At 40.0% G+C, this 1,127,724-nt stretch overlaps 20 protein-coding genes and 15 long non-coding RNA genes across 91 annotated transcripts; 18 read left to right on the forward strand and 17 right to left on the reverse strand.

Annotated features, from left to right (window-relative positions):
• Positions 1–5,973: 5,973 nt before the first annotated feature.
• On the reverse strand, positions 5,974–10,980 carry LOC135302714 (uncharacterized). The gene is made up of 2 exons (XR_010364273.1): positions 10,929–10,980; positions 5,974–10,063 (listed from the first exon to the last, which is right to left on the reverse strand). It is a non-coding gene; the product is annotated as an uncharacterized LOC135302714 (long non-coding RNA).
• A 20,559-nt stretch (positions 10,981–31,539) lies between these two features.
• Positions 31,540–58,827, reverse strand: GOLGA5 (golgin A5). Of its 5 annotated transcripts, none has more exons than XM_064423534.1 (13): positions 58,054–58,827; positions 47,499–48,114; positions 44,984–45,205; positions 43,793–44,012; positions 43,134–43,257; positions 42,131–42,334; positions 40,857–41,027; positions 40,185–40,313; positions 38,229–38,327; positions 36,387–36,612; positions 35,196–35,352; positions 34,234–34,297; positions 31,540–32,914 (listed from the first exon to the last, which is right to left on the reverse strand). In XM_064423534.1, the coding sequence occupies exons 2-13, from the start codon at positions 48,061–48,063 to the stop codon at positions 32,834–32,836; spliced, it is 2,262 nt and encodes a 753-aa protein (XP_064279604.1). In that variant the 5' UTR covers positions 48,064–48,114; positions 58,054–58,827; the 3' UTR covers positions 31,540–32,833. The 5 variants fall into 5 exon arrangements, with proteins under 5 accessions (XP_064279604.1, XP_064279607.1, XP_064279606.1 ...); XM_064423537.1 differs by lacking the exon at positions 58,054–58,827 and adding an exon at positions 48,688–48,826 and having other exon boundaries at positions 35,196–35,301; XM_064423536.1 differs by lacking the exon at positions 58,054–58,827 and adding an exon at positions 48,688–48,826 and having other exon boundaries at positions 35,196–35,304.
• Positions 49,180–51,982, forward strand: LOC135302716 (uncharacterized). The gene is made up of 2 exons (XR_010364274.1): positions 49,180–50,366; positions 51,358–51,982. It is a non-coding gene; the product is annotated as an uncharacterized LOC135302716 (long non-coding RNA).
• A 339-nt stretch (positions 58,828–59,166) lies between the features above and the next one.
• On the forward strand, positions 59,167–85,360 carry LGMN (legumain). The gene is made up of 14 exons (XM_064423545.1): positions 59,167–59,303; positions 65,125–65,302; positions 73,000–73,097; positions 73,921–74,002; positions 74,520–74,605; positions 77,192–77,267; positions 77,718–77,780; positions 78,655–78,721; positions 80,339–80,457; positions 81,126–81,215; positions 81,886–82,083; positions 82,699–82,869; positions 83,743–83,810; positions 84,599–85,360. The coding sequence occupies exons 2-14, from the start codon at positions 65,165–65,167 to the stop codon at positions 84,636–84,638; spliced, it is 1,296 nt and encodes a 431-aa protein (XP_064279615.1). The 5' UTR covers positions 59,167–59,303; positions 65,125–65,164; the 3' UTR covers positions 84,639–85,360.
• Positions 80,813–87,904, reverse strand: LOC135302721 (uncharacterized). 3 transcript variants are annotated; one of them, XR_010364275.1, is made up of 4 exons: positions 87,061–87,904; positions 84,562–86,087; positions 82,865–82,934; positions 80,813–82,460 (listed from the first exon to the last, which is right to left on the reverse strand). It is a non-coding gene; the product is annotated as an uncharacterized LOC135302721 (long non-coding RNA). The 3 variants fall into 3 exon arrangements; XR_010364277.1 differs by lacking the exon at positions 82,865–82,934 and having other exon boundaries at positions 87,061–87,899; XR_010364276.1 differs by lacking the exons at positions 80,813–82,460; positions 82,865–82,934 and adding an exon at positions 83,077–83,188 and having other exon boundaries at positions 87,061–87,899.
• Positions 87,358–92,341, forward strand: LOC135302722 (uncharacterized). Its single transcript, XR_010364279.1, has 2 exons — positions 87,358–87,706; positions 92,159–92,341. It is a non-coding gene; the product is annotated as an uncharacterized LOC135302722 (long non-coding RNA).
• RIN3 (Ras and Rab interactor 3) lies at positions 91,443–157,698 on the reverse strand. Of its 2 annotated transcripts, XM_064423538.1 has the most exons (10): positions 157,179–157,698; positions 137,881–138,067; positions 134,854–134,968; positions 117,235–117,307; positions 113,752–113,843; positions 109,215–110,690; positions 106,445–106,753; positions 97,789–97,920; positions 94,560–94,723; positions 91,443–92,741 (listed from the first exon to the last, which is right to left on the reverse strand). In XM_064423538.1, the coding sequence occupies exons 1-10, from the start codon at positions 157,223–157,225 to the stop codon at positions 92,433–92,435; spliced, it is 2,904 nt and encodes a 967-aa protein (XP_064279608.1). In that variant the 5' UTR covers positions 157,226–157,698; the 3' UTR covers positions 91,443–92,432. The 2 variants fall into 2 exon arrangements, with proteins under 2 accessions (XP_064279608.1, XP_064279609.1); XM_064423539.1 differs by lacking the exons at positions 113,752–113,843; positions 117,235–117,307; positions 134,854–134,968; positions 137,881–138,067; positions 157,179–157,698 and adding an exon at positions 112,015–112,190.
• LOC135302723 (uncharacterized) lies at positions 94,929–95,361 on the forward strand. The gene is made up of 2 exons (XR_010364280.1): positions 94,929–95,085; positions 95,220–95,361. It is a non-coding gene; the product is annotated as an uncharacterized LOC135302723 (long non-coding RNA).
• A 3,429-nt stretch (positions 157,699–161,127) lies between the features above and the next one.
• SLC24A4 (solute carrier family 24 member 4) lies at positions 161,128–248,983 on the reverse strand. Of its 5 annotated transcripts, none has more exons than XM_064423540.1 (17): positions 248,332–248,976; positions 245,902–246,012; positions 197,284–197,360; positions 196,004–196,078; positions 194,115–194,199; positions 193,308–193,411; positions 192,512–192,586; positions 191,497–191,522; positions 190,757–190,810; positions 189,575–189,717; positions 184,772–184,941; positions 182,692–182,836; positions 173,153–173,319; positions 171,586–171,700; positions 169,664–169,776; positions 168,984–169,049; positions 161,128–167,449 (listed from the first exon to the last, which is right to left on the reverse strand). In XM_064423540.1, the coding sequence occupies exons 1-17, from the start codon at positions 248,486–248,488 to the stop codon at positions 167,297–167,299; spliced, it is 1,836 nt and encodes a 611-aa protein (XP_064279610.1). In that variant the 5' UTR covers positions 248,489–248,976; the 3' UTR covers positions 161,128–167,296. The 5 variants fall into 5 exon arrangements, with proteins under 5 accessions (XP_064279610.1, XP_064279611.1, XP_064279614.1 ...); XM_064423541.1 differs by having other exon boundaries at positions 189,632–189,717; positions 248,332–248,968; XM_064423542.1 differs by lacking the exon at positions 161,128–167,449 and adding an exon at positions 167,471–168,443 and having other exon boundaries at positions 248,332–248,983.
• Positions 248,984–313,746: 64,763 nt separating this feature from the next.
• On the reverse strand, positions 313,747–328,042 carry CPSF2 (cleavage and polyadenylation specific factor 2). Of its 2 annotated transcripts, none has more exons than XM_064423547.1 (15): positions 327,910–328,042; positions 325,905–326,090; positions 324,299–324,458; positions 324,109–324,214; positions 322,510–322,639; positions 322,070–322,185; positions 321,315–321,502; positions 320,615–320,905; positions 319,471–319,571; positions 318,935–319,135; positions 318,201–318,353; positions 317,428–317,653; positions 315,447–315,746; positions 314,371–314,505; positions 313,747–314,223 (listed from the first exon to the last, which is right to left on the reverse strand). In XM_064423547.1, exons 2-15 carry the CDS (start codon positions 326,051–326,053, stop codon positions 314,131–314,133), a joined length of 2,349 nt encoding a protein of 782 aa, XP_064279617.1. In that variant the 5' UTR covers positions 326,054–326,090; positions 327,910–328,042; the 3' UTR covers positions 313,747–314,130. The 2 variants fall into 2 exon arrangements, with proteins under 2 accessions (XP_064279617.1, XP_064279616.1); XM_064423546.1 differs by lacking the exon at positions 327,910–328,042 and adding an exon at positions 326,610–326,735.
• LOC135302010 (serine/arginine repetitive matrix protein 2-like) lies at positions 327,934–330,521 on the reverse strand. The gene is made up of 3 exons (XM_064422592.1): positions 330,440–330,521; positions 329,616–330,331; positions 327,934–328,998 (listed from the first exon to the last, which is right to left on the reverse strand). Exons 1-2 carry the CDS (start codon positions 330,519–330,521, stop codon positions 329,676–329,678), a joined length of 738 nt encoding a protein of 245 aa, XP_064278662.1. The 3' UTR covers positions 327,934–328,998; positions 329,616–329,675.
• On the forward strand, positions 327,936–329,525 carry NDUFB1 (NADH:ubiquinone oxidoreductase subunit B1). Its single transcript, XM_064423548.1, has 2 exons — positions 327,936–328,075; positions 329,209–329,525. Exons 1-2 carry the CDS (start codon positions 327,936–327,938, stop codon positions 329,243–329,245), a joined length of 177 nt encoding a protein of 58 aa, XP_064279618.1. The 3' UTR covers positions 329,246–329,525.
• ATXN3 (ataxin 3) lies at positions 330,471–345,900 on the forward strand. 2 transcript variants are annotated; one of them, XM_064423549.1, is made up of 11 exons: positions 330,471–330,543; positions 333,298–333,462; positions 333,980–334,024; positions 335,301–335,386; positions 335,791–335,857; positions 338,213–338,300; positions 338,553–338,685; positions 339,727–339,902; positions 340,303–340,426; positions 341,192–341,280; positions 341,834–345,900. In XM_064423549.1, exons 1-11 carry the CDS (start codon positions 330,520–330,522, stop codon positions 341,926–341,928), a joined length of 1,092 nt encoding a protein of 363 aa, XP_064279619.1. In that variant the 5' UTR covers positions 330,471–330,519; the 3' UTR covers positions 341,929–345,900. The 2 variants fall into 2 exon arrangements, with proteins under 2 accessions (XP_064279619.1, XP_064279620.1); XM_064423550.1 differs by lacking the exon at positions 330,471–330,543 and adding an exon at positions 330,859–330,967.
• Positions 345,901–348,866: 2,966 nt separating this feature from the next.
• On the forward strand, positions 348,867–376,795 carry TRIP11 (thyroid hormone receptor interactor 11). Of its 2 annotated transcripts, XM_064423551.1 has the most exons (20): positions 348,871–349,371; positions 351,818–351,894; positions 352,852–352,962; positions 354,031–354,306; positions 355,102–355,170; positions 355,862–356,027; positions 357,854–358,216; positions 358,893–358,933; positions 359,809–360,012; positions 361,024–364,050; positions 364,260–364,400; positions 364,601–364,794; positions 365,756–365,919; positions 366,240–366,343; positions 366,581–366,680; positions 370,402–370,483; positions 371,262–371,376; positions 372,017–372,139; positions 373,418–373,565; positions 374,701–376,795. In XM_064423551.1, exons 1-20 carry the CDS (start codon positions 349,233–349,235, stop codon positions 374,907–374,909), a joined length of 5,853 nt encoding a protein of 1,950 aa, XP_064279621.1. In that variant the 5' UTR covers positions 348,871–349,232; the 3' UTR covers positions 374,910–376,795. The 2 variants fall into 2 exon arrangements, 1 of the variants encoding a protein (XP_064279621.1); XR_010364282.1 differs by lacking the exons at positions 373,418–373,565; positions 374,701–376,795 and adding an exon at positions 371,666–371,758 and having other exon boundaries at positions 348,867–349,371.
• A 40-nt stretch (positions 376,796–376,835) lies between these two features.
• On the forward strand, positions 376,836–433,831 carry FBLN5 (fibulin 5). Of its 5 annotated transcripts, XM_064423563.1 has the most exons (16): positions 376,836–376,975; positions 377,892–377,976; positions 378,558–378,625; positions 383,652–383,807; positions 388,592–388,783; positions 390,879–390,933; positions 393,354–393,405; positions 394,546–394,592; positions 394,764–394,788; positions 417,501–417,623; positions 420,414–420,530; positions 421,435–421,554; positions 424,268–424,390; positions 424,938–425,064; positions 427,423–427,618; positions 429,470–433,831. In XM_064423563.1, the coding sequence occupies exons 5-16, from the start codon at positions 388,692–388,694 to the stop codon at positions 429,629–429,631; spliced, it is 1,239 nt and encodes a 412-aa protein (XP_064279633.1). In that variant the 5' UTR covers positions 376,836–376,975; positions 377,892–377,976; positions 378,558–378,625; positions 383,652–383,807; positions 388,592–388,691; the 3' UTR covers positions 429,632–433,831. The 5 variants fall into 5 exon arrangements, with proteins under 5 accessions (XP_064279633.1, XP_064279628.1, XP_064279629.1 ...); XM_064423558.1 differs by having other exon boundaries at positions 394,546–394,788; XM_064423559.1 differs by lacking the exon at positions 383,652–383,807 and having other exon boundaries at positions 394,546–394,788.
• An 11,056-nt stretch (positions 433,832–444,887) lies between these two features.
• TC2N (tandem C2 domains, nuclear) lies at positions 444,888–478,791 on the forward strand. Of its 5 annotated transcripts, none has more exons than XM_064423555.1 (12): positions 444,888–444,908; positions 460,390–460,516; positions 461,162–461,395; positions 464,720–464,884; positions 466,603–466,694; positions 467,294–467,369; positions 468,520–468,620; positions 469,319–469,435; positions 470,287–470,478; positions 472,290–472,404; positions 472,878–473,077; positions 475,356–478,791. In XM_064423555.1, exons 2-12 carry the CDS (start codon positions 460,450–460,452, stop codon positions 475,464–475,466), a joined length of 1,470 nt encoding a protein of 489 aa, XP_064279625.1. In that variant the 5' UTR covers positions 444,888–444,908; positions 460,390–460,449; the 3' UTR covers positions 475,467–478,791. The 5 variants fall into 5 exon arrangements, with proteins under 5 accessions (XP_064279625.1, XP_064279623.1, XP_064279622.1 ...); XM_064423553.1 differs by lacking the exon at positions 444,888–444,908 and adding an exon at positions 446,437–447,201; XM_064423552.1 differs by lacking the exon at positions 444,888–444,908 and adding an exon at positions 447,141–447,260.
• A 14,863-nt stretch (positions 478,792–493,654) lies between these two features.
• On the forward strand, positions 493,655–499,807 carry LOC135302734 (uncharacterized). The gene is made up of 3 exons (XR_010364286.1): positions 493,655–493,843; positions 495,320–495,436; positions 499,611–499,807. It is a non-coding gene; the product is annotated as an uncharacterized LOC135302734 (long non-coding RNA).
• Positions 499,808–507,160: 7,353 nt separating this feature from the next.
• On the reverse strand, positions 507,161–518,344 carry LOC135302733 (uncharacterized). 3 transcript variants are annotated; one of them, XR_010364285.1, is made up of 4 exons: positions 518,226–518,344; positions 514,227–514,396; positions 513,549–513,690; positions 507,161–512,334 (listed from the first exon to the last, which is right to left on the reverse strand). It is a non-coding gene; the product is annotated as an uncharacterized LOC135302733 (long non-coding RNA). The 3 variants fall into 3 exon arrangements; XR_010364284.1 differs by having other exon boundaries at positions 507,161–513,446; XR_010364283.1 differs by having other exon boundaries at positions 507,161–513,690.
• Positions 518,345–518,444: 100 nt separating this feature from the next.
• PPP4R3A (protein phosphatase 4 regulatory subunit 3A) lies at positions 518,445–560,025 on the forward strand. 2 transcript variants are annotated; one of them, XM_064423564.1, is made up of 15 exons: positions 518,445–519,568; positions 526,722–526,777; positions 536,892–536,990; positions 539,022–539,639; positions 547,893–547,970; positions 548,068–548,184; positions 548,673–548,789; positions 549,060–549,191; positions 549,278–549,380; positions 550,299–550,457; positions 551,631–551,800; positions 553,346–553,488; positions 556,040–556,230; positions 556,700–556,926; positions 559,141–560,025. In XM_064423564.1, the coding sequence occupies exons 1-15, from the start codon at positions 519,427–519,429 to the stop codon at positions 559,252–559,254; spliced, it is 2,466 nt and encodes an 821-aa protein (XP_064279634.1). In that variant the 5' UTR covers positions 518,445–519,426; the 3' UTR covers positions 559,255–560,025. The 2 variants fall into 2 exon arrangements, with proteins under 2 accessions (XP_064279634.1, XP_064279635.1); XM_064423565.1 differs by lacking the exon at positions 518,445–519,568 and adding an exon at positions 520,047–520,102.
• Positions 553,775–566,838, reverse strand: LOC135302735 (uncharacterized). 2 transcript variants are annotated; one of them, XR_010364287.1, is made up of 3 exons: positions 566,647–566,838; positions 554,584–554,780; positions 553,775–553,971 (listed from the first exon to the last, which is right to left on the reverse strand). It is a non-coding gene; the product is annotated as an uncharacterized LOC135302735 (long non-coding RNA). The 2 variants fall into 2 exon arrangements; XR_010364288.1 differs by lacking the exon at positions 566,647–566,838 and adding an exon at positions 563,275–563,341.
• A 3,214-nt stretch (positions 566,839–570,052) lies between these two features.
• Positions 570,053–664,821, forward strand: CCDC88C (coiled-coil domain containing 88C). 5 transcript variants are annotated; one of them, XM_064423566.1, is made up of 31 exons: positions 570,053–570,413; positions 570,515–570,615; positions 577,863–577,971; positions 607,825–607,894; positions 616,955–617,013; positions 618,602–618,685; positions 619,960–620,100; positions 620,788–620,972; positions 621,492–621,573; positions 622,011–622,169; positions 628,296–628,442; positions 630,779–630,938; positions 633,510–633,691; positions 636,678–636,815; positions 638,212–639,282; positions 640,936–641,063; positions 641,930–642,071; positions 642,655–642,843; positions 643,216–643,377; positions 644,501–644,778; positions 649,451–649,594; positions 650,905–651,091; positions 651,330–651,475; positions 652,660–652,749; positions 653,525–653,769; positions 657,630–657,812; positions 658,175–658,243; positions 659,017–659,085; positions 659,867–660,168; positions 661,136–661,351; positions 662,543–664,821. In XM_064423566.1, the coding sequence occupies exons 1-31, from the start codon at positions 570,354–570,356 to the stop codon at positions 663,554–663,556; spliced, it is 6,312 nt and encodes a 2,103-aa protein (XP_064279636.1). In that variant the 5' UTR covers positions 570,053–570,353; the 3' UTR covers positions 663,557–664,821. The 5 variants fall into 5 exon arrangements, with proteins under 5 accessions (XP_064279636.1, XP_064279638.1, XP_064279639.1 ...); XM_064423568.1 differs by having other exon boundaries at positions 630,779–630,923; XM_064423569.1 differs by lacking the exon at positions 661,136–661,351.
• A 1,062-nt stretch (positions 664,822–665,883) lies between these two features.
• GPR68 (G protein-coupled receptor 68) lies at positions 665,884–699,506 on the forward strand. 9 transcript variants are annotated; one of them, XM_064423590.1, is made up of 5 exons: positions 665,884–666,040; positions 674,589–674,760; positions 675,559–675,662; positions 687,940–687,987; positions 689,832–699,506. In XM_064423590.1, the coding sequence occupies exon 5, from the start codon at positions 689,966–689,968 to the stop codon at positions 691,040–691,042; it is 1,077 nt and encodes a 358-aa protein (XP_064279660.1). In that variant the 5' UTR covers positions 665,884–666,040; positions 674,589–674,760; positions 675,559–675,662; positions 687,940–687,987; positions 689,832–689,965; the 3' UTR covers positions 691,043–699,506. The 9 variants fall into 9 exon arrangements, with proteins under 9 accessions (XP_064279660.1, XP_064279661.1, XP_064279663.1 ...); XM_064423591.1 differs by having other exon boundaries at positions 665,884–665,996; XM_064423593.1 differs by lacking the exon at positions 665,884–666,040 and adding an exon at positions 671,819–674,229.
• Positions 694,630–742,878, reverse strand: DGLUCY (D-glutamate cyclase). 9 transcript variants are annotated; one of them, XM_064423589.1, is made up of 17 exons: positions 742,767–742,870; positions 739,911–740,074; positions 739,035–739,179; positions 737,880–738,028; positions 723,414–723,487; positions 720,012–720,101; positions 717,080–717,233; positions 716,186–716,384; positions 714,432–714,582; positions 712,902–713,024; positions 710,483–710,674; positions 708,210–708,470; positions 707,651–707,750; positions 705,888–706,036; positions 700,944–701,063; positions 699,982–700,124; positions 694,630–695,494 (listed from the first exon to the last, which is right to left on the reverse strand). In XM_064423589.1, exons 6-17 carry the CDS (start codon positions 720,019–720,021, stop codon positions 695,351–695,353), a joined length of 1,746 nt encoding a protein of 581 aa, XP_064279659.1. In that variant the 5' UTR covers positions 720,022–720,101; positions 723,414–723,487; positions 737,880–738,028; positions 739,035–739,179; positions 739,911–740,074; positions 742,767–742,870; the 3' UTR covers positions 694,630–695,350. The 9 variants fall into 9 exon arrangements, with proteins under 9 accessions (XP_064279659.1, XP_064279655.1, XP_064279657.1 ...); XM_064423585.1 differs by having other exon boundaries at positions 720,012–720,123; XM_064423587.1 differs by having other exon boundaries at positions 737,825–738,028.
• A 143-nt stretch (positions 742,879–743,021) lies between these two features.
• On the forward strand, positions 743,022–810,513 carry RPS6KA5 (ribosomal protein S6 kinase A5). 7 transcript variants are annotated; one of them, XM_064423572.1, is made up of 17 exons: positions 743,022–743,528; positions 754,252–754,323; positions 764,067–764,285; positions 767,831–767,946; positions 768,756–768,863; positions 779,555–779,638; positions 783,506–783,609; positions 790,878–791,028; positions 792,222–792,383; positions 793,578–793,703; positions 794,448–794,581; positions 797,643–797,736; positions 799,939–800,109; positions 803,514–803,705; positions 804,299–804,458; positions 805,455–805,618; positions 806,574–810,513. In XM_064423572.1, exons 1-17 carry the CDS (start codon positions 743,465–743,467, stop codon positions 806,811–806,813), a joined length of 2,361 nt encoding a protein of 786 aa, XP_064279642.1. In that variant the 5' UTR covers positions 743,022–743,464; the 3' UTR covers positions 806,814–810,513. The 7 variants fall into 7 exon arrangements, with proteins under 7 accessions (XP_064279642.1, XP_064279647.1, XP_064279649.1 ...); XM_064423577.1 differs by lacking the exon at positions 743,022–743,528 and adding an exon at positions 743,570–743,632; XM_064423579.1 differs by lacking the exon at positions 743,022–743,528 and adding an exon at positions 743,639–743,678.
• Positions 810,514–820,729: 10,216 nt separating this feature from the next.
• TTC7B (tetratricopeptide repeat domain 7B) lies at positions 820,730–939,887 on the forward strand. The gene is made up of 20 exons (XM_064423600.1): positions 820,730–820,989; positions 837,465–837,619; positions 838,420–838,588; positions 851,248–851,378; positions 852,168–852,289; positions 862,725–862,803; positions 864,573–864,745; positions 868,008–868,071; positions 872,778–872,915; positions 874,142–874,225; positions 875,403–875,507; positions 876,794–876,911; positions 877,102–877,159; positions 880,701–880,773; positions 882,037–882,197; positions 896,066–896,182; positions 900,334–900,431; positions 910,505–910,645; positions 912,582–912,784; positions 938,890–939,887. The coding sequence occupies exons 1-20, from the start codon at positions 820,869–820,871 to the stop codon at positions 939,109–939,111; spliced, it is 2,532 nt and encodes an 843-aa protein (XP_064279670.1). The 5' UTR covers positions 820,730–820,868; the 3' UTR covers positions 939,112–939,887.
• Positions 833,618–837,991, reverse strand: LOC135302741 (uncharacterized). Its single transcript, XR_010364289.1, has 3 exons — positions 837,818–837,991; positions 836,845–836,936; positions 833,618–834,587 (listed from the first exon to the last, which is right to left on the reverse strand). It is a non-coding gene; the product is annotated as an uncharacterized LOC135302741 (long non-coding RNA).
• Positions 939,498–962,699, reverse strand: LOC135302742 (uncharacterized). The gene is made up of 2 exons (XR_010364290.1): positions 962,276–962,699; positions 939,498–942,300 (listed from the first exon to the last, which is right to left on the reverse strand). It is a non-coding gene; the product is annotated as an uncharacterized LOC135302742 (long non-coding RNA).
• A 29,252-nt stretch (positions 962,700–991,951) lies between these two features.
• LOC135302744 (uncharacterized) lies at positions 991,952–999,488 on the forward strand. Its single transcript, XR_010364293.1, has 2 exons — positions 991,952–993,582; positions 993,705–999,488. It is a non-coding gene; the product is annotated as an uncharacterized LOC135302744 (long non-coding RNA).
• On the reverse strand, positions 996,961–1,020,368 carry LOC135302743 (uncharacterized). Of its 2 annotated transcripts, XR_010364292.1 has the most exons (4): positions 1,015,103–1,019,225; positions 1,009,554–1,011,720; positions 1,006,458–1,006,559; positions 996,961–999,837 (listed from the first exon to the last, which is right to left on the reverse strand). It is a non-coding gene; the product is annotated as an uncharacterized LOC135302743 (long non-coding RNA). The 2 variants fall into 2 exon arrangements; XR_010364291.1 differs by lacking the exons at positions 1,009,554–1,011,720; positions 1,015,103–1,019,225 and adding an exon at positions 1,020,056–1,020,368.
• On the reverse strand, positions 1,019,234–1,020,045 carry LOC135302745 (uncharacterized). The gene is made up of 3 exons (XR_010364294.1): positions 1,019,805–1,020,045; positions 1,019,587–1,019,637; positions 1,019,234–1,019,271 (listed from the first exon to the last, which is right to left on the reverse strand). It is a non-coding gene; the product is annotated as an uncharacterized LOC135302745 (long non-coding RNA).
• Positions 1,020,369–1,035,949: 15,581 nt separating the features above from the next.
• On the reverse strand, positions 1,035,950–1,043,874 carry LOC135302749 (uncharacterized). Its single transcript, XR_010364295.1, has 3 exons — positions 1,043,615–1,043,874; positions 1,038,705–1,039,541; positions 1,035,950–1,037,963 (listed from the first exon to the last, which is right to left on the reverse strand). It is a non-coding gene; the product is annotated as an uncharacterized LOC135302749 (long non-coding RNA).
• Positions 1,043,875–1,047,697: 3,823 nt separating this feature from the next.
• Positions 1,047,698–1,059,258, reverse strand: CALM1 (calmodulin 1). Its single transcript, XM_064423607.1, has 6 exons — positions 1,059,051–1,059,258; positions 1,056,107–1,056,137; positions 1,054,989–1,055,132; positions 1,052,903–1,053,009; positions 1,051,303–1,051,438; positions 1,047,698–1,051,077 (listed from the first exon to the last, which is right to left on the reverse strand). The coding sequence occupies exons 1-6, from the start codon at positions 1,059,051–1,059,053 to the stop codon at positions 1,051,049–1,051,051; spliced, it is 450 nt and encodes a 149-aa protein (XP_064279677.1). The 5' UTR covers positions 1,059,054–1,059,258; the 3' UTR covers positions 1,047,698–1,051,048.
• An 8,396-nt stretch (positions 1,059,259–1,067,654) lies between these two features.
• On the forward strand, positions 1,067,655–1,081,219 carry LOC135302750 (uncharacterized). Its single transcript, XR_010364296.1, has 4 exons — positions 1,067,655–1,068,567; positions 1,070,787–1,070,839; positions 1,071,262–1,071,293; positions 1,074,838–1,081,219. It is a non-coding gene; the product is annotated as an uncharacterized LOC135302750 (long non-coding RNA).
• A 7,191-nt stretch (positions 1,081,220–1,088,410) lies between these two features.
• On the forward strand, positions 1,088,411–1,114,819 carry NRDE2 (NRDE-2, necessary for RNA interference, domain containing). 2 transcript variants are annotated; one of them, XM_064423601.1, is made up of 14 exons: positions 1,088,411–1,088,565; positions 1,092,258–1,092,366; positions 1,094,430–1,094,648; positions 1,096,673–1,096,822; positions 1,097,334–1,097,796; positions 1,097,996–1,098,398; positions 1,101,960–1,102,093; positions 1,104,085–1,104,205; positions 1,106,198–1,106,373; positions 1,107,053–1,107,439; positions 1,107,801–1,108,729; positions 1,110,906–1,111,044; positions 1,113,401–1,113,472; positions 1,114,117–1,114,819. In XM_064423601.1, exons 1-14 carry the CDS (start codon positions 1,088,487–1,088,489, stop codon positions 1,114,240–1,114,242), a joined length of 3,507 nt encoding a protein of 1,168 aa, XP_064279671.1. In that variant the 5' UTR covers positions 1,088,411–1,088,486; the 3' UTR covers positions 1,114,243–1,114,819. The 2 variants fall into 2 exon arrangements, with proteins under 2 accessions (XP_064279671.1, XP_064279673.1); XM_064423603.1 differs by lacking the exon at positions 1,088,411–1,088,565 and adding an exon at positions 1,091,109–1,091,248.
• A 2,785-nt stretch (positions 1,114,820–1,117,604) lies between these two features.
• On the reverse strand, positions 1,117,605–1,127,259 carry PSMC1 (proteasome 26S subunit, ATPase 1). 3 transcript variants are annotated; one of them, XM_064423604.1, is made up of 11 exons: positions 1,127,168–1,127,259; positions 1,126,010–1,126,063; positions 1,125,086–1,125,182; positions 1,124,654–1,124,778; positions 1,124,010–1,124,195; positions 1,123,688–1,123,816; positions 1,122,712–1,122,808; positions 1,122,338–1,122,527; positions 1,120,077–1,120,228; positions 1,118,673–1,118,827; positions 1,117,605–1,117,908 (listed from the first exon to the last, which is right to left on the reverse strand). In XM_064423604.1, the coding sequence occupies exons 1-11, from the start codon at positions 1,127,171–1,127,173 to the stop codon at positions 1,117,774–1,117,776; spliced, it is 1,326 nt and encodes a 441-aa protein (XP_064279674.1). In that variant the 5' UTR covers positions 1,127,174–1,127,259; the 3' UTR covers positions 1,117,605–1,117,773. The 3 variants fall into 3 exon arrangements, with proteins under 3 accessions (XP_064279674.1, XP_064279675.1, XP_064279676.1); XM_064423605.1 differs by lacking the exon at positions 1,127,168–1,127,259 and adding an exon at positions 1,126,478–1,126,573; XM_064423606.1 differs by lacking the exon at positions 1,127,168–1,127,259 and adding an exon at positions 1,126,152–1,126,399.
• Between the last annotated feature and the right edge of the window lie 465 nt (positions 1,127,260–1,127,724).

Here is a 1,127,724-nt window from a genome sequence, read left to right on the forward strand (position 1 = left end):
TGTGGGGTTGTTGTGACCCACGTGCAGGAGTAACTCTCCTGTTTCCTGTACTGGCTTTGCATCACCTCTGTCCTTAGCAGCTTAAGTGCAGCCTTAACTTGTCCAAGGGCAGGGGGAGCCATGTATTGGTGCTCTTCTCAGCTCCTGCTAGAGATGACCTCTTAAGCTAAGTACTTCTGGCCCTGCCTGCAGGGATGTGTGGTTTCCTTGGCTTCCAGACACCACCTGCTCCTTTTTAACTTGATTTACTTGATGCCAAGCCAAGCAGGTGTTCCCCATGCTTTTAGAGGTCCAGTAATGTGGTTTTTACTTGCTTTGAATTTGAAATGTGAAATGTGGAGAAATGGGTGCAAGCCTAACAATTAAATAATTGTTATAATTTAATAACAATTAAATTGTTATTAAATAATTTTATGTATTAACAATAATTAATTATTATTACTATTAAATTAATATTAATTAAATATTAATAATTTCTGTTGAAACTCTCTGCAGGATTATGTTGAAACTCTCTGCAGGATCAGTGCCTCAGAGAGCAATGCAGCTCCCTCCTTGGAAGTTGACTAGCAGGATATTTTTTGTGGGTTTTGATGATTATACAAATTGTTACCATCTACTTTGACTGTTTTTTTTAATAAATGAAAGCAGAAATTAAATGGAATTTCTTTTCAATTTTTTTTAATATAAGTATTAATTTTTCAGACCCTTTGAACTGAAACAATTCTAGCTCACTGAAATATTTTGCAGAAACACTTTTCCATATTTTGATCAGCCCTATTTATTACTGTTCTGAAGCCCATCTCTACCACCATCAACTGGTATGTTTATAGCCATCTGGATCACAAGTTATTCATGTTTTTAAAATTATTATTGCGTCTATTGGTGCTTTATTAACCCTTTATAAACAACAGGTACAGATTGTACAATAGCTACAAAGAGAATTGGGAGTTCAGTCCTGACCTTTTGTTCACATTCCTGGATATCACAATCACTCCAGTTTTACTATTTTATTATATTTATTTTATTTTATTTTATTTTATTTTATTTTATTTTATTTTATTTTATTTTATTTTATTTTATTTTATTCATTTGTTTCCAAACATCAGCCATCTGGGGTTTATTCCTTGACTTAGGCTAAGGAACAAATTTTTCATATTCTGAGAGCAGCTTCATTAACTGGAAGAGGTGGATAAGCAGAAGGGCCTATTGAAAATCCACACTGTGGATCCAAGCACAGCTCTCCCTCCTGTGCTGCACTGAAGATGCTCTCAGGAAAAGCAGTGGCCCCGATTGCCCCTGCAGAGAGCCTCAAGAACAGCACAATTACAGGAGCTGCTTGTGTTCTGTGGTTAAAGAAAGCTCCCCAGAGACAATGTATTGCTGTTTGATTGGAAGGTACTCGATTGTCTAACAAAGCTAGTTATCCTTGATTTAGCCAGAGATGAGAAAATGAAATTTTTATGTATCACTCCTATGAAAAAAACCAAACCAAAACAACAAAATAATTAAAGAAGTGAGACCCTCAGGGGTAAAACAAAACCAAGGAAATTATGGCAGTGAGTAAAAGTGAGCTGGAGACTTGGCTCATCTATTCCAGCTGCTGCTGTGTTTACTCAGCACAGAGGCAGACATCCACCCTGTGCCCCACACCAAGGGAAGGTACTTCCCCATTTTTGAGGGATATTGATATTCTCATTTTCATCTTTCATATTGGAAGTATCCCTTTAACACCAGAAATGACCTTGGGATATTTTGACTAGTATTGCAGAGATCAACAGGTGAGTAATGAGAAGCTTACTGTCATATTTAATCTCCTTTTTTTTGTTAAACCATAACCCTCTCATACACTCTTGATTTCAGCAGGATTCACATGGACTTTGGAATGATGCAGGGACAGGCTCTTTGCTTCTTTCCTGCATGCAGGAGCCATGAGCTTTGGTTTGAAATCCTTAGATACATAGTTGGTGCTTCTGTCTGAAGACACAGAGCTCCTCCATATTACTGGGGTGACTTTGACCCTGGTGTTTCTGTTCCTACCAACATCCTGGGTGACACTGCTGGTTTTCTTGTATGGATTAAATTGAAACTTTTCTTTGGATCATTAGAGCTGAATGATGAATTTTTACTCATGGGAAAGTTCATTTTGCAGTCACTGAATGCTTGCAGCCAATGGTCCCTGTCCCTGCTACAGTGATAAATGGAAGCTTTAAAGAACTTCCCAGGACAGACATTCATCCAGCAGCAAAGCCTCCATTTTACTGGCAGGGACTAAGTTTTATGAATTATTTTTTTACTCCCCCCCCCCCCCCCAATATCAATCACACTGCCATTGTCTTAATTTTATTCCTCTGATATGCAATAATATTTTACTTTTGAACAAGAAATGAGTGGGCACAGAGTTTTATAGGAGAGTTCTATTGAAGTGCAGTAGGAAGGACAGGCTGGAGGTTATGCTCAGCACAGCGGGATGTTGTGTGATACCCAGGGTTTGTGCTGGTCAAGGACTGTATCATACACACATGCTGACATGCTGGACGAGACCATTCAAACCTCTCTGTTTCTTTCACAATGCCTATTATCTATATTTTCTTCTCTCCAGAATATCCTGCCTGATATTTTGCCTTCCCCCTTCCTATCCATCCTATTTTCTTTAAAACAGCCCTGGTTTTGATTTTCATTCCAAAGAGCTCAATTTCATCCTGCATTTTCCCTGAACACTATGTCCACACATCATCCTAACCAACACCAGACAATTTTGATCTGCTTTAAAGTGCAGCTCAGGATGTTGTGCTTTGCAGGTTTGCCTGCCATAGGTGTTGTTTCTAACCCACAGAATGGTGGGTACCAAGACTCAGTATAGCTCATCCAAGCCTTCACTGGAGGTTTGTGGGGTAAAGGGGAACCTGGGTCAGGGCTTTTGAGCTGCACATTTACCACCCTCTCCAGGAAATTCCACTGTCAGTCTGCCATCCCTTCTGCTGAATATCCACATGCTTTTCTGGTGTGCTTTGGCTAAAAAGGAGATATTTCAAAAGCAGTCTCAGCACAGATCTTAATTTTCTGCTTTGAATTTCATTCCCTCTTGTCTTCCTGCTAGGCTGCACTAAGACCAGATTTCCTTCTACAAGGACAGAATACAGCTTCCTAGTGCCAGCCCTTATCCTTCATGAGGATTTCACATTGGAAATGTTGCTCATAAGATCCCAGACATTCTCCATCTCCAGCATTGTGCATGAGGCAGAACTTATTTTAGTTATGAATTTTATCTTATTTTAGAATGAGATCTGCATTTTCCTCTGGTTACATTGCTTGAGCTGCAGATGGTAAAGATACCTAGAACTCAGTCTGTTAACCTGATTCTGTGGTCTTTGAAACAGCTGCCAGAAACACCTGAGCAGTAGTGTTCCCCAAGAAAAATATTCTCCCTTCCTAGTGACAGTAGAGAGAAAGACCTGCTTGACTCATCTCCCTGCTTTCAGAAAATTGCCTTTTATTTTCCAGCAAATCATACAGCTCATTTTTCCTATCCAGTAGTCACACAGACAGTGCCACTCCCACAATTACTGCCAGCAGCCCGCTCAGGTGGCAGCAGCACCTGGCAGCAAATAGGTGTGAAGGAGTCGGGCAACTCACTGCATAGTTTGGCTCAAACCAGCTCTAACAAAGGTAGCACTGAGTTAGGTAATGGGCATGAGGAACTGGGGAAGATGTTTCAGCCCACGATAAAAGCCTGGGGACCTGGTTTCTATGATCAGCTTTGCTATTCCCTTCCCACCTGACCACTGCAACACATTTAATCATCCAGTGCTTCAGTTTGCTCTTCGGACAAAATCCTCTTTGTAGAGGGACCTAGGAAAGAAAGCCCCAAGAAATCATTAATCATTCATTTTCTATTTTTTTTTTCCATTTTAAATGGGATTCAAGATTCTTACCAAGTCTTTTTGGTCAAGAGATGAAGTGAACACAAAGAGTTTTAGTTGCAATTTTGATACACCAAATATTTCAGCAGGATGTCACTTCAGTCCTGCAGGCTTGGCTCAACAGCTTTTTGAACTAAGAGAAGCTTTTCCTGTTTGCATTCAGCATGATCCAGCTCCCATGGAGGAGAAAGAAGAACACCTAAACTTTTAACTAGCTGGACATTATCTCTTGCTGCTTCTTGTGCAGCCTGAGTAATCTAACTACAGGCTCTGCATTCCAGCAAGCGCCTCAATCACATTTCCACAGGACTCATGAAGCAGAAACCTGCACGTCCCTGGCAGGACTCCACAGCTGCAGTGAGTAAGCACAGCACCCCTGAGGTGGAGGGAACTTTGCCAGTGGGCTGCAGGTGAGGATTCACCCCTCTGGATTCTGAGACTTGAGGACAGAGTTGTCTGGGAGGGGAGTGCAGAGCACTTTGATACGTATCATCTCTGACACCGCAGCCAGCCATCTGTTCCGAGTTTATTAAAAGTGATGTACTCTGCTGGGAGGATCAGGAAGCATCTGCTGGTGCATTTACATTCAAATCCTCACAGCAATCCCATCCATCCTCCTTTTTTAATTAATCAAACCCACTTTTTGGTGAAGGCACACAGATAAACGCTTCCTCTGTAAATGGGAGCACATATTATGCTAATACCATTTAATAGCTAATACACAGAAAAACAATTAAGTGCAAGTAGCAGCATCTCTCTCAGGATTTAAGAAAGCTGTTCTGACAGAGATCTTTCCTGTTTAAAGGATCACCATCTAAACCTGGCTTATGCAGCAGTGCAGTTTTTCTGCTGCAGAATTGCTAATCAGCTGCTTGGGACAAGAGTGATGAACTGAAGCACACATTCTTTGTGACCCCATATGCAAGGGCTGGAGTGTGCTGAAGACCCCCCAGCAGTAATGACCCAGGGAGTTTGGAGGCAGATGCTGCAGGGCAGGTGTAAATCCTGTCTGGGTGAAGGGACAGCAATGGGATGCTCTACCCACCTGGTAGCACTGCATTGGATTGGCACAGCTTCTTTGAAAAGGTGAAGAGCTGCAGTTGTTTCTCATCACGACCAGATTCTCAGAAGGGTGAGGAGGAAAAAGGAGGTGACAAGGCTGCTGGTCTCTCTGTTAACTCTGCTTGGCATTGGGAGCCCGTGGTGGCATTCCTGCTGGTGCTGCTGCCTGCACTGGTTACCCCTGTGGTATCATTAAATGAACAGTGCTGCCTGGGGCTGGCTCCCTGGGTTCCCCCATGGGTTCAAAGCTGGCTGCAGTGGCAGGCTTGGCCTCCCAGGGTGCCACTGGCCAGGGTACAGTGGGATTTACTCAAAAGGTTGGAATCCCAGCAACAGATCATGTTTAGCTCTTGGTACAAAACCTCTCATGGTACAAAACCTCTTCTAGAAGTGGCAGCACCTCAGCATCCTTCTGTTGAGGGGGGCAGCTGCTGTGTGTGGGGAAAGGTGTCTGAATAAAAGCTGTTGGCAGAGGTTTCCATGAGACAAGACCATGGTAGTCTCCAAAGCAGGGTGGTTGGTGAGTCTCTAGGGACTGTCAGCATCCTGTTCCAAACAGACAGAAGGAAGAAATTGAACATTTGTCCTTTGTAAATTCTGGTCTATGCCCAGGGTTCATACCTGACTTACACATGGAGTGGTGGGAATGTTCTTCCAAAGTAAGTCTGAGACTCTGGGGGCACATAATGCCTCTGTAACCAGGCCCTCCAAGTGAGTGAGGGGTTTTTGTTGTGCAGGGGGAGGGATTGACCTTCCCCATTACCCTACAAAAGGGATCAATATTGTCAATGGCAGCAACAAGGGCACTGAAAAAGTGGGGACACTCAATGTTGAGAAGCCTTGGGGCTGTGGGTTGGAATTAGTGCTCATGATATAATCTCCTCTATCACTTTTATGGAGCGTAAGGGGCAGAGGGGATTTCTGTGTGCTTGGAAACTGTGTCGGTGTCTCTCTGTGCAGCTATTATTAATAGACAGCTGATACACAAATTAAATAGAAATCTTATACTTCTCGGCATGACATTTCTTGTCTTCATACTTTGGATATATCCTCAAGGCCTTTTTTAAACACAACTAGTTATTTTCTGAATCCTTTCTTACAGTTACAAACAGTAACATTGGCCGAAACATCTAGAAAATGGAAAGTGCAGTTGATCCTACCCTTCCCCAAATACATCACTTCTGGTAGACAGGGCTTTTGTCATGAAACACTCGGCCCTGTGGCAAAGCCCTTCTCCCAGGTCAGAGGCAGCATGTTTAAAACCCTGACCCTTGCTTTCCATTGGCAAACAAGGGAGTTGCAGATGCTGAGAGACCTTAGGAAGCCATAACTTACTTTTTACCTTCTGTTATTGACTTTAAATGGCCTTTTACTTATACTCTTTAATTGCAAACATCGTTGATGAATTTGCAAAGCTGAGCTCAGAGACTGGGCAAACTGCATTATGGGTTATTAGCCTCATAGTAACTGTGGAGCAAATAAATATGTGCATGAAGGGATATTTAGCAATTGTAGGGCTGGAAATGGAATTAGTGACAAGACAGAGTGATTTAAAGAGCAATGGGTCTCATTAGGCTCAGATCAGACAGCAAGAGATGTGCTGATAAGGACAACTGTCATGTGCTTGCCTCAGTGCCTCTCCAGAAGGGACTTGCTCCCAGCAGCACATTTTGAGTGAACAAATTGTTCTGTGAGCAGCAGAGGTAATGAAACCTGGGTTTTTCTAGTCCTCTCAGACAGCCCCAGCACATGGTCTGGGCTCCAGTGTCTCTGTCACTTGCTCTGTGAGTGGTGCTGGTGCTGCTGCCAGCACTCAGGCCAGTGCAGCATTGGAGTGAGCGCTCCGCAGGCACCCGCTGCTGGCTGGTGTCCCTGAAGGAGCCACAGCACACTGGGTGACATCTGGCTGCTGAGCATCTTCCCAAAGGAGTTCTCAAAAGTTGTTTTTGTGGGAATCGTGTTTTTAGTCCTGAATTGAACCTTCTGATGGAGTAAAACTTGCTGGTTTTCACCTTATCCTTGCTATTAGGTAAAGCAAGGCACGCAGCTTTCCTCTGTTTGACCCCATTGCAAAGTGAATCCTAGGAAGTGCTTTCAACTGGAACTGTCAGAGCCAGTCAAACACTCCCCAAGCTGCACAACCTACTTTATCTCCAGTGAAACTCATCTGCCACCCTCTTCTCCATTCCCCAGGTCAGTGAGGTCCCTCTGAAGTCCCCTGCCACTGGCATGACATTTGACCAGCTACTCAAAACAGCGCAGTTACCACCTGCAAACCTGGCTCTTTCACCTTCTGTCAAACCTACATGCACCTCCTTTGGAGTGTTGTTTCAGCCTTTCCTCCTTGTGTCTTTAATAAAGTTTTGCAGCTGCTTGCAGTGCAGCTCTGAAGATGTGGGCAAAACCAAAACCAGTGAAGGAAGCAGAGCAGCTCCGGATGAGCCCTGCACTGCAGGGACTTTTCCCCCTTCTCCATGAAGTGGTGAGCAATGACTGAGAGTTAATGATCCCTTCTAAAACTCTCTATCTGACTAACAGGTGACTTCTAGCCTGTCTCTGTTTCCACAGCCCCCTGAGGTAATGAGGGAAGAAGAAAAATCCATATTTTTTAGGAAAAGCCTGCTGGTATTTGAGGGGGTAGTTGAAGTGTCTGCCTGTGGACGATGCTGATGCCTGTTTGGTATTTCCTGGGCAGCTGCTTTTGATTTTTCCCCCTCATGACACAAACTGTTGTGCAAAAAGGAGAAATATCTTCAGCATGCAGTGGTTATTGAATGTATCTTTGATTAAAAAGAAGAAAAATTCCATTTCTCACAAACAAACCACACCTCCTGGAGCTGAAACTTTCCTTCAGAGGCTGCAAAAAGATTAAGTGCTGCAGAATGAAAAAATATGGGGTTTTATGTAACAGGAACATTCTTGTATCGGGGAACTCAAAGCTGAGAGCTGGTGCCTGCTTCACCTTTTATTTAATGACCTGAATAATTAGCAGAATAATCTTTTTAGAAATGCTCCAGTAGCAGTGCCCTGGTTGTTGGATAAACAATCTCCTAGAGGGGGAAAATGCTGCCAGTAATAAACAACTGGTTGAGGGAGCAGCAAGGTTACAGGCAGTCATTAAGCTGGGAGAACATTCATCAGCACATTCATGGAATCCAACAAGTCAGAGCTGTTTCATGGGGCAGGCTAAATGAGGAAAATTATTTATTAGGAGAGTGAACAGAGATCATTACATTTTGAAGCCTGGTGTTAGCATCCACTGTGGTTTCAGTCTTGCAAACAATAAAATAATTATTTTCTCTTGACAGTCATTTACTATTAAATCCTGGATATCTTGTTCTCCTTCCAGATGTTAGACTCCATTTTGGAATTTATCGAGGGCAATGACAGAGCATTCAAACCATGGGCACACCTGCTGTCCCCTCTTCCTCACACCCATCACCTTTTTCCTCTCTCATTTCAGTGCCAATTATTACCCTTCCAAAAGAATTTGCTTCAGGACTTCAGTCTAAACCAAAAAGACGCCCTGGGGTACTGAGCAGGACTAAGGTTAATATGTCTCTGAAAATTATTTCTAATATAATAATTCTTCAAACTCTGTCTGAAAGAAAATAGTGAAAGAAGTACCATGTTATTGCCACTGGAGACCAAGAGCATATTGGATTTTTTTACTGCCTATGCACCTCTGTGTGAACAAATTTTGAGAAAATACCACCTGGTACAGCTGTGAGGATCAGAGGAAGGTGGAAGATTCACTCTAAATTCACAGAGATCTCTTGTATTGACACTGTCATGGTTTCAGGTGCATATCACCCAGCTTCTCCCTGATTTTGACAAGACTGACTCCCAGAAGCATCAGGCTGAAGGGATTCCTTACAGAGCATTCAACTGCCCAGGCCTTCAGGGTGGATTAGGTAATGTGGGATCTTCCAGCATTGACAGCCTGATGGACACGTGATGTCTTACACTTAAAGGAACTTATCTAAATGTTTGTCTATCCTTGTATTTTGAAAATTGAACTCTACAGTTTTCTCCTAATGTCTGCTCTTTTCCTCAGATGAGGTTGTCCAGGATGGGATATGGAGGTGCCCCACTCTGTGGCTCTTCTGTGCAGCACTGCTATCACATTTCCCCAGCCTGCTCCCCAGTCTTCTCCATTCCAAGTCAACCAAACCTCTCTTCACACTCAGTTATTTTCCAAACTTCTCATTCATGGTGCTGTGTCCTGGCTCCTTTCCATCTCCTCTCTCTTCCACAAAGTGGGGTTCCCAAGGCTGAAGGCAGCAGTTCCAGCTGAAGCCTTGCAAGAGCAGCACCACCCTGCTGTGTCTTACAGGGAAGCAGCTGAAAGACATTAGCAAGGAAGCTCCTGGGTCACACAGACAGGACCTATGTTCCTGCCACCACCTCTGGTAACTCCCTGCCAAAACCTGTCCTTTTCCATCTTGAGCCCTGTAAGTCTTCTTAACTTACATCTGTTGGAAAGCTGTTTCAGATTTTCACCCTCTGGTACCCTTCTAATTTCCAAATCATGGGCTTTCACAGGTAGTTTAAACCAATTTCTTGATTTGATTGTTTGAATTTGGTTTGCTGGTTTTTGGATGTTTTTTGTAATTGCTCTACAACAGCTCTTCATCCCCAGGTTTTTGCTGCTATTTCCCTTGAATTTTCTTTGTGGACCTCATTGTAGCTGTACATTGATTTCCCTTTATGCTTGCAGCACTTTGCTTTTCTACTTGCCCAGTTTCATTCTGAGAATTTCAGAGCACTTTTCCTAATGATCACAATCATTTTGAATCATGACTTTACCTTCAAGCCCTAACAGCTTGGCTTTATTCACACATCTTTTAGCTGCATTCCCTTCCCCATCATCCATTCTTCCACACAGTGGTCAGACATGGGCTGAACACAGAGTCCTTCAGTCTTGCAATGCTTTGAGCCACCTTTTACTCTTACAATTTATCATGTAGGTGGATTCAGCTCTCCCAGTCAGTCTATATTGTGTTTCTCTGGTGCACACCTGAATATATTGACCAGGAAAGTGTCCAAACTTCTAGAATTAAGTCTGTTTCCCTTAACCACTGCACCAGAGAGGAAAAAAATGAAAAAAAAAATTGGCACGGTTTATTCTTGACAAATCCCTGCAGTGTGTTTCATATCAACTGACTAATCTGTACCTGATTATAAACTGAGGGTTTCATAATATGCTCTGGCAATCTTTCCAAAAATTAAAATGAGATATGTTTAAATTTCTTGATTTTCCCTGCAATGCAGGGACTAAGTGTTCCCCTGTCATTCCTCTCTTATTCCCCAGTTACTCAAAAGCAATTGTTAATAGCTTGGAAATGGCTTTGGATGGTCCTTAAGCTCTCACAGATGGATTTTGTCTGGTTATGCAAGCTGGAACACATCTCACTAATCTAAATGTTCTTTAAGCTCTTCTTTCCTTATTCTATTCCATGGCTTCAATTCTCTTGTTGAATGTTTCGGTTGTCTTCTACATCTGGTTATTGTGAAGGTTTTTAAGAAGTTTGAAGCAGAAAATGATGATGGATGTTTCAGTTTCTGCTGGGTGTCACCTCTCCAGAACACAACTTCATAAACTGTGGTGCCTTTAACTCTTTCCCTATGACTTCCTCAGACTTCCTCTCAGGACTTGAGGAAAGTGTGACATTAAAGCCATGCAATAGATACCCCATGATTGTATTAACACAAAGGATTCAGGAAAACTCTGAAGAGTCGAAGGATCTACCCCTACTCAGGCACCTCCTGTCCCTGTCTATAGGCTCAGAGCTAATGCAGACAGGTATTGATACAGGGAGCCCCTGACTGGGAATGACATGCTCTGACTCCATGATTCAGAAGGCTGAACAATCACTTTATTAAGCTGTACTAAACTATACTAATACTATATCATACTACTAAAGAAAAACTCATGACCCTTACCTGACAGTCACGACACAGCTTTGACCTACTTGGTCAATCAGTCAAAACAGCCATCACTGGTGTCCAATTAACAAATCACTCTTCAGTAAACAATCTCCATAACACATTCCACATGTGCCAAACAACAGGCACAGCAAATAGAGATAAGAATTGTTTTCTCTGATCTTTCTCACTGCCTTCCCCAGGAAAAATTCTGGGAGAGAGAATTATGTGTCTCTCTGTTCAAAGAGTATGTGAATACCACAGACATGTTTTAGGTGGGGTACATAATTTGGTGTTCTGTGTTACACACTGGCCCCAGAATGAAACCCAGAAGATAGAGGTGGGCTTCTGATGTAAAGTATGGGATGGGGTTTAGGTGTCTAAGAGGGGCATGTGAAGTTTTATAGAGAGACTCATCCCTCAGTCAGCTTGGGTACCTGACCCAAGATGAGGAGAACCCTTTATATGTCCTGAGCCTCAGACCCTGCAACATTTCCTCAAGGAAAGTGCCTAGTTGTGGACGAGAATGAGCAAGATTCACAATTTCATGTTATAAACAGGAGCCAGAGAGGTAGTGGTAGTGCAGTGCCTCTTTCTTACCATGACAATATTTAGAACATATCCTCACCTTCCCCTCCCAAAAATAGAAAGCAGTATTTCAAGGTTTAATGCTTCTCTCAGTCTGATAGACTTCAAAGCCATAACTCCCATCCCCATGAGAGTCTTCTGGCCATCGGCACCCCAGCCTCACTTTTGCCTGAGTTGTCCCCAGTGCAATTGGAGCCTGAAAAATAAGTGCAAAGGAATATGTACTTAGTCTGCTTTTTAGGGCACTGGGATGGGAGAAATGAGCTTGACCTTTCTCATTCTGTGAACACAACCGTGGGTGCTTAAAACTGTGACACAGAGGCTGGTCACAATCTTCTAAACCAGGTTCCTGAGAGTGCTGGGTTTGCATTTCACCACTTCAGAAAAAGGTGCCAGTCCCAGTGGTCTAAATCAGGAGGAGGAACTCAAGTACTTTGGAGTCAAACAGAAGCCACCTCCAGGACTCAAAAAATAAGCTTTTGCCTATGCATGGTAGAGCACCAGATGGTTTGATGATGACTTACATTTCTTGGCAGGCATACTACCACAGATGTTATTTGACACAGGTTGAGCTGATTTCACACCTTTATTTGTTTTGCTCTACTGCATGGTAGAATTAAAGGGGGAAAAAAGAAAATATATGAATGTGTTTATATATGGGTGAAATGTGGAAGATCAAACCATGAGACAATTTGAGTCCAAAAATATCTTGAGGCACTGACAACTGATGGTGTGTAAGTGGTGGGCAGGGTGGAGAGGAAGGAGAGGTGGCTTGAGCTGCCTTTGTGCCAAGTGTGGGATTTATAGTAATGGTTTGTCATAAATGGGGTCTCCAGAGCACCAGAGCAACCTGGAACCTGGCAGGTGGAGTGGATATGAGTAGAAATGGGGCTGCTGCAGAAACTCAAAGCTCCTGCAGAGAGAGGAAGACTCCATGTATGACATTTGTATCAAAAAGGGAGCAGGAGCTGGATTTAAGATGGAAATACAAGGAGATGGGATAGAGGGGTCTGCTGCTCTTTAACACACAGCAGCAGGTATGAATATAGGTGAACAGATGTCCAGGGAATATCACTGTGGGAAGAAGCACTAGTTAGACAAGTCATTCCTCCAGGTCCTAAAATGCCTCAAGGTCACTGGGTGACTTACAAAAAGGGAGCTTTTTTTATCTGATCATATGACCAGGAACCCAAGACCTGAGCCTGAGTTTGTGCTGCAGACTGCTGGTTCACACCCCCCTCTGGGAGCTCTGTTTCTCATCACGAGGAGGCTCTCACCTTCCTGTTTGGCTTCTAATACTTCTTCAGGCTTCAGCTGCCTTACTGTGGAAGCAAGGCATGTGTGTGGAGGTAGCAAGAACAATTTAAGCATGTGAGTACAAAAAAAAGCCACTTTCCCCTGGGACCCACAGCCTGGCTCCTGAGCACATCCCCATCAGCAGGGTCCCCGTGAGAGCTGCTGTGATTTCTGGCAGAGGCACACCAGCAGGCACTCCTGGGTGAGGAGCAGGTGTGGAGAGGCAGCCATCAGCTCTGGGCACACACTGTCTCCAAGCTTTTCTCACCAGGATTTTGAATCCATTTGGTAGAGAATTCAAAAAATTCACATTTGGCTGGTGTTTCTAACTTTCCTTAGCATTCGTAGCTAAAGATCTGAGAAAAATCTATCTGATTTAAAACACTCCAACTAAAACTAGTAATGCTTCTCATTAGAAAACCTGCATGAATGCTCTTATCAAGAGCCTGGGCCTCTGGTCACAAACTGGGATGCACTTCTTGGGGAAAAAGCAGAGAACTGGGCACATGTGTCAGCAACCTCTCTGAAGCAGACAGGAGAGAACTGCACCAAAAGCTTTTGTTATCCAAATAAATGCTGAAACTGCTGCTAAACTTGCATCCCAGCCACTCCCTTTGTAGCAAAGTTCAAGAGCACAATAAGAGCTTTGAGGCTCCATGGCTCAGGTGCAGAGCTATTGTAGACTCATTTATATATTACACCAGTAATAAATACAGCCTAGTAGCTTCACTCTTGCTTTGCTTCTAATAAAGTACTCAGGGCAGGATCTTCTCAGTGTACATCCACCTCATTATTTTTTATTGCATATACAGTAAATATCAACCAACATAAAGGACTGTCTAATTAAATTGTTTGCTTTATGAGTACATGTGAAATTAATTGGAGAGAGCAAAGAACTTTATTGGTTTGCAAAAGCAAAGTAACTTGATTGAATCCACCTATTGCAGTTTGTACAGACTCTATTATGACATGTTTGCCCAACAAGCCTTTAAAATTCAGTAGTCATCATACACATAAAAGTCAAGCAAACACACAAAATAATGTGGAGAAACTAAGGCAGAAATCACCTTGTGGAGTAAGTAGTTTGATGCACTTATCCCAACCCGTGTCTGATCAAACATCATGTAGCACAAACCAAGTTTTACAACAGGGGTTTTGCATAATGTTGCCATGCAGCTCCTTCCCACATGGCAAGAGAGCAGAGAGGAAACATCTGCTGATGTTTCAGACAAGCTGGTGCCTGGCAGTACTTGTGTCTCCTGGCTATCCTGCAGGTATAGGTGGCAGGGCTGGAGGTGGTCCAGCACTAGAATCATACTCTGGGAGACAAACTGTGTTTCTCCACATGCCTTTCAGAGGAAGAGCTAGAATAGGACCACCTACAATTAAAGTTGTTTGACCCTGAGAAGTTTGAATGGCCAGAGCTGCTCTGGGCTCCTGTGAAATACTGCATTGACCTCCACACTCTTATGCAAGATGTGCTGCATGTGAGGATGTAGCCAGGGCTGCTGCTGGGGCCTCACACCCCCCCCGGTGCAGTGTGACTGCTCTGAGGAGGACACTCACACTTTGTTCTTGAGCACAGCTTCTGTATCTATATCTGGCTGCAGCCTTCCCTGAGCCATGCTGGGTGTTGCAGGTGATACACCAGCAACACTAAGGAATAATGTGTTTAAAAAAGAACATCCTAATTAACTTTTTAATGCTCATTTTCCCTAGCACCAGCCTCATTAGATCTGTGTGTGTGAAATATTTGTTTAGCCAGTTGTTATTATATTGCTAATTATGAAGACTGCCTTGTTGCCTGGATGCTTCACAAGCTGCAATATCACAACTGAAAATACAAAACTATGAAATAAATCATTTCTTAATCTTCAAGATTATGTTGCCATGCTGATCCCTGCACTGCAGGTAACTGTATTTTTTGAGCAACTCAAAATGAGCTCTTGCTACACATGATGTGCAATGAGAGATTCAGGTCATATTTTAAATTTATAATTCTGAATTTGTCCCTTCTAATTTCTGAAAGCCTCTATGTCTCTGGGGCATTTTCTTAAATGGAAAAACTTTTTGCACATCAGTGATGTAATACAACAGTACTTAGGCCCTTGCACTTCTACACAACAGGGCAATCTGCACAAGGTCCCTGAAATGAAGAGTTTGTACCCCAGTCCTTGTCTCGTGGCTGAGGGAACAGGTTTCCATCCATACTGGGCCTCTGGTGATCCTGCTTCTACATCCACATCCACCAATCTGTAACCACTCTGTTAGCAAAATATGAGTGGCATTTAAAAAAGTGGGCTAAACAAGGGGAGCCTCAAACTTCTGGGCTGCACCTACACCTTCCTCTCTTAGAGATGCCTTTGGAGGACAAAATCCCATATCATCCTGCTTCTGCTGCCCCAGGGACAGGACATTAAATTGACAATTTTTGAGATTGCACTGCAAGGTCCTTTACACACATTTGCTTCTGTTACTAGCTTCAATATTTCTGGATAAAGTTTTTTCAGCAGAGTGTTTTCCCTAAATGATGTTGTCCAGCTTCCACAGGCGGAATGACTGGAACACCACAAGGGAAAGAAGATGTTGTCAGTGCACTATTTAATAGCTTTTAGACATACACAGTACTTGGTCCTTCGGAGGCTGATCCAGGCCTGATCTCAATGAAGGGAAGACTGGACTGTCAGTTCAGCTCATAAAGTCCATGTTATCCCTGCCATTCCACTCACAGATGTGTGAAACTTTGTTGAAGCCATTAGCCCCATCTGTAATAGACTTGTTTACCACCCTTAAAGCAGTTATTCCATAATTAAGTAAGTGGACAGTGATGACCTTCATCTACCCCCTGGGTATTTTCCACAAATACCCACTTCAGTGTTCAAGTAAGATAAGATCACTGACAGGGATGCTGTTTAGGAAGAGCTGGGTAGAGGGATAATACAGCCACTAATGGCTAGCAATCTTCAAATCAGAGCATGTTGCTCTAGAAAACAGCTTTTTTTGACCAGTGCTGAGGGCAAATTTCCTAGTGTGACTTAGAATGGAGTCAGAGATGGAGGAGCTTTATGGCACAAATAAAAACAAGTCACACTCCGGATAGGGAAGGGCAGTGGTCAGTCTTTGGGATGGGGGAAGGTAAATTTTTAAGAAGTGTGATCTCTTTGACTCCATGGTGCTTTGCAAGAGCAGACAACACCTTGATAACCCACTCTGAGAGTATGAGCCAGATGTGCACAAACACACACAGGGCTTCTCTGGGCAGTCCAGCACATCCACACTTTGACCAGGCTTGAGAGGTGAAGTGTCCCAGCTCTGTAAGAGCCTGACTTGGCTCCTGCACCTGACAGTGTGGTGGGGGAGAAGGTGCCCAGAGGGTCCATCTGCACCCCTGGATGTCCTTCCAGCTGTGTTTTTAATGTGACATGGGCTGGGAGCCTGTTTGAGGAGGACTGAGCTCACTTAGGAAGGGTCAGTGAGGCTCACATGCTAAGAAGAGCAGGACAAGTAATTTGATAAATTTAAAATACAACTGCATGGAAGAATAGAAAAGAAGCCATAATGGTTTTTTTCTCAGCAGCTGACAATGGAATTCTCAAAGTGTTAAACAAAGGACACCTCAGGAAAGACAGTAATAGTTTGCAAATATAAACTGACTCTTGGACAGAGGGTTTAGGCTTCTTCAGGTAAACAACAGCAAATAATAACTTCTCCTAAGCACCTCTCCTGACTCAGCTACCAATTTGCTTTATGAGAATGGATGAGTAACTTAATTTCCATTTATTTTACATATATCTAAGACCCTACTGAGCCTATGAATAAATGGATATCTTTATATACAGGTATATATCCCCTATGTGTCCATTTAATACAGTTTAATATTTGAATTTTTAATGTAATAGGATTCAGTCCTTCATAATGAATAAAACACAGGGCTATATCAGTGCTCAGTGTCCTTGCAGAACAGAGGTGTCCTAATGCTTCATTCATGTTTGCAGAATAAACTGAAGGCCAAGGCTTAAAGAAACCAAATACTGAAGGCTTTGTTGAAGGTTTTAAATGAAGGGGCTTTGTGGTGGCCCAGCACCCCTTTGCTTGGAGGAGGAGAGGGGGCTCTGCCTCTGAGCCTCTATGAGAGCTGAGAGCCCTGGAGCAGCACTGTCAGCAGCTGAGGGTTTGGAGAAAGGCAGTGGATGATCCACTGCACCCAGAGTTCCCTCCTGCACCGTAAAAAGTTTTCTTGCCACAGGCACACCAGTGGCTAACCCCACCTGTGGCTTGGAAACAAGGCAAAACCCCTCCTTGGTGAGGCTTGGCTGCACACTGAATTAGCTGTGGCCCTGGAGTGATGTTTAGAAGGAAACAGCAAATGGGAGTGTGCTTAATTAAAGCTGACAGTCATAATGGCACTGCCTGTAATAGTATCAGGAGATTATCAGTTGAGGGCCAGTGCTGCAGGCTGGGTGACGACCCTGCCAAGGTGTGACCCTTATACCAGCCCTGCCTGGCCAGATCTCAGTATCTGCTTGTTAGTGCTGAACATTCCCTGTTGATAGGGAAAACAGCTTTTTCCCTCCTCATCTCCATCTCCAGCTGCTCGCTGTGCCATGCAAACACTGATTATTGAGGTTAGGGTTTATCCAGGTTAGGGTTTATCTGATTGATCTAATACAATATCAAGTAAGTGAACAAAGGTTGTAGGAAAGGGCTTAGGAGGAAGAAGACGCAAAGTTCCGTATTTTGCTTTCTCTCTTCTGACTAAAGGGTTGAGTATTTTTATATTTACTTACTTAAGCTATATCCAGGTTAAAAAAATGGGGCAGTTTGGGACACCAGGAAGAAACTCAAATACTCCAGCTGGTGTGGGATAGTGAGGGATCTCAGTGAGAGGATACAGGGCATTAATTATCAATTTTATCTCTGCCAGTTTCTGCTGGTTCAGATGCACTTCCCACATTTAATGCCTTCTGCAGACTGGAAGACCATGCTGGAGGAATGTAATTCAGCTTCCATCTGCAGTCTCCCTACCCCAACCACAAAGCTTCTGCACTATGGACTGGTTTCTAAATCGGTCTGCACATTCATTTGTAGCAGATCATCCTTCCCTTTGCACACTCTGCACTGATAAATGGATGCTCCCAATGCCTGCCCAGAGATTCTTTCCCTGATGCAAGTGGATCCTCTCCCCAAACTCACTGTGTATGAGACCATAACACACTGGAGGCAAAGCATCTTTAGGAAATGAAAGAAATTTCAGTGCTCAAGAAAGTCTGTCTTTGAGACATTGCTTCAAGGCCTCAGCTGCTGCACGCTGTAGTTTCCTCCTGAAGCTGGCACTTACTCATGGGTCTAGATCCATATTTTGCTTCCAAGCAACCAGTGACATGTGTCAAACACCAATCTTCTGGCTTGGTAGAAAATTCAAATGCAACTACAGCTTTTACAGAAGGTGAGAGCAGCTCTCCTTCAATCTACTCCTTTTTCTCAAAAAGCTCCAGGATCTTAATTACAGCAACACTCCCCAGGGGAATGAGGGCACTCTGATTGAGTAGGGTAATGAGGTGCATGAATTAACAGTGAAATTGACTCGTGCCTCCAGTCAATACTTCGATATCTCATCTATCAAAGTAAGTACATTTTAACATTAATCCCAGGAGAATTTGGTCTATGTGTGTGTGCTGCAGTCAGAGGATCCAAACAGATGGGTTCAAACCCAGTCCAAGGAGCGTGGGAATTCAAGTGAGAAAGGAAATCAAGAGATTGTCAAAAAAAGAGGTTCATAGCTTTCAAGATGGGCTTTGCACTTCTTTGGAAATGTGGCATGCTTCCTGTAAATGCAGAACTTTTGGGGGCTTTTGTGACATTCAGGACTCCCAAATCAAATTACTAACATGGTAGAAAAAAAGCATTAGAATAAGTTTCTTCCTGACATAGAAGATAAATTATGTATTTGGACATGAACCCATACATAGAAGAAAGGCAGAAAAAAATCCATACTGGTGGAGATATTAGTGGCATGTATGTATATATTGACAATAATAATATAAAATAATCTAGAGAATTTTAGCAGGTCTATGGCATTCAAGAGATCCTTAAAGCTCACATCCCTCTTCTACATTCTCATCCAGATATAAGAATACATCTGCCTCTGACTTTGCTAAAGGGTTCAGAAGGACAGGCTGTTCATTCCACACACTGCTGGGTAGTTTCAACAGTGCAGTAGCTGCTGACAGCACCTGAAATGCTGTAACTGAGACCATTTCTCAGCTCTCATCTCTGGGGACACGCTCTAACCCATTCCACCTCCCCCTCCTGAAGCATTAAGGAGGCAACCCCAGAGCTCAGGGCAGAAAGGAGCTTTGGTTCTCGCAGAAGAAAAGCAAGGTCAAGCAGGAGACCTTTAGAGGATCAGACAGGAAAGGGAGACCCTGGGCAGAGAAACTGTAATAAAGGGATTGGGAACTGTCAGTGAGAATTCTCTGTTCTTTGGTTTGGGCTCACTGGTGCTGTGGGGAGAAGGGCACTGGTTGTACTGGCAAAGCAGTGGGATATGCCAGAGAAATGCCAAATTCCATTCTCAGCTCCTCCCCCAAAAGAAACAACACAGAATTTAAAAAGCCATTTTTCTGAACTTCCTGAATAATTGTATTATTTAAATGCAAGAGCACCACATCATCAATATGTCGGTACCACACTTCTTTTCAACAAATAAGGAACCTGGTGCAGAGAGGTTGATATAGCTTAAACCACACTTTTTAAAAATCAGCTTAAGTTCTGGATGACTCCATTTGAGGACTCTGTGGCCAGGACCTGTGATGCCTGATGCTAAGTGGAGACAGCCACCAGTCCAGAGAAGATGAACAGGAGCCTCCATGGTGCAGTAATACTGAGAGTTTTTCACTTTAGTTGGACTCCACAAATTAGAAAATTATCTATTTTCCCTAAACACATGGGCAATGAGCCTCCCACTATTTATCCTAGACACATTCCTGGAGACTTGGAATTATTTTAGAGTGCTTTTCCCATGAGAATTTCAGCAGCTCAGAAGTGAAAAGTTGTTTAAAATAGCTTAAAATACTCTGGGAAGGGTTAAGTCACAGTCGCAACTGCTCATTCACACTCAGACCTCCGACCCTCTAGGGGTAATTGTGGCACATCAGCCAGAGTGTGATTCCCAGGGCCTGAATGAGCTCCTGTGCAATGCAGACATGCCAAGGTCCACGTTTTTATCCACCCCTGCAGCTGTGTTAATTTGGTGAGGTGACTTTGCTGGGTGAGGGTGGGACCTGAAGCATGGCAGACCTGGAGTATTGGTTAATGTGGGAAATTTGGGTGTTTCAGACAAGCTGCCAATCCCTCGGGTCTCTTCAAAGCCGTGCTGGGGTCACTGCCCTCTGCTCTGGATGTGGCTGAGCAACTCTCAGGAAGTTACTAATGAGCTCATGCTTAAGGCGCTGAGTTTTATTCTTTGCTTTAGCATTCCAGGTCTGACTTCTTAAGGTCAGAAGTGGGTCACTAGCTATGCAGTGCAGTGCATTATTTTGTGGTCCCCTGAAAGCCTGGTGGTTGTACCCTTCACCCACACCCTTCTGCCTCCTCCAGTCTGGAACAGTAGAACAGTTCCCTGAGGACTAATCCTAATGGGATATGTGCTGTGGGGGATGGGACAGCATGTGAATCCTGACACCAGGACATGGCAAACTGGGGCAGGAGCAGAGCACTTACCACTCGTGCCAGTGGAGATGTGCTGCACCTTTCCCAGGGAAGCCCCAGGGCTGCCAGTCCCAGCAGCCGTGCCCAAGGTGGACAGCTTGCTCCTGCTGCATGATGAGGGATGCAGCCCTGTGGGAGCTGCCAAGCGGCTCCAGGGCTGGATCTGCCTTGCAGGCAGCGTGGCAGGCAGGGGCCTGGCAGGGAGCTGTGAGAGGCAGGCAGCCTGGGGCTCCAGCTCTGCACGTCCACGTGCCCTGGATGTGGCACCTGTGGCAGGGCCAGCTGTCCTTCTGCTCTGACGTGCAGAGGGACAATGGCGCAAGCACAGGAGGGCAGAGTGAGGGCACAAACTGCTGCCCTGAGGCTGGGAGTTGTTTCTTTGGTCTTTCTGTCTGCTGGCTTTGGGGCGGAGGGAAAAGAGGACTGTCAGCCTGAATGGATGCCTTGGCCCTGGAGCCCCTAATTTTCCCACAGCTGGTGCAGTGGCAAAGTGGCAAACTGCTGGTCCCAGGCCCAGCTGTGAGCTGCCAAGTGCACAGGGTGACTTAAGCTGCCACACCCACAGCTCACCAGCGACTGCTCCACCTTTTTGACAAAGCAGATGACCACAAAGCAGGAATCACTCTAGTCTGGACTCAAAGACTTGGACTTCTCCCAGCTTTAGGCCAGACATGAAAGAGAGGAGTAGGTCACAGAGGGAAGCTGCCCGCACAACTGATTCCAAAATGTTCCCAGGTTGGCAAGCATCCATGTTACATAGATTTTCAATCCAGACACAGGCAGCTTTGTAAAAGACAGTGTCCCTTGAGATTTCCATGCACCCACATCAGTCCTACACTGCTCCCTCTCACAGACATGCCCCTCCTTTACCTGTTGCTGAAATTGGTGACCTTCATAAGATCAGCTACCAGAGAGGGGGAGTGGCTGAATTTCATTGATGTGGATGAAAAGAGGAGTGTCTAGCTGCTTACAGCACCACTGGTTTGGAGTTACTAAGGAGTGTGATAGTTGGGGCTGAAGGATTCAAGGTTCAGGATTAGGTGGGACAATTACATGTGTCTTGGAGCAGTAACTTTAAAAAAATTATGTGTGTTTTCCAAACTGGTTTGGGCAAGCCATACCTATTGAGGATAAACCACCTGCCAGCATTGTGTGGAGCTCTTTTGACTTAATTTGAAACCAGAATAGAAAGTAGCAATCAGCAATAACATGTGCTTGACAGACCTCCAGAAGGACAGTAGAAGCCATCTACTATGGAAATAGTGCTCCAGAGCACCAGCTGCCACTGCCCCATCCCTCAAAGAGGGCACAAAATAAAGCCTGATCTCTTTGCAAGTGTATAATAATTTCTTGCTAATCAAGAGGTCAGGCAAAAATATCTTTTACTGGGAAATTCTGCATGAAGGTGGCTATTAAAACATAAAGTTATATCCACTCTCTGCCTCATTTGTATTGTTAAATCTCAGGTTCTGCAATACAGGTGACAGTTAATTTTCAAGGGAAGGGAAATGATTAAAATCATGACAGGTAGGAGATGTTCACTGTTTGCTTTCAGTATCATGAAGGAATAAATTTGGAATAAAGTCTGGTGAACAGATTTAAGAGACAATCATATCCCTAAATCCTACAGTATGCTGACACAAAGGTGAGAGACAGGTTTAACCAAGGATGGACTCACCCTCCCAGGTCCAGAACATGTGGCTGGACCTTGGCCTCTAGATTTTCCTTCCTCTTCAAAGCCTGCTGCTCAGGCCCACTTGCTCCAACACTGCTCAAGCAGAGCAGCAGGTCACACCAGGATTGCAGCCAGGCACACCACACTTTCTGGTGTAATGTAAATCAGACACACCCCACTGAACCACAGAACCACAAAATCATAGCATAGCTTGGGTTGGAAGGGACCTTTAAGGGTCATCTAGTTCAACCTCTTTTCAACAAGCACAAACGTCTTCAACCACATCAGGTTGCTCAGAGTTCCATCTAACCTGACCTTGAATATTCCAGGTTTGCAGCATCTCCCAGCTCTCTGGACAACTTGTGCAGTGTTTCTCTGTCCTCATTGTAAAAAAATTCTTCACTACATCTAAATCTCAAACCTAACTTATTTTTATTTAAACACATCCCCCTTTGTCCTGTTGCAACAGGGCCCACAAAAAGTCTGTCCCCATCTTTCTTATAACCCCATTCAATTACTGAAAGGCTGCAGCAAGGTCTCCCTGGAGCCTTCTGCTCTCCAGGCTGAACAGCTGTAACTCTCTCAATCTTTCTGCACAGGAGAGGTGTTCCACCCCCTGATCACCTCTGTGCCCTGCCCAGGGCTCTCTCCAGCAGGTCCGTGCCTCTCCTGTGCTGGGGGCTCAGTGCTCCAGGTGGGGTCACACCAGAGCAAAGCAGAGGGGCAGAATCCTCTCTCCCAGCCTGCTGGCCATGCTGCTGTGGGTGCTGGTTTTCTGGCCTGATTCTTCTAAACTTCTTTCTTCCACTCCTCCACACTGAAAAATACAGGATCTGAAGAACCTTCAACACACTCTACGATTCTCTTCTATGCACTAAGCAATTCCTTAACTTATTTAACCCACTATTGCTGTTATTGTTTCAGAGATGATTCAATTTCTGGGTTTGTCTGTCTCAACCCTTTGTCAACAATGACCAGAGGCTGGATGAACAGAGGAATTAATTTCTGACAGTCAGTCCCACTTGCTCCTGCAATGTGATATTTTACTGTATTGGAGTTTTCAGCCCTTCAGGGGAATCGTTTCAATACGAAAACATTGACATTTCAGAAAATAATTATTCTTTCTTTGCATTTGGCATATAAACTTAATTTCCTTTAAAGAGGACAGCAGACATCCATGCAAGATATCTGAACTATACACAGTAAGAATGAAATCTGGACAGCTATGTTATCCTGACTTATTTTAATGCAACACTGGTAAGTAAGGGTGTGCTGGTTTCATTAGATTTATAAAATGACTGTAACATAGAACCATTTTTGGGATGGTGAAGGAGATTAACACTCCTTTTGCTGAGGTTGCTCTTGTTCATATCGGCATATATCTGTATAAGATGTTCATATGTGAAAGAGAAGATCAAAAGGAGGCTTTTTAAAAGCTTTGATTTACGAGATTATTGTATTTTATTATTTTATTTTATTGCAATTTATTATTTTAAAAGCTGCAGCCCTCATGAAAAGCAGAGATGACCAGCCAGCTCTCCAGTCCATGCTGGGCCAGGTCACTTAGCTCACCCTGGGCAAGCAGCCAGTTCTGTCCAATACCATAATTTTCCTTCTCTCCTTCAGAAATTAAAATATAGAATGAATTTACCTCACCATGAAATTTAAAACCTTTGAGCAGCCGGAGTGGTCATTTCTAAAATATCTCAAGTACTACTAAACAGTAATTCCAGTTGTTACTTAAACCCGTGTGGAAAATTAAAAAATGTGCTGAGCAAATCCTAAAGCTTTTAAACTTGGAAGAAAACAGTTTTTCCAGTCTCCCAGCTGGTAGATCATTGCTGGATTGCAGTGCTTGCTGCAGTGGTGCAGATGGCTCCTGGCCACAAGGCACCTGGGATCTGTGCCTGGGCTTCAGCCTTTGGAAAACACACACTGAAACCATAAAATTCCAAGGAGAAAACCACTATAAAAACCACACGAGGCTGGATTATGTGAGTGGCCAGTCCCAGTGCTGCAGTGCACTTGTCCTGCTCTGGCTGAAGGGGACATGGGAGGGACTTGTTGGACAGTCACTGGAGACATGGAATACAGGACAAATGGGTACCTCTGGATGGGGAACTGGATAGCTTTTGCTGGAGCTGCAGGTGTGACACTCTCCTCCTGCTTTGCTTCTAGCCTCCAGTAACGTACAGCATTTTCCTCTCAGATAACTCAGTGCCCTCCTAAAGTTCTAATGGCAAGATAATTCTGAGTATCTTACTAGTCACTGTTTTCAAAGAAGCAGCCCGTGGTGAGGCACCAAATTATCCAAACCTGTGGAGGAAAGATTTATCAAACAGTAGCAGTTGATATATGCAAGCACCTAAATTTCCTGCCTGTGTCTTGACAAAGTTGCAGATTGAGTCATGCTTCCTGACACATTAATAAACAGGTTCTGTGCATGGGAAAAAGGGAATGGGTGGTGTTTGTTCCTGCAAAGGAAAACCAGAGAAGGACCTTGGAGTCCACAGAATTTTCCAAGTCTGTTCCTCTTTGCTTGTTTAAGAGCTTTATTTATTTTTTTTATATATAAAAGCAAGTTTACAGAGATAGGAAGACAATAAAAGGCAGTGTCATTTCCTAGCTTGTTAGTGCTAGATAAAGGTGACAGCCTGAACAAAATCATCCTTGTCCTTGTAATTTTCCTTGTTTGATTGCTTACAAATAAACCAGTTTAATAAAGGCTCTGAGATACAAATGCCACATGGCCATATTGACAGGAGTGAGGGAAAAGAAAACACAATAATCATGTTAGTTCTATCCCTCAGATTAATTACCTAGATAAAATACACATTTACCTCATTCTAGACAGAAAAATGTAATTTACCAGCCAGTGATTTAGGCAGGCACCCTGCTGTTAAAAGCCAGAGCTGGCTGATCCTGACTAGGAGGAAAGGATGAGCTCCAAACCTTGTGAAGGACAGGCCTCTCCTCCCCTCTGCAGCAGCAGCCACTGCAGCAGGGCTTGTGCCTGCTCCTCCTTCAGCTCCAGACAGGAGTGGCTTCAGGACACAGTGCAGCCATTTTAATCCCTCTTCAGTGTGTTTCCTTAGGACTCAGCACACCTGCACCTAAGAAAGTCCACCACTGGGGAGGTTTTATCCCCCTGGTTTCTGTAACCCAGGACGCTAAGGGTGCAGTGGAGGTTGCAGCTGGGGGATGCAGCCTGGCCCCTGCACCAGCATCCTGCCCCTGCTGCCCCTCGGGACACCTCAGCCAAAACTCAGACTGGGGTCTTGTCTTGCCAGAATCTGCCTCAGGTTAAAACAAAGATCTGCCTATTCTCTGATAAATTGTAGTTTTCAGGCCTTAAGAAATCATTGAACTAATATTATACGACCTCAGTAGGGAAAAACTGACAGAGCCAACACCTAACCTCAGCTCAGCTGAAATTGCATGACAACAGATTTCTTTCCTAATACCACTGAACCAGTCACTGAAGTCAAGGCAACACTTGCCAGAACTTTTCATGGTCAAGCACTGGAAAATAATTTTTCATTAACATAAGCCCTTATTGCAGGGAATACCCCAATTTGGACTTAAGCCAGTAAGGCCAAAATCTTGAAAGAATTCCTATGTAGGAACTCAGAAGGTGCCTTGAAATATCTGAAGCACTAAGAGCAGCCTTCCTGAGGGAGGACATGCAGAGCAAGCTGTTGCTTAGAAGCACTTTGGGCTTCAACAGCTCCCATACTTGAGGTCCCTGGGTCTCAAGGTTAGAGCAGGTCCTGGGTGTTGATTTGGCTGCTGTGATGGCTCAGGGGTTTCCCTTTCCAGAGCTGAGGTGGATGGAAACTCAGCTCCCACAGGCCAACAAGGATGCTGCAAACAGTGTCCTCCTTGCTTTTCTTCACAGAGTCCAGGGGGGAGAATGTACCATAGTGCTGCTGACCTGAACCCATCATCGAGGCAAGGTGGAGCATTCTGTCTTCCTGCCACGAGGGAGGAGGGTGGAGTATTGTGGGGCCTTGCAGCTAAAGGCAAGTGAGTAAAATGAGAGGAAAACGGTAAGAATTAAAAAGAGGTATTTTATCTAAATTCCAGAGGTCAGAGAAAGCACCAGTTTCTTGAAACTAGCTGAGTTATCCAAGAGGAAATTGAGGCAAAGAAACTTAGAGCTGCTGGAACACAGTGCTGTTGAGAGCTGGTCCTGACCCTCCTAGAAACTTCCTTTGTGTCACAGCCTCCACTCCACCATTCAGCTCTGGGTGTAAGCTTTATCCTAGGAAAGTAATTCATAGACCTGTATTTCAACATCACGTGCTAAGCTTTTTTGGAAACAATCTGAGTGGTATTTGGTTCAACATCTTCTCCCCCCAAAATGCACGGTGTTCCACGTAAAAATAATAGCAAATAGTAATAGTATCAGCTGTAGGAATTGATGAGGAGAATGTTTCTGAGTGGGTGCCCCATCTCATCCCACTGCCTCCACCCTGCTGGGGGTGGCAGAGGCAGGGCAGGGCTGCACAGCCTGGAGGTGGCTGGGATGGGCCTCATGGCTGGCTGGGTACACGGCCCCAGGCAGGAGGACACAGCCCCACAGAGCAGCAGCTGTACTGTTCTCTTTTATTAAAGTCTTTGGTTGCATAATTGATATCTGTGTGAACCCTTGGGAAGCAGCAGGTGCAGGGAGTTCAAACCCATGCTTTCAATAACCTCGGATTAATGATAAATAGTCATGTATAGCTGATAGGGGTGATCACACCGCTGTGCTTTATGCTCTGGAAAGGTCTGTTCTGGCTGCAAAGCCAGCCCCCAGTCCTTACACAACCTTTTCTCCCTCCCTGATCCCCACAGGCAGACACAGGATTTTTGGTCTGTAAACAGCCCCCAGCTGTGGCTGGCTTGGGGGCAGAGGCAGCATCACTCCCACCTTCCCCACAGGCATCCCTGCTTCTGTGTTGGCTTGGACGCAGAATTTTGGACAACTTCCCCTATTGCTCTCCTGCAAAAATGCCATGTGCAGTGAGGCACCCCAGCCAAAGTGAGGTGTTATGGCCACACACACCACGGGTGATCCAGGTGTGTCCTGGTCCTGGATATCCTATTGCCTGGCACGAGGCAGATGTTCCCTTCCTTGTGACTGCAGATGGGGTCACTTGCAGGGTACTGGCAGCAGCCTGGGAAAACCAGGCTCCATGGGGCCAGGGCCACAGAGCTGCAGCCTCCCACCACCCCTGAAGAAGGGGGCACACACAACTCTGCAAAGGCAAGCCATGTGCTGCTTTTGGGAAGCAAGGGCTACCAAAGTCTGTACATCAACAGTTTGTGGCCAGCTGAGTGTTCCATAGAGGTCAATGTCATGGTTCACTAGGATAATAGGGCCCAGAAGAATCAAGGTTAAAAAAAAAAAAAACCCAGACTCTAGCCTTCAGGTGCATAAATACTTTTTTAGGAGATTCCACTTGGGAAAGTCTCAATCTGCATATCCACTTGGCAATTCAAACTAAGCTAGCTTTATTGTAGAGGGAAGCCTTGAACATCAGCATGAACAGCTGGGGAAATACCAATTCCTGCCCTTTGTTTCATTGCTGCAGCTGGGCAGCCTCCCCAGTTGTTGCAGCAGGAGGGAAACTGGAAGGCTGCTGTGGAGATGGGGCATTCATGGGCAGGGATCTTCTCAAGCAACTAACCACCTGTTTGGGCAGAAAAATGGCATTCCCATCTCTCATTCAGAGCAGAATGTGTTTTCTAATTACAAATTAAACACTAATTGTGAATCATGGTTTTTTGTCACTAAAGATATCAACACAAATGCTTTCAACAAGCTTCTTGATTTTTTAAATAGAGCAATTTAGGACAATTATTGCTTGAATTTGCATATGCAGACTACATCCATTCCAGGCTGCTGCAAGACACTAGTGTTAAGGTGATATTTTTTATAAGCTATTGAGAAAACACATCAAGTGTATTAGCACTAAACTGTAGAAAGTGCTGTCTTTGATAATGTTCTTTTTACTATGAATGCCAAAAGAGACTGCTTTTCTGTGGGAAAAAATCAACATTCACTCTATCCCATTCCACTAAGCTCAGATCTTCCTTGTATCCTATCAGTTATTTTGCTGCAGGTGATTAATTTCAGCTTTGCTAACTTCAGCAAATAAGAACATCCATTTCTTATCACAGACCTTTACCAAACACATATGCTTGATTTTGCAGAACATTTGGAGCCCATCCCTTTGCTGCTACAGAACTCAGACTTTTTCTTATTTGTGTCCTCTTCCAGTTTCTCCTCAAAGAATGTGGACTCAAAATATTTTTTTGTAATTTGCCTGATTTGAACAGAACATGCAAACATGAAAACCTGCACATGCGACATCTCCCTGAATGAGAGCTAAAATTCTCCATAGGAAAAGTCAATTCTAGACAAAACACTCATCCATGCTCTTGATTCTTGACTAGAAAAGCCTAAGCAATGACACAAAAAGACTATTGCTTCTCTTTTATTATCTTTTACTCTCTCACAAGTCTCTTTTATGCTATTTGACCTGTCAGACTTTTAACTCATCACTAGCAAATGTCTCCAACCATAAATCAGCAATTTTTCTTTTTCCCCTCCAGCTTGAAGAAGTGTCTCTGTGTCCCCAGCCCAGTCCTTTTGCCCATCTTGATTCACTCATGCCTCGGATCCTGTCTGTGGTTCATGGTCCCTGCAGTTCCTTGAGCTGCCTGGAGTATCAGATGCTTTCTCCAAACAGGTTGCAGTAACTCCTTGATGGACAGCATTTAATTCAAGCAGTGTTGCCAGGAGGCAACATTAGGTAGGGAGAACTCAAAAGATCATTCTACTATTTGTGGAATGCAGTGGTGGGATCCAGTTTTGCCACCAGCCCAATACTGAGTAGCCTAAAATAGAGATTAAATTAGTGAGTGCATTTCTGAAAGGAAACTGTGTATCTAAGAGGATTGTTTATGTGAGGGCATGCACATGGATTCCTGTTAGAAAAATGCAGATAAATTTGGGTTGGTGTTTATCTGTCACAATTTCTGGTTTGCTGACATCTGTCTGCCTGTTTCCAAGTCAATGCTTTCAAACTCAAGCTGTAGGGCAGGAAGATAACATACAAATGAAAGCACATGAAATTCCCATTAGCTCTTTGTATTATTCTTACAGTTTCATAGCTAAATATTTAGCAGCAACACATTAATGTCAAATCCTGTAATCAGGCTGCAGTCAGCCAGCAGAGAAATCCATTCTCTCAGGTAAAGCAATATGTCTCTCATCCATATTGACAAGACATTAGCAGATTAATTACTGTCCAATTCTGATTTCCTCCTTGTTAATGCTATCTGCAATCAAGCAATAAAGTCACTTCCTTTGCACAGGGTCTTAGTATACATGTGGCTGACCTGGCACAGCAAATAAAGCACAGATCAGGTGTCAGCAAACCAAGGTGGCAAAGAAGAGTTTGATGTTACATGAGGGCTTGTGAGGATGCACACAAAGCCCTCTTTTGCAGAAACCCAAATCTGTCTCCAAGTACATCTGCCTAATTGAATATGTACTAAGATGAGCAGAGTCTGAAACAATCCAGCCTTTTCTAGGCTGCAGAGTATCAGGGAAAGAGTAGTTTTGCTCTCCCTTCCCATCCCCGCCTCCCTTTGCAGCCTCCCCCACCTGAGCAGCTCCTGCTCCCCTCGGTCTGTCTGCCAGCCTGGAGGGGACAGTTCCTCTCAGCTCCTTCTAAAAGGCAGCATGATGGACTCTGTCCTTCTGACCACAGCCTGGAAACTGGGCACAAATGGGGAGAGGGCAAACAAATACAAACAACTAATGCAGGGCTCCCTATAAACCCCATGCCTCATTTTTCATCATTTTCACTCTATCCAACTCTATGCTTGGTACCTGGAGAGGTTTCTGTCCTGAAAGGAGGGAAAGAAGGAAATAAAACCTGACTTTTCAAACATAATAAAGCCCATTGTGCTCCCAGGCAGTGAGATACAGCAGCTGGGAGACAGCATTCCTGTTTTCTGTGAGTCATGACAACCATTTATGTCTGGTGCTAGGCTACAGAGCGTGGAAAGATAGGGTCAGCTTTTTGCAAAATATTTTCAAAACCCTGAAAGTGATATTCTGGTCTCTGAAGTGGGAGTAGCTTAACTGCCCAGCAGTTTGATAGTCCCTCAAGAAGAGACTTGGCACTTGGAGTATCTTCCCACCTCTTAGGAGAGTGGCTACCAGAGGCTTGTTCATGGCAAAGCCGTTTTTTCAGCGAGGCAGCCTCCAGGAGAGCACACCACCATGAGGAGCTGCTTGTCAGAACGCTGTCCCTCATGGCACCTTTGACTTGTAGCTGTGGCTCGCTTCATAATCTACACAGATGACATTGGGGACCAACACCACTGACTGGAGGCAGGAGGTACATCTTAGCTTTCAACTCAAAATGGGATATTTATCTTCAGAGAGACTCCAACACATGGCCTTGCATGTTCTTGCACTGCATCTGGGCAGGCACTGAACGGTGGGACAGATATTCCAGAGTGTTTGAACAAAAGCTTTGTGGAGTAGTTATTTCTTAGCTCTAAAACTGTTTAGCACTGTCCACAGCACAGGGCTGATGCTTTTCAAGTGCCTTGTATCAAAGATTTTATCCTCATCACAGGGTCAGCACTACAAAAGCCTAAACTGATACTGGAATACAAGAGCTCAATATGCAAGTTTGCAGAAATCTTCTAGGTCTTACCCCTGTGAAACTTCTGCCATAAAGTCTGGAATACTGAAGAAAAGAATACTGATCTATGAAGAAGGGTTTCGTAACAGCTTCACTAAGTTTCACCAAAAAGAAAGAGTCTGTGCATTCCAAAGTTGTCTAAACAAAAAAAACCAAAACCAAACACCACCAAAAAACCAACCAACCAACCAACCAACCAACCAACCAACCAACAAACAAAAACCCTCCAAAACCCAAAAACCAAGCAGAAAAACAACCTCCAAACAAAAAACCACCAACCCCCCCAAAACCAAACCAAAGAACCCCACAAACAAAGAAACCAACGAAGAACATACATACACACACAAAGGGAAACCAAAAGAGAAAAGGAAGTAAGACTAGGTATAAAGCTCTAAGGCATTTATACCACTAATCCCCCAAAGTATCACAATATACTGAAATAGCCAAAGATTCAGTGTTTAAGAAGGGTTTAAATGAAAAAACTGGATGTGTGCAGAAAATGAGTGTGCGAAAGTCCTTTACTTGATCTCCTTCCATACCAACCAGCTCCCCCTGGGGTTCAAAAGTGGCTTTAGTACCAGAACTGAAAGAAAAGGCAACAGGAATTAGGCAAAATGCAACAAATGCAAAAGAGGGCAGACACAACTTAGAATAAATGCTCTCTTTTATTATTCAGTTTACCCAAACATTTCAGTTTTCTCTGCAAGACCTGAATCAGAGCAGCAATACAGTCATTTGCCCACTGTAACATTTCCATAGGAGCCAGTGTGACAGACTTCTTGCACAGGACCCAAGCCACATAAAAACTGAACCACATCCTGCAGAGCAAGAGTGACAAATTGCTTGCAGTCATCTTTTCATTACCCAGCTGTGAGCACCACACAAAAAACCAAGAAATTTCTTAAGGAAAGAAAGTGACCTTGTGTGATTGTCTATCGATAATTCATGATTACAGAATGCCACAATCCAACAACTGAACTTCTACAGTAGGTTTGGTATTTTGGGTTTTACTATAAATATTTGATGAGATTTGTTTATTAGTATATTCGGTGAGTGTTTAGACATGAGCAAATTTTAATGTTTTGATAGATTTCATATAGAAATTGTTTTCATTCAGTACCCAAAGCTTTAGAAAATAAATGTTTCAGTAAGATCTGAATAAGACATGTACTAATGAGAGAGGTATAAGAAAATGCAGTTAAAATATACAAATTTCAAGTGCAAAAAAGAAACACCATTACTTCTCAACAGTTTAAACCTTCCTTCTCAAAAACCATCTCTCTTTCTCTAATAAAGCTAAAATACCAGCCTTTAAATAGGCAGCCCCACTATTCAGTTGGTAGGAAAGATACATCTATTGCACTAGGAGTACAAAGCTAAGAAGAATGCATAATATTTTATTCTTAAACTTATTTACAAAAATATATTGCACCAATCCATTTTCCTTTTTCCAGTTAATGTTAAGGAAAAGCCTATTATGTACAAAGTTAAAAACAGAAGTGCAAAAGCAGACTGAAAGAAACCAGAAATAAGTTTATTTAAAATGCTAAACACAGTTTATTACCTGACCATAGCCCACATCCAGTATGACCTAAAACAATTTGTACCAGATATATCTGCAATTTCAGAATTCCTTGCATTTCTCTGCAGAACAGGCTTTATCTTTCATTCTAGCCATCAGAGGGTCTACATAAAATGTAAAAGCTAATCAGAGCTTAGCTTAACAGCTTCATTTCTCCAGGGAAGTGATGCTTTTTTAGGTAAATTGAAAAAGCTACATAGTATTACACAAGTATTTGAAAGGTAGTGATAAATCAGGCATGATGGTTTTCATCCTTCCAAAACACCACCAGGAAAAGTTTGCTGATGTTTCAGGACTGATAATCCAAAGGCATTGCCAGTCCACACTACATTAGCACAGCACATGGTCCTGTCTCAGTCTACCTGCCACTGGGACTGTCATGATGCATTTCTGGCGTGTAGGTAAGGAGAACAATCATAACCCAGAGATGAAGCAAGGCCTGGGAAAAGAAAAGAAATAAATTCAGTACTGACAATCACCATCCACAGCAGTAGTAAATAGGAGAGCTCTCAGTGAGAGCTGATAGAAACTGTTTTGTAGAAATATTTTTATTAAAATATTTTTTCTATTAATCAGATACTTCTAAAAAAATAATTAGCATTTGAACATTGAAATGCTAAACCAGATCCTGAAGAACCTATTTACAGAAAACTGAAGACTTTACACAAGCAGCAAAAATAAAGCTGCCAAAACCAGGAGGAAAACAGCCTGTTTTCCTACAGATTTGTCTCTTTTCCTCCATGCCACAGAGACTTCAGCTGCTCCCTCTGATACCCAGTCCCAGGCAGCACACTGTGTGATGTGCCTCGAGTGACTGGTAAGCCACTACTCCTGTGCCAGCTGGCTGACACCAGTCTGTAAGCAGCCAAGCTCTGAGTTCCTTCTCCTTAACACAGGCACTGATTTGAGGCATTTTTATGAACTCTGTAGGAATGTTAATTCTCATTCAAATTTGGCTGAAATTATCCACTTAGAATAGAAGCTGCCTGGAGTGCAAAAAGGAATACATAGCCCACATTTATTTAAAAATATTTTTAAAAATTCAAGTTATAGTAGTCATGGTAAAGGTTTGAGCTGAAAAGGGGTAACTGCCACTGACTGCCCAGCTCTGTACAGCCACCATCAAGCTTCCCTTCAGACTGTAGCTTAGGCAGCAGAAGTCCTCAGTGTTTTTAACAAAGCCTGGCTTTCCACAGGTCCCTGCAGCTGACGGGCACCTGCCCTCCAGTGGACAAGAGAGGCATTTCACTTCTAGCAATTGCCAGCCTGACAGTTTTGCCTGATGTGGGTGAGCAATTTTTTAAGTCTACCAAGAAAAACTTCTCTTGCTACTTTTTCAGCTCCTAGAGAAGAGTGATCATTAGCCACCAAAAAAACACCAAAGTGAAGAGTCAAATATTAAAAAAACTCAAAAAATTGTCATTTTCCTAAATGCAATGCATGCAGGCGTGGCAGGTTAACCTTTGCAACTGGTCACTATTATTCCATATTTTACTACTAGAATCTACTTTCACAGGCCTTTAAATGGTGGTTACATAAGTGTATTTAAGACTAATATATTAAGAATTCCTAGGAAAAACTGAAAACTGCCAAGCAACGTGACTCCAAAATGCTGTTGTAAAAGCATTATTTGGTCCACTTTCCAAAACCCCACATTGAGTTGTTAATTACAGCCTTTTGAGCATCAATCTTTCCATTTAAGATGTACTGGCATATGAACTGGCTATGGAAATCTTGCACTGAAGGAAGCTGACTCACCATGTAGATGATTACAAAGACTCTTGCTATGGGGTATCGCCTCAGAAAGATTCCCAGCCGAATGCTACACAGGCAGCAAGAGAAAACAAAACACACAATTTAACACTGAGCAATAAATTCCTCTTACTCTCATTTCAGTCACCACAAATTCAAACATTATGGCTTTGTTTCTGTCTTGAATTTTCTCAAATACACACAAGGCTTTGTTGTTGTCTTGAATTTTACTTCATATACTCAAAACATTAAGTGGGGTGAGAAAATTCAGACCATAAAACTCTCCTAATTTTTTCCCAATCACAGAAATCCTGTCACAATGAAATTCAAGCACCATGGAAGCACAAAGGACTTTCTATCAAGGTATCTTGCTTTCAAAGGACTAAGAAGTATTACCAAATTTTGTTTTCTGTTGATATTTGTTTCAAGTTTTGCAGCAGACCTTTGATGTGAATACTGTCAATTCACCTAACTCCTCAGAATGGGATCAAGGCAAATTTATTGCTGTATCCAGAATGATTTCCATTTACTAATTCCCCAAACAGATTATCTTCCAAGGTAATCTGCTGCATTGGCTTAGAAGGCAGAATCTTGTCTTCATCAGGACTGAAAGAGTACAGGTGATACTCCCCCACTAATATACTTTTACAGTTTATGACAGACACGGTCAAAATCTCTCAAAGTAAAAAATGGAGAAGATGGATGTAATGAATTTGATTAGATATTTTTTCATAACTCAGGGAACCTCTTGCACCAAAATCTGTAAGAGCTTTGTTTAAATAACTGACAATCTGCAAAAGCTTAAGAATATTTATGTCATAGGAAAGCACAAGTGAAGTGGGTCAGTACTCATTTTATACCATACTGCAGAGCTGCATTGTTTTGATGTCCCCTCACAGAAGGGAGCCATACACACCACAGCGTGTTGCCTGAGCACGGCAGAAGGCTGTCAGGGGTTACAGCCTCACCTGAAGTGGTCGATGGTGCTGGCGGCCCTGCGCACCCTCCCGTACACGCCGGCCGCGCCGCCCTCCGCGCCGCCGAACAGCACGGGGACGCTGCGCAGACGAGCCCCTGCTGGGGAAACGGCAAAAATGACACCAGCTGCTGCTTCAACACAACAAACTGACAGTACATATCAAACATATATACAGATAATATACAAACAGTGATCAATATGATTGTAGTGTCATCCATTCTTGATACACTTACAATCAAGTCAAACTTTGTTTCAACTTAGTATATTTTTACAATTTATTAGTTTACTAAATGGATATCTTGATATTCAATTCCATCATGTCACAATAACTATTATTTGGTGTATAAAATGATGGGCTTGATACTGGCACAGTTTCTCAAATTTTTTTACTCTCATACAGTGAAACTTTCATTATCATTTCTGACACTAACTTGTACATTCAACAATTTTTTACTTTATTTACATTTTTACTATGTATTGACTTCATTAAAAAAATTGATAATGTTACTTCTGTGTAACTAAACTTCAGCTTTGATAGACAAAGAAAAAGCCTGGACTGTTATTTCACATCTCTTGGTGACTGCCCCTTGCTTTTGAAGTTACTTAACATATATACAAAATGACAGACTTTGATTCTGAAAAGTAACATCTCAACACATTGGATCAGCTGCTGGGGTTGTCCCAGAAATACAGGACTGACAAGCCAACTATATCAGAACCATGATATTTTAAGCTGCTTTTCAAGAAAAACAGAAAGCAAGGAAGGAAGAACTTAATTTCAACCAGATCAATTCTCAAAAGGAAGTACTCCATTCTTACTCTCCTCCTAAATCCTTTCTGCAAGAGAACACTTAAATCCTGTTTCTAACATTCAGTTTAAACCCCAAAATACTAGTTTATTTACACCTGTGACAGAATTATCCCAACAGTGGCATAGTGTTGAGAATTAAAGACTAAATTTGCTTTATTAAATTTACTGAAGTCATTTGCTCACAAAAAGGAGCTTCTGGTTAACTATTTTTATGATACTGGCTGCTGTAGAGAACGTCTTTAGAATAAGTGGCCTATTTTCATTTATTTTTCCTTACAAACTCAGACTTTCACGGAAACACATTAGGAAACAAGATAGCCTGGACTGCAGAAAAGACAAGAGTTGTAAGTATTGTATTTCCTTATTTACCTTCAGCACCATCAATGCCTGCCATGTTAATGGAAGGTCCATTTGCACCTGTGCCTTGGATGGCCTTCAGCTGTTGCTCCAGCCGTTCCAGTTGGTACACAAGTGAATTCTTCTCTGTGCTCAGGCTCTCTAACATGGTTTGCTTCTGAATTAGTGTTTCTGTCAGCTGATGAAGCCGATTTTCCAATTCTGTCTGACTACTACTGCTTAGAGTCTTGTTTGTGAGCTAAAAAAGCAAAGAAAAAAAAATCATTCTAAATTCAAACTCCAACCTACTGACATATTACAAAACTCTATAAGAACCTAAGTTTTTAAGAACCAAGTTACTCCACAGCAGAAGTTTTACAGGACAATGCCATCAAAACTATCACTGATGAATGCAATAAAGAGGAAACCTAATTTCAACAGTTGCTAACTGTTTACATTACACAAGAAACTCTGCAAAAACATATCTTTCTGTTTTCCACCTAGAATCATATGAAAGTTTCCATATAAACCTAAATTTGATCACAACATTGATGCTATGCCTCAGAGACAGGTTTAAACAGCAATCAATAGCAAGCTAATCCAGCCTGGCTACCATACCTTCAACTTAGTATGTAAAAATGTTTTCACACAATGAAGGAAAAACTCAATACAAATGGGGAGAACCTGATGCCATTTTACAGGAAAACGTGAATGAAATGGTGACAATGCAGGATATGCTGCAGAAGAACTGAGGATCACCAAGGCAGAAAACATGACTGCACTAGCAAATAGAAACTGCAAGGCCAGCAAATGGATCATGTGTTGGACATGGATGATGTCATCCAATTTGCAGAAAATATTTCAAGCAAATGGGAATCACCAGATCTGCCATATGTGCAATAGCTCATCTATTCACTCCAGTCCTGGACCTCAGCCACCTTGTGGCATCATATTCCACACAGATATAGCTTCATTAATGAAGAAAAGAATCATCAGGGATTACAGACACCCAAAATACAAACTTGGTGCCTGCAACCAGGCAGAGGCAGGTGCAGGTGGTCCAGAAGCTCAGCACTACCAGAAAATTAATCTGCCAACATGCCCAAGAAATCTGTATCACATCACCACCATTTCCAAATCCTGATATTGTAACTGCTCAGCTGACCACACTTGACTCCAGGCTGCCAACTTCCCCATTAACAGCCTACCTTCACTATGCTAAGGTAACTGAACAGAATGAGGCCTATGCCTCTATGCTGCCCAAGGAGACTGTGGGGGCTCACAAGTATGTGGAGGTTCCAAAAGGAATTAGACTGATACAAGGGGAACAGGTCCATCCACACAGCAGCAGAACTTAGTAAAGACTTAAACACTGACAATCCTAAGTGAACTGCTGATGTTGAGCAGGTACACAGGAGAGAAGGAGTGGCCAGGCTCACATGGTGGCCCCTACTGCCACGGCCAAGACAGAACAGTGGGCCAGATGGATCACGGGGTCTGCAGGATGTAACTTAGGTTCTTCAAACAGTTACAAGGATCTTAGCAGAATTCATAATGACCTAATCAAACTCCAATGAGTATTTTTAGTCTGCAAAGAGAAGAACATTGACCCAACACGCCCCACCTGGTCTAGTGGGGACAGTGGTTGATTTCCCCCCAGCCTTTATATAAAAGCACATACAACTATAAAACAGGCTATTTACATGGTTCCCCTCTCGTACTCCCTACTCTCAAAACTCTACTCTCTATTGAAAACAAGTACACTGTACCTCACTAGTAGAATGATTACAGATTCTTCAGGATAGTTTAGTCAAATGAGTAGTTCCTATCACTGTTTTCATAGCTGAAGGGGATAAAATTGTTTTCTATACACACCTGATTTCTGAGCTTCTGAATTTCTTCCTCTCTGTCTTTTATTCTGCTTTGCAAAGTATTCTTTGTTCGATACAGTTCTTCTTCAGTATAATGAAGTTCCTATAAAATTTATCACAATTACACATAAAAGATTTTACACATATATGTATTTTGAAAGACAAACTCTAGTTATCTTGAGTTTCACAACAGAACCAATATGCTGCAATCAAATACAAACTGAAATATTATCATAGTTACATGGATGGGGGGTATGGGGATAGAGAGAGCGGAGTATCAAGACACAATCTACAAGGCTAATGAAATTCTTTTGTGGAGACTGCCCTAATATAAATATTAATCCAGACTTGTTTACTAGGATTCACACAATTTCATTGGGACCAAAATTTTATCATCCTTACACTTTCACCATTTGTTGCAGTGCTATTTAAAATCATGTCAACAATGTAACAGTCACAAAATACTTAGGGGGTATCTGCAGTTCCTAAAATAAATTCATTAACTCAAAATACCATTCTTCAAACATGTTTGAAAACCCTTTGCATAGCTATCTATAATTCTCTATGACATACATCTTCTCTAAAGTTTAGGATAAATTAACAAAGCAGATAGGAAAGGAGAAGGAATATTAGAAAAAAAATTACTGAAGAGTAAATCTAACTGTTTTGTTACTCCCATGATTTAGTGACTATTTTAGCTCCCACTTAAAGACCTGTCAAGCTTATATTTTAAATTAAAACAATCTTCAAATCATTATGACTTCAGCTGTCAGTTACTATAGAAAACAGATAATCCCTTTGAACCACCAGACGTACAAAAAAACAACATCTCTACTTATTTTCCATCTTCAGTTTCAGAAACCTTATGACAATAGTTAAAACAACTCCCAGACAGAACTGACCATAATTATATTAAGTATCAACACAAGCAATTATGTTAAAAGCACATGTAAATGGGTGTCATCAAAAGGAAGACTCCAGTTTCTGCAATAACTGATTTTTTTTTAATTCACCTCACTCTTTCTATTGACTTAAAGCATATTCCTCAGAAGGGCAGGAGTAACAAAATACAATCTACCATCTGCCTTGACATAATAAACATCAGCTACCCATCAAGAGCAGACCTCGACTTCTGCCTTTTAATTAGTTCAAGCCGCGAGCATCCCATTAAAATGTAATATCTGAAAGGATAGATAATCCTGTAAGATAAATTGTTCCTAGCAGATACAGAGGACTCATGCTTTCTTCATTATCAATTCTCTTTACATGAGCTTTTTCTTACAAAGAAAATTTTTAATATGCAAAATATTTGTCCAATTCCTACTGCATAATAAGTTTGTTCACATGAAATACCAGTCTGCCTTTTCCCCCCGCTCTCTTTATAGTACAAAACTGCTTAAATCAAGGCAGAATTTGCTCAAAAAGATCTGACAGAATTAATTAACATAATTTTATCAGCAATTTCTCTACTAGAGCAGTTTAGAAGTAATGACAATTAGATTCAGAACTGAGTAACAAATGGATTAAATAAATTACCACTAAAATTGGTACTACAATGACATTGTTTTACAAGCTACAACTTATGTATTAATTGAGCACAGGATGATTCACAATAGCCACTTTTAGTATTAGGGTTTTTTGATATAAAAAATGTTACATTTGTTACTATATCACTGCTGTTTGATTGTTTCCCTGCTGAATAAAATTCAAGACCCTGATCAATTCTGTGCCCTCCCTTAGGATTCTGTTTATTCACCAGGATCTCTGTTCATCAGCAGTATCCAGAAGGCCCTAACCATGGCTTAATCTTGGCTACACTTTCCTTGACCTAGTGGAGTACTAGACAAAAAATTAATCAAACACTGCCCAAGTATCCAAATATTCTCTTCTTAAGCCAAATGCTCTGCTGATGACACCACACGGGGCCTAAAAAGAGATCCAGCTTTCAAGAATTCCTTACCTGTTTTTGCCGTTCTAGTTCAGCTTCTGCCTCTTGCTTGGCCATTTGATGTGCTGATATCTGCTCTTGCATGTCTTGAAGCTGCTCTCTCACTGACTCAGCTTCACTTACCTGCTGTGCCTCCATATCCTGAAATGAACACAAATACAACCATTTCACTAACATTCAAATGTTACTGCCAATCTGTCATAAGTAACAACAAAAAAGTAGTATATGCAATATTTTTTCAAAGGAAAAGGAAGGTGTGGGTGTATAGAATAAATTACATTTGGTCATTTTATACAGAATATTTTTAGTAACACAGCAATAAAATAAAAGCATTTTGTTCTTCATTTCTGCTGTCTTCCTTTCTACTGTCTACAGGCTAAATCTGTGCAAAATGGGCTTGCATGCAGCTGCTGTGTTGAGCCCATTGTGCCAGCAGATGGGCATGGATGACTTGGATTACAGTGCTTCAAGGATTAGTAGCTCTTGCAGAAAAGAATATAGGTGATGGCTAGAGAAATCACTATGATTGTAAGGAAAGAAATGCTTCCCTCAAAAGGAGCACACAGGAGGGAGGGAAGAGAGAAGTAAGGAAATAAATACGAGAAACAACAGACCCACAGTGTACAAGAGAACAGCCATTTGTCACAGTTAACTGCAAATACACATGTACATAGGTACAGCTACCTGCAGCTCTGTTCTCATCTGCTGAATTTGTCCCATTAGTTTTTGTATTTCTTCCCTCTGAGTGTCTCGCTCATGTCTCAGTTCCTCCAGTTCCACCGTGCTCGCTGTATTGCTATCCAGGCCTTCAATACCAGAGCCTTCTTTTAAGCTGTTTATCAACTTCTCTTTAGACTGAAAAAATAAGACAATACGTTATTTATTGCAGTAGTGAACAAGCGCTCAACTAGAATATGCTATGACTGGTTTATCTGTTCTTTTATCCAGTAAAGACCCTACATATTTTAAAACGAAAATATTTCCATATTGATAGTTCTTCTGATTTTCTGTATGCCATAAGACTAATATAACTGAAAGTCTGTGTTATCTGTGGAAGATAACTTAATTTACAAGTGCCTGGAATGTTAAACTTGTCATGGATAACAATTTTGGCCCTCTTGGTACTGAAGCAGACAAGATGCACACCAACAGACACTACAGACCCCTTTTTCTCCTGCCAACAAAATCAAGAACCAAATACAGCAGTAACTCTTCAAGGAAAGAGGATAAATAATTTTATTCAGAGTCAGCCTAGTGTTATATTGACACTGACTTGTGATTTTAGGCTTTTCATATTTACCAAGATGATTTAGAACCTGTCCTTGAACATTTGACTAAATTAACTATTCTAAGAAGAGATCTTTATCTTCAACATCTTGCTAAACAAGACTCAAACCAACTACATCTGGACATGGTATCTTTGACAATTTACATAGTACAGAACGTGGCACAAAATACCTGATTTTGCCACTGTTTGTATCACATTAATCAAAAGCAACCTTTCAGGACATGGAAAAATATTCTCTGGGTATGTGTTATGTATCCATTCTATGCTATGCTTCAGCCCCAGGCAGAACAGAGTAATATTCTTGAATCAAAAATACTGGATATGGCACAAATTGGTGGTTACTTCTACTGCAGTTTCATCTAACTCTATCTGGACTCTTGGATGGGGAACACACTGACAGATGATGCACAATAAACACAACGGTTCCCTTGGATTTATTTTCAGGTTCAGGACCTGAACTACCATTTCAATTCCCTAACCTCATCCATAAACTTAAGTTTACAAAAAGCAGACTGGTAGCTGTTCTATATATGTATCATCATAAATAAGCCCCAGGACACATTACAGGTCACATGAAAAAATATACCACAGGTTAGATTATTTGAAGCATAACACCTTAAAGCAGTTAAAGCACACAAATCACACTGTATTTCTTCACAACGGTGCTTACTTGGAGAATGCGAGTAGCTTTCTGTTTATAGTCTGTCAGTTCCTGTTTTGCAGATTCCAGGTGGCTTTTAGTTACTCTGACTTGCTGCTGAAGCTCGTCAGCTCGCCTCTTTTCATCTAAATACTTTCTCTCTGCTGCAGTTATCCCTTCTGCCAGGTTCTGCCGTTCTGCTTCCACTTTACTTAGACGAGCTGCAAACTCATTCTATTAGTAATAAAGAAACAATACTTTGTGTTTAAACACAGCCTCAACTTTAACCTAGGAAGGAAAAAAGAAAGTTTAAAAGCAACTACACAGAGCACACCACCTCACATCTACCACCTCCAACTTAAAGACTCATTACTGCTATGTAGAAAGAAACTGTGCTTGCTTAACTACGTGGTAAATAATCCAAACAAGAATATGCTTTTCTTTCCCTCGCCACAAATAGTGAGGGAATAACAATATTCCTATTATTCAAATTTATTTAGCAAACAAAAAGCAAGCTTGCCCCTCAAAAAATATTATCAATTTTAGTATGACATATTTTGAATTACTGTAAAAAAAAACCAAAACACACACTCTCAAAGATTTTCAGATATGCTATTATATGTAGCAAGGGCCAAATTAAGCACAGAAAACATTCTCTAACAATAATGTACTTGCATCTTTACCACAGAAGTGATCCTTCATCTTAAGATCTCACAGTAAAATTGTATAACAACATACCATGGAAAACAAAACTGATTTACCTTTCAAACATGTATTAACATTAAAGTTAGCAGAAAAAACCCCAGTAAAAATTGTCAACATTAATCCTCAAAAAATTTTACTCATGAAGCTTTCAAAATAACACGTAAGAAATAAATTAGCATCTCAAGGTATTTAGTGCAGCAGACAGCAGCACACCCTTCCAAGCAATTAGTACCCTGAACAGGAACTGAAGTCAAAGGGAGGAGAGAGCACATGGAACCTCATGGATCTGATCTCAAAATCAGAGTCTTCCTGACTCTTCATGTCTAACCTGCATTTGTTTGTAACTTTCTTGCTCTCGCTTGAGTGCAGAGTCTGCATCACGCAGCCTCTCCTGAAGAGTCTGAAGGGCTTGATTTTGTAAACTGCTTCCTTCACTGTGGTCTTGTATTATCCTGAAATAGAGACACACATTTATTGGAAAAGAAGCAAGCTATTGTGATTTTTCATGTATAACTATAACCTCCTAGCTTCCAGACCAGCTTTGAAAATTTGCCCAGTAGATTACTGCGTACAGACTACAGGTGTGAGGCCTGGAGTTAATGACCCACACTTCTCCTCCCTGGCCTATATTCTGGAGTATCCATATCCCAGCAGTGAGATAAGTTCAGAAAAATCTGTATATTTGTGGAAAAGCAAGTCTATTTTTCAAGAAAAAAAATTCTTGGGATCTTCAGCTTCACACCTCTGACACAAACATAAACAAAATGGATTTCAATAATCAGATGCCAACAAATGCTCTATTTAATTGTCTTGCTCCCACTGCCAAGTATGATAGAGGAGTTTCAGTGCAAACTTTAATCCTTGTATTTCAAATCTTTCCTCATTAGTGTATTATTTTTTATTCTTGAAGACATTAAATTATCTACCTTGATTTTTTTCAAACTTATTACTATTTGCAGAATTCCAAAGTAGGAAATTAAGAAGTACCGTGATTTTTCACTCTGCAGCGCTTCCAAAGCTTCTGTCCGAGTGCTTAAGAGCTGATCAGCTTCTTGCAACCGTACTTTCAGCACAGCTAGCTGTGAGTCTTTGGCACCAACTGCTTCTGTCAGATCATCCACTCGAGCCTGAAGGTCTCTAACCATCCTGTCACTCTTGGAATGGTCAACATTCCACTTCTCCACCTTCTCCCGGGATTTGTTCAGTTCTGCAATATAAGAAGTTGCTTTCAAGTTTACAAAAGTAGATATTTCAAGGTCTTGTAAGCAGTCAGGATGCAACCATCTCATTTCTTAAAAAAAATATTAAACATAACCAAGTTGAAGTAAAATGGAAAATTTATAAGCTACTGGGAAGTAACAAATGCCAGATTGGCTGTCAAAGCACAACCCAGAAAATTTTAGAGGTGATCTCAAAATAGACATTTCCTTCTGAGTCACACTGCATATCTCACCTGCTTCATCCCCTGCAATGGCCTACTGTCAAATATCCCTGTGCCAAGAGAAATGTTTGCATAAAGCATCTAGTTTAATTCCTGTTTGAGTTTATTGCCACATAAAAAACAACAGAAAAATACACCAGTCGTGAATAATGCCTGAATACTTAAAAGCTTCTGTTTTTAATCAAATTTCACTATATATTAAAATTATCTGGCTTATGCAGTTATTGTGAAAAAAATGTGGCACCTCAATTTATGCAGGAGTTTGCTCTCTGTTTTATATTTAAATTCGTACTCACATGTTTTACATTTCACTTGGATTTGAAGAAGCCAGTGATGTCATATTAAAAATAATCATTTTATATTTTTACTGTCAGTTTCTATGCATCAGAGACTATACTCTACTACAGCCAGAAAGCAGTCAGTTTGAAGTATTCAAAAGAAATTTACTCATTTAAAAAATAAGTATTTTGCAAAAGCCATTAAAATACAGGAAAAGTATTTTAAACCTGGCATTTCCTGCCAGTGTTTTATTAAGATGTAAGCTTTGCAACTAACTTGAACACATCATTTTAATCAACATTTGTTGTATCTTTGTAGCTGAACAAGCCTTTTAATTTCTCCCATCTCATTACACGGGAAGTCGTACATGCAAAGGTACCTGGAGAGTTTTAATTATAAATACACAGAGCATTGTTTCCTAGTTCACTAGCACTTTACTAATGCTATAGCTGAAGTACCTTCTTGTGTTTCTTTGGACCTCTGTATTAATGAAGCCACTTCTTGATTTAAAGACTGAACCTCGTTTCGCAGCAGCTGGTTCTCCAGGCGGAGGTTGGACAGCTCGTGTGATTTGGAATCATCATGAGCTGAAAGGCTGGGGCTGGTCACTGCACTCAGTGATGAATCCTTCAGGTCATTCCCTTGTGCTCCCAGGCCAGAGTCTGAGCTGTCTGGAGTTTCTGTACAGAGAGATGCAACTCAGAACAAATACATGTGTTTGTAAACTACCCTTCTATAAACAGTAGTCCCAGGTTCTGCATCAATGGTTAAGGAACAACGGTGATAATAAATCAAAATAGTTCATGCTGAAATGGAGTATGGAGCTGCTTCTCAAAAGCAATTGCACAAAACAGGAGCATTTACATGCATCATGCAGTGTTTTTGTTAATACTGCAAGACAAAACATAACAGAAGTTATAAAATTTTTTTATTACATAAATGGCAACTTTAGGATTTCAAAACATTAACACACTATTTATGACTTTGCTGCTCAGAGAAGTCCTCAGAAGCTGAAGAGTAACAGAAAACACTAAATATACATGGCAACTAAATGCAGGAATTTTCAGTACAAACTCATTCTGGTTTCCACTCAGGTTTTGCCAACATCAATTTTGTTTTCAAAGAGAGAACAATAAAGGAACTCCCAGTGGTATTCTGAACAAGTCCCCTGAAGGGAAGGAGGAACCAGCAGCCTTTTCCCATCATGCACACACACACATCTTTGATTAGTGCTGTGAAAGCTACAAACCCACAGCAAGAGTCTTGCTTCCAGCAGAGAGTTGGAAGCTTTGCAGCAATGTTAAGGTAAAATGACAAAGCAAGCCATGAACAAACAAACAGGCAATCCAAACATGTTACTGCTGTATATTTACTTCCCCTTGTGATCATTAACCAAGCTGCTTCACTTTTCTTACCACTGCAACAGCCCCCAATACCCCAAGCCCAGGGAACAGGAGCACACTGTTAATTCTGAGCAACACCACACCCACAAGCAGCAGCAGTGACAGAGGATTTCTTCCACATTTTCTCAAGTCTTTCTCCAATTAAGGGATCCTAAGAAGTGCCATTATCTTTCCTTTGATTTACTTACACAGCTTCCAACTTACGAAATAATTTATGCTCATTTCTGTGTCTGGAAAACTCAATAGACTAATTAAGCTAATGAACCAAGAAATGAGCCATTTATAGTACAGATTAGATTATAATCATGGCAATATACAAAGTATAGTATTAACTGGTTTTGTCTGCAGCTAATATATCATAAGATACTTCAACAGATTCTGTGCTGAATATTTAGATGACACAGATATATCTGTACAATGAACCTTCAAAAGCAGCGTGTTCAAATCCTATATTGTAACTGCATTCTTCCTTATTCAGCAGCTCCACAATGCAAACTCTGCTCAAAAATTCTCAGAAGAAAATGCAACAAGCCACACTGAGCAAAACAAATATTTCTTAAGCACCACAGAGTGAGGTCTAACATATCTGTATTAATTATTATTACTAGTAAACCTTACTGAAAAGTCATGGACTCAGAAAAATATTCACATTTGGAAATCATCTCTTTTTATGTCTATACTTTTTCAGCATACTTAATGCAGTAAGTAAAAAACTGGCATTTACAATGCTTTACATGCTCAAAGTACTCAACAAATAATGAAGTATTCTAACTACATTATTATTATTAACAGAACCACTTGCTTCAAACTTCTAAAATAAATAACAGCAAAGTAGCACAGCAACAAGGATGGAGTACAGACTAGACAGTCTGGCAGAGAATGGAACTTCTTGACACTTCCCAACCATTCTCCTTTGTATGCTTGACTTGAGCCCAGCCCCAGCTTTTGAGTGTCTGGCCTGGAGGCTCATTCAGGCCTCTGCATTTCGACTGCAGTCATGAGCTCCTGCTGGCAAAGCCAGAGGCTTTATCTCCCTGGCTCTCTCATGCCTGTGGCTCTACACCAGCCTGCCTGCATCCAGCTTCCTGCAGGACAAGCATGCCTGCCAGCTCACCCCTCCTGCATGCTGGAGCAGGGAACACTCAGCCCACGCCATCCCCTGCACTGGGCTACACAACATTATCCCTGTGTGGGTGAGAGTCACTCCTCCTCCCACAGGCAGCACCAGCTGCAGGCCCAAGGGACCAAACGAAAGCAGCAGCACTGTGCTTCTGCACGGGGACATGTGGGGCTGGTGCAAGGTCACACCACAGCTCAGAGGGGTCAGGTGAGCAGCAGCAGCAAGGCAGGCCCAGAGCACAAAGGACTTAGGTACTAATCATGTTTTCTGTCAAACCAGCACAGCATCTAGGACTGCCCCATGAGGAGAGAACCTGAAGGGCCCTGCTGCACCTCACCCATCTGACACACTACCACCATGAAGTGCTTCAGGAAGTTTCATCTGTTACCTAGCCTCACCCTAGACACACTTGGGGTTTAAACATCTCTAGGTTCAATACTATTTAGCTACCATTGCCTTGGCTCCTGAGGGAATGATCTTCAGTAGTTTTTGCACTCTGTGTACTGGTGGACACAGAACTAATGCTTGAAGTCCGAGAGTGATTCTGAGGAACAGGTGCCTTGCTCTTCTCCTTTTTAGGATCTATCCTTCCATTGGGGTCTTTCTCTGAACTGTTGAGAAAATCAAATAGCAACTCATCATCAGGTTCTGACTTTTTTCTTCTCACAAAATGTGAGGCAGCTCTGGGTGTGGAAGCATTTTCTACTGGAGAAGCTGCCTCTGAGGATGTCCTCCGTGCTGTTTTAACATTTGCTGTTCCTGCCAGGATTGTGGCCTTTTGGTGTTTAATATTTTCAGCTGCTGAGGAGATGTAGGCTGCTTTGGATGAGGTCTGGTATTTCAGTTCTCCAGTATGCTGGTGCACTTCAGAATATTCATTGGCAGAGTCCAAGTTCTTGTTATCATAAACTGCATGGCTCGATGTGTCTTTTTTGCTCAGAGCTGATGCAGCTCCTTGATCAACTCTGTTGAGCAGATCCTCTGCCTTTCCAGCAAGATCAGCAAGCCAAGACATGATGAGTGGCTGTTGATGAACTCTGTACAATTAAAATTCCAGCACCATATGCTGTGAAAAACAGAAGGATTACAAATCAGATTGCTGCTGCTGAGGCAAGATGTACTGTTTATCTTAACAACTGGAGGGTTAAGCTATCAGTGCTGCAGTTATTACAATATTTTTCTTCTATTCATTTGGTATTTTGCTGTTCCAGTAACTAATGGAAATAAACCAATTCAGTTTCTGAGAAAAGCAGACCAAACCTAGGTCTTTAAATCAAGGTTATTAAAATGAGAGCACCAGTTTCGGGTATCTTCAGCTGCTACAGAGCATAACAAAGAGAAAACAACTATGCCTTACACGTTTGGCCTGCAAGTTCCTGACCCGGCTCAGGCCAGGACCTTCTCCCGCACAGACTCTGCAGCCGCTGCCTGTGCCGTGACACCAAGGCGGCGGGCAGGTGCGTGCCTTCACCCGCACCGCGGGCCCGCGCCACCGCAGCGGGGCGTGTGCCCCTGCCCCAGCCCCCGGCAAGGCGGCGTTCAGAGGGGCCGCTGCCCCCCAGCCCCAGCCCCGCCGCCCTCTCCAGGCCCGGCCCCGCTCAGAGCGGCCTCAGCAGGGCCCGGCCCGGCCCGGCCTCACCTCCTGCAGGCGCGGGGCAGCCCCGGCCCGGGGGGCGCCGTGAGGGACCGGCGCCTCAGCCCCAGCGCTTCCGGCAGACGTGGCCGCCTTTCCGGGGGCGCCGCGCGCAGGCGCACGGGAGCCGCCCCGCCCCCGGCGCGCTCCGGCCCCGCCCCCGGCGCGCTCCGGCCCCGCCCCCGGCGCGCTCCGGCCCCGCCCCCGGCGCGCTCCGGCCCCGCCCCCGGCGCGCTCCGGCCCCGCCCCCGGCGCGCTCCGGCCCCGCCCCCGGCGCGCTCCGGCCCCGCCCCCGGCGCGCTCCGGCCCCGCCCCCGGCGCGCTCCGGCCCCGCCCCCGGCGCGCTCCGGCCCCGCCCCCGGCGCGCTCCGGCCCCGCCCCCGGCGCGCTCCGGCCCCGCCCCCGGCGCGCTCAGGCCACGCCCCCGGCGCGCTCCGGCCCCGCCCCCGGCGCGCTGAGGGCGGGGCGGAGCAGGCGGCGCCCCCTGGCGGAGGTTTCAGTAAGCTGTGAGGCCGGCCTCGCCAGGAGCTGCGGATGCCGCAGGATCACAGAATTATCTGTGTTGGGAAAGAGCTCAAAGATCAGCCAGCCCGGCTGTTGGGCCAGCACTGCCAAACCCGCCAGTAAAACCACATTCCCAAGTGCTGCGTACTTCTGACTGTAACATCCTCCCCTGTCACCTGTGACTCAGTGTCTGCGACCTGCAGTACTCCAACCATTTCAAGATTTATAGCTATTATCTCTCTTCTTTAAATGCTTATTCCTAGTAAGGATAGCTGTTAAAGTGTACATACACTTGAGACACACTTAAAGCACTACACAAGGTTTTGTTGTTGCTCATCCTCTCATCCCTCTTTATTTCCTCAACCGTCTCTACCCTACTCTACATATCACAGCTAGCCACCACTTTCTTCACAGAGTTTCTTTCTACTCATGCCTGAAGAATCTGCAAGAATGTGAAAGAAAACAACACTTACACCTCCTGCCACTTCAGACCCTCCTCTACAGAGCACCTGTTGTCCTCCTGACTAGAATGCTGAATGCATGGCTGGTGACTTACATCTATATTTCCCCAGAGCTCTGGTTGTTATCTTGTCAGATCACATCTTACAAGTATTCTCTGGTTAAATTCACTGCTAGGCTGTTATCAAGATGTTAACAACATCTGAATGTTGTTACCTGGTTTACAGAAGTTTCCTTACATCTTATAATAGTAAACCTCTTCCAACGGGGAACATTCAGTGTTTGGAAAGATTATGAAGCGTTCCTCTGTAGGTCAAAGTCTTCAGAATATTTGTCTGCAGATATAAATTATCAATTATCATTGGGCACGCTTAGGACTTAAGCCCAAGCTGGAGACATCAGCCCTGCTGCCTATTCAGAACACACTTGTGGCACTAGTACTGGCATGAGTTAATCAAAAATCCATCCTGACTCAGTGCAGATTAAGCAACACATTGGAAATAATAGTAATAAACCAAATGAATTCACAACCTTCAACTTTTACATCACGTGAATCAGCTGCACACAAACATAATTTTAATCAACGTGAATGTATCACCTTCTCAGGCAATAAGAAAAGCAGAGATTTTTAAGAGACTTTATTAATTACCAGTTTACACTTGTTTTACTCAACTTGTTCAGCCTTCAAAACATGTTACAAATCCCTTCAATGGAAAATCCAGGTATGATTGTGAATATTTGAAATATTTGATCATTGCACACCAGAGGGACATGAACAATGTTCAAAAGAAACATGACGGGCCAAAGTCAATGCCCTAGATTACCTCTGTGTTTTACACAGGGGGTAGAAACAAAGCATATTTCAATCCAGAAAATATCCTATTGCACCACTGCATCTAGCAAGCCCTTCTCTGCATTAGAGTCTGAAAACACGTTCAGGAAATATACCCACACCAGATAATCAGCAAGAGGAATTAAATTCACATTTTAACATGTCCCATTCCACTCTAGAGCCATTGCATGGTCCTTGTTTGACTGAATCATCTTACAGATGTAAACTAGTTTAGACAAATAAATGGTTGGACAGAAGTGCCTTTTATTCAAGATTACATAGGCAGACTCCCAGATCACATCTGAACTGCCCACAGCCTGAGAATTTCCAGTTCTTGCAGAGGACATCATTATTTACCTCAAAGTAAATTCCATGGCAACTCTCTTTCCCTGTTCATGCAAAATCTTTAAAATAGGGATCTTGTATTGATAAAGGGATTGGCTAAGAGTGGGAGAAAACAAATGCTTTAAGTCCTGTATAGATTTCAGATTGAATTGTTCAGTTACAGAATCATTCCATACAATAAATCATACTTTATGTGTAACCTTGGAAACAGTTATTCCCTCTGAACGCTCTGATAAAATGTAGTAACTACACTACATTTTCCCCCCTTATCTAGTGTCTCACATGTGATGTGTTATCTTTGCAACTGCCTGATTTCTAGAAGACATAAAGGTTACAGCAACACCATTAAAATTTGTTCTATTTATATTTTCACAATCACTGATAGCCTCCAAAAAGAATGTTTCCATTTATAAAATTAGGAAAAAATAGCAGAAAGTTTACTGGCTGAGACCCTGAATAAGTAGTGATATCTCTATCTCTTTCCTTGGTGCTTCTTTAAGATCTGTATTTTTTATTCCCATAACTGATTTCCTCAGATTTTGCAGGGTGGTGAAGAAGACAGAAGAAGGAAAGAGAACTTGCTGCTTGTTCCACTGACCTATTTACAAAGTCCCTCAGGTCTGCTGCATCAGCAGTTACTTCTAAGAATGCTGTGACTGCCAGGCTGAGTGGTGAGAATATTAAATTCTGTCACAAGGGCCACACAGCTTCATTAACTACCACTGAAAACTTTACCCAAGGTGTCTTTTCAGTTTACAGGTGCCCTCCCCAGGGTCCAGGCCCTGCTCTGCCATGCTACACATCTTGCTGCTTAGCTTGGCAGGTTCTGGCTGCAATTCTCTGTCTGCAAGCAGAAAAAGGGAGAGATGCATATCTAGCTGTAGACAAAAAATTAGACTTTCTGTACAAAGCCTTTAGATCCCTATTCATACTTAAAGTAGAAGAAATTTTAAGCTATAATTGACAGACATTATTTTTGCTATTATAGCTCTCATTGTAAGGAAATTTAAATAATGAAGCTAGAGAATATCTGCCCCAATAACTATAACACAGCAAGATTAACTCACTCCCTCAAAACTCATTGGAAGAAAACATTTGGGGCTTTAGGTCTGATTTTTTTTAATTCAAAAAAGAGGCAGGCTCAGCAGGAAGAGGCAGGGTCAGGCTCAGGAAAAAAAAAAGTTTTTTAATTACTATTTCCCAATTTGAGCTGATTCACAGGTTCTTCATTGTTCATTAAGGTAAATTTTTAGGTAGAAGAGGCAAAACAGATATGTAATCACATGACTTGTACTAGGTTAATCTCTTCTCTAAGTATACTGAAGTAGAGCTTTGGCAGTTAGTTTCTGTAAAAGACTGTGCTGAAAACCATAAAAATTGCAAAAAATACAGCAACAAAAAATAAAATTAAAAAAAAATAAAGATGGGCGATGTCATCCCCATTGAGCCTTCTTTTTCATGTGTTGTGATATTAACACACAACTACATATCTGGTCTAAGGTCATGCAGTATATTAGAAGCATGCCAAATATCAAGGATTGCAAAATGAGGTGATGGTCACTGGATGAGTTGCTACCTCAGCTTTTATTTCATTCTCAGCATTCAGCGTGTGGCCTCACGCCACTCGTCACTTCAGCTCACCCCTGAATAGAACGGTATGAACGTGCCCACAAGTTCTTACTGTTGTCTGTGACCTTGCCTGACTGTGTGTGAGCAGAGGGATCAGGTCCTGCCCAAAAGGCTACTGTGAAAGCACTCTGTGCTGGCTGCTGTCCCTGCGTGCACCCCGAGGCAAAGGAGGGTGCACAGCCTCCTCCAGCTGCCTGGCACAGCCTCACCCACACTCCCAGGGCTGCCAGCTCTGCCCATGCAGCTCACACACCCACACTCCTGAGACAGCTGCTGTCACTACCTCCACATTCCAGTGGGGAATTGAGGTATAGTGAGCAGGAACTAAAGGTGAAATCCTTCTCCATGCCTGAACAGAGCAAAGCTGGTTTGGTCCGGTCAAAATGTACAAACTCTGGGGATGGATCATGCTCTGTGCTAGTGAACATGCAAGAATTTTTATCACCAGCCTTCAGTGCACTTCTGGGATCTGAAGGTTTGGAATTTGTCCAGATGGGACTGGCCTCTCACAAACAAGGCAAAAAGTCACAGCCCTGATTGGAACATAATAATTTTCTTGGTTAAAAAGGCAGTCAAAGCACAAATCCCTCTCTGAAAGTGGCCAGCTGCAACTAGTGAGGGAAGGTACACTAACAGGACAGAAGGTATTTCTCAGCCACACTCCTTAGAATTTTGACTCAGCCAAAGCCAAAGGGAATATCTGCATTTAAAAGGCCTTCAAAGATATTTTTTCTTTTAAATGATTTAATAATTAATAGAACTTTTCAAAGCATACAGGTGCAAAAGCATCTCAGCTAGAGAATTTGTAAATAGAGGCATACTTCTGTTTTGCTGGACCCTTCACACCCCCACGCCCCACCCCCTCATCCCTTATTATTTTCCTTGGTATCACTGAATGATTTATAAATTGAAAATTATGAGAAAGCAGTTCTTCCATAAACATGTAGCATGGAAATTGTTTGGGTAACCTGACAGGAGTCTGAGGAGAAAAACTCCATTTTCACATGAAATGATGAACATTCTTAACTCTGCCTAGTGGCTGTAACTGTTGGCACATGAGTTTACAAAAGGTGCAGGGGTGCAGTGTAATAGACCCTGGCTAAAACATGTAGCTAACCCATGGCTGGAATATTTGGAGTTAGACCACTCCTCATTTTTTCCCTCTGTTGCTCTGTGTTGACTGTTGCATCTTCACTTTTGTGTTAAAATGAAAGACACAAAGTTATGATGTTCTTGTATTCCTTCTTCCTCAGTGTCACTCAATTGTATTAGGAACACACACACACACACACACATTATTTCAATCTTTCTGTTGTTACTGCTTGTATTTTCTTTTGTTGCTCCTATTTCTTTATTTTCCTGTAATAAATCACAGTGACAATTTTTCTGCAGTGAACCCACTACCTTATTTCCTTCCTCTATATAAAAATTACAGAATTAGCATATTCTAGTAGGAAACAAAGCCAGCCCTCCTAGACAAAGGCAGAATTATCAAAGTTAGGACATGAAAAGTGTCTAGTGACATTTAAAAAAATAGCAATTTAAGGAATACCAAGTCCAGAGAGTAAAATGTCATTTAATGATTTAGGGTTTTGATTTTTTTTTATTCTGTCATATGCCTTTCTTCATGCATTTTCATGACCTCAAGGTACTCAGAATAAGTCTTTGAAAGGGTAGAGGTTTACCTCTAACAAGAGATGCAATCTGATGCAAAGAATGGAAGACCAGCTCATGGTAGGAGTGGTGGGTCAAAGATACTGGGCCGGTTTGGCAACTTCCTGCCTTAATTGTGAATTACATGGATTAATCCTGGGGTTGAAAATGTATAGATTGTCAGGGCAAGCTTGACCATAAAATGGGAGGAAGCATATTTTAACCAGCAGAGAGAGAAAAGAGCATTATTCCTGACAGTAGCAATGGGCAATGCAACTGTTTGAAATCCAAGTGCAGACATCCACAGTGATACTGCAAACATATAATATTATTTAGACACGAATTGTGTGCAGGAAAAAAATCATTATCAAGAGGAGGCATGTAGTGAAGTTTAGGAAATGTGCCAGTCAGATACAAGGATACCTAAATCTGTCTGCAAGGAACTAAATAGACAACAGAACTCAACTTCAGGGAAACCTGTTCTGACTATCCTATTTATAATTGGCTTTTTTTCCCCACAGTTTTTGTGGATATTCTGAAGGTATGAAAATGCTGATGAACTAGATTTGCAATAAATAACACCATTAAGCCTACTGCTGGCCATTATCTTATTTCACAATTTTTAAAATACATTCCCCATTGCATAGTCACACAGGTTGTTTAGAAGCCGCTCCCAGTAAGGACATGTTTGTAGTATTTTAACCTTTAGATTCTTTCCCTTTTCCTCCTCTCTGCTTGTTTCCTCTAGTACACACTGTTATTCCCTTGAATTTCCTGATCATAGCAATATTTGAGGATATCACCTCACACCTACTTTATCCTACACCGAACTTTTGGTTTTTTCCATGCAACTCCATTGACTACACTTCACTACAAACATAGGAAAGTGTCATCTGCAGAAGAGGTACATAAGGCTAGAAGTTATTTTCATTTTTTCTGTAGGTTGAAAATAGAAACCTAACCTGAGTGCATTTAGCTTTTCTGATGAGTCTACTCAGGTCTCCATGCAAGCTTGTGTTCAAGGAAGCATTTCTTCATTTGCAACTGACACTGTTTTGCATGTAGTGACCACACAGTTTTGCATTTAAACTTTCTGGAATATGTATTCAGACTTCCCCAGATACAAACATAAAACTGTTACATGCAGACAGTTCCTGGATGAGGATGTCTCTAAGCTCCATCTTGAGCATATGTGTCTGTATATGCTCCTACTCCCCTGTTCACAGAGTAAATCTCAGCTTCTCCTTCCCCAGCAGAGTTCTGCCTGGAGAAACAACCTGATAGAAATATGACATTTCCTGGGACATCGTTGTCTTTCCCCATAAAGCCCATAGGAGAAAGGAACAACCAAAAAAATTCTTTTGGTCCTGAAAGAAACATTTTTTTTCCTCTGGTGCTGTCTCAAGTCTTTCTTTCTACTTGTCCACCTATTTTCAAGAAAAATATAGGAACCCACCATATTGAATATGGTCAAATACATACAGTTAAAGCTTCAGAACAGTTGAAGAAATCATGTACAAAGCTGTAAGGATAGGATTTTCCCTCATTCACTTTCAAAATGTATGTGTATATATTCCCCAAGTGAAGTCAGTGAACTATCTGAATCCCTCTTCTTTCCAGACTTGTATAACCTCAATTTATCTTCATGATGCTGCTATGCCTAATATTAACTCACTCTTTCTTTCTTCTCTTTCTTCCTTCTTTCTTTCTTTCTTTTCTTTCTTTCTTTCTTTCTTTCTTTCTTTCTTTCTTTCTTTCTTTCTTTCTTTCTTTCTTTCTTTCTTTCTTTCTTTCTTTCTTTCTTTCTTTCTTTCTTTCTTTCTTTCTTTCTTTCTTTCTTTCTTTCTCTGTGTCACTTTAAGTGAGTCGCTTCTGATTTTCCTCTCAAAATAAAGATGAACATTCCCTGATATCTAAGATCACCCCGTTGTTAATCCATTCATTTTGCTGAAGTGAGAATCTTCCCTTGTTTCAAACACACAGGATAACCATATCTGATGTTTGCCTTTACAAGGCAGCTAGTCATGTGTCAGTGCTAGACGGACAAATCTAATCTCATTGCTAGTGAAGATGTGGAAAGACCAGGCTCAGCAAATTTTTTCATTTATCATAAACTTGTTCCACTCTTCACCTTAAATATTAGCTTTTTCTTCCTAGAATTTCTTATTTTGTTTTGCTATTAATTATCAAGTTAGTGCAACTACAAAGAATAAGCATTTGTTAAAATGTTTAAAATAGGCTAAGGAAGCTTAAAAGCTATACACTCTAAATTTGATACATTTATGATGCCAGTCCATTCTTTCCCAGCTAATGTATGTCCTTGACATTAAAAAAAACCCAAACAAACAAAAAAACCCCACCAAACAAACAAAAAAAAATAACCCACAAAAAACCCCCCAAAAATAACTTGATCTATTCAGCTGCTCTTAAAGGAAAGTGTAGGTGCACTCCAAAATGGCTTCCTGTACACTTTCTGAAGTATCTATTCTGCTAGATTAAAAGCAAAATCAACTTTGCAGTCCAAATTTTGTCAGCTGTTAAGTTAGTGTCATGGAACCATCAACACCTGTGTTAAGACATCTCCAGAGCTGTGCCAAAAATCTGGAAAACCTCTTTTGGGGAAACCTGTGTGTTACCAGAACTATGACTGCAATGCCAGCACTGCCAGTCCAGCCTGGCGTTAGCAACGTTGGATGTGGGAGTTACAATTCTCTCAGAGTGCTCTTTGCAAAACAGAATCAGGGCTAAGCTGCCCACCCTTACCAAATGGCAGCCTTCTGGTTTGTAGGAAAGCTATTGAAAAAGAAACTACCTTATCTGCAGTTCTGAAGTTTCACATTTGGGTCTTCTTTTTTTCTTCTTTAGTAAACACTTTCAGAATTTGGTAGCATCTTAGATACCATTTGTAGCGTGTGGCTTTGGTGGGTTGCTGGAACTGCCTTCCACAGAGTTAAAGTTTTGAGACATATGGGTGGTGGTTACTTTTGCTTTTTAGCACTGTCAGAGCCAGAGCAAATTGTTTCACAGCATCATAGAATGGTTCAGGCTGGAAGGGACCGAGATCATCTTGTTCCAGTCCCACAGCCATGCCAGACCAGGTCACTCAAAGTCCCATCCGACCCAGCCTTGAACATTTCCAGGGATCCAAAGCTTCCCTGGACAATCTGTTCCAGTGCCTCCCCACCCTCACAGAAAAGCATTTCTGCTTAATACCTAATCTAAAGCTGCCCTCTTTCAGTTTAAAGGCATTGTCTCTTGTCCTATCACTACATATCCTTGTAAAAAGTCTGTCTCCCTGCTCTCTTGTGGCCACATTGAAGTACTGGCTGCTACCAGGTCTCCAAAGAGCCTTCTCTTCTGCAGGCTGAATAATTTCATTCCAATTTCATAAATCCATCAAGGTTTTACCACTTATGTGCTCTTCTCTTTTGAAAAAGATGGTATGTACATTTGTTTCCAATTCCTCTCTTCCATGATAGCAGCAGTTACAAGGATCGTGCTGGATTCCTGCTGCAGGTGATGTAGCTACTTTTGTGTGAGCCTCACAACTGTACCTTAGAAACCTCTGCTTACATCAGCCCATACACCCAGCTACACCTTTCACATTTTTCCCTTAGACAAGCTTCCCTCTCAATCCAGGATAGCTTCCTAAATTTCTACCACTTTCTATTTCTACCATTTCTATTTCTATCAATCGGAGAAATAATTGAATTCAGTACTAAAAAATCTGTGTATTACTCAAGTGTCTTCAGTATCTGCCCGATACATTTCAACAGAGATTTATGATTCTTGTAGCAGTGTTCCCGTGTGTCTCACAAAAAGGAACATCTTGCTGATGTTTATTAATGCAGAAGTTACAGATAAGTTATTTGGCAATGACTGTATTAGGTTTCTCAGAAGTGACAGCTGGCACAAGGTGTACTTACCTCATGTACACAAGGTGTACTTACCTTATGTAGTCCAGCTATGAGAAACACCTTTGGACTTGGATGATGGGTCAGCAATACTTTTCAGTGATATTAGATATCTTTTAGGGCAGGAGGATAATAAAAGATATGCGTAACCCACTTGGCTACTAGGCTGGAATTAAATGAGGTGAAACTAAGGTTCCTGGTTTGTTTTTTTCTTGCTGGATAATCAGCATGGCGATCCTTGTCAGTTGAAAAAGGTGATTCCTGAAGTGACTGAACTCTAACAGCGAGACTGTGTCAGGAGCCATCTCAGGTCACTGGGCACGACTGCTCCCGAGAGGTATTGCTGAACAACCTGTGATGACCTTTTATATTTGTGATCATAAGCAAAGCTTATGATCTGTGCAGACAATGCAAATGGCAGAGTCAGAGCAAAACTATGACTTTCTGCAGACATTCAAAAACAGTCGGTCACAAAATGCAAAGTTAGTTGTTGGGGTTTTTTTTTTACGGATATGCGAGTGGGTTTTTTAGTATGCAACGAGGGAGCTGGTGTGCTGCTTTACGTGGTTTATTAGGCGAAGAAACACGCGCCTCTACTTTTCACAGAGGATTTTGGCTTTTCCTTCTCTCACGAAGCGCAGAGGGTGCCCGCGGCCAGCCGCAGCCCCCGTTCCGCTGGCCCGGCGCGGCGCGGCCCGGGCCCGGCAGCAGCCCGGGCAGCGCGGCCATCCCCGTGACGCACGCCAGGACCGTGAGGGGCCCTTCGTCCTCTTCCGTCATTTCACGGATTCCCTTTGGCGCATCCCTCTGCCTTCCCGCTCTGGGTGTCCTGCCTCCCTCTGCCCAAAGGCACGGCGCGGTTCCAGCCGGCACCGTGCCCCGTTCGTGCCCCGTTCGTGCCCCGTTCGTGCCCCGTTCGTGCCCCGTGGACAGCCTGCGCAAACGCCTCGGCCCCGGAGGCTCCCGGCGGGCGCCCACAGCGCGGCGCGGCAACGCGAGAGGAGCAGCCCGGGACTCCCGGGACACGCGGGACCACGCGCCTCAGCCCGCAGCCGCGGAACTACGAGTCCCAAAAAGCTTTGCGCGCAGGGCCCGCGGCCGCTGAGCCAGTGGGGCGCCGGGCTTGCTGGGGCTCGTAGTGTGGCCGGGGGGATGTCCGGCCCCGCCTCCGCCCGGCCGCGATTGGCCGGGCCCGGCTCCGCCCCCCGCGCGCCGCGGTCGCCTGGCCGCGCACGGCGCTCGCCGCAATCACAGCGGCCGCGACGGCGACTGCTCTGCACGGCGCGGTGAGGGCGGCGGGGCTGCGCCGGCCGGGGGCTCCGGCCGGGGTGGGGGGGAAAGGACCCGGGGTACGCCTGAGCGAAGGGAGCTGTGAGCAGGGACGGCCCGCTCCGCTCCGCTGCCCGGCCGCAGAGGCAGAGGCGGGGAGCGGCCCCGCCGCCTCCCAGGGGAGCGGCCGAGGGTGCCGGCTTCCTTCCCGGGCTCCGAGCGCTGCCGAGCCCCCGCCGCTTCGCCCGGCGCCCCGTCTGGCCCTGGGGCTGGCACGCCGGGCCTGGGAACTGTGTTTGATCCCTCCGTGCTGGAAGAGAGACAGGAGTCAGAGCGGCTCCTTCCGAGGGGCGCTGCCCAGGGCTGGCAGAGGAGCGAGAGGGGGAGGAAGCAGTGGCAGCAGATTAGATTTAATCACCGATAATACATTTTTAACGGGAGAAAAGGATGGAGTAACTACTTAGGGGGTTTCTGGAGGGAGCTGGTGATGCCTGGAAGGCGCTGCGCTGTGGCTCGTTATTTACAGCTGGTAGACAGCCTTGTCTAGCATGAGGTTCTGCTCGGAGGCAGTAGCACCACTAGTTCCCAGTTAGGATGGAACACGGTGTTGGATGTCTGTATTTGCGAGTTAACATAAGTATTATAGCCAAGATCTGAAATGCTAAGATAAGCCATAGTAAAAGACATGTGGAGTGCAGGAATCTTGTGTAATGTCACACTGGAATTTCTGTGTAATAACTTCTGCAGAATTTCATTCTCTTCACACTCCCAAAATTTCCGTGTTTGCTGAGCAGACATTCTCACCATTACCTGACTGGCTCTTTTACCCTTATACCCCCTATGCCAACTCATTGTGGTATCTGTTTTTTCTTACTATCAGAATGTGATGACAGAGGCTTCATATATCTGACAGATAAGGAAGTAAATAGCAGAAGCAGTTTTATTGAAGCCTTAAGGTTTGCCACATTTGAATCTGGGTCTTTTTGAAATGTGTAGAGAAAAAAATCCTCTAAACCAGATGTATTAGCTTATCACAATTCTAGGAATGATTTTGGGTTTTTTTTACCCTCAGGTAAATTGCACCACCTCTGCTGCTGAGAAAAGTAAACCTGCAAACAGGAGAATGAACTTTATTTGTAATTACTTTTAAATACATTTATTTAACATCAAGAATCATTCTGAGTTAACTAAAAAATCATGGGTTTTTATAGTAAAAGTGGCTTGTACATCTTCAGTAGCTAAACAGAAAAATTTTACAAGTTCTAATGATACTAAGCCCGTTCATAGAACGGTTAGTAGCAGACTTTGTAGGGAAATGTTTTGCAGCAGGAACGATAATCTTCAGAATGTACCATGCTAGAATTTATAGCGATGGAGATTTTTTCTTTCTACAACACAAGTGCAGAAAGAAAGATTATTTGTGCAGGGGCCTGATCACAGGTTTAGGTACTTCTGTTTTTGTAGCAGCCAGCACAGCATGTGGGTGGAACATTGCTGACAGAACTGTGGACATCAGTTTCCTGTGGAAAGGAAGGAAGACTGTCACATATTTTGTGGAAATCAGCATCTAAGTGGCAGACAATATGGAAGCACTCTGTGGAGAAAGGAACTGTGGCTTGATTTGGGAATCTCAAAAGCTAGCAGTTATAAGAAGTGAGCTGTTAAGAAAGACTTCATAGAAGAGCTTTAATGGTCATCTGACCAGCTTAAGGCTTTTGTTTTTCAGCAAGGTTACTGTTAGTGTACTTCTGATGCAAGTGAAATAGAGATATGGTTTCTGTTTATATAGCTCTTGGAGGCTGTGCTTAAGGTATTTCAAGTGCAAGCTTCTGAAGTGTCAATATTACTTTAAAAGCTAGTGGAAAATACTTTGATCAACTCAAAGCCCTTTCTTTAGTGTGCTATCCTGTTCTCAGAATATTGATCTTAAAGGACTGTGTTGCAAAGGAAAGTTGTGAACTTGGGGAACGGGCAGTTGGCCGGAAAAATTGTTCCAGCAGCAGCCAGCCATTTCCAGATGTGGTCTTTCTTAAGCATCCCTCTCTTATCAAGTCAGAGATGTATGCTAGCTATCTACTGGGAAGTGGTCAAAGCACCTGTGTCAGGACAGACTGGTTTCAAGAGTGAATTGTTCTGCAAGAGCCACCCAGTTCTGGATGTGCTTCTTCCACAGATTGTGCAAACTGTGCAGCAGCCTTACCTGCATGTGCACATGGTGATCTGTTGCTGAACCCACTGCACTGATGGCCCTTTATCCTGGCATGGTCTCCAGGCAAAGTTGATTAACTCTTCTGTCAGAAAGACTAGGCAGAGCTGATAAAATATTTTGATATTTTGTGGATCAACCAAAGCTCTGAGATGATCTTGTAGAGAGTTTTTAGTTTTTCCACACAGTCTTTGTCTGCATGTGATGTAGGATTGATTTCATGTGACAGATCTTCAGAGAAAGGCTTTTTCTGTACCTGTGGTAAGCTGGTCAGCTGAGCTGCTTTCTCTTAATATGACTTGAAGACAAAGCATGTGATGGGGAGCTTTCTCTTCTCAACTGTAGGTCAAGAACTCGTACAACACAACCCTGAACATAGCCTTTTAAATTGCCCACTTGCACTCAGAGGCCTTCTTTAAAACAAGTAGAAATACACATGTGTGTGAGTGTATTTGTTTGTTTGTACTTTGCTTGGTTTGGTTTGGGGTTTTTGTTAAGCAGTAGGTAGAAACAAATGGTGAAGATCTGCTCCCACTGCACGTGTTTAAACCTATTTTAAGTGCTACTTCAGGGAGCTGAGCATTTATTAGTTATGGTTTATTAGTCCATTGTGGTAAGTCTGTGGTTTTTTTTAATTTCCTCCCTTCTTTCTGGTGTTAATTTGATTTAATTATAGTATAGGAAAAGACAGATAAGAGAGATTATGTCATTAATTTGTGCCAAAGAGGAGGTTCTTTTCATTCTAAATAATCCATGACAAAATACTTACAATTTGCTAGTACAGTGCAATGTTTCTTAGTGTTTATTTTTTTTTTCCTGGGTGTTTTGCATCAGTCACAATTTTTGTCTCAGCAGAGGAGAGAAATGTGAAGAGCTGGATACCTTTGTACTGTGTGGAAGACTCTTGAATCCCTCATGGAGGGACTGCCTGAGGGGCTGGTAGCTTAAGTCTCTTTGTGATGTGTCCCAGGGATTTTCAGTGGTGGGGCTGTTTGCAGGCAGGGTGCAGAGGGTACCCCTGTGGTACCTGTGTGTGACACAGCACAGTTCTGGCTGGGGCCCTGAGAACTGTGCATCCTAGTTAGTGTCGTCAGGAAAGACTCACCAGGAAGACAATCCCATCCAACTGTTTCCATTTGCCTGGTGTATCAGTAACTGATAGTGGCACGGACTGTTCCCATGTGGTGGATGTCTGTGTGCCAGGACCTCCTTTGAAATTAGCCATCCTGTTATATGGCCCGGTGAGCAGCTGGCACCAGTGCAGTTTCTGTTGATGTGCCCTGGATTCTGATGAATGCTATCTCAAAGAGCTAAGCATCGTGTGAGAGGATCTCCAGCAGTTATCTGGACCATTAACTTATTTTTTTTTTAATGTAAATATAATTCATGTTACAGTTGGAGAAATGTTATCAGACAGACAGTGAGCTCTGTGGGATCTGTGTGCAGGAAATTTAACTCAATATTCCAGTAACTCAAATTCAGTTAAGATTTATGAGCAGATCGTCTAAACAATCCTAATTTTCTTTTCTTGACTAATATTTCAAGAGTTAAATAAACATGAAATTGAATATTTGAAATGAATAGGTTCATTGGCCTGTGGCCTATGGTGGCACTTTACAAAAGTTCTGTACAAGTTGGTTTGAATCTTAGCCAGGCTGTAGATTAATAGACATAATAGGCAGATTTTATGGATGTTGTACACACAGTGCATCTTCAGCTCAGTATGTTATTTGTCTTATCATCTGAAGAAGTGACAAGATATATCAGGCAGAGTTGCCATACAAAGCTGCGTTCTTTGGCAGCAATGACAAAACTTTACAATTCCAGCTCAACATGGGAGAGTATAACCATCTAATAAAAAATCTGCTTATTCCTTCGTATGTGCTTGAGTGCTGAAGAACAAACTCTAAATTGTTAAGTTACTGTGTATTGTTCTTGCTCCAAGTGTTACAGGCAGTGACAGGAGTGGCTTCTTCCTGAAAGATAAATTTTTGGAAGAAGCAGTTTCGTAACAGTTAAAGTTTGGTTCTGTTTAGACTGTCAAGACTTCCTTACTCTGTGCTAGCTCCACTAAAAAGGATAAAACCCCCTAACTTTTAAATATGCATATATAGTATAATATATGGATATATATTTTTTTCATACTACTGCCTGCAAGACTAAATCTTAGTGACCAGTGAGCCCGTGCTGTGTGTTAGCTTAGTTGTCTTCTCGGAACACAGCTGCTTTGGAGAGGATCTGGCTGCTTCTCTGTTCCAGCCTCATTTGAGTAGCTGCAGATGGGTGGTTTTGACTGGGCTACTGAGGCTGACTTAGATACTGTTCACTTGGTTTAGTGGTAGTTTTGACATTTTGCCTTGTGACCGTGTTGAGTGGCTTGGGGGTTTCCAGCTTTTATTCCAGAGAAAGCCATGTTAAAGTAGACTACTCTGCCTCTTACTGCAACAACTCTTCCATACCTAGCAGCAATTATTTACGTCCAGGATCTTGTTTTTGTGGATAGGCAGGTGTGAAATCCCATCTCTTGGTGCATTTCTCCCAGAGGACATGTGTGATCTTTATGCATGTGCCAGGAGCATGCAGTTCTTCAGGGGAGTTTGCTTTTAGAGTTCACAGTGGACGCAGCAGACCTGAGACTGTGACCAGTAAATGGAACCTGCCTGCCCCCTGAACCCCAATTCAAAAAGCAGACCTTAAACCTGTGATTGGATGTGGCCAGATAGTTTGCTTGTAGAGTATGTGCTTTATCAGACAATCAAGGTGCTCAGGACATTCACTAGCAAGGACCCTACTTCTAGTCCTCTCAAGAAAGTAAAAAGAGCCATTTCTACATGGGCTCAAACCTCCCCTGCTCTGCTTTCTAAATTTGTCATTCACAGGCTCAGATGCATTTTTCTCACTGTGCACCTTGTGCAAACACTTAACCATTGAGGAAAGGGGGCAAAAATGCTGCTCTTTCATGTGGTACTGGTTCACATTTGCTCTCCACTAGCATAAAAGGTTGCACAAATAGCATGAGTTTCTCACAGCCTGCACTTCCCCCCAGCCCCAGCAGTCAGGGCTGCATCTTGTGCAGAGCAGTGGCATGGCCTCTTTCCACCCTCTTTGGTGTGGTGGGCACAGAGAGCTTTTGTGACACTCTGACCTTCCAACAACCCAGCACTTTTCCATGTCTTTAGTGTCCTACATCACCTGGGATTTGACTCAGTTGTAATGGGCTAATTGCCAGTGAGTGGAAACCAGGGAATCACATAAGCAGAGACCAAGAGAATAGTTTTAATCTGAAAGAGTTTTATCTGTGAAGTAATTGATAGTGAGGTTTGCTTTGTATTTGAGACTTACTCGCTATTATAGAGTGAAACAACCAGAGGGAGCTGAACAACTTGGTTGTCCTATTCAGAATTGCTTTCAGTCAGATTTGAAAACTGACAAAAAGCTATTGTAACTGGTAGCAGCTTGGTGCTAAAGGAAGATAGGACCCAAAATTGTACTGTGGGTTAAATGGTATTTAAAACAAACAGGAAAACCCCACAACCAAGAAAAGCTTCTAGCTGGGATATTGCTGATGTTTGTTCTGCATTTTTTTATTGGCTGATGTCCTCTCATTTACTTGTCTCAAAATTCTTCATTAGGAGAATTTTCTTCCATTTGTGGAATAAATAAAGAAGAGAGATGATACTGAAAGCAGTTTTGCTGCTGGGCTGTGCTCTGGGCATCAGCACATTCCCCATGGAAGAACCTGAAGATGGAGGCAAGCACTGGGTGGTGATTGTTGCAGGTTCGAGTGGCTGGTACAACTATCGTCACCAGGTAAGGACTGCTGTTCCACATGCTGATGCTGTCCATGCTCCAGAAAATGCCAGCTCCCAGACTTGCAGGAGGGAAGCTATTAGCTGCCTATTAGCTAGACTAGTTTAGACCTTCTATCATTTGAGCAAGTGCTTCTACTTTTAGACTCCCAGGTGTGTGAAGTTTTCAAAGCAAACAGCAGCAAGATTTGCTCAGAACCTGCTCTTAGCTGTTTTTGTTACCATCCCAAGAATTCCCTTTCACTAGTCCTTTTTACTATGTGATTTTTTTTTTTTTTTGCATATGACTTTTTTCATCTTCTAACCTCTTGAAAAAGCTGTCATTACCAGAAGAGAAGTACTCTTCCTCTTATCACACTTCTGTATCCTGGGTGACCTGTGCCTTTTAGGGTAAATTCTCTATTAGTAACTAGGCTAGAGGATCTAACCCCAGCTTGCAATTGTGCAAAGGATATCTAGAGGTAAACCTCATGTTGAGACACGTGTGTTTCTTTCCATTTATTTCCTCTTTTCATTATGCTCTGAGAAGCTTCCTTTTTTCTAGTTAAAAAAAATCTCTGAAGGCTGCAAATGCACTATTATGTTTTGAAGAGTGGAGGACATGTGGAAGTGGGATCTTTTTAACTTGAACCAGTTTGCTGACTGTGTTCAGTGGTATGGCCTCAGAATTATGTTGGCACAACAAAGATATGGTGCACCAGGGTGCAGGGAACAAAATGAGTGGCAAAAACAGGAGGAAAGGGAACAGGAACTCCCAAGTCTAATGCTGCTGGGAAAGCCAGTGTGTTGTGAAATTGTGGACTGAGTGTGGGTGTCACTATGGACAGGATTAAATCCAAGTGACACAACTCTGATTAAGTTGAAGATTTATAATCAGCAGTCAGGAAACTTCTGCAGCACTTTTCCCTTGGGGAATTGCTGGACAATCCCTTAAACAGATTAATCTATGCAAATGCTATCTTTGCTCTAAATTTGCAGCTTGGCTTTCCTTGAGAACAGGATCAATTTAATTCTAGTTTGTGTGTACATTTATATATTTGTAAATGATAGAAAAATAGTTTATTATAGTATTGTTCGTGAAATACTAGTGTACCAAATCAGCATTTTTAAAACTGAGTTGTATGAAATGTACTGGTTGAATTGCTGAATGCTGGAACTTTTAAAGTGTTTATTATTTTTAATGTAACTGCCTGCAAAATATAGAGAGGCTTCATCCTCTTGGTTGAGGGGAACAAATGAGCCTTCTGTGTGTTAGGCACCCTGGGTTTTGTATGTGTTTCTTCTCCTTCTCAGCTCAAAATCACTTTGTAACTTCCAGCACAGTGATGAGCTTAAAACTAAACTAATCAGACTGACAGTCTTGTTGCATCTGAAGAACAACCTGTCACTTGCAAGTGCTAGCTAAACACTCTGACAAACAGGTTTTACGGACTTTCCCAGCTCCTTACACTGTAGGTATCACCTGATAATCATAGTTGGAATATGATAGCCTTAATATAAACTATTCCTATTTAAAATTAAATCTTGAACAGAGTTTTAAAGTTGAAATTGGGAAACAATGATGGAAATACTACTGCTGTACTTGATTACTGCCTGTCTTGGAGTGTGTAAATTTAATTACTGAGTTGTGCTCTTTTTGTTGCTATTGCTGTATAACCAGTCTAGCTGACTCCCTTCCATTCTAGGAGAAGTTACTACCACAACATTAATTCTTTAAATAAAACTACAATTTTGAAGCTGTGGCTCATGAGAATTCCTTTTCTCAGTTGCCTGTGCACTCTTTTTAATCTGTCAGTGGGCCTGCAATGGCAAGTGTATCTGCCAGGTAAAATAGGGTCATGAAGAACACAAGATCCACACTTATATATTTGTGTCCAACAGTGAGTGAATCTTTGTAACATACCAGTTTCACGGAAGCCTGTTAACTTTTGAGTGTGGTCATGCTTTGCAGATAGTTACTAAGTAATTCTTTTTCAATGTTAGAAAAATGAGAAAATTATTTATTTAAATACCTGATTTTGAAGATAATGTCAACTAACAATGCACAATATCTGCCATGTTGGATTGTTCTGAATTTAAATGCCAGGAATCTCCATATTTTAAACCACCACTTGCTTCAGGTATTAACATTGGGAAAGAAGAAAATTAGAACACCAATAATAATCCTATTAAAGTTACAAAAGCAGCATTGTAGAAGAGTCTGTATGAAGGATCCTTCAGAATGAGGCTGGGCTCTTACTTGCCTGTCCTGAGCAAGATACTGTGCATCTTAACTTGTTATGAAAAAGCTCAATTCCCACTAGATGTAGCACAGCAGCAGCTTGTGCTGTTCTGCCTAGTGGCCTTTTGTAGCCAGTCTTAAGGTCTGGTGGGAGTGAGCAGCATGGGAGCAGTGACATGTTGTGAGACAGACCCAGCAGTTAGTCATGGGAAATCCTCTCCTGTGTGCCATGACATGTCATCCAGACAAGGGTGCCTTGGGTATTAAAAAATTGGAGGAATTTGTTCCCAGCAAAACAAGCAGAATGATAGATTTTAGGAGAATTATGCTGAGGAGGAAAGATGCTACAGAAATCTGAGGAGTTCTAATAGATTTTTGAAAATATTATGCAGACTGATCAACATGTCTTTGTGTGTTAGTGTTCCCTACCTTCCAGAGGTAGAAGCAAAAACATTTTAAGTAATTAAATGATTTGCCAAATCACTTACAGTGGAACCAGGAATAGGATTTGGTCTTTCATTTCTGTGCTTCAGAAGACATAGTGAACACACATAGAAACATGTGGTATTGTTCAGTAGAATCATACCTGTGCTATAAGAAATCAAAGCAGCGATCCAGAATTGCACGTTTGTGTAATTTTTTTGCTTTCCAAGGGAGAAATTGCAGAGGAAAATACATTGTACTCTAGTTCAGTTCACTCCTGCCATCACCCTTCTTCCCCAGAACTTCTCTGACCTAGCCTGTGTACAAGTGGATTTGTAGATGTGTTCCAGTAAGTAGTTACTCAATGTGGTTTTTTTTTTTATTACCACACTTGTTGCTACTCCCTACATGCAACTAAGCACTCGTAATGTCCCTTTGTAATTTGAGAATTCAGCAGACACATCTCTGGGTTTCAGTTGCTCAGTTCAGCTGTCCAGGGTACAGTTAATACGTGATGTTGCATGTTTGTATTACGTTTTTATTTTGTGAGCTCCAGTTGTTTTGCATTCTGCCTGCTTCAACACGGTCAAAACATATTGTGTTGTATGCCACAGTAATTATCTGGTGGTAACGTGTTCATCTGACTGAGCAACCACAAAAGCAGAAGAAATAGATTACATATTCAAAAATACCTTATTTCATACATGAAATGCTGTACAGATGCCAGGAATAATAAGTTTGTAAAGGTTTTGCAGACCCAGGAAACACTGACTTTGTACCTGTAACCTCAAGGAATCTGAAACTTTGCTTAAGATTGGTTTTTTAGATGTCAGTGGTCAGGATCCACTATCAGTACAAACCAAGGATAGAAAAGAGAAGGAGAAAAACCACCATTTGTGCTTATTATAAGCAAGATTCACACTTTGCAGGCAGTTGCTTCCACTGTAATGGCTGAACTGGGACTTCTTCCTAATAAGGATGACCTAAACTTGTCTTACACATTTATCTCATCCAGTTCCAAAAATAAAATTTAAGTGTTTTGTGTAGTATAGAGCCCAGTGTGATAGGCTTACTGTCATTGCAGAGCTTGTACATTGCTTTGTGCTTGTGACTTCTCAGTTCTTTGGTGCTTTTATTCTTATTTTAGTGGTTCTGGTTAGGGTTGCTTGGGCTGTGGAAGGGCTGTCAGTGTGCTCCTCTCTGCTCCTCAGCAGTTACTGTGGCTTCTCTGTAGCAGCTTTTCTATTGTGAGACTGGCTACTGTTCAAGAGTACTCCCCTGTTCCTAGGGAAAGTGGCTCAGCACTCTGCTACACAAAGAGCTGGATAAAATACCTCTGGAAAACTTAGTGTCATATGTGAGCAAATACAGTACTAAATGCTTTTGACAGATTTAGAGAATGACTCTACTAGTTCTACAAACTAGTTCTCATTAGAAGAAATAGTCTGGCTCTTTTGTGTGATGAACATACCAGCTAACTCAAATCTAAAGCTGGCTTCACATCAGATCAGAAGAAGAGACAGACCTGTGCTTATTGGATACTCAAACCCACACAGTTTGTGGAAAAGCCTGAGTCTTACTAAAGACAAAATGCATCCTCAAGAGAAATGCTAGACTGAAAAAGTCTGGCAAAATTAAAACTAAAAAAATATGAATTTGTATACATGAGTCTGTTTTCATTTGTTGTTTTTAGTCTTACACTTACTGAGCTTTGTGGGTCAGAGACTGTATTTATTCAGTGTCCTAGACACTACCAGCCAGAGCAGTATCTTATTCCAGGACAGTCTTAAATTCTCCTGTCTTGTAGGTAACAGACACTAAGGTTGCCTTGGCTTCATGGCTTCAATTAACATTTTCCCACTGTGCCTACAAAATTTAAACTGAACTCTCAGGAAACCTTTCCTAAATTCTTGATAGAGTTATATCTTTGGGCAGATTCACTGATGTATGTTTAAGCAAAGGAGTAAGACATGGCTGGCATTTCATAGTCTTGTATTTTTTTTGTAATTAGAGTGCATTCTTGTTTAGGCTGTGACATTTCAGCACAGCTATAGTGGGAATTGTGCTGCTTTAAGGTAAAGCTGACCGTTCCTTTCAGCCATGAACCCAGCAGTCATAAGGCAACAAGTAAACAGTTTCACACAAGTCCAAGCTTTTCCCTTTAGGAACTATTTATGCAAGCTTGTGTCATAAACAACTTGATTTTTCCAAAAATCCCACCAGGCAGTTTGCTTAAAAGCTGTGTTCAAATGTGTAAAACAGCTGTATGGCAGAGGAAAATTGAGGTGCCAGGAAAACAGAGTAATTCACTCTCTGATCCCCATGCTTTCAAAATCTAGGAGTTAATTATTTAAGCAGATCTTCCATCAAAACTTGCTGATGTAGTGAAGGTTTAGATTAACCAGGGAATGAAAGGTCTAATCCATGCCCTTAACAGTGTCCATTTTGGAGCTACCCATAAGGTCAGTTGTGCAACAGGAGCTGTATAGCTGCACCTTTTCCCGTGCTGTGTGGGGCAGCTGCTGCCCTACCCAAATCACAGTCACAGAAGCATGATTTAGTGACAATTTATCCAGAAAATGTTCACAGCACACATTTCACATGTTAAACCATCAACAATAATACCAATAGGAGATCTGAAACAAGTGAACAGCTGTTTCTTTTAGAGTGGTTTACAGGTGCAGATATGCCAGAAATATTTCAGAGAGAAACAAGGTCAAATAGCAGAGAGAAACGAGAGAGAAACAAGGTCAAATAGCAGTATTTGAGAGACAGTTAGACATCAACAGGAAATACTCTACATTCACATACCCCTCCCTGCCCTAGCTGCAAACTTTTTTACTCTGGTTTTGTAGAGATGTATGGGTTTTTTATGTGTACACAGTGACCAATCATGAGCAATATCAAAGGTGACTGATTAGGTCAGTTAATTCTATTCAATAAACCCTAACTCTTTACTCATAACTGTCCTACTTTAATCAATGGAGTTTTAGCAGGAAATCATGTTTTTGCTGCTCTAGCCTTTGCTGGTGATATCATTATGCTACCAGCAGGTAGTTCCCTTAGCAAAAGCCTTAAAAGGCTGAGACAACCCCCAAACAGCCTTAAGTCAAGATTGAAGGGAATTGACTACATTGATCTGTCTTCCTTTACTGTAGGGATTTTGCTGGTGACAACTATTTGCTAAGGCAGGACATACTGAGCAAACAGTGCATGAACCAGAAGGAAGGAGAGGAAACAAAAAAAACCCCTGATAATACACATTTACAAACTTTAACTTACTTTGAGTACTTTGGATCAGTTGAAACACCTCCAAAGTCCCACTGGCCAGCCACATGTCTGGGAGCACAGACACTTGCTGATGGAATGTGCTGATGCTGTATCACTGCATGCCTAAGCATTTCCCTATGTTCCCAGCCTCTAAAGGTTCCTGTCAGCATCACAGAGGTGTGTGATATTTTGAGAGTGAGATCTATGATCTACTCATCAATCAGTGTAGAGAAGCCCTGATTAGTGTTTTCTTCTACTTCTCCTTGTGTTGCTTGTGAAAATCAAATATGTTCTCGGGTCAAAGCTGTGCTCTCCTGTTTCATATTATATGCAGTACCTTCCTAACTCTGTTTAACCTCAATGTTTTGACTTGTTGAGGCAGCAGCTGGTATAATGACATACAAGGAAATGGAGAACTAACTGGGAGATTGTCTGGGATAGGTGGAAGAGAACCTAGGCTGCTGACCTGCGAAGTAGGAAGTGGAACTGCTTTAGGAAGAGCAGTTTAACATTTAGGGTTAGTCACATAAAGAGATTTTATTGTTGGAGAGTTCATTGTCATTGAATGTGACTCACCCTTCACAGAATCTTGTACAACTATCTTCTCTTTTCAATTTTATCTGCACTTAGAAGACCAAGGATTATAAAGTTTCAATATTTTGCAGTGTCCTTTTGGTTAAACTAATGAAAATCACTAGTAATCCTAAGTAATCTAAACAGACACTGGTCTACTTAAACCACATCAATTTGGTTTCCAAATTAGCAAATTAGATTAGTTCAACACAAGTAAGCTTTAAAGCTTGCTTCTGGCCTGCATTTGGAGTGTGCATTTGTTAGACGAGATCTCTTCCAGTAATCCTGCACAGCTTTTCCAACATTTGGTGGGTTCTAGTTCTCAAGTTTAGGAATGATTGTTAATGTCCCATTAGGGCACTCAGGGACTGTAAGTTTTAAATAAGATAATCATTTGGGCTGGGGTTACTAAGAAGTTAGCATTCTGATAGAGCTCTGTATTTACTGTAATATCACTTTAATGGGTGTTGTTATTTCTGTGTCACGGGAAGATGTTTCTGTAAAGAAAATGTGCTTATTCATATCCTGTACAAATCAGCAAAAGAGCCTGAATAGAAATTTTGCAATTCTGTTTTCCACTGAAATCTGATGTGCCCTGATTAGCTGCCCTGCAGAGTAAGAAATACATAATTACAAAGAAAATATTCCTTAAAGCAAATTCTCATCTTATAGTAAAGCAAGATTTAATAAAATCTTTGCATAGGTGGGATTGGTAAACAATACTTGCTTAAGTCAAGGACAGCCTTCAATGCTTAGTTTTGCAGGCTTGGTGCAGAACTAAGGGAAATTGATGGAAATCCAACTCTTTTTGTCTGCTTGGCACACTTGGGATTTCTCTGTCACTGCAGAAGGTTTTTATTTTGATTTTCTCCTACAATGGAGAATATTTCTGAGAGCTTCATGTTAAATTTATCCGTACTAAGTCTGAAGTAACTTCTGGTTTCTGTTTAAATAAGAAATCAAAATAGGTAATGAGGGAGAGATATTAATCATAGTCTCTACTGTTAATGCAACGGCTTCTAATTAGAGAAGAGCAATGAGCTCTGGTTTAACCTGTGCATTTCAGCTCTCTAGCAACCCTCAGTCTCTTGTACTGGAATGAAGTTTGTTTTGGTCAATAGCCTGCTCTTACGTCTGAAAATCTATTTTGCTTCTGGTATCAAAGGTAAGATTTCTGTTAAAACTAGTAATGAAAATTTCCTTAATTTCAGGCAGATGTGTGCCATGCGTACCAGATTGTACACCGAAATGGAATTCCAGATGAGCAGATCATTGTCATGATGTATGATGACATTGCTGATAATGAGGAGTAAGTGATGAATGTACACTGGTCACAAACTATGTGGTTACTACAAACATGCTGTGGTCACCAGTGTGTTTTGAGTTCCTAGTAGTTCTGAAAGAAAAGCCCTTAAAACCAATTGTGATATGCATAAAGACGTCAGCCGTCAACACATTAATTCTCCTTTGAAATGTGCTCATGAGCTTTCTAAGCCTTAGTCCACAGCTCAGCATCAGCAGTGGCACTGAGGACTGCAGAACTTTGTTGTGAGAGTAAGGGGTCTTAACTCCCAGGCGTAGCAGTGTGCAGCAGATAAATAACCTAAACTTGTGAACACAGAGGAGGTCTGTGTACCACTTTCAGGGCTTTTTGGAGGATATGATTAGATTAATTCCCAGCATTCAATGAAAATGGGTACAGGCCCCATTCTGGGTGACTGCCTAGAGCATATCATTGCCTTTTGTGCAACACAGTTGATTTATACAGCCTCTAATTCTGAAACAACTTCCCCCAAAATCAGCAGACATTACAGGAACAGCAGCACTGGGAGCAAAGTGTTAAGGGGAATAAAGGCAAGACTGCAAGGAGAGAAATGATAGAGACCAACCACCTACATCTTCAGATAATTGACATGATCTGAGATAGAATACTTGAATGTACTCTGAGGGTTAGGACACCGGAGACAAATATATGTAACTGACTGAAGTGCAAAGTCCTTTATATACTGAAATCACTTAATCACATATGGTGCAAGTTCCTGTACTCTCAGGTGAGCTGGCTCCTTGTTGTTCTAAGGCCATTGCATGGCATGTGGCTAATTATTCCTATTTATGTTCCATTTACCTTTCAGAAATCCAACCAAAGGCATTGTCATCAATAGACCTAATGGCTCAGATGTGTATGCTGGAGTGCCCAAAGACTATACAAAGGAGGTAGGAACAAAACCCCTTTCCCTGGGGAAGGTTCACCATTATCCAATGTCTGAATAAATTCTTTCACCCTGTAGCTTACACTCCAAAATTCACATAATATAAAGCATCAAGTTTATTCACCTGCATGGTTTGGCATGAAGATTGCTGTTCATAAGATGAATGTAGACAATAGATTCTTTGAAGTGAAGCATTGGTCATAAAAGTGAACCTTTACACTGTTTCCATGCTGACACATGAAATAAAAGGAAGGAAGGTCTTGGATTGTAAATGTTGTAACTCAATCTGAAAAACAGCTGTGTAAAACTAATTGTTTCATTAAATCAGTACAGTAATCCAGTCACTCCGTGATTTCATGATTCATCAGCCAAGTGAGTCATTAGATGAAGATGTATTGAAAAGGATGGCCAGCTAAATTTGTCATCCATGCCTAGATTCTAACTTTAAGAAGCCATCTTTCTAAATGAAGATTTTGTTGTTTTTATGATCAGATCTAACTTGAATCTTCTCAAATCCTTAGGATGTTACTCCTAAGAATTTTCTTGCGGTTCTCAGAGGAGATGAGGAAGCAGTGAAGGGGGTGGGATCAGGAAAAGTATTGAAAAGGTAAGAAAGTTTAATTTAAAAAATAATTGCATGTGTAGTTGTAAATGGACACTGATCTCAACAAAAGAATAAATTAGAGCAACTTAAGAATCCAGCAAAATTATTGATGGCAATTCCAGGTCCTTCACGTTACAAATGCAGTGGTTCTAGTTTCTTAAACTATGGATCACAAGAAAGCAACTGCTGATGTTTGACTGATTAAGGTATAAAAGTTCTAGAGGGTAGTATTAACTGTATTAAGGTATTTGTTATTTAGACTATTATCTTTTGCAAGGGCGGCAGTTCTAAGATAGTGTGGCTAAATTTGGGAGACTTCTGTAAAGGATTTTCCAAGGCTTGTTTTAATGTACATGAGCAGTTTTATTAATCAGCAGAAGACTTAGGTCAAACTCAGGCTAGACTTAGCAGTGAGTGGCAGAGGAACAGAGAGAGCCTAACCAGCTCATCACCTGGAAGAATTGTGTGTCTAATCCCAACCTTGGTCTTTGTAGCACATGTACAGTTATTGAGGCTGAGTATAATCATAATCATTTATTCCTAATGAAGTGGAATTGTGGTTTATAATTAATGAAAAAAAATCTTTGTGACTGAAAAAGTAATATGAGCAATTAAACTTGTAAGTGATCTATTATGTTTAAATTATTTGTAAACTAAGCTACACAAATGATTCTAAGTTTTGCAATATTTTAATGTATGAAGAATAATAAATTATAGATTGGCTGAGTGGAATGTAAGATTTATAATTAATGGTAGTTTATAAAGGCTTCTATAATTTAGATGATTCAATAATGTAGTTAATACATTTCAGGGCCTAATAAGAAATCTTCTTGTAAGGATACCTGATGTCAGTTATTCATCTTGCTTCTACAGAATTTGAGATGTGAAAGTATGATGCCACCTTACTATATTGTACTAGATTTCTGACTATTGGTTAAGAGCTATATCATATTTTTTTATGTACAAGAATGACTATAAAACCTTTAAGAATTTAAATTCAACCATTTGGAAGGACTAACCTTGTTAAAGAAAAACGGTGAAGACTATCTTCATCTGACAGTTGATTTTAGTTGATTTTTGAGGCTTAGCAATGAAACAAATCAGAAGAATCCCACCCTGGCACTGAGGAGACAATAAAAAAGGAGAAAGACAACAGTCAAAGAAGTTACTGCTCTGAATTGTTTGAATCCTTAAGTGCTGAGGTTGAAAATTATATATGCAACACATATAGGCAAATCGTTGATAAATTACTGCATATTGCCAGATTGTGCTCTTCTAGTATCTGGAATGAGTCAAGGGGCAACTATGAAGCAATTTTTGTTTTAAAAAAATATACATCTGAACACACCTCACCTGTGAAAGCTTGATGTTCCCATTCAAATAAGGAAGTAGCTATACAGAGGGCCAAAGTCTCTTAAGGTACTCAGGAAGACAAATAAAAGTCTTAATTGTTTACATTCCACATTGGTCAAATTTTTTGCATTTAGGATCAAGAGCAGGAAGCCAAAAAGTAACGCCAACCCTTCTTTATTAGGCTCTGTTTGAATTTTCAAGTGGCCTGACTTTTGCTATTGGGTGGGACAAGAACTCAATTATCCTTTCCCTGGGAGGCTTCCAGATGGACTTTCAGGTGGTCCCCCTAACCAGTAGGTTACTGGCCAAACAGAAGGCTGGGCAATGTTCCCTGGAGCTGCTGCAGTTGCACCTGTTTGCTGTGAGGAAAGAGCAAAAGCAAGTAAAGATTTCTGGACTCTAGTACAGAGCAACAGAGGAGGGCCTGGATTCCTTCTGATCTTTCTACACACTTTATATTTAATTGTCCCTGAGTCCAGTTTAAAAGGAAAATTCCTTTGCAGATCTGGCTGTTAGGGCAAGACCTTTCTGTGACCCAAACATGATCTGTTTGATTTAGAGTGGAATCAGACTGTACCGCAAACTGTACCACAGAGATGTGAGGGTGTCAAAGCCTGTGAGTGCTCAGTGCTCAATGACTGCAGAGCCACAGATGCAAATGCCAGTGTGGCCTCTTGGGTGCCTGTGTACCCATCAGTTCCTCATGGAGCTGTAGGCTGGCACTGCTTGGTGATCTGTGGGGCTGATTGTGGCCATACTAGTCCTTACACGTACCTAAGGGTCTTAGCAAGGAGGTTTTTATTATGTATCCTTGTGTTAGTGGTACCTTGGTATAACTTAGTTATAAAAGCATTCCTTTTTTACCAGACTTCTACAAATGCCCACAGTATTACCAATTCTTCACATAGCCGTTAAAAACCGATTGTGTTTCCACCATACCCTACATACCTTGTCTCAATCAGTTTACAGTTTGGAATGTGAAGTGTGATTGCCATACTCTCCATGTTTGAGGGACTAGCCTATACCTTTGTTTTTGTTCCTTTTGCGGGCATCTCCTCTAATAAGGATCCAAACTTATGCTTGGGAGAAAAAAGATTTACCAAGAGGAGGAGGTGCTTCAGCTCTATTATTTTCAGATACTGACATGTCTTGGCACTGAGAAGCAATGATTGTTGTTGTATTGAAGATTAGGTTGGAATAATTAAAAAGACTGTGTTTGCAATTTTTTCATTACAGTGGTCCCAAGGATCATGTGTTTGTTTATTTCACTGACCATGGAGCTCCAGGACTTCTGGCTTTTCCTGATGATGATGTAAGCATTTTGGGAATAACACAAAACCCATCATTTTAGTGACATACTAAAATAATAACAAATAAATGTAAAACATGAGAATATTTAGTGCACTGCTATATTGAGGAGAGAGGCCAAAAAAGAGCATTGTTCTTCTGATCACTGTATTTTGGATTTTTCCGGTTAGAATCTGTAACATTCAGTTGAAACTTAAGTTATGTCATTCCATAGTCAGACTGTTTCACACAGGTGTGACTTGGCTTTCTGGTGCACTATACATATCTTCTGGGACCATTACTTATCTTTTCCAGAGTGGTAAATGCTAGAATATTATACTTCAGATGGGGAAAGGACTGGGTAAATTTATTGGGAAAATAGTGTACGTATTCACAACAGTTAGTATTTATTCTTAAGTGAATTGTGTGTCTGTTGAAAATAATTAGTTTTAATACAAGCCTTCTTATTTTACAGCTTCATGTGAAAGACTTGAATAAGACTATTTGGTACATGTATCATCACAAGAAATACCGGAAGGTAAACAAGCATACCAGAAATTCTGAAATTAAAAGAGCAGCTGGCATGAAAGAGAGATGTTTTTACTTTGAGAGCTGGTTCAAAGTAGGAAGAATCTGTTACATTTATGCAGTTAAATTTGCATTAGGATTTTTCAGTTAAAAGGATTGATCTGCTCCAAATTTTCCGTAAATGGTTTACTTGTTTTTGCAGTCAATGTTCATATGTAGTGTAAATGCTTTTTGTTAATGCTGTGTATTCTGGCTAGAAAAGCAACATCTGTAACTGCTGCACCCCCATAATTTATACCTGTCTCTTTCTTCCTGTGCTTTGTTCACTTCAGACTGTTATTACAGGAAGTTTGTATATACCTCATGTTTTCCTTACAGTTATTTATTTAGTTTAAAAGACTGTACCTCTTGTCAGAAAATTCTGTGAATTTATTTCATCACATGTGCTAATAGCAGAAAAATTACTGTTTTGAATATTTTACTGGTACTTTTTTACGCAGTTCTTTGTGGCAATGTCTGCTATGGCTGGCTGTGTTTAGGAACACATGGCTGGCATCAGTTCCAGAGACACTACATTCAATACTAACACATTGCTGTGCTTATAGAGTGACTGTGTATTTGATCCATGCTTTGGACAATAGCTAGTAGATCCCTGTGGATTCTGTAGAGATGAATAACACCTTTTCATTATTATTCTTTCCCCTTTATGCAGAGTTTAATTCCTGAAAAAAATAATTATCTTTTGTTTTGTAGCATTATGCATAGCTTTTGTTTCAGGCATAGCAGTACAGGCCAACTAGCTACAGCTAAAAAGCATCAAACAGGTTTTCTCCATTTCCTCATGGAATTTCTTAAGGTCTCTGATTTATTTTTGTATTCCATAGATGGTGTTTTACATTGAAGCATGTGAGTCTGGATCTATGATGAATCATTTGGCTGATAATATCAATGGTGAGCAATCAGTTAACTTACTGGACTTAAATATCACAACTTGTCACAGACCTAAACAAGTACTGACTGGGACAAGAGTAGGTTCAAGGCATATTTATTTAGAATTTTAGTGGGGGAGCATAAGAAAGTAATACTTTCCATTTACAGGAAGTTCCTTTTAGTAGAGTCTTACAAAAGACTGAAAAGGCTTTCAGTTTCTTGGAAATGAGAAGTTGAAAAAGTATTTCTTTTCAGGAACCAGGTGGTTGCCCTGGTTATACAGACATTTCTCAGCCTCAGCACTGCAAATAGGTGTGAAGTTCCTGCTCTCAGTTTCATCGAGTAGCAAAGCAGTTGTGAGACACCACTGCCAGGTGGATTTGCTGCACATTTGCACAACAACCCAGGATGTGGAACTCAGATTTTTCAGGGTTTCCAGGCTCTCTGCTGCAGAGCTGGAAGCTCAGCCTTGATTGGGGTGAGGAATCAGAACCTTTAGAAACAGTTGTTCCATATCAAGGAGAGAAGTGCTTGTTCCTGTGGTTTTGAAGATGTCGTTGCAGAGGAGACCAGCCATGTGCCTGTCCATGGCATCCTGGGTGTTTGGCCCTGGGTGTGCTGCCTGACACCCACCAAGATTTCTTACAAACAGTTTTAATTTTTTACAGGAAGTTTCATGTTTACAATTGTCCCAAACAAATGCTCAGTATTTTTTATAGTTTATTCTGTCAGAAAGTTCCAGTCTGAGGATTCTGGTTTTACAACCAGCTCTGCCACAGAACTTAAAAAGGCAGAAAATGGACAGTTTATCTATTAGAGTACAGAGTTGTCTTTGGCAGCTTTCACTGATAAGCTAAGAAGTTTAACTAGTTACTTAGTAAGCACTTTGAAGGGTGCTAAGAGGAGCATTTTGCTGCACAGATAAGATTCAAGATTTTTTTTACTTTTGAGCTTTAGGTACATTCTGAGTAGAAACAACACAATAGCTCTATAAAATCATGCGGAACACTTTCACTTTAAAATATGGATTTTCCTCCAGTTACACAACTATGCTGTGTATTAACTTTGGCAAAAAGCCAAAATTACTTTTGTCTTGAGACCTGTCAGTATGCGTTTACAGTATTTCTGTTGTCTTAGAGATGACTTACTGGGAACACTGTGCTGGGGACAGATGTAGGATTATTTTACTTTTGTCTCAGTGTAGAGCATTATCCAACAAATCATATTATTTAGAAGGTGGCACTATGTGGAAATAAAGATGATTTTTAGAGGATTCACTTCAAGTTTGGAGAAAAGATGTCAATTGTAATAAAGAAAATGAATGTATAGATAATTGTTAGTGCACAGTGCTCTCAGGCAGTTCTTGAATAGTAGATTTTTCCTTCAGGCAATTTTTTTTAAACACTTCAGACCACATTTGGCAGCAAAGAAGAAGCACAGAGGGTGCTGAGAACAGCACTGAGGGTGACTGAACAGAATGACTAACATACTTCTTTCCTTCTGCTATTTAGAAGTAAATGATTGAAAGGTAAAATACTTAGACAAATATATTGTGTGCAGCTAAGTATTAAATCATGGAGGGGTGAGGGGAAATAAAAACAAAAAGAAGATAAAACCCCCTTACTATTTGAATTACAGTTTACGCAACAACAGCTGCTAATCCCAAGGAGTCATCTTATGCATGTTACTATGATGATGAAAGACAGACTTATCTTGGGGACTGGTACAGTGTGAATTGGATGGAGGATTCAGATATGGTAAGTTATTTAAACAAATTTTCTTCACTTTATGTATTAAAAAGATCACTAGGATTTTTAAAGATTTGTGAAAATATTTGGCTTTATGTGGGAACAAAATCAACAAATTAAGTTGGTAAAAGTATTTATGTACTACTCAGAACCATATATATAATCTTCATTTAATTGGGCCACTGAATTTACTTCCAATACCAACTTTCAGAAATATTAGTTCCTTTTGTTATTCATAAGATAGAAAACATCTAACTTCTGGTTCCAAAATGACATAGTCTTTATTTGCTAATCTGAGACCACATCTCCAAACACCTTAAATGAATTGGGCAGTTCAGTAAGTTGTATGTCTGTTTCAGGGCTGCTTAAATACGGAGCTGTGGCTAACCCACTTGTTAGTGTAATGGAGAATAGTGTTAATGAAACAAATCTGGGATTTGTATGCTAGTGCACTCCCTTCTTGCCCATTTGCTGGGAAATGAGATTACTAAAAGCAATATGAGAATATGCTGTCAAATCCTCTTCAGTTTTTACTTCAATGTCTTTCAAAGGTTGTATAGCTCTTGTCCTGTACATCCTTCTACTCACTGGCAGCTAAGACCCTTTGCAGCTTCCTTTGCATTTTTAGAATAGCCAAGTTTAACTATTTTAGACCTCATGGAACTTTCTTCATGCAGGAGGATCTAAGAAAAGAAACACTCCACAAGCAGTTTCAGCTGGTGAAGAAACGCACCAACACCAGCCATGTGATGCAGTATGGAAACAGAGTATGTATTGACAGGGCTTCCTGCCCAAATATATCTTCAAGCCTTTCTTACCCTATACTTTATGCCTTAATTCAAACAAAAAACAGCTGTAAACTGGCAGAGTTGATTTAGTAATTTTTAGTCATGAGCTATTACTCTCAGAAGACCTCAGCATTTAAGAGTTGATGATCCTGATGCTAAAGGAAATCAGCCTTGCATATGCTGTAATCCAAGAAATCAGGGTACAAGTTGTCCTCCAAGCTCTGCCAGTGATTTGACACTTCAGTAAAGAAAGGTATTTATCACTTCCCAGCATATTATGAGTATTAGTGAAATGTTAAAAAATACAATGATCCCTCATATGGGAAGAGCTAAGAGGTGATACAGCATTTACAATAGTCCCATTATGCAACAGATTAAATACTTGTTTAAAAAAATATGCGGTTATGTAACCTGGTAGCCTTTTCCCCCCAGTGAGTTTTGGAAATTAAAGTTCCCTGGTTTTTGGCAGCCTTTGTATTAAAAACCCAACATATGCATACACACAGACACACACACCTACAACCCTGTTGCCTCCCTTATTTTCTCTAATAAAATAAGTTTAGAGATTTAGGTTTGCATGGCAGACAAAGACAAAACTGCCTATTGAGGGTGATTGACAATTTCCATCTGCTTACTTTTGATCCTTCAGAGCATCTCCTCCATGAAGGTAATGCAGTTTCAGGGCATGGGGAAGAAAGCTATGCCCATTTCTCTGCCACCTGTGGAAAACTATGACCTGACACCTAGTCCTGATGTGCCCTTTGCAATCATGAAACGAAAGCTGATGGCTACCAATGACATTTCTGAGGCTAAGAAGATTGCTGCAGAGATGAAAGCATACCTGGAGGTAAGAAAAGAAAAAATAATTGCTCATCAGGCCAGATTAACTTCTGTCCTAAGAAATGGCAGAAGGAAAATCCCTGAAAGTCAAGTTCAGACTGGTAACCTCTAGCTGATGGTTTATTCTTCCTTTAAAATTCAGTGATCTGTTCCACAAGGCACATTCACTAGTGATTATCTAGCCAAAAGGCAAGCAAATGCAAATGTCAGTCTCACAGCTTTTATTGACAGGAAATTCCTCATCTGCATCCATAGGGATTCTTGTGGGGAAGACTTAATCTTTGGTGTTAGAGCAACTCATGTCTCTGTAGAACTGAAACATCCCAAATCAAATAGCTCCTGCAGAATGGAAGTCAGTATTGGTGTTGGTGGTGCCTTCTTTCCCTGGTAAACAGTGGAAGGACAGTAAGAAATTTTGGGTTCCAGGAATCTTGACTTTGTCAGTTTTCATTTGAGTGTGAAGAGACAACTGCAAGAGACTATGCTAAAAATAAATGGCAAAATTTGGTTCCCTAAAGAGCCTAAAAGTTAAAGGAAGATTAAAGAAATAAAAATTTCATTCAAAGTCTTTACATTAGATTTAGAAAAAGCATGTTTTAAGTTCTTTTTGTTTTATATACAGGTGAAAGAATTCATCCAAGACTCCGTGCAGAAGATAGTCACTGTAGTAACAGGATCACCAGAACAGACCAAGCAGATTCTGTCAGACAGACTGACCATCAGCAATTATGACTGTTACCAGTCAGCAGTGAACCACTTCAAAGCTCATTGCTTCAACTGGCACTTACCTGTGGTAAGTCACTCATTGGATATAACCTGATAAACTGGCCACAAAAACTAGCACAGTCGTAGGCACACCTGCAAAAATCAGCTTTTATTTAAAAGCTACCTTGGGGCAGTCATACAGATTAGATTTGGAGGAAGGGTAAGTAATGCTTTTGGAAACAATTTTTACTACATCTTTAGGTAAGCAAGAAGTTTTCTAAAAAAGAAACAAACAAAAAATAATACTTAATTTTTACTAGTTGTGCTGTTGCTTCCATCAGTTTCCTCCCCAGAAATCCCAGCTTTAAAAAGTCATGTTGTATTTCTGCTTGAAACAACTCTGCTGACTAAACAGAAACACAACCATCACTACTATGAATTCATAATCTTGGTGCATTCAGATTTCTGTATTATGATACAGTATTATTCCAGTAGCCTCGCTGCTGTTTCCATCATCTTGCTGAATTCTTGAGAACCACCTTTTAGTTTAGGGGCTTTATTACTGTTTGCTTTTCCTGGGATCCCATTTGAGGATTCCAATCGTGTTATTAGACTTTAGGTAAGAATAAGGAAGTCCTGATGGCAGGCAAGATAGCCTCTTTAGTGGGTTTTTTGGTTTTGTTCTGTGGGATTTTAAGAATGTTATGGATTAGGTGGTCTTGTGTATGACGTCAACGTTCATCACAGCTGAATTTCCTAAGTTCAAGGAAGTTAAACGGCTGAATTGCCTGAAGTTCAAAGAGCAAAGTGTGTAGAAAAAAGATCCATTTAACCCAGTACTAGATCATCAGTTGAACACCTTGGATATTTTAGCAGCTCTAAATTATTTCCACCATTTAGTCTGTATAAACAATACCTGCTTTTCATCACTGAAATTATTAACAATGTTTGTTTATTTCAGTATGAGTATGCACTGAGACAGCTGTATGCCTTGGTCAACCTTTGTGAAGGAGGATACCCCATTGACAGGTAATGAGGTTCCCAGATATGCCCTGTAGTTTTAACCGTGGCTAGAAGAACAAAAGCTTACAGGCAGATAAAGCTTAATCATAAAAGCTTCTCTCTTGTTATCATTTTGTCCATAAATCACTCTAAATTTAGAAATGTTTGTTTTGACAAACATCATTATTTGTTCCCTCCCACTGATAATGATCCATGTCCCCATCACCCTTTAATTTCCTTACTGAGCCTCAGGGGAAATGACAGTCAGTCAGAGGATCCCACTGCACCACACAACATCAAACAAAACAGCATGACTGGTGCACAGGCGTTGCCCTGTAACTCCTGCATGAGCTTACACTGAAGCCAGGCAGGGAACTGCTGTGTTTTCTGTGCCACCCCCTCAGCTGCTGGCTCAAAACACCACAGCATTGCTGGCTTCTGGTGATGAAAGAGAATATGGTGCTGTGTCCTTCATGTGTGAGCTAGGAAAGCAGGGAAGTAATGGTCCAGGCTGACCCCTGTGGTGGTGCAGTAGAGCCAAGGGCAGCATGGTGTTGGAATTCTGTCTTAGGAATTTGTGGTAGAGGTTGGGATCCCAGCTTGTGAGTCATGCAAGAGAAGTAAAAGGGAGAGAAGAAAGCAGAAGTGTAGGGAATGTGAGGATGGACTGGTAGTTCAAAGAGTGTGTACATGCAGCTCAGGAGGTGAAGAACTGCTGCCCCACTCCTGGTGGCAGCCCACTGCAGTCAGTTTGGGAAATAGTTTGAGAGAAGAGTACCTGAAAAGTTATTCATCATTATTTTTCTCTGTTGCAGAATATGCCTGGCCATGAATCGGGTGTGCCTTGGGTATTGATGGAATCAGCAGTCCTGAAAGTAACCCTTACTACAAGTGATGACTTTTCATAGCTGTCATAATCCAGACTTTATGTGCATGCAACCTGGAGAGAGTCAGACACTGTACTGGAACTGTGCTGGGAGCTGAGGCACCAGACCATGAGCAGTGCAGCACTTGCCAGTGCTCTTCCCTGCACCCCCACCTGCTGACAGCCTGCTGCTTTGAGAGAGGCATTTTGGCACACCACCTGGAGCTTTCAAGACGGATAATTTTTTTCAAAGCACAATGCTCTTAGGAATCTCTGGATCAACACTACAAGCCACCTATGTGATTGCAAAATCCATCCTAAATCTAAACATTGAGTCATTAATTCTGGGGGTTCTTTTAATACTCTTGCTAACTCTTAACTTTTTTTTAAAAAGTTAATGAATGCCATTACAGTGACTAATTTGCAGATTGGTTGAACAGTTAAGAAACCAAAGCTTGTTCTTTAAGTTTTAACTCCTTAACAGTTTAAAGAAATTAGTTGCATATGGGAGCTGTTTGATGTGGACAGCACAGTTAACAGTAAAAATCTTTGTGAGTAGAAAGCACTGTTTCCCAAAGAAAAACAGAAATATTTAATCCTGTAAATTTAGCATCAGTATGCTGTAATTAATTGTGTATACTCACAAACCTGTGGGAAGTCATGGCGTACAGGAATTGCCTGTGAATAAAAATAAAGTTGACAGTTTGATCCACCCACAGTGCAATAGTGTTGGACGTGTTGTGTCTTGAAAATGAAGGAGAGCTAATTAATTCCATGACATGCATTAATCTGTCCCTGTAAGACTTTCATAAGGCAGGTACTCTCAAAAACACCTGCACAAGCAAACCAACAAAGCCCAAAACTCCAGCCTAAAAGCAACAATAAAGCATGTAAAGCCCCAGATCACACTTGAAGGTTCCACTCCTTAGAGGTGACTCAGTAAAGGACAAGTACAGCAAAATTAGAGGTTGTGAGATGTTCTACAAAAGTTTCAGGTTGTCCACAGCTTTTTACATGTGGAGACAGGATACAGAAATATTTCAGAGTTATTTTCAGTGTGTTAAAATACTCAAAATTACCTCATCTCTATGTGAAAAGAATGAAGTCTGACAAAAACTGAAGAGAGAGTTCTGGGTAGCTCCACACAGAGGAAGGGGGTTGTAGAGGTGTAACTGCTAGTTTTATATAAAGAAGAGCTAGGTAAAACCAAGAGGAACATGAATAGCTTTATGAACACTGTCTGGGGGGCGAGAGATTGATCCCAGAGCAGAGCTTAGTGTCAGGATGAATGGAAAAGGTAAAACTGTGGAATTAGGCTTTACTGAATTAATAGATGAAAGTTTGCACCTTGGGAGTTGTTGGAAGTTCAGATATGTGCTGCTTTTGAGTTGCTTCTTGTTTCTTCTCAGCTGTAAAGCTGTGGGTTTTTTAGCAGGAATCTAAAAACAAGAGTATGAAATTCATGATTTCCTGAATGTGTTGCAGTTGTTTCCCTGATGACAGGAGGAAGGTCTGACCCCACAGACAGCTCTTCTGGCTGCTATCATAAAAGAAAGCATACCAAGATCTTCCAAATACTTGGAAAGAAATTACTCTTTCAAAGCCCTGTTTGGATATATACATTCAGTCTGCTGTTTGACTCATCTCTGCTTTTAGAGTTGTTCTCTGGCCTAGAAATCCAGGCTGCTTCTCAAGCACTTTGCATCACCAATTCATAGGTTTAACATTTTTTGCACCCTTTATATATATGCCCGCCTTTCTGCTGAGGATTCAGAAGAGGCTTTTGTTTTTCTGGATTTTCACACCAGAGGTTAAAAAAGAGGCCTCCATGCTCCTCGTAGATGGTGTCACTTTAAGAGTCTCCAGCCATAGTACATAGACCTTAAAAAGTAATTATCAGATAAGAAATCAGTTGCTAGCACGTTTTTATTTTCACATATCACTGACACCCTGGTGGCACTTGTTATCATCATATGCCCTGACCCTCCTGCAGATCCTTGTATCTCTGAGGATGCAAAGCCGAAATGTGAGAGTGGGATTTTGTTCTCTTTTCTTCTTGCAAGTGATTTCCGTAGCTTCACCAGCCTAAATGTCATACCCCTTCCCTCAGGTATGTGGCAAACTGAAAGACAGACACTGAAGATGTCACTGCACCCACTGTCTGAGATGGAGCAGGTTCTCATGCATGCTCTGAATTTTCAGTTTGTATCCAGAGACCCATTTCGTTTTCAGTCAGGAAACGGCCCAAAAAAAAACAACCAATAACCTTCACTGCACTGATCAATACATTTGTTTTAAGGCCTCCAAATGACATCATACAGACTTAGTACCGGCATGGCAGGCTGTTTATTTTGTGATGGTAATAGAATCTAATGAGAAAATAATTTTAGGATTGTGCAAGGTCAATCTTACGCCAGAATATCCTGTGGTGAGTTGGGCAAGTACAGACACCCTCGCTCTTCCTGCAGGCATGCTGTTGCTCAGCCCATCATTCCTAGAATGTTGGGATGCTGGAATGCAAAATATGGAAAACTGTTCAGGCTTCTAGCAAATTGTCACCAGCAGGCAAAACAGGGCAAAGTTGAGGCTGTGTTATTTACAAAAACATCATGAGAATTGTGTATATCCGTAGCCCCAGGGAAGAGTGTCATGCACTGCAGCCAAGGTTTCCTGTCTTCCTCCTCCTCCTCCTCCTCCTTGTTGCTAAGAATGGAATGTAAGGCCCTTCTCTGACCATGTGCCAAATCTGCTGCGTGTTTCTACCCAACATCCTGCTGCACAGGAGCTCACTGCCTTTCCTTGTAGATGACCTGGAGGGCAGGACCATGATCAGCCTCCACAGCACACTGTGTGCTGGCTACTTCTGTACAATGCAAACTTAGAGGGACACAGCTTTGTTCAGAGCATCAGCAACCACCCTCCCTTCTTCACCAGCGATAAAGCAGAAAGCAGTTCACCTGAGTTGGAGATAATGCACTTCTTTAGATACTCCAGTAAGCTGTATTGTTATAGCTCTCTTCAAACTAAGTTACATCTTGTCTCATCAGGACAGTTTAACGTAAGTGCTGAGCACCCGTGGCCATCTCAGGGCAGGAGGCTGAAGGCCTCTCATTCTTGTGCTCATCCTCTGTCTGTGGGAATAGGGGTGGAGGGGCAGCAGAGGAAAAGGAAACTTAAGATGAAGTGCTGACAAAGCAGCATTTTGTGCCAAGAGCTCAGGAAATTCTGAGTCAGAAGCTGTTGGCTTCCTAGAGGCACAATACCCCAAAAGACGTGGAAGACAACAAAAGTCCTACAGTTCTGTAAGCCTTGTACCACAGGCAGAGCTGGCCAGTATCCCACACTTGCAGCATCCATCCAAGGAGGGATGCTGGTGGGACAGGCAGAGCCTGCACAGCAGCTGGATAGGAGGAAAAAATTTTTCACAGTGCAAGGTGTTAAAATGCAGAACTAGGGCCCCAAGAAGGCTGCATGACCCTGGAAACTGCAGCACTGAAAGGATGAGGCTCTTGGGAGACAGCCCTGTTTGAACAGGGATAGGACTGGTGACCTCCAGGGGTCAATGCCAGCCTCAGTCACTCTACAAGCCCATAATAAAAAGCCAGTCTCGTGCCATGTTTCAAAGTACAGTTTGTGACTGGAGCTTGAAGAGGCCCAAAACCTCTTCAATTCAGCAGGGAAACTGCCTTTGATCTCAATGGCTTTTATTTTAGGATGAACTTGACCTGCCAGTGTCATTATTTCAGTGAGTTATTGACAAATTGTGTCACTGGGTGCAAACTGGCCCTAAATCGTCTCTGTGCATGCAGAGGCTGCACCAGCTGGTTGTTTCTGTGCAGAAGTTGCTGGGTTCAGCAGGTCTCCCTGTTCCTCTCTCTCGCACTGGGATCCATTCCTTGTGAGTCAATGACTGATCATTGCACAACATTTCTCTGCAAATGAGTGTTTGAAGAGGCCTTGGCTGGATTGCACAACCCTACTTGGTCAATACCTCCTGGAACACTCCTGTCTGCTGAGAGCTCACACAAGGGCTGGCACATGACTGTCTTGACTAACCAGGGGAGGCCACAGATCACCAGGCTGGGCTGCTTCCTCTTTGCTTGGGCTGCAGCATGAGGAAACCCCATGGAAAAGCCAATGAACAAAATCCCATGGAGCCTTTAAAAATGCCCATTTCATTCCCACACTTGACCTCTTTTTCTCACACCATCTGAAATGCCATCTCTGTCCATCATGGTGGTAGTGAAGCAGATGAAGGATTTTCTGAGGGGGACCACCAAAGTTACTCCAGAAAGTTCATTTGGCCAAGAGGTGGGGAAATTCATGGGCCATTGTCATGAAGCAGGTGCAAGTATAGGGCAAGCCACTCCTTGAAGCAGTGTACCATGGCAGCAAAAGCACCTGCAAACAATCACTTGGCAGGCCAGAACTCTGCTCAGGGTTGTCAGGATCCACCTCAACCAGGTGGTGCAAGCATCCACCTCAACCAGGCTAGTACTCCGATCAGGGTCTTCAGTGGTCCCAGTCTCTGTTCTTGTGACAGTTGTGAGGCAAATGAGGGAAACTTCAGACCATCTCTTTCAATGCCATGTCTCTCATATCTTCCCCTCAAAATTCTGTCTTCCTCCTTAATTTTTTCTCCCAATTTTGCAGCATCTGTCAGGTTAGTTTTGGCATGTTTTGGTCCTTTGCACTGCACCTCTTTTCCTGCCAGACCATTTTCTTGTAGTCACTAAATGTCCCAATTTGCTGGGGTTTTTTTTCAATTGCATTTAATTTGATCATATCTCCTTTCCAGAGTGTTTGCAAGTCTTTCTTTTCTCTTTCGTAATATTTTGTTTCCCTTCCCAAAAGGAAATTTCATTTCATCCAAAATCCAATGTGGGTCATCTCCCAGCTTATGTTCCCTGACAAGGGACAGCTGTGGTCACGTCACCCCTGTACTTCAGAGATGTATGTTTAATGAAATGTTGCTGGTGGTTTATATGATGGGACCAAACAAGCCAGTTGCCCACAGCCTCTGAGCATGCTATGCTCTGCACTGAGCCCTGGCACAGGGATTTCCTTCCAGGTAACTCACAGCCAGGCACAGTAATTTGCATTACTATCAATAATCTCTGGGTTTGGGAGAGCCATGGCAGCTCTTGCAAATCAAATCAGAGCTTTGCAGTTGTTATGCCAGAGGAAAATATTGCATGTGCCATTTGAGAAAAGCCCACATAAATTCAAAGGTTCAAGGCACTCCTTGCACTTCAAAAACTGGAATCTGCAGGTCTGATTTTGCGTCTAGACATTTAGTAAATTTAGGTCTGAGCCCATTCAGATTGCAGTGATTTAGCACTTTTTCCACAGTCTCCACTGACCTGCTCTATCCCATACTTCTCCCTAGCCCCAAGGTCCAGCTGGTGACTCAGATGTCCCAGGACACTGAGGTGCTGGAGTGCTTCACTTCATCAATCAGTTACTTGGCCCTGGCTAGTGCAAAGTCCAGTTGCTCTGCAGAAATATCCAGCTGATCAGTCCTAGCTTCTTTCCTTCCATGTTTCTGTTTTAACCTCTTACCCATCAGATTACTTTTAGGTAATTGACTCATTGACTGTGAGTGTTATCATATAACGATAACCTGATCAGGCCAAGGATCAGGGGAGCATCAGGGGAGGCTCCAATCCTCCCCTGGACATCCAGCACATTCCTGGCCCTGGGGACAGGCTAAGGGCAGTGGAGCTGGAGACCACTCCTACTGCAGCATCACTATGGCAGCGGCTGACAGCCTTGGGAGGCTGAAGTGGGGTCCTGGACCATGGCCGGGGGGGAGGCACTGGGGAGGCACTGGAGACAGCCACAGCTGCGTGAGTGCCCTCAGGGCCCTGAGAGCAGCATCACCTCCCAGGTCAGTACTAGAAACTTGTGTCTCAGGTTTAGCCCCAGCATCCCAAGTGCCACCCTGAGGGCAGCCCAGCCTGGCAGCAGGAGCACACAGCCCTGCAGGAGGGTGATGGCAGCATGAGGGAGGGCTTCAGCTCTGGCATCCTGCAGATGTGCTGCCCAGAGGCAGGGCAGAGGTGCCAACAGCTGCACATAGCAGAAATAACCATGGCTTTGGAGTCAGCTGTGCTGTCACGCACTGCACGCTCTGCACATGATATCCTCAAAACTAAGATTGCTGTTATTCACCGTTCCTCATTCTTGGTAGTTGTTCCCTTCCCAACAAGATGTGCACACAGCCCATGCTGGCAGATGTACAGCACTGGTTTGCTATCTGTATGCAGATTTGGCTACAGCTGGGGCACATAGACATGGACATTTATTTCAAGCCCCAGAGACTGAGAGAGGGACCAGCTTTATGTAATACCCTTTTATCCTTGTAGCTTCAGGAATAAGGCAGAGACCTTGGGCAACTTGGCCAAGGTGCCCTAAATCTCTTTTGAATGTTATTGGGAGGAAACAATAGCAAGTCTGAGTAAAACAGCTTTTTGTAATCAGGGCTTTGCTAGGCCTGCTTCCAAGCTGGTGGAGCTGCAGTGGAGGTTACTGGCTTCCTGCAGGCAGACAACCCAGTATTTTGTGTTTGCAGTGGGAATCTTGCCTATGTGAAGGCACCCAGAAGACACAGGCCTGTCTTGCAACTAGGGCTCCTGTTTTCATTATTCAGTCCTGGAAAATTGTTTTCAAATTCAATGAAATGCATTTTTGCATTGATTCAGTATATTCTGTGGGAATTTGTTTTTTCAGGGAAATTTAAGCCTTCAATGACTGAATGACTAAAAGCACACACAGAAAGGAGAATTAGAAAGTTCCGTCTGCAACAGCCTGAATTTATTAAAGTAGTAACCTGGTGGTAATTACAGCTAGGATAACACTTGTGAAAATGACAGCCATATAAAAAGGGATTGGTATTTAATTCTAATTCCTTTTAACTTTCAAATTTTAATCTGGTTTGATACACTGGGCAAATTATTAAGTTTTTTACAAAGGCTTATTTTAAAATAATTGCACCATATCACACATTAAAATAAATATACAATTAACCAGACACTAAGAAACAACCAATGTGAATAAAACTGCTGCACATGTAAAACTGATGGTGAAGACTTTGAATATTTGGGAAAAATACATTGATGAAAATGCCTACGCTACCTGATTTGAGTGACAGATAGAAGGCAAAAAACATATTCTTAGTGAAAGTACAGGGTCATCTTGCACTGTTTGTAATTATGTGGATTTCAAAGGCAAAGACGTTGTTGACAGCAAGACAGAGATGGAGCTCTGCTACAGGTGGCAACCCTATGCCACTGAATTCATCAGACAAGACCAGTTCATTCAAACTGGGTGAACAGATACCATAAAGCACAAACACAGTCTTACCTCCAAACAGACTGAGGTGTGTGCAGGCCTTTCAAAGGCCTTATGCACAAATGTGATTCACACCTGCCATCGTTTATTATAAAGTAAATGTCCACCTTTTTGCAAGATCTCTGGATTTTCTCTACTGTTCATTTACATTCTGCAGTGTTGGCTGGTTGCAGCTGAGAGGTTCTGAGGCTTGATACTTCAAGTTTTCCAGAGGATGAATGTTCTCCTGAATGCTCCTTTTACTTCTGCAAATGACCTCTACCAAGAAATACAGTGTGTTCAGACACGATCTATAATTAGCCCATCTGCCCTCTGTTGAAGACCACACTCCAGAGAACTTCCAAGGTCTGCAGATACCAGAGGACCTCACAAGGTAAATTATCCAGCTCTTCCAGGATGACAGCAAAGACAGAAAAGAAGCAGCATGGCCCTTAGGAAAAGTCTGACTCTTTAACAACTGGAACTGGTGGGGTTTTATGGTCAATTGGTTTATAAATAAAATGGAAATCTTTCTTGGTTTCGCTCTTCAGAAGGGAGGCTTTGATATGGTGTGGAAGGGCATCTTTGTCCAGCTGCAGACACTGGTCATCAACATAAACAAAGAGTCCATAGTCCTTGGGATGGGACACTTCAAACTTCTCGGCACACTGCTGGCTCAGCTGCTCAGCTGTGGTATCGCGACGGGAAGCAAGTGTCCTTGATTGACCACTGACTTCCAGAAAGGAGATACAGATGAAATCCTGAAGAGAAACATGAGGAGAGACCTTGCAGTTAACACAGTAACCTAGGACTGAAGGAGGAGGAATTCAGTCACAAAGCTCTAGTTGCCTAGAGCTCCCAGATATCCTCCAGTCATTCTCCAGTGTCCTAGTTATTCTCCCCTTTCTTCCCTCTGTCAGGCTCTGAATCAGCGAATACTTTAATAAGCATTTTACCAAATAATTAGCACCATAAAGACACCGAAGTTAAAGCACTTTTTTCTGATTTTACTGAGTATCCTTAGAGAATGATCTGCAATGGTTAATTCTTCCATCTTTTTACAGCTCCTGAAAAAAGGGTTTGCAAAGTGACAGACATGAAAAACAGACCAGAAATGTCAGAAATCTGGCCTGAAAACCCCCTGCTTCCCAGAAGGGATAGGGCTAGCAGTGTGGTGGCCTTGCAACTTCACAATCACGCAAACAGCATATTGAAAGTGTGTCCTCTGAACTTCCTTCCATCAGGAAGGAAATAGCTGAAGTTATGCTGAGAAGGCTGATTTACTTGTATCCTGTTTCAGGCAGTAACAACTGTTGTGACAGCTTTCATCTTGCCAAACACATAAGGAACAGACTCTAGAGAGCTTTTGGTCACACAGTGGAACCTGTGTGTTTAATTTGCATCTGTGAACTCCAACACAAATCCCATTTTGTTCAGAAAATAATGAGGTTCCCTGGCAGAAGGGGAGTTTTCAAATGCATGGACTATGGGCTTCCAAACTACATTTACGGAGTACCACTGCAGTGGATTGAGGCAGGCAGAAGGATGGACAGAGGCCTGCTGAACATATCAGCAAGTGGTTTGGCTCTGCCAGAATGGGCTTTCATGTCTCTGATACTACCCCTCATTCAAAGGGGTGGAAAATGGCCCTTCAGCCATGGTGGGAATTTTCTGGGGAAATGTGTCATTTGCCTGCTCAGCTATTATGCTCCATGCTAGGTACTTCTATGAGCTACTGCTGCCAGAGCAGCACTCGGGCTGGATGGATATTTGCTGTATCTCAAACACCATTCATGGTTTCTGAGATCATCAGGGACTGGTTTGACTGCAATATGGGAAACCTGTTCAACTCCATGCTTTCACATGGACTGTTCTCCCCCACAGGAGACTTTTCCCTGGCTTTCCCCTCAGAATGCACAATTTTCAGTTCTGCACTGTGAAAGCAGAACGTGAGACGTGGCCTTTGCTGCCTCCCTGTGGGTGATAATTTGATCACAGCACATGGGGCTGGAAGGGTACCCTGCCTACCTGGACCAGTCTCATCATGGCTGGAGGCCCAGAGCACTCATTTCTCTTGGGATCTTCTCCCACTGGTGCATGGGGAGATCTTTGCCAGACCATGCACAGCATGGGCTTCAAAACTGACCCAACCTTGATGGGTCTTTCCTGCTGTCAGACAGGCTCTGGAAGATGCTTGACTGACTGGTAATTGGGATGTCTTAGACCCCCCTACAGCTTTATGCCATCTAGAAGCAGCCCTGCACAGCTGGCTCACATCTCAGTTTAGCCCTTGATTTCCCCAGGCATTAAGGGAGATGATTAAGAGGGGCTTCTGAGTCCCCACCACAGCTCCCACAGGCTCCTAGCACACCTCCTTTGAGAATGATCAAAAAAATCACTTTGCAGTTATATTTAAAACTACGATATTATAAGGGTACTTCAAGATTTCAAAATTTATTTCATAGGTAGTATGTATTTCAAATGTGTGTTTTTTAAGATCTGGAAACCTTGCCCCAGATGTACTCTTTTTTTTTTTTTTTTAATAGTGATTTCAATTAATTTCATTTAAAAGTAATTACCTGCACTGAGGAGCGGGAAGCCCGGGCCTTGTTCAGCGTTCTCCGTCGCTCCCAGCGGTGGATGGAGTCCTGAACCTCCATGCTCAGCTGCCGTGTCACAGTGATTTTGTCATAGTTCTTGATATGCTCCAGGACCCCGTAGGTGGTGGTTAAATAATAGGAGCCTGCAAAAGGTGACAGTCTTGTATGAACATCACACCTTCATGGGCCATTCGGTCCCGCTCCCACCGTGCCTGCCGGTGCCCACACGGGCAGTGTCTGACCCCTGCGCTGCCGGTGCCTTGCTGGAGGGAGCGCAGGGGTCACTGCTGCCAACCAGTGAAGGACACCCTGTGACCAGCGTCCTCCAGCCCTCCTGCTCCACAGCACTGCTGCTGCCCAGACTGCTGCAGATGTCCTGGGAGAGAGCACAGGCTGGAAGGAAAGAGCTATAGAAACTGCATTCACAAACAAGCCCTAGCCACAGATGTTTATTCTTTGGGCCACAGCTGTCTTTTTGTTGTGTTTGATAGGGCCCGTGCAACAGGTCGGTAACCTGGGCTCCTGAGCAGTCCCCACAATGCAAGGAAATAGAAATAATAGTAGATTACTGCAGGAGAGGCACAAAGCCTGGATCCAGCCCCCAGCTCCAGCTACACTATTTACATGTTTGGATTTCAGGGCTCCTGTTGAGGGATGTCTCAGACCTGCAGGAACAAGTCATCCTCTGTTCCCTCCATTCTCTACTGACCACGCAGGCATCCCAGGCGTTCACCTGTAATTCCTGGGCTGTTCAGGGCCGCGGCATAAATCTTCTAACGCAGAGAAACAGGGCAGAGTGGCAAAGCCCCTTTCCCTCAGAACCCCGTGGCTGCTGTGGCGCTGCTTGCAGCGGGAAATAAATGACCACCTGCAGCCACAGGGCGGCAGCTGGGCCCTGATTGAAGCCGGCTGCAGCCACACAGCGCTGCGGGTCAGCCCCGACAAGGACAGACACTGCTGGGCTCTCAGGGCAGGCCCGAGGCAGGGCTGGTGAAGGGCTGGCTGCCAGCTCCGCCCTCAGCTCGGGCCCGGGCCGGGGCAGAGTCAGCCGCGGAGCTGCGGGGCAGCGGCGGGGCCGTGGCCTGCTCCGGCCCGGGCCCGGTGCCCGGCAGTCGGGGACAGCTGACGGTGTTCGGCGGAGTTTCACCCGGGCCGCAGTGCCTGCAGATGGCACTCGCACACAGCCCATCCTCCGCAGCCGCTGCCCCCCCAGGCGCTGCCGAGCCCATGGCCGGCTGCTCCAGGGAGGCAAAGACAGCGCTTGATTCAAGAGCAGTGTTTTTAGAGCACCATGAAAGTTTTCTGTAGGAGAGGAGAGACCAAGACACTGCCATTTGGCTTCCTGTGCTCTGGTGGATCGTTAAGGAGTGTCCTACAGTTTTGAAGGTTTTTGCCCAAAACACTCATTTTTCTTGAATGTCTCCCACAAAGAGGTGCTAAGAATAGACTAAGAAGTCTAAAAGTACCACTTTTCTCCTCTTAAATATGGTTACCACCCTCCTTTTTCTGTCATTCAATATTTCTCCTCTTCGGGCTGAGTCAGAGGTAGCTGCGATAGGACTGGGAACAGGGTGTATCCCTTCCCTCAGAACCCTGGGAGGAAGAGCTCTGAGTCCCCCGCAACAGGAATTCATCACAACTTTTTTAAGAATTAAGTTTTTGCCCACTTTCAATTTATTAATTTCCATCCAGTTGTTCCCTACACTCTGTCCTTGCCTTTGCTCCAGTATTCAACATCACCATTGCTATTAAATGAATTCAAAGTATATTTTCCATTTGGAGGCAAAACTGATTTTGTATATTGATTTATGCAATTTTGCAGTTTTTTACTTCTGCTTTACTTCTTTCCTTTTGATTTCTGTACCTGAACACTTTTTGCTATTCAACTTCAAAAGGCCTAACTCAAGTTAACTTTTGCCAGTTCTACACTTTGCAATCTCAGAGCTGTCTTCACTAAGACGTTCTTTTTTGACCCCCATTCCTCATATTTGCAGTTACTCCTACTGTCCTTTCTGATGTGATTATTCAGTCAGTTTGATTTGGAACTCCCTCATAATTTTTTTCCCTTTTGACTGGAGTGCACATTTTACAAAATCTTTGCATCTTTGAGCTAAGAGAACTTCCAGCCAGCTTTGCTTTTGATATTCTGAGCTCCCCAGCCTAGATGACTTCAGTAACCAGCCTGGTAGTGTGCCCCTTTGGAATGTAGAACCTCTGTGCAGAGTAGTCACCAAAAGCAGCTTGGTTATGTCCACAAAATGCTGTCCTTCAGCTAACACTTTTTTTCTGCTAAGAATTCTTTTCAGCAGAAAAACTAGCCTGTGCAGAAACACCTTACTAATGTGCTGTATTGCTACTAATCATCCTATTAGTACTTTTGTCCCACTCTGCACTGTGCTGGGATGACATGTTTAGTTTCAGACTTATATCCTCATTTAGTATAAATAAAATTAGTCTGCTGTTGTTCATCCAGGACTCCTTTCTAGAACCTCAGTATTTACCAAAGTAAAGTCTAAAATAAACCCCATTTTATTGGTTTAGTGACTACTTGGTAATAAATGATCTGTGTTCCTAATTCAGAGTGTGTAATTGTCACTTGGGAAGCATGTGCTTTCCAAGCTATATTTAAGAAACTAGAGACCCACTGGGGTATTTATCTTTTTGATAACAGAGGTCTTTAGTCACTTCCAAACTCAATATTCCTCTCTAACCTAACTTTATTTTCTCTGTCGTGCTATGATGCTCAGTCAGAGAACATTGTCAGAAGGTTCACTCAAATTTAGGAGTAGAGTGACCATGAGAATAGAGCCCTCAGGCATACAAAGCAGTTTAAAAAAATGTGCTCTTTTCTCACTGGAATAAACAAAAGTATCTGCACGATTTTTTGCAGCAGCTGTTTAACTTTAGCAAAAACCTTCCAGCTTTTCAGCCTTTGGGCCAAGTAACACAAGATGTCTCTGTTTAGGTTGCTAATCCAGCACCTCAGTTATCATTTATGATGGGTCCCTGCCTTTCTAGCTTGTGTCTTAAGGCACTGCACTGCTAAAAGGAGTTAAAGTGCTTGGCAATAATTTTAGAGATTCATATTTGAAAAGATTGGCTGAAGTATTATCCACAAAATCTAGCCAGAGCCCTGCTGCCTCACTTTCACAAACACTGAAGTGAGACAAATGATGCTTTCCAAAGTGAGCAAACACTGTACCCTTACCTTCTCCTAGCTGCAGAGCAGGGTCCATGAGCTCCATCATATACTCCACATTCAGAAGGACTTCAGTCAAGTTGCTGCGGGCCAACACGTACATGAGCACAGGGAGGAAGTCATCTGCACCATAGGGCTTCCCTGAGAAAAGATAAACACAGTGTGGTCCCAATAACAGCAAAAAATTATGCTCCCACACAACAGTGTCAGATTCTCACACAGTGAGTCCTTTGCAGGCTTCAGCTTACGTTACCTGAGGAGTTACAGCTCAAAAGCACCAGCAAAAATGCTGAAACCAGAAACTTAGGTCACTTAAAAAGTAAGTAAACTTTCTTCAAGCTCAAAATAGGATCTTGAAAATTAACTGAAGAAATATAAACTTAGCTTCAAAACAAACAACTGGCAGTTTTTGAAGAGTGCAAAGGCTTCCAGCTTGTCCCTTTGATTTGATACTGACATCAAGACTGCAGTTCAGGTTGGCAATATTAGTAGGGAAATTGTCTACATGCATTAGGGGTATTTATTCTCTTAGACTTACTCTATGTGTGATACAAAAAAACCCCAGAAAATAGTATTTGAGACAGTGGTTTTAGGACTGGGGACTTCCATGTTCATATCCCATCAGAAGGCAAAACGTCACACTACATGATCCTAATTAAAACAGTCACCCAAAAGCTAGGATCCAAGAGGAATAATCTTTCTAACTATGCTGTCTAGCTAGGAAAACAGAAAGATTTTTATACTGTACTTTAACCTAGTTTTTGAAATTGGTGTACAGCAGATGCTCAGTATTTCTTGTGCTTAAAACATTCGTATCAGCTAAGTTAACAAAGTGATCTGATAGACAATCTGTAGTTGTTTGGGATCTCTAAGGACAAAAAAAGAGCATACTAAGTCACAATTATAAATAATTACTACTTAAAATAGAATCCAAACTGAAGCTTTCTTGCACAAACCACAAAGCACTCAAGGATAACTTTTTTCATTTGAAAGATACTTTCACTTTCAACCAACATGTCATAAAGTCATCATGGAAAACCCACAATAGCAAGTTTTTTACCAGACCAAACTTCAGAGTTGACCACTCCTCTTAACCCACTCTGTTTTCCTTCTGAATGTCCTTCCTCAGGCTTGAGGAGTTTTTTTTCTCACCTGTGCACTTGGATATGTTGGTTTTATGGACTGGGTGTGTCTCACTTGAGAACTGCTTGTCTCAGCTCAAAGAATCAGAGCTACCCTTGATGTAGTTTTGGTGAAATTATGCTCTAGCCATTTTTGGCCCATAACACACATGCTCTTCCATGGTAGGGCATACATTCCTATTTCTCAAATGTTCCCACTGGCTTATTTCAAATATTTGCCATGAGTCAGATTTCTTTTTTTGCCATTCATAGCTGACGCAGATTCTCCACCAGCAAAGAAAGACATTTTTCTGAAGCCTCAAATAAACATGAGCTTAGCCCCTGATTTAAAAAAAAAAAGTGTGGCTTTGAAATAAACCCAGTAATACATCTAGTGAACAGAGAGTTGATCCATTTAAAACAAAGAGTTAGAGAATGAGAGATCATCAGGGCAGTAATTCAGTCTGTTTCTAAAAGAGCCCACACACGCCACAACAGACTATTTATTTAATGAAAGCTGGATTAACGCTTTCAATTCTGATTGCTTTGTTATGGTTGTCTTTAGTTAAAAGACACAGCTTTTGGTCTTCAACGAAACTGTAAATGGGCTTCATTGTTCCATTAACATCTGTATGGACATTTTTTTGTCTGTTCTCTCAGTTTATGTCTCTGTGTAAGCTTTAGATCTGTGAAGGGTCTAATTCATTACTGTCATATACATTACCTTAATGCAATCAGATTAGTATTACAGATGCTTAATATTTGCCAGGGGAAAAAAAAAAAAAAGAAAAAAAGATGACAAAACTGAGACATGAAAATGTAACAAAATCTTCGCAGCAAAAAGCCCTATTCTTCTTTTTCTCCTAGTACACCAGAAGCCAACAGTTAGTTCTAATTCAGACTACCATAAAGGAATACAAAATACCAAAGATTTGTTAGGCTCATTTTTCCCTTCATTAAAAACTTCTCCTTTGTGATCTAGTAGTTACAGATCAGTGGCATGGATAGAATGATTCTAGTTTCCTTAAGGCCAAGGGATTTCCAGTGCAACACCAGTAGCAGAATTTCCCTACTACTTCTCTTTCATGACTAATTCATATCATTTCTGATAAAGGCATCAAATAAAGCTGCTACTTCACAATATCAATTCTTATTCACTGGAAAAAAAAAACAAAACCAAAACAAACCTGGGTTTTTTGTTTGTTGCTTGGTTGGTTGGTTGCTCGGTTGCTGGCTTTTTGGATGTCACCAAAGCAGATAATGAGCAGAGGACAGACTGACCAACTAATGCAGAATGGAAACAGCAGCTTGGAACTAAACAATTCCATGTCCCCATTTATCACCTTCTGGTGTCTGCAGAAGTGAATTTTAGAGGAAAATTCTCAAGAATGCCTACAGAATCTGTTCCTTTTTTGTTTTCTGAGAAGTGGTTGTATGTACAATCATGCATAAAGACAATTCTTTTTCATGCTGTTTATCTCATTTCTATAAGCTGATTTAACTGCTCTGCCCTCCAGTCCTTGGTATAAACTCTTCTCAACTTTAAGACTTTATAGAAATATTATTGGATTCCCAGCTGTTTATATGCCTTAAATATGAAAAGCTGATCTACAGAGTAATAATAAATGCTGAGCAGGGATGACTCAGGTCTGACTGAAATAATGGGAAGAACACATGTTCCATGTGCTGTATGCTCACAACCTGTGCAAATTACTAGACACCACGTTAATCCACCTGTGGCTATATGTCACCCAATTTTAAATACCCACATCCGTAGCAAAAGCTGAAGTCAGCAGGAGCAGAATGTGTCAACAAGGGAAAAGCAAAACTAATCACCAGTGATCTATCTCTGACTCCATTTTGTGGTTTTTTGTGTTGCTGCAAACCTCCAGTGTGGCCAAGGGCAGGCCAGGCACGGTATATTGCACCTTGTAGGCATCTCAACAGCTTCCCTCCACTGAGTGCTCATGGAGCCAAGGAGAAGTGCCTGAGAGAGCAGGACTCTGATTCTCCCCTGTTCTCCTGGCCCCTCCAGGTACAGGGACTAACTTTGATACGTGTAGCCATCAGTCCAAACATGGCCCTGAGGTGCTCCGTATCTCAGTCCATCCATGGGGAAAATAGGTGCTGTCAGCAACTCAAATATGTGCAGAAACAGGAGTCTGCAAAGACAGATGAAACAATGCCTATGAAACAAGATACCTGAGAGGTTGTTTCAGCATTGTATAACCCTCGTGGTTCCTGTGCAACTAACTAGTGTCCATCTGGGAGCTGCAGCAGAGGTATTCTCTGCAGGCTGCTGCCTCCTCAGATCTCCTTTCAAGCTGAGCCTGAGCCAAATTCCTAGACCTGTATGGCTTGCTCCATCTGTGTTCTTTCACAGAGGAGAATTTTTGCAGCTGACAGAGTTAAATCTTGCTCTGACCCTGGCACTGCTCTCAGTGACTGTGAGACTGAGCTTGCCTGTTCAAGGTGGTGGTGTCCTACTCCAGATACGACTTGCTTGCTTTATTTCCCCTTCTTCCCTGCAGGGCTAGGAAACATTTATTTCATAAATATCTCTAAGAAGCTTAAAATAAGCCTTCTCTTCTGCCACAAACTCATCCTATTATGTTTATAGCAAAGCAAGTACAACGTCAGCTCCTGGCTGGGATGCAGCACTTGAATAGATGAGTATTAATTAAATACATGATTTAAAGCAACTGGAATTCTGCCCAAGCCTCCATAAAGAAATTACAGCCTATTTTAACACATTCATGCATTTCTTTTCTCTCTGGGTATATTCTGAAAACCAGCAGATAGGGATGATGCCCTGTACCTTGCTCTAATATTTTACAAACATTAGCTTGATGTCTGGAAGCAGATCTCCACAAAATATGAATTTTAGCCTCAATTTGAAGTTGGGAAACCAGAGGTGCAGGAAGGCTAACTGGGATTTGTTCAAGATCATAAGAAAAGATTGTGACTTTCCTTCCACACACTAGCATTTGCTGTCTCTTGTCTATCCTATACTACTTTCAGCAAGGTTTAATTTGTGATATAGTGAATTTAGTGAGTTAATAGATGCAGGTGGCATGAATTCACTTCAAAATGTATGGTTTAGAGATCAGAGGAATTCAGTCCCCATGAAAAATTTGAACTGGCTCTTTGATTCAAATGTAGAAATTGTGCTAGGTGGCAGAAACCCCAAAATCTCTAGTCCATCAGTCTTTGTTAAAAGTAACTTAAATACAATATCCTCTTCCAAAAGATATCAAAGTAAACCTGTTATGTATAGCTTTATTTTCCTTCTCAGAAGTGAGATATGATAATAAGCAATGTAATGGGATTGCTCTGACAGCTTTAGGAGCTTCTAGCATGGGCTCTTCACTGGCTGCTGAAGTATTGGACTCCAGTTTCCTTTCTACAAGCTCAGCTATCCCACTAAAGACGCAGCTTTGCTTTTGCCAGCTGCAGAGCCTTATAGGAGTTATTAGGGCAGTTAATATCTGGCTGCTCAGTTCTGTGGGGGTGACAAACTTCATTCTAAAAGCCAAGGAAGAGAAATATTCCAATGGAATATATGTCCTATCTATCCTCTTTTTCCAAAAGCAGACTATGCACATTATCCATGTAAAACTATGCAATAGAAATTATTGGCAGATGTTTTGATCACCTAGCCAATTCCATAACTAGTACAAACTATAGTTTTGAACTATATAGTCCAGCCGCCTGTGCAGTTCAAAGATAGTCCAAAAGTGAAGCTTCATAATCTTAGGTAGCTCACAAGTTAGAAATGTTGCAGTAAGAAAATTGTGCCTCCATTCTTCTTCAATCTTCTTTGAAAGCAGTCTGCCCATCTTTCAAACTTCCAGCCTAAACTTAGAACTTTTCCATCCCTGATCTTCCTCACTCATGGACTGACCAAATTTGGCCTGTTTGTCTCACAGACTGTCTCCATAAACCAATGCTTATTGCTGCTTTATTTTCCATCAGTTCTCTTCCACAGTGGCAGCTCCCAGGCAGGACAAGGCTGGGTGACCCAGGCACAACACTGCCAGTACACATCACCTGTATTGCAGATTTGCATTGTTTCTCACTCTACAGGTGTCACTTGTGTTTTTGATGACAGGCAGAGATTCTCATTCTACCCATATCACACAATATACCTTTAATCTTTTGCCTGAGTAAAGGTGTTTCTGTCAGACACATAATAAGCATTTTTTTTCTACATGACATTACTGTGTTTCCACATAAATTGGCTATGTGCCCAGCTGTCCCTGTGTATATTGCAGCATCCCTTCCAAATGTAAGACCTCCATGATTCCTGCCTCTTATTTTTTCTAGTGCTAAAAAGAAATGCCAGCCATTTTGTGGAGCGTGGGTTTCCAAACTCTATTTTTTAAAACGCATTTTATTCTTACTAATCATTTCTAGTATTTTTAGCGGGCAGGTGACATATTTTCAGATTGTCGGTTATATTCTTGGAGGCATATGTTTCAGTTATTTCAGTTTGCATGGAAGCTGGAGAAGCTCAGTGAGACACCTCACTACTGTCATAATTGTGCCTTTGGTGAGGATTCACTTACTAATATCACTGCCTACATAGTACATATGAGTATCTGAACCAGGGCCGCTTAATTTCTTTGATAGCCAGTAATGAATTAATCAATATTGTCACTGGAGTGTGCCTTGAGTCATCTTGCTCTGAAGCAGAAACTGATATGCAGCCAGATGAATCATCTTGACTCCACAGACTGACTCTACAGTGTGTGTGATGGGAAGCTGGGCATGGTACCCCTCTGTGGCCACCTACAGCAAGATGTAGCCAGAGATTGGTCCTGCTTCAACTCTATCATGGAGCTGTGCTCAGTGGTCTCTTGAGAGAAAGGTTTATGACTAAGACTGTGAAGTTGCCTTCCTGATTCCTTGTGATGAATCACTTCCACAAGCTGATTGCCTTCATCTTGAGGAAGAAATGCTGGTTGAATCCAGTTCAGGGTCTGACCCATTCAGTTCGTAGTCTTAAGTATCAGGAATTTCAACCACAGCCAATTTATCAGGGAGATTTTGTCATGTAATATGAATTGTAATCAAACCAAAGATCTCCTCCTTTCTTAAAATGTCTTGATATACATGGAGTCAGTCAAGGCAGATTTTAAAGTTTTATGACTCTTTCAGCATGGCAAAGATGGGCACCACCCCAGGTACAGATGTTCCTGAATATGCCTGTCCTTAGTTTTAAAGGAAACTTTGTACCTCTTGGGGCATCCTGGCCAAACCTTGAGTGATGTACATGGGTCTCAAAATGTTAAAAAAATTTGTATTTTCATATGTGTCGGAGGAGAACAGGTGCTTCATTACGTGCTGTTGGCATTTTGCTTTGAGAAATGAAACCATATTCTTAGGTCAGCTTATCCTATGGCCAGCCTAAAGTGAATAAAATCTAGTCTGAGCTGACAAATTGCAAATTAAGTCAGACAACACAAGGAGTTTCCATGTTATTGAACAGATAATGCTTCTGACAGAGGTAGACTGATTTTGGTCCTGTAGCAGAGGGAATTATTTGTTTTCTGTTTCACTTGCTCTACTCTTGGAAAAGGAGGGACCTTTCTAATTGACCAGTTAGGAAAAGGAGCAAAAAGGAGAAGAAGCTATTGCACAGGAAGCTGAGCATAGCCTCTGCTCTTCCTGTGTGAAGAACATTGTGCTGCCTCATGGCTGGCTAAAAGCAAAAGGGGCCCTGTGCTGTTGCTCTTGAGATGGGCAGAGAACAGAAGGAGAATTCCCACCTGCTGAAATCTGCTCTGAGCACCCCACAGCACACTCTTCTGCATGCCACCTGCTGCAATTCCCTGTCAGAAAAATATTCCAGGTTGCTGAAATATTTCAGGTTCCAGTCTTTGCCACTGGAAAATGAAAGTGGTCTGGGTTCAGTTCATTCTGTGGAAGAGGTTTCACACATTTTGCATCTAACTCTACAGGGCATTTCACTCAATTACTCTCCAAGTCTGCTGTTTTCCAGGAGTTAGATACAGCATTCTTCTCCCCTTAGCTTCTTCTTCAGGTCTGAATTCAATGGGGTACATTTCTATAATTCCAGGCCAGTTTTCTTCTGGCCAAGCCCTGATATGCATCACTGATCATGTATAAGGGAGAGGGAACTCAATATAAGGCAGAGGGAACTGGATGCACGGGGGTGAAATCAGCTTCCAACCTACACCCTGCTGAGTAGTACTCAGCATGAGAAAACAGCTCAACTGGCTGAAATGCACTGCTTTGGTTAGCGTAGCAAACCACACTGAAACCATCTAATTTCATGAATATCAATATTTTTAACATGAAGGGGTTTTGTAATTATTTCCCTGACTCCTCATTTCTGTTACAGAAAGTGACACGACAGTATTTCCTTCAACAGAGAAATTCCAGCCCTGAGCTAACTAAGGTGTGATGTGTACGTAACATACCACCAGCATCAGAAGGAGACCATGTGGGTTTCAATGAGGCTTGCAAGTCCTTGATCTAACCCAAATTTATTCTCAAACTTCACACTGCTGTTTTAACAAAATTACAGCAAATTCCCCTACATATGTCTAAATCTCATAATACCTGAAGACAGTGAGAGGTCCTTTCCACCCTGTAGCTAAGGCTCAGCCCTGGGGTGGTTTCTTGCTCTGCTGTTAATGTGTCTAGACTGGTCGCTGAACCTTGCTGCTTACTATCCAAGAGATCACCTTGAGGTGAGGCTCAGCAGGGACATAACAATCCCTGTATGAATGCTCCAAGGCTGTTGCCAGTACAAAATAAAGCAGAAGAGCTAAAAGCACCTTTGGTGACTGTGAGCTCTTGAACAACCACAGGTTATTGCAAGTTAATACCTGGCTTCTCTCCAGATTCAGGCATGGCTGGTCATCCGCTCACATTATACAAGAGAAGCTCTTAAACTGGCAAGGCAAATTGCTGGAGGAAGGGACTTGCTGGTCTATCTGCAAAGATGCATCCTGTCTGCAAGCCAAGGGTTTAATTTCTGCATTAGTGGTTGGCCTGAGGCCCATGTTATGTTTATACTCAGAGCACATACTGCCTCGCACAGAATTTTAGAATTTACTGGAGCATCAGGAATTAGTAACAAACTACTAGCACTCTGCATCTCCTCCTCAGTTTAGGCAAAACTCAGTAAAGGCCAAATCAAGAGCCTTTTACCAGAGACCCATTCCTAGAATTTACCATTACTCCGCAGCAAGCTGGGACAGAGCCCTGAGGATATTTGGAGAGCTGTGTGAAGACCTGTGCAAAAAGGATATTATCCATAAAACACACACAGGTAACTAGTTTTTGGACTTATGGAGCTTAAAGTTAACCAGGTAACATCCAGTCATTAGTGCAGAGAACTTCACTAACCATTCAATTCTGAGCACAACCTGTGGCCATCTGATAGCAAACACATCAGCCATCACTGCTACCACCAATGTGAATATTGCCATGCCAGCTGTATCATAAACGCTGTTCCTTTGATACAAGGAGAAAGACCCATGGTGGATGCCATTGCAGCAGGAGTCCTGTACCTGGATTTCCCTGAGCCATGGAGTCATAGATGAGTTTGCAGGTCTTCAGCAAGATGGCAATTTTCTTTTCTGGAGAGTAGGTCTTGTGCATGCTCGTGAACTTGTGAAGGATCTTTTCCAGCACAGCAGTTTCAGGCACACTGGTTGTGACACCCAGGTCAGTGGTAGTTGTGTTTTGTATCACAAGTTGGTTCTCTTTCAGCTGCTGTAAAGATCCATCTTTGCTGTGTATTTCTTTTAAGGAAGAATTAATGGCTTCCTTTAAAGGTTTCAGGACACATTTGTACAAAGCTGTCTCAGCAATCACTTCTGCATAGAGAAGGAAGAACACAAAAACATATAATAAATAAGCAATACAGTAGTACAGGTGCAAGTAAAAGTCCTAAGGAAGCATGAGGTTGGTTATTCAAACACTACTACATAGCTGTGAGAAGGGAACAGAAATCACATCCCAGAAAGTAAACATTTCATTACCAACACTATCCAGAAGTCCTAGATGGGCTTGAGATGAACATCAGTGTGTGGTCTCTGTCACTGGAGCTGTAGGAGACTCCTGCTACCAGCAGTCCCTGCTCTCTTTGCCTGACTCCTGGCTGACCAGCATGGCATTGCCGGGCAGCAGGAAAGCCAGCTCTGGGGAAAGAAGAGGAATCTCACCTAACTGTGATTTTTTTTCACAGCTCTGCCCTTACAGATGCCCAGATGCAATTCATCTCATGTTCCTTCTGACCTCTCCTTCTGACTTGTTCGAGATATTCACTTTGGGATGCAATTAATTGCACCCTCAAAGCACCCCTTTCTTTCCTCAAAGCAGCTGCATGCACCAGCTCAAAGACAGAAACCAATATCTGGTCAGAAGTTTCTCATTGTTGCTGCTCAAGGGACTCTAAATTACTGATCCTATTAGACACCTCTTATGCCACCTGTGGAGGAGGAAATAGTATGAGTGGGTGGAATTTGCTTAATGTTTGGCTGAAGATGAAAGGACACATAAGAGACTGTGAGGAAGCCTGTTGTCTGACTCCTAGAAACCAGAGGCAGAGCTAGAGGAACTGCAAGAGATTCTCTTGTTGCAGAGGCAAAAAGGTCATTGGCAAAAGGGTTCATCTGCTCAGGCAGTGGGGAATGAACCAGTGTCTTACTCAGGCAGTAATATTTATGTATTCAAAATGCAACTATTTTAAAGAATCCAGAGAGCCAATCAGCCTGAAGCAGGGCAAATTCAAGTGGTAAATCCTCCAGTGGGAATCCTTGTTCTCCACAGAAGAAGACAGCCCTGTCAAGGTTGACTGGGCTACATCATCCTGTTAAGGAACTGTCAGTGAACAGGGTTAGATACAGGGTCAAAAGGCATGTCCGTGGGAAGGTGGTGGGATACTTGCACACATACAGCTCTACCAAGCAGAGCAAGGACACTTCTTTCCTCCCCCTTTTCACTTTCACTAATCAAGATTCAAGACAGACTTGTCTGTGCTGCCCCCACACTCCCCACCTTGAAGAAAGAGGTTATTAGGACAAAGATTGAAGGTGTTACACAAGATGCATGAGAAGTGAAACTGCAGGTTCCCTCTCTATGCTATGGCAGGGGCTGGCTGCAGGTCTGGTCTGCTGGGGACCTGCAGGATCACACTCAGCCTTTGCTGGGGGGGAAGGAAATCAGCAGAGCCTGCTGAGACTGACACTGGACAGTCTTTTACTCTTGGCTCACCACTTAGCTTAGTCCCACCTAATACTGGAGCTGCAGGATCTCCTGGAATCCCTGGTCACTCCTGTGGTTCACTCCATATTCTGGGTCTTCCAGCTCCCAGCTTGTTTTAAGCCAACTTAAGGATCCACAAGTAGCTCTGCACTGGTTTTCAGGTCCTCAAGAAACAGTTTGAAGCTTTCAAAGGACAATGTGTGCATGTGCATGCACGCTTGTTCTGGTTGGAAAGCTTTCACTGGGATGAAAAGTCCTACAGGTCTTTTTATGTTCTCTCATGGATATACATTAAACAGACCAGTCCAATCCTTAGCAAGGAAAGAAGTAGCACATTATTCCCTCACAGGATATGAATGAGAATCAATGAAACACTTTGTAAACAGTTAAAAATAATATTTTTTTCTCCCCAAAGGCAAATTATACCTATGGCAAAGAGGTGAACGCTTTTGGAGCTGGCAGTAGTCTTGCAACAGACATTTATTCTGTACCTTTGAGGTCTGAGGAGCACAAAGAGGAATCAAGTGATTCCTCCAACCTGCCACTCAGAGTCCTTCTAGTCTAGTCCCTCCCTGTGACAGTGATTGACCTCTAAGGTGTATGCCTCATGCAGGGATTTCTCCATCCTTGTAGCAAAGCAGCAGATGTGGAAGGCCACAGGAATGCAGCTGTGAAGGGGAAAGTTTGCCTTTTGTGTTTCCAGTGAATTCTTCTCTGTGTGCAAACCTACACACACACACACATATATACACATACATAAACACACGCACACACACACATATATATATATACACACATACGTGTATGTCTCTCATACACACAAACACGTCTCTTTTGCTGAAACTCTTCCCTTTAAAACATTCATAAAGGGATTTTTCCCCTCATTGGTATCCAGATTTTTGAGCTGTTCCTCCAAGTGCTGGCAAACACAGTGCAGACTTCAATTTATGCTGCTCGAGTTTTAGGAGATGGTTTATAATTCTGTAAAGCAGAGCCTGTGTCTGGATAATTCTTTCTCCCTCCTCACTTTCCTAAACCATGCCCAAGGATGAATAAACCACAGGTACCTACCTAACTGTTCCTCGGTGTAGGAGGCTGGGTCTATCAGAGATTTCAACTCAGTGCTCTGCACTAAGTAACTCTTCAGCTGCGTCATCATCAGCCGGATCTCTTGTAGCATCTCTGTGCTGGAGCTCTGCTTTGCCATCGTCTCTAAACTGTACACTCTGTAGTCCCGCACCAGGTTGCCAAAGTATGACTCCTTGTCCTGTGCCAGCTCCACTATCTTCTTCTGCAGCTTCCTGTCACTAGACAAAAAGACTGTGAAGACGTTGGACAGGTTCACCAAGGACAGCCTGTTTTTGGCCTTGGCCAAGATCACGGAGCGTGTCTTTTTACCAGATGAACTACTCAGCATCTCCAGGTCATCCTCTGTGCTGCTGGTGGAGTAGGAGTCTGGCTCGGATGTTGATGCCTGAGCCACAGTGCTGCCTCCCAGGTCCTCCAGGGACAAGTGTGACCCTTCCAGCTCAGATGAGCTGACAGATTTGTGGCCATGTCCCGGTTCAGTCTTGGTGTGTGTGCAAGTGGCACCACCCGTCACTGTAGCTGGGCTGCCCTTGCACACAGCCTGCTCTGTGGCCACGGCCGTCTCTCCCGCTGTTCTTTGCTTCGGCTGGCAGGAGCTGGGGTTCCTTGGTACCTGGGAAATTCTCTTCCTTCTTGGTGGTGGGATAGGAGGCGACTTTCCCTTCTCAGTGGCATTGCTTTGTATCTTAGGCATGTCCTCCTTCTCTGCAGGTTCAGGCTTTGTCTCCTGAAACTGTGATACAGCTTTTTTGGGAACCTCCCCAGGCACCTCTACAGACTTTTTGCACAGCAGTGTTTTATCTCTGCTCTCTCGACTTGTATCTTGGTTTTCTTCTGTTCCTTCCCGTTTCAGTGTTTCACAATTTTCAAGATTACCCACACAGCTCTCCTCTGAGGTCCTCTCACTCAGCCGCCTCCGTGGGGGAGCAGAGGGTTGGGAGCCCTTCTTGGGGCTCCCTGCCAAGGGCACATTGGCCAGGCAGCTCTGCTTCCTTTCTTCTTTATCATCACCGCTCTCAATTTTCATTTCCTCGAAGCTCTTTCCTAGTGGCTTAATAAGTAGCTTGTTTTCTTCACAGGCAGTCATGGGGTCCTGTGGGAGCTTCAGGGAAGATTTCTGAATGAGAGCATGAGAAGGTGGAGGAGGAGGAGGCCGTCGAAGAGACCTCCTTTCAGTAATCATGGTGGCAGGGGGGAGTTCAGTGCTCCCAGAGTGGCCTTTAGGAGAAGATACATCTGGAGGACAAGGATTACTGCACTCTTCTATAAAAATAGGATTCACAAACCACAGCCTGTCATTTCCTATTGACAGCTCAATTTCACATGAGCAGTGGTTTGTGCTACTTGCAAAACACTGGGTAGATCTTAAACTGTCTGCCTGGGCAGTGCTCAAAGCAGTGTCTTTTGCAGGGTGGGATAAGTCCTGCCTTCTGTGGTTTAAGTAGGAATCCCAGAAATCTGTCAAAAAAGAAAAAAAAAAGGACAAATAAAAATGAAAAAAATCTGAGAGAATTTTAGCTGCTAATGATATGTAGAAGATATACTTATGTTAAGATAAATGGCACACAAATTTCAATGTCGAACTTTCAAACCTCTGCACAAAACTGTGTGATGAAGAAAGAGTTACCTCTTTTATGCATATTAAATTCTTCAAGCCAGGGGATAAGCTCAGAAGCTTCAGCAGAATTCTCTCCCCTCTCAGTTTTAGGACTCTTATCTAGTGAAAATTGTTCATGTTGTTCAGCATTTTCAGTACGAACAGGAATGTACAAGTAACAAATGATTGTGAGAAGGGATCAGGAAACAGGATCCAGCAAACCTCGTATGTTCTGACCAAGGAAAATGGATAAACCTCTGAGGGTATTCACTGGATGAGAACTGTATAGATGCCCATAGTTAGGGATAAGGGGAAGATGGGAAATCGTGGAAACACAAGGATGCAGACAACTAAATAAAGATTTCAGCATGCTTGGTCCCTGAAACAGAGCTGACACTGGTGGCATACTTTTCTATGTGGATTTCAGGGGACACAATGGGGCTGCCACACAATGCCTGAACCCTGCCTGGTGCTTGGTGTCATTGCCAAAATCTCACATGCTGGGCCCAAGACAGGATGGATGGAGCTGCACACATATGGGATGACCCTCAGTGCTGAGCATGGGTACAGCTCTCAGGTCAAGAGGTGAGCTAAAAGACAGTCTGTTCCCATCAGGGTAAAATTGCCTATTTAGCTTCTCGCAGCCTAGGCTAGTGTCCATGGCAAATTCAACTTTATAAGCATGTCAGCATGTTATCTTAGGGTGATAGACATTAGAACAGCTTTATTCTCTTACTTCTTACTGTGAGAGGGAGGAGAACAAAGAAGCTTAAACTAGTAGTGCTGCTAGGAACAACAGCACTCTTAACAACAGAATTTGGGAGAAGACATGCAGATGCAACTGCATGTACTAACACCATGCTGCCAACCTCCTCACATCTGAGACTGGCTGGGGTGCCATTTTCCTTAAGCTCTCCAGCTGTACTCGGTATCAGCAAATGCAGGACAGAGGAAGTTGTTTTAAGTCAGAATATAATGCTGTGAAGTCTCATGGGCTGAGGAAATGGTGAGTAAACCAATCTACAGAGGGGAAGTTGATCAGTTTTCTCAGTAGTGGTCAGGATAAGGCACTGTGATGAAAATGCAAAGCTGCACACGGGCTGGGAAGGAACAGATGATGTGGTTCTACCAAGTAACACAGCTACTTCAGAGCAGGCATTTCCCAGCACAGCCACGCTGTCTCACACTGCAGAGAAGGCCGTTTGATCATCTCCCATTGCTGTCCTGGATCTTCCCTTATCTTGCGCTCTGGGAGGAATAATTAAGGAGTTCTTGGATTCTTTGGCATGTCTGTGATGGTATGTGCTCTTTGTGCAGTGCAATTATGTTAATTCTCCTCCTAAAAGAACTTCTGTACCAGTGAGGTCAGGACTGGAGGGCGTGCAGTACATCCTCTATGACAACATACAGAACAGCCAGATCCTTTGTGGAACAATTCAGCTTGCAGATAGACATCTTACTTCTATCCCCTTGAAACACATATTACTTTGAAATAAATATAAAGCAACATATAAGAATTTCAGACAATGCTCTGTTTCTTTCAGAAGTGCCACTTTGGGCAGCACTTAATAGTTTGTGCTCCCATTTGTATCCACAAAATTTTGTTCCGGGAAGCAATAAACAGCATCTGTCAGTAGCTGAGCCTGTTGACTCTAAGACAGCATGGCACTTCAGGAAGCTAACACCATTTCTCAGGAAGACTGCCCACAACAGCAGGTTTTCTTCCATTGTCAGAAACTTGACCAGTATGAAATACACCATGACAAATAAATTTACAAGCCTCACTACTTTTATGACCACCAGCACAGGAGAAAAGGAAGAAGACTACAACCAATATTGTTTTGGTGCTTGTGCTTTAACTAACCTCTTCTTTCAGATGTTGCTGGAAACTGTTGCCTGAATCAAGATAGCCTCTGCTGGCTCAGATTAGACTGAAGGTTGCAGAATCATGATACACTTCCTACATTTTAGACTTATTATAAAAAAGTTTTAGACTTATTATAAAAAATGTCTGGACATGTACGTAAGAGGATGCTTTGACAAATTGGAACATACTCAAAATAGAGGATGCTGAAAGTGTTAGAGGCAAATCTGTTGGTGATATTCAACAAAACTGCCTGAACTGAAACCAGTGGGGTTTACCCATGCTTTCTGGGAGGAAGAGGAGCCAAAAATAGTGAGAGTGCTCTAATAAACATCTCTAGATGAGCTAACTCTTCAATTTTCTCCATTGTTTGCATGTTTTCAACACCTGAAGGAAAACTGAAAAACCAAGGAGCATGAAAGTGGCTTACTGAAGTAGCTGTCTCAAGTGGAGTGTGTTAAATGAAAAGGAATAGAAAGGAGAGCTCCTTTAGTTAACAGAATTGCTTTTCCTATCTGTGACTTTATACATCTCATCTAAAATTTGCTTGTTTGGTGCTGTCACTAAAAATAATGTTCCTTTTGCATGTGATTTGTGTGAGGTGAGAGAACATGTTGGGACGATACATATTTCTCTACCAACTAGAAATCCTGCAAGAGCAAGCAGAAATATCAAAACTCAAAAATATCACACTTTCATCAGCATTGCCCCCACACATCAGAAGGAGAAGTTGCAAAGGTGTTTTCCCTACAGCAGAGATATGAGCCACTTCCAAAGTGTAGAGTTATCCCGAGAGGCTGTGCTGCGCTTCAGCTTACCCAGACTGTAGGGAGCACACCCTGGACAGAGGTAGAGGTTTATGGTCAAAGGGGCAAGTGCCCTTTTTGTCAGCATTCTGCTATGAACATAAAGATCATAAACATCTTCCCCTTACATTCAGACCTCTTTGGCTATTCCAAAGACAATAGTTAATCTATCTTCCAGTTGCATTATGTCTCTGCAAGGCACTGTTGTTCTCACGAGTCCAAGTGAAAATCTGACTGCTTTGAGGGACTTACCTATCCCCAGACTAGAGATAATTTCAAGGTCTTGAAAGCTACTGGCTTCTAATATTGCTTGTGGCAACTTCAGGGTAAAGGGCAGCAAATCCCTGTAGAAACAAACACAATGAAAAAATATCAAAAGGAAAACCCCACAATTGTTAGGAACTCCAGATTTCACTTGGTTTTACTGATTGGATTGGCTCACAATCTCAGCTGTATTCTGTGGCTAGTAAGGAATTATGGACCTTGTGCCAGACTGGGTTGCTCTGATTTCACAAAAGATCACCAGCTTCTGTGGTGAGGCTTCATGCCATAGCACTGACTTAATCACTGTGTCTTGGCTCTGTCCTCTGAAAAGAGCAGGAATGCCTCTCACCTCAGGGAAGGCCACAAGGGTTGAAATATCTTCCCATTAAAAGTGAGGTGCTAAAAATTGTAATTATTTTTATTAGAAAAGCCAATCTTTTTCATGTGGAAAGGATTTGAAGCCCTTTTTCTTTCTGTTTACCCCTCTCTCACTACCCTGCTTCCTCTTTTAAAAGTCTCTGTAAGCAAGGCATGGGCACACAGCAAGGAACAGAGGGATTGGGAGAGGAAAGCCCCACCTGGGGAAGAGTAACCCCTGGGTGAAGGGACAGACAATGAGGAAGTGCTGCATGACACTGAGAAAACACATATCCCTCTAACTCTCTACTCTCAGACTTCTGAGTACTTGGTTTCTGGAAAGATGCTGTACTTCTACTGAAAAAAAAAAAAAGAAGTTTCTCAGAGGATGTTGGCTGGGTTTCACTGAAACACACCCTAAGTCTCAAGCAATTTAACTGAGCCCTTGTTCTGCCACTGAACTGTTCAGGTTTGCCTCTTGCCCAGTGACAATTTGCTAACCCTGTTCTTGCCTCAATTCCCATTCTAACAAGGACTAGAAAAGCCAGTCCCTAAATGATAACAAGGAATGGTGCAGGATCACTTACATGTAAAAAGTTTTACAAAATGTTCTATAAGGTATAGAAAAAACAGACCTTGTGAGTAGGAGGTCTCTGCTAAACAAATGCACACCCAAAACTGCAGACCTATCTGTTGACAGATGAATGCAGGGGGCCCATTTCTGACCTTTTTAACAGATGCATACCTTACTGATGTTTTGTGTTCTCCATGGGTTCTCTGTGCACTGCTGAGTGCTCTGTTGTCACACTCACATAAACTGATGTGATCCCTGCCTTATTATTTTTTCATGGCAGATATGAGGTTTAGAAGATGAAGAGGAAGAGGGTCCATGTACGTTCTGCTTTGTTATTTTATATGCATGAATAGTTCCCTTCTTTTTCTTTTTTTTAACATATTAAGATCAGGAAATATTAGGACATTGCCCTAATAGGAAAAAATCGGTTTTATTAATGGGGCAGCAGCTTACAGACCAGCCACCAAGTCACCTGTTACCTACAGGCAGGTAACATATCCAGGCCAAAGGTTTTTTTGAGACAAGCCTGTCAGCCCTGAAAAGCTGTTTCCAGGTATTCACAGACAATTTACTACATCCCTGTTCTCAGGGCTCTACATTCACCATCACAGAGAGCTCCTATGAGCTGCCAGCAAATGGTAGGTCATTGTCTTTTTATTACCTGCTTCTCTCAGAAAATTATTCCCTTTTTATCTTGTCTTTTGACAGTAGCCTGCAAAATCACATGAACCATCTGAATGTGTATTTGACACTCAGAAATAACATCTCTAACAGGAGCTGAACTGATGCCTTGTGAAGGCTGACCTAGAACAGAGGCTAGACAGAGTTAAAGAATAAAGTAGGGATTTATTAAAAGGCCTCAATGGATACTCCTTGGGCAGTACAAGATCCCAGCCAGGGCCATACCCAAGATGAACCCAAAATGGTCACAAAATGGACATGGTCACGAGATCTCTCACTTTTAAAAGTTTTGGTTCATTAGCATATTGCAGTTAATTGTCCAGTTACAACTTTAGGTTATGAAGTCACATGCCTCTTGTTTTTCTCTCTTCAATCCACACTGTTTATGCTCTTGGGCCTGAAATTTGGGTTGGTTGTCCTTGGTTCCAAGAAAAAGGAAAGGAATCGTTTTGTCTAGCTCCTCTGTGAAGAGAGCTTACCATCCCTTAATACGAAGCTCAGAACTACACACTACAACAGTACAGAATCTGAAAAATATAAAAGCTAAAACATAAGGCATCAACTAGAAGAACTTTTCTTTCTCTTTCTTTCTTTCTTTCTTTCTTTCTTTCTTTCTTTCTTTTCTTTCTTTTCTTTCTTTTCTTTCTTTCTTTCCTTTTACTTTCTTTTCTCTCACCATGATCCTTTTTGCAGGAAAGCAGAAGTGAGCATATTTTCTCTGTCACCAGCCACTTACTAGGAATGCCCAATTCTATTTTGCGTGTGGGCTGTTCTTTGCTTTAGTGAGAAAGAAATCTTTATATGGGTTCAGGGTTTAACTTATGTCTATTCTGTAGGGTCTATATACATCTAGATGGTTAAATGTCTATTAAGTGTGAGGTGGAGCATGGTTTATTGTGTGCAGGTAGGAGTTGTGGCTCAGTAGTGCTGAACTCGGCTGGCTGCAGGAGTAACCCCCAGGACAGTGGGGGACTGGCTGGAAAAGCTGTAGCACACTGTATCCTACCCCAGACAGACTGTTCCTATTGTGTGACCTAGCCAAGTGACTGATGTGACTGCCTCGTAAGCATATCCTGAATCTGCTTTCTCCTCTTAAAAGGAAATAACTGCTTTAAGAGTCATGTAAGTTTATACAGGGGAAGTCAAAAGTCTACAAGCAGCTCACAACCAGGCCTGCTGCAGTAGGGGCAGGGTAAGTAGGTGGAGGTATTGCTGCAGTGTGCTAAGCACGAGGACACAGATTAGAGAAGGCTGCAGACATCATCATGTGGTGATCAAACCTTGCACTAGTGAAAATGACATTACAGGTCTCTTCCATCTCTGTACCCATTATTACTGGTATTTCTGTGCTGAGCAAACAAATGCTTTGTTTTAATTTCAAATTTTACCTAAAGAAAAGACATTGTCTCAGGACTACTTTCCTTGAGAGATTCCCCATACATGACTAAGTGCTTTGAGTCGCCAACAGGAAACAGTGCATTAGTAGGTTTGTCAAGTTGCTACTCTGTGTGTGTGTGTGTGTTTGTGTGTGTGTGTGTATGCTTAAAACTTTAAAGAAATAGTTAATTCAGGGCCCTTCTTCCTCCCTGCCCCATCCCCCAGCCTCAGTTCTGTGCCTCTGTTCTTTGTGGAAGCAGCCCTATGGACAAAGCTTCCAGCTGCAGGGACAGCTGTGTTTGTGGGGTGAACTGGCTCCATTGTAGATACAAGCATCTGAAATACCTTCTGGTCTGTCGGGCTGGAGGGTAGCAGAGGAAACAGGAAACAGAGGGGTCTGTGCTGGGACTGGGGACTGGGGAAGGGCAGACCAGAGGGGAGGGCAAAATGACTGTGCCATGGAAGAAATGAATGCAACTCACCTGCTGACACAGTAGAAGGCAACCAATTTGAAAACATCCTCAAATACAAGGACAGATCCTTCCAGGTACAGGACTGGTGAAAAACAGAAAAGACAGTCAGCAGCTGATTTCTTTGAGCTATAAGATAAAAAAACAAAACAGGTAGGTTTGGCAGGCACATCTTGTGTTCTGTGACAGTCCAGTAATTGCATGGACTAATATGATGAAGCATAAAGACCCGGCTTCAGGTGGCCAAATGCAACATGATTCTTCAGGGAGACACTAGAGAAGAAATAGCCTGGCTTTCTGAAAAGTTAGCTCAAAATATCCAAGGGTTGTGACACTAACGGAAACAATGGGAAGAAAGAAACCTCCCAGCTCACTTCCAAAGGGATCGTTACAAGCCCATCTGTCTCTAAGGATGTGCATCTCTGCAATACATACAGGGCTGACCTTGTGACTCTCCATGCTGGGATCTGGTTTGGTCTGGATGGACAAAGTGCTTTGAAGAAACAAAAAATAGAAATTACTGTTTCATTACTGTGTGTGTGGGCTCTGACCTGGGTCACTCAGGCAGTGTGATCACAGCCTATTTGTATCTCTTCTGTCTTCTCCCTCCCATGGTGTTATTCAGCGACTGCACTCTCCAAGTGGCAAAATACAATCCACCATATTGCCGAGTTCTTTAAGATGACCTTCTTTATAAAGACATGCATTTGAACATTGTGTAGCCCAAATCTCATGTTACTACAGAGCTTTTGGCTTTTAAACTAGAAAAAATTCATTGACCGGTGGTGAAAATTTCACTGACTGATAACCCAAGGCAGAGAGAAAGACCTGGATCTGCAGGAGAGATGTGTCCATCTTTGATTCAGCCTTACAGTCTCAGAAACACTATGGCTGTTTGCACACAACAGGGCCCACTATGGACATTGACAAGGGCAAGGAAATCTGCTGTGGATTCTCAGAAATGCCTACTTACTGGTGGGAAAGAACCATCTCAAAGCTGCACTCCAGAGCTGCCACAGGAGCACGCCAGGAGTCCCTGGGGAGCAGCACCAGCTCCCACCCCATGGCCCTGCCCACAGATGCTGTGCATCTTCCTTCACGCTGCTCTAGGTCACAGGTCAGAGCTGTGGACTCAAAGCTCAGCTCTTGTGATTCAGCTTCCTCAGTCAGCCGTGATTCAGAGCCCTGTGAGCCGTCTCCAGCCCCTTGCCATGCCTGCCTGGTGGCTGGGCTCCTGCAAAGGAGGGCCTCCAGCACCTGCAGGAAGGAGACATCCTCCTGATCTCCTCTCCCTCACCTCTGTGCCCTGGCTCTCGTTTTCCAGCCAGCAGACAATCCCCCTGCAAGGAAACGCTCAAGATTGTCTCGTTCAGGTTCATAGCTCATTCCCCAAACCAGGCATTTCCTCCTTTTGCTTCTCCCTTTGTTCTAGCCCAGGCCCAGCAGGTTGTTATTTTGGGCTGAATACTCCAATGTAGGCATTTTTTATAGAGACAAAGACCATGTAATTCTCAGCAGTCATTCCTAGCATCAGTTTATGTTGGATCAGCATGAACAGTTTAACCCCAGTGTATGCACCCGTACCATACTGCAATGTGGAATTTAAAACATACTTCAAGCAAAACAATCTTTTTCCCTCACTTTTCTCTCCCAACTGGAAAAATCATGTTTGGCAAGTTTTTTTCTTTTTCCATAATAAGAATCGTATTTCAGTCAGGGATTTTCATTAAACATCTACCATGAACAATTTCTGTAGTTTGAAACCCATCTGCTTTGCAGTTCTAACACAGGAAACAAAAATAAAGACAAAACCCAGTCCTGCTCTGGAGAATGAACCAAAACCCAAGAGTCTGAATTTGCTCAAATCTCCATCTATTAAATAAAGCCCTTTTTACAGATAATGGTTTTAAGGGAGGGTTTGTTTTTTTTTTTTTTTCTGTCAAGAACTACATGCTCACTTTGGCATTCTGAGTTGCAGGTATCCATAACAGACCAGGCTGCACCTGTACATGCTCACATATATGAGCAAATTGCTTGGATTGGGACTATTGATTGTTTCTGTGCCAGGAAGCTCTGCCACTAGAGAGCTTGAATGTCAGGCAAAAAAATATTAGTCTGAGTGCCTCTGTGTCAGGAGTTTCCACATATAAGTGCCTTGCCACTGCATAGCTACTTCTCCTCCTCACATATACAGTTAAATTGCATAAAACACCACAAATCACCAGGAATTATACTGCTAAGGAAGACTAGGTACAAAAAGCTGCTGAAGCTCAAGGACAGAATTTTCAGCAGGTGGTATATATAAATAGGACTGTCCCTGCTCTGGGAGGTCACAGAAGGTAACAAAACCAAGAATATTTCTCAGCAGGCTGGAATTCATCATACAGAGACCCACAGCTCTCCTGGGACATTTTTGGGCAGCCTGCAAACAAGTAAGAACAGATGGAAGAATAGTAAGAATAGTGCTTTAGATGTGTCATTACTCAAGGTACTAACACCATCAGGACCAATACTCAGCCCAAAATTTATTCTGAGCGGTGGCCATGTCAAGCAGCCTGCGTAGAGTTGCCATGGCTACTTGGATCTGCTCCCAGCCCAGCACCCATGGGGAAATTCTGCCTTGCAAACTCCTGAGGGGAACATCTTCTTTGGGAGAAAATGTAACACTTTTCTCTTAACGTATTTTTTTCTAGACACCTGCTGACACCAGCAGACATCACTGATAAGTAGTGCTTTTCTTTTGGATGGCAGATGATGGGTTTGAAACAGGAACTTGTCTTGGGGGAATGGTTGCCATTCACCTGTGGAGATCATTATGTGCATCCTGCTGCATGTCTCTAATTCCTGGAAAGATGCAGAAAATAACAATCTTGAACAGCTAAAAGGGCTCTGCTGACTTTTGGGGACAATATTTCTGTCCCCCAGAGCCATTGCTGCCTTCAAGGCACCCTGCTCTGAGAAGACAATCAGGAAGAGGTGATTTCCTCTGGCTGTGGGTGTGTTGTGGGTAGCTGGGGACATTTCATTGACATGAGAACTGCTGCTTAGGGAGGGATCGTGATGCTGCCATTTATAGGAACTCATGACTTTAGCAGAATCTACATGCAGACATCTGCCAGACTGCTGTAATCCTGATGAAAAGTGCAGAGAAAAAAATTCACCTTTCTTGGGCTTGTAAAACTAGATCCAAGGCACCTTAAGAGCAAGGAAATATCTACATCTCACCATAACAGTGCCTGAATGTCAAGAATATGATCAAAAGCAAGAGAAAAATAGGCTGGGTTCTGTGAGCCAAACATATTGCCACAGCGTATTGAGTTTTAGCTGATATTTAGAAGCCCATTGAAAAATGTCACCTTCAGGAAATAAAAGGGGAAATGTGTAGATCAGTGGGCAATTTTGAGTAGTCTGAAACAAAGAGATAAGAAGTAATTGAATTTTTCTTGTGGGTGACAGAAGCATTACCAACATGAATTAGTGGTTCATTGGTGACAATACTCTGTTTTTGTGTCCTTTGGCAACTCAGTAAATGAACAGAACATGGCCAGGTTATGAACTGTTATATATATTTATGATTGTCTCATCTTCCTCTTTCAAACACCAGCATGGTCTGAAGAGTGTCATCTTTAGGCACTGACTCGAATCTGTATTCATGCTCCCTTTGCTCTTTGGATCTCCCCATCATTTCTCCATCCAGATGCAGATGTCTTTGAGTCACACTGTCCCTGAGCATTCTCTCTTCCTTTCCTCTCCAATTTTTTCCCCACAGAATTGTGTTTTCTAGTTCCACTGTTCTGGTTACATGGACAAACCAAGCCAATTTCCATCTTATTGCTTACACCGGCTCATGGGACTCAATTACTTCAGCTTCTTCTCTAGTGGCACTGTAAGTGCTATCCACTTGTTTTTGGTATCTGTGTAGTCCTTCAGAGACATCTGAATTCAAAGACACAAATTCCTTATTCTGCAGCAGTTATGTGGACAGAGGACTACTGAGAAAACAACCATCCTCAGAAGTCCTGCCTGGATGTGCTGAGATGTTCTCAATCTTCCAGATTCTGGGAAACTGTGAGATTTATCATTATGGGTGTGATTCCAGTTTCCTATTTTCGGATTGTAAGTCCAGAGTGTCCTAACAAGAGGTGTTTTTCTCCCTTGATATAAGTTTGATACCACAGTTGCCACGACCTTTGCAGTAAGCAGCACAGGCCAGCTTTGCTGCTGTTCTACCCTCAGTGAGTAAACCTTGCTATGAGGATGGGATCACACCAAGGCAGAGGCTACCAAAATTCTTCCTCCCAGACACTGACAGTTCAGGTTAGCAGGTTAGCAGCTCCCTGCCACTGGGGAAGGAGTGCTGGGTATTTTAATGGTGTGTTACAGTGACTGCTATAGCCCCAAAGCTGAGGCTGTTGTGTCTGTCACGATACACTGTGATTGTCCTACCTGCTGTGCTTTGCAGAAATGTGTCAGAGTGTGATGTAATTCCTTCAGGTTATTGTTCCACTTCCCCAGTTCTGACCCTTGTTCATGCAATTGGCTCATGGTGGTTTTAAGAGAAAGATCCTCAGCTGGATGGTTCTAAAGGAGGAAAATTTAGACTTCATTGGCAGAAGTCCTTATGGTGTTTAAGGACTTTCTGCAACATCTCTGTTGGGAAGTTCCTAGTATCTGTCTCTAGCATTGTTTCATGTGTTATTTCTTGACGACCTTGTGGATGGTACTACATGGCCTTCTAATGCTGTGTTTTTGTAAAACACTGACACTGTTTATCTTTTTTCTCTTCTCAAGGCCTTTTTATTTATTCTGTAATCTGTTGCCTCTGCTTCTTCCACATGATTTCAAAGCTGTAGTTTCAGTTTTGGTTGCACAATTCTAGACTGTCCTGGTCAACCTATGTCTTTTTTGTCTTTCTAGTGTGCTTTACTTAGCTGCCAGTTGTTTCTGGGCTTTTTCCTCATCAAGGAAGGGCTGAAACTTCCCCCATTTGAACTTCTGCCTGAGACTCCTGTTGTGCATCCAACTCCTGCTTTTTCAAAAGATTTCAATTTTATGGCTTCCTACAGAGCTTAATCTTTCTGACTATGATGAAAAAAAATATCACTGTTCATGGCAGTTCCTGGGAAATTGGAACTAATGAATTATGAAAATGATAAAGTGTTAATGAGCTTGGTTGTAGAGTATAAGAGAAATCTATTTTTAAACTATGTTCTTCACTAAGTATAATTATGTTGTGCTGAACAAAGTGTCATTAAAGAAGATGGAAATCACAGGCTTTTGTACTCTTCTCAGGCTGGAGCTGAGTAGAAGGGACACTTGGTAGAGATGACAGTTCCCCTCTACCCTGTGTGCACGTTCTGCTGCTAAGATAAGGAGCTGTCCTCACACCTAACAGCCACAGGGGCCTTGACCACTCCACTGAATTTTGGCTCGTCCACATTCACCCAAGATGGGCAGCACCTTGGTGTCCACTGAGGTTTAATGCCTTTAATTAAGTTTAAAATCCCCGTGCTGCCTGGTCTTGTCGTCTCTGTTGCAGGATGCTCAAGCAGGAAAATGTTACAGGCACTTTTCTGCTCTGCTTCCTCCTCATTGGATCAGTGTTTCAGCAGGGTGAGAGGGTGCTTTCTCACAGGTACTTCAAGCACAGCCAACTCAGCTAAAAGAAAAGTGTCACAGCTCCTCAGTGCTTTCCTTAAAGGTATCCACGTGGATAGCACTGCCAGCTATTTCAGGGATTAAGAGCAGAGCACACGCTGGAGAGCAGCTCTTCAGTTTCAGAGCCCTTGCCTTACTTGTTAGGTCCTCAACCCCATATCCCCTTCCCAGGTATGGAATAATGTGGAAATTCTAGTGTTTCTTCAGCCAGACGAGATCCAGGACTTCTTCCCAGGGGTATTCCCAGGACCAGATGTCAATATGAGATACAGCTAAAGTTCCAGATGTAGTCACACAGGGTCTGCTTTTGCAGGAATAAGGTAGGGAACATGGCCCCTGTGAAATACTGAGTTCTGAGGGGGACACCCAGGAGAGTAGGATAACATATTCAATCAATGTGGGCCCTGCACTAAGCAGCTGAGCAAGAGTTGGGATCCTTGCTGGAAAAGTCACATTTTTGCAGGTCATTCAGCATCCACTCGAACATTACAATGGCAGTACAAGATTTATGCTGCCCAGCTTCCCATTAAAACTGTCAGGGCTGAGGTCTGTGGCTGACAAGACAAACTCGATATAGATACTTGTAAGTTACTCTCAAAAGGCAAATTTCTTTGGTAAAACTTTATGAAGCATTCATATATATAAACGGTTTCCTCTGTGCCTCATGTAACAGGAAACAGTGCTATGGTTTGAAATTCTGGGGATTTAGTTCTTAGCAACAGTCTCCAGGTCATATGGATAAATCTTGCGAATCAATCCTTATGTGAAAAATGCATGCTATCATACAGATGTATTTTATTAAAAATGTTTTTCTCCATTTACTTTGGAGAAGAGTTTATTTCTCTGGCTCTGAGATACATTGTGAAGTACTATAGTGCTGAGGTTAATCATACAGAAAAAAGAAGTTTGCCCAGTGTTTTAAGGGAAGACATTCAGTATTCAGAATCACATTCTGCAAGAGAGACTTCCAGGAAGAAAAGCCTTTACAAGAAAGACAATTTTCAAGGATGAGTGATGAAAGGGAATAACCCACTTTGAAATGGCAGAGGTCAATAGGGTGGACAAAAAAGGAAAAATAATACACTTCTTCTTCCTAGAGCTTCAATCCCACCTGGTTGACAACCTGGTGAAAACAGCTCTTTTGTTTCCTGCTTCTGAGGGGGATAGACTGCACTGTCACTGACTGTGAGGGTCCTACTCAAGGGTCAAGGAGTGAGGTCCTTAATGCCCTCATTTCACTTCAAACAGTATCTTATTTACCTCATTTACAAATCTAAACTAATGTTTATTAAGCTCTATAAGATCTTTAGATAGCACTGTCCAAGGATAAAAAAATATAATTTGTTTCAGTTTAGCCCCTGAGACAAGGGCACTTGTATTATGGGTACTGATTTAGAGTAGCTGTTTTAAAGCCAGTAAGCTTTTTGGGTTGTGTTCAAGGAACTAAGCAGAGCAGGGTAAGACAATATTATCCTAGAACAGCACACATAGTCTCTAGCTCTGATTACACACAGATTTTGCATTATGCCTCTTGGGAGTGAAAAATAAGGGGGAAAAAAAAGTCAAAGTAAGGATTAACAAAGCTAACAAGACCTCAAGGGCTTCTTTCCAGAATGCTTTCCCTACAATCCCATCGGTTTAAAGCTTAGAGTAAAAATAAAAGTATTTTTATGAAGAGACAGGAGGTAACTGTTCAGGATGAGAGTTAAGAAAAAACAAGAGAATAAAGCTACCCGCTATAAGCAACCAGAATATTTCCAAAACAACTTGTAAATCACAGAGAAGCCTGGCACTGTTCAATCTTAAAAAAGCAGCTGCACAAGTGTTTAATGTTTTAAAATAAGCAGTGTGTCAAAGTGATGTGGGACTCAGCTCACATGAGAAGGACTTGGTGAGACTTTCTGCTTTCCTTGTGCATGTCTGCATTTAGGAGAGAAATTATGGACTTGCACAGCAGGTTATAGAATGTGTCCTCATACCACGTTTTACAATATCCCCCAGCCCCATGGTCACGGCTCTTGCCAAACCAAAATCCTGGGCTCCTAGCTCAGAGTAGCCTCCTGAAGGGGAACCCCTTGACTCTAACCCACTTTTCAGGGTTAACACTGATGTGGATAATGAAGAACTCATCCTTGGCAGACAGACTAATCTCGGGAAGATGTCTGGGTTAGACATCCTTAGGGGACTAGAAATCATTCAGTGTCTTATCTCAAATCAAACCACAGGCAGCAGACTAGACAAAGATAATGTCTCCTATGTCCTCATTACAGCTCACACAGAGGTGCCCTTTGATCTGGTACTGCCTGTGGAGGCAGACGAGTTCCAGCAGAAAGCAGCAGCAAAACAGCACTCCCAGAGCTGTAGGTCAGGGCTGGGGCAGAGCTGCCCAGTTATCCCATGCCACGGAGCTGACTTGCTCAGTGGGAGGTTTTCCATGCCAAGAAGCTCTGTAGATGATGGCAGGCTTTTCTTGTTAGTGAGAAACGTGCATAAACAGGGGAAACAAACCCATGCAGAGTCCTGGGTGATGCAGGCAGATTGTTATCTGTGTCTGAGAGAGGCTAATCTGGAGATAACTAGAGTAGCTCTACATCTCATAGGCAGCAACAGGAACTGTGTTAAGCAACAACATTCATCAGTCTACTCTCCTAAATGGCAAGGTGTCTGCCCAGAGGCTCCTTAAATGCAATTAAACTCCTTCAGTGTTTAATTAAAATGTGAACCTGAAGGTTAACTACATATTCAGCTTTTCCAGTCTCCTCTGCTAAAAATACACAAACTTTTACTCATCAATTTGCTAATCCTTGAAAAAAAAAGTAGTCTTGGACAAGTTTTGCTGCTGCAATGTATGATTTGCTTAATTGAGATGGAATCAGTCAGTTTTGGGATAAGAAGGGAAGAAAGATCTTCTATCCCATGGGTGTTGATAACTTGTTATTTTTTCCAGCACATTTCTTCTTTTTTCAGGCTTGTCAGGCCCAGAGCTGACAACAGATTCTTGCTTTGCTTCAATCACACGCTCCATCATGCAACAATAAAGAAAAACATTCCTCTTAAGTAGATTGGAAAAATTGACTCTCCACACTACAGCAGCTGAACTGCCTGTCAGGCTGTACAAAAAGCATATAAAAAGAAGTCTGAATAGCTGTGTTGATACCTCAGTGCTGGACACTGTCAAGAGCTCAGCAAGCAAAAGGCCTCTCTGCAGCCCAGTAAATACAATCATGGCCAGGATGGGCTTGCTCAGGGCTGGTGATGCACAGCTGGCCAAGACCCTTCAGCAACCTGTGCTTCAGCCCTCTGCCTGTAAAATCGGTGCCTTCCTTTGGAAAAGTCAGCTGAATTCATCTTGGCAGGGAAGGGAAAGGTCAGCTCCTCCTCCTGCTGCCAGCAGTGCTCTGCCTTGGGAAGGTTGGCTGCTGTGAAGCAATTTGGCCACAGTTTTGCACCGACTTCCCACCCATCCCAACAGGGCTTTTGCCCTGCCTGCAGCCTCCTCTCCTGGCCCAATAAAGCAGCTCTGATGGGCTCCTGCCTCCGTGGGCAGCCTAGAGCACATTGGAGGCTCATGCAATTATTCAGCACTACAGGATGTGACCCCATCCTTGGTCACCTGCTGCCCCTTTCCAACTGGTTCTCAGACCTCTCTCTCCAGTCTGCCACCAATCTTTCCCAAAGTTACTTGTAGCCCCTCAGCCCTTTACCACCTTTAAATCTCCATTCCTGATTTATTCCACATGACCCAGCACATGGTAACACCTCTAAGGAAGCATTGCTCCCCCACTGTCCTGCTTTCACACCCCCACATCCACATTTCACTCCTTCCCAGCCAGAGCCTGCACGAGGCAGAGAAAGCCAGGGAGCAGAGGGGCTGGAGGGCAGGGACACGTGCTACTGACAGATGAGGAATGGCAGGAGCCCTTCTTGTGGCAGCACTAAGTTACAGCCTGAGCTCACATAAAACCTGACTCTTTCTCCTCAGGAGAGGGCCCATGCCCTTTTCCACCTACTTTATTGTGCTCGTGGGACTGCACTACCTTCACTGTTCGCTGGGACAACTGATATTTTTCATTATATACATAAATATATATTCAGTAAAGTAATGTTCTGTAGTGAACTTGGAGATGCTGAATGACCTTGCTGACTGGTAGATAAGTCTCCAGGGTAGTTCATGAGGTGGCTGCCAAGTCAGTCCTCCCTTTACTGTGTCACTGAATGCCAGAATGGGTTATCAAAAAACCCCCACACAACCCAAAACCCAAAAAAAGCACCACCTTGATCTTTTCACTCTGTAATGTCAGGTTCAGCCTCTCATCTATTCAGAGGAAATCAAAGCTCTAAATAGTCCTACCGTGCTTCCATGCCTTAGTTTACAGAATTAAGAATTCTTTTTGGTATTGAATGCTGTAGGGCTTCCACTGAAGGAGGCCATTTGTTTTGTTTGAAGTTCATTTTAAAAAGAACGTGGTACCATTACAGTGATAACAGAAGTAACCAAATACACTTTCTGATGGGCCCTTCTGCCTGCAGTCTGTTAAGCCAGAGATTGTTTTGAGAGGTTTGACTTGGGAAGGGTGGAATGTGTATTTACTCCTTGGATTGTCCCATGCCAACTGAAAATTCCCTTCAATATCTGTACAACAACAGTCCAGGAGCATTGCAGTGTTACTAATGGCACATGATGAAGTCTATGTCAGCCTGCAGCAAGCGCAGCTCTCCAACATGCCTAGGGGCATATCATTACCCCTGTGGGTCATTACTGGGCCTTTTCAGCTATGTTCAAGTACCTGATAGGAGCTGAGTGCAAATCTGCACTGATTAAATAAACTGAGCACATTCTCTCCTTCCCTATACACAAAGGGGGAAGAAGCTGAAGAAATGAATGTTATGGGTTTTGGGGAGATCACAGGTGACACACTAGTACAGAAAATATTTGTTTTACTTATTTTTTCACCATTCTCCCTCTGTGAATCTTAGCAGTATTTCTTCAAGAACCTGGACCTTAGAGAATTGGAAGTGTTTTTGCTGCTCTACTGAGACATCCCTTCTGAGAGCTGCTGTCTGCCCTTCAGCTTGCCCTGAGCCTGGCTCACTATCACTTGTGGGATCCCTCAGGCTGGCAGGGACAGCAGCACATCTCTAGCCCAAAATCCTGCTAAAACCAGGGCCATCCATGAGGTCAAGCCAAGTCACTCAAGGCTACATCCAGCCCAAACTTCAAAACATCCCAGGAAAATCTGCAAGTGCCACCCAAATAAATGTCTTCCTCTTAGAAGTCAGGGTCAGGTATACCAGCACATGCATCAGTTTATTCACTTTAGCTATGAAGTGAAGGATCCCATCTTTCTGATCTCAGTCTGTACCTCAGATTTCTATCTCCATCTTCATTCTAGTTCAGAAGGGATCCAAAATAAATGCAATTAAAATTAAATTTTTAAATGGCAGATTGTCTTCTTATAGGTTGTTTTCCTGTATATTCTGTTTTTGAGTATTACCAAAATTGCAGGGTTTTTCTCTGCATTTGTAATGATTATTTTTCTTTCTGGGAAAAAAATTTCTGCCTATCTTCACTCTACTTCCTGATTCCAGGAGACAGAGTGTTAGCAAAAAGACTTGCAAAACTGAGGAAGCTATTGCAAGAGCTGTCAACACTTCCACAAAAATATTCTTATCACAAAGTTCATCTGCACATATCACAAAGTTCAACTGACCCCTCGCATTGAAGGAGTTAAATTGTGAGTAGGTTGCAGTAAGCAAGCTATCCTCCTATTTTTTCCCATGACCTCATTTGTGCAGAATTACAATGTAGTTCACGTGGGAAAATACCACCTGACCATACTGTGACATGTTAGCAGCAAGTACTTTAGTCTCCGAGTTGGTTAATCCAGCCTCAGCATTATGTATTAAAACAAACATTAACAAAATTAAAGAGGGAAATCTGCCATAAATGACCATATTTGGCCATGTTAGCTGGGGTGCCAGAGGAGTGCAATAGGCCAGTCTATTGTCAGCATCTGGAGGTGCCTGAGCCAACAGAGAGCATTTACTGAGTTGTTCCTTCTCAATCTGCCTGCTCTTGCCTGCCCTGTGAGTGCGTCCCCACACAGCAGTGGCAGGCACTGACCCGAGCAGGCACACACAGGAATTTGTCTCCTTCATGGCTGAGCTCTGCCATCATGCCAGGCGTGCCCACAGCCCTCACCTCAGGCTGGCTGGGATGTAGAGACCAGGGCCTTCAGCAGCTTTGCTCAGTGCTAAACCTGCAAAGACAAACAATGTCCATCCCCCTGTTGCTCTAATGCCCCTCTGTAAACATGCTGCTGCCTGATTACTGTTGTTTAATTTCCACCTGTTACTGTTACAGGACAGTCAGAATGACTGCACATGTCCTTTTTATCTCTGCAAATGGCATTAGTCTATAATAAAAAGCTGTGGAGTTTTTCCCATATGTGCTTGGGAAGGAGGAATGGCAGTGTTGGACTGAAGTGAAGTGACTTTGAGAATTAAGCTTGCTTTCACATCTTTAGACTACACCTATTTGGAATCATTAAGGCAAGGAAGTATATTGTAAAATCTTAGCCCTTCAGTAATCTTTCCCTGTTGATTTCACATTTCCTAACATCCAACATGGAAAGGAACATCTTTGCTCATCTAAATTTCTGTGTGGTCTCCCCAGCAAACCTGTCCTTCTGCTTCCTCTGTATCTGGTGTAACTCTTCTTTCTGTCCTGACAGTTTGCTGGCAGATGTTCACTGGTGGATGTACAAAGTGGTCAGATCCTCACAAACTTTGATGGCAAGCAGGTGAAAGCAGTTGGGGAATTAACCAGACAGGTTAAACTGCTGCTGTGTGTTTTACTTCAGTTGTAATCCTTTCCTAAATCCCCCCTGTCTCAAGCATTTCATATCAAACTCCAGTCTGCACTTCCTGAGCTCAGTCTCACTTTAAGAAAGGTTAAATAAGGTGACCAGGGCAGACATTGGATTTCTTTATCAACATCCCTTTTTGCTACCAGGCTTGCAATTTTATAGCAGCACTCAGTGATTGCTCTTAAACTGCTTTGGAGTGGAGTAATTGCCTGCACCTTTTCTGTCAAGGTATATTGTGGGTCCTTAGCACAAGCTCGTACCACATAGCCTGGAGAACAGCTGCTGTCCATAAACCAGAAATTGAGCTACTGTGTCCAATGGCACCATGTCTCATCCTTCAAAGGAGGTATTAATCATGTGCTGGACATTTTTGTATTACTTGGAGATAATTTGTTTTGGTTTTCCTATTTGATTTTGCTAAGGTTATTTCAAGAGTTCTGCTACTTTCCAGCTTATTAAGAGTTGGTCTGCAGAGAAGCTTGGAGGGTCAGAGCACAGAGAACGTTAAGTCTCATAATTTTCCTCTAATAAATGAAATAGCCACACTAAAGCCAAGGCTTCACTGCAAATCCCCCCCCCTTTTCAACTGTGCATTCATTGATTTGGGGGGCTCAACCCAGCCTTGGCCCCATGTGTTGTAAAAGATGCTTCTGAACAGTTGTGTCTGGTGGCAGATTGTCCCTCCTGGGTACAGCTTAAATAAGGAATGGCAGCTCCACAACATGGGCTAATGTGGGCTGTCTCCAGAAAAACACCTCCATGTGAGCCAAGCCATTGCAGCAATGGGGAGGCAGGAGCAGGATTACAGGAGATGGGCAGCTATGGCAGGATCAGACCAGCCTCAAAACCCTTATGACATGAACCTGAAGAGTTCAAGATGGACTTAGCAAATAAATTTCATTGTTATTTCTATTTTTAAAAATCTAATAATATGAGCAATATGTTCTTTATTCTGTGAAATTGCAGATACTTCTGTTTAGTGCCATTTTGCTTACTTGGAAAGGAATCACATCCTTTTTTGTTGGTACAGAAGAGCTCGGAAAACAATTACTACACAAAAAACAATTACCACACCAAAGCATATGTAAAAGATTCCTGAGAAGTATGTGATCAATTAATGTGTCTTGTGAAATTAAATTATCTTCAGATATTATACACAAAATTTCCAGAACAAAAGAAACTGTTAACTTCAGTTTGTGGTGATAGAACATTCCTCTTCTAAAGGACGTTACCCCTGTGGCAGGCGCCCTCATGACTCTTTGTGAAAGTAAAAGCTGCTGTCACTACCTGGACTACATGCTCTGTGGTACTCAGATGCTTCTTCCAAGCTCTCAGTATAAGCTACTTCAGAAATGCACATGTACTTTAAACTTCTGATTCTTCCCTTTTTAATACTGCTGCAATGGAGCTGAGGTCAGCAGGATGACTGCTGAATGTATATCCATGAAAAGGAGAGGGAATTAGGGCCTGAGGTTGCCACCAGTTTGCTGAGAAGAGCCAAAGGCAGGAGTCAGCTGAAGAAGGGCTGCTCAGTTTGTGAGGCTGGGGCTCCATCTCAGAATGAAGCAGAAGTAAGGGGCAACTCTGAGAACAGAAAGTGCACAAAGTACTCGAGATTTTGGCAAAGATTGAGAGATAGCTGCCAGTACTGCATCTCTAAATGGTAGAAATCTTGTAACAAGCTTTAGGTTTGGGAGATTTCCACTGCTTTGAGTAAGTAAGGGATCCTTCAGGCCAAGTGCCAAACCACAGAGATCCAAGGCTTTGAAACTTGCCAGGTTTCTCAGCTTTCTGATGAACCACATGGTACCTGATATCAACTGTTTGGCCTCTTCTATAGCTACTGATACCACTGGTATTTAGCCTTCCTGTCTCTGGAAGAATTACAACCAAAAAGAACCAGAAGAAAAATTTTAAAGTCCATTCTCCTTTTGTCTCTAAGGGCTACTTCACAGAAGAGATGAAAACTAAAAAAAAAAAAAAAAAAAAAAAAAACCACAAAACCCCCCCCCCCCAAAAAAAAAAACAAAAAAAACCAAACAAAAACCAAAAACAAAGGGAAAGAGGTTTCATTTCTTTATTCTCTTACCTAGTGGGTTCTTTGGGGATTTCCATTTAAAAAGAGAAATCACAGTTAAATACAGTCTTCCCATCAGAAAACTATACTTCCCTAAATCACCAAATATAAATAAAGTTGCTATGAGGAAAAGAAATAGTAAAACAATGAACCACTCTTATCTGGCAGTGCAATGCCAAGAAGATTCTGAAGGTTTTTTTGTATTTCATTGAATGGCCATCTCTTTACAGAACACAGGGGCTGGGCAACAACTTCTGTACCACCATTGTGATAGCAGGGAAAGCCTCCTCAGATCCTGACTGAAAATTAGGATGGAATGACAATGGCTCTACAAACAGCCAAGGACAAGAAGCAGCTGGCAAGGTTATTCAAAACAGTAAGCTTGAATTTTGCTAGGTTGCAACTTGAATTTTAACTGAAGGAAGACTCTCCCTGAAATCAGAACTCTGTATGTTGAGGCAAATTCAGATTTCAGTTTACATCTGAATGCATCAACTGTGTGGAGTCTAATGAGCTGAAGTGAGGTAACGAGAAGAATTTGTTCCTGCTTCTTCGAACGCTTTAGGAGGAGCCAGCTCTCAGAAAGGGACAAACAGCTCTCCCTGGAGCACGTCACACACGTCACTGCTTATGTGTCAACCCAGAAAGGAAAGAGATTTTCTGAAGTTAAAGCGTAGATGTTTGGAAAAACAAACCCTGCCAGTCCACAGTGGCCATCGGGCTATTCAGCTGGGGTGTTTTACATATTTTCAGGAGAGTAACACCCAGCTTCCTACTTACTTGCATTCCAGAGCAAGAGAGAATTTCTGGGGGTGCTCAGAGGTCTCCTACCCTGACACTTCCAGAATACCAGGGGTGAGTGAAGGGCACATCATTAATCTGAGCCAATCCAGACATACCACCTTACTTGTCAAGGAAACTCAGGTTCTAAATTATTTTAAACCATTTAGACATCTTTTAATTTTATTTCTGAAAAAAAGTTTAGAAGGCAGTGTAGTAATGCAGCTAAAGGTAAAGAATTAATTAATCACCAAATTAATTACCAAATCTCTGTGCTGATTTACCATCTCCCCTTGTACTAGATACAGTCCTTTGGCTTTACTAACAAGAATTCATTCAATTTCTTTTAAACTTAAAATCTGGGGTACTTACCCTAAATGAGAAAAGAAGCAAAAGAGAGATCACTTCTGTACCCAGTGTGTTCTTGTCAACACAGTGCAGGATGGAGAACTGAGAGGCTTTCTACCAACTGACACACAACACTGACAGGACTCAAGCTAAAAATAATGTGAATATCCACCATAGGAATGCATGAGCCTCATGGCTGCTGGGACTGTTGCATGTGATGGCAGCTCTCCTGCTTTATGAATAAGAGCTGAATTTTAATTACCCTGCTCCACTTACTTTGCAACTTGTATGAAAGTGATGGAAATTGATTTAATTCTTACTTCTACCAGGAAGCTTGTCTCCCAATACATCCTTTGCATTAAGGTAGTGATAGATTAGAAAATGCAAGCAAGTTGGAAGAGCATGGCAGCAAAGTCTCTCTAGATAGGCTAGCTCATGTAGTACATTTTTGTACTACATTTTCCTTTGCCTGTTCTAAAAGAAATCAGATTTTTATGGCACAGGATGTGAGCGAAGAAGTAACATTTCTATAACTGACATATTTTAGGATGACATTATTTGATTTTTTAAACTTTTATCCAAAGGAAAGCTTGAATCATCAAAAACTGATTCCCCACCATGAAAAATCTGAAAGTCCTAGGGCAAGTTCAAATAGCTAAATAAAGAAAAGGTTTCTGCAGCTAACCCTTGCCCTTGTATTCTTAATTGAACACCTGAAGTTGTGGCAAAAGGTTTGCTGCTCCTGCCCTCACACGGAACACTGAACATCTCCAGAGCCGGGTGCTCCCAGGAGCAGGCAGAGGAGAGAAAGCTTCCCAGGGGGATGCAGCAGTCAGACAGGGATCTGCACCCTGTGCAGGAGCAGTGCTGTGACAGATTGTGGTCTGGCCTTGAGATTAGAACAGTTTAAGAGATTCAGTTGTACCTCTGGCTTTAAAGTCTGTTTACAATGCAGAGGTATGTGAAGAAATATAGGAGAAGGAAGAACTATTTGAACAACTGTAAAAGTTCATTTGAACAAGGAGAAAGTGATGTTGCACACTGATCTGCAGAAACAGAAGTGTTTTAGCAAAGAATAAAACAGTTTCTCTGGAGACCTGGCTTTGGGACAGAGCTTAATGGCAGAGGATTTAAATGTGTTCACATAAATAAATAGTGTGAAGTTATTGTGTTCACATAAATAAATAGTGTGAAGTTATTTTTATGAACTCTTTTGAGTGCATGTTTCTATGACTATCCTATAACTCAGGTGTTTCCAAATATTCCTTTGGAAATGGACATCATATGCCTTACACATCCATTTACACAGAGGGCTGGATTAGAAGTGGCTGACTTTGAACTGGGTTAATTTATTTTCATTTGCTGATGGCAGACTTGGCTATCCAGCTGGGAATAGCACTGGTACCAGCAGCCACCTGCTTCCCTGGCTGGCTTTGCAAACAGTTCAGGAGTGACTTGTTGTTCAGTGGGACTGTATGAGCTGCATGGAAAGGCAACGTAGCAGATGTCAGAGACTGCTGACCCCCAAATTCAGTGGCTTAAATAGAGAGAGTCAGTGAGTTAACCAAGCTTAATCTGCCAATGCTTTCCACTTTCCTCAAGACTTCCAGCTGGTGAAAGGCAGCTCCCCTCACTTGATCAAAGCACTGGCCTCCTCATCTGGAGCTGCTTTATTTCCCTATTGTGAGTCTGTAAATGATAACAGAAGGTGCAGAACCACAGGAGAGCTGAGGTAAAGCAGCTGCAGGAAATATTAACTGAATTACATCATAAAAGCAAGACCTGCTGCCAGTCACAAGAGAAACCTTTTCAGTGCAAGTGAGATTACATAAATATTGGTGATCACAAGAGGACGCAGTACCTTAACCAGAGCAAGACCAGAAAATGTGAAGACCTTACTTGATTTTTCTTCTTTAATGTTGTACTCCAGCACACCAGGAGCCTCGTTCTGCACTGGCAGGCGGACTGCAAGGACCATGTTGCTCACACTGCTCTCTTTCCTAACTAAGAATATCTGAAAAAGGAGAAAAGAATCAAGAGCTCAGCTATATTAGATGAGCTTCTAAACCTTATTTTAGGTCATTGGCAATGTAGATTTTATCAGTACAATCCACCTTTAAATAGCCTTATTTTAGCTTCATTCCACTTAGCTATGCTTTATACAACAAAAAATAATGGAGAAAAGGACATTTCATCTAAGTGAAATTCAGGTCTCCAAAGGGACTCGCAAAGTTTCTATGTATCACTTACGTCCCACTTGCGCCTAAAGCAAACTATTTCACTAACTGAAGATTTAAAACTGCACTCACAATTTGTTAAGTGATGGTCCTCACACCAGTGCCCTAAATCACAGATGAGTCACCCCAGAATGTCCCAGTCCAGGTCTAAAGCAAGAGAATCACTTGTACCTTTAGTTGGTAAGGATTTGAGTGTCCATGAGAGGAGCATAAGGCCAAAGGCTCTGGTGGCAACACTGTCCATGGCAGAGCTTTTATGGGACCAAAAGATCACTCAGCCTGGCAGGTATCCTATGAGGACCCTTTTCCAATCCCCTGGGTGAAGCCATGGGGCCAGACCAAGTTTCTCAGGGATTTGTCTGTATACAAGTCTAGAGAATGTCCAAAGCTGGAGACTGCACAGCCTCTCTTGGCAACCTGTCCCACCACTTGCAGTCCTCTCAGGGACAAAATGCTTCCCTGCAGCCAGTCTGGACCCCTCTGGTTTCAGTGCACACTGTTGCCTCTTGTGCTCCCACCCTGCAGTGCTGGGCACAGCCTGCCTTCATCTTCTCCATGGCCTCCCTGCAGGTACCAGGGGTTGCTGTGTGGTCTCCTGGAGGTGTCTTCTGGCTGAACAAGCCCTGGTGCCACAGCCTCTCCTCAGTGGGTCTGTGCCCAGCTCGCTGGCCTCCATCCCTACAGGTCCCTTCCCACAGAGCTGCTCCACCAAGAAAAAGGAAAAATGCCTCATTCTTTGTATTGCATGAGATCCTAAGTGTGTTTCTAATTAAAACTTATTGTCAGGGCTATTTTTAGCTTGTATCTTGAAGGTGCAGATACAAAGACAGAATAATCTTCACATTCATCTGTTCTTTGATAGTAAGCTTAGGCAGAAAGCAGTCAAGGTATTTTTTAAAAACTGAATTAAAAAATCAAGCTAATTTTGTAGCCTGGATATTAATATTAGAAAGAGAAGTATGAGTTGATAAAATCATTCATCAGCTGTAATGTATGGAAATCTAGCAAAAAAGCATTAATTTCTTGGGCAGAGGAATTTTTAAAAGGCTGTCTAGAAGCCAGGACCTTTTCATTCATGAGTCTCAGTCATAAGGGCATCTCCAGTCACTTTGAAGTACCCATGCTGAACACACAGCTTTGGAGCTGCTTCACAACCTCACATAGTGCTGTCATCTTGGCCTCTGAACTCAGGAGAAATGGAGCCCCAGGGTCTCAGGTTGATCATCAGGGCAGAGAAAATGCAAATAAATACACAGGTGTGTGCCCTAAACAGGCTGATTTCCCCCACCTTCTGTTGCACTGTCTGCAGGTGGAAGGCAGGCAGCACCTGCAGGGACAGTCTCTCCCTTGCCCAGGTCCTACCACCCACATGGCAGTGCTGTCCCTCTAACCACGACTGCCAGACAGCACCATCTTATAGTGCTACATCTGAAATTTAATCTAAGCAACCAGGGAAATGAAACCTGGAAATGAATCACTTCTTTTTTCCTGATCGGCACGCCTGGTTGCCATGGATCCAGAGGCTAAAATTGGACTATGGCTGTTCAGAGAATTAGGAGGTGGGTTTTCTGAGCTGTACGTAGCCCTGAGTAGTGTACTTCCCCTGGGTCAGGGCTGCTATTGAAATCAGTCTCTTCTATTTTCACCACAGGTGGGAATGGTGCTGCCCTGTTTCAGGCGGGCTCCCAGAGGGCAGGAGGTTCTGCCCGTGCCCTGGGACACCTCTGAGGCACCACCTCTTCTCCTGCCTGCTTCCCACTGCAGCTGAAGGCTGTGCCCCAGGACAGCAGGAGGAACAGGGGCAGGATGATTCCCCAAAGCCACTCAGAGGTGGGAACTCCCTGCCTGCAGGGAGTGGATAATGCCTGAGGAGGCCGGGGGCCAGGCATGGCTACATCACAGACAGTCATGCACATCTCCACTTACAGACAGAGCACAAACAAAGAGGATTTCTTGCTCAATCTAATTGAGAAATCTGATTCAGGGTGAGGTGCACTGCACAGCCTAGGCTGCTCAGGTGAATCCCACTGGAGGGTGTCCCTGGGCTGCGCCAGCATTTAGCCCTGGGATAGACTGGCTTGGCCAAGGGACAGGTCCAAACATCCTCTGGACAGGTCCAGAGCAGGTGTGCCCTGACATCAGCTCAGGTCATTCACCTGCCCTTCCCAAAGGATGCAGCCAGGACATCTATAGCCTACTATGCCTCACCTCTCAGACCTCTCAGAAAAGGGGATCAGCTCCCTTTGGCACTTTTTTCTGTTTCCTTAAACGAGCTCTAAGCTTTGCACAAGTGTATAATTCTCTAACACTCAGTTTATGCAAACCAGATATCAATTGTGGCAATAAAAATTACTCCCCAGCAGCTCCCTGAATCTAAGGTCCTTTTCTTCACAGATTTTTTTCATTGCTCCAGATCAGGAAAATCACCATATTTGTGGGTATGGTGGTGAATGGGAAGCCATCTCCATGAATCTACATGGTAAACAAATAAACGCAGAGATAATATTCCTTGTTTTCCCAAAGACAATATAACTGTTTGTGCTGCTGAGAGAGGTAAAGCATCAAATGGTAATGAAAACAGAGAGCAGTCTGCTAAATATTTTTGCTTCCACATAAAAAAAAAAAGCACTGCTCTCCTAACCAAGGACAGGAAATGTGGTTGTCTGAACTGAAATTGCTTTGGACTTACCCCTGCTGTTTCTTTGCCAAGGATCGCCCCAGCCCTTTCCTGGCTCATGTTCAGCTGAAGCCAGACAGGACATGTCTTGATGAGTTTGTCAAGGATGCTGATCCCTGGAAGCTGGAGGCAATTTCGCACAGCATTGGCCGGACAGAGATGTGTCTCTTTCCCCTCTTCACTGGCATCTCTGACAGGGCTGAAACACAGCAAGGGAGCCCCTGGTAAGCAGAGCTGCAAACAGAAATCTGGGCAGAGCAAGGACTGTGAGTGCAAACACAGACATGGGCACTTACACATCAGGAATGCTCCTTGAGGGGCATCAAACCACCACAGGCACGCTGTTATGCCAGCAGGCTGGCAGGGTGCTTTGTGCTGAGCTCTGCTGGTTTTGGCTCACCCATCGATGCTGCCAAGACACAGGTAAGGGATGCACAGGGGCAGCCAGAGCCACAGAGGGTTGAGCATGCCTGTCCGCTGGATGCCACCCTCCAGCTGAAGGGTCTGAGAGATGTTTCATGGTTCAAAAGTAGCCATGCAGCAGAGGAGTCCCTGCAGTCTAATGGCAGACTGGTGATAAATACTGGCTTCAAGCTATGGTGCTGATTTGACAAAGTCAATTTATACATGTGCTTGGCTCTGCAGGCAGTGGAAATGCTTGTGCTGAGAAGTCTGGTCACAAGAGCTCTACTGGATAAGACCATGGACTCATGGGGATATGGGCTTGTCATAGTTTGGCCAAGAAGTGAGTTTCTGGAAAAGTCGTGATCAAACCAGTCAGTGGTCAGATTTGAAATTGGCACTTGTGGTGGCCACTGAGGATTTGGATACGCATCTGAGAACACACAGGGGTTAAAAGCAAAAGATTCCCAGAGAACTTCCTCTTTTGATCTGGTGGTGAGTGGAGTCTGAGTGGAATGGGCTTGTCATTCATTTGACTAATTGATTTTGCATTTAAAGAGAAAGTAAGAGAACATACACAAAAACTATTTTGCTGCTCTAATTTTCTGCTTAGAGGTCAGAACTGAAAATAGGACTCTCACTTTTTATTTGGTCTTACTTCAAATATTTTTCCTTTTCCTTTTATTTTTAAAGATACAGATCTTAAGGTACTACATTTCAAATAAGGTCAGTCTTAAACTACTAAAGAGTAATTTCAAAGGCCTAACCTAACACAGCAGGTCTGTCCCAAACGTCAGTTTGTGTAAAAATAGCCTTTCATATCCCAAAAGCAACACAGAGATTTTATTTTTTTAGTGTTTTTTTTTTCTTTTTTCAACCCTTCACAGACAGCTTTCTCAGAAAATACAGGTGCTTCTGTAATTTGGGTTGTAGATAAAGTTATTATTTCACAGAACCTATATTTTAATCAATCCTTTTTTAAGATCATAGTCAAGACAGTAGGAATGAGAGAACTGTGCTTTAAAAAAAAGCAAATTTAAATAAGTGAAACCTACTTGTGATAAAAGCCCAGCTTGTCACATAGGTGAGGGAATTTCTTTTAGATTTAACAGCATGTGATTTTAATCAATATCATCTGAACATATCGAGAAAAACAATGGAATACAGCTTTAGGAAGTTACCCTGAGTCATCATTGGGGGTTTTTTACAGAAGAAACAACCAAAAAAAGGCCTTGTAACCATGTGAAAGGAAAACATGTGTTGGATGGCAATATTCATACTCAGTAGTGGGAAAGAAGTAATGAATTGAAGGGAAAGAAAGTTGACATATAATGACTGTTCCATAACAGCAAAAATTACTCCCCTAATTAGTCACAAAGACTTGAACCTGATCACATCTGAATGATGTGCGAAACCTCAGTCAAAAGGAGGTCAATGCTGATAATGTCTTGCTGTGTCACCAGAGGGTGAGGGAGCCATAGCTCCTGTCTGAGGAACTTTGTTAGCCATTAATTATGTAAGGTGGGGCCAGCAAGGCACTGATGCTCAGGAACCCCATTGTCTGGAGGGAAATGAGGGTTATCAACACAGTCAGGAAAACAACACAAGCCAGCTCGGACCTGCTGAGCATCAGGCACACAGTGACCCTGGCACTGGCCCCCTGCAGGCATCCATCCCTCTGCTCCCTCCCTCGGGCACAACCCCTGAGAGCCCTGCTCACAGCACCAGCTGGGGCTTGGTGAGGCCAACAAGGGCAGACTGGTGAGGAAAAATAACAGAACTGACCTTCCAATACTTGTGGCTGCATGTAGGGTCTGAATTTTGGTGAATGGATAGAAAATTGAAAATTCCAAACTCAGAATACAAGATGAAAGAGTAAGAGCCTGAAGGTGCTTGCCCTGATGGAAAATCTTGTTATTTCAGTGTGTAGAGTCTTTCAGTGCAGCAAATTTAGGGTATAAGGCTTTTTTTTTTTTTTTTTGGCAGAACAGGCAGTCCAATATTTTGTGGGCCCTCAGGGTTGAGGTATTCTCTCAGAAGCCAGACCAGCCTGGAAAGAGCTAAGCAGGCTCTTGTACCTGTAGAGAGGGATGAGTGAAAGGGGAGACTGTGGCAAAAGGAGAGGCAGGAAGTGTCATTAAGGGGATCATATGGAATCAGGGGAATGTTTGGTGAGACGTTTCCTGCCAGTGAGTTATAAGAGATGATGGATAAATTCCCAGAAGAAGAAGAAGAGGATTGCATTGCCCAAATCTCTTAAAATGTCGGGTTTGGAGCAGCAGAACACACTTTATTGAATCAAATCTGTGCTGGCTAAGAAATGGGAGTGCATGACCTCCCAGACCTTTCTCACTGTAATGCTCTGACCCATGACACACCAGTTGACGCAGTTATGGCACCGACGCTTGACTTCTGTCCTGGGCACAGCTGTCACAAAGATTTGGATGGGGCTGTGGGAATGCTTAATCCAGCAATTTAATCTGGCTCTGTGGTAGCTCTGTGGCTGCACAGAGAGGAGGGAGCCCAGGCAGCTCCTGGGCTCTTGCTGTGCTGCCAGTTTTGAAGGAATTTCCAGGGCCACTATGGTGAGCAGCTTGCTCACTCAGAATTCATGCATCAGATTATTTCCAAAGCCTCAGTTTTCAAAAATAACATAAAACTGTTCTTGTCCCACAGTCCTGCAAAACCCTTTGGCTGATAGAGGCAGGTGCTCATTTTGCTAGGTGTGATGTGAAGCTGAAAAGCTGTCCCTAGAGCTGCCTGCTTTCCTTTTCTTTTCTTTTATTGAGTTCATACTGCAAAGTATGTTTAAATCTTGCAGTGGTTCTGCTAAATTGGATTCAGCTGGGAAGCAGGGAGCTGTGTGCTGCATATTGATTGGCAGCACAGGCTAATTAATTGCACAGTGATTACATTCACACACCTGCCCCGGGCTTGCAGAAGGCATCAGGTTGCTTGTTGGAGGCAATACAATGAAAATGATGGTTTGAATTATTGCACAGTGACTGTACACTGCAGTAATGACCACCATGACTCACTGCTTTAAAAACCAGGAGCCACACTTGCCACTTGAATATTCCCAGAAGTCAGCAGACCAGGAAGGAGATATAACCCACTGAATACTAGGGTTATATACCTACTGGTGCAGGTGAAAGCCTGAGCATACCTTTGCATGGGGTTTCAGAAATATTGTCACAAACCTGCTGACACTAAGGGCTTCCTGGCTGGACTATATGTAGCTGGTCACTCTGAATTTCCCTGAGGCAGCTGAGACACAGCAATTGTGTGAAACGGCAGCAGGGACTGCCAGATTAATTCTTCACTCCTGCACATTTGCTCTGAGAAGAAACATAGTGTATTTTTAAAATTAAATCTTAAATTGTAAATCAAATGCTCTGTAGTGCACTGATACGTAATGACAGAGTGCCTTAGTATTGTTTAAGCAGACCAGATTTAAGAATTAGGAGCTAGTCTTTTATTATTATGTTTTATTGCTTTTGCTTCTCCCTCTGAAAATGAGGAGACATCAAGAAAGAGCAAGAGCAAAGGTTTGCTGTGCTGCCCTCAAGGAGAGAGATACAATGGTATATTTACACTTATAGAAGAGCAGGAACCACAGGTCAAAATGAGTGTGAGCTGGCTTGGTACTGCAGGAGAAATACAGGCAGTCACAAGTCCATGTGCCAGGTGACAGAGCAGCACCGAAGCTACCTGGTACCTGAAGGGATACCATTTGGGACAAGCCAGCTTGTGACTGAAGCTGACTTGTGGAAACCATTCAAGCCCAATGGTTATAAGGAGCACTTATAGCAGGAGGAAAAGATAGAAGTTTCTGAAGCCAACAGAGCAGTCCTGATGGAAATTGATAGGCAGTGCTGTTAATTCCTGTGGTTAAAAGAGATATTTGGGAGCATGGAGCTTCATGGAGATGGGTGAGACTGACAGAAGACTCGCAGGGCTGGTTTACATCTTGTGTCACAACCAGCCCAGCTGGACTCAGCTGCAGGGCTCTGTGCCACTGGCAATAGAGGCAGATCTCTTTTTTTCATGGTCACCTTCTTTCCTTACAGGAATAATTGGAGCTACAAGAACAGCAACTAAAGTACAAGGTTTCACCCACTGCAAGAAACAGAGCTGCTTTGTTTGGTTTGGTATCACTTCTGATTACACAGGTGTTAAGGAACACATTGAATGGAGGTAGCTTGGTGTCATAACTGCACAGACTTATTAAAAGTCTTTGTTCAGACACGTGAATTTGTGTGCTGTTACTTTCAGTTCGCTGTGAGAGAAATTATGCAGTGCCACAGCTAGAGGACATCAAGCTTCATTTTGCTTCCACCCTAGAAATGGCCAGTTTTTGATACCATCTACTTACACTCATAAGCTAGCCCATCTTTGATCACTTCATCCGTTCAGCTCAAATTATCTGAGATGGAGGAGAAGGATTCATTTATCCTCTGGACTTGCCTTTGGTCACCTTGCTGGGTTCTTCTTTCTCCCAGCTGGTGGTGGAAGTGAGACCCTGAACCCAACCTAGCTGCCGGAAGAGCTCCAACATCTTTGAAATTCTGGAATCGTTTCATCATAAAACAGAGTATTAGGAAGATGGGAAAGCAGCAAAGTGATATATTGAAAAACCCATAGCAAAAAAGCTAATTTTGTGCATCAAACATGAATGCTGACCTGCAGAAAATTCAGGTTTTAATAAGTGCTTTTTCATAACAGAGCCAAGGGATCTTACAAAAGTCAAACCAACAAACTGAAATAAGATAACCAACAACGGAAAACCCAAAAGTAGAAAGAGAAGTTATTGTGATCTTCAGGGATCACACCCGGGTAATTGTCACCCTCTAGTCAGAAATAAACAAGTTTCTTGTTGTCTGACAGGCAGAAAGAGGGAGAAAGGAAGTAGGATGTAAAGCAAGCCATGGGAGCTTCCTGCATTGTAAAGTTCTTGGGTGTGCAGAAAAATTGGATAATGGAAATGATGTGAGAAGCTCAGTGTGTCCCATGAGGCAGGCTTGCCTGCCCAGTGTCCTCCCTACCTTGCAGAATGCTTGTGTTACTGGCCCACCCTGGTGACAAGTTTATAGCTCAGGAAGTTGTGCTTCTCAGCCTGTGGTCTGTGGAAAGCCTGTGGTTGGCAGAGCACTTCCTCCTGCTCACTGCTCCCCTTCTTCCTCCTCTACTTAATTGTCCACCCTTCTGCTCTTTGGTCTTTGGTCTACAGTTGATGCTCTGCACATCCAGGAGTTTTGGCTCAGCCTGGGAAGGACCAAGGTTAATAGCCAATGCAGCAGCTGTTCCAGCTGCCAAAAGGTAAGACAAACCAAGGGTCTCCTAAATATCCTGACACCTCACAGCTCAGCATAACTCTTTGTCTCCCACCTACTCCACTTTCTGTGACAGGCACCATCAATTTCAGCAGTGAATTTTGCACTCTGCAATTGAAGTCTCACTTGAAGTGAGCTCTTCTGTACCTGCCAGGGATTCCCAAATGCCCACTTATGTGAAGGCTGGCAGGTTTGCACGCATCTGGGCCTTGTTTGCACATGTTCATCTAAGTTTGCCAAAGTGGAACAAGCCATCACACTGCTAGGGAGCTCCATCAAAGGCACAGAGGATCCGGTGGTCAGGTGTGGGAGAGCTCACCTACCCTTAAACCACTCACCAGTGAAAACCAACAGAGGAAGTTACAAAAATGAACAAGTTCTACTATACTTCAAGGGCAAAAAGTTGTCATGTCCCCTTGTGCAGGTGGAAGAACTGTAAATCATGTGTCAATTTATTAAGTAACCAGTAGCCACTGAGTTTTCTGTTCACATATGACACCAGACTGATGTCTTATATGGTACATGGCTTGGCTGGAAAGTCTGCACACTGGAGGAGCTGTGTGGACATGCCCTGCTGCCTGCAGAGCTCAGCAGGGGTAGCTGGGCTGGCTTGCAGGAGCTGAGCCTCAGGAGCAGGCTCTGCACAAGCACTTGGAGCTCGCAGGCAGAATGACCAAGCCCTGCTAAGCCCTGGTGCCCTGGCCACTGCCATCACCAGGTTTAAAGCTAACACTTGGATTTTCCTCATTACTTCCTTAATGCAGCCAAAGGACGTGACTGCAGCTTATCTGCTTTTGAACTTTGTAGAGCCTTGCCCCTCTGAAAGGTGAGGAGTCAGGTCAGCTCTGCAGAAGCCTTGCTGGATGAGAGCTGCTGGTGTCGTGAGGGACAGAGGGAGCTGCTGGTGTCATGAGGGACAGAGAGCTGCTGGTGTTGTGAGGGACAGAGAGCTGCTGGTGTTGTGAGTGACACAGAGAGCTGCTGGTGTTGTGAGGGACAGAGAGAGCTGCTGGTGTTGTGAGGGACAGAGAGCTGCTAGTGTTGTGAGGGACAGAGAGAGCTGCTAGTGTTGTGAGGGACAGAGAGAGCTGCTGGTGTTGTGAGGGACACAGAGAGCTGCTGGTGTTGTGAGGGACACAGAGAGCTGCTGGTGTTGTGAGGGACAGAGAGCTGCTGCTGTTGTGAGGGACAGAGAGCTGCTGGTGTTGTGAGGGACAGAGAGAGCTGCTGGTGTTGTGAGGGACAGAGGGAGCTGCTGGTGTTGTGAGGGACAGAGAGCTGCTGGTGTTGTGAGGGACAGAGGGAGCTGCTAGTGCTGTGAGGGACAGAGCGGCTGGTGTTGTGAGGGACACAGAGAGCTGCTGGTGTTGTGAGGGACACAGAGAGCTGCTGGTGTTGTGAGGGACAGAGAGCTGCTGGTGTTGTGAGGGACAGAGAGAGCTGCTGGTGTTGTGAGGGACACAGAGCTGCTGGTGTTGTGAGGGACAGAGAGCTGCTGGTGTTGTGAGGGACACAGAGCTGCTGGTGTTGTGAGGGACAGAGAGCTGCTGGTGTTGTGAGGGACACAGAGCTGCTGGTGTTGTGAGGGACAGAGAGAGCTGCTGGTGTTGTGAGGGACAGAGGGAGCTGCTGGTGTTGTGAGGGACAGAGAGCTGCTGGTGTTGTGAGGGACAGAGGGAGCTGCTAGTGCTGTGAGGGACAGAGCGGCTGGTGTTGTGAGGGACACAGAGAGCTGCTGGTGTTGTGAGGGACACAGAGAGCTGCTGGTGTTGTGAGGGACAGAGAGCTGCTGGTGTTGTGAGGGACAGAGAGAGCTGCTGGTGTTGTGAGGGACACAGAGCTGCTGGTGTTGTGAGGGACAGAGAGCTGCTGGTGTTGTGAGGGACACAGAGCTGCTGGTGTTGTGAGGGACACAGAGAGCTGCTGGTGTTGTGAGGGACAGAGAGAGCTGCTGGTGTTGTGAGGGACACAGAGCTGCTGGTGTTGTGAGGGACAGAGAGCTGCTGGTGTTGTGAGGGACAGAGAGCTGCTGGTGTTGTGAGGGACAGAGAGCTGCTGGTGTTGTGAGGGACAGAGAGCTGCTGGTGTTGTGAGGGACAGAGAGCTGCTGGTGTTGTGAGGGACAGAGAGCTGCTGGTGTTGTGAGGGACAGAGAGCTGCTGGTGTTGTGAGGGACAGAGAGCTGCTGGTGTTGTGAGGGACATGTAACCACTGTCCCTCACCAGAGCACAAACCTGGTGCTCAGGACCAGTGGTGGCTCTCTCAGGGCAGGAGCAGCAGGGCCAAGTAACTCAGGGACAGAGAAGGAGAGGGTTCCTGCAGTGCTTCCCACGAGCCCTCCAATGCTTCTTCCTACTAAATTAATCAAGCTTGATTGTAAGTGCTTAGAGAGAAGCAGCAGCAATACCCCTGGCATTGTTTGACCTTGTCAACAGTCTTTCAGCAAGGAGTGCTCTCAAGTGATGGAGAACTGTAACTAAATGTTTATTAAGTTGCCAGCTTCTCTGTGTTTCCTGGGTTCATTGTGTCTGCCCCTCTATTTAAATACACAAAGTCATGTATACTATAAAGGACTGCATATGCATAAAACCCCAAACAAAGTACAAACTAATTCTCATTACTGATAGTTCCCAGGTCAGCTCTACTAACAAACAAGCCTTCTCACACACACTCATAGCCGTGGCATGGACAGAAACAACACAAAAAACAAACATCAAAAAAATTCCTGAAGGAAGAGCCCTTCTTTCAAAGATTCACCTGCTTTTTTTTCCCTTTCAGTCTACCCATTTCCTGCATCCATTAACACCAATGGAATATGCTGCCTGTGGCCCCACACTGGACTGGGGCTATTATATCCTATAGTGTGTAATATATCTTGCTGATATTCACAAACTGTACTGCTGCCTTTAGGTAACTTTGCATATTTATTTTTGCAAATTTATTTTGTATTTATTTTACATATATATTTTGCAGACAATAATTTGTCTCACAAACATCAACTGTATTTCTCTTTTCACTCAGTCAAAACATGCTTTGTCAAGTCAAAACCACTTTGCAGGTTTTATTAGCTGTGCTCCCTTCCTAACAACATTCAGCTAATGATAAGTTGTTCTCCCCCACATTTACAATCAGAGATTTTCAGGGCATGTGTCCTTTGCCTATTTTAAAGCCAAATTATTCTCTTAGGAATGACAGTGTATCAGCAAAACTAAAGATTTTTCTTTGTGTGCAGGCAATGAAGGATCATTTATATTTCTGCAAGGCCCTTTCAGTGCAAAGAGAAGAGAGCTGCTGAAGCACCAGCCAAGGCAGGGTCAGAGTGGCTAGAGAACAGACATCTTCCTCAGCAAAAAACTGCAAACATGTTTGCTGGATATTCCAACTTCTCTGGAAAGGCTTGTGCAGTGCAGAAAACAGAAGCAAATGTTGTGAAGAAGAGAAACAACTTCCCAGGCTTTAAGACCATAAGGAAACCCCAGACCTCCCTCACCCTCCCATGTCAGTGCTCAGAGCTGAGCCATGACCTGGAGAGAAAGGCTTATTCTCTGCATTCCAAAACCACTTGAAGTGTTGGGAGCACAAAGCACCCTTGCTTTTACTGCAGGGTCAAGGTGATGGGCAGAGGTTTTGCCCTTTTCCAGTTCATCTGGACAGGAAGGAAGATGGGAATGGAAAGCCAGGGAATGCTTTTCTATATTGTAATCACCTAACAAAGAGGGGAAAAGGAAACGGAAAATAAAGGGGAGGGACAAATTTCCAATTCAAACTTCATTAAGAATAGACTGCAGTTTAGCTCTCATAAAGCTATTCTGTTTCAAACCCTATACATTAAAAATTATTTGAAATCTGCATGATTAGAGCAAAAAACCTTGGCAAAATATGTAGAGAAACATCAGACTAATGATAAAAAGCTATAGTCTTGCTCACCTTGTGAGGGGATTGAGTGTAGGCAGGAGGCACACAAGCTATGAGAGACTAACCACACAAACTTGCATAACAGTTTTCCTCTGCACTAAGAAATATCTGCAAACGCCTATCTCAGTCATAATTTGCAACTAGAAATGGTTGTTTTGCCAAGGGAAATAAATCCACTGGACTTTCATTCTGCAGCATTTGAAGGAGCAGAGCACAGGGCTTCTGAGGCCTCTCCTCTCATAAGGCACCACACAAAGTGGCTTGCTTACACACAAATATTCATGCTTTGTGTAAGCTTTCCTTCCAGTGTCAGTGTGGATGGATTTCAATATGCAGTGCTCTTAGAGAAAAAAACAAATATCTAAATCTGTGAACCTTCTCTTTGTCTGTCCTCCTTAAGCCTCACTCCAGCAATTTCATACACCTCATTAATTTTGATTAGGCATTAGAGAAATGTGTTTATTTCTTGCTTTATTACCTGATGGGATCCCTGCCTGCATTTACACTGGGGCAAGGTTAGAGATCTGCCTTCCTGAGGGAAGGACAGGAAGAAGAAAAGGGCTCATTTGGGTATTTCAGGGATATGGAAAGGTGGTGAAAGGACATGGTCTCTCACAACCTTCTAGTGGTGAACACCTCCAGAACACCTGGAAACGGCTCAGGGTGGGAGAGGTGTTCTAGTTTGCTAAGTTGTGCAACCTGTCTTGTGGGTGAGCATGGCTCTTGTCCTCCTGTGCTGGTGGGACAGCCTGGGACTAAAGGGCTGGTTAGTGGAGCAGTGTCAGAAACTGCTAAAATGTCCCTGCAGTGACTGGCAGCTCAGCATGTGGCTACAGATCCTGCCAAGCAGCAAGACAAACCTGTCAGCTCCCCCAGACCCCACCAAACCACTGCTGGGACCCCAAGCTTTTTTATTTAATTGTGTTTATGGTCACTGCATTGCCAGGGCTAAAATGTAGGTAGGTCATGAGCCACAGGATTTGTGTTCATAGACCACAAGATAGTTTAAGACAATCCACAGCATGGTTGTCTTGGTCATGTCCTGCCCAAAACATCCGTGTGCAGGCTGCTAGTGCTTGTCTAACCTGGGCACTCTGGCTCAGGGGGCCAGAGGGGGACAGAAGGTTAGTGCTGGACACAGCTCTCTGGCCTGGCTCCCTGCTCAGCTTGGTGAGCCATGAACAAATTTAAGGCTTGGATTCAGCCCACTGGCACCAGTCACCCTGAATTACTCCCTGGAGCTGCTGCTCTCCAGTAAAACCAGAGATCACTATGGGTGCATGGGTTCCTAAATGGACACAACAAACAAACACACCTAAAGTCAGGCAGGGTAAATCCAGGCTAATGTAGACAGCCAGCTCTAATAGCAAACGGAGACAGCAGAATGCCAGGCCAAGGGACTAAGCCCATCATCTACCCCTGTCTCAGGCTGTTGTTCACAGTGTCCCTCCTGCCATCTCTGTTGATTTTCCAGCACTGAGGACCCATTTCTGCTGGGAGCATAACAGCTGTTTTCCCTTTTGGCTAGAAAGGTTACCAGTGAGATCCAGCATAAAATTAACTACTTTTTAATCCCAAGAAAGGATTTGAATGGGAGTTCAGGACGCAATTACACAAAAACATTCTGTATTACATTTTTGTCCTATGGACAGAAAGGAAAGTTGGCCAAAGCAAGTTCTTTCCTGTATGTTGATTCAGCAGAAGAAGCTTTGAGCTTTGCCTGGTTTCTTGTTTTGTGAAGGGTATCAGGAGTGACAAATTCCTTGAAGAGAACCTAAGGGGGGCAAAAAGGAAAGAGAGAAGAGAAAGATTCTTGGCAGGCGAGATGAAAGGTTGGGCTGGGTCCCAGGCTGTCATTTCACCAAGTATGTGTGACAACCTTGTTTTGCCTAGAAGTCTGCTAGCAATTTGCAGAACAGTGATGCAGGTAGCCAGCAGTGCTCTCTGTCTCCAGACTCTGCTATTTGTTGGTCTCTCTCTGTTTCCTTGGTGAATTTTTCCAAGCAGCAGAAAATCTAATCCAGTTCACAAGGGGCTGCAGCTGCTTTCTGTTCTGCCCAACAGCTGCTTTTCCAAGAGAGAGACTTCAAAAGACTGGCTTTCTCTGGAGAGCCATGGGAGGGATGTACGTGAGCTGTGTGGATTCCCTATATTTGACAAAGAAGGTTGTATGTATTCAGTTGCTTTCAACAAAGCACTTGAAATTCCCCAACAATTCATTAGCCTTGCAAAAGCAAAGAGAACGTATTAATTAACATGGTCAGGAGATAATTTCAAGCAGTAAGACAGGTCTTCCAACCTTACCAGGGATACCCAGACCCTGAGTCACCTAGAGCAAATCCCAGCAGCCACACCTCTTGCAGGATCTTTCTCAGAGCCAGGATTCCAGGTCTGCCTCAGAGAACAACTCTCAGGGTGGGGTTTTGTGCTCCTCCTCATCCAGGGCAATGGAGGGTGCTGCAGGAAGAGTACCACTTCCACATCCTCCCAACACACCACTTTTTCTCCAGCTGTAGAGGCTGTGTAAACACTGAGGAGAGCTGGTTTAGCTCCATAATCCAACAGGGAACTCATCCACCAAAGAGAAAAGGCTTTCTGAGAAATGGATTCTGCTCCTAGCATCACCCCAAACTTAAAGGACGATCTGAGGAAGACCAGAGTTTCACTGCTCAGCAAAGATCCAGGGGATTGGGCTATGACATAAGTGTCTATAATCAAATCAGCTCCATGAATCCGTGCCTTGGTTTCCCTTCCTATAGTAACAGTATCTGTCTTTAGCTGGTTGTTGGGAGGCTTAATATCCATGAACCACCCAGAGATCCTTTCATAGCAAGGATTTTATATTAATCACACAATGTGATTACACTTACTGAAAACACTTTGTCCCTTTTAAAGGTACCGGTAATTCAGAAAGCAGAAATCCTTTACTCGGACACAAATACATTCTCTGTTTAGCAAAAAGCTAGTAGAAAGTCTGGGAAAGGCACACACACAGGCATGTATGTATCCATCTATTTGAAAAGAGCTGCATTCCATAGCACTCCCTGGCTTGCGTGTATCTAACAGAATATCTATTTAGGAAAATGTGACTAGCACAAGCAGCTATGCAATGCTCACATCTGCTAATCCTTTACTGCTCAAGTAATCGTCTTTGCTTGCAAAAAGATTTATAACACTTTGGGTGCAGGCAAAGAGGAGCTAAGCACTTCAAAACTCTTGCAACTGATTATCTTGGGGGAAGCACTGCCTTCATGGTCCCCTTCAGCAGGGGACCATCTCATTTCTGGAGGTAGGTAGAATTACTTTAGATAGTTCAGACAGGTACAGAATGGACAGAGGAAAGGCTTGTGGCTACAATATTTACCATACTGCGTGATGCTTGTAGCTCTATTTCATTTGCACAGGTTAAACAGCACTGCTCCCTTGACCACAGCTGCTTCACTGGGCTGTGTTACCAGGTATTTTCACAGACACATTTCCCCCCTCCCTCCCCCACAAACTTCACAATTAAAGGACACCAGCTGAAAGCTTGCCTCGCCTCTCTGAGATACAGCCTCTGACAGCCTGGGATGGATTCTGAACTCAGCCGGGTCCGGCTCTGGAGAGTTACTCCAGACTGACACCAGAGCATGGCTCCAACTAAGCCATGTGCATCTGTGTGCTTTAGGAATTCCCCTTGCCAGGGTGGGGAGAAGGGAATGGCACTTGTGCTCCTGCACTGGGTGAGCAGATCAGGGCTGCCAAACAGAGTGCTGGAGGGAGAGTGCCAAGAAAACGCAGCACAAACACCAGCAACCCTGTGCAACAGCCCTGCCCTCCACAGCAGATGGGGCACAGCCACTGCACCAGGACAGCCCTCCTGTCCCCCGTGCACCACAGGCAGCCCTCTCTGGCTGGGAACAACAGGAATAGTTAGGCAGATTTTGACCCTGTACAGCTTTTTCGGTGGATAGTTCTCCATGGATGCCTGCCTGCCTGTTCAGCTGCCTTCTCACCTTCGTGCAGCTACATCAGTGCCAGAGCCAGGGTGTGCCCAGCACCCTTACATCTCCACTCTGCAGACAGGTCTCAGCTCTAACAATGAATTCCAGAGGACTCCGCTGCTGGCTGGCTCTCCTGGAAATGCTGTGCTGCCTTGTTCAAGTGGTGTGTAACCAGGACAGGCTCAGTCACGTATATCCCCCTCAGGCACTTTGCTCTTCGAGTACGTGGCAGCCCCCAGTGATTTCACTCCACAAGTGCCATACAACATTCTCTGTGGCCCATGGTAACCTGACCCAGCTTTGAACAAGTTTTACAGCTCAGAGAACAGTCAGGAACCCAGGCCATGTCTACCAGGCTGTATGAGCATTGCCTCCTCTCATTCAGCAAATTCTGGAGAAGAAAGCACCTTCACTAAACCTCTCAAGTACCTGTGCCTACATTTTAAAAATACATTTTCTCATACAGGCAGACAGGCACACATGATTTTGTCTAGCTCCTGTCTGTATTTACTCTAGAGATTCTGCTTCATTGCTCATCATGAAACATCTACCCAACACCACAAAAAAACTAATCTCAGAATCGGGATTAGGAAGAAATGTAGGACATAGACTGAATTGCAGATCACTGCAGACCAATGCCTGCTCTGAGATCCAAGAATTGCAACTTCATTGCCCTTGTAGCATGATTTAGCATTAATTGCTTCCACTGGTTCTTGAAGGCCTTCTTAAACTCTCTTCTGCAGTCTCCTCTCATTCTTGATTTCTCAGTTTTGGTCTAGAGAAATCTGAAAGTGTTCTTTGGTAGTATGAATACTTCAAAACTATTTTTTTTTTAATAATGATCAAACATCTCAGCTCTGTAACTATTTCTGCTTTAATTCCTCAGAAGGAATGAAAGGCTCCAGGTCAGCCAGGTCAATTATCTGTGATTCAGCTGCTGCTCTGAACACTGGGACTGCCAAGGTCCATCCCAGCACATCCCATCCCCTGTGGCTTTAGGACCACCCAGAACTGATGACATTATAGCAAGAGCCATCATAGCCTCTCTCTGGTCTTCTACAGAACATGTGCTAAACATGCTTTACACTGGTTCCTTCTAATCCTAAATCTAATTAGAAAGATTATTATGACATATTAAATACCTAAATTAATTGTCATTAATTTGTAATTCCTCACGAAGGGCAACTGAAACAATCACAGACACACAGACACCCTTCCCTACACAGGGGGAATGCCTTTTGATATAGTTGGAAAAGTGTGATAGACTTCTGGGGCACCAAGAGCTTTTGATGACCATAATTTCACTCTACCCATAGATCCATCTGCACTAGAATTTGACCAGTCATTGCAAAGAGCTGCCTGTTCATTCTAATTAACTTCCAAAAAGCTATTTATTTCTATTCCCAAATGCAAAAAACCTTCTCCCTTTAAAATTATGAAGATTGAAGGTCTGTGATGGACAATACTTTTTCCAAGTTTCTCTAAGACACTTTGGTTTCTGTGTTCTTTATCAATTGACCCAGACAAGCATTTAAAACTCTCCAGTTTTTTTCTTCCTAATGGATTTGGTTTAGGTGTTTTCTTTAATGTCTATTATTAGACATTAGGTCATTTTGGAAATTTTTCTGAGTCTCACAATCCTATATTGCTGGTCTCAGAGAAGCCATCTATATTTACTGATGAATAAGTGGAAATATAGTCCTATTATCATTTGGAAATATGATATAAAATAGATAATCTCTAAAGTACCTGGACTATGTACACATGGTTTGATAAGGTATGAAGCCAGCCCAAATTTGTGCCAAGCAACCCTCCCAGCTGGTCTCCAGAACCCACTGCTCTACATGAACACCTGTGCACACAGAGCAAGGGAGATGTGTGCAACTTTTTCCACTTTCAATGTGCACATATTTCAGCCTGTGTTGCCTCCAGGCTGTAAAGCCAACAATACAAACCAGCACGTAGCCATTTAGGACAGGAAGTGAAAAACTATATTTAGCTGAACCTGTAGTAGAAAGTAGATGATCAGAATATTGCCTACAATTGTGCCCCCATTCCTGAGCACTGGTATAAGACTCTGCAGTGCTGAGAGGTTCCTGCTCAGGGGCAACATTCCCAGTGTGCTCTGTCCTCTAGGAACCAAAGGGACAGCTGCCTTCTCTGCTGCCACCAGTACCACTGCACAAGTGTTCCAAGCATCCACTAAGTTTGGCAAGGACTCACATACTGGAAGTGCTGCAGAAACCAGGTAACAAGTTAGTGTGGTTCTAAACATGCTTTTCAGTTAAATGAATTTCAGGAAATTTTTGTCTCTGCCCTACCAAATTCAAGTAGCTTTGGAGAGCACCTCCTTTTTTTGTATCTTTACAGTGATATCCCACTCTTGGTGCAAAGCATCTTGAGCACAGATATTTCCCTCCTGAGAAGCATCATCCACCTCAAATAGAAAGTGTATCCCTTATGAGAGCTTGACAGACAGCAGGGATTTAATAACACTGATTTCTTTCCAGTTTCTTGAACTGTCCCTTCCCCTTTAAACACCACATCTCACAGGTTCTGGTGAGAGTACTCCCTATCTATGAAGAGTACTTTACAAGACTTCCTGAGGCAAACAGGACTTTTCCCACTGATTCAAATAATATGAGATTATTACAAAGGATGGCTTTTGAGTTTTAAATAATTTTTTTCTCCTTTCAAACCTGAACCTGGTAAAAGCTTGTATAAGATTTATTTACTGCACTGCAGAGACGTATGTGTAGCCTGGGTAGAAGAATCCCTTGATAACAAAGCTCTTGTGACCAACTCACAACACCAAGGTGATGGGTTTGATCCCTGTATGGGCTATTCACCCAAGAGTTGGACTCAATGATCCTGGTGGGATCACAGAATACTCCAGGATTCTGTGAAAACTCCCATTCCAGCAGAAGGCATGGTTTCCATAGCATGCTTCATAGGTTCTATGGTCTGCTCTACACAGGAGATCAGACTAGACAATCAAAACATTCCCTTCTGAAGCTAAAATCTGTGAATCTATGAGAGTGGTTCAGTTCACAGATTCCTCCAGCATTTGACTTCTTTATATCTATGTTCATCACATTAAATCTGTCAACTGTGATGTGGGTTTAGTGCCAAAAAAAGACATGTCACCAAAAGATGCACAATCATTACTTCATTAGGTAATCATGTCTGGTGTCCCAGAAATGAGAACCACTGTAACCCATCCCAGCTACCTGAAACACCATTTTCTCAGAGATGGATTCAATATTTGCACATACCATCTCTGTCTCAGCTCCTGCCTGCTCTACTCATCATATCCTCCATACATTTGCCAGATGTGGGAGTGAAGACATTTATCTTTACACGAAACCATCATCACCATGGTCAAGCGGCTCACATTTCTCCAGATGTTTTGTGATCTCACCACTTATTAATGTTCCTAGGAGTTAGCCTGACCTAGGTGAGAATTAATGGTTAAATTTCCCCGCTTGTCTCCCATAGCATTTTGGAAGAATTTGATTAGACTGATTTCTATCCAGCCCCTGGCTGCACTTCTCCCTCATTCCTTTCTGAGTGGCTACTAATTCTGGAGGCAGATTTCTCCCCAGTGTCTTTCTGACATTTGACAGATATAAATCAGCAAAACTTGTTTATGGATTTACTACATGCAGAATACACCCTAGTCTTTCCTAGGAATGAATGTATGGATATTTCCAAGTTGCTGGGGTACTTCCATGATAATTTGCACTGCCATAATTTATGTGCATGTGAGTAAGCTTTCCCTTTTAACTAATGTTAAAACTATGCTCCACAGAGGGGCAATCTCAGGAATTTCTCATGCAATTTTGGTGCACAGAATTTTAAAATCAGGTCTAGGTTCTCCATCAACACCTTGCCTTAGGTTACTGTTTCTTTTGAAAGCTATGAACTCCAAATACTTTGCATAATTTGCCCCTAATTCAGTGTAACCATAACAGGAAATCAGCTAAACACCACTTAGAAATGTTTCTAATTCTGTAATGTGTTGGAAGCCACAACATATGCACGCTAAAATGTAAATTTGAGGATCTTCAGCAATATTATAGCATGTAAACAGAAAGAGTTGAAATAGATTTTAAAACACCCAAGTTCCTCTTTATGAGTGAAAGATAGATTGGAAATAAAGACAATCAGTTAATGAAATAAAAGGTCATTCTGTTAAATTGCTCAAATGCTCAAAAACATATAAAGAATGCATGCAGCATGACCACTGATGCTTCAATATTCCTCCAACCACTTGATTTACAGGTTGATTCCTAGGATGTATGGCTTGTTTACTTTCTCCTGCAACTCTAGACAGAAAACAAACCTTTGCAAGCATGTGGCTCCTTTCAGACATCCCAGAAAGAGATAAACTAATATATCTTCCAGTGTATCATACATAACATCTCAACTGTCACAAATGCAGAGAATATCTGCAAATTGTAAGTTCCTTTCACCAGTCTACAGGGATTGGATGCTTTCATTTTTTCCTGACAGCTGTGTGATCTTTGTCCCTTAGTGTTTAACATTACATGGGACTGAGGAATTATACCTTGAAACAGGAGTGGCATTGTTCCACTTAATGCAAACAATTGCACAAAGGAAAAGCAGTGACAACTGCAATGCAGGGCTCTGGCTCCATCCCCCCCCCACTCCATGTGTGTATTTGGGAACAGTGCTACAGTAAAACCATCACACAGGGGCCTGTCAGCAGCAATTTCCCCCTGTTTGACTGAGTGTGCTCTAAGTAGGGCAGCACCCTCAGCAACTGGAACTGCAACTATCCCATATCTATCCACCTATCCACAGAGCTGCTTCTACTGCATCCATCACAGAAATATCTGAAACCTTTATTCATGGAAAACAGGCTAAGTGTGTTAGACAGATAAGAAAAAGTCTCAGTATCTGGTATTATTATGGTTTTCCAAGGGGGAAAGGGGGGGAAGGGGGGTGTGACTGACAGTTTCAGCAGCTATGTAATTTTCCCTTGCTTGTTTAAAACAGGAAACAGAAATGCCCAGCTTCAGCATGGGCTTTATGATACAACCAAGCCTTGGGAGGATTCCAGCCTTATCCTGGAATCCCAGTAGCTTGCTGACTGTCCTTTCTATCAAAGCCCATTTTCCTTCCCACTGTTTTCCCGAGGTTTGGTTGTGCAAGGTGCAGTGTTTTGGCCAGAGACGAGGGAAGCCTTTCCTGACAGAAAGTACACTGCAGGTCTCCTGGGAGCCTGGGGACAGGGTTTGTGGACACCTTAGTGTGCAGGCACTGAAGTGACCATTAGCTCATGAGGACGAGCCCTTATCCACTTCTGCATTTGAGCAGAAACAAAGCAAGCGTCCCAGAAAAGCCTTGTCACATTTCCAAATCCAAAGTCCCTTTATCTGTCCTTTGCCCCAAACTGTAGATTTGGATTGATCCTTCTTCCTTAAATAGCTAAGGTTCAAGCTAAATAAAGCTATTGTAGTTTGTTTTCAGCTGGAACATGCCAGTTAAAGGAAATACTGTAAATTACAACACAGTCATGCCACACCATTGTGACTGTGTAACCAGTAACTCAGCAGTCAGCTCACAAATGCAGCCGAGAACTCTTTGTTAAGTAGGAAAAGAAAAGCAACAGTTATTAAAAATGAACAGTCACTAAAGATTTGGGACTTACCCTGAGTCATCCCTGGCTCCCTTCTCTCCTGCTGATGTTTTCATCATTACAGCAAACTTTAAGTCACTTTCTGTGTCACAGTGGCTTGAGAGTTCCTCGGTCAGAAAAGCAATTCCTTCCCATTGCTGAGCAGAACTTCCACATCCTCAGGTTTTGTACTGAAGATGGTATTTCAAGGGCATGAGGGGGAAGATGTTGAAAACCAGCTTCAGGCTCAGTAGTATCGGAGGGCAGAGGACTAAACAAGCACTGAAATGAAAGCAAACTACCAAGAAGATCCGATTTTAGCCTCTCTTATTTCTACTTCCTGTATTTATATGAACGGGGGATTTCAGGAAGAGGCAGTCTTTGGTGGTCAAGGGTGTGCATGTGTGTGAGAGTGTGTGTGTGTTATAAAGCCATATTTAGTAGTGCAAGCAGGTTAACCTTATTAGAAAGAAGGGCCTGAGACTTTCAACTAATTTGTTTCTCTAACCTAAGTTTCAGAGGAAATAATTTTACAGACTACAGGTATGTCAGGAGGCAACGGAGCACAGTGAACTTTGTAAAGGATTTTGTAAGGCAGCAAAGCAGCAAGCCTCCGTCTGCAAATTCCTGAAGCATGTGTATTTCTACTGCTTGAGTAACTGGAACCAGATGGAGCTTGGAAACCTTTATATTTACACAGGACCTGAGAAAACGAAATGTCTAACGCTGGCAGAGGACAGCTTTGCAAAAGCGTTCCCAGTTAAAGCAAAAGCTAGTGCTGAGGCTGTGTGGCTGCTGGCAGAGGAGCAGCTCTGCACGCCGGGGAGCTCCCGTCGGGCTCGGAGCTCGCTTGACCCGCGGTTACCGCAGTGATCCGGGCTTGCTGTGCGGGAAACCCGAGCGAGCCCGCGCCAGCTGTGCAGGCTGCGGCTCACAGATGTGCTCTCAGCCACGGCCGGTGGCACTCCTGTTCGGCAGCCCCCTTGCTCCAGAAAGATTTGATGTTAGGGGAATACATAATGGGAAAAAAAAAAAAAAAAAAAAAAGGCAGAAGTAGAAAGAAGAGGTGGAGAAAAGCAATTGGATGGAATGGAGTGGGAGACAAAATTTTCCCCCCCTTTATCTTTAGAAGGAATTTCTCAGCCTTCTGAAAATAGACAGTGCCACACAGTCCACAGCAGAAATGCAAATTCCAGGGAGCTGTCAGTGTATTGGCAAGAGGGAAACTAGACCTCAGTGCAGAACACAGAGCCAATTCTGCTGGCACTGAGCTAGAGAGAATCAGGGAGACTTTTACCATCACCAAGTCACACCTTTGATGTAACACAAGACAAATTTTTTTTTATTTTTTTTTTTTTAATAAAGACTCTAACTTCAGTTCCCATTAGGAAATTTATCTTCTAGCTTTTACAAGGATTTATCTTAGAAACTCTATTATCTTTGAAAGAGCCTTACTGAAAGACTGCATGATGGAAAATTCACCACGGTTCTAAGTAAGGCATGTTAGCGCTCAATTGCTGCCATTATTTAAATTCACACCTGAATTTTTTGCCTTATCTAGTTTTAAATTTTCAGCTACTGTATCCTGTAATGCTCTTTTCTACTATATTAATGATCTCCTTGCTCCAGCTCCTGGAGTAATTTTCAGGCAACAACAAACTCATTCATGAAAAATTTAGTCCTCTTAGACAAACTGGTTGGCTGAGATTCACTCATCCTTACTGCAGACTTGTCAGATTTCAGTTTGAATCCTTCTGTGGGTTCTGGGATCACAGGTCCAAGGAAAAAAAAATATATATATTCACCAGCTGAGTACCTCAGGTATTGGCATGAGAAGAATCTCCTACATGCATCACACAAATTGAACCCTATCTCAGTTTCTACTTTCCTCCCCTGCAATTCTGCAGGGACCAGGCCCACTCAGCATTTGCCCTTCCTCTGCTGGAAAAAAAGGTTTGCTGAGACAAAAAATTGCAAAGTTGTGCTGTCTGCATGGACCTGCTCACAGAGAAAACTGTTCACACAAACAGGCAGCCATCCTAGGCAAAGACTTAAGATTTTGCAAATGCAGAACACAACAGAGTTAGAAAATTTCAATTATATTTTTTTAGGAAATAAGAAAAAACATTACTAGAACAATTATAAAGGTCCAGGAAAAAATGGCAAAAAATACAGAATACAAAATTCTGGTATGTTGGTGCTATCTCAGTTTCATGTGATTTGAGTGAAATCATTCATGCTACTTCCAAGGTAAAGAATACATTTTTAGAAATTTGAAGTTTTGAAATTTGTTTTGTTAAAGATATTGACCAAATTTAACTCCAAAAGTCGCATATTTTCTGCAAAATACTCAGCATTTCTGTAAAATATTTAAAATATGAAAAAGAAGACAAATTTTACTCAAGCTTTACTGGATGTCTTTTTGAGCTGGAGATTTGACAGGTTTAGTATGGGACATTGTGTTCTAGAACCATGCTTTGGGCAGAAACAATTACAAAAAAAGCTAAATGACAAAGTGATATCCAGTTCCTTCAAATTTACATTCCTCTGTTATAAATCCAAGCCAAATGGGAGGAATTAATTTCTCTTCTAGGACTGATTCACCCTTTCCATCTTAAGCCACAGCATCCTGCAGCCCTTTTTTGTAGTTTCATGCGACTGGGTTGGAAAAGTTTAAAAATGGCTTATGGGGGAAGCCATTAAGTACAGTGAACACTTCAGCCACAATAAAGGGCTTTCAGAACATGCCCAGATTATACCACTGCTCTGCTTTCCATACAGGAGGGAGAGGCTACATCAATAACATGGCTTGTGATAGGAGCCCTTAGGAACTGTCATGCCTATTGTGTCACTAATCCATAGATTATGTGCCTTTTATAGAGCCTATTACATAACAGATCATGATGGGTCACAGTGTCAAGGATGGAAGGATTAAATGAAGAGGCACTTTCCACATCCAGATTCTGGTTTTTAGAAGTTCATTCTGTATAAAAGAAGGAATCTTTTTATTTCCCCAGCTCAGAAAAATTTAGCCTAGCATGCACTAAAGAATGAAATCTTTTTCAAAATTCAGAGAAATCTTCTCTTCCAAAAGACTTTTCTGTAGATGCACAAAAAGCCCCACAGTGGCTAATGCCAGGTTTACACAGCAGTAGGGATTCCAGTCTCATGCACAATGCTTAAGAAAAAGATCAAGCTTTGTTTTAACTTGCATCTCCTGGTAGTAAATTAGCAAGGAGTATTCATGAGAAGCTTCTTGTCTAATGAAACTGTAAACACACCAAGCCACGAGATGAGGTAAATAAACTCTTAGCTCCTCTTTTTCCAGTAACTGCATTTAAAGTTTTTCTTAAGGCCAGCACAGACTGCACCACAGACTATACAATATACTGGGAGTCTCCACACACCCCGAGGCGGACTACAGGCATGCTGGAAATGGGAAATCAAGGGCAAGAAGGAGTATTTCCAGAGCCTAGGGAACTGGGAAAGGAAAATAGTACTGTGTGGTCTTTGGACCTCATTTCCAGCCACTCATCAGCATGCAGCCCTCAGTGTGAACCTGCAGGACACCAGTGTATCACTGGATGAGGCAGCCAAAGTGCTCTTGATCAGGGCTTTTTCCTGAGGTTGCCAGAATTGCTTCTGGATCAGTGCCTCAGTACAGCCAACTGTGCTCTCAGCAAACTGAGTTCTCAGTTTTCTAGTCCTAAAAGAGCAAATTGTGTGTTTCAGAATTGCTGCAAATCAAACCCATACAATTAACTCACTCCAGATAATGGCTTGATCCAGGCAATACTCCCTAGAATACACAGAATGTGGGGCCTTCTGTCACTCAGTTCAGCAGGGTCCAGATTTCACCAAAAAGCTAACATGTGCAGGCACATGTCCTATTTGGGTCCCAAAATTTCAGATTTTCAACAACATATATGAGAATGCTTCACATCTACTAATCATCTGAGAAAAAAAAAAAAAAAGCAAACACTCTTGTTTATATAATTTATTGATAGTGTACATATTTTTATATAGTGCATTATAATACTGACTGCTATAATCTTTATAAATGCTGAGTTAACTATTTTTTAAAATTCTCACAACAAAAATAATCAAATATCATGCCAACATTTTGTAACAAATTATCACATTAAATCCATTTGGATTTCATGACATGTTTATCTGTACAATGGACCCCATATCACAGAGCATTCACAGTGCATAAGGTCACAGTCATTGAAAAAATAAGTAACATGAGAGATTTCTGTTATTTACAGTTTACAAACCCATCCCTTTCTGTTTTCAAAGTAAGCAGTTCTAGAAAGTTTTCATAATATTTAAAGAGGTATTGCACCTCTGAAGGGTGCACTGCAAATGCCTGCAAGTATGAAACACAGGTTTTTAAAAGGTTCAGAATTTATTTCAGTGACCATAAATGATTTCAAAGAATTTCTTGCAGTGGAGGAGATACCATGAGCCAAATCCTATGCTCAGTTCCACTGACACTAATTTGTGCCAGCTATCAGGACACTAAGGAACACTGGCACCACTCCCAAGAACATGAAGGCAAGAATTTGGTGTTAACTTTGCTGCAGTAACAGCCATTTGAAACACAGGTGTTGTTGGGGAAGCAGATTTACTAGTTTTCTTTGCATACATAACTGGTATATGAATAAAGGCCATAATCTTTCTGCAAAAACCCTCTGAAGGGAAGCATCTCAGTTGTTATTAATCTTTCTAGAGATTATATCTGTCTGGTTTTCACATATTCTGATACCTTTAGAATTTGCTACCATGCCTACTGCTATAAACCAGTCTTTTTATTTGTCGTTCAAGTTTATCAAGACCAGCTCAGTGACAGGACAGCAATGACTGCCTACATTCTTTGTGCAAAGGAAAAAGAAAAACAGAATGAAATTCCAACTGTCAATTCTTCTAAGAAAATATCCAAATTGCATTAATTTCCCATAGTTATTAATTTCTTTCAGACAGTGCATGGTATGGGAGCAAGCAGAACCATGTGATGAACAAACTGCCACAATCAATCACTACACATCCTGGCCTGTGGAGAAGCAGCCACACACATCTCACGTGTCAGGACTTCACAAACTTCTCAGGGGAAAAACCATCAGGACCTCACATGTGGGAAAATGTGAGAAAAGTGCTCAAGTTATTGAAAAGGAGGCTTTTAAACATGTACACTGTAGGTCAGAAAGTGGAACGCACACATCAGTTGAATGACATTCCCTTCTTCAGCAGGACATTGATCACTTGCATACAGACTTTTCCAAATGGTTCAATGGAATAATAACGGGTTTACTACAGAATTGCTGAAACTAAACACTGTCATTTACCTGTGTAACCATCACATAAATCTCACCATCTAATGAAATGAAAAAAGGGGCATTCAGACTCATGGAAATAGAAAGAAAATTCTGCAGCAAAAGCTGCAGAGATTTTCTTCTGAATGTTTAAACACAAATAACAGAGAGATCTGAGGCTTGCAATGACAGAACATTATGCTCCAAGGTGATGTACTTCAATTAGGAAGAATCTTTGGTTTCACCTGGCTATCGGAGTTATTTTAGTGTCTGTTTTGTATTACATAACGTCTGATATTTCCTTGGCATGAATAATCAGACAGTATTTCTACAGCTTAAAGAACTCTACCAAAACCAACTAACAGTGGGACACAAGTAAATGGCATTACAATTGCAAGAAATCCATGAAAGGAAGACAACAAAACTCATGAGGCATTTGTGCACCTAGAGCAAACACATAATAGAAACCAGTATAATTAAAGCAGAGTCACAAGGGAAATAATTAAAGCAGAGTCACAAGAGAAATCAGACAGAATAGAATCTTCTCTGTAATTGCTAAATATTAGATTAGTAAAGACCTCCACCATCTGTTTACATGTTGACAGAAAGCTTACAAATATAATCTAAAACCAGAAGTTAACTTGGTTTGTTACAGCTGCAGCAAGCATATAAAAACAAAATAAAATTGGCACACCAGAGACCGAGCCAGGAGAAAGATGGTTGACTACGCTGTACTTCTTGGGAAGACTTAAGGTTTCTTCTAGGCTAAACTTCAGCCCAGAGAGAAGCCCTTAGACCACCAAAGAGACACTGGGATAACCATACCTGGAGCTTCTTAGACTTAAGACATGCAGATCCTGAGCTTGAACTCTTTACACAATCAATACTTCATAATGCAGTACAATTGTTATGGTAAATAAATGGAATCAAACACTGCTGAACAGAATGGAAACACTCCCAGTTCCTTGCTGGAGAGAGGATTACTCCCCATGGGTCTGTGTGGGACTGTGCTACTCCAGGGGAATGCAGCTCAAAAGAGCTGCTAAAAGCCCTCCCTGGCCAGCTGTAACTCAGTTTTGATCCTGCTCATACACAAGGGCAGATGCACAGTTGAGAAATCTGAGACAAGGAACAAGTTCTCTTATTTACAAGAGTGGAACTCTGAAGTGGTATCAGCAGAGCAGAAGTCCACAGATTCTGGCCAAATCTTTTAATTTGAGAAAGAAATAAAATCTTTAGACTACAAAATAGAACATGGAAAGAACTGACTATGATAAGAAACCCAGAAACCATGCTCCACTGTCATCTTAGGACACAATCCAGCAAGGCACTTGGATGGATGCTTAGCTTTAAAATGGAATCAAACCTATTGAAGTTAAGCTTTGCTGGATATGGGATATCTTTTTCTGAGTTGTGTTACTTTTCAGTGTTAGTATGCTGGCAAATTTCAGATTGCACTAACAGTTTTCTCTCTCACATCCACCAGCTTTCTTTTCACTCTTGAGCTGAACATTAACTTACAGAACATTGTGACATACATTCCAAACTCAGCCAGATAACTTTTGCAATGGTTAATGAAACAAAATGGCTGCAAAATTTTATAGATACAGTCCGAACAGCTACAATATAGAACTGTGCTAAGAGTGGAGAGCCAAGCACAAATCAATCCTTTTCTTGAAAATGGCAACATTTTTAATGGTTTCCTGACCACACAAGCTGATTTTTTTTTTTGTTTTGTTTTTTTTTTTTGTATACATGTGAAAGGCACTAGTCTGCTATTACTCAGCAATAGCCTCCTGAATTACTGATACATTCTGACGTGGGTTTATCTCCAATACAGCAATTTGTCAATCAGATTTTTCTTGGACCATCCAGTTTACCTGCATGGCTTAGTGTATAACTATTTATTTTAACATATGTACATGGACTACTTAGGAGCTTCTTGAAGTACTTAATATGATTACGTGTCCAAAGCCCTGATGCAGCATCTCATAATTCTTTGGCAAACAATACATGTAGTGGTGGTGAAAAAGGAGAATTCTACTAATGTTATTTATAATGATAAGCACAGCATGATACTTGTCTCATAGTAGATGCAGATGAGAACACCCCATGAAATGCAGCATTAGAATTCAATATAAATTGTTCTGAAGTGAGTTTATGTTTCAGGGAGAGCTATAGATGAAAGGAACCAGCCACACACTATAAGTGTTGTTCTGGATTCTGAGACTGTTTCTGCTAAAAAACAACGCTGGTTTTCTGGAGCAGGTGATATTCAGATTAGGCAGAGTCATTTTAAATGACGTGTGAAGTACTTACGGAATTAGCAAACAAAATTCATGTATATTTGGGCAGAAAGTCAGCTGCTACAGAAAAAAAATGGTGCCCATACTCTTCTAAAATTTTCTGGCTCAGAAATAAGAAGGTACAATACAATTTTGATGCCCTCATCCCTGTCAACTCAGCTGATCACTATGCATTCAAAACCAGACTTTGGAACTACTGTTCTATGATGTAAAGACAACTGAGCAGCCTGAACTATGCACAGGAGAACAAATGTTTGCTTGGAGACCGTTCTCCAAGACCACAAAAACAGACTATAGGAAAAAACCCATTTACTCAGCCTCTCTCTCTCTGCTCCTTTCAGTCTCATATCTAAGTCATCACCGGATTTTCAGCAGTGAGCTGTCCTCCTGAAAGACAGCAGGGGAGAGAGGAATACTAGAGAGGGATATTCCTACAGGGGTGCAGCAGTAAGCTGCATTTTCACAGCCTTTCTGCAACAGAAGACTCCAAGATGAACATGAATTCCATCTCCTCAGCTTTATACTGCAGCAAAAACGTCGTGAATGCCTGGAAATGGGGTCATTGGCATACTTGAGATAAAATGTGTTTACTGCCATTCTTGACTATTTAATAAAGCATTTTAGTAATGCTGTAATTGTGTCCATCTTTAGTTCTTAACTTAACGACACAACCTTTTAATTAAGGTAAGAAACCCTAAATGGATACTAATACTGACATTTGTAACAAAATGTAAAGCAAATAACAAGTGTTGCTCTTTTTCTGTTTAGAATCACATTGAACAGACCCAATTCTTAAAAAAAAAAACCACCAGCAGCAGCATACACTCTTTAATTTATTCTAAAATAATTTAAAAAATAATTTTTGTTGTAAACCCATTGCCTGGTGTAAACAGTATTCTGCATGTCAGCTAAACATAATTATTTGTCATATGTCAAAAGAAGGAACTTTCTGAGTAAGTGCTTATTTGCTAAGTTTTTATAGTATATACTCATTGACACAATTTTTTATATTTAGTCTTAATGGAAAATATTAATACATTTAAAAACACATCAACTGTTAGTTGATAGGGTTGGTTTGGTTTATAAACATTAAAAAATTTTAAAAATCTATGTATAAAGGTAACTGTGCTTCTTTAGAACTTTATGTGATCATTCACATACAGCTTCAAAACATTTTTAAAGTTTAGTAGCAATTCAAAATATGCTGTTTCAGTGATTTACAATTATATCACTGCTAAATTGTGGAATGTTACCTGCTATTTTAATACTCTGGGCTGGATCTTGCTGTCAATTATATCCAGAGTAATTCCTTACATCAGATTTATGCTGGTGGAAAGGATATCAAAACTTGGCTTCTACTCAGGGTAAAAAAGAAGTATATAATGCTTCAAAATTTGCATGCAATCAAATCAAGGACCATATTCTCTTGACAGACTTGCTTTTGTCAGGGTGACTCTTATCTGCACTGCTCCGTGTCAGAAATTCATCTTCATTAAGCTTCTGGGAATAAGAAAAAATGGTGCAGAATACACCAGCTTCTTGACTGATGAAATAAGCTTCTTTTTTTCACCAATCAAACTGAATCAAAGCAAATCATAATCAGGGTGGGTTTTGCTGTCAGAAAGTCTGGATTATGTTCAGCTACTACTCCCAACTGGTAACAATAACCGATAGTTACTGAGCACCCAGTTATATTTTATTTCTTTAACTTCTAAATGTACACAATGGGCTTACAATGGCCAATGCAAAGGATTTTTTTTGTGGCATAATAGTCCACAAATGTCAGTTTATATCTATGTATACAGCATTCCTCATTAACAATAAAACATATTTTTCAAGTATGAATTTCTGCATGTAAGTTCTTTTCTTCAGTATGCAGTTACTCTGACTTCTAGTGTGCATCATCACAAGTGATACAACATACAACCATTTCCTCTTCTTTCTCTGCCACATTGTTCATTGAACAGAGTGATAAATATCCAACATTGCCATCAAAAATTGTCAGTGCAGTTTCTCTATAAGCAGAGCACTTGAAGGGGGAAATGATCCTCAACAGTGCATGCCATGATATGTGCCTTGGACTTTCTGGTCCTGTAGTTTAAATATTCTGACTGAGCCAAGAAAGGTTCTGAACTTGCCTCTTATCCTTCCATGGAAAGTAAATGTCAAAACCAAAAGAACTATAAAGATTTTTCTCCCATCCTCTTGCTAACCCTGATGGTGGTGGTTGATTGTCTGCAGAAGGAGAAACAGAATGCCCAGAAATGGGTCCTTTTAGAGTTCTGCATAAGATCCATGTAGCTTTATGACAGAGCAGCAATATCCAAAGATGAGGAAAATGCTTTGGTTGCCTTCAGCTAGCATGTTAAAAGAAAGGTATGCTCTCCTTCCATATAGGTAAAAGTGCTCGTTAGCTGATTAAGCAGGAATGACACTCAAATTATTGATGGAAAGAAGGTAGAAATGTGAAATGCCTCCTGTCATTTACAGCATGTGTAATCAGAAGAGTTTCAGTCTTTCTCCTTGTTGTGGTTTAAAGTTCTTCTCGGCACATAGGGAAGTTGACAAAGGTGAAGACATTGAACTCTATCATTATAGATAAACACAGGAAAATAGCATAAAGAAGCAACACGTAGATGCCTAACTTCCTGTCAAGTTTCCACTTATTTACATGGATTCCAAACACCTGCAAGCAAACAGAGTGTCAGTTAATAAAGTTCTGAAGGAGACTTTTGGAAACAATCATTATAAGCTAAAAATGAGTCTTTTGAATTAGAGGTCTTGCAGGAAGACAAAATATATTCTCCATATTTTATAGATCAGAAAGGCAACATACCTTGTTGACTCAGTTCTGAGTCTCAGCTGTCCTACGACTGTTTTACAAAATATTCAATGAACTAAACTAAATTAATGTCCCTCCCTCACGTGTTCTCCTGCAAATCCTTTATGTCCCAGTAGTACACCAGCACCAAATGCCCACTCTTTCAACAGCTTCAAAAGAGGTGCTCTACTTGCTTACTTGCTGAGCTCCAGAACTAAGAGGTTACAAGTTATAGGTAGAAAAGCAACAAAATCCTCAAGAAGGTATCTATTTTCCATGGTGTTCAGTGCCTCCAAATTGTTATTTATTTTGCTCAAAACTTTCCTCTGAGTTTGCTGTCAGAGGGTCTATGCAAATCAGGGTACTCAGCAGAATAAATGACACTGTAACAGATGCCTCAAACTCAGGTGATCTGGCTTCTGCTAAGAAAAGACTCTTTTCAGAATGTAATGCCTCTGCATAATCCTCCCATTTTTCCCCAATGTGCTGATTAACAATATGCATGCAGCAACACCAGATACAAACGTGTACAGAACACCGGTGCTGTTTCACAGGCACTGTGCAGTATGGCAGGCTGGGGATAAGAAATGAAAAGAACACGTTCTCACACCTTATAGATCAGATACACTAGGAAGTTAGTAGCAGAGTGAACAGCCCTGGACATTCTGTCACTTAAGTCATGCACAGGTGATGTGAAGCTTTGTAAGGCTTAGTCATGCAACAGTGTGAAATCTCCAGTGGTGACCACTTCCTCTACAAAGCCTCCACAGGCAATCCGTGAAAGATGTTAGTATAAGTGGATATTTTTATACCTTTTTGATTCCTTATACCTGATTTGATTCTTCCTACAGAGCGTTCCCTGGGAGTCAAGCATGAACAGACCTTAAGTACCAGCAAAATTGACTTTTCAAACAGAATTATTGTTTCACCTTAAGAAGTCATGTGTTACAAGGGTGTCTTATGCTGAGTCACATTTAGCATGTCTCTTCCAAGTCCTGAGGTTCACAGTCCTCACAGACTAGTCTTCACTAAGGGTTTAGGCTGCAGCATTTGATATTGGCCGGTTTTGGAAATCAGACACAAGGGCAGAGGTGATGAAGCACAACTGGTCTTGTCTCAGCCTAGAGACAGGCCAAGGGTATGGACACAGGACCACAAAAGTACTATTGGATCCAAAAATTTCAACACTGCCACTGAAATCCATGGGACCTACACATATCCAGCACATCTTGCACCAAATGCCAGACTGCAGTCCTCACTGAGGACAGTGGTAGCTCTTCAACTCATGGTAGTGCTGGAAGAAATCAATGCTAAGTATTTCTATGTTATCCTTCTGTAACATGTAAATACCTAACAAGTATTTTCAAATTGAAATACTTGTAGATGCTCTAATACTTACCGTAAGTGCCACTGATCCTAGCAAAAGTGCAACTGAATAAACCAATCCTTTGCTGTTTATTCTTACCTGTGGAAATCAGAAAATACTTTTAAAATGCTGACCTTATAACTGTGCTTTGGAGATCAAAAATCAATTTACTGATTTAAAGTCCACCTTCTGCTTTGAACAGTGCCTTACATATTTTAAACTATGTAAATCCGTAACAGATGTATCCTAATGAAGAACGGGAAGATTAAGGAATCAAACCAAATGTAAAGTAATCCCATCTCCATTAAAAAAAGAAGTGAGCATTTATAATGGATTTTATGTAAAAAATCCTCAGAAGAGAGAGATATGCTGCTATTTGCTCTTAGTTACAAAAATGCTGAGGTACATGGAGACAGGTTTACTGGAAGTTGTGTAGCAAGAAAATGATAGAGCCATGAATCACCCATGGCAATTATTTTCTGCTACACAGTGTATGTATACTCCAGTTGACAAACTGGAAATTAATTGCATCTTGTGGAAGAAGAATTGCTTTCTTAACTGGGTTCCTCGGCAAAGAAATAACACCTTATTTAGCAACTAATAACATGATTAACAGTTTGGTTTTAAATTTATTCTATTTTCATGCTTTCTTTTTAGGATTTTTAAAAAAATATAATAAAAGTGCAAATGAAAGATTTGCCAAGTATACATACAGTTGATCCATAATCGATCGCCATGGTCTGCAAACCCCATGGAACACCAAGGCCCACCAGAATGTCAAAGACATTGCTCCCTACTGTATTGGATACTGCCATGTCACCAAGGCCTGCAGAGGAAAAAAACCACAAAAAACCAAGTCTTTGAAAATATCAAAGTACATGGCTATTACTCTGTGCTCTGGAGGAAGCTAAAGGGGAATGATCTACTTTGATCCAAGCCCCCTTGAACTGGTCAGAGTATCTGAGGTAGGGAGACTATGCACTTCAGTGGGGTTTAATCAGTAATAATTTCACTTCAAGAACAGTAAAATAGTACAGGAAAGGAAAAGAAAGGTAAAGGGTGGTAAAATACCTAAGTATTATTCAAAATCTACTTCTAATGCTCACCACTGCCTGGCATCTCATTCGGCACCAATGTCAGTGGATACAAGGAAGGCAAAATTCTTTCTGTCCCTGCTAACTTCCCTTAGACCTGGCCTAAGTATTTAATTACTTCCACTAAGTGAATACTGGAAAGGAAAGAACTGAAAAGGAACTCCCCCATAAATGGGACATCTCCCAAATATAGTTTCAGAGTAAACAGAGTGGAGACAGACAGTACCATACCATAAATACATGATCTGTAAGGTAATGCTTTGGATCTAATGATGGTAGTGTCCATCTATACCTGTCTGCATTTGGTCAGCGAACAACTCCTTGAATTCAAGCAGTGCAAAGTCCCTGTACTGTCTTTAAGGGCATTGGGCCTCTTTTTGTCAATCTAGTGCTTATCTTAATTTTCAGAGTAAACAATCTTTGTAGTATTTTTACCTAGTACAACAGAAGAACTAATCTAAAGAACCAGTCTGTTAATTTAAAAATGTAACATTTTCCTTGTTCTTGAAAAAAACTGTTCACTTAACTTAATACACACGCAAAATTAATTTAGGAGGAAGCTGGTTCCATAATAATTCTGAAGACTTTGTTGTACTGTTTTTGTGAGAATATTCTGCATACAACAAATGCAACATGGAAAATTATTTACTTTAAATATATAACACTTTTCAAACAAGCAACATTTAACAGCTCTACTCCTATCTCAAATTACAAAGGTGGGGCTTTTGTGTACTTAATTTATCATTGAAAAGCCCTTGTTGTTTGCCCAATGATGTGTGCTGGAGATATCATTATCTGATAAAAAAAATGGCTATGGGAATTGAAATACTGGAAAAAAATAAAATTAGGTCGTTTTCTTATTCTACTGCTGTGCAGAGGGTCACATTGTCAGCTCTAATGTTTTCCAACAACAGGAAGGGATGCTGCTACCAGCATTTTACAAATAAAAAATGGAAACATGACAAAACTTAAACAAAATTAAAAAATAAATGAGAAAGCCTTTGACAATTTCAAATGGACAGCTGAGGAAAATGTAGATGTCAGTAATCCAAAACTCTTTCCAGTGCAGCTATTCATATATTCCAATGGGAAAGAGGTCAGCATTTGGATGAGAACTCTGCCTGGAACAAGACTTCTGCCAGATCCTCTCAAAGCACTTCACTTCCTTGGATTTGAGAGGCCTTCTAGAAATCAGCACAAATTTTACATGGAGATGTGCTGGTCAGTGCGACTTCTCCAAAATAGTTTTTAATAGCTGATGTTCTAGTTTTGTCTATGATTTTTGTCTTTTTACCCTGATACGTACCATGCATGGGACATCTGAGGTTGAATTACCTTCTAGAATGCTAGAATGCCCCATCCTAATATGCAAAATATAATTTTTTGGTTCACGATAATTAGCAAACTGTTTTGGCTTTTAATGAGGTTCTCAAACAGTAAAAATTAAAATAAAATTATAAAATTGCATTGACAATTTGTGTGTATGGAGGAAACAATCTTACATCTGTAAGATTGCAGTTATGCTTCAGCAGACACAGTACCTTGTCTTGCTACTATTAAGCTGGCCATGCAGTCTGGGACACTTGTTCCTGCAGCCAGGAAAGTAATGCCCATGATCACATCTGGTATCCCAAGGGTGTATCCAATCACAGTCACCTGAACAAGGAGGAAGGTAGATTAATTTATCACATTTGGAAAGTCTCCAATGAGGAGAGTATGCCAGTTGTGGCATACTCTTTAACTTTGATTTCTGGTGTGGACTCTAACAGGAATAGACTCAGAATACTTATCCATTTCTGCAAATTAAATACTTGAGGAATAACCAGCCTAAAACCAACCCTGTGGAAAGGAAAAGTACTTTGGGTCTTATTATTCAACATTCTGTGAACAAACAAAATCTCCATTTCCTGTTGTACTAACATGACATACTGCAGTTTTAAGGAGATACAGTAAAATCTGTGGGTTTGGGGTTTTTTTGGTTTCCACAAATGGCAGCATTCTCACTGGTTCTATTCTCAAAAGGACTGCAACCAATATTATACTGTAATACAGTGGCAGAGATATAAAAACTTATTACAACCTAACAAATGAAGAAGGAACTAGTTTCTTGTGTGACTTCTCATATAATCCTGAAGTGAGCCCATCTGGTTATACTGTCCCCTGATATTCCAGATGCACCTTGAAAAGAGCTTAGGGAATCACTGAATATTGCAGCAGAGCTCTTAGAAAGGACAGGGAACTTATTTAGCTGGAACATCCAAAGAGGGCTGAAAAACCATCAAGAAAAAGCAGCTGAAAAGGAAACAGGTTTGTGAGAGTGAGAAGACTGAACCAGGGAGAGACAGCTGTTTCCCTGCTGAGACTGCTAAGGATGGAATCTTCTAGGCTGAGTTGTTTTCTTGAAATAGTTTGCCAGTCTATCACATGAGGAAAAATGGACCCTACACTAAAGAAAAGATGTATTTTAGGAACTCAACTGACAAACCTTATCTTCAGGGGCAAGCAGAGGCCCAGGAACAGAAGTCAGCATGACTCTCTTGCTGAGACTGGTAACAAGGTACTATGGCCCAGCTGCCTCTTAAAGCAGTATGGGCTGCAGCCTTAACGAGCACCTCTCTCATTTGTGAAAGGAGTATCTATATATGGAACCAAGGTACAGAGTATGACCTTCCAAAGGACATATAATATGATACAAATGTGTGGCTTTGGCCTGCAAATGAATTTCTTAGACACAGTCTATGTTACAGGACTGTTTTACAATCCAAAAATTATGTAGAAAGTTGCAAAAAGTATACAGAAAACATGATCTTTCATGAGAGGAAACATAAAGTGGTTTTCAAATGCCTGACAGACATTTAAGGAAAGTAGAGATGTTCTCCACTACCTTCCTGTACTGTATTGTGCCCTATACAGTAAAGGCCCAATTATTTCAGCAGAATAAAAGACAGCAAAAAGCCAAAATTATCCAAAATTATAATAATTATTGTATAAGCTGAAGAGACTGCACTACAATTACATGGCTTTCTTTGACAAATGCACAGAAGATTTTTACATAATCTGAGATGATGCACATTTCACTCAGTATGAAGTCCTGCTACATACACTTACCATCCACACCATGAAGTAGGAGAACAAGGCAATCCAGAGAGTGGACAAGATAAATGTCAGCATAAAGAACTTCTCCCAGCGTGGCTTGCTGCAGTTTGGAATTGTGGTAAACAGCACGAATATCAATGGCCATGTCAAAAGCCATTTAATTTTGTTCATTTTTCCCTCTGCAGGACAAAGGAAAGAAACCGTTGAGCATTCCCATCACTATCCCAGGCTCAGTTACACCTCTTTGAGCAGAGCAGATGATCCCAGAAGGATGTTTACAATCGTGCATGTCAGCTCATTTTCCAGGGTACCTTTCAACTATACTTGGCCTTGTCCCTTTCAGCCAAGTTCTGCATGCTCATCCAGAATCTTCGTGTAAGTCTGCCAAGATCTATGAAAATCCATGGAAGAATTACAGTGATTTCAAACCACAGCTGACATTAAAAGCAAAATTAAGTCAAGTTTGTTGCTCTTTTAAATGTATTACTACTAAGCCAGAATTAAAAAACCCCAAAAACAAAACCAACCAACCACAAAACCCCACCCTCTCACCTTAAGAGAAATATTGAAATCAAGTGGTGAAAATGACTTGTACATTCTGTGCAGCAACAGAAAAAACAGAAGTACAACACCCAACCTATGAACATTGCAATTTTTTTTTACATGCCTTATTTTTTGAACTTGGGCAGAAGTTTAAATAAATTGGTACTTGGAAGGTCTAGATTTGTTAAGTCTCTATCTGCATACAAAACCACCTTGAAATAGTAAAAGAAAACTTCTGGAAAAAGAAACAAGGGAGTGACATCCCTTGTACAGCTCTCCAAGATCAACTGGTGAGAAATACCCAAGAATTGTCATTGCTGAAGATCGGTACACGCCTTGTCATTTGTTTAAAATTTACAGTATTGCAAATGTAATCTCAATACACAGAACTATTTTATAACTGGGCCATAAGTAAATGGGATACTATTCATACAGTTCATGAGACATCCTTCAAGCAGGATGACAAATTTTTCTATCAGGCTAAGTGAGAATATCACAACCAACATCATGGCCATTTTGGCTTAGGCTTTCTTTACATTGTGTTTCCATCCAAGTAGGGGTTTCCATCATTAACTGTGCTTGAGATCTACTAAAATATGCTGTTTTGAATAAAATAATTGATCACATTGAAGGAAATCATCAGGTACACCTTCCAGCGAAGTTATTTAGCTACATTATAAACAACAGTTACTAACCAGCTCCTACCAATTTCACCAGTAACTTTCTTTCAGCAAAGACTGCGGGATTTAAGATGTGTTTAACAGGAATTTCTGTTAATGATTTTAATTGGATTGAACTCAGTCATCTTGACCAATGTGCACCAGGATGCAATGAAATTTAATATTCAACATTTAAAAATTAATAATACTTCTATCATTTATGAGGCTACTTACTTACTAGTCTAATTTAACTTGTTGTGTCCAAACGTCTTTAATAATTTGCTTTTGTATATATTCTAGACCTATATTTTCTTGCTTAAGTTATGAAATAGCTTTCTAACTTGAGATTTCCTTGTAAATTTTGAGATGTCATCAACTCACCACGAAATCTTAGTCTAAGCTTTGCTCTTTACTCCCATTTGTAGCTTGTGGCTATGGAATTTCTAATGCATAAAGCTACTGAAGTGTCCCAGGGTTATTTCTAATTCTAGACTTTTACATGTCACTGAGGATCTATTACAGATTTTACAGGAAAGACCTTTTTCTCTCTGCTTACGTATACTTCTGCACAGATGTTTTTAAAACAGTTATCTTTCACCTGTTCTGTCCAGGAAATGACACTTCTTGGCTCACTTCTCTCTTTAATTGTTAACAAGGCTGTAAATATTCTACGAAATACCCTATGGTAGTTTATACCTCCTCCTGCTTAATTTATTACAGTTTGGATTACTTAAAGATTCCTAGATAGTTAATTTTTACTCTGTGTTCTAAAGTTGCTAAGCTTGGTTCATAGTCCAACAAGTCAGCATGGCCTTGGCCAGTAATATCCTCAGCACATAATTCCAAATGCAGGGTCAGTGGATGACTGATTGAAAAAAACTGTGGATCCAATTCTGATCTGTGTGGGTGTAATCTGACTGACTTTGGTGCTGCTACACATAGGCAGTGCCATTTCTCTTCTCAGTAGCATAAGTAAAGGAAACAGAATTGCCTAAAGAACAAATAGAGCCTCTGCTGGGGAATACAACTTCTCTGGGATCCTGTTTAATATGCTGACTTACTCAAACAAATGCTTAACTGAGAATGCATAGTGCCTTACCACTGGTACAGCTATGTTTGCTCACTTCCAAGCAAACATAATTACTAGTGGAGGAGGGCTTGCCTTTCCATTATCTTTGCTGAGTTTGAATGGATGTGTGTCAGATTAAAATTCCTGGCTCTATTAGTGGTGATGTTTTCCCCACACAACGTCTTGAGTTGAAACTGCTTAGCTAGATGGTTTGCGGGAGTTTCATTTGCATTCATTACATGGCAGCTAGGCTTGAGACTTTGGGGAAGAGCAGTCTGCAGTTCTGGGGTTTGCTGGGTTAACAAGAGAAGCTGAGTGGCCATTTGCAGTTAGCCTGGAATACTTCGGAACCACCATGGCCAAAGCAGCTTACTTGACACATTCTACATTGGCTTCTCTTTTGTGTTTTGGTTTTTTAGCTTTTATAAACTTTTATATAAAGCCTTAAGTATATCTGGCCTTGCTTTTATCCCAGGCCTCTTCATTCAGCTCCTATTCTTCTGGGTCATGGAGCTTGTGTAGCACATAGGGCTAAAAAAGTCTACTCTTATGCTGTAACTTGGAAGTTTTTTAAGACTTTCAAGTACATTTAGCAGCAACCTCAATGAAGTGAGACTTTATTTTCTCAAGAAACTGATGACTTTATTCATTTCACCTGGCTTAGACAAATGCACAAACAATACACAGCTAGAAGATGCAAAGTTTTGGGGTTTTTTTAAGTTCTTTTGAAAGTACTTTTGCTGTTCTGTTGTTTTGGTTTTGACCACCCACTCCAAAATAATAATTAAAAAGATTTAATGATAAAGATGTTACAGTGAAGTATGCTAATAGCTCATGACAAATTGTTTTACAACTGTTGAGTAGCTCCCTAGCACATGAGCAAGGAAGAAAATTATCATTCCCATTTAGGCCATTAATCAATATGCAGCTGTTCTGTCCCATTACAAGACCCCAGCACAGTTGTTTTAACAGTGGTACCACCGAATCCTTTGAGCCCTGGGTTTAAAAGCTCCTGCAGCAAACCACAAAACCAAGAAAAGGTGTATTTTGCACTCCCCAGTAATGAAAGAATATTACAGAATATTATTACAGAAAGCAACACTGGTCTACACTCTGTTCACAACACACTGCTGTAAAACAAGAAGATTAGGGGTCTTTTGCAAGGAGTTGTTTTCACTACTTCATACATCCATTTTTTTTCTGTTTCCGCAGACATTTGGAAGCCAAGCATGCCAAATAGTTCAGAGAGGTATCATTACAAAAGAGCTTGATTACAATGTTTCTGAAAATGAAGTGGCAGCCCTAAAACAAAGAGCTCTGCTCATTTTCAACACTTTCCTAGGCTAGTCATCTTTCCAGATGTTATGCTCACAATAATTACTTTCACATACAGATAGTGTGTCCTGGTGAACAAAGCCAGCAACACATATCAGAGCCCTGAGAAGAAACAAGTATTTCCTTAAGGAGCTAGAGAAAGCACTTCTTACAGAAAAAATACAGTTCTATTTGTAACATTCTCAGACAGCTGAGAGGAGCTCAGTATAGAAGTGTGAAGTGGCATTTGTGTTTACCTTTAGATCAGAAGTGTACTCTTGCAGTAAATGCACTGACTGACCCCACTTAGTGTTTTCTGGTTTGCATTTTCAGTCTGCAACATGGAGCAGCCTTGAATCACACCAGTAACATTCCATTCACTTGGTATAAAGTGGAACCAGAGGCACAAAATTAAAAGTGCTCCAAGTAATAATAGGCATTTTATCCACAGGACCAAGCTAGAGCTAGTCTGAAACAGATCTTCCAAAGGCACATAGTGCACACAGCCCACATGTCCTAGTACATAAGCTGCAGAGAAAACACTTTTTCAAGTTCAAACAGAGTGGAGTCTGTAGCTACACCATCAGGAATCACATCTAAGTTACTGTAGTTAGTTAAATTTGATCACTTTTCCACTTAATTTTCCTCTTTAAAAGTGTGTCAGCCAAGCACAGATCTGAGCTCCACACATTAGTTACCTTCAGAACCTAAACCTTCCCAAGTGAAAGAAGCAGGTCCTTACACAAAGCAATGACCAGCTGGCTGATCTAAAAAAACTGTAACATCCCTCAAAGTCATGAATCTAATAGGAACACAGGACCCTCATAACTGTATGTTTGTGAATTCATATAAATCTCCTAAGGGAACTTGAAAACTGGGAAAGGTGTTCTCTAATTAAAATGACAAAGGCTTCCTCAAGTTTCCTACTGATTGGTGTTTTTCTGGGGATTTTTTGTTGATGGTAAATTTAGAGTAAAAATGAGGCACATCCAGGCTTGCCTAAAAAGATTATTAATGCAAACTTTTTTCATGCTTCACTTAATAATTGTTAAGTTTTTTAATTCCTTTTTTATTTTTTTAAATCTATCATTTTTCATTTGGAAAGGACAAAACTCAACCAATCAAACAAAAAACCCAACTCATTTTGTTTATAATTAAAATTTATTTTCCAAACACCTGTGCCCTTGGTTCTAATTAAGCTTTGTATTTACAAAGATGAATTTACACCCACATACTATTATCAACAGCAAGTCAATTCTCAACCCAAAAATCTGTAAAAGTAACACATATGCCTCTACACTAGGAACTTTGTAATAACCCATAGAGCAAGTAAATTTCTGTTAGAAAATGTTGTTCATCAGAGATCAGACTGATTGGAAAACTTCAATATAAGTAAATCAGACAATCTGAAAACTTAATTAATTTCAAGTCATGTGCAGTATCCTAAACACAACAGAGAAAACCAAATTTTTCTCCCAAATATGGTACTCAATATAGAAAAAAATGAAACAGATACAACAAACTAGATCTACTGTGAATTTTCCATCAGAATTATTTTCCGCTGAAAAATTTCTGTTGCAAAATAAAATAAAAAAACTGTTAGAAAATGGCTTTCAATTTTGTATTATGAAAATTAACACAGCAGCTGACTCTCCACTTTCTTGGAAAATTCTTATTGATTTCAGCTCTGCAAATTAGCCTATAATTATTAGCCTTGTGGAGGCAAGAAATTCTCTGTATGAGCACACTAGAAAAAGGCTATGTAGTGTGTAAAACAGTATCCAAAGAGGCTTAGTCTTTATCATCCTTCCAAGTGGGCAGCAGACATAATAAAATATTTTTATTGCAGTTCTCCTGCAACGGCCCTTTGGAAACATTTTTCCCTTTTGGAAAATACCAAGGTTTTACTTCTCATCCTCATCCAAAACAGACTGTTTTTCAACCTACTGATACTCTTCTCGGAAGTTTCATTTTCCAGAATACAAGTTCCAAATTCCAGACCGTGAAATCTGTCCAAAACAACTCAGATTTCTATTTTTAGCCTGTGCCTTTACCACACTTTGAATATTTGGATTTATGCCAATAATCTCTTAAATACACATTTTTGGTACAGAGAAAACTGGTCTACAAAAAAGAAGTTGATCCAGTACACAGAAATGAGCTTTACTTTCAAGAGTTACCACAGGTTTACACAAGACAACATTCAACAAAAGTAAGATGTAACTAAACAGAGGTACCCCCCATATTTTGTTAGACTTGGCTGGATTGTGGCCTGATTTATTCTGTATGTTTTAACCTTGCTGTCTAACAAATATCTACAGCCTCCTGAGTGTTCAAGTGAGGTGCACTGGGTTTGCCCTGTCCACCGTGTTTCCAATGAAGGAAGACATCAAGAGAAGTGAGTACGAGCCAGGTTCAAAGTAAGTAAAAGGTTCTTCACAAAATCATGAAGCTCCTTCCCAAAGGATGTTGTGGGTGTTAAATGTTTGCAAAGATTCAATGACAATTAGACATTAACATTAGGTTAATGAAGAAGAAACACACTAAGGAATTTTAGATCAAAATTTTACATCCAGACCACAAAGTTCTTTGAGGTGAAAAGAGCTGAACAACAACTTGTCCTGTCTCACTCTTCCCCAGGCTTCTTCATAAAATCATGGCTGGAGTCAGAATATTAAGATAAACATTTGTTTTGACCAAGTACAAACATTTTACATGCTTTTACTAGATACTGTTAATTTTTTTTGCTTCCATCCCACACGTGATCTTTGTATTTTGGATCCAAACAAAAATGGATAGGATTGCTAATCTCCTTTATTGCCATCTCACTTTAGCTCAAGGAATTATTATTCCTGTTTTAGCTAACACCATCATGACTTATATAAGGCATCCATGCTCCAGTTCTGTAAGAGAAGTAGTTCTTCATTCCTGTGAAATGATCAGAAGCTGAGATCACAGAGTATTTTAAAGGGTGCTGAACATGTGACAATGGAAGGGATTTAAGCATCCATTAAGAGCTGCACAGAAGTGCTTTTCTGAGTCTGGGCTCTAAAAGACCACTAGGCTATGCAAGGGCTTTAACACAGCATTTTGCTGTCAACACATGCCTGCCCAGTTTTGTCCTATTTTATTCAGATCTGTGGGGTGTGTTGTTAAAGTTTAAGACCTGTTTTCAAACAACTGTAATCAAATTGTAAAGCTTCAAACGAGCCTTTCTCATGGGAGATAATCATCGAAGTCTAATGGTTAGGTCAAGAAAGAAATTCCTCTTCTAAAGAGAACGTGTTTTTGCCACACAGAAACCAAAGGCAAAGACTGTTTGGATATCATATGCAGTTTCCATAAAAAATGTATGTTGTCTCCTTTTTCAGGATGGGCCTGAACCACACCCACACTCGGGAGTGAATCTCTGTGGATGTTTGACAAAGGGGATATATGCTGGAACAGTGTGAGGCTGTTTTCATGTAACAACTATATTCTCTATTTCTGCTTGCTAAAGCCCTACACTTATTGCTGAGCACTCCTGTTGACAGAGGATAAAAAAAGAACAAAATGCAAAATGTGTTTTGAGATGACAAATAATAATTTATCACCAGATGAAACTAATTCAGAGATGAAAATTTATACTTCACTTACTTCTGTTTCAGAAAAAAACCCAAACTTGTTCTTGCAAAAGTATCTAGAATATGCAATTTGAAGAAAGAAAGTAAAATCCCAAATTAGGCTAAAGAACATAACTACAAAACAGCAGAAAAAAAGGGGTTGGGCCAACTCACAGCCACTGCAGTTGCAGCTCCTAAAATACAAGAGTGGATTTTTTACCTAGGACACCACAACCAATTGAATTGAAAAGTGAAAGACTATTATTCAGAGAACAGTTTCCAGTACTGAAAAAATACATGAACTTCTGATCTTTAGAAAATTTATGTGCCTTATTCCCAGACTGAAAATACATCAAAGAAGACCTGAGGGGATTCTTGGAAATTCTCTGCAAACTGCCTTTTCCCTGAAGCCAGTTTTAAATGTCCAGATTTTTTTAGGCTACTGATTGTGCCACAGTACTTAAACAACAACAAAGCATAATGCTGGATCCTCACATTTTCACCAAACTTATTAAAGTGGTGCTTTGGAAAGCATAAAGAAAGCATTCTCAGCCAGAATATATGAGTTGAGCAATGAGAATACAACCAATGGCTAATCAACTCCAGACAACAGGAGTGACTACACCTGAAGGTAATGATGAGGATTTTATACAATAACTTATTCACTTTTATGCAACTCTCTTGAGCTGATGTTGAACTTTTGCTCCATTCAGTATGAATCAAATCACCAGTGGCTCCATTCTGGCCCGTTAAACCTCACTTTATCTTTAAAGACTTTCTCAAAAATGCAGAAAAAATGCATTTAAAGACCAGTGACATAACTAGTAACTCCCTATTTGGTTCAAAGCAGTTTGTCTATTGTGAATGTCACATACTTAGGAAGCCCTAATCTGAAATTTACCCATGTTTTATTCATAAAAAAGCTGCCTGGAAAGTAAGAAGAAACACATGACTGCACTACCCTAATCAAAACTTGTATCCAAAACCTTGATAAAAACCATCTCAGTTTAAAAGTCTTCTTTGCCAACACATGCAAGGGTGGTCAAGGTTTGGAACAGTGCTCATGGAAGCAGTGCAGTCACTGTCAATGGCAGCACAGAGGTGGTGCTCAGTAACTTGGGTTAGTGGTGGACATGGCAGCACTGGGTTAATGCCTGCACTCAATAATCTCAGAGGGTTTTCCCAACCTTAATGGTTCCAGGACTCAGCAATGTTTAGATTGTTTGGGGAGACATTTTTCCTTTTTGAAGTTGTTTATTAGTTTCTGTTGTTATTACTAATATTATTACTACTGCTCTTATCATTAACGTGCTCATGTGCACAAGCATATTGCTGACCTGCATCCTGTTAGTTCACCACACAATAAAAATTTTTTTTTCACTATCTCCTGAATGAAAAGAAGCTCATCTAATGGGCCTATCTTCAGTGAATTTGTTTGCTTCCATTCTTCCCTCCAATCCATACCTGCTGACTTCAAGAAGGTCCTGTGGGAGCACAGTAACATAGGAAACCATACAGTATCATCTAGTCTTCACACAGTATGCTCAACGTTTGTTCAATCACAAACATCTCTTCTACAATGACAGCAACTGAAGAAATGGGGTCGCTAAGAAATTAGATATAACACAGAAAATCCTTCTTTTTCACTGAATGTGGTGTTTATCCATGCCAAGCAATACTTATGTTAAACAGTAATTATGTGACAGACTACATGTCTGTGAGGGCTGATCTAATCTCTGCTGTCTAATGTCCAAAGCATTTGGACAGGAGTCAACCTGCAATGTGCCAAGGGCACCAGCACAAGAGGTTGGTTATACACAGCCCTTTACACCAAAGAATTTCCAAAAAATTTCAAAACGTGAATACTATTGCATACAGCTATACTAACAATTTTAAACACTCTTTCTCTCCCTAAATATTTTTTAGTTTTCATCCAAGAAGCCTCCCCCACTACAGTCACTAAACCAATTTATTATATATTTATACACCAAGGTGCCTCTGGCTTAGCAATTTCCAGCAAGTCATTATTAACTGCTGACTTCAAAATTACTTGTAGTCCAGTGCTCATCAGGTCATTCTGACATGTTTCAGTATAAACTTCCCTTTCCTGTTTTCCCTTCACCTCTGGCAAATCAGCACTTCTAACATGGCTGTCCATGATGACTGCAAAACACTTTCCAAAATCTGCTTTTAGTCACCCAGCCTCCAGCCCAGTTTTACTGTCAGAAAATCCATCCTTCAGACAGTCAAACCAATCCCTTTCCTCCTCTCTCCCTACATATGTTGTCTTTCTTACAACCCAGACTTTGACATTTAAATTATCTTGTTTTTCAGTACTATAAACATCTAGAAAGTAAGCCTTACCTGGCACTGAAAATGGAGTTAGACTGTCCTGTTCATTTTCCTCCTCTTGGTTGCCCACAGGGATGTTTCCATTTTCAATATTCTCTTGTCTCCTGTTCTGAAGTGCTTTGCTTGAGCCATTGGCAGATTGGATTAACCGCTGGCGCTGCAGTGTCAAAACACAAAACTGCCATAGTTCAGAAAGTATTTACTTTGTGACATCTGAGCTTTACTCTTTGTCCAGCCCCAGTCACATGAGCCATGAAGTTTCTCCTCAAAGCTTTCCTTTCAATCAACAACAAACCTGCCAGTGGCCTACCTGTCTTCAGCAGGCTTCACCAGGTCAACCATCCACTTCAAAATTACTGGCAGGAGTCTTTCAGGGCATGATGGAGAATGTTGTAACATTTGTTGTTCCACCCATGTTGGAACCAATGTGGTATTCTAAAGCACTTCTCACGCAACAGTTCCCACTCATACCAGCAATAGCACCATAATCAAAAGGTAACACTCAAGACACCTCTGCACAATTAAAGTTGGCTTATGAATGACTCATTATCCAGGATCTTTCTTTTCAGATCCAACTCTTCTCCCTCCTTCTCAACTCCATTCACTGAGGTAAATCTGAACTTCCCATTTTTAATTTCAAAAACAAGAATAATCCTTATTGCTCTTGTCTGAGTACATGAAGCTCATAATTGGCCCTGCAGAAATGTATAAGAACTCCTGCAGTTCCAACACACAGTAAAACAATTACAAGGATAGGCTTTAAACATCAGCATATATACCCACTCATGCACTGGAGAATGTGAGATGCAGCAGTAAAGTTCTTACTTTAATAAAAAATAATTATTTTTGGTTCATTCGATGAGGTAATGCAGGGTTGAAAAGTGTTCTCTTCCTGACAAACTAGCAAATTCCTAAAAAGTGCTCTGAAATGCCTTGAAAAATAAAGTAACTGCACAACATGCAAAAAAATTTCTGAAAGCAATATCAACATTCTCTAGTGAAAAAGAGAGAAAAATCCTATCTGAATACTTTGCAAAACTTGTGAATATATAAGTAAGAATACATAAGACCATACATTCAAAATGCTCAAGTTTAGACAACATTTTCTGCAGATGTTTAAAGTGCCAAGTATCAGCTTTCTACCCACACAGCCATTAAGAATTTTTCTCTGATCAATGAACTGACTTCAAGGATTACAGAGTCCACTGTCGCCATGTGTGCTGCCTGATCTTCTACTCCTGACCATAACATCTTTCACTATTTCACTGTCAAACTGGATGTTTCTTACAAATACATTAATGGTGTTTTCTTTTATTGTGGAAATCATAAGGCTGGTTAAACACATGAACTGTATTATGATGTTGAAATTTATTTACTTGCCAGAGTAAATACCTCTCATACTTGATATTGTGGGAGCAAACTCCTGCCTTCATAAAACCCAAGGTAGGCAGGCCAAACATTCCACCCCTAGTGCTTCAGCAAGTTCAGAACAGCCACATTTGCCAAGTCCTGCCACTAGCTGCAGGGTATGGAACAAGAAATATATGCAATGTATCAAGTAAGAGAGAACTGAAACTGTCCAGGGCAAATTCCCCTCATGAAAATATTTCAGTCCATTTTTATTTTCAAAAATTTATTTTGAGGACTACAGTGAATACTAAAGAGGAAGGCAAATCTATGAAGGGATCCTGAAGTGTTAATAATACAAGAGCAGTTTTTATCATTTTTGGTTGCTTTGTCCATTATCCTTTTTTAAACTAACCACTTTTGTAATAATAAAACCAATTCTTCTGCTATAAATAAAATCTAAATGTGCACATATGCACACACACACACACACAGAGTGAAGTAAACATTTTCTGTCAGGGAGATAAGGCAGTCCCTCCTTTTTGACTGCCCTCCCATTAAAACAGACAACATCACCAGCTGGGAATCAATCTTCAAATCTGCTCTCATATAGCTGCTTGAGAAAGACATAGTTCTCTCCCAGCCGTGGGAACATGGGAGAATCTGAATTCTAGGGTCACTATGAGCACAGCTCTTTGGTAACCCTCTGCCTCATGGTCATTTTCTGTTTTCCTAATGAACGTACCTCATTAATGATGAGTCTGCTTGCCATCCGCATTCTGGTGCGTGGTCCAAACTTATTTGTGATCATAATCCGTAATCCAGCTTCAGGGAACCGGTACTTGGGAGGGCTGGAGCAGATGATCTCATCCACCATCACAACACTGTTTTTGCCATACTGCTGTATCCCCTTCACTAATGATCACAATGGACAGAGTTAGCAGTGGAATTGACCTTACCATGCATCCCCCATCCAGAGTCAGGTCTTTTCAGGCTCAGGTGGCAGAAACATTTATCTGAATGCCGGAATTTATGAGTGACTTTCCTTTAATATTTCTGGTGAAACTCTTCATCAGTTGTGCACTTTCTTTATGCTGGAAAGGGATTTCACTCTACTAAGGCAGCCACCAAGCCACTGTCAGATAAGTGGGAGCAGTTTTTCCCCAGCTGTTCATGCTGTAGCACCAGTTTTCTTTGCTTATGTCCCACTAGAGTTTTGTACCCTTTCTCTAGAAGTGTTTGCACTGTGGCCGTGTAGACAGCACTTCCGAAACATCTAAAGCTATTCCACTGGATCAAGGTGCTGCACATGCAGGAGGCCCTAATGTTGTGCTCACTCCCTCTGGATATCTTCACTTTATCTTCACAGAATATTACCAGTATCTCTCACATGAATAATTTCAAATGATGACAAGTATTGTCAGGGACAAATCTATGGACTAACTAACAAAGTAAGCTTTTGTTAATATAAAGGAACCCATACCAAGATTACAAAGTTAACAAAACTTTACCATGTTAAGAACACATAGAAACAAAATTTTATTGGGAATCAACACAAGTACAGGCAAGGACTTTAGGAGTTCACCAACAAACCAATATTCTCACAAGTGCTACAGACTAGACACAGCAAGCAGAGCAAGGCTCAGCAGACAGGAGACATACCCATGTGGTGTTAGAAAGCAGGGCAGGAAATACATACATTACTATAATAAATATTAATTATTACATATAATAATATTTACAGAAAAAAAATCTTTGCTGCTTGTTTTCTGCTTTGCTTAGCTTGGCCTCCCCCTCTCCCTCCCATTTTGTATTGTTACTTACATTAGGAAGAGGAGGAGAATTTAGGAGGTAGAAGTGAAAGATAATTAGTGCATGGTCCCAGCCAGGAAGCAAAGGAAATCTAAGAAAAGATTCAACTCAAACAATGGAATTAAAATGGACCTGTTCTAAACACACAGAAGCTTATATTGCTACTCTTTTGCTTTGTTACAGTGTTGAATATTTTTGTTTTTTCAGGAAGGCTGCATCAGGAAGGCATCTAAGTCACATCATGCAATAAAGGCTTTGCTGTCTCAAGCATCTTCTAGCATATTTGCAGTTGAAGAAATACATTCTCCATAATGATTCACCAAGAAAAAACAGCAAGCCTGTAAATCACCAATAAACATCCGCAACTTCCACCCTTCCAAGCATCTGAGTGTCTTGCCTTGTTTCACTAAAATGGGTTCAGTGAGTACACTGGAGTCACCTGAAGTGTCATAAATGTAAGATCTCTGGTTTCACAAAGAAATGTGCCCTACTCAAAGAATCCACTCTGGAGTCTTGCTTGCAGCTTAACATCTCTCATACAGAATAGAACTAGTAGTAATTTTACATTTGGTAAATGTAAAGGAGCAATTATCGTCCTCCATCCCAACATGTAAACCAAATTAACCTTGCTGAGTACTGTGGCTGATGATGCAAATAATGAGCACATCCACTCCAGTGACTCTTGGAGTGTGGCAGCTTTTATGTGAAGGAATATATAGCCAGACAGATTTCCTAGGAATCAGTCCTCACAGAATAGGACTCAACCACATAAACTTAACATTTGTTTTAGCTAAAGAAAAATAAATGTTTGACAGCAATGCTGGTAAGGACAAAAAGGCCTGATATTAACAGTCTCATCAGATTAACTGCTCCTAAGTGAGTTCCTCCAGAGAATTCACCAAAATGCTTCATCTTACAGTGACATGAAAAACATGGGAGCACTGAAGTTACTCTGAAACTGTTACTTAGAGCCCTATGACGACAGAGAGCACTCAGCTTTGATAAAAGTGTCATAATTAAAAACTCAGCAATGACATAGAACATCTCATAGTATATCTATGTTTAAGTACTACAGCTATTCTGACTTGCTGTGGCCCATTGCTCTTATTATATTCATTATTTTCAGTATGACTCCCTATGCCTGTAAAAAACAACATACCTTAGCCCCATATGGTATGGACTCCACCTGAAAGTTGTTTTAAGAAATGTGAAAAGGAGAAAAGCCTTTTGCACTTCTCCTTGGTGATAATCCTTACAGGAAAACTCTACTGAGTTTTCTTTCCAACAAACTTACTGCTCACCAGCAAAGGTTCAGCACCAACAACCCTGTCAAAATCAACAGAAAGCTTCTTGATGACTTCAGCTCTGAAACCCAGTCCCTCAGAAACTGGCTTTTATCCAAATTTCAGGTTTCAGGCAGGGGTCAAACCATGCCACCTGGTGGAAATTTGGGTCAACACAAAAAAAGTCAAGGATAATACACATTTGCACTTTGAAAATTGGACCAGTATTGACAAAGTACATCTAGTTTGCCTTTACCTGTGTGTGCAGAACTCACCCTTGAAATGAAATTTTTCTTATGGTGAAAATCTCTCCTTTTTCTTTCTGAAACTGGAGTGATGAAAGGTTTTATACTGCACCACAGGAAGCTCTTGTAAGTAATGAAACTTACAAGCATAAAAGAGCTTTACAGGGTTACACCTTTTACCTGCCCCCTGAGCATCAGACTGTCCTTGCTAGAAACAGGGTTCCTCACCCAAAGCAACTATTCCTCCACAGGAAGTAATCAGGCTTTCCTCCTGTGGAAAACCAGATTAAGGTCAAAACTACACCTTGGTGAAGCCAAGGGAGGTTTTTTGGTGGATCCTCAAACTGTTAACCATCGCAAGGCAGAGGCCAGCCCCAATTCTCTCCTTGCTATTAGCAGTGCTCCTTTCTGAAAGCTGCTGCTGCTGGGGAAAATGCAGCTCAGCTTGTGAAGCCAGCATGTGTCAACTTAGACTGATGGGTCATGGCATATTTTGAGAGAAGAGGAGGGAAGAAGCTAGAGGCAGCCATGTGACAGCTTTCTAGGACAGCATCTTGACACATAGAGCAGTTAGGCTAACACTGCCATTCTCCCCTCCCACTGCTTACTCCAAATCCTTAATCTCTTTTTCTGTACTTTCTCAGACATGTTTGCCTGTGACAGTATCTACACTCTGGCTCTTTGAACAACTGTCTCTCCAATGCAGCAGGTATTTGTGAAATGGGTGCTGGAGAAGGCAAAGGGAATCTGACTGAAACTGCAGTATCAGTGCATCTTTGAGGCAAAATCAGAAAATAAATCTCATGTGAACAGTTGCTAGTGGAGCTTTCTTACTTTTTTTCCTGTATGTTCTTCATAAGCATTCAATAATCTACACATTTTCTTGAAAAGGAAATAGATGCACAGGCAAGTAGTCTGTGCTATCATCTCTTTACCACAAGGGCTAGAGAGCAGAGCCTGCTGGGAGATGATATCAGAACCCAACAAATTCCTCAAAACTAAAAGCCACTGATATCTGTGGTGTTTGACTGGGTTACCCTTTTCCCATGTCTCCACTTGAATACAGGAAGCATCTGTGGAACCTTGCATGGACACAAATCCACATGAAAGTGACAGACCTCACTATATCAGAGCTAGCGCTCCCAAAAGTTCATTATAAAATGAGATGAAAGTATTTCAAAGTCACCATCATTTAATTATGCTACAATGTCCTGTGAGAAATAATTTTAAGTTAGCATTGTCTAAACACCTTATCTAGGACCAGAGTAGCAGTGTGCTGTCACTGAATAAACCTGTATCTACCTAATGGTAGGTATACCTATAGGTATAGCTACCAGTATCTACCTTAGAGAAATCCCAGCCTAAACAGTAAAAGCAGAAAAGAGTGGGATTCTCCGAGTCTGCTCTAAATTCCTGTTTGGCATTATTTGTGGGATCTTTCCAATGCTACCAACATTGCTGATGAGCTCAGCCTCTTAAAATGGGAGATGTGTGCAAAGAACAAAGTGAGGAGACCTCACTTGTTAAGGGCAGCCCAACTGCTCACTAAACTACATGGTCTGTACTTTGAAAGTGGAATGATTTTGCTCTAGAGAGAAAAGAGAGAATGGAAAAGAAGAGAGATAAGACAAAGATAAAAACAGGCTTAGAAAACAAGCCAAAAACACCAAGGTATTTTTGCTTACTTTCAGTACCACAAGCTGGATATCATCTTTCCTTTAAGAAAAATACACAAATAGCAAAGAACCTGCATTTCTCAATTTTACATATGTGTCTGGTGATGTATACAGACTATTTAGGCATGTAAAAACCAATCTTCTGAGGATCTGAACTCAACATGTAACCCCCTCTTGCCCACTGATCTGCCCATGTCCTTTCCTTCAACATCCACATCTCAACGTCTCATTCCAATCTAATTTTTGAAGTGAAAATTGCTTTCTTCTTGGTTAAAAAAATGTATTTCTTTCACAATGTAGTTCATCACTGAACAAGAAATAAAAAGGGAGAAAAATTGCCAATGCGCAAAGCAGCTTGTTTTCAGAATATAGAAAAAAAAAATCTTTTTTTTAATGTGGCAATCTGACTGCTGAATTATCCAGTTAACTCTGCTTATGATTGAACAGTGACACTGTTTTGATCTGCACAGAAGAAATAAAAAAGATATCCTGTGAATTACTCTTTTTCCAAGTCCTGTCTGCTCAGCCTTACCTTTCCACAGTAATGGAATGGATGGGTCATCACAACTAGAGGCATAACATTTATTACCATCTTCCAGCTCATTGTTGACTGTGTCACCATTTCCAACATTCTTGCTTTTAAGAGTGAAGAAATTTTGCATCCTCACGTTGTACCTGAAAGTGCAAAGAAAAGGTCTCTAAATAAGTTGGATTTTTGCATTTTCTTGGCAAACTTTAAAACCATCTGAGAACAACTTATGCAGGCAAGCAGTAAAGCTTAGATGCATGTTCTCTGACAATTTATAGCAAGTGAAGAGAAAGTACTGTTCAACTCAGTGGCAAGCTGATAGGAAAGCAAGGACTGCACCTATCTCTGGTGACATACAGCAAACTGCAAAAAGGCACTAGAGCAGATTCAGTGAAGGCAAAACACTGGAGCTGTTGACTTTGGAGCCAGGACATTCACTATACAGCAGCTTCTTTCCTCCTGCATCAGCTCACAATTCAGCTCACTGTTTCTTTCAGTGGGAAACTGTGTTTCCTGTGGGAGGGTTCTTGAGCATTTCTGGGACTGCTGACCATACCCTTCTAAAGACAGAATACATCTATTTTAGCACTAGGGTGGGACCTAAGAGGGCTGTCAATGAGCTCTGCTAAGACTTGATGTAGGAGAAAAGGGAGTTCCAACAGGGTGATTTGTGAGGGGAGGTCACCAAGGGATATAAGTCTAAGCAACTTGTAATAAAGGGTGGAGTCACAGACACCTACAGGAACAGTGAGCCCTCTGACTCTCCTGTCAGAGGCAGTGACACAGAAGATGTCAGTAAACAACCTGCTTAGCACTCTGTCTAATGTTCCTTGACCTCGTTCTCCAGGGAGTACAAAACATGTATAGAGCTGACACGATGTGTGTTTACAATCCAGAGCATCCTGCAAACTTTTCATATACACCTTTGTATAAATGACATTTTTCTCAACTTTTTCTGAAAGCTACTTTACCTCTGTGCACTATGAAAAGGACGCACACAAGTATTTGCTGCTGATTAAGCACAAACCTACAATTAAATTGGTTAAGCATAAAACCCAACAGAACATCTAACACAGAAAGGTGACTGGCTGTACTGCCCTCAGGCAGGAAGGCCAAGGACTAAACAAGACCAAAAGAATGATGGTCAGTTAACATCCAAAGGGTACAGTAAGGAGAAGTACTTACTTCATTATAAGTATGTAGAATGAGTACATAATGATGAGTACAAGGCTTTCCCACCTCAAAAAGACAGAAAGAAAGTGTTAGAAGGCCATTCAAACAGCTGTATGCTTTACAAGTTTTATGTAGGAGTGCGCCTTAAACATCTGGTACAAGTCACATTTGTGCACACAGGACTCACATCATTAAGATTAGATGGTGTCTCAGCAGAATGAGAGGGGAAGCAGACTCTCAAGTTTCAATAAACATGCAAATAAAATGCAATGTATGTATTCCAGAAATGTGCTATGCAGACTGAAACCACAGCTACCCTCTGAGCATCACAACACCAAGGCCTTTTGCAATTCAGGGCTGAAGCACAGGCCAGGCACTCTGAGAGCACTGTTAGAAGGTGCCTATGATCTTCCACTAGGATTCACATTGGAGTGTTCATCGGAACACTGGGCATCCCCACAAATGTTAACAGTCAGTATCAGAGCAGAAGAGTTTTGGTTACTCTCTCTGCACATGGGAATCTTCGGGCCTTACACAGAGCCTATGTACATCCTTAATGTTTCCTGGTTTTCTTTTAGTTTTCCATGACCATCATAAAAACTAAGCCCAAACAAAATACACAGGATTTTCTAAGTGTTCAATCCAGCTCATACTCTCAGGGTGTAGAATGAAAGTCAGTTACACTACGACTCTATTTACTGGTGAGCCTCATGGCAAATACAGGACTACATGGAATAATTTACACAACTTACCATTCTATTTTCTCATCATATATGAACTAGAAGAGGGAAAAAAAGGAAACACATAAATTGACCATTTCTCTGATCTATCTCAAACAACAGTCAAATTTCTTCAGCAAGTATCAGCCACATCTAGACAGACCTACTCAAGTCTTGACCCTTTCTAACCAGAATTTCCACTGTATGGATTGTGCCCCTTACAAAACACAAACCTCGTGAACAAGGCCTGGATCTCGGTCAGTGGCTGTTTTAAGAACTATTTAGGGAAATGGTGCAAGTGTGTGAAAGACAGACAGATATGTACTCATGTACCCACATGCTATGTTGTGCAAATGACAGCAAAGTCACTTATTCCAAAAAACCTTAACTCTTGAGTCCTTCTAACAGCTAGACTAGTTTTAGCAGAACAGGCAGCTGTTTTACTTCTCCTCTTGGGTCAAATGGTTACACACATTTTACTCCACCCTGTGTAACTGCTGTTACTGAATACACAGCTAGTGATCCACTTGCATTACAAAATGCAGACTAAGTGCATTCTTCCCTGCCTTGCCACCAGATGTGTTAAATGTGTACATTCAGGAACTACTACACTGCTCTAGATGAACAAAGTTGTATCTCCCCTGTGTTCTACATGGAAAAACTTACCCAGAATCAGAAATAAAATTACTGTGTAGAAGCAAGAAATACCCACCTTCTCTATTTAAAACAGATGCGTAGCTAAAAATTTTTCACCACCACAATAAGCAGTCTGAATAGAGTGCCATCTGCACTGCATAACAGTATCCTACTAGCCTGCAGAACTTTACAAACCCTAGTACAAAATCAATGGACACTGATGGTGGGCACATAATCCATGGGGCTGTATGAAATTTTCATATTTATGCAGCATTATGGAGCTCAGCTCTCACTTCCAGATGCCATTAGAATTAGCTAGGAAAATAATTATTTGCCAGTGTGTATAGTGAGCAGGCTGGTCCACCAAAAGTTCAAGCAATGAAACACAGTAACCAATAAGAGAGCTACTTACCACAATAAGTACAATCACAGATATTGTGTAGTATACAGAATCCCGGAACACTGCCCACTGGGTGAGACAAACCACCTGAAAAACACCACACCTTCAGCCAACTAAAATATGGGATCTCAGAAACAAACAAACAAAAAGGCCCCTATCTTAAAATAACTTAGGTGTGTGAGCAATTATTATTACTAGCAACAATGCTGAAACCAAATGCAGTTTTATGTTACGTATCAGTCTGTTACACAATGGATCTAAATTAATCATCAGTAAAAAAATAATATAGAAACTTCCACTATTGAAATACATTTCTTACTAACGATACTTGATTTGGTCATAATTTCAATTGTAAAGTAAAATTCACTGTACTGCAGCAAATCAATTGTATCTCGTTCCTTTTATTTGTGGATACATTGGACTTACTCCCTGAAAAAATATGATAAAGAGTTTAACCATCTATTGAATAAATGGAGCAAATCTCATGCTTGTGTCCCAGATTCTTTGACTGTCATCAGTATCAGGAAGGATCAGCAGATGCCAATGATTAGTTGACTGTAAACACAGTATTGTATGAAGAGGAACCAGTTTCCTCTGCATGCTACATGTTCAGAGTGCTGACACTACAGCTGAACTTTTTGGAAACAGTCACTATTTTTAAAGCATTTGTAAATTCTTTGAAATATTTGAGGTTTTTCACAATGCCATTTTTGTCTGTGATTTTGTCTTTTTTTTTAATATATGCTCAAGGAAACCCCTAAAGCAATTGTAAGCAATTGAACTATATAAAGACAAATATCTTACTGACCTGTCCTGCAAACAGTCCACAGACACCAACAATGCAGAGGATGTTGAAAACTGCTGAACCAACAATGGTCCCAACTCCTACATCTCCATGAGTGATAAATACACCTGCAGAGGGAGAAAAACATACATAACTACCTCTGTCATTTAATTTTCAGTCACTCAGAACATGTTCTATTTGTGAAATAGAGACTGTTTCAAAGGCTAACCAAAACACATTTCATAATTAAGGCTCACTTCTCTGTGTAATAATTTGTGCTTTTAGTCTAGCTAGCAGTTCCCCAGCTGGGGCTTAGAATCTCTACCTATATACTTTTAGTAAATGATTTCTTAACTAGTTAGTTCAACAGTAAGTTCTGTTTCATAGCTTAGTTTTCAGCTGTGTCCCATCCCTCAACCTGCTGGCCACACTGTCTCTGGTGCAGCCCAGGATACAGTTGGTTTTCTGGGCTGCAAGTGCACACTGGCTGCACAGTGACAGATCATGATGAGCTCATCATCCAACACCCCCAAGTCTTTCTCCTCAGAGCTGCTCTTAATCTGTTTCCAAATATATCAAATTACTTCTCAAGGGACTTCAATAAATCTCTTCTTTTGCATCCTGTGCTCAGAATCAGACATTCCTCTCTGTGTTTTGAGAGAAGACTCACATTTTCATGAGATATTTTGAGTAGTTAATGATGCCATGAATCACAGACTGGCTGACAGCTGCAATTGCTGATTATAAATTGTCAGAAGAATGGGTACCTGTGCTTGATCTGCTGCTGATTTTTTAACAGATCTCAAAAAAGCTTGTGTGTGGGCTCCATACCTATAACAGATGCAAACAGTTCTGGGGTGGAGCTCCCTGCTGCCATGAATGTGGCTCCAGCAACATCTTCACTCAAATGTAGTTTCTAGAAGAAAACAATTGGTAGTTTCAGCACAGCTACTGTATTGACATTGGGGAGTTCTACAGCTATATATGTAAATGAATAGCCAATTGTGGCTTACATGGAGCTGCTTAAAGAAAAGTATCTCTGCAGATTCAAAAGGATTGTAAACATTTCAAATTGTTTTCATTTATTTACTTCTGTAACTCTAAACACAGTCATTCAATTCCCCAACTCTTAGGGCTCCTAAAATTCAAAAATGAAAACTGGTAACAGAAAAATACAACCCTTGTGAATAAATCCTACAAACAGCAGGTTTGATTCTGGCTTCACTTTTCAACTGTGTTAATCAAAAGGGAGTCTGCTGACACACATAAAATTAGTCCAGTTAGACACAGAGAGGGCTGTGTATGATAGAGAGATCTATTTTTACGATGGTGTCTCTTAAGCTCTAATAGGACATAGGTAACCTAAGAGTTCTCAGACCAGCAAAAACACGTGCAGGTCCACAAGTGGGCTGCATCAATTCAGCAGTCTTAAGATCTTTCCCTTGAACTATAAACACGGTTTTATGGAGGAGTTTTTTTTTCCTTTTTGAGAGTCTCTAGTAGACTTTAGTACATAATCCTTAGTACACTATTTTTATTTCAAGGATAGAAAAGTAACTAGTGACAAAAGGAGAAGTTTAAAAATCCTGTATTTTTCAAGCAGTTTGCCTGAAAACATCTTAAGCTGATAACAATGGCATCCTACACATCTTGACAAAACATAAACACAAATATGATCTATTACCAGTCATACTGCTGCAGGTGCTCAAACCTAAGTGTGCCATCTGAACTCTTGGTAGCTGTTTAAATGTTTAGCAGAATATGAGATAAAATGTAAAGATTTTATGAAGGATCTGTAACCAGTAATTGCTACAACCAACTGGTATAACTTAAATATGGTGTCTAAGGTGCATGCTGAATACTGAATATCTGGAAAGGAAAGAAAATATCCCAACTGAGTATTTTACTAGTCCCTTGTTGTTATATTTGTTATTCTACTGATGAGTGTAAGCTTACAACTCTGAGTAACATCAACAGGTACTTAGTACATTTAGCAACAGGAAAAAAGACCTTTAAACTAGCTACAAAAACCCCTAGGAGTTTTTCAGAAAATGGCCACTCTTATTTTTGTTAAAAGCAACAGAGATGAGATTTTCATTTTGTGTTTAAAAAGGAGTTAAAATCTACATTTGTATTCTGTATTTATACTGTTCACCAAAATCATAAGACAACATTTACATGGCATGTATTAATTCTACTGTGTCACAATCAACTCAATTGAATCCTAAACGGAACTTTGCAGTCTTCTCAAAAATTAGGAAGAGCCATTATGTTACTTTTTTTTTTCATATAAAATTTGTATTCTCATTCTATATCCAAGGTACATACTTTTCTCACACGTTTCCTCTTTTTTCCATTTTATGCTAGGACCACATATACTTCCTTTCTCCTTGCTGACACAGTGGTAGATGTGCAATAAGATTTGCATAGCCACCACATTAATTTTCTATCTATGACATCTTTCCTCAAATTACTTTTTTTAAAAGGAGTACAATAATAAATCCAGCCCATCCATAACCTCTTCTAGTTACATGCCTCAGGTATTTAAGAGCGGGTTTTGCCATGTGATCTCATTAAATCTTTGATTTTTTTCTGCTTGAGTGTGGCCAGAGAAACAAGAGTGCACAGACCACTGGTTCATTTTTTGGATGGAAAATAATATTTCTAAATAATATTCTCTAAACAAATTTCTAGAAGAGTGATAATGTTTGTTAACATACCTCACAAATTTTCTCTAAGGATGGAACAAAGAAGTCATCACATACTATGGCCAAAGCGTAAAACATATAAAGAGCCTGTAGAGAAAATAAATTCAAGGAATACTTTAGATTTTTCGTGTATGTGAAAAGAGGAATAAAGGTAATGCTACCTTTATTCAAACTAGCAGAAATATATAGCTACACTTTTCATTTAATTCTAAATAAAAATCTCCCTGTTGATAAATTTATGACATAAAACCATATTTTTGAATGTTAGATCTCATTTGGAACATTTGTCAGACCCTAAAATATGAAAGGTACCATACTTTAACAGAAGAGCATGCCACAACAGATTTCATATAATGAAAAGCAACAGGTAAAGCTACAAAGTCATATAGTCATCCCCTATATTTTTAAATTATCAGACCAAGTAATTAAATAGAAAGTAAAACCAGGCTGATTAACAATATTCAGAAAATATTCACACCTAGAAATAAGTGGACCCTGGCCATGATCACTGCACCAAGATGTTTAGAAATGATCCTGGTTCCCTGCATACCTGTGATTCTCCCACAGTCTTATGCAGCTTTATGTGCTGTGCCCATGCAGTGGGCTTGATCCTGCTGCTGTCCATCAAACAGAACTCCTTTATACTTTACTTTCCCTGAGCTGGGAATGAAAACCTGGAGCCTGCAGGCCTCACTTGCTTTGTGTTTTTAATAGAATAGAAAATAAAAGTCAACATTATATTTTCTATATTTCTTCAGGGTTGGTTTGGGTTTTTTAATTATAACTGCATCTATTGCATAGAGGTACAAAAGAAAAGAAACAGCCTCAAGAAACTTCCACATCATGCTCAATGTCATCAATGAAGGAATCCCAAACTCTGTCAATATAACATGAAATACAAGTCATGTGATCCATTCTGCCAGGACTTTATCTCCAAGAGGATGAATGCATAGGTACTGCAAATTCAGACTTATTTCCTTTTCTTAAATCATGGAGTCATAGAATCATTTAGATTGGAAAAGACCCTTAAGATCATAAAGTTCAACTGTTAATCCAACAATACCAAGTTCACCACTACACCATGTCCCCAAGGTGTTACCTTTTAAGAAACTGTACTCATATAGATGTACTAAAAATACTCAAATCAAAGTCTTAAAGACTTGTTGATAGATATATACAGAACTCTACTTAGTATGGTCACTATGATGATTAGTATCATATTCAAAAATAAAAACAGAATAAGTAGCATAAAAGGAAAACAAAAATAAAGCACAGTAGAAAAAATAACTTACAGCAATGATATGAAGCAGAATTCCTCCTTGCTGACGTTCTTTATTTGTAAATATATCGTCAGGAAACTCATTAATGGCTGAAAGAAAAACATACTTTTTAAAAAACATGTACACAGCATGTATAAACGGAAGAATGAAAAACAGGAAAGCATCTGCAGGAACATATGACCAAACATAAGTGCCTCTTCTGATGTATTATATTACAGCTTGCCATTTCAGAATTTCTTTAGTGCTCTGTAGTTTTGAGACACTGTGTAATCACAGTTGACACTCTTACAGGAACACCGTACAGGATAATTCACAAACTACTGGTCAAGATGCAGCAATCTGTAATGCTTTAATCTATTTTATATGTTTCCTAAACATTTTAAGATGCCAACAGAAGCACATATGCATGTAACAGCCAAGTAGGTTCCTTGTAGTAATACACTGCTATATATAGTAATATAGTAATATCTAGTATAATAAAATACCATTCCCTCCATGTAACATCATTCCCTCCATGAGAGGGGAATACCTTTCTGGAATAATACTGAAATACCATCAACTTTAAGAACTTATAGCTGACAAAAGCAAAATTTTTCAGAGAAGTTATTCCCTAGCACATGAAATAATGTATGGTAAAAAATTAGTAAGCACACAAGGCATGTGTTTTTTAATAAATTCTGCTTATTAAAAACCAGTATTATCTGAAGTGATTAGTAACTAAAACTGCATTAAGGAAACTCCCCTAATGGAAGGAAAGTGGTAGAAAAGACCCAGACCTACAGCTGCTTCCTCAATATGGTTGTTCCTACATCACTGGCTGAAGTACTGTGCCCACATGGATGTATTCAGGACACACACACACCATTCACACTGCAACCCCCACTTTGTCCTCTGTCTCCTCCATTTCAGCTATGGCTGTGAGAGCACACATAGGACAGCAAAGAACAGAGCCTTGGTCTGAGTCTCTGGCAATGCTAACAGGACCCTGCACATGAGGCAGATCTTTCCACACAACTGGGTGCAAAGGTGTGCAGCTCCCATCAAAGGTGTTTGTGCCAGAAGTGCCATCCCCTTACTGCCACCACATGGCAGAAGGAATATATCCCTGCTCCCTATCTTGGCAAACTGGATGCTTCATCTAGGAAGCTATTACCTACCTGGTAATCTCATTCAGATGACTGTATAATATTTCACAGCACAATGTTAAAAATGGTTAAGTTAGTATAAACCGAAGTTTTAAGAAGCATTAATTAAAATCACAATTTTTCTAATCTTTCTAAGGCAACTTTACTTCTGTGAAGTTAATACCAAATAGGGTAGAAGTCCCAAGGACATCAAAGGTAAGAGCCAGAAAATAAAAACTAGTGTAGGCATCTAATCACAAAACAAAAGCAAAGCAGCTTCACTACAAACTGCCTTGCTTCATAGACAGTGATAACAGTATATTCTGGTGATAACAACATTAGAAATAAATAACTACTTGTAATAAACACCTGCTTGTCTCACAGAGGTAATACTATATGAACTAACACGAAGACAGCTTTTCTCAAAGATAATGCTCCTCTCTCTCTACAAAGAACTCACGGTGTGCATTTTTTCTCACAATGAGACAATTCAAATTGCTCTATAAAAGTCAGAGAAATCAAACACAGCTCTGTAGCTTGGGAGGCAAGATTTCTTCCTTAATGAAATGGCGACCTACCAGTGAGTTCTAAGGTACAGTATGGAGTTTTACTCTATCCACATTTGCTGTCTTTATGGTTTATTATCCAAATAATCACAAAATTCACATAGAATTGGTTTAACAATCATCTATAAATTCTGTACACCTTATCTACATGCACTGTTCTTTATTTACTAGCTGTGTCATGGCTTTAATATCTTAAACTATTTGTTTTTCTTACTTACTGCTGTGATAACCTGGTTTCTCACGAAAAAGCTGTTTGGATTCCCTTGGGTCCTCTTTTAGACCTGGGAATTCAACAACACCTAACTGAAGGGGGCAGTGGCATGCCCTCATCTGGGTAAGCTGGCAGAGGGAATATAAGATTATCAGAGTTTGAGAGAGCAGTCTGCCCTCGTGGTACAATCTGATACGTGTGCACAGCAAGGCACTGCTCTGCTTCACACAGAGATATTTTCTCATGTATGGGAGATGGAATTATCTGTCTGCCTGAGTGGGAGCTACATCTCCTTGGTTTCTACTGAAAAGAGAACAGATGGGAGAAGGAGATTAAATGAAGAGCAGTACATCTAATGGGGCTAACCTTTGACAAAAAAAGGAGGGGAATATACACCCGTCATCTTAAAACCAGAGAGAAATACAGAAATATTTATCCTGCTGGCACTGCTGCAAACTCATGGGTCCTGCAGCCCATCTTATCCAGCACAGATCCCAGGAAGAAGGGAGGGCACCAAGAAAGCCAAGTCTATATTGAAATTGCCATCAATCTGCAGCTGGTTCCCTCTCTCCAATCATTAAATGAGTGGGGAAACAAGAGCACCTTATCCAGTTAGGACTTGGAGGGGACACCACCGCCTTTTTCTCTGAGTCATGGACATAAAAAAATCCTTGATTATGGCATGACAGAAAGCATGATTCACCTTTGATAAAAAGCTCTGGCTGAGCTGTCTGTGGCTAAAGAGCTATACAAGGCATGCAAAGAGCATGCCTCAGAACAGAATACAAGAGCAGCTGCACAGCATAAGCTGCCTGCTTGGCTCCGGAGCAAAGAGCTGGCACCAAGCAGCTGGGGCAACCCCGGCATGCCTGTGACACCTGCCCTGACGTAGGCTGTTAGCAGATTAATTCTGGGTACCCTGAGAGCATTGTTCCCACATGCCCTACCCATATCCTGACAGGCAGGCTGCCAAGGAAGCGAAGTTTCAGAATCCCCTAAGCCTGACAACCATCTCAACAGCCACGTGGATCTGTGGTTTTATAACCTGCCTTGACATGTGATTTCTTCACCTTATTAGCAGTTGATTTACTCACAACAAGCATGCCAAGTCTTAACACCTGCTAAGTGTTCAAGCCTGCTACAACTCTTAAGGTTTTTCCTGAGAGGGAAAATGGATCTGTAGATTTTTGAAGGCCATGTACACTCAGCTCTGCCCCTGCAGGAAGGGGGTTAGGCACATGATGTACACAAAAGCTCATGCCCCTTTTAATGCCTGCATCTTGCTCCTCTGTCCCTTCAGGCCCTGTTATAGCTACAGATTGCAATGCCTACCCCTTCACCCTGGCACTCAGGGACTGCTGATCATCAGACTCACCCAGAAAAGATGTGTAAGGGGATGAAGGATAGACAGAAGACATAATCACATACTTCCACTTTTACCCCTTCAATAATCATATTCACAAGCTAGTTTAAATACTTAAAGTTTGTGTCATTCGTTTAAGCACTGCAAACAGCTTTGGGCATCTCTGCACTAAAGAATATTTCTGCTCATGGGCAATTCCCTTCTCACACTCCGGATCTTCAGCTTCCCCAGGCTTGGTGTTGTGTCCATACACACATAGTTGTGCCTCAGTGACAGTGAACAAACTCATCCCTGTGTGCAGAAGGGAGCTTCCTTGTACCTGTCAAGCAAATGCACGCATCATTACCTGGTGTCTGTAGCAAGGTATTAACAGTTTTTGTTACAGGAGTTGAACTTGCAACAGACTTCATGGTACTGCAAATTGCACCAAATTATAATTCCATACTAATCTGCTGCAAGATTTGATTGAAAGCCAGAAAATCCTCACTCCTTCCAACAACACCTCCCTGAATGCAAGCGTCCTATATCAGCTGAGTTGCAATGAATAGGACAAGTATGTCTTAGAACTAGTCTTGCTTTTAAAACATTTGTGACTTTAGCCCATACTGCTCTTCAAAATCAGTGCACTGGGAAGATTTTGACAGAAAGATGGTTAGCAACTTTGAAAGCACCCTCCCATATTCTCTTTACCATGGATGTCAGAAGGGTCGGTCCCCTGTCCTGTTTGACCCATTACTTCAGGTGATGAAGTGGTACAGTCTCAGGAGGACAGCAATGACCTCAGTACATGCAGGTAGTCTCAGGGGAAGACACAGTACACTCAGCTAATCCTCTTGCACAACCTGTGCACCATAAATATTGTGATAGGAATTGTGTACTTGAGAAAAGAATAGCAGGTAGCTTTTGCTCATAGAAAAGTATTGACTTCAGTGATGCAATGTAGTATTAATACCAGAAACAAAGTCAAACCCAAAGATCTTACCATCACAGTGAAACTAGTTTACTCAAACATAAAATGTGTCATATGGAAGTCCTCCTTTTTAGTAATACTTCCTAAATTAGATGGAACGGATTTGAATAGTCATCAGAAAATCATAAATGTGCCATAGTACATAAAAGGTTTGTTTTTTTTTTTTTTCCCCACAAACTAACAGGCCTTTAACTGTAAATTGGAAGTGAAGAAAAACAGTACACTCAACAAGTGCATTTAAACATGAAAGCTGGTAACATACAAATCTTAAAAGGATCAAAGAAGAAATAAAGAACAGTTCACTGATCATTCAGATGCCCTCTGGAAAAAGCAGGAATTATCAAGCTTTAAGCTCCCATTCCCATTAGACAGCTGTTTCCAGTTTTCTGTAGCAGGATGACTTGTGGATTTTTCCTCATGCTCAGCTTTTGCTGCATACTAACCTAGGCAGCAGTCTTACAGCAAATCAGGAACAGGTTATTCATGGAAATACACATGTTTATTTGAAAAATTCTGCAAGGATGCTTCTGTAGAGATAACTCTTTAGTAAACTTGTCTCATGAATTATACTACCTGAGTAACAAAAAGGCAACAATAAAAATAATCCAAATGAAGTGCAATGAAATTATTTAAAACACCCCCCAACTTCTTCAAGAGGCATTTGTACATCCATGTAAAACTGTGTGATGCCAAAGATCAAGCTTTCTATTTGCAGGCAATGTACCATCTGGCAAGAGTCACACTAAGCACACTCCTCCATACTCCTCACCTCATAAACAGTAGAACTATGAGCAAATTTTATCTCTCTGGTATATTAATTCAATATAAAACCTCATTCCTATATTCCTCAACCAAAAGAGGACTCCCAAGTGTGATCATATGTGCAATGGAAAAGTGGCAGCTCATGAAGCAAATAACTGACTCAACTCTCAACAATGAAATCCATTTAATATATGATTGTTAAGAGTGGTATTATTTATGAAATAGCCCTGAAAATTCTCTATCAGTATGAAGTTATGAAAATTTCTATACAAAACTGGATTAGCTACAATAAAAAGTAGAATACCTTATTAAATCCTAGACTTATATTGAGTTTCTTCTCTCTTTTATAAAAAAAAAAGTATTTTCACTCATTAAGTCAATGTCAAACAATGAAAAAACATATTAATAATTATCTATCAACCAAAAAATTAAAAGGCATGATGAAATCCCAGTTCCTGATCTAGGGAACTCAGTAAGGACACATAAGTACTGAGAATACACAGGTACTGCAACACAAGGATGCATGCACGTACCAGAGAGCAGTCTTTCATGTATTCATCTTTGTGTTAACCAAAAAAACTCTAAAAGGTTCCCAAGGTTTGGAATCATGTTTTGTTTGGTTTTTTTTTCTCCCTGGCCTCCGGACCATTCACACAATTTCTGAACTGTTCTAGCATCTTCTCTTATTAGGACACCGGTTTTCCACTAAGCATTAATGTATTCTTCAAAATGCCATCTATGGACCCCAACTCTTTTATTTCACATGTCAGATTCCTAAACCAGGGTACTAAAAAAGTTTTCACCTTCCCCCCTTTTTTCACTCACTGACTCACACTGCCTCATCTCTGTTTACACTACTCTGAGCCAAGGCTGGCAAAGCAGTTCAAACACTGCCAGGGTCCAGCACTGGTGAGACTTTTTCAGATATGACATGTCATTTTCAGGTCTGGGGAATAACTGTGGTTCTCAGGACTGAAAAAACACCATGGAATACCAAGAACAGTTTAAATTGTACTAGCTCTTGACTGTCCTATGAATTAACCACAGACATCAGTTACCAGTAAATAACTGTGTCTTCTACATGGAATTTGCCTTTAGTTTCTGAGCTTCATACATTTGACACTGTCTCTCCACCCTTCTCTCATTTTTGCTTCCTGAAAGTCTATAGTTTCTCTGGTCTACAACATCTTGTTTCATTGGATGGAGAGAGCTCTTTGGCTGTGCTGGGTTTTGGACTCAGTTTGGCTGTGTCCTTTTTAAATACAGATAAAAAGTGATGTCCCTGGCAAGATCACTACCTTTTGGAAGAAGTATAATGACTGGATTAACAGTCAATACTGTGACTCACATAAAAAGGACAGTTATTAAAAGGTCAGGCAACTTTCCAGCCTTACAGAAAAGAATCATTCCTCATATTTTTCAAAGGCAAACCTTCCAGCTGCAAACAAGCTGGAGAATCAAACATCACACTATGAGGTTTTAGTATCCTCAGCTCAAGCTCAATGAGGTCTTGTTTAGAACTTTTTTTACTCCCAGTCAGACTGAAAAATCTCTTCCAGAACTAAAGGATTGAAAGTATTTATGTTAATTGTTCTGCCTAGTCACTTATAAACTCAATTTATTCACCTTACAATAACACCAAGAAGAGGCTGTTTTGTCTGACACGTCAATAGCATCTTCAAGGGGATTTCACTGCAGGTCTATTCATACACTGTACTGCCAAGGGAAAAAATGACAATCTGATTTCTGTAAAAATGGGCTTTCAAATCAAGCAGACAAGTTGTAGCACTTCCCTGAAAAGATTAGGAAAAGCGTAACGTAATTTTAAGACACTGTGGACTAGTGACCCCCTTTGAAATGACCCACTCCGTTTGGCACAAAAGTGCCACACATAGTGGGTATTAACTAATTAAAATATTTTTTAAAATATTTTTACTGAGTATGTACTGGAGCTGCTCTTATATATACTGTTGTATTATGCCTAATGAATAGCTTGACAATCAGAGCAGACCACTATCTCTTCCTTGGTTCCCAAAATTACTCTGTCAGCAGGCAGTATACAAGGAACAACCACCACAGAAGCTGCCCTTGGCAGATTTCCTCACACTACAGAATTTCATAGCAGGGAGAAAATCTTCCTTGTGCTGTGTGAATATGCAAGCAAGAGGGATGAGTTAAGTGAATTTGGTCCAAGGTAGAAATCTTCTTTTCTGAACATCTGAAGACCTCATTTGGCACAGGGATGTGTGATTAGTCCATTCCAACATTATTCCATTGATGCCACATGAACAAAGGGATCAAAACTGCCCTTCAGAAAGTAAAAGCTGGCTACCATGGCAGAGAGACAGAAAGACTGTTACATTTAAGAGCAGATGTAAATGAAGTGACAGAAAATAACGTTTTTCTTTATAAAATATTACTGATTCTGTTCCATGAACACCTCTGCTTGCAAAATGACTAGAAAAGTACTTTTCTGTACAACCAGGCTCCTTCTACCCACCCTTCTTCCTTCAGTGAATAAAATTAGGTGATTACTACTTCCTTACACATGTTGGAGACAGACCTCAAATAACACAGAATATGGTCTGTTACCTGCCAGGTACACCCTCAGCAGAAGTGACAACCACATTCAAATGGTAAAATCACTGGCAAAATTGACTGGATCCAAGTCAGACCACAGATTAAGTTTGAACTGCTAGTGGCCAGAAAAACTACAGGTTATTTGAAAACTGAACAGATCCCATGTAGAAAACACTGAGACAAAATAATTAAGCAACCACAAGAGCTGGCACAGCAGCTATCATTCAGAACAGAAGTGCACTTTAAATGAAACTGTGCTATTGTGCCTTCAGTACAGTGAATGCATAATAATAAGCTTTTGAATCCCTTCTACTTCAGTAAAAGCTTCAGCATGGCTCATTTAAAAGCAGCTGCATTGGCACACACCATTCTTTCCCCCCCCAAATGCATAGAAAAGGAAACAAAATTTAATACTTAAAATATACCCCATCCAAGCAGGAATTTTAACTATCTAGGAAAATTGTGATATTCTTCAAGTTGAAATAGCACAAAAACTATACATGGCTAAGATTCTACCAGGTTAAGTTAAGCAAATTGCTTTTTTTAGAATTTAATGGGTATGAGATAGCAGAGCAACAGCAGACTTTAAGTCAGGTCTACTAAGACCAGAGAAAGGCATACAATGGGTGTGCATGGGTATTGTTTACTTTTCTTCCTTAGAAGCTTCTCTTTCTAGACATAAAAGTAAAATCATGGAAGGCAGTTGTAGAAAGAACTAACTCAAACATTTATTCGACCCCTGCCAACTTACGTTTGTTTCCAACAGTGAGTCTTCCTGTACTTTATCCAAAAAACTCCTTTAACCAAGAGGGAACTGGTAAAATTCAAAGATGCTGCAATAAGGCAGAGGCCTTAAGGCCTCTTCGGTGACCCTACTGAGGCCAGAATATCCAAGAGAGTTCAGTACAGGCAAGCCAACATTTTCATGGAACTCAGAAGCCCTAGCCAGCCCTTAAAAAAATCAGGCTGTTGAGACCACAAACTGTGATCTGCTGGTTAATTCTCCAAATTTGGCTTTGGTCTTGGAAGGAAGTTGAATTTTGGAAAATGATTTTAAGTTGCACCAAATGAGCTCTCAAAAACCCCTCTAATAGTGTTAAAAACCCTCTGGATGAAGTCAGGCTTTGAAGTCAACCACTCAGTATAATTTTTGGCTCCATGTACCCCTCAGTGCTTTGAAAGAATCATTTTCATATGGAAATCAGAAGCACAATATTTTTTCAGTGTGAACCATGCTTATGTGGTATAGCCAAGTCTCATTACTTCTTTATAAAGCATATAGTATTTTGTTCACTTTTTCTGAAACCATGGTCCTGAAATCATGCCATTGTGTAAGAACATCAGATTTCACTTAAAACAAAAAACTCTGCCTCTAGCCTTTGATAGTTGTAGAAGAGGGCACAAGCCCAAAAACATAAAAGATTTACAAAACCCAGAAGACAAACAAAAAAGAGACCCAGACTTGTTGTTTATCATTTAAACAAACATCACAATTTTGTGGGGCCAGGTTTACACTTTTTGAGCACATGGGATTACTAGCATTACGCCTCAGTTCATGTGTTTTAGCTCAAAGTCACAAACACAAGAGCATTCCAGCAGAGAGACTCTGCTCAATAATAAAAAATGACATCAACACATTTCTTACACCACAGACAAACAACCTTTTCCACACAGGTAATCCCATCCAAGGCAACGAAGACTCAACCCTCCAGCTCCTGTGTCATGATTCATTTACCGCATAAATAATTTTTCAAATGGCAGATTTGCACAGTCCTCCCCAGACAACATCCCCTGGAGCACTTTCTCACTAGTCTAGAAACTCAGTAAGAAGCTGTAAACAGTACTGCAGTACTTCAAGCAAAAACAATCTCTTTTAAGTTCTAGCCTCTACTACATACTTCAATATCCTCATATTTTATGTGAAATCTGGTAAGCAAAAACCAGCTCCTTAGAAGATCTGGAGAATTCCACACACTAGTACAGCCTACTAGGCAGCACTGGAGATTTCAGGGAGGGAAACTGATTTATCTCCTAAATGCATAGTAATTATTCCAAAATAAAAGTCATATTGATGTAGAATAGAGGCAAACAGCAGAAAGAGTCCACTATTGGAAAGCAGTAAGATAAACATTACAATAGTTTCACAATCCGAAATTACAGTTCTTCTTATGCTGTCTTCAATCACGCAGAATGCTATTCCATGGCTATTTAGTATCTGTAAATAAGTGCTGCAATAAATCTCATACCAATTTACAGAAAGAAGGAGAGACAAACTCTACTTAGAGCAATTCTACACAAAGGGGGAATACAAAGCCAAAAGCCACTGAAGTGAAATGAACAAAAGAAAGGAAATAAGGGGAAAAAAGGTACATCAATTGAGTAATGTCACAGCCCAATCATGAAAGATCTGTATAGGTTTTTTTAGACCTTAGAAGTTAAGTGTAGAAGAAAGTACAGTTAAACACAACACACATTTCTCTTTAATCCAGCCAGCTCAGATACCATGAACAGGGGAACTACTGTCACCCATGAGCTTCAGCTCGTATGGCACAGGCCCAGCTGGAAGCCTGGATATATAGGTCATAGCTGGAGCTCCTGCTTCACTGCTGCTGGTTCTACAAATAGCTCCCTTGAACTCAGGTATTTCTCCATTTCTGCAAAAATTCTCAAGCTGCAAGTCTGGAGTGTTGCTCTCTAAAACCAGGCATCCCACTGCCACCATCCTGTGTGCATGTGCTTCTCATGCCCAAGTAGCCATCAATAGTGCACACAATTTAAACACTGCCAGCAGTTTTAATTTCTTTCTAAACACCACTGCCTGACAAGCAATCTGACGAGTTCTCTCCATCTTATTCTGCACTGGTTTACTACTCAGTAACTGCATACAGACTATTAGGTACTATTCTGCAGAAAATCCCAAACCAACACATCAAAAATATATTTGTACCTAGCAAAAGGCTAGGACAAGTGTCCAAGTATATGGACACTAGCAAAAGGCTTAGCAGGCACCTAATGATATTGTCCAGCCTTGAGAATCAAGAAAGGTACATCTACCTGGACCATCAGAAAGGCACCAGGGGAAACAATCACTGCCTATATACACCACTGAGGTAACTACAAAAATAAAGACAGGGAATTATGGAGTCTCAGAACATGGTAGGAAAAGAATCAGCATCTGAAAGCTAAGGAAGGCAGAAAAAAAACTTAGTGAAGTATATGCACTAAATTCTCAAAAAGAGGAGCAATAGGAAAATGACATACTTATCCAATCATACCAAACAGTAGCACATATTTAGGCCATATATTATAAAGCACTTTCTGAAACCATATATATGAGATTAAAAAAAACCTCTCAGAACAACATCCAAAATTTTCTTAAGAAACATCACACCAAGATGGTGCCCACAAAATACATGTAGAAATTGCTCATTCAGACAATGCTTTTGCGTCTGGTCTAAATGAGGCAAGACTCCTGTGTTACCCACATCACACTCTGCAATGCCATTCAAGGAAACTAAACATACAGCTGCAAAACATACAGATTGGTTTCACTTCTGCCCATGTAGAAACAACACTGCACTACTCTTCTGTCTTAAAATAAGCTTGTATCATCTTCGTCTCATTACATCATGTGGTTCAGAAAATGGTTTTGTTCATTTAGAACTAGTTTAGGTGAATTGAAGAGGAAATCCCACCTTCCTAACATATATTAGAAATACACAGAACATACATAAATATATATATTCTGTTTACATTCTCTCTATATGTATCTATTTAGAATTTCCTCAAACAGTTAGGAGAAAAAAAAACAACATGCACAAATAAGGTGGTTCCCGGTATTGCTGCTTTGCACCAGAAAACAGAGAGTCATAAAAAGAAATCTGATAGAATATGGCTGCAGAAACAGAAGTTGGCTGAAACAGTGGTCAGAAAACAAAGAAATGTGGATTAGGACAGTGAGTATTTAAAGACAGCAGAGCCTCACCACAAACTTTATCTGCTTTCACCTGATATAAGGCAAGCAGAGCTTTAAACTGCTGATCTGATCAATTATATCTCATCTGCCCAGAGAGCCAGACCTAACATTTCAAAACTTCTTTATATGCCCATTTTCGATCACTAAATCTATTAAATTAACTTAACAGTGTCATCGTAACTCCCTTCAACAGCCTGGCACAATGTAGCTGATGAAGACAGCAAGGTGACTGACCTGCCTGTGTATTTCAATTTACCTGGAATCAAGGGTTTGCAAACACCAAAGGACACTACCAAATGAGTACCTTTCTTCTAGTCTTCTGTGCTGTGAAAATGCTTCTTCTGCTACTTGAAAAACAACAAATACTGGGCATAAAACATGCACCTGGTCTGTGAAACAGTAAGGCCTGATAAACCATTCTTGTTTAATAATGCATTATGCCTTTAACACTCCTTAACTTGAGCAGGGCTTTGATTCCAGTTGCTAGTCTGTCAGAAAGCACTAGTTACTGCTTACTTCAGCACCTCTCATCAGCCACTAACACAATCACTGCAGTCATTCAATCACTGAGTGAAGCTCTTGCATTATTTTCCAGGACAGTTTCTCTCATCGATGTCAAACGAATTTGAGGTAGATCATTCAAATTAATTTTGCAGTGAAGACACAAGCTGAATGATAGAACATGATTTCCCCAACTGCATGGTGTGATTAATGCCACAGTTGGGGATGATATGTACCAGTTTGATTTCCAGCAGTTGTTCCATCCACTAGAAAAACCTCTTCCCATTCTTACAGTGAAAGCATATATTGTGGTTTAATACAAGACTGGGCAGCTAACCAAGTAACAGCTTGTTTTTATCAGTTTGGTTTTTTTTCTTTCTAAATTTAACAGTTGGGAGACTTTGAAATGTGTCTGCAGATGAATCAACAGCTTAAATGGTTCAGTGAGCAAAATAATTGTATGGATTTTTTTTTTGTCAACATGGGGATTTTAACGTATTTGCACTTTGCAGACATAAATTAGAGTAAAACTCATTTCAATTTTGGTTTCCTTTAACTCTCATTTCCTAACCATATTTTTGCTGAAAAGCTAATATTGAAATTAAAAAGCATAGCTCTACAGAAGTTAATGGAACTCTGCTGATTTACATCAGTTTGAGATTCCAGCCCACATATTCTGCTTTAATTAGAAAGGTTCAGAGGCATAAACAGTGCAAACATTGTAAGTGCACGATCTCACTCTCAAGTTTGAGTTTAGAACTAGACAAAAGAATCCTGAAATAGAAAAACTGTTGGGATTATACATTTCAAAAAAGAAAAAGTTTTTATGGTGCATCATAACAACTGCATGGCACAAATCAAGGACCTAGATTCCATACTGGGCTGAGTGCTCTGTCCGAGTCAGGTCATCAGCACAAATCCAGCCCACCAGTTACTGAAGTTCCTCTTAATATTGGTCTCCTTTGAATTAAACTTCTATTTAGAGTCAGGCACCTATTTAACTACTTTGATGAAGTTCCTGTGAAAAGACATATATGCCTTTGCAGTTTATTTCACTTAAGACAGTTCCAGCTGTAACTACATTCTGCTAGACTACAGCACTATTACACTGAGCAATTATGATATGTATATATTATACCAATGATATAGTACATATATACCACTGATAGGCAAAACAAAATTCTAAATATTGAGAAACATAGCTTGACAATTTAGCCATTATACTGGCACTGGTTCCCTTTTTCCAATGGATTCACACCATTAACAGTTCATGCAGCTACACCACCAGCACAGACTGTAAAATAAAGCTGAGCTAGTACACAGGCCATAATGTTCAAAGCCATAATGCAAGGCTTTCTACACACTGAAAGGGAAAAAGCAGCGAGACATCAGTGTCAGACTGGGCTCCTTATTCCAGCCTTTAACCTAGGCATGGTGGGCACTGGTCTGCTACCTGCATGGTGAAGCAGTAGGAGCCCTGGAATGCTCCAAATGACTCAGTCGCTAACAAAATGGGATGCCCCACTCAAGGCAAATGTCTCATAGAAAGCAACTGGAACATGACCCCTTAAGGAAGCAAGGATGACGCCTGAGAGTTAGAGAATTTCAGCAACACACAGAGACAGCAGCCCAAGCTAGGCCTAACCCCTTTCACTCAAGGGATGCTGTGGCACTTAGGGAAATGATTGCCAGACTGAAATAAACTCCATCATTTGTGGAAGTATTTGGAACACAGGAGATCAGAGGACTCAGATGTAAGTGGTGTTTCACACTGGAAGAGACCTGCCCTGGTTTTTGGGTGTGACACACCACACTTAAGACTGGGCTGTGAATGATAGAAATGAAGGAAATTGCACATTCTGACACACACAGTAATACCTGTAGACCTTTACAAATACCACCAATGTTAGTAATGACAAAAAAGGCTGCAGCCGAGGAAAAGTGATAGGGTACTGTCCACAGGGCTCCTCTGCCACCTCATCGAGCAGGAAGGAATTTGTTTGAAGACCTGAAGAAGGCACAGCTTCCAAGGAAAGGAGGATGGCACAGCTGTGCCAGCAGGCTGAGGAGGTGTCAGTGGCAGCTGGAAGAAGCTGAGGAGCAGGTGGTAATTGCCTAAAATTAACATGTAAAGAGGGAACACTGTACCGTGAATAACTGACATGAACAATCAAAAGATGAGTAGAACCTTTCCCTAATAATAAATGCAGCCACATAAAGGCATTAGAACATTGAATAGCCTTCCAAATAAAGGACTGGTATAGCTATTGACAGCAAGAGTGCTGCAGAAAAACTAGATATAGGATACAAAACAATGTTCATGTCTACAGAAAAAAACCCCAAACAAACAAAACCACAGTCTTTACAAAGCCAGAATTCTCCACACATTTGATATGCAATCATACATTTATTTTCCCACAAAAAACCCCAAACAAAAACAACAGCAAAAACCCAAGACAAACAAAAACAACAAACAAAAAAAAAACCAAAAAACCCCAAAACAAACAAAAAACAAAGCAAAGCAAACCACACCAAGAAAACCAAAAGCAAAAAAAACAACCCAACCCCTTCCTTCCCCTCCCACCTCCACACCACCCGCCCCCCCCCAAAAATGAAACAAACCCAAAAAACCATCCCACTGGCATAGCTCTGGCTTAAGAGACACAGGAGGGAAGTGTTTAGAGGGGATTCCAAAACCCAGTTTATATGCATTTGGCTTAAATGTAAGCTGCCATTTAAATAAGCCTTTAAATACTACCATACTGACATGCTAGTGACATGAAAGTGAGATCACAGCCCTGTATATATTAATCAATAAATAATCAAAGTAATCGCTTAATTTTGCAAAGAACTATTCAAGTCCAACAAAGTAGAGCTGCTAAACAGTATACACAAAAGTCATCCATCATTATGGAATGTTCTCCTTGTTAAGAAAAGCTGAAATAGTAGATTATCTTCACAGCATTCTTAAAATTCATTATTCCAAATAACTATATGTAAAACTCATGTACACAGTAACATAACAAAGCACAATAGTTAATGTCATAAAACAAAATAAAATCATCGAGACTCTATAAAAGATTAAGAGATTATTGATAAAGTAATTGCTACATGAGTAAAAGGTTTTAACCAAAAAAAAAAAGGCATTAAGAACCACAGAATCACAGAATATTCTGAGTTGGAAGGGACCCACAGGGATCACCAAGTCCAACTCCTGGCCCTTCACAGGACCATCCCCACGAGTCACTCCATGTGCCTGAGTGCTGTCCAAGCACTTATTGAGCTCTGTCAGGCTGGGGCTGTGACCACTGCCCTGGGGAGCCTGTTCAGTGCCCAGCCACCCTCTGGGTGAAGAACCTTCCTCTGACATCCAACCTAAACTGCTCCAGACACAACTTCAGGCCATTCCCTCAGTCCTGGCTGTCACTGGGCACCACAGAAGGAGATCAGTGTCTGTTCCTCCTCTTCCCCTCACAGGAGGCTGTAACTGCAGTGGGGTCTCCCTGAGTCTCCCCCAGGCTGAACAGACCAAGTGACCTCAGTTCCCTCCTCACAGGGATTCCCCTCCAGGCCCTTCACCGTGCTCATTGCCCTCCTTTGGACACTCTCTAACAGCTGAATGTCCTTCTCATATTGTGGCACCCAGAACTGCCCCCAGGGCTCGAGGTGAGGTCACCCCAGTGCAGAGCAGAGCAGGACAATCCCCTCCCTCACCTGGCTGGTGATGCTGTGCCTGAAGCACCCCAGGACATGGGTGGCCCTCCTGACTCATGTCCAACTTGCCATCGACCCCCAGGTCCCTTTCCACAGTGCCTTCTCTCCAGCATCTCGTTCCTGCATCTGTATCTACATCCAGGGCTTTCAAAGAAGAAATCAAAGACTTTTTATGAAGACATAAAGAGCTAAGAAAGAGAAGACTGAAACAAGCGCAGAACATACAGAGAGAAAGATAGAAAACTAAATGAGGAGTGAGAAATTACACAAAACGTGCACAGTAAGGAATAATTACTAAGAGGCAAAATGCTGTTTTCGACTAAACATTCAGGGATGTGCTAATGAGACACAAGGACATCCAGGAAGAAAAGCCTAAAGATCTGAGAACAGAAAAATGTGTGAGAATCAGGCACAGATACACACACTTGGAAATTAACTATCAAAGAAGTGATGATTGAAACCAGCAGAGATGAAGATGTTATAAAGAAGGCAACAGAAGGAGGAAACATGAATTATGCCAAAAGAAAAATAAAAAGGAGGGCAAGTAAACTACGAGTAAAGCATAGGATATCCAACAGAGCATGACACCAAAGAAGATAAGCAAAAGGAATAAACAGAGTGAAAATAGTATCAGCAGAAATATACAGACAGATCAAGAACTGCTCCAGTGATCTCGCTAAACACACACAAAGAAATCACAATTACCCTAGGTGTTTCATTAGGAGTGAACCTATGGGGTCCACAGATGTTAAAAACATTTTAACCAAAACACCAACACTGTAACTCCCATCAAAGAACCCACAAAAAATAAGTACTATGTGGAGTCTGATTGAACAGTATCAGTCAGGTAAAACTTGAAGTTCAGCTCAGATGATCAGAAAGACTTCAATAATTTCTAATAATGATTTCTAAAACACAGTAAATTAAACCCAGCAGTACGTAAGCCCAATTATTTTCACAATGGCTTTTCCCTGAAACCTGACTGCACATTTTGGCCCAACTCATAATTTTTCCTTAGACTTTAGAATCTTTTCTCTGCCAAAATCTAAAATACTTGTTGGCTGACTTTTGAACAGTATTAACTCATAAACTGTAACAGTTAGGCTCCTATTCTGTACGCATCTCAGGCAATACCCTGACATATTCTGAATGTCAAAAATTGTTTGAATAAACCATTTGGATTCAGATCCTTCAGATCACCCATTTCACATCTCACCATTTTGTCACTTTTGATGACGGAGACGCAAAGAGGTTTCACAACTGAAGACTTGGTAAATAATAGTGTCTACATTGAAGGATGAGCTACGAAAATACCTTCCTTGTTAATAAACATGCCAGTAAGAGTAAGGAATACACTTTCAAGACATCTACTGAAAGTGTGATTAGATGGTTTAGACATTTGTTAGTTGGGCTTGTTGTTACTTTAATTTTTGTAAAAGCTCAGTTAACACTATCAAACCAATGTGTCCTAGCTGTGTTTTTCTAGTTTTGCTATACCACTTATGTGTGTGCATTATTTACGTGATTTTGATGAAAATATTTCAGACTTTAGTGGTACCAAACATAACAGTCTCAAGATTTTGCCTCGTAAACAAAAATTCAGGAGAGGAAATAAAAACACACTCCAGTGTGAGTATATGCTGTGCAGAGTCACAAAATAGCCATTGTGATCTCAGAGAAAATATTATTAGACAATGTTACATTTCAAGCTTCAAAGGTTTAAACTCTATCAAGTCCAAGACTTATCTGATCCTGTTAGCATCTGCCTTCCCACCAGCAAAAAGAATCACTGAATTGCAGAGGCAGAAACAATACTGCTTTTAATCAGATGGATTGAAGCAGACTGACTACACCAAGTGAAAAATGGAGTTGGATGAAGGGGAAGCATGCTTCTTTACCTGGGTTTCTCTGAATTGCACAGCCAGGTAAAACAGCACATTAGCTCAGCTCAGGTTTGAATCACCTGTGTTACCATATCCAAGTAATCCCCTACTTAATATAATTTCCCTCTCCCATTCAGCCATATAAATTATATAAACCTACTGAAGAGTATAAAATAACTTGCATTCCAGCTTCTACTAAAACATAAACAAGCAATACAATGGGGTGCCAGAGAATATTATAAGACTGTGCTGTGCTGAATGACAAATATTCCAGATCAACTCCAGATCACAATGAGAAAGAAAGAACACATCAATAGGGGAACAGTGAACAACTATCAAATACCACTTTCAAAGTTCCAATTATTAGAAATCTTGCAGTTATATTTACAATGAAACAGCCACCACTTTAATTCCATTATAAAACTTCAGGGTGGGGCCTGTGTGTGTTTGTTTTGCAGAAGGTACTGAGAGTGTTTTAATACCTGATTCTCCTATATGAGTGCTTGCTCTAGTTCTGTCCCAAAAACAAAGTCTAGATGATACAAAACTTGACTTCCAGCCCATGCAGGACCTTATTTCATCACAGTCACTTTCCTACTTTTTTTATTTTAGACCCTAATCTTGGGAGCCACCTTAAAACGTGGTTAAACTTGCTTTCTCTAGTAAGGATAGGCATTAAGGTGTGATATTAAGCCAAAGTCTGAGGCTGTCATTTGGGTAGAATGCTGGGGCAGGGCACAGGAATAAGTATCTCTCTAGGTATCCTGCTGGACATTTTGCAAACTTACAGACCTGTAGAAAAAAGAATTCATCAGAGAACAATATTCAGGTTGCTTTTCATTTACTTTACATATTTAAAAGTGGTTATGAAACACAGATGTAAGAAAACATAAGGAGACTGTATCTGCGGGTTGGTTTAGGGCTTTTAATTTCAACAAATTGCTGGCCAGAGCAAGGGTATATAACATATATTCTTACTAGTCTTTTCAATATACAGCTCTCTTTTATATTACAATACAGCCCCAGATATCTAATAATTCCCCCTTCTCCTCCTACTTTCCCTTTTAAAAATTCTCAAAACCAGTCATCTTAAGTCTGGTCACAACAGGACACAGAAGAACTGAGATAAACAGTTTTTGTCCCCTACAATGAAAAAAACCCCCAAAAAAACCAATTAGGAAGCCAGAAGCATGATTCTTGCCATTGAAAAACTTCAGGACAAAAGAGGAAAACCTAGTAGCAAAAGAATGAAGATGCAAGTTTTCAAAGATAACTGGAAGATTTAATCCTATTTTGACTTTATTCAAATTTTGTATCCAAATCCCTTACTCAATTGTTTAAATTTCATTGGGGAAGTTCAGATTCCATTATACTGAGGGTAAAGTGTTGAAAATCCTGTTTTCCATGTGCACTGTAGAGCAGGACACAACACTGTGGATGTAACAAAAAATTCCATTAAGACCATACTTTGAAAATTTTCAAGTATTTCAACAATTTTAACATGCCAATTATCTCAGAATACAACTGAAAATGTCATGTAAAACAGAATAAGTATCTCCAGCTAAGAATCTGCCATACTGACACTGTAAGATTTCAGCTCCCAGTATTGTATGTAAAGAACCAGAATCTCTGATACAAAAATCAAGGTTCAAGTTTAGTCCCTCACTACTTCTACCATTCTCTTTCAAGAGTATCTGGAATAAAAAATAAAGTGCCAATATATAGTTTGTCTTCTAAAGGAAACATTAACTCGCTAGGAATAAGAACTGCAAAGCTTATGTATTACAGCACCACCTGGTGTGGATTGCCATGGATACAGATTTTAAGCAGACAAAACCTACCAGGTCATTTAATTTACGTGTCAACCAGCGCAGAATACGTCACTGCAACATACATTTTGTGCTTTTAATTCTGTTTATCACTTGTTCTGGAAAACATAATTCATATCTAATCAGTTTTCTGAGGAGTATTTAATGTAGAAGTAGCAAATAAAATTCCAGTCACAAGACTGATAATTCAGTTTTAATTAACAAGTAAGCTGTTCATAAACTCCGTGACTTCCCACTTCATGGTGACTGTCAAGCATGCAAGACAACATGCCACTATCTTCTTAGAAATATAAGTTGATTAAGTGTTGCAAGCAGAAAAATGTGAAATCTCAATGTGAAAATGTAAGGTGGATTAGCAAAGATCAAGATACAAAGCAGCATGACCCCTCAAATCCTATGAGAGAAGATCTTTCTATCAGGTGATGAAAGGGCATTCTGCTGAGATTACACAGAGGATTACACAGCACACTTAATTGCATTGTGCTTACCTGTTTACATGCTTAGCTGCTTGGCAAGTCATAAAAGATAAATTAATACTTTAGTTCTTCTATCAATATTAGGATGGACAGCCTTAGCAAAGAAGGTCAGCAACACACTAAAATGTCTCAAGTATGGCTTAAGTATCTGGTACACAGGCACCCAACACATGGCTTTATAAAGTATTCCATTTCCCATTAGCTTTCTCTGCTAAAAAAGAAAAGCTTCTGTATGACACACACAATCCAAAAAGTAAAAGGCCTTATTTACGTCTTCTGTTGTCATACATGACAAAGTGCATGAAATTAAATAGAATGTGAACTGCTATAGCTTAGCAGAAAATCTGTCCCAAAAGCTTCCATTCCATCAACTAGACCAGTCTCTTGTCGAAGACAAGTGAGCTGGTGTGCTCAGCTACATCAATTCTCTTCGTCCTGCACATATTTGAGTGCTTATGTTTATTTTTCCGTCCAAGGCTGCTGGTAGGGAGGTGCATTTCTGGCCAGGTACAGAGCAAGCTGGCATCTGTCTAGTCAAACAAAAGTGCCAAAATTCAGTACAGAACACAAATCTTATTTATTCTTACAAATCCTGGTGTCTAAATGTTCTGTAAAATGGATTTTCCTGTACATGGTAATCCACTGTCCTCCATTCTGCAAAGGGAAGAGCTCAACACATACAACTTCCATGAATAAGCTGGTATATCTCACTAGAGATAAAAACAACAGAAACTAACACTGAAGGATGGATGCAGCTGTTTTCTAAAACACTCAACAGTCTTGCTGCCATTATCAAAAGCTTGAACAAAGGCCAAGCAACTTGCAGACAGGCCTTTCTTTACAACCAGAAGCTTGCTAAGTTTCTAATTGCCTCCCAAATTCTGCCATATACTTTTGGCAATTTTAAATTGATTATTTTGTAATTGCAATGCCTTCACCAAAAGTAGCCTAAATTAAATTCCTTCCATAGGTTCTGAGTTTGCATACAAAAATCTTGTGCACATACATCACCCACTGTCCTATATGGTGAACCCCTAAAAACAGACTGAGCATAAACACTGTCACTCAAGCTAGAACAGTCTAAAGGTACCAGTAAATTTCCTTAAGAACAGTTTTCATTTTGGAGATCTGTTACAAAAAAAAAAACACCACCTGCCAAGCTTTTCTGAAATGCAGAGGAGCATGTTTCAAAGAAAGAAAAATCATGAATGTTAGTCACAAATACCCACTATGCTCAAGTGGCAATTCAAAATTCATTCTGCTGTTTACTTACCCCTTCATTTTTAATTTAATGTATTTATAACTCATTAAAGTTTCCCTTGGGACCAGTCTATTCTTACTTTCTCAGCTTCCTTTCTTTGAGGTAGAAATGATGTGCTGCCAGAACAACATCAACAGCCAGCAATTACATTAGGTAAAAGAATATCAAGCAATTTTGAAAATAATTTTCAAAGAAACTACCCCCTCTGCAAGAAAATAAAGTGAGCAAAGTATCTGTAAATCTTATTAAATTATTTGTCAGTATACTGGAAAAACAATTACATCTATGCTTTTGATAAAGCAAGCTGACAAGAACCTTTCACCTCCTCTGTAAGATGCAATTTGCCTTGGAAAGTTTTAATTTCTCTTTTGCTATACAAAGCAAAGAAAAACGAGAAAATGAAAGATGAAGTGCTTTTGGACTTGTACTAATGTATATCATCATCTCAACCACAGTATAACTTTTCCAAATCTAAACTTACGGTTTATCAATCAAAATTACCATTAAAATAACTTAAGAATTACTTTTTACCAAGAATAGTACAAACTGCCTGAAAAGTGGTTAAAATTACGAACTCCATTCTACTTACCTATCAACAGAATATAAACATTTACCTAAAATCATCAAGTATGTGCAAAAATAGGTTTAGAGAAGTCTCATGGTTCTTGGGAACTGCATAGAAGGTATGGTATAATGTTTTGCTGTGGTATAATGCTTTGCCACTGATTTAAAGCGATCTAAACGAAACACCTTGGTCACCCTTAGCACACAGGGATCTTGGAAAAATGTCTTCCAGCTTAGCCGTAACTACTCTTCATGTCAGAAAGGAGAAAGCAATCAATTTAGTTTCATATAAGAATTACATGCTTCATTTGTGGGCAGTCCTGCTTCAGAAAGGCTGAAGTCTTTTTAAAAAAAAAAAAAAAATCTCAACTGCAGTCGTATGTCCAAGAATCTGAAGACTCGCAGTCTTCAAAAAGGAAGAGGCAGAATGACCATTTCCTCAGTAACTCTTAAATTTAGATTCACTGTATTTTCCCATTTCCTGAGAACTACATCAAAAACTAAAAAGAAGCCAAAATATCAAGCAATGATCTGTTTTCACGTTTTAATTTTTTTTTTTTACAATCCAGCTTCTAACTGCTAACTACTTTTCTTCCAAAGAACAACGGGTGTGGTTTCTTTTAAATGGTACTTTTGATAGGGGTTTATTTTTTCAGTAGTCTTCAGTTTTCTCCTAGTATTCAAATCAGAAATGCAGTATTGTTTGTTCTTTGAATATTTCATATTAACTTATCAAACGTGTGCAAAAATCAGTGAGCTGACGTGCTAGTGTAAGTTTCTATCACAGCAAATGCTTTTTTCTTTTTTTGTCCCTTTACCAATTACTTTTCACAGACCTGCACATTTTGGAGCCAGAAAGGACCTTTCTAATCAGGTATCCTAATCTTCAATTTAGCCTACAGCAGGATAGGTTATGCCAAGAAACCCCACAAAATCATTTTTTATTAATCCACTGGGGATTTAAAGACAGTACATTACACTGCTAAGTAATCTATTCTGAAGCTGGATTATGCTCATTGTTAAATCATTCATTTGCTTTTTACGGTGAAATTATCATAGACTTGATGGTAATTTCCATTTCCTGCCAGATGAAAGTCCCAGTTTTTCAATGACTTCAGGACAGTTACACTCATTTCTATAAAGTCAGGATCTCACATCCCAGGGTATTATTCTGCACCATTACTGCTTAAGACATGATGAGATATAAAACTGCAGAATTTTCAACAACTTATCAAATAAATCATTTCAAATTTCTTTAAGCATATGCTCATTGAGGCATTCAGTTCTGGAAAACAGAAAAAAGAGATGTCGAGCTATTTTGGTCAGGTATGGGTGTTCTTGTGCTCCTGAGTCACAGAAGCAGACACAAGCTTATCTCCATAAATAATTGTAAAAAGCAGGTTCTATTCCTGCTCTTGGAGGCCAGTGCAGTATATCTGCATACTATAGACACAAACAGTATTACATTTTAATGCTATAAAATCTTATTACACTAGAATAACTTAATTCCAGACCCATACTTAAACATCAGTTCACAATCATAAAGTAATTACCAAATGCAGCAAATTAATTCACTTGGTTTTTAGGCAAAGTAACAGTTACCTACGTCTTATATACATGAAGCAGATAATTTTACCTGCATTCTTCTTTGTTGTTTCAGAAGGGAAATTGCTAGGTTCATATGCCTGTACATTTTACACAGAGAAACACCTGTTCTGTGAAAGCAGCATCCCACACATCTTCTCAGAACACCCTCAAAACCTCAGCTGGACAACTGCCTCTGATTTGCAGTTCAGCTATGGAGTAACCACAGTGAAAGGGGTGCAATGACCAGGACTGGAAAGAGTCCATGGCTTGCAGGTTCCCCTGACAGGGAGTGCTGCTGCTGCCAAGTGATCCCTGTCTGAGATGCTAAATGCCAGATGCACCACTCAGGTGTCACAACTGCAAAACAGCTCATACTGCACTGAATCCATGTCGTGAAACATGAAGAAAATAGCTGGATCCAAAAAACTTCTACAATCAGAGTCATCTCAGGCCGGTGTGATAATGACACATTTTAAAAGATCCTATTTCTAGTAAAAATGTAAAATTCTGCCATCAAACACATAATAAATTTTACTAAGGAAAATGTAGGCTATATTGTATATCATTAACAAACTTTATATATTGAGAACAAGAATACTTCAGGAGTGAGGATTTCAATGTCAAGAGAAAAAAATGTATCTGAATTAGCTAATAATAGCTAATTACTATCCAATTACTAATATGCATATGAATCAAAAACATGCCCATGTAACAGGTGACTGCTGTGTTTACATGTTTTAGCTGTTTTCCATATCTGAAAATATGTGCTGAAAACAGTGCTGAAATTGCAAGCATGAATGGTAGCAAGTGCAGAAGAAGAGGAATGAAAGAAATGATAAAATTTAGCAGTAACAGGGAAATGGTCAGATTCAGCAATTCATCACTTGTATCTGTGTTAGTAGGGAAAAGAAAAGAGAGTTAATAATAAGACTTGGTGGGTGAGGAAGGAGAAGAAGAACCACAGATTCGCTGAAAAATGGGCCTTCCAAACACACTTACTGACATGCTTACCTTCCCCATGCCTCACTTCTTATTGTTACCTAATCATAATAATTAAAAAGATTATTTGTGTTTGGCTACAAGCTATATGAGACGAAGCAATAAGCTATCTCTCTCCTGAGGTCTCACAGCTGTCTCTCTCCTGAGCTGACAGCCTTAGTGAACAAAACCAAAGTTTCCAGCACTGCTGGAGAAGAGATAACTTAGGAGCAGTTTCATTTTGATGACAATCAAGAAGCAACTCAAAAAGAAAGATATGAGAGCCACTGCCATAAATGGCAGTGAAGCGGTGAAGAGAAAAAAGAATACCAGTGACAGACACCTGAGGGATCCCTAAAGATGACAGCCATAACAAATTACTTTAGAAAAAAACATTAATTAATAGTACTTCAAAATAAGCAAAAATGTCATTTACATGTTATGAGAAAGCCCTCTAAGTATATGCACTTAAAAGGGCAATGGGTGCAGAGATCTTACTCTCCATTCCTCATGTACAGACACTCGTCTCTGTCTCTTCAGCTAGATGGTTGGATGTACAGGAATTCTCTTTAAGTAATACCAGAACATTCAGTGAGAAATAGGCACTACTGTGAAGAGACCACACTGAGAAGCACTTATGGGCCAGAGTGAGAAATATAAAAACTTGAACAGCTACCAGAGCATCTAAACTAGATACCCATAGATTTAAAAGAGTTTAGAGAGTTGAGCATACAGCAGCAGTGAATTCCAGGTAATTCTAGAGATTAAAAATAATTCGAATTGCAGAGAGAACACGTATCAAGTAGACCAGCAGTTGCTTCTTATCTTTGCAGTACCAGCATTCTTCTAACAAAAAAGACCAAGCTGTTTCTTTAAACAAGATGCTTATTTTATGCACATACCTCCATTACTACACACAACCAAAGAGTGAGAGCATAACCAACAGTAGTAAAGCTAGTAACAACACAAAAAAATAAATCTGTAATGTTCCTTATTTACAAAGTGAGTTTCATCTTAAAACCCCAACAGCACTACCACCACTGCCCTAAGGTCTGAGGCATGAAAAAAAAAAAATCCACATCAAACCCTGGCTGAATGGAGAGTAGATGAGCCTTCCTCGGTGGTGCTGCAATACTGATGGTAAATCCACATGCAATTAAAAAGCCACCAAGTTTCAGGTGGTGGCAAAGCTGGAGGAAGAAGTTCCTGTCTTGTATGTGCCCTGCCACTCCATTTTTTCCTTTTTTCTCCCTACCATCCAAGATGTACAAGTACCTCTATTTTGAGATACCCTCAAATAAGGATAGCTCCTTCACTAGAACTTTACCTAAGCTGCCTTGCAGCACAACAAAGGTAAAAGTAAATGGGAGTTACAAGTCATAAACAAGAGGTCAAAGGTTAGGACTTCTTCAGTCAGTTTCATCACCAGAGCCAGCATCTTGCAGAAGTAGCTTTAAGATTTCACCTGCTCCAGACAATTCCTACCGTGCTGCAATGCTCCAGAAGCAGCAGCCTAAGTGTACTACCCTTGCCTAAGGCCAGGTTCTGACAGATTGCCTCTACTGGCACATGGGAAGCTGTATAAATGCCCTTACTCACCCATACAGACACGAATGCTATAAAAGTAGATCTCTACATCTTCTTTTATGAAGTTAGATGGATTTTCTTCTCTCATTCAGTCCTGTTGTATCTCATGTGTGGGGGGTGTAACTGTGTAATGGATGTGTGACATCCATGCACATGTATGCAATTAATGTGGATTTCAGTAATTGGGAACTCCATTTTCTTTCACTACCAGCACTTCTGCTGCATATATGACCAGAAAGCACAGTATGAACAGAATCAAAATACCCCCTTTATAAGCTGGAAAATATTATGTCGAGCACAAAATTTCATCCAGGTGCTCTAACACTCTAAGACAACACATCTAATAATCTATAGTAGTAACAAACAGCAGGCATTATCTTGCTTGCAGTACACCAGGTACACTGTTTCAAGACACATTTGGAAAATGGTTCACAATTACAATGGGGTTTTGATCAAAAGGTACTGCCCAGTTTCTTCTCTTTTAGCATGTGTTCACAGATGACTCAATTTTCTGACAAATACTTATTTAATACTTTTGCTTAACAGAAAGATCATTGAGAAAAACGAAAATACTGATGGGGTGATCCCTAAAAAGGGTAAGGTACATACTCTTTCAACTTTTTCCTTTTCTTTCTGCAAGCTCCAAATGTCTGATTTATTGTCTGCTGACCAGTTCTGCAGATGCTACGTGATCTGTAGGACTTAGCCAGGGGACCTGGGTGGAATAGCTGGAATGAGATCAACAGTTCATGCAAGAAGAAATATCCAGCTCTTTGTAAACTCAGAACAAAAGAAATGAAGTGGTGACATGATGTTCACTTCTTGAGATTAAAAGCACTGCTCAATGCTAATCTTGAGCATAATTCAATATATGCATTAAATGTCTAATATGCATAAGATAGACTGCTTGTATAAGAAGAAACATCTTTCTTTTCAAGGGTAATGGTTCACCTTTCATTGGTTTGGGAAAGAGCATCCCTCTCCCACTGTAACATCAGCTCAAACAGAAACTAAATTTTATCCAAGGCCTCTGTTTAGAGCACTTAAATCTTCTACCTTCAGCAGAAGATAGAACCCTAACAACATGCTTAAATGCTCTCCTGAATTTGGGCCATAATTTAATTACCTATTGCATGAAATCAAGCTGGCAGCTGATTTTGAAATATTTCCTTGAAACATCCACAGATGTAGATTTATATAATTAAGCTCTTTTTGATTATTTAATGAGGTTGTAAAAATGCACTAATAGTAATTCATCACTTGGAAGCTCGTGCTGTTGGACTTATGGTTACTAAGACTGCCTGCTTAGTAGAACATGGAGACAGGAAAATACATATTTGTGAAAAAATACTACCTTCTAAACATTTTACTTGAGGGCAATTTTGCTTTATTATCTAGAATAAACAAAATGCAGGATGCAGTGCACTACACAGGCTGTATTTGTATCCACCTGGGATGACACCTATTACCCACTAGCAGATCCAAACATTGCAAACAAAATGTTAACATGACAAAACACAACTCCATATTCTATTCCTGTTTAGCTCACTCACCACACATGGACATTTTGGAGATAGCAGGCATGTGACACTGCAGGATCTCCCAGCTGAGCAAATCAGCCCTACAGGAGTTTAGACAATTATGTCAGAGGAACACAGAACCATTGAAACCAGGCTGGAAGTGAACCTGAAGGATCACAAGGTCCAACCTTTTTTGGCAAAAGCACGGTCCAAAGAAGATGTTCCAGCATCCTATCCACACAAATCTTAAGTGTCCAACATTTGGGAATTCACCACTTCCCTGGACAGATTCCAGTGGCTGATTGTTCTCAATGTGAAATATATTCCTCTTGCATCCAATCAACATCTTCTCAGGGGTAACCTTTACTCATTACTCTCATCTTTTCCACATGACTCCTTGTAAAAAATGACTCTCTATTGTCTTTCCAGCCACCCTTTAAATACTGGTGATAAGGTCTTCCCTAAGTCTTCTTTTCTCAAGGCTGAACCAACTCAGTTCTCTGCTTCTTTCCTCATATGGCCAGCTTCCCAGTCCCTGGATCACCTTCGTGGCCCTTTTCTGGACCCTTGGCAGCCTGTGCACAGCTGTTTTTTTACAGCTGAGATAAAAACTGAAAAAACTATTCTGGGTGTTACCTGATAATCGCTGAGTAGGGTGGGATAGTGACATCTTTGTCCCTGTTGCTGATGCCCTTGTTGATGAAAACCAGCATCCTGTTGTCTTCCATTTTCCACAGCAGTGCACTGTTTACTCATACAGAGTTTGTTCACCAGGATCCCTTTCCCAGGGGCCATTCCACAGTGCTGCTCACCAGTTGGTTAGATCCCAGCCTGTGCTGCACTCCTGGATAATGTTTTCTCAGGTGCAAAAACCTAACACTTGGCCTTGTAGAGCTTCCCAAGCTTCTTGTTAGCCCATGCTTCCACCCTACCAAAGTCATCCTGCTGGGTGGCTCTCCTTTCTCATGTGTCCACTTCCCCACTGCTGGTATCATCAGCTATCTTCACCAGGGTGCACTTGATCCCATCTTCCAGATCACTTATGAAGACACTATCCCAGGGGGACCTCACCTGGGAGAAGCTGCTGGTTTGAAAAGGAGCTACTTATCCCAACCCTGCTGCTGCCTGCCAGCCAGTTCCCCACCCACCACATGGAGCACTTCCCTCGACCCCAACACACCCGATTCTCCAGGGGGAGGCTGTGGAAAACCATAGTGAGAGCCTTGGAGAAATCCAGGTAGACAATGCCTGCCACGAGCCCCGCATCAGCCAAGAAGGTTACTACTTTGTCATGGAAGATGATAGAGTTTGTCAAGCACAATTTGCCCCTGGTGAATACACGTTGTCTTTTCCCAATTGTGTGCTTCATCTGACTTGACAGCCTCGAGGAGGATTCATTCCACAATTTTCCCAAGGACTGAAGTAAGAATGATGTGTCTACCAATTTCCTGGATCCTCTTTTGAGCCCTTCTTGTACATGGGGGTGACCTTCGCCTTCTTGCAGTTTTCTGGGATGTCCCTTGATCTCCACAACTTCTCAAAGATTATGGAGAGTGGCCTCACAGTGACATCAGCTAGCTCCCTTAACATCCTCAGGCAGATATTGTCAGGGCCCATTGATTTGTAGGAGTGAAGCAACATGGCTTGCTCTTGCAATCTTGTCTCTCAGGGTTCAAAATACTAAGCTCTTTCCCTAAGAAATTCATTTTTAACAAGTGCTTCAAGGCACACGATTTACATACAAGTGTCCAAAATCATAAAAGTTATGCTGACCATTGAGTGTCTGAAAAGAACAGGCTTGGTTGCTATTCCAAAAGTAAGAGGACATTATGGAAATGCTCCCCTGTAGCAGAGGAACATGGCTATAAGCACTGCTCTTGCATGTGTCTACTCAGGTACTGTATACTTTCTTTTTATTAGTTTGACTGGTCAGATGAATTTCTGCTTCCTGTGCTACAATGCACCCATCTGACTGAGAGCAGGTGGACCTGTTTTTCACAGAGGGCAGAACAGAACATGGTATGACTACAAAGACTATAAAGAAAGGAAACAAAGTATTTCAGCTTTTTCTGTTCAACAAACATACACTCACATTTAAAAAAAACAAACCCACATTACTATTTGTTTTCTAGTCAAATACACTCAGTCAGAACATCCCTACTACTGAACAGACAGACCATGCCTGCATTAATACATGGGTCTGGGAGGTGAGGGACATTCCCCCAAAAGGGAGAAGATAAATAATTGAATGTGAGGGGGGAACAGTAAATGTAGAGGGAGAGAGGCACAAATGGCACATCAGTTTCTTGTGATTGACCAATTTCCTTAGATTTCCCATAAAAACATTCTCTCAACTTCTCTAGTTAAAGGGATCCACACTAAAGTAAATGCCCCAAGTTTATTACAGTTTACATTCTTCAGATGGAAGAAGCATTACTATGTGTGCCTAAAAATTATGACATCTAATTACTACCTACTCAGCTGAAAGATACTTTGCAAGTGAAACCAGTAAGTAATGAAGCATGCAGAAAGCCTGCAGTCCACACATATTAGTGACATTCCACACAGGAGCTAGTGATAATGTACAATGAGAATATGACTGGGAATTATTTAAATACATAATCCAAAATATATATAGTATGAATAAGATATATAATGCTGTTAGTGACAGACCATGTGTGCACACTCAGAAGAACAAGAAATCACTAAAAAAACCCACTCAAAGGTAGACTGGTTAGAAGATAACCAGTAAGATGATGGATAGTACAGTGTCTAAGGCACAGTCTCAGCTTCTGAAGAATTGAATCTTTCAGAGCAGGTTTCAATCACAAGTGAAGAGAACTGAGCTGCAGCCTGGGGCAGAGAGCAGCAGCAGCGCTGGTGGCTGGGCTGCCTGACTAAAGGAACCTGTGTGACAGATTTGGAGATGAGCAGCATTTGAGGAGGGAGTAAGCAATGCCTGCTTGGTGAGAAAAGTAGATTTGGAGCACTCTATATTAAGAATGCTTAGAAGATGAATTGCCACTCTGGAAGAGCAAGGAGAGAACAAGAGTCCTAAAATATTTCTAGTGTCCAATATGAGATCTAAATCCTGGCAGAAAGCATCAGCTGCCATTTTTAAATCACATTCTCCATATGGAGATGGTGACAGTATGCACAATATCCTAGTTCTTGCTTCCTAAACTTCCTCCCTCTACTATATATATGTGATCAATAAGAAATGAATAAAGGAGATGTCCAGGTATATGACACATCTCTTGTCACTTCTTCTTATGAGACAGACTAGTGATTGCTGCAGCAACAAATGAGACAGCAAAACGTGATTCAAAGTCACATATAAACAAATTCTTCTAAAAACACAGAAGAGTCTCTTGAAGACAACAACTCACAAAAACCTAAGATAAGTCAAAGCAACATGAAAAGTCATGGACAAAATGTAAAGGAATATAATGCAACAGCAGAATACGAAAGAAGCTGGTCACATTTCTTTCTACCATCTTAGCTGGGCCATTACCAAAGCATACTTAGAACTGTGTCTCTGGAGATTAAATTTCATTCACATAATACATAACACACAAAGGATGCTTGTTTTAGACCAGAAAAATAAAACCCCAAATTCATCTATCAGTATACAAGTCTTTTGTCTCCACTGAGGATAAATATGGTGGTCTACATGACCATCAGTCTCAATTTTAAACAGTTAATGTCACTTGCAAGCTATTCTTACCATAAAAAACCAACATAATATGCACTACAGGGAACTAAATTTTTAATGGGAAGTGCTCACTACTGTCTAGAGAGCCAAATATTCAACAGATAAAGACAAAAATTCAACAACATTGTCATCACTGTTTCTGAACACATGAATGTTATTTAAAATTTTCAGCTGAAATAACTGTAGCATAAGATGTGGTATGTAATTTGAAAGGTCTGTAACTTAGTCATTCAGTATTTTTAGGGAGGAGTTATTTCAAATGCAATGTTCTATTTGAGAAACAATATCTTGGGTATAACATAACTGCCTAGTATCAAGCCTTCTGTGCTTATGACTGTCTTTCTGTTGTAGTATTCTGCAGCTTCCATTACTGTAGCACAGCATTTCTGTCTAAAGCACAAAACTTCATTGTACATTTGTGAGACTTTTAGTCCAAGTCCACAAATGAGGCCTGAAACATAGAGAATTAAATGAGCACAACCAAATTTTGGGCTAAACTGGGATTAATACAGAACTTGAGTACATAAAGAAATTATCCAGAAAGTTTGCATTACCAGGCACCTGTCCCTGGAGGAAGCACAAACACAGCATCTCCCTATTTATCTTACAGGCTCCCTGGGCACTTTCAGCTGCACAGAGCTACTACCTTCATGTGGGGAAAGAGACAACTGTGCTCCACCTGAGCAACACTACACTCCAGCAGCAAGGTGAAACAGCACTGAAACCTTCCAAAGCCTCCAGAGAGACTAGATCAATTAGGTGTGTTCAAAGCACTCCCTACACATCTCAGTAAGACTGAATTCAGCACAAGCCACTGTTACTATGGCCATTTTCATTTAAAACATTAAACTTAAATCCTTCCACTTCCAGACTAGCTCTCTCACACCTCACTGGTCACTAATTCAAGGAAGTATCACTTCTCCTAAAAAAACCCAAAAGATACAGACTGTAACTATGTCAACTACAGTCCAAAAGTTGATTCATACAGCAGAACACTTTTGCATCTTTGCACATTTATAGTAAGTCTGTCCAAAATGAGTGAAAAAGTGTTGTTAGCAAGGCAAAACAGCTCCACAGTTCCCAGCCTGCCCCACAAGAACTGCTAACTTTGGAACATGAGTTTTCTCCTACAGTCAGAGACTTCTGCTCTCTGCTGCTTTACTGTCCCTCATCTGTTCCTTGTGTTTACTGTGAAAGATTCTGTAGTGAGGGCAGCTCATCCACTCATCCTTTTGTGTTCAAAAGTCCTCACCAACTTCAGCGGACACACTGCAGGTACAATTAGGGTTTTGAGGCCTACATCATTTCAGAAAGAAAACGCAGTTCTTCTGAAACATGGCAGAAAGTTTTATTTAACTTTTCCCCTACTGCTGAAGTGCCAAGATATCCAGGTACATAAGGATGCACTTGGTGAGATTGCCAAAGACATCCAACTCCAACTGAAACCCAGAGAATTGAGCACATTTACTCCAAAGACTGCACAGACAATCTGTCCATACTTTAGAATTGAGGTCCTGAAAATCCTACTCCACATCCCACTTCCCCTGCCTGTTCAAGGGAATTTTCCTTACTGACTTTTATGAGAATGGAATCTATTCGTTTTCAGTAATATACCAGATATTTCATGGTCAGAGATACAATTTCTATGGACAGGGGTACAACTCACACTACAAGAACACTGTGCTTTATTACACTGCCCGTATCCGTGCCACAGCTTTGGATGCACAAAAATAGGTAAAGAAATTAAACCTCAAGGATGACACAGTGGTTTCAGACCACACAGAACACTTTCTAACGTCATCTGGCACTTTTCCACAGGCCAAGGACAACAAACAACCTCAAACACAGAGATTTACAGTTTCTGTTTTACCACCCAAAGTCATCTAACAAAATTCAAGGTACTTCTGAGCGCTAGACAGCAGAGTAAGATCAGTTTTCATCATTTGAGAGGGAAACACTTCTGGAAATGGTTACTTTGCTTCCCACCAGACAAATTAGTTTCACTGTGATCTTTTCAGATGTATAACCCATGAATTTTAAGTCGGTTGTAAAAGTCCACAGAAATGCAATTTAGCATCTTCCATCTGTACAGATTTAAACACACTTCTAGAAAAGCAACTGTAATAGTTTTGAAATGTCCTTTCCCATGGTTCCCTTCCTTCCTCCTCCTTACCTATACACTAACAGTTTTAATGACACAGGGATATTTCAGTATTTAACAATGAAATTTAGCATGTCAATATTTTCACAATATAATTAACAGAGCAAATATAAACTCTTGACAGTAATTAAGATTTTGTCTGACTTCATATCAGAGCAACTTCACTGTTCAAAATTATGAATAACCTTCACAGACTGCTATGTAGTCCTATTGCAAAAGAAAAATGATTTCACAGAAAATTATGAGAAAACTTCAACTTTTTTCTCTTGATAAGGTACATTAGTAACATGAATTGAGAACAATGTCTGAGAATGCCAAAATAAAGGATATTTCTCCCAGTGGAATTAAGATTTTAATACTTTGCCTTTGATCTGAATTACACAGTATTCTTTAAATCCAAGAGCACAAAATTCCAGACTTCCGTAAATAACCTGAAGCCTGCTAGCACAAATCTGCCAACTAACAAATCCCTCTTCATCTCTCCAAAGGCTGCATTTTTAAAGGTCATTAGATGGTCAGCTCACACACTGGATTTACAGACCATGTAAATATAATCGACAAAAGACATATAAAATCTCCATTCCCCATTTAGAGTAGCAGTGCTTCTTAAGAGCATATCACAGACAATAATAGCAAGATCCTAACTTTTACACTGGATGAGGCAGCCCAGTGCTCAATTTGCTGTGTTTACAGGGGTCCTACTGATATGAATAATGGCTTAGGTACAGCACAACACCAAAATATTCCTCTAAAGAAGAAAAAACCCAACAAACTCAAAATCTTCCATTTCTGCCTGAGTCTAAGGCCCTGTTTTGTCTGAAACATGAATGATCCCAATGGATACTCAAGGCATTGGAAAGGTCTCAGTTCACAACATGATCAACAACTTCAGGTCAATTACATGTTCAGTGTTCAAGTTCTGCACAAATGCTGCACTAAATCTGAATATTGGCTCAAGTGAGCCAAGTGAAATCATGAATTAGATCCATCTTACATAAAAATCTGCCCTTCAAACCAAAATGAATGCACTCTAGTGTGGAGTGTTGTAACAAAGTTCCATTTCCAGACAGCTTTGTCCTGAAGCAGAAATGGTCCCTTCAGCTACAGCTGCATGTGTGCCAGTACCTCAACCCCAACACTCCACTCCACACTTTTGTTTTCAAAAGGTAGATCAAGAAAATATAAACTGAACAAAAAACCAACCAAACACTTAAAGTAAACAAATTCAAACATCTAAACCTAGACATACATTCAAATTAACTTTGCAAGATTGGACTATTCCCATAATACTGAAGTGTGACCATGTTTGCATGGGTCATTTCACTTCAGCTCTGCCTCCAGCCTGTCCTCAACGCTATGTGGGAGGTTTACACTAATCAGCTTTTTCTGAAGTTTAAATTGCAGCATCACATCAACAGCTGTTACACAACATCAAGAAATAGGAGCTTGTGCTGATTTATGAAAGCCAACCCGGTGCTATTTTCAAGCCTCTGAATTAGCAGATATTTTTCCCCATAAAATTATTCAACATTATCAAGTTAAGTATTTTAGTTAAGAATTAATAAATACAGTGATACATGACATTCTAAAAAGCCAGAGCTATTTTACAGTTAGCATAAACTTACCAGCAATTAATACCTTACAACACTAGGATATTTTTCACAGCTTTAATTATGTGCTTGTAACTTCATTTATTGGAAAGTGAAGGTTTTTCGAAAAGGGAGAAAAAGTGTACTACTTTCCCAAGTTTGTTTTAAATAAAATCAAATTATCCAAATTATCCTCTCATAAAGCACACACCATACAGTTCAACAGCCAGTAAAGCCAAATTCCAAACTTCTATTCTTGGATTTTGTTATTTTGCAGCTGTAAAGGTGTCTGGCCCTCACAGCAGCATCTGAAGGAACACCTATGGCATTTAAGCCTTTTACATTCTTTGAAAATCTTTCAGACAACAGAATTTTTCTTTAAAGGAAAAATGGAGGGGAATAAACCAAAAGAGAGAGAAAATGGAGTTAAACATGTATCCAGTCAAAGTACACATGCATTCATGTATCAGTCTTCAGAAAGAATCAAAACATAGTGTAACTCTTGTTAATCTCATAATTGCAAGAGGCTTTTACCCATGGCTGTTAAATAATACGATCCAAATGCCTCTTCAAGATTAAGTATATAAAGTCACTGTGCAACTAAAATAGCAAGACACCAAATGGTATGCTACACCATTTGCATGAAGAAGAGAAAGATTACTATTATTTCCTTAATACTGAAGTACATTTACTAGAATATAAATGCATTCTTTGGAAACATAATGACTGTAACTTTGAATTTTTACTCCTGTAAATGCTTAATGTGATTACATTACTTTAAAACAAGCAATCTATTTGCTTTTCTCATATAAAAGATCCATTTTACAGACAGAAAAGAAGGAAAGGTATTTTTGCAGAGGAAAAAAAGAAATAATCAGAGCAATGAACTAAGTAATCTGAGGGCAAGAAACAGGTGCGTCATTGATAAGCTACATCATATTTACCTTATTCTAAATCAGAATTTATATTGTGGCACCTAAGTAGCTGCAAATCTACCATTGGGAAATCCAAGATCATCTTCACTCTCTGTGGAGAGCAAGGCTTACTACTTTGAAGATGCTTTCCATGTTCAGAGCCCAATCTAAATATTTGTAGAAGGAATAGAGGTCAAGGTTCCCCGCTAGTGTTGAATTCTATTTTTGCTCCCTGGGGAATTAAAAAAAAAGTATTTTTTTCTGTAGTGAAGGAATATATGGTAAACTTCCACAGAAATTCACGGCTGCGGGCACAGCTAGAATTGAGGATTTTGTGGTCCCCATATCACACTGAAACACTGGATCTCAATCTCTTGCAGTAAAGACCGGTGTATAAGCTTATGATGCAGCTCTGTACACTTCAAGTCAATGCACAGAACTACTGATTCTACAGCTACTATAATAAAATTGCCATTAAAACAAGAGATTTATAAAATATCTATTACTTACAAAATGAGATGCAAGATTTTGTTGTAAAAAAACTCGAAATAAGACAAACAAAAAACCTCTCTCCACTTAGTACTTAGTGACTGAACTTAGTCTTCTCTACAAAACATGATAATCTGGTTTCTTATAACAATGCTCAAGATCTCAGTTTGGGGTGATGTCTGCAGGCACTCCAGAATCAGGACATACCACCCTGTTATCGTCTGAGCCCAGTGAGATGTCACAAGTCTTAGGGCAGACAGGCACACAGCCAGTATTGTCCAACACAGCCATTTCCCCTCCACACTCTGGATACAGGAGGTTCTCATCTCTCCCACAAGCTAACAGAAGTGCAGCCTCTCACAGCTGAAAACCCTTTGGAGGATGGCATTAGCCCACAGAGTTGAGCCCTTGGCAGGATGTATCCTCAGAGGTTCCTCAGAGCTGTACTACAGGGCTCAGTTCACAGTGCAGCCTGGAGTCAGCAATGCAGCACAACTAAAATATTTGGAACTGGTTGCTGAATGGAAGTATTTTAGTTGGGAACACTAGAATTTTATTTGCAAGAAGGATAGAGTACACACATTGTTATCCCCATCCCACCTGTAATTTTATGCCAGAATAATAGCAATGCTAGTGGCATTTGTGTAGTATTCAAGCCAGCAACAAGTAGAATGAAGGAGAAAACATTGAATTTTGAAAGTCTTAAACTAAATCAAAAGGTTCTGCAAATAATTTCATGTAATCCACCAAATCTGAACAATTTCAAAAGCCACTGAGCTTATACAGAAACTTCTATAGTACTTCTTAAGACCCAGAAAAGCATCTATGATATGGTCAACTATCCTTTTTCAATATAACATCTTTCTTACATGTGCAAATTGGTTTTGTACCTGTATCTAAGGAGCAACTGGTGAAACACTGAGTAAAAAGAATTTCACAAGTAGTTATTTAGCAGAGACTTAAACATTCTTTAGCCAGTCTGCATTTTTTTTCTTTATAGCAAATTAGAGTCCAGAGTGCAAAATGGGTACCGTGACTGTTTCCAGCTCTAAGTATTCCTTTCAACCTAAGCAATTTTAAGTTTTGCTATCTCCCAGGCTACATGAAATATGGTATTATTCTGACTGTCAAACCCCCTTAACAGAAAAAACTGAGCTGGGTGTCCAGGCTTGGTGCTGTTTAGAAGGATAACACTGAACCAAGTTGACTAATTTCCCATTACCAGTCTGCTGTCTTGCAGAGAAAGCAGCCCAGCTCCAACCTTTAATTACCTAAGCAGTACTTACTAAACTTAGTTGCCCTAAATATCCACAGATTAAAGCAGTTCTGGAGATGATCCCAGATAGTCTTTCCAAGTAAGAACTCCCTCATCACGTGCTATTACTAAACAATCCTGTACAACCAAATAACTATAGTAAACACATATGCTATTGAAAAACACAACTGATCAACTGATTACCTACAAATCTGCAGTATATATTCTGCACTGAAAAGTCAACTGGCCTAAATAAACCCTCCCTCACCCTCCATGAAACACAAAAAAATAATTCTCAAAGAGCTTTGAGTCAGGCACAAGCACAGGTTTGCTCACAAACAAGAAAATCCTGCTGACCATTTTCTTGCCTTTTTCAGCCTGCAAGCAGCAAAAGGTCCGCATTTTACTCCTGGTAGGGCAACAGAGTGTTGGCGTTTTACACAGTCCCTCTCACTCAGCAGTCCCAGAAAGCATTCCCCAGTGGTAGAAACATCACCACAGCAGAGATCTGCAACTTCCCTAGTCACATTTTTTTATTTCCATTCTCTGTGGAGAGCAGCTGGCCCAAAGATGGGTCGCCCTCTTCTATGGAGCAACTAAAAACATCTATACATTCCAAGACTTCTTCTCCCTCTGTGTGGAAGACACTAAGAAATCACAAGTGCTCTATAGTGTAGCACTGAGCTACCAGTTTTAATTAACTGGGAAGTTCTAATGCTCTACTTACTAGGAAAAGCTGCATCTTTCATTTTAATGTGCACAATAAGAGTCCAATCATGAGCTGACCAGGAAGGAGAGTGCTGATGGTGGCACTGAGCTCCAGGCTTAATAAACTCAATATGGCTACAATTTGTGATTATGTGGGGGAGAAATGGTGCTTAGCTACTGACCCTCTCTGCAGACTTTGGGTAAGTCACTTTGCCTTTTTACAGTCTTCTTTTCCTTGTTCATTTTCATTAGGCACTCTTAGGGACTACCACTGCATCTCATACAAGTACAAACACTATAGCTCCACAGGGACCTCCCACCTTCAACTACCAAAACATCACTGAAACAGGACTAATTAATATGCTGGCTTTGACTTCTCTGTCTAGCCAATCCTGCCTCACCAATTTCTCAGAGCACCACAGTACTCATGGCACCTGAAGTGAGATTCAAGAAAGGAAAGAATGATAATATTCCAGGTAAGTTTCTTTCACCTTCTGTTCTGGAGGCGTCTGCACAAAAATAACAAGAGAAGGTAAATGGACATTGGAAACACCTCAAAGTGGCAGTGCAGGTAAAGGGAGCAGACAAAGGATAGCAGCAACAGAGAAGAGCAAGGTTGGCAAAAGGCTACAGAAGGTAAGAAAAAGCCTTACAATTTTAGGCAACAGCAGCCGAAGAACCTATGGAGGAATTTAAAAACATGTAACATAATCAAGTAAAGAATGCAACCTTTACAAAGGCATAAAAAGTAAAGGAAGAAAATTCTTATCAAAGAACTAAACCAGAAATACCATCCCACCATCCAGCACTAAATCTGTAGGGCAGAGCCTCAGCTGCTGTGAACTGTCATGGTTGTATTGATGGTAGAGTTAAAGGAGCACAGATACTCTCCCTGAGGCTCCAAACAACTGCCTCTCTCAAAGAGTCAGTTTTGGTCTAGGAGCTCACAAAACTCAAAGCACAAGCTGATTCACAGTAAATGGGGGAGTGGGTAATAAATCTATTCTCCACATTTCAGTCAATTTAAACTTCTAAACATAGATTTAATTCAAAAATTCCGTTCCAGAAGCTTAAATGTTACTCACCATCTGTGAATATCCTACATCTTGCTACTAAAAGGTTTAAAATACCTTTGAATAACAATAGATTCAATCATCTTGCCCACAAGTCACTAAACAACTGAATGCATCATATGCAGGGGCAAATCAATTCATCAGGTTTAGGCAATCTCTGCAAATTTTCCAACAAGCATGTATGGAAACTGAACAGGCAAAGTCTAAATTATCATCTTCTTGCTTGCAGGAAGGCACATTTACCACTGTTCCTCACTATGGGTAGATGATGTCACCCTCAGCATCGTTAATGCAGCACCTGTTATTAACATTAAACCATTCATATCATCTTGGAAAAAAAAAAAACAACAAACAATTGGCTGACAACATACATGGTAACTTGCATTCCACCTAAAGTGTTTGCTCTGCTGTACTTCAATTTACCAGCAGAGTTGCAGCAGGAGTTAATCTGACTCAGTTTCTAATGCTAGTACAATTTCTACTAGAATGTCTTCAATGTCTGTCAACTTCAAAGAATAAAGAAAACCACCAGTCTTTTCTGCCTGAAAGTATTGCCTCCCTGTAGAACAGGATTGATGCCAGGTGAATTGTCAGCAGGTTATTACAATATTTTCAGCCTACGAGGTGAGTAACCACATCTATTCTGTAAAACATCATTGACATAACAAATACAGACCTAAATACAGATAATAAAATTTCGTAACTTCACAAAAAAACAACTATAAAGGTTCTTATCAGAAATATTAGCAGAACAAAGTTTAAAACTAATTTACTGTAATTTCTTGCCCAACTAAAATCAAACCTCTCTCTATATTTTGATTTTTCACTCTGTTTTATCACTTTCTCAGCATACTACTTCCCAGGGCCTACCTCTTTGCCTTGCAATTCCCAAGACTCTCCTGTGGTTCACCATCCAAATTCAGTCTCCCTTCATTCACGTGCCTCTTTCATCTATCTGCCAACTCCAGGATGCCTGACAGGATAATCTCAGTCTTTCTACCACACAGTTACAACCCCCAAATTTCTCTATACCACCAGCTTCTGGTGACAATCTTCTATCTCCAGGTGCTTTTCACACTCTACTTCCCTGCAGCTCAGTTCTGCACTTGTAGAGTTTTGTCTGAATCCTCCTTGGACACTGGTGGTCCAAGTGAGACTGCCGAAACACCAAGTGCACAGAGATGCAGAAATTAATCCAGTTTTTTAGCACCTGTCAAGCAACCCAGAATCTCATAAAGACTGTGCTAGGCCAATCCCTGCAGTGTGGATTAATGCTCCCAGGCTGATTTACAAGGCCTTTTCAACCCACTTCCTACAACAGCAAAGTCAGGTCTGGGAGCAGCTGCACGTGATACCAAGCAAGACAGCAGCGCTTTCAGTCTCAGCTGCAGTACAAGAAATCAAAATTGCCATGGACCAAGACAGGAACATTTAAACACAGCTTTTACACCAACAGCATCATTTTCTAAGAGGAAAATGGAGCACACATCTACAAAATAGTCTAACTCTCCAGTCATAACAGAGAAGAACATATCCAAACACACAAACATTATCCCCCACTAAAGGTGTCAGACAGCAATACCATGGAGAGCTGCACGTCCAAGTCTTATTAACTTTGATTTTGAAATCCCTAATTCAGGATTTCAAATATGTCCTGAGTGAAATGTAATTCATTTCAGTTCCACACCACATCAGAGGACAACTCAGGTTAGATGGAACTTCAGGAGGTCCAAACATAATTTTTCCAGGAGCCTAAATCAAAACTGAAGTATCTGGATTTGATCCTGTCTTATATTTCCTCTTTGACCTCAGGCCAATAATTTACACAGCTGCTCTGCCTGAGAGATTTGCAGAGTTGTCTGCAGTTACAGAAAAAGAAATGTTTCACTATTACTACATTAACATCTGAGGAATGCTTAGGTAATGTGGTTTGAAATACGGGCAAATCAGATACCTGAATATTAGAACGGGGCTAATACAGGAAACTTGAGACCTTAGTCTAGCACTCCAGAGCATTCAGCCTAGATATTTCAAGTATGAACCTGTGTTCACAGATATTACATTTAGTTCTGAAGTGGCTACATTTTTAGAATTTGGATTTTTGTTTCAGGCCTGCTTCTTGGTTCCAAAGCAAAGACTTAGCTTGTAAAAGTCCTTATCCACAGTGTACTTCAACTGGACCCAAGCCAACTGCAAATAAATCTGAGTCATATGAAATAAAGATTATATTAAGTAGTGTTTTTACTAGGTTTAAGAATATACAGTAACATCAGAAAATACTTTTTAATATGTTTCATTTGCCTTTGTTTACTACATCTCGAACTGGCATTTTAGTCAGACCCTAATTTACTGTGTGTTAAACTGCTTCCAGCAAACTTGACACCTAAACCTGGCAAAATGGATAAATTACCCTGGAGTTCGTTTTCAGTTCTCAGCTCTCCAGGGGATGCTGCTGGCAGGTTGCATCAAAGCATGGAGAGATGTTTGTCTCACTTCTTTCTAGTATTTTGGATGCCAGTATTAATATGCTGCTAGAAAATGAACAGCTCAGAAAGAAGGATGATTTTTTTTCAAATTCTATGTTTAGTCAAAGCACATTTCCTACACTGGTTCACAAAAAAAAAAAAAAAACACAAACCCAGAAACAAAATAATAAACAAACAAACCAACCAACAAAAAAACCCCAACACAAAGAAAAGCCTCACCACTTTTCTCAACTAACCTCAACCACACCTACCTGCATAACCATTTAATACTCACACCCAAAGGCCATGCAAAGATGTCAGAAGCTCAATCTCAACCTAGGTGTGAGTTCTGATTTAGGAGACTTGGCAGTCACAGAAGAAAAGCTTGTTTGTCATGTGCCATCAACTACTCCACTAAAAGTGGTTTTAAATTGTCAGAAATCTATTTTCCCCTGAATCAGAAGCCATACAAATGAGATCACAATCAATGAAGTTTACCACTCTGCACCTACAGGGACAAAAGGGAGTCAGGATTCACTTGGTGAGGAGGAATAACCCAAAGCAGACCCAAAACAAATAAAACCCCACCAATATATGACAAGTGGCTACAGAAATAAGCTACATGTTAGCTAATTAGTAAGTCTTTCAACTACATAAATAAATACACATTCCCAGGACACTGCACCTATATGTTATGTGAATACTACATGCATAAAGCAACTAAGAAATTTTTTCTTAAACCTTTCTTCATTTTCATTTCCTTTTAGACCAACATGAAAATCGAGTATTTATGGCTGATAACTTTCCTGGTCTTTGAGGGCATAACACACTAGACTAACAAAGTATTTTAAATACATATGCATGCATTATCAATAAATCTATCATACTACAATAGTTGCACATATTCTATCCATCAAAGCAGAGAGGAAGTCTGACTAATATGCACGTGGGGAATACTTGCATATAGCAGAACACAATAATTGTCTCTAGTATCTCAATGAGACCATGCTCTTTCTGTGCTAGGTATTGTATGAATGTATGGTAAGAGCACATGCAGGTCATGCTGAGCTTACAAATTCAGGCTGTTCATGAAACTGAGGTTTACAATGAAATTATTAATACCACATCCTTAAAAGTGGAGGTCTGAGGCATTCACCCCTGCTACAAAATGGAAGTTTGATCTAGGGAAGATCATGAGCACATTGTTTAAAAGAAATACATATTATCACATAATTTAAAGAAAATCTACATCAGCACAAAATTATATATTCCACCAGCCTATATTACTCCAAGTTTATGCTCTTATACATTAAGGTGTCTATAAGGATTAAGAAAAAAAAGGATACATCAATCCAGCATGTTAAGAATTATGCATTTATAAGCACTGTGTTTGTTAAATACAACTTATGGAAATCAATAGTTCCTATACTGTCTTTACTACAAGTGTACAAGAAATAATGTTTTCTGCCCCTTTGGAAAATTGCTTGGAAGAGTCAGTCCTGTCTTCTCCAGTCATCATTGATTTTTGTACAAAAAAATAACAGGCTCTCGCTCTCTCTGTGGTACACTAACAAAACTGTCTAAGACTTCTATAGTTTCTCTACAATGCATGACATCTTACATGAGTCCCCAAGGTTATAACTAACAGTGTGAAATATACACAGACTTAATGACTTTGGTCCTGACTCAGAACTCACACACATGTTACTGTGAAACACACTTTACTGCAGAGGACTGATTCTTTCTCTCTCACTGCAGGTACATAAAGCATTGCTACAACGTGCCTTTTAATGCTAAACTAAAAATGCAGCATAGCTCAGGAAGAAATGTCTTCCCTCAAGTCCACAATTCACAGAACCACAGAATCACAGAATAATGAGGTTGGAAGCAACCTCTAAGATCATCGAGTCCAACCTATGTCCTGACACCTCAACTCAGAATCTAGACTATAGCACCAAGTGCCATGACCAGCCTTTTTTTAAACACACACAGAGTTGGTGATTCTACCACCTCTCTGGGAAGAGCATTCCAGTACTTTATTATTCTTTCGGTGAAAAATGTTTTCCTAATATCCAACCTATACCTTCCCTGATGTAGCTTGAGACTGTGTCCTCTGGTTCTGTCAGCTGCTGCCCAGTGGAAGAGATTGACCCCACCTGTCTACAGCCTCCCTTCAAGAAGTTGTAGAGAGCAATAAGGTCACTTCTAAGCCTCCTCTTCTCCAGGCTAAACAACCCCAGGACCTTTAAACGTTCCTCACAGGGCTTGTGTTCCAAGCCCTTCACCAGCCTTGTTGCCCTCCTCTGGACGCGCTCAAGCATCTCAACGTCCTTCCCAGACTGAGGGCCCAGAACTGAACACAACACTCAAGATGTGGTCTCACCAGCACCGAGTACAGGGGAAGAACTACCTCCCTGCTCCTGCTGGCCACACAATTCCTAATGCAGGGCAGGATGCCATTGGCCTTCTTGGCCACCAAGGCACATTGCTGGCTCATATTCAACCGGCTGTCCCAGAGGACCAGCACCCTCAGCTCTCTTTCTGCCTCTACACTATCCAGCCATGCTGTCCCAGCTTGTAGGGGATTTTTATGGCCAAAATGTAGAAAATTCATATTTACCTACTAACAGCAATAGGAGGAGCACACTTGAACCAAATCTCCACCTATTTAAAATCAGTGTAGCTCATGAACTGTCCATGGCTGACAAACCACAGACAAGAAAACCCCACTGCCTTTCTGTTTCAAGGCCACTCCCTAACTACGGTCAAAAGACAATGGAAATATATTCCCATTTCTAATTCACAGGGGGAAAAAAAATTCTACCCATATACAGGGATTACTTGAAAATATTCACAACAGCAAAAAGTCTGGATCAGTTTTTTAGCAGCCTGACATGCCCCAGTGGAGGCATGTGGTAAGAAACATCATGACACCCAGTCACCCCACCTTGTATGTGCCCTGGAAACGTTACTCGGAGTTCTGGAGGACATGGAGTCATGGGAACATTTTGAAACAAGACGCAAGCCACTGGAGCAGAGAAGCTACAAATCAGACTTTCTGGGCAGATGGCACTGCAAGCTAGCAAGCTGATGGCAGATGGAAGTGAGAGCTTGGATACAGCAAAAAAATTGGTTGCAAACTAATGAGGTATGTTAAGATGCTAGAGACAACTACCCCCTTTTCTGATCTCTCTGCTTTAAGTGAGGGTCAGGTCAACTCCTCCTCCCACAGAAATCTACCCAGAGCCATGAAGAAAAGGTAGCTTGGTTTCTTTCCAAGAGGAAGCTATCCAGAGATGGCTCAATACCAAGTAAGTAGACGATTCATAATTCAAAAATCCCAGGCTCTCATGTAATTTCTGAAGTCCAGAGCCTTCTAAATACAATCTATAAGCCCTCTAGCCTCCAGGACAATATAAAGCAGAGAAGCTTTCAACAATGGGGAAGTTTAAAGCCAGGAATGATTTTTCAATAGAAAAATGCTACAGAACATGTTAACTGTGGTGAGGATTTGGTCTCAGTCCAGACTAGAACCAAGGCTGGCTTGGTGCTCCCAAGGCTCTACCTCCTTCCTGCAGCTGACCTACAGGTCCTTTGCTGCTATGGGATAGAGACAATCTATAATTCTTCATGATTGCAGAATATTACCATCAGAAAAAATGTGGAGCACCTCTTAAGATGTTCATGATTATCATTCCTCTGACACAAAAACCCCAACTTGTCTTCTCTAGTTACATACACACACACACATGTATTTTCTTGTCCTCTTTCAGACTCCTCTGGTTCTTTTTTAAAGCAGCATTGTTGAGACTTTAGCATTTTTCCTCTTCTGATACAATGCCCCAGAAACATTATCAATGTTTGCAGAAGAACACAATACAAAATTATCTACTTCAGCAAATGAGACTGATCTAAAACAGTGTAGACTATGTGAGCTTCTAGAAGATAGCAGCTCTCACACACTTCTAACATTATTTGTAGAAGCTTACAGAGTTTTATCCCAATGTACATTACAAAGGGTGAGCCTTTTTTGCCAGTGTCATGAAGTGCAGGGATCTCATGGTCTTATAAACTTCTATAGCTGCCATTTCTAACAATTGGTATTTTTATTTTTTTCACTTACACGTAAGAAAATCAAGTGAAGTGGTAAATATATTAACCCCATTGAAAGCCTTTGGAAAAAGGGAGGTAAAGCTGAAGACTTGTGTGGGAAGCTAATGAAAAGGGACCACAGCAATAACACAAGGGATTAACAGGCTCTCAGCAAGAATCTGCATTTTTCAAGGTACTATGAAATTCTTGTATCCTAAACACACACATAAAAACATCCACACAACAAAAGAAAACTGCTATATACCATACACATAGCCATGCATTTGTACAGCCCTTCATGCCTAGAGCAGACACAGAAATTACATAGGTGAGAGCAAGTACATCTCATAGAGGAGCCCACAGGGAACCATGTGTTCGTATTCCAACTGAAAATCCACACTCTCACCAATCTTCTATCCAATCTCTGCCAAGTCTCTTGACCTTTCCTGGGTCTTCCCTCTCTGCAGTCATGTGATTACACAAGCTACATTCCCACAGTGATGAGCTGTATTACTTGCTCCTTTTTGATGGCTGTTCCATCATTGCTATCTTCTTGTTACATGACAAATCTCAGTCCCTGGCTACCAGACAAGAATTAAAATAATAAATAGAAAAATAGCAAGTCAACACTCCATACATTAAAAAACAAAACAACAAAAGACAAAGCCAACAAAGAACACTACCCCAAATCTACAGAAGTTGTGACTGAGCAATAACAATAATGGGCTCTTATGGACCCACTCCTGTCCCACAAACACGAACTTCAGCTATTTTCAGATGTTCTCTTTATTTGCAGCTTAGATCTAGTCACTCCTACAGCATCTCAATTCCCCCTTCAGCTGCAGAAGATACACAGTGATAAGCAGTACATAACTGCAGAATAACAGGAAGTGATTAAAAATGCTACAACTGCAATCCTGTGACAAATTTGATCTGTAAATCTGTGTTCTAACTGAAGAAACACTTTTTAAAAGAAAGGTTACTACCATTACTGTGACTAGAAATTATGAATTTAATGCAAGTCTTGTGATATTTTTCTTAAACTTCAGCATCTTGATGCATATTTGGGCCTCCCTTGTGTCCATCTCTTGTGGTTACAGGGAAAAGTGCACCTCAGAGACTTGAATTTCAGAAAGCACATCAAAATGACCCAGCTGTATTTATCTATTCCAATTGTTCTTAAACTAATCTTATGACTTGAGAAGAATGGAGGAAGCTGAACTATTTGTTTTAAACAATGTGGAGAAGTCAGTATTATTTCTGGAATTCCGATTCACATGCAAGCATGTTTTTGCCTTGGTCATTTTTTCATATAATTGTGAAAAGTTCTCATTCATGCTAAATGGAAGTCTCCACAAGAACTTTGACAGGTATCTTTCTGATCTAGCTTCTATAATTTTGTGGCATTCATTGCCTTGACTCCAAGTGTGCTGACAAGTATGTGCTCAGACAAGACCACATTGATGCATCCACGTATACAGAGGAAAATGAAAGAGAAGTGGGAAAGAACGGTATTTTCTGACTATTCATCAAGAATCATTATGTGTTTCCAAAAGGTCCTTTTTGTATTCTTTCTTGATTGTTAACAACTTTGACAGACAAATCAAGAGCATCATAATGGTACAGATGCAGAACACAGCAAACTGACCCACAAAGTTCTTAACAAAAGCATGGGGAAGCTCTTGGACATCAAGAGGATACAGTTAAAACTTTTGGATGCACATACTTTGAGCTATGTTCTTCCATTCCTCTCTCAGGAGTGTATAAGCACACTAGTAATCCTCAATCTATACAACTGGCACCTCAGTATCACAACAAACATGTAAGTGAGGGCAGGAACACTGCTCCAAACTCTCCTAGTGCCTGGGGCTGACAGCATCTCAAAACTCATGCTGACACTGCTGGCAAGAAGGCACACACTCCATTGCTACCCCAGGGTTTATCAAAGAGTCACATCAAACAAAAAAAATCTGAACTTCAAATTAACTTGGCTAGTGCCATTGGCAAAATGTCTCATCTCCCACACACCATAAACCACAGAGAGGCAAGGAGAGAGAGAAAGGAAATACACACTGGAAAGCCAGATGGGAAGATGAAAGCATTGTGGACTAACACTGATACTAAAATGCATCATCTATTCCTGCCCTCAATCAATTCTTTTTGCTTGGCCAAGATAGACATCCTGAAGTAAAATGGATTCCAGGGTTTCCATGCCACTTACCTCATCAACCCCCTCCACACAACATAAATTCCTACTCTGAATACACAGTTTATCACTAAACTAGCAAACCATGATTAACTGTGTAATGGTAAAGAACATAAATCACTGAGCTCAGATGTCATCTAAAACACTGCATATTTAGCTACCCATGGTTTTAAGATGAGCATACCTCTCATGACTTGTGCAATATACACACATCAGCTGGGCAGAAATGAATAATCACTGAAGGAACAAAGCTACAGAAATTGAATTGTCAGCATTAGTCTCACAATGACCCTAAACATGCCTTTATCTGAACATTACCTTTTGCCTTTGATACATAAAATCATGTCATTATGTAACACAATAAACCTCATTTCTACACAGAACAGTCCTGATTTGTTGGGTTTTTTTAAGTTTAACACTGATGTTTACATATCACTGCAGTTTGGTCATGACAAAACTATGCAATACATCTCAAAAGCTTACAGGACATTACAAAGTTTTCACATCTTACCTGGCTCTGTACAGTTCTTCTCTTCATGTGTCCCATTAGGTGATGCCATCAACCTTCTATTCCTCCATATTCCTGATACAATGCTTCTGTCTGCAACCGCTGATTCTTGGCCTATATTAAATAAAAAGACATTATGCCCACTAGCACCAGTTTTTTCCTGCATCATCCCAGCTGGACTACACGTGCCCACTAACAAGGAGCACGGACAGAGCATCAGAATACAAATGGGGCAAAATCCAAGGTATGACTGGAGCACACGCCAACAGACATGTCCTATGTTCTCCTAGCTCCAAAGGGTGCAACTAGGCACCACATCCGAGCTGTTGGCATGTTCTGGCTATCAGAGCTACTGGAACACTTGGCTGTGACCCACAGCAGGAAAATATTCTGCAGCAAGCAAATGCTGAAGCCTGTACCTGTGAAAGTCAACACTTGCAGCTCCTATAGATGAAACCAGCCCAGCTATGCTGACATGAGCAAAAATCACACTTCCATTTAGTCATCTGTACTTGCACATATTACATTACTGCTTTCATGAAAAATTAAAAATGCATATGGATATGTTCCAGTTACATTTTATTCTGAACTTTTCAGTCTTGGGTGTGCTTAATAATATCAAACCATTCATAACTCATCTAAGAATATGGAAATCACAGTGAATTCTCGTTAAGTCTTAAAAAAATAAACTTTTTTAGAAGTCAACAGAGCTTTTGCTAAAATGCATATTCCAGAAGCATTCTCAACGAAACCTGTTAAATAGAGTACAGGAGCACTTGTGAGATCATGTGCCGTACGCAATTATAATAATAAAAAAATAATAGAGCCCCTTAATTACACCACTTCCACCTCAATCTTACCCATTTCAAATGAACATATTGTAATAACAAAAATTCTTCCTTGGCCAATTTTAGAGTTTATACTGTCGTCATGTAATGCCTGTTCTCTTAGTGACTTCTGGCTGGAAAAAAGAAATTTTGTTTGGTAGTTTTTCCAGAGTAAAATATTCTGAGCCACAATTGTAAGAAATATAGACAACAGATGGTCAGTGTTTATGGATAATATGTACTGTAAATTAGCCAGATGAAAAAAAACCCTACCTGATGCAGCATACTATCAAAAATTAGGTTATGAAGGATTTAGTTGATAACCAAGGAGATTAAAAACTTTCATTAGTCATGACATTTTTCATGATAACCTAAAAAAGTTATGGAGAACAACAACTGCAACAAAAAAAATCCCTCAAGCTATGCAAACATATTCATATCCCCATTACTTGTTTCCAAGTTGAAAGTTTTAAGATGAGCAATATGCTAATATGGTCTAAGACACCAAATTCTTATATGGATGGCTTGTTGCCATCCTAGATACAGCTCAAACAAGCCAGGCAATAATTTGTGCACAAGAGCATTACAAACTATGACAAGTTCCAGCAGATTTTTCTTCCCTAAAGCACACACTTGAACTTCAGCTTTAATTTAAGCAGATGACCCATCCTAACTGTGCTGAAATGTGAGTTTCTTACATTAAATGTAGATGCTTAGTGATGGGCTTAGTCAATTTCATTCTTAAATCTTCGAGGACTGTTGGCAGCCCTACCTAGAGACCCAAGTGCTGTCCCAGCAACCTTAGATTGTGTATTTGAGGGATGTGAAGCATACTGCAGGATGAGGGCCTGAAGCTGCATACTGACAGCCCAAACCGTGCCAGCAGGCAGAGGAACACACGGGAATTAAATGGTTAATTATAAATGCATCAGTTTACCAATGCAGCACATGCACAAATGATGCAAAAGACTCTGTTACAATACTCTCTCTATAAAACGTAAGATTAGCACCGTTCCTAGTCTAAAATTCAGAATTTTCTGTCAAATCTACACCGTAACGGGGGGAGAGGTGTTGGGGGCGCGTGTGAGATTGAGAAAAGAAGCAGCTATAGCTGATGGAGGTTTACAACCTGAAGACAAAACGAAAGGCAGCCCGAAGTTGCAGAGGGGACCACAGGAGGCGGCTGGAGAGAACTCCACTCTGATGCAGCGGCAGGGGGGAAACTCCTTCGGGGCCGTTCGCAGGCACAGAGCTGCCCCGCGATGCCGATGCCCTGTCGGCTCCCGACCCGAGGGGCGCAGCTGGCTCCGCGCCGGGGAGCCCCGGACCAGCAGGCGCCAGCGGCGCAGCTTCCCCTCTGCCCGGGCAGCTTCCCCCTCTGCCCGGGCTGCGGCCGCGCATCCGCTCGGCGCGGGGCTTTCTCCCGAGGAACCCGCGCTGCCCGCACTCCGGGGCACTTCCACTGGGAGACCCCAAACGGGAGCAGCCACCGCCGCCTGACCCCGCCAAACCTCGGCAGCCCCCGGGCGGCTGCAGCCCCCGGGCCGCCCCGGCCGCCCGCCCGGCCCTGCCGGGGTCCGCCGGTCCCGCCGCCGCTGCCACTCACCCGCTCTGGAGAGCAGGCTGGACATGCACCAGGCGAAGAAGAGGATGGCGCAGATGAAGCCCAGCTGCTGCAGCAGCATCTCCCGCCTCTTGCGAACTTTCCTCAGCATAAGCAGCATGGTCTTCTGAGGGGCGAGCGGCGTCTCCTCCAGCTCCATCGGAGCGAGCGCGGGCGCCGAGGGGGCGGCCGGTGGGGTCGGTGGGAAAGCGGGGATCACTCCCGGCGGCTTCCCGCGGACGGCTCCATTTCGGTCGGGCTGCAGCGCGAAGAGAAGCCGATGCCCAGGGCCTCAGGTCGGCAGCGGCGCAGCGGAGCGAGAGGCAGGTGGCGGCGGGAGGGGAGGCGGCGGCAGCCCGGAGCGGGGGGAGGCGTCGCGCTCAGGGGCCGGGCTGAGCCCCGCGCCCCATGGCCGGCGGCGGAGGAAGCGGCGCGGCGGCGCCCCGCGCTCCTCGGGCAGCGGCCGCCTCACAGCGCGCCGCGGGCTGCGAGTCAGCGCCGAGGGACGGACACATCCATGCGGCTCCCTGCCCGCCCGGCCAAGTTTGAAGTTTATCCCTTTCCTCCCTCCCTCCCCCGCGCCAGCCGTAGGCGGCAGGTGGGCGACTCAGCCGCCGCGGTGACAGCAGCTGCCGGCGGGCTCTCAGCGCGGCGCCGGGCGGGCTCTCAACCCCGGCGGGCGGCTCGGCCCCTTCTCCCCGCCCCTCTCCCGCAACTTTCTGGGTGCTCCTCCGGCACCCATGGCAACGCGCATGTGCCCTCCCCCACCGCCGGGCCGGGGGGAAGGAATTAAGTGGCGAAATTAATCCTCTCCCCTACACGGAATGCCCGGCTCTCGGCGTCGCCCTCGGCGTCCTGCGCCGAGGGGAGCGGGCAGCGGTAGGTGCCGCCGCGCAGAGGCACGGGCCGGGGCCGGGGCCGGGGCGCCTGAGGGGCTGCAGCGCGCTGGAACGCGAGCAGCGCCCGGGGCCGGCGAGGAGCGCCGGTGGCTCGGGGCTCTTCCACCTGTCTCAGGAGATGCGTTTTAAATGGGCTTCCATGGGGAGAATGGCGCTTCTGCGCGGTTTCACTGCGGGGCGTTTAGGATGAGAAATTAATGACCCATTTTGTGGAATGGTGGTTAGTTCTAGGCTGTGCCACTGAGATTTCTTTTTTTTTTTTAACTAAATTTTTATGTTTACATTAATTAAGTGGTTACTGTTAGCCAGCGAGTCGTGGGAACTTCCTCCTACAGCACTCGCATCGGTTCTGTATTCCTCCCAGAAACGCATGAGAATGTAGACAAAACGGGATTAACTCAACTGATCTTCCTTTTGATACAACATTTGGTATACGACAGAAGGCCTTTCAGGTGGTTCCCACTGGATCATTGTGTATATTCTTCAGAACATTCAACACATATCCAGACATTGTTTGTCATGGTTTCATAATTCCAATACAAATACCCACATAAACAAATAATCACAAATAAAATATCACCAATTCTCTGTTTTCCCATTGTTCAAATGTGTTTTCTAGTTTTGCTTGTGAATTCTGTCCACTATAGTAAGATGCAGAAGCACAATGCTCAGGATGCTCTGGTACACACTGCATGTGAAATTGCTCTGGATTCATGCTGAAGACTGCCAATTGTCTCAAGTGCAAAAGGCATTACTCAAGCTGGAGAGCCAAAAAGGAGCAGTGGTGTTGGCACTGTTGCTTCTTTACATGCGTGTAGCTGCAGAAACTTGTGTTTCTTAACTGTCCAAGCTCCATGGGCAGCTAGGCTCTGGTGGGCTTTTGACTTTCTGATTTACGTTAAAGCAGGAAAATGTGTCAGAAGAATGGCACTGAGATATGCTCCAGTCTCCTCTCTTTCATTCCCTTTATAGCTGCTGAGAGAGAAACAGTAACTGTGAGAGCTCTTGCCTACTACACAAAAAGGTAATGGAGAAGATTGCAAATCAGGTTGTGTCTCTTGATTTCTCTCCATGGCCAGATAGGAAATCTCAAAGTTGAACCCAGAACAGTGAAAGCGATCCCTGACCAAAAGAATTTACAGGCTAATTAGACACAGAGGCAGTAGAAGTTGGATAAAGGCAACAGAAGGTCTTTAGATTGGCACCTTTATTTACAATGGACTTGTTTTTTTCATTGAAGATCTTTAAGCTCCAGTGATGGTGTTGGTTGGCCATGTCAGTAGAGATGCCACTTTATAGCCTGTCAGCTGTTGTAATAGATGGGAGCTAATTCTTCACATGGCTTTCCATCACCTCTTTTCTGGGATTAAAGCCTTGCCATCCACTCAAAGTGACAATGCAAATATTAGTTTGCCATGCCCTTTTTGTGTGTTTAATGAGAGTTGCAGTGCTGAGAAGGCTGTAGTTTTCTGTGTGAAGATTTTATCTAGCAATAGAAGGATGGTGACACTGGATGAGACGGCAGCGATTTCTTTGGTTTTCAGTAAAATAAATTTATAATCTGCTTAGATTAATAGAATCATTAAGGTTGTAAAAGGCCTGTAAGATCATCAGTTCTAACCATTAACCAGCAATGACATATTCACCACTAAACCATGTAGCCAAGTGCCACGTCTACGCATCTTTTGAACACTTCAGGATTGGTGGTTCCACCACTTCCCAGGGCAGCTTGTTCCAATGTCTGACCATTCTTCACTTATAAGGGCTTCAAAGAGGCTGTTCTAATGGCTGTGTCTCTTCCCACAACTGATGAAAGTTGCTTGTGATTTTTATGTTTACTGTGTTTATTTACTTATTTACTCTTTACACTGAAGATATTTTCAAAGCCATGGCACCCCTGATCTGAAGAGGTAGCGATATTAAGACATGCAATGACAAGTTTGCAACAACTGAGGTAAATTTGTGTATGGAGTTGTGTCTGGAGTTGAGGCTGTCATTCACAAATATTCCATATATGTCTCAATGTGTTGTTTACCATTGTTACAGATCCTGTGTTCACATGTGATGGATTTTCATTAATTCTGTCAGATCCTATGAACATCACATGGATCAAACAAAAGCACATGGTTAGTAACAGGAATGCAGTTATAATATTGCCTGTTTTGACACAGAGCTTTTTCCTTTTTTTGGCTGTTATAAAGTTGTTTGTTTTAAAGTTAACAGTTAGTGACTGTACAAACCCTGTGGCCTTCCCTGAAAGCAAGAACCACTGAAAGCAAGAAACCACTGAAAGCAAGAACAAGAACCAAAACAGTGAGGAGTGCCTTTGTGAATTCCTTACAGAGGAGAAATCTGCTACCCATGAAAGCAGTTCTCAGTGTGATGGTGTGTGTCTCTCCCTTTCCTGTGTACACAAATGAGGCAGATCAAAGTTCAGACAGTACTAATCTCCTAATCATACAAGCTTCTGATTAGCATTTTTAATCAGTCTGGTAATCACAGGGCAGCCTCAAAGTTGTTCTTGAGTACTAAACTTTCAGAACAGGATTCCAAATCACTTATTTTGCTGAGGGTTTTTTAAGAAATGTGTCAGGTAACTCTTTGTGTAGGATGTCTCAAAGGGAAAAGGTGTGCTGCAGAATTCAGCTCCAGTTACCTCTCACCAGGAGGGTCTGTTTGAGTACATTTGAGCCGTTCACATGGGAGTTGTTACTGGAACAATGTCCAGTACTGGGACTTTCATCTGATTTAAGACATCCATGCTGTGTATGAAGGTACAGTGACACAGTGTTGGGGAGCAAAAAAGAAGCCAATATTTTCTGCATAGGGTGACTTTAGAGAAATTTGTGTTTATTTTTTAAATCTTAAATTATTCCTATCTCTTTCTGCAAGAGGAACAACCGTATATAAATTCAGTGAAGCCTTCCATTAATAGTCTCAAAAAAAAAAGAGTAAGACACACATGGTTTTCTGAGTGATGCTTTCACAGTGAGTGGTTTGGTGATACTTCAGATGTTCTGTTTCCAGTATAATCAGAACAAAATGTTTTCCAGACTAGGTCTAGGATTGCTGAAAGAATTACGTTTTGAAAATTAAAGGTATTTGAGAAACACTGTCAAAACAAAGTGTAGAGGAAGAAAATATTAAATAGCGCTTGCCTTTAAGACAAACACAAGAAACAAATCTTTCTTATTGCTGTGTTTATCATTGTGATAATTTAACTTTTGTGTATGTCCCACGCCAAAATGTCTCAGTAGAAGCACATACTAATGTTAGTTTCATTTAGCACTGCCAAATGTGCTTGTTTTTCATCTCAAGCACAATTAGTATCTTGAACTGAGAAACAGCCAAAAAGCTTTGAATTAGGGAAGTGTCTCACAGGAGATCCATGAAAGCAGCTCATCTGAGAAGAAAATATTGATACTCCTGAGAGTTGAAGGAGAAGTATGTTTGGATTAATTTTCTATGGCACCCCCTAAAAGGAGCAGAAAAAGCAGCAGCATGGCATGGTTGCTGGAAGCTGAGGCCCTGTTAGTTGGCCATGAAGACTGTTCCAGCGTGGAAGAGCTGGGAAGCTCTGTGTGAGTAGAAGGTGATTGTTCATGGCAGGTACCCAGCCAGCCCTAGGAGCCTCTTCAAGTCTGACTTTTCTGGCTGATACAACTGGCATCCCAGTATTGACCCCTCTGTCCCATCCGCAAGGTCAAGAGGTAATATCAAAGAAAAGCCAATGATGTTTCCTTAAAAAGGACCCCAAAATCTCCCATAAGCCATAAAAATTTAACTGAGAGGAAAGGCATTGGTGAGAAAAGACTGGGATCCTGCCTTTGTTAGCTGGCCCAGGTGGTTCATATAAGGGAACCACGGAGAGAACCTTAGCTTGGGACTGTCCATAATCACCTGACTGTCAAGGAAAAAGCAATCCTGTGTTTCTTTAGGACCAAGTCCCTGGCAAAGGAGGACACACAAATATGACTTTACAACTTGGAGAAAGCAAATCAATACTTAAGTGTTGAACTGTAACTGCAGGCACCCTGCCTCCTTAGGTGTATATATATATCCAGTGTTCTTTAAGCACTGGTAAAAGGTGCTTTGCTGAACCATACTTGAAATTTAGAAAGCAGATCCATTGTTGGCATCAGCACTGTGGGTTCAGCCAGAGCCTCTGTCCAGGGCTGGGACCACAATATTACAGAGAAGCTCCAGCTGTAGTACTCAGGACTTGTCCATGTGCTGACAACTTCCATGTCTTTCTATGCACTCTCAGATTTTTGTGTCCCAGTTCTAGTGGAGAGTTGCCACTTGTGTCATCACATAGTACTTTAGCATGCTTCAGAAGCAGGAGTATTCCTTAATAAGGAGTTATTTCTATAGTTTAACTCAGACCTTTGTTTTGCTTTCAAGGCTGTAAATAACTGAATTGTGAGCTGAAATTTAGATGCTATGAAGAAGTCAGTCTCACATTGTAACATGGAACCACATTTTCCTTTCACTTACCCAACTCCCTTGTGTTTTATGTCATGCAGTTTTCCTACTGCTGTTTTCTCTTTAATAATCTTGGGTAATGCTACTTTATATTTCTGATGAGCATCTGTGGTTACACCCCACATTCAACACTAAACTAGGACCCACATTCTCATCAAGACCCTACTTGGAAGTTTAACAACAGTATGCAGAGATGCTACAAGCAGGAGTTTCTCATATCCTTCATGCCATGAACAACCTCACATAAGCACAGGAAGGAGGTCAAGCTGATATAATCTTCCTGCCATGCAGTAAGTGCAAATGATGCCAACCAGATCTATATACTTGATGTGATCTTTAAAATACAAGAAAATAAGATCAGTTGACTCTTTGTCTCCCACGTGTGCTGTTAACACATTTTAGTTTAGGTACATCAACTCTCTTCATTTCTCCAAGCCCAACAAAATGTCTTCTTGCAGGACAGGAGAGACATGCATATCAGTGGTATTCAATGTGTCCTTCTGCTCATAAGGTTTCAATCAACATCTAGCTAAAAAAGGGATTTTGTTAGAAAAACCTCAATATTTGCACCCTTAAATCAATGTTATCTAAGCCCTCCAAATTCATCACAGCATCTATGTTTAAAGCCCTCTAGATTTCTCAGGGATATAGGCATCTGATTAAATCCTTGCCAGATTTGAAGAACTCATGCACGTGCATAAAGCCATACTGAAATGGGGGTTAAATTGCTGGGACTGTTACAAAGCATATGCTCACCACACACATACTGTCTTTCTCAGTTTCTCAAGTTTGCTGTCTGCAGTGAATCCCACTGTCAATTAATTTTACTATGTTTTCATTGTGCCACTGGTTTTCTATTCCTCTTTGCTCTCACAGTCACTTTCTCTTCTGCCTATTTTTCTGCTTCCCTTATGCTTTCCATCTGTTTGCTACACGACTTTGTTCCCCACTTCTTGGTTTTCTAGGCCCAGTGCAAATTTTTCATTTCTTCCTCTCTCTGTAAACAGAAGTATTTTCTCCTCTTCAAATCTACACATGGGTTCAAGCTTAGTATTGATTCTAAGCCCTGCTCTCAGAGGACTGGGGAGATTTGACTGTGCTTACCCTTAACTGTGAGGAATGAGGTTAGCTGACATCATGCTAAACACAAGGGACTGGGGCTAATCACAGCACTTTTTTCCATCAGTATACAACACATTTGTTTGTTCTTCATAATCTCATTCCACTCCCAGATAAAGAATCTAAATTCAGCTCCATAAAATGCTCTATTTTTTTTTTTCTTTTAGGAAAGTTTGATATGTCTGAAATAAGTGAAATTCAAAACATGTACTGAGGAGACATCTTCACACACCTCAGTGAAATGCACTTTTGTTCAGCTTTCATACCTGCTGGGAATTCTTTCCAAAACCCTTTGCTAGTTCCTCAGAATGAGAAGGATCATTAACTAAGCAAAAATTGATTCATTACAGTGAGAAAAATTTTCAACAGCTATGTGTTGTTTGCCCAAACCACAGGCTGCTGTGATCTTATGAATACACAGGAGGAAGCTTCCTGTGTATTTGGAGAATTCTCTCACCAAAAAAAAAAGCCTCAGGTAGTGTCAGTGCTTGAAAGCCTGAAGGCCAAAGAGGTCCAGTGAAATTCCTGTTGGGGTAGCTGGGAGAGATTTGACAGGGCAGCTCCTATCCCTCATTAGATTAGAAAGAGAAGAGCAAGTATTCATCCTTAGTGACTATGGAAAAAAACAACTGCAAACTCCAAACACTATATATGAGTGCAGGGACATGTCCTGAAACTGATGTCCTTGAAACAACAATACTGGAAAGGTGAGAACTGTCTTTACTAGTGGCTTGTAGAACACATGCTTGAAGGAACCTGGAAAGGTCATCTTGTTAATTCACTTTTCCTAAGGCAACATGAACTCTCCCTAATGTTGAGTGGGCTTGTTCTGAAACTTAATACCCATTTTTATACTGAAATTGCTGTTTGACTGCCTATCAAAACTTTTAAAATAAAATTATGGTGAAAAATGTTAAGAAAATTTACACCTCCTACTTTGACTGGCATCTTTTTTTAACACCGCTAGTGAGCAGAGCTTGGGTAGTTCTGGGAATTTTCCTCCTCATATGACCACAGATTTTCAAAAACAAAGGTTTATTCTATTAAAAACCTCTTATGTTAAAGCTAAATGGAATTGTACCTGTCAATCAGAGAAGGGGAAGAATAGTCTTACCATTTATTTCTGTAAAATTGGTAGAAATCAGGTTCTTTTATAGGCAGTAGGAAGAAAACAACCTTGTCCTAGGAAAATAAATTCAGTGTATAAAATCATGTAAAATGATAGTCTAGAGGGAATGGCAGTCAGAGAAATCAAGTGAGTGGGAATAGTGCTCAATGGAGTGTTTTTTATGAGGAATTCAGGGCATTTATTTCATTGTTGTTTCATGCTGTCTCATGTGGATAAGATGAGAAAGGGGTGTTAATTTGCTCCCCATTATGTTCAGACAAGAGAGGAGAGAACTGAGAAGGCTGGTATGAAATTCAGGTTCAGAACAGGAAGGAGAAAGGTTTTGGTCTAAAGAGGTGTTTAAGGGAAGGAAGGGAGAGCTTTGGAACGCAAGAACGGGAGATGGTTCTAAGCCAGTGGGCTGGGCACAGTCAGTGGTGGGAGCAGGCAGAGGGAACCCGAATCAAAGTGGATCAGAAGGGTGAGTGAAGCAAACTAGACTGGGGAAATGAACACCACTACCTCTGCTTTGAAGATCAAGTCTTGTACTGTGAATTTGAAAAGGGTTGGTGCAGCAGGAGAGAGACATCACTGTAGCTGCAGCACATTAAGAATCCTCCATAGAAGTTCCCTCTAAGTTTACAAAAATGGCCACATCTGCAGCACAGCCCCCTCCAAACCCAGAAAACTGATGTTTGTTACCATTAGTGAAAAGAGACGGTCAAAGCAAATGTTGGTGTATTTTCAAACATTGGCAGGAACGCTTTTTACAGTATTTCCATGTTAGCTTCCTAACAGATTTTACAGCAAAATACCAAGAAAATTTGCAGTTATTGCCAATTTTATCAAGAAATGTTTATCACTGGCAAATAAATACAGCATTTCTGTAAATTAATTTTTTTGCTGTCCCAAACTTCTTGCAGAGTTTAGCAGCAGGATCTTTTAGCCAGGCTTGGTCATAAGTATGCTCAGGTGCCTCTCAGCATCAGGATAGCCCAGGTTCAGGACATCTCCTAAGAGCTGGCTGCTTTTTTCAACTTGTAGTAGGAGAACAATAAAAGTAGCACTACCCCATAGTCCAATTTAGTAGCAGATATTGTGGGTGTCACCTGCCTGTAATGTCTGACTCACTCCACCATTTTTCTGTTGTTTTCATTTAATATTTAAACACTCAGATATTCCAGCCACTTTACGTTTCATCTCCTCAGAAAGAAGCAATGTTTCAGAGGTGTTACCATGGAAACAATGGAGTGAGGAAGAAGCTAAACATAAAAGTTAGTCATCTATCAGTAAAACCAGATGCATGCTTTGGGGTAGCTCGAAATTATAACATGGATAATTAATTGGGCTGTTGCTGAGCATCTGTTTGTCCTTACTGCTTTCTTCTAAGTGAGAACATTCACCTTTTTGCACATGACAAGAAAATAAAACTTCCCCATACCAACTTTTCAGTAGCTGAAGTCCTTTCTGACACAAGAGATAATACCACCCTTTAGAGATGAGCACTGGAGTTACTTAATCAGCAAGGTCAGGCAGTCAAAATGGTATTGTTAAGGGTCAGCAACACCAGGTTCCTTGAACAAATCAAAACTCCCTCCTGAAAGCAGTGTGAGCATGGGAGGGTTGTGATACAGGACGCTTGCAAAGTTTAATCAGACCAAATGAAAAACATGATTAGCGTTACTGGAAGTGGAAAATGCAGCTAGATCTGTCAAGACCCTTCCAATTATGCAAATGAATACACAGAGCAATTCTGCTCAGAAGTGGGTATTAAATTATACTTGTGGATAAATATAAAAGCGTACCTTTGTCCATCTGTCATTATATATTCTGAAATACCATAATTACCACTCTCAAGCATGGGAAGAACAACTCATGGCTTTTGCTTGTGCTCACATCATAAAACCTTTCCCTGCAACTTTACTCAGCCTTAGCTTTACTAGACTATGTGTTGCCTGTAGTGAAGGTTACAAAGGAAAATCCAATGTTTCAAGTGTGTTCTGGGCAAGAAAACTGAAACAAGCCTTTGTAATGAATATCATATTCACTTCAGGCCTCAGCAAATTGACCACAGAAACTCTCAATATGTTTAAATACTCCATACAAAATGTTCTGTTCAGAACAGGTTCAAAAACAAAGCATTGAAGATTTGAGTTTTATTTGCTCTTTATAGCTTTTTAAACCATGTTTAAGACCATCAAATTTTCATTTGTGGGCAAAGGAAGTGTCCTGGGAGATGTATCAAACCTCTTCCTAGTGCTAGAAATTGTCTTGATGATTAGAAGAAGAATCATTCCTACCATCAGTGGCCACTAGAAAAATTTTATAGTTGCAAACTGTAGAGTGGGATGTACCTCTAGCAAACCAGCTCTGGTTTGACTTGCACACTGAGCACCTGTGTGGTGGTGCCCAGAGTGGCCTAAAGGACCACTCCAGAGCTGCCTTCCCCAGGAAAGGTACCAGAACATGCTCAAAATGTCACCTTTGGTGTTGCCTGGGACCGACTGAGGTTTTTAGTGACTTTCAGTTCCTCCAAGGTCCTTCTCCTTGAAACAATGGTTTTCTTCTTCACAGGGATCCACAAGGAGATGGAAGCATTACTGGTGGAGCTTCTTGCTCCGAGATTTGTCAGTATTTTCTGTTCAGGTAAACAGCTGCCACTGCACATTACGAAAACGTTGAGGTGAAGGAGGGCAGAGCAGATCCTGCAAGCCTGAACCACTGGTTTGACCATGGAGTATTGAGAGCACCTTTCTCCTGGAGGGTGGCACAGAGGGTCAGATGGTAAATGAGATCTCCACAGAGCCCACAGTCAGCTGTGAGTGGGTCATGGGGGAACCAGTCTACTGGGGCTTGGAACTCTGCTGAGACCTTGCTGCCAGCAAACCCCAAGGAACAGATCCATACCCAGCTGGCTTGGAGGCACAGGGAAGCAAACAGCCTGGCCAATTCACAACTGGCTGGCAGAGCACCATGGCATCAGACAGCTTCTAATGATCATCATAAAATACATTTACACTACAGCTTTTGAAAAAAAAATTATACAATTATTTCTATGCACACACATCTTCAATAATAACATAAAAATACAGCTAAATAAATGTTTATCTGGAGAAAAGTGATCTGTCTCTTTCATAATGATTTTAAAAAGTTCAATTTAGCCTTGGGCCTGATAGAGTCTCACAGAATTGGTTATGCTGTTGGCATTGACTGTGAAAAGAAAAGAGAGGTGGGGTGGTGTTTTATGCAATATTTTGTTCTTTCTGTTGGAAGTCTATTGTAATTTTCCTGCCCAAGCTATCAAGATGGTTGATAAGCTGGAAATAAATCAGATCATTGAAGTGAATGTTTCATAGCAATCTATTGTGTAACTAAACTGTTTCCTATGTCAGCCTTCCAAACTCTAATAAATTAATTTTTTTAAAGGCAAGAATTTGGGAAGATTTAACTAGCCTGAAAATTTGTTTTCAGTTTTTAAGTTAACCTTAATTAATGAATTTTTAATTATATGCAGAGCAAACCCACAAAATCTCCAGAGGCTTAGCCAAGAAAACCGAGTGCAAGGGCACAGCTTTGTTTTAGTTGTTTTTGTCTCCCCAGAAGAGATCAGAAACTTCAAGAGCCAGGCTGCCTCCTGCTTTCCTTTTGCTCCATGCCTGGCACAGCCTACTGTGCCATGTGCCATGGCAGTGTGAGCTGCCATGGCAGACATCCTGTAGTGCTGCTTGCTGGAGGTGGGAATGCAGCAAGGCGCAGCTTTTGGGATTTGCGCTGCTGCGCCCTTTGTGGTGCTGAGGAAGCTAAAAACCACAAACACCACTCTTTCCCTGGTGATGGACCCTGGACTAAGTCCTAGGAAAAATAACTCTTCCAGCTCATTGTCAAAACTCTGAACAAAAAAATACACTTAAAATTCACACACACAAAATAAAAATCATGCTCAGGGCCTGATACTTTTTCCACATTTGAGCAGGCAGGTGAACCAATTCATGTGAGTAGAGTTACATGAAATCCAGAGCATTTTGCTGTCCCTGAGACAGCGCCCCTGACTCAGAGCTTTGTGGAGGGGATCACACTGATCCTGCAGACACCGAGCATTTGCATGCTCACCAGTGATTTTCAAATGCTGACTTACAACAGGTAAGTATCCTAACTGCTATTTTTCTTACTTACAGGCTGTTGAAAAAGCCTCAACCAGAAATCATTGCAACAGAATCCAAAACACTGAAAATCTTTTCCTTGCCTCGATAAAATATCTGGCTAGAATGAATAGTCATGATTCCTCTGTTGAACTCAAGGGTACTAAGACATCCTCACACTTTTAAAAATTTAATGCTATTTAGCAAGTAAAATATTTTACAGTCTCAGACTTCAATGAGAAGCATACTTTGAGGGAGGGAGTGAAAATGTGTTAGATGTAGCTCAGCAGTACTTTTAAACTTCTCAGTCATATCTGTTTTGCTACCTGAGGAATGTTAAAGAAGTGAAATCAAATGTCTGTCTGATTTTAGGTGATGTGCAATATTTATTCTGAAGGCTCAGGCAGCTTGTTTCACTCTTGAATTATTTACAACATGCACACAGTGTCATGTCTATAACTTCATTAAGTAGAATGAGAGCAATTGCACATTTTATATATGTGTGTGTGTATGTAAAGGCTTAGTAAGAATCAGTATTAATGATCATCCATACACACAAAGGACTAAATAATTTATTGAAGATAGAGAGAGGCTTTGCTGATGAAAACAAATAAAAAATCCAGCTAGTCCACCATGTATCTTGGGCACCAATTAGTACTGGAGGTTGCAAAGCAAGGTTGAAGAGATTGAGTCTCAACAAGAAGACTTGTTTTTAATGCCAGATAGCTGGCAACTAGTTTAATGCTGATACTTGGAGGAATTTGATCTGTCAGTACATTTTGTTTGTTTATGAAATAGAAAGTATGAAGAAACCATTTTACCTTTTCTATCATCTTATTTTCTTTTGCTGCGCTAGGCCAGTTGTGCTAAAAAAAAAAAAGAAAAACAAAGAATAGCCTCAAGGCAGATGTATTAGTCTCTGCATCAGTATCAGTTTCTCTGTTTCTCCAAAAGTGATTTCACAGTAGGAATTCCAGTAGGAATTAAAACACTTTCCTACAAAAGACAAATAGAGAATGAGAGCTATGTGGTGCAGAATACAGATGGGACTCAGTCCCTAACAAGGCTGATAATTTTCTTTGTCCCATACCATTTTGTATACACAACCATAAAACCATAAAAAGCTCTCATTAACAGCAAAACACTGAAACTTTGAATAGCTCCCAACCTTATCGTACAAAATTTTTGAAGAACATAAAATCTGAGGATTCACTTGTCAGTCAACTATTACAGCTCTCAGCATTCAAACCGTTTTTGTGTTGTATAGTGCACTAATTGTTGTGATCAGGACCCCAACAAGGTTATGACTAAAACAGGCAACAGAACCTGAATAAGAACCTAGTGAAATCAACGCATTTTTTTCCTCTTTTTTTTTAATAGGAATCAGATATTTTCCTTACACCATAGTGAGCGATAGAAAATAGATGACCATGCAGAAAATAATAAGAATAATTAATTAATTAATTCTGCTCAACCATCATTATTCAACTATTCCTTATAGTCATTCCAGCAATAGCTGCTTTGGATCAATTTGGAAACTGCTGTCTCAGGACAAGCTAAAAGAGATGAAAGGAAGGACTCTGCAAACCTCAGTTGATATTAACGACTCTGATGGATCCAGGCTTCTGCAATCACCATCTGATTAGATAAACTTGTGTGCAGAGCAACAGGAAAAAAAATCAAAGCTATTAGGCCTCACTAAGCCCTCCCAGAGCATTTTTAGGCTTGTATAACAAGACTATTTCAGATAAAAAGAAGAAATTAAGGAAAACCTTTACCTAGAGCCCTGGGAACATACTTCTGGGTATGTTGGAAAATATGTACCCAGTATTGAAATTTAATTTTTTTATTTGGGGAAACCCCAGCAAAACCAATAGACTGTTTATGGAGAGAAATTGCAGAGTTTTGTTCTCTTTGTATATCTGAGGAGTTCCCAGACAAAGAGTTTTTTCATAAGAAGATACTGCTTGTTTATAAAATGGGTGTGTGTATGCACCTCTGAAATTCTTGTTTCGTACTTTATCTAAGAAAGCAAAAGTTTAATAAATGTAATATTTCAGAAACAAAGAAACAGAAATCACATTGAGATAAGCTTAGCTACAAAGGGACCAGAACAACTGCTACAGAGCTTACTCAGTAGGGATTGAAAGTCATGTAATCCTGGCAAGGTTAAATGGAAAAGGTGCTTAAACCAGTGATATCACTGCAGCCACTATTGTGAATTATTTACAAAATGAAATGAATTTTTTTAATTAAAAAAAAAAAGAAGAGTGATAAAAAACAAGCTAGGACACTTATAACGTGAGTCTGTATGTTAGAAGGAGCCTCAAAGGAAATTTAGCAATTGCCCTGAAAACTGCACCCCATTTATAGGATATGCCACTAAGTCAGCAGCTATGATGCATGAGGGGAACACGACTTTCCCAGCTGTCCATATACAAACAGTGAGAGAGAAGGAATTCTCTTCGGAAGTCACATCAGTTTCTGTTTCTCCATTCCAGCAAGAGTTATTAAAAGAGTAAGAGAATTATATATTTTAAAACCCTAGAAAATAATCGGCATGCACCAGTGTGCTCAGCAGTGCAGAAAACACTTGACAATTCTCCAATTACCAGGTCACGCCTAACAGGTTAACCTTTTGTATTCACATGCTGACTTATCAGGCAGTAGGTAGGTCCATGGAAATATGGGTTGTATGATTACAAAGTGAGAACAGTGTGCCATCTGTCTATCTAATACTATCCATGCGGCAAGCACATCACTATTTTAAGCCTCAAACTTCTCAGTACCGAGGAGGCAAAAGACAAGTGTTGCCATTACATTGTAGTTATATTTATGATGTGTGTACATTTTGCCTAAGACTGAAAATCCAAGATTAACAACCAGAAATATTTGGAGACTTATCACAGTACCGGTGCATTTGACTTTTCACTACACCAGATGATACTTCATTATCCCAGGAAGAGCTAAATTGTTACTTAAAGCTGGAATATTTACAAAATGTAAAATACAGAGCAATTCTTTTCTGTGTCTATGAAGACTGAGTTAAAGAAGGAGCACCAGTAAGAATAGCCCAGTGGCTAAATGTCATCTGCATAAGAAGCCAGAAAGGAAACCCTATCACCTGTCACCAAACTGTATGCTGGGTTCCTAAGAACATCCAGTGCTCAAAAGGTAGAGAAGGAACATCTCCCCATGCTGAAATCAAGAATGGCATTTACTAGAATGTAAACAGCAAAACTAAATCTGAGAATCGTGTCTATGAAAGGAGTTAATCAATTCACATAGCGATCATTCCATGAATGTGCACCATGAGGCATATTCTGTACTCATATATATGTGGATCTGCTATGAAAAATGTGGTGAGTTAACTAAGCCCTGACTTCCCTTAGCAACAGAGAATGTTTTCCTCTTAGTTTAGAACAGTAGCTCTTTCATGCTTTATTACCAGGTAGTTTTCCAGAGAAGTTACTTGTGGCATGAGCGCATGTCTCCAGGAAATGCAGGACATCCCCGGCAGTTGTTCCTTCCACCCCAGCTCAGGTTTGAGTGCTCCCTCCAACAGTTGTTGTTAGATCTGCCTTTTCTAGGCATCGATGCTCAAATCTCAAAATTTGAATATTTCACTATCTTTCATCATCGTGGTTTTGCCTCATGTTTGTACTGACTGTACATATTCATGTCTCCATGAAATAAAAGCCTGCCCTTTTTGCCCCAAACAGCTAGATCCTTATATGACCTCACAGTACTCAGAGTTCTTGAGTTTGCTGATTGGCAAGTGTCTCTCTTCCATTTTTGTGAGCCAGAGTAGTGCTGGTACTGCAATCCCAGCTGCAGTATCAGGCATTGTGACAGATTACTTTTACCATGAACCATTCCAAATATTCTATCTTGGAAAAAATTAGTGCCCATTTTTGTTGCTTTTTGCAGACATCTTTTAAATTCTTAGTAAATTTATCTGTCTGTCAAGCTTTGCCCATTCTTGTAAGGGTTTTTTTTCTGATTCATCTTATGCAATTAAAGATGCCGTAATATTGTGTCAGATATCCATAACTAGCTTGTTAGACCTCTGCATGGGTCAGTGCTCATCTTATTTCAGTTAAGAACTGCCCTCTTTTTCCAGGTACCTTTGTACCAATATACCTGGAAAACTGATAATCTCATTTTCTGAGTATCAATGTTTGGATGATTTGCAGGTATTTGGAAGAATGACCGGGTGCAAAGATTCAGCTGTATTTGTACAGATGTTGTGCTTGTCTCACTGGTTCATTGATGTTTCACAGGAAAGGGGGGGTCTATATTGTTTGCATAGTTTATTTTCTGTTGCTGCCTTTTTGTACTAGAAGGCTGCTTCTAGATTAGGCAACAGTTGTCTGTCTGCCCACCTGTCGTTCTCTTTCTTGTAATGCAGAGCAGATTTGCAGCTTACCAAAAATATTTTGGGTTCGCCATGGCAGCACTGAAGGGCTTTGAATTTCTCCCCATCCTCAGGTTTTTGAATCAAAGTCCTTCCATATCCTTACAGTCCTTACATTATTGCAGGACACCCTCCATTGTGTCAAGGGAGTTTTTATTCTTGGCAATAGAGAACCTGATGTCTACATCTTTCTGCTGAGATCACATGAGATTCTGAGCATTCCTAAGAGATTGTTTGTACTTTATTTTGATGTGAAAGCTGCCCATCTTTATTGTGGTTCAAAATCTATCGTTCTTGGTTCTCTCTATTGCATAACTCATTTTGCTGGGTGATCCAGTCCTCCTTCTGATCATAATGGAACTGTGCACTCTCTTTTGATGTTACACTACTTGTGTATCCCTGTCTGACCTCTGCAGTTAAGGCTAGTCAGATGTTTGAAAAGTACTTAGCTTCTATCATGTCCTAGACATAACCAATCTCACATCTGAATTTTCTGCTTTTTGGTTTAGTATAGTGCTATTTCTTTCTAATTTTATTTATTTGAAAAGTCTGCAACAATTTTTGCATGTGACCAAAAACACAAAACATTTTCTATTCTCCACCACTCACCATCATATCTTCATGTTTTTCTTTATATTCAGTTTGTTGCCTCTGCCATTTGCATTTGCACAAGTATTGGTGTATTTTCTATGCTTTTCATGAGCAAACTAATTTCATGAGTCTCTTTACCACCTATGTCCTGCATTTGCAGAAGAATGTGTTCACATTCACATGCATGTCTATGGCTGTTAGTAGTTAATTTCATCTCCTTGAACAGGCTTATTAAAGCACATTTGTCTTTTCCTATACCTTCTGACACTTTCACCTCTTTAGAAATGATAGCACAGAAGCTGACTGTTTTGTGATATGCTGGGTTATTGTTTTTTCAGATCTTTTCTCACAAATAAATCTTTTATTTATGGCATATTTTTAAAGATTAAATTATTCTTAAAGCATCACTGGGATTTTATGCTTTGTCTTCTTTGATGCTCCTGCTAACACATGTAGCTGTTTTTACCAGTTGCAGCTAACGTGGCTGAGTTTACTCTGATTTGCATTATGTCTATAGACAAGTGCTACTAAACTGATCCTCCCTTAAGTCCAGCATTGCAAGGATAGAAAATGAACAGTGTCACTATAAAGATGTTTCTTTGATTTTTTTTCTTCTTCTCCTGTATTCTCTTTAGTATTATGAAAGACAGACATCCCACACCACACAACAGGCGAATCCTTTCTCCAGTTACTCTGTCCACTCATCTAGCACTTCCAGAAAGTAGAATTCCTTGAGCTTTGAGGTATAATAATTCAACAGCTTCCCCTGTATGGAGTAATGTCTATTGAAAACCACTGGTCAGTACCCTGCTCAGTTCTACACTTCCTGCATGACCTTTGAGGGTTCACTCATCTTGTCTGTCCTGTTTTAGATGACTAAATATTTAATTGTTGCATTTATGTCAAAAAGGGCTGGTCTATAGCAATACAAATGCACAGGGACCATTAGGAGGTCGATAAAGTTTGCAGCAGAAAAGTCACCAGTATCTTGCCCCTCAAGCTGAAATAGACCCATTGCAGGAGTGGAAAAAATCTTCCCATTTTTTCCCCTTCTTCCTCCTCAAGTTACACAGACATCAAGCCAGTTTTGCTCTCCATTATGTTAAAGATATTTTTTAAACAGTCCTAATAAAACTTTGGTCATGCTATGATGCTATCCCTGTGAATATATATAAGAATGTTCCATACATATGGGATTGTGTTGGCAAATTGTGTGCTCTTACCTGCCTGAAGATGCCCACATGAGCAGTGCAGCCCCTCCCTTCCTCTTCAGTAAAACACTTCTTCCTTGAACTGTAACCACTCTGAAGTAATGACATGATAATAACCTCTCTGTAAACAAGGGATGGGCTCCTGTCATAGCAGGAGCAATGAAGAATGAGCAAGAGAGGTGACGCTGTTAAGGTTTGGTCCAGAATCCAGTTGTACACATGAAGTGCCATCCAAAAACAGAATGAAAAGGATAGAGGGTCACCTATAGCTAACAGTACCAGACCAGGTTTTGTGGGATGAGCTGTTTATCTGTATTTTAGGCTTAGTTTTATATTAAAGGGCTTGATTTGCCACATTCAAAGAATTTTCCCCTGGCCAGTATTCATTTTCAGGGTTTAAGCCTAGCAATGCACAGACATCTTGAGCAAAACCATGCACTAATTTGTCCTTGCAAGTCTTTTCAAGTACCAGCAGGGATAAAAAATGTACAAGAACTTTCCAAGCAGCCAAATACACAAGGAGCTCTCTTCCCCCTGAGAGCTTTACAAACCTAAACTAACTTAAATCTAGTGGAAAATTGACAGGTTTTAGGCACTTGTGTGGGATTTGCAGCAATCTCAGAAAAATCACAATCTGATGGGATGAGGATCTACTCATACTCAGTCAGCTGGATAATCATGACCCACATGGAAAGTCATTTCATTAACCAGCCAAGTAGAACACAGAAGAATTTTTTTTTTTCTCAGAAGGGAAAGTAATTCTGTTTCATATAACATCTTCTTAAATATGCAAGAGACGTTGAAAGGCACTGAAAATGTAGTTTTGGGTGACATCCAACTTGTAGTTCACATTTCATTTTAAGGTGAGTAGCAAACACAATCCTGTCTGCAGATGATGTTAACAGTGTTAACCAGACTCACAATTCTCTATCCTGTTACCTTTAGATTGCCTAAATTCAATCAGGATTTGTGCTCTTATTCACACTTTTATCCAGTTGATTTACTAGATATGAGTTAAATTACCTCCAAGTTTGTATCCAGAGGTTTGCTGACCCTCAGCCATCAGAGAGAGAAAGCTGCCACCCAAATGAAAGGTCAAGTTAGCAGCACTCTACAGGAGCACGTTGCACAGGTGAAGGATACTTGACATTTGTTTGTTCAGTGACACAACAATGACATCAATATTGCTTAAAATGCTGGCCTCTACATCTGGGTATTTGGCTCAGGGATCACATAAGACAGTTAAATTGGACAGAGAAGAGGTGAGGAGTTTTTAGAAAGAAGAACAAAGCTCAGGTGGCAGGTAAATGGGGCTCTGTCAGAACTGCAGAATGATGAGACCTTCGACTGTACAGACGCCCACCACGAAGCCAAATGAGTGCATCAGAGAGATAATGCACGTGGACAGTAGGGTCACTGTTAGAACAAGAGCTGCAAAGTAAAGAGCATGTCACCTTTTCTGAAAGATTTATATTCATGTGGCTCTCTGTAATGATAATTTGTTACTGACAATAGCTCTTTCATATGTTCCAGACAGTTGTTTCAGTGAGACCATCAGCAGTAAAGAATCTTTGTCCTTCATTAACTTCTCATGCAAGCATTAATTATCCCACAGATTCTAGTAATAATAGTCTTATGAAACTGATGTTTGAATGTACCAATAACCTCTCCAGTGAGCTGTCCCATCCATCAGAAAATCCAGAAAAGTAACTGGGAAGGGAATATATTCTTAGAGACTTACTACAAAGACCCCTTTTCCTCCTTTCAGAACAATTGGAAAATGGAATGAGGAAGCCTGTTTTCATTTTCCAGGTTCATCTTTTCATTCAATGGCTTCTAATTACTATGAAACTTAGCTTTTCATGTCTCTGAAGTCACACTCCAGATATTTGGTGTGTATTGCTATGCAGTGCTTTTGAAACAGCACCAAGCACAGAAGGTGCTGTTCCTCATGCCTGTTTCTGTTACTTCTGTTAATCTGTGGTACAACTGTGCTGGAACCTGTGGTGCTGGGCACTATTAAACACCGACCATCAAAGCTGCATGCCCATAGGGGCCAGAACGACGCAGCTGGAGAGACACCCAGAGAGCAGAGAACAGGGACCACTGAAGCAGCAGGAGTTAGTGTGACAAGCACTGATTCTAGCAGATGAGCAACTCCTACCCAGATTACTGATGGCCCTGGTCCTTGGAGAGTGCTCTGTATGTGGGGATGCTGCATGTACCAGGTGGCCACAGAGCCTGCTGGAGCCCCGTGCGGGCACTGTGGTTTTCCCTCAGGGAGCACCTTCCAAGGTCAAGTTGTGTGAGTGCATAAACATGCAGAAGATCTCCCCAGTCTCCCAATGGCCTTTAAGTAGCACATTGTCCTGTAGCTAAAGGCAATACTTCCCTGGGTTGGGAGGGTTGGGAGAGTGCTAAGGGTGCTTCTTTTCTGTGATTGCACCCTTGGTTAGGCCCTCAGGCCCCAAGTCATCTCCGCTGTAGCTGGAAAACCAATGTTTTCCTGCATGCATGTTCTAGAAGGCAAAGTCCAGCAGAGTGTTCAGCAAATCATTGCTCCCCACATGTGGGTATTTATTACAGTGGCTGTCAGATGCCATAAGCTTGAAAGAGCAACACCTTACACTGTGAACTCTGGATTAACGTGCAGTCCTTTATGCCAGCTCTCCCATTTCTAAAACTCACATCATAACACGAGTTAAAAATACCTGAAGTACCAGGGCCTGTCTAATTTTCTGTGTGAGGAGCTCTCTGTCAGCACCACACAACAATGAAACCTGCATTGTACTTCAGTGTGCTTCCTGGCCTTCTGAGATACAGACACTAATGAACTGTAACCTGGGAAACCACTGCGAGTCTCTTGGCCTAATGCATGTGAGATGTTTGGCTAGATTAAGGTGTCTTTCAGAATGGAAACTGAAGAGGTCTTCAGCCCCACAACTTTGTGGTTTTCAAGGCTGTTCCTTTAGAGTAGAGAAGTTTCTTGAAACTCCAGAAGCTAGTTTTGATGGGGTTTTTCTTCTTCCTGCAATGAAGCAACAGCAGATGTCTGGAAGCACCAAAGTAACTTGTGAAAGAAAAATTGTATTTTCTAGATTTGGGTAGATAATATTTTGCAGTTTGAGAACAGAATCATGCAGAGGTTTCTAAGCACTGTACATCTATCAGTTAAATCTCTTACCATCCAATTAACACTACCCTTGTCTTATACAAGTAGCTGAATGACAGGGAGTGTAGAGGACGGTAAGACATTCTCTCAAACTCACTATGAACTGAATTTGGACTAAAACTGAGAGCCCTCAACCTCTTCCGGCCCTCTGTCCATAAAAATGCTGCCCCCCCTCACCTGCACCTGCCTTTCACTTTATATGCAAATCTGTCACTCTGATAGCTGCTTGTACACTTGTGGTATCTAGCACAGAGTCAACAGAGCTACCATCTGTCCCATCTCTCCCTGGGTTTTTTTGTCTGCAGCTCATTTGGGAAACACTGCTAGCCTTTCACCCCTGCCAGTCTGTGTCTTATCTTCTGTCTCCATGGCCAAGAGATATGTCAGTCTGGCAGGTTGTTTTTACCAATATCCCTGCTATATATTTGCCTCATTCAAAATCCTTCTAGAAAATTATTTTCCTGTGATATTATTTGGATGCTTCACTTTTTCCTTTCCTTGAATGGCATGAATGTCTTTTCTTTCTCATCTTTTTGCTCCCAGCTCTTCAAACATCTACCTCTGTCTAGCTCTTGTCTTCTAGTCATTCTCACAGGGATTAAAATATGCTTCTAAACAGACTGTGGTAGGACCCACTCATTTGGAGCCCTAAAACATGTCTTCTTTCTTTACCTTCTTTACTTTTCTTTACTTTCTTTTACTTCTCTTTACCTTTGCCTTCTTTTCCTTGCCCTCACAGATGAGTGGTCAGTGAAGTTCCATAGACGTCTTTATTTGTACCCTCAAACATTTGTTAAAATCTCTTTAGCCATGATGTCACCAAAAAAAATGTTACCAGCTAGCCAGGCTGCTGGTAGCTGGAGCAAACTGCTTCTGACAGTGAGCATAATGTCTCCACTGGATCCCACATATTCTTATTAAGCCTTCTGCACCTTGCTGGGTTTTATCTTATTCTTAGATGGCAGGCTTGGGGTTGGAGCAGAAATTGTCTTTTTGTTCTGTGTTTGCAGACTACCTACCACACTGGGAACTGAGTCCATCATTCCTGATTCTTTGACATGAAGGTGACAAACAAGAAATTACAGTCACAAAATTGTCACAGGCAGCACTGACAACAGCAGCAGCATCCTGTCCTGTCTCCCCTTCTTGCTGTTCATGCCTCACTATTCATTGGAGTACCTCTGTGACTTTGCACCTGCACACGTGCAGCCACTGGAGCAGGAGGATTTGTCACTATCTCAAAGTCTCCTGCGAATTAGATGAGTAAGATCACATGGCTTTCTGCCAACCAAATAGTTGTAAGCTCTTCATTTACAAGAAGCTTTCACTTGAACTTAGCCGCCACAATCCAATTTGCTCAATTTCAGTAAGGTTTAAATTGTTCTCCCTGCTCTTTCTACACTAGCAGCCCCAGAACAGCATGCTAAGAAGATATAGATAACACGTCTGGGAGAGATTTTCAATTTGATGTGTTAAAATCTCCCTTTTTTGCCCCTAAGAATGTCCTAGCAAGAGAAAATTACTAGTTGCAGACACGTGTTTCTGTCATATTTATCAGCAACCTAGTTAAGCTGATTTGCAGCCTTGGACACTAACCATCACTCTACTTTCAGGTTGTTGAGGACTTGATTTATAAACATGCCAAAAGCTAACTGCTCCCAAAATAGAATATGCTTTAGGATTCAGCATAGTTAAAGCAGAACATTAAGGTGAAAAAGCAAAGACCTGATCATATTTGGAGTGGAGTGTAACAGCACACTGGAAAGAAAGTCACCTAAATGTTGTATAAGAGGAGATCACTTGGATTTAGTGAAGATGAGGGGACAGAGGGAGAGGCAGAACTGAGAGTTAACTGGTTGTGTACGGGATAGGAAAAAGAAGTGCACTTTCCCAGCTTGAAGCATGTGCCATAGTTGTTAAATGGCCTCTCGAGCCAAAGCAGACTTAACAGTTGATGAATATTTTCTTTTGATGTTTCTTCATGTAGGGCACTGGCCATGATAAACCTCTTAAATTTCAAGTGCTATTTTTATGGCCTCTGTATGATTGGAGTAACCTCACTTAAAGGATTACAGGGGTTACTTCATGTCTTTGTAGCCAAATGCATTCTGGTAAAGAAGAAATTGATCTGAAGTCAGCTGTTATCTTTAGCTTTGATTGTTAATCATTCCCAAGACCTTTGTTCTTTGATTGTCACTAGGGAATCCTAAGTGCAGGGTATGTTAATTAGTACCTGGCTTATCAGCAAATGTGCATCATCAAATACAAGAAATATATCCCTAATATTGTTAGGAAAAGTATTTGAAAGTAAATTTAAAATAATAGTATTCACCTTATGATTCCCACAATATTTTGCTGGTTTGACTTTAGTGTTTGCAACTGTTTTATAGCTGAGGTATTTAAAAGGGAAGGCAATTTTAAAAGGGATGAATGCTCTCTAAGTACAAGCATTCACAGCCTAGACTGAAGCATTTAGACAAACTAAAGTCAAATTGACAGTTTGATATGTTTGCGAGGTTATTCAGCGCCAGTCTATAGTAGAAATTATGCATACACTGCTTTCATATTAAGTAGCACATTCCAGCTGATCATTATGAACATCAGAAAACACCATAGTGATTGATTACAGTCTTGCAGTGATTGATTAAGCTTAATAGAGCTTCTCAATGAAAAATATAACTATACAGAGTGTGCTTTGAAAAGCACAGTCCAAGTAATGTGTGATGAGACTTTTCATAGTGTAAAGAATGACTTGGTATCTGTGTACAGCTCTGCTCTCTCTGAGACTGCCTCACAGCACCTTTTTATACCTGGGCCTGCCTGCTCACCTGCTGCCTGAGAGTCACCTTTTGCTGAATTGCTTCACACTTTTGAAGAAGGATGCAAGTTCCCCAGTGATGTTTTCATGTTGCCCAAGCCAAAGGGTGTTTCCACAGGACGTTGTGGGTGGCGAAGGAGGAAAATGAATGATGTGAAAGCTGGCACCCAGATACACTCAAGTTTACCTGCCACATCTATTTTTAGAAATTCTTCCTGTGGGTCCTTCCTTTAATCCCAAAGGTCTCAGATAAAGCATTCCTTTTAATACACTCTAGCTCAAGCTATTTGATTTCGGAAAGGAATTGCACCAAGAAATTGTTCTCATATATTACATTAGCTAGAGCAAAGACATTCAGTATTAAATTTGAGTGACAAGGTCATCCCCTACATTACAGTCTGTAACAGGGAACGATCACAGAATCACAGAATGATTGAGGTTGGAAGGCACCTCTGAAGGTCCTCTAGTCCAACCCTCTGCTCAAGGAGGGTCACCTAGAGCAAGTTGCCAAGGACTGAATCCAGAGAACTCTTTAGTATCTCCAAGGATGGAGACTCCACAGTATCTCTGACCAACCTGTGCCAGCATTCAGTCATCCTCACATGGAAAAGTATCTTCTAATGCTCAGAAAAAACCTTCTGCATTTCAGTTTGTGCCCATCTGCCTCTGGTGGACTGGACACAGTGCTCCAGGTATGGCCTCACCAGTGCTGAGCAGAAGGCCAGGATCAACTTCCTCAGTGTGCTGACAAGGCTTTGCCTAATGGGTCTCAGGATACCATTAGCCCTTCTTTCCAAGGGCACATTGCTGGCTCCTGTTCAACTTAGCAGATCCACCAGATTGCCCAGGTCCTTTTATTCCAAGTTGCTTTCCAGCTGGGGGGTCCCTAGGGTGCAGGATTTTGCTCTTCTTGTTGAACTTGAAGATGTTCCTGTCAGCCTGTCAAGGTCTCATCAGATGACAGCACAACCCTCTGTTCTATCAGCCACTCTTCCCACTTTGCTGAGGGTATATTCTGCTCTATCATCTATTAATAAAAAAAGTCAGATGGAGGAACACTGCTTTCCATCTTGAGGATAACACTAATGCCAGTGCCAGTCATTGCCTTCTTTCCTGGCATTCCAGGTCAGTGGCACAAATTGAAAAATAAGTTAAGTTGTTAACACCAGGAGCTTTACGTTTAAAGAGCAGGAGGAATTCCAGAAATGTAGCCCTGGTATGTGAAAGCTGTAGGAAGTAAATGGCCTGAGCATATGCACCAACTTATTGCTTCATTTGGGGCTGGACAGTGGTAAGTGAAAAAAGAAACTGGTATGATCCACACTGGATACCAAGAGTTGGGTAAGTTCTGCTTAAAAGTGAATAAAATTCTGCTTGCCTGATGTTTACTCTCATCTCCAGGAAGGTCTCCTAGGTGTAATTATTCAAGCCTTTCTCATGTGAGCTGAACAGATTTAAGGCAGCTCACAGTCCCAGAGTGGGAAAAGCAGGCACATATCCACAATGCAATGAGACAGGACAGGGACCAAGGGAGGCTGAGGCACGAAGCACAGAGCAGTGCCAGCAGGCACAGGCTCATAGCCACAGAGATCTGGCTACACCTTCTTCATTTAGTCAAAGCACTTCCTCTGCTGCTTACTAAACTTATTATTGATTGCTTTTTAACAAAATTATTGCTTTGATCTTAGGCTCAATATAAAGGAAATAAAATAGCAAAACAGATACTATGAGATAAAATAAAAGATTGGAGCATTATGAAAATGTAAAGGTTTCCTTCTCCTTGTGTTTAATTACGAGTTGTGTTTCAAACAGAGGTTCCTACACAAACAGTGCATTGAGAGTCAATAAGATAGTCACTGTATCTGTTTAAATAATGAATTTAAATCATCCTAACTCTGCACTCTCCAGGTACTCAAGCTGTGTTTACAAGGTGTCACTGAAGAGCAGAGAGTGAGGGCTCCTGGTTTCCTCTTCTTACCAGTATGAGAACCAACAATCCCCAACCTCAATTCAAAACCATTAGCTCTGCCTGGTTAGACAGGACTTGGGCACTGCTCTGCACCCTCACGGCCTTTCTCTGCCTCTTATTCACCACACCTTTCCTGTGGCAGCCACACTGGAGTTGTCTGCTGCAGGTTTACATCAGTTATTTGTGGTAAAAGAATTTCCTAGTGTGGTGAGACCTAAATCTCTGACATCCAAGAACAGCATCTAAGAACTAATGCTTAAATCAGAAGAAGATTTAATACCCTCTTTTTAGATATAATTAAAATTAGAAAGTTTGTGTACACATATGTAAGGAGTACATGGTTAAACAAGGTGAACAGCATTGCAGAGGCTTAATGTTTCAGAGGAAATTCCAATCTCTAGAGGCTCCACTCTGCCATTTGATATATAATTACCATTACAGCCTAAGGCAGTAAACAACATCCACAAGCTTCATGTGGCTGTGCCAAAGAAATTTTCAATCTACTGAAACTCTCAGACCAATAACAGAAGTTTTCAACCAAGCCAGAGATGGAGAGGATGGAAGAGAAATGTTACTATCACTGGAATCAAATTTGTGATTCTACAACACAGCTATAACTCTTACTTTCTCGGTATCAACTAAAAATGCAGTGGCTCTAAGTTACCTTCAAGGAAGGTACAGACAAACAAAATAAATACAAGCAAAGCATTTCAGCTGTGAAGTTTCAATTCCAGCTTATTTCTGTCTTTCAAGGCAGTTCAACTTAACCAAAAGTTTAATTCACCAAGTTAATTTCACAGAGATTTTGGTTTTCTCTGGAATTAGAAGAGACCAGAACTTTGAGCTAACAGTCCAGAAGGGGGACATTTGCTTATGCAGGAGCACCTGTGCCTGATCAGAGTCAAGCAAAAGAGCACAATGACCTCAGAACAGGCATACAAACCATCAGGACGGTTTAGGATATAGGAAATATGACTAGATTGATTGGAAAAATTTGCTGAATTGTTCAATATTGTGCATTCCCAGTCAGACAGACAGAAGCCATACTCAAAACCCAAGAATAAAGTTTTCAATAAGATGTAGCACTGCTGAGAAAGAATGACAGCAGAGATGGACCAACTGCTTGGGCCTATCTGATCTATCACTAGTGACTGAAAGTAATGTTGTATTTTGCATTGGTTTTCACCCAGTCTCTCCAAGTTTATAGGTACCAACATCCATTCCTGCTGAAAGTACAGAGAAATCAAAACTTTAAAATATATTCTATGACATTTTTTAGTATCTGAATAATTTATTATTTCTAAAAAGACAACTTGAAAAATTAATCTGAAGAGGCCATAAGTAGCACCTGGGACTCTGATTTTTTTTTTCAGCAGCATTTCCAGCAGTGTTAGCTGCTTTTCTGTCCAGCTCTTCATGACTCAGAAAAACTCACAAAAAATAGACACTTATTACTCCACCTAATGGTCTACAGTTAACAACTAAACCAGACTAAGGAACTTGGAACTAGGGCATGAAGAAGTTAAAAAAAAATCACCCAAAACCCCCAAACAAGCCTTTCAGGTAGAACATATTCTCACCAGGCTTGGCTTCACATCTGATCAAAGATAAAACTGGGATCTTAAGAGCCCACACTGTGGAGCTTCACAGAAATTCATGATTAATACTTTCAAAGGGATACTGCTGGGCTTGTCTGACTGGAGAGGAAAGAAGCCACATACGGCTACTCTGCAGGAAGAACTTGTCCAGTTTAACCCTTCCATACAATACAGCCTTTTCCCAGACAAAGTGCTTCTCTAGATGTAATTGGGAGTAAATGCTATAATACATTGAGCTAATTAAGTAGAGGTATTTCTCATTATAGCCACGGCAAAATTAGTTTATTACCATATTTTGTCTCCAGGGGAAATTTGGGAAGTATTTTTTTTAGAAGAGGGTGGTCAGAAACAGACTTCCTAGAGAGGGGTCGATGCCTCCAGTCAGGGTGTTTAAGAAGCATTTGGACATTTCCATTATTAACATGCCATCAAGTGGTCAAACAGTTGGACTTGATGACCATTGTAGCTCCCTTCCAATTGAAATCATTCTATTCTATCTTTTATTTTCCAGGAGTGATGGTAATACAAGAAAAATCTGCCTTTTCTCCATGAAAAAACAATTTATTAGATAGTGCCCAGAGTACTGAAATGCAGCAAGGTTAGCAGAGTCTTGTTGGGATTACAAAGAGCACAAGCCTCTTGACTTTTTAAGTCAAGGGGTGTTTGGATTAGCAGAGGAAGAGAGGACTCGAGGGAATACTAAGCACGCTATTAGATCTCTGAAGAAGTTTGTCTCAGATTTGTTTAGCTCAGACATGCAGTCTCCAACCTGCCCCTGTGCAACATGCAAAGTTAGAGGATAAAACACACCAATGCTTCACATTTCTAGAGGCTTTTTTAAAAAATTAGGATCAATCACAAAGAAGACAAATTCAATACTTTGACCTGAGAGGTAAATCCAAAGGGGATCTGACTTTGTCAGAGCCTGAGAGAGCTCACAGATCTGGGTAGGGTGTTTGGGGCTCCCCAGGCAATGCCACAGGCCAGTAGGAAGGGGAGCTGGCTTCACTGAAAACGGGCTCACCAAGCAAAGGGCTGCCTGAGCCAAGCCAACAGGGAGACTATGCAGTTGTGTCTGCTTAGAAATGTCAGCTGTGAGCCCATTTCTGAAATTGGCTGTGCAAAGCCAGAGAGAAACAGGTCCAGCTAACTGTTAGATAATTCCAAATCATCACTTTTGGCTGATTTGGAGCAAGGAATTCAAATCTGTGATGCAAGCCTTCATGACCCATTTGAGCTCTGGAGACCTGCTGCATGCCAAAGATACTTTAGGAAATTCTAGTCCCTAGAAGACAGTCCTTTTTCACCAAATAATTTCCATACACTACTAAATCTCTAACTAAAGACTGACATCCTTGAATCCTCTAGAGACAAAAAGGGAGTTGAACTCTGTGGTCCCCCAGATCCTGATTCCTGCTCCTTGGGCTGTTTATACGTTTCCTCCAATGACATATGAACATTAAACAATTGGTCAGGACAGTAGCAAGCACCAGCCAGCCTTTCACGTCAGTGCACCACTTACTCTTCCCTACTATCTCTGTTCCAGCCAACACTTAATCTTTTTTTTTTCTTTTTTTCCCAAATCACAGCTATAATAGGGAAAGAAGAAAGTCAGAGTATTACACAGCCAAGAGGGCAGGCTGGTAAAAATTTGACTCCTTTTAAGCAGAGAAAGGGGCTGAAAGTATGTAATAGGCAAACACTCCACACAAGAGCAATCATTTTGGAAGTAACATGTTCTCTATTTTTATTTTAAATGTGCTTCAAGGATGCTACCTCTGGTGGGTTAGCCTTGGCTGACAGTCAAACTCCCACCCAGCTGCTCATCCTCTACCCTCACATACCCAGTAGGATGGGGTAGAAAACAGGGAAAAAAAACAGGAACAAGAAAGCTCATGTGTTGAGATAAACACAGGGAGATCGCTTAGCAATTCCTGTATTTGGCAAAACAGATTCCATTCTGGGTAGGAGACAGAAAATGGGCACAAAAATTGTCAGGGGGCTGAGAGAGTTGGGGTTGTTCAACCTGGAGAGACATTATAGCAGCTTTTTATAAAGGGGGCTTATTCAAGAGATGGGGAAATGCTTTTTACCAGAGCCTGTAGTGACATGATGAGGGGCAACAGTTTTAAATTATAAGAGGTTAGATTTAGATTAGCAATAAGACAAAAAATATCTGTTATGAAGGTGGTGAGACACTGGAACAAATTGCCTGAGAAATTGTAGATGCCCCATTCCTGGAGATGTCCAAGGCCAGTTGGGAAATGGCTTTAAGCCGACTGACCTAGGGGGAAGATGTCCCTGCCCTACATGAGTCTGTAGAAAGAGTGCTTGGTCAGCAGTGAATGTTTGTCCAAATGCAATAAAACTTCAGGCAGTGGCATTTGCTATCCCAGCAAAGGTTAGGGCAGAAGTTCTTGCAGATGAAGCTCAAAAATGGTGGCAGAACTGTGTTGGGAAGAGCAGCTGAGTCTTGCTTAGCCTCATGTAGTGCATGCCTCCATGGTGGAAGCACCCATCAAACTCCCTGCTCCTGTACCATGTCTGAGATGCAGAAAGACCATGTCTGTATTCCATGCATAACCCAAATGTCCTGTGGAAACCTCTGCCTCTCACAGTCCTATCTGGCTTTTTTCTGAGAGCTTGGAAAGCTTTGTGGCTGTTAGTAAAACCTAGAGAGGAAAGTTACGAATGTGCAAAAGCCTGACTAAAAATGAAACTTCATCCTTCTTTGTGTGTGAGATAGAAAGCTATTAATTTCTATGCTCCTGGAGGATGCATTTCAGAAAAGATCGGCATTGTCCTAAAGGGTGGCAAATAAATTGCTCTGTTTCACATTTTATTATAGTCCTGAGGGTCAGTAGGGATCTACTAAAATATTTGAGTAATGCTGATTAAACCTAGTAAGTGAACCTAGAGGAATTCAGAGTCCAAATGAACAACACATAAATATTACTTTCAATTTCATAAAACAAGCAAAAGAAGATCACTGGCTTCTGCTTGGACATTATGGTTCAGAGGGAATGAACTGCTGCTGTATCTAGACAAGGAGGAATGCTGGGCACACCAGAGTGCCCTGCTGAGCCTGCCACTGGGCTGGCTGTAAACTCCTGCAGAATCACTATCAGAGGACACTCAGCACAGGAATACAGGTGTCACTGAGGCTGTCTCCTACAGCCCTTCCCACTGGGATCCCTTTGAAGGAACACCACACAGAAGGAGAAGGGGAGGAAAAGCAGGCCATTGCAAAACAAGAACAGAGAAAATGCTTGCTCAGCCTGTGGGCAAATAACCATATCCCCAAGTTATAATCTGGTTCTCCTCATCTGTGGATCTTTTCTGCAAACATGATCACCCACTGTCCTACACTGGAGACAAGGATAAGGAGTTAAAAAAGTTAAATTGGTTCAGAAGGACCTTAGGGCTGCCCAGCATTGCAGTATTAGCATGCAGTGAGCTGCTAGCTCTGCATTCATTAGTTGATAACACTCTTCATAATTTCCAGCTGTTAGAGCCTATGGCCAGTGGCTTACTGCAAATTCCAGACTCATGCCTCCTAGTGAGCCTTAGGAAGAGCAGCCGCTGGGTTTGTACAGGCTGTGATCTACAAATGTCACGTCTGGCTTACTTGTAAAACCTGTCACCTCAGATTTGCTGTTAACACACTGCAGACACGCACACCCAAGTCTTGACAGTATTACCAGGTACAGCACAGCTCAGTGCGTGAGCCTGACTTCAGCAGCTCTTTTTGAAACATTTGAAGAAGGTTTGAAGCACTACACTATTTTGTCCCTTCTGCTTTTATTGCACCATTTATATCTATGTTCTAAAAATAACAATAGAAAACAGTAATCACTTGTTTCTACTCAGCAACTGCAGTTATAAGGAGCACAAACCACAGAATTTAGAGGACATGTCTGACCAAAAAAGTACTTCCCACTTTCTATTTCTGAGAGGGAAAAGTCTTGCAGACTTGCATGAAGGAAAACTATCAGAAATAACTATTTATTTTTTCAGGGTTTTTTTTTCTTATTCTGACAGATTCTGATATCTGACAGTTAAATTCACATCTGTTATCAAGTGAATTCACTCTAGCTTTGTTCTAGCAGTCAGTGTCAGACCTCAGAGAGGTGTCAAATGTGCAGCAGTTTTCAGTGGGTAAACTTCTGCATTTAGCTCTGGTACCAAATAACCTTGAGGAGAAAAAAGGGGAAAAAAGCCAGAACAGGCTTAGTCTGTTAACTTTCCCCAGAAGCCCCATCCCAAAGGGGAGAGTCATTCATCCATGTATAGTTATCCACCTGATTTCAGGGTGTGCTTTATTTACTAGGATTTAAAGATCTTTTACAAACCTAAAATAGGACACATAAATAATGTGACTTTTGCCCTAGACTGTAGGCTGGAGACCTGGACAAACAGCACAGATAAATCCCAACAGACAGCGGCTGTTCCAACCTTCTTTCCAGGGCAACACTTTTTGGCTCCACTATTAGCTTTCATAAATCCCAATATGACATTACTCTTGGCCCAAAAAAGAGCCTTTTGCCAGTGCCTTTGTGCTGCAGATCTCTTCCCCATTTTTCCTGAACACCAGGAGCTCCCTCAGATGCAGGTCTTACAGTCAGCACCCCTGTCATTGGCCCTTCTCCCACAGAGGTACCTGGCTCCAGACCTTCAGCCTCTCTGCCTAAATAACAGCAGCACCGAGGCTGGGGCCGAGTGAGCCACGGTGGCTCACAGGGCCATGGACAGTTGAGGTGGGAAGGGACCTTAAAGATGATCTCTGCTGCTGTGGGCCACACCTTTCACTGGACCAGGTTGCTCAAAGCCCCATCTAACCTGGCCTTGAATGCTTTCAGGGATGGGGCATCCACAGCTTCTCTGGACAACCTGTCCCAGGGCCTCACCACCCTCACAACGAAGAATTTCTTCCCAATATCTAATCCAAACCTACCCTACTCCAGTTTGAAGCCATTCCTCCCCTGTCCTGTTGCTACATGCCCTTATAAAAAGTCTCTCTTCACCTTTCTTGAGCTCCATATTGGGAGTAGTCTTCTCTTCTCCAGGCTGAACAACCCCAATTCTCTCAGCTTCTCTGTGAGAAGTCTTTCAGCCTCCTGTTCATCTTCGCATCCACACTGCATAGACCAGATCATAAATGTCCTCTGCAGCTTTGTGCTCTTAAGAACAGGGACAGGGGATGGTCTTTAATTCAAAAGGCCTGAAATAACATGACTTAAACACATTATGTGATTTCAGCAGAGTGATAATTGTATAGCCAGTGCAAGTGAAGTATCTGTGCCATGCAGCAAGGCATAAGAGCATTACAGGAGTGCTGGCGGAGCAAGGCTTGCTGGAGCATGTCAGGGGACAGAGCAGGGCTCAGACACTGCACAGTATTTTCCATCCTGCCTGTGAGGGATGGTCTCTGGAGCATCACCTTCCCTTAGCCATGCCAACTGCCAACTGGCATAGCCCAGCCACAGACAGCAGTAACCTGCCAGCTAAGTGACATGGATAATTACTGTCCAGTGCTTAAGCTCACGACCAGATGCTGGTTTATTTAACTATGTAGACACAGAGCCTTACACCCAGACACCCTCCCAGAAAAGGACTGTATGTCAGCAAAAGATGGACTAACTCTAAAGTGCAGATAACCTTTTAACCCCAAGAGCCCAATCTCACAGATATTTTTGCCCTTTCTCCCTCCCTCCCTCAACTTCCTATCAATAAAAAGTGAATAATAGCAAATCAGGGATGAAGCAATCAATTCACTGTATTGCACAGAGCATGGAGAGGACAATAAGCACTAGGAAAATGCCTGTCCAGAAAACACCAGTTCTACTTTCAGGAGGGACTCAAAGAGCACACAGGAAATCCTGCTGCAAACTCTATTGTGAATAACAAGAGCAGCGTCCAGCACATGAGACTGGACCTTGTGCTCTGTGATGCTGTTTTTAACTCCACTCCAGATGGACAAAGGGCAAGGGGCAGTAACCTGGATTCATCCCACCACACTTCTGTATTCAGACATGTAACTTAAGCCACACAATTTAGGAGCTCTGCCACCCCTGGATTCTACTGCTAACAGAGAGAAATGAGATACAAGTTTGTAAGATCCCCCCCCCAAAACCTCAGTTAGGCTGGTTACCTACAATGGAGAAGGATGAATCTACAAGTTGATTTTGCAGTGGAAATTATCCCATTAAAATGTTTTTCTGAGAAGGACCATAGATGAATTAAGCAGAGCCAGCAGCATGCTGTACATAAATGCACCAGTGGATATGGCCCTGCAAAGAAATGAGGCCACAGAGAGGCTATTTCAAAAAATTTTAAAAATTGATCAGATGGTTTCTTCCAGACAAAATTTAAAAGATAATCAGAGAAAAGGAAGTGAAAGTTTCTTACATAATCCCATTTTTTGTAATTTGAGAAACTATTAGAGATTGTAGGTAAATAAGGCATTTATAAAACCCAATGCTGTTTCCTTGATTAAAAAAAAGTTACTGAATAGCTTTTGCAAAAAGTTTTGAGCAGTCCTTTGCTCAGGACCACAAAGCAGAGCTAAGTAGGTTGCTCTGTTGCAGGTCGGCACAGATTCCTTCGCCTGGTGTCACCTATAAAAAGACCAAAAGAGGGTACTGGTATTAACAGAGAATAATACATGTGGATGTTCCCTGTTATCTTTTTCGTACTGTTCATACAAAAAGGTTTCTAGAAAACAACAGAAATCTTTTCAGATGCCATCTCCACTGAACTGGGGCACTGAGGAGCTAATGGCTCTGAGAAAAATCAGGGAGGCAGAGCAGCACTATGCGTGTGAAGGCTTTTTACATTTTTATTTTTTTCCAAATGTTCTCAACATATCTGTGATGGATTAAAAAATTATTTACCACAAGATGATGTGGGAAGAAGAATAAAACAGTTACTTCAATTATCATAAACAAGCCATCATTTGTTAGGAAAAATATCTAGCTACTAAATTTGTTTCGAAATATAGGTAAATGTCTTCAGGGTGTTTGAGTATCTATCTGTTCATCTATTCAAAGATCAGCTGCAAAAAATGCCCTTATTTGAGATCAGCGATGCAAGACCTTCATCTCCAGTGGCATCACAACTCAACAAAGACAGGATTGTTTGTTGAGATTCCATAAGCTAAATGTGTCCTTTCTCTCTAAGTCACATAATACAAACATTACATAGCTCACTAAAGAGAGAAGCTGACCTCATGGCTCTCTTACTGACTTTCTCTGGACTAGATTAAGGCTGTCAAAACAGTGCCCATGTGCAGCTCCAGAAACACAAAGATGCCACAAACATGTCCCAAGAAGCAGGTACACATTGTCTCTGCATGAAGAAATAAATCTTCGGGCAGTGTTGAGAAGACAAGACAAACTGTGTGTGCTCTTAATGCCGAGGGTACAAGCCCTGCAGAGAGAAATTGCCTGCAGAAGGGCCCTGGGGAGAGCTAACCAGGTAAACGTGCTGCCGAGCCAAGCAGGGGCTGCTTCAGCACTTGCCAGGAGAACATCAACACCCTGGGAGTCTCTGTGCTGTGCTGTGCTCTCTGTGCAGGTTAGATTCCTGTAGGAGTACAAGCAGCCTGACCCCCAGGCTTTGGGATTTCATCCCCCAGGCAGCCTGCTTGCCTTTGGAGAGGCAGAGCTTGCAGCACCAGCTATATACAGCTCAGGAGATGTGCTCTGGTTACACGCAAAGCTGCCACACGCCAGGAACAACCAAGTCAAAAATATTCAGTGAAGAAGCAGCAACTTTCAGAAGCACTGGAGGAAGAAGGTCACTTGCAGCATGACTACAATCTACATTTCACTTGGTTTGAGGCCGCAGACCAATTGCAGAGCTGATTACAAAGACTGAGGCTGGCCAGATATTTTATTCCAAAACTTATTCAACAGAGAATATATACTTTATAGGAAAGATTTATATGATCTAAAGAGAAACTAGAGCATGTTTGAGCCAAATACTTTTCTGCATAGTCTTTTTTTAAAAAATACATTTTTCTTTTGGAAAGCAAAAATATATATTTGGCTAAGGTGAGTTTCCTGGAGTTCATTTGCTAAGAATAGGGGAAAAAAAAAAACTCACTGATGGTTATGAATTTTATTTTTAATTAGCATTTTCCATGTAATAAAAGAAGATTTCACCATGTCTAAGTTTGCATTCGCTTACCCAGCAGCCTTCTGGTCCTGATCTCCCCAGTATAGTCCTACTTTCTCTTCACATCCACAGCTCAAGTTGTCACATAAAACTGTAGAGAGTACAGACCACTAAGAGACTTAAGTGGGGGCTTTCCTCTGAGAAGTCATGTGTGACCAAAAGTAATACTGCAAATAACAAGAATAATGGGAAAAGAAGGAAAAGTACTTGCTTTGGTCCACATTTCTTACATGCCTCTCTGTTATCAAGAATCACCACGCTGAACTTTCCGAGGCCATGTATCTATTTGCAGCTAGAAACATTGCAGCTCCCCAGGTTCCTGGTGCATACATCTAACTTCCATTTCTATAATTACCATTTTCAGGATCTGTGAAGGCATTCTGGCACAGCTTCAGCTCTCAAAAGTGTAAGTACAGGGAACACTTCAAGTTTTTTTTTTATAGGATTCAAACAGTGAAAAGTATATTAAATAGAAAGGATTTAAAATTCTGCAGCAGTTGAAAATATGCAGAAAATTTAAAAGTGCCAATGGGGTTAAATATTATTCAGATGACAAAACACATGTACAGCAGTTTACATAATTAAAAAAAAAATACTCTGATTTTGTAAAAACAATATGATAACATACAGCATGACCTCTTTTCTTATGTTTCCTTTGTCTGAGCAAGCAGATAGCTTTTGAAACACTGCACAGATCTCATGATCTTTCAAGTGGTCATTCTTTCAGCAGTATCTGCAGTACCACATCCTGACTGAGGTCAGGTCTCCAGGGATATACTCTTCCTTGCTCTTTCTTCAGAAAACCATCTTCCATCTGATACTAAACCATAAAAGGAAAGGTGAGCACTTTCTCAGTGACACTGGTAAAGAGGAAAAACACTTGCTCATGACCTGGGTCCTGAAAAATTAAACCAGATGAATCCTACAAGACAAGTCCTCTCCCCTGGGAGCAGAGTGAAACATGCAGGGTTAAAGGCTGTTCCTCCTGCAAGCAGCTTGGGTCAGACCCATGGTATTGTAGATTACCCTTGGGCAGCAATATTGAGGAGGGATAAAGCTCTAAAGCACAGAATCAGAGCAGTAACATTTGGTACTACCTTCCCCACAGAATTCATTACACAAGAAAAATCTCAGCCCTGAACATAATAATGATCATTTTTTCAACAAGATTTTATTATCCTGATTTTCCAAAGTCTGCACTTTTTTTTTTTGGTTGTGGCTTTCTGTATCATGGAGCGGAGTGAAAAGCAAGGCTATCTTTTTCCATCTCTTAGAAGATACCTATATCTTTGAATGTGCTTTCATTTAATTCTCATAAATAGCACTACTAGAAGAATTATCTAGCTATTGGGAAGGTGCTGTATCAGACTGCAAAGTGTTATTAAATCCACCATTAGGTGGACAACAGTGGGATGAAACTCATCAGCTCCCAATTCACAGCAGCAGAACATCAAATGGAAACCAGCCAGCAAAGATGAAAGCCCATTTAGGGTGATGAGGTTCCAGTTAAAGGATATTGAGGCTCAGCAATGATACGACATGAAAAGATTTATGCAGCTTCTCAGCACATAACTGAAAAAGGTACACAGCATGCAGGAACTAGCAGGAGCTTTGGGGCACTAAAATAAATTTCCTTTACTTGATCATGTGAGAATCCGGAGACCATCCTATGACTTACAAGATATGACACAGCATTCATCACTGAAAAACAGCAAAAAATAACTCAAAGTAACTAAAATCTGACTGAATCTGAAAGTAATGAAAGTACATTTGAAAGTAATTGCTCAAATGTCAGAGGGTACACACACACACAGAGGTCAGCCTTGGAATAGCAAAGGTGAAAAAAACAAAATTGCAAATTGCTATTTATCCCCTAGATTATAGTTTCTCATTTACAAATATTATTGATATATATATATTTTCACAGTTCATCAGTATAATATATTTCAAAGGGGAGACAGCAAGTGCCTGTCATAAATATCAGTTCAGCCAGAGCTCACTAACAAGGCAGCAGAGTCAGCAAGTGGTACCACAGGAGGCTCAAGGGCCAACTTTTGCACTTTATAACAGCAATAGTAGTGCTGAGAGATTCCAGCAATTTATTTCCACTGCCACAAAATAAGAAGTCCCTTGGAAGATATCTACAGGGAACACTGCTCTAACCTTCCTTCCCCTTCTCTTTCTAATGGAGGAAAAATTAATGAAAAGAGTTTAAAAAATCAAGCAGATATAACTAGATCCAAAGTGGAGGCTGGTGACGAGAATCGACAGTGAAGAGATTAAAAGCATCTATTAAACAGAAGAGGAAGATAACAGTGAAATAAAAAGAAATTTAATGTGTGAAAATCCCCATGTCTCTATATTTATATAGATGATATTAGTAAGATCTAAAAGGAAAGAGTGGAAGCTGGAAAATCCTGCACACATTTCAGAATATGGCACATTCCCAAACATGATACTATGTGTGAGGTTTTGACACCTTCAGCATCTTCAGCAGGAAATAAATTTGCCATAAGTAAATTTACCATCACTGCTGAAGATCTAGTCAACTGACTAAGAGCAAATAACAGCTGGTTTTCTTATCAAACATTATGTAAAACATTAACACATAGGTCTGCCATGTCAAATCCTCCCTTGGGGTACTTGGCCTCATGTGTAAGCCTAAAGCAGCTTTTGCTGGAAGCAAATGAAGGTAGCAAATCTATCCCAGTACTACGTCTGAAAGCTAAAACACTAATAAGGCTCCAGCAGCTGCTGCAATCAGCTACAGCAATCCTCCGGCTGCTTGGCCCCTCTTCCTCCCAGGATATGTTTTGGATGTAATGAATTTATGTGACTGGGAATAGGCGACAGGAAAAGCTCAGGTCACTTGTCTGCAGCAGCTCAAGTTTTCTGAGTCCTGCTGCACTGGACAAGTCTGGAGCTGACAGGAGGGGAAGAAGGAAAAGGGGCAGCAATCTCAGGAGCTCAGGAGGTGAGAACAGTGCAGTGAAAGGGAAGAAGGTGAGAGGAATATCCCAGCTCATTTATTGGAGTAGAAGGAAAATAGAGAGGTTAAAGCCAGGTGTTGAGGGAAAGAGCAGCATTAAGTGTGTTTCCACACACTTATAGGGAAACCATGATCCCAATCACCTCTGGAGGTACTGGGGAGGAGGGCACTCGTCCCTTCCAGGGAGCACCTTTGTAGAGTCAGGGTAACCTGTCCCAGAAAACCCACTAGAAGACTGTGGGGTCTCCAGCCATTCCTTTGGGAAGGGGTGGGTGGGGGGTGTTATCCCTATTGCTCCTTTGCTACAAAGGTGTTTATGCAGGGCCTCAAACACCAGCAGCAGAGGTAGAACAGAGCCTCACTCTCTCATTTGAAATCCCCATCTTAAACCACAACAGTCAGATTATTAACGTGTATGCTTTTCATCAACAGATCTCAAACCATCTATTGTCAGTTCAGAGATACAACCATGACTAGGTTGAGGTATAGACACTTTCCTAAAGCCAGGGAGGAAGTGTGGAGACTGTGGATGAGCCCTGTCTGGGGACTGCCAAGCTCCTTCCTCTTCAGGTGGGGACAAAGCCATAACTCAAGAAAAGAATCCCCTCTCTTCCACTTCTGTTTTCAGGCCAGTTTGCATATCAGAAGTGACCAAATGTGGCAAGAGGAAGCCAAATTAAGCCCAAGTTTGTTTTTATATCAATGATACACCTTTTGCAGTGAACTCATGCTACTGCTTTGCTGATTAAATATTTGAATGGAGAGGAACCAATTGGCAAGTGTCATGTGTTATTTGCAAGTGAATACACCAGATCTTTTACTGCAGTGAGAAAACAAATAATCAGACCCCCAAATTCATGTACCTTCCCTTTAGCAAGAGCCACATTGTGTTGTTACATCAGCAATTGAAATATGAGAGGGTGCTTGTGTTTATACTCAGAGAAGTCATATACAGATTCCATCTGTTCAACATTTGGAACAAATTTGCAGTGATTACTCAGGCTGAAAATTGCTTTGGAGTTTTGTCTGTTTTTGCTCGATTTGAAATAAATCAGTGGTACAGTGCCTCACTTCTGAACACAGACACACATGTCAAAGTGACAGGATAACAGATGAACTTTGGCTGTTCTGATTTGCAAGACGTTCAGGTGCTGTTGACTCTCACATGGTGGTTTTCTCAAACATAGGCTTTGGAGAAATCCAGGAAGAACTAAAGCTGCTGCTGAGGTGATTAATTAATGTCCTGGAGCTTTGCCTCTGCAAACTAAGAGTCATTCCCCCTTGGACAAAGTCCATCCCGTGTCATGGGTTCTGGGACAGAGCCATCAATAGCCAATGTCACATCCCAGAGCTGCAGCTGCACTGCTAAAAGCAGTTGTCCAGGAGTCTGACAGAGGTATTAGTTAAACTGAGGCACAGTTGATTCCCAGTTGTTTGAACTCGTCAGGTCCAGACTTAGATCCAAGATTTGAAGCAGCAGTCTCTTGCTGAACAGGACAGCCAAGACTCTGGATCTCAGCAATATCAAGAAGAATTAAGAAATTTGGAGTTTCCTACAGTTTTGCTGATTGGGCTCTAAGAGCGTTAGAGAGATGAATTTCAAACTCAATCGACCAAAGAGGATCCCACAAAAGAGAAAAATTAATTTCAGTCATTCAAATGTAGTTGAATATGCTCAGCTGCAACTTCAGGGAAAAATCAGAAGAATTTAGCTGATTGGATTTTGAACCAGAAACAACTCCCACTAAAGTGCCAGATGTTCAACAGTAGTCACGAATAATAAGGGTTAAGCCCAACATCACCCTTATCCAATCCTTCAAAATCCTTGACTGATGGGAAGATTTTTCCATGAAGGTAGGCTATTCAGCCTACCTAGCCCTGCCTAGCTTGTGAGATCAAGTGGAGTAAAGCAAAAGGACTGGCTACCCCAGCTAACAAATTAGCAGGATGAGAGAGTGAAAGCATGTGCTGCTCTGAGAATCAGGCTAACTGTGTGGGTGGCCAAGAGATGGGAAATGGGTTGGAGGGAGTCAGTATGCATTACCAGCCCCTGATCCTCTGAAAAACTTGTTGACAATGGTGCTGCAGCCAGGGAGCTTTGGAAGATGAACAGCTTGGCTGGTGGAAAAACCTGTTCTCTGGCCACCCACACCATGGAAACCAGTAAGCAGTTGGCTTCAGAGGGATAAAAGGTTATTTCTATGGATGAAACACACTCAACAATTAAGGGTAAAGTGGCAAAGTTAGGCTTTGAGTGAGTCCTAGCTAACACCCGGTGACTGCAGCATGACTTGTGAGACACTGACACCATGACACCATCTGTTTATGATTTATGCTGAACAGACTGCATATAGAAACAGATGGGAGGTGTCAGGTCTGATCAGAATTGTTGTGCTGGTGATTCCGCAGCACATTATATAGCTGACAGCCTTACTTTCCCACATACTTCTATAAAGAGCAAAGTGTTTATATTCATGTTACTCAGGGAATCATTCCTGCTCAATCCCCTACTGGACAGAATCCTGAAGCTGGGACAGATCTGTATTATTGTATTGGGTGTCACTTTGTCTCATTCAATATTCCCAAAATAAGGTTCCAAAGCATCTTTTTCAGGCTAGTTCTCAAGGTAAAGTCAGAAACTTGCTGAGACTGCCTTCAAATTTGCTCTGAAGTGACTCTCAGGCCCTGCTGTTCTTTAGCACTGCCATCCCTGCTATTTCAAGTATCAGCTTTAGAAGATTTCCTTTATGCTTTCATGACTTCACATAGTTGTAAAAGTTGAGTTTTCATGACCATGGAAAAAGATGATAAATGTAATTCAGACTCAAAATAACAAATCTCCATTGGAAGGAGACTCCTGGACTATCTAATTTTTCACTTGAAGGAGGATCATTTCCAACACTGGAACAGGTCAACCATGGCTTTGTTGAACTGGAGCTTGAAAACCTCCACCTTAAAAGACTGCACAACTTCACTGGGCAGCATGTTCAGAAGTCAAAATCCAAATATAAAAAACTTAAATTCAGTATTCTCCAAGACTGATTTATGATTTCAACACAAACACTAGGCAAGGATACCTCCAAGATGGTTTCTCTAATATAGATAACACATCATAAAGCACATTTTCTGCATTATTTCTGTCTGTGGACTTCCCTCAGTTATTAGGCGATTTGAATCAATAAATATTAGATCAAAATAGCAATAAAAAAATACTACAGGTGAAGGCAGCTGTTAAAAATGAAACTGATTCAAAACTTAAATTTTGTAGGAGTGCAGAGGCTTTCTAATATTTCCAGTTAGCTAATCTAGAAACATACGGTTATGAGAGACTTTCCATTAGTGTTCAGAAGATTTTTTTTGATTATCCAGAGATATTCTCTAAGAAACAGTGCATTCACAACTTATTTCAAATAATAGCAATGGCAGTAATAGTAATAATAGTAGTAATAATAGTAATAGTAAAAAAAAAAAAAATAATAGTAGTAGTAGTAGTAATAAACTACTCCCTCAAATGAGCAGGCTGCAAAACTACTGTGAGAAACCACACCAATGGGCAGTGGGGTGCCATGCATGTTCTGCCATTGCTTTCCCAGATTCTGATCTGGGTACAAATGTCACTGAGTCATGTGGGGCAGAACACCAGTCCCCATGTCACATGCAAATCTGGGGTAGTCCTAAAACAACCAGAGGCACTATACTTACATTAAATGGGCACAAGGGTGAGTCAAGGCCTCTCATCTCACTTCCACTGACCACCGAGGATGTAAAATGTGTGTAGCTGTGGCTATCAACATCTTTAACTCTAATGCACCTTTTTGGCAGAATAAAACAACTTTCCCTGATTCCAAGGGACTTGAGCTGACTGACATCAGCAGGGTGCTGTTCACTATAATTTTAAGCACGAATCTATGTGTCAGACCTTCAAAGTACAGGTCAGTAACAGGACACAGATATGGAACATGTAGCACAGAGAAAGCTGGCCACTTTTCCCTGGAAGCAAAGGGATCCTGCCAATGCTGCTCCAGGGCACAGGACCACTGGTGTTTAGCTGCAGGTGCCACTGGTACTGTGAAAGCAGGCACCTGAGCTGCTGGCTAGCTCAGTGGCACCCAAGAATAAAAAGCAGCAGATGGCCCAGCAAGTTGTTATAGAAACAAACAAAAAAAAACTTTTTTATTTCTTCTCAAACTAATCAGATTTTCAGAAACTATAGCAAAATGGAGCATTGAACCACTCTGAGCTGACACATCCTGGATATTGTGCCTTGGGGCAGTGCTGCAGAAGGAGTCACCAGTGCTACACATACCAGCCTCTGCACTTCCAGGACATCAGAAGGATTGTTTCAGGGATTGTTTGTCATTAGTATATAGATAAGAAAGAGTGGACTAAGAAGCAGCCACGTTTAGGCTGAAGGAGTTTTTCACAATTTTCCTCAGGCCCTGGTGAAAAAACCCAGTGTAATTCCCACATATGTGGGACTGTGTGGTTTTTCACAGCGTGTCCTGCCTTACCTACCTGGCATTATCAGAACTGATCCTGAAAATCACCTGCCAGATCAATCGCATTAACTTCCCAGGGCAAGATCCAATTTTGCACAGTAAAGATGCAGAACCCAGCTGGCCTGAAGGCAGACAGACATGATAGAAGCACGGGGTCTGGCAAGGAGGACACTCAATAAACTCTGTAGAAGCTGCTTCCTCATTAGTCAGCACAGTGACTGGTTTGCAGCTAGGGACAGCCATGGGAAGAAACTACTGGCAGAGACAGTTTCCCCATGTGTTTAGGCAGAGGAGGGAGGCTGTGGCCTTTGCAAAGACGCCCTCCCTCTTCCTGTTTCTGTGCTTGGTGCTGCTCCTACATTGATTCCCTTCTGCTCAGCCACAAGACTCCATGTGCTGGTGGGCTTAGAAAAGAGTCGTGTTCAGTGCTCCCACTGGACAGAGCTGGGTGGTTCAGGGAGCAAAGCAAGCTGCCCTTCCTCCAGCATCATTCAGTGCCCTCAGTTCAGCTTCACAGGGCCTATGCAAAGGCATATAGGCACAGCACAGTCCCTGGACCCTAACACAAGGACAGCCAGCATTACACTGCAGGAACTTTCCCCAGCCTCGTCTACGCCTGTCAGGCATCTTGCAGGCAGGTCAGCAGAGCAGGAACCCGACTAGGAAGGATTTCAGACTTGGCCAAGTGTTCGAGTGGAGGGGAAATGCTTTCATTTCTTAACTTTCCCTTAAAATAATGCGCACGATCTGTTCTGGGAACACCCACCCAGTGAAAATCCCTCTGGAGACTGCCTGCCAAAGCCTGTGAAAATCCCTTCTGGGAGCCGTGTCCGCTATTTCAGACACAGCCTGTTCATAGGAACATAAATCTGCTGTCCTCACTGATGAAGATTATTCGAGCTGGATTTAATGTGCCTAGGCACATCTTTCTTAATTTAGCTCAGATAACCACCTGCTACTTCACGTGCATTTGTTGCTCAGTACAGATCTCTAACAGAGTCCCCCCTCCTGCTGACAGCTGCACTGGGCTTGCACACTCACCTTTTCCCCACTACCTGGCACAGTCTCAGCATAACTAGTGCTAGGAAGGAAGCCACTCATCTCTACTCTGCCCCAATATTTTACCTTGGGACTCTCTTCTATTGCAGCATTTTGCCGCCTTGTCAAATCTGGAGGAGAGAATACCCAGAGTTTAGTAAAGAAAGTAATAGAATATAGCACAACTCCCTAAAACCATAATAGAGATTACACTTACGGAAAGTTACCAATATCTCTAAAAAGTTCCCCATCTATATGATTTACAAGAGAATGTGTTTTTTGTTGAACCTGTGACTGGAAGACCATATGGGAGCTGCTTTGCCACTAAAGCAAAAGTTTCATTTGGGGGTCAAAACCACTGAAGGAGGATTCTGAGTTATATAGGGGATCTCTCTCCATTACAGTAATTCCCATAGTAAAGAAGGGAGGTAGGGACAGCAGGAATAAACCACATATGTTAGCACTTCTGCTGGCAACTTGGTGGATTGTTTAAAATCAAAGGAATCCCCACATTTTTTTGGGACATCAGAACATTGGCACACAGAGACCTTTTTAAGATTTGGCATAAGACAACACTGTTTTTACCCACAAGTAGCTCGTGCTGCCAGCCACTCCAAACACTCCCATCTCAACATGCTGCTGGCACCAACTCCACCTGCTGGAAACAGCCTCAGGTCCCAGCTGGATTCAAGTTCTCTGAATGCAATTGTTAGATTTGAGAACTTGACTCTTCTAACATCCTTAATGATTTCTCAGTATTAAAACCTCCAGAATCAACAAGTGCTTGGTGCTTTCACATCTTTCTCAATTAACTGATCAGAAGTCCATCCTCATTCTAATGCAAGGGATTAACTCCATCCATGTTCTTTAGAATTCACCCCTTTATCCATGTATATCAGAAAATTAAATGCAAGAAGCAAAGTTTGTCCTGTGCTTTCATTTTTTAGATAATTTACATGCAATCAATTCAAGCTGATTTAGTTTATCTAGTATGATATAAAGTAGATGATACAATCACAATGAAAGATAATATTTGTGTCTCTTAGCCAAGGCTCCTGGAACACATTAAAAGCATTAGGCATCACAGTTTGTGTTCACAGTTCCCCCTTAAAGGATGATCAGATACCCACCAACATCTTATGTACACATACTCGGAACAGGGAATTTCACATGGTTGGTCCAGTTCTGAATCCACTATTTATAAGGCTCAAAACTTTGAGTTAAAGAAAGGCTTCTTAAGACTTTCACCTTCAAACTGAAATTCTACCCAGAGAGGAAACTACCCTGTCAGCTGCTGTTGCACTCAGTGTTAATTACCTTCACTGTTAATGCTTTGCTTTGTACCTCCTGTGTAATTTCATTTTCCAAGAGATGATGGGCTTTTTATCATCCCTTCAGCTACCAAGGAAAGCACACTCTATTAGTATAAGTGTCACAATGTGGATGTTTATCAGCTGAATAAATTACTGCTTAACCTTTCCTTTAAGCCAACCATATTTTTATTACTCTTGCATTCCTATTTTCCAATTGATAAAGAGGAAAGAGGAATACAGCTGATATCTACACAAGGCAATAAAGTCAAGCATACCTTGCAGGATCTTGATACTCAAACCACTGTCCCTGATGCTTTCCTCTAGCTGGCATTTCTGCTTCTCTCCTAGTACTATTTAACAGCAAGACAAACCAGCATGTGCTGGGAAATCCAAGCATACAGATTGCAAGGTGGTAAAATACATACATTATTAAAACAGTGTTTTAAAGAGCTAAAGATCTATTCACTCAGATAAACTAATACAAATCCTGTGATTCAAGGGATAGGAAATTGTCATTATGAGTTTTACTGAACATTATGGTCAAGTCAAAAGTACCTATTTTGCAAAATATTTTGATTCATTTAATTTGGGAATCAGCAGTAACATCGGGATTTTTTAAAATCACCTTATATGCTAAATCCACAATTTTCTAGGTTTGCTACACATTTGCTGAAATCAAACACATTCAATTCTTGGACCTGGCAAATACCTAACCTTATTTTTTTGTTCAGAACTTTTCAAAACAATCTAAATGAATACCCAAATATGCTCAGATATGTGCAGATATCAACAGTCACAACAAAGTTCATGCAATGTTGTGTGAGTTTATGTGATTGTTGGCATTTTTCCCAGTAATTCAATGATTTTATTATCCTAGTACGCTTCTTTTTTGAAATAGGCAGATTAAACTCATACTTTGTGAAGATACATCAAAACACCTTCATTAGAAGTCTATATGATTCAAAATTTTTCTCATGAGTACAAATCAGTGCTGTAGCTACGATGGTCTAATAACAGCAGAGATAAAATTTGTTGGCAAAATCAGAATCTGTTATTAGAATAAAAAGTATTTATGAAAATATTTATATTTTCAAAATATATTACCTAATCTAACAATACAGTTGCTTTCTTTCTACCAAATTTTGAAAATGTCTTGAGACATTTTTGGATTGCTCAAATATCACAGATTTTTTTTTTTTTTTGCAGTAGCAAAACAAAAAGGAAGTTGCAAATATAGTCCTCAGAACATTTTTACTTCTATTTACATCAAACATTGCCTTCAAAATTACATGGAAGTTCCTCTAATTTTATACTATTCTCAGTGTAAGTTTTCTTAGAAGACAGAGGCTGTAAACTTGACTCAATACTAGCAATGATTATCTACAGTTGCAGTGCTCTTTCATCAAGAGTAAAGATATCACCCATTTAGTGAGTGAACACATGTGAGTGGAACAACTAGCTTGTTTTATTTAAAAAATATAACATCCAAAAGAACCACACAAACAAACAAGCAAACAAAAAAACCCACAAAAAAAAACCCAACAAAATAACCAAACAGAAATCTTCTCAAGAAGAGTTTTAAAAAACAAATTTCCTTTTGATTTGTCTCTCACTTCTGGAAAGGCATTTAATCATTATCAAAGTGTGTCAAGTGATAATCTCAGATGTGGCAATCAAGTGCAGGCACAACTTTGATGCAACACCTCACATGCACAGCAAAACATCTTTCTGGAGTTTGTCCCAACAATAAAAGCCTTCAGCTTTTTGCAGGAGCTGAACTGCTGTGTAAGCTCAGAAGGACACAAAGACTCAGCTGAAAATGCACTTGAAAACTTCAGTGAGCTTCCTCAGGTTTGACATCAAGGCAGGACTGTCCAGCCTCTGGTTTTGGTGAGAGCACTGCACCAACACAGAGCCTCCATTACTGCTTCTGTCTGAGACTGGGCATGAAATCATGCTTCAGACTGACTGCTGGGACTAATCCCATCTCTGGAGTCTTATCAATACTGAGAAAATGTTTACAATTTGATAATGAACCATTATAATTTAGGAAAAATGAGAGAGAAACTGAAAGCAAACATCTGGTAAATAGAATTAAATATATTCTCTCATCACACATTAGACATGCTCGAATCACAGAGTATCTGCTGCAGGTCTGCTGCTCAGCATACACATTGTATGTGTACATCATGGCTTACAAAACTTTTCTCTCCTTTTATATCAGCATTTAGTCTGATGCAACTCTGATAACTGCTCCAAAATCACTTGCTTACCAGCCACTGCAATACTGCATCATGAGCAAGTAAAAATCCTAACATTCTATGGCACTGGATGCCTTCATATTTTTTTAACCTCAAAATCCTTCCCCCTCTCTGCAGTGCTCACCTATCAACTTCTGTTTACAACTCCAGCACCAACTCTTCCCCCTAAGTAGGCCAAGATCTTGAGTGTTATGAGCTTTGTGACTGTGGAAAGAAATTCTGTTATCTTATTCATACCACACCTACTAAAACTAGTCTGCAACAATGTATGAGGACATAATAGGCACTTGTTGAAAAAACTTTTAAGTATCTATTTTTGCACCTGAACATCACATCAAATTATTTCATACCAAGACTAGTTTTTGTAGTCCTCTTCTAAATTATGTTATCAACATTATTTGCTAGTTAAGTAGAAGAGGGCAATGTAATTTTTCTAACAGCTAGTTTTTTGCCAAGCAATGCATTTGGTGAGTTTTGACTTAGTTTATTTATGGAACTTATGGAATTTATGAAGTATCCACTCACTACTTAAAGAAATCCTTAAAAATCCCTCAAACAAAAAACAAATAAAAGAAAGCAGAAAATTTACATTTCTTTGCCTTCCTTTTATTCCAGAGGTAACCTACCTGATAATAAGCTTCCATTAAATGTTAATAAAACAAAGGTTACATAATTCACTATCCAGCAAGGACTAAGCAGGATAAATCCAGATACTAATGATGGTTTGTTTGGGATTAATGGTAAGCGTTGGATTAGTTGAGGGCTTCTTGGTATTTGCATTTCCCAGCTCACAACAAAAATTCCAACAGCAAAAGGCTAGTGCCACCTTTGGATGAAAACTCATATTAGATCACTCAGTCAATCTGATTTTCTGTTCTGCTATTTGCTTAGATACTTTGTCGTGCTTGCAGAAAGTTAAGTAAGATTTAATCAGAAAGGTTTTTTTTTTCCTTCTCTCACCTCCTTTTTCCCTTTCTTCTCCCACTCAACTCTAATTTTTAGGCAATAGAGAAAGAGTTCTTCCCTCTTCTCATTGCTCAAACTCTTTGGAGTTTATTCTTGGAAACGCATCAGAAGATCTATCAATTGTCATGATACTTGATTAAAGCCCATTTGTAAGATATTTCCACAAAATTGTTAAGCATTTGAGGGAGACAAAAGAAAAAAATCCCTGAAATTTTTTTAACCTAAGTTTAGGTAAAGGTTTACGTAACTTTGATTCTTATTTTGGTACTTCACACATTTCCAGACTTGTCCTTACTTTACCTTGTTTCAGATAGCCAGAAATATCCTCATCAGTCATCAGACCTGCAGCACCTCATTCATCTCACTAAGAAAGGACTTGTTCATTTTGAAAGGCTGTATCCAAATGTGGTATACAGCCAGTGGCTGAAATGGAGCTCACTTTCTTCACAGGGGCCATGCCCTGCTGTGTTCTGAGTTTGTGACTAGAACAGTGTTACTTAACACCCCAGTGGTTCTGGCTACCGCTGAGCAGCGCTTGCACATCAAAGCTTTCTTGTTTGCCACTCTGGGGGTGGGCAAGGATTTGGGAGGGAACAGAGGCGGGACAGCTGACACAAACCAGCTGAAGGGATATTCCATACTGTGCATCTTCATGCTCGGAGATAAAAATCTTGGGGTAGGGGATGGAACATCTTCCAGCATAGCCATTGCTCAGAGTCTGGCTGGGCATCGCTCTGATCATGAAAGATGGCCAGAGCAGCACTTTCCCCTCCTTCCTTCACTTTTGAACTGTCTTTACCTTGACCCAGGCATTTTCTTGCTTTTATTCTTCCTGTTTTGTCCCCCATCCCACTGCAGAAGGTGTGAACAGGCAGCTGTGTGGGTGCTTAACTGCTGGGTCAGCCCACACCAGGATTTGTAAAACTTGTGTCTCCACAACAGGCACATGGGAAAGTCCAGCATCTTACTCCTTAAGGCAAAATAGTGTAGCATTACTGACAATCAAATCTACAGTCATCGTTGGTACTAATAAAAGTGGAGACAGTAAGCAAAAATCCCAGAGAGGCAAATGATACCACTTGCTAATTGGCTTTGGTTTTCCATCTGTGTGGGTTTTATAATTACATGTGAGCTTTATTTGATTTCAAGGGCTCTGCATTTATTTCTAATAGTAGTACTTTCCAGTCTTTATTGGATGATCCCCGGAAACCTTGTACTAAGAAAAGAATGTGATCAACCAAAACTTTTGCTTCCTATGTTCAGACATACCTCTACAGCAACATGAAACAGATACCATTTAATCTACCACACACAGGCAAGTGACAACTTGAGGAAGACAGTCTGGAGTGAGTCAAATCAAAAGAAGGGACTTTTCTTGGTGATTTCCCAGTGCAACCAATTAAGTCCACTCCCTGCACACCATGTGGTCTTGTTTTCCAATTTTTCATGATTTCTTTTTCCTTAACAATTCCCCTTATCCCCTCAGGGGTGAAAGGACAAGTGTTTGCTTTCAACTGAGGAAATGCTCTGATATCAATGCTCCTCTATTGCCTCTATTTCTAAAGCTTCTGATTGTAAAGCTGAGCAAAATTTGGCCAGCTGACTTCTTTTACTCTCTGCAAGTACCTCCTACACTTGAGGATAAAATTCAGGATCATCTGAAAAAAAGGTTCACATATCACACATTAACACATAACTGAAGTGATATCACTATTACCATGCGAGTCCTGACACAACCATTTATTGGAGAAAAGGCTCATGTTTCCAGTTTTTTCATATACCTCTACACTAACATCTGAGTGCCTCTATCTCACTTACCACTTGAGTCAAGGTCAAGTGATATAAGAATTATGTAGGTCAGAAGATTCCTGAACTCCTGATATGCTGGGAAGATACAAAGAGTACCTAAAAATCACATCTTGTATAACAGCATTTCTTATTCATGTTTAAGTGAAAGTCAGTCAATGAAATGCACATGCAAATCTACTACCAACTCTTACTTCCTCCTATTTTTATCCAAATGAATTTAGTATATATCCTAAAGGGAACTCTGGAGCTGCCAGCATGTCTGTGTACATTTATTAAAATGAAAATAAACCAAAGTAGATAAAACCTACCAAAGAGTAAATGCTGCTCTTTTCTCAGTTCAAGCTATGTTTCTTGGCCCATCTGGCACTCAAAGCCACCTTTAGGCTTCCATGAACCCAAGGCCATATGAAAAAGATTATATCCCAAGATAAAAACACACATCTCCAGACTGTGAGAGCAAGATTAAACCATTTTACATGTATTTAATCCCCATCCTGCTGACATAAAATGCAGTAGCAAGCAGGCTCTTTCTGCCAATACAACCCAATTCTATTTATTCAACCCACCACATGCCAGCAGCCTGGCTGTCCAGGTTGCTTAACACAGGGACTAACATTCACTCAGACCTTGACCATACTCAGCTTTAACACCATGGTGGGACACACTCAGTAACTGAGAGCTGACCACTTCAGTATTCACAGAGTGTGAACCATCACAGCAGCCAACTAGTTTTAAAAGCAGTTACCTGGAACCCAAGTCAGGATTTTAATACAGAACATAAATCCCAGTAGCTGCTGGAAAAATGCATCCAAAAAGCTGGGTAAATATTTGGCCAGAGGATCCAGCCTCCCGGGCTGGTTAGTTTAGAACATCAGCTGCAGCAAGAGGAAAATAATTTGCAGATTCTCATGGAGCAATTCATCAGAGCATGTAGTCACAAATAATAAGCAACACTCTGCTAGACTTACAATACCTCAAGCCTAAGCACAGCATTCCAAAACACTGAGTTGTGACCACATCATATGATCTAAATTTCTGTATTACCTTGCCCACAAAGGCTGGCTCTATCCCCCCATGCCAAGATACTAACATAGGCAGAAGCCAATAGGCTGACAGTGAGTTTTGCCCCCCTTTTCTTTCCCTGACCAGATGGGAGTCTTTCCTTTCTTCATCAAGCAGCTAGAACTGATGTGACTGCTCTGATCTGAAAAAAGGCAAAGAATAAATTCTGTTCAGACCACGGGTGTGTGGGGGACACAAAGAGCCAGCACCATCTCACCTTGCAGTCCCCCTGGGGCAGGCTCTGGCTTTCCAGCAGCCAGATTAATATCTCCTAACCCACATTAACCTCCATATTCCCTCATCCACCACCCCAGGAAACTATTAGGCTCTTGTCCAACACATTTAAAAGTGGCACAGATGCAAAGGGTACAACAATACCAAAAAGAAATGTCAGTATTCTGAAAGATACAAGTGATTGTAGATAAATATATTCCGAAATTTAACAACATGGTAGGCAGTACAACTATAAATAGACAGTTAAGGCACATTGTAATAAAAATTTAGAGACACAGAAATGCAAGTGGACTCCTTTGTGTGAGGCTGTAAGCACCAGCTGAAACAAAAAAGACCATTCTCTTGCAATGCTAGCAGAAATCCCATGTTGACCAAAACCTCAGCACTAACCCCTGACTTTCAGTGCTTTGCTGTAACAGCTTATGCAGCCAGGCCCTCCCCATGTGCCTCCTCCAGAGCAGACAGTGCCTCACAGTGCTCAGCTCAACAAGAGCAACAAGAAAGTCACGACTGACACCAAGAAGATGTTTGTTCCACATATGGTTGCAGCTCACACTTCATTAGTGCCTGTTCCTAAATGACAAGTTTATCTGCTGCTTTGACGTTAGCTGGCTCCCGCCTGCCTAACCATATTGCAAGCACCACGACTAACCCAACAGCATTTTGGTTCCAAGAAATTCCACATTCCATGTAATTTACTTATCTGGTGAAAAGCAAAACCCTTTCAAAGGCAGTCATAGCAAATGGGATGGCTCATGAAGTCTGTAACACTGCTATAAAGCACTAGTGGCTGACAGCACTGGATGTTTCCACAGCCTGCATCCACTCACCGGATCAGTGGCACAAAGGGGCACCCTCAGGGTGGGCAGTCACAGGCCTGCCACAGGCAGAACACCTCAGGAACGTGGGTATTTTTGTCCTACTGTAATTTATTGCCAGTTAACTCCAACTTCTGATTGTCCATCTGAGTGCTGGGGGGAGGGTGGGAAAGCATAAACAGCCCATGAACAGCTCTCCTGCCCCTTTCTAACCTCAGCTTTTCATGGGTCACAGCCCAGTTACAGTCAGCCTGTCCCACTGCCCTGCTGATGTGGGGCAGGTGGCTGGGGCTCCATGCTAACAGTCCCACCTGCTGCTCTTTCCTTCTTCCTGTTTTTCCATTGCCACTCCATGCCTTCATGTTTCCAGCTCAGTGTGCCCACTTAGATGGGTCCCCACCCTGGTCTGAGGCACCCACAACCCCCATCCCTCAAAGGATCCCTCCTTTGGTGTGGGTCACCTTCCAAGAGCAGGACTCTCAGAGCGTGGTGCCTCTGGCCCCTCACAGCTGCCATTCCTGCTCAAAGGCATCAGAAGGCATCAGTGCTGCTGGCCACGGGCTGCCCATGCTGGGGCTGCCCGTCCTGGCTGGCAGCAGCACGGGGCAGGCGATGGCCCCGTGCCAGGCAGGGCAGCCCCTCTGCCCACAGCTGCCCACGGCTGCACAGCGCCCAGCTGCTCTGCATCACACAGCTTAGAAGTGTAGAGACAAACTATGAGGAGAAAAAAAAAAAAAGCAATCTCAGTCTACCCTTGCTCTTGCAGCACCAGATAATTCAAAATATTGAAATAATATTAAAGTAGAACAGCACTAATACTTCAGCAGTCTTTGACATGAAATTGTGGAAAATCCTCTCATGATTTACTTTGGATTTGTTTATCTGTTCTAGATTTGGGGTATTTTTCCTCCTGCAGATTTCCATTTGTTTCAGCATATATACCAATACTAGGCTGCTATTGCTATGCAAATTCTTTCATTCAGATTTCTTTTCATAGTAGCTTTTGTTTCAAAGGCTTGCATAACTTGCTAAGGAGCTTGCACTTTAAAAATATACATACTGAAAACAAATTAACATTTTCTGCAGGAGGTTTCAAATAACTATACAAAGGGGAGCTAAAAAGGAAAAAAAATCAATTATCCTTTTAAGTGGGATATCAGAAGTGAGACTTTTAAAATGACTTGAAGGTTATAAAGGATGAGTTTGTTCTCAGACACAGAATGCAATTTCAAACGCAATGCCATTTCAGAAGGAAGTTTCCTTGTTTCCAATAACGTACTTTCCTAAAAAGGGACTTTATTTGGACCAGAGACACACAAACATCTTGCTTTTCCAAAGAAGCTTCCTTAATGCCCACAGTGAACTGCATCATCAATGTCCTTTGGCCTTCAAAGCTCCAGCCTCAAAGCACCCTGAGACAGAAGATGTGCCCTGCAGCCACAAATGCAGACTTTGGGTCGTGATGGTGCTGCATGTTCCAGAGCACAGAGCCTGGAACTGGGCAGGTGAACGTGGCAGCAAGGCATCACACAAACACAGGGCTGGGTTTCTAGACAAACGATTGGTTTTACTAATACCAGCCATACCAGTTTTGATTTCTGGCCAACTTGTATCACAAATTTTGCCTTTTCTTCTTTTTTGGTGTGGTTTTTCAACCATCAAAATGCCTTGCAGTTACATTTATATTGGGAATTCTTTTCAAACGCATGACAGGCACAAAGAAAGTGTTTGCACTTTCATCTGACCATTGAAGAAAAATGTACTTTTCATCTCTGAACTGCAATGTGTTCTACCATGTTCTTTTAATGATGTAGCTAGTAGTAACCAGCCAAGAGGATTCTAAAACTAGTTATTTCTACAGCTTCTGGATATGATGAAAAGCACTCAAAAATATCTAGAACCACCTTCATATTTTACCATTCAAGACAGCATTATTATCTTTAGGAATACAATATTCTGAAAATACTGTTCTGCCCATCAAATGTCACTAAAAGTCATGGAAAATTAGACGTTTTTTATTCCCAGAAGAATAGAGCCAAGGAAAAAACTTCATGCTTCCAACAGTGCCTGACAGTCTTTGTAACTTCTACACATTTTGTGAGTGTATTTTTGAGATTGTTATTCCATGAATTGCATGTTTAATCAGACAGTAAAGTTAAAGAACAAGCAGCAATGCAGGGGCAGACAATTTCCATTCTATTCTATTCTATCTAATATCCCATTTATTGGCTGAAGCATTTAAATTAAGGACAGCCTTGCCTCATACAGGCATCCATGCATCCCCAAAGAACAGCAACTCCTCTCTCAATGAACAGTCAATACTCCACAAGAGTTACAAGATAACCCCCAAGCTTTCTGAGCTACTAAGACTCTACATGCTAATTTTGGCTTGATAGCAGAACTGCCACTGGCACAAGCTGAAAAGACTAGAAAAGCAAAAACAACAAACCATTGAGTTTGTTTCTTAAAAGAGTTCACAGAAAAAAAAACCAAAAAGCAGAGCTGCTGAGTGTCCCAAGTGAACCAATGAGGTATCTGAAAGATCCAAATGTATGAAACTGTAAAATGGAATAAGAAATTCAAGGATGCTGCTTTAACGTACTCTTCTCTTGAGCTTAATCTCCCTAATTAAAAAATAAAACAACAAAGGGCATTTCAGACAACCATCCACTGTACCCATGGATAAACAGAGACTCCTAAGAGGAAGAAATGCACAGAGACCCCTGGATCTGTGTGCAGAAACCCAGATGATACCAAGGGAAGGTCTTAGCTTCTCATGTTCTGGATCACATCCTCCACTTTCCATAAGCAGCAAGGGAGCTCTAGGCTTCTATTTACCCACATGATATACCTGGTGTTAGTGCAAGAGTAAGTCCTCTTCTATCCACACACCACAGCAGATCATAGAGTAGGACATTCCTACCCATCCAACTAAGAGAAAAAAGCCCAGAGGAGGTAATTATGCTAAAGCAGAGTATTAAAAACATACATCACAAATATGCTGAAGCTGATGATTCAGAAAGTAATTCCTAAGTATTTGCCATGGGAATATAATTAGCCAAGTAGGAATCTGGCTGTCTTCCCCACTTCCATCTTTTCCCTGTGTCTTCCCTAAAGCACACCATTTTATCAGCACAGATAGATGCCCAATTAGACTAGATACTAGAGGTGCCTTGCTACTAAATTTCAGCTGCTTGCCTAGAGACACAAGCTACTTACCAACTCCAGGCCTACAAATTTGCTAGACAATCAAAAAAAGAAACCTTGAGTCAAAACAAAGCAGCTGAGTTGACAATTTTCAAAATAATGTAAATAATGCTATATTTCAGTAGTTTTCATCAATCACACAAAAGAAGCCAAAGTTCAGTACAATAAGCAGCGTGTGCCACTGCTAGGAGGGAGATTTTACACTTGTACATACATCAGTAGGCAGCAGACTTTCAAAGTGTAACACCCTATTCAGAGATTTCCCTGCATCTAGAGCCACAACACACAGAAGACATGGCAGAGCACTTGCAATCAGACATCAAGGCTTACAGCAGTATATGCTTAGGAAATTAGCACTGTTTTAAACACTATTTCAGAAAGCTCATGGAATTTAAAAAAGCAACATCATAATGAAAAGTCATTTAACACAAGGAAGATTTTTCAGTATTGAGCAACCCAATTATAAGAATTCCCTCTAGGTCTGATTTCATACAATTACATTGCATATGATTGAACTATCTAATGAATAATTAAGTGGCAGAATGGTATAATCAATATAATGAAAAAAAAAGCACAAGTAACTATCAGTTAGTCCAACAAGTTACACAAAGCTGTGTATTTAAAACCATAAAGACCTACACTTTGACCAGTGACAATGGAGTGTTGCATTTATTAAAACTTTATGAATAGACAAGAAATAAAGAGTCTTGTAACTTATTGTCATTGGTGTCAACCCAGTATCAGTTGATAAGGTGGAAGTTTCCAAGAATACCCATGATTTTACTTTAGTGCTCTTATGCATCTATACTAAGTCTCATTTCTGCTTTTCTCCCCTTGAGACTGCACAAAAATTCCCTTTGTAACCTGGTGCCCCTAATCCTGCCCTTAGCCATAACCTGAAGTATGAATCAAATAAATCATCCAGCACAGAACTTTGAGTTGCTTCATAAGCAGCTTGCAGCCATCAAACCTAGACCTGCAGACTCTGCTGTGTGATCAATGAATTTAATTCTTTATGATGCTGCTCATAACCCTAACATAATCTCATCCTGGAAAAAAAAAACATACACCATTATCATCTTCTGATGTGACAGGCTTGCAGAAGCTGAAAAATTAGCCACTAAAACTTCCCAAAGCTTAAACTCTTGCTTAATTCTGTGGGGAATAATTGACAAGACATCTGTAACTCTCTCAAGCAAAACAGAACACCATCTCCCTAGAAAAGTCATCACAGTTTTGGTTATTTCTCCTTCCTTCCTTCCACATTGCCTAAAGCTCTTTCTTCACTCCATCCATACTGTATTTCCAAGCCAAGAATACCAAGGCAGATATATCCTTTCCCAGTCTCAAAGAAGTCCTCAACTTCGCAGAAAACATACTGCCCCTGACTAGATGAGTTATTTTAGAAGCACTTCAGCACTGTTAGAGCCTATGTTCTGACAAGCAAAGGAAAATTCCATTCACAGATAAAAAAATAACTGTATAATTTGGAAACTATTTGTTTCTTGGAAAACAATCAGCGGAACAGTCCTGTAGGAGTAAAATTACCAGAAGCACTCAAGTGCTGTACTCTTAGGCATGTAACTATTGACTTGTATGTATGGCTCACACAATGCAGTCTTCTAGCTGGTTTTGAGATCATGCATGCATGCATTAGAAATAAAATCTTCAATTTTGTGTTTAAATAATGTAAATTACCTATTTCCATACATGAGCTTAAAGGCACTCATTTTTATATGTAAATATATAGTATTATATTAAATTGTAAATAGCAGCAAGGCTACTACTCAAATGTTCAAAATGTTCAGTCTTTCCAATGGGCTCCTTGAACAGAGCTATGATTTCCTTCACTGGATATTCTAATACCTCCACACCACTAGTCTTTTTTTTTTTTTTTTAAGATGGCTTTGAGCAGCAAGTTGTCAGCTATGACATAAAACTCATGTGCATGTGAAATGACAACCACACATTGTAACTGGCCAAAGGCAGTGCACAGTATTGCAGGAAATAAAATCAATAATATATGATGGCACGGCTTCGTTACTTTTTCATAATAGTTAAGTTATTCAAACAGTTAGAGCAGACTGCACAGAATGGACATTAGGATGAGACTGTCATGCAGGCATTTTACAGCTATTCAGCCTGGAAGGTATGGACTATATACATGCTATCCAGCTTCTTCCAGTTCACCATTTATTTTTGGTTTTGCCTTTCTATACCAGAACCAGAAGAATTTTACATAAGGAAAAATATTAACTTCTTAATTAAGTTCTGTCCTTCCAACCAATGGAGCAGTAACCTATGGGGTACTCAAAATCACTTTTTAAAAATTAAAAAAAAAAAGCAAAAACAAACAAACTAAAAAACCCAACAAACTAACAAAAAAACCAACCAAACAAACCCAAAAAACAATGCCCAGAAGTAATAGAATCATATTCCACACAACAAAAGTTGTGTTTTGACGCTCCTGGAAAAGAAATCGGAAAATGAAAAGTCACACTGAATTTCTACAATAAACACAGTGTTAACTACTCTAGTCATTTGTGCACAGAAACACAAAAGCTGTGCTGAAAAACTGTTACCATCAACTCCAAAAGGAAGCAGATTAGGATCATGGTTTGCAATATCAGAGTGTTTTTTGACTGCAACAGAAACTAAATTTAGACCTAGTTACATAAAAAATACTAATAGCCTTAACACTTTTAATCAGCATAAGAGGTTTAAAGATACACAAATGATTTAAAGTCTGTTGACTAGTTTTATACTGCTTTTGCAATATTGTGCATTAGTAAAATCAGGGAGATTATGAAAGAAATACTAAAGCATAATAAAATTACATAAAACATGAAAAGCAGGCTATGCAGAGTGACTCCAAACATTAAGAGAAATTCACTAGAGTATGTCAAAAACATAACTTCTCTAGAGATTCCTGCAGCATGGAGATCAATCTAATCAGGTAATGCAACCCAAGTACCTGGTAGGTTCAGAAAATAGGTTGGACTCTTTATAAATGCAGTATTAACTGGTGTGGTCCTACAGAGGGCAAAGAATAAAACGCTTACTATCCTCATACTGTTGCAAACTGCTGATCCATGACTCGCACAACAGCACAAAGCAATCTGGCAGCCTTTCAAATGCCAAGTCTGGCACGGTGATGGGCAATATGCTCCACCAGCTGTGCAACTCCTTCAGGAGCTGCAACACAGCAGAAAAAGTAATTCCCTGATGATTTTCCAGAGAAGTTCATTACTATGTCTTGCAGAGCACCTGCCAATAATTTAGGAAGTATTGATTACATTATGCTCAGGGTTTTTTTCTCCACGGAAGTTAAACAAGTTCTCTGAAAATAACCAAAGATACAATATTGCTCTAACAGAAATAATTACTTGGATATGTTATACCTGTTGCCCCAGATATGTAGAAAAATTACAAAATGAGTGGCAATGTTATCACATCCAATATCACAAATTTTTGATATGTAATCCACACCACGAAAACATTTTCAGGTTCATATATTGAAGCATATGCAACAAGTTAGTTAGGTAAATGTGGGTAACCTTCTTGTTTTTTTGCTGATTTTTTTTTTATTTAACAGTTCACTGTAGTGGCACCAGAAAGTATTCCTGAGATGCCTGTTCCCCTCATTGTGTCCTAGGTAGATACAGAAATTTAATGTCTGACAGTCCTACTAAGTTTCAGTGACGATTAAGTTCTAACTGTATCCCATTTTTTCCTTTCAAGAATCTTTCAAAATCCTCTTGTACAACCTTACTACACAATTTGAGTGTTACTGCTGATAAAGACACACTACCTACCTGCCTCAGGATTATTTCTAAGAAGCCTTGGTAATAACAGCTGAGATGAACACACTATAAAACTTACACAGATGGACTTAAAAGACTAAAACCCCCACAGTTTGAAGCAACTACGATGGAGAAAAATATTGTAAAATAAAGTATACTGGAAAATAAGGTATAATACCTGTCAGTCACTTTATGCGTTTTCGACAAAAATATTAACAGCTGGAGAGGAAGCAGTTCTCTTGGATTAGATTAACTGCAATGGTTTTAACACAAAACTATAACCTTAAACACCAATAAAAAGTAATCTTCAAACCTCTGAGCTATTAATGATCTCCTTTCTTTGCTAGAACTCAGCAAAGCAATCTAAAGTGCCTCACACCAAATCAGAGTTCTTGTTCTTATTTACAGAGCCGTAAAGCACTTGAGTAAATGACTGTGCTGTGTATCACAACATGGTTCAGAACTGGTGAGAAAACTAAACGAGACTTCTTGCAGACAAGGAAACTGAGTGAAGTGACAACTTTAAGAAGGTATCAGTGAAACCACCACTTGAGAAATCAATCACTCCAAGAGCTGTTGCTTAACAACTGTGTTGCTAAGAGTTCATTCTTCACACCTATATATTCCCATAAACAAGCCACAAACAAAGGAAAAAATAATTTTGGTTCCATGCAAAAATAAAAACCTTCAATATTGTGAAGATGGAATTTTTATTTACTTGCAAAAGTTCTGACATTGCTATTGACATTAAATGTTATGCTCTATTTTCTACATCTCAAGTACCAGCAAGTGCATTGGTAGCCAATACTGCACAACATGATGAACACTCTCCATTGGCTTCCCATGTAATTTTCCAGAGTTGGTTTTACAAAAACTGGTATCAACTTTGGGCCAAGTTCAACAGAAAGCTTATGGTTTAGGTTGTATTATTTTTTAATTTAAATGACCACCATAGCAAATTTCTTTAGAATCATTTGTCAAAAGTAGCTTTTAGAGAAGATTTTATCACCTCGAAAAAGCTGCACTGAAAATTAGAAATATTTAAGAAAAGCCTGCAGAACTGAAGTAATGTATTTGTTCATTAACAAAATCGGTGACTGCCAGATTGCAGTCACAAACTATACTTTTTGGCAGATGCTTAGCTTGTTATCATTCAGCTGTTGAATCACAGATCCAGCTTGCATCACCTAAGAGGATTATACAACAACAGGCAGGTTTTTACTGCTTAAAGCTCACAGAGCAAACTTGTTTCTTCTGACCTTAAGAGTTTGTATGGCTCCTTCTCTTCCAGGAAAACAGTTACAGGGCTTATTGGAAATTCTACTAAATAATGCAGGAGTGGGGTTGGGTTTTTTTGATTTTTCACTTCTTATCACAGTGGTAATACACAACCAATCAAAGACAGTAAAACTTGTAGTTCACTGTATGAAACCAAATACTTGTCACTATATTCCTCTTCTACCACTGTGAGGAACTGTTAGAGCTGAAAGGAAGAATCAGTTCACTTACCACTGACCTGCAACTGCACTGTACTTGCAGGAAACAAGCCACACAACAAGACTCCCAAAATAAATGCTGGTGGTGCAGGATGGACATGATCTGGGAATCTGCTCTTGCATCCCAGGGAGCCAATTGTATCCTGGACAGCATCCTTGCATCCCAGAGAGCCAATTGTATCCTGGACAGCATACAAAGCAGCGTGGGCAGCAGAACAGAGGAGGGGATCTGCCCTCAACTCCACTCTGGTGAGATCCCACCTGCAGTGCTGCATCCAGCTCTGGGGTCCTCAGCACAGGAAGGACATGGAACAACAGCAGAGGAAGGCCACAAAGATGATCAGGGGGCTGGAGCACCTCTCCCATGAAGGCAGGCTGAGAGAATTGGGGTGGTCTAGCCTGGAGAAGAGTAAGCTCTGGGGAAACCTTACAGCACCTTCCAGTGCTTAAAGAGGTCCTACAGGAGAGCTGGAGAGAGACTTTTTACAAGGGCATATAGTGATAGGATGAGGGGAAATGGCTTTAAACTGAACGAGAGTAGGTTTAGATTAGGTACTAGGAAGAAATTCTTCACTATGAGTGGGGGTGACATACTGGCACAAGTTGCCCAGAGAAACTGTGGATGGCTCATGTCTGGAAGTGGTCAAGACCAGATGGGATGGGGCTTTGAGCAGCCTGGTCTAGTGAAAGGTGTCCTGCCCATGGCAGAGCACTGAAACAAGATGATCTTCAAGGCCCCTTCCAAACCAAACCATTCTATGATTCTATGAGATTTTGATCTTTGTATTATATCTCTTACCCAATCAGAACGAGTCTCAAGAGAAGGTAAGACTTAATACTGTTTAAAAGTATTTTTAGAAATAAATGCCAACAGGCTATTTTATAGATTCTTTTGATCTAGTTTCATTATCCCATTTTGAACTACCAGTTTTCAGATCAAGAACTACAATTCTGGTTACTATATACATTTCTTTATCAGATTTGGCTGTGAGATCAACTGCCCCAGCACTTCCTTTTCAAAACTATGAAAACATCTCTAAAAGTGATGAAACAGAATATCATGCAACATTCCAATCCTTAAAGTAAGACTACTTTTGACAAAGACTCAAAAAGTTTTAGCAGTTTTCACAGTGTAGGAATGGTATTCTCCTATTTAGTGTTTCCTCCAAAACACTCCAAACCTTGTGCCACTTGCTCACTCCTCCCTTCCCCTCTTGGGGCTGAAGAGAAGAATTGGAGTCACAGAAAGTGAAGATGGTGGGTTGAGATAAGACCAATTTACCAGAAACAGCAATGAAAAAAGAAAATGAACAGCAACAGCAACAACATTAATAACAGAAGTGTACAAGGGAAGTGAGCAATTCCCAATGTAAGTGCTTACCTCTGCCTCAAAGGGAGCCCAACAATAGCTTACCACTGCCAGGAAGGGACCCCCTTACTCATTCTTGGAAAATGACCTGAGGTGGCATGGAATAACCTCTGGGTCTTGGCCATGCCCCTCCTGGCTAGAACCAAGTTTGTTTTCCCCAGGCAATACACCCCCCCTTTACTACCTGAAGTAGTAATACATGTCATGCCTTATCAAAGAGATCTTGATTCTATACAAAACAAGTGTTTTAGGGTACAACAATCTATAACAATTATTTAGATTGGAGGGTGGGGAGGGAGCATGTCTCTGCTTGCTAATTCTTAATGAATAGCATTTGACTCCTATTAAAAACTGGTAGAGATATGGGAAAATCCCTACATTTTCAAGCAAGTTGTAGCAGCAAGTAGATCTCAAATGCTCTCCCAAGACTGTTACTCTGACTGAACGCTGGGCATCCTACCTTTCCATTAATGCATATTTTGAGAATGGATCAGGTTATATCTAAATATTGTTGAAGAATGGAGAAGATTGTCACCTTCACCGCCAGCCCACATTGTCAAAGCAAAATGATTAAAAATCAAACTGTCACAAACAACATTATCTAACTCAGGGTAAAGCTATGCTTTGATAATAGCAACAGCAAAAATTATTTTTTTTTCATTAGAGACCTTTCCTGTCTCCACATACCCTTGGCGCTTCTCAGGTGAGGAATCTGAACTAGCCAGGAGCACTGAAGAAATATTTTTAACTGGTGAACACTGAAACTAGGTTTGAAGTTAATGTTCTTACCCTCAGGAACAACAGAGCACAGAATAAGAAATGGCACTCTTGTCACACTTTTACTAGTAATGAAGAAAATGTAAATCCAAAAACACAACTTACAGATCATGGCAGTACTGACATTTTGTGAAGGTAAGGGGAAATCAATCTTTTAGTTCAGGTAAAAGGTAGAACCAGACTAGTAACTCTGAAAATCACACACAGAAGTTCAATTACTGTCTAAAGCAAATCATAGTTAAGAACTTATCAGGGAACTGACAGCAGAATAGGCAAAATTAATGAGCACTGGCTTCAGGTGCAGACTGCTTTACAAGCACTGAATGCCCAGCTGAGGAGCACACCTGCCCCACAGCACCAGGGCAGCCTGTGATGCATTCTCTACACGTCCAGAACTCCAGTCCCAGCACTCAGCTGACTACTTTCACCTTGCAAGTCAACTTTCTAGGTCTGATTTCACACTTCAGCCACACTCATGCTGAACAGACTAAAATAAGAAGCTGTTGTGCTTATACTTGAGCCTTTTCCTCAGTGATAGCACTAATTTGGGATTCTCTGTCATCACACACTGGAATTTATGGACTGATAACACTTAAATTTTGTGATCTTAGCTGAATTTGTACCAGTAGGTCAGAAAAACAAACAGAACTGATAGAAAGGTTTATGATCACACTGTGCTATCTTTATCCATTTTTAAAAAACAGCACTATTTTGACTTCCTAAGGGGTTTTTTCTTTATTAGTATTTTCCATGCAGGCATATGCGATCCCTTCCCATCCTAACTCCTCAAGGTTAAAGTCCTACGGCCAATATGATTATGTACAAAGTAATTCACTTTATAAAAGTTCACTAGTATCAGCAACAGTAGTAATACAATAGTATTCAGCAACAAGTATTCAGCATCATAGAGATTTACACAGCATTGCTACAAAACCAGAGCATTTCTATGAAGTTCTGGATGTCAATATAAGGAAACACACATTTTTCTAGACTGTTAAGAAAAAAAACCCACAACACTGAGCTATCTAGTTATCCCTAGATTTTGTGTAAGAAAATACATTCTCACTCAGTATTGTATTTTCAAGCTTTTTACATTTCTAGTATACAGTTCTATCAAATGTTTAATAGTCTTCACTTTTAAGCTACTATTTTAAACAGAATAGTCTGTAGATCAGACAGAAAATTTTTGTTGACAATGAATTGCAAAGCAAATTATCTTTCCATTGATAGCCCACAGGGCTATTTTTTGCCACTTTTTCAAAAGGTTTTATTTAAGCATACACACAAAGAGCATATATTACATTGTTTTATGTAAAAAGCAAACAACTCTCCACTGCCAAAGCTGGTGTTTCACACATGGATAGGGGAGAAAAGGATTAAATAAACTTGAGAGGCCATTTGTTTTCATAAGTTAATTTCTGAGAAATTAATGAACTCAAAACTGTGTTTATCCTTACCTAAAAGGTAAGGTAAATTCCTAGCATCAGCAGCTACAATAAGTCTTACTGTCATCTAGAACAGAAGAACATGGTACAAAATCATTAAACACATTACATGAACCCAGATTTCAAGAGAAAAGATCTTCCTGAACTTGGCTCATGGCACTCTGAACAAATATCAGTGCATGGATAAAGGCTTTCGACTTTGAAAAGTATCAAAATCAGAACTTAGAAAAGTTTTATAATTAGCATAATTTTGCAAGAGCTAGGAGTTACAAATTCTGTAAGTTTGCGCAGAAGTTACTCTCAAGCATAATTACTGCATTTTAAACTACCTGAAAACATATTCCAATCTTCTTGGAGTAATTGCCCAAGCAATTTTTTATCCTGCAGATTACAGTATGAAATGCTGTTTGAGAACAAATCAGTAAGACGGAACAGATACAGCAGATGCAGCCAGATTAACACTGGGGAAACTTTAAGCAGTCTAGCTTTAAGTGGGCTGTTAATAATGTACTTCAACTAACCTCAATTTAAAAACAAAAGAGGGAGATACTTGAGACTGTTCCCGAAATCAAATTTACTAAAAACCCCCAAGCAACCGAAACCAAGAACAACCACACAGAAACCAAAACCAAAGAAACCAAAGCTCTTTATCCAATCTTATTTTAGAACAAAATAATGATTTTTACATGTTTTGTACTCTTTGACAGAGAATCTGTGAAACCAAAACATGCCCTGACAAATTGAACCTCTCCCGAGAAGCGTTCATAGTCAAACTCATTTATAATGTGTTATGTGGGAGATGCCAAGTTGTAACAGTTTAAGAGTCAACTACATGGAATGCACCAACAGATTTATGAACAACAGTAGCAGTTACTCACATGTTCATGGCAGCTAACTGCTCTTTATGAATTAGGTTTCCCTGTATAAATTAGAAAACTACAAAAAGTCAGAAATGGAAGAAACCTCCATTGTCTGTAAAAGTTCAAGTGAAAACACCTTTGCAGCACTTTTCTTAGACAATAGCATATTGCTCATATAAAAGGTCTCTTATCCTATAGAAGTCCTGGCAGAGGCAGCCTTCCAATCCAATACGCCCTGTTTCAGTCTGAAACAAAAGACATGTTTCAATTTATTATCTTTACATTAATAACAAACTCCTTTTATTACTAAAGTAATATTTTATTTATTACTAAAATAATATATATTATTTTATCATATTATTTTCCAAGAGATTAAAACACAGAACACTTACCCTGCGGACAGCCACCAGGTTGTTACACACAAGCACTCCTCCAACAAATTCAGCTTGTATGCCTTCCCGCAAGAGAACCTGCTTGAAGTCAGACAGTCTTGGCTCATTCATAAACACAGACTGATGCCCAAGAACCTACAAAACAACACATACAATTTTACTGCTTCCATTTGACACCTTCCATTTTCCCAAAGATCTCATTATTGCATTGGCAGCAGTGTGGCCAAGACTACAGGACTCTAAATTGGTTCTATTTCTGTTCACCCGCAGCAATACATCTTGAGGACAGAAACGCCTTAGAAGTTACCCAACACAAAAAGCAAAAGGTTTTTCTTTGCTCACATATTGAAGACAAACAGAAAGCTACAATGGAGATCCCTCTTCCAAAGCATGCTATGCCAGGGACCAAGCTCTGGTGAGCTGTACTGCTGATCAGTACAGGGTGCTATGATGGTTGCCATGAGTCTGAACAGAATTTAGAGTTGTCTGCACAATTCTCTAGCTCCCAGAACAGACTACATTTAGGACTGTGAAGCAGAGAATCTTAAAAAGCATTTCTAGGATTAAAAGGTACTGGAAAAATTCAACAGAAAGATAAAATAGTTATCTCCTAAAATGCAATGTAGTTTAAGAGCTACGGTAAATTTATAGAAAAGATAAATTTAATAAACTCTCAAATCACTACTATAGAAGCAGATGTATGAATGTTGAAGATCTGTATCTCGAGTATATGAAGTACCTTCCATAGCACCAACAAAATGTAATAAAATCCTGAAATTACTAACACCAACTGATTTCTCTATCTGCATGTACTAATTACAGATATGACACACACTAATTATAATCTTATTTCATAAATATATGGCACTGTTAATGGATGTAAAAGATCATCCTCACTGAAAAGCATAAAAGCTGAACAAAGAACAGCACCAGGTTTAACAAACAGAAACCCAAAAACCCAGTTTTACTTAGGCTTTCATTTGAGTAAGATCACAGTATCAACCTCTAAGCACTAGAAAGACAAATGAATACAAAGGTCTTCATAAAAGAAAACCAGAGCAGCATCATTTCTGTACCTCATGAGGTGGCAGAGGTTCCAAAGTAGGAATGATTTCGCTCTCCTCACACATCTCCTTGTCATCATCACCAAAGAGGCTTTTCATGGCCTTTTGTTGTGCAATCACACTCGAGTCTGAAGAAGGCACATCCACTTGCATTTCTAAGTCTTCATCTTCCCTCAACTCTCCCTCTTCCAAAATAACTCCAGTATCCACCTTTGAAACCCTCATGTCCAGAACACCATCTATCCAAGCCAACTCGGCATCCTTGGCTTTACAGAACTGAAGAGAGCTGACAAGAGAATCTTTCAACCTGACCTGGGTTGCACAAAAATAAAAGTACTGTTAGTTTCATGGAAAATACAGAGGTCTTACTTCATGCTTTAAAGATTAGCAAGTTTCTCTTCACCATCTTTCCAGGTGGTTTGATTCATGCACTCTTGTGGAGAGAAAGGATGGAACTGGTATCACCAAGACAAGATACTTTAAAATTTAATATATGTAACACTCATATCACAACTTTAAAAAGCAGCAGAGATCAACACCTTTCTCATCTTGGCTAAAATTAAAAAAGAACCTATAGAACTGCAAACTTGACTTAAATTTACAGCAAGAACAATAATTTATTTTTAAAACCTGAAACTTTTTTTACAGCCAAGTTGTTCCCCAGTTGGTCCTAGCAAATTCAGAGGATGTTTTTATAGACACATTTAGGTTACTGATAAATAGTTCAAAATTTCAACCCTTCAAGAAATTATAATTATTATTTTATTATAAGAAAGGATGTTGTAAATATGAGACTTTTAAATGCCCTTACCCTGATTCCTCTGGTGGACACTGGGACTTTAATCCTTTAAATAAAGCCCTACTCTTAAGAGATTGTTATCCAAGGTCCATGATTCCCATAGTGCAATCAAGGCTGCAACCATGTGAAAGAACCACCAGCTACCCACCCATGTGCAGCACAGCCCACTCAAAGACACTGTGACACTGACACTTCACTCACATCCATTATTTTCAAATTCAACATCACCACTGCACTTCTCCTGGGTAATAACTTACACACTAGCAACTCTCATAGCCTTAAAAAACAAACAAAAAAATCCCAACAACCAACAAACCACAAGCAGAAAACACACTGTTTTAAGGCTGCCAAAACTAGATGATTTATAACAACTGGAACTTTCTACTTTCTAGAGGATAACAGATTTTTCTCTGGAAAGAAACAGAAGTACCTCTTTCAACAATTCTACCAATGTTTTTCTATTAACTTTAAAAGAACAAAGGAATAAAGGACAACTGCAAAAAAATGTTCGCGAGAGACCTCCCACTAAACAACTTCAAAAATTAAATTACGAACATACACAATTTTCACATAATTCACACAAACTATTGCAGCTTTCTTATTTAGAACTTAATATATTGCATTTAATTTTCATGCCTAACACACAGTAATACATTATCATAACTTTAGTTTCCAATAATCATCATATTAAGTTTTTTGGGGGAATAGGTATCTTATTTGTTTTTATCATTAACTTGCTCCTAATTTTACATGTTCACTCTTAGGTACTATTTAAGTATGCAGCATTTTTTTATTCTAGCTCTTTAAGGCTCCATTTGAGATTCTAAAGAGAATCCTCAATTGCAGCTGGTATACAATGGTATTCTAAATATAGGCATTATAAATTTGTACATACTTCAATAAAGCAAACTGATGCCCCTGTGAACACAAATGTTGTCTTTTGCACTTCAGGTAAAAACACACTGATATCACATTCAAGCTTTCAAACACTTATGAATAATAAGCCTCAGGAGAATGAAAGGAAGAAATGAAAGGAAGAAAAACACAACTAATGCCTTGATCACACAAAGCTAAATGAACTCACAGGTGGTACCACCTCTCCTCTCCCAAAAAACAGAGGGCAAATTACATTCTGCTCATACAGCTCTACTACAGTCCACAGTAGTTACACAACTGAAAATTCCACTACCTTACCTGGTAAATGTGAGTTTCACTTGTAGCATCTACAGTTTCATGAAGTTTGGGCATGTAAACTTTAATATCTTTTCCACCAAAAGCTCTACAACATTCTGCAAGGTCCTGACTGGCCTCAGGTGGTCCATGGACAATCACCAGCTGTCTTGGTTTCATTTGGTTAATAATTTTTTTAATTGAGTCCCCATCTGAACGTCCTTCATAGTCAATGTATGTAACTCTGGCTCTAGTTTGAATAAAAAACCCAGCAATAATATGTTTTAGTTTAAAAGAATAAAACTTTGAGTGCTCCAAAACACTTTAAGATATTTTTAAATTATTATACATCAACAAAAGCTGTCAGCACAAGGTATATTAGGGATCTGTAGAATACAGTTGTCAAATATTAGCATGTGTGTATTTAACACTACATTCACAAAATTAACTTATGTACTTATCCAAAAAATAAATTCTCCATGAAATAAGCATATTTGAATATGTTATCCTTTCAACAAAACATACTTAATATCTGTGCTAATGTACTATTATATAATTTCTTATATCTTTTCCAGTTGTCTCCATAAGACAGGAAATACACCAATTTTTTTTAAGAGTGGGGAACCATGTCTCTTCTGTGCTCCCAGAAAGACTAGTAAAATACAACTTAGGTTGGGGGAAAAAAATAAACAAAAATCAAGTCCCTTCCCCCTTTCTTAAATCCAAGCTAGCCTTTTACCCAATTTGCACTGTACCCATGCCAGTGCTCTAGGATTGAGAAGAACAAAGTCACTCACTTAATTTCCATGGATTCTGTTGCAGAAATACATTTGGTAGGAACATCTGATAAATCCTGGTCCATAGGCTCCTCTCCATTTGTCAAACCAGACTCTAATTTGCTTTTTTCTTCTTCTGTTGCTTGAAGCTCTGGAACTAGAAAATCCTCAGGTCTAAAGAATGAAAGGTATTTTGCTTTTTAGAGTAAAACCAAAGCACTACCTAATATAAAAACAAACAGTGCTGATTATTACTACTAATATTTTTTGTAACTGTTATTGCCAGCAATTTTACTACACCTGCCAAATATTTCCATACTTGAACAGAGCTGATTTGGAAAAGATGACCTTCCCATCTTAAAAAAGAACTTGAGTAACTTAGGAAATACTAGCAAATTGAGGATTTCTAGCAAGTATTCCTTATGCAAAGCCACCAAATTCAGTGAATTTTGTTAGGATGGACATTGTTTTCTCACATCACAAATTTAACATTAAGTTAAATTTAAAGCAGAAAAAGTCAGGTTAAAAGAATTTAAAATCTTCTATCTCAAAAGATTAAAAAAAAAAAAACCTGGAGTGAAAAGGTCAAGGATCAGCACTCTGCAGCTTCAATCCTTATCATAAGCTTTGTCTAATACTTAACAGTTTGAAGAGCATATAGCAATGCTGCAAAAGAGACAAAATGGTGAATTTAATTCCTCCTAGTTTTTGATTATTTCATAGCTACTATGTTAGTATACATTACCACCACATACTTGATAATTTCACCATATTCATCCCATTTAATTCTTTCTTCAGGAGCTGGAAACATTGGGTAAGATTTTTTTGCCTGTTTGAAGAAGCTTCCTTTCCGGCTACCTTCACCTTTCATCATCAAATCATGTTTGGTCTTATGTAAAGTTGGCTGATCAATATCCTCTTCAGCATCACTCTCATCACTGGAATCAATATCTGCCCTGAAATGACATTCCAAAAACACCTAGCACTTCTTTTTGTTCTTCAGGTTTCATATTACATAAACACACTGACTAGAAAATAACAGTTGACATAACACTAACCAAGGCCAAGGGCAGTTTACGTATTTGAGAAAGAGCTCACAGTCAAATGGCAGATGAAACTGGGTCTATCAGGACAACAGATTAAAGACAGCCACTCCTGACTCCTCAGGGCCCTCAGACAAGGCTACTGAAACTCTAACTCTCATTTAGGCCTGACAAGAGTTGGAGGAGCAGAATAATCACACAGAAATCTCAACTCTGACCATAACACCAGAATGAGCAAACATACTTACTCTTTAGACTGCTCTAACTTCTTAGCTGCCTCTTTCTTTAGTTTTTCCTTTTCTAGGTATTCTTCAAGTTCTTTTCCTTCCAACTTGACACGTTTTCTCAACTGCAGATGGAATTAAAATGAATGTTATTGTGAGTAGCTGACACAACTTTAATACTTGTCCTATATGCTGCTGACAAGAATATTTGTCCTTGGGCACCAAGGGCAAGTATAAATTGTATGTCACATACAAAACAAGACTATAGCAAAAATGTGGTACCTTGGCATCATGATAGTGTCAATTTGTACAGTCTACTTTAAATTAAAGCATTTCTAAAAATATTAAAATCAATTAAGCTTTCCAAAAATAAGTGAAGGCAAATAATCTTAGATGAGCAGTGTTTTTTTAGTTTTTCTATCATTAACATCAAACCAGAAGAACCTACAAAAGTCATACTAACTGGCAAAATAATGGTAGATTTTGTTTCTTGTTTTCTGAGTACAGCTCACTCTGAATAAATTGAATTCTAGTAATAATCTAATACTATAATTCAATTATTTCCATCCAAATAAAGCTGCATCATCAGTATTGAAATTTTCACTGCAACCACAGGGGACTTCCATAAATTAACAACGTGCACCAGAAGGAAGTAGACACAGGTGTAGAGATTATTAAAAACAATTTGAAAGCATGAATAGCAATTAATTATCTCCTAATTTCCAGCATTTGCTTATCCTTCTAATCCTGTTGGGATATATTATATTAATTTGACTTGATTCTCCTCTCACCCAAACCGGGAGAATTTTCCAGCAAGACTAACCCATCATATGTGGTAATCTGTACAGCAGCTGCAAGCAGACTTTTTTCTATTATAATAGAAACACAAAGGAACAAGTTGTCTAAGAATAAATATTTAAAAGGAGCTTCATGCTCAGCTCTATTAATTTTGCCATGCCGTGAAAAAGCATTTTGCAGTTCTCAGTAGGAGACCTATTTTTATGTAAATTTAGCCACAATCTGATAAATATGCAACATACTGATTTCAGGTTTCTCACCACCACTAGAAGCATTTCCAGAAGATCAAAAGGGAAATTATGTTCAGTTTTGCCCACAGGACTCCAGATGGCCCACAGTAAAAACCTGGAGTAATAGAAACAACTCTTACCTCAATATCTATAACTTTTTCAGAAGGATTATCAATCAGGAATCGTGCTAATGTTCCAGGTGTAGTGCGATAAGTTAAAATTATGGAGTTTTTGGAATCCTGGCACCACTGAATGAAAAGATCTCTAGAAAACCCACACTCCAAGTCAGGCTGACTTGCAAGAACAACTTTTGGACTAGGCACTCGAGCCAGATCAGACAGACTGTGACATAAGGAGAGATGGCGGAACTGAAAAGGGTTGTTTCTCTTGTCTTCAAAGCACCTCATCAACTTGTCACTCATCCATTCAACCTAAAATACATATCAGAGAAAGTTATCTACACAAATACAAGTTGTTCAACAGTACAAGCTTCATATGAAGTACAGGATGCAATATGCCCATGATTACTTCAGTATTTCCCAGCAGGTGAAGAAATAATGTTGAGCATAACCAACACTGAAACAAGTACTTTAAGTTCTCTTTTACAACTATAAACTATAATAACAAGTCTTATTGTAAAGCCAGAAATCAGTATCAAGAAACATGCCCACTGTCACAAGTGGACAGTGTGTTACTTGATCAAAAGAGCTGAGACACAAACATGCACTACAGAATAAGGACATTCCCCCAGTATTTGGCCATTTTTTACCATTAAAAAGAAAAGCTTTTGCATAAATGTTCCTTTACTCTTCATAACTGGATTTTAAAATCAAAACAAACCTGTGATTTAGAGAATTCCACTACATTATAGCTGACATTATTCAAAAGTGCAAGAGAGTAGACTCCTAATCCTGCATCTTTTGTTCTCCAGATCTGATCAAGAAGCTGAGCAAGTTCCAGAACTCTGCCTGCTGTATCCACGGCTATTAATACATTTCCATCACCTCGTAATGTCTCCAAAACATTAGCTAGGAAGAATTAAAACAAAACAAAAGCCTACTTATACTTTGAACCAAAGTTAGAAGGTTTGTGCTGTGGCTTGGAATTTTTTTTTGTTATACCAGACTAACAATCATATTCAAAAGTATACTGAACACAGAAACAAATGAAACTTCAAAAGAGATCCAAATCCACACTCTCACCAAAAACTAAAGGGAGCTGGAGTTTTCTCAGTAGCTCTGAAGATCTCTCTGCCTTGGTATTTCTTTCTTTTGTTTGTTTCTTTTTGGTTTTTTTAATTAAAAACCAACAGAAAATGGAGTTTAAAAAAGAAAGTGCTGAGGAAGGTAATTTAAAAATCCCTGAGGAGATTTAAGGATTCTGGATAAAATACACTGTTTTCAAATATAGTTCATTGTTGTTAGGAAAACATTTAACTCACAGGATCAGTATCATCAGAAAAGAGTAATTCAAAACTTGTTACATTTTAATAAGGGTTCTTAAGTTTAAATGCTAATGAATTTCTCATAGAAAAATAATTTATAGTGTCTAATAAATCACATTACTGATATTTTTGAAGCTGAAACAATACATACTCAGCAGCTGTTCATCCCTCTGCTTCCTCCTGGGTTGTACATAAGTAGCATTAAATGAATCTGTAATAAGCAATGAAGGCCTGCTCAACATTTCCAAGGAACATCCATTCAGATGGCTGTGGAAAAAAGGAAAAAATCTCACTTTTTTGCATTTCTATTTTACAAGAAAAAATAAAGCAGCTAGATTCCAGATATCTGCATGTACAGAAACCAAACTACTCAGCTGCTGAATGCTTCCTGCTTCAAATTTACAAATAAATAAAAAAGAATAAAGAAACCCAGAGCTAATGCTTGCTTCAAACTGATTAATCTGGATGCAAATGAAATTAGTGGTCTTATTAGAACTGGAAATGCACTTCTGCTTCCACACCTCTTTATCACCCACTAAATGATACACAGCTAACACAGCTAAGAACTATACATTACTATGTTGAACTTACATCTCCCTCTTGTGGTTGAAATCAACGGCATAAACAATTTCTTCCTCCCCATCCTTGACAATCTTCCAAATTGTGCCTCCTATCATGTGACCAGCTGGCAATGGTGTGATTGACAAACCATGTCCTTTGCCTACAAAGGTTTTCAGTATTTTAGGTAGATTACATATGAAAATCCATTATTCTGAACATGACATAGTAACTTTAAACAACTGAATACCCAAATTACTACTGTGAAAAAAATCAAATGAAGTATGAAAAACCAGTAAAATCTGTCCTTCCCGTCTAAGCAGTAAGTAATGTCAATATATTTTGCAATTCACTTTTATATTTCCTCCAGAAAAAAAAAAATAAAGCAAAGATCACTTCTTCCCTCCACCTCCCACTGATACTCAGAGCCACTGTAACTACGGACATAAACAACAGTAAATTATATAAAAAACATATCACAAGAAAGGAAGCACAATGATGAAAGCCAGGTTCTTCTCTGGGGCAACACTAAATGTTTACTGTATCACTCACTTTTGAGGTACCTAGGAACACTTATATAAATTACACAATCTGGAAGCTTTCCAGAATGACAAACACAAGTTAAACCATAGCAGAAAAGGTGCTGCAGTCAGGGATGAGAGAACTTTTCAGCACCTGATGCATTTTTCAAATGCACTGTTGCTCCCTTGTCATTGATACCAGCCCAAATGTTTGTCAGATTAAAACGAGACCACCCACAACCATTACTCACTGACTCTGCTTCATTAAATGCATGGTAATAATTAATAATTAAACATATATTATCTTCTTAAAAGCCTCCATCAAGTCTTTCCAAATCACCTCCATTAAATATAAAATAAGTTAGTTGTTTTAAACGGTTGTATGATAAAATTGCTCTTTAGATGTAAAAATTGCCAGGGCAGACATAGCCTTGCTACAACTGTCTCAAAAAGGGGCCAACAGTCTTTCAAGGACAACATCCTCTTTCTATTTTCCAAATAAGAAGGCAAGTATTTTGGCACACTATTCATGAACCTGTCAAATAGTGCACTTCAGAGACAAACTGCTGGTGGTCAGCCTGTATGTGTCTCTGTTCAAGAAGAGTTTTTATTTTATTCTGATCTTTGCATTCAACACGAGTGGAAAGCTGCTGATTGTCACAGGTGCCAGCAATACACTACCCTGCTTATGATCTGAGTCACTGAAGATCTCCCCATTAAACCATGCACATGCTGTAACTTCATCTCTGTAACCTGCTCTACAAAGCTTTCCCTTGTGTTATTGTTATGGAGAGTTCTGAGGTACCTGCTGCTAGAGGTAAGTAAACACTTTTAACAGACATCAGTAAATTCCAAGAGAAGTTACAAAAACACAAAAGAGAAACAAACATCTAAACATTGTTTGGCATGACCTCCCCCTCATTAAGTGAAAATTCTATCCATTTCTAGATACAATTGCAATTGACACAGACTGACATGAGGCTAAGGAATAAGCACTGCAAAACACACAGTATTTCAAAACTCATTCCCTTTAGCGGGGTTTCTTTAACTCTTAACTGCTCTGTTGCCTTTCACTAATAGTAATGTCTTGAGGCTTTGGTGACAACTTTACCTTTTAAGTTCACAATCTGAGAAAACTTCAGCTGTTGTATCTTATCAAAGGCTGCATCTACATCATCCAATGTAAAGAGTGTGAAATCTTCAGTATTATGGCGGGACTAAAACAAACAAAGAGGTACAGAGCATTCAAACACTCCACCATGTCAAAGATGTTGGGGATGAAAGCACCAACTCAAACATACCTGGTAGAGATCATACATAAACATCTGCCCCATTTTATACACAGGAATAGTGGCATAAATGGCACAATTCAATCCCATTTTTCCAACTGCATATGGAAGGGCACCAAGGTGTAGAGGATCAGGGTGGGAAAGAAGAACAGCATCAACCTGGTGTACATGCCTATAAAGAGAGGGCCAACAAAAGCCATTGAAAGGAGCTCTGCATGGTTGTGTCCATCTCCTGCTAGGGCTGTTTTTAGAAAACATACACAGTCTGAATGCTAAACAACGAATTGACAGTTTTCAAAATCATAATTAAAACTTACAGGTGTTTCCTAATGTTCAAGTACTTAAAAACACAAGTAACTTCAGAAAACATAACTTTTAAGATCTGAAGAAGTAAGTTTCACATCAAACTCCTGATGAGAAAAACCTTAGTATATAAGTGGACACCAGAAAGTAAATTAACTGAGGGACCAGGAATATTATCAGCACAGATGTGCCACAAATTGCTTATACACCCCAAAACAGACCACAACTTTTCTTCTGATGAGAGTGACCAAGTAACAGGACCAAAGACACAACAATCCTTAAACTGATAAAGATCAAATCAAAATATATTTCTTTAAATATAGAAAATATCAAACATATCATTTAAGTAGCACATCAGTTTGTGACATTTTATTAAAAACTTTTTTTTTTCCTTGCAAAGTGTTGCATAAAATTAGAACTCAGACTAAAACTCTTCTACATATCATAACTAAAAAACTTGAGGGCATAAAACACATGTAACAAATGAAAATACAAGCTGAACTGACAGCTTTTTGTTCCCTTGCATAGTAAGTGGGGCACACAGCCATTCTTCTCGAGGGCTGTTATGAAAAAGGGAATTTTATCTAATTGCTTCTTAGATAAGACACTTGAAAAATTTTATACATTATCCTCAGTACCTAACAATCCTCACTGAAAAGATTTCAAACACCACAAGTGTGTCAATGCTACAAAACTGTAACAAAAAGCGCAGTTCCTCTCCCAAATTTCCATGTTTCAGTCCCCATGCAACCAGCACAGCTCCTTGCTGTACACCTGAAGAAGTTCAGTATTTTGAAGAAGTTCACAGATTTTGGCTTGGAGGGTTTTTTTCCCTTTGCAGGGCTGGTGTCCTGACAGAAGGTGTTTTCCTGACAGTCTGTTCAAACTGAAACAAGACCCAAGAGTTGAAATGCTTTGTCTTCAGCCTACTTGCAGGAAGGCTTCCTTTCCTATTAAAAACTTAGCTAACTATTCCAAATTAGCTGAGAGTCAAGGTCAGTCTCCCCTAAACTGTGTCACATTTATGACAACAAAACAAATCATCCAAGCCAAAACAAAAACTGAATTTTTTGAAGTTAGAGAATTACAGTTAAGAGACACAACTCACTGGACTGACAAGAAAAAAAATCCCAAGTTTTTGCATGAAATGTTTCAGCAGTGTGAGTCCCTTCACGTGAAATATACACAAAACAAAACAAATTAACAATTCTGCATTTAGCAACACCATACATTATACCACTGCATGGAATTTTGAAAACTTTCAAGACAGACCAAACCCTATTTTAAAATTAGGTGTATGAACTGAACTACTTACTTCCTCAGAGAATCAATAATATCCATAGAAAAGTTTTCATCCCAGCCACAGTCCAAAAGAAAACGAAACTCATCTACTTGCAAAAGATAGCAGAGGGCAGATTCCTCCTGCACCCCCGAGAGCGTAGTCAACTTGATAATCGATGTCATTTTCCTCTCCAAGTGTTTAATCTCCAAAAGAACTAATCTGAATGGGGGACAAAATGTTTCGTTGACTGACACAAAGAAAAATCCCATTTACTGAGATCTAGCTTCACATATTCCTAAAAATACGCAGGCTAAGGGTGTTAATACTGTTCAATACAGCTGCTCGATACCAATTAAGTCTCAGATATTAACATTCTACTCTTGCAGGTCTTATCAGAAAGAGGTGCGGTTAATTTTCCACAAAATACATTAAGAATAATTTTTTTAAGAATCCCTAGGAGCAGCGCAGTTAACAGCAGCTCCACGGAGCTGGATGGGGGCACCCAGAGAAGGCACATCCAGGGCCGCGACCCCTCAAACCCAGGGCCCGCCCGACCAGGGCAGAGCGCGGGGCGGGCCGGGGGCTCCGGGCTCCAGCGCCCCACCGGGCCCGGGCCTGGCGCCCCAGCCTGGCCTCTCGCCGGGCGGGGACGGGGTCACGGGGGCGAACCCTGCGCCCACTCCAGTCCGAGACGAGGAGAACAAGGGGAAGAGGAGGATGATGTGAAAGAGCCGATACCTGCGCCCTCAACCACCCCCAGCCCGCGCCGCGCTCGCCGCCATCTTGCGGGAGGCGGCGAGGAGGGGCAGCCGGCGGAAGCGGAGCGGGCGGCACCACCGCGAGCCCGCCGGGGGGAGGGCGCTCCTCCCCCGCCGCTGCGCCGCCCGTGGTCTCGGCCGGCCCGCCCGTTCCCGGTGCCCTTGGCGCGGCCGCTGCGGGGCCCGGTGCTGGCGGAGCGGCGGTAATGGCGGGGCCGGGAGCGGGGCCGGGAGCGGGGCCGGTCGGACCTCCCTGGGAGCGCCTTCCCCTGTCTCCTACCCCTGTCCCCTACCCCTTCGGCCGGGGCACGGCGGCGGGCGGGAGCGCCCCTCGGCGCTGTTGCTGCTGGAGGGGCGGTCGGGTCCCGGGCGGCTCAGCCGGGGGTGCTGCGGCCGTGTCCCGTGCCAGCGGCCGGGCCCGGGGGTCCCGCGGGGGCTGCCTGACAGACTGCGCTGTATCGCGTGTGAGCCCCTGGTCTGGAAGGCTTTGGTTGGGTTGGAAAGGATTGCTGGGCCTCGTTAGTGCGGAGAAGAGAAGAATGCGGGGGGGTCTCGTCAATGCCTGTAAATACCTCAAAGGCGGGTGGCAGACTCTCCATTGGTGCCCACCAACGGGACAAGGAGCAGTGCCCGTAAACTAAAACACAAGTTCGGCCTCAAGATGAGGAAAGACTCCTATAAATTGGGGGTGACAGAGCACTGCAACAGCTCTGTCGTGGAGTCTCCCTCTCTGGAGACATTCAAAAACCACCTGGATGTGTTCCTGTGTTATCTGATGCATGATCCTGCCTTGGCAGGGAGGTTTGACTGGATGATCTCAAGAAGTCCATCCCAGCGGTCATAATTCTATCATTCTGTGATTTTAGAAATGTTCTTCCTTATTTCAGAAATGTCCTTTCTCATCTGTCACCTCCCCACTAAATATACAACTTGTCTTTGGGACTTGACACAGATAATAAAGTGTCCTTCTACAGGAGTTTAGGCTATGGAAGTGTTCCTAATGTTTTACAGAGCAACATACTTCTGTAGAGTTGCTTTAATGAGTAAATTAAAGAGATGTTCTATTTCTGTCCTGTTTTAAGATGAAATCCTTTTTCCCAGGGTCAACAGTTAGGATTATTTCTAAAAAACTCAGGTATGGGTTTGAGAGCAGCATGTGTCTCCTAGGGAGTGTTTGATAGCCCTCACGTGTATTATGTCATTGCACAATCCTAATAAGTGAGAGTAAAGGTGCCAAGCATGCAACAGTTTCCAAGTGCAGATTTATTAGTACCTCTTACCTTTTATGCTTTTCTTTCCAGCAGTCATGGTGAATTTCGCCCAAGCCGTGCGTGAACACTGGGTTCACATCCTGGTTCCCTTAGGATTTGTGATTGGATGCTATTTGGACAGATGGAATGATGAAAGATTGTCTGCCTTCAGAAACAAGAGCTTATTATATAAAAGGTCTGCTTTATGATGCCTCTTCTATACACATATAGTTATTTTTCAAAGTGCTTCTCAGTTCTTTTTTAGTTGTGAATGTAACCAAAAAAGGGGAAGAAAGGCCTAAAAAATATCAAGCATTCATGAAGTGTTCTATGTCAGTAATACCTTCTGAAAATGGAATCTTTAGGAGCTATCTTCATGAAAGAAAGGGTCATTAGCTACTGTCAAGTTCTTGGTCATGAAATACGGAAGCTATTATTTTGACTATAACTTCACCAGGAAACACGGTGCTTGAGTTTTAATTTTCCCTCTTAAATTTAAAATTATCACAGTGCTTCTTAACCAAATACTTCTCATAAATGCATGGTACTTAAAAATAATTACCAAGTTCTTGAAATTTAACATACATGCTGCTATATCTTCACTGAATGATGTGATTATATGCACTGATCAGTTTGGGTTTCCTGGCTCTGACTCCTCAGGGAGTATTTACATCAGAGAACTTCAGGCATTGACTCATCTGTGTCAGTTCTAATTCTGTATTAGATCATCAGGTTAACAAAAGAAGAGGGGGAAAAAATCATGTTGCATAAACACTGATAGTAGGAGTGCTGTCAGTTTGCCAGTGGATTTTTCTTCCAACTCTGGCCTCACCTAAATTAATTTTGAGTAAGAAAGAAAGCTTTTGACATAATCTACCCCACGGGTACATTAGCACTTACCTTAATGTATTTGTTAGTGAAGTTGGGCTGCTGTGTCAGCATCTTGTAAAAATCCCTTCTTCTTACACACCTCTCCACTAAAGCAATGAATTATTATATTTAAAAGAAGTAGAATTTTTCATTTTGGATCCAATTAAAAGTCTGTTAACTCCTTAGAAGTCAGCTGTTCTGTGCTTCCATTTAAATGAATGGGAATTCAGAGGACTCAATCCCTTGAAGCTTTTGAAAGAAACAAGGCAGTTTATCAGTATGGAAAGATTTTTAACTGACTGCAATTGCGAGGAAAGTTAAATTTTTACATAAATCTCAGAATGAAGGTATTGTTGAATATAAACTAATACAAATAAGTACATTTATTAATAATTATTCTAGAAAGAAAGATACTAATTTTAGTCTCTTCCCTCTTGGTTTTTGTTTTCTTTTGTACAGGGAGTTGAAGCCTGGTGAAGAAGCAACATGGAGATAAAAGCTGATGATGAAAAGGAAGACATTTTTGTTTGATTCATCATCTTACCTTACATATTGAAAGAACAGGAATATGGATTTTACCCTGAGAGGATACTACAGTAAAGGACATCTGCAATTCATCAGTGCTAGTTTAATTTCTGGTGTTACTTTTTGAAGTTGATTTAATTACATGACTGATATGTGTTCAGGAATTCCATTAGTCCATAAGCATTGAGAAAATTTTCTTTCCTGCTCTGGATGGGAGAGGAAGAACTATAGAATAAACTATGCAAAAATCATTTATGTTGTTATTGTTGTGTATGGTGTGGAGTCCACGTGTTTATAGCTATTTCATTCCACAAACCCAGAGTGTGCTGACAGCTGCTGACCCTGCTTACGTTTCTTCCTGGCTTTCCTCTGTAGGCTTCTTTGGAGCGGTGGTTAAGCAGTTACTGCGGCTTGGGAGCGGGCCGGGAGGGTGTGAGGGGCTGCTGAGCACACGGCAGGAGCGGGCGGGGCCGGGGGGGGAGAAGCGGTAAGGGGGCGGTGCGGTGCCGGTGCGGGCTCTCCGGGGGAGCAGCGGTCCCGGCCCGGTGCGGTACCGGAGCGGTGCCGGTGCGGTGCTGGTGCCGGTGCGGGCTCTCCGGCGGAGCAGCGGTGCAGTACCGGAGCGGTACCGGAGCGGTCCCGGTGAGGGCTCTCCGGCGGAGCGGCGGTGCAGTACCGGAGCGGTCCCGGTGCGGGGCTCTCCGGCGGAGCGGCGGTCCCGGTACCGGAGCGGTCCCGGTGCGGGCTCTCCGGCGGAGCGGCGGTGCAGTACCGGTGCAGTACCGGAGCCGTGCCGGCCCGGTGCCGGTGCCGGCTCTCCGGCGGAGCGGCGGTGCAGTACCGGTGCAGTACCGGTGCAGTACCGGCCCGGTCCCGGTGCGGGCTCTCCGGCGGAGCGGCGGTGCAGTACCGGTGCGGTCCCGGTCCCGGTGCGGGCTCTCCGGCGGAGCGGCGGTGCAGTACCGGTGCAGTACCGGTGCAGTACCGGCCCGGTGCCGGTGCGGGCTCTCCGGCGGAGCGGCGGGCGGGCGGCGCGTGTCGCTGCCTGCGGGCGCGGCTGCCGCGCGGGAGCGCTCGCGGCCAGCGGCGGCTCAGCCCGCCGGCCTCCCCGCCGGCAGGGGGCGCCAGCGCAGCGGCCGGGCCGGGCGCAGCCAGCGGGGCCGGCCCGGCGCGGCCGGTCGGCGGCGGGCGCTGCGATTGGCCGGGCGGGTCACGTGGGGCGGGGGCTGCGCCGCCACAGTAAACATGGAGTCGATCTTCCACGAGCGGGTGAGTGCGGAGCGAGTCACGGAGCGCGGGAGCGCCGGGCGGGCCTCGCTGCCCGCCTGCCTTGGCTGTACCGCTGTCGGTTGTGCCGTCCGGGCCGCCGAGACGGGGGAGGTTCGCGAGCTGTCTGGAGGAGCTGCTGGGGCGGTGCCCGGGCCTCCCGTGGCCGCGCTGAGCGCGGGGCAGCCCCCGGGGTGCGCTCGGCCTGTGTCGGGCCTGGCCGCGCTGTCCCTCCCTGGCATCTCTCCGGCCTTTGGCAGTGGCTCGTTCTCTGCCTCGGGGGAGAGCCGGGGCCCTCGCGCGACGGTGCCTGTGCCTGTGGCCCGTCCCGGCTGGACGCTGCCAGCCCTGCAGGGAGAGGAGAGGAGAGCCAGGGCTGAGCCTCGGCGTCCGCTTTAGCACCGGGACTCTGTTCTGGGGACTGCAGGTACGGACTGCGGAGTGCGGGGAGTTGTGTAGGACGCAGCTACTTGTGTTCCTTGAGAGCGAGCTCGCGTGGCAGAGAAATGAGTACGAGGAGAAGCAGCGGCGGGCAGGGCTGTCCCTGGGCTCGCAGAGCCATCTCGTCACCGAGCCTGCCTTGGCTGTGGCTGTTAATGAGCATGGAGTGGGACAGCCGCTGGAGAAGTCACAGTTCCTGTAGTGTGCTTCTGTGTGCCAACAGTATTTCCTGTTTTGGAGCACAAATGCTGATGTGAAATGCTGTGATTTATCCAGCTTTGCAGATATGACCTGTTCCTGTTTTAATGCTGTTCAAATTGTAACTGGGTTTTTCTTGCACTTTGCCAGTGTCTCTTCTACTTTATTGTGTTAATACTAGTTCTGTTACTTTGTTTTGTTATGTAGGATTGGTTTCCTTAAGAAGTCGAGTATAATAGCTGTGTACCTGCCTTTAAAAAATTCCTGTTCTGAAATCCATAAAAACTGGGGAGTAGTTTTGGGTTTCAAAATTTGGCAAGTGTTGTGGTGTTAAGTAGCTGCTGTTCGAGGGTGAGTGTTGGGTTTCAGCCGTGATGGCCTCTGCTTCAGCGACCTTCAGTCTGGCTTTGAAAACAGTTTAACAAAATGTACTCTTTTCTTACATGGCATAGCTTATCACAGTATGAATTGACTTTTTATTACTAAAAAGTTTCCTTTTAGTGAAATTAGTATGTAAGCATGTAATTTTCAGCGGTGTTTTACTGTCTCTCTCTTTCTAAATCAGTTTCACATTGTTCTAGTGGGGAAGCCTGTGGTTGTTGAGCAGGTTCTTCTGTCACAGTTCTGACATATGACCAGCAGTGGGGATGTGCTCCCAGAGGGAGAAGCTGGTGTTTATCTTCAGTTCCTTGCTGCAGGAAGGGCATGAGCTGGAGGAGGCTTCCACATTCCACTGAAGCCTGGCTGTGCAGCCAGCACAGCTTTAGGAGCTCATTGCTCAACTGAGTGATGAAGCCGTAGGAAGATCCTGGAGTAAAGGGAACTTTCGAGGTTTCGGCTGTAAGGGAGATCATGGGAGAGTTCTGCATATGATTTGTGTGATGCTTTTATGGAATTTTAAAGAATATTCCTCAAAGGCATGTTCTTGTATTCTTAGTTTCTGTGGGTCTGGCTTGAGGGAGGGGTGTTCTGTTTTGTTTTGAGGGGTTTTGTTTCTAATGAAGAGCATGTGTAGGGGAGTTCTTAGTGTAAATAAAAATGAAGACTGATTAAAACAAAAGGGGAATGCAGGTTTTTTCAGCTGATGTTACTTGTCTTGCACATGGAGTTACAGTTATTGTAGAAAAAGGTTGTTTTTCATGGGAAGCTGCTTTGGTTGGTTTACATTGTGTTTTGTTTGTTTTTTGGTGTTTTTTTTTTTTTTTTTTTAACGAGGCAGTATTTTATCTCATATATGAAAATGAGCCTGTCATGCATTCAGTCAGATCTGAGATTTGTAAATTTGTGCTACAAAATCATGACTGAAATTGTTAATTAGCTGTTTTTAAATTTATGCTGACGTTTTAAAAGTCTTATACTATAATTCTTTTGCCTATAGTGTGCTGGACATGTAACAAAGTATCTGAACTCTTTTTTATTTGAATCATCTATCAATTAAAAAATATTTTCCTTCTTTAATATACTGAATTTAATTTTTTTTTCTTGTTTCCCCATCATTGTTTTCAAGATTTTCAAACTAGTGGTATGACTGTATTTTATTTACTTCTTACATGTAAATTTTATGTGGAAAAGGAGCTTTATTGTTCCTCCAGCTTCTAATCACTTTCTCAGCAATAATGTGGAGAGGAGGTTGTCATTAGTCACACCTGGAAAAGAAGAAAATTTAAAAAATAATGAGAGTGTCTGTTATAGAAAATGTTTGTAGAGTACAAACATCTGTAGAATGTACAAATGAAGTAGAGATCTAAACTCTTTGATTTTTATGTATTGATGTTTTGGAAGAGGATAGAATGCATTGTTCTAATGGTTGCAGAATCTCTGTGATTTCATGGGTCATTAGCAATAGTTATGGTGTTTTCAAAACCAATTTTTACATTACATTTATTTGCCTTAAGGAGATAAGGGAGTATGCATGTTGGGTTTTGTCCCATCAGGTTGATGGGAGGATTGTATTCTATAGCTTGCAAGTGTAATACATTGAAAGAATATATGGTCTTCTGCATGAGTGGGCAGGGCAGGAAGTTTGCCAGAATGATGCAGTTGAGTCATTTGACATAGTTTGCATTAATCTGGGGTGATTTTTTTATTTTTCCATTTTTTTTTCTCTTTCATTATTAGCAAGAAGGCTCATTGTGTGCTCAACATTGTCTGAATAATTTGCTGCAAGGTGAATACTTCAGTCCTGTTGAGTTATCCTCTATTGCACAGCAATTGGATGAGGAAGAAAGGATGAGAATGGCAGAGGGAGGAGTATCTAGTGAAGAATACAGAACATTTCTACAGGTAAAATTATGTTCATTTGAGATTGCTTGATATTGCCTGAAATGCAATATTGTCTGGCACAGACCTGCTATTCTTGCATAGCTAGACAAGGTTAATTTTCTAGTGCTGAAGCTTTTTTAATATATAGGCCTTTTCATTCATGCATCTTAGATGTGCCATTTTCAGATGTCACTAGTACAGCTTTACAATAATTCTACCAAAAGCTACATTACCTTAATCTTACAAGTAGGAAGATGATGAGAAGGATCGGTAATTTGCCTTTTGTTTTTGTAAGCTGGTGTCAGATAGGAACAGAAATTCCCATGTCTGTCTGCCCTTTAAGCACTGAACATCTCTAAAGGTTTGAGTTTTAAATTAAAATGCCTGTTTGGGGCATTGTAATCAGACTTACAGACAAGGACATAAGTCATTGCTTTAAGAATCTGCAGTTACATTTATTTTCACAACTCAATTATTTTTGACCTTTTATGCTTACACCATTTTTCCCTTTTCTCTCTTCCAACTTCACATTGAGCAGCAGCCTTCTGTAAATATGGATGATAGTGGATTCTTCTCAATTCAAGTAAGCACAGCTCTCTTCTGACCATTTTCTGTTTATGCAGTATATGTTCTTTTATGTAATTTAAATGGCACTGAGCATTTCCATCTAGTTACCAATTTATGGGTTTAATGGGATTAAGTGCTGGACTTGCAGATGTTCAGAGTGTTTTCCTTTAAGAACAATGACTTGCAGTTCTTCAGTTCATGGGCCCTCAAATACATAGGAGAAACATGGATTCAGGAACTGTGAAATGACACCTGCTGGCAGTAAGCTTGAGTTCTGTTTCTTGTGGACACTTCAGGTGCAGACCTTGGCTCCCAGGTGAAAAAGCAGAATTCAGATTGCTTTCTCAAATTATAGATTGGAAAGCCCTTGGCAATGGTTACAGGGTTATCACAGTCATCTGCAGATTTTTCTTGGGTGTTTTTGATTATTTTAAGGCCATAGAGGAAAAGTAATTAATAATGAATACTTAAACCAGACCAACAGCAATTTTTTTTTTTTTTTGCCCCAGATTGGGGCTTTTGTCTAGATTAGAACTCCAGGCATCTTTGGCTGTCTCTCAAGCTTTTCAGTGGTACTTGTCAATGCTCAAGAGCCTCGCTTCCTTATGGCCAAATGGGCTGGTTTTGGTTGTTGTTTTTTTTTTTAGCAAGAAACCATTAACAGTTTGGCTTTCCTGCTGTCTTTGAGCTGCTTCAGTAGCTGAAAAAAATGCTTCCTTGTTCTACCTTTTTGTCCTGTCATTGCTTTGTCATTTGAGGCACAGTTGGCTTGCTGAAAGGAATTTGATTTGTTAACTTAAAAGTTCTTACAGCCTTATTTTGTATAGCTTTAAAGAGGTATTGTAAAAGAGTTGGTGCTCAGATCACTAACTGATTGATCCTGTGATAATCCAGTGGTACAAAATTTCCAACAGTTACTGTGAAGAAAGATTGGGATTGTATGGGGGGAAGGGGAAGTAAGGGCAGAGCAGTGCATTGCATCTGGAGAGATGGCAGCTTGCAGTGTTTGTGGAAGGTGAAATGACAGCTTTGCTTGGAGGAGTATGCCCGTTAACAAAGTTGAGTTAAATCCTAGTTTTGTTACTTTTCCTTAGATAAGATATGAGTGTTATGCTTGCATGTGGATTCATGACAGCTGCATTTTGAGTAATGTGATTCCTAGGTTTGCGGGCAATGTTTCAAAATTAAGTTTTATAAAAGCAATATAATTGTTTAGCATAGCTAAGATGGTTGCATTGCTTGAATTTAGATTTGAACTAGTCTGACTCATGAAAAGTGTTCTTTTTTGACAGGTTATAAGCAATGCCTTGAAAGTGTGGGGTTTAGAACTAATCCTCTTCAACAGCCCAGAGTACCAGAGACTTGGGATCGATCCTATGTAAGATTCTTTTATCACCTTGCTTTTATTTTACTGTAAAAATACACTTAATCTGTGTTTTAGATATTTCTTTTAAATTGGTGTTTTATGCTTTGTTTTATGTATTGCCCCCGGCTTTGATTTTTTTTTTTTCTTTTTGGGGGTGCATGCATCTGTCTTCTGTGCCTTCATGAATTTCGGTATCTGTGGCATCACAGATATATGGAGATTTCAGTGATATTGCCAACTTCCTGAATGTTATAAAAGCAGTATGAGTATTCTGTAATGTAACATCAATGGTTGTATTACTGAAACTTTATTATACTTAAGTTGGAATTAGTGATAGCAAAAATCTTAAACATTTTTATGTGCTCTGATTTTAGAGTATTTAATTTTATTTATGTCTTTTGTTTTTCTTTTTACAGAAATGAAAAATCATTTATTTGTAATTATAAGGAACACTGGTTTACAGTTCGAAAGTTAGGAAAACAGGTGACACTGTCTTTTTTATTTTAAAATTCACTTCAGAAATGGGTGTGGAAAAGTGATTGCAAGTAGATTGTGCTTCCCTTTTGCAAGCTTTTGGTGCAGTTTGGTTTAATAGTATCTCATATTACAAACAGGTAAATGTTTGTTTTATCACAAAAATGCCAGGCAGGTCATTGTAAATGTTAGCCTGGGAAAAGACTGTAGGATCAATTCCCTAGTGAATCTGTCCTTTAGGGAGCTACACCTCTGAAGGGGTCTTATGTGACTTCTTAAGCTATTTTCTTTTCTTTGTCTGCATGAAATACTGAAGAAAAGTTGTGCTGGGGGGTCAGGGGGAGTAGGGAATCCTGATCAAAGATTAGGATCCCTACAGAATTCAAGCTTATTTTAATACAGTAAGATACTGGCATTGTAAAATAATTTTGTTTATTTAAATGGGTAGTAGATATAAGGAGAAGTTCAAGTTTTGGATGGATAATAATGGATACTCAAGAGTATCAATTAGAATGAGGTTTGGGGAAGTAGAATCTCAACTTTATGCTATTATAGAAAACTTTGAAAGAATTGTATTCTAAGCAGGAAATAGATATTAAAGGTAAGGGATGGTCATATTAGTATATGGTACATATGTACCAGCCCAGTTCATATCTGTGTCCCTTACAACACCAATTCAATGTTTTATTTAAGCAGCCAATCATTTTTCTGGATCATGCTTGTGTACTTGCAGCTCATGTTGTAGAAAAGCTTATGAGCTTTCATGCAACACGAGCTGATTTAGTGTTTGGTTTTCCCAGGGCTTTTTTCATAGAAAAAATTAATGGAAAACAGCTTTTAGAGTCTGTAATATGGGGACAGGAGTCTGTTTGCCCATTTGGTTCCTTTTTGCAAGTTCTGGCTACTTACATTTTTATCCAGATTTTAAAAAATAAAAATCACTTGTGAGTGAGAAAACTAAATTCTACTGTTCTGCTTTAGTTTAAAAGTATGGCTGATGTTTACAGGCATTTTTTATTTGATATCAAAAAGGCTGGATGTTGTCTTAAAATTATGCTTATTATACAATGCAACCATGTTGGGTGGAATTTTATGAGAGGGCATTCTAACCCAAGACATCCTAAGCTGGAGGGGGGATGCCTTTTTCTGCTTTTACCTGTGGCTTGTAACCTCATGAAGACAGTCCTAGGTGTCTGTTATCTAGAGGGTAATGAGAAGATTTGACAAAATAGGTTGCTTCTCCTCTGTTACAGTGAAAGCAAAATTAGTTTAACAAGATTTTTCTCCTCTGTAGTCTCTTTTGAAATTTGCTGTAGTCTGTCCATCAGATTTTTTACAGAACTTTTTATTCCCCTACACTGTTGGTCTTTTTACCTTTCCCTAGTGGCAAGGAGTGTTTTTGGCAGATGAAGTGATTGCCTGACAGGGTGGTAGATAGTCACTTACATTGTTGTATGGGCCTGGCTGCAAGTCTGTGGGTGCATATATGGAAGTTTGGGTAGATCAGTGCACTTCTGTGAGAATGGAGATAAAATTCTCCTTCCACTCAGTCAAATGGTGCTTTCTGGTTAAAACTGTATCATATTGAGTTAGGAGGTCTGAAAAAAAGTTCTTTAGCTTCATTGGAATATATATGGGAGTTTAAAGGTAGGCTTATTTTGTTTCACTTTGAGTATATTTTCTCTCTAGAAGTTTTATGTGAGTATAATACTGTTTCTGTTCAGAAGTATTATAAATTACTGGTTATGGTCTTTGGGTAACTAGAAATGAGTTGTGTATGAAGCATCCCCTGTTATAATATAGTGCTGTACTCTCAGCATACTAAATTTGAGTAATTTTTTTTTTAATTTTTAAGTTTAAAAATTACTTGAGAGAAGGGTGAATACTAGTTTTCAGCATCACCAGTTATTAAAGATGGAATGTTCCATGACAGTATTTAATGGAAATAATTGAATGTCTGTTTTCTGTGTCTTTTAATTTCTTAACACATAGCATGAACTGATGAAGGGTTTGTTACTGCATTAGTCTCAGGTTTAAAACTAGGATTAAGCAGAGTTTTAGAATGATGTCTGAAATAAATCTAAATACAATGGCTGTTTTAATGTGTTTCCCTAGTACCAGTATTCAGTAATGGGAGAGAGCATGCAGTAATTTCTGCACTTCAGATGTCCTGTTAGAGTATTTGAAGAATAATGTTTAGCAGTATAGGTATTATACTTAAAAAAACTTTTATTTGATAATTTATTTTACTAGATTTATTTGGCTATTCAATAATAAAAAATTACCACAATGTACAGGAATGGATTACCGAGTAATCTTCATGCTAAGTTGTTCTCTCAACCTTTTTTTTTTTCTTAATTACAGTGGTTTAACTTGAACTCTCTCTTGATGGGTCCAGAACTAATATCAGATACATATCTTGCACTTTTCTTGGCTCAATTACAACAGGAAGGTAATAGTAACTTGCAGATGTTAAATCTCATTAATTAAAAGTAGGTAATAATCATTATTTCTTAGAACTTATATATTCAGTTAACTACCCTTAGTTTTATGATTGAAATAACCCAAGTTCTTATTATAAAAGGTAGAGTCTTACATCTTAAATTGCACATTATTGTATTCCATATAGTGTGCATTTTAGAGTGCACACTATATGGAATATAGTGCACTTCAATGTTGTAGACTTACAATTTCTTTTTCTCAGGTTATTCCATATTTGTAGTAAAAGGTGACCTGCCAGACTGTGAGGCTGATCAGCTGCTGCAGATGATTCGGGTACAGCAAATGCAGCGACCAAAATTGATTGGAGAAGAAGCAGCACAGTCAAGAGATCAGAGGTAAGGTAAATGAAGATTTTATTTTGATAATGTTCAGTATGATTGGTTTGTAATTTGGAAGTCATAAGAAGTACCTTTAGTTCAATGTTTATGGCTGTTGCACACAGTAAAAGCAAGTTGATGGACAACAAATGGTGTATTTTTAAGTGGGCAAAAGCTGGCTTGAGAAGGGTTGAGTCTTTCCATGTGCATAAGCATATCATAGTGCAGACTTTTGACTTAGGGTGGAAAATAGTTTAGAAAATCCTATAAACTATGGTTAATAGTAATTATTTTATAATTAAGACTGGTTTGTGCATTATGTCATAAGTAGAAAAAAATGAGAAACTGATCTTTGAGTTCCATGTCATATAAATCATACAGCATTCCCTTTTGGAATAATTTTACTGTAACATTGTGGTGCTGCTCGTTTTTGATAGATTCTGCTAATATAAAACATCCTTGAAAGCATATAAAGTTAGTACTTTATGCACTTCTGCAATGATTTCACTGAATTTTCATAGTGAATAAATTGCATACTGATAAAAAGGCTTCTCAGAGGAATTCATTACTTTTTTTCTGCTTGGTAAAGTTAAACTGATGTTGTAAATTGATGGAATAATTAGCAGTAACATGGAAAGTGTGTACAGTTTGCATGGGTTCTGTTGCTTTAGTGTGGCCTTCAAATCCTCCTTGAGAAGGAGACTGTTTGCACTTTTTTCTGTTGGTGTAAGTGTTTAAATAGCAGTAGGCTTGAATAATGTGTATCACGGCTTTTTGTGGGCTTATAATTTTTGATGATTTACTATCTAATAGCTTGCAACATGTGCATTGGTTTAGAGGTCACCGTGTGGCAAACATGTGTTAAGGTTGCTCTGCAGTTGCTTGCAGCCCTTTTGTGCTTTTTCATTTTTCAGGAAAATAGTTTTGTATGTAACAGGTTTTCACAAGAAAAATATTTCTCCCAATGTTAAACCTGGCAGAACATACTAATTTGAACCTCATAATAAAATCTAATATAATTTCTGTCTGGATTTTGTTACGAATGTATGAATTTCACAGGCTACCCAGAAGTGACGTGGACCAAGCAATAGAAGTTAACCATCCTTTTGACGGAACAGGCATGTTAGATGAAGATGAAGAGAATTTTCAGAGAGCCCTGGCTCTAAGTAGGCAGGAAATTGATATGGAGGATGAAGAAGCTGATCTTCGCAGAGCCATTCAGCTCAGCATGCAAGGTGCAGTGCTTATCTAAATTTCTTACAGTGCTTTAAGCAGCTCCTGGAATCACTTTGTCAGGCAATTTTTCCAGCATGTGTCAATATCTCTGGAAAGACTGGTTTGAGGCATGGAAGGACAATCCAGGATTGCACGTAGCTATCTCCCTCCTGCTTTTTGAAAAGTTGTAACTTGCATGTTGTTATTGATTATTAGAAAAGAAGAATAAATTGACAAAGGGTAGCAGGAGGACAGGGAAACAGTTGTAAGGTGAGGAGAAGAGAAATTATCAAGCGTAGTTCTTCTAGGAGCTTAGATCACCAAATAGTCTTTCTTCTCAAGTTTGAAGACGTTTTTTAAGTTGTATTTTATTTGCTAACTTCATTTTACTATAATTAGTAGGATATGTTCTGCTTTTAGGTAGCCGTCGAAGTGAGCTCTCAGGCTCATTACCACAGAATGTGCCTCAGTCATCTCACAGCAGTCAGACAGACTCCCTTTCTTCAGAAGAACTGCGAAGGAGAAGACAAGCATATTTTGAAAAGTAAAGTAGTTGATAGAAAACTGCATGTGGAAGTACATATATTTTTCAGTGCTTTTGGGGTGTGGATGGGTTTCTTACTGAGGTCCAGCTCAACTTTTCTGTCTTAATATGATTTCCTAATGGTACCTGAATTTTACTATTCTCTGGTGGTTCCTACAGAGAAACCTCTAGTAAGAGGGTGTTTGTTAATAATGCAGTAGTCTTGCTACTACTGCAAGTCTTGCAAAGAAAGAAAAGAAAACATATATTATAAAAGTACTTTAAATGAAATTCTGTAAATTTCTGCAACTACCTTCCCAACAAAAAGTATTATTTCTCTAAGACTTTGCTTTTGGGTAAGTACATGCTTCTCATGTGCATCACATAAAAGCATTGTACACATTTTATGTTACTGTTCTGGTGTACCTTCTTAATAGATGAGCTATTGTAGCTTTTCCTTATCTGTGTCTTACAGTAATAAAGGAAATAAAGATCAGGGAGAAATGCTATGGATGGGAGGAGTTAGGCTTCACATGGTAGGATAAGAATGCAGAGCTTCCAAATCCTGGGAAAATAGTCTTGTGGCTTGGAATATAATACTGGGAAGATACCTATGTGAAGCTTAGCAGGGTGAAATGATAAAAGAGATTTTGGGCACAGGGGTGTTATTGTACCAAACATCTTCTACTTCTGACTCCTGGCCTTCCTTACAATGAAATGAACTTGATTCACATCTCATATTGATTCTAATACTAATCTTGTCTTACAAATGTATGACCCTTTCAGACAGCAACATCAGCTACAGCAGCAAGATCAGACTCCAAACCTAAAGGACAAAGCACCTCTTAGTTCAAGCACTGCAGAACCTGGCGCAGGTATTGTTTTTTAACCTTACATTCAGCACTGCAGTGTGGCTTTTTCATCTGTTATTGTTGTTTATTAATTTTCCTTGTCTGCCTACTTTGTCACTTCAGCAGCCATTCCAATGGTGTATTACAGCCATTACTGTATTGGCAGTGAAGAAAATTATCACTTTCCTGAAAAGCCTGTTTCCCTTTGAATGTCAATATCCTATTTCAAAGTGAAGAGAATTGCTATTACCCCAGCTGTTTGTTTTCTAAATTACTTTTAAAGTTGATTGACAACTTGGAATAGTATCTGACAAAGTTACTGGAACCAGTTTTTAGAAGACCATGTGTAGATCTTACCAGTGTCAGGTATTGGTGATCCAAAACTGGTGTATATTGTTGCAAACTGACTGTTGTTGGTAAAAAACTACTTGCAAAATGTTTAGTGATTTTAAAAACAAAACCAGTTTTGTCAGTGGGGTAGGAAAAGGTGGCCATGGATGAAATGAACAACAAATGCATTTAACTATAGTTAAGAACTGTGAATTTATTACAGCTTGTATGCATGTATTGTCTTTAGGAGGTGATATGAGTGAAGAAGACATGCTTCAAGCAGCCATGAATATGTCTCTGGAGTCTGTCAGAAACCAATTGAATTCAGAAGAGGAGAAATAACATCATTTTTTTCCGTCTTATTGTCAAAACGCTAAGTCTCAATTAAAATTCTACTGTGTGGATGTTGCACAAGCAGGGTTCATTTCAGAGTTGTGGAAGCAGGAATGGAAGGGGGCTGCTGGAGGTCAGTTTAGAGAGGATCTGCAAATACAAAAAAGATTGCACTAATTTAGAGAACTGTAGCACTCCTACAAAACATTGCTCGCAAGAGTAGTGGTGTTAAAATTACTGGAACCATTCACACAAAGTTAGACAAGGGTAGCAGCTGTAACTTTAAAAAGTAAAGCTTTTAAAGCTTGCATTAAAAAAGCAAGTTTCAACTGTTCTGAAGAATTCTATAGAAGATACAAATAGTGCTGAAAACAGCATCAAATTATTTTCTTCAGTACTGGTGGAAAAACAGATACAAGTAATAAGTTATGCTCATAAATTATTTTTAATAGATCACTCTAAAGTGGGGAGACTAATTAAATTACATTAATCTTAAATAATTTATTTTTGATTGTTTATTATGAATGATTTAATGTCAACTTTTTGATCCTGCTGTCCACTTTTGAAATGATCCATTCTGCAGGAGAAACAAACCCATAAATTTCATACTTTTCAATTCAAGACAAAATTTTATTGTTGACTATAATGTTACTCCTGAGTCTTTCAGTGATTTCTGACTTTGTAACAATTTTTGGTTTTACTTTCAATTCCAATTGTAAAATTTTAGATCCATGTTTAACATATTGTCTTTTAGCAGATAACTTGCCTTATTTGGCTTGGGGTTTTGTTGTTCTTGTTTGGTTTTAATTATTGTTTTCTTATTTTCTTTCTTGTTATAGCAATTTTCTTTTTACTACAAAAGCAGCATATACTCAATTGGGTTGAACAGGTTTTCTTTTCTACCTCTTCCAGAGAATTTTTCTCTTCAAGCTCGACCCTTTTATTCTGGCCTTTCAGTATGAGTGAGCTGTAACTGAGTCTAGGAGAAAGTAGGAGGGGATTTAGGTGCCATAAAGTCAGTGCCACACACATAAGATGCACTCCTGCAATCTGAAGTGACCCCTGTGCAAGTAGCTCTTTTAAGAATGAATATTTATGCCTGTGTGGATGTTCTTTCTGAAATGCTTTCTATGAGTCTGTCAGAATGTTGCAGTTTTTTCAGGAATGGCCTTTATTCACGCACCTTACAATTTTTTATTACGTTGTTTCTGATCCTGAGAAAAATTGGGAAGCAAAGTATGTGAGATAGCTTATGCTATTGGTTGTAAGACATTTGCTTTGATATCCAGGATGAATGTGTAACAGGGTGACCAAACCTGACCTTGAACTTCAGTGCAACAAAAGAGAGATGTTTCATTTTCTTAAATGGTGCTTGAAATACAAATTCTGTTTACATATAAATTATATGGAAATATGTTGTAGATAGAGTATATAAGCTGTAGTCCAGTTAAAGCATTAACAGTTAGCACAGGCATTCTAAGAATCTTTCAAAGATAACCCCATATTTCTTTATCAAAATATTCTAAAGTTACATCTTTGCGCAATAGTAACATTTAATTAAAATTAGTAAGAAATGAATGGTAGCTAGATGGAAATACACATTCAGCATCAAGTAGTACTGTACATGAAAGGGCTCTTACCTCTCAGTAAAGATTTGTTTACAGCAATGGTTTCCTGATAGCTTGGGATATTGTTATGGTATACATAATCGGGCTAAATTCTGTTTTTCTTATCTGTGTGCTGCATTTTCACCAATGTCACCAGAACCACTAGTATTTGTTACACAATATGGATTTTGACATGAGATAGCACTACTTTTTAAAAACTGATTTTTGTGTTTTTAAAATAATCCTGTCATCCGTGTTATAATTATTTGCAATGTCTCAAATTATTATAGCTAAACAATTACTTTAAAAGTCCATCTATGCGTATGCCATTTTGAAATGCTGTATTTTTCAGGGTGTGATTTTCTGCTTTCAGTTTGAAATTTCTATGCAACTGAAAGCAAGAAAGGTGTCTAAAGCACTGATTTTTTTTTCCTTATCTGTCAATTAACCACAGCTTAGTTTTCCTTTCTTGGTTGTGCCATAAACTAATTCTGAAATAAGACTCATTTTTATCAATAGGTGTAGACTGGCAGGCTGATGCCAGTACCTGCAACTCAGACCTTTTATCCTCTCTTATAGGAACATAATAAAAATATTATTTTTAGCTCTAGCAGCCCTATATTAAAAAAAAAAATCTGCTCCTTAAATCTCACTGACTGTAACCCGGGCCAACTATCTGGTTTTATAATCACTAAAACATGGAGGTTTGCCTTTGAACTTTCATGTCACATCATAAGTCACTTCATCACCCCAGTATTTTAATATGGAAGAAATACAAAATGTCAGTGCCTGAAAGGCGCAGCTGAGTCATGATCACAGGGCCAACTATTTCCCTTTCTATGGAGAAATGCTGTCACTCAACAAATACCAGTTTGATTTTTAGAGAAATGTCAAGTTCAATGATGTAGGCATGTCTTATCTAGACAAGCAGTTACGAGAGGGCAATTTAAGCTACATCTGTTAATTCACATAATTCTGTTGCTGAAAAAGACCTGCTAGAAACCATCCATTAATCCAGCCCAGTCCACCACTAATTGTAATGTTCCTGAGCACCACAGCCACACCTCTCTTAAATAGCTTCAGGGAGGGGGCTCAACCACTTGCCTGGGCAGCCTGTTCCAATGGTGAACAACTTTTTCAGGGAATAAATACTTCCTGATACCCAAACTGAACCTCCCCTGGTACAAATTGAGGCCATTTCCTCTCATCTTCTCACTTGTTATCTGGGAGATGAGGCTGACACCCACCATGCTACAACCTCCTTTCAGGACTTGTAGGGAGTGACAGGGTCTCTATTTGAACTGTACCCAAGGAAAAAACTCATACTAATTGCTGACAGTGCATATTCTATAACCCAGGTCTCAAGTTCAAAATGTCTGGACCTGGCAAGAAGCTGTTAATAAAACACTGCTGTCATTTTTTGGTGTTCATTCTTTCAATGATAAACAGTTATCAGTGTGACTTAACTATGCTTCTAATTTACTAATTTAGAGTGTACTTCCGGTGTTACCTGCCCTGTCAAGCTGAAGGGTTGGGTTTTTTTCCCATGTAACAGCTTTAGGCCAAAGTCCATTGTGAGGGAGCAGACATTGTTTTTTATTGATTTTTTTTTTTTTAATTATAGAATTATATTTGATGGAATTTCAGGCTTCATTCATTCAGCAGCTTTTACTGTTTTCCGGTGAATGGTCCATGTGACATAAATTATGGTTTTGTGCCAGTAGAAATAAAAGGGGCAGGGGGAGTGAGTGATATAATAAATATCTTCCATAATTACTTCTCTAAGTATAATTCTGCAAACTGCTTTCATGGTCTTACAGTGAAGGCAGGAGGAACAAGAGTTGTAATGCAGTCATGCTTGCACGCAATTCTTGTTAGGCACAGCAAGTACAAATATGAGCTGTTCAAATGCTTACATCTTTCTAGACCTGAAATGAATATGATACCATACTGGCTTACTTTAAGATCTGAGCTTCCTGTGCCTTTCAAAGAACTGAAGCAAATTTAAGTGTAGGTTTCAGTTAGGGTACTCTTCTTGTCATACTTTTATTACTTTGCAGACTACTTGAAAATAACCAGTACATATCTAAATCTATCATGTGTTTTAATGTTGGACTATTGCCTCTATTACAAACTTACAGAATGGTGGGGGGCTTCTGCAGGTGTCTAGTAGACAAATATTACCATTGGCAAGTGTTTTGTCTTATTACAAAACTGACTGGCTTAAAAATTAACATGTTACAGTTCTAAAATGTGAAATTTTCTAGTATTAATTATTGATTCAAATGATAATGAAAACATAAAAATGGTGGCCTTTGTACAGAAAAATACAGTATGGGGGAATAGGATCAGAGAATTAGAACTCAGACTTACAGACTTACAGTTCACGTTACCAGCACTTCACTTTTAAAGGAATTGAAATAAGAATCCAAGGAAGAGAATAACTGATGTGGAAACTTTTTTTAAGGGCTTAAATAGAAAATTATGTTGTTTGCTTGGTAAGCCATTACTGTCTTGCATAGAACAAACTTAAGTCCTGGAATATCTTGATAATTATTCACAAATCATTACAGAAAAAAAGGAAAATATGTCCAACATGTAATAAATAGATACCTATTCCATATACACAGTCACTTGTTCAAGTGAGAACAATACTTAGTACATTCAAACTGGCTGGGTCCAAATGCTTACTTCTTCAGTTTTGAATTGGTAGCTTTGTCTTGTATCCAGGTTTTCATCTTAAAAGCATGAGCTCTTCTGCAATAAATTTTTTTAATCCTCATACACACATTTTGCCTTATTTGCATTTCAGAGACAGAGGGAATGCTGGAGTATTTAACCTGCCATAGTCACCTTTTTCCCCAGTTACAGTTCTTCAGACAGTTAGTGCATGTGACTTTACAACTGCTTTCATCAAATCAAAATACTTATATATTATTTTCTTTGTTAAGAAAATAATTATAACTACACTTTTCTTTTAAACTCCATCCTCAGTACAGCAGGCACTGTGTGAATTCAGGAAGGAACTTCAGGAGGGAAAAAAGGGATGTAATACTTAAATGCCACTGTGCAAAATCAAAATGGAAAAAAAAAAAGATAAAAACCTTGATCCTGTCTTTTTTTTTTTTTTTTTTTTTTTGCTACATGAAACCCCCTGTGTACAAATCACTGTAGAGTTAGGATTTTGTAAGGGAATAATTTTTCATCTCTCACCTAATAGTTGTGTATTTTAGAAATCATTTTCAGTAAGATTTTTTTGTCAAGACTGTTTTCATATCACATCTTTGGCTCTGGATTCCTGTATAATTTTTGCCTATTTTGTGTATATAAAGCATAGAATACTGAAAAGATTTAAAAAGGGAAAGCTGAAATGCTTTGTCATTGTTTTGACTGGAAAATGGCAGCACTGTTGGATATTTTGAAAATGCTCTCCAAATAGGCATGAATATATATGGTTGTATTTGATATCACTTTTTTAAATAAATATGATTATAGCTTCTAATGTTTCTCTCTTAAGTATTTGCATATACTTTATATATATATATATAAAGCACTATACGTGCTTTCCCTTACGTGTGGATGGGGCACAGAAACATCAAACATTGAAATCTCATCCCTGGTATCAGTGGGCTTTGCACCAGAGGTGTTTGGACAGAGCAGTGGGATAGTTTTCTGTTGCTGACATTTCATCATCTCGGAGTCTTTGCCTCTGTTGATACTCCAAAAGTTGTGTAAAGACACTCCTGTTAAGGAAGGAAGTTGGTGCCAATTATAGTTATGTTACATCTTTAAAAATTGTATGCTTTTTAATTTTTAAAGCTACAGTTTCCTGCTTTGTTGCCAGAATACTCATTCTTTTTGTGACACAATGCATTGCTCTTGTAGCTTAGTCAAAACAGAGTATATTAGATGATTTCTCTGTGCCCTTATTAACACTGGATGAAGTCAGTCAGCTAAAAAAATACTTAAAATGCTAAATAGTTTCTAATTTTGCAAGAGTAGTAACTAAAAACAGTGTTACAAAAAGTCTTCTGTGCTACTTTATTGACTACATGCCTTACTTGGCATTATAATATTTACCACCATAGAAGACATTTTTTATCATCCCTAAATATTTTATTGTGGGTAACCATAAGGGTGACAAGTACGCCATTAAATTAATATACCGGTGAAATCAGTTATAAACCTGATAGAAAAATTGTTCCATGAAGAAGAGGGAAAACAATCTTTATTAGAGAACTTTTAACTTCTAAACTCCTGGACAACACACCATGCCCAGCCTTAGCATTGCCTGTGAGTGCCAGAGGCCAGTAAAAGGTAAGAGAGTATTGCAGGCCAGCCGTGAGCCCTTCACCTGCTCTGCAAGATCCGTTTGGGAAGCAACAAGCAGGTTCTTCCACCTCAGCCTGCTGATGTTTGCCAGCTTGTAACTCTAGAGCCTGTGTTTTGTGCCTGCTGCATTCTCAGCAGGCACAAAAATTCTAAAAAAGATTTCACCTGTGAAATGCTCTTCTCAGCTTCATTTTGCTGTTTATGTGGTGCTTTAATTACACATATTTTTATGTAGTTATCAGTCTGAAACGGGCAATGATCCAGCTGCCCTGTATTTCCAGCATTATGTATATGTATAAATTCATATGTAAATGCATAAATACATTTCCCTGTATTTATACCAGCATTTTTTGTAACCGTCATTCTGACTGATACAAAACTGCTTTTTCTGTTATAGTCCAGAACTCCTTGTAGTCCCAAGTTTAAATACTTCACTTGATCAAAAAACAAAAAGAAATTCGAATTGGAGCAGTTCTGGGGTTCTGGCTGGAAATACAACCAGGAATCACAGACTGGGTCAGGTTAGAGGGGACCGTAGTGTTCATCCTACAGCACACGGCTCCGCATTCAAACGATTCCCGAGTATCTCCAGTGAGGGAGGCTCCACAGCCTCTCTGGGCAACCTGTTCCGTGAGCAGTCACTGCACAGCAAACAAGCTTTTCCTGATGTTCAGGCGGATCTTCCTGTGCATCAGGAGATGCACATGGGGAGCCCAGCCCTTGTCCCGTAGCTGGGCTCCAGCGGGAAGAGCCCGGCGCGGCCTCTTGGCCCCTCTCCCTGGGATTCTGACACATCGATCGCGTGCCCTCAGTCTTCCCACGCCACTCCATGTGCATCCGAAGCAGCGGGGCTCCAGGACCGTGTGTGTGAGAACACATATTCAAACACGAATGGTGTCTCATCTCGCACACAGCACACTGTTGCTAATGGCCCAGACCCACGCGGGCGGGGCAGCCACGCCGCCATCCCGGCATCCTCTGCTCCGCCCACACGCCACATCCGCCTGCGAGGCGGCGCTCTAGCCCGCGCCGCCGCTCTCGATGGTGCTTGGCAGGGGTGTCATGGCGGCCGTTGAGGTGGCAGCGGCCGCAGCCGCCGGGAGGAGTCGCTGAGCCGGGACGGGACGAGACAAGCCGGGAGGAGCAGCTGAGCCGGGACGGGACGAGACAAGCCGGGAGGAGCAGCTGAGCCGGGGGAGCCGGGAGGATGCGCGCGGCTTTGACGGACGAGTTGCCGAGCCCGGTGTGCTGAGCTCGGGGCAGGAGCCGCGACCCGCCGTAGCGAGGAGAAGGGAGGCGGAGGCGGCCCCGCGGGACCCGGCTGCGGGAGCTGCCCGGCAGCGCCGAGCGAGGCCCGGAGCCCCCGGAGCCGCGATGGCCTCCTGGCTGGGCGGGCTGGGCTCGGGGCTGGGCCAGTCCCTGGGGCAGGTGGGCGACAGCCTGTCCTCGCTCACCGGGCAGATCTCCAGCTTCACCAAGGACATCCTGCTGGAAGGCGCGGAGGAAGTGGGCGGTAAGGGGGCTCGGGATGGGCCCGCTGGGCTCTCCCTCCTCTCCCTCCTCTCCCTGCGGCCGCGGCGGGGCCTGCCTGCCTTTCGCGAATGCTGCCGGCTTTGCTGCCTTTGTTTTTATTCCGCTCTTGTGATTTCGGGATCTGAACACACAAATATAGTCCCAGGCTCTAATAGCAAATGTGAACCTGTTTTACGCTTATTATTCAGAGGTTTCGGAATTCCGTGAAGTGTTGTGTTGCTCCGGAATGACAGCACTCAAACAACAAACACTCTTTTTCCTTTCTGTTTGTTTAGTTTATCTAAACTCTCAGTTTATTAGCTGCTTTTACACCGCTTCCATAAAACTGCGGAGTTGTAGTACAGAGGTTGTTCTGCCACTGGTGTGATCTAAGTCTGACGTGTCACAGAGGCAAAGGTTCAATGTTTGTCACTGTTTTGTTTTGTTTATATTTCAGTTGTGCCCAGAGAAACCTGTCGGGTTCTACAATCCCCTACAGCCAAGTAGGAGAACAGGGCCCTTGCTTTATAAGGATTAGAGGCTAGAACGATTTATCTTTAAAACAGAAAGTTAGAACAAAAAAACCCAGAGACATCAGAGTAAGATTCTATAAACCAATAGTAAATCTGTTCTAGAATATGGTATTTTGTTCGTATTTTTAATGATGACTTTTGGTTACAAAGTTTTGAAAAAAACTTTAGTAAAGCAGTTGTATAATGTGGTAATAAGTATAAATAGATTAATATCCCTAGTATTACCATCTTGTAACTATAAATTATTTAAAAATAGTAGCTTTCTCAAAACAGTGTTGACACTAGAAACTACAAAGAACAGCTAAGACTTCTGAATAGTCATTTTAAATGTGAAATTAAGCAATTCTACTTCATTTACAATCTCCCATTTCTGAAGTGTTGTGAAAGAATATTATAGAAATATTCTATATTTATAATTATATTTATTATATTCTATATTTATTATATTCTATATTTATTATATTCTATATTTATTATAGTCTATATTTATTATATTCTATATTTATTATGTAGAAATATTCATATTATATTTATATGTTGTATAAACCTTGTTGGCAAGCTGATATAATGGGTCTCATATGGATGGCCTTTTTGGTGCACAGGTGAAATGCTCAGAAGAGAGAAATTCTGACAACTGTGAATTTTTATTTTTCACTTTTCTTAGAAAGACTTAATGTTTTAAATTTCAAAATCTGTAGTAGTTTAGTTTGGAATGTTATTTTATTTTTCTGAGCTGTGCAGTCATCTAGAGTGTTTGTTTTGCTTTTTTGGAAGATAAATTGTGAACTCACGCATTGGTGCATGAGTTTGTGCAAGAGAGATGTACTGATGTTTAGTAGTTTCTTCCAGATGTACTTCACTGCTGTGAACAACTTCAGTCTCCTGAAGATTTCAGGGTAGTACATTCATATGGGTGGCTAGACTCCAGGGTGTAAAAAATCTAGTGCCATCTTCTTCTGTAAAAACCTTTAAGTAATATGTGGCCTTAACAACACTTTTCAGGTACTTCCTTGGAGCCTGGGTTTAATTTCCTGATTGGTTAAAATTTGCTAGGTTTAGTGTTATCCCTTACATTCAGTGTTTTGACTCCCATCAGTTGTTTGTGGATTATGGACTTACACATTTTCCATTTTGCAGTTCTCATGTGTGGATTGTTTCCTCTGCAGTGCTTGAGCTGTCTGGGTTTTAAACAGCATGTGGGAAATTATGAAATACAGTATTTACTTGGAAATTGTACTAATTTCAAATTTTGAAGTATTGTCATGGTTGCTTTATAGTCAATTCAGGATGATTTCTCATTGCTAAAAGGAAATGTGGTGTTTCTGTCCATTAAAGGTAGAAGTAAACATAGCCAGTTTGAGGAGGATTGATCAAAAAAATGTATCTGGAATTATGTGCTTTTTCTGTTGGATAAACTGGGATGGTAAATGTATCATCTTTTTAGAGACATTGAGTCTTATGGGATTGATGTTTTGTTAGGTGTGGGTGGTTTGGTTTTGTTTTTGAAAATTCAGTCACTATTATGTGTATTTAAGGGAATTAATACTTGTTTTGAAACTTCACGTGGTATTACAGAGAAACACAACCTTAGGTCAGGAACAAGTCTGAAATCAGAAACAGATTCAGGGACACAAAATAGTCAAGTAAAACATTTTTATCTCCCTTACTTTAAAGCTTAAATCCATACTAATCTGTTAGGGTTTTGATTTTATTTAAAGCCTAAATATGAGTGAACTAAATTAGATGCAGAAAGACTGTCTGAGAAATAATTCTTACAGTGTTCTGATAAGAACAGCTTTTGATATTTACCTAGGAATGAACCTTAAAGTAGTCTGAAGTAAGATATGCATGAATAACTGGTCTTAACAGATTGAAAGGATTGTAATTAAAATGAAAATTTTCATTTTCTTTCAGATGCAGCAACAGAACTCCATGTGTCCAATTCTAGACTCAGAGAAATAGAAAGTATTAATGCAGCACAAAAGTTTGAAGTAAGAAAATTTAGATTACTATTTTGTAATTAAAAGCAGTGCATAGGATTTGTTTTGTATGAAGTTGAAATATTGCACTGAAATTGTTTGTCCCTGGGTAAATCCAGAAACAAGGGTGACAGTGGTGTTAGAATGTGAGTCTGGATTTGTGCCAAACTGCCATCACAGTTAGGAACACACATTTTATTTAGGGACACACACATTTATTGGTGTATGCATGTGCTGCAAGTTTTCATCTTTTGCTGACTGTGACTGCTCCTGCCCTGTCAGGTGAACTTGGACTGCAGCAGTAGGCTTGGCTCTGAAAAGTGTGGGCATTTTCCCTGGTCCTGTTCTCTCTCTGTTGTGCTGCTGTTTGGTCATTCTGACATAGGCTGCTCGTACCTCTCCACAACCACTTAAAAATCTCATGTGCCTTCATGGAAAGTGACTTTCTGCCCTTTTGAAAAGGACTTCTTGGTCTTTTGACTTTGTCTCTAAATAAACAACTTTCACGTATGCCTTCAAGCCTCAAGAGCATTGTGAAGTTAAGATACTATTTTGGGGACATAACTGTTCCTGCTTGTCCTCTTTCTAGTTTCTTGCCATCTGCTCTTGGCTGAGGTCAGAGGGAAAATACTGGATATTAGCTCCAATTTGTGCTTTGTGGCTGTTCTTAAATTCTACCTGTGGATCTTGCTAAGAGGTGATTCAGCCCTGACTTCTTTAATTCTTGGCATTTTTCTCTGGTCATTGCAGCCCTTTTTTCTGAAAGTGAGCTGGAGTCCATGCCATATAAAAATGGAAAGCTTGGACGTGACTGTGATTTGGGGCCCACACATTGCTGTTACTGTGTGTTTTGAATGAAGTAACATGAGAATCCATGCAATTTAACTTCTTTGCTGTCCAGTAGCTTTGTGCTTTTCTGGTTCTTTAACTGTTCTGAGTTCACCAACATTCATTTCTCATTTTTGCTAGAATGATAGACTGAAAAAAGTCTGTAGTGACTTAGAAGAAAAGCATGAAGCAGCAGAGCTGCAAATAAAGCAGTTGTCTATCGAGTACCGCAATCAGCTTCAGCAGAAAGAGGTAAGACACAGAGTAAAATTTCTCAGTAAGTAGGTCCAATAAACTTACCCGTTGTGCTGTTTAGTGCCTTTGTTTTTGTGTCTGGTTTCTTCCAGTGGAAATACTGGTCACAGTTATGGCTTCTTGTTTTGTTAATGTAGACTGAGACATGTTTCATCAAATCGTGTAATATAAGCCAAGCTGCCAGGAGATAGTTAAAAGAAAACACTCTGGGAATGTCATGCAGCTGTCAGGATTTCTGTTGTTTCTGGGATCACTGTGAGAACAGACACTACTGCTTTGTATTTCTGATTCAGTTACTTTAAGAAGGCAACAGGAACAAATTCCCATTTGAAGCAGTTATTTTGTTTTAGGTGTCATTATTTATCTTAACATATAAATTAAAGAGAACAGAGCTAGCTTTCAAAATTTGTGCAATGTCTCTTTGTGATGGAAGCATCAGCTTTATAGCCCATTGTATGAGATTTCATAGACCTAAATGAAGAAAGTTGCCAGCATGCTGAGAGTTGCACCAAAAGGAGTTTTATTTCTGATTTGTTCACAAATTCATGTGGGAACTAGAGGAAGTAGAACTATGAGATGTATGAAATTCTGCTTGTTAAGTACAATAACAGAGTTGTTACAATAAAATTACATGCAGCTAATTTCACTTTATAGTAAATAAGTAAATTTTCACTACACTGAATTGTTAAGCATCAAATAAATCAAATGTAATAAAAATAACTGGAAAAGCATCATATATTGCTTAACTTCCATATCTGAATACCTTCTTTTATATTTAATTTTTTTTGTATAACTGGTTAGCCTGGATATTGTTGTACTGCTTGTGTACCTTGGCTGCTAAAAACACCCCTGTGTCTTTCTGTGAGGTACTTTATAACACTTGAGCTAAGGGTGGCTTTTTCTCCATTGTGAGAATGTTTGGAGTTTTTTTCTTTTTTTTAGTGAAAATGATCTGTTATTTGTGCTGGGGATGTTGTTTGGTTCACATTTCATAAGGCCTCAAAGGGTAGAGTGTATTTTGATATTCTTATTATTGAAACAATGCATTTTATTTTGTATATCCAGGTGGAAATCAGCCATCTAAAAGCCAGACAGAATGCACTACAGGAACAACTGCAGAAAGTACAGACAGCTGCTCAGACTGCTCAGCTGGGAGCTGGTGTTTTGCCAGCAGCCACTGCATCGGCCTCTTATGTTCCAGAGGTCAGACATTCCTCAGGTTTTGAAGGAGATGACATGGATTTTGGAGATATAATCTGGTCACAACAAGAAATAAACAGATTGTCCAATGAAGTTTCCAGGCTTGAATCAGAGGTTGACCACTGGAAGCAGATTGCAGTGGTGAGTGGTTTCTCTTCTACCCTGCCCTTCCCTCTCCCCTCCAAATTGTTGTTTTCATTGCATTTGGTGGATTTTTTGAAAGTTCATGTTGAAAAATTTCTAGAAGAAACATGTTGTGATGGAAAAGCTGAAACCTTTTGTGCTGTCGCATCCCTAAGGGTACATTCAGTGACTAACTTCCAGATGCTTTTTTGCGATGCTTTTATGCATGATTTGTCAAGTTAGGTGAAGGATTTCATGAACATTCACCTAGAATGATACTTCAGTGTTTCATTTTTGTTCAGCCTTTCAAAAAAATACTTCCTCTTGGCTATGTTATGGATTTTTATTGATAGCGCAGTACTGTTCAAAGTAATAGTTGGATACTTGCATTCTTTTATACTTTCTCTTCTCCCAGTCCTTGATATGTCATTTGACAAAAAAAGGATATAATCTTTCAAGCTGCTGCTGTTGTGAGTTACCATTTTTCAGGTACAGCCTGATTTCGGAGGAGTAGTTCTCCCATGTGAAAATACTCAAAACTAAGCAACCCTCTTGTCTTACTATGAGCCATAACACCCCCACTCCCAAATTTTTACCCATTATATGTAGTAATGTAATAATAAAAACCCATGAAAAATTAAAATGTTTCCATTAAAATGTATTTTTTTAAATCAAAATTAAAGTGGATTTTTATTTTGTTTCATGTTAGCTTTGTTGTTTTCTACTTTTGAGTATCAATAGAAGAACCACTTAGATAAAAAATACATGTATTTATCATAATTCTCATATGAATATGTGGTTTGGGTTTTTTAGTCTTCCAAAGTGCAAGGCACAAATGATGCTGAACAAAGTGAAATATGCAAACTACAAAATGTTGTTAAGGTAAGATGACAAACTAGTCTTCTTGTGCTTTACTCTTCATGGTTTTGCATATGGTCACATACTTGTAAATATTTTAACTAACACTATTGTAACATTATTAAAAATGCATGGGGGCATGTAGTAGCATAACAACTCTTCAGTCAGCAGTACAATATTTAAAATCAGTTACTCTGAGAAAGGATGTTTGTATGATTTGATAATTACGGTATGTTAGCTTGAAACAGTGACATTAGTACTTACAAGGGCAAATCACTTTGTGAGGCTGTTGATGAGTTATGAGACTATATTTTAGATACACAGAATAATTTCTCCCTTCTCAGAAACATGTTGCCTTTTTTTTTGTTGAAGGTGAAAAATACGAATTTTACATGTCATCCTAGAAAGTTACTAAAAATGCATTCTAGTGTATCTACTTTGCATGTAAGACTTGTAATTGCTTTACATTGGTTTAATATTTGCTCTTGTGGAGAGCATACTATTTGTGTGAACATATTTTTAAAGGAATTTCTTGCCACATGTTTAAAAAATCCAAATCAACAAAGGCCAAAAAACTTGACTTCTGTGAGAAATCCTTTAATAAATCCTTTAATTAGACTGGGGAAAACGTCTTTCTTTTGTATTGTATTATTTAGTTTATAAGAAGACACTGTTATGTATTTTGCCATTTTGTTTATCTAATGATATTTTTTAGGAGCTCAAACAGAATTTAAGTCAAGAGATAGATGAACATCAGCATGAGCTGTCAGTATTGCAGGATGCCCACAGACAGAAGTTAGTGGAGATAAGTCGTCGACACCGAGAAGAGCTGCGTGAATATGAAGAGCGAATTGAAGAACTTGAGAATCGGTTGCAGCAAGGTCTCTGTTACCACCTGCTTTCTGTTGCATTTTATGTAGTGAATTTGGGTTAAAATGTTGAATGTGCTTGTAGCAGTACAGCGTATATCAAATACACGATGTTTAGAATTTCAATTTCAATTTCAGTTCAGCTTCATATTTAAGACACATGTCCCGTATCTTTTATTCACCCTGGTTCAGCACTGGAATGATAGCCTTTCATCTATGGCATATATCAGTCTGGAGGGTCATTTTGCATACATACCAATTGTTGTGCTCTGAATTTTCCACTTTCTGGGTTGGTTTTTTAACTTAAACTGAATATAGGTAAGGATAAGGCATACTGAATTGAAGATAACAAAAGTAACAGGACAAAAAACAGCTTTTGTGAGAAGTACTATGTGCTAATTGAGTTACTTGACAAAAGCTCAAAGAGTGGGTGGTGAGACACTGGAACAAGTTGCCTGTAGAAGTTGTGGTTGCCCCATTTCTGGAAATGTTCATGGCCAGATTGAAGAGGACCTTGAGCAACCTGATCTAGTGGGTGGCATCCCTGCCCATGATGATGCAAGTGTTGAAACTAGATGTTCTAAAGGCCCTTCCAGCCCAAACTATGCTGTGATTCTATGATTGCCATGAGGACCACACTTGGTGTCTAGCATAACTACAATATAGGAGCTCAGTAGTTCCCACAAATAACTTTTTGCTGTAAGTATTCCATCCTCCCTAAATAGAGTCATGCCAGTTAGGTTTCCTCGAGAGACTTCTTTGCACAAATACATAGGCTTTGCCTGTAAACCTCTATATTTACCTGGTAAAACTTGGACTTCTGGAGTGTATAACTCTTCTTTTGTTACAAGAGATCTATTCCCTTCTTGGAAAGAAGTGAAGTTTGGTTTTTTTTGCAGCTTCTCTAACTTTAAAGGTAGTACCAATAGGGGATTTATTCCTTATAATCAGGTGCCTGTTAAGACGTAATAAGTTTTTTCACTTGACATACATACACCAGCAGGACTAATTAAAGGAAGTTGAAGGCAGAAGTCCCTTAGCTTTTACATTACCACTTCTCTGCAAAGTAAATACTGCTAGGGGCTTTTGAAGAACTATTTTATATTTTTATTTTAGTCATTCTATCTGACAACATAATAGGGACTAGGGCAGGGTCAAGTGTTTGAGCAGACACAGAAGTGAATTCACAAGTAGTGTGCTTTCATTTAATTTTTTTTTCCTAGACTCTTCTGGTTATGCCCTTTTGTACTCTCTAACTTACCTGGAAATTATAAAAGATTGTATAGAAATATGAATATCAGTATAGTATAGGATGGAGCTGTAAAAAGGAAAATCTGGAAAATGTTTTTCTTCAGTTGAATACCTTTGTGCATCATTTAGCAAATTTTTCTCTGTAACAGCTATTTGGCAAACTTTTGAAATGTAATTAATTAAATTATGAATTGATTTTGCATCAGTCTGAATTAGATGGGATTTGAAAAATTATTCTTAGAAAATTGAGATATTCTAAATCCTGATAAATTAGATTGTCATCTCCTCATCCAGAGAGGTGGGGATCAAGTATATTTTAATTAAATTGAAAACAAAATATGCCTTGCAACACTTACATTTAAAATTATTTTGAGCCAGGCACGTGAAAGTATTCAAAAAGCTACTTGTCCTACCAGTAATATGTATAGCACAGCTTCAATTGTTAAACCTATTTAACCAAGATTTCTGTTGATGTCTTTGTTTTAGTCTATCTCCCTCTGTCAGGAGAAGAAATGAAAGAAGAGAAGTAAAAGATCTAGAGATGATGGTTTTGGTTAATATTGCAAATAATCTCTTTTGTCTTTTAGATGGTGTGAGCACTGATGCAGTGGATGACCCTAAACTTACTGAACAGAAAAAAAAAGCTCAGAGTCCAGATGGAGGACAAGTGGAAGAGTTGCAGGTTGTAAAGGACCTAGAGGATGAAATAAGGAAATTAAATCACAAATTGTCTTCTGCCAAGGCAGAAAACAAAAATCTTCTGAAAGAGCAAGAATTTGCAAAGCTAGAAAAAATCCAATTAGCACAAGATTATGAAAAGCTTAAATCTGACTTTAATGCGCTTCAAAGGTCTGTGGCAGAGCAAGATGCTCTCCTGAAAGAACAGAAGCAGCTCCAGTCAAAGCCATCAGTACCACAAGATGTTGCCAGCCTACAGCAAGCATTGTTAGGTACTAAGACTATGAGTTTTTATTATTATTTTATTTTTAGTATATTTTGACAGGTTTTCACTTTTAAAACTCAAAATTTATTTTTAATTTAAACTGAATATAAGAATATGAATCTTTAAAGTATTACTGTTTTAGAAAAGCATTGTCCATTGAAGTAAGATGAAGCAGAAAAGAGAATCCTGCTAGGACTAGCGTGGTTGTCATAGGGGTTTCTGATTAGGGAAGTAATCGTGCCCAAGTGTTTGATATGGGTTTTTTTCTTTAAAAGTAAGTAAGCCTCAATAGAAATTGTTTGTTAAAATTCAAAAAGTACATTTTTGTGTGTGTGTATAAAGGTACTCAGTTGCTAATATCTTCTCCTTAAGGAAACATTAACATACCTGTTTTAAGAAACATATCTGTAGGTAGAAAATATTTTAATATTTCAAAACTGATAAATTCTAGTGCCAAAGTCCCCTTAATATGGGATGTATTATGAAAGTACTACTCTGCTTTGAGGTGGTGACTGATGGTATGTTTGAGTCTTTTATGGCACTGATGCCTGTCATCACAAAATACTGTGAAACTATTCTCTTCAGAGCAGCAAAGTTCTATTTGGGCAAGGTGAGAGAATGTATTTGTTTTATTGTTGTTGAAAAGTAGTAAATTATCTATTTGATTTAATTTTCCTTTATAGAAGCAGAAAATGAAATAGCAAGACTTTCCAGTTTAAATCAGGTAAAGCAATTTCTAAATTGTTGGGGGTTTTAACATTTGCATTTCTACATAAATAACATTGTAATATAAAAGGAAATAATTGTAGTTTAATTCTGTAATTCTATGTGGAATTTATAGAAACAATACATTTTTGCTTGTGAAACTCCACAGTGTATTCTATTAGGAAAACCATTCAAGTTCCATCCATCTCATTATTGACTAGAAAGCTGTAACATACATTTTAAAAGTACTAATAGTACATTCTGTAAAATATGTTATTTTTCACTTCTGCTTTAGCATGTTTCAGTTTTGGCACTTACCAGTTGTGAAATATTTCTCTTCTGTGTGGTACTCATAATAATACTGAATTCCATCTTACTGATGAAGTGAAGCAGTGAAGCAGTGGAACATATCACACCTTTAGTTTTTGGTGTTGTTGTCTTGATCTTTTATGAACTCTGACTTGAAAGATTTAGTTTATTTTACTTTACATCCAGTAGCATTTTTCAACTGAGTTTTTCTGTGTTTTACATGAATTCAAGAGTTCCCATAGCATTGTTCATAATGATGTTATTTAGATGTTCTTGTTTAAAACTTCTGTCTCACCATGCAGCCTGCCGTGTTTCGGGTGGCTCTTGCAGTTATAATAGTTTATCCCAGCTGTCAATCCATACCAAAGAGGTGGATATAACTTCTTACCATACCATGGCTTTTTGTGCAGAAGTTTATGCACTCTTAAACCAAGTGATGAACAAATAAATATGTATGTATGAATGGTAGAGAGAAATATTTCCCAGCGAAGAATTTTTTACTGGGGTGGTATTTATTCAGGTTTAGGGATTCTAATGTAATTTCAGCAAGAAGAGTCTGATATTTACTTTTTTTTTTTTTTTGAGGGACTTGAGAAGGAACTGATGAGTGCACAACATAAACATGAGAATATTCTTTCTTCGAATACAGAGGATCAGAATTCAGAAATAAATCAGTTAAGACAAGATTTGGAAAGGAAAGAACATGAATTAAATGAAAGTGTTGCTGAAAGGGAAACATTAATAGCAGAGTTGGAAGAACTAGACAAGCAGAATCAAGAAGCTACTCAGGTAATAAATACAACAACTAATTACTGAACTGCTGAATAAATGTTTTGAATTCTGTGTGTGTGTGTTTGTCTTTTAAGTTGATCTTTGAACATAGATAGCAGAGAAATATAACTTATATCTTTTGAGGCCTAAAAACAAATACTTGGGGCCAATATTTCTCTATATCTACCATCTCAGTGTGAAATTCAAAAGTGCAAGTAAAACCCACTTGTTATAGACAAAGAAGTAATACAGTGTGTCAGCTATCCATAAGAGATGTTACTTTACTGTTAAAGTCCTGTTAAGAGTCCCTGATTTTTCATTGCAGCATTTCTGATGAAATTTATCCTGGTAACATTCTGATTGGTCTTAGGATAGTATGCATTACAATGATTCTTGAAACTTTTTCTTCTATACTTTTTAATTATGTTGAATATTTAAGTTACTTTATTGCAAGTTCTTTATAATATGAGCATTCATGGAGTAAAAAAGTCACCAATTACACACAGTCTGAATTAAATTATACCTTTTTGTCAGAGTTCCAGTATATTTGACCTGTAAATTTGAGTTGCAAGCCATGTGTTTTCATTTTTATTGATTTACCAATGAATCACCTATGAAATTAATCCAAAGTTAAAACAAAAAGTTGAAAATAGAATGTACAGATAATTTAAACGTAGTGCCACCCTTTTTTAAGCAGTGGATGTTTGCTGAATTCCAAATGTCATGGCAAATTCTGACAGCTTTTTTTTAATGTAGCTCTTTTTTTTTTATTCATTTAGGTAGTTAAGGTTCTTGTAGGAGTGGTGTTCTTTTCTTTTTTTGTAGTGAAATGTAGTCTGTCCTTATTTGATATTTGGTTAAATTAATTTAGCATTGACTGGTTGATCCTACTTGCCAACTTCTGTTAGCAACTAAGAAACATTTTTTTCCTCTCCATTTTTTTTATTGTTTAGAGGATAGAAGTGAATGAAATGCATAGTTCAGCTGGTTTTGCTGCCCTAATGGATTCTGTTTTGTGTTCATTTCCAGCATGTGATTACACTGAAAGACCAGATGTCAAAGCAACACACAGAAACTGATAGCATCATCAAACAGCTGAAACTTGACATAGATTGTGAAAGAAAGAAAGTATCAGAATTGGAAACTGAGAAGATGAAAACTATTAAAGAGCTAGATAGTCAGAAAGAAAAACTAAGCCACTGTTCCTATGCACTTAATGATTTGCATATAACTAAGCAGCAGCTACAAGACAATATTAAAGATCTTCAGGAACAATTAAGGAAAGCCCAGGAGTGTAATTCACATAGTAAAAAAGAAATTGGAGATTTGCAGCAGAGACTGAAAGAAAGAGAGGAGGAACTTCATGTATCCTTGAGCAAGTTAACAGAAAAAAGTAATGAGGAATCTAACGCTTGTCAAGATCTGATTCTGAAAGAAAGAGAAGCAGAAATTGCAAAACTACAGAATGAGGTTTCAGAAAATAAACAAATAAATGAAGATCTACAGAAATCTCTGTCTAATCTCAGAACAGAAAATGGAAAGCTGATAGCAGCCATTGAAGAACTAAAACAGGAGTTAAGTGATGCCATTTCTGAGAAAAAGAAAGTTCATTTGGAAAAAGACACTCTTGTGGAGGCTTTGAAAATGGAAAAAAGGCAGTTAGAGAGTGAATTAAACGAGGCAGAGAAGAGGCTTTTGGAACAGGCACGTAATTATAAGCAAACTATTGAGGAGTTATCGAGCGCGCGTAGCATGGACACCACTGCCCTGCAGCTCGAGCATGAGCGCCTGGTTAAGCTGCAGCAAGAGAAAGACTTCAAGCTTGCTGAGCTTAAAAAGACCATTGAGCAGATGGAAATTGACCATCAAGAAACAAAAGAGATGTTGACTACTAGCTTAGGAGGACAAAAGCAGTTGACGGATCTTATAAAAGAGAAAGAGGTATTCATTGAAAAATACAAAAATCAAGCCTTACAGGCAAAGCAGGAACTTGAGGAATATATGAAAGTTTCAAAAAAGCAGGATGTCTTAAAACAGAACTTGGAGGAAAAAGACAGAAGTCTTGCAGTCATGAAGGAAGAAAATAATCATTTGAAAGAAGAAATTGAACGGCTTAAGGATCAGCAGAGTAGATCTACACCTGTGGTTGAGCCTAAAACTTTAGATATTATTATTGAACTTGAAAGTGAGGTAACACAGTTAAAAGTGATAAAGAATAATCTTGAAGAAGAAATAAAAGTTCACAAAAAAACAATAGAAGATCAGAATCAAGCAACAGTGAAACTTCAGCAGTCACTGCAGGAACAGCGAAAGGAAATAGACGAGTCCAAATTGCAGTGTCAGCAAATGAATGTCACACATGAAAGACTCTTTTTAGAAAAAGATGAGGAAATCAAAAATTTGCAGAAAACAATTGAACAAATTAAAACTCAGTTGCACAAAGAGAGACAGATAATTCAGACTGATGCTTCTGATCTTTTTCAGGAAACCAAGGTTCAGACTCTTAATGGAGAAAATGGAAATGAAAAACATGACTTATCTAAAGCTGAAATTGAAAGACTGGTCAAAGGTATCAAGGAAAGGGAGATGGAGATTAAGCTGTTAAATGAAAAGAATGTTTCTCTAAGTCAGCAAATTGATCAGTTGTCTAAGGATGAAGTTGGTAAACTTACTCGGATCATTCAAGAGAAAGATTTAGAAATACAAGCTCTTAATGCTAGGGTTTCCTCAGCTTCCTACAGGCAGGATGTTCTTTCCCTTCAGCAGCAGCTGCAAGCTTATGTTCTGGAAAGAGAACAAGTATTAGCAGTTCTAAGTGAAAAGACAAGGGAGAACAGTCAGTTAAAAACAGAGTATCGTAATATCATGGACATGGTGGCTGCTAAAGAAGCAGCTTTGGTGAGGCTGCAAGAGGAGAACCGAAGGTTATCCAATATATCTGAAAACAGCAGTCAAGACATGTCTAGAGAAACTATTCAGAATCTATCCCGTATCATTCGAGAAAAAGACATTGAAATAGATGCTTTAAGTCAAAAATGCCAAACCTTATTGACTGTCTTGCAGACATCCAGTACAGGTGCTGAAAATGGGGCAGGGGGTGTGAACAGTAACCAGTTTGAGGAACTTCTGCAAGAACGTGATAAACTAAAACAGCAAGTAAAGAAAATGGAAGAGTGGAAACAACAAGTAATAACCACGGTCCAGAACATGCAGCATGAGTCAGCACACCTCCAAGAAGAGTTGCACAGGCTGCAAGCACAAATTTCAGTTGAGAGCGATAGTACTTCAAGGCTGCAGGTAGATTATAATGGCTTGATTCAGAGTTATGAACAGAATGAGAAAAAGCTGAAAAGTTTTAGTCAGGAATTAGCACAAGTTCAACACAGCATAGGACAGCTTTATAACACTAAGGATCTTCTCCTGAGCAAACTGGATTTGGTAACACCATCTGTGGCAACAGCTGCCACTGTTTCACAGCTTTCAGGTGTTCAATGCAGTCCTCCTGAAGCACTCAGTGAGGAGTGTAAACTCCTTCAAAACGAGTTGGAACAACTGAAAAAAAAGTTACAAGAAAAAGATTCAACTATCAGGATTCTTCAGGAAAACAATCAGCGATTATCTGATTCTGTTGCTACAGCGTCAGAGATTGAAAGAAAGAGTCAAGAAGGGGCTGAATCAGAGATAAGACAGATCAAAGAAAAACATGATGTGTTACAGAAGTCACTAAGAGAAAAAGATATATTAATTAAATCTAAAAGCGACCAGTTACTTTCTGTGAGTGAAAATCTTAGTAACAAAGAAAATGAAAATGAGCTTTTGAAGCAAGCTGTAACTAATCTAAAAGAAAGAACTTTAATTTTAGAAATGGATATTCGAAAACTGAAAGAAGAAAATGAGAAAATAGTTGCAAGGTGCAGGGAAAAAGAAACAGAATTCCGTGCACTTCAGGAGACTAATATGCAATTTTCAATGATGCTGAAAGAGAAAGAGTTTGAGTCTCATTCCATGAAGGAAAAAGCTCTTGCTTTTGAGAAGCTGTTGAAAGACAAAGAACAGGTGAGTACGTTCATACTTATGACGATCTCTTCAAACTAGACAAGTTCAAAATTATATGCTTCCTGGTTATTTTTCTGTGTTGCAAGGCCATAGATGTCCTGCCCTCTTCCTTGTTAGATCAGTTGTATCTTTACAGTCTTCCTGGCAAAGATTATGCCTCTGGTAAAATTGTTGGCCATGTTTGAAATATTTGTTTATGTCTTCAACAGGGCAAGACAGGAGAATTGAATCAGCTGTTAAATGAAGTTAAATCAATGCAGGAAAAGGCTGTTACTTTTCAGCAAGAGAGAGACCAAGTCATGGTAGCACTCAAACAGAAGCAAATGGAGAGCAGTGCCCTGCAGAGTGAGGTACCACCAAATAACTTAGTTGCAAGAAATTAATGAAAAAAGAATAAGAATGTAATATATTTTTTATTATTTTAGTATCAATCACTTGTTAAAAGCACTTAATACACTTGCAGTGTGCTTCAATGGATATGTGTTACATTTGGTTTATTTTTTTTTATATGAAGTGGCAGTCCAAGCAACTTAAGATATGTTCTACACAGGTTCAGCATTTGCATGAGAAGGAGCAGCGCCTAAATCAGGAACTGGAGAGGCTGCGGAATCACCTTTTAGAAATGGAAGACTCGTACACCAGAGAAGCTTTAGCTGCAGAAGACAGAGAGGTCAAGCTAAGAAAAAAGGTTTTGATTTTGGAAGAAAAACTTGCATCCTCATCTACTGCAGTGGAGAATGCCAGGTAATCTTAAGTATCACAGTTAGCTAAACTGGCACTGATGCCTCTGTTATACTGAGCTGCTATCCTGTAACATACTGAGCACTTGAAATAACAAAATGATCAGAATTTTGTTGCTCAGAATCAAGAGGGTGATTTGAAATATACTTGGCTACTGTTGAGAATTTAATGTATTTCTCCTTTCAGTAGCAACTATTGAAACCTTACATCGTCAGCGGTGCTTAGAACTAGGAAAAAGAAATCCTTAACCCATCAATGTAGTTGTGTCTTAAAAAAGTTTGAAATAGTCTTATTTTTTATACTTCAATGCCCAGATCTGCATTGTCTGTGACTGTCATGCCTTGTGAATTGCTTTTGAGACACACATTTGTACTTTGTCCCTGATGCCATGGAAAGTTTACACTGCTGAGAACTTCCTTCTTCATAGTGTAAACATATAGAGCAAGATGCACTAAATTTCTCATGGGTAGCAGAATCTGGGAGGCTAAAATATTTTTGCACAATGGGAAATTAAATGGAGCATTTCATCATTAGTAAGTAGCAAGATATACTGAGTTCTTGGAGACTGGGGTTAAAAGTAAAAACTGGTAGAAAGACCTATTGATTCATAGTAATTGAAGCAGAAAACTAGGAAGATACAGATTTTTTTTTTTAAGTTGCTGTTATAATAGTGAACAAAAACTAGGATTTTTTTCTAATGCATTTCAAACGTAAGTTGATTGGGATTTTTTCTTTGATGGCCAAAATTTTGTTGCCAGACTTCTTTTAAATCTCTTTTTTAGGTTGGTTTTGTTTGTTTGGGTTTTTTTTTAAAGAGGAATTGGGGAGAAAATGCCAAAATTTTTGTCAATTGAGCTCAAAAATTTTGGTAAGCTGTTTTTTGGTGGGACTTAATTTTCACTGTGATAAATTAAGTATTGTGTTGTATTGTATTATTTAAGTAATGTATCTTGTTTTCATTAAGCCATCAGGCTAGTCTGCAAGTTGAATCTTTGCAAGAGCAGTTAAACCTAGTTTCCAAGCAGAGAGATGAAAGCATGCTGCAGCTGACCATCTCCCAGGACCAAGCGAAGCAGTATGCACTGTCTCTGGCCAACCTGCAGATGGTACTAGAGCAGTTTCAACAGGGTAAGGTTTGTCAAGAAGTAGCAGAGATTGCAAGAAGTATTTTGCAGCTGGAATAGTTACCATATTTTGGTGATTTTGAAGTATTAGTTTCCTTGTTTTCTTTTTGATAGCCTGAACTTCAGAATCTGTTGTCTATTAAAAAAACTTGAAAAAAAACCAATTCTGTGAAAACTGTTGATCAGTATCACATTTATGGAATTTGAATTCCACCTCTACCTCGTGAAGACCAGATATAATAATGCTGAGGTTTTGCAATTGCATATCCCAAGAAGATTTACATGTTGTAAATTAAAATAGTTTTGTTTTGTTTAATTCTTTAGAAGAAAAAGCTATGTATTCAGCAGAGCTGGAGAGACACCAAAAACAGAGTGCAGAATGGAAGAAGAAAGCAGAAAACCTAGAGGAAAAAGTTGTATCACTGCAGGTGGGCTGAACAGTGAAATTGAACCTTGTGAAACTAAATTGTAGTTCTTCAGTGAGCAAGCAAAGTAGCATTTTTCTGCTGACCCTCTGTTTTCTGAGGGTGTTTACAATCCAGTTATTTGAAAGAACAAGTAATTGCAATCTCTTCATCTGTTATGTCTGATGTGTGGGATATTAGGGTAGTTGTGATAGTGATCTCCCTGCTTCTCTTCTTGTCCCTTTCCTACCCTCTATTTAGGTGAGTTTAGAAGAGGCAAATGCTGCTCTGGATGCAGCATCCAGGCTTACTGAGCAGCTTGACATCAAAGAGGAGCAGATTGAAGAACTTAAGAAAGAAGGTAACTACATTCTTTTTCATTTCTGCTTAAAATATTTCAAGCAGCTGAGGAGATAATGTAATATTCCTAGAAACTTACCAAAATTCATATTCTATGAGAGGCTAATTCTGTGACACATTCTGTGGACTTCCTTTCTTATAAAGCAAATATGGAAAAGTATATTTACCTTCTGTTAGAGATCTTTCTCAAAATAAAGCCCTGTAGAAGTGTTTTGGGGGTTTTTCCATGTAAATATCAAGAGAGTTGATTTAGCTCTCTAAGTGTTTTTTTTAAAACTTTGTGAAATGCCAAATGTTGTCAGATTTTCCAAAGTAGCTACCATGTTTGACATAGATACAGGAGTACACTGAGGTAAAGGTGTGCAGTTGGTAAGAGATTTAGAGGCAGCAGCTCGTGCATAGATGTGACTTCCATCTCTGCTGGATGCAGTGGTAACTCATGCTTTGCACATATGCAACTAATTATTCTATACTTTTTAAAATGATATTAAGTCTTACTCTTGTAATAAGTGATGTTTTCTTGAAGCATTCTTGCTTATGACAGATAGGTGATATGGGATCTCATTTGAAAGTCTTCAAGATTCCAGCAAGAGCTCTACAAAAAACAGTCTATTGCTTTTCTGCTACATATTTGAATGTGTACTTACTTAAATTTAGTTCTCTCTAAGTACAATTTGACATCCAGGTGGACATCATAGAAGTGTTCCTTGAGTTCACATATGAACTTTATAAGCTAAATTAAATTTCAAACTGCTACATAATGTATAACTACTAATCTGTTTTTGAATTGACTGATCTGTATATCTGTGTCTCACTACAGATATTCACAGCAAAAGTTCACAAGCCCTGGGTTGAAATTAACTTTGGCATAGGCAAATACTGCTCTTAAATGGGAAGTTGTTAATTACTATTTATTTTGTTGTTAAATCCTTGCATAAGAAAGCAGGAGGGGTTTAAACTCAGAGAGAAAACTGAGTATCAAGCAGTGTTGTATTGGCAAGCAATTTACTTGATAAAAAAATTGAAATGGAATTGCTGCATAAAAGAAACAGCACTTTAATGTTGTTGTAAATAATGACTTCTATAGAAAAAAAAATAACACTTTGTATTCTCTATTTATACAAGAAAACATAAAATGTCTTATTGCAAATTGGCCAAATACATTCCCAGACACAGTTTTCTTAGCCAAATCTTTTGAAGGATTTCTGCATGGATATTTTGGCAGAAGAAGTGATTTTAATGGAAAAGTATAAGATGTACCAGATGCAGTTTTTTGGATTGCCATAAATGGTTAACAAATTATTGGAGACTGTAAATGTCTGGTTTACAGCAGTCCATGCTGAATTTTGGCTCAGGACCTTTTTGTTACTTAGTCTTTTCATACACCCCCAGTACATGTTTAAGTCCTTTTCAGCTGTAGGATTCTATTTTAGAAGGAAATGTTCCATTTAAAAAATATTTTTAATGATAAAGTTGCATAATCACTGTGGATGCAATATAGCTGTGTAGTGGTCCTGAAAAGTTGATCCTCTTTGATATAAAATTTCTTTTCATTTTAATTGTTAGTACTTTTCATTTTGTTTAAGTTATTGATACTTCTGTTTTAAGATCCGTAATAAAGGAATAAATTAAATGAATAAAAATTGAAAAAGCAAGTCACAATTGTCTTGCTTTGTAGAGAAATAACAGTGTAAAATTTAATTGAAATTTGTTTTCACGTGCTGCTTTTTTATCTTTTTGTGGTGTTGATAGTAGAACACTCTTTATTCCCTTCTGTTCTGTGGACATGCAAATAACAACTCACCTATGTATGCTCCTGCAGCTGTATCATTCTATAATCATATTACCTATGTTTTTCTTCAAGTATTGGTGTCCCATTTAACCATATTTATAAAGGAGCATAATTTTAAGTAAATGTAAACCTTGAAACCATGGATTAATTCTCCTTTGCCTCAGCCTGGTTCATTGAGAGAGAAGTGCTGAAGAGCAGTCACATTATTAGAATGGATTTTGATGCGTATGGATGTAGTTGTAAATTGTTGTAGAATACATGTTTTCCTTTCATTTTTAACTTGCTTTGAATGAGGAGCTTATTCTGTGTCTTCTTTGAATAAGAACTTTCCCAGCATGACATTAGTTTGTTCTATTCTGTAGTCCTTAAAATTCATATTTGTGAAGTAAAAAGTTTGTATAAAGATGTGGAGTATTTGAACAGGGCATATTAGGTTGCATCCATTTCACAGCCTGGCTCATTGGTGTGTGTATGTACAAAATCTCTGTGTGAATTCTCATGGAGTTAATTAATTAGTGTTGAGAACCATGTTTTGTCAAGATAGATGTGGCACTGATTAAATATTGAAAGTTGTGGAAATGAGTAGAATCCTTTCCATGCACCACAGATTATTTGAAGGTTGTAAAAATTCAGAGAAGTAATTTTTCTTACAAAGATGTTGAGGCCTTTTAGAAATTAACTATGAGATAGATAAAACAAAAGTGTATCTTTTATGGCTTTTTAATGAAGCATTTTTAACATGAACCAAAAAACTGTTAAAAACTAAGTTTTTAACAGCAGTTAAATCCTTTGCAAAAACTGATCAGCAGTTTTTGCAAAGGATTTGGAGGTAAGCATTACACCTCATAGGGAGAGAGGAGAAAAAGTTCAACCCCTTTGCTTAGATCTGTAAGGTAGAGATGGTCTTCACATGAGCAGTCCATGTTATAGTATATTTGTAAAGTTTTTGTGTGTGAATAAGGCTTAATTGTACTTTTATTAGGCTTAATGGTACTTTTATTAAGCTTCAGAGGTAGTATGTTGCAGAACCCCAGTTTGGTGAGAAATGATGCTTTTTCAGTCTTTGTGGTCTTAGGCCGCCTCACATTCATTGCCTTATAATTCTGCCTATTTATTCAGCTTTCAGGCCATGATGCCTGACTGAAGTGTTTGCTGTTTTTCTCTCAGTCTTGTTTTTGGTTGATGGTAGCATTTCATCTCTTCCATTCATGTTTTTGTTCCCACAAGTAGGGGTAATCTTGTGTATGTCTGCCTCTCTTGCTAGTATACTCAATTACGAAGCACAACACTGTTTCTACCATGCATTAGTGTGTCCCAGCATGCTGTTTCCAGGGCTTGCATCAGTCACAGGAGTGGGAAGGGTCCAAACAGAACAGACCCTCAACAAGCTCCTAGCTTCAAGCTCCTAACTAGATGTTGCTCTGCTAGCCAGTAATTCATCTGGGAAATTTAAGAACTCCTTGATGCTTCAAAGAAGCAACTTGATCATAGGGTACACAGAATACCTGGGCTTGGATAATATTGGAGGTTATGGGCAGAGATTAAAAAGACCTGATGCCAGCATGGAGTGTAGTCATCATGAAAAAGATTGCCACCACAGGACTACAGACCTTGTTGAAGTGTTTATTTCCACTTCTGTTTTATTTAGATAGAAAAGAGCAGTTATTAGACCTTCTGCAATGGATTAAATTAAATAAATGTGTGGTCCTGTACTTCAGCTTTGAGTATCATTCCTGAAATTTCAGCTTGTGGTTTTGAATAGCAATGACTTACTAAGCTGACACCTTTTAAACAAAATCACATCGATTTTTATGGTTTTGGTTTTTTGTTTAAAAGCACCATAGCAATATTTATGAAGGTATGTATTACTGATCAGTTATTGCAATGTTTCAAAGTTTTTGTTTCTTTTGCTGTGACATTACATTTATAGGTGAGATCAGAAGAGAAATGTTAGAAGATGTACAAAATAAATTAATGAACCTTATGAACAGCACAGAAGGGAAAGTGGACAAGTAAGTCTTTAATGAAAGATTTGGTAAGTTTTTGGGTTTATTCCTCTCAGTGTACAGATGTGGCACTCACAGTTGCAGGTGTAGTAGAGGACTACTTCTGTATGTTGCCTTGTAATTACACTTATTTTGACATTTTTCAATTGCTTTGTGGTTGTAAATAGTCATTTTAATTAGTAAAACCAACAGATATGTGACTGCCTCACTGATGTGTTTCTAAAGTAGAAGTGCACTTCTGTAGCATGAGCTCTGCAAATGGAGATGAGAGTTCTTAATGAAAATATTTATAATGTTCTGGGTGTGAACAGCAGGCCTTTTCGTGTGTCTGCATCACCTGGATGTCATGTAAATCTCTTCCTTGGTCCTTTTCTTTTTCTTTTCTACCCAACAGAACTAAAACAGGGATAGGCAGCTGGGCTCTCCTGCCCCCATTATTAGGTCTTGGTTTGGGACTACACAGAGCTTTTTAAATGCTCTGCTGAATCAAGATCTTAGAACAAGCATTTTCCCTGACTATAGTATGTACATCCAAATTTGCTCATGTTACCATTCAGTTTCACCTCACTCCATACAATATTGCTAATACTGTCCAAATCCACACTGTGTAAGAAATGTAATAACTTAGAGGAAATTGGTGAGGTACCCTTTAGTTATTTGTATTTGTTGTGTTTATTTGTATTACTGTAAATTAGGCAAGAGTATAAGGAATAAATGCATTAATATCATGGTATCAGCTGTTACACAAGAGCAGCTTGTATAACTACCTTATTTTATTCTGCAGACTGTTGATGAGAAATCTCTTTATTGGGCATTTTCATACTCCAAAAAATAAACGTCTTGAAGTGTTAAGGTTAATGGGAAGTATCTTGGGACTGAAAAAGGAGGAACTTGATCAGGTAATACTTTGCAGAAAACAAGGCACTTTTTTTTTTCCTTTTTTTCTTTTTTTTTTGGCTGTTTTGTTTTTTGGTTGAGTTTTTTTTTTTTTCTTTTCTCTTTTTTCTTTTTTTTTTTCAGTATCCTTACCTGAAAATAGAATGACTTGGTGCTGAACTGAATGTCCCTGCACATTTTTTTTGGGGAAAATGCAGTTTTTCTTCTTTCATCTCACCTTTTTTTTCATGTGGGACTTTTTAATGTTATTTATATAATGATCCTAATCTTTTGATAATGTTTTTTTAATAGGGTAAATTTCATTTTGCTGAGGAATGCTGATGCAGAAAGGAAAGGATTTTATGCTGTTGTGTAGAGTAGCTGTAATATATCAGTTACAGAAAAGTAAGCCTGTTATATATGTACCAGTAGTTATTGTGAAAAATATGAGGCTTATGTTTTTAAATCAAGGGGCAAGTTTTTAGACTGCCACCTCTTTGGGAGGTGGAGAATATGGAATATGGTTTTGACAATAATAAAAATTTGTATTTATCTCTGAGTGACACATTATGTGGTATTGCAGCTTGGATTTATTCACTTTCTTTCATGTGCTGCTTTGTTTTTGGTGTTTCCTAACTTTGTTTTCTTGAAATACTTCTCTAGTTACTATCTGAAGAGCAAAGAGGAGTTACGAGATGGGTGACTGGCTGGCTTGGTGGAGGAGCTGGGTCAAAGAGTGTTCCTAGTACACCTTTGAGACCAACTCATCAAAACATTTTTAATAGTGTAAGAATTTATCTTTCATTCTCTTGGTTTGAGTGGAAAGATGGGGAAGTTGCGTATTAATGCCCAGGTTTGGTTCTTCAGTATATTGAGCTGCATTTGCTGGTGCTGCTGTATCTTGCCTTAATTGTTTTGTGCAACTGCTTTGGCAAAAGATTTTTTCCTGCACTAAGGAAATACTTAGACTTTGAAAATTACACAATGATAAACCTTGTCTTGTAATACAGAAGACAATTACTGTTCCACTCATTCCTGGCATCACTCTTCTTACACTATGGACTTCATCTTGCAAACTACAAATGCTGGAAGTTAAATGTATGTGAGAGTATGGAATTACACAATTCTCAACAGTATAGAATACCATGACATTGTATTTTAATGACTGTGTTCCCATATGTCCTTTAAATTTAAATGGAAAAGCTTTTTCAGGTGCTGCAGCTAGTGCCTCTTATGTACAGCATATAAAACTGATATTTTAAGTTTTCAAACAGTGTAAAGCAACAGCTCTCATAGCATTATCCATGGGAGCAGTTTATCTGTGGAACTTTCCATTTTACAGGCAAATAAATAATGTACTCAAGGACCAAGCACTGAGAGCTTGGGGTTTTTGGATTGACTGGTTTTTATCTCAGTTGAGCTAGAAATGTTTAGAATGGATCCCTGTAAATAATCCTGAAGTGTAGGGATTGGGGCTTTTTCTCCCTAAAATAGTGCAGACATATAGGCCACTAAAGAACTGTGGCCTGATTAACTGTAGAAGTAAAAGAGAAAAATTAATGCTTTTGTGTGAATAGTACAGACTTTACTAAGCCAAATTTTATCTTGTCATGCTACTGACACCTTAATTGTTCCATGCTTCCTTTATTTGAGATTCTTTATGAAATAAAACATACAGGGGCTTTAAGAGAAAATACTGGGTTTCATGTGTTTCTGGAGGAGAGATTGGTTGAGCAAAGACTAAGGAAATACTGTAATGTCAGTAATAGCATAGAATTCTTGAAATAACTGGCTTAAATCAATAATGGAACCATGGTAGAAATATGTGTGTTATCTTTAGAGTTTATCAATTTTATATAAATGCCTCTTAGTGAGACAACAACAAAGAGAGTATTTTGAAAATAAATTGCCTTGTCACTCACTGAGGACTGCTTAGTACTAAGTACAAGTAAAAAATTGATTGCAGGCTGTTGACAGCTTTTTATTTTATGTATATATGTATTTTTGATTTAGTGCTTTTCACCAGAGCATCAGTGAAATATAATAACTAGTAGCTTCTCATAGTCTTTTTCAGAACTGTTTGTGAAATTCCTTGAAACTGAATCTTGCCCAAGCCTTCCCCCACCCAAGCTCTCTGTTCATCACATGAAACCTTTAGGAGCAGCAGGAGCTGGTAAAACTAGCAGTACTCCACCCAACAGTCAAATACAAGGTAATATTCTAATCTTTACACAGAACATAAATAACTAAGGGTAGAATTTTCAAGAGGATTTTAATGCTTCTGTGCTTCCTCACTTGTAAATTATGAACTTGATTTCTTCTCCCCAACCATGTCCTACTTTTGTCTTTTTTTTTAATCTTCTCCTATTTCTCCTTCCCACTGCATCTGTACCTCACTTTCTAAACTCTCAATACAGAAGATTAGAGGGACCAAATTGTCTTTGATATAGGAGGGATTTAACAGCACCTGTTGGAGCCAAACAGTTGCTGCATAGACAACTTCCTATGGTGTAGCAGTGAGCCCAGTCCTGATTTTCAGCATCCCTGTTTGTCAGCTTGTGTTGAAGTGAGTGAAGAATGCAAATAATACAACTTTGCAGTGTCTCTCTGGTGCGTAGAACCTGGTTGCTCGGAGAGGACCAAAATAAAATCAGTTAAGTGTATGGCCTGGTATGAAATCTCTGTAAGCTGTGCAGAAGTGTTGACTTTGAGTGTTGACTTTTTCTAAGATAGAGAACATTTTGGCTTATATTATGTGTGTTAAATTAATGTACTTTTGTCTGAAATAATTTAAAACTCAAATCTTCAATGAGCTGGTTCAGTTTGTTCTTAATTTTTTTACATGTGTTTAAGACTTCACCTTAATATAGGCCTGCTGGTTTGCAGAAGCTTGTTTTGTCCTGTGCTCTGCACTGTAGTGCATGTGCCCTTACATCTCTGCACAGTGCTGGAGTCAGTGTGGCAAATACTTCGTGTCTGGCACTGCAAAGGTGAAGTGAACTGCAAAGGGTGTTCATATTGCCTGTCAGATGTGCACGTGTTCTTGGGTAGCTTGAGCTGTTACAGAGTATTGGTGGTGGACTTGGCATTGCTGGATTAGCAGCTGGACTTGATTTTAAGAGTCTTTTCCAACCTAAAGGATTCTATGAGAGTAGTCAGAGACAATCAAAGTCTTTGAAGGTGTCTACAGTCCATGGCAAGGAGATTTTTCAAGGACTTACTTCTGCAACATGTAATAGGCAGTTTTAGAATGAGTCTCTGAACAAATGCTGAAAAATTTGATAGATTTAGGAATGCTTTTTAACAAAGTGTTTTCATTGTTGGTTTGGGTTTTTTCTGTATTCCAGATTCTCCAGTCTCAGGAATGGGTAGAAGACCAGATGCAAATCCATTTTTAGCACCTCGATCTGCAGCAGTGCCTCTCATAACACCAGCTAGTAGTTCTGGACATCTGCTTATGAAACCTATTTCTGATGCATTGCCTACTTTTACACCACTGCCAGTGTCCCCTGATGCCAGTGCTGGTGCTGTACTAAAAGACCTCCTAAAACAATAGATGATCTTGTATCAGTACAAGTACAGATGATAGCACTTTAAGGAAAATGAGAACACTATGTTGTATATAATTTACCACAATGAGGCCTTCTGTAAAAAGTAATGTATTTGATTGCAATTGTACCTTGCTTTTCTTGTACTTACAAACTTATCAGTGCTTCAGAAATTCTAATGGTGGAATGAATAATTGCCTTCTGTATAGCAGGCATTCATTTTGGGTGTGGGTTAAATATTTAACTGAGAAAAAATCTATCTTGTTCCTAGATTGTCACAAGACAAATTAAAGGATTTTAAAACCTTAGGTATACTGGTTATTTCAGATATGCATAGACAGCATTAACTCTTTGGTGTTGAGATTTGTTTTTCCATTAAAATTATCTGCCATCTATGTTCAAGAACCAGAACTAAAAAAAAAATAAACACCCAATTAACGGTGTTTATTTAATGTACTTTTGGACATGTATCTCTTATTTACAGGTTTGATTGCATTTGGGGGCAATTTGAGGCACGTTAATATTTTTGCACAATGATTTGGTGTACCCCCTCCAGACTAACAGCTGTTTTCAGCAGTCAGAACCATCAGCACCAAGGAGTTAACTGTGGAAGTGAGGCTTCACATCCATGTGAAGAATGGGTAATTTAGCAGATGAAACATTCACATGTATAAAGAGACTGTGCTCTAATGGTCCAAGGTGTATATATGAGAGACTTTTTATCTTGCAAGATTTTGTAAATCCAAATATAGACTTAAAGCTTGAACACATGTATAGAATTAAAAAGGAGGAAGGTGCTTGCTTATCTCAAATGTGTAAATAGGTCTTTGTACAACCAAGGCCAAAGCAAATTATTCTGTAAATTTTGCTGTGATGACTTGTACACTTTGTTTAACAGGTAAAGAATGAAGTTGCATACTAAAGAATAAGAGTCATCCTCATAGTGAATCTGAGATAAAACATCTTCAGTTTAAAATGTGTAATTACTATGTCTTTTTATATGCCTCTCCTTGTTAAGTCAGTGTTAAGATAACTGTTGTGCAAGTTCTATATTAGAACTGTCAACCTTCTTCATTTTCATTAAGGTTCTGGATAAAATTGTTGTAAGAGTTATATTTAAATAAAATTAATTAGTGAACTTGTACAGAATCAACCAAAATAATGTAAGAAATCTTTGCATTTATTTATATAGAGGTCATATCGTGAATTTCATTTATTGCCTTGAAACCTAGCAAAGGTTTTTTTATTTGCTGTACTTACTTTAAGAGCTGTTTGAAACCCTTTTCTCCAGTATAGTAATGTTTCATGGAAGACTTAGCAAATTTGTAACTGGATTGACCTACCATATTGGATTTTGATTTTAAATTTTTTACCCAATTATGGACAGTTTGGCAATTCAACTTCTGAAAAGATAGCAGCCGCATATTTACCAAAGTAAATTTTGTGTTATGTAATAAATGTAATGAGAATCTCAAATTACCTCAGCTGGGAATATTGCAGTTAGATACTTCAAATGTACATCTTCATTTAAACTGGACTGGAACAGCTACTTCTTTTTTCTATATAGCAGTTATAAAGAAAAGTGAAATCAGATGGCTTCTGTGCAATCTCTCTTGGTCTTGTAGTCATGTCTGTTTAATGATATATAGCTGCTTCACAATAAAATTGCCTTTTGGTGAGCCAAAGCAGAAGGAAATGGTTAGTTTTTAAAAATTATGTGACTTACGTGTTGTAATTTACAAATGGAGTCATGCTGCTCACAATTCTCTGAAGATACTTAGCAGTTCTTAACTTTTTAATGCACTTTTTTCTTTAACTGCAGAGAACTTTATATGTACACATTTCTCTTTCAGGAAGCTTTCTAAATTCCAATAAAGAAAACATAGTAAGACCATTTATTTCTGCATGCTGTAAATCAATTCTGTTTATACACTAAGCTGTGAGTTTGAAGAGGGAAATCTAATACCAAGCACAGGTACTGAAGAACTTCAGAGTTCCTCATTAAGCTCCTTGATAGAGACAAAAATCTTCTCCAGCAGAGAGGCAAAAGGCTTCAGTCCTTAAATCCTAGAAGGTAAGCTCTGTTGAACTATGGAGAAAATCCTCATGGCTTAGAGGTTTCTTTTCTAGGGCTTATTCCACAGGTACATTGGTGAAGTTTGATGCTTTGTTACAAATAACTGGGCTCTGTGTTTCAGGCAGTACTTTGGTGCAGAAAAGTATAGAACAACATCATTACTTTGTTTCTTTCTTCCTTCTTTGAATGTTTCACAGACTGTTATAAACATTCGAGCTTTGTTTTCATTGAATGATTAGTAGATATATTTTTTCCTCTAATTTTTCTTCTGTGTTTACTTTGTTCTTGATAACTGTTCCATATATAGTTGCCTTACCCGTTTCCCACATGTACATACGTGACTCATGTAGTCTGTCCTGTTGATTGTGTGGGTTTTTCACACAGCAGCATGAGGAAAAAAAGTCTGGAATTTATGGAACCAGTGCAGCCGCTGAAATTTTTCATTGTTTCATTTAACATAATTCTTTTCTGTGGCTTTTGCAAGGAGAAAAAGGTGTCCGATTCTCCTAGTTTTGGTGTAACAAGCTGTCAGTTATCTTTAGTTGGAAGGTAACAAAATTCTAGTAGCAGATTCATTTTGCAAGCTTGATGTAAGGGGGGAAAATGAAGGTTAGGGTTTTCCATTCTTCTCTTTAGACATTCTGATTTTTTTGCTGTTCTTTGCTTATCCTGCATTCCATGCACAGAGAAGGAAGTAACTGCTTGATCTTTCTAATTGCCACTGTAAAGGAATGCATGGTGTGGGGTTTGGGAGTTTTTAAACTTTCCTGCTTTACACCAGCTAGTCACAGCAATATAATTTCATACACTATAATGACCAGTGTAGAAATAACTTGGTTTTTTTACCGAGTGCCATTCCCTTGCATTTTATTATTGTTTCTTGTTGTCATTATTGACTGTTTTACATAAATAGTTACCAATAAGACAGGTGATCTGGACTGTGTACTGGAGTGACTGATGGCTAAAGCTAAAGAGACAGAATGGAAGATGCTTGCCTTGTAAGTATTTCACATTATCACATACATCATGAAGACTTTGCAGTTAACTAACATCATCTTATTGCTTATGTCGATATACTGCTGGGTTTTTGGTATTTTCATAAAATCATGAAATGGCCTTGTTTGGGAGGGACCTTCAGGATCATCCAGTTCCAACTCCCCTGTCATAGGCAGGGACACCTTTCACTAGACCACGTTTTTCAAAGCCCCATCCAACCTGGCCTTGAGCACCTCAGTGGGGGGATCCACAGCTTCTCTGAATAACCTGTTGCAATGTCTCACCATCCTCGCAGGGAAGAATTTATTTTTAGTATCTAATCAAATCCTACCCTCTTTCAAGCTATAGTCTGTGGGAAAAGTGAAAAAATACAATATTTGAATTATGGTCAACTATTATTAGAGGGTTTTGGCAGTTATTGATAGAAGAGAGTTTAGAAGCCCTGTGACGTGGCATTGCAACAAGCACTGACAGGCCACAGATCAATGGGAAACAAGTTATTTATACCCATGTTTTGTGTTTGTTAACAAAACGAGTGAGCTGACCCTTGTACCAACAACCTGAAATGTTTTATCTCCCTTAGTGTAAAGGACACCTAACTCTTCAGAGAGCTGCCTGGATACTGTTTGAATATCAACCAGTATCACAAAGGTAAAGGGAATTTGGCAGTACTGTATGGTGAACCCCAAGGTTTTCATTTTTGACATCAGATGCTGCCTGCAAGGTGGATTGAATTGCAGCATGATCAGATATAAAGTACAGACCAAGGAGGTTTTACAGATTTGAGGCAGCTAGGAATTATTTATTTCATGTCACTTATGAAATAGTAGCTATCAGCCAGCACTATAGTACAGCCACATAGTATCTAATTTTTGTTGATGGAATAGTCCATCAACAAAAGGGATTAGAAAACAAGTGTGTAACATGGTCCAAGTGGTGCATATTTTGTCATTTGGCAGCTTTCTGCTAAGGCTCTCCTACAAGGGGAGCAAAGTCAGATGGTTGATTTTGAGGTAGTAAAATCTCCTGACTCCCTAGAATGAGAAGCACTGTTAAACAACCCTCTGAGAACAGAATGCTCAAGAGTTACAACACTTCAAATCTAAGTTCTTGTAAATTGGAGAGTAGGGAGCTAAGGCTGTTCTAAGGTTTTGAAAATGATTTTTACTTTTTCAAGGCTGCAGATAAAGACAGAAGCCCACATTAAGTTTGGTGGAGTCAGATGGATTTTTAGAACTAAATCTACCCTCATTTGTACAACTTAGGTAGCCTGAATCCATGAGTTTCCTAAACAGTTAGTGTAGTATGGCCAAAAAATATATTTAGCCTAAGCAATAAAGTGGCAACTGGATGTAAATAGAGCAACAGTTAGAGGTAGTAGCAGTTTTGAGTAAATCAGGGATAAGAAGTTGGATAAGAATATTAGTTCCTAAATGGGAACAAGTATAAGAGATGCAAGTTGCAAACATTATTTCACAGAATCCATTAGGTTGGAAAAGACTTCTGAGATCATAGAGTCCAAGCTTTGGCCAAACATACCTTGTCAACTAGACCATGGCACAGTGTCATTGCTGAACAACCCATTCTGTGAAGGAATTTCTTCTGATGTCCAAACTGAGCCTTCCCTGGGGGTAGCTTGAGGCTGCTGTCCTCTCATTTGGTTGCTTGGAAGAAGAGATGCCCACTCTCACCTGGCTACGTTGTCCTTTCAAGTAGTTGTAGAGAGTGCTAAGGTCACTTTCTTAGGAAAATAGAGATCATGAGGGTGATTCCAGACACTGTTTGGGGGCAGGTGTCCAAGAAGCTGCATAGGGAAAGGGAAATAAGAGATTCAGGTTTCGGCTAGTCATGGAGAAAGCCAACCACAGATTGCAAAATTAACCTTTATGTAAAACTGTTTCCTTATCTCCTGCAGTACTTATTGTTATAAGGTATTAAAGTATTTGAGTGTATATGCTTTTGTTTGTAATAAAAGGGTATTTTCAGAACTACAAGCAAATTACCAAGTTGATTGTGGTTCACCTCTGTGTTTTGGTTTACATGCCATACCATGGATACAATGCTAAATTGTATCAGGAGTAAAACTGTAGCAAGGAAAGTGGTTTGAATGGTAGACTGGAGCATTGAAAAATAGTCATTAAAACTGAAACTTTTTCTGGAAGTAGATTTGGAAAATATTTAGACTGCACTTTGCTCTACACTTAAGTAGTGGGTGCCAATAAAAATGAAGGCAAACAGAACACTGCCTTATTTTTTGACAATAGGAGCAGTAACAGATGTAACAGTTTTCAGCTAACTTAGAGAAGTCTTATTATGAAACTACAAAAATTTGAGGAGTAGAGGATTCTAAAGAAAATGAATGAGTCATAACTAGGATTGCCAGATCTGTCTGGACCCAACTGCAGACTGAATAGCACATTGTCTGCAGAGTGCTCTGGATGAAGGACCTGCAGAGCACCACTGCAGGCAGAGGGGCTGCAGGTGGTACCTCTGTCCTTACTGACTCTGAACAGAGTGTGCTTCCCAGAACCTGCCAAGTAGGCAGGGCTGGAGATTCTGGGAGCCCGCTGCACTCTGCTGTTCTTCTCCTGAGCTGAATCAGTGGTTCCAACTGCCTTGTACAGATACTTAAATAGCCTGATGCTTTGCTGGCATCCTGAAGCCTTCACTGCCCTGGCCAAATGGGACTGGGCAATCTAGTTCATGAAAGGAAAGATTTTCACTAGAAACTGAAATGGAGTTGGCTAGAGCTGTTTTCAAATGCACAGAGCTAGAGTAAATGCAAAACTAAACCTCTATACCTCTATATGGAGCAGAGCTGTTTTTCTGAGATATGTAGTTCTTAAGAACAATCTCCAATAAAATCTATGCCTAAAAGATCACAAAATCATTAAGGCTGGAAAAGACCCTTAAGACTACGGAGTCCAACCTTTGATGGATCATGACCACATCAACTAGACTGTAGCATTAAGTGACACATCCAGTCATTTCTTGAACACCTCCAGGGATGGTGACTCCACCATCTCCCAGGACAGTCCATTCCAATGCTAATAACCCTTTCCTTGATGGTATTTTTCCTGAATTTCACTGTCTCCTGTGCTGCGCTACTGATTTCCAGATATTTTGGGTTTACTGTTCTGTATTTTATTAACCATTTTACATAAACCAATGAAATTCAGGATTGTATTTGATATTTTCACTACTTCTAGCACAAAGGCACTGTTGTGTGAGATTGCAATTCAGATAAACAACTCATCTGTTGCAAATGGTCATATTTAATTCAGTCAATGATACTTAATTTCTAAATGTTAAGTGACTTCTGATGAATGGTTTTTCTTAAATTTCTTGATTTGTTCTACAAGGTCTCCTGCTGGCATTTCAATTCAGATATATCCTTCCAAACTGGATTTGGGTTTACTTCTTGTTCTTTTTTTCTTTTTTTCCTTTTTTTTTGTTTCCTTTTATTCCACTATGGTAATCTCTTGAAGTTTCTCTAGCAAATGCAGATGAAGAAGAAACATTTCACTTTCTACAGTGATTTTATCTTTTTTAAGCACTATTTTTATACCTTGTTCATCTGTTGGCTTTGCAGACTGTTTGGCAGTTTTCCTGCTCTTGGTGTGTCTGAAAAAGAATTTATTATTAGCTTTTATGCTTCTTATGATTTGTTTCTCAAACCTTCTTGGCCTGACTTTCTGTTTTTCACATTTAACCTGTCAGAGTTTTTGTTCCTTTCTATTTTCTTTATCTGGCACAACTTCAACTTCTTGAATTTTGTTATGGAACTGTAGACAAAATGGGGACTGATTGATTTATCAGGCTCTGGCAATGGACTCCATGTGCAGTACAAGTGCCTCTGTTGGAAGATGGGTCTAGTTCCACTGGCTTTTCACATGGCTGCTTGAGGTTCTGGTACCCCACAATTCCTGAATGGATGGGAACCCTGGGCATGGCCAGGCTGCTTCTGAACAGGGAACTCCTGGTACTGCTCATCTCCTTCTGCTGTGGCAACCAGTGCAACTCAAGGCAAAAGCCAGAAAAAAAAAAATTTAAAAACAAACAAAAAACCACCAACCAAACAAAAAACAACCCACAAAAACAAAAGACTGTGTTAGAAACTGCCTCCAGGTTCAAGATTTTGTAAGTTCTGCAGCACATACAGCACAACTAGGAAATGGGAGTACATCCCTATTCAGTGGAATTTCTATGTTCAGCATGCTAAATTGCTGCCTTACAGCAGCACTTGTTGCTGCAGTGCAGTGAATAATAAGTCTGAAAACAGACAACACAGATCATGTCTACCACCCAGTTTCCCAGGCAATTCTTATGAATGGCATGGTTAGGTCACAAAAGTAAACAGGTAATTTGTGAAATGGTGTCATCCCTGCTCTGGGAGTAAGTAAATTAAGTGCAGTAGTTCTTAAATTGAAATAAAGCTTATAAATGTCTTCTGGGGTTAGGAAAGCAGTTGAGAAAGTAAAAAACAGTCAAAATTATTTCTCTCCTTATAGGGGAACTTTCTGCCACTCCTGTATTTGACTAACATATAACCCCAAAATTCTTAAGGAAAAGACCCAAAAATGTGCTAAGTTGCAGAAGGAAGCCAAGAGTCTTTGCTTATATTGTATTCATTCACCTATGAGAGTGAAGCATGTTTAAAAAGGGAATGTTTTCCACCACTTGGAAGAAGAGAAGCTCTGGAAGAGAGGGTTGATGTCAAATATTTTCTACTCTGGATTCATCACCAGGGTTCTGGCAGGTGCCCTTACAAAAATAGTCCACATACTTGTGAACATTCAAACACCCCTGTTGAGAGATGGCATTTCCACAGACTTGTTTGGGTTTATTCAGAACCTGAAGTGTTTTAATGGAAAACACAGAACATGCTTAATGCTACGGTGGCTGGATCTTTTGCTCTGGATAAAAACAAAGTGAATTGCCAAAGCAGAATAAAAAGGAGAAAGGATGCCCAACTAAATCGGCAAAAACAAAAAACAACCAACCCCCAAACATAAAACCCACCTAAAGTTTGAGTTCCATATGGTGGAATTAAAGTACCTGGGAGCTGAGGAAGCACAGATGAAGCTGATGTTTTCCTGGCACTGATGGCCAGCAGCCAGGGAAAGCTGCCAGGTTAACCAGTAAAGGTGAAGCAGTGTCTCCAGTCAGCTGCTCTAAGGTGCCACCCGATGCTGCCAGACGTGCCCAGTGTGGTGCTCGTGTTAGTAAAGGGCTTGGGAAACTGTGAAAAACATAGCAGTCTTGAGGCATTTCAGCATAAAATAAATCAGCCCTGAATATTTCTAAGGAGGGTTTTAGTACATACTTCTGACTGTCTGGTCGTAATTGGAGCCCAATGGTTTATGTATCCCAGGCACTTGTGAAGACTGAATGTTGGCTTGCTCCAGCAGTGAAACAGACTTTAGTCTTGGTCCAGAAGTATTAAGAGGTTTAGGTTTTTATTTATGGAAGGTCATTATTAGCTGAAACGGGCCATAAAGAATTTATGCATGCTGTTAAAAGGAGCTGGTAAACATTTTGTCACAAGATTAAAGAGCATTGTTTTCAACCACATTGTCTAGACCATTTGACAAAAAATGCAGAGAAGGCTACAGCCCAGTTTATGTACATGTCAATCTTATAAAATAAACAAAAACAAACTAAAATATCTGTCTAGTTTCAGGCAAAATGTGAACGGCAGTTACCAGAGCTATGCTGAGATTCAACAGCAAAAGAAGTAAAATATGAACAGTGGTCTGGGGCACCTTGTTCTTGGATAGTTAGAGCAACCAAGGAGGAGATGGGAGTTCTCAAATACGTCTTTTGTCTTTAGGTAAAGGATGATGTTCTATGCACTTTTTACAGGAAAATATTTTAAAAGTATAAATGTCAGTCATCTAAGGATTGAAAACTCAAGAAGAATGTTGCAGGCTGTTGCAAACTACTACCATGAATAATTATTACTCTCTGCTGAGAGTTGTCACATACACCAAAAATGCTGTGAAAGGCTCTGTTTTTTTCCTGAGAAAGTTATGATAATTATTTAGTTTGCTTGTTTACCTTACTTTTATTGGGTTAAAAAACCCTGGACAATACTGAAGAATTCTTCCAAGAATATTACTCTTTTTTGCCTCAGGCATCTTCTTAGACTGTCCTAGAAAGTACTACAGCTAAACAGGTGATCATGAACCACAAACCTGATCTCACTAGAGGGAATAGTCCTGAAATGGTTCTGTCTTACAGTAGATGCAGTTCACTGGGCTGTTTTAAACTGTTTGGGTTTTGGTATGTACCTGCTAGATCCTAATACTCCTTATCCAAAGGGACAAGTAATGTTTTCAAAGCAGTAAAGTGGAGTCAGATATTAGTCCATGTTTAGAGCAGTTGCATTTCAGAATGGGTACAGTGATGCCTGGGCTTTCCACTGGTGATTTCTATCCTGAAAGGAGTTGGCTTTTAGAAACTGGTATCAGAGTGACCACAGACCTGTAAAGAAAGTACAGCTATGGGGTTTAACCCCAGCTGAGACCAAGACAAAGATGCAAAGTTGGAGTAAACCAAGGATTTTAATGGTTTATTCCATGTGCTTGGGCACTGTGAGACTATTTGGTACAACACTGCAGTGGGGCTCAGCAATGAGATCAGCAGTATGCTCTGGCCAAAAAGACAGACAGGTGCCTCAGACAGACAGGTGACCTCCCTGCACAGGAGAAAGGAAAGGGTGCTGTATTGGCTCTGCTTTGCAGGGATATCTCATGCAGGTGGGAACTGTTGAGGCAGCTGAGCCCCAAGAGATGGCAGCACAACAGGAACTGTTGCGTTTTCTCCTTCCTAGAAATTGTACTGTGAGCTGCAGATCAGCACACCACAACACCTCAGGGACCCTACATTCCCAGTACATTTTAATTAGCACTACTGATGTCTTTACAATTACATACTATGATAATTTTCACTGTTAATTCTAGCTTGTGTTATGTTTGGCTAGGAAGGGAAAATATGTGTAGCACTGTGCTTTTGAGCTTCTAGCCTGAGCCATCTGGAATAGGTTATTTCATCAGTCATGTTATGAGATGGCAATTATAATTCAGACAGTGAGCAAAGCAGAGCTCAGCTGATAATCTAAGGAGTCTTTGAAAAATTATAGGCAACCCTCCCCACACACCTGGGGTTTGCAGCTGAGATTCTTTCCTGAGAGCTGGAAGAAATGAGCACTACTCTTTCTCAGGCAGAATTAGGGTTTGAGACCCTGTTTCCAGCGTGGTGCTATACGAGGGGCAGTAGGGTGAGATGTGTGTGTGTCAAATCACTGCCTGCGTTTTAACATCAACATGTGACAATATCAAAAGCTTGCTTACTTGGCAGTCTCCAGGAACATTTAGATCAATCTCCATGTCAGGCAAAAACTCAACTTGTGAATCTCACAGAGCTTAGATGCTATCAAAACACAGTTGTTTCTGCAAGTGCCCAGCAGTTTTACTGTTTTGCCATTTTTGCTGGTAAAAACATTTGGTTCCATAAGATTTGGTAGGAGCGAAATGAATGTTTTGAGCATTGAAATCTTGGACATGTAGGGCCTAAAGTGTCAGTTATTGTAAAATTCCTTTAATGAATTTAGGTCTGTGGAGCTGGGTAAAAGATGTCTATGACTTGGCATGTAGAATGACTTTGGGCTCACAAACCTATCACCATACAGATTTGTATGCTTTGACTCTTCTCACTGTTTGAAAATTTTCTTGAAAATGTTCAGAGTGGGGGAGTTTCAAAAAATGACAAGAGCATCCAAGAAGGGTGTTTGACAGATGTGGTTCTGGAGAAATGTAAGAACAAAATCAGAGTTAAAAAAGGAGATGAAATGTTGTGAAACTTAGAGGATTACTTGTTTCTGCAAGGAAGATTTTCTCTTCAGGATGATACGTATAATTTACTATTCTTAAGTTCCCTGACCTATTTACAGCCTTTATCTTAGCATTTAGAATCTGTCTGATTATGTTCTCCAGTGCTGAGGGCTCCTGTTCATCCAATGCTGTGCTTTATCTGCAGGAGCATGGCTCAATTCCCATGTGCAGCTGTCTCATCTAAAGAGAGTAAAGTTATACAACACATTTTATGTCACCCTTATTGTATATTACACAATTTTCAAAATCCAAGTCTTAATTGGAGATATGGTTTCAACCCTAGTTATGCACAAAGCAAACTTTGAGCACATAGTTATTTATCAGAGACCTATTTTATACTGGGGACAGTTCTGCACCTCCTCATGAAGACACAGGCAATGTCAAGGTACTCTAAAGAAAGTAATGGATTTTATCATTTGGAGGGATATTTGAGACCACTGAAGTGAGAGCACCACTACACATGAAGTTTAGCCACCATCTTGAGCATAAATGAAAGTGTTAGCACAGAGTGTTGAAAGATGACCGAATTGTTCATTTTTATAGGGTGAACAAAAGGGGGCTTATGCACCACAAAATCCTTCCTTTATACAGCCCTTCATACCAAACAGAGCTGTGAAAAAGCTGTGGTTGCATCTCATTGTTTTTTGACTGATGGTAGTTATAGAAAGGTACTGCAGAAATTCCACTTAGCCACAACATCAAATCCTTTTATTTTGGAAAAAAAAAAACAGTCACCAAGCTGTAAACTAGCCCAGGTTGTGGTTTGGTACACTTTTTATACTCTGGTTTTTATCCACTCCAGCTGTCAGATGGAGACAGGAAAAATCAAAACATTTGTACAGTATTTCTTCTTAAGGGAGCCCCTTAGGTGGTGAGATCTGGATTCACCTCCTGTCTCCAGGGCTGGAGCACCTCTGCCAGTTGGCTGATGGATCAGAACTCTGAGGCAACTATTTGGGAGTAGACTGGTGCTGCACTCATACAGTGATTCTGGCATGCGTGCAATGATTTTACCATGTGATTGTAGAAAAATTCAGTGGATTAGCAAGTGAAGTATTATCAGATGAAGCAAGCTCTTCATCCACACAGCTGGATGCACAGAGCATTTGCTTTCCTGTAAAGCTGTTTCTCATTGTTTCAATAGATTTTTCACACTTCTAACATACAGTAAGCACTGCTACTCTTATATCTGTTAGCTCTCCAGGTTTTTGAGTGTATTGAGAAACTCTGGTGGTATGGAGCAGTGAGAATACTCACTGTTAAACATTTGCCACAATGAAAATTTTCCTGGTGTTTCTATCCTCTCTTGCCTGTTTTCTGACCCATGACAAAACTTCACAACATGCCCAGCAGCTTCTTCAGAAATCCCTTGTGCGAGTTTTTGTTCAGTTTTTGGGAACTTTAATAAAAGTAAGTAAATTGGTTCTTGTTTATCTGCCAATGTATAGACACTGTTTGAATGATTCCAGGTGAGTGTTTAATTTTCCATGCAGTGCAAGTGATGCAAGGAACTCACTGAGAGACAAACTGTTAGAAATGGCCTGGGGCCTCTGGTGCTGTCATTTTTGAAAGGTAATTTGGACAACTACAGCCAGTTAACAAGATACCGAGGTCTCAAGCTTCCCTTTGGCTCCAATACAATTTGTGGGGGCTCAGCACCTCTAAAGCAGCTCAGTCCTTGTATCTCAGGCTGGATATCGATGCTTAGAGGCAAATTTTATTATTATCTGTTATATCAACTGTACTTCTGTTTCTCAATCTGTTACACAGAGATGTATGATAATAATTTCAGGTTCCTTAGAAATAAAGGGTTTTCTCAAATGGGACACTCAACAGAAATTCAAAGTAGTTGTTCAATGTCCATGTCTGTCTTTAATTTCAGTGTTCATCTTTGCATCCACTATAGTCTTTGCCGCATCTGATTGCTTACTTTTCACATCCCATAAATGTTCTTCTTGACCTACTAAAGCTCTGCCTGTGGCAAAGTTGCAGAACACCTGAAAAAGTACTTTATTTCCTTCCTCTTCAGTCATAACTGGAGATCTGCAAGTTATGCTTTTCCTGAAGAAATATTTCATATCAAACTGCTCCCTTAAGCATGGGGTCAGTTTAAAAAGAGCCGGTGTTTGCAGACAAACCATGTGTTTTCCTTTGAATGTTTAATTTGTTTATTCCTGTTTTCAAATAATCCCCAAGCAATATAGTTCCTGTAGCTGTGATCATCATGAATTTGAGTTATTCACCTCCCAGAGGGTCAGACCTTTCATCAGTATGCCATTGGCACGGAGCAGCGAGTGTTGCATATTCATTGTCCAGGACACCAGCTAGAGGGCCTCCAAAAAAGCCTGACTTTTTTTTTTGTTCTCAGAGCAAGGAAAACAATCCCTTCCCTTCTCCAGTCCCTTGATAAGGGTTTCTGTCCAATAACGGTGCTCTCTGCTCTGAGGCACATTTAACTGTGAAGTTTGCAGCGGGAGAGGCTTTCCTTCAAGCTGTTAGTGTTTTATCCTGGCAGGCTCCTCGAGGTTGTTGTGAGGAGTCTAGCCAGTTGGTGAGCTTTGTAATCTAAACCAGCTGTCCCAGGCTGAGGCCCCCATTTGCATTGTTTAACATACTTAGAAAATGAAGTGTTCATTTTTAACATTCCTCCTCCAATTGGTTTAATGCTGAATTACAGAAGAGAACTAAGCAAAACCAGGTGCTTTCTCTGTATTCTCTCCAGTGTCTGAGGAGGTACAGACGGCTCCCGATCTTCTCCATTACTTGCCATTTCATTCTTTGGACTATAAATGACAGAGGAACTGAAGTGCTAGCAGAGGGTAATGTTTGGAAAACTTTCTAGTTATTCATCAGCACAGACTCTGGGTTTTTTCCACCTTTCCCCAACGGTTTTGGACATGCAAGGATTAAGAAGGTAAGTGGTATGCATGAAACTTTGCTTACTGACGGGAAACCTACTTGCGGAAAATAGCTGTGGCAGGGACATGTTATGCCAATCCATTGCAAAAGCCATTTGAAACGAGATGGGATCTCAATGGTCAGAGGTGGGGAAAGACAATCTGCCTGTTATTAAAGCTGTGCTGTCTCTGATGAGTTCCTTCTTGATCTGTGCTTATACTCTGCGCATCTGCGGGAGTGCTGAACTGCAGCAGCAACGATCCCACTGGCTGCAGTGATTGATTGAAGTAAATTAGTTACTATTGCAGAAGTTGATTACTTGTTTAAAATATTTTGCCTGCTGGGCAAGCTACTGTGACCAGCTGCATGTAGTGTTGATAGGTTGTGCTGCATGTCTGTTAATAATTCTTAAGGGGATTTTAGATCTAAAGTAATGAGCAAATTGAGATCGTGAGTGCAGACAGAACATGTACGAGGCAGTAAGGTCACTCCCCCACCAAGAGGAAAGAATATATCATCTTGTAGCAAAGGAAACTAAAGACTGTCTAAAAATGTTTGAGTTTTGTCTTACTGTTTTATGGGGGATTTTGTTATCGTGCACTGTCCTGCAGCAATGTGCAGCACAGCCCAGTTGCTGCATATGTCAGTATTCTGCTGTAACCTGTTGTATTCCCTCCCAATGCTTTTCTCACTCTGTGCAAAGTGAGTATGCAGTCTTTATACAACTGTACACTTTAAAGTCTCGTCAAAAAGATCTGAGGAATCAATAAATTAAGTGCAAGCCTAAATGGACAAAATTGTAGTTTGAATGCTTTACATTGGACTCTAAGGAAAACTCTGTGCAGAATTTGCCTTTTCTTGTCACTCAAAAGTTGTTAACAAGTAAAATCTGTCTCCACAGCACTATGAACAACCATTTTAGGGTTTATTTTTACTTTTCAGAGCTTGTCCAATTTGTTGTAATGTGTCGGTCATTGTGTGTGGTTTTCTCTGATGCATTTGTAGGTCTTGCTCAGCAGCTCAGTTTGCACTCTGGAAATCAGGGACAGCTCTAAGAGAGAAAGTTGGCAGCTCACATGGGTAGCAGAACTAAGGCTACCTAAAATATCCCCTGCTTCCTGTACTGGTTTTGTGGGAATGTATTGTATCCAATTGCCATTTAGAATTACAATCCAAGATAAGCAAGGTGTGGGTCTAATGGTACTAGGAAGTTTTATATAAATCAGCAGCAAAACCCTGAAATCCACAGGACCTAGAAAAAAAGTAGTTTCTGACTGTGCTTTCATGGTTTTCTATCTGTCAGTAAATATTTGGAGGTGGGAGGTTACCTGACCATAATTTTTATGCTCCAGGTAAGGAGCTCCAAAAATAGGTGTAGGGCTCTTTTAGTGAGGGAGCCTCGTCTTTCAGCTGCAGTGGAGAGAGACCCAGTAGGGAGCACTAGATGTGAAGATGATACACCTGGGGAAGGCTCCATTGCCGACAACAGCTTCTGGTAGCTGGTGACCTGGCACAGTGTGTCTCCTCAAGACTGAGTGAAGGGACAGAATCTGGCCCCAAGCAAATGGCTTCATCTCAGATAGAGCCTCCTGGGGATGAAATGTGGTTTAGCGGTTGGAGCAGCTGGCTTGGATTCAGGACCTCCTGCGTGACATGTCTGCAGCCCTGCCAACACTTCACGCTGTGAGCTTAGGCAGGGCCTTGCTTGGGTTTACCCATCTGTAAAACGTGCACAGTGTGCAAGAGAAGCTTTCGTTTCTGCAAAAGAAAGGTGTCAGAGAGGGGGAAAACCGCTTTATTGAGTATTGCAGACTTGTTCATTTAACAGCTGCTGCATGGGGTGTCATAAAAATCAGATTAGTCCATAGACATGTACACTCTGGTTTCAATCCCAGTTGCATAAAATCATAGGACCATCACAGTCACTGGCTCTGAAACCTGAATCTAGCCCACAGTTATATTACTCCTTCTCCAAAGGCCAAATTCGTGTTAGCAAAACTGTGGAACACACTGAAGTGTCACTAGAAATTAATTTGTCCATGTGTATTTAATTCTATGTAATAAGCCTGGATATCAGAAGGTTTTCAGCCTATTTTCTATGCGCATTACAGGATACTGACTGCTTTCACACTGGCTGTCTGCCTTTCAAGCCCTGGAAAAGCACAGGTGAGAGGTGCATGCAGAGATGTGTGTACTGGTTTGTACTGAAGTGCTGCATGGCGTGAAACTTAACTGGCTGGCAGGTGGATAGGAAGCTCTGTGGTCTGGGGTTTACATGGAAAGGAAGTTGTGTGGTCTAAGGGTTTAGAGGGGAGAACTTGGAGCCAGCAGGATTCTGGAGTTGAACATGGATTGAGCTTATTGACTCATCCTTGCCAGCTCAGCAAAATATCCCTGTAGAAACCTGGACCTCACTGAAAGTCTGATTCTGCCTCTAAACTGAACAATTCTGGAACAGGAAATAAGAAAAACCATGCCATGAAACCAGAGACTGCTCAGTTCTATTGTGAGAAACATCCATATTTGGAAAATTCATTCATAGAAATACATATTTTCTGTGTACAGCAGGATCAAGCCTTAAGACTGTTTAATTTTGGACTGTGATCCTGAATGACTGTATCCCAGTTTTCATTTTCACTTATGCCCAAACCCATTTCCGTTCAAGAGGGTGGATGGAAGTAAAGCAGTCCAGTTCTTGAAACAGCAGAATCATTAGTTCTTTGTGTGCTCAGGCTCCAAGTAATTTTACATCAGGAAAAAGTGTTCCTAGAGGCATGTTGTGTGGATTTCTAGTTGATAGTCCAGATATATTTGGTATCCAGAGTTGTGTTTCTAAATACCTTTGCCAAAAGTCTCTGAAATGTAGTTGTTTTTCTTCTATTACATTGAAAATTTCCTGCACAGGTCATGCTTATTGATATTTTTGTGATCATTGGATCTGTATGGGAAATTCTCTTCATGCCCCTGGAGAATTTTTGAGATGTCTTTAAGGGTTTGTTTTTATAATTTAAAAATATTGTTTACATTGGATTTTTTATAAAAACATCTTGTAACATCAATTGATTTTTGAAGTTGCTTTGAAAAAGCAACTTGAAGCTGAAATGACAGCAATGAGTTCTTTCTGAAATACTGAAACTGGTAATTTTGACAATATTGGAATCTTTTCTAGAATAAAGTTCTAGAAAGTTGTGGAAACCAGTTCTACAGTAGTTTCAGTGGCTTTGAATCATCATTTTTTGACCAAAACAAAATAATTTTGTTAACAACTATTTGAGCTTTTCCAGCTAACCTAGGTATAGTGTATGTACTCAAGAAGGAGAGCAAAAGGTAGAGTACATACATTCTTTAAAACATGATGGTGATTGTACATTCTCCCATTAGAATATCCTGGCTTTCCAGAACGTGATACTAAAACATCTTGGAATGCCAAAGCAGATGAAGGCAGAATTCTTCCATACTTGTCTGACACTTCTAGCAGTGGTTTTGTGTATTCATACGTGCCAGTGTCAGGTGCAGTCCAAACAGTGCCATGTGTTTCACCTCATGTCCTGTCCCTGGTTCCTGCAATGACCCACCCCTCTAACCCTTTGTCTCCCATCTACAACTTACTACTTTCCCAAACATCAAGTACTTTACTCTTCCACTCATTTCTTCCATAAAGTCCAAAAATAAGTGTCTTTATCATTAAGAAACAACAAAAAAGGAAGAATCTTGAACACACTCCATCCCTCTGCCCTCTGGTTGCTTCAGCGCTTCCTGTTTCCTGGATATCTCTTGCTTACATTGCCTAGTACAACCTATTTACTGGAAGATCCTGTGCTTGTGTCAATTGCTTGGCCCCTTTCTAAATAGCTGGAGGCCCAGTCAAAAACTAGGAAGAGCAGGGAATAATTTTAGAAGGCTTTGAAACCTAGTGAAACCAGGACTTTCACCAATTTAGAGATGCTGAGGTCACTGAGGAGGTACTGAAGACTCAGGGCTGCAGCCCTGATAGTGACCAGCAGAATAGGAAGGAACAAGGCTTCCAGTAACCTTGAATACCTATAATGTATTCTATAAAGATTTATCCTCTAAAAATCACATGGTTTGGTGGACAGGAAGAGCCTTATTTTTCTAAGCTTGTTATGTTTCAACTGTGGCTCTGGATGAGTCAATGTCTGACGTGTTGTGTGCTGAATGGGCTGTCTGGGGAGATTTAGAGCTTTAGAGTGGGAGGTGTAACAAGGACCTTTGAGATTAACCCCCTGTTCTGGCAAAACCAAGACCCCAAACTAGAAGACTGTAATTCTGTGCTAACAGCTCATAACACACTGTACTCCTGCACTCATAACACAGTGGTGACTCCTGGGCAGAGAAGCAGCCTGACACTGCCATCACCTGAGGGTGCCACTCCTGAGCTAAGGGGCTGGAACTGTGCTGAGGCCTCTGGTTCATGGCTTGCTGACTGTTCTCTGGGGAAGGAGCTTTATTTTCATGTACTGTATCGTGCTGAACAATTGTACTAATCACAATAATCCAGATGAGCATTTGACTCTGCAAACCTCTTATTTCACCATCACTGAGTGTCCTTTTTTCTCTCATTTTAGCAGCAATGCACTAATGGGTTTGACCTGGACCGTGCCTCTGGGCAATGCTTAGGTAGGTCTTTAATTAAATCAATGCATTTACATTTGGGTTCAGAAATCCTGAATTTATTGAGTTAACATTGTGTTGCTCTTACTGTGTTTTAGATGAAAAGTTCTTACTGTGTGACAAATATGTGTGTTTGTATACACGTATATACAAAAAATATGTGTATATATGAATATGTGTGTGTGCCTTTACATAGCACTGATCTTTGACATTGTTGAGATACTAACAGGCTGTCAGGGCTACTCAAACAACAATGATGCATTTTGATAGGAGCTCAATGTAGCTGCCAAAGGATGAGGGCTGTTCACCCTCCTTCTCTTTCTCCTTCAAATTCAGGATTTACTGTCTTTGTTGCCTGTCTCCACCTGCAGCCTCAAATAAAGTCTTCCATTCACAGAAACTGAAACTCCAAGTAAACTGAGTTGAGGTAGTGTAAGGAAATCTGCATTTTGCCCAGTAGCATCTTTTTGTCAGTGGCAATCAGTCTCCAGGGCAGCATTTTCTACATGCATAGAGTCACCCAAAAAGAAAGGGAAACACCTGCAGCAGATTGTCCTGCCATAGCCTACTGTTTCTGTGGCCCAAGAACCAGGGGAATGCTCAATTTGGCTAAACCAGTTGTATCTTTCTAAATTTAACTCAGCCACAATCTCAATGAAAGCAAGAAAGAGGCCTGAACTGTGTCCCCAGATCTGAGCATCCCTAATTTGGAGGGAAGGAACTCGAGACTTCCAAAGCAGGATCCAAATTTCACAGCTGGGCAGACCAAACCATCAGTTCCTGAAATCCTGATCTGCATGTTGTGGTTTGGACAGATCCTGCAGCAGGAACAGGCAGTAGCATGCTGCAGCCATGTGTAAACCAGTGTTTAAACCAAACTTGTACGGAATAGCAAAGCAGGCCTTGTCCTCTCCCTCTATCCTCTAATAGTGGAGTGAAAGAGGCAGATCACAGGATATGTTGCATAGAAGGGAAGATTCCTGTTTTAGTACAATCTAACTTCAAACTGAGGCTCCACAAGGAAGGATTAGCCATTTGACGGAGGATATAATTTTTTTTGCAAAAAAAAATAATTAAAAATAACTACTTTATGATAGGTGCCATTAAGGAGCAATCACTCCTCCAACCATTGCAATTTCATTCCAGACATTGACGAATGCCGGACTATTCCTGAGGCCTGCAGAGGAGACATGGTGTGTGTCAACCAGAACGGTGGCTATCTGTGCGTGCCCCGCACAAACCCGGTGTACCGCTCGCCCTACCTGAGCCCCTACTCCAACGTGTACCCCCCGCCCCCCGCCCCCGGCCCCGGCCCCAACTACCCCACTGCCACCCGGCCCCTCATCTGCCGCTTCGGCTTCCAGCTGGATGAAAACAACCAGTGCGCTGGTGAGTAGCGGAAATCGCTCTTCTAGATCTTCCTTTGCGTTAAAGCTTGTCTGACATTGCAGAAACAACTGTCCTGCAGCTGTCCTTCAGTTAATGCAGCAGCCAAGCCCGGTATTCTGAAGTAAAAAATTTTTAAGGATACAAGCTGTGTGTTTCATATCATCAGTATGCAAACTAAGATGTGACTCAGTACTATTATTTAAGCAGGAAAGCCATTTTCATGAGAGAAGTAATGTTTTTATGAGATAAAGAGCCACCTGAAGGCAGGTGATTTGTCAGTGCATCAGAAGCATGCCTTTTCTGCTTATGATTCTGTCCATGAGCGAGAAGGTGGCCCTTCATTTGAAGTGTTAGGTGGGGCCCAGGAAAACTTCATTCATCTCTTGGCTGTACGTGAGCTGGTGAGCTGGTCTTTGACAGGAAAAAAAAGCCTAAACCAGAGAAGCCATGAGCTTTCAACAGAGAATTTTGCCTCTCTTTAGAGTAAGGAACAGCACTTACTTCAAAACTGCTGCACAAAAACACAAGAGCTGAAACTGTCTTGTCTTTTGGGCTTATTCTGCCCTATCATCTGAAATGTCTGGCAGGACTTGGTTGCAGTTGGTGCACTGTCTTTGTTGCCCTACTGAGGAGACCACAAGAGCTTTACAGGAGCTTTGGAAGTCTAGAGTTAAATTCAGCTAACATTTGGGACACATCTTTTGTATTTGAGTCATTGTCCTTTCCAAGGTGGGAAAAACATATTTTCTAATCAGCTCAGAAAATTATAAAGAATAAAAAAAAAAGGAAAATCATAAGCCCTGGGGTTTTGTTTGTTTTGGTGGTTTTTTTGGTGTTTTTGTTTTTTGGTTTTTTGTTTGCTTTTTTTTTGAGGAGTTTTTAAATCCTAGAGTCACTGAAGAGTTTACTGTAAAAATAAGCATTTTTACTATCTGATTCTTTGAAAATAGCCTATAGTCCATTTCATCTTAGCAAATTTATCAACCTGTTATTTTATCTGCTGATTTGTAGATTTCCAGGAGTGTTTTCATTTTGCTCACTTTGCTTTAGATGATTCAGGAAATGGGCTAGTTAGTAGAAAAGAAGTGTTGAAATGAAACCTCTGAATTATACTGTCTGGTCTGCTCCATGCAAATGAGAATAATCAAAAGAGGAAGATTTAGGAAACTTTTACAGTGAACTTTCCAGCCTCCAAAGGGCACATAGCAGGGAACCTTGACAGGGTCCTCAGGTGCAACCAAAATTTTACCCAGGTCATTCAAGAAAGTCTGACCCACAGGATCATGGCATCCGTAAGTCAATTATAAGCATCACTCATGTTAATGGTATTTCAGTTGCTCCGTGTTACCTCCTTGTCCGTATTCAGCATGTTCTTAGGATACAAAGCACTCCAATGGCTAATTTTGTGGTGGAATGGTTGAAAGGAACGAACCAGAAGTAATTTTTCCCAGTAGCTGGGCCACTATGTAACAGTTTGTTATGTTGGTGTTCTAGCACCTTCTTTCCAAATAAAATTAGTCAAAGGTATTTCCATTAGAGATAGTAAGATTTTCTGCTATTGACTGCAGGGGAACCAGAGTTATTCTCGTGCCAATGTGTCTGAGCAATCTGAGAGTTTAACAGAGTACACATTTTTGTCTGGTCAGATATGGGATTACAGATCAGGGTCATATTTTCTACTACCAGAACGACAGAAATCTTTACTTTCACTTTGAATGTCAGTCAAAACAGCTTATTGAATACAGGTGCATTTTCTGGGAATTGGGAGATTTGTATCCTCAGCTTTGAAGCACTGAGGTTGTTCAAGATACTTCCAAAGTGAAACAGGACATAAATTTGATCTGAAAGTTTTAACAAGTTCTTTCTTTTTTTTTCCCTACCACTCCACAAAATGTAGGGAGGCTGTAAGAAGTTTACTCTGTCCCAGTTTGGCACCTGGCCTGCCTGCCATGGCCCCACATTCCTTGGCTCTTAAGGGAATGTGCACCCCTGACTGTTCACATAACATTCCCCCCTTGTGGAGCTGATATGTTTCCATGCAGCAAAAAAAAGATATATTATCCATTCTTCTCCCTTTCAAGCTTTTTGGCCTCATCCTTTCTGGCCTGGATGGTCGTAGACAGTGGTTAAGTGTCCACAATCCTTCCCTATCCTGGTCACCGCTCAGTCCTGCCAAGATTCTTTCATCTCCAGATCTTGTCCTTTATGAAAACAAAACTTTTCCTGGCTCAAGTGCCTCTCAAAGACACCTGTCTGTGATGGCTTTGCCCACTCCAGTGTCCTCTGTGTGCTGCAGAAGTACCTGTAGCATTTGTGGTAGCAGACAGAGAAGTGTTTTAATGATAATTACTTCTGAACACTTCTGTGGACTTGATTCCTAATATGTGGTCGTTTTGACCACTGGAGTTGCTGAGTGCTTTATATTTTGTATATGTAAGTGGTCTGTGTTTTCAACAGCACAGAGTTTTTGTAAATCATTCCAAAGCAGGTTGGGAATGATTTATAACTACAATTAATGTTGGAATAAAAGACCACATACAGAAAAAAGCAAAGAACATCTAGTGCAAGAGCACTGTTTGAACTGTTTGTCTTCTAACATTACTTCTCTATAAATACAGAATGAGTTAGTCATAATAATGACTTTTTGTACAAGGAACTTGGTCTAGTAACTGTTGGCTCCAGATTACTGGAGTGAGGGCCTGTGTTCTTGCATTATACATTCGTAAGCTGAGAGCTCTTTCCAGTTTCCTTTCACTCCACCTTGCTGTTTCCTGATTTACAATGATCTTCAAAACATGCTTCAAACACAGATCCTTCTGGGCATTGTGGAAAGAACTGTACTGGGTGGGCTCTTATTATTGCTTTCTCTCCAATTAATGCAAACTCACAATGTGAGGACATAATGGGGCTGGAGAGGTTGAATAGAGAGTTCAAAGAAAGCAGACCTCAAAGACAGAGAGGCAAATGCTAGGAAAAGTATGAGCATAAGGTCTGATGAGTATGACCTAGATACAGAGGGAAGGGAGGAGGGCAGAGGAGCTAATTTTAAAAAAAAACAAAACAATACAAAACAAAAAAACCCCTACAAAACTTTTTTTTTTTTTGCTTTAATTTTTAAAGCAAAAGGTAAAAAGAAGAAGGAAATGGAAGGATGCTGTCTCCAAGTGCAAGAGAGAATTGGTTTTCATGCCCCATTTGTGCAGTACCCATTGCTTCAGCTTTCCTCGTTTCTCAGAGATTGGCAGGACCTCCTACATTCCCCACCTATGGGTCCCCAGCCCTACATTTATGGAGTGAAACTCCTTCCTTCAAAAGATTACCTTTGCACAGATGGGTTTTAGATCATTATCATTTATACTGCAAGCATACCTAAACTCCACATCCAAGCCTGCAATTGCACTGCCCTGCCTTATGCCCAACCTCATTAAGAGCAGCCTGTGTCTAGATGAGTTTTCAAGCAAAATGAAGGAACCAGATGTTCCTGTGTGGGGAAAGGGGAGGGAAATTGAGAGACAGAGAACTGAAAGGAGGTGCCCAGGTCTTGCATCAGGCTCATGGCTGTGCTGGGATAGAGCCCAGAGTTCCCTATCCAGTGGCACAGCCATCAAGCCGGGCTGCCTCCTCCTAATGACTTTCCTAGTGACCTCTCTGTGCATATAGAAACAGGAGGAAGAAAAGTAGGGAAATGCAGCAAGGAGATTATGCATTATAAGGGTTTGTATAAATGAAATAAAAATGGAATCCACTCCCGCCGTTTCCTTTTTTAACCCTATTTGGTTCAGCTCTGTGTCTCTCCCTTTTCCTCTTGGTCTGTGAGACAATCTCTTTTGCTGCTCCAGAGGGCCAGTTCCCTTTTGCTGCTCCAGAAGGCCAGTTCCTGAAGGTTATGCATGATCCCTCTTAGGGAATGACTGCCATCATGTCCAAATTAACCAGAAAAAGAAGGAAAGATTACATGACAACAGATTCTGTGAGAGGGTGAGCTCAGACTTCTGAAAGTATAGGTAGTTGTTGACAGCTCCTGATTAAATTAAGGGCCATGATATGTAGCTTTTACTTGTAGTATGGTTTTCCTGACGTATGAGGAAACATGAATTGGGACCTCATGCTGCCATAGCAATGGGAAAGTTTCCTCTCAAGCATCTCAAGAGTTTATAGCTAGTGGCTAAGGCTTGGGTTGGAGGAGTTTGTGTTAAGTTCCCAGCTTTGCCATAAAGCATGCCATTCCTGCAGTCACCATCCCTGGAAGTGTTCAAGAAACACCAGGACATGGCACTCAGTACTGTGGTCTAGGAGACAACATAGTCAAAGGTTGGACTCGATGGTCTCAGAGATCCTCTCCAGTCTGAATGATTCTGTGATTCTGTGCTGGATATTTTGGGGCTAAAATGAATTAATATTTATTTTCAGGATGATACCAAGATTAGTTTCACAAGGGGATGATAGGTGTAGAGGTGACTTCCAGGCAAGTGTCATGTAAAGATACACAGACAGGGGGGAAAAGGTCCAGTTTAATCATTCTGCAGCAGTGAAGCTCAAGGTGAGACATGTGGCACTCAGTTCCTTCCCCAATTGTCCTGGTTCCAGCCAGGACAGGATTCATTTTTTGCAGTAGCTGGGAGGGGAACATGGCCAGGACCTGGTTATTCTGTACTCCTTCATGTCATTGCCAGGAGCAGGCAAAGGGACCGTGTCTTCCAGGAAGAAGGGGTTCCTTCCAGCTGACAAAATTCATCTAGGGCTGTTTATTGTCCAGGCTGCAATGAGCATTTTTGTGTGTGAATCACTCTCTTCTGTACACTTTTGTTATTAATATTGTTGCTGTTATTGTTCATTTTCTTATCTCATTGCTGTTTCCAGCAAATTATTCTTATCTCAACCTGTGATGCCTTTTGTGCCTCCCGTAGGAGAGGGGGAGGGAGTGCAGCTTGTGGTTTTTTTAGTGGCAGTACTAAATTGGAAAGTACCATTCCTAAGCCACCACACCAGTGCACTAACCTGGCTGGAATTTAGTGGCCACTTTTGTCTATGTTTCTGCATAGATCAGAGAAGAGGGGAAGTCCAAGACCTTTACCTGTATCTCCAATTTGTTTGAAGGAATAGCTGAGCTACAAAAACTTTCAGCAGCTATTTGATCCTGGAGTTTTTCACTCATCTTCTACTTATGCTGTATTTGTTTCATGCTTTAACACAACTCAAGATGGTTTCCCCTTGATTATTTAACGTAATGAGACTAGACAAGCCAGGTAAAATAAACATGTGGAAAATACAAACTATGTACATTAATGTTCAAGACCATATGTCAGGAGAGTAATGAAAGAAGGATAATTCACATCCTGGAGTACAGACATACTTAACATAATCCTGTCCCATTGGATAAACCCACATTATACAGCTCCAGACAAACATAACTATAAATCTTTTAGATCCAGTTTCTGTGCTTCTGATCTGATGGCCTGATCTATTCACAGTCCCAACAATCTTCTTAAAGGTAATCACGAGTTAACTGTAAAATAATCATGGGTTAAAAAGTACATCTGAAAACAGTCAGAGCTCCTTCCTCCCTCAGGAAACCATTGCACCAGCACAGAGAATGGGCAGGGGTTGAGGAAAGGCAAGACTCATCCAGCCACTACAGAATGACTCTATATCATTCCTGCAGAATTATGTACAGAGTCATTCCTACAGAAATATGACCATCAGTAAAGGTATCCTGTCCAGCTCACCATGGGAAATGAGGGTCAAAATGCTGGTTTTCATGGAAGTTAATCCATTTGTAGTAGAGAAGTCAGCTTGATAGAAAAAGCTGCCGTACCTATTGGTCTGTAGCATGGTAAACTGAACCTTCTGTGGCTTGGCTTGTTCCTGCTTTCATTCCTCCCTAAGTGCAGTGTGGGAGGAACACAGTCTGGTGGTTAAAGCACAGGCAAGTGCTTCACTTTAACTTCTACTACTAACAAAGGAATGAGTAGAATTGAACCAAGAAATATAACATGCAAGCCAATAATGCTGGCATGTTATTAAGCAAACGGGCACTGTTCACTGGAATGAAAACTAGCAGGCTCCTGAGTATCCAAAGTGTAACAGTAGGAGCAGGCCCATCATTCTGCATGTCAGTGCCTTTCAAGCACCACTCACTGACTGTATTTATGTGTGATGATGTGAAAAGTGAAAACAGAATAAACACAACTACGGTATAGACACAACTGAACTTGAATGAACTACAGTCATACTGGGTAGGTAGCTGGACAACAACTGGAGACAAAATCACTTAGACCCATGATTAGAGTCCCTGTTGACTTTGGTGAAGCTCTTAAAGCCGAAGTTCTTGTAGTGAACTTAAGCTCTTTTGAACATAAGCTTAAGTATCTTATGGTCAGGCAGTCAGGTACCATATTTTTCTCCTGCTAAAATACTGATACTACAATAAGGACTTCCTAGATTTTGTGGCATTCCTTGACATTTTGAGGTCAGGATAGACAGGTGGTCAGATCATCATCTTATGATTAAAAATTGGGACCAGCAGGAGTGTTTGAATTTGGTTTCAACTTTACCTTGAGCTAAACTGATTCTGTCTGTGGAAGTGTGCATCTGATATTTGGGAGTGATTGAACAGCTGAATGAGAATGGGTCATGTGGTAACACAATGGGTTTGTGTGCAGAGAAGAGGCATAAGCACAGAAGGAACAGTGTCCATGTCTTGTTAGATGTGCAGGCTACAGTCCAGACACAGGAAAGTTGAAATTTTTCTAGACTGTGACCTATCTCATGATGTGTTTCAGTTTTCCCTCTTTCTTGGAACTGTATGATACTTTGGTATACAAAGTGGCAAGAACCCAGGAATCTCATCTCCCTTGAGATCTGTAGACTACAGAGGGAAAGGGTATGCAAGGAAAAGAAGTTCAACAGATAATCTGGGCTAATGGCCTCCATTATGCTTGGTCTCTGAACTGGGGGTGATTGGTCGCTGGGCTCTGAGCCAAACAATACACAGACTTCAGTTGTCACCCAGAGCTGGCTGGCAGGAGGTTACATCTGACTCAATTCAGAGGAGCAGTAATCCTGCCCAGCCTGCCATGTCCTCTGGCATGTGCTGGCCAGGGCAGGGCTCGCACCCCTGCCATTAATCTCAGAGTGATTCCTTAGACTCAGTGCCAGCAGTGGTTTGATACGCGGGGCTCTGTTGCCGCCTTGCCTTTATTATGTCTTACTTCCAGGGATTTCAGCCGTGCCAAATCAGTTAAGGCCACAATGTACCGATTAGCTCTGTCTGCTCTGGGGTAGATTTCACGAGCTTTCTTTTATGGAATAGCTGTCATGCAAGACAGTCCCACCAACTAGACCATTCAGGGCTTAGAAGAAAATCAAGTCACTTAACAGTGCTGGGAAACTGGCAGGTGTCATGAGTACCCTGCCCCAGTCTGTCAGCTCTTTGGCTGGTTTTTCTCTCATTTTCCTATGAGTGACACTTTCTCTACCTTCCTGTGGCATAATGTGCAGAGTTCAGTACGTGATAGTCTCTCCTCTCCTGGAAGGCTGATTTATTTCAGTGCCCTTCATAGCACCAGCACTCTACTCTGGCCCATGTCAATTTTTGAATATATTTGCATCACCCACAATGCCTAGAGATGGCAGTGTTCTCAATGACTTAAAAGTCACTGTTTTTCTTGGCCTCTCCCTTATATGTTTTGGGTCAGTCTTGTTTCTTTTCATTTGGTTCCAGCCTCAAATTGGCCATGGTTATATGTCACAATATAGATGTTAAGCCAAAATATATAGAAAATATGAATTCTCTTCTTTGCCAGTATAAATCAGCCAAATGGACCATGTTTTGCCAGACTCTATAGAAAGTGATAATGTGCTGGCACTGTTCCTTTGTCCTGTCCCTAAAACACCAGACCCATGACAGAGCTGCCACACAGAAATAGAAGAGCTGCCTGGAGTAAGATGTTACGTGGACTTTAACATGCTCTGACCTCTTAATCTGCCAGTTCTCTGCCTTCCCATTTTACTACTTCAATGACATGAGAGAATTTTTCAAAGAAAATAAAGCTGCTAGAAGATAAATGTGAGTTACCACCAGCCCAGTTCAGGGCAGTTTTTTCAGCATTCTGCCTCATTTCTGGGATGTTCTGCCCCTTGGGGAGGACAAGATGTGCTTAAATCCATCTTCATTTTTTTAACACCAGCAAAACCTCTTCTTTCAACTGTAACTCATGGTTGCAGGTGCTTGCTCTGTGGTATAAGACCCCACTGCAGTGTGAGGAGAAGGAAGGTGCAGGGGATAGGCAGCAGCAGAGGTGTCAGGACAGCTGAAATGCAGGCCCAGCTCCCCGAAGCTTGGTTAAGTCCCCTGCTGTCACTGACCTACACCCTCCATGGGAGTTTAGTGTGTAAGTGCCCATTGGTCTGGTCTGCAGCCTTTGTCCTGGGCTGGCAGTACAACCTCAGACCTCTTCACTCAATATTGCTTCCAGAACTCACTATTTCTCTGAGGAATCTCAATATCCAAGCAATCATCTGGAAACCTTTGAGGGGTCTGGCTTTTCAGGAAGAGACTTTTAGCATTTACTGAAAGTTGGGGTGTGAACAGCGTCTTCTTTTGGGCATCTGCAAGTTTGAACATACAAACTCATAAGTCTGTCTGGAAAATTTTCTTGTTTTTTCTATATATTAGCTCTACATCAGTAACATGCTGCTACAGTGAGAATAAATCTGTTTATATTCATGAAGCATTCAGATACTGAAAATAAAAGAAGTGATCAGCTAAACAGGGAGAGTCTAGGAAGAGTGGGAGAGGAATGCACCATAAACTTGCAGGGTCTGAAAGAATCCATAATCTACTGCTTGGTCTGAGACTGTGTTGTTTGGTTTTGATTTCCTTTTGGTTTTCTCCACAAAATAACTTTAACTTCTGCTTTTTTATAATATTTTGAGCTTGCTTTTCTTTTCTAATTTTTTTTAAAGTAAAATTCTTGTTTTCATTCTGCCCCCTATGTAAATGAAGCATTAACTTGTGAGTCAGTAAATTGCTGGTTGGATTAAAGGCATTAATTAGCTCTGTAGTACAACCAACATATCTGTAGGTAACACTGAATGGGAAGATTGTATAAACAGTAATACACAGAAGTCTAGGAAAGCTACAATTGTGATCAGGAAATTAAGGGACTGGAACCCATCAGTAGGTGAAAAGATAACCTAACACATGGTCATCTGGTGGAAGAAGATCAATAGAAAGCATTGATATCAAGAGCAGTGTAGCATTAGGCAGTTTCTGGCAATGTTACTAAGACTTCTCATTCCAGAACAGAGAGCAAATAGTACTTCAGAATGTTCTATTGAGAATGGCTCCAACCTACTGACATTAGGTGTAAGTACTTTAGTACCAGAAAAATCTAGACAAGTTTATGGAAATCTCAGTATAGAGCAGCAGCAAATTGGGGCCATTACTGAGGCTGACTTTGATTAAACTAGTAAAGTGTATTGTAAAACTTAGGGTAAGATGACAGTAATTGGAACTGCAAATTACAGAAGCAGAAGTTTGTATGGTGGGTGGTACAAAAGAATGATTATTGCTGAATAGGGTAAAATTTGCTGAAAGGAAGGAAAATTACTTTTAGACTGAACATAATAAAGCCTTTTATGGCACTGCAGTGTATCAGGTTATACAAGAACACACTAGGTATGTTATAGTAGAGGAATAGTACAAAATGTAACAGTAGAATCATTTAAAAGCTGCCTGGAACAATTTTTAGCAAGAAAGCGTCTCACACAAGTTGGAGGTGCAATAGATATTGTCAGGTGTGCTTTACTGTACTTTTGAGTCCTTTGATACATTTCCAGCCTCCAATGTGTACAGAGGCACAAAAAACCCCCAGTATGCTTCATCTAATTCTGCAGAGAAAAGCTCATAGCATGGGTAAGAGCCTCCACCCATTAAACAGCATTTATTGTCACTGTGGCTGAGCAACGCAGAGCTGCGATAGCTTGAACGGGTAGCCTGACATCCCCTTTCCAAAGGAGGAATCTTGGAGCAGTGCACAGTCTGTTTGCCAGACTGCCACTCCTTAATCCTGGAGCAGGAACCAGGCCAGGGAGAGGAGATGTGATCTGAAAGCCATAGCATGCTGCTAATTTCCTGCTATTGCAAACCCTGTGGGGAATCCCAAACCCAGCACAGGCTGGAACAGCCTTGGATCAGGCTCCTGTTCTTCAGAGGTAGACTGCAGCAATATATACAACACTCATTGCCAGCAATTCACTAAGCACTGCATCTGGAGCTTTATTTCAGAAGCAGATATAAATTATTTTAATTAAAAGCAGGACTGACTTTGTGATGGAATAGCTCAGACCTGTGCATTGACAGCTATCAGTTGATTTCATGCACTCATCCGAAAAGACTGTAGCATGCCAACTTTAGAAAGGAGGTGCTTTTCCCCACTAAATCAGTGCTGTTTGAAGACACAGCTCTGTAAAACCTGTATTGTGTTTTTCAGGTGATACATTGCATTTTGGGATAAATTTTTTTCTCATTAACATTTTCAAGAGGTTTAACTACTCATAGATGAAAAGTGGTATAAGAGAACTTTACAGGGTTGCATATAGGGAGTTTTACAGGGTTGCACATAAGACTTCAGACACTGCCCATTAATTTAATGGAAAGAAGTAAAACATTTATCCCTATGTTTCTCAGACAATAAGTCCACGTATAGATTTGAGTCCAGAGAACTATGGCATGCAACTGTGTGTACCCTACATAGACTAGAGAATGCCTCTAAAATGATGAGTGGCTGACAATTGCAGTGTATCCATTAAAGGCCCAGCAAGTCACATGCATTCTGGAGCTGGTAAGTGATGCTCATCACCTAAAGATACAAAATACTAACATGTTTTGCTCCACAAAAACCACAAGCTGCCATCTAGAAGCTTGGGACATGAAACTGTTTCAGAAATACATGATCCATCCATGGTTCATTCCCTTTGACCTTGGGAGGGACGTGAAATGCTGAACTAAGCACTGTCTGCAGTATCTGATTGGAGATGATTAGAAAGACTATGAATTGTAGAATGTTAATCATGCTAAGAATTTGCTAGGCCCTCTTCTATCCTGGAGACTGTGCCTTCTGAAATGGAACTGCTCCCTTGCGTGACTCAGTATGACCTGAGACCTTGTGGCAATAAGGGTTAATAAAAGAATGTACTGTAAAGAAAAAAAATGTAAATTAACTTTCCACTACAGCAGGCCCACATGATGGAAAATTCACTGGGATGTACCTTCTAGAGAGTAAAAGCAGGAGTTTTGCTCCAGGAATAATCACAGAGATTAAATGTTCCTGCTGGTTGGGAACATTGTCTCTTCTCTTTATTTATTTACTTTTCATTTTTTTAATTACCCAGACAACATAGGGGGTTTTTTTTTCAGGCCAGGCCACTTGAAAATGAACTGTTTGGCTTGGGAATGCTCAGTGTGAACATGTGTCTTTCTGAGCTTTCATGGATAATGTGAGAGCTGGTGGGACTGCCTGTGATGCTGCTCATGTGGCCAGTCCGGTCAGCTTGTAGCACCAGTCAGGAATTTCTGGGTTCTGGTATAAGGGAGGTAGGCTTACCTTGGAGATCTGGGAACAAATGTGTGCAGGTCTGTATGTGTGACTAGAGTGGTCTGCTTCTGTGTTTGTTCAGCATCCAATGAAATGGTTCACCAACCTCAACAGTTGCTACTAAATTAAGCAGAGATTCACATTTTAGTTATTTTCTCTTAACTACCTCCAGGGGTGAATTCAAAGTGCAGTCAATTTCTGTTGCCTTCACAGGCACCCAATTCTCCCAATCATTCTGATTTCCTGGCATAAAAAAGATCTGGGCACACTGAAGATAGGCAGCAAAGGACCTCTGTGGTGGTTAGAGCATGGCAGCACATGTCATACAAGGAGAGGCTGAGAGAACTGGACTTAACCTGCCTTAAGAACATGAGGCTTATGAGGGAATTGTACTGCTTGCTGCCTTCCACTGTCAAATGTGAGTGTGTAGAGAAGATGAAGCCAGATCCATCTCAGAGATGATGTGGACAGGAATGGGCAAAACTTGCAACATGGGAAATTCTTATTAGCTATCAGGAGAAATGTTATTACAGTGAAGGTGGTCAAACACTGGAACAGGGGTTCAAAAACTTTGTAGCTAAAGGTTGTACCCTTGGAGAAATTCAAACCTCAACTGGAAAAGGCCCTGAGCAGCCTGACTGAATTGTGTCTGCTTTGAGTGAAGGCCGAGACCAGATGATTACAGAAGCCAACTTCAACATGCCTTGTTCCATGGCTCTGAAACTGCAGTGCCTGAAGTGCAGTAGCCTATGTTGGATACCAGTTCAAGCCTGTAATATATTGGTGGCTCCCATAAAATAAAAGCGATATTCTCTTTGTCACATGGATTATGAGTTTTAGCACTAATTTTAAAGTGCTGTAAGATCTTTGAATGGAGTGAGGCACTTTTATATTTGCTTTGGAGGCTTTGTAGAGCCGACCAGTTAAGTGTGGCTCAAAATGCACATCACAACCCCAGGGTCTGCAGTGAGAATTAGAGGTCCTTTTTAAGAAGGGAGACCTTCAGATCTCTGCCCACAGCAGCAACTCCTGCTGACTGCTCCAGAAGCTGTCATGATTGACTAAAGAGAGTGTTAGGCTTGGCACTAAGGGCATTGGGGACCTTATCAGGGGAGAAAATTGTTTTTCATATTTCATCTCAGTTTCAAATCTGTCCATGTGTCAGCATGTTTTATAACAATCCCAAAAGCGCCACAAAGCTAAGGTAATTCTTGTATAAATGTTAGGACCTTTTGGGCTCTTTTATAAGCAAAGAATGGGTAGTGGAATAAAGCCAGTGGAGAAGAAAAATCTCTGCAAATACTGGCTTCCAGACTCAGACAGCTGTGTCCTCATTACTCTTAATAGCAAAGAGCTATGAATGTTGGGCAACATTCCCCCCTGAGTGTATACATAGCAAGCCATCTATTTATTTATTTCAGTGGTGGTGATCATTGGAAAATGCCTATAAGCCCTGCTCAAATAACTGGCTTTAACTCAGATTTGGCATTCATTGCTTTATAATGCTTGAACCACATTTTCTTGCAATGTTCCAAAAATTGCCGCCAGCCAACTGAGTTGCAAACTGTCCTGGATAAATGAAAACTGTGGATATGGGAGGTTTACTTTGTTCCAATTAGTGTGTGATGTGAATGTCTACTGGCAGTTTTCCTGCTCTCCTTACTCTGAGTTCATGGCTCCCTGGAAAAAGAGGTGTTTCATCTCAGAGGGCTTTTTCACTCTCTCCCTCTGTCTCTCTCTCAGTAGCCCCTTTCAGTCACCTGTAGAGCCTAAATTAAGACAGAAAGTTTCTAAATTCTGATATAGCAAGATCTCAAAGGAGATGTGCCTTTAGAGGCAGAAAGTTGTGTTTTGTTTAGCCCCAAGAACTGCCAATTTTGAGCAGGACCATGACCAGGTTCTAGATGGTTGCAAAACTCCCAAGCAGAATAAGATGTAAGGCTGAAACTGCATCAAAGAAAATTTCTAATAAAAATTACCTAACATTGGCAGGAGTCCTGTCCCCCACCTGTCAATCAATAAATCAATTGAGATAGGGGCAGATCTTCTTCCTCTGTATTGATTCTGGCATAAAACAGAAGTCTTGATCTGGATGGTCTTGACTGAATTTTCTCTCCATGAGACTGAAGATTCATTTCACTGAAAAACTGAGGGGAAAAAATCCTACATTTCTGGTAGCTGTTTCTACTTCACTATAGGAACTTTGAGACACACATTCTGCAAGCCAGGCTCTTTTCCCTGATTTAATGGCTATGTTAAGGGAGTAAGGTGTTAGCCTCTTGGAGAAAGTCAGAGTGCCCATTATATGTGTGTTCTACTCATGCAGCTTCAAGTGACATGAGGCTATCTACAGCCATGGTAACTCCTCCAGCTGGTAACTCCTTGTGTGCTCAAGCCAAGCAGTTTTGAATCCAGTCCTTTGCTGAATGAGATGCTGGTGATTATTGCCAAAGCTTTTGTGAGAGTTCAGCTAGTGACAAGTACCATACAAGGGATCTCTATCATAATATCCCATTACAGAGATCCCTTGTTGTCTTCTTTTCATATATGTACATATTGCTCACCTAGAATCTCACTTGTTTTACCAGTTGTTTGCACACCACGCTTGATGTTGCACATCCAAAGTGGCTGCATTTTAGTGGAAGAAGAAGCCCTTCCAATAAAAGTTTCTGTTATAACCCGCAGGTGGATATTTGCATCCCATTGTTTTCACTGTGGCTTTATTTCTGGATCCATTTGGATCAATTTCTTCTGCCATATTAAAAGTCAGACTGTTCTCTTCTTTACTAGTTATTGTGGTTTATTCACAGTCCCAGACCTCTCTAGCCTGCCAAAACACTTGGAAAAGGAGCTCTTAATGACTCAGTTAAAATGTACGGTCAAGAAGTTCACTTATTAGAGGAAATGTAAACTGACCACCAATTGGCTAAACCAGCTGGCTGGACTATTTGTGCTTGAGATTTCTCAAAGCTCCCCGGGGAACAAAAGTGGGAATAGCAGTTCTCTGCTTTTAGTTCTCTCATGTTCTGTACCCTAACAGAAAAGTCTTTGAAAAAATTTGTTGGAGGAGAAGCCAATAGCACTTGACCGACATGTTTAAAAGCTTTATAAATAATGCTTAAACACCTATATTTTTCATATAGTCTTTCTTTCAGGGTCTTTTTTAACTAACCCATAGTAATGCAGAGAAAGTATACAATTCAGCCATAGAAAACTCATTTCTTCATTATTAATAGTTCTACACCTCTTCTGTAAAATTTTATAAGCCTTTTTTAGAGATTCTTGCATGAGACTATTTCATATCATGCAACAAACTGATGATTGTAAGGATGTTTTTTATTATTTCTGAGTGTGCATTTCCTGGCTCTGACTGCACATTTTTTGTTTCCATTGCAATAGAAAGTGCTACTTAGATAACCTCCCAGAAGCTGGGAGCATTCTTAATAAAAGCTCACTGGCTCCTCTTACCACTCTACCAGCAGATCACAGTGTAGCATATGGTCATACAAAATAGGTAATTTTGAGAAACCACAATAACACTTCATTTATTGAAAAATATATTTCCTGATGATGAGGATAAAACCATGTTGAGAAAAAACTTCTTTTTTCAGCACATTCAGTGTCATCAGTGGAATGGCAATGTCTCTACCTCACTTCTGCAGGGTACTTGGGTCACTCTTGTTCTGCTATACTGCAGCTATTTGACATAGAATAAGTGCAGCAGGGAAATAGCTGAGATTCCCAAATACGTGCACTGATCATCCATGTGCAGAATCTGCAGCAGGAAATCATGAATCAAGAGAATACAGTTATGTTCCAGCCCATGGAGTTTCCATCTTCAAGCAAAGCTCTTGGTTGAAATTAGTAGCTTTTTTTTTTTGATCCCAGAATCAGCATAATGACTGTGCATTTGTGCAGAAGCTCTCATGAGACACCAGGAATAGTCCACACAAGTGGCTGTGATCTTGTACCAAGAGAGAGCCCTGGGATTTGGTGGGAGTGAGGATCTGTGGTCATGCAGGTGATGCCAAGTGTATGAACCACGCACAGGTCTGTTCTGAGCAGAGAGGGGAGAGGCTGCTGGCCCTTTAGTCCCCTTGCTATGCACTTCGTTACATGGCTGTCCTGTAAATCTCAGCCACAAAAGCAGGACTAGAACAGTGTTCAAAGAGCAAAGTCCTTCACAGTTTAGCTGTTGTTTATCATCATTGAGTAATGTGAAAAGTGCGCTCGCTAAAGAAAGACTCAGATAGCTGGCAGGAGACATAGAACCTGTGACACATGTTGAGCAATTTTCATACCAGGCAGAGGGAGCAGAATTACAGATTCATGCCTCATACTTATTTAGTATCCATTTCCAGACTGACCCTCTGTGTGAAAAAACTCACTTTAATCCTTGTTTAGCCATCAGCCAATAACCTAATGCATATGGGATGCAGATAGAAAATTAATTCAGCAATCAATGGCCAGTCCTCAGACAGTGAAATATGCAATTAAACAGGTGTTTAGGGAGTTGATCTTGGATTGTGTCCAAGCTCAGCAGGGTCAGTTGTCCTTGGAAAAAACACTGACCCCACACAGCAGCAGTTTGAATTTGGCTTCAGTCTGCACTTTAGGAATGTGGCATTGTTATTTCTTCCCTTTTCTTATCAAATGTAATTATCTTGAGAAAAAAAAAAGTATTGAGAAAACATGTGATTTCACTGAGTAAAAATCTACTACTGAGGAAATTATTTTTCAGTGTCCAAATAAGGAGTGGGGGAGAAGTTTGGGGAAAGTGCTCTGTTCCAAGTAATCTTGGACCTGATACCCATGTTACTGAGCTCGGATGTTTAGTCCTGGCCCGCAATTATGCCTATAAAAAACAGACATCCAATCTTTTTATTATTTTAAAATGGAGCCCTGAGGGTTATAAATGACTGAATGAGCTTTAGTGCTTGAGCAGACAGAGATTCTGGAACGAGCTGTCAGCTTTGAGCCTCTCTTCCAGATCATTGCATCTGAAGAGCCGGGTTAGCTCCTGGGGTTGTGACAGTAAAACGTGGGACTAGAAGACAGACAGAATAAAATAAAGACATAGGGCCCCAAAATCACCCACACCTCCTTGTAAAAGGGGCAAGAAGATTTTCCATGGTAAATGTTTTCCAGTCTGCAAGACCTGTGCTCTCACAACTGTCAAATTAATCTCCAGCATTACTGTGTTGAACCCCATGGTGCTAGTGGCTCTCAAATAATCGTGATGGCAAAAGCATACACACTTTTGTCAATGGCTGACCAAAAGAAGGAAAAGCAGCCTTAGCTACTACTGTGACCCACAGAAATTCGTAGCATGATTATCAGAATTCATTACTTAAGAAAGGAAGTCATGCATGCTAAATATGTTCCAAAGAGAACAAAATGTAACAGTCCATCTGTGAAACCGCACACATTGCCAAAAGCATATTGTCTTGGAAATCTGCTGTCCACGTTGGCTTCCCCCTTCATGACAGAGTCCAAGCAAAGTTTCACTTCTAATTGTCATAGTGTCCAAGAGCGTGGTCCTAGCTCAGAGGTGATAAGCCCACATCGTTCCATGACAGCTCTCTGCTGGGGCTGTTTTTCACTGTCAGCCAGCTGGGAGAGGAGCTGCCGTGGGGCAGTGGATGGTCACAGTGCCCCGAGCACAGACCACGCCTGTGGAGGCATGAGCACAGTCACAGATCCCACCACTCAACACCACTGGATGGACTGAAGGACAATAGCTTCCCTTGTTCCTGTTGGGGCAGGAGCAAATCATCTCCTTGGGATGGAACTCCACTCTGCATTTACTCTGTCATGCGGTATTTAACCACATGCCCATAAGTACCAAGATTTTTTTTGTCCTTTAAAAGTAGCTTTTTGTCAAGAAAATCTTTTCCTACCTCAAGAGCTCTAAAAGGTACCTGAACAGATGAATTGATCTTAAGGACTTTGTTTCCTTCTGTATTCTTTAGTGCATGAAGTCTTATTTATGCACAATCCTCTTTTTTTCTGAGCAGAAGAAAGCAAGTGTCTTTGCTTACAGTTTTTCAACCATACCTTCCAGAGGGCAGGTGCTCCTAGTTCCTAAATACCTCTACTCCTTCTCCTGTTGTCTGCTGGCTTCTTTCCCTGGCTGTCCACCTCGTAAAGTTACTTAGATTGCTGAAAAATCTACTACTTCCTGCAAGAACACCTCCTCTAACCTGCAGTTTAATGCTCTTGAGGCTCTTTGATTCAGTGAATTGTCTGTGGTAATAACTTGGAGCAATCACTCTGTGTGTACTGAAAGGAAGGTGGTTGGCATGCCCAACTTATTTAGGCTGATGACTTAACATCTTCTACCACAAAAAATGTTATTAACATTTTCTATGTTTTCCACCTATCTCTGAAGTTCCTAAAAGCATTAGAGGTACAATTTCTCTCACTAAAAATAATTTTTATTGATTAAACTACAAATTAATTTTTTTAAAGCATATGCATACCTTGAAATATTTGTAATGGAAAAATCATTTGGAAGAGCTTTTCAAATTCCTTTTCAGTACTATCTCTAGCCCAGTTAGATTTCCTAATGGCCTAGGAAATGGAAAATGAGGTAAGGCAAACAGAAAATCTCAGGTATGATGGTTATGGATATAGACAAAAATAATTAAACATTGAAAGGTGTTAAATTATTCAGTGACTACTTTAAGACACTGCTTTGACCACATAATCTGTCTTTTTTGTGACCTAGGGCACAGAACCTTACCCATCAAATGGTGTTTTGAAATCACAGTTTTTTGCTACAGCTTGTTTGAAAGAATAAATACCATTGAGGTATAAGACCCCAAAGGACAGGAACAATCCTTTGATATGTAGTTTCATAGCAATACTCACAGTCCTATCTGTAAGGGTAAGAAGAAGTGTGAAAGCCAGATAATTATTTCAATTTGCTACTGACTGCATTAATAATTCTCTTTCTGTTTCAGTAACTACTGGAAAATTTGAGGTTCCATGCACCATCTAGCATGTGTGTTATTGTTTTTCAGATGCTTAATCAGAAGCACTAAAGCATGTGTCTTATTTTTATTTTGAATTTGTCTTCTAAACACTGAAGTAGATCTCTTTGTCTTTTGCTTTAGTGACCATCTCCAGATAAGAGCATAGTTTCCCATGAAGATGCTTACAGATCATAGGCAAATATACCTTGAACTTTTTCTTAAATAGATTACTAAATGGAGCATTATCTTGCTCTAAGATAAGCTTTTGTGGCTTGGAATAACTCTTTGGAATCTTTTGGTATCTCTTTGCAATATCATTTCTTTAAGTGTTGACTCCAGAAATGTATTTCAGTAATTATTGCACTCATGCAATGTACAGTGGTAAGAACAATTTCCTGTGTCTATTCAGTGTTCTCATAGTAATGCTTGTCTTTTCAGCAACATGATGTCAGGAAAAGTTCATGTTCAAATGATTACCTGTAATAACCACAGAGTTACTTTTTTGACCTACATTTTTTACTCTTGATATATGATCTTGCATTTGTCTGTCTTGAAAAGCACTTTCAAATGTACCCACCATACCTAGCGAAATACTTTCATATAAGACTTCATTTCACATTTTAGTTCTTTACTGCACCAGCTTATGATCCTCTGCATTTCATCACAAATGTGGAAAACAGTGGGCTAAAACCAGCTCCTCAGAATTCTCCATTTATGATTCTCTCTTGAGATTATTGAACTCCTAGTCTTAGTCTCTTTTGTTTGAAAAGTACTGAATATATCTGGTCTTAATTCAAAGGGTTAAAGTGTTGGTTTTCTTTTTATGCTGTGATTTCTTGCAGTATTATTAATACAAATAAGAGAGGTCTCAGTCCTGCATTCTTGGTGAATAGGTCAGTACCATAAAAAGACCTCCTGATAAGAATTAGCCTCCCTGATGAGATGTAGTGTTGTGCTGCAGTTTCACATCTAGGTTTCCTTTCTATATTAATATGTTGTTCCATTTTCTGTGCATGCATGGCTTTTAAATTATTTCTTTTTTCTTTAATTTATGACCATGAATTAAAAATTTCATTCATTGTTCTATGATGTGGCTAAATTCTGAAGAATCTGCTAATATCTATTAATATTAGCTTTTACAGATAATAAAACACCAAGGCAGTAATTTGCATGCTAAACACCATTAGTTCACATATTTATTTTGACATTGTAAGTGATATCTATCCAGTCACCAGGCATCCTGCCATCCATTAAAAATACAATTTGTACCAATAAAAACAAAGCATCAGCACATCACATCCTACAAAAGGCAGGCAGCCAGCCAGAAATTTAAAAAAACTTTCTCCACCCTTGCAATCTCCAAATGAAATCCCATATCCCCAGCCACCTCACCTCTTGTCAAAATGTCAAGTAAAGACAACATCACACCCCAGAGCTGCTAAACCAAACCAGCACAGCCATAATTTTTTAAGGCAGACACACTGCTCTAAAGAGAGAGGGATGTGCTTAATTTTGAAGTGTTCAGGCTTGGGCTCTCTCAGCCCATGTTTCCTTACAAAGGGATATGGAGATGCCATCTACATATTCTCTCATTCTTCCAGTAACCCAGAGATCTCTAAATCTCATGGTTTGGAGCCATGAGGCCCTGTTTATTGTAGGTGGTATTTCTGAGCAGGAGGAGAGCAGTGGTCTGGACAGGCCATGTGGTTGCTCTCTGTATTCATCTGGGAAGTAACAAAGTAAATCATTCCCACCTCAAGTTATATTTTAATTTGTCTGGAGTCCTGCCAGAACTTCTGCCTTTGGAATTAGCTGTGGGAGCAGTAATGAGAGCACAGCAACTGGAAAGATGGATAAGAGAAGTGAATACAGCAACTGAAAGGATGGGTGAGAGAATGTAGATGACCACTAATTTAATAGCACACAGCAGGATACTCAGTGCAAAATGTGAGGAGCCAAGGTACTTGGCTTCCACTTCTGCATAGACAACTTCAGGGTCATCAGATCCAGAAGAGATTCAGATCAGATTCTGCCAGAGTTTGTGGCAGAAGCTCCACAGGAGGCCTCCAACGTAAAAAAAATGTTGCATTCAAATGGAAATACGCACCACAAAAGGTGAAGACTGGGGGTAAGCAAATAAATCTGCTTGTTATAAAGCAAATGGAAGAGGATCAATGTTTTACTTCTCTGGAGTGGAGCTCAAGCAGCTGCTACAAGGATGATTTGGGAACAAAACCAATCCTATAGCCACCTGTTGCTTTAAGTGAAAGACATTTCACTTAAAATGCCCCACAAAAGAGTAGAGGATCTGATGTCTTCAAACTGTCTTGCTACCATATGTGGTGAGACCATGACCCTCATTTTATTTTCACTTTGCTTCACCTATTAATATTACTGGAAGCAGGGAACATGGAAAATTAAAATCTCCTTTTTAAGATTAGTGCAGACTAGAAAAAGCAGAATTGGCCAGATCCCAAGGTACCACTCCTAAAACAATAAGCAAGCAAGACAAATAGAAAGCTTTTTTCATTTAGAAAACATTAATGTCATTGTTATTAAATTTATGGTCAGATAAAATCTCTGTTCAGATACTACCAATTATGTGTGATATGCTATGAAGGGGAGGATCCAAATTTTTTAGCTCAATCACAGAAGCAATAGCTGAACTGAACTACATATTTATGGACCTATATAGTCTAGACTTGTTATCTTACCCTTTTCCCACTTCCCATTTTGCCAGTCTTCATCTGGCCAATAAATACATGGGAACCGAATTCTGACAGAGTTAATTACCTCTAATTGTGCCCCTCTTGTTATCTTACCAGCTTTGACTCACCATAAATTGCTCCAGTACAGATGTTGGCAAGATAAGAACCCTAGACTCCCTCCATATATATAATATGTATGTATTTATTTGTGTATCTGAGCATGTTAGATATGCTGCTGTGGTAGACTGGATCAGTTATTTCACGACTGCTGGGATTGTACAGCTGACTGGCTGTGCTGGCTGCCTTGGGGGCAGATACAGAGAGGAATTCCTGCCCTCTGCTGCCTGCTCCAGCCCAGGGCATTGGTGAGATACTTTCAGTCATGACCTAACAAAGCCTGGGTTAATAAGAACCAGGGGAGGATCAAGGGAGTAGCATTGCTAGGATGACATAGTGCTTCAGCAAAGGCTAGTGCACAGTATGCTGGAATGAAAAATAGTTTAGATATCAATAAATAAAACATAAAAATTTAGGTTGGCTGGGGAAATGATACAATTTATCTTTTGGCATTTCCATTTCTGACATCTAGAGGCAAACCTGACGCCTGAAACATGAGGAAAGATATTGAGCAAGGTGTGATTCAAGATGAATTTCTGACTCTGAAAGACAAAGGCATTTTTAATCTGTTAGGTTCCAGGGTCCTGGCTTATATAAATGTAAGAATGTTATTCACCTCCTTTGCAAGGAAAAAAAAAAAAAGGAAAAAAAAAGCCCACAACAAAAATACCCTAAGGGATTGCAATAAAAACCCAAATACATTAAACCCAGTAAAGATGGCGAGGAGGGGGGGTGGAAATTAAAAGAAAATAGTATTAGTGTCAGGAAATTGATTCCAGGGAAGTATACATTTTTTGGTCAGGTAAAGGTTGATTTTTGTTTGAACTTTCTGTCTGAAAAATTACAGTGAGATGGTCTGCATTGGTGGGGGTAGGAAGTATTTTTTTTTATGTCTCTGAGTTGTGTTTGTACATCTCTCAAACTCCCCTTCCTCTATAATTTTTCAATGGGGTTGCACAACCTTTTCAGCAGCCTCTCCCTAGGACTAAACTGCTCTATAGCATGGAAATCCCAGTTCAGTGACGTAGCAAATGTGGAAGTTACAAAAAGTTTGAGATAATGAGAGGTTTTCCTTGAGGAGAAAAACTGAATCACTGGGTCACCTGCAAAACTGAGAGACTTGATGTACATCCTCAGATCTCACTGCCCTCAGACATTTATTATTGTGATTTTCCTTCACATTATGGTCATTCTCTCTACTGCTCCAAACTCTGATTCCTTGCACAGAGGCAGTGTACACACTGTACAATATGAAAAATCTTTTAATGTTGCTATTTCTAACATTTTCCTTCTGTATTTCTGTGTTGCAGATGTGGATGAATGCGCTTCAGATTCTCACCAGTGTAACCCCACCCAGATCTGCATAAATACTGAGGGGGGCTATACCTGTTCCTGCACTGAAGGCTACTGGCTGTTAGAAGGCCAGTGTTTAGGTAAAATCCTCAATTGCTGCTGTATCTGAGTGTCTGTCTTTGTGTACCTGTGACTCCCTGAATTAAAGTCACCAAGCACTTTTGCCAAGGACACGGTTAAGCCTTCAGCTATGTGGAAACTGTCTTTTGTCTCTGTAAGTGCCAATGAGGTGTTTGGCAGAGAGACGCCCTCACAAAAAACTGTAAGCTGTAAATGCCATATGACTAGCATCATAATAGTGTAATAACTGGGCTTTTCATATTCCCAGTCTGAAGGATTCCCTTTCATGTAAGATCAATTGCAAGCATGTGTGCATAAAGATTTTTGCCCAAACAGACTTGTGCTTTTGTTACTGTGACAGTGTGGACCTGAAGGGATCTGTGTCTGATACCAAGAAATGGGACTAACAGTAAATCCTAAGTCAACCAATTCTTTTGTTTGGGGGTGAAAAAAAAACCAAACAACTCTGAACTGAGTGCCATTTTACCATTTTCCCTGCAGTTTTATTTCAATTTGATTATTTAGCTTGCAGCAATGTCCTGTTCCTCCTTTTAGTTCAGTCCTGTTGAAAAAACATTGCTCAACAAACAGCACAGGAAAACAAACCTTACATCTCTCCTCTCCTCCAGCCCCTTCCCCTCACTTGACATGCTCACGGGATGATGATGTAGACGTTAATTTTAGGTACACAGGTAGGAGCTAGGAATCAGCATACAACTTTTTAAAGAAAATGTGATCATTATTAGTTTTTTCCCTGCAGTGCAGGCTGTTTGGTGACAGCTCTGCAGAGCTGGACCATCCTGTCATATCTCCTGTGGAAGGAGAATGGGCTTTCCCTGCCCATTTGTCCCTGGAGCATCTCCAGTTATTTTCCAGCTTTCTCCTAACAAGTACCAATTCCATGAATTCATGGCTGCTTTCCTAACTGCTGCTGACAGCTGCTGTGTGATTCACCTGGCAGGCACCAGGCTGAGCCCTGTCCAAGCTGGGGTCTGTGCAGCCATAGACACTTCAGGGAGTCACTGTCTTGCAGTTCCCCTGGGATAAGAAGTCTCCAAGGCCCCTGCTCATTAATCTATAATAAATCACCTTCTCAAACCTTGTGCTGGGGAATGTACAGGAATATGTGATAGGGTGGGGATGAAGCAGAGAAGGAAGGCAAATTCTGCTCTGCATCACTTGTCCTGTTATCCATTTACTTCTCCCAGTTACAGGCCAATTGAAAGGGTTGTGTGCAGCATTCAGGATTTGAACACAGATCTGAAATACTCTCCTGCTTGATGGTTATAGCAGAGAACTGAAATGGCTGCATTGATGAATTGATTTGAGTACCTGCTTATTCTATCTCAAATAGGGAATAACATTCTAGTATTGCCCTATTTAAGTAATCATGGGGTGGACAATTGCAAGGCAATGTGAAAAAGGAAAAGCATATTTTGTTTAGAATAGCTATATTTTCCCCTAAATTTCAAAGAAGTCTCAGTTTTCCATACTTTATACTGGCTTTGGAGAAGTGATTTTTGCTGCCATAAAGCAGTAAAGCAATACTTACTGTAATCAGAAGGCCAAGTTGGGGTTTAGAGACAATTTTTTTCAGTGCACTGTTAGTAGTGCAGTGGAATTCCGTGGAATTACCAATTACTGTTAGTAAATCACCATTACAAAAATCTATATTTCTATCTGTTGCAATAATCCTGTAAAGTTTACACAGAGAAGCCAGTGCAGCAGTATCCACATGACCCACCCACAAGAAGCAGCCCTGTAGAGGTCCTTATCCTCAAAATGCAGCACTCTTGAGATGACAGTCCTGAAAAGACGAAGTATGTACTTAATGCAATGCATTGTGTCAGTGAACGAGGCATTTATTTACTTAAAACCCGTGTTATTTTTGCGGGATTTGGTGAAGCCTGCTGCTGGTGTACTCATCACCACTGATCTGACCTTTAAGGTTATTTTGCTGACTGCATATAATATACTGGGTTTTCTATTGCATAAATTTAGTTTCAAAGCATTAACACAGCCATTTTAAAAAATCTCCATAAATCAAAAGCTGGTTGATACCAAAGGAAATGTTAAGGCTTTGAAAGGACAGCTATTCCAGGTGTTTCAGTTTAGTTTTTAGTTCTGAGGCAAAAATCTTCTAGTACTTACCATCTTAGATATCTTAGAGCATTTTCTTTTCTTGTGCTTATAGCACTCAGTTGCATGCATTGCCAATGCTGAAATTCAGCCCAAACTGCTATTTTGGCATTAAATTAACTGTTTATACAGTCTGTAATTTGTCAGTTAAAAATTCCTATTAAAAAAAGAATGTGATTATTTGGAAAAAAATCCTTCAAAAATATCCTCACTCAAAAAAGAAGCCTGCAGTAAAAAACACTGCTGTTGCAGTGAGCAGCTTTGGTATATGTGGAGGCAAAGAAGGTTTTGATTCTGCCAAAATTTCGCTGCAATGTTGGCTGTGGTTTTGCTGGCAGCCTGTGCCAGCTGTCAGGTATCCTTTGAGGGAGCTGCTTAAAGGAACAAACTGGGCTGCCTGATTTAAACTGAAGGTTACAGCACTGCCAATCAATTCATCAGACGCACTGGTAAAAGCCAGATGTGGATAAAACCACATTACCACATTCTATCGGGGAGAGGTATATTTTAACTAACTCCATGTCTGAATGCCTGGAAGTCTGGCAGTGACATCCATGACCAGTGTGCTGGGGTATTTCTGTGTTATCAGTAGTGTTGGCTCAGTGTGCTGGCTGCTTTGAATCCCATGAGAAAATGCAGACCACTCCACTTTCCATGCTTCCCACCCGCAGACATAGACGAATGCCGCTACGGCTACTGCCAGCAGCTGTGTGCCAACGTGCCCGGCTCCTACTCCTGCACCTGCAACCCGGGCTTCACCCTCAATGACGACGGGAGATCCTGCCAAGGTATGAGTGTGGTGAACCACGCCTGAAATCTTTGGTCCCCCCTCAGTCACACCCTTAAAATTTGCTTGGTTTTTAGAGCACAAGTAACCTTCCCAGCATTGCTTTTGAAAATGTTCACAGGTTTGTCAGACAGATCTTTCTGGAGTGTCACTGTACCTCAAAGGGGTTCAGGTGCAACAGGACTGGTGTATCAGGAGAAATATGCACAGAGGCCCAAACCTCAATTCAGTGGAATTACCAATTGTTCAGGCACTGAATTTATTATTAAAATCTGAGGTTGTGTGACCCAACTGAGACAGGAAAGCCCCAAGATCCAGACTGGAGTCCTAAGCATTAGACCACCTTTTGCTGTGATGTGCTAGCTCAAAGTCAGCACAACCCCTTCACAGTCTCCCTAGCAAAGCAGAACATCTTTCCACATGCTGCAGGAGAAGGTCTGTGCTCATGATGCCCAGAAGTTGTTAATGTCCTACAAGGAAAAAAGTATTGCTTTTGCCTTAGCCCGAGGTTTCCATAAGGACCCCTCATCACTGCATCGTCTTTCTCAGGAAAATCCTGCTGCATTTTTTCTCAGATCTGTTATGATAATATTGTTTCAATGGTTTTCAAATTGCAGGAAAAGGACCAAAACATTTGTAATAAAAATTTCATCCCCATCTTCCACGTTATTTTTTTAATTGAAGTCATTCCTAAAATGCTTCACTTCCACACATGTTGTGTTTCCAACATGCTATTCCCAGGCATCAACCTGAATCCAAATAAACAGGGCTGACTTGGTTATATTTTTCAGAACAAATCGTTCTGACTGTACAGCTAATCTCTTTGAAATGCTCTGCAGAAAAAAAAAAAAGAAAATGGAGTCTGGGGAGAAGTCACTGATTAATTTGGCATTGGTTTCCCATAGATGTGAATGAATGTACAAGTGAAAACCCTTGCACTCAGACCTGTGTCAACACCTATGGCTCTTTTCTCTGCCGCTGTGAACCTGGCTATGAACTGGAAGCTGATGGAGTTAACTGCAGTGGTAACTGTCTTATTTACTGTTTTGGTTTCTTTAATTCTATTATGTGTACTTTTCCAAAGGTATTGTTTTTACATCTTTCTAAAAAGTTTTTGCCTTGGTCCATGGTAGCATCGGGATAGCTGCAACTCATGATCTTCTTTCCAGCTAAAGCAGTCAGCAAATACCCAGGAAAGCTCTGTGGAGGAGGGCCACAAATGGTTTAAAAGAAATAACCTAAATATTCAAAAGCTCCAAGGTAACAGCAAAACATAAGAAAGCACTTTGTAATGCCGAACAGGAAGCTTTATTAGAGCAAGTAGAGATAGTCTGAGGACATTCTTCCATGATTAAAGAAATAGTTTATAAAAAGTACTTTTCCATTTGTCTGTTAAATGCATATATTTCCCTTGCTTTTAACAACTGCTCACTTCTTTCCCAGTGAAACTTTCCCCAGTTTCCTCTGTTTGGCTCTGGTTTCACTTTAGAAACAATATATGATTTCTTAGTACAGTTATTGCTGACCTATTCAGCACACAGCAGAATAAATTATGCCGATGTCACTGTAATTTTTCCTTTCTGGTTTTTGTTTTTATTTTATTATTTTATTTTAGTTGAAAGCAAAACTTATTTCTTTGCTTATTGTACAATCAGCTTGATAAAATTAGAAAATTCAGCCAATATGCCCTGGAAGGAAAAATGCACTGGAAAATACTTGAGTTTTCATTTACAGTAAACAGATGTAATATGCTGTTTCTGAGAGAGAAGACATGTGAGATTCAGTGTATGTGATTAGTGTTTCCCAAGATATTTTCCCTGAAAATCTCCTTGTTATAAGGGGAAGAACAAATATTAAATATCTAAAGGGTCGTAAGAATTAAACACCTAGTGTTCTGCATACTGATGGATTTTCTTCTTCTAAGTTAGACTCCTGAATGTTTTTTATGTGTTCACCTCCTGAGCTACCTGGGGGTCTGAACCAGATAAGTTCGATTGCAATGCCCAATGAGGTGGTGCTTGAGCCTCATCCATGTCTGAGAGCTAAGCCAGCCAAAGGGTCTTTCCACCACCCAGACACAGAGCAGAAAATCTTTTCCTGACATTCTTGTGCAAGAGATGTTTGACAAAGCAGGTCAAGTTTCTCTGCACGAGCTTCTTCCACTCCACAGCCATCACTGGACATCTGAGGCTCACAGAGGGAATGCCTGGTTAGGAGGACACTCTTAAGAGACACCCAGGATTCACATTTATTTCAATAGGAGTGGGGTTAGTCCACGGCCTAGCAGCCAACTTACCTTGAAATTGGGAGGCATTCTTCCCCAGTTCAAGGAGAGAGGTAGAGATTTCAACCTGGCCTTCCCAACAGCATCATTATTTTCTAATCACAGAGGTCTTCCATGTGCATTAGATGTGCTCTGAAATGACAGCCACCCTGTTGTCTGCACACAGTCAGCCAGGAGAATGCCAGGAGTGTTTAGGGACACTGTGGGCCCAACAGCAGGAATGTAGGGCCCTCAGGGCTCTAAGTCCCTCAGCACCTGACAGCAGCCAAGCATCAGTTACACAAATCCAATATGCTGGAGGTCAGGGCTAGGATGCCACAGGGTGGCTGATATCTCAGCCACTTTATGGAGTCAGCCCTCAGTGCATGTAGCTTCAGGGAGGTGTTTCAGGAAGCTCACGCAGTAACAGGACTATGTAAGTGTAGAGTTCCTTTCATCTCCCTTTTGAGAATCTGATTTCAGCCCTAAAGCCACTTGGATATATTTGGACTTCAAATATTTTCCAATCTATTTGCACAAAACACCAGAAGTGAATAAATGGACTGAGCCCAATTTAGAAGAAAGGGAAGTTCAGTCTGAAGAGTAAAAGTGATTTGCCTGGGAGAGTCAACATGTCAGACCTGGGAATAAGAACTTGGGAGTTCCTGGCTGGGGCTCTGGCCTTTGTTTCTTTCTTCCCCTGAACGGGGAAATAAGGAAATGATTAGTGGCAGCCTCCCTCGGCCTAGTGCCTTTGCATGTGTTTTCCCCTCAGTCAGCCATGCCTCCATGTGCCGCTCTCAAGTTCGTCTTTCTCACTTGAGCACAGCTCTGCAGAGCACAAAGACTGGTCAATTCATGAGAGCAAGGGGGAAAGAGCACAGTTTCTGCTTTCAGTCAGGTATTTGACAGACTGCCTGGCTTCCCGGGTATGTGGGAGAGGGCTGGGCCTTCCAGCGTGTCTGACCCAGGCTGGGATGTGCTCTTGTAGCCTTGCTGGAATGACTTGGAAGGAACTGACTATAGAGGCTAAAAAACATGAAACAGACAGGGCTGGCTGCAGGAGCTCTGCTGGAGCCCATGTGGCCCTGGGAACATGAAGCTTGCTCTCCAAAAGAGGGGGAAAAAAAGAAAATAAAACTGCTGCCAAGTCTTTCCTTTTAAATTACAGTTGCAGCTTTGTTGTCAGAGTATCTCTATCTCTGACATAAAACAGAAATGAAAACATGGCCAACTGGTGACAGGTATTAGAAAAGAAAAATAAATAATTAAAAGCCATACATTGTGTTCAGCAGCAGCAGCTTTGGTTTCCTTAGGGAAAAAGTGTTTAATGAAGACCCTGTTGTATAGCATTTTGTCAGCTTGCTGCAGAGCTCTAGGGAGGTAATGGGCAGGTAGTCTGGGTGGCCACCTGCCTGCTCTTTTGACAGTAAAGCCAAAGGCACTAAACTTTGGTTTTTGTTTTACCCCTGCAGACATGGATGAATGCAGCTTCTCAGAGTTTCTCTGTCAGCACGAATGTGTGAACGGGCCTGGCTCTTACTACTGTACCTGTCCTTCGGGCTATAACTTGCTTGACGACAGTAGAAGCTGCCAAGGTAACATTTCTGCACTGATTTAAACCCATGGGGACCAGACAGTAGATCCTGTGTCTAGAAAGAGGTTTTTAAGAATTGAGATGCTTAGTCTTGGCATTGCACAGTGAAATACTCATAGGGGCCAATTATGCAATTCTGGTAAGAATGTCAGCATGTGACTATTGTTGCTGAGGTGAATTGGTGTGTTGTTTTAAGTAAGACTTTATTGGCTAGGAAACAGCTACACAGGAAAGACCTCAAATGCTCTCCCCTCTGCTGTACATCTCTACTTTTCCCATTCTCTAAAGTCAGAGAGTTTGAGCACTCAAGTCCTTTCCTTTTTTTTTTTTTTTCCCAGTGTTTAGCATGTGGGAGCACTCTAATTAGCAGAAGTGAATGGAGTAAAAACTGATCTTAAAAGAGGGAACAGTTATAAAAAGGCCACATCTCACAGTGCAAGAGTTTTATGAATTTTGGGGTAATTCTTTAAGATGGAAACCAGTTTGTAGGAGTGGTATTTTGTACATATTTCCCTGCTTCAGCCATTCTCTCATTCCTTGTGTTTTAGATATCAATGAATGTGAAATCAGAAACTTCACCTGCACTTCACAGCAAACATGTTTCAATATCCCAGGAGAATATAAATGTTTAGACCCAGTACGATGTGAGGAGCCTTATCTCCAGATTAATGAGAAGTGAGTAACATACCCACAGCCACAAAAGTAAATTCTGTCTGTGAAAGTTTTATCTAAGGTAAACCAAAGAAGCTGCAATTTTACAGTACAACCATGAAGTCTGTATAAACAGCTATACATACATAAAAAATTTACTACATTACTGCTAAATTTACATACATTGCTAAATTTACCACTGGTAAGCTTTATAAAAATAATAAATTGCAATTGCTTACCAGGTCACCAGGTATGATATGATATGATATATGTATCATACTTAGATGTATGTGAAGTTAGACTGGAAACACCGCTATCAGGTGACAAAACAGCAAGGCTTGTGATGTAATAAGAGACATTTACTTACTTTACTGGCTTCATATATGCTCAAATGCAGCCTGTTTATTAGTAGGACTATTTCCTGCAAATGGTAACTAGTTTATGCCTGGAAAGTATTTTAAAATATTAGTTAGAGCAGGATACAAATTGTTTCTTATTGCTTAAAGATTAAAAGTTCTGAATAGTTCACAGACTGATCCACCTTGCCTAGACATTGGGTATGTCTGGATGGGGCTGTTAGTACTGTTACTGTCTCAACTGGGAATCATTTGAGCAGGCAAGCAATAAACCCTACATTTCTAAAAATAGCCTGTTTCTTTTACATTTGTATGCATTTTCTGGGGCACAAAATATTTCAGTTCCAGACAGATCTCAATATACTGCAGTCCTCATTATTTCATCTGCAGTGTTTACACTACACCAAATAACCTGGAATTGCTTAGTAGCCTAATACATTTTATAGAAAGTCAAGAGATTAGTAATTAGCTTCTTTCCTTTAGAATTTATTAGTGTATTTACATTGCTTTCTGAACTAGGGCAGCTGAAGAGTGGACACATAGTGTCTGTCTAGTTCTGGGTTTTCCTACCTTGTTGATAGAGGCTTAAACTGGAATTTGACATAACTGAATCCTCTGCATCTAAATTCCCCAGAGCCCAGCTACAGAGTCCTTGCAGAGCAGCTTGCATCAGAACATGTTCTCTGAGCTTTGTGCTTGGTGGCTTTGGCTCATGTCTAGATGGGACTGCACTTAATTAGTGACATATGCCTAGAAGTGGTCAGTATAAAAGCCAAGTGAATTCCTTGCATCTGTGTTTTCTGTGGAAGGAATTGGGTGTTCATAATGCCAGGAGTCTCTTGATGGGGGACATGCCAGATGCACTGTCTGAAATTTATGTCAGCAGTGGAGGTTATAGAAAAAATTGTCAAAAAGACCCTTGCCCAGTAAATTCCCCCAACATGGATTTTATAAAGGGATATCCTGCTTTACAACTTCCTTAGAGTTCTCTGAAGAAATCAGCAGCATGTGGCTAGGGCACATGGACTGATGCAGTCTGATTGCATTTCCAAAGGCTTCTGAAAAGCCCCTCACATAGTTATTACGGAAATTAAGCAGTCATAAGTAACAGAAAAGTCCCTGGAATACAAGAAGCTGAAAGATAAAAATTAAACAGAGGATAGTATTAAATTGTCACCTTTCATGCTGAATTTCTGCAGAGGTCTGAGCTGGACCTACTTGGTCCATCACAAACAGCCTGGGATGGGCAAACAATAAATGGGATGGGCAAAGTCTGCAACAATATCTGAAAACAGTAGATAAAAGAGTGGGTAGAAAAATATTACAGAATAAGCCTCAATGACTGTGCAATAAAAATGGCAGATGAAATTCAGTATAGGTGAATTTAAAGTAAAAAGAAAATTCCAAATTCACAAATTAAATAAGGACCACTGATCTGATCATAATCCATGCAAACTGAGATTTGAGTGTTCTAGTTCCATGATCTGCAGTACTCACTAGAGGTCAGAAAAGCAATCTGAATTTCATTTGTTAATAGGTAGAGAATACCCTTGGAGCACATGCTATTGTGTACCACATCTTTAAGACTGTGCAGTTCCTTCCCCTCCTGTCAAAAGAAATACAATTGGATAAAGGTTCATAAGAAGCATAAGAAGCAAGCAAATAATAATATTCTGGGGACAGTTCAGTTTAAATTACTATCAGAACAAACATGTACCAAGTATTCTACACCTGCAGGGCTGCTTCAAAGACAGTTCACATTTTTGAGTGATCTAAGGAGAATGCCAAGGTATTTTGGCCGAGAAGACAAGAAAAAGGAGGCAGGATATAGGCCAGAACAGCAACACAGAAAATGCTTAAAGTGAGAAAATACATTACAAGTTTCATTGATTCTTTTAGCTGGTCAACAACATTATTTGTTTATTTATTTATGCACCTATATTAGCATATAAAGAATCAAATATTACAGCAGTTTGTAACCCCTGCTGACAATTCTATCTCTGACAATCCTATCTCTGACAACCAGCCGCTGCATGTGTCCCGCTGAAAACCCTGGCTGCAGAGATCAGCCGTTCACCATCCTGTACAGAGTGATGGATATGGTGTCTGGGAGGTCTGTGCCTTCGGATATTTTTCAGATGCAAGCAACAACTCGCTACCCTGGAGCCTATTACATCTTCCAAATCAAATCAGGGAACGAGGGCAGGGAATTCTACATGCGGGTAAGTCCAGTGCTCCCTGGGGAAAACACGGAGTATCTTGTCATTAGCTGAATGTCCTGATGGCACAACTGAGCTTCTTGTGACTACCTCAGTATGAGGCTTTTTTTTTTACACACAGATGTGCAGAGCAGCGTGCTGATCTGCAGGAACTGCTGGATCTCTCAGGAGAGTAACCTACCCAAAGCAAACATGCCTCTCCTATGAGACAGCAGGTTTAGGAAAGCCCAGAGCTATACCCCTGTCTAAGAATAGCTCAGGTTTCCCAAGCTCAAGAGAAACATCATTGTGCCAAACTGTTTTTTATTTGATGGGCACTCAACACCTGTCACCAAAATAATCAATGTTTCTTGTCTGTTTTATTAAACCTTTTCATTGGAAATTGAAAAATGTGAAAAGCAAAAATTAAGCAAAAAAACCTACCCCTTTATGCCAACAATTTACTTTCTGGGTTCTTTGCTTTCATTTGTTATGATTTTTTTTCCACTGAGAACACACATTTTTTGTAGACACTGTTAGAGAAAATGTAATTACCTGAGGTTTTTAAATTTGTTTTCCTCAGGAAATCTCTGTGTTCCCCAGTCATCTTTGCTACACCACCAACATGCAGAGATTACAGGGGTGTCTGCCGAGAATGGGGCACATCCACAAGGGTCGGTGACTCTCAGGAGGTTGATTTTCAGCCCCAGGCAAAACCTGGCTCTGGCATTCACATTAAGTCTTGTTCTGTGCCTGCTGAAGGCTCCCATCCCTCACAGACATGGGTAGTGGAATAGATTTCAGGGCATATTTCTCACAAGAACCTCAGATTCCCACTGTAAGAAAAGAAAAATGTTCCAAAATCCTGAACTGACAAGCAGACTCATTACAATCATTTACATCTCACAAGAGCTTTCCTGCTGCAAAGTCATCACTGATCCCACTGGCCTTTTCCCCTGATCTGGGCCAATCTAGCAGTGCTGAGGCCCCAGCCCCAACCCCCAGTGCCCGAGCCTGCTGTTCCAGTGCTCCTCACGCAGCCATTCCTGGGCATGGCCAGCGGGGAGGGACACTGTGCCCTGCTCAGGCACCAGGACCCGGCCTGGCACGGACCAGGCAACATGCCCAGCACCTCCTCATGGCTCTGTCAGCCTTCTCTGATCAAAGGTAACAAACACCCATTTTGAGGTAGAACTGGACAGGTAAAACAGGACCCACTCTGGCTATGTAAGCTCCTTACGGAAAACAAACTGCACTTGCTTTTAACATCAGCAGCTCTGATTTTCAAATGCACGTAATCCACTGTTCTGGTCAGATACTGCAAAGCTCTGCTTCCATTTAATAAAGGATGGGTTTTCTGAAGTGCCATTGCATATTCAAAGCTCTTTTTGGAGCGTAAGGTTTGTACCATTAACACACACAATGTACCACAAACCCAGGCCCCGTTCACATGGGGACACCTGTTCTCCAGGTTCTTTAACACAAGCCCTTCTGAGTGTCTGCTGCTTCACAATAACTTTACATCAAACTAAAGAGTACTTCAAGTAAAAAAACAAACAAACAAAAATCTGTCATTACTTGTTCATACTCTAAATCCATGTTTTCACCTTTTTTCTTCTTCGGGCAATAGCAAGTGTCTATGTTCAATAGGCACTTTAATGTGCAGGGCTCCCAAAGGCTTTACAAACTGTAGAAGGTGACAGTTCACACTGAAAAGAAGCCAAATGCTGAAATGAAACTCTGTCCTATCAGTTGCAGTGGTTTCAAAGAATGAAACAGAAAACACCTATTTTGGCTGCTTGAAGACTAGTGAGACAGTAGTTTTGAAGAACTAGTTTTGGCAATCTCACTTGCTTTCTCTTGTTTCATGCACAGCAAACGGGACCCATCAGTGCTACTCTGGTGATGACCCGGCCCGTGAAGGGGCCCCGCACCATCGAGTTGGACTTGGAAATGATCACTGTTAACACCGTCATCAACTTCAGAGGAAGCTCCGTCATCCGGCTGAGGATATTTGTATCACAGTACTCCTTCTAAACCTCCAGTTTGTGCCCTGGAAACATTCAGCCAAAAGAGACAGTTCCTCCTCTGCAGAACTCTCTCCCATAGCAGCTCCAGACCAAATCACTCTTTCCACAGAGCTGGTGACCTACGCCTGTCTAGAGGCTTCTTCATGCACAGTCCTGACCAGGATGCAAACACCTGAAGATCCCATATGATTGTCTGTGTGGTCATGTATTTTAAGGACTCTTCTTCTCACTGTAAACACTTCTAGGGCATGAATCTATGTGAAAGACTGTGAACCTTTGTAGCTCCAAGGCTGCTTAGCAGAAAGCACCAAAAAACTGAGGAAAAAGCTGGCTTTTGCAATCTTGCCTTTTCAATTTTTTTTTTCATTATAAATGAAAAGCAGACAAGCAAGCAGAAACAGAAACAAAAAACCCACCTATTGAAACAAGGGACCTCAGGAGTCCCAATTTGCATTCCCAATTATCTCTGGAATTATCAGTCAGGCACTTTGTTTCAATTCACCCTGCATTTGTCTTACTTTCACCTGGTTTTTTTCATTCTATTTTATAGTTAAAATTCATTGTAAATTCATTCCAAAAAAACGTGTTGTACTATGTAATCTTTTGCTTTCTGACAAAGTGTCACATATTTGGGTTCCTTTCTGTATTAAATCTTTCTATATAACAGAATTCATAGAAATCTATCACTGGATGGTGTGTTTTACAACATTTAGGACTTTATGCTTATTTACACTCAAGATTTTTGATAGGCCTCCACTGCCAGAACAGTGTCCAGCATAAGTATGGACTTTAGAGCAGATAAGAATCAGAATTTTATTTTTCCCTGTTTTCCTCAGTGTGATAGTTGCAAACAGTTTCTAATGGCTACAAGGTAGTAATACTAACTCTGTAGGTATGGCTGCAATTAATCTCCTGTTCAAAGACTCAGGTCAGACCAGTCCAAATTCCTTCAGAAAATATTAATTGGTTTTTGTTTTTGGTTTTTTTTTTTCACTTGCAATGTCTCTCATACACTTCTGACATGGAGGGAAATAGCTGAAAAGGACTAGGAGCAGTCTTACTCATGCTTCTACCACAAAGCAGTCCAGCCTATACCAGTACCCCAATCTCAAATAGTGGGATCCCACAGTTTTCATGGGCATTGTCTTATCAGGTATAACTGCTGTAACCAAAAAAAAAAGTTTCTTCTAAAGTCTAATCTGAATCTCCATTGTAATCTGTTGCTTTCTAACCTACAGTAGAAATTGAGAACAGTTTATCTTCCCCTTTGCAGCAGTCTAACGTGTCTGAAGACTGTTGTCACGTCTCCCTTCAGACTGTTCTTCTCTAGTCTAAACAAACCCAATTCTTTTGGTCTTTCCTCATACATCACATTTTCTGGACCTTTGATCATTCTTGTTGCTCTCATCTGGATTCTCTCCAGTTGGTTCACATCTTTTTTGAAGCACAGTGCCCAAAAGTATTCCAGCTGAGGCCTCTCAGTGCTAAGCTAAATCTATACATAGGTTTAATAGTTTGAAAAAAAATTAAAAATTGTATAGTTGGAAGGTATAATGCGTGTTGAAGCCACTGGCACTTTGGTCTTTTATTTTAATAGGGATGAGGGTTTATATGCCTTGTTCTTAAATCTGTTTGAAACAAGCTCTTTTACTTTGTTTTTCCTTATTGGCTTTTTGGCTCTCTAGCATTGCTAGGACAGGAAGGATAACCTTTGCTTGTCTTTTGAGAACTGGAAGTGCTCGGTGCTACTTGGGAGAGGTTTACAAAGACTGTAATGTGGGCAAGTAGGAGCAGAGTAGCAACGTGAGGTCTTCATTAAAGTGGAGTATTAAATGGGAGAATACAGAGTTGGAAAGTTATTACAACATAGACTGCATGATACAACCAGAAACCTGCCTCTTGTTCCTAGTAAGATTTGTGAATTAGTAGAAATTCTGCTCTTTTTCCTTGTACTCAGCTTGAAGGAAGCCCTGATGCTCTCAGCAATGAAACACTGAGTTTAGCAGCTTCCGTTTCTTAATGGTTTAAAGGCTTTCTCTCTGCTGCTACAACATCCCAGGATGCTGTGGCTCAGAGCTCTGTCCTTTATTGCAAAAACAAAAAGGCTGGAGACTGACTCCAGGGTTTAGTGAGCCAAGCTGAAGGCAGAAAGCCAATGAGTTTTATGAGCAGCCGACTTGGAGGAGATAAATGCAGAGGAAATGGGCAGAGAAATATCAGAAACAAGAATTTGTTTCCTGAGTATATCATGGCTCATCAAGTACCACAGTCTTGGAGGGAAAAATAGAGATGATTGGGAAGGAAGAATGATAATTTATAACCATGGGACTAAAAGTGCTCCTGCTCCAGACGATGGAAATAAAAAATGGGAAGCATGCAGGCTCTGGTGGACCAGAGAGCAGCCGTGGGGCAGGCAGGGTCTTGCACTGAAAATGTCCAACTCTTAAAATGCTGCCAGCTTTCTCAGAGCTTAAAATCCTCTCTTCCCCTCTTTTTGTGCCCTTATGTTATGCCTCCTTCATGCTCAATTGAGGAGTCCTCTCTTCCTGCCACTACATCATGTCCTGGAGTGGAAGCACACCCTGTTAGACATCAGACAGTTTGTCACTTCTGGCCTGTTCTCCCATGGCCCCCACATACCAACCTGATTTAACCCTACTTTAGAAACATCAAAACCCAGAGGAATTCCATAACAAAACACTTTGTTAAAAGAGTAAAGCTTGAGTGCTTGGTTTTAGCAGGGTCCAGCAAATACCTATAAAACAATATTACACTTTCTATATAAACATTCTGCGCCTTAAAAAAAAGTGAAAAGTCTGGAAACAAAGGAATTCAGCCACTTCTCAACTGCCATAACATCTTTCATCACTCACTATCACTCCAGCCAACTTAAACTTTGCCAAAATATATGCCAATCTCAAAATAATAAATTACTAGCAGTTTATAACATCTAAACTCTCTATTTCCTACTCAGGGGTCGGTTTTCAATAGACCATTGCAGACTCAAATATTACAGCAATTCTCACCAAATAAAAAAAGCAGACTACGCATGTCAGGTTTTTACAGCATGAAAGCTAAAAACGTAAACATGCAACTGTTTCATATATTCATGTCCTCCTCTGAGGCCAGGACTCCTCAAAAGCAGACAGAATTCCAGGTCTGCTCAGAAAATGAATCTTTATTGTAATCCACTGCTGACGATTTTCTAACGTGAAGAGTTCTGCCATATGGTTAATGGCCAGTATTGTGAGCAGCACCAAGGCAGAGCACAGACCCTGGTCTGGGTGTGCGGGGTTCCCTCTGGCTCTGCTTGCTCAGGCTGGCAGAGCTGTTCCCTTGCCAAGCAGGGAAGGGACAGCTCTTTGCCTCTCCTGCCTGTCAGCTGTCATGTCTGTTTGAACACAGGTTCTCAGCAGAAAAACTGCCCTCCACTGTGTGTTTGTACAGCACCTATTGCCAATGCAGTAACTGGAATAAAGGTAAAAGAAAGCAGATATGGCAGCAATCTTTGATACAGATCACAATAATTGGGAAGGAAAAGCTATTCTGATAAATGAAAAAAATTGGTTCATGCTAGTTGGGTTAGGTGCCAGAGGGAGTAAAGTGAATCCTATCGTCTGGCTTATTTGACTTTGATATATTTTTAGGGAATTGACTTTTTGACACAGACAACAAAATGTTATTTCACCCAAGAGTTTCCTGGATCCCACAGAATTGCTTTTCAACTGGTGATTTTCACTGACTACAATAACTTTGTTTTAAAAACTCAACTTCTTTTGAGAACCTGGTCACCCACCATCACTGAGTGTGGTGCCCAGGGCCATTCATACGAGCTCTCTCCTCTTCAGTTGGAGTCCTGTATTCATATTTGCCTTTTTTTTTTTTTTGACTTAGCCTTCAGAAGAGTCAATTTTATTGTCTCATAAACATGGTATCAGCATAAGCAGAACTTGTATAATAATTTTTCTCTGTCTAGAGCTGGCAGAACAGTACAATCAGTACAACTTGTGGTCATGCAAGCTCTCCAGCCTGGCTTATTCACAGAATATGCTACTGAATATCTTCCACAGCATGTAGCTGTATTATAGAACAAGGAAAATATCATAACATAAAGATGTTTAAAAAAAGGAATAAAAGTATGCCCTAATGTTATTCAATCCTGACAGGTGTTATTTTCAAAATAAATCTCTATCCCCTATGGACAAACCCCTCAGGTGGTGTTAATCTGCATGACTGATGCTCTTCAATGAAAAGATAACAAGTGTCCTTAGAATCTTCTAAGTTTGTGTAAAGCACTGCACACATATCTGCATACAGGAAAATTTACAGAAGCTACAGAAGTGGTGGTGTGGCTCTGCAATTGGAAGTCAAAGAGCTGTAAGGCAACATGGCACAAGGAAATTCTGTTTCCTCATCTGACACAAGTCCAGACAAGTGTTTTACGCCCATTATATTTTGTTGTTATAAGTCTTTGAACCAATTTTGAATACCTAAACCCCAAAGCAGGTGCCATGCATGCAGACTGAGGACGATGGCCATAACCAGACTTCTGGAGATCTGCAGAAATCCTGCCTCAGAAAGGTGACATGTGCCAAAGGGTCAGTGCCACAGGGAGTGTAAGGGTCCAGAGGCATTTGTGTGGGGATGTCAGTGATAGCTGACTGTTCTCTGCAGCTGCCCCTTCCCTCACCTGTGTCAGTCTGAAGTTTTTAACTGTGCACACCAGCTGTGGAAATCTCACCTATTCCCATTCTTAGCTCAAACTTCTGAGATCCCTCTAGCGGTTTGCAAACTGACCCTTCTGGGTAACTCAATAAATACTGTTGAAGCCACACAAGGGAGAGTTTGGGTACAGCTTTTACACCAGGAAGTAAATAATGATTCAGTAACCTCATTGTAAGAATTGAGGAATGTATCTGAGTAGCAAAGGGATATGTAGGAAACAGTACAGCAATTAATAACTCCTGAAATATTCAGTCTCTTCCAATTCCCTTTCCCATATCCCTGAGGTTACTCATTTTCCCTTTCTGGTTTGTCCTGGACAAATGATCTCATCATATTCATGCACTGCAAGCACATGCTGAGCAAACTCCACTTCTTCTCTGGCGCTTAACATTGCTTTTTGGAGATCAGTTGTAGGCTATTTGTCTTTTCTAGGGCCTGACTGACCTCAATTGCTCTTCTCATACCCAGGGAAGATCCATTATTTTCCCACCACGTTATTCTGCAGCCACCACCTGTTCAAGCTTTTCACGTGTTTCACTGGAGATGCAGGCATTGTCACGTTCTAAGCACTCTTACAGCAAAGCATTAGCTGGGAATGGCTGAAGGGATTGCCCAGCCTGCTGGTAGAGCCTGGCTTTATGAACAGGATTTTTAAAACCCCCCAGCTCCTCAGTTTTGAAGGTGAAAGATGCTAAGTACCGATTTTCTTTGGAAATTGCATCTGTTATTGTGTTGGCTTGATAGTCTCAAGGCATTTTAAGAAGTCTGATAAGGACATGCTTATGCAATATACCCTTAGGCTTTACAAACCTTGGATGAGGTTTTTCCAGTTTGCAGGCAGAGTGTGTGGCCCAAGTTACAGAGAGTTCAATGTGATCATTGTGCTGAAGTCTGTGATCACTAAACACCTCACCTCAGGTCTGGGTTTAGCCCAGTATTGTTTTAAGTCTCAAATCTCACTGTCAGTGGTATAAATGTAAGCAGATATGTATATTTTTAGAGTAGAGCTGAAAGCTTCTTTCCTGTAAATAAATAATAGCATGATTGCAGTATCTCTTTCTTCATGGGCACTATCTTTGTGTTCTTTGCAATTTCCTGAGATGACCTTCAGCATTTCAAAATTTCTTCTGGTATTTCAAGACATTCATTGATGCATTTCCATGAATGATTCCTCACTCCTGCTCTTCAAAGGCCAGCCCAGGCAATAGATTCTGTTTTGTTAAAACATGGAATTACACCCAAGCCTCAGCATAGTCACATTATTGATAGGAATTGTTCCTCTCTGTAACCTATGAGGGATTATGTTGGCTTCCTTGAGATTCTGCAGTGTTCTGTGCATGTGTTTGTCCAGACTGGGACCTTAGTCCAGAGACTGTTCATCAGCAACTTTCTGCACATGTTCTCCAACCAACATGTGAAACCATAGCTACAAAGGTTAATTTTCAACAAAAAACTTCAAAGCATGGTGTTTCTTGGCTGCCTACACATAATGCAAACAAAATTCAAAAATCCAGGACCAGATTTCCCCCAGTCTTCATGAGAAATTCCCATTTTTCAGAAACATTTTGGTCAGTAAACTTGCTTTGTTTCACAGACTATATGAAATGCAAACAAAGAGGAAGAAGGCCTGCCAAGAATACACAGATTTGTTATTCAAATATGTATCCCCAAGAATACTGGAATATAATTTATCATTTTAAAATATTCCTTTGGACCCTGACATCTGATGCCATTCAAGTAGAACAGGGGGACAGAAAAACTGACTTCTTCCAAAACACCAGCAGCTGCTCAACAGAGATCCCTGGGCTCCTACAGTGACCATAAACACCTGCTAGCCCAAGTCTACACACCAGGTCAGTGAGGAACAAACAAAGCTCACAGAGACACAGAACTGAAGGAGAGGTAATTTCACTGACTTCTGAATGATATCAAGGGCAGATTTACATAATAATATCTATAAAATTTCTCACTGCATTTATATATCTCTATAAATGCAAAATTTAAAATACCAAAATTAAAAGGACCAAGCTGTTACCTACATACACATAATACATGCAGAAAGCTTTAGTGTATCCCTCTGCCTTTCCTCAGGGTTGTGCTCACTTGGAATTACCCAGCCTGATTTGGTGCAAGTTAACAGTGGTGTAAGTGACAGCATTTGGTTCACAGCAGTGCAGTCTTACCCATGGGCACAAGAGAATTACAGAGGGATACAGTTACAATTACAATTGAACCAGAGGTTAATAAAAAAGGGCTTGCTGATTAGTTGACCTTCAGTGCTTTGGTTATGATGTCATTGACATGGACAAAAATATTCAACCAGAAACACAAAATATTAAAAAGGAGATTATCTCCTTAGAAACATAAGTACCCATTAGCCTATAAATAGCTCTGAAATTAAGACATTCCAGACAACATCTGTAAAAGGAAGAATTCATTCCTTGACCTCTAGCATCCTTGTCTCCCACAGCAGGATCAAGCATAGCTGATCCATATCAGGATACAGACACGATGGCTGTTTGATGGTGGAGCCAAGAAAGAGGCAGGCATGGCCAGAGGCAAGGGGGAGACACACTAAGATAATGTAAAAGTCCTAAAGAATGCTCTCGGTGTGCAGGATCTCTGAGACAGATCTCTCTTGCAGTATGAAGCATTTTAGCTCTGCTTGGGAAATATGAACAATCGCTTCAATAAAAAGGGGTGGCAGGGCATGGGGAGGATGGCTGCATTCATGTGTTTGGATGCAGAACCAGTTGATTAAAAAGGTGATGCCCTGACCATCATCTGTCACCTAATGAGATGCACTGGATACCAGAAACATCTAAGCACAATTTTGGGTATAGCACATTTAGTGTCACCTTATACAAGGAGTTTATCCTGCAGCCAGTAGAGGTGGAAGGAGGAGGACTCGCTGCCCAGCTCAAAGGATGCTCCTTAGTGTTGCTGCTGAAACAGTAATTTCCCTGACTCTTACTTGCAGCTTGGATCAATAAAAATGTTATATTTTGAAGTCTTTTTTTTGTTTTTTTTTTTTTTTTAAGAATAATTTTGTACTGTAATTTTAAAAAGATAATTTCAATATCCCTCATCCTCTCCCTTTAGCCTATAACCATTACTTCATTTCTAGCAGAAAATGAGCTTTTAAGGCTTGCATTGTTCTACAGCTCATGAATAATTTGCATTGAATACAACAGTAGGGACTAATTTAATTTTTTTTAATAAATATGTTGTTAACAAAAATTATAATTGAATTCCAGTTTATTTTGATCATTAACTGGTTTAGTGGTGTTCATACAAGATCACTGCAAGTATGCATGACATAATTATGTAACCTGTTTGGAAAGCAAGGTGAATGAGGATCAGTGGTACTGGTACACCTACTGGTCATAAACACTAGTAACATACGGGCAATAGCAGAGACAACTTCAAAGCAAAATACAATTAATTTTCCAGAGGCTAATTTTCTTTCACATTTTTTATGTTGTACAGTTGCTCATACTTGGAGGTACCTGTGTGTATTTTACCTTCATTTCCTGGTGGGTTTATGCGTGATAAGGCTCAAATTAACATTTTGTGTAATACTACTTTATCTGTACTAGGAGCTTGACGTATCTGAGGCATTTCTTTCCCCTGAAAGTTCACTAAAGGATGGAGAAGGTCACTGCTTCTGAGGGTGAGGATGCCCAGTTCCCCCTCAAGCACCAGCCATGTTTATCCACCACATTTGGAGGGTGCACAGGAAGGTGTAAAGGCTGCATGCCTTGGAAGTATTCCCAGAGAATCCCAGGCTGACATGGTGCCCTACCCCTCTCCCAGTTGTCCTGGGTCTTTGGAGCCAGTGAAGGCAGGGGTTTGTACAGTGACCTTGAAGCTATGGCCAGAATTTGACTTCCAACTGGCAGAATAAACTTGTCTCCACAACAAGTAGTGTTAATATAAGATAATTTAGACTGAACTGGTTTCCTCATATATAAATCATTAACCAGTGGCTAGCTCTCCCTCCCACCTGCACTACGTTTCTTATGACTTCAGTACAATAAAGGCTTTTCTACCCACATGACACTCAATGACCCATGCCTAATGAGGTTTGAGTTTGTTGGTTAGGTTGGTTTTTTGCAGGTGGAATGCTCTTATTTCAATTTGCAATTTGCAAGGACAGCCAAAACTGGCTCTGGTTTGCTTTGTGGAAAGTGAAGGAATTTATGTCACACAGTTGCTCTCTCACATTCTTATCACTCAAATAAGTCGCTGCAAAGTGAGGTGGGTAATACGCCATTCACCGGGCTTGTGATGATTTACAAGCACTCAGAAAGCTGATATGCACTCAAAGGAAGCACCGCCGCTCGTTCCCGGTGTCACGGGAACGCGTCATTTCCCTCCACCGCACTGCAAACACATCAATTCTGAATCACATGCTCAAGAGAAATTACACTGAAATGAGCACACATGCAAACTGAAAGAGGAGAGGCCAAGTGCAGGAATGCTGAGCTACAACATTTATATTCAAGAGAAGAAAGCAACTCTCTAGAATTACTTGAAGAAAATGGGAAGGTAGGTGTGACCCTTGATCAAAGACTTACAGTTCCACAGTCCACTCTGGCTGAAGTGGCCTGATGAGTGAAGGTAACAAGGGGCTGGTCTTCCACTGAATGTGGGAGAGAATGGACACTTCACAAAACACAGCTGCTCTGACTTTGCGGTTGACATACAGCTGAAGTAGCCCGATACAGGTTTTTCACACCTGAGTCACTTATCCTTCTTTCTCTAGTTGTTTAGAATTTGAATTTTAGGTTGTTATTATACGTGTCACCATGTCTTTGTGACATGGGATTGCACAGGGGGCTGAATAGTGTGATCCCCTCCCCTTTTTTGCTCTTTTCACTATGCAAGACCAATATGTTCTGACAGTCCTTCCAGCTAAGGGGGTAGAGCTCTGTGGGTAAGGAAGTTGTCTCTCCAAAGCTGACTCACAAATGTGGACAAACCTGAAATAGGTTGTACTTAATTTTCTGTCAGTGCTATCCAGCCAGCTGGTAAAGGACACTGCACTGCTGGAGTGAAGGGTTTTGCTGGGCTATAAAACTGACACCCTGCAGGGCTTTAACCTCCTGCTGCACTTCCTTAAGGGTAAACTCTGAATTGTACTTCCTTGAGAAATCCCATGGGCTGTATTCTGTGTACCAGAACTGCTGTTCTTTCCTCCTTCTCTGTTTTTGGTGGCACCAGTTCCTCCTCAGGCCTGCAAGTACTGCTGAATGTTGTTAACCTGTCCTTGGTGTCAGCCTGCACATAGCCAAATCAGTGATGGAAAAAATGAGCCTACGTGGTTTTTTCCAGGAAGTCAGACAGCAGCTCCCTGTCTCATACAGGTGAACACTTTCTCACGCCAGTAACTCATTAGGACAGCAAGTGTGATCTCAGCTCTTTCACAATGATGTTTATAGTCTGTGCCACTGTTTGTAAGGACTGTTCTGAATGGCAGCTGGCTGCTGATCTTTAACAGCACTTCTGCACTCCCATTTTTCTCTTTTTTGTTATTGCTCCTTTCTTGTGCTCTGGCAAGGTTCGGTCACCATACCATCCCAAAATCATCATCAAGGCCTCCTAAAATCCAGTACTGAAACACATCCTCCATCTGCCTGCTAATGAAAATCCTTTTCACTCATGGGATCACCATGTCAGTTAAGCAAAGGAACAGCCACAGCTTTGGGTGAGAAGTGTTTGGTCAGGTTTTCTAAGATCTTGAAAAACTAAATTAATAAATCCTTGATTGCTTGTATGAGTGCCCCTTCCATCTTCTAGCATGCTTTTCATTATGTCACTTGGATACAAACCATATAAATGGTTTTAATGTGAAGTTAAATCCTTGAGCTGCAGTGAAATAATTAACCCTTTGCCCTTGAATTCCTGGCTACCATACATTCTAGTTTTTATAGAGCTAAGAGTTAATGCAATAGTGACAGCCGAAAATACTTGAGGCAAGTGGGTATGTGGTCACCACAGAAAGCCAGCCTTAGTTATACATATATAAACTTTTGGGCTTGGGGAGTACAAGTAAATAGCATAGCAAAGATACTGTGTCCCACAAACAAATATTTGTACCTACAGTTATTGGTGCTGACTCAGGATTCTTGAAAATAATTGCTGAAGAAAAAACTGCCAAGAATAAATATCCTGCAGTTTTCAGCTGTTAAACTTCCTGGTAAAACACTGGTCTGTGACACCTGCACTCTTCCACTCAGATGTATCATTGAGCTGTACCAAGGTGTAACCCATTCCAGCCTGTTAGGCAGAGCAGTCTCTTAAGGGCTGTATGTTCTAACCTTTCTGAATATTTTTGTATGTAACCAAACAGAGGTTAAACATGCAAATCCTGTCCTTTGCTGTGAGCGTTCATCCTTACTCCTGCCCTACAGCCCCTAGTGATATCAGCAAGGGTTGTGGCACATTTACCTCCCAGTGATTCTGGGTGCAAGGCTGAGGAGCAGCCAGTGCTGCAGCACAGGGAAGGCTGGGAACATGGGCAGCAGGCTGGTTTTCCCTTATTTCCTGTAATTTAAGAGTGCTCTGGTCTGGTGTGTTTGCCTGGGAATGGAGCAGAACAACCTGCAGCTGGGTTAAAGTGTTAAAATTAGGGTAGAGTGGGCTTGTAACTTCTGTTTCTAGTTATGGCATTTCTTGAATGGCTTTAAGTACCTTAAATGGCTTTAGGCCATCCCCCCATTCCCAGGGGGATATGCCTAAAGCTCTTGGAGGTCAGTGTGTGTTCTCCTTGTGAACCAAGCAATTTTTGATGGAAGAACAGCAGTCCAGCTTCTGTGAGCAGCCTGTCACTGGCCTCCATGGATCTTCTCCTGAGCTCTCTCACTTCAATGGGTCCAGGAGGCTTTAAAATGCAGTGATTTCTGTAATGGCTTTTTGTCATCCCCTCTTCCCAGCAAGGGAAATGAGATTAGCTTTCACCTGAAAATAGGAGACAAGAAGTTTTTCACAACTGGAAACTCTAAATTATTTTTGCGCTTTTGAGCCTTTTTCTTGACTCAGTCCCTTTCAGAAAGGACCTTTTGTGTGCTGCCCTTGCTCTGTGCGCGGGTGACACCTGGCTGGCCTCTTCTTCCTGGGGATAGGAACATCTGCTCCTCCTCGGGCAGCCCTGTGTCTGCTTTTGGGAGACAGGCCAACCCTGAGCCTCTGAGCAGGCTCTGGAGAGATGGTGGTGTGAAAATACAGAGCAGGGCAGCAGCACCTGGCCCCAAGGTCTCAAAAAGAGAGAGGGGAGGAAAGGGCCCAGGCAGGTGCTTGCCCTTTGCTTGGACAGGCAGCACCCAGGCCCTGAGCAGGCTGGGACAGGGTGAGCTGCCTCCTATCCCCTCTTCCACATTGCAAGAGCCATTTCTGGCAGTACCACAAGCAAGTGGGACTGTAACAGTGATTGGGAAGACATCCCAGAAGTACCCCACGAGGTGGCATGACCCCAGCCTAGTGGGAGAGCATGTTCTTGGGATTCACAAACAGCCCAGGGAGCACTCCCAGGCAGGGAAAGGGCTGTGCCTGTCAGATTTTCACTGGCATGGGTAAGAGAGGGGAGAGAGGATAAAGCGTAGGAGTGCCAGTCTCCAGCTCCCCACGGCCATGAAGTCCCCCCAGCCCCAGGAAGGTGTCTGATGCCTTGGGCTGGGGATGCTGCCCAGCTCGCTGCCTGGGGGTGCACGGGGGTGGCCTGGCTTCCCACTCAGCCCCTGGCTTCCCCAGCTACTGAGGCTCCCTGGCAATTCCCTCCCCAACCCCTTCATAGAGCAGGGGTGTCTGAAAACACAGACAAATGTTTAAGCCTTTGCCTGCATTTGGGCTTCTCCCTTCAGTCCATTTCTAACTGCAGCATTGCACACCCACAGATTTTCAATGCTAACTGGTCACAGCTAGCATTCCTTGATGTGCTTTTACATCACATGAACTGAAATAGTTCTGTAAGATCTCTTATGTCTCTGGCTTGTAAAATACAATAATTTCTTACTAGGTTACACTAATATTTCGTAATTCATTCTTAATATTATTCTTCAATAAAGCTCTGCGCAAACAATCTATCCCACAGGAGGCACTTCTGCCAGATCCCAGATGTCAAACACATTTTCTTCAAATACAGGAGTTCGTGACCTTTTATGTTTGTCAATGTGACGCCATGGAAATTGTTTATAATAAATAAGCATATTTCAGAGTCAGGTGTTCCATGGGCCCTTTTTCAGTGATACAACAGCCTTTCCTGAAACAAGTCTTTCCTGTTTTGTTGTAGGGATTTTCTTCCCCTAACAATGAAGGTTTGAAAACATTTTGAAACCCTGTTATTGAACCAAGTCCAACTACTGCACTGAAAGGTAGACAGGAACTTTTAATATAATTCATCTTTCATATCTTTCCTGAAATCAGCAGCACATAAGGTTCTAACTTTCTCTTTTATCTTGAACCCTGAAAATTTTAATTTTTAAACTGCCAGACTGTACATTGTCTTAAAGCATCTAATCAAAGAGGAAACTACTGGAATTGTTTGGATCTAAATTATACATTTGATATGCCAACTGATTTTTGATGTAGTAAGCTCATTTTAAAGCTGGGCTAGAATCACCTACCCACAATCTTCCAGGTATAAGACCTATAAAAAATATCTGAAGGTGTCAATATGTTGATATCATTTAGTCTTGTCTATTTTCAGTAGACATGACAATGTCCCCCCAAACCTGTGCCAGATTAAGAGCATCTTAATGAAGTCAGGCAAAAGAAGGATAAAATTAGAAAACACTGCAAAGAGCATGCCTTGGCTCTTGTTACATCCTTTTCTGAACTACACATAAAGGTTTATCATGCCTCCTGAGTTTATTGGATTTGTCATCTTGGATCCCTAGACACAAGCAGCAGCAACAAATGTCTCCTGAGGAGGAAACAGACCCGTTTGCTCCTCCACCCACAATTACTCCTGTTCATCACTCTGGGCTGAAGCTGATGGCCTGTCCAGAGCAGCACCCTGTGCCTCAGTGATTATCCACCCTGGAACCTTTCCTCACCTTTGGACAGTTTGGGGCTGGCAGCCACTGACAATGTTAAAGGCCTCTGTGGAGTGCAGAACAACTGCTGCAGCTCACACAGATGTGGGACTGGCTGTGGAGAGACAGGACCAAAGTGTTCTGGTGCACAAAGGATGAGCCCCTCCTTGGATTTATTATCAGAATGTATTAACAAAGTGTGTGTGCAAAGAAAATCTGCTTACAGCATAACATTACAGCCTTTGCATAAGGCAAAACATAAGAAGCCAGAAAATGTATTTTCAATTCACAGTACATCAAATCTGAATGAGATAAAGAGAGTGTCTAATTTGAATAGCAGAGTATCTCCATGTAATTGCTTGTCTGGGCACTGTAGCAACATTTTCAAATGGTACTGGTCATTGTGCAATAAAGCTGTCCTTCTGCAGCTCTGTGGGATAAGGCAACTGGCTGCAATCTCAGATTGTGGACAGAATTACACCAGGTAATGTCAAGAAAGTATTATATTAAACATGCATTTGATAAAAGGAGAAAATAAAAAATTATAGCAGCTTTCTCTAATGAAGTGTGTGGACCACACCCAGCATCTGTGGCAGGGGAGGGAAGGTGTCAGCTAAACCCAAAGGTTATGATGGAAATGGAAAGAAACCAGGCTCCAGCTGAGAGCAGGACAAGGAGGATGAGGAAACAGTTCCATGTTGCTCCCAAAAAACCCTCAGGGGACAAAGATTACTGCTGCAAAAACATTAATGGTAGTAAAATCCTCTGGCTGCAGAAGTTGTTTGTAATGAAGGTGTATTAAATTCTTTGAGACTTTAGCTGAAAACTACTCTGCTATTTCACTGAAATGTAAGTTGTGAAATCATTTTTTTCTCTCAAAACATCTCTGCCTCAGAAAACCTACTTCAGTGGCTACACATGGAGTTTGGCTATGAGATGTTGTAGGCTGTGTGCTGGACTTGTCCTGAAAACGCCCTGCTTTTAGGTCCTGATGGCTGAGCTCATCACTTGGCTATTGCAGTATGCACTGGAATTTAACTCTGATCACAAGTACATCACTTGATCTTAGTTTCTGCAACTAAAATATTTCATAAGTAGTAGTGTTAAATGCTTCCTTGCTCTGAAGGATTCTCAGCTGGGAGAGAGCTGGGAAAGCTATTTGGAATCATCAGCTGCTTAATTTCATGTAATTCTTCATAAACTAGGCATGAACTTATAAGCAATTATGTCTTCCACTTTTGTGCTTAAAGGACTTCAGTGTGCTCTGTGCAAACATTGATTCAACCTCCGAACTTCTTGATTTTTAACATGGAAGTTGGCATGTCAGTAAGATGTGCACAGGTGGTGGGATCAGGTTTCTGATGCAAAGGATCACGTGGGAGAATTCAGTCCAAATTTATTCAAACCTGCAGCCTCCATCAGCATTCCTGCTGAAAACTTTGTTCACTGGAGTATTTGCAGAGAGTGAAGAAAAAGGGTCTTAATCTGTTTGAAAGTGTTTGCAGATGTAAATAATTACTCAAGGTTTGTGTCAGTATTTATACATGGGGTTTTTATTATTTCAGGTCCAGTTCCTAAAGGTTTGAGGCCCAGAGATGATAGACTCCTGCTTGTAGCTATTTTCTATAGTCTTCTGGCTACTTCTCTTTCAACAAGAAAAACACTGGGAAGTTGTAATCCAATAGCATAAACAGGCTCAGCAGCAAGTGAAAAAGTCTGCGGTGCAGAGGTTCAAAACAGATGAGACAGGCCTCACTGGGGAATATGAGAGGTGAAGCACAGCCCAGACTAATAAATTCTCTTCTATTGGCCCTGCATGGGTCTGCTCAAGTATTTTAGCCCTGCATTTCTGGAGCTGAGAGTGCTGTGGTTTGGCAGAGCCAGCCAAAAGCAGCCCAGTTTATGAGCTTGCTCTTAGTACTGGGGGTGCCTGGACTGGAGGAGCAAGAGCAGCTGCAGGGAACCAGGAATGAGTGAGGACTGGTGGCTGCAATGACAGCCTGGAATGGTCACCAGAGGAGAGGGGAGCCAACAGCAGGAGTCAGTGAGGCAGGGGAACATCACCAGCTTTCTGAAGGTTTAGTTACAGAAAGATACAGCAGAGCATGGGGCACTCTGGGCGCTGCCAGGAGGCTGGCAGAGAAGGAAGATCATATTTGCAGCTGACAAGAAAAGAGGTAAATTGGTTTCACTGCTGATCTTCAGACTAGATTTGTTTGGAACAAAAATCTTTCAAGGAAGGAGGGAGGTTTGTCTTCCATCCCAGCTAAAAACATTATAGGACAGTAATCCTCTCCCCATGCACACAAGATCAGGTTGTCCACATCTCTTAACATGCACAGCTGAATCGTGTGCTTATTGAAACAAACTTTCCAGTTTTCAAGCAGCTGAAAAGACTGAAAGTTGTCCCAAGCCATCAGAAGAGCCACAGAGATGTGTTAATAGGCCCTCTCAAATTACAGGGCACAGTCTTGCCTGGATGAAGAAGGAAGGTCATATTGCAAACTGTTTTTGTCCTTTAACTGCCTCGTCAAAAATACTGGTTTTAATGACTTTTCCTTCATCAGAGAGGCAACCTGCAGTCCCAATGGACGGCTGCTGCTGCACTGCAACTCCAGCAGCTGGAGATCAGTTCAGGCAGGACTGGAAGTCCTTGAGAGGCGGAAAAACCCTGGAGCATGACAATGCCGGAAAAACCCTGGAGCATGACAATGCCGAGGTAACTTGATAGCAGCAAGCTGCATACAGGGCCTTATCAGCAGTTAAACAACACACTCCTGTGAACAGTGAAAATAAAGCTGTTTGGTCGTGTAAATTAATCCAGTGAGATGCCTTGAAATGTGTGATTAATGTACACCTTGGGAGGACTCAGATAATTCTGGAAGCATACCAGGTTACTGGTATTTCTTTAAAACAGTGACCATGCATAATCTCATGAGTTCCATTAACAGGAGGTAGAGCCTCTGCTATGTGATAGCAGTACTTGCCACTGGCTCTGTGCAGAGATGAACAGAGACGCTTTGTCAGCTCAAAATTTATACATCTGTGCTGTTGGCAGAGGGTCTCTCTCCCCTTACAGTGGCTCTGGAGCTTGAAGGAGCTGTGTTCCACTGCATGATGACAGGCATGAAATTCCTAGTTAGCAGCAGATCTGTGGTGTTATTAAATTTAAAATGAAAAATATTGTAACAGGAAAAAATACAGTCTTGGTGAATGGGGACGCTGCTAAAGACTGCAAATCAAGACCTATGAAGACAACTGTGTAAAACTTCAATGATTGGAAATTTAAATGCTCTCAGAGTGTAAACAGCATTTCTTTGGGGAAGTACACACTTTCCCCTAGTAATCCAGTCCCACCTTTTCCTCATATTTGCCTCTTGGGGTATTGTAGAACTTCCAGTTACCAAAAACTAGAATCGAGGAGAAACCACCTTGAGACTTACCGAACTTTCTGCTTCCTGCAAAGAAATTTCCAAACCAGCACTTCCTGCTGAAAAGTCTAAACCAATCAACTGTGTGCGGTCCCTAAATTACCCTACAAACGATGCACTCTAGCGGCAGGGGCTTTCTTACGCTCATTCTGTGTCCATGCGAAGCCTAACACGGATCCATATTCCAACTGGACACGCCGTTTTCTAAGGACATTGTAAAACACGAAAAAAATCGCTTTTTCTCTCTCAAACAGAAGCCTGGTTGTGCTTCTAGCAAAGCGAGGGGCAGCTCTGGACCGACTTCGCAGGTGTCACGGTCCAGCAAGAGCCAAAGAAGAGTCCCCGGCGGCCATTTGGAGGCAAGCTTGCCCCGGCGAGCCGCTCAGGTGAGGCTCGGGGAGAGTCCCGAGGTGCCGGGGAAACTCCCCCTCCGCGATAGCGATCGGTGAGTGAGCGCTGCGGGCGCACCTGCCGGCGGGGCCGGCTGCGGGGCGGGGAGAGCGGCGGCTCCGGCTCCGTACCCGGCTTCGGCTGCGTACCCGTCCTGCGGCAGCCCCGGCGGCAGCGGGGCCGGGCAGCGCCATCCCCGCAGGTACCGGGCCGGGCAGAGGGACAGGCAGCGCCATCCCCGCAGGTACCGGGCCGGGCAGAGGGACAGGCAGCGCCATCCCCGCGGGTACCGGGCCGGGCAGAGGGACGGGCAGCGCCATCCCCGCGGGTACCGGGCCGGGCAGAGGGACAGGCAGCGCCATCCCCGCGGGTACCGGGCCGGGCAGAGGGACAGGGCACGGAGGTGCGGGCAGCGGCCGCGGGGAGCCGGAGCTGCCCCGGCGGAGGCGGCCGAGTCTCTGCGGTTCCTATCGACTTCGGGAGATGCAGGCAGGTAGGAAAGGAGTAACTGTTTTGAAGCTCTGGGGAATTGATCCTTCATACAAATTAGGTCCGAGGTTCAGTTGTACTTCGAACTGACGTGGTATGAAAATGGCCTTCTAAAATTCAAATATTCTGTGTGAATTAGCAGCTAAGTGTTGTCACAGGCCAGCAATAGATAATTAGATTATCTTCATCTACGCTTCAAGTAATTAGAGATGTGGTTTAGCCAAAACTCCAAAGGAAGTTGTGAATATAGCTAGACAGCTTCCCTCTGCGTGGGATGAAATTAGCATCAGAAAACACATATTTACTGAAGTTACGTCCTGCTGTATCCAAGAGCCCTGCTAAAGCAGCAGGTATAATTGTAAGGTGTTTCAAATTATCCTGTTCATAGCTGTTGAGCCCATACCATGAAGCTGGATTCCTGGGTGGTTTGGATCACTCTGGTTGTTAAACAGCAATCTGAAATAAACACCATCATTAATTAAGCTGGTCTTGTAACTCTGCTTAGATGTGGATTTGATTTCTCTAGATAAGAATGAGAAGGTCGGTATTGTGACCGTTCCTACAATGCACACTTCCAGTGAGCCTGCTGGAATTGTGCAGGAAAATAACAAGATCTCGGGATGTCCACGGGGCCACAGCTGTCCAGTGCCTTCCCATCTAAAAGATCCTGTGAGCACCAGCATCCTGGAGCTGGACCCTTGCAGTCCTGACCCTCAGTGTCTGATCTGTGCAGGCTCAGGTTTTTCCCAGTGATACTTGCTGAATGCATTGAGCTTTGCTGCTCTATGTGCCTTTAGTTTTTACAGTGGTGATTAGCTGAGTCCAAGCTGTCCAGCATTCAGAAGGGAGGTGTACCTTGATCAGTTCTTCTTGGAGAGTCCAAGTCCATATCAGGGAATCAGGACTACTTAAAAACCGTGCAAGGGAATATATTGTCATGCCTTTTCCCCCCCTCTTTCCTGTTCTTTCCTGGTTGTTTCTATAGCTGTTGGACACATGTGAAGAATCAAGTTCTGATTTTGCATCTTTCATTTCTCAAGAGAGTGCTAGACCCATAAACATTTGTGCTGTTCTGGGCTGGTGGTCTCTGGCTTCTTACTTATGAAACTGCTTCACCTTGCTTTCAGTACACAAATATTCATTAGGTGAGCTGTGATCTTACAACTCAGTATTGTATTTATGCTAGGGCATAAATCTAGGAGTGGGGAAGTTTAATTTTTCATCCTTCTTCCCACTGTATGCTAAATATTAAAATAGATATTTGCAGAACACATGCGGTTAAGAAATTTAAGAGAATTTCAATTTTCAAGAGAATACATTTATTACTGAAGTGTCCCTTGATTCTGACCAATACTTATAAAAATGACACCTACTAAAAATATTGCACCAGGAGGGTATGTTGGACCTCACAGATGTCACATGAATTCCACTGCCCTCCCCTGCATTTAATTTAGATGGTGGATCCCCAGGTGATTAATTCCTCTTTCTTATGCTCTGGAAAGAATGAATGTGGGCGGGATTGTTCAGTCGTGTGTGTAGGCTATTAATTTACAATCTTGGAAAAAAAGTTTAGGCACTGGTCTCTTTCTCTTCATCCTAAACCTCAGGCTTAGTTGTTTTCCTTCTTTGTTCTGTCACTTGTTTAGTATCTGCTGGTTTGCTTTTCACTCAGGCTCCGTTCATCCTACTCATGGGTGGTTTTGTTCCAGTTGTAAGTTACTCTAAATGCACTCCCCAGGGCTGTGGCTTGGCTGTGAAACAGGCAGTCCTGCTCTGGCCCCCCATTCTCCCCACTGCATTCTGACCCCACCTTGTGCAGTCAGCCACAGGGATTTTTTAAAAACTACTTATTAAAAAAAAAAAAAAAAGTTGTTTATTTTGGTCATTTGATTTTGTGTCTAATCAGTGAGCTGGGCCAGCTCACTGTGCAGCTGCATGTTTACTGGGTCCTGCAGGAGTGGCTGTTGGCAAGGCAGAGCTGAGCAGCACCCCAGGAGCAGCCAGCCCTCTCAGCAGTTTGGGACAGGCAGATGCAGCCCCCATGTGGGGTGGGCAGAGCCAGAGAACCTGCCTTGCCAGGACAGCCTCAGCTGGGAAGCCAGGCTTTGGCTGGCTTAGGCCTCCTGGCTTCATATCTCTCCTATCTGCTGTGGCTTATACCACTTTGACTTTGGTGAAACATTTATTGAACTTTATTGCTTGATTAAGGTGCTATTTACTTCATTTAGTGAATTTTATGTGATGCATATCCTGACCTGTTTCTCCCCTCTTCGGACTCTTGTTTAATTTTATAGGAGAATGGCTTTGTTTACTCTGAATTGCTATCTCCCCAGATACCTTAAATCTGGTAAATATTCTCTCTAATCTAAGTAGGACAACACCCAATCTCTGTCAGCAGAGAGCTTGAGATCCCATCTCTTTAAAGTGAAAGGCAGAGCAAGCTCTGACTTCAAGCAGAGCAGTCTCTGAGTTAAGCCATGTTGTTGTTCTAGTCAGTAATGCTGCTCAGGCTCCATCAGAAGCATTGCTTGACAGCCTTTTGCAGCCAGGATGGATCTTCACATCTAAACTGAGAAGCCTCATGTGGGAAGAGGTTCAGAACCTGGGTTTGCTTGAGCTTCTTTGTGTTCCATTATATTTTTTTAAATGATCCTAATGCATCAAACCATGCAGAATTGGTGAGGATACTAGTCTTAAGCTTAGTATGAGCATTTGTTTGCCTGTCATTGCAGCTGAAGTTTCCACTCATTCGGTGCCAAAAATAAATTATGTCGTCAATCTGGTGCTTATCTTTCCTGTAAATTGTACCCTGGTGATTTTGTTTTGAATCTTTGTTTTTCAGTGATCTAATAGCCAGACAAACTGGAGAGAACACATAATTAGGTCCCAAATGAAGGGTGTTGATGGTTGGGGTGTCCTTGTGGTCACTGCAATGGCCTGAAGAGCGAGCTCTGGAGATACGCCTTTGGCAATTAAACCAGCTTTGGAAAAAAGCAGTCTAGAAGGGCCATGCCCCAATGACTTTGAAACCTCCATGGCACTCCATTAATTTAGCCCCTCTGTCCCACCGAGTTCTCATGCCTCTGGGCAAGGGGGCTGGAGCTGGCTTTGCCCACCCTGCTGGTTGAAGCTGCCTCAGGTGGTTCATGGGGCCAGAGATGGCCCAGCCCTTGACCAGGACTTGACAGGGGCTGGAGAGGGCAGAGAAAGGTGAGGCTGTGGCAGAATTCCCTTTATGATGTTCAGGCCTGCAGTCAGACCACTGTGTTTGTACATCTTCCAATAAGGAAAGTGCCTGCCATGCAGAGAGGAGGGTTAGTCAGGATAAGGTTTAAAAGTCACTTGAGCAGTGCCTTTGTGGTTTGTGGTGAATTGATAGAAAAGCAAGTTGTATCCTGCTTCTGAGAGAAATTCTGTTGTTTAGCACTCCTAAGTGACAACAAAACATTCTCAAGACCAGTTTAATTTTGCAGTAGGGGGAAATTCTAAAACCTTTAATTCTGTGTTGGTTTTGTTGGGTTTTCTTTCTCCGTGATTTACTTTTGCAAAAGGGAGTTGTTGGCCTCTAGATTGGGAGCTTTCTCTGACTTTCCCATTTAGGTTCTCCATCTTCTCAGCAGTGACCAGAATTGCAAAAAAATTTCTTCCATGAAGCCTTAATAAAACACAGAACATCTGTCTAAATTAGTCTGGCTTTCATTCTGTTCAGTGGTATATGTACTTCCAGATGTAGTTTTTCACCAGTGTGTGAAATCATGGGTCCAAAATCTCTTAGGAAGAGTGTTAATTTAAACTCAATAAGATTTTTTTTTAAAGCCCATACATTTATGGTGTAGCAATTGTTCACTGTGCTGTTAAACAGTTCTGTCCCAAGGGAAAACAGGGAATGGTAGCTTCATGTTGCCAACTTCTGCTCTCAGGACCTCTGTCTTCTCAGAAGGGAGCAGAGCCCCATCACCATGTCCCAGAGTTGTAGCAGCATTTGGCCAATAATGATTGGGATCTTAGATGCTGCCATTAAAATGAGACAGTTTTGATTTCTGCTGTTTCTCCCTGTGTCTGTGCAAACTCCTTGAAAAACGCCTCTGTTACACAATGCCTGGTTCCCACTCATCTGGCTGGGCAGCTGCCAGCAGCTCCAGCCAGTGCAGCTCTCTGAGAGGCACTGCTGGGGCTCTTACAGTGGTTTTGGGTTCCTGGACTGGGTAGATTTCATGCAAAATGTAATAAATAGTTGTACTTTAGAAGGACAGTATCCTTCTGGACTTTTATTTCAGTGTGTGTTTAGGCAGCTTCCTGAGCTCAGTGCACATGCCCTGCAGAGCCATGCTCCCAGTCTGGTTTGGATTTGAATTATTTAAGATCAGTTCCCATTTCCTGTTCTTGATTCATTCATTTAACCTGTTTTCATATATGAAATGTACTTGAGTCACCTTTCCTTTCCTAATCTCAGACACAATCTTTCAGCTTTCATCTCTACAACCTGCATGTTTGCTTCCTCTCACCACTGTGTAACTGGTTCTACAATGACACTATGGGGCAGAGCTGCTGAGCAGGGAATCCTCACCTATTGGAAACTCCATAATTGACGGGTTTTCTGTTTTCATCATGAAACAGGATAACAATTATGTGCAAAATAACTGTTAAAAAACTGATCCACCTCAAACAAAGCAGTGTGTGCCCAAGTGTAGGTAAAGAAATTCTCCATCTTCCTTCTTGTTTTAACGGTAATGAAACTATTTTTCCATGCAAAACTGCTTGGGTTTCCTTCTTTTTTTCTTCTTCTTCTTTTTTTTTCTTTTTTTTTCTTTTTTTTTTTCTTTTCCCCCAGTACACAGAGGAGCTGTTTGCATTAGCTGTCTGGATGGTATATGTGTATACATGTGTTTTCTGTATGGCTCTGTGGTCATGGCAGCAGCTGAGGAATCCTGAATGTCATTTAATGCTCTTTTTCAGTGTTGCATTGAGTTGGTTTCCAAGGGCCATCTTTTCAAAACTAGACACATTTAGCCATGTTAGGGAACTCCACAGGCAGATGCTCTTGCCTAAAATACCTTCTTCTTGGCTGTCTTGTTGAAAAATGAATCCAGATGTTTCCAGTTTTGTTTGGTATCAGAGCTATAGAAGGACTGCTGACAATTCTATTTTCATGGTTTCTTGGCATTAACGGCAGAAAGAGAAAAATTTGGATTAAAACCTGACACAGAATACCTAAAGAAAGTATTAAGTTTTAAGTTAGATTATAAAGTAACAATTGGTGATTGTTGTGATTTGTTCCTAATCTGCTTAGAGCAAAGGACTTATCTTATGTTGAATTCTTTCCATGTTCTCATCAAAAGCCAAGTTCTTTTTTCACAGATATTTTAGTCTCTTCAGCTTTCTTTTCTGGTGTCCTGACTTCAACTCTTGCTTTGCCGTTTTCCATCTGAATCCAGAATGGTCTGCAGTCCAACATAAAGGATTTATTCTTTTGTTTACTGCCCCAATACATACAATATTGTACATTCTTGTCCAAGTTAGTGAATTTATCTTCAGTTCACAGGAACAGTGTTGTCAGATCAGTAATTGGATGAATTGGTTACTTGCCTAATGCAACATTAGGAAGAAACATTATATCAACTTTTACAGCTCAGAGCAGAGGGGATTCAGCATATTAAAATCCCAAGTTTTAAGCTTTGTCAGGGGATAGATTTATAATGTTTCGTTCTTAATTCAAATATAAATCTCACACAAGAAAAACTGGTTCAGATTTACGGAATTTTTTCTTTTGGCACTTGTAAATTATATTATTAATGTTTTGCTTACTGGGGTAGGATTAGATTAGGTCTACATTTAAGGGCTGCAGGTGCAAGGCTGTAGTGCTAAACCAGAGGCAGGGTGTCCCTGGGGCCCCTGTCAGAAGGACAACTTTGGATCCTGTACTCATGCCAGGGTTTGTTCCCCTTCTCCAAGGGGTGCCTGAAAAGCAGAAGCAGTTGTTCCTGCAGCACAATAGCTCGAGCACACACACCTGCTCAGCTTTATTTTTCTTCGGGGAAGTGGGCAGGAGCGATTAGTTCTTTGTGATGTGCTCTGCCTGTGCAGATGTGCTGAGAGCCATTTGGCCTCCTCCAGGCTGGAGCCCTGGGAAGAAGCAGCTGCTGAGCTGAGTGAGACCACGGCTAGATTGCACAAGTGATCTTTAGGGTTCAGCTCAGGGCCTGCACAAAGAGAGACACACATTAGATCATCTTTGTCTGGGCAGAGAAGCTGGAAAGAGAAGGCAAAGCTGGAGTGGGACACGGTATGTTCCCTCAAAAGTGCATGTGGGAAGATGTGGCTGCTCCAGGAGAAGTTTCTGCCCTGGCACAATTAGAGCTAGATCTCCTTGGCAGAAGGAGATGCAGAGCAGCTCATGGGCTCACAGTGAGTTCTGCTTTTGCTGCTATGACAGCACCTAAGCTAAGAACTGACATCTGAGGTGTTTTTCTTTCCCTCGAAAGAAGCTTGCTGAAGTTAAATATTTTTGTACAGTTGTCACATCCTGACTGATAGCAGTGACATACTAAGCACTCCTGCTGATTACAAGAGTTTTAAACTTTGCCTGCAACTGTTACCTGCAGGAGAGCCCAGCAAACAGTATCTCACCTGAATGCTGTGGCAGTCACCAAAGGGAGTGTGGAGATGCTGTCTGCAGGCTCCCACCTTCCTCATCTTTTTCACTTGCTCAAAATACAGTCAGAAGGATGCAGAACCAATAGTGGGCTGGTAGTTTGGAATGTCAATACAGTGCTGTGAGAGCAAGCTTGTCTGTACGAGTGTTATTAAATGAAATCTTTTCTCATCTTAGATTATCTTGTGATGTTGTTGAGGCTGAGGTGGATAGTTCCTGGAGATAGGTAAAATATTGGTAGTGAAGGAAATTAGTTATTGCAATATTTTCTGAAATAAAAACATGTCTTTCTGTTAAGTTGCTGAGTGTAATGCAGGCATAACTTGTTGAAATCCACTGGTGTCAGAAGCTGAGGGGAGTGGGACATGGGCTCATAATGGGCCTTCTTGTCTTCAAAAGAAAAATTCTGCTTTAGCAAACTGTAAGTGAATGAGAGGAGGTTACAGCACAGGACCGCGACAGTTCAGACCCATGATCTGATCCATTCAGTTTCCTGTTTTTGTGATCAGTGAGAGGAGCATGTAAAACTTCCCCTGATGTGCTGCTGTGTCATCATTTACCAGTGTGGGACGATGCTTCCTGAGCCCGGGCAGTTGGTGGCTTGTTTGCATCATGGAGTGTGACTTTACCATCTATTTCTGGCTGTGCAATGGTCTGCCATAAAATTTCCATCAGCTAAACTAGGTTAATGATGCATGGTCTTCTCTTCAGTTTTAAATATGTAATTGCATTCTTTTTTTCATTTGCTGGACTGGGAGAGTTTTGCATCTCTTCATTATGTTTCTGTTGAGCTGTTTGTAACATGTGTCTCACAAGGATCTTTCTGGTTCTGTCCTTCAAAAGCCTCATAACTTCTATTTTTCTGTTGTGTTATTTCAGCATCTTCTTTGTGATCCACTGCTTTCAGGGTGAAATCCCTTTTTTTCCAGTCACAAAAAAAGAGAAACCCTCCCATTATCTTAATTTCCTTGGAGGGCGGAAGAAGCAGAATAATCTCTGCATGCAAATTTCCAGAGCTGTCGTGCTCTTCCAAGAGTTGTGGCTACAAGCAAAGGAGAGTGTATGTATGCACACACCCACCCACTAGTTGCTGCATATATCACTGCTGTGGGCTTCTTCCAGAAATAGGTGTAGAAAGGAGCTCCTTATCATGCACCTGGTAGGTGTGTGTTGGCATGACATTTTTTGTTTCATTTTTCGTAATTCCTGCAGCCATCCTCCTACTGCTGAAGTTTATAATGAATAGGAATGAGAGCTGTGTCCTCTCTTTTCACATGCTCAGGCCCACTTGAAGTACCTATCTCCCCTATGTGGGCAGTAAAAGTCAGACCTGCCTAGAGTCCCCAAAAAAACAGTTGTTGGGGTTTTTTTAAACTGTGGGCTTTATGTTTTTGGTAGATGTGTGTGAGCACATGTGCTGTCCTTGCTGCTGTAGTAGGAAAGTACCTGGAGGCAAGAGTCTCAAAACCATTGAGGCTGTTTTACTAGGGTTGGCTGGTTTTGAGACGTGGTGGCCATCAGCCACCCCTCTTCAGCTGAAGAGCTGTGCTGAGAGGGGTGCACAGCTCCCAGACACTCTCTCCCAGAAGCAAAACCACAAAACAGCTGGCTGTGGAAGTTAAGCTTTGAGCAGCATCTGCACCATCAAAAGATAATCCATCCTTTTGCTGTGCTGTGCTTCTGTAAGACATCTGGAGACCTAAGCTGGTGCTGTTATGCTCTCTGAAGGATTCATATGACTGGGACTGACTGCATCTTCTGGATCCAAAAGGCAGAAAGTCATAGGGCAGCATGAACAGGTAGCAGAAGAGGTATCAGAAATGAGGTGTTTGGCTGAGGTGTGAACTAGCAAGCCTGAGCTCACTTTCTCCAGAGGGCAGATCCTCATGTTGCAAAGTGTCCTGGCTCTTCTGGGGCTCCTGGAGCTGTAGACACTTACATCATTCGAAGACCTGTCCCAAATGCTTTCTAACAACTGATAATCCCTTTTTTCCGGGTATTTTGTTTTACACATCCTGCTGTGTGAGACTGTACTGCTACTAGAATTTTGCTGTGGCATGTTTCTAAAATGCAGATCTGAGAACGCGTTATATGCATTTATGACTGGCAATAAATCTCAAAACATTTGAAACCACTGGCTTAGCCAGCTTTCCCTGGTTGAGAACAGCTATTTCACCTCTGTTTCTGTTGTGCAGTTGTAAATGTGTTACCTGGTCAACTCCTATGGAGCAGAGCTGTGACTAAATGCAGTAAAATCCATTGACAGCCTGCAGTCTTGTTGCAAAACACCCTTTCCTCATAAGGCAGTAAAGACCTGACATTTCTTTCAGACTGCTTTCAGCTTTTAGTATTTAATATTGTGATCATCCGTTTTTTATCATGTTCTTTTTATTTAATGAGTTGTTGAAAATATTTACTTTCTTCTCCAAACATCTCTGTCTTGTAATCGTTCTGGAGGCATTTGGAACTGAAGTCTTTGATACTCTGTTTATCTGATTTTAGCTCAGTCAAAATTTCTATCAGAGGAATCTGGAAATCATTAAGATAATTTATGTTTTCCATCTAAACCCATTAAAATAATAGTTATTATAATTCTCTAGGCTCAGTGTATGTGTGTGGTTAGGTTTTAAAGTGCTGTTTCCAGGATGTTCTAATAAGTTTGGCTCTCTTTTTGCCTTAGTGTGGAAGTACTCTTGCTGAGTTTCATTTGCTTATCAGACTTTGGCTTGATACTGGGAAAGGAGAAATGAAGTGGCTTACAGAATTTGGTGAAAAACACCAAGAAAGAGAAAATTTGACACACAAGTGACAAGATGTGGGTTCAGATCCCTCTTCTGCAAACTGATTTCTCTCTATTTGTCTGAAAATGAGGGCAAATTCTCTTTTTCTCCGTCATTTTGTCACAAAAATTGAGGACGTCCTTGTTATGTACATATTACCTGACAAAAACTGACCCCAAAAAGTAGAGATAGGGTCAAGGAGTCTTCTTGTTAAAATGGATGGCATTGCTGGGAAGTCAGTAATTCTTTGGGATTTGGTGGTGCACCTAACAAATGTCTCTACGGTTCTGGTTTATTTCATAAATATATTCCCAGATAAATTCATGTTAATGCAACCTTTTAACAACTGTTGAATTATATACTGATGATTTTTGGGTAGCAAACACCAGCAAAAGGACCTGGCATCATGTGGGATAAGTTTAACCTTTGATAGAAATGTCAACTTCTGTCTAGATCATGAAATACTTCCTTACTCTTCTACAATGTTTTTGTTTATTTTCAGTTAATAAAATATACAACAGAACCTGCTAAATTTCTTTCTCTCCCACATGGTTAAGAGGAAACTTTTACATGCAGTGAAAGTTGTATAAATAACTGTAGGCAGCTTGGAAAATACAGATACAAGAAAATATATTAAGTGGGAGCCAAGCCATCTAATTTACTGCCAGGATTGCTCGAACAAAAAAAACCCAAACAACAATATTTATCATGGTAGTTTAATTAAGTGAATTAAAACTTTTTAAAGTAATTGAGACCATGCATGTTACTGATTCCATAATGTGCTCTAAGCAGAATGAGGGAGTGCTGTGTCTAAATGGCCTGTCCCTCAGCAAATTCAGTCTTTTTTTGTAATGTGGCTGTGGTGTAAGTCTAGGGACCCAAGTGCAAGGTTTGTCACTGAAACCATTACATTTGTAAGCTTAAAGAAGTGTAAGCAGTGTTCTAGTCTCTTAGTCATGGAACTTTCTTCTCAAACTCCTATAATTAAGCTAAAACTGAAATGGAGGCTTTAAGATGTGTGTCTATATACTTTGGCATTCACTGTTGATACTGCCTTGCCTACTGCTAAAGAGCAATCTGTAATCCTAGCTCTTCTTTACAGTAGGCAGTAATGAATTGCGTTATATTTGTCTTTAGATAGAAGAAAAATGTATGAACGTTTGCATATTGATAAACAGGGCAAAAATGTAATGGTTAAAGACTATCACAGCTGACTTGGCATTACTGTGAAAAAAATGGTCTTTTTCCATGATAGAACAGGAGGTGTAGAGCTGCATTATCACTGTTAAATCCTCAATACTCATAGGAAGCCCTTTCTTTCTAGGTAAGGCACTGTGAAGGAAAGGCAGCTGCTCGTGACAGATGATTTCCATTTGTTTATTTGCTCACATTAATTGTTCCAGCTAAAAAATTCCATTAACTGAATTTTCTCTGATGCAGAAAAATGAATTTTTCTACTTTATGTGGCTAGAAATGTACTATGTAGCTAGGGCAGTACTAACATTTTGGTTTCTTCACCAGCAGTAGCGAATAAATTCTATCTGGACATTTTGAGATAAAAGTCTGTTTTGCCTTTGCAAACTGCCACTGAGGCTTAGATAGCATTGTTGCAAAGCTTAGAGCAAACAGAGCAACTGTTTCAGTCCAGTTTAAACATGGTGAACAAGAGTGAAGCATATTAACTCCAGCTGTATACTGATAACAGCTGGGAAGGAAAATCACTGCAGGGGAACCCAAAGTAAATTAGCAGCCTTGGCCATCATGAGCATGCCTCCAAGGGAGGAGCAGCAGTGAAAGTCTGATCATTAGAACCATGGAGAGTTTAATGAGAAATTCTCATGCCTCCTTTCATGCTTCTGTAAAGATGCAGAGCAGGTTCTGGAGCTGGTGGCATTGCCTCTGAAGATTTTTGATGCAGATCTCTTGCTGTACTACACTCATGGGCAATTTTAAGATGAAGGCAAGTACAGAGAGAGGGATTCTGTGCAAAATAATGGTTTTTGAGCTTAGTGTCCATAGCTTACTGTGTCCACTTGACATCTACAGAATTTGAGGGGCTTTTAATGCAAGAAGAATTTGAGGGATATTACAGTTATTTCCATAGACTTTGTGTGATTCTCTAGCTGTCTTTGATATACAAAGAATATTATGGCATTGTTGAAGCTGCAGTAGGAATGAGCAGTTTCTGTGTTGGAGCACAGATGCTTTCAGAAATTTCTTGCAATTGGAATAAATAAGCAAACATGTCCATTTTTCATTTTTGGTAAAACTGCATATTTTATCCATGCTTTTCACCTCTGTCTTACTCGTTGTCTTCCTCACCCCTTTAACCTATGTTCATGTTCTGTTTGGTGTCTTCTAATCTTCATTGAGTTAGAATTGTGTCTAGGGTATGTTCTCCTAAGAACCCTGTGTACATTAGGTGGATGTGAAAGGACTAGACTTAGACAGCTGAAGTTTTGGACAGGAGGCAGCACAGCTGTCTGTGTCTCTCTGAAAAGAGAACATAAGGATATGAATAAAGACATTTAAATGAGGCCAGTTAGCATTGTCATAAAGTTCTTATAATGTTAACCAGCTGTTAGAGACTTGTTCTCATTCTTTTGTAGATTGCTTGCCTCTTATTTTGCTGCAAGTCAGCATGCTTTGTTTCTGTGTGCACAGCAAACAATTATATAATAAACCAGGTCTTCAGTTTCATGTGTATACAATTATGAGAAAGCAGTAGCTTCTCAAAGAAGGCAATTTTGGCATCATTCATAAAGCCTGTTTTCAAGTTAAAAGTATGGAGTATGTCGAGTGAAAAATGTAAACATGTATAGATGTATGTGAAAATAGTAGGGGAGTGAAAGAGGATAAGGGAAACATGAACATGGGAAGCAGAATTAAAAACACATCTTGCAAATGGCTTGACAATACCATGTCAAAACAGTTGTAAAGCTGAGTAAACTCCAAAGCCCAGTGGCACACACAAATATGAGGAGAATTTTAGTGTGCCCAAAAGACAAGGACCTGTCTGGGTGGATGACTGAAAGTATGTGATGCCATTTGTTAAAACTAGCTCTTTTCTTGTGCTTTTATATAAAAGTGATTTTTCTCAGTGAGAGAAATCTAATGGCTATGATCCTTTTATGACTGAAGTAACTTTCTGATTAATCCTGGGGCTGTGTACAAAAAGCAACTGCATATTAAATAGCTGATAATATTGCATTCTGATTATACTTACTCTCATCTACTATGGTTTGTTTTATTGTGTTTTTCAGGTCTGATAGCTGCACTGGATCACTGATTGAGGTTCCCTCTAAATTATAACACTGAAAACAATGGCAACAGAATGTATAAAAACTTGCTGTAAATTGTGTTTCTGCATGGACAAGGAAAAAAATGATTGTGAGTTCTGACATAATGAGGGTTTAATACAAGTTTTGCTGCATTAATGATGAGATTTCTCATTAACAGAATGACTGTGTTACCCCTGATAAACTTGATTTCTCTTACAACAACCAAAATCTTGCCATACCCCTATTTAGAGATTGAACCCATGCCTGTTAGTATTATGAATTGGAACTGAGAAATAACAGTTGTCTGAAGTCTGCTCTTTGCAGTCTGGAACACTGTCCAAAAAAGCTGGCTTTTTTACCCAAGGTTGTTTAAATATCTTTCAAACTCTGAGAATTTGAATGCTGCTTTTTTTTTTTTAACTCTGGGTATTTTTAACTCTGTTAGGATTTTCTTTGGTGTTTTATTTGTTTGAAGAATTTGTCTGTGACACAGGTGTAGCTCTTGTGCAAATTCACTTAAGAAGAAGGTAGCTATAAATATAGAAGCTTGGGCAACAAAGAGTTTGGATCCATACAGGTGTCAGGAGGATGAATATCTTTTCCTGGTGCTACTCCTGAATGCTGTAAAACTGAATACTAGCAGCTGTTGAGTAAAGTATCAAGCAGAGATACTATTAAATAAAAGAGATCTGTTCATAGTATTGTTCAAAAATTAATGCACATGTGTACTGTCTGTCTTGCTCTTTATTTTTAGCAGTTTCCATGGTGCAGGAATCTGAAGCAGTAGCTGCAAGCAAGCCAACTATTGTAGAGCAGCCTCCATTGTCTTCTGTGTCAGTGAAGCGTCAAGTTGGCTGTTCTGAGGATTATTTGCTTTCCAAACTGCCCCTGGACGGTCAGGAGGTACCGTTTGTGGTCCCTCCATTCAAACTGGCTTATGTACAGCCAAAGAATCTTCCAAGTATCTCACATGCTGGAGGGATTAAAGGTAAAATACAGACAGTATTGCTGAAATTGTTGTTTAGCTTCTGCTGCACCTTGAATGTTGTCAAGTATTCCTACTGAAAACATGTTTGCAGAACTTTGCTGGAAGCCTGGTTTTGTTTCAAAGAATCATTGATTGGAAGGGGCACAGGAGGATCATCAAGTCCAGCTCCTGGCCCTGCACAGGGCACCCCAAGAGTCACGCCAGGTGCCTGAGAGCATTGTCCAAGCACTTGAACTCTGTCAGGCTGCCGCTGTGACCATGTCCCTGGGGAGAATGGGGAGCTTGTTTGGAGCTTGTTTCTTTTCTCTCTGGACACCCAGAGGGGTTTTGGGAAGTATGTCATCCAGCTATGAATCCCTGTGACATTGTACAAATAAAACTGAATGGAATGATTGCACACCAGTGCTCATATTCAAAAGTAATGGAAGATGCTTAAAGGAAGTGGAATCTTTAGAAAGATTTATTGAATTTAGTGGAGACAAGGAAACACCTAATATATCCCCAGTATCTATATCTCTCAAGTAAAAGGAGAGGTGATTTTCATGGTTAATATTCTGGTATGTTTTAACATACTAACACATCTTCCTTTTCAAATTTTGCCAATAGATGGCAGGTGCAGTATCTGGCGGAATGTTTTGTCCCTATTATTTCCTGCTCCTTTTGCTGTTTTTTGAGAGGCCAGGGGGCACAGATCCCCTGTTACAAGGTTCCATGTGTTACTATTTCTTTTCTGCTTCACAACAATCTTGTGTTTCATCCTCTGTTACTCCCATACTCAAACTGCCAAAATGAGGTACATGCAATTTAGACACAGTGCATTTAAAAAGAATAGCATTCTGTCCCACTAATGTGAGTTACAGAGCATATGCTAATGTTAGGCTTTTAGTCCTGCTAGGAGATGCATAGAATTAGGTAAGGGAAAATTTTGGCACAGAGACATACCTGAACAGTTGTTTTCTCTAGGATTGCTTTGCCTCAAGGACATGATAAGCTGGTAGTATGTTCTTAGTCCCATGTGACTTTATTTCCTTTCTGAAGGTGAAAAGCCTAATAACTGAAAGAAGGCAATCATACGTTGCATAACAACTAATGCAGTACTACCTCTTTTGCGTTTGTGGGGTTTTATTCCCACCCTTCCCTCTTCTTCTCCCTAGGTCCCCGCTGCTGCTTCCTTCCTGCTCCTGCAGGTCTATTACCAAACTTCTTCCCCACCCACTGCTGCATGTGCCACTGGCACATGGCCAAGCTAAGCAGCCTAGCAGAGCTGGTCAGTACAGACTGGACATTCTGTGCCCCATCTTCTAGTGGGCTTCCTTTGGCATGCCAGCAGCCCTTAACAGGCAGCTGAAGAGTTGGAGGTAGAACATGTGAGGCCCCCTCATCTTGGAGCCTGATCTCCCCAGTTGCCTGCTATTTCAGTAGCTACTTCTTGTAAGTCCATAGTTGGATATGCTGTAGAAAAGCAGGACATTCTCCTGAATATCCCCTTTCTTACTGGGTCTAGGTTTAGGCTCTGCCTTGTTCAGTCTAATCTCATCCTCAAGATACAGTACAGAGAAGTTCATCAAGGACTCTGAGGCATGGATGTCCAGCGAGAAGGAAGATGTGTCTAACAGCCTTTAGATGAATGTTTTCCTTGTTCGTGCTGTTCTTATGCAATCTTAACAGTCAGTGACTGTCTACATTGAGAATTCTGCTTCCTGATAATTTCTGAGGGACCTGGTGTACAGAGTGGTCCTTTAGGCTGCAAGCTGTTAGATCTTCTGGCAGGATGATCTGACTCTTCATAACTGAGTCTCTTGAGCAAATATCTTAAATTTTTGAACAAATATTTGAAAAGTGACTCTTATGTCAAGTAGGCAATTTTCATTTCTCTTTCCAAATATAAATACTATTTTTTTTTTGAGTACAGCTTTAAGCTGTATAAAGTTTTGCTTAAAAATGCAGTGTTTACTTTTTAGGGAGATTTACTAAATAGAGTGAAGTGTGCTGTTGTTCTTTTTTCACATTAGCCAAAGCACCAGCATACTCAAAAAATGTATTCAGAGTACTTTTTTCTTAGATCATTGTTAAATATCCGTAGAAGTCCAAGTCCTGCTCTCAGTTCCTCACCATTTTCTGTGCATGTCTGGCCATTTTCCTTTAGTGAAACAGGACATGCTCAGTGTTAGCTCTTGGCAACCCTTCTGAAAGCAATTAAGTTCTGGCAGCCTTTCTCTTCAGTGCTCACTGCAGTGTGTCTCGTGCTCTCACAGAAGTAAGCTAGCAGGAAGAAGTGCTCCTGGTCTGGAACACTGGATTTTCCATCATCTGTTCTGTAGCAATTCTTTGTGGCCTCACTTTAGTGTTCATCCTGATTTACGTCATGCTCAAGCCCGTTTTGCTTGAGATCTTGCTTTATCACTGCCCATGTTCCATGTCAGTGTTTAAGTTTTTTACTTTGCTAACACATGCAGGAGAGGACTCTTGAGCAGTGGTAGTTTGCCTCTTACGGTGCAAGACACCTGCAGAACTGAAGGCACTTTATTGTGGGGTAAAGAACTTTTTAAGAGATAGGTTGAAGTCCAGGGAGGTGAAGAGAAGGAAGCAAATATCAGAGTTTGGCAGAATCCAGGTCATCCCATTCTCTAATGTGCTGTTACATGTGGCTTCTTTTCAGTCCAGACAGTAAAGAACACTACAGCAGTGTTCTTCACTGTTTTGCTGACCAAGGCATACATTTTTTTTCTGAAATTATTATGAGCTGAGTAAAGGGCTGGGATTCAAGCAGTCTCAGATATGTCTACTTACACCTCAACCCACAATTCAAGTAATTTTGGACCAGTGATTTTACCATGGACAAACTTGCCATGGAAAGTAGATAAGGAGACTGCAGTCACAAGCTGCATTTTCTTTCCATACAAGATCTTCCTGAAGGTCTGGGGGTCCATTAGTTCAGTAAGAATATGCTGGGAGTAGGTAACTAAATAATTTGGAGGTTTTCTCTACACAGAGTGTTACTTTTCTTGTTAACTTCTGTCTTGCTGTCTGTCTTTGGAACCTTCTGTATTTAACTCCTTAAGCATTTACTGCAAAACCCCAAGAGAGGGTATGCATAGTTTTTTAAGGCAAATTTTCCAGTGTTTGCTCACACACTGTGGAAACCCGACATAATGTGAATGTGTGTTTTCTTTTTCTTTTTTTTTTTTTTCCCCCTTTACCCAGAGTAGATAATACTGAAATATTTTGTCCTTTGCCCTGAAGGCACTCTGCCTGCCTTATGAAGCCAGGCAGCATGTGTTATGTCTGGAGCTCCTGCATTTGCTGTTTGCTTGTGCTCCACAGAGTCAGCCAGAGCGTCGTTTGGCGAGCGGAAGGCAGAGCTGCACGGCGCGTACCAGTGGCCCGGCTGTGACGTGTCCAACCCCTTCTATCTGGAGCATCGCGTCTCACCAGACCTCATCAGGCGCTTCCAGACAAAAGCAGATAGCAGGAAATTGTATGGATCAGGTGAGAAGGACCACACCCTTGCTTCTCTGTCTTCCTCCCCTTTTCAGGGTTTATAGGTAAGAGGAATAAAAGCCATTAGTCTACAGAAGACTTGTTTGGTTATAGCAGTTCTCAAGCTGGTCGGTGTGCTACACACATTCCTTGGTTGGTGAATCAATCTGCAGAGCCAGCTGTGTTTCATTTTCAGCTACACTTTTTGTCTTTTAGGGACTTAACAAGGCTTGCATGCATCACACAAAGGTAGAGAAACTGGCAAAGCGAGATACTATAGCTCCCTCTGATCCAGACCAGGATGCAGTACTGGAGATTTCGGCTCCCAGTAAGAGGAGTGAGGGGGCTGGAAAAAGGAAGCCAGGCAGTATGTTGAGTAGGAAGAGTGCATCTATGGGGACAGGAGCAAGCACCAAAAAACATTCAGGAGCAGATGATAAGGAAAGGTGCAAAGTGGGGCATGATGCTATGTGCCAACTTTTTTTGTCGTTTGCTTTTGAAGTTACAGCAATGTCCCCACATCTCGGTGTGTAAGAATGAGGGAGGTCTGCGAGATAGTAAAGGTTTAGTTAGAAAGTGTTTGGCTACTTAGGTAATGTGTCCTGTAGTGAATGCTGCTCAGACTGAAGTAAACTACTAGCTGTTGTTTGTGATTGCCAAGGCAAATGCATTCAGAAACCTCCAGCACTCCAGGAAAGGTACACGCTCTCCGTGAAATCGGAAGCTGGAAACAGCTCCCATTTTTAAAGATGTTTCATTTAGAATGGTATAGCATTCTTATTTTCAGCTGGGGGAAAATGTCTCAGTCTGTGTTCTGTTTTAAAAGAATTCTGAATCACCATAGAGATTACATGAAAAGACTATTCCATACATTTTTTTTTTAAGAGAACAGAACACATGTAGAATTTTATCAGCTTTTAACACATATGGTTTTACCAGGCTTTGTAATCACCTGTGGTGGGAGCCAAATGGGTTTTATTAAACTGTCTTGAACATCTTTCCTTCAGTTCATAATCTCTTTTTCCATTTTTCCTCAAGCAAAGTGAACACTTTACTAATTTCGTTTTAGTAAGTTTAAACACAAGAAAGTTTATTCTAGTGTGTATAGAGTACAGTTCTAAAATTTTTCCTCCAGAGTTTTTTGACAGCTGTTTCAGAACTTAGAACTTCATACATCTATAAACCATTAAAACAAAACTCTAAACCTAGTTTGTTGCAGTGACTGCTGTGATATTTTTCATGTGTTTGGTTTAGAACTATAGAACGTGTTTATTTGGAAGTTACAAAATTAAATTCTTGAATTTTAATGTGATGCCCCTTCTCTTCATCTTAAAAAAAAAAAAACCTCCACACAAACAAACTGAAAAATAAATTCAGTAATGATTTTCTGAAATTCTACTTATCGGCAAACAACATATTTTTATGATTTAATTGTTTCTGCTTTTTTATATTTTACAGACAGTTTTCTGTATAAAAATTAACGTTTTTTTCATTAAAAATTTAATTTTTAAAAAAGACACCATCTCTTTACCCCTGCCCCATCCCCATGTTCCTGGAAAACATTACTAGATAACAGCAGATCATACTGTCCTTAAACCTTTTTGCTCATTCGTAATCTATAGGATTGAACAGATAATTTCCAGCATCTTGTGAAAGTTATTCTCAGTTAGGTTTTTTTCCTAGCAATGGTGATAATGTGAATTTTTTGGTTCTCTTTGTCTTATTAGTTAGTGATTTAAGACCCAGTGCTTTGCCTGGATCCCTTGATGTAAGTCGTTCCATGTTTGATCTCAGGAGCCCACCTCACCGATTCATGAAGGTGAGTTCCCGTGGAGCCAAGGTTGCCCTGAAAACTCAGCTTAGTGTATCTGTCCCCACTGCATTGTTTCCAAAGTAAACACTGGAGGGCATTGCACTGTACACTGGGAGGACTGGAGGGAAAATGTCAACATCTTGACCACTCCAAGAGGCTTTTTCCTGGTGTCTCTCTGACATTTGCTGTTCTGGCCCAGCGGGGCTGTTGAGGAACCCAAGTAGGTTGTTAGGCAGGACAGGACAGACAGTATGTCATGGTTCATCATCTGCTGGTTTCTCCCATCAGCTGAAGAGTGGAACAGTGGAAGTTTCCATTGACACCAAAACTGTGTTTATTTATTTCTTCTATAACAATCATGTCTTACATAGCAATGGAGTTGTGTATATATTTATGAGCAAAAAAAATGTCTGCTGGTCAAATAGGTCCTCTATTAGCTCATTGCATCAAAATAGTAATTGCATGCTGCTGGATCAAGAAACTAGTAAGAAATGAGGCAATTATTTGAAATGGAACATTTTGTTTTCATCATATCTTTTCTGATGGTATAATCTCTGGGTTTTGCATCTGTTGCTCTGAATTGATTCCTTTTTTCCTGTCCACAGAGATATGATTCAGTCTCCAGTGTACCTAGCAGTAGTTCTTCAAGGAAGGATTCACAAGGCAGTAACAGGAGTCTGGGTAATGTTTTGTTTGATTACCTTGTAATGAAATATTTCCCTTTGCACATGAAACATTAAACTGTTTGTACTCTGCTGTTGATGTTTTTGTTTGGTTTGGGGTTTTTATGAGATTAATCTGATAGCAGGTCAGCTGGAGATGACTTGGCAATTTGAGATGAAGAGTTTTGGACTTGCACTGTCCTGTTGTCTCGAGATTGAGCAGATGAGACTTTGAAAAGTTCTCACACTTTTGAGAAATTCATTCTTGGATTTACTGCCCAAGTGAACCAAGAAATTACAAATACCTTGTTAGGATAGAATACAGCACTAGGTCCCAGGTCTAGTCCTTTTTCATGTATCAGTATTTTTCTGTGTGAGGTCCTGAAATCCAATACCCATATTATACTGGTAATTAGGCAAGAATATTGCATGCAAACCTAGTATCCTTAATTATGAAAGAATGCTGAAAAAGTGGAGATATGGCAAAATAAACCTTTAAAAATTAATCAAGGCCCCACAAAAGTCACCCTGCTATAAGTCAAGGTTTGACCCAGTCTCCTTCTGAAAGAAGACTGAGGCAATGACCTGGTTCCAGTGATGACAGAGAAATGCTGGGTATTAAATGGCTCTTCTGACTTGGAGACAGCATAATAGTAAAATGTTTACTAGACTGGAGTTGAAATTTGAGAAAGAGACCAATTTATAAACTTAACAGTGAAAGAGATTAGGGGAAGTGAAAGGATATAAATGTGTTCTGGGTGTCTCAGCAACATGCTTTTTTTCCTTTCTAAAAGTTGTTTGAGTATAACACAAGTTATTAAATTCAGTAGAGATAACCCAGGCACATGGTGTGATTCTTGGTGTGGTCTCTTGTGCAGGGCCAGAAGTTGGATTTCTGTGATCCTGAAGGTCCCTTCCAACTCAGGATATTCTATGATTATGTTATTCTGTTCCATGAAATGTGCAGGCTTTTAGCCATGCAGAAGGTCAGGTCACTAGACTTGGTGGATAGTTTATCCTTAAATGCAGGTGTTAAAATATTTCAAACTTATTTTGAGAGAAGTTTGCAAAGATAAGCAGTTCACTTACTAATGAGGTCCCTTATTTCTGGAGTGAACTTTTAAGATACTGCTTTACTTGTAAAAATATTAATTGGCTTTCTTCCATAGATACTATTACGTTATCAGGTGATGAACGAGACTTTGGAAGACTGAATGTGAAGTTGTGTTATGTTTCTTCTGTGGAACAGATTTGGATCACAGTTTTACATGTAAGCAAATATTAACAGGTCGGTTATTTATTCAAATAATGACTATGCAATGATCAATGACTATTCTACTATACTTAGTGATAATTGTGATAAAATTTGTCTCTGTGTTACTTCAATAAATACTTTTAGGAAAACAATTATTTATAAGTGTTAGTATAAACAAAGTTCAGTAAAATGTATTAGGCTTCAAAGCGTCTTTCTCCCCTTTAATTTTTTTCATTTGCAATCTCTTTTCTGCTGAGATTAAGAAGAATATAATAAGAATAAGAAGACTATATATCTCCTTATGTTACTACTACACATATGTTAACATATGTTCAAGTTGTGAAGTGAGGAACTACTCAGCAGGTATTAGAAAGCCAGGCTGGTGATAGGCTGGTCCTGCTATGGACATTTTCCTGTGAAAATCTGAAGGCAATAAATGGGAGTAGCTGTGGAGGCACCATTTAAGTGACTTCCATGATTCTATGATTTTAAATCTAACAGTTCCTTCAGGGCAGAACCCTAACAGAACTTTGAGGACATGTAGCTTCATGAGGGTTTTTTGTCAGTAAATGTGACACTGTTTTGGTGGTTCTATATACTTCCAGAACTGTGAATAATTTTCAGACAAGGGAACTTTGAGTAGACAGAAACCTTGTAAGTACATGAAATGGTGAGTCTTGCATTGTCTAAACTGACTTTTTTCAATGTTGCAGTGCAAAGACCTGAGCTGGCCTTCTAGCTGTGGGGAAAATCCTCGTATCTGTGTCAAGGGAATTCTCACACTGCCCAAACCAGTGCATTTCAAATCTTCTGCCAAGGAGGGCTGCAATGTAAGTAGAGGCATGCAAAATACCAAGAAATATTTTTCCCCACAAAAAATAAATGTGACAGATAAATGGATTTTTAAAATAGACCAAACATCCACTCCAGTGCCATATTTGCTGTGGTAACTGCCCAGGTGTGTTTTACTTCTCCCAACTTCTCAAAATCCTATTACAAGCCTTATTCCACTTCCTCCCCCTATATCCTGCCTTGCAATGTACTCTTGCCCTCCTTCTCTCACAACCTGGCAGGACAGACACGCTCACAGGGGACTGAACCATGAGCTGCAGGCTGTGGCTGTGGTGGGGGACCAGAGGAAGACTGGGCATACCTGTAGGTGCACACTCATCCCAGGGAAGGTAGCTGAGGTACTGCCTCTCATTTGGCAGGGGACAATTTTCACACTTTGTCTCTACAGAAAATAGTAAAAATCGGTCACATGGCACAAGATTCCTGATAGTGGCAGTAAAGGAATATTAAGGGAGTGGAAAGTAAAGCAACATAAATCTCCCATAATGTAAGCCAAAGGTGAAAGAAAATAAAATTAGCTGGAGACACTGTAGCAAAAGGTTGGAGAATCTGTTATCACAATGTGTGTGTGCTGTTGTAAAGCTCCAGAAGAGATGCCACAACTTGTTATGATAGTGAAAAATAATTCCAAATTTCAGCCCTGCCAGGGTGTGACAACACAGGGGTGAGTGTGTGTGGACTTTGCACTGTAAAAGCACACTTTTCCATGGCAACCTAAAGTGGTAGTTGGGAGCAGTGGCTATAGAGCCAGGATGCCTTGGTTTCCAGGGTTTGGGCTTAGTGGGATTCTCTTAAAATGATAATGTTGCTCATCTGTTTTTCTTTCTAGGACATTGAATTTATGGAAACTTTTGTTTTTGCCATTAAACTGCAAAGCCTGCAGGCTGTCAGATTGGTATTCAAAATCCAGACACAGACTCCCAGGAAAAAAACTATTGGAGAATGTTCCTTGGCACTGCGGGAGCTGAGCTCACAGGAGTCGAATCATTGGCTGGATATATCTCCTCCTTCCAAAGCACCTGTAAGTGCCAATACTGTGAAAGTGTGTTCTTATCTCTCCTAGAAGGGGTTGCTGGAAATGAAAGAACATAATTCAGTAGTAAAAACTAGAGGGGTTCTCTTTTTTCCCCTTTACCCTGCTTCCTTGGAGAAAGGCATTTTGATGGAGAAAAAATGCAGACTTTTGAACTCTGCACATAGCTGTTCTGGTCATAAACTGCAGATGTTTCTAGGAAAAGAGCTAGAGCAAGCTCTTCCACACCATGGCTCACAGCTTGAGGGAGGGACATTCTGGGGAAATGTTCAGCAGAGAGCACCGGGTAATTGTCTTTTCTGACCAAAAAAGCATCAGGAGATCCTTAGGACTCACAGCAAGAGCTCAGAGCAAATGGAATCTGCTTTTGTTATGGAAGAAAATTGCTAAGATCTTCAGTGGCCTGAAACTGCACAGACAGCCATATATTTAATGTTCAGATTGCATGCTGTGAAGTAATAATTCAGACAGTTCATTTCCATTAGTGTAATAAGAAGCAGGTGGTTTTCACAGTGGGATTTCCTTCCCCCTACCCTCACTTTGTTTGTTTCTTTTATAGATTGTGTCTAGACATTTGAATTTTCAACAAATTAAACTTGAATTAGCAATTCAAAAGCAAATTTTATTTAAGTGTGTCTGAGTAATATGAATTATACTCTTGATTTCTAACATAAGTTTCACTTGACATTTTTTAGTTCTAATGTAAATAACCATATTGCTTCAAAAGCAGTAAGATAAAGTGACAGAGGAAGCTGGTATCCAAGAGCCCTCCAGACACTCTGGGATTCACTCCTGTAATACCCTGTGAGGCAGCAAACCTTAACCTCTCTGCCAATGGAAAGCCAAAGTTCAGAGTCGATGAAGTGGCTTCCTCACAGCATTACAGAAATTTTGTGGCTGAGCTACAAAGAGAATTTGGGTTGCTTTGATGAACTGGGGCCTGACTTTTCTTTATCTAACCTGTTGCTCTCTTGCTTAGTGCATTTTGGTTCATTGAAGTGTGTTAAAACTTGAAGGCAACAAAGACTAGCAGAGTCCATTTAAGTGAAGGCTGTCAGGAAAGGTGGGTCTCCACTGGCCTTTTCCTGCTGCTCTCATGGTGTTCTGAGGACATTAGAGTGTGACAGGAGAGCAAAGAGGATGACTCAGTGCAACTTTGCCACAAAGTTCTAAAAAAGCCCACAAGAATCAGACTGGAGATCTTGATGCATGCATTGTGTGTGTGGCAGTGGTGTGTGTGTGTGGGCATGTAAAACACCAGTACTTTTACAACACAGGAAACTACACAGTACACAGTCACCCTAAGCACTCATGACATTAAGTGAGAGGGCCTTGTAGCAATGGAAACCATTGCTTATATCCCCATATGGCAGAACTCAAGTGTGGGAGGGCAACTCTGAAGGTTTTTGTGTCAGTGGAGCTTACTTGCTCTCTCACTTCCATACCCAGATTTAGTAAAGTTGCAATGGCACGCCTGATTTCCCCTGTATGTGTCTGCTCTTACCACTGCAGAATCTGTGCCAGGTAAAAACTGAGGACTAGGTGATTTGGCCAGTGTTCCTGGCCATATGTGCACCACACATAGGCAGCCCATAGTGGAGCACACGTACTGCAGCTATGACAAGTGCAAGATGCACTTACTGTGCATCTGTGGGTTCTGTATACAACACATTCTTATATTTCTGTCCAGGAAATCCCAGATAGAAATGTGGGAGCCCAACATATGACAAAATTCCTCTGTTTCCTGAGTTTATAAGCAACTTAATCCAGATGTTATGGCAACATTCTTCTGCTTGTAGGTGCGCCGTGCAGAACTTCAAATAGGAACTTGTTTTCAAGCAATAAACAGGAGGATACAGTTACAGATTCTTGAAGCACAAAACCTTCCTGTTTCATCTACACCACTGTCTTCAAGTAAGTTAGTCAGCTGTTTCATGCCTCCTCTCTGAAAGCTCTTGTAACAGGTAAATTGCTGCTCAAATGGGTTGGCAATCCATAACATTCTTTACGAACCTCAGACTAACACATTGTGTGGTAGATTTCCATTGCCAAGGCTTGCTTCCCCAGATGTCCTACTTGTTTACATTCTGTTTGGTTTGAAGATGTGTGTTTATGTATTTTGGAAGATTTTTATCTCAGTATTAATCCTGACATACAAGAGCATTAGCTTGCACTTGCTGTTTGGATACTGTGTTAATCAGTCCAATATTACCAAACACATTCTGTTTATGTGACTGGTCAGGAAAGTCATTGTGGAGTTCTTTTGGCCAGACTTTTGAGAAATTGATGCAATTTGAAGCATACATATGGATCTTGTTGGTTCCTTTTTGGATGTGTTTTGAGTAACCCTTTGTGTGCTATGTCTTTTTCCTTCCCTTTTCTGCTAGATTTCTTTGTGAAAGTTGGAATGTTTAGTACAGAAGGGATCATCTATAAAAAGAAGACTCGCCTTCTGAAGTCCACTAATGGCCAAGTGAAGTGGGGAGAAATGATGGTTTTTCCAGTTAGCCAAGCAGAACAAGGAATTAGCTTTCTCATCAAGCTCTACAGCAAAAGCTCAGTGAGAAGAAAACACTTCCTAGGACAGGTTGGTTTCTGCTAAATAGCATGATACCCTTTACCAGTTCCACAGGTTTCTTGGTATGGATTTTAAAATACTTTGAATGAGGTGACATATAACAAAATAGTAAATGCTAGTAAACTCTTCTGTATGTAATCCAAGCAAAAATGGTACTGGGCTCTTAAACAAGCGCTAGCATGAAAATGGAAGTTGACACTTGATTTTTCTTTCAAAAAGAAATCCTAAAGTCAGTTTTGTGTGGAATATTACTATGTGACAGAATCCTTACAAGAGATATAGGATTTCCTGGTTGCCTTTAGCTTTCTAAAGAAAAACATAGCACCCACAGGAGCTCCATCACTTACAAGGTCCTGTACAGCAAGAGGGTATTGGCTTACTGTACCAATACTCTCACAACAGAGGTGTGTAAAAGGAACTATCAACAGCTACAATGAGACTCCTTTCCTGGGTAAAACAATGCTGAAAGCAGTACAATAGTCTGTTATGATCAAGTAATAGTACAGGTGTCCAAACCCAAAATATTTTTAGCTTGCTTTTTAGTTAACAGACACGATTTCAGTAGTATGTCTTTGAAAGCATTTGTGTGATCATATTTATTTAACCACCATAAAACTTAGTAGTCAGGTCTCATTATTCTCTCCATTCTTCTCCCCTGCTTGTCTTAATTTGCCATCGTCCTGTCCTTTCTGTCTCTCTTCTTCTTGATATAGTGAGCCATAGCTGTTCTTAATGCTCTGTGCTTTTCCTGACCCAGTTAAATGCAGGAGCAGAATTTTAATAAATGCATAAATTAATAATGTAGACTAGATTTTGAGACCCCAACTGTAACATCCCATGTCAGATGGAGGACTGTGCTGTCCTTAGGTACAAAAAATGGTACTGTCCTATTCAGGTGATTTTTGTGCCTGCTGAAGACATGCAGCTACAGGAGATGCTCAAGTGCTATAACATATAGAAATTATGTACTAGCAAGAGTTATGTGAAGTTCCTCCATTTTTTGTAGCCTCATGTTGCACATGTCCCATCTTCCTGTTGGTGGAATCAGATTTGAAATAGGAAAAGAAAAAAAAAAAATTCTACTAAGCTGTACTGCCTTGGGCGGGGGGGAAATAACTGAGTTTGATTTTGCAGTCATCTAGCAATATGTGAGGTAATCTCAATCTGATGAGTTACATTTCATTGTGGATCTTATTTTTAGGGGGAGAAAAACTTGTGCTCCTCGGAGGTTTTTTGGAAAAGGTTGTTTCAGCTCATGAAGGCAGACATTGCCACATAACACATAAAGACATAAAATATGGCTCAGGGAAAAATGTACTTTGAGCAATTGGCTGGGTAGCTGGAAAAAAATGAATATAGCTGGATCTATTAACTTTGTTCTTCAGAGAATGGTGTTTAATTGGATGCTGTTCTAAGCAGACAATACTTAGATTAGGCTGCTTTTACAGGCATGTCTTTAATCACAAGCAAGATGTACATTGAATCTCTGTGGATGAAACATCAGCTGTTTATGGTATTCTGGAAGATATTATTCTCACTTCTTGAGGACTCATGCCCCAGCAGTATAGGCTAAATGTACTTCATGGTCAAGGCTTCTGAGAAGTCTTAAAAGGACTCATTCTTGGAAGACTTGAGGAAATAGAGTCCTGTAAATAACGCTACCTACTTACATAAGCTGAATTCTTTTGGCAATGGAGGCTGGTGATAATGTTAAGGGGGAAATTTTCCTACTTGTACTTCATTTCCTCATTTAATGGCCACTCTCCACTGACTGAATACTGAGAAGAAACGGGCTCTTACTACGTGACTATGTGTGGTATGGGCATGTTAGTAACCTCTGTGGAATGCAGGTTTGGCCCTGGCTGTGGGAGTGTGCAATTTTAAATGCTCCTGCAAGTGCTGGACAGCTCGTGCCGGATGCTGCATGGCTTGGAGCCAGCTGTGTCCGAACACACAGAGCCGCCGCTGGCCTGGGGAGCCCCTGACCCCAGCTTGTGCCTTTGAATACAGCAAGGAATGCTCCACTTAAAGCATCTTATTAAGTACTGTAACATCATTATGTTCTGGGTTCTCTAAACTATTTTAGAGGCTAAATTTAAACACAGACTCCAGCTGAAAGCCAGAATGTTAGCACTAGCAGGACTGTATTTGTTGCTGTTATGCTTTGGTCACAGTCTGTACATTGTATCTTGTTCAACACTTACTTGATATTTATTTGCAACTAGTAAATGCTGGGTTTTTTTGTTATCATATCAGGTAAACTAATTTTTTTTTCCTCTTAATGCAGATCTGGTTAAGTTCTGATAGCAGCAACAGCGAAGCAGTAGAGCAGTGGAAAGATACCATTGCAAATCCTGAAAAAGTTGTTGTTAAATGGTACAGCATTGGCCCGTCTTGAAGACTGGAGATGAAATTCAGAACTGATTTTTCTACAGAAATTCATATGCTACCTAAAATAGTATAAATTAAAAATAAAGATATTTTCTATGCAAGTTCTTCAGAAGTTCCCCACTGCATCATGCCTCTGTGGAAATGGAAAATTCAGTTTCACCAAGAGAAATACCGGCTAAATACTACTAAAAAGAAGACTTGGGAAATTGAAAAAGTGCTCATTTGATTTCACAAAATCCATCTTGAAAAAAAGATGTTTGGCCCTCTTGATTTCATAAAAGCACAGAAATTCCATTTTGGAGAGAAGCAGCTTGAATCCACTCTGTTTCACTAGCCACTCACATCGTGCTCTTCTGTGTTGTTGTCTTTGGCAGACTCCAAAGTCCAGCGAATGGGTTGTGTCAGTGGCTTGATTCTGGGTACCTGTGAGCATCTGGGGTGGTTGACACCATTTGATCAGGATAACATGTGCCTGAGCAAGTGGGAAACTGTGGCAGGCAGGAGAGGGCATAAAGGGAAGTAGAAAATAAGGCAGTACCCATAGGCTTTTGTAATCTCCATTTTGGATGAAGCGTTGTTCAGAAGGCTTAGCTTGAGCTTGCCCCCATCCTTTTCTCAAAACAGAGAGATGGAAAGATAAAAAAGTTCCTTTGACTTAGTGATCTTTACAAGAGGGGCCCTCCAGACTTGCTCTGTTTGGGTAAATTCTGGCTGGAATCAATGGAATAGTACAAAGAGGCAATGACCCTGCCTAGGATCAGAGCCAGTGTTTGTAGATTGCTTTCTTATATAGAATACTTACATGTAAACCACTTCCTATCTAGTCAACATGCTCTAGCATTTTCTTACATTGCCAAAACACAGGGTAACATGTACAAAAGAGTAAGCAAAGATTTACTGACTTATGTGCTTTTTGATTAATTAATTTTTTTTTATAATTAAAATGCAGCACTGTAAGGGATTCAGACTTTTTAAAGGATGGGCTGCTACTGCAGAAGTATTTGTTACATATTTAGGACACTAAAAATTATGTGTGGGAGTATATTTTTATTACTCGTTTCTAGTAAGAAGAAATTAACATTTTTTATTGCAAATTGTATTTTTCCAATAAAATCCTAAGATTATATTTTCTATTAGCTGCCATATTTTCAGGTGTTTATTCACAGTTATTTTTAAGGTGAGGAAACACCAAGTATATACTTGATAATGTATAAATCTAAAAGCACAGACCTCTTAGCACTACTTGAACTAATCGATTAAAAAATACATTAATATTTCATTAACTCCACTGCTTACATATGTACTATTGGCTGTCTGGACTGTACAAATATGTATGTTGGTATAGATGCTGAATAAATCTACCTTTCTTCGTAACTTGGATCTGATTCCACCAACTGACAGGAACCAGAGTGGCACTGAGAGCACTCACTGCTGGAAGGCAAAGGAACATGGGGAGCAGAGAAAATGCTGTAACAGGAAAGCACATCCTCTTCAAGCACACAGCTCAGAGCATCTTTACTTCAAGTTTTTTGTCTTTGAGTGTCAGGAAAAAATGGAAGTGCATAGAATTTTTTTTTTTCATCAGTTGATAATTGCAACTTTCGAAACTTCAACCATCCAGTTTGTTGTAGTTGAAATTTAATATTTTGAAAACAGAAGCATTTTTACAGACTTGTACATACTCTTTCAACCAGTCATTATAAAAGAACTGAAAAAAGATTATGCACGTTACTTGGAGAACAAACATTGGTTCTAGCTCTCACTCTTTGCAAAGCTCCCAGTAGGCCCAGAGGATCTTGACTGACACTGATAATTTTCAGCCAGTTAAAACAGTCGGGAGGAGCCTGGCTGGCTGGGGAAAATGAAAAAAGGAAGTGGGCTGAACTGATATTTTTGGAGTATCTTTATTTGAATACAGGGATCTTTTTCATTCATTGTGGCTGAACATTTTATTCATTGTGGCAATAAACAAAAGTGCAAGCTAACTGTTTCCTGATGCAGAATGCTGTTCTGTTTAAAAGAGAGAACAGGGAATATCCCAGTGTTTTGTAGACTTCAATTACCACAGCAGCGGTTCTACAGCATTTGCCAACTCAGTGGATGCTGTATAAAATGGATTTTTGGGACTGTTTTAGGAAACTTGCCCTTCTAAAGGCCTAACTAGTCTCTTTTTTTTTTTTTTTTTTTGGTATGTTAATATTTAATCTATATGTTTATAATAAAATCTATGAACAGAAAGTATTCCTTTTTCCCCAATTGTTTATACTAATGTTTAGCAGCATCTCAAAGTGAAGTTCAATTCCTACTTCTTTCGCTGAGAAAATTCCAGCTAACAAACACTGTTCTGTTTGCTGGAGAGTGAACTGCTGACACATGGAGGAGATCCCTAAAGGTTCTCCATGCAAGATGCACACAGGTACTGCAGCACTCTGAAGAGCTGCTCTGAGACACTGCCTCATCCTGTGCTCATTCCCAAGCTTTGGCATGTTCTGCACCTGTGTTCATCTAAGGATTCAGTGAGTTAACAGCTGACATGCAAGAAGAAGGAAAAAAGAGGTGTCGTGGGACTCTCTTCTGTTGGTCACAGCTGTATGTTGTCCCTCTAAAGCATCCTCAGCCAGTATTTTGATTGTTACATCCAAGTTTACTGTCATTGAAAATACTGTTCAAGCTATTTTGCCAGTCCACTTTATTTGTAGATAAAAGACACACATGGTTTATAGCTGGATTTGCTCTTGCTTCTAGTCAGTGACTCACCTAGTTTCCTAACCTAAAGCAATTCTTATTAAAGCAGCAGAGGTTCAGAGATGCACCAGTTCTATTTTGGTCAGCTCCGAAATGGATGTGGATGAGCTGGAAGAAGACTTATGGTCTTATATTAAATATTATTCATACAGAGATCTGTGCCTGCATAGTTAGAAACTAACCATAGACTGAACTTGATCAGATTTTCCAAAAAGTGTGTGTATAATTTCACTGGTTAATCAAAAATGCTGTTTTATTTATTTATAACTAATAGCATTCTGTTTGTAAACAATGTTAATCAATTTATTTTTCAAGTTTTTATGTCTCAGTGATACACCATGGCATCATTTTTAAGGGAAAAAATGTGAGATTCTATCTCAGAAGATGAGTGGGTATATCAGTTTGTAAACCACTATCATACAACATTGTGTGGAAAATAATTTTATTTGAGCATCTGATCTTACGTGATCACAACATAAATAGAGCCATGTTGTTAAATCCATTAGGCATCTATGGTTTTTCCTTTTGTTGGCAGAACATCTGAATAAAACTAAAGGTGATTTTGTAAGCATTCAATTAAGTACATATGCTGTTTGACTCCAAAATTGTTTGCCTGATGAAAGTTCCCTTTAGAGTTATGAGTTGATTTTGCAGCCAAAACATAAGCTTGTCTAGAAGTTTGGGGCAGGGTTGTGTCCCACATCTTATTTTCATCTTGCCAACATATATATGACACGGCTGCATAGTTGTGGAATATACCCTCCTTGTTTTTCCAGCTTCTGCTGCAAAATTACATCACCATGTAAATACAGCCCTGTACATGATCTCATGCTTGGTGCATGGAAAAAGCCATCACTAAAATCAGCACCATGTTTCAAGCACTGCTCCAGCACATGTACATTCCTTTCTCCAGCTTGCACTGAGGAACAGGCCATTGGCTCTCAGTCCATGGCAGAGCTCCTGCTGTGCTCAGCAGAAGCAACCAGTCTTCAAAGCTGGTTTAGTGATGGTATGATTTATCTAACAAAAGGTTACACACAGCTTTTTTAAAATCTTTTTTAAATCGATGAAAATCTCTTCACACTGATGTTTCTGGAGAAAATTAATTTCATGAAAGTGGATCTGCATATCTTAATGTAAAGCAATTCTTCCCATAGATTTCAGAGTCTTTAAAACAAATCTTCTGTGCTTATTCTTCCCTCATATTTGAGTGTGCAGTTTTTTACTTCCTTTCCTTTGACTGTAGGCTGCTCTTCTCCCTCAGCATAAACAAGTCTGTAAACAAGTCTGCTTTTTGCAATTAACTTTCTGCATTTCTAGTAATGCTTCCCCCTTATTTACCTAGTACAGGGACCAGCATTATACATGTGTAATTTGCTGTTTAAACTAGCTATAAGCAGAAGGCTTTCATCCTAGGGCTTGGCTTCTGTCTGATGCCCTTCATGTCTGAGCTACCTTTGTTCACAGCTTTAATGTTATGGTTCTTTTGGTGCTTCCCAAATTTCTGTGTTCTTTACCTTCATTGAATACAACAACGCGACAAATTAATTGTAATTTTTCATGTGTACCTGGGTATCTTCATTTGCCTTTTTCCTCCTCCAAAAATTACCTTAGGAAATCATTTTGTGGGATGAGAAGGAGCAAACTGTTTGTGCTTCCAGTAGTGTTGTTTGACTGCCACAGCAGCGCTTTGAGACAGAGGAAGGCTCAAGGAAGAATCATAAAAACCTGCACCTCCAGGTAGAGGGAAGCCTGTACCCCCTTCATGTATGATCTGGGAAACCCTCATTAGCCTGGGGACTGGAACCCCTTGACAGATGCATATTGTACTTTTTATCCTTGTCTTGCAAAACTTTCTGGAGCTATGGAGTGGCTAAATAAAGACATTTTCCATAGGAGGAATGAGATGGGTCACATATTTCTGTGAAGCAGAGAACTGACTAAAAGATCTCGGAGGTCTTTTAAAAAAAACAGTCATAGGAATGTCCTTCTTAGTTTTAATATAGCCAAGCTTTGTCACTTATCGTAGGAGAGGAGTGGATTCTTACTTTGTGAAACACAGCAGAAGAAAAGGGTGCATACACCCCAAAACAGGGCTGGCTTTCCTCTGCATTGGTATCATTAGTCCTTTCAACACGGAGGTGGAACTATATATGCTTAGCTGTCTCCTGCAGTAAGGGCAAGTTGGGTTGGGAATTGTTGAAAGAGAGGTAGTGAAGGAGCAGTGCTTTTGTTTTGAAAAACATTGCTTTTCAAAGCAATGTAACATGCCTGTAACTATTGACAAAGCTTTTATTTGACATAGCTGAGGAGAGATGCTTACGCATTTAAGTATTTGCTTAGGTTCTACCAATACTTCCTGGCATGAGACTGGGTTCATCCTCTCTATTTATTTAAGGCTTCATTCTGCTGTGTTCATTGACCTTTGAGCTCTAGACCTAATTATGCCTGATTTCCTATGAATCCGTCCCTCGTGGCTGATTGACTTTGGTGTGCAAAAAGAGGTAGACTTCTGCCATCTTTTTGCTACACATCACATAATTAGAGTTTCTGTCTCTGATGGATTCTCTCATTTCTAACAAGAGGTGAGCCTATGGCAGTTATTCTTTCACCTGGGAAACTGGGAACTGGCTGTCCCTTTTCTTCCTGAGTGTTCTTGTGTTTTCTATAATCCTTTGAAGACAGAATTACCTGTGACATCCCTGCCATCAGTCAAATTTAGCTGTAATAAATAATGGGCGTAAAAATTATTGTGGACCTTGGAAGAGAAATGAATGAAAGCAAGCTCTGTTGCTTTAGGACCCTGGGGCTTAGCTATGTTCTCTGTTCTGCCACAGGCCAGAGAAGCTTTTCAGATCAGTGCTGATCATGATTCCAGCAATACTAATTCTCAAGGCAGCTCAAGTAGTTTCTCTAAAGATACATTTCTTAAAGCATGGACATTTTCTTGAAACACGTCCCTGTGTATGAAAAGATCAAAGCATATGAGCCATGCCAGCTGCATCAACACTTCAGCATGAATTTTGGCAGTACAAGCCAGGAGTCCATTATTCAGGTGTAGATCCTCACGTGGTGCAATGTAAACTGGACTGTGCATTGGTAGATCCAAGCCAGCTCATCTTATCTGGGGGTCTGGACATGCCAGCCACAGAAACTACAATCTTCCAAAGTAAGAAGATTGTGACTGTTCTGTTCATCTCTTGGAAAGCTTCAGTAGGGTGTATCAAGTAGTAGCAGAAGTAAATGTTCAGGGCTGGAAATACATTTTCAGCAGCTCACATGAAAATGGGAAAAAAGAACCCTCACCTGTAGTCTGGACTGATGCAGTTACTCTAGAGAGACATGATGTACATTCTCAGTTTTAGTGCTTCCTAATTGAAATACAGCTTAATGATCATCAAGCCTTGTCCATTTGTATCCATCTTACTAAACAGAATTTCTTGATATGGCAGGGAAGAATAAGGTAGAGAACTACTATAAGCTGCTTGAATATTTCTCTGCACTAGTTTTCTGAGCTGCAAGTGGGAAGCCACTTTACCAGAAAATATTAAGATACAGAAAAAAAAACCCCACAAAACCAACAAATGAATTCTTTGGCACTGGCACCAAATCTGTATTTTTATGTGATACAACAAAGACAATTCTTTCTTGCCTTACAGAAGAGACTTAATAATTACATAAAATTCAATGCTTATTAATTATAATATAGTAACATCAAATATTTTGCTTATTCATTAAAATGTAGTATTACATATTCATATCTACATTACTAAATAACTCAGAGAGTTAAACTAGTAATGATTTTTTTCAGACATTTGCTTTTTCTTCATTTGAACTCCTGCATTTCTGACTTTGAGCAATGCGAATAAATTTGCCATATTACCTCTGAGTGAGACTGAACTTCTCTCATGCAGTACTCATTCAATAACTGTCTATCTGTAGAGAATATTTAATAAATTATTTTAATTAATTGGATGTAAAATCTGAATTTTGGGTTAATTTTTACATTACATTACTGTTTATCAGTATGCAGTATTTGAAATAAAAATCTAAAATCTGAATTTTGGTTTAATTTTTACATTACATTACTGTTTATCAGTATGCAGTATGTGAAATAAAAATTATGTAGGTTGTTGGAGACAAGCATGGCAAAGCATCTACAGGAAAGGTAGGTCATGAGGGACGCAGAACTGACTACTAACTTACAATTCCAGCAAGTGCAAATAAGACTCTATCTGATTATCCCTGGAAGTAGTGTTTGAGGCTGTTCAACAGTCTGCAAAACAATGCAATGCTTTCACTCCAAGGATATCTCCTCTCAGAAGGTGTCTGCAGCTGTTACAAAACAACAGGAAAGACCAGAAACGTTCCAGCGAAGTGCTTGTGCAGAGATTTCTCATTTCTGTGACTCAGTCTTTTACAGGGGAGCCAACACACATACTGGAGAATGCCTCTGCTAAACCACGAGCCCAGCAATCCTCACCCTAGGGTCTGAGCTCCAGGTGCTCAGTCTTACAAGTAATTAATGTTTACAGGCTATAGCCAAGTAGAGCTATGCAACAAATCTTAGTTCTAAGGATAAAGTTAGAGAATTGGGGACATTAAAAAATATTTCCCTGACAAGAATCTGAAATGTTCTGAACCTACAACACATAAAGATCTCAGTAATTTCAAGGCATGCCTAGACAAATAGGAAAGGGGGGAATTTGACATTTGAGTCTGGTCTCCTGAGAGCACACCTGGCAATGCGGTGGTGTGGCTTTTATCACTTCTGAGCAGAGATCTATTTTCTACTTAGTGAGATTAACTTAGACCATATATGAAAGTGTCTTACAGAAATACATGGACTCCATTACATGAAAATAGAAAAATTACAACATTCACATTTTTAGAAAGACAGAGTGAAATATGTTATAATCTTTGAATTTGGAGAAGTTCATTGAGGTCCCAAGAGGAGACCAGAACACACCTGGAAACTGAGATAAGAGACTGTGACGCTAGAAACCATAAAATAAATTTGTGATAATACCACTGGTCTGTGCACAGCAGTGGCATCCAGGTCACAGAAGATCCTATAGGTTTACTACAGCTGTGATTACATAGGCAAACTAAAATATTAGAAGAAGGTTAAAGAAAAAAGGCAGAACAAAGGCAGGCAACACTAATGAAGAGGTTATAGGAGAAAAGCCCGCACTGCTTCTCCATGCTGCAGCAAATGGCACAACCTAAGACAATGTTCAGCATTTTGATAAAGATGCAAAACATGCAGTAGACTGGACAGCCACTCAGGAAATTGCTCATGCCAGTAAGCTGGGCAGAGATGAAGCAGTGACACTACTACACCAAAGGAATTCTTCATGGCCAAAGGGTCAGGGGACCATGCTGTGCCAGGTAAAGTACACAGTTCTCATGAAAGCACACAAGCTACTGACTGCTATTAGGGTCACAGAGTGAAAGCTAAGAAACTAATGGGACTGTGTTTATGTTGGAAACTGGCATCCAACTGCCTTGGTGTCAGTTAGAGCCAGAGATGACAAAGAAAAAAATACTGATAATCTGGAGTTCTGGGGCCTGTCCACACACACACATATGCACACACCCATAGATAGACTGGGGGACTAATGGTTTCAGCAGAAGCCTCACAGGAGGTGGTCCTGCTGTTGAGTGAGTTTGTTACTGTGAATAGAAGTAAACCAGCAAAAAAAAACCAATCCAATTTTCTTCAAATGCCACATCGCCAAAGAGCACATTTTGCTTAGGGAGAGAGAATTTCTATGATCTCCCCCAGTGAAGTTGGCGTCTTTCTCTACAGCTATCAACCAGGCAGTCATTTACTCCCAGATGTATAATCCTCACAAGCCTATGCTGAGAATTTCCACAGGAAAAGGCTGTTCAGCACTTTGACAGCAGGCCTTTTTGGTAAGTGTAGGCAGAAGGTGCAAAACAATCTGAAGTGCAAAGGGAGCACAGTATTACATTTGTATGGAGACACTACAGATTCAGCCAGCTATCAGACAGAAAGAAAGGCACATTTTGGTACCACACAGCCATTGGGGTATGATATGATCACACTGATTGTTTGTAGTCTATTCAATTTTGAGTGTGCAATCCTGTCAGGGATAATATTCCAGTGTGCTGAGGTTAATTGCTTAATTTGTGTTTATCCAAGCTGATTGCCGATCTCCCAAATTACATACAACCCTGAAATATTGAAACATCTCCTGACAGCTGTAATAAATCAGCCTGCTGTTGTCATTTACAAGAAGGAGACGGTAAGGACAAAATTATAGCACACTAATTTCTGGAGGTTGATACTGAAAGCACAAATGTGCATAGCACTCATTTTCAGAGGGTGAAACTGGTATTTTGTGCTTCAGAATGAAGATTCTTGAACTGGCAATATGTTAATGTTAAAAAAATAAAGGAGGTACCATCCTGAGACCATAGTTAAGAGTTCTGCACAGATGACACAGTTATGCATTGCTTCACTTTCTACTGGGAAAGCCCCAGCTGCAGAACAGAGTTGAGCTGTAGTCATCCTTTTTCAAGACAGATACAGAACAAAACAGAGCGAGTTTAAAGGAAATCATGATATAAAGAACAAGAAAATCTGACCTGTGAGTAAGGAGTAAGGTACTGGGTGGTTGAAGATGGAAAAGAGAAAGCACTGAGATAAAATTCTAATATTCTAATATACACATATTTGTGGAAAAAGAAGACAAAGACTGACTGTTCTCCATGTCACTAGGGATGAACTGAATACTCATGTCATCACAGATTACCAGGAAGTTTCAGCTAGAAAATATCTGCTTTGATTTTTTAAATGCCCCACCAATATTTTACCATCTCTATAAAGTACTGAAGCAAAAAGAATGTTCTGAGATACTACCTGAGTATCTTAAAAGTTTGATTAGTACTGAACATGAATGAGAAGGTGGTTTTCTTTACTTTTTTATTCTGCTGTCCTGCAGAAGAGTATTTTAAAAGCAGTTCTTACCAGCAGCTCAAAAATTATATATGGGAAGTTTTAGTGACATTAAAATTATATCTCTTTTATATATATATATATATATATATATATAATTTTTTTTTTTATTTTTTTTTTCTTGACTGGCCTTTTAATCCTTTCATGGCAGTTTGGCAGTATTCGGAAATAAGACTGATCAAAAAGTTAATTTTGCAAAGGGAGTATGATGCACTCGTGTCACCACTGATGAGGAAATAGCCTTATGCAAGTCACCCACTGGGTAGATATTTATTTCTGATACAGTAATGGTCCACATGGTAAATATAATGGTAGTATTACCATAAAGCACAACTTTCAGCAAACACAGCTCTTCCACTTTTGTTTAATCCACTAATTCCCTACTCTGTTCTGTTCCACAAACATTGCTCTGTAAAAGCTTTCCATTGCATCAGGTATGAACAAAAAGCTAAAACAAAGGTTCATTGACTGCCTCAGTCAGGGGCCTCATCACACCTTCCTTGGGCACCTTTCATTGCAAGGGGTGTGTCAAGTACACACGGGGTTCCTTGTCAGGCCATCAGCCAGAAATATGAGTTTATAAAGTACTATTGAAAAAGTGCTGTAAATGTTGTTTCTTGATCTCATTTTGGAAGCTCTTATAATGATTTTCACTGCCCAAGCCCACTTTCATCGGTGTAGCTACTAACAGTGACTTTAAATGAAACAAGATGCAATAAAATCACGATGGTATATGGCCAGCATGGAATTTGTCCCAGTTACTTCTCCTGAAACAAATGGGACTAAATAGAAATCCATAAAAATGCTTTAAATTTGAGTGGTTTTTTTCTTTGTATGTGCCATCCCATGGTACCATCAGTTTCTTTTTCACTTAGAATCTGGAATACAATGTTTCTGTCCATGGGGATGGCAAGGATTTCATCAGAGAGAACACCTATGCTAATAATTTGGAACAGAACACTGGCAGCAAGAAAATATAGTCTGTTCTTGGTTCTAAGCTGAATTTGCCTTAACTTGGTGAATTGTTGGCAGCTTTGAACTTGAATATGTTTTGACTTGGTAACAAGTAAAAGGTAATTTAAAAACTCCCACATTCTCTATTAATGGGACACGTGCATAGGGAAAAGTTTAAGTAGGTACCTTTTGCTTACATACCTGTAATGCACAGTTGGAAACCCGAGCAGCACCACCAGAGACTTTTAAAATTAATTTATTTGCATTTGCATTTATTTGCATTTGGACTGAAATACACTATCCACATTTATAGTATAGTCTGTATCATAATCCAGATGAAATTGAATTTAATTGAACAAGCACATCCTGAATTTCCAGTCATATTTGTTAAGAGTTTGACGCACAAGCAGCTTTGCTGATTCCCAAACAAGTTCAGGTATAACAGGACCGTGCCTACCACGTCTCATGTTGATTTTCTGATTATGATATTTTATTACACTTCATTTATGCATTGAAACCATTTCTTTTTTTTTTCTACAGAGCTTCCTGTTGGCAACATGCCACTGTGTGAATGGCATATAGTCTTGACTCCTTTTGTAATATCGTGTGGTCTAATGCCAACTTTTTGTTTAAAAAGGGTGTGAAAGGATTTGGTCTATGAGAAAATGATGCTAAGCATTAGCTGTGACATCATTTGAGTACCTGCCTCATGCACAACCCCAGATATTCTCAGAGACAGAAAGTAGCATAGAATTTTTTTAAATCAATTTCAGCAAGAATTCTGCTATAAAATCCTTTGACTTTAGTTTCTAGCTTAAGTAAAACTTTTTGTTCATGTTCATAACCAAATTTTAGCTCATACCAAATACCTAACTACTATAAATGTATGCTCTGGATGAAGGCCAACTATGATAACCATACTTGGCCTTAGTAAGTGTCAAATTAATTTCCAAAGCTGTTTAATGTGGTTATCAATTTCCCATTTCCATTTATTATGCAGTGTTGCTAGGTGCTCTTATAACACCTGTGATACAACCTCTGCTCAGCTGATTTTGTGAGTATTCCTCTGGGCACAGAAAGCTTTTCAAAGGCACACCTTGTATTACAGCAATAAAAACATCACAACAGAAATCATTAAGAGATATTTTTACAGATGAAAATGAATATGCAGATGAATTAGCTTATTTTCTAATTACTTAGACCTTCTTCCTTGGAATGAGTGTTAATTTAAATTAAAAACCAATGGCCACAAATGGTTCCAAGATTTGTATGCAAAGCTCTGCATGAAAAATGGAACAGAATTAAGTGACTTAATTGAGTACTTATTGTCATGTTCTCTTAATAAGATGTTTTCTTGTGGAACAGACAAAACAAAATATTATTATTAGTAGTATTTATCTCTAATTAAGCTAATTTAGCTTAAATTGAGCTCAAAATGTTATTATTTAGCTGCTAATTTTTTGTAAAAATTTAGGTCTCAAGGTAAAGTCTTACACCCTTAGAAACCAATGGAGTTGCTTTTGAGAAGTGATTTCTAATGCTGTTCTTTTTCTAAGGAGAGTATGTCTGTGAATAATAAATGACAGAATCATCATCAATTTTATTTATTTTCTTGTTAGACTATTCATTGCCTCAGGAATATTCCACAAAGATGGAATAAGAAAGAAGCAGAAGACTTAAGAACAAGCCATGACCAAATAACTATGGGGTAGTAGAAAAATGATGTGGACTTCTCTGTGTGAGTTCATGCATCTGGTTTGTGTGTATCTACAGAGGAACCTGCAGAAGGAACTGTAGGAGAAACTGGCAGAAGGACCACAAGATAGTTGTGTGCAGATGAAGGCCCCCAGAAGAACAGAGAGGCCCAAAAGGTAGCAGGCAGCTGACACACGAGCAGTAGAGCTGAGCTTGTCTAGACACTTGTGCTACTATTTCTGAAGACTGTTTAATTATTCAGTGTGCTCTGGCTGCTTTAAAATGTTAGGGAGTAAATCAAACCAAATAAACCTTTTTTTCATAGCTATCAAATTAAAGCATGAGAAAGCAGAGATTGAAGTAATTTTCATGCTCAAATGATGTATTTTTTATATCTTTAATATGCTACTTTTTCTTTAACCTTAATTACAGGTTTTCTTGTTTTATCATTTTTAGTTTAGGAGTAATAACGACATCACTCTAAAGTCATCTGGAAAAAATTGTCTGGATTTTACTCTACATTATGAAATCCATTTTCAAGTAGTTTTGTCAGTGACTAATTCCAAGCATTGGTTGAAACAGCTTTTGCGGAAAATTAGATACACATTTTTAAACAAAAAGACTGATTTCTGGGGAAAATCTTGTTTTCTTTTAAATTAACTAATTAAATACTCAGAAGTAGTCTCTTAGTCAACAACTGAAAAGCCTCACTTTGGTAATACTCCCATATCTTCCTATGGGAGCTGTAGCTCAAATGTTAGGATTTGCTCTCTGTAAGGAGATTGCAGCTCCAAGGAAGCACTGCAGGCAATCGACATGACAGGAGACTGACAGACACAGTCACAAGCCAAACCTGAAACCTCGGGTACAGCTCCAAGGAACCAGCAGGGTGACGTTTTCTAGACTCTAGCTTTTGGAACTCTTAGGGAATAGCTGGAAATGTGGCTTCCTCTTGTATTCCAAGATTCTACACCTTTTCCTGCAACATAAAATTTCCAAGAGCAATGGTCTAAAAATTACTATCAACTTGTCTTTCTTCTTGCTGCTTTGAAACTAGCATTATTCACACACTGGAACATGGGAACAGCACAAGGTTTTGATATTGTGGGAGTTTGGCACCAGTAGTACTGGTCCCACTATCTTCCAGAAGTGTCATCTGACAGCTAACTTAAATCATGTTATACCTGGTGTCTGCACATTTGTTTGCATATATCAATTAGAATTTATATAACCCTAAACTATATTGTAAAGAAAGTTCATCCATCAGTACAGCCTAATAAACAGTCTTATCTTACCTTAGGCTTCCACTCTTTTCCATTCAACATATGGTTTCACTTTGAAAGAGCAGACTTACAATAAATGGTATCATCAGTAGGCTGATAAATGCTGTAATTTGTAACACGACATCTGTTTGAGGAAGATTTCCCATGCCTAGTCAATGCTTAATTGCTTTCTAAAATATTAACTTTTGCTGTATGTTTAGGCATTGAGTACTGTATAGAGGAAAAGAAATTATGGTTCTTGCCCATCTCTCCAACAATTTTAGTTTTTCATTTATTTTACATGTACATGCTGGTGTTTGGATACTTAACAGAGATGTTAACCTCAAGATCCTTTGCACTTGAGACAAATGGAATCTTTACCTCAATGGCCCTGGGTTTACTGCTCTTGTAATGTTCTGAAATATCAAAAGTTCTGAAATAGTGGAATTTACATTTCACAGTGCAAATGTAGGGGAATCACCAGGTCCTACACTGGGTGCTGCAAGGCTCCTGAAAACCTGCTGACCCAGATGAAGACTTGGGCCTGTCTGTATGAAACATTTTGCTTGGAGGTCAAATGAGGTGCAGAGGTGACAGAAATCCTTAAGGTTTCTGAGGTTCCTTGTGACTTTCTTCTTTTTGTGACATCACCAGAACACATGCAGTTTCCACTTGAACCATCAGTGCCTTTTACCTAGGCAGTGAAATAGGTCACTGCAGTGAGACTATTTCTCTGTGGTAATTATGGGTATCTACACAGCTCCCAAAAGAGATAAACCACACATATCTTTGAAATAACAGGGCTAGTATAGGTCTATCCTCAGTTCTTTTTCTTATAGATATGAGTCTGCAAAGAAATGCTCCCAGAAAAGTGCTCAGGTAAGTCATATATAGAGTGGTATGAAGACTGAGCACATGGTATGGCTTGGAATATGCCTGGTGATGTACTGCCTTGACCTGTAAACATGGAAAAGGATTAAGGTTCTATCAACACGCTGACGTGGGAGGTTTATGACTAAGTCAATCATCCTGTTTAAAATGCAAACTTGCGCTCATCAGAAAAACATACAAAGGGGCCACCAGTAGTGCCTGGAGCCAGAAATTTCCAGGTTCTGCTCACACAGAGCAGCTGGCAAAGACAGATTCTGAAGATGAAACAGAGGCAAGGCAGGAGATGATGGGACTAGAAAACCAGGCATCCCTTCTCCAAAGGGGTACAGGATTCCAAGTCCAGCAGAAATCAGCCCACCTTTGCTGTTGGATGCAAACCTATGTCCCCGGATAGCAAGTCCTGGATCATTTGGCAAATGAAAGAGCCAAACCCTAACCAAGCTTTTCATCAATCTTATCACTTTATTAAGTATGATAACACTAAGATAATATAATAAAATAAAGATATACTAAATATAATAGATATACAATAATAAATACAGTAAATATAATATAATAACTATAAGATAATAAAGCATAATATGATCCAATATATAATAAATAAATAATTACTGTAATAACACTAAGATACATTTTGTAACACCCTGAGGTGAATGAGGTCACAATATAAATGCTGATTCTGAAGGGATATGCCAAAGAAATTACATATGGGGGGTTCCAGCCTCTTGGGAAAGAAACAATTCTCCATGTAATCGTCATTCTTGCATATTTTTTGGCATGGGACCATAAGAGCACTGAAGGGCTTTTTCTTCTGTGTCCCCAAATCAAAGCTTTACCAGCCAATAGTGGAGACATTTGGACATCCAGATATGATGGAATGAACAGTTTCCCCTTCAACTTCTTGACAAAAGTATACCAAGCTGGTATCATGCTTTAGGCTGACAAACTGCCACATAAGCTTGGAAAGGCAGGGTACCTGGAAAAATCTAGATTCACTGTCAAATTCTACAGTTTCAAAATCAGCCTGTAACTGAATAGACAAGTGGAAATTAGATACAGACTGATGCCAGTTTATTAAGTGCTCCTCTGCTTTTCACTTTGCAGTGAGCAATGAAAACCAGTCTCATAAGAGTACCAATTTAAGAGGCCTATGTATAATGAATGAATAGTTCCTTGTGAATTCAGTAAATTTGATTTTTTTTTCTTATTCTAGGATCTTCTGTTTGTTCCATTTGGCCATTTCTGACATGGATTTTGCTTCCTCATTCCATGTACACTTCAAGTTTAGCCAGGGAATCAGGTGTCCAAGAAGTAGGATCGGTCTTGTCATAGTAATTTCTTGCAGCAACAGTGTCTTCAGTTGATCAACATTAAACTTTCTCACAGTTCTTTCCTGTTGAGTTGCAAACCTGTTTAGCCTGTACAAAGTGCAAAGGTGTTGCTTGTAGAAGTGAGGGACTTAAGAGTCTTATGTAGGCCAGCTCAGTCAAAGTTTTTAGGAAACAGCCCCCCTGAGATTACTGCCCACGTTCATGGACGTACATTCAACGTGTTTTACAAAAGCCAGGTTATCTGCATATTGCCTTTCAGAAGTAGTATCATAGTTCTGGTAGTTCTCTGTCAGGAGAAACAGGGGGAAACAAACATTTTGGCCATTGAAATGTTGCACTGGTTTGCAAGATATAGCTTCTCTCCAACGAGGTATAAGGCACAGATCCATTACAGAATTCCTAAACATTTTCCACACAAGCAAATAAGGAGTGAATAATTGTATTTTAATTCCTTAATTTTTAAAATTTCCACGGGTTTATATAAAAAAACAATTGCTTCAAATTTGGATCATGTTTCTTGAAACTTTTGCAAATCCATATGGGTTTTTGTGCTTTTGCTTTTTTTGTAGTCTTGGATTTCAACATCAATTGTTCCCATGGTAATGTTCAACACCGTTGTCTAAACACAGTCTGGTATTGCCTCAAGTGTGTTTTGGCACAATGACTTCTTGTAAGTGATGTAGGTTTGGGTTGTTTTGGTATGGTTTTGTCTTTTAGTATGTCAATACTTAAGCAAATGGCTGAGACTGCAGCTTATTACACTACATCATAAACAATCATATTTCTCTTTTATGTTTCATTACCCAACTCTATGTTTACATCTGTTGTCTACAAGCACACTGAGCCGGTGCCATCTTTCCTCTATATGTATGTCATTAATTCAAAGAGTCACTGACTCACTCCTGAAGCTTTTAGCATCTAATTCAAAATTAACATGAAAAAAAGAGCATTTTTTACTTAATGCCTAGCCAGGACATACATATTGTAACTGTAATACCTTTCAGCATCAATCTTAAACACTGAAGTGCAGCTAATTAAAACCCTGTCTGTCCTTCAGATGTCTTTCCTGCTGTTGTGTGGGGATAATGACATACCAGCTTCTCATTTCAGTGGCCAAACTAAACAAATGGAAAATAGTTCTGGTTTGGGTAGAACGGAAAACATTTCAGTCAACCCAAAACAAAAGAGTTTATTTTTATTTCTTTTTATGCATCACCTGAAAAAATCAACTTTTAAATGGAAATGTTGCTTCACAACTGTAGTTTTTCCCAGTTTTGCAGCAACAACATGCACAGTCCTTTTCCATATTGTTTTCAGGCATCCAGAAAGCATTTCTTATTAAGTGGCAAATTACTTTAATAATTACTATGTTCTGTGAGCATGTTTTTAAGGAGATCTATTACTTGCTACGAATACAGCTCCCCAATCTGCTGGATTCTAAGAAGGGGAAAGCCATTTAATTTTTCTCCCCGTGCCAAAGAGGAACTCCCTGGAGTTTTATTCATTTTCTTCCGATGAGGGGATTAATTTTATATTCAGCCGTGCATCCCGGCAGCTCCTGCTCAGCACCGGGCCCGCAGCCGCCTCCCGCGGCCGCCACTGCGGAGCTGCCCCGGCCGCGGCTGCCCCGCCACCAGGGCGGGCAGCGACGCGGGGCCACCGCCCCGCGCAGTGCCAGCCTCTGCCTCTGCCCGTCCCCTACGAGCTGCCTGCTCCCGGGCCCTGCCGCCCGCTAATGTTAACCACCAGCAGCCAGCGGCACACCGGGCCCCGGGCCGTGCCTCTCTCCCCGCAGGTGCCCGACCCGCGGGTGCCCACACCGCGCCCGCAGGGAGACAAGATGGCGCCGTCCCACGCCGGCCGCCGCGCTCTGCGCTGCACAATATAAACCATCCTCTTGAGCTCTCCTGCCACGCAGTGGCTGCTGTGGAGAACTGTCGGAGGGCCGTGTGTCAGGCCTCGGATAAATGGGAAGGTTTGAGGGCCGATGTCGTTTCCCGCCCTGTTGTGGTTTGTTCGAAGTACAAACTCACCCCTCACCCCCAACCACTTTCTCTGCTTCGTCTCCATCCGGGCTCGCAGGTTGACACAGTGCGGAGCCAGCTCACAAAGTTGTTCCCAAGCTCCTCGGCTGTTCTTTCCTTTTCGAGGGGGGGATAAGCACTAGGAGTGATGAGTTTGATTTATTCCAACACTGTTATTATCTGTTAAACCGAGCACGGGGCCGGAGCCGCACTGGAGGCCAGGAGCGGCTGGTGCCATCTGAGGCAGCGGGACCGCGGTGGCCCACAGGACACATCGGGGCTGCCAAGGCCATCTCGGCTCCCTCTGGGGCCCTGCGGCCCCCTCGCAGCGGTGCTGAGCAGCACTGGGCTGGCGGCCTTAGCAAGTGCTTGTGAGCTCCAGTCGGAAATGAGAAATGGCGTTGCATGGCACCGACACCACTCTAGGGACTGCCTCATCTGAAAGCAGAAACAACGGCTATCAGGGCGTCGTCGACCAAGAAAAGCTATTCCTATAGGTAAGTAAATAGCCCTATATCATCTTATAGATGATTCAAAGGCAATTAGGCCTTCTCAAGTTGGTTTGGCAATTCCAGCATATGTTGCTGTCTGTCAGGTGAGGGAACCCGCTGCTTCCCCTTGTTGCAGAGGGTGTGAAGGAGGAGTCTCTTCTGGTTTGTAATTCACAGGACTGGATTTATGGTGCCCACAGAGTCTTTGGTAAGAAGCCATCTGATGTATTTGTGTGATGAGCTGGAAACACCCAGACTTAATCACTATTTTGACCTACCTCACAACAGGCATCAATGGGGAAATATTTCTCTTTACCAGCCCACCTTCTCTTACCTAAAGAAGATAAACTGAGAGACTACATTAGGCTAGTTCAAATTTACCCCATTGTCCAGGAAGGCTTTAAGCCAGTGTCTTGCCTTCCATTGCATTTCTAATACTACTTGGCAGAATGAATTCCTGCTCTTCCTTGAAAAGGAATTCTCTCCATTTAAGGTCACAAAATGTACAGTCAGAATGGTATTAATTTTAATTTATATGTCCAAGAAAAGTACAGTTTAAAAATATGGCTTAGTAATGCCATTTCATTTGCTGAAAAAAATGAGTTTCCATGCTACTTGAAAAGGAAGACTGATGGCTCTGTGCTTCCAACAATACACATGTGCAAAACAGATGGTTTCTGAGCTGACTTCTCCATCTTTCTAGCATCCAGATTGACAAGAGAAACACTTTCAGTCATTTTTATCCTTGAAATAAACTCTTAGGACCTGTTGAGACCCTCTTTTCAGATATTGCTCCCTAAGGATCATAGTCTATATCACTGAGGAGTCTCATTTATTGCCCATTGAAGCCAATGGCAAATTTTCCCTTGACTGACCCAGTGGTCAGAGATGAGGGCCAGGCAGGAAGCAGGCCTCTGTTCTGCCAATTTCAGCTGCAGACACACAATAAAGGGGCAATACCTCTCCCAGAGAACTTAGAATCTAAGATAAGAGGTAACAGTAATCTGTCATTTCCCAATGTTCCCAACAAACAGTTTGAGGGTTCATAAATTCCAAAGACTTCACTGCAAAAAAAAAAAAAAATTACTGCCATTTAACACTGAATTATAGAATGGTTGGAACATTACTGGGCTGATGAAGTTCACCTAGGACATTCTCTCCCAGATTTAGTGATGATTCCAGCATTAGCTGAAAAACACTTATTAGCACTAGAATGAACTTTAAAGATATTCCTTTTTAAATTGATGCACTCAGCCAAGCACTTCCTGTGTTGCCTTTGCTAATTCTGGAGCTAGGTGTATTTGAAGAGAAATGCATCTCCTTAACCTTTGTTTTCTCATGTGGCTGAGCCTACAGTGATCCCGTGTTCCATGTTTGCAAAGTGGGCTTTGCTGCTGTAGTTTTACTGCAGGGTCAAGTATGATGCAAATGTAGAGAGAAAGCCAAATTCTTCTTAAAACACAGATGTCTTTAATTTTCCAGCTGTCATCCATGTTTGGCGAATATGGATGCTGATGGATTGACCATGAGTGATCAACCTTTCACTGAGGGACCACTGGTCCTAAAGAAGCACAGGACAGTGAGAATTACCAATTGCAGGTTTGTATTTGATTCTATGAAATGTGCTTGCTGGCCATGACCCATTTCACAGCGAACAAATCTGAACTTCTTAAAAACCTGCAGTAATATAAGAACTCATTATCACAAATATCAACTTATACAAACCCTTTTTTCTTTCCCCATCAGATCCTTTAGATTAGGTTTGGGAGAGAAGCATGTATTGTTCTGAAGCTGCACTTCTGCTGCTGCTAAGCAGTTCAGCCCTCAGGAATGCAAAGAGAGCACCCAGTAATGGCAAGAAATTTAGAAAATAAGTCAGCCAGAACTACTTTATGGAAACTTATGGAGATTAAACTGGGGGACACCACTGACCTTTAAATTTCTGTGATAGGGAAGGAGTGTGCTATTTACAGGAAGTACTTGGAAAACTCTCTCAGCTTCCTTGAGACTGAGAAATTGGTTTGGCAGTATGGACTGTGCTGTGACCTTCTTTATACTTCCCAGTGACTGCTGGGGTTTTTTCATGATTAACTTTCTGGTGAACACTAAACTTAGAAGATTACTTGTATAATAATTAGTGATTTCTTTCATTTGAGTTAGAATTCTCATTAATATTCTATTTTTCCTCTTCAAATATTCTTTTCTGCTGTTTTAAGTGGCAGTTTTCCTTACTAAGTTTTCCAAACTAAGTGGCAGTTTTCCTTACTTACTAAGTAAGCAACTTACCACTGCTTGTTTTAATTGTCATGTTTTACTGGCTTATAATTGCTTTTGCAACACTATGTTTGGCAAGCATTGTTCTCCTACACTGATAATATACTGGTATAATGGTCTTATTTTTGAGAGAGTGAGCCAACAGGCTCTGTAATACATAAAAACCATTTTACAGACTACCATTGTGCTTTGCATCAGTGTTTGATATCAGAAATTGAAATTCTGAGATTAAAAGTCTTTTCCTGGCTATGTCAGAGACATTTTTGGTAAATTAGAGACAATAGTTTTCGCCACATCTCATTTTCACCATCACACTGAGCCTGTCTGGTTCTCAGGCACATTGGAAATCAGCTTACTGACATGTTTTAAATACTTTATTTGCAAGTGTGACTTGCAATTACTACTAACTCTATGAGCTGAGCATTGTAATATAGAGATGTTAAGGTGTTCTAATGTGTGTGTTGTGAGAACTGTGGAAGACCTACTGCTTACTGCTGTTGTGACTTTCACAGTTCTGTTGACTTAAGGGGCTGTTCTGATGTTTTATAAACTTCTGGTTTTGTATGTATGTATACATATGCATTAATATGTACAGGGCATACATTGGCTGTGCAGGGCAGTAGTGTCACTACTGGTTGTATTCCTTCAGTTTCTGCTTCCACCTGTTGAACTTCCTCGTTTTGCACTTTCTTCCAGGAAATTTGCCACAGATAACCAATTATTTGCTGGTTTTATTACCCTGTATTTGAAGCTCTTTCCTTTGCAAACCTGTGGATAAGGCTTTCCTGTGGGTTTGTGTTTGGCCAGCTGGTAGAACTGCAGTCATGTCAGCAGTGCATTGCTGCACAGCTGTTTATGGTACAGGCACCTGCTCGTCCACACTTGGCTCCCTGTTCTGTAAGAAGGAGAGAATGCCAAGCATTCAGAGCTGACTGATGCTGTGATCTTTACTCACTGTCTGTAGAAGGATAAATATGGATACTTCTAAAAGAAATTACATCTTTAAAAAATAACTGTTAGTTATTTTCTTTTGATTTTGTCCTTTTCTACATCTGGCCTGGGGTATACAAAACCTGCCGTAAGTCCTTCAGAGGGAATAACATACCTCATACCAATTAACAGTATGAGCAGATGATTGCAAGCAGATGTGTGAGGGCTGCTTCAGACGCTGCTGACCCCTCCATTCAGCTGGCTGTGAGCACACATATTATTGTTTCCAAGGTGAAATGAGATGTGTTAACTCTCCAGGAGGAGAGATTGGCAGCAGGCAGCTCTGGTTGTCAACATTTTTAAACTGCTGCTGCTGCTGGTCTTCACAGGGTCAGTAGCGAAATGCAGGTGAATGTCAGCTCTGTAGTGATTGAAGCCATTGAGGCAAGACTGCTAGTCCAAGGGGTGAAAGGTCCATAGCCTTTACTCTCAGGGGGATCTGGATATCAGGAAAGCATTACCAGTAGCAAATTTAAAATATAATGTATTTTTTTCTGTGCTAGTTACCTTAATGTAAATTAATGCATATTTGAGAGGCAAACTATTGGTGATGACCACATGTCATTTAAAATGTAGATTTTCTTAGGCATAGAATAATGGATTTTCTTTTATATGCCCATTCTTTATTGGAGTAATATTATTATTAAATATCTGTTTAGTCTGTTGAGAGAAGTTATCACACAAACCAGTTTGTGGCATGTGATTTACAAAGTTTTTGAACTGAAGCATGCGATTCAGTGAACTGAGTGGAATTACTTAATTAAATGGGACTGGTAGTGAGTGATCTAAAAATTTATGTTCATTCATATACTTGTCACACAGTTTTTCTATGAAAAATATAACTGGAAACATGCACTTGCTGTTGGACTTGGCATCCCAGCATGGTCCTGGGCAATAAACTCAAGGTGGTCTTGCTTGAACAGGGGTGTTGGACCAGATGCCCTTCAGCAGTCTCTTCCAACTCCAGCCAGTCTGTGATTCTGTAGTCAGAAGTCTTTGTGTGTATTTCAAGTGTGAATTTAGCCTGCCAGGGCACTGACTACATCACAGCAGCAAGCTCAGCAGCTATCAGTCTTGCACTCTGATTTTGGTTATGAAACTTAAATTTCCACCTTGAAAACACATATTTGTCACCTTTGATTAAATGCAACCTATGACTTTCAGTTTGGTCCTCAATATTCTCCACTCATAAATTTGTCTTTTTGCATAAAACACATAACTTGCATATGTAACTTCAGACTGAAAGTAATGATGTATATGAGGTTGTTTTCACTATGATTATGGCCTCTCTGATCCCAGAATTGCTGCAGTAGGTCTGTTTTCAAGGAGAAAAAAAGGTGTGTACCAAAAGTTAACCAATTCAGTCAGTTATTCATCTATGAAGTCTGTGAAGTATTTGACCAGTTCAATTGCAAAGAAAGAATAGTAGAACACTTCTCAAGGTAAAACATGTATTTTTGTAAGAAAAACAGCTATTACTTATATAGCATAAATGAGGAGAATAATATGGAAATGAGAAAGAAGCTTTTACTGATGTATAACTCTGGAGGGCTTGTTCCCAGCAGAGAGTGAGCAACAGCCATTCTTGCATCTTCCATTTGAAAATGAAAGAGGACAGGTGACACCCAGTTTTTCCCAGTGCATATGTGATTTGCATGATTTAGAAATTAATTTTAATGACAATGCTGACACACTTGTTTCACTGATTCTCTGTGTTACCACAGATCTTGTGGGATTATTTAGACACCCTACTTATCGTTTATTCTTTGTCTTGTCTGCCTGGCCTCTTTGCAAGGCTCTCAAAAGTAGAGACCATTATAACATAATTTACATATTTAAGTAAGGCTTCATTCATTCTCATGCCTTCATTCTTGATACAGTATTTTGAAGTTCAGTGCTAAGAATCTTGATGATAGCTAATTGAAGGTGAGGTGAACAGTGGCAGGTGGCAGCTGTTTATTTCAAAGTGAGTTGCAGAATAGAAAAAGTAGGGAGCTAGAAGCTGAAACTTCCAGACAAATGGATATACTGAACATGAGTGGCCCAGAAAAGAATGAATGCACATTTTAGGGTAGGCCAAACAACTTTGAATTGTAATTCTGGAGTTTAGTTGCAGCTACTTGAATTTGACTGGGATGTTACCAGTGAATATTCTAAGAATGCAAAGGGATGTTTTTAAACAGAATGAACAAAGCTTTGATCTTCTGTATAATCAGAATAATTAGATCTCCAGCGGGGGGTGGTGCTGCTGTTTGTTTATGTTCAGACATTTCAGTTTCCTGACTAGGAGAATAATTCATGTGCTATTCCCTTGGATGTTTTTCAGATGTTTTTCAGATTCCATCTTTTTTGCCTTGAGAAGCTTTTAAGTGATGTAGCTATACCCAAATACAATTAACCATTCGTTTTGCCTCTTATTATATTTTCCTGAAAGTTAACTTGCATGATTTATAGATTTATTTTTATGTCAAAGGGACTCTATCACTACTGGTGTGTTTTTATTTTCCAGAGAACGATCGTTTCACTGTGCAGCGCCGCCCAGTGCACAGAGCTGCTGCTGCATCCAGGGACAGCAGCGACACTCGGCACGGCCGGCAGGGATGAGCAGCCTTTCCCAGACAGCTCAAACAACGCTACTGAGATCTTGAGAAAAAGAAGCTTTTTTATTTCCAGCTTTCCTTCTCCAACACGTGTAGTATTTGCCTTTTCCTGACTTCAAATTCATTCCTAGCTTAAGTATAGTCTACTCTTACTTACTTGGTAGTCTGTATAACACCTATGGGGCCATTGTGCTGCTACCTATTGATGCTTGATGTGGGGGTTTTTTTCAGCACAAGCCCATGTTGCTGTTTGCAATATAGGAGGCCACAAACTGGAACCCCACATTTCCAAGGTTTGTATTTCCAAACACCAGATTTTTGCCACATGGAATGCTTTTTCACATAGTAAATTCTCTCTGTTTATGGAAATGAAGTATGTATACAAAAAAAGTAACTTTAAGTGTAACATAATCTTTTTCCCCTTTTTTTTCCACTTAAGTAGTAAAGATGCAAGTGGACCAAATCTGCTGTTATAACTATTTTGGCAAAGTTTCAGAGGAACTTACAGAGGAACCATGCTCAAAATTATTAATTTAATGCATTTTCACTATTTTGCAGGGTTTGTACTATTTCTATCAGTGGTCTCATTTAAATTGTTAAACTCCCTAAAATATTAATTATTCATCATCAGTACCATCAGTGGAAATTGATCTTTAGTGTGGAAATCCTTCATTTTAGGCTTTTGTATAGACTACTGAAGAAGCTATCTGTAAATCAGTTTTTGTTACAAAGAAATCTCAACAGGGAGAGATTTCTTTATAAATTAGGTTCTGTGTTCAGTTAGTTTAGTTTATGCACATTAGTTTACAGACAATTATGAAAATAAATGGCACTTTTACACTTGATGAAGTAGACAGGTACTCTTTTCAGAAAATATTGATTAACTAAAAAGCAGTCTCTGCAGTGGCTCTGCCTCTAAGTATATGTCATAATTCAGAGTGCTGGTTATTAAACAGGTGTGGCTATCTAGTGATAGAGACAATTGTTTTCAATTATTACATCTTGAAGATGAAAAAACTGTAAAAGCAAATACCTGTGTACAGTCACCTTCACGAGCGATAAGGGAAGCCTTTTTTTCCCTAAGGCAGGTGCAGAATTTAAACCTACTTTTGTCATGAAGTGTGGCATGACAGCTACACAGAAAAAGCTCCTGCATTAGTCAGTCTTTACACACATTTTGTTAATACTGTTTTACCAGAAACATGTTCTCTGCAGAAACATTAATTCTTCCTGTTAGTAAGTTCTGAGTGAAGTTCCAGGTAGAATACTTGATAAAGAGACAAGACTTGTAGAAAGCAGTAGTAATGTTCTTAATTAGTTGTGTAGCTGGCAGAATCAAGCACAATCCTTCACCTAGGTGAAGAGCAGCAGGCTCCAAAGTGTTACAGTGATACCAACACACAAACAAGGGAAGTGCAGTCTGTGACTGTGCTAACATGAGCAGTCATGCTTCACTACTTGCTGAGAGGTCATCAAAGACATAGCAAGCTCATCAGTCATATACCATATATTCCTTGTTCATCTGCTACATAATGCAGATGGCTGTAATTAAATAACTCATGTATTGTCACTGTATGAATTGAATCTTGACAGACTGTCCCTTTTCCCCTTCCATTTGTTGTAGTGTGCTAAGTGTAATATATTAGCATAACATTGGCTTATAGAGATGACAGGAAAATATAGATTTAATTCAGCTGTATTTTAATCTCTTCACGAAAAATAGCCTGTGTAAGGAGAGAATGCTTTAGAAGTCACTTTCTGTGACAGCACAGTGATTCACCAGTCCAACAGCTGATTTTAATTGACTGTTTTTGTACTATATTTTACCATGAAGGAGAATAAAATGTGTCATTATTTTTGTGTGGTGGAAGTTCTGTAAGAATCAAAATCCACTGCTCTTCTGCTATACTAAGAAACCTATCAAGTTCAATGTACATACATAAATTTCACTGAGGGAGGTGAGTACTGATGCTTTAGGAAGAAGGAAATTGTGTATAAAAGATTGTTGAAATCAATGGGAATTTTGCCATTATTTTTGCTGTGCTTTGAGTTGAGCCCTGTGTTTTCCAACCTATAGATAAGTCTACAGATACAAAGCCCTTTATTCTTGTAGAACCTTGAATTTATTACATGTAAGTATCCACTCCAGTGACCACTGCATGATAATGTACATGGTATCTCTTAAAGTATGTTAGCAAAAATAATTCTACTTTGTTAACTTCTCTGTTTGCTTTGAAAAGATTCTTTTTTTCCCCTTGCCAATTTCCTCTGAAAGTGTTTCTTTAGGTGTATGCCAAAGCAAGAGATGTGATTGAAGTACTGAACCTCAATTCCACTGTGTATCATCTTAAGCAGAACAACTTTTGCTTCTCTTCATGTGATTATTTATTTCTAATTTGTTGCCTGTATTTCAGTTTTGTATGTTTGGAAACATTTGCCACATCTGAGACTAACAGCAAGTGTTGTCAGTTTGTACTGTGATCATTTGGGAGCTGTGCATCTAACCATTTTAAGTAAGTCAAAATCTGACAGGTTGGAAATAAAGACGGTAAATATTTTAAAATCAATGGAGGTCAGCTGCCAAAAAAATTCAAGTAAGTGGTGTAAAATATCCTTTAAATCTGCAAGGAAAAGTTTGCTTGTCATTGTACACAACTTCAAGAAGATTTGATTTCTTCAAGGAATTGATTAAAAAATATCCTTATTGTATGAAGAAGTGCCAGGCCATTGCATATATAGAGCAGTGTACGTAAATTTTAAATGTATAAGCTGGAGTGTGTGACACCAGTAATGCAGTCAGAGTAAAATTCAGGTAATAGATAACTATGAATCCTTTCATAGTGATGAAGGACTGGGTGCCAGTCCCCATTCTACCACAAAGAGAATGATTTGACCTTTGTATTTAGAGCCCCTCTTCAGTCCCCTCCAAACTGAGTGTGCCTGAAAAGGCTGCTTCATCCAGCCCATGTGGCCAGGTTACCTTTGCCTGATGCAGAGGGCTTTGAGTGTTCACCTCACCCTTGGAACACATTGGTGTTGCTGCATAGGCAGACACTGCTGTATTTGAAAAATTACATTTGGTATAGTTGACATTACATGGCAGTTCAGTTTAGCAGAGTGATACAGAAATCAGTTGAAATCACAGCACAAGCATAATTAGTTGTGATATTCAGATGCAATTAAATCTCTGTTGTAGTGTGATTGTCATTACTGGTCCCTCTATGCTCACTGTCATGACACTGGGCATCCCCAGTGACCTGGAAAGAATAAATGGATGAAAGCCAGTCCAGGCCTGTTGCACTCTTCAAAATGGATCATTTGTCTAATTATTATGTTTTATGTTGTGACAAGCTACTTGTGCACTGCCCCACCACCCCCACCCCCATTCCCCAGTGTGGCTCTGGCTGGCTCACAAAGGCATTGCTCTTTATTAATAGTTTTGGAACTTGATGATTCACTGATGCAACTATCTGTAACCAAAAGCAAGGTTACGATCCAGTTTACCTGATATCAAAGTAAGTTCAGCTTCCTTTATATTACATTATTCCCTGACCTCCCTGGGGTTTGCCCTTCTTTGACCTCTCCTCCACTGCAGTTGTGTGTGGGTTGGTTGCACAGCTGAACTGCCAAAACCCCTGCTGAGTCCAGCAGTCAGTGCGTGTTGGTATCATGCATGGCTTTGCTTCCTTGAGCAACAGTAATAGACTTACAGAAGTCCTTGCTGAATCATGTCACCACACAGCTCAGGATGCTACAAGCAGCCTGATCTTGTTGTGAATAGCAAGAGATAGCAGCAGGTACTGCTCTGTGAGCAGCAGCTCCTGCCTCACATTTCTGCTGAGCTTGTAACCTAAGCTTTTAAACTCATAACAATTTCAATTTGAATGCATAAGCATTTCCCATTTATTTCAAGCATGCATATAAATGTGGTTATAGCTGTCTATAAACAAATAGGCCCTAAATTGTTGGGTTTTTTTCTCTCTGTTAAATGCTTTTAACATTGACATATAATCATTTGAGAAATCACTATAGAGGCATGTGGATCTGGTGCTGGGTGATATGGTTTAGTGATTTAGGGGTTACAGTGATAGTGCTGGGTTTACAATTGAACTTCATGATCTCAGAGGTTTCTTCCAACCCTGACAATTCTGTGATTCTATAGTATATTAACATGTTGTCAAATACAAGGGGATTATTAGCACTTCAAAATCTTTTGTGAGTTCACAAGTCACTTCAGTACCTCATTTTCTTTAGTGTTTATTCTGCTAATTCTTGGCTAATTGCTCTTTTGTCTCTGAGTTTTTACTTATTCCTTTTACTTCACTTTCCCTGATGCAACACTCCCTTTCAGCCAATTTCTACTCTTCAGGCATAGCTTGTACACCACTTTTCCCCACAACTTTGTTTAAGGCAGAGGCCCCTCAGATTTTGTCTCTTTCAGAAAGAAGCTGACTCTTTTTATATTGCTCTTACTGACAGGTGATTTCCATGCCTGCCAATACTACAAGTCTAGTAAATTTGTAACATTCTTATCTTCTGTCAACTGATAGTCCTGGTGAAGTTTAAAAGAGCCTTGTTGTAAACAACCCTTTCCAGCAAGGCAACAGTTCCTATTCCACCTGGACACAGTTACTGCCCCTCACTCAAGTACACAACTTCTTAAGTAGCTGGTGCTTAGCAGATCACTGAATAGGTCAAATTAATAGAATGGAAGCCAAGTGAATGCAAGTAACAGAGATCAGTACATAAACAGAATCTGACTAAGAAAAAAATGTGTATGGTTTGATATTTATTGTGTGGAAAAAATGTGGATTTTGGTGGGGTATGTCTTGTAAAGAAAGTTATTTCTATTGGTAAAAGTTTGCACGATAAATTGCTTAGGAGGAGATTGTCTTAGTTACTAAGATAAACATCTCTCACCCAGACTAGAGAAGGGTAATTTTGCAGTAATTCTTCACTAGTTAAAGTCTTCACTAGTTAAAGTTGGAGTTTACCCTGACTGACCATTTGTTGAAAAGACAAGCACATGGTATTAACCGTGTTCAAATCACTACGGAAACCAGTGTCTAGATACTAGAACTTAACATTCTACATCAGTAGGAAAAAATACTTCAACTACATATTTCCTAAAGATTACAGCATTTATGAATGCAGGTCCCTTTAGGAAATTTGCAAAATTTATGCACTTATATCCCAAAGAACACCTTTGAAAATCCCAGCTCTCAGAGGAGACAAAATCCTGTCCCATGCATCTGATGTGATGTGAGCTACACGTAACCCATTGGGGGAGGCAGGAAGGAGTTCAGGGTGTTCTTGACACAGCAGTCCTTTATCCTATGCTGAGCAAGCACCCTGCTGCTGATCACAGTAACACCAGGACTTACAGCTGATCATGATGGGAGTAGGTGACCTATCAAGATGTTTATATAGCATGCATACCTTCCAGGAATACTAAAATCTTGATAGTCACTTTATTAGTTTCAGGCTCAGTTTTAGTTTCAGTGATACCTGTCTGACCTTTCTGCCTCTTAAAGGAAAAACAAGCAATTGTGCTGTTGCCACTGATGCTTGTCTTGCATAGTTTGCTGTGGCTGGAATTCTGGCTGAAATTGTTCCCTCCCACCCATAGAGGATGAGTCCATCCTCTGTGTATGAGCCCTTCATTCTGGATTATCACTCACTGCACTTTGCAGTGACTTTGCAGCCTAGTCATTGAACTCTGGTCTTGAGACTATTGTTATTAGTCACTGAAGTAGGAAATCAAAACCAGTTCCAGCCATCAGCCAGGAACTTAGGACACTCTTCCTGCTGCAGTGTTACAGGTTGAACCACCAAGCTTCCTCACACATGCTCTGTTTCTGGCTTCATTTCCCTGTGTAAATGCCCATGAGAAAGTATTTTTGCAATAGGAAAGATGGAGACAGTAACATCTTCACTCAGCTTTATAAGCTAACAGTCAGGATTGTCTCTTGAGAAAAGGGTTTGGACTCAGGCTGTGAAGAAAGTTGAACACAGGGCTTGATCTTTCTGGGTGGGTGAGTGCTCTGACTAGTAGAGTTGTACTGCCAACAACCAGCACACCCAGCAACAGCTGGTTTTGGAAAACTAAAATAGCTGCACACACATTTTAAAACTGAAGAGGGGCACCTAGGATTCCTTTTATCTAACTCCATGTGCCAACAAAACAGATCCCCTTAGGAAATTGATGTGCCACTCCACTTACATTTGGATCCTTCTTAACTTTTGTGGGAGCTGGGAGGTTCCTTGCATAGGCCACAGCAGGCTTGGTAATGCTCAGACAAGGGTTGAAAACACACAATGGCAAAGGAAATGGTCACAAAAGGAAGCACAGGAAATTCCATTTAAACATAAGAAGAAACTACTTCACTGTGAGGATGCTTAAATACCACTTGGGGACTCTCCATCCTTGGAGCTAACTGGACAAGATCCAGAGCAGCCCTTTCTAGTGCATTCTGTTTTGTGCAGGGGAGTTAGACCAGGCAGTCTCCAGAAGTCCCTTCCAACTTCAATTATTCTGTGTTTCTGTGAACACTGAGAATTTGAAGGCCAAACAGAAAGGCAAACTCTGACCCCAGACCCAGCTTTCTGTTCTTGAAACTCAGATAAATCCTATTTTTAGTACCCAAATCCTCACTGAGATCAAAGCAAAGAAAACCAGCTGTGAGAATTTCCTTTACACTTGCATGTATTTTCTTTCATGCATTAACATGGTTAAACTTAAAAAGAAATGCGTGTGGTGTGGGGGTGGATGGGTGTGTGGATGGATGGGTGGGTGTGTGGGTGGATGGGTGTGTGTGTGTGTGTGTGTGTGTGTGTGTTAAAAATGAAACAACAAAAAGAGGGAGGGAGCTGCCTTGTAAGAAAGAATGAAACCCAAGGGCTGGAAAGCTCAGAGCAATTCAAGTCAGAAAGGAAACTTTCAAATCTACACTTTGAACAGATTTTAAAGTGTGAAATAAGTGGAGATGAAAGGGCTACAGACAAAAAAATTGTTAAATATCCTTCCACAGTTACTTTCATTTCCTTGGCTACAGTTTCTAGTTTTTGTCAGCCAAACTGGCAAAGAAGCAGTAACTGGTGTTGTGGAGGGAGAAGGCACAGTTATGATGAAGAAATTTTCCATATTCCATTCACATAGCTTTGAATAGAAGTAAGTTCTAAAGTGTGAATTTTTTTTTTCTTTGGGATTTGCTTAAACTACAGAGTACTAAATACATATCTTTGCATTCTTACTCAATTTCACAGCTTATCTAATGCTTCAAGTGTATTTAATAAACCTTGTTGTTGGCAATCAGTTACTATTGGAAGTGAATGCAAAAGAGGACTGGGATTAAATGGGTAGCTACATGCTGGAATTCTCGGTTTGCAGCAAAGTCATTACATATACAAAATGCATCCATTACAAGTCTTTAAGGGAGAAAAAATGAATTCTGATCAATAGCTTTGCTTCCACATTTTTTAATTCTGAATGGTTGTTCAAATACAAATTTTATTCGGAATAGTTTTGGGAAATGGGAGAGTTAGTTTAGACTGAGTCAAAAAAAGTAATTATTTATTTTACATAGTGTAAAAGATAGTTATATAAAATTTTATTGAAATTCCCTGGTCATCTTTTCTCAGTCCTTGGATAGCATATTAATATATGTCAACAAAGCATTCCTCTACATAATGAAAATTGTTCCAAAAATGTTATTCTTTATGAAACTTCAGGTAAAGGAAATGTCCCTCTTCTGGTTTTGGTTCAATCTTGTTACTTTATTATTATTTCTTATATTCCTTCATATCATCCTCCTGATTTCTTATAATCCTTCATATCATCCTCCAAATAGTCCATTTCTTTCTGGTCTTTCTGTTTGATTCCATGGAGACGTGCATTTAATTACAACATCTCATGAGATGTAGTTCAGAAGGATTGAAGGAAATCAAACTATAGGCATTGAGTGAGATCAGTCTTTTTAAGAATGCCTTCTGATGGAATGGAACAACTTTGATCCAAAAGGGAAATCTTAGATGGGTAGTGGGACATTTCAAGAACTGAAAAATAATCTGAGAACTCTCTTATGCTGATTCATCATAAGGAAAGGTTGTCAGTTTCATCAGTTAAAGAAATAGTAAGTTACTGACAGAGCATGGAAAGGTCATTCAAGAATTTCAGCCATGAAATTCCTCACTTGAAAACTGTGGTGTTTAACCCAACATTTCAATCAACCAGGAGAACAGAAGATGACAGACATGTCACCAGTTTTTAAAAACTACTGATCTCAGGGGTTATCTGAGGAACAATACCCAAGTCTGACTTTCGTGGGTGGCAAACTAATTGAAATTATTGTAAAATAAAACAAGTAGAAATTTGAGTAAATTAAAATATGAAGGAACAATCAATATGGTGTTTGAGAATTGAATTTGTATAGCAGATATTATAATCATGAGGCTGAGCTGGTGATTTTTATGTATTTGGATTTGTAAAATGCTTCTTTAAGAAAGGCACCTCACTAAGAACTTCTGAAGAAATTAACTTCTCATAGAATGGGTGCAAAGATAATCCATGGGCAAACAACTGGATGGGAGATCAAAAAAAAAAAAGATTTTCCACAAATAACAAAGAAAATAGGGTTCCACTGGATCTACAGCTGTCCAGATCCTGCTGTACAAGCTATTCACAAATGACAACATAGAGCTGAATACTGAAGCAGGGAAGTTTGCAAAGATAACAAGTTGTGGATCAAAGTCACAACTAAAGCAGACAGCAAGGAGTTGAAGAAAATTTTAACCAATGCTGAGCAACCAGACAGTAAAACCTCATATAATGTATGCTTATCAAATTCAAACACAGGCACTTGAAAGAAAAATACAAAACAGAGACCTCTTAGCTGTAACTATTCATGAAAGGGATTTGAATAGGCAACACCATGCCCTGTGGCAAGAAAAGACAAACTGAACATTGCAATTATTTCCTTATGAAAATACTAGAGAACAAACCAGGAAAACATTATGATGCTGTTGTACCAACCTTGAATCTCAAATACATGCACTTCTGCTTATTATCTCCAAGACCAGTGTAGTAGCACTAGATAAGATACAGGTTCAGTTAAGCAGTATGGATCACAAATAAGGAATAGGTTCTATACAAGGGAAACCAAATACCACATTTCTTCATGGAAAAAAGATGATTAAAGGTGGAGGGAACATAAAATCAGTCCTATAACTATGGTGATTCATTGTTTCTTAGAAGCAGAAAAGCTGTATTGGAACCAAACAAAAGGAAACACTTTCTTTTAAACATCACCTAGTTGTACAGAATGCTGAAACAGATGGACTTTTGATCTGACCAGTGTCTTACTGCCAGGTCTTACTGTCTTGTGACTGACACCTTTTCTCTGACTGTGTTCAGTGTCGTGTTGAGGCAACATCAGTTGAGCAATATGAGAAGCTCAGTATAAAAATAACATCCTTTTCAAAGTATTCTTTCCATTTGTATCCACCACCCCTCTCTACTGTGACAGGCATTGCCAATAGCTAAAAATATGCAAGCACATAAATAACATCAGCGCCTATCATGTGGCTGTGATCTGCTTGTACCATACTTGTCCACGTCATTTCTGTTACCACTTTTACCAATTCGTAATTGGCAACTGCTCCTCCCAAGTACTCTGGTAAAAGTATGGCCTTGCCACATACACTGAAAACAAACAAAATCTGGCTTTTTTTTACCTTAAATGTAGAACCATGAACTCTTCAAAGACAGAGGAATCAATGAAATGGTCTTGTGATCATTACTGTAGGAGCATTACAGAAGGAAAAAGCCAGTTTTGAAATGAGTGGTTCCGAGATAAATTCAAACAAGTCCCTTTATACCTTCACACTAGATTAATAGGCAGGAGGAGCAAATTTTGCAATTCAGATGTATCTGTCAGTGCAATCATGGTATTTACTGCATTCTTTTAAATGGCTATCTTTGCTTTGGAAGTTACTAATTTATTTTCACAACACAGCCATCTATTGGGTAAATCTATAACAATTGTGATTATCCCAAAAACCTTGTATATTTGGGATATGATAGCATATATTATGACATAGAAGAGTGGCAGCATATGTAGGAAATCAATTAATTGTATTCCTCCAGTACCACTGACTGCTAAACTGTGGCTACAGAAAGATACATAAAATGAAAATGGTTTTCCTCTCCTCAAAGAAATGCGGTTAAGAAAGCTAAGACACCATTAGGTGGTGCCTAGGGATTGATGTAGAAAGAGAAGCACTTCCTGCACATTCATTTTTCCAAAAAAACCATGAGCCTGTCTATTCTTATGTGCACGTTTATCTGAAGAAATTGTCAACAACAGCCTACAAATTTCTTCAAGGAGAATGCACTGTGCAGAAATGAAATAAATCAACAGCAAAATCAGACACTAGACTGAAAAAGTGCATTAAATGAGTCTATTTTTAATACATGCTAAAATATGCCTTTTGCTATTTAGGATGAATAAATTAAACTACTATTTTCCATGTAACCCTATGACCTCCTAGGGGGTTATTTTCAGTACAGTGTTGTAGAGGGGAAAAAAATCCCTCAGGATCTCTAAGTTCTTCTGCTATGAAAGATCTGAACTGAGATAGCTGGAGGCAAGAAACAGCATAGTTCCCAATTCTGATACCATTCAGTGTACTACTATTAGAAAAGTGCCATTTAATTGCCATTCCAAAAACATCGCCTCTTTAAATGGCTGAAGTCTTGGTTTGCTAACAAGTTTTTGTTTCATTTTGTGAAATGCATGGATTTTAGTTAAAACTTCTATAAAATTGCATAATTTGTTCTGTGCTTAAAATGCAATTGATTAACAAAACTTGTATCTCCTATTAAACTCATATTTCTGATTTTCCCCCATGCTGTTACTTTTCCCATGCTTATGCCATCATCATGGTTTGTGGCTACATTGGATTCTCTATACAATTATTTTGCAATATTGTCAGGGATCTTCTTTCCCCCTTGCCACTCCTCATGCCTACGAAGAAGCTATACTGAACTAAATGACAAGCTTGTGTGCTGGAATCACCAAAATGTGATTGGGAAAGTTCCTGGGAAAACTGAGAATGATATTTGCAATGTGGAGAAGAAAAGCATCATACATGGGATAAACCAGGGACTGATACATGCCAATTGATAGGGGAAGGCTTTCAAGGCAAGCATAAAACAGAAAAGAGAAGAATAGAAAAAAACCTCTGAAAATGTATTTGGCTTGAGGGGGAACCAAGTTGTGCAGGACCTTGCAAGCACAGAGATTAATTCCATAGCAGGGGACATGGTACAGCAGAGATTTCAAACAAGTGATAGCTATGAGCAGGATGGCAGGTGAGAACACAACCTAAGCACAACTCATTTGGGTGTGCTGAAAGGAATTGGCAGGAACACAGTAGAGATATAAAGAGGGCAGCTATATGAGTAAAGGAGGGAGATGAGCTTGATTGGATCCATGGTTTCCTCGGTGAGAAGGTCAGGGAAGGGATTTAGGGCTGGTCCATGTCATATAAAAGGTAACAGGAAAGTATAAATCATAATCCCTATGATTTGGGATTATAAGAAGTGAGAAGCACAGAGGAAAGCAGGAAGGGATCAAGGTTTCAGCTTTACTGACTGGAATTAGTCTTGTTTTTCTTTATCTCTAGTTGCCCCAGAATACTCTCATGGCTGCAAAGCACTGTAAGATCTTTAGGTGATCAAGGCTGTTTCAGGGGACCTCAGCAAATGCCAGCTGACATTCCTGTTGTCCCCATACAAGTACATTAAATTGAATGGCTGTATTATACCACATATCTGAAATTGGAATGTCTTGACATCAGGGAACCTCAAACACCTATCTACCAGAGAACAGGTGTTTACAAGATTTTTTTTATGCAGAAGATTTCAGACAATTTAAAGAATTCTCATCATACTCTTTTAGTCAGTATTAAACACAAATAAACATATAGATCTGTGATATATTCTTATTATATGTTCTCTCATTATTATTTTCTCAAGTTCTGTCACTAATGAAAGCCATAAACATCACAAATGAATCCTGCATCTTAATTAGTTTAGACAATTGTTAGTGAATATTTAATATCTACAATTCTAATAATATAATAACTAATTTCTATATAGTGACAAGCTGCAATGATGATTAATGAAATGGTATGCACTTACACTGTCTTTGGTAGTAATGCCCAAGTGTGGTCCTAGTTGTATTTATTTAGGGCTATTCATTCTCCCTGTGGATTTAGCCCCACGGTCCTGCACCAGCCAGTGCACAGCAGTCGTGTCACTGCCATCACCCCACACTTCATCACTCTGGGGTGTGAAACTGCCAGACCCCCTTTGCACCTCACTGCTCCAGCCCCTCCTGGCACACACACCATTCCCAACCTCCTTCCTCCTGCACATCCGCTGATAATCCCCACATGCCTCTGATGCCTTTGCCCATTAGTCACAGAAGTGTCTGACTGGAGAGCTCTGCTTCAAGGCCACCCATGCTCTGCAAGAAACACTCCTAGTAGATTAGTACATTGGGCTACTAAGTGTGACTGCAGCATCAATGCTTCCTTGCAGCAGAGCCTTCTGTCACTTTCTTCAATGAGCTGTGAAAAAAGAAAAATTATTCTTGTTTTGACCATCCCACCTACTTGATCCTCAGTTCTTGTATTGGAGGGGACATTAAACAACTGACCCTTGCTAACTTTGTTCGTGCTTTTCAAGATCTTACAGATGTTTGCCAAATCCTGTCTCGGGTGTGAGCCCAAATCCTATCTCTGGTATCAACCAGAAGAGAGGTAGCGTATATGGGAAAAGAGAAGGCTAGGCTGAGAATGTAGAATCAGAGGAATGTCTGTGCTGCTACTGAGGCAAACCCATTCCATAACAATTTAGGTTGTTTTTCTAGGTAACAATAATAGCAAAACTTCTAGTTTTGTATTTGGTCTACTTAGCTTTGCTTTTAGCTAGAGCAGGGGTGGAAAGTGAGAACAGTGCACATTTCCCTTCCTAACCGCAGAGCTCATCCACAGAGCCTGGTGTCAGGTTCTCACCTCTGCTTTGTTGGCTTCATATGCAAAATGGAAGACACTAGAACCAGCTAAGGTAATTAGTAAAGCAATCTCTCAAGTAGTTGGATGTGCTCTCCAACATGCAACTTGCATCACAATCATTCCTGTTCTCTGCAAGTCTTGAATTACTTGCATCTCTAAGACCATCATTGTCACAAACATTGAAGTGACTCATATATTTTAAAATTGGAAAAACCAAACTTATATTTAAATTGCTGACAGTACAATGGCTGATTCTAAATTACTTTCTTAAAAAAAAAACTTACCTGCATACTTTTTTTTTTTCAGGACATTTTTTCAGGTTTCTGACCTATTTTTACATTTATTACACTTCATTACATACAGACATATTGGCACATTCACTAGCTGTTGTCCAGAAACCTGATCCTAAATTTACATAGGTCTAGTCCAATCAACACAGATGATTGCTCCAATTGAAGTACCAAGCTGCTGAGACACTGTGTGTGTGTGTAAGGATGAGTGTCCACCTATCTGTGTCCATGTGCTGTTGTCTTGTTCTGGCTCTGACAATGTCCCTTCTCCATCCCTTTTGGCCGTTCTCTCCTTTTAGTCTAAATCCACCTATATAGTTCTTATTTTTACAAACTGGAAACACCTTCAGTTCCCACACTCACCTCAGCATGTGCCTAAGGCAATGAGGAATTTATTTGAATGAGAGTATTGCAGCAGATAGTAATTTTTTAGGTGATTAGGTAAAGATATAATAGAAAAATGGAGGTCGTTTTTACCCTTATGGGTTCCTCATGGACTTTCAAAACTTCCTGGAAGCAAAGTTATAATGTAGATCTCATACTTCCTGCCGCTCTGTCCATTGCTTTCTCCAAAGACCATCAAATGTATGGGTTTAAGAGAAGTCTGTTGTAGTCTGAGCTATGGATGAAAATATGGAAACCGTATTTAAAAAAAATACATGGGAGCAAAAGTTAGGAAAAGGAAGTCTACCATAGAAAAAGGAAAAAGGGACTCAATACCACTTACTAAAACTTTACAAATAGAGTCAACAGGCAAAATAATACAAGTAAAAACATAAATATGTACTGCATAGGGACAGCCAGCACAATTCAGATGTCTTGGAGTTCCCCTCGCAGAAGGAGGGGAATTTTCACTGCTGGATGAATAAATGATGCAGGCATGTTTTCTGCATCAGCAGTGCTTTGAAATTCTTCTGTCTGTTGATAATGAGGCCTACATATTTAGATAAAGAGTAGCATTTTCAGAGAGGCATACAGGAATTCAAAACACATACAGACTTTGCATGACTGTGCAGTTGCAGAGAACTCTTAAAAGGAAGCACTGCGAAAATTAAGATGACAATAGGGCCTGAAAGAAAAGAGATGACATTTCTGTTGAGAGGATTCATATGCACATTATATAGGAGGAAGAGTTCCAGAATCTTAACTGCTGACCTTCACAGGTTCATGTTTGTGGTTCAGGTACAAGAACTGAGCTACTGCTTCTCAGGGATCTGTGGCAGGATGTGAAAGTTGAGTGGCAGCATCTGAGACGTGATTCAGAGGGTGTGGCTGCAAAAAAGTGCATGCTGCAGGAATCAGATTTTGGAGTGTGACAAATGGATCTGCAAAAAAAAAAAAAAAAAAAAAAAAAAAAGGACTTCAGAGCAGTCCTTTCAGATCTATTTCAATTTCTTAAAATTTGTTAACCACAAGGACACGAGAATTATAGAATATGGCATTAAAGCTACTTTTATTCCTGATGTTACATTCTTCCAGAGTGTGCTAGTTTACAGTCTGTCCAAAAGACATATGATTTTTTATAGGATCTTACATACACAGAGCAGTATCAGAAGTTTGTGTTGGGTTGCTTGTTGACTATGCAGCCCTGCTTCTTTCAGAGCTGCCTTACCATTTATTCCCACAGATGTGGCCCTATATTTGGCTGTATCTGAAGGGTCCTGTTAGGAGATGTAGGTCAGAGCACAGTCAGGCCACAATCTGCCTGAGCTGCTCATCCATCAGGTCTTTAAAAAACACTGTTTACAGTTCAAAATTTTAAGTGAAAGTGTCATTGCTTGCCTTAAATTACTAATTTAATCACTAATGAGCTCACAGACATTTGTGAAGCTGGAATAAGCCAGAAGCAGCTGCCAGTAACCTTCCCAGCTGCCCCAGGCTAAGCCATTCTTTCTACATCAGCACCTTCAGGAAGTGAACCTTTCTGTTTCTGACCCTTATGGCCCTATCCATTTCTTGTCATTCTTCCAGGCTCTCTGAGTCATGCACAGCTTTTATGCACAGAGATTTTTCATTGACTTTCTAAACATTACAAGAAATCCTAAACAGCATCAGTCCTACTCTTGACTTCTCACAATCATCTAGCATAATCTCCACAGATCAGTAATTCCTAATAATACCAGTCTCCTCAAATCTGACCCATGCAATGTGAGCTTTCTTCACAGAATAAAATTTTAACTTTCCAGAAAAATACTTGAAAACTATCCCTTATGAACAGCTTTGTAATTTAACAACAAATTAAACATTTTTCTTCCTAAAGCCACATCAGCTGCTACTGCTATAAGCCCATCTTGTAATTCTTTATTGCATTCTGTGTGAGCATTTATTGTCTCTGACTGATGTCAGATAAACCAGTCTACTATTATCTGGGTTCTCACTTGTCCAATTTGAATACTTATAGTCAGTCTTCATGTCTTCCAGAATGTCTGCAATAATTTAAGCTTTATCAAAAGTGAATAAGGTTTCATGCTTCCTGGGATCACACATGCAAGCCTCTTTAGGACTCTCAAATTCAAGTTTTTTAGGACCTGCATACTTGAATATGTTTCCTTCTATGAAAATTTGTTTAGTATTCTAAATAGTGACCAGGAAAGCACTTAGTCATCACCATATGATCTTTCAAGTATAAAACAAATTTATTTATTAAACAATTCTATTTTTTTTGTATCACTATCAATATTTTTTAAATTTTTGATGTAACAGGCCTATAATAATGTTAAGATTTAGGAAACATGAGCTGTTCCTAAAACTACCAACAATGCACAAAATTTCTTGACATCCTTATCCCTTTTTTTTGTGCTTCATAACTTGTAATGATTACTAGGTTTCCTTTTTGTCTACGGTATGTATTTATTTCATACTGCTGTGTTTGCTTCCCCACTACACAAGAAACATTTTTTTTTCTGAATCTCTCCTCTTCTTGATCACAATATTCTGACTCCTTTACAGACATCTTCTTTATAGCCTCCCCCTATTATGATAATTTTTCTATTTATTTTTTTCTTTGCACTCAGTCATTAATTTTCCACAGGTTTTTGGGGTGCAAGTCAGAATACATGCCTTGGGACCAAGAAGACATAGAGAGTGTCCATGTGTGTGTAGTATAGATTGAAACCTTGTTTGCACATACAGAGTATAGCCATATCTATATACTCTGGCAAGCACAGACTTTAATTCTAGCAATAATCTTCACCATGATAAAGTCTGAAGTTGTTAGTTTCCCTAACTTTTTTTTTTTATGTTCAGAAAATAGTTAGCTAGGAGTTTTAGGAGCTCTAATAATGCCTTAGTACATAGAACCAAATTTATATGTGTGACCTGAATTCTTCACAATAACAATGCAATTTTCTTTCCCAAAATTATTATTAGACACTGAAAGAAAAAGTTATTTTGTTCTTTAGTCTTGACTGCTGTACAAGAAAGTAGTTCTCTGTGGTAAACCCAGTTTAGACTTATTCCTATTGCACTGATCTATGTGTAGTTACTTTCCTAGGAATATGAAAGTTTAAAACTGTATTCAACACTCTATCTCATCATTTATTACTCAATTCCTGGTGGGCAAAAGTTTCTGTCAGGGCTAGGTCCTTTATTATTTACAGGAACTAATGGGGCCTAAACCTTTTAACTCAGTTAATAACAACCTCTCCTGATGCCTGAAGATATTTCTTCTGGACACAAGCTTTCAAACTGGTAGAAATGGAGAGAAGGAATTGAGGTGTGACCTGACAGACTTGCTTTCTAACTCATTACTCCAAGAAAAATAAACAGAATGTTTCTTTCTTTCCCAACTACTTTCTAGCATGGGAATTTGCTCTCAATGCCCAACCTTTTTTTCTGGAATGATGGGAGTAGAAATGTTTGAAAAAATAAAATCCTCTTGCCAAACATAATGAGAATTGGGCTAAAACCTGACAAGTAGGTACTGCTGTTGGACTGAACATTCTTCAAAATAACTCAAGGTCCATTAAAAGAAGCTGAGCCCAAAATTTTCATCAAGCAAACTATGCAAACTGAAATCTGATCAAGTTCTTGTTTTCAATTCACAAAAATAAAAACAAACAAATAAACAAACAAAAAAAACCAACAACAAACTGCACTGAGCAGTGTGGTCTCTACTTAATCTGGTGGCCACAAGAGGGTACAATTTGTAAATGGTACGTGAATATAATGGTCCTACAGAGTTTTCTCTAACTGACACCAATCTTTTCTCCAGGCTGGCCTGAGGGAAATTTTGGCAGAGCACCTGGCCAGGAACAGCCCCTGGAGAGCTGCCCAGGCCACCAAGGGAAGGCACGGAGATCTTCTGTGCGTGTGCGGTGTGGGGGCTCCCCTTCAGCCAGGCCCGCAATCCACAGCTCCCAGACATCCCCATCTCTTCAAACGGGTCGCTGCTTTAGCCAAGAGCACCGTGCGGAGAACAACAAGCACAAGATGCTCTCAGCCATGTCCTAGGCACCCAAACAACACTACCGAAGGCTCTTGTGTTCCTCACCAGCCCTTGGGCATCACAGCAAAGGCCAAATGGCTCGGTCTGGGCACATCAGGAATCCCAGAATATTCTGATTTGGAAGGGACCCATCAGGATCATGGAATCCAACTCCTGGCCCTGCACAGATTCCCCAAGAGGCACAGCATGTGCCTGAGAGCATTGTCCAAACACCTCTGAGCTCTGGCAGGCTGCTGTGACCCTGCGAGCTCCTTCAGGAAGCTGTGGATCAATCCTGCCACCGCTGGCTTTCCACAGGGCAAACAGAAGATGGACAAAGGCAAACAGGGCTTGACTAGAGGCTTCCTTGTGATATTAATTAATCCTGGTGAAGGCTGCTGGCTCAAGCCATTCCTCAATACAATTCACTTTGATAAGCGAGTACCAGGACTTGTTCGAAAGCATAAAATAACAGAGTACTCATTGCAGTGAGCTCCCATGTACAGTGTATCTAAATGTACTGTGAAATGCACTCTCTTCTGCAGTGGTGCTGCTGGGGTCCCAAACGCCCCAGTGTTTTCACACATTTTAGGGAAATCTGTCAAACATATGCTCAGCTATTGGCAGCAGCGGCAGAAGCAGAGCCTCCACAGCTTCTGATATGGGAATGCTTTGATCCCATCTATAACTGCGGAGATCCAACAGATATTCAACAAAAAGCTGTTTACTTTGGGATCACTCGGCAAGGTGTGACAGGAGGAGGTAAAAAAAGAGACAAGAAAACCCCAAAGCCGGGGTCAGCCGGCGCCCGCCCCGGCCCGCGGACACGGCGCGGCCACGGCCGCACGCGCGCTCCCCGCGCGGGCCGCTGGCCCTTTAAATGCCGGCGGGCGGCCCGTGCCGCCGCTGGCTGGGAGACCCCGCGCCTCCAGTGAGAGGTGAAACCAAGATGGCGGCCGCGCAGTAACTGAGGCGGAGCCGGGCCGCACCAGCCGTTGCCGATCGCCCCCTCCCTCCGCAGGGCACAGCGTTTCTCTGCTGGCCGGGCCGCCGAACGACTGGAAGCGTAGCCACGTCGCAAGGCGCGCTGGGGAGTCGGGACTGAGCCGCCGCAGCACCGGGAGGAGGAGGAGGAGGAGGAGGAGGAAGAAGAACATGGCGGCGGAGTCAGGCTGGGAGTGAAGCCGCCGCCTGCGACCGGAGCCCATGGGGAAGACGGGGCGCTGAGCTCGGCTGGCCGTTCACCCTGTCGCTGGACGGGCAGTATCTGCAGGCCGCGGGCAGCCGGGCGGGAAGGAGGGCGGCTCCTCGGAGCCCCGCGCTGACGGACGGCGGAGCGAGGGGCTTCGGGCCTGGGCAGCTGCTGCACAATAGAGCCGGGCTACAGGCCGGGGCGAGCGGCCCCTCTCCCGCCTGCCTCCCTTCCTCTGAATCCCTCCGGCCTCACCAGCTTCCCCCCTGTTTTCCTCGGCAGAGCTCCGGCTTCCAGGAACGCTTGCCCCTGTCACGCTGGGCCGGCTGCAGTCCGCCGCCGCTTCCACTACCGTGGATCCCCTTCTCCGGGATCCCTTCTTCACCGCCTCTCCTGCCTGCCCTTCGCCCTGCAAAGAGCCTCTCTCCTCTCTGCGGCTCCCCCTGCCTAGGCTTACTCGCCTTTTGTGCAGCGTCTGACTGTACCTGAAGGAGCAGCTCCCCTTTTCACATCTTCACCTCTTGTTTCTCCCTCTTCCCCAATCCTGCTACCCTCGGTAATGAGGATCCCGTTGGGACACTGAAGAGGAGTAAGAAGAGCTTGCTTGCTGTGCCCGTGTGGGGCTGCTGCCTTCCTTCCCGCTCCCCTCCGCCGAGGGGGGCCTGGCCCCCGAGCAGCCTTGTGCTCCTCCAGCGATCGCCGGCCCGAGTGGTGGCTGCGGCGTGGCAGGCGGCAGGATGACGGACACCCGGCGGAGGGTGAAGGTTTACACGCTAAATGAGGACCGCCAGTGGGATGATCGAGGCACAGGGCATGTGTCCTCTTGCTACGTGGAGAGGCTCAAGGGCATGTCCCTGCTAGTCAGGGCAGAGAGTGATGGTAAGTGTGCGCTGCTGAAGGTACAGTCTTTCCTCGTCCTACCCAGAAAAGGAACTGGGTGTTGCTTTTGTCTGTTGCGTTAATGTTTTGCTGCATAATTCAAATGGTGTTCCTAAAAGCAAGTAGGCGCTAACCAGGGTTCATTCGTGCTAGGCCAAGTGAAAGAAACAGAAGATTGCCATCAAGTGCAGGCATGGTAGGCACTTAGCGAACACACAGTGTTATATGCAAAATGTGTTCGAGTCTCGTCGCAGATCTTGCATGGGTTTGGATATCTACTGGTCTGGTTTCAAAACTGATCACTGGATCTTTCTGGAAGCGATCCCCTCATGAAAGTTGTTCAAAACTTAGGTTTTGATTTTTAGTATTTGTTTTTAGAAGATCGTTGGATGGCTAACACCTTTCTGTTTTCCACCTGCCTTTTTCTTTGGTAGCTTTTAGACTTATGTAAGACATTCTAACAGCTATCAACGGTTTCCAAAGTACAGTTATGGTAGTAAGGACAATGCAATGGACAGAACAGCATTTTCTGAGGTGCCTTTTTTTTTTTTTTAATGAAGTGGGAGTACTCAGCCTTTCAGCAGTTCTAGGTCTTCCTGAAAATAATAAAATGATGGGTTATCAAGTTCTTTCACGGTTTCTGGCAGCATATGTCAGTAGTATATGTTAAGTGGTAATATCTAGCCCTCTAGCTACGTGTTTGGGCTAGTCTTGACTATTGGTCAAGTGAGTTCATGACTGCTGTGATCAGAGATTTTAAAATGTGTACATCACAGTATTAGCCTTGTACCATTCTGCTTTTAAAATCTGTCAGTGCATGATTTACTACTTCATTAGATGTATAGCTACTGTATTTAGTAACTTGAAGATCTAGTTGTAGCTTTTGACTGTCAACAGACCTTGTAATTTTATTTATTAAGATTTTTTATTGCAGGAAGTAGGATGAGAAGCAACTTGAGAATCATTAATCCTTACTTTTTGGGAAAGTTATGATAAACTGTACAATGTGTAATCCCCACAGCAAAGATCATAAACTGATATGGAAGAATCAGTCATCTAAGGAGGATTTTGGTAATTGAGCTTCTGATAAGCCCCCGGAGACATCTTGTAGTTTTTTGAGTATACTTTGAAAGGTTAAACTGACACCTGATGTTTATTTATTTTACAGTGAGAAAGTGCATTTAAATCTTGAGCAGCTTCATATTGCAAGAGAAAACATTCAAAATGGAAACAGATATAGTTTAATTTCAACATGAGGAAAGAATTAATGAAATTATCACTAAATCTTTTGGCTAATTTTTACAGTATGTTTTGTTGTAGATACTGTCCTGGCTGTTGGGGGCATGATTAAAAACTGTTATGTCTCCTATATATTAAAAATCTTCTGTTATTTTAAAAATTCTTTTTAGAAAAGAAATCGAAAGAACTGCAGTTCCTAACCTCCTTATGAAGAGAAAGCTCATTAAAATTGAAACCCATTTATTAACTTTCAGTGGGGTATATGTGCTTCAGACTGATCAGAACCTGAGCTGGACTGTTGTTCCCAGCTCACTTGTAAATAAGTGAATGTCTGTAAGAAGGAAGATACAAATTGGTATTAGAAACTAAAATTAAGTCATTGCTTTATCTTGCATAGCTAAGATACTCTAATCAAAGCAGGAACTGTCTCAAAATTACTAATTGCACCTCATACACAGATATTTATTTGGTAGGATGTACACTTTAGACCTCTACCAAGCTGCATACTTTCTACTTCAAAATATTGAACAATACACAGTTAAAATTCTTAATATAGTAGCTACTATCAGTCCTGGGTAAATGTGTACTCTATTAATAGGGTAGTTTTCCTAACTTGCTTGTGTAGATACCTCATAAAATTTGATTTATATTTTGTTTTCTCCCACTGTCTGTTGTTTGTGGGCTAATTTTGAAGGCAAATAGTCATTTTTACATGTGAGTAAATGATTTGGAAAAAGGTAATGCCATACCTCTGGTTTATATACTGTGCAATTTGTGTTTCCTTGCATGCTTTTTTAAATAAATGAAATAGTTGACTGTGATTTTTAGCTTTTTCCCAGTTAACAAAGACATACAAGTAGTATGAACTGAGTAGTAGAACTGACCTGTACACCATTTGTCTCCATGTTTCCATTGCATTCTTGTATTGTCTTTCTTTGTCAGCTCCTCCTCTTTCCACAATGAAACTTCTTCCTTCCTGCATTTCTAAAGCAGCTTTTGCTAGCCTTTGAGCTGAGATTCATCCTGTGCACACTGGCATATTCTTACTGCCTTACTCCAGGAAGCTGACAGCAAACCTCGGGATCTGCCTGAAGGTGAAGGCTCCATTTCCTGAGTGGGGAGGTCCTGGGGATATGAGCAGTAGTTCCTCGTGTGTGTGGGAAATTCCCACTCCTGTTAAAGGGCACAGATCAACAGCAGAATTAGCAGTGGTTTCCTTGGCTGACCATGTGGGCTAGCATGGATTTTGCAGCTGTGACTTGGTGTAGTAGGCTGCTTTACAAGAGGTTGAGGTTTTATAGTAGTCAGGGTGTTCAGATAAGGGAAGTACAATCAGTATGCCACATCCAATGTAAGCTGTTCATTTGGAATTGGAGTAATAAGAATTGAGTAAGAGGGGTTTTTATCTGTAGGAGTGGTTTTTTAACTTGTGCTGGTGTTTAACACCATCATAAAAGAAAATAATTTAGAGTAGATGAGTGAGTTGTGTTGCTAGCTAGCTGCAGGTCTAATGTTGCCAGGCACTAAACTGTTAAGAGTCATTGCAGACAATCTGGAATAATAAATTTTAGAACAGAAATACCATAAACTGCTTTCATATTAGGTATATTACACTTTGAAGCATGAAACTGTAATTTTTTTACACTATAATAGCTATTCACTTTTTATTCAAAACCCTGAAAAGTTTCTCTGTGTGATTCCTAGTTGTAATGAATTCTACTTGAATTGCAGCTGAGCAAGAGTGAAATATTTTCTTAGAAATTGTTACCTACCATGTGAGTCTGTGTGTAATCAGAAGATTTTGGTTTCTCACCCATTTCTGACATGGTGTTTTAGGCTACTGTGGCCAACCTTATTCTTAAGATGTCTTTGTGCTTCTTGGGGTTTACTGCATGGTTTCAGATCACCTTGTTTTCATTCTGAGACTAGATGACTGAAGTGACCTCCAAAGTGAACATTTCTGTTCCAGTAATTTGTGTTAATTTGAAAGCTTAAACCTTTAATCAAACTTACTGGTCCTGTATCTAAACTTTTTGATAAGTGAAAGTTAACCCCTCCATTGTAGGCCGTTTTTGTGAGCTCTCATTTTCATTCAGAAGTTGTCATTTGCTGCTTCTGAAGTCCATTAATGACTTCTGCCACAGGGCAAGGACCTATCCTTGCTGTTTCTGTAGTGCAGGTATCAGTAAACCTGTACAGCTGGCAGGCTTAGACTAAACTTGGCTTAAGTTTTTTTTACCTTGTTTAAACTCAAGGGACTGATTTGATTGACTTGTTTTTAGGTAAGCAACGCAGTATTTATTTTAGATCAAAATGAAAAAAAGCGTGGGGGAAGATGACTTGGGGTTTTTTTGTTTCTTTTCTCCCTTTTCCTTCATATTTGAGTTTGTTCATCCAGAAGCATCTTAGACTCAGGAATATTCTCTTGGAATTGCAGAACACTTTCTTGGGCCTCAGTTTGAGCTGTTTCTTTAGTTTCTGAGAATCAGTTTCTGTGATTGGGCTGCAGCAGAACTGATTGCAGAACTTAAACCTCTGTGTGCATCTTGCAAGAAGCAGCTCTTGAATTGAAACTTTCATTTAAATGTGAACAGGTTTATACTGGTGAGGGGTAAGGAGAGGCACTTTGTTTTCCTGCTTTTGAGGAAGACTCCCTGTAACAGTTTGGTGGGAGAGCAGCAGTGTGCCACATTAACTGGTCTCTTCCGTATGCATATTTATAAACAGAGCTGCAGGTTTGCTGTGTAAGACTGTTGAATTGGGATATTTGATGTCTCTAAATGTAATTGAAAATAGCATTGAATATCTGTATGTAATAATTTCTTTTGAGCAAGTCTTTCCCTATACACACATTCCTTCTGCAACACAGAATGATGTTTTCTACTAACAAAACCCCCAGCTGTGCTGTATTGCATTACAGGGACAGGTAATAGAATTCTGCAAGTCAGTTTTCTTCTTTATACATGGTTTCAGATTTTTTTTTGGCTTCAGTATTTTGCAGTTACCTTTATAAATTAATTCACGGTTGTAATTAAAAAAAAACTAGATCTGGATAATTTTGGAGCATTTACTAAAAACACAGTGTGCATTAAGGTGAGTTTTCAGCTCTAACCTAACTTTGAATATAGTTATTGGGTCAATGAAGATGAAATTTTGTGGGTGTATTTTTATGTTGGTGTATTCAGACTGGATAGTCTTAACATTTTCTAGGATAGTACAAATGGAAAAACGCCTACATAGAAAGTAATACCTATGACAAAAACTTCTCAAACAAGTGATAATGATTTGAATGGAAGTTTATTGTGGTGTGTTATATTTCTATAAACTTTTTCTAAAGAATTTGTGTTTCTGTTGTCCGATGTCTGTTACTGCTGCCTGCTTTCCACATGCAAGTAACAAGGGCTTAACATTGCCATTACCAGGAGGGGGCCTGATCCTGTAAAATATAGTATATGAAATAAACTCACTGAACTATAGATTAGTCACTGATCTTTGACTTGTTGAACCCTTTTTGGGGAAATCATTGCACAAGTGGAGCATCATATTCTCCAGAAGGATAGATTTGGGGCAGTTATTAGTTATAGAGCACAATTTAATTTTCATTATGTTTCTATCACCAGATCAATATTTTTCTAGTTATTGTCCAAAATGGTGAAGAATAAGTTGAATCATGTGGTAGTGAGAAGCAATTCAATCCTTAAAAAGCTTGATTTGTTTTTCTTGCAAGCATCAGATTTAGGAGAGGAAATGCTCTTTTTTGATAAGTCTAGTAAAGAAGTCATTCTCCATTGTCTGCTTCTAGCTTAGAGAATGAAGTGTCTGCATTCAGTTGTTTTCAATTTTTAAAAATAGTATTTTGTCAAACATGACATTTAAGTTATGTATGATATTATTCTAATGTTGGAATTTAGATCTGTGTTCAGCCATTAAAATATGATGTTGAAATTATCAATTACTTTTGATTCCTGGAAGATTCTATGTCATACTTGCTGGTATTAAATATTTCTGGACAGTAAAGGCTTTCTAGAAGTTTGTCTGCCAATTTAATAGCACAAATAATATTCTAAGTCTTCATGTAGTAGAAGCTGGGACTTCAAAAGCATGAGTGACTCTGTGTATCTGATGATTGTAAAAAGGAAATGCTGGGTTTAGATATTCTTTAGGCAAACCCTAAATTCAAAGCTTGAGACTATGGCCAAAGTATGAGGAATTTATTGGATCCATCTGTAAACTTCACCTTAGATGTTTTCCTTCTCTGTCCTGCTCTATGGTTTGTGATTATTTTTTTCTTTAGTTTTGCACTTCACACTTAAGCAAATAAGCTGCTTTGGTAACAGAGCTGATGTGTGTCAGAAAACTGGAAAAACTGAAAAAAAACTGAATAGCGTATTTGGGCTTGAGGCAAGAGAGCTTTTCCTGTGTGTCTTGTTTTCCCTTGAAGGGGTATTTATTTCAGTTTTGTTGTTGAATTGTATTGGGTGTGTAAACAGCTTTTACTCCAAGAGCAGTTGAGACAGGGTGATAGCTTCTCAGGCCAACTTCATTAGTGAAAGCTGCCTCTTGCAGAACAACAGACTTAGAAATTGGGAGTAAGCAGCCTTCACAGGTACATTAATTGGAAAAAAGTACTTAATTGTATGTGATGATCACATACATAGTAAGCTAGTAGATATAAAAATCATTGGTAAAGCTAGTAAGTAGTAACCTTTCTTATCAGACAGCAGAATGTTCTGATATTTCTGTAATTTTTCATATACACCAGTCTTACAGCAAGGCAAGTTCTGTGATCTGAGGTTCTTCAGTCTCTTCCCTCACATCCCCCAGCCTAACATCTTCACCAGTGTCAGACAGAGGGATCGAGTGTCCCCTCAGCAGTTTTGCAGGTGGCACCAAGCTGCAGTGGTGGTTGACATGCCTGAGGGATAGGATGGCATCCACATGCACCTCAGGAGGTGCAGGGTGCTGCAGCTGAGTCAGGGCAGCCCCCTGGTATCAGTCCAGGCTAGGGAATGATCAGGTGGAGAGCAGCCCATATTTTAGTAATATATTTGTCTTAGAACTATAGTGGTGGAACTGAGATGTTAACACTTTTCTTAAAGTTTGGCCATTTCTTAAAGCCTAAATTTAACCAGGTAAGTAAATAGAGAAATGCCACTTGAAAGGGGTGCTTGCAGGCTTACATTTTAATTATATGGTTGACAGTGCAAGTTAATTTATCAGTATTTCTTCATGTAAGCTGAGTGAAGCTCTGCAGATAGGTAAATTTAAGTCATGCACTGGCACTAGTGCAGCTGAGTAGCAAGGTGGATGAGGGAAGTGATTGGTTCAAGAATAAAATCCATTTAAAAGTTGTTTTTGCATAGATCAATGCTTTGGATTGTTTAAATGTGACACAAGATGCTGACACGCAAAAGCAAGGGAAAGAAGACACAGAATGGAATTGCTGTTCTGTGTCTTACATCAGTAGAACCTGCTGTGAAACCATTGTTCCTGAGTTTGTGTAAAGTTTTCTGGTATTAGCAGTCACTACTGTTATACTTACTGTTCTAAGCATTAGTTTCTAGATATGCTTCCCAGGAAAACAAGTGTTTTAGCTAACCTTTAAGAACAAATACCACACAATTAGATTTTTCACACAAAACAACCGTAAGTAATCTCTGGAGTGCAGTTGTGATGTTTTTGGTGTGCTGACTTGCAGACTTTATCATGTCTAAAAAATTTTCTGTAAAAAAGTCATTACTCAGAAAAAGAAAGGTTTAAAATTCAGTCCTCAGAGTATTATTCTGTATTGTGTGAACAGCATCTCTTAAGGGTTAAGGGACTTATTGTTGTTCCAGCAAAGAGTGATCAGAAAATTCACGTGGAGGGTAAAATTTTAGCACACATATAAATAAGTGGAACTTTTTTTTTCTAGGCTCTCTTCTTTTGGAGTCCAAAATTAATCCGAACACTGCGTACCAGAAGCAACAGGTAAATGTACTTTTCTTTTCCTCATGTTTAAAGTTAAAGGCAGGGTCTTAAATTGTATACAGCCAACAGTGTAGCAATATAGTAATTTTTTTTTGCCTCTATTGCAAATAATATTTTATGTTCTTGTGCCAGAAATAGGCAAAGTAGTTTGCACCATTTTTGTGCATCACATGGTCATGTGTTATTTCTCTGCATTTTTGGTGAAGTTATACAGATAAATTGCACTCTGTTTTGCACCAGAAATTGCTTTGGGAGACTCAATCAAAACGTAGTTGGGAAAATCACAAAGTAGCTGAGGTTCCTGAGGGTTATAGTATCTGAAACTTAGTATCATCTGGCATTTTTCTTCTTTATATTTCAGATGCTTTAACTTTAAATGTATTTTTATTCAGGGAAAGACTGGAAGACTTTAAAGTTATTTACATGTTAACTTTTGTTTGTCTTTTACTTAGAAGGTGGGTATGGGTTACTATTGCTCCAAAGCATTCTGTGTTTGTAAAAGCAGCTTCTCACCTTTAGTTTGCACATTGCTCCGATTATTTAAACCATACATCATGAGCCCCTAAAGAATGCTCCTGAGATGAGTGAGAAGAGAACTGTGTAGACTTTGTACTTTATTTGCTGTGTTTGTTTCATGGATGCTGGGAATTGCCTTTGCAGGTTTAAAAATGCTGGACCAGATTGTATTTTGTTGCCTGTTTGGTCAGCTCAGACTTGTTAAAATCTTGTCAAGTGCAGTTAATGTATTAAAACACTCTTGAGTCTTTCACCTTTAATAGTTTATCACAGGCATGGACATGCTGTTGTTTTGTTCACAGGCAGTCCCAGTAGTTGTGTCACTGCAGCTGTTTGTAGAATTGTATTTTGACCTGGATGGGAAGAACCAGTATGGGCTAAAAATACCCTTTCTTGAAAAATTTTACCTGTATCTGTCTCTTGATATATTCACAGTGCACTGCATAAGCAGCTGATACTGAGCACAACTGATAAGGGCAGTGTGGGTCTGGAGGGTCAGTTCCAGGGAGTAAGGACAAGACCAGCAAAAATGCTAAGCAGTCTAAGCTTTAGCTGTAATCCTGACTAGCTTGAGGTCATGGTTCTATGATAAACTTGAGCTTTAAAACTCCTGAAGTGGCACTGAGTATTTCACATCTCTGTGACATAAAGTGCTGATCTGGTGTAAGCTTGCTTTGCTGGCTTGAATTGGTTAAAAGAGCACTGGGGGTAAGTTTTGTATCAATAAGCTTTGTGCCACATCAGACATGAAACCTACTTCAAGGAGGCATAAAATTGCAAGATTGGTGCAAACCACCACACGTGCCAGTCAGTATAACAGCATTTCGTGCTCCAGGTCAGACATACATTGTAATCCAGTGCTGCATAAATGGTATTGGTCATTGTGAAAACATGGTTAGAGAAATAACAATAATTAATATGAATCTGTCCCATTAGGACAGCTCTGTACATTCTCTGGGCTGGAGAAGGAAAAGTGCTGTTTTTAAAGCTTTCAAAAGCTGCATAGACAGAAATTTATATTTGTAGATAGATTGTTCATATTTAACCAAACCAGTTTCTAATATAAATTGAATATGGGGCTCCACTCTGAGCCTTAGAAATACCAAATGTTTCTTGGTCCGTGTATTAAATCTGCTCTGTAGCCTGTTTTCTTTCATGTGAGGCCTACTTATCCTTTCCCTTAGTAAAAGGCAAGTTGAGAGTTTAAACCTGATTCCATATGAGCTAAGCTTGGAGCTTAGCAGCTGAAAGAATAGGTTTTTTCCCAGCTCTGCTCCTAGAACTCTGAACGGCTTAAACTTACTAAACCACAAGAAATCAGCTTGGTACTTTAAATCCTTTTTCAAAAACTGATAACTCTCTATGCTGACAGAACTTTCAGACTACCTTACAGAAGATCCATTTGTGGAACTGAGATGGAAGAGTGAGTGAGATCTTTCTTTTTGACTGCAGAAGGTCACTCAGGTCACATCACTACCAGTGAAATTGCAGCCCGAAATAAGACTTGCTTTTGAGCTTGCCTGCTGTTGTTAGTTGCACATAGCAAATTTCAAGAAAAATCTCCCAGAAATCTAAGACTTTAAACTTCAAAGTAGCTGTGTAGTGTTATGATCTTACCAGGCTTTTATCTCAGAATTTTGTTGTGAGGATGAACCTATTTTAAGGGTACATAGCAGCATCCATTTCTGCTGTGACACAGCCTGCAGCTTGTGGACACTTTGAATATCTAATGGAATAAATGCATGGGTTCTGACTTTTGACTGGGCTGACATGAGGTTTGTAGGAAGAAACAGTCTTATTGGACTGACTGAAGCAGTCTGTGGTTGGAAGCAAGGAGAAATAATGTGTACTAAGCTCTTGGGAACCTTGCTATGCCTATTGCTTTGGATTCTTCAATAAAAGAAGCCTATAGATACCTTTGTGATAAACAGTGAAGTCCTTCCACTGGTGAAAGAGCCTTCTGCCTGTGCTGATCTGTTAGTGCTAGTGTGAAGTAGATGCTCTTGTTAGTTGTTGATATCACAAATTATGCAATCTCATGGTTTTCATACGAGTGTTTCAGTAACTGCATAGCTTAGATAATTATTTATCAAAATACTAGTGTGACGACCCGAGGACAAGTTTGCCTTGCTGCTTCTGTTCTCTTGGAAAATAAAGCCAACAAAACCAATCAAACCACCAAAAAAAAAAAACCAACAAAAGCTGTGAAGCTGGTATCATACTTATTAGTATGATTTTGTCCCAATTGTCTGCTTTATATTTCTTGGTGTTGAGTGTTGAAAGCAGTGACTGCCCTTTGTGGTGGTAAATACAACTTTCTGCCTTTGGAGAGAAAGATTACTTGTGAGATCTTGAGTCCTGCTCAGGGACTCATTTTTCATACGTCAACCTGAGATACTTGAGTTTGCACAGCCTACTTACTTCTCAGTCTTCCCAGACTTACATGCCATCTGGAGGTTTGAAATAATTCATTAAAGCATGAAATTCATAGACAATCTTTTGACTACCTTTTCAGTAGTCAAATTAATTGGTCTGTCACAATGAAAAGCTGTTTTCTGCTATGTTCAAAAAGAAAGATGGGTGTATGTATCTGATTCTGCAGGACAGAATTCCTACCAGTGGAAGTTCATTGATGCTCTCGACCATGCACCTCCTGGCAAACTCATCACTGTTTATAGTAGAACTAGAAGAAAGTAAGCCATATGAGGAAAAAAAGCTAGAAAGAAAACAACTTGAGAAACTAATGTCCTGTGGCTCAAAAAAAGGACTTAAAATTTCTTATGTTAAAGTACTGTTTGTAGGCAGAAACTTCAGAAAAAGCAAAATTTGCACAATACAGTAACATGAGCACCTGATTTGCATTCTTGTTTACAGCTCTGTGTTAAGTTTTTTTGGCATTTTTATTTTAAAATGTTACAATAATGGTCCTGTAACTTTACCGTGGAATATTACTGGATTTAATTACTGGATTTAATTAGGTAGTTAAAAGCAAATTTTGCTTAGTAGGTGGAATTTAATTATACAAAGCATTGCTGGGTCACACATGGAATACTTAGTTTTTTCTCATGTTGTTGGTTTTTTTCTTAATATTCTAGTAAAGGGGGGCTTTAAGGCATTGAAATTTCAGAATGCTAATGACAAAGATGCTGTTTTTAAACAAGTGATCCTTGTTCAGGAAATGAATAATTGCTCTAATATATTAGGACAACGCTATTTCCTACAGCAGCCCTAAATGATTAAAGCCCCTCTATACACATAGCATTTACCTAGGGAGTAACCTGATACAAATGTGGATGGGGTAGAGCTTTTTGGTATATGTTGGCAGTGCTTTAAAAATAGAACAGTAAAGACTTTTATCCTCAGCTTTTTTAGATGCATCCACGTGCATCCTATAACACAGTGATGAAATATGTATTGCATCCCTTTCTGTGCCTGATACAAAGAAGACTTGAGTTATTTACAGCTTCCTACAGAGTCTTGCCTCTGCCCTAGAGGTGTCTTGTGTCCTTTGCTTTTGCAGTCTCTTCCAGTTCCTCACTGGAATAAAAAGCTAAAATTCATTCAGAGTACTGTCTACTAGCTATGTATCGTGAAGGTGGCCATCCTTGAATAAAGGGGAACAGACTTGTCAATAAAAAAGCCAAGGTTTGAAACTATCCAAAAGGGCACTGACCAAATGCTCAGAGATGAACTTCATACCCTTGCTGTCATGACAAACAAGCCAACAGTGAAACTATTCCAATAAAATTTGTGCATATTATAGCTATGATAGTAGTAAGGAAGAGTGTGTGGCTTTGTGGGGTGAGGGGATAAACAAGGGGAAGGGTGGGCTGCTCTTGGGTTTGAGGTGGGGTTCATCTATATTAAATTAACATAGGTTTCTTTTCCTTCATTTCTGTTTTCTTGTGTATTCTGATTTTTCTGCTTTTGCTGAGTTTCCTGGCTTAGGGACAAATCTGGGAAGAAACTTCTAAAGGGGTCCCTCTAGAAAGCTGATTCAAGTGGCCCCTCTCCCAACTGATTTGGAAAAAGATTTCCTTGGTGAAAAGTGGGGAAAAAACCCTTTATTTAACAGGCAAAGTATTCCCAGGCATAAAAAATGAATACTATTAAACAATAAAACCTCTCGCTGTTCTGCAAAGATGGCAAATTCAGGAAGTGCTTGCCGTGGGGTGTAGCTTGGCTTGCTCAGTCTGTTATCAGTCCCTCCTGTGCAGGAAAATTCTGCAGCCTGGGCCCTGGTGGGCCGCAGGTGTGAGCTCCCGGTGTTCTTCTGGGTTTTCAGTCCAGAGCAGGGCCCATCAGTTCCAAGAAAAAGAAAAGCCACAGTCTGGGAAACATCTCCACCTCAGCTAGCTGAAAACTAACTGAAAAGCAAAAGAGAGTTCTCTGCTGCTTCTCTGTGCTGCAGCCAACACAGTCTGTGAGAGAGAGAAGCTGAAGCTCTTACCTCTGTTTTGAATACAATCACCTCAGACATTCCAGCGTTTCTCCTCCTTCCCCCCTTCATTCTCAGATCTAGTTTAAGGGTGCAAAACTTAATCCTGGGTTAAACAGACAAATGAAGATAAAATTCAGCATCATAAAGGCACCCCAGGACACTGAGTATGGCCAGTTAAGTCAAGTTTCTGCTGCAGAACTAATAAACTGATTTTATCCGATGTGATTCATGGGAATACAGCTATGAAATCACTAACTGAAAAGTTGTGTATGACTGCTGAGCTTTCACAGAAGCTAGTAGAACACAATCTGAGTATGCCTTTGACATGCTTATGAGTTTATTGAATAAATTGTATGTCCAGATAACCAGCCTCTAGGTGAAAAAGTGCATGAGACCAGTGCAGAATTGAAACTTTATATTACATTACTTGGGTGGGTTTTTTTAGCTTGAAGATTCTGCCACGACCTACCACACTAACTCTATATTTTACTTAAAAAGTCTGGGTAGTACACATAGTTTATTTCATAAAGGGAAACCTGAAATTATGAAGCTGTACTTTTGATTGGAAGTATTTAGATACCAAGATGCTGAAAGGTGGGTTGGCATGTCCAGGGAGGTGTCTGTGACTGTAAACAACTGAAGAAATTAGATGAGGAACTAGCAATCAGGCAGTCCAAGAGCAGAAGAGATGGCCTGGCTGTGTTGAACCTTGTGTGGCCAGGAAAGTGTCTTAAGCCTGAACCATGTGAGGGATAATAGGAAGAGGTTAATTTGCTTTTTAAGGCTGAAAGCAAGAATTTATGGAATACTTACTGAATTTAGGGCATCACTCCTTCTTGAGTGTAGATTAAATCTCAGAGCTGCAAAGAGAATGTTTTGGAGCTATGGAGAAGACTTGTCCCTGGACATGAACAGTAGTGAGAGTCCATTGTCAAACAGTAGCAGTTTTGTTAGTTTGATCATAGCAGAGTCAGATCCTGAATACTAGTTGCTCTGAAATTGTTCATGATGAAATCCCAGAGCTTGCTTTGGAGATTTGTGTGAGTGCTGTACAAGACACCTACTAATAAGCTGTCTAGTAGTTAAATAAAACTGATTTAATGTCTAGTAAAAGTTGACCTTTAGTGAGTGCTGTGGCAAGAACTTTAGACTGGTAGTATGTATCAAGAACTTTTTACTCTTGAGGTAAGTCAGAAGACTTTTGGCAATAGTTTCAAAAAAATAAAAAGTCATAGGTTAAATAGTAAACCCTATCCTTCTTCAGTGCAATTGCCACTGTTTCCTGGGTTACACTATTGCAGGTTAGCTTTTGAGGCATGATGTCTCAGATAAAACTGTAGCACATGGCAGTGAGAACCTCTGACTAACCAGAACTTGCTTCATGTGGGCTTGATGCAGCCAGCAGAGAGAGAAGCAGCACAATTGTATTCTCAGTTTTTGACTCGGGCTGTGCCCTTACAAGAACTAGAGTGTACAAAGCTATCCTCCACCCATAGAAATGATTGTTACCTCTTTATGGGAATGTTAAGTACATGGGTCTCCTAAAAGGAGGCCATGCTCAGAACTTCTGGTTAAATTTTAAAATTTCCCGTTTTATGTGCACAGTCGTAATGAGCACTATTGTAAGAGACAACAGATTCATGTGAATGGTCCTAAGAAGACAGCAGATTTTATATGGCTAAGATAGTGATGACATCTCCAACTGGCACTACTGCCAAGATTTTTGTGCAAAGCAGCAAATGATTGTTCAATCTTTGAGTAAGATCATGAACTCTACATAAATAGCTCCTGAATATCACCCTATTTTAAAAAGATCTTGCCAAGAACTGTGATGCATCTTGAAAATAAGGAGCTACAATGCTGAGGTTGTCACAGAGAACTCAGTATAAGATCCTTCAATAATAAAACCTTTGTCCAGGTTTGTGACAGTTAACACAGTGTAGCTATGATTTAATACAGCTGTTTCATATTTTAATTCTTTACAAAGAACGAGATAAGAGCAATTTTTAGATGTTTTAATTATCCCATCCAGTTCCTTGTGTGTAGATGTTAATATTTTATATGAAATGCAACAACAGAGGACGTGTCTTTGCTCTGTCAGAGCCAGAACTGCTATTGTGAATCAAATGGAAGATTTTATGTTCATCAAGATGTAATGTGTAAGACTTATCTCCTTACCTCTCTAACCAATAACCACTATTACTAGGCATATTTATCCTTACTCCTGTTTTCTCTCTGAATGGAGGAGGCAGTACTAAGAATTTTCAGTTGCTTTCTGGAAGTTTCAAGAAGTAATATTTGACATTTGGATGCAACAGATATTCCAATTCCATAGCTGAGACATCCAGAGTAGTTAGTGGACTCAATTTACACTGAGGAAATGTCAGATCAAGCATGTACAAGGATTTCTTTCAATAAAATGAACAGAAAGTAGACTGTTGTTGATGTGTTCTTTTATCCTTAACTCCATCTAGAATTTCCTTCAGTCATTTCTTCATACATGTACAGGTCTTGTGCTGTTCTTTTTTATGGTTATAATCTTTGTAGGATTACAAAATGAAATTATAGTCACAACTGTCTGCATTTAACAGTGAATTTAAAGTTAGACAAAACTGTAAATAAAAACTTTCTGTATACTGCATAACAGAGTGAAATGCTTTTTGTTTCATGTTCTCATTTTAAAAGCCCTTTGATTCAAGAAAGGTTGTACAAACTAATACAGTTTACTAAAGATCCAGAGAGCAGCAATTGGTAGATTTCTGTTGAGGAACCATTATATATGAAACCCTTCTGTGCTAAGACAACAGATGCTAATCATTTCCAATTTTAGTGTTGGCAATTGGAAAACACTTTTCTAATACTGATAAGACAAACTGGAGGATGATTGTTCTGCTGCTCAAATGATTTCTTTAAGCAATTTTTTGTTTTGTTTTCCAAAGAAGAAATAACTAAAAAAAATCAGACCTAAAAAAATCAGACTCTGTGGAGGTGTGAATTTCATGTTTAGTAGTAGGTGATCTTGTTAAAGGGAAAAATTGCTGTGCTATGGCCAAATAAACTTTGCTACATCTGTGACCCTAATTTTCAAAAGCAGGTTTAACTTTGTCTTCTCTTTTATTTTTCTCTGCCTGCCGTCCTTTGTCTTGATCTGTTGCTGGATTTTATTCAGAGACTTAGAGCTTTTGTTTATTGAACTTAAGCAGTTAATGTAAATAGCACTGCCCATAATAGTGTACTTTTAGTCATTTCCCTGTTTATTAGTTGTGTTCTTTATCAAGAAGAAAATACATTTTGGTCTTTTGGAAATGACTTAATTAGCAATCTAACCACTTTCACCTGGATGGAAATGTAATTAGATGGGAATGTTGCAAGTTCTGCTAGGGTCTACTTAAAATTTGGTGTTAGGGTTGCTTGGTTTTTTTTAATTAAATAAGCTCAGTGTGAAGCTAAAGAGGGAGTGGCCTTGAAAATTACTGCAGTAGAAATACAGTTGGAGACATAAATGTATTGGAATTTGAACCTCATACCTACACTTAACATGCAGTAATGTGCATACTGTTTTTTAAAGATGGTAAAGAGAAAAAAATTTTTTTGGACCTTCACTTTTCAGATTTTTGCAAACTAATTTTTTTTTCTCTGTTGAAATCAGCAGTACCGGGTGCTGTCAATCTGTTATTACCAGAGAATTTGCTCCATGACCTATCTTGTAGAGAATAAACTATTAATTATGATTTTTTTCTTCCTTTTGTATTTTGGAGGTGGTCTTCCTAAATCCCTTTCTTCTGTGTACCACCTCTTCCTCAACCCTTTGGAAAAGGAAAAGGTAAACTATTTGCCATTTACAAAGTAAAGCCAGTAGTGCCTCTGAAGCAGTATAGCTGCTCTGGTAATGGCAAATTGATTATATTGTATTGCTTGACAATCCCATTGGAGCTGGCTGATTGTGCTGTTTGGATTACAGTTGAGTTTAAGGGGTTTTCTAGTAAGTGCGTATCAAAATCTAAATGTAAGGTTTCTTTTTATTGTCAGTATTCATTTTAATATCACTCTTAGCAAAATCTGTTCTTAATGAAGAAGAAATTCTCATGTCTCTTGTCCTAGTGAGTGAATGCATGGTTTAGCACTTGGCTGAAATAATGCAGTTTCATGGAGCTATGTGTATTTACTGTGGCTATATTTCAGCTGTTACAGGAAAACAAAAGACTAACAATAAAACTCAATTCAATACATGAAAACAAGGCTGATTTTATTTTCTTCTTTTATTTATTGAGTTTTATTTTCTATTTAGTTATTCTTAGAGTTATTTAGTAGATTCTCTTTAAACTACTTCATCAAATACCTTGTCAGTGTGTGACATTGCTGTTTGCTGTACAGCTTCCACTTTCATGTATTGGTTTTGCATGCAATATGAGGGCTCTGATAAACTCTTGAACTATCCTAGTAAGTTGAGGAGAGCTTCAGTGTCTAGGAAGTGAACATAGCTAAACGTGGTTTCAAGTAGTTTCTAGAAGTCTAGGGCAAAAGTTCCTTCCAGAATTGTAGTTTGGAATAAATGAAACTCTCACGTGTGGTTCAGTGTAGTGGGTGCCTGTGGTCCCAGGCTGTGAACTGTGGTGTTTCTCCTCTTTAAAGTTTGTAGCCATCTTGGGACTAGCTTTTAAACAGCTGTTCTGTGCATTAACAGAGTGTCTTCTGGGGCCTACAAAGATGAAAAAAAATATTGTAACTTTCATCCTATAGAAAATACTGTTTTATGTGGTCCAAATAAAACATTAAAGAACAAGAAACCCCTAACATAAACCCCACAAAGCCTGCTGCTTTTGTTTCTGTATTTTATTAGAGAATACATTGAGGTAGAAGTGCATTTTCTAGGTCAAACTTCTTGATATTTACAATATTACAATCACATAAAATAAGAAAAAAAAAACTTTGATATCTTTCTGGAACTACTTCTGATTTATGCAGGAATGTTTTTAATCATATAAACATATAAAAATTTTATGAAGTGTAATGGTTACATTTGTATTGGAATACTGTCCCATCATAATTAGGTGTCAGGCTGCTTTTATTTTAAAATTTTACTCTTTAAACACTATTTAGGTTAATAAAATCACATCTGAAATATGTTGCCTGAAAATACTTTTCCTCTCTTTAAAGGATACCTTGATTGTGTGGTCTGAAGCTGAAAATTATGATTTGGCACTTAGCTTTCAAGAAAAAGCAGGTTGTGATGAAATATGGGAAAAAATATGTCAGGTAAGTTTGATAAATGTAAGATTGAGACAATTTAATTAATCTAAATGTTTGTGTTCAAAACTTACAGGCTGTTCTGAGTTTGAACAATAGGAGATAGAAAGTAAAAACTACTGTTATAGCCAGCTCTCCCAAATTTCGCATTTTTCAATTTAAAAACTTTCTCCTTCCTCCAGAAATTTAACACAGACCTAATCTAAGTTTTAGGTACTTTTTTTAGAGCATTTTCAGATCTTTCTACTCAACATAACTTTTTTGATTAATCTGATAGTAGGAGATAGCTCCATCCCTGTATCATCACCTTCAAGATAGTGTTTTAAGAAATCAAACAATGTATACCTAGCATGCATATATTTTAACATATGTTTTACCACTACAACCAGATATCTGTATAGTCATTGAATCAGTGTGGTTTGTGAATAACATTTGTTTGGGTATTAACTATTGACATAAAAGAGTTAAATCAATATATCCACTGATGTTAGTTAGTTTCTCAGTTCTTGTGTTTTTTCCTTCCCTTCCAAGCATTACAACTTCTCTTAATTCTGTGCTACAATATGTGTGATTTCTCTAAATTACTCTAAATCTCTCTCTGCACTCTTTCTGTTCTTAACAAACATCTAGCTTTCCCCACTCTGTCTTTTGAAGTTTGTTCTTAGTGATTTCAGAAACAAAGCAGAAGAAATCTGGTTTCACAATTACATGTGTATAGATTATTCCTTTGTTTTAAGAATGAGTCTTTTCAGCAGTTTACCACTTCTGTAAATAAGTACAGAAACATTTCCAAGACCCTTAGCAGTCAATGGCCCAAAGGCTGGGGACAGAAACAAAGTAGGGAAAGGGGGAAGTTTTGTTCTTAGGAAACACCCAGATAAGAAGCCCAGTTTCCTCACCCTCATGTACAGATCTAGTATTTTTGTAGGAAGCCAGTGTCTTTATATCCTGTTTTGAGGCCATGCTTTGTAATTGTGTCTAGTGTACTTTATAGATCTTAAGCTTCCTCAGTCATTAAAACTTCTTCTAAAAGGAAAGCTTTGATACCATTTATAGAGAAAGTGGTTGCTGCTGTATAAGCAGAACAATATGTGGGGTTTAGCACCATTCTGAGTAGAGGCTTGCTGTTAGAAATGAAACATTATTTCTCCCAGGGGTTTTTTGCTGAATTTGAAGATTAAAAACTACAGCACCTTCTACCATTTCTCACAGCAGTGCTTCTCTGAATTTGACATCAGATTCCAAGCAGATGCTAAAATTAAGATGTCATTAAAGCTGATACACTCTGGTACCCATGCATCTGCATTTTTTTACTAATTCATGAATTCCACAGTTTCCTCATACCTCTGGAGAGATCTTTGCAAGTCCTGTGCATTATTTTTCTGACAGTTTTCCTCTATTATTTTGTCAATGTTGGTTTGAGCTTTTTTGTTCTTAAGAGAAGATTCTTTGTCTCTGTTGAGTATTTAGAAAATGCACAGTAACAGATTTTGACTTGCAGCTGTCCAGAACTGAGAACAACAGATAAATGAGCAAGACTGGCCTCTCTCCCCTGTTTGAGGTAGTGGAAGCTTTGAAGAGTGTCAAGAGCAGTTAATAGCCTAGAGATAAATGCTTAAAGCTATCACTAGAATAATGTAATACTCATTTACATTTGAAAATCTGGCTGCAGAGAATAAAGACTGGAAACAAACAGTTCTGTGGTCTGTTAAGAAGTTGCCGTCCATATTAGTAATTGCAAATTTCTGTTTTTATTTGAAGTACTCAGAAAATTATGGTTTTTTCCTTATTCTTCCTCCAATTTTAAAAAATAAATAAAGTTAAATGTCTAATGTAGAAACAGTTGTATAAAGCTTTCTATTTGAAGAAATCTTCTCATTATCTCTTTTCTTTTCCAAACCAGCTATACTCAATGTCAGACTAGATTTGCATTTCTACTTTGCCCATACAAATTAAAAATGTGTGATACTTAAAAGGTATTTTTTTAAAAGCATTCCAATAACAGTAAAATTAAACTCCACTTTTTGACACGTTTTGCAGGTTCAAGGCAAAGACCCTTCTGTTGATATTACTCAGGACCTTGTTGATGAATCTGAGGAGGAACGCTTTGATGATATGTCATCACCAGGTCTAGAATTGCCATCGTGTGAACTCAGCCGACTAGAAGAAATCGCAGAACTCGTGGCATCTTCCCTGCCTTCACCCTTACGGCGTGAAAAACTCGCACTAGCACTGGAAAATGAGGGTTACATTAAGAAGCTCTTAGAAATATTTCATGTGTGCGAAGACTTGGAGAACATTGAAGGACTACACCACTTATATGAAATTATTAAGGGAATTTTTCTCTTGAACAGAACTGCACTTTTTGAAGTCATGTTTTCCGAGGAATGTATAATGGATGTAATTGGATGCCTAGAATATGATCCGTCTTTATCACAGTCACGGAAACACAGGGAATTTCTGACTAAAACAGCAAAATTTAAAGAGGTGATACCTATATCTGATCCAGAGCTGAAGCAAAAAATACATCAGACATACAGAGTACAGTATATTCAAGATATGGTCCTACCCACTCCCTCAGTTTTTGAGGAAAATATGCTATCAACACTTCATTCTTTCATCTTTTTTAATAAAGTGGAAATAGTTGGCATGTTACAGGTAAGTTTTCAAAAATTCATATTCTCTTACTTGTGCTTGGGCAAAGAAAGTCGGGTGATTATTCCTGGAAAGATTGAGGTACTCAGGTGGAACCTTCTCTTCTGTGATTCTCTAAGTGATTGTGGAGTGTGACAGAAAAGGCGTGGATTTGAGTACTGAGTTGTCAGATACACATCCTTTAACTTCTGGATTTGGACTAGATTCTCTGTAAGTGATTTAAATGGAGCAAACCTGTAGAATATTGAATGAGGTTCTTTGGAATGAACACTACTGTTTGCACTTTGAATCTTTGATTTTAATAGGAGTTTTGAGGGTTGCTGGTTTTGTATTTTGTGACTTTTTTAGTCACTAGACTTCGGGATATCTTTTGTCATGTTACCATGAAAAAAATCACTTTGCCTAAATTTCACAATATAATCTACCACGATGTAGCTGTTGCTAATTTTGAAGTAAATTAAATTGGCTGTTTGGAAAGTACAGATTCAGAACATAAGACCATTTTAGGTGCTTTAATGTTTTCTTCGTTTATCTTAATAAATCCCTAAATAATTCTGCTTAGAATTACCAGTTTTTCATGAAATATGTCTTACTGCAAATGTAAAGAGATTATTTGGTGCTTTACATAGTTTACCAGTGTCTTAGGTGTTCTGCACCAACCCATGAACTTTCTGAATGGTGTTAGAAGTTGGTGGCATGTGTCTGTAAGGGGAGCTTTCAGCTAATTCAGCAAAGTGTTGCAGCACAAGTATTTTGGTTTGTAGAAATTAATTATCTTATTTCTCTCAAAGTTTAACAAATGAGTAGTCACTGTCTTTGTGGGGCTGTCTGATCTGGAGAAATGGACCAAGGGTTAGATGTTACTGATTACTTTAGTCATGTTTATCTTCAGTTTGACTTTCAGGATGTACCCTGTATAATTTCATGTAAAAGATATAGCAAAGGAGAGTGAAAATTCCTTTTGCAAGCTCATAGAGCAAATAATTGTCAAAACTAGGCCTTACAGCTTTTCCTCCACCACACTCGGTTATCAGAATAGTGATATTATTTAATCCACACTCGTGGAGCTTTAATCTGTCAGGTGAAACACCTCGGGCATCTTCAGTAGTACCAGGCTCCAGTTTATGCCCAGGTGAACCAATCTTCATGTCTGGATGTGTGTCCTTGATAAACAAAGTTGCAGTTGCTTATCTAAAACAGTCAGAAGGCCTTAAGCATTTTGGAGTTGCCACGTTGAAGAAGTTTACAAGTCTGACTTTGAGAGAATGTTGAAAAAGACTCAGTTAAGGGGTCTCAACTGGACCATCCAGTATAACTGTCTCAAAAATGTCTTGTTCTCTTTGCAAGTGTTGCTAAAAGCAAATTTCTGAAGATTATAATTTTGACTTGAGGAGGAGAAGGGGAAGAATTTTTCAGGAGTCTTGGTGGCAGTGGCTGATTCTGAGAGAGATCTTGAACTTCGAAAAAGAAAACTGGGCAAGGAAAAAGAAGGTCTGATCCTGCAAAGTCATTAAGAGTGTGTTTGCCAGACATCCTGAGATAACTTCAGTGAGGACTAGAGACTGATGAGTTTCCTTTTTTCTGTCTCTTAAAATTTGTGTTAGGTTAATAGATGTAGGGTAGGTTTAAGTTACAATATTGTGTTGTTGCCAGACTTGTAATTTGCAGTTTACCATTGAAATAAAGGCTGAGATCTGGTTTTGATTTGTTGTGTGACAGCAGATTTTTGAACATTATCTTCATTACTGTTCTCTAAAATTAAGAATAAAGTATACTTTGTGTAGGTTGGAGCCAGAAAAATTAACATTGCATTTCAAAGTCAGAGAAACATTTCGAATTGTTGAAGTGCTTTCCACAGAGGAGCCCAGAATGAGAGCACACGAGAAAGATAATGCACCCTGTGCTATACTGCATTTCCTAGTACTTTCACAGTACAGCTCTCTAGCAAGGAGGGAGAAGTGCCTGAGTTCATAAGCAAGAATCTTTTTCTATCTGGGAATTAAAAAACCACTCACAAATTATGTGTCCATTGTATATAACCCAAGGTTTCATCCTACTTACCTGGCATTTATTTATTCATAAGCAATAGGCCAGGTTGCACTCGTCTGTCATCTCTGCACTCTAGTGTCATGTCATCCCCCATTCCTACAGTCTGTGTATAAAACATATGATACTATTCCTTCCCATTTCTTTACACAGAATAAATAATGCTCTAAGAACTGAATTAAAAGACTGATTTTGTTATTTCACTTCTGTAACTAATTCCTAAAGGCTTTCTTCCATTCGTGTGTGGTTTAACATCACGCGTTCCTGTAGCTGGTGTTACAATGCCTGTGTGTGTGGAGGGGGGGTTACTGCATGAAGGATGTCCAGTTCTCTGTAGTTCCTGGCATTTGCTATTTTAGGTCTTCTGAGATCTTGGTGCTCACTAACCTTACATGGGTATTTAAGAAGTGATTTCTTTTAGAAGTCATTATTAATTGAAAAGACCCTGGGTTGCCTCATGGTAGTTTGTTGGAAGCCATGGACGAATCTCAAGTTCCTAGTAAATGAATAAAAAAGGCTTTTAATGCCTCTGCTGTTGACTTTAGGTTGTCTTTCTTGGACCATTGAGGATGTGACGAAAGAGATCTCTTTTTGGAAAGTTTCACTTGGCAGGATAAAAGTAAACTCCCTGAGTAGCTGATAACCCATGGCATCCTGCAATTCCTGTGTGTACAACTGAGTTGTTGGGTATTCTGTTCTTTTCTCTCTGTCTCTGGCTGTGAAGGAAGGGAAAAGAAAAACCTTTAGCTCCATCATGGAAAAGAAGTGAGCTGTAATGAGACTTTTCCATGTCAGGCTGTGTATTAACCAGTGGCACCTTACAGTACTCTCAGTTAACTCAGCCAGACTGTAGTTTCAGAGAAGTGAGTACAAGTTTCAGAGAAGTTTGTACAAGACTGTACAGATGGTGTCTTATGCTTCTTGACAAGCTGAGTGACTTTACTCAGAACTATCACTGTGTTTTATTTGAGGCATTTACTGTCAGGATAGGCCATTTATGGTCATTAAAGGTCACTGGCATTTAAAGTCAGGTTTTCAGTTATAATTAATATTGAAGATGAGAATATGCTGATTCTTCAGAGTTCTTGCTTTATTAGAGAGACTTTGCATGTATTTAAAAAAAAAATAAATTCTGTAGTCATGGATCATCATAGCTTTGATCATGTTGCTTTCTTTGGTAGGTAAAATAACTGTTGCCCTTTTGTGCTAAAACCAAAAGCAGAAAATAGGTAACCTTTGGCATTAGGTTATGAACTATATTCTTCCTTTCTTCTTCATGAAAGTTAGCTTTCTCATTAGCTTTATAAAAATATTGTATTGATGGGCTTTTCTGAGAACTGGAGGTAAGTTTGTTTGTGGTTTAATTTTATAAGATAGGAAATTTTAAATGAGCATGTCAGCATCTCACTAAACTAGATACTGTTGTTGCATGATGAATAGTAAAGCCATGAAAACAGCATTCCCAGACTGCAGAATTAACTGCTGTGAAAATGACTCAATTAGAGATTATCTCATTCACAATGTGTAAGATATGAATTGCATTTTTTTGCAATTTCAGCCCCTCCTAATATGCTCTTACTGCTTGGGGTCCAGCCTGTTCTAGTCTTGAGATATCATAGCCACCAAGAAACTTGCTGAAACATGGAGTTGGCCAAGTTTTGAGAGTGGGGGTGGGACAGGTAAGTGGTGTTTCTTGCTTTATATGACGCTCTTTTGCAATTTAAAAATACATATATACTAATGAGAACACTGGAGGCCACCAGTTCTTTCCCTTTGTATTATTGACTAGTTGATAAAAAATATCTTGCAAAACTGCGCCATAGAGCGAGCAAACACTATTTCCTTCTGTTCTCTCCCCCTTTTCTCATTGGTGTGTTCTTTTTGCCAGCAAGATCATGCAATATCTTTATCTTCCAGAGTAAATAATATTGTTAGGATTACTTTTGGGTATGTGCATTTAGACTTCAAGGTCTTTATATTTCAGGAAAGTGGAGAGCAGAAGGGGAAAATTGGAGATAGGTTAAAACAGTTTTTGTGCCTGGTAGAGCAGTGATCAGATGGTATTATTGTACTGGTAAATAAGAATTTTTAAATACAGAAGTCATATTACTGATAGTCCCTATATCCCTTTTCAAGAGCTAAATAAATTGCAGATATTTTGGTATAGCTGTATATTTTACCATATTAATGTGTAATGATAGGTTTTAATTTTGAAAGTGGTTTTACAGATAGTTTATTCTTAACAGAGTCCTGTGGATGCAAACATAATGATCTGTAGTTGTTTTAGAGGAAGAGTTGTGTTAGTCCATACTGGTAGTTTTGCCCATATCCAGTCTGCTTTCTTACAGTAGTTCGCTCAGGAAAACTGGAGATTTACTTGCAGCAAAATTCACCTTGCAATAAAGTGTAAAAAGGTACCACTTTCTGGGGGAAATTACTTGGTGAAAGACCAAGTGGTGCATGCTTGTTATTTTTGAGATTAACTTCTTCATTGTAGAAAATGATTTTTCACATGTTCAGAAACTACAAAAGTCATTTGGTGGATCTCGCTACTTTTCCAGCATGTTGATTCAAGTGAGAGTAGTGCATGGTGAAGGCATGTGTGGAAAGGCAGTGTGATATAGAGGAGATTTTAAACTAAGAAATCTTTTATGTGGTAGCAGGAAGGAATGTGTGTTTGAAGTGGTAATTATCTGTTTGCTAGTAATATTTTACAAAAATTTCAATTTATGGGCTAAAATTCTCTTTCTGCCCAAAATTAATATGGAGGGGGAATATAGGATGGAATGTGTGCTTCTTTCCACTTCAGGTGGTGTTGAGTTTCTTTGATTTATTTTTTTTTGAGAAAAGTATGTTTTATGTCATTTATCTGTAATCACAGATACAAAAGTGCCTGATAACAGAATGTTAATTACATTTAAGAGATGCCTGGTTTTGAGGAATCCTTTTTTTTAAGTGCCTTTCAGGAGGAGGAGTGCTACTTTGGAAGTTGAATCACAAATCTAAATAGTGTCTTTTTTTCTGACCCTAACTTATCTGTGGGTTTTCTTGTTTTTAAAGTCATAAATGATTGGGTGAGTAGTTGGCCTGGCTTATTTTTATCTTCATGAGCTTTGAAATTTATTAAATCTAGAAGCATCTACTTAGATCTTGCAAAGCATAAATGAATATACTTAGTGTCTGGTATACACATCGTTTAAGTAGTGCACTTCTGATAATTTCTGTGCCTGGGGGAAGTATCTAGAATCCACCATTAGATAATAAACTGTTGTTTGCAGTTTGGTTTTCTTGGAAAACAGTTGTGACCTTCATAGCTTCTAAGGTACAGCTAAATGTGTTTTGATACTTGTCTGTGTGAAAAGACCACATACTGTAGAGAATTATGCGTTTGCACTGTGTTCACAGACATACATTGAGGGATTTTTGCAAGTTGAAAAAAAAACTCATTCAAATTAGTGTAATTCTATCATCCTGTGTTGGTGCTTTGTGACTTCTAAAATATGTAAACTCTGCTCTCAGAATGTGCATTTCCATGGATCTTGGCAGTGTTGTTCAGGAATGTTTCTTTAGAACTGCCCTTGTCAGTAATTTTACAGGTTGAGAGGGAGAATCTTATACTTAGAATGTTCTTTGCAATGACACTTTTTCTATACATGTGAGAGGACTGGGTATTTTCTCGTGAATGGCAACCTGTCTGCCTGTCATTAAGCATCTGGAATGAGGTAAATGCTGAATGCTTTTCAGGGCTAAGCCCAAAGTGTGAAGTTAGTAATAAGTTGTTTTTATTTTCTTGGAGTAAGTGCCACAGCATATTACCCATGCAAGGGTGGGATGTTTCAATCACTCAGATCCATCTTAATTAGTCTGATTTTAAATAACTCATGGTTGTTCTGGAGTCTAGAGATGTCATGTAATCTTGTTAATTTAAAAGTGCAAGGTATTTAATGGAGTTTGGGAGAGGACGTGACATGGAGATATGTTTCAGTATTCTATTTAAAGCAGAATTGTAAAATCCTGTAGTCTGTGTTTGGAATGCTGGAAGGTAGTTACGTACTGAACTTCTGCAAATTCATCCTGAAACATTAAGTGCCAGCATTGAAGTCTTTATCACTTGTCAGTTTTAGGTTCCCCCTACAAGTCCCATATGTTTGCAAGCCCAGTACCAGGGTGAGTGGGTGCCTTCTGCTGCAGACATGTTTGGACAGGTCAGGGATGTGGCAGGATCTGCTCAGAGAGCTGAGCTGGGATCGTGCCCAGCCAGCTCCTGCCTGTGCTGCTCTGCCACGTAGTGCCAGATGTGCAGCTTGCCCTGCTGACTCTGTCTGTGGGACACTGAAGTGGGTCATAACTGAGACCCACAGATCACTCACAGTACAGGGTCTCTCCTCCTTCCATAACATAAAACCCCCAGTTTGATGCTTTGGGTGATATTGTCAACTATGTGGCCTTCTCTTAAATGCACTGCTAATCATGGAAAAAACCTGCATATTCTTCAGAAGAACTGAGTTTTATGGGGTTTTATTTTGTTTGGGTTTTTTGTTTTTTTTTTTTTTTATTTCAGTGACTAAATATGTCAGTATGTCTACTGTGGGTTACTTAGGTTACCTGTGATGTCTAATGAGTCAAATATTAGAACAGAAAACTTACAAAGCCATATAACAGCTGGGTAGCAGGTAGTTGAACACCCTTGCATTCTCCCATCAAGGCTTAAGGGTATGTTTCTGGAAATCAAATACCTTAATAGTTGTTTTGGACTTATTTCACTGTTGATATCTGGAAGTCAAAATTTACATCTGTCCTTGATCCTCCAGAGTGAATTTTGGTATACTTCAAGTGAGGCCTCTCTTGTCTTCTTTTGTTTTGATTTTGCAGTCACTGAAACAGCACCGGAACTTGTGTCCAGAAATCACTCTTTTTCATTGTCTGTTGGGTCAGGTTAGGAGCACAGCTCATCATCAGACAAGAGAAAATGTGGCATATTCTAAATCTAAGGTTTACCTTACAGTGCAGTGAGGATACAGTAGCTCCTGCCACGTTGTTGTGGGTTTATCCGTGTAGTGCAGTGCCCTGTAGAGATGCTGATTGTGTTGTGGCAGTGTTGTAGCAGCCTTAGCATGGTGTGCTATCAGAACTGAGGTACTCACTTCCTCAGCAAGGCTGCGTGGTGAGCCTGAATGAGGTACTGTGGTAATTCACAATGTAAGAAAGTTTTTGTGTGTGTATCTGGAGTACTTTCACGGGTTTGCTTTATGAAGTGCAAACATGAGCAAAGCAGCTTGGATTTCTGGCACTGTGGTTTTGGGATGGAGGGATGTTGTACATCCATGTGTTACTGACTTCACAAGAAACAACAGTGGCAGCTTTCTGAAAAAATGTTTTAGTACCTGATGTACTGGAACCATTCTCAAACAACTGCTGCCTTACAGGAGAAGGTTTATTTCTGTCTTAATAATCTGCTCATTGTTAGGACTGTAAAGGTTATGGAAAGCTAGAAATTGCTCCTTCTTTCATCTGAATACGCATTTGTAATGTGTTTGGAGCTGTTTGTAGTTTTGCTAAGGTACAGCTGTGTGAAAACAATGGAATGGGTTTTGATTGCTGTCAGCCAGAATGTCCAATAAATTCTGCATGTGATAGGAACAGTTGTTTTGATTTGGTCTCTAGAATTCACCCTTTTCACAACACTGAGGGGGAAGGAAGCTCACCTCATTCCTGCTGTTAGGCAGCTTTCCCTTCATTATGTCCTTGCTTTTGTTCTGCTTCAGAGATCTCATAACATTCCAAAGATATGCATGTGTGTGTGTCTGTGTGGAGCTGTGTGGGGGACGTTGTTTATAAATCTGTGTAAACAGCTGACCAAGGGTAGAGTGATTTAGGGGGACTGGCATGTGACAAGGGGGAAGGAAGTTGAAGAAGTCAAAGACAAAACAATGAGAGTTGCAGTAGAAAGTAGAAAAAGGGCAACTAATGTAATTGAGAGTGAATTGTTCGGGGGTGGAGGGATGCTGGACGTGATTAAAGCTCAAAAAGAAGATGCATAATAATGTACTTGAAAATTTAATTAGAAAGTTGATACTGGTGTGATTAATTACAGTATGCAAACATATGTTCTCTTCGTTCCAGGAAGCATGGTCTAGAAGAATTTTATATTATACTTGGATGCCTTTTGATATTGTCAGATAAACAAATGGTATTGTTTTGCTTTTGTAGGAAGATGAAAAATTTCTGACAGACTTGTTTGCACAACTAACAGATGAAGCCACAGATGAGGAGAAAAGACAGGAATTGGTAAGAACTCTGTAAAATATATGTCAGTTACCACAAAGTGACATGTGAATCCTTTTTTTTTTTTTAATTACTAAACTAGTATATTCTTGGTTTTCAGGTAAATTTTCTGAAAGAGTTTTGTGCATTCTCACAAACACTGCAACCTCAAAACAGAGATGCATTTTTCAAAACTTTGTCAAATATGGGCATACTGCCTGCACTAGAAGTCATACTGGTAAGTAATTTTAATTCTATTTGTCATAACAATTTTGTTTATCTTCACAGAGGCTTTTTTAAAAAGTAGCTTCAGCACAAACTTCAGCAAGTGGTTTTCTTTTTGTTTGCTTTATTTGGCTTGTCCTAGCTTAAGATTCAAACTGTTCAAAATATTTTTGTAAAACTTTAAAAGCTTTTACAATGTGGCATTGGTAAGTACCCTGGCATTCTTCAGTCTTTGTTTTCCTATTTTTTTTCCTAGCTTTGGTTGCTTTTAGGTATCCAAATAAGTTAGAAAATAGGGAAATAAATCAAAGGGCAGGGAAACGATAAAATTTCTTTTGTCCAACTGTTGTCAAATTTACAGAGAAGTACGAGTTGACTTAGTTTTAGAATATGGTTTAGCAATAGTTAGGTGTGATTTATGAGAAGGAATTAAAGCTGTATGTTTTCTGGTTCCATTTAACTCTTTCAAAAAAACAAAACTATTTTATTTGACTTTTCCAGGGTATGGATGATGCACAAGTACGAAGTGCAGCCACTGATATATTCTCATATTTGGTTGAATACAACCCATCCATGGTACGAGAATTTGTCATGCAGGAAGCGCAGCAGAATGATGATGTAAGTAAAGAGTCCTCAGAAATGCCTGTGTTGTTTTGGAAGTTACTGGGGTTTGAAGTTACTGGTGTATATTTACAACTGTGAATGACATGAGCACTAATTTCAAAGAAGTAAATGGGAATTTGGTAACAGGACACTGAACTGGTGTGTTTTAAGGAGTTCTCTTAGGTGAGATGAGTTCACCTGCTCACAGATACTTGTTGCATTGTATAATTTCAGATTTGGCTCAAGGGAGTGACATTTGAATTGATTTTATTTTCCCTCTCTTAGGATATATTACTCATTAACCTCATTATAGAACACATGATTTGTGACACAGATCCAGAACTTGGAGGAGCAGTGCTGCTCATGGGCTTGCTTCGTACTTTAGTTGATCCAGAAAATATGCTTGCCACTGCCAATGTAAGTAAATACCTTCAAATGAAATTACATTTGATTTTTTTAGGGTATTTGATGATATGTGTTACATATTTTTTTTCATTCCTTAGAAAACAGAAAAGACAGAGTTCTTGGGTTTCTTCTATAAACATTGTATGCATGTTCTGACAGCCCCTTTATTGGCCAATACTACAGAGGACAAGCCTAGCAAAGGTAATGACACTCTGGATTTTGGGCACATCAAGGCTGTTGAATGTCAATGTTTAGACTAATTGTCAAATAATTTTCCATCTAAAAATTTGAGTCTGAGATTATGAAACATAGTTCAAAGTAAAATGCTGATTCAATATTTAGTCATTTGAATAATGCATCAGTACAAAACTCTGCAGAGAGAACAACATTTGCTGCAAATTTGGCTTTAGCAAAAAATAAAATATTTGTACATTTTTTCAGAACTCATGGGGCACTTCACTGACATAGACTTTTAAACATGTCTAAATGGTTTCTTAATGTCAGGGATTACTAGGAATGTTGCACCATTTCCCCTGGGAAGGTGTGCTGAATTTGAGAGTTGTTTCTTCAGCAGACTAAGAAAGCAGAGATCAGTGATGAAGTAATTGTTGTTCATGCTGGCTACTAGCAGCAGTTCTTACAAGTGTTAAAAGACCCTGAGATATTTCTTGCATAGTTCTTTAGTTAAAAGGCATTATAGATCACATTTGTGGTGTAAACTTAGTCAAGACACTGCATATAGGGTGATAGTTTATGATCTAGGTTTGTGGACATCATAATGTGATTTGGTTAAATAAGCCTGACTACTCGTGTTAGGGTTAAATTCTGTACTCTGAACCATCAAACACCAATTTAAGAAAAATGTAATTGGTTCCATATTTTAAGAGTTTCCTGCCATATCTGTATTCTTAGAAAATATTCAATCCATAACATATTTGTTCAATTTCTGTTTTAAAGACTAAACATATTCTCCAGCATGTTCCATAAAAAGTCTGTGGGAAAATAAAAAAACTTGTAAACAGAAAAAGTGTTTACTGGAGTGCAGTTGGATATTTGAAGTTAGCTTCTGAAGGCAGTATTCCAGATACATTTAATTATTTTGGTTTTGTTTTATTACAGATGATTTTCAGACAGCCCAACTCTTGGCATTAATACTGGAATTGCTAACTTTCTGTGTAGAACATCACACCTATCACATAAAGAACTACATTATTAACAAAGATATCCTGCGAAGGGTGCTCGTTCTCATGGCCTCAAAGCATGCTTTCTTGGCATTGTGTAAGTTTGAAAGCTAAGGAATAAACTAGAGTTTTGTGGATGTGAACTGATACATATCTTCAATCTGCTGGAAAATAACTTCATGGATCATGACAATTTTTACTGAATACATAAATTCTACTGTTATAGTCCATGTTTCTCATACTAGATTATAGTTATATCAGCTACTATAAGTAAATGATTTTGCATTTATAGATACATTTTTATCCTTAAAAAAGAAGGATTTTGCTTCATGTCAGTGGAGAGGGGAATTGAAGAGATGGTATGTCAGTTTTGAATATACTAAGAGAACATTGTAAGTTTTGATGGCTTTTTGGTAGAAATTATGAGAGGTGCTTAATTAGAGCTATGACTACCTGAATGCATTAAACTGCACAGAAGTTCAGTGTGCTGCTCTTCAGACTGGTAGTTCCTTGACCACACTCAGCCCAGTAGTGTCAAAGCAGACTTAATTCTGGAGGCAAGTTGGAGATTTTCTCTGTAATTCTGCTGTGCAAATATAGTTAAAAAACAAAGCCTTAAGTTGACTGAGCAGTACCATACAATAAGTACCTTTTAGATTTTGTAACCAAATTACCTGTACTCATGGTTGCTAAGCAAAATGTGCTGCCATGTGATACTGTACTTTCTCTTTATGCATGGACATTCTCTCAGTTGTGTACACTTTGGAGTTTCAGAAAGACCTTTAAACTGGTTATAAATCAAGCCTTTGCCTTACTATGTATGTGAATAAAAAGTCATTTACCAATTTTAAAATTAAATAGTTTCTATTCTAATCTGATAGAACTAATTAAATCTAACCAAACATTCAGATAATAGGGATGATAAGCAAAAATCTGAGCTCTTCTACTGAGAAAATGTTTTACCTTTACCATAAGTAATTTAAAAAATTGAAAATAGATTTTTATGTTAGTAGTATTATAGTTGAACCATACTATATGAAGTCTTCAGTGAACAGAGGTGTTGTCATTTGTGCAGTTACGATGGAGGATTTCTTTATGATAGAACTGGTAAGTAATATTCAGCAATGTAGTCAAGACTACTGAGAAGCAGAGGAGGACTGAATGTATTGCTGTATATGAACTGAGGGGGTAAATTGCTGTAACTAATGTTGAGTAATTTCTGCAGTTTTGCTTTCAAATATAAAAACTTTTGACAACATGTGTGTTTCAGGTGCCCTTCGTTTCAAGAGAAAGATAATTGGGCTAAAAGATGAGTTCTACAACCGTTATATAATGAAAAGTTTTCTGTTTGAACCCGTGGTCAAAGCATTTCTAAATAATGGTTCCCGTTATAATCTCATGAACTCTGCCATAATAGAGATGTTTGAATTTATCAGAGTGGTGAGTGCTATTATATGCTGAAGATAATTACTGCATTGTTTTGTCTTGTAATTCAAGATTACTTTTCTTTTTGCTTTCGCCCTAAATTATGCTGTCATAATGGGACTGTATGATACTGTATTTATATGAACCTTTTTTTATATCACTATTTCATATTTGCACATATTATTTCTTACATTCAAACAGTACCATTACTTGAAGATTAAATTCACTTGATACTGTACTCACAATAGCCAGATTTGCAAAGGCAGCACTAATCAAATTTCATCATGCAGATTGGATGGGCTTGTTATGACAGGAATGTAATTAGAAGCTACTGCTGCAAACCCATCAAATTTAGCTGTGCTCTGTAATGCCAATTCAATGGAATATGGAATTATACAGAAGAGATACCAATCTCTTTTGATTATTTTAATGGAGTGCTACCACATTCCTTCCATGGGGAGTCTCTTAAATATTCATGCCAGTTTGGCTGTCTGCACAGTCCTATTTCCTTGCTGTTGTTTGCATCCAGATGTTGATGAGATGCTGTACAGACTGTAAATGTGGTAAATGGGGCCAAGCTGGGGTGCAGACAGTTGTGGAAGACTAAGTCACCACGCACTGTCACCTCTTGAAATCTGTACTATTGATCAGCTCTTTCTTCTTTGAGTTGGGACTCAAGGTAATTCAAGAGTGAGATGACCTGGTCATCATGGAGGAGTTAATTGAAAACTGGTTTTGAAGCTATGGGAAAAGTTCACCTATATTTAGGTGGTCATGCCTTGTACAGTGGTGTATTGGGTTTGCAGTGGCAGTGGTGGCCAGTGGCTAAAGGGGTGGCTTCTGTAGAAGCTGCTGGAAGCTTCCCCTGTGTTCAATAGAGCCAGTGCCAGCTGGCTCTGAGATGATTGTGCCACTGGCTGAGGTCGGAGCAGAGATTGCCCTGCAGCCCATGGTGATGTCCATGGTGATGTCCATGTCTGTGGTGAGGCAGCTGTCTCCCTGTGGCCCACTGGAGGTCTGTGGTGGAGCAGAAATCCACCTGCAGCCTGTGGAGGACCCCAGGCAGAGCACAGACCTGAAGAAGGAGGCTCTGAGCCCTTGGGAAGCCTGTGCAGGAGCAGGCTCCTGGCAGGACCTGTGGCCCTGTGCAGAGAGGAGCCCACACTGGAGCAGGGTCACTGACAGGACTTGTGACCCCACAGGGACCCCTTGCTGGAGCAGCCTGTTCCTGAAGGACTCCACGCCGTGCTCTGTCAGTATAAAAATATCTCTCAGTTACAGTGGAAAGACATTTTAGGATTGGCTTTGGTACAGTTTTTATCAGGCTTTAGGTTCTGTAATGTTTTGAAGGAGATACTGCTAGAAAATTGATGTTGTTTTGCTAATCAAATACTTGAGGTTCTAGATTTTTAATTATGCATATACTTACATACTCATTTTTGCATAAGTTAATTACTGTAGTGCTTGCTATGGCATTCACGTTTCAGATACTTTTTATATTGTATTAAATAAATTAATTTGAATGAAAATAAGTCACTTTATGTTTGTTTCTTCCTATAGGAAGATATAAAATCGTTAACAGCTCATGTAATTGAAAATTACTGGAAGGCACTGGAAGATGTAGATTATGTGCAGACATTCAAAGGACTGAAACTACGATTTGAGCAACAAAGGGAAAGACAAGATAATCCAAAACTTGACAGGTAAAATACACTAAATGCTCTTAATAGCATACTGATGCTATAATTCTCTTATCAGACTGTTTGCATCCAGATGCTGGATGGGTTGTTACTGGTGGGTTGTTCCCTTGTTCTGGGAAATACTGATAATTTAGACTCCTGCTTGCAATTCAAGCCTTGCTGAATTTACTTGATTAAAAGTGTGATTTTCAAATATGTTGCTATAGACTTTTCATCAACTTTCAGCAAACGTTAGTTGCTGGACCCCCAGTCATAATGCTAATTTATCACATCTTAAACTTACGTGCAGTACTTCCATGAAGCTGGAAGCCTCCCAAGTATCTCTACCAAGTTGATTTGTCTAAATAACAGATTTCCACTGCTAATTTGAAAGACTGTCAGTTGTGAATTAGCATTCTGTGGATTTTTCCTTCAAAAATTGACACGTCAGATTTCCTTTCATTTGAATTGTGGGAGGAGATATTTCAATAAGCTTTATCAAAATGCCTGAGGAATAGAACGTAGAAAGAAATTCAGAGAATGCTTTTTTGTCCCTGTTAGATCTACTGATGGAGTAAAAAGCAATCTGATGCAAAGCTTGAACCACTCTTTCTGTTTGCCAGAGCAAAAGTTGCCTTTCTTTGTACACAGTTCCTCAAGTTTAAAAGGTTGAGATATATAAAAATAGGAAGTTTAGGCCTTTTTGCTCCATTTATTTTTTCTTTATGTCTAGTTTCATTAAAACAAAATGACTGCTTATGTGAACAGATGAGTTACTCTTCAGAATTGTTAGCAAGATCTGTTCTTGTTTTGCTGTCTTGAATTAGTTTGAAAACACATTAAAATTAATTCTGATTAGTCCTACTGGGATATCTTGACATTTCAGACTTTGGTTTCCTGCCACGAGATTTCTTAATACTTAAATTTGAGAGTTGTACAATTAAAATGAGACTAGAAGTGTAGATTTATTTTAAAACATTGAAGCACTTTAAAGAGCATGTGCAGGATCTGCAATTTGAGTACTAAGGTGTTAAAAGTGAGATGTTATTATTTTGGCTTATGTCAGCAAAGCATATCACTTAAACAACTGTGAAATCCAAGGCTGTGATTCTTGCTTACATTAATTCATACGTGGGAAAGAACACCCAGCTGCTTTCTTCAGTAATTTCCATCCAGTAGAGCAAGTAAAGCTGTAGTTTTTTCCTTGGCTTGAGATAAGTGGTTGTGCTGCCTGAGTTCATCCAACAGAAGATAGAGCTTTAGGAGGTTTGTAGCTCAGCCTTCTTCCTATGTCTTATGTAGTGACTGCACAAGACCTGTCACAGTGCATGTAATTTTTAAAGTGAAAACCCAGAATTAATGCACAAATAACAAGAATCTATTTACATATTATAGCAAAGAATAGTTCAGTAAGGAAGGAGCCCAACATGTTGTTGACACAGGCCAGAAAAGTATTCATTAGAGTTCCACTTCAGTCTTAGTTTTGTGCTCTTAGCAGAACTTGAGTTTAAATAAATTGTAAAACGATGCAGTATGTATAGATGTATGATAATGCTTACCTACAACTAGATTTATCATTAAAAGTACATTTAGCATTTTTACTCAATAGCTTGTAATATTTTAATTTTTCCCTTCTGGCTTTTTCCTGCAGTCAGTAATGCAAATGTCTAGGTTGTATTATTAACATTTTGATCCCAGTAACCAAAAACACTACAGACACTTTCTGAAAAACATGAAATTTCATCCAGTAAACTGTGAAGTGCTTAATCAAGAATTTCATGCTGCTGTTGGAAACTGACTGTTAAATCAATTTCTAGCAATGAAAATGTTTTCAATGTTTCTTCCACTTCTCCTGCCCATTCTTCAAGGGCCACATCCCTAAATCCCTGTCCCTCTGCTCTGAGACCATAATACTGCTTCTGTGAGAAAAGAGAAAAGGGAGGTGGAGCTGAGATAAACCAACATTGGTAATAGATCAAATAGAGAGAGAGGTAGCAATTTATATCCAAGGCTCTGAAAAATGGAAAATACTGATAAGTGACCAAAAGTTGTAACAGGTGGATGTGGCAGAGAGAGAGCCTTCTCTTCAATTTATCTACTTAAAATTGGAGTCAAATTTAAGTTAGATTTTTATTACGTTTTTTTAACTTGTTGGATGCCGAATACTAACAGGTTAAAAGTATTTTCAGAGAATATGTCTGTGTTTCTAAGCTCTTTGTTTTACAACTTCTTATTTATCAGTGCAAACTGGTAAACCAACTGGATGCAGCACTTCAGTGAGATTTATTAAAATTACTTTTAATAGTACTGTTTATATACTACAGAATTTTGTACTGATAGAGTGGTCTGAATGTGCTGTTAGCAGAGCTGTACTTTATTTGATTCTTTATACAGAGAAGTTTTTAATGATATTTTATTGAAAACACAAAGGTTTGCAATAGGGAATGATTTGCTGATGTTTTTATTGCTCTGCAATGTATGGATTTGTAAGCTGTCACTGAGTGTCAAGTAGAAGTTTTATTATTAATGTAAGTTGATTTTTGAATCTAAGCTTTTAAAACCTCCTGTTCTGCAGCATGCGCTCCATTTTGAGAAACCACAGGTACAGAAGGGATGCAAGAACTCTGGAGGATGAGGAGGAAATGTGGTTTAATACTGATGAGGATGATATGGAAGATGGAGAGGCAGTGGTGCCCCCTTCTGACAAGCCTAAAAATGATGAGGATATTATGGACCCTATCAGCAAATTCATGGAAAGAAAAAAATGTAAGTGATGAGAAGATGAATGCCATAACTTTTACTATTCAGTCCTACTGCAGTGAAGGATTTATTTTGAAATTACAACATCAATTTGGTAGACCACATATTAAAAAATTTTGTTGTCTTTAGAGACAGAATGATGTGTTGTAGATTTTTTAAAACATTTGAATTAAATTTTTATCTGATAGTCAAGCTTTTCAGTGTTTTATTTGGGTTATAATTAAATGTTATGTGCTAACTCAAAATTTTGTACATAAATGATCAGGTGATACCATTGGTAGAACAAAAGTGTTCATTCCTGGCCTGTGACAACCACTGGTAGGTGATACAGTAGTAAGGAAAAAGCCTATGATGACTCACATAACTGAGTTGTACATAAAGTATTATGCCTTTTCCCAAACAGTGAAGTGATTTGTAATTTAATGTTTCACTCAATAATACTGCTTTATTTTTTGTCTTTTTTCTTTCTTTGCAGTGAAAGAGAGTGAAGAAAAGGAAGTTCTTCTGAAAACTAACCTTTCAGGTCGCCAGAGCCCGAGTTTCAAGCTTTCTTTTTCCAGTGGTACAAAATCTAACCTTACCAGCCAGTCTTCTGCAAGTAATCTGCCTGGATCTCCCGGGTCCCCTGGGTCTCCAGGGTCCCCTGGCTCACCTGGATCAGTTTCTAAAAGCACATCTCAGATGGCAGCTATTACAACTAAGGTAATTTGAATGGTTGGAGGTTGGCTTTATTGTTACAGAGTAGGAGTTTGCTTTTGCATCTCTCTGAAGTTTGTGTGAGTCCCAACAAGTTAAGCAGTCTGGTTTGTGTGTACTTCTTGTCTGACCTTCAGCATTTTTAATGAGATCTGCTGTATATGAAAGAAATAAAAATAAAAGCTCTTTTAATACCCAGACTAGTTAAGAAGGGATCACGCCATTAGTTACTTTCAGTAGTAATATTTACAGTCAAATACAGACAACACTGTACCCATGTGAAATTGCACAGGGGTATTTGACAGGTAAAAATACATATTTTGGAAACATAGCCAAATTGTGGTAGATACCACAATGCCCTGCACATCCATTGAGAATTTCTACTATCACCATTTTAATGTTGTTTAGAATTCTATAATTGACCTATGTGGAAGAAATAAATTGCATTGGATGTGATTGCTGTAAACCAGAACAATTTTTAATACCTGAGCGTGACATTTTTGCCTTTGAACTAACTTACAGTTTTGATTTGGAACATTCTGAAGTACAAGAAGATGGCCACTTTAGAAGAGCATTGTAGCTTGGAGTGAATATTCAAAACTAGCATTTTTAAATACATTTTCAGACACTGTTAGATATTATCAGATTTTCTGAATAAAAATGTTCAAACTTAGGAAAGTAGAGTGCTATTTTCTCAGCACAGGGGGGCAGATAAGTACAGTGCAGTTCGGATAATGAGAATTTATTTTCATAACAAGTGTTTCCATTTCTAAAAGGTGTGGTATGTTTGTCAGTTGTCAGATAGTCTTGGAATAACACTGATTCATCCTTGTTTTGTAATGCTACCGTACTGCTTGTTCACCTAACTTCTAGTGAAGGTGAATGGGGAATTTAGGGTTTGGGGGTTTTTTCCTACTCCGCATGGCTTCAGAGTTTGTATTTGGATTGCATTCTCTGGAAAACACCTGGGTCAGAAGAGTTTGGCTGATGGAAGAAGCTAAGGACACTTCCTCTAAATCGTTCTGTGGAGGAAACTCCTTGAATAACCTAAGAGTTAGTCAAGTGCTTTTTAAAAGGGACGGAATTGGCTTGCAAATCCATTCAGTCTATTAGAGGTTTTTCTCTCTCAGACAGTGTAATTCCTTGAGTCTGAAATGGAGTCTTAACATATGGAATATATTGGATGCATTATTGACTCCACAAATTTTCAAGTAGTGGTGACAAAAGAAAAATGTTCAGGTTACAAAAGGGAGCATGCAGTGCACTGAAAAGCACTCCTGGGTTCTGGCAGAAGGTATCTTCTTTCAGAGTGAAACGTGCCAACCACAAACTAGAAACAGTGTTCAAATGGGGTTTTTCATTAATTACCTGATGTTGCTTTAGGTGTAGTGTACTCAGTGTTACGTGTATGTGATTGCACAGAATATGTGTAATTGTTTTTCAAGTTGTATTTTGGTATACAGTTGACTGGTATGTTCTGGTTTGGGTGTCCATTATTAGGCACCTGAATAAGTAATAGGACCTTTGAGTAAAGTATTTGATGCTTCAGATATTGCAACACAGTATAGTTAGGGGAAGTTTCAGAAGCTCATGTTGCTTCTTCAAAGGTCCAGAGTTGCCAAATCTTAAATTTGTAGGTATTTGCAGTACAATAGAGTTTTTAATGATACTAGATACATTTTCATTTTCAGCTGACAAGTTATTTAAACTTTGTAACCTGTACACATAATTAAATTATATTATTTTTAAAAATTCTTAATCACTACTCACTTTAACTTTTGTGAAGACAAACTGTTCTAAAAGTATCATAATTCAAAAATTGAAATTGAAGGTATTCTGCATTTGTTTTTGAAGTGCTTCCAGATTGCTCAATGTAGTCAGCTGTGCTCAGTAAAAATAAACTGTGTCTTTACACATGGAGCTGCAGTGACACTTAGCAAAATCATGTAGATTATTTGCTTTATTTAAATTTCAGCTGGCAATATTTCCAGATAGAAAAATAAAACCCCATTTTGGATTTATTAATTTAGACATGTCTCAGATAATGTCATTTTCATTCATATTGAAGGATTTCTTTTTGTTCTGAATTATTTTATACAAAACCTTCTGAACCAGTGTGCTTATGGCAGTATTCTGTGCAAATATCGTGTTACAATGCAGTCATGAATAATCAATGTACAAACATTCTCTTAATTGTAATAATTGGGTTTGTCTTTGTAGGGAGGCCTCGTTGGGCTTGTAGATTATCCTGATGATGATGAAGAGGATGATGAAGATGAAGATAAAGAGGAAACTTTACCTTTGTCAAAGAAAGCAAAGCTTGAGTCATCATAATGGCAACTGCTGAAGAATATTACCAGTTGGGGAAGGATTTTTTTCCAAAAACAAAACAAACCCACAGCAAAGCAGCAATCTTTTGTGAACTACTGTGTATGACACAGATCAACCTATACAAATGGATTTCTGCCAATCAAGTGCCAATTCAAAGGAGCAGAAGAAGGAGAAATACTTCATTTAGGGGAAAGACTTATGCCTTTGAGCTCTCCAGCTTGGACCACATGTTGCCCTTTTCTCAGGGAAGGAAATGGAAAACAAAACAAAACAAAAAAAAAGAAAAATTAAAAAAAAAAAGAAAAAAAGCCAACAGGGCAGGAGTTTTGTTAGTGGAACTCTGGATTGGCTGGTCAGTTGCTACAATCAGAATATGCTTTCTTGGACCATGTATGAGACTTCTGAAGAAAAGGCGGGTTTTGCCATAATTCTTCACTAGTTAAGAATGCCAGCAGTTTCTTTGTATAAAAGAGACCTGCCTTTGAAATCATACATTCTGAACATTTTACTCGAGCTACAACAGGTTTTAAAAACCTCTGCGGGGGAGGGCCGAATATAAAGTTTCCTCTTTTTTTTTAAATCTGTTCCCTTTGCCCTTTAAACTGCAGAAATTTTTTTTTGAGGTGGGGGATTTGTTTGTCCCTTCTTGATTAAAGATTGAGTGGAATTCTAGATGTGGTCACTTTTGTGTCATAATTTTTTTTGCCCCCCTGAGTGTATGCTTAGTTGTTGAGTATATATTTGGGACCATTAAAATTTTTTGATGTAATATAATCTCACTGTTGTGCTGGTACCTGTTTCACACTGTGTAATTTTGTTCTGCATCACAGTTCTTAATATGTTGAGGATTTTATGGAAGATGGTATCGTTTTTATTGGAGAAAAAAATCTTGCAACAATGTGCATAAAAGCAATACTATTTTGTGACTAAATATTTTATATTAAATTTTACAGCAGCACCTGTTGAGAGAAAAATCAGGGAAATAGGATGAAATTTTAAAAATTAAACCTGTAGATAGGAAATTAGTATTCCAAAGAGACTGAAATTTTATAATGCAGAACAGTGATGGTAACTAACTCACCAAAATGCAAGATGAATGAATTAGGAATACCAATATACTGGCTCATTTGACTTAGAAAAATAAAAAAGAAATAATTAAAGCTGAAGGAAAACAGCATTAGTGGTATTTTTTAAAAATCTCTGATTCCCTTTGGAATACCAGTTTTCATGAATAAAAGATGGTTGTAGAATAAACTCTTTACAAGGGCACCATCTTTTGAAATTTATTCTAATACTCAGTTGAAAGACAGCAATTAACTTGGTCTAAATCAATGACCACCTTCTTTTCCCTTTTCCCAGAAGTCTAAGTAATACTAATTTGAAATCAGGCATTACATCCTGCTTCCTTAGAGAAGATGGCTTTGCACAGCAGTGCTTCCTGTGAAGGCTTGTTTATTCAGTTCCTTTCTTACATCTGTTTTCAAGAGCTGATTTCCTTTTGGGCATTCAAAGCACTGGTGTTGCAACAATTATGATGTTTAATACATAAATGTATCAATACAGGTAGAAATATAGAAATGAGAACCTGAGGCAGATCACAGGTGATCACACACAAGGGTGATGAGCACTTTGTTTCTGAACGTTGTAGATGGCATGGCAGGTTCTGTGCCAGCCACAAGAGGCAAAGTTTCAGTGGTTGGCCTTTGTGAGTACATACCAGCCAGTTTGGATTTAAATAAAAGTGTGCATTAGGGAGAGATTATTAGCCATCTTTTCCTCAAAGAGTTCATTTGTGATCACTTTCTAAGGTTGCGTTTGTACAGTGTATTTGAAGTGTCTGTGATAGAGCGATTCTCAGCAGTTTTACAGAGGTCAGGAGTTATGCACATGGTCACTACAGGATTAGACACGATCTGCTTCTGCAGGCTGAGTCCCCGTGCTGTTGCAACAAACTGTCTGAAACTTGATTTTTGCAACTTTGGTGTCAGAGCAGACATTGTGACAAGGAAATCTGCAATTTTGCAGGTTTTCTTAATTAGTCAGAAGCTAAATCCAGCTCAAGCTGTCAAACTTTCTTGAGCATAAAGCTCTCAAAATTCATCCATACAGTCATCTGCAAGTCTTCCAGGCTCTGTCTCAGAAAATCATTCTTCTGAGTTGGTCAAAGGAACACTTTTCTTAAAGATTTTTTCTGTTCCATGAGCAATCGAGTGCTTGAATCTTGTGATGTTTGATGCTGAAGTCTTCCAGACTTTTGGATACTTTCATCATACTTGTAAGAATCTTGGATTTTGAAACATTACATTTAACAGAAGTATTATGCTGAAGTTACTAGGCTTGGTCAAAATAATAATGAAATCAGGAATTTTTTGAAGTTTTTATATTTTTCTGAAGCTCTAAAAGACTGGTAAAACATTAGGCTGCACATCCTTTAATGCTGTCTAACTTGTGGTTATCTAATGCTCATAGCCTGACAGGACATGTCTGCACTGATATAATATATTCATGGGAGTTGGAAGTAGATGAATGGTGGGTATACTCTTGCTCACTGACGTTCATTTTTGTATTTGTGGAAATCCTGAAATGTATTTTAGGGGGAAAAAAATACTGAGATTGCAAGAGGTGATGGATAATTTTATTTTAAAAAGAGTGGGTTTGAGTTTATAGGTGGAAGAAATGATGTTAGGAAACAGTATCTGTTCTAGAACTTTCTTTGGGCTGATTTTTAAAACCATTTGTCCTCATCCCAAGAAACCTGCATATATATTGTACTAAACATGGCTCAGTCATCTTAATTGCATTTTTACTGTGCCCTGAAGTATGCTTTACTGAAGGGCAGACCCTTCAATATTTACAGACAAGGGCCAGGGTGTTTGAATCATCCATGCAGGCCCCTCTCTTCCTTCAGTGGCTGAAAGACTTGATGCTGATTCCTTGGATGAACTTCCAAGCTTTGAGCCTAGACTTACTGGGAATACCAGACAGAATGTGTATGAACTACCTGGTGCCTCAAGGAACCCACACACTAATGAAAGTAATTGCAGGTGATCTGGAATATTTCCAGATTTTCTTCTTATGTGTGCAGTGTGTGGCTGTATTTGGGTTAACAGTGCACATCAGCATAAAAAGATCTCCTGTGACATGAAGGTGCAAGGATCTGAAGCCTGCTGTATCTAAACAGTGAGTTGTCTCTAGAATGTGCTGTCTGTAATGTGCCTGCTTGGCAACAAAGATCAGGCCATTCATTCATTCATTCATTCATTCATCTCTCATGGCCCACCCAGGTGAGGCATCATGTTATCATGGAATTAAATGCCAAGCTGGCCCAGTCCTTTTAATGTGCTATGGATGGAACTGTTCAGATTGGGTTTGCCTGTGTTTTTCCATCCCTGCAGAGATGTTTAATTGGAGAAGTGATGGGGCTCTTGTTCTCATGTTGCTGCTGTTCTCTCTGGTGGTGCTGTTAGGCAAGCAGCTGCCTTTTCAGCCCAGCACAGTGAAGTTGGGTGCCTTGCTAAATGATGTTTCCTGGCGTCTGCAGAGTGGCCACTGAAGCTCAGCCTTGCCCCTCTCAACCATTCTACAGCTGCAGAGGCATCGTGGAGCAGTGCTGTGGATGCCAGAGCAGCACTGTGGATGCCAGAGCAGCACTGCAGTTCCCCTGCCAGAGCAGCACTGCAGTTCCGCTGCCTTGAGGACATCAACTCCCACTCCAGGTGAGTTGTGAAAGCAGGAGATGAGATGGGGCACCCACAGCCTGCGTGTAAAACCAAACAAGCATTCAAAGAGAAGTTGCCGTAACTGAAGAGAAGTTGTCCATGTGTCCATGTTCTCTACTACTCTCTCTTTTTGGAGTCCAGAAGAAATGAAAGAATATACAGCTCATAGTTCAGTTCAGAAAGGAGGCAAGGCATGTGGGCATGCTGCAGATACAGGAAAACCTCCTGTAGGAGGGCCTGTAGTGCCCACCTTCAATTGGAGCCATAACTGGATGTCTTAATTATGTGAGGGAGAATAACTTACTGTATTTAAGGTTTGTCTTGTACAGAGCCCGGAGCTGGATTCAACTTTTGTGGGTCCCTTCCAGCCTGTGATATTCTGTGGTTGTGTTCTATGGTTCTCTCCTATGATGTTCATCAGTGCCTGACTACTTGATGAGCTTGTAGGTTTGATTGGATTTTGCTCCAGTGGCAACCACATTCACTGGAGTATGAGTCTTGTGAGGGTTTAATATAAATTATAGAACAATTGAAAGCTTAAATGAACCCCTGTGGACTGCTGGGGGAAAAAAAGGCAATTAAAAAAGGGAGGGGGAAGATGCCATCTTCTGCATGCCAACTGTATTTATGAACAATGCAAAAGTAAAACATAAACCAGGGGGTAATGTTAAAAAAGCAGAATGCTACTGGCAAATGATTGAAATAGCCACTGATTTACAGTGAGCACAGACCTGTACCCTTGGCCTTGCTGTGCACTGTAGAATGTCCCAGGGATGTACAGTATCTGTCTCAGGACTCTGAAATGGCTCCATGGGAACAACATTAGTGTTAGTGGTTTAGGTTGAGATCTGGAAATCCTCTGGCACAGGGTGGAACTATGCTTATGAAATGTACGTCTGTAATACAGAAGGGGGATCATTTGGGCTGAATAGCACTGATCTTCTAAGCAAGTGCATAAAGATACTGTAGGTAGGCTGCCCACCTGAGAGGGCTCAGCAACATTCCCTGGCCACATGTACCAGTGTGGGTTAGCATTCCTTCTGGAAGTACACACATCCCAGAGCCCATACTCCCAGGTTTTTAGACAAGGCTAATACTTTCTCTTGTGTCTGGCACCTTTGTAAAATGACCTTTGTTGTTTTACAGATCAAAAATGACCTACTGACCTTTTTAAAATATATAGCAGAGTATGGCATGGGACTGATGTAGAGAGGCTGTACCACTACAAAGTGCCTGATTCTCTCTGTGCTTTTTGGATACCCCAGCTGCTGTACATCAAATAGTGATAGAACTGAGTTATGCTAATTGGTAATCTGCCTACAGGTCTTGTATCAGTACAAAGACAGGTAGGAGATGTGAATAGCCAAGGTAAAAAATGGGGTTTGAACAGTATTGTCACCACAGTGGAGTCCTTGTGTGCTCTGCAGTGAGTCTGCAGTCACTCACTCCAGCATCTGTGAAATACCAGTGTTATAATGCAAATAATAAAGCATCTGTAATTAAAAAAGTTCACTACTAAGTGAATAAGTCAAGTCCATGTGATTTAAAGTCAGTTTCTGTCCACACTGACCTTCTCTAAATAATATTAAATTTTTATATAATTCAGCTAGACTTAATGTTCTGCACATTAAATCAGTGCACATGATACATAAAGTACTGACCACCAATTTTTACCATAATCTTTTCAAACAACTATAACTAACTCTATTACTGGACAACCTTAGTTTTGTGCCTTCTGTCACAACCCCTCAAAACTGGAATATTTCATTAGTTCCTCAAATTCTTCCCATATCTATGACTCTTGCACACAAAAGTGAATTTGGGGTGCTATTTCAGCAGGTAGCAGGGACTCAAATTTCCTCATTGCCATATTGTTCACTGTTCCAAGGAATGGCTCTGCCCTTAGTAGATATCAGAGGTGGTAGTGCCAGCCCTGCTGCCTTCTATCTCCCTGCTGAGGCTTTGTTAACTTCTCCCTGGAGTGTTTTCCTTCCACGTGAATTTACACTTTCCTTCAACTCTAGCCAGCCTAAGTATTTCCCAAAGCTGCTTATAAATCTTTTGGCTGTGCTTGCCTATTATTTTTACCTTACCCCCAGTGTCATCAATATAGATATTGATGCACTCTTGTAAACTAAAGTGGCAAAACAGCAGTCTGAAAACCTAAAATTCCCAGAAGTGCTGGACCTTCAAAATCACATTCTGTTTTTATAAGGACGTTTGCTAGTTATGATTGATAAGAATTGGTACTTATTATTTCAAATATTTTTAATATTAATAAAACATAATAAAAATATGTTCTATTTAGTACATTTTAGTTTGTTCTGTTTTCTGTGCTTCCCTATTTTTCCTTCAAAGCAGTCAACATCAGTTCCTAGTGTGGTCCTACTGGTTCTTTTTCTTGTCTCATGATTCCCAGTTAGTGCTGCTGATGTAGTTCTTTTCTTCAAAGCAAAAGAAACTGAGAAACCCACATGTCAATCTTCTGCCTGGGGTATGTTCCCTGCCCTGATGAGAACACAAGGTTTTTGGGTAAGGTGCCCAAGTGTTTACACCGTTATTCTCTTCAGTAATCACCTTCTCAACCTGTTGTGTCTTTAAAGCCTGCAAGACACCTTCCCCTTGCTGCTGCTGCTGCTTCTGAGGACATTTTTCCTGGTTTGCTGAAGTTTCCACCTTGCTGTGTCTGCTGAGCTCACTGCATTAGATCACCAGGATCAGCCTTTGCTTTTAGCACCTCTTTAGGTGGTGAATCTAACTAAAATGAATTTATTCTCTCTTCTTGCAGGCCCATGGGCATTCCTCCACTGCTGTGACACTCATTGTCTCTCTGAAGGGTTCAAGTCAAGGAGGTTATGTCACCATTTTGTGTTTGCCTGGGATGTTGAGTACTCCTACCTTGCTTTCAAGTTTATGCAAAAAGCCATAAACCACTGGTGCCCCTTCATCTCCTCTCCATATCTTTTGCTTGTATTAACTTTATTGTTTGCCTTGTGTATTTGACTCTATTTATTTTCTATGGACTCTGAGGTTTATGAGATATTTATTCTGCCCAAACTCTCTCTCTTTGTATTTTAGATTCTGTGTTATGTTAGTCTCTTCAGGAGCCTAAGCAGCTGGCATACATTTCAGCACTGAACAAACATGTGCCGAAGGTTAATTCTAATTTTTTTTTTTTTTTCTGGGAGTTTCTCTCTGAATGCTTCAGATACCAGCCATAGACTGTAAATCACCGGCATCCCCTCCTCCCCGCCCCTGCATCCAGATTGATCCAAGGCGGATTAGCAAATGATTCTAGGGTTTTGTTTGTGTTTTGGTAACACATACAGGTTTGTTTCTTTTTACTCTCATCCAAATTTCTTTACCACTTTTGTCTAAACAAACCAAACAATATTGAAAACAGCATTTCAGAATCGAATATTGCAAGGACCAAAGCTATCTTCCGACCACCTTTTCTCCTGGCACACATTGTTTACAACTCCAGAGTCTACTTAAAGCAAACTTGCTCCATAGCTGAGAAGTTGGTTGATGAACAGTCAAGTCATATTTACAAGAAAGCTGCTTAACGACAGTCCCAAGCAAAAGAGGAGAAAAAAGCTCTTTCCTCATTACCATGAGTTTAACTCTTGTATTGTAACCTCATGAATTCTGTTATTCCCATCCCTCAGCAACTTACACTTCAGACAGCAGATGAATGGTGGAGCTTTGTTGATGGTTGTACTCGTTGCTAGGGGACAGTCTGAGGGGGGTGAATCATGCCATTTACAGTCAGCCTAAAGGAACATTTGGAAATGTTTGTGCTTAGAGAGTTCCCTCTAGTGTGTCCTTGGAAATCGAGTGCTTTGTGGCTGTGAAAACTGCTTTAGAAATAGACATGATGATAACGCAGGCATTAAACACACTGGTGTCTTTAGTAGCTTGTACCTATGTAGGTATCTTAAATCACAGTTCTGGTGCTTTTTAGTTGTTTGATAGTTATGTTCTTAGTTAAAAGCTGACCATGTGAAATGGTATCAAATCAAAATTATTGGAAGTCACTCAAATACTACAAATTTTCATCATTGCTGTACTGTAAGAAGCATGATTTCTAAATGCAGTTGCTTGTACATGTCTGGATCTGAACTTTCTTGGATGTAGTCGTTGGTATTGGTTTTTATTTTATCTGCTCTGGGAAGGTGGCAGCTTAAGGCACCATCAGAAAGGAGAACTTGACCTGTAGTGGGTAGGTGAGGTTTTACGCGATACATCTTCGGTGGAACACAAGGCGGGTGAATAAAAGCGCTCCCACTATAAATGCTAAGGCACAGTTTGGAGAGGCCGTGGAGGAAGCGCACACCCAGCTGGGACTGACAGCTATGGCACAGAATTACCGAGGGGAACCCCTCCGCACGCATCCTGGGGGCTCGTAGCCAGGGTATGTGTTTTGCCCCAGCGGGCAGCCTGCCCTCCGCAGCCCCGCGTCCAGGGCTGCTCCCGGCGGAGCTCCGGGCAAGCCTGGGCTTGTCCGTGCCCGGGGCAGCCGCGCTCCTGCGGCTCGGGGGCGGCGGAGCCTGGCGGCTGCCCGGCCCTCCCGGCGTGCGGCCCCGCGGCCCTCCGCAACAGCGCAGCCCCCTGCCCCCTGCGCCTTGAAGCGCTTTATCGGTACTTTCCAGACCACAGCAGCGCTCCCAGCGCGTTTCAAAGCCAGCAAAGGGTTATTGCTCGCGGCTGCTTTGCTTTCGGCATCCGACCGGAGCCGCGGCCGCTCCCCGCGGGGCCGCCAGAGGGCGCCCGGCCCCCGCGTTCCCGACCCCATCCCTGATCCCATTCCCGATCCCATTCCCGATCCCATCCCCGATCCCATCCCCGACCCCATCCCTGATCCCATTCCCGACCCCATTCCCGATCCCATCCCCGACCCCATCCCTGATCCCATTCCCGACCCCATCCCCGATCCCATCCCCGATCCCATTCCCGACCCCATCCCTGACCCCGTCCCCGACCCCATCCCTGATCCCATTCCCGACCCCATCCCCGATCGTATCCCCGATCCCATTCCCGACCCCTGCCCGTCCTGCTGCTGCGGCTGCACCTCCAGCACCCGCCTCCATACTGCCCGAGGCCAAATGTTCCCTGTAACACCACCTTGAGTAACGCGTGAGCATTTGGCAGCTAACAGCATCCCCGGGAACGTTTCCTGGGTAAGAAATGTGGTTTTTATAACCGTGCTCCGTGATGAGCCCTGCCTTTCAATTGTCTTACTGCTGACCACACCTGGATTGGACTATGCAGCTGTTGCTTCTTTTCAGGAGTCTGTCCTACAAAGGAGTTGCATCCAAGTTGTGAAAAGTGGGGAAGCATTCTTGCATCTGTTTTCTGCTTTCTGTGAATAGGTCTATATCGTTTAATAAGGTGTTTTGCTTTTCATTCTGTTGACCAACACTCACATCTGTTGCAAGCACTGCAGTAAATACTTCGAAAATTTATTTAATGAAATCTTTCCATAAGACAGGAAATCATAAGGGTTCAAGAAATCAAAGTATGACAGTCCATCTCTCTGGAGTGTTGAGAAACTATTAACCATTCTTTTTCTCTCCATGGCTGTTACCCTCAAAAGCATACTGATTTCTCTAACCAACTACAACAGTTGGTTTGCTTGCAAAGCTTACTTCTTTTCAGGTCCTGAAACGACTGGAGTACATGACTCACATAGTAAAGGGTTAATGTAACCACTTGTGCCCTCCTGGTACATCCTCGCAAGAAACTGAAAACAAATTGCAATTCACATGAGCGGGAGTTATCCATCCTTGTCTAAAATGAGGATCCTCATGAAGCAGATCATGAAACCCGATCTTTATTGGGACAAACAGGCCTCTACAATGAACACCAGGGTCTATCATTTAGTAATAGCTTGCTTGCAAACTGCTCTGGTCCCTCCGGCACAACAACAGATGTCTTTCCCTCAGCCGATGCACAAGAACACATGTACCCAACGCCTCACCAAAAACACGTATCAAAGGTAGGTGGTTAATAAAAACCAGAATTTCAGATGTCTCATCTGAGTGTGCAAGACCCAAAATTTATTTTGTGAGTTCAGTATGATGGAACAAGAAACAGGCAGAACGCACTAAGAAGTGGCTGATGCACAGACCGATAAACACCAGAGACAAACGATTACATCCGTGAAAAGCAGAGCAAACTGTCAAACAGAAACCCTGCCACAACCAAGCCCACTACGCCACACCGTGCATTACACTGTTCAGCTTCAAGGCTGAATTATTTCTCTTCAAGTTCTGAGCCTGCGATAAATAAACCAGGATTCCCTGGCACTATTAATTTTCCTAACTAAAGACGGGATAAATTGTGCCCCTCAGGAAAACGCTGGTCCCGGCGGGCGCTGTGGCGGAGGGGCCCGGCCCCGCGGCCCCACCTGCTGCCGAGCGCTCGCCTCGCTCCCAGTGTTCCCTTCCTTCTTTCAGCTGCACCAAGGGGTTTACGCGGCACGTCTGCAAGCGCCCCCGAGAAGCACTTTGCGGGGAATTCAGTGCTTTTTGAAGCGGAAACTTCGGACCCGCGCGTTCCCGCTCGGCGCTGGCGCCGTTCCCAGCGGAGGAGGGCGCGGCGCCGGGCGGCTCCCGGCAGGTACAGCCGCCCCCGGCGCGGCCCCGGGCGGCTCCCGGCAGGTACAGCCGCCCCCGGCGCGGCCCCGGGCGGCTCCCGGCAGGTACAGCCGCCCCCGGCGGGCAAGTTAGCTCTCGAGGCCGCGCATCACCCCGGTTACAGCGGCAGGGCACTGCGGCCGCCCCCGCCGGGCGGGCAGAGGCCGCCCCCGCTCTCGCAGCCGCGTGCGGGCGATGCCCCGACCCCACACCGCGGCCCGCCCCCGGGGCAGCCGCCCATTGGCCGGCCCCGGGCCCCTCCGCCCCTCCCATTGGCCGCAGCCGCTGCCCGTCACGCCGCCGCCGCCGCCCGGGTCTAATTGCCGGGGCTCGGGCGCGCCCCGCCACAGGTACCGGGCTGGCCGGAGCGGAGCGGCTGCGGGGCCGCTCGCAGCTGTCCCGGCGGAGGTCCGCGCTTTTGCTCCCGGTTCCCGGGTATTCGCCGTGGTGGCTGAACTTTCTCTCTCCCCTCCTCTCTCGGCGTGGCTCCCTCTTGCCTGGGAACCTCTTTCGCAGCCGCGGAGCGAGCTCGGCGGGGTAGACCGGCCTGTTGCCGTCGGGAGGAGGGACCGCGGCGAGCGGCCCCGCGTGTGCCCCGGCGCGGGGCGGGGAGCGATGAGCCGCGCATTGTTTGCCCTGTAGGCAGCGCCCGGCGGGCAGCGGGGCGGCGGGCCATGGGCTCCGCGCCTTTGTCTCCCGAGTGAGCCTGCCCCGCGCCCGCAGCTCCCGCCCGAGCCCCGGCGACATGGACGTGACCGTCTCCGAGCTCCTGGAGCTCTTCCTGCAGAGCCCCTTGGTGACATGGGTGAGCAGAGCGGGGCGGCGGGGGACGAGGGGCAGCCCTGTCCTGCCGGGGGTGGCTGGCTGCGGCCGCCATCCCCAACCCTGCTGTCCTTCCTCCGGCAGGTGAAAACCTTCGGGGACCTGGGGAGCGGGGACCAGGACAACCTCGGCGTCTACATGGACCTGGTGGATGGCGTCGTCCTGAACAAAATCATGTTGCAAATGTGAGTGGGGTGGGAGGGCAGACGTGAGGGGGAAGCGCCGTGCCCCTGGGGCTCCGGCCCGGAGCTTCCCTCGGGCGGGGCGGCCTGCGGCCGGAGCGATTCCCATTGTGATTGCTCTTGGAAATTAACAGAAAGCACTGGGGGAAAACAACTCCGAGCTAATCCCGGTCCGGTGTTCTTTAGCTTGATTTTCTAATCTTTTTTTTGCGTGCTATGTGTGTGGTTTTCTTTTTTTTTTCTTTTTTCCCTCCCAGTTATCTTAGTCAGGGTTACAGTGGAAGGTGTGTGGCAGTACAAAGAAGGAAATGAAAGTGCAGTATCAAATAAAGCTTTACTGGGAGGATTTCATCTGAACTTTGTCTGCTCTTGCGTAAACTTCGATATTAAATCCATAATTTAGTGTTAGTGCTACCTCTTTCCGGCGGCACTGTAAGGCCATGTGTTGAGGGAACTTAGAAATTGGTTAAGAGGTGGAGTGCTGAAAACACCCTAACATCGACTTGAATTGTCGATGGGACTTGTGCTGTGTCTTTAACCACATCCTTTCCTGTTGCTGATCTACTGTGCTACATGCAGAGCCTGACTGTTTTTTCTCTGTATTTTATTTTAAATATTCTGAAATTCATCTTGGAGAGAGTTTGTAGGGACAAGTGTGTGGCTTTCGGGGGAGGAGAGTTTGGAAGTCACTCAGTTTTGGCAGTGTGCTCTTTTAAGTGACTGAAATCAATTGAAACTCAGTCAGTGGTTTGCAGTGTTAGTCCAAGCATTTAAATGAAGAATTCATGTTAGAATCCTTTAAAATCTTGAGAAATAACACTAAATCTGACAATCAATGCCTCATCCACTCAGATTGTCAAATTTCATTATCTTCTGGTACCTGGCTGCTCCATGTGAGAAGGTAATAAAATTTTCTTCTGATTTGATGTTACTGGGAGTGAAAATTGTGAACTGGAGCTTAAATATTGAAGCTGGTGAAAATCTATGATTCAGAACAGAACCCAGATCAGCCAGCACATGGAGGTAACAAACTAGTGGTGTAAACTAGCAAGGGTAGAAGTCTCTTGTAAAAAGAAGGTGTAATTGCCAGCATTTTTAAAGGAATGATTGCACTTTAAAAATATTATTTTCTGCAAATTAGAGTCTCAATATGAAGGTTTAGGCCAGGCTGTAGCTTTTTAAGGTGTGAGAAATTAAATTTTGATTCCTGACCAATGTGTTTGGCACAGAGATGACCAACCTACTATCAAAGAACAGCAGCTGTGTTGGCTGCATGTTTAACTAAACAACGCTGTTATCTAGTAAGTTTATATAATTATATGTGCAATTGTCACCTTATTTCAAAACAAGAAAATTTAACCAAGTAGTAATTAATCATAAATGTATGAAGTGATGTGGCTTTTGAAGGACTGTGGCATTTTTTGGAGAGTTTTATTAGGTGGTGTGTGTAAACTTAAATATTTGCAATTGGCCATTGAGCTATGTCTAAGGAGTTAAACTCTGGGAGCAACTGAACAATGATCTGGGGACAAGGAGATAATTCTAAGATCTCATGGAGATAAGGAAGATAAGCATACAGGCTGGCTGAGTGCAGTGTGACACTAGTTGGCATTTTGTCTCATCTCTTGTGGTTGTGAGAGGTGCCCTGGCATGTTTATGAGTTTTAAGCTATCAGGTGGGTAAGTTGGTGGGGCTTTGATTTTTCTTTGTGTTTTTTCCCCTACGAACCTCTCTGGCAGTGGTGTCTCAGAAAGCGAAGTGTTGGAGGCATGAGTGCTGTGGAGTAGGAAACTGTCCCATTATGCACAATCAGGCCTTTCCTCCCCCTCTTTTAGGCAGCTTCTAATGGTGACTAAAGAGCTTGAAAACAAAAGCTTTGTACTGAAACAAAAATCTTTGTACTCCCAAGACTGTTTAATATAGGAAGGATTGCAGTTTTATTTAGGTCAGTGTATCCTGACCTAGCAAGGCACTCAGGAGAGGTGCTGACTGACCTTTACTTTTCCCTGATTTTAACTTTTGAAATTGCAATGCAATTGCTGCTTACATGTAAGTCAGGCAAGTCTTGCAAGGCATGTTTCTGCCCCACAAGGCTTTCAGAATAAAAAAATGTGTTTTTTAAAAATTCTTGCTCATCAGTTTAAGTCCTGGTTCCTGAAGATGGCTTTCAGTGCCTGGCTGGAGATTTCTTCCTGCTAAGAGCCTATTAATGAGGGCCTTTAATAAATCTGGAATTGAATTTGCCATGCCATGATAGTGTTGATTGCTTGAAAGCACAGATGCAGGCATGCACATACATGTAGAGAGTAGGGGGTGGCAGAGTGAAAGAGCTGGGCTCCTCATGTGGGCAGTTTCCTCATTACTTGTGTTTATTTCACTTAGAATTTTTTTTTCCTGCTTGCCTGATTACTAGAACAGAAATAACAGGGGCATGTGAGCTTGCATCTAAACCCCAGGTGTGATGCATTACTTTGTTGCAAATCAAGCTGTTTCTTTCAGTAAAGATTTTGAAAGCCAGATTCTGGGGAAATTCATTACTAAAAATACAACACTTCTGCCCTGCAGCAAAGCAGATTTTAATTCAGGAGATGAAAAAGACAGGTGGATCTGTGAAGAAATCCAGATACACCTGTTGAGTGGAGATTTGTGAGTAAAAGTAAGGCTTTATCTGCTTGAGTCATGGGGGGGCTGTTTGAGTTCTGTTAGCCCCTAATTGCTGTTGTAATACTTTGGGTTTTCCCAAAATGCTGTCTGGCAGCTTTGGGTGGAGAAGATCCCAGCTGCTTTGTGTTGCAGTGTCAATGTTTTTTAGGTGGTGGGTTCATCTCAACAAGGCAGCTGTGTCACCAAAGAGATATGTGACAGCTATCTACTGCTTTTCCAGCCTGCCAGCTCCCTGCTGGCTTTGTGACAGGAGGTGAAAATAGGGCTGTGCCTTAACTTCATGCTCTTCAGAAATGAACTGCCCCTGGGAATGCCAGCCCAGAATAAAATGTGGTTTGCTCAGGCTTGCCAAATGTAGCCATGGCACAAGGGCAGAGGAGGGGAACCTGGCCTGGGCTTAGGCAGGCTGTGGTCTGTAGGACACCAGCTGTTGGGCTGTGCTGGTGATCCCTTTGCTTACTAGTGATCTCTAAAACAAGCCAGACTGTTTCTAAGAAAGCTGGGCATTGTTTGATTCTCACTAGGGGCACCTCATTTAAATGAGTAAATTTAGTAGCAAGAGTCAGATAGCAGTGTTTGGTTTCCCCAAATTTTTTAGATTTTAAAACAAGATAAATTATTTTTCGAATAATTCTGTTGTAAATGAATGGTTTCCTTTGCCTGTGTCCTACTCAAGTGTGTATCCCAACCTGATTGTGCACGAAGGACGAGGTTGATTTTTGCAGACTTGCAGTACTGGCTGAATGCTCTGCATACAAAAATGATGATCTTCAAAGTGGAAATGCTGTGTTTCAAGCTTGTGTTGCTGATGGATTTATTTGTATCAGGTTAATGATATTCTCTGCAGACGTACTTTAAAGAACTTTTTTCAGATGGCTGTGTGGCACTTCCTGGTATGAAATTAGCACATGGTGGCACTGCAATGACTGCCTTCAGTGTTACAATTGCAGCTGTGGCATAATATCTACAAGCATAAGCAAATATTTGCCTCATTTAACTTCCCAAATAAAATTTCCTGTAAGAAATTACGTGGAGGTTTATGCAGGCACATAAGTGTTTTCATGTTGGCTTGTTGTAATTATTCTCATTGAAAATAGACTGCTCTCCTGTCAAAACATTTAGCAAACAGGAATGTCTGTTAGGAATACTGCTGATAATGCTGTTTGTGTTAAAATCCTGTTACAACAACACAATAATAGGTTTCCCCATTTCAATTGCTGTCGTGGTTTGTAGAACCGTTGATCTGTTGTCTTTAATTCAGACCATGTGACAGGAACAGCCACGTTGTGAGTGCCTGCTCCTCATGGTTTGTAGCAAATGACACAAAAAAAGATGTGTTAGAGATGTGCATCTGCTTAATTTAAAATTTTAGAATGCTGTGTAGAGGTGCATGTTCCCACCATTTTCTAGGCAATTTGGAATCTGCCAGCCTTAGTAGCATCTCATTTGGTAGAGGAAGGAGTTAGACTAGCCCCAGCGTGATGTATTTTTGGTTAGTGCCTTGCCTGCAGAGTGAAGTGCTGCAGGATGCTGGGCCAGTTCCTTCTGGCATCTCATAACCCTTGGGCCTGGCTTGAGGACTTTCCCCTTGCTCATCAAAACAGCTTGTCAGAAATTGTAAGAATGGGATTGTCATTTTGGATTTCAAAATTTAAATGTTTTTTTTTAATGGTTACTTTTATGACTTGAGGGATTGCATCATCACGCACTTGTGCTGGTGGCCCCATGCCTGCTGAACCTGAACTTGTCACTTGATCTGTGCCTCCTGACCCTTCCTTTCCTCTCTGTTCCTAGAAGACTTGAGCATGTAAGAGTCAGACAACTTCTTTAAAATGTTCGGGTATATAGTGAGGTTTGAGACTTTCTGTTTATTTGGCTTGGGTGGGTTTTTACTGGTTTGTGGAGTACTTCCCTAAGTCACACCTCAGCCATGCTGTCTCAGTCTTATTTAGGTAGCTTTTTTGATCTTGAGAAGTAGGCGGTTTAAAAAAAATAAATAAATGTAGTTTTCATTATATTTGTGTGTTGGTTAAAGACCAAACATCAAAGGACTGAAAAGGCATCTGAGGTGGTGTTCAGGGATTTTTTCAGATAAATCCAGACATGAATTTGTTTAGGTTACCTGGTTAGTGTTGCCAAAAACAAAAACCAACCCAAAGAAACCTCTCTTTAATTTTCAAGAGCTTCTGTCTATAAAATTCATGCTGAACAAATTTCACTATACAGGCAAGGGCTATAATGTTCAAAGTGTAGTACCAACAGCCCTGTCTTCTTCAGAGTAGGATTGTCTTTAGGCACAGAAAGAAGAGACGGGATCTTGCTTGTTGAGGAGGCATTGTTCTATTTTCCTGTGAAGACAATAAGCTCTGTGGCAGTCTGAAGTGTAGGCTGAGCTGGACTTCCACATCTTGTTCAGAGGGTCCTCTCTGAAGTAAGCCGAGGTGCTGTGTGAAGCTGGTTACACAATGCGTTCAGAAAACATGTTTTTGAGCTATATTCTATTTTCAGAAAAGCTTTTAACTTTTTTTGTGATGGAGAAGTGGCAGGAGTGCCAGAGCTATGCTGTGCTGCAGCTTGGCTGGAGGTTAAGAGGACCCTGAGGTCAGTGGCATTAAGGGCTCTTGGAGCAATCAATTACCCTTAACGAAGATGATAGGATAAAAGCTCTGGAATTGCTCCCGAGGGCCTGGTCCTGCTAGTGCTTACGTTCATGTAACGCAGTCTCCACTGTGCAAGAATGAGCAGATCTTGTCTAGGAAGTAGTTGTTCTGTGTCTTGTGTGCCTTTAAAAACATCATACAAGTGCTGCAGTTCCACTGCTGCAGCTGTTGAAGAAATAGTGGTGTGGCTGGTGTCCTGTGTTTTGTGGATTTTTGCCCCATTTTGTGCAGTTCTGGGAAGGATTGTGGAGTAGTGACTGCTAGCCAGTCAAAGATGTCAATTCCTGGCCACAAACCTGGGAATGCTGCCAGACAGTGACCAGTGGTGTGGCAGTGTCCTGCCTGCGTGAGCTTTCATGTGGAAATGAGAACTGTAGGCTGACCCTTCTGTTTGGCCAGCTTCTCTTTACTGAATGTTTCTTCCCTTTTAGCTTCCCATTTTGTTGTCATGGCCTTGCCTAAAAAAGCTGTGTCCAGCTTCCTTTGAGGTACCGTGTCTCCTCAGAGTGTACTGAAGGCAGGGTGCTGTCTGAGCTCAAGCCTAGGCTGCATTTATTCTTCTCCCTCCATGAGGGCCCACTGTCAAAGTGTTACAAGTATGGCTTCTGGACTCCTGTAGCTGAGCAGCAGTAACATGGAATACTCACTACAGATTTCACTTTAAAAGCTTGTTGCAATTGCCTCTTTTTGTTCATTCTGTCATAATTTATTACAGTATAAATGTGTATACTAAGTCCCTTGCTGCTGGAAAGGCTGTGTAGTGTCTTGCTAGTTTATGCCAGTATAGTTTATGCTAGTATATGCCATCTGCTTAAATGCATGTGCATAAACACTGTGTCTGATATTACCTGCTGTCAAGGCAGTTTTCTCTCATCTCTGGAATATCTATGTGTTTTTTCATACTTATTCTCATAGCGCTGCTTTCACTCAAGAGGTACTCTGGACTGGTTGTGCATTTTAAAAAAGAACTAGACATATTTATGTAAACTCTTTGATGTACTTATGTAACCATTGGCAGATATATTTTAAAAATAAATATTGGATCAGTTCCTCTTTTATTTCCTTGTCAACGCCTGAGTTCAATAGTTGGCCCTGGAAGAGCTGTGAATGGCTTAATTAACAGCCAGAACAGAGCTCTGGGAGGCAGGTGTTTGGATTGTGTAGGAGTCTGCTGATAAGAGTCATTATTAGAGGACAAACACAAATCTTTCATCTGTGCTATTGGCAGATAAAGATTTTCAGGTTCCATTTTTTTTCAAAATTGCAGAGTGAGTGTATGGAGATGATCCGAAAGTGTACATTTATATGAAATGATTTATAGCTTTTTTTTTTCTGTCTTATTTTTTATTTTAGAAATAAAATTGCTTTGGGTACAATTTTGATTTGTTTTTAAAATCAAACAAAAACGTAGTATGTGTATGAGAGATCTAGTAAGATGATAATGGGGGTAATAAGTGCTGCTACTTCTTTTCTTTCACTTCAGTTTTAGGATACATCTGGTCTTTTGAAGTTTTTACAATGATCACCAATCAAGTACTAATACCCTTTTCTTGTTACAAAACTCCAAAGCTGAGGAAAGCATGATATTATTTTCTAGACTTGCTTTTACTTGGATAAGGAAAACCCCTATTATCAGAGACTGCTTTGATTTAGCTTGCACAAACTAGATATGCTCTTTATTCAGGGAAATATGGGTAAAAAAGGAAACTGACCAGAAGTACTCTGTGGGTTGCAGTAAGATACTTAGTGACATGCAGGAAATATTTTCAAGTTACACATTGGTGCAGAGATAATGAGCTTATTCTATCATGAATTAATGCTTATGTACTCTGTATAATTGTCAGTGTATTCATAAATGTGCTATTGAGGTGTTAAGTCTTAACACCAGTTTAATTAGTAATATTTTATTTTCTTCCTTTTTAATAGAGATCCTCGACCAACCAACCAACGTGTCAACAAGCATGTAAATAATGATACCTATCTTCGGGTTCAAAACCTGACCATCTTGATCAGAAACATTAAGACTTACTATCAGGTGAGATTTCTGCTCTCTGCTCATTAATCTGGTGACTGCTGTACTGCTTTAGCTAGTGTAGGGGCTGGGGGCTCAAGCTTGCTACAGGAAATGGAGAGGAAATTGTGTTTGTGTGAAAGTACTTTCAGCCATGCTTTTTCTTCTGAAAATGACAATATGGTTATCTTTGTCTATTCCTCATGGCCAGAGGCTGCTTCCTTGCCTTCCTCTTTTTTTTTTCTTTGAAGAAGTTGTTGTCCTCAAAGACTGTCAGCATTCGGAAATGTACGTACTAAAAGGGCTGTTTTGTGGTAGGGTTGTGTGTGTGAAGGGGTTTGCTGAAATGGAAGTAGTGTTTCTAGGTATAAGACTATTTTAAAACAGGAAACAGGGGCTGCTAGAAAATAAAATATTGATCAAGAAATGTTTTTAACACTAGAATATAAATCTTGAATTGATAGGAAAAATAAGTCTGTGCTTAGCTTGAAGGTAGACTTCTTACACTCTGTATTTTGATGTTCAAGCAGTTGTTTGTTCAGAACTCCTCTAAGAGAGCAAAGTGCAGGAATGACTGCAGTCTCACACTGCACTTGTTGGGTGTCATTCTTGAGCTGTCAGTGTTCCTCTACTGTAACAGTGCTCCCCTAAAACCAGGGTGGTGACAGCTGAGCACTTTTGTAGAGTTATGAGCATATTGGCTGCTGCTGGAGAGCCAGAACATGAACTCTGTTACTCTAAATAGAACTTCTGTATGCACACTGTTGTGTATATTTGGACTTATTGAGGAGGTAACTGTTCTACTGTTTCCTTCTACGTGTCTTTTGCCAGATTTGAATGCTGTGCAGGATATAAACCAGAATGAAGCCATTTAGGATTGTTAAAATGCTTCTGTGTGTCTCAACAAGCCAGCTAAACTTGTAGGAGTTGATGCCAGTGTTTACCCTGGACACTTCATCTTTTTTGTATATATAGAAGAGACGGTGTATTGGTTTTGTCTTCAAAATACAGAAGATATGTATGGTGCCTTTTCATTCCATTCTCTTCCAAAGTTTGCCTACTGCTCTTCCATGTGATTGGCACAACTCTGCTCCTGGACTTGTCTAGGGAAGTCTGAAAGAGAGGCACTTGTGAAAAATGATAAAGTCAGATGGGCTGTGTGACTCATCTGGGCAAGTTCCAGCAGCCTGCTAGGAAAACCAAGTAACTCGGGTTTGAGATGGTGTAGGGGAGGGTGTCATGTATTTCTGAAGATAACTGATCTGTGTCTCTTGTTGAGATCTGGAGATGCTGGTGCAATGTGATGTCATTACTGAGACTTGTGATTTCTGAGGGGAAATTCCATTTGGTCATAACTAGAGGCTGAAGTTCTGGGTTTAGTGGGTTAGTTTTTCATTTTGTCTTGTTGCTGTTGGTTTCTGTAATTCAGTAAATAGTTTAAATGTATATGGAGTCTACAAGAGAGACTAGTCCCAACCTTCTTTCTCCTTGCCCCCACAAGAGTTACTGTCTGAGAGTCTGGTGTTTCAGGTGTTGAAACTTTCACTCATGAGCTTTTTTTTATTTCTTCTTTTGCCTTTTCCCCCCTCACCCTTCTTTCTTGAAGCTGATACTCTGATCTCTTTTAAAAGTACCTGGAGCAAGATCAGAGTCAGGAAAGAAAAGTGATTCAGAGTCGTGTGTTATGTTGCTTGTTGACCTAGCTGTTGAGCTAATCCAATAAAGCCAGCAACAAGTAAAATAGGTTAAGACACAGAATTTTCAATGGGAAACAGTAGCTGAAGCTTGCAGTAGCAGCTCTAACAGTGATGTTCCTATTGTAGTCCAGAAATGAAATACTGTGAATGTTGCTGCCTGAGGACTATATATACAGTATGTAAACAAAGCAGTTGTGAGAGAGAGCTCATCAGTCTTTGTCTTTGGTCCTGAAAATGTAATTGCAACAAAGTTTAAAATAAAATAACTTTTTTTTTTTGTGTTAATAAGATTATATAAGAAACTTATTTTTCCTTGACACAATTGTATCTTCAGGGCAAATCCAAGGTCTTGATGCTAATCTGAGATTCCCTTTTCATGTGTTGTGTGCAGCCTTCAACTCTCCAAAGGCTGGGGGTAGTTGAGGCCATCTATGCTGTAATTGACCTCTGTGTGAGATTGATGTGGAATATAATGTTGCATCTGTACTCATGTCTCATGTTTGGAGGATTTCTTGTTGTTTAGTATATGGCTTAAGTAGGTTTTATTAGGGTTGTTTTTAGCATGCAGCCACATAGATGCTTTGGGATATTAAATATTCTTAATAATTAAATTTTGTTACGCTGCTTCTCTCCTGAATAGTAGAGACTTTTTAAATAGGCTGAAGTTATGGGCATTGCTAATGAATAAATACATTAGCCTAAGTTAAAGTGAGGGTGGTGTCTTACTGACTGAAAACATGTTTGCAGACTGTGAAGAAGTTCCTGACAAACAACAGGAACACAAATTTTCTGCTTCTTAAGAGAAACAAAAGCTCCTAGGAATATGATATTGGCCTTGACATTTTACATTCATCTTCGCTTAATAGACCAAAGTCAAGTTTACAGCATAATTGCTGAGTTTGGAAGACCAGATCATCTAGAATGAAGTGGCAGTTTCCTCCCCTTTTTTGAAGGACATTGGTAGGTGTGAAAGAATACTTGCCCTTCTCTGCACTGGGCAGGAGCAATCCAGAGTGTGACATAAATTCATGGTACTGTAAACAGTATCTGAGGAAGGTGACATAAGTGCCTACTAAAATTAATGCTGATATTCAGACGGTAGTTGACATTTCAGATCATGTAATTGTGTAGTCTGTCTGTGTCCAATATCAGATTTCTCGTATAGCTGTATCACTGATCGGTTCATTAAAGCAAAATTCTCATTAACACAGATAATGCTACTTCAGAAAACAAGGACAGGTCTGATCCAGAAGCACAATTCCAAGTATTAGTGTTTGCACTTTCCTGATCTCATAAGCTGAGGGTTTCTGCTGGAGATATGTATGGCAGGCCAGGTTATTGGTGGAACTGTGGTTTGATTTAAGCTTTAAAGATCAGCTCCTGTATGTATGTGCTTCACCAGACGTAACTTGGGAGGGGTTAGTGCAATGAAGAGGCCTTTTTCTGTTTGAATAACCTCTCTATTTTAGAAATTTGCTAACTGAATTTCTTCGTTTGCAATTTTCTGAAGAGTTGCTGTTGTGCAACTTTCAACTGTGTGAGACTTTACTGCTGGTGGGTGGCTAGTAAGAAATGGTGTCAGGACTCTTAAAATGGAGGACAGCACTAGTTGCTGCTAGCTTTAGTGATTTTTTAATTTATTTGTTGGCTGTGTAATATGTGTTACCATGTAACATCTTTGCATTTCCAACTCTCTCAAGAGTTGTACCTTCCCAGGTTTTATTGACTTGAGAGGGGCCCCTCTTTTGAAACTGAGCACATGACTCATTTTGCTGCGGGATTTTATGAGCGTTCAAGATAATGTCATTAATTGCATTTAATAACAGCTACACTACTGGTTCACTGGAGAAATGGCTGATCATAAAACTTCTGGAATTGGTGCCATATCTTGGAAAGGGCTGAACACAGCAGAAAGTTTGCTCATAGTATGAAGTTTATGACTCTTCTTGCTCTGAATTCTTATGCTTGTCTGTGTTTAAACTGAAAGATGACGGAAGAATGCTAGAAAATCTGAAGGGTGTTAGCCTCTCCCTTTGCTTTGTTGTAGAGAATATTTAAATCCTGTAGGTGCTGCTACTTGAAGATTCCATGTAAGAGCAGCACCTGATATCTGCAATGCTTGGATAATACGCTCATACCTGTAGAGTTTTTGGAAGAAGCCTAAGGCAGGCTGGCTGGGGAAGCTTGAACTGGCTTTATTGAGCTTCCTCTGCTCATGTGTCAGTCTTTGCATTTAGTATTTTTTCTAAGGAACAAAAAAATCACTTTGATACCAGTAAATGAAAGAGGAGTTTTATGAAAGGGTCTGTTTTGAAAACAGCGAGTTTCCTAACCTTCAAAAATGTCTGTAATCACTCCAACAGTATATAATGCACTCTCAAGTACAAATTCCTTGCGTTTACATGAAAAACTTGAAGCTGACAAAGAAAAGAATGTGATCATCCCTTGGCTGTGCCTGGATGGGTATTATGGTCACATTGGAGTATGTAGAAGAAATGCTACAGTGTGGTCATGGCTGTATTTTTGTTGCCTCTATTCCCTGCACTTGTGGCTGCTAAATACCTAGTGGATTACCTCATGTTTCTAAAAGGTTGGAAATATCTCTTAATTAAAAAAATAAGTTGTACTGAGGCACAGTTCTGATAAGAGTTGTGACTGTGTGGATGTGCAACTTGAGAAAGAAACTCATAAAAACCATTAGTGTTCTCGTTGAAGTGAGGGGGTGGGTAAAGGGAAGCAATTCACTGAATTTTTAGAGCATATATTATAACAAATCCTACTGTGCCCACCTAAATCACTTAGCTGGGCCTAGAGATCATGGAGGGCAAGGATGCCTTACTTTTAAGGCATATTCTTCAGACCTGTGTCCTCTTTTTGCTTCACTGCTCTATACTTGTGTAAAACAAGTACAAGCAGCAGAGTTGGAGTTTTTATCAGGTATGTTGAAGGATGTTAGCTGCCCATGAGTTGCTGAGGCTGTTTCTAACCTTTGGAATAGAGTTTGTTTTTAGGTTCAGGCAAATGTTGTTTTTCCCTGTGGATCAGTAAAGGTCTTGCAATACCAGTAGCTTCCAGCTCAGTAAACAGCTCCCACTTCTGTAGTTGAAGCATTGAGTCAGGTTTAGAGCTCTTAACTGAACTGTAAAGAGAAATTCCAACTTGGAGCTCCAGATTTGGGCACAGCTTAGGGACTGGCAACTGTACTCAAGCTATAAATAAAGTTCTGGAAGTAGCAGTGTCCTTTTTTCTGAGCTGGAATCTTTCCCCACTAGGCAGGCTACTTCTAGTGGGCTAGTAATCTAGTCCTTAGCAAAGTGAACAGCAAAATGCTAGAATTGCACATAAGTGCATACACATTGAAGTCAAAAAAGTGTTTTTCTGTTCTTAGGGGTAAAGTTTGGACCTACAATAGCCTGCTGAAATTAGGTAAAACTGAACTTCTTTTTGCTAGCTTTGTCAGTTTGATGGGTTAAGCTGTACTGTGCCTGAGTGACTGCTTTCCTTTGACTCCTGTTCCCTAGGGAGCACTTTTGGCTTAGGGACAACCTTTTTTTGTCTTGAGCTTTAAATTCCAAAATTATTAACTGATAGAGTCAACTTTCTTATGAGCAAAGATATCCATACAAAGGTATCCAAAGCTTCAACAGAAACTTTTTAAATTCAAATGCTTTGCTGATGTCATGCACTCATAAGTGCGGTTCTCTCCCTTTTCTGTAGAGTTGAGTGTGCTGTGTTCATGGAGTCTCCAAAATTTTCTGCTTTGGCAATTGTGCTGTTGCACCTACCAGAGGTAGCGTGCATGTTCTTGTGGCCTGAAGTTACAGCTGCACAAAGCAACAAGAGGGAGCAGCCATGAAGCCTCTGTTTTTCACAGGTCTACAGTAAATAAAGCAACTCCTATGACAAGTAAGTTATTGTAGGGATGGTCTGTGTTTCAGTGAGACAGTGGGCCTTTCAGGACTCGAGGTTGTGCCACTGGCATGACCTGGAGTAAAACCTTATTAGCTGTGTATTTGCTTCTGTTTATGTTCTTCATTTGACTTCTAGTTAGTTTAAACTTGCTATAGGCACAGACTGTCTACATGTATTTATGCAGTACTTAGCTTAATGAAGCTTTCTTGGTTCTGCAGTGATAAAAATATTTCGAGTTAAGCTTTCTCTTCTGCAGGAAGCATGATCATGAGACATGAAGGTTGCATGTAAGACTGGTTATTGTCCACAGTGAATTGTGAAGACATTCACTTACTGTCGTGCTGTGTGCAGGGCAAGGGAATGATGACCTTGGTGCTGCCATTCTGGGAAGTGCTGAACCAGTGATGTTAGTCTTTGATTTAGTTCTTCAGCTGAAAATGGGTACCACTCTGCTGCAGTGGAACAAACACGAGAATCACAAAAATAATGATAATTTTGTATAGGTCCTGTTATCAGGTATTTCAGTGGGAAAGAGACAGACCAGTGACTCATCGCTAGCAGCCAGACTGTCTGATGCTTTGTTAGTGAAAATAGTCTTGATCATTTCCAGAAGAACTAAGCAAACATTTCTGCTTCAGAGTTGAAATAAAGTTTCTGCAGAGGTCAGTTTTAAAAGTGTTCCCAGGCTGGTGAGAGGTACCATTCCAAGTGACTTAGTAGCATGCTATTGGGCACCTTGAGATTGAGATTACTGGCTTTGATTCCAGGATGCATTTTGGCTGATTGAGTTCTATCTGGAAGTTCAAGAGAGGACTGATTTTAGAGACCTGTTTTTTTTCCTTGAGGCTCTATGTGCATTTTAATGCAGAATGAAATAGTGACCTCGAATAGATGGTCTGAGAATGAGCTGACTTTTAAACTACTTTTCTCCTGGAGCTGGAATATGGGAAAGGGCAGAGTAGCCTGACATATGTCTGCAGTCTTGTCTTTGTTTTGCCTAATAGGCTAGAGGGGTGTGAATATATTGTGCAGACAAATGAGACTGAGCTAAAGAAAGCAAGGAGCAGTGTCCTAACATACAGTGGCAGATGGAGGAGACCTGTAAATTTTTACAGTATGGAATAGCTGTTTGGTTCCCACACAGCAGCATTTACTTAACCTCTGACATGTTAATTGAGAGCAATTCTTGGGATGTCTGAACTGCAGAGTGCACACACAGTGTCCTTCATATGGCTTAAAAAAGAGTAATGTGACAGTGTATGTGACTTTCCTTAAGAAAAGCCAAGGCCTGATGTTAATCTCCTTGACTGTTGCTTTTATTACCAGTGCTAAAGCCACAGAGTATTTCAGTCCTCTACTCTGTATGTATTTTTGGAGATTAGGTTTGAAATGTAAGTTGCTGTTCAGACAGCCATGTTCACTTCTGCTGCCTCGATTTTGGCCAAGTGTTGTTTTTGTTAGCTGAAATTTTGCAAAGGGGTGAATTAAGTTTTGTAGAGCCTACCAATTTTGGGTAAGTTAGAAAACAGCCTGCATGCTACTTACAGCTGAAAATAGCTTTGAGGTTTTTTTTTTTTTGCTGAAAGATAATAAAAAATGAAAGCTAAAAATTGTTTTATTGCCTGTGTTTCTGTAATGAAAATGAGCATGTCATTTAGTACTTTTCATTAAAAAGTCTTTAAAGAGAGAAGATGAATTCCACAAATGTATAAAGTATGATTGCCAAACAGCCCCCTAATTGCATACCAGTTCCCAAAGCAAATAACTTCTGCTTTTTAGTGGCAGGTAGTAAAGGAAAGTGATTTATGTTCCAATTTTATTGGCATGTTCTGCTCGTAAAAGTGTTATTGAATCCAGTGTCACTTTCACTGAGGTTATTGTCCCATTCTGTATTGTGATACACAGGGTTCAGTCCACAGCCTTGATTTCATGCAACTCTGACTCCCGATTAAGGTTTGGTGTCCAGGCTTGTTCCAGGCAGTGATCTGTGGAGCAAGCAAATGTGTCTTTGTGCCTGTAACTCAGCTGGCCTTGGCTTTCCACTCAACACCATCCTAGCTCAGCTGTTGATACAAAGCTCTGCAATAAACTTCCACCTTTTTGTACACGACTCTTATTAGACTTGTAAGCAGTTCTTCCACAGTGCATTTTCATCCCAGGTATTTGAGATGTCTTTTAAAGCATGCTTCGCTGTCCTTTTGAAGGAGTGTCAGGTTTCAGAACTGTGTGGGAGATCATGGATCTAATGCAGAGTTGTATTTACTTCTGAAAGTTTTGTGGTTTGTGTTGTAGAGGTCTGCTTGAGTTTATGTTGGCCTCCAGTACTTTTGGCAAGCATGAGTGCTCTTGGGCCAAGAAATGGGTGTGAAAGTTGTGGCGACGCCTGTCCTGGTTAAGAATGATGGGATTTGTCCTGCTGAGCAGGTCGCTGGATGAGCGAAAGTCACAAACCTGGGGACAGGAGGGAGTTTTAGTGTGCTAGTTTCTTTGCTAAAGATACACCCCTTCCTGTGAGCTATTTCCTACTTTACATGGTGTATGGACTTTACACCAACGTAAATTAAGAAAGGCACCTGCTCATGAATGCACAGAAATTGAAATGCTGGCACTTCCTCATGCATGCATCTCCCATTTGCACACGTTGGTTTTTGAAGAGAAGGATTTATAAAATGAGCAAGCTCGAAGGAGCAAATAAAGCAGCAAATTAAAGTGTGTGCACATTGTACTTTGAGTAAGCAGAAGGACTTTTTGAAATAGCTGTTCAGATGGGCTGTTTGAATATAAGTTGTGTGAGCTTGTGCCTCTCTGTTTTCCATTATGATTAAGAGATGGAGTTGAAGCAGAAGTTCAGTGTTTAAATTCTGCTGGGTCCTCATATGGCCAGTAAAAGTGCCTAAATAAAAATCTGCTCAGCAGACAGAAATGGCCCCTGTGGAGCTGCCACTGTCTGTTCTCTTTCATAATTAGCATTATTAAAAGTCTCTAGATGTTTATTTAATTTGTTTTTTAGACTTAAAATGGCATAATTTGTGTGTGTTAGGTGATCAAGATAATGGTGATAGACATCTGCTCCTTTGGGAGCTGGTAGGAAAGACATGTCTTGGCACAAAGGAAAAGTATTTTCTGTGTTCCATTTAATCATTTTCACAGGACAGGAAGATACTGATTTAGTGGGTTATTAATATTTTTAAACTACAGTAAGTGATGCTCTTCTTCTGAAAACCACCTTTATTTACCTTGCATTAAAGAACTGACTTCAAAAATGTCTAAGTTGTTTGTTGTATGTTTAAGAAGCAAAAGAAAAGTCCCCTGTGGTGCCATAGAGTTCTTGGGGGTTTTTTTGGGTTTGTTTTTTTTTTTTTTTTAATGGGGCTCCTATTTGTAATATATCCACTGAAAAAGTATTTGCAAGGGAGTGGAGCATCAAATTTATATCACAGAAAGACCTGTTAAGTTTGCAGTGTGTGTTATAGGGGAGGGGAGGTTGGTGCTGAGTTTAATGCCTGGTTCATTTTGGAGCAGCTGTGTTACAGTAAAGCTAAATGACTCGGGTCTCAAGGGAGGCATGAGCATTGACTGCTAGAAACTGGAAGGGGGTGAATTTCTTTTACAATTTTTTGATACTATGGGCAGAGCTACTAAGTCTGTTAAAATAGTCATTTGTCAGGATGAAGTTTCTGAGGAAACAGCATCAGTCCCAAGAAGCAGTTACTCTAAAAGTGAAAAACACTTCACTTAAACAAAACCAACCAAGCATTAAAAATAATCAAAAATTATATAGAACCCCAAGCAAAACCAACAACAACAAAAATTGTAGTCAGCAGAAAAACCCTACAGTCAAAGCTCTTCTAATTTGACTAGTAACCTGTTTGAGTTACTTGGAGTCTCTCAAGATTGTTAGTAGTTAGTAGAAGCAGTTACTTCAAAGCAAAACACCGAGTTTTGCTACAACGAGTTGCCCCTTTAAGGTAATAAGTGTCTCAAGGCCAGTTCTTCAATGTTGATATTTAAAAAAGTGAAAGAAACCCCCCCAACAACCAAACCAGAAAAGCCCCACTCTGTGTGTTTGTTCTGTGTTTTCCTGAATATGCGAAAGCTGTGTGTCAGTATTGAAAGCTTTCTCTTTGTTTTCAGAGTTTGTGGCAAATGCTTATCTGAACAGCATGTGGATGTATCTTTACAGTTTTACATGCAGAAGGAATGATTCTGTAGTAGAGGATCACAAAAGCTGCCATTATTAGAAGCCTTGCTTACACTTCAGTGCTCTGGCACTTAAGCTAGCTCCCAGCTTCCAGTCATGCAGAAGAAACTAAACCAGAGTGCTCTAATTCTCAAACTTGGTAGAGCTGTCTCACATTTCTTCCAGTTTGCATTTCCTTTGTAGCCTGAGCCAAAATCTTGATTGGAGAGGTGATTTTCATCCCCCCTTTTTCACTTAGTCCATTCTCTTTTTATGAATTACTAGGTCCAAATTCTGTGCAATAGCAGGGTCTTCAAACAGTTTTGCTTTGAAGCCCTTGGATATTGTGAGACCAGAGCTGTCTGTCAGACCACGATTTGTTTTGGTTCTTCTTGACACGTTGCTAGCATACTGCAGCTTTTACCAGTGTGAAGGTATATGTATCACACTTGATCAGCACTTAGGGGCTTTGCAGTGTTTATGGCAGCTGCTTGAGTATCTGCAGAAGATACAAGTTGCTTTCCCAATCTTGAGCTTAGCAGGGCACCTAATTTTGGAGGCTTTGAATGCTCTGCCAAACCTGCTGTAAGAGAGACACACTGAGATGGGAGAGCTGAGTTGGCATCAGAGAGTAAAAAGCAGCTGTTTTTATAACCCAGTAAATTGCTGCGCTCTTCTAGCACACAGACTTTGCATTCAGGCTTGTACTGTGACCCGTTTGTAAAGGACAACTCATTTAAAGCTTCTTTTCACTAGGCTTTTAAACAAGTAGAAAACATATTTATAACTAGTGTAGATATAGAGTTATTGGTAACAACTCTTGAGACTCTAAAGGAATAATCTTAAATACCAAATACATAAAAAACTTCAACAACAAAAAAAACCAACCCCAAACCCACAAGCCACTTTGATCTTACTAATACTCATGCAAGTCTCTCCCTTCAGGGTGCGTTAATCTTAATTCCCCTAAGTGTTTTGTAAGTTAAGGAAGTTAATGGTGAAGAGTGATTTATTTTTAGTTGGTTAAATGCCTCTGAATGGTGCTTAAAACACAGAGAAGTTCCTGAACAGCTGCTTTTTCTGTAATAGGTAGCATATAATTCCCAGCTCAAAACTTCAGCAATAGCTCAAGTAAAACACTTCAGTTGCTTCCACCAACTATATTTAATGTGCAGAGAAGGTTAGAAGCAGATTGGTCTTCAGCACATTTGTTTTAAATAATCTTTTCTATGTGTGATAATTTTGAATCAGTGAATCTGGGATTTTAAAGCAGCTGTCTGACCAGTGTGCCAAAGGGGGTTAGCAGGTCAACACTAGATTTAAGTCATTATAATTGTGGGGATTTTCTGTTCTGTATGTGGGCTTTTTGGTTTTTTTCTGTGTGGGATGTTTGTCTGTGTTGTTTTTAATATATAGCGTTGCAGTTTGAGTAGTTTGTGCAACTGGTAAAGAGGTGCTGAAAGATATATCTGCAGAGGCTGGGAAATACTCAGTCCTTGTTTTGCATCCCCAAAACAAAGCCATATCAAATAAAAATAAATGAAAATAAAATCTCTCACACACACACACGCTGCTCCCTGCCCATAAATTTATAACAAATAGCTTTCTGAACTGTGGGTTTCACTGCATTTTTGTGTCTGATTTTTGAGGTGGTTCTTCCTCTTAAGAAAGAGTAAATGCTCTCTACTGGTATGTGCTGTGACCTTGCAGCTGGTTCCCTGTTTATCCTCTTTGGTGCCTGTGGTGGGGGGTGTTTGACTGCCACAGTGTTCTTTTGTTGGGATGTGTACAACCATTGTCTTTGCTGAGATAAGGAATGGGTCCTGCCCAACCCAGTACCAAATTGTGAAAGGGACAAATGTACAGGTCTGAAGATACACACCTGGAACTCCTTACTCTCCAGAAATGGAATTTTCTGGTACTGTCAAGTTAGTCTGAGAGTTACAAGGAAGGATACTTGAGTGTAAAGAAAGGGAGATTAAACTGCAAAAATGTACTGCTCAGTATTTCATACAGGTCAGTTCACTTGTGTTTGAGGTGTTAAATGTAACACTTGTTTAGTATTTCAAACATCTGTTTGATTCCACAGCAACAAACATTATGTATAAGTACATAGCGTGGATTTTAAAACTATTTTTATGCAGTGTAATTTTATTTTCATTGTCTTACTCCACTTTCGACTAGGACTAGGGTTCTGTTTTTTTTTTTTTTTTTTTAAAAACCCCTTTCCTACTTTCTTAGCCATCAGATGAAAGTTTAACTTGCCCCAAACTAAAGATTTCAGGCCACTTGCAAAAAAGGGGTTGTTTCACAAAATGAAAAAAAGTGATATTAAAGTACATCTGTGTGACTCAGGTGAGATAAGTTAAGAACATGAAATAAATTAAATGGAACAGTGGTCAGAGGAAAAGACCCCAGAATATCTGCACTCTAGATCTTGATAGATTTACCTGGGAGAATGGGGGACATCTGAGATACAATGCCATTTGCTGGATTTGAACTTTGAAATCTTTGCTTTATTGCCAGGTAGTTGTGCTAGTGTTGATGGTGACTTTGACTTCCTTAAAGCATGAATTTGCACAAACTGAAAGGTACAGATTCCCAGATTCTGAGACCTTGCAGGACAAGCCTTCTGTCAGATAAACGCCATGTTCTAAGGACTGCTTTTCTGTCTGTGGGGTGTGATGTGACTGTGGCGGACAGAAAGCCTTTCCAGCTGGGCTCATGTGGGTTTGGGCACCAAACCTCCGGCATAGGGACCATGCCTGGAAGCAGAGACCCAGTGAGGTACAGTTTGTGTGTTCCCTTGGAGTGCTGACACCCACCTGCCTCTAGAAACCGCAGCTTTGCCATCTTGCAATACAAAAGGAAGTTCTCACTGAATAGATTTTCCTCCCCCAAGTACAATGGTTGAGAGCTGCAGCCATGGACAGCTGCTTCACCAAGGCATCTCCTTCCTACATACACTCATGAGCCTCAGAGTTTATTTATCTCAGAATCAACTGTCCCTTTGGCATCTAGCTGACTGGCATAAGGCATGTCATTTAATTACTCCCTGTGCATGTGAAGCAGCATTCAAATGTCATGATGGAAATGCAGTGGTTTTTGCTTGGTGTTCCAAGGAGTCTCCTAGAAGGATATTCTGCACTCCTTCTGCTAGTCTTAAATTAGGAAAGGATTTTAAAATTTTTGTGAGCTGTGATGCAAATTGTAAGGCCTTAGGGAAGCTGTGTGTTCATAAAAAGTTAGAATTTCGCTCTTAGTGTTAACTTGGATCAGATCACTGCTCTTACTGCAGGGAGCAAGAGGAAGGTTTTTGCACTGTTAGTCAGTTTAAGCGCTTCCAGTTTGTTTAATCATCATTATCTCTGTGTTATACAGGCCCTTTTGAGTTCCACATACTTGGCACACACTGCTACTGTATCAGAAATTATGAATGAAGTGAACTGGTTTCCTGGCACTTGGTTAGCCATCAAAGTTTGTGTTTAACAGAGCAACCATACTGACTAATGTAATACAATATTAAATACACAGGCACCTAAAATAATTTGTTTGCAGAGTGGGGCAAGCCTTTTTTGTTTATTTTTTTAGTACATCATCAAAACAACTATTAAAAGGGAAAAATAATTTTTTAAAAGTATTGTCCTTCCAAGGAACCAGCTAGAAGAGGGTAGAGTTTAACTACTACCTCTCACCTTTTTAATGACAAGTCATTAATTTTTCTTTGATATTCAGAGCAAGTCTGTTCCAGTTCCCAAAACATAGGCTGTATGCCCTTAAGGAGTAAAGCAATTAAGAATTACAAGGAGTATTATGAATTGCAGATTTAAGCAACCTGCTGAAATAGTAACCTGCCATGTGCTCCTAAGTCTCTCTGTATGAATTGGGGCTTTAAAGTGGTGACTGATACATGAGGAATATGTCATCTTTGAGATTAACAAGACAGCTGCACTTGAGAGGAGGAGCACATTTGTTTTCATGTTCTGTAACACTGACCTTCCTTCATGCAGGAAGATTCAGGCTTGAGTAACCACTTAAACTGCTGCCACAATCCTTGAGATAATATTGCTCTTCTGGTGAGACAAAGCAGGCCCCAGATTTAGCTGAGTGTCCTTCATTGCAATGTAGCTCTAACACCACAAACTCTCATTTCCTGACTGCATGAATTGCCTGGCATTCTTTCTGAGACTTCCTCCATTGCAGAAATAGGCCATTTAAACTAGTCTTGCTTTCTTGGGTGACTGGTCTTTGTAATGATTTCTCTAGCTTTCTTTCAGTTGGATAAATAACTCTGGTTCTTAAGATGTTTTAATACCCCGTGGTATAGCAGTACCTCCTGGTATGGAGTAGTGTCTCATTCTTGGCCTCTGGATATTATGCAGACTGGTTTGGGAAGACCTTGGGAATGCAGTAATTCACTTTGAAGAACTGCTGTGGATCTGTGTTCCATGTCTGTCTGGACTCAGGAATCCAAACACTGTCTTCTGTATTAGCCACTAGACTGCTGTCTTCCTCAATTATATATATGTGAAGAGTAGAACACTTGATGAGGCAGATGCACTGGAAACACATCAAAGTTTATTAAAACATCAACATTTAATAAAAACAATGCCTAGTGGAAAAAGTTAGTGTTAATTAAAGAATTTGAGTATTTAGGGTTCAGAATTTAAAGTTCTTGTTGCTTGGCTGCCAAATCTCACAAAAATAAATTCTATGAGAGGTCTAAAGAGCAAGAGGTTATACATCTGGTTCTGTATAACTGAGATATTTTTAATCCATAATGAGGAGTGGTGTGTTACAAAACGGTGGAAAGCACTTTGCATTGTGTGCATTCATAAAGAAGTGCTCATTAAAAATGCACTTTTAGTCACCACCTGTTATTTGTTTAATTTGGTGCTTTATTGCAACGCTGTATTTTTGTCATCCTTCTTTTCCAAAGCGTATTATTCATCACTTTGAACCATATGGCCAGAAATGTATTCTGAACATCTGATTTCTGTACTAGCCATTCCCTAAGGAAAAACCCTCATGTCGATGTTTATGACCAGCGAGCAAAGCCTTTCCTGTCATCTTTTCATGAACATTTCTTACCTTTTGCATACTAAAGATGCAATTAGGAGATTCACAGCTGAGATACTACAAGGCAACAAGGGGGTTGCACTTGATTAGACAGAAAAGGCCTCTTTGCTCAAATTCATAGATAAAAAACAAGTATTATGGGGACAAGGGGAGCTTTTTACAGATCTGTGTCCTCCTCTTCCCTTGCTGTTTCCCCATGGCACCAGGCACACGCTGGGAGGGGTGGGGTGTGTGCAGCGAGGTGTGCAATGACCTGGCTGCTGCTTGCTGTGGTAGCCCTTGCTCTTTCCTTACCTGGGGTGATACCCAAGAGTCTCCCCTGGCAAAATTTCACAGAAACATGTAAAAGTTTGATTCCTCTGGATTGGTGTCATAAAAACCAATATGAAAGATGCCTGTGGAACTGTTATAGTTTTCTACTCCAAATGTTCTGTTATGTACAAGCATAACTGGGGATAAAGAACCCCATTAAATGTGCCACAGCCCTGCATTTCAGCACTCTGGCTTTATTGACTGTGCATATCTCCTCTGTTTGGAGATAAGATGTTGGCATGGTGCTGTCTCCCACTTATCCTTTGTGATAGCAGTGTGTCTGGTAATGCTTGCATGAGTTATGCACTCTGAACAGGGCATGTGTACAGTGTACTACAGTGCATTTTCCCTTTAATGGAGGGCAAAGGAATGAATAGATGGCCAAGTGTCCTTTTCTTTCGGTGTAAAATCTTGTATTTAACGTGACTAGTGGGCAGGTTTCATTCTTATTCTTCTGTCCTGAGCACATATCAAAAACCTGCCATACAACCTGGTGTAATCAGCAGTCTGCTCACAAGAGGCCCTAAGTTTGAAACAGCAGGAGTTTTGCAGCTTGGAGCTGAATGGTGTTGGCAGAGCTGTTTGAAGAAGTTTGCTTAGTTCCTGCCTGCATTGTGCTGAGCCAGTTTCAAAGGGCCTGTTGCCTCTACCTCGTGAGAATGACTTCCAGTCAAAATTCACAAGGAATCATGTATCTACTAGTCTGAAATACAGCAAATACTCTTTTTAGCTTTAGTTGTGCCTGTTTTTGTATTGCTGCTTAGAAAGTGAATACAAATTTAGTTTGGTGAAAAATCTGGTCTTTACTACTGTGTGTTAATCTTCACTTAGCAGATCATCTGCATATTTCCACTGTCAAAAGAAATTGCTTCATTTGGAGGTTCAAACTAAAATGCCTGATTTTAGCACCCTATATTTACTGTGTATTTTAATGCTGTGAAAACACACACTTTGCGTTTTCTGAGATTTAGAGTAACAGTGGATTTGGGTACTGCAACTGAGGTGCCAGAGTACCTAGACTTCTGTTAAGGTACTGTACTGTTACTGCTGGATTTCTCTGATTTGCTTCCTTCAGGCAGTAAGCATCTGTTTCTCCCTTTATAATTTGTGGGAGCCGCGTGTTTTCCGAGCACTGTGAAGTAAGACCATTAGTTTGGATGCTCAGCTTCAAAATGCAGACTGTTACTATAGGTTTGAAGAGCACAATTTGTTTACCTGTAACATTCTTTTGGTGAGTGACTTCGCCAGTTCCCATAGGGCTCCAGTTTCTGATCGGCCATTCATCACTGAGCTAATTCATGGTACTCTGAGACAAACAGGTTTGTCAGAGTAATTCGATGCCTCCACCGAAGTATGTTTAAACAATGATGCAAAGCCATTTTAATAAGTTTTGTGAAAAGCTGCTACCAAACCAGAATAAGATGGTAAATGCTGGAGAATGAACTATCGCTGTCATTCCAGGGTTTGCAGTGGAGCTTGCATGGCTCCTTTTCATGTTTTATAGTGGAATTCCTTGCCAAGGTTTTGTACTTTACTGAGATGTGTCTTTGTAGACAAAATACTCCTTGTGCTACATTTTTCTGATTGTAGTGTCCCTTAAAATTTCATTGGAAGCTGCTTCTAGGAATCGGACTTCTTGCAGACCACTGAGGAGGGAGGGTTCAGCACGCTTTGAGTGCTGCTAGGCTTAGATCTGGTACTTACTAGATGCAACAACAATATAAACTTTTTTATACCCCATATCTTCTGAAATACTAATAATCTTTATTTCTACAGAGCAGTGCAGCCCAGATGTGCTGCATGGGAGGTGTTGCTGTTCTTTGCAGCCTGAGGCTTCAATTTATCTTGCCTGGAGCGATTTTTTTTTGGGGGGGGTGGGGGTGTTACCCTCCCCTCCCCTCCTTTGCTTCCAGCTCATAAGGTTGCGCTGCTGCTGTTTTGTGATCTGGTTGATAGGGAGCTCCAAGTCACTTGATACTTCATATTGGGTTTCTGCCCATTATGTTGCTTAAATAATAAACCTGAGCTCTGCTGGTGGAGGTAAGGGATATGAGCCACGTGTGAGGCAGCTTGGGAATTGCTGAGAACCATACATGCCTGCCACCTTTGTGTGCTCTTCAAGGACACTGAAAAATAAGTAGTAGAATTTAAAAAATGGCACTTGTAATAAAGAAGGGGCTTGATAGTATGCATACCTCTTCTTTTTCTACCTATAGCCAAGGCAGCTCCTTGTGTTTGGGGACCCTTGTTGACTTTGAGTCTTTTGTGATAATTTTTTAAGGTTTTCCTCTGTAAATACAAGGTCTTGAAAGTTGCTTTTTATTTCAGCTATAAATGAGCTTTTGTATGAACATATGATAGAGTGACATCCTCTCTTAGGAAAATGCTAAACATGACAGCTTAGAAGGAAACTATTGTATTTTGTCAATGTAAAAAAACTCAGTGTTCAGAAGCCTAAAAACTGGGGTAGTAGTGTTGGAAGTTAATTTCTCCGAAATGTTAGTAATAACATAGTGACACAGCTTATGTCTGTTTCTCTCACAGATAGCATAAAGAAAGGGATGCAGCAGTATCCTTCACATTTTTTCTCTTATCATGGGTATTTCCAGGGTGTTGTATGCTTTGAGTGTGTGCTGTGATTGCTGATCAGTACTGATGAAGAGAAGTATAAAATGTGGGGAAAAGTCTTCTCTTAAAACAACGTCATTACTTAACTGAGTTTTCTGTATCAGAAGCTCACCATTGCTGCTTAATTGTGGAAGCTGTCTGCTAGGGCTGTGGTGAAAGAACGCTTAAATTGAGCTCTGTGGTATGAGGCTGGTGGGGAGAGCAAGAAGGGTAAAGCTCTGCTGAGTTAATTAGTGTTAACAGTTATGAGTTATCTGCAAGATTCACAGTAGATTACACAGATTGTATTAAGCAGGGTTAATCAGTCCTTTCAGATACTTAAAGGAGCACTGTTAAGCGCTGGCAAGACTGGAAGTTCTTCTTGAGAGAGTGTTTGCATGAGCAAGTATGCATATGTGTGTGAATGCATAGCCTGGATTACCATTGATAAGTAAATTTTGCCTAGCAGTTACCACACAGGGATATTGGCTATTTCCTGCTCTGTGTATAGGAGAAATTGTAGCAGCTGTTGGGACTTTTTCCTTTTATCTATTTTTGGTAGTAACTCTCTTTTTGTGAAATATTTCCCCTGCTGTGTAGTAAGGAGATCTTTGTTATCCTGTGATATTAACTGCTTTTTGAATTGTGGACTCAGTGTGGCTTCATAGCTTTTCAGCATTAATTTTTAATAGCTTTCTCTTGCACATCTGTGAAAGGTGAATGTGGAAGGTGAGTTGGGTTTGTAAGTGTGTAGAGGGTGAATTCATCATAAGGAAGATTTTGATAATTGCAGATGTTAAGTCTTGGTGTACCACAGCACGTTGTGCTATGATTTTCCATATTTGTTCAAAGTGTTAGTGTGTTCATTTTTTTTAAAGCAAGTGTTACAGCAACTATTTTTTGGTGTATATTCTCAGACTTGAGGTAAGTTGGGTAACTGACCTGACCCTGAAAGACTAACGTTAAATTATACAATGTGTCTTTCAATTTTACAATGTGTCACAGGGGTTTTTTTTCAGGTTGTTAGCAGCCTTTTTAGTGTTGTGTGTTTAGGAAGCCACCTTGTTGCTGTGAGGTAGACTCCTGATGCTCTCGCTGTTGAGCCGTGGGGACTCCAGATCACTGAATGTGGGCGACAGTCTTGCATATAGCAAATCAGATGGGGCTTCCAGGAGGATTTTGCCTGTTACAGATCTGAGCAGTTATAATAATCCCGGGGTAGTAGGCGGGAGAAATAGCAGAAACGTACACACACAAAACTCAGTATGGGTACATGTACACAGATACATATATGTGTATCCAGCTCTTGTTAGAGGACAGTATTTCTGTTACAGTGGGATGCCCAGAAGGCAGGGGCAGCAAGTGAACTCATGTGAGATGGGGATGAGGAGGACAAGTCCCCCAGTGTCCTGGGGTGGAGGATGTTCTGGGGCTGCCCCAGCTCCCCTTCTGGACCCCCTTGTTCCGGGATGGACACTCGGCATCCTGAAGCACCATCGCTGTTTGTCCTGGCAGCTCCAGGCTGGCAGTTTACAAAGGGATCAGATGCCAGTGAGGGGTCTCCGTGGGGTGGGACTGAGGACGAGATCCTCTGTCACCTCCCCGCTGGCAACAAGCTGGGTAAATCAGGGGGGCTGTGCTTGGCAGCCTGACCCGGTAATTGGCCGTGGTTTGCGCCTGCCCTGGCTTTGCCGAGGTGCGAATTGCTGGCAGTGAGCTCTGTGCATAGCCCGGTGTCAGCTGCGAATAGCCGTGTCTCCTCTCCGTAGGTACCCGTGCCCCCTCCGGGGGGATGCAGTAACTTCCAGATGGAAACGTTGTTTGCCTTCGAAAACAAATGAACATAGGAAATCTAGAAAGGGAGCGATGAGAGCCCAGAGGCTATTTTGAGGACATGGCTTCCTTTTCCTTCCCTCTCATTTTATTCGCTGCTAGATTCCGTGGTCACCTTTCTTTTTCTCCTTTATTTCTGTTTTTGCGCTGCAATTCATTGCTAATGGTAAAGCTGATGATTATCACAGTAAACGCTGGGAGTGTTTTCGTTCCAAAGGGTGCTTGGGTTACCTTGAGAAAGTCACGTGGAATTTATTGCAGCTTCTCCACCTGTACAGTGCAAGAAGTGTTGGCGGTCTTGAAAATTCCCTGCGTGTTCCCTGCCTGGGGCAATCTGCTGGCTATGGAGAGAAACACCACTGTACGTTTGTGCATGGGAGACCCATCTGATCTGCCACGAAGCTTCTCCCTTAACTTAAGAAAAAAATTGACACTGTTGCTGCAGTGGCAAAGCACCTGGCCTGGGATGTGTGGGTGTTTGTTGGACTTGTTGCTATTGTTAAATTAGATGATAATGGTAATGCAGTGATACACTGAAGTAATGATGTGTTGGATATAAATTCTGCTTCAGAGTAGTTAGAAAGTTTATAACATTAACCTGCAGTAATACCTGTTAGAGGTTTTTTAGGAGTATTTGAGAGCAGCATGCCTGAACTGCAAGGGCGCTCTCTCTGCATTAATGATATTTAAGTTTTTAGTGCCCTGGGTAACTGGTTCGTAGTGGGAGTTTGCCTACAAGAGGCCATCAGGAGGTTGTAGCAGAAAGCACCTAACATAATCAAATAGTTTAGCAAATACGGACTCTTTTGGTTTTGTTTCAACCTACAGACCTTCCCAGTAAAAACTTCCCCAATCACCTCATTTGTCCCATAGCACCATACGGTTGGATCTGGCATCCTTGTAGGGTAGAACAGCTTGTTCCCTGTACCCTCTTCAGACCAGCTGAAAACTTCCCTCTTTTGTAAATCCAGCATGGGTTTTTGCATGGGCCTCAAGAGCCTCTCTTGCCCAGGCTGCATTCTCTGCTGAAATTAGATAATAAGCTGATGGCTTAGGGACTGTGTGCATGCTTCCTGAAACATTCATTTGTTGTCCAATACTAGGTTGCATGTAAGCTGGCCAAACACAAGTTTCAAGCTTGTGTGGAGACTCATGGTTAAAAATCTTTAAATTAGCTTTTGGAAATTAGTTGGTTTAATTTAAAGTTAATTGATTTTTTCCCCTTTATATTTTTAAACAAGCTAGGTGGAAAAAGTAGGACAAGTGCTGACACCAGTCACTCAGTTCTCTAACAGGTATTCCTCAAGCACTGTCACAACTGCTTTCTTCACTGGAAGAAAAAAGTTCTGTAAATACTGTTTTTCCTGAGTTAGAGACAAAGATTTTCATGCACGTCAAAATGAGCTTAACAATAACCTAAATGTTTATTCCATAAAACTCGTGTTGGTTATCACTGCTTGAATAATGTCCATGTATTTGCAAGTTTCTAGGTGTCATTTTCTGTGTTTCTCCAGTGCTACCCATTCCAGTTTCTGAAAATGGTTTACCAGTGTAACATTAATTAAGTCTTGTTTGTTCAGGGAGTATTATCCTGGAAAGACCAAGCATGTTTGTGCTTGCTTCTGAGCCTTTAACTACCTTATATTTGAGCAGCTCTGAGGATGTTTGGATGTAGTGAAGGCAAAGCATGGAGCCTTTTGCTAATGAGAAATATTTTTCTCTGTGAGCTCTGACCCCATGGCTGAGGCAGAAGGACGTTACTCAGCATTAGTAGGAGTGGCAGGGTAAAGCAGCTTGTTACGTTTGGTGACTGAGAGGTAGATCAAAGGTTTTTCAGGAGCTCCTGCTTCAAACAGGACATAAGAGTATCAGATTGGTAACAGTCAACTTTGATGTTTGTTTTACTTCTTAGTCACTGATGGAATTTGACTCATACACTCACATTAAAGTTGTTTGTATCTGTTAGGCCTTCTGTTTGCTACTAAAATATTTTTCGTAATACTAGAAATCATGAAATTATCCCACTTTTTTGTCCCCTCTCTACTTTATTAATTTTTTCCAGTTTGACAGATTTGTTTTCATATTTAAATGTCAACTTTGATTTGGCTTTTCAATATTTGTACTAGAGAAGCCTCAAAATTATTCCTGTTTCACATGCCCCTGTGCCCTCACAGGAGTAACAGTTTGTTTTAGAGTTTTCCCCAAGAAAACACTTTTTTTTTTGTTCTAATAAATTACTTGATATTGTCAAAAATGCAAAACATATATATTTGTGCTACCTAGCTCCTGCTCAATATTCATCTCTGGGATAGTAGTGTTGCTATAATGTGTAATTGGTATTCTGACATCTTCCCATCTTTGACTCCTTTTTTCCTCTACTTTTCCTCTACTTTTGGCTGCTGCTTGTTCAGGAATTTTGTCATAATTGTCAGTCTAGTGGTCGCCCGCTTCTTTAGAGTCTTGGCACTTTTTCAGAGCTGGACCCCCATGGCAGTGTTGAAGTTGCAATACAAATCTTTAGTTCTGAACCTCTAAGTAAGCCTCACAATTTGCCATGTACTTGCCTTGGGTTAATTAATTTGGTCTTTTTCACGGCATATGTTAAGAAATTCAGTGTATTTTATGTGAACTGATATCATGTGCCCAGTTAGGCGTTTGCTGTGTATGTTTCATATAAACACATAAGCCCCCCAAGATTTAGGAATGCTTGTAATAGGAGAAATGGCAAAAGCCAGATCTTACACATAGTCTTCCTTAGAGCAGCTTTTATTGTGTTGGTGTTTGTTGCTTGATAACAAGCTGTATTTTAATATAATTGTTTTCACTCCAGTGATCAAGGGCAGTGGAGCAGTTTGTACCTCAGAGCTCTGCATGGCTAATGTGTTTTGGTATCAGGCTGCAGTGTTAAGCTTAAATACAGTTGCTCAGTTTCAGAATTTGTGAAATTTTTTTATTATCCCAATAAAATATGCCCAGTGTATGAGAGAAACTCACTGCCTTTTAAAACAAGGGAGTGTGCTTGGTGCAGAGTTTCAGGGAATTCAATGGTGTTTTAAGTCTATTCTGATGGCCTGTGGTGTTTTTTTTACTGTGTTAAGGTGAATTCGGTCCTTAGAGACCACTGTAGATTAGCTGGGAGTGTGTTCAACAGATGGATTGCATTTTAGCTGGTTAGATGTGTAATGTTAAGTGACAAGCCTTTAACACAGAACATTGCATGCTCCCTGTTACAGCATAAACCACCGCGGGACAAATCTGAGATGAAATAAAATAGAAGTCAAGAGTAATTTGTCAGGACATATTACAAACATGCGTAGTCACTTGCACATGATTTGAAAAGAGAAGTTGAGGATAAATCAAATAGGCTGTTTATTTGCAGGAAAAGTAGATAAATTAGTCAAAGGTGCTGCTGGCAATAAAAGCAGGAAAACGCAGCACTCCACAATTGGATTTTCTACTCTCTGGGTCAAATCAATATTGCCACTAGCCACAACCATGGAGCTGTACGTTTTATTAACATAGATGATTCAACCTGGAGTTAGTGGAACTAAGATTAAAAAATCCCGCTGCTATACATTTAATTGTTCAGAAGTAAATGTACACTTTTGTACTTAGATTGATTAAAAACCAAAATTTGTGTGACTGATGTGTGTCAGCTTCTCCATTATTTATTCCACTAAACTAGAAGTAAAACTGTGTCCTAAAATGCTTTTTGTTTATATAAAAGTACCTTTATTTAAATACACTTTTTTTTTGGTGTGATGTGAACAATGTGCATTGTGAACAAATTCATCTTAAAGCAAAATGTGTTTATCAGGACTTGCTTTGCTTCCCATGCCCTCTGATATTTGGAGAGATGTAGTTCTCTCCAGCCTGGATAAGTTGATTAAACCAGTTCATAAAGCAGTGAGAATGTACAGGATGGATCATATTGTAGCCACAGAATCTTATTTTCATTTCCTTCCTCCATTACTTGTTACTTTCTTTTCCCCACCCCCCCCCCCCCCTTGTTACTGGCTTACTGACACTTGGGTATATATAACAAGTGTTTTGTTCCAGGATTGTCCCAGTGTTTGTACAGCTCCAGTGGATGAGATTTTGCTCCTGGATGGGACCTCTGCACTACTTGAATACAAATAACAAAACCTGAGCAATAGCAATGATTTGGGTGGATGGTTGTGCCTGGGTCCTTCTAGGAACTTTGAGAGGTTTTATATTATAGTCTATTATATGCCATCCAAATCTCATATGTGTAATTTTTTAAAATAAAATCTGATCTTGCATGGTGTATTTACACACTGATTACAGTTTTGTGATTTAGTTGGTTGTCTGCACTGCACAGACTAAGCACGATTAAGATTAGGTATGATTCCTTCACATTCCCTCCCACTGAGATTCCAGTCTACAATTGTCAGAACTGATTATTTTCAGCAGATGAGGCCACAGTTATTTTAGTGGCTTTTGGGTTTCCACTTGAAGGGTCTTTAGAAATGTGCTTTGTAATTTGCTGGTTTTCAGAAGAAAAAAAAATCCATTTAAAGACAGCTAATCCTCTAGTCCATCACATAACGAGTACAATTGTTGCATAGATGAGCAAAGTTCTTAATCAAATTTTGTCATGTATATAATGGAAACAGTACTGAGTCACATACATGGTGTCATCAGGTGTGCTTGCATGGTAAGATGTACATGAAATACATGTCAATAAAACATTTGTGTTTCATTTCCTTGTAATTTCTGGCAACAACTTGTTTCATCTTGTCTAATCTTCTGTAAGACCCTGCCATACAGCTCACAGAATCTTGCTATGATTTCTCTCACACCATTAGTAAGTCCTCAGATAATTACAGCAACCCTCCCAACCTTTATGAGGTTTATATCTATTGGAAGACAAATATATTTTTTGGCTAAAATATAACCTCTTTGTAGGCTGCAAAATAGCTTTTCATTATTATTTTAATACAAAACTGGGAACTTTGGAAAAAAATACTTAAAAAACAACCCTTGTGTCACAAATTGCTGTTTAAAATGTGTTTTATTTTAAAGCTTGTTCATTAGTGTGTTTGCTCTTCCTTTGAATTCTGATTCCAGAAAAACTTAGTTTTGATTGTCCCTTGGAGTGCACTTTGCCTGGGAAATGCAGCTCCCAGCCTTTGTGGCAGCATCCAAAGGGCCCTTTAGATGTGTAGGGGCAAATCTGCCACCCCATCCTGCTGCTGGGAGGTGTTGGGTGGTGCAGATGGCCACTGACTCCTGCTGAGACCTTCTCTAAGGATTCAGTATTTCACCAAATGTTTCCCACTCCAAGGATGTTTGTGAGATCAGATCCATACTGAGGTTATCAAAGTGTTGGCTGTGCTGTGCAGATAGGACTCATCTGAGCTTTCCTCCTCTGTTGCAGATAAAATGTAAGCCAAATTCCCTGGCTAGGTACTGTTTGCTTTTGCTGGTATTAATAAAGCTGATGATGGTTTTTCCTCATGGGCATTTTAAGTAGGAAGGCACCATTTGGCTTCCAGTCAGCTGGGCAATTAGCATTTTATAGCTAAGCAATATACTTAAATGGAATTGCTTGGCTTGAGCATTGAATTACAATGACTGCTAGACTGCCTCTCTCCTTACATAATTTATTTAGTACTCCCTTCTTGTTTAGGATTCAGGCAGAGGTTAATTTAATTCTGCATGAGAAACTAGTAGTTACTCTACATTAATGCTGTGCTGTATGGTAATGCAGGAGAAGGTTTTTGTGTAAAGCTTGTATTTGCTGGGTCTCTCAGCCATGGAAAGGACAATTTTACCTACTCCTTTCCTAGCAATTCATTCATTTCAAGAGCTCTTAGCACACTTAAATTGGGACTAAAGTGCATCCAAGAGTAATACCTTAAGATCATTTTATTCCTTGCTGTCGTTGTGTGTATTTTTAAGAAGCAAATATGTATTGAAGTATAGTATGGACCAAGGAGACTTTGTTCCTATAAAATTGCACGAGGCCCACTTACCCTGTTACAGGTAAATAGAATGTTAATATGTGACCATGCAGGCTTGAGAGGGAGAGCTTCCTGTGCATCTCTGCTGAGGATCTAAGGCAAAGAGCAAACATCCGGTGTGTGTGAACTTGGAGGGATAAAAAGAGGATGTAGCATATGCCTCAGCTCTCCAGGAATGATTAGAAACTTTCAGATTGAGGGAGTGAATGTGTTTATTCATGTGTTTAGTAATCTTAAATGCTTAATTTGGTGCTTAGAATTTTATCCTTAATCTTGTATGTCTCTTGATTTTTCCTAAGGCCCTTGACTGTTAGAATCAATGTGGGGGAATTTTGGCTTTATTTTGTCTTAAGCTTCTTTTTTAAAAAGTGATTGCAAAGAGCTTGCAAATGTCAAGCAAGTTCAAAGCAGGGGTTTAGACACCAGAAGGCTGCTGAGAGAAACAGAGCAGTTATGTTTAACTGTCGGATTTCTGGGTAACTCACTGATGTTCCTTGGTGTACCAGTCCTGGAGTGCCTAGGTGCTTTCAGCAAAGCTTTTACCTCTGGCTTAGGCAGTATCCCTCTTGTTGCTGGGCACCACGATTGTCCCAGGCTTCAGGCTCCATGGCTGTGAGAACACCCTGTGTGACCTTCTCTTGAAAAGCCTCCCTGACGATACAGGGTCATGTAGCTGCTTGCTCAAACCTTTGTGGGCTTTATCTGCTGAGTTTGGGTGCCTGGCTTAAGGAGTGTAAGACTTGGCTGCTGATCCTTACATTTTGTGGCCATGGTGTTGGATGTACTATATAGAAGTATCCGTTCTTGCAACCGTTGCTGCTGTCAGAAGACATTGGACAAATCTCCTCAAGCTGAAAATGTCCTGATCTTTGGGTGAGGAGCATTTCAGAAACCTACAGGCACTGCACTGAGCACTGACAGGGCTTTGTTTTGAGTTCTTAAATAACACTTCTGATACCAGCACTATTTTTTCACAAACCGTAGTCTGAGGGAGGTGGTTTCTGTCTTGCAGTAGCTGGTTTCTGAGTTTGTTAAGCTGTAAATCTGGCAACTCAGTTTCTAATGGTTTTAATAATCTGGGAAATTTTTACCATGTGTTGTTTACTGTTTTAACCAAGCTTTAGCTGTGCTGTAAAAATGATTAAAAGGCTTCTCACTGGAGGAATTGGGCTTTTTGCTTGTACAGTTGCTCTCCAGGGTACTCTGGGTTGCTGTGGGCTATTTAAAATGTTTGAAAACCCTGCTTCCCTCTCCAGCAGCTTCTTCCTGGATGTGTTGCCCCTAGCCATGCTGGTTGCCTGAGGCAGAAGGATATGCACACACCATCTCTGCCTCTGCTGCCTTACAGCTGTGTTTGATTTCAAGCATGGCATTTATATGTAATATAAAATACAGCTTGCTGCCCCTGTGGGGAAATGGGTCATTGTATCTACTATTTCTTTTTTTGTCCAGGTTAACCCAATACCCATAGTACCTGTACCCTGGGAGATGGTTGGGTCCATGGGGCTCTTTGATCCTCAGTGCCAGTTCCCTGCCTGAAGCTGAAGTTTGGCTTCATGGGGTCTTCAAGGAGGAATGATAAAGTCTGAGGGGAGCTGAGAGGCCAGGCTGAGGCACAGCATTTTACTTGTGTAAAATGTTTTTATTGTGAGATACTCTGTGTTATTGCCACTTCAGAGAAGGATAACAAGGAAACATTGATAAATTATAGAAGTTGAAGAATTCCTAATTTGCTCTTAGGTGAGGAGGATGTTAGTTCTAATTCCAGATGCAGGATTTTGGGCAATCAGTGTGACACATGGTCACATTATCCCCATCAGTCACTGAGTGTCAGCTGAGCTTCACTAACTTTCTGGGGTTTCAGTCTGGGCAAAATCTGAGCTGAATTCCTCAGTGTGGGAGCTTTCCCTTGATGTGTTTTATCCTGTGGTTGTGTGAGTGGATGGTTCACTGGTACATTGGTTCACAAATGATAGTTTATTAAACTGAAGTTACTCTGTTTCTCTGACTTGCTTTCCTGAGCTTGAAGATGGAGAGCAGTGGCACTGATCTTCCTCTATAAAGTGTTGAGCTCTGCTGGTGAGCTGTACTTCCTAAGTCAGATGTTATCACAAGCACTAATCTGAAGGCAAAAGCTTTTAGAATAATACAGATAATGATCTGTTTAAATATTTTACTTCAAAAATAAATGGGTCAGAGTATCACCTCTTGCAACAATTGGAATATTTCAATCTGAATTAACAAATTGCTCTTCCAGGCTTGGGGCCATTTCAGCTTTATTCAGTGACTGTCAGATTCTTGCCAGAAGATACTGAGCTCAGACAATTGTGAGGGAGTTCAGTCATGGTTGTGTTGGGTGGAATACTCAAATAATTTTGCAGGAGAAGCTCATGGGAATGTTAACAGCATAAAAGTTAGCAGTAATGTCTTTTGTGTCTGCCAGTTAAAAAGCTAGTGATGTGATGGTTACACAAAGACTACGCAAATTCCTTATGCATTCCTGTCTCAGTGCTGCTCCACGTGCTGGGTGACTGGAAGCAGAATTCTTTCTCTTCTTTTTTTGCCATGGAAATTGCTGGTTAAAGCTCAATACTTCAGTATATGCAAAGTCTGATTTTTTTTGTTTAAAGCCTCAGTGCCATGCTGTGTTGTCATAGCACATGTTGCAGTCCAGCCATGTGCTCTTACATCCAATAGATTTTGCACCTGTTACAGTAAACAAACTTTGTTTAATGTGTCTCAGATGCCCAAAATAGAAAATGCTTTTGGCTAATGAGTCAGCGAATGTTTGGTCTGCGTTAGCCAAGCTTCACATTACATAAAGGACTGTAGAATCTTTTTCCTTAACAGCTCCAGAAATCCTATTAGCTGTGACACAGATATTTCTACTTTATCCATCAAGGAGTGTGTTTTGGTGTATGGATCAGAAGAAAAAAATGAAATGTGTTCTGTCCAAACCATTTTTTAAAATATGCACTCTGATTGCTTATCAAAGGCTGCAGGCTCTCTGAATTATTTCCTCCTTCAATCAGGCTTAATTTTCCTCCTGTGGTATAACTTTAAAAGCAGAGAAATAACAATGGGTAGCTGTGAGGGGAAGTGTCTGGGTGAATGGGTGATTGTTTCAGGAAGTGTGTTTCTTTGCTGCACTGTGGTGCTTTTTCCCCTGGTCTGAATGCTTTGCAAGTATCAATGCATGTGCCCTTCCAGTGGCCATGGGGTAGTCTGGGAAGTGGAGACAAGCCGGAAAAAGGCACCTGCCAAACATTTGGTTGAGTTGTATCTGTGAACTTTTGTTTCCTGAATCTCAGCACAGTGTTTCAGTCATACAGCCGTTTTCCTCCCCAGCTTTTTATGTGAAATAAAAACCCACCTGCAAAGTGTTTTATCCAGCTCATCACAAGTGGGGGTGCTGGTAACTGCAAGTCAAAGTTAACAGCTGTACTGCTCTGCTCTTTGTTTCTGGGGTGCATGGCTGATTGTATTACTGTACAGAATCCCCTTTGCAATGTATTTATTTGAACAACTTCAAACATTTTGCCTGTCCCAGGGCTTGTAGCCTTTCTTCCCCCTTAAACCATTCTGTGATTTCAGAGCAGCTTCAGACAGATGTTCATTCAGATGTTGAACCTGATGTACATCTCCCTTCTGTCATCTCCCCCAAAATAAAATGACGCTAAAGTATGTAATGAACATAATTTAATTGTTTTACTCCTGATTAAAAACAATGCAAATAAATCTAGAATTTTATATCCAGTTTCTCTGGGCAGTGCCAAATACCTGGTCAAGTGCTTTTCCCCACACCCACTTCCCCAGCCCATCCTTAAATTTTCAGCCCCATGAAATAATTTGACCAATAATTTGAGTTACTTAGATTTCACAGAGTGGCTTAGGTATGTTTAAACCAGCTGCATTTATATGCCCTGAAACATGGCAGCAGCTGTATGTTGCACATCAAATACAGGTCATGCCTGGGGTAAAGTGAATGATTGGTGTGCCTGGCATGGTCATGCCTTTATCCTGATTAGTGCCATGGGACCCTTTAAGTTCCATATTAGCCATTGTTAAAAGAGGAGATGAGTGTATGTTAGCTGTGCAACCTGATGCTATCTTCAAATAGTGATTTCTCTCTCAAGTGGGGTTTCCTTTTGTGACCTCTGCCCTGCCAGTATGTTGAAAGCTTTGTAACTGTGCAGCTTTGTGTTCTTTGTGGTGGGATTGATTTGGATTCCTTCACGCTGAACTTTGTCTGTTGTTGTCTTTTGTTTAGGAGGTCCTTCAGCAGCTGATTGTAATGAATTTACCAAATGTTTTAATGATTGGCAAAGATCCTCTTTCTGGTGAGTAGTTAATTGGGTTCTTCATCCATCTCCTCTGTAATACTAAATAAAGTTTGTATTTTTTTTTGTTTTCTTAAATGATTCTGTAATTCCATTCTAATTTAGGTTGGAAAACACTTTAAAGAGTCCAGCCCTTAACACTAAACTGGCCCTAAGCACCACATCTATGTCTTTCCAGTGATGGTGACTCAACCACTTCCCCAGGCATCCTGTTCCAATCCTTGACCACCGTTTTCCTAGTATCTATAAGAGTATTCTTAAGCCTCCCCTGGTGCAACTTGAGGCCATTTCCTCTTGACCTATTGCTTGTTATCTGGGAGAAGAAACCAACCCCCACCTTGCTACAACATCCTTTCAGGTAGTTGTAGAGAGCAATTAAGTCCCCCAGAGCTTCCTTTTCTCCAGGCTAAACACCCCCAGCTCCCTCAGCAGCTTCTTGTCAGACTTGAGCTCCAGACCCTTCCCCAGCTCCATTTCTCTTCTCTGAACACACTTCAGCACCTCAATGTCTTTCTTGTGGTGAGGGGCCCAGAACTGAACACAGGATTTGAGGGGTGACCTCAGCAGGGCTAAGGTGGTGTACAAGTACAGAGGGAAAATCTGTGCCCTGGTCCTGCTGGCCACACCATTGCTGACACAGGCCAGGATGGCATTGGCCTTCTTGGCCACCTGGGCACAGCTGGCTCATGTTCAGCTGCTGTCAGATCCCCCAGGTCCTTTTGCACAGGGCCCCTTTCTCACTACTCTGTCCCCAGCCTGTAGCGATGCTTGGGGTTGTTGTTGATCCAAGGGCAGGACCTTTACTGCTTGGAACCTCATATCTCTGGCCTCAGCCCATTGATCCAGCCTGTCCAGATCCCTCTGCAGAGCCTTCCTGCCTCCAGCAGATCCACACTCTCACCCAATTTGGTGTCATCTGCAAACTGACTGATGGTGCCCTTGATCCCCTTGTCCAGATGATTGATGAAGACGTTAAACAGGGCTGGCCTCAATACTGGGCACTGGGGAACCCCAGTTGTGACTGGGTTTAACCAGCTGGGTTTAACTGGACTGCTCCTAAGGGACTCTGGCAGCCAGTCTCCTAAATAGGCCATAATACAAACATTTTTAATAAACTGTATGTATTTGTAGGCAAACTACAAATATTTGAGCATCTCTGAATTTCACAACTTTATGTATCTAGAATGTAACACAGGCATTTCTATACCTGTACATATAAATATACATGTTTATTTGCATGTGATGCATATGTATGTCTGATGAGTGAGTTCTTGCCAAAGCCAGAAGAGCAGCTGTTAGTTTGTTTGAAAGTTGTGTCTCTTCACCCCTTATTTCAAGTGACCCAGGATGTAATCTGCCTTAGGACAAATATGTGTTGTCCTCCAGGTGTTCTGTGTGCCTGTATAATGAGTTTAGTTCTTGCTACATGTACACACCAGAGTATTGCAGAATTGCCATAAGATGTGAAGGAACTGTTGCAAATGAAATGTGAGAAGAAATATAAAGGAGGATGGAGAGAAAAATACATATATTAAAAAAACAGGAAAAAGTGAGGAAGAGAATGGACAAAAAGAAAAACATTTGTCTGACCATGTTGTTTAGGCAGTGATATCTGTTGCATGAAGTAAGGTGGAAGCCAATAAGCTCATGTCCAGAGTCCAGTGCTTTTGGTGAGACAAAAGAAAGCTGTTTAGCCTGAAAATTGAGTTGACTTCTTTGAAACACATATCTGAAATGGAAGGTTTTGTTGCTGTGTTTCTTACTTTTTTTTTCTTTCTTCATGCCCATTCTATCTCTGCCTAAGCCCAGTGCTAGTGCCAAGGGCATTGTGTTTGTTTTTACCAAAGAATGTAAACTGGATGAATCCTGTCAGCAGTGATAGGCAATGACATGCTAATCAGTATCTCCAGAATAAACAAATGGCAGAAACCTTGGCAGAAGATTCTATTTTGCTGCTCTTAGGAGCTGTAGAATGTATATGTACAAAAAAAGCATTTGTCAGAAAACAATTTTAGCCAGCGTTAAATCACTGAATCTCATAGTCTTAGCGCTTCTGTGTTAAAATCAAACTGAGAGTAAGAAATCCACTTCTTCAGCAAGCAGAATAAAGTCTACAGGTCTTAATTGGGCTCTACAGGCTGCTGTTATGGGCAAGGAAGAAAATCAAAAGACAAGAGCTGTTTTTGTCAGTCATACAATGGGCTCCTTAGCATCAGGAGTGCTTCTGAATAGAAGTGTCTGGGCCAGCAAGGCAGCATCTCTGCTGGCTGAGTGTCAGTGGGAAAGGCTGGCTGGTTTCTTGTCACAGCCATTCCTGAGCGACAGCTGTCAGGAGACTCCTGATGTGGAAATACAGTTTTGGTTCCTGGGAAAATGCACATTTGAAAGCTGTCCTGTATTCAGCTATCATTTGCTATCATCAGCCTGCTGGCTTTGTCAGCACCTCAAATCTCTCTTTGAGGCAAGTACCTGTGTCTGCTATAGGAAAGACACTGGTCATACATGTGTTGCTGTCATCTAGATCCTTTAATTACAAGCAGAAAACTTTCTTCTTTTTCTGAGATATTTTAAAATGTGGTGATTTGGGATTTTGGTTTGGTTTTGTTTGCTTATTTTGTTTGTTTTTATGTGATCTTTTAAAATTTCTTTTCCCCATCACTGGCATTATTTGGACAGAACATGAGAAGAAATGATAAAAAATGCAAAAATGTAACTTCTGGATTGAAACATCAAAAACTGGTGGGGTATGTGTACAAAAAAAACCCCTAAATTTCTCATTTAGCCATATTATATAACAATTGTGGAGAACCAGTCCCAGCTTAGACACAACAGACTAGGTGGTGAGCAAAGGAAGACTCCAGATGTATTTGCTTTAAGGAATGTACTTAAGGAGGAGGAGAGTGTTTGAAAAGCTCATCTTAATCTTGCTGTTGGGTAGGCATTCACTGGTAAGATGTGCAGGAGAAATGGTTAGAGAAGTGGAGAACTAGAACTTCCCTCAGGAAGAAGAACCTGGCTGAGAGCTAATGGGAAGTTGTGAAAAGGGAACTGAAATGAGATGGCTGAGGCAAAGGCAGTAAAGCTGATGCAGAAAGCTGAATGAAGGAATAGGCCATGATGAGCAGTGTGAGTGATGACCAGGTGATGATGTCTTTGTTACTGTCTGTGCAGAGAGGAGTCAGAGGAAGGCAGGAACACTTGGGAAGGGAAAAACAAGCAAAACAAAGATGTTCTCTCTCTCTTAGTGAGGTGGTGATGAAGGTCCCTCTTGATCAGAGGAAGAACCACCAATCCCACAGTCACGTTCCTGGAACAAATCCAGTATTGCTTTGTACTGTTGAGCTGGGAAGGCTCTTAATGACTGTAGTGTCTCCACAGGTCCAACACCAGAGAGCCATTAGATGTGATGCACTGTGTACAATTTCAGTGATTTATTTCTTGTAACAAGCCCATGTGACGTTTTGCTATGCACACTTTTCAGGAATTTTACTTTTGCCTTCTAAAACACAGCCCAAAAGGGTGTTACAGGCATTAAATGATAAACTGAACAGCACTGAGGCTCTGAGTGCTGTTCTTGCTATTTAGCTTCCATTTGGCACTCAACAGTTGGGACTGCTGAGGCCTTCTGCAGCTCTGCTTTGAACTTGAGATTATTGGAAAAACAGAACTGCCATCACAAAAAATGCAGTAGCACTTGGGCTTTTGCATAGGAAAAGGCTCGTGTCTGCTGGGTTCATGAGCTTTTTTTACTTGCTTTCATGTCCTCTGAACAGTTTGGTTCCAGGTCATGGCAAATTTGCCTACTTTATTTGTCTAAAGGCATAAAAATAGCAGAAATATTTGTTAGAAGATGAAGGCTTGACTCTTTTCTAGAATAGAGGGAGCTAAAAATAAACTTGACAGTTTAATTAAAGGATTTAAAAAAATTTCCCAGGAATTTGACTTGCAGAATGATGCAGCTGATGTCAGAGGATTTATTCTCTTTATTACACTCTGTGGCAGACAGCTACTACCATTAAATTTCCTCTTAATTTCTGTCTCTTCTCAGTTCTTTTTCTTGCTGAACAGCTTTTTCAATTCATTACTGCACCACAAATCCCCCTGTGTTCAATAAGAGAATCATCAGCCCACTTATCATCTGAGACATTGCTGTAATCACTTTTTCATATTATGTCTGGTTTTAGCATGCCTTATAAATGGCCACTCATTCATGTGGCCACATGGGGAATACCAGTAATTGTTGGTAGCCTCCATTTGGATGCATTTTAAAATTTCTCCATTTCTAGACATTCTTAGTTTTACCCAGCTAGTGAGTGTACTTGGAAATGTATGGCAGTTAATCTTTTGGAACAGTCATAATCATGAGGGGGGAGAGATTTTAGCTTGTTTTAGATCAAAGATGGAAGTGAGGTTTTGCTTGCCTAAAATAGGCTCATTTCTGTCCCTTCAAAACACTTTGCTATTTATATACGCTTTTCAAGTCACATGTTAAGTTTGTGAATGAGAGGACCCCAAAGTCTCTGCTAACAAGTGCCTATAGAAATCTAGTTTTCATTAAAATTGTAAAAGTCTGCTCTCACTTGGGTATGTTTCATGTATGGTTTCCTTCCTCATTTTGTTTCACAGTCCTCCAGAGGCTCACAGTTCATAAAATACCAAGTTTATAACAAAACACTGCCTCAATAGTGTAAATTTAACATTCAGACTTTTCTCACTGAGGATCTTGCTGGAGTTGGGGAAAACAGCACTTGCATGTTTCACAATCTGTGCACACCCTCCCGCTGCTGTGTGTGGCACTCCCTCTCCTGCGCTGGATGGAGTAGCATCAGAGCAGCAGTATGGAGAAACAGGCAGCACGTGCCCAAAATTGCATTTACTTGGACCTGCTTGTTCCATTTCCTCTGATATCTTCCCATCCCCCCCTCATTTTTATCATTGTTTGTGTTCTCTCTGTACCTTGATCCTCCTTTTTTTGTTGTTGCATCTCCTAATCCCTGTGCCCGCCTTCTCCCTGAGTGCTGCCATCTGTTTCTCAGCCTCCAGCCCCATGAGAGCAGAGGGATCTTCTGGCTCTGGCACAGGGAGGCTCCCCGGCTGCACAAGTGGTGTCTGGGCTTTCCCTTGCTTTATTTTCCAGGAAACCTGCTGGCTCTCTCTCATGGCTGGGAGCAGATGGGCTTTCTGCAAATGCTCCAGGTGGCTGGCTGGCTCCTGTGCAGCACAGACACTGGGCCTGAGAGCAACTGCCCTGGAATTTTAAGAAAAGGAGTAAAAGAAGTGTTTATTTCTTAACTAGCGCTTTTCTGTTTAAGAGACAGTTTGACTCCCATCCATTTTTCTTGTGGGTACCTCTCTGCAAGGAGCTAGCCTAGACTGAAATGTTTGCGTCCTAGGTTGCAGGAGGACAGTGTCTTGGTAGGATCAGCTAATAAGCATGAGTAGACTCAGCAGACTTTCTTCCCAGCTGTCTGGGAAGGATTTGTGTCATCCCAGCGAGGCAGCATAGGGGAGACAGCACATCCCTGCTTATGAGGCTGCACAAGGAACTTTACCAGCTTATAAAAGGGCGCAAATCAAGCTTTTTGAAAAACATGAGAACTGTTCAGAAGGTGTGATTGAATTGGGGATGAAGGTCACTTGCTTTTCTTCAGCATGCAGTGCAGGACAGAGGCACTGTCTGGAATGCAGAGCTTCACTCCAGCACTCTGTAATACTAGAAGTGCTTCTGACTCACTTTGTCAGCCTGGGCTTTCCACTGAAGTGTGTGGTAGCTCAGCTCTCCTGTGGGTGAGATGAAAGGGTAGAGGGGTAATTAATCCCTTCCTGGCTTGTTTTGAAGTTTAATTGAAAACTCTCTCTAAAGCACTTTAGATTGGTAGAGAGATTTTTCATACTCATACCCTATTTTTGCTAAAAATCTTCTGTAAATAGTGTTATTCTACAAGGCTTTAAAATGTTATTCAAACCTAGCTTGAGAATGAGTGATCTGGGAGTGCCTTTATGTCAACAAACTGTCTCCCCCCCATGGGAAACAACTTCTGAATGAAAGCCCAAGGAATGGAACTTTTAATCACACATGATCTTCAAAACACTTGTGTGGCTGATATATCTGCTCAGTGGACCTTTAAGCCTTAGAAGTGCTTCTAGTGGGTAATACAGTCTCACTTTTATTACATGATGTAGCTTGTCTGCTAGCATAGAAAAATGTATTGAAAAGGAAACCTTGGAATAACCCTGACAGCTAAATTTTCACTGCAAGCTGCCAGGGGAGAGAGCAGACTGCCAAATACTGTGTTTAACACATTAAGAAACGAATAATTTATTATTATCTGAAGTCTTAATTTCTCACTCTTTTCTATAAAAGAGCTTGTCCAGGCTTTCTAGATTGTCCATCCCTGCTATGGATTGCCATGTCTGCCTCCACTTCAGTTCCTCATGAGAGGACTGGAGTGGGGTAAGGTCTCACTCAAAGGGCTATTTCCAGGCAAGGTCAGTCCCTGTTGAGAGACCAGGGTTGACCTTGGTAAGTTACTTTGATGTAATAGCCAAAGGTGTTTCACCTCACAGGCTCATGCAGCAGCACCAATGCCCATCTGTTACCTCGCTGAGAAAATAGCAGAGCCTTGGTGCAGAGAGGTAGGGTGTGGTTTGAGTGACTTTAAGTAGCTCACATGTCTTTAGGATGGTGTAGGTGCTGTAACAGTTGGAAAGCTGCCATGGTGTTTTCTAAAATGAGTGATTTCTTGTCACTGTGCTCACCCCAAGGAGAATTGGGATGCTATGATACACAGATTGGAATTTATGGTTGACAGATGAAGGTGCCCAGAGCACACAAGGGTTAGGTCTTGTGTCTGGCATGATCCAGAGCAAGCAGGCTGACTCCTTCAGTCTCTCCATGGAGATGTTCTGCCTGAGTAAGTTTAGGTCAATGACAGACATGCTCACATCACTTGGACTCCATAACTTAATGACTTGCTTTTTTGTCCCACGGGCATGCTCTGCTTTTAGTACCTGCTCTGTATTGCTTCAAAGCTGATGTAGAATGAAACCCAGTGCTGAAACTACTGAGAACTCAGTTTCTGGAAAAAATACCTTCTGACCAAATTATTAGTCTCCCAGTAGGGCCCTCAAAGGAACTGCTCATGAAGTAACAGTTTGGTTTTTTTTGTTGTGTTTTTTTTTTTTTTTTTTTTTTTTGTTTTTTTTTTTCGTTTTTTTTTTTTTGCTGTTGGTGAAGAATTTTCTGTCATTTTTCTATGCTTTAGTTTGTGTTACTGAGATTTCTACAGAACAATCCGACTTTCACAGACTGAAATGGAATTTGTGTATTAATTGTAACTTTTCAGGAAAGAGGAAACTTTCTGTACTGCTGCATACAGGGAGAAGAGTAAGAATGATTGTATGTCTTTCAAAACCAGTTTTTTAAAATATTCTTCAGGGGAATGAGCTTGTATTTACAGGGTGAAGTGTGAACTAGTATGTCTAAGATGGCTGTTCTGCTGAAGAGAAGGATTTCTGCTTGCAGAATCTTAATGGTTACTAATGCAGGACCTGGATATTGAGAATTGTAGTGTTCATTCATACAGTCTACTGATTATTTTTGTAGGGCATTCGTGAGTTGTTATAAAGATGAACATACCTAAAAGTTGTTGAAAATTGTGTAGGTATGTTTAAAGACTGGTTTAGGACGTTTGTGTGCCCGGAAATCAGGAACCAAGTTACTTCCTAAGCTGCCTGCACGTGGCTGTGCTGGCTTGCAAGGTTGTGGGAACGGCAGGAGCCCCCGTGGTAATTTAGGTCAGTGCCTTTGTGCAGCTGTGGGGCTGTGGCAGCTTAACTGATGAGTCCGATGAACTCCCCTTCCCTGGCCTTGGGTCCTGCACATGCCTCTGACTTTCTGCCAGGGCAGCCTCACAAGGGCATGGTGTTGGTGGAAGAGCATGGTTGCACTCAGAAATTAGTATCTGTTTAGTGATAGGAGCAATTGAGCACACAATTAAATCAGGGTATAAAAGAAAGCATTAGTCCCACACATTCAGAAAGAATGCAGATATGTAGGGATGAGAGAAATGTGTATGTGGCCTGTTTTGTTTCTTTGTTTCTCTTTCCTCATCTTCCCCCAGTGTGGATGAGGACAGGCTTTTCCTGAACCTAGCTCTGTAAAAGATGTTTTTTTTTCTCATTGAAACTCCTTGCCTTCCTTTTGCCCTTTGTCTAACCTTGACATAGATAATTTCCTTTACCATCCAACAATCCACATAAATTTCATTGAAACAAGCTGGTTCTAAGCTGCACCAGTTCCCCTTGAGGAGTTGAGGCTCTCCCTGTCCTGACAGTGGGCAGTGGCTGGCAGGACTCAGCAGGATTCCCTGCAGCAGCACGGCTGTGTCTGCTCTCCCCAGGGCTCCCAGCATATGGTCAGTACCCCTCAGCCATCCCTCATTCTCTGCCCTCTTACCATATGGGGTTTAGCTTCAAAGTGTGAGCAGGCTTTGATGCAGGACACGCAGAACTTATTTGCTGAAACATCTATCTCTCAGAGAGAATTTATATGTGCAGAATGGTATTCAGCTTTGGGAAGTCTGAGTGGCAACTGTTTTACTGAAGAATTTAGGGCAGGTTCTTTGTGAGTAACCCTCCTTTGCCTCGCCCATGGTGTTTTTCTTTTATTTTGATGGGGTTTTTTGGAGGGGGGAGGGCTGTTGGTGGGCTGTTGGGCTTTCTTGCACCCTTGCTAATCACAACACAAGAGACAAGCACTGGTCATATGCATTGTACTCTTTAAAGGATTTTTTTTTTGTGATATAATGATCAAAAAAGCCTTAGAAAATTATGTGTGAGGATAGCACATAAAAATGCCTTACTGGATTTGGGATTTTAAAGTAATCCATAAGAACTGCATTGTTACATAGAAAATATGGTAACTTTATAACAGGCATATAGATATTGTTCAGGCACCTGTTCAAAGGTCTTTTTGTTTTAGGCACATATTTTGGAGAGGATCACTTGCAAGTACTTATCTGTTATACATATGTACTGATGACTTTTTCTCCTCTCCAGGTAAAAGTATGGATGAAATCAAGAAGCTGCTGTTGTTGGTTCTGGGATGTGCTGTGCAGGTGATAATTCATGGAAATTAAGATTTTTTGGAATCTGTTTTTTTTTTTTTCTGGAATGAGACAATCTACCCAAAATCAGTGCTGTATGAGCAAATCTTGAGCTCGAGACAGCTTGTGAGCTAAATTGTGAGAAACACAGTATGTGAAGGAAAGAAAGGCAGGAGAGAGGAAGCACATTGTGTGATGGCAGTGGCCTCAATTTGTTGCCAGTGCTTAATCAGACACAGGATGTGTACTTTTTAACTTCCATAACACAGTGGGACAAGATAAGTTTTGAACAGTGTTCTTGATATCAAGATTGTTCTTGGTTTATTTTCTTACTGTTTTAAAATACAAAGTGGAACAGTACATGTTAATGCCAAACAAATAGTTTAACAAGTCTAAACATTTGTTTAATGAATCATTGTTTTATTTGCACAATATTTTGATTTAATATTATGTGTCAAAAATACCAGATTAATAGATACTTTATATATTAGTGTGGGGATCTTGATGTGACATTTGTTTAAATAAAGAGAGAGACAGTGTATATGGGAAACTGGAGAAATGCATAGCAGTTACCAGATAAAGAAATCAGTGTTCTGATTTCTTCAGTAAACAATGGCCTCGTTGCAGGCAGGCCTTTGCTGATAATTGACCTTGTTTGTAGGTCTGCCTTGTGTTTTTGCCATGCCTTGGGACACTTACCCTGCTCAGCTATGTCAGCTCAATTATGTCAGGGTAAAGCTGTCTATGTATTGCTGCTCTGAACTATGTTAGTGTTGCATTTCAGCACAAAGAATTGTTTTGGCTGCTGAGCATCCTCAGTCCTCATTTGCTGGTCTGAGGTGCTTCCCAAGGAAATAAATGGTTGAGTCGCAGAACCAGGCCCCAGAAGGACACTGTAAACGAGTTTAAAAACACCCTTTTAAATACTGCTTAAGTTCTTCACAGTGCAGTGTTGTTACAAGAAGGCAATAATGTGCACAATCACAGATATACAGATAGCAGATGTCTGCCTCTTCTAAAGCCTTAAGGAAAAGATTTACTAAAATCTGTTTGTCTGAAATGTCACTCATTTTTATCCAGAATGTTTCGTGTTTTTTATCTAGAACATATGTTCATTTATTCCAACAAACAGCATTGAGTGTTGATGTAAGTAGTGTCTAAAGTGATGCATCTCTTTTTATTGCCAAAACCAAACAAAATGCAAACAGCAAGGCTGACAGGTTAAATGATGCAGTGTAAATGAAGGTTTACGTTTGTGCAACTCCATTAATGAAGCTGTGATGATTTCCTCTGGCTGTTTCCCCACCTCTTGATCACATTGCATGTTGAACTTGTTTTTAAGAGCAAAATCAGCCATTTAACTTAGCCTTGGTTGTACTGACTAAAACTTTTAAATAACTTAATGCATAATTTGGTTAATGTTCCATATGGAGCAGTCAAGTGTTGTACCTTCTAGTGTGAAAAAGTGTAGATCTTGAACAGTTTTTTAATTAGCAGTGTAGGTTCTTTGAATTTGGTTTTTTAAAAAATTTGAATGAAAAATGAAGCAGTAAATTTTAGGGTATGAAGCACTGTTTCAGGGTGTGCTTTCTTTTAACAGTGTGAAAGAAAAGAAGAGTTTATTGACAGAATAAAACAACTGGATATTGAAACCCAAGCTGCCATTGTGTCACACATTCAAGAGGTAGGATTCTTAGTGTTGTCTGTTTTGGTGTTATATCTCTCCATTCCTTGACTTAACAGGATTTTTTTGTTATAAAATGTTAATGCTTAGAGTTTCATGATGGGTTCATAAACTTCACAAAGAAGAAAATGGAATATGCTGCTGCATTCAAACTGTAAGATGAAAATGATGAGTATTGGGGTCATTACTTGGCTCAGTGGTCTTTTAAAGACATGATGTGGTAAATGCCTTGCTTGCTGCTTATAGGTTATGCAGAAGGATTGTTGTGCAGTAGTGACAAAATGTATGTGTAGCTTAGAAGCTGCACATTCCCCAAGCCCTGTGGGAGGTGACACAGCCTGCCCAGTGACTTGCTTCAGACAGTGGCGTCTGAGCTAGATGGTCTTGCAGAGCTGAAATTGGACATAGGCTCTGTTTAAAAAGGTGTTTGATCCAAAGACAAGCATTCTTGGATTTCTGAGGTTTCAGAAGGAATGGATACAGATAGGCTTACCAAAGAATATAGAAAGTCTCTTACTTTGGTGACCCAGGTGGAAGTGCCTCTCACTGGGAATGTGTGCTGACTGTTCCCAGGTGTTAGTGCATGCAGGTGTAGAAAGCCTGATACACTCAAATTTGTGGAACAAATAGGGAAAGACTTAAGACAGGAATTTTTTTCTTAACATTTAAAAAATAGTTAATTTTTTGGGAAAGAAAAAAAAATCATGATGAGCTAAGCACATGGTTGTAACAAAAGCTGGAACAGTCATTAACTTAGCTTGAGAGACTCGCCTGATGTTTCTGCTAAATCATTCAGAGTTAATCAATTTAGATAGGGTAACAGTTAAAAGATACACTGCTAGCAGCAACCAGAGGTATTTCTGCAGCTGATACAGCTCCTCCCAGCTGTATCAGCAGCAAATTGCAAATTCATTGATATCAGGGATTCTTCTTAGTAATGTTCAGTGTGGAATTAGTCCCTTCTGTGTGGAAATCACCTCTGCGTCAGTAAGTCAGCTGCACACTTCTAATATGCAAGTGCCCATGCTATTGATCATATTTATCTGATCACTTTTAAAAATCAGTCATAATAATTATAAAAAATGCAAATACCAAAAATTTCTGGGTAATGTTACAGTTAAAGTAGTTGCATTTATTATTTGCAGCCTGTATTTGATAAAATGGAAATGTTTTTTAATTTATGGGTAGAAGAAATGGGGGGGATGCTGCATATATGGTGAACAAATTTTCAACTCGACCAGTGGAAAGACATACTTTTTTGTTCCTATTTCTAGGTGACTCACAATCAGGAGAATGTCTTTGACTTGCAGTGGCTGGAGCTCCCAGATATGGCCCCAGAAGAACTAGAGTCTCTCTCCAGGAATATGGTTTTCCACCTCAGGAGGCTCATTGATGAGAGAGATGAATGCACAGAAGTATGAGGACAAATCTCTCCCATACAGAGCTCATGAGAAGCAGCAGATATGGGCTCCATTCCTTCTCTTGTATCTTGTTTGTGCACTAGGTTTCTATTTCTTCTGGACCTTTCTACTACACCTCTGAAAATGTGTAGAAAGATTTTGACTTTTCCATTGATTCTTGTGTAAGCACTAAGATGTGGTGAAATGATTGGTAAAGAGGAGTTGAAGTGGAGACCAAATGTCTCTGCATGTCTGTCCAGTTGTTCAGGCAGTGCTTGCTAGTCTCTCTGTTGGCATCTAGTCATTGGGCTCCATTGTCTTCTCTAGTTTTTCTGATTCATCAGTTCCTTTCCCTTCAGATCTCTGGAGAAGCCTTCTCCTCTTCTTTAGCTTGTTAATCTTCTGTCATGCTTTTGACTGCAATTGTGTTAGTTTAAACTGTTAGTTGTTAAAGGTTTTTATGAATTCTTCGAGGAAAACAGACTGCTTATTTGAGCATTGGAAGGGGAGTGTTTTGGTGGCTGGAACATAGTGGAGATTCCTTTTCTCTTCTGTGTAACCTTCACTCCTGGCTGTCACTTGAATTCTGTATCATGCCATACTAATAACTTCCTAAATGTAAAAATAATTTTTAGGTATTTTTAAAACAATGTATAAATACACTGTTTATCTCTTGGTACTACACAGTCTTCTTATTTCCAGGTCATTGTAGATCTCACTCAAGAGAGAGATTATCTGCAGTCTCAGCAACCACCAAGCCCTCTGAAAGTACCGAGTCCAGATTCTTCACCAAACCCTGCAAACCCTCTTTCGAACGAAGAAAAGCAGCACCTGGCAGTTGAGCTGGCAGACACAAAGGCTAAATTGAGAAGAATCCGTCAGGAGCTGTAAGTCACCATTATTTTGTGCTTCTAGAGAGACTCTTGTGCATCCTGAAAGTACAGGAACCTGTTGGCTCCAATACACTGGCTTCCATAGGAGCCCTCAGAATCACACCTTCCACATCAGAGCAGTAGGAGGCTAGTAGTTTGTTCCATCTTTTCTCTTTCATAATTGACCTTCAAATGTAGAGTGATGGCTACTTCCATTCTTCTTTTTGTGTCTTATCTGTCTTTTCCTTCCCTCAAAATACCAGCTGCTAGCTCTGCTTTTTAACTGGAAGTGGAAGCTGTCTATGACAGCCGGTGCACCAGTGAGATTTGAACACAGGAACTTAGTGTAAAAATAGAATTGCAAACTCTGATCCATGGTATGTGTATAGTGTAATGAGAAAATGATGAAGCTGTCATAACTAAGAATGTGCTGGGAGATTTTTCTCTTCCTTTACAGATCCCTGGCAGTGTCCATATAATCAATATTGTTTTAGGAAAGAAAAAAATTACTAAGATTTTTCTAATCCTTTTCAGGGAAGAGAAGTCTGAGCAGCTTGCAGATTCTAAACATGAAGTTGAGCAGCTCACCCTAGAGCTGCAAAAAATAAAGCAAGAGGTGAGATGGGCTCATTTTACTGTGACAATCTTCTGTATTTAAAAAAAAAATCCTGTTTCAGTGTGAAGCTAAAATTACTACTATGTCTGTTTTATAATGAAGAAAACAACTTAGTCCAGCAAGCTGTTTAAAGATTATGGTTGTGGCATAGCAGTGCTTTACTTCCCATTTATCTGTTGAGAACAGTCTCATCTGTTTAGCTTGCATATAGCCTAGTAGTGCCTGAAGCTTATGCAACATCGGGCATTAGTTATGTTAGAGATCCAACAGGCTAATGAACCTCTGTCTTGTAGAATATTTACTGGCTACTAGTAGATTTCTTACTCCTTAATCAGAGGAATACTGTTTGTTTATGCTTACAACCAGTAAGTAAATACAAAAAAATCAACTTGAAAGTACATGTTTAAAAGTATTAAGATAGGTTTTTCTCCCTGCAGAACATGCACCTTGCCTCAGATGCGCGCTCTGCCCGAGCCTACAGAGATGAGCTGGACTCCCTGAGAGAGAGGGCAAACCGCGTGGAGAGGCTGGAGATGGAGCTGGTGCGCTGCAAGGAGAAACTTCACGATGTGGAGTTCTACAAAGCTCGCATGGAGGCAAGTGGAAATGAGGAGAAAGATTTGCTGAGTAATCCTTACTGTTTGGCTTTTGTTGTATAACTGGTTCATGCGTCATTTGTCATTGAGCTGACCATAGCAGAACATCAGAGCAAGTAGAAGTTTCATAACATACATCATAGCTATTGACTGAGCATCTTAAAACTTCTCTCAGTAGAGGAAGTACTTGGTGCACACAAAATAAATGCCTGTTAGTTTTAAAGAACTCTGCTTAGTTCAGCATTATGTGGCTAAACAGGACATACCTTTTCTGGATGCTTTTTCTAGAGTCCAGACATTTAGTTTAGCTTTAGGTAAATTCCCTCTGTTCCAAAGTTGTTCCTTGGACAAACATTTTAAGTAGCACTTATAAATTAGTTAAGTGAATGTCTGGGTGTTTTTCCTTATGGTTTTGTAACAGATGCAACTGTTGTTAAAATGGCATTTTTAAGGAGGACCTCAGATTACAAATTCTAACCACCCCTTTTTTCAGCTGTTACTTGTAATAGAGAGGAGAAAAAATTTGGATCTTCCCTAGTGTCATGAGTGGGCTATGTGAATGAGAAGTGTGTGGCTTGATTCCAGTAGTGATGTCAGATGCTTAGTCACCTGCAGCTATGCCCATCCTGGAATTACTAATTGAATTAGGTTGCAAAAGGCCTTAGAGATGGTCTGGCCAAACTCATTGCCTCAGCATGGCTGATGTTAAATTTAGGTAGGACTGCTCTTTCTGTTCTTTCAGTTATTTGAGGAATTCACACCAAAACTCCCAATAATCCACATACATGACACTTAAGCCAAGGTCAAATAAATATCCAGACTGTTGAACCAAATGGAGGTTCAGTAATTGACAGCCTCACTATAATTAGATAAAATTCCAAGTCTGAAGTAGAAGAATGATGTTGCCAGGCCTCTGGCTGAGAGCACAGACCTTATTTTTCTGCTCTATAAACTCTACTTTGTAGGTTATTTCTTTCGCCCTTCTTTAACCTAAGGGGGTAGCTAGCTGCTGCTTCTTATGAATAGGTTCACTAAAATGGATGGTTATTAAATGTAGTAATAGACTACAAAAGCCTGTTTTGCCTCTCGGTAATTCCCAGTTTGTATTAGGAAGTATAAAGCTCTGCCTCTCTCTGTAAATCAGTAATGCTCTACCCTGGCACATTGACTATCAGTGAGCCATCCTGATGTTCCCCTTCTGGCTGTGCACCGGAGGTGCTTAGCTTTACCTGGAGCTCCGAGAGGAGTTTTTGTGTCCCCTTCATTTGAAATCAAGGGAGTAGCCTTCTTGATTGGCTCAGAGCCAGCAGTTTCCTGCACTGCTAATCTTGCTTAACATAGCATTCAGTTAAGACACCTTCATGTTAGTTTCAAATTTCTTCTAATTCTCTGTGCTCTCTCTTCCATTCTGTCAGTTTTTGGTGGTACTGTAGAATGTCAGAGATTAGTTCTGGCTCTCCAGGGATACCTCCCTGTGATACTGTCATGGTTTAACCCCATCCAGCAGCCAAGCCCTCACAGCCACTCACTCCCCACCAGTGAGATTAGAGGGTGAATTGGAAGGGTAAATGCTGGAAAACTCATGGGTTTAGATAAAGACAGTTTAATAGGGAAAGCAAAAGCCACACGCACAATCAAAGCACACCAAGGAATTAATTCACTGCTTCCCATAGGCAGGCAGGTGTTCTGCCATCTCCACAAGAGCAGAGCCCCATCACATGTCATGGTGACTTGGGAAGTGAAACACAATCGCTCCAAATGTCCTCCCATTCCTCCTTCTTCCCACTTTCTTCCCACTGAGCATGATGCCATATGGTCTGGAATATCCCTTTGGTCAGTTTGAGTCACCTGTCCTGGCTGTGTCTCTTGCCAGGGAGACACATGCATCCCCAACTTCCTTGCCATTATGGTAGCACAGAAAGCAAAAAAAGGCCTTTGCTCTGTGTGAGCCCCAGTCTGCAATAACAAAAACATCTCTGTATTAACGCTGTGTTCAGCCAAATGTAAAACACAGCCCCATACCAGCCATTTGGCCTACCCCAGCCAAAACCAGCACAAATACAGTAGTGGGACCAGGAATATTTCCCATCGATCAGGCACATGTCTGATTTGGAGCCACAGTGTGGCCTTTAGCAAAAGTCACTTTTGTAGGAGCTGAGCTTTCCTAACGGGCAGCAGGATTGCACAGCTGTGTGCAGGGTGCTGTGTGGTTTTGAATAGACAGGGAGTTTCACATTCTCACCACTCCCTCTTCCATCACTGATCAAGTTTTGACTCAGCCAGGGACTTACAGCATTGAGAGCAGGCAAACTCCGCTGGTCTCAGGCTGGTGCAGTCAGAGGATTCCACAGGGCCCTATTCTGTTTTCATGCTTATAGAGTAGCACAAAGACTGTGCATTCTAGCCAGTATCCAGCTTTCCACAGGGCCTCAGTTTTCTGTCAAATCTGACTCAAGTCCTCTGCCCCTCTGAAAGAAGAATTAATGTCTGGGGTCAGTAGAGTCTCTGCTTAGATTTGTTTAAGGATGTAACATGGTAGAGATTTTTACCTCTAGACAGTACAGTGATTATTCATTTCATGGCATTTACTGGTTGCCAATGGCTTGCTAAGCTCTAACCCTTAGGACCTGAACAAATCATCCAGAGCATGCAGTGAAAATGTAGGTGTGTTCTGCATCAGCCACTTTTCTGTGGTAATGTGATACCTTAGGGCTCATAGGGTCTTGACAGGATTGTTAATAAGCAGTGCCAGATTGGTAGGTGAGAAGAAAAAGAGGATTTAATGTTGTGCATCAATGCAGAAAGCTATTAAATGAGCCCTTAAAATCTTTTCCTTCCTGGTATTGTAGGAGGCGTGCAAAAGGTTGAAATCTGTATGTCAGTGTAGCAGATTTAAAGCTTGTGTGGTGTTTCCCTTTCCCTTCTCTCTGCATCTTGGTAAGTGGTTCAGGAGTGACATTTTAATTGAACCATCATTCAAGGAACATGAATGTCCTCTGGAGCCTTCCTGCTGGGGTTGCTTGTTGAGGTCACAGCTGTGAATGTGAAGGAGCAGCTCAGTGCAGGGCTTCCTCCACAGAGGTGGTGCTTCTCTGCAGTGCAAAGCTCCCTTCCAGGATCATCTCCACTGAACCTTTTGTTGTTCCATGAAATGAGATTCTTTTCTAAGGCCAAGGAGTATGCCTTTCCCAGTTTTTCTCCTTCTCATCATAATCAAATTTCTATGATGGGAGGAGTCTCTTGTCAATTAAAAAAAAAAATAGAAGCAAAAGCATGTCCTGTATATTGTCATATGAGTGTTCAGTGTTTGATTGTCACCAGATGTTTACTGTGTTATGGCTCAGTAGCAACAGCTTCTGAACTGCCTGAAGGCAAGGGTTTGAATTGGGTCCAGTTGCATGTGATTTTTTTTTTCCAGATTTAAACAATCTCATTACTACTTTAGTTTCTGAAAATGTTTCCCAGTGGCAACACACCCTGATTGTGCAACCGCTTATACCCAGAGTTAATTGTAACCATCTGAGTGCACAGAGCACATTGTTAAACCTATTTCAAGTTACAGTTGATAGGGCATCAAACCACAATATGTAATTCATTTAGAAAGTGCAAAAGCTGAGTTATACTCAGTGTATTAAACAAAAAAAACCCACAGCCAACTGTTTTTGTTGCTGATTTAAAAATAACCTTATAGTTATAAAATAATGTTGGTTGTTTTTTATATTTGAATTATATATTTGGTTATTTTTATATTTTAATTTATTAATTTGATTAAAAATGAACTAGTGGAATTAGTTCCAGTGGAAGCAGCACCACCCCATGATCACCACCTGCTGACTGTCTAACAAGTGTGATTTGTAGCCAGTTAGATTTTTAGGTCAGCTGTGTTATTCCAGCAACTTCTGGGAGGTGTTAGTGCTGACATGTTTTAGTTAGGACAACTTTTCTTCCCAGGCCTTGAGATGTAACTCTACAAAGCTCCCATGGACTAATTATTTAAATTATATGAACTTTTCAATATTAAGACAGCCTCAGATCTGAGAATGAACAATGTTTACCTTGTCACAGCAGGCATTTCCACCTGGTTATTAATTTAATATTTCATCAGAACTACTTTGAACTGGCATGACTGCCCATCCTGGGTGCTCAATGGAAAGTGCTTCAGTTTTCCATGTACTGCAGATCCCACTGGTTTGTGGTTTGTACCAGAGCCTGCATATGTGAATGTACTTGGCACATAATTTGGCTCTTGATGAGACACTAAAATAACTAGTTGTTGCTTGGTAGGCAGTTTTAAGGATAGTTATGAGGTCATGTCTTTGAGGTCAGACACCACTTTAGTTCTTAGGGCTGTGGTCCAGATTAAGTGTGGTGATCAAGCAAAGTAAACTCTTGGCACATTGCTGTTTCATTACAGATATTCTGGCAGCTACCATAACACCCAGCAGTTTTTGTGCCGTGTACTTCTGGTCTGTCATCTGTTCAGTGTCAGCCTTTTGTTTGCCCACCCTGAAGTGACCCTGTTAGATCAGACTTGGCCCAAAATGCAGGTTCTGTAACCTTAGTGTTTCAGTATTATTGTTATTTTAGTTACTTGCATGCTCAGACATTTTAATTGAAGATGAACCTCTTCACGAACACTGAGAGATCAAGGGCAGTATGGTACTGCATAGGGTAGACTTTCCATATTATGCCATATACAGTCAAGCTGCAACAAACAACTATCATTATGAAAGGCTTTTAAATGATGGCCCCCTGTAGTACCAAAAGGCAGGGGGAGTGGCTGTCATCAGACACTCAACTCATTCTTTACATCACTCTTTACATTTTTCTTCTTTTTTTTTTGTTTGCTTTTTAAATAAATGAGCTTGTATAAGGCTTCTTAAGGCTGATTACACCCCAAAAAATGAGAAGGTAGTTACTGATTAAATTGTGAAAGTGATTTGCTCATGTGTGGTGATCTACTTGGTTTGGATGTTTGTGGTCTGAGAGACCAGACACGAGCACTGTGTCAGCAGAGACATCACATTTGAAGTCAGTTATCCAGGAATAACCTTGTCTAGCATTTTGTCCTGTTTGCACATTTTCTGGTTTTATATATTTCATTGGAACAACAGAGTGGATGGGGAGAGAATCAATCTGCTTTTTGCCCAGTTGTAACTCATCTGGGGAAAATTCCTTACTGTATCCATTTAATCTTTGAAATGCTGATGCATTCCTGCCATGGAACATTTGTCTTGGACTCAAGACTTATCTGAGGATCAGCTACAGTAAAAGCTAGCAGTGAGGTATTACAGTTTAAAATGAGACATTTTTGATAAATGTGTTTAAAACATGACCAACATTTCATGGCCAAATTTCATGCTTTGACTGTTTCATGTTTCCAGAATAAGATACTTGAATGAACAGAGTTTCATTTGATTTGTCATTTGCAAGGAACAGTTGCAGTGCAGTATAATTCACCTGTTTTTAGTGCTGTGGCTGCAACAAAGTAATAAATTAAACTTCTACTCAGTAAAACCAGATCCAACAGCTCTAATGAGTGAGTGAGGTGGCTTGTGCAGTTCACACTCGTGTTTAGTGGGGAAGTGGCAGGAATGTTAAGTGATAAGTATAAAACAACTTCTGCTGTTTAAGTGCATTAAAATTCTATTCATGAGGGAGAAAGAGAGAAACTTTGTTAAATAGACGTTTGCTCATGAGTGTACTGAAACAGGAATGTGTATTTTGAATGTATTGATGGATACTGTTCCCCATCCCTTGTAAATAAATAATCTGTTTTGAGGCTGGGAAAACAAGGACCTATGATGAATTGGCAAAGGAATTATAACAGTGGAATTGAACAGTTGCTCTTTTGTGTGCACCTCTTGATCTAGCCTCATGTAAAGCAAAAGAAACTTTGTTAAACTTGTAAAATTGAGGAAAAAACCCTAAGAAATATTAGATTTACTTGCATAGTGACTCAAAGGTAATAAAAAATACTATAATCTCTCATTAAAATATTAAGTAAAAGTCTTTCTATGAAAAAAGTTTCAGATTTCCTTCTTGTTTTTGCAATGTCACTTTATTAAAATCACTTGGTTTATGAAAAGTTAGTAAGAAATTAACAATGTTACTTTTTTTCCCTAGGAATTAAGAGAAGACAACATTGTATTAATTGAAACAAAAGCCATGCTAGAAGAACAGCTAACCATGGCAAGAGCTCGTGGTGATAAGCTGCATGAATTAGAGAAAGAAAATTTGCAGTTGAAATCCAAACTTCATGATGTAGAGCTGGTATGCACTTTCATTTTCATTATGCTAATTTTTTAAACTTCTTTTTTCATTTTTACATTACAAAATCAAGTCACAGAAACTGGTAGAGACAGGCAAAAAAATCAATAGTGCTTTTGAATAGGTTTTTAGATTGAACTACATGAATTCTTGAAATAGTGTAATGTTATGTGCTACTTTGTATGAGACTGAGGGGTTTTTTTGTGGAAGGTACATCACAATTTTAAAATACAGTCTGCTTTCATACATTTTGTTAATGGAGATCTAAAATCTGTTTAAGTAGAAATCTCTTAGATTAGGAAATTAAATCTACTCTAATAAATAGTCTTTCTTGTTGGAAACAAAATCCCCAGCCATTGCAGTGTCTTTAAGAATCCATTACCACTGTAAAAGGCACAAAAACCCAGAATTTCTTTATGTGTAAATAAGAGGTATGTTTCATTGCTTCATAAATAAGGAAAGGTAATAAGTGGGAGAGTATTGTCTACAAACAAAAACCAACATTGGACTTCATAAACCCACTAGAAATAATAAATACTATTTTATCTGTTGTATTTTACTTAACAGTCCTCCTCTTATCCCACCATGATTTGAATTCTTTTGGGTTTTTCTGTAGAGGATTTTCAACAGGTTCTGTTGGAATTAAAAATGTGGAGGATGCTGTATGGGATGACTGAATCTCAGGGGAAGTCAGTGACAAGGGATGTCCCCCGGGATCTGTACAGGGACCAATGTTACTTAATATCTTTGTCATTTGTGACATTGTCAATGGGGTCAAGTGCACTGTCAGTGGGTTGCAGGTGACACCAAGCAGAGTGGTGTGATTGACACACCTGAAGGATGGAGTGGCCATCCAGAGGGACCTGGACAAGCTCAAGCAGTGGGCCCATGGGAATCTCATGTGGTGGAACAAGATCTAGTTCAAGGTGCTGCACCTGGGTCAGGGCAGCCCCAGTATCAACACAGGGTGGGCATGAACAGGTCAGAGCAGCTCTGCTGAGAAGGACTTGGGGGTGCTGGTGGATGAGAGGCTGGACATGATCCAGCCATGGGCACTCACAATTCAGAAAGCCAAATGTGTCCTGGGCTGCATCCAGAGCAGTGTGGGCAGCAGAGTGAGGGAGGGGATTCTGCCCCTCCATTCTGCTCAGTTGAGACCCCACCTGGAGTGCTGCATCCAGCTCTGGGGTCCCAGCACAGGAAGGATGTGGACCTCTTGGAGCAAGTCCAGAGGAGGGTCTCCAAGATGATCAGAGGGATGGGGCACCTCTCCTGTGAGGAAAGGCTGAGAGAATTGGGATTTCCCAGCCTGGAGAAGAGGGGGCTCCAGGGTGACCTAATTGCTGGCTTGCAGTATCTGGAGGGAAAGAACAGGTAGTGGAAGACATTTTACAAAGGCTTGTGGTGATAGGACAAGAGGGAATGGCTTCAAACTAAAAGAGAGTAGGTTTAGATGAGATCGTAGGAAGAAGAAATTCTTTACTGTGAGGGTGGTGAGGTACTGAAAGAGGTTTCCCAGAGAAGTTGTGGATGCCTCATCTCTAGAAGTGTTAAAGACTAGATTGGACAGGGCTTTGAGCAATGTGGTCCAGTGGGAAGTGTCCCTTCCCTTGGCAAGAACTGCATAATCTTTAGTGTCCCTTCTATCCCAAACTGTGATTCAGGATATTATAAAGGTTGTGTCATGCTCAGCTTCTCCAAAGTTGCTGGAGATTTTCTGGTGACTTGATGAATTCTTGAATTGTGGTTTCTGAAAAGCTGAGAACCACTGAGGCAGCATTTCAGTTCCCTCAAAAGCAAATGTCCCATATAGTCACAAGAAGCAGCAATAGATTTCTCCAGGTCTGTTTTCAGGAGTTAGAATTCAAATTATGAACCAGGTGTTACTTGCTGATCCATACGACTGTGTCCAAGTTTGATGTGATGAGTTGAAGCTCTGCAGAATTCAAGGTTCTATCTGAAGAATTTCCAGTTTGTCAGAGCATGATGCTGCATGTTTTTGAAGAGCCTAGCTCTGGAGACATCTTGAATCCAGTCTGCCATACTAGTCCCGGCTTGTAGTGGCCCTGTCATCACCCAGTAATTCTCACTGCCATTCCCCTCTCTCCAAGTGTGTCGTGGACCAGAGCTGGTGCTAAACAGGGCCAGTTGGGCTTTGCTTTCTGTGGCTCATATAGGTAGCCCACAGCAAACATTTAATGCTGAAGGTGTATTTCATTATAAAACTCCAGTTTTTAAGGAGATTCTTCTAGCCTCAACATGCACTGTGCTTGTGGCAGCTTGGCCTGCAGTCTTAGAGATGAGCTGAACACGCTTTCATTCACGTGTGTCTTGCACAGGACCGGGACACAGACAAGAAGAGAATTGAAGAGCTGCTGGAGGAGAACATGGTCTTGGAGATTGCACAGAAACAGAGCATGAATGAGTCTGCACACCTAGGCTGGGAACTAGAACAACTGTCTAAAAGCACTGATCTTGCAGATAGTGAGTACCACTGGGGTGGGTAGCTGTGGTGTTTGTGGTCTGTTTCAGAATAAACAGGTTGGTTGACTGAGATGGGAACAGAAGTTGAATCCAAGATTGGAAAGCTTCCCTCATTCAGGCACTTGACATTGACCTTCATTTTTTTGAACTTCTAAAATGTATTCCTCTTCTTTTCACTCTCTTCAGAAAGCATCAAAATGCTTTGCTTTTGTTCATCACTGAGAGAATGGCTTCTAAGTATTACACTTTAATAAAAATTAAAAAATAAAGAAAGCTTTGTAAATGACACAGCAGAAATGTCACATTGAATATTTCTAACTGAATGGTTGGGTGGAGTCTGTGATCTTTAGTATTCTTTAGTACAGTTAATACAGACAGTTATGTGGTCTTTAAGTCCCAGGAAGTAATGTATGCTGAAGTCATTTATTTTTACTAGATACTGAAAAATGTGTGCAGTTAAAATAACTGTCTGATTTTTTTTCTTTGAGTGGTTGATTTGATTTCCATAGCTATCACAAAGATTGCTTATTCTTTCTTCACTGGACAGGTTTTAGCATTGGTTTCTGTGTTTAACATTTATTCTGTCTGTTACTCCAGCCTAAATAACAATTCTAAGTGGAACTTGGGAAATACAAGCTATTTCCTCTAATTCAGCGTGCAGCCTTGAGTACTGAGTATTCACCTTATTTTGCTAAGACTTGCATGTTTGGCTTTGTGAGCCAGAACAGTTGAACTTGAAGACAAAGGAATGAATTAGAGTAAGAAGATGTTAAGTTTTCAGTGAAACTGTCTGGAATAGCTTTGTTTTGTAAAACAGCTGGGTGTGTAGCTGACACCAGTTCTGGAATCTTCTTGCTGTCTAGGATCTGAGTTCTCTTCACTAAGATTAATGGCTAGTTAATTGTTACTTATAAATAATAATCTCACAAAGCAGGTTATGTTAGCCTGAGAAATGAATGTCACTCTATTACTCCTTTTTTTTAATCAAGGATATTGCTCATTGTGTTAGTGGGGGGAAACACAGTTCTCTCAAAACTTAAGAAATTTTTGACCAAGACTATTTCAGGAAAATGTAGCAATACCTTAATTTTATGGCTGGTTTAAAATACCAGGTTTTGTTCCCTTCCTGATTTGCTTTCACTATTGATGTAATAGAAGGAAGAATGCTAGTTACCTCTTATTTACTAATTTCTATCAAACATAACTTTCAAAATTTGCTTGAGTTATTTATCACTGCACTGATGTTTAGCATTTTAGTACTGGAGCTTCAGAAACTGAAGCTGAAATGTTCAAAAGAACATTTAACTTTGGACTTTTATTTCATAGAGATACTGTTCTGATTTTAGAGTAATTATCTGTAAGAAGTTTTATTTCAATCTGTGTTGCTGTTCTGAATGCAGTCTGACTCTATTTGTACAAACAAAACTGCAAAACTCTTCTGGAAAATCTCCCATTCCGGGATATCGAGTTGCATTTGCAAGGGTGGCAGATGGAAGATTTTACCAGCTAGTTTGGTATTTTTTATTTAAAATAATTTTTAAAATAAGCATGGGAAAAAGTAATTTAGGTGGACTTCATTTCAGAACAGAACTCAACTGGAGTATTTAGTTAGTAAATGTTAAGTGTTTGAGTCTTCACTTCGCCAAAGCTTTCCAGGTGGTGCTTTGTAAAAGAGACAAACAGAATTTTACCAATCTCAGAAAGTTGCCAGCTTACTCAGTGTGCTGTAGTGCTTATTTAGAGGGAGTTATTAATTTTCTTAGATTTAAAGACAGTGTTCAAGTCAATTTCAAATGAAATGTGGTCTTGAGGTGATGGGTAGCAATTATTTCATGTGTAAATGAAGGTTGCTCTTGTAATTATTCAAATGCTGGGCAGAGAAATTACCAGAGCAGTGAGGCTCAGGTGATGGATTTTGAGGCAGAGCAGTAGTGAGACTTTTGATCTACAAACATTGAGTAAAACAGCATCTCTGTTGTAAAACTTGAATAAATTTTGTTAGTTCTGAAATTTCAACTTCAGACACAGCATTCTGATGGGTGTCCTGTGCCTGGATACCTAGTAGTAAATTATTCTCTGTGCTTCAGCATGCTCTTAATGAAGTGATAATATAATCACTGGAATACTCTTCTGTAAGAATTTTTTTTTATGACTGAATGTGATTGAATACCTGAGTTTTCACTAGCTCTTGGAAGTGCACCACCTTGTTGTTTTAGTAAAAACTTAGCAGGGGTTTACTTTTTGCCTCAATTTATTTTCTATGATGAAAGTATGAGATGGTATCACAGTATATTTTGTTACTAACATTAGACATGCTCCCAACATGACTAAAGCAAATTTAGGATGAATTAAGAAAGTAAGCAACTTTTTAGGTGGCTGGCTGTTCAGATAGTACCCTATGTATTAAAGGTATTAATGGTTATTTGTGAAAATTGGTTCTGTTTTTTAACCAAGTATTTACTTAGCAGTCAAGCTGAAATTGTAAGACTGACAGCAATAATCTTCATCCAAGTGGATCTTGTGCACCCCAGAAAGAGATGTTGGTGAATTGATTAGTGCCACCTTCTGCTTCTCATGTTTCAACAGCCAGAAAGTCCTTTGTGTTTGAGTTGAATGAATGTGCTTCGAGTCGAATACTGAAGCTGGAGAAGGATAATCAGAGCTTGCAGAACACAATCCAAGAGCTGAGAGATGCCTCCTTGACCTCCAGAGAGAGCAGCCTAAAGTTTGTGGAACTGGAAAAGGAAAATCAGCAGCTTAGCAAAAAGGTAATTTGCTAACAGGAGCAAATGGAGCTCTTTGTGCACTGTGTTTAAAGAAACTACGGGCTGTGCAGCATTCCTGAATGATGAGAGTTTTCAGGGAGTTCACCCGTGATCTCCATAAGACTGACCATGATTTTGGTCCTGTCTATTTAATTGCATTCTAATGCAATTAAAATCTAATAATTTTATTTAATGCCTTCTACTTCACTGCCTGCTTACGTGCGTCATTGTAAGAAAAAGTGACTGTTCCTGTTAAGTAAAAGTTGGTTTTCAGTGCCTGTTTGCCCTGTCAAATTGTACTGTTGATTGTGTCCCTCTCTGTTGTCTCACAGAAAGGAAGCCATGGTCACATTGAACTATTTTTCTTTTTGAAAGTTAAATAATTTTTACATGTAAGTCAAATAAATTACACAGGTGAATTCAGGTTAGTATATTCTAAATGTCCATCTTGCCCTCCAGAGTCCTGGGCCTGCCTTTTCTTTTTCTTGTCCTCTTAGCTGTTATAAATTCTCTAGTGTTTCTCTCTCTCTGCAAAGATCTCAGCTCTTTCCATCTTTGTAACAAACATGTAGGTCATCACTTTGTAAATTTACTTACATGTACGTGTGTTGCACTCTGTTATTAACTTTGATTACATTTAGCTGAAATGCCAGCTCAGTGCTTGTCCTTGTGAAACACACTGCTCACTTCATCTCCAACTACCAGCCTTACTTTTGTCTGACTAGTTACTTGATTCTTCAGTTCTGATTAATTGAGCCAAATGCTGCTGGGGAAAAAGGATGCTTCCTACTCTAAATTATAAAACATTTTCACGTTGGATTTATCCACATCCCCACCATTCATAAATTATCCAGAATATAAGGCTTATTTCTCCTTTTCCCATTACTTACACCTGTGTGTGTGAGACATTGATGCAATGATTTCAGTTCTGTTTGGCTTGCCTGTGAACTAGCTGAATCCCGTAAAGGACAAGGGGAGAAAGCACCTACATATAAAATGCTGCTTGTGGATTCCTAGGTTGTAGCAAGCCCATTTCTCTGCTAGGGAGAACAGTATCCAGCACTGGATCATTCTGTCTTCTGCAGAGATTCCTTTGCAGAAATCAGTTCTGCTTTTTTTTTTTTGTGAAAAAGGAAAACTGCAAAGATTCAGTTCACCCTTTTATGACCTCTTGTGTATAAGTAATCCAATCCAGCTCTAATTTACATACCTAAACCTGGAGATGGAGGCATAGAAAGTACTCAGCAGATACCTGTGGTGTATTGCAATTTAAATCACTTGAACAACTGTGATCAGCCTCTGGCTTTGCCGCAGGCAGATTCCTATGGACACCTCCTGTTATGGAACTGTATTGGTGCCAACAATTGTGATTCCCCTCAATTAGAATACAATAAGATGTGCCAGGGAAATAATAGGGAAAGTCTCTGATTTGTTACAAAATGTTTGCTACAGTGGGCAGGGGAGAGTGCAAGAGCTCTGGAGGAGTGTTAAAGTCAAGCACTTGTGAGTCAGAGGACAAGAGATAAAGAAGTACTTTTCTCAAATGTTCCATGTCTTTTGGGTTCTTTTGGTAACTTTCCTGAGATATCCATAGTAAAATACTGTCTCCCTAAAGTTGTTTAACTGAGCTGAGATTCCATCCACTGTGTGAGACTTTCAAAAATTGTTGTTTGAATATGCTTATCTGCTGATCTAGTGGTTGGTGGGATCATGTAGCTGAGACGGGATTATTCAGGTAGTACAAGAGATGCCATAAAGAAAAAGTTATGTACATTTTTTTTCCTTTTTTACAGAGCTTTCAGAGGAGCTAGTAGTAGAAAACCCTCCTTTCAGGCACACTCAAGTAGTAGCAGTCCAAGTACCTGTCTGTTGTCTCTGCCCTGACTTACTGAAAAGAGCTGTAAATAGTAGTATCTTACTTGCCTCCAGTTTTCTGGGAAGTGCTGATGAAGATCAGCTATTGCTGAGCTACTGAGTTTGTTGCAGCTTTCTCTGAAAAGCTCCTTTGAGACCAATGAACCTCGGCATGGTTACATTTCTGGCTGCTGAGCCCTCCTTATCTCCAATCTAGGCAGCCCTGCTTGTTTAAACACTTCCTGTAATGGGGGCATGTTGACATAGGCAGAGCCCAGCCTCCAGCTATTTCCCACTTGTAAGAATTAGGTTTAATACCCCTTTCATTGACATTTTCACTGTTGGCAGAGTTGATAATACCAAAGCAAAAATGAGCTGATACTTGTGCAGAGCTGTAGGTGCTCACAGTACTTTGCAAGTTTAAAAAGGAATTATTTCCTGACTTGAGGAGTATAGTTCCCAGAAACTCTTGGTTCTAACTACTGAAGAGCTACTGCTTTTCTGTTTTTCATGCATTACAAGTACAGCTTTCAAAATGAATAAGTAAGAAATCTTTGTTGTGGGACTGGAGCCTTATTCATAAATCTTTCAAATGTGGTGTTGTCACTTGCTGGGGAGAAGAGGGCCAGCAGAACACAGGAAGTGGGAGCATGAACTCGATCACTCCAGTGCTTTAGTGTTTTTCCTCTTCCTGTTTTAGATTGGTGTTTTGGTCTTTTAGTATTGTTGCTGAATTGTCTTAATAACTGCCTGCATTCACTGTCTCTCCATCAGTGATGGAGAGACTAGGAGGAGGCAAGTTCCTCAGGAAGAAACTTAATCCCTGTGGACAGGAGCACAACAGGGCATTCAGTAGGCAGGTGAACTGAGCATTTCTTACTGCTGTGCCTTATATGCTCTGATCTTAAAAGGCATGAAGAAACAGGATTATTAAGGTGGAGAAGATTCTTAGCACTGTGAGAAAAACAAGATAGTCCATTTCCTCTCTGAGACTGGTAACTGCAGGAGAGAGGGATTTAATCTTTCAGCCATAGTCCCTGTCTCATTTCTCTCTGGTCTTCAGAATTGCTTAAAGTGCAGACAGTCCTTGTGTCCAGCTGTGGTTGATGTGTTTTGGTGTGTTCTCTTCACACAGATTGAGAAGTTGCAAAATCAAATTGAAAAAGAGAAGCAAAGCAATCAAGATTTGGAAACCTTGAGTGAGGAGCTGATAAAAGATAAAGAGCAGCTACAAGTTGTCATGGAGACTCTAAAAGCCGACAAAGACAGACAGGTGCAAATTTCTCAAATGTAATATAACAACATGTGCTCAGTAATGGTAATTCAGTGATGCCATTTACAGCATCTGGTTCTCTCAGGGAGATAAGGCAATTTGAGAGCTATTAAGGTTGAACTTGTTGAAATCTAGGTTAAAACCTTCCTCAAGTGTTAAAGCCCAGCATGTTTTACTGATTCCTGCTCTTGTTACCATAAGGGGATCTTCAGGCCATTATATGAACAGGCATTCCCCCTTGAGGGAAAAAAGCCCTTGGATTTTACTAAATGGAATACCAACTGGTTTTAGGATGTGCAAATAAATCCCCATTTTGTTGCGGAAGGTTGGTCCTGTATGGCATGGTTGGTTGGGTTAAGGTTCTTTAGCCACCCAGCCTTTTTGCTCTATTTAAAAGAGATGTTGAGAAAGTGCTTATGTCTTCTGGAATGACATTTTAATTGCCCTTCAGCTTTTGCCACTGTGCTGCAGTTCATGTGCAATGCCTGAAAACTCTTATTACAGGTTTGTGCATGTATCATCTGTACTCATTTGACAAATAAAAAAAATACAGACACAGATCATTAGAAACTGGTCTGAATATTCTCAATCTGTATTAAAATTGCTCTGTTTTTGTGAGGTAAAAATTAAATAGCAAAATGTCTTATTTGTGTACTTTTTTTCATCTTGAAGTATTTTTACCCATACTTCTCTCCGGGAAACTGCACTTTACCAACAAAGTCTTACATTTAAATTAGAACAAATACAGACTCTTTGTGGCAGGAATTAATAGATGGTTTGAAGTTAGGGCAGGAAGTAAAACTATAAATATTCCCAGTTGTTAAAAATAGTAGTTTGTGATTTTTTCAGGTCTAGGCCCTTTTGATTTGTATGGATGTTGTCTAGTATATGAATCAAATGCAAATTGCAGTCTAAATTACAATTGCATCAGCTGAAATTTGACCAGTGGGGTAAGTGTACTGTCCTTACAGGAAGTGTGTCTTTAATGACATCTGTAACTACTATACATTTTCAAGTATTCTGAGGTTCCTGGCACCTTACCAGGGATAATTTCAGTCTTCAGGTCCCCAAGATGAAGGTAAACCTAGATGGAAAGATACTCTCTATTAAGAATGATTTGTAACAAAGCATCTTCTCCAAGGTGTTCTGTGATGGTCCTCTATCTGCTTTCTCCTTCTGCCCCAGCCTTCTTGGATGGTAGCAGGAATGTAGCACAGTTTTTAATGTATTAAAATAAATTTTTAATAGCTTTTTTTCTTGGTTACCAAGTCAATAATTTGCTGAGAAATTTGTCTTGGATTAAATGGATATGATTTTGTTAACAGTCATCTCTCTGCATTAGGACTAATTTGTAGTTCTAAGTAGATGAATAATATTTGCACAACTGTTTATGTAGATAAAGGACCTTAAACAAGAAAATGATCATCTTAATCAAGTTGTCTTATCCCTGAGACAAAGATCACAAGTGAGCAGCGAGGCAAGAGTGAAAGATATTGAAAAAGAGAACAAAATCCTTCATGAAACAGTAACCGAGACGAGTAGCAAACTGAGCAAGCTGGAATTTGAGAAGAAACAATTGCAAAAGGATTTTGACCAGATTAGAGAAAAAGTGGAAAGAGTGGAAGAAATGGAAAAAGAGCTCCACCGGCTGGAGAGGGAGAATGAACAGCTCACAAAAAAGGCAGCAGTGATGAAAATAGTGACAGAAAAAGTGGAAGTTCTTGAGCAAGAGAATGGTGATCTGGAAGTGGAAAACAGGAAACTGAGAAAATCCTTGGACACATTACAAAACATTTCCATCCGTCTTGGTGACCTGGAAAGGGACAACAAGCAGTTGGATGAAGAAAATCTGGAGCTTAGAAGAGTGGTAGAGACCATGAGATTTACCAGCACAAAAATGGCACAAATAGAAGCAGAAAATAAGGATTTGGAGAGGGAGAAAGAGGACTTAAGAAAGAATGTGGAAATGTTAAAAGCAATGAACAAGAAATCAGAGAGGCTGGAGCTAAGCTATCAAAGTATCAATTCTGAAAACCAGAGACTTCAACAAATTGTGGAGAACAGCAGTAAAAAGATCCAGGAATTAGAAAAAGAAGTTCAAGGAATGGAGAGTGAAAATCAGATCCTCCAGAGGAACCTCGAAGAGCTAAAGGTTTCTGCCAAACGGCTAGAGAGCTTAGAAAAGGAAAACAAAGCCCTAGAACAAGGCATGTCTCAGCTAGAAAAAGACAAAAAAATGCTAGAGAAAGAAACAAAACGGCTTTGGCAGCAAGTGGAGCTGAAAGATGCTATTTTGGATGACAGTACAGTAAAGCTAGCAGTCGCTGAGAAGGAAAACAAGACACTAGAAAAGGAAATTGCTCGATTCAGAGAGTCATCTTGTAAACTGAAAGAGTTTGAAAAGGACAATAAAGACCTCCTAAAGCAAGTTACAATTGATAAGAGAACACTAGCTACTCTGAGAGAGGTAAGCAAGACAATTCTACTGGGTTCTATGCTGCTATTTTTTTTTTTTTCCAGCTCAGTGAAGTACTGAAGGAATATATATATAATCTGTCCCATATAATCTGTCCCGCAGATCTTCACAGCCTTAACAACAGTCACTTGAAAGAGTTGCCTTGGAAAGTAGAACATGCCAAGAACTGCTCTTGGTGCAGTTGTGCAGTGTCCACTTAGTGTCCACAATACAGTCTCAAAGTTACATCTTTTTTCATGCAGAATAAAATTTTACAACAGCTTTTATGTGGTGCCTGTTAACCAAAGACTCTGATACTTTCTCTTACTATACCTACAAAATTGTTTGCTAACTTCAGAGTTCCAGCAGGGGAGATTGACTCTCAGGTCTAGAAATTTCTGGCTCTGAGGACACATAGACATCCCTGTTCTGAAGGAGACAAAATCACTCCAAATGACCAACCTAAACCAGCTGCACCAAGATTTTGCTTTACAGCTACCTTACAGCATCTTTCCCCAAATACTTCCCTGCTGGATGAGAGCAGCAGTGATCTCTCCCTGCACCAAACACTAGCAATTGGCAATCTGAGGATGTGTGTGCTAGAGTCTGACACTCCTATAAGTGGCCTATGAGCAGATTCAGATTATTGTAACTTATTGCCTGTCCTGGCTGCTGTTGTTCTGCCAGACCATATTTCCTGTGAAGGACTATTCAAAGGAATAAGGGTTGTGCTGCAGTAGCTCAGTGAAATAGATAAGTTTAGCAAGATTAATACAGTAAGCAATTGCTTACTTTAAGGTTTTATTTCAATTTTTGAAGCATTAGTGAAATTTTGAGGAGGAGAAATAAAGACTGTCAGAAACACTTGACACAGTCCCAAGTTATGTTTCTCTCCAACTTCTCTTAAAAATTATTAAAACAATATAATTTGTCCCAATATCCCTTCTGGTACAGCACCACCAAGTCTTCTCCTTGTGTGACTTCCTTGCTGGGTTCTGCTTTAGTTTCTTCCCAAAGAAACCCAAATGAAACCAGGCTGCATCAGTAGATACCAGAATAAGTGACCAAGCTCTCCTGTCCAGAGATGTCCTGTCTCTTACTCTGCAGTGTAGTTACAGTTTTGAAATTTTGGGCAGTAATTTACCATATGTGAGAAACTCAGTGCATTATTCACTGCTGACCCTGTTACCAAGTCCCTTGGGAATAACATCATAGCCACAATACTTCCATACCAGAGTCCTGTTGTGTGTGTGTACCAGTGCTGGCAGGGCTTTTTGTCCTAGCTGAGAGGTGGAAACTCCCTCTGCTGGTGTCCCCTGCCCTGCACACATCCTTGTGTGGCACAGAGATGGCGTGGTGCCTCCTGGCCCACACATTCCCTCCTTCAGCAGGCAGGCACAAAGCCAGTGTTGGCAGAAGTAGTTCAGTACAGTGAGTGAAACAAAGGCCAAAAGAAGCATTCTGCAGATTTATTTCAAGTGACCTATAAATAAAACCAATCAGTTTAATTCTGCACTCAGCTGTCACTGATGAAGAATGTTAGCTGACCTACTTGAAACTAGGATTTTATCAAATGAATTTTTCAGTACTCTTAAAAAAATGTATAGTGCTGGATAATTACCACCACCTTTTGCATAGCAACTAATTGTGTTAATGCTGTTTCAGGATTTGGTTCTGGAGAAGCTGAAGAGTCAAAAGTTGTCCAGTGAGCTGGAAAAACTGAGCCAGGAACTGGAGAAGATGGGATTGAACAAAGAGCTGCTGCTGGAGGATAATAATGGCAATGATGACACGTAAGGAAACTGAGCCCTTCTAGTCATTCTTTGGACTCAGCCTAACTGAAGCCCTTTGCCTTTCTTTTTGGTTCTCGTCTGCCTCCTTGCCATTACCCTTAACAGTTTTGGACATAAACCACGTTTTTCTGAGGCAAACTTGGCAGCATACTGTAAGTTTTGCAAAACGTTTTCTTGGGTGGAAGGAAGAAATGCCCCTTTCTCTCTCCGTGCTTGTGGTGTCACTGCAGTTCCTCTGTACTCCCCAGCAGAGCAGCTGGGTAGCTGTTTGTGTGTATTTCTCTTCATGTAGAATGGTGTCTGTTAAACAGTGTCTGTCATTACTTCATGTAATTGATTCAGATACCTATTAATATAAACATAGATGTTGCCTAAGAAATATCTGAGGGTAAGGAATTCCTTTGTAAGTTCTTTAGTAATGAACAGAAAATCCCAGCAACCTGTGTGTATATTGGCTTCTTGGTAGGACCTGCTTAGAGTAACATACCCATCTTATAGGAATCTTTAAACTGTGGATCTTCCTCCTTGTTAAGAATCGACAAAAGAGCCATAGGAAGAGTATTCTGTAGTACAATTAAGGGAAAAAAGAGAAACTTATTTTCTTTCAAGTAATGTAACTCTTTGATATTTCTGTAGAACCATGCTGGCATTAATCTCTATTAAAATTGATTGGATTTTCCATTTTCCCCAGCTATAATGTATGAGTAGCAATCTGCAGCAGTAGAGGAAATAATTTTCCTGAAGAAGCAAGCATGTATAATTTAACATGCAGTGAGACTGGGAACGGGTGAAGGTGAAGTCTGCTGTTTAGATGGTGGCTCATATCCTAGTGGCAGACATTGGAAAGCTATTATCATATTTTTCAGAAAATACAAGGTTCTGGAAAGCAAAACTGAATCAGCACTAAAATCAACTCTAGCTGTGAAAGAGGAGAAGATTGCAATGCTGGAAGCTCAAGTGAAAGACTTTCTGAACTTGAACCAGCAGTTACAGAATGATCTAAATATGGTAAGAACTTAAGTGAATTTTAATTTTTGACATTGCAGTTCTGCACATTCACATATTTGGGGATTTTTTTGGTTTGATTTTTTTTTAAGGACAGGTTTGTTCTTCTCCTTGCCCTTCCCTATACACATCCTTTCCAAGAACCTTTTTTTTTCACTGGACTGCCTTTTTTTGTCCCTTTCTATGTAATGACACAAAATTAATAAAAAAATTTTGGGCTAGGGGCACATCAGGAGGGGTTTTCTTGGATAACTTCTCTTTGTAGATCTCTTTTCCCATGGGTTTTCTTTCATTGGTGTGGCTGTGTTTTTCTGCCTGTTTAATGGGAACATGGGCTGAGGAAGACTGCAGTTCTTCCCTAAGAACAGCCTGTTTGTTAGGTGACAGTGAGCTTGAGTCTGGAGGCCAAGAGACATGGATTCTTCCCTCTGTCTGTGTCTCAGCTTCCCTCTCTTTGAAGTGGGGTAATGGTTGTTGAATCTCTGAAAGTCGGTACAGTGCAAGAGAGGAGTGACATATCCCATCATTATTAATGCAGTATTGCAGTTCCCTCAGTGGTGAAGGTTGTTGCTTGTTGACTGTGTAGGTGAAGAAGGACTTTGATGCACTTAAGCAGACTCAGCAGGATGGGCAGTATGCTCAGAAGTCACTGAGGAATTCAGCGGAGAAACTCATTGCCAACCAGCAAGTGAATGAGAAATTGGAAACAGGGCACCAAGAGGCCACCACAGAGCTGCTGAAACTGAAGGACAGGGCCATTGAACTGGAAAGGAATGTAAGCCTTCTCCTATTTCCTCTTAGTTCATAGACTTCTCTTGTGCTCTTGAGTGGGTTGGTGGAAACTGGATTTTTGAGCTTAAAGGAATCTGGTAGGTTTTCTGGAGCATACAAGTTGCCAGATTCCTTGGGTGTCTCTTAGGACTGCCTGGGACTTAAGTGCTTCATGTGTCTTGTGTCCTACTTGCAAGGAGTAATCCTGTGTGTTAACATCTGTCCTACCTTCGTTTAATGCTGTAAAGAGGGTTTTTTATGCCTTTGTTGCAGAATGATCATCACTAATTGGTTCTCATCTTTGAAAGGACTCCAGATAATCAGGACAGCTGTTTCTTTTATTCCTGTCACCCCTCCAATACCATCTCTCTTTCAGAATGCAGCCCTGCATACTGAGAAACAGCTGCTTAAGGAACAGCTAAAGCATTTGGAAACACAGAATGTCTCCTTCAACAATCAGATCCTGACACTACAGAAGCAAAATGTTTTCCTTCAAGAGCATAACACTGCCCTGCAGACACAGACAGCCAAACTCCAGGTCAGAACATCCTTGTGCCTCTGTGCCACAGCTGACAGCTAATAATGAAATGTTTGTTTGTGTTGGTAGGCTGATGTAATGATGGAAAGATGAAGCCCAGGAGGTGGAGCTTAGTTTGAGATCTGAATTTCTCCAAGCTAGAAGGGAAATTGGGTCTGTTGCTAATGTCTGGTAGCTACCTTCAGCAAGAAGGTGGTTATTTAGAGAGAATAAATTAAAATTAATACAGCAAAATCCAGATGTGTTATTCCAGAAGCTACACTTCTGAAATAAAAAAAGCTTTTCTTTTTTGTATTAATGCTATGCCTGTGAAAGACCTCAGCAGAAACGGAAAGAGGACACAAGTCAGCTCCCCACAGGCATTGTAGCAGTGAGCTCCAATGACAGTTTTCAGACTTTCAGACAAAATGTCAAAGCTGTCAGTGAAAAGATACTCTTAAAAATTACTTGACTTAAAAAAAAAATAAACTTACTTTGAGAAAAAGACCAGTCTCAAAGGAAAACATTGGATTAACTGTTATTTCTCTTGCATGACTTTCACTTGCCAAGCTTTTCCTCCTGCATGTTCAGAGATGGAGAGATGAGGGGTTTTTGTTCTCATTGTTTCCCATCTGTAGTTGACTTATATAAAATCAGTGCACCATCTCTCTACTGAAACCAGACTTGTTAGGAGTACTGCTCACACTGCTCACAGTGTTAGGAGTGTTGTCCACATACACAGTGGTGCAGTTAATGTTTCTGAGATTGGGTGAACTTGAGTTTCATTACTTGTACACAAATGCAGTGTAACTTTTGACTTATGATTTTCAGAGATGCAGTTGAGTTGTGAGTATTCCAGATCATCTTGGTCTTTGGGCTCAAGAGCTTCTGGTAAAACAGTGTACTTTCAGTTTAGAGGTTATTGTGATAATTTTCATACTACTGACAGCATAGCTTTGTGTGGTGCATACTGCCAACAGCAATACCAAAATGATGCCAAATTGTACATAGATGTCTTGAGTCGACAAGGCAGTGTAGGCACTCTTGACTAACTCTATATGGGTGTAAGCTGCTACAAAATGTTTGTTGTATGTACCAGTAGATGTAAATAAGTAATACTTACTTTTTCCTTGCAAAACTTTAGGTAGAAAATTCAACTCTCAGCTCCCAGAGTGCTTCACTGACAGCCCAGAATGCTTTATTGCAAAATCAGCAGACAGCCAAGGAGAACGAGAATGAAAATCTACTGAAACAGAAGGAGCAGCTGAAAGCTGAGTATGAGTCATTGCTTCAGGACCATGAACACCTTGCCTCACTGCATGAACGGCAGTCTGCCGAGTATGAAAAGCTGATAAATCAGCACAGCTGCCTGAAAACATTACACAAAACCCTGGATCTGGAGCACAAAGGTCTGCGTGAGAGGTACGCTCACTCCTCAGGGGTATAGTGTAGTGAGAATGTGCCTATGTTAAAATTTTAGCCTTAAATGTTGTCTCCCATTACAAACAGAAACTAAGTTGTTGCCCTGACAAAGTGCCTAGTCATTCCTATTGTCATTGGGACATTAGATGAAAATATTTGCAAAGCTCTAGATTTTAGATCTCTAAAAGTGGCAGAACAGAGGTGACTCTGATGATATTCAGCAAACATAGCCTTGGATCTGGGATGCTTTGTCAGAAGTAACTTAAATGCTTCTACTACATTTAAGGATTTGTGATATAATAACATATAGCCTTAAAAACATTCTCCAGTTCTACTGTGTGGAGTCTCTCTTCTAACCATAAAATCTGCAGGTTGCCTATGTGTGAGTAGTGTGTGTCTTGAGAAATTTCAATAATTGAACCTCATGGCATCCGTGTCATGTCAAAGGAAGCTCTCTGAAGGAAGCTATATTGACCTAACTATGAGATAGTGATGGATTATTAATTTTCTTGTGGTTCTCATAATCTAAAGCCTTTGCTTCAGGCCCTTCAGTTGAATTAGGAAATCAGTAAACTTAATTGTTTAGTCTCTAGTCACTGTCATTTTCTAACAGTTGTGCATGGATTGAACAATATACATAATGTATTACTACAAAAATGCTGCTCTGCCTACCTCTCAAAGGTGTCGTATATTTTTTCAGTGATCTTCCTCAAAACACTTTTATTTAGATTTAATTTCTGTGCAAGATCATGAGTTGGGTTCAGAACAGCTTAGTGGTGATCCTTGATGGTGGACTGAAAACTGGTGCTAAACTTTTCTTCCTGAAAGACTAAGGAGCTGGCAAATAGAATGTGTGGTAGATTTTTATAAAGTACAGAAGTAAACTATTGTGATTAAAATATCCACTGGGGCTGTGTGACAGGACAGCTGCTTGGCTGTCAACTAAATGAGCTGTAAGTGATTACACAGACACTGCTCCTGCTTACCAAGTCTTTCTCAGACTGATTAATGGTTCTCATTGATTCAGGCTTTGCTTGAGATTACTACACTGCAGTGTGTTAAGGCAATTTGCTGTGTTCTTTCTTTGCTTGATGATGACCAAGCACTAAGGAGCTCTAGCCTAAGGAAAAAATGTTTTTCAAAGAATGGGTTATCTATAGAGGTAGGTGCTTGGGTCACCACTGTAATCATTAACAGTTTGGATTCTCTTTCTGAGATGTGACTCCTAGTTGCAGGGGAGCAGATGGTGGCCTTCTCTATATTCAAAACAAGTTGAGTTTGGCAGTACTAAGTGTGCAGTATCCTCCTCAGCCGATCAGTCTTAAAATATACTTATCAAGGTGATTTGTCCAAGGACTCCATTTGGCTGTCAGGAAAAAAGCCACAAGCTACTTTTTAAATGCATGTTTTGTTCTCCCTCTGTCATGTGCTGATGAGGGAGCAGAAGGGAGAAAACTTTTCTTTTGCTACTCTTTCTTACACCTTTTCTTTTTATCTAAGATATTTGACTGCTAAGAAGGAATATTTCACTTTCAAGTTCAGCTAGAATGCACCACCTTCTAAATTTTCCCCTCAGCAGCTCAGTACAACCAAGAAGTTTTCTTGTGTGGTGTTGAGGAGATGGGTTTTGCATGTCACAACTCCAAGGTGATTGGTTTTCCTCAGCTGGTGACAGCACTGTAATCAGGGTTCTGTTGCTTAAGACAGGATTACACCTCCACACAAACCTGTGACTGCAGCTTGTCTAGGAAGATCCACAGCAACTTGAGTTAGCTTGTGCATGTCCAACAACATGAACAGCCAAGGTCCCAAATGTTTGTGTAACTCACTCTGCTGCATTCTAACCACTGAATATTTTCTGCACCTGAGCAAACTTCTTCAAACCTCTTTTGGTTCTGTCTGCACATATTAACACTGCAGTGGGGATTTAATAATGGGTTGTTTGTAGCTGCAGTGAAATGGCCTGTCATAGCCCAGCAAACCACAGATCTGTGGGTTTGGCTTAAGCAAGAAGAGGAGAGTTAGTATGTTAGGGTCATTTTACCATTAATAGCAGTTTTTTGACTTTGAGGTGTCTGTCTGACAGTCTCAGTGAACACAGAAAGGTTTGGCTTCTTCTGCATTTTTGAAATTGCTTTACATATTGCATGTTACTAAGGGAAGGTAATAATTTTGTAGCTACAGATGATTAACAGATCCCTGAGCATTTCTTTGTGGCTTAGTCTGGAGAAGTCTAATCCTGCAGAGAACTGGGAACAGAATCTCTGCTTTGTAGGGTTACATATTGCAGGGAGTTGTATTATCATGTACCAGTGCTTTTCTGTAAGAAAAAGAACTACCAGGCAAAGGATATTTTCTTTTCCTTTTGTCACACTTTTCATCATTTTCAAAGTTATCTCAGTCACAAATAGCTATTTCTCCCCATAGTATTTCTCCCCCAAAAAGCAGCAGAAAGAATAAAAGCCAAAAGGAGTAAAGAGGACTACATTTCCTCAGTCCTAGGAATGGATTGTGTCAGAACCAAAATGAATTCTGTATGCATGTATAAGAAAATCTTTTTGAAACTCCTCTAAGAGCCTGATGCTTTAACAAATGAAATAAACATGAGTGTTGAATAGTCTACAGGAAGGATAACCTGGTCCCTGGTGGTAGAGCTTGTCAGGTTGTACAGATTGTGCTCAAATTGTAGACTCCAGGCTGAATCTACTACAGGAAGATTTTGCCTGAGGATTTCATTAGGACTCTGGACACAAACAGTCATTTCCATTTTTGCAGACAGTCTCTCTCCTCTTTCTCACCTTCCACCTCACAACTAGGGGAGCAGCTGTGGTCTACCTCGGGCTCAATGTGGCAGCCTGTGGTGCTGGGCATGGCTGGTAACGCTGGACCAGTATTCTGCTTCTCTCTGAGGAGCCCTTTTTAAAACATAGAGGGCTTGGATAAAAATGAACAGAGTAGCCCTATCATACAGAGACAGCAAAAGAATTTACAGTGCAATTTCTGCAGAGACAGCCATGGTAATCTCTGCCAAAGGACTGGCTGGAGCTTGTCTTCTCAGACTCTGCATTGGCACACAGTCTGTCTAAAATGCTTCTTGGAGCTGGATGTGAAACCTTCCTCTGCTTTCAGGTTCTTCCATTTGTTGTATGGACATTGAATTTGAAATGTCCCAGAGCTGAATGGAGCGAGAAAGCAAATAAATAAGGTTAATTAAACTCTACTGCTGTTACTGGGAATGAGTAGCATAAAGCAGCTTTTGTCTGGGAGACAGGTACTTTCCTGTGTGGCCCTTCAATGGACTGGAATTTGGGACAGGCTGTAATTTGACCCTGGGATGAATGGAATGGTAGCCTGAAAGAAAAACAAGTTGGCAGGAGTCAGTGTATTTGGTGCTGTCTGCTGGTTTTGGTTTTGTTTTGAAGTTTTCATGTCTGCAGAGTAACTGTGCCCTGCATTCAACTCTGCTGGCATGAGAGTCACAGAAAGATGCTTGTTCTCTTTAGCTTTTAAGCAATGCTGCATCTTTGGCCTAGAGTCTGTTTTAAATGTGCTTGGAAGAGTATTTCTCCATTTTTGACACAGATATACCTGATATTTGGGGCAATACCCTTTTATTACAGTGACCAAAAACTGTGCTGATGACTTTTGACATTGCACCAATGGCCCCAGTGGCCTCTGCTGGTGTGTATGGGCACAGATTCTGACAGAAGCCACCAGAAGGAAAAAAGATCTGGGAACAGCTTGCTGCCTTGTGAAGTGACTTCAGTCCACCCCGTTCTTCTCGGTTTTCTGGATGCGGGTGGTGTAGCACCTCAGGGAGGCTGAGCCTGCCTAATCCATGCCTGTGCCAAATATCAGGGAAGCTGATCCACACCTCGGTTACTTTAGCATTCCAGAGATCAAAATTAAAGAGAGGGCTGATGCCATCAGCCCTCCCTCTCTCCCCATCTCCCTGCCCTGAATGGTTCATGCACAAGCTACATAAACCAAATAATAGTGGAAGCCTGGATGTGAACACTGGTTTTGCTCTTGGTTTTTTCACTAATGAGCAGATAGAGCAACCCAAGCAGGTGAGTCAGCCTCTGCTTACAGTTGTTTTGCTGTCAACTCACTGATCCCTCATCATCTGTCTGGAATATGCAGATTAGTAGATATGCAGGATGCCATTACCTATGCATATAACCTAATATGGATTAGGAGGCTATCTAACAAACTCCTGCTCATTGCTCTGTTTTCCTGTTGCTTTTTGGGAGCTACTTTCTACTCAGGTTTTTGACTCTTGCCACTGTCAGTTCTTTGTTACTGGGATTCTGGTTTAGTGGTGTGGTTTCCACTCTGCAGAATCTCATGCTTTTACTAAATGACCAGAATCTGAAATTGAAGTAAGATTATGGCAATTGTGTTCCAGTTTCCTTAAAAAATGCTTTTCTTTTTCTTCTTTTTCCTAAAGTCTTCTCTGCTGAATTGTATACTAAGTTTAATTTTCATGCATAGTGTTGAATTGTTCAGCTTTGGTAGAAGTTTAACCACATAAATGTGGATGAAATAAATAAAGCTGGAGAAAAAAAAAGATGCTTTCTAATCATTGTGGTATTACCTATTAAAAATATTAACCCGGAGGAAGAAAAATGTTTGAATGAAAGCTGAGGGCATGCTATTCCTCCTTTTGCAGATACAACAGTTTAACAAAACACAAGGCAGAATTGGAAGAGTTGGAATTGGTTTTAAAAACTGAGAGAGAGGTTTTGCAACAAGAGAGAAGATCAAATGCAATAACCACTGGGGAAAATCAGAAGCTGAGGGAGGAACTGGACAGGTATGGTTCCTTTGCTAAATTGCTATATATATATATATAAATTAAAAGTCAATTATGCAAAACACGGATGTGTTGCTTTAGCTCTGAAGTACCTTCATATAATGTGCCTGTTCTTTTTTCTCTATTTTGATATTGTTTATTTGGTAACTTTTACTTGTTGAAGATCGTCAGCTTCATGAATACTGGTACTGTTATTTGGTGCTTCAGACCTGGGACCTTTGCTCATACAAAATAAGCTTCCACATGTGGTTGGTTCAGTTCAAAAGCATTTTCTGCAATGAATTGTTTCCAAGCACTTGCCTTTAGGCAGAACTACAAATGCCTAAGCCCCCAAATTATACTGGGTTTTTTCCCCTTGAGGAGCACTGGCTTGTGGTTTTTACACCATTGTTTATTTTCTGCTGCCCAGAGAAAACTGCCATTCCTGTTATTAAAAGCAGTCTTAGAGACTCTTGATCAGTGGGTAGATGTTAACTTATGGCAGAGCCCTTCTGAGAGCCACACCCAAAAACCTCCCTGTAGGCTCGTTCATACTACAAAGGTGTTCTGAGAATCTTTTTGGTACAAATAAGGGGCCAAAACCACATCAAGTTGAGGCAATGTCAAGTTGAACCATATTTAAAAATCACATTTTAAGTTGAGCTACAATTGTACAAGTGTACTTTAGAACAGAGCTCTTGAGAGATTTTTTCAAGTTTGCTGTTCCTAATTAATTTTCTTAGGGACAAAGATGTTGCATAATATTGATTGCAGGGCTGGCAGAGGGCCAGGCCTATCTGTCAACAGATACAGAACTTAATCTGTTCATTTAGTTATTTAATGTTATACCTTCATGATTTGTAGACATTTTTAGATTTACGTAAAAGTGTAAAAGAATGCCACAGTATCTTCTTACAGCACCACAGTGTTTCTCACTTCAGGACACTTTAATGTTCATATTTCATGCATTAAGATAAAAAAATAACATGTGAGTTTTCTTTATTCATGCCAAATAGAGCTGTCTTTATATCCCAGTGCTCTTAAATACATTGTGCCTCAGAAATTTGTGCTATGTTTCTTACATATTGAAGAAATAGCAGTTTTACTTCTCATGTATTTTCCTTTCAGTTCTTTTGTAAATTTGAAAATTTTTATAATGTTACCACTACTTCTAAAATTTTATGAAATGTTAGAATAAAAATGTTCTTAGGAGTTACTCTTTGGAACTATGTTTGATTTGGTGAGAGCTGCTAACTGATGGTGTGGTCTTTGAATGTGAGGTCATTCCTGTGAAGCGTCCTTCATAAGCCTGCTGTCTTCTTCATGTTTAGGGTGAATTTCTTGCACAACCAACTGAAGGCAGAGTATGAAGGGCTCCATTCACACACTAAAGAGCTGAAAACTTCCCTGAACAACTCTCAGCTGGAGTTGAATCGTTGGCAGGCTCGCTATGATGAGCTGAAAGAGCAGCACCAATCCATGGATATCTCTCTGACCAAGCTGGATAACCACTGTGAGGTGAGTAGCTGTAAATGTACAGCTGCTGCTGCTTTTGGGTTAGAGAGCTCCCATACCTGGTGTGAAGCTTTGGACATGCTGTATATAGAAGGTTAAACTATGAAACAGAACGCCCATATACTTTGAAGTGTGTAGGTTTTTATCTTAGGTTGCCATGCTATTGTGTTATCTTGATTATGGTGCACTCACTCCAGGGAATCCAGATGAAGAGGAAAGATTAATTTGTCTTGTTTAATAGCTCCTGTCCCGTCTAAAGGGAAATCTGGAAGAAGAAAACCATCATCTCCTGAGTCAGATTCAGATGCTGAGCCAACAGAATCAGATGTTACTGGAGCAGAACATGGAGAGCAAGGAGCAGTATCATGAAGAACAGAAACAGTACATGTAAGGAAAAAGACATTGGAATTGTGAAACCTTAAGTAATCCAGACAAATATAGAATACAAATCATCTATCAGGACTAGAAGAGCAGTCAGTGGAATGATAGATCTTCTTGATATCTGCTGGAAAAGGGGATGTTTGGTAGGAGATAAGTGTAATGGGAGAAAGCACAAAATGTTTCCACATTGCCTTACTGCAAAGGGTTGTTCACAAAACACTTGGGCAAACACAGCTCTTTTCAAATAATACAGATGAACCTATGTGGAAAATGCAGTGAGAAAAGATGGAATGCTAAACCCAGTGGTACTTCTCAAAGAAGAGGAGACTGGGAAAGAGTTTTAAGATTTTGGAAAATAGCCAAGGTGCAACAAAAATACAGTCTTATGAGAGTCATTTTGTATTTAGGTTCCTGAAGGATAGCAAATATTCATACTCCTCTTGCTTTTTTCATTTGCATTTCAAGAAATACCTGCATTGATGTTGTTTTTAAGGATACAGATATCAACATATGTTGCTGTGTCCTTCAAGCCCAGGTTGACATGTTGAAGTGAGATACCCTGTTTAAAGATACTGTGTGTTTACAAAGAATCCTGTTTTCACTGCAGTGAATTTCTCTTATAGGTATGAAAGAAGGAAGAAAAATGTTCTTAATTCCAAGAATTTTAGTTTAAGCACATCAGGATGATGTGGGAGTTACTCAGTTGAGTTTTATAGCAGTACTGGCTTATGTGGTTGAAGTGTTTGCTGAAATAGGTTGAATACAGTTCAGATGTTCTCTGATCTGTTTATCCTGGTGTCTGACTGTTCTGTGATGGAGGTGCATTTCCCTTACTACTTGAATGAAAATAGGATTTGCCAACTTCCCTGTGTAGGTTAACAAAATGATGAATAAAAACCACAGTTAGCCTTAACACCCAGCAAACAATCTGCCTGAGATATTAGTTAGTAATCTTGCACCACCATCTACTGTTCTTTCACCTTTCATGCTTTATTGCTCAAAAATCACCCATCAGCATGGTTGGTAAGCTTTTGCATTTGCCCTCTCCTAACAGACTGTGAAACCTGAAGGTTCAGGATATCAGAAAGATATTTCAGTCTCTTTCTTCTCTTGGTGTCTTTTGGTCTTCAGTTTTTTGATTATGCTTGATTTCATACAGATGACTCAGAATATGCTTTCCACCCTCACAGTGATAAATTGAATGCCTTAAGAAGACATAAGGAAAAACTTGAAGAGAAAATAATGGACCAGTACAAGTTCTATGATCCTGCTCCAAAAAAGTAAGTTCCACATGAATTTAGTTCTGCTGTACAGATCAGTGAGGACAAGAAAGGGCTTTCCATAGCTGGGGATAACAGAAACTTCATCTGAAGTAAGGGTGGTGTTGTCTCCACTTGTCTCTTCCCTCTCATTCTGTAAGATATTCCTGAAGCAGCAGGTTGTGTTAATGTAGAGTATAGGGCCTCTTGTGGGGCCCTCTGTATTAATACAAGAATCTGAAACTCCCAGAAAAATTGGGAAAGAACCACTTTGCTCCCAGTATGGTGACTAAGCAGCACTAGGAGCTTTCAGAGCTGCTCTTTCAAAGCAAGAAAGCAACCAGTCTGTTGGAGAGAAGGGACTTAAAATTATACTAAAAACAACAAAAAAGGGTCAAATGAATTCCACTATACATAGTTCTGACTGATAATCTTAGCAAAGAGGCTTCCAAGTAGCTTTCATTTTACCTCCTCAGTCTGTTCCTGTAGTGGAGTTTGTCACACTGTAAGAATGTCTTATGTGGTCCATATGTGTAGTTTAGATTTCTAGCAGAGGGAACAGTTGTCTTTCTCACATTTCTCATGCTGAAGAAATATTTCTGCAAAAGTAATTTTGACTTCAGTAGAGAAATGGATCTCAAGTGCTGTGAAATTCATGGTGCATTTTTTGAATCAATTCATGACAGTAAACAAAAAATGTAGGTTGGCTTGATGGCTTTAGCACAACTGTAAACTTCCTTGGGGAGTATTTCTTGTAGCATTTTCTGAATTCCATTCACAAAACCTGCTTTATCAGGAAAAACCCCTGGATTGGAGCCAGAGCCTTAGTCAAATTTATCAAGCCAAAGAAGGAGACCCCAAGGGAACGGTTGAAAGCAGCAGCAGCAGAAAGCTCCACATGGCATTCTGAATCCCCAGAGATGGTAAACTCTCCATCTGCCTCCCAAAAATTGAAACATCAACACGAGGCTCAGGATAATACCTCTCAAGGGTCAAACCCTGTGGAAGAGAGAGAGAGCCCTGGGTGTTCTTCAAACAAAGGTAAGGAATGGCCAGCCTAAATTGATTAGCTGAAATTAAAAAAAAATATATATATATATTGGATATGTTAATGCCTAATCACATATTTTATGTCCTTTTTTTTGTTTGTTTTAGAGTTTTTTGGTGTTTTTTTTGTTTGGTTGGTTTTGGGTTTGTTTGGGTTTTTTTTTTTTAGTACAGTAGAAACCCTAAACTAGAAATTTGAGTAAACTCTAGAAGATAATAGCTTTGGTTTTGTTTTAGTGTGCTTTCTTCCTTTTATCTACTACTTCTCCCTTCAGCCTCTGTTTGCCCAGATGTATTGCATAATCCATTGTTACTGAATAAGTTGGTTCTAATACTTCATTTACTGGGGTTTTGCAGCAAAGCAGCATTTAAAGCTGGATTATGGAATAGTGTGTGGTTCAGGCTCTTTGAGAGGGGTATGAGCTGGCTGACAGCCACTGCCAGCAGATGGTGCACATGCAGAGCAAATAACCCATTTACTGTAAACCAATTTATCATAACTGGTGATTGTGGAGACAATACCATGTTTTGATTTAGAATTAAACTAAGAATTTTTTCATTTAAAATGATAACTTTTTTTTTAATACTAAGGAGTATGTAAGGAAGAGGGAATGATTTTCTTTTAAGTTAGTTTCTGCAGTAATGGTTTAAAAGAAAGTTTCTCAAAATAAATACTCTTCATCCTTATTAAAAGTAATACATATGTCCCAAGCTCTGTTTATTCTGTTGATATAATTTGACAGCTTCTATATGTAGATAGCTATACTCCAGGAATACTTTCCAAGAAGCAATTTTGAAATTGTTATGTGAATAATAATTGCTGTCTTCCAGCTGTGGGGGGTAGGAAACAGAAGGGGAGTAGCTGAGAACTCTTCTAAAAACCTACTGCGAGTACCTTTCTGTCTAAAGGTTTTGTTTTGATTGGGTAAAACCCTTTCTCTATTCTAATTATTAGAGGTCATTTCTTCACTTAAAGTAAAAAGAGATGTTTTATGGAATAAGATCATCCATATGATTCCAGGTGTTCAACATACATCCTAAGTTCAGCATGAGAAGTTGGGCTTGGGTTGCCACAGAACAACAGAAGGTTGTTTGTAGAGTGCCAGAGACAACAGAAGGTCTCTGGGGCTTCATTCATTTTGATGTTACATGAAGCACACTTAAGTGGAGATGAGGCTCACCAGAACTAAAGCCTAGGAGACATCAGGAAATTTGAGTGTAAAGACATTTTGAATGATCTAATAGTAATTTCTTAGTGGACTTGCTTAAATATTGTGTGTGTGTGTTAATCTATGCCTTAATCTGAGTCAGATTAGGTATGTTTAGCTATGCATTCATCAGTCCTCCATTATAGGTGTTGGTCATTGTTTTAGCCTTTTCTGGTTTTACTGCTTGTGTAGTCTTTAATGTGTGTTAAGACATTTTAAGTTTTATTTATAAGGCTTTTTTTTTTTACTTTTTTTTTCTTCTTCTTTTTGGGATACCTGTGTGATAACAATTTAGCTGCACAGCGCAAAAAGATTGCCTTTTTGAGAAGCAAAAGCAAGGATAAAGACAAGTCTCCTAAGTCTCCATCGAATCATCAGTCTTTCTCTAATCGGCTCCGGTTCTGGTCTTCTTCCGACATCCCATCCTCTCCTAATGAAATTCTTTCTTTCCCGGAACTGGGAGTTTTCTAACACCTTCTCTGTAGTATTTATCTTCATTTATTTCTGACAAATATTAAAAAAAAAAAAAATTAAAAAAAATCTCACATGCCATGAAAGAACACGCACATTGATAGAGACACTCAGCACGTCTATACAATACTCTAAATACAAGCAAAGATTAGTGAACATGGACTTAATTTTTCCTGTAGAAGATGAATCACTCTTGCACACTGGATCATTTCTTCAATGCAGCACACTTTAGGGGACCTCATGGCATACAGTTTGCGTATGTATATTGGCTGTGGTGCATGTTGTCAGTAAGTGAAGTTGCTATTCGCTTCAATATTTTCCTGCAGTCATGTACTTGCATTGTGTCCAGTTAAAATGCTGAACTGATTTGCTGTTGCTGTGCTTTCTACAGTGTGGTAGTCCGACCAAAATAAAAATACAGTCTCAAGCTCCAGGGGTTTTTTCAGTAGTCTGTGCTACTAAATGATTTCAAAAAGGAAGGTTTTTATGACACCTTTTTCTGCTTTTAAGTAGTCTAGCTTTGAATATAGAATGGAAGCTACGGGAAAAATTATTCTCAGTCAGGTGTCTTGATGCTCACATTCAGACCTGATATTTAGCAAGGTTTTGTACTTCTAATTAAGGAAATTCATCTTGAATTGAGCTGACATTTCAGTTTCTTCTGCTTCAGTTTCAACAGATTTTTTTGGAAGAAGAATGTAGATTTGCTCTCTTAAGGGTGTGAATAACCTCTGTTAATCCATTGCCCAGGATTCTTGTTGCCTAATATTCATGGCCTGGTGGCTTCTGCAGTGAATGTGCAGGTCCAGTCCCCACCCTGTTGGAGAATTGGATGCAGCATGAGCAGTGTGCTACCGTGGTCTCAGCAGAGAGGCCAGAAGGTCTTGTTTCCCTTCTCACTCTGAGAACTGTCTCCAGTGGCACAACCAGGGACTCTGACAGAACAGCCTGGTGTTTGTTGCCCATATGGGTATTTGTGGAGAATGTTAGTTTCCAGGGAAATTAATATTTTTGGCGTCCATGGAAGGTGTTAAGTGTAGCTACGAAGTCAATTAGAAATACAGATTTGTGTGTGGAGCTTTAGCCAGTAGTTGCCCCTGCAGGCATGGCATGTGTTTCAATTCTGAGAGAAAGTGCTGGCCCAGTCTGTGGAGCCCATGCAGACCTAAGGAGAAAATACTGTTCTTGAATGAAGTCAGCTTCTAGGGGCCACCTAAGATGACAGCACATTGGTCCATTTCTCTAATACAACTTCACAGCTGCTCTGTGCTTTGAACTGTCTGTCCTTTGTCTCTGCAAGTTGTTTATTTTGACTGATGCACTCTGCTGCATTTTCAACATTTAGTTTCTCTTACTTAATCAAGTATTCCATAGAATATATAAAATCTAGAATCTTGCATCTCATTAGGTGTGTTTTCTGCAATAAATTGTTTAAATTTTGTTCTATGTGTGCCTTAAAGCATTACATTGACATTAGAAGAAATTAATTAACTTGCTTCATCAGTAGAAAAGAATTTTTCAGATTCTTAATCTAAATAATATTTTAGCAGGCTTTTTTTGTTGTTCTATTGCTAAGATCCCAGGAACTCCACTTAAAAATCATTGCATTGTAACAGCAGAGTTTCAACCTTGTAAAGACTGAGCTCTTATCCACAGCAAAGATACAAACCTGAAAGCAGTTAGCTTTGTGATAACTGTTACTGTATACCATGATAGATAATTTTCAAATCAGCATTATTTTTCTTTGAGTAAGAGCATGACTACTGTCACTCTTTCCCTATTCTATTTTATTAGTGAAGTAAGTTCTTATAAATTGCACCTACGAGGAATAATGTTATGGGAATTTCACACCTCACTTATCTTTTCTGGATTCACGTCTTTGCTCCTTTTCTTCCTCCTTTCACAGTAATTGTTGCATGTATAATATCAGCCCTCCCACTGGCACTAAGCAGCCCTTGTCACTCCCACACTTTACAGAGAGCACACATGATTGACAAGCTGGTGGCAGAAATTTCCTATCCACTATTGCACTGTTTATGGAAAAGCTTGCCAAACTAGCGCCTCTGTTGTGCAGTTTCTTTGTGCCTGTTTGTCATGTTTGTATGGGCAGATAAATACAAATCCCCTAATGCTGTTTTTCATTGAGTCTTATTCATTTACCTCTCTCTCCACCAGTGCTAATGGACCTAAAGCAAAAAAGGAATTCCCATCACGGAGGCAGCAATGATAATGCTGAAATCTCAGCAGACTCTGCAACGAAACCCAGCTGTGTGGAAATGGGTCCCAGGACTTACTCAACCTCAGCCATTCCCATGCACACTTCCACCCCCATCTCCCGGCTCCAGAGCAGGCCAAAAGGTGTGTGTGCCTTTGATACAGCAGCTGGTAGTGCTGGGCAGGCTGCTTCATAGTTCCTGCAAGGCTGCTAGTGGCATTCAAGTACAAAACCAGAGCAGTAATATTTTCACTCGTGCTTCATCTGCTGCATGGTTTAATTGATGAGGTGTGGGGTTTATTCACTCTTGTAATGTCATCAACTTGGCAGGGCATATTTGAGTGTCAGTTTTTCAGTGGTTCCCTGCCCAGTGTTTAGAAAATGGGTCTATAAAAACCTCTTGATCACTTCAGTCTTCCACACTGCTAGAATGTGTTGTAGACAGACCTGAAGGATGAACCTTTCTGTGTTCAATTGGCCTTTTAAGTTTTATGTTCTCTTCCAGGCTATAATTCAGAAGATAATCTGTGTGAACAGTCCCCGGAGGTGGAGTTTGCAAGCGCCAGACGGCAGGGTAAGCTTGTAGCATGTGTGAGTGCTCTAAACATCTGCATTAAGACTTGTTTCATTGCATCCACATGAGCTGTCCTGGAGTGGTTTAGTTGCATTTATATTACAGAAGGAGGTGTAGTAATTCAGTGCCATTTTGGGAATGGGATTCTAACTGCTTCTGGTTTTCTATTGAGGCTTTTAAAGGATGTTTTGCCAAAATGAATTTTCAAAACAATGCTGGCATTGAGGCAAATTGCCTTCTCCCACCAACAGACCTTTAAATTCATGTCCTACAGATTAGTTGCTGATTTTTCTGGAGAATGTTTAATTCCTTCCTTAAGGGAGTGAATCAGCAGTAAGAGAAATTTGGTGTGGGGCTTGTGGATGCACAGTGGGAATGCTGTTGAAGCAGCAGCACTGCCTGCTTAGAGACTGCGGAAAACTGAATTTGCAAGCTGGCCACCAGCTCCTTCCAAAGAAAACTGAAAAAGAGACAGCAACTTATTGTTGAACTTTTTCAGTATATGCATTACTTTATAGTTACTGTAAAAACCCAGAACATCTTTCTTTGTGCAAAAAATGAGATAAACGAGATGGATCCTAAACAACTTGAAAAATGAAGATGTTTTCTACTCTGTCTAGATTTTGGCATCCTGTGTGTATTATGTTGTTAATGTTTTCTAAGTGACTTGGTTGCACAGGTCCTATTTTCAGAAGGGAGACTGTAGCCAAGTCTTTTAGAGAATCAGGGGAGCTTAAGATCTGTTTGTTCAATGCTTGATTTATGTTTTTCAGTGTCCAGGCCAAACAGTTTAGAGAGCAGTAGGAACGCTTCCAGCAGTAGCTCACCTCTCAATTTGAAAGGTAAAGCTTTTACAGCTGAGTTGTGACAAACAGGAAGTGAAATTCCTTGAAACTGTGTGTAAAATGCCATTTTCCTTCCAATTAATTTTGAAGACTTGTTTTGAAATGGTAGTGATTATGCAATCTGGACATGGCTGTCTTGGGAATCAAAACTGCTGGCAAGAAGTGCTTTTCTAAGATTGATTCTGGCAAGGGGTGGCTTTTAAGGCAGACAGTCGAGTTTTGCTTCAGTCTGACTGGCATCGTATTGTGGGAAATATCAGGCCACTCTTAGACTCTCTACAACAAGAGATCTCTGTGGTTCTTACTCTGCACACAGCTTATGTATGGAGTCAATGTGCTCTGGAGATTTGCTTTTGCAAATTATGCATCCTTGAAGGATTCAAGGAGACCTGATACTGTGGAAAAATCCACTTTCTGCTTTTCCACTGTCAGGTTCTAACTCTCAGATCACATGGCCAAGACTGAGAGATTGTTCAATGACACATAGGTTGTAAAGAGGCACCCCAATATTACCTTACTAATATAAGGCTTATTAGCTTCCAGTGCTATTTTTATTCTTTGAAGTAATTGTGTTCGTTTAAGGTGCTGTAAGATATTTAGTAGTCCTGATTTTTCAAAGCTCTGATTGCTTTGAGCTCTGTAGGAGAAAGAATGAAGATAAAAAATGCCACCCAGTCTGTGTGGAAACAGCCCTGGATTATAAGTTCCTACCTGAGTGTGAAATCTACTGAAATGATGCCAGAGCAGTGTCATTAATGGTATTTATGCTTCTCCTCAGGTTCCTTAGACCATATCCATGGTAGAACTGAGAGCCTCAGCAGTGAAGATATGGTGCCAAGCAGAGAGGCACCAGTCTTGCTCCGAGATACGTATTCCCTTCACTCTGCTGCTGCTTTCTTAAGCCTTGGCAGCAGGCATGAGTCCTCCTCCCACAGGAATGGTTTGATGTCCTGTGATGTACCTCAGAGGAGCAATCCATGCCAGTCTCACACAGGCAGGCAGCGATGTGCCTCTCCTGGCAGTGAGATGGTAACTTTGGAAGAGTTCTTGGAAGAGAGCAACAGGCTGTCTCTACCAAGCGTAAGTAAACAGAGCTGGATAGCCCATTTCACGTGTCAGAAAAACTTCAAAGCTGATTTAGGAGGATGAGGGCATAGGGAAACAGAGGGAGACAAGATGGTCCTTTTTCATATACACAAGTACTATCAAATCTTGCAAAACAAATGAGACAGTTTCAATAACTAAGGTAAAATTAGCTTTCATATAGCACTCTGCTAATTTATTTTTGTTTATCAGCTATGGCAAGTCATATAATTCACTGCAAGTACTGTGTATTGGACTGCTGGGGCTTTTTGCTAGCAGATAATTGTGGTCAAGGTTTTGTATCATCAGTTCTCAGCTCCAGGTATCTTTATTTATAAACTGATATGTTTTCTGTGTAATTTTCAGCTGCTGAATCTATAATTAGGAATGAAACCTAGAATAGTTTTCAGTTAAAGTGCAAAATATTCAGTTGTTAAAACCATCTCACAATCTGAAAAAAACAGTGCATCTAAGGCTCTTTTTCTTGCAGAAGGAAGTTTTTGATACTTCCACCATGTTTGTGTGTTTACTGATATGCCCTGTTGGTTCAGTGGCTACAAGAATATGTTACTCATTGAAGTGGTTTTTTCAGGAACTAAGTGTTTGTTTTCTACATGGCATTTGTCTTTCACTGCTCAGACATGCTGTACAATAGTGAGGCAGTGCACTATTGAACAGGTTAATATCTTAAAAACTGTTAATTGATAGTGTAAGTGAATAGAGATTTCTGTTTTATGAATGCCTTGATAAAAGTGTTGAAATCAGCAGAGCTGTGCCATTTCATGGCATCAGTAAATTCTGGTCCTTGAATTTTCACAGTAATGTTGAAATATACCTCCTCCTCCCTCATTACCCTAAGTACAATTCTTAGCTTTTAGAGCAGTTTAAAATTATTACTTTTGTGTGTCTGTAACTACCTGACCATGTCCATTTTCATTCTTTCTGTCATCCTGTTCCTTTTCAGCATCGGCGCAGTTTAAATGAGAGTGAAATGATTTCATTACACCAATTTCTGTTAGAAGCTGATTCACTGTATCCCTCTTGCTACACCCTATGTCCTTCCATTCATCAGGAACATTCGCAGTCACTCGAATCGCTCCTCAGTGTTTCATATCCCGACAGCATGAGGCACAGAACAGGCAGGGGAAATAGGAGATCTGCTTCATTCTATATCCCCAGGGTATCCATTGTTCTTATTATGAAGGCAACAGCTCCTGACTTACCACAGCTTTTGCTAGCACATTAATACCAATAGACGCATACTGTAACTCCTAGGTGTTACTTTAAAGGCTACAGATACTTGCATTAATTGCTCATGCAGTATTGGCAGCGTATGTTTGTACACGTGCGTGTCTTCGGAGGACTCGTCGTTCTGTAATGCTAATGTCCATAACAGCTGTTTAAGTGAAGTTAAAAATAACCTTAACACCATAACGCTTAGTTGAGCTTAGAAATTCTCACACTGCACTATTGCCATTGATGGTGTTTGCTTGTGGAAAAGAAGTTTTTTGACTGGAAGAAATATTTGGAACACTAGTGAAATAAGTGTATTAAGCTTTAAGCATGCTCCCTAGAGAAGAGTAAATTTCGTGAGCTTGTTCAGCATTGTTGTTTGTAATGACAGCATGTCCCTTAACTGTTCTGAGCATGTCTTCTGCTAATAGTACAACATCAGCTGATCAAACATCATCACCATTTTTGGATTGCATGGACCATCCCCATGAAATATTCATTGTATATTTTCTTTTACTGCCAGGTTAATTGTCTGACTTGAAATTTGCAAGTTCATTGTAGGCAACAATTTTTGTAATTTTTTTTTGTACATTTCATTGTATTGTACATGCAGCTCTTAACATATATAGTATATTGCATGGGAGAGGTGAAGGGAATCAGTGAAGAAGGAATTAAATTTTTTTGTAATGCTAGCACATCTCCCCAAGGTATTGACTTCTGTTACAGGGGACAGTTATCCAGATTAACTGTATTCTGGAATGTGACAGACATATTTGATATCTGCTGATGTCAATGGCTAATGTCATCAATGTGATATTGATATTAAAGTAACAGTGGCTGATGTGAAAGGAAGCAAAAGAGCTGCTGTCCAGGTTGCAACAAAAATTGTGTAGAAATTATGACAATTAACCTGGCAAGCAAGGTTGTCACAATCTAATTACAATAAGCACATTATTCCTTGAGTTGGATTTATACCCATTTTAAACATCCATCTCTTCTGTTTCCACTGTGTAAAATCTATGATTGTATTTGGTTTAAATTAAGTGGGAAGGAGGATTTTTGCAAATACAGAGTTCTGCATGATTCTTTAAACAAAATGTGTTGTCTTTAATGTGACATGCATATTTTCTCACACCAGGACACCTCCACAAACAGAGATGACTTGCTTGGCGATTATTTTAGGAAAGCAAACGAGCCTTCAGCTACTGGAAACTTGCTGCTTCAGCCATCCAGAAAGGAGGCTGCTAAGATGCCCACTAGTCTTGTTGCTCCAACTGTGAAGATGGCCGTGGCTGGTGAAGAAGGAAGACCGGCTAAGCCCGACAATTACATGAAACCAAACCTCAGACAAGTTGAACCTGATGCTCTGGCAAACCCCCAAGGGTCCCTTAAGCTTCCTCACCCAGCACAGCACCAGTCTGCCAGTGGGGTGAGGCAGATGGCACAGCCTCAGCAGCCTGGAACTGCGAGCAGGAGGAGCACCTCACTGAGCAGGGCATTCAGCTTGGCCTCTGCAGACCTGCTCAGGGCCGCTGGCCCAGAGGCCTACAGGCAGGAGAACCCTCAGAAGTCAGGAGCAGAGCTGCATGGGGGCAAGGACTCTGTCTGTCAGAGCAGCAGGGCTTCTGTGCCAACAAGCTCCCAGGCACACTTAAGAGAGAGGCCGCAGTCCGCAAAGGTGGCAGGTTCCGCGCAAGGTGTCGATTCCCGCTGTCGGCAGCTTGATGCGAGGCGCCTTTCCCTGGTCCCTCCAAAAGATGAGAGGCCACTCTCCTTCCATCAGTTCCCTGCCTCACCCACTGCATCCACCAGCAGTCTGAATGTCCAGCAGCAAGAGCGTGTGAACTCCGGGCAACACTACTCATCTGCATCCCATACTCCCTCAAAAGTCAAACCCAAGTCAGCACCTCGTACTGAGGAGGTGGCCACAGTGGCCCCTGCCAGGGCTGTTTGCAGCAGCACTGAGGCAAATACCTCCCCAGGACAAGGCCAGGGTGATGCCCTACTTACCAAGTGCCAGGGTAAGCTGTTGGAAAGCAGCTCCGGGGCTGTAGAGGAGCCTGTGAGAGGAAACAGCTCCAACAGCACTCCTGGGTCTCCGGACCCCCAGGGGGATCAGCAGACAGTGTGGTATGAGTATGGCTGTGTGTAAGCCACAGGTGTAGCTGTAATAGGTGTGGCATGGCTGATGTCCAGGTACCATTTATCTAGACACTGTCAGGTCTTAAAAGGCATCACCTGTAGATTGCTCTGAGTATTCTCTGGGTACTGTTTCCTAGTTGGACAAAGTGTGATAAAGAGAATCAAGAAGCAAAACCCCAGTCTTCTGTCTCTGTTGTGCCTAAAACAAAGTGGAAGCCTGACCTAATCTCACAGCAAACTTGGCACCTGATTGTCACAGGTTATGAGCATTCCCCAGTCCAGCAGAAGCTTAGCAGGGTCCCCTGTCATTGCTGCACTCTGCACCCTTTCTGTGTGCATTAAAGAAAAGTTTCACAGGTCCTGTGTGTGCTAAACTCAGCCCCACCACTGGTAAATAACCATACTGAAAAGGTCATATGAAAGCCAAACTTCTCCCCCAAAGACAGAAGCAAATGCTTGACTTAAGTAGCATAGAGATGAAGAGCAAAAGCGTGTGGCTTTAGCCATGGATCTGGTAAAATCTGTTTTTCTAGCCACAGACACATCTTGTAGAAGGTATTGTATAGACTTCAAGGGTCATATCTCAACCTTTCCCACTTGGGCTGTGTAAACACAGAAGCCAGCATAATTACCCCACTGCCTTCACTATAGCTGCAGCTCAGTGGATCCTTGACTCTGCAGAGTGGTGCTGCCTTTTGATACTTGTTTATCTTTTATACAAACACTGGAACTAATGCAGCCTTTCAGGGGAGGTGCCATTTCATTTGCAAAGGTGGCATCTCGTGTACAAAAGTGTCTTGTAAGTATGTATATAAGAAGCTCAAGTACTGTATAAGAATGCTGTGTAAATTGTATTATTACATTTTTGTGTGCATGACAGCCCACATCCTATTGTAGGCTTTTGTCTCTTAAGAGTCCTTGTTTGTCTCCAAGAACTTCTCTCACTGTAGAAAACAAAATAATTTTGTACACATGTGAAAGAAATATACTTTAAAAAATCTATTTATGTGCAAAGAAGTTCTTTGTATGTTTCTGTCCAGAGTGTCATCAGCTGCTTATGTATATATGATGAACCGTGTATCTTTAATTCCATGTTTGTAAAGCTGTTCTTCTTGCAATAGACTAAATCCTTTTAAAAAATAATTGTTTTGCTGGTTCTGATTTAATTTAGTAAAAGATAAAACTGATTCATTTGATGTTTTTGTTATCTAATATGTAGCAATCCCATTCTGAAAACTACAAATTTGTTTATAATAAAGATTAAAATAAAATAGATTGATGTTCTACTTTTTGTCCTTGGAAAAATAAAAAAACCCAAAAATGTGATTCACAGTCTTGGAGCTCTGTCTGCAACAGCTCTTCACAAGCCTTAGTATTGATTTTCATGTCTATGTGGTGAAGTTGTATTTGTTTTTGTAACTTAGCAGGTGTACCAGGAGTCTTTTTATTTAATTGTAACCTTCTTACTGAAGACTACGGGAGGGTTGCACATGCAAAAATAAGTGACTTGCAATTCATTCTATAATTGGGCTATCAGATTTTTATGCTTCTCCAACTACTTCAGACAGGGGCAAACATGCTGTCAATTTTGACCAAGCTTGCATCTTGTATACTCTGTTTTGTACTTAACTCTCAGGATGCCTTATTGAAGTGAGAAATTACTCATTTTTCAGCATGAAGAGAATGGCATTTCTGCCTTCTCTACTATTTTAATTACAAACTATAGTTTTGCAACAAATTTAATGTGTGCTATATGGCAATTTTAGAACATAGTCAATATTCTTAGTTAACTGAAATTCTTCTTTCATAAATTTTATCTCAAAATGGATTCTTGGGCAGACCACTAAAGGTTTGAGACTGGTGTTTCTCCCTTGTTTCAGCTCCTTTTTGAGGACACGTGCAGGCTGGGCTGCCGAGGAAGTGATCTCTGGCTTTTTAGTTACTGTACATCTGCCTTTGCTATAAATACCCGCCTAGTGGCACACCTTAATTGACAGTTTCTGAGTTATTTACTTTTATTTATCTTCTCAGCTCTAGTGAGCTTGAATTAAAAAGTGCTAAATACATTTGCAGTACCATTCAGATGTGGGGTAATTCTAAACAGAGAGGTTGTACCATGGAACGGCTGTTGACTCACACCGTGCTGTCCGTGGTGCTCGGGCCGCTCTGGGGCTGCTGAGGGCGGCTCTGGTGAGGTGCCCGCCGTGCCGTGCTGTGCCGTGCCGTGCCCTGGCCGGTGCTGTCGTGGTGCGATCTGCTCGGCTCGTCCGTGCTCGCCTGTCCCGGGAAGGGCGGGCAGGGCCTGCCCTCAGCTCCGGGGCTGCTGCGCCTCGTCCTCCTCGGGCGCCCAGAGCAGCGGTAGCTGCAAACGCGCTCTGGTGCCTGAGGGGGAGAACGATGGTGGTTAGAGAGACAGATCGGCAAATCCTCCCGGATCTGTGCAGATGGAGGTGCCGTGAGGTGGCGGGAGCTGTGGGGAGAGGTTCCTGGGAGGGTAAGGGCTGGAGCCGCCCGACCCTTGCTGGCTGCCTGCCGAGGAGTGAAGATGGAATTGCGGCTGTTTCAATTGCGGCTGGCGGGCCGGGCCCGGCTGCGGGAGGGCACAGCGAGCTGGCTGAGGCCGCAGCGGCCGCCGCTGCCCCTCGGACAGCGGGGAAAAGGGATCTCCCGGAGCCACAGCTCCGGCACACGGGCTTTTCCCAGCTCCGCTTGGGCTGCACCATGCTGATACTTCCTGACAGGAGGGAAGGGTGTGCTCTCTGAATGTGCTAATCGTGTGCTAAGTGGCGCTGCGAATGGTGCTGGATCCAACCCTTCAAGCCGCTCGTTAATTCTCGAGATGGAGTTTTTAATAAAGGTGGGGGTTTTTGAGGGGGATCCATCCTGAGGAGGCAGCTGAGTTGGCAGCAGTTTCCAAGAAAGCCGAAGGGCAGCGCCCGCTCCCTGCAGTGCGCTCGGAGTGAGGGCAGTGAGGCTGCTTGGCTGGAGGAAACGAGCGGTGGTTTGTGTTTGAGGTGGGATAATAAATGGCTGCTGTGGGAACAGCCATGGGGGGTGCGTGCTCTGCGGCCACGGGGAACACCCTCAGGAGAAACCGGCGGCCATTCACAGCGGCAGCGAGTCACGGAAACCTTTCACCCCTCAGATGTTCTTCCGCTGCTCTCGCACTTGGGGCCTGATTGTGAAGCCAGCAGGCCTTTTCTGATTTCAGTTAATCGAGTTCAGAAATTAAAACCACCAGAAGAAGAATTTGAAAAAATAGAATTTACTTTTTTCTTTTTATAAGGAGAGGAGTTCTAAGTGCTAAGGATATTGCAAAAATAACTAGTGCTCAACTTAGGAAAACTGTGCATCAGCATACGGTCAGAAATTATTTGTGATTGTCCAGACATTTAGGGACATACTTGCTCAACTACAGGCAAATGACTTTTAAGACAGAACATGGAAGACACTTACACAAAAATTGTTGGCTCATGTGAAAGGATTACAGCCTGGATATGAAATTGATGTACAAAGAACCACACAATTTCATTTCTTTTTCTGGTTGAACATGAACCCAGCTGTCCAGAGAGCATTTGATTATGGTTTTGCGTTTTTAGATGAAGGGGGAAGTGGAGTGTGGAATCAGTTGTAGATTTCACCAAAAAAAAAATTTGTCCTAAAATTTGCTTTCCTGCCCATCAGGATCATGGAATATCAGATCCAAACAGCACTGGAAATGTTCAAGACAAGGTGGAAAATTTGTGAATATTTTTACAAATCACCAGTACCAGGCAGAATTAATCTGATGTAACAGTGCAGAGTGAAATAATTCAGTTACTGGAAATAACAAATGAAGTTATTGTTTTGAAGGGCTCCTAGACTGGATAATTAGACTGGGCTGTGAAGGTCTTTCTTGAAGGCTGATGTTAGAGGCTGCCATATGAACTAGGAGAGAATGGCATCAGATGGAAAAGGATGAAAAAATTATGATTTAATAGAGTGCTGACAGTTTTAAGTTACTGGGAGAAGCTATGGCAAGTTTTGCAAAACTAGATGGTGTTTTTCCAGTTACAATGAATTTTTAAAAAGTATGAAGAGAGCAGTAGAAAATAAAGGGCTGCTGTTCAATAGCTTCTCAAACAGGAAAGTCCTTGAAAGGCTCACCTGTGCCCTAAAGACAGAAATGTGACTTGGTGACGTGTGGCAGAAAGCTGAGGTTAGTGCAGATTTGAAGGATTGTGAAGAATGCCATTAAAGGGTAACATGGATGAGTAAGGGGCCCAGTGCAAGAGTGCTTGTGCTTCTCTCAGCTGAAACATGGACGAGACAGTTTATTTATTGACTCTTGGGGGGGGTTAGGGTGTCATGGTAGGGAAGCAGGACTGGTTTTCTCCTGGGAACAGGATGATGAAAATGTAGTTATTCCACAGAAACTGGGAATGTAAAACACGTCCAAAACATAACACAGGATGCCATGGAAACTGTCAGCTCATCATTCCCAGATGTTCTAATCAGTTCTAGTTAAAATACTTGAACATTTTTATCCAAAGATTATCATAACTGAGGATTATGGTGAGATCATGCCAAAGTGTGTGATGTGTGTTGCATACCAGAATGAAAAACAGCAGCAGATCTGAGCTCTGACACCAGCCTGTGGTGTTGCATGAGGGGAAAAAAAAGCAGCCCAGCTCCCTCTGCAGTGACACCCTATGGTGTGATCTGAAACTCTGCTAAAGGAGAGAGTGCTTAGGAAAGGGAAAATGAAGCTGTTGGTGAGACTCATTGCACCAGGCTCTAATGAAATGAAATAGATTAATAGGATATCATAGTGTTATAATGGTTTTGATTTATGATACAAGAGGGTTCATGGGAGAGCTTAACGGCCTCTGCTTTAAGAAAACATAATCAGATAAAAGTATAAAATCCTCCTGCTTCCTCTCCAACATCATGTGCTGGCTGCACACTTGGATTCCACACTTGGAACAGAAAGCATCCTCTCCAGGTAAAAAACCCTGAAACTTACAAGTCAAAGATCACCTCACTTTTGCAGTTGTTGAGTGGTCTGGAAGTGCAAGATGCACTAATGGCAAGAAAAGCACAGTTTTTGTTTGGGAACATGCTGCTAAGGAAGAACATGAGAGTTTGAGAAGGTAATCCAGATGGAGAAGCACAACATGCCAGTGGACTGCTCAGGCATCTCTAGAGATTTGCATTGGAGGGAAGAGGGAGTTTTCTCCAAGAAGTGGAAAAGTATGTCTGAAGAGCTGAGGTGAATGTTGCACAGGGCTACTGCTGGGATTGTTTTACCTTTTGGCAGGGTATTGTGAAGGTCATGTGATTTGGAAACCCATGTTCCCTTACCTCTAACCAAAATTATCCCGTTCTTGTTAAACCCATGAAACATTTCTTCCTTACACCTCTGCAAGATAATTTTTTCTCTAGTTATGCAAAACTTGGACTTGCATTTTTGTGCACTGTGAGCCTACAAAACACCTAATCTACAGATAAGTGTGTTTTAGAGCTGCTGGGGATGTTCAGCTGCAATTTCTCAGCCTTCTACAGGATGGAAAACTCCCAGTCAGTTTGAGTGCCCCTGTAGGACCCTTATGGCTATTTATAAGTGAAAGTAGAAGAAATCATGCAAATCAGGGAAATTTATGTGAAGAAAAAATCTTTGGACCTCTTTTTACACCTGCAATCCTCTGAACAAGAACTGCTTGCTCACTGGAGTGTAAAAGCCTGTTAGAGTTCAAGGAGCATCTGGATGATGCTCTTAGTCATGTGGCTGAGTGTTAGATAGTCCTGCAAGGAGCAGGGAATTGGACTCAATTCCTTATGAGTCTCTTCCAATCCAGTATATTCTGTGATTCTTGAAAAGGCAGATGAAGAAAACAGGCAGGCACAAACTGTATGGGATAGACCTTGTGTCAATTTAGCTGGGGTTTAACCAAAATTAAGCTGAAGTTGGCAACCTCCAATTAGTTCAGTCTCTTGAGCTTGCTCACAGCATTTTTGATCCTTCAGTAAATGCTGTACAGGGGTAGAATATTTTAGGAAGCTGCATTAACAGCGTGGTGTAAGCAGGACTGCACAGTTTATGTACTCTGTTTCCATCATGCTTCCCAGCTTTCTGAGACAGTTGTTCCTTCTCCATGCAGAGGAGCTTTAGATCTGTTAGAGCACAAAACATGTAAAGCAGCAACCAGTGAGGGAACCACTGTGTGCACTCCAGAGCACAGCTTTGGTACCTCCACTGGCAGGAGGATCCCTCTGCTAGTGCTGTTTTGTCTTGTGTTTCCACACAGTGGCATCTTGCTCCTGGGTAGCTAAGGCTTAAAGGAAGTGGGGTTGTGTCTGTTTGATGGGGAGCAGTGTATTTTTAGTGTTTTGGTGTGCTCTTAAAACTACTTCTTCCAACAACAACCACGTGGTGTGTTGGTAGAATATTCTTTGCATGAAGTGTTTGAAGGAGCCTTCTTGCTAGATCCTGTGCTACAGCTCAGATAGTGCAGCCAGCTACAGTCTGGCCAAGCCCGTTTCACTTCCAGCAAATTTCCTTCCTTTGTGACTTCTTGCCAGCAGTAGACATATTTCTGTTCTTCACTCCAGAGTATTATCTTTATGCTCTGTGGGAACTAGCTAACACTTAAAACTACTCATAGGATGATGCATTTAAGAAGATCCATGTCAGTGTTTGCATATTGAGGTGACATTGTTTCTATTTAGTCTTCAGTATTAACAGTGCAAGTTTCCACATAATTTTCATTGTTTTAGAATTTCCTTCCTTGCTTATTTTGGCTTCTTTAATTGAAAAAAACTTGGAATTCCTGAAGCCCAGTTCTATTACCTACATTTTGCTCCCGTGAACACAGATCCTTTTCCTTGTTTATTTAAGCAGCCATATCAATGGCAACAGAGTCCCATTTGGCAGATCCTGAATTCCCACCCTGCCCTATACGAACATGTGCTTGTTCTCTCCTTATGTAATCAGGCAAATCAATGAAAACAGACACCAACAAGACTTTATTGTATCAAATTTCATCCACGTGAATTTTTATAAGTAAAATCAGAAGAAATGTTCCCTTCACATGTTAAACTCAGGTTTTATCTGTTTCACAGGGTTTATCTGGGAAAGAACAATATACTTAGAAGGGAATCTAAAACTGAATGTGAGAAGGAAAGCAAAAAGTGAACTCAGTGACCCCTGTCTATTGTTTTTAGCACGATGTCTCTGGCAGTGTTTTATGGCAAACACCATTATCTGAGGAACTATGAACATTCATACTTTGATAGAAGATTGGGGACTATTTGTCCTTGAAGTATTGGTTCAAGGGCATTTAGGCCCCATCTTCCTCACCCCATTGGGGCACTGGTGTATGGACTACCTTATGACTACAGTTCTTCTCAAGCTAAAATTCCCAAATCCGTGTTAACAGGGGGAAGAGGAGCAGCACAGGAGATCAAGTCCACATGGCTGTCCCTCTTGATGGACTGCACTTACCTGTGACCAGCCTTCTTTTCCACAGCTGAATGGAAGTTCATGCATACATTTATAGTGTACCAACACATCCACAATCATCCATGGGTCCTTGTAAACAAATCCAGCATCTCTAGGGGCACCATAACTGGGAAGAATTAATTCAGTCTGTTATGTGTAGAGGTATTTTAGCCTGGATTCTGGAGTAGCTGTAATGGCTACCGATAATTTCACTGCCCTTGACATCAAGATTTTGAAAAAACTTTTTTATTAATTCTGATAATCTCGGCATAGAAATTTCTACATTCTCCACTTCCTTTGTGTCTGCACTGTTCAGTGTTGTCAGCAGAAATGGGCAGAGCTCCTGGACAGCTGTGTGGTGCTCATACCACCTCACTCTTCACTCCTCTGTAAGAGTGAGGCCTTTCTGCCTTTATAGGCAAAGGGAAGAACTGGGTGCTTGCAGCTGTGCCACAGAGCACTCTAGGACAGGCCAGCTGATCCTCTACAGGTCCTAAACCCTCTGCAGATGATGGCTGCTAATCCACATGTAGCCACCACACTTGGTATTACTCAGTTGCTAAGTTCACCCCAATGAAGCCCATTTCTAGCATGCAAAATGAAGTCTCTGTGTTGGATATTTGCAGTCTAGGCACAAAAGATTGTTAAATTGCATTTTCAGTGTAAAGTAAACTTGTTTCCTGCCTCAGGAAAGAGTTAGAGAGGCATATGTTACCTGGCAAAAAACCCCAGCCCTGTGGGGATGGCTTGCTGTCACTATCTAGCTTATTGAGTCCTTGCTGCCCTGCAGGTTCCTGCCTCCACTGAGGTGGGCAAAAGTAGGACATTTGGAGTGCTTTTGAATTTAAATTTTGAAGGAGCTTGGAAAACACCACCAGCGAGGACAGAGAAAACTTCCTGCTGGAAGTTCACATGTTCCTGTGAACAACCTGTTGCCCTTCTAACTTGTGGGAAAGGTTAAAAATACCACATGGTGCAGTGCAGATGGGAACAGGAGCAGAAGCAAAGGAAAATAGGAGGAGAACAGCTGGATAAAGCAAGATGCCTGGCTGCAGTGAAACCCATGGAACAAGTGAAGTGTTCTGTTGCACAGCCACTCCACCAGGCAGTGTAAGAGCTGGCCTGGCAGGGACTCTAGGGTGGCAGCAGGAAGAGCATTAGCAAGTTCTTGTTATTCAGCTGTAGAAAATGGGAATGTCTCTGTGGCTTGTCTGCAAAAGAGAGAACTTACTTGTCTTCCTCTTTTCCTCACCAAAATGGGTGCTTGAGAGGATTTAAATCAAATTTAATCAGAAAGTTGACCCTCACAGGCAAGGCATAGATGAGGTACTTGGAATTAATGCCAACATTGTCAGAAAGGGAATTCTGCTGGAATGTGCTTAAGGAGAGATGCTGATAGCTGGAAATGAGACCAGTGTGGGTGAGCAGAGGCCTGGAAAACATGATCTACAAAAAAAATGGAAAAGTGGGGTTGCTTAATCTGCAAAAATCTAAGAGACAGCATGATTAATCCTCAGATATTTAAATGATTCATGCTGAGAAAGGTAGCAATAATCTGTTTTTCATGTACGTTCACAGAAGGGCAATAGTGAGATAAATTAACTGGAAACATGAAGGTAAAGATTTTTATATTAGTGCAAGCTTCTTAAGAACAGCCCTAGCCATGGTATTGCAAGAGGGGAGGCAGAATCTTCCTTCATGGCAATTTAAGAGAATCTGAAGCTCTAGAGGTGCTAGTCTAGCTTTCCTCAATGGGTAAGGAAATGGTCTAGGTTACCTCCTTCCTGCTGCATTTCCACGGCATCTGTGACATTTATAACACCAGTTTAGCTCCATTCTTTTTGAATCTAGCTGCTTCTGGTTTTGACATACACAAGCCAGGAGCAATTCAATTCAACAGTGTTACTTAATCATCACACACATTAAAATGATTTGACCAAAGCAAGTGAAAAGCTAGAATTGCTGCTTGCAGTGAGTAATAGCTGTTTGTCAGCTTTAATAACTACTGTATAATTCATGGACAGAAAAGGCTACAAAAAATGTTATTTCTTTTCATTTTGAGAGTTTTAAATAGTGCCAACATGCAGTGACTGTGTGTGATGGAGATTGCAACACATGGCTCTGCCTCCTTGGAAGTTATGAGGGCAGATGGCCCCAGTCCCCAAATCCCATTATTTTAGTTACCTGTTTTACAGCATCTGCATGCTGAGACAAAGAAAACAGAATATCTAGATGAAAAAGAAACAAACCCAGGATTTTTCTGGAGTTTATTTTCCTCTGTTAATTTTCTGAGAAGGAGGTTTGTGGAAGTCATTGTTTCTGCTCCACTTGCAAGGTGTGATTTCCCAGCTGCATGGGTCAGGTGCTGCCTTTTAGCCTGCTCTGCTAGACCTGTATTGTGTGTGATGAGCAAGGTCCAGGCAGTGCTTTCTGGATATTCTGCCCACCTGTATCCAGCACTGGTGTAACACATCTTTGAGCATGTACACACATCAGCATGACAGGACAAGTGCAGCCAAGGTGGGAACCAGGAAAGAGATACTGCTCACAGTGTTACCTCTGCCAGCACCTCTGCTTTCCCTGGCCCCCAAAGGGTAATCACTGTGGGTCTTGTCAGGGCTTCTTCCCTACCTGCAGCCTGGACCCTGCAGAAGGTGGGATTCTTTCCCTGCAGCCCCAGTGAGAACTGGCTACCTCATGCTCTCTGCCCTAGACAGTCTCTCAGGAAAGGCAAGTAGCCCACTATAATGCCCTGTTGCTTTTACTGAAGAACAGTGCACATACTTCTAAGGAAGTTACTGCATTTCTTTTTCTTAATACCATCTTTTATAAATTCTTCAATAAAAGTGTTGAGTATCCAAGGGTACATAATTTTGGATTAAGAGGTGTTGAAACAAGTGTTTTATTTCATTTCCTGAAAGGTCCCAGTCTGGGTGATTTTCTTAGTAAATTTTATATATGTATTTAAAAATAAATTATAAAGATTAAATGAGTACAAAAAAATTAAACCACAAACAACAACAACAACAATAAATAATCAGAAGAGGGAGTATTCCCAGTAGTCCTAATAAATTTGACACCAACCATTCATATTTCTTAATACTGCAGAGGGTGTTCAGCCTCTGGCTGTGCTTCCAGGAGACTGTGCCTTGCCTGTTCAGCCAGGTGTGCTGCCTGACCTCTGGCATCCTCCAAGCAGCACGGTGAGCCTGCAAAGGACAGTTCTCTGCTTGTTGCAGCCTTTCATGACCATATCAAAGAACTTCCTATTTTCTTTTGTTGCTTCCCTCCTCAGAAAAACAGTGACATTTCTTAACCCTGCAGATAATTTTAGATCTCTGATCTGCCAGAGGAAGGGTTCTGCTCTTTGGTAGCCTGTTGTACCTGAAGAGCCCTTTGCCTGTGTTTGGAATGCAGGGTTATTTTTCATACTGTTTCTGATGTTAGCCATGGGTACTCCTGGAGTATTTCCAAGTTTTCTAAATGTTCTTATGTCTTCTCCCTCTTTTGGTTAATTTTTTCTAATTTTTTTCTGGGCTTATGTCACTCTGCTTTCCACTAGGTTGGAAACGAACAAGACATCTTGGAGTTCCCTGCACAGGATTCCTGTTTCCAGACTCACTCAGAGCACTGTTGCCCATTGCAGGGAGCAGAAGGGAGCTCAGGCTGGGTGCTGCTCTGACCATGCAGTGCCACTGGTGTCCCTACAGCTGCATGGCAGACCACTGCATCAGGTAAGTTACACACCAATTTAGAGCCTGAGCTGGTTTTGGAAACAGCTTTTGTTTCCAGCTTCAATGGTGTAATTTGTACTTATCTGTGTTTTAAAAAGTAGTGTGTTTCGGTTTGAGTGAGAAAATTTAAACATATCCCACAGTGCAGCTTTCACTGCTGTGGGAGTAGGGGTGTGAGTTAGCAGGAGGTCAGCTTTTTCATCTGCTACACCCTTCCTGGATGGCCATGGGCAAGCCCTTCAGTCTGTTTATGCCTTTGCAGTCTGTCTGTCTGTCTGTGTATACAAGAGAGGAAGGCACTGCCCCCCACCCCCTCCAGCCCTTGCTCTTTCACAGTGAGGGAAGATGCTTCCTTGTGCAGTGATCACCTTCTGCTGTGTTTGGATGTAATGGTCTGATGTCCTCGAGCTCTAGAAACAATTTACTGTAAATGATACTAATAACAACACTTACACTCTGTATACTTTTCAATATGCCTGCATGAGGCAACATCTGTGTGTGTTTAGATAAGCTGGAAGCAGCTGGATTTGGCCTCTGCAGCAGCTGCTGTGATCACAGTGCAGCTCTCTGCGGGTCAGTGTGTGCCGGTGGGGACGGCCGGGAACACCACTCCGTGAATTTTGCAATCTCTGTATTCAGTGCCTGCTTTTGGCACTCTCATCTCTCTCTCTTATGAATGAGTGGGTGAGGGAGGAGAGGGCTGGGCTGGGCTGGGCTGACTCCTTCACAGATGAACCATGAAGAGCACAGGAGCTGAAACACAATCTCCTCCCTCCTTTCCTGCGCTGTCACGGACAGGCTTGCTCACAGCTGGGAGGAGGACAGGCTTCACCAGCAGCCTGAGCAGGAGTGAGGAGAAGGGAAGTTTTGTGCTCTTCACTTTGCATAAACTCTGCTAACAGGTGAGTTTCATTTTTATCTATTCATTCTTGAAAGGAAGTTAATTTTCCATCACTGAGCAGGTCTCACCCCTGGAGAGGTGGTGAGACAGTTTTCTGGCTGAGTTGTTAAAGCAAAACAGTGAGGTGCTCCAAGGAATCAACCAAAGCAACGTGTCCAAAAAAATTCACAACTTCAAAATTAATTTCCTTGGCAAAGTTCCTACTAACAGGAACTTTGAATAAAGCTTTTCCCAAAAAGAATTTCTTGAGTTCCAATTAGGCACAAGGAGAGCTGAATGTTCAAGTTGTATTGATGAAAGGAAATTGTTAAGATAAACTGAGAAACTGCTTGTTGTTTGCAGCAAGCAATCAGAGCAGTAGCCTGTAGATAAGTTCCTGGAGTAATTTTCAGAGTATTTACTAGTACTGTATAAGCTGAATAGATACAAGATATTTTGAAGGACTAGCAAGTGACTTTATTTCTCTTGAAAACACAAGCCAAAAGTTACACCTAACAGGAAACTGTTAAACCACAAACCTCGATGTGTGGGTGCTCTGTGTACACCTATATAGTTTTGTCTTTGTAACTCAAATGGATGTCATTACCATATTTCCAAACACCAAGACACTTTTCTTCCTGCTGTTCAGAATCTGGCTTGGAAAACTTGAAATGTGAGGGCTTGTTTAGAGAAGTGAAATCCATCAGGTGAGAAAGTAATCTTTTTTTCAATAGGACAATTAACTCCTGTTCGTTATTGTAGCTTGTCCTTCTTATGAGAATATTTTTCATGTGCTTGTAAGTCTTTTTAAAGAAGCAAGAAAAACAATTCACTGAGTGATGCTTTCTTCTTTTATGTGTTGCATCGGGAGGAAAGCTAAGAAATAGTGAGTTTAGAAGAATATAACACCTTGTCCTGTCCTGTTCAAAACACACGCAAATATTTATTAATAAAAATATAAGGGAACTTAACTGTAAAGTAAGTAAAAATGGCTACATGTTGGCTCATAAGATGTGATAGTGTCACTGTGAGCATTATGGGACTTTCTGAGCAGTCTCTTAGTCAGTACCCACTGTGACTTTTTCCACACTAGCACCCTGCATTCACACAAGTCCCAGAAGAGCAGAGTGTCTAACCACTTCTTCTTTTAAGTTTTCTTTAATCAAGAAGCCAGTAAAAGGTAGTCAATCATATGTATTTAACACTCTTTCATTTCTTCTTTGAGGAAACAAAATTTTCTACTGTCCTTGCCCCTATCCTTTCTGCCTCCCCATCTTGCTGCTGCTATGGTGTTGTTCTCCCATATCAAGCTGCTCCTGCACATGCACTTGTAAAGCCCTGCTGTTACATGAGCAAAGAGGCAACAAAATGCCATTTCCAGTTTATTTAACATTCAGTGCTATACAGCTGTAGGAAAGATGATAACATTGAAAGAACATCCTCAAAGTTTTAAAAGACTTTACAGGGTCTAGGAAGAATACTGTAAGAAAATGTTGGGTTTATAGGATCAGACAAGTATGTTGTTCTGTGACAGCAGAGGTGAAAATGTTTACATCACAGCATTGTGATTTGAATATCACAGTTTTAAATGAAGAAAGATTTGGTAGTTCTAATATCTCATTTAAAAAAAAATCTTGTTTCACTTGACACCTTCGGTGAGAGGAATTTATTTCACTTTGTGGTTGGTGGACAAAAATTTACTCTCTTTGCCCAGGATCTGAGGACTGTAAGCAATCTTATAGCAGCAGGAAAAGAGAGAAGTGGGATATGGGAAAAAGAAGAGAAGGGAGGGAAGTGAGTCTGCAGAATTGGTGTACACAGGTGTCATTGTACTAGATGTCATTGATTAGGTAAGCCTGAGGCTGCTTGTGAGCTCAGACAGACAGGAAGCCTCTTACCTGTGGCTGAGCACAGCTGCACAGGACCAGGTGTTCAAAGGTGGGGGCATTAAAGTAAATTTTCCTCACCTTACCAGCCTTGTGGATGGTTTCACTCAGGTTAACCAGCTGATGCTCTAAATGTGAGTTTTCATGGCATCCCAAAGAACAGTGCATGGAGAAGAAAATTTCTTCCCTTCCAGTTTTTCTAGTCCTGACCTGAGGGTGCATTCATGGTGCCCTGTTTCACTGCTGATGGCTGTATTGTGCCAGTGTGGTGATAACTAAAGGAAGCTATGTCCACTCACGAGGACATTTACACAACTTGGTAATTATTTGTAAGGGAAGAACTGTGGAAAGAGAACTCCAGACATGGCAGCCTTGTGAGGCTCATTACCTTATAACTAGCTGTTTGTCTCCTCTAATATGTTTGGTTTTCCTATAAAGCTTATTCTAAGTGCTTTTATTGCTTGTTATGAATTATTCTGCCAGCTGAAGCATTTGCAGAGCTGCTGACCCTGACAGCTGATGGCAATTGTTTTGGAAAAGACACAGAACAGCTTTAATGTTTAGAAGAATCTGACCAATAATTTTAACTAAACGTATTAGTAAGCAACAGCAGCTAAGAAAAACATTGCAGTTTATTCTCTAAGGGATATATCCACTGTAACACTTTTTCTCCACTAGAAACATCATTCTGAACTCTGCTAATAGGGTAGGAAAACAAGAGCTTTTTAGGCACTTTGTCTGGAAGCTGTAGCTAATTTTTCTGGAAAAGTGAAAACCCTGTTAGAGGGAGAGTGAGAAACAGGCTCACCTGAAAGTATATGCTCTGTTCCTCTCCATGGAGCCCTCCTGCCAGAAATTGTTTCTGTGGCAACAAACTTCCTTCTAGCTGGGTTGTCTTGGAGTTTGATCTAGGCTTGCTTAGGCTCAGATCTGTCACCATGCCAGAATCAAATACAAATGCAAAACTGATCTGACCTACATGTAACAGAGAGGGCACTCTGCTGCTGTTCCTGTTGCTCCACAGGAGCTGTCCTCCTGACATTCTCCACTCAGATGTTGCTACAGACATTGCTGCTAGGATGAGCCTGGACTTTCATTTCTGAACATTGTTGCTTTATTCAGCAAGGTCTCAAGCTTCCTTTCTCTTATTGTGTCCTATGGGCCAGCAGTAAAGACACAAAGCTTTGAACAGAGGTTGAGTTGCCAACAGAGGAAGAGGAGATAACAACGAATGAATTACAAAAGCAAATGTAATTGAACTATCAAAAGTTCAGTCACTTTAATGACACCTGAATAAAAGGCTAAAATATCAGTAGGGAAGAGTGGAAATATTTCAGAGATCTCTTGGTTTGGCTTGCTTTTAACTCAGTATTTTAGTAACCATTAGAATGTTTTCATTTTATATCTGGAAACATTTCATCTTCCTTCTGCCAAGGAAGGAGAGCTTATACTCTGTGATGGATAATGATTTAGTGTCTACTTATATCTAATTAGAGGGTGTATCTGGTTTATTTTCCATGTTTAAGAACTGTTCAGACATAGCTTTTAAAATAGCAATTGTCTTTTAAACTTACAAGTGGCTTAAACTAAAATCCTTGAGACTATCATGTCAGAACATCATTATTTGGAATTTGAACTTATGTCCAAATTTCAGAGCTGGTTTTACACCTCCACCCCAAAGCAGAACCTGGATTTCTGAACAGCTCTCAATTTGGAATCTCACATCTCCTGTGCCAGCTTTTCCATCTCCTCATGAGTTCACCAGAACTCCCCTGTAACAAGCATTTGATTCTCTCCCTTTTCTCTGGTCAGAAGCATGTTTGGAAGTGTGAATGGTTTACAGCAAGGTTGTTGCTTTTGCTGTGAATTGCTTCTTTGATACTATTAAAGAAGGGGGGGTGGGGGGTTTGCATTTCTATGAGGTCATGCCTCTCCCACTATTTTTCTCAGCTTTCGTGTTGAACCTCTTTTATCCAGAAATGGAAAATCAGGAAATGGTAATGTAAGCAAACCTGCAGACACAGACTCCAGTGCTTTATTCAAAGTGATTAATCCACTGGGAACTAGGTTGTTGGAGTCCTGTACCCTCAAGTGGAAAAAAAAAAAAAAGACTGACATTTTCAATAGTCATCTAGGGAGCAAGAACAGCAATGAGGGAAAGAGGCCAGAGAAAAACCTTCTGCAAGGCACACAGCTTCTCGTGAGAACACAGAGAAATAACAATGGAGGAACATGTCTTCCATGTGAATATTGAGTCAGTTCTACAGGAAACTTGGGTAATCTCCAGAAGGGAAACTGAAAAAAAAGATAAGAAATTTAATTAAAGATAGCAATAAGGGATAGTTTAGTAGAGTTATGTTTCTACCAACTAGATGGGAACTATTTGAAGACATGCACAAATACATATGCATAATGCACTCCACACACCACCCCTCCAATTCTGTATCTAAGGGAGAAATACAGAAATACAGAACAAGAGCCAAAAAAAGACTCAACTGAGCCTAAAAGAAAACGAGCATAGCTAAACAGAAGTGCGTGGAAGGGCGGATGGTGTGCTAGACTAGGAAGAATTGGATCTAGAACAGAAAAATGTCTGAAGTGCACAATGGTGAGCAGTGTAAGCTGGAAACACAAATAGTACAAAGACACAAAATAATTATTTTTGTTTTTTACATGGCAACAGTGCACACAGTGTTAGATGCTCCAGCTAAACAGATGCCTATCCGATGATGAATTTATTCTCTTTGATTAAGATAAATCCAAACACAAGAAAAATAATTAAGTCAAAGAAAAATGAGGAGTGGAAGGGAAGCATCTTCAAATATTGTAAGCAGCTTTTCATTTTACCATGTCTTAAAACTTTTACAGTACCAAATGAATCATATACTGAATCATATATGCAGAAGATGGCATTTTAAAAAGAGATTACTTTATTGAATGTATCATTATTTGCTGATGCATGAAATAATGAAATTCTAACATTCTCCTTAAATGGGAGATCTGCTCAATCTCTTTAGACATGCCAGAGTTTCAATCACATTTCAGTTAGACCTAGCAAGCAAAATTTTTCTATCAGGCAGCCTTTGCTGGTTGTCAAGTGTTATTAGTGAAGCATTGATTATGGATGTCCCAAGCTTGTCAGCAGCATTGTGCAATAAGTCCTGTATGTTGAATTATCAGTAAACAAGGAGAAAAAATTGTATAGATGGGTGTTTGGCTACTTTCCAAATGACTTTTAGTTACTGAGATAGTTTTGTTTGGAGGGTATGATGTGCTGGTCCTTGGGTTCAGAGTGGCATTACAACAGATGCAAGCAGAAAGATAATTTGGTCCCCGCTTCATTCTCTAATTTGTCAGTTTTTGAACAAGTTTTCCCTTGAGTGAAGCTGAGGAAGCTTGACAGAAAGGACTGCCATGCATGTTGCTGGCATTCCATTCCCTTTCTGCGTGAGCAGGTGGGTACAGAGAGCAAGTTGTTCTCAATACACTCCTTGGCTCCAGGGCCACAAGCACCTTGGCCCGAGGTGCTGCTGACAACCAGTTCTTTGCTCAGCCTTGGTGTGCTCTGCCCAGGATGGGGTGCTCTGCCCAGGATGGGGTGCTCTGCCCAGGATGGGGTGCTGGCAGTGTGCTATGGCCCATGGTATGTGAATGGATGGCTCATACTCAGGCAGCAGAGACATCTGTGGGTGACTCCCATGGCTCCCTTTGGGTAGCCACTCGGTGAAACAGGGGCTATGTGGCAGTCCTGGGGCTATTTTTGCCTCCAAGACAGGGAAAAGCCATTGAAATGCAATTCAGATATGAATTCAAGCTGAAGTCACTGACTTCAGTGCAAGATATCCAGCATTGCCTGATGTAGCACTGTACTGTTGTCAGAGCAGGCTGCAGCATCAAAAGAGGCAATAATACAGTTTAGGAAAATGAATCAGAAGGATGATTTTCCCCAAGGCTGTAAATGGTAAAATGAATCAGAGCTCATTTAACTCAGAAGGGTGAAGTTCCTATATCTCAATCCTAGGCTACGACAGTTGTTCTAGTTGTTGTCCCTTACCAGTATTGTATGTTAATCATGGCTTTTGTGGCTTCTAATAACACCTGTGTAATCTTGGCTTTTCTTGCACTGTCCTGTTCAATGAGGAACAGTGTACAAGTTTGGAATTATAAGCAGTTCTGTTGTCTATGACTGATTATTACTTGCCTGCTGCTTCTTCAACAGAGACAGGATGGTTTTTTGGCTTTTATGTCAAGGAGGATTGTGGGGGAGAGGGAGAGACACTGACTTGGTTGAGGTTTTATTTCAGGGGAAAGGAAGATTTGGAGTTTTTTCTCTGAGTAATAGAGTGATTTAAGATGTCTGCAGGAAGTGGTGTGATGTGTTTTCCTCCACCCACTGTTCTATACTCAATACACTCATTGGCTCCAGGGCCATGAGCAAGTCCTACACAAAGCTTCAACATGTGCCCTGTGGGTAGCATATAGTCACAGTAACTCAGCTGTGAAATACTTGGAGGGTCATGTCGTCCACTTGGTTGATCTTTTACAGCAGGAAGCGGGGGGCAAATGAGGGTCATTTTTTAAAGCTTTGAGGCAGCTATAGCATGACTAATTTCAGCTGTGATTCACCTCCCTGATACTACTTGGACTGCTTGCCTGAAATTGCACATTGCATGAACTTATTACCATAAATAGGGATTTCCAAAGATTTTTTTCAGTACTTTCTTGTGCTCAACCAGTTGTTTAGACCTCACATGAGGCAAAAGGCCCTAATACTAGATAAAGAATAAGTAGTAGTGTGAGATAGAGTGAGTACTCTGAGGGAACAGGCACATGTATTTGTCAAGCTACTGTCTGTGATACCTGAGAAATTGTGGCAGTCAGAAGTCCCAGGTGACTGGAAAACCAGAAACATTGTACCCATCTTTTAAAAGGATAGAATGGCAGACCCTGGGTACTACCCAGCAGTTAGCATCCCCTCTGTGCCTGGGGAGGATCACAGAACAGACCCTCCTAGACACTCTGCTGAGGCACAGCAGGGACAGGGAGGTGATTTGGGACAGCCAGCAGAGCTTTACCAAGGGCAAGTCCTGCCTCATCAGCCTATGGCTCCACTCTATGATGGAGTGACTGCATCACTGGGTAAGGGAAGGGTCACAGATGTCATTTATCTGGACTTCTGTAGAGCCTTGACACGGTTCCCCACAACATCCTTCTCTCTAAATTGGAGAGAGATGGATTTGATGGGTGGACTCTTAGGTGCATAAGTAATTGGTGGAGCACTTGCATGCAGAGGGTCATGGTCAATGGCTCAGAGTCCTAAAGGACCTCAGTGACAAGTGGTATCCCTCAGGGAACCATAGTGGGACCACTTTTATTTAGCATTTTCATTAATGACATAGATGAAGGAATTGAGTGCAGCCTCAGCAGATTTGTAGTTTTGTAGATGACACCAAAGAGAGGAGTGACACACCCAGAGGGACCTGGACAAGCTCAAAAGAGTGCATGGGAATCTCATGAGGTTTAACAAGTGCAAAGTGCTGCACCTGGGTTGGGGCAGCCCCTGGTATCAACACAGGCTGGGGGATAAACAGATTGGAGCAGCTCTGCTGGGGAGGACTTGGGGGTGCTGGTGGATGAGAGGTTGGACAGGAACGCTTGGAGCCCAGAGAGCCAAACATAACCTGGGATGCATCCAAAGCAGCATGAGCAGCAGGGTGAGGGAGGGGATTCTGCCCCTCCATTCTGCTCAGTTGAGACCCCACCTGGAGTGCTGCATCCAGCTCTGGGGTCCCAGCACAGGAAGGATGTGGACCTCTTGGAGCAAGTCCAGAGGAGGGTCTCCAAGATGATCAGAGGGATGGGGCACCTCTCCTGTGAGGAAAGGCTGAGAGAATTGGGATTTCCCAGCCTGGAGAAGAGGGGGCTCCAGGGTGACCTAATTGCTGGCTTGCAGCACCTGGAAGGAGCCTAAAAGAGAGATGGTGGAAGACATTTTACAAGGGCATGTGGTGATAGGACAAGAGGGAATGGCTTCAAACTAAAAGGGAGTAGGTTTAGATGAGATAGTAGGAAGAAGAAATGCTTTACTGTGAGGGTGGTGAGGCGCTGAAAGAGGTTTCCCCAATAAGTTGCGGATGCCCCATCCCTAAGCGTTCAAGGCCAGGCTGGACGGGGCTTTGAGCAACCAGGTCTAGTGGAAGCTGTTCCTGCCCATGGTTGGAACTAGGTGATTTTTAAGGTCCCTTCCACCCCAAACCATTCTATGATTCTGTGATATTGGACTAACTGTGCTAATTATCCTACCTGCCTCCCTTGTCCTTCATCTCAAGTTGTCCTTTATAACTGCAGGCATAAACAAAGTCTAAAGTCATAAAAACCTGACATGGAAAGGTATAGAAACAGAACATGGAGTTCTCAAAATATCAAAAGAGGGAGAAAATAGAATTATTTACTCTAGACTGTAAAAAATGGCATGTCTGTGTTAGGAAAAATAGGACATTGATGACTAATTAGTCTTTTGTTTATGTGGCTTCTGAACAAATTGTCGCCGACTTCCTTCTTTGGCAACAGGTTTATAAGACAAGTCATCTGATAATGACAAAAGTAATTTGTAATATACAGAACATTTTTACATTTCCCTTCACCTGAAACAGATATACAGAGTAATAATTATTGTAGTCAGATGTTTACATTAGAAAAATCCACTTGCAAGTTACAAACACTGAGTGGATTTTGGACAGATGTAAATTACTTTAGTTTAGAAGCTCAGTTTGACTCCTTTTTTCACAAAAGAAAGTGTTATGTCTGTTTTACCCCAATTTGTCATAATTTCTGAAACATTACCAGCAATAATTTACAAATTGCTGTAACTAAATTCCCTGGAGTGCACATAGTTTTTAAAAATATCTGTTAGCCTTTGCTGATCTATTCTCCTTTATTCCCCACCCTATTGTTAAAAATAATTTTGTTAGGCACTGGTTAACAATTCTGGTTCTAAAGATTGGAATAAAAAACAACAGCAAATATTTCAGCTATCTTTATAGAAATATAAATATATACCATATAAACTATATATTATATAAATATATATAACATATATAATATATGTTATATATGATATAATATATAATAAAGATGCAATTATTATATATTATTTATATTATCTAAATTCTATATTATAACAATAAATATATATATTTGTGTTTGTGCTTCATATGGATTTGTCTTTCTCTTCCTTTATTTATTTTGTGTTACTAGAAATATCTTTCATTGCCTTTAATGGCTCTTTCTGCTTGATACCCTTCTAGAATCAGAAGGGTCTGGTTTGGAAGGGGCCTTTAAAGGCCTTCTAGTCCAACTCTCCTGCAATGGGCAGGGGCATCTTCAAATGGACCAGATTGCTCAGAGCCCCATCAAACCTGACCCTGAATGTTTCCAGGGTTGGGGCATCCATCACCTCTCTGGGCAACCTGGGCTAGTGTTTTATCACCCTCATCATAAAAGTATTCATCCTTGTCTGTAGTCTGACTCTACCCTCTTGTGGTTTAACACCATTGCCCCTCATCCTGTTGCTACAAGTCCTGATTAAGATGTCTGTCCCCATCTTTCTTGTAAGTCCCCTTTAAGTACTGAAAGTCTGCAACAAGGTCTTCCCAAAGCCTTCTCCTCTCCAGGCTGAACTACTCCAACTTTCTCATCCTTTCCTCGTAGGAGAAATGCTCCACCCCTCTTGTCTTGTTTCTGTGCTCCAACAGATCCGTCTTTAAAATCATAATTCCTCTGATTAAATCCAAATATCATTGTGCTCTTTCTTCATACTTGGTGGTGCACCCAAATTTCTGCTTTCTTTTACTTTTTTTCCCTCAAACTTACTCTGCCTTTCCTTCTTATTTTATGTTGTTTGACCAGTCCCTAGTCTCTTCTGCTGCTCATCACTTCCCTGCCTTCTTATCTGACCTTGTGCTTCCAGGCTTTGTGAAACAGGATCAAACAATCTGACGAACCTGCAAGTGTTGAAGGAAGCTTAGCATGTGAATTTTAGGACTGGTGTTTGTGTCGATAATGACCCGAACCAAATCCTAAACTGAAACCACCCCGGGTTTCTGATTCCAAGATCTGCAGGACAGTTGAAGTCCTGCAATGACAGCCAAGTGACTCAGGCCTGTCTGCGCTGTATGACAGGTGCAAGGACAGATTAAATAGCAAGAGACCATGCAGGCACACCAGCATGCTACACTCCCTGTTCATGGAAGTGAATGCTGTGTGGATGAGACAAGCTGGCTGCCCAACGGTTGCAAATTCCAGCAAGGAAATTCTTTGGTTCAGTCCCATTTGTGTCTGCCAATAAAATGTAGGCCTAGTTGCAGACAGATTTCTTACAATGAAAATTGTAGCAGTGTCACTGAAACTGAAAAGGCCACCCTGGGCTCCATGCTGCTACTTGGTCCAAGGTGAAGAGGCTGTAGATGCCAGTGGCTCTGGCTGCTTCCTGTGCCATTGCCAGCAGGCAGCACTTAACATGTGAGCTGCCCATGGTTCATGGTGCAGGGGCAAGTCATGTGTTTGTTAACAGCTAAGGCACACAGGAGTTGGGAAAGAACAGAACTGTTGTTGAACTCTGCAGTGAGTAATAAAGTTGGCTTGTTTAAACCATGAAAAAGTGAGGCTTTCTGAAGCTCTGGGATCCTTGGCTTTGTTTTTAATACAAGAACAAGAGACTTGTTTGGAGCTCATGTAGATGGAGAGAGTCTTCTAGTATATTACCAAGACTTAGGCTTAGATGGGTATCATCTAAAAGATGTGGGCATATACGAGAGAGAAATATTGCCTGGAAATGACTGCAGACTTGTAATACTGAAGGTGTTACATAAACTATGATAAAAAAAAAAAGTCACACAGCTGCATTATATCCATATTAAAGCTGTCTAAAAGAAATGCCTGTGTGTTCCTGTTTATAACTGCTTTCAGCATTATGGTTGTCTGCACCCCAGATGTTTTTCATAGAGCAACTTAAATTTTTTTTCTCTTCCCTCTTTTCAGAAGTAGCCAATAAGTAATGGGCGAGCTATTTGTCTTTTCTCTTCTATACCCTGCATCACCTTTCCTTCATGTTCCACTTTTTCAGACAGCTTGTAAAGTATTGTATCACATGTTCTTAACAACAGAGTGGGCTCTTCCACACCCATTTGTTTAAACCTGCTGGCGCAGTCCTTTGATACCAGGTTTGTTGAAAAAATCCTACAGTTTCACTCCCTGCCTGGTGCAGAGCTATATTTAGTGTGCATGGTGCTGGGGAAAAGTTGAACTGCCTCTGTATTTCCATGTGGCTGCTGAGTCTGTCCTTAGCCAGGCATGAGTGGTCAAAGGGTACAAAGGCAGCCCAGAGCCCACACACTGAGGAGGCCGAGGCAAGGGAAGGATTTCCTGGCTCACTGTTGCCACTGTCCAGAACAGCAGTATAAGACAGCTATTGCACAAGAATCTGGATTTTTCTTTTTCATTCCCGTCCTTGAAACTGGGGAGGGATTGTTAGCACAAGGCAAAGAGATTTGTTGCAGCCAACCTTCTCTTCCTACCCCTTCGAAAACCCCAATCCAGCATTTCCTCCAGGAGCAGGAAATGTTGCTGTAATCATAACTGTATATTATATTACCATAATATTGTATCAATAAGACTTTTGCTGCCTCCTTCACATTCGGCATTCTGGCAAGACTTTTAAACTAAGCAGAAATTATTTTACTTATTACAGAGAATTATATTCTCTGTATGAAAACATAATTTGATAGAAACATTTAGAGTTCTTAGAGGAAAAGAAACATTTTCAAAAACACTGCAGCTGTAGAGTACATCTGCTTTTCCTCATAAATGTTATCTATAATGACTCACTGGGTAACACTGAATGAAACTCAGTTCTAGACATATAAAGACAGCTCTGAATTTTCAAAACTGTCTACAGCTTTTGGATTACCATTTGGTCCTGTTGACCAAATAGGAGCTGGACACTGGCTGGGCACTGTGCTGGTAGATATGATGACAGGTTTCAGATTTTAGGTATTTTAGAGAATAACTAAGGTGTGCCAATCATCCTGTTCAGACACACCCTCATGTGTAAAAGTCACCAAATCATTATACAGAAATGCTGTGAAATACAAACTCAGTCCTGGAGCTCTGGATTAAGAAGGTGGGTTGGGGTAAGAAGGTTATCAAACCTGCCTCAGCAAAGATCCTGTGCACTGCTCTTGTCTGCAGATGGAAGAGATATGTGGTGGTTATGAAGCCTTGGAGAAACTGCATAGTGTTACAGGGCAGCTGATGGCCCCTAGGTATCAGTGTTTGGGGAAATTTGTACCTAACTTTAGTGATTGATTTCTGCTGTTCATGTCAGCACTGCTAACACCGTCATATTTATTCCAGGGGAAGGTTATGGCAATCTCTTGGAACAAACTTCGAACTGAACCACAGGTACCTGTGACTGGGTCCCCTCACAGCATTCTCCTGCTGAGCTGATAAATGAGCTGTAACTGTTGTGACAGCCACAGTGGAGAGCGTGAGTCTCTTAAGCCCCAGAGGAGCCATTGAGGCTGAGAGGTGGAGGAGAGCAGAGTGGCAGACTTGAGCAGTCTTTCACACAAATTGCATTGGACAGTGGAATTAAAAGGTTTGAGGGAGATGAACTTACCTTGGCCTGTTGTTTCATGACCGAAAGTTTCTGAGTTCCCAAGGATATTTCTACCAAAACCAGGGATGGTTTGCTTTCCCTCTGTTGGAAAGCAAAAGTAAAGAGATGAAAACCACATCCCAATTCTTATTTGTATGTGTTTGCTGTGAATTCTGTGGAACTATGCTGGTTGAAGCTAAAAAATTAAATTCTTTACAGATTTTATCACTTATTTTGGCCAGGCAATTATTTTCTGGCTTAAAGCAAGTGACTTTTTTCACTTTCTACAGGAGTAAAGCCTATCTATCCCTATTAAAAAAAAAAGTATTAAAAATATAATTTGACAGTAACATCTTCAAATGCTAAAGCTGACAGTAATTTTACTGTAGTGTGGTCATGTTTTTGTAAGCATTGCATTGGAAGAAATTTTATGTTCCTAGATGGGACAGAAGATGATCACAAAAATGCAAATTTGCATAGCACACAGGAAAAAGCAGCAAGGCCTTATCTTTGGATAGTGCTTCTTTTGAATCCATAGTGTCTGAAGCTGTGAAAGAGTACACAGGAGTACCATTGCTACCTTACAAAGGTACACCCAACATCCCCGAATCTTCTGAGGAGAGATTGAAAGAAATACAGTCTTGCTGTTCTGCACCACCAGGCAAACATGCATTCCCTTCAGAGCAGGCACAGTTTGCCCTGCTCTCCTCCAGTGCTGAGCATCTGTGCCCATGTGAACATACCACGAGGTGATAAAATGCTGGATGGGGTATTTCATTGTTTAGTTGAGGGTTTCACCACTGTGAGCTGGGTCCAGGTTTGACCTGAGTGCTAATCCACTGCTAATCCAGCAGTGGTTTTTGTGTATTAAACAGTTACAGTATAGCTCAGGATAGCATAGCATAGCAATGGCTTCTATGGGTATGTGTTTGCAGTATACCAGATTCTTCAGGTGAAAACAATTGCATTCATATTCAGTGAAGATGAAAGGGAAAGATACAAATGTATAAGTCATAAATGTGTGGGTTTTGGAGTTGATGGCAAATAAGGAATAGTTAATAGCATATCCTGTAAAACTGAGACCATGGAGATGCACTGTACCAGAGTTTCACCATGTCCTTCCAACAGAGGAAGATAACTTGCTTTCAGGATTGTTTTTATAAGTAAATGTAAGAGAGAGTGCTAAAAATTCCCTTTCTTTTTCATCCTGCTGAATTGAACTGCATATTACATGGTATCTTGTATATAAAGGGAAATTTAAGAAATAGAAATTAATAATCAAGAGTTTTGTGCACCCTACACCCTCCAAGGAAGTCTGTGTGGACTGCTGGTTTACCAGAGACACCTTTTCCATTGTAGACAAATCTGATTACTGCTTTTCTGCCCCATCTGTAAACCAGAGATGATATTTCTTCATATCTTAGATACCTCCAATGCTAAAACAACAAATATTTGTAACTTTTTTTGTGATTCTGGATTACATAATTTTCTGGCACTTTTCTGTTACATACTAGGAGTTATGTGAACCTTGATTTCCCAGAGAGGCTTTATCAAAGACTTAGAGCAAGGAGAAGGCAGCTTTCTGAAAAGTGTACTATGTATTTAAGAATTGTATCCCTTCTAAAGATTTCCTTGTGTTTATCTTCAGGTTATTAACATCCTGCAGCAAGTCATCACTTCAGCCTAAGGGCTTGTGGAAGAAATAAACTCTACATGAAAACTGAATGTAATTAAGTCTTACATTGAGGACCCTGATGAGTGATGCACAGGGAGAAGTAGAAGATGGTGAATTTCACAGAGAATGCGACTGAGAAATGCAATATTAATCATGATATCCACGAGACATTATCCCCTGTGGTGTACATATTTGTGTTTATATTAGGCTTGCCAGCTAACTGCCTGTCACTGTACTATGGGTATTTACAGATCAAAGCTAAAAATGAATTAGGTATTTACCTTTGCAATTTGACTATAGCAGACCTGCTGTACATATTTTCTTTGCCTTTTTGGCTTCAGTATGCTTTACAGCATGACAACTGGACCTACGATGAGCTGCTGTGCAAAGTTTGTGGCATCATCCTGTATGAGAACATCTACATCAGCGTGGGCTTCCTGTGCTGCATCTCCATCGACCGCTACCTGGCCGTGGTGCACCCCTTTCGCTTCCAGCGCTTCCGGACCATGAAGGCTGCTGCCATTGTGAGCAGCATCATCTGGGCCAAAGAAATTATCACCTGCTGCTTTGTCTTCACACACGGGGAGATCAGCATGGATGCTGAGAGCCACTTGGTGTGCTTTGAGCATTACCCCATCAAGAAATGGGAGCACAATGTCAATTACTATCGCTTCTCTGCTGGCTTCCTTTTCCCCCTCTTTCTGCTGGCCTTCTCCTACTGTGGGATTTTACGAGTTGTCCACAAGAGTCCTGGCACCCAGAAGAAGAAGAAAATACAAATTAAAAGACTGGTATCAAGCACTGTTTTCATATTTTTAGTCTGCTTTGGACCATACCACATCCTACTTGTAGTTCGTAGCTTGTTGGAGAACAGCTGCTCATTTGCTGAGAAAATATTTAATGTTTACCATATTTCTCTCCTGTTAACTACTTTCAACTGTGTTGCTGACCCAGTATTGTACTGTTTTTCCAGTGAAAGCACTTACCAGAACTTTGTCAAGATGAGAGACTCTTGTCTAACATGTTTAGGCCATCTGAGTACTGAGACGAAGGAATCCTATCCACTAAACACTACTGAAACTCCCAACAGAAAACAGCATGAACAACAACCAGGGTTATTACAAATACCACTTGATGGTGCTGGAATGAAGGACTGCTTCACAACTAATGCAGACAGCCTATAGCATTAATCAAAAGGACCATAATCCTACACCTGCAGCTATGGATGACCATGCTTGTGTGTCTGTCTGAATTTTTCATGTATTACAGCAGTGTGACCTCCCAAAGGCTTATGAGCAATGCTGTCCAGTGAAGCTGTTTCTAGAAGTGCTTGGACGCTGGCAATAGCGAGGAAAGTTTGTGCTAAGTCAGTTCAGTTATAATCACATATCTGTTGTGCTGCCACTTAAGACCTGTTTGTCTTGATGACTGCACTGACTGCAATAAGCCAGTACTCACAGTGTGTAGTTCTGGTGAACTCGTCTTTAGCTGCTTTCTGTTTGCCCCTGTAGCATCTAGAGAAAGTAATTCTCTACAAGCTGTCATCATCTGTTGAAAAGGTCAGAGCCAAAAAAAAATTAAAATCTCCATATATACTTAAAAAAAGCGCCCAATAAACACTTCTGCAATATCTGTGCAACTCTCTGAAATAACATCTCCTTCTGCAAGTTTCAAAGCCTGCAGAGGCCACACCAGAACCAGATTCCTAAGACATTATGGGAGAACATGCACAAGGAGCTCAGCACCTGCTGAACCTTCAGGCTGCTATTTCACTGTTGAGCCTCAGACTGTTAGACCTCATGGTAAGGCTCCTAGAGACTTCTGGGAGTAGGAGACTGGGCTCCAGTGGGTGTCAAAAACTTGGTTTGCTGACTCAGAAGAGAACAAGAGGTTGGTAGTAAGTGAGGCATTTTGACCCTATGTGCTTCTCTGAGTCCCTATGTTCATGAATGTGTATTTACATCTAAATTTTACTACACCTTGCTAAGGTTTTGATTGTGTCCTTTGCAATTTGTGTATCTTCTGCAGCACAAACCATGCAGGCAATTAAATAACAATGCATTTGTCAGGGAAACTGTTGAAAGAATTCTGTTTAAACCGAGGTTTTGCCCTCAGATAATATAGTTTAGGGTTTGGTCATTGTTCAGTAAATACAGTATCAGAAATATGATGTATGAATGATCTGTGTCCTGGTTTAGACAGAAACAAAATATAGAAGTGGAGAATAATGACTTTTAAAAACCTGGGAGTTGTGCTCCACAGTATTGTTTCTACCACCACCTCCTCTCTAGGTTTCTTAGGGTTTTTTTGTTGCACAAATGAATCCTGTGTGATTCTTCTTTGCAATCTGCTTATCACACCTCCTTTTACCTGTAGCTGTTACACTGTGAATATTGCCTTGTCCTTTCAATTCTCTGGTGTTTCCTTGAAACACCTCTCTGCATCCCAGAGCTGATAACTTCCAGCAGTACAGTCAGTTTTGTTTCTTTGGTTTGCTTTTGAGTCAAAAGATTGTCTAGACAGACGGTCTACTCCTGCTATCTGAATATGTCATTGTAACACAGCCTCGCTTGTCATCAGTTTCCAAAAGGAACATATTCTAACAGTTTTCTGGAAACCACCTTGAGAGTGCAATAGTGGATATAGTTAGTGGATGTGTTTAATAAAGAATGTTTTTATAATTTTCTTTTTATATTTTTTCACACCATGTTTGAAATAACTATCTTTAGCTTTGGCACACAGTTTCTATTTGTGAGACTACAGATCCTCTCCTCCCTCCTTTTGCAGAAAGGATTCGTGTCCCAGTCCCCAAGAGAGGATTAGGTTTGCTTAGGTTAACATTAGGTTTGTTTAATTATTTTACATTTCTTTATATTTTGACCACTTAGCTGGATTAATTACCTCACATCTGCATTTTTTTCTCCTGACTATTAGCACTGTTTAGCTTTATTTTCTCCTAATTTTTCATCTCATCTGCTGTGTATTCCAAGGGGGTCGTAAGGCAGGGACTCCCTCCCTGGAGTGCTGAGCTTGTACATTGTTAAGCACCAACTCCTGGGACCCCCACGACCTGTCAGGCTGCAAGACACACATGGTTTGTTCCAGGATTAAATATTTGTTGTTGTGTTTATGTGTTGCTTCTTTATAGTTCCCCATGCTGTTTAAATTAGCTGGAATGCAGAGCATGCTGTACTACACGGAATTGTCATCTGAGGGATTAAGGCTCAGTGGAGTTGGAACTTTGATGTGGTCAGCTTTGGTCAGCTGCTGCAGTTTAAAATCAGTTGGAAACTTGTGTAACACAGTGCAGCATTCTGCTCCAGTTCCCAGCACTTAACCTGCTAACCCAGAACAGAAAGGAGGGATTTTCTTCTTCCTTTCCCCTTTTTTTTTCTTGAGGCCAATATTTTATCAATTCTTTCTGTATTGTAACTGTTTGGCTTAGGCTGCAAAGTGTAACCAATACAGCAGGAAGGTAACTCCCACTCAGAGCTTTTCCTTCTGTCTCAGTCACAACACATTCACCCAAGGGTCCTGCTAAGGTCTCAAGCACATCTTGCTAGAGACATGCTACACATGCTATTGAAGTAAATGCCATGCTTGGGACTGCACACAAGAAGGCATTTTAAAAGCACACACTTGAGTAAAAGAGAAATAAATTATTATATTTTGTACTTCTTAATGAAAACTGACTGTTAAGACTTGTATTTTAGGGCGAAAAAAGAGCAAAAGCTTACTAAATTAAATTTTCTGACAAAAGTTAGTGCTTGGAAATAATACATTGCACCTGTTAGTGTAACATGTCAGTAGCGCAGAGAGAATAAAATCAGCTGCTTGTTTTAAAATGATGCCAATTTCATCCTGTGAGTTCTGTGCAGCAGTGAACATATACCATCCTGCGGGGTTACTGGCTTTGGCAAAAATTTCAAGCATTCATATGAAGTATTTTACTTAATTTGGAGTTTGGAGACTCCTAAAAGAGATATTTCTAATTGTTAAACTTCCAAGATACTTTTCTGGATCATCCTTTGCGTAAGTTTTAGATAAAATTAATCTAAAAAAAAAAAGACTGATCTATATAGAAAATAAACATTGGAGTCTTTGATAAACCTAAACGTCTAACAGAAGTCTGGCATTAAGAGGCATTAAGATTTTTTTCTGTCATGTGTTCAACTATTTTACATCTTTAAAGGCTCTGTATCCACAGGAGATTAATGTTCAAAATATGCTGGTGTTTGAGGTATGAAATTATTTTTCTCATTCGGAAAAAGTTGTTTGTCTTGCATCCAGGAAGGAAAATAAAACTCACCTGCCAGGAAGAAAAGAGATAAAAAGTGTGCTCGCTGCTGAAAGTCCAACCAAAGGCAACTTCCATTTTATGACAGGTAAAGCACCAGTGCTCTAGGGGTGGTCAAATGTACCCTCCTCTCTCTGCTGGGAGGGCTGACAGCCAGCAGAGCTGTAGTGCTGCCACTCACCTGGAGTTAAGGTAAAATTACAGCTTTAAATGACAAAAGCTGGGCACAGTTCACAACCATTTGTCACTTACTGCTTCAGTGTTAGTAATCCTATGGGACAAAATTCAATGTTACTTCACTTGGTCTTGTCAGGAGCTGAACTTCTAAAACACGAATTCATGTTAAAGTTTATTTACATAATGTTATTTCATAATGAATGCAAATGTTTATTCCTTTCTAATCATACTTTAATTTCTAATCATTAATTTTAATCATTATTTTTGTATTAAATTAATTTCTTGGTAAGAACAGGATACTCTGAAATGTCTACAACTTTATTATGCATAAAGTGGCAAAATATATAAGTGGCAAATTACTAATATGAAAGGGGGTAATGGCACAGCCAACCCTTTACACAGAAGATCTGCAATGCTGCCCTTATTTTCATTAGCTCAGTTAAAATTTTCTCCTTCTCTCCTCACACTTCACGAACTATCCCCCACCATAAGAACACCGTGTTAGAGGGGGCTACAGGAAGTGTGCAATGCAGCTCTCACTACTGTAACGCTGCAGTTTTGTTTTGAATCTTCCTCTCTACTGTAGCTGTTTTCCTCACCACAAGTATTTTTAAATCCAAGTTGCTATGAGAGTTACTTCCTGTTGCAGTTATGAGGTTAGTAAAACAAGAACAGCAGTGCAATCATATCTCATTGTAATTTCATGTTTTCATTGTAAAAGCCAGATCACCCCTTATTATATAATATCATTTAATATTCATTTTCCATTATAAAATTATAAAATTACAAAATTCAATTTTCCATTATAAAATTACAAAAAAGAAAGGTAAGAAAGGTAAACCAAGTGGATGATATCCTCTTCTTGTTTCACAGAGATGTTGTAAAGATAACAATGAAAGGCTGTGTGTGGTCCAGAGATAAAAAGTCATCTTTTCATGATTTTTTACACCTTGAGAGAGCCTCAAAAATAAGGGAATGACATGGGAGCAACTCTTCATGTAGAAATCATTAGGGGCAGTCACTGCTGTGCTTCCTGCAGCAGCTGCTCAATCATGAGTGAATGGGTGCTGTAGAAGGGCAGCCCATCCACTTCCATCTCCAGACTGGCAGTTTTGCCACTGCGGACCCCGAGCTGCACAAGTGTTTTCAGAAGCTTTTCTTCCTTGAAAAACAAAGAAACAGAGTATAATTAAAATTCTGAATCAGACAAGGGCAGTCATCAAGATTTTTGGGAGAGACTGCCCAAATCGTTCATATTTATTTTGCCATCAACTTGCAAGTACTATCTTGTCCCAAAGAATATGTTTAGCAGCTGGAGCTCTGGGAGTGTCAGATGGTTTATAATCTTGACTGCTATTTAACCACTGAATATTATTTTTCTCCACACTGCCTCCAACAGAGCATTAGTGTCAATTCAGAAAAATCAATTTTTTCTTGGTTTCAAGTTCCTATATTGCACAAATCAGAATCAGAGGAACCTCCACTCAAAGTATCTCAAAAATCCATCTGTGGTTTCCCCAGCCAGGCAGCTGGCTGCGGCTGCAATTTTATAGAAAAAGACAGAAGGGAAGGAGGGTGCACCAGGAAAAAAGGTTACAGAGAGCACCTGGGATGGGCTGCACACTCACTATCCTTTCCTGCAGTTTCTCTGATCTCTCTATGCCTTTGGCCCTCTCTTCCCTTCTCATTATTGATTTTATGAGAATTCTGGTTGCTCAGGGAAGGAGTGAGGAAAAAACAGCCTCGGAAATTGTGCTTCCTTGGCATGCTCTGAACTAGCATATGCTTTGTTTAGAACTACACTTATGCTCTTGCTTAACTAATATAAGCACATAACAAAGCGTGTTCCAAGTTGAGCTGTAAAACTACACAGAAGGAACAAAATAATTTTTTGTGAGCTATGGACCAGTTAGCATTGTGAGATGAAAAGATGGGATAAAATGAGCTCTGAAAAAAACACAGGGAACAGTGAAATTTGAAGATCTGGTTTCGAGTGAATGTATGTCTGGCACAAGCTGCACTGCTTTTCATGTGCCATGAAATGTACACAGTAAAACTTCCTGTTTTTTAGCATTTACTGTAGTGAGAATTTATTCCTTGAATTCTGTTAATGAAAGTCTAAGAAAACTAAAAACCTGGTCACTTGTTAGGTTTCCCTATGCCAGCCCTGTGATAGGTTATATAAGACCTTGAAACACTCACCTATCTATCTTTTCCTCTCTTTCTTTACTAGGAAAGCCCTTTCTGGGCTTTGTCTACTGTGCCATTTCCATGCAAATTGCTACTGCCACAATCCTGCCAGTGTCCTTGACAAAGAGCTCTCTAGGTTTTAACACTTCATAGTTAACATTACCACACAATAACCTAGAAGTTCTTTATCTCCTGGACACATGAATGATGAAAAAAAAAAAGTAACGTTAAAATATCTAATTTTCTCTTATCAAATGTTAGCACTTTTTCTAGGAACACTCCTAAACCACAAAGAATACATTAGCTGTGGATCTGAATTGAGACACAATATGGCTGTATTTTACCTAATGGTAAAATGGCCAAAATATAGTAATTTCTGAATGAAGCAAAGCATGCCCTGCGTGATCAATTCAGTTTAATTTTGTAACCTGCTCTGTGAACGTACTTTCTAAAGATCTGTCTTTTATTTCCTGGTAATTCATCCTAATTCTTAGCTGTAACAAAATTAAATGATGCTCTGGTTTTCTACTAAAGGAAAAATATGCATAGTTACATGGTGTCAGCAGTGACACAGCTATTTCAGGAAATTATCTGGATACACTGGTAGCTTAAAATTTGCTACTTTATAATTAATAAAATTATAAATGCACATCGGTTTATATCATATAAACGATCATATACATAAATGCAAATATATACAACTGATCTTTCTGCACAACAGAGGTTTCTCTTAGCACTGAGTGTACCCAAATGCAAAAGGGCAAAGGAGATCTCTCCTGTCACAAGAGACACCTAAATTGGATACACAAAATGTAATCTCTAATACGAATAGTTTGTGCTACATATTTACATATTAGAGCTCTCTGGTCTGCTTATATGAGGTAAAAAAGTTTGCTTGCTTAATACTACATAACTGTGCCTGAGAAACCATAGCCTGCCATAAAATGCTACAGCTTCCATTTGTAATAAGCAAACGCAATGTACAGCAGGCTTCCTTAGCTGTACAGTGCTGCAATTTGACCACAGCTTTCTCTTTAGTAAATAATTATGTTGGGAGTGGGTAACTGGAAAAATAATCATATTAATAGAAAAATATCATGTTAGTTTGTGCTTTATTCAAGGGGGAAAGCTTCTTTATGAATGACAAAGCTAATAAAGCACACTAAAAATGTCACACCTATATATATTTATAATATAATTAATATTCTTATAGTTCATAATTAAAAAACACTATACAGGTAATATGTTGCCATTAATAAAGACTTCAATAAGAGGAGAAATGCTTTATATATTAACCTGTTTGTGAGATGCAATAAAATGCAGAGTTGACTGTAATATGTTAGCATTAGCTACATTTGGATATGTATGAATGAATGAATTTCATTACAGTCACTTTGGTGTAAAAGTACTATGAACATCTGAAAAACCAAGCCAATACCATAATCAAATGATTAGGTAAGCAAAGATAAAGGTAAAGAGATTGTTGAGGTCCAGTTGTTTGCTGCTCCTGCAGCTCTCAGCACAGAACAAATGCTTTGCAGCATCTCTCGTGGTGTGGAAAGGCTCACACATGAACTCAGGGCAATCTGAGTTTGCTGTTCAGTGGGGAGGGAGAGCTCTGCAGTTCTGGGGTTTGGCAGTGCAATCCTGACACTGCTTGAACACCAGCCTGAAGGGAAATAATGTTGGTGTTTCAGGGGAAGTCTTCACTTAGTAATTATGACCTGCAGCATTCATGGAAGTGCCATTTTTTGAAGAAAAATAAAACACATTATAAGAAAGCTCTCTGGTGCTAAGGGACTCCTTCAAATGTCCTCTTTCCAATTACAATCACAAATATAAACACCAAGATGGATCTGTGTGGTGTTGCTCTTTCTCTCACTAGGGTAATTATTATAGCATTAAATGAAGCTGAATTTTGCAGAAAGTAGCCATATAAACACAAATGGTCTGATTTTTTATACTAATGGACTACGTGAATACTAATGTATTCAATCTTCTGCACTGTTCATTGTTGTGTGATTTATAATTAAAGATATCATATTTTCTTGTCAGACATTTTGTCATTTTCTCTCCTCCACAAAACTGTTTCCATTAATTTTATCTCAACAGATTTTAGTATTGCACTTTCAGTAGCCCATTATTGGATCATTAATATTCCCAGCTGTATAGCTTAGTAAAACAAAAACAAGGTTTTCCTGTACACAATATAACATTTAATTACAGTATCTCATTACCAGGAATTTTGATCACAGTCATTTTAGAATGCATTAATTTAAAGGTCAAAAACCAGTAGATGCAACTGGAAAAAACATTGAAAACTGAAAAATAATTAATTTGTTTTATAAAAAAGAGTGTGTTGAAAAGGGCCATATAAGCTTTGTTAAGCTATATGGCTATGCCAAGTGTTGGGATCAGTTTCAGTTTTATGACCTTTAGATGAAAAACTAAGATAGCAAGAATTTAAAAAAAAATAGTGAGGTCTACTCTAAAACATGTAAAAGGTGCTTTGTTGGAATTTCATGCAGAATGTCCCATCATCTCAGGAGACAAACTTCTTTGTTTTGGACAGTAGCTGAGGTAGATGGATTGCATTTTGCTTAGCATCCTTGGACGTCACACACTTAATGGGTTTGTCCAAATCTCAGCTAATAAAGCTGAATCTTGAAATCTTGAAGCTCCTTATTTATTGCAGAGTTGTGGAGCAAATCTTAATCATTAACTTAATCATTAGGGGGTGTGTGTGTGTGTGTATAGACAGATTTTTTTTTAACCACTGTCAAGTTAAAAATAGAGGCACGTGCTTAGCAGGATGAGCACAGATCAGAGTCATTTCTCACCCCTCTCACTTATTTTGCTTTTTCTCAGTCTGAAACCTTTGCATTCCCAGAATATCACACTGTACAGAGCTGCATTAGTCAAAACACATTTAAAAATATTCATGTACAAGTTTTTCTCCAACTTTAATTTAGAAACATTCAAAACTAATTGTAGAAAGATTCCAGCAAACTAGAACAGGGGGAAGATCAGAAGTAAGGTACAAAGATCAGAAGTATGGAGTGGCTACTGTATAAGAACCGTGACTTTTGATTTTGGAAGCAGACATCTAAAGGACACTACAACAGAGGGTTATAAAATCATGAATGACACTAAGGAAGCAAACAGGGAATTTTAATCGCTGTATCTCAATCCAAGGATTTCTTTCATTGCCTATAAAATTGTAGCACTGTCTTCTGCTTGATGCTACAAGACATGAACACATTTATATGGGAGGATTTTTATTTGCACTCTGTCTCGAATCCTTTGTGGAAAGCAGTCTGTGGACAGTGTGCTGCTCCTTCCCAAGGAGCCCCCAGAAGTGCCCGAAGACCTTGTGCAGTGAGGTATTGAACAGGGCAGCACTCAGCAGCTGCCGGCCATTCCACCTCCCTGTCCCTGAGCCCCTGTGCCCAGAGTTACCTTGGGGACGGAGGGCAGCCAGCGGCTGTGGCCGGGCGCGCGTGGGAGGCCGAGGGCTCTGCGCAGGTAGCGCCCGTGGGTGTCACAGCAGCGCAGCACGTGCAGGGCGCAGGCCATGGCGTAGCCGCCCCAGTTAGAGACCCCTGCAAAGAGGCACCGTCAGCACAAGTGCACAAACCCGCTGCTTGTGCCAGAGCTGTCAGAGACACCTGAGTGAGAACAGGAACCCGAGCCCAAGCACAGTACACACCATCCTGTTCGTAAGCTGGCCCGTGCTAACATCTCTCTCTCACTGTGAATTTTATTTCATGCTGGTGTAAAACAGAATTTTATCTGTAACATTCAACTTTTGTTGAACATCGAGAACATTAAGAACATACATTTGTCCTTGAGTGATTATTGATAGAAGTTATCTCTTTGTAAAGGGGCAATGTGACTAATTTATGCCTGATAGGGGCACACTCTAAACAGAAGTTTATCAATTATACTGAAAATTTGTATGTGCACAGGCATTTTAATTCCCACACAGATCACTTCTGCAGTCTTCCTTATTAACATTTGTAATTGAGTGTCCTGCTCTAGTGAAAGGCTTCCTGCCCATGGGAGGGGGAGTAGGAACTAGATGATTTTCAAGGTCCTTTCCAAACCAAACCATTCTAGGATTCTATGGTTCTACTATTTTATATAATGTGTGGTCTTTCAAAAATACTCAGGATTTTCCCAAATATTTCCAATTAAGTGCACTTTGTTCATGGAACATTCTCAAATTTCAGTCAGTTCTTCTGAAGCAACACGTGCTTAACGCTTCAGAAAATGCACAGAGATAATAATACAGAGATAGATCAATTTGCTGAGAATGACTTGGAAAGGGCCAATAAAAAATACTTGGAAAGACAAATGTTTCCTTGTCAGTTCTATTCTCAAACATCAGCTACTGTCCCACCCCACCAAAAATCCCTTACCAGCTACAACAGTAAAATCAGCTTCAACATCACAAGCTATAACATCTCCATTTTTTATGTGCTTCTTTACAGCATCTTTTACTTTGCCCATTCCTAGTTCATTTCCTCCATCTCCAATACCTTTATAAAAGAGAAAAAGACCAAATGAGTATGAGCACAGCATATAACTGACAATCCCTTTAGAAAACATCCCATTTCTTCCCCACAGTTGCTGTGATAGTTCATAGCTGCACATGAGATAGTTTATCATTTTTCATCCACAGCACCTAGGAACAGAAGACTACAAATGAAATAGCTGAAAGCATCATCTATTACATGCCAACCTCTAAGTTTATCATGCAATGTACACTGTACACTGTGTGCACACAAAAGAAATCAAAGTTATCAAGTGGTTGTGAACTGCAGACAGAATCAAGACAGTGAACTTTGCTTCTGGAAGGATTTACATGAGTGTTCTATATAATGTGTTATCACAAGTACATCAACACAAACAAAGAAGATAGAAAATTAAACCAATTAAACCCAAATCAACCTGAGAAATCAGCCAACAATCCTATGATAAAGAAAGCACAGAAAGCTTTGGCTTGTTACAAGCTTTAATTAAAAAACAGAATAGAAAGAACAAGTATTGCAGAAAGACAAGCAAAAGTATACATAAGGATTTGGGCAGAAGCAGGCCTGACTGCACTGCCCATCTGTTTGACACAAATCACTGACGTGCTGCAGTACACAAAGAGCACAGCCCCATATACTATTACTGTTCTCATTTTTCACAGTCACCAAAAAAATAGCTAGTCTTTATTAATTTTAATTTTCTTATATACTGGATGTGGGACCTTGATTTTTGTTGCACAAATAGAAATACTGTGTATTTGACAGTGTTTTTAGTGAAATCAGTGGGATCTCTGCAATTTCAGGAAAATTGTAGGTAACCTGGTATTTAGGACATAAAGTTGTTAGATGTCATTTAGATACAGGAGATGAGGGTAACATATAAACTAGCAGTTTACAAAAGCTGGATAGTACCTCTAGTCTCTTACCAATATATTAAAAATATTGAAATAATTTATTATTTATCATTATTAATAAATTATTATTGCTATTTAGTTGGAAATTAAAATGTCTCTTTCATCTGTTAGTCTGAATGGCATCTTTTTCAATTTGAAGATTTTATAGAAAAATCTCTGACCATGTCTGTGAAACAGAACAGTGAAGAGCTCCAAGTCCTCACTGGGATGTATCAGATTTGAATTCAAAATGTGACTGTGCTCTAATGCATAGTATGTGTTACAGAAGAGAAATTACAATATTTATAATTTACACTTCAAGGCCTGAAAACTGGTAAATTTAACACTTTTAGTAACTGCATAAATATCTCATGTGTCTGTAGCAAATTTCTTCTTTAAGTGAAATGCAAAGTTATTTCTCAGCAGCAATTTTTATTTGATTCCTTAAGTCTATCCAGTCAAGTAGGGTGTAACTGAGGGACACACAGCTTACATAAAAGGATTTGCCATGGAACAGCTATTCTTTTTTGTCTGCTTTAATAATCTACTCACATTTATTTCACCATTGGGAGTTAATGCTGCTTTTGAAAATCTCTTTATTGGTAGTACTTTTCAAACAGGTATTGATATAATCTGGTGCTTCTATCCTTATATATAAATTTGGAAGTTCTACTGCTTTGTAAGAATCATACAGAATGTTCTGCTTTTTCTTACACTCAAAATTAAAATTTTTGCTCTTAACATTCTTTAACAGAGCTGAGATGAATTCTTGTCCCATGAAAATAACCAACAGTTTCTTTAACTGAAATATATCCATTGCTCAGGGGTTTTTCTATCTGCCCTGCTTTGCTTTTCCTGTCTTTGTGGGAGTCCTGCCACCAGGATGGCTGCACAATGAGTAGATCTATCTATTGCTGTGGATGGATCCCATTTGTGTGACACTGGGAGGAAAAGAACACCCCACTGAAAAGTCTCCTCTCCCATCTGTTTTCTTCTTCCTCCATACATTTCAGGAGAACTGTATTTTACTGCAGATCTCCAGAGTGAAATTCACCTGTGCACACTCAGCCATCCACCCATGAGCCAGCCAGCTATGCTGCTTTTAAAGTCAGCAGAAAGAAACACTCCCTTCACACATTCAGTTCATCTCACCCCAAGGCAGACATCTCAAATATAGATGTCTGAAAATAGGCAAGATGAATCCTCTTCTAAAGGCCCCATTTCTTTCCAGGCAAAGGAAAAATAGTTCTGCTGGATCTTTCATACAAGTTCCCACTGACTACATTGTTTTCTGAAACTACATTCATGAAACATGCAGGAGATGTCAGTCTTCTGAGCTAAAAATCTTCTGTATGAAAGGAAAATGTGTGACCCCATTTTTTCATGCAGTAATTTGGAAAGCTTTTAATTAGCTCCTATATAAATAGAATATAGCTATGTCAATTGTATGACAGCTGAAAAAAATAATACGTGGTTCCAGTAACATTTCTTAATCTTTTATTTCAGACATATGTGGAAAATGAGTCCCTTCCAAACTCACCCTTTCATGTCTTCTTACTCTGTGAATTCCTCAAGGCTGCTCCTCACTCCCTGAGTTTTTAGCATGTCAGTACCCATACAATTGCAGGTATTGCTCATGCTTTGTCTGTGGTCAAACTACCAGATGAGATTTTTTAAAAAAAACCCACAGATCTTGTTTTAAATGCAACACTTGACAGCAATTAATCAGCATGTAACAAATGTTCTAACATTTCCCCTCTCCACCTACTGACACAGTGCTTCTTGCCACGGAGCACACTATATAAAGAATTTCTGTAGGCTGAAAACTTGATCTTTCTGGTATTCTAGCCTATAAGGTTATTCAAGTACTCCACCCTAATTCTGTGCAATATTTTCATTTACTGTGGAACTAGTCATATGCCTCCAAATTCCTACTGACCATAAAGAAAGTTGAAGACAGCCCCACCAGAAAAAAAATTATCCTCATCAGTAGCAACACATTGCTATCAGTAATGAGACAAACACAAAGGCCACAGTGGCCAAGTTAAACTACACTTGGCAGAAACACATTGAAAAACCCAACATCCAGCCCAAGAAATTGCTACCCAATTAAAATAACAGACAGAAAAAAATAATGCGACAAACAAAACAAGAAATGTTAACTAGGTAACAGACAATGTAAGAAACAATTACATTGCTTTCTTACAGACTCCCAGTTAGTTCTCCAGAGCAGAATATCCACTTACACAAATGCCATGGGAGAGCAGAGCAGATCCCTTCACTGTCCTTTAAAGCCTCTGACTTGTTAAGCCATTTTCTATGCAGAAATCTCTTTAGATAAAGTTCACAGCAGTTATTCACAATCTGAATAACTGCTTTTCTTCTTTTTCACAAGCCTGTGGTATTTTTTATTAATGACATTTCATAGTATATTTGAATATTTAGACAATGTTTGAAACAAACTACATTCTGCTGAATAGATTCAAATTCTCAGCTGGCAGAACAATTCAAACTCCAGCAAATTAATATACTCTGAGCTGCTGTGGGAGATATTTGAAGAGATTAGGGTATTTTTACTAAAGGAATCAGGTTGTGATGTTATGTAAGTAGCTGGAGGGATCAAATTCTTGTAACAACAACCTAAAATCAGGCATAGGAGTTGAAACTAACAGCAGCAGATGAAGCTCTGAGGCATTTGCTAGACATCTTTACAAAACAGAGCTTTTCCTATATAATACTTATTCAATCTTTGTCCTCTGTTGAGATTGCCAAGACAGTGCCATCTAGAGTGCTTCCTTTTGAATGTTGGAAGGTACATCTTTTGAATAGAAAAAAACCCCAAATTAGATCTAAATACAAAGTATTTTAAATTTTATAATAATAACTAATATCAGTGAAGTCCTCTGCTACACAGCTTTTAAATGATACCAATAGAGTGACATTAGATCATGCATTATCTCTGCAGAAGCTCTCTAAATTTTGTGGAAACATTTGAAAAACAACAAAACTGAGCAGCCAAAGTTGCCGTGCTTTTGGTAATACATAGGAGTGAGTCCACTATAAGAAGAAAAAAAGCTAAATCAGCAGATGTGTTCTGAAGTGACAGAAATCAGTCTGGCATGGGTACTTATTTCTAATTTGATTTTAATATTTATAGAGATTATATATCTCCAAAACTCTCATTTGGGCCACACATGATAGCAGGAAGCATTTGATTGTACAAGGATGTTATACAATGGTCTATGGCATATTTTTTCCAAACCAGATATAAATAAGTTTTCAAGAAAAAAAAAGTTTGTTGCCTAAAGAGAGGAGCAGCAAGTTGACAAAAGCATTCTCATTCAAAGTATTAGCAAAGGCCAATGTGTTTTGTGGGAAGGACAAGGCATTCATCTCAAGGTTCTTACTGTACACACGGATTTTGCTGGAGAAGGCAGGTTTTTAACAGATTCAAATATGTAATCCCTGCCTAAAGGAATGTACTACTAAAGACAATATAAACAAATATTTTATCCAGACTGCTGTTTTAACTTAGGTGTAACAATCATAAAACCGATACTTTAAAAAGGAATCCAACAACCATTTATGTTCTATGTTGCCTTCAACACAAAAAACAGAGAATAAAGTCACTATCAAAAACTGCACTTGGAGTGTATGTACATAGACATGCATAGGTAATACATCTGGGCTTGCTTTTTTTTGTCCTTAAATAACTTTGAAATAAAATATTTTTTTCTTTTTTTTTGGCTGTGAGAATCCTTCAATAGAAACTTGTAATTTTTCTCCAGCAACGGTGCCCTCAAATCCAATCCCAACAAACACCTGTAGCCTGAAAGCAGCCACTCAGCACCTGCCTCCTGCTCCCCTCCACTACCAGTAAGAGTTCCTGCTCTGTGCTTCTCTTGCTTCTGAGAACAACACACAAACTCACACTTACCTGTTGTTGTGATTCCTGGAATGGTCTGTGCAGCTAAAAATAGTTCATCTATGGGATCCACGAGATGTTTAATGTTCACTTTCCTGGCATTGTAGTAATTGCCATCAGCAGCCATCCCAGCACGCTCTATTGCTACCAGGTGATCAAATCTGATTAGAGGTGAGTGAAAAGACAGAGGGAAGAAGTCAAAGCTGTGATTTTCACATGAAAAATACTTCTGTTGACTGCTTGTGCTTGGTTCTACTTTTTGACCATCTGGGATTCAAGGTAAAACTTGGACACTGTTTTGTTATTTCTCAATGTAGTTGTCTATGGGGTTTTTTTCCAAAGGTTAGCTTAAGTATTTTTTAATAGCTTTAGTGCAACTCCCCTAAATCACATTTGCTACCAAGAAATGGAGAAGTTCCTGCAATCCTCCTAGCCAGCAATCCTTTGGGTCAGCCATCTGGCCTGGCTCTGTTTCACGTTAAAGCAGGCAGTATCCTGTAAAATATTAGTTTCTGGAAGTGCATTCAAAGAAAGCAAAAAAAGTGGAAAATTAATGATCATCTAAATCCTTGTTAGTGCAAATATATTCTCTGCTTAAAGTGCATTGCTTGGCAAATATTCATCTGTTTCTAGTTAGGCAATGTTTGGATCTTTAGATTTGGAGGATTTATTTTTAAGTCAATGGCTGTTTTGCTGGTTATGAAAGTAGACAGATGTACTGCAGCTGTCCCACATTTTAAGTAGAACTATAGTACTCAGTTCTGCACTGTAGGTTAGAATTGAGTTATTTTGCTTCTGTTTCTCTGATTTTACTCTTAAGAGGTTACTAATTCTGCTGAATTACTTAATGTTCTTGTGGGTGGGTATCTACAGTGATTCCAGAGACCTTTAGCAGGTTAGTTGCCTACTTTAAAAAAATATTTCAGCCTTTTGGGACTAAGGGACCAATTTAAATATAATCTGCCTGTACTTTAATTAAGCATAGCTATAAAAGAAATTTTTAAAACAACACATAAAAAATGAAGACAGTATCATGCATAATATTACAGTTCACACTAACCTGTGGAAAAAATGGGAATTCAATAAGTTAATGAAGGAAATACCAGGGTGAAAGATCTTTTTATTAAAGAATGCAAACTGCGGACAACTATATTAAAATACTTTACAAGGAAAGATCAATAAAAATGAGCAATGTATGCCTACTTCAAGGAAATATAAGTTGCATGCTAAGTAATGAAATGAGATACAGCTACTTAGCAAATTCTCCAGTGCATTTACCCTAATCACACCATTACAAACACATGACATTTTATTAAGTCAGATCAGATTCCCTAGCTGTCAGACTAGAGCTAAAGCTCTAGAAAATACACACTTTACACAGCACACTTTTCTTAGCTCTTTCACTGACTTTGATATAATAATTTTTGATCTTCTCACTGATTTAAAAATTGGTAAAATAATATATAGTGTGTGATATATATTTATACAATAACAGCTGAAAATATTTTAGAAATTTTTTGAAGGAAAAGGACTATTGATATATCAAGAATTGTTTCTTTTTTGTACTTCAGAAGTACATAATTGCAGAGTAATGTGGAATTCTGTACTCTGTGTATGCTCCAATAACAGTGTTTGGCTTCCAAGTTGGTTCTGTACATTCAAAGTCTTAAGGATTTACTTGCAGCCATTGTGCCTTCTTAGACCATGGTCCTTATTTTTGTTATAATTTTGCATAGTAGAGATGTGACCCATTCTCAAAAACTGAATACACATACCTAGGTCTTCCAGGATTCCCATTCTCACACAAAAACATTAAAGCTGAATTGGCACTTTCCCTTTGATAACTCAATAGAGGGATGGGGTTCTTCAGGATTCCTACAGGAAAGCAAAATGAAATTCAGATACTACTTTTTTTTTTTTAATAATGTATCTTTGAGTAACTTAAAAAAAAAAATAAGCAAAATTGCTAGAACAGTAAGAATTCAAGGTCTTTACACAGTTCTTGATGAGATCCCTATATCCCTATACTTGTTTAGATGTAAACGCTGTTAAATGGGACCTTGAAGTAGAAAGCAGGTCTACAAGAATAACAGCCATCCAGAATTTATCATAAGCAACCCATCCAGAATTGGCACCCAGATATGTACACATTAACTTGTTGCCAGCTAGGTTAACAAAATGTCATTGCAACAACGATGAGCAGAGCTTAGAGGATGAATTCTGATTCATTCTCTGGGGAAAAAAAAATGTCCCGTACTAAGTGACAGATTAAAACTGAAGCAAACCTGTGCTCAAATAAGCAAGATAAAAAACTGAAAAACCCATGTCTCTTACCCAGTTGAACAGCTTCTTCAATAATCTTGTTATTCAGCTCCATGGCTCGCTGGTCTGTAACCATGGCAACCCGTTTCCCCAGGGCCTGCAGCATGGCTGCGATGGCGAGGGCTCCCGGGGGGCCGTCGTTCTCCTCGGGCGGCTGGTGGCTCCAGTGGGTGGGAAATCCCGTGGTGATGAGCACGGAGCCCGCGTGCGACAGGGCCAGGCAGGCCCCCAGCAGCTCACCCTGGCGCCGCAGGTGCCCAATACCCCGCTGGCCTAGACAAGAGGTTTTAAAGAGAGCAGTACGCTTCAGTGGATCGCTCTCCTTCTGAAGTTTCCTTCTGGGTGAAAGTACATCCTTGAGTGACATAAAATGGGTTAAAAACAAAAGAGAGAAAAACCTGTTCTCAAGGCAGGAATTGGGGTAATTTCCTCAGGAAATTTAAGAAGCTCTAGGATATGAGTAATTAAGACAATGAGCTGTGCTTCCAGGTTAAGAATTGCAGCTTTTGAAAGTTATTATACCTAGCATTTCTAGGTATAAGTGTAAATAGCTTTTTCTGAGAGCTTATTGCATATTGTTTTCTTTCCTTAGGCCCTCTGTTTTGCTTTGACAATCCTGCTAGACCATGCTTAGCTACTGAAGGTAGATTGCAACTCAAGCATCCCAGACCTTACAGAGGTTCTGATGCAGACTTCAGATGTATGAACCGATCCTTTGTCTCTATTTAACTCCATCCCCTTCGGGAAGAGCTAATTCCCAAATAAATTTCACTTAATGAAATTATTGACCTCAGAAGTGAGGTTTCAGAGATACTGTAAGTTTCCTGGGGACTTCATAAACTCAGTTAATACAGTGGTATCTACATGACTACCAGAAGTTCTTGTAACACTTCCTGTAGCAGAGAACCACGTTATCAGACCTTGAGAAATAGGTGAATATTAACAGAAGTCTCTTCTCATGGGTCAGTCCCTAAATAGGCAACACTATTATCTGGGTATGGCTTTCATTGTTCAAACACTTCCTATCCCATGTTCCTTTCCCATCACTTGGAAAAAAGTTTACAGCTCAGTTCTTTCAATTTGCTAGTACTCAAGAAAACCAAGAGTACCAGCATGATGGGCTTATAGAGGTAAGTCTTCACTGGTGTTTCCAGTCTCCTCATAGACTCATCCTTCTTGCTCCCCTGACCCCCACATTTTCCTCTTTTTGTCCTCAATTTCCCCTTTGGCATTTCTCCCTCTGTTCTTCCTAAATAATCCACAGGCAATACACAGATAATGGACAGAGAAAAAAGTTCAGAAAACTTAAAGTTAACATAAGCAGAATACAAGTCTCTGAGAAGTGGGGTATATTAACTGAGACAAAGTACTGTACTCTCCTTTAGCAATAAAATGAGCTAACTTTTAAGTTAGGTCCTGTATTTCTGCAGAGCATGGCATCATGCCAAGCCAGCTCCAGAGAGTGGGAAAGGAGAGGCCTTGTGAGTAAAAATAAACAGACCCAAATGTATGCACACAGCCCAAACCCAGAGCTTGGGAGTGCTGGGCGTAAGCTGTTTTCCACTACTGCCTACAGAGGATTTCAGAAAATTTATGGCACACTGAGCTCAGACTTTACAGCAGCCAGAGGGGACTAACTCAGTGTGTATTTTAGGAATGGCTGCACTACTCAGTGTGCCTTTACTTTCCTCTCTTCCTTGCACACCCGGGCAGCCTCACCACTCAACCTTCTGTGGTGACCTGGTCACTTTGGTCCATCATACAACACCTCAGTGATGGGTACGTCAGCAGAAATTAATATAATTCCACCCGTCAGAGAGTAGTGTTTGAAAAACACATGCAGCTACTGGAATTCTCTGGTAGGACCACAGTAGTCGTGAATATATGTAAAGAAATGTGCTATTTACTCCATAGTGAATACCCATGTAGCTGTTACCAGCAAGCTGAGGTGCCCTGTACTTCACATACCAATTTCAGTTTTACTCAGTAACAGTTCTTATTCCCTGTGGACTCTCCAGTCTGCTTCTGTGTACTCTGGGAGCATATAGTCATCAAGATCAGATATTCCATTGTCCACAATGAATGATTTTGGCCAGACTCTGATATTAACTACAGTAACAGAAAATATAAGACATAGTTATATAAACTCACTGTATTCCATAAAGAATTCTTAAAATCCCCTTTAGAGTCTTACTGTGTTTTTGAATTTAAAATATCTAAAAAGGCAGATAGGTGGTATCTACCCCATAACAAATCCATTAAAGGGAGACAGGTTTTGTTTATACCTGGATCTATTCCAATTAGGGTCTCTAGAGTCTTTATCTTTTGGGCTGCTTCTGCTGACACAATGCTGAAATGCAGTGGATCTTGAGAGATGCAGTGGACCTGTGGGACTCCTGCTGAGGATCTGACATTACTTTTCTCTAGGTTGGTAATGAATGTGCAGTCAGGAGAATGAGTAAAAGCTAACGGAGCTCCTAAAATGAATGAAAAGACTTCAGTTAAATATTATTATTGCAATGTAACAATAATAGAGATGATAAAATTTCAAAAAGCTACATAATATAACAACAGTCCTTGCCTGATGACACTTAAAAACAGGTGATATTTTAAGTTACATTGGAGCAATTAATATATTTTGAGAAAGAAATGTACACATGTACCTCTGAAATGTTTTTCACTTTTAAAAAGCTCATGTGAGTAGTTGAGATCAGTTTTTTCCACAATGTCCTCTTTTGTCTAAACTTGAGGCAACCTAAGAATGGAACTCTGGTGCCCTTCCAAAAGGTCTGTTGTGATGGCATTTGTCTTCCCAAGTCACCATGTCCTGTGATGGGGGCCTGGTCTCGTGCAAATGCCTGAACACTTGCCTGCCCATGGGAAGAAGTGAATTACTTCCCTATTTTTCTCTGTTTGCATGCATGGCTTTTGCTTTCCCTACAAAACTGTCTTTATCTCAATGCATGAGTTTTCCAGTTTTTACTCTTCCAGTTCTCTCCCTGGTCCTGCTGGCTGGGGTTAAACCATGGCAATTTAAACTGGCAAGGAGTAGTAACAGAAGTGGACCAGTAAACATTAGCAAAGGAAATATGAGTAGCCTCTAAAACACTGAAGAAAAATAAGCTTCTTTAGACCTGACAGCACAGTAGCCTCCTAAGCTGAAAATATTTCCTGTCTTTTTACTGACTCTGAAAGTCTGGATCTAGGTAACACTTGATTTGGCAAAATTGGTACATTGTTAGGTAAATCATAACTGGTATACTTAAACAAGCAAAACTTTGTTAGGAAGGTGAAAATGAAGAAGGTATTTCTTTACTAAGTACATAATTGCTTGATTTGAGCTACAGCTGTTGGGACTCTATGGCTAGCAGCTTAAAGCACCTGGTGAACATGGTTGTTGAGGTTTACCATACCTCACCAAACCCTGTGAGCAGACGGTTTTTTTGTGACAAGCCTGCAGGTTCATCTAAGCATGGGTACTGGTGGTGTGGCAGATTTTAAATGTCCTAGTTGAGAAAGTAGCACAGCAAAATAAAAACTATCCAAAAGCTTCCTGGTATCTACTAATAACAACTGGTTTTATTATAAAAAATATAGAAATAAACAAAAGTGAAAGTCTTCCAGGCAAGGAAGTCTTCCTGCAAGGGCAGGATAGACAGCCACTTGTGCAACAGATTGGAAAGACATTGGCAAATTTTCCCTCTCTTTTACCTACAACAAGGATGCATGAGGAAGACGAAAATAGGTTTGCTGAAGAACCCAGGAAAGAGTAGGATTTTCATCATGGATTTGGGACTGGAGAAAAGAGAATGTATACAAGAAAGCAAAAAGACTCAGCTGAACATATTAGAGCAGGTGTTGACAGAAGTTCAGATAAACATCTATAAGAAACCACAAGGATCCTGCAAGGAGAGAAGGACAAAGCACATAACCTCCCAGGGGTCTCCCAAATATATTGCCTATTATTTTTAGGATTCTTTTTCAGTAAGAACAAAAATACAGTATTTCATTTCACACTAGTGACTTAGAGAAGTATATAACACTGTTATTATGGTTTTGTTGCATTTTCTTGCCCTTCGTGCTCATACGTGCATAAATGACTTCACACAGTGCAGAAAAACTGTACAGAAGAAAAAGTTTTACTTATGTAAAGTGTGTCACATTTACTTAATTTTGAAGAAAACTAAAAGCTCAACATTCTCCATGAGACACTTCAGAACCCTTTTCCATGTCAATCAATTTGCTAGCTCTTGACAACATTTTGGAAAGATTTCTGGCTTCTCTCTTTTTATTCCTTTTTTTTTCCCCCTGTTTTTCCTTTACTATTGCTTTACTTCAATGTAGTACAAAATAATATTTTAAAAGGAAGAAGCTTAAAAATGAATGCCGTTAAACTTGTTTTTTATAATGCTAAAAAAGATGTTTTGATGCTGCCAGAGCTGTAGATTTAAATGTTTAAAATACACAAAAGTGGTGAAATTTCAGTAGGAATTTTCTTTAAAGTAGACTTGTATTTCACAGCAAAAACTCTCCTGCCAAAGGCTTTTTGTTGTTTGCGGTGTTTGGTGTTTTGTATCTTCCCCTAAAATCAAGCCTGCTAATCAGCCAATTCAGTATCCGTTTAAAAAAAGTAAAATAAAACAGAGAGAGAGAGAGAAAAGAGATTGAGGGATAATTTAAAGAGAGTGTCTAAGCAGCACATACGGCAGTTGATAATTGCTTCTACTCCTGTTACTCCTGAGGCCCAAAACACTGGAATGTCACCAGGGTGAAGGTGAACGGAATCTCCATAGTCTGGCTTAGAAAGATCTTGTATTCCCAGCAGACCTGGAATAGATAAAAATGAAATAATGAGTGATTCTGATTAAGCAGTAATACTGCAAAGCTGGGGGTGTGGACCCCAAACATCATTCAATGACACAGGGTTAAGAGTTCAAGAGTGTCAAGTCGCCCTAAAGTGGAACATTTATTTTGCCTTTGAGTGCACATCCTCAGAGACTGAACTGACTTGATTTCCCTTTTTTTGTACTCAATAACACCAGTAAAAATGTATTTACCTTATTTCTGCAACAAAATGCAGTTTAGACATCTATGCTGAGTTTCCAAGATAACATAAATCTTCTGGATCAACAGAAGAATTCTATTCATGGCACTGGCAAACAAGAATAAATGATTGCAATGCAAAATGAGTTCTTTCTAGAACACATTTTCCACTGTGTTAACTTTAGCTAGAGAAATGATCAATCTCTCTTTTCCACTCTGTCTTAGATAAATACATCTCACTCTTAGCTGCCTTTCATTAAATTTTCTTTTGCTTTATTCTAACACCTACTTGTAATAATCTGGGTCATCCTAAGCACTTGCTATCTTCCCTTGGTTTTAAATTCTTCAGATGCTTTAATATACCACTCTCTTTTCTGAAATTAGTTTATATAATCTGTATATATGTTAATTTGCTTTTTTGTAATGACATTACTAGTTTGTCAGGCTTAAGTACTCAGATATGTTACTCAAGTACATTACTGGAATGTCGTGTTAACCAATGACATCTCCTTCCATGCCCTGCAATGTGATCCTTCTGTGTATGTACCCCATGATTACCAAACTTCTGACAGCAGGGGGGAAATTATTGCAATTATCTTCATATTACAGGTGTTTGTTTGGTTTTGTTCTTTTTCAAACAACCTCCTCTTTTTTTTTCATTTTTGTTCAAACTAGATGTAAAAAAAAATCTTGTCATATTTCTATTCATTTTGTCTTAAGTGTTGTGCTCATTGTATTCTATTTCAGTATTTTTTAAAATAATGCAGTATTTACTTTCATATTCAGCCACTAAGGCACAAAATGCCTCCACACATACTTCTCCCCATGCTGTCAGTCATTGCTATCCTGTCACTGGAATCTCTGACAGCAAGAGAGTACTCACATATAAATGAAACTGCACACATTTCAGAAAAATGTGATTACACTTTTTACCAAAACCACCTCCCCAGATAACTTATCTATATCCAACAACTATCTTTTATCTCAGAAATCTGTGTGTTCAGCTCACTCAAAACCTTCTTTTTTTTTTCTTCCTTCCTTTTTCCTTTTATATTCAAGTTTGCGACCATTAGAAAGAATTAAAAGAGATGAAGTAGTGCAGGTATTTCAGTCCTACCACCTCCCATGCTTTTCCCCTTCACTTGTATACACAGTCAGGTGCATGCAGAATGAGAAATGGGAAGCACTGACCAGGGTCACCGATGTGAATTGGTGCTCCATGGGCTTCTTTTAATTCAGACGTTGCTAGAACAGCTGCTCCCAACTTGCTTTCAGGAATAGGTCTCATTGTGACTACCAAGTTGCAGTGAAACATAGAAATGCTGTAGCAAGGCACAGATGTCTGGCAGTTCAAAAGAATCCAGTGTTAGCAGGAATATTGAACAATACTTCTAAAACATCAGAATAAATAAAACTAAATCTTTGCGCTTCACTTGAGTTTAGAAATGCTGCATTCTAACACTTATTTTAAATCCTTTTGAAAAAAAAAAATTCTTGGGATCCTGTATTTTTTTCTTTTAAGATTCCATAATTTAGCTCCATCATATAGATCACTAAAATTTTCAACTTAATGCATTCCTTGTTTTGGTGCACACAGCAAGATGAGCTCAGTACGTTGAATATTGTCTCAAAACAATGGTGTGTTCCCCCTACTGAAGGTGAAAAAGCTAATAGAAAATTATGGCACACCTACAAATAGACTGACTCTACCCTCTGTAGTTGAATACAGTGCCCTGTAACACACCAGGGTCAGCAACTGCTGATGGCAGTGTCCTCTTGTACAGAAGCTGCATGACAGTTCCATACATACAAAGAGTTCATGCCTCTACAAAGGCTCTATGCAATTCATCATCCTCACCAACTGGGAGGCTAAGGCACCTTTTCTTTTTAGAAAGAAAGCAGGTCAGCTTTTTAGGAAAAAATGTCAGATTTCTAAGTTGCAGTTGAACATAAATAAGACATCCAGAGAGCTAAAGCTGTCAAGAAAATGTTCATTTAAAGCCTTTATAATGATAATAATAATAATCACACCTGTCACTGAAGAAACACACTGTGCAGTTCTTCACAGCATTAATGTGCTATAAACTATAAAATTTTCCTAATTCTGAAATTCTAGAAGCAGATACATAGTTGTATTTTTTTCTTTAAGCTTGGTAGAAGGACTCACGTATGAGATACACTTGCACCTTCATTTTGACCAGGAGCATAGCATAGATTGTGTAACAATAACACTGAAAACAACAATAACCTTTCTCCAGTAGCACAGCATCTGAACTAAATGAAATAGGCATGCAGATGCATAGGTCAATGTTCTTAGTATTAAGGGGTTTATTTACTGGAGCCAGAATTATTCTAAGACTTCTGTTATCATTAAAATGTACACCACAAACTTTTTGAGCACAGTCATAATTTTCAGTGCTATGGTAGGCACCTCAAGTCTTTGGGAACATCTTCTGGCTCAGAGCCTGGGTTTGTAGTAAACGTGCAGTTTAAAGGCTCTAATGTCAGAGGAAAAAAATCCAGAACGTGGCTGTCATGCAGAAGAAACCACTATTGCCATGGATTATAAAAGGAATACACCAGCTGCAAACAGGAGCTGGTATGGAGGGCAGGACACATGTAAAGACATGATCAGAACAGTGCATGGATCACTGGGTGAAACAGAGAGGGCAAACCAGAGCCCACAAGAAATGGCTGCCACAGGAAATGGGGAAAGCTTTGTCATGAAAAATGAATAAAAAAGGAGATTGGCCTTACACTGAAATGAGGTTGGGAATATTTTACCCTATATTTTCATGTGCTCAGCACTAGCATATGGCTTAAGTTACTGTGTAGATAGAGAAAAAAAGTTCTGATTTGAACAATTGGTATATGCACCTAATCTGAATATGGGCAAAAGTCACAGGCAAAATTACAACAAAGATTGTGTGTATGCAAATACTTACTTTGTACATGCTTACATTACATTTTTGCTCAACGTTTCTGATAGGAATGTCAGCTTTTTGGAGTGCTTTTTCAACAGAGAAGCTGCAGCCTAAATAAAAAGTCACCATGTCCTTGAGTTGCTCAGAATACTCCTTAAGGCTTTTCAGTGATCCAGTACAAGCTCCATGCTCATATTTTCTGTACTGTAGGCAGTCAGTTCTAGTGAAATAAGAAGTTATCACAGCTTTGTCACATTTTTTAAAAACAAGGTGAATTGGTTGAATTGACGTAAACCCAGTGTGAAACCACATGATGCAGCCTGCTTTATCCATTTTGTTCTTTCTGACTAATAATGAAACAAACACAGGCAAAACCCACAGAACATCTTATTCTGCACAAAACCAAGCTGGCAGACAGACTGTTAGAGTGTGAGATTTTTTAGGTTTTATAGGTAAAGGCCCCTTATGCATATCTTGTCTCAGGCTTTCAAAAATGAGAGAGCTGGTTTAAACCTTGCTTTTAGTGTTTACCATAGGAGTACATATTTCAAATTTCAGAGACTCTACAAGTCTCATGCACCATGTCTCAGACACCATGGCCATGTTTCTAGTAAATAAAATAAATATAAAACCCTATTATTGAATTCTGCAGGCTCAGACTGCAAAATATTTAAAAATTACACAAAATTTCACCTTTGGATTAGAGAAATAACTTGTAATACAATTATCATAACATGTGGCTCAGGAACAAGATAATCAGGCTGTTACACACGGCTTTCACTCAAAGGTATAACTCCAAGAAAATAACATTGTTCAAAATCTTTAACAGTGTAAGTAGGCTGTTTCCTCAAATTCTCCTAATCACCACCAGCATTGACTTCAGAATATTGGTCAGCAGAGTTGGTCTGTAGTTACCTGATATCAGAATCACCACTCAGGGAAGGACATTTCCAGTCACCTGGTTGGCTTCTGTACAGCAGTGGCAGGGGTCCATCGTTTGCATGGCAGAACTTCTCAAAGTCATCAGCCAGGGACTTGTGCAAAATCACAACATTGGCCCGTTTATAGCCTTAAATTGTGGAAGGTAGGGATGGCTGGTTATTAATTCAGGTTTTTGTTTGTGAAACAATAACTTTTCTGTATTAATGTTTTTAGATGGTTTATAAGAATTACCTGAAGGAAAATTTTGATTCAGAACTCCGCAATTAGACCAAACTTCTTGAAATGCTTTAAAAATCATGGCTAGGCCTACTCTGTATGTGAAGTCATTCACAGCTAAAACAGTTGGCAGACATGGGTAGTAGCAAAATATGAAGACACCAAAATTAAGAAACATTTTAATTCATTTATATATAAACATAATTTCCTTTCTAACTGGGGACATTAGCATATAGGAATATGCTTTATTTGCAAATGTTAACTCAGAGCCAAAGAAAGGCTATCACATACCACACTTTCACAATTATTTTTCACCACACCAAGATATAAATCAATCCAAAAGTAAACTCTTGGTATCTTGATGTTCATAGCACATTCTTTAAAATTTCTTGGCTAGGGAATTTTAATGTGGGCCTCAATTAAAGAGGTATGATTACAGCTCAGGAATAAACTTTTGACTGTCCACTGAATCTCAGTAATTTCTAATTAAACTTCAATTTAATTTCTACTTAGAAAAAAAACCCAACCCAAACTAAAACAGAACTGCTACACTTTCTTCACTCGGAAACAACTTTGATTTAAAAGGTTCTTGACTACTACTATGAAATAGCTTCTAAAAACATTAACATTTCTGCAATGAGTACCACTGAAGAAAGGTCTCATTGAGCAAAAATTTATTTTCTTAACAGTAGCAGTTAATACCAATGTCATTTAAACTTTCTTGCATGGAAATATCAACTGTTCAAATAATGGGGGGAAATCTGGAGTACAACTGGTCTGAGGTGTATAAACCCAGCAATTAATAATCCCTAAATGCTGTACCAATTCTCTCTTGAAGAGTTATTACTGTCTGATATCAGGCAGGTGAGTAGGAGGCTGCACAGAAGCACTCACTTTCTTAAATACTGCAGTAGTCTGTCATCAAAGAGGCAATAATTTAGTTGAAATCAATGAGCTGCCTTCAAAGGCTGTAGAAAATAAGCCATATCTTACTCTTGACTAAAGCTAACAGAGAAATCCAAAGAGAATTCTATTCCTGATGGAAAAATGCAAAGCAAAGGCTGAGGTAAGCATGCATTTGCATACTGAATTTGTCCACAAACTGCTCTCTTGGGAGTAGTCAGCACAAAAATTCATTTTATTACTAGCAAAAGTTACTAAATACAGAACAAGATTCTTGCTAAATACAGAAAAATATTTTTGCTAAATAAACATACTACATTAACCACTGAATAAAACATTTAGTTTGGTTACCCCTCAATTTCATTCCCTGCCATCCATGAGAAATCCACTTTCTGCTTTACTGGTTATATTAATGACTTCTTAAAATTATGGGTTTAGTTAGGGCATTCAACTGACAACAGTGAATTTCACATACTAGTTACAGATGAGAGGCTGAATTTCCACGCAAATACTCGATAAACTCAGGAAGCTTCATTACAACACTTTGAGAACTTTATTGCTCCTCCTGATAGCTAACTTTTCTTCTTGTATACAACCCATATCTCCTGATGGACTCGCTTGCATTATGGAGCCATCATTATGAATGTATTCACAAGCAATGTAGCAGGGATGGATGTGTTGGCCAACCCAGGCAGTAATTCAACACACTCATGTCCAAGTTCAGAGAAGTTTAGAAAGAACTTTTAACTTCTATGGTGAATGACAATGAAGACAGTAAGAAAGAATTGGTTAACAACAATGAAAGACAATTTCTTACAATGGTTCTTTTTGTATAATGAAACTGTTTGTTCATCAACTTGCTTTATACTTCTAAAAATGTTAGAACTAATACATTTAAAACTACTGCAGCAATAAATTCACTTAAAAAATTTGGCTGGGGCAAACTGCAAATTATTAACATTATAAAATATCTTCCATTAGTATTTTTCAACTTAGGAACTGACAGAAAAGAAAACCACAATTTCAAGACTCATTACAGTTCTAAAATATGACCTTTAACATATTTTATAGTAGTGCTACTATTGTACACACAGCTTTGTTGACCAGCTATTTGCCATTGTGTTTTTGTTTATGTTATTTTTTAAAAAGTTGAGCAGAACAATGACAGACTTCTCTGCTTCTGTAAAAGTCCAGCTATGAAAGGCAAGACAGAAATCAATTTTTTAGAATGCATTCAGTTATCTGAGTATAAAACTAATTTTTCCCTCTGCCTTATAATTCCTGGCCTTGGTGACCCAGTAGTCTTCACCTTCTGCAACAAATGAAGCAGAAAACCACTCCTGTAACAATATGTCTCTAATTCTTCCCCAAAACATATCTAATGTGCAAACTAAAGCAAGGTCTCTGTGAAGAACATAGTGAAGAACATCTTACAAATGTGATAATAACATGCAAGGAAACACAGATTTGATTAAAGATTTAAAAAATATTTTCTACATCCATAATTTCTCAATTGGAAACTGAGGGGATGCTCAGCAAACACTGAAAACAAAGTCCATGTACATTACTCAAGTAGGACGGTGTATTTCCTCTGATATATCTTTATGATTTAAAAAACAGAGTCAGGTGCTTACAATATGATTTCCAAAACACCAAAGAACATAATATTTTCTTCTGTTTTACTTTGGTGCTTTTGGTATTTCTTCAATCCTTTACAAACAAAAACCACATAGTTATGAATCTAAAATAGAATCACTTTGCACAGAGAGCTGTTAGTTATACTTACCTTCTGCCATTCCAAAAGTATTACTACTACTGAGTCTGTTGCACTGAATTATTCTTCTTAGCACATGGGGAAGGAGAGATTTCAACCCTCCTGTCAAAAGCATATTTTCATCCTTAATAGAAAGACAATTATAAATTTAAACACAAAGTGCCTTCTGCCCCCCCGCCCCCCCATTTGAAATTCTGATTTTCTGGAGAACTTAGCTTACATTTCCTCCTTGTGTTCCACCAAAGTTATTATCACTGGGAAATTCTAAGTTGTAGCTCAAAAGGGAGATCAAATTCAAAGGGTTATTTTACTGACGTTCTATGACTATATGCAAATTGAATCTTTCAACAAATTAGCTGGAGACATGCACTTTAATATTTGGGATAAAACACAAAATTTTACTGCCTTATAATGTAAGAAACATTTATTTCCTCACTGATAAATATTGATTTTTTTAAGTATTCAGTTTTCCAAAAGTTATTGTAATTTTAAAATTGCAAAAGCACAAGTGGATTAACCTACCAGGGTATAATCTATAATATTATTTCTCTGATCAAAATACTTTTAGGCAATTAGCAAGGCAACCTTGTGGTAAAGAGAGAACTATATTCAGAAAGTGTCACTGTAATACATTTCACATGTATTATGGTTTTCAAATATTAATTATGCAGAAGTGAATACTCCTGTGGCTATTCTTCCACTGGGAAAGCACACATAGAGATGTTTAAATCATTTGTCACACAATCTGGAGTAGGTACAGAAATAAGTTTCCTAATTACAATCAATATCTACCTCTTTTTACTTCTTTTGAAGATTTAAAATGTAATTTTTCTGCAAGTCAGACAAAGTTCACACAAAGCTTTTCTCTCAGCCTCAACTACTAACAACTAAAAAGGATTTATTACATTTTAGGAAAAAGCAAGAGTTAAGTCTGGCTAAAATAATAACTTGCTGCATATGATTTTAACCTTGGTTACTTTTAGGTAAAGAAACTGAATTATCCTCCAATTAAATTACCAACCTCCAAGTTTTTCATTAATTCAGAACAAGCCATTATTTATATCATTCAAAAGAAGTAATAAATATGAGAGATGTTGGACTGCTCTTTTTAAAAGAGTTACTAAATTAATAGTTACTGAATTAATATATAATGAGATGTTACATCCTTCTAGCAAAAGTTAACTTTTCTGTTAAAGGTCCACAGTTTTTGTTCTGTAACTATGATAGTACAAAATTTCACTCTCACAATTGGAGAGTGGAGTGGAATCGTGTGAAAATTTCTACTTGTGAGCAATCATATGTAATTAACTGGAAGAGCAGTGATATATTGTGACTGAAATATTACTTTTATCCTAGTCTGTCCAAAATGTTTCCCAGAATTTGCAGAGAGAGCTCTGAAAGATTAAGTTTGGTGCACTGGAATTTAAAGTAAACTTTGTCTCTATTCTTAATTTTGAAATCTTTATATAACATTGTCAGCCAAAAGAAAACAGTCTTTTTCTGAACTCCAACTTACTACTTTCTAGCTCTTTGCTGCTTTTACATTTTCACTCTGTATGCTGTACAAAAATAGTCTTCATTACAAAATCATGAACAATTCCAAACACACACTTTAGAGATAACAAGAAGTTGGATATAGAGATGTCTCTGATCACTAATTCAGGCCTATAAGTAACAATTTAAGATACCTTATTCTTACGGTAATTTCTAACATCAATCTGGAATGATTAATTCAAGATATTTCAAACTAAATACAATGATCCTAATAAAAAATTCCAGATGTGTTTATTAGATTCTTTCAGATAATTTTTCTTTATTTCCGAGGATCTTTAAAACCATTTCAATCATCTGTAGGATTGATGGCCTGCTACTAATGAACTACGAGTTTACTTGGACCTGAAAGACAGTCTGAAGTTCAGAAAATTAGTCTGGAACAAAAGCTGTCTTTAGCTAAGTATTGTGTCACAAATGCCATGTTTTGATGTTGGGAAAGCCTGATGGTCCTCTCATAAAGTGTTTGCCCAGCAGCAGAAACTAAAGTACCTAGGAGATGAGATCAGCAAACATTTAGGTCCCTAAAAGTTTTTGGTTCACATGACAGCAAGTGGCTAACAAGATACAGAACTATGAATATCAGTAATGCTGGAATGTCAGCTGTAGATCCCATACAGAAGCACTTGGGCCTCTTGCTCCTACTTGTGAATAAACATATACTATTGATGATGACTGATTAGAAAGTGAATAATTTACACATTAACTTTGCATAAGTATAGCGAGACAAGACTCACCTTCCTGTAGGGATCTGCTATAGTAACAGGAAAAATTCAATTTGATTAATGTTCTGAGTTTTAACTTTAGATCACTGTATTTGCTGTACAATATCTGTAATAGATTGTGCTGTTTTTTTAATTAATTACTAAATTTGGATAGGCAATAAAACCAATGAGATGCTCACAGTAAAACACAGCTTTTGCTACACGATTTGCCCACAAATAGTTGGAAATGCAGTATGCTATTTCTCTAAGCTAGGAGGCATAGTGAGATTTAAATTCCTCAACTGTTTCTAGAACTTCCTGAAAAATCCTTGGAGATATCATGACCATGGCATGTTTGGAATGACTGGGGTAAAGTATGGAGGTAATTAGGATCTTAAAGCACCTTTTCAATTTTTTTCCATCAGGATGCCTAATGAAGTGTATAGACTGACTTCATAGGGGCCTCAAGCAGCACTCTAAGTAAACAGTTTGAGACAGTGGTTAATCAGTTAGCAGGATCTGTGCCTTGGCAGAGGTTTCTTAATTCCTTTACTTTGTTCTGAGATAGTTTCAGATAATGATAGTATCAGTTACCTCATGGGGGTATGTTGGATCATGACACAAGACAACATGCAGGGTGTTAAAAAGCCCTTAAGAGAAGAGGCTGACAGAGCTTATAAAATGGCTGTTGTGCCTGAAGGCATCCTATGTGTTGTGCTCCCAAAGAGCTTCTAAGATCTGGCTGTCCAGTGTGTTGTCTTTAATGGAATGAACATCTAAAGCAGACCAGATAGAATCCTGTGTAAACAGCACTTGAAAATCAGGTAATTGACTGGCTACATAATGACAAATTTCATACTTAAAGCACCCAGTCTGAAAAAGACCTTGTTCTAAGTCATGCTTCTCACATCAGACTTCCTGACTTTAAACACCAACAACCAATATAGTAAAGCTTCACAGCACTGATGCATCAAGTTCATTCTTGAGGCACACTTTCTTAAACATCTGCTTCCACATTAGAAGCACAATAAACAATTTTCATTTTAGAGTTTTCATGAAGGTTCAATGTATTTCATGTGTAGCTTGAGTTTTACATACTGAATTTAAATGGATAAGTATTAAAATACATTGCTGTCTGAGACATTAAGATGGCACTTACCTACTACTGATTTGCGGGCACAAACATCCTGAGCTGCACTTCCAGATCTTGACAAGGAAGATGAAACTTCAAAGCTGGAAAGAGATCAAAATGATGTAGGGAGCTCTGTGATCAGGCAGTGATGACAGCTTAGCTTATGCCAGATCAGTAGTTCAGAATAATGAATCAATTTGTAAGACATAATATTGTATTGAAATGACATTACATTATAAAGATATATAAATATTTAAGCAAAAAACCCCTCTCTCTGTGTCATAGTGGCAGTCAGGAAGTACAGTTTGGCAAAGTACAATAAATTTTTGATAAAAGTTCTAAACAGATCTTGGGTCTGGCTTTAATAAGTAATATAAAATTGTTAGTTGACATCTTCATTCAGTAAATACTTGTGCAGCACCACCACAGTGGAATTAAGCAGTTACCACTATCTGATTAATTTAGTCCAGATGATTTTCACCATATCTCATTACCAAGACAATAACAATTTCCAAGAAAGCCATATTCGGATGGTAAATATTTTTTCATTAGAAATTGTGATCCCTGGTTGCCATATGAAGCTCTAAGTCATTAATCATTTCTACATGCTGTTCTCAGAACACTAGTTGAGTTCAGGTGACTGAGTGCAATGCTGTGCTGATCTTTCCTGAGCTGACTGGAATGGCACTGGTTCTAAGCTTCATATTTGTAACAGATTGCAAAGAATATGCTCTACTTCCCCAAACTCCACAACTCATGCAAGGAAAAAAGTATGTTGAGAGGAAGACATGAAGCAAGGAAAATGTAGTTCCAGACAAGATTTAAAAAAGAGATTGTCTGTGTTTCAGATTACTTGCATGATGGACAGAGATGCCTCTTTGCATCTTCCAGGCTATTCCTTGTTTTCTTCCTCTTTGCCTACAGTGTGCCTTTATCTCTGCATCTTTTCCTCCCTGAGCTCAGATCCCTATCTCCATAACTCCAAGCTGGGCTGATCTTTGTAGCAGTTGCTTCCTTGGTTTGTCTGACTGCATCCTCTGGCAATATGGGAGTTTAAATGCTTTCTCTCACTAGATCTTTTTAATTCATATAGTAGATGAATCTCTCAGTTGTACCTTAACATCTCAATTTTTAATCTTAAACGTGCCTTTTCTGTTCCTAGTGTGGGACAAAATAATTTAACATCAGAACTCATAATACACAGTAAATTCACAAATGTTTTCCCAGACTTGTAAGATTTAGACTCCTCTCACCCCACCTATACTCATAGGTGAATATATATCTATATCTACATATCCCTTTTAATATTACAGACAGGCTTGGCTTAAGCATAGTTTTTCTATTTCATTCTTAATTTCTGACAGTGGAACCACCAACCACCTTACAAAGTCATATATCTTACAAGTTACAGTTTATGAAGTGTTTTTGCAATCTGCAGAAGAAAAGCTCTTTATGGAAAAAGAAGGAAGACCAGTACGTGAAACATTTTCTATTACCTTAGAGCTTTCAAAATGAAAAAGTAAATCTGTAAATTTTGCAGATATTTAAATACGAACATAAATTCTTTACAGGCCCACATTGTAAATTATTCATTATCCAAGAAAATGGAAAAATGTCATTTAAGTGTCAGAGAGATTACACTTTGAGATGCAGTGGGTGGGTCCATACTGCTGTGCTAAACCACACCATATAAAAACTAATCAAGAAATTATGTAATAACAAAGGATTAAAACATTCTTCAGAAGTGTCAGTGTGACTACTTTGCCTTCACACATATCAAGTGAATTAATGAAATAGAAGTAAAAAAAAAATAGCATTTCTGGGGTTTCAAAAATGGAACACATGAGATTACACAGTCCGCAAAAAGTATGGGTGGTAAGGGTAATAAACAGGTTTGAACACTGCAAAGTAGTTAACACCAGTTTCTGGTGTTATGAATTACAGGTCTGTTTCTCCAGTGGCACTGATAGACCAATAAGAATATAATTTAATGCAGCATAATCTAGAGATTTGCTTGCAAGGAGCCCAAAGACTTACGAAATATAACCTTGCATTGCTCATATCACTTTTGTCCTATTTTCAGTTTAAAGTTTGATAATAAAAATGGGTGGTGGCATGTACAGGATCATGGGCCAAAAAAGTGCAAGGGTCACTACTTAAAACTGCTGGGCAGGGCTTTTAGATATTGTCATGCAGATACCTTACCCAGAGCTACTGCTGCACAAACAGGAACAGCAGAGTAACCTGAAACATGAGCCAGCCCATGGGCTGCCTTTACCAATACATAATGGAAAGTAATCTAATCTAATTATAATCTAACAAACACTTTGTGTACTTTGCCTTGCCCTAGTATGAATATGGTTACAGAGGCTTGTTAACATAAACACACTTTAAATGACCTGCTGTTTAATCATCAATTTCTGCCAGCAGACTTCTGTGAAAAGCACAAGCTTCTTTGGAAATGTAGTCCATTTGATTTTCCAACAGGATCTCTCAGTTACACTTGTGATCTTTTATTTGAAGAATCAATTAATGATCCTTTTACTTCCCATCTGCTATGAATCATTTCAAAGCACAGAAGATCTTTGTGTATCATTCCAAAAGGGGAGTGTGTTGTGTATTTTCAGACAGTAGTTCATCCAGCAAATTATTATTTAACTTTATATTTGAAATATAGGGTTTTGTGTTTGAAGTTTATGCACCTCTAAATGAGGGCTGCAAATAGAAATTTAAATTAGCTTCCATTAGTGTTCTGTCTGCTGCTTAAAGCAGCCAGCCTATACTTGAGATCCTGCAGATTATGTCAGGACGAGAAATTGATAGGATCAATATGTCTTTGATGCAATCTTGTTTATTTGCAAAAAAGGTACACAACATCTTGTTTCTCTCAGTGTGTTAAGAACAAGTAACAGAAAGCAATTACCAGTTTCAAAGCAGCCATTTCAGACAGCACCGTATGCTGCTGCAACCACTGCATTGGTATAACTTTACACTCAGCTTCTGCTTTGGGACAAAACAAATTGTTTCTCAGGTGGAGAAATATGGGCAGAGACTAGAGAATAGTTCACATCGGGCCCTGCTCGTGCATGGGCACAACCTATACAAGATCCCAGTTGTTTGGGCTTTTTTATCCTGCAAAGGATGAGCCCTTGTGACTTCACACACCCTTCCAACCCCTTGGGTCATATCCTAATACCCACATTCCTGCCTCATCACCTTACAGATACACATGACCAACAAGTTTTAGAACAGCCACCTCACTTACATGCACCTTTGGCAGATGCTGTATACACCTAAGAGGAGACTAAGAAATTAATCAAGATTTAAAACTGCTACATTCATGCCTTGGACTTTGCTGACAGTAATACTCACCAGTAGCAAGAAGAGACTGCAAATGATCCACCAAAGGTTGTCTTCATATAAGATGATTATTCAACTTCAAGAAATTGAAAAAATCATGAGGGCACAAGGATGGTATTTAAATATTGTTTCCCAATCTATGCTGAGCTACAGATTTTAAGAGTTGCTGCACAATTCTTTGGGCTGGGTCCAGATGCTATTTCTCTATCTTGGCTTCTTCTGGCACCAAGACAGCACAAGAATGCAGGGGGACCTTGCTGCAGACCACCAGTGCCAGCCTCTCCCAAGCCCCTGTGGCAGCCCTGGCCAGCTGACACTGCACACAGCAAAGGTGATGGGCATTGGCTGGACAAAACCTCCTAAAGTGAGGGAAATTTTTCTTTCCAGTCTTATTCAGAAGGAAAGAAAGTGGAAGTCCATAGGGCAAAGTACAATGACTGGTACTACTTTGTTGGCAAGGCACCAGCCACAGGTGCTTGTTTAGATAAGAACATATGTCACCACCTAGTTACACCCAGTCACATCATGCACGGTCACAGGGCTGATGGGGTGCTCATTCCTACCAAGGAATTCCATCTGAAGGTAAGCAGGCAAGTGATGTTCTGCTGCCTACACATCATAAAAATAGAAAAATGCTCTCAAAAAACATGCCATGCTCTTGCTGCCAGGTCTTTCAGGCTACCTCCAGGATTATGCCATTCCTTTTTTGTTCATGTCTGCCAGCAGGTGCTGTCACTGCACCCACCACTGCTCACCAAGGAATTCTCCTCAGCGATGGTCACTAAAATGATTCCAGCATGTGTTTATACAAAGTTAGTGTCCTTGAGATGTGAATGTCTCTGCAGGCTGTGTGTGGGGAACTTCCAGTGAATTGTACCTCTCCAAACTACCAAGAACAAATATCTCCATCTCCACATATACCTGTGATGAAGAGATATTAACTTTAATTGTTCCACTGCTTCCTTCAACTCCGAGACCAAGAAGTACCTGGGAACAGCTCAAAATGACAGAGTGTCATTTCCCTGATGAACCTCCAGGCTTAAGTAGTGCTATATGAATGATCAGATGAATCTATGGCAGGATCTCCAAGAATACCTCACTGCAACTTTCAGGAGTAAGTACAGGTAAATTGCTGTTAGCAGCTGTACTATGTCATAGCAAATGGTATGCATTTGGACTGCTATTTTTTCTTGGAGCAACCACACTGCCCCCCATAATAAATGTTAATTTGCATCCAAGATACCTGGGAAGCTCTGTTCTGCAGCATCCACTCTAACCTGAAGGATTCCAAGTTACAGACAAATTATGGCTGCATTACTATGCTTTCATTAATGCATACCTGACAACTGTGGTATTATTTGGTGACTTATAGTTGTCATGATGATCAGGAAACTGCCCTCAGTGGTCTGTTTGGTGCAGCCAGGCACATCTGTTCTCTGTCTGCAAGAGCTCAGGGTGTGTTTCATCAACACTTAGTACAGCAGGACGATGAGAAGGAATAGCAATTAGTAATTAGACATATACTCTAAGGCTGACAATACCACAGTCCTTTTGGAGAAGAGAGTGCTGCCTTGTCACTAGTGAAGATGCCCAAGATCTGAAAACCACAGATGGTACATACTTATTTGGTAGACTTCATCACAGACCCCATAAATAATCAATGATAATCGTCACCATCCCTGAACTTGTGAACAAGAACATGTAGAAGAATGAGTTATAATCCTGAACAGTCAAAGCTCCTTGTGGTGGGCCCTAATGAAGATCTTGACATTATTCCTAACTCTTCTTCCCCTGCCTATACAGAGAAAGTATGAAACTCTACAGCATGTGAACCTTTGAAGACCTCAGCTGTGCAGTAATGTGACTGATGGAAGACCTGGATGATGTGGCAGTTCAATCAAGCTACACTGACCTGTCCAGTCATCCTCAGGAACCAGGATTAACTAATTTTATAGGCAAGTGGCAATCATGATGACCATGAGAGGAAACCTGCAAGCTGTGTGTTGGTGCTGAAGAGTGTCAACAGCTGCCTCACCATTTTTGAACTCAAAACAGTCATTCAAGACCAGTATACAATGTAACTACACTGGGCAACTGTCCTCATCCACCACAGCAACCCTTGGCAAAGCAGAGAATGTTATGCCATAGCTAGAGGCTGCCATAGTGCCTACTGCATAGGAGAAAGGTGGGCTTGAACTGAAGCGTTGTGTTCTGAAAAGTAAATTCCCAATTACCTTACTTTTAAGGGCCTGAAAGGATACAGGCCCTCAAGGAACTGTCCTGGGCGGCCTGATCCCACTGTCCTGATTCAGTCACTCTGTCATGGCACCCTTGGGGCACCACCACTGGTGGCAGCAGCACCATGGCTGTGCAGGAAGTGCAAGGAAGTGTGACAGCTACAGTGACAAATGCAACAAGGGAGCAGCTCAGGAGCTCTGCTCTGCTGCTGGTCCCAGCACAGGCCATGTGAAGAACTTCACATCTAAGTTCCTGGTGACAGATTAAATCAGGTATTGGTTGACTAAATGCTCTCACTCTGTAGCTGTTCAGTGCCTTACACAATTATGTACAATCCACCACTGTGTCCAGTGCAGTTACAGCAGGCAGACTGAACATCTCAAACCACTGTGTTCATCAGCAAAGAGCTCAAGATGCTGAAAAAATGCAGCTACCTTTCTATCTCATAGAGCTAATCCTGAACTTTGACTGCTTTTACCTATGTTCCATGAATAGAGTCAGATCTGTACACATATCACCCTCAAACCTTTTCTCACCATTAAAACTTTTTTTAAAAAGCAGTTTGGTGTTAAAAGAGATGACTCATAATGCTGCAGCATCAGTTAGCTGGCTTGAAAGGGATGCTGATGTCATAATTTTGATTTTCATTACCAAAGAATATGAAGGTAAGGGCTGAAAATGTTTTACACTTCTATCACCTCATTTTATATTTTAAAGATATAAATAAGCTATTGGTGATTGGGATCTTGGTGTGCTCCAATTCAAAAAATTGAGCCTATATTTTGTATAGAAGCAGCACAAAAGTTTAAGCTTTTACTATTGTTATTTTCTTTTAGAGTTTTGTTCCCAGATATGGTAGATGTAAATATGCCTAAAACCTCACCACAGAGCTTACAGCTTAAGGACTCAAACCTCTAGTACTTCTATGAACAAAAGTGAGCAGATAATTAGTCCTGTTGAGCCCATTGACAGGTGAAGCGTTAAACATTTGCTGTATTGTACTTCAGCTGCATACATGTTTGCAAACAAGCCATATCCTATATACAAAGCTTCATAAAGACATGACAGAAAAGTAAGCATACAGAAAAATATATACGCAATACACTTGCTTTTTATAAACACTTACATGAAACAAGCTAACAACCTTGACATAAGTTATAACTAGTACCTATGAACCAGTTCAGAAATAAGGTTTAGCTCTGGTTTTGTCTGCTTAGCAACCATTGATCCTTTTTCCTGGTTTCTGTATACATGCAGATAGGAAATTATAATAACATATCTTAAATTCCATATCCCACATTTGGAATTTGATAGGACAAAGGGTTTTATCATTAAACTGAAAGAAGGTAGGGTTAGATTAGATATTGAGAAGAAATTATTTCCTGAGAAGGTGGTGAAGCACTGACCCAGGCTGCCCATCTCTGGAAGTGCTCAAGGCCAGTTTGAAAGGGACTTTGAGAAACTTGGTCTAGTGGAAGATGTCCCTGCCCATGGAAGAGGGATTGGAACTAGATGATTTTCCAGGTCCCTTCCAACCCAAATCATTCTCTGATATTCTTATTTAAGAGGCTCTTTTAAAGAGTCCAGTTTTGTTCTTGGACATTTTCTTACATATCTTATTATATATCCTAACCATGGGGAGTGTGCTAAGTTTGGTTTATTTTATTTTTAAATGAGAAAAGACTCTTGGCTTGTTTGAGCATTAGTTTTTGATTTGGTTGAATCTGCCTCCTCCTCTGAAATGGATTTTTAACTGACATTACATCACAGAGACTGAATAGTTTCAAGGTACAGTTAATATATATAAAGGCCAAACAATTCAAAATATTATTAAGACAATATTCTTCAGAAGATAGAATTAAAGCTACATCTAGCCCAGTATCCTGACTTTGATAGTCATCAATAAAGCACACCCTAAGGAAGAGCTCAAAAGCAGAGAAAACTTTCACAACACTTAGCTGGTTTATCCTTCCAGCACTTCATGACCTCTGGTTCAGAAACTTTGGAGCTAAGGGACACTTCTTTCTTTGTAGAAGTTAATGTAAAATCTGATATCCAAGTGGACTTTATCCCATATAACTGCAGCTTGCAGCATTTCATATGGATTTCACCAGCTAACTCCTAAATTACTGTACTTGGAAAAGTAGATGCAACTGCTAAGAATTTTGCATGGATTGTTTAATTAGGATTCCACTTTCAAAGCCGATATATTTAAAAGTAACAAAACTGTCTTTGTATTAGAATGCAATCTACAAAGACAGGCATCCCTTTGATCCTAATTCCATAAATATATTTCTTCTTGCAACAAGCATCGTACATGAGTCTTCCAGCAATTTTCAGCAGTATGTTCTCCCAAAGAAGGGTCAGACTACGCAGTATATGCAGTGACAAAAGACAAGACAAATTAAAAGCACTCAGCAGCTTGCATTAATGTCCTCCAAGTCTAAATGTACAATTAAAATAAAGCATTCACATTTGAAAAACAACTCTGAAAAGCTGTGGGGTTTGTCTCCAAAAGATTAGTCAAATGTGTGTGATTTTGATTGTGGGGGAAAGGGAGCAATGAGTTTGGTTCAAACCTAGACTTATTTAGGTAGCTTCTCTTTTAATATAGTTAGTATAAAGACACATTTTTGGGAATTTTGAAGATGGAGTATATACAGGAACAGCAACCAAAATCATATAGAGCAAGGTGTATTTTATCATATATTGCTGTATCCTCATACCAGGAAGTATTTTTAATAATATGCAAAGATCGAAGAACATTGTGATTTGAATACAGGACCAAGGTGTTTCTCATTACAGATTGAAAAGAGAAGATTTTAATCAGTCAAAAGGAAGACGAACAGGCATCAATTACTAGCAACTGCTGTGATTTCCAGTCACATTGATGGAGCAGTAGGAGACTGCTATTTAAAAAATAGTTACTACCACTAAAACATTTGAAGAGATGATGGTACCTAATGACTTTCAAACTCCATTCTCTACTGACAGATTTCCCTAATGGAAATTTCTTTTCTATTCTCATAATACTTGTCTTTATAAATTAGCTGAGTTTGACACAGAAAGCTTGCTATATAAGGCTGATTTTTAATCTATTAAGCACTTCAAACTGCAGATATATGAAATATACAATCATTGTGTCCATGGGAAAATTGTCAGAAGTGATGCAAGCTCACTGAAGCATTAAATTATAAGAGTGGAACGAAGTGAGACTTTCTTGCTAGACACCAAAGATACCAGAAGTTTACCAGCAGGCATATAAAAGAATATGAAACTATATATAAAAATAAACAAATTGGTGTCCTGGCATCAAACAACAAACATGGTTCTCTCCCCACCCCTCCCCCATTTAGTGGAAAGTTTAAAAAGCAAGCATTCTGAGTAGATCCAGCTTCAGTTTGGATAATATTATGCAATATTTTCCTCTCCTTTTGAAGGAGGAAAATATTGTGATCTCTACTTGATTTCAAAATCTAGGCAGAAAAAAAATATATATATATATACAAATATATATATATATATATGTTTATAAAAATATAGATGCATTATATATGAATATACATATTTATTCCATGGTTGATCACATAAAGCAAACTGTTCCCAATTAAACATTTATTTCAAAACTGAATAATTTAACAGAATAAAAGTCCAAAATGCATAACCTATAATTCAAAGAACAGAATTATCAGTATGTGACTTTTCCACCGTTACTAAGAGTACAAAAGAAAATATGTGAAATAAAGTGCATTAAGTGGAAATTGTTTAGGATATAAACTATGTATATTAAAAATAGTTAAGAATATTAACAGAAATGCATCTAACTTCAGTGACCTTGGATTCAAGAGCTCTGCAGAAGTCAAGAACCTCATATGTCTTTCTTAAAAATAAGCAAGAATAGGGAAGATATCACACTTATAGATGGCTGATTTTGTACCCAATAGACACATACTTCTGATGGACAGCCAGTTTTTGACTTTTATATTATTTATCAGCTTCAGTGAAAAAGTAATTTTCCCAGTTTACAGTTCTCTCCTAAGGGCTTTCATCATAGCACATTAATAAGACATTTTGGAGGGCAGCTGTTTATTCTGAGTCTGCATCTTGCTGAGCATGAAGTCTGTATCTTGCCCAGCTATAGCAAGGGCTCTTCAGTATTATTGCACAGTGATGCAACCTCTTATCTGCACTGAACACTTGTCCTGTTGGTAAAGCTGTATTTTTTCAATTAGAGATTGAAACTTTTGCTGAAAATAGCCTTGATACCACCTATAAAATAACATTTAGAATAAATTAATTTGATCTTTTTATAATAAATCAGAAGGATACATTCATTGCTTCCTTGAAATAACTTATGAATATAGGGGCTAATTTGAATATTTATTGCATGAATATGTTAATAGGTAGATGTAAGACAAGCAAATAATCAGGAAAGACAAGAGAAAAGTTTCTCCAAAGTAAATAGATGAGGATTAGTATGAATATTCTACAAACAAGGGATGGTATGATTATTAATAAAATGGATAGACTTTCTTTAAATGTTTTGGTTTTATGGTTATTCTAGAAAAGGCTCTGGTTTAATAAGAGTATATGACTTCTGTATTAGTCACATTTAAGAATTCCAACAGGAATAAAGTCTACTAAACCAAACAGAACAACCAAATCCATAAGGCCAAACCAGATTAAATTGTAGTCCAAAGCTTCAACTACCTAAGAGGATGCACTGTGAAGCTGCAAAATAGAGGGGTAAAAGCAACAATAGGAAGAGACAAGTGATGATGTGAGAGACACTTAACGTCACCTTCAGCTGTGACAACAACATCCTTAACTCTGTAATTGAAGGCAAATGGATGTCGCTGCTACCGCAGCAGAGGCAGAGAGCGGGGGGAAGGCTGCTCTCCTGGGGTGTGTGGGTGGTGTGAAGGCATTTACTTCTGCAGACAAAGAGAGGCACTGGAAAGATTAGGCAATTGCTGTCTTAGAGGAGGCATGATTACTTTTCCATGGCATATCCAAAGTCTGAAAGGGTACATAAAAGGCTACAGAAAACACGGGTATGGTCTGCCTTGAGACACAAGATTAAACAAGGGATTAACACTTGCTGTTTGTCAAAGCAGTGAGGCTCTGATGATTTCCTCAGAAATCCTCTCCATCTCCTCCTTACATGTCCATCAAAGGATAGTGTTCAGGGACTGCAGTGGGTTCCTATCCAAACTTAAATGATTTATAGTTCTGTTGTTTTGGTACTTGTTATCCAAAAGTAATTATTTTATCTTATGCATACACCAAACCAGTACCTCCACTAATCACAGTTTTCTAAAGAAAAATACTGTCACACAGCGGAACAGTTTAATCAACTTACTATCTAAAGAAGCAGGAAAATAATGGCAAGCATCTCACAACTCACTGCTGCCAAAACCAAATTCTTGGGCGGGAAGATATTTTAAGGCCACAGCACATTATAGATACATGTTTCTGTGATGGTGTGAGAGACTAGAAGCGTTGCTGGCTTGAAACCTTTCACATGTGTGTGGAAGAGGCAGATCAGGCCTTTCCCTGGTGAGGCAGTGCCCTGCCCCTTACACCCCCCTGGGGCTGTATCCCAGCCCTGCAGCAGCCACCAATCCCCAACACACTGGAGACAATGCTCCACACCTGCCCCTGGAGCTCCCAATCCAGCTCCTGAGGGGCCAAATGACCCAAGTCCCACCTGGGGAAAGGGCCCAGGAAGGCCAAGGGGTATTTAAGGCCAAACATGAGACAAGAATGTCTTGACCTTCCTCCTCTCAGAATTTCTATTAGTTGAATGCTGCTGGAACCCAGGAGTTGGTAGCTATATTTGTTCTTTTCAGTATCTTTTCTCTCTTCTGATTCTTTCTTGTTAATTCTGAGTAACTTAAAATTGAATGGGCTTTGAGTTTGCTAAGTTGAATGGGTAAAATTAATGCTTTGACAAATGATTTATGTTGATTGAATGCTGTTATAAACTTTTTGTCAAAGTTTCTAGAGTTGCCACTAAAGTTTTCTTTGTTGATCTCTTGAGAATATCTTGTTAGTATTTCTGCCATGAATCTAACTCAAAGTACCTGAACAGCTGTAAGCCCTGTTAAAAGTCTCATCAAGAGAATTGTTTGGGGCCTTACAACTGGTTTTGGCTGGGGTAGGGTTAATTTTCTTCACAGTGGCTGGTATGGGGCTGTGTTTTGGATTTGACTGAACACAGCAGTGAAAACAGAGATGTTTTTGTTATTGCTGAGCAGGGCTTGCACAAAGTAAAGGCCTTTTTTGCTCTTCCTACTGTCACCGTGGCAAGAAAATGAGAAGTGCATGGGAGGCTGTGGGGAGACACAGCCAGGACAAGTGACCCAAACTGAACAAAGGGATATTCCACATCATATGGCATCATGTTCAGTATATAAAGTGGGTGAAAGGAGAAAGGGGGGACACATTTGGAATGACAGATTTCATCTTCCCAAGTCACCATTACTTCTGATGGGGCTCTGCTCTTGTGAGATGGCTGAACACCTGCCTGCCCATGGGAGGCAGTGAATTAATTCCTTGTTTTGCTTTGCTCCTGTGTGTGGCTTCTGCTTTCTCTATTAAACTGCCTTTATCTCAACCCATGAGTTTTCCAGCTTTTACTTTTCCAATTCTCTCCCTGAACCTGCTGGTGGAGCAGTGAGTGAGCAGGTGGTTGGGCTTGGCTGGGATTAAAGGAAGACAGTTACTCAGAGAAGTGATTTAATTAAAGCCATACGCTAACTTCTCTGCATATTACAAGTAATTCTAAGAATCTGTGGCATTTGCCTCATCTGACTTCCAATTTGAAGATGCATCTCACTAGAGATGCAGGAAGGCTACACTGAGTTGAATGGGAAGCAAAAAATTTACAACAGTTTCTGTAATCAGTGTTGGGTCTGGAATAAAATCTGGTTGAATAGGAATGTATTCTTTTAAAAATGAAGAGAGATGTATTACTAGTATAAATCTTTACTAAAGCTCAAAAATGCTCGGGGGCGAGGGGGTTGAAATACCCCAGACTTAATGGAGTTATTTACAATGTCAATAATCTGCATTGCTGTTATATTCTCCATCAATACCTTAAGAAGCAGTCATAACAGAAAAGTAAGCTTGAATGTGACATGTTGTAAGAAGGAGGATGCCAAACCTCACTCTTAGCCAGGCTTGATAAATGGCAGCCAAAGGAAAATTGCTTGATGGGGCACTTATTTGCATAGAAGTCTTTAACACTTCAGAGAAAATGCAAATCCCAAGGATTTTTACAAAAGGAGTGTAAAATGCCTTCTGACCAACTGGAGTTTGACATCCTCTTCAAGGACTGTCACAGCAAACACTTTACATTAAAAAAAGAAAAAAGATGTATTAAAACTGAGTGTGCCAACATTTAAAAAATCTAGGTTTCCCCTAGAAGTCCTCTACTTAAGAAAAATGAAAGAAATGAGGCTGTGCATGGATTATTGAAAGCTCAAAGAACTTCAAATGCCTGGTGTATAACCTCTACAGCAGATCATCTACAGCAAATATTTTACTGGATATTTTTAGGTGGTGAAGTTACTGCTTCATATTCTGGGTTTGCCTATGAAATAGGGACAGATCCAACAAAATCATGGAAGAAATAAAAGGTAACAATTCTTCACACTCTTTTGTAACTAAATCATTATGGGTCATCAGATAAAATTAGCAAATGACAAAGTCAAAGCAAACAAATGGAGGTCTTTATCCTGGAACTGCATTGTTAAACCACAGACTCTCACAACACTGTGCAGCTGCTCCTGACCAGCGTTGGAGACAGCACTGCTGAGCTAGAGATACCCTAGTTTGCATCCTATATCTAAATAAATCAGTATAGGATGAAAAAATGAAGAAAAATAGCAATGAAATTATAGAATTGCTTCAATACCAGTTACCTGTTAGCTCTAGTCCCAAGTCACACAATTTACAGTGCCAGCGTCAATGATGCAGGTAAAGTTAAAAATCCTCATCTTTTTGGATGTATTGAAAATTTGTAATTCGCTCTCATAGTTTTTGCTACTTGATTTTTCACAACAGTATTTTACATTTAGGCCATGTTAATGGAAACACATTTATCTACTGGTTTTCTAATACATTTTATTTTCTTTTTGTTCTTTAAAACTAAATCTTTCATAAAAACATTTTCCTGGTCCTTTTAATGGTGTTTTTAGTTGTAATGCTGCTTATATTAAATCATATTGTATTATATTAGAAAATATTATAATACTCCATGTTAAGCAGTGCTTTCCAGTCACCTAATAGAGTACTTGAAACTAAAGGGAGTTTTTGTATTTTTTCTGAGGAGCTCTAAGTTCCTTTCAAACTCCAGGAGATACACAACTAAGTTTGAAACATATTAGCTTAATTTATCCATTTTTTTCAGATTTTCTTTTCTGTTATTTCAATTCATGGAGATATCTTTTTAAATTTCAAAGAATAGGCTCAAAATCAAATCAGATAGCTTTTCTCAAGATAAAGGGAAAGGAACTTCTGTAATAATTGTTCACTTCATTAAATATCTTTTTGTTCTCTGGTAATTTAACAGATGCAATACCTTTAAATACATCATTAGAAGAAAACTTGTGGAAATTAATTTATTATTTTTCATTTATGCTTTTCAAAAATTGTTCTTCCCCCTTCATTTTATGTGGCACTTCTTTACACTCTTTTTCTGCAGGCTCCCTTTAAGAACCACAATGCATAGCTTTAAGTTGTGCCATTTAAACATTTTTTTCTCATGTTTATGCTTCCTTCTCTGGAGTAGGAAAACAGAACCATAACTTCTGCAACTATCAGAATGCACTCACAGTCTTCATGATGAGTTCAAAGTTTTAATTTCATTATCACTGGCTTTCAGATCACCTTGATTAACTTCTCCTTTCTAAAGTCACCTTCTCCAAAGCTGACAGTAAATTTTCAAAACAGTGAGAATTCACATCAGGTCTTTTGAAAAGGACTTTGAGTTCACTCAACCTTATGTAGAACAGTCCTTTGTGTTCCTCCCAACAAATCTGAAAAAAAATCAAACTATTGTGAGTGAGGATTAGGATTCAAAAGTAAATTTTTTTTATTAAACAGAAATTCCATTTCTGCCTACCTTAAGAAACTTTAGCAGTTCAAAAAGTGAAATAAACCCTTATTTCTGTTTCAATGGCTAGTGCTGCTTTCTCTCCCCTACAGACAGCATTCATTCATTTTCCTCTTCCTCATCAGAAACTGAGAGACATGACAATTTCTTTTCCCCTCTTTTATAGCCACGTAGACTTTTAGTAATTAAACTTTTGAAGTGCTGCCTGTAATAATGGTAGTTGCAACTGTACAATGACTCAAGAAAAAAATAAACAAATCACTTTTCAGTGAAGAAATTAATACTAACTGAAACGGGACTGTAGAAGCAGTAATGCTTAAATGCACTCTTTCAAGAAATGATCCACTTCCTGACAGAGCTGTACCACTTCCGTTAAGAGAATTATTAGACTTGGATGCTTAGCATAACTTCTCCTTTCATGGTAAAAACATTAAGTGGTTTTAGAGAGATAAAACTGTTGCCCAGAGCAGTTTCATAAAAAATACTTTTAACAGCAAATATACCTACCTAGTCTACTTTTCTGACGGTTATCAAGCACAGTGTTCAATTAAAGGTTCAGATTAAACAAAAGATAAAAATCACAGAGAAGATATGCAAACTGAAAACTAGAACTAACACTATACTAAAATTTCTCACAAAAGCTGTTTCATGTCATGTTTGTCTTTCACAGTGAGTCCTTCCCTAAATTCATTTTGTGGTTTCCAAAATTTGATCCTTTTTTTCTTCTGCTGTGCAAATGTTCTCTGTGGAGGGATTAAGTGGAACATTTTGTATCACCTCGATTTCCAAAATTTGTCCTTTGAAAATAACACCGATTTCTGTAACAATTCAATGACCATAAGAAAGCACCAAACACCTTCAGCTTTAGCTCCATAGAAACTACAATTTCTATAAGCAGCTCCCCTTCAGAAAGAAAGTAAATCAAATACCTCAAAACTGTGAGGCCCTGGCACCCTGGAAATATGCAGCTCTAGCACTCATGTTCTTCTTTTTCTCTCTCATTTCCTCTCAGATGTCTGTACACTGAGCATTTCAATTTCACCTCAGCCCTCAGACCAGCTTGGCACACCACCTCTTTTAGAACCAAAAAGAAAATGTTGTGACACTTTTTTTCTGTAATAATATCCTTCCATGTGGGAATCTCCCACAGCATTTTTTCCCTCCCTCTTTTCACAATTAGGAATGGCAAGTAAATACACATATTTTTTAACAGTTGTGTTGTGGGGTAGAGAAGGGACATCTATCTTTAGAACAGTGTTACTCCATATTCCCAAACTCGTGGCACATGCTCAGCCCAAACACTGAACTGTTGGCTGACTGACCTGTTGGGTTGTGCACATGAATATGAAAATGTTGCTTAAAAACAAAAACCATTTATACTGTGGAGTATGAGTAGCTCTGCACTGCCCCATAGCTTTTAATCATTTAAACATAAAATATTTTTTCTTTTATGCCAGAGGGGTATTGTGCACGCTTATTGTATGCACATCATACAAACAATAGGGTTTTTTTTCAGTGTTGCAGCATACACACAAATGTATTTAAATTCAAGAAACACTTCCAGTCAGTTAAACTGCGCTTCTAAAAGCACAGTTTACATACCAAGGGTGGTTTTACTTCTCCAAACCAACAAGAAATCTCTTACAGACCAGTCTGTACTCCCTCTGCGTGTAAGCCCATCACTCTTCCTGGACTTTCTCATGCTGCTTTGGCTGCAGGCTTGAGCCAAATTTCCTCCCCCATCTGACTCTGTGGCAGTGTGCACAGTGATTTAAACAGGACAAAGGCCCAATCAGTGCTGGCACCTGACTATCCATGCTTCTGACTGCTGGCGTGCTTCCAGGAATGGTTGGGTCCCTGGCCAGTACTCTTCCAGGCAATGTCTTTGCACATCCAAGCTGGAGGCTAGCACAGCTCAGTAATGGTATGCTGTCTCGACAAATCCAGGAGGCAGTGCAAAAAGAGGCCACTGTTTTGAAGGGGAAAGAATTTAGCTGCACCATGCTATGTCATGCCACTTCCCTGACACCTACAGAACGAGTCCTAATCAGTTTTATTTTCTGGTACATATGTAGCCTGTGTATTTCCACTTAGCTGTAATTCCAATCTATGCTTCAGGCTGACAGAGCTCTGTCCTTTAAGAGCCACCCACAAAGCCATGTGATACTGCTCTATGATGGAGGCAATGTCACCAGCCCACCATGCCTGGACCATTCTGCTGAAGGTAGATCTACTCTCATATCAACTACACAACCAAGTCTACCCCTCTGCTGCTCCCAAAGTTCAGCTGAAAGGAAAACTTGAGCAGAGTCTTGTGCTCATGGACTACTGACAGGAGGCTTAGGCTTTCACTGCAAGTACAGCTCTTTTGTCTGTCAAAAGGTGGGATTCTTTCCAAGCATTCAGCAGGGCTGCTTTGCTGTTTCTGGATATGACACAAGAATCCCACTCCAAAAACATTTTAACATTGGACAAACTGTTATGTAAAAAATATTTTTTTTAAATGAAATGACCATGTTTCAAGTACATGTTTCAGGGGATCCCTCAGTGATAATAAAGAACTTTTAGTTCATGGAGTAGTACTTTGCAAGTCACATCTTAAACTGAAATATACACAGTAATCACTGTGTTTTACTATTTGCATCGTCAGCATGGATCACTGTTTTTGGTTTGGTATTTTAAGGTTATTGCCTCATTTTTTAAAAGCTATTTTAGCTGAAATTTGAAAGGAGAAATTTTCAGCCTGGGGCAAATAAGCAGATACAGCCTGTCAAGCTGAGAACATCTGAAACCAAGACTATTAACAACTACTGGATTCAATGCCAGCACCCCCCACACTGAGCACTGGTAAATGGAGTCGGATTTCAGCTTCTCTCCTCTGAGGCTGCCAGGGACAGTTAGTCCAAGTGTAGGCTAGTAGAGCCACTGGATGAAATATAGCACCAGGCTCTTTAAAATCTAGTAACTGGGACATGGAATAATCAGAAGTGGTTGTTACACCTTGTAATGAAGAAGTAAATCTCACAGTACCCCCAGATGGACATAGCAGCTATTAGTTACAAAGATGCAAAAATGTAATAATTTAATAAATTAATAAATATAATCAGTTTAGTATTTCCATTTTCCCTTTTATAGTTTAATATTATACTGATATAATATTTACTTTCCCTGCAATAGTGATGCTTCTAAAAACAAGTAACAAAAGTTAGGGAATCAAGTATTTTGAAAACCTCTTCCATGGTGAGACTTTCTATTTTTATAGTCTTGATATAATACAGGGGGAAAGGCAGTAACTGGATGGACATTTTTGGAGGTGGTTATATGTGTACCATATGCCACAGGGAGATACCTCAACAGAGCAGCTGCAGTGCTTGCTGGGAAACACCTTCAAAAGTTTTACCAAAAGTGCTATGAAACCCTAGGTAGTATTATTAATTTCTAGGATGGCAGCTGCAAAGGCACCCTAACCTGAGGTCTGGTGTATAAATAATTACAAACCAGAAACTCTCACCGACTTTAAATAGCCAAACTCAATCCCTGCACAGGAAACGATAGAAACGTACACATATAGATGCATTTTCTTCATATATGTGTACAAACACACAAATATTTAACATTGGAATGTGAATAATAGATTAACATTTTATTTTATTAATCTCTGATGTAACTTAATTAGACTCTGTGTGAACACTGCTGCTGAGACATGGCACTGTGAATTAGCAACTGGCGTGTAAGGATAGAAGCAGTGGCATTCAAGAGCAACGAGCCAGAAATTACTGTAAACAAAAAAAACGGAGAGAAAAGTCATTTGAGTTATCTGTTGTAAGGAAATGAGGACAGCTTTTGAAATAACAGATTGCCACCAAAACGTAACAGACTGAGCGGCTTAGCTGAGACGAACACATCGGCTGTGTTTTGAACCGTATCTCCCCCAACATCGCTACCAAAGCCCTCAGCGAGGACGGTGTCCCCTCGCAGCTCAAGGGAGCAGATGAACGCGCCCCAGGCAGGGCAAGGCGAACTGGGCACATGGATGTGCCCACCCAGCTCCCTCGCCCACTCCCACCGCACGACAAGCAAGCCCTTGCCAGGCACCTCCTGAGCTGCAGGCGATAACCCTGCAGGCCGTGCGATCACCAAGGCTGGTTTAACTTCAGTGCAGGCGGCCTCTCCGACCTCCCAAGAGCCGACCACGCTCGCCGCCGCCTCCACGGCCCCGGCCAAGGGCGAAGGCGGCAGCAGACGGGACCCGGGGCCCCTGCGTGCCCCGGGAGCCAGCGCGGTGACCCGCGGGCTGCGGGCGCCCACAGCGATGTGCCGCGGCTCCCCCGCCCGCCCGCCCGCACCGCCCGTGCGGGGAGGCGGGGGCTCAGCGGCCGGGCGCCGGGGCCCTGCGGGAATCCCCCCGTCCCCGGCCGTGCCCCGCTGCTCCCGGCCCCGCCGCATCCCCCCGCGAGGATATCCCGCTTCCCGTCCCGCTGCCGCATTCCCCGCGCCGGGCTGGAGCCCAGCTCCCCCCCGGCCGCCGCTGCGAGTGGGCCAGCCCACGGCCGCTCCCCCCTTCGAGTGCGATGGAACGAGCCCGTAACGCGAGGAAGGGCGCCATGGCCCCTCCCTCAGGTGATTGCCAGCTCCAGTGGTCAATCAGCGCCCTCCCTTACCTCTGGGCAGCCCAGCGCCCGCCCCCCGCGGGGGTCGGGGGTCAGCGGGAGAGGCGGGCGGGAATGTTTACAAACAAGACCGGGGAGTAGAGGGGCCGGGGGGAAGACGGGGGGCGGAGCCGGCGGTTGGCGCAGCCGCCGAGCCAATGGGGGCGCGCGGCGCTCGGCGGAAGGGCGGGGGCGGCGCGCGGGGAACGTTCTCTGCCCGACGGCCGCCGGGGCTCGCGGGCGCGCGCGGCCAATGAGCGCCCGGCCCGGGGAGGGAGGGGGCGCGAGCGCCTGAGTCGGAGCCGCTCCCCGCGCGCCGCCCAGCCTATCCCGGCCGCGCTCCGCTCCGCTCCGCTCCCCGCTGTCGGGCGGGGAGGGCGGCCGGAGCCCGGGGGAGGGGAGGCGCAAGGACATGGGCTGGTGCTGAGCGCCGGGGGAGGGAAGCCGTCGTGCGTGTGCCTCCCTCGATTTTAATAACTGTTTGTTGTTGGGTGGTGTAGGTTTGGGGTTTTCTCACCTCCCACCCCCCCCCCCCCCACCCCGTTTTCCTACAAGGCGGAGGGGAGCGCGGCAGACCCCAGCGCGCCTGCATGGCTCCTCTGCCCCGGAGCGCCCCTGGAAAATAGAACCCGTCTCGGGCCAGGTGACATCCCCCGCCGCCGCGCTCGCGCTCACGGGAGCGGCAGGGCGGGGGAGCCGCCCGCGAGGACATGGAGGGAGCCTCGGGGGAAGCGGAGCTGCCGCTCCTCACGGTGAAGCACGAGCTGAGGAACGGTGAGCGGGCGGGCCCGGGGGTCGCGCGGGGGCGGAGGGGCACGGGCGGCCCGGGCTGAGGGAAGCGCGGCTGAGCAGGGAGCTCCGAGAGTTGGCTGGGAGCGGTAGGGAAATCTCAGTGGCGGGGGCAAAAGGAGGATGAGCTGGAATGTAAGGGCAGGAGCGCGTACGATGAGGGCGGGGAGGGGGCCTTCTCTTATTTCTGAAAAAAGTAGTTCACTTCGACTTCTGCTCCATGCCTGGCTCCCCTGTGCACTTCCTGGTGGTATTAGACGCTTTTGAAGGACATAAAGGGTAGCCAGACTCTCTTACAAACATTATTTTTTTTGTAAGTTGTGTGTTTGATCGACTTCAATGGCTGTGTTGGGGGGCCCGGTTTGTTCCAGTCCTAAATGAAGTCGTTTTATGTGACAGCTTTTCTCTGACCTCGGTGAAATGCCGGAGTTGTAGGGAGGGGAATGTGCCAACACGTAACCACAGAGTTATCTGGATTTTCAGCCCATGAATCTTCTCGTAGCTCCGCAGTTACTTGACGACCCTCCGGAGAAGTAGTTCAACATGTGAAATATGTGTGACCTTTAAAGATACAACAGAAATCCTCCATTGTCGGTTGTTGTGTTGGGGAAGAGCTTTATTTCTTTTTAGTAGGGATTCTCTGCTTCTCAGAAGTTTCCAGGCAACTTGAACACTGCAGTAAATCTAAATTTTAACGTCAGTTTAGAAGAGCGTATAAAACATAATCAGAATGTATATTCTCCGTATTGATTAACAATGAAGGCGCTGTTAACCCATGCCCTTCATTCCTTTTCTGTCATCATCTTTTTCTCCATGATGAAGTGAGAGTAAGCGTACGATGCCGCTCACTGCCGAGGTTTGGGAGGGCGGCTGGCCGGGTTACTGTGGCTGACCCTCTCGAGTGGGCCGGTGTGGAAGGCTCTGCTCGGTGTGGCTGTGCCGCCCGCCCCGCTGTCCCTCGGTCCTGGGAGCTGCCCCAGAGGAGCACGGCTGTCCCCGCTGCCTGGCGGGGGGAGGAGGAGGAGGAGGAGGGAAGGGAAAAAAAAAAAAAGGGCGGTCTCTTGATAGCTACAGAAACCGAAGGGACTGTAGTTTCCTTCTTCCAAGAAGAAGCAAAAGAGGTGTTGGAAAACATAGTTGTCCCGATAGGTGTTGCTACATTTAAGTGTGAGAGAGGAAAAGGTAAGGAGAATATAAATGTACCCCATTTCCTCAACATATTTACATAATTGTCTCTTTTTTCCATATTTCTATTATAAGGGTTGAGAACACATATCCCTGAGGGGTCATAATTTAAAGATAGTTGGAGGAATAGACAATGTAGCATAATAAGCAACTTTGATTTTAATCCTGATCATATATATAGCTGTATGAAGTACCAATTCTTACTTTTAATAAAAAAATTCTCAACCTTGTTTGTCTTTTAAGCTTCTGAAATTCAATTTAGTAGGAATAAGTTGCTTCTCCCCTCCTTGTTCTCTTCTCCTTATTCAGTGTTTAGAAAACTCTGCTTTCTGAAAAATGCTTTCTAGCAATGACTTGTCTATTTCTGGAGCACTAGGGTGGAGGAGGGAGCTGCTCTGTCATGTACTCCTGGGAGACTCCTACTCCTGAAGGTGTCAATAGTGTCATTGCTATGCAAGACGCATGCAGATACTGGTTCAGAACTTGTCTATACAATGCACAGAGATACAATAATTTGAGGAGAAAAGTTGCAGTCAGCTTCTGTTGATTCAAAAATATATGAAGGTATAGGATACTTTGGATATTCAAGGGTTTTTTTGGACTGGGTCTGGTTGTTGGATGTTTAGCTGCTGACTAGGGTCAACCCACCACATCTTTAAAGCATATACAGCATAATTATTTAATTTTGCTTCATTTTGGGAAAGAGAGTGAGAGGACAGACAAGAACTAGAATTTGGAGCCAGCGGATATTTGTTGTTCCTAAATATGTTCTATATCATGAATATCTTTTATTGTGCAATTTGTTTAGATTCCAGTGTTTCCCTCATCTGTGTTCTTTCTTTGATGCTGTTAGCTCTGTGACTAATTTAATAATTTAGAATTCAGATTGAAAGTAGCTGTCAGTTGGCAGATGAAAAAGAGGTCAGTCTCCAGAGTGCAATGAAAGAATTTACTATTGTAGTAGAAATAGTGGCTTCTTTGAGAAGGGAGTATCTTTTCATATTTTGGAAGCTGTTACTTGAACCCCATGGTAACAAGCTGACTAATTCAAATCAACTGAATGCAGGTAAACCCACAGTTACACTTTGCATTTGCAATTACTTGGTCTTGGATTGCTTTAAAAGTATTAAATGAGTTAGGGACAGGCATTTATTATGGTCAAGTGAGTAAGTGAACATACTTTAGAATCTGAATTTAAGATGAAATGAGGATCTTAAAGAATGAAACAGATGATTGTTGTTAGGTCCAAGCAAGTATGGAGGCATATGAAAAGGCATTAAGTTGGAGCATATGCAGTGCTGTTGCTACATAGACCAGCTGATTGTTAACCCTATCATATCACAGCTTGGCTTCTTTTAAGCTTTGAAATTACAATGCTGGCTTTGATATGTAGGGTCAGGTTTAATTTTAGCTTTATATCTCATAGTCTTAGAGCCCTGAAATTCCTCTGTTGTACAACCAGAAAGTAATTGCTGGAAAAACATCACTTGATAGGCATGTAGATTGGGCCTGTGATAGGGAAGGAACACTTGAGTGCCTCTGTGTGATAGCATGTGATGTGCTCTCTTACAAATACTGGGCACTGCTCTGTGTGTATATATATGATGTTTTGCAGATAAGACAGAGCAGTGACTTTTAGGACACATGTAATTTAATAATTATATTCTTCTAATTGTGTTTATCAAGTTTTTTTTCTTTTCCTAATACCAAACCGTTTTTGTTCTTAATAGAAGGCTCACAATTCGGCCACTTCAGAATAGTTACTGGCTGTCTTGTCTCTCTTTGGGAAGGAAAGTGAGTCTTTGGGGAAAGTGGAATCTCTTTTCAGGAAGTGGAAGCAAAAATATGCCAAAGTTGAAATAGTGGGAAGTGTTGACTGTCTCTGATTCTCACTGAAACTCTCCAGTGAAAATAATAAGAAAATGACATGGTTTTTTAGTATTTATTTCTGGAATCTTGTAAAGGGAAAGGCTTTATTTTTTGAAGGCTAACTTTCAGAGTTAATGCAACTTTTAATCTTTTTGCAGACCTTAGAAAATGCATATTGTTTACACCGAAAAAAGAACATTGCTGCATCTTAACATTTTTGTTGCTTGGTAATGCTTCAGAACTGAACAATGGCAAACATAAAGCCTATCAGAGGAAACATTATACATGATAGAGAAGGATATGGAAAGAGAAGGAAAGGTTTGTGATTCAGAAGATAAGAAGGAAACAGAACTGTTAAGCGTGAGATTTCTTCCCCACCTCCTCTTTTTTTCTGGAAAAAAGGATCCTATACCTTAAGTGTCTGTGAGTGAGTGGTAGGAGGTTGCCCATTTTGTGGCATGCTTGTGAACTCCCTGCTTTGCCCAGGGAGAGGCAGAGATTACCAAATCTGGGATCTTGAAGGGAGCTTGAGACGTTCCGTGAATGTATGGGCAATGGGCTCTATGTACATTGTTTGTTTGCTTTACAAAAGCAAAGTGTTGTTCTTTTCCTTTTAGCAAGTCTGTTTTGAAGAGCATGCTGGATTTGTTTTGATGTTACCACAATCTTTGGGCTAAAGAACTTGCTTTAGTTTGCAGTTTGCCAGACATGTATCAGAAAAGGCATGTATAGCCCAGAGGTTTATGTAGCAATAGCCTGCAGAACTCCAAAGGCACAAGAATTTGGAACTTCCCCTTGAGTCAAACTTATAATTCAGCATGAAACTATAAAAGGCTTCAGAAAATAAATAGGTGGGTTATCTATAGGGTTTATTATTGCAAATTCTTAGTTATACCTTCTTGAATGGGATCTCCAATTAGAATGTTCATGTTGCATTCTGAGGGACTGTGAAAATTCCTGTGACTAAAAGACATGGTAGATCATGCACTGAATAGTGAATTCAGCCTTCACTGTGGAGGTGCATCTGGCACCTGTAGAGTACTTTATTTTTCCTATTTTTAAAAGGAAACTTTATGAGACTTACAGAAAATTTTATTTTAAAAGTGTTTTTTAAGGCCAATTTTTTTTTTGTTTTATTTACTTACAAGATGCAGGTATAATATGCTAATATGTTATAATGTAACATACTAAGCAATATATTATATATAATGTATAATATGTTAATATTAACAATAATTTTGTATATTGTTTAGGGATCTTGAGGTACTAATAGTTGGCTGTTTCAAAGCTTGGATTGCTTTTGCTTCCACTTTTCTCTTTGAGCGCTAAAGTATGTGTTTTTCTTGGGTTGTGGGAACTACAAAGAGTATTTTAAGTTTATTAATCATCTTTAATACCGCTTAAATCTCTGGATTTTACTCTTTACACAATCAATATTTTCTAAAAATTCTTTGTAGTCTAGGAATTCATTGTTATTTATCTTCTGGTAGCCTTGATTATGAAGGACAGCTATTGATCTTTCTTGGGTTGTGGTTGTGGCTTGCTTTGTTCTTGTTGTTGAGTGGGATTTTTTTGTTTGCTTTTCTCCCTCCAGGCTTTGGAATCTAACAGACCTGGCTAAAATGATCTGTACAAGGGTCTGGTACAACTGATCCTTTTGCTGTCATTGTTTCAGTGTTGTTCTATAAAAAGTCTAATATAAATGAGGACTAATAGATGCAGTCCTCATTGTCAGCCTCTTTATTAGCTCTGATCCAGTGTATTCTAAATGTGATGGTTGAAAAGCTCCTGCTTGATTCAACAAAAGGAGGAATCTTAATGCCATGTTAATACATCTTAGAATTTTATTCAGAAGGCAGTTCAAAGAACACTTGCAGGAATTCCTCAGTCATATGACAAGGCCTGGGTATCTGAGGGAGTTTCCCCAATATATTTTTCATGTAAATATTTCTATTGTATCCCCATCATTGCATAATTTGGTATCTTATGGTAAACATGCTCTCCTCCCCCCTACAGAGTCCCAGCAGTGAGGTGCAGGTTCTACTGAGATGTGTGTGCTTCTGACTCAGTCTGTAGATAGGCAGACTGGCTTGTGAAAGACTCACGTTACATGCAGTCAGTTATTTGGGTTTCTGTTTTGTTTTGGGATCTGTTGTGACTGTTTCCTCTTCTCATTTTTCTGGACACTTGTAAATATTTTATGCTGTCTTGGATAGATGGTTATAAAAGCTTTACTTGGGAGAGGATAATTCTTAAGTTTCCTTGTTAATGTCTGCATAACCAAATATGTAAGTACCTTCCGTCAGCATGTAAGTTATCAGTTGCTCTTTTTTTGTTGATAAATTAATTTGTATTCTGTTACTTTTGATGCTGTGTCCAAGGTGCCTGTGACTGAATTTTTATCAATTATTTAATTCATTACTAATGATAGAGAAAACTGAAGTTGATTCATCTCTTGCACTTAGATATAATTTTTTGTTTGAGAAGATATGCGCAATCTTCGGATATCTGATTTTTTCAACTCTGCTCAGCGTTAGATTATCTGTAGCAACTGTATTCATAAGCATATTGTCTAATTACATTTTGTTTGGGATTTGTTGTTTTTTTTTTTTTCCAATTATGGTGACATAGAGTGTTGCTACACGTTAAGTTTCTAGCTGACCACGGAGGTGCCTCAGGGTTCAGTCTTGGTGACCTCATAGTGATTCAGCTCACAGTAATGATAAACCTCATGAAGTCACCTCTGTAAGAGAAAAAGGGCTGCTGACAAATGTAAATGGATCTTAACATGAAGCTTTTTCCAGTTCAGACTACCGAGTTTGTGTCATTAATCTCAGGTGTCTGGACTTTTGTATTTATTTCAGCTTTCTAGATGCAAGTAATATCTTTGGTGGGATAGTCTTCTATTTTCATGATGATAATGACAGTTTCTCACTGTGTTTTCCACAGCATTTCATGCTTCTGAATTTCCACATTCTGTATTCCATGCAGTATACATGTGTGCTGTTATACATACATGTACATACATACATGGATAGGTACTATATTAGCTAGTACTTCAGAGATCTTTGTCATCTTTGGCTGAGTAAAATTTGGCTTCCAAGCCTTCTAGAATGGGATCAGCAGCTTTGTGAGGGCTTGAATTGTTTCCAAATTTTTTTCAAGTTTTAATTTTTTTTTTCTCAGCACAGGTGCTCTTAGCCTTAAGCATCTAATATTCTAGAGAAACAGCAGTTGCCAGCCCAGTTACCTCAGCTGATACCCTGGAGTTCAGAGCAACATGAACTGCGTATTCTTTTCTTTCACATGTGTTCAGAACTCTGTGTGTGTTTTACTTTTGCTCTACATTCTTCCTTTTGCCTAAGAAAAATATTCTTAAGATGTTATGGTTTTTAAATTCCACTTTTACCTTATAAGACAGTACCCTGAGCTGATTAAATGGTGCTCTTGTTCAGTGACCTGACACTAACTCGTTGGCAATGGTCTGTCAGATTGCAAGGACTTTGGGATACTTTTACTTCCTTCAGAAATAGTTCTAGTTGCTGTAATCAGTAACAAAGTATAACTATATAGCAGATAAACAGTGTAACATATGCATTTTATTCAGTGTCTAATAAATAATAGTTGCATAGTTTCTGTTGCATGGTGTTGGGGGTTTTTCCCCCCCACAAAAGGAGTGTGCACCCTCTCTCCACTCTGAGTAAGGCATAAACATACAAGTTTTAAAACTTCTGTTCTTTCATACTGTGATTTCAGTAGATCTGTTAGGTGAGTGGGATGGGCCATTCTCTGAAGTAATAGTTTAAGTTCACGTTGATACTAATACTAGACATTGCAACCTCATATTTGAAGTATTACAGAATGTCTTCTGTTTAGATTTCCTTCTTGTTTTCTCTGTTCTTAAAATTGCCTGAGGTTCACTGTTCTGCTCAACAAAACTGAAGAATTGGTCTTGTGTTGCAGAGACAAGTTTCAACTTCCAGGCAGAGCTCCATCTAGTTCAGTAGATGAAGCTCTAGCTTTGTTTGTCTGCTTCAAGATCTGTATGCAGTAGAGTCCAGAAGCAGAGGACAGAGCACATGTTAACTTGAAAACAAATGCTGTTGAAATGTTATTTCTCAAGATCATACAAGTGCAATTAAAAGCTTATAGAATCATTGCACAGTACCAGTTTGCACAGTTCTTAGTTCAGTCTTGGCCTTCTCAAAGTTCAGGTGTAGTGCAGGTGACACTCATGTCTCTTACATCACCTGGAGATCCTCCATCAAGGAGAACAGGGAGTCTGGATAGACAGACTGCCCTGTTCCAGGGGACTGAAAATGACAGCACTGGTGTTCCTGCGTGTAGAGGGAGGCTTGTCTTTGCAGTGGTAGTATTTCTGGCTATTTCCTTTCTTTCTGTCTTCAGAGGTGATGATGGTGGCTCGTATCTCTGTTTCCTCTTTATTTTTGTGGATGCTATGATGTCCTGGCCTTCCCGTTCACTATTTGTTTCTGATTTGATGTGTTATCTCTTGCTGTTGCCCTCAGCTGCATACTCTCTTTAACCATGTTGGTTCAATGCTGATTGGGGTAGACTACAGTAGAATATTAGTAAATGCAGGATTCTTCTAATTGTGCCAGTATGCAGTGAGCTAATCTCCAAGGGGGTTTGTTAGCTTTTTTTTTCCCATTATGTGCAACCATCCCCTTTTAGTGTCATGTGTAGCTTCATATTATTTATGGAGAAGCTCTCGTGTTGTTGACTTGGGCAGTGCTTCTCTTCATATCCAAACTTTATTCCATTTCTTGATGCATTTCTTCTTCAGCTGATGTGTCCAGACACTTGAAGGAAAAAGTGCATGGAGAAGTAAGTTTTCTGTTTCTGAAACTGCCTTCTGTTCACCAGTGTACATCCCATTGCAGTCTTTACAGATAGGCTGTGCATTTTGCACAGGCAGTTGCTGGGTTGGGTTCTGATACCATTTCCAGCTCAGTGATGTCGGTGAGGTGTGAGAAGCCTTCCACTGTTCTGTCAGTCATAGTAGTAGTAGTGGTCTCATTGCAGTCCTTTAAAATCCTCAGTTTTGAAATGGTTTTGTAACTGCAGAGAGCATCCCTGGTGAAAGGTCCTCAAGAAATGGTCGTTCAGGTTCCTGGGAGTGAGTGGTCAGTAGAATAATTGATCTTTTGAGATTTATGCTTCTGAAAGCAGGTTGAACAAATGTTGGAATGACAACTTTTATCCTGGAGACACTGCACTTCATCTCTGCTAGAGTGTCAAAGTGCTACACCTGCTTTCAGCAGATGAACACAAAGGACTGCTCTAGGGGTGTTACTAGAAAAGGGCAGAAACAGGCTCTTCAGCTTGCTTTTCTTGCAGTATGACTTCAGAGATGGACTGAGCACTGCAACTGAACGTCTTGGGGCAAAACCATTGCCATGTGGCAGCCTTGGGAGGAGCACTTTCTGGGAACTGTTCATCTTTTCTTACAGCTTTGAAGATTTGTTATTCCTATTTTTTTAATGAAGGATAACTGTACTTGTTGTTTTATAGGGAGTAATTGTGAGAAAGTTCGTCTCAAGTGTCCTGTCATAATTGTGTGTGTTATGCAGCATCCTTTAGCTGTCTTGTGGGATGGCTTTTTTCCTCTATACAATGTAAAAAAAATGAGGTGGGTTTTGTTTTGCAGTTATCATATGCTTATTTGTGGTGTAATTTTTCTCCTTTTATTATGAAAATAATATTACAGTAACCTTTAAGACTTTTTTTTTTTCTTTTGTTTTTAGAATAAGGCCATTAAGCATCCTGAGTAGAAGCAAAAATCAAATTAAGGGGAGAGTGCAAAATTACAGCTCACATTGAAACAAGTACATAATAATTCAAATTAGATAGCACTCAGCTTTTTATAGTGTAGCCTCATGAAAGTGGATGGAGAAGGTTTTACTAATGTTATTGAATGTGAGTTTATGGTGCAGTTTAGATTAATGGATTGAGTTTTAAGACTTGATCTCTTTTTAGGATCACAGCCAGCACTGCAAATCTTCAGCATGTTACTGGAGATGCAGCATTTCTCTGGGTTCCACTCTTCCTATTCAGTTCCAAGGATATGGTAGGATTAAGTGACTGTTTTACTTTCTAGAAGGGTGTTTATTGAAAAGCCTTCTGCTGACACTCTTAAAGGATGTGAGGTAGTAAAACCTTTCTGGAGTAGTCCATTTTGGAAGATCCAAATTGGTGGATTCTGAAGTGAAAACTTTCTTCCCACTCTAAGTTCAGCACTTACTTAGCTGGTATCCAGAGAAGTTCTGTGTCCTGAATTTCTCCAGTGATGTCCACTCCTTCATTAAAAAATGGATACTCTAGCCCTGGTCTCTTTAGAATAGTCTGTGACTTCTGATGTCCCTGGCAGGAAAGACAATGTTTTAAAGCTGTGTATATTGAGCACCATTTTCATTAATTGTTAAGAAGAGTAATATGTAATATTAAATTGCTTGGAGACAGTTTACTTCCTGTGACAGAACATACCCTAATTGTATAGACACTAACTCAGTCTAGGTTTGCCTTACTTGCTATAACTCCCTTATTGGCACATGAGTGTGGCTTCCTTACTGCTGTCTTAAGCAGTGACTGTGATGTAGCTCTAGGAGTATTTGTTCTGTTTGCAATCAGAAGCAGCACAGCAAGCTTCAGTTCAGCTCCTGTGGTGCATATTGACTCTCTTGTACTTGATGCTGCATCCTTAATGGTGCTTATGAAGCTGCTCAGTGAAGTGGATCAGGGAACTGAACTTTTATACTTTTATATGAGTTATCAGGCTTAGTTAGTTTTTTGTCTTGCTGCTTTTTAGCTGGGATCATTTCAGTGAGGGCTTTTGCTGAATGGTTTGTAGTCATGTTGATGCAAATGGATGCATAGTAGTATGACAGGAATCAAAGATGGAAAAAATGGCAACTGCTTGAGGCTTTCTTATAGGAGTTCAGGAAAGGGGGAAAAAAAGGCAATAAACCAACCCTGCACAATCCCTTTTTTTCAAACAGAGGTCTTTACATCCCTACTTAGAAAAATGTATGTTAGACAAAATAAGTACCCAAAGTGGTATAGATGTGTATAAACTTAGAACCTCCTGCTTCCAGACTGTGCAACAAATGACACAACTTTGTAGCAGCTTAGATTTTTCCATACTTGTGAGTTATGTAGAATTAAGGTAATTTCTACTTGGCACTAATGGAGAGTCTTTAACAGTCCTGTGTTAAATGCATGAACTGTTGGAGCTCTGTTTGTCATCCCACACACTATATAATCCAAAAAAAAGAGTATTCAGGGTGCTAGGGCTAAGAGATGGCCTGATTGCTGTCTGTATCTATGTGATTGGAGATTACAGACAAGATGGAACTGGACTCTTCTCAGAGGTGCCCAGTGACACACTGAAGATGGTGTATACAGACTAGATGGGCTTCAGTTAGTGTGATTTTATATCTTCAGGTACACTGATGGCAGCAAGAAAATTGCTTTTCCTTGCTTTTCAAGTTGAATACAGTGTGAAATAGGGATGTCTTCTTAGCACTGCTTATTTAATTCAACAGCTAGCTTGGTTTTACTGGGGCTGTAGTAAGATGTCAGAGTGGTGTTTTGGTGTACTACATATCTGATGTGATTTTTTTTTTCTTTTCAGCAAATCTGACAGGCCATGCAGAGAAAGTTGGCATTGAAAACTTTGAGCTCCTGAAAGTTCTTGGAACAGGGGGTAAGACGCACTAATTTTAAATATTGGAAGCATTAGTCTTACGTGTAATTTTGTTTTCTTGCTGAGGTTTTGGTAATTGGAACATTCTTTAGGAAGATAGCACTTTTGTATTGCATAGCATATTTTTTTCAATTTTTTTTTCATAGATATGCAAAATTGGAGGTCACATGTAGCACAGCACTTTTGAAGATGCATTTTTTTTGGAAAAAAGAAAACATATGGTTGAAAATTTGTGACAATTTAATATAGTTTGTGAAAAACCTAATCTGTGTTAAGACATCATCTTGATAGTTATGTTAAGTTTTCAGAGTGTGGTTTTTTTAATACATTATTTAATAAGATGCTCCATTTTTTTAACTAATCCACTTTAGGGTTGCTGTTGGCTCCATAACTCTGTCTTAGTCAGATCCCAGTATTTTTTAAGATGGATAATGTTCATTGCTGTATTGTGGGTTTCAGTACAATGTTGGGGATTTTTAGCTTGTAGGATTACTGATGATAATGAATAAAAAACCTTTGTTTCTTCTTTGCTAAAGGGACACATAGCCCCATTTTTAGGGTGTTTATGCTTTTTTTATTCTTTGGTCAGTCAGTTGCCTTGTTGAGTAGATTGGGATAATCATGAATGTGTACTATAATCAAGGTCTGCAGGAGTTTTATCCTAGTTAAATGATATTAAATTTTTGGGTGTTATCAGCCATTAATAGCTGGCAGTGAGGCTGTAATTCATATAGATTCTTTTAGAAATTAATTAAGCTGTTAAATCACCTGAGAGGATATTTTTCTGTTTCTGAAGTAAAGTTTTTAAAGTTTAAATTTAACCTGCTAAAAAATTGAAACCTTGCTGTTAAATTTAAATAGTTAGAGGTAGATACAAGGAAGCTTTAATATTTATAGATAAATGTTGCATATTCCTAGGTAGAAGCAATAATGATTTTCTGAAATAGTGTAAATCTGAGTGGGGTTGACAAAAATGAAATTATAAACAATTATGCATTTATGTGAGGGTGTTTTTCTCTCTTGCTGATGGAAACATTGGATGGATTTGTAAATTTTTTGAATTTTGTCTCTGTTACCTTTGCCATTGGTCTGAGATCACGCTAGTATTACAACTATTGCATTTGGGGTACAAAGTGAGTTGGTGGTTTCATAAGGGTAAGTCTTCAAGTTCAGACTAGTAGTAGCCTGACCTTCTCTTGTCTTTAGGCAGTACCTCTGAAATAGCCTCTTACTGTTTAACTGTTGTCAGTCATTTATTGCTACTTCCCATTGCTGCCTTCTTTTCTTCATGAACAGATTGGCCAAATTTTTCTTGGCCTGGAATACTCTTAACAATAGCAGGTCTTGCAGTGTGAAGCTGTTCTATTCACTCAAGTTAACAGGATAATTTTTGAGAGACCCCTTTCAGAAAAGGCTACTTCAGTGGGTTGACAGTGGGGTTGATCCTGTGTGTGTGAAGTAAAAAAAGTTGAGTAAGCATGCCTGTCTGACTTCATCCTGTTCTAGTACTGTCTTGCTCCAGAAATGTCTTTTGTCTAAGATAATCTACTCTTTGTCTAATATAAAAGATTCCTCAAGCTTTAGGATTCCAAGGATTCCTTGGGTATCCTGGAATGGCATTTGTAGGAGGAGTAGTTGGCATTTGTTGTGGTGGTTGGTTTTTTTTTTCCCCCCACTTTTTTGATATGCAGTTTTGCTCATAGCCTGAGGTTTTTGCTTCAGAAATCTAGACCACCAGGGCAGTCAAGAAGCTTTGTTCAGTCTCAAGCTTATGATAGCTAAGACTCATGCACTAGATGTGTCAGAGGTTGCTGCTTGCTAATTACTGGATGGCATGAAATGCCAATGACCTGATCAGAATGGAGTTGTTCTCTTTGCTTTGATAAGTGACCCTCTGTCAGCTGGCAACGTTTGCTGCCACACAGAGTTGCTGAAAACAGCATTCTGAGGAGGCTGGACCTGAAAGAGGTTCTTTAATTGCTTGGCCCAAGACAGTCAGTTATACCTGCATCACCCCTGGTGGTGATTCATTCTTAAAAGCCTCCAGAAGCAGAGATTCTGCAACCTTCCTAAGATGTTCTTGCTGATGAAGTTTAATTTCCTAACTTGAGAAACATTCTGGTCATTGCTATAAGCAAATAGAGAAAAGCCACCTTTACTCTGGCAGTGAAAGCTTTATCCTGGTGTGAGATTTTATGTACTATTGATGGTACTGTCATGTAACTAATGCTCAGTAAAAATGTGATGCTGTTTTAAAATGCTTCACTGTGGAGTTACACAGCATGCAGTGTTATCAAACCAATACTTAATCGATGTAATGCAAGGAGAGTGTGTTGAAACCTCACAATTACATTAAGTGATGACTGTAGATGCTGTTAAAACTAATTACAATATTTTAAATACAATATTCTGCAATGAAGCAACTGGAATAATCACAGAAGATACTTAAAACATTTTAAATTAAATGATACCTTCCTTAAGGATATGTGTGATGGTTTCTTACAGATTCAATGATGATTCTTTTCAGGTAACAGCAGTGACGGTTTATTTAAATCTTCATTTTTAAGCTTTGTGTTTTAAAAATACAAACATTTAAGATTATTTGCAATAGTGTCTGTGTGTGCTGATTTTTCTCCTGTGGAAGCCATTTTTTGTCATTACTTTTTTCATGCTATGGCTTAGCATAATTTCGTATTTACTATTTTCTTCATTTGAATTGCTTTCTTACATTCTTTTGTCTCCTTTCTTCTAATATATACACTCAATTGGAAGCATGCTTGTTATATTTTGCTTTTTTGGTATAAAATTGTATCATACTATATGCTTTCTTCTTTTGACCTGAGTCTCAGTGGGAAGACAAGAAAGCAAAAGTCTGAGTTGGATCCTTTTATGTTGCATTAAAGGGTAGTAATAGAATAAACTTATTCATTGAAGAAATCAATAGCACTTTACATCAGCAAAATGAAAGACATGACACTCTTAATGAAGCTATCAATGTACTTTTTGCTTTGGGAGCAAACTATTACTGGATTGACTTCTGACTGGCCCGTGTTCTGGTCAGTGTCCTGAGTAGTATATTGAAAATTGGGTAAACCCTTTTCTTTCTGTTGCTGTTGTAGCCTTGCTAATATGGAATATTCAGATTTCTTGTCCATGTTCGTGTATCCAGCTTGTCCCTCCTACTTAGTTAAAGCTTTTCTCCCTGTGATAAAGAAAACTAGAGTCTGCTCTGTAGAGGAAGGTTACTTTTCAGCAAAGTAATCTAATTGCTTCCCAAAGCCAGGAAAGGAACAACAGGAGAAGGTGGCTGTGTTGATTTATGCACGCCCACTTGGCTTATTTGCTTCATTCTTTGAAAATGTTTTTTTAACCACTTGGCTTATTTGCTTCATTCTTTGAAAATGTGTTTTTAAAATAAGAAAAACACTGTAGAGTGCATTCTGGTTCATACATTTTCCTACCAATGGATTATTCCTTTTTTTATGCTGAACGTTAACAAATGGCACTTTTGTTCACTCTTTCAACTGTGGTTAAAAAGAGACAATACAATTGGTTCTTGAGCATGTGCACTTACAATCCATTCTACCTTTGGAACTACAATCCACTAATGAAGACTAACAATAATGAGAAACAAGAATCTAACTACCATATATGAGAGAATGTTTTATATGTGCTCTTCTGAATTTAAGTGCTTATGTGGGAAGGATATTCACCTTATATGTGGAAGACCCTTAGTAGCTGAAGGATTTATTTGTATGAAGGGAACAAAATTAGTGGGGTGAATGTCAGATTTAAATAACCATCTCAAAAATCTTGTTATACAAGAAGATATAGTGAAGCTTCATCTAAGAGGTCAGAAAGTATTTTGATAAAGTTAAGAGCCTGAAATGAAGTTAGTTCTTTCAAAGCATATTGAAGAAAATATATTCTCTCATAAAAGGAGGAAAAAGAAAGAAATTGGGATACTGTGCACAGGAGAGTGAAACAGAATTAGTGAATGTCTAAAAATAATTCCAAACTCCAATTAAATATTTTACTTCAGTTTCTGCTGAGGACAGCTAGAATGTATACTGAATGGTAGGTGGGATGGCTAATTGGAGGCAGGATTTGGAAATGGAAAATTGGTTTTCTGCATGAAGAACAGACTGAAAAGAGGGGGCTGTGTTCAGTCTAAGACCCTGGACAAATTTTTCCTTTTCATACACCAGAGAATTCTGAAAAAATCTGTACATTAAATTTGAGATCAGTAGCAAAGATTCTTACTGGAACTAATGCCAGAGAAAATAGCAAAAACAGCCTTAGATTTAAGAAGGAAAGGAGAAGGTAAGATGATGATCGCAGGGAGCTCTTGGTTGTTCTGACTTCATCAAACTTCGGTGGTGTGCAGTACCTTTAAAAATTTTTGAAGAAAATTGATTACCTTAATTTTTTAAATAATCAAAAACTTAATGGTATCAATATCCAGTGGTAGATTGTCTTGCATTTGAGAGCTCCCTTCTAAAAACTGACATCCTTTAAAAATTAACAACAACAAAAAAAAATAGGCATGTATTGTCTACCTTAACAATTTACTGTAATAAAGTTGCCTTAAAAAAAAAACAAACCAAAACAAAAGCAAAATGCTGACATAAAGTACATTTTAAGATGCAACTTACCCTTTCCTGTCACTTTTTCCCTTTCATATTAATCATCACTCACTTGTTTAATGGGAGAGAGAATTTATTCTAGGAGTAAATAATAATGCTGAAAAAATTCCATTAATGATTCTTGCCTACCTGATATCTAAGGAAAGATGGCAGTGTATGCCTTGTTTTTGACAGATTGGTCAATAAATTGGAAATATTTAGAATTCTGTTATTTGAGGTTTGTTAGGTTTCTGTTTGCTTTACCCCCCATTTTAATCTGCTACATCTATATGCGTTTGTAACTTTGTTATATCCCCATTTTTAATTCATATGGACTGATACTAGCACAGTAAGAGTTCTGCCTCCAAATTCCTTAGGCAGATTAAATCTAAATCCAAATTGCAGAGCAAAGATGTCATTAGGCATATATTGTGCAAAAATACAATGAAATTTATTCAAATCCTTAAGTATTTTGTACCTCTGAGCCTTTTCCTTTGTAGTTTCATAATTATTCTTACACTGACAGTAAAAAAAGTGCTTTAATAAAGAGGTGTTGTTTATATCAGCACTTAAAAAGATTAATTAAAAAATTATGGAGTAAGTGTAAAGTTTTGATGAGTTTAGGAGTCCACAGGAACCATCCAGTGTGCTATAAACAATAAGAATTGTGCTCCTTTTTCTCTGTAAGGATCAGCTGGTGTGATGCAATGCCTTAATGTGCTTGCATTCGTACAGAAAGAAGAAAGAAGCAAAGAACACTTCATAGTTTTAACTCATTGTCTTTCAGCAAATGGGTATTTTAGACTATTCTAATGACCTGCTGAATTGTTACTTAGAATATGTATTACTATGAATATAAATATTTATATATATAATTATGTTTAACTATACTTGTATGTATGCTTATATACACTTATGATATTACTATTATATATAATATATGCTTATATTACTATGAATTTGTATTCGTGGAAAGGGCTGTAGTAAAAGGGAAGTTTTAGCACCCAATTATACTTTTCTATCTCACTAATTGAGTGCAAATTTGGTGTAAATTGCTGGTGTGAATTCTCTTAGTCATCATAACAGCTGATAACCATTCTTTACATTTTTATTTTATTTCTCTTAAGCTGTCAGATCAGTCTGACAAAGTTTGTGTCTATGTATGTAGTTTTTCTATTTCTTCATGTATTTTCAGTGAATTTGGGGCGTGAGTATTTGGTGATTGTGTTTCATTATGGGGCATATATTGCTGGCTGAATATTTCTGCCTGGGCAGTAGATGAGATGTGCATGAGATTTTATGAGAATGAACATTAAAATGTTGCTCTTTGAGAAATTAAAAAAGTTTTCAGGTGAGAGTGTTACAATTAGTTTATGTGCTCTCTCCTTGCTGCCACTCAAATAAATAGCTTTTGCAGTGTTGTCTTTTAAGTAGATTTCTTGTGGTTCTATCAGAGATTCTGATGTTGGATATATTATGAGTCATTTGATTAAAATAGTGCTACTTAAGATTTATTCTCATAAAAATGCTGAGAATCGTCATCATTCTGTCAGTCCTTTTCAGATTCCAGAAGAAACAATTTGTACCGTAGCAAAGTTTTGTGTTGCAAAGTCTTTTATGGCAACAAGAGTATAGTTTCTAGAGATTCTTGCAGCTGTTACGTGAACTAGATAATTTTCTCTGATACTGCATGAAAAGCTGTAGTAGGTACTGCATTCTCTCACCTAAGATGCATTATTATGTTTTTATAAAATGTGATTAAGGATACAGTAGCTGACTGTTACAGTCATGAGGCTTTTGTTTATTTTAATTGAACTGAATGTTCTCCAACATTTCTGATAAAATTCCTGTTCCCTGGTGATGAGTAGCTGATGACCATTCAGTCTGGCTTATGTGTGCTCGAGATTTCAAAACTGCAGAGTTGGAGAATGCAGCACAACATCAAAATCTTGAAAGAGACTGTCCTGCATATCTCACAAAATAGAAAGATGTCACCTATTCTGACTCTGTTTGCCATTCTTGAGAGATATGTTATGAAGACATTTTATGAAAGCTCTTTTTGTAGATAATGAGTTCTGTAAAGAAGGGAAGCATGATTCCTTAGGGTACAATGAGTCAGGTAAAGAACTTCTTAGGAAGAATTGTTCAGTATATGAGCAGCGTCAGTTCTGTATACTCACTGAAGTAGAACTCAGATCTAGGAAAAAAGCTCACGTGTCATTTGGTAGTTAAAAACTCTAAATTACCCATCTGGAAAAAGTCCAGAAAAAAATCTGCAGTTACACATGATGCTTATTGGGAGCTCTGTATGCTTTCTTAAAGGCCAACTAAATTTGAGTGTCTCACATCAGGACTGCATACACCTGTCCAGTGTATTTTCAGTTCTGAGATATTTCTCTTTGAGAAGGTAGTGTGAGGGTGATTACAAGGGTTGGATGAAACAATGAGTTGGTTAGTTTTTCTGTCTCATGATGGCTTAAGGAGAGGCTTGCAATGATGGTTTCCTTAGTGAGCTTGTAGCAGCCTACACTTTGGGGTCTGCCTGAGCCAGAGATTCTCTTTAGAGTTTGGCAACACTTGCTGTGCTTTCCTCTCCCTCAGGCTTTTATGTAATCTTTTTAATTCATCTGCATTTTTGACAGCTGCAGTGTCATGTAACAGTAGTTCCACAGCTTAACTGCATATTTGCTTGTGTGCTTTGCATAGTTTTTAATGTTGACACCTAATGATTTAATTGATTTAGTTATTTTGTTTCTGAAAAAAAATGAAAATTTGTTCTTTACTGACCTTCTTAGAGTTTTTGATTTTTTTCTTTAATTCTCTGTAAGAATCTTCTTAAGTATTCTACTTTCTCAGGCAAAATAAAACATGGCAGTGTGTTTAGTATCATTAATGTTTAGAGGAGTTCTTTTATACTTTCGTTCTTTTATGCTTTCTTTTTTGTGATGGGAGCAGGGTGGTTGGGGACAGAAGAGAGAAGGTACCAAAACAGTGTGCTTCATCCAAGACAGGAGCACAGAAAGATTTCTACCACAGCATAAGGGTTTTCTGGGTTTGTGTTGAAGGTGTGGGTACACTTGTGTAATTTCTTTGTTACTTTCCTTGAAGTTTCTATAATTCTGTTTGGGGTAGTCTTTTGTAACTTCAGGTGTTTTTGTCTCCTCAGTTCTAACACTATGTGCTATTATGATACTTCACATGGATTACGTGTTTACTGCTTGAAATTTTCTCTGCCATTTTACTTTTTTTTTCTACTTAGCATTTTGATACTGTGGTAGGGCTTTTAGCAGTTAGCTTCAATTTCTGTTGCATTGGATAATTTACTAAAACAAGCAAATTTTTTTCCTCAATTATTCGTATATGACTGAATCAGGCAGGAGAATTCTTGTGGTGACTTACTGTCTCTGAAAAATCTGAATGTTTGTTTTTAACCTTTTTAACCTTTTTTTGTCTTCTAATAGCTCTCAATTTTTGAGAGGATTCCCTCCCTTTGCACTCATAACCTTTTAGTGTTTTAAAGCCCCCCTTGTCCTTGATATCCCTTGCCAGATTTCATTCCAAGTGGACCTTTGCTTTCCTTGACACATAGCTGCCATACTCTGACAATATTCCTGTATTCTTCTTAAGTGGCCTGACCCTTTTTCCACATTCTGTAAACTTCTTTATTCTGTCTGATTTTTGCCAGAAGTGCCTTGCCCATCCTTTCAGGTCTCCAGCCCCCCTTTGCTTAATGTCTTATTCACAGGGATGTCTTGATCTTAAGCATAGAGGGAATTGCTACTTGAATATTCACCATCTCTCCTGGACCCATCCTACCTTCTAGAGACCTAACCTATGAGATTCCTCCAAGTAGGCCCTCGAAGTTTGGTGCCAGAGTTATTTTTCCTGAAGTCCAGGGCTATAATCCTACTTACTGCCATGCTTCTTCCATGCAGAGTCCTGAACTCCCCCATCTCATGGGCACTGCAGTCAAGGTTGCCTCCAGCCATTGCATTCCCAACCAGTCCTTTTTTGTTTCTTAATACAAGGTCCAGCAACACATCTCTCCTTGTGGGCTTCCCCACCACCTATGTCAAACTTATCAGTGCTCTGCAGGAACCTCCTGGGCTCCCATGTGCCAAGCTATGATGCCTTTCCAGCAGCTGTAGGGGTGGTTGTGAGAACTGTGGGCCTGTGATGGTGACAGTTTCTTCCTACTGTCTGTGGAAGGCCTCATCTGCTTCCTACTAATCAGCTGGCCTGTAGTAAACACCCATAACAGTAACACCCATTTTAGCCTATCCCTGAATTCTTATCCATAAGCTCTGGCTCCTCCTTCATCCACTCCTAGGCAAAGCTTGATACATCTTGGTTGCTGTCTTACATAAAGAGAATTCCACCACCTTGCCTTTCTGGCCTCTTTCCTAAAAAGTATGTAGCCATCCATGACAGTATTCCAGTTACACAAGATACTCCACCATATCTCTGTAATTGCCATGAGATCATGGCCCAGCAACTGCACACTAATTCTGACCTTTACTGTTTCTACAGGTTTGCCTGGTAAAGGTAAAAAAATTATCTATGTAGAATTCCCAGGAGTCCTTTTAAGTCCAGTATGAGAGCCTCAGAAAGCTCCTATGTATGAAATACTGATGGGAAGAATTAATTGGCTTTTCTACACGTTTTTGTAACTTCAGTGTTATAAAACCAGTAATGAAAGTATATGAGTTGTGCAAATATGAGCAGACTATTTTAAGAACAAAAAATAGCATCTCTTACTTGGAGCTCTTGCTTAATTCTAGGTATGGATGTTTTAGGTAATTACAAAGCTGATGAAATCATCAGCTTTTAAAATTGTTTTTAAATACTGAAGAAGTTCAATTGCTTTTCCCGCTCTTGCAGTGTTCACTTAGGAAGTTCATTTGTTTGAAATTTTGCTCAGAAGAGGTCAATCTGAAAGAGAAGTGTTTTAGTAGATTTTTAGCCTGAGTGATTACTGTCTGCCAAAACAATGAGTAACTGAAAGCAATAATGGCATCAGCCAGAACTGTAGTACAAGTAGGTAACTTGTGGTTTTTGTCTCTTTTTTTTTCTTTCTTTTCTTTGTTTTTGGGATTTTTTTTCTCCCCAATTTTTAAGCCTACGGAAAAGTATTCCTAGTGAGGAAAGTAAGCGGCCATGATGCTGGAAAACTGTATGCCATGAAAGTATTGAAGAAAGCAACAATAGTTCAAAAAGCCAAAACAACTGAGCACACAAGGACAGAACGACAAGTCCTGGAGCACATCAGGCAATCACCGTTTTTGGTCACGTTACATTATGCCTTCCAGACAGATACAAAGCTTCATCTCATTTTAGGTGAGTACTCTTCAGGATTCAAGTTCTATGAAAAAAAAAAAAAGAGCCCTTTTATCTCAATGTTTTTTAAGGGCTTTTTAATGTGGTCTGAAGTATAGTGTGTTTGGAGATTGCATGAGAAAGCATAGGAAGTAAAATACTGTTCATCTTCAACAGTGTCTCTGTTTGTGGTTTTCCTGTTTGAGCTTGAGTGTGCTACTTTGACTTGGATAGTGGTTATCTGTGACTTATGTGCAGCAAAAAGGGTATATTATATTCATCAATGACCTGGAAGCATTTGCTTTGTTAATCGTTTTGTTGTAATTTGATCTTTGAGTATTGAGATACCTGCATGTTTAAATTTTTGGGTGCTACGAGACAGTCCAAAATCACACATTTCTGTGCTGAAAGTGGAGCTTGTTCATAAGGTTTGGTACTATGCTAATTTTAGAAATATTTCTACCTTTCAGATTAGCAGCAAATTTTAGTGTTTGGTGTATGAGGTGTATTTGTAAGAAAATTGCCAGCAATTCTTAAAACCTTCTTACCTAGAGTATTTTCAAAGAATTGTAAAATGAATGATTAATTTAAGGCTTGGTTTCATAATATGCTTCTCTAGTGAAATGTTTGAGGAAATAAACTGTCTTTTAATTGAAGAGCAGGTTTTGCATTCCTTTTTATCTGTAACTTCAATTTTTTTTACTTTTATTAACAGTCTGATTTACATCAAATTAGAAAAATTTTATTAATGTCAAATGAATCTACACCTCTAGCTGTCAATTCTTAGAAAGGTCTTCTATGCACATACCTTCGTTTCATATGTTACAGTGAAATAATAAATACGGAGAACTGAAATAGAGTGTTCACTAAACTCCTTTCGAAAATGAGAGTTGAAAATTGTAATATAGTTTCTTGTAAATTCCTCTGACTAGGACATTAAAGAAATACATAAAAGATTGTCACAAATAAATAGTTAGAAATATATTGATACCTTTGTGATTCCTTGATGGTATCTGTTAATAATTAAGGTTTTGAAATTTATACATTATTTATAGTTATTGACTAACAATTTGGGAAAAAAATGAAATATTAAATGAGAGAAAATGTGAACATTTATTATAAATATTATGGAACCATTCTTTAAGTCCAGGTATTTTTTTTGCTAAAATGCACCTTAGATCCCATAGATCCTATTAAAAAATATATTAAAAAAAAGGAAAAAAAAAGAAAGAAGCAGGGAAAACCCAAACAAAAAAACCCTCAAACCTGAGATAGATGTAGTTGCCTAAAATAAATACATAGTAGGGGGGAAGTTTAGGTGTTAGGTGATAAACATAGTTAGAAGACTATAAAAGCCTCTTGTATGAAAGAAAATTTAAAGCTTGATATTATATTCTCATAAGAGTCAAAAAGAAGGAGCAAGCCCAGTAGTTCTGAAGAATGCTGAGTAGCAGCAGGTAGTGCAGACAGGGCATGTGTCCACCATAATGCAGCACTGAGGTGATGTTTGAAGCAAGAAGTTCATAGTTAAGATAAAATTACGGCCTTTTGTTTTGTTTTTGTTTTTTTTTTTTTCTTTTTCATCCATCATCACCATATCTGTTTGGGCCAGAAAGGTCATTTTTTCCTTAATTTTCAGCAGAAAGTAGGAATAATTAGTTTAAAAATTTCTTTTAATAACTTTCTGTAACAGTGAAAATTTCTCCTCCTTAACGTGATGTAAGGCTACTTTATAAATCAACTGGGCTTCACACTCTCCCTGAGGGGAAAAGATCCAAACTGTTTGTTACAAGTTTTTCATGTCTAATTATATAAGTCTGTGTAAATCACTTTAGTTTTGGAATTTAAGTGTTTCAGAGGCTTCTGGATTTTGGGGGAAAGCAGCAATTGTCTTCTTTTTGTACTTGGCTGAATTTGGTGTGTGAGCTACCGGCCATTTTAGATTTTAGAGGTTTTGGAATTGGAGCCTCAGTGCAATATTTAGTACAGTTCTTCATGCTGTCAGATTGCATACCTGTATGAATTTAGACTGAATCAAGTACAGACACGCAGCTGCATTTCTGCCAGATTTCCAGAAAATGGAGTTGGGAGTTGATTCCAATTTTTGTGTTGGCTTTGAACTATATGGAACAAACCAGGTGGTGTATCCATGTGAGTCCCATCAGTTCTATACAGAACTTGTCACACAAGGTTAAACGTCTAATACTTTAAAAAATAGCTAAATAATCTGAACTGTCAGGTGGAGTTTATACTGAAGTAACCAGGTTTTTTTTCCATTGTGCCAGTGATGCATTTGATCTTGCACCAAGAATTTGAGGGTTGTTTGTTTCATTGGGCTGTGGTTAGCATTACAACCTGGATAGAATTAAGCTTGTTGTGCTGCTGCTTGTGACAGCTTTGGTTTGGATCTGTCACAGTCCTTAGAACAATTCAATGGCAATTCAGTGCTTCCCTTCTACTAGGTTAGCAGTTCTGGCTAGAAATATTTTAAAAATTTGTTTCTGTTACCTTTTTCTACGTGCTAAAGTTTTTTAGAAGAAGGAAACAATTATAAAATGTGGGTTATTTATGCTCCATTAAATCTTTTTAATTTGCTTGCTGGTCTAGATAAATAATCCTTCTCACTTTGTTTGATTCCACTAATATTCCTTTTCAAATAGAGTTGGAGATCTGAGGAGTGGAGAGAGATCAGAATAAGTGTAATTTGTTTATGTGCTTTATCCTTCAAACTATTAATATAAAATAGGATCAGACCCCATTTATGGATTTGTGTTTTATACCAACAAATCTGTAGAAACAATATTCAAGAAAATAATGAGTAAGATTTTTTTTTTGGTGCATGTACCCTGCTCTGTATATGTGGACCTCAAATACAATAATGGGGTATGTGAGATTGCAAATTAATGGCTGTAATGTACACTGCTATCATAAACAGCTCTACATCTAAAATATGTTTGTGTTACAGTGGAGCTCTGTTGTAATATTTTTTTCCCTCTCCTTTACTGTGGGAAAATCCTTGTGTCATAGCCTGCAAAGAATGAAACTGTGGTTTCCATGAGGGAGTGTATGTGGAAATAATCTCCTGCAGTAAGTTTTGCTATCAAGGTTTCCCTTGGGAAGGGAAAATTTTGTAGTTGTCCATAGCTGATTGTTTCCCCTAATACCTGTTTTCTGAATTGCTTTTCTTTGTGACAGTCTGCCTTGTTGCTCATCAGATTATTTCATAAGACTCTACAAGGGTTCTGTTAGTAGAATATTCTTTTCATATTCCTAAATAACTAAAATACTGATTTTATGATAAAAATATATTTATAATTTAGGAATAGTTAGGCTTTTTTTATGGTTTTGATGCTTATTCAGAAGTGGGTCTTGTTCTTCCTTCAGTTCTCTAAGAAAGAAATTGAATATTCTACAGCATGATGAAATATTAGTAGATTACAATTAAGGAAAAATATCTGATAGTAGAATGTGTTACTAAATAGCTTACAAAGTATCTAATAATATTCCAATAAGAAAATAAAATTGTCAGAAAGTGAAATTATAAGGTTCTGTGTTCTATTTTTTAGACTATATAAATGGAGGAGAACTATTTACTCATCTTTCACACAGAGAGAGATTCTCAGAAAATGAGGTGCAAATTTACATCGGAGAAATCGTTTTGGCACTTGAACATCTCCACAAGGTAAAATAACTTTACTGTGGTGCTGATTTTGAGGTTTTACAGCTGTATTCTTTTTGTATCATATAAAGTTAATAAGGAGAACTATTGTTTTAGATTGTTTTAAATTGGAAGTAAGTTTATCTAGTAATGGGACATTAGTTGTATAATTAGAAATAACCCCCACTGAAGTGTCCCTCCTTGTGCACCAGATTAAGGCCACAATTTTTTGGCTGCGGGATGAAGAGTAGTGTTATTGACAAATGATTTCTTCATTTTTAGTAATCCTTGTGAACTGGTGTATGTCACTAAAACTAATCTGTAGTGAACATCAACATTTTTGGGTTGCAATGTTCAGTTATCCTTGTTTTCTACACAAGGATACTGAGTGGTAGAGTTCTAGCACAGCTGTAGACATGAAAAGTGCTACAGTTCTCTGAAGTAATCAGTAGATTTGTAGACTATTATGAAGCATGCATGTGAGTATGGTCTATGTCTAGACTGTGTAACAGAAGCATCCATTTTCTTAATGAAAGGAGAACTGAGTTTTGCACTCAACAGCAAGTATTTGGTCATTTTTAGATTCAAGAGATATACAGTATGTCCTTGAAATTTTAAGACATTAATGTGCAGTGTAATTTCTAAGATTTTTTATGTAATTTTAGTTATTTCTTCAAAGGCTTTTAAAAATTGTCTTTTGAGGTGCAGCTTTCATGTGTCAAATTATCTTAATAATAAGAATTTTGGTGGCTTTATTTTTAAAAGCATTCAGCAACATCTTCTTGATGTGGTTACACTATTTGGAAATACGTTTTCTTATATTCTGTTTGCAGTTGGGAATTATATATCGGGATATTAAACTTGAGAATATTCTCCTTGATTCTGATGGCCATGTGGTGCTGACAGACTTTGGCCTAAGTAAGGAGTTTCTTACTGATGAGGTGAGTATTTGGCTCTCCAGTAAGTGTGGACAGAATTGAGCAAGATGACAAAGTCTCGTTGAAATACCAAGCACATTTAAAAAGGATGGAAATCCTGCATTCCAGACTCCTACATCATAGAACAAAATCTAGTTGTCTCTCTTACTAGGTTTTGAGCTTTCAGTTTATTTGGTTTAGGCCTGCCACTGTTGTCATACATCTTTGTTCTAGTTTTCCCTGAAAAGCTTTCATACTTTCTTCTGCTGCCCTTGACATGTAAAGGGAAAGACCTGCGTAAGTCTCAGAAGTCACTTACATTTTCATTTTCAGATGCTTTTTAAAAAAAAAGCTTGACTGTGCTAATTCATTGGAGTGACTAGGCAGATGGTATGCTATGACTCTTCTTTATGCTAATAATAATTAATGTATTATTATCTTGTCTTTTTCTCATGTCTTTGTGTCACTTTTAATAAGCTTAATTGCAAGCTTTTAGTATAAAAGCTTACCTCTTGCTAAGTAAGTACATAGTACCTAACACAGCGATCTCTCACTGTTGATGTTGGCTATTAATTATTTGTAAGGTACAGTTCTATCTCCATATAGGCTTTTTAGACTTTAGAGAGTCAAAAGTGTGCAGGATTTTACTTCTGAGAATTTTTAAATGGATGTTTTTTGGCTTTCACATTAGGTTTCACAGGTATTGAAATCTGGGACTGCAGATCTAAAAGTCTTTGTTAGAAGCAGCAGAAGGATTTTCTAAAAATAGATAGCTGGTAGTTTCCTCTCGAATATTTGCATTTCAAATGGAGTGTGGTAAGATTTAGGAGGGACCATTTAAAAATATATTAAATTTTACTTTCTGAAGTAGGGAAGTAGTAGACATAATGTCAGTATATTCCTTCTAAGTTACAGCATGAAACCAAGGGGAGGTTCCACTGGTATGAGAAGGGATTAGCAGCAGATTGCCACACCAGTGCCAGAGAGTAAGTGCAGGGAGATGCAGTTTGCATCAGGAAGGAATGCTAGTGAAAGGTGTGGCTAGAGAGAGTGGGACCTGTTAGAGCTGTGAGAAGAACTGTGCTAGGCACAAGAGGTAAAGCCAAGTACTGGCATTACTGCCCTGAGGGGTGAGAAAAGGAGCAGTACCCCAGCCTCTGATCCAAAGCTGAATGAAGCCTACATCTTCACTGTGTTAAGAATGTTATAATGAATCAGAACCTTAAAGTCTCAAACCATGTTTGTTTTAAGAAGCACATCTCATCTGTGCTCACCTTTGGCATATCATTTGCAAGCAGTGCAAGGAAAGGGGAGGACTTGGATAGGCATCTGAGATATCTGTTTGCTTTATCCACACTCTGAATTGGATTCTTCTTTCTCCAGTCATTAAATAAAGCCATCTTGCTCCTTGGAAATTTAATGTTGGTTCTTCTGACTCTAATCCATTCTGTTTTCAGTATGTACCTTATAAATGTGTTCATTTAACTATATTTTTTATTTTATTCTCTTCCACATTTTATAGTTGTCTTCCCTGTAAAAAATCTCAACAGTTCTCATGTTTTTAAGAAGAAAATAATTGCAACGGTGTTGTTTGCTTTCAAAATCTAAGATATTGTCTGCATTTGACTTAAGTTTTCCTGTGTGCTATTGTAATTTAGCTGCTGAATTTTAACATTATTAAAGTTACCTACCTACACATAGAAATTGACATTTCATATTTTTCCTATTTTTTGTAGATAATCAAACTACTACTAGAGACTAAAATTGATTACAATAGATACTTACACTTCTGAACCAATGTACTTACAGCAGGTAGAATTTGCCTGTATAGTGTTTTCAGGCTCACTAGGGTAACACTTTTAAATAAAATTACACAACTGTGTAAGTCAGATAAAGGTGTAGTATTTGCAATTTAGTCAGAGCAGTGTACTTTCATTTCTCTCCCTTTCTTGTCGTGTCTTTTGTGGTCCACCTGCTTCTTGCAAGAATTTTGCCATTAGAAATGCATTCTTAAGCAAGTGGAATTTATTCTAGTTACCCTCCTTTGGACTGATTATCTTAAACAAGTTTTATTTAGGTTATTCAAAAGGGATAAAAATTATCATAGTAGAGATATGTACTATATTTGGAGTTCTTATTAGAGAGAAATACTTCTCCATGTATTTATGAATTTTGGATAGTTTTATAGTTAGTGATGCTTACTATAAAACATAATGATTCAGTATTTTCATTATCTGCTATAATCTGATTACTTAAAGATTTCCATGTACTTGGGCACGCAATGAATCAAACAGGACTACAATAATTACAGCAGATTGGCTGCTCTACAGTGGAGAGGTGGGAAGCTGCTTTTCCTTAAGCACTGCTTGAGTGAAAGGAAGCAAATGCCTGTGACTTGTAGGAAAACAGAAACCTATTGATTTCTGCCATGCAGCTACTGAAGCATGTGTGAAGAGTGCATTGTCAAGTATTCTCTCTGTTTTTGTTATGATGTGAAAATAGCATGCATGAATTAAACATCCAAGTTAAAGCTGTGCAGCGTTAAGAGATTTAAAGTATTTTATGGTATTGCTTTGCTAAAACATGAAATTTTCCTTTTACACCTGAATCAACAGTGGTGTTGCCTTTGTTTTTCTTTAAAATGAAGCAATATGCTTTTACTTATGTGCAAGAAAAAGAAATAACCTGACTGGAATAAAGTAGTTCAATAAAAAGGAATTTTCATGTAGGGTAGGTCAGTGTCACAAGGTATTTAAGTATGAAAGTACTTTTGATGCAAGCTTTATTTTAAAAGCTCATGAAGACCTCCAGTATTACTAGCCTGACCAAATAATGGGATTAGGTATGAGATTAAGAGATTGAAAGAGATTCAGTATTGCTTTTTATGGTATTTGTATTCTTAACTCCATGATGAATTTAAGGCTAGTGTAAATGATTTTTAAATCTCAACTGAATTGTAAACAAAATTGGGGTAAAAAAGACAATTTTGTCCTGATGTTTTCGTGCATCTCAGTCTAGTGTTTGTGTAACTGGGTTTCAAAGTACATTTGCACACGACACTAATATAAGTTTTTATTGGGGACACAGAGAATTGGTAGAAATTGAAACTTCTACAGCACTATTTTGTTCATTGCACAAGTGAAATCACTTCAGTGGGATTTTTTTGTTTGTTTGGTTTTTTGGCTTTTTTTTTTTTTCTCAAGTCTTATAATATTTTTATCTTTAAAAACCCGAGAACTCCTAAGTTATTGTTTTGGGATCTTTTTCCATCATACTTCTTGTGTGTTATCTTGTGGACTTGTAGCTTATATCTTTTTAACTCATTAATAGCTCCACTTCTACTCTGGACTTGTTTTGATTTGGTCAATGTCAGTTTAACTTAGTCATCAGGTCTGGTCTTAATTTTCATGTGTATTGCTAAAATGCTACTTCATTTTTTAAAATCTTCTTTCCTCTCACATTGCCTTTAGCTCTATAACTACACAAAAAATCTTGTTTTACTATACATGGAGATCTTTGTCTTAAGCAAAATAATATGAACACATTTATTGAATTACTGTAAAAATGGTCTGTTTGACCAAGCATAATAATTGTTTTTCTTCTTTATTAAATCCAATAAAGTACACTTTCTTCCAGAATGTAGTGAAGTGCTCAATTCTTCTGCATTGGTACACGTCCTCTGCATTAGCTTAAGTTTTTTTCTGAGGCTTTTGTGTTTGCTTAATGAAGTTAAAAAAATTAGATAGTAAATACTGAATGTTGCCAGTCTTCACACAGTGTGTCTGTGAGCATCCAAATGTCTTAGTAGTAATAAATAATATAAAAATGGGTATTCAGTATGAAGGATGGTTGAATTGAAGCCTAAGACAGTTGGGTGGGTGTCTGTGTACTTCTGTCTGTGTAGAATGAATAGTTCCTATACATTGTTGTTTCTTCATCTCAAAATCTCTTGATGAGAGTTGCAAACTTAGATATAACTCAAATGCTTTTCACTCCTGAATTATTAGTTTTCATTTATTTGATGATAGAGTGAACATTCTGTTCTGGAAAGAAAAGTAGTATGTATTTTAAAAGATTTTAAAACATATTCCATGGAGGAAAAGTGATTAAATGGAGGCTAGTCCACTAGGGGTTTTGGTAGATAAACTGGGAAGAGGTTTGCACACATTCTTAGTGCAGTTTAAAGGTAGTCCAGAAGAGAAGGAAGTGACTACAACTTTACTCATTTGGTGCTTTAGGAATTTTCATCTAATGTGAGTGACCTAGTAGATTAGCTATGCATTTAACTTTAAAAGACCCTTTATAATTGTCCAATTAAACTGATAATGTCTTATGATTGCAATTAGGCAATGCATCCTCCAACACTGAGCATTCCCTTGCAAAAATGAGTAAAATGATCTATACTTCAGATGACTTGCTACATATGCTTGTGTTTTAGTTAAAGGATTGTTCAGTGATGTAGGCATAACAAACAATTATGAGAAATAGATTTACATTTCTTCAAAGAGAAAGAAGAGTAAACTGAATAGTGAAATTAGTCCACAGAAGTTAACATCTGTTGTAGATCTGTCTGGATAATTAGTTTTGGAAAAAGAAATTAAACAATGGCAAAAACTTTTTGTTTTGTTTGGTGTATTTCAGTTGGCTCAGTTTTAACTATCCTGAAATTGAATATTAAGAACATACCAAACACTCTAAAGGCACATCACTGAGCTGGACTAATTTAATTGCAAAACCAGGTCGTCAGTGATCAGTTGACTGTTTGAGCCTTTGCTCAAGAGGTTTCCCTTTTTAGTGCTTATCACAAAAAAGATTGTGCTTTTCCAGCATGGATCAGTAATACAGAAGACCAGATCATAAAATAGTTTCTCTTCAGATTTTGATGTCTAAATATTAAAGTGCTGTTTAAGATTTTTTGCAAGACAGATCATGATTTCTTACAAGGACTGGTTTAAAAATGCTCTTTTCCTGTTTTGATATACAATTTTTAAAAAATGCTGTTTGGAGGAGAAACACCAATCTGTGTTAAGTAGTCTGTTATCCAGTCTTCTAATGGATATTAGGTTGCCCGTCAGCTCAGAAAAATTCTAATTTCGAAGGGTAAACAAGTAACTTTGAGGGCAAACGCTCCCATTGTCATTAATCCATTCTTCTCACAGATTTTTTTTCTTTTGAATAACTGTGAATACATTGCTTCCATGAAACTGGTCAGCCAGGTGAAAAACTTTGAAAAATTTAAGTGACCAGAGACTCACAGCCAAATGTAAATGAATTTAGAACCAGATGGATTGCATTTGAGCAGAATTGTCCACTCCTACTTCTTTACCTTTTAGCTCTGGATCTCTCTGAAACTATAAATATTTGATATGTTCTATATTTTTTATTTTAATAAAGGAAATCATAACTGTTGAAGGCTTGTAATAACAGCTAGCAGAATTCTTCCCAGAATTAGTACTGTTCCATACCTTATAATTTTGCTTATTTTTGAAGAAATGCGAATTTTTCATGGTTTGCTTTGTATGCTGTTCTTTCTTGTACTACTGCCTCTCTCTTCTCAAAAAGACAATGCTTTTGAGAGTACATACTTGCATTCCTCCCAGACAATAATACGTTGTTTCTGGATTTATTTTTTTTTGTCTGCAGAATTGAGACTTTTGTTTTCTTTACTCTTAGTTATTTGCTTTAAGATCCATTATCAGGAACTGGCTTAAATAATGGCTTGTAGAATTGCAATTGCATTGCACCATGAAAGCACAGGTATTGTAAAAGTCTGTGAAAAGGGTTCTTGAATTTGCTCCACTTAACATTAGATCAGTGTGGCCTTCCATTGGCTTTGTTCTAGGGTCACAGAGGTAGAGGTCACAGATTTCTTGCTTAATGCAGTTCAAGGTTTAGCTGCCCTTGCTGTCCCCTTTAATTGCCTGTTCTGATGGCATCTGCTGGCAGGCAAATTTCATTCTTGCTTGAAAAATTCAGTAGCCTTGTTCCATGTGTGTTTTGGAAGCAGAAATCATTAATCTAGCTTTGGCAAGTGGCATAGTAACCAATATGGTATTTTGATTTAGCTGGCTTCTTCACATTGGAACAGCCACTAGAATAGGATGTTCAGTTAATTTCACATGATCCTATCCTTTTAAAAAAATTCTTCATATGATGACATTGCAGTCTAGAGGACCTTGGTCTGCCCTATTACAACTGTTCTTGCTCTAGTCTAAACTTTCATTTTTATATTACAGTCTTCATTGTGATTTTGTTGTATGCAGCAGACCAATCTAGACTAGTGTACCACTGAACTTTTTTTGTCTGTCTTTGTTATTCCTCATTTGTCTCCTGCAAAGGTCATGGTTTGGTTGTGAATAGAAGTTTACAGCTACAAAAGCAACAGTCTTCAGCTGAGAGACTGTTTGGTTGAACTTATACTTTCCGGTATGGACAGCTTAATTATTAAGCTGTGAAGTTAATTAAGCTATGTTAAGTATGGATATTATCACAAATAAGTTTCCCAAAATAATTGAAACTTTAAAAAAGTGAATATAAAGAAGAAACCAGTCAGTATAGCAAGGACCTTGTTAAAGCAAGATTTTTTTCCCCTCATTTTAAACCTATGTCACATCTTTGAACTGTGAGAGGTCTTTCTGTCAATTTTCATATGTCATCCTACATTAAGACTGTAATTAATGTTATTCTGGGCTATTGAAATGACAGCAAAGGATGTCACAGGTATAATTTCTATGAAAATGGATTTTTTCCTTGGTGCATTTTTGAGGTAAATATCTGTGATAGGATGACCCCTAAGGCTTGCTGAAGGTACAGGTCCTATTTCTGCCAAGAATTCAGGCTTTTCAGTCTTTACTTGTGGTTTTTCTGAAATGTAAAATCCATTCAGCTGAGCAGCTTGTTAGAACAACCTCTGCTATGTGGCCTTTACATATTATTAGTAAATTTTTAGTTATGGTAGCGTTCTTTTGATTTATCCTATGGTCCTGGTTTTCTTTTCAAGCTTACCAAGGGAACTCTAATACTTGATCAGTAGCTTGCAGCCAGTTTGTTGATAGCTAATATATGAGACATTCTGTGTGATACTGCTGAACTCTTCTACTACTTAAATTCTTCAGTCCTGTAAGCTGTTCCTGGAGGAACTGTGGATCTGGGCTAGTTTGTTTGAAAGCAGCAGGATGGGGAGATGGGAGACTGCTCCCTGCATTAGTGTGAGCTAAGGATGACCACAGCAAGTATGGATGTATGTGCTCACTGACGAGTGATGCAAGAACATCAGAGAGTCTCCAGTGCCAGGAAAACAGGCTTGGGCAACAGTCCAGTGGTTATCAGAAAAGTTTGTTGTGAGGAGAGAGAGGATTGAGGGCAAGTCAGGATTTGAATTTGATGGATCAGTATCAGCGAGATACCCAGCCAAGTGAAGACATACCTACAGCACAGCAAGAGCAGGAGCCTGAACTCCAGCTCCCAGCTGAAAGTGGAGGAGGCACTTGACAAGCTTCTGCACAGGTTACTCAGCTGCATTTTGTCAGAATTGGTCTTAAGCAGAGATGCCTTAACTCCTAGGATTAGTGAAAGAAGTTGTGAAGCCTGTTGATAAGCTCAGGGCCCTGACATTGGTGTCCTGGGAAAGCTTTCACTATTTATGCTTGTAGCAAAGCTGTAAGTTATGACTTTCAGGACTCTGATTACTTACACCTGTACAAAATAGGAGTAATGATGATACTGATTTCTGTATTCTAGAAATTTTGGTATCTCTTTTCCTTTCTAATGGGTGCTATTGAAATACTACTTACAGAGCCCAGAGAGGGTCTAATTGATGATAGCCTGGAACTTTGAAGTACCTTTAACAAAGGAAGAAAGGTGACTTTGAGCAGTTGCAAGACTTAATAATTGCCAGACCTACCCTTGCATATCCTGTAAAAACCATGAAACTGAATTTGTGTTATTGTGGGTTAGGATGTATGCTCTAAAGGACACATCCTTCTATGGCAGTAGTGACTGTTTCTCCATAAGTCAGGCCTTTCCTGTAGACGTGGTGAATGTGATTAGTCTCTGCAGCAAAATGGAGTTTGATCCTTTTGGTTTTTTTTATTGCTGTGAATGTGCTTTTTTTAATTTGTTGAAGGAGGTCATTAGATAACTCTGAAAGCGTAAGACCTCTCTGTCTTTGAGGATAAATGCTTCTTACGTTTTCAGGTAGTTTCAAAGACAAAAAAGTTGTTAAGCTCAAGTATTTGCAAGATGTGCATGTTCAGTGAGCATTCACCTGTTGCTAATTCAAGTTCAGTTGTTTTTTTAAGAACATCCTCTCTTGTCTTACATCTCATACAATAGAAGTGTTAATAATGTGGCTTTTGGAATTTGGATTTATGTTATACAGTTAAATTAAATGTAAATTTGCAGGGGGTACAAAATAAGGGGATTTCTAAATGAATGTTGAAATACAGCTTACAGTGGCATTTTGTGACAGAATCACAGAGTGGAAGGGATTGCTGGAAGTCATCTTGCCCAACCCTTTGCACAAATACAGTCACCTAGGGCTGCCCATAAGAAGCCTTTTGAATATCTTCAAGGAGGGATACTCCACAACCTTCATGGCCAGCCTGTGCCAGTGCTCAGTCACCCTCACAGTAAAGAAGTGTTTCCTCCTCTGGTCCTGTCACTGGGTACCACTGAAAAGTGCCTTGCACCCTCTTTTTTTGCATGCTTGCTCTTCAGGATTTTTGTGCATTGATGAGATCTCCCTGAACTGTCAGGTTCACCTCTTTAGGTGAAACAGTCCCAGCTTTATCAGCCTTTTCGCATAGGTTCCCTTAATCCTTTAATATTATTATGGTTCTTTGCTGGACGCTCTCAACTATATCCATGTCTCTCAAGTACTCAGAAGACCAGAAAATAACAGAAAATAAAACTGTTATTGGAGACAACCTTCTTTGAAAATGGTTTTAAAGCCACATATAGTGCATAACAGCAGAAGCTATTAGTGACTTCCTGGAAGAGGCATATTTAACAGTGACAAACTTACCGAGTATTCCTAATGAAACTTTATACTCTAAAACCTGTTTTTTAAGTAACAGCTAGATGTAACTGGTGAAGCTTGTAACTTAATAAACCACAGCATAAACAAAGGTTTCTAACAAAGAAGTATCTGGAGTTTATTACTTCAACTGTTTTGAAGTCAGAACATTCTACAGCATCTTATGAAGGCAAGTCTCTGTCAATCTGTAGTTGAAGTCAGAGTGCTTTGCTTTCCAGCAGTTGTCTTGATATCTGACTTTGGCTGCATTATCTTTACTCTTTGGAGAGGTAGCAAGTGAGGAGCAGTTTCTTTCTGTGTTTTCCGCTTCCCTTCCTTTTTCCTTTTGACCCTTCATCCCTCTCTCCCTCCTACCCTCCCAGCTGAAGTAAAAAAGAACAGAGATTGAATAGGTTTAGATTCTCTGATGGAGGGCTAGGAATTTCTGACATTTTTCTTTGTTTGTGCTTTCTATCACACTATATTTCTTTAAGAGAACAGGTACTAGAAAAGATTATCAAAGAGAAACAATAGTTGTGTCAAAAGAAAGTGGAATCATGAAAAGCTCATTATTATACGGTTTTGTTAATAAGAAGTTAATATTTCAAGTTAATAGTTAAACAAAATCAGGCCTTTTAACTATTCTGAACTCAGAATTTACCCAAAAAACCAGTCACAGTATATGTATTTTAAGAAATACAGTTTAATACTATGCTGCTGGACTGTTTAATTTTTATGCCTTAGGGTAGCACAGAGCACTGTTTCTACTTTTAGAAGCTTCTTCTCATTAGTTTAGTCTCTTACATAGCACCTGTTTTAAACTCCAAACCTGAATCTACAAATGTAAAACCTGACTTTTGAAATATTTGCTTTTTTGAACACTCTTCTTTAAAGGACCTATCAGGATCTCTCCCCAAAATGCTAGAAGCATGAAGGATAAGGGAGGAACAATGTTGCATGGCCCAAACACATGTGCTTTCGTCATTAGCAAGGTACAGCATGACCTCATGTTGACCTCAAAGGTAAATCGCTACCAGGGAACAATTATACATGCCTGTGAAAGCAGCTTAGTTTTGAACAAGAGAATAATTCAGTGTATAGAATAAAATTAAATTTACAACACTGTCTGCCTTTCCCCTTCTCTGTCTTGTCCCTCTCCAAGTCTCTTCTTGAGAGAATGTTGTTTCTTATATATGTGTTTGTTGCAAAAGAAAACAACTTTTCTAGAGGTCATAATGAATTCCTAAATATGGGGAACTCAAAGGATCTTGTATCCAATTTAGTAAAATTGTACATCTTACAAGTAATTCCCTTTTTAATGAAAAGTTTCATTTGTTATCTGGAGTATTGGTATTGCAGCCTTCAAAATGTATATCTGTGTTAGTTGGGGAATCTTGCGAAGTTCTGAAATATATAGATCATTTAGACTTATGGGAGAGTTTTTCTAAATATTAGTAGATTAATTTTTTTGTGCTTATCTTAGACTGCAACACAAACTTATGACGTTTTATTTTTTCGTAGAAGACTAAATATTCTGTAGCATTATGTGATACGTCACTACATATGATGGAATATTATTTAGCTAGCAGTTCTGAGCTATTTGGAGAAGAATTGCTGCCAGCATCTCGGAACTGTTAGCCATATCTATCCCATATTATTTGTATAATATAATTGTTTGATGTAATTCTTTTTTTCCTAGAATGAGAGAGCATATTCCTTCTGTGGAACAATAGAATATATGGCTCCAGATATTGTAAGAGGGGGAGACACAGGACATGATAAGGTATGTTCTAAGTTTATTACTGAAAATAAACTAATTCTTCAGTCAACATATTGCTCATCTTGAGGGGTTTTTGTAAAATATGACATGTTATCTTATTTAAGTATGTGTTATTTAAGGTTGTCCTAAGATAGATTGTTTCCTGTGTGTTCAGTTGTATGTTGATGTTTTTTCCTCTTCTGATCTGAAGTAAAAGGCATATTTGTAAAGGTATTGAGGCTTATTTGTGTTCTGTTCAAAATTTGTTCTACATACGCTGTGGGACAACAAACTTAGTTAACACTTATTTGCCTTTGCATAAAAAACTAGCTCAGAGTAGAAAATGGTTTGTGGCTAATTCTGATATATATTTTAAACTGGACATCCTAGAAATCTGTTATCTTTATTGAGCTATGGGATAGGTCCTTAATGTTATAAGCGTTCTCATATTGTAAAATTGTTTGACTTGTGACTCAAGTTTTATTGCACAATGAAGTGTTAGTAAGTGATAGAAAAGATCAAGACAACAATAATGAACAGACGATTTTTGAAATAAGCAAGAAACCCTACTCTCCAAAATAATTCTGCAATGCTCCTAGATAACTTATTCTGATTGTTCATTATAATTGGCAGTTTTGGAGACTTTGATCTGTGTGATTTTTTTGCTGTAGACTGAGTTGAGTTGTCTTTGTTGTGGATCATGTTAGTTGATTGTGGTTCCTTTTATGGCAGCCTGTGTAAGAATTGGAAGAGTCTGACTTTTGCCTGAGAAAGTTCTTTCTTTTCCTTCTCTGTGCATTCTATGTCTCTTTTGGTCTGAGTTTACCTTCAGTTAGGGAGCACTGTAGTGGGCATAGCTGGGATATGGCAGTTTGAAGTAGAGCAGAATGACCTCCCTGATTATTCTACTACACATAAAATAGAGTGTGCTTTTTCTTTTCACTTACTCATTGTCTCACACCTACCTTGAATTCCACTATAACCTCTTCGTCTTTTTCTACTGTACTGCTTGCCTGGTTGCTATTAAAAATGGAATTAAAAAAAACTACAAATTGAAGCTCTTTCCTGCACTCTCTTAGTTTAGTCATGCCACCTCCAGAGCATCTCTCCAATCTCTCAGTCACCTTGAATTATGATTCTGGCTTCTCAGAGCTTAAAAATTCAGCCTTACCACTGACTTAAAGAGGAATCTCTGTGCTCTTTGGTTCTGTCTGATACTTTCATCAGATGTCATGCAGAGTCATACAGTATTCTATAAGGAGTAAATTATCAGTTTGATAGGGACTGTTAGTTGATCAATGGGGAGATTTTGCATTTATGTATGTTATGTTAGTTGTTTACATCACATGCTCACTACCTTACCATTGACAATGTCATGTATGGTAATTTTAGAAGATTTTTAGTGTATTTCATAGGTAGTGCATATCTAACAACTCAAAGACCTTACAAAAAGAGAAAATGTGATTGCTTTAGTATGCTGTGGTCTCATTAATCAATATTCATCATCTATAATCTCTTCTAGATGATTGCAGTGTTTGTTGTAAGGACTTGCTCTAGTATTTCAGTATTTATTTTTTTAAAGTTGGATTTCTGGTTCTGCAGATCCTCCTTTTCTTTTGGAAAAACACATGCCAAGAAGAAATTCTTTGGTATTTTCTCTGAGAATTATTTATTTGCAAAAATAATTAATAACAGTACAGAGACTTCCTCAGGTAGTTCTTCTAGCTACTCTTGGATGAATATATGAGACATCAGATTCTGTGTATTTTGAAGCAAATCCAAGTAAAATATGTGGACAGATTGTTGGGATTTCACTAGTTGTCTTCCTGTATTGTATTAATATTGCCAGCATAAGTAAAGCAGAAGTTTCATTGATTTTCAGATTTCATGGCTGTAAACCTGAGAAGTTCAAACACCTGTAATTAGTTTTGTTGAAAGGACTAAACTGCTTCCTTTGTTATTCATAGTAGCATACTTCCTTTAGAAAGAAAAAAGTGTTTTGGAAGTTATGAGGTATGAGAGGTATGAATAATATGATTAGTATAAGGGAAGCCAAGTATCCATGTGTTACCACAGTCCATCTCTCTAAGGCCCCTGAGGTGCAGCCGTGGCACTGGGTGGCCATAACTGAGCAGTGCCTGTACCGTGTGGAGCTGTCCATGCAAAACAGATAGCAGGCAGAGTAACAGGAACCAAAATGCAGTAAACACTCAAAGTGGGCATAACAAGGCTTGTGCTAGATCCTTACTAAAGTTCTTTAACAAGCAAAACCACTGTTTTACCCATGATCCATTGTAGCAGTAGGATGTTGGAGACTTGGTTTTCCTGAAAGCTTTGCCTGTGTGAAACAGCAAACAGGTGAAACATGAACAGGCTGAATTTGTGTTCAAGGTTGGAAATGTCTTATATCTAATAACAAGAGGGAACTGTGTTTTTAAGCAGAGTCCTTGAAAATCTGTCAGGTTTGGAATATCAGACAGAAGCAGATACTACGTAAGTGAAAAATTTCAGGAACTTAGACAACTAGTGATCCAAATATTTAAACATTAAAAAGTTGTTGTTGTTGGTATTGGTGTTATTAACAAAAACTGAAAACTGAAGGATGGGATGCCATCCAGAGGGACCTGGATAAGTTCAAGAACTGGGCATGCAAATCTCATGAGTTTTAACAAGACTAAGTGCAAGGTGCTGCACCTGGGTCAGGGCAACCCCCAGTGTCAGCACAGGGTGGGCATGAAGGGGTCAGAGCAGCTCTGCTGAGAAGGACTTTGGGGTGCTGGTGGATGAGAGGCTGGACATGATCCAGCCATGGGCATTCCCAGCCCAGAGCCAAGTGTGTCCTGGCTGCATCCAGAGCAGCAGGGTGAGGGAGGGGATTCTGCCCCTCCATTCTGCTCAGCTGAGACCCCACCTGGAGTGCTGCATCCAGCTTTGGGGTCCCAGCACAGGAAGGACAGGGACCTGTTGGAACGAGTCTGAAGGAGGGGGCACCAAGGTGATTAGAGGGATGGGGCACCTCTTTCGTGAGGAAAGGCTGAGAGAATGGAGTTCAGCCTGGAGGAGGCCTCATTGTGACTTTCCAGTACCTGAAGGGAGCCTACAAGAAGATGGAGACAGACTTTTCACAAGGGCATGTAGTGACAGATCAAGGGGGAACGGCTTTAAACTAAAAGACGAGAGATTTAGATTAGATGTTAGGATGAAATTCTTTACTGTGAGGCTGATGAGGTACTGGAACAGGTTGCCCAGAGAAGTTGTAAATGTTCTGTACCTGGAAATGTCCAAGGCCAGGTTGAATGGGGCTCTGAGCAACCTTATCTAGTGAAAGGTGTCCTTGTCCTCCATGGCAGGGGCTTGGAACAAGATCGTATTTTAGGTCCTTTCCAATCCAAACTGTTCTATGATTTCATAGCATTTTCAGGTGCCTGGATTAACTGCAGGCTGTGATCTTAAATTCTGCTTTTTGAACATTCCTTAATTTTGTTCTCAAACTAAAAAAACTTCAAGTTCCACTGCTTCTTAGCAAGCCTTAGGTTCCTCTGTTATTTTGAGTGTGTATTAGAATTCATATCACACCACAATGGTAAAAATCAAAATTAATTCTGCTGGGGGAAAAAAAAAGGAAATTTAGTAGTTAGTAGAAAGAGTTCAGCTTTAGAAATTAGTTGAAGAAGCTAAATGGAGCGATTTCAGTACAAAATTAATTTATCACAGAAAATACCTTCAGTCAGTACCACAGTTGTTTATGGTTTCTTGTATCCCATTTTGCCTTTGTATACAGGTAGGTTCTTCCTGTGCTAGTGGCTTTCTATGTGGATTGTTCTGTTTCTTCTTTTGTTAACAGTTTTACTTCAGTGTATCATAACATACATAATTACTGTTGTTCTGTAGGCTGTTGATTGGTGGAGTGTTGGTGTTCTTATGTATGAATTACTAACTGGAGCATCACCATTTACAGTCGACGGAGAGAAGAATTCCCAAGCAGAGATTTCTAGGTAAGATTCAAAGCAGTGAAGTGTGTGTGCTTGCTAACAGTTGATCCTTATGCCATAATACGTTTTGTGAGAGTTTGTTAATTTAAAATTTAGGAAGAAAGTGCTGCCATGGTAACATTTTATGTGCTCCAGTTCTGTTCAATAGAATGACATTGGAAAGTAGATAGCTTTTATTAGCTAGTAGAACTGACTTCACAAAAGGCCTGTTTTGTTTAAACTACAGTGGAGCCACAGCCTTGTAGATAGTAAGCCCTGTTGCATGTTTACTGTTGAAAAGGAACTCAAATGAAATACCAAAGTATACGTAAATAGAATTATCACATTCCAAATCTTAATACATTAGAGATATCTTTAGCTAGAGATACTTTTTTATCAGCTCTTGCTAGGTTGTTCTGTCAGACTGCAGATTTAAAGTGCCAAAATGTACCCTACTCCCACCTTTTTCTTACAAATAATGTTTATTTTATTAGTGTATAGCATGAAACAAAGATCTTGTCTAGTCCATTTGCATATCTGAGAAGAAATGAATATGATACTTACAGAAATGAAATAAACTATACCATTCTTATCTTTTGCATATAAACGTTTTGTTACATTCAGTAATCTCCACACTTCAAAGGTTTGTTTTCAGTACCTGTGTAAAAGCACTGGCGCATTTTTAAAAGACAAAGCAATAAGTTTCTCCAAAACACATTACTGAAATCTCCTGCAAAACAAAAATTTCCTTTTACTGGATTTCTTTTGGAGCAGGAAGTTGAGGTCTTAAATTGCTCAAATTACTAACTGATGTCAAAATGAGCTTGTAAATCCAGTCCCCAAACTAAGACTAGTCTTGCTTCTGTTGGAAGGTATTGTCTTGGTTCTGACCCTCACCTGAAATCACTTGATATTTAAGGTTGTAATGGATGGTAGAATATATGTCCATTGTTTAGAGAATTTATTTTACTTGGGTTGTAAGTTCAGGCAATTTCTTGGGAGATTAAAGCCTGTTTATTGGTTTTTACTTCTCTACCACAGCAAACAGGAAACTTGGACAGTCAGTAGAAAACATACAGGAGAGAGAGGAGTCTATTAACAAAAGAAAATTCAGGACTTCACCTGCTTGGCTATTATATTGCAGTTAAAACTTCAGTTATTTCTTTCTGCCCTATTTAAGGTTAGAGGTTTGGTTGACTGGTTGCTTATGCCATGGCTAAATTTGGAAATTTTGATTCCCAAGATTTACTAGATGGGATTCTAGAAGGACTAACAATTTTTTTTTTTTAGAGAGAACCTTGAACTGAACTTTACAGATCTTGTTTCCCAAAAAATGGGAGACTTTTTAGTTGTGTATTCTACAGGAATTGACTTTCTTTTGGTAGGCCCTATGGTGCTTTTTAAGATAATAATATTTCTGATAATTTGAATAACAAGGTTAACATCTGTGCTCTGACAGCTAATAACTTTCTTTAGTTGTGGCAAGTTTACTGTGTTGCTGTTCAGTCTGTTTATTTTGTGGTGGATGTTTATGCTAAGCATTTTATAGACAGCAGTCCTATGGTATTTCAGTTTTTATTTTGATAAATTTAGAAGTTAAATTCTTACTGTTTCCTATATTGAAGATGTTCCCCAGTCTTCCTGTTTCCTGAAAAAGCCTTTTCTTAACTTAGCTTCTGTTGTTCTTTCTTACATATGGACAGTTTATTCTTGTTGATGTTTCGAGAAGATCTTGGTTAACGGAAGGAATAATTTACCATCTGAACAAAAAAATACTTCTTCCTTTTTCTTGGGTTCCTCTTGTAGATGCCAGTGCTGGGCTGATAGATCTAATTCCTTTTCTTCTTGTGTTACTTTCAGCTGATGACTCTCTGATTTGTAGTTCTTCCTTCCAGCTATATAGCTGAAATCTTCTTACTCCCACTTATATGATTGCATTTCAGACTAGATTTCATCTCTCTTGTGTTACTCCTATACTCATAAGACCCAGTGGTTTCTAAATCCTTTCCACTGATAGCAATTTCTTTGTTGGATCATTTCAGTGTTATGTGTCTGCAGATTATGTCATGAATGTTAGGATCCTTTTAGGAACATAGGAGGTCATTGCTGCTGCCCTGGCTGCTGCCTGCATTGAGTCGTGTGGAGCCTTCTGGGGAATGGTGACTGCTGCCTGCCTTTGGGAGAACAGGAGCTCTCCCTGAGGGTAGCATGGACCAGGCAAACAGAAACCAAATAGTGACAGTTGCCCCCATAGTGAAATTACTGGCACAGAGATATGAGTTGGTACAAACTTCTTTCTTGATAGCAAGGTTGTTCTCACCAGAAATTACATGGGTTAACTTAATGTGCTTAATTGCCAATTAATATGCCAATTGCAGCAGACTTAGAGAATGCAGTTTTTTTACTTGCTCACAAGCTGTTGAAGGCATGGTTTTATTTTTCTGAGTTTAGGAGGAAAAAAGTAGTCTTTTAAATGGATCCAGGTCCTTCTTTTATTTTACCTAGGTAGGAAGTAATCTTAGATATTTTTAGATAATTTTACTCCCTTGTGTGGCACAATGGTTGTCTGGTGTTAAATTTGAGAATGAAACTTTGTTCTAAAATATCTCTCCAAGGGAGAGTTCTATTCTTGTGTTGCAAACTGTGTAGTTTCTAATTATTTTTCTCTTTCTGATGCGAAATTATGTTGTTCTTCTGTCATAATCTTTTTGGCAACACTGTAGATTTCTTTCATAGAAAATGCAAGTTAAATAAGTCCAAATGTTGCCTTTTATCACTGTCTCTGAAAGCTCATTCACATGCTTTGTGTATGGGTTATTAAACTAAATTAAATAAAAAAAGTCACATAACTCCTCCAATACCTCTCCTTTTCTAGTGCGCCCTGTCCCCTTTCTTTTCCCTTGTTTCCAGATTTTCCTTTCATCTTTGAGAATTCTGATCTTTTATTGCTGCAGAACCAGGGATAAGAGCCATCCTGCAAAAGCATAGGCAAGGCTGGGACTGACTACACAGCCAGTATTTTCACTTGGACCATGAGTAGTTTGTAGCGCTGAATTGAAAGACTGACGGACAAATCCATTTTAGGGGGCTGGCTTTTGAGGGCCCTGTCATGTATAGGATATAAAATGAGCAGGAGGGTTTTAGAGTACTAGTTTGTAACTGTGCAGCAGTTTTAAAAAATCTTACCAGCTTTAGGGTTATGACTAGGTAGATTTTTTTAAAAAAATGCATATATACATCTATAAAATAATCTATAGAAGCATATGATGCCATATTAGCATAATAACTCCAATAGCAGCCAGTGGTCTTTATTTGACATATTTGCTTAGACTTTATTTAAACTTCTTGGAGGACAGCTGAAATCTGACAATCTGTTAGATGCTGTGGAGATACTTCATCTATGATCCTGCAAGAAACCTTTTCTTCATAGAGCTGTTGGGAAGATGCATAACAGCTGTGTACTGGGATGCCCTTCTTTATTGATTTCCTTCTTAAATCAATGACTTACTCTAGTGATTGCTAGATCTTTTAAAGGATGGAACAGTCATTAAATCCAACTTCTAATTTGCATGATTTCTAATAGGTATTTTATCCTAGAGCTTTTAGCTGCCTATCTATAATGTACAGCATTTTTATGTTTAGATGCATGTCAGAGTGCATGAGTGAGTCTATAGATCCGTTCAACCATTCAGTAAAGCAGATGGTTTAAGGAAAGTTTTAGGTATTGTAGCACAGTTTCTGACTTGTGTAGAACCAGGGGTGTGCATATGTACATGACTGCTCCAAGATGGAGCAAAAGAATAAGAGTTCAGCTCAGAACAAGGGTCATTCTCAAGTATGAGGGTAAAAACTCTGCTTTGGAAGTCTTCTACATTTGCCCTTTAACAGGGTTACAGCTTGGGGTTGTTTTCTCTAATTCCCTGTACATCCAGATGTACATGTATCTTTTTGATGGTGCTTATAACACAATGTGTCAGTTTAGAGACAAGTTTAGGAGAAAACACTTTGGAATGAGTAGTGATTGAGAAAAGGAAAGGGTTGTTAATGCTAAAGGCCATAGCTTCTTTACAGAAGCACACACATCCCAAAAAGGATTTTGATACATGCAGCTTCCTTCCTCTGAACACTGAATGGGCTACTGTTAGAGCCTTGAGTAACCTTCAGTACAGCACTTCAGTAATGCTGAACTAGTGAAAACAGACTCTCTTCACTTGATAAAGCTGCTTCACAAATTTCTGCTCTCTCACATGTTGATCCAGTCTGGTCTTTCTTTTCTGACAGCTTGATTTCCATCCTAATTAATGTGATTGCAGCTTCACATACTTCAATTCCATGATAATTTTATGTGGTTCCTGGAACTTCTAAAGAAGGTAGCTTTGGTCTTCATTACCTCTGTAATATGGTTCTGTGAACCATTCCAGAGCATCATCAGTGTTTTCCAGTATCAGTCAACCTCAGAAGTATTTTTGAGTTAAAGCCACTGGCAACTTATGTGAATCTCCGTGTAATGAGGCATGGCAAAATGCTGCCATTTCTGCAGTGGGTTCTAGGATGGTCAAGAGATGGGAGATATTTCTCAATGTAAATCTTACTGTACATCTGCTGGAAATACAGTACAGAGCAGAGGGTTTAGGAGGTTCCTAGAGTGTGTGGAAGAGAACTTGCTCTAGAATTTCCCTTTTGATTACTAAGGACATCCCAGAGTTTCAATCTCATTGCTTTAGAAATCACTTTGAAAAAATACTGGTTGGAGGGGTTTTCCTCTCTTCTGAGAGCCCAAAGAGAACTTGTTGTTTTCCAGAATCTTTGTTACATACCTTTCTGCTTCTTTTTATCAGAGAGGTTGATAAAGAGGCTTCTTCAGACTTACCTAACTGCAGTGATTGTCAAGCTATGCAAACATTGTAGATTTCATTGTCCCTCCTGTAAATAAAGTAATTTTTCTATGAAGGTGTCCTGTCTTCTGTCTTTACGAGAAGGAAGGTTTTCTTACTTCCTTACCTGCTTCCCCTTTCTGAAACTGGGTCATTTCAGAAGAGACTGAATCTATACTTCACCACTCCTGCAATGTAAGAATACTCTTGTTTAGCGGTGTTTAAATTTGGTATTAACATACTTAATTAAAAAATCACTTGATAATATTGTGCTTTCTTCTCCTGTTCTATAATGTGAAATGTGTCCAGAAGTTGAAGAGAATTCTTATGGTTACTGTTACTTCTGCTAGCAGAAAGGCTATGATTTAGACCCTTACTGGCACATATATATCATTAAGAAAAATAATCCTGGACCTCTACACCATCTTAAAACTCAGACTGTGTTTTCCTAACTCCTTTCAGCATTATGTTAACCAAGAGGTTAGCTTGCTTTGTCTTTTTGTTTGCTTGATATTTTGGATACTATGTCTGTAGAAGCTACCCCTGGGATGTGCACATTTTGAACTTGGTTTTGTTCTTCCACACTGCCAGAACAGGATTATTTAGGAAGCAATCTGTTTGCGTCTATTTTTGGACTAATCCAAGAAGCTAGAGATTTCAAGATAAAAATTTTCTCATGGGATAACTGACTCTAAAGATGTGTCATGCAGTAACTCTGAACAAAATTTAGGAATGTCCTGCAGCGATCAACTTAAGCTCTGGCAGAAACATCTAATAGTTGAGATCTTAGTGTTGCCACAAATCCATGTCATTTCAGCCTCAGTCTCTCATGGCTTCAAATCTTTCAGTTTGTGTTTAGTGGAGACACTGTAAGCCCTACTGTGAAGTCACCACAGTGAGAGTGTGCATCAGGCTATGTAGACACTTAAGCTGCACATGAGCCAGCAGTGTGGCCTTGTGGCAAAGGCAGCAAATGGTACTCTGGGCTGCATTACACAAATTATCAGCAGGTTAGGGATATGATCCTTGCTCTTTACTCAGCACTGCTGAGGCCACATCTGGCATACTGGTTCTACTTCTGGTCTCTCCAGTGCCAGAAAGTGATATATTGGACATACTAGAGAGAGTCCAGCAAAGGGCTGATGACAACATGAGGAAAGGCTGAAAAGGCTGTCACTCTTCCACCTGGAGAAGGAAAGGCTTAGGGACACCTCATCAATGTGCATAAATGCCTGAAGAGAGTGTGCAAAGAAGAAGGAACCAGGTTCTTTCAGTGGACCAGAGATAGGGGCCACAAATTGGAACACAGGAGGTTCCCTCCAAGCACTAGGAAACATCTTTTTACTGCAAGCGTGACTGAGTACTGGCACAGGCTTCCCAAAGGAGGTGGTGAAGTCTCTCTCCTTGGGGGTATTCAAGGGTTTTTGGGACATGGTGGTAAACAACTGGCTCTAGGCAACTGTTTGAGCAGGGGGAGTTGAACTAGATGACCTCCAGAGATCCATTCCAACCTCAACTCTTCTGTGATTCTGTATGCTGAAATTATGTCTCTGTTTTAAACCTGTTTATATGTCTTTGGATGTGTTAGTTTCCTTTAGAGTCCTTAGTTTGAGTATTTAGATTTGGAGTAAATGAAGGAAAACTTGCCTACCTGTTTATATAGAACTGTGGGAACTGCAGATATAAAAGATAAGTATTGAAATGTGATTCTACTTAGGCTTCCAAGGTTTTGACTCCACTGGTACAACATGATGGTTTCTAGTTCTTATATTGAAAAAGTGGTGAGGTCTCTGTTTACTTTCTCTTTACTGTTTTAAGAGAAACACTGCCCATCTCTCTTGAGTCATCTTTTCCGTAAGCTGGATAGTCCTAGCCTTTTTATAAAACTTTATATCAAACTTACTCTATGTCTGATTAGTCTTATTACTGTTCTCTGAACCTTTCCCAGTTATAGTGCCTTCATTTGAGACAAGGGCATGAGAACTGAACACAGCACGGAGGGTGAAGACATTCCTCCAATGGCCCAAATATGTTTTTTTTTTCTTTATTTTCTAATACATATTAATGCTGGAATTATTTTTGGTTTGACTGCTATTAGTCATCAAGTTGATTTCTTTGTGGAGCTATCTGTTTCAACTATGAGATTTCTTTTAAAGAGTAAACTCAGTATGTGAAATGAGGATTGTTCTCCTTTTGTGGATTGAGGTATATAATTTATCTCTTCAGATGTTCTGTTTCATGTCTGCAATTCCTTAAACCTTCCTTTATTTAAAAAAGGTTGGTTTCATATTTGTCATCCTCCTGCTTTTGGGTACAATAGTAGTTTAAGTGAAATGTTAATGCTTCCATTAGCATGGTTAGTCTTTAAATCTCAACATTTTAAGTAACTTCCACATTGTTATTTTGTTTGTTTTAAAGGAGAATATTAAAAAGTGAGCCACCTTATCCACAAGAAATGAGTGCTCTGTCTAAGGATATAATTCAGCGTCTTTTAATGAAAGACCCCAAGAAGAGGCTAGGCTGTGGTCCCACTGATGCTGATGAAATCAAACAGCATCCCTTTTTCCAGGTAAAGCAAACAACAAAACTCACCAGATCCCACTTATTCTGCATTAGTGCCTGTGAAATCAAAGTTTAAGGAAATTGTTGTTTTCTTAATAGAACAACTTAAAGACTTATTACTTGCATGAATAATTGCATTGAAGTTAGTGAAAATATCCACGTATTTGTATGTATGGATTTTGTGTGTATTAGAAGGGCATGCTAGGTTTTAAATATCTTCAGTCTGTATCTATCAGTTACCTGAAGAAGCCAAAAAACACAATGCTTAAGTCAGAAGGTTTAATGTAAAACACTGAAATTGTGTTGTATTATCTGTTGGGTTTTTGTTTGAAAGGATTTTTTAAAGACTGCCACTAGCATTATTAGTAAAATTTGAATATTGATAAAATTCACCAAACTCGTCTATTTTCCTTGGCCTCATGAAATCTTTAGTCTTGCTTAGTAAATTTTAATTTTGTTCAGATTTCAGTGTATTAACATTTGCTTTCAAACAATGATAAAGATTGGATTTGCGTACAATAGCTCTAGTGTTCTATCCACTGTGGTTAGAATGGTGTGCTTTCTTTGAAAAAACAAATTATGTATTTATGGTGCTTCTGAAGTTAAGTAGAGTGAAACAGAGTTAAGCTTCCTTAATTCACTGTTTGTTTTGGGAGGTGCATTTTACCATCATATAACACTTTCTATTCTTTACTTAATTTCAGTTCCACTCCTTTACTGTAACAGGGCAGTTTTCTCATATCTGCTTTTTCTGTGCTTCCTCTTTCTAGTCATGCCTGCAAGTAAGAATTTGGAGCTTTATGCTCTCAGGGCTCTGAAAGCTGACATCAGTAATTAAGTAGAGAAATTGGCAATGAAAAGTTGAAGATAATATATGCATGCGCTGTGGCTTACCAAAATATAAATATTGCTTATTCTGAAATAGAGGAATAAATTCAAGGAGCATCACGTTAATTGTTTGGCACATCTCCACTGTTAAATTATGTTAAATTTCTTTTTGGATTCTGTCTACATACAAATAAGTATGATACTGCTTGGCTTTGACTAAGCAAATTATTAGAGCATAATTTGAATGTTTTTCATCTGCCTGTGGAAAATGGCAAAGGGAGTTAGGACTGTGTGTCAGGACAAGACTTGATTTCCAATATCTTTCTGTAAAATATTAATTTAATTCAATTTATTTTCCTATTTTTTGTTTAGAATATGAATTGGGAGGACTTAGCTGCCAAAAAAATACCAGCTCCATTTAAACCAGTAATCAGAGATGAATTGGATGTCAGTAATTTTGCAGAAGAGTTTACAGAAATGGATCCAACATACTCTCCTGCAGCAACCCCTCAGACTTCCGAAAGAATATTTCAGGTATTTTAACAACTCAAATTATTTTTTTTAAGAAAGTTATTTTTGAACAATTCCTAATGTATAGATAGCTTTTTTTTTTCACCTCCTGCCTATAAAGTTTTTGGAATTACATATGTATCTTCTAGTCACAGTTCCTGGGGGTTTTTGTTCAAAAATTGCAAAATGAGAAAAGTGGAAACAGTCCTACTGCAAATATGAACTTCCTTGTTTCTCCCTTCCCAGCTGAATGTCCTACTGCTTTATTGAATTTTTAGGTACCTTATGAGTCTTGTCATCTTGACTCCATCAGCCGGGGCTGCCAGCTTCAACAAGAGTAGTTTAGTTCACCCATTTCCACATAATGTGCTAGTTGAAGTAATGCTTTGGAAAGTGGGAGCTGAACCTCCCCTTTTGTAGGAGCACTCTAGTTACTTGACTGATGTTTCCAGATGAGTAACAAAGCTTTCCTTACTGTTCCTTCCATGCTATTAAAGAACAATCCCTTCTTAGACTACGCAGTCTGGATGTCAAATGGGCAGAAACAGCTCATGTGCAACCAACTTGGTACAAAAACTGCAGAGGTGAACAGCAGTTTGGATTGCTTTCTCTTCCCCCATTGTTGTGCTTTGTTGTTTTTTATTGTCTGGTTTTGAGCAGCTTAATCCTCAGGGTAGAGGAATGTAGTGTCATTTTTTGGAACCTGTTAGATTCACAGTGACTGTAGCAAGCAGGTTATGCATGTCTTAATAACATCTGATTCAGCCTGCAGTGGTAGTCACAGCTGTTAGGATACTCAAACTGGGCACATTGTTGCCCACACACATTGATATCAAGTTTATCCATTTAAAATTGTTTGATTACATCACAACATACAAACTTATTTCATGCCTTAACTTTAAGGTGTCCTGGGAAGCTGGCTAGTTTGAAGTACAAGCCTTTATCACTATTGTAAAGCAATTGTAGCTGAGCCAGATTAGCATTAATTGGAATTCTTGTAGTATTATTGTTTTGTCTCTAACTGTGGAGGATCAGATAACTAATTCCAGGAGATACCTATTCATATTGAACAGAGTAAGTTACAATTTCTCTATTATGGTACAAAAATTCTGATTTATTGAAAAATTCGTCTGAAACTTCTGTTGTTTCATAAGTATTACGGTAGTTTATGCACAACAGTATCAAGCTATTCCCTTTTCTGATGTTTTAATTTTGTAGGGATATTCTTTCGTTGCACCTTCCATTTTGTTTAAACGTAATGCAGCTACAGTAGATCCTTTCCAGTTTTATGTGGGGGATGAGCGACCTGGAACGACAAATATTGCCAGAAGTGCTATGTTGAAGGTAATAATAATATCAAGCCTTAAATTAATTTGGCTAAATTAAAACTGTGTATAACTTCCCAAGTAGCAATCATAAGCTAGGCTATGGATTACAAAATAGTCATCATTCATTTATCAATTCTCTGTAATGGCTCCTCAGATGATTCAAGCATCTGATGATCCATCACATCTTGCATGTGATACTATTAAGAAATGGTTGAAGTTTAATCTGAAAAATGAGATGATTGTCTAGTTTTCTAGAAGACTGAAGTATAGTAGCAATAATTGTAATAATGAGACTCCTGATAGTTCTCATTCAGCCAAACACTGTAGATATTTCTGAAGCTACTTTATTATATAATAATTCCATCTATGTTGTATTTACCCAAAAGAGCATATAGTTGTGTGAAGCCTTATAAGAACACATGCTATTGTGATGTCCTCAAATGAGCACGTAGTTTTGTGGATAAATGTATGTATGACCATCTTTGATCCTGTTTGTCTGAATATTTTGTATCTTCAGTTGGTGTAGTAGTAATGATTTATTTAGTGATTGTTTAATGTAATGTAAGCTTTACTCTTTGATTGCTTTGAATAATGTTTATGCATTTTATTCAGTAAAATTTAAGATTATATTTTAATAAAAAGAGAGCTCTTTTACAATTTTAAATGTAGATGAAAAATTCGTATGAAATTTTACTCTTTGTCTTTGACTGTGTATACTAAAAGTATTGTGCAAAACTAAATACAGACAGTTTCCTAACAGGACTCTCCATTTTATCATCATTATGAACTGGATCTGAAAGAGAAACCATTGGGAGAAGGAAGTTTTTCCATTTGTCGAAAGTGCTTACACAAGAAAACTAGCCAAGAGTATGCAGTAAAAATAATTAGCAAAAGGTATAAATATTCTATAAGACAATAAAAATATTTTCTTTGCTTACTGTCACCCATGGAGTAGAATAATGTTCACTACATTTTTGGAAATGGAAAAATAGCTTTAAAATTATTTCTTGTTCTATGAGTCTACAGAAACTTATTGTAACCTTATGACCATTAAAAGATTCTGAGAGTCTTTTGAAATAAAATGTTCTAGTTGGGACACAAGGAGAAAATGAAAGAGTATTTTATTGGTTCCTAGTTGTATTTTACCATTATTTCTCCTAATTTTTTCCCTAACAAACTAAAGGTATAAGGTTCTTTCATCTTGATCCTTTGGTGAACTGAATGTAGGCTTAAGCTAGCTCCCTTTCTTAAGCAGCCCTATTGATTGCCTAGGATACTGCTTTTAGGAATGGTCTGCAGTGTGGATTGCCTCAGATCTAAGTGTATGTGTGTGTATAAAATGGAATTGGACTATGGAATTGTAAGTTGTATCTTATTTCCTGGATGTTCTGAAAAGAACACCACAGTGGAAGCAGCTGTCTTGCTTTCTACATGGGTACCATCTGGTTCTCTTCCAGAATGGATTTCTCTGTGAGTTTCTGCTCAGAGAAGAGTAAAGATAAGGGATTCTTTGAGTAGCAGATGGATTTTTGCCTTCATTTTGCAGAGTTCATTAGTAAGTACATCCCTAGTGTGTTGCAGAATGCTGGCAGGAGAGTAGAGATGTTCTGCTGTCAGAATGATAGTTCAGTTATCTCTTGCCCAAGACATTTGGCTGTACCTCTGTTTTTCCAGACTCTAGAAGAAGCTGTCTGCCAGACCTAAGTGTCTGTCATTTCATCATATGCTTTTTGAATAGGACAGGCTCAAGAACAAGAAGCTGAAGTGTAGGTGTCTGAGTTAGTTTTCTGAGGTCTGCTAAATTAATGGAAGCCTGCCTAAAACTGTCTTGCACTAGAAGTGGGATTCAGTAACTTAAACATAGACATCTATGTAGGGCCATTTTAGCATCTGTTGGTCTTCTCTGTCCTCTGGTTCCCATCAGTCTTGTGACTACTACCTTTTTGTAGATGTCTTCATGGCTGATGTCATCTTCCAGGCTCTTCTTCCTATGCTTAGGCCACTGAATCCTACTCTAGGTATGTATGTTACAGTGAGCTAGTTTACCCTTCATGGGAATTTCACTCATTATAATGAGACCTTAAGTGGTGTGTGATAGACACCTACATGGGGTGTTTTAATGTAGAGATCTCTTTCATTTCTTTTCAAAAACCCAGAAGTTTTTTCTGTGGTACCAGCAGAGCTGTAGGTTAGTGCTCCCACCTCATCTTAACATAATGTGCATTTTGTTTCTGGGTAAGTGAGCAGACTTTTCCCCTAGAACTTAACTTCTAGAAATTGTCCCTGAATTATATTACTCACGGGTTCTTTTGCTCTTTCTCCTTCATCTTGGTAGCTCAGGCTAAATAAAAGTAAGAGGTGATCTGTGTACAGAGATTTTTGAAATTTTTTTTTAGGATTGCAGAGTGTGAGCAGACTCAGCATGTTTGTACAGTATTTAGAGTTAGCAGTAAACCCACACTCTGAACAGTTGGCCAAAACCCAATTTGAATTAGAATCTGTAAGTAATATTTCTCTGAGGATCACACCACTAAATCTTGCTAAAAGGAAAAGTATAATAAGTTTCTAGCAACTTCTTTGCCTCAAAGTCAGTCTTTCACTATTACCAGGCAAATGTGCCCCAAAACGAAATCTTACATCTAGGGAAACCTTTTTGTGATACTTGAGGTGAAAGCTCAGATGAACAGTTCCTCTGTGGTATTGCTTTTCTAATAGTGGTGGACCTGTCCTCAGCCAACATTTTTGGGTTTCTCTGTATGTCAGATAACTGCTGAAACAATATAAACCTGCTTGAGTTACTGTTTTAGAACATCCCATTTGTTTCTCCCAAGGCTGCTTAAAATCTGAGATGGTAACTATTTACAGATGGGAAGTATTCAGAAATGCCCACATACAAATTTCAAAGATTTGTGCTCATGATACGGAATGTTTTTCATCTGTTTCCAAGGTCTGCTTCCTTCTGATAGTAGTTTAGGGGGAAAGACTCTGTGAGTCAGGTTTTTTAATTCCTTAAGGACCAGAAGTCACTTTTAGTTAAAAAATTGCAACAGCAGAGATGCATGTGGAACAGCTTAGTTTACTTGTTGATTTTATGAAGCCTACAGAAAGACAGAATTCTCTTGCACAGAATTCTCATTGTGGTTCTCATCCTAATTAGGAAAAAAAAAAGCAACCAAAAATTAAGAAAATGTGTGGTGAGAGATTGTATCTGTTGCCTGTAAAGCCATTCTCTAAATCAGTACAGGGTTAGTCTTTCTCAGAGAGAGTTTTGGCAGAAATTTTCAGGCATTATTTGCCAAAAGTAAATCAGTATATCTAACTAGTGGAAAAAAATGTTCTGCTCTGTCACCATTCATGTAGTTTTTATCACAGTCACGGCTGTAGATTTCAGTACTTGAAAGGGAATTTATCAATGATTTTTTTTTCTCTGGAAATAGTCTCTTATCTCTTCCATTTCAGATTTTTACAATGCTCTGTTTAGGGATTCATTTGTATAACACATTTCATATATAGGTGATGTTACTCTTTTTCTAGTAGAGTTCATAGTTTCCATATCATTTTGGACATATTTGCCCCCATTAAGAATGGAAAAAGATTGGGCCAAGATAGAGGTGAACTAACAAATATTGGTGGTTACAGAAGTGAAGTCAAATTGCTCTGGACTAAGGCCATGGTTTGTTTTAGGTTGAAACTATTCTGTATCACATCAGCTTTTGCTGTAGGAAGTTGCAGTTGCATTAAAAACATTGTTTGAATTGTATGTGGATTTTTTTAGTGGACTAAATTGCAGGGTTATGAGGAGAGTTTTTCTCCACTTAATTTTAATATGCATTTAATTGTGTTCAAGTGGTTGTAATAGTAAAAAAATATGGATTGCAAACAGTTAAAAAATAACACTTGGAATGTGCAATTTGCTCTGTAAAATTGGTACAAAATGACTGCTCAATTTTTCCAGAATGGAAGCCAACACCCAGAGAGAAATAACAGCTCTGAGACTCTGCGAAGGACATCCGAATGTAGTGAAGTTACATGAAGTTTTTCATGACCAGGTATTGTGAAGAAACTGTAATCAGCACCTACCAAACATATTGCCATGTGTTTTCCCAAAAACTTTTTGGAATTAAGCATTCTGTAACTGTGTGGGCAATTTTTTCCCTAGGGCTTTTGTCTAGTCAGTATAGAAAATGAAGCAGAAATTGTGCATTCTGACAATCTTGCAGTTACTCTAGCAAATCAAAACAGTATGTGAAAAAATTTGAGGCTTGAATTCTGTTCATTGTTCTGTTTTGTCTTTGTTTACCATCATACAATGTGTGTTCATGGCCCAGTTTCAGTATCTGATACTGAATTGTGTTATCACCTTTCCCCCAGAATCATTATAAATCTTAAAACAGTATTTGTGAATTAATTTAGAAATGTTGCATATGAAGATTATATATCTAATATCTTTTCCTACACATTAGTAACTTAATGGAGATAACCAAATCGCTTGCCAGATTACCAAATGTGAAAGTGGAGCGTCTGATTGAAAATCTGTTAAGATCAGTTTATTTAGATACCTTAACTATCTTTTTCCTTTAATGTAATACAGACTCCACAACATTGAATAAACAATAATTTGATCTGAATTGGAATTTGTCCGTGGTTTGAGCTAGGCCTTTGGACCAGTGTCCTGTACAGCTGCCTTCCAACCTAGATTACTGTGTTGTTCTGTGTTGGTCTAGATTTTGTAATGGAACAATGCACATATCCCAGTCTGCCCCCTCATGCTGTACTGGGAGCAGCAGAGAGCTCATGTACAGTAAATTTCGTGGAGAGGATACAGTGTCTGTACTGTCATTTTTAATGACAAGGAAACCCTTTTGTTACATATATTTGCAGTATGAGTGCACACGTGTAAAACAGGACATTTCTTTCACTTTCCTTTGAGTAAAATGAATATGCTAAATCTAAAAAAATGGTTCTCCAGACTGCAGTGCCACTGAATAAGCTGCTCTCAACCAATCAACCCACTGTATTTTTAGCTACTTCTGGTAGCTCCCAGGTGTTACTTCTCCGTTTACGTGCACACAATATTCTGAAGACCAAAACTGATGGGAATTTCCTAGTTTTGAACTTTCTGCAGTTTGTCTTAATAAAAAGAAGTTCTAGTTTTTAACTTGCTCTGATATCAGTCTGTTCAAATTCCACATTAGTATTCCAGTCTCTTGGTGAGCCAGAAGTTTTCCAGGGAAAAAAGCCTTTTTATCCTTTTTAACTTCCCTGTCAGATATTTCCAAGGCATAAAGAAAATTTGCAGGAGAAGATATCACTCAAGCACTACTAGACACCTTGGTTGTTCTAAGAAGTGTTACTGTTTTCTGTCCACATAGTTCTGCTTCTGTTCTTTGGTATATAAAGTGTGCACCTTCTGTTGCTATTGCTTTGAGTTCCATTTTTTGGCCGCTTCCCAGAACTTTTTTGCTCTGCTTGGAAATACTACTTTTGTTACTGTCATTGAGGGGAGGGAAGGGCTGGAAGCCATGGCATGCCTACGTCCATTCCTTTTGAGAATGCTGACTTTACTTCCTCGTTCTGAGAAGTCTACTGTTTGTTTAATGGCAAGACATTTGAATTGCAGTTGACTGTGTGCCAATATTGTCTAAGCCCCTGCTTATTTATTGCCTTGAAGAGAGTAACCCTCTAAAATTGCTGTTTTAATTTTAAAAAATGCTCTTTAATTTTTGGGAAGGTATATATTGTAATTGTAGTGGTGGAGTAGTTTTGGCTGCTACTCTGTAGGGAATAAAATCACAAGTTCTAGATAATTTTTGATTTCAGAGGTTAAGTTTCAGGGTACTTTTAAAGGATTTTGTAACATTTAAGTGTTAAGTCCTTATGCATATTAATAGATACATATCCTTATGTCAGAGCAGGCTTAAGCACCAAAAGTTTAGCTTTTTCCAGCTTTACTTGTTAACCTAAGTAAAGTCTTTTCATCTCCCTACAAATTTATACATTTAGCTGGTGGCATTGCATTTTGATTAATAAATATGGGGGCACATGACGAAGACGTTATTCTTCAGTCTCAACAAGACTGATGGGAAAAATGCCATCTGAGATTTGGTGCTTTTTTTTGGTCTTCCAAATTACTACAAGCAGCAATGCTATTTCTTCAAACATTGAGAACTTGTCAGAATGGCACCTAACTCCTAAGTGAATGTTGGTTTGTAATGTTAAATTTCTAACATGCTATATTTTTATTGTTTCAGCTTCACACGTTCCTAGTAATGGAATTGCTGAAGGGAGGAGAATTGCTGGAACGTATTCAGAAAAAGAAACATTTCAGTGAGACTGAAGCCAGTCACATTATGCGCAGACTTGTTTCAGCAGTGAGCCATATGCATGATGTAGGAGTAGTCCACAGAGATCTGAAACCTGAGGTATAGTGACTTGTATATGTATGTTTAGACAATAAGTTATTGAATGTCTGGAATGTGATGTATCTCTGTTTATCCAGCCTTTGTTAGAGAGTTTTCTATTTCTGTATTTTTAATTAGATGTTACCACTTTTACTTAGCAAATTCTGTAGATGTTTTTCTGTTCATAGGTAAAAGTAACTGTAAACAATCTCTACTCTTAACTTGTTCAAAAACATTCTTTGCCTATTTGGGGAAATTTTTCACTAGCATGTTTTTATTGTGTGAAACAGTTCATAAGCAGAGCTAGGTTGCTTGAGTATTTTGCCTCTACATTTCCATCTTTCATTTGATCATAATTTCCTTAGTAGGGCTTATTTTCCAGTTAAGTACAAAATGAGCACTAAGAAAAATGTGTGATTTGAGTTCAGTAAGTTCAATAGTTTCCCAGAAGAAACAATTTATTAATACCTATTTTTCAGTAACTGCTTTCCTGATATTTTTGTTGTGCAGCAACATTGTGCCTTCTAGACCATTCAGTTTACTGTTATAAGATTGACCACTGGCTTTGTTCTGCTTCCTGGAGCCAGTTTTTTCTTGGGTGCTTTTGCCAGCAATGGGTTGGGATGTATGTTTTCTCGATCCTGAAAATAGTGTAGATTAATGTTGATTCATCCAGTAAGGATGTTTATTGTAGGGTGGTGACAGCCATCATACCCCAGGAAATAGCTGTTCCTTTTGCAGCTGGAGTTAAAAAATAATCTACCATTCTTACTGATGTTTTATCTTATTGTAACATACTTTTTGTGATATGAAAGACTTGGTATTTTATAGTAATTCCAATTCAACTTCTTCAGGTATTCCAATTCAATTTCTTCAGGTAAAGAAGTCTTCTAGGTGTTGCTAGTTGTTTTTGAAAAACCAATCCAAAATATGTAAGTTTGGAAGAATCTCTGTCTGGGGCTCCTGTTGTAAGTAAACAGTTAAAGAGGGACTATTTTGAAATTCTAGTGTGTGAGTTGAAAAAGTCATCAGGGAAACTTTTTCCAAGAGTCACATCATCAGGGTAAGAAAACCATTTTTGAAACAAGTAATTATTAAAAGGATGAAACCAACCCCCCTCTCTTTCTTCTATTCTTATTTTCTTAGTCTTACTGCCATTTTGAATGTAAAGGCACAGTAAAGCAGAGCTTCAGCTGTAAGATAAATTAGGCAGTCTTCAATTCTACATTATGTTCAAGAACAGAAGTCTGGGAAGTCAAGTAATGAAGGGTTAGCAAACAGCTTGCAGAATCCATTGCCTCCACAAAGTTGGACTTAACCTGCTTGTCTCCTTCCTGCTTGTTTTGAAAGTTACTATTTTAGGTTCTGACATGAACTTAGTATGGGATATGCAGGGTTCCCAATATAGATATGGTTAGTGCATTTCTCTGTAAAAAGATATATAGGAAATTCTGTTGCTTTTCTAAGAATTCCAGTCAGATTTTTTTTATGCTCAACTTTGCAATAGAATGTGCAACTGATATTTTTTTCTTAAAGTCTGGCTGGTTAAATGTAACTAAGAGTGAGACTTTGAATTTCATGGACTGGAAGACTTCTGTTTATCAGTAGTAATTAGATCACCTATGTTGTTCTATAAAACAGAGGAAAAGTACTGGATAGAAAATAGGAAATTTGTAGGAATCAAGAGTTTGTGTAGCATTTGTGATCATACATGGAGCTTCTCAGTCGAGAATTTGAGGACTGTTTCTGTGATCATTAATCTGTGAACTGGGTTCTAAAGGTATTACAACAAAACATAACAAGTGTGCAAGAATGTTGTTTATATATCCTAAAATATGTGGAATATAGCTGGAAATATTTGGGGGATGGGAGAGTTCTGAAACATGCTTTATTTGCCTCATTAACAGAAATACCTGAACCTCATGTAGGGTCTTTGGACTGTACCTTTCTTTCCATGCATAACCAATTTAATTTTTATCATAAGAAAGGTCTTTTTAAACTAATGTTATTCATTCTTTATGTACTTGTGGAGTATATAACATCACCGTAGAGAAGACTATTATATTAATGACTTATCCTTGTATGAATATTTTTGCTGAAATTAGGCTTCCTGTAGATCCATTTACACAACACTTAAAAACCGACTTCTCTGAATGCACATTAAACTATATCAGCAGTACAGAAAGCAAAAATACTAAAATACTGTTTTGTAGCAGCTATTTTCTTTTGTCCATAATGAATGGTCTCAGGTTTTCCTTATTGATCTGCTGACAGTCTAGCAATCATTTTTTATCCATGTTAATGAGTTTGAAATTAATTACTTTGTGTGAGTAATTCACCTTTTGTATTAGAAGGTTAGATAGGGCTATAGGATTTCTAATATTGAGATTTTTTTCTAGCACTCATAAATTGAGCAGTAAAGGCAGTATTGAAATGATGCTCTTCTCTCAGAAGCTGAAGGGAAGAGTAGAATTAGCTTACAATTCATCTTGGCCTCAGACAGTTTTTCTGTGACACAGAAGCTTTCTGTGACAAGCTTCCCTCTTGTGTCTTTCTTGGAAATATCAATACTCAGGGAAGAAAAAAAAAAAACAGATTGCCTTATATTTTCCAAAGTGATAACAACTTGTCTGTCTTCAAGTCCAAAGTGCCACATTCCAGTGTGTAAAGCTGGAATTCTCAGGGACTGCTGTACCGATGTCTCTGCCTTGGTGTAAGGAGTAGGTTTGTGGTGGGACCGTTCTGCGACCTTCAGTGCTTGAATGCTGCTGGTCCCACGTTTCTTTCAGAACACATATTATTGCTGGCTTTGCCACCCATGCCAGACAGCTCTGAGTGAAACCTCTGAGGTATTGGTGCATTTCTTAACACCACTTCATACCAAGGTGCACCTTCTTATCACCATCCTTGGCTTTCAAATGACTCTTGTGCATTGTTGTCCTCGTGGCAATACTGTGGTACCACTCAACAACCAAAGACCCTGCAGTCACAAGACAGAAGGAGCAGTGGGAATCCCCCACACAAGAAAGCTGTTGTTCACAACATGCCAGAGGGAAGTGGAAGCTTAAGAAATTTGCTTTTGTTTGAGGAAAAAGGCAATTCTGCCATCTCCAAACATGTTGATGTCTTAGGTTTTCTTCTTGTCAAAGTTCCCAGAATTCTTTTCTCTACTGTTCTGTGTCATGTATTCATTTTCATTAGTAATCTCCAAACTCCCCTGACTTGCAGATGTGCAGGGGCAGGTGAACATGTCACATTTCTTACAACCCAGAGTATTGTTATTTCTGTTTTTCTCTTCTCTCAGTGTCTTGCAGTTCACCTTTCCTCTAGATAATGGAAAATTTTCTGTAGTGATAGATGTAGCAAAGTAATTATAACCAATTTTGTACCCACTGCTAATATTGATTTTTGTCTTTGTTTTTCAGAATTTACTATTTACAGATGAAACTGATAATTCAGAAATAAAAATAATTGATTTTGGCTTTGCTCGTTTAAAACCACCTGATAATCAACCTCTTAAGACTCCGTGTTTTACTCTTCATTATGCTGCCCCAGAGCTCTTGAATCACAATGGTTATGATGAGTCTTGTGATCTGTGGAGTTTGGGGGTCATTTTGGTGAGTGATTGAGGTTTTTAACTATAATTTTATTGCATGTATTTACTTTTTGTTAAAATGCAAGGGACTTGAGATGATTTCAGATGTAAATTGGATACATGCTGAATTCAAGGGAGGTGAACTGCTGCACAAATAATATGTTCCAAAGACAGATGCCAGGAGCAGAATTTTTTTTAGCAAGTAGGAAATAAAATCTAACATTTTTGGGAATGCAAAAATTACTTGATACAGTCAAATTCTCAAAAAGATATATGCTTGTTAGGGGATTTACAGACATCCATATAATCTTTTGACAGTTTCGATTCAGAGAGGGAATCAACCTGTATTTTGTTCTACAGAAAATTAGTTTCATTAGATAAAAATTAGGTAGAAATAAATTTTGTTCATAGCTTCCTGGTATAGATGAATGTTTTTTCTAACAAGGACTCCAGAGAAAGTCTTCTGTATTTTAAATATTCTGTAGTCTTAAAGTTATGTTAGGCCAAGTTTTATTGCATAGTATTGGTGATGCAAACAACAGCCCTTCATATTTAACAGCAGAGTTGTCTGTAAATACACTGTGTTTCCTGAGGCTGCCTTTGTTCTCGTGACAGTACACAATGCTATCAGGACAGGTACCATTTCAGTCTCAAGACAGAAGTTTAACATGTACCAGTGCATTGGAAATTATGAAGAAAATAAAAAAGGGAGAATTTTCCTTTGAAGGAGAGGCTTGGAAAAATGTTTCTGAAGAGGCTAAAGAGCTAATTCGAGGTATGTATTTACAATAGTATTTAATAAACAATATGTTTTTATTTTAAAATAGAATTTGGAGAACCATGCAATATGTGGATGCTCCAAAGTGTCTAACCTGACAGAGCAATATGCACAGCTTGAGCTATGTGCTGACCTCTAATACAAGCAATGAGTAGCTGTGGACACATCAGAGTGCATTAAAATTGGTTGTACACCTATCAGAATTTTCTAATGTGGTAAGATGCTGATAAGGTTAGTGGAGTTAAAAGGAACTGAAAAGCTTCAGAAAAAGTAACTTACTCATATAACATATTTGAAAGCAGAGTTTTTCTATTATGTTATTTTTGCTTTTCTAAAAAAACCAAAACAGCTTATGAGATAAATGTCTTAAAAGCTGAGCTTTTGTAGAGAATGGATTTATTACTATTTCTTTTCCGTTGGCTATTTTTTAATTCCTGTACAAAGACTACTGACTGTATTTCTGAGCTACTTCATTGACATTTGCTGTGCTTTGGTTCCCTTAATGCTTTTGAGCATCTAATTACGTTTTCATCATGAGCTAGACACCTACCTTTATGCTACTTAGATGGAATTCTGAATTTCTGCAGAAGCAGATTTGTAAGGAATTTTTCTGCCAAAAATGTAGGAATTTCCAGATTCAGACTTGAGTTCCAGATTCAGACTTGAGTGAATTGTGCAGGGAATCTGAGGCTTACTCTTTTGAACTTTAGTATCTACACAGGTTATAAGTGAAGAAATAATTTCATAGTTCTGAGTTTGTGTGAAGAGAGATGTTAAATATAATTTTTTTGCTTTTAAGATTCTTCTGGAGAGGATGCTAGTATAACATTGCGTGAGCCTTATCTAAGATAAATATTGGCATACCTAGGATAAATATTGACATTAGTTACTTATCAAAGCAATGCATGAGATTTTATTAAGAAATATTTGCATTTTCTATTGACCAAAGATAAATAGTTGACAGTTTTAAAGAATGTAATGTGTTTCTATTAGGACTTCTCACAGTGGATCCAAACAAAAGGATTAAAATGTCCAGCCTGAGATACAACGAGTGGCTTCAGGATGGCAGCCAGCTCTCATCTAACCCTCTAATGACACCTGATAACTTAGGCTCTTCAGGAGCTGCAGTGCACACTTATGTCAAAGCCACTTTCCATGTAAGTTCTGAGAATTTTTTTGTCATGTGCTATGTTTTGTAATGTGCCATCTAGGTTTGTGTATGTTTTCTCTTAAAAGCTACACATATCTCTCCTTATAATTTGATATATGCTTATAGCTGGATTTTTATTCTCAATAACATTTCCTCATAACATCTCTGGAGTGCATGAAAATATGAATGATGAAGCAAGCATAAATTTCTTGGAGATATTTATTTTCATGAGGATTTGGGTATTGAGTGCTATTCGGGAAACAGCAATTAAAAGTATTCTATTTCTTAGAGAAATCTATTAAAAGATCTTCAAACTTTTCTTTTAAAAAACCAAAACTTTATTTTTAACTTAAGTAACTGTTTGACTTTTTGTCCTTATGGTTACTAAATTGAAGTACAATTTCTGGAATATATGTAGTTCATTTTTTTATATCATGGGTGCTTTTTTAGTGGACTTGCTTGTCTACTATTGTATATTCATTAAAATTATTTGAACTTCAACTGTATCTTACAAACATAGTGTTGATTCTCATGATACCCTCTACAGAGAATCAATCAAAATTGAGCAGGTTTATGCTGAAATGCTTGCGGGTGCTTTTTAGGAAGGAGAGAAGAACAAAGTAATTGTTTCTTGGAGAGATTCCGACAATGCAACATAATTTGGGCTGAAAGAAATGCTGTAATTTAGCAGTGTCCTCTCTGAAAATGTAGTGTTAAATAGGTTAAGGCTAAGTAAAAAATACTTTTAAAGAAAGAAGAAGGAGAGGAAGATGCCAATCAATAATGTTATGTATTGGTTGTTATGTACTTGTAAAGGCTGGTAGAGTCGTTGTTACAGCTACAATAGGAATTAGTCCAGAAATTACATTTTATCTTGTGAAGTACCATAGACTATTCACAATAAGTGATAAAATATGTTAAATATCTTGAAAAACGTAGAATTCTCTTTTATTTTGAAACAGGCTTTTAACAAGTACAAAAGGGAAGGATTTTGTCTCCAGAATGTGGACAAGGCACCTCTTGCAAAAAGAAGGAAAATGAAAAAAACAAGTACAAGCACAGAGACACGTAGCAGCTCCAGTGAAAGTTCCCATTCTTCTTCCTCTCATTCTCATGGTAAAACTACACCCACAAAGACGTTGCAGCCCACAAACCCTACAGACAGCAATAACCCAGAAACCATCTTCCAGTTCTCCGACTGAGCAGCAGAATATCCTGTCTCGAGGAGTTCAGTGGTTATGGACTTGGCAGTACCTGTATTGTCTTCTCCTGCCCTTCCTCCCTGTGGCTTACAGGCTGCTACAGGAAGACTTCTGTTGCTTTAGAAATGTATTTTAGTCATACCTTCTTAGCTCTGTATTTCCATACATTTCCTTCTAGCTGTTTGGTATCACTGGATATAGTATAATACTGTTATACAACCAACATTGTGTTCTCTGAGGGCTAAATGACTGGTGTGCAGCCGAGCTCCAGGTAAGAAGCTGTGCTGCTCATGGTACCACTTGGAAGAAGACTGTTCCTCAGTGTCACAATCTTCCTTCCCCACTGCTCAAAGAAAGGAAAGCTCTGTAACACATGTAGAACTTCAGGATCTTCTGCTCTTACCTAGCTCTGTGAAGAATGTTGTAGAATTTGATTCTTCATGCATGTAAACAATCATTGGTACAATGCACCAAAGCAGTATAGTACTCTAAAGCCTTTTCAATTTATGGTTATATTCTGTCCCATTTATTTGAATTTTAAGATCAAAATTAAGCACTATGGAACTCTTACTTTGTTTAAAAAATAACTCCACATATCTTGTTCTAAACAACTGAGAATAGAAGTCTTAGATTTTTAAAAAAAATTTATTTATTTTTTTTTAAACACTTCTAGGGTAAAAGATATCTGATAAGCTGAGATGTCTAATACTGTGATACAGTAATTTTTATTTTTTGAAGTTATTGACTTCTAAAAGATTTTACAGATTCTAAAATGTAATGCTGTAAGAGAAAATTAAATTTCATATTTGATGCTTTGGAAAATAGCCACATGTTAAAAATACCTATTTCAAGGTTTAATTATAATTTTTTTTTAATAGAAACACAATAATTTTAAAATACTAAGATTCTTTTTTTTAATGAGATGAGAAAACTCCAGTTTCAACATTTGTTATTATAGGGTCCATAAAAATGCATACCAAGTTATTTGAATTTTGCATTGTGCAAATATGGCAGTCTAATAGTGACTGTAAAATATTAGAATATTTGTTTTATTTTTTGCACTTTATAACATCCAAAGGAGATGTTTTAGAGTAAAGTGCACTCAGATCTCTCTTCCTACAAGGTGCTGAGCACTGTTTTACTGGGCTGAAAGACCTGAAATCCACCCATATTTGGTGGTTGTGGTCATAGTGAAGGAGAATTCTGTACTTTGCAGGAGTGAATCCCTGTATATTACCCACTGTTTTCATTCCTTACTGTAAAATGCAAAGTTCTTTCTATCTTGCTTTTACATTGTATATAACAAATACTAGACCTGGGCACCTTGTGTAGTGTAGATGTTAACAACTTATGCACTGGGAATACTAAAGGGAAATTATATTGAACACTGTGCTTCACGACTTGTTCACTGTGGTGTTCTACAGTGAAGTATTTCCTACTGTGATAGTATAGTATGTACATAACTGTTTGGAATCATAAATGTGACTTAGAGAAACATCAGCATAAACTTTTAAATCAGTATATTTTATAAATTTATGGAGAGCTCTTTTATAGCTTGTATTCTCAATGACTAGGGGTAATTTAAGTGCTAAAAATGACTCCAGTTTTGCAAATGCTTACGTGTGTAAGTTTCCACTGAAGTCAGAGAGGCTCCTTGTCATATGCCTAAATTTGTGTGATGGAAGACTAATTGACAAGAGGATTTTGTTAACAGCTGTCTCTATCCTAAAGTAACCTTAATCCAAACCCTATGCAAAAAAAAAAAGGTTATAGAAATTGTTTATATCAGTGGTTTTATTTATAGAATTATATCATATATCAGTATTGACAAATACAATAAATCCATGTTTACAGGGATTGTGTGTATCAAAACAAGGCTTTGAAGCCCAACATGTTTGTTTTGTGTTTCTTTAATATTAATAATGGCATTCTGAGGTTTTGGAATTGCTCATGTGAAATAGTTTACTACTTTCTTGATGTGAATGTCAACAGTAATTGCAGCATTAATTTCAGGTTGATGTGAATATTGAGATTTGCACTGTTTATGTAGAAGTAGTATATTTAAAGATCAGTCTATGTGCTAATAACAACCAATTTTAAGTGGCCTATGTTAAAGTATTGAAAAATAATTGTCAGTGTAATATATTCAGGTTTGCTTTCTGAATGCTCTCTTTGGAAGTAATCTCAATAGTGAACATGGCTCATTTGTAAAAGAATACTTTTCCTCTCCTGAATAAACTTGCTGTAAATACAACAAACAATCCACCATTAATACTTGTTTTGCAGACAGTATAAGTGAATTGGGAGATTGGAGAACAGGTTGCTTATGAAGTTTGCACTTTGAGGAGTTCGTGGAACTTGTCTCAGGATCAGGACAACAAAAAGCAATTTCAGTCTGATTTCATGTAAGTGTAAGAAACTGTTGGGTACCAGGTGGATTTGGAATATTGTGACCCAGCTGAAAGAACTTAAATGTTAGGAACACGGGATGTTAGGAAATATTGTTTCCCTGTTGGAAAATGTAAACTGTTTCTTGACAAACCGATGAAACAACAAAATTGGTTGCACACCATACTAAATGCTAGAGATAATGGCTGTATTGTCAATCTTTTTTTCTACACAGGTTTTGAGAGACTGTTAGAATACAGCAATTGTATCAAAGACAAATTTTATAGCTGAATATTTCTGTGTCCTCTTTGTGCTCTCATGGTGGTTGTTTAATAAAAATTTAATCCCAAGGTATTTCTTTTGGGCAGGGCTAAGTGCATTTAGGTGTCAGCTTGTATTTGCTTTGAACCAGTTACCCAGGGTAGCTGAAAAGTTTATGACTGCTTGCTGCCTCCAGGTAACAGAGCTCTCGAGGAAGTGGATATGACACTAAGCTGTCTGAATTTTTAGATTAGCATCTTTACATAAGCAACTGCTGCTGATGTACATACAATTGATACATTGAAACTTGAGTTGCAAACTAGGCAGCTCAAGAATAATTTTACTTCTTGTGCTGATGTCCCTGCAGGAGAGTTTTACTCTTGGCAGAACAGTGTTTTAATCTGTTGACCAGCCTGGAATTCAAGGTCATATAAAGACCGTGGGCTGTGTTTTTCATACTCAGACCACTGTTTCAAATTTGAAGTGTACAAGTTAATCTTCGTTAGTACTATAAATACTTTTTATTGTCTTGGTGAAGGGATGTTACACTGTGAATTGTGTGTGTACTTGGATTAAGTTTTCTTCACAGTGCTGCTATGCCTCAGTCAGCTTTAATGTCTAGTAACGATATCTGTCTGCTGTCAGAAATACAGAGCTGTCAGCAATGTTGTAGGCAGATTTGTGTGAAAAGTCAAATTTCTTATGAGTACAGATTTCAATCAGTGTGGGTTTTAATCTAATCTTCAAAGTACTCAGTATCTGGTAAAGCCATTTCTTTGTAATACTTTTAGAAACACAAATACTAGTATTAGCAGGTAATTCTGCTAAAGGATTTAGAGAAGTACAAAGAAAAGAACATCCAGTTCCTCTGGCATAGTGAAATTTCTATATTTAAGGGAAAGAATCAGTGCATTTGGCATATGTATTGTTTACTGCTATGAAAACAACCCTACTGAGTACTTCACTAAACAGTTGAGGTTGAGGGGGACCATGTATTGTGTCACAGAATGGGTTGAGGCTTCAAATTGGTTCTGTTGATGGGTGTATTTTCTCAGCCCTTTTCCATGGCTGCTTTTCTGAACAAAATAACAGTTCCTACACAGATGTATCCCTTCTCAGTCATCTGAGAACAGCATAATTCTCAGCAGAAAATATGTTCATTGGTTATAAAGAAATGTTGCACAAGCATCCTATAATCTGTGCATGTGTTGTCTGCATGCATGTAGGTACATGCTGTATTGCATGCCTAGATCTCCATTTAAAGTAATATGCCTTGATGAAGAGAACTTGTATTTTAAAAATGGGTTCTGGGGTCACACAGATTCGGAGGACTAGATAAGGCAGCCACAGAAGAGGAAGAAGGTTAAAGGAAGTCAGAGATGAGAAGGTCTGGGCAGGTATTTTCAGGGGTAATTTTTCCCCTGCCTATCTCCATGTGCAAGTATTATTCCCTGAGAATGAATTGCAAGCTTTCTTGCCAGTTGTCCAACAGAAACATATTTCCTACCTCTGCAGGTCCCTGAGTATGCATGTGTGTAGCTTTATAACATTTAGTTCATCATATTGAAATTATTTAAGTCTCAGGTATCATTCCAGGTGTTTTTACTAAATTAATGGTTTTTATTCCCCCATGAGTGACAATCTTTTTCAAAATCCAGTTTTTACATGGCAAAACATAATATTGCCTTCCTTCAGTTGAGATAGTTGACTGAATATTCTGGATTGAGAGAACAGAATGGAACATGGGTATTTCAGCTGTGAAGAGATAAAAGTGCTTTGATCTTTGTTTGCCAGGGAGAAACACTTCTCAGTTTGGTCCTTTGGCCCACAAGGCCCTGGATTCTCTAAAAGTAGAAGAAATGCAGAGCTGCTCATTAACTCTCGCCTGCCATCACACATTTTAAATATGAGGTTTTAAATTCTGATGTATTAGATTCTGAATGTTCAGAACACCTGTGTAGAAAACTCAGACTGATTCCTGTAGTCTGCAGTAGAAAATAAAGTGATACTTTCAGTTACATAGACCAGCTGAAACAATCTCTTGTTTGTTGTGCCCTGAAAGTGCATAATGGAGAAATACAAGAGACCTGCAGTCATGCAAATTTCAAGAAAAAATGCATTTTGACAACCTTTGTGTTCTGTGTGATAGAAATGGAAGATGGTAACTGGCTGGGAAACAATTACAAGTGTTTAGGTAGAGATGTTATGGGCTGGTCTGACTAATACTTTATTCAATGGTAGAAAGGAATCCATATTATTCACATGTAAAATTGCTTTTAAAAATTGGCAACCAATCTTTACAAGAGTCATGCAGAAGTCTACTAACTTCCTTTGAAATGCCAATAATAAAGAAAGAAAAACAGAACTCTAATTGCTTCAGGAACTGCCAAAAAACCTAACAGATGAAACTACAAACTGAGTGTAAACTTCTTACATCTTTCTTAATACAAAGATATTTGTCAAGAAATCCAGCATCAAATCTTAAAATTGGTCTCATTTATGTTCATCTGATTTTCTCTAGTTGTTTTTTAATTTTGTTAAATATGTAGTTGTCTTGGTACAATTATGATCAAAGGTCTATTTTCATAAGCAGGAGAAAAATAGAAGGATTTAGGATTAGGCCTTGTAAATAACCAAAATAAATCTGTTAGGAAATGTAGCCAACTCAAAATATGCATATATATTAATTATATTTGCTGATAAAACTATGTCCAGCCAAGTACATTTTATCCAAGTTATGGGTGTGATTTTGTGTGATATTCAGCTATGCTAAAAAAGCTTTCAAGTGTAAAGTCTTTGGAGTTTAGGGAAATTAGGAGAAAGGGGAAAATTTAATGATGATGCTGCAGAGAGGGGACAATGCTTGAAGTTTGTCCCTGAGTTACTTGAGGTGACTGCTTAAAGAGGTATCATTGTATGGTCTGCAGAAGCTCACTTGGTAGTAACAGTATGTATGCTTTTTTTTCCTATAAAAGTACTGTACATAGAGAAGAGAAACTCAATTCACAAAAACAGCAAATACCTCAAAGCTTTCCTCAGGTGTCTCCTTAGTGAGTTCCCATCCTTTAAACAGATACTCTGCTGTTCATGACAGTTACTCTTGAAGCTACGCCTGCTTGAGGGAACAGGATCCCACTCTGGTGATGTGCTCACTGCAGAGGGATGCTACAAATTAGAGCTCAAGGTGCTGTGTCCCTGCTGCTTTTAAGTTCAAGTGTTCATACAGTTCTAGTTCTACTTAGTATTTATCACCATGTCAGTCCCATTGGTATGCAGCTGTGGCAGGCCAGTTCAATTTGTTAGTGCTGTTAAATTAAAAGGAAGACTTGAGATCTACTTCAGGACCAAAGTGAGGACAGGCTTTGAATCTTAATATGCATCAGGATTACAAAAATGAATAAAAGTTTGGCATTGGCTGTCAATCTTGGTAGTCTTAAGATGCTCCTGCAACAAATATGGATGCTTGCAGCTAACTTTACAGTATTGATTTCTTTCACCTGCAGAGAAGGAAACCTGCAAATTGTTTCTTGCCAGATAAAAACTTTTGCTGGAGTCCTAGTAGAAGAAATCATCCCTAATTCCTACCTTTACCTTTGAAGCTGTAAAGGCAAAAAATGAATTGGTGACAGATTCTGACAGCTGGTTATAAAGGAGCAGGCTGTGTTAATTTGCAGTGAGAAGAACGGGGCGTTCTATTTCATGTGTCAGTGTGGGCAGGGAGTGGGGAGAGGGAAAGAAATGGGAAGAAGGGAATGCTGAGTGCTTTGCCTCACTGTAATTTACAGGACATTCTGGTTGCACGCCATTGCTTTTGAAGGACTGGTGATCTCCACATTCAGTTAAAATATTTTTGAATAAAAAGGCCCCACACAGGTTAACCTGACAACTTTTCTTCTTGGAAACAGTGCCATTTTCAAGTGGCAAATGCAGCATCGAGGACATTGCTTCCTTATTTTCTTAATGCCAGTTATCAACAGATTACAGTGGAATTTTCTTTCTGACAAATACACACGCCAACATGCAAAACCTTGTAATAGAAGTTTATCAAAAAGCAAGATTATTAATTGAATTGGTTTATTTTGCCCAACATTCAGAAAATGAATGAGGATTGTTGGAGTAAGTCCAGAGGATAATTCTGAATTTGATGGGAAAAGTACTAGAAGAAAGGATAACTTTGTGAATACAGTGGTGAAGAAAACACAGGAAGTCTGTGAAGACTGCTCAGAACTTGTGGAAGATTAGTGGAAGCAGATGCAGGTGAATGCTCCTGTCTGTAGAGCTGTTAAAGCTAACCATGCTTATCTGAAGGATGATGAGCCCAGCCTGTTGGCCAGTCCTGTCAGAGCCACAGGATTTGTGCCATGACCTGTTCAAAGGCACATTATGAGCCCCAGGGGAGCCACTCTTTGTTTAAGACTATTTTGTACTAATTCTGGATCTGCTGATTTTTTAAAGACTTCTTTCCAGTTATTAGCATAATTGAAACATCTAATTTAAATGCATGATTTTTCATTCTTTCCAAACAGAACAAAAATAGTTGCTGAGCACTCAGTTGTCACCAGTGTTTTTCTTGCCTCTGGATAGTAATGAACTCATGATGTTGCTGAAATTATTCATTGTCTTTGGCAAGTTTCTTAGCCATTTGTCATAGTATTCATAAGATACAGTATTTTCTGTCAATGTTTTAAGGTACCTACGGGTTTAGAAATTTTCCGAAGTTGAATGTAGCTTTCGACTCCCTCTGGTGGTCTGGCAATGGAGCTGGCAAATAGTTTGTGTATCACTGACTGCAAACGTTTGAATGCAGTATGACATTGTATTTTATTTTTACCCTTCATGAATAGTCAAAACTGGTACATGGCTGGTTTTCTGTTTTGAAAAATACAGGCCTAATAAAGTGCAAAACCATTGTATCTTTATAAAAACATATTACTATTTAAAAAAAAATCCATACTACTATTCTGGACACTGTTTTCATAAGTCAAAAGAATAGGAAAACATCTTTGCCTCTGAATTTCAATTTGCCTAGGAAGATTGTCTTTCATGAGTTTAAGCTAGAGATTAAACTACAATCTAGATCACATCTAGAATTTAGCTGAAGTGTGTTTGTAAGTTTTGTTATTGTGCAGAGACAGTGCGGGGTCCCCCTTCACCTGCATCCCTACAAGCAGTGTTGGACACCAGTTTGAAATAGAGCAGGAAAGAGGCTTACCATGACAGTAGCACAATGAAAGACCCATGATTAGACCTTTCCCTGGCTTTTCCCTGAAGTTAAAAGTAGCCAAAGCACTAATCTAAAATCCTTAGATCTTCGAGCAAGACTGACATGTTTTATACTGGCACAATAAAAATGAGAAACAGCAATCTATGGCATTTTTCTTCCTGTTTTGCTCCATATTTCTTACTCCATGTTAATATAGGATAGCAAATTTACTGATACTATACCATTGTAAAAATACAGTTGTGGAGCAAGTTGCATTTCATATATAAATACATTTATTCAGCCTCTGAAAAACAGTGGAGTGTGGGGTTTTTTAAATTCTGGGAGGTGACTTTTTTTTGGTGTGTGTAAATATGTGCATTTGTGGTGCAGAGGATTTTTCCAGGCATAGTGTGGCAGGTTTAAAATGTAGTTTGAAACACTGAGCTGGGAGAATATGGTTTTGGTAGATACTGGCAGTTGAGTGATAACTCTGTTGCCCTTTCACTGGCAATGCTGGCTCCCATTTCACTTGGGTGAGCTTAGAAAGGACTTCTTTTGGAGTGTGACTTTTTTTTTTTTCCCAGCATATTTAGTAATTAAACTTTGGATTCAGACAATCAATATTAGTGACTGCTAGCCCTGTCATTTCTTAAAGACTGTGAATTAACATCAAGGGATTTCATAAAATAGTAAAAAATATGTTTGCCTGATTGTACAGGCATGCATTCCATTTTCAGTATCAATTGCCCATTATCTCACAAGTGCAGTATGAACTGAATCACTTTGAAGGCAGCAAACTACAAAATTAAAACTCCATTGTGAAGAAAGCTTTTCGGGTTCCTAAGTTTTCTTGAACTGTTTTGTGTATGATATTAACATTCAAACAGCCATAAGGGCTTATTGGTTTACAAAATAATGTACATTTGCAGATGTAACTATTATATCTCTAAGAAAATAAACTCATCTACAAAACTTGAAATGTTGAAATATTTTGATAAAGTTTATTTCACTTTTTACATGGTTGTCTTCCTTGCTATGAGGCAGGGGTGGCAGGTTTTATAATGGGCTTTTTTCAGACTTGATTTAGTGGATACTATTCAGTCTCACTTCCCTTCAAACAGCATGTTTATACTCTTCTCAAAAAGGAGACAAAAGTAACTGTGAAATTCTTTCCTCAAAGAATTTTCTTATGGTCTGTTCTCAATTTCATAGAGATTACTGACTTCAGTAGTATTGGAGAACTGTGTAGTTCCTCCTTTTGCCAACATTGTTGCACTAACTGAAAAAAAAAAAGATGACTTTGGGTTCCAGTAAAAGTTTTGCTTCTGTTACTGGTTATGAGCTGGGCTCTCCACTGTAGAGAAATTAATTATCCCACTAATGAGTTTTGGCCTGAGAATTTTTGGACTTCATATTCAACAAAATAGCAGACGGTAGTAGGAGTTGATTGTGATTGCCTTAAAATGCAAATAGTATTTGAACTATCTGATCACTTGCAGTATGAATATATTTAATATTTTAATAGGCGTTACAATGGTGATTTTAATTGAAAGACAAAAGATTGGTAAAATTACCATTTGTGCTGAAGAAAAGCTTTTTAATGTTTACTTTTTTGTTTTATTTTACTATGGATATAAAAAAAGGACTTTTATGCGGTCTTCTGTAGCATCTTATTTCCTTCAAAATTCTTTTCTTTCTCTGATCTATACTATAAGTAGAAAAAGAATTTTAAGAATCAGCATTATGACTAGCAGTTTCAGACAAACTTTTTGGAAAAAACCAGCCTACCACTGGTCAGTCTGCCAATCTAAAACTAGAGTAGTAGGTAAACTTGCATATTAAACACTTTTTCTTTAAATAGTGAAACAACACTGGCCATTAAGCATCACTAACCTTTGACACAAGTTGGATTCTTCCTCGCCACTTCAGTGGTGAATAGTATTTGTCTAAGGCGCCAAAAATTTGGTCTGGAATAAAAAACCCATTGACCCTCTGAGTTTACTTGCAGGAGGTTTTTTTCCTCTCCTCTGGGTTTTGAACAGTCTGGTTTTATATGTTGCCTTTATAAATGCAAGTACTTTTTGAATTGTTTTTTCTGATTCCTTGTTATTGAATGTTTAATATTTTAGCAGAGGTTAAAATGCTGTTTTATTTAATTCAGTTTATATTCTCTAACATTGTCACCAGTTTAAAGGCCCATCACACCTGTTTCTCATAGATCTGTGTGGAGTACTAGTGCAGAAAGTTTATTTACCAGGTTTATTTTCAGGTTATGAGAAATATGAGAGTACCATTTCATTATGTGTATTGGGTTTGTGTAGCCAGGTTTTGGTAGTGGAGGGGACACTGCAGGAATGGTTTTTGTGAGAAGCTGATAGAGCTTCCCTCACATCCAACAAAGCCAGTGCCAGTTGGCTTCAGGATGGACCCACCTCTGGCCACCTTCTGAGTTCATCAGAGATGACAGTAAATAAAGCCTCTGTGATAACATATTTAAGAAGGAAAAAATAGTTATTGCACAGATGTAATTGTGACCAGAAGAGAGGACTGAGAATATGTGAGAGGAGCAGTTCTGCAGACACCAACGTCAGTCCAGGAGGGGCAGGAGGTGCTCCAGGCACTGGAGCTGAGATTCCCCTGCAGCCCGTGGTGAAGACCATGGTGAGGCAGATGTGCCCCTGCAGCCCATGGAGGTGAACAGGGGAGCAGAGATGCACCTGGAGCAGGTGGGTGCCCAGAGGAAGGCTGTGAACCCATGGCAACATGCTCCTGAGAGGGACGTGCAGACCTGTGGAGAGAGAAGCCCATGTTAGGGAGAGTTTGATTTGTGACCCCATGGAGGACTCACTGGAGCAGCAGGTTCCTGCAGGACTGTATCCTGTGTAAAGGTGCCCACACTGCAGCAGTTCGTGCAGAACTGTAGCCCATGGCAAGGACTCACCCTGGAGAAGTTCATGGAGAAGTGTCTCTCATGGGAAGGACTCCTCTCCCTGAGCAGTGGCAGAAACAACAGGTGATGAACTGACTGTAAGCCCTGTTCCCTGTCTGCCTGGGCTGCTGGGGGGGAGGAGGTAGAGCCCAGGAAAGAGGGAAGGGTGAGGGAAATGTGTTTTCATTATTTAGCTTATTTCTTATTATCCTGCTCTGATTTTGCTTGGTAATAAATTCAATTAATATCTGCAAACTGAGCCTGACAGTAATCAGTCAGTGACGTCTGTCTGCCCTTATCTCAACTGCTGAGCCTTCCTCTGTATTTTCTGTCCCTGATCACTCGTGGCTTTGGGGAGCACCTGGCACCCAGCTAGGGTCAAGCCAGCACAGTGTGTAGCTGTGTAGTGAAAGGCCCTGTTTCTTCACACCAAGCTCATGAAATTGCACTGAACAATCCACTGTTTCTCTTCCTGCAGTGTTCGGGGGGATTGGAGTGGGAGAGATGGCACAAGGCAAAATGATAGACCAATACATCTTAGTTATTCTCCTGCATTTTGAACTTCCCTCCTTTTCACAAACAGGTATTTCTCTATATTTGCCAGCCAGCAGCCTCACCTTACAAACAGACTATTTCTAGCCAAGTACATGTATGCTTCGGTCTGCCCCAACAGTGTAATAAATAGGCCATTTCCAGAAAAGAACACCTTGTTAAAGGTTGAAAAAAAGAGGGACATTTAACAAAATATGCAGGATTATGCTTCTTTTCTCTCTTACTTTTATGCTATCCACTCTAAATCCATTGTTGAATTCCACCATGGGTCATCTACAGTGGAATCTTCTCAGAGCAGTCTTGAGTGTATGGAAGTTTCATTAATGTTAAAGCAGATTTCCTAAGCATTTCAAAATGTGCTAATTCCTTTTGCATAGATGTCTCACTTCATAAATAGGAGCTGTTGAGATAATAAGCCTGATGAGCTGTAATGTAAATATTTTAATACTATTGCTGGTAGCTTTTAGTGAAATGATGTGATCAGTGCTAACAAAATGTGTTAGAATTGTTATGAATCAATATGAATAATCTTCATGGGCAAATTAGCTCTTTTAGAAAGTTGAAATTTTACTTTTCATAGTCTTATCTGTAAAATAACTAGTTATAATATGAACTATTTTGAATTATCATTCTTTTCCTTCCTAATTTTTAGCTTATCTTTTCTCCCCATTAAAAAAACATGTTATAATCAGTTTGATGTTCTCTGGATCATTTGAAAACTCATGTATGTAAAAAATGCTTTATTACTTATTTATCCTTTTGATTTTGTTGCATTATTAAATCCTCTCTCCAATTCTGCAGTACTCCATTGTATTTTTAAACACTGTTATGTTCTGCTACCATTTCACTTTTAAAATGTGAAGAATATTTTGTTTGAAATGGGACTGTAACCTGAAGGTGCTATAAAAACAACTTGACTAAAAGGCAAATTACAATATCTGAATTTTGTGTTGTTGTGCTTTTAATAACACTGGGAATGAAAAGTAAATTACTTGAAGCACTGAACAAGATATTTTATGCCTGCCATAGAGTTGCAATAGCTGTGATGGTCTAAGTGTGATGGAAGCAAAACAAAACTTATTGGAAGTAGTATTTATTACATTGAGGATATAGCTGGGAAATACACTAACAAGCTTTAGTTTTGTAAGCCTGGGTCTGTTCCTGGTCAGTTAGTGATTCAATGGAAACTGCATATCTTTAAAAAAATCCATGCTTTTAAAAAAATCCAAAAGAATCCATCTCATGTTTCAGCTGATGATTAAAACCAAGCAAAACTTCAGAACACACCTGTCTCTAGTATATGTGAACACACACAAAGCAGACAATTGTTTAGAAATTCTGTAATGTAAACCATCTCCCAATGCCCACAGGGAACGCCATGTTTGTATTTAACAGATCTATTTATAGAACAGCCAGTAGTTTTTCATTTGCCCAAATTTGACTTCTGACTTCGTAACCTTGTAACTTCTGAAGATTAACATGTACTAGATCCAGAGGAGTGCAACGCATGTAAAAACAAAACTTGCATCCAGCTTTTTTTTTGAATCTTCATCATCATCTCTGACAGTCATCCTCACAAACTCAACCAAATTCCTGTGTCTTCACTGACTTCTCATTTCTGTGGATGAAATAATTGCCAAGCCTGCACTATGACCCAAGGATGTGGAGCAAGACACTCGAATCATTTGAATTCATGTTGCATGTAGCTACACTATATCTCTGCAAAAACCTGCTCCTTCTGTCAATGGGCTGTATCTTTATTTTGTGAAAAGTAAGTAAGCAATTTGTGAGATTTTTTTCCCCCCCAGCTACATATTTTTGCTAATTTTTCCGAGAAAATCAGTCATGGCTGTAGTTTTGCAAGATGTGAGTCTGTGGAATTGCTGTGTCACGTTTGTGTGATGCAGTGTTTGATAAAGATACAAAGTACCATTGGAATTGTTTCAGCTAGTGTTTTTATTCTAGCCAAACGCTGGAAATCCGTTTATTTTCTCAAAACATAAGGCATAACCCTGTACCTTTCTTTCCCTCAGGCTGTTGGCTGAGGCACAGGTGAGTCCTGAGCAGGTGGCGATGCCGGGCTGTGCTTGCTCTGGAGCACGGCCTGGGAAAGCGCCATTAAACCCACCAAACCCTCCAGCAGCGGGCTCACGGCCTTCAAGGTGGGCGAGGAGGTGCCCAGCCACGGGCAGGAACTAATTTTGCGTTAGCTTTTGGGGAAGGGGAAAGTGTAGCAGAGGCGCGTGGTCCTCCCTCGCCTGTGGAGGAGCAGAACCAGCCGAGCCATCGCCTCCCCCGTGCGAGCGGGCTCTGAAGGGCCAATTCCTGCCGGCGCCCGCGGTAGCGGCCCGCTACCAGCGGCACCTTCAGCGGCGCGGCGCCCGCACTAGAAGACCCGTCCTCTCTCTCCCTCCCTCCCTGCCCCTCCCGCTCCCCCGACGCCTCCCGCGGGTGCCCGGGCAGCGCTGCCCGGCGGCGGCAGCTCCCTCAGCCCCCGCCCCGGGTCCCGCTCCCCCGGCCCGGGCCCGCCCGGCGCCGCCGCTGGCCCCGCCCCGCCGCGCGCGGCCGCCAGGGGGCGCTGCTCCCGGCGCTCCCGGGGCCGCCAGCGCGGCGCGGCCGCGGCGCTCGAGTTCCGCCGCTGCCGGGGCCGCCGCCGCCCGTCCCCGCCTCCCCCTGCCCGCCGCCCCGGCCCCTGCCCCCGCCGGGGCCCCTCGGCCCCACCATGGCCACCAGGAAGGCGGGCTCGCGGCTGGAGACGGAGATAGAGCGGTGCCGCTCCGAGTGCCAGTGGGAGCGGATCCCCGAGCTGGTGAAGCAGCTCTCGGCCAAGCTCATCGCGAACGGTGCGGCGCGGGGCGGGCGGCGGCGGGGCCCGGCAGGTGCAGCCGGGCGGGCGGCGAGAGGGGCCTGCGGAGCCCGGGGAGGCGGCGGGGCGGGCAGCGGGTCCGGGCGGCCCGGCCGGGCGGGAGCGGCGCGCAGGGAGGCGGGAGCCGGCCCGGGCCCGGCCCCGGGCGGAGGCTGCGCGCATCGCCCGCGGAGCGCCCGCGGAGCCGGGCCGGCCGCGCTCCGAGGGGCCGGCTGCGCGGCCCGGTGCGGTCCCGGCCCGGGCGCGGAGCTGCCCGGTGTTTATCACGAGCGCTGCAGTTTGCAGGCGCACATGCTGACAGTGTGCATAAAGCCCGAAATGTCCTTCTGCCGTCTGGGACTGCCAGAGGGGCTGTGCACAGCGCGTTCTGTGTTCTGCCGTCCTTTCTCTTAATAACAAACCTCAGCACTATAGTGCAGCTTCATTTATTTTGTTGTAAAAATTGCAAATTTTTTGCTTGTTCTCTTAATTCTGTGTCACAAACTTCTGTGTGTTTAGCTGAAGGAGGTGAAAAGCAGTCCATTCTGAGGCATGAAAGTATGCATTGAACCAGGGAGAGCCAGGGAAGTTCTTTTTGGCATGGATGCCTTAGTTCTGTGTGAGAAAAAATATGGGGATAGTGTGTGCCTCTCTGGGCTCACTCATGTACTTGAGGTGGACCTGGGGGCATTTTCAGAGAGCAGTCAAGTCTGTGAAGACTTGTGAAGAACTTGGGGTGAATTCAGAGGTGGTAAGTTAGCGGAGAGGATGAGGCCTATCATTGACATCACTGGAAGTTTGTTGTGAAAGCAGTGATAGCTTTGCATGTTTAGATGGGAAAGAAAACTGCATGATTCAGCTCTGTAGAAATACAAATAAAAGGGGAAAAGCCTGACTCAAAGAAGAGAAAATAATTTAAGAATAAATGGGTAGTAGATAACATTTATGTGTGTTTGCCTTAAAAACAACTGAGTGTTGTTCCTGACCCTGGTGTTATGCTAACTAAAAATAAACATGAGTGAAAAGATGGAAGGTATGTTTAGTTTCAGGACATGCATCATTGAATGATAGACTATGAGCTGGTTAGAGATCACTTCAAGCAAAGGCAAATATGTTTTTGCTGTCTAGTTGGGAAGCACAATCTTCATACTTTCAAGATGTACTTAGGTATTTCAGACAGGCAGGGAGAGCTAGGCAGATGTTATTGACAGTTTGACTTAAATTTCTCTAACTAGGTATGTTTTACCTAGCTGAAGCATATGAAGAGAAGATTATGCAATCTGCATAACTTTACACTTCAGTAGTTTTCTGTGCAGGCATCTTCTAGATTCTGTACCAGTCAAAATTAGTTATTGAAGCATTTCCTGATCTTTAAAACATGGGAAAGTATCATATGCAGCTTTTATCTCTTTTTGTCAGCACATGAAGTCAGTGTGCATGACTTCCAAGCCAGGCTAACTGAGAACATAAACAGGAAATTAACTGATCATATGGGACTGTTCTTCTGTTTTGGAGTAACACAGTTTATTTAATGAAATGCCTTCACCTGCTGTTGAGAGTGTGGAAGACGGGAAGTTTTTGTTCCAAATCCAGGTGTACCTAACAGGTTGCAGGCCAAGGTTATCAGCTAGTGAGCCTACCAAGGAGAGGCAGTGCCTCTGTTCCACCCGTGAAGAGAGATGTGAACTGAAAGGCACTCTGATGCATATCCCTGTTGTTACTTAATCTGAAGCAATTAACTTAAAAGTTCAGTACCCTGAAGTTTACTGCATCCTTCTGTACTGATGTTCAGTTTGGACTTGGGAATGGATAACAAAAGTCTGGTTTTTGGCTGAATATGTAACATTATGTCATAGGAATGATTTAAAAGCATGGGGGAGAGGGAAAGAGAAGAGGATCTTTATTCTAACCATGTATTGGTGTGTAGGGAATTGGCTTCAATTCCTGAATGCTGGAGCATTTTAACAGAGGATATCAGCATTGCTAGGAGTAGTGTTTATTGCTCTTTGAACACAGATGGGAATGAAACCTTTTGGGAAGCTCTCGTAATCAACACAGATGGGAATGAAACCTTTTGGGAAGCTCTCGTAATCTCTTGCACTGTTGCAAAAGAATAGACTTGTTTTACTAGGGCTCAGTTACAGCTCCTTTTTGGAATTGGGATTAGACAACTTGATAAAAAAGTTTAATGGTTCAAGTTATTATTTGGGCTGTTTTACATTAGGAAATTCTCATCTCTTGAAGCTTGCAGCCTAAATAAGATGCAGGAAGAAACAGCAATGACAGCTCCCAGGACAAAGGTCTGTGTGAATACACAAGGCAATACTATGTCCTCTGATGAAATTCAGCACTTGAGAGGTGCAGAATTTTGAGTAGACTTGATTATTGTATTGTTTATTCTGTTTAGTTCTGCTGATGGATCCTATCTATTCCATAACAGAATACACAAGTCTTGTGTATAAAACCTGGCAGTGGATCAGATATAAATGACAGTTTTGGTAGGGTTTTGGATGCATAAAAATGACTCTAGAGCAAATTTCTGTGTCTGATTGATGGCATTTGAAAGGTTTTCTGAACCTTAAGTAAAAGAGGGAAGAGAAATATTGATGAATTGCTATTCTGTATGTAATAGAGACAATTTGGGTCACAGAAAATGTGTATTCTGTGTAAAGCCTGTGACTTGCATTTCTTTTCACAATGGATAAATAGATGGATGGGTGAAAAAAGGGTCTTTAACCTGACTCAGATTTTGTTAGCCACTTAGCCTGTTTGTATCATATTTCTCTACTTCAGAAACAGGACTCAGTAGCAGTAATGAGATTCATGCCATGTAACACAAATCTTGGTCTGAGCTCTTGCTTCATCAGCATTCTGCTAAAAGATTGGGTTAGAACTGTTATGTGCAGGGTGCTGAGTTAGCCTTGGCTAACAGCACATGCCCAGCCAGCTGCTCAGTCTCCCTTTCCTTAGAGGGGCAGGGGCAAAAGGTAGAGATAATAAGAGCTCGAAATAAAGACAGGAAGATCACTTACTAGTTCTGGGCAAAATAGTCTTGATTTGGAGAACTGAATTTAATTTGTTGCCAGTTAAAATATATTCAGATACTAAGACAGAAAGACAGACATGAAAGAAACACTTTTCTCTCCCCTTTCCTAGGCTGAACTTCACTCCTGTGCCCCTCCCTGTGAGGTGAAGGAGGCAAAGGGGTCGTGGTGCAAGATAGTTTCTTTCTGCCTCTCCTTCCTTCTCACTTTTTTCCTCTGCTCTGCATAAGCTCCCCACTGACAGCGGTCCTGCTTTGGAACAGGCTCTCCACGTGCTACAGTTCCTTCAGGGCATATCCACCTGGCTTGGGTCCTCCCTGGCACTGGAGCACCTCTGTCCCTCTCCTTCTCTGACCGTGGTGTTGTGCTTTTCTGCTGTTTCTCACTCCTTTTGTTCTCTTTTGTTTTGTGTCATTTTCTGCCCTTTCTTAAATACACTTTCCCAGAGGTGTTGTCACTTGTGCGGAGGGGCTCAGCTGTGTCTGGCTGCTGGAGCCAGCTGGGCCTGGGGCAGGGCAATCCCTGGCCTTTACCCCCGGAGCTGCTCCTGCAGCCCCTCTGCTGCCAGCACCTTGCTGGTTATAACCAGTACAGCAGGATTTCAACAACTGTAGCAGCTGGCAAAGAAATGGTGCTGCCCTGAAGGTCACAAAGATGCAGTCCTTGGATAGTCTGTAGCCTGTTCAGTGCCATCCTCAGTGTTCGGTGTTCGCATCCTGAGTATCACCTCTTGAATGGAACTGAGAAAAACCCCAAGTTGTTAGAAATAAAATCTTAGAGCAGTTTTCACTAATGAAACTTTGTGAGTGCTCCCAACTAGTTTAACTAACTTTAGGAAGTTCCTTCTAAAAAAGTGAACTGAAGAAATTTTCATTCCTGGTTGAATTTTGTCTAACATTGCAAATGAACCACATCATGGTGAAGCATGGCCATGACAGTTAGTGGATGCTTTAAGTTCATAATTGCTTGCTCAAAGAATATTGGAAGAGGTTAAAATACTAAATGCTGAATATCTGAAACTAATCTGAATGTATTTTGAAGTGCTCCCAGAACTGAGAAACACAATTGAAGCTAACAATCACCTTGCAAAGCTGATTGCGAGGCCATCATGTATTTTTGATGAAACAGTAGCATCTCATAGGAAGTGTCTACAATGGAATTGAGTATGAAGGTTGTATCTGCTCAGGGCATTTTCAGGACATCAATATTCTGGTGTTTTCTTTCCTTCCTTTGGAAACAAAGTGAGGAAATCTTAGGCTGGTTCAGTAGCCAGCTGAACGGATAAAATAAAGGATCCATGAATTTCCATGGGTGTTTCCGGCCATTCATTGTTGCTGTAATTGGAATGTGACCTTGCTCAAGTTCAGTGAGATGTATGGCCCTGTCTGGAAAAACACTGAGGGGGTGAATTTTTATAGTTCAAACGAGGTAGAATGGTGTAGTTCTGTAGAAACCTTAGCCAATGTGAAATATTGCATTACTTGGGGAGAGAATGCGTTCCCAGGAAGTTCACAGATCTATATGCTACCAAGAGCGTTGTGACATTGCCATGAAAATAGAACATTACCTACAGGTACCAAGTTTGCTCATGGAAGTACACCAACATGGTAACACAAGGCTTTTTTTACCTAGTGAATTTCTTACTACTTTTGTTATCCCATTTCTGTTTGATTTGTCTTGTCTGGGATCTCTTCTCTGACTGCCTTTCCTCTCAACACCTTGTTTCTGTAGTCTTCTATTAGACTTAGCCTCACATTTAGCCTGGCAGAGTAATGGGACAGAGAGGAGTTAAGAGCAGAGTAGCAAACCCAAAGGATTATGAGTTATTTTACATGTCTAATTTTGTTTGTCACCTTCTGTGTGGCTCCCTTTTCTTGATATAAGTAGGACCTAAAAATAGAAACATCTTATCAGTTTTCATCTGTTTTGCAGCCTGGTGAAATACAAGACCTCGGATGTATGGTTAAAGCTTATCCTCAGAATAAACAAGGGATTTCTAAACCTCTTAGGACTCATGCCCTACTTAGAAGGTGTTTACCAAATTTGTTTGGTTTTATACATAGAGTTTCTAGTGTGATTTGTATATGCAAAGCTTTCCTAAGAGTGACATCTCTACCAGAAAAGTTTGCAGACCATGTGACAAACCTTTTTGCATGTCCACCACAGTCGAAGTGGAGGACTCTCTTCATTTGTTATCTTCTTTGTTTTCCTCCTATTGCATTCACTGTCACATTTACAGAACAAGATTACTGAGGATAGACATTTTTCTGAATGAAGAGCAAAGGTGGTGACAGTACTTAGATGTGTTGTCTTATTTTTGACTGACAGCTTTGTTTCTTCAGATAGCCAGGGGTGTTACAACAGTGTAAGTGATGATGTGGATCGTCTGCTTGTACTCACACTGCATGTTCATCTGGAAGAGGAAATGCTAGCGTGTGATTTCACAAGTAACCAAGCTGGTCTAACACCTCGCTGCTATTATGTAGAGTAGTTCTTGCTTCCTGCCTTTAATCAAGCTGCTGCTTCTCTGTGCAGCTTCTCCTGGTTATGTGTTCCTGGCCTCTCCCTTGTGTTGATGAACACCAGAGGTGGGAATTACTGTGCTTGGCCAGCAGAAAACTCCGTGCTTCTTGTTCTGGGGCCTACTGTGTTTGCTGGCTTGCCAAGCTCATTTGCCTCCCACAGGGCTCTGAGGAGTGTAACAGCTGGTGGAAAGAACAGTAGCAGCAGCCAGTGGAGGGCAAAGGTGAGGGGAGCTGTGAGGAAGCATGTAGTTGGTCTTAGTGGAATGAAAGAAGCATTTCGGATATTTGGGGCTTATAACTGATTGTATTTACAATAATATTGCTATATATTATGAAGGTAATTATTTCGGGAATTGGATGTCTCGTGTAGTAATGTCAGGTTGATTGCACTTTTGCCTTGTTTAAAAGTTACAAGAAATGTAACTTTTAAAGGTTTATGCATGAATAGATACTGGTATATATCTGTATTATAGCTGCTCTCAGTTCCTTTAAACTTACTTCAAGGGTTAAAGGTTAGGATTAACTTTTCTACAGGGAAATAAATTCATTAACATAAACTCAGGATCATTGATACCACTTTTGTTTGGGTTTGATTTGCATGGTAGTAAAGAAGGGGGCAGAAGGTCCTTAACTTACCAAATATTGAGCCATTCTCCTTCTCTACTAAATCTGGGCCATTCCTCCGTCCCACAAATCTGTCTTTTAAAGAATAAAATCTTAGAATTTGGTGGTTCAGTTTTTCACAGTTTTTTTTTTTTTTTCCTGCACTGAATGCTGTTTAATTTGAGCTGATAAAGAGTGGCTGAAGATAATAACTTTGTAAAAAGCAAAGTGGCAGGATGCTGAGATAAGTTGGATGAAGTAAGGATGTCTGGCTAATAATGTGAGGTGGGTAGCCAGACCTTTAATAATTGGAGAGCATTTGATCTGTGCTCCAGGCTGTGGAGGGAGATGCTGAATCTGGGCATTTCTGTGGTGTTAGCAAATGTGTGGCAGAATGCATAGTGGCAGTTTTCAGTAGTTGCTCTGATCAGTGATGTTATCAGTTGCTTAGGAGTTACTTCAGGAGGTGTTGCATGAATTTCTGCAAGTTCCCACCCCACTGATGAGCTGTGTGGGATTGGTATGATTCCACTCAGAATTTGTACGCATAACCTGAAATCCTTTACTATAATCTCATATTATCTGGAGTTGTAAACTGTGCTTCTTTAACAAAAAAATTGTTTGAAAATACATTTTATTTCTAGAATTTTGAATGCAGCTCACCTGAGACCAGTAATTTGGTTTATCTCCTTAAAACTTTTGCACAGGCAACCAGGATATGAAAACAACAGCTTACAGGCCCTCCCATACTTTTCTGCAGTTATATGAACAAGTTGTAGCTCATCTTTTAAGTGTGCCTTATCTCAGACTCAGATTTGCGTGGGCTTGGCTTGCAGCTACATTTCTGTTTTTCTTTTTTCTATTTAATTGCAGTCTCTTTACCTTAATGGGAAGAAAATGGTGTGCATTAATCAAGGCTTTAATGGGACTGCATTAGAGCTGGCTTTGAGGAAAGGCAGAATAGGGACTTGTTTTTAGAACAGCCGGTAAATAAAAACAAAATAAATAAAAAAAAACACCACAAAAAATGAACCCCACCAAAACACCAATGAACCAAGTTGCAAAAGGTGCTTTCTGTCTTAGCACTGGTAGTTATGTACCTCAGGCAATTGCCTCTGAGACTGACAAATGTAGGGTTCTGTCTTTCAAGAATTTACTTGAGGCTTCCAAGGTGGACCTGTGTGGCTGTGGCTTTTTGGAAAGCTAGGAGGAGAAGATTGGAAATGATAGAGAACTGCAAGATCTTGCTTTCTGGAGAACAGAGGCTCATCTATGTGCTTTCATCTGAGCTTTGGGTCACCCCAAAGATGAAAAATCTCTCTTCTGACCTGGCAGTTAATTAGTGATTTTGTTTTTTGTTAGTCATTTTCTTTATCTTTTTGTGACAAGAAAAGTCGGATTCCATTGTCATCATCTCTCAAATTTGCACTGTGCTGCAATATAGCTGTTTGGTAGAGAATGGACAAGAGCCACTGTCCTTATGACATGGCTTGGTTTTTGCCTTCCATCTAGTTGTCTCTAGTATTTTATTGTTGTTAGTAGCAACAGGAAAACTGTTTTGTCCTTTGAGAAATAAATCATGGCAAGAAGCAAGATTGGAATGAATTCCTACCTATCAGAGCATGTGCTTTTCCTGTTCTCCCAGTCATTCCTTGATCTTTGTAACCTAAACACAACATAGATGGGAAGAAGCTAAATTTTGATTGTTCTTCCTCAGTGTGGTTGATAGAACTGTTTCCACTTAAACACTCAAAGATAATGGTGGTCCTGTTTCCCACACTTTGTGTTCCCAGTCTTGGGTTTGACATGCATTCTTATTTCTTGGTTTTACCTTGCATTTGACTGAAGGGGCCAAGTTTTATTCAACTGTAAGCCTGTCAATATTCTAGATGATACATTGTGAGTTTCCTGGCTTGATTATTTACTTTATTGATGGCCTTAACATTTCACAAAATTTGGTGAGCTTGAATATTAAAAAATAGTTTGAAACGGTTTTCTGTTCTTAATATGTGTTATCATAAAATAAATTTCAGTAGTAGTGGTACTTTGAAAGTAAATTTGCCTGTGCATAAATAGATTGGAAAGCCTGTAATATTTTTCTTCAAAGCAAGTTTTGGCTGTCAAGCAGGAAAATTGTGTCCATACTATATAGCTGCACAGTAAAAAGGTGCCATGCCCACTGTGTGTTTAAGAGGCAGAGGAATGAATGACTGTATATAATTAAAAGTGTTAGTGAGTAAAATTAAATTTCTTTAAACAGCTGACTCTGTATTTTCTGCTTCTGGTTTTATGTGTGACATCTGCATCAGTGTGAAACCTTTCTACCAGTAGTGCTTGTTGGGCTGCACGTATTCTCTGGATACTTTTCTGCTGTCTCCAGACACCTGGCTGGACAAGATCTTGGTCAACCTTCTCTAGTTCCTCTTGCTTGGATTAGGGGTGTTGGACTAGATGATGTCCAGAGGTCCCTTCCAACCTCAGCCATCCTCTGATGCTGTGAATTCTTGCTAATAAGTAGTCAGTGATGGAATCATAAGTAACATCTCTGTGTATATATTGTTTTTCTTGTTTTTAATATAAACCTTGTAGAAATCTAAGAATAGTTTTAGCATTCATTTTGATTTAAGTAGCTCCTGGTCCAGATTTACTGGGTGCTGAGCACAAATTTGAATGAGTACTTGGAGACTTGTACTGACATTCCTCTGCAAGCTAATGCTCTTACTCATGGTTTGATACATTGTGAACAAAGCAAATGTCTGCTTTAAGTGCTTTAAGTCAATTTGTTCCTGGGTGAAAACCCGTGTGTTTCATGCTTTTTCTGCCAGGTGAATAGGAAATCACTTCTGGTTCCAGGATTTCCAGATCCTCCTCTGGAAAGAAGCTCAATTTTCAAGTGGCCTTCTTAATAACTGTTCTGTGGGAGGCTACAAATTTTTTCTTGTTTTCGGCTGTTTAGAGCAATTGACCTGATTGGGATCCTTCTTGCTGCATACCACTCCTAGATAAAATTCCTTAGTTGTTGGTTTTGTTTTTTTTTTTCTTTTTTTTTTCTTTTTTTTTTTGGTATTTGGGTACAATGGTATTCCAAAATGTTATAGGATGTCTGAGGGAAAAATCATAATAAAATACTGCAGCATGCAGCCCTTCAGGTACTCTGAGCTTTCAGTTTTACCTTTAGAGAGACTAAGAAGTTTAGGGATTGAGTAGGAATAGTTTCTTTTCTCAGTCCCAAGCTAGTTTCCCTCTGGGAAGGCTTGAAGCACCAGAAGGGAGTTTACAAAGCAAATCTCAACTTCCTGGAATTCTGCACATCAATGTATGGTCCCTTTGGGATCCTGGAAATCTCATACTTGTCCTCTTTACCCCTTGTCCCTTTCCTACCCTGATTTTTTTTTTTAATTTTGCCTCTTTTTTTTTTAAATAGTCCTGAGTTAGGACTTCAGTTTTTCATCTATTTTTTTCTTCCTAGACTCCAGGATAGGGCAGTTGAAGCAGCAGCATCTTCTATTCTTACAATTCCATGCTTCATCTCATTAATCTCACCTGATGCAGTGTCTTCATTTGAGGCTAATGATAACCATGATCTTTAAACTTCAATGCATTTGAACAGTTGGGCTTTTAATTTAAGAGTCTAAAGTAAGTTACCTGAAATATTTAAGGTTATGGTGAAGAGTGGGTGAAATGATACAACATTTAACAAATGATACAACATATAACATGCTTCTAGATTTATCTGCTTCCTTACAAGGAAAGATTAAAGTTTGTTTGGTCAGTCAGATTCTGTAGGTATTTTGCTCTGTATTTTTTATTCTTAAATACATCCTATTCAAATTCAGATCCCCAGGGCCTGAGTCCAAGGTTGAGCTTCTTTGCTTAAATCGTTGTGGTAGGAGATTTTATCCTAATTATGCACTATTTTTCTTGCAGCTGTGTAATTCAGAGGAAAGGGAAATGAAATAATAAAAATATTTATTTTAATCTATGTCACTGGGCATATAAGGAAGAAAGAATGATTTTCTGCATAGTCTTTCTTGCTGCAGATGTTGAGCTGTTGAGGGAGGTTCCATGAATAACATGTAAGTATTGTTAGCACAGGATCATGTGTATTCTTGCCAGTGTACCACAGCAGCATGATATGGACGTTTATTTGCAGAGAAATATCTGGTGCATGGAGACTTGATAACAGGAGCAGGAGCTTGATAACAGGAGTATGGTTGTTGCCATAGTTGTGATAGCTGTTGTTATCCAAGAGGTGTGTTCCCTTATACCTTCCAAGTATTTCCTTCTGAAAAAAGTAATTATCTGACCCTTAAAAATTTTTCTGCATTAGTATTAGGAACACTTGAGAAACCACATATATAGTAGTCATGATCTGGACAAACATCAGTGTTTTGCTTTGGCTTTTATCTGAACTACCACAGGAAAAGTAATACTTTACCAGAAGAGTTACTTGGTGCTCCAGAGAACAACAGGTAGCAAGCAGTTGTGGGGTTTTTTTGGTTTTTTTTTTTTTTTTTTTTTTGGTAGTTGTATGCAATGTTGCCATTCTTTACTTTCTCTGTCCTTCTCCCTAACCTTACTTTTAGAAAGGAATTTAGAGCTAGATAGTCCTCTCACCTAGCCTGCTGACAACCCCTGGGTTTTTTAACAAGTGCCTGGAGGTTGTGGTAGCATTCACCAGAAAGGTGACTGTTTTGCATTTTAGCATATGATTCAGTGGATAGTTCAAGATAGACCATAGTTTTAACCTAAGTAAATATTAGTATTATAAGTAATCTTCATCGTTCTTGACCAAGGATAAAAGAAGACTAATCCTCTATTTTAATTCTATTTTTCTGTGAGTAACTACTTCAGATCCTGATTCTGTGCTAAAGAATTTGCTTCAAAAAGCAGATATTAAAAATAAAGTAGCAAAGTGGCTTTCATTATGATATTTTTAGAGACGATTTTATAAAGGCACATCATTGTGTGCTTGTTCCTATCCCCCATTTATGCCAGCCTGTATTCTTATTTTGAAGATTATTCATATTGATCCATATTGCAAAGAAGGATAGCCATGTGTACACAAGGCTCTTCTCGGCCATTTTGTACAAATGTCCAAGCTTTCTCTAAGCTGAAAGAAAGCAGCTTACATGAAGTGTCTGGTTTTTGCTTTTGCTTTGAATGCTAAGAGAAATGGGCCTTTACCTAAAGCATCCTTGAATTTGTCTTGGAGTTCCAAGGTGCTCGGAGCTGTCTTTGATTTCAGGCAGAGGACATCCTGTTAGTCAGGCACTTGTTTCAGTGGTACTGTGATGTTGCAGAAGCAGATGGGCAAGTTAGGCTGTTCTTGTCTAAAATGGTTCTGCAATGCAGTTGTGATGTAAGTCATCAAATACCCCCTTAATCTGCTAAGTAATTGTTGTTGATGAATTCTTCAGCAGAGAAATAGATGAATAAGACGGAGTCTTTCCTTTAATCAAGAATTTTGTACTAAGCCATAATTGTGTGAATTTTCTGAAAGTGGGATAATGGATTTCGTGGTACTGAAACTGTTTTTGAACAGTTTTTCTTTTGAAACATCTGTTTAAACTGGCTGAAGGAACACTAAACTTCATGTTATCAACTTTACACAATTTAATTCCATCTCTGTAAAAGGTCTAATAGAAGAATATCATCTAGATCACTCATTCTGTGCTAGAAGAAAAAGAAAAGCAATTTCTTCTCAAACAGTTCTTATGTTATTTCAGGATGTCTTAAGGGATCGCTGTAACTAATGGAAAACTCTGCTAGAGCTATGGCTTCATAAATGGTTTCCTTCAGAAATGTCCATGTAATTGGAATTTTGTTACAAGCACCATTGAATGTCATTCTTACTGGCACAGTATGGTTGACGCATAAAGCCAGTGCTTTGTTAATAAAGTACTTGCTCAGTAATAATTTGATTTAAAAGTTTGTTGCCAATATCTGGCCCTGATTGACTGACTTAGCAGATGAGAGACTCGGTAAATAACAAAATTCTGCTTTGTGGTGGCTTTTATGGCTTGCAGTCTGTGACCTGTTGTTTTCAAGTGTTAGTCAGCAGCAGCTGCCCCAGTGCAGCACTTCTGTGATGAAAGCCAGTCTGACAGTGACTGCCTCTGTCTCTCGTGGTGCTGTGTCTCATGATCTGCAGCAGTGCTACAGGGAAAGGCTGAGCTGTGCTGGGCATGAATGACCTAGAAGGGCAGATTTTGTTTTGCTGCTTGGTTGGATCTGTGTATAAAGTTGCAGCTGCTGTTTTCTCCTCTCCCACGCTTCCTTTGAAGGAAAGTATGGGCAATACATGTCATTGCACTGTGACTGTCTCTAGCTCTGTGTGGATCATTAGCTTCTCTGAGTAGCATCAAGGATGGGAACAAAATACCTGGGTCTTCTAGACTACTTTGATTCTCATCTTAAGGTGCCAGGATAGTATTAGAGTATGTGCCAGCTTGAACTTAAGGCTTTGTTCTTGCTTATGTCCTGTCTTTAGAAACATTCAATTTCTAAAGTTTTCAAGTCATTATCAGGGAGGTGAAGCTTGTAGGAGGATGAGAGAGGAAAAGGAGAGAGAGGTTAAATTAAATTTTCCAGAGGTGGCTTCTTGTTTGTCTCCTCTTCCTTTCCCCATTGTGAGAAATTCTGCTGTGTGTAAGAGAGGAATAATCTTACAAACTTTCTGTAGCGTGCTAGATCTATGCCTATCACTGTCTTGTTCTTATTCCATTCTCACAAATGGGTGAGAAGTTGGTCTTCCTTTTTCTGTGGTGTAGCTGATATTTGCTACCCTTTGCTCTTGCCTGTGCCAGTGCTGTTGTTTCGTTACTTTCCCCCATTACTAATAGAGACGATTTCAGCACTTTGTTTTACAAATCCTCATGCCTCAAGGCATGCATTTTCATACCTAGCAGTGAGAGATTTATTTTTATTTGGTGCCTGACCTGTTTTTTGGCTCATGTGTTGTAAGAATCCAAACTAGTTGTTTCACATGCTTCCTTGACAGTTTTGCAGTTTATATAAACAAAACATATCTGGCAGCTGGTGCTGTTCTTAGCTCAGCAGGACAGCTGTTCTTACCTCTTTCTCCATAGTGATAGATCTACTGTATTTAACTTAATTAAAGAAATGCTTGTTACAAGAGCGTGGATCAGAACAATTTTTAGGACCTACTTGACAGGTTGCATATGAGAGTGAAAGGTACATGTGATACTTTCTTCTTTGGCACTTCTGAGGTTCTGCTATTTGAAGTGTTGAAGAAAGTCAGTGATAGACCTCACTCTTTTCATTGTAAACAGCTTTGGTGGTATTTCAGCTCCTGAACCAAAGCACTTGTTTTACAGTGTTATTTAGATTCCTTGCTATATTTGACAATCTTGTTTCCTCGACCATCTTTGGAAATGGAGCTTGCTCAGTGAAGCATTAAACTGAATAAAAGGAAAGAAAAATGTTACTTGTTAAATTAAATACTTTGGTTTCCACAAGTACAGATCAGAGAGAAAGCATCAACCCTTAAAACATAATGTAACCAGTGTGACATATTTTCACCCTTTTAAAAAGTTGCTACTTAGCTTTAAAAGTACAATTAACAAAATTAATTTTCATTGTTCTTCTCCCAAGTGGGACGTTACCATGCTGACCTAAAGTATTATTTTCAAGTTTCACTCCTATTTGTTAATTCCCTTTTTAAAGGGGCTCATAAACAAAAATTGTTTACTCAGAACAAGACTCTGGAGTCTTCTGAATATTATGAGTAAAATACCTGTCCTGAAATGACCTGCCAGTGACCAGCTCCTTGAAAGGCAATTAACTGCCTACAGTGAACTGAAGTTCAGTTTTGTAAGTTTGGAGTGGGCCTCTGATCTCTGAGAACCTTTCACAGCCCATGTCAAACTCCTTGAACCAAACTAACCTGCCTTGAATTGCTGTAGTTGTCTATAGCAGTTGTTTTCTCTGTGCATGCAGTTTAAACTCTTTGATTTCCAGAGAGGTGGAATAATTGCAGAAAGTGCAGTTCTCCAGAGTGTTATGCTAAAGCTATCTTTGAGCAGGGTAATGTTGGTCATAATACCTGATTTTATTATTTGTTTGTAATACTATGGCTGTAGTAATGAATTGTGGGATTTGGAATAAGTCTGTAACAATGGAGATTTTGGTTGAAATACCATGTTTAGATTTGGTCACTTTAATTTCTTGTTAAGTTTGTAGCTTGAAGCTGAAACAACACAAGCTGTTGATTTTTGTCAGTTATGCTATGGTTTCTGTTAGAAAGAAAAGAAAGAATATGCAGAAAACAGACTGCAACAAAATAGACACTCAGTATCTTTAAAAATGAAAAAAAATCATTGTAGCATATTTGGGTTTTTTTGCAAATTTACTTATTGCACTTACAATTGTCTGTACCATTTGTGCTTTTTAGTATAGGTATCGGAGCTTGCATAAAATATGTTGACATTGATGGAAATAACTCTATTTGATAGAAAGGTCTCATGAAATGAAGCATTATGCCCTGCTGTGTTCTGCAAAGGGGAATGTAAGCCTCTGATAGCCTGGTGGGTTGTGCCAGAGTATGAAAGAGCTGGCCAAGCCCATTGCATGGACACTAATTTTTTGGAAGGTTTTTGTGATGCAGTGTGATTCTTGGTGACTGGAAGAAGGTACAAATGGCCATTTGCAATGAGGGTCCAGGGACTGGAGGTTGATCAGCCTAACCTTAGGCTCTGAGAAGATTAGGAAGTATGTCCTGGTAGGATAAGGAGGTGATTGGGATCAGTTGACATGGGTTTATCAAGGACAAACCAGCCAGACAGCTTTTGATGAGAAGTGATGGACTGTATGGATGGAGAAGTGGTTGGAGTCAATGGACAAAAATTGCAACAAGGGAAATGTTGAATATATAACAAGCTAAAAAATTCTACAAGAACAGCCAAAAGGTGTGCAATGTCATCTGGATGGGTTTTGTAATCTGTGGAAATTCTCAAAACTGTGTATAACCCTGTACTTTCTCTAATGTTGAAGTATTTGTTTTGTTTCTTTTTCTTCACTTAACACATTAAATTTTTTTCATTTTCTTCATTGATTTTTTTTTTCATTTTTGCTGAACAGACTTCAACAAAAGAATGGCAAAACTAGTATAAATTGCTTCAGCCAAGCCTGTGTGGCTGGGTTGGGAAGCAGTCTGGGATTTCTGGCTTGGGCCCTTTCCTAGGGAATGCAGCTGACAGTGACTGTTGGGGCTGGTGGCTGTTGCTGCTAATCGGTGGCGGAGCAGTGGAGGCTGTGGGCGAGGGATTTCACAGCCTGGCACTGGTCCCTCCAGGTGCTTATGCTGACATCTATTTCCCCTTTCCCTGCTTTTTGCTGACTCTGATAATGTGTTATCCTGGTTTGTTTTCTAAACACAGAGAAGACTCTGTAATCCATATTAAGTCATAAATGTGCTCAGTCCTCACAGGCTCACTTGTTCCCTGCTGCAGCTAACAATGGGTTTCTTGTGCATTACCAAAATATTTCTAGGTTTACCCTAGAACCTCTCATTCTAGTTCTGATCAGACATTGCAAGACATGACGTAGTCTTTTCAAGTCCCACAAAGGTGATGACTTTTACAGTGCTCTTCTGACTAGAGGAATAACTCAAAACATTTCAGTAAAAGAAGTTTAGTGGTCCTGGCTAAAGAACATTACCAGTTTCTTGAATTTCAGAAGTGTGCTGGGTGCAGCTTTGCTGGACAGCCTGGTATTACATTGTACCTTCATGTCTGAGAAGTGGTGGTAAGCTGTAAGAAATGGGGAGAGGGATGAGAAATGGACTGCCATACTCAAGACTTGGGATGGCTGGAGCCTTAAAAAGGTCCGAGGGAGATCTACAGAGAAGATATGCATGGTGATCACAGACATAATGAGGGACATGTTTTTATTTCAAATACATAAATTAATCCAATATCAGTATTCATATTTGCAACCAGGTTTTTTTTTGGTGAAGTGAGTATCAGAAGTGTATCTTGTCCTGTTCAAAGAGCTACATAAAGCTTTGGAATCAAGTGCTGCTTTTTTGAGGAGGAAGGGGAGAATACTGACTTGAGGTTAATGTTTTAAATATTTTTATCTTAGAACACAGGAGACTTGATACTACAGTGAATCAGGCAGGGAAAAGATAAATGGAAAAGTAAAACAAAATATCACATGACGTGATAAACCTGAATACTTAATGTTGTGTTTGCTTTGATTAGTTTGTGTTTAAAATTCAGGCAATGTTAGTGAAATAAAATTATTTCTAATACTTCCTGTGTTTGTTGTTTTTACAGATGACATGGCCGAGCTTCTTCTTGGGGAATCCAAACTAGAACTGTTTTTGAAGGAAAATACTCTCAAACACAGTAGCAGTCCGCGGGGACCCCAGCCAAAGCTGACCGAGATCAGGAAACATCTCACGGCAGCACTTGATAGGGGTAATCTCAAGGTATGTAAGTCAGCCTGAGCAAGAGTTAGAAAAAATTGAATTCATTGAAATATTGAGGAGAGGTTCCTTAAATTATATTTGCAGATTCTGAAAGTGAGATTAATACAAGAGAGCATTTTCTGTCGGAACCTTGTAATGTTCGTAACCATTCTGGTCCTTCTTTTACTTAACTGTGTTGTAGCTACTGCATCAGCTTACCTCATCTGTACTCAACATCCATCTTTTCAGAGATCAAAAGAAGCTTCTTTTACACTCATCTGTAACATTCTGTTTTCAGTGGCTTCGGGGAGTATTAATTTGTCTTTCTTTTCTCTCTTCATTCCTCCCTTAGTTCTTTTTTTTCAAGACATTTATTCTGCCCTTATACTTTGAAATGCTGTGAATTAAATATGGAGGCTGTGAAACATATATCATTAAGTTTTGATGCTATGTTATTTTCAACTGTGCTTGTGTTAGAAAAAGAAGTCATATGAGGAGCTGTAATGATAGGCTGCCTTTAAATAGTTTTATCACCTGGAAAAGCTGGTTTCCAACTGAGAGGTATTTCTGGTACACGTGTAAATACGCATGTGAATATCTAAAATGGCTGGTAATGCTTTTCAGTAGCTTGCTGGAATGAGATTTAGTGAATTCCCCCCTACTTCAAGCTTCTCAAATATTACACAAGACAGGATTTTGTTCATTTCTTGCTCTGTTAGAAGAAACATTCTGGGGGTGATAGAAAACATACCTAATAATTATCAGAAAGAATTAGATGTGTTTTCTGAGGGAAAACCCTTTCTTATTTCTCTTCCTTCTAGCCAGAATTCCTACAAGAAGCTAACCTAGTAATGGCCAAATTAAACTATGTGGAAGGTGATTACAAAGAAGCTCTGAACACATATGCAAGAGTTGGTGTTGATGACTTGCAGCTGACTGCAGTGCCACCGTATCGGCTACGGATGATTGCTGAAGCATATTCTACAAAGGGTAAGATTGCTCTTCCCAGTATCATAATGTGGAAGTAGTTTTTTAAAGGTTAATTTATGTTTTGTCCAAAGATGAAGAATTTTTTAGTGTGAATGTCATTTACACAGTAGTGGAGTGCCATATTTGTAGATAAAATAAGAGGATGGTTTGGGTCCTTTAAATTATTCTGAGTTTGCGATAGTTTAACAACCTCGATTAATATTCTAAATGTGCTCTGGCCTGATCAAATTTTTTGAGTGTATGTATTAAAAAGTCCTCTCATATATGTCACAGTAACTGTGGCTAGTTGCCAAAAGTATTATCACTGTTGCTGAAAGTTAAGGATTACAAAACACAGTGCAGTTTTGTGCTGGCTGTGGGCAAAATAGAGAACTTTGATTCACAGTGATGCCTTTTACTGAATGTTAAAATGTTCAGCCTAAGCTAGGTTGCATAGTTAAATTGCCATTTAATTGAGAAGAGTATTAATAACATGATGAGTGACTTAAAGCAATGCATCACTTGTGCACTTTTATTTTTAATTTTTTCTAATTTAAATATTTAAAAAAAATTGGAAAGTGAAAGTAATTAAAAACCATTTTCTTCTTCACTACTCTAGCATAGTGAAAATTGTAATGCTGGCCTCGTGTCTTAAGGTGGCAGTGCCACTTCAGTTTAGAAAACTGTAATAGACTTAGGGCTGGTCAGTGTGTTGGGGAAGATGGCAGTTTGTATGCCAGGGGCTTACTAGAATTTACTGAGTGAGGTGTTTGCTTTGGTCTGCTGTGTTTAAGCATGGGTGTGGTTACATATGTACTTTTTGTTATGGCAAGATGAGTGTCAAAGGCAGTAAAAATTTATGAGGAACTTCTATAGCTTTGACAATTGATCAAGGATTGTTTTCTACTGTCCTCCAGTAAATGTTAGAGAAGCATGAGTCATGTCCTATAGAAATGTCAATGAAATAAGGGAACTAACTGGTAGCAGGAACAAAAGGATGCTTCATAAGTCTGGTCACTATTTCAATTAAAGTGGGAAGTGGGATTATAGGGAAAATTCTTGTATGTGATGTAAATCTGCTCAGTTTTCTCAAACAGCATCTCTGTGGGCTTTAGAGCAGTGTCTGCTTTGGGTACACTTCCACTCAGGTTTGTGGATTTTGGCTGTTCTTTTTGTTTTGTTTTTTAAATCTATGAGGATGTCTGTTGAATTTGTCATGTTCTTTCCATGGACTTGAACAACTTAAAGAATCTAAATTTGCTTTTATCTCCAAGGAATTTAATTGAATCTTTTCCCAGAACTCAACTCTTCTGGCTTTGTTTTATTTGGCCTCATAAGGATATAAACCAGTTGAAACCACAGTGGCATAAATTTTGCACATAAAATTAGTATTATTAATTTTACTTAATTCAAACATAATGTATTAGAAAATAGAAAAACAGATACAAAATATTCCAGAGTAGAAAAGGTATGTTCAGAAATTTTTTTTAAAATGAGAACAGAAAACCCAGCATATTTTCTGTCTAGATGTGTGGGGTTTTTTCTTCTGATCTCAAATTTTATTCTTAAAACATTGGAATCTGTCATATGAGGCCTGATTTGTCTTGATGGGATTTCATTACTTTTGTCACTTCTGTTGGGTGACTGGCTACCAGTTTACCTGAGCAAACTATTGGGGCTTTTTTGTTGTTTTGTTCATGTTCAGGAACATTTTTTTTTTTTTGCTATTGTGTTTCCAGTTTGAGTGAAATTGCAGGGCACTTTGGGTTGGAAGGGACTTTAAAGATCATCTCATTCCAAGCCTGCTGTGGGTATGGACACCATCCACTAGACCAGGTTGCTCAAAGCTCCATCCAACCTGGCTGTAAACACTCCCTGGGATGGGGCATCCTCAGCGTCTCTGGACAGCCTGTTTCAGTGCCTCACCACCCCCACCGTAGACAATTTCTTCCTGATAGCTAATCTGAACCTTCCCCCTTTCAATTTAAAGCCTTTATCCCTTGTCCTGTCCCTACATGCTCTTGCAAAATGTTTGTCTCCGGCTTTCTTGCAGGCCCATTTAGGTATTAGAAGGTGATTTAAGGTCTGCATAGAGCATTCTCTTCTCCAGTCTGAGCAACCCCAAATCTCTCAGAAGATTAAAAAAATTTAATTTCCTTTCTTGTCATAATAGAGGCCTGCAAGAATATAGTCTTCTGTGTGATCTAGAATGAGGTGGTAATCACAGAGCAGTCTTAAATTTAGTATTTAAAGTCTGGACAGGTTTAGAGTAGCTGACAACTAAATAGCATATGTTTCTACCCAGTAGTGTACATTTAATTCTCACTCTCTTCCCCATTTCTGGTTGATGGTTTTCTTTCTCCTTGTAAGAGCGTCTGTAAACTTTATAGTCTGAATTCAGAGTCTCTTCAGAGATGACTGAGGCTTGTAAGTATTACCCAACTAAATACAAGTTATTCTTAAAGAGATTTTGTGCTTCACTGGGATTTTTATTTCTGCTTGTATGTACAGGGATAACTGGATCATAGAAAGTTTATAAAACTTTTCAGAGTATTTAGATTTTATTTCTTTGGTAATCATAGCACCATGTTATGAAGCAGTGAGGAAAAGTCCATGCTTGTTTGCAAGCATTGGCCCAGCTGCACTGTTTAATGCTGCACCATGCAGAGACAGTGAAAGACACTTGCTGAAATTTCCCCATTTGTATCCACTTCCAGTGGATTTGCAGTCTTGTATACTATTGTGTAGTGGTCAAATACTGATGTTCTTACCACTGAGAAAGGCAGAGGGCAGATAACAAATGGTGGTTTTTAATGGCCTTGAAATTGTTTTCATTATTTAATGTGGGACCATCTCCATGTACTTACCTTTTCACTGTGAGGCTTCATTCTGTAACCTCAGAGGTGATGGACTGAGAGGGATGCAGGAGTTGACATGTTTCTTCTACAGTTGTTACAGGGTGCTTATATGAGCATGTTGCACTGTAACCATAGACAGTTCCACAGCTCACAACAAGCCCTTGGGAATGACCTGCTTTCCAAATGGCTCATCTTACTCCTGCACATGGAACACACAATGTCTCTCTGTTCCTCACAGCCAGGGAAGGGTCTGTATGTGTGTATGGATGCAAAAAAGTACAAAATGGATTCAGGGTCAGCTTCAAGCTGAATTTTGCTGGAATTTTATCGGCTGACAGCTAAAAAGAAGGGGAAGAAGAACAGCAGTAGTGACAACGGTGGGAAGAAAAAATGGAATTGGAACATGAAAGGGGACAGAGAACTAAGCCATCTACTGCCCGTGCTGCACTCATGAAAGGGGTCCTCACATTTTTATTACATAAATGAGTTAAATGCTTATATATGTATCTTTAAAAGAATGCTTTTAGCTCTTTATGCTGCTTACAGTTTTAGTTGAGGACAGCATATTTAGAAGACTGTATATGAGAAGAGGCATAATATGGAATGGTAGTAAGTCAAGCCAAGGATTCAAAGAGTCTCAAAGCCAGCAAGGAAGATTAAATGATCGTTATTATTTTCTTGGAAATATCTAGTTAGTGAAATGCTGCTTCATCTCTTCCAAAGAAAGTTTCTTGCTAGATTTGTCAAAATGCAACATTGTAAAATTTCAATAAATTTTAAAGAAAATCCTATCAACATACCTTTTGAAATATTTTCTGTTTCCATTACATGTGACTCTTTGCAAGCCTCTGGTGTGTGGGGAATCACAGGCTCTCAGTGCCCAAGAAGTGCTGGGAAGTGGTTCCTTTCCATTGCTTGTTGTAGGGAAAATGTGCAAAATTGTTAGTGCGGTGTTAAAGCCATGGCTGTGTTTCATCAGACTGAATAGCTCATGGACAAGTTTGGTTTTCATTTTTTTTCTGGTTTCTGGCAACAAAAATAACTTTTACTAGTGATGTCTTGTGCTTTATCCTGACTCCCAGGAGATGTGGGATGATCTGATGAAAAGGTATCTGCTTCTGTGTCCATTAAAACAATGGGCAGCAGGTTGTGTGAATGCATGAGGCAAAGCCTCAGAAACTTGGTTAGTATGATTCCAGTATTTTCCTGCTTTTCTTCACGCTTTTCCTCAAATTCACATGTCAAAAACAGAGTTGCAGAAGAAGATTATTTTATTTTATGTAGTTAACTTCATGGACTAGCATACCTTTTTGACTTTACACTGATGTTTGTATGTGTATGCCCATAGAATGCAGTTCTGATTACACCTAGTGTTTTCTTTAAGGAAGGAGCTAATTCTGATGCTGTGCTTCTGAGTAATGATTCTGTATGGGTATGTAGAGGGTGTTGTGTGGGATAGAGTGTCAATAAAATAATCATTTTTGTATTAAATACATAATTTAAAAAAATTCAAATACTTACTTGAAAACATGCAGTGGGACATATTTAAAAATATAGTGTAAAACATAAATTGAGAAGTTGGAGCTTTTCAAATCAATGGACCACTTAGTATTTGCAAAAGCATGAGAATACTTATTTGCATCTGTTGGTTAGCTTTCCCCCATCTGCTTGTAAATTTATTTGACGCATTAGCAGAGGAGAAGCATAGAATAAAACAATTTTCTGTAGCAAAATGCCTGTGGTTGGAGTTGCCAGCTTGTTTCAAGAGGGTGTGATGAGGGAGAAAAAATAGGCATAAAAGAATGACATTGCTGAGGAGACAGGCAGGTTTGCATGACTGTTGTGGCAGTGTGTTAGCCTGAGAGCAGATGTATGAAATTGCTGGAGCAGCTCCCTGAAGCTGTTGCCTGTTGGGCACAGGAGCATGTCATACCTTTAATTTGAAATTTTAAGGAGCAGTACAAAAAAAAGCACATTTTTTTTTCCTTCTGCCACAAATATAACTTGGCTATCAGTATGGTTATTAGAGATGTCTTATGTGGATTTAGCAGAGCTAAGAAATGTGGCTGGGCAGGGGAGGAGGAAGAAAAGACAGTCTTGAGATTGTGGTGACAAGTCTTGGCTCAAAGTAAAATGTAGAGATATTTTTGACATTTCTGGATGCATTAAATACTTGATATTTAAGTATCCTCATAGAAAGAACTACTTTCTGATAGGTAAGGAAGGTTCCCTTGTTCAAAAGGTTAAGTTTGTCTCTTTAGGGTCTATTTGTTTACTTTCTTCCCTAGATCAGTTTAATTGGCAGTGCTCAGTTCTGAGATTGAGGAGGATCTTAACTCATGAAGAATTGAAATAAGACAAGTTATGATTCCATGAACAGGTAAAGAGTATGTATGTCTTTTTCTTTTCATGTTAAGCTTGTGTTACTAGCTCCAACTTTTCCTACTTCCTTCTCTTACAAGGCCCATCAGAAAAAAACTTTATGTGCTGTTGCCATACAGAACCATGTATTTATAATCCATTTTAATATTGGGTGAAGCTAATAATCCCCTAGGGTTGTGGCCTCTGGGAACAGAACAATTAAGTTTCTGCAAGTTTTCAGCAGTATATGAATGAGGTAATATACTGGAAAGCATGCATAGGCATTATTCAAATACTGTGCAGGCAGTATCTCCCATGTTTCTAAGCAATTTTGTTTGCTTATGGAAGCAGAGATGAAATGCATGCACAGTGGGATATTGAGGTGTTATTTTGGGGAGGAGCTCTGGAACTCTGCAATAGCAAGTTTTTATTTAGATAGGAAATAAGCTTATTGAAATTTTAGGTGACATAATTCTGATACTGCTGCCTAAGTCAGAAGACATAATTGAAAAAATGAATTTATAATACTTGGCATTACGAATTAGTGACCCTTTCTAAAAATGCTTACAGAGGAACATAGCAATTTACAGGTCTGACATTTCTTAAAGTCTGCAACTTAGTAAACTTGATTTTAGTAAAGAAAATGTGTTTATAATTAACAGTGTATAGATTCATAGACAACTTCAGGTATCTGTCAAGATGACTGTATTGCATTGCAGTAATGAATTCTTGTTAAATGTGTGAGGGATGTTGTTTTATAAGTTAGATTGTGACATTGCAGAATTTTAGCCTTATTGCTGCAGGTCATTTTACATCTTGATTGCCTACATCTTTGTTTGAATAACTGTGTTTACATTTAGATGATGTATGTTGAGAAAGGTGAGGCTGTCTTTACTGCTGCTGACCCATATTCAAATTTAATGTTGCATTTACCAAGTTAAATGATTGGCTATTAATTAGTTCTGTTTACAGAAGCACGGAAATACTCATTAGGTTCAGTGGCAGTGTCAGGTGCACGTGGATTGCTACTTTGCAGTTAGGAGAAGATGCTGCACTTAACTTTAATCATATGCAATTGTAATGGGATCTGGTGCACTGCTAGCCTGTGTCAGCAGACACCAAGCTGCTTCATGGAAGAATGCTAAATGAAAGCTGGTTTAGTAATTATGCTGGGGATCTCTAGACTCATTAGGCAATGGGTCAAGAACTCAGGTTCCCTCCCTCCTCCTGTCTTGCTGTGCAAATGTTGCAGACTGTCAGTGAGCATTTTGCAGATCATGGCTAGGAGGCCTGTGCCATAGGGAGTTCAAATCTTCTCTGTTAAAACTTTTCTTTCCCCAGACTGCATTTGTGACATCTGCCCTGCTGGAGCAGGGACTGGAAGGAACCCAGGCATTTGTCTGCATTCCTAAATACTGCTTTTAGCTCTCTTATTTGAAAGCTAAACTCTGAATGAGAATACTATGTTTCTTATTAAAATATAATTCTTTAGGACTTGGGCAGTTTTGTGGTGTCTTATTCTTAGTTTTTACCAAATATTTAGAATTTCTTCAGAATCCTTCCTTTGGCAGGGTGAAGAGAGATTAAAAATGTTGGGCTCCAATTAAAAAGTAAAGATTCTGGCCTCTTTTTGTCATGTCACAGGACGAACAGGTATCAGAGTAGAGCTTTGTATTTTTTCCTTAGAGGTGCTTGTAGGAGGAATTCTGACACTTTGCAGCAGAACAGTGTAAATTCCATAGTTAAATAATTTCCTGACCCCTGAGCAAATAACTTCCTTGATGTCCATTCTGTATGCTGGTGTGCAGCATTTCTGCTTTTGTGGAGCATTCAGCAGAGAGAAGTCCACTCACTCCAGGATGTGCAACAATAACCAGTCTTTTTCCCAGCTTTTATCTCTAATTTGAACTTTTTCAGCCCTGCCACAAGATGCTTGCCTGCTAAAGGGCTATACTGTAGCAAGAATTGGCTGACATCTGGTTATTAAGAAACAAATGTGTGTGCAGAAAAATACTGATCTCTTCCATTTAAAAGATATTGCAAAAGTCTGTTCCATAAGAAAATAGAAAGATTGGAGTGCATTGTATTTAGAGGAAAAGTGTGACCAGTTGTTTCACAACAGTTGTCTCAGATGATGTTAAAAGAAATCCCAAAATATTGTTATGCTTTTATTGACTGCTTGGAGTAATAAGTAGGTATTCAGTTCAGAAAAACAGGTGAGTATTTATTGTTTTTCTCCCTTTTTAACTCTGAGAAACTAAAAGACACTTAGAAGGACTAGCATAACTATGGCGTTAGAAAAGCTGTAGTAAGGAAATGACATTGCAGTTTGAGCATGCATGATAAAATGCTCTGTTCTGCCTGAAAAATTGTGCTCATGTTACTCTGGGTTTAGTCTAGAATGGAATTTAATTCTCTGTAAGTAGTCTGTGTTTAAAAGAGTGGGTAGCCAGAGGAGCTTTTCTTAAAATCTAGTGTGCTAAGGGAAGGGGATATTTGCCTTTTTCCGGTGCCTTTTCTGGAAAGCAGGTGTACTAAACTAGCCACAGTTAGCAGCCTTTGCGTTCTGACAGTTGTTGGAGACATTTTCCCTCAAGTCTTGGCATAATGGGATGGGCAGTACAAGGTACTTCAAAAATCAGAGAAATTATTTTGGTTTCCTTTAATTGTCTAAACCAATAGTCAATAGGCAATCCCCACAGTGTATCTGAAGTTAAAAGATAGTTTATTATAAATATATTTACTTACTCTATATTCTGTTTCTCTTTTCCTTTATAATAATTACTTTGCAAATATCAGTAGGGAATTGACGACAAAAACAGCCCTATGCTTTGCTTTCTAAAAAATCTCTGAAAAAATTCTCTGCAAGCAAGAAAAATCTTTGATTGAGGACTTAATGAGTCCTTCCCTTCAGTGAGATTAGCAGTGTATATTCTAAGTTCAGAAATAAATAAATGTGGGAGTTCCTTGATAGCAATAACAATATGCTAAACATGAAGTTTCTTTAGAAGGAGGTGAAAAGGGGCTTTTTGTGTACAGCATTCTAACACATACCATATCATGTATCAACACTTTGCATATCATATATGGGGAAGACAAAGTGCTGTATACGAAAATACACTTGGGTTTTACATGTCTGTGTAAGAAAAACAGGAAGCAAACTCAGAAATCTTTATGTATTGAGGCAACTCTCTCTCTTGAAAAAGCATGCTTATTGACTTAAGTGTAAAACAGTAGTTCACTGTTTTTCCTCTGTCCTTTGATTTCTCTACTGGAAACAGTAGATAAACAATGGGGTCCATTATTATTTGTGGTCTCTAAAATTTATACAGACAAAGTACTGGCTGGAATCATGGAGAATCCTCAGATACTCTAAGTGGTTTTGTTGGTTTTTTTGAATGATCTCAGTAGTGGTGTGAGTGCTAAGAGTACTTGGTAAAGATCTGAACTGTGCCATGGATTCCCTTTTGATCTTTGAGCAGCTTTCGGTTTACTGTGTATGGTGAAATGGGAGTGTGGTTTAGTTGGTTTTCCTACAGAACTGAAGTCTGGGGTTTTTTTGACATAAAAATGGGTGTGAGGACTTAAAAATAGTTTGTTTCTTGTCCTTGCTGAGGCATCCTCTCTTTTGGGTAATGGCCAGTTTCTGCAAATGTGGTGGTAGAGCCAGCCTGGTCTTCTATTTGTAAAAATGTTTACTTGGCTTAACCTTGACCACTGATTTGAGAGTACAGACACAAGAATGCCACTTATTCCAAGTGATAAAACTGTCTAGTGTTTGCTTTCTGAATATTTTACAAAATATGGGTACCTTTTTGAAAATTTAAGGAAAACCTTTGTAAGTTACCATATAGTTTAAATATCAGGAATATTATTTTTATTGTCCAAATGCTGTTTGTTGCTCTTCTGCTCTTATGACAAGCAGTTTTTGAGTTACATTGCAAAACATGTAAACTTAATTAGTATGGACTCGTATTTGTTTCACTGCTTCTCACTTTCTTTTCCCTCAGGAGTCGTCTTGCTTGATATCAGGACTAGATATGTAAGAGATAAGTGTCTTCCCAAATTAAAACTGACCCAGTTTGTTGAAAGCCTTTATCTGAAAATTATTTTAACTGGAAGGGCTTAAACTTAAAAGCCTTGAATATCAAAGTCAACTTGTGATACCAGTTGTCCTGATACTCTTGAATGCAGAATCAAACAAAATAAAAGTTAAATAAAGCAATAGCTATGGCCTTTACAGCAAATGCAGTAACATTTTATAGCAATAATCTGTACGTACTTTTTTTCCAAATATCTCTAAGCAGTGTATAAACAGTTAAAGAAATGCCTATCCTTTGGGGGAGAATGGCAGATTCCTGCCTGGCAGGTGTGGGAAGAATCACAAAAGGGACAATTGACTTGTCTGATTCTATGACAAGTCTTCAGCAGATAAATTAGGGTTATATGTGTTTGTTTGAACTTGTGTTTCTCTATTGTATATGTTACCATGTGCTTGTTCTTGTTTTTGAGGGCCTAATGTAATGATCCCTATTTTAATTAATTTCTTTTTATCTCTCAGTATTCTTACGAGGAAGGGGGCAGTATACCGTGTAATTGTTGTTGCTGTGTATATAAATTTAAAATTAAATAGTACTTTTGTATACTTTAATACATTATTTATTCAATTTCATCTGTATTTAAGAAAAAAATTAAATTAGTAGTCTGGAGTGACTTGTTTTAACAAAATCATAATTATGAAAACCATAATTTATTAAAGGTTTCTCCTCTAGTTGATATGTTTTTGTTTTGAATACAGCATTAAATTGCAATTTTTACTTGTGTCATCAAAATAAATACAGCATGCAAACCATTCATTTAAGTGGCCATTTCAGAATAGATCGCCAAATAAACTTCCTTCTCCAAAGCATCGCATGCTTAAAATATATATAATCTTCTGGGTTTAATAAACATACCAGAAAAAAAATGAATACTAGTTATATAGCAGTGTTTCTCTAAGTATTATTCTGTACTTGATCAAAGAACACTTAAAATTTAGTATGTCCCTGCTGCATTACTTAAAATTTCTGGCTGAACACTGTCGTATTTAGTATCATAATGAAAAATTCTCAGCTAAAATAAGAAAATGCCTTTATAGTGAGTTTTTCAGATTGAAATATTATAGTCATGGCCATAAACTGTAAAAATAGAAAGAATAAATCTGACTCACATCTACAAATTGTTGAGTAATTTGCTTGATGTAGGAGGTGGTTACTTGGGGGCATTGGCTGTTCATAGTATGGGAGAGAAGGAATGGGGAGGAGTGATTCACACACAAATTACTGGTGCTTTCAGTCATTTTATATGTTTATTGCAGCGCATTTACTGTGTTCTTTAGTCACCTCTGAGTTTGAAGGTGTACATGTAGGATTAGCAGGGCTTTTAGTACTGGATTCAGGATTTTGTGTTAACTGGATGTATAGCACATAAAGCTGTAAGATGTGTGTTGTTTGTACTGGTGGTCTGGAGGGTAAAGGTGGCCAACAAACTGTGATACAGATTTAAAGCATCCCCTCAAGCCAGAAATGTGGCATGGTATTTTTTTATACATATAAACTACCCTTGTACAGAGATTGAAACTTAATAGATGTTCTGAAATAATCTGGAGGCCACAGATATTTCACAGTTCTGAGTTTATCAATAAATAAACTCCAGGTTATGTAGCTGTGTCTTCCTAAGTTGATTTTTGGGTTATTTTTGTAATTGTAATGAAACATACTATACTGACTGTACAGTATTGATTGACAGAAATCCTTTGATAAACTCTTCTCCAAACTGGATTTGTACTACTTGGCATTCTACAGACATATGCCCTCTATATAACTAGGTGTTTTGTTGATGTTTTTTGTTTTTTCTCCAGCAATGGATTCTCAAATCTTTCAACAAGGAGTAGAGAATACAGTAATTTAAATTGTGGATTATAATAATGTGGGAGCACTTGAAGGCCCTTTAGGATTAGCATTTACTGCTGGCAAGCTGGAAGAATGACCTGAAAAAATCTCTTAACATGTGGAAAGTGCTACTGCAAATGCAATCAATTATTCAAATAAATATAAGATGAAATAGTTGGCTTGAAGGAAATGAGCTGGTGGTCTGTTGCAGATCATAAATGGAAGATAATTTTTACTAATATGTAAGGGAAAGCACTAAAGTTCAGCTGATTTTTAATGCTTGTTTTAAAAGTATCCCTAATGAAAACCAGGAAGTCTTTCATCTTCTCTGCTCAGTGCAGTTGAGGCCTCCAAGTGGAGCCATGTGTCCTGTTTTGGCACAGTGAGTCCAGGTAGAGGTAACCAGTTGGAGAGTGTCCGGAGGAGATAAAAATGATTAGCTGTCAAGGAAGCATAAAAAGAGAAATTGGTGAGAATTGATATTTTTTCTTGTGAGCATGTCTCTCTCTCTAGATGAATCAAAGAATATTCTGAGTTGGAAGGGACCCAGGAGGATCAGATGGAGTCCAACTTGTACATGAATGCCCATAGGAGGATCAAACCCATGACCTTGGTGTTATTGCCACCATGCTGAAACTTGCAGTGTTTTGTGAAGAACAGAATGACCTTTCTATGGGGATGAATCAAATTAATTAATCTAGAGAGGGAGATTTAACAACTAGGAAGAAAAACTATTTGTGAGAATAGTTGAGCTCTGTGGTAATTTGCATATGAAGGCCAGGTCATCCCTATTGTCAAAAGCTTTTAAGAACAGGTTGGACCAATGTCAGGGCTTGGTTGATTCCTCCATCAGATAAATGGATTTATATTCTCAAGATCCTTTCCAGCACTTTAATTATCTTGAAAATAGCTGTAATGGAAGTGACTTGTGTAGGAGTTAGTATTGATTAGTAAGAGTTGGATTTTTATTTGAGACAAGTGAAGATTTTTTTTTTCACTTTCACTTTTTTTTCACTTAATGTATTTGTTGGGTAAGTCCTGAGCAAAAAAGGCTTCCATGGCCTTGATGAGAGTTAACTACCTCTTCTAAATTTTAATACAAAAATTACACTTCCTAACACATTATTTTAAAGGTATTTGTTTTTGTAGATACTTTTGTCTTGCACAGTGGCTGGGTTAATATTACCTTGAGTGCTTTTTGGTGCTGTACCTTGGTTTCTATGATCATTTTGGAGAACTGAAGACATAGTAATGTAAAACTGGTATAGAAAGACACTATATATTTTTCATGGTAGATTGTCAAAATGCCTTTTAAATCAAAATTGCTTTAAAAATTGTTCTGGATTTATAATTATTAAGGAGGAATAATTTTTATTTATGTATTTATTTGTGTCTGTTTTAGAGGACCCTGCCTTCATTTCCTTTGTTTCTTCCCCTGAACTAAAGGGACTTAACCTGGAATATGTTTTAGCTATTAATATTATGACATTAGTTTTTAATGCTTTGTTTGCATTTTTTTTTGCCTCCCAAGGTCTCTGTCTCGAGAAGCTGCCTATATCTTCCTCAGCAAGCAACCTCCATGTGGACCGTGAGCAGGAAATTGTCACATGCTATGAGAAGGCTGGGGATATTGCTCTTCTGTACCTTCAGGAGATAGAAAGGGTAAGCTGGGGTGATGTTCTAAATTGAAGATTTAAAGATTGATAAAAATGCCTTTTTAAAAGAAATTTGTGTCACCTTTTATTTCTAGGAGTTATACACTATTGCTTTTTATTTAGATTTTGAGGTACATTTGGGCAAAGTGCAGTGCACCTGGGGCTGTGTTCTGTGGCTTGTGGATGCTGTCAGGGTGAAGTGAGCTGGCAATATCCATCTGATCCTCTTTCACACCCATTGCTTGCAAGCCTCAGGCCTGTCACCTGACAGCTGTCTTTGAAGGAGTTATAAGACACATTTAGGGTCATGAAAAACAGAAGAAAGGGGAAAGAAAACTGATGTGATGGGGGAAAAGTAATTCATACTTTTTAAAAAATACATACAGGTTTTTATTTTCTGAGGGTTTTTGCTGTTTTATTATTGTCTTATAGTGGCTGGTAGACTATGTGCACCACTGAAAGCTGATTACATTTTGACAGCATTCTTAATGCTGATGTAATACAATTATTTCTGAATTGTTTTTTGGAAATCACTCTGGAGATAGCTTTTAATCTTCTTACTTCTCTCTGCAGCAGAGAGTTTTATTATCTCTAAGAGTATAGCCAACAACAAAAGGGTTTATATTTAGGTGGCAATGGAGGTAAAGCTCAAAATGGCCTATTAGCCACCACTAACAAATGGCAAAGATTTCTCCAACATTAAATACTAGATTCCATGGAAAAGTACACAAACTTTGATGTTAAGGGTTTTTTTTCTGAATACACTTTCCCTCCCCCTTTTCTTGTGTTCTCTTAGGTAATTAATGCCAACATACAAAACAGAAGCCCTAAGCCCGGGCCCACTGCACACGAACAAGAGCTTGGTTTTTTCCTGGAAACAGGACTTCAGAGAGCACATGTTCTATATTTCAAGAATGGGTGAGATTTGAGTCTTCTATTATTGTGTTTACTTTCTTAGTTTAGGTTTTGTATTTGTGATTTAACTGAGCATCATTTTTTGCAATTGTGGATTCTGTAATTGTGAGGTCTCTTATTAATAAAGTAGTAACATTTTGATTAAAATAGTAAGGCTGCCCATATTGTATTTATTTACATACTGGAAAATTGTTTAGTCAAAGTATATTAAACAGTAAGCATTTTATAGTTTTGCTTGCTAAATGTAAGAACTTAAAGTACCTTAACCTTTAACTATTTGAAATTTACTATTGAACACTGTTAAAGAGTGATTGTCAACATATTGAAACAGTTGATATTTATAATTTTGATTTTGTAATTTTTTTCCAAATCTCTTCAGTTATCACTTATTTTAACATTATGCTGCAGGATAAATGTGCATGAAGATCAACAGTATGTATACAAGTATACAATTTTTATTGTACCTGCTCTGTAGATCCCTTTAGATTCTGCATGGGACTTCCTTTATAATTTATTTTAAATAAGGCTTTGCTTAAAAGCCTAAAAATAAATTCAGTTACCACACAGAACAAGAAAAAGAATACAATTCTCCATTTTGAAGAACTTTGAAACTCAGCACAAATGGGTTTTAAGTACATTTCTGAGATTTGTTGAAATACATAGATTAAAAACTTGTGTCTGGGGCTTCTTATTTCATTAGGAAAACGTGATTTTATTGAAATACTGGAACTTTTGATGGGACTCCTGTTTTGTACCAAAAAATGTTTCTTATTCTTTCGAATACATAAACGAGAGATGAAGGAAATAATGCAGTGTCTGTAAAGAGTTCGAGATTTTTATGTACTGAAGGTAGGGGAGAAAAAAAACCTACCTGAGTTTTAAGCTGTTCAGCAATTTCAACATGGAAATGATCACTACACTTTTGAAATCTCTTAAAGTATTGAAGTAGTGGTGCAATAACATGATCTGAGACAATTTAGTTATGTTTTCATAATTTAATTGCAGGAGGAATGGAATGTTCTGAAAGCTAATTTTTTTACATTTATCAGAACTAAAAATAAGATCTCTGTTTTCATGTCTGCACAAAAAATAAATAAAATACAGTTACTGCCAAAATCCCAGTGGCAGTCATGGTTAAGAATAAGCTAAGTATTCCACATTTTGAAGAATTTTGATTGAAGGCCAGGGCTGGAAATAGTGCATTTAATCTGACATGTTTTGTGTAAAAACAACCAGCAGTAGACATAGCAGATTGCAATTAATGAAGAAAACAAAAGCAACTGCACAAAAAAAGTCATGCAATGGATTGTTAAGGAATATCCAGACAAGAGTGGTTTTCCTAGACTGTATCAGGGGTGAGCTTTGAAAGGTGATTTTATTCCATGTACATTTTAATTCTTCACAGTGAATTTCCTAGTGATCTTGTTAACTCCTACACAAGCATGGGTTTGTTTTTTTCAGTCTTTAATACAGTGGTCACTTGCAGTTTATAAACTAATTACACATTATGTATAGAATTTTGAGTTTCTTCTTCCAGTTCTGTTGGCCAGTGGTACTGTTTTTGTAGTATGATATGAAGCAAGGTGTTAGGAAAAATAGGTCTGTGAAAATAATTATTTTATGTGTTCCTACTGTTACATCTTTTAGTTTCCTTCCTTAATTCAGGGTCAGTCACAGGTCTTGCAATATTTCCTAATATGGTGATTGTTCCAGGCTTCTTGTTATGTGGCTGCTTTTAGAGATTGCTTTTTTATTTATTTCATTTTTAAACTTGTGTTTGCCAGAACTGAAGAGAACTTCAAATATATACTTTTTCTAATAGGGATAAATTATAGCCTGCTTTTTAATAAATCTATTTTTTTTCATTTTTAAACGTATCATCCCTCCTGATGTTTGGTTACAGAAAGTAGATGTGAGATTTTTCCAGGAAGCTTTGGAACATGCTTCATGTTTGAATGCAATCTAAAATCATCTTCATACATATGTGTTCAGTTTGAAACCACAAAAGAAAATGAGATAACTTCTATATGAGCTGGAAGACCATAATTTCAACAGTAACATAGGCAGTATTGCTGCCTACCTATTAAGTTGGTTGATCTACTTGAAATTTCCCTTTCATTTGTTAACTGTACAGAGATTTTCTTTTAAGTTGAATAATCAAGATTTTGTACAGGATTCAGTGGTTATCTTTCAGGTATGCATTATCTTGTATAAAAAAAACTAGGAAGTGCTTGAAACTTAACTTAGCCTTTCTGCTAAGTGGTGGTATTTTGAAAATACATGGAAATGCAATTAGCTATACAAAAAAAAAAGAAATTGAAGTGGAAATAGTCTGAACCAGAAAAGTGTTAGTTTAGTGCTAATAAGACACAAAACTGAAATTAATGGTTTCTTCTGAAGCATACAGAATTTTATTAAAGAAACAAACTACATACCCGTTTTTCACTTGGGAGATGAGGAACATTTAAGTTTGGAAATTGTAACAAAGAAGTTGAAGAAGTTGTTCTAAAACTTAGAGTAGGGTTTGTGTGTTTTTAAAAAACATTCTGAAATGTAGCATTCCGTGCTTTAAGGCTGATTACATAACTTGTACAGTAGTTGCTTTGTAATTTCATATTGAAGGAGTTCAAAGTCTTGATGTTTTTCCAAGAAAAGCTGTGAGCACAGGAACTTTGACATTGGTGTTTAACATAGCTAACTTTCAAGTACAATGCCCCTGAGAAAGGACAGCTCTTTAGGTACCCTGCGTTTCTTTTATCCTAGTATTTATGTTGTTGTGAGATTTACAAGTTGATTTTGTCTGGTTTTTATTTTTGAGGTAGTAATGTTCACAAATATACTGGAAATGTATGCTCTTGAAGCAAAATGGCATTTTGGTTGAAGTCTAAAATCAGGAGGCCATAATGTGAAAATCAGACTTACCTAGCTTTCAGAGCTATTTTTGTAGCTTCTCCTTTATTTTACTCCCTCCAAGGATATTGCTCTGGATCCAGACTGCAGTTTGGTCTAGTCTCCATCATGGTTCACATACTCAGTCAAACCCTGAGGATCCCAGAGATGGACCCATGATGGTCCTCATGGGGCCATTACCTCTGCTGGCACTGTCATGGTGAAACAAGACATTTCTAGTCTCCTCCAGCAAGTTATTTCTTATATATAGGCTTATTCTTCATAGAAAATTAGTCCTGAAAAAAAGGAATAAAAAAATTAACAAATTTTTCTCATTTTTCTTATAATGAAGATAATTGATTTATATTGACTTTAAATGTTTGACAAGCACAGCAAAAGACCTCCTTATGGGACTTAACTATGTAGAATTTCTTTTATCTGTTTTTTTCTTTTCACTATAACATATAACAGAAATAGCATAAGAACACTGCACTCTTTCTGTTTAGAGAGGAACAGTGGATGGGAGGCAAGTCTGTAGGTGCTTTGGTTCCACATGTATATCCATACAGTGCTCACAGAGATTTTACAGGGATGAAATCCATGAGAGAAGGATTTATGTAAATGCTTGACATATATACACATGAAGATCCTGTAAGATTTGCTCTCTGCTCTATGAGAATATAGTGCTAGATACCCATCACTTTGCATCTCTTGAAATCCTGTTGCACATCCTAAATCAGTTTCAAAACAAGTTGGTGTTTAAGTAAAGAATAGAAAATAAAATGAAAACATTGAAATCCTACAAAGTATCATATTTCTTATATGTAAAATGTCACTGCTCTGTGTTGGAAAGCAAATAAAATCACTTCTGTTGCAGTTTTCAACACAGCTTTGTTCTCTATATGCTTGCTTTCATGTTTGTGTGGTTAGGAAGCTAAAGCAGGAATATATTCAAGATAGGAACAAAAATAACTTCTCTGTGATTCCTAGCAAAAATAAGATTTCAAAGGATACTTCATTGTCTGTCATATCAGGTGCTTTCCTCATCCTTGTTTCCAATACTGTTCTCACCTGTTAGTTTTCATTGATAAAACTTTATTTGAGCATGAGAGAAAATTATTATTCCCTCAGATATTCAAGATAAAATCATCCATTATGAATGCTTTCTCTTTCAAACCTTAATGTATGTTTATTGCTCAGAATTGTGTCTTAACTTCAAGAGTTGAAAACAAGATTCCATTGTGAAGTTACAGGTGGGAAACCTGGCAGTGTTACATGGAACACTAAGGTGGATATAAACATTAAGAAATTACTTTATTCAAAATCTTATCCACTTTTGTAATAACTAGTTGTACAAAGAACAGTGAAAGAGTAATGTTGGTATCTGAGTTGATGTTCAAGACTGATACTCTTAACAGTTTGCAGTTGGTGACTCCAGCTCACTTTTCCCAAGAAGATACTTGGCATTTTGTAGGCCATGTACCACGTCTTGCTGACAGTGGCTGTTGATTGCATTTGCAAGCATCAGATTGAAGGTTTTGGTTTTGTGCTTAATTGGGATGGCTGGCAAACAAAATGGTCTTGGAGGCTCAAATAGGGGAGTTAATATTTTGTACACTTCCCCTGCTCCCCTCAAAATCCTCATTTTACTGTTCTACTTAATGCTCATGTTTTTCACTCTGCAGAGGAGTTGCTATTGTCATTTTCCCCAGACCCACCCTCCTCCTGCCCTCCTAGTGTGCATTTTCCTTGTTTGCCTTTTGCCGGTTCAGGTGCTTGTTTGGTTCTTCTGTGGAGTTTTGTTGTCCAAGAAATCATCACTTGCTGTCATTCTGGTGAGAAGAATTGATTCACTGGAAGGTGTGATAACGGCTGGTGTGGCTGTCAGAAAAAGAGATGGGACCATGCAAGTGAGAGTAGGAAGATACCAAGAAGGAAGAATGGTGGAAAAAGGGAACAAACACTAAGAGATGAGAATGGGGAGGATGGGATCTTCTGCTTCAGGTCGTGAACCATTAGATGGACTAAATACCAGTGGAGCTGCAGTCTAGGCAGCAGGTGTTTTCATTTTGAATGCATGAGTGCCAGAATTCCTGCTTGATTGTGCTCTTTCAAATACTTAAGCTTGTGTAGCTCTAATGGCACATTGAAGATGTTTTATTTATAAGCTCAAACATGTGTTAAGAACTTTCAAGCATCAAACAAACATGATCTTCTGTAGCAAATTTGAGATATCTGGGATTTTTCTTTCTGCATGAGGTAACAATGGATAAAATAAGAAGTATGCCATGATAATTTTTAAGTGGACTTTTAAAAAGAGCAGTTTAGATTCTGGCAACAAATTAGGGATTTTCTACATTTTGTTCAGAAATTAATGCCCAGTGTTAATTAATGTTTTGTGAAAATTATATAATATTGTGGGTGTACTGAAAGTGTAAGTATGAAAGGAGGAGTGGGAAAACAGAGCTGTCTGGAGTTGCAGCTATGTTGCCTCTCATAGCTAGGTATCCAAACAATTACCAGTATGTTTTTCTAATTGTGGAAGTTATACTTCTCCACCCTCTTAAACCTGATGGAGAACAAAGACTTTAGTCACAATCATCCAAAGCACCATCCATTGTGCAGAGTATGTAGTCTTGTCCATTTGGTCAGGCCTTTAATAAAGTTATGGAAGTGAGCTATAGAATTGCAGTCCTTTTAAATTTTTTTAAATTTCATCTCTGTAGGGCTATATAAAGCAGTAGGGTAAATTGCATACCTCGGTATTGAGATGTTCTGTTACAGCTTAAGAATTAATCTCTTGATTTGTCAAATTTCTTGATTTTTGCTTCTGTAGTAATTTCTTTTAATGTGAAATTGTTTCTGGCCTTAATACTGTTTAAATGACTCTTAATTAGCCAAAAGTAATAGTTAGAGTGTATGGATTTCAGTAGTTACATTTTTTGTAAATATGTCAGTTTTACTGAAGTTACTGAAATGTCACTGTTCTGATTGGCATGCATATTAAGAGTTTCACTTGCCCTTACTCCTTACCTCTAAAATAATTCCTTTTTTTCCTTTCGTATTTGAATTTTTGGGAGAAAAAAACCCCACACTTTAAAATTTGCAGTGTACCTATGAGTTTACAAACATTGCATTTCTTTTTTCTGTTTATAAATACAGACAGAGAAAGCACAAGAGAAAGTGGAAGTGAGCTCAATTCCAAAAACAACTTCTGTTTCATCCCTTTGGTCAAGCCCTATAGATTTTATTGTTACTGGTTTCTCTTATTTTAAAAGACGAATTTTTAAAAATGTGATATAGTAAGTCTCAGCAATGAAGTAATAGGGCAGGATAAGTAGCTCAGCCTATTCACCAGCATGGTTCTGGATATGCTTTTCTCACTTAAATGGGAAAAGCATTGACAATTTAGCCGCCAAATTGCAGAGCAGGTGAGGTTTGGTATCGCTCAGTTCACAAAAATTTATTGTAATTAAATTTTTAATCATTAAAAGGCAGTGGTGGACTAAATATTTGGTGTTTTTGACAGAGAAGCATAAAGAAAATGCTTGACAAACAAATCCCTTCTTAGTAATTGAGAAGATATTACCAAAACATGCTGTAAGTACAGAGTAAATTAATCTTACCAACACTTCTAAGGTTAATTTTAAAACATTCCTTTTTTAGTCTCTGTTGAGTATATCATGATTAGATCTCACCAATTTTGTTATAAGGAATAGTGTTTGGGGTTTTTATCCTAAGATCGTTCAAACATAGACTGCTTCTTGTTGAGCAGTTTCTTTTATTCTTTTCTACTTTTTCTGTGTGTTTAAAACAAAAATAAGAAGCATTGGTGAGAGTGAGGTTTATCTGGACCAGTAATGCCAAAGCACTGTGTTGTCTGATGATAAACACACTTTTTAAAACCAAGAAACTTCTGGGTGGTGATGGTGACAAATTTGTTTGTGCCTAAAGTTTGCTACTGCTGGCCTTCATGCCTATAGTACAGGTTTCCTGATCCTGCCTCAAAAGCTTGTCCTTGGTGCCCCTTAATTTTTTTCCTGTACTTTGCTTGTATCATATCTACAGTTATTGATTTCTGTCTCTGTTCAGGAGTGAGCACTTTTGTATAGGTGCAGTTAAGACATTTGCATTATTCTAAACAGAAATTTTTTAAGGAACCTAAAAGCTGATCATGTATCAGAATAATTAATTAGGTTCTGACATAAGCAGTTGGGGTTTAGGGTGCAAATATATAGACACAAGGATGCACACAGGCCATAAGGGCATGTCTGTACAGACTTTCAGTAGATCTTGGTTCTCAGCCTAACTGGCAGATTGCCTCTTAAAGAGTCAAAGTAGGGTATTTTTTCTTGAAGATTTAAAGCAACAAACCACCTAATTGTCTTTAAAAACGAGGAAGATACAATTCGAAGGAGTTGATTTGAGCATGTTCTGGCAGGAGGCAGTCATAGAAACACACATGTATGTTACTGTCAGTGTCCATCTGTGGGCTGTCTTTGTCTTGTCTGAAATCACTGAAAACGTGTCAGTTCCATGTGAATGTTAATGTACCTTAAAATTCCTTGTCCCTGAAAGGAGGTGATCTCAAAGTCATTTACAGACACTGTGGGACATTGCTGTCTAAGTTAATGTGCTCTTTTGCTCTGGCATTTCATCAGCACAGGGAGAACTGCTGACATGAAAGCACATCCTAGTGAAAAGCAGGTAAAAGCTCTGTGTGTCCCAGGCTAGGAAGGAAAACCATGTACCAGAGCAGTCACCACTCTTCTCAATGTTACAAACTGTTAACAAATACAGGAAATGTACTTCGCTAAAAGCAGTGTGGTGTGGAGATCTACCATATTATTAATGGTATATCTTGCTTCATTTCTTGTCTCTAAAAGCATTTAACTAAATTTTAGGGTGACTTAGATTGTAGTTTTAAGGTCTTTTTTTTTTTAGTAAATTTCATGTAGAAGATGCTTGACAAATCTGTTTTGTGTTTGTGTTGATGTGTGCGGTGGATCACTGTTAAATGCTTTATGAAGCAAAAGCTAATTCTCTATTTTAAATGCTTTTTTTCTTGTGCAATCTTACTGCTTTTTCCATGGTACAGTAGAACTTCAGTCACAAGTTTCAGTCCCTTGCAGATGCTTAAAAAATTGTAATGGGTAACTGAAAGTAACCTGTCATGAAGTGTTCAAAGGCTTGTATAAGTTGCATGCATTTTCATAACATGTTTTGCTATTGTTCTTATAACGCATCAAAAGACATAAACATCATATGGAAAAAATGCCAATTCCTATAATTTAATGAAGTTGTTGTGATTTGAAGTTCTACTACATAGTACGTGTTTCATCCGCACTGGGGAAATAAAATTTCAAGCTGACAAGTTCTTGCTCATAACACTTTTTCAGCAATTTTGCAGGGAGCATTTCAGTTTTGTGGCAAATCAGCTTTGTTTGGTTGGGTTTTGTTTTTTTAAAAATCCTGTTGTAAGCACACATTTGTGACTTTGCAATGCAGTCTTTGAGAGAGAGTTCCATTCATGAGAAATACCCACTTAGACCAGACGACTTAAAGCTGGGATTCCAGTGGACTGGTTTTGTCTCTCTAAAATATTTGGAATGTGGCATTACTGAATGATATGTATTTTGACTTTACAAAAGTGCTAAATGTATCCAGCTTCAAATGAGTTTGGAGGTTTTCTTGAAATCTGGCCTAATGACTTTCTGTCCTTCCTATTAGTGTGTGAAGTTGGTGTAATAGTCATCAGCTATTGAGGCTGCCTGTTTGAAACGTATAAATTAATATAATTTTTCACACAGTTGTTTCCATGCAGATGTTTGCACAAGATGAATTTTCTTTAGCATGTAGTAGCTGGTCTCTGTGTTCAAGCTCTGCCTGTAGTGCTTGGGCCTTTTACAAACAATTTTTGTATCTCGTGTGACTGGTGATTATTTCTCTTGAGCTAACTGGTGGCATTTTTTGGCATAACTTTGAACTATTCATATGGGTTTTGTTACTTGGGAATGCTACTTCTTTTAAAATGAACTTTCATAAAGAAGTATTTTAGAAGGTGAATTTGTGCTGATGAAAGGTGATTCCCGTGCTAGTGAAAGATGTGTGGAAACTGAAGTTTCTGAAATATCCTGATAATCCTTTATTATGTAAAACAGAACAGAGATGAGTGCTGTCATGTAATCTGAAGAGTAGAATAAATGAGTAGGTCTCTAGGTGAAGTGATAGGAGTTCTGCAGTCCTATAGCAAGATGTCTTGCATCAAACACTAGTTTCAGATATTCTCCAACTGAATTGAAAGAAAGTATGTCTATAAAATAGCTGGCTTTTTTTGAATTTGTACCGAGTTGCAGCTCAAAAGTCAGTATTTTAAACATCTTCTTAAATACAGACAGCAGACTAAGGAAGGCAGTTTTAACATCTGATTTATAGCGCAGTGCAATAGGGCTTTTACTTACAGAAAGCTTACACAATATGTAATACTTCTTGTCTCTTTTGGCTGTCTGGGTAAATGCTACACAGCTTGCACATAACATCACACCTTAAGACAACATATGATGTAGAGCAATGATTTAATACAAAATACACTTTTGATCAAATAATTTTCTTTTGTAACTAAACCTGAAATAGTGAAATGGTTGTCCTATCTGTTGCATTCATGTTGCAGAATTCTGTTGTTCAGGACAGCCTAAAGCTATCCCAATCCTTCACCTGTTCAAAGACAAATTGTATTAATATAAAATAGAATATCCTCAACTGCTTTTATGTACAATAAAACCTCCAAACGACTGATAAAGAGATGAGAAAAAGGTAAAGATATAAGACCAATCAATGTAATCTGTTGTTTGAGAAGAAAGTTCAGACCTGCTAAAATATCAGTGATGCCTCTGATGGTCTTGAATCTCTGCCAAAGCTGTTTAGGAAGCAGATGTGGGAGAAGTGTAGACGGAGAAACTTGGGTTGCAGAAGCCACATGAAAAACAAGTCAGAGTCAAGGACAGAACACTGATCCCCCAGTTGTCTTCTGGCCACGGAATGGGCCCTAAAGTGTTTGTGCTCTTATCTTTTTGAAAAGAAGTTCAAAATTTTATGTTTTGTATTGCTTTCAGTGTTACAAGATTTACTCATTTTTAGTCTCCCTGTTTTAAGGTGTCAAGGGACAGCTAAAATGGATTTTTTTTTCAAAGTTTATATTGAAGCCTAATGTAATTGAAAACTAAAACTACTGTAGCAATGAGAACAACTTTGTTTTGTCTTTTTTCTTTTTGAGGTGGCTGCTTCTTACTTTTTTCCTTGCTTTCCCGTGATCTATCTACTGATCATGAAAATGTTTATTTTTTCAATAAACTGTCAGGGAATGTTGTTATAGTAATCAGTGGTGAGGTTCCCAGATAAATATCTCTATATATCTATCTCACAGGAAGGCAATGAGGCTATGAAAGGAAAAAACAAAGGTAGCATGGATTTTAACAACTTTTTTGAGTAATATTTTAAGGTGTTACTTCATCCAAGTTGGAGTACTGTCAAATTCTATGTTTATACACAGGAACTTGACAAGAGGAGTTGGTAGATTTAGAGAGTTACTAAGAGCTGTTGAAACAAGAACTACACAAAACCTGCGAATGGTAAGTTATATTAACCCACTTTCCTATTGTAGCATCTGAATTTCAGTAGGCAGAGAAAGCACAAATATAGTGGATGAATTAAGACACAATAGTTGGATATGCAGCATATATAAAGATGAAGGCTATCAAGTTATAAAGCCTCTTAGAGAAAAACCATAAAAACAAAATAATGAAGATTTGTTACTTATATTGTCAGAAGCTTGAATCTTTTATATAATAAAAAGTAGAGGCTTATATTTTTTACTGTCACGTAATTATTTTCAAAATATCCTAGATTAATTTCCTAATACTGGGCCTTTAAAACTTCCAAACTAGTAGTAAGGAAAGTAAGTGATTTCTTAATTCAATAACTGATTGCTATTAATATATTAAAATTATTTAATAATAGACTTTCAATGGAGAGGGATCATGTTGTAAATTTTAATAGAAAATATGAAGGGCTTCTTATAGTATAGGAGTTAAGATGGAAGATGCAGATCTTATGGTGCTGTCTGTGACTTAAACATTACACATCTGTTTTTGGGAAATGTTACTGGAAATGCTGCCAATTCTGATGCAAATTTAAATCTTGCCTTCTTTATACTGCCCTGATGTAAAATCTTTGAATTTTCATCATCATGAGGTGTAGTCATGGAGGGTCTATGCATGTGTGTGAAATATTAATGAGGAGATTAAGCTGATAGTTATGGATTATAGGATGACATAAAAGCGTTAAATTAGTATTATTTAATAATATTCATGTAAGTATTTCTACAGTTAAATATGTGTTGACAATAATAGTTGGTCAAACTGAAACTTTTCATGCTGATTTTCAAACTTGTTTCACTCTTGCTGAGCTGTAACGGTAGCTAACACCAGCACCTTCAAGTACAAGTTGTCAGAAACTCCATTCAGCCCACAGACCATAACTGTCTGTGGTGGTTTGACCTTGTCTGGCTGCCACATGCTCACCCAGCTGCCCTCAAACTCACCTTATAAATACATGGGGAGGAAATAAGCTAGAAAAGGTCTGAGATAGATCTGAGATAAAGGCAAAGAGTTTGCTTACCAGTTACTGTCACAGGTGAAACAGGCTCTTCTTGGAGGAAATTAATTTATTGTCACTTAAAAGAGAGTGGGATGGTGAGAAACAAAGACAAAATCTGAAACACCTTCCTTCCACCCCGTTTTCTCAGGTTCAACTTCAGTCTTTGACTTCTGACTCCTCTACTTCCTCTCCCTATCCTCCCATTCCCTGAGTGGTGCATGAGGGGTGGAGGGTTGTGGTGAGTTCCTCTCTGCTGCTCCTCACTCCACACTTTTCCCCTGCTCCAGCACGGGGTGCCTCCATTGGGCTGGAATTCCTTCAGGGAATATCATCCTGGTTTTCACCATGGTTCTCTTGGTAGGCTGCAGTTTGAACTGCTCCACTGTGGTCTCTCCCATACAAACAACTGCTCCAGGGCTGAAGAGGCAGTAGAGGTTATTGGGCATCTTAAGTTATTGATTATCTTAGGAGCAGCAGCTGGGTTGTGGATACTTCAGAAGTATCTGGATTTAACTGATAAAATGGAAAAATTATTTGTTCTTGCTGGTATGTTTCTTTGTGTTTAGAGAATTGAACTGGGTATTTTTACCTTTTAAACAGTATCATGGCTGTATTTTTTGGATGTTAGAGAATATAGAAATACATTCTATATAAATGGTCTTCATTAGAAAAAAATCTGAGCATTTTTTAAGAGTTTGTATTCAGCATTTCCAGGGAAAATATTTATCTTTTGCTTTTACAGACAATAGCAAGACAACTTGCAGAAATTTTGTTACGAGGTATGTGTGAACAGAGTTATTGGAATCCACTGGAAGATCCTCCCCACCAATCACCCCTTGATGATCCACTTCGAAAAGGATCAAACATGAAGAATTATGCGCTCAGTAGGAGACCACGGGTATACACTGGAGAAAAGTATGGCTGAGTTTATACCTCTTTTGTTTCTAGAATTGCACTGGATAATTTAGTTTATATTTTTGAAAACGTAGAAGGAATTTGGCAGTGTGTAGATAGATTCCCTGAGGAGAACCAGGGAAGAAATATGATTCTCCCAGTGGAAGCTTGCACTGTATACCTTAGACCTTTTGTTCTCAGTTGTAGAAATACTTTTTTTATCCTGGTGTATGTGATAGACTCAATATCTCTTATTATATGTGGGATACAAAAGAAAACATGAACTGGGTAGCAAATCAGATATTGCACATTTTAAAAGTTATGTGCTGCTTCTAGACATCTATTCTGCTTTATCATAGGCAGGAAAGATTCAACAATATGGAAAGTCAAGTTGGTCCAGGAAGTATTATAAAAAATAACATACCTAGAAATTTATCTAGCAGTTTCAAAGCTAGTTTATTTCCCAAGGCTAGTCTTTTAGCTAATCATCTTGGATTAGTTTTGGCATTTCTTTGATGATTCCATCTTTTTGTTCAGTTTTAATCTTTCATTGAATCAGGTAAGTAATACTTTTTTGTTTGTTTTTGTCTGGTATATCTCATAGTGAATTCTAGAGTAGCTATGGTATCTTTCTTCCTTCTTGAAAATGTAACTTTTTTTTTTCAAACTAATCACCATTAGGGTTACTATTAAATATAGATAGCCATTTCCTTGAATTTGAAATTTTTCTTAGAAGTTATCATCTTGATTATAGAAATAGCCCTACTTATGTAATGGAGGGATGTTTTGTTTTAGTGTTCACAGTATCTTTATATTGTAACATAAATGCCTGCAGTATGACACCATTTGAGTTGTTTAGCTGTATTTATTTCAGAGTTCCATTAATGAATCTTTTACAAAGCAGCAAGCCCACATAATTATGGTGTCTTTACTATTATTAAGTAGAATGGCCTCTATCTTCAAAGACTTGTAGAAATTCTCCTTCCTGCATCCAGAATAGTTACAGCAGGTTTCTCAGGCTCAGTCTTTCAAACTTATGTTCTCCATTCTCAATTCATCCTTCATAGTAACATGCTTCCTGCAAAAGTGGGGCTTTGTTCAGTTTAGTTCTCTTGTTCTTGGCATGTGCCGGTGAGGAGTTCCACAATTTCAACAGAGCATACAATTAAGTCCTTTCATAAGGTCATACTGGTTAATACCATACCACATAAAATGTGTCCAGCCAGGCATCTCATCTCCAGCAGTGACTGAAACCAAGTATCAAAGACAATGATATCTAGGAAATTTCTTCCTAGGTGTTCTTCTGACCACCAACTCTGAGTCTGCAATGCACTGTTTTTTCTCAGTATATTGCCTGACACTAAATAACTGCATTGTGTTCTTACGAGGATTATGAGTGTAATTTGGCTAATAGCATTTAGGGGTTTTTATATCTCTGTGTTATTGCTTCTTCAGTTTACTTGAACCAGTTCTTCAACTGGACATAACTTCCATGCTTTGCCTTTGGTTGATAGCTGTTTCTTATTTTCAGTTGCTTCTTTTGCCCTGTTACACTGAAATTACTTTACTTGTGTGCCTGCATCTATCAGGAGAAGCAGAAAATTAGTTCAGGCAGCTTAACTGAGCTTTTTTGCTTAGACAGGTCAAAGAAATGTCCCACTAATTTCTGCATGGGGAGGATCTTGTTTGAGACAAGCATCCACATAGTTGTAAAAATGTTTGAAATTGGTAGAGAAAAAAATGTTTGTTTTTGTTTTGGTAAGTGACTTTTTAGTAGTTCTCTTTGGGGCAACATCCCTTCTTTCGCTGAGAGAATAATTCCTCCAGCAACTCTTTCCAGTCATTATCCTGCTTTCTGTGTGCCATTGTCAGTTGGTCAGGTTAAATCTTCTTCCAGGTTGTTAAATTCTGCATAGAGGAGTGGATTGTAAATTAAGGAGCACTCTGATGCTTCCTCATCACTCCTCATTCCTTATCGTGGGTGGTTCTTCTTCATGACTAACTGTGTTTTGAAATTTCTTTTGTTATATAATAACAAATTATATGCTAAATTCTAAGATTTAGAATACTCTTAAAAATCTGGTGAGCAGTTGTATTGATTAAAAAATAAAAATACAACAACAGAACAGCTGCCCTGGGGTCTTAGCTGTTGCATATTACCACAACGCGTTTACAGTGTTGCTTTCAAACTGCCTGGAATTAAGATGCCTTTTAGTTTCTGTTTTCTTTCAGGCATTGAATTACTGCTTATATTTCTAGTGCTTTTAAAAAAAAAACCTGAAAAGATGTTTTAATGTCATACAAGTTTTGTTTCGTGTCTATAATGTATTGCAGTTTAAACATCCTTGGGACTATAGGAATTGATTATTAACAGCAACAAATTATTTTCTCCATTTAAATAGGCAATTGTAGAACTAATGGGCTGAATTAACAGGAAATAGTAGTTGTGCTAATTCAGAAATTGTTTTATCTGTTCAGATTTCTTCTTCTAAAATTAGTCACTGATTTGGAGGATTTTTTTAATGTGTATGTGAATGGATGAATGACTTCCTGCCAGTACCCAATGCAGATTACTGTTGTCTGTCCACCAGCATAGAAGAGTTTTCAGAAAGCATCAGTATTCAGAGAAAGCACTAAAGTCTAGAAACTAGTCCTGTGTAAACCTTCAGCATTAAGTTGGAAGGAACTGTACTGCATTGCAAGCAAATAATTCTACTACTTGGAACTAAGAGTGGTTATGGCCAACAGGTAGAGATTGTCATGGAACTATTTAAAAATATTCATAGCTATTGAATGCATCAGAAAAAAAATTCTCAAGCATATCTCATGAAAGACATGAAATAGCAGTATTTCTTCATATATTGCCTAAAATACAAACGTTCTCCTGTTCTTGTGTGAGAGTTTCCTCTTGCCAGCACTTGAATCAGTAATGTACATTGAGCTCAGACAGATTAGGTGTAAGAGACTAGTTAAACTATGGGTTTAGTGTTTACAGTTGTCAAATTATGTTCAATTTTGGGATATTTGAATGAGTTCAACTCTGACAGTTGTGGTAGTTTTTTTCTTTTCTTTTTTTTTCTTTGTGTTCAGCCAACTTTTCTGAAATGCAAATATAGAGCATTGCAAAGAAATGCATTTTAACCAATTGATTTTTATATGCCAGTAACTATCCTTTTCTTTTTTGGACATTTTCCAGTTTTTACAGTGCTTTTAATACATGTGTGTGAACTACTAATGAAAGTAATGTGTTCTGCTTAAATAATTAAATTCTCATTTTGAACAGCATCTTCTGTCCTCAAGAAAATACAGAAGAAGCCTTACTGTTGCTGCTTATTAGTGAATCTATGGTAGGTAAAATAGAGTGAATGTGCATTTGCTGTATGTGTGTGATTTCCTTGTTTTGTTTTGTTTGTTTGTTTGGGAGTTTTTTTTGTTTGTTTGTTTGTTTTTTAATAAAATAGGCCTCTTTTTTTTTCCTAAGCTTTGCCTTTTAATTTCTGTTCAGAAAGCAGGCTCCACACTAAAATTTTGGTTCCTCTGAGCCAACTAGATGAGGTCTGCAAGTGTTATGGAGTTTTTCTCCTTTGGACTGGCTGTACCCACCCTTCTTCCAGCTATAGGCAGGTGAACAAGCCAGGTCGTTCACTTGGCATCGCTTACCAGTTAGAACCACTGTTATACTGTTGCTATTCAGACAGACAGAAAATATAAGTTATTTTTGTTGTAAAAAGCAAATAAAAAACTACTAGAAGAGCATAGTAATCATTGTCAAAAAGTACCTTCCATTGTGCATTAAACTTCAGCCACTCAAATTTGTAAATTATTTTTAATGATACTGACATTCAGTGTTAGCTACTGAATTATTTTTTTAATATCCCCATTTCCTCAAGAAATTATTCCTTTCAATGGTCTACTTGTGCCCTTTATCAACCTTCCATATTTTCTGCTAGTCATCAATCAGCTGCCATGTAGTGACATTCTCATACCATGTCAGTTTTATGTTCTCAGATGAAATGAAATGCTGGAGCTTTTGCTAGTTTTTTTTTAGCTAGTGGGGTGAAACCTCTAGAGTCTCAGGTATCATGCAGTCTGTCTCACTGCACGTCAATGATATGATGTAGTCTTTTAAGTTCTACAGGTGATTCAAATGCTACATGTTTTGGCATGATTTCTGTTTTCCTAGAGTTAAATAGGATCAGAATATTTTAGTGAACATTGTTCTAGTTTAAATGTTTTACAGTGGTAGATATTTACATTGTAGTGCTAACTGCTTTCCTCATTCTTAGTGATCTGCCTTGCAGTATTCATAACAGAATCTAGAAATTCTGTCTAGATTCTGATTTTCATAATACAGAAAAAACAGCTGAGCAAACATTTCCACTTATCATATGTTGATTTTGCTGTAGTATGTACTTAGCACTGAGAGGTGCTGCCTGTGTCTCTGTAATGTGCAGCAGTGGAGATGTAGAGAATTCTGATGTGAGCTGTGGTCTTGGTGTGAAGTGAAAGCAGTCCCAGTTCTGCAAGATCTGACTACTGATTGCTGTGTTTGCATGTGTAATTCCTTACATATCATCATTAAGAAGCAAAAAACCAAATTAAAAGTACTGCCTTGTTAAGTGTCATTTCAGGTTATTAACAGCTTTTCCTTTGTGAATTAGATCTGCCTAATTATATCAAATGCTGTCACTGTAGAGCATATACCTTTAGCAAGCTTTCAATTTTTTTTACAGTAATTATTGCAGATTATTTTGGGCAAAAGAGTTTGTTTCGGGGGAGTATAATCTTTGACATGATTGACTTACTTAGGCTAAGTCATTTGCTCAAATTAGTTTTGGAAGGGGGAAGGGGAAGATTGAGCATAAAAGTATTCATCATTACAAACTTAACCTTTCTGAGAGTTGAGACCTGTTATTTCAGCTTCAGTCCCTGCTAACTTTCTAGCTGTAGTAGTCATGAAGTAGTATGTGATTTATGATTCTGAAACCACTATTTGGAAAAGAAATAACACTTAAAGAAGACTGAGTAACAATTGGTGTTTTGGTATGCTATTGTGTTATTAAAGTGCTATGATCCCTTACTTTCATTGTCTGTGAATTAGTAAGAAAACACCCCAATCAAGCCAGGTTGGACAGGACTGTGAGCAATCTGGTCTGGTGGAAAGTGTCCCCCCCCATAATAGGATGGTCTTTAAAAGGTCCCTTCAAACCCAAACCATCCTGTGGTTCTATGATCTGACATCCTCAAGTTAACAGTTCATATATGTATTGCTTCATGTCAGCTGAGTTGTGGTAACTGAATCACAGAATGATTATGTTTGGAAGGGATTTCTGGAGGTCGTTTTGTCCAGTCCCCTTGCTCACACAGGGCCATCTGGAGCAGGCTGCATCTCTCTCCAGACATCTTTTGAGTATCTCCAAGGAGAAAGATTCCACAGCCTCCCTGGGCAGCCTGTGCCACTGCTCATTAACCCTCACAGCAAAAGAAAAAAGGTTCCTGATCTTCAGAGGGGACCTTCAGTGTTTCAGTTCATGCCTATTGCCTCTAGACCTGACACAGGACACCACTGGAAAGAGCCTGGCTCCCTTTTCCTTGTGTCCTCCCTGCAATGTATTTCTGACATTGATAAGGCTCCCCTCCTGAGCATTGTCTTTTCCAGGCTGAAAAGTCACAGCTCTCTCAGCCTTTCCTCATGAAAAAGTTACTCTGGTGTCTAATACAGCCTGGTGGGCATTTGTTGGACTCTCTCCTGTAGCTCCATGTCTCTTGTACTAGAGAGGCCAGAACTGGACCCAGTACTGCAGGTGTGGCCTCCCCAGTGCTGAACAGAGGGGAAGGATCACTGCCCTCAGCCTGCTGGCAGCACTGCTGCCATGCTGCTGGGCTGTCAATAGCCTTTTGTCCAGCTGGGGCACTTTGCTGGCTCTGCCACCTTGGGTGTCCAGCAGGACCCCCAAGTGTGTTCCTGTCAAGCTGCCTATGAGCTGGGGAGTGCCCAGCATGTATGGTGCCTGGGTTTGTTCCCTCCCAGGTGCAGGACATTTCTGAGGGCTTTGCTGAGGTTCCTGTCAGCTCATTGCTCCAGCCTGTTGAGGTCCCTGTGGATGCCAGCACAGCCCTTTGGCATATCAGTTCAGCAAACACGCTTGGGATCAGGCCCAGTATCAATCTCTGGGACACACTGCTAATTCCTGGCCTCCAACTGGACTTTGTGTCACTGCTCACCACCTCCTGGGCTCAACTTTGTGGGAGATGGAAAAATGGCTGAGCATATCCTTCCTTCTCTGAGGCTGCACTGAGTTACACTGCTCAAGTGTGTTACAGGCGTAAGGGTGGCCAGATGACACACTGCAATTTGACTGTCACCTCAGAGTCTGAGACCACAGCAGTTCTGAAATACTGAGCACTTCAGTTCCTGTGCACTTTCTTTCTGCATTTTATAATTATCAAGAAAATGACTGTTCAGATACACAAGATATCTGTAATAATTACGAGACATCCTTGTCCTTTGGCATTGTCAACCACTGTTTCACAAGAAGTGCTAGTTCACAGCTTGTTCAAAACTTGCAAGGAACTGAGTCAAATAGTGATTAGAGGTGGAGTTAAAAAATTCTTGAAGTTGACTGAATATTTATGCAGTGTAAAAAGTAAAAGCCAAATTTTGCTTTCTTTTGACTTCTTGATCAAAAGAAAGCAAAATATCTCTTTGGGGGAGTGTGTGTGTGCGTGTGTGGGGTTGTTTCAAACTTCAGTTGATAATTCCTGAGATGTCTGTGCATTTTACATCCCATGTATCTCTTCGAAAAATTTTCAGTATTTAATTATTCTGATTTTAAAGATGTATTGAGTTTGTTCAGGGCTTAAAATGTTACCCTGTTAAAGTGGAGAAAAAATTTCTTATCCCTTATTGTGTGTCATTTCTTGCATCTGAAAGAGGGGGAAATAAGCTACCTATTAAAATTTAGTTTTAAAGTGTAAAAGTAAAGTCTAAAAAATTAATTTAAAATTTTAAATAATTAAGTAAAAATTTAGTTTTTAGTTTTAAAGTAAATATGCTGAGGGGGCCATGCCCAGTGAAATTAAAAATAAAGAGGGGGATAAGGAGAGAGAAATATCTGTGACTTCTTATTGCAGACTGCCAGATATACTAGCATTTGTACTAATGTGCAATGTGAATGTTAAACACCAAGAAAACTAGAAATAGACAGGATAGCCAGATAATGTGTTTTCAGAGGCTTGATCATAAAGTGGGAGAAGCACTGGGTAGGTCAGGGAGGTACTAACTACTCTTAGACCTGAATTTTGTTCTTTGCTCTTGAACATGGTTTTTCTGTGAACATGATCCATTCATTTAATCCATTTCTAGCTCAGCTTTCTTCTGTCCTCAAAGAGTACTTTACTTAAGGAATTAGATTTGCAACATGCCTTTTACAAAACATGTTTGAAAGTACAAACTCTTACTGCAAACACAGCCTTATTTCAAAGCTGTGCCCAGAACCAGGATCAGTTTTCACTTCTCAGTAGTAATTCCTGAAGGTGATTGTGGGTTATCCTGGGCATGTTGCCATTCACAAGTGAGATGAGTGTCATAATGTCGTGAAGAGAAAAAAAGTTGATTGCCTTATTTGGGAAAAGCATGAATGGAGAACTTGAAGATCCTTTTAATATTTTCTACTAACACACACAAAAAAAGAGATCTATTCGTAGATGTATATCCATTATATTGAAAATACTTTTTTTTTCTGAGAACTCTTCAATAATTTGAAATACATTACTTAGATTATGGAAATAGGATGAAGTAATTAAAAACAGGTCCATGTAGAAACATCAGTCTTGGCACTAATATATAAAATTGGTAATTATTTCTAGCTATAAATTAGAACCAGATCTCTTTGTATTCCTTATAGCAACCTCACTGACTGTGAGGTTGAGTAGAATGGTAGTAACTGGAGTGAGAATACAGCTTGAATTATAATAATTTTATAATATTATAATTATAATAGTAATTATATATAATGGTTGACTTGGTTTCTTTCTTTGTGGTGTGTTTCAGGCTAACCGGGATGCTGTACTGAGCAGAATACCAGAACACAAGAATGATCGTATCATCAGTTTGCAAAGTGCTTCTGTAGTCTACGATCTACTTACAATAGCCTTGGGAAGAAGAGGCCAGTATGAAATGCTTTCAGAGGTTTGTTGTTAGTAGTGAATACTCATCTGTGTCATTTTTGCTGTTTTCTGTTAATCGTGTTAATTGTCGTAGTAAGAAAGGGCTAAAACAAATACAGGACACTGTTATTCTGACTGCTTTATAAATACAGGAGGTAATTTCCACCCCAAAATGTTTACTGTCTAAATTTATACGAGTGACTTGAGGTGGCCAAACAAGAAAAGTTGTGTGGAAGGTGTGGCAGATGTGTAATGCCACAGAAATGCACATGATTTTTAGGTGGGGATGCATGGATCTGCTTAAAAGGGTACCTTTCAGTTTTATATAGTAGACTAAAACTAGGCAGGGATAGAGCAGCCCTGGGTTCCAAATCTGATACTTATGTTTTGTCTGGTGTTGTGATGGTTTTGTTGTGGGCTTTTTGTCTTTTTTGGAATGTTAAAGAACCATTATATTTATGGGAACATTGCAGGTTTAGTGAGTAGAAGATATCTGCCCTCAAATCCTGCTGCCAATAGTCTGTAACTTTTATAATTTGAAGTATTGTAATAAACACATATTCATAAATGATAAAACATTCTGTTCAGTTATATAATAGGCATTTAATTTTTTAGGGCTTCATTCTCTTTGAGCTGATTTTGATTGTTCTGGTAGAGCTGTTGCAGATTAAATCAGAAATTGGGAAATTATTCTAACTGTGGAAGTAGTATTCACCCACCAGTTCCAGTATCTTATTGCTGCCTTCTGGTTTAGCTATAGCTGATTACTTACAGAAGTAGTTGGTTGTTATATAAGAATATGAAATGATCAAAAATCTGTCTCATCTTTGTTAAACTGTTCTAATGCCAAGTCACGTTCTTAACTGAAAAGGGCTCATATTTTTATCAAGTTTGTATATAATGGAACTTTCAATTTCTTAGGGTAGCTTCAGCTAGATGAAGGAACTTTATACAGTCAATTCTTTCCTAAACAATAGTACTCTGGTTGTAATCAAGTAAATTTTTAAGCTTTGTAGGATGCATGATATTGAGCTTGTAAGTGTCCTACAAGAAGGGATGTCTTCCAGACCTGTTAAATTCTTTTCCATATAGAATCTGGCAGCTATTTTCGTGTATTTAAATAATTTTTTTTTTATTGCATGTATGTTAGATAAGAGTCTATAAAAATCTTAATACTAGTATATCTTCTCAATAATTGAAGAACATGAGCTTAAATAACAATTTCCTTCCCCCTCTCCCTATATTTAGTGTTTAGAAAGAGCCATGAAGTTTGCATTTGAAGAGTTCCATCTCTGGTATCAGTTTGCATTGTCCTTGATGGCAGCAGGAAAAGTAAGTCCAAATTTTGTCGTATAATTCTTGTATTGATGGCATTTGATAAGAATGTTAAGCACTTCCATAATTTTCATCTGTAGTGTTTTTGAAAATAATTCTAATCCTTGAATCAACTAAGTATGCTGTACTCCTGAATTTATTCCCAGTGCTGTACGAAGAATGTTATTTGAATAGTTTCTAACTTAGATGATGATAAAAAATATCTTGCCAATAATCTTAAAATAGGCTGATTGAGTACAAGCAGTGGATTATACCAGATCCTATTATCCTGTAAAACTTGTTTAAGTGTGCTTTTGATGACTTAATTTATTTTATACTTAGGTACAAATTAATGCTGATTCGTGATGCTCTTCTTCTTTTTTTTTTCCTTTGGAAATTTCTGATTTTATCTTCTTTAATATTGCTGCCTTTGAGGCTGTGTATTCTATGCACCTAATGGATTAAAAAAAAATTATATAAACCAGGAACTTAAGCTTTTAGATGCAATTCTCTATTTTCAGTTATTTTTGCTTTTCGCTGTCATGTTACAGAAAACACATTCATCATGTAATGTAAACAAGTAATTTTCTAAAATATAATTTTCAATGGGATATTTTGCTTATTTTCAGAAATAGGAAAAGGAATGTATTTTCCTTAGAAAATATTTTAGCAGCACATGAGTTCTGAAGAGACTTGGTTTTTCTTCCAACTCTGTTTACTTTGAGTTATCTTCCAAATTGTGATTGGACGGACCCAAATAAGTTTTTAAAAAAAGAGGAGCAGTGCCATTCTTCTATATTATATCAGACCTATTCCTGTGTGTTGTTTTAACTCCCAAAGAACATCAAAACACTGCTTGTTTGGAAAACGCTGTTCCACTCCTCTTTCATTTACCTGGCTCAAATGCCATGACTTTACAGGCCTGGCAAAGTTCTAAATGCATCTCTGAATTGTGTACCACTGGAATTACATTCTTCTGGGGATGCTTAATGACAGCTTGTAGGAGTTAAATAACAGTACCGTGCCTAAAGTCTTGTCTTTCAGTGGCTTGAGGAGCTTTGACCAGTTGTCAGCAAAATGTGTAGTAACGTCTCCTTCACAAAGGAAAAATAAAGTAAATGGTGGAATTAGGAATCTTCTATCTGTGAAACACATTTATGTTTTTAGTAATTTAAATGGAAAATGTTTTAAACAGTCTGCTCGAGCTGTTAAAGTCTTGAAGGAATGTATACGTTTGAAACCAGATGATGCAACGATTCCACTCCTTGCTGCAAAGCTCTGCATGGGATCTCTGCACTGGGTAAGCTTTGCCCTCTGTCTTCTCAGCAAGACCTGTACTAAAAATCTTGATTTAGAGATGTAGCAAATACTTTTGCACAGTGACTGCATGCACTTGGGCATATCTAAAAACCCAGCACAGAATGTACATGCACGTGTACGTCCCTGTTTCAATGGCTAATTTGAAGTACTTGACAGAGGCTGTGTTTATCAAAGTAGTGTATTCTGATACTGGTCTAAGACATAGCTTAAAATATATTGAAGTTGAAATATTGGAAGATCAATCATAAATGCAACTTAAACTTTGGATATTTTCTGCAAGAGGAAAATAACTTTATGGAAAATAATGAGGCAAATCTCTTATAATCAAGGGACTCTTCTGGTGCTACCATGTTTGCAGGTAGCTGTGGTTATGCATTTGTAATAGGGACAGTTGAGTATTTTAGATAAACTTGAAATGGGTGTATCTGTACAAAAACATTAAAGTGATCAAAGATCATAATGTTGTTTTCAAGATACTTGTGTAATTTTTAGAAGAATGAGTATATTTGAAAAAGAAGGAAAAGAGAAGGGAAAGGTCACATGTAGAAATTGAGAAGGTGGTGTAGTAGCACAAACATGACTTGTTGAAGCTGACAAAATACAGCCTTGATTAAGGTATATCCTAGTTCTGTAAATTGTTCCCTGTGGATTGAGTCCATATGGACTAGCTTACTGTACTTAGCCTTTACAGTTACTGAAATGGAGTCAAATGGGCTTTTTTTTCTTTCTAGATTATTAAATACTGTGCTAGCATGGCAGCTGAACCTTGATTTTTTACATGTTTCTCTGTTTTTGAGTTTGCATCCATTCAGCAGTGCAGTATTTGAAGCAGAGTTCTGCATGGTATAGTGTTTTTTTTACAGGGTTAGAGCTATAGTTCTTGTGATTGATATTCCTAAATAAATGGTTCATGAGTCAAGAACTCTATTTATAAAGTGCAAAAAGGTAGATGGCATATATGGACTAGAAACACCTTTTTATTAAAAAAAGAGTAAAAAATAAGAAAAAAGCCAAAAGCACAGTAAGTGTGCTTTGTGCCAGATTTCTCTCAATAGGAATATGTGTTTCAGCTTAAAATCTGTGGTTTTTACTCAGTATTTATTAAGAAAACTAAATCTAATGAAAAATGAAATAGTCCTTCAAAGCAATCATGGCTGAGATTTTATCAGGTTCAGTGTGTGTAATATACATTCTGAGCATTCTTGTCGTTATCATGTAAGATTTAGCTAGTTTTAGACTTACATGGATGTTTTGTAATATTTTCAGTTGGAAGAAGCTGAAAGGTTTGCCAAAGCAGTTGTTGATCTCGGGGACAAAACATCAGAGTTCAAAGCAAAAGGCTACCTGGCACTGGGATTGACTTACAGTCTGCAGGCTACTGATGGTAAGATAGGAATAAACATTCACACTTGGAAATTCCCATGCTGCCTAAAGAAGGATACCTGGCAGAATGATAGACATTAAATCTTCTGTGTGCAACCATTTTTCAGTCAGTGTATTAAAGCTTCTTCAGTTAGTGTGTGGAATGAAACCTCACCATCGTTCGTATCACTGATTAAATATATCCTTTTTAGCATCTTTGCGAGGGATGCAAGAGGTCTTACAGAGAAAGGCTCTTCTTGCATTTCAGAGGTAAGTGGGTGTTGATCTTTCCATTTTGTTCTGCTATATGTAGTGCAAAGTTTTTATTATGTTCTAAAAAGTGACACTTGTAAAAGATGGTGTAATGACAACTTCACCTCTGGGAGTCTCCCATCATGAGAACAGAATGTATTTCTTTAGCATTTTTTCCATCATTTTCTGCCAGCATTGCCTAAATTGATTTCTAAGGATTTCCCTTTATGTAAGACATTGTGTTGCTCTCTAGTATAAAATATTTGCTCAAATATTCTGATCTAGTAGGTAAAACCACACAGTCTAAAGTTTTGAGTTGTGGTTCAGTGAGACAGTGTTTCTAAGAGCTGTCCACTGATCAGATTGCGTAGGAGGCCTTTGCAATTATCTCTGTAGAAGCAGAGCAGTAATCGAGGCTGTGCTGTTGGGGCTGAGGGGTGAAGTGCAGGTTTTGAGGTAGTAAGCTAGGAGAAAATGAAAATTCTATCTGGAAATGTAACAGTGTAGGCAATGGCAGTGCAAATGTCATCTTCCCAGTGCATTACCTGGAAGCAGTGCCATTGGGGATGACAGTAGTTCATTCTCATGGGCTCTGCAAACGAAATGACAATAAACAGGTGAATGAGGACATTTCTACCCTAATTATAGAAGAAACAAATCTTGATGACAAAGCTGGCAAAAGTGCTGCAGCATCTAAACGTGTCTTTTATGTTTATATACCCTTGAAAACCAACCCTTCTTTGGTGAGATAAGCCTAAATGTAGGTGAATGGATTTGTGCATTAATGTGAAAATTAAGTCGTGGCTTTTTGGTGGTGATTTTGTATCTGAAGGGGTAGGGTTGCAAAAGTGTTTTGGAAGTGACTTTAGAGTGAGGCTGGTATGTGTTGGAACTTCTTTTTTCTGTCTTGTCTTAGCAATTCCTCTGTATGTAAGTATGTTTTTAACATATTTTTGCTCTTCTGTTCCTTAGTGGTTTTAATTAGGTTTTTTAGGACTTCAGCATTTTCTCCATTTTGAAACTGAAAATTCTACCTCTTGGTTTATAACTCAGTTCCTCACTTATCCTTCTTACCACTACTGACTTAATCATCACTGTTTCAAAAATAGTATGCTAACCATTTTTCACCAATTCTGTGCATTCACTACTTTTTGAGACCCTAACAGTGAATTGCTTTCTTTTGAGGGTTCTTTGAAACAGCAAGGGATGAAATGGACCATAGTGTGAAGCCAGCCCATTCCAGTTCAGTGTCTGCTGACCCTATTCTCCAGTTCAGAATAGTGATTCTCAAAATTCTGAGAGTCAACTTTTTTGGATGGCTCAAAGCCCCCGTCAGCCTGGCCTTGAACACTGCCAGGGATGGGGCATCCACAACTTCTCTGGACATGTTCCAGTGCCTCATCATCCTCATAGTGAAGAATTTCCTCCTAATATTTAATCTAAACCTACTCTCTTCCAGTTTGAAGACACTACCCCTTTTCCTATCCATATATACCTTTGTAGAAACCTCCTCTCCAGCTCTCCTGTAGGACCCCTTTAGGCACTGGAAGGTGCTGTAACATCTTCCTGAGCATTCTGTTCTCCAGGCTGAACAATCCCAACTCTCTCAGCTTGTCTCTAAAGGAGAGGTGCTTTAGCCCTCTGGTCATTTTGGTGGCCCTCCTCTAGACAGGTCCACATCCTCCCTATGCTGGGGACCCCACAGCTGGACACAGCACTCCAGGTGGGGTCTCATGAATGTGGAGTAGAAGGGGAGAATCACCTCCCTTGCCCTGTGGTCAGACTTATTTTGATGCAGCCCAACCCACGGTTGGCTTTCTGGCCAGTAAAAGCATGTTTCCAGGTCCTGCCAATATTCAGCTACTCATTGCTATGAAATTACTCTTCCTCAGTCTCTGTTCAAATATTGTTGCTTGGTCACGTGTTACATTGTCTTTCACCCAGCCCACCAGTCATGCCTACTTTCTCTTACCATGTCTGAAAAAGAAGAGTTTTCCAGGAGATGGAAGTTAAATTCTCTGTCTTCTACCAGTTTATAAAGCAAGCAGCCTGTACTGGACTTGGTCTTTTGACGTGCCTTTTTTTTTTCCCCAATAAATTTTTTTTGTGGATTTTTAAAATCGTCTACCTAGAGGGCCAATTCCTGAAGAAATAGGAGTCCTGAAGAGATACAGTTACATTTTGGACCCTTGCCTGAGTCAGATTTCAAGGCTTAACAATTTGTGTTGGTGGCCATTCAAGAAAGTGTTTGTTGCTGCCTTCACACAGTACTGAGGGGTGTTTGTTTCACTAACTTTTTTTTTTTTTTGTTAAATTTTGGAAGACTTTGAGTGCTTTTCCTGTGGCTGGTGTGAATTGGAGTTTCACAGAACTCACCAAATAGTAGATAGATAGTAATAGCTTCATCCTTTCACTGTCTGAAGCTTGGGTTACTGAAGAAGTACTCTCTAAGTAAAAATCTCTTGTTCTTGTTTAGGATTGCTTAATTTGTGAATTTAAATTTAAAACAAGACTTGTCCTGGACCCTGCTAGGCTTTATCTGTGCATCTAGTCTCCAATTTACAGGTGAAGTTAACAAAATATGGAGCTGTCTCTTAATAACTTTAAATTTCTCTGAAGCATGCTGGCTGTAGTTACTAAGCTAATATACCTGTGCAGCTGTTTGGATTGAGAAGGCAGAAATGCACAGGTCAGAAGCAGAAGGTTCTCTGTGGTTTTAGTGGTTTAAAGGTCAATTTTGATGCTTCCTCCCAGCGGAAGTGACTCACTAGATGTTCCAAAGATGATTATTGCACATTAGAGTTCTAAATGAGACTCGGTTAAAAGAATGCAACAAATGTAAATAAAAACAACAGTCCCAGGCTTCCTGCCCAGTACTTACTACACATCATTTGGGGTACAGCCATAAATTTTTTTTGTCCTTCTGCTCAAGCATCGCGCTGCTAAAAAGCTCTCACCTTGCAGCAGAAAGATTGTATTACAGGGAGAAATAGTAGACCATATTACAAGAATAATTTTCATGGGATAGAAAAATTACTAAGACTCAGAGTGTGCATTTGACCAAAATATTAAAAAGAAGATAACAAACATAATTTTTTTTAATGTGGGAAAAAAGTTGATACTGTTAATCTCTTTAAAGGCCTGGTGTTCTGGGCAGTTCACGTTTGGGGTTTTTTTCCCTTTTTTCTGTAAGAAAATTTTGTTTAATGAGTTTTTCTTATAAATATTCTAAGTAATGACATCTAGTGTTTGTTTAGGAGTATAATTTATTTGAAGAATCATTTTGTATTAAAGATGTATTTTAAGACTTAAGCAGAAATGACATAATTATTTTCTATTGAAAATGACTTTTCATGTCCCAAGGTGCTTCCTTTAATTCAAGGATGATTGAGAAACATAAGAAAAGTTGCTGAAATGAACATCACTTGTATCAAAATATGAGTATACATGTAGTGAAGAGATCTGAATATAAATAAATTAATATATATGCATTTATGGGTATGTCTAACTTGTCTGAACAGGGGGAAAATTAATTTTTGTTTTGTTTCTTTGTTTTAAGGGCTCACAGTTTGTCTCCAACAGATCATTTGGCAGCATTTTACTTGGCACTGCAGCTTGCCATTTCCAGACAGGTTAGTTATGTTTTAAAAGTGCAGTATCATGCTGTCATACAAAGATTAGAATTTGTATTTGTTGATGAATAGAGATGAAGATTTCCTCAATAAAAACCTGGTTTTCCTTGTGCATATATTCACATATATGGAAAAAACCCTGAAATACTCTCTCCAAACCCCTTCAGTCTAATGCAGTTCTCAAGAACTCTGCCATTATTTCCAGCTCTAGGATCCGAAGTAATTCCACTTACTTCAGCAAGTGGAATTACTTCTTTCTGTTGCTAGACAGAGGGAAAAAAAAGTCAGTTTTTGAGGTGTTTTACTTATTGTGTGTAATCTCTGCTCAGATCCTAGAGAGGGGAGCTATTGAATCTAGTCTTTTAACAATCTTCACTGTGCTTAAATCTTGAGTACCTGTTAATATCTGTTCCCGGCCCGAATACCTGTGTGAGGCTTGGTTATTGTGGACAAAATTACAAAGAAGTGTTTAAGAAAACTGGAAAATATTTTATGGTTATAAAAGAGATCAGACTATGGTTATAGTCCAGCTTGTACAGCTGTTACGTTTAAGGCATTCTACCATACATGAGATGAATTTGGATAATGTGGAAGTGCTTTCTGTATATCATGGTAAGTCTTTTCCTAGTCGTGTTTATTTCACATAGTAGCCCTGAGCACAGTGTTTGCATTCTCTAGTGACTACTTTTCGTTGCTAATGAGTAGCACAGAACTTGGACTATGTCACTTAAGAGTGGAATGGATTGTCACTTTACTAGCACAAAGTATTTTTGAGGAGCAGGCTATGACTCTGGACATTCTGAATTCCAAATTACTTGTGTTGTTTAATTAAATTTCTTGGTTTTAACACGTACTGTACTTTGAACAAAAACACAGGCAGCTGAAGGGACAATGGAATTCTACATAAAGAAAAGTTACTGTCGCTGTACATTTCAGTTAAGCATTGCAATTAAAATATTTTCAAAATCATACAGAAACACAGCTAGAACTGGAAAGAGGATATTTTAAGGGGCTGAAAGTAACTGTTTTATAAAAACATACATCTTACATTCCAGGGTTAACATATTATTTAATTTTCAGAATTCACTGTAGAGAATGAGGTCCATTTTAAACTTCTGAGTAGTGTCTTACAGGAGTGAATAGAATTTTACGTGTTATCTGAGTGAGCATTTTGAAATTTTATGGATGTCAATCAAGCAAAAGGTAATGCTTCTAATAGTGGTGCTTTCTTTTTCTGCCTTTTTTTTTATTTCTTTAAATCAGATACCAGAAGCTTTGGGTTATGTTCGTCAGGCTCTGCAGCTACAAGGAGATGATGCCAACTCTCTTCATCTCCTTGCACTCTTGCTATCAGCCCAGAAACACTATCATGATGCTTTGAATATCATTGATATGGCCTTGAGTGAATATCCAGAAAATTTTATGTGAGTGAATATCATGTTTCCTTTCTATGCTTTCTCTTGTATTTATTTTTCCTGGATTCTCATCTCATTCATTTCAAAAGGGAATGGATTTAAAGATGGGTCAATTTTTTTTTCCCAGCAGTCTTCTTTCCCACCCATTTATTGCAAGTCTGCTTATTAAAGGCTTGTTAAACAATGATAAAGGATTTGTTTTGGAAGGGAGGTTAGAACTGGATAGTTGATCTTACTTTGTTTTTCCTGCACCATCTGTGTAAATAAATTCTCCCTGTTGCATGCTTTGTACTATGTTTGTATCTTCTATTTTTATGCAATATTGCAAGAAGTACAAACAGGACTTTACTATTAGCTAGTTTAGATTTATCCCCTCTTACAGATAACTGTGGATACTGTATGGAATCTATTTTGTAAAATACATCATAAAACAGAGAATTCCCTCATTTGCTTAGATAATAACAGTTGTCTGAAGTTGGCTGATGGACAACTACATAAGTGAGCAGGGAAGAAGCATATTTGCTAAATGTTCTCTTGTTTAAGAAAGAAATCATTCTTTCTGTTTATTTTTCAGGTTAAGTACATCTTAACATAGATTTGGATTTTGTACTTTTGTCAGGGTTTTTTTGTTGGGGTTTTTTTTGGTGCTTGGTTGGTTTTTAAAAAAAATATTTTCTTATGAAAATTTATTAAAATTCTTTATAGGAAAATATCTCAGGCACAGCTGCCATTAACTCATTAACTTCCAATCTTTCACTGAGGTTGTAATCCATAATATTACGCTTATCCTACATGTTTATTTGGACAATTTTTTAAAATTACCTCATTCTTAACTTCTAAATGACCAGCCTATATCATAGTTATTATATCAGCCTACCAGCAAAACATGATTTCTTTAAGTATTATTCATTTGAAAATAGAAACTATTGTGGTTTCTCTTCCTGTTCCTTGACATTTTGTGTCTCCATTTGACCATCTTTAAAAGGTACTGTTGCCTTTTTCCTCACAAATCTGACCAGGACCTCTGTTGACACCACCTCCTGTTAGAAATTCTGTGGCTTGCAGTGAGTTCTGTGCAATGGCTTTTGTTGCCTTTTGCTGTATCTCACTTCCTAGTTTATCTACACCCCTCTGACTTGTTTCGGTTCTTAGCAGGGGCTTCTAGACATGTTTGACAATTTCAGAACTATGCAGTAGTTTATCTTCAAATCTGTTTGTGCTTTCCTCAGGACCGAGGTCCTTGTCAGTAAGTCAAGGTTTGAGAGGAAATTGAAGTATCAGCTTCCTAATTTTGTACCCTGTTATTGTTAAAGACAAATATGTTCCAAGCACTTTGACTGTCATCTTCTGTCTGTTCTTGTTTCAGCTTCTGCCACTTAGTGGCAATGTAAATAATGTAGCTGTAACTGCTGTGTGTGTCAGAGCAGTAATAGTCCAGAAGTATTTCTGAGACTGTACTTTCAGAATTCCCTATTGTTATAAGAGAACTCCCTATTATATTAATCTCTGTTGTGATGGGAGAACAAGGGTCCATTCAGTAAAATGTTTAAAAATACTCTTGTGAGCATTCAGAAGGTATTTGTGTTTTTCAGATGTGGTTCATAGCTTTTCCAAAGCAGTTTATACTACAGTTCTAGTTAAACATGTTGTCCAAGTTGTTCATTACAGTACAGATCTTTGTATTAATGTATGTGTGTGTGTGTGTGTGTATATATATATATATATCATACAGGTCATAGTAGTGATTCTAAATTGTTGGTACTGTTGTATAATACAGACTCGGTGGTGATACAGTGTACTGCATTACAGAGTACTGGTACAGATCTGGGAATTTCAGAGGAATTTCTTGGCAGTAGTAATCACCATCAGATGCAGTAACAAATGCTGAAGAATCCAAGGTGAAACAGTTAAATGTATCTCTAGGAAATCTTTCAGAGTCTTGTTTTTAGTACTGTCAATTTCCCAGAGAAGTCGAAAATATGATTGAGATTTCTTGTCTGCTCTCTGCAATTGATACTGACAGCCAGACAGGCACATCTGGTCAATAATATAAATTTGGATTGATTCTATCATGTAACTGGGTTATTTTTGCAAGGATTTATCAGCTTTTGAAAACTATATGTAATGCTCTTGAAATGGTTGACAGTGTGTACGTGTGTATATATAAAGTACAGAACACAACCGCTTAGTGTATTGCTGAATCCGTGTCCTTGTTTTGCAACTTCTGTAAACAATATAATCTCATGGTATTTCCTAGTAGATTTGGAATAGAGCCTCTTGTGTTCCTCTACAGCTTGCTAATTTTTAGATACACTGAAATATTTAATTATTCACCTGTGGTGCTTTATTGGGTTTTGTAAACACTTCATATGTCTTTATGCTTTCTGCAATCCAGTAAGCTAAATACTACAAGAGTTCTCTTGGTATTCTCTGTGTTTCTGTCAGGATGCTGTACCACAGCTTTATGCAAATGGATACTGTGATGGCTTTGCAGAGTAATAAATCTTGGAAATCTTCATATTTGGAAATATTAAAGCATAATGCTTGCGATTTATGTTATTCCTTATTTCTCTTATTCCTGTCTGCTTTCTGTGCATTATTCCTGTCTGCTGTTCTTGTTGTCTTCACAGCTGTATGTTCTTTTTGTTTTTCATTGCTTTAAAAAGAATCTACATATTCACAAGTTTAATACTGCATCTTTGTAAAATGCTGGAGGTTGCAAGGAACTCATAGGATACACCATGAATAATGCAGAGAAGTGGCTCCTTTCCAGCACTCTTCTGTTGCAATCAATTAGTAAATATGTTGTCTGTCAGTTTTTGACATTTGAAAACCTGGTGCATTCCTGGAGTTTGAATTCAATATTTGAAGCGTACAGCAGGCATACCTTTGGATCTGCAATTAATATTAACCTTCCTGCACTATAAAGCTAAAGAATCAGCCAATCAGATCATGATTTTGCCCTGGGCATCTCAGGTCAGTAAGTAGAAAGAAATTCCTTAGAGCCAAAGAATTCTGTCCAGTCGTTATCTAGAGGAATGGAAAAAATGAGCAAACACCCTGGGCTGTTAGCAGCAAGGTATAGGTTTTTGTTTGAAAAGAGAGTTGATTGTTCCCCCTATTTTCATTATATTGGCAGCATAAATGTGCAGTTTGCTCTGAGATCTGAATAGGTATTGGGAAAACTATTGGTAAAAATCTAAGAAACCTGTAAAGGTAAAATAGATATGTAGTAATTTTTTTTCAGAGATACTAAAAAGAAAGTTATTTGCTGAATATTTATAGCACTATTTTTTTCAAATTTTTGTATGCTTAAATTGCTAGGTTGTAGCCACTTTAGTTATAAAGAAATCAGCTGTGTGAATACAATCAATCTTTCAAATGCTGACTGATGTTTGAATATCCGAGCATGCTTTAATCTAGGGACAAAAAGATCTCTAGACAAAAGATTACTGAACAGGTTAAGATAGTAAAAAGAATATGAATACTGTACTCAGTATCAATACTGAGATGGGTGGGAATAAGGTGCCAGCACTAGTAAACCTGAATAGGTAATCCCAGTCGGTGCTACATTGTTTGAATTAATTGAAAGTTAAAGGTTTTCTCCTCTCATTAGAGAGATTGTTCCAGTAGTAGAAATATAAAATTCAGTTCTCCAGCTTGACAGGATTTTAACCCATAAATGATGCAGCTCAGAGTCCTAACCATCAAACTATGTGGGAAGCTGAGTGAGATGATCCCTTTCTCCTCCTGAAACAGAAGCAAGGATGTGCTGCCCTGAATGAGAGACTAGGCAGGCAGGAGCCACAATATATCCTAAACTGCTGAAGTGCTTAGCCATGAGCGGGGCTTCAGGTCTCAGTGGCTGGGGTTTTCCTTGAGTTTTGTTTCTATTAATCCAATGGTTTCCCCTCTGAATGTGTAAGCAGTCCCAGAGGTGTGCATTCCAGTCTGAGGTTGTATTCAGGGTGATACAAGATAGTGGTGGTTGTGTTGCATTGGTTCATATTGGGCTTGTGATATGTACAATATATATCATACATGTGCAATTATCTGAGCAGCCTCATTTACAATAGTCCCTCTTTTTTTATCTGCTTGTTACAAGGAATTTAGAGCTTAGTGGTATATTGAATGATGTGAAATCTTGAAACAACACTTCTGTCTGTTTTGAATTCATAATTAATACATATATCTTTATATAATTTTAAACGTAATTAATCTCAGTCAAGAGAGATGGAGTCAGGTTTCTTAGTGAAGTACTTGGGATATTGTTTCCTTAATCTTAACTGTTTGGGGTTCCCTTAGTATTTCAAATGCTGGGGCACTTAAATACAAATATAATGCCTACAATTAGTGTAATTAGGCAAAATAAATAGTAAATTGCTAATTTTATGCTAAAAATTGGAACTGCAATGGATAGCAGCTGACAAGCTTTTAAAGTAGCAGAAGCAGGGAACAGCAGATGGGTTATTTGAGGAGTGCAAGCATGTTATTTTAATGTTAAGTACACTCAAAAAGGAAAGGCATATGGTAACAGGTTTGAAGACAACTGAAGACTTAGTTCACAGTTTAAACATTTACATTTCTCGAAGTGTGAAGGAAATTTTTTTTCTTCCAAGAATATTTCACAGAAGCATCAGGCCGATATGTCATTCCTCTGAAACCTATTAAATCTTTTCCTTCCTGACCCTCAATGGCTCTTTTGAGCTACATTAGGTTTCCCAGAATCACAGGGCCTTTTAATATTCCTCTCAGTTCAGTGAGTAAAAAACTTGTTTCCTTCTTGGAGGTGTCCAGGTGGCCATAAAAAAGAGCTGGTTGGTACAGGCAGTGTTGGATTATACATATACACTGGTGTTTTGTGGGACAGCAAGATATTTATCAACTGAAGGAAACAGACAACCCTGTTCTGTTTTCCCAAGGTCAGTTGTAGTTGCACTGCAGTGTGTGGTGCTGGTAAAACTTGTGCTTTTGTGGGTTTTTTTCCCTTGATAAGTAGAGCACTGGGAATTATTGAGGAAAGGGTGGTAATATAAGATTGGACAAGAAGTAGTGATGTTCTGTGCTTGCCAAAATCATGTATTTCAGGTTTGCGTATGCTGACAAAATTCTTGTTAATATTTTACAGCATGAGTTTTCAAATTCATTGAATTTCTTTCCTGTTTATATTGGGAGTTAAATGAAATAGTTCTCAGCAATGATTTTTCTGTAAGTTATGAAACCCTATGATTTGCTTGCGTTTTTTCTTTTTCTCCTGAGCTCTTCTATCTCACTCTCCCATCCCTGTTCCCCTTTGGTTGTTGTTATGTGCTTTTACTGAATGGTCCATTAAAAAAGACATTGTTGATAGGTAGATATTACTTTATGTAACAAATTGGTCATTGGCCTCAGGGACTTACCCCTGAATTATGTTTGCTAGGCTGTGGATTCTTTGAAACTTGATTGAAAGAGTCCCAGTTTGGGTCATGAGCTGGGTGCTGCAGGGAATTCAAGGCAGGCAGACAAAAAGTTTTCAAGTATAACTAATTTGTTCTGGCTTTAGTCAGAAACTATCTTTATTATAGTTTAGAGATCTACATTTTCTTAAGGACATTGAGTTCCTAATATGGAATACAGTATACATACACTGCACCAAAAATCACAGCTTTGGGGACAAATATGTGGGGAATAATAGGATGCTAGGAAGGCCATTCAATGGATACCAAACATACTCATTCCTGATTTTCACAAAATTGTGTTATTTTGGGGCTTGAGGGCTGGTTTTGTTTCATCTTATGCTTTTTTGAGAGTCATGCTACAAATAGCAATCAGAGCAGCCTATTTTTACTTCAGCCATGTTTTTGTGTGTATATGAGCTTCCCTGTACTTGGGATCTGTGTGGCCAGTGTTGGAGAAGGTTTGGTGATTGGCTAAAAAATAGTTTATGACATTTATTTTTTATTAAGCTAAATACTTTCCTGGAAATTTTAAAAAAAAACTAGATTTGTTTGCTTGACCTCCTGTTGCCATTATTGAGCATTTAGTGATTTCAAGGTACTTACAAATGATGTTTTTTCATGTTTTATAATGAACTCTTTATATTTATGTCTTTCCTGATAGCAGAACTTTCCTTGAATACTCAACTCAATGGAGTAGACTGACTGTGCAGCAGCTCACTTTGCAATTGCAGAAGACACCCCTATAAGTTTCTTCCTGTACTCCGATTATCACAGTTGCATCTAAGATCACTGAATGCATAAATACATCCTTTATAAATCTATATGTCTTACATAGTCTGTTCAGTTGCATGTTGTCATTCTCCCTGCTGGTTAAATTTTTACAATTGTGTCATTTTGTGTTTTGCTGATGAGGCAGGTATTTGGGAGTTGAGTAATGTGAAGCTACGTGTAAGCTTTTTACAGCAAGTGTTAAAGGGACAGCTGTCAAAATTGGATGTTTGAATTAATAGTTTGAGGCCAGGAAGATCAAGTCTTAAACCCCCTGACTGTCTCTATATTAGAAGTTCCTACATTTACTTTACTTTTTATATTAATATAGATTTATATTAATATAGATCAAAGCATCCCTTCCAGAGAACTTCAGTCTTGATAAGAACACATCAAAAACACCTGGAGAAACCATTGTAACATGTGGTAGCTTGTTTCAGTGTTGAAGTTGTACTCTTCATTAAGACTGCATTTTTGTTTTTAATTTGAATTGATCCCTTCTTGGTTTCATTCCAGCTATTGGTTTTTGTATCATAATTTGCTAATCCTCTGCAATCCTGGCGACTCCATTCTCTTGATGGTAGCTTTTGTAAGAAAACCACCTCCCAACATCCTTTCTGATAAAACGTCATGGTACTTGCTGGCAGTAAGGGCATATTCTCCAGCCTTTCAGTTATTCCTTGCACTGTAGCCAGTTTTCATCACATGTGAGCCAGAACTGCACAAAATATTTCAATAACATTTATTACATCATTATACAGGGAAGCACGTGCATCATGTCCCTTGGAAAGGGTTGTGTTAATTTCTTTGAGCATAATTGCTTCACTGGGGACTTTGATTCAACTACCTGTTTGCTGGCATTCTTATTTGCCTCTTGGTTAGTTATTTTTATGGTGTGTTTCCACATATAGATTGCAAAGGCTGTATTTGTTTTAATACCTATATATTTCATTTTTAAAAAGAAATTTGGCCTGACAGCTATTAAGCTGTGCTGCTGAACAGTTTCTTCATGAAGTTTCCTACTGTGTTTTATAAGGATCTTTTCATTAGGGGGTATATTACATGTAAATTAAAGTCCTGTTGGATTCAATTGAAATTCTCAAGTGAGGAATTTTACGGCAGTCATCCCTACTTTCTCCTTCTAAAAGAAGCTATCGACTGGCAGACAGTAAACTATTATCAAAATCTGGATTGTGAATGAGATAAACACTGGGAACTTCAGAATTTTCTTCCAATTTTAACTTTTTTCTTCTAAACTATTTATTTATGAGTAATTGCAGGGTTTTCAGAAGGGCACTTGCTCACAGCCTGTACTGACTGAGAGAAAACTGACCATGCCAAGGTTTGGCTTTCTGCCTACTTTCTCATTTCTAATTTCTGTCAATGATCAGAAGCTTTCCTATGTATGTATGTTGAGTGCAAGGAGCAACTTGCTAACATGTTATCTAGAAAGGTCAATAGATTTATATTCTTCCAAGTAATCAATTTTGAATAATATTTGTTCCACCTTAATTTTGTGCATTCTGTGTACTGCTTTCCCACTTCAATAATCTGGAGTCTATGTTGTCTGTCAAAAAAGAGTTTATTTTCAGAGTTCAGTATCTTTAGCATTCCATTCTGCATCATCCTTTTTGTGATTTTTTTAGTGCAGAATATTGTCAAACTAGTTAGTCTAGGATTTTACAAGTCAAGATTAGACTTGGTGAGGGGGTTTTTTGGGGCTGGGGGAGTTGTTTATTTGATAGTTTTTGTGGGGGCTGTTTTTTTTTAGGGTGTTTTCTTTGCTTTTTTAGTATAGTGCTTGGTTTTAAAGCCAGAACTTCTTTTGAATTCTTCTAGCATTTGAGGATTTGAAGTTGTGGGATATATCAAATAAGCACTTAGAAGTGAAAAATGAAGTATTGTTATATAACTCTACACAGAAATGGTGTTTGCCACCTTTCTTTATGCTCTCTTGAGTAACAAGCTATATATCAGAATTGATTATATATAAAATTTATTATTCTAGTTAAGCTATTGTATAAATTGATGTGGTTTTCTGGGAGATCAGACTGTTGTTTGATACTTTGTGTGGCTTGTTTGTTTCTTCTACCCATATTTATGGGACTTCCAGCATATTAATTATTTCCTAACATTTTTAATAATTGATTGTCATGTAAAAAATACTGTTAGCTGAAGTTACTCTCAGCAAACTCTTCAATTATTTAGAAAGGTTCTCTTAAAACTTAGTAAGTTTACTCAAAATAGGTTAAACATAAACCAAAGTAGTTGCATTTTTAATCCTGCATTCTAAACAAGCAGATTTGATGCATCCTTTTAAATTTTATTTTCCTAGGGTGGTTCTTAAGTTTCCCAGCAAGGCTTTTGGTGCTCTACACTATAATTTTCAATGCACATACTTTTAAGTGTTATGTACAGCTCTTTCTTATTTTCTTCAAGCTCTGAACAATGTAAAAAATTTGTATAAAAAAGAATAATAATAAAATTTGCTTCCAACACTAACTAAAAATAGAGCATTCTGATCAGTTTTGATCAGGATATGGGGATGTGGACTCTTCAAAAGAAGTCTAGTGGAACTATAAGTTTCCTGTGGGATTTTGCTTAGTCTGAGGGACTTCAGGGAGATTTCTGATTACTATCGCATTGAGTGACAGGGCTGCAGCAGGCAGTTCTGGGGGAAGCATCACAGTGAAAGGATCACAGAATGTAAGGCAGGTCTCATCCATGCAGTAGTGAATTAAATACAGATATCCAACTGTGGCTGATCCAAGCCATTGTGCTCTTACAGTGCACAGCAATTTGTGCAAATTGCTGACTTGAGTCCAAAAGCAAAACAGCTGGTTTTAAAATGATGTTTGAGCTGAGCAGTACCTGTTCACTGAAATAACCAAGAGTTCTCAGTATTAGTAGTGTTATTTGTCATATAGCAGAGCTCAGTCTTCTATACTTCATATTTTTGCTTCATTCAACAGATTAGAAATATCTTCAATAGCTTAAGCCAGTATTGGACCAATAACTCCTCTTGATCTCCTGACCATATAAGAGTTGCTATGGAAGAAAATTGGTGGTTGCAGCATTTTCAAAAAGTGAAACGGGCTGGATGAGAACTAGGACAGCAATTGTATTTTGGAGATTTATAAGTTCTTTGCTACAAATTAGACTGATTGGCTGGTAAAGAAAGCTTCGGATTATAGATTAATTTGCACTGATTAGGCAATAAAGCACTAGCAAGAATCTTAGATGGCACAAGGCCCCATTATTATAGTGGTCCTATCTGTAATACTTTTCATGAACTTACCAGTTGTGTTTTAAGAAGTTAAATAACCACCTCTTCTGTGGTGAAAACAAAACAAACTGTGAGGAAGCAGTCTTTTCTGCAACCTAATTTTAAATGAGGGACCTGATTCCCACCCTTAGTGTTTTAATAGTCTGAATGGCCACTTGTTTTTGTGGAAACAATTTCCTCTAGATAAATTGTTCTTTTCCCTTCCTGCTGCTTGTTTCATCTGTATTTATAGAAAGAATTTGTACTTCTTCTTGGCTTTTTTTTCCTGCTAGACTGACTAAATGAAGTACTCTGTAGTTTCCAGTAGATGGATCACCCTTATAGCCTTTCTTTGCAGCTGCTCCAATTTGAAATTCCTCAAGTGTTTGGGTTTTTTAGCTGTTACAATGAGAATGACATATAACATTCCAGGTGTGGTCTCACTGGGATATTGTACAATGCCACTGTGTCTTTCTCCTTCAGTTGCAATAAGTAGTCCCTGAATTGCATCTGGCCTCTTAACATCTGTCTTACCTTGATGAGCCCAGCTGTTAGGCAGCTCTGGTTTGGAATAAAGGTTACACAGGTTGTTTAATGCTCCTTCCCTCCTGACAAAATCATTGGCAATATAGATGCTGTTCCCCACTCATTCCAGAAGTGATATTTTCTTTGAAGTTTTACTTTAGAAAGGATGGTCCTATGCATCATTGTTTCCATAATTCTGAGAAATTGATTATTTTTGACTGCCTTAACTTTAGTCATCCTTAAAGTGTTCCTGTTCCCTATTTGTCATAGCTTTCATATCTCAGACAACATAGGTAAAGATTATGGTGAAGGTTGGGGGTTCATTCCTGAATATTCTTAATTTTTGTCCCCATTTAGTAAACGCATTTTCTCCTTTTTCCTACTTTGATACAAAAAAGCCTTAAAAGACTGTAATTTTACTGTTCAAGTGTAGTTTAGCTTTGCTTTGTACTAATGTACATAAGATGCAGCTTTTTGTTGTTGCTCCTTTGTCCCCTGCCTGTCCCCTGCTGTTCTTCATAGGATCTCTGCACATTTCTGATGTCTTACTTGCACATTTTCTCAATTATTAGCTTGTCACACATGGAGTTTACCCATTCAACTTGAGACACAGATCCTTAAATGTTTGAGCATCCTTGTGTTAAACACCAGGCTTCTGCTGCATCTTGGATTTCTTTGCTATCAAGTTATTTGTCACTGACATTCAAAGACCTAGTTAATAAACCTGTTTGGAATTTTTCATTCTTTATTTAAATAAAAATCCAGTAATGTACGGATTAGGTAATGAGCAGCTGTTTTATAATGTCCTCATTAGTTAGTGAGAACAGTCTTCAAGTAATGGAGTAATTTGCTGCTTCAGTAGCTGTTTCATAAATTTATCAGCTATTAGCTCCAAGAATAACTAAGTCTTTCCACTTAAGAGTTTGATTTCTTCTTCATTTTGTGTCTGGGTAATTAGTCTTCTAAAATGATACAATTCACTTTATTTTTAGTGATGTTAAAGATCTGCATCCATAGAAAACGCTGTTGCTGGAACAAATGCCGTATTAGTCTGTCTTTGAAAGAACCTGTTTTACCTACTTCTCTTCCCCAAAGGCTTTGACCCAAACAGATTTCTGTTCTTATCTGTTGTATTTATTCTATATCTCTGACACACATTGTTCTACTCTTAATTTCATTTTTGAATGTTCTTTTTACCTCAGTTCTTCTATTCTTAATAGAGCACTGTTCCACCATGTCAAGGGTACTCTGGCACCACATGCCAGTAATTTAAACTTCTGACTGTCAAACAGACATAAACAGATAACTAATGATATTCTTAAAATATACAGCTTAATTTTCATCATCCTATTACTTGGTAGTTTTTATCTATTCTTCATCATTTTAGTAGTGTATCAAAACTTCTTGTAAGGTTTAAAATTCTCTGTGTCTGTAATGCAGGTTGTATTCCAGAAGAGCTGTTTTCACAGATACTTGAAGTTGACCTTTCAGAAAATATTTTTTCAGATAACCTACCTCTTGGTTTCTAAAACCTTCCTGGTAATACTTGTCCCTGAGCTGCTTATACCTCCAGCCATGTTTCAAGGGAACTTGATAAAATTAAGGTAATATAGGAGATCTCTTTGTCACATGGTGTTCCTCCTTTCTGTTGCCTCCTTCTTCTTCCCTTCCTTCCCCCATTTGTCAAGTATGCGTAGTTGGCAGGTTTTCATTTTATTATTAACATAATGTTTCAGTTTTCTGAGGTGTCTTAGTTCTTTTAAGATTTATAGTCCAAAATTTAATTGGATCCAGGGAAGCTGCTCTATGGGGCTTTATAAATGCAACCTTTTCTACTCGCAAGATTATTTATGCTATAGTGTGGATAATCTTATACCAGTGTACTTTATTTATTAGATACAATGTCCTAGCCTTTCTTTATTAGAATTGTGAATATTTTTGCATCGTATACTTGGTTTGTTGTTTGTATTTTGGAAAATGTGTGAACACCCTGTTCTGTTGACTGCCATAATGCACAAGAAACAAGAATGATGTTGCAACATGTGCACCCAACAGCACCAAGCTGATGTGTTGCTTTCATTCTTACAAGTGTATTTGTCTTCTGCTGTCCTGACATTGAATCCTACACTAGTCGCCCAGGTTCCAACATTTTTGTTGCAGTGATTCCTGTTACGTTGTATGTGTGTTTTTAAGTAATTTCTTAATAACCAAATCCCCTCCCTTTCTATCTCCTGCTCCATTTTTCCTTTTAAATTTTTCTGTTGAGTCTTAGCATTTTGCTGACCCTGTGCTTTCCCTCTGCTACAAAATCCCTAAAATTCTTAAATGCTTGAATACTGTTAATGGAGATTCAATCTACCTGTAAACTGTACATAATAAGGTATATATTATGATTATTTACTCTAGAATGACTTGCAAATTCAGTGCTTCTGAATTGATTATGTTCCATAACTTTTGTAAATGCTTTATGATCACAAATTTTAAGAAATTGAGTATCTATGCCTTTTCAAACTGTCAAATGTTCTGTCTTACAGAGAAGCAAGAAAGGGATTGTATGAGATAGATTCCTGTGATTTTGGTTTCAGGTTTTGATGCCTAGGTCTTGCTGTTCGAGTAGGACTTGCATGTGCATGTGCTAAGGGTAGACTAGATGAAGGGAGTGTGAAGGAAGGAGGATGTTATTTGTAATTTTTCCTTCTGTTTTCAGTAAAATGATGAACACACCTGAACATATTTTTATTTCAGTGATGTAGTCACTGTAAAACGAGTATCTAGAAAGGACATCTCTGGCAAATGAAATACATCTTTAAATTTTCCGTATAGTTCCCTTTATACTCAAATCTAATTTACTGGTAGGAAGAAAGCTAAGCTAATATAACTGCTCTACATTAGAGAGTGATTACACTGCTCTACATTCTTACAAGATATCAAGTGAGACTTCATATGACCTTATGTACCTTGCAGGTGTTCATTTTCTTTGACTAACACAGCAAACTGCCTTTGGTTTCTTCCTCAGTCCCACAATGCACATATTGTACACTTAAGGTTGTGTGATTCATTTTTGGATTTACATGCTGAGGATGTTCAGTGCAATGCTGAAGATTTAACTACTATAACTTGATGTAATTTCTTATTCTCGAGAAAACTCTCTGCACTTTTCAGTTACTATTAGCAGCCTCCAAGTTTGTATTTGGGATAAGAAACTTCTGAGCTTTCACACATCCCCCCCTCTACACCCTTCTCAGTCTTCCCACGCAAACCATATGAGCAATCATATAAATTTTTCACTTAGTATGATTAAGGTTGCAGTGGAATAAAATGCCAAAGTACACCTGGGTTCTAAAACAGAAAGTAGGCTAACAGTTTTATGTGCAGGCTCTCCTCCTCCTTTGTGCTCTTTAATCTGCAATTTTGCTAAAAATTGCTTTTAAATTAGTATTTTTCTAGTGTATTATCTGTTCCTAGGTGCTATGACTCCTATAAATTGTGCCTACCAATGGACTAGCTCCTTTATTGTCACATTGTATTTATATTCTTTAAATAACTAGGAAGCAGTCTAGGTTAATCTTGGTGTAGAATGTTCAGCTCGATACAGCCAGTGGAATCTTGTAGTACTGTTAATTTCAATAAGCTACATTGTCTTATAACTTTTTTTTTTAATTAAAATAAAAATCCTGTCAACTGTTACTTCTGTCCAGCTGAAAAAGGCATCTTGTAAAAAGCACTGTTATTTTGATGGCATTAGATATTTATTACAATTACTTCATTAAACTTTAATTATTACTGTATTTGTTATGTTTCTCCAATTTGGTGTGATACTGTCTTTAAAGATGTTTTTCTTGAATTGGAATCTCTTTTAACTTCTTTTTCCTTTTCACTAGACTACTGTTTACAAAAGTCAAATTGGAGTCCCTGTGTAGAGGCCCAGATGAAGCACTCCTTACCTGTAAACACATGCTCCAGATTTGGAAATCCTGCTACAATCTAACTAACCCAAGGTAAGATGCTGTGGAGTGCTGGGCTGCTCACTGCCTTGCTTAGTAGCTTTTCGGGGCAGTATTAGGTCAGAAGTCCTGCATTTACTTGTTTTGGTATTTCATATAAACAAACTAATCCTCTGGAAATCTAGAGACTGCTGTTCAAAGACAGCAGTTGATGGTCATGTGGAGCTACCCAGGGTTCTATGAAGTAAATGCCAAAGCTACTAAATTCTGTGATGATAAAGATTGGTCACACAGATTGGGTAACTCCAATGAGTTACCCAATTCTCATGTACTGGTATGGTCTTCTTTTGTTTCCTGGTCAGGGTTTTAGTCTTTTATATTGGCTAGTGGAGAGATTGCTGTGGTAGGAATTTAGTTCAAGGGTTTTCACTGAATAATATGTAAGAGGACAAGACATTAATGAGAACCATGGAAGCATCAGTGGTCACATGGATAGAAATTATGTCCTTGCATAGTTAGCATGGCTATTTTTTTAAAGGGAGGTCTTGCTTATGAACCTATTTAGGTTCTTTGAAGGCATTAACAAATGTATAACATAAGTTGTTATAGTGCTGTTTGGGTTTCCAAAATGCTTTTGTGAAGGTCTTTTGCCATATATATTTAGATAAGCTGTAAAACAAATGAAAAGGCTACTTAGCAGAAATCCATGCTGGTATTATTCAATATGTTTATCAAATACCTGGAGAAGGAGACAAGCAGAATTTCCTTCTCTCTGGTTGTTTGAAGGGTTGACAGCCTCTGGAGAAGAGATGCTACAGCAGAAGAGCTTTGTAGGAGGTGGCATCAGATACCTGTGTAGCAGTATGATGGACATTCAGTTTTTGCTGTACTTTGAGTCCAGTCATGTAAACACATGCATCTCTTTAAGAAAATTGAAAGAATTGACCTAATGGCAGAAGAGGGAAAGCTGCTTCTCTGCTTAGGGAGCTAGTGAGCATTCAGAGCAGCAAAGTTTGGAGGGGGTGGCAGGAAAAGCCTGGGAGTGCACCTGAGTCAATCACAGCATATTAAGAGACCCTGACACTGCATTGTGGAGCAGGGAGCATCACTCAGGTTACAGAAAGCAAGTATGTCAGCAGCCAGAAAGATCTGAGCTGAATCTTTTCAATTCAGAGTGACTGAATGTGGAATAGGGGCCAGGGAGAAAATTTCTTTTCTAACCTAGTGGGTGGTGCTTTATTTTCGTTAGCTGGTTGTGTGTGTGGGTAGGCAGGGTTAAGAGTTTAGTATCAGAATGCTGCACTTTGCAGAATAGCTACAGTTTCTGTGCAAGCCTAATTTCAGACTGGCTTTGCATGTACTCCAACACAACTTTTCACCTTCCATCTCTGCTGTTATATCCTTTACACATATCAGGGCTGTAATCATAACTTGTCATTACTGCGTTGTTGTTCTTGTGCTAAGAGCTACTGTGCCATGTTAAACACACGTTGAGTGATGCCTCCTTCAGACATCAGCAGGGACTGTGAAAACTTACTCTTGGCTGTGTCAGCTTCAAACAGCAGTGGTTGATAACTCTCCTTGGCACCATTCTCCTTCAAGAACATCTAAGTGGAAAAATTAGTGAGGACTACTTTTCATCTGATTTTTTTTTCATACTGATTTTTTTTTATCGTGACATCTAAGTCTTCTCTTGAAATTATGGTAGTGCATTAAAATCAAATTCAGAATGGAATGAACAGGAACTGTGGATAAATGTCATGGTAGTCATGATAGAAGGAGACAGGTTTCCCAAATCACACATTGAGAATTACATCAAGCAGTGAATAAGGATATCAAGTTGTAGTCTTGTTATGGCTGGTCTGTGGGAAATGTAAGGACTGAGTACCTAATATTGTATCATGGTGATCCAGGTCCATCCAGCTCTTATCCAGGGGTAACAGTTTTCACTGAGACCTGAAATGTGATTGGGAAGTTCTGTTCACCCAGCTGCACTACCCTTGTACTGAAGAATGATGATGTGGGATTGTTGTGAAAACTTTAATTTCTCAGCCTTTGTAGTTTGAACACAGGCTTCATTTAGTTGCAAAGCACCATTTGAAAATTATGTCTCCCACTGGGAACACTGGAAGCCTTTTTAAAAAAAGTTCTTCAAGCCAGTAATAAAAGGTCTTTTAATAATTTTAAAACTTTTTATAATGTTGTTCTTCAAAGATTTAAATATCTTTTATGCTTATGTGAAATATATTTTTCTATTGTGATTTAGACTGAAGATTTATTTGGTGTATCATTTTCCCAATAAGATAAGAATTTACTTTTTTGATAAGCTGTGGTTTATATTAAATATTTCTTCTGCAGTGATCAGATTTAGTGGGAACAAGGGTTCAGTGTCCTCAAGAATATTTTAATAATAAAAATAAATCACAAATACCTAGATGTACCTTAAAAGGGGCCAAATGCAATACTGTGAATTACCTTTGTTCAATATAGAACTTCAAGTCAATATAGAACTTTTGTCTTTAATCGAAATACAAACTTCTTTCTCATGAGATGGTTAATATGAATTTAAAAATTATTTTGTGGTGTAAGGCTTGGAAGATTTAAGTGTTTGCCTTTAGTCTAAAAATGTTTAAAATGCATTAGAAAATAGTTGAATTCTTTTCCACTTCATGGTTTGCATTTGAAAAAGGGACAAACCACAGTGCCAGTGCTGTGCTTAGAAGATATTGACAGTAATCTGACTCTACTTGTCAGCAACATTTGGCATGTGGTTGCATGCGGATTAAGGAAGTGATTAACACAGAAAATTTACACCAAGTAATGTAACAACTATAGCTGATATGATAGTGCATGGCCCAGAAAGTTCCCCTCTGTTTCCTGTACATTTCTATAATGATGTCATTTTGTAAGGAAATAATGCAATAATGTCATGGTAATGCAAAATCTTAATTCCACTGTTTTAGTAACAGCTCTAAAAAGAGGGAATGTTGTTTCACTGATTTTGCAGCTACTTAGAACTGTTGGAAGATTTCTTGCCATTCGTTCAATCCAAATTCAGAAGGAGGCCGTTGTAAAATTAAGGCAAATGGAGAGATGTGCTGAATTCCAGGCTTGCAGTTTAGATTGAAGTTTCTCAGGCTTTACTTTAAACTAGGAATTTTGTACAGTTCTTTCTCTTCAGGGAGAATCAGACGAAAGATTGCACTGTGCTCAGTGGGCTAACAGTTCAACTGCTTTAAAACGTAATTACTTTTAAGTTTGTGGGGTGGTTTGTTTTTTTAATGAGGTTTTAAAGAAAATATTTATTGATGATGAATAGTACTAGACTTAACAATCCTAAAAATGAAATTACTATATTAACCATAGAATGTTAAAGAAGGAATGCCCATATGTGCTTCCTTACACTTTGCTGACAATGTGTCTCAATGCTTGCCTCATCTGAAGGAGAAAAAACACTTAGTTCTTCAGTCCCTGTTCTTCTGCTGAGTTTTTAATAGCAGTTTTAGGAGCAGTTAGTTTTCCAGGAGGCGTATCTACAAGAAGCCTGAGGGGCAGATACTGATTTACTGCAAAGTAGAAGTTAAGTGCATTTGCCCACAGGTGCAATCAGTAAAATCAGTGCTACTGCTTATACTCCTGAGATGTTAGAAATGTTCAGAATGTTTCTGCTATGCTGTTAGAGTCAAATTGAACATCAGGCAGTTAATATGTCTATGTGCATATATTAAAAAAAACCCAAAACCACAAAACTAAATCAGCCCTTTATAACACCTTTACCTAAAATTAGATGTCCTGGCTTTAGAGTTTCTATTCATTCCAGAGAAAGTGTGGATTTTCAAACTTATACCTGCATTCTCAGCTTTCTCTGAAACCTGTACCCCATATCATATTCAAGCTACGATAGATTCTTTCTGTAGAGTTGTTAGTTATGAATTAAATTAAAAAACACTATTCCCTTTTTGGTTGTATTAATTATGAAAACAGAATTGTCAGAGTAAATAAGGATTTAATTTTGCTCAGCTTAATTCTGTTTTAATGCAACTGGCTTAATGCACTGTGAGTGGTTAGTGGTGCTTGGTACTAAATTTGGTCATAGCAGTAACTTTTATAGCAAGAACCTTTGTGGGAGTAGGGCAGCATGCAACTTGTATATCAGTATATAATTTTGTTTTTTAATAGCTTACAATTTCTGTACTTCATTACAGTGATTCTGGACGTGGGAGCAGCTTGTTAGACAGAGCTATTGCTGATAGACGACAGCTCAATACAATTACATTACCAGATTTCAATGATCCTGAAACAGGTAAGAAATGCATATGAACAATAAAATAGGTTAAGTGATCTGGCCATAGCTAGATTTTACATTAGTTATGTTTTTGATTTTGCAAAATAAAGTTATGAAGTTTTCATTGTTGTCATATAAGTGGAAATAGACATTATGTGATATAAGATTTCTTTTTCCTCTTTTTAATTTATGAAGTACTTTCTGACCACATTCTCTGTAAATTAAAATACCTATGGTATGGATCTTGCTGAGTATAGTAGTATTTCCTTATGCAAGGGCTAAAAATTAGTAGGCTGAACTAGCCTACTTGCTAAAGTCCTGTGCTTTTTCGTTCGTTCAATACTTGCGTATTTTTGGTCAAAAGATAAATTTAAAAAAATTCAGAGAACTTTGAATCTTAAAAGAATAAAATAATTAAAATCTCAACTATATGTTAAAATGTAATTACATGGGTGACTAGGCTTACTGTGGACATACTTCGACATTATAAGCAAAATTTATTTATTGTAAATCATACATACTGTGGTATTTTTGCATACATATAAAATTATGGTGCACAGTATGCTACATAAAAGCTAAAATTGTTACATGTCAGTAAATACATAAATTGCCTGTGTTAATATATTCAGCTATCCCAATGCAAATTAATATTCCTTAGAAGTTATGCAATCAAAAAGTACACGAGCCATGCATTCTGCAGAGATTGCAGAAGGAATTATTATGATGCTGCTAATTCCAAAAACTTTTGCCATATCTTACTTGTGTTCTAAATGTTGACAGTTTTCTTTTTTCTGGGTTTTAAAATGACAGAAGACTTTCAGGGGGTATTTCTGCTCAATCACTATTTAATACAAACAACTTATGGGAAAATATGCCAGCCTATGAAATTGAGCACACTTGACCCATAAATTTAAGACACAGTGAAATGTATACTGTATGTGTAATATCACAATAGTGCAGTATAGAAAAATCCCATTTAGTTATCTAACTTCTGAAAATTAAAATTGGATTGAATGTTCAATTTTGAATGTGAAGTAGTGTTCTGTGCTTGCTATAGTGCAAGCAATTTTGATTGCAAAGATTGGGTCACTTGATTTCAAAGACTAGCAATATGATATGGAGTAATTAACATGGAATCTTCTTGTATTTGTATAATTAAAAGGGATAAGATAACATTGTATCATGCTATGGTGATCATTCTATATTCTAGTCTGCCTGATTATTTAATTTTTAAAAGCGTAACTATGTTTTATGGGTTTCATATATATAGATATATATATAGAAAGACATAACTATAGATAAAGTTCTATGCCTTCAAAAAAGTGCTTGTTGGGGATGAGTGTTGTGAAAGATTTTTTTGTGGTTAGTGGTGGTTTTTGTTTGTTTTCCAGTGAGGACATACAGCTCTTGATTTGTACCTTCAGGGTGTCCCATTTTATGTCTGCCATATTGAGAGCACAGTGAATTGGTGCACTTTAAAGACTGCATATTCCTCAATGCTTTTAAGTAAAGATGAACCCTCATTCAAAACAGTGAGCTTTTCAAGAAGCTTGCCCCAGATTCAGATCCTGCAGCCAATATCCTGATCCACATAGGATCTCTGCATACATTCTGATTTTTCTATCAGGTCCAAATTGTATTTTTTTCTGAATCTCAGCTGTTTTGTTAGAAATTAACTCTATGGTTAAGGAGAACAAGACAGAAAATTTAAAATATGGGTTCAGGTTTTGATTATTTATCTTCTTATAAAAGGTAATTATGAAGGATCAGTGGGTAGATATCCCTTATGTTTTTTGGGGTTTTTCAAGGGGATTTGGAGTTTATTTTGGTTGTTGGTGGGGTTTTTAACAATTGTTAATTGTTAATTTTAGCAGAAGAAACCTTGTTGTAATAGCAGTACTCAATTTCTGGCAAGGACTAGAACTTTGTTATCTACTGAATCTATGTAATTATATGTATATAAAAGCTCCACATCCAGAATTTTGTAGAATTCTTCATCAGAATATTATATAAACATTTTGCAGGAATTAAAAGATTATGGTACTACCAGACTAAAAATAATCAAGTTTGTCATAGTGTTTGAGAAAGCTTAAGCAGACTGTCAATAAAATATTATTCACATCAGATAGATGATAGAGACAATAGATGGTCAAGATGTTAGGCCTTTGTAGGGCTGAAAGGGTTCACCTGCAAAATCTGTGGATCCACAGTGTTTAGAAATGCAGAAGGAATTTGGCAAATAAGTAAACAAATGTTAAAATGCAAGAAAGTTCTGGCTGAAAATCCTCTCAGGATGGAAACGTTTGCTTCCCTCCTTGTGTAATGCTACTTTGTGAATACATTTATCTGTCTGGATACTTGTAGACATTTGGAAATTTTCCCCTTCATAACTTTGCTTGCCATCTGTGATGATGATGATGATGATGATGATCCCCTTTGCCTGTCTAGTCTGAATTCAGTCATCTAAGTACCAAGAAATGAGAGCTAAAATTCAAATTTGAAGTTCATGAAAAATCCTTCCAAAAAAATCCAGGTGCAATGGGTGAAAATTCTTCTTCTTTTTAAATTTATCAATTAAGCAGAAGATGACCTTTAAAAAAAAAGGTTGAAAACTTGCTTTATGTGGAGCTCTTACCAATACTGTAATGATTAAGTGATGCAAGTTTACATTTGTGTAGCCTTTAAAGTATCAAAAGAGTGTATTGTGGATTTCTTACAAGGCTAGACTGTTGATTCTCATGTCCTGATCAATAACAATGTCAAATTTACTTTAAGCTTGTCTGTTACAGTTGGCTTGCCATGAGTGGCATATTTGTATAGATCAATGAAGGAAATAAATCTAGAGGGGGGGGAAAAAGGAGCTTTGATGAATCAATCTCATATGCAAATCTCTACAGACTGATTGGCTATTTGCTTAATAGAAATTGCAATCAATCTTTTTAAAACCTTTCTGTTCAGTTTGGTTGCAGTCCACTGAGTTTATCATAAGAAGAAAAAACATTACCTGAGTTTTAGATTTTGGCCTTTTTTTCCCTGTAATTTTTTTTTTAATTTATGCCTTGGAGCATAAGGAAAAAATATTTTATTTAATTTTTAAATCTCATTTAGTATGAAAGGAGAGCACATATAAGTAAAGTGGTGTTTTTGTTGTTGTTGCTTTCAGAAGTGGTATTTATTTTATGTAGGAGCCATTTCGATCTTACCGAGTAGTGAAACAAATGCTTTGCGGTTTTGGCATCCATGAGTCCATTAAATCCTGTTGGATCTTTTTTCTTTCCTGTCCCCCTCCACACCCCCTTACCATTCTCTTTGTTTCGCTTTTTAGCCTCTGATACTTCCTCATCTTCTCTCTCAAGAACAGAGTCTCCTCTCCAACTGTTTGTATCTTCTCATCTTCCTCATCCTAAACCAGACACCTTTGTCTGGCCCCATGCAGCCTCTCCATACTGTGACCAAGTTCCTGAGCCCTGTTCACCTACTCACTGTAAACTGGCTTTCTATTCCTGATGAGCATGTTTGTGCTGTATTATTCTGATAATCTTCACAGCTGATAAACCGTGGTTGAAGAGATTATGTTTCAACAGTGTCAGTGAAATCTGGCCTTTCAGCTGCTTTTTATTAAATACTGCATGGGTTTTAAGAGTTTCATCAAAGACTGCTTTATTCATCCCAAAAGATATAAAGCTACAGGCATATTCATGTTCTCATGAATCTTACAGAGAATTATAGGTGTTCAGTGAAAGAGATTATTGGTCAAGGCTGCTTTGTAGCATTTACAGATGTAAATTATTTCCATCTTTTGCCTAACAAGACTGCCCCTGCCACAGTATCTCCTATTATCTGGACAGTTTTTAATAACTTAATTTCAGAAAGCCTTTAAACTAATTAGAACCAAAACATTCCCTGAAAATTCACATGAAGGGAACCATTGCCTAAATATCAATGTGTATCATGATGCAGGTAGGGCATATTGGAATGATTTGGAGGAAGCATTGGAGCAGTGAAAATCAACATTCTGCTGTTTCAAGTCAAGAGCCTTTCTGTTAAATGAAATTATGCCAGTTTAAACCAGCTGTAAGATCAGTCTCCATGGTGTTTAAATACATAGTGTACACTAATGCTGCCAGAGTAGCTCAGGTCACAGGGTAAAATCAATGTAGTTTTTCAGCCATTTTCTTTTAACTCCTTTTAATTTCTCTTAAATTTCCTTCACTCATACCTTTATACGTAGCAATTTTTTTTGTCACTGAATTTACTATAATCTGATTTTAAGAAATTATTTTTGACACCTAGTCTTTAGACTGGTTTCATGTCAAATATATTAATTCTAAGCAAAATGTAGCAAATAAATCTTTGCATATTAGCAAAATGCACTTGTTAAATAGCTAACATAAGACCAGGGTTTTGGAAACACTAGCTCGTATGTAAGCGTGTAACTGGAACTGCCAGGAAATCCGTGTCCTACAGAAGTTTGAGTCTGACTTCCTTGAAGCATTTGAATAACTGATTGGCTGCTATTACGGGTTTGGGTGTCATTGAGTTGAACTTCGTCAGACCTACACTATAAACAGTACATCCCAGTTAACATTAAGTTAATTGTTCTTGTTCTTTGCAAAGCCCTAAGTTAGTAAGAACCTACTCAAGAATGAAGGCAAACTGAATGAATGATGAAGCCAAGGGAGATTCCATTATGTGAAGCCCAAGTTTTCCATTTCCAAGCTCCTGTATCCTCAGGGAAATGAGCTTCTACCATTTGTATGAGAAGTAGCAGAACCATGAAAAAGAAGAAAAAAGATATTAGAGTCCTTTGTATGGTGTCAATAATTAATGAAAGTTAAAGCTGTCTTGAGTAAGGAGCAGTTTCCCTAGATGCCTATAGTATGTTAATATAATTTCAGGGGCTGAAAATCTCATGTCCTATATCTTGCTCAATTCAATTTTTTTTTAGTGAAAAGTCAGAGGCATTTTGTATTATTGACTTGACTTCCAATTTCTGTTGATCAGGAGCATGATTTTAGACGTGTAGAATCTTATTTAGTTTTTTTACATTTTGAAATGCTGTAAACCTGATTTACAGTTTGAAGGTTATCAGAAATCCTTTGGCTTTCTTACAATCTCTGGTTTATATATCTCTATATAACATTTTTTTTCCTCTTACTTTGGATTGTAATTTGTGGTTTGATCTATCCAAAGGCAATCCATCAGATGCTTACTTTCATGGGGTTTACTCCCTTTTTTCAGTTTGTAAGTAGTATTGACTGTGCAGTTCTATTAATTTCTGAAGGACTAAAACCACCTTTTCCTTTAGCACAAGACATACATGTTTTGTCCATCAGTAGCTGAAGCTTGACAGTGTGTAAAGCAAGACTGATGCTCTTTGCCCATTCAGTCACCCTAAGGGCTGTAATCTTACGAGACCTGAATGCACTCAACTAACACTTGCATTTAATAATTAAAGAGGCAGTATTCCTTTCTAGAGGACTGCAACTAAAGATATATTAGGCAGGTCTTGTGTAACACAGTGGCCAACTGCCAGTGCATTGTATTATACCACTGCTGTTCCTAAAGAAGTACACTGATCCAGAACACAATACTGCAACTACTGTCATGATTCGTAATAAGCTACTGCTTTCTTTTGTGGTACGAGTTTTGCTTGTAAAATAAATGAAGAGTACACTTTGAAATTATGAAAGTAGACTAAATAAGAAAGAATGAAGAATATAGAGCAATAAAAATAACTGCTGTTTTAATCAGGATATGAATTAATATTCTCTTTCTCTAACCAGTTACCTTATAAAGCTGTGTTCATAGCATTCAATTATATTTTTCATTGATTACTTTACTTTTGCATAAATTTTTTTGAGTAGTACAGGAGTTCAATTGGGTGAAAGAGAGAAAAGTAAGAAGATACATAAGCCAACATGTTTGACAGTGACTAAGCACAGAACATCTTTTTCAAAGAGCTGAGAGGATGCTTTGTGAATGATGCTGTCCTTACTTGACTACTGTCATCTCCATGCACAACTTTGTAGTAGAAGATAAGATATCTTTGTAATTTGTGATTGTGAAAAGTATCTCAGACTCTTAATGAATTTTAGATGAAAAAAATTGTGAATTTTGGCTAAATCTGCCAATCTGTCTTATCAAATGCATCACTTCAGGGACGTATTAGTCCTGCAGAAGGTGCTGCCTCTTTGTATTATGTAATTGCTTGTCTTACAGTTCTTTGTGTGTCACACCACTAATGTTCTTACTTCCAGCTCTTTGTGTGCATGTAAAGTTGAGTCATGGGAGTTTTCATGTTTTCTCCTGCATGAGCATTGCAGTTAAAGCATTTTTTTCTTCATGTAAATATGGAAATGTTTAAAATGGAATGAATGTAAAACTACTGAGTAACATTCTTTTTTATGGCATAAAAAGAAATCCTGCCATAGTGGTTTTGTGAATTGATATGAACATGTTCCATGAAGGATTACAGTCCATTCCATTACTCATTTTCAGAAGGGAAATTGATGTACATAGCAAAGTGATTTTGTTTTTCTCAAAGCTGTCATGCAATCTAGGTCCTGATAGAGTCCACATATTAATTTGTGTCCATTACACTGCATTGTGAAGAATTTATGTGGAAATGACCAAGGAAAGAACTGAAGAAGTCATGACATGCTCATTTACATAGGGTGTGTGGTATTTATAATGGTATTTAATGGGTGAGTTCATGTGGACTCTCATGTAACATTTACAAAAAGCCTGAAGATAATAAACTGAATATGTTATTCACAAAAGTTTAACTGTAGATGTGACTTGGAAAAGAAAGGTTTCTGTGACATGACTTAACTTCTCGGGTAAATTGTTTTTGTTCAAGGCTCTTGGTAGGTTTTCTATTTGAGATTGAGCTGAAACATGGAATCTGCAACATGGTTGTTATAGATAGGATGTTAGTATGAAAAGAAGAAACTAGATTCTGGGCAAGTGCCGTTATAGGAAACTTGAGTGGGAGGTTATACCTTTCTGGTTTAGGAACATTTTGTCATGGTTATGACCGTCTGTCACACTTTGCAATGTGATTGTGATTCCAGATGTTAATCAATTTAACTAGTGAATCCTAGGTCTTGCAGAGATAGTCCCTGTTTCACACTTGGCCTTTTTATTATAAACAAGCTTCAGAACAAAGCTAAACAAATGAAAGTGAGTAGCCAGGATCTATTTGGGTGATATATTAATTTTCCAGGCGTCATGATTTCCATTTCAAAATAAATACTCTTTGCTGCTTGTGTTATTTGGAGGGAATTTTTAGTTGAGTCTCAAATGTCATGCTATAACAGCAGCTATAGAAGTTAGCCAGGAAGAGCAAAGGTATTTTTGTGCATGAGAGATCAGTAAAATTTTAAATGAGAAATTGCTGCAACTCTATCTGAGCATTTGAAGGAAGCTGCAACACAGTGAATTGTAAGTGAAAGTGAGGATATGTTTGTGTTTGGCTGTGGGTCTTGACCTCAGACCAAAGAAAGCCAAATGCAGATAAGACAGAGACAAGAGAGCAGAACTGGTGACAACACCAGCAGGGAGCCTCCAAATAAACTGGCTATAGGATCTATAAAGCCTCAAGGAGACTCTAAGATATACTAATTACCCTCAGCCTCTCACAAACCACTTTGTATCTTTACCAGTTGTAGCTGAAATGACTGTATGTTTTAGAATTGTCACATGAATATAAAGATCTGAACCTGTTAGGACATGGGTACAGATAAGTTAGTTCTAATATGAAAATACTTGAGTAAAATCTGAAGGAAGGTAGGAAAAAACTTCTTAGTACACAGGATCTTTAAATGATGTTTAGTTTATGAAATGAAAACTTTACTAAATGTGTTTTAACAGAAAGAGCCAGAAATTAGTGAAATGACAGCTAATTGTGGCAGTACTAAAGAAGTATTTAGGGCTTTATGGGTTAGAGTATTAGCATGAGTGCAATGTCCCTGAAAGATGCCTGATTGGCCTTTGCTTTATATATGTATGTGTTTTCTTCAGAGAACTAATTCTGCAGTATGTTAAGAGATACCTTTTTCCTAAAGAGGAAATTCAAAGAAAAGTTTTAGAAATACTTCTAAACTCTTTCCTCTTTTTATGCCACTCTTTATAAAGTCCAGGGTAGGAAGCACTCGGTATTCACTCTGTTTAATACAGATGGCACAGAAACTCATAAGAATCTTATCACAGTATAGTTCTTTTTTATAGATAGATTGATGTAAAAAAAGTTTTAATAATGTATTATCATATGTGCTTTATGGTTAAATACTGGCGGCTTAAAATCTAACAGCACACTTTCTATATGAAATTTCTTGTGGCCTGGCTAGCAGCCAGAGTCCTTGCTTTAAATAATAGAAAATATAGGCCCTTTTTAACACTAAATTGCATACTTGCTTTTCCAAAGGAAGAGGTTAGATGATCTCCTTTATGGCAGTGAATTGCACCTTTTCTTTACAAATTGTTCTGAAGAGAAGAAGGTGCTTTCACTATTAGTCCCTGGAAGGCTAACAAGTGCCAGGCTGCAGTGATGTGCTTTACAGGAATGGCTGTCACACAAGAACAGTGTTACTCGTGACTAGTGCTTGTTTTTGGTACCCTTGCTAGTATTTTTCTTATAACACATTCCATGTGCTTCTTGCTTAGACTTCCCTTTTAAATTTCTTAATTTAAGCTTTAAAATACGAGACACAAGAAGTGTAGTGAATGTTCAGCTGTGCAGGCTGGACTTTGAGTTGTTTCATCATCCAGTAAAAGGGAAAGAATACTCTACTGCCAGACACTGTTTCAGATATCCAGGGCAATTTCTTGTTCATAATGACATGAAATGCTAATTATGTCCTGTGCTGCTTTTCCTTTGTTTCTTTCAGTTAAGGGAACTGTGATGCATACTTTCAGACTAACTTCCTCTTCCTACTGATCTGTGTACTAGGAATTTCTGGTGCTTTCTGGATTGCTGATTTATCTTGTCACAGTTAAAAATCTATATTTCATGTGGCAGATCTCATTAAAATTCTTAGAAAACCTGTGATATTGAGTGAAGGTCTTGTTTATTTCTTAACTTGTAATGATGAGGACAAGCTTTTGGGGTGCAGTTCAACTTGTACAGGATTCAATACTTTCTTTTGGAGTATCTGCCTTTGTTGATAATTATGGATATGGTGATGGAATTAGGCAATTTCTCATCTGATCCATTATGGAATATTTTACTGCCTTTATTTTTTAATCAGGCCTAATCAGTATGATATTTTGTAATTTGTAATTATAAAACAACTAGAGATGTGCTGAGGCTTAGATGACAAGAAGGAGTGTAGCTTAAAACATTCATGGTCTTGATTAAAAAAAAAGTCATGACTAAATATGCTGGCAGTAATTGACTATCCAAAGTACAGTTGCCATTAGATATTCTCTAGTCATAGAAGCTTTTTAATTCCAGTACTTTGAAAAGGTTATTATTTGCCAATGAGGTTCTAATCTGACTTGGAAATTATACATTTTATGAGAATTATCTTTAGTATGCTCTGGGAATGTTTTCTATGCAAAAAAAAAACTTTGTGGACTTTTTTGCCACAAGGTACTTTAACTCAGCCTTCTTGATTAGGCAAGTTTTACATTCAGTGCAGTTTAATGGTGTATGTCATGATTGCTGGTGTATTTTAGTTATCTTTTTTTGTTTTGTTATTAATTGTAAAATAATCCTCTAATTGCACTCTGTGATACTAACATCAAAGTGAATGCAGAAACCTGAAGACTACAATACCATTAAAAACCTTTTTTGGATTGCACATTGCCAGAAAAGAGGTGTCAAGTTTACTAGACAGTATTCATGATAGCAACCCAAAAAAAATGTCCGGTACAGTTACAAAAGTTTAGTGTGTTTTTTATATAGACTTTCAGACCAATATGAAAGGTTTCATAAGAAAATCTATCTGGCATTTTAAAAAATTCTTCAAAATGGTAAATGTAAATCAAATATTGAGTTTGGGGTACAGCCTCAATTAAATGTTTTGTGCAATGTATATGGCCTTCATTATTTCTGTGCAGGTAAATTTGTTTTATTACTTCTACAGGTTCAGTCCATGCCACATCAATAGCAGCTTCCAGAGTGGAGCAAGCGTTGTCTGAGGTTGCTTCTTCCCTGCAAAGCAGTGCCCCTAAACAAGGTCCCCTGCATCCTTGGATGACTCTGGCTCAAATATGGCTTCATGCAGGTATTGTGATAGTAATTTTTATTTTTTTTATGCCCTCGCCTTTATTAGTAGACTAAAGACTTAACAAAATCTGTTTGTTTCATTCAGAATCTGTTACCACTTAGCATATTTTTTCCATGTGTGAGGCACCAAAACAAGTCAAGAAATAAAAACCACACTAGAGTTACTCTGTGTGTAAGATCATTTATGAAAGATAAGGCAGTAGTTTTAGAATGTAGCTGTTACCAGTGGAGTCATGTCTTCTGTACAACAAATACAGTATCCTTATCCCTGAATAATTTAATTTCTGAAGTACCTAGAGTATCTTGGTGCTTGGAAATATAGGTGCCCTTGCAGAATCACAGAATATTCTGATTTGGAAGGCACTCACAAGGATCATCAAGTGCAATTCTAAAGTGAATGATCCATGAGGGGATGGAACCTTGGCGTTACTAGCACCATGCTCCAACCAGCTGAGCTAATCCCAGGTCACTGAATCTATCAAATGGAAAAAGATGTTTGACTAGAGTTCCTGTAACTACAAAATTTTATAATAGAAAAGAAATAACTGCCTATTCAGGGAAAGAAACAGTACTAGTATTATAGAGCAACCTGTCCCTTGCAGCTGTGATAATGAGCCCAAATTCCATTCTTTTCCTTCTGGTTTCATTGATGTTAAAGATTCAGGATTGTTTGTTTAAATGTGGAGTCGTCTTGAGTGGATTTGGTATTGTTTTGATGCCTCAAGCAAACTGCAGTATCACAAGTGGCTGTTACATAAAATTTTAACCAGAAAATTATGATCCAGTGTATTTTTATACAGTTAAAAATGTATAACATGCAGTTGTTTTTATTGATAGCTTGATCAGAAAGATGTAATTTAGAAACCATCTACAGTTTTATGGTGTGAAAGTCATTGCAGTGTAATGGCTCCCAGTTTTAAATGGTTTAGTGGTTTAGAGAAAAAGCCCAGAAGATTGGGAAGAAAGCAATTACTGTGATTAATAATAGTGATCTCATTTGGGCTATTCAAAAGCAACACAGATTAGAATAGGCCAAGGTCCAACAGGGTGTAGTAATGTCTCCTGCTCTGTGTTGTGGCAGTATTGACTTTAAATATTTATAAACTGACACAGATGACCACCTACAGTAACTCTTAGCATCTATAATGCTCATAATTTCTCAGCCTTCTGTGGCAGCTTGTTCCACTACTTATTTTCTGTTTGGTGGGGTTTTATTTGGTTTTTAATTTTTTTTTTTGTGGGTTGTGGCAGTTTTGGTTTGCCAATCTGAGTTTCTTCTTTCCCAGCCAACGCACCAGTTAATGCAGTGGGTTTAGTGCTGGCCAAATGCCAGTGCACTCACTAAAATTATTTACTCATTTCCTGCTCTGAGATAAGGATTAAGAGGAAAGCAAAACAGGCTCAAAACTTTCAAGGGTATAAAGAAAACTTTATTAACAGAATTAAAAGATAAAATAATAAGAAAATCAGAATAAACCTTCAGAACACTTCTACTCCTCCCACACCCTCTTTTCTTTCTCACTAACAACATAAAGAAGCAAAACCTGGGACTTTCAGTCAGTTTACCATCTCCAAAACAGTCTTTCTTCAGTTCTCTTAGGGAGAGGAATCTCTCTTGCCATGCATGGAGACTTCTCCACAAGAAGAAAAAGAAATCCAAGACTTAAGATAAAAATAGGAAACTAGAAAGAGTATTCTGGGATTTCAAACAGCCATTTAGAATTTGTAAGTCCTGATACACTTAGAAGAACAACTTTCCTGAAAGAATAAAATAATTTAGGTAATAATTTCTCTTTAGGATGCAATTTTTTTTTTTTTAGGAAAATAGTCTTTATGTAAAGTGAAAGTATTTACAAATAAAGCACATGTGGCAACATCTAGTCGTGGTATAATGAAGCAAGAATCGTTAATTGGTCCTGACATTCCTTCCACAGCTGAAGTCTACATAGGAATTGGGAAGCCTGCTGAGGCCACAGCGTGTACCCAGGAAGCAGCTAATCTCTTTCCAGTGTCACATTATGTTCTCTACATGAGGGGGCAGGTGGCTGAACTTCGTGGAAATATTGATGAAGCCAAACGCTGGTATGAAGAGGCCTTATCCATTAGTCCTACCCATGTGAAAAGCATGCAGAGGCTGGTAAGTCTTGAGCCCATGTTCATGGGCAATATCACCTCAACTGGTGATACTGTACTGTGAAGTCTTGACTTGGTGTAGGTAACCTGTAACTTGTGAGTTTGGGATCTATATTCTTATTACAAAATGCTTTGGAAACAGTCTTTCCTGGCATTTATTCTATCTTTTGTGTGGCGGGACATAAAAAGGATTTGCAGACTATAAAACTATTTCAATCCTAGTAGAAACTATGGAAGAAGAAGCAGTTTGCATCTGCCTAATATTCATGCCATTCGGAAATGAAGGTGGCTTATGGTAAGAGAAGAGTTGGATACTGTAGCTGAATACTGTACATGAAAGACCAGTCATTTTGGTATTCTGAAGTAAAAGTTAAATTCATAAAATCATAGAATATTCTAAGTTGGAAGAGACCTACAAGGATCATCAAGTTCAACTCCTGGCCCTGCACAGTTCACTCCAAGAGTCACACCATGTGTCTGAGAGCATTGTCCAAACAATTGAACTCCCTCAGGCTGGTGCTGTGACCACTGCCCTGGGGAAGCTGTTCTAGTGCCCAACCACCCTCTGGGTTTTCCTGATATCCAACCTTAACCTCTCCTGACACAACTTCAGGCCATTCCTTCAGTCCTGTCACTGTTCACAAGAGCAGAGATCAGTGTCTGTTCCTCCTCTTCCCCTCACAGGAGGCTGTAACTGCAGTGGGGTCTTCCTCAGTCTCCCCCAGGCTGAACAGACCAAGTGACCTCAGCCCCTCCTCACACGGCCTCCTTTGCCCTCCTCATTGCCCTCCTTTGGATGCTTTCAGTACCTTTATATTCTTCTTACATTGTGGTGCCCAAACCTGCACACAGCACTCGAGGCCACGCTGGTGCAGAGTACAGCTGTTTTCTGCATTCTCCATGTTTATTGATTGCCTTTGTGCTATGTGATTTCTTGGGTTTTTGAAAGGTAGAGAATCAGTCTTGCCCCCAAATGAATATGTAGCTCTAAGTACAAAGGTACCTTTCCCAGTATAAACATATGTTTGTTTATATAATTCATATATACATACATGTATATATTGTGTGCTTACCATGCTAGGAAAAATACTTTTAATCCAGTTTTCTTCCAGATATAGCAGAATAGAGCAGCTGAAATCAGCTTCTTACCCAATCTTTTTGTTCAGAAATAGAAGCTGGTTTCTGCCTAGGTACTTATGAATTATTCAGAGAAATTTCTTGTGCATCCCTGAGGGAAACATATGAGACAAAAGATCAGATAGGAAGGCAGCACAGAGTAAGTTTTTTGTTTCACCTTTTTCAGCATTTCAGGATATTTGAGCCTGCTGACAAATGTCAAAAGATTCTCTTTCCTGAAGGAACAAGCAGTCAATCTAAAGCAGTGAAATTCAGTGAAAATGAAAGCCCATGTTTTGCTGGGTGTCTTTTTGCCCCTCATCTGAATGCACTTTTGAATAAATGGTCTGTAAACATACAGTGCTCTTCAGAATGACTGAGAAATTAGCTAAGAGACATGTGAGATGAAAATTATTGGGCTTCCAATCCAGGTTTCCTTTTTATGAGATTTTCTGTTGAGTCCTAGCTTGAAGGTAACTGCTCATTTCATTGGATTGGACAGTCCTTTTTAAAGATGCTTGTAATTTAAAATTTTGTTTCTGAGAGCTTTTTCTACTGTTCTACACCTTTTCAGCACTAGGATGTCGTTTTCAGTAGATTCTGAGAGATTTATGCAGCTTAAATACAAATATTCAAGACATATGCTATACTTGTCTATGTAATTTCATGTAGGAGAAAGTACAAGCTTCTGTATCTTTCTTGACCTTTTGACTATTGCAAAAAGTAATTTAATGAGGAAGCTTGCAGTGTTTACTCTTGCCTCTGTGTATAGATGAATATCTGTACATCCAAACATTTTGTTTGTGTATATTTACCTATCTATTAGTAAGAAATGTGATCTCAGTGGCAGGGGAGCTATCACAACAGCAATGTGGAGGTACCAGCCTCTATGACAACAGCTCAAACATTAACTTCTAATATTTGTAATCACTATTCTAAGCTGACAGTTGGTTTATGAATGAAAGTTCTGTGCAAAAAAACCCTTATTTTCTGTGATTAATTTGATATTTAAAAATATTTTGTGTGGCTTTCTAGCAATGCTTAGAAAGTAATATCAAATGCAACTGTTTCCACATAAAAGTTATCTAAGAGCCTGTTTAATAAGTTTTGGTGAATTTCCTTTTGAGGGGCAAATACTGAGTAGAAATAACAATAGCTTTATGTATAAAATGCAACAAAAAGCAAGTAAGATTTAAGGATGGCATGAATTCTAGCATGTCACATCTGTATCCAGGCCTGCTTCTCCAAGTGAAATTGCTTGAAATATTTGAACCTGAAATGAGTTTGGAACAACTTTTGTTTGTTTTTATTAAAATTTTAGAATGAGTGACATCTGACACTCAATAAAATTTCCTGATGCTAATGGTTTGGAAATCTGAATCTTTGATTTGAGAGTCTTTGTAGTTGTCCAGAAGAGAAAAAAAAAAAGCAAAATAAAATGTATGTTTCAATTAGTATGAACAACAATAGAATATTGGGAATAGGAGTTTTCTCCTTTTATAATCTATCCTTTTTAATGATGTTGCATCACTTTAGTAAAAAGAATGAAAACCTAAACTTTGAAAATTTACTGTCTTTCATACAGCATTTCATCCAATATTTTCACCATAAGTCTCTCTAAGTAGCTATTCCTGAATATGATCTACTGTTTCTACACAGAAACAACCTTGTTAATTCAAATTACTGGGGAACTGTGTAAGTAGAGACCAGAAAGGTTAGTTTTGTGGCTTCAGAAGTGTTGTACTTCTTCCTGGGAGTTAGAGCATGTACTGCGCTTCGGAGTTTCTGCCAAAAGACTCTTGCATTTGTCTCTCATGCAGACTCCACATTCTGTCAGTGTGACCATGAAGACTCTGCAGAAGTCTGGTGTATTATGTGAATGAAATTACTTTCTATTGACTGGCTTCGTAATTTTTTGCAAAAAAACCAATTTTTTGCAAAAATTACAATTTTTTTAAAAGAAACAGTGTCTTACTCATTTTGCTGCTGTCTCTAAGGTCTTCACAGATTTACTCCTGTTTCAAGTGAGTTACTAAAATGAAAACCAGGAGATCTTGATGATGGTGTGAAAATTGGAGCAGTTAAGAGTGATGAAAGAGATCTTTTTGCCAACAAAATTATAATCTAAATGGGAGGGTTTGACAGGGAAGGTTTTTACCTTACTAATGAAATGCCTAAGACAACATAACACCAAATGTTGGGGTCTTGATGCATGAGTGAATGAAAAATGGTTTAGCTGTATTCTGCTCAACTAAACTTGGGAAGTGGAGCTGCTTGGGCCATACTGTTGCATTACCTAAGATGGGAGCTATTCCAATGGGGAGCTGGCTGCAGGGGCAGCGTGTTCCTGTTCCTGCTCACTGCTCTTTCCACCCCTTCTAAGATGTTGGGGGGCTTATTAATTAAATCAGCCCAGCAACAAAACTAGCTTTTTCCAAGGGGAAATGCTGTTTAAATTCTCTGCAGTTCTTTGTGGAAATAAATTATTATTCCCTGCACACTTAGTGTTTTAATCCATATATTCATTCACTTTATTTTGTTGAGCAATGCTCATTTTAAACTCTGCCTTGTTCTCAGGTGCTATTTTTTACTGTTTGTCACTAACTGAAATTTTCTCCAAGCCAGAGGTTATACCAACTTGCTATTTGGCTAGCCCTGACTGTTCACAAGATGTCAAGTGGGAAGGAATAACATGTCAGTATTAATTAAGTGTACTTTACAGAATGCAGCAACATTTCTTTGCAGTGTCTTTTCTTCTTTTTAAGGTTTGTATAGTGCACTCAGAAAAAACAGCATGAACTTGTCTTCTAAAGGTTTGAAATGCTTTGGTTTGTTTTCTGTATTTCAAATAATTTTTTCTCTCACCTAATGAAATTAAAAATTTTATTTATTAACTTAATTTTAAAAAGATGATTTACACTTCTCATATGCCTATGGTTATCACCTGCCTGATTTTGGCCAGAATGGATTTATTTATACAACTTTCTCCATTCTCCCTATCCTTTATCACCACCTCCAGATTTCTGCATTATTGCTGCCTTCCTGCTTTTCTCATTGTTTTCCTCCCCTGCAAAAAAAAAAAAAAAAGAATAAACATTATTTTATCTTCTGCAGTCAGAGTGCTGTTGTGGAAAGTAGCCCTTACTGCTGACATCTGGAAACTCCTGAAACAGGCCATCATTCAGTAATGCCTGAAATGGCAAGGAATATTTCAATCCATTGTCCAGGAAATAAATCTATGTATTCTCTCTCAGGCTGAAAACTTCCTATTTAAATATAGCTTTGAGATGAAATAGGTATCCAGCATTTGTATTCTGTTTTAATCCCAGAAGGCCGTAGTATTTTCTGAATATAAAAAAACCCCAAACATAGCACTTGCCAGTTAATGTTATTAGTAACTTAGGTTCTAAGAGCAGAAAACTAAACCAGAAAGGGAGAAATTGCTTAAACAATTTGCTCATGTAGAAATTAGTTTTCAAAAAGCAATATCTTAGGGAGTTACATTTCCTACTTCGCACTGTTAGATACCTATTAGTTTCCTATAATTATGCATAGCTAAACCAGATCTCATAAGGCTTAGATTAACTATGTGTGCTTTAACTCTCAGTTATAAATACAGTTACTTATTCCTTACTGTAGTATACTGATTTCTTATATTTTTTTTCAACCCAAAGAAACTGCCAGAAAGAAGTCTGGCAGTATGTATGGGTTGTGTGTGCTTGTGAGCCTGTCACAGATGTTGAGTTGACTGGAAAAAAAAAGGAAAAACAGAGAAGAATTTAAAACATGAATTCAGAACCTGTTTGAAGGGGTCTTGGGAGTCAAGGAAGAGAAACGCAGTCACCCAACTAACTTTTTTTCTTTCACTGATTCAGTGTTCTCATCTGGAGAACATTTAGTAATTAATTTGATTTTCATCCTCAGGCCCCTGCACAGTAAAAGTGTTGGTTTAGGCCTCACAGGTTTGTCCTAAGCACATTGTGCTGGGTCTCATGGGTGGTTTGGGTTGTAACAGGTTACTACAGAGCTGAATGCTGATGCCAATCTCAGTGCTCATTCGACTCACTCTCTAAGTGCATCCTTACACACAAGGTGGTTGAAGAAGAATGGAGGTCATTGACCAATGAAGGTCATTGGTTTTGTTAGATTTGTGTATAAAATGTTGTGGGTTTGCCCTTCTGGAATTTCAATATCATTTCACAAAAAGTAGAGAAAGCAAAATACATGTTTGGCCAAAAACTCACTGCTCCTTACCGAATGCATTTTACTGTGATTTGACCACATTTAAACATCTAAATATTTCAAGTGATTGCATTCTGTACCCTGAAAAAACAATGGCCATTCTGCTTGAATTTTAAGCTGGAAACCATTGGGTTCAAGTGACTCAAGGACCATTTTGATACATTTTAAATACTTCATCTGCCGTGAGGCACTCCCAGGCTATATTCTCTTCTGTCATGAAAATATTATTTCCCCTTTTAGCCTTACAAGAGAAAACCATCAGTGCTTGGTGCAGTAAAAAATTGCATAAAATCAACTTGCATGGTCATTAGAGCTTGAAGTATATTATAGTGGAAATCAAGGTGAAAAATTAGGGAAGTGTTTTTCCCTGTTTGTTTCAAAGTTACCTTATTTTATTTTTTAATGTTGAGATCAAATACAGCAGTTTACTACTTCATACTGATTTGGAGAAAGATTACTAGAATTTCTTAAGTCCTAAATGATGTATCTGAATTTCACAGTACTCTTTTAAAGCACATCTATATATGTTCAGTATTTGACAACAATAACTGCTTCAAATCTGAGTTTAAACTAGAACCTAGTTGCCCTTTTGGAAACAGAAAGTGACTGTAGGAATTTGCAGCACTAATTTTGTTTATAGCTTGGAGCACTGAGCTCCCTTTTACTCAGGCAAGACTGTGTTGATTCCCTGAGAACTGTTGTTCTGTTAGTGGAATTATGAGGCTGATGATAAAGGTCCTGCTTCATAACAGACTTTCTTTTCACATTACTCTGTATTTACTCCAAATGGCTTAAAGCAGCTGTGGCAGGAGCAGATCTTTCAACACGAAAATCCCTCCATTCTTGGATGCTTTTCACCCTGTGAGAGCGAGCTCTCTAAGGTCTCTTCAGCTCATTGCTGCTGTCCTCAGCTGTCAGCCATTGCAAGAGGAATTCTGCAGCTCGCTTAAATGGGTGTTTGGTGTGGACAAGCTGAATAGCAGAAGATGCAAAAGGCAATCTGATTTTGTGCAGCATGCACAGTGGTTGCATTGAAGGGAGCTGGTCTCATATGGAGAAATCAAGCTGTTGAGGTGTGCTATTTATTGAGAGTCTAGTAGTAATGGTTAAGGCAGCTTTCTGCATACAGACAGAAACTCTTTCAAATAGAATCCCAGAAAAGTTAATTTAAAAGTAGACAAAAAAACCCCAAAAAAACAAACAATACCCCGAAACAATTAAAGGCTCAGAAAGCTGGGCTGGGTTTGTTTTGTTGTTTTTTTTTTTTTTTAGCTTTTGGGGGGTGTTTGTTTGGGGTTTTTTGGTTTTTTTTTTAATTGCTGGGTTTTTTTAGCAGAAGCATTTTTGCCCACAATCTCAGCTTTAAATTTCTGTTTTCATGTTATCTGTGTGATAGATTTTTCCACAGTTTATCTATTCAGGCACAGCTTGCCAGAAACCATTTTATCACTTCTGTTTGTTCCCATTTTAAAAAGTGGAAAATTAATTAGTGGCAGATGCTGGCAGAAGGAAGGGATGCTTTGGCTAGAGTTACTGCTCTTTATTTGGCAGGTCACGAATCATTCCACTGTTTTTATTGTATTGTGTGGAACTGATAAAATTTCCCCCACCAGATAATTCATGACAATTCAGTGCTGAAGCAGGTCAGTCTGCAACGTGCAATATTACTCCAAAATGCCTTCTCTTTGCTTGGAAGATTTTAAGGATCTTTATTTTTAGTTTTTGAAATACAAGTTGTGTTCATCTCAAGCTTTGATTCACATTTATAGGATAAAGTCTTCAAATTGGGTTCTGTTATCCAAACTGATCTATTATTAATTCACTTTATATACAGCAACTATGGATCAAATAATTTGGGAAGTAGCAACTAAGCATAGTTTCAAGTTAAGGAAAAAATCCAAGGATCATAATGGCCCAGCCTGGAAGAGGGCTTTGGTTTTCTAGACATTGTAACAAAGCACCTGAGGTGGGATTCCCTGCCCTACATTGTTTCAAGTAATTGACAGGAACAGGATCATGATGAGATAGCATTTGTGTGATGGTGACAGTATTTTAGATGCACATGTAAGATGCATCCACTTGCCAAGAGTTTGTGGAGGTCTCACATCTTTGGAGATACTCAAAATCTGACAGCCCTTGGCAATCCACTGTGGGTAACTCTACTTCAAGTTTGACTGTAGAGAATCTGAAGTTCCCCTCCTGCTTCTGTCGTCTTGTGATTCTAGGAATGCAAGCAAGGCAAGCTTTGTAGATAGAGGTAATGATTTGTGTTAGGAAACATGATGGGAACACTTATCTGTCGACAAAGTCTTGTTATATTTTCCTGTTATGCAAGACTTACTGTATTTTTACCAGTGGTAAAAATCTATAAAGCACAAATTTTCTTCTTTCTTCTGTTGTTACTATGGTACATTACCCATAGCAATCATGGAAGGAAGGTGCAAGAGATTAATACCTTTCTCAACTGATGTCACTCATCTTAACTGTGTGCATATAAAATATACACATGTATGTATCTATACATATATTCTGTCCTAGAAAACTGCCTTAATATTTTGGGTACATCTTACTGTCTTTGCATACAGACGTGTCAGTAGCAAAACAGTTCAACTGAAAAGCCTCAGGTGGGGCCTCCAGAAATTAGGTTTTTGGACTTCTGTCTCACAGTGTTTTTCTTAAAGGTTCAAGTATACCTTAATGATCTGCATTGAGGCTTCTATAGACAGGTATGTGTCTAATATTATTTAAAGAAAACAAAATATTTATTACTCTTTACCATTGTTTACATGGGAAGTATCTCTTTCATGGTACTAAGTAGAGATGATAAAGAGTCAGCAAAATTGTAAAAGCATCTGATCACAGCATAATAAAAAATTTCCTTTATAAGGCTTTTTTTTATGTTTTAGAAAGGGTAATTCCTATTAAAAGTCTTTCCAGAGTCTTTCCATCTTCTTGTGCCTTTTACCTTCTAAAGGGACGACTACATTAAATTCATTGACAGATGGGTTTTGTTGACATCCCCTTTCCTCTGTGCCTTTTTCTCGGTAACTGGCTGCCTAAAATAGAATGTAAAACATACAGATTTATAATAATAAAAAAATATTAACAAGGATGACTAATTTAACATAAGGAAAATGTCAGTAGTCTTAGTAATTCAGGAAATGGCCAGGAGGCCTCGTGTCAATGAAGTGCTAATAGTTGTTCTTGATATTTAAGTTCTCCTTATTTTCAAAAAAAGAACAAAAAGGAAAGGAGAGAAGGCATGGAAAAAAATGAAAATGTGTGCTCTTCCCTGCTATCCTCTGTAGTCCATTACATCCCTTTTTATGGATACTTGCTGGTGCTTTTTTGCATGGATCTCAAAAGTTCTATTTTTATTTTGCTCTGTGTAATTGCCTTTCAATATGAGAATTGCTTTGCAAAACACTTTTTAAATTAGGTCATTCTGCTGAAGTATGCACTGAGCTAATTATGATTATTTTGCTTCCCTGGGCATTTTTGTGCTCATTGAATTTATTAAAGTATAGCTGGGGCTGAGAACTTGCACAGCAGTAAAAGCTATGTAGCACCTGGTATGCTTTGTTTGTAGGTAACATCTGGCATCTAATCACTTATAATTGAATTTCATATAATTAATAAAGAAATATTGTTAAGGATTTGGATGGGGGGGTGTAAGTATAAAGAATGTGAAAAAGGCTTTGTGAGAGTAGCCATCCTCATCTTTAAATGAACAAGAGAGATTTTATTTTCCTTCTGAGAAAGGTTCTGTTGTAGAATTCTGTAGGTGAGAACTCTTTAACTACAGGACATTTGAAGCCTGCAATCATCTACACATGTTGTCTCTTTTTTTTTCTTTTCTTGTGCTGCATAACTTTGCAAATTGGTGCAATATAAGTAAGTGCTACCATCAACAGAAATCTGAAAGAGATAAACCATTCCATGTGGCTTAGTTGAGGTGCTGAGTAAATGTGTGTGAGAAACTTGCAGCACCATCACCAGGTGCCTGAGCCCTGACTCTTTCTCAGTCTCTCTTAGAATAATCTATTATATAAAATGGTGCAGGAGTTATCAGTGCATCTAGTTTGCTATAAATCTCATGCAGTTTTTAGGTGCATTTCTATGCACTGGTTAAATGATCTTTTGCTTTTTGCTTTGTATTTGTCACAGGGGAGCTTTACTTGCTTTGGCAGATGCTATTTCCTGAGAAAACAGGCTGCTCTTGAGGGGACCAGAAGTTACCTAATCAATTATAATTCTTTTTTTCTGACTAGGAACTATAAACAACTTGTTCTTGAAAACTGCTTTATCTTACCCTTATCAAGCAAAAAGTAGCTTACCTTAATGCAAAGCTAGAGATCTGGAAACAGCTGTCCCCCAGGAAATAATTTTAATCCTCGTTTTTGCAGGGTTATGTCAAGCAGCTGTATTCCCCAGATAAGTTGTCTACTCTGGTTCAGAGTTTTTTTCTGCAAATCCCCAGTCTGGAGCAGTCTTCTTATGTCTCTCTCTACCTCTTCAGCTCATCTCATTTTAAGCTTTATTTGAACACCTCTTTTCCATTTGCTGAAGCTTAGCTTCTCTGCTAGCCAGTTTTATACTTAAGCAGCAATTCCCCTGCTCATGAGTCTACTGTTTAAAGATGAGTTGCACCTTGCACTTTGGAAGAATTCAACCAACTTACTGTGTGTGAATAGCATAATATATTTTCTCCAAGATTAGATTTCTTTTAAAACAGACCGTTTTCTGATAGCAAACTTGTGTTAGCTGGAGCTAGGGAATTGGCCTTTAAGGTTAGTGATGGGCTATGTTTTATGTCAAGTTATTTGTTTAATCTAGATGAACAAATTATTAAAGAGAAAGCAGTTTTTTCAGGGAGCTTTAATTTGTGGGCAAATCTGAAGTGGGTTTTGTGCATCTCTGAAAACTGTGTTTATTTTGAAGGTGTGATGGTTATTTTTCTATTATTATACCTCTTAGAGTATATTCTCTTAGTAGCAACAAATGGCATGAAGAAAATTATGTGGTGATACTACTCAGAAATCTGCCATCTCTTGATTTCTCAGCAGGGGAGAGGAGGCAAGCTCTCTGGCCACTTTGTGTACTTCATCTCGCTGGGAAAGGCCAGTGTCTTCTCTGAATAAAACTGACTGTAGATTTAGAGTTATTAATGCTTTTAATGCTGCTGCTATCATGGTAAACAACCTGGTTAATCAGAGGTGGGTGGAAAAATACATCATGAATGAGATTAAGTAATGATAAATTTGAAAACAGAAAGCTGTTTTCGGCTTTCATCACTTTTTCAATCAGCCAGTACAGTGTTGATCTGCACCTTTTAAATTTTGATACTAATATGTGTGGACTTTATAGAGAGCCAAGAGGTAATAGTTTCACCAGTTTATCTTTAGTTTCACCAGTTAATCATGACTCCAGTCTGTACGTTTTGTTAAAACACTAGCTTTGCAAAAAACTCTTGGCATTTGAGAAAAAAAATACCATTAGTCATAGTTATTATATTTTCAGGCATGGATATTTAAGCCTCTGAGTAAATTTGGAACAATAAAAAGTAACTGGCTAAGCTGAGTATCTGCAAGTGTTGTGGCAACTAAGAGTTGGTATGTCAGAGAGTAAGACAATAACTCCAATATTTTTTACTCTTTTTCTAAATCAAAAATTTTGATATTTTAAAAAGGCTATAGTATTTTTTTCATAATAATTTTGAGTGCACAGCATGTTAAGTTTCAAATATGTTTGGCCCTGAAACAGGTATTACCAGTAAGAAATGGGGAAACTGAAGTGTAGGTGCTTTGACATACCTGGCTTTAAATACAGTACAAGCCTGACTCACATTTAATTCCTGTGATTATTCTTTCCAATGCCTTTGCAATGTGAAGAAAATAATTTTCCCCATAGGCATCTCCAATGTCAATCTTGTATCAGTATTCCCACTGCCTACTGAAAGGAGCCTGTGGAGTGTCTTTTGTGGGTTTTGACTTCCAAATGATTGGCAGATTTTAGGAGGACTTTCCCTTATGATATTTAAATTTAGTACTCTCACTGATGGACTTCCTATTAAAATATAGATTATTAAATCAGTTCTATAATTGAAAATTGATTATCAGTGGAAATTATATATTTGATAGTTTTTCCCTTTGCCTGCAGTTTAAGTGAAGGGATCTGTGGCAGCTCCTTGATAGCTATTCAGCTCAGATGTGTAAAATAAAGTCCTTGTGTGTATCATTCACTTTCAATACTCTTAAATAATATATCACTTCACTTATCTACATCTCTCTTCCAGTTCCCTTCCTTTATGGAAGATTTGTCAATGTTGGATTTGCTCAATGAATATATTATTTCCCAAGTCATTGCAGCTGAGATGCTTGATGTGGGAGATGTCTGGATAGCAGTCTGGTTCAGAACTACCTGAGGCATCAGTGCATTGTTTCTGTGATTACTTTTGCTCTGATTTTGAGAGCTCACTTAAACATTGCACTGTTTTTTAGTAACATATTTTGTAGGTGATAAAGGTAAACTACTCCTATAAATCTTTGTTTCTTATCTTACATTTTTACTTGGTACTAAGATAAAATTCAAGAAAAGTTAACTTCAAACTAGAACTAAATATCAAGTGCGTGGATGTAGAAATCTAAAGGAAGAGGGGAAAAGGATTGCTGCTTTTATACAGTTGCTTTTTATGATACAATGAGTGATTAGTTTTTCTTAGGTGTTCTGTTCAGGTCTATGCTTTGGTGCATCTTCCTACAAATGGGAATCATACTTGGGTTTGAACAAAAAACAATTAAGTCTTGTTTTATGTCCTTTGGGAAATGGAAGACTATAATAGTCCCTAACTTGAATTGGTGAGCACAAATGTAACTCTGGAATGTTTATTTGTGTGTAACCAGTCAGTTTTCTCTGTTGTTTTGAGTAAGTTATGTTTTGAGTAAGACTTCTCAGGCCAGCTTTTCCCTGAAGAGGGATAATACTCTCTGGGGAAGATCAGTTGGGTAAGAAATGGCAAACCATAACTGTGCTCCTGTTCTGTGATCAGTGGGAGGTAACAAAAGAGGGCTGCTTGATACCTTGAAGTGTGTCACAGTGGTTGTAAGTATATACTACTGCCCAGATGTTGAGGTTGAATGTAATTTTGTACTAAGATGCACTTATGGGATTCTTGGGAAATTGAGAAAACTTTCTGCATCACACTGCATTACAGCTTCTTTCTGCTAATCTCTGATGGGTAGTTTATACACAAAAGTGTGGCTTTTTCACACTAATCTGAGAAATCCTGTGTTGTAGTAGATGCTAGAGTGATGCTTCAAGGAAGCTGGCTTTCAAGAAATAGCCCTTAAATTAGATTTGAAGTTGATTTTAGGAACAGCTTTTCTTTATTAAGAGCTGGTATAGAATTGAAGGAAAAAGAAATGTTAAAAAAAACCCCAAGTTAAAATGGAGTGCTCATATTCAAGACCCACATATCTATACATACAGCATTTAACCTGGAAGAAATCTTCAGTCTTTTAGTACTGCTCAGCTGAACAAAGCAGAGCAGTTCATTAGCAAAGCACTTACTTGGCAGAAATATGAAAACATGTACATTGTTCACACTGTTAAAAGAAAGTTAAGCCCTGCAAAGAAAGACACTACCCAAAAACCACTTGAGCTTTAGTAGGCCCATTAGGATGCAGATAGTTGATTCTATTTTTTTTCCTAAATATTTTGATGAAAAATCCCGAAGTTTTAAAATGCTTTCCTGTTGTTCTAGGAACTAAACTTTGTAAGTGAATTTATGGATGTATCTGAAATTAACATGCAAATTCCAGGTTTTTTTTGGGTTCTAATTAATTAGTCTTTAATTAGTGATGCTGGTGAAATGATTTGTTGCAACTCAGTGTGTTCAGTCTTCCTCAGCTACTACTAATACACTGTTTACATCTCACACATTGAACTTACTACTTAAGACCAATATCCTTAGGAAATCAGGCATACAGAATCATTCTTTAACACTTTTGTTTCATCTAGATAAAAGAGGGAATGATGAAAAAAAAACCAAAAAGGCAGGAGGAAAGACTACCAAGACTTTTTCATTATTTCAGATTTTTATTAGGTATCAGCAAACACACAAGAGTGAGCCTTTGTAAATTCTCTGCTGCAGCGAAGTAAGACACAGTCATTAGAAACCCAAACCAGGCTTCACTGCAGTCAGTGCTGTTAAAAGCTGATGGTTTAAAATTATTCCAGAACATAACATAATGTATTGTGCTACATTAGCTTAGTTAGCTGTATTCCTGCATTGCATAATATGTTTAGATGAAGTAGTGAATTATGTGTGATATAAAGACCTTATCCGTAGAGGGCTGTAGAAATAACAAAAAAATCATGTGGATACAACATTTCTTCTTTACAATATGCAGTGTGAAAATGGTTTCAAAGCTCTAAATCTACATGGACAGAGGTGTTAGGTAGCACTTTGGAAGAATGCTTGCCATCTAAGAATACTTGCCATGTATCAGAAGTGATCTGATAAATATTAAATCCTATTAAAATAATGGATTTTGCCCTGGCTTCTGAATTAAAATGTCCCTGATGGTAAGTGGGTTTTGCTACCTTAAAATAAGTGCTTTAAAATAAAGACAGTTTTAAAAGTACATCCTCTCATTAAAAAAAAAAACCAAAAACAAACCAATCTTATTTTCTAAATGGGTGCAAGTAACAAATTAAGGCAGATATTGTCATGTGTTTACAGATGTTCAAAAGATGAGCTGCAGAGTCATTTCAATTTCCATTTTTCCATGGTCCTTGTTACAGTTTGTCCTGACAGCTGACAATAGCTTCTTTAGGATTCTGTCTGGTTTTAATTTATGACCATTTGAAAAAGTGATAGCCACACTAGTGTTGGAACAGATGGCATTGTGAGGGTCATGGACCTAAAGATTTAGCAGAGGGCTATGAAATGCTATGGCACAAAGGCAGTCTGTGATGATGCTTTGTTACAGTAACTGAATGCCTAGCCACTAGTTGGTAGGTTGCAGTTGCCAGAAATAACTGGTTCTGATATAAAGTAGAAAACAGTATGAAATGCTATTAGATCTATTAAAGTAATTGACACGTCAAACTTAACTTCCTTTAAAATTATGATCTGATAGTATGAGCAGCTGGTGATCTCTGAAAAACAAATGAGGTAGCTTTAGCTTGGCCATCCAAACTCACCTCATTTGCTGCAGAATCAAAATGTAAGCTTCAAAAATTTAGGGATGTGTTATGAGTAGGTGTGATCTTTCTGCCATGTGGATTACATTTTATTTCATGTAAGATTTATATATGAATATTTTTGTGAGGATAAATCCATGGATGTTTAACACAATAGCTGGTAGGAAATGTTCGTATCTCACCTCAGCAGCTCACTTAAGTTCCAGAATTCCCACCGTTCCCACCAAACCCATGCTGTAGTTCTTATGCCATGAAAATCCCTTCCTTGAAAAGTGGGAGCTGCTACTCTGCATTTCAGCTCTTTACTCAGAGAGCATTAACTTCCCAGTTTGCTTACTCTGATCAAATCCTAGCTTTGTGGGGGAGTGCCTTTTCTGTCATTCTTGTTCTTCCTGCCAACTCTGCTCCAGTGAACTAGAAAAGTGACTCAGATGGACAAGGCTCTTACACTCGGGGAAGCAGGGCTCCAGTTTATTCCAGCTGCCTGTCAGCTGAGAATAGTAAACCCAAGGAGAGGACTGAGGAAGAAACTGCATTTGGAATTACATTTTCTCTGCAGATTCCAACCTTGTGTACTAATTTACTTTACAGTCTGAAAAACATATTTTAAGAGCCATAACCAACCACAGAATATGATTTAACATGCAGTGTCAGTACAGTGATGGATATCCACTTACAAAAATTCCATAACTGCAAGTCATATTTTGCCTCAATCTTCAACAGGAATATGATATTCATCATGGATTGCAAAGGTAAAATTATCAGTTGAAATGCAACTATGGAAATGATGGCAAGTATTTGCTGGTGGAAGAGTATGGAGGAATTGACCAGAATTCTGGAAAGACTAGTTGATGAAATAACTTAGCCTTCACTGAATATTACTGGATTTGTTAACAGAAAATTTTAGAATAGTTCATACAGTACCTGTACTCAGTGAGAAGAGTTGCATGACAAAGGCAAAGTTTGATTAAAAGTGAGACTTGGAGACCCTTCTGTGAAAGAAATAAAATAATTTTCAGAAATGCAAGAGCAAGACTGAGTATGGTAATGACTGGGGAGGACAAAGAGCTGGGATAGTACTTGATCAGAGCTGCATCTCAATTGTGCATGAGTTGGCCAGGCACAACATGAGACATCATCTTGTCCCCATTATCAGCATCATCATCTTGTCAAGAGTGCAGTCTCACCTTTATTTAGTTTTGTAAGCCTACAGATTCTCCTTCCCTTGTGAAATGGTGATGTTTGTGCTCCGCTGGTTGCTTTATGTACCCAGAACAGAGGCTGTCATGCCCAGTGAAATCAGCTGGGGCTGGTCAACAGGGCAAGTGAAGCTTCAGTGTGCACTAAGGCAGAGGTTTCCTTTGGTTCCTCCCAGGCTGGGGCTGTGATTCTCTTGTAATCCTGAGTAATGTGGCTGGAGGGCAAACCCAGTGTGTGGCTTGGTCAGCGCCGAGGTCACTGCATGCATGTGGCACTGGAAATCTCTGCAGCGTTTTCTGGGAGGAGTAGGAAACTTTAATAATAATATATGATCCTTGTAAACATGAGAGGAATATGCATAATCCAAATAAGGCTAAGTGGCATTGGCACTGGAGCAAATGAAAACAAACTAGCTAGGGAAAATTTCAGAAGATGATGTGAAGAGGATTCCTAGCACTTATAGGCTAAACACTGTGGAGCAAGAAATCTTGTTGTAAGGTTGTCCATAACAACAGGGGATAGAATTGAGTGACCTAAGTTTTGCAAGTTTTAGATTAAAAAATTAACAATTAATCCACCAAAAAAAAAAAAAGTGTAGAGATAATGTGATAGGCTTATATGGCATTTAATTATAAAACTTAGGTGATGCTTTAGTTATAGTAATATGTTTGCTTCCATACAGTAATATGTTTGCCCTGCTCTTTGGTCTTCTCTCTTTAGTTGTCAGAAGCTTTTTTCTGTAGATTTTTCAGTATGTTCAACTTCTTCCAATTTTGTGCAGGGTAAGTCAATATATTGGGAAGTGTTTGTTTTATTTTTCTAGGAGTGCTGGAAGCCCTTTCTTAGCCAATGCTTAGGCTCTGGCTCTTGTGACCTGTGCCTGATGGTGCACAGATGGGAGGGTGTGGGCCTTCTTTCACACTGAAAATAGCTGTCCCTTAAAGAGGAATCTGCTGGCAGCTGTCCTGGCAGACTGGCAGGTTAACAGCTACCTACAGCTCCTGCCTTGCCTTTCAGAACCCAGGGAGACAGGGGGTGCATTCCCTGTCCTGCCGGGAGGGCTGTGCACGCTGCCATGGGGATGGCCCTTGCTGAGCCCGAGCAGCAGATGGCACTTCACATCTGCTTTGTGGGGGAGGAAGTGCTCTGTTTCTTGGGGATGCTGTAGAAATATGTATTTATTAATGCTGTATTAAAAATAACCTCTTTTTCTTAGAGGTTACTGCAGTGCTAGTGTGTAAGTGCTGCTGTGGTGTCATAACACTTTTGAAACAGTGACATTGGTCATAGTTATAACATATGTATGTACATATTTTTATATGCAGAAGTCTCTGGCTAAGGGGAAAAGGAATAAAAAAGTGAATGATGTGCTTTAATCTATGAATTTCTGTTTTATTTTAGTAATGAAAAGATTGGTCATCTTTTATCTAATAGTGCAGTTCTGACTTTGAATATTTAATACAGCATTTTTCAGAATATTTGAGAGAAATGCACATGCATAAATGCAAAAAGGTACTTCAGAAGAATATCATTCACTTCTGATTGCTTTTCTGTAGTCTCAAATGTTCAGACTTCTGTAAGTGCTAGTTTCTGTAGTACTGAGTGTGTAGAAGCATGGACTACAAGTGCTGGCTTTCAGTACAGTGGCAATCTAGCTGAAGATCTCCAAAGCTCGATTTGGACTCTGACAGTTCTATTAATTATAAATTTTACTCACAGAGACTAGTACTTGATCTGCAACTCTGGTTTTTCTTTGATACACAAACTATTCCCCTGACTTCAGATTGATTTCTTCATTAAAACATTTGATCAATTTTTCTAATTACTATTACCAGAAGCCACATACAATGCAGTGTGTTTAATGTGGTTGTATGGAACTGTCATTAATGAAAAACAGCTTCTTAAAAAGTCACTGCTTGCTATTTCTAATTATTTATTCTTTAATTCTATCTGTAATTTACTGATGGGCAGAAAAACATTAATTTCTTGACATGATAATAGTTTTGCATGGAGCACAAGCTTTCAAAACCAGGAACCTTCAGGTGTTCTAAACTGAAACCTAGTTCTAGGCAGTGGAGTAAGGACCCTGAATTCCTGGTATCCTCAGTTCTTGTGAAAAATCCAGCTTTCGCTCAAATAATTGAATATTGGCTCAGTGGGCTGACTTTGAGGCTCCTCACTTGTATAATTTTTTGAGGATTTGAGTTGGTTTTTTTCCCTCTTTTGGATATTGAAACTTCTATGTTACTCCTAGTTTGGAATAACAGAAATCCAGTTTGCTATACTTCTGACCCTTTGACTCGATACTGGAAAAATAATGACATCAATAACGAACAATGCTTTGGAGTCTCTGTGTGGAGCACAGTGATCCAGTGGTAAACTTGGCCTTGCTTTGAACCCAGACAGTGTTGAAATCCAGCTGCAGATGAGACTGATAAAGTGGGAGGATTTCTGTAGGGAACGCACTGGGATGTGTTGATATCTATGAGCTGTCTACACAGGGGAAGAGGTGAGGGTATGAATGACAGAAGACAAGAACATACCAAATTACAGAAATTACTATAGGCCATTTCATAAACAGCACTGTGTGGAGCTGTGATGCCCTGCACTCGTTTTCATCACAGGTGTATGTGTTTGGTACATCTGGGAAATCCTCATTTCTGGTTTGTGGGAAAGGTGATGTGACAGTGATGTGGCTTCAGTGCTGGGAGGGAGGAAGGGGAGATGCAGTGGTGCCAAATGGAGGGAGGTGATCCAGAGACCTACATACACTTCCGTGTCACCTCATGGTGTCACACCTGGGATGAAATGTAAAACATTTGCACAAGATGACAAGTGCTCCAAGTTTAGGACTGTCCATAATCTGAGGGCTAAGGCCCTGATGCCAGCGGTGATGCAGTACTTGTCACAGCTGTAGCCGTCTGACTTCTGAAGGGAGAACCATTGTGGGGTTACTGTGTTGGTAGCCACAGTGTATAAAATAAGGCCCTCAATGTAATTTTCAGATGGAGATAAAAAGTTAAATAAGATTGGAGTCACTAGCTGCTTCATTTTATCCTAAGGTGTTTTATTGTTTCCAGTGTGCTTGCTGTAGTTAAATTAGTTCCTGCAATGTAGCCTGGTAGTCATGCTATTGTTTGAAAGCTGATAGGACATTCACATAAGGTGTAAATCAAAATTACAGCAGATTATTGCAGGAATATGTTGTCTTAATAGGAAAAGAAGTCCCCCAAGGGCTTCCCTCTCAGCAGAAAACTACAATCAGCAGTTTTTAAAAACAACCTTTTGAACCTTTCTGCATTCTGGGCTGTGAGCAGTAGGGAACGAAAAGGCAAGCACATCCTTGTGGGAAGGGGTCAGTCATTTCCAAGGGAGTTATAAGTACAGAGATGCACTCCCGACCACACGGGTTCATTATTTCATGCTGGTGATGGGAAGTTCAGTGAGTAACAAAGCCAAAGTTGTTGTTTTAGAAATCTGTTGCCAAGCAGTAGGTTTTCTCCTAGCAACAAGTGTTTTGCAGGAGGGGAAGCAATTGGATACCTTAGAGGGTATGTTAGCACTGGGGGAAGGGCAGAGAAATAACAACCTGGGGCTCCGTGGGGCCACAGAGCACACAGAGGGTGGGCTGGGCATGGAGGGAGGGGACGGGCAGGGAGGGACATGAGGCACAGGTGATGGATGATCTGGGATAGGCTCTGAGCAAAAGAGTTGGCTCAAGGCACAGGTTTGTTCTTCAGCTGCTTTGTTTGGTTAGTGAGTGATCAAATGTAGTATTATTAGCTGGTTGTTCTCATTTAAAAAAGAAAACCCATACTGAGCTGCTAGGAAGTTGTATCTATGACCATATTTGAAGAAATTTGCTTTTTATTTTTCAAAAGAATTGCCTTGTTAGAGAAAATGAGTAGTTTTTATTCTGCATTTTGGAAAGCAAGTTATATACATGTTGCAGTTTCTTTTCTGATTAAAAAAATATGCATTTATTATCACCTTTACTTGTAAAGTAAGTGTAGTGTGGTTAGTCCAGTTGGTTTTAAACCTTATAATGTGGGCACCCTTCAAAATCTGCATTAAAATGCAACCTGTGTCTGCAGATACAGAACTATGTTTATTCATCATTTTTCTGATAGAATGGTTTATTTCTAACTGATGTACTGTGTCACAGTCTTTTCACACTTGCAGAAAATAATTATGCACAATGACTCAACATGCATGTGCCTTTGAAAGGAGTTTATAAATGATTTCTTATGCAAAGTCATACTTTGACTAGATGGACATGTTTCAGCACAAAGTCATCAGCTAAAATGAAAATAGGAGAGCACAGTATATAAATAATGTTCTGTTTCACTCTATGTAAGTGTAAAATATTGATTATAGACCACATTTAAAATGCATATTTTTATCATAGAGGTTGGAAAGCATCAGCTGTAGAATTTTACTTATTTTTCCATATATCATGATGAATTCTTCTCATTTTGCCTCACTAACACTTCTGTTTCATTATTATAGCATAACACTGTCAAGTCTGTGGTAAACCTTCAAGTTTGATAGATTTGTTTAAAAATAGCAGCCACCTTAACACTTGCAAAATAGGCTGAAAAAGCAGCATGTAACAAGGGGCAGTTCTTTGATGCTAAAATTACACTGCATATGGATTTGCAATGCATACATTGTACATCAAGTTTTGTAACTATTTATGGTCATAATCCCTGATTTTTAAGTTTTTAGCTAGGAAGGGGATGTTTCTGGCGTGTCCTCCTGGTATCACAGTTTAAAGTTGATTGTCTCTTAGGCTGGGACCCATTTTAAAACAGTAAGATAGTGAACTGGGGAAAAGCATTGTGAAATTGGGTGTAGTGAGTTCTTTAAATCTTTTATAGCTTTTAAAAATCATTGGTTTCCACATCTGAATAGCTCTGTCTGCTTATACATTATCAGCTGTTAGCTTATTGGGCTTCAGCAGGTCATCAGCGAAACACACCACTGTTCTTCTGTCTCCCTGCTCTTATCATTAAAACCAAAACCAGTCCATTTTTTATTTTCATATGCTTATAATGTTTTCTTATAGCTGTTGTTTTTGCAAGGGAAACTTTTAGCTCTGAGGGCTATTTTTTGGTTAAATAAAATTTGTGTCATACAAGTATAGGAAGCTTTTTAGCAAACAAGTCGTGTAACCGACCTGCCAGGAAATCATTAATATGAACATTATATCTGGTACTGCTCAAATCTCCATAGCTGAGACTTCTGTAGGTCAACAGGCTCTGTTTCTTAAACACGATGAGAATCTCTGGCACTTTTTTGTGTGTTAAATCAGCGGCATTTCTTGTTCTTTTCTGTCCATTTCTCCCATTTCCCAGGTTTCTTCTCTGCCTCCCTGGAAAAGGCAGGAGTGCAAACGGGCTCATGGTCACAGTTCCCCTTTTTCTCACTTGTAAATAAATTTCTTTGCATTTGAGATCATCTCTCTAGTCTATATTTTTCTTAGAGAAAATGAAAAGATTGCTCTTCATATCAAGTGAATAAAGGTAAAAATCTCAAGTGGTGCTTCTGTTGAGGCTGATAGCTGTTTATTTTCAGGCACAGTGGAGAAGTAGTCAGACAGTTAAACCTTAAGGAAATCTCCTGCTCTCTTGAGACAAAATTTTTGGTTACACTGAGGAGACCACAGTGATCTTTGTAGTGTTACCGTTCTACCATTTTCTTGTTCCAGTTAATGCAAATATAATTTAGCACTTTATGATAAAGCTCTGGGTTGATGAGACATATGATGGGCAATAACTATGACTGTAATTTTTTCAATGTTAGTTCCACGGAAAAAAATTTAACATTAGCTTCTCATTTGCCTAGAAGCAAATAAAAAAGTGACCTTTGTAGATTGCTGTAAATGGCTGGTGTTAATAATTCTTTTAATAGCTGTTTTTCAAAATGAAAAATTAGTTATTTACAGAATTTTAGTCCTATGTTTATGTCTAGATATGTGTTTTGCATTGACTGTTTGGTTAGTCATTATGACAGGTTAATTTGCAAAGAGAGAAAGTCCTTATGCAGAAAAAACATACCTTTGTAGTGAAGACTACACTACATGCTTATTTAAGCAATTATGGCTTTATACATTTGCTTATTACATGATGTTGTTCAGGTTCTGAGTCATGATATTTTATTAATAAAAAATAGTGCACTTTCTAACTGGAAATTTTATTTCAAGACTGTAATGCCCCATTTAGAAATCCAAATTAATCTGAATGTTTTCCTTTTAAAAGACGCTTGCATTTGTCTAATGAACAAATGGCTTTGTTTGACTGAGCATTGTAAAAAGCAGTCCTTGAAGAGATGTTTGGGTGAAATAAGCAAAGAATAGCAGTTTTGTGTGTGGGGCAATGTAAAATGCAGTATAAATGGAATGGCTGAGGGAGGAAACACACGTAAAATCATTGCCCAGCAAGAGGGAGACTTTGTGACTCCAGACTGGGTGAGGAAAGAATTGGCAAGATCTTGAAAATAACCTGTGGCAAAAGTTGGAAGCCCTTTCCTCCCCATTTTGATTAATTCCTAGAGGGTTTTGTTCTGTTAGGATATGAAGTTTGTGTAGAACCTGTCTGTGGTGACAGCAGTACCTCCCTGTTGGAGGCAGCACACAGTGTTACACAGTGTTGCTGTTTTAGAAAGCCCGTTTGGAGAGACCTTGGAGGCTCTGAGAATTGCTCAATCCCTTTTACTCCCAGCTCTGGCTGGGCACTCTAAAGGGCTGTTGACCTTTCCTTGAGCAGAGAGCAGCTGAACTCTACACATCTTTGAGTACTGTTGATTATTCAAAGTGACTGGTATAAATATCAGCGCACTGGAGTCATGAAGCACTGGTTTCATTGGTTGTGATGATGGCATAAAAAAGTCTCTTTGTTTCTTCAGAGATTCTCTTTACTTTCTGCCTGTGCCATTTCTCATTAGAGTTCTCTCTTGTTTCTTGAGTTACAAAATCCACCCCTACAATGTGAACTGGCTAAAAGAAAATAAGGTTTGCCTAGAGAGTTTACAACATACAGACATCCTAACCAGAGAGAAAGTGAAAGCCTTAACACACTTAGGGGAGATCAGTAATTTGACAGGAAAAAAAATCAACCTCAAAGGAACACCCAAATTCTCAGCAAACCAAACATGGAGTGAAGTAATAAGCAACATTTGTACTGAGCTGCAAAATGAAGAGATCTGCAGACATTAGAGGCTTTTATAACTGTGTTAGAAGCAAACATCATACATTTATTGTTCTTTCATGTGAAAGAGATGCAATAGCAGGAAAGATCCTGCTTTCTCCTCCAGATGCCAACAGTTGTCTTAAACACCTCTGTCAAGTACTGCAGCATTCTAAAATGTACAAAGAACAAATAGGTTGCCTTAGGAACTTATTGGTTTTCTTATATTTTGTTGAATGGATCTTCTTATTTGCACAAATTATTATATAGCACTTTTTGTAATTGATTCAGATTCCAGAATCCTTCTCATATTTTATCTTTTTAAAGATTAATAGAGAGGATATACAGAAAAGGCATTCTGCTTAGGTTTTAAGGTAACATGCCAAGTCTTAAGGTGTGAACCATATGTCACTTAAGTACACTTCTGTGTTTCTGCAGAGCTGATGTGTTTTTCAGGCTCTTCTCCAGCCGTAAAGCAAAAAACTTCACATTATTCTGCAAATAAATGTTTTCTGTACATCTGCTTCTAAATAGGTGAAGGCCCAAACTGGTATCTTTGAGGTTTTGTTTCCAGTTAGAAAGCAGAGGAATATGCACAGTGAAGGACTGGGATAATTTAAATAATAATATAAATTTGATAGTTTCTGGAAAATCTTAGTGGAGTTTTGGTTTGGGAAGGGAGTTAGTTGAGTGAGTTTTGTTGTTGTTGGTTTTAATGGTTTAGGTCTTTTCCTAAAGAGTTAATGCAGAAAGCAGTTGTATGCTGACAGCTGGTAAACTGAAGTTGGTTTTCTTGGATGAATGTTGGTGTGAGGTCACCAAAGGATATTGCTGTGTGATAGACATGCCTGCTCCTTCTGCCCGTGGTGTGTAATGCTTAATAGAGCACAGTCAGGCAGGGACTGCAAACAATCTGAAATGTTCTGTGCCTCAGCATTTTAATGAAGTCATCTGGGAAGGGGATTCACAAACTGGACACTTGCAGTGCTTGACATCTGACCATCATGCTGAGAGAGTTCATGAATCAGAGGGTGTTTTGTGTTCTTTCTCTAGATCACTTGTTTGAGTTCAGCCCATAGCTACAGTGATCAAATGTCACTATCCTTTCAAGGCTCTGCATGAAGCAAGTCTAATTTTCTCTTTGTTCTTTAGAAGCAAAGCTTGTTGTCCCAGGGCTACCACCTGAGGCAGGAGTGTTCATACCATCCCAGGCTGAGACAGCAGTGAAGGACTGACTTTCAGGAGGCACTCTCTCGAGAAGCTGTGTCCCCAAAACATGAGGGGACAGGATGCAACCTCATTGCCCATGCAAGAGTAGTTCCTTCACTACTGCTAAATGCTAATTTCAACACTAATGCTTGTATTCTTAGGAAAGTATAAAAGCAGACAAACTGACAGTATTTGCTCTAGTTCTATCACCTAGAAAATCTCAGCTATCCTTTTCACCATACAGAATAGGGCAAATGTGATGTAATATGTGTCTCTTCCTATGAACAGGCTTATATCTGCAAAATTTGGGTTTTCTTTGGTCTTGAAAAGAACAGCTTGTATCTTTAGCAAGCTGGGAAAATGGTCTGGCATATTTATGAAAAAAAGTATTAACAATATTCAAATAATTCCCATGTTTAATAGGTATAAAATATACATATCTGCACCCCCAAAAAGCAAGGCTTATGAAAACAGAGGCTCTTATCTTGAAAAATAAGAACACTTAAATTTTATTAAGGTTAGGTGCATTGCAGTGACACCAGCTTTGTGTATTCCATCTTGCTTCATTTTTTTCTGTAGTTTCACATCTGATACCTCCCAGTCACTGATAATCACTTCACTGCAGGGGAAAAAAGCACTGACCTTGAGAGTTATCCAGTTTTTGAAAGTATTGGAAGTACTGTTCACTTGCTCTGAAAATGCTGACTCAGTTGACAGCTCAGAAAAAGTCCAAACCCAGAAAAGCCCCTCTAGCACCTTTGTGTGAGAACATCTGCAGGCTGGTAGAAATTAGCCTGCATTACATTTATTTATTCACTTGCCAATACTGTACAGCACTCTTTATGTTGTTCTTCTGAGCAGGGTGTGCTCAGTTGTTCTGTAGGATGGAGTTAACAGTCTTCCCAAGCTGAAAGTCAGCCAGGTGGGCACAATTCCAGAAATGTTTGGTGGGTAATTCAGGGGCTGCATAGAATGTCAGTACTTTCTAATCAGCAGTGCTTAGGTTAATAAGGATTTGAGGGACAGATGTACAGAGAGATAAAAGAAATTGTGGTCCAAGGAGTGGGGGCTGGGAGGGCAGAAGGCATAGGGCCTCTGTGAGTGTGTAATTGGGACACCTCTCTGCAAAACAAAGATCTGTGGTCCATTTGTGTTTTGCAGTACAGAATCACAATGTAAAAATTCATAATATTGTTAGGATTATTATAATCCCAAAGTAAAGCTCTCTTACTGGGTCATTCCATGACTTTTCTGGCACAGTAACATAGCTGAATGTGAGGGATGGAGATTTCCATGGCCTCATTCAGCCCATATCCTAGTGGGTTTGGATGTGCTCTGGATTGTGTAGTGTTGAATTGGATCTCATCTCACAGAGGAGGATAGAGGATCTGTAACAAGTATGCTCATGAGGAAGCTCTGTGCCTGCTGGTCCTTTGTGCATTACTGGGGCAATATCAGTCCCTGTTCCTGTTCCACAGATTAAATCAAGCACAGTGGTTGTTTCCTATTGAGCTGAACTGAGTCTTGTTACAGCCATCCCCTAGTGCTGCTGGTGCTGTGTATGGTCTCAGGTGTTAAAGGCCATGAGCTGGGTGCTAAGATGCACAGGGAGGGTGTGAAAACTTCAGAGCACACACCTTAGACTTCAGATAACAGGAGCTTGCACAAAAGCCCAGGTACTTCCTGCTTCTTGGCAAATAGGTGGAGTTTTTGTTATTCAGTCTTTGTTTCCTGTCCAAAGCCACTTGACTTTGTTGGTGTGGAGTAGCTTGCTCCAGTCCTGCATCAGGTAATTGCTTTTCTTAAATTTAAAAAATAAATAAAAATTACATAGTCTAACACTTTGAGCCCGAGAGCTGCCTACCCTTATTTCACTGCAGTGACCTCGTTTGAGCTTCAGGAAAGCCCTGCTGGCCATTCTCAGCCATTTCCCTTTGTTTCCTTGCAGGCTCTGATACTTCACCAGCTTGGGCGCTATAGCTTGGCAGAGAAGATTCTCAGAGATGCTGTCCAGGTGAACTCCACAGCCCACGAGGTCTGGAACAGCCTGGGAGAGGTGCTGCAGGCTCAAGGCAATGACGATGCCGCCACCGAATGCTTCCTGACGGCGCTGGAGCTCGAAGCCAGCAGCCCCGTGGTCCCTTTCACCATCATCCCCAGAGTCCTGTGAGAGGGCATCTCAGTCAGCTGGTTTTTGGTCTTGACTTCTGGGTGAGCACACCCACTGTGTGAGACTGCCTGGTAACTGGTTAGTTTGAGAAACTTCAGAGCTACAGGTAACAAACTCCAGTCTTTTGTGGGAAAGTGGCCAAAGCAGGGAGGTGCCACCATCTGTTGATGTCAGACTGAGAGGACAGAGTGGTGAGCCAGAGCCAAATCACTCATATTGCCTGCAGTTTTGCCCTGGTAGTTTTAAAACATCGTTATATTGTTCATGGATGATGTGCCATATTTTGTTAGTGAAACTTGAGTGTTACATAAAACTATAATGGAATCAACTACCAATTGTAGAATAAGTTAAGATTCAGTGGCAGAGCAGACTATTTTTAAAAAGGCTGTTAATAAAACTGTTCTCTTCCTGCCTCTCAACCTCTTTTGGCCCAAAGTCAAAATGTGAATTTTCTGTTTCCATCTCTATTTTAGTCCAGGCCAGAAAATCAGTTGAGTTCTTGTTTTTAGTTGTTAATAACTGTGATGTGTGGCTAACTGTTATCTAGAGCAAAGGCTGAGTACAAGAATATTTATATTTTACCAATGTATGCCTGTTACAAAAAATATATTAGTTATTTAAGTTTAACTTTTTTATGTGAATTCAGAGTTTATTTATCAATGGAAATATGTAAAAAGAAGCCTCAAATGGAATATTTACCGACATTCCTTATACATGAACCCAGACTTGGCTAAATGGGAAGATTATGTTAATAATAAAATGATTTTTAAATGGAACCTTTCCTGTGTCCTGGTTAAGAATCTGGGGGTAAATGATGGCTTGTGAACACATTTTTATGAGGTGGCTGGCTGGCCTTGAAGATGAACAGCACCAAAATTAAATATTCTGAGGCCAGTCTAGAGAAAATAAACTGCTATACTCTTTGCCAGTGGTACCGTTATCTTAGATTTCAGGTTTCCTTAAATCTTCACAACTCCTTTTTTATTCCTTCCACTCCAGCTCTTGATTAAGCCAGATTACACTGCCTCTACATAATACATGGACATTTACATGCACCTTGGTAGTGCTTGGGAAAAGCGTGTTAAATATTTATACAATATTCTTTGGGCTTTTTTACTGTCTCCATAGTTCTTTCTCAACATCTCCTGCCCTTTGAGTCCCTTAAAAGAAAAGTTGGCTGGTTTAGTAGACAGATACTTGCCAGAGATTCTCTGGGATGTGTGGAGAAGGGTCATTGTTGCTGTGACAATTCAGGGTGCATGAGCTGGGGTAGCAGTGTCCGCTCTTTTGCTGCATCGGGCACATTTGGAGCCTGGGAAGAATTCCAGGTTTCCCATTAGACTGGGTGCTCCTTGATACTTGGCTGATTTGTCATAAGAAGAAGTGGTTTTAAAGTGCTTAGCACAGGATAGCAGATGATTCAGGAAAATAACAGCAAATGTTCTTTGTCCCTCACCAGAGCTTACGTGCTTCAAACACATGGAGGATCCTTGCTGTGGCAGTGTGGGCTCCCAGTGAGCATCTTCAAATGGCAGGAGACTTAAACCTGGGGAGCTCTTCAGTTTTCCCCCTGGCATTTCAAATGCCTGTTAGGCTGAGGCTACTTTGAAATTGTATCTGCTTGGTATTTGGACCATATGTTCTCTGTGAAATGGACCAAAGCCCTGTAATAGGTAGTGTTTTCAAATCTATTTTAAAGGCAGTAGAAATTGTGCCATCTTGCTCACTGCGAAAAACATCAGTTTTGTTTCCCCATTTAAAGTCCCTGTTTGGCATTTTTCCTTCCTACTGTCCTTGGCTTTCTTTTTCTCTTTTCTATTTGCCAACTGTTCTCTTTTCTAGTCCTAGTTCAGAATTTGTGTTCTGGCCCTGCTGTCTTTTGGCACCCATTACATGATACCAAAAAATAATGCAAAACCTTTATTTGTTTAATTCAGTTCCTCCTGAGTGCTTTTCCTGTCCCAATTCCATTAGTTAACTTGTGATACCTTTCACAGGAGTGCTCCTTCACAGTATTGACTCACCTTTTACTATAATATCAAAGCTTTTCTATTAAGGCAGTTTGCACCTAGATCTGAGGCAGGTGGTCTTTTTCAACAGAGCTTCAGACAAAGATAGAAAATAGGAGAATTCTGTAACAGAATTCAGTTTAAATTCTTCTCATTCCATTTAAAGTCCTGGCCTCTTTTGATAAACTCCCAATGTGGAAGGGTTAGCAATCTAATTGTGTCATGTCTTTTATTAGTGGAGAAGTTGTCACTGGTGTTGTGCATATCAGGTGAACCTGAATATCTGTTTCCTTTTTCTTGCACTGGAATCAGTTTCACTGTAAATCCACAAGCTTCTACCTCTTGGGAATAGCCTCAGCTACCTATTTTTAAAAATGGATTATCTCTGTAAGGCTGTACATTTAGGAATTTTCAGGCAGAAGTGGAAATCCTTGCAGCATATGAATTAAACAGCATTGCTTGTTAAACATAGTTTTCAAGTTAAAACAACAAGTTCCTAGGTTTTACAGCTGCATTCTTTTTTTAAAATTGAGTAAGAAGGCCAAGATATTTTTGTATCTGTTTTAGCTGCTATACAGAGAGATCTGCCTTTTGCCATCTGCTCTCAGACCACCACAGCTTTTCAGTCACTGGAGTGAAGGAAACAGTGCCCATGTGCACAGCCAGTCCCGGGGAAGTGTTCCCTTGGTGCCTATGGGTTGGTGCCATCCTCATTAGGGCTGCTCCTGGACTTTGTGGCTGGCAAAATCTCCGTGTGGACACACATGGAGCTGTGTGCTCTTGCTCCCCCAGCCTGTGGTAGGAATAAGAGCTGTTCAAATGATCAATGAGGTAAGTCAGGGGCTGAAAACCATGCCAACCCTTCGCTCCCTTGTCTCGAGGTATTACTAACCTTTGGGTGGGAGCCAAGTAAAAGAAAATAGTTATTAAAGTGCATTGTGGAGCACTTGTATCAATGTAGGGTCAAGTTACACAAGCCTGAGATCTCCAGCCTTTCAGGGATTACACTTCTCTGAAATTCCAGTCTTAAAGACGAAAATAGTGGGTTGCAGAGGAGACTCCCCTTATTCTGCAGTGTGCTTGTGCTGCTCAAAGTGATTAACATTTGGTTTACTAAGCATATGCTAAAGTGTAGCAGCAATCTCTGTTGCACTTGATAGAAGGTCTCACTCTGCAGTGCCTCCAATAAGAAAATTTATCATTCAAGTAATTGGTAAAAGTTCATCTCTAATTTTGGTGCAAATAACCATTTTTACTCCACAATTTTTTTCATTTCTACTTTTGCTTTTATGATTGATAGAGAATCACAGGAACAAGAGAAACAATCCAAGCAGAACTAATCCAACTCTATCTTGGAAAACTTTTGTCATTAATTATATGCATTTTAAACATCAAAGCTATTTTTTAAATTGCTTTAATTTTCTTTGAAAATCTGGGTTTTCCTGAGTAGACTGTTTTACTGTGGAATGATAGCAGAACTTGGATATATTGGAGTTCCAGATTTACCTTGCTAATTCTTTGTTTGTTCAGTTATGAGTTGTAATGATATTTTTCTCACAATCATACTTTCTCTCCTCTAGCATCAAGTTTAAAAGCTTATATGCTAAAATATGCTTTGAGCAAGTACACTTCTCCAGCATTTCATCTATTTAACCTCATCACTTCCAAGCTACCTTTGCTGATCTCACTGATGGTCTGTGCTGGACTGTGTTACAATTCCACATGCATCCACATTATCACAAAGACTAGGTGGTAAGGATTCTGCTCTTGGACAACAGGAAAGACAAAGAATGTTCAGCTTTTGTCCTCTGTGCCTGTCATTGCTGATTGTGTGAAATTTGATGGGAGTCTCTGAGACTTGCAAAGCCAGCAAGTGAGCTCAAAGAAATGGGACAGTGAAATTGAACCTAAGGAAAGTCAGAATTCTTTTTTGGAAAGAGGAATGTGTGTGGGGTGAGTGTTGGTCAGATTTTGCTCTTCCCCATTGCAGGGACACACAGTACTGATCTGCTGGTTTGTCACCACCTTGGTCACCCGGCCTTTGCAGTTCTCAATTTAAAGCACCTATTTAACCCAGGTGTACTGTCCCTCCACTTCCTATTTCAAAGAGAAAAAACTGCACCTATTGATTTCTAAGTCCTTTGGAAAGATGTAACTGCTCTGCCTGGCTGTTCCATGCCCAGTCATGGGACAGACAAGCACCAGGAGCCACCACCCTGGCACAGCTTCGGGCATTCCCAGAGTGCAGCAGCTGCCAGGTGTGCTCTTTTGGACATGTCCCTAAAGCACTGCAGGAGCACGCAGCAAAGCTCCTGAAGGCAGGAGGGAGAACACTTTGGCCTCTCTAAATATGTCTTCACTTAGAAAGGATAAAAACCTATTTTAGACATTAAGGGGTTGATGAAATGTGTCATTGCTGTACTGAATTCTTTTCCTTTGTGTCCGTACATGAGGCAGGGATCTCTGTAGGAGAGATGACCTTTGTCTGCTTCATCCAGGTATAAATCTCTATAGCCTGTTCCCCCTATCCTCACTGGGAGTAGCATGACTGGCTCTTGGCTCCCTCTCTGCCTCTAGAATTGCCTTCCCAAGGATGTGACACTCCTCAGTATGAAATTACTGAAGGCACCCTATCTGGCTTGAAAAAATTAATGAATAGACAAATAAGGTAATGTCCTGGTTATTACCACAGTGACATGGCTTTAAAATAGGCAGGGTTAGTGTTTTCCTGTTTGTTTCTACAGCTGAACCCTTTCTTCTGTGAGGACAGTAAAGCTGGAAGTCCCTCTGGTGGGTACAGCTGAGAAATAAACATCTGATCAGCACGTGAGCCCCTGGGTTGGCTCCCAAAGAGAAAAATAGACTTGCTTACCAATTTTTAATTGGATGCTTTTTCTACACACGTGCATGGACATGTTCACAGAGAGCCATGCCACAAGTGCATCTTAAAGCTATGGCAGAGTTTTGGGAGGAAGTTCCTCTGCAAGTTCACTTTAGCTCCTGTAAAGCCATCTCCTCTACAAACAGGCTTTGGTGTTTTTGACAGATAGTTGGTTGTGCTAGAAAAGGAAATTCTGACCCCAATTTTCATTTCCAGTTCATGTCAAATGTATATTAAATGATGAGCCTGAGACATTGTTATTATTAGTGCAGGCTTTCCTAAGATTCTTGTTTTCCAAAGAGCACCAACTACTAATGTAGGACTGGAGGGGGCAACAGAGGCCATAAAACATGCCAACTTGCTTTCCTTTTGACTGTCTTGCAAAAATAGCTCTTTATTGGAAGGAAAACAGCCGTCTTCTGAATGAAAAAAAAAATAATTTTGAGGGTCCCTTCAAAAATGGGATTTTTGCCTTTCTTCTTTTTAATACTGCAATCTTTTAGGACAACTAACTCCTGTGAGCTGGGACGAGAACCCTGCAACCTTCAGGGCAGGTCCTGTGGGCAAAGGACCCAGCAAGTGCCTTCCTACACACAGGACCTACACGTTCTTAGGCTAAAATCACTTCGTCCCAGACATGTCCTTCAGGAATAAGTCCCACTTGATGATCCAGTCCTGCAGTGGTTGCCCATGCTGGTGGCCAGCCTGCAGGAAGCCCCATTTCGAGGACAGGTGCTCCTGGCCCTGCCTCACCTCACAGGGGACATGGGCTGGCAGCACCACGAGCAGCAGTAAATCACAGTACACTGGTTTGGAAGCAATTGTTTCATGGTGTGTGCTGAGTCAGCCACACACAGCCAAAAAGTAGAAGTAGGCAAAATCTCCTCTGGCTTATGAAAAGCCCCCAGCAGGGCCCACGAGCAGATGCCAACAAACCTTTGTACAGCTTCCATCTTGTGCTCATCAGAGAACTCTGGCATGTTCTTCTTTGTCTGTTTTAGGTTAGAGGCTTCATGTGGAGGACCATGTACTGCAAGGCTGAGCTTCAGCAGCAGCAAGAGTTCATCAAAACATCTTTTGGGTGCCAGGTTATGGTGCAGCTTCATCTCATGTCTGACCCAACCCAAGCAGCTGCTGTTGAACAGGAGACCTTGTCCCTGTGTTTGCTCTGTTCCTGTTATGTCTGGTTAGTGTGGGGCTATGGGGTAAGCCAGGCCAGCTCACCATGCTCATGGCCTTCACTTTTTGGGTTGTTTCCTCACTGCAGAGGAGGCAGTGGAAGTGGGAAAGAAATGTGATCCCATTTCAGAAACAGATAGCAGTTGGGAGGGCTGGATTATGCCTGTTGAGAACCTGCACGATTGTTTCCCTCAATGTTTTCATCAAAACAAAGGCTGAAGCGGGGGGGCAGTTCCCAGCTGGGTCTCACCCACATGGAAAGTAGTTTTCCCATCCTGGCCACAGAGCACCACACTTGCTCTAAGAAACACAATAGGAAAGAGCATGGGAGGTTTCTGTTCCCAGCAGAGATGCCTTTGCTGTGAGTAGCAGCCTGATGTATTATGCTAATGATGTCTCTTGTTACATTATAGTTTGGAAAATAGAGACTGGGTGATATTAGAGCTCATGAAAGTTAAAATGCATTCATGACAACTGTGATGATAATAATCTGTATGATAAAATGTACTACATGCTTATGTGGATGTTTCTTGTTCAGAAATAATGTGGACTTTGCTCACTGTAGCTTACAAGTGAACTATGAGAATTTGTAAGTTGGTGTCTAACAGTAGCCTAGACTCAGCTCCCAGGCTTGCCAGAAAGGCCAGAGGAAAAGAGACACAGATCATATAGGTCACAACTGAGGAGACTCAAAACAACTCTCATGGCCAACATACCTCAGAACATATCAGCGTCACCCTGTGTTCCTTAACTAGGATTCTTTATCAGACCTTGATTCCTTCTCTGTAGAGGAATTGAATGGGAAGTGATGCTGTTGCACAACTATTTCCTTTCCTGGCCCCAAAATGGACTGAAGTTGTAATTCTTGGCCATTATCACCACCAAACATTCAGTGCTGTGTATAGTGGGTTGCAGTTTTTGAGTCATTCTCCTGCCATAGGCCCAAATTAGGCCAGTGTTAGCACAGGGCTCTGGCACAGAGGAGGGACTGTCCCATCAGTCTGTGCTTGTGAGACAGCTCTGTCAGCATCCAGCCTTCACAGACATTTCTAAACAGGATTTTCACTGGGAATGGTATTCTGTGATATTAGCAATTCAGCCTTAGCTACATTTTACTCCCCAGTATACTGATATTGATGCTCTTCTCATGTTCTGATGCTTCAGCCTCCTTTCTATGCAAAGCCCACCGTGGATCCCTGGCAAGAGCTGCCTCCATCCTGCTCTGCCCTTGATGTCCCATTTCACTGGGACAGGCTGAACAATACGCTCCAGCGGCTTCCGTGCCCTGATTCCTGGAAGAAAGCATCCTCTCAGAGCAGCTCCCGCGGCTTGAGACGCTCAGGCACAGCGACAGCTGCAGCCTACATGAAGCAGGGGTGGTATAAATAGCTTGCAAGAAGAGAGGCAGGAAAAATTACATGGTATGGCACTACGGCCAGAGCTGCAGTATTCAGGTTCAGACTGGTTTTGCAATAAGCTTTGTTTGAGCCAGCATCAGAGTTATACTGGGGGGGACCCAAAATTTCCAGTTTTCCTCATTTGGTAAAATTCATGATTTTAAGCATTTTGCAGAAGTTTTACTGTGGTACCAGTGTTTGGTATGTTTGGTATATCAAATGATGAGCCTGAGATATTGTTATTATTAGTGCAGGCTTTTCTAAGATTGACTGAGCTTTGTGACTGAGCTTTGTCTTTGTGACTGACTTAGAAAAAGAAAAAAGTCTGTGTGTTCTGCAAGACAGGAAGCCTGGGCTTGCCCAGCCAAACTCCTTAGGCTCTGGCAAGGGCCTTACACCATATGCCACAAAGCTTTTGGAAACCCATCTTCCTCTTTGCAGGACAGCTTCAACAGGGGGATGCTTTCTCCCCTCCTTACCCTGCTGATTGAGTGCCTGTCTTTGTGCTGTGGGAGTTGTAAGTCCAAACACTCCCAGCCAGATGAGACAAGACAAGACAAGACCTGAACTATCTTATCAGCTGGGTGGAGGCTGTAATTTCTGGGCTGTTGTAGCTTAGCTGGCATGACCTGAGCACATTTGCAAGCCTGAGGGACTGCAACAAAATAGTGCTGCAGTTTTTGGGGCAGGAACCAAATGTCTAAGAGACCTAATGTGAGCATCTCCAGCTGTATGTGGTGCTTGGTTTATAGGACACACAAAGTCCCCTACTGCCCAGGAGATGCTCAGTGATTTTTAGTATTTCAAGCCTGATAACCCCCTGGAAGTTGCACTCATGAATAGTAACCTACATTTGCTGGGTTTTCCTGGTGGATTCAGCTGGGTGCCATTGATGCCTTGAAATTGCCATCCAAGAGAGATGAAAATTTGTTAACGAAACCCTAAATCTTGGGCAGGGAGTTGAAGTGGCACTGAATTTCACTGCTTGTATGAAACACATCCACAGGCTGGCAGACTTGAGAGGTTTCATAGGTTGATGTTTGGATGTGAACAGTAGTAACCCTCACCCATCACCTCAGAGTGGAAATAGCATCAAATGCTTGGCTGAGGCCTCCCTTGTGCCCCCAAAGGGAGGCTGAGCCACCTCACTCCCCACGAGCAGCTCACTGCTGCACAGCCAGAGGCAGACAAGCTGCTGAAGGGCTGCAGCCCACTGGTAGCCACAGCTGGTGACAGCTTGTGCCTGTCACTGCTCTGCAGGGATCACTGTGTCAGAGACACACAGCTCTAGCAGCCAGAGCTGTGCTGAGGCCAGACCTTAGCAACAGAGCTCTTGCAGTGCTTTTACTGCTGCAAATGCTGAAGATGGGGCACCTTCTCCAGCACCAGAGCTGCAAAGGGGTGCATGGCAAGGCTGTCCCACAGAGGGTGCCTGCAGCAAGGCACTGCACCAGGAATGCTGCTTAATGTGAGCTGATCCTGCTGTTGAGGAAGACTTCTCTGGGTGTCACTCTGCACATACACTTATCCTTGAATAATGTTCCACAAGACACATCTATGTCCTTGCTTGGCAAGGCTTGGCTGCTGGCTGACTGCTGCCTTGGAAATACCAGCTTGATATCTGAAGCTGAATCTTAAGAAGCACAATAAGTAGGGTCCTACAGAAACCAGTGGGACACAGTAAAGCCCATCCACCAACTAGACCTGAGAAATTAAATACCAGTGAATGAATGTCATCTCAGGCAAGAATAAACAGCTCAGCTATTGCCCAGGTCTTAGCTGAAAGCCCCAGCAACACCGGCTGTGTTGAACAACTGTGTGAAGGTCATGTTATGATGGTTCTAGTAACTGTCTTCTGATAGTTTCAGATGTGCTGAAGTCTGGAGCAGCCTGAAAGAATATCACCACAATGACTCCAGTTCTTACATGGCATGGCACTCTGGCCAGAGCTCCTTAGAGGAGCAGGACTGAGAAAGTCTTCACCCATGAGATGCCACCACCATCTAGATTTATATACTGACAACATACATACCCCAGATTGCTTAGCACCATTTACTCCAACATCACAGGCCTCCACAACGTGGTGAAACACAAGCCAGGAAGCCTGAGGAAATTTTTAAAAATTACAAGTATGGTACTTCAGCTATATCAACTGTTCCTTGCACACACACAAAGTCCTGTTCCACTGCTATGAGCAGAGCACTTGGGCCTTTATATGCTCAGTATTTACAGTTTTCATGGCTCTAACTAGAAGCTTTACAGGATAAGATGGAAGACACCAACAACCACCTTTGACCATATTTGTATATCCATGGAGAACTCCGTGAGGGAGCTAATGCACAGTATCCACCCTCATATCCCATGTGCTCACTGCCTGTGGATAGAGGATTACCTGGAATCACTGGACAAGGAACATGCAGGAAGTGAATTAAGCCACCTTCTAGAAAAAAAGCTTAAATTTCATTAGCCGTGTAGGGTGCAAGTATGGCACCTGGCACACTGTAAACTCTCCATTAGCTTGGTAGGGAAAAGTGTCTCTGAGTGGAGATCAGAGCAATTAGCCTGCCTAATAAATGGAGTGAGATTCCATTGGTCTGCAAGGGAGCTTCCCACTGGCACAGCCTGTGCTGAGGTGCATTACCATCCCTGCCAGCATTTCAAACAGCTTTCTGTTGGCTGTCATTACAGGAGGCCCTCAACAGCATGTTCCACTCTCTGCTGACAGCTGAGTACCCGAAGTAGTGAAATGCAGAACATCTGCCAAAGGAGCAAGCTCTCCTGAATAAATTAGCATCCACCTGGGAGATGGGCTTGGACCACTTGACTGGCTGAGATCAGCTAAGGGACCAGCAAGAGTGCACAGGAGCATCCACAGCTCAGTCTGCAAGGGGAGGGAGGGAGGAAGGGAAAGGAGCCACACTCTTCTGCAACATTGGAGGATGGGAATAACAGAAAAACAAGCACCCCATACCCAAGGTCTGTGGGAAGAGCTGAGCAACTCCTGGCCCCACAGTGATCAGCAGCAGCCCTTATGCACAATGAAGGCTTTTCAGGAGAGTGCAGGCAGGATCAGCAGAGACATAGCTGCCTCTTTTTCAGGCTGTCCTCTCTCGAATTTGGGAGCCTGCTGGGAGAGACCTCGGGGTATTGCATCCCTTTTGTCCATTGTGGGGCAGCACTGCCTTTTCCTTGCTGAAATAATGCAGCAGGGTCCTCTGAGCAACGAGCTCTGCAGCCCTTTCAAGGCAAACAGTCCTTCCCACAGGTCTACATGTTCCTTTGCAGAATTCCTTGCTCAGCCTGTGCATCAGACCATGGCTGTGGCCGGTGGCTGCCTCCACTGCCTTGGTGGGAGTGTTCACTGCCAAGGAGAGGAGGGACCTCACTAAATTTTGGCTGCCAGTGCCACGGCCAGGAAAATACTTATTTATGTGATTAGAAATGAAATGTGTTACATATATATGGTCTCATCAGCAATTAGTACCTGAGTATTGCAGACAATAACCTCCTGGATGAACACAGCACAAATCTCTTGGTTATGATCTCCTGGAGTGCCTTCACCTCTAGGACCCTGATGTTCCCAGAGCTTGGGAAAGGCACCTCAGCCCAGTTCCTGATGTACTGGGGAGCTTACAAGCCCTTGGCAGTAAATGGAGCTGCCAAGGGCTTGAAAAAGAGGGAGCCTGTGTGCACCAGGAATAGCTGTGTTTGGTGAGGGAGAAGTTTGTGTATTCATCGTGAGCAACCCAGTGGGAGTCAGCAAGCCACAGTGGTTCACAGGAAAGCAAAACTGAGTTCTCTGTATCTGTGCAGTATGTCAGAGAAAAGGGATTCAAGGCAGCCACAAGCTGGGGTTAAATCACTGTTCCCCTTCAAGGATGCCAGACCTCAAATGAAGGTGGGAGCTCAGTGAAAGCTTCAGGATTGCTCTCTGAGGAGCTCAGGCTGCAGCTCTTTGGTGGGTGAGGCCAGAGAAGAGAACAGTGCTCAGTGGGGTCACAAAGGAGCTGGTCCTGGGCAGTGCTTTTTCCTGGCTGCCTATAACATGGGCAAACCATCAGAGTCCTGCTGCCAAATGCCCACCAGATCCGTGGGGATCTTTGCAAAGCACACACTGCAACCTCCCTCTTATGGGAGAGCTTGGAAACGCAAAACACCTATTCAGCTGTGGCCCAATTCAGTAGTTTCTGAGAGCTACACAACCTGTGACCCCATCTGCAGAACCACAGGTGTTGGGTCCCTGTCCCACTCTCTGTGTCTCTCTTTAACATTAGGGAGCTTTTACCAGACAAATCTTTAATGCAGCCATCTAAAACCGGCATCCCTTAACAACCTTGCCTGTTGAAGTATCTTTTGCAGCTCATCATCTGTCACAAGAGATGCAGCACATTTGGGTTTCTCTACTGCAAGAACTGGCAACACACCCTGCTTCCTAAATCTTCCAAAATAAGTTGCATGCATTCCAGATAACTTGCAGAAAAGCTAAAAATAGGAAAAGCTAGCCTCTGAATTTAATTTTTTGCTTTTCGTTTTTCTTCTTGGATGTGCTCCCTGTTTTGAGCAGTTGTACTTCCTGTTAGATCAGGCACCAGACAATAGTTTTCCAAGAGCCTGGAGATTAGAGGAACTCATAAAACAATTCCACATCCAGCAGCACAGAACTGCTGGCACTCACAGAAAGGTCTGCCCTGGAAGTGGCCTGGGTTGTCTCTCTCCTGTCTGCCTTCTTTACACTGATATTTCTCTTCCAAAAAAATCTTCCAAGCTGTCTGCTTTTATCTGCTCCTGCTACTTACTGCGCCTCCCTGGTTTTCTCAGGCTGTGCATCCCTCAGTGTCTTGCTCCCACTCACTGCTGAGATTAATGCTGCATAATATTCCAGAGCTATCACATTCTGGTACTTGGAGCTCATTTCGTTCTTTCTCGAATTCAAATTTAACTTAAATTTAAAAAGCCACACACAATTGAAAGCCTGTGTATCTAAGTGAATACACAGATCCAGGAGCAAGTAGTGGCTGGGGGTGGTGAAGGGGAGGCCATGCCAGATAAAATGGGTGATCTTTTTGATATGAAGAAGGTTCTCCAATTTATTTAGGTGTAGGTATGCAACCTGTGTGAGTCCACACTCCCTAGCATGCAGTGAAAGCCTGTGTAATCTGGAGTACCCAGGGGCCTTGGATTGTCCTCTGCAGGTTTCCTGACTAGGGCAGCAGCAGGGCAGGGCCCACAGCAGCCCAGAGTCTGCAGGATGCCAGGAGGCAGAATGAAGGAGCCATCCTGCTTCATGGACTTTATGTTGGCAAGGAGTCATCAGCTGAAGGCAACTGGCTGCAGGACAGTGGTACTGTGATTCACCACCTTGGGCTGGGAGCCAGCTAGGAAACATTCAGGAAATCAGATTTTCACACTTCTCGGGACACAGGCAGGAGGTGGGTGAGAAACTGGACAAATCTCAGCAGTGCGGAGTCAGCTGCAGAGTCTCTTGACCCATCTGTCTCCAGCCTGGCAGAGCCATGCTGGAAAATGGGCACCCTGCTCATGTCTGTTTGCAAAGGGGCTGGATCTGCCCTTCCTGTGCCCCACAAATGAACTGGAGGATTCACCTCCCTCTGCCCAAGCCAAGGGCCAGCTTCAGAGCACGGCAGCTGGCTCCTCCACACACGGGTGGAGGAGGCATTTCTACCCACACTTGCAGCTCCCTTTGGAACCAGTGTTTCTCCTTTGCTTTCAACAGGATAAATGCCATGAGGCACCACAATGGTAGTTAAAAATGTACTCACATGCTACGCCATGGAGGAGTGGGCTAATAGGGTAATGATGACTAACTCCAGTGTTTCAAACTGGCAGAACTGAGTTCCCTGAAAGAGTAAATGAGGTGGCCTCTTGCCTACACCAGCCTGCTTGGGTTCATGCCAGACAGGTCTCCTAACCTGCAGAAAAAATGCAGATTTATGTAGTGCAGAATGATGTTTTTCCTCCTAGCAAGGGCAGTCTCTGTGCACTGAAGCTGATGAAATCTGCTCTGCTTTATACCTTTTGTGGGATGTGCTTGCCTGGACAAAGCCTCACTTCTGTGCCTTTCTGGAAAAGGAATCAGCCATCTTATTCCTGCAAGTATTGAACTCAGCTGCCAGCTGCTTTCACTTTGTTGCAATAAACTCTGGACGGAGTAAAGACCAACAGCAAGGAGGTCAAAAAGGAGAGAATCATTCTGCGCCTTGAAGAGAGCTGGGATGTGTGCCAAGATCAAGCTTAGTTTTTTCTCTAGCCAGTCAAAGGACACAGAGGCTTTTCCAGATGCTGTTGTCCAATTCAGAGTAGCCTGGCCAAAAGCTATGTTCTGGAGGAATCCACTCTGGGCTGAATTTGGGTATTATTTTCAGACAAACATTGTGTCCTTCTTTACAAGGAGAAAAAACATCATACAATTTGTGTTCAGGCACCCACAAATACAGTGCTTTGAGCCATACTGCAGTATGAGCAACCCCACCACTGATCTTCCTTCCTGCTGGAGTACAGTCTTGGTGCCTTTCATCGACTTGATGGAGTCCAAGCCATTCCAGGGTACAGAAACATCAGTGTCCTGTCAGGGGCTCACTCCACAACATTCCTTCCCCAGTCCTGGCTACTGCAGGAGGTCTTTGCTGTGCCACCAGGGCTTTGGGTCAAAGGAAGACAGAAACAAGCAGCATGCTTGTGGTCATGGTTCAGATGCCCAGCCTGGACCATTGGCTTCAGGCTTCTCTGCAGAAGCACCTCCTGCTGGTTGTGGTGAGCAGTTTTGCAGTAAGCCCCCACCATTCATTACACACTGCAGTCATTTCTGCTGCCTGCTTCTGATTAACTTCTCCATAGTGGTGAAGATAGTGAATGGCTCAGAAAAGCAGCAAGAGGAAATCAGGAACACTTCTCAGTTTTCTGTGTGAAGTCTTCTGGGTCATGTCACATCATCCTAATAAAGTCTAAAAACCCAGGACACCCTGGTGGCCAAGGATTTACAGCAATGCAACAACACATCCTGGCACTGATCCTGCCCCATTTCCATCTGCATCCACAAATTCAGTCCTTCTTCTTCTGCCTCCCTGCTGCCCACGGTGCCCTGCTTAAGGCACAGTTAGGAAAATCATCTGCTGGCTGACAGCACTGCCTGGCTGCCCAAGGCTGCCCTGAAAGACTGGTGTGTTAGGCCATCTCAGTGTCATTTGGCAAAATAATGAGGTCTCCTCAGAAATCATTTCAAAAGATTACCTGGGCTCGCAGATGAGCTGCCCTCTGGTCACAAACTAATCCTGCTCAGACAAAATTGGGCACAACAGCAGTGAGAAGGGATATTTCTGATTAAAATGACAATAAAACCTGGTCTGAGAATTCTGTCTTTTACACCTTCTCTATATACTAGCTTGCTAATTGCTTACTGATTGTAGAAGATCCAATCACATCTAGACAACATAGAGAATGACAAACTGTAATCCACTTGCAGAGCTATCCAGCTGCCAGAGGCAGAGTAGCCATTGCCTGCACTCAGTGATGCTCAGTGGCAGCTCTCTGTGCCCATTGCTCTGAGACACAGTGTCCCACTTGGTAGATCAGACCACACAGAAATGGAAAAAAAAGGAGTTTTCAGAAAAAGGACTGCAAGTGTCCCCTGGATTTTTTGCCCAAAGCCTAGGTTACACCCTATCCTTCAGAATGCAAAAAGATACAGTTGATAATAATTTAAATTTTCCTTCAAAATAAGAATTTAGAGCCTCCTCTCCTAATAATATGTTCACCCCACACATAGATATTTTCAGACAATAACTGTGTTTCTACTTTTCTTTTGTAATGCAGTAGTACAATAGGTTTAGCTAGGAGGAGAGTTGATTTCTCCATGTAAAAGCTGTCACAGTAAAAATAAAAATGAATCCAGCAAACAGCACAACTAAACAAGCCCACACTGCCTCTGTTGCAGTGGGCTGAGCTGCTTCACTGTGATGACACTTGGGCAGCAGTGCCTCTGTGCAGGCAAACTCTTGGGAGCAGTCACAAGGAGCCCAGAGGATGCTCTGCTGCCACGTGCACAGCGAGGGGCTGCCAGCATTTGCCCAGAACAACTCCATTTCCCACAGCTGTCTGTTGTCCATGCTGTGCCTGGGAGGCTGGAGCACCAGTGCTGCCAGCTCACCATGTGTGGGGCTCAGCAGGACAGGAGGCACAAAGCCACCTGTAACGAAGAATGAACACCTGCAGCTAGTGTTACCAAAGCTCCCTGCTAGCCCTGGGGAAATGTGTCTGCAAACACAAGAAGGAAAATCCAGCTTTGTTCCCTTCCCCCATCAGTTTAGAGAATCACTGGTATTTCAGTGTGTAAAAAATTAACATGAGTTTCACATGAGTGTAAAAAATTGGCAATGTTCATTTGATTTTATATATGCATATATGTATGTATATATGTATGTATATATATATGTCATATGAAACTCATTCCTTATTATCTGCATACTTCTGGAAGGCACCAGTTTACCAGTTTAGTCAAGGACTACAGACAGCTTTGGGAACCTTGTATGAAGGCTAACACACAAGGAATTGAGTCTGACAACCAAAAAACTCAGTCAGGGGCACTGCCACATTCAAGGCAATGAAGACACGTTTACAGAGTGGGGTGTGCAGGTGTCCTCCAAACCAACCAGAAAGCTCCACCTCCTATCTTTCCACCCCACCTTGACTGGGTCGTGCAGGTCCAGCAGTGGCTTTGTTGCTACCATGGCAGCTAAGCCCTTTCTCCTCGTTCAGGGTCTCTCCTTAGCCAGACACAACATCCAAGCTGCAAGGAGATGGATGCATCCATCCTCTCTCTGCTGGCTCAGTGGCAATCACCACTGGAAATGGCCTTGGCACAGCTGCTGCTGGCCTGGCTCCAGTGACACATGTGGAGTCACATCTCCCTGCAGCTCAGAAGCCAGCAGTACCTTCCCCCTGTGTTGAGAGCTTGGAGTTTCTTTGCTCCATGTGCTGTGGAGAGGAAGCGTTCCAGCAGTGCTGTTTGTGAAGTGTGCACGCCTGCAGAGGTGCTAGGATGAGTGTATGCTCAGCCTTTTCCTCCTTGGTAACCTAGAATTAGCCCATTTTTTGCCACAGCCCTCAGTGGAGTCACTTACAGGAAGAGGCCTAAACTTTTCCCATTTGCAAAATGGAATTAAATCATAGTTCCCTGTGTTATGCATCAATTTATCAAGCAGTAAATACTCAACTTGCTGCAAACCCAATAATAATTAAAGGTGGTCAAGTGGCCATTGCTCAGGCATGGTGGCCCAGTAGGAAGAGGTGCTAATGGCAGAACAGAGCTGTGGACAGCTCCACACCACCCCTGGGCTCTCAGCCCAGCCTCCCACAGCCGAGGGCACTTTATTTCTCACCTCTCCAGGAGCCATGGCACACAGAGCAAGGATGGGATGAGGCTGAGTATCCAAGATTTCACAAAAGATCTCAGTGATACCCTGTAGCTTCACCAGAAGATGCAGCTGGTGGGGTCTGGGAGAGGCCATTTCAGGGAGCGTTTCACAGGTTTCCAAGGGAGCCAGGGCAGGTTTCAGTCCCCAGGACAGCTCAGTGACAGAAAGACTGGAGGAGATGATTACCAAACTCTTCTGGAAAGAGGAAGGAAGGAAGTGGGAGGGCAACTTCCTACTCAGGACAGTGAGACTTGACCCTTGTTCAATTTTCCTATGACTCAAATGGTATTTCTTAAAGCAGCCCTCCTTCCAATGACTTAAAAATAGCAGCTACTGAAGCAGAGGAGACTGCTGACTAATGTTGTACTAGAGGATATATCCTCTGGAAAATAAGTTGGTACAAGTACCAGTTTTTGGATGAGCTCAGCAGGACTGCCAGGGTTAGCCTGCGACAGCTGACCTACTGTACCCATGCAGACTATCTTCTAAAATATAGAAAAGGTGAATAAACAGGTCAACTTCAATAAAGCAACATCAGTAACATCTGTATTACAATTTACGTAAATGACATTTCTAAGGGATCTACATTTTAAGTGGCAAGAATGTAAGGAGTTCTCAGATGAAAAGAAGATGAAAACTACCACTAGAGACCAGAGGCCTTCCTCAAATCAACTCCAGCTGGACATGGGCACAGCATTTGGAAAAACACTCTATGGTGATGTTGTGTGCCCAGTGACCGCAACCCTTGGCAAGTCATGGCAAGGAGAGGTTCCCTGACTGTGAAAAACCTGGACTTTATTTCCAGGCTGAATTTGTTGAGATGGACCTTCCCTGCTTTTGCTGCTCCTGTGCTCTCACCTGCCAGACAGAGGAGCCCTCCAATGCTACTCCTGATGGAGCAATGTCAGAGAAAGCTTGATTTAAGCAGAGGCAAGGCCAGGGCTTCCAGCTCATTCGCCAAGCAGATGTTTCCTGTTGTGCTCATCCTACCAAGCAGTCTGAGATGCACTGTATCAGTAAGCAAATGTCCTCCTTCTTCACCTGATTCCAAACCTATATTGCCTGCAGATGTGGTCAGCAGAGGGGTCATGTTGGTGCCCTTCATGATAAAAACCACCAAAGATGTGGGATCAAGGGGCAGCCCCTGTAGACAGATGCAAACCCAAGAAAAAGAGGTACATGCACATACATGTACACACACACACACACACAAAAGCACACACACATGCAGAGCACATGCCACAGCTGATGCAGGAGATGAGGCAAGATTTCTCCTCCTGCAGATGACCCAACTGGAAACAGGCCTGCCAGAACAACAATTCCCTAGTTATGATTACACAGGAGCTCTGTGAGTCATTTCCAACCCACTGAACATGCTCCACTTTGAATTATGTATCATTTTGGTTTTTTAATCAAAACATTGTGTTTTCTTGAAGAAAATGCCTGTCTCCAAACTAAATTTAAGCACACAAATATTTTTACCTTTAAGCACCAAACATTATCTCAGCAAAGAAAGGGACTCTGGTTACTTTGACAATGTTTGGCATTTATTAACCCCCTCTTCCTTTATTTTTAATAAATAATTACATTCAGCTCTACCATTATTTTGCCTGGACCCAAAAGTCATGAAAGGACATCTCATTTATATATTTAAAATATTAATACATCACCTTTCCTCCACTTTTCTGTCATATCCCTAGCGCTCCTAGCAACACTGCAAAATCAACATCTTCAGTAATCTCTGCTCAAAAGGCTTTTGAGTGACTTTTACACAAAAAAACCCCATTTCATTGTCATCATGCAACATTTTCATCTTCATCTAGCTTTCTCTACCGTCCTTGCTCTGAGTGTTGGGCTAGTACAAGTGATGTAACTAGTTTTGTCTTGAAAAATGTTTGTGTTTTTTTTTTTAAATGCCTTATTTTTCTGTGCTTGGGTCTTACAGAATCACAGAATCATTTCACTTGGAAAAGGTCCTTAAAGTCATTGAGTCCAACAGTTAACCGAACACTACCAATTCACCAATAAATCATATCCCTAAGTGCTGCACCTACACCTCTTTTAAATCTTTCCAGGGATGACAACTCTACCACTTTCCTGGGCAGCCTGTTCCAGTGCTTGACAACCCTTTCTGGGAAGAAATTTTTCCTAATATCCAATGTAAACTTCCGCTGGCACAACTTGAGGCCATTTCCTCTTGTCCTGCCTCTTGTTACCTGGGAGAAGAGACTGACCCCCACCTGACCACAACCTCCTTTCAGGTAGTTGTAGAGAACAATAAGGTCTCCCCTCAGCATCCTTTTCTCCAGACTAAGAGAATAATAGAATTATGGTTCAGACTATTTTCTCTCTTTTGAGTTTCCTTATTTGCCACCTTCCTGCTGTTACAGGATGCATCTGTCACATTTCAGGTGTTGCAGGAGACTCTTAGGAGCCATCCATGCATTGGTTTCTTCCCCAAGCAGTGCCCATCCAGCACCTCTGAGATCAACAGGCAAGGGGATGTCTGCACTGGGATCTTCCCAGAAAAGGGAGAAGCCCAGGGTAAGAAAGAGTCATGCTGAGTCAGTATTCCTCTGTGGAAAAACACTCTTCTGGTTAAAAATAAGCAGATCTCCCTAGGGAGAGCAAATTAGCAACCCATATCTGACACTGTTTGTCTTTCTCCTGATGGATGAGACATTTTTTCTTCTCTTTCAGAGAATACTTGGCTGTACTTTTCTCTTAATGATCTTTTGGACCAAAGCCCAAAATGGATCAAAGCTACAGGAGGGAGAGGCAGGGAAACACATGACCCAAACCTTTGCCTTTTCTCTCTTTTTCTTTACAAACAGAAGTTGCATCTTTTACTGTTGAGGTTAATGTCAACAAGGGACTTGGTGCTTTGGTTCTGGAGCAGGGCGTGACCCACCTGCCAGTTCACCACTGATGGACATCAGGCAGGAGGCTCTTGCTGCAACCCCATGGGGAGAGAGAGCCCTCCAGAGAGAAGCAGAGAGAGGCTGGTCATGGCCAGCAGGCAGCACTTGCCTTTCTAAGCAAATGCATCCCTGCCTGAGCAAACACAGCAGCTCCTGGGGGGAAAAACAGAAGGAGGATTAATGGATGATTTTCTACTTCTTGTGTGACACGAGGGCTCTAGTCTCAAGGTGATGAGAAATTGCAGCTGTTGGGAGAGACAGGAGCAAGGCAGGGCAGGCAGGAGATCATGTCACATCTCTCTTCTTCCTTCCCTGTGTCCCTGGAGTGCGATTAATGAGAGTCTGTGACTCCCAGCAGACAACTTGGAGATCACTGGGTGGAAAGCACCCCAATGTCAGGAGCTGTTGCTGATCTGACAGCCCAGTAAAGAGCCTAAAAAATGGGAGAAAAATAGTCCTGCATGCTTACAGCCTTCAGGGCTTGGCTGCACTTTTTGAACCATTTTTCACCTTTTCCAATAGAGAGCTTTTCCAGAAGTCAGGAAATTTGCACATGCCTACACGTGCCTGCCATAAAAGAGAGCTGAGCACAATTAAGATGCTGATGTAGCTAGGAAAGGACAGGAGAGACAAAACCCGTATCACCCAGCAGAAGCAGAAACAGCAGTAGCTGTGAAGAGCCTGCACATGACCCCTACACCCCACCAAAAAGCCTTGCGGCTGCTGAAGAGAGGGAGAGCAATGTAGGCCCCCTGATGCCTGGATGAGGGGCATGGTCTCCCTGTTCCACAGAGGTGAGGGAACACCATGGGGGTCTCCAGATGAGCTGCTGGGACTCTGCCAGAGGCCCTGGGCCAGCACATGGGGTGACAGAGGATGCCAGGATGCTGCTGTCTGAAATGAGCAGTTGACAGGGACTGTGTGTGATGGGGAGCAATGTGCGCTGTGGGGTGGGTAACAGGGCCCCTGGCTGCCACATGGCCTTTGCCTTGCCTTCATTCCTAGCACAATGGGGGTACAAGCATTCTCTTAATGGATTTCAGCATTTTTTGCTTCTTGTTGGTATTTCTCCTGCTCTCTGAAAGGTTCTCAGGCATAGGGTGCCAGTGGTGCCCCAAGCAGTGTGCTGTGGGCCATCCCACTGCCACACTCTGTCGGGGAAATACTGCTGATATAGCCCAGGCTTTTATTTCCAGGAGACCTCTGCTAGGGGGTGGTTGCCCTTCACTGGGTACATTTTGTGTGTCAGGCTGCAAGTGTGAGTGAGCAAGAGCAGTCCGTGGTGCTGGCAGGCCCTGGGAGCACTGCCTGGCTTGTGGCTGTTGCAGCACCTCTGCTGCACAGACCTGCTTGTGGCATATTCCAGATGGCAGCTCAGGACACGGGGATTAGCTGCATGGAGCACACTCCTACAGACAGTGAAGATGCTGCCAGGCTTGTTTGTTGGTGATTGTGTGCAGAGCTCTGGAGCACACACACTTTGTGCTCTGTTTCCTACCTCTGCAATGCCTCTTCCCAGCAGAGGACAGCCATCAAACCGTGTTTGTTTTCAGTGCTCCTGTTGGAGGGGGCAGGGAGCTGCACAGACTCATGTACATAATTCTGTTCCTCTTCATTTAGTTTTCTTTTTCTTAGGGTAAAATAAGAGCCATTTGAGCTGGAAGCATAGAGCTGCTTCTCATTTGCAAATCTCCTCCCTCTACCCCAAAATACAACAATGTAAGGAATTTTTTAAAAATGTTAAAACCTTTCATCTGTCCTCCTCAAATATTAGCTATGTCGAGCATCTAAATAGAAAAGAAACATAATGAGGTTCCATAGGATTCAGAGTGTGAAGCACCCAAGAGAAACCCAGCACGCACTAATGGGCATTCCCCAGAGTTTCTGACTCATGAATGTGTTTGGCACTATTTCTGTAGGGCGAGTAGCAAGAAGGGGAGGACAGCCACTAGCAGAGGTGTCTGCAAGCTGACTGCAGAAGTCAGCAATGCCAGAAGACTGGAGAGTGGCTAATGAAGCATCTCATTTCAGAAACGACAAGGGGAGACTTCAGGGAAGTGCAGTAGTGACCTATATAGAGCAGAAGGACACAACAGAAAGGCCTGGAGAGGTGAGGACAGCCAGGAGGAGGCAGAGGAATTGTCAGGGCAACGCAGGAAGACTGTATAAAACAGGATGTAATGAAGCAAAGGAAAGTATTGTTTCTACTGTGAAATAAATGAGCGAGATGTACTGTGAGATGTGCTAATAAATGATGTTTTGATTTTTTCACATTAAAAAAATTAATAAAATTGAATCTATGTTGGGAATTCAGGTCAATCACAATCAAATAACACAGACACTTTATGCAATCAAAAATATGGGAGAAATTTTTTTATCAATTCAAAGAAGCAGAAAAATTACTTAGAATATTTTGTTTGAGCCTCCAAAACAGTAAGGAAAATTTCTAAATGAAATATTGCTGGTAATTAAATGAGTATTTGAAAGCATCACAAGAAAATACTTGTATGATTTAAGGGGCTTTTCCAGGATTCCTGCTCAGAGAAGAAATTTAGTAAAATTGACATTTGTTTGCAAAATATGCTGCTTTACCTTACTCTACATATTCCAGAGGAGAGGGGAATGAAAAAAATTAATTCAGCTGCAGCCAGAAGCCGTTCCTAGAGATGACATTGCCTATTTTAGTTGCTTGAGCAAAACAGTCTTATCTTGTCACTGTTGAGTTAATTACAGTGAAAAACAAAACCAAAGAAGTCCCTTCTTTCTCAGCAAAGACCACATCTGCACATGGGGTGGTTTCCTGGCGGGCCCAGGGAGCGGGAGGGAATGCCGTGGCAGACTGAGCGCTGGCGCTGTGGCAGGACAGAAGGAGCGGCCCTGTGTCAGTGTGTGACTGCTGCCTCAGCTTTCAGCGCTGGCTTCAGCTGATGAGGGGAAAGAGGAGCGAGTCGGCTAAGGTGGAAGCAGCTACTTGTTCTCTTTCACTATGAAATAGCAAGTCTCAAAGAAGAGGGAGCTGCAGACGGTAAAGTCTTGAATTGCCACGGCGAGCTTTGCCGCAGATGGAGCCTCTGTCCCCTCACGGCCTGACCTGCCCGGCTCCTGAGCCTGCTCATCAGCACGGCTGCCAGGGGGAAAGACAGGAGCTGCTTGGGCACATTTGATATGGCTCTAGACAGGCAGACTGATTTGCAAATTCAAAGCACAGGAAAGGCTGAGAGCTATTGCAATGGATTACAAATGAGCTTGGAAGCACAGGCGTGAGGCACGAGGAGGGAATGCGGCTGGAGCTGAGTGGGTGAACAGCCTGACGAGTTTTCCAACTGTCTCTGCCCCTTTGCCCTACCTTTCCCTTTGCCAAGCAGATTTCTCCTTCCTGAAAACCATATTTACTTGGCACGAATGGAGCTGGGGAAGCCAGGGACTGAGAGAAGTTCTGAAGGAAAGGTCTCAACTGTTACAACAACCAGCAAAGGGAAGCGTGGGTGGATAGGCCAGCAGCAAAAGGGAATGCAAGAAAACTATCTTTTCACTGCTTGGAAATCCTTGCAATATTGTTACAAAACACAACAGTGTAGAGAGAAATCACTGTGAAATGTGACCCACATGGTTTAGCTGTGACTCTGTGCGGAAAACACAGCAGGATCTTTGTTGCAGTGGCAAAATACGAGTCACATGCATGCTTGGCTTCAGACTTCCTGCTGCTGCTGCTGCCCCGAACTTCTGTCCAAGCTCTCGGGGCTGTAACACCTATAACACACTTACCATCCTGGGTGGCAAACCTGACACATAACTTTAGATAAGGTCCACAGAGTACAGGTCTGCCTACAATCCATCCCTCACGGGCTCCAGCAGCTGCCAGGACAGGATGCTCAGGAAAGAGCAGAATGAGGTGAGGACAGAACGATCCCTTTGCAGCAGCAGCAGCCTCCAGTCCTCAGTGGGGAGCAGGTTGGGAACTTTTTGAGCTTCAGGCTGCTGCCAGGGTTTGATATCTGATAGGCCCTGACAGACCTACCCTTCTTAAAGTTGTCTTACTACTTTCTGAACTTTTGCCCTTCACAACTGTTCACAGCAATGAACCTCATGGTTTTAATATTGGAGCTCTTGTGTGAGGAAACAGACTTCATGTTGTTTGTTTTATATTGGCCTAGAGGTAGCATCATTAGCTAACTTGTACTGCAAGGGCTTGTGAATAATCATTTCCCACTCACTTTCTCTTTTAATATGGTCACTGTGACCATATTAAATCTGTCCACTCAGTGGTCTCTGCTGTAAAACAGTGAACCAGAGGCTATTTGATTCTCTGTGCAAAGAGCTGTTTCTCATGTATAAACACCCCAGTTACCCTTGTTAGTGTCCCTCTGGACCCCATCATTCCCCTTGCCAGGTTGAAGGACCACAGCTGCAAGTAGATGCTACTCCAGACATCAGCACCTATGAATTTATGCAAAGGGTGTTGAAATGCAGTTTAAAGAGAAATAACAAGATCCCTTGTTATTTCTCTTTTTCTCTTTATCCCTTTTCGTGTCCTAACTCCATATCAAAATATAACTTAGGCTGATGGCTGAAAGGCATCATTCTTGGATGTGAAATTAGTTGCTATTTTTAGTCCACTTCAAAACTCCCATTAGTCCAGCTAAGACTGTGCCAAAGTCCTCAAAAAACCCAAGAACTGAATAGGCAGGGAGAAGAATTTGTCCCTGCTCTGCTAAGATTAAATCTCTGAATAAAGGAACCTTGAGGATGGGAGACTGCATGCATGCTGCATCTGCTCTCTTTGTGGCTAATGGGACAACATCCTCTAATTCCTACACCTTTTTGTAGGTGACTTATCCAACAAAACCCATGAAGAAGAGAGTTGAGGTCCCCGAGTATCATACAGTTGCTCCTAAACCCCTGCAACCCATTTTTTTTCACAAAGTCATGGGCCGCTTCAAAAATGAAGTTTTTTTCTTTGAAAAATCAAGCCATCATCTTCCTAGGTATTAATACTAAGCTCACATTTTCCTCTGAGCTCTGTCCCAGCAGGAATAACATAATCTTCATTGGTTTGCAAATTGCAAACAGCTCTCCTGCACCTACTCGAGCTTCTCAGCTCTGTTTTTCATGCTGAAACTCTTCTGGGGAAGGGATGGCAGGGGGGGCTTGTTTCCCTTGAAGAAAAATAAGAAAATGTTTGCATGATAAAGCTGATTCCTGTTGCCTGGTGGTTTAAACAAAAGGACCCTACTGTGGACATTTTCTTCTGTAGTGCAGAGCAGTTGGGAAAGCTGTGTAATGTGTCTTGACAGCAGTACAAATCACTAAAGGTCAAGGGCTTGGGGATTAACCACATCCCCATATAATAGGCTGATATAAAAAGGGCAGGACCATAAGGGTTCAGATTTAGAATGAAAGGTTTTGAATACAGCTGATGAAAAAAGATTTCTGGAGAGGGGGGACTATTCACACCCTTTCAGCCCTCAGGCATGCTAATAAGATCACAGTGAAAATATGGTGCTGTCCCCATTCTTTATTAATGCAGTCAACATCTGGCTAGAGGCACCCCAGTCCTGAGATATCTTTTTCCTTTCTTCTCAAAATGTCTTGAGCTGCAGATGCCCACCAGTCCAACCACTCTGCTCAAGATCATCTACTGTAGGGTGTTCAGGACTGCATGCATTAGTTTTGAGTTTCTCCCCAGATGAACAACCCACAACCTCTCTGAGCAGCTTGTGCCACTACTTGACCACCCTGACAGTAAAAAAACAAACTGTTTTCTTGTGTTCTGAACATATTATGCATTTACACTTGTGCCCACTGCCTCTAGAACTGTCAGTAGGCACTACTGAAAAGATTCTTCATTCCCTTGCATCAGGTATGTATCTCTACGTGCTGATAAGATTCCCGTAAGTCTTCTTTAAGGCTAAAAATGAGTTTAAGGAAGTCCTTGTATTTTAAAATCTGGATTAAGGTAAGCTATTGGACTGGAAAACTCATAGCTTCGGATACTGGATCTGAGAGGTATACAAAATAGTGCTTCCATAGTCACATTAATATTTAGGAGGGTTTCAAAAGGGAGCTGTTTCAGTTCTTTTACTTCAGCTTTGTGATTGTGACATGTGTCAACTGCATCATCTGAGTTTTCTCCAGTGTGTGTGCAGAGTGGTGCCAGTACACCACAGTCCAAGCCTTTCCTCTTCTACATGAAGAGAAAACATCAGAGATTGTCTCCTGTATTTGAGATCAACTGAAAAGAGTTTGCACCAGAAAAGCCTATTGAAATCACTGTTCCCCCTCCCACTGATGGAAGTGTTTTTCCCTGGAATCAGCAGTGATGACATTATTGAGCATCATCGGAGCATGGAAAGGACAATGAAGCTTTCAGAGGACACTCTTTTTAAAGCTGTACTCACTGGATAATGGATAAGTTAGTGTTCTTTGCCAAAAGGCAGAGCAATTTTTCAGCTCTCGTTTCAGTAATTCTGCTATGATAGTTATAGTCTTGAAAAAAAAAGAAAAAAAAAAAAAAGAAAAAAAAGAAAAAACCCCGCAAGACAAGTAAAAATACTGTAGGCTGCATAAGCCTGATGAGGAAAAATGACAGGAAAGATGTCACTGAATGCCACTATTTATTAGCAACATGGCCCTATGAAAGAATTATTGTGTAGTATTTTTGTTCACTAATTATGTGCTAAATTACATTAAATTATCACAGTAGTGCCTCATAATTACAGTTATTATGACAAACACCAAACAAATGAGTAAAGGAGTGACCTCTTTCATTTGAAAACAGCAACAGAAGTCTCTCACAAATGCCAGCTTTCTGAATATGCAGCATTAGTGTCAATTTTCATTTGTGATTTGCAATTGGAAGGACTTTTTGATTAGGTTTTTAAGAACCAATGCTCAGTGAAGGTCTCCCCTGTTCAGCTTAGACAGGAATGGATAAAACTCTTCCCACAGGCTGTCAGACATTTCTCCCTCTACCTTCCAAGGCCTCCTCCTGCCAATAAAGTCCAAGGTGCAGCATTCCACGAGCATCCTGGAGACACCTCTCAGAATTTGAAATATAAATTCTATATTGAAGTTCATATGATACATACATAAACACACACACATTTAAAATATGTATTTATATTTTATATTAAGTATAAACAAAATACTAAGCTGTGTCCAAAATGTAAATCTAGGACCACAGTGGATTTTTTTGTTAAATAACTTACTACTGAGAATCCAGATTAGAATTAAACTCCTGCTTTCTTACAGTGCCTTTCTGCCCTCTTCACCTCTACACAAACTGCCTGATACATGTGTTTGTCAAAAATAAGATGATAGCTTAGAAGGACTGAAAATATAATCTGTTTTGGTAATTTTCATCTTCCTTTCTTCCTTCAAAACATGTCAACAAGGTTCTCTCATTCCACACCTCATTCACAGAAGAGTTGACAAGTCACACATAAAAATTCAAGGAGGAACTAATCACTTCTGTGCAACTCCACCCTGGGCTTGCTGGACACACACAAAGCACTTTCCATTTCCATTCCACTCCATGACTGTTACTAACACAAAGCACAGTTTACTGGCAGATTTATTTCAGGGAGTTGTGAAATTCCAGTGAGTAGAATAAGTATTTGTTCTTTCAAACAGCCAAGCACGTACACTGAAATGGCAGTTCTTACATATTCATTCTGTGCAGGCACAGAATTGCTATTGTTTGATTGACCATTACTAACAAACACTTTCAGCTACCCAGGCAGTCATCACTGGTTGACTAAGAGTATAACCTGGAGAAACAGACTCAGCACATGCTAACAAAAAAGGTGACCTAAACTCATCAGATGACATTTCTTAGGAAAGATTTTGCAGAAAGAATCAACTAGATAAAAATCTAGCCAGATTGAGTGGTATACTTGGAAATAATATGTACTATACATGGCAGGTCTATTTTGTGTATCAGATGGGGTTTTTCTGAGACTCAAAAATGGGATATCCTGTTGTGGCTCCTTTGGGATTTTGAAATAGGTGATACTGTTTCTAGCATGGAAGTTTTACTATCTATCGTTTATTAGTCTGTCTTAGCTATTTATTTTAGCTGTATATTTTATCATCCTCACTCAATCCCACTTGCTACATGTTAAAGATACATTCCTATGGCAAATAGGTATTTTGCCCTTTTAAGGGCAAAGGCAAGGGTATCAGACTTGCAAATAACAGCGCAATCCAAGAGCACACTTCACAGGTATATTGTAAGGTCGTGCACATTAATTCTTAGGTACCTGCACACCGTTTTCAGCTTTTGAATAGTGCCTCAGTGCTCTGAACTTGGCACAGCAAACCACTTCTCCTTCCAGAGGCACTCACTGTAATTTCCTACTCAGAGTAATACATTTAAAGAGATGTTATTCTTGTAATGAAAGATGCTACTGAAAACACACCTGATATTTCATTATCATAATCATGTTATGACCCCGTCATAACCCCTCTAAACTCAACCTGACTCATCACTCTAGTAATTGGTTTCATCTAGTCCAGTGCTATTACCAACAACTTTTTATGAAGCATGGGTCACAGCTGCCATGTCTCTCAACACTGTATTGCCACAGTATCCTGATCTGAACATGAACAGGTTCATCCTTCATGGCCTCATCCATCTATGTGGTTATTTTCAGGTCATAATCAGATTACTCCAATGCATAGCATCTTCCAGACTGGAGTCCTGAGTAACAATTCTGCCAACAGTCACCTGGAACAGCTTTATACAGGGCTTGTTCTCAAGGATTTATAATTTTTACTTCCAGGTTAGTAGAACATTATGAATTGGAAAAATTTCCCCAAACCTGTGTTTTTTCAGCTTGCAGCTCTCTACATCAATTTATCTGCTCAACTTGTGGAAATAAGAAGCTCCAAAACCTTTCTGAGCAGTTACTTTTCTACATTCTCTGGGACTTTTTTCTGGTAGTCTGCCTTAGTCCATTCTGTTTGCTATCAGATATTTACTAAATTCTTCCCTTTGGCCTCATACTTCAGTCACAGGTAAGGATAGCATGTACTGCATTTCTCCACATGTAATAACTTGTCAAATTATGTTGCAATATTGTCAAGTATTTATTTGCTCAGAATCACCCATCACTACTACCATAAAGAAAGTGGTTTGTTGTTTGAAACATGGCCAGGAAAGTGTTTTTGATAATCCATTTTGCAAAGCCCCCAAAAGACACAACAGCAGCCAAGAGGCAGATCCACTGGTACCTGGCAGCTGCAGAATCCGGACAAGGGGGAACCAGCTGTCTCATGCAGCAGAAGCAGCCCTGTGAAGTGACCCAACAGGCTGTGCCACACCCACTGGTGAGCCTGGAGCACCACAAAGCAGGGTTGCTGACTGGGTCAAGGGCTGCCCTTGCTGTAATGCTCTGCTTACTGCTCAAACCCAGATATTGTTTGCTGCAGGGAGGAGCTGGCACATGCCCCAGAGATGAACAGGGGAAACTCACAGGTGTCCTGCTGCCCTGTCTGCAGGTACACAGCCCCTTTCTGTCATTTGCTATCTTTCAGAAGGTTTGCCTGCTCTTGTTTCTTAGCTGTTAGCCACACCAGTAGATATTTTAGGATAAAAGAACTAATTTGAGCTTACTGGAGAACGACAAACTTCTATGCACCAGGAACCCTAAAGCAAATGATGCAGAATAGAGATAATCCATTTTATGAGAAACATGTAACTACTAATATATACATATGACTTTTATATATAACTGTGCAGTCAAGGCCAACTGGAAGCATAAAAATCAGAAAGTGAGGGCATTGTCTGAAAGTAGTGCACTGACAGCTTGTGAGCTGAACCATGCCAGGGTGTCTGTACTTGTGGACTGACTGATGTTTTCATAGCAGAAATGAGTGGCAGAGCCTGTCCACAGCTCCAGGCCTCCCAAATGCAGCATCTGTTCCAGCTGCTTAACTAGGCTGTTAAAGTCCCTCTCTGTGAGGGAGACACTGATATGCATTTAGCTAGCAGGTTTTAGGCTAGTGTTATGCTATATTCAGGGATGTTTGGGCTTTTTAAATCAGTAGTCCAAAATTTGATGGCTTGGAAATTTTCCTGTCATTCTTATAAATAATGTCAATACATGAAGTAAGAAAATATCATTAAAGAAAAAAAATTTAAAACCCTTAAGAACTAGACTGTCGGATAGATGTGTAATTTCCACTTTCCTGCTAAAAGCCCAAAGCAGGTGAAGGTAACCTCCCTATCCCCAGATAGGTGAATTACACAGTAATTAGATGTATTTAAGGTTTGGAGACCATTTGTTTTGGAACATCTCCGTGGACAGTGAAACACACAGAAAATTACTCTTACAGTTTAGGGTAGGCAATTAAAATAAAGGAAAAAGCTTTCTTCCAATTAAAACTGGTAATGAGGGTAGTCAGAAAACAAAATAAGACTACTCTGAAATTGTCTGGGACATGAGACCTATTGATTTTGAAGCTGTGAATGTGCAAAGTGAGAACCTTAGCAGGTACAAGCAGTCAGCCCTCTGTGCATGTGTGTGTGCACTCATCATTTGAAGTATCACATCCCAAAGGCAGCAGAGTCCTACAGTACAAGGCCCTACAAACTCCATACACTACGGTCACACAGGGCAAGCTCACAGCATGGCTGCTTTAAACAGGATTTAAACATTGCCCTTCTTTCTTCAAGCCCTGTTCTCACATCTCCCTCTGCCTTTACCCTTGGATTTTCATTTGTAATTGTGCAAACTGGAGGTTAAAAGCTCTCATACACTGCAGGAGAGATTTACATCTCTTCACAGCAGAAGTGGCAGCAGGGGTGCTGAGCAAAGGAACTGGCAGCTCAGGTGGCCATGAACAGGTCAGCTGGTGAGTTAGAAGCACACTGCCTCACTGAGGGCTAAGGGTTTGGGGAGGGGAGGGTGCAGCAGGAGGAGATTTGGACTAATTTTGTGCAGCCACTTCCTATTTTATATCTTCTTAAAAAGATCGATTCACCTTTGGTCTTGCACAGAATGCCAGGGCACCAGTGCAGTGTACAGGACTAAGAGGGACACCCAGCCCTGGCATGTCCTGAGTGGCCTGTGCAGGAAGCTTGGGTTTGGACACGAGGTACAGGGGACTACTCATAGATTAATAGGTGGTATTTCTCAGTTGTTCTCATCCCTTCATTCTGCAGCTCTTTTTTTTCCTGTGCTCTGTAGCTTATTCTCACTCTGTTGGACTGATTCCCAAGGAGTGGCCTTTCTGCAATGTTGTTACAGCTCTGAAATATTAGTCACCATTTTATCAGTGTTAAAACATTCTCAAGACAATCCTTGTAAGAGAACTGTCACTCAACACACTCTCTAGTAATTCTCTCTGTTGCAACAAGTCGGAAGAATAAATAAGACCTTCCATTCATGTTACTTATCTCACCTTGTTCTGTACCCAGCCTGGAGTGGGTCTGAGGGAACATGCCCCAGTTGTAAGGTGTTTGTGTTTACATTGCACAGTTCAGTAAATCTGTTCAGCTTCCTGTAAGAAACTCCTTTGTTTGTGGTTCTTTTACAACTCTCTGAATAATGCTCAAAGCACTTGCAGAGACATATTTGAAAGATTCAGTTCTGATTTAACTGATGCCATTGTAAATCAAGAATAGCTCCACTAAGTTAATTTTATGTGAGTTCTACATCACATTTGCATGCAGTAGAGATAGGAGCCTTATGAGTACTTAGAGAGAGGAATTAAGACACGTGAAAAAGTCCTATACAAATATAATAATTAATTTATTAGAGATGCTGATGCTCAAGCTATCTTGACTAAACTGAGTAGTCCAGATTAGATTCTAGCCCCTTGAAGTGTCTACAGATATTGCCATCAACACAACCAGCTCAGGATTTCACAGCATATATATTTACTAGGGATTTCTTGCTAAGAGAATTCACATGTGTTTTAAATCATTCTGCAGTGGTGAATAATTAATACCCAGAAAAGTTTCAGCAATTCTTTCTACAAGGAGGCTGTCAGAAGCCTACTGGATTTGAAGATGCTGCTCAAATATGAGTAATCTCCTGCTGCAGCAGCAATTCCTACACCTTCAACAGCAGAATCCACGCTCCCTCTTTCCTTCCTTGCTTCTGTGGTATCCTTACTGTGGAAAAGAGTTTATACTTAATAGTGCCACTAACAATGGGAGCTGCAGATACCAAATCCTTCTCTACCAGAGGCTGCTGCTGTGAGAGTGGAAGGGGAAGACAGAATGGAGGTGACAAGATTCTGCACTGCCCCGCAGAATCTGATGCCGAGAGGGAGTTTTATATGGGACAGTTTTTCAAAGAGAGGCCTGGAAATCAGAAAGACAAAGAATATCAACACTTGAGAGAGACAGGAGAATACATTAAATTCAAGACGAATCTCCAGTAAATACTTTGCATTTATAACTGTTTTGCTCATTTCTGCTCTGTCTGTCCTAGAGATATTGCGTGAGTGAGAGAGAGCTGAACAGCATGACTGTGAGCAGGGGCAAGCCATAATATTGCCAGCTCAGATGAGCTTTGTCTTCTAAAACTGAGTAGGGAACCCTTCCTCCAGTGAGGAATCTGTTTTAATTAGCCCCTCTCTTTTACACTATTGGCAGCTTAGCTTCGATTCTTCAGGTTCAGAAGTCTAAAGCTTCTCATTGTTCTGCAAAGTTAAACACACACTGAAAACATGGTAAAAACTCCAGGAGAAGAGTAAAGTCATTGATTGACTTTTCATAAGACCAGAGAGTGCATTTGTAGAGAGCCAAAGTGTGATCCAAGGAGACTGCCATGCTGTGTTTCAGCTGAGGGATGCCTCACCAGGGTCTCATCCTGTAATGAAGCAGCTTTTAATTGATACCTGTGCCTTGTTCAAGGCGTTGCCTTTCTGGTATGCTGGACAATGCACAGCAATGTGATCGTCCTTTTTGAACAGTTCACTGGTTTGAAATATATGCTTTCAAGATATCCAGTGGTTTGCTTGCACTTGTGTCTCAAACAGAACACCAACTTGAACATTTTTAAAAAGCAAGCATTTTATGTTTGTGTTTAATGGCATGGAAAACTAATTACATGTGAGAAGACAGAAATGACAGCCTGTCATGGGAATCTCTTTACGGCTGTTGAAAACAGCAGTGCAGCACAAAATATTAGTAAACGTTCAGTGTGACAGTTCAATAGTGGACAAATGGTCATGAATGTTCCAGAGCTGGCTCATCTTGATAAACTAGACTGCTTGGATACTGAGTTAGATGAGTGACTGAGGTATGTGCTTGTGGGAGGGAAGTTTTCCAGTTGCAGAAAGAACGTAAACCAGTTTGAATAGCAACCAAAAAAAATAGTGAATGAAATAATCTATTCGTTTAATGGGATATCATGAATATAAAATTACCAGAATATTTTTGCCTGTCAAACAAGATATCAGACTATTAAAATGGAATGTACATATTTCTTCACAGAGAAGTGTCATATATTGTCCTTTAAATACCCTAGATCTCAATCACTAGCTTTAATCATCCCATTTACTTTGAATGCTTTTAGATCATAAGTTCCACAGGATACAAGTTTGCCTATGTTTTATAGTTAGCTTAACAAAGTTAGCTATATATATTGTTTTCCTGCTTGCCTTAATCTGTTTTTGTTATGCCTAAACCACAAAACCAGACTGCTCACTTCCTCCTCCTTGCTCTCACTTGTTACCGTGTAGTCATCGTTCAAGCTGACAATCCTCCAGACATTAAAAGAGCCACAAAACCAGATTTGATCATTGTCCATCTAGATGGAAACTGGGGACAGCCTGAAAGAGTTTGATACCACCCAGGCCCCTCTTGCCCTGTAAGCCTTGTATTACCTTTGCAGGTCCAGGACAATTTGCTGAGGCAACAAGGCTTTGGGACACAGTGAGCTGCCCTCTTAGTGCTACAAGCAGTCTGAGTGGCAATGGACAAGTCTTCCAGCAAGGAAATGTTCATTTGGTTTCAACTTAAAGATTCTTAATGACATCTGAATGATTAAAACATTCCCACCCTCCTTGTGGTATACATTTTACAATAAAAAAACTGTATCAAAGCAAAATTGGAAACCTAGAAAAGAAAGAGGCAAAGTGAATCCATGAAGGAGTTTAGTTTATGTGCTCCACAGCATTAAACTATAGCTAAAACTCTGCAGGGAACAGTAACTAACAGAACTATATTTTGTAATTATTAGATGTACTGACATTCTGACTTCATGGGTCTCAAGTGTACTCAGCTTACCCTGGCTGTTTGGAGTTCACTGCAGATTCAGTGGGAAAAATGAGGTGTTTCTTTCTGAAGCAGGTGATAAAGCTCTAGTAAATTTAGATCTTCCTGCACATAAGGTGAGAGCAATCTCTAAGAAAAAAGGAACAAAGTATAATGCTAAATTTGGCCAAGCTCTGCAATGGGAACTCAGTACAATGATAGAGAAGCATATTATGCCCCAGGTAAGTAACAGTCAGTGGCTAAAAAATTCAAAAGTCATGATTCAGACCCAAGTAATGACTGCCTCCAAAATCACTACAGTTATGCCAGTTCTATGTGATTACATTTTGGGCAGGATTTGTCTTCTGAATGCTTTGCCTAGACCCTTGTGCCCTTAACTCTCTGTCAGTCAAGTAATTTAGCAAGTATCAACTTCCAACCCTGCAAATCCCTCAGATCCCCAGTCATCACTGCCCAGACCTCAGCTCTTGCTGTGTTCCCCTCTGCCTCTCCAGCAAGAAGCCCTGAGGGTTTTTTCACTGTGTCATCCAAACAAGTAAGGACTCTGCACACACATCCATGGTACCCTTCCCTAGCAAGGGGGATATATGGCACAGGGAAACTGGAATCACAGAAATACCTGTCACACAAGGCAAGTATTTGGGGTGGTGCACTGCTAAAAAGGCAGTGCTGTGCATGCTGAGGTTCACTGCTCAAGCTCACCAGACAAACATCACTTCAGAGGCACTACTAATGCCCCTTGGGAAAATGGGGCAGAGAATGAAGGAGGACACACATTGTCCTGTTTCTTGGCAATTCTACAGAGGCCAGATCCTCACCTGATCCTACACAGAATCAGGGCAGAGAGTGGAGTGACAAATGCTCCTCAGATGGAAAAAAATAACTGATGACCAGTGCAAATGATCACAAGGGCACACAAAATGAATTTTAGTAGTAATTTAAATATGAACTGACATGTTTGCATGGTACTTCAGACACTCCCACAGAAGTGCCAAACCAGGAGGGTCTGAGTGCCCCAAATTCATTTTGCTCTAAAGGGGATTCCATGAACACACGGTCTCCTGCTGTTCAGAGATATCAGCAACATCTGAGAAGCATAACGCAGTGAGTTAGGCCAAAATAATTATTTTTTTAAATATCCTTTTTTTTCTTAATTTGCTAAATTCTTCACTTATTCTGCCACCTGACTATGCTGAAATTTTTGCTAAATTCCAGTTGAGGAATTCTCCTTTGTGTTTCTGATTTCTCCTTCTAGAAACTGAACCAGCTGCAGATTTCTACTAGGTAGAAACCTACAGTACTGAGAATCTGTCTCAGAGGTGTCGTAAAAAAATTGCATTTGTAAAGACGGAAAAGTATCAGGGAAAAAAATTTACAATATATACAAGTTCTTTTCTATTAGGTTTAAATGTATCTTGATTTTGTGGTCTTGATTACTGTTGTCATAACACCAACTACTTTCTTTCCTACATTATGGTGTGATTTTAGTGGCTTTCAAACCTACAAGTAGTCCATAGTCCTATGTTAGTTTACTTGGAACTGCTCTACTGAGACATAGTAAATGACAAAAAATTATGACCTATGTCAAAGGTGAATGTTGTCAAAAAGAAATTGCAAGAGTTGGTATTGATTTTGGGGCCAGAAAGCCTGGAGAGCTTTCTATCAGTAAAACTCTGGCAGGTTCAACAGGATGTTCTTGATTTATGCTGGAATAAATGGAAAATTATTCACATCTCCAATTTATCACCTAAACAAAGGCAAAATAAACCATCTTAGAATTCACAATTCACTGTATTCTGGACCAGATAAATGCTTGGAGCAATCCAGTCTACAGCAAAGCTGAACAGCACGGCATTACAAAAAGGAAAATATCCCTTCACTGCAGACCAGCTGGTACTCCAGGGTCTCCTTCCTGCTGAAGCACAATTGCTTTGCTATTGCAGGGCCATTTGTGTATGTGACTGCTGATATACAGAGATCTTTCAAGAAAAGAATTAACAAGAAAAACTACAAGATCTTACTATTAATTCTTCAAAAGTAAGTTAAAGAGATGCACAAGTCACGAACATGAATACTTTATATACAGTTTCCTGTAGCCAATGTGTTGGAGAAAGTCACTGTTAGTGCTTTGACCTCACTGGTGAGATGTGGTGGTGAGATGTGGTGGTGAGATGTGTCTCCTTTTGACAGCTGAAAGCTCCCTGGTCCTGTGAGCATGGCAAGGCCAAGCACAAGGGCTGTGGGATCACTGGCATGCCAAGGTGTCCTGCATTTCTCCTAAAGAGCCCCTCTTGTGTCCAGAGGGTCCTTTGCTGCTCATGGCCAAGGAGCTGCTGGGAGCTCCACGGAGACCCCTTCAGCCTGGGGCTGCCTTCCCACCACCACTGTGCTGCTGGGCATTGGGATTCTTCCGTGCTTGCTGCACAGCTGGCAGCAGTGGAAAGAACTAAATGCTGCATTGTATTGAATGGTGAATGTTGGAGTGGGTTTTTTTTTCCAAAATTAGGATTTCCCCGATGTAAACTGCCTTCTTGATTTTCTGGTTCATATAAATCGTTAACTTACTTCCTCAAACAGGTTCTGTAAAAGCTTTCTAGCAGAAAAGTGTGTATATATGTATTTATATACACACACACACATATATATATACATATACACGGTTATAGTGTGTGGAGCAGGGCTGACATTCACCCACGCCTTGGCCGCTCCCTTCAGACACTGCTGCCAAGAGCCTGAAACGGTGCCTGTTTCCCCATCACCATGGCAACCTTGAGTGGGAAGCAGCATTTCCTACAAGGCGCTGCACTGAACCCCTGTGAGATGCTGCCAGGCTGCAGGAGCAGGAGCAGTGCACACCGTGTGCTGGCAGCACCCCACAGCTGTCCCTGCCGTGACCTCTCCGGGGGCTCCTGGGCTCTGGCACCTGCAGATGCCCCAGGCCTGCCCTGGTGTGGGGCTGTGGAAAGCGAGGCAGCTGCCTCTGGAGGCTGCAGGGAGGGACCCCAGGCTGTCCTGCTGCCTCCTACCTGCACTGCCTTCACCCTGACCCACCTCAGGGGGCTTTATGGCATGGGGAACAGCACCTGAAAAAACTCCAAGTGAATATAAAAACTCTAACCATGCCAAGCTTTTGACTCCACATTCCCAAGCTGAGAAAGACCAGACTTTCTATGAAATAATTGTTTTCCTTGCTGCAACTCTGGCAGGTATGACTAGCTAATTTAAGGGTAAGCTGTACCTGACCAATCTGGTGGCTTTTTATGATGGAATGACTTCAACAGAGGGAAGCAGGGGAAGACTGACCCATGTCATCAACCCTGACTTCTGTAAGGTCTTTGAAGCATTCCCACATTACATCCTTGTCTCCTAATTGGAAAGACGTGGATTTGATGCCTGGAGTATTCAGTGGATAAGGAATAGGTGGGATGGAGGCAGATAGAGTTGTGGTCAATGGCTCTATGTCCAAGTGGAGGCTGATGATGAGCTTCCTCCTGGTGTCTCTCAGGACTCTGCCTTGGGACTGGTGCTCTAAAAATCTTTATAGTATCACAGACAGTGAGGTTGGGTTCACCCTTACCAAGTTTCCACATGACATGAAGCTGAGCAGAGTGGATGACAAAACAGGAGAATGGCATGCCATCCAGGAGGACCTGGATAATTCTCAGATAATCATGGGCCCACAAGAATGTCAGGATGTTCCACAAGTCTAAGTGCAAGATACACCTGGTCAGAGAAGTCTCAGACATGAGCACAGAGTGGGAGACAAACTCTTTGAGAGCAGTCCTGCAGAAAAGATTTTGGGAGTCCTGGGGGCTGAAAAGCTGGACACAACCCAGCAATGTGCATTTCCAGTTGAGATGGTCACATCAGGACTGCATCCAAAGCAGCCTGACCAGCAGGCCAAGAGAGGTGATTCTGCTTTTGTGAGAACCCACCTGGAGTGCTGCATCCAGCCCTGGGGCCCCCGGGATAAGAAGGGTGTGGGCTTGCTGAAGTGAGTCCAGAGGAGGGCCACAAAGAAGATGAGAGGGCTTGCTCAGCCTGCAGAAGAGAAGGCTCCAGGGAGACCTTAGAGCACCTTCAAGCACTTGAAGGGGATCTGAAGAAAGCTGGAGACAGACTCTACACAGGCTGATAGTGATAGGACAAGGAGGGAAAGTTTTAGATGAAGGAGAGGGGATTTACACTAGATATTAGGAGGAAATTCTTTACTCTGTAAGGCCCTGGCACAGGTTGCCCAGAGAAGATGGGGATGCCCCATCCTTGAAGTGTTCAAGGCCAGTTGGGATGGGGCCCTGGGCAACCTGGTCTAGTGGAAGGTATTCTTGACCATGGCAAGGGAATTGGAACTAGATGATTTTTAAGGTCCCTTCCAACACAAGTAATTCTATGATTGTGTGATGCTAGGATAATGCATTTTAAGCAGTATGTAGGTTCACTGAAGTTATTTTTTACTTCCTCCTCTTACTTCTGATTAACATCTAACCATAGTAATGGAAATTTAAAACCTTATATTTGCTTTGAAACATGTGCACAAGTCTAAAATCTGGATAAACAATTTATAAAACCTCATCTACTCTCTATTTATTATACCAATGCATATCTGTAGCCTTGAGAGTCTGATGATTACTGTAACTGCATAAGTTTGAAACTCAGTGTGACTAGGTATAAATGCATTTTTTAAAATTTAGATTTTTTTTCTTGTGTGATTATGTCTCTGTGTATATGATCTGGTATTAGTGGGCAAAATGAGTGGTAAAGTGAGAAAATGCATTCTCACAGATACTTTAGGCACCATTGTAGAGAAAGCCTGCATAATGTAAATTGTGGTCTGCAGAAAAATATCCAAGCCATCCAGTGACTCAATATAAATTAACTGCTTAAAGAAAACCAACACAGTGCATTACCTGTTCCTATCAATCCCCTTCTAAACCTCGTTAGTTTTCCCACAGAGGAGTGCTGAAATCGAAGCTCAGCCATTATTCAGACACAGCGAATCCACCCAGGAAAGAGATGCTGTGAATTCCCAGCTGCTGGAAAAAATGTTGGTTATCAGATTGTACTGGAAAATTTGGTATATGAGGGAATTCAACTGCAGAACATGGATTGAAAGGATTTCATTAACTGTGTCACTGTGCAGAATGTTTTGTTTCTTTCCTAGGGCCTCTGTATTTATTCTTTACTTCATTAAAGTGACTACCTCATTTTCTTGCCTCTCCTTCTCCATACTCTCCCACCTCTTTTTGGCAAGGTCCTTCAGCATGGTCCTGACACCCCTGCAGACCAGGCTCTCATCTCCCCTGGGGTTCTTCCCTGTGGAACATCATGCTCTGTTTACACCAGCAATTACTCTCTCCTCAAACACAACTTTGCAAACATTATCTGGAACAACTCCTTAGTTAGAGGAGAACACTACTGTGATCTTTGCTTTACTACTCAAAACTAAGAGGAATTCTAGAACACAAAAGTAAGGAAACAATTTCCTAGGAATTTGTGCCTCATGGTTGATGTAAGTCCTGCCTAAGAGGCATAAATTCTGAGCAAAGCTGGCTCCAATTGTAGGAAATTCATGGTTGCTTTTTCCTGTGTGAATTCTCTAGTGTATAAAATTGGGGATTTCACAATGCATTCCTTCTTCTGAGTGAAGACATTACCATTGTCTCTCCCCGCTACTTGTATGACAAATCACATAAAGAATTAATTATATTTAAATTCAATGTCAGCCATGTCATACTGACTTCAGTTAGATGTGGATTAAAAAGCTAGACAAGGTGAATAAAAGGCAGACACCTACCTGTCTCAACTTTCTTATAGTTAGGAAATCCAGCTGATATCTAAGTTTGTCAGCTTGCCTAATGCATCCTATAATAGCAAAATCAAAACTTACTGGAGGTTGAGGTAATTGCACTCCTATATTAAATTTCACTGATGCCAGAATTGCTAACCTCGCACCAAAACTTGAGCCATGTTGTTCCCAGCTATTACAATATTCCTTAGAAAAAGATACAAAACTACGGTTTGCTATTATGCAAAGGGCACCAAAATCATCACAATAATTTTCTGGTCAGAATGATCAACATTCAGTTCCTCATGCTATATTTTTACATCACCCCCTAACCCAAAGGAGCCAATGTCAGCCAGCTCCAGCACGGTCCCACTGCCAGCCAGGGCTGGGCCCATCAGGATGGTGGAGACACCACTCTGATAATGTATTGAAGGAAAGAAAACTAACTTCAAAGGGGGAGAGAGGAACTAATCATTAATTAGGCTCACAATTTGTCTAAAATAATGAAATTCAACAAATTATACCAATATTTTTATGTTACTTCCTGGGTTCTGAGATTTCAGCTTTCAGCCTTCATTTTTTTCCATTTTTCCCCTCTATAATTATGAAAGCTGAATCTTCGTCTAAAAAAAAGAAGAAGAAGAAATTCACCAATATTTAATTCTCAAGAACTTCATGGATGGTTTTGCCATTATATATGAAAAGGTCATCCTCTTAGAAGTCTAGACACAGTAGAAGGCTCAAGAATCAGAAAGTGATTTGCTGATCAAATGCTTCAGCCATTTCTGAAAACAGATATCTCATAAACTATCCTTTGGCAACCAAATTAACTTTCAGCTTATTTCTCAAGATGGGTAGAAACCTAAGAACTGACTTTTTAATCATTTTAAGAAACCTAAGTTTTAAATATTTCATCTTTGTCTTGCTATCAGATTTTGGCTTCAGCAAGTCCTAATCATCCCCTGCCACTGCCACTTTACAGATGTATTTCCACTTTTTTGAAAATGGAAAATGGAGTCCTCATGGGAGGACTCTTTTTCATCACATATTTAAGTCCATTTCATGTCTTTCTCAAATAGGGAGGTTCAGGATGCACAGAGTCTGAGTAACCCTTTCATTGCAAGAGGTTTTTGAACCTTTTGTTTTGGATGTAAAATACAGTGAAACCTAAACAAGCTCCACTGACAACCATATTTCACCAAGGTATCTGTGATGTAAATACCAAATCTATACAGAGAGATATATTTCCTTAATCTGAAGATTGCTTGCATCTTTAAAAAATAAAAAACCAAACCTGAAACTTCAAAATTATAGATCCCAATTCTTGGCACTAGAAAAATGTTTAATACAGTTTATCACATCTTAACAACAACCAAACCAAAGTGATTCAGTGAATAGTGCCTATTTCCTGATTTCTAGCCCAGTCCACAGTATTTCAATTATTTTCATGAGAGAACAAAAAAGCCAAAATAGAATATTTAAAGGCAGGATACTGTCTGGTAATAGCTGCTGGCTACTTCTCAGGCAGAAGAACAACCCTGGCACACAGTTAGGCACTCATTACACAAGGCTCATCACAGAAACCACACTTAGAAGGAATCACAACATTCCTTAAGGCCAATGAGATTATTAGAGCTATTTAAACTTGTCTCCTGACCAGCACACATGATGCAATTCCATCCAGACTGCAGTCAGATTAGTAGCCCATGGCTACATGATGTTAAAAACAGATCAGGTTATCACTGGGAATCTCTTAAACACATTTACCATCTCTAGTTATTTCCTGACTTCTGAAAAATCACAAATTCCAACCTGGGTTCTTGTTTGATGCCACACTCAGAACAAATTGCCCTGCTGTTCAGACCTCTCTCTTTGTGTACTGTGGTTATGCTTTTTGCCTTATGCTCTTTGTAGGAAACCACATTTTTTTGGGTATCAGTGATGACTCCCAAGGGCCAATTGATAACCAGAGGTCAGGTTTCAATCCTTCTTTTTCTAATCAAGGCAAAAGACATGAGAGCAGTTTCATATTATACTTGCCTGCTCACACCTTTGCAGGTTGAGGGTAATCCTTTGCATCCCAATAAAAGTCCACATTTGTCTAAGCCTCAAAAACAATCAGTTACACCTGTTAAAAGTCTTTGCTTGTATAAACAGGCCTTCTTTCTTCCTTTCATGCAATTTTGAGAAGCATTGATAACATAACAGTAATTAGAATAATACAGACCAATGAAAAAGTATCAGAAATCGACTTGATTTGGTTGGTTTAGTGCAAGAGCACAGGCTCTCAAACAGGTTTTACTGCAAGGCTGTCACCCCACTTTCAAGGAACTGTATCCTTTTAGATGCCACAGTGAAAAGAATCCATGTTTGAAGGGGGGAACTGTGGTAAAAGAGATTTGCTGTAAAGGAATTGTACAAGCAGGCCAGTCCAGCAGGTCAACAAGGGAAACAACAGATTTGTTTTTCTATCAAATAAGGCCCCACTTGTAGAACTGACTAAAGATAACTTAAAGCAACCACTGGTGACAGAAGAGCCATCACTGTGGCATTACAGTATTCCAACATCCACAGCTCATGTGGCAACCCCTAGTGCCAGCTGGACTGGCACAGTGATCTTCTCAATGGCTGCAGCCTGTGCTGCCTTCTGGCACAAACAAGCACAGCTGGTAATGCTGAACCCTTCTCCTTCCTCTCCTCTGCTGCAGAGCCCTGATAACCAGGACCCAGGCCAAAGGAAAGTCATTGAACTCAGCAGTAACAAGGCCAAACCTTGTCTCCTTTTGCTGACACAGAGCGTGACCATGAACAGCAGTGAGCTTAAGAAAAATCCCCAGGAAAGCTGCACAGATTCAAGCAGAAAAATGAAGAACATTTTTCATCTAGCATGCATTCAGCTCCTTCAGGAGCATAACACCACACTGATGTGTTGTCAAGAGCGTGGCAGCTTCTCTGTAGAGATACTTGAGTAAGCTGAATCAGTAAATTTTATTTAATTTACAGCACTGTATCAAAGTCAAGAAACAAAGCTTCATCCTCATCTGACTCTCAACAAGTAATGGCTGCTGGGGTATTTTGGGCAGGCAGAACCTGAGCCAGGGTTTGGAAGAGCACAAAAAAAATTAGTAGCCATCAACAATGTATGATTTCCAGAAAGAGCTCAGAACATCCTAAGAAAGTAAAGTCCCTCCATGGAGCTCAGCAGTAACAGTTGATGGCAGCAACTTCTGGAGTTTTTCAGTCTGGAAGTTTGCATACTGTCAAGTGAATTCTCAGTATTTGAATTTGGTCTTTGAGACCTGTGAGACTTTCATATTTTATATGATCTCACATCAGTTTACTCAGGCTAAACTTGCTTTCTGTGAAACCCATTGAGACTCTGCTTCAAAACAAAATACAGGACAGTGACAGTCCTCCATATCCTCAGCAGGTTATCCTGCTGAGAGGTAGAAAAACAGACTGCTCAGTTGCACCAGCACTTGAATCTATTTCTGGTGATTTATTTATAGGCAGAAAGGCAGGGAAACTGTACTCTTACCTCCATTCAAAAATATCAATTGGCTATAAATGTTCCCAGCTTTTCATCTAGGAATTTTTTTTCTTCTCTCCTCCCAACTGTTGCAGTTAGTGCTATCTTGTACTGTCTCTCTCTGGATGCACCCATTGGAAGTGTATGTTGTCAACAATGAAGAAAGCAAACACTCTGACAAGCTGTTCTCCACCCCTTTCATTTATTAGGAGAGAAATACAGCTTATAGTTGGGTTAATTTTTACATTCAGTCTTATCCTTTGGGGAAGCAATGATAAGTTACTACCAAGATTGCAATTGCAGATAAACCTTTAGGGCTCTTCCATTTACCCTACAGACAGAAGGGCTCCCTCCTGAGCAGGCTTTACGATGATCTTCAGATGTAAATGACTTCATTTTGGTGAAATCCTGTTCTTGCTGGACATCAAAGTTATGAATTTGCCTCAGTTTATTTGCTGTGTTTAGTTGTTTTATGTTTCTGAACTGATGGCTTGCAACACCCAGTGCCATTTTTGATATTAGACTCGCATGACACCTTGCACAACACAAACTCTTTTCTTCTGAAAATTGTTCATGCTCACATGTTATTCCTCTTCAGCCAAAATATAAAGTAATTCATCCCACAAATCTGAAACTTTTGTATACATGAGACACAGAGTTAATCTTGGCATGTTTCGGCATCTGGATATGAATAACTTGCCTGCCTCAGAGGTTTCTTGAGGTAGAGCAAATCATACATATCACCAACATTAAAATCCATTTCAACTTCTATTGTCTCCAGCCCATTCAGGCAGGCTGTTATCATAACTAAACCATTCAGACACAGTCATTTCTCCCCTTCTGCTCCAGCTCTGTAAGTGATCTCTGGGAGACGGTTTTGGAGCAGAAGAAAAGCTAAGAATTTAAATAAATTTTAAGTGTTTATACATCGATCTGGCACAGGTACAGTAGCATTTTCCTTAAGACTGACCCAGAATTATGTAGAGAATTATATAGAGAATATGTAGAGATTATATAGAGAATAATTTATTACTAATAATGAAATGTTTTTATTATGCTCACCTCAAGCAGGTATTGGGCATATGTGTAGTGGCTGTGGAGGCTCCTGGTGCCCTGCACTGTGCCAGGGTTCCACACCATTCTGTGGCCAGGTTCAGACTCAGCAAGCTTGTTTAGACCAGAAAATGCTTTTTCTCCTTCTTCCATTTGCTGTTTCAGCCCAGGCAGTAGCTCAGCCCACAGGGCAGACAACCCCTCCAGACAGAGTCCATAGCCATGGCTATGACCTCCCACTCCAGCCTCTCATGTCTTAACTCCCCTCTCATCTTTTTTCATCTTTTTTTTTCTTTTAATGTATCAGCTAAATATCCGCTTTTTAACACCTACCTGTGTTTTTCTGAAACAACTATCATGCCTTTTGGTTGTGTGTTGTCCATGGAAACTGAGTTTTACAGATCCCTCTTTGGTTACAAAAGATATCCACAAATGCACCATCACAGTACATTTGAATAAAAAAATCAGTTTTCTCAGTTTTCTTCCACAAACAGTTCTTGCATGGTCCTGGCTTTCTGCCATAGGTAACCATTAACTTGACTTTTTCTGTGTACATTGAATACACTTGCTTACAGAAATCAAATAGCCATGTTTTCCCCTTAGCCACTGCTTTGGGCATTTAAATCATTTTGTTCAAGAAGGGGGCTTTGATGACAAACATCAGGCAAGAACACAGAGGATGAGAATATAGAAAAACCTTAGGTTCTTGTGGATATGCAACAGCATCAAGTACAATTTCAAATAGAAAATGGTCAGATGGGAACCTTGTTCCTCCGTGTAGAAAGCTCAAGCACTTTGGTGGGACACAGAGGTCCAGTGGAAGGTCTTTCTATCCTGCTAGACTAGACAAAATTATTAAAGAAAGGTTTCTGATGTGATTTTGACAGTTATGAATAGGAAATTCACTTCTGTGAATATGCTGCATCACTTAATTAAAGCAAGCTATTTTTGTGAACATTTTTGTTCATGAACCCTTTTCTTGAATATTCATTGATGATGGGAATGAACAGAATTTATGGGAATGAATTTTAAATCTGAATGACTATGCCTGTGATTTTTTATTATATTCATTACCTATTTATTATATATTTTTATTTCTAATGTTGGTTTGAATACCTAAAGATAGGAACAGATGTGCAGCCACTTGCATAGCGTAACAATTGCTCTGTTATTACTGTAAATAATTATTCATGTTATATGAAATTCCTCTAGCTCTTTTTCTATAGTGAGTTTATATAATTGATTTGAAAATAATTGGAAATCCAGATGAATAGGGGGAGATTCTGCCCTAGGTATAGTTGTAGTTTACATTTCTAAAGGCATATGTGGACCAGAGCTGAGTAAGAACAAGAACAATCCCTACTGTGCTTCCAATACTGATACCTTATGAGGTCTAGAAAAGATGGCAGGGGTGAAAGGAAAAGCACTAAGAGCAGCAAATATTATGCAGCATGTGCTGCTCTGGAGGCTGTGGGCTGATTTAGGCTGTGGAAGCTACTCTGATGTATGCCAGGAGCTTTTCTGGTCCCTGATATAGCTTGAAATCCTAAGGCACAATGATGCCTTAAGCTTCCCCCAAATCCCTAGGCAATGAAATTATTTCCCTAAGGGTTCTTTGCCTCTGGAGATGAAGCATGGTCCCAGCTCATGGTCTCTGCTTCTGTTACAGCACCAGAATAATGCTCAAAAGAACTAAGCAAAAGTCCCAGGGCATTTAAGCAGATTCTGGAGGACTCAGACATCAAGTTAGGACAAAGACAAAGCTTTCTGATCTTCTCACTCTATCAAACTGCACTGTTTCAGAGCCTGAAATAGCAAAGCAATGCCTAAGGGTACCATGGTGAGGCCTCTACTGGTATTACAATGCATCAGTTATTTCAATATTTCTAAAAATATTAGAAGACCAATCTCAACACAGCTTAGTATGAAAGAGGGGGGAAGAATAAAAAGAGGAAACATTTATAGATGTGCTTTTATCTTATATTTCTATGTTGAATTAATCCTTATACAGATTGTCTGTTTTTCACTTGTTTCATCATCTGGAGAGAAGATTATTTAGACATGAGCCTCAGACCTGGGTTGGCATGAGACATAGTCCAAGGGTGCTGCTGTGAGGAGGTGAGAGTGCTGTGAGACTTTGTGCATTGCATGAGCAACAGCAGTAGCCAAAGGGAGTCCAGTCTGGCCTTTGTTCATTTACTTAATTTCCAGAAAAGACTCTTCCTACAGAACAAAAGTTCAATACAAAACTAATAAACCACAGTACAACACAGGACTAGATGAGGACTTCATCTGAGAATATCTGTCTCATTGGACCTCTGTCTGTTGGTTTCTTTACCCTGTAAGGTACAGTAGCACCAGCTCTCCCAGTGCTGCAGAAAGCTTAATCATGCAAACACTGAAGTAATCAGGGAGCTGATTAAAAGTATTCTGCATAACTTTGTGGCCAAAGCCATGAGAACTGACATGTACCTGAGAGAGAGGCCTGGCAGGGCAGGGGGTGCTGCAGGCTGCTCCTGCCCTGGCAGCTCAGTGCCAGGGGTGCACATGGGATGGGAAAGGACCAGGAGCCTGGGCCTGAGTCTTTATCACCGCTTCAATTCCCTTCTAGATTTTGCCACTCCTGGTCCCATTCCCATGAACAGTTATCCTTCCCTGCAGCAAGCAGTGCAGTCAGGCTTTGTGCTTTAGTTTCTCAGGGTGGAAAGAAAAGAACATGGCATGACAAGAACGAGCGGGTGAACGGAGGGCGATGCCACACATTTTCTGAAGGACAAGCACTGGCATTAACTTCAATGCCAGAAGCAGAATTTCATCCTGAAAGGAGAGAGAAGATGAATTACATTCTGATATGAATGACAAAAATATCCATTATTTTACTCGACAAGACTGAAAATGGTTTAAAGGGCAATTTCTCCCTCTGTTTTTAGTCTAGGCTTAATGTTAAGCATAAAAGAAACCTCCATTATTAGCAGATTTTTCCACAGCCTTTCAATACGTATTCCTGTATGTTCCCCTGAGGAAACTGAGCTTTGAATGGGGCAAATCCCAGAATCAGGGTACTGGCTAGCACCAGCTTTGCTGGAGAGTGAAAATCTTTATTCCCAGAATCAAAGGGGATCTCATTACTTATCTACTATTTCTGTCTGTGTTGTTCTGTTCTTAAGTCAAACCACCCAGTTTATCAGGCTGGTGGCCACATGGTCACATGGACATATTGGTCACTATTTTAAGACCTCCAGTACCCAGGGAAGAACTAAACATGATTACCAAGATTAATTGGTCTGACTGCTGTCAGTCTGTCTCTAACATGTTACAGGATTGCAAAAATGCAGAACACGAATTTTTATGTAAACTAGCACCCTATAGATATGTAAATATATATATATACACGTATTCCCAGGCTCACTAGAGCATCTCCCAGATGGAAGCATACAAAGAGCAACACGCAGAAATGTGTAGCAGCCTTGCACAGCTCCTGCCTTGCACATCTGCATCTCTAGGAAGAAAAGAGACTGAACTCTGAGCCTGTTTCTGCATCTGCACCTCCTGCTCTTCCGTACCTACAGCCTGTGACAGGAACACCTAGGCACTGAGGGGACACCTCAGAGCTGTCTAGAAACTGAAGCTTCCAAGCTGCATAGTCACTTTTAAAAAATCTGGCAGGGAAGGGACCAGAAATGCAGAAACACATAAAAGCAGAAAAGGAATAGACAGAAAGGATGAGATCTCCAGCTGCCATACAGAAACTGTTTGGTCCTGAACTGCAAGGTCCTTTTCTGTCAAGATACTCTCCAAAACAACTATAGTTAGTACAACTTGCTTTATTCCCAACAAAGTTATGCAGAATACTTTTAATCAGCTCCCTGATTACTTCAGTGTTTGCATGATTAAGCAAACCAAATAAAGTCACCCAAGACTCATGCTTTATCAATACAAAAATATCTGTCTTAAACATGTATTGTCCACTGTACCACATTGAAAGTTTGCAATCTTTTATATTCTTAGTCTAACAAAACCTTAGAAGGGAAAGATATCTTTTAGTAATATATATAGTGGTTAAGTAACATATCCAAGGTCACCCAGCTTCACAGGAGCATTTTGAGCATCCAAGTTAATGTTTTAATCAATGAGCAGCTTTTGCAAAAAAGCATATAGACTCCTAAGCTGTGCAAAACCATATCTTAAAAATGTAATAATCTGCAAATGCCTCCAGTTGCTGTTCTCTGTCACCAGTAATGAAAGCAGGTAAAGCAGATGCAGATTTCCTGCTACTAACTTTCCACAAAATCTGTTTTAGAATAAAGAAGAGCTGTCCAAAGGAAAACAAGACCTATGCAGCTTCTAGGAGCTTCTGGAAGCTATGGCTTTATGCTTACATTATGTGTTGCTGTAGTAATGCTCCTTTCCTATTCAAATTCACCCCTCTTCTGAGATCAACAGCACAATAATGATCTTTTTGAATGCTAACCCTTTGTCTTTCCATTTTAGAAATAAGCAGGTAGTCCTATGCCAGAGGTACTGCACTTGTCATTGTACTGAGGACATACTGAAGGAAAGGGCAAGCTACTTTCCTCAGAAACATGGTATTTCAAAACTAGGGAATTTTAGGAAGAGGAAGCAACACCCAGTGATCACAAGCCACTTACTGGCTCATTCTTCCCAGCCCGTCCTTTGGGGTGGTTTCCATTCCTAGGCAATACAACCTGTATCCTGCTGCAGGGATGTAATCATGGACACTCCAAATGTCTGTAGCTGCCTGGCACAGCCAGCATTCTTACTCGTCCTGCTTGCATAATGCATTGCTGTAGAGTTGTCATTGAGCACTGTAACAAATGGCAGAAATGTAACAAATGGCTCTGCTTTGCTGAGCTGCTCTGAGGGAAGAAGTTGTCTCCCCAGGCCAGCATGGAGCCATGTGTAGCCAGCCTCTGATTGCAGGATTTCCACTATGACTTTGATCCTGTTAAGAGGCAGTTCTATATAATTTTTTTTTTAATTAGGTCCTGCCTGAGGTCTGTGTTTGGCTGTGTTCTGACTGATGGGTATCCCTGCTAAGGGGTATTATGCAGGCACAGTGCTCTTCCCTCTTCATGGTGTGCACTTCTCAGTGTGGTGCTGGGCTCAGTGCTACTCTGTGTAGTGTCCTTGTGTAGTGGAGGTGGGAATATGGCACAAAAGGATCCTACAAAGTTTTGCATCACTCTGGTGAGGATAAACCCCATCATTCCCAAAGTAAGCTGTCCCTGGTAGGTAAATATGTAAGTTAAAATACAGAGACTGCCTCACAAAAGAAAATGGTACCTTCAAGAATTATGGGATAATTAGTAGCTGGGAGCTTATAGACCTGGAATACCTTCTATCTAAAACATCCTAACCTTTTGTGTTCCTTCTGTGAATGGATAGGTTTAGCCTGGATGTCTCATGAACAGCTTGTATCAACAGGGAGCCTAGCCTGGAGTGCTAAGAGAAGTATTTATATCACTTAGTGGCACTGTGTGCACGCTGCCCGTGCTCTTTGAAGTTGCTGTGTTAGCTGCAGGATGTATCGTGTCCTTTCCACTGCTTCTGAAAGACTGGCACACACTTGGGTTTGTAAGGATTACATTATTCATGTTATTCTTGGATTTTTCCTCAGTGGGATACCCAGTGTTCCCACTAATCCTGTCACTGGCAAAAAGCTGCAAATACAGGGCTTGTTTTCCCAAGGAGACACCAGGAGGAAGTGGCTGCTGCCAATGCAGGCCATGAACAAACCTGTCAGTCCTTGGTGCTGCTCCATGTCAGGACTTCCCACCCATGAGGGCCCACGGGTGGGGTCAAGCCCCAGAAGACCACACCTTCTTCAAAGAAAAGGTTGTATTTACATGTTTCTGTTCACCACAAATATTTCTTTGTCACATTGACTGCAGCACATTGGTATCTCTGCCCACTGTGAGACTACAACTGCTGAAGAGCAGGAGTTTTTGTCAGTGATGAGGATGTCATATTGGGGCTTGTGACAGAATATAACAGTGGAGGTGGGTAAAACTGCCATTGCTAGATTATTACCACTTTCAAATATGATCTGTACCCCAAACCCAATTTCTAGACTGAGAAAACTGCATTGCATATTTAATATCCTTGGGTGGTCATGACCTCTGTTGTGCATTTCATAGCTTAGAAGGCTTTACTGCTACCCAAATGTTCCTTACAGCTTCAGGTGTTTGATAAAAACTGTAAGCTTAGACTCCAGCTACAATTCAGTCTTTTTGTTCACTGTGAATTCCATATGGTAAAGCACATCTTCAACTTCCAGAAAATGAGTAAGAATTAGAGTATGTAGTATACAATGTTTTACTTAAGTCAATGGAGTTGCTCATGTATAGTATGCAAGAACCAGTTTCCTGGTTTCCACTCCATCCATGGATTTCTTATTAGTTTTAGAGGCTATTTAGAGGCTTATTAGCCTCTTTTTTGGAGCTTCTTCCTACATACCATTTACCTTGTGATCCTGCCTGTTGTTAAGAATGAAGTCCACATAGCACAACCTAATATTTCAGGATATTTTATGTTTAAAAATCTGAGTCTGTTGCAAGAACACTTTGCTAAATGAAAATAAAATAATAAAATACTGTCAGACCTCCTTAATAACTGGGTATGTCCCTTTCAACATATTTCTTTTTACTTGCCATCTGGAAAGGATAAAATATGGCAGGTTTTTCCATTTGACACACAATAGGTTCCAAGTGACTTGTTATGTAAATTACATTTCATTTAAGTTCAGCTTTGGAGTTAAGAAAGACTAAGTAACTATCTAAATGAAGAAGGAAATTTGCAAGCTTGTGGGAAATACTATTCTATTAATGAGATCCCACTAGCAGAGACACTTTCGTATGGTGCAGGGGCTGATTCAGAAATCTGACCAGAAAGTGTCATGTGTCATGTATTTTTAATTGAAAAACACCAAATTTGGAGTGCAGTAGGGCAAAAAAATCTCCTTTCAAAAAATAAAGTCTCAGATCCCACATTCCAACCACAATAAATTAAGCCAACAGCTTTAGAAATATATCTGAGTCTTTCATAAGGCTGTGTTACTAAAAGGTTGTCGAGACAGGCTTTTTTCTGAAAAAATCTTTCATGAACCTGCTGCACAAGCCCTTTTCAAATAAGAAAGTGTACTTCCCTGAGGACACAGGCATTAGACAGCACTGCAAAACTGCACATTTTGCTCAGCATTATCCACAGCCCACCAACACGTTCTTCCTCCCTTTCCAGGGTGTCCGTGCTGACAGTGGGGGATAAGGGGAGGCAGGCAGAGGCAGGGTGCAGTGCATGCTCCAAATTTGCTGCTGTTTCCACTGAAAGCATCACTCCATGTTTACTGTCAGGTAGGGCTGTGTATGTGAGGCTTTACCATGCAGAGTGAACAAGGCTACTAGTCAGAGCAACTGGCAGAGATTTAGTACCATTTATCATAACTCATTGATGTCAATGGTGAGACTCTTCGTGACCTCTGTGGAGCCAAGATTCCAATACAGACAGTCTAAGTCTGATCAGAGCAATTTTGCATGAGACAATGCCTGAATTATCAGCAGAAACCAGCTATGAATCCTTCTTGAACAGATGAAAGAAATTGTGAAAATATTTGGACCAATGCCTACAAAGGCAAGGGCTTGGTCTGGCACTATGCAGACTGGGAATTCATTAATTTCCACTCAATCCTGTGAAAATAATCATTGAGTGGCATTTGGTAGATTATTTAACCTCCATCTAATACAAGTTTTTCTCCAATGAAGTGGGAATTGTAGAATCTGAGCACATAATTTACAGCTGTGAGGACTAATACAAGACTTGAACCAGGCCTGGTGTAGGGGAAGGACTACATGGGATTTCTTTAAACCATGTCTTTAGTCAGTACCATGCTGTTGAGATGCAAGTTTTGCAGATGATATATAAATACCTGTACATTTCAATTTGCAGAGAAGGCAGCTCTGCATATACCCAATATTGGAACAGAACTCAGGCACCATTATGTTAGCATCACTACCCAATCTGGTTTTCATTTACCAGTTAATAAAAAGTCATGCTGAAAAGCTCCACTTTTGCTACCATTCCCCTTCAGACTCTTTTTGGTTCATTTTGCCAGCATAGTCTAAATTTTGAGACTGTGTATGCAGAAAAGAATTGCAGCTGAGAAAAATATTTAAAACACCTTGACGAGCCCTGATTATTTTTTTTTTTTTTAATTGCCACAGAACTGTCAAAAATAAGAAAAGACTAGAAGCTGAAGCTATGGCTTTAAACCTCAATTTCAGTCTTTATTAACACACCAGATACAGATTTTTGCAAGACAGTGGTACATGGTCCACTGAAATGAAAACTTTAATGGGGTTCAGCTGGAGCCCTAAACTATGCATTTTCCATGCTTTGCAATGGACACTTGGAGCTCAACAGCAGACAGCACTCTTGTCTCCCCAGCTGGTTTTGTTTATCAAAAAGTCCTCCCCTTGATAGTTTAGGAATGACTGTGAATCCCAAAGTCATTTGCCCTGTCATTTGTTTTTTGGACTGAAACAGGTATTTAATCTGGTATAAAATAGACAGACTCAGTTGCTCCCAGTTGCTTACTAGTGTAAATTCTCCATGTCTCACTGAAGTCCAGGGCTTGATTTTTCCTGCAATTACAACAGTGTGATTTTACTGATGCAAGTGGAGAGCTGTATCCGGATCACCAGTAGACCTTCAACTGGAAAAGGGTTTCACACTGGTCTAAATGAAATGCAGAGCCAGATTAACACCACTGACAACAGCTAGGTTATACATGTATAATGACATCCCCATCAGTCACTCTGATCTACACCCTATACATAACAATACATCTGCCATTGTATTTCAGTAATGTATTATTAAAATACTTTCTATAGTATATAAAGCAAGAATGAAAATAGTATGATGTGCAAGGCAATAAAACTTAAAGGCTTTAATTAGATGAATATTATCAGGAACAGTCTTGATCTAGAAAATTATGGAAAGATAATTTTTTTTTTCCTCAGAGCTTTAAGCCCTCCGTCTTACTCCTCTTTTGTCAACAGCAGTGAGTGAACACCCAGAAGTAGGTCAGGATTGCTGATATCCAAGGATACCCTGTTTCTGTGGTTACCTTAGCGCTCCCTCCCTGGAACCCAAGCTCAGCCCGCGGCGTCACCGCACACGGGCGCTGCAGCCCCCGCTGCAGAGCTGCTGCTGCTGCTGCTGCTGCTGCTGCTGAGGCTGCTGAGGCTGCTGCTGCTGCTGGGGCTGCTGGGGCTGCTGCTGGGGCTGCTGACGCTGCGGCTGCTGCTGCTGGGGCTGCTGGGGCTGCTGCTGCTGGGGCTGGGGCTGGGGCTGCTGCTGCTGGGGCTGCTGCTGCTGCTGGGGCTGCTGGGGCTGCTGCTGCTGCTGGGGCTGGGGCTGGGGCTGCTGCTGGGGCTGCTGCCGCTGCCCAGGCGCCCCCGGCTCCACCGGGCGGGCACACAGCTGCAGTTGCAGCCGCAGCGGAGCAAGGAGCTGTGAGCTGCAGGGTGCCCAGGCCAGGCCGTGCCGTGTCTGCCTGTGGGCTGGCTGTGCTCCGCTCTGCCCCGGCTGAGGGACAGGAGGCAGTGCAAGGGCTGCCCGAGACCGGCACCTGGGATCCGTGGCCCAGCTGCAGCTGGTGGGGTGCTGGGTGGGAATAGGCACAGTGGCAAGTACGAGGACACCCCATCACCACACAACACCAGCCAGAGCCAAGCAGAGAAATTAAGCGTGCTTCTTCTGTGTCACTGCAGCCCTGATGCCCTCACGCATGGCTGACTGAAGGGGAGGTTTATCTTCCAGGCATTCCAGATAGGATGACATAAAATAGACTGGGGCTGTGGACGTGGAAACAGAGAGGCAAAGCTTAAGGCACAAACACAAAGCAAATCAAACTGTGGCAGCTGTGTACAAAATGGGCCAGCTCTGCGTTTGAAGGTGTGAGAAAGGAGCGAGCGGGCTGTGCTCAGAGAGACAGCCTTGTGAGAAGTGACAGCTTTAGTCCTGGTTCATCATGGGGTAAATTTGCCAAAAGTGGGGCTAGGGCATAGGAACTTAAGGGCTCTGCATTATTCACATTTGGGCAGGCTTTGTACCAGGCTTTTGTTTGACTGGCATGTTCTTTCCCATTTTTTTGACAGGACTCATGGACTGGTAGAAGTAAAACAAGCAGCCTGGCAACTGTGGCTCATTTTCAGCAGTTTTATGAAGTACTATGTCTATTAAACTTGCTGGCTCTAAACTTGGGACATATTTGCTGTTGACACCAAGCTTCATGCCAGCCAGCTCCCCTGTCAGACTATTCAGGGAGCACCCTCAGCAATGGCAGACACGCTGGACCAAGCAAACATGTTCGCAGGGTCTGGATTAGAGCTCATGCTGGTGCATAGCTGCACTGCCCAGCAGCAGATGTTTTAGGACCATATGACTTGAAGCAACTGAATTACTGAATCCAGCCCTGATTGCAGACTTCATGTAATACTTGTATAATCCAGAAGGGTCCAGACAGCATCTACTCTACACCAAGTGGTTCCCAGCACTATAGCAGTACTTGTCAAGAGCTGTGTGTCAGTTTTAACCATTTTAGGTACCTGCTGAGTGCCAGATTTAAGGAACATTCCACACTGACAATTTAACACTTCTCTTCTGCCCAATTTTCCCTCAACTCATATAACCTTTGTATTTGCCTTCCTGTTGTTGTCAGCTCAAAAGAATATCCTCAGAAGTTAGTCTTGATTGAAACTGAGGCTGTAAGCATTTTAAATTTTAATTACAGTTATTCACCGTGTGAATGGGAGGATCTCCAGGATTTGAGCTAACTGCTCTGCAAATGTGCAGAGATCCATCAGCTTTCTACCTGTGAACTGATAACAAATCCTGTAATCACATAAAGTTGGTGGAATACAAAGCTTTTAGCTCTGGTGGATGCATAAGCTGCTCATGGAATTCTAGGCAACAAAACACCACCAAGTTATGACACAAACCATCAACTCGCACCCAATACCATCAGCAGCAAATCAGAAAGATTTTTGACTGAACCTTTATGAAAGGAGTTTAATCATCATCTGACAAACAGAGAGGTAAATTAGAATTTCATTCAGAAATAATTACTTCTGTTAAAAAGAGAATTATTTTTAGTTTCTCTTTTAAATTTTTCTGGTCAACTGCAGCTTACAACTATTGTTTCTTATTCTGCTTTTCTCCACTAAATTAAAGCATTCTTTAGTACCTGGTATTTTCTCACTGTGAAGTTGCACACACCGTAATCAGAACATTTCTCAATTTTCTTTTTGATAAGCACAATGGATTAAGTATTCCAAGTTTTTTTAATAGAAAGCATTATATCAAAGTATAATCCTATTTTCTCAAAATCGTTTTGGAACTCTTTTCTGCAACTTCATAATTTTTACAATATTCTGTTGAAAATGTGGCCACCTGAGCCTTATCCAGCAACCCACTTGAAGTATCATCAATGCTATTTGCAAAGGAAAAATATGCACTTTCTTGTTTTTCTCCCTACTCTCATCCAAGAATCACATTCAGACCTCCTTTTATATTAAGGTCTGTTATCTAATGAGTTGCCAAGACAATTCTTTATGGAGTTTTATCTATAAATTGTCCAGATACACTGATTTAAATTGATAGCTAAATGACATACACCATTTGGCATCTCCAGCTCCTGAAAGTCCAGTAGTCATTTCAAGGGCTCATTTTTCCATCCGTATGCCCATAACATACAGAAATGCAATTGTACATGCCTGTCTGTCTGTCCTCTCTCAGGTCATCCAGTCCATTTTCTGTACGGTGCCCCAGAACATTCCGTGTCTCTGTTTTCCAAATCTGCACATACAATCTGTACTGCTAATGCAGCTTTTCAGTTTGCATGGTTCTGGCATTACACACAGCCTCTGTGATTCAGCCAAGATTTCCAGAGAGGATGCTATAGGCTGCCCATGCACAGAGCGTGGGGTAATCCTCTGAGCCCAGGAGGACTTGGTGAGCAGGGAAGGAGGCACCCTTCACACAGAGAAACACTGTGAGGAAACTGGACTGAGGGCAAAAATGTGTAGCAGCAGCAGCAGAAAAAATGGGCAGGGGACAGGCAGACAGGGAGGATTTGCTGTGCTGGTTGCCTTTTTGCATAAACTTGTATTTTTTCCCCACCATCAACCTCTGTTCTTCAGCTTGTCACTTACTGTATTACCTTTTCCTCCACCCTACTTTCCCCTACAATGTCCTTTCTCCCGCTGCCTTTTATTCCCAGTTGACTCATTCTGACTTAGATTCACCCTCCCCTGCCAAAGCTCTTCATGGAAACAGTATTCCTCCTGCTGCTTTCACAGCCCTCTTTTGGGTCCTATGTGTCACCCCCATGTCCCTAGTCCTCCTCCTCCAGGGGATTAGAATCTTTCTGGGGCAAGGACTACTTGGAGCTGTGTTCACCCAGTCCCTTGAGCAACTGGGCTCCTGTGCTTGCTAATTTTATTTTAGCTGCTCTCCTAATAAAAGTGACTAATCACAACAGCACTGTGATGTCTAGTAGGAGAGACTGATGAAATAATTGTGTAGTGGGGATGAAGCAGCCAGGCTGATGGTGAAGCAGAGCAGGCATTAGCTGTACCAGCCTTACATAACATTGCAGGCTGAGTGAGAAGCACCCAGAAGGAACTCACTTATCTCACCCCTTCCTCCTCCTTTATTATGAAAAAAGGAAAAAAAAGAAAGGAATAAAAGGAACAAAACAGTTATATTTCCTTTACTGCTGCCCCATGCCTGGGTGCAGGTCCCTGGGCTGGCAGTGGGGCAGCAGGGACAGCTGCCACTCTGTGCTGGCTCAGGACTCACTCCAGCTCTGATCCCACTCGGTGTGCTGGGCACAGAGTCAGGTGTCACTGTTAAAAAATGGTTCTCTGCCTTCTGATTCATGATGGCTTTTTTTTTTTCCATCTTGCAATGGATGTGAAATATAATTTGAGTTTCAATATGTAGCTGGGATGGTTTTCTTCTCTTGTTAATTAGTTATTACCCTTGCCTGCACCGATGTTTTTATTACTTTAGGTGGCTGATATCTGCTAACCACCTTTCTGAAAGATTACAAAAGTCCCATGGAAATGAGAGTGGGGAGGTGGACGGACGGATGGACGGATGAGAGATGCCTCTATTACAAGGAACGAGCACAGAAAGCTTGGATTAGGGTGAACAGCTGGTGCGGATTCAATAATCAACTGCTCTGAAAGAAAAGCCTGTTTTTTCTCATCTCATGGTATTAGAGAACAGGATACCAGAGCTGCCAACCTTACAATTGAAATCTGCCCACACAGAATAGCAAATTCCCCTTGGCTTGCATTTAAATGCTCCTGGCTCAATTATAACTCCATACAGTCTTTAATACATACATGTGGTCTGCATATTATCCTGCAAACAGAGCACTGCACTGCTTCTCTCAGCATGTCTCTGCCTTCATTTCAACTCCAAAGGGAGGGACAGGGCAGGGGGAGAGAAAGGAGGACAGAGAGCTTATCGAGTTTACAGCTGCTGCTGAGAATATTGGTTTGATTTTCACTGCTGCTCGGGATTTATTTCCACAGCAGGCAGCAGGTTGGGACAGTGAGTGCTGGTTTAGCAGACTTAGGAGGTCATTCTGGTCACTCTTCAGGACAGCCCTGTGGCAGTAGCACTGCCCTCCAAGGAGCCAGCTTGTGCTGGGAGCCATCCTGGTGAGCCGTGGTGTGAGGAAGGGCTGGGCACTTCCAGCTCTCATTATCCAGAGAGGAGCAGCAGAGCTGGGGCAGAAGTCTCCGTATGAAAAATGAGGAGGCTTGTTGGCTGTTGATTTTCCCAGGTACTTTGTGATGCTAAACATGGCAGGGTTACCAAGACTTTCTCTGACCCTATTGGCAGCAGCAGTAGCTACAATACAATCTTCCTTCTCTTCATCCCAAGCCAGCAGGCAGCCCTGGGAGACCAACACAGAGCCCCTGGCTTTGTTTCCACAGCACCTGAGCCCTCTCCTCAAGCTGCACACCTGCCCAGGTGCTGGGGCTTCATTGTGATCTAGAGAGCACACAGCCACCTGATCTTGATGGTGACAAATGGGGGCAGCAAACAGTTGCCAGGTGGGGCCATTTTTCTCTTCATTCTGTCAGATATGAAGAAGAAGTTAACAGCTCAATACATCACACTTGATCCCATCAGCCAGTCTCTTGTCTTTTCAGAAAACTGGAAGAAATATATTTGTTTTAATACCCTCTTTATTTTAAAAGATCAGGATAAAAGCAGTGACCAGAACTCTTGTTATCACATAGTTTCAATCCGTAACAGGATACTGAATATTCAAGGGGAGAGAACCCAAAAGCCTGGGCTGCAGGTCTGCAGCTGACCCTATTAATAGCCACATCAAATTCTTGTTCATTCAGTGGCCTTTTTTAAAGGGAAAACACAGCTCAGCCCTGCTGCCCCAAATGCAAGGAGAAAACTGGAAGGGGCTGCAGGAAAATGTGTCAGCCTGGGTCCCTCCTGTGCTTCTTGCAGAAAGGAAAGGAAGATATTAATGCAGATGATTTTGTTACATAAATACATGTTGTATCAGGGCCATTTTTAGCGTTTGTGGGGGTGTGAAGAACTTCTTCAAGCTGCGTATCTATTTCATAGGATTCAGCTGAACTGAGGAAAAGGACAGAGAGTTTTAAGGTAAACTATCAAGATACATTTATTTAAGCCCACACAATTCTGTACAGAGCTCCACATGACAGAAACAATATTTCACTAGCATGTCTCTGGCCTCAGTAGTGCTTTTTAATGCTTTGTAGCTCAAAGACCTCTTAATATAATTGGATAAAATTAAGGAAAAAATTGTAATCAAATTTCAAATATTGTGTCTGCCATTTGTCTTAGGAGAGTTTCAGTTTCTTTGAATTCCAAAGGGCTGCAACACTTAATTAAAATGAAATTTTAAAATCCAGAAATCTAATTTTTAATTTAATCTCCAAGTAATTTAAACTTCAAACAGATAATTTTCTTGTCAGGAAGAAGCCCCTTTTTGAGCAAAAAATAAAATCTGGGGGTAATTTCATGAATCAAGTTCATAAAATGCAGAACTCTTCTTGATTTCTGAGCAGTTTTCTATTATCTTTTCCACCTCAGCTCCATGTCCCATTCATCCTTGAGAGATGCATGGGGCTCACTTCCCCCTTTCTGATGTGTTCATCCCTACAGAAGGCAGAGAGTGAAATACAGCCCCCAGCAGAGCTGTGGGAACATCTCACACCAGCCTAGAAATGGGCCCAGGTTTAGCGGTGGGTGTAGGCTCAGAGTGGCTGGGGCTGGCATGGGGAAAACCAGATTTTTTTCCTCCTTCCACACTGGAAGTGTCCAGTTATCAAAGCAGCTCCTCTGAGGGGCTTCGGCTGCAAATGTGTCCAAAAATAATTTTCTCATGTTATCTCAGTGGCCATCTGAGAACCTTTTCCTTCTGGAATGCAGTTTTAGGGGACTGTGTTTTACTTACAGGAAGGCATTGCCAAAGGGAAATTTTCATGGGATTAATTAATGCTACATTTTTTGTTTGTCATGCTCCAAAAGGATCCGGTTGTTTTTAAAGGAATTTTTCTGTTATATTTTTTCTTTCAATTTTTTATAAAAAGGACACCAAAAGCTAACATTTATAAATCATCTGAGCTCGGTAGTCTGGTTGATTTCCACACAGTGCCTACACTTTGTGTTTCTCAGAGCTCTGCCATCCACAAGGCAGATCCCAGACTGGGCACAGTTAGCTACAAGGTGCTCAAAAAGAGGAGAAGGTTAAGGAGGAGAAAGGTCACCTAAATAACTGTAGTTTACTATATTGCCCATCCACGACAGCCTTGATCCAGAGAATTTTAAACACATGCTAAAGAATGTCAGTCTTATTTAATAAAATCATAAGAGTCCATATTTTGGGCACTTCACCATTTTGGAGCTCAACTTTTCTGCCATAGAGCTCAAGTTTCTCAAACCAGCATTTTAAATTCATCCTGAATCTGCTGCCACTTGTGAGTTTCTGCTCTGAAAGATGAATTTAAAGTCACCCTCCGAATTGTTGGTTTAGGTGGAAAAGAAGTCTTGAATTAATTTTGCTGGTTACAATAGTTCTTTTTGGTGATATAATGACAAGGAAGAGTCAAACCCCCACTGGTCCTCATATTTACTCCTCAATGCTCCATTTGCTCATTCTGTTGATGACTTTATCTCAGATTTATTTTGAAGACACCGAACTTCAGATGAAAATCTATCCTGCTGGGAAGGGAAGAAAGGTTTAACATTATTGCTCAGCATTCATCAAAGAAGACAAGATAAATGCAATACATTATAATGATAAAGATTTCTGGGTGACCCCTTAGACTCTAGAGCACAACTTTGGCAACACTGGAGGAGGAGATTCAGGAATTCAGAAAGACTTCAGAGAGGTCATATTCTGTGGGGAACAATAAAACTGTCCTTTACACAGGCTGACTGCCCAAAGCCATGGCCTTTTTTTCTGGAGCAGGAAATCTAAATATTTGGGATATGCATCTTGAGCAAAGAGTAAAATTCCTTTGCAGTAATAATGCCTTCAACATGAAAGAGATAAACTAACATAAGTCTCATCATTAAGCACACTTGAATCTGTTTCAAAATGAGATACACACTGGAAAGAGGCCTCCAGTACCAGCTACAAGGACAGCTGAATGGAGAAAATAATACAGAGACAGAAACCTTTTGTTTGCATTAGAAACACAGAGTACCTCCAAAATGTTTGTTTAATTGTTTGCTACACAATAATACCACAAAAGCACTTTTCAGCATGACAGCTGAGACTTCAGAAGCTGCAAAACCCAAACCTCACAAAACAACTCACTGGGGCAAGTAGGTTGAAAATTAACAGGACTAGTAAACAATAAAACAAATTAAATCATCCTCTCAGACTGACACTGCATTATGAAAGAGAAAGTAAGGGAAACAGAGAATGGAAGGAAAATGCTGCAGCATGTGGCTAGGAAGCAGGAAGAGATCCACCTGGGATTTTGTGAAGATGTCACTGAATTCAGCATCTGTATCAGCAGTCCTGGCTCAGACACAATGCCCCTGGGACTGCTGGGAGCCACCCCTGTGCTATCACCAGTGCATCAGGCACCTCCCCAGGTATCCTTCTGCAGTCCCAGCAGTGAGGGACATTCTGAAGGGTCAATCAACACAGCTAAAATCTGTGTGTAAGTACCTGGGAGTATACAGGCCTGTTCTCTTCCTCCTAACTAAGGTGCTTAAGTTAGAAGCTTTGGTACCCCTCTCTAAGTAATAAAAAGAAGTGGGGTACTTCAGGAGGTGGCTTTGGCTTTGTTTCCAAGGGGCAATTTTTGCTGGTAGCTAAAGCAATGTAATCTTCACCTCCTCTGCTCCCCACCCACAGCACAGGTAGGTAGTTGACAGTGGAGCAACACTGTGAAACGGGTTACAAGAAAACTCAAAAAACCCCAACCAGCCAACTACATCACCATCCAAATAAACCCCACAGAAATTAGATAAGCTTATTAGATAAGTTTAGTGGATGAAAAAAGTATGACCTGATAATGAGACTATTTGTTCTCCAGAGACATGGTCATCCTCATGGGTTTAAGAATACAGAATCAAATTAAGAGTACAGATGGGCACAACAAGCACCAAACACATTCCACAGGGTCTTTCCTCAGAGACCACGAAAGTTTGAATGATTGCACAAACAGATACAAAGGGGAAACACTAAGAACAGGTAAATCCGAAATTCATAAGAAATTTATGAGAAGTGTAATGACCTTTACTCATCTTCCTTCATCTCTCATTCTTACAAGGATAAAAGGTTGATTTTACTATGTTATCTCTTTTTCAATAGACTCAGTGCACTGTATTTTGTTCCTGTAAAGCTACTGCCAGCCAAGGTTATATTTGGACTAATGTGCTGCTTTGTTCACAGCACTGTACAAGAAGTTACATTATGAGGACACAGACACAGTATTTATTCAATCACTGTAATACATTACATTCCTACTCAGTGATATTTCAATATACTCACACAGGAGTTCAGAACTGAAAGTTTCCTTAGATAAGTATCTTCCACATTTTTTCTCATGTAACTGTATTAGACCAATACCCTAAATGAATATATATATACGTACATGTACAAACATGCATTATGCTTTTTTGCTAGTGCTGTACACGGTTGCATGCACACATCTTTGCCTGCTCAAATAGGACCTGCAGCCTAGCTGTATTTGTTAAATCTTGCCTAACTGTATTTGATAAATGCTCCCTTTAAAATCTTTCCTCTATAACATGAAAAGTCAATGCTCTAATATTAATTTGCCCTTTGAAAGCGAGCCAGTATTCAGATGGATATTGACTCTGGGCCTGCTGGTTGTTCTACAGCAGCGTTTGGAAGGCTGCTGTTCTAATGAATGTGCTAACATTTGATACACACACTAAGAAAATCAATAGCACTATTTTTACAAAGGCATGTGGCTTTACTAAGTACACTGTCACTACCCCGTCGTGCAAAATTTACTAGAAACCTCCCTATATGACTAAATTGCTGCATCTGGTTCATTTCTCCACTTGCCTGCCAGAATGCATAATACCAGACTTCAAGGACGTCCAAAGTCAGCCTCTGAAGCAGAAAAAATATGGTTATTTAAGTCTGAAGTGGATGTGGCAGTCAGTACCTGAAACTCTCACGCAAGTGTCAGTTTTTCCTCATTTCTGCCCTGCTGTTTGCACATAAGACACCTAGGGAACCCAAAGGTTTTCACATTTCACAGAAATTCCTGCTTGTGTGGTTTCTGAATGAATTGGTTAACTATGGGCAGAGAATAAAATGTTTTTATAATCACTGTTGAATAAATTAGTCCCTGCTCTTTAGCTCCTTGTCTTCACTAGGCAAATGCACTGCAAAGTTCTTGAATCTCAGCCTTAAATCTGCTCCAGCCCATCTAAGTCTCTCTGTTTTCCAAGCAGCTACTGAAAATATCCAGTCCATGTGAGTGAATAAGCTAAAAACCTGTAAGGGAAAGGAATATTTGTAAGAAGCAAACTCAGATGAAATACAAATGCAGTATATATTCAAGGACTTCTAGTCACACTGACTTAATTCTAGATCTGGAAATGTATCTTCTCCTTAAGGAAGCAATTCAATGCTTTAGGCATGTACTTGAACCAGGGACTAAATATAATACAAAAGAAGTCAACAGTTAAGACAAAATAGAAGATCAAACAGGTAAAAATATAATGGTACATTCAATTATATCTTCAGTCTCTGGAAAGTTTCAAAATTTAGTAATATAAAACTATGTGAATCAATCAAAACTAGTTATTTTCATCATTTGGCTTTTCAGGGTTAGTTAATTGCCAAAATTAGGCAATTAGGCAATTGCCAGCCTCATCAGGAGGAATAGAGATTTCTTCGTATGCATTTGTATATGCCTGTAGCAGACATAGGTTAGCTGAGAGAGGAGCCAAGCAGCTTCACCAGAGGAGGAATTCAGATTTTTCATGTGGTTCACATGTGCCAAAAGATGAGCTGGTGACCTTGTTCAAGAGAGCTGTGGCTGGAACTCAGGAAGAAAAAGGAAAGTTTATTACTTAATTCTTTCCTGACTTCAATGATTCTATGAGTCTCTGATTTTAAGTTTAAAAAAGTTTAATTTTTTCTTCTAGTTTGAGCAAGACATGATCATGATAGAAAATATATTACTTGTTTTTTAAAAAATTACCATATATAATTTCAACACTAGGGCTCCAAAGTAAAATAAAATACTGAAATATCCATACAGCATATGGTATCCTTCTGAAGTCCTGTAGAGCTTATACAGAAAAGAGAATATTCTTAGCAGAGATTCAGAGGATATTCAGCAAATGAAATGTTTGGTAATTCAAAGACTATTTTTCCCCACAATCAATAATTAGACAGGGAAACTCATTGTCACAGACTGTTATGTAGAGAGTAGAATCAAAGTGCAGATTCAAGGGAAGAATAGGCACTTTAATGGGCTACAAGTACATCACAAGAGCAAACTCAAATATAAATCAAGTTCCATGCAATATTTCAGCATGGGGGATTACCAGTGAGATTTTCTTGGTGGGACATTACTGCTGTTGCCCTTCTGTGCTTCTTCTTGCTTTGTCCTCCTAGATGCCTGGTGGGTGTCCTTACCAGACAAAATGCCAGGCTATCTAGGTCACAGACACCAAGTGATCGCAGCAGCTCTACCTCTTCAAAACATGCCTCTCTCTTTGAAGAAAGGGATGAAAGACAACCCAGGAAGTTTTAGCAAGTGGTTCTTGCTTCTCTTACAAGAGCACCGAGAGGCTCTGGGCTACGCTGTCCTGCAGGTGACCCACAGCACCCCAAAAACAAGCACAGCACATGAGCAAGCCTGGCCACAGCTGTGCCTGTGGCACAGACCTGCACACCACCTGGGGCAGCCAGCACAGCCAGCAGGCACAGCTGTGGGCATCTCAAAAAGTTCCAGTGTGAAAACCTGGGATGAAATCTCCTGTCTTGCTACCATGGTGGTGAGCTTGGAGCTGTGATGGCCATGCCCACTGCTGCAGCAGTCAGCCCTGCCTGCTGTGATCCTACCTATGTGAATGTCACTATCCCCAGTTTCAAAAGACACCTAGGGTAAGAAAGGAAATGAACCAAATTACCCAATTTAGCTGTATATTAGGTGAAGAATTGATCCCAGTGTTCTTAGGCCCCAATGGACTGCTTTAGCTCCACGTTCCCTCCTACAGAGACACTACAAAATTAGACTAAAGTGGCCACTATGCATTTATAAATGTCTTGTACTGGGAATGCAGAGAGGAAAAAGACTATTGTGCCCTTCACACACAAGCAGTACCATGTAAACAGGAAAGAGTGGGAAGGCAACCTCTGTTACTGGCCTTTCTAATGAAACTGCACTTGTGAAGATACAATCCAATAAGGAATAGGCAGGAGAGCACAGGAAACCTTCTGTAGATCCATGGCTCATTCTGAGCCCACATTATCCAAACTAAAAGAGTAACCTCATGCAAGAAGTCCAGAGGCTGGTGGCTGAAGAGGCAGCACACACTGCTGCCATGTGAGCAGTGGTCAATGAAGTGAGGGAAGGATGCAGAGGCAGAGCATCCATGAAGGTGATCACAGGATGGAGCAGCAATGAGGTCTGCAGAAAAATAGATCTGTAGTTCACTGAGCTACCACAAACATTTGCTGAATTTCTCCCCACACTCTTCTGTCTCATAATATTTAATCTGCCTCATTAAATAAAGTCCTTTACCAAAAAGTCAGGTTATTACAGATTATTCTGTGGTCTGGGCATCATGTAGGGTTATCTAGCACACAGATACTATGTTAGCTTGTAGGCAGGTATCCATCAGGTCTAGTCTCATAGAATAGCAGCTGTTTTTCTCTTCAGCTGATATGCCTTTCCACATATGAGAGATATAAATGCCCACATTTCTGCCAGATCAGTAGGCAGTATCATTAGCACTCAGAACATGGGCTCTGCTGACTCTTTGAGCTCCTTCTGCTCCTGAGGCAGTTCATTCAATCATGATTCATTTTAAGCAGATGATTTCCACCATGCTGGACAATTTTTTTGGTTTTTTATTACATGGTCCCTCCAACTACAGGGAATGTTTTGGCACCATTCAAAATTTTGTTATGTGTGTGGATACATCATGCAGGTTGTAACTATCCCTCTGGATTTATGATAATCAAGGATGTTCCAGAAAGGGAAGAACTTCATTATTTATAGGCTCAGATTTTGATGAGAAGTACATTACTGCTGATAAGTGTTTCTCTAAGATCTGATACTTTACCCATTGCTACAAGAGAACTAATAATACTGGAAGGCATTAATCTGTCTTACTTAAAATCATTCTGATTAAAGCACTAAGAAAATGTCCTTCAGGCTCAGTTAAGACCCTTTGTAGAGTGAAACACCTAATAAACTGTACCTAAAGGAGGCCTACAAGAAAGGCAGAGAGAGACCTTTTACAAATGCATGTCATGATAGGACAAAGGGGAAATGGTTTAAAAATAAAACAGGAGAGTTTTAGATTAGATGTTAGGAGGAAATTCTTTACAGCAAGGGTGGTGAAACTCTTGAAAGGTTGCCCAGAGAAGCTGTGGATGCCATATCCCTGGAAGTGTTCAAGGCCAGGTTGGATGGGGCTCTGAGCAACATGTTCTAGTGGAAGGTGTCCCTGCCCATGGCAGGGGGTTGGAACTAAATGGCCTTCAAGGTCCCTTTCAACCCAAACAATTCTATAATCCTGTGGAATGAGATAACAGTAATAGCCATCCAATGCAATGGGCCAACCTCTGGGCCCAGTGATGGGTAGAGCAAGGGATTCTTTGGCCAAAACCAACACAAGTTAGATGTGTGTATGTGCAAGGGAAAAAGCTGCAAAAACTGCCCAAACAGCAATGGGCCATGTTGCAAGAACATCCCCAAGGAGTCAGCAGAAAGGTCTATGGCCACAGAATACAGGGAGATTGAGGTTGTGAAAATGGCTTGGGTGTTTCTTATTTCTATGACAATTAGACAAACAGACAAACAAGATTCTGAGGTCATTAGCTGTAAAAAAAAAAAAAAAACAAAAAAACAAAAACCAAACAAAAAAAAACCCCTTTTTTTAAAAAGATTAAATCTCATCAGAAACTTCAAAAACAAAACAAAACAAAACAAAACAACACCCAAAAATTTAAAGGCTCTGAATATTGCCTAGCCACTCAGAGGGTTTATGGTGCCAAAAGGACACCTGGTCACATCTTCCTGCCTGTGCTAGAGGTACTTCTAGCTGGCAGCCCTTCCCCCAGGCACCTGATGATGAAACTGCTGCCAGTGTAGGATACCAACCTGTTGTGAGGTCCTGTGGGATTACTGGAGCAGGGGCTGCGTCAGAGTGAGCAGGATGACAGCACACATCTTGCTCCACAGGCTGGTTGTGGAATACAAAATCTACAGGAAGAAAACAAAGGTCCTGGGTTTGCTGTATGTGAGATGTTTTAATTTGCACAAATGCAAGTGACAGACACTTTGGAAGTTTCCACTTTGTATTCTGCTTTCATCTTGATTAGTACTAACTTATTCTTCCAACAAAGGAAAACCCACAGAACACTGATCAAGAGAAGAAAACTGCAATAGTTCTAATAGTCCCCTTCACTCAGCTGTTATTACTGTACTTAGAAGGATTTGGTTGTAGTGGCATATCATCTCTAATGACCAGGTTTCACAGAAAGAAGTTAAATTCATTGTTGTGGCAATCAAGAAAAGCTACAGCAGGATCACACACAAGGTGAATTAAGCCACTGGATGCCTTAAATCTGTTCCCCACAAATTGTGAGCAACACATGGATGCTGGTTCTTCATCAGCCTGAGCCCACCTAACTGCAGAATCCTCAGGTTTGGGTGTACTCTGGCTAGCTCCTGTGAATTTGGACATTCCCCCTTGGCCTGCTAAAACTGAAGGTGAATATCTTTCTGCCAGTTAGGCATGCTGAAATGCCAAGGCACTGGAGCTGGTCAGTGTTGCAGCTGTCTGAGGAAGGAGGCAGGGTCCCATGGCCAGGATGCAAGGAAGAGCATGACCAATGGCAACTAGCCGATATACACAGCTGAGGTGCTTGTCAAATTGCAGCCCAAACAGTGAAAAACAACAGTTTTCTTTCTGTGAAAGGAAGGTGTTGATGCCAGCTAACAGAGCTGTGGCAACTTCTCAGGTGGCTGCCCATGACCCAAACATCTGCTACAACAGTGTGATAGAAGAAAAAAGTGACTAGGTCTGACTAGCATCTAAATCACTTTTGTATTAACTGGCCAAACTTCTTGCAAGACATGCTCACTTTTTTCAGAAAAACATGTAGTGAAAGACAAGCAACTCTTCTGCAAGCTGCAAAATAGAGTCACTGCAAGTGGGCACAAGTGCAGATGGAGCAGCCAGTGCCAGGAAGCATTGTACCCCCTGCCAAAGAGCCCCTCTTTGTATTTATTGTATGTTAAAACAAGCTGCTGCTCTCTGCAAGCTCCATTTCAGAGTCTAGAGGTAGGTGCAGGATTGATTGGATACTGTGACAGTGCCAGTGTACAGTGCAGGAATCCTGGCACTGTTGTTTTGCTTCAGACCAGCCCTGCTGAGCATGGGAGGACTGGGTTTCAGAAATAATGGGCACCCACAGCTAGTGACAATTGCAGGTCAAGGTGCAGCTGCCCTGCAGCTCCTGGCACTGGGTCCTGAGGGCATCTCCTACTTCCCCCCAACAAATGCTATCTGGGCAGCCTCTCCCTCTCCAATTAAACAGAATATTCTGTTTACAGTGGTGTTCACTACAGCTGTAGCTGTAGTTTGGACCTTTCTGCTGCACAGAAACTCAGCAGCCACCCCCTAAATGAATCCTACCCCTCAATAGTCTTCTTGGCTAGATACTGTGTCATCAGCTTTCCCAGGCAGAAATCAAGTGCTTTGAAACTGAATGCCCTGCCAAGGCATGAGCATGTCTGTGGCACAGAGCAAGGGGAGCCAGCCATGCACCAGGAGGACAAGGACTCTACTGTGTCACCAGGGCATCATTGCCTCCTTCAGCCCCTGCTCCTGTGCCCGAGGGTCAGCCCCACGCTGGCTCTGCCTGCAGACCTCAATAAGCCTGCTGAGATGTACCAGAATGGGATTTGCCTTTGCTTTGTTCTACCAAATGGATGTAACAATGACAGAAAAAACGCACAGAGAGGATTTTCCGGCCTGTCATCCAAGTAGAAAAGGAACAGGAGAAAAAGAAGGAGAAATTAGAGTAACAGAGAGGATCAAAATGAAAACAAGCAGGGAAGATAGGGTGGAAATACACCTTCTAGTCTTTGGCCCACACCCCTCAATACTGCAGCAACTGTATCATGTAAATCTCAATCTCAGACTTTTTTCTTCTACTCTCATTGGAAAGCTATTTTAGAATCTCTCTCCTCTCATGGCTAAAATCCTTTTAATTTCTAGCCTAATTTTATTCATAAATATATGTCCACATCTTCTTGTGGAACTCAAGCTGTAGTCCTACCTACAGCTCAAGTAGCTGTCCCTGGATGTAAACCTCACCATTCTGGTTTTATGCTTAGTTTAAGCTGTCTCCCTGCCTGACCTGCTGCCAAACACCTGATAATAAATAAGTGTACAGACGTGACATTCCCTGGTCAGAAAGGTGTCCCTCAGCCTAGCAGCTGAATCACACAAACCCTCTTGCAGTTCTGATTCAGGACCCTGATCCAAGAGCTAGAAGATAGAGCCATCTTCTGCCAAAGCTTCCTCTAGACCACATCCATCATACCTTAACAACACAACCACCTCCTTCCTTCTCTCTCACAACCTCCCTGGGGCAGAGAAGGGTGTGCAAATGTTGTGCAGGGCTGTTTTACAAGACCTAAAGTCCCTGGTGTATGTTGTGACACCTGAGCTGGAGAAATATATACAGCAAATGTACTGCCCAGCCATACACCAGCTGGGCTCCATGTGTGTGATGAGTCTCACATGAGGAACACCCCAACCACATGTTCACATGCAGCAAAGCTGCTGAGTCTGTCTGCAAACCCCAGTGAATCCTCTGGGGTTTCTGCATATTTCACTCTGGATGGAAAAGGAGGGGTTTTCCCTTGGAATATCAGAAATCTTCCTCTTGGACTACCTTTGCTTGGTTACAGAAATAAGAATTTCATGAGTAAAGAATAGGAAATAAATAATACTGTTTTAGAAAACCCTAAAAATATGAAAATTACCTAATCTTTAGATTCAAGCCATATTAGGGGACCAGAAGGATACATAAGTGTTCTGCTGCCTGGATTATCTGATGGAGTAACACCAGAAGTACTGCTTGCCAACTGCCCACATAAACCTGCTTTATCGCATTCCCAATAAAGTAGATTATGCTTTTGTGGAGCCCTTATCCACATGTTCAATCAACAGGACTGCATTACCTTCCTCAGTGACCTTCATTTTGCTCTTTCAAATTAAACAGGCGTGTATTAGTCTCCAGCTCTAGCTGAGGCACTGGCTCAGTGCGAGTGGTGTGACCTGGGGAGGAGCTTCATGGTGACATCAAGGTCAATTATCTCAGAAGAGAGAGGAAAAGCCCAGCAGAAGAGACCTTCACCTTGAACTATGTGTGACCAGGAAGGCTCAGCCACTCAAAGAGCTTTGTGGTGCTACAAGTGGCATTCAGGCACCAGAGAGAAAGGAAAAACAAAGAGCAGACTTTCCCCAGTGCTGCTCTAATTAAGCAGTTAATTAGGTGTGAGCTGATGGATGTGTTGCTGCAGTCTGTGGGTTTGAGGTCCTAGTCCCAGTCAGAACTAGGGCAAGAGTGCAAATTTTGGCTCAGTTGGAATGAAGCAGCAATTTATGATTTAATCTGGCAAGATTTTCTGCAGTGCTGAAGGACTTCGCCAGTTTCACAGGTGGTATGAACCTGTGTTATAGCAACCCATCTCCTTGTTCTCATTTGGCATTTCAAACACTGTCAAGTCTGAGGGACTTCTGTGCTTTCATTCACCTGTCTTTGGCAGCCTGTGGTTTCCCCAAGACAGACTTTAGATCCCCACTCAGAGATCCTTCCTGCTTACCCGAGTCCTGAAGAAATGCCAAGGGAAGAATGTTCTCTATTTCACGATATTTTATCTTGCATTAAATAAAGAGGTATATATCTTAACAAAGCCAAAAATATTTAATGTTTAAGTTTGCAATTATTGATAACTATCTTAAGACAGAAATCCCTAGATATTTTAAAACTCTAACCATAATGTCCCAGCTGTGTTATCCATAGAGAATATGATACAGCTATGTAAAGCTGCTATGACTGCTAAGTGTATTCCATTATCTCTGCTAGTTTTGTCCCCCCCTCCCACACTCTCCATTCATTTCAATGTTCACTAAATATTTTAAGCTTGTTAAGTGAGTTCATGCATGCATTACAAAAAAGCACTTTGGGAAAAATTTATGGCTATTTTATCCATTTCAATATATGGGCATGAACGTACCACTAATCTGCACAGAGCTGTGAGACACTGTCCTTTTCCTCTCACCCTCCCCCTTAGGGAAATAAAAACCCCAAGTTTTGGAAAAGGGGTCATGCGAACACAGGGATTTCTATAGGGAGCCCGTGGAACAATGCAGGCATTGCCAGCCATAGTGGGCTCCCATTGTCTGCTCTTGGAGCACATAATAGAGGCTTTGCCAGTGGGGAGGCTAAATGGGGAACAAATGGATGGACAGTAAAGATGATGTAGGCAGAAAGTGCAAGAACCTCCTTCTGCTTCTGTTTCTTTCAAAGGCTTGAAAGTGATAGTGTGCATAGTAATTCCTCTCCATTGTGGTGTATGCAACGTTTATATTCATGCTATGCTTGCTAAAGAAATGCTGGCTGTGGTCAGCAGAGAGGCCTGCACACATGCCTTTATCCCTGCAGCCTCCTGGATCTCAAACAGTATGGAATCCATGTGTGGGGAGCAAAACACCAACTCTTATGTTAATGAAGATTACAGTGAAGAATGGAGGGATGCAAGCCCAGCTGCTCACCCACTGACAGCAACTGGGGGATTTTCCCTTACAGCAGTGAAGTACCCAACTACAGTTAAGTTTCATCAAAACTTTCTTTACCATCCATTTCAGAGGTTTCACAGCTGGGCTGGAAAGTTTACATGGAGATAAACCCTTCAGTCAGGCCTCAAGCAAATGTAAAAATGGTTGTTATCTTTTTGTGAAAGCCCCAGAAATGGAGCTACTAAAGCAGTGCAAATACACATGTGAAAATCTACCTATTTAGAGATGGCACACATACAGAATTGCACAGGATTCAGAGAGTTAATTTATCCCAGCTGATAACTTAGATTGTGTAAATGAACACATCTTTCATCTTCAAGCATTTTAAGCCACATTATATCAATTTGAAGCAAAATAATTATTTTCTGTTAAATTCTGTGAGATGACTCAAGTCTGGAGAAAGGTGATCAGTTTCTATTCACTTCCAGAAGACTCTTTCCCAAAGGATTTAAAGTGACAATCAGCAGCAATGGCAGTTCTTCCATCCCTTCATCCATCAGTCTCCTCCACAGACTTCAAGTTGTAATGTTTTAAACACTGCTATTGCTATAAGTGAAGAAATAAAAGGCATTACTGTAGTATCACTTTTCAGACCATTCATCAGCCCTCAGTATATTTTTGGTCTGGGAAAAAAAACCCATCTACATTAAATCCTTTTTCCCCCATACCTTTTGTTTTCAAAATGCCTGAAAACAATATCCATTCTGAGACCCAACTCAAGAATCCCTTGAAACCTGTGAAAATCTTCTTCCTGTGTCTAGAGTTGGGCACCAGCAGGAAGATGGAGTGTTTTTAACCTGTGTATCCTCACTGGCTCCACCCTGGGCTAGCACTGATCTCCTGAGGATGCCATGGTGGCCCTGTGTAGAGCGGGCTTGCAGCCCTCGCCTGTGAACCCACAGATCTGAAAACTGGTTTCACCATGGGCAAACCAAAGGTTTCAGAGGGGCTGGGATATCTCTTTCCTCACTCCAGCTGGCCCCTCCAAGGAAAAATGGTAGCCCATGCAGAAACTGGCAGCACTGCCAACATGCTACCTAATGTGAGCATTAAACCTGTCTTAAACAGAGGAAATTAATACCAAACACCTCATTTGAATGGCATCTACTTTGGGAGAAAGCCAGGAAATATAAAGGTTGGTTTGCTCTGCTCATCACTCACATGACTGTGCCTTTTGTTTTTCAGCCTGATGAGAGGCAAGGATAGAAAATCAGCCCCAGCTCTGAATTTCCTGGCTTTTGTCAGTTGATGTTACACCCATGATATTATTCGAACAGGGGGTTTTGTGTGTAACAGATAAATGTCGACAAAGCCCTGTCTAATGCCTTTTAGGTTGCTAGGAAACCTGGCTCTGTAGCCACCACAGAAATATCTCTGGCTAGGGGATTAGATAAGCTCTGACTTGTTTTGATTAGGTGAGCTTTATTGCAGAAAAGACAGCAGCATGCTTGACATCGTAAAAATATGACCCTCTTACAAACCTGGGGCACAAGGATCACTTATTGCTCATGATGGCATCCACGGGAAGACACTGAATACTTTTCTAACCTGCCAAATCACTTCTCTCCAGAAAAAGCCACACCTCCTAATTAAGGTCTCCTCTGGTCCCCTGGGACTTGGGGCCACTGTGTTAGACCATACTGAGGTGAAAAGTCATTTTCAGCCTAGCTTAATTTCATGTGTCAGAATAGGGGTATTTGTGGTGTGGTGGGCAGCACAGTTAACTAAGAACTAGATTACCTACCCTCTGCTCTCAGCTCTGCAATTTAATGATTGTGCTTTGAAAATAAATTTGAAGGAATTGTACCTGTGGCAGATATTTATGCAACCCCATTAATGGAGGAGCTAGAGGCAGTGAGCCTCTCTGCTGTTGCCCGTGGTGCCCCAAGATCTGCTCAGGGAAGCTGAGTGTCTTCCCCTTTTGACCCTGCCTGTCTCAGCCTGCTTGTGCTGGTCTATGCCTGCCTTTGCCGATGGCACGCCCAACAGGCATTTGGGGAAATGGTGGGAGCTCCATGCCCTCCTCAGAAGTGGTTTCCACCCCTTACTTCTTTACTGTCAGGAAGTTTTTGCCTTTTTCTATCTTACTGCAATTCAAGAGCCTTGCTTCTTGTCTTGCTCACAGCATGTGTAACAAACAGGTTGTCCCCTCCTCTCTGCAGTGCCTTTTATATGTTTGAACACAGGTTCTTCTTTCTTCCTCAGTCAACTTTTGTCTGAACAAAACCTAATTGTTCTCCATCTATTCTCACAAAGTATATTTTCCCTAAGCTCTTTAACTCCATGGTGCATTATCTGTGGAAGCAGGGCAGATATTCTGCAAGCCATAAATGAAACCAACATATTGAAGTGAAAGCAGCAGACTGACCACAGGCTCAGTCATGCTGTACCTCTGAGCTATGCAGTTTCTGTCCAGGTTGCTGGCAATAGTTTGGCAATATCACTTTAATCAGGAAGGCATTGAGACAGGCATCTGGAACAGTCAAAATTACATGACAGAGACCCTGGGTTCATGCTGAGGTGTGAGTAGAACTCAGGACGTTGAGTTTGGTCTAAGTTCATGTTTGCATGTTCACATTTAATTAAGTACACAGCTCAGTGTTACACTCTTGTATGACAGACGTAGATTGTACCAGTCAGAAGAGAGAACTAGCTGCATTACTAATGAAGTTTAAAAAGGCTCTCCTTCAATTCACACCAATTACATGAGAAGTTTCATTCACAGAGAATGTGTAATCTGTCCATAATCATAGCATTTTAAAAGAAATTTGTGCTCATCAATCTACCTCAGGTAAAGCTATTACAGGAGCTAAAATATCATCGAAAGGGTGAAAACAATTAGGCTCTTTCCAGCTAACTGGGAGAGCAAGTCTCAGAATAATGAATTCTGTGCTGAGAACACTGCAGTTGAAATGTTTCAGTTGGGAGAGCTCGGTACAAACAGGTACTTTCCAAGCCATTCAGTATATAGGTTAATATTAACATTAGGCATTGCACATTTAACTCAACACTCTAAGAAGCAATGATCTGGTATGCTCCCCTGCACCCATGGCTGAGCCTTGGGTTTGTGTGCTGTGTTCAAACACACCAGTACGTCCTGTGACCCTGCTGTGAAGGGGACAAAAAGCCCTATTTACACTGTCTTTGCAGCTCACTCCTGGAGCAAGCCCTGGCTCCCTGGCAGCCTGTACAGCATGGCCTGTGTCCCTCAGGAACACACAAACCATGACCACGCTGCAGTGCTCTGGGAACAAACCTGGCATCTTATCAGCCTCCACTGCAGTCTGCACCTGCAGGCGAGCATCTCCTCACTCTCCCAACACCGGTGTCAGAATGCACTTGCCCCAGACATGGCAGATAACCACATCAGCACCCTCCTTGTGAGGTGACCAAGCCAAATAAAGGAGCTCAGAGGCTGCTACAAAAGCACACTGCTTACTTCTGCTCTGACCATGTCTGCTGCCATTGCTTCTCCAGTACCATGCCAGTCCCACCACAGAAAACCTCATGCACTGGGGTGCTGACAGAGCCAGCTCAGACTAGGGCTATGGATGGCTACACACAGATGCCTGTTAGAGCCAGGCTTGGCCAGATGGTGTTTGTTGCCCCAATTATATTCCTGACTCTTAACTGTCAGCCAAGCTGTGACATAGCAGGTTGTTATATGGAAGTGCTTGCAGGGTCTGGATGTCATTGTTGGCAAACGAGGGCAGGAGGCTGCTGTTGGAAAAGGCTGTCTGTGTGTGTGCACATGTTAGCAGTACCCAAAGCACAGGGTGAGGTGAATCTCTGTCCTGACCCCTGAGCTGCCCACCTCTGCTGGAGAATGGCTGAATCACACAGTGTATCTTTCCTAAGCACAGCTGTACCTAAACACATCCTATTGCTCTCATTTCTTCAGTAAGTATAACTCAGACAAGACACCTACCAGAGCCACAGGCAATGCCTGAAACATGGCTTCATGCCTGGGGCCCCTCCACTTGTCCTGAGCATGGCAGTGGAGATGGAAAGGATGAATGAATGGCCTCAGAGAATCTGATCTGTTGCAAGGCTTGTTAAGGTCCCAGACCTCTCAGACCCAGCAAGATGCTCAAGTCCTTGGTGACAGTGCAACACAGAGCTTACTGTTATGGTACATGGGTCCCGAGCTGGTGTATTTCATCATAGAAGGAGGCATGTCAGCCAAGCTTCTCCAGCATAATCACTGGCATCACAGCTCTCTACATGCAAAGCCTTTGTTTGGATGAATTTGAAGTCAAAGTACTTACTGCTGCAGGCCAAACCCACAGCATGAAATAGCCTCAGTTATGTGATGTGCAAATAACCTGGAAGTGCTGACTATGGAAGCTCTGAAACACTTTTTGCACCCAAAAAGCTTTTAGATTTTTTTATTCACAGGGTTCAGTAAAAATCCCAAGCAGCCAAATAATAAGAGGGTTGATATAGAGCTCCCCAAGTCTTTGGGCCAGCTGGGAGGCTGGTGAGCACAGCTGGGTGAGATTTGTGTACATAAGTCTAGGGGCACTGGAGAACATTCTTGAGAGGAGGAAGTGAATGTGTCCTGGTGTGTAGATGGTGTCTGGGGTGTGCAAATCCCTGAGAACAACCCTCTCAAATGCACTTAACTTTCTAAGCAGAGGTAGCTATTTAGCCTGCTTCAGCAGGGCCAATATGGTTGCACACGGATGACTGGAGACCAGGGCCAAGTGCCATCTGACCTGCACGGATGCACTCAGAGTCATGGATTGTGTTCACAAGGTCTGAGAGGAGCAAGTACAAATTTTCAGCTGTACTGTGCACGTTAGCAGTTTTGGCAGCTGCATGCATGCTCTTACTGTTCTACAGATAACAGCAAAGCCTGCATCGCAGTGATACAACAGGCTCTGCCCTATTTGAAAGGACCCACATGACCAACTGACTATACTCTTTGACACATATCATTCTCCAAGAAAATGCAAACTCTTTGGACTCACAGACACACAGAAAATCAGTGTTACCTGCGTACTGTTGATACGTTCCTGTCACAGCCTCTCTCGAGACACCCAAACAAGATGTCAAGCACTTGCTCCCTCATTTTCCCTCCCACTCCCTGCTCCAGGGATGAAGTTGAGAATTATGTGAAAAATCATGGGTTGAAATAAGAACAATTTACTGGGAACAGCAATGGGATAAGAAAAAGAACAGTAACAGCAACAATATTAATAACAAAAGTGTGCTAAAAAAAGAGTGTGATTTACATGGAAGATGCTCATTGAGCCCAAGCTGACACAACCACAGCCAGTGGCACCCCACCCCAACTTCTCCATCTGCCGCACCTGTTCCCAGCTGGAAACCACACCCCTTCTTCTCACAAGTCCCTTCTCAGGGAGTCCTTTTGCCCAGCCCATGACATAAGATTGTATCAAATAACACAGTGCCTTGGCCATATCCTCCCACTGATGTGGGCCAGAACCAGAGCAGTTTCCCAGACTCTTTTGGAATCACCTCACCTGAAGAGTGCAGGCAGCAGAGAGAGGCTGGCAAGGTCACAGCATTAAGCATCCTGTGCCCCCTGTTCAGCTCTCCCTTCTCTGAACTGAGTACATAAACATGACTCACTAACAGGCCACACACCTTCCATACAGCTTTCACAGCTCCTGAAGATGCCATCTGACACAGAGTAAATGGCTGAAGTTCAGCTGGAGTCAGTGAAAAGTTTGCCCAATTTAGGAATGGAGTTCTCCTCAGGGACAGCAGACCCATTCACATTTGTGAAAGCATATCTAATTTGCACGCTTTTAGTGTGTCTGCTATTACTTTTGCCACGAGGCTGAAGTTTTTAATGAGATTAATGATCCATGGGTCACTGTGACCAGTGATTGATGAGGTTCTCAGCAAAATCAATTTATTGTTTCTTTCCACCAAGGGCTGCTGCCACACTTCTGCATCCCAAAACAGGTCACAATTAAGACGATGTAGTTTGATCTGGTTTTCCCTGACCAGACACTTCAATTCAGTGCCTGCAGTTTGTTGACTATGGTTTTCCAATAAGCTCAAGAGAGCCTAATGGTAGCAGTGCATTAACACACCAATGCCAATTTGCAGTATTGGGTATCAGGATATGCAAATGAATTAAATTAGATCTTGTTTTCAAGGGGTATCATAAGGTGTCCCTTGAGCTTTATGTGCTTTTGGACATAATTTGATACATTAACATTTAATTTCTGCCAGGTGGGGTTCACCTTCCTCTGAGGTAAAGAGCTCACAGAGTAACACCGATCTCATACCTCCCTCCTTCCTCTGCTAATAAGAAATACAAGATCCAATTTCTCTCTCCCTTCCCCCACTGCTTTCCTCCCACAATGTTTCAAAAATCTGACAATAATGCAAAAAATAGTTCTGTATGGCTCTGTTGTCACTCAGGGACTCCCAGGTTATGTTTGCTCCCTTGATGTGCCGGTGCAGTTGGGAGCTGAGCAGCAAGGCTGGTGTTACTGCTCTCCTTTGAGCCATTTCTGCCCTGGGACGGCTGCTTGACCTCGATCCAAATGTGAGAACAACTATGAGGAGATTTTTGCCCAGTCGTGGACTTCTGCTGATCACCTGCTGGAATGGGATTTGGGGATACCACCCAGCCCAGTGTGAATTTTTGTCATGTGTAGGCCCTCAGGACAGTTCATAGCCTTGCAGCTTACCACTCAATTTAGTTAATGAAGTTACAAGAGACAGGAACATAACAACTGCCAGTATTTAAGATCACAGGTTTTAAAGGTCAGTAGGCACTACTAGCTTTCATTACCAGAACCCAAAAAATTTAACGCAGTAAATCCCACCTCAAATTCCCATCTTGTTGTCAAACTGGAGCATATATTTTCAGGAGCTGCTCCAAACTCAGTCTACAGGTTTTATTTTAAAGAGGTATCCCACTGAGCTCTCTGTGCCCCTGTAACCCTCCTTGTGTGCAGCACCATGTGAGACACACATCTCCATTCTTACAGTCGAGTTTTGCTTAAAACATGGCTGGTTTTGATTAGAGCTGCATTACTTCCTGGGGGTTGCCAATGTCTTCTGCCTTGCTTAAGTCATGGTTTTATGATGCAAATTAGACAGATAATACTGTCTGTAAACCATACTGCATGATCAGATGGCAGACTAAGCTTAGTGAGATAGAGATTTCCTTTTTAATTAAAACTGCAATGCTTCTGTGTGGTGGATTAACACTGAAAGGGTCACTGGAAGAAGTGAATTACAGTAGGATCTGAACAATGAGGAAAAATTGCTCCAAAATGGCCACTAACAGCATAACAACTATGTCACTTACCAATGTCTTCCTTGCAGGAATATTACATTATGTTAACCCTTACCATTCCTGGAAGGTAGTCAAGTGTCATCCTTGCTTTAGTTGTATGAAAATTCTGATGTGGAAGGTTAAAATATTAATGAAATAATATCTGGCTTCTTTTGTCAGAGCCTTCATCTTGACAATGAGACTTTGTGTTTGGAAGCATCTGGAAACCAGGACTCCCACCAGTCAAGAATTTTTTTCAACAGCTCCAGAAATCCAGCCCCAGAAGATCTTTTAGGTAAATCACATTTTTCCTTCAGAACATGGGCACTCAGCAGTTAAGCTGCCATACGAACACCGAGCTTTAATTCCCACAATATCCAGTCCTTCTGGCCAGCTTGTCCCAGAAGACTGTCAACAAGCAGTGCTGCAACAGATGTCACACATACACAGATATATCCTGGCTTTTCAGTGGAAAGAAAATTTCCTTTTCCCTAAACTCTACCAAGCCACAAGTTCTTGATTCAGACTGATGCAAGCCCACCTTCACACAATCTAATAAGGAGAAATTAAACCCCAGGCCTATCTTTGATGTTCAGATGACATCTTCTAACAAAGCTGAGTGTAATAGATGGTTAACTCCAAATCTAAAACTTGCATTTGAATTCTTTTGCTAAACGCTCTGCAATTAGACATAAGCTGAGTAAGGCAGAGACTGCAGTACTGTATCACCAGGAAACACGTAAGGAGGAGAAATCTGAGCCATCCTTGTTTCACAAAAGAAAAAAAAAAATCCTGAAAAATACAAGGGGAACTAAGAAATCCTAGATCAGCTGTTCACAAAGAACAAAATTATTACAATCAAATTTCCACATGCATATTTACAGATTAGAAATGACATGCCTAACAATTCTTAAACAAATACCAGCTTTCTTCCAGAAAAAATTGTCTGTTAAAAACAACAAATCCAATGTGGTTACAGATATTACCAAACAGAGCAGCTATTTGGTATTAAACCTTAAGAAATAATAAAATGTTTCTGTGCTGTCACAGAAGAAATAAAGAAAAGGAAAAAAGCCTAACCAGGGTGAGGGGGGCAGAGGAAGGGGGGGTAGGAGGGGACAAAGGAAATTAACTGAATCACCTACAGTTTCCTCCAAAAGTGACTTAATCCTGCTCAATCTTCTTTATGAGACAACCTATAGGAAAACCAAAAAGCCTGTAATGCTCAGGCTGCCAGGTCCTTGAAAGGCAGCAGAATTTAATTTGAATACTTCAACAGCACAATGGCATCCTCAGCCTTAGAGAGGGCCTCTAGGCAGAGGCAAGGTTAGTTTATAACAATAATAAATACAATTATGCTTACCCCTTCAAGTACCACAAAGGACATTAATTTTTAGGTTTTTAGAGTAACTGTGAACAAAACCCACATTAAGCAGTACAGACTACACTTGAGACTAATATAAGCAATGCCATCCAGATATTCAGGAATTGGATAGAAAACCCTAAAAAGCATGTTCTGCTGCCAGCTCTCCTTGTATCCGGTTGGAGAAATCCAGGAGATTGCAGATGCAGGCGAGCTGAGGGAGGACCCAGTCTCCACCTGCGATTACCTACCCCCATCACTTTGTGGCAGCAAACTCTGCAATGCAGCAGCGAGCGCTCAGCTCTCGGGTAAGGGTTTGCTTGTCTCTCGATGTCTGTGCCAGTGAACGTGTGCAGGCAGCAGGGAGCTTTAATAAAGCAAACTCTGCAGCAGACTGCAGAGCAGGCTGATTAACAGTTCTGGTGGTACTGGGGAGCGTGGCAGAGCACTCTGCCTCCCCTCCTCCACCCAGCCTTAAACCTGATAGATCAAAGCTTTGACCAGCACCAGGTGGTTAAAACGCAGGTCATTAACGCGTGGTGCTTTCTGCCTGCTCACCGTACTAAGGCTGCAGGAGTTGCTTAGGATGGTCACATACAAAATGTGTTTACTGGAGTTCAAAACAGCTTGTCTCCTTCGTGCCAAGCCCGCCCTTTAAAATGATATTAATTAAGAAAGCAGCTTTAATGCAACAGGCAGACGACATGCAATCAGTGATTATAGCAGCAGGCAAGGACATGATTTACCAGAGATTCAGTGAGAAGAGGACAAATGCAAGATCTCGTCTTTCCTTACACAGCATCACACAGGGCTTTGACCTGCCCCACTCCCCCTCCCTGCTTTCCAGGTTCCACAGGCATCATCAGCCTTGCACTGAGGTCTCTGAGGGACATCTGAACCAGGGAGAGAAAAACAGTTTTCTTTCTCCTTCTGTAACAAGTCAGCTGGGGAAGGATATGTGATTCCCCAGCCCAGTTTCCAGACCAAGGGCAAACAGGATGATGCAGTGACCAAAGGGTGCAGAGTCACAGTCACCCCATCTGTCCCCATGGACCAAGGCAGGGAGCTGCTTGGGCTCAGCACCTTGAGGTGGGAGCAAGCTCTGACAGGGTGGAGATGCAGGGCAGCATGGAGCAGGACCCAGGACCTAGTGCAGGGAAACACCCAGCAGGCAGAGAGTGATCAACAAGCAGATTCACTCATCTGTAGGTTGTTTATGAGAATGACATGGAAACCAAATTAATAAATTGTCCCCACTGCTATCCCCACACTCCCACTCAATGTATTTGCTCTTCTCCCTTCTGTCTTTGCTCCTGCCCTCCCACATGAAAAAATAGTTATTTGTTTATATCCTTGCAGTCCTTTATAATGCCTTATAAAACCACTACCCGGGTTTCTGGGCTAAAACCCCATTTTGCAGCTGTAGAAAATGCAGCTTGGAGAGGCAGAGTGACTCAGTTAGGATTTTATAGCCAGCCCACATCAGAACCAGCTTTCAGTACTCATCTTCTCTGGCTCCTAAAAGGAACCTTCTTCCACCAGCACCAGAACTTTCCACTGTAGCTAAAGGTACCCATCACACTGAATTTGCTATCTTTAGTCCCTTGGTTGGGTATTTGTTTCTTTGTTCTTCAGAGTCCTGGATGTTGCGGGATGTAAAGCTGAGTGTGTACTATTGTTCACTTCAGCTTTGTGCTGATGAAAGAACAAGCACAAAGGAAGGAGAGAAGAGGAGAAAAGGGGGCACCTTCTTGTATAAAAGGCTCTGAAATCCCATATGGAAAACTCTATAGAAGTGAATAAATGTGATTCTAAAAGCTTATTGAATTTAGGAGAGAATGATCTCCTTCCCACATGATTTTCAAACACCATATAGACTGGTGCAGTCTTTGAGCAGCTAGGGAAAAGAGATCAGACTCTTTTCAATGCTATGGATTTATCTATATAAAACTATTGCTTTAATTTCCACTAGGTACCTTATGGAAAAGGCCTAGGGAAAAGGATAAAAAGAGAATTAGGAAAGCAATTTTAGTTGCTTTGTTTTGAATTTTGGAGTGGTTGCAGAATAGCAAGCATTACTATTGCTTTCTTCTCATTCTCAGTGATGTTGTATTTGTTTACTTTCTTTATAGTTTGGGAATTTTTGAGGCAATTGCTGCTATGGTGTTGGGCAGGGAGTTTTTAAAATAGGATGAATGCTTTCCTAGATATTTTTTGAGATGAGTGGCTTGTCTAAATCTATCTTCACTATATGGAGGAGGCTGTGGTCAGGGGAAGACAAAGTTTGTCTTCATAATAATTTATCTGCTGGATGAAAAAGGAGCAACTGAAACAATGGTATAGATTATATGATCTAAAGACTCTTAGGGGTGGGAGAGGGCTGCAGAAGGCAGCATTACAAACAGAAGGCCTTTGCCATGTAGCTGTTGTGGGAGGCACATTCTGTCAGTCTGCCAGAGAGAGCCACAGATGTGCCAGATGTGTGGTGATATGAGCACAATGAAATTCAACATGGCATTCAGGTAGACTAATTTTTCCACTCAGAATTCAGGGAAACTATTCCCAAATCCCCCTGCACATATGTGCATGTGTGTAGGTATGTTACATAAAAGCAGTGTTTATGCTGGATGCCCAGAGGAAACATTAAGTAACTGTGTGCATTGCTCATGATGGACACTAGAGAGCCCAAAGGCAACTTTTCTACCATAAATTTATGTCAGTTTTTATATGCTACAACATCTGGGTCCAAAATTGGAGCTAGCAATCTAATAAGACAGCTTGGTTATGAGCAGTCACTCCAATGTCTTGACCCTGATCATCTCCCTTTTTTAGATGATGAAAACTTGGCCTGCTCACTTACAGACTGCATATTTCAGCCAACCCTAAGTCATGCCATCTTGCTGGCAGGGGAAAAGTCAGTCCTGAAAGTCCTGGGTGCAAAAAATTCCCTGCTGGTGCATGCAAATGGTCTGTCAGGTGGCACGTGCCTTTTTCTCTGTCCTAGAGATAGCTCCCTTTGCTCCTGGCATGGCTGCAGTGAAACACACAATCCCATCCCTCTGGGAAAGCTCCCGTGGGTCACAGTGACAGACAGAAACACCAGAATTCCCAGTCTCTCTTTCCTGGTGGGATGTCTGGGGTAGGAAAGGCCATGAAAGAAGAAAGGGGAAGTTTTATGGCCCCTGGGTGTTTGTTTCCTTGCCCGTTTGGACAAGGCTGGGAGCAGCCAGCCTTTCTTCTCCCCAGGACTTTGCTTGTCCAGCCACAAAACATGGATAGCAATCACCTTCCAGAAGGATTGGGAAGCTTTGTTTGGCAGTGCTTATAAAATGCTGTGACTGAAAGGCAGGGTAGAAAGGCAATGTTTTAATAAATTATTGTTAGTCCTTGAAATGTATGGAGGAAAAGGGCTACTGCAGGAAACATAGTGGTATCTTGGTAGCTTCCAGGGCTATCCTGGGCTGCTTTGCTCCCATGCCCACCAGAAAGCCTTTGTTTCCCCTGCATGCTGGGAAAGCTGTTCCCACACCTTGTGCCACCGCACGGCAGCCTGCGCTCAGCAGGGAAGCGCTGAGTCAGATAACCTGCTGAATCATCTGCAGTTTCTCACCATTTGGATGGCATTTTCCCCATGTTTGTGTGTTGTTTGCATCTTTTTCCAGGTCTCTGGGTTGACAGAGACCCAGGCTGCTGGAGCGGGCTGTCCTGCCCCGAGCGGCGGGGCCAGGCTGTCACCGCAGGTGTGTGTGGCTCTGTGGTCCTGCCACCACGGTCACCTCCACAGACACAGCCAGAAAGGAGAGGAGTGATGGCAACAACACTGCAGCACAAGCCAGCACATCTTCTGTTTGACGTGTGGCTTACTACAGATATCTCTGGGCTTTGGTCAGCTCCCAAGCGCAGCTCCTGCTTGCAGGCTGCCCCGGGTTTCCCGATGGCTTTCAGACCTCCCACAGGCAGCAGGGCACACACCGGCGGCAGGCATTCCCACTCCTGTGCCACGGAGGCTGCACACATCAACAGCGTGTTCAGTTAGGTGATTAGGGCTGTCTCAAGCATCATCATCCACACTGTGAGTGCCAGTATCCTTGGACTTCAATGAGCCAGTACTGGTTTTTAATTAATGATGGGTTTATAAGGTTGTTAATTAACCCTGTTAATTTTGCTGTTTCGTTTCTTAGACAGCAAATCTGAATGAAAGTCTCTGGACCTTTTCCTGTCTGCAGCAACAAGCAGCTGTGTCCTTGTGGGGTGGAGTCATGGGTTTGTGCTCTGGCTCTTATCAAGGCAAGCACACTGGTATCCATTGCTTTGGTATTCACCTCTTTTCTTACCTTGACAGGTTTTATGAAAGGCACTGATGAAGCGTTTGCCAGCTCCTTTCATGCACTCTGACAGAGTCACTGTGTGTCACAGTGTGAGCTTGTCTTCCCACCTCTTTGCCCCTCTGATGTTTCACTATCTGCTTGCAAAGGCAAAGGTTTTATTCTGAGCGTGCATATTACTGTCTCACTCTTGGTAAACTCCAAAGGATGTCTATGTCTCACATCATACAACCTGGCACTTTATCCTTCCCAGATACTGTTCTGTTTCATTAATATGTTTCTCACTACTGCCAGAGCCCAATAGAGTTGTAGGAACAGTGGCCAGAGAGTGCGAAAAGCAGTAATGAGATTTATTTTATGTGCAACTTTGTGGTATTGAAGAGCTTTATGTATCATCTCTCTGTATTGCTTCCTCTCAGGCTGCTGCTGGTTGAACATGTTCTGTCTGACTGCTGCATCAGCCACACTGTGACTTGATTTCCACTTAAATCAGTCTAGTACCACTTTAACCCTGGCAGCCTTTGAAATCAGGAGGCCACTGGAACAATAGGCAGAATTTATACTGCAGTTTTCATCTCCACAGCAATTTTCAAACACAAATGAATCAATCTTTAATGGTCCCTTATGTGTGACATGACAAAAGACTGCAAGCCAGATTTTACAGACTGGGCTCAGAAAACCTGAGGGATTTGCTGAAAGCCACAGAAAAAAATATGGCCCAAACTGCAAAAGAACAAATGAGTTTGTGCTACCAATTTTTTACATCCACATCATGTTCCCAGACCTTTAAACTACACGGCACTTTATTTTCTGAGTCCTGTATTACATTATTAACAGCAGAACCAGGATATCTGCCGCCACCTCACCGTGTCTATGATATTCACTGATGTAACATAGTCTTTCCATGGAAAAGGAAATTAATTATTGCAAGTTATAAGGCATATGATGACCCAATGCCTGGCAATGTGGAGAGCCTTGGTGGAGTGCAGGATGTACTCGAGGCAGTACACTGGGAAAGGTCTTTGTGTGGAAAATGATGCCTCAGGCATCGGAAACACACTCTCTTCCTCCCCCACCATTACAAAATGCTACCAAGTGGTTTCCTCGTGGTGCTGAACCTGCTGCTCCTTGCTCCTCTGTCTCTTTCCTTCTGTTAACTGAGCTGAATAATTTGTGGTTTCATCACTGAACCACAATGTCTCAGGATTTCAGTCTAATATTCGTATGTAGCTTTCTGATTCTGCATATCATGGTACATCTGTACCATAGAGATATTCTGGAGTTTGGATTATCCTTTCCAAACCCTGCCCACTTAATTTCCTCACCAGAAGGCTTATCAAGCATTGGAACAGACTGCCCAGAGAAGTGATGGAGTTACCATCCCTGGAGTTATTTAAATAACCCCTAGATGTGGCACTTAGGGACATGGTTTAATGGTGGACTTGGTAGAACTGAGTTAATGGTTGGGCTTGATGATCTTATAGGTCTTTTCCAACCCAAATTATTCTATGACTTTTTATATTACTGAGATGAATCTATTATGCTATGACAGTGGGCAGTGAAAATTTGGTTATGCTAGTAATGTGGTATTACAAGAAATCAGACTGACTAAAAATGGTTAACAAATGTAAAGGACTGTTGGAAGTTCTGGAAGTTAAAATACAGTTTAAATTCTAGGAAGACACTGAGGGAGCTTGCTAACTGCAATTCCAGCTTGGACAACTATATGATTCTTGACTTTGGATGGAGGAGTTGTTATGCTTTGCTGTAATAATCTTCTGAAAAATTAGTTAATTTTTCTATGGTTCTAAGGTGGGTTATAAAATGAAGTTACTAACCATGTAGAATATCCTTACCCTGTAAAAAAAAAAGCAGATGATTAAAAAAAACATTAGCTTTCAGGTCATTGAGAATTCCTGCAGAACCAAAAACATCCTCCAATGGACCCAGAGCAGGCAGAGGTTTGTAACACAGCTTCTGTTTTGTCTTGCTCTTGCAGGCAAAAAGGACTCCTGCATAATAATACAGTGGCCTTTTTCTACCCCACTGTGTCCTGAATACTCCCAAAAGATGAGGGGCCAGGAAGAACAAACACCATTGAGAAACAGCAGGTTCATCATGTTCTGGCACAAGTGGAAAGGGCTCTGTCAATACAGTTTTCCCTCAACAGGTGTGACCCCATATTTTCATTTCGGCAAAAGAAATCACTGTAGAGAAAGACTGGGAATTCAACAAATACTTCAGGACAAAATCACATAATTTGCTAGACACTAATGAATCACACACATCATATTTCCCTTTATTCTTTCTATTGGTGCCCACACATATGATCCACCTCCCTTCAGTTTAATAAAGTTCAGGGACCCTGTTTAACCTTCAAAGTCAGGCATATGAGAAAGACTCAAAACTGTCAGCAAATCCTAAAAGAAATGTACTTATTTTCTCCTTTTAAATATTTTAATTTGCTTTTCTTCTTTTTCCTATTTTCCATCAAAGCTGTGGGAGGCAGTGATGCCTTTGGACTATTGCCCTATATCCTTTTATTCCTACTTTTACTTTCCTTTCTAGCCCATTCTGAAACAGGAAAACAATGTGGGTGGTAGAAGGGCAGCTTCCACCACTTCATTAAAACAGCATTTGTTTCTTTTTAATTGAAATGTCTTGTGGCATCTCTCATTATAGCTATTAATATATGACCTAACACCATTTTTAACAGTATTTGAATATTATTATTTTAGATTCAAATCCATGCACTTTTGATTTAATACATTAAATTAATCTAATTCCCATATATATATATATATATATATATATATATATATAGCTGTTAGCCAGTGGGTAGCTGAGTAATATGTATCTACATCAATGATGTTTTAATGATGCATTGTTCTAATATATCACCGAAAAGATAGTGCTCACATGATAGATTAGTGCCATACATCACACCAGTGAGGTATTTTTATGATATATTGCCCAAACAATGTCATTGGAAAGGAAGAAGAGACACATAAGAAATTGTTGGTTTTAATTCACTGCAGTTTTAAAAACACTTATAATATTCTTAACACAATAATAGCTGACCTAGTCTGAAGTGGAAGAGGTATGGTACTAAAAGAGAGGTCTGAAGCAGAAATCTGAAGTGCAATCCAGTGGGTCAGAAGGCATCACACAGACTCTTGAGATAAGTCATGTATCTATGTATGCCAACAAACAGAAAGAAAGTGGAATGAGGGGGGAGCCTAATTTTTTTGTTTTCAAAATGCTTTTACATCTGCTTAGAGAGGTGGGGCCTCTTTGGCTCCAGGCAGGATACCTCAGTGGTGTAAAGTCCAGCTGATTCCAGCTGTGTGGATCCAAGCAGCATTCTCTCACTGGAGCTGGGGTTGAAAGGAGGTAGAATTTCTAGTGGGTATTTATTTTAATATTTTTCCTAGTCAAGTCCCCACCAGAAAAGAAAAAAGTTCCACAGAAATATGGCTGTGTTGACGAGGCATAAGTTCAAGCTAAATGTTGGCTGATTGAAAAGGATGATGTCTGGGGGTAAGACTCTGGGCAAAATTCATCTGGCTTGATTCAACTCTGCTGCTGTTTGGCTTGGCATGACCAGCTCTGCCCTTGCACACTGCTTGCTTTGTGGATGTGGGGCTTCAGCTACTCACTTTCTTCAGCTCTCAGCTGTGATGCAAGACTCAAACCTGTGGTTTTGAGACATTTGCTTGCAGAACTGCACCCTTTGTGTGCTCATGCAGGCGCTGGACAGCTGCAATGTGAACAGCTCTGTGGCTGGGTGAGGCAGAGGCTTCCATGAGGAAAGAATTTCAACATGGAAGCTGAAGGCTCTGATAACTAGTCACATATAGCGAGAGTAGCATTGGGACAGCAAAAATATCAATAAAGGTGAAAGAGAAAACAAAAATGAGAGAGCTGAGCATCAAGCTGGCACAGACAGCAGTGGAGTGAGCCACCAAGTTGAATAGGGCTCTTGAGCAACCTGGTCTAGTGAAAGGTCTTCCTGCCCACAACAGAGAGATTGAGATGATTTTTAGGTCTCTTGAATCCTAAACCAGTTATGATTCTGTGATTCTATATGCCAAGTAGGACTTGTGAAATCTGCACTTAACAAAACATTCTTTTCATCCTATAGCTGCCAATACTTTAGTGCACAAAATGAAGATGTTGCAAGACAAGAAATCCCTAATAAGCTACCTAAAAACTAGAGCTATGAGTATGCAAAAAGCATTTGTTTCTTCTAAAAAATACTGCTGCATATGAAACATGAAGGGCATTGAGTTGGCATCAGCTGGAACAGTGAGTGAATAATAAGGAAAAAACCAGAACTATTTGTATTAAAGAACAAACTCTCTGATTACTGTTCATATTGAGTTATGTAGTTAACTTGTATCTATTGTAGAAAAAAAGACTAAGCAGATACTGTACTCCAGGCAAAAAATATTAGACTTTAATTAAATGAAGTAAACATCTCATTAAATGTCTATTTTTATAGACACTAATGAGCATTATTGCCAAAGGGGCAATGGAAATAAGACAACGAATATGGTAAAACACATTCCTTTACTATTTTGAGTAGTAAATCTTTCCTGTGATCTAACAAGGTACAATAAGAAATTCTACTATATTAAAATACCTCTAAGGATGTAAGAAAACTGATCTCTGATCAGCTCAGCTAGAAATTACACCACACATTTCCGCTTGGTTTTTAAAAACTCCTACTCTGATTATAATGTACCATTGGAGAAGATAGCATTATTTATTTTAGGATATTTCACACCAGGAGAGCAGACGTTTTCAAGGAAACCTTGAAAAAGGTAGGGACCTTTAAGCAATAAAGACCTGTTTTAGATGTTTTCTTTAACTTCTGCTGGCTCTTTTCAGGCAGAGGAGCATACCTTTATTCCTGTGCCTTCTCACAGGCTGCATGGTGAGATTTGAACTCATTGTATTCTGTTTGACCTGTGAAATTCAGAGCACAAAGTATTTTTGCCCGAAGTCTGCCTGATACAGAGCTGGGCCTTTCAAGGCACTATGTTGCCCCATCAACTGTGGGACAGGGCTTCTCCCTCCTCATATCTGGTGTCTCCACCAAATTTGAGAAGGGCTTTGGTCCCCACCCAGGCTCTCTCCTGTCTCCTCCTCCTTTCCTAGTTTCCCTTTCCCACCCTTCCTGCTGTCCTGACATGCCATCAGATGAGGAAGCTCCCAGAAGCTGCCCAGTGCTAAGCACAGCTCTGAACTGGAACAGGGCTCTTTCACAGTTGCTGGCATCTTTTCTCCTGCCCTATCTGCCTTTTCCTTTATTTTGCTCCTCAGTTGTAGGGAGCAGGGCTTTTGCTGTGCTTATTTTCCCCACATCATACCCAGCACTGTTCTGTCGATGATGTGAGAGTTTCCCAGGACTCAGTGGCCTCTCTGCAGGCCTGAGGAGCTGCATTTACCCCGGTGCCCTGCTGCAGGCAGCCAGCTCTGCTCTCCCTGGCGGGCTGCAGCACCACCAGTTTCAGCCCTGGGCTTTGACCAGCCGTGATATTCTCTACAGGAGGAGGCACAGCTTTGTACACAAATGTTTGTACAGGAATGTTTGAAGGAGCTGGGATTGTTTATCCTGGAGAAGAGGAGTCTTGGAGGTGACCTTATTGCTCTCTACAACTTCTTGAAGGGGGGCTGTAGACAGGTGGGGTCAATCTCTTCCACTGGGCAGTAGCTGACAGAACCAGAGGACACAGTCTCAAGCTACATCAGGGAAGGTATGGGTTGGTTATTAGGAAAAAAATTTTCACCAAAAGAATAATAAAGTACTGGAATGCTCTTCCCAGAAAGGTGGTAGAATCACCAACTCTGTGTGTGTTTTAAAAAAGTCTGGACATGGCACTTGGTGCTATAGTCTAGATTCTGAGTTGAGGTGTTAGGACATAGGTTGGACTCGATGATCCTAGAGGTCGCTTCCAACCTCATTATTCTGTGATTCTGTGAAATCCTGCACTGCTCATCCAGGAGAGCTTGCCTGTGTGGTCACTGGTCCTGCACAGGAGACCCTGCCTTTGTGTCACCCCAGAGCTGCTTTTCTCTGAGGCATTGGATACAAGGCATTGCTGGGGGCAAGATGCTCAGTGTGGGTGATCTAACCCTCTTCACTTCTGCCTCAGAAATCAAGATCTGTTGTGGCTTATGGTCCTGTGAACCAGATGGTTAGCAGGGCTGTTGAATTTATTTCTTGGTGTTTCTGTACATAAATCTAACAAAATCGTTTTACCTTCCTACAGCTGGCACATGTGCCTAATGTTTTGATCTTTTGCATTTTAAATATTTATTCAGTATTTAATTTACACCCCTGAGACTAATCCTGGTGCTTTAACTTAGCTCTCAACTAGTTTCACTGAATCATCTCTATGACAATTCAGTGATCTTCAACAAATTGGCTTTGTATATGAGCAGAGCCCCATCCTTTCTTATTGGTATTTTGGGGGTATTTTGGAAAGAGCTACTGGTGATTTTTTTAAGTATTACAAGGCATTAAACTGTTGTTTCTGTCTTTGAAATTATAGATGGTCTCCATAGAGACACTGAAGTTCTACATTGCTCTCTTGAATTGCCTGAAGAAGTGGCACTTAGAATTACATTCGAAACAATGCTAATTAGCAAATGCTGAATTTTAAGCAAGCTTCACAGCAAGGTTTTTGTTTGATAGAAGCAGCAAACCAGCAACTGACTGACCAAACTGACAACACTGAGCTACAGACAACATGCTATTTAATTATTCATTAGACATTGAACAGGGTTAACTACAATAGGCACCGTTCCCTTTTTGAGGAATTGCTGAGCCAAGTGCAAGTGCCTTAGAAACCCGGCATAATAAATAGCCAGAAAAAATCAGCAAAATTAAATCTGCTTCCCAAACTGCATATTTATTGAGGAGGGGACAGGCATGAAAAAACCTCTGCAGCCATTTGATGAGAATGACACAGCATATGAACAGAATGGAAATAACTTGTCAGGATCCCAATCCTGCAGACAAAGATACCGTGAGAGGGCTTGGGTGAAGGACAAAACAGACATTCTCAGTCTAGGGTTAGGCCTGGATGGTGTAAGGTGAAAGAAGATGGAGCAGAGCTCCCCACAGGACCCTCAGTGTCCCCTTTGTGCCCAGAACCACGGGTGTCTCTGATTCACATATGTGTGTGGAGGGTGCTGGGGGCCCTTCAAGGGCTGCCTGGGAGGTAAAACCAGACAGATATTTTGGTCACAGCAGAGGTTGGAGACTGGCAGCAGCTGGACACAGAAGGCAGATGTTGCTGCTGGAACTCATTAACCTGGCAAGGTGCAAGTAGGGACAAAAAGAAAGCTTTGGAGAAGGCTTTTGTATTACCTAAAATCTTGTCACTTGCAGAATAAGCCAAAGAAAATGATTGCAAGAAGGGGAAGGATTTGTGGATCCATGCAGAAGCCACAAAATCTTGGGAGACATTTGGATAGACACTGGTCTAGCTTAGATATACTTAGAAAAATAGAGACTGGAAATATGTGTTTATTCCATTATTTGGTTTGACCTGTGTATTTCTCATGTTAGCAAACCCAAGTCCATATCTGCTGCAGCAAAGCCAGTGAATGAGGACAACATTCTGCCTCTCCCAAGCCAAAGGAAGTTGAATTGTTCACTCCAAGCAGCACTACCAGAGCTACACTAGGTACTGATTCAGGTGGCTGTAGTTTTCTGCAATTAGATACATTACAGACCAGATAAATAATTCTGGGCCACATTTTGACAAGGTTTATACTTGGAAGAGGACAGGAGGACTGCTGGCATGCTGTGTTGTTTCTCTGGAATGCAGGGCAGCAAGAATTGCCAGCATCACAGGCAGGAAGCTCAGACAGCATGGTTATAAGGGTACACTGGTGTGACTGATGACTGCAGAGAGCACTGATCCTTACACTGAAAAGTATTTGCAAAGAGTACCAACATGATAGCTCAGTTTCACTAGTAATGTAGTGCAATCACTCACCATCCTCTTTCACTCTCTGTTGTGATTTTATTACTTAAGTGGGAAACAGTGAGAGAATCATCACCTGGGATTATCTCTGATGGTCTTGATTTGTGGAGCTAAACCATCTCCCCTTAAAGCCTTCAATGTTTCTGTAACTCTCTCAAATGCTTCTCATGCATCAGACATGGCACCATTGTTAATGGAGGATTCAGAAATGAGCAAATCAGCGCACCAGACTTCACCTCACAAACACGTCTGTCAGCCCTCCATGCAGACGTTCGGCATTGCAACAGGCATCTACCTACCACCTGCTCTGTGTGGGGAGAAACACAAGTGCAAAACAGGACAACTTCAAAACAGTTCTGCTCCTTCAGCTGGGATGATGTTTTGTATCAGGTATTAGAGGATTATATTTTCTGAGATGAGACAAGCAAGTGAGTAGGATGAACTCTCCTATCTAATCAAATGGAATAAAATGTGACTGGTAATGCCATTCCCAGCTATGGTGATACTTCATCCTACTTATTATAGCTACCTACATATGGGCTAAAACTCAGCATAATAAAGTCTTTCTATCTAAAGTGGTTCACAGTCTGCAGTCAGTTATTTTCCTGCTACCACTTTGTCATATCAGCAGTAACTGCACTTGCCACGAGCATTTGAATGACCTGTCATAGGAGAGACTTGCCCTGCAAACAATCTCTGTACTCTGCAGTCCTGTTAAATAATGCCTGTACTGAACCTGACTACAAGAATGATCTCACCCTGTGTATTGTTTTCTGTGTAGTGTCCACCATTATTAAGACTGCATGTCCTAGATCCCAGAGAAAGGCTCATGTAAGGAAACAATTATTTCCCTTTTCTTTTCAGCATGCATATTTTATTCCTGCTAGTTTTGTCAGCAGCATACAAAAGCTGGGTGCTGAAGCCTGCAGATTTCTTGTTCTCTCCTGACACTGAGTCCCACACATATCTCAGTCAGGGAGCAATTGGTCTCCTTTCATGTGTCCACTGTAGGAGTATACATGAGGGAAAGCCTGAAATAGGACCTTTTAATTTGACAGATGGGAAGTACAAAGATGCTGGGTTGCCACTGTTGCTGGCTAAGGCAGCTCCTCCCAGCAGCATCTGGGCTGAGTTCAGCACATTCATATGGGTTTGAGGGAGCATGCAGTTTCTCCTAGTCACCAAAAGGTTCACAAATGATCATGCAAAGAGATGAAAAAAAGAACCTGGTGTTTAACTGTACCTTTCTCTCTCCATTGTTTGGTGCCAGCTAGGTAAACCCAGCTTCTCCATGGAGTGACTGCTATCTAATCTAGTGTAAGGTCTCTGGAATAGCATCCACAAGTGGATTTGCCTTCCTTCCATGAAAAGATAGTCAGACACTGCAATTGCCCCAAGTCCTCAGACTCCCAATACTATTTCTTTTTCAGGGAGAAAAAGAAAAGGCCCTGTCGAGGAAGAATTTGAATGCTGGTCTAGGACTACTTGCTGAGCCTGCACTGTGCTCACTTTAAAGCAGCCTTGGTTGGGGTTGTGTTGCCTTGTGAAAGCAACCTCAGTCCACAGGGAGCAGGGGAAAGGCAGAGAATGGAGGAAGGGGTCCCAGGAGGCTGAGAGCAAGCATAGGTGGGGTCTGCCACAGGCAGGGTCAAGGACTCTCAAGCCCTGAGGATTTTAAGGGTGTAAAACCCCACTGAGACTCAGCTCCTTCCAGAAGCATTTCCCAGTCTAGGAAAGGAGGGGGATGGAGTTGGACCACTTGGCTGAGTGAAATGAATAGAAATGAGAATGAAATGTTTATTGATAGTTGTATTCACTTTAATGTGTTTTCCTGTTACCTAGAAACAAATTAGCAACTTCTTCAGATCTGATGCCCAAAGAATGCACCTCTGAACTGACCTGACTGCATGAGTTCTGGCTGCACCTTGGTCTGCATGTGGGTTTGAGAGGTTTGGTCTGTGTCCAAAAGCAACCTGAATCCCAACAGTGCTTGTTGTTTTATGAGTGACTCTAATTGCTGAATTAAACAAAAATAAGGGAAAAAAGCATACAAATAATTTTTTTACCGTAATAAAGCCTGTTTGATATTTCCATGCTTAATATTGAAATGACCCTTTGGATTTGTCATTTCAACCTGCTTTGGTCCAAGAACTATGAAGAAACAATACATTTTAACAGATGCTGTGCTACAGTACATTACAAAAGGAGCTCACTCTCTCAGAGATGAAGATGTCTCCTTGGACTAATGTTCAACTCCTGTATTTTCTGGCTTTTGGTTGATTTATCCATGCAGCCATAATATCATTTTATGTTTCATTTCCTAGCTTTCTAAAGGAAACAAGAAAAATAAAAATGCAATTTAATGCACTCCACAATGACTACTTAAGCATTACATCATCAGAAAGGCTGTCACTAACTAGTAAGTGGTCCCAATGATAAGACAGCATTACCTAGCAACTGCAGAGCAGTTATTAACCCTTTTCTGACTACTATAGTCACCACTGAAGCTGGAAATAGCTTGTAGCAAACAAATGCATATGTCCAAATGCCAGCAGAAAAACCCGAAGCTCTTTCATCTTGTGATTATGGTGTGAACATTTTTCTCTGTAATTCTGAAAAGATGCCCAATTCAGTTCTGCAAAAGGACATATGAGGCCCACACGGCTGTGCAGGCAGCTTCTGAGAAAAAAGGGAAGTGTGATGAATCATTCCAGTGCTACATGTGCAGACATAGGGTGATACAGGGTTTTTTCACTAGCCTGGGGAATGATGACTGGCTAAAATATTACCAGGGCTCTCAGGAGGTTTACAGTTATTATTTGAACAGGTCATGAGTCTTTGCAGCCCTCCTGAACATCATTCAGTGTTTTAGAGAACACATTATGTTCATCCTATATGCTGCAAAGCAGAAAGAAGCAGTTAGCTGTAAGCCTTAAATTCAAGTAAAATTTATGTGAAGAAAGCAAAATTAAACAAAAACCCTGATATGATTTACATTGGAATGGGCAGATCCTGAGGGATAAAGCACTTGGGGGCTACCTCCTAGGCTCACATCCTCTCCTGATGAATGCTACCAGTCCCTAAGTTGGTGAAACTTCCAGAAAAGTCCTGAGATGGCTTTTACTGCAGGACTGAAATCTGAAATCCACACTGGGAAACAGAGCAAGGACCTCCACTGCAGCTGCAGTACAACTGCATGCCAGGAAAGCAGCAGCAGAAGCAAGTGCTGCAGACAGGGAGAATGTGGGAGAGGCACCAAGAACCAGGTCTGCACACTCAGGACTAGACAGGCTCCCAGCAGGACAGCATCTCTGTGGGCTCTTATCTTCTTAAGATTCAAGAGCATGTCATCTTTTCCTGTGTGGTCTTGCACAAAATGTTCATGTCCAGGAGATTGCCAGATACAGAGAGAGCTCAAATCCTGGTGTTGTCTGTGTGAATGAAGAGTGGAGGGAAAAGTGTGTGTCCTCCTGTTTCCCATGCCTCATTTGACAGGTTTCCAGGTCCTCAGAAAGACCTCTATGGTGATGTCAGTAGACTCTGTCTATCTTCAAATTCTGCCTTTTTTCTTTTCTTGTTTGAATACATATGCATAGCAAAACCACAACAGCCCAAGTTGTAGGTCTTTTCTTAAATTGCATGGCTTGCAGTAGCCATGAACCAAACAAGCTATGAGATTAAGCAAGTGTGAGGAGAGCAAGAAAAATCCAGAAAAGATCAGCAAGAAGAGACAGTAATTACTTTTCAAGTCCCACAAAGATGGTCTGGACAAACATCAGTCTAATTGGAGCAATTCTTCAGTATTTTATTCCAAATAAATAAGCCATCCAACTCTATTACATATGACATTGTGTATTTGTTCCAATGATCTTTAACTGGGTAATAGGACTGCACTGCTTTGTGTGTTTTCATTCCAAATTACTAAAACAAGCTTTGTAAAATCTCTCCAGAAAAACATGATGTCCTGTTAAATCACTACTCCAACACGATTATAAAAAACCCTGACTCTTATTACTCTGTTAGTTTCTCATAAGCTGTAATAAAGCAGAGCAATAACTAGCCAGCATGAAAGAGTGAGCATTTCCAGCTAAAGTGCAGAGAAGTAGATAGGACCTAATTTGTGTTCTGCAAAGCCTCAAGCCAGCCAGAGGCTGACAGTCTCCCTCTCTCTGACTTCACTAGAAATCTCTCAGCACCTCATAGGATTGCAGAGCACCTGGTAATACCGGCCTCATCATGCAGCTCCCAGTACTCAGTGTTCACATCAGCTGTTAACATAAATTATACTTGAGGGGATACAGTATTTCTAGGAGCTAATCCAAACACTAGTAAGCACCTTCACTATTTCACTGGGTCAAAAAGGGTGCACCCATTTAGCCATCCATGAAAGTATCATATCACAGCCATGAGGATCAAGCCATGTAAAATGATTTTGCAATATTTCCGTATCATAAAATATGTACATACATTGAATCCACCAATCTGGTTGCCTACAAATACTGCTGATGCCTAGGAATTTACTAAGCCATCCACAGAGCTTTTTTGACTGTCTTTAGGATCTGAGCCAAATCCCAGATCCTGAGCCTTCTTTGATGCTAGGATCTCTTTTATAGCAACAATTACAGTTTTTTCTCTTATTTTAATTTACCAATTTCTTAATAGCAACAAAACACTTGTTAGACATACATTTTACTGTGAGAAGATTATTGCACAGTATATTTTTGAAGTTCATTTGGTCTGTGACCCTGCATCCTCTAACATCCTCCAGGTAGGCACTGGATTTATGGCATAGCACTGCATTGAAAAGAGGCCAGATTTTTTTCCAGAATCGTTGCCATTTTGCAGTTTCTGTTCTCCTTTCAACTGAGATATTACTGACTCTGAAAACCTGGTTCCTGGATAGTCTGCAAGGTGTGAGTTAAACTAGAGAAAATATTTTATGTAAGTTTATATTAACCCTAGTGTTCCACAATGAGGTGATTAGAAACTTGTCTTTGACATATCCTGAAACTTGTGCACTCGCACATTTTGCATTTAATTTCTCTGTTAATTTTCTTTTTAAAGGGAAAAAAAACCACAAAAAATCACTTATGGGTGAAGGCATAAAGGTGATAGTCAATCTCCTCCATAATATTAATCTTGAAGAGTGACCAACTCATATATATTTGCTCCAAAATTGATATTTCACTTTTCATTTTATTTTATAAGTTAGAAAGGGGTGAGAAAGGGAGATAGTAATGGATGCTAGGTTTCATTCTTGACCACAGCAGGTACTGGGAAGAACTCACAATGATTTATGTGCATATATCTTATATTTAATTTCCTTATCTTTTTTAATGGGTTGTGAATAATTCAGGCAATGACTGTTTGGATAACAGAGTTTGTGCACCCCTGAAGATTGAAATCTTCTAATTACCCCATAACACATACAGCCTGGAACTCATAACACCAGGTTTCCTTATCCCACCTACCCACAGCCAGGGCTCATCCCTATGCATGAGCCCTTTGCTATCCAGCTCCCAATTAGGTCTCAGCTTGTCCTTCAAGACATCCAACAAGGCTGACAGTGAAGATAACATCCATAAGAGGCCACTTGCCCTGGGGGAAGTCAACTGTCACTATCAAACTTGTTCCAGCAAAATATTAACTATTTGGCATATGATAATAGCATACCTGTCACTATTGCCTCAGATCAGCCTTCAACCTCACCAGACAGAGGGTCATAAATCCTTATTGAGCTCTTCCTTTTATTTCCCAGTAAGTCCTCCTCTTTGAGCATTAGCTCTTGAGCTCATTGACTGAGTACACACTTAAGAAACTCTGTTAGTTGTCTAAAAAAAGACAAAGTGAAGACAGGCAAAAGCTGAGTTAATCACTTGTACATTTGGAAATAATGTGACAATGCTGTTTATATGCAGGCAGGCAGTTCCCTAACAGCATCACTGCAAAACACTCAGGGTGTTTTATTTGGGAAAAAAACCCCCAAAACAAAGCAAGGGAGCTGGATAAGACATCCAGAATTTGATGGATTTGATTGAAAGCTCTTCTTCTGCTCAGTTTGCTGCGGGCATAATAAGCACGATCTGTAATTTTTACAAAATATTTCAAATCTACAGCCAAATTCAAGCCAAAATATGAGACAGCTTTTCAGTTAGGAAAGGGAGACTGGCTGGACGAAGGAAAAACAACTATTTTGCCATAAATGGTTGCCATTGTTCCAATGCCAGGAAAACTTTCATTTCCAAGGTAGGTTTGCCCTGGGACACTCCTACCCATTGGTCCTTCTAGAATTATCCCTTGATTTAAATGACCATTCTTTTTCTGTAATTTGTTTTCCTGATAATTTTTATAGAGACCAATCACAAAAGTACTAAAGATGTTCATATTGACCCAGAAAGGAAAAACCAGTGAACCGTGTGACTGACACAATATAAACAGCTGGGGGATAGGGAGGTTTAAAGGTGTAAAATTTCCCTCTGCACATGAATATCAAATAAACTCTATTTGAGGATCAGGGGGAGATGGGGGTTTTTCATTTGATTAACAAGACAGACCACTAATGAAGTTTAAACCTGAATTTGCCAGTTGGTTCAGCTGCCAATGTTTCATTCACAAAGCTGCTTCCAGCCAGCGTCCAGCCGTAAGGGTTTCCTTCTCCGCGATTATATCCCAGGTGGCAGCACTGGGAGTGCTGGGCAGAGACCAGTTCCCCCAGTGCTCCCCAGCTGCCAGCATGCAAATGTCCTGTCCCATTTCCCTGGGCCAGGCAGCTGGGGACACGGGCCAGTGAGCCGCAGGTGCCGGGCTGGGGCAGCAATCCGAGGGCCGCGGGATCCGGCCTAGTGGCTGCTCCGCTCCTGTGGGCACAGGGAAGTCTTGGCTGGCCAGGAAGGAGCCGGCTCCATGGCTGACTTCCTTGTGAAGGACAATAAAAGCAGTGAGTGGGGACCTCACACCAGCATGTTCGCTCAGATAATGATACCAACAATAACAATAAATCCCTTTTTCCAGCCCAGTCCTGTGGAGCAGCCAGAAGGGACTTTAAGTAATTCCCAGCAGCCGGAGCATTGTGTGGGGCTCTCGCGGCTGGTTCAGGCTGGGCTCATCAGCTGCCTGTGCTTGGCAAAGCCTGCCCAGGAAGTGGCTGAGCCCAAGTCTCCAGCAGGCCAGCGTGTGTGTCACCACAGCAGGTGACAATCAGGACACTTGGCCAAACCTTGCTGCTCGAGCAGCCCCTGGTCACCACTGCAACACGCAGAGCCTTGGGCTCTGTCTGCAGGGTGGCCTGCAGAGCCACATGGTTTAAAGTCACTGCTGTGCGTCCTCAGCCTGCTGAATACAAGGACATCTCTTTAGCAGCTGGAGTGTCACCAGAATGGGAGACAGTAGATTCCCTGGCACAGCAACACCTGGGAAAGGGAAATAGCCAACCATAGGTAAGGAAACATGACAAGGAGGTCTCTGCAGACTGAGAGCAGATATTTGCTGGCAGTAACTCAACTTCCAAGTTGCATCTGAACCAATGAACTTGGGCTGGATGTTTCTGCACCATATTCCTTTCTCTGGACTATTTCCTAAACTATTCAAAATAAGGAAAGTTCTTGCATTTGATTTTGCCACTAAGTGTTAATTTGGGACCTGCGATACCTTCTTTGTTGTCTCTGTTTCAGTAGTTTTAAAACTGGTGGGATGAAATAGAAAAATAGGGCTAGAGGTTAAAAAAGGAAATGAAAAATATAGCTCTGTCTTTTAAACCACTCATAAGTGTTCCATATATGTTTTAAGCTCTCGTCTGACAGTTTTCAATCAACTAGCTCATATTCAAGCCTAGTCCCTTGTAAGAGAAGTCCTAAACTCTGGTCTGCTAATATCTTAAAAATTGAGGAGAATTGCATGTGGGCAATAACTGGATACAAAGCAAACACCCTAAAAATGTAGTACCCAGCTTGGAAACATGGATTGCAGCACAGGAGAGAGAGTCAGCTTTGAAGACTAGGCAGAAAGCCAAGCCATCCCTAGTCATGGCTGGAACTTGAAACACAAAGGATTGCATCCCACTCCTCCCAAGTCACTGTTCCCTAAACCCTTGCTCAGCTTAACGCAGGCTGTGGCAGCTTTGCCTCTGCAGCAGGGCTGCTATCATTTGTAGTAGGTTGCATTCCCAAGGCCATTTGCATGTTTCACATTTTTTATCTATTTTAGATCTTCCCTCACACACTTCTGCCCCCACTTGCCTCTATTCTCTGCAGGGATTCTCCCAGAGCTGGCTCTACAGAAATCTCTCATCATCCTTAGCAGAGCTCTTCTGTGTGAGTGCTTTGCCAAACACACTCATCTTTTACTCCTCCCTAAGTCCATCAGTCAGGCTTTTCTACCTTTGTTTATGTCACTAACACCTTTTCCCTTTTAAACCTTTCTTCTCTTTTTATAGAGAGTATAATAAAAAATTAAGTTAAACCACAAAGCTTCATTTTGTAAAACTTTGTCTGACCTAGATCGCCAGAATCAAAGAAATTCTGAGCTAATGATGAATCTGCCTTGTTCAGCTAATCATGCCTAATTGCCAGAGTTCATGGGCTGTCAGTGCAGGAACAGAACAAAATGATCACAGAGTGGTGCTTTCACTGGTTTGTGCTGAAAAGAGTGATGAAGTTTTCTTATTTGGAAACATAAAATTGAGATAAAATTTGCTGGAAGGTGATAAATTCGCAAAATGGGTCAAATCCCAGACTGAAATATTTAATCGCAACCCATTCACTCAGCAAGAAGTATACCAAATTCATTAGAAAATCTGCAGGTAAGGGGACTTTGCCAATCTCATAGAGTAAAACTGAGAAGATTAAATTAATTCCCAAACTAGCAGTCAACAGTGTGCAGCCAGCAATAGCCCTAAAAATATTGTTCTATTTTTTCACCAATTCAGCTGTGTGACCTAATGCTGGTTCCAGTTGTTATTGTATTAACTGTTCATATTAAACTAATCTAGAATTTGGTCAAGACAATACCTGGCATGTTGTAAATCACTAAAAACACCTACATTGATTATAATATGACCTCTGGGTAATGTCTTAGGAGATAAAGCTGCATGTGAGGTTCAGTATTGTTCTAGTAATTAACAATCTGCAAACATAACTTCATATTTCATCCTTGAACTAATAACATCATTTGACTGGCCGTGTGAAGTAGCTTGCCTGTGATGGACATTAATTATAAGCAAGAATCTGAATTCTTCCCTATCCTATTAAAAAGAGAAATACTAAATTACATTCCCTTATTTCATAGTAAGCAATGTACTGCAAAAGTCTGAAAAAGCTACCTAGCTATATATATTTTATTAGATACTGCCTTTTCATTTATACATGCTCACTAGTGGCAACAGCATTGCTATGAAAAAGCTTTTTGCCACATCAGAGGAGGAAGGTTATTTTCCCCCAAATAGCAACTACCCACTGTATGGAATCAGGTCTAATGTGTTTAAGTACAGAGTACTAAAATGACATTATTATAAATATGGCTTCATAAAACTTCAAGCTACCACAATAACTTAATATCAGTGCAATCAAACTTTATGTGACTTTTTGTGTGGGCAGACTTCGGCAATTGAGAGCTTCTTGCTTGTACTTTTTCTGTGTGGGTACTCCTGCAGTAGTTTAGCAAATAGTAACTGATGTCCTAATCTAAAGCTGCCTATTAACAGAGTTAGGTTCATTGAGTGGGATTTGGAGAATAGGTAAAGTTATCACGACATATAAGAGATGGAGATTAGGGAAGACAAAGGGAGAGGAGAGTTGGTAGAAGAAGAGGACTGGGATGGATCTCTGTGTCGGTATCTTTCTTTCCTGTCTCTGCACCACATTATAGCCCTAAGTTCAAAATGCATTGATGTCTGCTGGGAACAACCCATGAGCAAAGACTGTCTCTTATAAATCTGCCACGTTTTAGATTCCAGATGGCTGAGTATCAGTGGTGGATGAAGTGACTGCTTAAGCTTACACCCAGTATGATTCTGCTCAAAAATGGACAGCAAAGCTCTTTGTGAGTGCAAGAACGCATGAGAGTGGTGCAGAAGATATGAGTGGTGCACTCCATGTTTACAAAAGCAGTAACTCCTCTGAGACAAAAGCAGTGATTCAGGAAAGAGGTGAGGCAGAGCAGTGGACTCTCACAGGCAGCACTGATGACCAAGGTGGGCTTCCAACAGCTGCCTCACCCTAGACTAAGTATCTCCAACTTGAAGCTTGGGGCAGCCTGTGCTGAATCTTCTTTTTTGCAACCACGGATCTCTGCTGCTGCGAGTCAAGCAAGACAGGCAAGGCTCAGATCCAGCCTGCAACCTGGGGCCTGAGCAGAGCACAGGAAAACTTTTGTCTGTGCCCTGACCTGAGTGATCACCCTGTCTTAGGTAACACAGACAATAAAGTTGTTTGGTGAAAAGTCAACTAATTAGGACCAAAAGTTGTGGGAAGGGAGATCTGGAAGAAGATACATCATTGGCAGCCCTCATTAATGACAGAAATAGATGGGTACTGGTTTGGGCTGGGGTAGAGTCCATTTTCTTCATAGTTGTTTGTATGATGCTCAGTTTTGGATTTGTGACATAAAAAATGTTGATAACAAAGGGATGTTTTAGCTGTCACTGAGCAGTGCTTGCACAACATCAAGACTTTTTCAGGCTCTCACCCCATCCCACCAGCAAGCAAGCTGGGGATGCACAGAGACAAAGGGAATGCAGCCAGGTAAGCCAACTTCAACTGTCCCAAGGGAACTGCCCAGAGGAGCTGTGGATGCCCCATCCCTGGCAGGGTTCAAGGCCGGGCTGGATGGGGCATTGAGCAACCCAGTCTAGTGGAAGAGGGATTGGAACTAGATGATCTTTTAGGTCTCTTCCAACCCAAACCATTCTATGATATTCCATACCATAAGGTATTATGCTCAGAAATAAAGTCTGGGGGAAGAAGAAGGAAGGGGGAATGTTGTTGCAGTTATTGTGTTTTCTCAAATAATCATTACAAGGGATGGAACCCGGCTTTCCTAGGGATGGCTGAACACCTGTCATGCGGAGTAGTGAATTTATTCCTTATTTTGCTTTATTTTGCTTTATTTGTGCACGTGCATGATCTTTCCTGATCAAATTCTCTAAATCTCAACCCATGAATTTTCTCACTTTTATTCTTCTGATTCTCTCCCCCATCCCACCGGGGAGGGGAGCAAGCCAGTGGCTGGTGGGGCTGAGCTCCCAATTGGGGTTAGCCCATGAGTGCAAAAATTAAAAAGGAGCAAGGCCTGTGGGACAAGGAAACCTAGAAAAGTCTGAGAGGTACAGGCTGGGCCTGACATGGGTAGAGAATAAAATGGAGAGGAAGGGAGCAGACAGGACAGGAGGTATGGGGTCTTGGTTACAGGGGATGGGTAGAAAAGCTTAGGACCATGAAAGCACATCTTCCTGCAGAGCCCTGAGCTGCTCCCACAGTTCTGAACCCACCTTTCCTCTGCAAATCTGTGGGCAAAGCACTCCCTGCCCATGTTGGGCTGGCCGAGGAAGCGGAAGAGCTTTGCTTGCTGTTCCTCTGCTGGCTCAGGAGGTCACAGAGGTCAGTGCGGAACCCCATGGCAGCAGCTCAGATGATGACTCACTGGGGTGTCACCACGATGCCACACAACCGAGTTTCCTGTGCTGGGGGTGTCGTTCTGCTTTCCCTTTTGTGGTATTAAATTACAGGATTGAAACAGCGAGGAAAGTACAAGGTTATGCTGGAAAGCACAAAGTGCTGCAATTGAGGGGGTTTGCCACTTTTATTCCCCTATTGTCCTCTCACAAACCATCAGCTCCACCAGCACTCCCCTGTTTTGTGGTCCTAGCAATGAAATTACCCTGTTTCCTTCAGTTTGTTCCCTTCCCTGCTGCTCTGGGCACGAATTGGTGTGGTGCAATGAAAGAAATGCTGCACAGTTGATATCTTTTCTTCTTTTGCATGAACAAGGCAACGCATAGCAAGTGATATGGGGGCTGAAAGAAGGCAGCTGACCTGCTGGGCAATGCGAGCCACAGCTGCCCTGGAAAACAAGTGCTCTTGGTCTCTGCATGGAGCCCTGTGGGGGGGGGGGATCGACCACTCAGACTCTGCTGTCTACAGGCAGTCGCTTCTTCCAAGAATGTTGAACAACAATGGCCTGAGCCAGAGGCTTAGACTGGTTTTCAGACTTGAAAGATGCTCTTACTGACAAGGTGTCTTTGTAGAACACATAAGGCATGATTATGATTCTGACAAATGAAAATATCTCAGACTGAACTCTCAGAAATACTGCTTTGGACTTCAGTGCACCTCAGCTCCTTTTGTTTGGGAGGATAAAGCGTGTCCTCAATTCACTGTGTCCTTAAAAGAACGCAGCATTTGTGAAGCTCTGACACCTAAGAGCCATAGGAAAAGAATAATTCTGACTTTGGAGCAAGAGTTGCATAGTGGGTAGTGACTAGGGTATGGATAAAATGATGGATTCAAAAGTAAAGTTGCAATGCAATGCTTAACACACTGATGGAAAGATGCTGAGGGCAGTATAGAATGAGATAAGACAGTGTCATGATGTTTTGCAATCACATTTGCAATAGGCCAGTCTCGAGTTTCATGGATAACTTAATTGTTTGGGTTTTTTTTAACATTTGAGTACTTAATTTTGTGCTCTAAGACCAGTTTTCTTCAATAGTATTTTCCACATGTGCAAGTGTTTAATACAGAAAATAACAATAACCTGAGCTACTTAAGAAATTATCTTCCTCTACAAATTAATTTGATGGAAAATAAATCAGCAAGGCTATTTTCATACTTTAGCTATGCTTTCATAACTGTACAATAGTGCAAAATATCTTCTTTGATACTAAAAATCTGTTTTACTTACTGAATTAATTCACTAATTGAATCTACTTGTCTTTAGTTTAGCTATATAAGGTGGACAGCCTCATACACACTGATTGTCAGGGCATCTGGTATATTTGTGTAGGATTTTTTTTTATTAATATCTAAATAGACAAATTAGTTATAAGGAAATATCTATCAAATTTTATGTCAAAACCCTTGAGAAACTAATTTTGTTGATGTTGCACAGAGATTCCTAGACAGCTAAATACTCTGGGCTAAAATTTCACTTCACAAGATAGTCAGTAAACCTTTGTGAAATCATGGTCACATTTTGTCTCCTAACAGAATGTCTGGAGGAAATTATTCTTCTAAATATATTTTTTTTAAAGCTGAGAACAAGCAGAGCACGTTTGGCAAGTTCTGAACAGCAGCAGGCTGACAGCTTTTCCAGGTTGTGTATTTTCAGGTAAATATGAAGTTAGAATGGAGCAGGGTGGAGCTATGGGGAGCCAGGAAAACTGGACAAGCTGATTAACAGCACCACTGCTAAAAAAAACCAGGGAACCCACAATTAAATATTTATAGCCTTATGGACAACAAATACTCGGCAGGACAAGACTACAAAGCAGTCCCATGGACAGGTATTCTTTTTACTCTCCCTCCATCCATTTCTTTCATCATACCCTTTTTCAGAATACTTGCTACACTGACAGCATTATTATTGGCAATCCCACTGCAAACTAGTAAAATGGGGAATGCTTTTTAATGCCTTTTCAGTTGATTCAGTTGGTTCCTATTCAAATATTGTGTTCCTTTTAAATGCTGCAAGTTTTAGAGCAAGCATGACATTTGTTGAAAAATCTGGTTTTGAAATATATCATATTGAGAGAGCTGGAAATGAATAGTATTCTGAAATAATTTTGATTCATTTTTAGATTATTAGATCAGTTTTCATATTGTACTTCAACTACTATTTTAGGAGTTTTTTAATCAGGAAAACGCTGCACTATGAATAATTCTTTCAGTATTTCTGTGGATACTGACTTCTAAGGCAACTGAAATGAAATAAGCTCTTCAGAGGAGATCTGTGCAAGATTTCCCAGTCAATGAAACTTCTATGAAAGATCAAAAGAAGAAAACACCACAAATGAGGCTGTGGTACCCACTGCCAGGCAGATCTGGCTTTGTCCCTCACCTACAGGGATGCTGGAAAGGACAACTTGCAACCTCTTTTTGAGGGCTGCTGGTGGCAATGCTGGGACATTTGCTTCTCAGCTTTCTGTAGCATTGCTCCATGGTGCTGGTCTCCACAGGGATGCAGGAGAAATTTAACCCTGTGATCCAATTTTTTGTATTAAATGTTTGCAAGTTTTTCCCCTGGAGTTTAATAGTTGGAGGGCCCAAAGGGCTGTGCTGTGCTTTGGAGTGTGCTCTGCTCCTGGTTGCAGTCATCAGCTGGATAGAGAGCAACACACTCGTTTACTGCTAGATAACAACTCTGCCTAATCATCTATGAGACTGTAAGAGGTTTTCTTGGTGTCTACCTAATCAGCACGTCTGCCATTTATTGGGATACTTGTTCACTTCAGTTCGAAACCCAATTTATTACTATTAAAGAAATTACCAACTCTTTCAAATATCCTCTGACTGCTACCCTAGGATACTCACTGATAGGAGTTCTTGGAAAACATAAAATCCACTAAGTACTTGAACCTTCATGCAAAGTTTCTATAGTCAACAACATCAAGAATCTTTGGAATCCCAGTTCTTTACACAATTCATCATGTCATTCATTACTTCACAATCTTGTATTTGGATTTTGAAAAAAACCCAACATCATTAATATTTTGGAATTGCAATGCTGTTAGGAAAAAAAATCCCCACAAAACTTTTTATGTTTCTCTTGCTGATTTTAAAGATCCACCCACTCTAGTTGAAAATAAAACATTTGGTTTCCTAAATGTCAGTAAGGAGAACCAGGGCATCAGCCTTCATTGCCTGTGTTCACTTGATAGTTGTATGCCTGTGTATCAGAACATGCTGTGGTGCTACCACAGTTCTGTGTCAGATTTCACTTAGCAGATTGAAAAAAACCCCTAAACAACAATAAAACACCATAACCCAAACCAACCAACCATACCCACCCCCATGAACAAACAAACCAACCAAACAAAAAAAACCCAAACCAAAACAACACTATGAAATAAAAAGAACCCAAACCCTAACGGGATTGCAACAAAACAAGTGTTCCAGTTAGTTCCATGGCAGGGGATCAGCAAGCTGTATTAACTCTGCTATTTCTAAACCCCAAGACTGTGGTTTTAGCCTAGGATGTTGTCATCTGGGAACAAGAACTTGCATTCCCATCACACACGTGCTGCAATGCAGGCCCAGGACAGCCTCGGGCTGCTCCACGCTGCCCTGGCAGGGTGCAGGGCTGGCAGCCACAGCACTGTCCCCTGCCCACACCAGCCCCAGCCATGCTGCGCCCAAGGCAGCAGTAAGGCACAGGCTCCTTAAACAGCTCCTCAGAATGTCCGTGCTTCTGAAGCTGTGCAAGTGAGACAAATGGCTGGGGGTTAAGAATTTCCTACATCATTAACCCTCCCCACCCCTCACTCCAGCCCACCCCAGCAAACAGAACAAACGCCCCATACCTGGAGGTGTTTCGATGCCTGAATTATTAATAAAATAAGCATGATAATGAATAATCTATGTTAAGCATTTTCTTACCCTTTATTTTTCATTATGATCAGAAGAGGAATATGATTAACAGCAGTTTAAACTTTAGCAGTACAATTTCAGTATTAAATATAAAACTACACTGCAAGTTGATGTGTTTTAAAAATGGTTATGTATACTCTAGCCTTAAATTTATGTATCAAATACAAGTAACTCAATTGTTTCTTGCCTTGACAATTAACATATCTAACAGGTTTCAACAAGCCAGACATCCATCTTTTCCATTAAAAAAAATAAGCAAGCACACCAACTCTTATTCATAGCAAGAGGGGTAAAGACTCAACACTTTCCTGAGTGTTGTGCAAATAATAACAGGTTCAAGAAAGTCAGTTAAATAAATGTAATGATAAACCTAAAGCTAAGCTGGAGGACCTTTTGATTAACTTCATATTTCATATATTATTTGCATCAGTTGAGAGCAACATGAGTTACAGAACTTCCATGAAAACAAGCCACTTACAAGCAGGTGTTTAAGCTTGATCAGTTTATTAAAAGGATTATATGACACGGTTGCCTGCAATAGCAGGGGACTGGATCTGATGACCCAGGAAGTTCTTTCCAGTCCCATGTTTCTAAGCCATGCACCAAGTGTATCCAGCCCACACTTTCACATTTGGAAAAAGCCAAAGCCACACACACACACTCACAGGAAAAAAAAGTTTAAAAAAATTAAAAAAGACCTTGATGACACCATTTCATTTTTCTAGTTATTCACTATGCAGAAGGGAACAGAGCTTAAGTCCTGTACAGAGGATACATTTACTCGAGGTTGATGTGGTACTGAAGTCAGTTAATAATTAGATACCTCCAGGCAGATTCAGTTACAGGGCATACCAACACTGCACACTGCCAGACAATTTCTAATCAAGCCAAGAACCTCTTGCAGGATGAGGTCTCTTGCTAGCAAGCACAGAGCACACTGAGTAAGCTAAAAGCAGCTGTTCTTAGGTGAACTACCCTACCAACCATGAGTGAATGACAGATAAGATGGTAAGAAGCATTTACCTACTAGACAAGATCTCTGCACACCCAGGCAGAAGTAATTAGTTCAGAGCTGCAACCATCGTTCCTACCTTGCCTGCTCTTGAGCAGGTTCTTTTAAAAGCTGGTCTACAGAATCAGTGCAGCCATTCTCAAGCACTACTAAAGTAGTAGTTTGCAGCTGCTATGCAAAAATCTACTTTCAAATGGTAGTCAGACATTCCCATCATTGAGGCCAGTTTGCTTGGACAGCATTCACAGCCACGGTATTAAGCCTTTGCAACAAACAGATACCTAAGCAATTGCCTACATTCAGCCCATCTAACTTTTAGGCACTTGGTTAAGGTGTCTGGGTCCCTTGTCACCCAGAACTCCCCCCACCCCCCAGGGCAAAAAAATTATAATTACTGAAGGCAGGCAGTCTCAATTGCCTTCTGGAGGTGTCTCTCGACCCCCACTGAGCAAACCAAGTTCTTAACACACGCACCTCAGTTAGACAGGATGAATGGAGACTTGTATCTCTTCCTAGGGATGGTATCAATATTCTCCAAAACCAAATGCAATCAAACAATTATGGTTTTCAATCCATTACATTTGGAAACAAAAACTTACAGTCAGTAATTATGCTGTAGTCCCTCCCTCCCAAGCATAAAAGCCTTCCACATGGAGGCTCTGCTTAAAAAAAAAATAAGAAAAAAGAAAGAGAAGAAGCATTCTTCTTTCAGACAAAGAAGAGTGCACACGGCTGCTTTGCCACTCATTCATGGGGAAGCTGAAGGATCAGAGAACACTTATTCAGAGAACTGGAATGACTAAGCACTGCTAGTGCATGCAAAGCAGAAGTAACAAGATCGTTTTTAAATTAACCCTAGTCCTCTTCTCCACCCCACAAAATTCATGCAAGTGTTTGAAAAGTCAAGACATAACAGCCCGTTTCCAAAAAGGCTTAATTTGGTTTTTTAAATATATATTGTAAAATGTCCTTTTGATTTCTTTCTGCGGGCAGATAAATGCATTTTTGGCATGTTTGAGAATCACGGATATCTATGAAGTCCATGCTGTTTAAATTCTCCCACTAGTTTTCATAACCTGTCAAAAAAACATAAGCAACCTATACATGTTTCCCCAGTATTGACATGCATGCTCAGAGCTCTCCACTGTAGTGAAATGAGGTGTTACTTCTGTGCTGATAGTTGACGAGTCAGCACTACACGACTTTGAGACCAACTAAATTAACATTGTCGTAATATGAAAGGCAAGCACAAGTTCATTTATTTATAGCAAAGGTCTTGGGTTACAGGAGGTCAGTTCTTGCCATCTTGAAAAGATAGGGGATAACTTATTGCATACATGTGCATTATAATTTAGCAGCAAGTCATTCATAGAAACACTTCCTTCCTACTGCTTTTTTGGTTTATTATCTCAATTATATATATATATTTTAACTTTACAAAGCATTTAACACCACCTTTAAGTTAATGGTCTTTTATTGGAAAAAAAAGACTAGCATTTACAACTTGGAATGGACATAAACTGTAATATCTTGAACAGCAATGTTGATAGTTGTGCTGAAGTCCACAGGCTACTCCGCCAGCTCCAAGTCATGGTACAGAAGGTTTTAAAAATATGAGAGTCCAAAGATGCTCCCTTGGTGAAGGTTTCTTTTAAAAATTTTGTGAACGGTAACAGCCTGACACCCGTTTCACTATAGTGCAATGCAGACAATGTTAAACCAGTATTTTAACACAGACATGCCATCCATAGTTAAGATCATCCTATTTTTGGAGCACACTGCTACGTACAGGAGAACCATTCGACCTTTAGGGCATTTTCTTTAAGTTTTGCATCCTTCAACCATTTTGCTGCATACCATCCTGAGGTATAAACCAATTTTAAAGTAAACCAGCTATGACAATTTATACTACAAATTGAACTAGAATCCACTATTGAACAAGAGAGTGGATCCTTTAGGTTTTTTTTTTTCCTTTTAATACACATGTCTGACTGTGCTCAATTGTCAAGCTGCATGCATGAAAAACTGGCCAGCCCAAACAGTGTAATAGTCATTAGCAAATGGAACTTTTGAGTTCACTAAGTGCTTCCTTTTTTTTTTATTTTCAAGGTAGTACAATTATTTATATTGTAAAACTGATGTTTAACTTTATCTTTTAGGGACAGGACCACCAACCATTACATGCAGTTTGTGGACAGAAGGTAATTTGACATTCAGTTTTGCTATACAGAAACAGAATGAATAAATGAACATTTTTTTTTGCAAGAGGTAAGTAAAAGATTCAATTTGATTCTTCTAGAGGAAAAAAGGTGTAAAGGAGGTCTCTTCACTTTGCAGTCATCATCTGTACGAATTCTGAAAAGATAAAAAGTCACTGTGATTTACTGTCTCCAGCGTACTTCAAATCAAGTGTCTAAAATACAGTTGGCATAAAAAAAGCACCTTTCACTGCAGCTAAGGTTTTGTCCACAGAAGTGGACAAGCAAATAACTAGTGTCTCAAGTATTAAATTAATGCCTTATGCAACAGGCTTTCCTCAGTCTGAATAATGGTTTTGAGTCAAGACAAACATCTTTTTACCTTCATAGTTGACTTGCCCATCCCCATCAATGTCTGCTTCTCTGATCATTTCATCTACTTCTTCATCTGTTAGCTTTTCTCCTAAGTTTGTCATAACATGGCGTAGTTCTGCTGCACTGATATAGCCGTTGCCATCCTATGAGAAAAGAGTTGCACAAGACCATGAACAACAATCCTGACATTGACTAACGTGGAAACTACACCTAGGTTTTCCAGTAACTGCTTCTGAAGCAGCCTTATGGCACTTGGGACAGATGTACAGACCTGGCACACTGTACAAACTGCAGTATGTATCAGTCCCACCTCCTTGTGAGGCATGCATGACACCATATCCTTCCATACAATTATTGCGCTGTAATAACAACTACGTGCCTGACTTGTAGTTGTGATAAGGTATTTTTAATGTTTTTAAAGCGCTTTCAAAAATAAACACAGAAACAAAACCAAAAAAGTTTTTGTTTAGTCTCTGCTGCCTAAGCAAGGCCAAAAAGAGACCCACTTCCCCACCAGCAAGAATGAAGTCAACTTTCTCTTCTGTGTTAACACTACCTCTATAACCAGACAGCAGCTGACTATGTTAGGCTTCTCAGATAAGATGATAAAGAACAAATCAAAGAAGCATTTAAATTCTACTCATAGGGAGTTTTGAGAAGTTTTATGACAAAATTAAAAAAAGAGAAAGCAACACTTCTAAACCAGTGTCCCCATTTGCAACATCCAAATCCAAAGCTCACCCTGAGCCACTTCAGAAATTCCCTACACTGGAAGAATACACTATCTTAGAGCAGGATATGGCCATCCCCAACAGATAACCTACCTCAGTGGCTTTAAACACTAATCTTGTCTGCAGAAATACCCCCACATTTTCAGCTAAGTACTACAGACTACTACTACTTTTTATAGAAAAAAGTGTTGAAGTCTTCCTAATGCACAGGCACGTGCATTAGCTTTACAGCTGCACTAGCAACTAATCCACACAATTTCTGTATAACATCTGTCATGTTCAAACAACTCAAAGAGGGGAACCCCTGTTCTAGAAAACTGACATGTGCCTAGGTATTCTCAAACAAGATCAAGAGAGCTGAGCTCTTAAGTTTTCATGAAAGCAACCTCAAACTTCACATTTTGAAAAGAGAACATGCAGTACTTCATGTCGCTCCAAATACTGATGACACCATCTTGACTTCAAAAGCTTCCATAGGTAGTATAAAACCATGTGCATCCATGCAAATGTTTCCCCATTCTCCCCAAAGTCAAAGGCAGAGAAAAATCCCCCTCCTCTACCCACGCATCTCAAAAAAAACCCCACACCCCTCTCCTGCCCCTGCCAAGCATTAAGGTCTGCTAATCTCTGTTTCTAAGGAAAGGCCAGAAAGTTTTCCTCATGGATGAGCTTGAAGCTTAGATCTTGCTGTATAAAGCAAGTAGAACCAGCATGCAACAATCCTGGTTCTACATTCAGAACAATCTCTGTTATGTTTCCAACTCATCTGTTTCTACTGGAGGATTCTTTCTCCTCCTAGACAAGAAGAGAGAAAACACTAAGGAAAATACAGACATCATTATTGCTTTAGAAGAGTAGCTGTACTTGTAGTAATACCTTGTCAAAGACTCGGAATGCCTCACGGATTTCTTCCTCGCTGTCTGTGTCCTTCATTTTTCTGGCCATCATGGTTAAAAATTCAGGGAAGTCGATAGTGCCATTGCCTTAACAAAAAGAAACTTCCAAACGTTAAACTTCCTAGCTTTTCTTCAGTAACAAACAAACCAAAATCTGGCATTTGACTTCATCAGGGACAAGACTGCCAGATGCTGTGTTAACTGTCCTTATAGATGAACTGGTTCCTCTCTCTAAATTGCTACCACTGCCTTTTTTGCTATTATAACATGCAGCAGCCACTCTGTTCCAGCACAGAATCAACTCCTGCCTTCTTTCAAGGACAAGTCACACCATTTGCCACCAAAGCCACAAGTAAAATGCCAGTTTGATGGGTCAAGGTTAGCCAATAACGAGACTTCTTTTTATTTCAAATAACTCCCACAAAATCAACCATTTAAATTTTTTATAATCTCTCAGTTGTTGCGTGTTCCAGGAAGAACGCATATTAAGCTGCCATTACAATCCAAGGTTATCTAATATTTGGGAACATCACTCATAAGTAAACTGTAAATACTTTTTTTTTCTAAAAATCAACTGCCTTACGAACCAAAGTTGCACACAACAAAAGCAATAACCCATTCTAATGGGCATCAAGGACCTGCAAATTCCAGTGACACGAGAAAAGATGTCATTATTTGTTATTACTGATAAGCTAGCTGTAGGTGTTCTTACAGTTATTTTACTGCAAAACTGATAATCCCTGCTGACATCCAGGCCTCACCCCTGAGATTAAGCTCTTCATTCAAAGCAAAGATTTAAATTTCAGGCTGCTTAAAGCTAGGGAAAAAGTGGTATGGTGAAGAAACTAGACTTGTATAGTCAGGATGCAGCTCTATATGCCAGTAAGGCACATTAAGTAGTTCACAAAATCACATTAAAAAGGTCACTGTTCAACTAAGACCTACCCATTGATTTGAGGAAGCATACAAATTAATTGTGCAACAAATGAAATTTAAGAAAATCCTTGCATCCTAGGGATTCCAGCCTGAGACATGCACAGCTACCTGTCATCATGGCCAGCTTTCCATACCAGTAAAATACGAACACAGGCCTCACACTCAGTTTGGAAAACAATCTCAATGAACACGCAGAAGAATAGCAAAGCATTCTGCTGTAACCCAAATTTAAACAGTTGGGCAGGCATACTGGTCTGAAGCTCTCAGTCTCCTTCTGTTTTAAATCCATCAAGAGCACCATTTGGTCTGCAGCCTAAAGAATCTACTATACACAAATTCTACATACCACTGCAGACACTGACGCTTTTCAGTCTCTGCAAAAACCTAGCAGTTAAAGTCATCTTACACTTTTTTTAAGAAAGTAGTTTACTTAATAAGGCCAGATAATCCAGTAATTTATACTCTTGCCAATATGCTTTCACTCTTCTTTTACAGAATGGTTAGAGAAAAATCACTATCACAACCAACATACAAGACTAGAGGACATCCTTGAGTAGGGGAAATATTATTCCTTTTTAAAACTGTTAGCCTATGTGGAGTTCAGAAACACAACATGTGTTTCAATATGGGCTCTCTGGAGTTCATTTAAAATAATTGTTAGCCTTGATATGGGAAGGGTTTTCTGCCTTTACCTCCAATAGCCCCTCTCTATTTCGGATTTAATACATTAGATAAACTATATACTCCTCCTTCCAAACTTCCATTGAAAACACCATTCCCCTTCTAACACATTTTTTGCCTTAGCCAAAACCACAGACATTGGTAAAGCTATGGGCTGACAAAACACGTAGAGAAAAGCTGGATGGAAAGACAGGTTAATGGCAGGTCAGATAGCAATACGAAGCCTGTGACCCATGAAATATTAAAGACAAATGGCATAACTTTGTCCCTGCCTGTATTTAGTCTCATGAATACTGCTAGCATCTTTGACATCTTTCTGAATTTAGAGTCTATCCAGCATTTTGAAACTGCTGTAAGAGCTCTATGTCATAGTCTTGCCAATGCAGTTGAAGCCCAGGTGTGGAGGTCATACACATAAAAGATGATCACAGCACCTTCCCAACACTTACCATCAGCATCTACCTCGTTGATCATATCCTGCAATTCTGCTTCTGTTGGATTTTGACCCAGTGACCTCATGACAGTTCCCAGTTCTTTTGTTGTGATAGTACCATCACCATCTTTGTCAAATAGGGAAAAGGCTTCCTTGAATTCTAGAGGCAGAAACAATCCCAGTGTTTAGAGACATCACCAGCATGAGAAAACCACAGACTGAAAATGCACTCTACTGACAAAGCCTGGCACAATTCTGAGAAACATTTTCTCTTTTTATCTAACTGTCCCTGCATTGAGAGAATTAACACTCTCAAATACAAATAAAAAATTACTTACAATACCAACACATAATTTTCACAGTAAATTCAAACTTATTTCATGTGGCTATTTATCTGCATTTACAACTCTGTAATTCATTTCCATGCATCTGCATCTTGCCTGAGGCACAGTTGCTCCACAAACAGCAGCTGTCTGAAATAAAGGAAAGGAGCCACTGGGTTCCCTTAACAATTAACAGACTTAGAGGAACAAAAGCATTGTCATTTACCACTTATTTTCAAGTCAGCAGACAATAAGAATTAGTGTCAGCCATAAATGGAGGACTGGTCTCCAGAAGGTCAAATAATGCTCCTTTCCCTGACCAGCCTGAATTACAGGCAGTTTATTAAAAGATTTATTTAAAAGACACTGCTTTGTAAAAATGTGCAATAAAGCAATCTGACATTTATTTGTTGCCATTTCATCTGTAGTTGATCTTCACTCTATTAAAGAGTACCTAGGTCTCCTTTGACTCTAAGTAGTTCATTTGAGTCTAGCAATTATTTCTGTTTGTGAGAAATCTAGGAGAACTTGGCTCAAGTCTGAACATCTAAAAAAAAAAAAATCATTATCTGTAGTCCAAGGAATAAGAAGTCTAAATTAAGAGGCAATGAACCAGTAATCTTCCAGAATATTTTTGTCTGGTTTTTTTTTTTTTTTTAGTTTGGGATTTTTTTAAGTGAGTGCTTTTCAAAAGTGGTAGTACAGATTTAAAATTATCAAAGATGTTTTTTTCCACTATGCTTGAGATAATTTATTTTCTTTTAGTCACAAGAGCTAGCAAAAAAAAAAAAATTATCATCAAAACACTTACCAGCAATCTGTTCTTCAGTCAGCTGATCAGCCTACACGGAGAACAGAACATTTTAGAATACTGTTTACCGCTAGCTCTGTCAAGCCATGAGGCACTTCCTTTCAATTTCAGAAATGATTTATCATTACTTTCATGAAGCCACTTTCAAACCCTGGAATTCTGCCTCTACAAGGAGACGGCACTCACCTACACCATGCAGCCATTTCCAAAAGCATACAGGCTAACTTGGACTGAAACTGCAGGTGAAGAACCAAACACCATCCTGCAACCTGGTGAATCAGATTTGGTCCAGAGAAGGACACAGGGCAGGCTCCTTGCAGTTGGTCAGAGAGGCACGAAATCCCCAAAGCCGTGTGTTTGGGGTTTCACAGCACGTGCCATTGCCAGCAGTGCACACGCGGGGGATGATGCTGACGCCTCGCCCACGGCCCCAGCCCTGCCCAGCTCACCCAGCAGCCTCCAGCCCTCTGCCAGCCCCACAGGAGGGGCTCTGCTGCAACATCACCAATTACAGCTCAGTGTTACAGAGACTTCTGCCACCTCTGACAAAGAAAATGCGTTTTCATGCATCATATTATTTTTCCGTTCAGCCAAGCAGTTGAAGGTGCCTCATCCTGATATGCAGGTTGTTTTATATATAATTTTAAGTGGCAAGATTTAAAATGCCTGCTTATGACCTTCTGTACATCAGGAGGCACTGCTGCATACAAAGGTGCACAGCCCAGTGGGCAACCAAAAGGGCTTTCTAGAGCTTGACTGTGACAGCCACATCCTTCCAGAAGCCTCTCCCTATGTACGGATAGAGCATCACAAAAAGCTCCAGTGGACTCAAAAGAGATAATTAGTTCTTTATGGAAAAATATGCCTTTTCCTAGTTTAAAAAAAAAAAAATTACATGCCTAATCACAGATACTGAAGAATACAAGGTACTAACTTGTTTTAAACACATTTTACTGGACTGTTTTTGCAAATAGAAGAGAGAATTTTGTAGGTCAGAGAAGGTATGAAAAACCTTCTTCTCCTAAAATATTAAATATAAAAACCATCAAACTGCAGCAAAGAGCAATAAATACAATGGAGAATGAATCAGCTACGCAATGTTAAGCTCCTGCATCTGGGAAAAGGATAGGTTGAAAAATCTTTTCTATATGTTAAGGAAAACACACAGATCTCATCTGTAATTAGGTAGGGGGTTTCTTTTAAGGTCTGTATGTAATGATTAAACAATTCCTCGCATGCAGTGTGTTGAAGGAAGGAGAAAAGGGGAGAAATGCTAACAGCTAAAGACAGTCTTCTTTAATAACTGCAAAAATTTGCTTGTGCTCAAAATCCGGCTCGACTTCCTGCACTCTTTGTGATTTTCCAGAAAATGCGAGGTTTCACTTAAAGATTATCTAAGGAATTTACATAACAGACTCACTGCCCTGCAGAACAGGAAACAGAGCCACACCTTGGCAAAAAACCTCCAGTTCACAGCACCAGTTCATTGCCCCATTAATCGGAGCTCGCTGAACATTTCTAAAATCATATTTCAAATAAAAAAAAAAAAAAAAGAACAAAAAACCCCACGAAACAAAACCCCAAAACCTTCGCACACCCGGTGATGCCCGAGGACACAAACCAACCCTACACTGCCAGGGGTTCACCTTCCCGAGCAACAGGCACAGGCACTAACTATCCCCACAGCTACAGGACAAAGGTACCCAGCCAGGGCTGGAGCCATCACCCCACCCAGCCAAGTCATCAAATCCTGTCCTGGTGATGTCAGCCTTCTCCTACGGGAAGGGGAGATGCAGAGACAGAGTCGAGGAACACCCACATTGCCAAAAAGCGATTAGAGGTCAGTCTGTAACTGTTTCTCCGCTCTCGTAGGAAGCGAGAAACAGCCGGGAAAATCCCAGCCCTTCCTCTCGCTCTCCTTTGCGAGCAGCCGGCAGATGATGCGATGCGCTCCGGCGGGGCGGGAGGCTCGCAGCCCGCCGGCGCAACAGGCGCCCTTGCCGGCCGGCAGCCACCCACTGCTGCAGTGCGTCCCCGTTTCCCCTCCCTCCCTCCCTTCTCCCGCCGGCAGCCACACCACGTCCTCATCATTCAACCGCGAGGGCGCCCGGGCTCCGCGGCCAGCTTTCCCTCCCCACCGCCCTTCCTCCAGCTGGGCTGGGGCAGGAGCTTTTCCCCCGCAGCCCCTGGGGAGAGGGGAGGCTGCGCCCCTCCCGCCCCGAGCCCCCCATGCAGGAGCTGGGCCGCTTCCAACCGAGCAACTCGCACAGCGCCCCGTTCCCCGCGGCCGGGGGGCGCGCGGGGGCCGGGAGGAAGAGGAGGAGACATGATGTAATGCAGACAGCGATGGGCTTCGCCGCCGCGGCTGCGTTTTTTTTTTGGGGGGGGGACTGGGGAGGACGGCGGGGGCGCAGTAGCTGCAGCGCGGTGCCCTCCCCCGGCCGCCCCCCCGCTCCCTGCGCAGTGCAGCTGGTGCCGGAGCCGAGCGGGATCCTCGCCCGCAAACCCGCGCCCCGCCCCGCAGCGCGCCCTGCCCGGTGCCGGGGCCGTGGCCCCGGGGAGACGCGCCCGGCCCTTTCCGCAGGGGAGGGGAGGCGAGGCGGGGCGGGAGGGCGCGGGGCCGGGGCGCCCACACGGCAGGCCCGGGGAAAGGGGAAGGAAGCGGCGGAAGAGGAAGGGCCGCAGCTCCGCAGCCCTCCCGCGCAAGGCGGCGGGGGGTAGGGAGAGGGAGAGCCCGCAGCCGCCAACCCGCTCACCCCGCGGAGACCCGGGCGGGAAGGGCCCCCGCGAGGCTCCCCCACCCCCGCTCCTCCCCGGGGCTCCACCAACCCGACCGTCCCCAGCTCCGCAGCGAGCGCACTGCGCACCAGCCCCCGCGCCAGCCCGGGCACCCCGTGCCGCGTCCGGCCGGTCGAGCGAGCGAACGAACGAACGAGCCCCCTACCATGGCGCGGCGGCGGCGGGCCCGGCGGCGGCTGCACGAACTGCGCGACCACGAGCGACGGCGGCTGCTGCCTCCTCCCGGCGCGGCTCACAGAGTGCTGGGGCTGTGAGCCTGCGCCGCCGCTATATACGTGGGGCTGTATCCCTCCGCCGGAGCGGGGCCCTTTTCCCTCCTCCCCGGCGCGGTATGTGCGAGGTGACTGCGGCGGGCGGCCCTGCCCCCTCGGCGGCCCGGCCCCTCCCCTCCCCTCCCCGGCGGGGCCGCTCCCGCAGCCGAGCGCCCCCCGAGGGGCGAGGGCAGCGCGGCCCCGGCTGTGGCTCTGCTGTGCCGAGCGCTGGTGCCGGTGCAGCCCGCGGGGAGCTGCCTCGCCGCCGGGTCCCCGCCGGGTCCCCGCCGCTCTCCAGGCTGGAACCCCCGGAGCGAGCGCATCTCGGCCAAGTTGGTGGTTTTTTATTTTCTAGACAGCATCCCCGCCGGCGGGGCGGGCCTGCGCTGCCCCGCGGAGCCCGGAGCGGCACCTGGGAGAGGATGATGGCGCGGGGACGGGGAAAACGTTAATAAAGGACTCTTTTTTCCGATGACAAGGCGTGTGTGACAGCGACTGTAAAACTAAAATGTTGAAGCGAGGACAGCTGCCTTTTTATTAATCATAGGGCTTTTGTCAAGCACCAAAATCCAGGCGACGGAGAAATTTAATCCAGAATTGGATGGTCTGCAACTGAGGTGTGTCACTTCAGCCTCTTCAGAAGCCTGCAATTGAAAGGCAGCAAAAGCAGGTCCTGATGTCAAAGTGTTTTCTTCATTTCTTCCCTGTCAGCTCTGAGGATTTTGTCCACACTGGTAATAACCCCCCAAAAATATTGTAGTATTCACACTGTAGCTCCTTTAACAGGCATGGAAGCACAAACATGGACCCACTTTGGAATCTAGGATTTTGGTTCCACTCATGACAGGTTCTCTTAGATTTTGAGATTTGTCTTAATTCGAGATTTATTTTTTTTTAAGGTTTTAGTTTGGGCCTCTCTCTGGATTGGGAGGCTTGCAGTATTTCCATTGTGGTCATAATTTTGATATATCTGCTGGCAGTATAGCAAATCTTTTGAAATTCATTTGTCTAGTCTATGGTTTTGAAAAATCATGCATGCTTTCAGTGTTTGAAATAAAGACAAAATCAGTTTGATTCTGTTTATCTGTTTAACAGTTTCAGTAGCTCTGCCACAGAAGTTGCAATTTATTTGCTTGCCTTTCTGGAACACAGAGATAGGTTGGCAAGCACAACAGTTACCTGTTTGCAATGTAGAGGGATTTCTCAGCAAACAAAATAGCACATTTAATGTGTCACAGTTTGGTTCCCAAACCATTCTAATATTTGTAGAGCAACTACTGTATGAAATGGTGTCAGAAAACCAATTTGCAGCTGGCTAGTCTGCAAATGATAGGTTAATAGACAGCTTCCATTTTAGATGTGGAATGCCCATCCTCCTATTTTTTGATATGCCTTCTTTTTCTTTTTCTTTTTTTTTTTTATTTTAACTACCAAACAGTGATGCTGATTTTTTTCCCTCCCCTGTGGAAGAACATGCAAATAATTGATCTTTCATTTTCAAACCAAATCAGCAATTTTGGGCTCTTACTTTCCTAGCTTAATATCTTTCTGGAAAGCATGGTGCAATGTTTGATTGGGGTAAGCTACAAGAGTGTTTGCTTGGGTAAGTGAATCTTGGAACTCTCTGAGACTCACAGGGACATGTGAAGAACAATGTTCATGTACCAATTGTTCAGTTATTGTGCTGGTCTTACACAGGTGAAGAAGATCTCATTATTAAAACACTGAATTCTACATAAATATTGGGCTAATAAATTTGTACTATTATCTTGCAAAGAAAAGGTATTATCAGAAGAATAATTTTACCAACATTTAAATGTGACAGTTTAGAATGTGGGTGCTTTATTTCAATCTCCTTAAAGTTAATTTTAAGCACATGTAATATGTTCTTCCATTGATCCAAATCTTCACTTGTTAAAAAGTGAAGGGATTAGATTTATCTGTTGAGGAGAGACTATAAGACAAGTAATTAAAATTTATGTAGATTCTCTTACAAACTATCAGCATTATAGTGTTTGGACAGACGTGATGAAACTTGGAAATGTGAAGTAGAAAGCCACTCAGTAACATTCAATGAATGTTACCAAAGATTAACAGGGCCTTTGAGTAGAAGGATTGCTGTGCATTTATTCCTATTAATTTTTTTTAACCTTTTGTGTCTACTTTTCCTAACTCTTGACGGATCATGTTAATAATTCATTTATATTCAAAATTAAATATGGAAAACAAGTTTTTTAAAGTAGCTTGGAATATAGTAGTCTTGGTTTATTGCAAAAAAATCAGGATGATCAAGTAAGGTGCCACAGTTGAGTTCTGCAGTAGTTTCTATTTAAATTGCATCATTCTGTGTTTGAAAATATTTCACAGCTCATGTTCCAAAATATCATTCTGACTAAGGGGATTTTTTTTTCCTAATTTGACATATGGCAATGATAAATGTAAACAAAACAGAATACTAATCTTCTGCTGCCTATTTAATGCAAATAAAAAATCATCTAAATTGGCATCTCCCTGCTCCTTGTAAATTTGCTTTCACTCAATTGTACAGCCAGACCCTGATCAGTATTCTTTGTTCACTTAAAATTTACATTCAGTTGTGGGCAGGCAAGAAATGCCCCTGTCATTCCAATGATATACAATGTCAAATGATTTGCCAGGATCTTCTACAGCCTCATTCAAAATCTCCTGAATCTCAGTGGGAGCTGGACTGGGCCATGGAATTACTCAGTGTTTGTGCCTGACACCAGAGAAATTCGCCATCCCATTGCCATAGAGCTTTTCTATGAACAGAGGGCTATAAAGTAGTTGACAAGATGAATTTTGACTGGATAAATCTACTGTTCTAAATTACTTTACTCTCTAAGCATGCTCTTGTTGACTTGTGTTTGAACTGTAATAGTAAGAAAATATTATTTCATAAATTTATTTATAAAATAAATAAAACATTTACAGTGGAAGGCTTGCAACCATTCTACCTAGTATTACTTTCCTAAATTTTGCCTTGCTGTGATGGCAAGATTACAGTCTTACAGTTGGTCTTTATTTCGGCAGAGACTTCACATTCCCATTCCTTGGGAGCAGCCTAAGACATAAGGAGGAATTCTGTTGAGAACCTGACCAAACAACAAACCTTACTCCTTACATACAAGGTGTGCTTTTCAGCTTTAGCTATTTGTTAACATGAGCACTGAGGAACAAGGCCTCACATGTATCAACTTTTTTCTTATATATATGTAAGTTTTAAAAAACCCCAAAAATAAATTGAAACTTTCCACAGACATCTGTCCTGAGAGAACGGATGTGAGAAGAGATGGACAGAAGTTTGTCATAGCATTAATGCACAGCTGGGAGGCTGATATTATGGCAATAAGCATAGATTACCACTTTATAATAGGTTAGAAGTACAAGAAGCCAAAATCAAGCATGTATGTGCATGCAACATCTGTGCAACTGGAAAAAATTAGTGATTAGTTTTCATGGGTATAATATTGCCAGTTATATATGTGAGCTACCCAAACTAGATTTATTGTACTGTTTTTCAAGTCAACTGGAATTCTCTTGGTATATCAATTTTTTACACTGTCTACAAAATTCTCTTCAAATAGGCAATGTTTTTTGGGGAGACTGTTTTCCACAAAAGTTAATGATTCTAAATGCCATTGGCAGCTGTGAAAACCTAAGCAAATATCTTCATAAACTATAAGCATCACTAAGATTGCAAATAAGTGGATGGAACTCCATTGAAATAAAAAGCTAGAACATAATTTATTTTTACAAGAAGTGAAAATAAAAGTTGCTTTCATGTTAACATTTAAAGTTCCCAATCTTGGAGTATTTTTAAATGGGTACATACATATTCCTGTAGGTAACTGTTTCTCTTCCAAGAGATATTAAATAAAAACCGCAAGTTCCTCAATCTTTTATATATTTGTGAATTAATTTAAATTTGCCTAATTCCCACGGGTGTACCTCAAAGATCACAATACAATTATGGATTTTCACTGAGCACTTAGTGTTCGAAGGCCATCTATGTAATTGAATAATCAGTGATTGTTGCCTACGTTGAGTGCCTGTTGTCTTGTAAAGTTTCAGATGTTTATATGAAATTAATTTAACCATTAGAACTAAATTATTTGCACATGGTAATTAAATTAGTGAGTTCTTTTTCATGTACCTATGTAAAATGGAATCCTTGAGACCAAATAATTTGAAAAGTTTCGTGTTTTATAGTTAGCATAGTTTGAGTTGGGAACCTTCAAGATCCTGTCTTAAGAATACTTGTAAATATGGGAATTACAGACCTGCATCCACATACAGTCTCACTCGTATATCTTGCAGATTAAACATCATTAAACAATTCTTTTAAACCAAAGGTTTCCCTACCTTTTTTTTTAACACTTGCAATGTAAAATAAATGAAAAAAACCCAAAACTTTTCCACACAGTCTTAAAACCCCCAATCTTTCTTCACAGTCTTATGAAGAGTTCTCTAGAGACACTGGAATATGTGAAAACAGGATTTTTCTTCTCAGTTTTTGCAATTGCCAGTTTCATAGAAAGGTAAACATTGGATGATTCATGATATAAACAATTCACTCGCTCCATTTTTCTGCTTTGTTACCATTAGTGTTTTTACAGATAAAAGCTAAATTGTATCCACTATTTTTCAAGAATCAAATGCAGAAGAGGAAAGGATATTTATGCATTGTGTGTTTCCTAAGTATTACATATTTTTACATAACATTGTCAAGCATACCTAGGTCTTGATTTTTCACTGATAAATACATACATAAGAACTATGTTCCCTGATGATGAATCCAGGTAACACATCTGCCAAAGGAAAGTAATAAATTTTTACCACAAAAGACATTAAAAAATATTCTGTATAGAGCAATACTTACAGGAATGGTTATTCTAATGTTATAAAAACTCATTTCTAATTTCAATAGATAGATTCCTCAAATTTTTAAGTGATATAATGTAACAAACAAGCAAATTTTTGGTCAGATTCACCTTATTAGGAATGTCTTGAGTTTGCATTTTATTTCTTAAGAAAATGCTGGAAAAATGAGTGGGCCAAAACCTAGTTTACTTTATATATACTATATATATTAGATTTCTGCATTAGAATTGATAAAAGCTGAATAGCTGTTGCCATTAGCTACAGATTTTGAAATAATATATAGCTTATAATGGCACAATAAACAATGGTACACAAATATCCTTCAGCATTTAAGTGCTGAAGAAAGGCTGGAAACTATTTTGTTCATCCCCAGTAATGTTGTTCCTCATGTCAGTCTGTCCTGTTTAATATAGGAAAAAAAAATCTTCACAGATATTTAGGACTGCTTTTTTACATGTTGGAAATTATTAAATGAGCTGTTTGTGGTGTTTTTTATACCTCCCCTTTGACTGTGAGTTATTAATTTTCCTCTGAATACTCCTATGGGGCAAATTGGGATATCAATTTTGCAATAAAAGTTCCAGATAAACTTAACAAATGTAAGAATATATATGATACAGGCAGATAGGTATTTAAAATCCCCAGATACCTCCTTTAATGGCCAAGCCTCTTTCACTTAACTACAAATTGTAGGAATGGACCTACAGCTAATGATAAAAAAGTAAACAATTCCACATATGTGGTTCAAGGGTGATCATAATTTGAAATCAGAATCATAATTTCTGGTACAGATTTTCAGCAGTGTAAACATACTCTGAAGTCAATAAATCCATATTAATCTGCATGAGTTAAGGATTTATTCTTCCCTTCCTTTCCCTCAAACACTTGAATTGAGATGTTTCAGTAAGTTTGGGATAGAATCTTATCTGAGGATAAGAAGCTACAAGATCAAAACCACCTGAGTTAATAATGGATGTCAAATACTGTCATCCAAGACACATCCAGCATTCTAATCTGCCATTCTGCAAAGATGGCCTGAGGTGGGAAGTATAGACACATCCCAAATTACAGATGCTGGAAGCCAGCACCATTGCCAAATGACACTTCTTCCTTTGTCTCACACACAGGAAGAAAACTACGGAATCATTTCACTTCTTTGGACAGCTATTTTATGTTGTTTGCGAATGCACCAGTAACAAACCCACCTCATCATGAAATAACTTCTCCAACATATCAACACTCCTAGGAAGATAAAACCCCTATGTTTTTCAAGAGCCTTGAGGAGAAGATGCATTTCTAGTATAAAATATAAATTCCAGTATCTGTAACCTATGATCTGAGAGCCAACAGACTGTCTCTCCCCTGGGAACATTCCATGGCAGTATCCAGGAAGTCCTCTCCTGAGGGCTCGTCTCTTATAATTCTTTTGGTGAGCAGGGACATCTGATGCCTCCAGAATGTAGGTTCTGACATCGCCCTTAAGGTTTCTCTTTGATCCAGTTCTTTGTGTAGACCTTTAGGTTTTTAGTTTTGGGGATGCTAGCTCATGTGAAGCTCAGAATCTTAAAATGTCTAACCCTCAGAGTATGCGTCTCCATCCTAAAGCAACTCCCATCATTGTTGAAACTTCAGAAATTGTACCAAGAAAAGCCATCTTTTTTCATAAACTTAAAAAGTAGAGCTGTCCCATGAGGCTTCATATTCTTCCCCACATTTTTGTGAGGCTACAGTTCACATCAGCTACCAAATTAAACCTCTGCTCTCCCTGCTTTTTTCTGAGGCTATCAGCTTCTGTGGAATAAAAATATGCCTAAAAATTCCAGTCTGTCCCAGGCATGTAGCGCGCTGTGCACACCTTTCCTGGCAAGCAGCATTGACCTTCCCCACAGTATGGCTATTTGTTGTTTTTTTTTGTGGTAGCAGAAGTATTCTAGATGCTAATGAAGTACTTATATTTAGTAAGTGCACTGTTATGTGCTGGCTGTGAAGCTGTCAGCAGCGCTGTTAAAGAGCACAAGCCTAACACCAAGGTGCACTGCACTGAGAATGGGGGGTTTTATGCTATATGGAAGGGAAGTACATTTAATGAGTTTATTTTGGTTAGCCTTTGGTTTAGTTTCAGGCCTGCCAATACTGACATCATTTTTCTAAGCAGGGAGCACCATCTAAGACTTCTCTGCATCACTATCCTGGGGTGGGCCTGTGTGTGGGCTGATGCAGTGCTCAGCACTCCAGATCATTTCACTTTGGCAACCATTCTGCTTCTGCTGTCTCTATCTCCATATTCTATTTTAGGGGCTTACGGAGCACCAATCCACTCAACTAAAATATAACTGAAACAAGATATTCAGCATTAAATAAGCAAAAAGCAAAAGACTCAAAATAGGCTATTTTGTTATTATTATTATGGGGTTAAATCACTTAAACATAGATATCTTCCTACTCCTCCTCCCACATCTTTCTTTGTCTCTTCTTGTTCTCTGAGGACGCACTGATGGCCCACAGGCTTGTGCAAAAAAAAAAAAAAAAAAAAAAAAGAACTGTTCTATGAGGGGTCCATGGTTGCCGAGTAGTCATCTAGCTTAATTCCTGGAAAAAATGTTATTGCTAGAATTTTGTCTGTCCTGAGATGCTTGCAGCAAGCCCTCAGCCACCAGTGGGGCCAGGGAGCATCCTTTAGAGAGCGATCTCGCATGGCAGAAATGTGTTGGCATGAAAACACAGCCACACCGAGCCTGCACTTCAGAGTGAAGTGGATTTATTACGCGGTCAGCGGGTACGGGGAAGCAGGTGCATTTTCAAGCAGGTACACCTATGGCAGGTGTTTGGAAGGATATAGAGGAATAGCTGGGGACCTCAGCTCGCCAGAGAGGGTGTGTGGTGAGGCACCAGGCTGCCCTCACGCCCTGCCTCTCCCGCAGCCCTCAGCACTGCGGCTCCTGCCGGCGCTGCCGAAGGCGCTGTGGCGGCACCCGCAATGAGCCGAGCGCCACTGCGGGCTCCCAGCCGGGCTCTGGCAGATGCCGTCCGCCCGCTTGGCACGGGAGCTCTGCGGCTCCTCTGGAGGCTCTCGGGATCCGCCCGAACCGAGGCTGCGGCTCGGCTCGGCGCTGCTCCCTCTCCCGCTCTCCACTGCCGATGGCGATTAACGTTACACCCGCCAGCAATGGCCCGGGCGACACAGCGCAAACCGCCTCGCCTTCCCGGAGCCTCCCGTGGCCTCCCCAGGGACGCTTTTCTCCCCCCACTTTCCCGCGGGCAACGAGGCCGCAGCGGGAGGGCTCTGTGCCGGACCCGGCGGCCGTTCGCTGCCCGGGCGATGGCGGCTGCACCCCGAGCGCGGCCGGGTCCTGCAGCGCCAGCGAGGGGGAGGCACCGCTGGGGCGGCCGCTCCGATCCCGGCTCCCTCCGTCCCTCGGCGGGCAGCTCCCGCCAGAGAGCCGCTGGCCGGCGGCGGGACCTATATGCTCTCGCGGAAGGTTACCGCTGCCTGGCACGGCCGCTCCGACGGAAGCGGTGCTGAGGCCTCTGAGGCAGCACTTTGTCAAGGAGCGCCTGATTGGCTAACGGGACTCCGCAATGGTTATCTGGTAAGAGTCAAGGCCGCTGATTGGCCGCGCGGTACCTGCAATGCGTCAAGTGAGGATGCTGGGGTGCGCGTGCCAGCGCGCTGCCGGGGGGCGGCCGCGGCCCCGCCGGGAATGGCCGCAGCCCCGGCAGCCCCGGCAGCCCCGGCGCCCTCGGCCCCTCTGGGCAGCATCAGCAGTCCCAGCGGAAGATTTGCAGTCTCTTCGTACCGCTGCAGCTTGCAGCAATAGCAAGTTGCTTTGCTGATGAGCCAGAAGTGGCAGGAAGAAGCTGTTCCTCAGTCAGTGACCTCTTCAGAGCAGGGTTTCTACGTGAAAAAGCGGCAGGAAGACAAAAAGCCGCTTTTCTCAGCCCTTTTCCACAGCACAGGTGCAAAGCGTGGCAGAGCAGACCCGCTCAGGCTGCCCTTGCCCTGCCCGTGCGAGAAGCGAGCGCTGCTGCGGCGGCAGCCGGGCCCGGTGTGCGCGGCCCAGCCGTGAGCGGGCGCTGCAGCAGCCGGCCGAAACCCTGCAGAGTCTTTCAACACAAAAGAGGCGCTTCTGCACAACCAGCCCTGAGCTGGGAAGCCGTGCCGAGGCACGCCAGGTCGGTCTGATCCATGTGGGGATGGTTGCCCCCTTGGGCCTGGCCAGAACCCAGTACAGCCCTGTTGCGTAAGGAGCTGCAGAGATGCCTTAGCCACTTGTGTGGGGTTTTTTTGTATGTTTCTAATTGGAAAAGGAGCTGCAGAGATGTCATAAGCGCTTGTGTGGGGTTTTTTGTATGTCCCTAATTGAAATAAGCACAGATAAACCAGAAGCAATGAAAGTCGTCTCTGCACCAGTAAGAAGCTTACAGGACCGCTTTAAAAACGACGGGGGTTTCAAAACAGCAAGAACTTCCTGGCAGATCTGTGAAGCTTGATACAATAAGTGTCTAAAGGTAGAAGTAGGTTACAGACACTCATTATCTAAATTCTTCAGTATTTCTGTTACTGGAGTGTTTTCATTGCTCTTTTTCAAAATTCCATTCTTGAAGAGTGAGTCAGCAAGAAGCCTGTGAATGTGTCAGGGAGCAGTGTTTTAAATAAGGTTTTGCTGCTAAGCAATTATTAAAGAGCATGTTTACATATGAAAAAATTACCAATTTGCATGTGAACATAACAGCCCAATTTTTTCACTCTAGTGAAAGTTTTTTCCTAACTACAGTTTTCAGGATGACTATGTGTTGGTGTAGGAATTTTGAGTTAAATTCCTTGGTAATTTGTTTTCTTTGTTCCATTTGGTTACCTGGAAGTAGATCAGTTTTTAATTTAAAATTATCGTGATTTCCTTTTCAGAGCCCTACTGAGTACAAACTGCTTTCCTGCTGGCATGAACACTTCTTACTGTCTTTTTTCCAAAGAACTCTTTCAAAATATTAAAAACAATCTAACCGCTTTTCCTTGTAATCCTAGCCAAGTGGAACAAGTGCAATCAAACCTTTATGGGAAAATTATATGCCTGTGTAATTATAATGTTTATGAGTCCAAGTTTGCTAAAGTGAAACATAAAAGTCAGACTGCAAACTCATTCTGTTTCTTACCTGGTCATTTAAAGTATGATAATGTTTTTGAAAATTTCATGTTTGAACACCTTAAGTCTAAACCAGGTTGACATCTTAACAAATGGAAAGGAAATTGGTATAAAGCATTGCTAAAGGCATCACCTTGTTCTGGAGTATTTTCCAGAACAACCTAATATGACTCATAAAACAAATTCGTTGTATTAATTTACTATAATAATCCTATAATGACTGTACAAATAATAGAACTACATTAATGTCAGAGAACCTGGAAAAAGCTTTTACAAGTGACATCATCCCATCATTCAACAGGAAATAAATACACTAATTATAGGTTAACACGCAAGTCATTGTTGCCCCAAACACTCTTCTGTAGAGCAGACTATTTAAAAGATAGCTTCAAGGGCTTTGGTGTGTTCAGGGCAGCAGTATATTCTTAGAGTTAGCTTACAATGATCAAAAGTTCTAGAATGAATCAATGGGAATAAAAACCAATTATGTGTTTATTAGAAGGAGTTACATTGATCAAGTAATGGTAATTCCCAACCAATCAGCCATGAGTGATGATGCTACATTTTATTTTTTACAGGTGCTTTATGTAGGCCATGTCCAAAGCCATCAGAGTGTATGGGAAAAGCAATATAGGGTAGTAAGCAGAGTTCATTACAGTTCTAAATATATCACATTCTAAACATTCTGAATGAAAGCATGCCCCAACAGTTTAAAGCAACCATCTAAAAACCAGTGTATTTACAGCAATGTCATTACGCCAACATCTGTTAAATGTATGCAGGTCTGCCATCTCATGGAGCCTGAATGGTACTGCCAAATAACAGAGTGTGCAGCTACACGTTCATGTTAGATGAATAGTTTGAATTTTTCCTTTTCAGGTAATGCGTGCTTTCTTCTAAAACTTGCACTATTTGGATGCACTCTTTCTATTTGATTTGTATTTTTGTGGAATTTATGTGTGCATACAAGTGTACACTTGTAAACACAATCAAATAAAGGTGCTACACTGCAAGTTTAAGCATATAAAAGCTGGGAAGAATTGAAGTTAAAGTTGGTTGTTTACATTATATGACAGCCTCGTAATCATATGCAGTTTTTTGGGGAGCTCTGTTGGATCTGTGTGATTCAGCATTCAGGTTAGATGGTGCTATTTAGTGAGTGGTTATTCAGAATTTTGCTGTAGCATCTTTGTTTGGAGTGTGATGGTGCTGTATTTGCTGCAAGCTAGTCAAGTCCTGTTCTAAAGATGAAATTATTAACTCCTCCATGGGCTTTTCTACAGCTGTTATTATTAGAGTATAATATGAACAGTTTTGAATTAAGTTTGTACAGGCCAAAGCAGACAATCATCATGGCAATATTCAGCCCAAGTGATTAAATTTTGGCACAGCTATTAAAGTTGCTAAAATGATGCTTGTTTGTTTGTTTTATTTTCTATTTTTATAAAAGCTGGTGTCAGATAAACTTGATAAGTGACTTTTGGGTCAGCCAAGAACAAATGCACAAGAACACACGAACGTTATAATTAGTACATCAAGTATTATTATACATTATTTTCTCTTTAACTGGTGCAAATTTATTTTTAGGTGAAAATGATTCTTCAGGAAGACCTTATTACTTTGCTTTTGAAAAGTTTGAGGTGAGTTAGGAAAGTGGTTGATCTAAGTGGTTGTGATACAGTCAGATACTGTGGTGGAACACTTAAATAAGCAAATTGTCCAACATTCAGTGAAGTTTTGCAGAGTTTTACCAGCTGCTGGAAAATCCAGTAGTACCTGGAATCTAAACACGTAGGAGGATGCCTGATTTTTCCCAGTTGTACCTGTATTAGAAAATACTCTACATCACACTTTTTCCATTTAGAGTCATTTGCAAATATTCATATCTACCCTGATACTCTTGATCAAAAAAGTCACTAAGCACAAACTGCCATTTAGATTACTGTCAACTGAATTTGATGATGTGAAGCACTGCTTACCACCACAAAGAAGTCTTAGCATAATTGGTTTTCATTATTTGAACCAGTTTGTTATCATAAATCAATTTTTATTTGTCTTTCAGCTAAAGGTTTTACAGTTTCAGACAGATATTAGGTAAGCTTGGCTTTTTTTTTTTTTTTTGAGGAAGTTATCTTGTGTTTCAAAGGTCATGCCACATGTTACTATGTCTTAAACAGTACAAAATAAGACACCTTATTTTTTTTTCTGTCAACAAGAAGTTAACCTGTAAATCTGTAAACCACATATGACACATGATAGCAATTTTTTCTGTGTCCAAAATTTACATTATTTTGAAGTGGATAGTTTTGAAGGTGGATACAGACACACATTCAAACCCATTGCCATATACATCCTGCTGCCAGATGCAGATACCAGAGGAGTATTTCATACTAAGTAATTCTGGAGGTGTGGTCAGGCAGGTGCATCCTCAGCATGACAGCCCAGTGAGCATGGTTTGCTAAGGTCATTGATGGCATGTGTGTTACAGTGCAAACAATCTCCTGCTACTATAGGTATCCACATATTTTTATTAAAGACTTTAGGAATGACAGCAAATTGGCATAAGGGTATGATTTTTATGAGTGGCACTCATCTGACAAATTCCTGACAACTGCAATATTAACTCCTTTGTAGCTGCATTATACAACCCTCAATATTATATTAAATAGTTTTAGACCATTCTCCATTGAATTTGCTTCTCACCAAGTATGGGAATATAGTTTCTAAGATTTGTCTTTGACTATTTTCAATGGCTATCCAAATGTGATTAACCTGCTATATTCTAGTTAGTTATTTATTCTAGAAATGGAATAAAAGATAAAGCACATCTGGCTTCTTGTGGTATGGTTTCAGGGGTTAGTGATGGGCACCACAGTGACAGATTAAATGTACTGCCAGGTACCTTGCCAGTCTTGTATGGAAGTTTGTAAAACTGTTGGTAGCCAGCTTGCAGTTCTGGTTACCCCAGCTTTCAATTCTTACAATATTGAGAATTTATTTGCTAGAATTTTTGTATTAAATGAATTCAGTGTTTGTGGTCCTACACCAATTCCACCCAGCAAAGTTTGCATGGTACCTCTTTTATCTCTGTATCCTATTGGTGTGTGGTTTTTGTAGCCATCACAGAGGAAGGTGCTTTATTCAGCACAAGTCTTGTTCCATGTACCAGCTGGCTAAGTTCAGATGTATGTTCGTCTCATTAATTTTGGAGCCATGATTGTGGGCTCTCATCCATCATACAGTTGCATTAAGTAAAGGAGTGCCTTTGTTAAGAGGTTGTTTTAGTTGTTGAATAAGCATTTCTAGTTGCATATAAGATACACAATCAGGAGCAAGTGGTATCTTAATTGTGTCCATTTGCATGGACTTCCTATTGATTATTAGCAGTGTTTCTAGAAAAATAGCTGAATATTATCATGTTGTTCTCATTGTTTACAATTTGAGTGTAATTCTTAGGAGCCCTTAAAGTATGATTGGTTGTCTTACATGTCTACAGTACCCACTTAATTTTATTGGTAAAATAATTTGCAATTTCCCATTCAGTATTACCTACAGCTAAAGTCAGTTAATTTTAGGCTTTAGGATTAGTGTAGCATTATCACCTACTATCAGTTTTTGACCCAGAGCTAATCTGTGAGAATGTATTTCCAGCCTTCAGGAAGGACCAATATAACCTACTTGCTGAGTAGTTTTCCTCAGAGTAGTTTGCCTTCCTTGAGATTGGCAGCCTGTTGCTCTTTTGAAAGGTACTGTCTCATTAAAAAAACAAAACAAAACAAGACAACAAACTCAAAACCAACAAAAACCCCCACCAAAACCCAAGAAGGTATGTATTTACTATATGTCACCAGCACCAGGACACAGGCAATCCTCTCCATGCATCCTGCTGAAATAAATCATAACTCCCTATGTGTCTTAGCCATTCTGGTAGCCACTTACTAGCCTTCCTCAGAAGGTGATTGAATGTTTTAGATCTTTATTAATACAGCTTCTGTGTCCTCCTATCCATCATGTACCTAAAACTGCACCTTCTTGACTTGGTCCCTGCTATGTAAAGTCAAAATATTTAATTCCACACTAATATTTAATTCCAGAAAATGCTTGATGGAACACTAATATATGATTCCAGTGAATGCTGGATGATAGCATTCATACTTTGGTGAACCATTTCCTCATGTACTCCAGTTAGAGTATGATCTGTATACTGTAGAATTGTTACTTTAGTGGGAGGATCATAGATTTCAGCTGTTTAGCTAACATAGCACAAAGATGGGACCACGGTTAAAATCTTGGGGTATGTGATAAAAGGTACATTGTCTTCCATCCCAAGTAATTGCAAACTGTGGTTTCTCTTGCTCTTATATCAGGATCATAAAGACATTTCTTGTGTAGCTGACACACCCACCCACATAAGAGCATTTACTGTGCTGGAAACCAGGGGCTGTTAAAGAACCAGTTGCTTTATGAGAAGCCCTACAGTCAATAGTTGTGTGCCATATCCTGTCTGGTTTATTAAAACTGGCCTGGTACACAGTGAGCTTTTTCTATAGTACCCTGTTGCTCCAGCAGTTTGACTTAATTCTTTCACAGGTTTTATGGCAGGGGGTTATGGCTCTGAGCCTTCTTTCATTGTGGTACTGGTTTGATCAGTTCCAGCATGTGATTGACTTCCTGGATGTAAACTTTAACTTGCTTGTTATCTGTCCTAGAATCCATGACAACAAAACAGACTGATACAGAGCCAGGGCTCTCAGGATTAATCCATTGGATTGGGGCAGGCGTTTGGTGCTAATGGCAGCATCAAACTTCTGTCCCCAGTCTGATGTGCTGGATGTGCAGGATGGTGTGGACATGCTTCCACACCAGTGGCACCATTATGCCACTTCTGGACCTCTGTCCATGCATCATATATTGAGGTCCCAAGTTGTATCTTGCTTCCCTCATCTCCAGGAGAAGAAGCTGGTTTCATTTCCTCATATGGCTACACTCCATCCATGTCACATTTCTGAACTTGGTCCCAGAGTCTTGGAAAAGGTGGCTCTTGGCTAGGTTTCTACAGTGAGGGCCATGATGGTGCAGAGACAAGAGTGCTAACCTGGACAGCAGCTGGGTGGTCTCACCTGCTGGTCACACACAGCTCCAGGGGTGGAGGAGCTTCCAGGTTGCAGAGAAACTGCTGTGCCAAAGCACACTGGAGGTACAGGAAGACTTCACAGTATGAATGGTTAGTGACTGCGTGGAAGGACTTCTGCAGTGGTGATTGTCCACAGCTCGTGTAGCTTCTACTTGTGGCCTTCTTTGCAATTAAAAGAGTGTAAAAAAGGCAAAATATTGTTAATTAATGGGATTATCAATCTTGTCTGAATCAGAGATCACTTCAGTGCTTAAACCCTTGCTGTGTTTCTCTGCTTAAAGTGGTCAGAAGCTGGCCCCAAATACAAGTGAAAGCAGAAGGTGGATCAAGTTTTTGTCCAGAGCAGCATCTAATCTGCAGAGTTGAGTTTCTGTGTTGAGAAAAAAAATCTATAAATTGGTGTCATTATTTATGTGCCTTATTCTTAAAATGGTAGTTACTGATAAAGCAAAATGGCAGAAAAAAAAATTTAACTGAAATTGGCATCCACTTTGCTTTCTTCAGCTCCAAAACAGCAGGGAGATCATAGGAAGCTCAGACGTTGCTATGTAGAAAATACTGTTCTGCATCAGACTGAAGACCAGACTGGGTCAGTATCTTTCTACATCTGTGGCAAGATGAGGTCCTTGAATGAATTACTTGCTGCTGGTAAGAGGAATCAGTCCATCCCCATGAAGGATTGTACTCTAGCAGTAAAATATTTTCTTAACTTTGAAGCATGACTTGTTAAAAGGCTTCCAGAATTACTGTGAACAACCACAGCTCCAAGTACTTTGGTATTCATGTACATTTTAGAACTAACTCAGTTCTTGACCTTGGTGGATTTCTGTAGCAATATGTTTCACCATGCAATTACTTATTGATTTGGCAAACAGTAATCAAGCACATTCTTTCTTCTACAAAAATGATGCAAGATTTTATTACCATTACAAAAGAGGAAACATTTCAGCTCTCTTGTTTTGTCTGAGAAACTGGCATACAGCAAACTGCCTTCAGCTGGCTGTATCTTTTAGATCAGATTATCTTTAAATGTCATATTGGGATTCTGGTGTAAATTTGCAATATCAACATGTCTTAGGGTGGGTTCTACCTTAGTGTTTTACTGAAACATAATGTTTTCTGGGTTTTTTAATAATTCAAACCATTTTCATCTAGTTATTTTCAGCTTTCATAATTGTGTGTATTTTTTTACCTTCATGCATAAATCAATGAGTATCATTTAATCTAACATTTGGTTTACTTCTGTTTAACAATAAAAGCCTGTACAGATGGCTGCAAAACAGAACCCTCAGACACAGTTGGATTTGTACATTTGTGCTGATTTATTGCTTGAGGGAACTCACTTCAGCATGCTGTACTGCCAGATCCATCCCTGCAGTAATTCTGTTGGCTTCAGTGGATGGCCCCATGGGATCACCTGTGCTAGCTGGCTAAGCTGAGAGATTCTGTACAATTCCAAAGAGATCTGCTTGACAATATGAAAAAATGAAGTCTGAAGAGCGTGCTAACTGTGTTGGGCTTTGGATAGTTCAACTGTTTTGTTCAAAGTAGGGGCCATGAGAGCCTCTTTCCATTCAGAGACCACAATAAATAATTACAGTTTTGATTTACATAATTGGCAGCAGAAAATATTGTGCTCACCCTGGGTACTGTGTAGGTGCAGACAATAGGAGGGTCAAAGATTCAGCTGATTTTCTGAGGATTTAGAAATAATTTCGGAACTGAGGAAGTAATTTGGAACTTGCTCTAATTGTGTCTGTGTGACATCAGAAATGCTGGAAGGAAGATCTTTTAGAATGCAGCTGCCTACAAAAAGTCTGGGAACCACAGGCAAATAAATTGTTCCTATTCATGTGAATTTCTTTGTGCTCCATAAATCAAGTTGTAATGTCCATTATTCCTAAAATTAAGGATCATATCACTTTTCATCAATTTCTTTTCCTAATGCAAAAACCCTTAAAGATGTAGAATTCTGAGCAACTCTGGGGGCTAAAAGGAATTGACACTCTGACAGAATATAATATTCCACAAGATTGCAACATAAGAACAGGCCAACAGCTTGTTTGGCTTTGTTTGGTATTGCTTATGCAGGACAGGCAAAACACACAGAACTGCAAGTCCTAAAGCTAGCTTGTTTTTATGGAGTTGTGCACCTTATCTGAATATATGCAAAGTATGAAAATAATTAGTTGTGAATTTTTGATCATCCATTAAACTGGAATAGTGATTACATTAAAGTAAAATTACTTGTGCTCACTTGTAAATTGGCTTGCTTTTCTATGGGAAACAATGTTCTTTCAAAATAATCCAAAATGGTAAGCACTTCTATGGTGCAATGCAAATAAAACAGAATAATCAGCTACAAAAAAATGCTATGCAGAACTAAAATGTACTTCCACACTGAGAGGTGATCATAGTTTGTAGGAAACAACTGTGCTTGTAAACAGTGTTAGCACTGTAACAAACAACCAAGAAAGAATCACCTTATGACTTCAGCTGAATCCTCAGGGTCATGCAGCTCAGTTGGGCTGGAGCTGACCCAAACATGGAACACTTCTCAACACCCTACTCCTCCTAATTGTAATGTTCCCCATTTTCTTTTGCAAGTAATACTTTATAGTGTAAATACCTCACTGCTGGTGTCACCTATGACATTTTGGCCTTTTCATTCTTCCCATACTTTCCTCCAGAAACTGGCCAGGACTCTTGCTGTTGATGTTTCAATGCTCTCTCCCCAGTTGCCTGTGGGAGTTTGTCGGGTCAGATATCCAAAGCGGATCCGTGTGTGTGTATCGTATTCACCTGACCTGAAAGGCCTCCCACAATCCTGCCTGCTGGGGATCATTTCCACATGAAGGCGCCTGCGGCTGGCCTGGAGCCCAGCGAGGTTTGAGCTGCTCCTGAGGGGAAGCAATGTGGTGTGACTGCAGCACGCTGTCTGTCACTCCTGGTTCTGGGAACACGGTGAGGAAGAACTTCAGCTGTTTTTTCACAGAGGCCACTTTGGTTTGACAGAATTTATGATCTCTGGCTCTGCAGGAAGGTGCATGCATTGTTCCCAAGCCAGACATAGTCTTGCAAGAGATGTTTGTACAGTCATGGGCTTCAGCTAATACCTATGCTGGAGGCAGGGTGGTTGATTTTACATTTGTGGCACAGAAAATCTGCAGTGAAGATAAACTAATCATAGATAATTGAGAATTGGCTCGATGGGTGTTACAATCCTGCTCTTAATTTTGATCTAGCACAGGCTGTTTTTTGCTGCTGTCCAGGCACCACTATCAGCATGAGATATTCCTGCTTCCCTGCTCCTGTTCCCTGTTCTGCCTGTGGCATGCCAGCCATGCAGTTGTGCTAGCAACTGAATGTGCTAGTGATTATCACAATCAATAATTCTTTTTTAACTCCAGTCAGTTCCTTGACTTAGACTGGCAACTTTTTAATGAACCTTAGTTAAGAAGCCCTGCAAGCAATTTTGTTGGTGCAGATGAGGGGCACAGGGGTATTAAGAAGGTTTTAAGCTACTACTGACATTTTTTATCATGAAACAGTAGCCACAGTTCAGCTGTATTTCTGTAATTTCATTAATTTTATTAACTATACCATTGTAAATTAGGAGTAATCTCAAATAAAACAATGCTTTCGCAATCACCAAACATGTTTTGAGAAGGTGAAATAATTTTTAAAAAAAGAAAAATTATGGTAGTTAGTTGGAGATTTGAGAGAAGATTTTTCTCCCTTGCAAATAAAATAATTTAGGAATGCCATCAATAAATAAAATTATTTGATTTCAGCACATGACAACAGGATTATCTTCCATTTAGTACTGAACCACAACGTAGAAAACTGCAGGGTTACAGAATTAAAAATCACACACAGCACTCTCTGAAAACTCGATTGCTTCACTGAGCCATGTACCACTGGGCACTTCATGGCTTGCTGGGAATGAGAAGCAACAGAGCCTTGGATTTGCCAGCCATCCTGACATTTGCCAGTCATCGACTTCACCAAAGGAAAGGCTACAAATAAAGTTGCTGCAGGGGCCCTCTGTCCCAGAGCTGGGTGTGTGGGGCCAGACAGTGCAGAGGAATAAATGACTTGTCCTTGGAGCTGCCTCTGTCACGCCACCCTGCTTGGCAGGGGGGAAATGGACAGGGTGAAGGGAGGCTGATGACCATCAGGCTTCAGAAATCCCTTCTAGGAGTGCCATCTGATGGGTCTAGCTGTGCTTTTTGTTGAGAGGGTGAGAATCCTTGTGTGCAGAAAACATCACTGCACAAAGGAAACAAATCCAAACAAAGGTAATAAATGCAGAGCAGGCACTTTGACAAGGAGCAAACAGATTCCCTTTTGACAAGCAAAGGAACTGATGACTGTCAAGCTCTTTTCTTGACAGGAAAAAAAGATGCCAGAATCTGCTGCTGGAGAAATCTCCCACCCCATCTGACTATCAAAACACAGCTGGCAACCCCAGGGAAGAAGATCCCTGAACAACAGGGAAGAACAACACATGAAAATACTCTATTTCTTTTGACTTGAGAAAAACAAATTCTATCACCAGAAAACTCTCTTTGGCTACAGCTATTAATTAACATTTTCTAACTCTGGCCTTTCTTACTGCTCTCCTCCCTTTCCTCCTTAGTCTCTCCAAGAACCTCTCCCCACCTTATCTATGTTTCTGACAACTCACTAACTCACTGTGCTGATTATCTGAATAATTATCTGATTCTCTCTGGGTTTGTCTGTGACTGCTAGTCCTAGTAATTTACCTTTTTGAAATAGTTATTTACTGAATAGCAATAGAAAGTAATTGCTTGCAGCAGCCAAAGAAAAACCCTGATCTTAGCATTTTAAAATAGGATATTTTACAGACAAAGTCTTAAAGTCTTCAGGGCTCATATTTCTGTAGTGGTACTCTAGTACAGGGCCTCCATTAACGATTATGGCTGCTCAAGAATTTCTATAATGTCAACACTGGAGTCCCTTTCCTTTCTAGTATCGTGTTCCTGATTTTTTGCTAACAAATAAGGGATACCAACCCACAAACTGAAGGTGCAGTGTCTATAAATGAACTTGGATGAACCTAGCAGAGCCTGCTTTATGTAGCTCTTCCTAAATGAAGGCTGCTCTGACAGTGTTTAGAGATTCCACAGTTCATATGAGGCTACTGTGTGCTTCTGCCAAGGGCTGTAACATAGTTTGGGGTGGAGTGCAGCTTCCCCTTTCAGTGTGAAGGTGCCAGAAGTTTTTGATTTAAGCATATGGTGTGCTTTCTTCATTAAAACAGCAATGTGCTTAGCTCAGAAGTACTTAATTCTAAAACTCACTGATACCCTTTTGATAGCAGAGTTGGTAGAATGCCATTTAGGTGTTACTGGGATTTTAGGACTCTGAGCAGCCCTAAATATGGGGAATCAATGGTTGTGATTCCTAGGAAATACAGCTACAGCATTATATTGCTTTCAGCACAAGATTCTCTACCATGATTAACTATACTTTAATGAAGTTGTTCTGCATATACTAATGAACACTAACAATAATTTCTTAATCATTAATTAATTGTGCAAATTGTTATCTGCTTTCCTATTTACTTATATATGGATTTTTTTGTTGTATTGTTTTAAAAATATATATGTTTTCTAGTTCATAATGGTTACCTGATTGCTAGGCTAAAATATAGAAAGAAGAGCTCATATCTAATGTGGATAATAATGAAAATAGTAGACAAGAATTGTTTATCAAAGCAAAGTATATTAAATAAAAAACTGCCATTGAAGCATCTTGGAAATTGTCCATATTTACACGACACTTCATATAAATAAAGTGAAGTCATGAAAATAAGTGAAAAGTCCTTTGTCCAAAAAAACTCATATATTCAGATGGGTAGAAAGTATTTCAGATAATGGCTGCAGTTGAGAAAATGAACTCAGGGTTCATGAAAGCCCAACAGCTCTGAACAAAATTTATGATCTGAAAGAAAGTAATGAAGAATCTGTGGGGAATTAAAAAAGAATGTAACATTTAATAAGGGAAAAAGGAGTATTTGGGATAGATAAATGATTGGTGTGCAATACTGAGTGTCTGGGAAAAGAAAAGGAACAATATATGCCTGGCAATTTGTGAGCAGATGGTCATGTGTGGTCATGATCATCCTGAGTTTGGGTACCAAAAAGGCAATAAATATGTATGGGAGACAGATCTGTGCTGCGAGCTCTTTGAAAGAGGGTTGTTGTCTGGTTTTGTGCATGTCTGGGTGTGGAATAGTGGTTGTGGACAGAGAATTCTAGAGAGAGAATTTATACAGGATCATAGCATGAGTCAGCTTGGAAGAGCCTTCAGAATATCTTCTAGTCCAACATCCTGGTCACATGGGAATGAAGACGGTTGCAAACATTAAAGTTGGGCATATTCATGTTTGTGGTACAGACTAACAGATTTTTGAAGTACTTAATTTTCTTGGGAATTTGTAAATTTCAAACTGCTCTACTCCTGTATGTGTGTATAAAAAAACCCTACAGAATATAAAATTGTATCTATATTTTCACTCTTACCCTGATGCAGGTGTATGGGCATTCAGATTATTTAGGCTACTCTTATTCTTGCACTAAGAACCAGGTGTGAATTTCCATTATCCTTACTTTTCCTTCTAATACATTTAATGAATGTACAACAAGGTTCCAGCCTTCTGAGCCAAAAGAACTGCTTTTATGCAATTTAATGGGTGTAGCAAAACACTAAGGGACGGGTAAGGTGAAAAAGAAGTGCATGAAAAAAGCACAGACATACCTTTGCGGACATACCTATGGTTCTTTGAGGAACAACCATAAAAATAAAATTAATGTTCTTTCTTCTCTATGTGAAAATTAAATTTCCAGTTGCTGTTACAGAGCTTACCTGTGCATTCTCTTTTCAAAGTTGTGCAGCATACTGATGCTTTAGGGTCAAAAGGAACAGCACATCAGCAGAATAACTGCAGTCTGTATGATAGGACTTTCACTGCTAGTAAGATGGAGGATTCAATTTTAATAAATATATAATTGATTAGTCCCAGTTAATACAGTATTATGACTTAGTGATGGCATCCATAATTTAGGTATATTAGGTTGGGTTTTTTATAGGTTTAATAATCTTCAGTGTGCTGAAAGGAGTGTAATAGTTGAAGACAGCAGGATTTCAGGTCATTATATTGTAGATTTTTTTAAACTGTATTTATCAACTAGCTTCAATGCCTGTCATATCAGTTGTCTAGTGACAGCAGTCAGCATTCTGGCAGAGAGGTGACATTGCCTACAACTCAAGCATTATACAAATTGTCTGGTAATAATCTTTTCAATACCAATAATGGATATCCATGTGATATTATTTACAAATTGCAATTATCTAGAAAACTTTATGGTCTCATTGGCAGCTGAAATAATGTAATTTCTGCAGCATAAATGGAGATTGGAGAAAGGAAAACCTGTAGGCATCTCAGCTCAGTTGTTGGCAAAACATGGAAATGAGGAAGATTTCTGGCAAGGTTGAAGACATTAAAAAATGCAGTTGTACAGTGAAAAATGTGGGCTGCTAATGCCAGTACAACTCAGGTACTTGTGCAAGTGACAACAAAAACTTTTTTATTTATTTACTGGGCACAAACTGATGCTACTTGAGACTAATTTATACAGGTAGTGAAGGTGGGGAGGAAACATGTTGTGTTTAAAGTAAAAACAGAACAGTCCTCTCTCCATCTTCACCTGGCTGAAAAATCCAAATGAAATGGAAGAATAAACAAAACTGTTTTGACAAAGTTCCATAGAACTTTTTTAATACTATAAGAACAAATATTGATAAACTAGACATAGTAATTGAGGTAATAAGTCAGAGGCTTAAACATTACAGAGATCTGGAATTTATCTAACAGATACAAAAAATGTCTGGAATTTACATTCTAAGTATGAAAGAGGGATGAGTAACTACCTTCACAGTCAGAGAAAACCAAGGAAAAGCTCTGTACAGAATGGAGAAGGGAAATGAATGAATCAAGAAAGCTATGATTTGGAGTCTTGGAGGTGCAGACTCAAGGTCTTGTAGAAGACTGAAACAAAAAGACTATTTAGCAATATAGGCAGAAAATTGCAACTAGCACATAAAGAAGGGGAAGCCCTAAAGGTTTTGTATAATCTAATTGCATGCCCCAGCCTAATGAGTAATTTTGCAGCTTTCAGAACAGACAAAGGTGTAGAAAGGAAAGTCAAAGCCAGAAGAGAATATACACAAAGTGAAAAGAACTGTGAGATGGAAGCTAAACTAGGAGAGCTCAACTTATTCAAAGGGATGGGGAGCATTACTGACTAGTGAAAAAACTAGGGAATGAAGTTTTATGGCTTGTGGTAGAGATTTTAATCCACCTGTGGTATTATGGTGGTGCTATATAACAAGCTTACTTTTATTTTATAAACATTTGCTATATTTGCAATTATGCTGTTAGTCTACAACAACACACAAAGCTTTGAACAGTATGGAAATAAATGGAAGATGGGATAAAATGCAGTTCAAGTTTATCAAAGATAGAGCATGAGTGTATTTTAAAGGCAGTAGAATTTTTATGATGGAAACCTGTTCGGTGCAATTAATTTTTATCTCAGTAAAGCATTTGACAATGTTGCACTTGTGAGATTATTAGGTGAAATGGGAAATAGCACAAGAAATAAATAAAGAAGTGGCTAAAAGAGGGATGAGAATAGCTGTGTGCTGGAAAGGGGACTATGTGACCAAAAAGGGAGTTCAGTGGGGGCTCCTGATACTAACATTTGGCCAATATTATTTAACAAAGACAATGACACAAAAATAAGAATGTGCTAATTAAGCTTGCTGATGGCAAAACTAGAGGCATTCATATCAAAAATTTCAATCCTATAAAACAGATTATCTATGGAAGTAAAGTTGAATTCAATACAGAATAGAAGGCAGTGTCCTTAGGGATTAATAACAAGAATTTCTGGTATAATAGGGGAAATTCATATAAGGGAAGCAATTGCTTGGAAATGCCCAATTATAATTATTCATTATGGTCATTATGAGCCTCTAGTATGATTCAGCCAACTGTATGTTAAATGCAGGGCTGTAGAACATTTCCAGTAGAGACTGAGAAGTACCACTGTGTCTTGAATACTGGGTACAATTCTAGTTCAGAATATGAACAGAGAAAAGTGCAAAAAATTCAGTGGACTGAGCATGAAAATTCTTTAATTGCTTAATGGCAGAAAGGCATATGATTGCTGCCTGTGCACAGATTACAGGTTAGCACCCTCATGAAGCAGAGAGCTATTTTAAGCCATAGGAAATTGCTGGCCCAGAAACAGATGGATATAAACATAAATGTAATTAGGGAGGAAGTCAGGATGTTTCTAAGCATTGGAGCATCATGGTTCTGGACCTGTCTCTCTACAGGAGTTGTGGGTAGAAAAGCCCAACAAATTTGAAAATGGAATATATGAACACACCTGTGTGGTGCAGTTTTCTGCAGAGAAGGCTGAACTCTGGCTCAGACCATCCTTTCCAGACATATGTCCACAAAAGGTTAGAGACTAGGGATAAATGGCAAGATCAACTTTATTTGGGGGAAAAGCCTAATGAGAAATTAGTATGGGTTTTACATAAGAAATCATTAAATTCAGGGAAAATGCAGAATTGCTAAATGCAATAGAAAATGGAAAATCCTGTTGGTATAGCTTATTTATTTTTAAAATACTGACTATTTAAGCATGCTGTTTCCTAGGTTGCATTTTTAAAGATTCATTAGGAATATGACTCCTCCTCCAAATTAACATCTGATCCTATGATCCCAAGGCACTAAAATCCCACCTCATTACAGTAACTGGAAGCTTCGCCTGTGGCTGCACAATGAAGCCATAAAGTCACCTGAAAATTGTGCAGTAAGTTGAATGTTTTCTGACAAAATGGCATCTAACACTTGTTTTGATTTGAGATTAAAAGAAATAATGTCAAGTTCATTTTTCTTACAGGAGGATCTGTTCCTGTGGTATTTTTAAAAGAAAGGTGACAGAACTACAGGGTTCAAAATATAAACATAGACAAAAAACAAGGGTGGATGTGGGGTGGGATTTTTTGTTTGGTTGATTTGGTTTGCATTTTTTTAAGAACTAAAATTCCTCTTTTCTTTTCTCTGCAGAAAGAAAGTGGATAAAATTGTATAGGTCTGGATATGTACAGGAAGTTTTAATCATTCTGTATTTCTTAAAATTTTCTAGTCTTCACCCGAGAAGGCTTGTATAAAATGCTAGTGGGCCATTCTAGCAAACAAAATGCTGTGCTTATGTCTGAAAAATACCTCTTTCCTCTCCTGCTTTGTTCACAGTACTGGGAACAATATTGAGACCCTACTTTTTTGGAATGATATAGAAATACAGACTTATGTTCACATATGCATACATGAATACATAGCAGAACTTAAAATAATTTACAAGCCTGAGGTTTATGTCTAAACACCTCACAGACCTGTCTAGACTATGGCTTTGATCCAGATTTTTCATATTAATTTTGTTGCTGTTTCTGTTTTGTATAATGGAGCAGTGTACACATATTTCAAACTTGCCTACAGGATCAGTCTGACCATGGCTTCAATTTGAAGTTCAAGGCCAGCACTACCATGCAGCCTGAAAAAATCAAGTCAAAACTCCTTTAAGTTTTTGAAGTGTAGCATCAGAATGCATACCTGAACTGAACCAGTTATCTTTATTACATATGTCCATCACATATATACCTGCAACAATGATCTACCCAGCAAGTTTTTAATAAGTGAAGATTTCACAGATAGGACTTGGATCAGTAAATAAACCACGAGATTTATTAAAACATTAGAAAGACAGCCTGACAGCCTTTGTGAAAATATTATCAATAATGCATCCATCAATTTGTATATGTTTATTTTCTGTTTATTTTATCTGTTGAAGGAAAAATGTTTGCACCTTTTCCATGTAATTTTATGGCCCTATTTTATTAATAATTTAAACTGCTAAGATTTCATTCAGGTATTGTTTATTGCATTTTAAGAAAGCAGTAGAATTGCATTTTTGTAATGTAATTTTCAAAATCTCTGTATAAAATACTCCAGGAAGCATAAAAATACTGACCTGCAAAGTAGGTCCTTTGAGGAGAAAATATGATACATTAAATGTAATAGCAGTATTATACAATATCATTACCTAGAATACTTATTCTATAAGTAATATAACAGATAATTAAAACTGAAGAGAACATTAGTAATTGAAATGTGTTGCTAAATATGCACCTACTGTGGTTTTGTCTGTTAAAGGCTTGATGGTTTGCTTTTATTAGGATAGAACTGAAGAAACTGCTGAGTATTTCTTTAAACAAAAAGAAGTCCTTTGGTCAGGCTTTTTAGTAAATCCTAAGGAAAAGTGTGGCTCAACTGCACTGAGGAAACCAATTTATTTAATACACTGGATACATTGCAGAAAACTGCATTTCATCAGCTTGGGCACTGCTCACTCAATAATACAAGGAAATGTCAAAGCAGGAGATTTTACTACAGAGCCAACTTCTACTAATGTTAAATAGTAACTACTTGTGCAATAATCTAAAAGCAACATTCACACAAGTTTAACTTCACTTGTGATAATGGAAGATAACTGCTTTCAGTTTTGTGGTAGGATTAAATATGTTTGGTTGGTTGGGGTTTTTCTTTGTCACAGTAACAGATGTATGGCAACAATAACAGTTTGTTAATGTATCCTTCTCTTATCCTTTAGCCATAATATGGATTAACTTTCAGGGACATGGCATAAATCTCTGTTTAGGATTCTTATAAACTCTCTCTTTGGCCATTTGCTTTACTCTCAAAAAGCACATTTTCTGTATTCTCTTTGTTGAGAAACCATTAGCTACCATCATGGTGAGCAGCTCAGAGACAATGTGAAAAATTACATTCAGCAAATAAACTGAATGCTTTTTTATTAAATCTATTTAGTTTATCTTGCACTAGAGCATCAAAAGCTTGAAAGGGCTTTGAGTCTCACTCATAAGAGAAGAGGGAAATAATTATTATTCTGTAGATAGGTGGTAGTTTTCCCATTGCTGAAGTATGCAGAATAAACATTTACAGATTTCAGGAACTATCCAAATATGATTATAAGAAATATTTCTATTAACAGAAGAGTTCTGGCTCAACTTTTTCAGTAGGTCAGTCTCCCAGTGTGAACTGCATGCATACTGGAGTTTTGCTCAAAATCAAATCACTCAAAATGCTGCTCTGAGTTCCAACCTGTTCTCATTTGATTTGCAGTAATGTAATAACCTGTTACCCTCTTTTAAATTTGGGTGATACTGGTCATGAGTTCTAAAACTGGCTGGATAAATTATGCCAGGCAGACAGAAAGACAACTGCAGGTTGCAAAATTACATACATTTTCTGTTCTCAAGATAAAGGCTACTAAGTGCATGTGGCAAGGTAATTATTTTTTAATTCTCTCTTCAAAATTGGTAATGTGCTTCTTTTAGATGTTTTCCCTATCTTCTGTATGAGTTACAGGTGGATACATATTTCTATATATTGCATACTACATCTTCTACATTCTAATGTTTTACTACAAAACTTCACAGATGATAGCATACCTGAACAAAAACTTGGCTCCACATCAGTAGGTGAGTGCACACTTAAAGCCAAACTTTCCAAGTTGGCAATCAGGCCCCACTCATTTGATGACTTCCAGACTATCAGTGTCCATGATCACTGCTTTGTTCTGAATCCTCTTTCTATTCTTTCATACTAATCTCCTGTTGATGAATAGTATTTTATGAACTAATAATAAATGTAAGGTAGGTAAGAAGGATTAATAAATAGTTTTAGTTTTCTAAAGGATGAAGTCATCAACATCTAAAAAAAGACTGCAAATGCAGTGACCTGTAGAGTTGGCAAAGTGTGCAGATAGTGCAAAGATATTCACAGCAATCAACTGGAAATCTGACTGAGAAAGGTCACTGAAGTATTTAAATGAATTATAAAACGACCAAAAAATCAGTTTGGTAGATGTGAAGTAGCGTGTATAGGGAAGCTAATTCTATCATCTACACACAGTAGTTTAGTTACCTGTTACCTTTTGCCAATCACAAATGGTCTCTTGACAGATACTGGAGCTCAGGAGAAGACAAAAGCCAAACAGAATGATCAGAAGGCATTGGAAAAGGAGCACAAAACAAACCAGTCGTCATAATTCCATATAATCCCTAAATTCACTGTACACATCTTAATCATTACATGAAATTCTGGTCAGGCATTAGTATTAGTAAGAATTAGAAGAACTAAAGAAATTCAACAAGGAAAATATTATGGAGTGGCTTTAGCATACAAAGCAAATAGGCAAACGTGTCAGTTGAAGAAAAATACTGAACTATATTAATAGGGTATAAAATTTTGCAGAAAATGTGACTAGGGTGCTTATTTTTTCCTCACAATACAAGAATCAGGCATTGGCTAGAGGGAAAAAAAGGAAATACTGTTTCAGACAATACATAATTAAGAAGCGGAACATCCTGTCCAAGAAAGCACAAAGCGAAAAGCATAAACAATTCTTTTGCAGTTCCTTTGTGGAGGGCAGGCTCATGGCTGCTATCAGGCTGGCGGGTGACGGCCCGCTCAGGAGGCCAAGGTGCAGGAGGCCATTTGCTCCCGTGCCCTCGCTGAGGGCCTGACCCAGGCTGCCAGGGCGGCGGCTCTGCCCGCACGCACCGACTGCCAGCAGAGCGCCTGGCCTCTCCCAGCCGAGCAATCCTCCACACAGCCGAGCAATCCTCCACACAGCCGAGCATCCCAGCCGCCGCAGACACCGCTCGGGCCTTCCTTCCCGGACAGCCTCGTGAGGGATGAGGGCGGTGGGAAGGAGGGGCTGGCTCTGGAAACTGCCCCCCGCCTTTTCCCGCAGCAGTTCCTTGCTCCAGTCCCGCAGTGCGGCGGCGGAGGGCGCACGGCAGGCGGCAGCCCACACAAAGCCGCCCGCCGGCAGTGACCGCAGCGCCCAGCCTCCCTGCCCAGCCGCCATCATGGGGCCGGGCGGAAGAACTACCGCTCCCAGCGCGCTCCGCGGCGCGGCGCCATCTTGCCGGCGGCAGCTCGGGCCGGGGGTGGCCGGGCCATGGCGCTGTTCCCGGCCTTCGCCGGGGCCGCCCAGCCCGGGGAGCCCGCCGCCGGCAGCTCCGAGGGCTCCACGAGAGGTAAAGTCCTGGAGGAACCGTCTTTCCCTTAACAGCTCTCCAGCGGCCCTCGGCACACGCCGCCGGCCCCGCTCCGGCCGTGTTCCGCCCCGCCGTGTTCGCGGTGCTGCCGCCGGCTCGGGCCCATCGCCCCCAGAGGCTGCGGAGCGCGGCACGGGGCTTTGGTTTGTCGTTGGTTTTGTTACCTTTTTTTTTTTTTCTTTTTTCCCCCACTAGGTTTGGATATCTTGAAAAGTGTTTTTTTAAATTCCTTGCGTATTAAGCCGAATCATAGTTGTAAAGAACTTTTTTGGAAGGTTACGAATGAGATTATGATTTATTGTATCGCATGGACTGTTGTAGTTGGTGTCTAGAGGGTGATACTTTTAATAAAATAAATAGTGATACTAAAGTAAGTAACACTTTCTGGTGTAATGCCAAGCGGTGAAGTAGGTACTAAGTTTACTAATTTTAGTAGGATTTGAACGAACCCTTCCTTTTGCTTGTCAGGTTCTACCACCCTTAAATCTCCCCATTCCCTAGACGCCACAGCAAAGGGAAACCAAGGAATTATTCCCCTAGGCTCCATTTCTTGTGCGTTTGGTGCAGTCGGTGCGGTGCTTCAGCTTCGTGTTGTGGCCAGCTCTGCGTTAGCCCTGAGGGCATCGCGGTGGTTGACACTCACTGCCAGCACAGAGATGCTCTGGCTGCATTCAGGACCCTTTCTGGTACTGACATTTGGTGGAGGGAGTAGTGGACATAATAAGATCCCAGACTACAGTGTGTAGGAATAGAGGAGCTGCTCTGTCAGGCAGAGATGCAGTAAAGTTCTCAGGTAAAAAGACTTTGGTTATATTTCAAAACTTTAGGAATTTAGCCTTTAAGTAGCCTATGTCACTTCAGGCCACCTGTCTGGAAGATCACATTGTAAAGAAAAAGGTGTAAGACTGACTTTTAAATCCAGATTTGAGTTAGCACTGCTTATGACTTACATTTTGGTATAGTGGAAGCTTTTTGTGTGAGAATTATTGACAAAAGTGGAACATAATCTGTTTGGTTTATGTTTTAATAAATATTGTACTTTGTTGTTGGCAACGACATTTTAATGTGAGTTGTAAAAATTAAATATTAACTCAGAACCACATTTATGGTGGTGTATATCAAATTTCACACATTCAGCTTGTGAGAACTTGAGAACTTGACAGGCATCTGTCTCTCTGATAGATGGTTCTCTGCTCAGACCTGATGTGAAGCCAAAGTGCATCATAATCCCAGAGTATTTTGATTTTAGTGTTATGTAAAACTAAGGTGCTTTTAGCAGACATTTAGGACTGCTTCATAGCTGTACTGTAAAAGTTGAAGTAATAATGTGTATGTGTTGGTCATGTTTCATGCAGCCAACCAGTCTCTTCATACTTTTAAAAACTTTCCTAAACCATTTCTAAAGTGGAAATGCTGTCTGAAACAGAAACAGAAGCTATGCTTATGCTTCCTGTGTTCAGTTGCTGAGTTGCAGCAGCCTCTAGAGTGCTGCAATTTTCTATATGCTTTGATATAATTATGTTGTCAAGCTTGATTAGTGTTTGGTGGAAGATAAATTGTGAATTTATCTGTAGCCATGATGAGAGCAGTGGTGATAAGTAACCCTGCTGACATTAATAAGCATTATTTGCAGGCTGAACTGTGCTGTAGGTCAGATGATGCAGTGAATTTTGCTGAAAGCAGATTTTCAGGATCCTGAGAGGCAACAAAAGGCTTCATGTAACTCTTAAAAATTGTCTCTGTAGACATGCACTGTAAATTCTTAATTTTTCTTTTTGCTTGAGGAGGTATAAAGAGAATGTCATTGGATTGCTGCTGCTCATAAACACGTAACAAATACATGCATATTATTGAAAAGTGGGTATTTTATATCTGCTCTGCGAAAATTATAAACTTCTTAGGCATTCCACGAGAAAAAAGCCTAACAAGTGAAGAGATGGTGTTTGCAGTGCATTGTGGTGTTTGAAATGCTGGCATCCAGCTAACTGATTCACTTGAGATTATTTACAAGCAGTTTGAACTTGCACGTTGCATAATGGCAAAAATTGCTCATTTCTGTCCGAGTGTTAGGTCAGTTTGGTAAAATTCTTCAGAAGATGCTGTCCTTGGGGAGTTCTGAGCATCTCAGCTGTAGCCACAGAGGTGTATTGACTGTGCCACAGGGCTTGATTTTCACAGAGTGATTCTTCAGTGCATTAAAGATGCAGTTTGATCTTATCTGCTCAGGCAGAACCAAGCCTCAGGAGCAGGCTGGGAATGGTGCCTGGTGGATTCTGCAGCACGTTGGTTGGGCTGGTCATGGGAGGTGTGCTTTGGTCTTGACAGTGCCCTGAGTTGTGGATTCTCCCATGCACAGAGATGGAGGTTCAAGAGCCAGGGAGGTGATCACTCCTCATGGGGCCTTCTGTAATGGGGGTGGACTCCTGGGAAGCACAAACTGTAGCTTTGCTTTATTTTATGTATTTCTTGATATGTTTAACTTAGGTTAACAAACTGTTTTGCAGCCTACTCTGCTTTAAATCCTTTTGTGGACAACAGCTCAGGGACATGAGACAGAGGAAAGCTTTTCATACCAAAATTCTGTTTCTGAAAGAAATACTTTAAATGGAAGACAGATATATGGCTTGACAGACAATGAATTCTTGCTGTTTAAGGAGTAGAGGTCAGTGTAGTCAAGACCACAAAGACAAGAGTGTGACAGGAAGAACACTGAGGCAAAAGTGATTGTAAAGAGCATGGAGGAGAGGCAGGGGGACCAAATTTGTTCCTTGTGTCAGTGTGGCACTGGAGGGACTGCTGTTAAGTTCTGTATTTACACAAAATAACTTTTGTTGTTTAATAGCTAAAAAAATTCACATGCTTAAAGGAATTCTAGAAATGAAAACTCTGAAAATCATTATGAAACTTTTAATATCAGTAAAATGGTGACAAAAAGTTTCCCTTCCACGTTCTTACCAGGTGATTTGGATGCAGAATGCTTAATGCTGACTAGTGCATCCAAATTAGCATCAAATAGCTTTCTTTAACATTGTTGAAAGGTCTGATGATATTTCAGTGGTTAGAGAACTGAGAATGCAGTGCCACGTTTTGGCCATGTATAAAACACTTGGGTATTCTTATCAGTAATGGATGTGCCTATCAATAAAACTGTCTTCAGAATATTTTCCACACAGTCAGTAAAGTGCAGTTTTGTAAGGTTGTATAAGCTTTATTGCATTCATTAACCAAACCTTTTGTTTAATTACACTTTTCTGTAATTTTTAAATTTCATTTTTAAAATATGTAAATATTTATATTCTCTATTGTATATAGAAATTAATGTATAATTGATATACAGTAGTAATTATATTATGATACAGTAGATTATCTTATACATATATAACAAATTTATACAGTCTATAAATATATGAAGTTAGAACTTTTAAATAATAAAAAGGAGTGTTTGATAGATTCTTTTTTAATGTAATAGAGATGTGTATTAAACATGGAATCTGCTTTCAGTATGAGTTAAATGGAAATTTCATTGAGTGCTTTCCAATATGCTCAGTTATTGCACATGACTTAGTGACATCTGCTGTGAATTTAACTGTCTGCTGACTAGATTAACTCCCAACTTAAAAAAAGCACAGCCAGCTAATTTGTATTGATCTCACACTTTTTTTTACCTACAGAGTTGGACTGGCTTAGCAACCCAAGCTTCTCTGCAGAAGATGCACTGTTACTGCACCAGCGCACTACAGAAGCTGCCAGCCTCACTCCTGAAAAATCCCCATTAATAAGGTAGAGTGTACTTCAGTGTCTTTTGAAATAGCCTCTTTCTTTTGTCCTGCTTACCTTTTGTTATATAAGACCAAATTCAGAAGCTAAAAGCTGCTTTTCATTCTGTTGTTCACTATTTAAGAATGCCTGAACTGAGTCATGTGTAAAAGAATGAATAATGCTTCCATGTCTTTTAATTTAAAATAATGAGAAATTGTATGTATGCAATTGCATTCACGTTTTCTTTTTCTCAGAGCTGCATTTAAGTGATTGCTCAGTTCCCTCTCCATTCCAAAATAACAATCATCATTCTTCATTAGCTTTTGAATGTGTAAAGTGACCCTTGAAATAATGTAAAGATTAAGCATCATCTTTATGATTTCTGTGTGGAAACCAGAAAAATCAGCCATTTCACAGTTGAGTTTTTTACTTTTTGAAAACCAGTTGCTGATGTGAACTAATGAAATATCACATGTATCAAGTTGAGTATGTCTGTAGAATGTGCTGGTCAGCTGAAGTGGGTGATGATGTCCTTTTGCAGAAATAAGCTCTGAGCAGCCACGTTTGCTGAAGAGCTGGTTTTGACAGGTTCACTGAGTTCACTGGTGCTGTACTTGCCTTATCTACACTGTAACTAGCACTCAATAGTGAATGCAGTCAGGTTGTGGCTGTCAAATTCAAAATCTTAGTCTCTTTTAATTTGATACAAGCTCCCTTGTCTATGATGTTTGTTGGTGGTCATAGAGAATATCTTTATAAAACCAAGCATACCTAAGCACATCTTTTTCCATACTTAGTCTTGCACTTACATGCATTGTGTGTTTGAAATGCAATCAATGTTTTGTTTATCAGTCATATATTCTGCTATGTCTGTTCAAATCTTTATGTCACAAAGCTAAGGATTTTGCAGGTTATCATCAGATAGAATGACATAATAAACCCACCATATTAATTTTATCTTAGAAAAGGACTTTGTTAAAAAATAGCATGCAGAAAAATGTTTGGGTGTTTGTTGTCTGGGAGTTGTTCTGCCTATTACTTGGGTACTTGATTTAATAAAAACTAATTGGTTTCATCTCAGTTCAATAAAAACTAATTGTTCCAACCTGGTAGGTGGTTTTGAGATGTTTCTTTTGTTTCATTTGCAGAAGTGTGCCTGTTTGTTTTAAAGATCTACTAGTGGTTCTTCTTTATTTTCTTTTTTCTTAGTGTCCTTAAAAAAATTGTGTCAGGGCTGTTGCTTGAGATGCCTTATTTCTGAAATACAATGTTTTCTTTTATTGATGTATTAGGAATAATGAGAGTTGTCACTCCTTTCATTGAAAGACTGCAGAAAAAAATTTTGAAAGAGCTTGTGCTTTAATTAAGGGTTAGGGAAGACCTCCATTATTCATTTGATTATTAAGTGTGGGAGTTTTTGTGGTATGTACAGTAATATACACTTGTTTTGACAAAACTATGTGTCCTTTGTGTGATCTCTCAATAACTCAATAGTCTGTTACACAGTGCTGTGTGTACATAGTGTTATTTATTACATTATACTCTTATTATATGATAACATTAGTTCAGTAGTCATCAAAAATTATTTCTTGGTTGGTAGATTTGATTTTTTTAATAGGGAAGGGATTTTTAAAGTGTCATTTTGATGCTTCTTATATAAGTCATAAAAAAAGGGAAAAAAAATTAAGACTTGTTTCTTTTGCGGGTCACAGTGAAAGATTTCTCAGTCTTTTAGCATGACCTAAGTTGTTTAGCAAAGTTAGGAAATTTTATCATCTCGGTCATCTGCTTTAATTTGGCAAAGGTAACAGATGGCTATTTGTACAGATCACCCATCAAAATGCTTTGACAATTAAAACATTAAGACTGGCTGTCAGTAATTCCAGCAGCTGAAAAATGTAGTTGTGATTTAATGCAGATTTAGATCACTTTTGCTGTGTATGTTACTGCTAGCATCTCAAAAAATACAGGGAGAATAAAGGTAAGAAATAGAATGTTCTGAACTTTCTTACGGTGGTGGTCCACAGTAGTTTTACTGCTTAGCTGTATAGGTTTATGTAAATGCATATACTTTTTCCAAGCAGGACTTCCTCAAGATCTGAGTTGTCAGAGGAGAGTGATACAGATGAGAGTCTGAAACAGACAAGTAAGAAAAGGAAAAAGAAAAAGAAAAAGCATCACCACAGTAAGAAGACAAAAAAGAAAACCAAAGGGGATTCCAGTAGCAGTGAATCAGAGGTGGACACTAAGCACATCAAGGACAAAGGAAGTGGCAAAAGTAGTGAAAAGGAAGCAGCAGCAAAGTATGTAAATATTAACACTATGCAAGATGTAAATTCATTGTGTTCTTGTGCTTGTCTCTTCAACTGACATTCTTACCATTGGCTGATCATCTTTTTCTAAGCTTTGTATGACTAAACATGCATTCAAAGCCAGGTGGTTCTAGGTCTAGAACCACTTGTTTAATCATATCAAAAAACTGTGACTAAAATAGTCAGTGAAGTGCTGTTGTACAAAGCAAAGCATGGTGTGGTGGTAATGAAATAAATTTCTAGAGTCATGTAGAGGCTTATGTTCAGTTTTTGTAAGCATCTTGTTTCCTTTCACAGATCTTTTGTGAGGGTTTGGAGAGTGATTGCATTAAACATTCTCAATTAGTGCAAAAATCTTAATATGTGACTGGGTTTGCCTTATAATGTAACTTCCTTTTCACAGAGTTAATGTGTCCTTTTTTTTTTTCATTTTAAGACAAAATTTGTTTTATGACTTAATACTTCTTTTATATCCATATATTTTGCTTCATACTTTCTGCTTGTAATATTTCCGTATGAGTATTTGAGCAATTGAAATTGTTTTGTTAAATCTTCTTTGTTAATTCCAGGAGCTCTAAAGTACTCTGTAATTAGTTGAGATGTCATTTTTTATGGAACAAGGAAATAGGCATGTAGTGACTATCATGATCTTTGAGCAGCAAAAGTGGCTCTGTGAATGCAGCAAGTATCCAGGTTTGGCACACCTAGCAGTGCTTTCCTCAGGCTGCTGGGTTTTTAACATTTCAAGGTGGCCCTGTCCAGTTGGCAGTGAGTCACCTTCTCCTGATTCTCATGTTTGCTAGTTTGAGCAGCCATTTTGCCTTTCTCTGATTCCTTGGCTCCTGTGTTTTCTTTGGCATCAGCAGCTCTGGCTCTAATTCACACACTGCAGCTACTCCTGTGGAGAGACTGAGGGTTTGGTGACATTAAGAAATGGTTACAATTGATGTAGACTGGGTGTTCTTGAATTCCCCCCAATTTGCTACTTTTCTCAAGGGGGATTAATCAGGTGCTGAAAGGCAGGTTGGTGGGATGTGTCTGTGCCAAGGTAACATTGTTTCCCTGTGCAAGAGTGGCAGAGGTGCTGCCGATATTGTCGGATACCTTCAGCCCAGTGTGGCTCCTCCTTCATGAGAACTTTTGTTGGCTTGGGGTGGCTAAGGCTTCCTTGACTGTGAGGAAGGACAGTAAAAATTTGGGTGCTAAACCCATTCTGCTCAGTCCCATCACTCATCCATGCTGGAAGGGTGCCTGGGTGTGGTTCATAAGCTGTTTGCCAGGCTGGGCCAGACCACCAGTGCTTTGCCCAAATGAAAGTGTTGAAGTTCTTCCATGGTGTCTTTTTTTACTACTTTCCAGAAATTGTTGATGCTGAGAGAATATTGAATTTTCAAAAGTCTCACAGAATTACTCTGAATGTGAAAAGTGTTGTGAAGTTTTAGAAAACTCTTCAAGACTCTAAAACTCACATAATTGTACCATGAATTCAGATTGGAAATTCAGAGTTATCTAGAGTTCAGAGGCAGGTTGCAATTTCCACTTAAGTTCATTTGTATAACTGTAATCCAAAAACCACTGTGATACACACTGTTTTATCAAATGCATGGGTATAATTACAGCTAGTCAATCCTCTTACAGATTATCTTGTTTTTCTTGATTGTAACATCTTGCCAAGACAAGAGTAAATTTTGAAAGTAGTAATATGTGGCTTTGGATTATAGTGTGTCGAGCTATTGATTAAATTGATTGGTTAAATTTGGTTATTACCTTTCATAATCATAAATTCAGATTTTGGAAGTGCAAGGACTTTCAGTGTTTTGATTTCATGGTAGTATTAGGGTATTTCTAATTGTTTTATTCAAAGTGTGGGACTGACTTTGCAAGAGTGGATCATGCACAATGACTTTGAGTAAGTTAAATTACTGTGAACTACAGAAATTTATCGTGTCTTGGGTTATATGAATGCTGAATATGTGCACAAATGCTTAGAATGTCTCCCTTGTCCTTGTGTGCAGTCTAGGTAAGAAAGCATCAGGTGTTGCCAGCAGTGGCTCTATTTGGCTGGATGATATCCAGGACCCCAGAGCAGACACCTTCCGGATAGACAAGAAACCTGACCCTGCAAACTGGGCCTACAAATCCTTGTATCGTGGGGACATAGCAAGGTATGGAATGTACCCAAGCTATCACAGAGTCACTTGAGTCTGTCTGCAGCATTTTTACATAGAAGATGAGAAAAAATAACTGAGTAGCTTATTTCAAAATTTGATTTGGCATTGGGCCAGTGTCAGTGGCAAGTGATATCCCTAGGGATTCTGTACTGCTACCTAATGTGTTCTTCATCAGTGGCATGGACAGCAGGATCAAGTACACACTCAGTAAGTTTCACAGCTCTAAGCTGAGCAGTGCAGTTAATGCTCCTGAAGGAGAGGATGACATCCAGAGGGACCTGGGCAAGCTCAGCAAGAGCTGTTTTCTGAGTATGACATATATTGTTGAATTCAGAGAAGCTTAGTGTGATGGTACTGAAGGAATTGATAAGTTGAAGTCTTAAGTAGAAATTTACCACGTTCTTAAATGTTGAAGGTCTATGCATACATTATTTGGGTTAATTTGAATGAAAGTCTTTCTTTCAAAAAGGAGCTATCTTTTCTAATGTGTATTTTCCCTTCCAAGGTATAAAAGGAAAGGGGAGTCCTGTCTTGGCATAGATGCAAAGAAACAGTGCATAATTTGGGACAGTTCTGCATCAAAAAGGAAGCAAGCACAGAGTCGACCTGAGCGCTACTTTACCAAGAGCAATGTGAAGATGCTGAACACAGATGGGATTCTTGTTTGTAATAAAAATTCTCCATCTGATCCACCTGCTTTTATACCAGTTTCCCAAGTGGAAACTGATGATTCTTCTGACACAACAGAAGTAAATCCTCTTGGCATTTATGATCCATCAACCACAGTGTGGCTACAAGGAAAAGGGTGCAAGAGTGCAGACAATGAGTCTGTAAATACACAGCAAACAAGTCAAGAGCCTGGGATAAACATGAACTCCAGTCTAATGACAAAAGTGGAAGAATATAACAAGAAAGTTAGAGAAAACCCAAGAGATATTAATGCTTGGATGGAATTTATTTCCTTTCAGGTATGTATTTTAACGGACCTTGTTGCTTATTATAACTAGTAAATACATGAACACTATATTGTCATTTCATTAGTTTTGAACTGTATATCTTTTCTTGGTGAGGAGTGGACTGTTAACTCATCTTCACAAATGTCAGCATACTTGTGATTCTAGTGATCATTCTTCCTAAGGTTGTAATGATTTTTTTTTTTTGTTTTAGGATGAATTAATGAGAGGACCTAGCCCTTATGCCAGTACAGGAGAGCAGGAATTAAGGAGAAAATCACTGAAGTTAATCTTGGAAAAGAAACTGGCCATTTTAGAGAGGGCAATTGAAAGCAATCCAAGTAATGTTGATCTGAAACTTGCCAGGCTGAAGCTTTGCACAGAATTCTGGGAACCACCAGCTGTGATCAAAGAATGGCAGAAGCTAATTTTTTTACATCCAAATAATCCAGAGATGTGGAAGAAATACCTTCTGTTCTGTCAAAGTCAGTTCACTACCTTTTCTGTTTCAAAGATCAACAGTCTCTATGGAAAATGTTTGACAACACTGGCAGCTGTACAGGATGGCAGCATGGTATCCCATCCTCTGCTGCCTGGCACTGAAGAAGCTATGCTGGGTAAGGTTCTTTCTGCATATTATGGTCAGATTGTTCTTTGCAGCAGCTAACTGCATTAAGAACAGATTTTTCTGTGTATTGCATGAAGCTTCTCTTCAAAATGTCAGGCATCCTGGTTTCTTAGCTGAGAATTAAAGCAGATATTCCAACCAAATATGGATACAGCAGATCCTTCTCTTCCCCAGGACAGTTTATGATACAGCATCCATTAAAGTCTGATGTGCTGAGTGGTTTATAGTACAATGTCAAGACTGGAGAATCACAGCCAACAGCCAGGAGATGTGCTTTTATAAAAGGCAGACTTGTGAAAAGAGAAATTATCTCTTGTTCGGAAGTTTTACAATTGATTACTTTAATCCAGAAAAGAGAAGGAACATTACAAGTCTGATGTGAAATCTTGTTGAGAATCCCAGTCTGGTAGGGAGTTCTAAGCTGTAATACCATGTGATCATGCCTTTTGTATTTCTTCTATGCATACATCTACCACTTTATAATTTATTATATAATTATCCCTGGAAGGAAAATAAGTCAGATAGTTAGGATGCTGGAGTGGATTCAGGAAAGAAATGAGTTCATGCTCAGTTCATTCTGGCATGGTTTTAAATTTATTTGGAGCTACATGACTCTAACCTATCCATTTCAATTTTACTCCTCTACCTTGGTTTGTCATTGTGATTATTGATCTGTGAATACATTGATGGGGGGGAAAGATTAGTGTCACCATGAGTATTTTTTACTTGGTTTTAAAATTTTTTTTTATTTTAAAATTAGTTTTCAATCTAAGAGACTGTTAAGGAGGAGTCCATTTTTTTTCATGTGCATCATAGTCCAAGAAACCTCTTGTTTTTATCCATTCCTGTAATTCCTGTTGGAGCAATGATGTTATGCAATATCCAGTCTGGACTTATAGATGGAGATGCTGGGTTATCAAACTGATTTCAGGTGTTCAGATCTCATATGGTCTTTGGCTGATTCATTGTGGATCAAGCACTGCAAAAAGTGCTGCAAAGGAAAAATGCTCTGCTGGCCAGTGGACATTGTGCAGCCTGATAGCTTCTAATTGCTTCTGCTGTGTCTGATTTGCAATATTTCAGTCACTTTGCACACCAACCAGTGATTCTCAGGACAAAGGTTTTATTCAGAGTCTGGTTTTGGAAAGAAGGTTTTTCTTCCGTTTTGTTTTCCTGCACATATTTGAATGTATGTGACTCATGAAGTACAAACTCATGAAGCAGTTCGTCAACTGCTATAAGAATTTTTTATAATAGAGTTTCTTTATCAAGTTAACTAATATTAGGTTGATGTTTTTCTAAATACTTTTTTGCTGGCAATATCCATAGATAACTAAAAATGAAAATGAACTCAAATTCATGAGTGGAATGGAACCACAAGTAACTTCTTGTTGTTCTGTCTTAAGCCTACAGTGATTTGTTTATGAACACTCTCAAGTATTTTATTTTTCCTCTTCAGAATTCAAATGAAAGGATTAGAGAAATTTCACTGGGAGACTTCTTGATTTGAGATTTCTTTATTATTGACTCAACTATGTAACTCTTGGGCTGAGTTTTAATTGACAGTGTACTTACTAGGAAGGTTACCAAATTGTTCATTAAGATAAATATACAGAATATTTCACAAACTGATTATGAGGTGAGTAGCACTGTAGATGTACGTTAAGCTTATATCTTCAACCTTTGACCTTTTCTAAGGGCAAAGTGTAAGAGCTCTAATTTTAAATAGTGTGGGACTGTGCCATCTAGTGTTCAGTTCAGTATGGAGTACTGGCTGCTTGGAAATAGGTAGGGGTTTTTTTAAGTATTGAGAAATTTTAAAAAGGTAACGCTGAATTTAAAATGGTAGATCAGCTTTTACATAAATTTTGAGATAATTTGTAATAATTTAAATTTACTAGGAACTGTTAATATAAAGCAGGTTAATATAAAGTATTCTTAATTTTTGCTCTGTAAACAGAGTTCTGGTTTTGAAATTATACCCCCTGGTTGGGGAGAAACATCCTTATCTTCTAGGTCAGTTCAGCTGCAGAACTGTCTTAGCATCATGGACTGAATTAAGTATGTATTCATGCTGTTTTCAGTTTTTGCCACAAAGAAAATGCTGATCCTTGCATTTCATCAAATACTTTTTTCTTTAAATGCAGAAAAATTTACACTGTAATTTATTTTTGGCACCAGTTTGGCAGCAAATCCTGATGAGGCATTTTCTACATTCAGAGTATTTCAATCAAAGTTCATCTTTGAAGCTGGGAGAGTAGAAAAGGACAATTTTTTCAGTGTCAGTTTGACACAGTGCCTAAATTAGTTAAAATACTTGGGAAGACTGTTATTATAAACTTAATAATTGTTTTCGTTGTTTAAATACCTTCAGAAATCTGAGCCTTTGTTAGGAGGAATAGTCATTGACTTTGCAGGAAAAAATTGATTAAATGCCCAGTGTGTATATTCTAGCTGAATTCAGGTTTTTATGTATCTGATACATGTCTAAATGCAGATAATAGGAGTAAATATTTTCCCTTGTGATAAATAGAAGATCATGATGACTAAGAGCAGTTGCTGCTAACCTGTGTTGTTACATGTGTGTATCTAGACACCTAATATTTGGATTGTTTAAAACCCTCCAAAGATTGTGTGTTTAGTGAAGGAACAGTAGTATTTAAAGAGCTGTTTTACTGTTTTCCAAGCTGTCAGTGATTTGTTTAAGTCTTTGTGGGCTTGGAGTTTTTTGCAAGTCTCTTATGATTTAAAGCAATTTAAATGGCTTCCATTGTGTTAAGACTGGAGTGTCATTTGGAGTGATAGAGTATCACTGAAATGTCCTTGAGCTGCCTCATCATGGGGGTGTTTATAATACCTGTTACTTCTCCAACTCTTTCACTGAAGGCTCTGGTTGCAAAATATGGAGAGGAACACTGGGACTTGGCTTCCCTTTTTAAGCTGAGACTGAAGTTCAATGTGCAGTAGCACTGTGGCAGTGGTTAGACAATAATTTGTTGAAGAGTGAGGTATAGGGCTTTTCCCTACTTTTGAGCAGTAATATTTTGACCAGAAGACTGGACTTCTCTTAACTCAGGCCTTACATACAGAAAAAGGGAATGACAATTGGAATGAAAATTATATATTATCAATGTAAATATCTCATGCAAAACTGAGGCAAAAAGGATTTTTCTTGTTATCACCTCCTGTGTGCACTGTGATAATGCCCAGCATCTTCAGAGAGGGCTGTGACACACTGACAGGTGTTGGATACAGTGAAGTGCAGAGCACTGTGTCTAACTTCCCATCAGTAAGGACAGTGCATGTATGGCATGCATAAAAAGTCATCTCTTTGGCTCCTTTAAAGTGAGCAATCGTTAAGTTCATTAAACTGTGACCATTCTCACATGCATTTATGCTGGTTACCCTCCATGGTTTGGATTTTGATACTGTTCCAAAGCAATTATGTTATACAGCATGTTGTGTGTGTGTATCTTTATGTTTGTGGGCTGTCATAAAATACTTTGCAACAAATTTGAAATACTAAAACTTTATCTTCTTTTCTTTGCAGCTATATTTATTCAGCAATGCCACTTTCTGAGACAGGCTGGCCATTCTGAGAAAGCAGTGTCTTTGTTTCAGGCTCTGATTGACTTCACCTTCTTTAAACCTGACAGTGTAAAAGATCTGCCAACAAGGGGACAGGTAGCAATTTCCATTTAAATGGGTGTGTGTCTTTATGTATTACCAAAAATGCTGTACCAGAAAAATGTTGATGAATTTTTAAGGCCATAGGGAAACATTTTGGATAACTGCTTACTTAGATGTTCTTCAAGTTGATGCTTGCGTTGAAAAAATGCTTGTGGGTCCTCTGGAACTACTGGCCAAATGACTGCTTTCACTGTATATAGTAGAAGTGTGATAACCAGTCATTTCATATCTTTTTTAATAATTAAAAATTGAAAAAATGGAGCTAGCTGACCGAGGTCTGTGTCTAGATAGCACTTGCCCTGCTTCTTTCCCCCAAAATGCTGTTGTTTTGTTACTGGTTATGGAGAGAGCTGATAGGACATAAAATCGTTCAGTTCAGACAGTTTTTGCCAAAGTTTCTTAGGTTCTCTGTTACCTATTAATTTGATGGCTACATTAGGAAGACTTTGATGCTCTCAAGTGCCTTTTATTTGACCCATGAGATTCTGTTCAGCTTATAATGGTAAATGTTGAAGTACTAAATCACTTTTTCTCTTAATTTGTTCAGGAGGATGTTGCACATGCACCCTACTAGTAATAAGTAAGTTAATATTAGATGCCAGTAGCATCATCCCACTGAACTGTTAGGAACTGTTTCCTTTGGAATGAGTGGTAGAAAGGCCACCCTTTAGGCAGCTGGGCTGCTGTAGAAGATAAAATTAAATTTGCTGTAGTTACCTCACTGTCTTCCCAGAAACTCAGACTCCAGTTCTTGCTCTCTTGATTAATACCCACAAATGGAGCAATCTTACAGGTTAAAAAATAGTGGTGTCTTTTTAAAGAGCTAAAATTTAGAGTTCAGTCATAGCTGTCGTGGAGGAGCTGGTGTAGTTGCACAGATACATGTAGTTACAGTTCCAGTCATTTGAAAAACTGCATGATTATCTGTAGTATTTAAAAAAATCTTAGAGCAGGATGAAAAGGAGTCTTGATTCAAAACGACCATGTTTAGTTTGGAAAATGCAGTTCTTGAAAATAGGAAAATGCCAGATTTACTGGTCTTTACTAGCTGATCACACATTGTGCTGTCTTACTGAAGTGTTGTGACTCAGTCTGGAATCACTTGTTTCCCTACTGTTCTCACAGTTCGCTTTCTCACTTGCAGCAAAGAATAAATCCACAAGGAGCAGAATTATATTTTGCAGTTTGCTGTAAGCCTAGAATTTTCTCATGTGTTGGTGCTTGGTTTTTCTTGGAGTAAATGTTATTAATGTTTTTATTAATAGTCACATCTCAGTGCCCAAGCCAAGGGTTGGTACACAGCAGAAGCATTGAATGGGTGAGAGATTTGTCACTGCAAGTATGCAGTCATCTCTAGATTCATCAATTCCTCCTCTGTTTTGTGTATCTTAAGCTCTAATGACAGAGTCACTAGGATTAGAATCCTGGACTTGTGATTCACTGGACAGTGCCCTGACCTTTTTGGCCATCCTGAAAGATTAAGGTCCTTATGGATCTTTTTCCTCTTGTCTTTAGTCATATTTATGTGCAACTGTAACATTTTGATTTGACCATAGGTGTGTGATTGAATTATCATTCCATTAGCCAAATTCTTCATGGTCCTGTAGAAGTTAGGGAGGAGGGGAGTTTTGGGTTCTGAAAACCACACCTTAAGGACTTTGGATCTTTATCCTTGAAAGATCTATAAAGGACTGTAGGCACAAAAGTATTTTGCTTTCTTTAAAGCCTGTTACCTTTTAAAACAATCTTTATTTTCCTGAGAAGAGCTGATGACAGTCCTTGTGTGCCACAGCCATAACTGAAGTGCTGAGTTGTGCCTGCTGAATCTTAAGCAGTATCTAACAAAGTCTTCAGATACAGAAATTTTATCCAGATACATGCTTGTAGGGTCTGGGAAACCTAAGTTGACAGAGATAATGTCTGTACAACAGCAAAAATTATTTTTCTATGTGTTTTGTTTTGGTTGGTCCTGTCAAAAACAATAGGTGGAATTCTTTGAACCCTTTTGGGATAGTGGAGAACCACGAATTGGAGAAAAAGGAGCAAGAGGCTGGAAAGCATGGATGCACCAACAAGAAAAGGGTGGCTGGGTCATTCTTAAGCCTGGTATGTGTGTCTCAATATGTGTAGCTGTATGTCTATGTGTTCTTCTAAACATTTTTTATTAGAATGATGTAATCTGATTCTTGTCATGTTTTTGCATACAAGTTTTAAAATATATTTACTGATATCAAGATAATGTATATCATATTTCACAGGGAGTAGCATGGGTGGAATGTTCTGTGTGTGATACTGTTTATGGAACATTGTTGCCCTTCCTGCAGTGAGAATTGGAGGAGGATGGCATATCCTCCACTTCATGTTGAAAAAGCCAGAGGTGTGAGTACTTGGCAGAGTCACACCCATCAAAAGTGAGAGGAAGCTACTTCCCATAAGACCTTTTCACCATATTATTAAGGTGAAGTGGGATTGTTAGATGACAGTTGTTTCAGGGATGCCTAGATTTATGATTCTATTTCTAGAATCAGACTTTAGTTTCTCAAGCAAAGGTATTGCTAAAATAGGAGGAAAACATTTCCTTTCTTTTTGTGATGCAGAAAATGAAGGAATTGTGTCTTTACCTGTCTGAAGTGCTTCTGGATGAGCAGGGATGCAGAAAACACTCCCTGCTGCTTAGTCTCACCTTGTCTTGTGGGCTACAGTAGTTCTTTTCATGTCAAGGACTGTTTCTCAGGCAGATATAGCTTGCAGGGAAGCAGGAGGCTGGAATGTCTGACCAAAGATGAGTGGTCTTTGCTTTTGCTACTCCTGCTGTAGAACTCTGGTGAGGCAAGTTTGGGTCTGCTTTTAGTAAGCAAAGGAACTGAAAGATAATTATGTACTTCCCTTGTCCCTGGATTAAGATGGAATTTCCTTGGGCCCTGAGTTCAGCAGTTTTATTTTTGATGGCTGTAGGCATTTTGTTCACAAATTGAGAAGAGGACCACTGCCAGTCTTGGGCAGCTCCAGAATATACCAGTGGTTTCCCCATGTTTGTCAACTCCTAAAGTCCAGGTGCAATTTTCAATTGAGTGTGTTCATTAAAACTGTCAGGTTTCTTCAAACTTTGATTAGATTGTGGAAATGCTGTCTTTTTTTCATAGAGTTGCTGACTAAAGGGGATACTATTGATCACAAAAATATAGAGAGAGTAAAAATCTTGCAACCACCTGTTTGTTTTACCTGGAATTTAAGAAGAACTGGGATTGGGAGTGTTTCACCTAGTTAATGACAGATATCAGGATCAAGAGTTTGGAGGTGGTGTAGAAATAGCTTGATTTTTATAATGCAGGCAACCATCAAATTTTGAGGGCAATTTTTTTCCTCAGCAATAAAAAAGAAACATCTCTACAAGCTTTCCCTTTGCCTATAGATGCTCATCAGTTTCTGCACAGAATTAATATATTGCTGTAAGAAGAAAAATATGGTAATTGTATCCAATAGTCCAGAAAGATTATCATAAAAGTGGGATGTGGTTAAGCACATCCTTTTGTGTGTGTGTGTGTAACTACATGGGTGGTTTCAACTGCAAATTAATTAAAATATTGAAAATACCACTTATTATAAAGCAACATGGCCAAACTTGTTTTGCAGAGTTTAATATTAAAGTACAATTTTGTATGTTCAGTGGTTTTCTTAAAATGTTTTATGCATGCTAGTATTGATACTTGAAATTTTATACTCAGGTATGAAGTGAAGAATGTAAATTGCACAAAAGGATGACTGACTCTTGGCTGTTGCTTGCAAGTTGCTGTTGATAAAACTGCTCCACAGGCTGTCAGTGTTTTTTCTTCTCCTCTGTGAAAAAGTTTGGGTGCTGACACTGATTCACAGCTTCTAAAAGTTTGGAAGCTTCCTACCTTCCTATTACAGAGTTGGAGTCAAAACCCAGAACTGTGATGTGGAAAATGTCAGCTATGTTTTGTGTGGTTTTTTATTAGCACTATATTTATTTCCATTGTTAAAGTAGTTAAAGTGTATGTCATACCTGGCCTTTAGATTTGGTGGGATAATTTTTCTTTAATAATTTTGTGTCTATATATATTGATTTGATTTTAGATGATGAAGATGAGGAAGACATAGATGAAGATCAAGAAATAAAAGATAAAACTCTTCCCAAGTGGCATATTTGGCTGGATGTTGAATGTTCCCGGGAGGCAAGGCATTGGTTACCTTGGAGGCCAGACAAAACCAAAAAGGAAACTGAAGAAGATTGTGAAGATCCAGAAAGACAGGTCACTGTGATATAATAGAACAAGGGGAGATGATAAGGCCTAGTTATGCTTTAGTTTGAATTAATTGCCATGTTTATGGATATTTTAGAAGAAAAATACTTTTCTTTGTTTGGAAAAAAGATTTTTTTCTTTGAAATTCAAAATTTGCCTGAGGTTTTGTGCTGAGACTTCTGAAAACCATGGGAGGCTCATGGTAAACTTTGGAAAGTCTGCAGGCAAAACAGTCTGTCATTGCTGTTCAGTGGTTCTGTCATCTGTGTGGAGAAATCTCACAGAAATATGTGTTTAAGAAGAGATGTGCATTACATAAACAAAGGTTTCATTGCCTTCAAGTCGGATAGTTGGATGTTTTTTATTCCTTGGGAAATAGGTCAAGTCAGACATGGATTTTCAAATTTGAATGTGTTAAAAGGCCTATGAATAAAGTCTTCCAGACCTTCATTTTTAAAGTTTTCTTTGTTGTTCACAGGCAACGAAATCTCTTGATAGTAAATTTACAGCCTGACTGGAAAACCTGATTGTTTAACTTGTCCATTTTTCATTTGAATGACATTTATACTATTTAATGATAATTCTAAATACTATTGATTTGAAAAGGTTCTTTAATTACATAAATTACAGTTTTGCGGCTTTTGGTTGCATAAATTAATGGGATTTATTTTAATTTGGATTTTTTTAGGTGTTATTTGATGATCTTGGACCATCTTTAATCCGTCTTTCTAATCCAAAGCTTCAACATCAGCTATTGTACTCTTTTTTGCAATTCCTGGGAGTTCCATGTACAAGTAAACTCTTTCCTTCCGGTCTCTATATTGCCATGGATGAGAATAACATCTTTGAGAGTGTGCTTTATGATGACAAACCACTGACTTCTGTGGATTTTCCACTTTCTGGATTCAACAGTATTGGTCATATGGATACAATGTCACGAGGCAGACATCAGATAGGCCACTACAAAGAAGGAGAGGAGTTCGTACAGAATGTCTTCCACGTTCTGTCCCAGATATTTACAGGAAAGGAAAAATCTAACCTGGCCATTTGTTGGCTACAGTATGAAATATCTAAGGTAATGAGGAGTCTGCCTATAATCACTGTTGTGATGTGTGCCTTTCTTCTGTAATAATGTTTATACTGAATTTTAAGAAGTCTTGATGAAAGTTGTCTTGCAGGACTAAGTATTCAAATCAGGAAATGCCACTTAAGATTGCACAAGGGGAAAAAAAGAAAACCTAAAACCCCTTTTCTTCAGTACATGTTAAAGACTGGCATACCTGTAGCAAACTTATGCAAAACTTGAAAAAATAGTGTTATTATATGATAACATAGGATTTTGTAATTATATTATAAAAAATTGCTATGAGGGGGGCTTTTTTCTCCTTTCTGCTTCCATCCCTCTCAAAATATAGTCTGTTTATTCTTCCCTGCAGGTAATTCAGTGTCTCCAAGCAAAAAAGAAAAAGAAGCTAAAAGCACAAGGGAGGAAGAGTAAAAAGTTGGCCAAGAATTTTCTTAAAGCAGCTGACAACCGAAACAACCTTTCTCTCTGGAAGCTCTATGCCTACCTAGAGTGGCTGCTTGGTAACACAGATGATTCCAGGAAGGTGTTTGACACAGCTCTTTGCACAGCAGGGACAGGAGGGCTGCAGAGTGCTCAGCTCTGCAGCCTCAGCCTGCTGTACGCTCAGCTGGAGGCGGAGCTGCTGGAAAGTATGGAAGGAGCTGTCACGTCACGTGCTGTTCACATATTGACCAAACTGACTGAAAATGGACCCTACGTGCCCTACAGGGGACAGGTGTTGCCTGTGAATGTCTTGAAAGCTCGTAAAACATATGAACATGCACTGCAGGATTATTTAAGTAAAACAGCAGTTTCTGGTCAGGATCAGGGCAATGATACTGATCAGCTGGTTAACCTGGTTGGTTGTTATGCTCTGTTTCAGTATCTGACTGTTGGGATTGATGCTGCAGTATTAATATATACACAGGCTTCAGAAAAACTTGAAGTTTCTGGTTCACAGAAATGTGAAAATACTGGAGAGAATTTTGGCATTCTGAATTTTCCCACTGCTCTTGAAGCTGTCACACTGCTGCATACAAATTTGCTGAGATTCCACATGAAAATTAGTGTTTATCCTTTGAATCCCCTGCGAGAGGCACTAACAGAGGCTCTGAAACGGTATCCTAGCAACCAGTCTCTTTGGAGGTCATACATCCACATCCAAAGGAAGTCTCACAGTGCCAGCAAAGCACGAAGATTTTTTGATAGTGTCACAAGGTCTACTAAGTCTTTAGAGCCGTGGCTGTTTGCAATCCAAGCAGAGCAGATGAGAAAAAAACTCACAGAGAAGGTCCAGAGGTAACACCTTGCAGCCCCTTGCAATTATGCTGTTTTGAATCTGTCTAATCACTCAGCATAGGAGGGAAAATGCTATCAGAGTTCTCCTCTTGCAGGTGAAGAAGCTTTGGCTGGAGGTGTTTGTTCAGGGCTGAACAGGGAGTCAGTGGCAGAATCTTGAACAGAATAAAAGCCCTGGGTGATAGCCTTATGTCCTTTCTCCTGAGCCAGGTCGTGTTTGAGTTTGTTTGATGACTTGCTACTAGCATCAGGATGATACACATTTCTTTAAGGAATTTTTAAATAACTAAGCCTGCTTAGATGGCCAAGATAGACAGTGTGAGCTTAGAAACTGCTGTGTTTTAGTACTACAGCAATAAAGAGCATAACACAGAGCTATGCTGCAGTTTCTGCCTGAGCTGGCTGCCCTACTTTGCTCCTGAATCACAAATACAGTTGTGGCAGATCTGTTTCCATAGTGAGTCCTTGAGACTTTAGTTTTCATATGGGGCTGTTACGAAGTAGAAAATGCTGGAAATTCCATGAATTCACAGTGGTCTGGGCTCAGATTTTTTGCTCCTGGGAAAGCAGAAAAGGGTAGGAGATATGGGGAACAAGGTACATGTTCATTCTTAGAGCTTAGTCTCTTAACCATTGTTTGGAGCTGCCTGTCCACTGCTACCTACATATCTCCAGTGACATTGACAGCTTGTTTGGTAGTGTCTGTGCATGACAACAGATTTCTAGGAAACACTTACCTGGAAGTGTTACAGAGCTGTAAGCTCACAATATTCACACTTGGTGAAATTACACAATTACCAGTATACTTTGAAATAATGGTGCATCCACTTCTCTGCCAGCTGCAGGCTGGCAACAGGCCTTCAGACAGGATAGTGACATTCCTGAATTGTTAGTCTGTGCCAACCTAAATTGTTATAAGAATTCTACAGCCACCAAATGTAAAGGAGGATTGTGATTTGATTTACTGTTGATTTTAGATTAACACTATGATAGGTTTTCATTACTGTTACTTGGAACTGAAAATTTCAGAATTATTTTCTCTGTGAGGTTGAGTTCCTTTCCAGATTGTTCACTGCTAGCAAAGCCTTTCCTATAGATTATATTTATCAGGCTCAAGCTGGGGGTTGCAAGAGCAGAGCTGAATTACTGCAACAGGGAGATAAGTGGCCTGTCAGTCATGCATAAAACTAATGTTTTGTGATGTTGTGACAAAATAAGAAAATGTCTGTGCTGTGTCTGACTGTTATTTCATATTGTGGTTTGTATTTCTCCTGAAGTGCATGGAATTCAGATGAAAAAATGAGCACAAAGGGTAAAACAGGAATGTTTTTAAGTTGCTGTTAGGTGCAAGGCTTCCATGCAGAGTAAGTTACATAATTTTCCCTCATGGCAAAGGTTAAGATGAGAGGAAAAATTACTTCAAAGACACATGAAAAAAAAGATAGGTTAGGAGCCAGGAGTTAATGGTGAGTGGAACAAGCTGGCAGGCTAAGAGAACATGCACAGACAAGTGATGTTGCCATCAGTGCTCCAGTCTGGTTTGTCAAGCTCAAGCAGCAAAAGTAAGCCAGTCTGTATGAGCTGGTGAAGGAAACCAGTGCTTTGGTGAAAACTGCATACCTGCTTTTGTGTTCTGTCTGGAACTCAGGGATTTGAATCTCTGGGTGAAAATTGCTGCTGTAATTGTGGTTGAAATCCAGAGTTGTAATTCTGACCTTGATTGCAGACCAATGTATGGCCTTACAAAAGTGATGGGTAAATTTGAACAAACTTGCCTGGGCACCAGAAGACAATGTGCTCATCCAGACTTGAATTTCTTTTGAGCTGCTCTGCCAAGCTTAGAATGATAAATTATCTTGGAAGTAGGCTGTTGTAAGATCATATGATAGTGGATTATTATGTTCAAAGAGAAATTATTTTTGTACATACTACAGGAATTTTTCACAAAAATACTTAATTTATATTTTTTTCCCAATTTTTCTATTTAGAAATGTGTTGATTGCATTAGCAAGTATTAAAAATCTGGTTTATAACACTGAGTTTGTAGCACAAATTATAAAACACCTGGCTGTATAGAGTGCTGTGAACAGAGACAGTGCATTGTTCTCTACCCCTTCTTACCCAGATGTGGTCCCTTGGCTTGGTTTAAAGGACTGTTGTTTCTTCTGTGTTTCAGGGCAGATGTTGGTGAAATACATTGCACTATTCCTGAAACCGGATTAACAAATCGGATTGTAGCTCTGTTTGAACATGCAGTTCAGAGTGAAAATGGTACCCATTGCCCACTGCTATGGAGAATGTATTTGAACTTCATGGTAAGAAGAAAAATATCTGTTTTGTTTTGTTTTGCTATATTTGAAATTCTCATGAACACAGCTGGAATACTGCTTAGAAAAATGAATACTAAATGCTTCCATGCCTCTGTGGTTTGCAAGGAAATACATTTGACTTGTACTGCTCCTTGTTGTTGGGAACATTAGGGAAAAGGTCATTCATGTGGATTAGGAGTAATAGCTCCTGACAGTGTAGTCTTAGTAGAGATGCAGACATTGTGTCTGTCACACAGTAAAAGTATGCCATGAGATACCAATGGATGTCAAGCTGCTTTCCAGTGGAGTAGACCCCAGCATATACTGGGTGCAGGAATTTGCACTTCCTGTTGAACTTTGAGGCTTCTGTCAGCTGATTTCTTCATCCCATTGTCATCCCTCTGGATGGCAGCATGACCCTGTGGTGTATCAGCCACTCCTCTCAGTTTGGTGTGGTCTGCAGGCTTGCTGAGGGTGTACTCTGCACCATTAGCCTGATCATTAACAAAGGTGTTAAATGAGATTGGTCCCAGTAGTACCCAGGGGTACTGCTGGTCACTGACCTGTAACTGGACTTGTTCCACAGATCACCACCCTCTGGGCCCTCTTTGAGACAGTTTTCTCACTGTCTGTGCATCCAGTTCTTTTGTCAACTGCTTATTTAGGAGGCTCTTACAGGAAACAGTATCAAAAGCCTTACTGAAGTCCACATAGACAATGTCCACTGCTCTCCCCTTATCCACCAGGCCAGTCATTTCATCATGGCAGTTTATTGAGTTGGTCAGTCATGACTTTTAGTGAATTCACACTGTCTGCTGCTGATTTTCTTCTCACTTGTGCCTGGAAATGGTTTCCAGGGTTAGGTGTTCTGTCACCTTCCCAGGGTACAAGGTGAGGCTGACCAGCCTGTAGTTCATTTTGGTACATCTTCTTCCCCTTCCTGAAAGCAGGAGTGATGTTTTACTTTCTTCAGTCTTTGGGTCCTTCTCCCAGTTGATGTGATCAATCAAAGATTGTCAAGAGTGACCTCTCAGTGACATCTGCCAGCTCCCTCAGCACTTGAGGTGCAGTTCATATGCAAAATAAATGCACGGTAGGCAAAACATAGCTATAGCTTCTGTAACTTGCCTTCAATTTTGACAGTCTTTTGATTCTTAAAAGCTGCATATAAAAGTTACTTTAACTGGCATTGCAGTTTAATGCTGAAAAGCAATAATGTTTGTTTGTTCCATAGTTCCCCATGGAAGTACATAAATAAAATAATATAGTCAGCTTTGCCATCTTGGTTTTCTTGCTTCTCCAAAGTACAATATGGGAGATGAAAACACTCAAGTAATAACTTTCATTCCCCAGTGTTACTCTTCTGTTCTTGTCCCCTGGTGTAATAAGCTGTCAGAGGGGGATCAGCAGTCAGAAGGCTGTGAAATAGAGGGGAGGCAGGGGAAGAAGAGATCTTCTTCTGTGTTTGAGGAGATCTCTTGTGTGGGACTGTTAATTGTGACCATTTCTACACAAATACATGTTTGTAAATATTTTATACAACTTTGTATGTAGGAATGTACAACTGAATTACTGTTATTGTTTACAAACTAATAATGACACCCCAGTATGCACAAATCCTGAAGATCACCTATAATGTATTTTATCACTAGTGCTTCATTCATGCAAGATACCTGTTCCACAAGAACAACAAGGAGTATTTACTAGATTCTAATAAGACAGAGGAAAATACAGTAATAGTTTGGGATAACATTGTTTAGAGAAGCAAAATCAATCAGAAACATTTAAATTTTCAGATATAGTCATAGAAGAAGTTTTGCTTGTTCAGTTTTACCCTAAGTTCTATAGATCTGTTTTGTCTTTGCTGATGAAATGTGGGTTGGGTGAGTGGGCAGGGATGTGGGCTGGAGTCTGGCTGAGCTGCCAGGCTGGAAGGCTTGCAGTCAGCAGCATGAACTCCTGCTGCAGGCCAGCCACTGCTGCTGCACCCCAGGGACTGACACTGGCACCAGTGCCCTTTCCATAAGGATCTGATGATGAGTCTGGACCATCAGCAATTTTGCATCTGATACCACATCAAGAATGGCCAAAGCACCGTGTTCTGCTCCTGGTCTGCCCAGGTTCCTTTGAGTAGCTGAGCCCTGGTTCTCTTCCTTGTCTTACAAGTAAAGCCTTGAAACTCCTGTAAGACATGTAAGAGTGTAACCTGACAAAATACATAGCTACCACAACATATAATGAAAATGATTTCTCAGCAGAAGAACACTGAGCTTTTTAGCAATCATTTCTTTGTCTCTGAAGTAATTGTTTCAGTATTTCAGCTATTACTGCACTGAAGTATGAATGTTTTTTTATCACATAGGCTTCACTAGGAAAGAAAGAAAAAAGTAAAGGATTGTTCTATAAAGCCCTTCAAAACTGTCCTTGGGCAAAGGTAAGCACAGAAAACAGGTAAACTTGTCATCATACTTTATTTTTTAAAGTTTTGTATTTGAAAAAAAGTTTAGCTTTAGTAATTGTTGTAAGAAGTTGTATGCAAATAAAAGGAGAGGTTTCTGAGGAAGTTATGTTAGGATTTTCTGCAAATAAGAGATGTATCTTAAGTGGAAACATGATCAATAGTCACTGCAGTTTGTGTTTCAAACAGAAAGGTGTTGCATTGATGCACAGCAGTAAGAAATCCTTTGTGATCTAGAAATGATTGAGTCTTTCAGACTTCTATCATGAGCATGGTAGTATCAGAAATACATAGCTAAATAAAAAATTATTTATGCAATAATACATAAAATTGAGAGAACCTGCAACTCCTCAGGTAATGTCTGTACATGCTGCAAATGCTCCAATGCCTCTTGTCCTCCATTTTATTTTTTTGAATAAAGTTACTCAGCATGACTTTGGGAAGACTTGATTAAACACCTACTTGGCTGTCACTGAAGGAGTACTAATGCTGTTCCTATTACCTTAAAGAATACGTGGTATTTCTTATGATCTTGCTACAGACTTGTTGCTGTCTACTTACTTTATGCTGTGTTTCTTGCTAGAGAGGTAGCACAGAAAATGTTCCTGCTGTCTTTCCAGGTGCTCTATATGGATGCAGTAGAGTACTTCCCTGAGGATGTGCAGGAGACGCTCGACCTAATGACTGAAAAAGAGCTGAGAGTGCGGGTGCCTATGGAAGAGCTGGATCTGCTGCTGGAGATCTAAAAGAAGACTGTAGCAGAGTGGGGGAAGTACAGAAGCTGCTTCCAAAGCTAACAACTAGATCCATCTCTTTTCATACAGGAACTCTGTTGGGACTTGGGTACTATGTACTTGACATTTTTTGTTGTTAAATATTTTATATAAATTCCTATCACAATGGAGTTCTACTACCTGCAAGTATTCTGGAATCAATAATGGATCCATGTCTCTGGGATAGCCTCTTTAACAGCCTCCTGTTGGAAGCTGTCTGCATTTCTTACTCTATTGTTTGAAATTACATTCCCTAGAGTTCAGCAGAGGTTCAGTACATGCCAGCTATGGCTTGATGAGCAGCACAGGAAATAAACATCTGCCAAATGGATGCTGCACTGTCCTCCAGCTGGCAGACTTCAGTGATTTCCTTCAGCATGGTATGGCTGTGCATATGCAACTGCCAAGTCAAACAGCCATTACATCTGTACATATACTGTAAAAGCTAAATTTTACTTTGAGCAGGCACCTGTTTTGGTATGTTTTGACAGATGACCATTTAAATGTAAATCTTTCTGAAAAATATACCTGAATATTTAAAAATTCAAAAGTAACTTGTTTTTTGTGTATTAATTTAATAGAACTGAGTGTATTAAAAATGAAAATGTGTCCATAATGCTTCTGTAAGCAGCTCACGTTCTAAACAAATTTTTGTAATTGATTACTGGCTTTGACTCATTTCCAGGCAATTGTTGTAAGAGAAGTAGAGGTTTGATCTGTATTTGATTCTCACCAAGAAGGCATAGTCTTCCATTATTATTTTAAAAGGAGCTTATAGTCTATGAAGCTTTTAGCAAGGTCCTAGAAAAGTAGTATGAAATATGGTAACAATTTAAAGATACAGTTATGTTATGTTTTTATTTTGTGAAACAGAAACATGGAAAGGATTGTGTAGCATCCCTACTCTTGAGACCCAAGGACTCAGAAACTGCATTTTCATCTGAAACAAGTATACCTGCAGCCACAGAATACCCAAAACTGCTTCAGACAGTTTTCATGAGAAAACTAATTGTCACTAGCAGCACTAAAGCAATTGGGACCATGCAGCTGGTGAGATCCTATTACACATGAAACTCTGTCTGAACCAAGACACACAACTTCTAGCTTGGCTTTGCCACCACAGTACAAGACAGAGTACACTTCAGTCCGGCTGGATTTCATCTATTCCTTTCTAAAATTGTTTTAAATATTGCAGGGAATATGTATAATTTAAATGGCATTACAGCACTTCTGAAGAGCCTTTGTAATATTGATGTAGTTGCAAGTGCTGCTGATTTTGCTGTAATCAATTAGTCTTTGTGAAAAATACGGTTTATTTTTTAAATCTTTATTTTCTACAAAAATGCCAGAGCTCCTGAATTGGAGATAGAAGTTGCTCTGTACCCTGAACAGTAACATGACAAATTAAATTATGCCTGTGTTTATTAATGCTTTCCCAACACAGCAGAATGCCATTTCCTCTAAAGCCCTGAAAGGGCCATGGGGAAGGGGAGAAGCTTGATTGGGCTCCTGCTTAGAGTCACAGAGGGATCTTGAAAGATCACCTGGTCCAACCTTTAGTGGGACAGGGAGCCTAGCTGAGATTAACAACTCTCACTGCAGTCACATTTGAAAACTTCCAGTGACGGCAGAAATGACTTCTTATCCATCACTTTTCTGTTCTTCCATGCATCCTGTCCCAAGTCCTTTCCTTTGCAGTTTCTCCCAAAGCAGCACTGGGGCTGCTTCCTTCCTTTTGATGGTCCGAGGCTTCCTGGAGCAGGTCCTGCCTTTTAATTCAGTCCCCAGTAGCTTTCCTGTCCTGGTGGGGAACATACTTGCTGTTCACTTTCTCCTGATATTTATTATTTTTGTCTTGTCAAGTTCAGAAGCTCTGGCAAAAGTGGCAGCAGTTAAATTCTGCTGCAAAAGCTAAGAACTGAATTTTCAAAAGTGTTTTTCAGTTCCTGTGGTGGCAGACAGGGTCCTAGAACAGTCCTTGGGTTCATTTCATGCAATGCAGCTGTTCTTCAGGCAGCTGAACCCATCTCTTTGTGGCTGTTGCTTTGAGCCTGCAGAAACAGCCATGTCCCTAATGAAAAGTGCCTTTCTTGCCATGCATGTCATAAAGCTCTTCAGCCCCTCAAGCAACACTGAGATCAACAGCCATGATTAGAAAGTGCTAAATATTCCCTGGCTTTTGTGACCTTTCCAAGGAGACAGATCTCCTAAGGTTTATAAGAATGGGTAATAAAACTTGTTTTTCTAAGCTCCAGATGAAAAACAATTCTATTTCAGGATTTCTGCCATCCAGATGAAATAAAGGACTCCATTCATCTGTAGGGTTCATTTTTAACAACGAGCCACATAATTTTTACAGAGAAAAACAAAATCTCTTGGCCCTGCTGCTGCCATTGTTGTTGGAGCACTGGCTTGCATTTACTCCCACAGAAAGTTCCCAGAACAAAGACTGCACAATGCAGAACTGGTTTGCATGTGGAACTTTTATATAAACCTTAAAGATTACATGTACAACATTTGGAAATGAATTACTCAGAACTTAGCAAGCCCTTCACAGAAGAGTACTGCACAGGATACTTCATAAGCAGTACATGCATGGCTGCAATGGAGCCAGCAGACACCGAGCCCCCATGGCAGTGGAGCTGTAGGCAACAGAATTGTCTGGGGGGAAGAATTCAGGGTTATGCTGTAGAACAGCAGGCCTGGGACCTGTAGTTAGGATTTCTCTGTGCACATCTGCTGCATGCCAGAGCCTGCACCTCCAGCACTGGGGCTGGTGCCTTCTGAGTGTGCACATCCTGCCCTGGGCAGCGTGGGGCCCTGGAACCTGGGCCTGTGTGTTGGCTCTTTTCAGAGACATTCTGATGGTTATCTGATGAACTGAAACCCTTCTGGGAAAAACAAATCTATAAACTCTAATCTTAAAAGTACCCTATCCAAACATGTTTAGATGTTCAAGGTAAGATTACTAATGAGCATCCATCTTGCTCTTATAAGCTACCTTTAAAGAGTCTCACTTACTCACTGTTGCATAATTGTCATTGATTTTCATGTATAAATGATTGATGACACTGAGATTACTCAAAAGTGACATTTATCCTAGTTAGCCCCTGAAAAAAAGATATAAGAAGGTAATCAAGAACAACAGCAATGCTAGAGTAGTTGTAAGAGCCTGCTATGCCTAAGGAGGACTAAGATTTGGAGCACCTGCATTGCTCCCTGCCCACATGGTGTGGGTCACTGAGACAAGCACTTGGGTGACCAGCACTTTTTCTTGAAAGCCAGCGAACAACAGACAGTTTCATGTAAATAGCAGGGCTTTGCCACCAAAACAGTTCAGTTCAAATAAACATTTTATTGGGAAGTGAAGAATTACACTGACTGAAAACCCACAACTCACCAGCTTTTAACCTGTTCATGAATGCAAAGTAGCTGTGTGGATTTACCAAGACTCTCACCAGCACAGAACAGAAAGTTCTGATAGTTCCTGGAGAGACAGATGACTTAAAGATACAATCCCTCAGGGGTTCCCTCTTGCTTTTTATAGAGAACATTCTCTTTAGACTTTTTGAAATCTTCATTCGTTACTTTCATTCTCCGTTCCCTCAAAGCCATCAATCCAGCTTCTGTACAAATTGCCTGCAACACAGGAAGCAAGAATGGTTACACTTGCTGTGCAACCCCTTCAAACCACACCCTCAAAGGCAGCTGCATCTCTCCTACTGCTCCAGTAACGGCACAAGTGAGGCCTGTTAACAAATCTGGGTTCTGAAGTTGGGTACTGTTGTGTAGCACTGCAGCAGGCTGGATACAGCCAGGTGAGTGCAGTGGAGTTACAGAAAGGCAGCTTTGTAACAACAGCGATTTCCCTGTGCAAGGACAGGCACATCCAGCTGCCTGGTCCTTCTGCAGGGAGGTGACAGTCGTGTCAGGCTGGTTTAAGCTCGTGTGTGGTAACTGTAGCAAGGGCTCCATCTGCTTTGAAAAAGCAGACAGGATATCGCTGAAGCTTCCTAATATACAGTTGCATTTTTATCTGCCTTGCAACATAGTTCCTAAAAATGCTACTTATCCTGTACTATTTTAAGTACTGTTTAAGATACCTTGCACAAGATTCCACACTCTCCTTTTAGTTTCTACTTTGCTACTTTAAAATTTCATATTCAGGTAACACAGGTACATACTCTTACCAACACAAGCTACCTCACAATTATTTTGATAATTTCCCATTTGTAAAGCAGTGTACCTGGTACTCATAAAAGGTATTTTAAACCATCCCACTGTTCCTCAGTGATGTATGCACAGAAAATTGGTGAACAGTTCAGGTGAAAATGGTTTTGGATGCAGCAAAAATGAGATTTGAGTTTTGCTTTGAAGTATAAAGAATGGTGATGTGCACTGACCTTAATATCTGCACCACTGAGATCATCTTTTGCCATAATCAACTCATCCAAAGTCACATCATCTGCCAGTGTCATCCTGCTTGTGTGGATCTGGAAGATTCGTTTCTTTGTCTTTTCATCCGGCAGAGGGAACTCTATTTTCCTGTCAATACGTCCTGGGCAAAAGAGAAGTTCACTCTTAGGTTTCTTGCATGCAGCTGCTGGGAACAGCAGCAAGAACACCAGAAGGGTTTAAATGGCAGTAACTCTTAAGCTGGAGCATGTCCAGAGAAGGGCAATGGAGCTGGTGAAGGGTCTGGAGCACAAGTCCTGTGAGGAATATCTGAAGGAACATCTTGGGGTGTTTAGCCAGGAGAAAAGGAGGCTCAGGGGAGACCTTATCACCTGAAGTGATAAGGTACCTGAAAGGAGGCTGCAGCCAGGTGGGGGTTGGTCTCTTCACCCAGGTAACAGGTCAAGAGAAAGTGGGCTAAAGTTTCCATGGGAAGGTTCACATTGGATGTTAGGAAAAATTCCTTCATGGAAAGGGTCTTCAAGTATTGGAAGAGGTTTACAGGGAAGTGGTGAAGCCACCATCCCTGGATGCTCAAAAGAGGTGTAGTGGCACTTGGGGATGTGGCTTATTATGGTGGACTTGGCCATGACACCTTAATGGTTGGACTCAATGACCTGAAGTCATGTCTTGGGGTAGAAAGCAAGGTCAGACTATCTCTTTCAATTCTGGCCAAGTATTATCTCCTCTGTACTCTAACAGCACTGGCTTTGAGCTGAATGGGCTAAAGCTAAATTATGACAAAACCAGACCAAACACATACCTCAGCAACTTCATACCATGGAGGTATTTTAGCTTATTCCTTTGATCTCTGTGTTGTTTTCTACCTCCCACTTAACAGACACTACAGATGTACTATGCTTTGGTACATTTTTAGTGGCCATTTGAAAATACTACCTGTGCCTGCTCAAGCTCAATGTCTCCCTCATTCATCCCCCAAATGGCAGGAGTGTGCCAGGTCAATAAGAGCAGCCTGCTTTCCTTGCCCCAGGATCCAGGCTGTCTCTGGGAAAGCCTAGGCTCTCACCCCCAAAAGCACAGGTGCTGCTGCCCTGCCTTCCCCAGCTGCTGCAGCTGTGCTGCTGCTGCACACATCTTGCTTAAAAATTACTTAAAAGGGCTGTGCCATCTTAACAGAAAGGAAAAATATTCATATTGTTTATGTGTAAGTAAAGGAATGAACACATTTCTTCTCTTCCAAAGATTTTTCTCGTATTTGGAAGCTTGTTCATAGATGAGATGATGAATAAGAACAAGTTTGCAGTCTTTTTACCAGCCTGTGTTTGTCAAGTTATGACAAGTCCTTTCACAAGAAAAGTGGCTTAAGCACAGACAGCAGGGAAGTCCCTTACCTGGTCGAATCAAAGCTGGGTCCAGTGTTTCTATTCTGTTGGTAGCCATGATAACTTTAACATCCCCCCGAGAGTCAAAGCCATCCAGCTGGTTCAGCAGCTCCAACATTGTGCGCTGGATCTCTCTCTCACCCCCCGAGTTTGAGTCATACCTTTTAGAAAAAAAAGCATAGTCAGAAAAAGCACTAAGGAACTGGCACAAAGGTATAAACAAAAGGGGGAGAGGGGTATTTTGTCTGGAAACATCCATAAGACATTTAAATAAAAACATTAATGTTTATCCATATAAACAAAACACAGGTTTTCACAATCATGTCGTGACATCTAGGTTAAGAGACACTGATCTATTCTTGTAGCTGGGGAATGTAACAGCCATCATGTGAAGGAGATCTGGGGGTTTTTTCCCATGTTTCTTACATATTTGGAAAGATCTTCTTCCCACCTAACAAAATCAACATAAAAAGGAAAAAACGTAATTCTTAAAAGCACATACATCATACATGAGGCAGCAGCTGGCACTTTGGGCTGGTAGCAGCTTTGGGTTGGTGGCCTTGTAGTAAACATGTTATTTTTCTTACCTTCTTATTTATTTAAAAAACACTGACTACTTGAAAGACTATTTGCATTGGACAGTTCCAACAAACCTACAGAATTTTCAAAGTAATACAGTTTGGATATGGGCTGAACAACAGTTTAGTGTGGCACAAGCAATGCTTCTCCATGACATACACTGTGCAACTTTCTGTAAAAGACTCTCAGAGCAGAAGTATTTAGCCACCTACTCTAAAGGCAAACAACAAATGGATATATTCTGTATTAAATATTCTGCTTTACCATTGGATCACTAAAGGAAATTATTGCATATAGACTTGCAGCTGGAGAATCCCATATACACAGTGTCTCTTTCTGGTTTTGACACTCTCTCCTGGAGATGCTGCCAGGTAACAAGCGAACAGAGGTTCTCTCTGGTCATGTCTATTTAGCCTGAAAAGGCTGTGATATATTGTATTTCCACAGAAGTTATTAGAAGTGTTACTTGTTACAAATGCTTACATCACACAGTGTATACAAATGTAGCAGAACAAAGACAGCGAGTCTCAGCTCAGCTGCAGAAGCGTTTGTAGTGCTGCCTGGCAGTGCTGTGTGTGCAGAGCTCAGCCCTGTACCTCTCTGTGGTGCAGCCTGGCAGTGCCGTGTGTGCAGAGCTCAGCCCTGTACCTCTTTGTGGTGCTGCCCTGGCAGCGCCGTGTGTGCAGAGCTCAGCCCTGTACCTCTTTGTGGTGCTGCCCTGGCAGTGCTGTGTGTGCAGAGCTCAGCCCTGTACCTCTTTGTGGTGCTGCCCTGGCAGTGCTGTGTGTGCAGAGCTCAGCCCTGTACCTCTTTGTGGTGCAGCCTGGCAGTGCTGTGTGTGCAGAGCTCAGCCCTGTACCTCTTTGTGGTGCAGCCTGGCAGTGCCGTGTGTGCAGAGCTCAGCCCTGTACCTCTTTGTGGTGCAGCCTGGCAGTGCTGTGTGTGCAGAGCTCAGCCCTGTACCTCTCTGTGGTGCAGCCTGGCAGTGCCGTGTGTGCAGAGCTCAGCCCTGTACCTCTCTGTGGTGCAGCCTGGCAGTGCTGTGTGTGCAGAGCTCAGCCCTGTACCTCTTTGTGGTGCAGCCTGGCAGTGCTGTGTGTGCAGAGCTCAGCCCTGTACCTCTCTGTGGTGCAGCCTGGCAGTGCCATGTGTGCAGAGCTCAGCCCTGTACCTCTCTGTGGTGCAGCCTGGCAGTGCTGTGTGTGCAGAGCTCAGCCCTGTACCTCCTTGTGGTGCAGCCTGGCAGTGCTGTGTGTGCAGAGCTCAGCCCTGTACCTCTCTGTGGTGCAGCCTGGCAGTGCTGTGTGTGCAGAGCTCAGCCCTGTACCTCTTTGTGGTGCAGCCTGGCAGTGCTGTGTGTGCAGAGCTCAGCCCTGTACCTCTTTGTGGTGCTGCTCTGCAGTGCCGTGTGTGCAGAGCTCAGCCCTGTACCTCTCTGTGGTGCAGCCTGGCAGTGCCGTGTGTGCAGAGCTCAGCCCTGTACCTCTCTGTGGTGCAGCCTGGCAGTGCCGTGTGTGCAGAGCTCAGCCCTGTACCTCTCTGTGGTGCAGCCTGGCAGTGCCGTGTGTGCAGAGCTCAGCCCTGTACCTCTCTGTGGTGCAGCCTGGCAGTGCCGTGTGTGCAGAGCTCAGCCCTGTACCTCTTTGTGGTGCAGCCTGGCAGTGCTGTGTGTGCAGAGCTCAGCCCTGTACCTCTTTGTGCCGATGGCGTCGATCTCGTCGATGAAGACGATGGAGGGCGCGTGCTCCTCGGCCACGCGGAACAGCTCGCGCACCAGCTTCGGGCCGTCCCCCAGGTACTTCTGGATCAGCTCCGAGCCCACCACCCGCAGGAACGTCGCTGACGTTTGGTTTGCCACTGCTTTGGCCAGCAAAGTTTTGCCTGGTTTTAGTTGGAAAGAAACATTGCGATTAGTTTGCAGAGAAGGAAAAGAGAAAGAAAAAAGTGCCCTAACAAAACAGTTGTATGAAATTTGTGACGGATTTGGCGGTGCTTTAAACACCAACCAAGTGTAGATTATTTGACTTGTATTATCTCAGCACAGGTGTTACTGACTGTAAAATACCTGTGCCAGGTGGGCCATACAGAATGACTCCTTTGGGTGGCTTTATACCCATCTCTTCATAATATTCAGGGTGGGTGAGAGGAAGCTCCACAGACTCCTGAAGCACAAGAAAAACATGTTTTTATAAGACTGAGTGGTCTCCAACAGAGATCTGTAGGGATCTTCAAAACAGCAATAATGAAAGCAGTGAAGGCAAATAGAACTTGACTGATTTCAAGACACACATCAAACAGCATGACCCTTGCTGCCTCCCATTTTAAGGCAGACAACTACTCCATCTGCACAAGCCTTCCTATTGTTTCCACCAGTGAACATTCCCCCTCCTCCATCCTCAATGCATCATCCCGGATTTAGAACCCTGGAGCTCCTGAACCCCAAACAACCATGGATGACCTTGGGGCCAGGGAACTCTTTATGAAAGGGTGCCTTCTATAAGGAGTTACCAGATACCATCAGTTTTAAGAGCATTTATGGTTTTAGACACCTACCCAGAACATAGCATGGTTCAGGCAGAGTTCTGCTGGTAGGGAAAAAACCAACCAACCCAACACACCCCAGCCAAACAACAAACAAATGCCAAAACAAAACGAGCAATTGCCCTGAAAGACGAAATCCTTTAGTTAGATTGGACACCATCAGACACCCAAAATGGCCTCTGCAGTTTCCACAATTTTCATCTTGCAACAACTGAAACTTTGCCTGTTGCAAAGTATAAGCTATTAGAGAGATTTTATGAGCTCTGAGCTCTAAAGGCTCCTGAGCAACTGTGAAAGGTTCCTGTGCACACAACCTCTGGTGACCCACTTAAAACACTGAGGTCCACGAGTCTGCCCAATGAAGTCTAATGAAGAAATTCATTACAGAAATATAAAGGACACCACTACAGGAACAGCAGCCAGTCCTGCTGCTTCCCTTCTCGACTCCTAGCACAACAGACATGTTGCTGGCTTAACTGTCAAAGAGTACAAGGGAATACCTTGATTTCTTGAATTTGGTTGTCAAGGCCACCAATGTCAGCGTAGGTTTCTTGAGGAGCTTTCTCTACTTTCATCACAGTCACTAAAGGGTCTGTGTCATCCATCAGGACTCCTATCACAGCATGAACCTAGTTCAAGAATTAAGAGTTGTCAAAGAAGGCAAGCAGTGTTTTTAATACAAGCTGAAGTTTAATTCTTATGCCTGCTTACTTAGGTGTGTGAAATAAATAGCATTCTCTCTCCTGTGGTCTTCAGGAAAAAAGGCCCATTAAAAACAGTACTAGAACTTGTAAGAAACTTGATTTTATACAAACAACTCACCTTATGATTTAGCAAAACAGAGCAGCCTGGCTCCAGCAGGTCCTTGTCCACAAAAGACAGAATACTGACGTAGTGCTCAGACCCCACGGATGTGGACACAATGGCGTGGTTGTCATCAATGATCTCCTCCAAGGTGCCCACAGACATCGGTGTTCCCCTCAGATCATCCACCTTGGACCTTTCCTCCTGTTGCCAACAAAAACCCAAGAAACAACTGAACAACACAGGCAAAACCATTCTTGTACAACACTGGCTCCACACTTCAGACAGAACACAGCAGAACCTGTCTTTCCTACTGTTCTACTGCCCCAAGAAGACAGAGGTCAGGAGCAAAACCCACTGTTAATTTAGTCCTACCCTATGGACACCATTCGTGTGGATGTGAATAACTAGAATCTTCTTTCTCTGTTGATGGAGATCTGTGAGCTGTACTTTGAGCATTAAGAAACAAAAAACTGCCATGGCTTCATCTGTAGTGATCTGTGCTTGGTCTAAAACGATTTAGCCAATTAATGAGGAGTTGTGATAAACCTGGAATGTCTGCACCAACTTGCACACTGCTGGTACTTTATTTCATGAAGTGGCTCACATTAATTAAGAGCATTTACTGTAACAATAGAAATAACACTTCACTCAAACCTCACCTCTTGTTTTTCTTCCAAAGGTTTCATCTGTTCTTGGTTTCTGATAAACTCTTCCTCCATTAAGAGGTAATCTTTAATTCTCTCCAATTTCAACAACTTGAGTCTGCACTGCGTGTGAGGAGTCACTGTAACCAAAGCAGAATCACAGTATTTTACAACAAGTTTGACACAGCACCCACTAACCACTAATTCATCACAAGAAATCCTGCTTTATTTTCCTGACTGTAACTTGTACCTTACTTGTCCCACCGTAACTCCTGGCAAAAAACAGATTTAACATTTCCCCTAATTTCTCTCTCTCTTACCTGGGAGTTCATGGGCTGCATCTTGCAAAACAATAATCTTATTCTGTGGGAGGCTTTTTGATGTTAATTAGGAATAAAATTACATTTGGCATTGTGTTAGTGGCCTCCACAGAGGCAGAATGCTTACCCAGGGGGAGCTTGCTGGCAGCATCTGGTCCCTTGGTCTTCTTTTTCTTTTTCCCCACTCTGGTTGGAACTGGAGGTTCATACTTCTTCTTCTTGTCCTTATTCATGAAAAGAATCCAATAACAAAATTTAAAGACTGGGATAGTAACAAGTAAACAATACACACTGTATTAAGTGCCCAGACTACAAAAGGGCTCAAGGTGAAGGACTTCATACCAAAACTTTCTCTTTGTGATCTGCAGCAAGAAGGGTAAAAGAAACATTACTCTTATTTTTTAAGAATGTTCAAAAATTTCTTCTCCTGCTTATTTTACATCCCTCTTTCTAATTTAAACTCCTGCCATTCTTCAGTGAATACAGGACATGGAAGGCTCAAGCCTGAAGTAAATCACAAACAAGACTAACAGATGAGACAATGAGAAAAACATTGAATCTCGACCTTCCTGCTGCACTTGAGTGAGTAAATCAGACACAGCCAGCTCCCCAGCCCAGCCCCTGCCTGCCATGGACACTGTGCCCTCCTTTCCCAAAGGAGGCCCTGATGTCCCACACGTGCAGTACAGTCCCACTGCAGCTCTCTGTGCAATGACACCTCCGAGCCAACAACAGCTCCTTAAGTGGCAGCTTGAAGGCAACTAGTCTTTCCTAAGCCTCACACATTTATAGTTTTATTTTTTAAAAAAACAAGTCACTGTGAAGAAATTTCAGTTCTTCTTAAGCTCTCTTTTTTATTTATGAACAATATTTGTTTTCTCCAATGTACACCCAGAAAAGACTTTCATTGGAGCCAGCAAAAGCATAATTTTATGCAGTTCCAAGCACAACAATTATTTTTAAAAGTAAATGTTAAAGGCATATTGCAGCTAGGCTCTGTAGCAGCACACTTGTAGTTCACTCTGTAAGTATTTATTTGGGTTTCAGTTACCTTGTCATCCTTCTTGCTACCACCAGGACCATGTCCGCCACTCTGACTTTGACCCTAGACAAAAGGCAGAAAAACAAAAGGCAGAAACCATCACATATGAGCAGTTTTATGAACCGAGACGCCTGCGGGCAAGTCCGCGTACAGAAATCCCGTAACTGCATTTTTCCTGTCTAAAAAAGGACTAACTTATCCAGCTTGTTGCCCAGAACCGAAAAGAAGCGCCCCGCCCGGCCCCACCGCCCGCTCCCCGCCTCGCCGGGCCGCGGCCTGCAGGCGCCGCCGGTGACTCCGCAAAACGCGGGGCGCCGGAGCCCGGAGGGGCGCGGGGCCCGGCTGGGCGGCGCAGGCAGAGCCGGCTGTGCCCCGCCGAGGCCGCGCTGGTGCCGCCGCGGGCCGGGGTGCCGGGTGCGGGGAGCCGGGTGCGGGGTACCGGGTACCGGGGTGCGGGGTACCGGGGAGCGCTCTCACCATCGCGCCGCCGCCCCGGAACCGCCCGCGCCGCCGCGGCCGAGCGCGTCACTACGGGCAGCGGCGAGGGACACGCGGCGCGCGGGGCCCAGCGCGGCCGTGGCGGCGCAGCGGCCGGCAGGGGGCGGCGGTGCCCGCGGGTCGCGCTGTGAGGGCCGCGCGGGCCCGGCCGCGGCTCGGCAGGGCGGCGAGCCTTCAGCGTTACAGCGGCTTTGTCCCGCTCCTGAGCCTTCCTTCCGTCTCCATGTAAAAACGTTTTTGTGTGCGCTGTAAGAATTGCTTTTCTTGTGGCAGCACATGGGTGAAGTTTTCAGGAAATCCCTGCCTCCACAAAAACGTAACTTTTGTACCTACACTGAGTTCTGCCGGCCTGTGGTGTTCCTGGGGAAATGCAGGAGAATCTTTTAGTGTTGTCACATTCTCTTCATGGAGAAAAGCAAGGCACAATTCTTCCCAGGAATATTTCTGGGTTTCACATTCTCTGAACATCAGAGAAAGAAGACACAATTCTTATCTCTTACTGTGCCTGTGTTGTGCCAAAGTGGAGTGCAATATGGAGACTGTTTAGCCAAAGTGAGGATGTTTTGTTCCCTTGGCCTATCAGGGCTATTATAAATAAAAAGTTATCAATTTTTTTAAGGTTGCAAAGTTAAAAAAAGTTGAACCAATTGCTGTTACATTGAAGGTTACCTGCATGTTGCAGAAGAGTTCTTCAACTACCTGTTAATGGTGATTAGCCATTGTCCCCTCTAATGCTTGCCAGGGGTGATACCAGAGCCCGCAGGCAGCAGGGGAAGGGGAGGGACATCAGAGCTAGAATGCAGATGAGCGAATGCATTTCACCTGTAAGTTTCAGGCAAAAACCCCTAAAAACAACGAGCCAACATGGAACTAAGAGACCTAAGTGACGTCTAAGGACGAGGAACTTAATCCAGTATCTGCTAAAATCCTTTTACTTCTCACCCTAACCTAAGGTCTTAACTAGAAAGAGGACCTGGAATGTTAGACCAAAAAAGGGGAATTTCCTAGTCTCCCGAGAGGACGGAAGCCCCAGCTCCGCCTGCAGACCAGCGGGCACAGCTGCATCACCCTCCTCCTCCGTGCCACTCCTGGGAGCACCGGCGGCGTGGGTGTGACCCATCAGCTTCTCCCCACCTGAGCTGATTCTTTTTAATAAAGGCATTAAAAAGGAGAAAGATCTCCTGCCCCAGGGCCAGGAGTGTGTGTGTGTTGGACTGTCAGCTGAG

This window comes from Passer domesticus, chromosome 6 (assembly GCF_036417665.1).
Source record: "Passer domesticus isolate bPasDom1 chromosome 6, bPasDom1.hap1, whole genome shotgun sequence".
Lineage (NCBI taxonomy): Eukaryota > Metazoa > Chordata > Aves > Passeriformes > Passeridae > Passer > Passer domesticus.

Coding starts and splice junctions, on each gene's coding strand:
- RIN3 (XM_064423538.1), bottom strand. CDS start 157,225: ATGATGAAAACATCAGCAGGAGAGAAGGGAGCCAGGGATGACTCAGG. Junction 106,754..109,214: donor CTACACCGAGGAACAGTTAG/GTAGGTACCTGT, acceptor TTCTCTATGCAG/AAGTGATTGCTGAGACAGCT. Junction 94,724..97,788: donor TGCTCTGCAGCTAGGAGAAG/GTAAGGGTACAG, acceptor CACCTTTTGCAG/GCTCCTATTATTTAACCACC.
- FBLN5 (XM_064423558.1), top strand. CDS start 388,692: ATGTTTGGAAAACTTTCTAGTTATTCATCAGCACAGACTCTGGGTTTT. Junction 388,784..390,878: donor GACATGCAAGGATTAAGAAG/GTAAGTGGTATG, acceptor TGCGCATTACAG/GATACTGACTGCTTTCACAC. Junction 421,555..424,267: donor TGATGGAGTTAACTGCAGTG/GTAACTGTCTTA, acceptor TTACCCCTGCAG/ACATGGATGAATGCAGCTTC.
- LGMN (XM_064423545.1), top strand. CDS start 65,165: ATGATACTGAAAGCAGTTTTGCTGCTGGGCTGTGCTCTGGGCATCAGC. Junction 77,268..77,717: donor TGGCTTTTCCTGATGATGAT/GTAAGCATTTTG, acceptor CTTATTTTACAG/CTTCATGTGAAAGACTTGAA. Junction 78,722..80,338: donor TTTGGCTGATAATATCAATG/GTGAGCAATCAG, acceptor TTTGAATTACAG/TTTACGCAACAACAGCTGCT.
- NRDE2 (XM_064423601.1), top strand. CDS start 1,088,487: ATGGCGCTGTTCCCGGCCTTCGCCGGGGCCGCCCAGCCCGGGGAGCCC. Junction 1,096,823..1,097,333: donor TATCGTGGGGACATAGCAAG/GTATGGAATGTA, acceptor TTCCCTTCCAAG/GTATAAAAGGAAAGGGGAGT. Junction 1,104,206..1,106,197: donor CTGGGTCATTCTTAAGCCTG/GTATGTGTGTCT, acceptor ATTTGATTTTAG/ATGATGAAGATGAGGAAGAC.
- ATXN3 (XM_064423549.1), top strand. CDS start 330,520: ATGGAGTCGATCTTCCACGAGCGG. Junction 334,025..335,300: donor GTGGATTCTTCTCAATTCAA/GTAAGCACAGCT, acceptor CTTTTTTGACAG/GTTATAAGCAATGCCTTGAA. Junction 338,301..338,552: donor GGCTCAATTACAACAGGAAG/GTAATAGTAACT, acceptor TCTTTTTCTCAG/GTTATTCCATATTTGTAGTA.
- GOLGA5 (XM_064423534.1), bottom strand. CDS start 48,063: ATGTCTTGGCTTGCTGATCTTGCTGGAAAGGCAGAGGATCTGCTCAAC. Junction 34,298..35,195: donor AGCACCATCGACCACTTCAG/GTGAGGCTGTAA, acceptor CTGCCTGTGTAG/CATTCGGCTGGGAATCTTTC. Junction 32,915..34,233: donor TCTTTGTAATCATCTACATG/GTGAGTCAGCTT, acceptor TTCTTTTCCCAG/GCCTTGCTTCATCTCTGGGT.
- SLC24A4 (XM_064423540.1), bottom strand. CDS start 248,488: ATGGAGCTGGAGGAGACGCCGCTCGCCCCTCAGAAGACCATGCTGCTT. Junction 197,361..245,901: donor GAAGAACTGTACAGAGCCAG/GTAAGATGTGAA, acceptor TTTTTCTTTCAG/CCATTAATGAGTTTCCTGAC. Junction 167,450..168,983: donor TAGGATCAGTGGCACTTACG/GTAAGTATTAGA, acceptor GTTTGCTTGCAG/GTGTTTGGAATCCATGTAAA.
- CPSF2 (XM_064423547.1), bottom strand. CDS start 326,053: ATGACATCGATTATCAAGTTGACTACGCTCTCGGGGGTGCAGGAGGAA. Junction 317,654..318,200: donor ACAGAATCCATGGAAATTAA/GTGAGTGACTTT, acceptor TATTCAAACTAG/AGCCAGAGTTACATACATTG. Junction 315,747..317,427: donor GTGAAACTCACATTTACCAG/GTAAGGTAGTGG, acceptor TGTGCAACCCAG/GTCAGGTTGAAAGATTCTCT.
- NDUFB1 (XM_064423548.1), top strand. CDS start 327,936: ATGGTGAATTTCGCCCAAGCCGTGCGTGAACACTGGGTTCACATCCTG. Junction 328,076..329,208: donor AAGAGCTTATTATATAAAAG/GTCTGCTTTATG, acceptor TCTTTTGTACAG/GGAGTTGAAGCCTGGTGAAG.
- PSMC1 (XM_064423604.1), bottom strand. Junction 1,124,779..1,125,085: donor TGCCAGCAAGCTCCCCCTGG/GTAAGCATTCTG, acceptor CTTTGGTTACAG/TGACTCCTCACACGCAGTGC. Junction 1,117,909..1,118,672: donor TCAGTGGTGCAGATATTAAG/GTCAGTGCACAT, acceptor CCTGTGTTGCAG/GCAATTTGTACAGAAGCTGG.
- GPR68 (XM_064423590.1), top strand. CDS start 689,966: ATGGTGAATTTCACAGAGAATGCGACTGAGAAATGCAATATTAATCAT.
- CCDC88C (XM_064423566.1), top strand. CDS start 570,354: ATGGACGTGACCGTCTCCGAGCTCCTGGAGCTCTTCCTGCAGAGCCCC. Junction 570,414..570,514: donor AGAGCCCCTTGGTGACATGG/GTGAGCAGAGCG, acceptor TTCCTCCGGCAG/GTGAAAACCTTCGGGGACCT. Junction 652,750..653,524: donor TATGATCCTGCTCCAAAAAA/GTAAGTTCCACA, acceptor CTGCTTTATCAG/GAAAAACCCCTGGATTGGAG.
- TTC7B (XM_064423600.1), top strand. CDS start 820,869: ATGGCCACCAGGAAGGCGGGCTCGCGGCTGGAGACGGAGATAGAGCGG. Junction 868,072..872,777: donor TGCTTATTAGTGAATCTATG/GTAGGTAAAATA, acceptor GGTGTGTTTCAG/GCTAACCGGGATGCTGTACT. Junction 910,646..912,581: donor TCAAATATGGCTTCATGCAG/GTATTGTGATAG, acceptor TTCCTTCCACAG/CTGAAGTCTACATAGGAATT.
- TC2N (XM_064423555.1), top strand. CDS start 460,450: ATGGCAACAGAATGTATAAAAACTTGCTGTAAATTGTGTTTCTGCATG. Junction 466,695..467,293: donor CACCTCACCGATTCATGAAG/GTGAGTTCCCGT, acceptor TCCTGTCCACAG/AGATATGATTCAGTCTCCAG. Junction 468,621..469,318: donor TTTGGATCACAGTTTTACAT/GTAAGCAAATAT, acceptor TCAATGTTGCAG/TGCAAAGACCTGAGCTGGCC.
- CALM1 (XM_064423607.1), bottom strand. Junction 1,055,133..1,056,106: donor GACTGAAGAACAGATTGCTG/GTAAGTGTTTTG, acceptor TTCTGCCTCTAG/AATTCAAGGAAGCCTTTTCC. Junction 1,051,078..1,051,302: donor TGGGCAAGTCAACTATGAAG/GTAAAAAGATGT, acceptor TTATCTTTTCAG/AATTCGTACAGATGATGACT.
- TRIP11 (XM_064423551.1), top strand. CDS start 349,233: ATGGCCTCCTGGCTGGGCGGGCTGGGCTCGGGGCTGGGCCAGTCCCTG. Junction 354,307..355,101: donor ACTGGAAGCAGATTGCAGTG/GTGAGTGGTTTC, acceptor TGGGTTTTTTAG/TCTTCCAAAGTGCAAGGCAC. Junction 355,171..355,861: donor AACTACAAAATGTTGTTAAG/GTAAGATGACAA, acceptor GATATTTTTTAG/GAGCTCAAACAGAATTTAAG.
- LOC135302010 (XM_064422592.1), bottom strand. CDS start 330,521: ATGTTTACTGTGGCGGCGCAGCCCCCGCCCCACGTGACCCGCCCGGCC. Junction 330,332..330,439: donor CCGCCGACCGGCCGCGCCGG/GCCGGCCCCGCT, acceptor CCCGCGCGGCAG/CCGCGCCCGCAGGCAGCGAC.
- PPP4R3A (XM_064423564.1), top strand. CDS start 519,427: ATGACGGACACCCGGCGGAGGGTGAAGGTTTACACGCTAAATGAGGAC. Junction 553,489..556,039: donor GATAATCCAAAACTTGACAG/GTAAAATACACT, acceptor CCTGTTCTGCAG/CATGCGCTCCATTTTGAGAA. Junction 556,231..556,699: donor ATTCATGGAAAGAAAAAAAT/GTAAGTGATGAG, acceptor CTTTCTTTGCAG/TGAAAGAGAGTGAAGAAAAG.
- DGLUCY (XM_064423581.1), bottom strand. CDS start 726,805: ATGAAGACAACCTTTGGTGGATCATTTGCAGTCTCTTCTTGCTACTG. Junction 723,488..726,758: donor GCAGTCTCTTCTTGCTACTG/GTGAGTATTACT, acceptor ATCTCTTTCCAG/CTTTGAAGTTTCATCTTCCT. Junction 707,751..708,209: donor TGAAGAAGCTGTTCAACTGG/GTAAGAGACATG, acceptor GCTTTCCTGTAG/GAATCCTGAAGAACCCCATC.
- RPS6KA5 (XM_064423572.1), top strand. CDS start 743,465: ATGGAGGGAGCCTCGGGGGAAGCGGAGCTGCCGCTCCTCACGGTGAAG. Junction 764,286..767,830: donor AAAGCTTCATCTCATTTTAG/GTGAGTACTCTT, acceptor TCTATTTTTTAG/ACTATATAAATGGAGGAGAA. Junction 793,704..794,447: donor CCAGAAGTGCTATGTTGAAG/GTAATAATAATA, acceptor GTTTCCTAACAG/GACTCTCCATTTTATCATCA.